The following is a 1,153,433-nucleotide window of genomic DNA, read 5'->3' on the forward strand; positions in this document are numbered from 1 at the left end:
TCCCCATTGACTTCTATGGTGTTCGAGGTCATGTTTGGATACCGAACCCAACTTTGAACTACAGTTCGGCTGAACCCGACCATCCACGGGTCCGCTCATCGTGATTCATGACCTCTCGAGAGTTCACAATGCTGATACTTCACGCAAATTCTCAGCATATCTGCTCCATGGGAATGTACCCGAATTCCAGGTTCTACCACTTTGAAAAGAAGCAATGAAAATTGAAGAGGTTGTCCCCTTTTGGAAAACTTATCCTGATATGTACAGTTCATTGGAAAAAAAAAAATATCAAAAAATATTTTACCTTATTTACCCTCCCTGGACCCGGAGCCAAATCTCCGCTGCTGCTCTGATTTCCATTACTTGGCTGCAGCGGTGACAGAACATCAGTATTGCTGCAACCAATCACTCAGCTCAGTGACTTTACCGTTGTAGATGGCACAAGCCTCCGAGTTCATTGGACTGGCCGTCGAAGTGATTTTTTTTTTTCTACAAAGAACTGCACAAATCAGGAAGTTTTCTGAATGTACAACCCCTTGTAGAGATTATACAGCTCTTCTCCCTTGCTTGGAAAAGCAATTGAAGAGTTTTTCCGAAAATAAAGTCACAGCTTTTTTTTTTCTTTTGGAGGGATTTTAAAGGCTTTTAAGGAGTCCTTTTGCTGAGTTTTCGGAGCAGAAACTCAAAGTTTTAAGGATTTTGTGTCTTTTGAGATAGTTTCCATTCCAACACAACTCCTTGTGTGCATAGCCTTTAATAGTTTTTATAACTTTTTTTTTCCTACCATGTTTTTGACACCTTTGACTTGACTGTGTCAAGTTTGGAATGAATTCAATCCCATTTTTTTCATTTTTTCTAAAACCCCTTGGAGAAAAACTATCAAAAATCTTCCAGTATGAGCGACACAGTGGATTATCCATTGAAAGGAATAGAAGTATTGAGTGCGTATTTGAAGCAGTTTTTATTGAGGATTTTTAAAAATCTGTATGAAACTAGCATTATTCTAAAGACAGCGGTTACGTGAACACGACGGCTTTTTCAGGGAATTCCGCTCTGAAACCCGCCTGAAAAAGCTCAAAAAATTGAACATATGCACTACTGTCAAAACTACTTGCTGCTTATGTTTATACTTTGGAGTTTTTTTGTTTTTTTTTGTAATCACTTCAGGTTCCCAAACAAGCAAAGGAAGTTAACAGAAGTGTTCGGATCATTTTCCAAGCATTTTCTGCTCTGCAGACGCTTCATACTTTACAAGATAAATCAATGGGAAGGTTCAAGACACCTGGAAGACATCTGGGCATCCTGAGCGCTTTTTCAACCTTTTCTTTTTATGGATCTTCCTTAGCACTTATTTCTCTCTTATATTTTTTTTTAGTTGACCCATTAAACCAGTGGAAAAAGACAGTGTGAACATACCCTTAGGATGACACTAGGAAGACATATGGTGTACTTTAGAGTTACATCCTAGTTTCACCCGATACATTGTGATGAGTCAATGGATAAAAAAAAGTTCACACGGTTCACTCGCTTCAGGGAAAATGGATGCAACAAGGACGACACCCGAGAACATTGGTATGTAATCTTCATGCTGCACAATATGGGAACATCCTTTTCCATTTTCACTAGTTTTCCCTTTGCTCCCTTCTCTAATTTTCCCGTTCTCTCCGAGTTAGTAGGGGGAAAACATAATGTTGCCATATCTCCATCACACTGTATACACAGATGAGGGATTCCTGTTCAATTGTTTCTATGTAGCCGATGTTCAGAAGTAGCAGCAGCAGCATGGAAGACATTATACAGCACTACTGAGCAGTGTAGCTGTGAATCCAGCTCTGGAAATAAAAAAGTACAACAGTCTGTCTCTCTTCAGTTTCTCTTCGCCCCTTTCAAACCTCCATAGACTTTCATAGGCTGCAGGATGTAAACTCATCTCTTTGTGTACAGACGTCTGTAGACTGAAGAAAAGAGGGGAAAAAAGTGGCTGAAAAATGGCTTAGCTATCATCGTGACACCTATGAACAATATGTCGCTCGTTCTGGCAATCGCTGAGATTGGGATCCACACTAATCGAAAAAAAATGTGGAGTTACTTTCTGTAGACCGGAATAACCCTTTAACTGCCCCCCAACTCACCGTTTGATTTTTACCTGATCATGTATAGCAGAGCAAGTGCACACAAAAAAAAACACACAAATATTTGTCTTTATTTAATTATTTTTTTAAAGATTCTTTTAAAACTTACTTACTGGGGGTTTGTACTAAAATTCTACTATTCTTGCAAATATAATATATATATATATATATATATATACCGTATATATATATATATATATATATATATATATATACCGTATATATATATATATATACCATATATATATATATATATATATATATATATATATATATATATATATATATATATATATATATATCATTTTTTTAACCAAGTAATTGCAATTTTCTTTAAAATAACATACAAATCTGTAAAGTCTTCAAAAAAGAAAAAAATCCATAAAGTACAACAAATTATGCAAATAAGTTAAACCATAACCATTAGGGGAAAAAATATCTCAATATATTACAACAATTTTTCTTTTTTTTTTTTAAAAAAAAAGGTCCTTAAAACAAGTCTTCCATGTAAAAGGCGGCTCTGGATGCTTTATCTCGCTCGCTCTCTGGCGGGTTTTAATTTAATGCATAATTAAACTGGTTTGCAAACTTTTCGTGTCGCCGCTGATCCATTTGGTTCATTGCGCTTATCACTCGTTTTACTGATCCCCTGCAAAAGGAAAAAAAAAAAGGGAAAAATTAGGCAAAAAAATAACAGAGGTCGCGGCTTTATTTCTACCTTTGCCAGAGTGTTTATAATAAGGTATGTAAGAGGGGGGGGGGAAAAAAATAATGGAGGCGGTATCATTAATTACCGCTCGTCCCTCCCGTTCTGATCAGGCAGAACAAATTAGACGTGTTAAGTAAATTAAGTACCGCCATACAAATAGTTTTTAATTCAACAAGGTTTTAATAACAGGAGTAAACAAATTGAACTCCGGCTTTAATGTGCGCACTCCACCTTTTGTCATTATTCTTCACCGCCGACCTTACAAGATAAATGGCAGCCGTCCAAGCAGGCCTTGCGGTAGACAAAGGCGCGGTATCCTTGTTATCCACATTGTGCCGGGCTACGACCGTCTGGATGTCCTGTCTTAATCCAATTTAGAAGCCTCTTCCTAATTCTCTGCCGCTATTGATCCTGGGCACATACATTATTTATACGTAGAGCGCAGACGGATACACATATATTAATATCTTGGCGCATCGCAGACCTGATCAACGGCAGTCATTGACCGTATCACAGATTATGTAAGGGCTTGTTCACAACTTTGCATTTTTGCACAAACAAAAATAAAAAAAAAAATCAGTTTTACAGTGTCAACAAAATGAATCAGATTTGTGAAATATCGTACAGGTGCTGCTCGAATATTATGTTCGAGTCCTCGTGGCTGTCAAACAGCCAAAACACATGCAGGGGATTGCCTAACAAACAGCCAATCTTTGCATGTGTTGCTGCTGTCTAACAGCAGACATGGGACTGAAACATAGTATTCAAGCACGCCTTCTGCGCTTAGACCCCGCTCTACGATCTCCATGCTGAATATTAAGGCGACATAGGCAATCATTATGCCGATTTGGAGAGTACCTAAGAATATGGGGTCCTGAAGTGGTCTTCAGCCATCACTTGAGTGTTAAGACTTCATCTGTAAAATACTCCACTCAAGGCCTCATTCACACGCCTGTGTTTCCAGTAGTGTGGTATGTTTTGTTTTTGTTTTTTTGTCACGGATAGCACACATAGCCATTATAATCTATGGCACTGTACACGTCTGTTTTTCTAACGAGTCTGTGAAGAACAAGTGTTTGGTACACCTTAAGGCCATGTTCACACATTCAGTATTTGGTCAATATTTTACATCAGTATTTGTAAGCCAAAACCAGGAGTGGAACAATCGGAGGAAAAGTATAATAAAAACACGTCACCACTTCTGTATTGATCACCCAACTCCTGGTTTTGGCTTCCAAATACTGAGGTAAAATGCTGACTGTGTGAACGTGGTCTTATGGTGGCTTCTTTTCTTGCACCCCTTTATAGTTCTCCTTCCTCGGGTTTTGTCTGCCTTTTGCTCAGAGTTATGGCCGTGGCATTCCTTATCCAGATGGTTTCGCCTAATTCATCATTTGCAACTTTTTGAAAATGTTGCAAAACCTTTGCGCAAATGTGAAAGACTACTTGAAGACCAATGTTAAATGGGACCCCCACCTTTCCCAAGAGTCCCATATGAGTGGAGCGGTGGTTGACCACGTGCGCCTCTCCTCTATCCGTTCTCTAAGGGCCGCTGGAGATGGAGGAGCGCAGTGGTCGGCTGGTCTTCGGCACTCCCATTAAGTATGACTGGAGAAGAACTGCGCATGATCCACCACCGCTCCACTCACATGGGACTCTTCTGAGCCCTGGTTGTCGAAATCAGTGGGGCTCACAGCAGTCTGAGCCCCAGCAATCGGGAAGTGATCCTCTATCCTAATGCTGGTTCCGCTATTCCTACCACCTCACATACACATGCAGTATGAGTGTGCATGTATCCCGCGTGGGGAGAGGCCGGACATCTCGGGTGGTGGCTAAGAAGATGCCTTTCACAACTGTTCCTCTCCAAATGCTAATTGAGCAGTCCAATGGGCGTCTCCAGACCATGACCGGTGCCTCCTCCGTCCTGGCAGTTGCGGTCTCTCCAGCCTTGACTGCCATCATCGACTCTCACGCCTGGGTAGTAGAGAACAAGAGCTGCACAAGCGCAATAGGATGTGTCGATAATGTCAGTTACATCAATGAAGGCAGGACAGACTGAGCCGAGCGGTCCGGTGGACATCTACAGACCACGTTCGGCGCACCCTCTGCCTTCACAATCGGTCTCTCCTGCCTTGACTGACGCCATCCACGCGACATGTTGCGCATGCGCAGATCTTGTTCCCCAAAGTGGAAGTGGAACAGATTATGCCGACAGTCTCTTAGATGTACGAGAAGGGGCTGCAACGACAACACAAGGAAGGAGGATCCAATTTATACAGTGAGTATCTGGTGCCTGCTCTCCTCACGCCGACACCCTCCGTTCATGGAGTCAGGACGCCCCCAATAGATGTGGTCGGGTTCAGATGATGCGTGCCGTCTACTTAATATTAAATAAGCAACATTTTGCTTGGAGAATAAAACAAAAAAAAAAAACCGAACAGTACAAGGCAATCATCATCGTCTGAAGAACATGCGCCAGCTGCTTCTGGAGAGATGGCGGGCAGAGCGGCACCAGGACGTGGCCATGTCAGCCGCCTGCCACAGGACATCTTATTTACAACAATCGGGAATGACTTGTCAGTGTTTCCACAGCTGGACGCATGATTTCCCTCCAATTCCCCAGAGCTAATTAAATCTGGTTTGTTCTCAGGGAAAGGGCGCCGTTAATTGATGTCTGGTACACTCCTATAGATGTCCATCCGCACGGTAATTAAGACCTGTTGCCGTCATATAATTTGTGTTGTGATAGCAGCTGTCAGGCGCCATGTTTTATGATGTGCACTGGGGTATGGAGCGGCGCTGGTGTACGGGGGGACCGAGGCGCAGACACTCAACCTAATTACGAGACTATTAGAAAACTTGTCTGGATGTGAAGAGTAAAAAGAGCAATGCCAAGCGGGCACGTTACAGCGCCATCTCCGGGCGACGTCTCCAGATCATTCTCATACATGTGGCCTAATCCTGATAACCCGACGCGCTCCAGCCTGCAAGACTATGGAAACTCTCAACTATCGCCATCAACAGTCTACAAAATGATCACCTGATACCGTATAATGTATAGATGGGAGATGGGTCCCCCCCACTCATTGCCAGAACAAGGGCTCAAGTCCCAAATTGCCAGGAATGGTGGTCGTGCAAAAAAATGGCTACCTTCTTCATAGACTTTGGCTGGAGTCCTGACCTTCCATACATCAGAAATGGATCGACAGGATGAGTGTGTAAAAGGCTGGTCAGATCACCAGAGACGAAGAAATCCCAACCCTGGTGATGGGTGGGGGGTCCTCACATCTGTGGGCTTCAGATTTTTTTTGCAAAGTGTCCTCACATTTTTTTTTTTTAAATGCTTGACTCGCCCTCCCCGGGTCCAGCTGAGTCTCTACTGATGCTCATGGTGCTGTCAGTTATTGTCTGCAGCGCTGACATCACGCAGAGAGCGCTGCAGCCAGTAACTGAGGCCAAAGTTCCTGGCTGGTAAGAGCCAAACAGACCCGCTCGGGGCCCTGGTCCTTTTACAGGCTGTCTGCCATGAAGTCTTGTGACAGCGGGGGCCAATTATTGCTGTTGGAATACTGAAGCAGGTAATTTCCGCCATAGGTTGCTCGGGGAAGGGGGGGGGGGGGGGGCACTTACTTTTACAGCACTAGTGTAAAAACCACTTCCTTAGGACAATATTGCTCTATTGTTTTTTTTATATCTCGAGAGAGAAAGCACATGACATCATGTTTCTTCACATTCATGCCAAATTAAAGAAGAAATGATAACGAGAGGACAAACTTAAAGGCGGCGGCTCACGTTCATTCTGCAGGAGCCATGTGCTCCTCCCGGTCGGGGGCGGTGCGCTCCTGATGGTTGACAGTTTGGACCAGCTGCATGTCTGAGGCGCCCGGTCTGGAGGCAGTTTTGCCTCTTCAGTATTGGAGGAGTGCTTACAAGTAGTGATGAGCGAGCGTGCTGTGATAAGGTGTTATCTAAGCATGCTCAGGTGTCTTCGGCGAGCTCGAAAAACATGTTTGTGTCTCCGCACCTGCATGTCTCATGGTTGTTTGACAGCCACAGCACAGGTAGGGACTGCCTAACAAACAGACAATCCCGCATGTGTTGTGTCTGTCGAACAGCCATGAGACACGGAGCTGCGGGACTTGAACATATTTTTCGAGCACGCCGAAGACACTCGGTTAGCACCAGAGCATGCTCAGATAACACCTTATCCCAGCATGTTCGCTTATCACTACAAGTAAGATGTAAAAAATGTGCTCCTTACCCAGGAGACCGGCCACCGCTGATACACAGAGGTGGTCAGTAACCTACGCTACGAGCTGTACACTATAAATTAAAAATCCCTCCGTTCTCAAGAACAGAGAGGGTTTTCAATAAAAAAGTAAATAGTAAAGTTGCTTGATTTTACAAACACAAAATAACCCTTTAGACAGTCCTTCCTCCATCATCATATCACATCAGGCGGAGACCCCCGTATACCCATGCATCTGGGCTTAGAGGGCGACGGTGGTCGGGGGTCTTACGTGTTAAACACTTTCTTCTCCAGGCGGGAGCGGGACGTGTTGGCTTTCTGCTTCAGGTCCGTCAGGTTCGGATACTTTTTCTTCTTCTTCTTCTTTTTCTTTCCTTTCTTGTGACATGTGGATGATCCCAGATCCTCCCCGGTAGCTTGCTCAATTTCCCACATCAGTTCCGGGTCTCTCCAATCTGGGAAAAAAAAAAAGAAAGAGAGAAAATGAAAATGACAATGAAAAGCGGTTCCAGGACTTAATGTCAGGAGGCGGCGGAAAAATACAATAAATAATAAACAAATCCTTGCAGTTATGGGCAATCTTTCATCTTTCCTCTTGGGTTTTGTGGTGGCCCAGTACCTGGATTCTGCGGTGCAGTGATTATAATAAACGTGTCCATTTTATTTTTCTATTTTAAGTCTTATGATAAATTAAAATTTAATTTAAAAAAATTCCATTTGTGTCCCCGTTCTCCGAGACTTTTTTTTTACTCTTCTGTTGATGGATATATGAGGGCTGGTTTTTCGCATGGTGATCGGTAATATTTTATTGCTGCCATGTTGGGGTACATACGATTTTTTAAATTGCCTTTTTTTGTGGGGTTGGGAAAAAAAAAAATACATACATTTTCACTTATTTTTTCTATGATGCTTATTGTACGTTTTTTTTCCCCAGACTGTCAAAATGTACCCCTGACATGCACTGCACATCACATACCGAGAAGGGGTTTTCTGGTCACTGTATAAAAAAAAATAATAATAATAATAAAAAATAATAATGATGCATTACTCACCATCCTCCGGTCCATTTTTTTAGTCTTTACTGCTGCTCCTGCTGTTATTGTTTTCAGCCACTCAGAGCTCAAAGGCTTGGGCAGAGCTGCTGAGCTTAGTGATTGGCTGCAGCATTATTGCAGATAGCAACAAACCTCGGGAACAGAGGTGGAGACTCAGTGATGGACCTGTGGAGGGTGAGTAAAGCCCCTTTTTTTTTTTTTTTTTTTTTTTTTTTTTTAAACTGCATCTGGGAAGAGGGGTTTTCCTAAACCAGAAAATGCTTTTTCAAAGGGTCATCCCAGGAAGGCTGGAAGCCAAATCCTCTATTTGACCGCTGCACCTGGTCAGGTGTCCGTTTCCAGGATCAGTAATGTTCCCAGCGGTCAGAACCCCAGGGATGAATACCAATGTATCCCCTATGCTGCAGTTACGGGGGGACGACCCCATTTTAAATATCCTATTCACCCTTTTTCCATTCCCGCTGTTGCCATTTCCAAAGACAAGGGTGGGAATCCCGTCACTCAACAACCCGACTGACTGCTCGAGTTCAATCCCACCCCCCGTCTCTGCTTCCATGACTGGTGCGAGACCAAATCGAGAGCCGGAGACGAGATGCGGAGGATTAAGGGACCTCGCAGAAATAATGAGGCGTCACAGTTTAGTAACCGAGCGGACGAGGCGATTGTTTAAACACAAGGAAAGGAATACCGCCACTCAGTGCAGATAAAATGAGCGCTACAGCAAATGAAGGAGCAATTTAAAGGCTTTTCTGAAAAATCAATAAATAAAAAAAAGAAAAAGAAAAAATTGCTGTTTTTTTCGAGTGCTGATGGGGTCTTTGTGTATTGTTACCGAAATTTAGTGTCGGGGGGGGGGGAAGAAAATGACAGAGTTTGTGGACGGACGGGAGGAATCAATACTGTAGTTAGCGGAGAGATGCTATTTCACAAGTGACTGGCTCAGGTACGGCCTCCGCCGGATTGTCCTCGTACCTGCCCGCTAACAGGCCGCCCTCCTCGCCCGCCACACCAGAAATAGCCACTTAATTTGCTTTAGTGTTTGAAGCCGCTGGAAATGATGAACACTGCAGATTAACAGGTCAGAGCAATCAGGTTTAAACCGCAGGGGTCAGCTCCCAGCCGGAGGGGGCCGAGAACATGTGGTCGGGGGGCTGCGCATCTAATACCTTCCTCAACGCCTGAAGAATCAAACTTTACAATGGACTGGGGGGGAAAAATAATATCAATAAAAAAAATATATATATAAAAAAAATCTTGTTTAACCCTCTGAGGACCAGGTCGGTGTCATTTTTTTTCGTTATTTTTTTCCCTTTCCTTTTATCTACAGCCATAACTTTTTCTTTTTTTTTTTTTTCAGTATGATTATAGCGATACTTCAGAGATAATATATATATATATATATATATATATATATATATATATATATATAAATAAATATATATATATAAATATATATATATATCTATTTATTAATTTGTTTCGTGGATAAAAATTTAGGCCCCGATATATCAATTATGTGTCCTGTATAAGGACTTATCTTGGCACTGTTAGGCAGTATGTGTCTTGTATATGGCATTTTTATCTTTACACTATTTAGCGGTATTATGGGTCCTGTATTTGACATTTTAATCTTGGAAGTATTGTGCTTACGGCATCTTAGCACTACATGGCAGTATTATGTTCTGTATAGTGTTTTTTTTTTAATCTCAGCACTATATGGCGGCATTATGTGGGCTACATACTTCATTATTATCTTACCACTATATATGGGACGGCAAGATTTTATGTGCTGCATATGGCAATGTAACGAGGCTCGTATATTGCATGATCATCCTGGCGCTATATAGGGGTCATTTGCTGAATTATATGAGCTGCATAAGACAATATTACCTTAGAACTATAAGCCAGTATGACGTCTGTTGGCTTTGTATGGCAGCACCATCATCTTAGCACTATATGGCATATTCTTCGCAATATATGTATTATGGGAGATGAAATTATAAGATAACCGGAGCGGCAGATTTCCCCTTTAAGTGCTCGTACAATAGGAATAATGGCGTCACATCCAGACTGATGACAGGCAGTGCTACACACCTTGCTCTCTGGCCTGTTTCTCAAACTTCTCCTTGGCTTCTCTCTCTCGATCCTCAGGATTCACGGGCACCCCGAGCTCATCTCGTGGGATTATCTTCCCGTGGAAAGGACACTTTAATAAGAGCAAAGCAAAAGGAAATCGGGTAAGACCCTAAATGACACCACGGGTACTAACCCACCCACGACGCGCGCCCACCGTACTAACCCACCCACGACGCGCGCCCACCTTTATCCGGTCTTGCCTCTCGCACAGGGACCCGTTGGCCAGCGGCACCTTGCACCTGTGCTGGACGGGAACAAACTTTCCTGGGAATGAGATGTATCGGGTTTTCAGCATCGCCTCCACTTCTTTATTCTCAACCTCCTCTTCTGTCTCATTGGGGGCCCAGAATCGATGCTGGGAGCTGAACCTGTATATAGGAAGAGGACGGCCCACTCATATATACACGGTATATACTAACAGTATAAGGCCTCCAGCCCAGGAGACCGATGGTTCATGGAAAACTGCAGCGAAAGCTAATGCTATGCTTTATTCAGGCCCAGCGAGCCGGACGCCCCGCGCTGGGCCCAGAGAACACACTCCACACTGCTATATCTGTACTACACCCCAAATCAGTCTGGTTCTGCTGTATCTATATGAAACGCGGGATGACAAACTCCGCTCCACTACATCAGTCTGAAATACAATTGGTCAAATAGGAAGTTGTACATAACAAGCCCCTTCTGCTCCACCTATAGGAAGTTGTACATAACGAGCCCCTTCTGCTCCACCTATAGGAAGTTGTATATAACGAGCCCCTTCTGCTCCACCTATAGGAAGTTGTATATAACGAGCCCCTTCTGCTCCACCTATAGGAAGTTGTATATAACGAGCCCCTTCTGCTCCACCTATAGGAAGTTGCACATAACGAGCCCCTTCTGCTCCACCTATAGGAAGTTGCACATAACGAGCCCCTTCTGCTCCACCTATAGGAAGTTGCACATAACGAGCCCATTCTGCTCCACCTATAGGAAGTTGTATATAACGAGCCCCTTCTGCTCCACCTATAGGAAGTTGTACATAACGAGCCCCTTCTGCTCCACCTATAGGAAATTGTACATAACGAGCCCCTTCTGCTCCACCTATAGGAAGTTGTAGATAACGAGCCCCTTATGCTCCATCTAGCAGGGATGTCACACTCCAATACACAGTGGGTCAAAAATTAAAAGCTTGGATAAAGTCACCGCCCAACCCTAATTTTTATTAATAAAAGGTCTAGAATTGAGAGTTTTTAATTATCAAATATAACAATTAACTTTTTCTTATGGAAACAAACTAAAAGGGGTTGTCCTATAAACAAAGTGTATTTTAATTAATAGATATCATAAAATAAAATATTGGAGTAATATAATATGTAAGAGCAGTAAAAAGCATTAAGGATAAAAAAAACCTTAAATAATAAAGTATGATGCCAACAAAAGTGCCCTCAGACACAGTATGATACGGCCACAGTAAATTCTTCCACAGTACTCCCCTCAGTTATTCCCCCAACAAACAATGGTGACCCAATCACAGAATGATTCTCCAACTGTAATCCCCACACAGCCCTTCATATAGTAAAATGACCACAAACCGTGCTCCATATAGTATAACCGAGCCTTGCATTGCTTTCTATACAGTATAAAGGGCCCCACATAGTGATCCATACAGTATAATGACCTCATATTGCTTTATACAGTATAATGGACTTCACATAGTGCTCTATACAGTATGCTGTCCTCACAGTGCTCCATACTGTATAATGGCCCCATTTACTGCTCTATAACAGCCCACAGTGCTCCGTACAATATAATATCCTCACAGTGCTCCATACTGTATAACTGCCCCATTTAGTGCTCTCTACAGTATAAGGGCCCACATAGTGCTCTATACAGTATAATGTCCTCACAGTGCTCCATACTGTATAATTGCCCGATTTAGTGCTCTCTACAGTATAAGGGCCCACATAGTGCTCCGTACAGTATAATGTCCTCACAGTGCTCCATACTGTATAATTGCCCCATTTAGTGCTCTCTACAGTATAAAGGCCCACATAGTGCCCCATACAGTATAATGTCCTCACAGTGCTCCATACTGTATAATTGCCCCATTTAGTGCTCTCTACAGTATAAAGGCCCACATAGTGCTCCATACAGTACAATAGCCCACATAGAGCTCTATACAGTACAATGGCCCATATAGCGCTCTACGCAGTATAATGGCGTAACAAAGTGCTTCATACAGTATAATAGGCCCCACATTAAAAACACAAACAACTCATCCTCGACTGCTCTGGTCTCTTCATGGTGTGTTCAGATCCTCTGTAAATCTCAGTACAGGGAGTGCGTTGCGTCAGTGCGTCCGCTGCTCTAAGGCTACGTTCACATTTGCGTTGTGCGGCGCAACGTCGGCGACGCAACTCACAACGCATGCAAAACGCATGCACAACGCAGCGTTTTGTGACGCATGCGTTCATTTTTTGCATGATTTTTGGCGCAGAAAAAACTGCATCATGCAGTGTCCTCTGCGCCCTAACAGTTGCGCCAAAATGACGCATGCGTCTCAAAACGCAAGACAACGCATGTCCATGTGCCCCCCACGTTAAATATAGGGGCGCATGACGCATGCGTCGCCACGGCTGCACCCGACGCTGCGCCGCACAACGCTAATGTGAACGTAGCCTAAGACGTCAGATGTAAAGGGGGAATAATGTGAGAGGGAGCGTCAGCTCAAGGATGCAGATATGGGTGAAAGTGGGATACTGAGCAGGAGGTCCGCCTGGCAGCAAGGGCCAAATATACTCTGGGGATCTGTCCAGCGTCAGTAGCCAAATATATGCACCCTGCGGGCCAGAGTCTGACATAGGAAGTTACAGATGAAAAAAATCATCCCTGTATAGGACAGACCCCATTTCTGCTCCATTTATAGGATTGTGCAGATGACTACCATGATTCCTCTGTAACAAGCATGGAAGGTGTACATCACAACAATGAAGAAACTACCGCCATACTCCATGTCCACTATCGCCATTATCTGCAGATCTCTGTATTTTCCTCCTCCGTGAATGTGGAGCTCGCCGCTGTCCCATCTGCGCAGGCTAACGAGTGACAGGTCTGCAAGTGCCGGCCGTGGATGGATGGATTACGCCATCACTGCCCTGACCTGACATAAGTTTAGCTACAAATTCAGCTCGTCCAGAAAGCAATCAAACGACACAAGTACCGGTACATGCTCAATACGGCCTTGGCGGAGATAACCTCGCTGTGCAGGAGAGGAGCACACAAAACGGTAAGTCCTTACAGCTGTCAGTCTGACGCCATCTAGTGGTGACCTCACAAGAGCTGCAGTAACAGACACAGCCTCTGCAGAAGAGTGGCGCTGTCTCAGTATTCTTCCCATTTAGATGATTTTTTTCTCTAATTATTCAGGATTCTATACTTTAAAAACCTCGCTTTTTCCCCTCTAACACTTCATGTTCTGCAGAGATCACTTCCCAACAGATTGTGTTTTAAGCCTATGAGGTCAGACGGGCGCCGGTTGTCCTTTATGAGACTATTTCAGAACTTGTATAACGGAATGGATATAAATAACACAGATGTGAACAGAGACTAACCCCCCTCTATTCAAGCTGGAGGCATAAAACACAAGGTCAACCAGGAAAAATTTATAATAGACACATCTCACCTCCTCCTCCTCCCTGAAGTAACACCCACACAGGTGTCAGAGCATGCCCACAACACTCTCCCATAAAAGTAAATTGGAGTCAGTGACAGCTCACCTCCTCCTCCTCCCTGCAGGACCCCCCTGCGTAGGTCAGAGCATGTAGACATCACTCACACATGAACTTTTGCACAGGATGGTATCATGTATTCACCTCCACATGGTTCCCAGAGCATGCCCACAATACTCCCGTAGAGGTCAAGAGATGGTTACAGCTCACCTCCTCCTTTCTGGAATGACTTTTAAACAGATCACAATGCATCAGCCACATTTTCTACACCAGTCACTGTCAGAGCCCAACTTCTCCTTGCAAAGCCACCTCTGCACAGGTAAAGCATGCCCACAATACTAATTATATATATCAGTATCTGGTTTTAACCAAAAGAATAAGCAAACAATCAATGGATGTCTTCCAATCACAGGTGAAGGTTACAGCTCACCTCCTCCTCCCAGTTGGGCAACTTTTGCCTGTATTACAGCGCATGCCCACACCGATTTTTTTATAGAATTCAATGCTTACAGCTCACCGCCTCCACCCTGCACTGTGACTTCTGCACAGATGATAGAGCATGCCCACAACCCCTTTCAATAAGATTTAATGGTTACAGCTCGCCTTCTCCTTCCTCCTCTGCGACTTTTGCACAGAGCATATCCACAACCCTTTCCTATAGAAATCAATCGTTACAGATCACCACCTCTCTCTTCCTGGCACAGATCACAGAGCATGCCCACTACACTTTACTACAAAGGTCCATAGTAGATGGCCGAATATCACCTTCGTTCTGCACAGTTAATTAAACGCGCTTTAGCAGCGGCTCAACAGCAGTTTTCCTAAAGTCGACCCCTGATCTACAGAATTTTGGAACATTTTAAACAAAAAATAAATAAAAAAATAAACAAATATGCATAAAACACAATTTTTTTAAACCTCTAAGAATGGAATCTCCTCCAGAAAGTCTTCCCATCCACTCCGGCATCTTTCCTAGCTGTACTCTGGTCACTGCGGCCGCGGATGGAAGTAAATTATGATTTGTTAGTTTGGCAGATGTGTAGTAATACGCTGTGAGGTTCAGAGGTGTGCCCTCTATTTTATGGCCAGGCATAAAAGTGAGAGCGTGCAGCGAGCACGCGACAGCCGGTGAAATATGCTTTTGATTTCACCTGTGACTTGAATAACTCAGCTGTAAAATAAAAATGCCAAGACTCCGACATGTGCCAGGTGAAGTGGGGAAACGGACGGAGCTGCTGCTACAACTACCCCTACTAAAACCGCAGTACGAAACGGTATTAGAGCTGCCATGATGGAAAACCAAGCTGTACTACAGGGCAGAGATATTAGGAACATTCGGTCTGGTTGTGAAATGTGCTACAAACTGACGACAACACTTCTGATTCCCTTTAAAGCAGTTTTGTCAAACTCCAATACGCAGAAGGCCAAAACTAAAAGCTTGGATAAATATAAAAGGTTCGCTGGCGACTTTATAAAAAAATGTCTGTCTACAATTGAGGACGTTTTTCCTTATAATCAAATATAGCGATTAACTTTTTTCATATGGAAACCAACTTACAGGGGTCGTCCCACGGACAACCTAAATTTTAACGAATAGATCTTAGAATAAAATATTGAAGTAATATAATATGTTATGTAGGAGCAGTATAACAGCATAACGGCCTCACATAGTGCTCCATACAGTATAATGGCCCCACAGTGTGATGCGCTCACATAGTGCTCCATACAGTATAATGGCCCCACACAGTGCTCCATACAGTATAATGGCCTCACACAGCTCCATATAATGCTCCATACAGTATAATGGCCTCACACAGCTCCATATAATGCTCCATACAGTATAATGGCCCCACACAATGCTCCATACAGTATAATGGCCTCACACAGTGCTCCACACAGTATAATGGCCCCACACAGTGCTCCATACAGAATAATGGCCTCACACAGCTCCATATAATGCTCCATACAGTATAATGGCCTCACACAGCTCCATATAATGCTCCATACAGTATAATGGCCTCACACAGCTCCATATAATGCTCCATACAGTATAATGGCCCCACACAATGCTCCATACAGTATAATGGCCTCACACAGTGCTCCATACAGTATAATGGCCCCACATAGTGCTCCACACAGTATAATGGCCCCACACAGTGCTCCATACAGAATAATGGCCTCACACAGCTCCATATAATGCTCCATACAGTATAATGGCCCCACACAATGCTCCATACAGTATAATAGCCTCACACAGTGCTCCATACAGTATAATGGCCTCACATAGCTCCATATAATGCTCCATACAGTATAATGGCCCCACATAGTACTCCACACAGTATAATGACCTCACACAGCGCTCCATACAGTATAATGGCCCCACATAGTGCTCCACACAGTATAATGGCCCCACATAGTGCTCCATACAGAATAATGGCCCCACATAGTGCTCCATACAGTATAATGGCCCCATAGTGCTTCATACAGTATAATGGGCCCCACATAACTAGTGCTCCACACAGTAGAATGCCCCACACAGTGTTCCTTACAGTATAATGGCCCCACATAATGCTCCCTACAGTTAAATGAGCCCCATATAGTGCTCCATTCAATTTAGGCTCAATATAGTGCTCCACAAAGTATAATGACCTCACATAGTGCTAAATACACAATTATTTTTTTTTTATTCACCTCTGCCCACTCCCCTTCTGCTCCGGTCTCTCCAGATCCTCTGAATCTCTCTGTACAGCGGGTGCGTTGCAATGACACCATCGTTGCGCTGAGACACGAGATGCTGAGGGGGAATGATGGAAGAGGGAGCGTCAGCTGATGCTCAGTCCTCCTTCACTGCTTTCAACTGGATAAGTATATAGGATGCCGATATAGTTGAAAGTGGCCAAACAAACGCACCATGCGGGCCAGATTTGGCCCGTGGACTAGAGTTTGACAAATGTGCTTTAAATTGTTGATGGGATTTTTTTATATGATTTCACTGTAGTGTTCTGTGCTGGTGAGGAGAAGCAAGGATTCAATGGATGTATCATCTGTTCTATGTATTATAGTGGTTTGTAGGAACCGGCGTACGGTGGCTTCTGTATGTACCATACAATATTTTTTTTTGTTTGCCTACGTATGACATGGCATATCAGACAGCACTAATAGATACAGCACAAAAGTGGTTTGTATAAGAGTACAGTAGCTTCCCACACTGAGGAGACACTTGGCCAGGCTGCAGATTGCTTAATGGTGGTCTAAAGCTCAGGGGGCCATAAGTATACTGTAAATGGTGGGCTACAGCTTTTCGTTATTACTCTCTCTCTCCTAACGCCCCAGTCTGTACCTCCATTTTGGCCGACCTCACAGTCGTTGGTGATAAAGCACCAAGATTCTGGTCCTATGATGGCACATTTCCAGGTGGTTCCTGGCCCGACATTCACCTCCTTGTAAACCGGACCATCCTGCATTTCCTTAATCTCAGCTCTGGTGGCAAGACCATGACCTCTGCTTAAACAAACCACCTCGTAAGAAAAACAAGCCCCCGAAATTAATACTAATAAGGCTGGGAACGCAGACATCCTCCACCCCACAAATCCCCACTTGTGAAAAAGACAAACAGTTTACTAACTTGAGTATTTTGCCAGCTGTGGGCTGCTCCTTCCCCCAGTAGTGCAGATCTAATCCGAATGGGACGACAGGTGCTCTCGATAGCTCTTCCTCCCGCTTTACACTTTTACTGCTGGGCTCGCCTGAGCTGAGAGAGGAACACTCAAAATCAGTTAACATTCACTGAGCAAGCATGATCGGCTGATCGGTGACGATTCCAGACAGTACCACCTCCAGGTCACTGCAGTAGGTACAGAGTCCAGGAAAACTCACATCTGTAATGCCACCCAATTAATGGCCAACAATCAACATTACAGAGATTCGCTTGAGATAGATTTAGTATGAAACCAGGCTTTATTTAGGATATAGGGCTTCCACGCGTGGCCACCAAATTTACACAAGAGTACAAGATGGAGCTTGGTGGACAATACAGGAGTCGGGGGCCCTAAACATTTGCCTAAAATATTTCTGACAGTGTTGCCTCAAAGGTAGGATGTTTATTAAGCATTTCTTGTATATGATCTGCGAGAAGATCTTGAAGGTGAAGTCACCAGATACCTGGATGCTGAGGAGGTGGAGGCCAATAGCCGGTCCCGCATGGCTTTTAGCGTTGCAGCAGCAGAAGTCGGATCAGATTCCTCATCGTTCCTTTTCGGTCTCCGGGGTCTGATATGTGGCCTTTTGTTTTTCGCACGTTGGGTCGAATTTGGCGCAGTATGCAAACCTGGAACAATGTCGTCCGTTAGTATAAAGTGGTCAACACAAGCGGCAAATACCAGGAGAGTGGACAATTCCATGTGGTCAACCAAGCGAGAACCATCATAACAGGTGGCCACATTTTGTACAAAATGGAGATGAGCTGCAATGCTGGACATGACGAATGGACAAAAAGTGGCGCCACATTTGGAAAAGAACATGGAACGTTTTTCTTTTTTCTCTGGAAATGGTGCGATAAAGTATCATGGGTGTCAAAGTATCTTTACGCATTAGTAACCTCCTTATACTACTCAAGAGCTTCATTTATGGACAGGAGTGATCCACTGGGAAAGGCGGAACACAGGTGTAAAGTCTAACGCTTCACTTTTTTTTTTTTTAACCCCCTACTGGAAGTTGGGCTATAGCGGTAATGATTAGCAAAATCTTTAAAAAAAAAAAAAAGTTTTCCAAAATTAAAAAGAAAAAAACAAACTTTTTTCGGAAATAGTTTGACACGGCTAAGCTGTGTACAACCTGTGCATGGGTATGGAGCTGTTTTTGTAAGAAATAAAACAAGATTTTTTTTTTATTTTTTTTTTAACAATCCTGGACAACTCCTTTACCATTTTAAGTAATTTATTACTTACCAAGACCCCACCCAATTCATCAACTCCGGAGCTGGGGGGTTTTTTTTTGGCAAGATTGACGCTTTTCGGAGTAAAAATTTGCACAACTTCATTTCAATAAGCATTAACATATTAATATATATAAAAAAAAAATTAAAGATGTTCTACTCCAATTGTGTCTCGGAGTTCCATTGTGCAAAAAGTCTAAGAACATGAATAAGCAGGAAACAAATAAATAAAAACCACCCTTCGTCACAGACTGAAAAACTGGTAGAAAATGGGAACAAAAGCCGTAGTGAATTTAGTTCAAGAAAAAATACCTAATATACAAAAAAAGTAGTAAGAGTGAACTGGGGCCCAAGAGTCACCATGTGCCCAAACCTGTCTTGTAGTTTGTGCCATCTAAGTTTGGGAGGAACACTTGTCCGTTTTTCTGTTTCAAGGGTCCAACAATCAGCTCATGCATGCCAGGTTGTCCTACTGCTGGGACCCTGAATGATCAGTTGTGATCGCTGTGGATCCTTGATGGCAAGTGTTGAATACTCCCCTTCTAGAAAATGGAGGTGTAGGGGGGGGGGGGGGGGTGTAACCTCTCTATCAAACTAGCCTATAAATGTAATTCTTCGTACATGATGCAGGATGTCATTTCCAAGGGGGAGGCGGTACACGACGTAGGATGTCAAATCCAAGGGGGAAGGGAGGAGGCGGTAAAACGACGCAGGATGTCAGTTCCAAGGGAGGTGTGGCGGTACACGAAACAGGATGTAAGTTCAGAGGGAGGCGGTACATGAAGCAGGATGTCAGTTCAGAGGGAGGCGATACATGAAGATGTCCGTTCCAAGGTGGGCAGTACACGAAGAAGTATGTTAGTTCAGAAGGGGGAGGTACACGAGGTAGGATGTCCGTTCCGAGGGGGGAGGCGGTACACGATGCAGGATGTCAGTTCCGAGGACGGAGGATGTACACGACGCAGGATGTCGGTTCCGAGGACGGAGGTTGTACACGACGCAGGATGTCAGTTCCAAGGACGGAGGCAGTACACGATGCAGGATGTCAGTTCCAAGGGCGGAGGCAGTACACGATGCAGGATGTCAGTTCCAAGGGCGGAGGCGGTACACGATGCAGGATGTCAGTTCAGAGGGAGGCGGTACATGAAGCAGGATGTCCGTTCCAAGGGGGGCAGTACACGAAGCAGTATGTTAGTTCAGAAGGGGGCAGTACACGAGGTAGGATGTCAGTTCCGAGGGGGAGGCGGTACACGAGGTAGGATGTCAGTTCCAAGAGGGGAGGCGGTACACGACGCAGGATGTCAGTTCCAAGGGCCGAAGCGGTACACGACACAGGATGCCAGTTCCGAGGATGAAGGCTGTACAAGACGCAGGATGTTAGTTCAGAGGGTGGAGGCGGTACACTATGCAGGATGTCAGTTCCGAGGATGGAGGCGGTACACGATGCAGGATGTCAGTTCCAAGGGGGAGGCGGTACACGATGCAGGATATCAGTTCCGAGGGGGGAGGCGGTACATGACACAGGATGTCCGTTCCGATGAGGGCGGTACACGAAGCAGGATGTCAGTACCAAGGGGGGCCGGTACACGACGCAGGATCTCAGTTCCGAGGGGGGGTACGCGACACAGGATGTCAGTTCCGAGGGGGGGTCGTAGACAAAGCAGGACGTCTGTTCCGAGGGGGGGGTGGTAGACAAAGCAGGACGTCTGTTCCGAGGGGGGGTGGGGTGGTAGACAAAGCAGGACGTCTGTTCCGAGGGGAGCGGCACATGAAACAGGATGTCCGTTCCGAAGGGGGCAGTACACGAAGCAGGGTGTCAGTTCTGAAGGGGGCGGTACTCGACGCAGGATATCAGTTTAGAAGGGGGACGGTGCACGAGGCATGATGTCGGTTCCGAGGGGGTGGTACTCGATGCAGGATATAAGTTCAGAGGGGGAGCTGTACATTATGCAAGATGTCAAACAAGCCATACACATCAGATTAGTTGGCTGCACCTGCAGAAGTCGGCGAGATCATTCAATTGTTCCCTGAGAAATGATGCTGAGAAAGTGAAGGATAAGGCATGTTGAATTCCAACGGCCGATCCCTCTATTCAGCACAGAGCTAAGCCCGCATTGCAGGCTCTCTCATAGAGAACACAGTAGTGACTGGCCGTGACGAACGTTAGCAGATATAGTCATCTAATATTCCAAGCCAACTTTAGTCTACAACGCCTGTGCCACGCACCACCCCATAGGTCCAGTACTGGTGGTCTAGAACTCTTTTTCCTACAGTGCCATTTTTTATCAAACCGCAAAATGGAAATTGCTTCTACGGTCAGGCATCACTGGCGATGTCACCAATTCACCGTTTATACACCCTTATGATAACCACTCATATGGTGGGTGAGGGGACCACAAAGCTATTACTATAGGGGGGGAAAGATCATTTGTGTTGTAAAAGTGAATAGTTCTCTTTAAGTCCATTTTAAATATTATCGAACATCCTAACGCAAATCTGCAGCAATCTCAAGTGAACAAATCTCTCGTAGGATCCTATAAAGAATCACAATAAAATGTTTGCGTGCACCGGCAACAGCGCGGTAAAAGAATTCTCTCTTTTTTTTATTCTCTTAATGCCTTAAATGACCAAATGGCACCTATTTGCTGGGAGAAATAAAGAGGACTGTGTTCAGGAAAATCAATCGATAGTGGGAAATAGAGAGGCAGGGCTCCCGGTTCGGAGATAGGCCGCGGAATGCTGACATTATTGATTTTAGCCAGTTCAGCTGGTCTGGTAATTAAAATGTAAATTTGAGAAAGAGATTATGTCCTGACAGAAATGGTGGGATTAGAGAGGGTGATAAAAGCCCCTGCGTGAAAATTCACTTGCCGGAGATAAAAGCGGAGTCTATGTTCCGGGTCTTAACAGCTGTGTGGGCTTACTAATAAAAACCTAAATAGGACTGCTCCGAGCTGCCCCGAGGAGCCACACAACACGCACAGCAAAAAATGTATGGAGACGACTCCGAAAATAAATAATCAACTCCGCCGTGGCTTATTACCCTCATAAAGTACATTCCTAGTTTTGTCATTTGAAAGGAAAAGGGCTAAGAAAATAAGTTACGGTAATTAAAACAAAAGGTATGTCAAATTAATAACTGCAAAAAAAAGTGGCAAAATGTAGGTAATCAGACTACATAGGGTTTGTTTGTAGTCTGTTACCATGGAGACAGAAACTGTACACAAAATGATACATTTTAACAAAAGGTATTCTGTACAGAAGCATTCTTCAGCTACCCGCTTACATGAGTAATAAATTCTAAATCAGGAGTACAACAAATTAAGGGATGTGCATGGCCATTGCCGTCAGTCTTAAGGCTAGGCAGTCACGCCTAATGGAAGGAACCTTTAAAGGGGTTGTGCAGGACTTGGTATAGGGTCTCCGTATCAGACAGCGGGACACCCATGTCAGTCCCATAAAAAAATGCTTTTCAAAGACCATATCTTCCAGAAGTGAATACGGCGCCACTCAGTTTCCATTTACTCAATATGCGTTGAGCAGCAGTACCAGAGAATGGCCACTACGTGGTGTACGGAGCTGTGCTGTTCCGCTTTGTGCAGTTTATTTCAGGCCCATGCGGGACAAGGAAATGGCTAATCTGTGTTGGACCCCTACAGATCTCATATTGATGACGTAGCAGAGGGAAAGGTCATCAATATCCAAATTCTGGACAACCCCTTTAAGTACATGCTGTCACTACCTGTAAGGAAAAGACGGCTTCAGACACTGCAAATGAAGTAGATCACAAGTGCTCTTGGCTCTCCATCCCGTGCACCGATAACGGCGTGGTGTAAGGCAGCCACGCAAGGGTGGTGGTAAGACGGTGAGGGTAAAGCACACTGCAGGCGCGGGGCTTCTTCATGTAGTGCACAGATAAAGGAACATACGAGGTGCTCTCTGTTTGGACGCTTCCTCCTGTGTCGCTCCCGCTTTATCGCGCTCTCTGGCAGACAGATTGAAGCGAGCGGAGCGTTGTTGATGCTATCAGCCCCTGGACATCATTGTCAAACATAGTCTATACATTCAGCCTGTACTTCACGTATACCCTCAGCGATTCTAAGGACAGAGGCCTAGAAAGTTCCCGATTCATCAACTGCAGTTTTCTTTTAAGCCACTTTTTTTTTTTTTTTTATGGTTTTGGAGCCAAAAATGGACCATGAATTATGCACAAAATCAACTTTTTTTTTGGTCTATAAACTTTTTAAAAAATTTTGTAGCTCAGAAAGTTGCATGTTCTGCAAAAAAAATGTAGGGAAAGTGATGGGGTATATATTTCTACAAAATCCGTCCATAATATCAAACAAGAAAAAAAACAGGTAAACACTTAAAATAAACTTTAAAAAATGCACAAATTTGAAAGAATAAAGGCACAAAAAAGACAAGCTAGATAAAACTACCGTAGGTAAAAAAGGTGCAAATGTAGCAATGAATAGGACCCAAAGATTCCTACTGCAGTTTTAGAGTCTCATCCCCTTACAAAAAAAAAATCTCTAATTCTAAAGGCAACGTACAACTTCTTAGAGTTTTAAGCTGTCACCAGGAAAAATATTTCATCAGAACAATCTACAGTCTTATGGGAAGGGAATCAGAGAAACCTAAATTTACTCTGCACTTGTTATGTTTTGGAGTCCAATGGGCGGTCTTATTCAGTGACTGCCTTTCACGTATGAGTAATGAGTAGGACCGCCCACTGGACTCTTAAGCCAAGACCCAACAGGAAATTTAAAGAATACAATCCAAGTGTTGCATTATCTATCCCCATGCTGCCTGCGACTCCGACACCTAGTTCAACGTAACAGGTTCCCTTTAATTTGGTGTTTTTCTGCTTTTGGTTATGCTGCTAATCTGTGTTGCTTGGGGTGAGCTCTGGACAGAATCAGTCTCCTTCCCCTTCTGGCATCGGACAATATAGCGAGTGATTCTTTTCCGTTATTCTGCCATGCCCCTGCAGAATCTCTATCCTTTCCCTGACAAGGAGGCAATTTTTCTGCAGCGCCACCACTTCAATAAAAAAGTCAACATTACCACTGCAGCCAGAGATTGGTTGCAGCGGTCAAGTGACTTGAAGAGCGTGTCATTGGCAGTGTCTCTTATGACATACTCTTCTAGTGATCTGACCACTTATGGATCCGCCAAAGACCTCGGCTGCAGCTTGGGGGTGGATCCACAGGGTTACATGAAGGCGAGTGTGCTCATTGGCTCACTGTGTTCCTCCAGGGCGGATCCTTAGCCATCCTACACCAGTGCACAGTAAGGGGGAGCTCACCTTGTGCACTGCTTACAGCCTACCCTTTGACTGTCGACAGATCCCGCCAGACTACATCACTTCTTACCTATAAGAAGCGTCTTCCATGGCCGGCTGTGGCACAGGCCGCTCCTAGTGATGAATTTATGAGTCTATTAGGCTCCAGACTGTGTAAACAACATTTTTTAATCAGCGACCGGGAAAACCAGTATCTACAAAATGCAATTACTTCTTTGTTTTAATCATGTTTTATTCTCGTTTAATTACAAAGAGGAAATGATCACTTCCCCGGTCCCTCGTATCAAAAGGCATAAAAGCAGCTCCTGCAAGAGGCAGCCTGATGGATGGACGCGCCACTCCACTCCCACAGCATCTGCATCCTTCCTCCTCTACACATTTATCCTACAAGTCTTATACTTTGTTGGTGGGTTTTTTCCCCCACCCCGGCAAAGTCATGTGATTCAGCATTAAAGGGAATGTGTCATCAGAAACAGACCTAGTCATTAAAAGTTAGATGTATTTTAAGAAACTTTTTTTTGTTTATTTTTCATATTACTATATTACAAAAAAAATAATCCTGCAAATCTAACATTTGCAATTGGCCCAATATTAGACTCAAACTTCCCGTTCCCTTTATTAGCCACATGGACTATAGCGACAACAGACTGACTCACACCTTGTATAGAAAAATGAGCTAAGAATGTTGTATTCTGGGCAAAGATCATTGTGAACGGAGGCAGAGAAGGTGAGCTGTGACATCACCTATTGTTTATGGTGGATCCTGTGTTATCTACTGTATATAGAGGTGTTATCAGTCATTGTACAGGAGGAGGAGGTGAACTGTGACATCACCTATTGTGAATGGTGGATCCTGTGTTATCTACTGTATATAGAGGTGTTATCAGTCATTGTACAGGAGGAGGAAGAGGTGAGCTGTGACCACCTATTGTGAATGGTGGATCCTGTGTTATCTACTGTATATAGAGGTGTTATCAGTCATTGTACAGGAGGAGGAGGTGAACTGTGACATCACCTATTGTGAATGGTGGATCCTGTGTTATCTACTGTATATAGAGGTGTTATCAGTCATTGTACAGGAGGAGGAAGAGGTGAGCTGTGACATTACCTATTGTGAATGGTGGATCCTGTGTTATCTACTGTATATAGAGGTGTTATCAGTCATTGTACAGGAGGAGGAGGTGAGCTGTGACATCACCTATTGTGAATGGTGGATCATGTGTTATCTACTGTATATAGAGGTGTTATCAGTCATTGTACAGGAGGAGGAGGTGAGCTGTGACATCACCTATTGTGAATGGTGGATCCTGTGTTATCTACTGTATATAGAGGTGTTATCAGTCATTGTACAGGAGGAGGAAGAGGTGAGCTGTGACATTACCTATTGTGAATGGTGGATCCTGTGTTATCTACTGTATATAGAGGTTTTATCAGTCATTGTACAGGAGGAGGAGGTGAGCTGTGACATCACCTATTGTTTATGGTGGATCCTGTGTTATCTACTGTATATAGAGGTGTTATCAGTCATTGTACAGGAGGAGGAAGAGGTGAGCTGTCACATCACCTATTGTGAATGGTGGATCCTGTGTTATCTACTGTATATAGAGGTTTTATCAGTCATTGTACAGGAGGAGGTGAACTGTGACATCACCTATTGTGAATGGTGGATCATGTGTTATCTACTGTATATAGAGGTGTTATCAGTCATTGTACAGGAGGAGGAGGTGAGCTGTGACCGCCTATTGTGAATGGTGGATCCTGTGTTATCTACTGTATATACAGGCGTTATCAGTCATTGTACAGGAGGAGGAGGTGAGCTGTGACATCACCTATTGTGAATGGTGGATCCTGTGTTATCTACTGTATATAGAGGTGTTCTCAGTCACTGTACAGGAAGGAGGAGGAGGAGGAGGTGAGCTGTGACATCTATTGTGAATGGTGGATCCTGTGTTACCTACTGTATATAGAGGTGTTATCAGTCATTGTACAAGAGGAGGAAGAGGTGAGCTGTGACATCGCCTATTGTGAATGGTGGATCCTGTGTTATCTACTGTATATAGAGGCGTTATCAGTCATTGTACAGGAGGAGGAGGTGAGCTGTGACATCCCCTATTGTGTATGCAGGATCCTGTGTTACCTACTGTATATAGAGGTGTTATCAGTCATTGTACAGGAGTGGAAGGTGAGCTGTGACATCCCCTATTGCGAATGGTGGATCCTGTGTTATCTACTGTATATAGAGGCATTATCAGTCATTATACAGGAGGAGGAAGTGAGCTGTGACATCCCCTATTGTGTATGGAGGATCCTGTGTTACCTACTGTATATAGAGGTGTTATCAGTCATTGTACAGGAGGGGCAGGTGAGCTGTGACATCACCTATTGTGAATGGTGGATCCTGTGTTATCTACTGTATATAGAGGTGTTATCAGTCATTGTACAGGAGGAGGAGGTGAGCTGTGACATCACCTATTGTGAATGGTGGATCCTGTGTTATCTACTGTATATAGAGGTGTTATCAGTCATTGTACAGGAGGAGGAGGTGAGCTGTGACATCACCTATTGTGAATGGTGGATCATGTGTTATCTACTGTATATAGAGGTGTTATCAGTCATTATACAGGAGAAGGATATACATACATACATACAGGGGTTGGACAAAATAATAGAAACACCTAACATTTTGGCATAATAATCTTCGAACGTGTGATAAACATGCAAACCGTGACATATGGTAATGTTTTGTAGTTGATTATTTGTGTTATGTGATATGTGTATGTAAATTAACTGTTTGTTTTGCATAATTGTAAGAACATTGATGAGAACCTGATATCAATGACAGACCTCTCAGATTTTCAAAGAGGCCAAATTGTTGGTGCTCGTATGGCAGGCGCTAGTGTAACAGAAAGTGCCCGAATGCTTGGCGTGTCAAGAGGTACTGTCTCCAAGGTAATACTGCGTTTGAAAGAGAAGGAAAAACGTCCGCAGCAAAGCACAGGTCCGGCCGAAAGTCAAAGTTCACTGAGAGAGACTGTCGGACTCTAAAGCAAATTGTGAGAAGATCGCAAGACCACGGCTCCGAAAATCACTGCTGAGCTCAATGAACACCTACAGAACCCAGTTTCCACGAAAACTGTTCATCGGGAGCTGCACAAATCTGGATTCCACGGAAGAGCAATTAGAAAACCGCTGCTCTCAATGACAAATGTTTCCAAGCGTTTAGAGTGGTGTAGAAACCTCCAGAATTGGTCCCGCGAGCAGTGGAAACATGTGATATTCTCAGACGAATCATTGTTTACCCTATTTCCGACCTCCGGCCGAGTGTACGCTTGGAGACAGCCGAAAGAAGCATTCCATCCAGACTGCCTTCTCCCAACCGTAAAACATGGCGGAGGTTCTGTGATGATCTGGGGTGCTATTTCATGGAGATCCGCCGGGCCAAGGATACCCCTTCATGGAAGAATGAACAGCTGAGATTATTTAGGCATTTTGGGCAACAAAGTGCATCCATTGGTTCAAGCACTGTTCCCGGAGGGGAACGCCATCTTTCAGGATAATGCACCAATTCATACAGCTAGAATCGTTAAAGCATGGCACGAGGAACATTCTAATGAAGTGGAGCATCTCATCTGGCCCCCACAATCCCCAGACCTCAACATTATTGAGCATTTATGGTCGATTTTAGAGATTCAAGTTAGATGTTGATTTCCGCCGCCATCGTCGCTCAAAGAAGTGGAGGGTGTTTTAACTGCAGAATGGGCTAAAATTCCTTTGGAAACAATTCACACCTTGTATGAATCCATACCTCGGAGAATTGAGGCTCTAATCGCCGCAGAAGGTGGACCTACACCATATTAACTTAACTTTTGGTGATATTTCCAGGTGTTTCCATTATTTTGTCCAATCCATATATATATTATATATAATATATATATATATATATATATATATATATATATATATATATATATTTATTTTAATACGTTCATGGTAGTCTAAAGATAAAATTTAGAAAAAATGTAAAAAAATAGAGCAAAATCAAAAGTAAAAAACAAGCAAGTTTATCATAACGAGATTTAACCAATAAATCATTTTCTGATGACATACTCCCATTAAATCACAGAAACGCTGGAACTATAGGATATATTTTTTATTCTGTGGCTCCACTGTGCTAATGGATAGATCACATACAGGTGCATCTTATTAAGTACTTACTGATTTACGAGTTGGTTGTAAATTGAATTTTGCTTCAAGGGTGACACCACACAGTGCGCCTTGTTGTGCGGCCGAAACTCCGTCTGCCTGCCACCCCCAATGGCCACATGAGTATGGAACAAAACTGTGCAGTCGAGCACGCAGCCCGAATGCATGGCCAATCCAATCATGATCACAAATTACCTTCTGCCATCTCACAGATACAGAGGAGTTCGTATCCATCACAAAATTACATACCAAGCGGGGAACACATTATATTACTGTTAATTGTTTCTGTGGCAGTAAATAATTTTTTCTTTGTAATTTAAATTGTGTTAATTCTTGCTCTCAATTACGAGCCAATTTGACTGAAGGATGCCCAAATTCGATGCTTTTCCTTAGATTCATTGACAGAAGGCATCTTCGATCAGGACAGAAGTTAGAACTGTATTATTATACAACAGCCTTCAGCTCGATCTCAAGCCTTGGCGACTTAATAGGTGAACGCTGTTGGAATTAGGAAGATTGATCTTGTGCAAGCCTTGATAGATCCACCAGGTTCTTCTCCGCCATTATCTTGATAGTATCAAGCCATTGGGTTGCTGGTCTTGCTCCTCGCCTTGTTCCTTTTATTCTTCCGACCATGATGTCCTTCTCCACTGATTGTTCTATTCCTATTACGTGTCCAAAGTAGGCAAGTCGTAGCTTGATGATCCTTGCTTCGAGTGACATGTCTGGCTTGATTTTTTCCAAGATTGATCTGTTTCTTGTTCCTGCCATCCATAGTATTGATAACATCATTCTCCAGCACCACACTTCAAAAGGAGTCGATTATTCTTCTGTCTTGTATCAACATCGTTCAGGTTTTGCATCCGTATGTTACCACAGAAAAGTCCAAACTATGTACAAGCCGTGTCTTCGTCGTCAGTGAAATGTTCCTCGATTTGAAGATCTTACCCACTGACTTCATTGTTGATTTGACCATAGGTATTCTCCTATTGACTTCCTGTTTTGTCGCTGCACCTTGAGTGATCAGTGGTTGAAGTCCTTTACAACTTCCAGTTCGTCACCGTCAATCTCAAATGTGTCCCAGTCGTACCTGGCAATAGTTACTTTTATGGTCTTTGTATGGAGTAGCAGTCCCATGTTTGAGCTTTCTATCTTGACACTACATAAGTCCTTCATTCCATCTATGCTCGTTTCTATCAAATTTGTATTATCTGCATATTTAAGATTGTTGATGATTCGACCAGCAATTTTTATTCTCTTTTTTGGCAAGTCCAGCCTTCCTGAAAATAGGTCCTGCATATAAACTGAACAGAAATGGTGACAGGATGCAGCCTTATCGGACATCTTGCTCTACTTTGAACCATGCAGTGTCACCATGTTCTGTTCGGACTGTTGCTTGTTGGTTGATATAAAGGTTCCTAATGAGGCTGATGATGTGGTTCGGTACACCCATATCTTTCATGATATTCCAAACTTTCTAGTGATCAACACAGTTGAAGGCTTTGCTGTTGTCGAAGCAAAAACAGATGTCCTTGTATTCTTTGGTCTTTTTCATTATCCATCTAATGTTGGTATATCACATCTTTTGTTCCTCTGCACTTTTCTGAATCCTGCTTGTTCCTCTAGTAGCTCTTTGTCAAAGTAAGGCTTAAGCAGTCTTTGTAGGATCTTCAGTAGTATTTTGCTGGTGTGAAGTGTGAGTGCAATAGTCCAATAGTTTCCACAGTTGGTACCATCTACCTTCTTCGGAACAGGAATAAACATCAATCTGGTCAAGTACTTGGACCATTTGTCCATATCTTGATGCAACCAGCACATGTGTTCATCACTGCATTGTTGATGTATCCACACTTTGGTCAGATTGTGATCAGAGAACTCTCGTCTCGTGACACATACCCACAGGGTCCTATACACTAGGCAGACACCATAGAAGAGTCCTTCTGGCATCTGTTGGGATAATTTATGTTAGTCTAACTATTCTCAACTATACTGTACAGTAGTTGGGTAGACAAATTCCAGAGGCTTCCCAGAAAAAGAAAAAACAAATAAGAAAATCCTATGCAGCATAAGCTGTGGTTTTGTTGCTTTTAAAATGGGAGCCCTATGTTTGACGGAGGCCACTGTATGTGGGAGACAAGGGGCGACTGAGGCCACTGTATGTGGGAGACAAGGGGAGACTGAGGCCACTGTATGTGGGAGACAAGGGGCGACTGAGGCCACTGTATGTGGGAGACAAGGGGCGACTGAGGCCACTGTATGTGGGAGACAAGGGGCGACTGAGGCCACTGTATGTGAGAGACAAGGGGCGACTGAGGCCACTGTATGTGGGAGACAAGGGGCGACTGAGGCCACTGTATGTGGGAGACAAGGGGCGACTGAGGCCACTGTATGTGGGAGACAAGGGGCGACTGAGGCCACTGTATGTGGGAGACAAGGGGCGACTGAGGCCACTGTATGTGGGAGACAAGGGGCGACTGAGGCCACTGTATGTGGGAGACAAGGGGCGACTGAGGCCACTGTATGTGGGAGACAAGGGGCGACTGAGGCCACTGTATGTGGGAGACAAGGGGCGACTGAGGCCACTGTATGTGGGAGACAAGGGGCGACTGAGGCCACTGTATGTGGGAGACAAGGGGCGACTGAGGCCACTGTATGTGGGAGACAAGGGGCGACTGAGGCCTTTGAATATGGGAGAGAACAGGCGACTGAGGACACTGTGGGAGAGAACAGGCAACTGAGGCCACTGTATGTGGGAGAGAACAGGCGACTGAGGCCACTGTATGTGGGAGAGAACAGGCGACTGAGGACACTGTATGTGGGAGGGAGAGAACGGGTGACTGATGCCAATGTATATGAGAGAGAAGGGGCAACTGAGGCCACTGTACATGGGAGAAGGGGCGACTGAGGCCACTGTATGTGGGAGAGAAGGGGCGACTGAGGCCACTGGCGACTGAGGACACTATTTGCCACTTGCACTGAGCACCTTTCTCTAGCCGTTGACCTAGTAAGATTTCCAGCAGGATGCCTTTGCCTGTATGGACGCCAATAGACTAGGGATCCAATAATGACTTCATAAACATACACCCCAGGACATGTGCATTTCAGTCGTGCCATATGTCCCCAGCTCATAGGAGATGGCTGCCAACCTTGGGGACGGGTTGTAAATGTACAGAGACTTTATTAATGAAAATGATTAAAAACACTGGACGCCATCGTTTGCTTTGGCACTTGGTAATGGCTGACGGCTTCACAGCTTTTTATGTATATAAAAGGGAAAATGTAGTCGTTATGATCTTCTAATTGTCAGTCATGAGATCAGATCGGTAAAGTCTGTGATCTCAGATAAATCTATTGATTGGACTGATCAATGATCAGTGCTGTGTCAAAAGGAGTCTGAGCACTACGTGGATCACTGGAGATCAGTGGTGATCAGACATCACAAAAATAATGGAGAGGCGGTCACATGCACACTTCTGCTATAGTTACACATGGACTTGGGGTCGCCCCCAGTCTGGTCTGCTGTGCGGGTCCCAGTGATCATATCACTAATGGATGGGTGATGATTGTTTATGTTGACCCCTTTAAGAATTGGCAGTTCCTTCCCATACAGCTGTCGCCCAAATGTCCATAGACAGCAGAACATCTGCAAAATTTGCAGCAACTGACACACTAACCCATTGCCATAACGAAAGCATCGCGGCACCATAAAGCCAATTTCCAGTGTACGTCATTAGCGATCCTCCAGAAGGAAGAAAACTATCTCACATCTCCTACAATCATAGCCCGAAGTTTTGAGACTGAAATTCTGGTTTTCATACAGTTTGATGCTTCAGTGTTATTCAATCTTTAGCCAGTTGTTTCTATAGCTTCTAAAGTAAATTTATCAGCATTTCATAAATAAGAGTTTATGGAGAAATACACCAAGGTTAAGGAAAGACTCAATATTCATAGTGTTGACACTCATTTTTCAAGACTTCTTCCAGTTCATGGACTCAAAATGTCAATGTTTTGTTCGAGCCACTGAGTTATCACTTTTGTCTTCTGACGCAGTCTCCATCATGCATGAGAAACCATTGGCCATCACCAAATTGCTCCTAGAGTGTTGGGAGAAGTTGCTCTTGGAGAAGGTTTTGATCTCATTCTTTAGTCATGGCCGCGATCTTAGCCAAAATTGTGATCGAGCCCCCTCCAAGGATGAAAAGCCCCCACGCATGAATAATCTCAGGAGGCCTTACTGTTGGCAGACACGGGACTCATGGTAGAGCTCACCTTCTCTTCTCTGGACAATCGTTCTTACAGATGTCCCAAAAACTCCAAGTGGGCTTCATCAGAGAAAAGAACTTTAACCCAGCACCCTGCAGCCCAATCCATGTACTTCCTGCAGAAGGTCAGTTTGTCCTTGATGTTATTCTTGGAGAGAAGTGGATTCTTTGCTGCCTTTCTTAACACCAAGCCAGACTCAAACAGCCTTCGCCTCACTGTGACACCTGCCTGCTGCCATTCCTGAGCAAGCTCTGCACTGGTGTTAAACAACTCCTGTAGCTGAATCCTCTTTAGGAGATGGTCCTGTCACTTGCTTGACTTTCTTGAATGCATTGAAGTCTTCTTCTCAGAGATAAAACCTTCTTAAGTGATCTGATAAATGATTGAATTAGGAGCAACCTTACAAGCGGCAATGTCCTTTCCTGTAAAGCCTTTTTGATGCAAAGCCATCATGACTGCACGTTTACTTGGAAGTAACCATAATTAACAGAAAAAGACAATGGGTTCAGACACCAGCCCCCTATTCAAAGCAACCAGTCTACTCTTATCATTAAATCAGAATGACGGAGCGACATGAGCTGCCTTGTCCTGATTAACACTTCCTCCTGAGCCAACAATATGATCACTGAAATTATTTGTGCAAAAGCTAAAATTCAGTGGAAATATTTTTTTGTGATTAGGTTTATGTTCAAGGCAAGGAATGACTTTACAATACATCTGATTGCTCTTCATAACAATCTAGATTTAATGCAAATTGCCACTATAGAAACTTTAGCCGAAAATGTTGTGAAAACCAAAATTTGGGTCAATCTCAAAACTATAGCTATATCTTGGAGATATGCTAATGACACAACTCTCTTATCTTAAACGTCTGGAGCTTGGCACAAATAAATATATACAAGATGCTTTCTTCTTCGTGATTAGATCTGGATTTACGAGCGTCCATCCTTTACAGCCAACATGTTTCCACGAGCAGCCGTAGCTCAGAACGCAAGAACATGGAGAATAATATTCTCACACTTTATTATTGTGGTGCACACAAAGATCCAAAACCCTTCCCGACTGTCCGTTATCACGGGATCAATTTAATCCACTCATCAGATATTATCTCCGGGCCGCAGGTAAAAGATCAGCAATGTCAAGTACTTGGAGAGGCTTTTGACCTTGCAAGAAACAGAAGGTGAGCACGTGAAATACATTTATTTTGCAGCTTCGCTCGAGATTCTTTTTAGGTAAAAACCGTAGCTTAAAAAATAAACATGCAACATTTCTTTTGTCATTTTATTTGAAGGAGATGAAAAAGTAAAGTTAATAATTGATAAAAGTTGCTAAAGCACAAAAAGAAATTAAAATTTGAATCAACTCGTTAAAAAAATTTGTAATATTTTTAAAAAGCATATTTAGTATTGCGGTGTCCGTAAATGTCCGATCTATGAAAATATATAATTATCCTGTCTGACATATGCCAGGAAAAAAAATGTAAACATCAGATTTACGTTTTTTTTTTCAGTGCATTATATGGTAAAATGAATGGTGTCGTTCAAAGCTACAACAAAAAAAAATAGATCCTCAAAAGGCGATGTGAATATAATAATAAAAAAAAAATTGGTGTAAAGTTGAGGTGCAAGGGAGATGCAGCTGCAGATGTTCCTTTAGTGCAAGAGAGGAAAGGGATGAGCTGGCAAAAGACAGCTGAGAACACAATAGGAAAAGCCCTCAGCAAGAGACAGAGAATGGAATACTACATACGAAATTGCAATATAAGGAATTTTACCATGATTCTTTTTTTAAATTATATATATTTTTAGTGTAGGGGTTCAAGTGATCAGGTGGGTATTAGGTAGCGTTCACACAGGCAATGCTGTTTGCTTTTATAAAGCTCCAAGGGATTCAAAACCAAAAATGGCCTCTTCTGGGCATAGAAGTATCACAGCAAATAAACAGTAGGGGCATATATGTCAGTGTGAGCTCACCCAAACAGATTCTTTCTCCCAAATCAAACTTTACACACAGGAGAGGTACGGTCCTACCAGTATCGCCTTAAGCCTGAGCTCCAACTCCAAACAGAAGTGTTGAACTCCATACACTGTTCACACTGAACAGGCTGCAGCGGCCACACAGTCCTCTGCAGCTCTAACACACAGACTGCTCAGCTTTCCTAGCTAAACCGTCTCCACTCAGAGAGATCCTGGCTTCTCTCTCCCAGCTACAGCTGACATTTTGGCTGGTCACTCACCAGCTTCAGCACACTTCACTCTGCTCAACACTGCTGCGGCAAGAAGGAAAGAAGAGGACGTCATCGTATGAAGATTGGAGGTGCTGGAGCCGGACCGCGACGCACATCAGACGGGGTCGCCCCTAGGTGAGTATAATCTAACCTGTTTTTCTTATCTTTCAGGATACATCGGGGGCTTTTCTACAGCATTACAGAATGCTGTAGATAAGCCCCTGATGCCGGTGGCCTTAGTTTATAGGCCAATTTTGGGGTGACAGATTCCCTTTAAATGAATCAAGTCAACCAAATATTCTGCCCATATGTAAAGGCAGTATATTACAGATACAGGTCCGTATTTCTTGTAGCTAAAGAGGCACAAAGAATTCTAAAAATCATAAACTATAACTTATATTAAAAGGGGTTGTCCACCACTTAGACTGTTATTCATAACCATCATGGGTGGACCTGTGGCACCTGCAACCACACGTCAGGCCCAGCAGGAAGAGGAAGCACCTAAACCAGCGGGGAGACCAGAGGAAGATCGGGGGATCGGTAAGGGAAGTAACATTTTTTTATTTTAATTTTTCACCATGCTCAAAAAGGTAATGAAAACAGATTTTAGGTGGACAACCCCTTGTAGAAATTCTGAAATAGAATTTGGCTCCTGGCTATTTTATGGAAAGCTTACATTACATAGACGACAACCCAAATCACAATAAAGCGGAAAGCGAGGGGACAAAAGGAAAAAATTGAATCTTCTGCCTTTTCTGCCCTCGATTTCCCAGGCACGGCATTAAGATCCCCACTGCCGGCTCAATTTTGAGTTTACCGACTTAGCTAGGCTCAAAATATTTAGCAAATCTTATTACAGGTACGTCTGCGGGGAACTTGCAAATGTGCGCGTCTCTACACAGGCGAGGTCTGCGGCCGAAGCTCTTTCATACAAACCTCCTATAGAGTGTAATTGTATAGTGCGCGGAGGTGTCAGATGCCTCAGCGTAATGGGATTTAATTAAACAGATTTACTGTAATTCGAGAGCTCCCCGGGAAGCCGTTTACAAGAGCGGCGTGTGAGGCTGGATATTTTTCTTCCACGGCAAATAAATATCCTTTTAGAAATATTCCTTTGTAGTCCGCATAGCAGCGGCGGGCTTTAAACTACAAGGCTACATGACGGAATGAAATAAACCCGCAGTCTCAGAAGATACTTCCCCTACAAAGTATTTGTTTGTCTGCAACCAATCGTGGCGTCCCTATCTCTGTAATGACTTCCTCGGCCGGCAGTCGGAGAGATTACCCACAACAATGATCTCTTTATTACTTCATAATGGCTGTTTATTTAGTTTACTGCTGCAGTTACACGCCAGCACGGAGATTTTCACAGCTGGACAAACTCACCGTACTCGGAGCGAAGGTGGTCCGGAATGCGAGGCTCGTAACCTTCCTTCTCGGGGACTTCTTCGAAATCGTTGTCCTCTTCTTCACTGTCTGCCACCTGAGGAGGATATTAAAAAATGAAGGGACATAAAGCTAATTTTGCCTTTTTGTCATAACAAACCAAGGAAATGCAGAACCCATATGTAAACACAATCGGACCCCACCAGGAGTACCATCAGGCAATGTAGCAAAATTGAAACAGTAGGATTATGGTCTTCACCATAATTACTGAAACCAAACTTATTATGGAGAACAGGGTCAGTATAGATTCAGTTTTTAGTAAGTTTCTCCTAGTGGTGACTGTGGGCAACCAGAATATTCCCATAACTTCGGGTTCTAACTTCTAGAAATAAGAAGACCTCCACCCCTGACAATCAGAGAACCTGTATCCTCTGCTAATGCTATAGAAGGGGTGATAACATAAGGAAAGGTTCAAGAGTTCCCAACTCCACCCCCTGGGGACATTGGAGGATGTAGTTCCTGAGTTCCCAACCCCACCCCCTGGGGAAAATGGAAGATGGGGTTCCCGGGTTCCTAACCCCACCCGCTGAGATCATTGGAGGATGTGGTTCCCGAGTTCCCAACTCCAGCCCCTGGTGTCATTGGAGGATGTGGTTCCTGAGTTCCCAACTCCACCTCCTGGGGAAAATGGAAGATGTGGTTCCCGGGTTCCTAACCCCACCCGCTGAGATTATTGGAGGATGTGGTTCCCGAGTTCCCAATTCCAGCCCCTGGTGTCATTGGAGGATGTGGTTCCTGAGTTCCCAACTCCAACTCCTGGGGAAAATGGAAGATGTGGTTCCCGGGTTCCTAACTCCACCCGCTGAGGTCACTGGAGGATGTGGTTCCTGAGTTCCCAACCCCAACCCCTGGGGTCATTGGAGGATGTGGTTCCTGAGTTCCTAACCCCACCCCTGAGGTCATTGGAGAATGTGGTTCCCGAGTTCCCAACCCCAGCCCCCGGGGGTCAATGGAGGATGTGGTTCCTGAGTTCCTAACCCCACCCCCTGGGGTCATTGGAGGATGTGGTTCCTGAGTTCCTAACCCCACCCCCTTGGGTCATTGGAGGATGTGCTTCCTGAGTTCCTAACCCCACCCCCTGGGGTCATTGGAGGATGTGGTTCCTGAGTTCCTAACCCCACCCCCTTGGGTCACTGGAGGATGTGCTTCCTGAGTTCCTAACCCCACCCCCTGGGGTCATTGGAGGATGTGGTTCCTGAGTTCCTAACCCCACCCCCTTGGGTCACTGGAGGATGTGCTTCCTGAGTTCCTAACCCCACCCCCTGGGGTCATTGGAGGATGTGGTTCCTGAGTTCCTAACCCCACCCCCTTGGGTCACTGGAGGATGTGCTTCCTGAGTTCCTAACCCCACCCCCTGGGGTCATTGGAGGATGTGGTTCCTGAGTTCCTAACCCCACCCCCTTGGGTCACTGGAGGATGTGCTTCCTGAGTTCCTAACCCCACCCCTGGGGTCATTGGAGGATGTGGTTCCTGAGTTTGCGTTCCCAACCCAACCCCCTGGAGTCATTGTCTGTGATCGGTAACAGGTGATAACATGAAAAACGTTTCTCTCTCAGTAAAGGTAGTGCAGAGGGAAGAAAATACAGTAACAGGCTATGATTGGTAAGAGGGATGATATCATGAAAAAAAAAAAAAAAAAAAGATCCTGTACTCCCCTGGGCAACAAAAAGCTATACAGAGGAGATATCACAGTAACATGATATGCTAAGTAAAAAGGGTCGTACAAGAGAAGACCGAAACATACTATGATTGGTAAGAGGGATGATAATATGAAGACTGGATCCTATACTCCCCCAACCACCACATAAATGGTAAAAAGCTATACAGGGAAGAGATCACAATATCAGGCTGTTAGGTATTAAAAAAAAAAAAAAAAAAAAAAAAAAGGTGATAACATGAAAAAAGTTCCTCCATCCATCTGGGGTCAGTGACGGTTGTACAAGAAGAAGTAGTGAAGACAATAACATGGTGTGATTGGTATGAGGGATGATAACATGAAGAAAGGATGCTGTATCTATGAGGTGACAAGAGCAGAGTTTATAACATTTGGCTATGATAGCTAAAAAAAAGGTTAGTGGAGAATGTACAAGAAGAAGGGAAGACCGTTATTCTTATATGCTACGATTGGTAAGTGGGATGATAACATGAAGAAAAGTTCCGGCACAGATAGATGCAACAGAAATAAAAACACTGCGTGCATCATCAGATGTAAGCTCATGAATTTCCTACAGAAGTCAATGAACATTTAAAATATTACGCAAAAAAAAAAGAAACAAAACAAACACAAAGAAGCCCTGTATTCGGTGGGTCGAGATAAAGAAATAAATAAATGAAAAAGAATAAAAAACAAATCCAATATGGAGTAACCACCCAGTACCCATTCACCCGCCAGGCTCACTTCTCCCTACATACGAAGAATAGCCAAAGACCAAAGACTCCTAGCCATCCATGGACGGGGATATTGTACATTTTATTGCAAATTTATGGTAAATGTTTCTGCAGTTCCCCTGTGTTCCATAACTCTGACCCTCCGAGGCCTGGACTCCACAAGATCTTTGAAGGAGTCCTGTGGAATTTGCACAAGGACATTAGAGCAGAGCCGTGAAATCTAGTCAAGTCACCACCTTGACCTCTTTAAAATATTCCTTAAAAAGGTAATACCTCAGCAGATGTTGGCTATGTAATCTTAGAGCAGCATGTTATAGGGGCAGAGACCCAGATTCCAGCGATGTGTCACTTACTGGGCTGTGTGTTGCTGTTTCAAGAATATCAGTGTTTTAACAGCAGGAGATTACCAGTAGAGGACTAGGTGTCTCGTGCCTCCTGGTCCAACCACAACCCCCACCACTGATTAGCAGCTTTCTGTCAATACACAGTGTACACAGAAAGTTGTCAATCACTGGTGTGGGTGGGGTTATACAGAGAGAAAGCAGCCAATCAGTGGTGTAGGCCAGGTTACACAGGGCTCAGCATTCAGAGCTCTGCTAGAAATGCAGCAGAGAAAACGTGGTTGTATCAAAATGACAGCATGCAGCCCATCAAGTGATACATCGCTGGATTCAGGCCTTTTGCCTCTACATCATACTGCTCTCAGTTTTCATAACAAAAACCTGCTGACAGAATCCTTTTAAATAATTTATGGACAGTTTTTGCAGCTTGGCATGCACATTACCCTGTAGAAAGAGGGACCTGCCATTAGGAAACATTGTTGCCGTAAAGTAGTGTACTGGCTTTGGTATATCCACATGAAAGCCAGTTCACAGAGCATTGCCCCCACCATCAAACTGCCTCCACTGGCTTGTGTATCGGTACGTCATCCATTGTCGATTATTAAGGACCTTGGTTTTATATTGAACAGAACCTCAATATCTCACAGCCCACTTAAATGCTTGGCTAGAAAGAAGGTCTAGGTGTGAAAAAAGGATGAGCCTGCACTATGCAGCACTGCACCATCGTACCTGCAGAGGGAGCCAATCAGTTACCCCACAGTGCCCATGCTACCAGGCAAAGACCTTGCGGCTCTGTGCCACAACACCCCAAGGCACCAACAGCAAGACAGTTTGGTGGTGTGACCCAGAGCCCAGCAGCATGGATCTTGTTGGATGCCCGGTTTGCTGCCGCTTTCATCACTTTTTCATGACTTATTGACGACACACCTTCTTCCATGAGGCTGTAGGTATCCACTTGAAGAGGTCACCATGACACAGCAGTGGACATAACTCTTTGGATCAATAAGTATTAAGATTAAAGATCTCCTTTGTTACAATATGTTCTTAACAATGATTCTTAACAGAGATTTCAGTTGTCCTTACTCTCCATCTCCAGAAATCTAAGGGCCTGGTCAAAAAATAAGGATCAAAATTGTCCATTTATTTGCTCTCATTTTATTCCCGCTTCTCTTCTGAGTTTTCCATTTTTTTATTTTTTAAAATCCACCATACGGATCTTGAGATATGGATCTTTTTATTTCGTGCTTTATCAACAGGATCCTCTGGGGCGTGTCTTTAGGTTGCGCCGCATTACCATGTGAGCCACGCCCACTTGCTTTACGCCATAAAAATTTGCACTTAATAAAAAGGTCCGTATCTCAGGATCCGTATGGCGGATTTAAAAAAATAAAAAATCGGAATACTCAGGGGACTGGCGGGAATAAGATAAGAGCAAAAGCTGGTCACCTTTCACATTTGCTGTTAAATATGTATAAATTACCATTAGTCTGGAAAACATTGCGCCTCTTCGAATATTTCCATCTCCTGTCTGCCGCTACAATAGCCCTGTGTGAGTCCTGTCTAATGTACGGGTGGGGGCCAATCTTCACGCTGGAGAATCTGTGTACTGATAACAAGAACATACTTTCCCCTTAGTCCTCTCTTCTCCCATAACCCGCCGACATAATCAGATGCAAATTCATTTTGTTTAGGTACGATGCATGAGCGATGCATTTAGACACTATGGGTCCCATCCATCACGGGAAACTGTAATTTTTGTTATCAGTCTAACACTAATCAAAAGGGAAACCCTGCCACTATCGCTGACCTGTGAAACGTCCCAATTATACTCCTGGAAATGACAGGAGCACTTAACTTCCTCGCTGAGCAAATGACGACGATCAATCAACTCTGAATAACAATGAGCTGCGGAGCTGAAAATTATTTTTTGTATAGAATCTCCCCGGGAATTTATGAAAGGTGAAAAGCAACCCAAGGTTTTAGGGGGCATTACCGCTTTCACTGACAGCCGCGCATATCAAACACTAAACACAATTTATGGATTTTAATTTCCTAAAAAGGTAGATGCGAGTCTGGCTCTACAATGCATAACATATAGTGCCAAGCCTCTACAGGAGGAACGTTAGCCTTATTCTACGCACTTTCTGGTTTAGGACTTTCTTAAATATAGAAGTAGCTCCTTGACGCTGACCTCTGATACACAAGACCTTAAGGTCCTACTAGTTCCATTACATAATCCCTAATCACCAAAATTAATCTCTTTTCATTAGGATTTTCCTAAAACTACTGTGATCACCAGTGATCGATAAGAAATCAACAAGTGTCACATTTCCACACAGCACTCCCACAGGAGAAATGAGGAATTACACAATTCTCACTGAAATTAATGAGATGGCACTTGGGGGTCTTCCAAAGCTTTTTTTATTTTTAATTTTATTTATTTTTTAAGATTCTCTCATCTCTAATAAATGAGGGTCCATTTGGTTCTACAATCCATTTCAAAATGGACTTCAGAACCATAAAAAAAAGCAGTTCCGGTCAGAATCTTACACCGCTACAGATATTTTTGTACATAGGGTTTACCATTTTTCGGAACTAAAAAATGTGATTAAACCAATAGCCACCACCTCACCCTGTCCCTCCTGCTGACATTGGTCCTGGTGGGCTATCTGACTGGCCCAATATTTGCACTTAAACTTGACTTTGGCCCTGTTTCCTGACTTTGCCACGCTCTCGCCTTTGGGATTGTTCATGCTTCCATTGCCGACCCTTGACTACATCCTCATCTCACCCTCCTACACCATTTTTCCTGCTGACAATCATTAGTGCCATTCCGGCCTAAATTACTGGTCCACCAGAGCACCTGGTAAAAATTGTTAAAAACTTTTCTTTTAACGACAACATTTTTAAAGAGCGTTAAAAACACATATACGATAAAACCTAATCAGGAAGTAGGGGGGAAAATAGCGCAGTCATGAAAGGATTAAAAAATCCACATCACTGGTGATTAACATAACATTGCTGATCAGGAAAATTATCAGAATTTATTTCACAGGTTTTTCTAAAAGTGTAACAGTCTTCTTCCCCTGCATTGTCTTTTTCACTCACTAAGAACTCACTGGTAGAAGTCAAAATTTCAGGATAAGGCAGGCTAGCCACTCACTGAGGAATCGGGCTAACTGCTGCCTATAGAAGACTATGGAAAGGGGAGTCAGAAAGGAGCAGCTGCAGATGGAGACAAAAGCAGAAAAATACAGACGGTGCTGCAGCTTTCTAGTAAGTGTTTTATATCATCCAATCTGCACTGCTAAACAGGGCTGTGGAGTCAGTAAACCAAACCTCCGACTCCTCAATTTCCATGACACCGACTCCACAGCCCTGCTAAACAATTCTTCTTTGGAGAAGGGGGTGATACAGGGAGGCAGGGGAGCAGGACCAGTTTACTTACAATTGCTCATTTTGCCTTTCTACCCAGCTAATTCTTCTCTTTTCAATTAGCGTTATGACATCACATGACCAAAAACTGACTAGCGGAATCAGTCTAAGCTCTATGTAGAAAGAGGTCAATTTTCTCTGCACAAGTCATGAGTCCCTGCAAAAGTCCCTGGAAGGGAGGAGGGGGTTGGAGGTTGAAGAGGGAAAGGAGTCATACAAGGACAAGAGACTTCCTGTTTCTACATAGGAGCAGAGAAAAAGAGAAGAATTAGCTGGGTAGAAAGGGAGAATGAGCAATTGTATGTACACAATGCAGGATAAGAACTTTGATGGGAGGAGGAATGCTTCTTTAATGGGGCTGCCAGAGAAAGCGGGCGTATAGACAATGAATGAAGCAGAGTTTGAGCATGCGCACTGCTGCGACAGCCAAAAGGAGGCTCAGAGTTCCGAAAGTTCCAATTTCCGGGATCGTGGGGGTCCTGGCAGTCAAATCCCCAGCAATTTACAAAATATCCACTATCCCACGGATAGGGAATAAGTCCTAAATCTTAGGATCGACATTCAGCACAATGTCAGTATCCTGGATCAGGCAAAATCCATAGATCAAAGGCGAAGAGGAAAGTTTCCGCAATGTGCGCCCGTTCCCAGTACTGCAGCCCTTTCACTTAGGGCTGATCCTCGGCACCAGGCACAGTCACATTTATATGGATGCAGTGCAGCGCCTCTCTTTTCTTTGGAAATCCCACAATCATAAATTAGAAGATTAAAAGGGGTCGCCCCCTTTCTGAAAAGTTTTTCATATAAACTCCAAAAATAACCTGCGCTTTATTCACCCTCCATGTGTCCGAAGCAGAGTCTCCAGGTGTCTGCAGCCAATGACGTGGACGGCAAAAGACAATCAAAGCCGATGAGCTCACCGACTGGCTGCAGCGCTGTCGTCAGGACATCAGTGCTGCATAACACAGACACCAGAGTCTCAGCAGCGCCTAGCCTGGGGAGGGTGAGCAAGGCGCACTTTTTTTTTTTGCTGCTCACGGAGCCTAGGATTTTTTATTTATTTATTTTTTAAAAGGTGACAACCCCTCTAATAAAACTGGCTAAACAAATTGATTTTTCATTTAATAAAAAAAAACCTAAATAATCTGATAGATCTCAGTAATGAGCCCTAATAAAGTGATGTAAACTAATTATAGAGGGGGGGGGGGGGTACGGCCAGAAGCCATCAGATATAATCCTCGGTGTCCACCCATTAAATACAGTTGCCAATTAATCTGTTTTGCGACCTCAATTATTTCTCGCCCGCTTTTTCCGCCTTTTGCCTGAAATAAATAAGTGAAGGGAGCGGAGGCCGTCCTCAGACACGAGAACTCTAAACTTCATTTGTCTTTCAGCGAGCTTGATGGCTGCGCATTTAAAAACCCATTCTGTCTTATAAAGTAAAAATTAAATGTACTCAGCTGTGATGGCGACCATCGCCTCTGCTATTTATATGCTAATACCCTCTGGTGGAAGCCTGCAAATTATTCTGCCATGCCAAGGTCTCATGTGCATCCACTCAGCCAGGAGATGGGGGGTCTCTGCCAGAAGGAGATCATGGCCGGCCGCTGGAACTGCTCCACTACCGCACGGCCGGCACCCGGCTCTGCCCAACTACCGCACGGCCGGCACCCGGCTCTGCCCAACTACCGCACGGCCGGCACCCGGCTCTGCCCAACTACCGCACGGCCGGCACCCGGCTCTGCCCAACTACCGCACGGCCGGCACCCGGCTCTGCCCAACTACCGCACGGCCGGCACCCGGCTCTGCCCAACTACCGCACGGCCGGCACCCGGCTCTGCCCAACTACCGCACGGCCGGCACCCGGCTCTGCCCAACTACCGCACGGCCGGCACCCGGCTCTGCCCAACTACCGCACGGCCGGCACCCGGCTCTGCCCAACTACCGCACGGCCAGCACCTGGCTCTGCCCAACTACTGCACAGCCAGCACCCGGCTCTGCCCAACTACTGCACAGCCAGCACCCGGCTCTGCCCAACTACTGCACGGCCAGCACAAGACCTCAATAGAGAGGTGCCATGCCAGACATATCACCTCCTCCTAAGTCCATGCAAAAGTAACGACAAAGCCACAGGCAATCCACAATATACATTTATTCCCAAAGACAGGTAGAGTATAAAAATATATAAAAAAGCCAAACACGTACCATAAGATGATTTTAAATATATTTTACTGTGAGAAATATATATATAAAATTTTTTTTTATTTTTTTTTTAAATGACTGTAATATTCTGAAATATAAAAAAATATAAATATTAAAATGTTTTTAATAAAAATACAAGATTTTGATCAACCGGCTCCTTTTTAAATCAATAGCTAAAACCTATTTTTTTTATAGCTATATAAAAAATGATTATGTAATTAAAAGTTAATGTAAATATATATTATAATTCACAATTGCTTTTAGAATTAAAAGTTAATGTGAATTATTTATTTAATATATACACGCGCACACATTCTATAGATACGGTATATATATTTATATTTCATATTATACACACTATATACACACATACCATACATTACATGGATACATGGTACATATTATACACAAACACAATGTCCCTATACACACTCAGTGTATATCTATATTTTTACACACTTTTTTTCATAATACATTTTTTTTAAAAAACAAACATTTAAAATTTAATATTTACAATAAATCAAAAAACGTTGATAAATACAATTTTTTCAGCTATTTATTTTTTTTAATAGACCGTTTTCATTGAGGGATAAAAGGGATATGGAAAATCTCTGGGCCCCCGTCACTCAAAAATCAGTACATTATAAATAATATAAAATGTGAAAAATAATAATAATAAATAAAACACCTATAGTAGGCATAGTATAGTATAGTATGGCAAAGGGGAAGGGAAGAGAAAAACAAACAGAAGTGTGTATCGGGGCCCTTAAGTGGACATTCATTCTCATTACCCCGGGATATTGTGGCGCAGTTTTGTTTTCATCTGAATTATCTTTATTTACAGGGCAATGAATTTCATGGCCAATTTCACTGAATTTGATATGGCGCCCAACTGCATTAGCCCTACACGTAGGGGGAGAAACAAAATCTATCAGATACCGAGATGCTAATTTCTCTCTGGGGACAAAAAAACCCCACAACCCTTTGTTTTCAGTCTTTAACAGGATTTCTGATTGCTTTATAGGGCAGCACATCACCGGGCTGTAATCAAATGGAAAGAGAAGGCCTCACGGAAAATACACGGGAGCTTAGAATTTATTATTATTATTATTATTATTAGTATTATTATTAATAAAAAATACAGGGGGAGATAGAAGTGTAAAATGTAACCACATTATATAATAACTATTATGTAGCAAATTATTTCGTATTTGTATTATCATAGTGTTTCATGCAGGTTGATAAATCTGTCTAATTTTAAGACACTGTAGACCAACTTTACACTTATATTGTGCCAGAAACAAGACAAAATTTTGTTTTTTTAAGGCGCATTAAGTCACACCCCTTCCTCTACTAGCCACACCCCTTCCTCTACTAGCCTCACCCCTTCCTCTACTAACCATACCCCTTCCTCTACTAGCCTCACCCCTTCCTCTACTAGCCACACCCCTTCCTCTACTAGCCTCACCCCTTCCTCTACTAACCATACCCCTTCCTCTACTAGCCTCACCCCTTCCTCTACTAACCATACCCCTTCCTCTACTAGCCACACCCCTTCCTCTACTAGCCTCACATATTCCTCTACTAGCCACACCCCTTCCTCTACTAGCCTCACCCCTTCCTCTACTAACCATACCCCTTCCTCTACTAGCCTCACCCCTTCTACTAGCCACACCCCTTCCTCTACTAGCCACACCCCTTCCTCCACTAGCCACACCCCTCCCTCCACTAGCCACACCCCTCCCTCCACTAGCCACACCCCTCCCTCCACTAGCCACACCCCTCCCTCCACTAGCCACACCCCTCCCTCCACTAGCCACACCCCTCCCTCCACTAGCCACACCCCTCCCTCCACTAGCCACACTGTTTTTATGCAAAGCCACGCCTCATGGGTCTTTTGACCTGAACTTGACAGCGTCCACTCCATGTATCACAACCCGTGAGCAGAGCGTAAAACGCGGATGTGTGAACGTGGCCTTATGGGCATGATAAATATGGTGGAAGTCACAAAAGATGGCCCGAATTATGTAGAAAAATCTGCGCACCATGTGTTGTCTCATCTTCAGGAGCGCACCGCTCCCCGGCCTCTCGGCTTCCTGCCTGATGGGGGAGCAGTGCGCTCCTGAAGACTGACAGTTCTGACTAGCAGCATAGTCACACCACTCTCCCCAACTGTGCCCCCTCCCATGCCGCTATATTAGACAGCATATTGCCTGCATTCAGCGATCGATCAACTTCTGCAAGCTTTAAAAAAAAAAAAAAAGAGCTCAAAAGCGCTGCCTAGGAGACCGGCCTCTGCTGATAAACCACAGTGGTGGCCGGTATCCTAGACAACAAGAAGTAAACTGTAGAATTTAAAAAACAAAGAATAATGAGGAGTAAAAAAATAAAATAAAAAAAGAATCGCTTTTATTAATACTTTATATATTTATATTCTTTTTACCTCCTTGTCACATCAGTGCCCCTATGGCAACACTTCCTGCTCTGCGCACCACTTTGCCACCAGCGATGTGGACGGTGATTATCGAAAATCTGTAATAAAACTCGTCATTGAAGCCCCATGCAGCCAATCCCAGCGCAGAATTCATTATTTTATTCACAGTAGTGTAAGAAACCCGGGCTGCGATCCTTTACTTTGGGCAACGAGGTTTTTTTTTGGCACTGTCGGCTTTGATCAATCACTAAGACACATGGACCGATGCCAGACAGGAAGTGTTGTCGTAGGAACATAGGAAGAGAAGAGCAGCGGGCATCGATTTCATGACTTTGCAAAGATATAAGGTCTTCGATACGGTTATAGATACTTTTATTTTGGTTTTTGAGCATAGCATGTGCTGATTGACACACGCCAATGGGTTAAAAAAAAAAGTGATTATGAAGTCTTCATCAAAGAAAGTGCTAATCTGATGAGGAAATGACACTTTATATAAAGGTGATGAATACAATCCCCGATCTGTCACCCTGTAAGTGACGCACCGGCTCCATTTATCTGGCCGGAGAGAAATTGTGTGTGCACGGTGCGCCCTCCGGTGGTCACCACATAAAATGCGCTCTACAGACAAACACTCCGGGATGGCGGGGCCTTACAGATGGGACAAGCGGCACGGCCACGCATGGTAATATAAGCACCTTTGCATATTAGTTTATTTTTTATTGCTTAGTCTTCAGTGGCTTAGTTCTAAGAATATCCACTTTTGCCTCCCAAATTGATTCATACACAGCTCTTTTTTTTTTTTATTTGCTGCATGGGTCACACTAAGGTTTCCCTCCATTCTCCTAAGGATTTATGATCAAGTTTCTGGCAGAAAAAAAAAAAAAAGGAACATATTCCTTAACCCCTTCATGACCCAGCCTATTTTGACTTCATGTTAGTGGTAAATTTACGTCAATAATTTCTGCGTTTATTTGTGAAAAAAACGAAAGATTTGAAAATTTCGCAATTTTCACATTTTTAATTTTTATTCTGTTAAACCAGAGAGTTATGTGACACAAAATAGTTAATAAGTAACATTTCCCACATGTCTACTTTACATCAGCACAATTTTGGAAACAAAATTTTTTTTGCTAGGAAGTTATAAGGGTTAAAATTTGACCAGTGATTTCTTATTTTTACAACAAAATTTACAAGACCATTTTTTTTAGGGACCACCTCACATTTGAAGTCAGTTTGAGGGGTCTATATGGCTGAAAATACCCAAAAGTGACACCATTCTAAAAACTGCACCCCTCAAGGTGCTCAAAACCACATTCAAGAAGTTTATTAACCCTTCAGGTGTTTCACAGCAGCAGAAGCAACATGGAAGGAAAAAATGAACATTTAACTTTTTAGTCACAAAAATGATCTTTTAGCAATAATATTGTTATTTTCCCAAGGGTAAAAGGAGAAACTGGACCACGAAAGTTGTTGTCCAATTTGTCCTGAGTACGCTGATACCTCACATGTGGGGGTAAACCACTGTTTGGGCGCACGGCAGGGCTCGGAAGGGAAGGAGCGCCATTTGACTTTTTGAATGAAAAACTGGCTCCAATCTTTAGCGGACACCATGTCGCGTTTGGAGAGCCCCCGTGTGCCTAAACATTGGAGCTCCCCCACAAGTGACCCCATTTTGGAAACTAGACGCCCCAAGGAACTTATCTAGATGCATAGTGAGCACTTTAAACCCCCAGGTGCTTCACAAATTGATCCGTAAAAATGAAAAAGTACTTTTTTTTTTCCCACAAAAAAATTCTTTTAGCCTCAATTTTTTGATTTTCACATGGGCAACAGGACAAAATGGATCCTAAAATTTGTTGGGCAATTTCTCCTGAGTACACCAATACCTCACATGTGGGGGTAAACCACTGTTTGGGCACATGGTAAGGCTCGTAAGGGAAGGAGCGCCATTTGACTTTTTGAATGAAAAATTATCTCCATCGTTAGCGGACACCATGTCGCGTTTGGAGAGCCCCTGTGTACCTAAAGATTGGAGCTCCCCCACAAGTGACCCCACTTTGGAAACTAGACCCCCCAAAGAACTTATCTAGATGCATAGTGAGCACTTTAAACCCCCAGGTGCTTCACAGAAGTTTATAACGCAGAGCCATGAAAATAAAAAATAATTCTTCTTTCCTCAAAAATGATTTTTAGCCCAGAATTTTTTATTTTCCCAAGGGTAACAGGAGAAATTGGACCCCAAATGTTGTTGTCCAGTTTGTCCCGGGTACGCTGATACCCCATATGTGGGGGTAAACCACTGTTTGGGCGCACGGCAGGGCTCGGAAGGGAAGGCACGCCATTTGGCATTTTTGAATGGAAAATTAGCTCAAATCATTAGCGGACACCATGTCGCGTTTGGAGAGTCCCTGTGTGCCTAAACATTGGAGCTCCCCCACAAGTAACCCCATTTTGGAAACTAGACCTCCCAAGGAACTAATCTAGATGTGTGGTGAGCACTTTCAACCCCCAAGTGCTTCACAGAAGTTTATAACGCAGAGCGATTAAAATAAAAAACAAATTTTTCTTTTCTCAAAAATCATTTTTTAGCCCGCAATTTTTTATTTTCCCAAGGGTAGCAGGAGAAATTTGACCCCAAAAGTTGTTCTCCAGTTTCTCCTGAGTACGCTGGTACCCCATATGTGGGGGTAAACCACTGTTTGGGCACACGTCCGGGCTCGGAAGGGAGAGAGCACCATTTGACTTTTTCAACGCAAGATTGGCTGGAATTAATGGTGGCGCCATGTCGCGGTTGGAGACCCCCTGATGTGCCTAAACAGTGGAAACCTCTCAATTCTAACTCAAACACTAACCCCAACATACCCCTAACCCTAATCCCAACCACAACCCTAACCCCAACACACCCCTAACCCTAGTCTTAACCCTAATTCCAACCCTAACTCTAATTCCAACCCTAACCCTAAGGCTATGTGCCCACGTTGCGGATTTGTGTGCGGATTTTTCGGCACCGTTTTTGACAAATCTGCAGGTAAAACGCACTACGCTTTACCTATGGACTTACCGCGGATTTCCAGTGTTTTTTGTGTGGATTTCACCTGCGGATTCCTATTATGGAGCAGGTATAAAACGCTGAGGAATCCACACAAAGAATTGACATGCTGCGGAAAATACAACGCAGCATTTCCGCGCTGTATTTTCCGCACCATGGGCACAGCGGATTTGGTTTTCCATAGGCTTACGTGGTACTATAAACATGATGGAAAACTGCTACGAATCCGCAGCAACCAATCCGCTGCGGATCCGCAGCCAAATCCGCACCGTGTGCACATAGCCTAATTCTAACCCTAATTGTAACCCTAATTGTAACCCTAAGTGCAACCCCAACGCTAAGTGCAACCCCAACCCTAAGTGCAACCCTATCCCTAAGTGCAACCCTATCCCTAAGTGCAACCCTATCCCTAAGTGCAACCCTATCCCTAAGTGCAACCCCAACGCTAAGTGCAACCCCAACGCTAAGTGCAACCCTATCCCTAAGTGCAACCCTATCCCTAAGTGCAACCCTATCCCTAAGTGCAACCCTATCCCTAAGTGCAACCCTATCCCTAAGTGCAACCCCAACGCTAAGTGCAACCCCAACGCTAAGTGCAACCCCAACGCTAAGTGCAACCCTATCCCTAAGTGCAACCCTATCCCTAAGTGCAACCCTAACCCTACCCCTAATGGAAAAACAAAAATAAATATATTTTCTGTACTTTATTATTGTCCCTACCTATGGGGGTGATAAAGGGGGGGGGGTATTTACTATTTTTTTTATTTTGACCGCTGTGATAGAACTTATCACAGCGATCAAAATGTACAGGGAACGAATCTGCCGGCCGGCAGATTCGGCGGTCGCACTGCGCATGCGCCCGCCATTTTCCAAGATGGCGGCGCCCATGCGAGAAGACCGAGGACACCGGGACTAGGTAAGTATGGGGGGGTGCGATCGGACAGCGGGTGGGGGGCGGAGGGGAGAGAGGGTCGGAGGGGAGAGGAAGGCTCTTAGGACAGGACGGATGGGTAGGGAACACTGACGGCGGCTGCAGATCGCCGCTGTCGGTGGGAGGGCCAGATCGGGGTCTCCAGCCGTGGCCGATGCTATTGCAGCATCGGCCAAGGCTGGATTGTAATATTTCACCAATTTTCATAGGTGAAATATTACAGATTGCTCTGATTGGCTGTTGAAAGTGAAACAGCCAATCAGAGCGATCGTAGCCACGGGGGGGCCAAGCCCCCCCCCTGGGCTGTAGTACCACTCCCCCTCTCCCTGCATGTCGGGTGAAATTGGAGTTAACCCTTTCACCCGGCCTGCAGGGACGCGATCCGACCATGACGCATATGCTGCGTCACAGGTCGGATTGGCACTGGTTTTCATGACGCATACGCTGCGTCAAAGGTCGGGAAGGGGTTAAAGGGGTTGTCCTAAGGATTGGTGATCATTATCATTAGCCCAGAAAACCCTTTTCTTTCATCTTATTTTGTCTCGCAGTACAATCTTCTGTGTGCCCCAGCTAGGTCTCCTTGCTGCTCCTCACTGTCCTGGCTGCAGCAGGAGCCTCTCCCCTATCTGACTTAAAGCAAAAAAAAAAAAAAGTGTGGGAATAAAAAAAAAAAGATTAAAAAAAATGCTGCGTTTTCTGCACAAGAGTAAAGACTCCTCCAATACACATCAGAGTAATGTTGGTCAATCCCGCCAATATCGACGGGACCATCTAATGTGTATGGGGGTCCGGGGACAGATGAAGCAGTCAGCGTTTCTGACTTCAGACCGCCAATCCTTTTGTTCTCCAGGAGGATAAGCCACTGCCAGAGAGGTCTGGCAGCAGCTTTCTCAAGGGACGCAGAAGACGTGAGACAGTCAGTGGTTGGACAAAAGATCGGACAAACCATAGTTCAGCCGACAGCCACTGCGTATGGGGGGAAAAAAAAAATCAAGAAGTGGTCAGCACTTCGTGTTCCGCTGCGTGGGGCTGAAGCGTAAAAAATCTAAAAAAATCCTGCAGACGGAAAGAGTGAGGATGAGATTACCTCCCGGGTATGGTCAGCAATCAGTCCTCACTTTACAGCTCTTCTAATCCAGCATAAAATAGAATTTCCCAAAAATCAGATACAATTCAAACATTCCTATGGTTCTCTGTTCACATGTCGGGGGGCGCTGCACACATTTTGTTTTTCAGGAATAGTGCTTCGTGCAGAGTCACTTATTCCTGCCAAAGTAATAATAGATGCTGCATCAAAACTTGATGCCCCCATCCACCATAAATCAATGGTGTCCTTTAAGGATCTCGTACTGCAGCAAGCTATGCGTTTATAACAGCGACAAAACTGAAAATCTGGACAAAGACTTAAGGCAAGGCGCCCTTACACATTAGGCCATCAGCCAAACCCATCGATACTGGTAGGCTCAGCAGACACAAGTCTAATGTGTATGGGCCGCTTACGTCATGGGCAAAAGGTATATATATATATATATATATATATATATATATATATATATATATATATATATATATATATATATATATATATATATATATATATATATATATATATATATATATATATATATATATATATATATATTACACTTACATACAGTGGGTACGGAAAGTTTTCAGACCCCGTTACATTTTTCACTCTGTTTCATTGCAGCCATTTGGTAAATTCAATAAAGTTCATTTTTTCCCATTAATGTACACTCTGCACCTCATCTTGACTGAAAAAAACAGAAATGTATTAATGTTTGCAAATTTATTAAAAAAGAAAAACTGAAATATCACATGGTCATAAGTATTCAGACCCTTTGCTCAGACATTCATATTTAAGTCACATGCTGTCCATTTCCTTTTGATCCTCCTTGAGATTGTTCTCCTCCATCATTGGAGCCAGCTGTGTTTAATTAAACTGATAGGACCTGATTTGGAAAGGCGCCCACCTGTCTATATAAGACCTCACAGCTCACAGTGCATGTCAGACCAAATGAGAATCATGAGGTCAAAGGAACTGGCCAAGGAGCTCAGACAGAATTGTGGCAAGGCACAGATCGGGTCAAGGTCACAACAGAATTTCTGCAGTACTCAAGGTTCCTAAGAGCACAGTGGCCTCCATAATCCTCAAATGGAATAAGTTTAGGGTCACCACAAATGGAATAAGTGTAGGGTCACCAGAAGTCTTCCTAGACCTGGCCGTCCAGCCACACTGAGCAATCGTGGGAGAGGAGCCTTGGTGAGAGGTAAAGAAGAACCCCAAGATCACTGTGGCTGAGCTCCAGAGATGCAGTAGGGAGATAGGAGAAAGTTCCACAAAGTCAACTATCACTGCAGCCCTCCACCAGTCTGGTCTTTATGACAGAGTGGCCCGACGGAAGCCTCTGCTCAGTGCAAGACATATGAAAGCCCGCATAGAGTTTGCTAAAAAACACATGAAGGACTCCCAGACTATGAGAAATACGATTATCTGCTCTGATGAGACGAAGATAGAACTTTTTGGTGATAATTCTAAGCTGTATGTGTGGAGAAAACCAGGCACTGCTCATCACCTGCCCAATACAATCCCAACAGTGAAACATGGTGGTGGCAGGGTCCAGAGCACTCTGGAAGAGGTTTTCATCAGGATATCTCTGTACTTGGCCGCATTCATGTTTCCTTCAATGACAACCAGTTGTCCTGTCCCTGCAGATGAAAAACACCCCCATAGTATGATGCTGCTCTCACGAGCAGGGGCGGCTTATTGTGCTTTATTATTGTATTGTTAACGTTGTTACTTATGACTGTTGTGTTTGAAACAGTTAAACTGTAAAGCGCTGCGGAATATGTTGGCGCTATATAAATAAAGATTATTATTATTATTCACCATCCAACCTGACGGAACTGGAGAGGATCTGCAAGGAAGAATGGCAGAGGATCCCCAAATCCAGCTGTGAAAAACTTGTAGCATCATTCCCAAGAAGACTCATGGCTGTACTAGCTCAAAAGGTGCTTCTACTCAATACTGAGCAAAGGGTCTGAATACTTATGACCATGTGATATTCAGTTTTTATTTTTTTATAAATCTGCAAAAATTTCTACATTTTTTTTTTCAGTCAAGATGGGGTGCAGAGTGTACACTAATGAGAAAAAAAAATGAACTTTTTTTGAATTTACCAAATGGCTGCAATGAAACAAAGAGTGAAAAATTTAAAGGGGTCTGAATACTTTCCGTCTGTGCTTGAAGAAGACTCACACTTTGAGCCGAAGCATTGAGACACTTGCCATCAGTGGCCTTCTCCTCCCCTACAACGTAATTCCGGGTGCCAATGTGTCATCCTGTGCTTGGTCGTCCCTATGAAGGCCCTCATTGATGCCATCTTGGTACACCCATAAAGGTCACCGCCACGCTGCATCTCTTACATAGTTATTCTTACATCGTACTGAAGTATTGCAATGTATAGAACAAGTGATCAAATGGTTACAGGTTCCAGTCTCCTTGCGGGACTCAAAACAGAACGGAATAAGAAAAGTTTCTTAAAATGTAAAAAAAAAAAAAAAAAAAAAAGAAATATTGATTACAATTACATGAAAATGTAAACCATTCTCCTTTCTGCCATCCAAATATAAAGTACAACAACAACAACAACAAAAAGTACCGTATATACTCAAGTACAAGCCAAGAATTTCAGCCCATTTTTTTAGGCTGAAATTGCCCCTCTCGGCTTATACTCAAGTCATACCCAGGGGTCGGCAGGGGAGGGGGAGTGGCAGCGGTCTAAGCATACTCACCTCCTCCTGGCGCGGTCCCTGCAGGTCCCTGGTTCCCCGGCGCTAGCAGCTTCTTCCTGTAGTGAGCGGTCACATGGTACCGCTCATTACAGTAATGAATATGGAGTCCCATAGGGGTGGAGCCGCATATTCATTACTGTAATGAGCGGTACCATGTGACCGCTCACTACAGGCAGAAGCTGATGACTGTATGGAGCATCTTATGGGGCCATAATCAGCATTTGTGCAGCATTATATGGGGCGTATTTTGTATGGAGCATCTTATGGGGCCCATCATGAACTGTATGGAGCCTTATATGGGGGCTCCTGATTCAATATGGATATTCAAAAACACTTACCCTACTGATCTCTCAATTAATTTTACTTTTATTGGTATCTATTTTTGTTTTTGACATTTACCGGTAGCTGCTGCATTTTCCATCTTATGGGGCCATAATCAGCATTTGTGGAGCATTATATGTGGTGTATTTTGTATGGAGCATCTTATGGGGCCCATCATGAACTGTATGGAGCATTAGATGGGGCTCCTGATTCAAAATGGATATTCAAAAACACTTAACCTACTGATCTCTCAATTATTTTTATTGGTATCTATTTTTATTTTTGACATTTACCGGTAGCTGCTGCATTTTCCCCCCTAGGCTTATACTCGAGTCATTAAGTTTTCCCAGTTTTTTGTAGCAAAATTAGGGGTCTCGGCTTATACTTGGGTCGGCTTATACTCGAGTGTATACGGTATATATATTTGTAGATATTTGCCCCCTATAATGCTGCACATGGCCGATACAGATATTTGCCCCCTATAATGCTGCACATGGCCCCATAAGATGCTCCATACAGATATTTGCCCCATATAATGCTGCACATGGCCCCAGAAGATGCTCCATACAGATATTTGCCCCATATAATGCTGCACATGGCCCCATAAGATGCTCCATACAGATATTTGCCCCATATAATGCTGCACATGGCCCCATAAGATGCTCCATACAGATATTTGCCCCATATAACGCTGCACATGGCCCCATAAGATGCTCCATACAGATATTTGCCCCATATAACGCTGCACATGGCCCCATAAGATGCTCCATACAGATATTTGCCCCATATAATGCTGCACATGGCCCATACAGATATTTGCCCCATATAATGCTGCACATGGCACCATAAGATGCTCCATACAGATATTTGCCCCATATAACGCTGCACATGGCCCCATAAGATGCTCCATACAGATATTTGCCCCATATAATGCTGCACATGGCCCATACAGATATTTGCCCCATATAATGCTGCACATGGCACCATAAGATGCTCCATACAGATATTTTCCCCATATAATGCTGCACATGGCCCCATAAGATGCTCCATACAGATATTTGCCCCATATAATGCTGCACATGGCCCCATAAGATGCTCCATACAGATATTTGCCCCATATAACGCTGCACATGGCCCCATAAGATGCTCCATACAGATATTTGCCCCATATAACGCTGCACATGGCCCCATAAGATGCTCCATACAGATATTTGCCCCATATAATGCTGCACATGGCCCATACAGATATTTGCCCCATATAATGCTGCACATGGCACCATAAGATGCTCCATACAGATATTTTCCCCATATAATGCTGCACATGGCCCCATAAGATGCTCCATACAGATATTTGCCCCATATAATGCTGCACATGGCCCCATACAGATATTTGCCCCATATAATGCTGCACATGGCCCCATAAGATGCTCCATACAGATATTTGCCCCATATAATGCTGCACATGGCCCCATAAGATGCTCCATACAGATATTTGCCCCATATAATGCTGCACATGGCCCCATAAGATGCTCCATACAGATATTTGCCCCATATAACGCTGCACATGGCCCCATAAGATGCTCCATACAGATATTTGCCCCATATAACGCTGCACATGGCCCCATAAGATGCTCCATACAGATATTTTCCCCATATAATGCTGCACATGGCCCCATAAGATGCTCCATACAGATATTTGCCCCATATAATGCTGCACATGGCCCATACAGATATTTGCCCCATATAACGCTGCACATGGCCCCATAAGATGCTCCATACAGATATTTTCCCCATATAATGCTGCACATGGCCCCATAAGATGCTCCATACAGATATTTGCCCCATATAATGCTGCACATGGCCCATACAGATATTTGCCCCATATAATGCTGCACATGGCCCCATAAGATGCTCCATACAGATATTTGCCCCATATAACGCTGCACATGGCCCCATAAGATGCTCCATACAGATATTTGCCCCATATAACGCTGCACATGGCCCCATAAGATGCTCCATACAGATATTTGCCCCATATAATGCTGCACATGGCACCATAAGATGCTCCATACAGATATTTTCCCCATATAATGCTGCACATGGCCCCATAAGATGCTCCATACAGATATTTGCCCCATATAATGCTGCACATGGCCCCATAAGATGCTCCATACAGATATTTGCCCCATATAACGCTGCACATGGCCCCATAAGATGCTCCATACAGATATTTGCCCCATATAACGCTGCACATGGCCCCATAAGATGCTCCATACAGATATTTGCCCCATATAACGCTGCACATGGCCCCATAAGATGCTCCATACAGATATTTGCCCCATATAATGCTGCACATGGCCCTATAAGATGCTCCATACAGATATTTGCCCCATATAATGCTGCACATGGCACCTTAAGATGCTCCATACAGATATTTTCCCCATATAACGCTGCACATGGCCCCATAAGATGCTCCATACAGATATTTGCCCCATATAATGCTGCACATGGCCCATACAGATATTTGCCCCATATAATGCTGCACATGGCCCCATAAGATGCTCCATACAGATATTTGCCCCATATAATGCTGCACATGGCCCCATAAGATGCTCCATACAGATATTTGCCCCATATAATGCTGCACATGGCCCATACAGATATTTGCCCCATATGCTGTTGCTGTGATTAAAAAAAAAAAATTAAAAAAAAAAATAAAAAATCACATACTCACCTCTCAGGCCCCCGTCACTTGCTATATTCACCTGCTCCGCGTTCCACCGTTGGCGCCGCTGTGTCTTCCCCCGTCCTCCGCACTGACGTTCAGGCAGAGGGCGGAGCGCACTGATCGCGTCATCGCGCCCTCTGACCAGAGCGTCAGTGCAGAGGACGGGGAAGACGCAGTGGCGCCGACGGTGGAACGGGGAGCAGGTGAATATCGCGCACTGAGTTATACTCACCTGCTCCTGGCGCGGTCCCTGCACGTCTGTTCTCCGGCGTGGGCAGCTTTTTCCTGTAGTGAGCGGACTGCGCCAGGAGCAGGTGAGTATGATTACACAGCTCCGCTCCCCCTCCCCTGCCGACCCCTGGGTATGACTCGAGTATAAGCCGAGAGGGTTACTTTCAGCCCAAAAAAGTGGGCAGAAAATATCGGCTTATACTCAAATAAATATATATATATTTTATTCTTTTTGTTTGTTAAGTTTTTCAGTATATTTGTATGGTAAAGTGTATGCTGCCATTCAAACAAAAAACTCATCCAATCCCCCGCCCCCCACAACACCCCCCCCAAAAAAAAAAAAACAAGAACAAGCCCTCATACGGTTATAACTACGGAGGGGGGAAAAGTCATGGGTCTTGGAATTAAAAAAAAAAAAAAAAAAAGAGGAGATCTTTTATTACTGTTTTATGCTTCACGGCATTAAGGCGGTCACATTTGCGCCACATAAAAAGTCATGCCACTCACCTCTCCCCTGTTTCGGGACGTGCACTCGATATTCATCTCCTTTTGCTTCTTCAGCGCGGCTTCTACTTTATTCTTCAGGTCAATTGCACATTTTAGGCTGTCGTCATTGATTCCAGCTTTTGTGAAAACCTTCATTGAAAAAGTAAAAGTTAAAATAACTAAATTTTCATAAAATAATGCTTCTGAAAGAATTTAGCCCAGTGCAGTTCCTTTAATATTACTCCTGGAAAGGTACAAACTAACTAAAAATTGGGTGTATACTATCCCTAATGGTGTTAAGGCGTGATCATTACACACGCTGTCTAACCAGTGCAGACGGTACAGGGTCAAACCCTGTCAGGAAGGGGAATAGAGACAGCTACTTATCAATTCATTCCTTCATTCATTTATTGCCAGGAGGTATAACAATGGAGCAGCACAAGACCAAGAAAAAAAAAATACTATTTACTAAATTTGTATTAATAGATTTGACGACATGAAAACATGAACACAAAGTGGAGGATAAGACGGTTTTCCCACTGGTACCTGTATCCAGGACTGAACTGCTGGCCAGTACTTGTTCTTCGCCACTTTACAGGCATCTTTTAAGCTGTTGAGGACGTCAGTATTATCTTCATTCTCATTAACTTTCACATCTATGCAAAATGGAGAAAGAGTTCTTTTCAACGCATGACAAAAAAACAATGATGAGAGCGAGCAAGGACCAAGGGGAAAGCGAGAGCGAGCAAGGACCAAGGGGAAAGCGAGAGCGAGCAAGGACCAAGGGGAAAGCGAGAGCGAGCAAGGACCAAGGGGAAAGCGAGAGCGAGCAAGGACCAAGGGGAAAGCGAGAGCGAGCAAGGACCAAGGGGAAAGCGAGAGCGAGCAAGGACCAAGGGGAAAGCGAGAGCGAGCAAGGACCAAGGGGAAAGCGAGAGCGAGCAAGGACCAAGGGGAAAGCGAGAGCGAGCAAGGACCAAGGGGAAAGCGAGAGCGAGCAAGGACCAAGGGGAAAGCGAGAGCGAGCAAGGACCAAGGGGAAAGCGAGAGCGAGCAAGGACCAAGGGGAAAGCGAGAGCGAGCAAGGACCAAGGGGAAAGCGAGAGCGAGCAAGGACCAAGGGGAAAGCGAGAGCGAGCAAGGACCAAGGGGAAAGCGAGAGCGAGCAAGGACCAAGGGGAAAGCGAGAGCGAGCAAGGACCAAGGGGAAAGCGAGAGCGAGCAAGGACCAAGGGGAAAGCGAGAGCGAGCAAGGACCAAGGGGAAAGCGAGAGCGAGCAAGGACCAAGGGGAAAGCGAGAGCGAGCAAGGACCAAGGGGAAAGCGAGAGCGAGCAAGGACCAAGGGGAAAGCGAGAGCGAGCAAGGACCAAGGGGAAAGCGAGAGCGAGCAAGGACCAAGGGGAAAGCGAGAGCGAGCAAGGACCAAGGGGAAAGCGAGAGCGAGCAAGGACCAAGGGGAAAGCGAGAGCGAGCAAGGACCAAGGGGAAAGCGAGAGCGAGCAAGGACCAAGGGGAAAGCGAGAGCGAGCAAGGACCAAGGGGAAAGCGAGAGCGAGCAAGGACCAAGGGGAAAGCGAGAGCGAGCAAGGACCAAGGGGAAAGTGAGAGCGAGCAAGGACCAAGGGGAAAGCGAGCCACAGAAAGGGAGAGCGAGCGAAAAAAAAAAAATAGAGATCATATCATTTGCCAGATTACAGATTCACGAACGATTTTCCTATCCCGCAGAGCTGTCACCTGTTGAGATTTCGATGTCCAGCGTGTACTTGTGAGAGCCCAGCCCATGTTCTCTGATGAACGACTCTTCCACAGGCTCAAAGTCGTTGTCAGACCCATCTGAGCTGGATTCCTTCAGAGAACTTTCCACCTTTTCCTCTCCCTTAGATACATGGTTGAGGTTGGGCAGGTCTTTGCTGCAGCAGGGTTCCTCGTCATCGGCCTCGTGTAACCGGGCCTTCGGTTTAGGAGAATCACTTCCCATCGGTAGGTCGCCTCTTTCATCTCCTCCACCACTGACCAGACTGAAGTCTTCAGGGTCGGGCAGTAACAAGATGAAGCAGTTCTCCATCTCCGTGAGGCAGGACTGGATGTCCTCCAACATCTCTGGAAGACAGACGGTAAAGTACATTTTTATATACTATATATAAGGAGCAGTGTGAGGGCTTAATCTTTTGCGTGCTGAGCCGACTGTCTCAATGGTACCATTTCAGGGTACATACAGAGTGGAATTAGCGGGATAGAATCCAATGGAAATACTTGTTGAGTGTAGCAATTGGACTAAAATATAACTTTTAATGTATGCAATTTAAAAAAGACTAACTGTGAAAACTTCACCACGTGATATAAACATACAGGGGACTTAAAAAAGGGGGGATAGGCGTACCCCCTCAGGACACAAAAGGTACGTAGGAATAAACGAATATGAATGTGCTGATCCGTTCATATAGAGATCCAGCAACATGCACTGGTAACATGCGGTGAGAATAGCAATGCTAATGAGTCGAGCAGGCCCGGGTATCTGTGCACAGTGGCGAAATATGTAATGTCTTATAATAAGTCACCATAGGGTTCCAGACCCCAATTGTCTTTGTACACACACAGTACCTATAACCAAAATGCTCATTCAGTCCTTTCAGACTAACGACCTAGCTATATGCTTTAAACCAGATGCAATCATAAATTCAGCAGCAAAGATAACATATTGCTGACTATAATGATCAAAACAATGCATGCATATTGTGGAATACTTGTATACCCATCTCATGGGTTTCCACCCATACCGCAGCAATATGATACTTCTAGTCAGTCACAATGTGCATTTAAACATAGCGCCTATATTACAGGCGACTTGAAATAATCTCACCCATTTGATGTGTTATGGAGAGAGAATATGTAGGTGGCAGATAGCGTCTCCCAACGCGTTTCGTCCTATCCAGGACTCATCAGGGGAATGACAGGGAACCTGCAGAGCTGCGTTACCTGACGTCCGCTTGTGCCTCCCTTATATGCGGTATGATAGGGACCGCGATACACGGCACGCTGTTCTCGGCGTGCGCGCCGGTTCCGGTCCTCATGACCTCACTTCCGGTTTTGTTTGTGCACAGTTTGCGCATGCGCTGGCTTGGAACGCATCAGCACCCCGCAATGAAACGCAAACATTATGTATTCTAATTATCATCCTAAAAGATGACCCGGAGCTTATTATAATGAGGACATAATTCTTGAAGGTAGAGCTCTCCAGAAATGTGATTGCGGAGGAGTTTTACCCGTGAGGTTGTACATAGAGTATACATTATCAAAATTGAGACAACCACACTTATTGGAATCAACTTGTTTTTACAAAAATTATGCAAAGTTGTTCCATTAATCCATGGGTATGGTCCGGTTTCTTACCCCGGTGCTAGACAAGTGGTTAAAGAATCGGGTAAAGAGGCCAAAATTAGAGGAAAGAAAAAAAGGAACGTAGAAATACCACAAACCAACGTATTTTGAAAGAATAAAAATTTGGAAAAATGATGAGCATTTAGAAAAAAGAAATTTTACGACTAGTATAAATTCGTAATAAGGGACACCACGGACCTGTTTAAAGCCTGTACGCCCTATGAGGTCAGCTGCTCTGCTGTGCCCTACCTAACGCGGAGGTTGGCACCTCTACAGAACCTGCGCAAATGGCGCCCCCTGTTGTGAAATTGGATTTTGGGCTCCCCCGGTGGCCACTGGTGGAATTGAACTGGTGTGCATCATCCTCTGTTCACCTGTTTCCATCAGGATGTGGGAGTCGCTATTTAGCTTTGCTCCTCTGTCACTTCCATGCCGGTCAACATTGTAATCAGAAGCCTTTCTGTGCATGTTCCTGCTGCTAGACAACTCCCAGCTAAGTTGGACTTTAGTCCTTGTTTGTTTTTGCATTTAGTTCCAGTTCACAGCTGTAGTTTCGTTTCTGTGTCTGTAAAGCTCTTGTGATCTGAAATTGCCACTCTGATGTTATGAGTTAATACTAGAGTCTTAAAGTAATTTCAGGATGGTGTTTTGATAGGGTTTTCAGCTGACCATGAAAGTGTCCTTTCTGTCTTCCTGCTATCTAGTAAGCGGACCTCAATTTTGCTAAACCTATTTTCATACTACGTTTGTCATTTCATCTAAAATCACCGCCAATATTTGTGGGGGCCTCTGTCTGCCTTTCGGGGAAATTTCTCTAGAGGTGAGCCAGGACTATATTTTCCTCTGCCAGGATTAGTTAGTCCTCCGGCCGGCGCTGGGCGTCTAGGGATAAAACGCAGGCTACGCTACCCGGCTACTGTTAGTTGTGCGGCAGGTTTAGTTCATGGTCAGTTTAGTTTCCATCCTTCCAAGAGCTAGTTCTTATGTTTGCTGGGCTATGTTCTCTTGCCATTGAGAACCATAACAGTTTGACCGGCCACAAAGGGTTAAATTAATTGACAGAGAAAGGAGAGAAAAGAGAAGTCTGCTGAAGATTTTTTTTTTTTTCCTTCAGTTCTGAGTGTGCTTGTAATTGAATCTCTTGCAAGTCTGCCTATATTGCAGCCTTTCTCTCTCTCTCTCCTTCTAATCCTGGAATGGCTCTGTGTTCACCTGTTTAAAATGGATATTCAGAGTTTAGCTGCAGGTTTGAATAATCTCACCACGAAAGTTCAAAATTTACAAGATTTTGTTGTTCATGTTCCTATATCTGAACCTAGAATTCCTTTGCCTGAATTTTTCTCGGGGAATAGATCTTGCTTTCAAAATTTCAAAAATAATTGCAAGTTGTTTTTGTCCCTGAAATCTCGCTCTGCTGGAGATCCTGCTCAGCAGGTCAGGATTGTGATTTCCTTGCTCCGGGGCGACAGTCAGGATTGGGCTTTTGCATTGGCTCCAGGGGATCCTGCGTTGCTCAATGTGGATGCGTTTTTTCTGGCCTTGGGGTTGCTTTATGAGGAACCTCAGTTAGAACTTCAGGCGGAAAAGGCCTTGATGTCCCTATCTCAGGGGCAAGACGAAGCTGAAATATACTGCCAGAAATTCCGTAAATGGGCTGTGCTTACTCAGTGGAATGAGTGCGCCCTGGCGGCGAATTTCAGAGAGGGTCTCTCTGATGCCATTAAGGATGTTATGGTGGGGTTCCCTGTGCCTGCGGGTCTGAATGAGTCCATGACAATGGCTATCCAGATCGATAGGCGTCTGCGGGAGCGCAAACCTGTGCACCATTTGGCGGTGTCTACTGAGAAGACGCCAGAGAATATGCAATGTGATAGAATTCTGTCCAGAAGTGAACGGCAGAATTTTAGACGAAAAAATGGGTTGTGCTTCTATTGCGGTGATTCAACTCATGTTATATCAGCATGCTCTAAGCGTACTAAGAAGCTTGATAAGTCTGTTTCAATTGGCACTTTACAGTCTAAGTTTATTCTATCTGTGACCCTGATTTGTTCTTTATCATCTATTACCGCGGATGCCTATGTCGACTCTGGCGCCGCTTTGAGTCTTATGGATTGGTCCTTTGCCAAACGCTGTGGGTATGATTTGGAGCCTCTTGAAACTCCTATACCCCTGAAGGGGATTGACTCCACCCCATTGGCTAGCAATAAACCACAATACTGGACACAAGTAACTATGCGGATTAATCCGGATCACCAGGAGATTATTCGCTTTCTTGTGCTGTATAACCTACATGATGTGTTGGTGCTTGGATTGCCATGGCTGCAATCTCATAACCCAGTCCTTGACTGGAAAGCTATGTCTGTGTTAAGCTGGGGATGTAAGGGGACGCATGGGGACGTACCTGTGGTTTCCATTTCATCATCTATTCCCTCTGAGATTCCTGAATTCTTGACTGAATATCGTGACGTTTTTGAAGAACCTAAGCTTGGTTCATTACCTCCGCACCGGGAGTGTGATTGTGCCATAGATTTGATTCTGGGTAGTAAATACCCTAAGGGTCGTTTATTTAATCTGTCTGTGCCTGAACATGCGGCTATGCGAGAATATATAAAGGAGTCCTTGGAAAAGGGACATATTCGTCCTTCGTCATCTCCCTTAGGAGCCGGTTTTTTCTTTGTGGCTAAGAAAGATGGCTCTTTGAGGCCGTGCATTGATTATCGGCTTTTGAATAAAATCACGGTTAAATATCAATATCCGTTGCCACTGCTGACTGATTTGTTTGCTCGCATAAAGGGGGCCAAGTGGTTCTCTAAGATAGATCTCCGTGGGGCGTATAATTTGGTGCGAATTAAGCAGGGGGATGAGTGGAAAACCGCATTTAATACGCCCGAGGGCCACTTTGAGTATTTGGTGATGCCTTTTGGTCTTTCAAATGCCCCTTCAGTCTTTCAGTCCTTTATGCATGACATTTTCCGTGATTATTTGGATAAATTTATGATTGTGTATCTGGATGATATTTTGATTTTTTCGGATGACTGAGACTCTCATGTCCAGCAGGTCAGGAGGGTTTTTCAGGTTTTGCGGTCTAATTCCTTGTGTGTGAAGGGTTCTAAGTGCGTTTTTGGGGTTCAAAAGATTTCCTTTTTGGGATATATTTTTTCCCCCTCTTCCATCGAGATGGATCCTGTCAAGGTTCAGGCTATTTGTGATTGGACGCAACCCTCTTCTCTTAAGAGTCTTCAGAAATTTTTGGGCTTTGCTAACTTTTATCGTCGATTTATTGCTGGTTTTTCTGATGTTGTTAAACCATTGACTGATTTGACTAAGAAGGGTGCTGATGTTGCTGATTGGTCCCCTGCTGCTGTGGAGGCCTTTCGGGAGCTTAAGCGCCGCTTTTCTTCCGCCCCTGTGTTGCGTCAGCCTGATGTTGCTCTTCCTTTTCAGGTTGAGGTCGACGCTTCTGAAATCGGAGCTGGGGCGGTTTTGTCGCAGAGAAGTTCCGATTGCTCCGTGATGAGACCTTGTGCTTTTTTCTCGCGTAAATTTTCGCCCGCCGAGCGGAATTATGATGTTGGGAATCGGGAGCTTTTGGCCATGAAGTGGGCTTTTGAGGAGTGGCGTCATTGGCTTGAGGGGGCTAGACATCAGGTGGTGGTATTGACTGACCACAAAAATCTAATTTATCTTGAGTCCGCCAGACGCCTGAATCCTAGACAGGCGCGCTGGTCGTTGTTTTTCTCTCGGTTTAATTTTGTGGTGTCCTACCTGCCGGGTTCTAAGAATGTTAAGGCGGATGCCCTTTCTAGGAGTTTTGAGCCTGACTCCCCTGGTAATTCTGAACCTACAGGTATCCTTAAAGATGGAGTGATATTGTCTGCCGTTTCTCCAGACCTGCGGCGGGCCTTGCAGGAGTTTCAGGCGGATAGACCTGATCGTTGCCCACCTGGTAGACTGTTTGTTCCTGATGATTGGACCAGTAAAGTCATTTCTGAGGTTCATTCTTCTGCGTTGGCAGGTCATCCTGGAATCTTTGGTACCAGGGATTTGGTGGCAAGGTCCTTCTGGTGGCCTTCCCTGTCTCGAGATGTGCGAGGCTTCGTGCAGTCTTGTGATGTTTGTGCTCGGGCCAAGCCTTGTTGTTCTCGGGCTAGTGGATTGTTGTTGCCCTTGCCTATCCCGAAGAGGCCCTGGACGCACATCTCGATGGATTTTATTTCGGATCTTCCTGTTTCTCAGAAGATGTCTGTCATCTGGGTGGTGTGTGATCGTTTCTCTAAGATGGTCCATTTGGTTCCCCTGCCTAAGTTGCCTTCTTCTTCCGAGTTGGTTCCTCTGTTTTTTCAAAATGTGGTCCGTTTGCATGGTATTCCGGAGAATATCGTTTCTGACAGAGGTACCCAATTCGTGTCTAGATTTTGGCGAGCATTCTGTGCTAGGATGGGCATAGATTTGTCTTTCTCGTCTGCTTTCCATCCTCAGACTAATGGCCAGACCGAGCGGACGAATCAGACCTTGGAGACATATTTGAGGTGTTTTGTGTCTGCAGATCAGGATGATTGGGTTGCTTTTTTGCCTTTAGCGGAGTTTGCCCTCAATAATCGGGCCAGCTCTGCCACCTTGGTGTCTCCCTTTTTCTGTAATTCGGGGTTTCATCCTCGATTTTCTTCTGGTCAGGTGGAATCTTCGGATTGTCCTGGAGTGGATGCTGTGGTGGAGAGGTTGCATCAGATTTGGGGGCAGGTAGTGGACAATTTGAAGTTGTCCCAGGAGAAGACTCAGCTTTTTGCCAACCGCCGGTGTCGGGTTGGTCCTCGGCTTTGTGTTGGGGACTTGGTGTGGTTGTCTTCTCGTTTTGTCCCTATGAGGGTTTCTTCTCCCAAGTTTAAGCCTCGGTTCATCGGCCCGTACAAGATATTGGAGATTCTTAACCCTGTGTCCTTCCGTTTGGACCTCCCTGCATCTTTTTCTATTCATAATGTTTTTCATCGGTCATTATTGCGCAGGTATGAGGTACCGGTTGTGCCTTCCGTTGAGCCTCCTGCTCCGGTGTTGGTTGAGGGCGAGTTGGAGTACGTTGTGGAAAAAATCTTGGACTCCCGTGTTTCCAGACAGAAACTCCAGTATCTGGTCAAATGGAAGGGATACGATCAGGAGGATAATTCTTGGGTGACTGCCTCTGATGTTCATGCCTCCGATTTGGTCCGTGCCTTTCATAGGGCTCATCCTGATCGCCCTGGTGGTTCTGGTGAGGGTTCGGTGCCCCCTCCTTGAGGGGCGGGTACTGTTGTGAAATTGGATTTTGGGCTCCCCCGGTGGCCACTGGTGGAATTGAACTGGTGTGCATCATCCTCTCTGTTCACCTGTTTCCATCAGGATGTGGGAGTCGCTATTTAGCTTTGCTCCTCTGTCACTTCCATGCCGGTCAACATTGTAATCAGAAGCCTTTCTGTGCATGTTCCTGCTGCTAGACAACTCCCAGCTAAGTTGGACTTTAGTCCTTGTTTGTTTTTGCATTTTGTTCCAGTTCACAGCTGTAGTTTCGTTTCTGTGTCTGTAAAGCTCTTGTGATCTGAAATTGCCACTCTGATGTTATGAGTTAATACTAGAGTCTTAAAGTAATTTCAGGATGGTGTTTTGATAGGGTTTTCAGCTGACCATGAAAGTGTCCTTTCTGTCTTCCTGCTATCTAGTAAGCGGACCTCAATTTTGCTAAACCTATTTTCATACTACGTTTGTCATTTCATCTAAAATCACCGCCAATATTTGTGGGGGCCTCTGTCTGCCTTTCGGGGAAATTTCTCTAGAGGTGAGCCAGGACTATATTTTCCTCTGCCAGGATTAGTTAGTCCTCCGGCCGGCGCTGGGCGTCTAGGGATAAAACGCAGGCTACGCTACCCGGCTACTGTTAGTTGTGCGGCAGGTTTAGTTCATGGTCAGTTTAGTTTCCATCCTTCCAAGAGCTAGTTCTTATGTTTGCTGGGCTATGTTCTCTTGCCATTGAGAACCATAACAGCCCCCACTCGACGACGGCTATCCCTATCTATTCATCCCTACATGACCCTAAAAATAGGGGGACAGGGGAGGTATGTAGTGCCTGAGAAGGATGTGGGGAGTGAAAAGTGGGTGGCCACTGAGTTGATATTAACGAAATGTATGCTGTATAATAAACCTATAGAGAACTGCAACTTCTATGCTGTAATGCCTTTTTGCTGATATCCTACCTATAGCAGGGGTAGGCACCCTAAAAAGTATACGTTTTGGTGGCGCCCCCACTCCTCGGCGGCTTTCCCTATGTTATCCCTGTTACCACCTAACTGTTCAAAGGTGGAGAAAGAATTGTAAATCAATATAGGGATATGGGAGTTGGAAGGGGAAGGGGAGGGTTTGGAGTTTGGGGGGAGGAGACTGGGACATATACTGATTTAACCGTTGGAATACTTGCTGAGTTTACAAAAAACAGCCATATGACAATTGCTCGTTTAGGCCATAGGGCTGTGTGGTTTTCAAGTTGAAGATCCATCTGCATTCTTTTTGCAGAATTTGTTTGTCCCAGTCGCCCCCCCTGGGTGATGGTACAATTTTGTCGATCCCGACAAATTTAATTTTCTTGGGGTCACCATTATGATATGTATTCATGTGATTCGCCACCGGGGTATCCCTTTTATTAAGGATATCCCGGACATGTTCGCGAATCCTTCTGCGGAATTCCCTTTTGGTTTTCCCCACGTACTCCATTCCGCACACACAGGTGGCCTTATAGACAATCCCCTTAGTGCGACAGTTGATGAAATGTCGGATGGAGTACGAGGTACCGCTGACATTGCCGCAGAAGGACCTGCTAGGAAGAATAGAGTCGCAAGCCCTACACCTCCCGCATTTGAAGCAGCCTGTAGTTCGATTTGTCAAAAAATTGCCAGTCCCCTGATTGGACTGAAAGTGACTGTGAACAAGACGGTCACCTAGGGATCTTCCCCTTCTGTATGTGATCTGTGGTATTTCTGGGAGGAACTCCTTGATGTCATTGTCCATTGCTAGAACAGACCAATGTCGTTGCAAAATGGTTCTGATGTGATTTGCCCCATTCGAATACCTTGTGATGAAGCGAACCTTAGTGTCAGATTCATCCCTCATTCTGGGCACCAATAATTCCCTCCTGTCTCTTGCTACAGATTCTTTGTAGGCCTTTTTCAAAATACTTTGAGGATACCCCCTTTCCAAAAATCTCATTTGTAAATCGTTGGCCTGTTCTTGAAATGTTTCAGGTTGTGAACAGTTTCTACGCATACGTAAGTATTGCCCTTTCGGTATCCCTCTCTTGAGAGGGACAGGGTGGTTACTCTCCCATCTCAAAAGGGAGTTGGTTGAAGTGCTCTTCCTGTGTGTTCTTGTTGCTAGAGCTCCGCTAAAGGTTTTTTCAATGCAGATATCTAGAAAGGACAATTTAGTGGGGTTCACTTCATACGTAAAGCTGAGGCCTATGGTGTTTGTATTCAGGCCTTCAACAAATGAGCCAAACTCCAAAGAGCTCCCTCTCCAAATTACCAGAATGTCATCGATGTATCGAAGCCATAATATGACTTTGTCATCGAGACACAACGTAGAATCACCAAAGACCATTGTTTCCTCCCACCAGCCCAGGAGCAAATTTGCATACGATGGCGCGCAGGGACTGCCCATCGCAGTGCCCCTGAGCTGGTGGTAGAGTTTCTGGTCAAAGAGGAAAATATTTTTTGTGAGGCAAAACTCCAAACTTTTCAATATAAATTTATTGTGTTTGTCAAATTGTATGCCTCTGGTGTTCAAAAAGTAACTGGCAGCTGTTATGCCTTTGTCGTGCGGAATAGAGGAATATAGGGCTTCGACATCTATACTTCCTATTACCATATCGGGGTCAAGAAAAACACCATCCAATTTACTTAGAAGGTCCGTGGTGTCCCGTACATACGAATTTAATGAGCTGACAAAAGGTTTGAGTACCTTGTCAATGTACATCCCCAGTTTTTCGGTCAAACTATTGTTTCCCGACACAATGGGTCTCCCCTTCAATGGATTGGTGCCCTTGTGAATTTTGGGGAGACAATAGAAAGTCGGCAAAACCGGAAATTTGGGAAGTATGAAATCCCTCTCCTCTTTCCCCAGAATGCCATCTGCGAAGCCCTGTTCAACAAACGTCCTCAATTCCCCCAGAAACCTGGTCAAAGGATTAGTTCTAAGGAGTTGATATTCTTCAGCTTTTTCTAAGAGGCCCAGGCACAATAGTCTATAGTCTGTTGTGTTCATAACGACCACATTGCCCCCTTTATCAGAGGGCTTTATAGTAATGTTGGAGTCGTTTTCAAGGTTATGGAGGCAAGTAATCTCATCCTTGGTGAGATTATGAGTGTTTCTGCCTCTTGATCCTGATAATTTGACTATGTCCTCTGTAACCAAGTTGAGGAAGATGTCCAAGGAGCCTATATCACTCAATGGTGGGGGCATTTTAGAACTTTTGTTCTTTAATTTAGTGAAAGGGCCTATACCTTCCTGATTAGGATCTGTATCTGCGAGATGAAACAAAAAACGTACATCACTTAACAGGTCATCAGGTATACCCAAACTCTCACATTGTTTGTGGTATTTCTACGTTCCTTTTTTTCTTTCCTCTAATTTTGGCCTCTTTACCCGATTCTTTAACCACTTGTCTAGCACCGGGGTAAGAAACCGGACCATACCCATGGATTAATGGAACAACTTTGCATAATTTTTGTAAAAACAAGTTGATTCCAATAAGTGTGGTTGTCTCAATTTTGATAATGTATACTCTATGTACAACCTCACGGGTAAAACTCCTCCGCAATCACATTTCTGGAGAGCTCTACCTTCAAGAATTATGTCCTCATTATAATAAGCTCCGGGTCATCTTTTAGGATGATAATTAGAATACATAATGTTTGCGTTTCATTGCGGGGTGCTGATGCGTTCCAAGCCAGCGCATGCGCAAACTGTGCACAAACAAAACCGGAAGTGAGGTCATGAGGACCGGAACCGGCGCGCACGCCGAGAACAGCGTGCCGTGTATCGCGGTCCCTATCATACCGCATATAAGGGAGGCACAAGCGGACGTCAGGTAACGCAGCTCTGCAGGTTCCCTGTCATTCCCCTGATGAGTCCTGGATAGGACGAAACGCGTCGGGAGACGCTATCTGCCACCTACATATTCTCTCTCCATAACACATCAAATGGGTGAGATTATTTCAAGTCGCCTGTAATATAGGCGCTATGTTTAAATGCACATTGTGACTGACTAGAAGTATCATATTGCTGCGGTATGGGTGGAAACCCATGAGATGGGTATACAAGTATTCCACAATATGCATGCATTGTTTTGATCATTATAGTCAGCAATATGTTATCTTTGCTGCTGAATTTATGATTGCATCTGGTTTAAAGCATATAGCTAGGTCGTTAGTCTGAAAGGACTGAATGAGCATTTTGGTTATAGGTACTGTGTGTGTACAAAGACAATTGGGGTCTGGAACCCTATGGTGACTTATTATAAGACATTACATATTTCGCCACTGTGCACAGATACCCGGGCCTGCTCGACTCATTAGCATTGCTATTCTCACCGCATGTTACCAGTGCATGTTGCTGGATCTCTATATGAACGGATCAGCACATTCATATTCGTTTATTCCTACGTACCTTTTGTGTCCTGAGGGGGTACGCCTATCCCCCCTTTTTTAAGTCCCCTGTATGTTTATATCACGTGGTGAAGTTTTCACAGTTAGTCTTTTTTAAATTGCATACATTAAAAGTTATATTTTAGTCCAATTGCTACACTCTACATACAGAGTGGCCGTAATGCTATATGAAACCCATTAACAAACACTACTTTGCACGACCACCTTTCACTGCAGTTGCTGCTGCAGTCTTTGGGGGTCTGCCTCTACCAGCTTAGCACATCTAGAGGTGACATTTTTGCCCCTTCTTTGCACATTCGCTCAGTGAGATTGGATGGAGACATCTGAGCAACAATTTCACGTCTAGATTCTCAATGGGATTTAGGTCTCGACTGTGACTGGGCTGTTCACACACATTAATATACTCTGGTCTAAACCCTCCATTGTAGCTCTGGCAGGATGTTTAGAGTCGATGTCCTGCTGGCAGGTGAACCTACGCCCCAGTTTCAAGTCTTCTGCAGCCTTTAACAAGTTGTCCTCCAGAATTGCCATGTATTTAGCTCCATCCATCTTCCCATGAACTCTAAACGGCTTCCCTGCTCCTCCTGAAGAAAAGCATCCCCTACAGCAGTGTTCCCCAACTCCGGTCCTCAAGAGTCACCAACAAGTCATGTTTTCAGGATTTCTTTAGTATTGCACAGGTGATAGAATTATTGCCTGTGCAGGTGATGCAATTATCACCTGTGCAATACTAAGGAAATCTGGAAAACATGACCTGTTGGTGGCTCTTGAGGACCGGAGTTGGGGAACACTGCCCTACAGCATGGTGCTGCCACCACCATGTGTGACGGTAGGCATGGGGTTTTCAGGGTGATTTCATGTTAGCTTAGCACCACACATAACGTTCTGCATCAAGCCCAAAAGGTTCTGCTTTGGTTTCATCTGACCAGAGCACCTTCTGCCACGTGTTTGCTGTGTCCCCTACATGGTTTTTGAAAACTACAGACGGGACTTCTTATGGCTTGCTTTCAAAAATGGCTTTCTTCTTGCCACTCCCTTATAAAGGCCAGATTTGTTGAGTAGACAACTAATAGTCGGCCTGTGGGTAGGTTCTCCCACTTGAGCTGTGGATCTCTGCAGCTCGTCCACAGTGACCATGGGCCTCTTGGATGTTTCTCTAATTAGTGCTCTTCCTGCCTGGGATGTCAGCGTAGGTGGGCGGCCATGTCTTGGTACGTTTTCAGTAGTGTCATACTCCTTCCATTTTTGGATGATGGACTTTATTTTTTTTTAATAACCTAACTCAGCTTTACTCTTTTCCATAACTTTATCCCTGACCTGTCTGGTGTGTTCCTTGATTTTCATGATCCTGTTTGATCCCTAATGTTCTCAAACAACCCTCTGAGGCCTTCACAGAACAGCTGCAATTATACTGAGAAGAAATTACACACAGGTGGATTCAATGTACCAAATCTGTGACTTCTGAAGGCAATGGGTCACTCCAGATTTTATTTAGGGGTATCAGACTATTGGGGGCTGAATACAAATACATGTCACAATCTTCAGATTTATATATTTAATATTATTACAAAACCTTGGATCATTTCCTTTACACCTCACAAATACTTTCTACTTTGTGGTAGTATACCACACTTATATCCCAATAAAATACACTTAAGTCCATGGGGGATCCTTTTCCAAATATATTATTTACACACACAATGCAAATCTGGGGTCTCACCTTCCATCTCAGTCTTTGCTTTCTTGGCTTTCTCTCGATAAATATTTTCTAAACGCTTCTGCTTTTCCTCTTCCCGTTTCCTCTCTGCTACCGTCCTGGAGCTAACATCCTGGAAATCCACCTGAGGTGTATCCACATACAATTAAGTACTTAAGATGCTCGTGCTGTACGAGAGGCAATAATAATCCTTGATAATACACAGAGTGTTGTGCTCCTTCAATACATGAAAATAAAACAAAACTCTGCAATAAACAGTATTTGCCTTCTCACCGTTTTGTGCACGCCGTTTTCATGCAGACTAGTGTGACTTAATAAATAGACAGTGAACAACAGGTGGCTTCTTCCAGGGTGTAATGCCCCGGAAGAAGCCAGTATGGTGAAACTCGAGCGGCCCCAGAGGAAGCCAGTATGGTGAAACTCAAGCGGCCCCAGAAGAAACCAGCATGGGGAATCTCGATTGGCCCCAAAAGGAGTCCATAATGGTGAAATTCAAGCTGCCCCGGAAGAAATTGGTAATGGTGAGACTCCAGCGGCCCCGGAAGAAATTGGTAATGGTGAAACTCGAGCGGCCCCGGTAGAAGCCAGTAGTGGTGAAACATGAGACACAGTGGAAGAAGTTAGTAATGGTGAAACAAGAGTGTCTCCAAAAGAAATTGGTAACAGTAACACTCGAGTGGCCCTAGAAGAAGCCAGTAATGGTGAAACACGAGAAAAAGTGGAAGAAGCTGGTAATAGTGAAACAAGAGTGTCTCCAAAAGAAATTGGTAACGGTAACACTCGAGTGGCCTTGGAACAAGCCAATAATGGTGACATGAAACTCGAGTGTCTCCGAAAGAAGCCGGCAATGGTAAACATCTACTGGCCCCAGAAGAAGCAGATACTGGTGAAACGTCAATCTGGGTAGACATGTAAAGTGATATAATGGACTTTAACTGATGTATTTTAGGTATAATACCGTATTTTGTGTGGCTGAGCCCTGATTTAGCATTACTGCACTATATTGTAGCCTCTTGGGCTTGCAATTTACAACATCTTGCAGAAGAGACAGGTACAATAACTGTTCTTAATCCGAGGGTGAAGCTGGTGTTATACAAATATTGGACTGATCTGATTGAAGGAACAGCACAGCTGATTTTTTCAAGACTTGATCCTCAAACCGGAGTATAACAGCAGTATTGAAACTGCCGCCATGTGTTAGGGTCGTGCACCGGACCCTCTCCTTACAGCTGCAGGATGAGACCCGAGGTCGTAATATCGGGTCTGGGAGACATGTCTCTTACTTTTCCAGACAGGCCACTGAACTAATTTGCTTTGGCAGAAGAGACTTCTCAGCTAGAAGATTAATGCAAACGGTTACTACACTGGACGCACTTACTGAACAGGTGGCTCCTGGGCGCCCCCTGGTGTCATTTGTGGATAAATGGACATGTAAAAAAACAAGAAGAAAAGGGGGAGCGAAAGTGGAAATATGACAATAACTACATCAGAGACACACACTGATACTCACCTTTTTGTTCTGTTTCAAAAAGTGATATCCCAAGGAGAGTTTCTTGTAGGCTTCCCCAAACTTCTCGTTCCATTCCTGCACAGCCTTAATGGCCAAGATTTTGAGTTTCTGTGCCGCTTCCTTGGGAGGCGGCAGTGGCTGCTCATAGTCTGTCTCCACAGTGAGCTCCAAGAACTCCTGGAAGTTGGAGATGAGCAAAGTCCTGAACAAGTGCGACCGACTGAACAGCTCGCTGACTATCTGAAAGGCGGACAGGCGGATCTCTGCATGCTCCTGATTCAGCTGGATCATCAGCAGGTGGTAGACGTGTTTAATCTGCTCATCTGAAGATCTGAAAAATTAATAAAAAAATAAGTTACATATATTATTCTGTACTGATCCTGAGTTACATCCTATATTATACTCCAGAGCTGCACTCACTATTCTGCTGGTGCAGTCACTGTGTACATACATTACTGATCCTGAGTTACATCCTATATTATACTCCAGAGCTGCACTCACTATTCTGCTGGTGCAGTCACTGTGTACATACATTACATTACTGATCCTGAGTTACATCCTGTATTATACCCCAGAGCTGCACTCACTATTCTGCTGGTGCAGTCACTGTGTACATACATTACATTACTGATCCTGAGTTACATCCTGTATTATACTCCAGAGCTGCACTCAGTATTCTGCTGGTGCAGTCACTGTGTACATACATTACATTACTGATCCTGAGTTACATCCTGTATTATACTCCAGAGCTGCACTCACTATTCTGCTGCTGCAGTCACTGTGTACATACATTACATTACTGATCCTGAGTTACATCCTGTATTATACCCCAGAGCTGCACTCAGTATTCTGCTGGTGCAGTCACTGTGTACATACATTACATTACTGATCCTGAGTTACATCCTGTATTATACCCCAGAGCTGCACTCACTATTCTGCTGGTGCAGTCACTGTGTACATACATTACATTACTGATCCTGAGTTACATCCTGTATTATACCCCAGAGCTTCACTCACTATTCTGCTGGTGCAGTCACTGTGTACATACATTACATTACTGATCCTGAGTTACATCCTGTATTATACTCCAGAGCTGCACTCACTATTCTGCTGGTGCAGTCACTGTGTACATACATTACATTACTGATCCTGAGTTACATCCTGTATTATACCCCAGAGCTGCACTCACTATTCTGCTGGTGCAGTCACTGTGTACATACATTACATTACTGATCCTGAGTTACCTCCTGTATTATACCCCAGAGCTGCACTCACTATTCTGCTGGTGCAGTCACTGTGTACATACATTACATTACTGATCCTGAGTTACATCCTGTATTATACTCCAGAGCTGCACTCACTATTCTGCTGGTGCAGTCACTGTGTACATACATTACATTACTGATCCTGAGTTACCTCCTGTATTATACCCCAGAGCTGCACTCACTATTCTGCTGGTGCAGTCACTGTGTACATACATTACATTACTGATCCTGAGTTACATCCTGTATTATACTCCAGAGCTGCACTCACTATTCTGCTGGTGCAGTCACTGTGTACATACATTACATTACTGATCATGAGTTACATCCTGTATTATACTCCAGAGCTGCACTCACTATTCTGCTGGTGCAGTCACTGTGTACATACATTACATTACTGATCCTGAGTTACATCCTGTATTATACTCCAGAGCTGCACTCACTATTCTGCTGGTGCAGTCACTGTGTACATACATTACATTACTGATCCTGAGCTACTTCCTGTATTATACTCCAGAGCTGCACTCACTATTCTGCTGGTGCAGTCACTGTGTACATACATTACATTACTGATCCTGAGCTACTTCCTGTATTATACTCCAGAGCTGCACTCACTATTCTGCTGGTGCAGTCACTGTGTACATACATTACATTACTGATCCTGAGCTACTTCCTGTATTAAACTCCAGAGCTGCACTCACTATTCTGCTGGTGCAGTCACTGTGTACAACATTATATTACTGATCCTGAGTTACATCCTGTATTATACTCCAGAGCTGCACTCACTATTCTGCTGGTGCAGTCACTGTGTACAACATTATATTACTGATCCTGAGTTACATCCTGTATTATACACCAGAGCTGCACTCACTAGTCTGCTGGTGCAGTCACTGTGTACAGACAGTTGTGGCCAAAAGTATTGACACCCCTGCAATTCTGTCAGATAATACTCAGTTTCTTCCTGAAAATGATTGCAATCACAAATTCTTTGTTATTATTATCTTCATTTAATTTGTCTTAAATGAAAAAAAAACACAAAAAGAATTGTCCTAAAGCCAAATTGGATATAATTCCACACCAAACATAAAAAAGGGGGTGGACAAAAGTATTGGCACTATTCGAAAACTCATGTGATGCTTCTCTAATTAGTGTAATTAACAGCACCTGTAACTTACCTGTGGCACCTAACAGGTGTTGGCAATAACTAAATCACACTTGCAGCCAGTTGACAAGGATTAAAGTTGACTCAACCTCTGTCCTGTGTCCTTGTGTGTACCACATTGAGCATGGAGAAAAGAAAGAAGACCAAAGAACTGTCTGAGGACTTGAGAAACCAAATTGTGAGGAAGCATGAGCAATCTCAAGGCTACAAGTCCATCTCCAAAGACCTGAATGTTCCTGTGTCTACCGTGCGCAGTGTCATCAAGAAGATTAAAGCCCATGGCACTGTGGCTAACCTCCCTAGATGTGGACGGAAAAGAAAAATTGACAAGAGATTTCAACGCAAGATTGTGCGGATGTTGGATAAAGAACCTCGACTAACATCCAAACAAGTTCAAGCTGCCCGGCAGTCCGAGGGTACAACAGTGTCAACCCGTACTATCCGTCGGTGTCTGAATGAAAAGGGACTGTATGGTAGGAGACCCAGGAAGGCCCCACTTCTTACCCCGAGACATAAAAAAGCCAGGCTGGAGTTTGCCAAAACTTACCTGAAAAAGCCGAAAACATTTTGGAAGAATGTTCTCTGGTCAGATGAGACAAAAGTAGAGCTTTTTGGGCAAAGGCATCAACATAGAGTTTACAGGAGAAAAAAAGAGGCTGTCAAAGAAAAGAACACGGTCCCTACAGTCAAACATGGCGGAGGTTCCCTGATGTTTTGGGGTTGCTTTGCTGCCTCTGGCACTGGACTGCTTGACCGTGTGCATGGCATTATGAAGTCTGAAGACTATGAACAAATTTTGCAGCATAATGTAGGGCCCAGTGTGAGAAAGCTGGGTCTCCCTCAGAGGTCATGGGTCTTCCAGCAGGACAATGACCCAAAACACACTTCAAAAAGCACTAGGAAATGGTTTGAGAGAAAGCACTGGAGACTTCTAAGGTGGTCATGAGTCCAGACCTGAATCCCATAGAACACCTGTGGAGAGATCTAAAAATGGCACTTTGGAGAAGGCACCCTTCAAATATCAGGGACCTGGAGCAGTTTGCCAAAGAAGAATGGTCTAAAATTCCAGCAGAGCATTGTAAGAAACTCACTGATGGTTACCGGAAGCGGTTGGTCGCAGTTATTTTGGCTAAAGGTTGTGCAACCAAGTATTAGGCTGAGGGGCTGAGGGTGCCAATACTTTTGTCTGGCCCATTTTTGGAGTTTTGTGTGAAATTATCAATGTTTTACTTTTTGCTTCATTCTCTTTTGTGTTTTTTCATTTAAGACAAATTAAATGAAGATAATAATACCAAAGAATTTGTGATTGTAATCATTTTCAGGAAGAAACTGAGTATTATCTGACGGAATTGCAGGGGTGTCAATACTTTTGGCCACAACTGTACATTACATTACTGATCCTGAGTTACATCCTGTATTATACCCCAGAGCTGCACTCACTATTCTGCTGGTGCAGTCACTGTGTACATACATTACATTACTGATCCTGAGTTACATCCTGTATTATACCCCAGAGCTGCACTCACTATTCTGCTGGTGAAGACACTGAACACATTAGGGCAGTCAGCGGTTACACAGCAGAGGAGGAGCTAGTAATCTGGGGTATACAGATGGTCCTTATAGGGGGCATATTACGCCCGCGTTGGTGCGATGCTGCCCTGCATATAACGCAGCCTCACATTACACTCACCTGCAGATCTTCTTCAGCTGCTTGAGCTTCTGTGGGCTGAGCTGCGGCTCCCCGGACGTGGTCAGCGACTCCACCAGCTCCTCTAGTGTCGGCTCCATCCTCACATGTCTGGGGAGAAGGATCAGACATCAATAGAGGGAACCTTCCTGGAAACAGCAGAACGCTGGGACTGAGTCATTGTGAGGACTTCTCACTGGTGAGAGCTCATTACTATCTTATCTAGGCAGATGTACAGCGATCAGTGAGGGAAGAGGGGACCGCAGTGCTGCAGACAATCACTGAACTTGACGGCTCATAGTGGCTCGTGCAGAGACAGTTTTTGGTTGCTGTCAAACTCCGATCAATGCTTAATTAGAGCTGCAGAGAACGGGACCAAAGAAGCAGAGGCAGCGCTGGACCCGGGGAGAGGGGGCAAGGCCTGGTTTTGTTTCCTTGTGTTTTGTTTATAAGAAACTGCAGCCGGGTACAAGGATTTTCTGACACTGGAAAACTCCTTTAAGAAAACATCACACTGCCCTCTATCTGCTCGCACAGGGGCTGTGTCTGTGGCAGGTCTCCTTTCCAGAAAACTGGTAGAACCTGTTGCCCAAATCACAAGACGGCGTAATAATAACGATACACTACAGGTAACAGCTAGAACGATGAGATATCACAATGTAAGTAACAGAATGTCCTATACACCACCGCTAACCCCGGTAATAGGTAGTACGAGGAGACATCAGGATGTAAGAAGCGGCACATCCTATACGCCACCGCTAACCCCAGTAATAGGGAGAACTATGCGACATCACGATGTAAGAAGCGGCACGTCCTATACACCAGCGCTAACCCCGGTAATAGGGAGAACGATGAGACATCAAGGCGTAAGACGAGGCATGTCCTATACACCACCGCTAACCCCGGTAATAGGGAGAACGATCAGACATCACGATGTAAGAAGAGGCACGTCCTATACGCCACCGCTAACCCCGGTAATATGGAGAATGAGGAGACATCACGGTGTAAGACGAGGCACATCCTATACGCCACCGCTAACCCCAGTAATAGGGAGAACTATGCGACATCACGATGTAAGAAGCGGCACGTCCTATACACCAGCGCTAACCCCGGTAATAGGGAGAACGATGAGACATCAAGGCGTAAGACGAGGCATGTCCTATACACCACCGCTAACCCCGGTAATAGGGAGAACGATCAGACATCACGATGTAAGAAGAGACACGTCCTATACGGCACCGCTAACCCCGGTAATAGGGAGAACGAGGAGACCTCACGGTGTAAGAAGAGGCACGTCCTATACACCACCGCTAACCCCGGTAATAGGGAGAACGAGGAGACATCACGATGTAAGAAGAGGCACGTCCTATACGCCACCGCTAACCCCGGTAATAGGGAGAATGAGGAGACATCACGGTGTAAGAAGAGACACGTCCTATACGCCACCGCTAACCCCGGTAATAGGGAGAACGATCAGACATCACGGTGTAAGAAGAGGCACGTCCTATACACCACCGCTAACCCCGGTAATAGGGAGAACGATCAGACATCACGGTGTAAGAAGAGGCACATCCTATACACCACCGCTAACCCCGGTAATAGGGAGAACGATCAAACATCACGATGTAAGAAGAGACACGTCCTATACGGCACCGCTAACCCCGGTAATAGGGAGAACGAGGAGACATCACGGTGTAAGAAGAGACACGTCCTATACACCACCGCTAACCCCGGTAATAGGGAGAACGAGGAGACATCACGGTGTAAGAAGAGGCATGTCCTATACACCACCGCTAACCCCGGTAATAGGGAGAACGAGGAGACATCACGATGTAAGAAGAGGCACGTCCTATACACCACCGCTAACCCGGTAATAGGGAGAACGAGGAGACATCACGATGTAAGAAGCGGCACGTCCTATACACCACCGCTAACCCCGGTAATAGGGAGAACGAGGAGACATCACGGTGTAAGAAGCGGCACGTCCTATACACCACCGCTAACCCCGGTAATAGGGAGAACGAGGAGACATCACGATGTAAGAAGCGGCACGTCCTATACACCACCGCTAACCCCGGTAATAGGGAGAACGAGGAGACATCACGGTGTAAGAAGAGGCACGTCCTATACGCCACCGCTAACCCCGGTAATAGGGAGAACGATGAGACATCACGATGTAAGAAGAGACACGTCCTATACACCACCGCTAACCCCGGTAATAGGGAGAACGAGGAGACATCACGATGTAAGAAGAGACACGTCCTATACACCACCGCTAACCCCGGTAATAGGGAGAACGAGGAGACATCACGATGTAAGAAGAGACAAGTCCTATACACCACCGCTAACCCCGGTAATAGGGAGAACGAGGAGACATCACGATGTAAGAAGCAGCACGTTCTATACACCACCGCTAACCCTGGTAATAGGGAGATGAGGAGACATCACGGTGTAAGAAGAGGCACGTCCTATACGTCACCGCTAACCCCGGTAATAGGGAGAACGAGGTGACATCACGATGTAAGAAGAGGCACGTCCTATACACCACCGCTAACCCCGGTAATAGGGAGAACGAGGAGACATCACGATGTAAGAAGCAGCACGTCCTATACACCACCGCTAACCCCGGTAATAAGGAGAACGAGGAGACATCACGGTGTAAGAAGAGGCACGTCCTATACGTCACCGCTAACCCCGGTAATAGGGAGAACGAGGAGACGTCACGGTGTAAGAAGAGACAAGTCCTATATACCACCGCTAACCCCGGTAATAGGGAGAACGAGGAGACATCACGATGTAAGAAGCGGCACGTCCTATACACCACCGCTAACCCCGGTAATGGGGAGAACGATCAGACATCACGGTGTAAGAAGTAGCACGTCCTATACACCACCGCTAACCCCGGTAATAGGGAGAACGAGGAGACATCACGGTGTAAGAAGTAGCACGTCCTATACGTCACCGCTAACCCCGGTAATAAGGAGAACGAGGAGACATCACGATGTAAGAAGAGACAAGTCCTATACACCACCGCTAACCCCGGTAATAGGGAGAACGATCAGACATCACGGTGTAAGAAGAGGCACGTCCTATACGTCACCGCTAACCCCGGTAATAGGGAGAACGAGGTGACATCACGATGTAAGAAGAGGCACGTCCTATACACCACCGCTAACCCCGGTAATAGGGAGAACGAGGAGACATCACGGTGTAAGAAGAGGCACGTCCTATACACCACCGCTAACCCCGGTAATAAGGAGAACGAGGAGACATCACGGTGTAAGAAGAGGCACGTCCTATACGTCACCGCTAACCCCGGTAATAGGGAGAACGAGGAGACGTCACGGTGTAAGAAGAGACAAGTCCTATATACCACCGCTAACCCCGGTAATAGGGAGAACGAGGAGACATCACGATGTAAGAAGCGGCACGTCCTATACACCACCGCTAACCCCGGTAATAGGGAGAACGAGGAGACATCACGATGTAAGAAGCGGCACGTCCTATACACCACCGCTAACCCCGGTAATAGGGAGAACGAGGAGACATCACGGTGTAAGAAGCGGCACGTCCTATACACCACGCTAACCCCGGTAATAGGGAGAACGAGGAGACATCACGATGTAAGAAGCGGCACGTCCTATACACCACCGCTAACCCCGGTAATGGGGAGAACGAGGAGACATCACGGTGTAAGAAGAGGCACGTCCTATACGGCACCGCTAACCCCGGTAATAGGGAGAACGATCAAACATCACGATGTAAGAAGCGGCACGTCCTATACGGCACCGCTAACCCCGGTAATAGGGAGAACGAGGAGACATCACGGTGTAAGAAGAGGCACATCCTATACACCACCGCTAACCCCGGTAATAGGGAGAACGAGGAGACATCACGGTGTAAGAAGAGACACGTCCTATACACCACCGCTAACCCCGGTAATAGGGAGAACGAGGAGACATCACGGTGTAAGAAGCTGCACGTCCTATACGGCACCGCTAACCCCGGTAATAGGGAGAACGATGAGACATCACGATGTAAGAAGAGGCACGTCCTATACACCACCGCTAACCCCGGTAATAGGGAGAACGAGGAGACATCACGATGTAAGAAGAGACACGTCCTATACGGCACCGCTAACCCCGGTAATAGGGAGAACGAGGAGACATCACGGTGTAAGAAGAGACACGTCCTATACACCACCGCTAACCCCGGTAATAGGGAGAACGAGGAGACATCACGGTGTAAGAAGCTGCACGTCCTATACGGCACCGCTAACCCCGGTAATAGGGAGAACGAGGAGACATCACGGTGTAAGAAGAGACACGTCCTATACACCACCGCTAACCCCGGTAATAGGGAGAACGAGGAGACATCACGGTGTAAGAAGCTGCACGTCCTATACGGCACCGCTAACCCCTTCCTATCGGGCGCAGTCTGTGTCACACAGCCAGCACATGAGCACTGATTGACAGAAACTTAAATACAAGTTATTTATCCTAGAAGAGAGGAAAAAAAACAAAACACGCAATCAGGAAGGGGTTAATGCAGAATGGCGGCAGCAGGTGAGGATACTGAGCTCATTATTACGGGTGAGCACAGATTATACAACATCCTGCCCCCCACACAGCGCCGGAGCCCCGGGAGCCTCCTACCTGCCGGCAGCTCACTGTACGGAACACTTGTACGGACTCCGCCCACCCGGACTTGTCAACGACACAAAACGCACTCAGAAACTACGCCTCTTCCGCTGTAAACACTGGCGTCATCACGTCACGCACAGTGAGGGCAGCGTCCTGGCTTCAGGCGGGGGTATGATTTTCGTGTCGTCACGGTGATACGTACCATTGAATTAAATCACGCAAAACTTTATTGAAAAAAAAACAACAAATGATAGCCTTTCTTATAGCGACCAGTAGGAGCGCTAATTTCATTTTGTACCGTAAACTAACCTTAATTAACCCTATCATGGCTGTGCCTTTGAATGCTCCTGCCAGATGTGTTATTCAAGGCAAAAGTCCCATTTAAAAAAATAAAGCCCCCACCAATCTGTGGTACTGCTTTCGACGTCCCCAGCCAATCTGCTCCCTTCCCCGGGGGTCGTCATACGACCGCTGCAGTCAATTAGAGGCCACACTCTGTCCGAGCAAGAAGAATCTACTTCCTAAGCTGTTGCTTCTGGGTCAGAGGTAAAGTGGCTACTGATTGACTGCAGCGGTCACAATAAGGAGAGGCGCCGGACACTGTTCTGAGGAGTGGCGGGATCTGGTACATCAACGAGCTGTGGTGGGGGGGTTGTTTCTTTAGGCCTCTTGCACACTTCCGTCTTTTCAGATCCGTTGCCATGCGTCGTTTTGGGAAAAAAAAACGGATCCTGCAAATGTGCCCGCAGGATCCGTTTTTTTCCCCATAGACTTGTATTAGCGACAGATCGCGATGGATTGCCACACGTCGCATCCGCCGTGCGACGGATCCGTCGTGTTTTGCCAGACCGTCGTCTGGAAAAAGCGTTCAATGTAACGTTTTTTGTCTGCGTCAGGAAAACGTGTCACGACAGATCCTGCGACATACGTCGTTGACTAGAATGGAAGCCTATAGACGCAGGATCCGTCGTGACACGTCGTATGACAGAATACAGCGCTGGAATCCGTTTTTTTTTTACACTGAGCATGCTCAGAATCAGGAATTTGTATCCAATTGGCCAGACAGCCCCAACTCTATATAAACCTGGCCTGGGGCATCACCCCCAAATGTGCCAGCAAGACTCCTGCCAGCCTGAAGACAGCCAGTCAATATATTGGTTTCCCTATTTTCCAGTAGCCAATCACATTTGGGAGACTCCCATTTTTAGGCATGGAAAACGGATCCGTCAAAGAAATGGACAAAACGGATGCAACGGATCCAGTTTTTCGACGGAACCGTCTACCAGATCCGTTGAAATACTGGATGCGTTGCATCCGTTTTTCACTATTTTTGACACATCCGTCGCGCCGACGCATTGTGACGGATTCAAAAAAACGGAAGTCTGAAAGTAGCCTAAGACCACCATCGCCCCATAGACAAAGTGCTTCAGTATTTATAGAGGAATACAAAATTTATTTTAATGATTTGGGAATTTTTACACCTTTATTTTAAAGCTTTTTATTGGACTTGACAGGAAAAAAAAAAATAAGTCAGTGATTTCACTGCATGAGAAAAGCGGTCGGAGTTTCATCCGGAAGAGTTTTATCATATTTTCTCTGATAGGGGAGAAAAAAATAAATTTTTCTCCACCTCCTCATTTCATCTACTACATATTGGGATATGATCTTGGAGATTGGAATACCCCTTTAGGGCTCCTTTCCACTTGCGAGAAATACGTCCATGTCTCCCATGTGGAAACCAAGCTGTGGCGCCGGCACTTTGGAGCAGAGCGTGCAGCTCCATGTGCTGCTATGCGGCCGCATGCTCCGCTCTGGAGTGCTGGCGCCACAGCTTGGTTTCCACATGGGAGACACGGACGTATTTCTCGCAAGTGGAAAGGAGCCCTTAATTAGACACTTGGAGTAACATCAAGACAAGTCTCCGTGAGTTTGCTCAGACATCTGAACATCCCTATAAACTATCGATAGGTACAAGCGGTATCCGTGAAACACATGTTTAGCGTGAAAAACTGACGAGAAATGAGCCTGTAAAAGCGGAAGGAGCTTTATGCATGCAAAAAATGTTTTCAAACAAAAGTTTAAAAAAAAAAAACACATTTAGAATAATAATTATTGATGAGCAAATATACTCGTTACTCGAGATTTCTTGAGAACGCTCGCGGGTTCTCTGAGTATTTTTTAGTGCTCGGAGATTTAGTTTTTCTTGTCGCAGCTGAATGATTTCCATCTGTTAGCCAGCATAAGTACATGTGGGGATTCCCTAGCAACCAGGCAACCCCCACATGTACTTATGCTGGCTAACAGATGTACATCATTCAGCTGAAGTGAGGAAAACTAAATCTCCGAGCACTAAAAAACACCCGGAGGACACCAGAGCGTGCTCGGGAAATCTCGAGTAACAAGTATATTCGCTCATCACTAATAATAAAAAGAAAGCGTATTATGAAAGCCTTAGGCTGGTTTCACATTTGCGTTTAAAAACGCAGCGTTTAAAAAAAAAACGCAGGTGGTGAAAAAACGCATGTAAATGCGTGCAAACGCTGCGTTTTTAGACGCATGCGTTTTTGCATGCGGTTAAAAAAAACTTGGCGTTTTGACTCGTTCACATGCGTTTTTTCATGCGTTTGCGTTTTTGAAACGCATGCTGAGAAGTGTGTGACAGCTGCCAATCATCAAAATCAACTAGAAAACCCACTATAAATAGAAATAGCTAGGGTTAGGGTTAGGATCCCTAGGGGTAGGGTTAGGGTTAGTGTCAGGGGTAGGGTTAGGGTTTGGATCCCTAGGGTTTGGGTTAGGGGTAGCTTTTTATTAGAAGAATGTCCTGGTCACCAGGTCACTGATAAGCCACCCCCCACCATCAAGGTGATAAAGGGATCCAAATCCTAACCCTACCCCAAAAGCCCCGTCACACTAAGCGAGGTCGCTAGCGAGATCGCTGCTGAGTCACAAGTTTTGTGATGCAACAGCGACCTCAGTAGCGATCTCGCTATGTGTGACACGTACCAGCGATCAGGCCCCTGCTGTGAGATCGCTGGTCGTGTCGGAATGGCCTGGACCTTTTTTTGATCGTTGAGGTCCCGCTGACATCGCTGAATCAGTGTGTGTGACACGGATTCAGCGATGTCTTCACTGGTAACCAGGGTAAACATCGGGTTACTAAGCGCAGGGCCGCGCTTAGTAACCCGATGTTTACCCTGGTTACCATCGTAAATGTAAAAAAAAAAAAAAACACTACATACTCACATTCCGGTGTCCGTCAGGTCCCTTGCCGTCTGCTTCCCGCACTGACTGCCGGCCGTAAAGTGAAAGCAGAGCACAGCGGTGACGTCACCGCTCTGCTGTTAGGGCCGGCGCTCAGTCAGTGCAGGAAGCGGACGCCGGGGGACGCGAAGGTGAGTATGTACTGTTTGTTTTTTTACATTTTACACTGGTAACCAGGGTAAACATCGGGTTACTAAGCGCGGCCCTGCGCTTAGTAACCCGATGTTTACCCTGGTTACCCGGGGACCTCGGCATTGTTGGTCGCTGGAGAGCTGTCTGTGTGACAGCTCCCCAGCGACCACACAGCGACACTGCAGCGATCAGCATCGTTGTCTGTATCGCTGCAGCGTCGCTAAGTGTGACGGGGCCTTAACCCTAACCCTAGGGATCCATAGGGATGTTTACCTGGTGACCAGGACATTCTTCTAATAAAAAGCTTTGTTCAATGTGGACACCCCAAGATATACGGTATTGCTATAGAGTACTAAAAATATTAACTCGTAGAGTATTCACTGTCATATTGTTAGGGTTAGGGTTAGGGGTAGGGTTAGGGTTAGGATCCCTTTATCACCTTGATGGTGGGGGGTGGCTTATCAGGGTGTATTCTTGTTTTTTTCTATAAAAACGCATGCGTTTTTAACGCAAGCAAACGCATGTGCTTAAAAACGCATGTGTTTACATAGACAATACGTTTTTTTGCCGCAAAAAAACGCATGCGCTTTTTTGCGGCAGAAAAACGCCTCTAGAAATTACTACATGTTGCATTTCTGCGACAGAACGCATGCAGCAAAAAAAGCATACGTCGTTAAACGCGGCCAAACGCGTAAAAAAAACCGCATGCGTTTTTAATGTTAAACATAGGGGGAAAAACGCATGCGTTTTTTTCTGTACAAACGCTGCAGATCAAAACGCAAGTGTGAAACCAGCCTAATATATCATAAATTTACTCCCAATTAAGATAATCTGCTCAGGGAGCAGCACCTTTTCTAAAATGAAAACCATATATTGGCTTTCAGTATCACCTCTATGCTGATGACACACAGATCTACATCTCTGGACCAGATATCACCTCCCTACTAACCAGAATCCCTCAATGTCTGTCCACTATTTCATCCTTCTTCTCCGCTAAATTTCTGAAACTTAACATGGACAAAACAGAATTCATCATCTTTCCCCCATCTCACGTGACCCCCCCAACGAACCTATCCATTACAGTAAATGGCTGCCCACTCTCCCCAGTCCCACAAGCTCGCTGCCTCGGGGTTATCCTTGACGCTGATCTCTCCTTCAAACCACATATCCACGCCCTTTCCACTTCCTGCCGACTTCAACTCAAAAATATTGCACGAATCCGTTCATTCCTCAACCAAGAATCTGCAAAAACCCTAGTCCATGCCCTCATCATCTCTCGCCTTGACTACTGCAACCTCCTGCTCTGTGGCCTCCCCTCTAACACTCTCGCACCCCTCCAATCTATTCTAAACTCTGCTGCCCGACTAATCCACCTGTCCCCCGCTATTCTCCGGCCTCTCCCCTCTGTCAATCCCTTCACTGGCTCCCCATTACCCAGAGACTCCAGTACAAAACCCTAACCATGACGTACAAAGCCATCCACAACCAGTCTCCTCCATACATCTGTGACCTCGTCTCCCGATACTTACCTGCACGCAACCTCCGATCCTCACAAGATCTCCTTCTCTACTCCCCTCTTATCTCCTCTTCCCACAATCGTATACAAGATTTCTCTCGCATATCACCCCTACTCTGGAACTCTCTACCACAACATATCAGACTCTCGCCTACCATCGAAACCTTCAAAAAGAACCTGAAGACCCACCTCTTCCGACAAGCCTACAACCTGCAGTAACCACCTATCGACCAAACCGCTGCATGACCAGCTCTACCCTCACCTACTGTAATCTCACCCATCCCTTGTAGATTGTGAGCCCTCGAGGGCAGGGTCCTCTCTCCTCCTGTACCAGTTATGACTTGTATTGTTCAAGATTATTGTACTTGTTTTTATTATGTATAGCCCTCCTCACTTGTAAAGCGCCATGGAATAAATGGCGCTATAACAATAAATAATAATAATAATAATAATAATAATAATAATAATAATATTGACCTGAAAAAATACTACGGCTCTCCTAAAAAAAAAAAACTATAAAGAGCTAAGGAGAATAAAGCCACAAATAAATAATAATGATTTTTATTGGTACATAAAGAAAGGAATAAATATGCACAACATTAAAAACTGGAGATATAGGACAGAGGTAAATCAAACCAAGGGTATGCTAGTTTATTTTCAACCTTTTCTAAAATATTTAACAGCTATGGACACAAATCACATAGTAAAAAATATATAGTTACATAGTTTACATAGTTATTAAGGTTGAAGGAAGACTGTAAGTCCATCTAGTTCAACCCATAGCCTAACCTAACATGCCCTAACATGTTGATCCAGGGGAAGGCAAAAAAAACCCATGTGGCAAGGAGTAACTCCACCATGGGGAAAAAAATTCCTTCCCGACTCCACATACGGCAGTCAGACTAGTTCCCTGGATCAACGCCTTATCAAGGAATCTAGTGTATATACCCTGTAACATTATACTTTTCCAGAAAGGCATCCAGTCCCCTCTTAAATTTAAGTAATGAATCACTCATTACAACATCATACGGCAGAGAGTTCCATAGTCTCACTGCTCTTACAGTAAAGAACCCGCGTCTGTTATTATGCTTAAACCTTCTTTCCTCCAGACGTAGAGGATGCCCCCTTGTCCCTGTCTCAGGTCTATGATTAAAAAGATCATCAGAAAGGTCTTTGTACTGTCCCCTCATATATTTATACATTAAAATAAGATCACCCCTTAGCCTTCGTTTTTCCAAACTAAATAGCCCCAAGTGTAATAACCTATCTTGGTATTGCAGACCCCCCAGTCCTCTAATAACCTTGGTCGCTCTTCTCTGCACCCGCTCTAGTTCAGCTATGTCTTTCTTATACACCGGAGACCAGAACTGTACACAGTATTCTAAGTGTGGTCGAACTAGTGACTTGTATAGAGGTAAAATTATGTTCTCCTCATGAGCATCTATGCCTCTTTTAATGCATCCCATTATTTTATTTGCCTTTGTAGCAGCTGCCTGACACTGGCCACTGAATATGAGTTTGTCATCCACCCATACACCCAGGTCTTTTTCATTGACGGTTTTGCCCAGAGTTTTAGAATTAAGCACATAGTTTTACATCTTATTACTTCTACCCAAGTGCATGACCTTACATTTATCCCCATTAAAGCTCATTGCCATTTATCAGCCCAAGCTTCTAGTTTACATAAATCATCCTGTAATATAAAATTGTCCTCCCCTGTATTGATTACCCTGCAGAGTTTAGTGTCATCTGCAAATATTGAAATTCTACTCTGAATGCCCCTACAAGATCCTTAATAAATATGTTAAAAAGAAGAGGGCCCAATACTGACCCCTGTGGTACCCCACTGCTAACCGCGACCCAGTCCGAGTGTGCTCCATTAATAACCACCCTTTGTTTCCTATCCCTGAGCCAGCTCTTAACCCACTTACACATATTTTCCCCTATCCCCATTATTCTCATTTTATGTAACAACCTTTTGTGTGGCACCGTATCAAAAGCTTTTGAAAAGTCCATATACTCCACATCTACTGGGTTCCCTTGGTCCGGACCGAAACTTACCTCTTCATAGAAGCTGATCAAATTAGTCTGACAGGACCGGTCCGTAGTAAACCCGTGCTGATACTGGGTCATGAGGTTATTCCTCTTCAGATACTCCAGTATAGCATCCCTTAGAATGCCCTCCAGGATTTTACCCACAGTAGAGGTTAAGTTTACTGGCCTATAATTACCGAGTTCAGTTTTGTCCCCTTTTTGAATATTGGCACCACATTTGCTATACGCCAGTCCTGTGGTACAGACCCTGTTATTATGGAGTCTTTAAAGATTAAAAATAATGGTCTATCAATGACTGTACTGAATTCCTGCAGTACTCGGGGGTGTATCCCATCCGGGCCCGGAGATTTGTCAATTTTTGTGATTTTTAGACGCCGCCGTACTTCCTGCTGGGTTAAGCAGGTGACGTTTAATGGGGAATTTTTATCACTAGTCATTTTGTCTGCCATGGGATTTTCTTGTGTAAATACTGATGAAAAAAAGTCATTTAGCATATTGGCTTTTTCCTCATCCTCATCCAACATTTCCCCCAGATTATTTTTAAGGGGGCCAACACTGTCATTTTTTAGTTTCTTACTATTTATGTAGTTAAAGAATATTTTGGGATTATTTTTACTCTCTGGCAATGAGTCTCTCTGTCTCAATCTTTGCTGCCTTGATTTGCTTTTTACAGGATTTATTTATTTTTTTGTATTTATTTAATGCCTCCTCACTACCTACTTCCTTTAATTCTCTAAATGCTTTCTTTTTGTCACTTATTGCGCCCCTAACAGCTCTATTTAGCCATATTGGTTTCCTCCTATTTCTAGTATGTTTATTCCCATACGGTATATACTGTGCACAGGTCCTATCCAGGATGCTAATAAACGTCTCCCATTTTCTTTGTGTATTTTTATGTCTCAGGATATCGTCCCAGTGAATTGCACCAAGATCCTCTCTCATCCGTTGGAAATTTGCCCTCCTGAAGTTTAGTGTCCTTGTCACCCCTCTACTACCCATCTTATTAAAGGATACATGAAAACTTATTATTTTGTGATCACTATTCCCCAAGTGACCCCCAACCCTTATATTTGATATGCGGTCTGGCCTGTTGGTTAATATTAGGTCTAGCAGTGCCCCCCTCCTTGTTGGGTCCTGAACCAGTTGTGAAAGGTAATTGTCTCCCATAGTTGTCAGACACCGATTACCTTTACTGGAACTGCAGGTTTCTGTTCCCCAATCTATTTCAGGATAGTTGAAGTCCCCCATAATAATGACTTCTCCTTGAGTCGCAGCTTCATCTATTTGCTTTACGAGGATATTCTCCATTGCTTCCATTAGTTTTGGAGATTTATAACAAACCCCTATCAGTAATTTATTAGTTTTTCCCCTCCCCTTATCTCCACCCACAGGGACTCCACATTTTCATTAGATTCACCTATATTATCACGCAGGATGGGTTTTAAGGTCGATTTTACATACAGACACACCCCACCCCCTCGCTTATCTGTACGGTCATTTCTGAAAAGGCTATAGCCCTGCAAGTTAACAGCCCAGTCATGGCTCTCATCCAGCCACGTCTCAGATATCCCCACCATGTCATAATTATGCTCCAACAACATTAGTTCTAATTCATCCATTTTGTTGGCGAGGCTTCTGGCATTAGTATACATGCACTTGATGTTACTCTCTGTACCTCTATTCTTTCTTAAATTATTAACTGTTCTAACCCCACCCCCCATGCCACCGCCACCCCCAACTCCCTTATTTGTGCCCAGGTCTCTATCTGCACTATCTTCCCCTCCTATAAAATGAATACCCTCCCCCCCAATCCCTAGTTTAAACACTCCTCCAACCTTCTAGCCAATTTCTCCCCCAGCACAGCTGCACCTTCCCCATTGAGGTGCAGCCCGTCCCTAGCGTAGAGCCTGTAGCCAACAGAGAAGTCGGCCCAGTTCTGCAGGAACCCAAACCCCTCCTTCCTACACCAATTCTTGAGCCACTTATTAACCTCCCTAATCTCCCGTTGCCTCTCTGGCGTGGCACGTGGTACAGGCAGTATTTCGGAAAATACCACGTTGGAGGTCCTTGCTTTCAGCTTGCAGCCTATTTCCCTGAAATCATCTTTAAGGACCATCCACAAATAATGATCCTTCCACATATGTTTCTCTTAATTATTTATTACATTTGTTTAATAACATTTCGCCAAGTTTCTGGCTGTAATCCTTAGGGTATGTGTCCACGGGCCGTATTACATCCGGAAAAGCTGCGGATTGAACGCTGCGTGGAGCCGCAGCGTTCAATCCGCAGCGTCCAGATGTTACAGCATAGTGGAGGCGATTTTATGAAATCCCGTCTCCACTATGCGTGGTAACACGCATCCATCGGCCCTGGGATTCCGGACATGCTGCGCGTCTTTTTAGAACGCAGCATGTCCGTTTACGTTGCGGCGCCGCTGCAAGGTAAAACACAGGGCCCTATGTGTGGGGTGCGAGGATTCCGGATGTGTGCAATGAACACATCCGGCATCATCGCGTCTACAGAAGGGGGCGGAGCGAGTTTTCCGCTCCGTCCAAAGCTCCGGCCATCCTGAACGTGGACACGTACCCTTAGGGGTATGTGCACACTTTGCGGATTTTGTTCCGGATCTGCATCGGGTTTGACTCTGCGGTCCGCTGCAGTTTCCCATGCGTTTACAGTACCATGTAAACCTATGGAAAACAAAATCCGCAGTGCACATGCTGCGGAAAAAAATGCGCGGAAATGCTGCGTTGTATATTCCGCAGCATGTCAATTCTTTGTGCGGATTCCGCAGCGGTTTGCACCTGCTCCATAATAGGAATCCGCACAAAAACCGCATAAAATCCACGGTAAATCTGCAGGTAAAACACAGTGCTTTTTCCCTGCGGATTTCTCAAAACAGGTGCAGAAAAATCAGCAGAGATTCAACTACGTGTGCACATAGCCTCATTCTTTATTTCATTTTCAGCTCTCCCTGATATGCAGTTTGCAGCCTGATCCAAGTTTTAGACTTTTTGCTTGCCGGATGGTCTCTCCCAGTAATATAGGCTGGACGTGATGTCTTTGTGTATCCAAGGTGCTCCTGTCTTTGCCTATATAGGCTGGGTGCGGACAGCCATAGATTCCCACATCCAAGAGAATCGGGCAGAATATGTAAATGTCACTGATCAAAGTGTGCTCTTATTCTCTCAGATAAGGCGAAGATGGAGGAAAAAGAAATCTCCATTTTGGGCAGAAATCTGTCTGCACTCAGATGTAGTGCAGTCGGATGTTTCCAACGCAGTTACTTGATCTGAATATCGCATCAAACTCAGGCATGCAGAGATTCAGAATTAAAAAATCAGACTTGTGCACGGCTCCATAGACCAACATTGTTCCAACTGCAATCTGATGTTCTGACGGATCGCGCTCGTACCAATACTACAGTCATCTGCATGAATCCATAAACCCAGCTTCTATCCTTCACTTATTTGCTCTTGATGTATTTTCCTCTTTATTAGTGATGAGCGGGTTATCTGAGCATGCTCATGGGCTAACCAAGTGTCCAGAGAAGGTAAGGGGGGATGCTTGACCGCTGCAGCCCATCAACTGCATAATTTACGGTTTATCTGAGCCAGAAACCATCAAAGCCATGTCAGGAACTGCTGCACTCTGCACAATGATGTAGCTCTGCCATGCGAGGCGCTCCTGCTCTCTGCTCAATGACGTAGTTGTGAGATGTCAGGTACTGCTGCACTCTGCACAATGAGGTAGCTCTGCCAAGTCAGGTGCTGCTGCACTCTGCACAATGACGTAGCTCTGCCAAGTCAGGTGCTGCTGCACTCTGCACAATGACATAGCTCTGCCATGACAGGTGCTGCTGCACTCTGCACAATGACGTAGCTCTGCCATGTCAGGTGCTGCTGCACTCTGCACAATGACATAGCTATTAGTGATGAGCGAGTATACTCGTTGCTCGGGTTTTCCGGAGCACGCTCTGGTGGTCTCCGAGTTTTTGTTAGTGTTCAGAGATTTAGTTTTCATCGCGGCAGCTGAATGATTAACAGCTACTAGACAGCTTGATTACATGTGGGGATTCCCTAGCAACCAGGCAACCCTGAACAAATACTCAGAGACCACCCGAGCGTGCCACGTCAGGTGCTGCTGCATTCTGCACAGTTACGCAGCTCTGCCATGTCAGGTGCTGCTGCACTCTGCAGATTGAGGGAGCTCTGCCATGTCAGGTGCTGCTGCATTCCGCACAATGACATAGCTACGCCATGTAAGGTGCTGCTGCACTCTGCACAATGACGTAGCTCTGCCGTGTCAGGCGCTGCTGCACTCTGCACAATGAGGTAGCTATGATGTAGCTCCGCCGTGTCAGGCGCTGCTGCACTCTGCACAATGACGTAGCTCTGCCGTGTCAGGCGCTGCTGCACTCTGCACAATGACATAGCTCTGCCGTGTCAGGCGCTGCTGCACTCTGCACAATGACATAGCTCTGCCGTGTCAGGCGCTGCTGCACTCTGCACAATGACGTAGCTCTGCCGTGTCAGGCGCTGCTGCACTCTGCACAATGACATAGCTCTGCCGTGTCAGGCGCTGCTGCACTCTGCACAATGACGTAGCTCTGCCGTGTCAGGCGCTGCTGCACTCTGCACAATGACATAGCTCTGCCGTGTCAGGCGCTGCTGCACTCTGCACAATGACATAGCTCTGCCGTGTCAGGCGCTGCTGCACTCTGCACAATGACATAGCTCTGCCGTGTCAGGCGCTGCTGCACTCTGCACAATGACATAGCTCTGCCGTGTCAGGCGCTGCTGCACTCTGCACAATGACATAGCTCTGCCGTGTCAGGCGCTGCTGCACTCTGCACAATGACATAGCTATGTCTTGTCCCCTTTGCGCCGCAAAACTGCAGTCAAGTGTGAACGACACCTTAGAGAAATGTGGCGACAACACCAAGATGCCCAATGGGATTGGAGGACTGTGACGTTAATATTTCCCCCAGCGACTTACGCTCTGGCCGCAGATGATGGAGCCATATTGTGGCTGCTCAGCTACTTGTCTTGTAACCACCTCTGTGGACTCCTGATTGATCACCATCGAGAAACGTAACAAGCAATTCCTGCAAGGAGAGAAGTGTTTAGTGCGGTCAGGTGGACTGAAGTGTGCGCCCGCAGATATATGGTCAATGCGAGGAAGTCAATAGTCAGCCGGAGAAGAGGTAAATAAAGAGGAAATACTTGGGAACATCGAGCGAGCGCCACGCCGAGGAGATCTATTGATTCTTTTTCTTCTTACTGAAGTCATTTGCGAGTAATGGCGCAGTTTATTATGTAACTGCTGTATCGCTGGTGCTACTTCTCCCGTGCCGACCCTCATGTGTTCATGGCCGCCATGCTCTTCTTGTCTCATGATTTTGTTTACTAGGAAAAGAGCTCTCAGACTAGAGGGAACAAACACCAAGCAGGGTCTGAAGACTCCTATTATCTAAATTCTCATCCTAGATGTTCAGAATAACTTCTGCTTGACCGCTGGATCCACACTGATCAACGATAGATCACTAGCGAGTAAGTGCTCAGATTCCCTGCAGCGCCCCCACAGGGGACATGAAGTATTGCACCAGGTCAATCAATGAATAGATTGTCGGTATGCAAATTGCCTCTTCTGAGAAAAAGAGGACTTAACTCTATAGTGCCACCTGCTGGAAGTAGCGATCCTACAAGTCACAATCAACCCTTTAATGAGTCGTGCAATATGACTTAGGAGAATTCAGAATAGTCATATTGCACGACTCGTTAAAGGGTTGATTGTGACTTGTAGGATCGCTACTTCCAGCAGGTGGCGCTATAGAGTTAAGTCCCTCTTTTTCTCAGAAGAGGCAATTTGCATATTTAATTTCCCAGAGGAGCATTGTACGGCAAATAAGCCTCCTTACCTTGACAAGCCAGAGCTGGTATGTCACTCTCCATAAGGAGAAACGATACCCCTTAGATTGTCGGTGTAATGCTGGACAGAACAGGCCCTTCAGAGAGATAGACTCTCGCAGAAACAAGATCTATCCTCCAGCTAAGAGTCAAAGCTCCCCTTCTATAAATGCTTTGTTCCAAAATATTAGTATTATTATATTAAAATTTGACTAAAGTTTTAGCTATTGAACCTGTTTTATGCCCAGGTGTTGTGCATTTTTATTGGTTCTCTTCCCATCCCTCTCTCTCCCGAGTCCCCACCTCCTTTTCTCTCTCCCTTTACCCTCCCTTCACCCCCTCTCTCCTCAACCTCCCTCTCTCCCACCCCCGCCCTTTCTCCCCTCCCTCTTTACCTACCCACTTTCACCTCACCCTCCCCCTTTACCTCCCCACCCTCCCTCCCTCTTTACTGTATCTCCCGTCACCCTCCCTCTTTACCTCCCCACTCTCCACCTCCCTCCTTACTTCCCCCTCTCCTCACCCTCCCTCTTTACTTCCCCTCCCCCCCACCCCCCCTTTCCTCACCTCCCCCCCCTTTCCTCCCCCCCACCCCCCCCCTTTCCTCACCTCCCCCCCACCCCCCCTTTCCTCACCTCCCTTTCCTCACCTCCTGGAGATAAAGACGCCGCTGTGAAGCATGCACGGATTCTTGCGCATGCACCGAAGGCTTCGGACAGAAAAATCACATCTGCAGTTATATTATAGATATATAAAAATTAGATTACGCAAAAGGATTCCTCGGAGTAAATCTAAAGACCAGGAGGTGGCACCAAAACTAAACTGTTGAAGTCACAAGAATATTTTCTTCCAACGCATCCTTTTTGTATGCTGAACATATTAACGTTACCTCAGAGGACTGCGACGATCCATGAATCAGACAGTTCTCGTGATTAGTAATAACGATCACACCGGCGGCCCTCCTACCATAGGAATCTCGGAGCGACAGTGAGGACAACAGGAACCTGAACAGTATTGTCTTTTGGGAAAGATCATTGCACGCCTCGGGGCTTCTTCACAAGTCAATTCATTTTCTTCAAAGCAGAAACAACGGTCCAAGTTTCTTGAGTGTTTTTGATCAGAGTCAGGGTTTGGTCATTTTTTTTTTTTTTTAATAGTTTTTTTTTTTTTTTTTTAAGCCTTTATCAAACAGTCCATGAAAAATGCACACCATTCGGATGGCATCAGAAAACTGTCCAATTTTTTTTCATGAACCAATAAACTTGCATTGACGCGTTTGATCCGCCACTCTGATTAATTAATTTAAATTTTAAAAAAAAATAAAAAATCTGAAATTAGTAAGAAAAAAGTTTTTGCGTTTGGCAACATTTTCAAAGACCTGTAGCGTTTCCATTTTTCGGGATCTGGAGCTGGGTGAAGGCTTATTTTTTTGCGCCCTGAGCCGACGTGTTTATTCATACCATTTTGGGGTAGATATAATGTTTTGATCACCTCATTGTAATGTTGCGGCACCAAAAAAATAAAAATAAAAAATTCTGGCATTATGATCTTCTGATCGCGTGTGCTATACATAGCATTGCAAACATCACGATCTCCTATGAAGGCTGGTCACGAGCTGGTGTTCACAGGAGGATCGCCATGACCGGCATGGGGGTCTTCAGCAGACCCCCGGGTATGATAACAACCCATCGGCCCTGCCGCAATCACGTGACAGGGAAGCTGATGGGAAGGTTGAATGACGCACTTCCCGCTAGCCCATGTTAAATCCCAACTTTTTGTATCTGTGGGTATTGGAATAACAAAACAAAAAAACAAACAAAAAATAAACGTGTAACTACAATAATTTTTTATTTATTTTTGGCAACAATTTCAAGGGTGCTAACACTTGTGATCATGACTGTATATAATTTTAGCGAATAATACCATTATTATTATTACACCCATTCCCCATACTTTTTCTTCGAGAACTTTACTTGTTGCACAGCTCCCCACTATTTTAATATTTTTAATGAATTAAAACATTATATTTTTTCACCAAAAGTTTTATTGTTTTTGCAGTTCTTCACTTTATCGGTACTTTAGATCACGCTTGACAGCGGCATGTGAAGGGGTTAAACTGATGCGATTGGAGCAAGCAGCAATCACATCAGTTACTGTCGGTTATTGGCTATGTAACATTAGCCGTCAACTGGGCGGCATGAAGCAGGCTCAGCTCCTGCAATGTCAGACTCAAACACACAGAGGGACAAAATTAAACACTTGGATAAAGTTGCGCGCCAACCTTGATATTTATTAGAAAAAGGTTTACAATTGATGAAGTTTTTCCTTATCACACGTAACAATGAAGATTTTCATGCGAAAACAAACTTAAAGGGTTGTCCCATGAATAAAGTACATTTTAATTAATAGATCTGAAGAGTCAGATCAAATGACTGGAGCACTGGGGGATATCATCGTGGGCAGTGGCTTAAATAAAAATCATGGGGCCCCATAGAAAAAGTTCTAATTGGGCCCACCCCCCCCAAAAAAAAATAAGAGCAGGATGTGTCACATTTTTGCAGCCCTTACAAAGTAATTTTCTTCCTACTGAAGCCCCTAAATTGCCCTTTCATTGCCCCCATAAAATATGATGCCAACAAAAAAGCCCCTCAAACACCGTATGATACCACACACACACACAGTATGATGGCTGTACTGCACCCCCCTCAATCCTCTAAACAAAGTATGATGACCCAAACAGTATGATGCTCAACTATAACACACAACACAGTATAATGGGCCCCGCATAGTCCTCCTCGCAGAATAATGGGCCCCGCATAGTCCTCCTCGCAGAATAATGGGCCCCACATAGTCATCCTCACAGAATAATGGGCCCCATAGTCCTCCTCGCAGAATAATGGGCCCCACATAGTCCTCCTCGCAGAATAATGGGCCCCACATAGTCCTCCTCGCAGAATAATGGGCCCCACATAGTCATCCTCACAGAATAATGTCCCCGCATTGTTGGCTTCCTTCTTCCATCATGGTTTTCAACTATATTGGCATCGGTAACACCTCTATATAAGTTTGATAACACAAGTTTCACAATAGGTGATGTCACAGCTCACCTCCTCCCCCTCCTGTACAATTATGAACATTAAAACACTTGTATACAAATTAGTAGGGTCAGTCCTGGTGACTTTCGGAAAGGGACATAATGTGTAAATCTAGTATTAGGGTACGTGTCCACGTTCAGGATGGCCGGCGGTATCGTCGGAGCGGCAAACCCGCTCGGCGCTAAGCCCCGCCCCCTTCTGGGACGCGATGATGCCGGATGTGCATTGCACACATCCGGGATCATCGCACCCCTCGCATAGGGCCCTGTGCTATTCCTTACGGCGGCGCAGCAAGGAACACGGACATGCTGCGATCTTAAAAGACGCGCAGCATGTCCGGAGTCGCAGGGCCGACGGATGCGTGATTCCACGCATAGTGGACACGGGATTTCATTAAATCCCCTCCACTATGTTGGAACATCTGGACGCTGCGTATTTGACGCTGCGGCCCCACGCAGCGTCAAACACGCAGCGTTTCCTGAACGTGGACACGTACCCTTAGTCTTAGTAGCCAATGAGAATATTACTAGATATCTGATTTTTTTTTATTTAACGTAGATCGTGATATGAAAAATAAAAGAACAGTCCCGCCCCCCCCCCCCCAAAAAAAAAAAAAAACAACAAAAACTTGATTTAAACAATAGGTAATTTTCTGATGACAAATTCCATTTAAAAGGGAAAAAAAAAGCAAAAAACCAATAAGCTCTGTACAGTTTTTTTCACGTTGCTCCCCATACTCATCTATATTCTAAACTCCACTATCACATGCCATTTTTATTTGCCCCATGGCCGGTCACAATCTTATAAAATCCAGGCAAGAATTAGGTAAGAAAAGTCATAGTGTGCTGCAGTAATCTGCACCAAGAGCAATTAAACCTCGGCACCGCTCCAAACCCATATTCAAGATTTCACTCAGACGTAAAAAAAAAAAAAAAAAATTAAATAAATAAAAACACCAGAATGGGCATCAAATTTACAATTTTTTTTTTTTTATTAGCTAATGAACACCGACATGCAAAAATAAGCACTAAATACAGATTTCTACAGCACTGGTTCCTAATGACTCGGAAAGACTAAAATGTTCTTCTGCGGTGGATGAAGATGGTTCCTGCGCGGCTAAAAACTGAACCGTGGCTTTTCCTGCAGGGTTGGGGGAAGTCTCGAGGATAATAACTTCTTAAAAACATAGGTCCCGGGAGCGGAAGAGAGATCCAACGCAGGATGGAAGGACTGTAATGTGTCTCCATGTCAGTGGTACATTCTGAAAGCTAGGAATAAGGCAGCAATAACGGATATGATCCCAAGACCTAACACAGAACTAACGCCGCCCCTTACCAAAAGGGTCAGGAGTTAAAGAGCCGCTTCAGTTTTCTCTTCTGTTCCAAAAAAAATAAAAAAAGATTGCTCACAATAAAAAAAACAAAAAAAAAACAATTAATTTCCTAAAAGTTCAAAATGTTTTATTTCCGTTTTTTTTGCACTATTATGATTTTTTTTATTATTATTTCTCGTTTTTGTTGTTGTTGTTGTTGTTGTTGTTGCGCATTTATAAATCTTTGGTCGCAATAAAAGTGGATAAATGCAACCGTGAAGAAGGGCACCCGGCGTCCCCGTCGGCCCGTTGTGCGTATGATGCTGCCGAATGTTGGACCCTTCTCCCCCCACCTCCAGCGGATCTTCGGCAGCGATAGGGAGGCACGTTTGACGTCTACATGATGTAGACCTTCTCGGCTTGAGAGAAGTTGAAGACTTCTTTGGTTCTTGGGCAAGTCACTTTGTCATCTTGGCGAATAGAAAGAAGAGACTGAATGGAAGGAAAGAAAGAAAAATTCAAGATTATTACAGGAGTTTTAGAACCCCACGTGCTCCCTGCGAAAAATTGTGAATAGTCTCTCCTCCCCCCCCCCCCCAAAAAGAGAAGAAAACGGACCATAATGCCACCTTTTGGCAGCCATCGCTTTCCGAGAGGTTGTACACAAGGCAACATATCTGACCAGGAGAAGTACCTCTGAAACCATCTGATCAGCACATGGGAGACTCCGGCTTGGCCACTAAAAATCAAGGTAGTAGAGAAGAAATGGCGGTGGTGTCCAGGGAGGCCAAGATGAGCCAGGTGTCCAAATTTATTTTAAAACCACGCGTTTTAGAGTTGGATCATCTCCTTCAGGTGTAATACATAGGCAGTACACCAGAAGGAGATGATCCAACTCTGAAACGCGTGGTTTTAAAATAAATTTGTTCGACACCTGGTTCATCTTGACATCCTTGGCAGCACCCGGACACCACCGCCATTTCCACTCTACTGCCTCGATGCCATTTACGTGGGAATCCAAATACTGGGAGATCAATGATCACCAATTTAACCCCTTGTGTGACATGCATGAACATCAGAAGACAGGTCCCGGTGTATGGAGGAGGCTCTGGAGCCAAGACCACATTGTACCGTGCTTTAAAACCCGCTGTCACTGGCCAGATTTTTGGTGCGCGTGTGCACCAGCTCCCATTTAACGTGATTGCAAGATGCTGATATATGCTGTAATATATAGAAGATTGTCATTTAGGATGGAAAAAAATATATTAAAAAGGTGGTAAAAAAATGTTACAAAAAATATATTTTTTGTTTGAAAAAAATAAAAAAAGGTACAATTGAAAAACATAAAACAGAATATATAAAAACTGAAACAAAAATAAAAAGGTACAGTAAAAAAATATAAAATTGAATTAAAAAGAAAAGAAAAAAAGGTTTTTTAACCTTTTTTTCTTTTCTTTTTAATTCAATTTTATATTTTTTGACTGTACCTTTTCATTTTTGTTTCAGTTTTTATATATTCTGTTTTATGTTTTTCAATTGTTCTTAGAAAGCGGGAAGGGAGGAGTGAAAATGCCTTGTTAAGAAGGGGTTACAGCGGATCATCGGCTTTGCCGATCACCGAGATCCCGCGAAGAACAGAATTTGAGAACTCACGTTGTATCCGTAGACGTAGCCATTGGGCAGCATCATGGGAGGGTTGTTCTCATTCATCACGTCCCCAGAGATCTTGCACACCAGCCTGGAGTTGGCGCAGTGCGCCATGGGAAGGGGCTGGGCGAGCTTACTCAGGGACTTGCTGCACACCGGGCAGTCGGGGTTTTTGGAAGTCCCGTCCTCTTTGTAGCACTGTCTGTTTGTGAGGCGGTTAAGGGTAAATCAGAAGAACTGGTAATATGACATTTTAGATTTAAGGGGTTGTCCGTCACTGCTCACATCTTCATCGGTTACAGGGGCTAAAGTGTTTTTCTTCCAGTATAAACATTTATCCTAAAACTTGATCCTTAAGGTTTTGTGAAACTTCTAGAAACAGCGCCACTATTGCCAATGGCCGTGTCTGGTATTGCAACTCATCCTATTTACTTCAAAAAGACAAGAGCTGCACTACAAGACATAGCTCAATGGTAAGACTGGTGGGGTTTCCAATCAGGATGGATTTTTTATTCTAGCTATTGGATAATAGGCAGGAACAATACATGCTAGGAAGGTAGAGAAAGGTAGTCCTTGCACTTATAGTGCTGACAGAATGCCGATAAAGAGAAATCATGCCCAAAACAGGAATGCAAGATAAATCAGGACAGTTCCTGGATGTACAAGACTGTAAAGTGCACCAAGAGCAGTTTCACCTCGCTGTGGTAAAGGAGGGCAGCACGTCCACGCTTTTCTACTGGCATTTTGAGGATCTGCACCAATTGGAACTCTTCTCCCTGGCAGTGCACATACTCCACCAGTGCGCCAGTCGTTCCTTATGGGGCGGCCGAGTGCGGTGTTTGGCAGCTCCATAGGGAATGAATGGAGCAGTGGTCAGACATCCGATCTGCCGTGCCATTTTGTAACAACAGGGATTCGATACCTCTTTTGGGAGACAAATTTTCCATTCTGACAATTGGTGCCGGCACCAGCGGTCGGACTCCCACCAATCAGCATCATCTATCCTATGGATTCCTGATAACTTGTTCTCCCCGAACCCCTTTAATGTGTCACATCCTTCTGAGCACAGTAGTATCTCGTCCCCTGGGTGCTCGCTATGCAGAAACCGATCACAAAGAGCGGTCTTATTTCCTAACCTTTCAGGACATTTCCCTGTACAGATTTGCTAGTTTCCATGCAGCAAAAGCAGTGGCATCACTAGACACAGACGGGCCCCGAGGCAACATTTGGACCTGGGCCCCATCTGCATGTTACTCTGATGTATGGGGCCCTTGTAGCGTTCCAGATCTTATAAAGATATACGTGTTTGCCCCCCATGTAATGATGTCCCCCGTCCCGGGCCCCTTTCTGAAATAATGACTAACAACCTGGGCCCCTTCCTGGAATAATGACCCCCATCCTGGGCCCCTTCCTGGAATAATGACCCCCTTCCTGGGCCCCTTCGTGGAATAATGACCCCCATCCTGGGCCCTTTCCTGTAATAATGACCTCCATCCTGGGCCCCTTCCTGGAATAATGACCCCCATCCTGGGCCCTTTCCTGGAATAATGACCCCCATCCTGGGCCCCTTCGTGGAATAATGACCCCCATCCTGGGCCCTTTCCTGTAATAATGACCTCCATCCTGGGCCCCTTCCTGGAATAATGACCCCCATCCTGGGCCCTTTCCTGGAATAATGACCCCCATCCTGGGCCCTTTCCTGGAATAATGACCCCCATCCTGGGCCCCTTCCTGGAATAATGACCCCCTTCCTGGGCCCCTTCGTGGAATAATGACCTCCATCCTGGGCCCTTTCCTGTAATAATGACCTCCATCCTGGGCCCCTTCCTGGAATAATGACCCCCATCCTGGGCCCTTTCCTGTAATAATGACCTCCATCCTGGGCCCCTTCCTGTAATAATGACCACCATCCTGGGCCCTTTCCTGTAATAATGACCTCCATCCTGGGCCCCTTCCTGGAATAATGACCCCCATCCTGGGCCCCTTCGTGGAATAATGACCCCCATCCTGGGCCCTTTCCTGTAATAATGACCTCCATCCTGGGTCCCTTCCTGGAATAATGACCCCCATCCTGGGCCCCTTCCTGGAATAATGACCCCCATCCTGGGCCCCTTCCTGGAATAATGACCCTCATCCTGGGCCCCTTCGTAGAATAATGACCCCCATCCTGGGCCCTTTCCTGGAATAATGACCCCCATCCTGGGCCCCTTCCTGGAATAATGACCCCCATCCTGGGCCCCTTCGTAGAATAATGACCCCCATCCTGGGCCCCTTCCTGGAATAATGACCCCCATCCTGGGCCCTTTCCTGGAATAATCACCCCCATCCTGGAATAATGACCCTCATCCTGGGCCCCTTCATGTAATCATGTCCCCCATCCTGGGCCCCATCCAGGAATAATGACCCCCATCCTGGGCCCCTTCCTGGATTAATGACCCCTTTCCTGGGCCGCTTCCTAGAATAATGACCCCCATTCTGGGCCCTTTCCTGGAATAATGACCCCCATCCTGGAATAATGACCCTCATCCTGGGCCCCTTCCTGTAATCATGTCCCCCATCCTGGGCCCCATCCTGGAATAATAACCCCCATCCTGGGCCCCTTCCTGGATTAATGACCCCCCATCCTGGGCCCCTTCCTGGAATAATGACCCCCATCTTGTGCCCCTTCCTGGAATAATGACCCCATCCTGTGCCCCTTCCTGGTATAATGTAGCCTATCATGGGTCCGTTCCTGGTATAATGTCCCTCATCCTGGGCCCCTCCCTAGTGTAATGTCCTCCATCCTGGGCCCCTTCCTGGTGTAATGTCCCTCATCCTGGGCTCCTTCCTGGTATAATGTCCCCCATCCTGGCATGATGTCTTCCATCCTGGGCCCCTTCCTGGTATAATGTCCTCCCTTTGCCACAACACATTTAAAAAAAATAAATTCTGTGTACTTTCCTTTCTCCGCGTCCTCTTCCATACCCGGCGCAGATGCCAGCAGCTGACTCTGGGAAGCCCGGCCCTGATGAGCATGCCGGCGTCAGCTGCCGGCCTCCGATTGGCCGGAGTCATTTATTGCAGTGCAGGGAGCCGGCATGTCTCTACACCGCAATACATTACAGCAGAATACACATCGTCGGACTCACATCCAGCTGACACGGGCGCTGGAGACGTCGGGTCCCTCTCCTTTACGGACCTGATTACACCCTCTACAATAGCAATCATTACGCCCCTGAGCAAAAATGCCCCAAGTAATACATGAACTCCAAAAAACATTTTGGCAGAGCGTGCAGCCCAGATCCAGGGGTATCACCGACAGACACTGAAGACTTTGAGGCCGCACAATCCAGGGGTCCGCAGTGTGAAGGATACGGTGTTTTGATGGCAGACAGCCCTGCTTGCAGAGTTATGGTAAAGACCGAGTTGTTTCCCAGTTGGTGTAGTCTATAGTTGTCATAGCGGAACTGTTGGATGAGCATACGCCACCGGGCGGGGTCCAGGAGGTCCTAGAAATAAGGGGATCATTACAGAGAGGTCTTATCACAGTCATTATATAGGTTTACTATCAAAATGAATCTTCAGGAGCACATTGCTCCCCTGCCTCCCAGTTTCCTGGTGCACAGCGGGGCGGAGCGCTCCTTGTGATTGACAGTTCGGACCAGGATCTAGACTACACTGCGCTCTCATCTGAGACGGCTTCTTGGGTGTCTAGACCTCTGGGAACCCTACTAACCCCAAGAATGAAGAGGAGACAGTGCTTATGTAATCTCTCTCTGTACAGCACCACTCCCGGCCACGAGGCCGAGCAAGGACCTGCACGAGCCTTGATCATTTAAACCACCGCTACGTCTCAACTCTCCCGATCACTGGTGGTCCCAGTTCTGAGACCTCCACCGACCATTACGTGACCAACCAATAAAGAGGGACCTGATCAGATATCGCCCTTTCTTTGGAAAGAGGAACTCTAAAAAGACAAATATCTCCACTCTAAGCACAGACAGACCAGGAGAGATCACTCACTGATGAAGAGCGGAAGATGACAGCAAATCCCGAAATGGTGATTATAGCTTGGCGGACAGAACCTGTAATTTACCGCTGTCTCCCCTACCGGGCGATCCGCAGGGACTGGATGGAAAGCGAGGAGGTTAATTACACGGTATTACACATTTCTTGTGTGATCCAAACTCCGGGCTTAGAACATCACTTACATGTGTAGATATCTCTCCAGTTCAGATCTCCGAGGCCTTAGAGGCTATGGACACCCTCATTTTTTTTATTGCTCCTTTGCTTCCTAAATGCAGAGTTAAGCAACTTTCCAAAAAGTCTACATTAATGATATTATACCTTATGCATGGCGCACCCAAACTCTCGGGGTTTATGTGGGTCAGAGAATGGTGAAGATAGATGGAAAACAAGTATGGTAAATGGGAAGGTGCTCCAAACCTACCTCTCTGGCCGCACCACGGGCGCCACAAACTCTCTGGCCGCACCACGGGCGCCACAAACTCTCTGGCCGCACCACGGGCGCCACAAACTCTCTGGCCGCACCACAAACTCTCTGGCCACACCACAGGAGCCACAAACTCTCTGGCCGCACCACGGGCGCCACAAACTCTCTGGCTGCACCACGAGCGCCACAAACTCTCTGGCCGCGCCACAAACTCACTGGCCACACCACGGGCACCACAAACATTCTGGCCGCACCACGGGCGCCACAAACTCTCTGGCCGCACCACGGGCGCCACAAACTCTCTGGCCGCACCACGGGCGCCACAAACTCTCTGGCCGCACCACGGATGCACTGGGCACCTGTGATTGGTTGGAACTGTCATTTTCTGTCGACAGACTCACTTTAACCTACCCATAGAAGCAAGTAGTATTTGACCGCTTCCCTTTAAGGTGAAATAAAAGGATGATGTACAATTAAAACAGAAATCTCCAAGAAATAACTGGAATCTTGGAATCCTAAATGAATGTGGATCCAAGCTAATAGATCCAACCGCACATAAGAAAAGGAGTCCACGACATGTGAGAAGGTGGTTTGCGGTGGAACTATTCTACCACTCGGGCGCTGCCTCACTGCTCCTCTGCAGAGTCCTTTGTTAACAGGACACATGACCACTGCCGTCAATCACTGGTCTTCGCAGTCATACCCTGGTATGTGATCTGTGAAGCCAATAATTGGCTGCAGCGGTCACAAATTGTAGACCATATGTCAACGCTGCAAAACTCTAAAGGGCACCAGAGTTAGATTATTTTTTTATTACCCCTGTAGGGCCAGTGTGTCTTACATCTGCAGCTAAATTTATGCACACGCTACATAACATGAATGTGACGCCTGGATGTAAATCGGCCTGCAGTGCACATTTTTATGGTTTAACGTGCCGATCTACGCTGCGGATCTCCCCTTACGCAAATGGAAATCTTCAGCAAATTTTGCTGTGTATTTTCCTTAGCCCATCAGGTCACTCACGGCGGGCCGTACCCAGGCCGCACTCACCTTGTAGGGAGAGATGTGCGTGTCTGAAGGAAAGGCCAGCATCCCCATCACTTGTCGCACTTCATCCAACTGACTTCCTTCTGCCTGACTAAAATGTTTCCTCGCATGTCTGGAAGGAAGGAGGCAAGAATTAATTCAAGAGACAGTACTGAAAAACAAGCGCCAAATACAGCTTAACAGGGGTCATCTCACGGCTGGGGGTCCGACCACAGGGACCCCCTCCAATCACAAGATCGGGGGGATAGAACTCCGGAGTTAGGAGTGGTCACAGAGTGTCTGCAATGCTTGGACTGTCCACTGGTGTCAATAGGCACCATGCAATGCTTTATTTCCCCTGTGGGGGCACTGCAGGACAGTTTGTTTACGGTAGATCTCTAGGGGTCTAAAAGGCGGGACCAACCTGTGATTTGGAAGGAACCGATCAGCAACAGATTCCAGCTGTAACGTACTGCCGACATCCAATAAAAGGGTCAGGATCAGAGTTATCTCCGATGCTGGTCATTTAGATGCAGCATCTAAAGATTTTGACAGAGGGGGCTTCTTCTGTGCCAATGGGTCTCAAAAGCCGCCAGGGTCCGGATCGGCCTCCCTAGGTCTGCCTGTGAGATTTACCAATCATGACCGATGCTACGTTCTAGAAACTCCAACGACTGCAAGAACGAAGGCCCCGAGACCCCCATCCCTCCCTACTGCATGACCAAGGGACGAGCATGAATGGAGTGATTGTGGAGCAGGACCCTCGACACTCCACCTTGGTCATGTACGGACGCCCGGTTCTAGTGATAATCTGTATATCACCTATCAATAAACACTCACCACCTTTAAAAGTGATTGTCCCACCCTGACATTCCATGTCCATATACCCCACTAGGATATTAGGCCCCCACTACGTGCTCTGTAACAGGGTCTCCTGCTCCATCAGCCCCCGCATATCTGAGCACTTCATAGACAGCCTTTCTTTTAATGGTCGCCATGTAATTTTACATTTACCCCTGCAGGAGGCTAGTGCAGATCAGTCACCAGACTCAAAATATAAATGGACATGCATTTTCAAAGCAAGCAGACCAGCCTCATCAGGTCTAAGAGATATATATATATATATACTCTTAGAAAAAAAAGTTATTCAGGTGATTTAGGACCATATCAAACTTTCATGTGGTCATAAATCAGCTGAGAGGAGCTCAGTGAAAGACAGATACAAGAGTTATAACCTCTCCTGGCAAAATGAGCTCACTGACTGACTCTCAGATAACTCATTCTGCAGGCAGCAATTGACCATTTAACATTGTGACTATAGAAGGCAATCGGTGCCACATTTTTAACGAAACTCTATTGCCAAAATGACTTTTAGTCAAAAAAATTTAAGAAAAAAAAATACCCAAAACTGTTCAAATTTCTTTAAAAGGGTTGTCCAGGGCTTGAGGTTAAAGTTTGCAGTTGCTCTATGTGACTGCAGGCTTGTGAATCTTCAGTGCACGCTGTGAGAATTCTCCGATGCCGACGCTGAGAGCGGGCGGTCACGTTACCACAAGTACGGTATGTAATTCCCATACTTCCGGCCACATACCGACTAGACATGTGCAGCCTGGCTCAATTCAAGTCTAGTCTGCACGTGACATGCAAATCGCATACTTACAGTCACATGCGCACTGCAAGGATTCAATAGTCCACAGTCACCACTGTTATAGAGCAAGGGACCCACACACAGTTCTAGCACAGGCTTCCCCCTGCTGTCCACTGAAATTTATGGTAAAAAAAAATTAGTGCATCCTTGGCTTCGCCGCCTGCTTATCTTGTGTATAAGGAATTGCTGATAGTCCAAGATTTTAATCTGATGCTACTCTACATTTGCAGCCATTAGGACTCATTGCTGAACGCGCTTTCAGGGCCGATTTTTATAGTCATGCCTCAAATTGCTACTTGTCGTAATGCCGCCTCACGCAGCAGCGGGTTATTACTCTTGCGTTTTAAAGTGGATATCAATTGTGCGTTAAAATCCTCCTGCAGTTAAAATACTCATTATGGCGCCCACTGCAGTTATTTCCTTATATTTTAGAATGTCCTCGAGTCCCGTGCTGGTGGTCACACATGCCGAGTAGATCAGTCCCACCATCTGGCAGTGGGGCAATTCCTGCTGCTTGATCAGCTGCAGGAAACTGCTGATACAAATAGCCGCCTCCTGATGAAACTCCTGCAGCTGCAGTCAAAATCAGCATCTAACTGGTTAGCCAGAAGGAGAGGGCTGCTAGATGTGGAGCCCACAATACTGTATGGAGCGCTATGTGGGGGTCCATTATACTGTATGGAGGGCTATGTGAAGCCCATTATACTGTATGGAGCACTATGTGGAGCCCATTATACTGTATGAAGCACTATGTGGAGCCCAATATACTGTATGGAGGACTATGTGGTGCCCATTATACTGTATGGAGGGCTACGTGGAGCCCATTATACTGTATGGAGGGCTACGTGTGGCCCATTATACTATATGGAGGATGTGGGACACATTATAGTATACGGAGGCCTATGCAGGGCTCATTATAGTATAGGGAGGCCTATGCGGGGCTCATTATACTATAAGGAGGGCTATGTGGTGCCCATTATACTATATGGAGGGCTATGTGGTGCCCATTATACTGTATGGAGGGCTATGCGGTGCCCATTATACTGTATGGAGGGCTATGTGGTGCCCATTATACTGTATGGAGGGCTATGTGGTGCCCATTATATATGGAGGACTTGAGGCCCACTTGGCTAACTAGACTAGAATTATATACAGGGAAGAAAGGACCATATCTCAGTAAAAGAAAGGAGTAGGAACAAAAGAAAAACAATGAAGGATTCAGGAGAACAGTGTCTTTTACACAAGGTTATCAAAAACAAAAACAAAAAAAAAAAAAAAACACATTTATGGAAAGTGAAAGGTCATCCTGAAGAATGACCATATATACTATGCAGAAGATGTAATATGGAGACAACACCTCATACATTTATCATCTGGGCAATGTTTTGGCCCCTAACCATCTGTTGCATCCCCTCCACTTCTATACGGTCAGATGTGCGGTATATTTCTACTCTCCATACGGAATACGGCACTCGGAGTTCTTACCTAACAGCGTCCAGTCTCTTGTTCTGTCGGATTAGCTCTATGAACTCCTGGATCCTCAGGCTGAACTCCAGGCAGCTCTGGAGAAGGTAAAGAACATGAGACATTACTTGTATCATAAAATAAGTCTAAACATTATTAGTAATTACCGCCACTTTGTGACTGGAACACAAACCAACAATGTTGTGATCGGATATTGACGGTAGTCATGGATAACCCCATTAATGTCCGTAGATCTAGCTCTCAGCTCCACAATACTCACATTCTGTGCATTATTCTCCAGTGTCCCTGACCAGTATATACCGTATACCACGCTGCCTATGGCTAAGTGTGGAGCCGACTTATTACAGTAATCAGTTTTACACCTTTTCCCAGGAACGTGAAGGTCTGTAGCTTTGACATTTTGAATCAAGAGCCTTACGCAATGTGCACTGATCTGATGATTAATCTCGGGACTTCATCCTCTCTGCCGGATATTGGATATTTGCATTTGTCAAGTCCCACTTGTCACAAGACTAATTACTTGTTTGGCAGCTTACTTTGTACTTACAGTTCCACCGGCATTTCCTCAAGACGTAATAACTGCAGGGGTGCAATCAGTAAGCCTGGGGCCAAATAGCCCAAGACGCCATCCTACTATGTCCACCAACCTTAAGGATACCATTACTACCCCAGAGCACCTCCCACCTCCTTGACTCCATGAAACCTCCTCGACTCCATGAACTTAAACTTTTTCCATTTCCAGACAGATTCCACCCTTTTTTGTGGGGAAAATCCCAATCACTAGCGTTAAGAGAATTAATCCAAGGTGAACCAAAAGCTTGAATTTTACAAAAACTCAAGAATTGTCAGAATACATATTTGTGATTTGCTTCGGGTGAATCCAACAAAATTAGCTTGATTTTAAAGGGTTGGGAAGGGTTTAAAAAAAATATATTATTTCCCATTTCCCTGGCCCTCACTTGTCTCTGGGCAGTACCCAGTCAGGTCCTCTTCTAGGTTGCTCTGATCCTCTTCTATTTTCAAAGTGATATTTGGCACCTCCGGCACCGACTAGGCCTCACCAGTTTATGATGTTGCGGCTGAAGAACGTTGTGACATTGCATTAGGCTTAGTCAGTGACCATAGGTACCTAGACGAGGAACGGGAGGGAAGCTGCATGCATGGACTTTGTTATCTTTTGCTTATCCTGCTCTAGGATCTGTAGAGACTTCAGACCATATAAAGGCACGTTCGAATTTCCAGACTGAATTCAAGACAATCTCCAGAATTCAAAATTTGGCTCATCTCTACCCTTCGTCATTAAGATCCTTTGGCGGTGGCCCATTTTAGCCCCAACCCTCCATCCATAATAGCTATGCCTACAACCCAAAAACTACGACAACATTTGTGGTCTATCCTGAAACCTTGCAAAAATACCCAAAGTGTATCACCGTAAATGAGCCATGGCTTCCCGTACCTTCATTTTCCTAAGTCTGGACTTGTTATCGTGGCACCATGCCAGGCAGGTCATGGTTTCTTGTCTTTCAAGGGATTCCTCCACTTCTTTTGCAGTCAGGAACATTTCTATATTTACCAAATCCTACAAGAATCAAAAAAGTCAATATATTAGTACATTGGAAAATTCCTCGGAAAAGAATGAGCCACATCAATGATGGCTACTGTTCATATTCTTCCTTTGTCCTTTGTCAGCATCCATTGCTAAGAACATTTTTAACGAGCACCACTTTAAGGGGTCCGACAAGTTCTGGTGCCAATGCAAAGGTTTCAAAAGGGACCTAAATGTTCCCCATAATTCTAGTGCATCAATAAAAGGGTAACATACTTTTAGACTTTGTCCAATTTTTTACCACAAATGTTCTCCTGTAGGAAGGCTTGTTAACACTGCAGCAGAACAATCCTTGCACTGAAGCTTTGTAGAGTTTTACAACGGTCATTTACTTACTGGCAAATATCCTGTACCTACGATGATCATCAAAGCAGCAACATCAAATCAGATAAATAATGAGAATTTTTTTTTATGTCTCCCATTTAAGGACTGGAAAGTTCTTTATACTCAATGGAATGTGACAACAGATCTATGGTGACCTTTAAAGAGTCTTCTGCATTACCAGTCGTCACAGCTGCCAATTCCTTGTCAAAACATCCAACAGGCAGTGGCACATGCAGGATTTTGCATCACCAGGAAAAAAAAGAAAAAACGATTATATATTTTTCTATAGAAGAATGTTTCATCGTATGCCAAAGATCTGGTCACCAGAACCTAAATTTGGTTATTTGGATTATTCACTGCCTGGACTGCACTGTACTGAGCGTGCACTAGAGAAGAAGCCGAGCAGGACAAATGACGTTCCTGCGTAGTTCTAAATGGGAAAAATGTGCACATTGTTCCAATATAAAAGCCATAATGTACCAGCAAAGCCAAATGGCACCATTAGGGCTTGGGGCTACCCGTGTTAGCTCCTACACTGTAGCAACTAGGGGGACCTGTGTTACTGACTGTCAGTTGCCAACAGTAAATTTTATTTTTTTTTCCACCCATTATAACAGGAAAAAAATTTGGAAAAGCCTACAATGGTTTTGCTTGTTTTTATTAGAATGTGCACATTGGAGATTCAGACTGAAGGCGGCAAAATCAGGAGGGAGCACAAATGGAAAGGAAGAGTAAAAAAAACACGCGCGAAACAAAACCAGAATGTGTGTTACACCTTAGATTCCTCGAAGTAGCCCCCTTTTACGCAGATGACAGCTTTGCACTCCCTTGGCATAAGCTGCTACCAAAGCTGGCTTCCAATGAACAGGTCTGCCTCATCAAGAGTTCATTTGTGGAGTCACAGACCTTCAGAAATTCTTTGCGATTAGGTAGGTTCTGCAGAGGCCATGTTGGTACACAGCTCTGTCCATTGTTCATTCCTACTCCTCAACTGTTCTAAGCCAGAAAATGGCAAGAACGACTCAACTAAGCAAAGACAAACAGCAGTCCATCATTACTATAAGACTTGAAGATCAGTCAATTCTGAAAATTGCTAGAACGTTGAAGGCATCTTCAAAGTGCATTCGTGAAAACCATCAATGAAGATGATGAAATTGGCTCTCATGAGGCCACCCCTGGAAAGGATGACCAAGAATTGCCGAGAATCAAGTAGCAGACACAACTCAACATTAACTGTCCATCGAAGACTGAGAAGTAGGACTTTTTGGTAGAGTCAAGCAACACAAAGACATGACAATAGATCAGTAGAAATCAGTACTATAATCTGATGGGGCAAAATGTGAGAATTTTACTACTAAGCCCCATATCTTTGTGAGGCACAGAGAAGGTGAGTGAATGCCTTCTACAAGTATGGAGCCCTCTGTGAAGCATGGAGGAAAAAGCGATGGTCCGGGGGTTCTAAGCTGGTGATTTAAGAAGAATTCGAGGTACCCTTACCAAGTATGGCTACTATAGCATTCTGCAGAGACATGCCACTCCATGTGGTCTGCGCTTATTGGGTCAATCATTTATGTTGCAAAAGGCACATTTCTAGGGAATACAAGGGCTATGTGACTAAGGAGGACAGGGAAGCGCGAGTGCTGCGTCAAATTACATCACCTCCATTACTCGAGCTCAACCCAACGATGATGGTTTGGGATGAGGTGGACCACACAGTGAAGGCAAAGCAGCTGACAAATGATCAGCACCTGAGGGAACTCCTCCAAGACTCCTGGAAGCCATTCCAGGTGACGACCTGATGAAGCTGCCTAAATTAACGCCAAGGCAGTAAAAAGCTGTCATCAGAACAAAAGGGGTATAATTTGAGGAATCTAAGGTGTAACACATATCCTGGCTTGTTTCTTACATGTTTCTTAACTCCTTGCTTCCATATTGGTCCCTTTGAGTTATTGCCTCCAGTCTAAATCTATAATGTGCACAATCCAATGAGAACAAAAAAAAGCCACTTCATGAAAAGTCGAGTCCATAGTTTGACATCACGTAACAGCCAAACACAGTAATGAGTAGGCATGGTTCAAGCTTTGTGGTTATAGTATGGTTTCTAGAAGGTAACAAGGGGATTACATAAACCAACAAACTAAAGCCCCCCCATACACGTTAGATGCCTTTTGGCCAAATGACGGTTTGGTCGGTCAGCCGGCAGCTATCTCACCCGGCTCTCCCATACACAGGAGTGATTGCTCTACTGAACAATCGTGTTCTCTAAAAGAAAGCCACCGCCAGACAACAGGATCGGCAAAATCAGTCATGCTGGATATCGACAGGTTCGGCCCATGTTCGTCTAATGTGTAAGCGGGAGATAAGACTCCACCTTATCATGCAATTTCCTAGCACCGGCAATCTAAACTCCGCCGATAAGAGGAAAGAGTTAACAGCTGTAAAAATAAATGTCAACTTATTTTTCACCGGCGTTTTCCTTTAAAGCTGAAAAGTTTTAACTATCAAATACAGGAGGCAATAAAGAATACCGGAGGCTGAATTTCTGTGGTTCCCGCGCTCCCCTCCAAGAAAACCAAAGCCAATAAAGCAATATAAAGAACAGCTGTTCAATAGGAAGAAAATAATCACCAACAGGAAATATCACGACACTCATCCTGGTTTGGCAAAAGATCTCAAATTCCAGAGATAGATGTGAGAAGAGCTAAAGCAAAAACCCATAATACACAGACAGTCATTGCTTGCCGATGTGTCACGGGATGTAAACTTGTCGGAAATCCAGTGCCGGTGATAGGAGGCGGATGTGCAGCACCTGGCCGCGGCCACCACCAGAAGACGGAGCAGCTCCACAACTGAGCAGTTCAAGCCGCCAACACAGAACAGCTGATCGGCACAGGTTTCCGGTGTCGGACCCCAACTGATTAGACATTGATCGGTTGGGGTCATCAATGATAAAGTAGTAGACAAACTATTTTAAGAGGAGAAGAAGACCTTTTGAGAGCAAAAGTCAAGAAAGCCATATGGAAATCACAAGGAATAAGCAATATTACCGCTAGTCTTAAAGAAAGTGGTATCAGTACACACTACCGCGCTACTCAAGACACATTCATAGTACAGGATAGATGCATAGAAGAAAAGTTGTTGGATTCTAGGTCATATATGTACACAAAACACATGAACACAAATCAGTGGACCGAAGAAGAACGGCTGTGGAGTCGGTAAGCCAAACCTCCGACTCCTCAATTTCCATGACATCGACTCCACCAAAATGGACTCCGACTCCACAGCCCTGCACAGCAGGACACACGTGTGTAGGGAGTACAATGGGACAATACCAGTTGATGTTATTCAACTAAGTGGTTTAGGAGTATCTTCACCAACGGTAAAGAGAAACTTGTGACCTTCTTCCTCGGTTTGGAGTAAACTCCTGAAGAATGGCTCACTCACTTCTTTTCACCGCTATGGTGTCTTTGGAAACCTGAAGCTTTTAAAAAAGCCACCTAAAGAACCTGAACATGAGAACAGAAAGTCGTTTTTACATAGAAATGCTTATGTTCATTCTCTTGAGCGTTTAGCTAGTGCTTTTTCAGGGGGTGGGGGTTTTATACTGGAATCAGCATGAAAAAAAACATCGGATACTTAGAATTGAGAGTCCTCGGTGGACTAACTGAAAAGACGGTAACAGAAATTAGTTTGACAAATGCAGCTCTGCCATTAGTTAATAGGGGCAAATCCTGTTGTCAGGAACTGGGAGAATAATGGAGTAAATAAGGGACGGCTGTATACAAATTATATTGAAACAGATCTTCTGAATCCAGAGGAGATGTGTTTGGTAGTGAGGTGAGAGTAGTCACTGTCAAACATATGAGCGTTCAGCCGGCAGCCATCTATAGAGAAAGAAGAAAGGCGCAAGCTCAATATTAGAGGAGTATTCTATTATTGCCGTATAGTCAATCCTCCGATGTGATAGGGCATGTAACCTGAGCCTCAGTTAAGCAAACAACATGGCTGCCTCCATCCTGACCCCCCTCGGAGACGGCCTGATGTACAGATGAAGGATGGCGCCTTTCGAAAGCATTAAAATGTTGCAGGCTAACGCGCGCCGAGTTTCTTAAAAGCTCCGCTGAAGGGAATCGGGACGTCTTGGAAGGAGGCGATGAACCTGATTTATTTTGAATTGGCATCCACAGAGATTATTTGGAATCGCATAAATATGTCACGCTGTGACGGTTCATTCTTCAATGGAAGAGAATATAAAGAAAGCCTTCTCCTCTGTGGGGAGCGGTACAATTCAATGTGCTGCAAACACAATAATCCCGTCCTGCAAATGTTTGTATTAACATAGAAATGAGCTCGTTCCAGCACATTGAGAGTGGAGGCATTTCCGGAGGCGCGGGACTGAAAACCCGCACAATAGAAACGTTCAGCATATGACAGTTATCCGGAACAGCCCCGAAGGCACAACGCAGCAATATTAGTAATAGATAGAGGCCGAAACAGACAGATATGGAAGATACATGTTCACAGGGTGGAGGTCATCCATCAGCCACATGCCACCAATAGACTCCAATGATGAAAAAAACAGGCATTTGGCTAGGGCTACAAAGAGACTTTGGCTGTCCAATGTTAGCTAGGTTGGTCACCCTATAGCCCCCCATATTACTCTTTCTTGGATGACATGAAATTGCATTAAACTGGTTTCATGGCAACATATATACACATATACATACATATATGGGGCAGCTGAGAGCTGATGTTTTTATCCTGGGAGGGGGCCAATATCCATGGCCCTTTCCTAGGCTATTAATATCAGCTGGCAGCTGTATGACTAGCCTTTGCTGGTTATTAATTATAGGGGGACCCTACATCTTTTTTTGGGGTCCCCCATTTTAATAGCCAGTAAAGGATAAGTATACAGCTGTGAGCTGATATTAATATCCTGGGAAGCTCCATGGGTATTACCCTCTTCCCAGGCTATAAACATCTGCCCCCAACTGTTGGCTTTCCACCTGCTGGTTATGAAAATTATACAGGAGCCCACACCATTTTTTTCATAAAAATAATAATTCATTAAATACATGTACAGTAAGTTGCACACACACACACACTATACTAATTATACATGTGACTATATCTATTGTGTGTATATATCCATTCTATTCTGTCGGGTCATGCTGCGATTTTATGGTATGCGGCAGATGAAATGTCGGGTTTTCAAGAACATGGATGTGTTATAAAAAAAAAAATCAGACGGTAAAAGCATGGTCCGCGTGACGTGCAAGTCTTTTCTCACACCCATTGACTCGCATTGGTGAATCTCATCCAAAATACGAGGACAATCGCAGCAAACTACGATACTATATTCTCAGTGTGTGTATTTATTTAACTCTTTACTTACAGGTTTAGTAATGAGGGTGCCGAGCTTTGTTACTAAAGCTCGGGCTTGGTGTCCGCGACAGCTGCTGGCACCAATCCCTAATCCCATTACCCCGATGCGTCTGCACCAGGAACAGCCTGCCAGAATTGGATCCGCAGCAAAATCCGCAACGTGTGAACATAGGCCATTTATGGAAGACTTATCAATGCAAAATGTTTTTTTTATTTAAAGGTAATCTGTCAGCAAGTTTTCATCATATAATCTGACAGCAGTATGATGTAGGGACAGAGACACCGCTTCCAGGGTTGTATCACTTTGTTTACTGGGTGCAACTATTGTGTTCCAATTTATGCTTTCTCTGCTGCAGATCTAGCAGAGCTTGAATGCTGAGCTGTGCATAACCCTGACCCCACCACTGATAGGCAGATTTCTGTGTATACTGTGTACTGTCAAAAGGCTGTCAATCGATGCTGTGGGCGTGGTTGGAACAGGAGGCACGAGACACCTAGTCCTGTAGTGATAATCTACTGCTGATAAAACTCTAATTTTATTGAAATCGCAAAACACAGTCCAGTAAACGATACATTGCTGGAATCAGGGTCTCTGCCCCTACATCATGCTTCTCTATGATTACAAAGCAAAAAAAAAAAAAAGGGGTGACAGAGACTGGTGTATGCCCCCACTCCTTTAAGCAAGTCTCGGTTGAAGCTGGTACTAAATGCTGTATGTTCAATTTATATATATATCTACTGTTGTGTTTTGTAACACTTATGTTCTTCATGCTACCATTTGTATATTAAATATAGGGAAAGCGTAGTAACAGCCACTAGAGGGGGGCATTATAGCACAATGAGATTAGAGATAGGAACTCAGTAACAGTAACAGTTAAATTAGGAGGGGCCTGCTGTGGGTAAGAAATGGAATTTCCTGTTTTCTAGTCAGTGGAACCAGGGAGCTGAGACAGCTCAGGAGGGGCCAGTGATCCCGGGAAATCCCGGAGGGCCTTCGAGCCCAGGGCGACACAGGGGGCCCCGCAACATTGAAGCAAAGGGACCCAGTCGTCCAGGGCAACCAGGCCAAAAGTGCAGCAGTGACAGCAGCAGAGAAAGAAGCGAAGACATCAATAGTGAGAGCAAGAGTCACAGCAGGACAGTAAAGCAGGTCGCTCCCAAAAACGTGGCAGCCTGCTACTTGGGCAGACGCCCTTATGTCTGGTGCGAAACGGACAGGTGAACTCAAAAGAGTAGTCAAGCCGGACAGGGAGGACAGTGCGATACCATGCGGGTCGGGAAGTCCCGGATATGAAGTGAAAGACATAGGAAAAAGCACAGGGAAAGCGAAGGATATAAACTGTGTGGAATCTTATGTGGATGCTGCAAAAGACATGGATGTGCTGAGAGAAGAAACCAGTAAAGTTGTCTGTTTAAAGTTGAACGTGAACTCTGTCTCTATTTGTGTAACACCACCAGCAGCAGAACTTCGGCCGCTCAGATGGGACCCTGACGGTGCAGATGATGTAGCTGAAGGTACGCTAAATAGGGGACACTGTTTGCGTGTGGCGGGAGGCCAGGGCACGTGTAAGCAGATAGTCTCAGTCACGACTACGACCCTGGCCCTCTCTCACAAAATGATAAAAAAAATAAAATAATGATTAAAGATGTTTTCCAGTTTTGGAAAACCAGTCTCCACTGGCGCATTTTGATTTCAAAATATTATTATTATTATTATTATTAATAATAATACGTTTACTCACTGTCCCCAGGTCCAGCACTGCGTCCTCACCACTGCTCCCGGAGTCTGTGATAATCTGCAGTGCTGACATCAAGTCGACAGCACTGTAGCCAATCTGTAAGCTTAACGGCTTTGCCCAAGTTGATGGCACGACACAGAGCTGAAGACCACATTAAGTGAAGTCACATCGACCGCGCTGCAGGCAATAACAGACACTAGAAACAGCGGTGGGAACTCAGAACTGGACCCGGGGAGGGGGAGCACAGCCTATTTTGTTTATTTACAACTAACTGCAGCAAGGTATGAGGGGTTTTTCAGATCCAAAAAAATCTCAAAAGAAAAAAAAACTCATTGCCATGGAAGTTGTTCCGTAAACTACGATATTTTTCTTTATGTAATTGCACCATTTCCTTGGCACATGACGTCTCCAAGACAAATGAAAAAAAAAAAAAAAAAAAGGGGCAACTTGAAAATAAAAGGCTTTAATGGGTTACCCAACTTGGCAGTAGCGAGATGCCCTCTGTTCACTTTATACATGTAGTGACAGCTTTCTACACACATTTCCATATAAGCACGCAAGCTTTATTATCAATCACCTTCCCACTTTTTTTTTTATTTATTAAGAAATCCTCCAGTGATTTTCTATTTCAGAACGAAAATTGATGCAAACCCATTATTGGTGAGGCTCCTTGATGATGGCTGCCATCGGGCGGTTTCTTTTTATTTAGACGGGTCTCGGTGATCAGTAGGAAAGGAACCTTTGCTTCATTTACCTCCTCGCGCAGCGCCCATAATGACATACAACTTATAGGCTCATTTTACATACATGCGTCAGAGACATCATATTGATTGATGCCCTTGTGGAAGATAATGAGGGCGGAACAGTTGCAGGGAAAAAAAGATTGTGAATAGTGATGGGTGAACCCGTGAATGTTTGGTTCGGGTACCAGAACAGTACCGAAACCGGACCTCATTGAGATGAATGGGGAGCCCAAACATCCACTGTTTGCCACACAGTCATCTGCGTGACGTCACAGCAAACACGGGCTCTGATCAGCAATAAGATCCCCATCGCCAGTGAGAGCGCTGCGGTCCCCACACTTTTTACCTCGGGTCACAGGAGTCGGCTGATATGAGAGTACTACTCTCATCAGCGTACGCCTGCTGTCTGATGACAGCGAGAGAAGGTGCAGCTGATGGGAGTATTCAACAGCCGTCGCTTATAAAATAATGACATGGGGTGTATCTTCTATTTTTGACAACCAGCACAGGCAAAACTGACAACTGCGGGTTGCAGCCCTCAGCTTTATCATGGCTGGTTATCAAGAATAGAGGGGTCCCACGCCTTTTTTTTATTTTTATTTTTTTTAATTTAAATTATTGAAATAATATATATATAAAAAAAAAACACACACATGGTGTGGGGTCCCGCCCATTTTTGAGAACCAGCCAAGCTAAAGCGGACAACTGGGGACTGGTATTCTCTGACTGATAAGGGGCCCGCAGCTGACCCAGAAAAGGCGCATCTATTAGATGCAGATTACCCTGGTGCGGTGACAAGTGGAGTACTAGGGTTGGGGTTGATGTCATCTGTTTTATAGCTACTGACATCAAGCCAAGCCTGTGATGGTTATCAAAAATAGAAGAGGTCCCACGTCATTTTTTAAATTTATTTTTTATTTATAGTACAAGAGCCTAATGATGGTCATCAGTGGCGCCTGCACTAGTTGTTATCAGTATGATTCGTACCCTCTCATCAGTCAACGCCTGTGACTGGCGGTAACCTTTTTACCGGTCACAGCTACTGGCTCACACTGTCATTTCACAGCATGGGAACCGTAGTTCTCTGACAGAAGGTAATAAACTTACCGTCGATCACAGCCGCCGATGTTTCTCACACGGTCACACAGATGGGAAACAGCTGATATTTGTGGTGTCGAACACAAACAGTAACACCCACTTCATAGAGAAGCCAGTGTTTGGGGTCCATGCACGGACACTAGGTGTTTGGCAGGGTCCCCGAACTTTACCGTCTGGGTTCGCCCATCTCTATTTGTGAACCCTTCAGAGGTATCAAAAAATCTATACCACAAAAGTAGAACAATGCGATTCCCCCCCCCAAAAAAAAAGTCTTAAGCCACCATACACAGATGGCTGGCCTCCAAACGAAGAATCGGCTGAACAATGCTTCGGCAACAGCCATCTTGGCCGTCTCCCCAAAATGGCACTCCTTCATGCGAGCGCTACAGTGTTCTGCACGAAGAGCCGAAGGCTAACATTTCTGTGGGAGGCTTATCACCGGGAGAACAATGTAATCGGCAGTCCAAGATTGACTGTGCCCGATTGACATCTCCTCCAATGATCAGTTGGCCAGCAACTTCTTTTACACACAGAGTTGACCAGACAGTCGAGATCTGTCGGTTTCGCAGACATTAGTCTAATGTGTATGGGGATGATTAGTTAGGAAGAGATCTTTCACGGGGTAATACTTCTTACGAAGAACTACCTAGTGTAGGAAAACTCTTACAGACAATGCTCCCTGGGAAAAAAAGTATGTCAACTAATTCTACTCAGGAAAAAAGAAAACGGTCTTCCCAGTACCACCGATGAGAAGATTCTCAGCTTTTTTGGGCCTAATTTACCAAACTTGAGCTAAAAGGTTTGTTGTACACTTCATCTAATGTCTCATTGCCAACAAGGTGGAACCATCAATGTGGTGGTTCGCCATTCCTTCCGGATACTTTTATCTGTCTGCACTACCTTTACTGACTAAAGACCACACACCCCAATCAAGACACTACTGATACAACGCCCAAGTCCAGCTAGAGTGCCATCTACTTTTGTCTCCTTCTTCAAGATGGTCTCTAGGCTTCCAGTTATGACCAACCAGTCCATAAGTGCTAATTAAAAACATAGCCAAATACCCCAACGCACAATTTTCCAATATTTTTTTCAAAATGGGAGAATGATTTGGGGATATCTATCTCAAGAGGAGAGGGACAAGATCCTATCCTCGCTGTCCTCTGTGTCACAGGAGAGGAGCTATAAGATCCTGTCGAGGTGGTATAGATGCCCTACCTTGGTACATGCCATGTTCCCAGTGATCCCAGATATATGCTGGAGAGGAAAAGGGAACATATGTCCATATCTGGTGGGACTGTCCGCCCATACAGAAATTGTGGATGTCAATTTTTGAGCTCTATAATAAACTATCTATTCGTAAGGTTCGGCCCACAGCAGAATTAGCCCTCCTGTCTTTATGTGACTTGTCAATATCTGGATTTAAGAAGAATCTTCTCAGACATTTCCTCACGGCTGCTAGGAACTTGATCACCCCCGTATTGGAAACAAGAAAAATTCCCCTCATGCTCTGAATTTGTTGCGAAACTTAATGATATTTATAGAATGGCGCAATTGATAAATCAGACTACTGGGGATCCTACCAAATTCTACAATACTTGGGCTCCATGGATTGCATTGAGAAACTCCAGATTTAGATGTATGGCTATCTAGACCCTGATCTATATTTGGATTAGTTTCAGCTGTTCTTACATCCTGAACATTACTTATTTAACTTACCCTGTTTCCATGATCTGAAACCAAACTCAGCAGGTCGCCATCTTGTCCACCATTGGATGGGGGTTGGGGTTCACCCGAGGGAAGGAATCCGGCTCCCCTGTACCCAATTAACTACAATATATCTTCTTGTCTTTATCTTTATTATTTTCTTCTTCTCTTCCTTCCCTCTTTCACTACCTTTCCTTTTCTCAAACTTTCCTCATCTTACATGTGATAGCTACTATCAATATATGTAACTTCGCATTTGGAGTTACGAATAGTTTTTTTCCAATGATTGCCTATTATAATAGTAATAATTATTATTATTAAACTGGAAAAGAGACAATATTGGCTTTGGCCAATAAAACTTTAAAATTGTTGAGACACTAACTTTATGACGGAAAAGTAGATAGTATTCCATTTATTTCATTGCTGTATTGTTTATTTGCTTCAATAAACACGATTCAAACAAAAACATAGCCAAATTCTCCAAAATTGATATCAACGGTAAGAAAAAAAATACAAAAGACGGATAGCAAAAGAGTAAAGGGCCAACGTCTGGGAAAGAATTATCCGTTATTTAATAGTATTTGATTTTACAGGCAATATTGACTTTGATTTCTTCTAATTGCAGCGTTATCTAACAGTGTTTGAGCTGCCCTCTGGGGACCCCAGAGAAAATGTTCTTTTACATCTAGTATAGAAAGCTTCAAGCAAAAAACTAAATAATACACAGACAGGAATTATTCATCACGTAGCAAGATCCATAATGAGGGGCTGCATGAAAGGGATTAAATGACAGATTTTTTTTGCAGAGATAAAACCATTTACACGGAGACACAAAGCACACAAGACAAGGGTATCAATTAGTTGGTTAGCACTTTGTTCATTTTCGCGGAGCAATGTGAAAAGACTCCATTTGCATATGCTTTTCATATTCCCATTAAAAAAAGAAAATATTGTTTTAAAAAAGTTGTTAATGTTTTGGTTTTTTTTGTACCAATTAAAGAGAAAAAGTAATGAACGCAAGATACTTTTTTTTCCCCATGTAAAAGTTTCTGCTGATCTTTAACCAATTTTGGGTTTCATGACCTCTGTAATCATAATAACATTTTCCAATATTATACTGGCCGAGGAGAAGAGATTTTCTATTTTCTTTGTAATAACCCTACTAGACAACCCTACAAGACACAAGATGTCCAACAGACAAAGGGGTTTCTCAGCCAACAGTTGCGTACAGAAATTTAGAATTTGAAATCGTCCAGTGGAGAAGTAACGACGATAGATTAAGTTTCTCCTGAGCTTGCTTTAATCTTGATTAGAAAAGAGATTGGCCAGGAAATGTTTATATGCTTTGTTAACTTTACTACAGATATGATGTCCACCAGATATAAGGTTACTGCACAGCTAGAAGGTTCCTCGGTTAACATTCAAGATTCCAAGTCATCCAATGAGAACATCGATTTCCGTAGAGTGTAGAACTAAGACCTTTCAGGAGGAACAGTAAGACGTCAAGATTCTGATGGGCTTTCTTAACCAGCTGAGAATTTCTTGATCTCAATTAATACCAAATGAATCAATCACAGATTGGCCAGCCACATATTTACTGATGTCAACCTTCCTATAGATCGTTTAATCGGCAACTTAAAGGTACTATAGATAGGTGATCTCCTGGCCAATATTCAAGATTAGTAGGTCTTCCAATGACGTCAGTTTTATTATTTTTATTGATTTATATAGCACCATTAATTCCATGGTGCTGTACATGTGAAAAGGGGTTACATACAGGGTTATAGATATCGTTAACAGTAAACAAATTTACAGTGACAGACTGGTACAAAGGGGAGAGGACCCTGTCCTTGCGGACTTACATTCTTCAGGATAGTGGGGAAGAGACAGGAGGTTGGTGTGCTGCAGCTCGGGTGGTCGGTGACGTGGCGGCAGCTCGGGTGGTCGGTGACGTGGCGGCAGCTCGGGTGGTCGGTGACGTGGCGGCAGCTTGGGTGGTCAGTGACGTGGCGGCAGCTCGGGTGGTCAGTGACGTGGCGGCAGCTCGGGTGGTCGGTCACGTGGCGGCAGCTCGGGTGGTCGGTCACGTGGCGGCAGCTCGGGTGGTCGGTCACGTGGCGGCAGCTCGGGTGGTCGGTCACGTGGCGGCAGCTCGGGTGGTCGGTGACATGGCGGCAGCTCGGGTGGTCGGTGACATGGCGGCAGCTAAGGTGGTTGGTGAGGCGGCAGAATGGTTATTGCAGGCTGTAGGCTTTCCTGAAGAGATGGGTTTTCAAATTCCGTCTGAAGGATCCGAGGGTGATGGATAATCGGACGTGTTGAGGCGTGGAATTCCAGAGCATGGGGGATATTCGGGTAAAATCTTGGAGGCGGTTGTGTGAGGAACGAATAAGTGTGGAGGAGAGAAGGAGGTCTTGGGAGGATCGAAGATTACGTGAGGGAAGATAGTGGGAGATTAGTTCAGAGATATAGGGAGGGGAAAGGTTGTGGATGGCTTTGTAGATCAGTGTTAGTAGTTTGAACTGGATTCGTTGGGGAATTGGGAGCCAGTGGAGGGATTTGCAGAGGGGTGAAGCAGGGGAGTAGCAAGGAGAGAGGTGGATTAGCCGAGCAGCAGAGTTGAGGACAGACTGGAGTGTTGCAAGGGAGTTAGCGGGGAGGCCACAGAGGAGGGTGTTGCAGTAATCGAGGCGGGAGATGATGAGGGCATGCACAAGAGTTTTAGTAGATTGCGGGCTGAGGAAGGGACGGATTCTGGCAATATTTTTGAGTTGGAGGCGACAGGAGGTGGCAAGGGTTTGGACATGCGGTTTGAAGGACAGGGCAGAATCGAGAGTTACCCCGAGGCAGTGGATTTCAGGTGCGGGAGAGAGTGTGATGCTGTTTACTATAATAGATAGTTCAGGTAGGGGGGATACGCGAGATGGGGGAAAGATGATGAGTTCGGTTTTGTCTACATTGAGTTTTAGGAAGCGAGAGTTGAAGAAGGAGGATATGTCTGACAGACACTCTGGGATTCTGGACAGAAGAGAGGCGACATCTGAGCCAGAGAGGTAGATCTGAGTGTCGTCCGCGTATAGGTGGTACTGGAAGCCATGGGACTTTATGAGTTGTCCTAGGCCAAGGGTATAGATGGAAAAAAGTAGAGGCCCTAGGACAGAGCCTTGAAGGACTCCAACAGAGAGGGGGAGGGGTGAGGAGGTAGTGTGTGAGTGGGAAACGCTAAATGTGCGGTCGGAAAGGTATGAGGCAATCCAGGACAGGGCAAGGCCTTTGATGCTGAGGGAAGAAAGAATCTGTAGCAGTAGGAGGTGGTCAACTGTGTCGAAAGCAGAGGACAGATCGAGAAGGAGGAGGATGGAGAACTGTCTGTTAGCTGTGGCTGTGAGTAAGTCATTAGTAATTTTGGTCAGAGCAGTTTCGGTGGAGTGGTGGGGCGGAAGCCAGATTGGAGGTTGTCAAGGAGAGAGTTAGATGAGAGGTGGGAGGAAAGTTGACCATGGACATGCTGTTCAAGGAGTTTGGAAGCAAATGGGAGCAGTGATATGGGGCGATAGCTGGGCATAGCGGTTGGGTCAAGGTTAGCTTTTTTGAGGATGGGTGTGATGGTGGCATGTTTGAAGGCAGAGGGGAAAGTACCAGAAGATAGCGATAGGTTGAAGAGATGGGTTAGGGCTGGAATGAGCACGTTAGTGAGGTTGGGGAGCAAGTGGGAAGGGATGGGGTCAAGTGCACAGGTGGTGAGGTATGATTTGGAAAGGAGGCGAGTAAGTTCTCCTTCAGTTATGTTGGAGAGGGAAGTTATTGGGGAAGGGCAGAGGTCTGGTATATGGAGTGGTTGGGGTGGTGGAAAAGTAAAGGTTTGCCTTGTTTGGTCGATCTTGTTTTTGAAGTAGGTGGCAAAGTCCTCAGAAGAGATTAGGGGAGTTGGAGGTGGCAGTGGTGGGCGGAGGAGAGAGTTAAATGTGCTGAACAGTTGTTTTGGGTTGTAGGATAGTGAAGATACAAGGTTAGTGAAATAGGTCTGTTTAGCAGAAGTGAGGGCTAGTTTGAAGGCAAGTGTAGCTTGTTTGAAAGTGGTGAAGTTGTCTGGCAGGCGTGTTTTTTTCCAACGCCGCTCAGCGACCCTGGATGCTTGTCGGAGTTTCTTGGTGAGGCTGTTATGCCAGGGTTGCCTATTGATTTGTCGCACTTTGCTATGCATGAGAGGGGTGACTGAGTCTATGGCTGATGTGAGGGTGGAGTAATAGAAAGCGGTGGCGCTATCCGTGTCGTGGAGTGAAGATATGAAGAACAGGGGTAGAAGAGAGTCTGAGAGTCTGTGAATGTTTAGGTGTGCAAGGTTTCTGTGAGGATGTGGTACTGGCTGGACGTGGGGGGCAGGTGAGGAGGACAAGGAAGAGAAGGTGAGTAGATGGTGGTCAGATAAGGGGAAGGGAGAGGTTGTGAGATTAGATAAGGAACAGAGGCGGGTGAAGATGAGGTCTAGCGTATGTCCGTCTGTGTGGGTGGCTGAGGAGGACCACCGAATAAGTCCAAAGGATGAGGTAAGGGCCAGGAGCTTGGAGGCTGCTGGTTGACGGGTGTCAGTAGGGATATTAAAGTCTCCCATTATGATGGTGGGGATGTCAGCAGAGAGAAAGTGAAGAAGCCAGGTGGAAAATTGGTCAATGAAAGCAGTGGCTGAGCCCGGTGGTCGGTATATGACAGCCATTTGGAGATTAGAGGGAGAGTAGATACGGACAGAGTGAACCTCGAAAGAAGGGAGGTTAAGGGAGGGTGGGGGTTGTATAGGGTTGAAGTAGCAGTTTTTAGGGAAGTATTAAGCTGGGATCCCTCCAGTGAATAAGTAATGATGACAGGAGATTCTTTTTTTCTCTGTCAAGTTTCTGCTGAGCTTCTTTTAAGAAGCTGACCTCGATTAGTACCACACTTTGCTGTCCAATCTTCGATTGGCTAAGGGGAGGTTTTACATACTGTATCACCTCTACTGGGATGGCCAGCAGGCATAATATAAAATTGCTTGATAGCTGAAAGGTGTCTTGGTCAACATTTAAGATGATTTTAGGTCATCAAGTGACAAGCTTTATTTCATGGACATGTACAGCTCGGACTCCTCCAGCGGAGAAGTAATGACGGCAAGAGTTATTGATTTTGATAAATACTATATTAGACAATTGCAGATTTCCCAGCCCCACACACAGGGAAACAGATTTCACATACTGTGTCAACCCTATTAGAGACCTGACAATCAGACACAAGTGTAATTGACATCTGGGTGGTCTCTTGCCCAATAGTCAAGATCAGTAAGGCTTCCAACGCCCAGATCAGTTTCAAGGAAATGTAGAGCTGGGACCTCGCCAGTGGAGAACTAATGACTTTAGCCCCTTCACCCCCGGAGCTTTTTTTGTTTTTTCGTTTTTCGCTCTCCTCCTTCCCAGAGCCATAACTGTTTTATTTTTCCATCAATATGGCCATGTGAGGCTTATTTTTTGCGGGACGAGATGTACTTTTGAACGATACCATTGGTTTTACCATGCCGTGTAACAGAAAACGGGAAAAAAATTCCAAGTGCAATGAAATTGCAAAAAAAGTGCAATCTCACAATTTTTTTGTTTGGCTTTTTTGGTAGGTTCACTAAATGTTGAAACTGACCTGCCATTATGATTCTCCAGGTCATTACGAGTTCATAGATACCAAACATGTATAGGTTCTATTTTATCTAAGTGGTAAAAATTTTTTCCAAATTTCCATTTTTTTGCTAAAAAAAATAAAAAAATTTAAAAAATTGCGCCATTTTCCAATACCCGTAGCGTCTTCAATTTTCGTGATCTGGGGTCGGGTGAGGGCTTATTTTTTGCGTGCCGAGCTGGCGTTTTTAATGATACCATTTTGGTGCAGATACGTTCTTTTGATCGCCGTTATTGCATTTTAATGCAATGTCGCGGCGACCAAAAAAATGTAATTTTGGCGTTTTGATTTTTTTTCTCGCTACGCCATTTAGCAATCAGGTTAATAATTGTTTTTATTGATAGATCGGGCGATTCTGAACTCGGCAATACCAAATATGTGTAGGTTTGTTTGTTTTTTTTTATTGTTTTATTTTGATTGGGGCGAAAGGGGGGTGATTTGAACTTTTATATATTTTTTATTTTTTTTTATATTTTTCAACACTTTTTTTTTTTTTTTTTTTTTTCATTTTGGCATGCTTCAATAGCCTCCATAGGAGGCTAGAAGCATGCACTACACGATCGGCTCTGCTACATAGAGGTGAAGCAGAGATCACCTCTATGTAGCAGAAATGCAGGTGTGCTTTGAACGCCGACCACAGGGTGGCGCTCAAAGCAATCGGCCATCAACAACCATAGAGGTCTCAAGGAGACCTCTGGTTGTTATGGCAATGCACCGATGACCCCCGATCATGTGACGGGGGTCAGCGGTGCGAGCACTTCCTGCCGCGTGGCCGGGAGCGCTAGTTAAATGCCGCTGTCAGGGTTTGACAGCGGCATTTAACTAGTTAATGGGCGCGGGCGGATCGCGATTCCGCTCATTGCGCGCACATGTCAGCTGTACAAAACAGCCAACATGTCGCGGCTTTGAGGTGGGCTCACCGCCGGAGCCCACCTCAAAGCAGGGGATCTGCCAGCTGACGTACTATTCTGAAGGCGTTAGAAGATATTTTCCTCTGTCAGGGTTCTGTTGAGCAATTTTAAACAGTTGACCTTGATTATTACTACATAGCTAGACCAATCTTAGTTTTGGAGAGCTTTGTATACTGTGTTAACTTTACGAGACTCAGGATGTCCACTATGAGGGTACTTCATGGCTAGAATGTCGCTTGGTCAACATTCAAGATTTAAAATCATCCAATGACCAGATCAGTTTCAGGGAAGTGTAGAACTACCTTCCTTCAGGTGGAAAAGTAAGACTGCAAGATTCTCATGAGCTTTTTAAACCAGCTTAGAGTTTCTTGATCTCAATTAATACGTCACAGATTAGCTAGCCCCCTCATTTAGAAGAAGAGATTTTAGGGCAACCTTCTTATAGGCAGGTTGTCCAACAGACTTAATGGTACTTTATAGATGGGTGTTTTTTCCTTTGTCAGGTTTCTATGGAGCTTCTTTTAATAAGTTGACCTTGAGTAACACCACATTTTATTGTCCAATCTTTGATTGGCTCAGGGAGCTTTCACAAACTGTATCACCCCTACTAGAGACCGGATGGCCAGCATGTATTGATCAACATTCAAGGTCAAGTATGTTATCCAATAACAAAATCTGTTGCAGGGAAGCGCAGAGCTTTGACTCCTTCAGTGGTGAAGTTGTGATGGCAAAAGAATCTGTCTACTTTCCGTTGAGTTTTTTTTTTTTTTTAACCAGCAGAGAGTTTCTTGATTTCGATAAATAATACGGTAAGTTCAATCAGTCAATAACAGATTGGTCAGCCCCATGAATATGTAAAAAAGATTTTACTGTGTCACCCCTACTAGAGACAGGATATCAAACAGACATACGTGTAATTGACCATCTTGGTGGCCAATGTTCAAGATCAGTAGGTCTTCCAATGACCAGATCAGTTTCACGGAAGTGGAAAGCTTGGACCACTCGAGTGAAGAAGGAATAATGGCCGGAGATTTATTTTTTTCCTCTAAAAATGCTCAGAAACATAACAAAAAGTTGACCTTGATTAGTTTAATATTAAATCATTTAAGCCGAGATTGACATGGAAGATTCTTTTTTTAATATATACATACGACGTCAACCTACAATAGACAGAATGTCCAACAGATTTACGGGAACTTGACATTTGGAGGGTCTTTTGTCAATAATAGAAATCAGTAGGTCTTCCAAGAACATGCTCATTTTCAGGGGAAGATATATCTAGGACTTTTTGAGTCTGAACTACTTTGAAGTTAATAGGAGTAGAAAAAGTACAAGAAAATTCAGTCCACTGGGTTGTGAACATCCAAATCTGCAGACACATGCCAGCCCATCCAAGTCAACCAAAGTCAAAAAGGACACTACGTATATAAAGAAAATCATCTGACTCATTCCTTTATGCTCCATATATTGAAGGCTTTTTAGCCCTAGAGAGGTGTCTTATCAGGACAGGGACCCAACAATGAAAGACGCCTTGACGAAGGCCTCACATATATTGGCCAATCTATTCGTTAAGTATCTTCTTTTTACTGTAATTTTCCTATAGCTATTCTACAGCTCTAATTTTTCTTATATAACTCAGTGTAGTCTAAACAGCCAAGGATACAGGATCAAAGACAGAAATCTCTTATCTCGAGACACAGATTTTCTTTATTGGTCACCAAGGTCAATGAAAATCAAGGGGGAGGGGAATCAAGAAAAAGACATATCTCAATTTCTCTTCTGGACTTTTACCAGATACAAATCTTAACTTTACTCATGCACTGACTAAAGAAGAAATAAATGACAGCTGTATCTATCCTCTGAACAAGAAAGTCACAGTATCTTCTGGGATTGGTTGCCTTCCTTTGCCAAAAATTTAGGCTAGGAATAAGTAAATGTCTCATATTAGCCTTAACCAAGAGGCCAATGCAATTACAATTGAGTGTTCTCCAATAAGTGAAAGACTCAATGAGTTCATGCACCCAAAGGAGACCTCACCCAGGGCAAGTCTGCAGCTCGGGCTTTCAAACAGCTAGGGCTATGGCTTGGATTCGGAGAGTCAACATACAGGTGGCTATGTGAGCCAACCATTGTAAACCCACAACTCGATGTTCACTAGAATTCGGTTTACTTTGTGGCCTTGCTTTAGCCTTGACCACTGTCGACCATATCGTAGCCTTGTGGAACCTGTCGTAACCTCCTTAGCACTTCATTATAAATTTCAGATCTCAGCCATTGTTTTTTTTCCAAGTATTTTTAACTTTCATGAGTAAAATACACACACATATATATATATATATATATACATATATATACACACATATATACACATATATACTCATACACACACACACACACGCTGTCACCGCATAAGTCGGAGAAATTGACTAAATGCAAGAATATGATTAACCCTGATCGAAATCACAAACTAGCCGATACACATGAAGCTCCTTGCGGGATCTGCGACTATAAAAATAAAATATTCTGCATTTTTGCTTCCAATTGTGAAATCCAAGGTCATAAAGGTATCAAAATAAAATCATTCCTGGGTCTAACAAGCCAGCTCTGATGAGCCGCCTTTATAGCCCGCTCTATCAAAATCATTTGTTACGGCCGCTTCTATCCCTCTGACTCGCCGCTGTTTATCACCTCATTAGAGAGCTGAAAACCATTAGCAAATTACCTCAATAGTCAGATTTGATTAGCACAGATTTTTCTGCCGCCACCTGTTGATATACAACCTCGTCTCATTATTTTCTTGGGTAAAAAAAGAATAAAAATTCAGATAATTCCATGTAAAAGAACTCGCGGAGTGAATGTGGACGTGCGCAGAGTCAGAGGCCTCGTACGCAGGAGATGAAGGACTTCACATTCTGAATATATTGATGACTTTTTTGGAAGGGGTCAAGCAGGGAATTTTAAAGAGTCACATTAAATACTGTGATGGATTCTTGGGTACTCTAATTTTTTTGTTGCCGTTTTGGTTTTTCATTGAGCAACAATTCAGTATTGCTGTGGCACATATAGTCCTTATAGACACTTTGCTTAAATAGCCCAACGCAAATACAACTTCCCTTCGGGACGCGATATTTGGTTACTGATGAGGGAGTTTAGGGCTCCTCAACAAAGACTTTATCTAACTGTTTAGACGCCGCAGCTGTTATTGACCATGACGTCTACAGGGCTTACATACCGGAGATCGTTGGAGGTTCATCCGATTACACAAGAACTGTTGGATGACGGTAGTTCGTTACAGCCAGCACTCATCGTCTCCTCACACCATCACCACCACATAATCGTATGTCAGTGATCAGTAAGGAGTCGAGGTGGAATATACTTTGAAAATGGAAGCGATCAGCCACTAAAGTATCACCAGAAGCTACTCGGCAACACTGGACACATTGGATGGATCATATTCAAGGATGGAATTAAGAGTGAGGGCCGCCATAACAAGTAACAGTCATATCTACACACAGGAGCATATGTATACTATATATATATATATATATATATATATATATATATATATATATATATATATATATATATATATATATATATATATATATATATATATACACATATATATATATATATATATATATATACACACACACAGTCATATGAAAATGTGATAACTAACAGTTTCTTCACCCTCCAATGGGTTCTTCCCCCCATGCACCATCACGTTGCCATTTTACAGTGATAGTTTACTTTATATATGAATTACTTTATACATCCTGTATTATATCCCAGAGCTGCACTCACTATTCTGCTGGTGCAGTCACTGTGTACATACATTACATTACTGATCCTGAGTTACATCCTGTATTATACCCCAGAGCTGCACTCACTATTCTGCTGGTGCAGTCACTGTGTACATACATTACATTACTGATCCTGAGTTACATCCTGTATTATACCCCAGAGCTGCACTCACTATTCTGCTGGTGCAGTCACTGTGTATATACATTACTGATCCCGAGTTACATCCTGTATTATACCCCTGTGTTTGGTCTACGCCGCGGTCTCACCTCTATGCGGCAGTCTCACCTCTATTACGCGGTCTCACCTCTATGCCGCTCTGCCTGGCCAGCTTCACTGCGGTGTTGTAGTAGCCGCAGCGCAGAAGATGTTCCACCATCATGCGGTCCATGCGCTTCTTCTTCCACATATTTACGGCAGGAGTCTGGTCGCTGCTGTGCTCCTTTAAGTGTTCGATTCGCCTTTTGCACAACTTGGCGCTCTCATCCTCCGCCTGGATGGACTCCACCGCCTGGACGGAGAGAAGCGACAGATAAAAGATGGACACTGGTATCATTAAGGAATAATCCACCGTGTTTGTTGTGATCAGAAGGAGTGTAGACAGGCTCCTAATTAATTTAAAGAGGTATTTTTTGTTTTTCTTTTCTCAAATTCTGAAACCCGGCTCCCAAACATTGCAAAAGTTCTATGGAGGAGGGGAGTTAGCCCTCCGTCTGTTCTTTTCCCCCACCCAGGGAAGAGGGGTGCTACTGTGCACCATAGTACACCAACCCGACAAACAAGGCAACACAAACAAGGGTTAACAGAAAACTCCAGACATACAAAATATTCACTCACATATAACAGAGGAATGCAGCGGGGCATGGAGGTAGGGAAATAAATTAAAATAGAGAAGGATAGGGAATTACCACACATACAAACCAAGAAACAGTCACTAAGAACTCCTCCAACTCTTCTTTCCCTCCGTTAGCCATGCAGAAATAAAGCTAGCTCTGACGAGGATTAGTAACAGAGCCCAGGGAAAGGGAAAAGGAGTGGCTAACTGAGCACAGTGATTTCCAACATGGCAGATTCTTCATTCTGGCAGAACAGGGGTTAAACACATTTAAAATGAAGGAGAAGTGCTTCTTCTCAGCGTCGAAGTAGGAGCAATCAGACGTTGTGGTCTTATGGCTCCATGCTGTTGTGGTAACCCCTGTACAACAACATTTGTTGTGCCATTTCTCTTGAGAACGCCAATACTCCATATGTGGGGGAAAACTACTGTTTAGTCACACAGCAGGGCTCAGAAGGGAAGGAGCGCCATTTGACTTTATGAAAGCAAAATTGGCTGCAATCTAGTGCACATGTCATGTCGCATTTGGAGAGCCCTGGTGTGCCTAAATAGTGGAAACCCCCTGAAGTGACACCATTTTGGAAACTAGATCCCTCAAGGAACTTATCTCGACGTGTGGGGAGCACCTTAAACCCCCAGGTACTTCACAGAAATGCATAATGTTGAGCTGTGAAAAAAAAACAAAAAAAAAACCCTTTTTTTCCCACAAAAATGTTCTTTAGTTTTATCCCCAATTTCATTTTATTTTCACAAGGTTAACAGGAGAAAATGGACCCCAAAAACTTTTGTACAATTTCTCCCGAATACGCCGATGCCCCATATTTGGTCGAAAACTAGTTTTGAGGCACAGTGCAAAGCTCAGAAGGGAAGAAGCGCCATATCATAGTGCAGATTTTGTAGTTATGGTTTGAGGGTGCAATGTCACATTGGCAAAGCCCCTGAGCTGCCAGAACAGAAACCCCTCATAAGAGACCTCATTTTACAAACTACACCTCTCAACGATTTCATCGAGAGGTGCAGTGATCATATTGACACCACAGGTGTGTCACAGAAACTTGTGTCATTGGGCAGTAAAGAAGGAGTAATTACATTTTTACCACCAATATTTTGTTTTAACCCCAGGTTTTACATTTTCACAAGGGGAAATGTGTAAAATCACACCAAAACTTGTCCAGTAATTTCTGCTGAATGTGGCAATACCTCATATGTGGCTGCACAGTACTGCTTTGCCACACGTCGAGACTCGGGAGGGACGGAGCGCTATTTGCCTTCTGGAGCTCAGATTTTCCTAGAATAGTTTGCGGATTCCATATACAGAGCCACTAAGAGCTAAAAGAGCAGAATTCCCCCTCAAGTCACTTCACATTTGGAAATATAACCCTTTGGGAATTTATCTACAGATGTAGTGACGATTTTAACTCCATAGGTGTTTTCCAGAAACAACCAGTAGTAGATGTTGTTGAGCGAAAATTGCTAATCTGCTATTGTAGTGCCCAGTACGTTGTAGTGACCAGCACGTTGTAGTGACCAGCACGTTGTAGTGACCAGCACGTTGTAGTGACCAGCACGTTGTAGTGACCAGCACGTTGTAGTGACCAGCACGTTGTAGTGACCAGCACATTCACCCATAAATTAGGCGGGCTCTCATCACTATACAAATAACAAACATGTGGACTGTAAATGTGGTTTAGGCACACTGGGGCTCAGAAGGGAGGGGGGCTTTTGGATCTGGGAGCACAATCAGCTGCATTTCTTTGGGGGGGGCAAGGAGCCATTTCGCTTTTCCAGAGTCTTTGTATTACCACTAATGTGGAAGCCCCCTTTATTTCCACTGACAGACGACGGACCTGTGGACTCTGACGCTTTTGTTAGGAACATTTTACATAAATGTTTGGGATCACATTTATCCAGCGCTCTACGCCGAGTACTTACCGTATATACTCGTGTATAAGCCGAGATTTTCAGCACATTTTTTGTGCTGAAAACACCCCCCTCGGCTTATACACGAGTCATTGTCCAGAAAGTCAGAAGGGGAGAGGAAGCGGCGGAGCAACGGCAGGAGACGGCTAACAGAAGACATTATACCTCACCCTCCTGGAGCCGTTGCTGCATCTCCGTCCCGGCAGCTCTTCCTGTGCTGAGCGGTCACGTGGTACCGCTCATTAAGGTAATGAATATGCACGCATCTCCACTTCCATAGGCGTGGAGCGCATATTCATTACCTTAATGAGTGGTACCACGTGACCGCTCAGCGCAGGAGAGCTGCAGCGCTGGGACAACGGAGATGCAGTAACGGCGCGAGTAGGACGGGGGAGGGGGAATAAGCCATGCATGCAACGATGGGATGGGGGGGGTGAGCCATGCGGGACCGGGAGAGCCATGCATACAACAGGGGAAGCCACACATACCAGGACAGGATGGGGGAGCCACACATACCAGGACAGGATGGGGGAGCCACACATACCAGGACAGGACGGGGGTGCCACACATACCAGGACAGGACGGGGGAGCCACACATACCAGGACAGGACGGGGGAGCCACACATACCAGGACAGGATGGGGCAGCCACACATACCAGGACAGGATGGGGGTGCCACACATACCAGGACAGGACGGGGGAGCCACACATTCCAGGACAGGATGGGGGAGCCACACATACCAGGACAAAACGGGGGAGCCACATACCAGGACAAAACAGGGTAGCCACATATCAGGACAGAGACAGGTGGAGCCACGAATAGCAGGACAGCGACGGGGCGAGCCACGCATAGCAGGACAGGGATGAGGGGACAATGCACCCAGTTATATTGGAGTCAATAAGCTTACCCGGTTTTCTGTGGCAAAACTAGGTGACTCGACTTATACTCGGATCGGCTAATACTCGAGTATATACAGTACTTTGAGGTTGCCATCTAAATCTCCGAGTGACGTGACAGATGAAACCCCTGAAGGATCCATTTACTATAATGAAGCAGCAGAGTTACGCTGGACTCCATCTGGCCTCTATTCAGCGGTGTCCTTTTCAGAGTTTCACGAAACTAAGGTGGACTGCACTTTTATGCACACCTTAATAGAAGGACACAGCCAGATCATAGGCAAGACAGCATCCACAGTGCCTCCATCGGCCTCATTATACAGAATCTTCCGTAGCAGGTTCCATCTGAATCAGGTATTTCAGAGATTTACACTGAAACCCCGGTGTAAGCGCTCAGTGCAGAGTGCAGGATAAATGTGCACCAAGCCTTACTGCGATCTTTGGGAGACAGAATGGGGAAAAAAAAAAAAAAAAAAAAATCAACAGCAGGTGAAGAATTGGTTTTATTATTTTATTCTTCAGGTCAGTACGATTACATCTTATATCTTTTTTTATGTTTTGGCGCTTTTACACAGAAACTATTTTATTGAAAGTAAAATATATTTTTGCATCACTTTATTCTGAGAGCTATAACTTTTTTATTTTTCCGCTGATGCAGCTGTATGGCGGCTTGTTTTTTTTGTGGGACAAGATGATGTTTTCAACAGTACCATTTTTATTTACATTTATGTTCTTGATTGGGTTTTATTCATTATTATTCATTTATATTTATAATAAAGCATCATTATTTAGCCTTTTTTTATACTGTGTTTACTGAAGGGATTAACTAGTATAACAGTTTTATGGGGCGGATCATTTGGGATGCAGCAATACCAAATGATTTTTTTTTATATATATATATAAAAATATAACATTTATGGGTACAATATATACTTTTTTGTATTTTTTATTTATGTTTTTATTTAATCCCACTATGGGACTTTCAGGTGCCTGATCGCTGTTATAAAGCATTATAAAGCATAAGCATTGGTCTAAATGGCTGGTCAAAGCCTGGTGGCCCGGATGTCGTCATGATGACCTCAGGTCACCATGGTAAAGATCGGGCCCTCGCGATGACGTCACAGGGGCGCCGACTGAAGGGGAGAGGGAGCTCCATCTCCTTGCTTTTTAAATGCTGTAACTGATATCGTTTGCAGCATTTAGGGGGTTCAACTGCCAAAATCTGTGCAGGGACCGCTCCTGGCAGTGAGAGTCAGGTGTCAACCATCATGTTAGCTGAAAACCAGGTGGCAGTCGAGTGCGCAGAGCTCCTGCGGGAGCAAGATCGCCATAACGTACCCAGTATGTCCAACATCGGAAAGTCATTCCCTTCCATGACGTACAAGTGACGTCCAAGGTCAGGAAGGAGTTAATATGCATAAATGCCAATCCATAGGTACTTAATGTGTGCGAGTTTGTAGCCCATCTCCGACAAGCCCGGGCCTGGTCATTAGCAAATTATTATGGAAAGTATTGGGGTCAGCCGGATTCTACTTGTACCTAGAAACACTGATAATTTGGTAATTCACAGGGTGCAAGGAAAAAAGAGAAAAAATAAACATCCTAGACTATGTAATAAAATGCTGCGAATTGAGGGAGTGCGGAGGAACGCGGACGCGCTCTCATTGTCCAATCCATCAATGTCTCCGAGCTGCTGGATTGAAAAGCAAACATGCCGGGACCAGAATACATGTAAATCACGGTGATTGATTTGACGTCCCTTTCATTCACTGCGCCCCGGATCGCCGGTCACACATTGTTAACTGGATGCGAGTCCACTTCACAGTCAGGCGGCGTACATGGCGGCATCGCAGACAAGCAACGTCAGACCTGGGACGTGCGAGTGAAGACCTCACAAATGAGGAGAAAACGCAGATCCTACCATAGGACAATCCCCTAAAACTAAATCCCCCACCGCAAATCCATGAATCAGCTTTTTGGGGGGGATTTCTAAGATGGGCGATGGAGCCACCCCGAGGATCCACGGCTGAAACCCCTGGTAAACTTGGGGGAAGATAAAAGGCGCCATCTAATAAAATCGTTGTCCTTTTTAGAGAGAAGCAGAAGCAACTCTTCCCTCGGTGGGACCGCCCTCTATAATATCTACAGGCGCTTCACTCCTCAAGAACCTAAAAGTTTATAGTATTTTTTCTTTAGATTTTTTTCCTCCACTTGTTCGAAGACCTTTACCTTGGTTTTTAACTCACCGCAGCCTCGGGTTGACAGTTTTATTCAGACCAGTTGAGTGTACATATGACATTTTATCAATTTTTATTGTATTTTTTGAGAGAAATGCAGTGACCAAAAACCATGTAAATTCTGATGTTTCATAGATAGCATTAAGCTACTTACGGGTAGCGGCATTTCTCGGAGGCCCATGACAGCACGACGAGAGAGGGGATCCGCCCATCAGGAACAGGAAACCTACAGATACAAAAGGGCGGCACCTCTCCCCTGCATCAGTTGTATTTCAGAGCCTTGAGAGGACTACCACGGTTAGTGGCACGCAAAAATATACATTACATACAGTTTATATAAAAAATTTTAACCAATATATTGGAACTGGGTATCATACGTGAGATATATACATTATAGGAGGTGCAACCCCCACGTGAATAGGGAGGGAACTAAGGGTGCTGTCATGGGCCTCCGAGAAATGCCGCTACCCGTAAGTAGCTTAATGCTTTACTCGGACTCCCATGACAGCACGACGAGAGAATTACAGAGATGTAAGGTACCTTAGGGAGGGACTATAGCTTGTAGCACCCTTAACCCGAAGGCGAGATCAGAGGAAGCCCCCAAATCCAACCTATAGGGTTTAAAGGTGGACGGGGATGACCATGTGGCCGCCTTACATATCTGGTCGATTGATACTCCAGATTTTTCCGCCCAGGATGTAGGAATCCCTGGTGGAATGCGCCCTCAGATTCTGCGGAGTCGGACCCCCACCTGCAGTATAAGCCAAAGAGATAGCCTCCCTAATCCACTTTGCTAGTGTGTACTTTGATACCCTGAGTCCCTTTCTAGGACTTTGGAAAGATAAAAATAACGCATTATCTTTCTTCCATGTATCGGTAACCGAGATGTATTCTAGCAGGCATCTCCTAACGTCTAACGTATGGAGTAGCTCTTCTTTAGGGTTGGAGGGATTGGGAAGGAAAGACGGTAAAACTATCTCCTGTGACCTGTGAAACCGTGATGATACTTTTGGTAAATAGGCCGGGTCTGGTCTGAGGACTACCCTATCCGGCAGAAACTCTGTATAAGGGGGAAGCCTGGAGAGAGCTTGTATGTCTCCCACCCTACGGGCAGATGTAATTGCTACCAGAAATGCTGTCTTAAGGGATAAGGCCTTAATTGAAGCTGATTGTAATGGTTCAAACGGCTCTTTAGTCAATGCTGACAGGACTAGGTTGAGATCCCAAGGCATAGATCTATCCTTATGTATGGGTCTAGCTCTACTAGATGCTTTAATAAACCTTGAAATCCAATAATTATTGGCGATGTTACAGGAAAATAGGGCCCCTAGGGCCGAGACCTGTACCTTTAGAGTACTAGTGGATAGATTTAGCTCTAAGCCTTTTTGCAGGAATTCTAAGATCTGTTTTATAGGTATTCCCTCTTCTAAATTAAAATCAGAAGAGGCCAGGAATTTCCACCAGGTTCTAGCGTAGATTGTTGTCGTAATCTGTTTCCTACTTTTCATAAGGGTTTCAATTAAATTTGGGGAGAACCCTTTGTCTTTCAGTAACGCCCTCTCAAACTCCATGCCGTCAAATGGAGACTCTTTACTTGTGGATGGCTGATTGGACCCTGGTAGAGTAAATCTGGAATGTCCGGAAGCACCCAGGGGTCCTCCACTGACATGATCCTGAGCCAGGTGAACCAGGCCCTTCTGGGCCAGAATGGGGCAATCAATATAACTCTTGCCCGATCTTCTCTTATTTTCCTGATTACCAGAGGTATCAGGCCTAGCGGGGGGAACGCATACGCCAGCTGAAAATCCCAATTGATCAGATAGGCGTCTACCGCCAGAGGATTCTCCCTGGGATTAAGGGAACAGAATTTTATTGTCTTTCGGTTGTCCCTGGTGGCAAATAAATCCACCTCTGGATGTCCCCATTTGTGGACAATCTGGTTGAACACGAGACTGTTTAGAGACCACTCCCCTTGTCTCAGGGTGTTGCGGCTTAGAAAGTCCGCTTTCACATTTTCTTTTCCTCTTATATGCAGTGCGGTTAAAGATAGAAAATGGTTCTCCGCTGTCTGGAATAGACGATCCGCCACTCTCATCAGTGATTCGGAATGAGTTCCACCCTGGTGATTTATGTATGCGACCGCCACCTGGTTGTCCGAGAGGATCTTGACATGGTGACCCTGCAGATATATGAGGAATTTTTTAACTGAAAGTTCAATTGCCATTAACTCTCTTTGGTTGGAGGAGGCTGATGTTAGGGGGTCCCATAGACCCTGAACTATCATGTCATCCATGTGTGCTCCCCAACCCGAAGGGCTAGCGTCTGTTACAATACGTGTCACCTGTGTCACCCAGGGAACTCCCGCCGATAAATTGTCACTGTTTAGCCACCATCTAAGAGAAGTAAGGGCTTTTGGACCCAAGGTAATCTGACTCTGCAAAGACCCTTGTAAAACTCTATCATTAACCAGTACCTCGGATTGCAAAGGTCTGGTGTGAAATTGGGCCCAACGGACAGCGGGAATGCATGAGGTTAGAGATCCTAACAGTGACATAGCCTGTCTAAGGGTCATGGATGGTTTATCAATTGCCCTAGACACCTGTTGTTGGATGTGTAACAACTTGTCGGGCGGAAGACAACACTGTTGAGTTTCTGAATTTAACAACAGCCCTAAGAATCTCTGTATTTTTTGGGGCTGTAATCGGGATTTATCATAATTTACGATCCACCCCAGATGCTCAAGTTTGGTTGTGGTTGTTTCTAGTTGTGAAAGGCAATGGTCTGCTGAACTCCCTACTATAAGGAAATCATCCAAATAGGGGACAATCAGGATGTCAGACTCTTGTAAGTGCGCCATGACTTCGGCCACTAACTTTGTAAATACCCTAGGAGCCGCTGATAAGCCAAAGGGAAGAGCTCTGAACTGGAAATGACGAATTTGTCCCCCCATTGACACAGCTACTCTCAGGAATCTCTGGAAGTCTTCATGTATCGGAACATGATAGTATGCGTCCTTTAAATCCACAACTACCATGAAGCAGTGTTTAAACAACATTTTTATTGCTGAACTGATTGTTTCCATTTTGAACGATTCATTGACCAGAAACTCATTAAGGCCCTTGAGATTTATGATCGTTCTAAACGATCCGTCTGGCTTCTTGATCAGAAAAAGAGGAGAGTAAAATCCCCTTCCTCTTTCTGATTCTGGGATTTCGATCAAAACATTTTTGGAGCATAAGTTCATAACCTCTGCTTCCAGGGCTGCTTGTTCAAGGGGGGAGGAACGTAAAGGGGTTAATTTAAATTTATCTCGAGGCCAGTGATCGAAGTCAAGCCTTAGACCTTTTGCTATAATGCCTCGGACCCATTTACTGTTCGTAATGTCAAACCATGCTGAGGAGAATGCTGACAGTCTACCCCCCACAGGGATTGCTAGTCATTGGTCCGGTTTTTTCTGTTCTTTTGAGGAACGGCGAAACATGTAGCCCGTACCTCTTCCGCGTCTATCCTCCCATCTAAAACTCTCTCTAGAGGGTGAGGTCCCGCGTTTCTTTCCGCGACCAAATCTCCTTCTATTGAAGGGCCGACGGTAGGATGCTGAAGACAGATTAGGAAATTTCTTCTTGTCATCCCCAGCTTTCTCCAGCAACTCATCCAGAGTTGGACCAAAGAGATACTCTCCTTTACACGGGATGGCGCAGAGTTTAGTTCTGGATTGAATGTCGCCTGACCAGCACTTCAACCATAAGGCTCTACGAGCCGCGTTGGAGAGTCCTGCCGCTCTAGCCGCCATTCTGACTGAGTCCACAGATGCGTCCGACAGAAAGGCCGCAGCATTCTGAATTGTTGGTAGAGCCTTCAGAATAGTATCTCTGGAAGCGCCCTCCTTGAGCTGGGACTCTAACTGATCCAGCCAGACCATTAAAGACCTGGCTGTACATGTCGCGGCAACTGCTGGTCTGAGAGATCCAGCCGCCGTCTCCCAGGTACCTTTAAGGAAAGTATCTGCCTTCCTGTCAAGGGGGTCCTTGAGGGTCCCCATATCCTCAAATGGCAACGAGGCTTTCTTTGATGCTTTTGCCACCGCTGCATCCAACTTAGGGGCTTTATCCCACGTCTCCACAACCGGATCATCAAAAGGGTACCTGCGTTTTAATGCTGGCGGTAAGGAACCCTTCTTTTCCGGTTTCTTCCATTCCCGGAGGATCAAGTCTTGGATCTTCTCGTTCACCGGAAAAGATCTATGTTTTTTACGATCCAATCCGCTGAACATCATCTCCTGTTTTGAGGGCTGCGGCTTGGGTTCTTCTATACCCATTGTGCCTCTAACTGACTTGACCACTTTGTCAATCCTATCCAGGGGTAGACAGAATCGTCCAGACTCCTCATCTGATGAAGAGGAGGAAGGACTAGAGTGATAGGCACCCTCTTCTCTTTCTTCCTCCGAAGAATTAGAGTCCATGGGGGTCCTACGTTTTGAACCTCCCGCTTGGGATAGGGACCGTAGGGATTCCCTTACTTCCAAACGGATCATCTCCTTCAGGTTTGCCGCACTCACAGACTCTTCCGCTACCTAGGGGAGGACAATATAGGTGATAACTACTATCTGACCTAATGTCACTTCCACCCAACCACTCCTGTAGACCTCACCGTCTGTTGAATACAGGGGGCACATCATTTTTTGGGACAAGAGTCTGGTAAGGGGACTCCACAGAGGGCACATTCCTTATGTTTTGACTTGTCCGCACTCTTCTTCCCCTAGAACGATAAAGTATAAGGGGCCCGCGTCACAGAGTGAACTTTCACGTAGATCACTTACCCGTGCGCCAAAGTAAAGTACCGGAATACGAGGGGGTTCTTTCCTAGTCGAAGCTCTGGATCCCTGCCCGGATGAGCTTTTACGACTGGACTGGTCGCTTCTGTCCTTCTCTTTGGGCTTCTGACGCACATCATCCAGCAGCTGCTGCTGCTCACCACCGCTCTCCATGACGAATTGCGGCCAAAAGCAGGGTTCTAAAGTCGTCACCTGCTTAAATCCCCCTTGGATCCGGTCAGCAGATAGGCCAGCGCTATCCCTATTGGTCCAGGACACAGCAGGGAGGGTAGGAAGCCTTTGGGAAAACCGGCGTTCAGGATGCGATGGGCGCCGCCATTTTGGATTGACCGCGCATGCGCAGACATCCGGCAACCCGGAAGCGGCTACTAACTCCGCCCCCCCACGTCACCGCACCCGGAAACGCTCCAGCACACGCTGAGAGCGGTGCAGGACGCCGGGGACGGATCGCAGCGCTCCGGGTGTTCACCCACAGTCCTGACGCCGGCACCCCGCATGCACGCACCGCTGCACCGCCAATGGGAGATACTTACCGGTGCTGACGCTGATGGAGGCAGGAAATCCTCCGGACTCCGCTCCCTGCTGCGAACGCCACCGACGTGCAGTCCAGCAAGGACCACCGTGGCGTCTCCAGGGATCTCCGCACCGGCCGAGGTAGGAGACCCCCTCGCTACCGGATTCGGCCGGCCGGCCTGGGCTCCTTTAAGATTCATCTGTAGGCACCCGTCCCTTCAGGAACAGGAAACCAACTGATGCAGGGGAGAGGTGCCGCCCTTTTGTATCTGTAGGTTTCCTGTTCCTGATGGGCGGATCCCCTCTCTCGTCGTGCTGTCATGGGAGTCCGAGTAAATATAGATGTATAACAATTTTATTTTTTATTATTATTTATTTATTTTCTCTTTGGGCTTTTAACGTACAATTAAAAAAAAAAAAAAACTTTATATTTTGACAGTCAAGACTTTTTTCCACAAGATTATACCATTGTTTCCGTATTAAAAACTAAAAAAGAAAAAATAGTCCTTAAGATTTTTTTTTTAATTTGTAAAAAAAAAAATAAAAAAATTTTTCTCTCCTTCATTTTCTTGTCCACATAGGGGACTTGAACAGGTGATCGCTCCTTCGCTTATACCATTTAGATAAATTGTGGGTTCTCCTATGAAGTTCAGCCTGTGGCTATCATGGTAGTTACAAGGGCCTATCAGGTCTGATCAGCTTGAAAGAAAAGTTGTCCCCTCCTCTCCCCATGGCTTCACCCAACCACTAGCCTTGAGTGGAGAAAAAGTTTTGGTGTTATTCATATTCTCTGAAAAAAGGCCAAGAAAGCAAAAACTCTGCCGGGGTATGTAAACTTTTGAGAACAACTGTATATACACTGCTCAAAAAAATAAAGGGAACACTAAAATACCACATCCTAGATATCACTGAATGAAATATTCCAGTTGCAATTCTTTATTCATTACATAGTGGAATGCATTGAGAATAATAAAACATAAAAAGGATCAATGTAAATCAAAATTAATATCCCATGGAGGTCTGGATTTGGAATGATACGCAAAATCAAAGTGGAAAATCAAATTACAGGCTGATCCAACTTGAGCAGAAATGCCTCAAGACAAGGAAATGATGCTCAGTAGTGTGTGTGGCCTCCACGTGCCTGTATGACCTCCCTACAATGCCTGGGCATGCTCCTGATGAGGCGGCGGATGTCTTCTGAGGGATCTCCTTCAAGACATGGTTTAAAACATCAGTGAAAAATACACCAGTATACAGGCAGAGATGCTTACCTGTCCAAAGCCTCCAACAATTGCACTAACCAGGGTGCGGCTGGGCCCTAGATGGCTCTGTACACTGTGGCCTCTGTTCACACAGGATGCATTATGGTGAGCCCGCTACGTGGCGTCATTAATAGGCTTTGAGCCATATACTTTGCAATCCTGTGTGAACACGCCACATACAAACTATTTGTTTGCACAGGTGCACCAAGCGGCCAATTCCTGATTGTAGGGTGGCTGCCTTAGGCTTCTTTCACACTTCAGTTGTTTGGGGTCAGTCTGCTCTGACATAGTGACGGATCCGTCAAAATTGTTGAGAAAACGGTTCTAACGGATCCGTTTTTTTGACGGATCCGTTACTTGGGGGGGTTGTCTGGGAAAAGTATCTACTTTTTGGAGCATGCTCAATTGAAAAAGCGGATTGGGGCGACGGATCCGCCAAATGACGGATGCAACGGATCCGTCGCCCATAGGCGGCCATTCTAGGAAATGGCGGACGCGACGGATCCATTGCGAACCGCCATTTCGGCGCAGACAAAAAACGTTATAATGTCCGTCAATGTCTAGATGACGTCCGCCAAATCTCGACGGATCCGTCACATGGCAGATTGAATGGACGACCATCCGCCACAATCCGTCGCTAATGCAAGTCTATGGGAAAATAGCGGATCCACCAAAAAAAATGGCGGATCCGCTATTTGACCAAAACGGCGGATTCAAACTGACGCCAAAAGACTGAAGTGTGAAAGAGGCCTTATTGGTATTATTGCACCTGTGTCTTTGCCATCTTAACTTGGGTCCGCTGCACCTTGGTTAGTGCAATTGTTGGAGGCCTTAGACAGGTAAGCATCTCTGCCTGTATACTGGTGTTTTTTTGTCTAGAATAGTGGATGTTTTTCCTCTTATGGTGTTTTTTTTTTTTTTTTTTTTAATCATCAGTGAACTCTTGGCCAGTCTGTGGTGCAACGTGGCATTGGTGGATGGAATGAGATATGGTCTCCCAGATGTACTCGATTGGATTCAGGTCTGGGGAGCGGGCGGGCCAGTCCATAGCTTCAATGCCTTCATCATACAGGAACTGCTGACACACACGAGGTCTGGCATTATCATGCATAAGAAGGAACCCAGGGCCCCCTGCACCAGCATATGGTCTCACAATGGGTCTGAGGATCTCATCCCGGTACCTAATTGCAGTCAGGCTACCTCTGGCGAGCACATGGAGGGCTGTGCTGCCCTCCAAAGAAATGCAGCCCCACACCATTACTGACCCACTGCCAAACTGGTCATGCTGAAGGATGTTGCAGGCAGCAGATCGCTCTCCATGGCATCTCCAGACTCTGTCACGTCTGTCACATGTGCTCATCTGTGAAGAGCACAGGGCGCCAGTGGCGAATTTGCCAATCCTGGTGTTCTGTGGCAAATGCCAAGCGTCCTGCACGGTGTTGAGCTATGAGCACAACCCCATCTGTGGATGTCGGGAACTCAGACCATCCTCATGGAGTCGGTTTCTAACCATTTGTGCAGACACATGCACATTTGTGGCCTGCTGGAGGTCATTTTGCAGGGCTCTGGCAGTGCTCCTCCTGTTCCTCCTTGCACAAAGGCTGAGGTAGCGGTCCTGCTGCTGGGTTGTTGCCCTCCTACGGCCCCCCTCCACGTCTCCTGGTGCACTGTCTCCTGGTAGCGCCTCCAGCCTCTGGACACTACGCTGACAGACCCAGCAAACCTTCTTGCCACAGCTCGCATTGATGTGCCATCCTGGATGAGCTCCACTACCTGAGCCACTTGTGTGGGTCATAGAGTCCGTCTCATGCTACCACGAGTGTGAAAGCACAACCAACATTCAAAAGTGACCAAAACATCAGCCAGAAAGCATTGGTACTGAGATGTGGTCTGTGGTCCCCACCTGCAGAACCACTCCTTTATTGAGTGTCTTGAAAATTGCCAATAACTTCCATCTGTTTTCTATTCCATTTGCACACCAGCATGTGAAATTGATTGTCAATCAGTGTTGCTTCCTAAGTGGACAGTATGATTTCACAGAAGTTTGATTTACTTGAAGTTATATTCTGTTGTTTAAGTGTTCCCTTTATTTTTTTGAGCAGTGTATATACTAAAGAGAGATCTGCCTTGATGCTCAGTGTATTAGCGTGTTTCTTCCGTGCATGTATTTGAATTTTACAATTTAATTTGGAACAGGCACAATGTCTCAGAACGTCCCACATTATATGGCGATGACAAAAGGTAAAGGCTATGTCTGCCGCTAAATAGTGATGAGCGAGTATGCTCGTTACTTGGGTTTTCTCAGCATGCTCAGGTGGTCTCCGAGTATTTTGGGCATGCTCGGAGATTTACTTTGTGTCGCCACAGATGCCTGATTTGCGGCTTCTAGACAGCCTGAATACATGTGGGGATTGCCTGTTTGTTAGGGAATCCCCACATGTATTCAGGCTGTCTAGCAGCCGCAAATCATGCAGCTTCGGAAACACAAAGTAAATCTCTGAGCACGCCCAAAATACTCGGAAAACCCGCATAACGAGAATACTTGCTTATCACTACCGCTAAACCATCACAGCTCATCATCCGAATAACAGCATCCCCACAGTTACATGGGTGGTGGCAGCATCATGCTGTGGGGATGTTTTTCTGCAGCAAAGACAGGGAAAATGGCCTAAGTCGAAGGGAAGATGGATGGTGGGAAACAGGTTATGCTCAAGAATATCCCTGTATTTCAATGTCAGCGATTTGAGACTGGTACAGAGGTTCATCTTTCAACAAGACGATGACTCAAAAAACTTTCGCAAGCCACTATAGGTACTTCAAAGGCCGTGACTCTGTCATTGATGCGGGCTCCAGCGCTGAGCCAGCATCTTTTCAGACACACAACAGCTGACATGATCAGCTGTCATGTGCCTCTAACAGCTATGGGTGGATCAGAGATCCACCCACGGCTGTTAACCAGTTAAATGTCGCTGTCAAATAACCAACAGCAGCAATTAACACGAGCCAGGCGGAAATGTGTAACAAATCCTGCCCATGAGTTGCCATAACAGCCGTGGGTCAGCGAAAGAAACCCCTGGCTGTCATATTTAATCCCCTACAAAAGTCGACTCGTGGCCAGCATTCGTAGGAGATCATGATTTATGCTACATACAGCAGCTGATGGGTATAGCACAGGCGATCAGATGACAGTTAAAAAAACAAAATAGGAAACGCCACAATTAAAAAAATTTTCTCAACCGCAACATTGAATATCTACCCCAAAATGCTAATAATAAAAAGGTCAGCTCGGGGTGCAAAAAAGAAGCCCTCAAATGGCCCCAGATCCCGAAAAATGGAGACCGTACAGGTGTCGAAAAATGTGTCACTTAAATAAAAAAAGAACCTATACATGTTTGGTATCTGCGTACTCGTACTGATCTGAAAAATCGTATTGCCAGGTCAGTTTTAGCATTAAACAATGTATAAAAAAAACAAACAAACACCAAAACTAATTGCGGAATTGCACTTTTTTTTTTTTTAGTAATTTCACTGCATTTGGAATTTTCCTCTAGTTGTCCAGTATGCTAAATGGTACAATCTATGGTGTAATTCAAAAGTACAACTCGACCCGCAAAAAAGAAAGCCCTCAAACGGCTATACGGCGGGAAAAATAATTTTAAAAAAATTATGGCTTGGAAAAATCGCAAGGTAGTGAAGGGGTTAAAAATCTAACAACAGGTGTTGTGGAAATGATCTGATCTGCATAGAGGTTATAGTACAAGTAGGAGAGGAGGTGAGCTGTAACATCTATTTTGAATCCTGTGCTATCTACTGTATATAGAGGTGTTATCAGTCATTGTAATCAGGGCCGGCTCCAGGTTTTCGTGGGCACCAGGCAAATGTCTCAGTGGGCCCCTTTGACAGATACCACGATTCATGATGCACAGATACGGCAGAAAAATATAGTTATAGTACAATGCCAAAGATTTCACTTCTTACATTACATGAGTGATATCTATTATATATTCTACAATAGCTCAGAAACTGGACAGCATAGTCCTCCATACAGTATTATGGGCACCACATAGTCCTCTATACAGTATTATGGGCACCACATAGTCTTACATACAGTAATATGGACACCACATAGTCCTCCATACAGAATAATGAGCACCATACAGTGCTCCATACAGTATAATGGTCCTCATGTATTGCTCCATACAGTATAATGGCCCCATACATTGCTCCATACAGTATAATGGTCCCCATATATTGCTCCATACAGAATAATGGTCCCCCATATAATGCTCCATACAGTATAATGGTCCCCACATATTGCTGCATAAAAGTATAATGGTCCCCATATAATTCTCCATACAGTATAATGGTGCCCATATAATGCTCCATACAGAATAATGGTCCCCATACATTGCTCCATACAGTATAATGTGCCCCATATATTGCTCCATACAGAATAATGTGCCCCATATATTGCTCCATACAGAATAACGGTCCCCATATAATGCTCCATACAGTATCATGGTCCCCATATAGTGCTCTATACAGTATATAGGTCCCCATATAGTGCTCCATTGAAAATAATGGACCCCATACAGTATGATGGTCCCCATATAAGTGCTCCATACAGTATATAGGTCCCCATATAGTGCTCCATACAGGATAATGGTCCCCATATAATGCTCCATACAGAATAATGGGCCCCATATAATGCTCCACGCAGAATAATGGGCCCCATATTTTGCTCCACACGGTATAATGCTCCCCATATATTGCTCTACACGGTATAATGCTCCCCGTATATTGCTCCACACGGTATAATGCTCCCCATATATTGCTCCACACGGTATAATGCTCCCCATATATTGCTCCATACAGTATAATGGTCCCCATATAATGCTCCATACAGAATAACGGGCCCTATATATTGCGCCATACAGAATAATGGTCCCCATATAATGCTCCATACAGAATAATGGGCCCCATATATTGCTCCATACAGAATAATGGTCCCCATATAATGCTCCATACAGAATAATGGGCCCCATATATTGCTCCATACAGAATAATGGTCCTCATATAATGCTCCATACAGAATAATGGGCCCCATATATTGCTCCATACAGAATAATGGGCCCCATATATTGCTCTATACAAAATAATGGGCCCCATATTGCTTCATACAGAATAATGGGCCAAATATAATGCTCCATACAGAATAATGGAGACCAGACCTGCGGCCAGTGGGGAACGAGGAGAGGTGAGTATTTCAAACAGTTTAAAGCACGGGGGGGGGGGGGGGGGGGAGGCCCGACTCAAGGGCACCATAGCCTCCTGGTGTCCACGACGGAAAGTGGGGGCCCCCCGCTGGCTCAGCACCCCAGCACTGGGGGTAATGCCAGCCCTGATTGTAATACTGCCTCTGCTGATAATTAGATGACTGAAGAGAAATTATTTCATCAGAACATGAAGTATCAGCGTATCATAGGCCCAGTGACCAGAATGAAAACTGCAAATTTTAAATTTCTTTTAGTGGCTTACTGACTGGTAGTGGATCTCGCCAGCACTTCGCACAAAATGGTTGGACAGGCTAAATTTTTACAGGTCTGACCATTTGCTCCGGTCTTACCGCTGCTTATCTCCATGCTTACAAATAATGTTACATCATATATATGGCAATGAGGGAGAACTATGTAAAGTTTATGGCTAGCATAAAATATAGCCATTTCTGTAGAAGTTTGGTAACAACATGAGGTCATTCAAGGTACACAGGGGCGGCCACTCAAATGTCCCTGGTTACATACAGACAAATGACAGAAGCATTAAAAGGCCATGATGTCATTATCAAGTAGCACAACCCCTCCTCCATCTTCCTCCCGCATACTTCCCCAAATTCACAAAGATACAAATGAAGCATTCACTGGGGAGAAAGACTGACATCAAAGGAGAGTCGGACTAGAAGAAGGACAGCCTCAATCTTCTGCTCCATAGAACCACTGCAAAATATCACCTGATCACATCAAAGTATGACGAGGCCTCTCGGACGAGACGTGAAGCGGCAAAAAGTACAAGTATATCAAACGTACATATCATGGTTCTCTGAAAAAGCAAAGACCTACTCCGAGATAAGCCCTAGCATGATTTTACAGTTTTTTTGGAGCATACTGTAAATAAAAGACCTACATCAAAAACAAGCCCTAGTTAGTCAAGACTGGTGTTTGGGGAAGATCTGGAAACAATTGTGTAATCACCGTCCCAGATACGCTCAATCACCAGAGACAAGTCCGGAGACTCTGTAGGCCATTGTAGCACATTTAGGCCAAACAGTCTGCTCACAGTAACCTGAGCCACATGCGGCCTGGCACTGTCGTGTTGAAAAACAGCTCCTAGGACACTTTTGAGAAATGTTTCTACAACCTACTCATTCCCCTCATGAAAGCCTCTTCATGATGTTGACCATGTGGTTTCCAGATCAATCTCCGGCTATCATCGTGTCCAAGACAAAATCGGTACTCCATTCCTGCCTCCATTGCCATCTTACGCCGTACTATGATAGCCTTTGAGAGCAATGACGTGAGGTCAATAGAGCAAAGTTAACTGGACGTCTGGCTTAGCCCAATGTAGTGCAAATGCCTCCTGATGGTTTAGATGCCATAGGCTCAGTATGTGATGTCCAATTTCACTTTTAGAACAGAATGGATCATTTTGGAACTAGTGACCCTCCAGTTCTCCAAAATGTCCCAGGAGCTCTTTTTTCAACACAAGAACACCAAGCCGCATTTAGTATCTGCTACCGTGAGCACCCTGTGTGGCCTAAGAATGCTACCATGGCCTGAAGCTTACCCGACTTGTCTCCCATCGAGCACATCTGGTACATCATGGGTACGGCAATTACACATGGAGCTGCCAGCAGCGTATAATATACATATCATATATACAGTCTACAAGTGGTGACACTACAGTACACACTATGTATCAGAAGATACATAAACTAAGAAGTAGGCTTACCTTTCTCTTAAGAACGCTCAGTTTCTCCACCACTCCGTCCAGCAGGCTGACCACAGAGTCTACAGCTGGGCAACTACTCAACGTCTTTTCCAGCTCGGCCACAACCATGGTGACGTGGCTCGTCTCTCGATCTATGTTTTTCTGCGCTGCCCGAAAGCGCTTGTTGAGAGTCTCATAAGGAACCTGAAAGAAAAAAGGGATATAACCGATGCTGGAGAAAGGTCCACGTATCCAACACAGTGCCTAGAAAATCTCATTTCCAACCATCAGCAAAACCCTTATCAGTGACCAGAGAAACAATAACGGCTAGCACCAGACAAATGCCAGGCTTTTCCTGGACAATACTATATGTTGCATAATTGGTGGTGGCCATATATCTGGGTCCACCATGGGTCCTCAGAAAGACGGGGCTGCAGAGTGCATTTAACGATACTTCTCCCTTCTAAGCTTTCCTTGCACAATGATCCACGGCTGCTTCTTTGTGCAGGAAGTTATAAACACCCACAACAACTTGAAAGGACAAACAATAAAGGGGACACAGACACTGTGCTTTATTGTCGTTGGGCGCACACAGCTTTTAATAAATTGGGTACAGCTATGGGCTTCCCGTGCGCCCCAAACGGAGATCTACGCCAGTCATCAGCGGTCATAATTTCATAATAATTTACATCAAAATGATAGTATATCTGGTCGTCTCCACCTTCTGCTAAACCACGTAAGTAAGTTGTTTCCCTATACATCGATTAAGCTTTAAATACTAAAAAATGAAAACTCCAACTCCCTTTAAGGATCTGTTGACTACAATGGACAGCCATTTCTAATAGGAGCATATAATCTGATCAATTGCCATGAAAAACTTGAAGAAAACCCTTTTTTTATTCACTGCTAGGCGCTATTAAATCCTCCTCCCGACCAGGCATGGAAACAACATATTGTATGGGGCCCTCCCTACACCAGCGGACATGAATATTTAGCGCATCCAGGGCCCTTGGGATGAGACTAGTTATCCGTACTGCACATTTTCCCACTGCACGATTGTTCCCGTCCCCTGCATGAGACACATCATAATCCTTCTCCGGCTGTCTGCAATTTTTTCAAAAACGCTTTCCCTGTGGAAGCATGATGGGGCGACTTCTCTCAACATCTTGGCGAGCCAGGAGTACCATCGATTTCACTAAAGCAGCAGAGTTGAATCACGGGGGTTAAATTCTGTGCAAACGCACGTGCCTCGACCACAGACACTTGCCCCGACCACCATGGCTGTGGAGTCAGTGTCCATTTTGGCGCAATCTGAGTCTGATTTGGAGTCGGTATAAAATGGACTGACTCCTAAAATATATAATAAATTGGGTACAGTAGTATAATGCAGGATGTACTTAAAATGTTTACAAAATTTGGGAACATTATGAAATGTCCTATAAATGTCTGTTATGTTCCTGATCTAAGGACCTCGACTTTTAGTTGAGATGAATCTGTGCTGCACTTTATGCACATGCTCAGTAGTGACCAGTGCTGTGGAGTCGTAGATGAGATGAATCTGTGCTGCACTTTATGCACATGCTCAGTAGTGCCCAGTGCTGTGGAGTTGGAGTCGGAAGTCAGGGAAATTGAAGAGTCGGAGATTTGGCTTACCGACTCCACAGCCCTGATATCTTAGAGAAATATGCTTCATTCTCCATTTTGAAGTCTCTTCTTCCTCTCTCTGCAGTCTACTGAACTAGTAATTTCTTCATTATAATAATAAAAATAAAATAAGAAAAAAAAAAAAAAAAAAAAAACAGCTAAACTCAAGACCGGCTGCCAAAAGTAACACCTCCTATTATACTTTACAGAGAGGGTTAGAGGAGATAAGGAGTGAGAAGCAAAGTGGAAAAAAAAAAAGGTGAAAATGAAGGCTGAGCTTCCAAACAAGTCTTTTAACCTCATCCCAGAGCTGGATTCATAGCTACTCTGCTCAGTACTACTGTAATGTCATCCTTGCCTCTGCCGCTTTTGTCTGTGTGGTAACTAAGGAATGGAGAGAATTAATGCATCCTAGCATGATGTGCAGCTCGGTGGCTCAGTGGTTAGCACTGCAGCCTTGCAGCGCTGGAGTCCTGGGTTCTAATCCAGCCTTGGACAAGAAGATCTGCAAGGAGTTTGTATGTTCTCCCCGTGTTTGCGTGGGTTTCCTCCGGGTTCTCCGGTTTCCTCTCACATTCCAAAGACATACTGATAGGGAATTTAGATTGTGAGCCCCATTGGGGACAGTGATGATAATGTGTGCAAACTGTAAAGCGCTGTGGAATATGTTAGCGCTATATAAAAATAAAGATTATTATTATGTGCTCCGTATTAAAGACATCATAGCAGTTAGTCTTACCTACCACTAGCTCAGAGAGTACTGAAAATTTAGATAAGAGTCTGCAGTGGAGGTGGGGGGGGGGGTGTAGTGGTAAAAATGCAGGATGCAAGTCAATTGGCAGAAATTGCTTTATTCCTCATGTGCATACACAGGACAGCTTATTCTAAAAGAAACTGATGTAAGCATAGTGCCTCGTAGGCTTCCGTCCAGCATACCTTATTTATATATACGAAAGAAGAAAAAACTGCACTTACTAGAGATATAAAAAGCCACCCGGCAGGGCAAGTGTGACCCCGACCTTACTGTGACTGTCAAAGGGGCACACAGAAAGCATTATTACTTTCTAGGGGACAAATGTGGGCACCGTTTTCTAGGGCACTTGCACCCAGCATTACTATATTATAGAGTTGCTTTAGAATTTAGAGGGCACAAAGAACCACACAGTGGGTGCAGTAATAGGGACACATATGGCAGCAGCGGCTCAGTATTGGGGTATCAGGTGCAGTAATAGGGACACATACGGCAGCAGCGGCTCAGTATTGGGGTATCAGGGGCAGTAATAGGGACACATACGGCAGCAGCGGCTCAGTATTGGGGTATCAGGTGCAGTAATAGGGACACATACGGCAGCAGCGGCTCAGTATTGGGGTATCAGGGGCAGTAATAGGGACACATACGGCAGCAGCGGCTCAGTATTGGGGTATCAGGTGCAGTAATAGGGACACATACGGCAGCAGCGGCTCAGTATTGGGGTATCAGGTGCAGTAATAGGGACACATACGGCAGCAGCGGCTCAGTATTGGGGTATCAGGGGCAGTAATAAGGACACATACGGCAGCAGCAGCTCAGTATTGGGGTATCAGGGGCAGTAATAGGGTCACATACGGCAGCAGTGGCTCAGTATTGGGGTATCAGGTGCAGTAATAGGGACACATACGGCAGCAGCGGCTCAGTATTGAGGTATCAGGTGCAGTAATAGGGACACATATGGCAGCAGCGGCTCAGTATTGGGGTATCAGGGGCAGTAATAGGGACACATACGGCAGCAGCGGCTCAGTATTGGGGTATCAGGGGCAGTAATAGGGACACATACGGCAGCAGTGGCTCAGTATTGGGGTATCAGGGGCAGTAATAGGGACACATACCCCAATACTGAGCCGCTGCTGCTGTATCAGGTGCAGTAATAGGGACACATACGGCAGCAGCGGCTCAGTATTGGGGTATCAGGTGCAGTAATAGGGACACATACGGCAGCAGTGGCTCAGTATTGGGGTATCAGGTGCAGTAATAGGGACACATACGGCAGCAGCGGCTCAGTATTGGGGTATCAGGGGCAGTAATAGGGACACATACGGCAGCAGCGGCTCAGTATTGGGGTATCAGGGGTAGTAATAGGGACACATACGGCAGCAGTGGCTCAGTATTGGGGTATCAGGTGCAGTAATAGGGACACATACGGCAGCAGCGGCTCAGTATTGGGGTATCAGGGGAGGGGCAGTAATAGGGACACATACGGCAGCAGCGGCTCAGTATTGGGGTATCAGGGGCAGTAATAGGGACACATACGGCAGCAGCGGCTCAGTATTGGGGTATCAGGTGCAGTAATAGGGACACATACGGCAGCAGCGGCTCAGTATTGGGGTATCAGGGGCAGTAATAGGGACACATACGGCAGCAGTGGCTCAGTATTGGGGTATCAGGTGCAGTAATAGGGACACATACGGCAGCAGCGGCTCAGTATTGGGGTATCAGGGGAGGGGCAGTAATAGGGTCACATACGGCAGCAGCGGCTCAGTATTGGGGTATCAGGGGCAGTAATAGGGACACATACGGCAGCAGCGGCTCAGTATTGTGGTATCAGGTGCAGTAATAGGGACACATACGGCAGCAGCGGCTCAGTATTGGGGTATCAGGGGCAGTAATAGGGACACATACGGCAGCAGCGGCTCAGTATTGTGGTATCAGGTGCAGTAATAGGGACACATACGGCAGCAGCGGCTCAGTATTGTGGTATCAGGTGCAGTAATAGGGACACATACGGCAGCAGCGGCCCAGTATTGGGGTATCAGGTGCAGTAATAGGGACACATACGGCAGCAGCGGCTCAGTATTGGGGTATCAGGTGCAGTAATAGGGACACATACGGCAGCAGCGGCTCAGTATTGGGGTATCAGCAGGATGGGAATAGATGGGGACGGTGGTGAAAATGTGAAAAGTCAAATGTGTTTTTGTTGCATTCTCTGCAGCCGAGTCGTGGCTGGAGAAGTTGTCATGTCGGTCTGGGCCAGATGGAAAAGACGGGAAAAATGAACGATTCCATCAGAAAGAACGTCAGCGGTAAGTCACCATCTGTAACTGTGCTGTGATCTCTTATATGTTCTGCAGGACTGGTATCTACCACTGACCATATGGCGGTAATATCAATATTGGTCTTTATATAAAGATTATTTTCAGCAACAGCGCGGTCATCTGCTGAGATTCTCCTCCACTATTAGGGTGCGTCACCCTGTTGTGATCAAGGTTACCTGGTTAGGGGCCCACTCAGAAGTTTCGCCCCCCCTGAGCAAAAACCCCTAGCTACGCCTCTGCCTAGAACCCCTACCACAGCATCTAAATTCCCTTTGTGTGTCCCTTACCATGGACCGGATTACTCATGGGCCACAGTTTGCCCAGATCTGTCCTGAAAGCATCTGAAAAATACAAGCCAACATTCTCCGTGAATGTGACCAAATGTCCACACGTCTAATATCTATGGGCACCTATATTTCTTCCTTTGTTTCTCCGGCTTTCTTCTAATATTTAGCTAATTAAACCAACAAACACGGCTGTAGCCTAAAGGTTTAATTAAAAAGAAAAAACTAATGGCAAAATCAAAACTGACAAAACACAACAGAAAAACGGCATACAATTACATGTCCTAATAAGCAGAAGATATTTGGAATGACGGTAATGTAATTAATCTCTGAAAAGCTCCATCATCATATGCAAGACTGGTTTTACCCTTACAGAAAACCTCGCAATCACAGAATTATTTCCTGCAGTTTCTCCAGAATCTAGCCTTGAACACCAATACACATTAAGAAAATAATAAAAAAAAAAAAAAAAAACGAGAGCAAAGGAGGCCAGAGTGAGCCATCGACAAGAGGAGACGCTCGAGAGCAAAGGAGGCCCAGAGTGAGCCATCGTCAAGAGGAGACGCTCGAGCGCAAAGGAGGCCCAGAGTGAGCCATCGTCAAGAGGAGACGCTCGAGCGCAAAGGAGGCCCAGAGTGAGCCATCGACAAGAGGAGACGCTCGAGAACAAAGGAGGCCCAGAGTGAGCCATCGACAAGAGGAGACGCTCGAGAACAAAGGAGGCCCAGAGTGATCCATCGACAAGAGACGTTCGAGCGCAAAGGAGGCCAGAGTGAGCCATCGACAAGAGGAGACGCTCAAGCGCAAAGGAGGCCCAGAGTGAGCCATCGACAAGAGGAGACGCTCGAGCGCAAAGGAGGCCCAGAGTGAGCCATCGACAAGAGGAGACGCTCGAGAACAAAGGAGGCCCAGAGTGAGCCATCGACAAGAGGAGACGCTCGAGAGCAAAGGAGGCCCAGAGTGAGCCATCGACAAGAGGAGACGCTCGAGCGCAAAGGAGGCCAGAGTGAGCCATCAACAAGAGGAGACGCTCGAGAACAAAGGAGGCCCAGAGTGAGCCATCGACAAGAGGAGACGCTCGAGAGCAAAGGAGGCCCAGAGTGAGCCATCGACAAGAGGAGACGCTCGAGCGCAAAGGAGGCCAGAGTGAGCCATCGACAAGAGGAGACGCTCGAGCGCAAAGGAGGCCCAGAGTGAGCCATCGACAAGAGGAGACGCTCGAGCGCAAAGGAGGCCAAAGTGAGCCATCGACAAGAGGAGACGCTCGAGCGCAAAGGAGGCCCAGAGTGAGCCATCGACAAGAGGAGACGCTCGAGCGCAAAGGAGGCCCAGAGTGAGCCATCGACAAGAGGAGACGCTCGAGCGCAAAGGAGGCCCAGAATGAGCCAGACAAGAGGAGATTCTCAAGTGTGAATATGTCCTTGGACAAGCCATCAACATAAGGAGATGAGTGCAAATGAGAAATGGACAAAAGGAGATGCTCAAGTGCAAACGAGTTCTTGACTGAGCCATCTACAATAGAAGATTCTCAAGTGTGAACAAGATCTAAAGTGACTCATCAGCACAAGCCAATACGATTATAAAATGAGCCCAAGCGTGGACCATTGAAAAGACAAGATGCTCAAATGAAAACAAGCCCTAAAATGAGCTATCAAGAACAGGTGATGCTCAAGTACGAATGATCCCTAGAGTGAGCCATCAAAAAGAGGAGATGCACGGGCGCAAACAAACCCTAGAATGAGCCATAGAAGAGGCTATATGAGTGCCAGAGTCATTGGCAAGAGGAGATGTTCGAGTGAATGAGCCCCAAAGTCAGCCGTTGATAAGTGGAGACGATCAAGCGCAAATGAGTCATAGATTAATCCATCAATAAGAGATTAAGAGTTCAAACGAACCCTAGAGTGAGCCATCAGCAAAAAGATACGAATGTGAATGAGCCTTACAAACATCGGTCGATATAGGAGACAAATGTGAATAAGCTGTAAAATCGGCCATCAATTTAGGATATGCATGAACTTTACAATCCGCTACAACATTGAGATATACCCAAGTGAGACCAAGTCCTAGATGTGGGCATAAGCATAAGATCATTGGTTCATATGAGCAAAATGGAATAGCGAGCATCCCTGTGTTACACATGTGCTTCTATTCCTGCCTGCTGTATTTAGGTTTCTGTTCCTGGATCCATCTCAGTTGAGAAATAGAAGGAAACATACGGAGCTGTAGGCAGTCTGTCCCCTCTTCTTACGGGACCTCTTGCACAATCATTCCAACTCCCCGCATTTGAAAAAGTTAAAAAATTACTGTTATTATGAACAGTTAAGCAAGTTGAAGATGAAATGATCTCTAAAAGGCCTAAAGTTAAAGATGAAACATTTCTTTTGTATTTTTGAAGAGATATAGATATAGACGTATCACCCCCTTTTCAAAGTACCACAGCTTGTAAATGCTTTTTGTAGCCAGCCAAGAGTCTTTCAATTCTTCCAGTCCTGTGAGATTCCTGGGTCGTCTTGCATCCTCTACTATTTTGAGTCTAGCCACAGATTTTCAATGATGTTCAGATCAGGGGACAGTGAGGGCCATTATAAAACCTGCAGCTTGTGCCTTTTGAAGTCATCTATTCTGGATTTTGACATGTGTTTAGGATCAGTATTAGAGATGGGTGAACCCGAACAGTAAAGTTCGGCGTCTGTACCAAACACCTACTGTTCGGGCACGGACACTGAACATGGACTTCACCAGGAAGTCCATGTTACTGTTCAAGTTCGGCCCCCCAAACACCGGGTGCTTGTAGCGCTGTCTTGTGCATGACAGCACGGCAAACACTGCTTCTGACAGGCGGTAAAATTATCTCACAATGCAGAGGCAAGTTCGGAAGAATTTCACTGCAGTGAATTTGAACTGCGGTGAACTCGCCTCTGCACCGTGAGACTTTCTCAATGAGCGAGCGGGGATCTCATAGAGGTCACCGCAGTTCATTAGGCTGGCTGGGAACATAGCCTCAGTGACTGGTGATAACCTCAATGACGTCACTGCTAGTCACTGTTGCTGCACTCGCAGCAGCTCATTCCCTTCCCATCTTGGCACCGTACAGGTTGAAAATTATTTATCCCCCAGACATGGATTATGGCGTGGGACAGAACGTCAGTAAGGTGTAGGGATATTGCATTTTTTTTTATTTTTGTTTTATTACAGGAGATGAGGGCATCAGTGGAATTAGACGTTAGGCGAATATAACTGTGTTTGTTATTTTTGAATAAAAAAGGAAAAGTGTGTTTTGTTTTATTTCAAATAAAGCTACTTTCACACTAGCGTCGTACAACGCACGTCGCAATGCGACGTTGTGACGTACCGACGCATACTGTGCAAGCGCCGCACAACGGGGGCAGCGGATGCAGTTTTTCAACGCATCTGCTGCCCCATTGTGAGGTGCGGGGAGGCGGGGGCGGAGTTCCGGCCGCGCATGAGCGGTCGGAAATGCTGGACACGACGCACCAAAAAACGGTACATGCAACGTTTTTTGGTGGCGACGGACCGAAGCAACACAATGGAACCGTTGCACGACGGTTGCGACGTGTGGCAATCCGTCGCTAATACAAGTCTATGGAGAAAAAACGCATCCAGCAAGCACTTTTGCAAGATGCGTTTTTTCTACAAAACGACGCATAGCGACGTTCACTGCACGACGCTAGTGTGAAAGTAGCCTAAGACACTTTATTCTGGCTGTGTGTTTATTTACCATACAACTATAGGCTTAGTAATGGATAGGTGTCTTATAGATACCTCTCCATTACTAAGCCATGGGCTTTATGTCACTGGACAATACAAAGGTGACATCAACCCTACAAATATGAACCCCACTTGCCACCGCTACAGGGCAAGTGGGAAAATCCGGGCAACGCGCCAGAATTGGCGCATCTAATAGATGTGCCTTTTCTGGGGCAGCTGTGGGCTGCTATTTTTAGGCTCGGGGGGGGGGGGGGCAATATTCATGGGCCCTTACCAGCCTGAGAATACCAGCCCCCAGCTGTGAGAGTTAGCAATGCTGGTTGTCAAAAATGGGGGGAGGGGGAAGACCCAATGCCTTTTTTTAAATAATTTAAAAAAAATTGGAGTGGGGACCCCTCTATTCTTGATAACCAGCGCTGTGAGTTTTGCCTGGCTGGTTATCAAAAGTAGAGAGGAACCTACAACATTTTATTTTCTTAATTATTTATTTACAACGCAAGTGCCGGCCGATGAATACTCCCCATCAGCTGCTCCTGCTCTCGCTGTTATTAGCGGCAGCTGATGGAAGCAGTAGTCCCATCAGCTGACAGCAGTGACCGGAGGTAAACTTTATGCCTCCGATCACAGCTGCGCACTCACGATGTCTTTTAACAGTGTGGGAACCACGGCTGTCTAACCGGCGGTGATAATTTTACCTCTGATCAGAAGTGGTGTTTGCCGCGCTTTCATGCACATGACAGCACAGCAAACACTAGATGTTCAGGCTCCCCATTCAAGTGAATGGGGTACGAGTACTGTTCTGGTACCCGAACTTTTTGTAACTGTTTGGCCGGACCCGAATATCCAGGTGTCCTCCCATCTCTAATCATTATCCATTTGCAGAAGCCATCCTCTTTTCAACTTAAGCTTTTTTGTACAGATGGTGTTATGTTAGCATCAAGAATTTGTTGAAATTTCATTGAATCCCTCTACCCATGAAATGTTCCTCGTGCCATTGGCTGCAACAACCCCAAAGCAAGATTGATCCACTCCTATGCTTAATGGTTGGAGAGATGTTCTTTTCCTGAAGTTCTGTGCCCTTTTTTCTCCACACACAACTTCAATCATTGTGGCCAAAGAATTTTATTTTAACCTCATCGGTCCACAGGACTTGTTTCCTTGCATACTTCTGACGTTGAATTTTATGATAAGGAATGAGGACGCAGGAGAAGTTCTCTTCTGATGACTTCCATGAAGGCCAAATTTGTGCAGGCGTCTCTGAACAGTAGAACAATGTACCACAATGCCAGAGTCTGCTAAATCTTTCTAAAGATCTTTTGCAATCAAGTGGGGATTATGATTTGCCTCTCTAGCAATCCTATGAACATCTCTCACTGAAATTTTGCTTGGTCTTCCAGACCTTATCTTGACTTCCACTGTTCCGGTAACTTCCATTTCTTTATTACTTTGCGAACTGTGGAAAGGGCAACTTGAAAACGATTTGTTATCTTCTAAATAGCCTTCTCCTGGTTTGTGGACCTCCACCACTTTCATTTTCAGAGTGCTAGGCAGCTGCTTAGAAGAACCCATGGCTGCTGTTTTTTGGCACAAGGTTAGAGGAGGCTGGGTTTTTATAAGGCTGGGAAATTTGCATCACCTGACCTTTCCTAACGATGATCGTTAACAAGCCATAGCTAACAGATTAATTAAGTTCTAAAACCTTGGCCAAACTTTTGCAATTTTTAAAAATGTAAATTATGAAAAAAATCTCATTTTTTTTTGCTTAAAATACAAAGTAAGTGTGTCATTTTTAACTTTCCTTACTTGGATGTTGGGACTATAAAACTCTGACACCACCTATCTAATGAAGGATTCACTCTCTGAGCTCAGTTTGTTTATTTAAAGGGAAAATGTCAACAGGATTGTGCATAGGAACCTACACACAATGTCAGATCGGCGCCGTTATACTGATTAAAATTATATCTTGGTTGATGAAATCAGTCTTGTGGTTGTTTCTTAATCTTTATTGCCAGTTTTGTGTTAATGATATGCTCGTGTTCTAAGGCGGGGTTGGTGTATGTGGTCCTCTGATTAGATATTCATAATGTTTGTGAGACATAATGACAGTCTGCTCTCCTCAATGCAGAGTTATCACATGTGCTGGAGAACAGCAGACTCGAGTGTGAGTAACAGTTTTCATCTCCTACAGTCAGTGTAGGGAGGGAGGGAGTACAGCAGAGTTGGCAGCACACTTGCTTTGGCAATGTTAGTGGTAACTGGTCCTGCCAATAAAGTTCATTTGAAAGGTGATACTAGAAGTGTTTGTAATGAGACCCAACTTACACTACTGCCCTCCCCCCCCCACACTGACTGCTGGAGATAAAAACTGACAGTCAATCACACAAAGGTCTGCTGTGCTGCAGTGAGGAAAGTAGACTAAAGTATTGTTGGGGGCGGGCTTTTCTTTTCCTAGTTTGTCACTGCCTACTAATGATTGGTCAGCATCTGAAAGAGGAAGGATTACACGCCCCCAGTGAAATCTCTCTGGTAACGCCCACTGGAACTTTAAAATTAGTTAGGCGCCAAATACTTTGACTGCTAATATCTTGGAGAGGCAAAATTAAAAAATAAATAATGGGTTATTCTGCTCTGCAGTGCCAATCACATTGTGTGCCTCGATGCACATGAAAGATTTGGTAACAAAGGCCCTTTTTGAGGTGATTCAGAAAAGTATAGAAAAAAAGAACGACACTGCCATAATAGTAACAGAATACTAATATTTTACAGTTTTATGGAGATAGTTTAATTGCCGTTCAAGTCAATGACATCCATTTAGTGCACGGACAGGACAGTTTTGCCATGTGGGGGGGGCTACTCAACTGTGACAAGTTGCATAGGGCTAGCGGTGCAACTTTACTTTATCTGCATTCTAGGGAAGGAAGATGACGTGCATAGGTGTCCATAATGATGGTAGGAGAGCGAAAATCTTTCTGATATAGTTATATCATACGAAAACTGAAACCGGCCGCAAGAACACTTTTCTGGCCTCCGTCTGGTGAATAGGGGTCCACGGGCATCCTAAATTCAATGCATTACCAGGTGTGCCTCCTGGACCAATGAGGTGGAGAGGGCACTGCTATAACTACAGGACAAGAGTCAAATGTGTGTGGGAGCCCTGGACAGATGATTGAGTTAAGGATTCGGTATGGCCAATTTCAGGAAAAGCCACCGCCAGAAATGTCTACCAGTGGCTCTCTCATGGAGAACAAGGGAGCACTCGGGCAAAATAGCCGCCACCTGAACAGTTGGTCAAACCATTGTATGACCTACAGCTATCTTAAGTGCATGGGGGCATGAAGGTTTTCAAGGAAGGGTGGGGGTATTACTGGCTCGAAGACCTTGTATAAATGTGTCCAGTCGCCTATATTTGATGGGCAGTACGATGGCTCAGTGGATAGCATTATTACTGGGGTCCTGGGCTAAAATTCAACCAAGGACAACATCTTAAGGAGTTTGTATGTTCTCCCCGTGTTTGCGTGGATTTCCTTTGGTTTCCTCCCTCACTCCATGCCGTACTGGTATGGAATCTAGATTGTGAGCCCCAATGAGGACACTGCGGATAATATCTGTACAGCGCTGCGGTATATGTTGGTGCTATAAAAGCAAAGTAATACACTTTCACATGGATGGTGCAGCATGGAATCAGAAAATCAGGCAGCAAAACCATGAAACAAATACAGGTTTATATGTCTACAGTTGTTGGGAGGATCAAACAATCATTGATGATGATATTGGGCCTTGTAGTTCTCCACCTACTACAAGTTGCACCAGAATCAGTCGGATATAAAAACGTCTTCACGGAGTAGATGTTTTCCAGCAGCTGCACATTCCTGTGCATGACTCAAACCTCTGCTCAGCAGAAAGGATGTGAAGTCAGGAGGAGGCCTGAAAAGAACAGGCTCCTCCAGAACCGTCTACACTATGCAAGAGCGCCGCTTCCTCACTATCATTACACAGGAAGCAATTACTGATACCCGCCGCTGCCACATCATAATAACACAGCGGCAACACATCTGTCGGGCCCTACAATGTACACCGCAGACCACCGTGGATGTACATAGTTTAATTATTTCTCATATTTTACACAATTACTTGACGAGTTCTTTCTTTTAACCCTTCTCTGATGTGAACCTGCATCTCAACATATGGTGGAGGAATGCGGGCAATAGGGGATTGCAGCTGAGGAATGCGAGAGGAGAGGGAGTTGTGGCAATGTGTCAACAGTCAATGATGGCAATACTCTATAGATGCCACAAACATCTGCCAGTAAGACTTCATTCAGACGTGGCAACCCAAATTCATATGTCTACGTCGCTGGCAAGTTCGAGTCACTGATGGAAATTGGGTCCTATTTTTTCACGAAAATTCTTACCAAATTATAGAAAGGAGAAACCTAACAACGCTACTCAACTGTAGGGTTATAGGTATCAGGTAGACCCTAACTATTGAGGATCTCCATCTCTCAAACAGATGAAGACCTCCCAAGACTATAAAGGATCTGGGACATACAGGAGAATGGCAATCAGAGAACTCCTGCTCTTCTCGACACTTCCCCATGATTCAAGGATCAGCCAAAAATCCAAAATGTATGGGCCCTCACGGAAAACCAGTTATCTGCCAAACATCCATAATATCATACTGGGAACCTAAGAGAATAGATCTCTCGGGCCACTAAAACTCAAGATGACCAGTCTACCTGCAACCAACCAGGGACCACCAAGAATCTGCCCAAACTCCAGGACTGCTAGTCAACCAGTAGCCACCATGTTTGTTCCAGAGTTCCATCAAATCTCCGGAAAAAGAAAAAGATCCCCCAGACAATAACCATCTGCAAACCCTTCTAGCAGAGATCATCTAAACCTCTAGGCCACCAGAGATCTCCTACACTGGATTTACTTAAAAAATAAATCAAGCATAAAAATGTATGATGGATCTCAAAGAACACCCGCTCTTCTGGTGACCTCCCAGAAGCAACAGGGATCTTACAGACCTTCAAGAATCTAGAGAACGACCAAGATTATGGAGAACCAGCCAAACCACCAGCATCTGACATTTATCTGTAACATTTCTTAAAACTCCGGGAATCGTAGAAGAACATGGATCTCCCAGACTACAAGTGAACCCCCAAACCACCAGGGCTCACCATGAATCTGTCCAAACCCCAGAACTGCTAGTGAATCACTAGCCACCATGTTTCTTCCAGGGTTCGATCAAATTTCCAGAAGAAGAAAGTGATTCCCCAGACATTTCATCAGCGACCTACAGAACCTTCAGCCCTGGACTACTACTTTGCAAATGTTTTTGGTTTGGTTTTTTTTTTAGACTTTTACACCAACTTTTTGGAAAGTGCAAAGGGCATAGCCAAGAGGGGTGCGGCAGAGGACAACCAACATTCATCATAATTCATGACACGAATTTGGCGTATATGACGACAGAATAATCCACGCGGCACCATAGAAATACACTCCAGTCCCTGAATGGAGCACATTTCTTGAGGTGCACAATGAGAGATGCACCAAATTCTTAAAGGGTTAGCGTCAAATTTGGAAGTTAATGGGACAGGTGGATACATTTCCGATCGCTGACGGCAGGGACCCCCAAGATCCTATGAATTGGGGTCCTGAAATACCATGTGAGTGGAGGCCGATCGTGGGCACTGCTCCTCCGTCCATTCTTATGGGAGTGCCGTAAGTTGCGCTTGGCAATCTCTGGTGGTCTCTTTAAAGGGGTTGTCCGGTTCTTTAATACTGATGGTGTATCTTTAGGATAGGTCATCAATACCAGATCGGTGGGGTTATGACACATGGCACCGCACCGATCAGCTGTTCCCACTGCCAGCAATGGCGAAACAGCACAGCTCCATCAGGTGCACAGTTGACGTAGCGGGGTACTGCAGAGTCACCCTTATAGAATGGAATAGGGGCAGATGTGCAGCACCCAGCCGTGCAGCTGATGGAGATGTGCTGTTCCCCTCTGCAACTTATCACATCCAGCCACCACCGGCACTGGGAATAGCTGAATGTCGGGGGTGCCAGGTGTTACACCTCCGGACAACCCCTTTAAGATTGACAAGAGCAGAAGTGCTCCGCTGCACTCACATGGGCTCTTCAGAGCATCGGTTCTCAGGATTGATGGGTGACCCAGCGGTCAGAGAGTGAACCCCTATCCCACCGCATTAGTTTGAGAATACCCCTTTAAGAGGACATGAATCCAGATTAGTTGAGATCTAGTTTTTGTTTTCAGATCTCCACATGACACAAATGTTTCCAGTTTGGACACAAGCACAAAATATCTCTTTAGTAGTTTGCTACAATGTATCGCAGGAGATACAACTGTAACAAACCTTCAGCTGTGTGACAACAAAAAAAAGTCTCCATTCGCTGACAGCAAGCACTTGGCACTTCTCATTACTTTATATAACATTACGGGGGAGGGGAAGGCAAAAAAATAAACAGCGAAACGCGCATCGGGGCGACGTGGTCAATTTGATCCAATCAGTACGCGATTAGGAACAGTTTTCGGCATTGTTGAACTGACGGCGTCGACACTTTGTGGTAAAAACGGACGGGCTGGGAAGCCGAAGCAGTGCGCCGTACAATGTGACGCGTTTTAGGAAAATGGAGCCGACAGTACAGAGCGAAAGCGTCAACGCACGCCCCCAACGCCCCAATGCTATGCCTGACCCCCAGTATGGGGCACCTAGGAGACGAGCAGACAGCCATGCACCCACAGACAACATGACACACCTTCAAAGTTGGATACTCCTGAACCTTCAGAGCCATGGAGAGCTGAGCAGCTGATTCCTGGACCGCCATCTTGGACTGAAGGTGGGGGGAGGGGTTGACAGCACTACATGCCCACACTCCTGGGCATCATGGGTAATAATTACCGGACAGAAACAGAACCGAACGATAAATCGGCACAATCACTGAAGAAAAGAAAAACCGCTCAGGGCGGGCGCAGTAAAACGTACGATACAACTTGACAGCTCAGCAGCAAAACAATTAATGCCCCAGCGCATGCCCGTACAGCGCGTCCCCCTTGTGGCCACGCCCACTTTTTTTTTCCTTTCCCCAGCTCTAGCCAATGAGTGATTGCGAGCGTGACCAATGAGAGGCATTAGCCGTCTGACACCGGGTCAACTCAGTGACGTAACAATGAAAATGGGCGTGGTATTTAGGAGCAGCTGACAGTAGAGGAATTTCTCGCAACCAATAGCTTAAAAAAAAAAAAAAAAAAAAAAAAAAAAAAAAAAAATGGCCCGCCCCTCTTCAGTTGTAGGGCGGGATCGAATGTGATATTGACAGGTAAACGGACGAATGGGACTGCGTTCTGTTTTGCATGCCAGCCAATCACAACGTACGCTGTTTATTATGTGTGCCTACTCAATTTTACTGAAAGAAATGATAAGCGGGCGGGCGGGTAAAAAAAAAAAAAAATGTGACACAGTTTTCCAGTGTTGGCTACTTATTTTATGACAGATTTTTCTTTTATTATTATTATTATTATTATTATTATTATTAGGAATAAAGATAAATGACTTTAACTTATATAAAAATAAAATAACAATGTCAATTCACACATTTTCTATTTTTGTCCAGCTAAAATTAATCTGCTCCTGTTTGCTGTATGCTCTAGTCAGGGAAAAGCTGGGTGAGAGAAAATACAGCCCTGTCAGGAGCCGTCATCCAGCTTTCCCGAGCTTCTAGGGCATAGGGGCGCCATATTGCTGGTTGCCATGGTTTAATAGCGCTGTAACCATAACGCTGAGGAATAATCTCCTTATTTTTGTGTTTTTCTGGCCCTTTCATACTTCGCGTCACAAGCTGGGATCTAGGGCAGAGCTGCATTTACCATTTTGAAAGGCTTCAGAGCTGAAATCTCCCAACATTCCTTGCTGGCTTGAATGCATGGCATTCTGGGTAGTCCCGGAGCCTCTGTGCCTCACAATCTGTCCCCTATAATAGCGCTTGGGTGGGATAGGACGAGGCGGAGAAACCCCTGACCCCCAGAATCCCTCAGAAACCGAATATTTCCCCCTCTCCCCGTCTATGCGTACGCCTCCACAATGGCGCAGCGGCAACGCTACTGACATCAACTTTTCATTACACGTGTAATGTACTACAAAAAGAGGTGAAACGGTGAAAACAAGACGCCATTCCATCATTGTTTTTTGTGTTTAGTTTTTTAACGGCGTTCACTTTGCGGTGAAAATGAACCGGTAATACGATTCTCCAGGTCAGTACGATTACAGCGATCACATACGTGTGACCCTCCCCATATTTTAATTATGTTCCCCATCCTGTACTAATGTCACCCATCCTGGACCGCTTCCTGGTATAATGTCCCCTATTTTGGTGTAATGTCACCCATCCTAGCCCCCTTCCAGTAATAATGTCCCCCATACTGGTGTAATGTCCCCATCCTTGCCCCTTCCAATAATAATGTCCCCCATCCTGGGCAACTTCTTGGTATGATGTCCCCCATCCTGGGCTCCTTCCTGGCATAATGTCCCCAATCCTGGGCCCCTTCCTGGTGTAATGTTCTCCATCCTGTGCTCCTTCCAATTTTTATGTCCCCCATCCTGGACCCCTTCCTGGTATAATGTCCCCCATCCTGGGCCCCTTCCTGGTGTAATATTCTCTATCCTGGGCCCCTTCCTGGTATAATTTTGGTGTAATGTCCCCATCATGGACCCTTCCAGTAATATTGTCCCCCATACTGGTGTAATGTCCCCATCCTTACCCCTTCCAATAAAAATGTCCCCCCATTCTGGATCCCTTCCTAGCATAATGTCCCCAATCCTGGGACCCTTCCTGGTGTAATGTTCTCTAACCTGGACCCCTTCCGGTAATAAGGTCCTCAATCCTGTGCCCCTTCCAATAATAATATCCCCCCATCCTGGACCCCTTCCAGGTATGATGTCCCCCATCCTGGGCCCCTTCCTTGTTTAATGTTCTCCATCCTGTACCCCTTCTGCTAATAATGGGTAATAATCCTGTGACCTTTCCAGTAATAATGACCTCCATCACGGTGTAATGTCCCGATCCTGGGTCCCTTCCAGTAATATTATCCCCCATCCTGAGCCTCTTCCAAGTATAATATCCCCCATTCTGGTGTAATGTCCCAGTCCTGATCTCCTCCAGTAATAATGTCCTTTAAACCACATATCCAAGCCCTTTCCACTTCCTGCCGCCTTCAACTCAAAAATATTTCACGAATCCGTACATTCCTCAACCAAGAATCTGCAAAAACCCTAGTCCATGCCCTCATCATCTCCCGCCTCGACTACTGTAACCTCCTGCTCTGTGGCCTCCCCTCTAACACTCTCGCACCCTTCCAATCTATTCTAAACTCAGCTGCCCGGCTAATCCACCTGTCCCCCCGCTATTCCCCGGCCTCTCCCCTCTGTCAATCCCTTCACTGGCTCCCCATTGCCCAGAGACTCCAGTACAAAACCCTAACCATGACGTACAAAGCCATCCACAACCTGTCTCCTCCATACATCTGTGACCTTGTCTCCCGGTACTTACCTACACGCAACCTCCGATCCTCACAAGATCTCCTTCTCTACTCCCCTCTTATCTCCTCTTCCCACAATCGTATACAAGATTTCTCTCGCGTATCCCCCCTACTCTGGAACCCTCTACCACAACACATCAGACTCTCGCCCACCATCGAAACCTTCAAAAAGAACCTGAAGACCCACCTCTTCCGACAAGCCTACAACCTGCAGTAACCACCGATCGACCAAACCGCTGCATGACCAGCTCTACCCTCGCCTACTGTATTCTCATCCATCCCTTGTAGATTGTGAGCCTTCACGGGCAGGGTCCTCTCTCCTACTGTACCAGTTATGACTTGTATTGTTTAAGATTATTGTACTTGTTTTTATTGTTTGTATACCCCTCCTCATATGTAAAGCGCCATGGAATATATGGCGCTATAATAATAAATAATAATAATCATATGTGGCGCAGAAGCCAGCAGTTGAATTCAGCAGGGCAGCTATGAGCGACAAATGACGTCACTGCTATGAGCACTGCCTGTGACTGGCACACCGACGTCAGCTGCCATCCTCGGCCGGCGGCATGTATTACGGTGCAGGGTCTCAGCAGGTTTCTGCACAGCTATATTTCAGGCGAGTGTGCATCCTCTGTGGCAGTTCAACTTGTTCAGCAGTATACAGAAGTAGAAAACAGGAACACTGTCTCTTTAAATCTTCAGTTCCATTATTATATGGCAGCATAAACCAACAAGAAGGGGAAAGTAAACCCAGCCCTTCAGGCAAAAACATGATAGCAAAAAAAAAATGCTGTACACAGTTCATACATTTGCGGGGAGCTGCCCGATCTGCAGCACCACAAGTTCAGTCTTTCCTCCTCAGCGGACTCCTCAAGCCACTGGATCCTCTCTCCGGCCCTGCTAAACAAGGAGTGACCCTGGAGCCCCAGCTATTTAAGCCCCAGACCTCACCCTAGGGTGGAGATAAGGTGGACATCCTCCCACCCGCTCTATGGATGTCAACATAAAAGCCAGCCCATTACATAAATTAGCTTAACCCCTCACAGCACTTAGAGTGCTGGAGGGTATATCTCGGGGTTTTATATCACTGACGACATTAAGCGTAGTGACACATATCTCCCCTCCAGCACTTTACCAGTGACTGTGTCACACCTAGGACGCACAACCAGCTAAAATAGGTGCTGGTGTCTGTGATTCAGGGTCTCTACATCATGCTGCTCTCAGATGAGGTTGTAAAAACCTGCTGACAGATTCCCTTTAAAAAAGTCATAATAAGAGGAGACAAAGGCTGTGGTCCACAGGGAATCAGGATTAGGTGAGTATAAGCACTTTTCTTGCCTGTTTTCCGGAGTCCAGACTGTTTGAGCCTGTTCCAGTATCCGAATCCTGTCCTGCCAGTGATTCCGAGTCAGTGTCCAGTCTATCCGGGTACCCAGAACCCGTGTTGTCTGAACAGTGTCCGAATCCTGTCCTTCCAGTGACTCCAAACCCATGTCTGTGTCTGCAATCCTGACCTCTGGGGTCAGCAGCCGCAGTACTGCCTAGGAGTGGTACCTGGCGGCTACCTGCAGCTCAAGCCTAACTCCATCATCAGGAGCTCTAGCAATTTTATGTATTTAATTAGAAAAGTATGCAGTGCTTATAAAAATATACAAAGAGGTTACAAAATGGACAAAACAATGCAGTATATACAATGGCTTTTAATAAAAAGGATAAACAGAAAAAATATACTAAACCTGTGTCATGGAAAAGGCTCAGAGCTTAGCGGAGAGAAGCACTCCTTAGGCAATGGGCTGAACCACAGCGCACTGTGTCTTTCAGGACTGAAAATGATCATAGTACCGAATTTGCTTTTATTATTAACATAAGTCACACCCACATGCCTTTCCTCCAGGGACTGGTCAGGACTGGTCTAGTTCTTATGGGATCTCCAACTTCCATGATATCTTCACCCCGGAGGTCCCAGGCGGGAGATATTATTGTCATGTTTGCAATTATAATTTTACCTTTTTTCAGATAGGATACATGGCATGGATTATGTCATTCATCTGACCGGTATTCCTTTGGAGGTGTTGCCGCAATCGTCCCGTTACGTAAGACAATGATTTACATTCGCCACTTCAGTACGACTCCTAAAATATGTCTCTCATATCAGTAATATCTATGCTGTCCATAACATCCCAATATTCATTATTTGCAAAGAAGGACAAAGGATTTTAAAGTAATCTGCTTGTCTATGTGTTCGAGCTGAGGCTAGAGGAGATAGGTTATCTCTTTTGGCCATCAATCTGTCGTATCCCAAAATTCATCTGTCAGCCCCAACTGGTCTACCATCCATAAGGGTACTGTCAAACAGTGCAATTTTGATCGCTACGACGGCACGATCCGTGACGTCGCAGCGTCATATGATTATCGCTCCAGCGTCGTAGACTGCGGTCACACTTTGCAATCACGGCGCTGGAGCGATGCCAAAGTCCCCGGTAACCAGGGTAAACGTAAAAAAAACAAACAGTACATACTTACTTTCCGGTGTCTGTCCTCCGGCGTTCTGCTTCTCTCCACTGTGTAAGCGCCATAGCCGGAAAGCACAGCGGTGACGTCAGACGTCACCGCTGTGTTCGCTTTCCGGCCGGCAGGCGCTCACAGTGCAGAGAAGCTGAGACGCCGGAGGACAGACACCGGAATGTGAGTATGTACTGTTTGTTTTTTTTACGTTTACGCTGGTAACCAGGGTAAACATCGGGTTACTAAGCGCGGCCCTGCGCTTAGTTACCCGATGTTTACCCTGGTTACAAGCGAACACATCGCTGGATCGGTGTCACACACAACGATCCAGCGATGACAGCGGGAGATCCAGCGACGAAAGAAAGTTCCAAACGATCTGCTATGACGTACGATTCTCAGCAGGATCCCTGATCGCTGCTGCGTGTCAGACACTGCGATATCGTAACGATATCGCTAGAACGTCACGAATCGTACCGTCGTAGCGATCAAAATTGCACTGTGTGACAGTACCCTAAGATAATCCTCTCTAATTACCTGTTCACATCAGGGGGGACCCCTTACAGCAGGGTCATCTGGAGGTCATAGCCTTGCTTCAATATTCACTATCAGCTATGAAACGGCTTACACAGTATAGCTGTAACACCTCCCCCTTTTAGAAGTGGCATGGGAAACTGATTTACAGATCAACTCCCAAGTCCATTTCCCCGGCATTCCCCTGGCGGGACAGCCCGTCACAATGCCATGTTCGCTACCATTCATGTGCAGAAAGGTAAAATTGTACTGCTGTAGAGTGAAGGTCCACCACAGTAGTTTGCCATTGTCGCTGGTCGTCCGGTGTAGCCAGCTAAAAGAATTGTGATCAGTCACTATGGTGAAGTTGCGTCCATGTAGGTAGGCTGCAGCTTCCGCCGAGCCCACGCGCTTTTTGACTTTTGGATCAACCCAAACATAGCATTTCATCAATCTTTCTTTTAATGTCTTTTGCATCTCTAGAGAGACACAGTATGCAGGTTGCCGGACTGGAGGGTGACTCCCTGTGTCCACCTGGTGGATGGCTAATTGAGCTTTTCATTGTATACCAATGAGACCATCTCTCAGCTGGACCTCTGGTCCAGGGATAGCGGCAGGTTGAATTCTGTGTCCTCAATAGACCCTCCGTCCCGAGCTGCAGCCAGCAAATCCACCAGGATTCGTCAGGAAGGCTACACACAGGAATGTTGCTGTTACGATGAGCTTTCATCATGTTGACATGGAAGACTTTCTGCCTCTTCTTGGTGTGGTCAATGGTGACCACGTAATTCATGTTATTGAAGAACTGACGCACAAGGTATGGACCGTCCCAGGTCGCCTGAATCTTGTTCTTGGTCATTGGGACTAGGATCCATGCCTTCTGACCCACTTCGTACACGTCTCCCGGGCATTCCGGTCGTACCATAGCTTCTGACTGGCCTGGGCCTCCACCATATTCTCATTTACCAGCCACTTCATTGACTGCATTTTCTCACGGAGCCGCATGACATACTCAAAGACGGACACTTCGAATGTGTTCAATTCCTCTTTCCTGGACTCCCTTACCAGACCAAGGGGCTCCCTAACTCCTTTACAGTACAGGAGCTCTAAGGGGGAGAACCCCATTGAGGCTTATGATACCTATCACAATACGTTTGAAGGATTTCCTGGGGCAACAGGTTCCTTCCCTTTCCCTCAAGCTAGGAGGACCCTAGGCCAGGGCTGCCACAAGAAATTTCGGGGCCCCATAGTGGCAAAATTTTCGGGGCCCCCTTGAGACTCCACCCAGGCTCCACCCCAGCCCCGCCTCCACGCTCCACCCCTCGAACTGGCCACAGTCCCACCGCTCTCTCTTGGAAAATCTCCACTTCTCACCTATCACACATTCACAGTTCCCATCAAAAGATCACACATAAAGCCGGCAGCTTTTGTTTTGGCCAAAAGATTTTTTAAGCCACCAAAATGACAAGGTAGACACTTTTGGCCAGGCCCTACTCTACTGTAACCTATTAAATATTTGTTAAAATATGCAATACAATTTAGGTATATTTTTATTTATTTTTCAATTTTTAAAATGACCTATAATACCACATACAAGGAACAAATACCACAGCACCATGACCAGACACCATATTACCACCACAGTTACCGAATAATATCAAATACAAGGAACAAATACCACAACACCATGACCAGACCACATATTACCACCACATAGTGACTGAATACTACAATACTGATCAGTAATAAAAAAAACCCACAATACTATCACCATCAGTGCCATTATACACAAGAGATCTGTACTTAGTATGCAGTGTCAGTGTACAGGTAATACAGTGATCACCAGTGACATTATACACAGGAGCTCTGTATATAGTGTACAGTGTAGTGTCAGTGTATAAGTAACACACTGACTCACCAGTGACGTCTCTAGGTGAAGTCCTTCATCTTTCATCCAGAACAGATCGCCATCACTTCATCCAGCCAGGACTCGTTTCTGCAGGGAATAACACAGTTATCTCGAGTTCCGCTTGCAGAACACATTACTTAATTTTCCCAACTTCTACATTACACCACATGAAGAAGGCAACATAGTATTACTCTACACAGTAACAGGACCACCCCCCATTTAAAACAGTATACTCAAAAAATAAAATAAATACATCACTGCAGTAATAATATCCCTTAATTAGCCCCTATGGTAATAATATTCGCCATCCTAGCCCCCGTGTGTCTCATTCCTGGCATCAGCCATATGTTCTTGCATCCTGTCCTAATGAGTATCCATTCTGCCCCATATGTTCTCCCCATCCTGCCCCATCTGTCTCCATCGTATCCATCCTGCCCCATGATCTTGCCCCATCTGTCTCAAATCCTGCCCCCAGTGTCTCCAATCATGCCCGTATCACCATTCTGCCCCGTCTCCAATCATGCCCCCATGTCTGCAATCATGCCCCCTGTGTCTCCAATTTGCCCCATCTGTTTCCAATCCTGCCCCATCTGTTTCCAATCCTGCCCCATCTGTCTCCAGTCAAGCCCCAGTGTCTCCAGTCATGCCGCCATGTTTTTCATCCTGCCCCCTGTGTCTCCAATCATGCCCCGTATCTCCATTCTGCCCCTGTGTCCAGCTTTCTGCCCCTGTGTCCAGCTTTCTGCCCCAGTGTCCAGCTTTCTGCACCAGTGTCCAGCATACTGCCCCCGTGTCCAGCATACTGCCCCTGTGTCCAGCATTCTGCCCCTTTGTCCAGCATTCTGCCCGTGTCCAGCATACTGCCCCTGTGTCCAGCATACTGCCCCTGTGTCCAGCATACTGCCCCTGTGTCCAGCATCTCCTCTGCCCCTGTGTCCAGCATCTCCTCTGCCCCAGCATGTCCAGCATACTGCCCCTGTGTCCAGCATACTGCCCCGTGTCCAGCATACTGCCCCCCGTGTCCAGCAAACTGCCCCCGTGTCCAGCAAACTGCCCCCGTGTCCAGCTTTCTGCCCCCGTGTCCAGCATTCTGCCCCCGTGTCCAGCATTCTGCCCCTGTGTCCAGCATCTCCTCTGCCCCTGTGTCCAGCTTTCTGCCCCTTTGTCCAGCATTCTGCCCGTGTCCAGCATCTCCTCTGCCCCTGTGTCCAGCTTTCTGCCCCTTTGTCCAGCATTCTGCCCCTGTGTCCAGCATTTCCTCTGCCCCTGTGTCCAGCTTTCTGCCCCTTTGTCCAGCATTCTGCCCCTGTGTCAAGCATCTCCTCTGCCCCTGTGTCCAGCTTTCCGCCCCTTTGTCCAGCATTTTGCCCCTGTGTCCAGCATCTCCTCTGCCCAGCTTTCTGCCCCTGTGTCAAGCATTCTGCCCCTGTGTCCAGCATCTCCTCTGCCCCAGCGTGTCCAGCATTCTGCCCCCGTGTCCAGCATACTGCCCCGGGCCCCCTGCCCCTCACGGGCCCACACGTCAATAGTGTGCCGCAGCGCCTGCAGGGGGGGCCCGGTGAGCAGATTAGACGGGGCCCGATGCAGGCCCCCTCTGCCCACCGGGCCCCATACGCCAGTCATGGCTGTAATGCCCTGATGGCGGCCCTGCCCTAGGCTATCCTTGTTTCCCAGATTAACACTGATGGTGGGGATGCCGGAGTCTCATACTTCGCTATGCTTCTATATGCACGTTTAACTCTTTCCTCCCCCACTCAGGGAAGTATGAGACTGAAGAGAATAGAAAAACCTGACATACGGGGGAAATAGACAGGGGTAAAACAAAATCACAATCATACAAATACACTCACAAAACAACTAAGAGTAGTTATATATGGAGATGGCTACTCTTAGTTTGCACCTTTACACACCTGTTTTCTGTTTGGAAGTGACGGTCAGTCTTTTGCTATTTGTACACATGGGATCTCTGACCGAGCACTCCACCCATCAGCCTCTGGCAGTGTTATTTGCCCATATAAATGGAGGCTTCAGCCTAGGAGAGGATTCACATTAGGATAGGTTTCCAGCAAAGAGAATCGTCTTATCGCAGCTGCTGGGTAGACATTCTCGTTTTTTCCAGTTTCTAGAAGAGTAATGCCATTCAAAGTTCATATATTTCATGTTTACATACTATAGCGCCACAGAGTGCAACGTTATTTATTAGTTATATATGGGGATGGCTACTCTTAAATTGTCTTAGTTTGCACCTGTACACACCTGTTTTTCTGTTTGGAAGCGACGGCGATAGACAAACAGGCAATACCTGCATGTGTCGCGGATATCTACCGCCCCAAACCATGCAGCTGCAGAGACTCTAATATATTATCTGAGCACGCCCAAGATACTCGGATAACACACTCTCCGAGCACGTTCGCTCATCACTACTCAGGAAACAACGCTCTGCTGCCTCCATTCGTCAAGGAGAAGAACTAGCGGGTCACGCAGAATCCACGGCCGCCACCAATTTTTCAAGGATTACAACAGGGAGATCATGCAGATCCCACCGCTGCCACCAATTTGTCAGGGAACAACACTCCGCTGCATCCAGGACAATTACACAATTGACTGAAGAGTGATTGACGAGGCCGCAGCTGTTTTCAATACCAGTCCAGTTATTGGGGAGCTCACAGTGGGTGTATAGTATATATACATTCAATTCCAATGCATGGATTAATATTTTTCAAAAATATTTTTTTTTAACTTTATTTCATTTTTTTGTCATTTCCTTAGGGGACTTGAATGTGCGCTTGTCCAATTGCTTATACCTTAAGCTGTAGTATTGCAGTGTATAAGACAAATCATGTTCAGCTTTTGGAACAGAAAAACCAAAATTGTAGTGATGTGGATCTTTAATGGGACCCCAACCAACGTGACCACCCACTGGTACCTCGAATACCCCGAAATTGCATTGCAGGTGATCACACCATTTGACTGCCACTGTCTGAAATTTACAGCGGCATCTAAAAGGTTAACAGCAATCAGAGCTCAGCTCCAGTCGCTGCTATTAGAGACAGATGTCGGCTGTGTAACGTAATCGGCATCTACCACATTGAAACGGTCTCAGCTACTGAGCCCGCTCCACATGCTCCAAGCCCCTCTATGGTGATTCCAGGGCTGAGTTTTTATGTTGGAATGTTAGGGGGTGGCTGGGGAGGGATTCAAATTTTTAAAAACAGGTTACCTATTTGCGTTATTGAAACTGCACTCCTTTTCTGACCACATATCTTTTTACAGAATACACCAAGTTACATGAACCTTCTTCACCCATAAAATAAAAGTAATGGTGATCAAAATTACAGCTACATTTTCTTGCAGTTCTATATAACACCACAAATAACTCACTGGTACCTGTTTGAGTATTGATAATGTAGTAGGAGTTATAAAAGTATTTCACAGGATCACATAATCTACATAGATTATAGAGAACTCCAAGATTGTACTCCCATCTTTATGCCCCGCCCCAAATACAAAAAATGAATGCTTCTAACATAAATATAGTTGTAGTAATACTTAATTTGTCAGATGACACAATACTTTATTAACAAAGCCCTATAGCATTTCATCTGACAAGTTAAGGATTGATACATGTGTACAGGATCCAAAATAATAACAGTACAGGATTACAGAACCAAAATAAGAACATGGATGTATCACCAAAACCATAATCAGTACATGAATACAGACCCATTATTAGTAAATGAATACAGCATACAGCACCTGAACCACTATCAGTACATGAATACCGAACCCACAGAGTCAACTACTTTGAATTCAAGAATACAAAATCGTCATCAGTATACAATACCAGTCCCTCACCAATAGTGAACGAATATAGCACAAGAACCACAATCAGTATATGAATACATCATTACAACCCCCAAAGTAAATGAATACAGGAACTGAACCACCATCAGAACAGGAATACAGCACCAAACCATCATTACTAGTGATGAGCGAATATTCTCGTTATTCGAGATTTCCTGAGCATGCTTGGGTGTCCTCCGAGTATTTTTTAGTGCTCGGAGATTTAGTTTTCATCGCCGCAGCTGAATGATTTACATCTCTTAGCCAGCTTTATTACATGTATTGATTCCCTAGCAACCAGGCAACCCCCACATGTATGCTGGCTAACAGATGTAAATCTTTCAGCTGCGGCGATGAAAACTAAATCTCCGAGCACTTACAAATACTCGGAGGACACCCGAGCGTGCTCCGGAAATCTCGAGTAACGAGTATACTCGCTCATCACTAATTATTACATGAAAACAGCACCAAAACTGTTAGAAGTACCTGAACCATCATTAGCACATGAATACAGCACCAGAACCAAACCAACATCAGTACATGAATATAGCACCAAAACTAACATAAGTACATTGATAGATCATCACAATCATCTTCATCACCATCCATCATTTAGTACATGAATTTACGATCAAGTTTTGTACAGTACAGCGGTAAATTGCAATATCAGGTCACCCCTTTCCATATATATTTGCAGTACAGGAACCTACAAGTTACAACTACCAGAATGTCCTTTAAATGGTAAGGAGATACTGGTAATTGTTCTTCCCAGCCAACATCAGACTGCAGACTATAAAGGAACCACAGTACTGATAAGTAGCAGGCAGTAGCTGAAATAAACATTTATCCCCAGATACAGCACATGTCTGCAGACTTCTCTATTCCACTCTTCGGCAGCACAATCTGACATGGTGACCTTAGCAATCACAGTGTCATTATAGTGTCCCTGAATTACATTATCTGCCTCTGAATAAATAATTGCCCCTCACTCTGCTCCCTGCACATATATCATCCATATTGTTCATTCTTTTTGTATATGGCCTCTACACTGTCCTCTCTTATAATATATTGCCTCAACACCGTTCCCTTTTATGAACTTCAGCTGCCTGCAACATCATCACCCTTATGAACAACAAATGCCCCACCATCCTCCCTATGAACTATAACCACAACACTGCCCCCCTTATGAACTATAACTGCTGCCCTCTCCACCCTTATTAGCTATAACAACCACAGTATCCACCTTTATGAATTCTACCCACTGTATTGTCCTCCCTTATTAACTGTAACCTCAGCACTGTCCTTCCTTATGAACTATGATACCACACCATTCCCACTAATGATCTATAACTACCACTCCGTCCTCCATTATGAGCAATAAGCACCACTTCCCTTATGAACTATGGCCGCCTCACTGTCCACTTTCTACTGTTTCTCCTTATGCTGTCTATATCTAAACACTGTCCCCGACACACTGCCCCCAAGGCTGCCATCTCCACAGTGTCCCCTTCTTTACAGAATCCCACTCCTTAAAAACATCTCAAACTGCTGTCTGAAATGTCTATATTGCCCCATGGCAACAACGGCCTTTCTCATAGTTTTCCATCAGTGATTTGTGCTTAAAATGAAGATCTGCAGCAGCTGAGGTGTGTAGTCCTAGGAATAATATGCTATAAAATAATAGGATTAACAGAGTCTGTATAGAGGTTGTCAGTCTGTTGCTTCTGACTTATATAATTATGCAACTGCTGAACAGCTTCTCGTAATCATATAATTGTCAGGAGAGGGTGCGTTGTATCTGGGCCATAAAATAATGTTCAGTGGTGAAGATAGGCTCTAAATATCCTCACGTCCCTATTTCACCCCGATGCATATACTATGTATAGTATTCCCATACTGAAATAGCTTTGCCTGCGCAGCTGTTTACTTTAATAGGTAAGAACCATCTGGATGGTCTTGTCTCTCCCGCGTGTCCTTGTCCTCACTCAGTCTAGTTTACTCGATGTTCTGTTCCTTTGTTACGCGCACTACAAAGAAAAAGCTTACGTTCATGTGACGCTGCTATACCTTTCTTCAGAATTACAATATTAGACCTCTACCTAGTTTACTTATAGAGAACCTGTCACTTGCCTTAAATACATACGCTTTTACCCTACAAATGCCGCTGTTCTCCTGAATCCGAGGTTGTTTTTATTTTGTTCCTGCGCCTCTCCATTCCTGAGATACGGCCTTTTTCTATAAACCTAATCCTGATAGACAACTGGGCGTGGTCCACAAGAAGACGCCCACGAGGAACAACTTACGGCCACACCTACTTATTAGCGAGACTAGATTTAGATACTTGAAAGAAGTGGTCATATCTCAGGAACCCAGAGGCCCAGGAACAAAAGAAAAACAGCATTGGATTCAGAAGAACAGTGGCATTTACAGCAGGTAACAACAATTACATATCTATGGAAAGTGGCAGGTCCTCTTTAAAGGGATATTCCCAACAGTTTAAGCTATAAATTGGTGCAATATTTCATTTTTAGCCTTACATATTGATGGCCCACCTTTGGAAATGGTTTAATGTATGTGCAATTAAGTACTTTTATGCTTACTTTTAACTTATGTCATAATAATTACTACTTTTACTACCTATTTTTATTTTGTTTCTGTTTTCGCAGACTTAATTATTTTTATAGTACATTGTCCTTTATACATTATTGTGCCGTAACAGCAATCTGTGTGTTAGGACGTTTCTGGGTCCTGCAATTATCTGATGGATCTATAGTACTTATTCACATTTCTGGGATAGCCTGTGAGCCAACACCTCCTATGATGTCAAGGTCACTATTTTACCTTGGCAATCAAAGGACTAAATGGGACGTCCATGACTATCCCATTTTAACCATTTTTTATTTAACCCATTACCCATTTTTACGATAGGTCATCAATATCATATTGGTGGGATTTCTGCTCCAGGCGCCAACAACAATCACTTGCCTGCAGCTCCCACTGTGACCGACATAGTCAGTGTACAGAGCTGGAACACCACAGCGCCATACACTGTGTAGTGGTCATTTTTGGGTACTGCAGCTCAGATCTCATTTACTTTAATAGGATCTGCAGTTCCAACAAATGGCAATCCATATATCCATATATAGAGCCGCTCTTTTCCTCTTCGTGCACTGTGTAGATCCAGATTTTTTTTTCCAGTGCGTTATATGATAAAAATGAATGGTGTCATTCAAAACTACAACTCGTCCTGCAAATTACAAGCCCTAGTATGACTATGTGGATGGAAAAATAATAAGTTATTACCCCTGGAAGATGAGGAGGAAAAGAATTGAAAGCGCAAAAATGAAAAATTGGCTGGTAAGGAGGAGCTAATTTTGCTTTGCCTCCATGCTTTACCCTGCAGCACTGCTTTCTCATAATAAGTCCTATGCAGAAATTATATCCATCAAAGCCAGGGCAGAATGATTATAAAATAAAATAAATAAAATAACACCAACATAGGGTCCAGGCGATAAGGACGTATTCTTTCTTCTTATTTCCTGTCCTGCACTTAATGTGGTATTAACTCTTGTGTGATCAGTGGGATGTTACAATTTATTAACTTTACAATACAGGGTTTCCCTCCAGGATTGAGTAGATTATTTGCAGCGTAAATCATGGCTGTCGTTCATTCATCACGTTTATGATCATTCGGGGAAATATGTTATTTAACTACTGCAGATTAAAGCCGTCACAACAAACACGTGAATTCTAGGGGAAATTTCAGGATGGGTTGGTAAATAATAAAGGAAGTCTAATATTATCAATTATTCATACACACTATGATACAAAATCACAAGTACAAAAAACATAATACACGGCTGTTATCATCCGCTGCAAGGGAAGCATGGCAAATATTGTGTAAGGAGATGGACACATTGCTCACATTCCCCCAAGTATAATGTGTGAACTCTGATGTATAATGTGAATTTTGATATGTGTTAAAGATGTTAGTGATGTTGATAATATGTGTAGTTTGACAGCGATAGTGAGAGTTAATGCTTGGGACTAGCCCAGAGTGGGAGAGGCAAAGCTTAAGGGAAAGCGACAGTTTCCTGGTAGTGAGTCAGTCACTCCGTAGCCTGGAGTGCATAGAATGAGGACCTAAGGTCCAATGTGAGCAGTGCCGCATTCTGGGGCGTCCCTAAAGTGAGAGGAGACCAAAGGAAAGAGATAGCGAGATCCAAAGCAGAAGTGACTAAGGCTAGGTTCATATTAGCGTTTCTGTGCGCAGCGTGTCATCTGCATACGCAAACGCATGCCAAAACGCATGCAAACGCATGCTTACGCCTCCGCACTTGACGCAAAGAACCCGCTGCGTCTGCATGCGTTTAAATGCATTTTGGCATGCGTTTGCGTTGGTTATGTGAATGATGGAGTTGGTGACATCATTTCCTGGACATGTGCAGTCTGAAGTAGACATGCTTATCCACACAGACTGCTCCTCTTCTGCACAGACTGCTCCCCCTCTGCACAGACTGCTCCTCCACCGCACAGACTGCTCCCCCTCCACACAGACTACTCTCCCTCCACACAGACTGCTCCTCCTCCACACAGACTACTCTCCCTGCACACAGACTGCCCCTCCACACAGACTACTCTCCCTGCACACAGACTGCTCCCCCTCCAGACTGCTCCCCCTCCGCACAGACTGTTCCTCCTCCGCACAGACTGCTCCCCCTGCACACAGACTGCTCCCCCTCCACACAGACTTCTCCCCCTCCACACAGACTGCTCTCCCTCCACACAGAGTGCTCCCCCTCCACACAGACTGCTCCCCCTCCGCACAGACTGCTCTCCCTCCACACAGACTACTCTCCCTGCACACAGACTGCTCTCCCTCCACACAGACTGCTCTCCCTCCACACAGACTACTCTCCCTGCACACAGACTGCTCCCCCTCCAGACTGCTCCCCCTCCGCACAGACTGTTCCTCCTCCGCACAGACTGCTCCCCCTGCACACAGACTGCTCTCCCTCCACACAGACTGCTCCCCCTCCACACAGACTGCTCTCCCTCCACACAGAGTGCTCCCCCTCCACACAGACTGCTCCCCCTCCGCACAGACTGCTCTCCCTCCACACAGACTACTCTCCCTGCACACAGACTGCTCCTCTTCCGCACAGACTGCTCCCCCCCCGCACAGACTGCTCCCCCTCCACACAGACTGCTCCCCCTCCGCACAGACTGCTCCTCCTCCGCACAGACTGCTCCTCCTCCGCACAGACTGCTCCCCCTCCACACAGACTGCTCCTCCTCCACAGACTGCTGTCCCTCCACACAGACTGCTCCCCCTCCACACAGACTGCTCCCCTCCGCACCGACTGCTCCCCCTCCACACAGACTGCTCCCCCTCCGCACAGACTGCTCCCCCTTCACACAGACTGTGTCACACTCGTGTCCTGGCTGGTTGGCGTGAGCAGGGATTGTGGCCCCACTGTGCCACAAACCAGACTACCCTGGAGGGGGGGGTTACTAAGCAGCTACCCTGGTGTTCACTGGAGCCTCTAGTGGTGAGGTCAGGCTTGTGCGGCAGGTATCTTCCAGGTACCACTCCAGGGCAGTGTCTGGCTGTAGCAGCTGATCCCACTGGGGAACAGAACTCTAGAGACAGGTGCGAGCAAGTACGGACGGGCACGACTAGTACTCTGGCAGGCACGGCTGGCACTCTGGCAGGCACGGCTGGCAATCTGGCAGGCAGGCGGGCACCGCTAGCACTGGCAGGCAGGCGGGCACGGAACACACTGGAGGAATCGGGATGGTAACGGGTAGGGTAGGAACACAGGCAGGTACGAGTAGGATAAGGGAACAGGTAGGAACCAGTTCAGACTGCAGGGGCAGGAACTGTAAGGAACCGATTCAGACTAGAAGGATAAAGACACACTGGGTGCGGAGTGGGAGCGGAACAAAGCTGCAGGATGTGAGAGAAGGGCAGAGCCGCAGGAGGCGGGACGGGAGCAAAGCAGAGAGCAGAATGCAGCGAGCAGAGCTGCAGGTTGCAGCGAGCAGAGCAGATCCGCAGGATATGGCGAGCAGACTAGAGCCGCAGGTTGCAGCGAGCAGAACAGAGCTGCAGGATGTAGGACAGGAGCAGAGCAGAGCTGCAGGATGGGAGCAGAGCTGCAGGATGCGGGACAGGAGCAGAGCCGCAGGATGCGGGACAGGAGCAGAGCCGCATGATGCAGGATGGGAGCAGAGCAGAGCTGCAGGATGCGGGACAGGAGCAGAGTCGCAAAGTGCGGCACAGGAGCAGAGCAGAGCTGCAGGATGGGAGCAGAGCTGCAGGATGTGGGACAGGAGCAGAGCCGCAGGATGCGGGACAGGAGCAGAGCTGCATGATGCAGGATGGGAGCAGAGCAGAGCTGCAGGATGCGGGACAGGAGCAGAGTCGCAAAGTGCGGCACAGGAGCAGAGCAGAGCCGCATAATGCGGATACGGGAGCAGAGCAGAGCCGCAGGATGTGGGAAGGGAGCAGAGCAGAAGGAGTGGACACAAGGATACACACAACTGAGTAGGAAAGGCAACAGATAAGGATACAGACAGGTACAGGTATAGGATGAAGTTCAGACAAGGACAGACACAGGAACAAGTTCAAAGCAAAGGATTCATGCCTGGGTATACAGCCCCCAGAGTGGCAGAAACTAGCCACGAAGAGCACAGAAAAGGGCCTGGGTATGCAGCCCCCAGGGAGGAGGAAAACTGGACAGGACCTGGCAACTCAGTAGCAGAATACAGACTGAGAAAGATTGTTGCTCAGGCCTCTCCCTATGGGTAGAGATGCCTTAAAGGGAACCTGTCACCCTGCAAAACGAAGGTGAGCTAAGCCCACCAGCATCAGGGGCTTATCTACAGCATTCTGTAATGCTGTAGATAAGCCCCCGTTGTATCCTGAAAGATGAGAAAGAGGTTAGATTATAAAGTCCAAAACCAAGAAAATACGAATGGCACTGAGAAGTACACTTTACTCACAGGTATCGCAGGGTGGACTCTGAATCACGGACACGTTGCAGTGATATGATCACACTGTTGAAGGTGCTTGCTGAAAAAAGTGCAGCGCCCCAGAGTCCTGGTCGTTGCAGTACTGACGCTCCGCCAGTAAGGGGAGTGATGGTACGTCTTATTGCACTAAAGGAGTTCACCTGACCAGGTATCAGTCACACATTACACTTCACACTCTGGCCACCAGGGGGAGCAAAGGGATCTATGTATTAGGCCACTCCTCACACTCTGGTAAAACTGGGGGTTGGATAGGAAGTTAGGGAGAAGCTGACTGGGTTTTGCCCAGGTAACATCTAGTGAGAGGAGAGCGTTGCTTGGGAAGATTCAGGGGGGTCCCTGTCAGGGGTGGGATCCTGACAGTGGCCTAGCACAGGACAGATCGTTACGGAGCCGCGCCTGCACCCATTGCGGCGGCATCTTAAGAAAGGACACGAAGCGAAGTATATTGTGGAGAAGTGAGAAACGAGATCACAGCACAAAGGCAAAAGAACCAGAAGGAGTCGTGCCCCGAGATCGGCAACATCCTTCTGAGGCGCGTAGCCGGCGGCTGGAACGCCGAGGAAGTAATAGACTCTACGCATTACTTCAAACTATGGCAAGGCAGTTAACTATAGGTTGGCTGTCTCACCTTTTACACCTAATGAAGACAACGGAGGCAATTGTGGGAGAGGGGCGTCTCTAGGGTCCCTATAAAATAACTCCAGGCCTACCCCGTCATACGGGTGTGTCCTATCCATATCATCTGGGGGACGGAGAGAAAGAACAGAAACATACACGACAGTTGTGAGGACTATCCCGTGGTGCTCAGCAGGGAAGTACTACAATACCCAGGCGCTAGTAGGTAGGCACTGATTTCCACCTGCAAAGGGAACTCTGGATGTGCCTTCGGACCGGCCGGTCTCAGCCAGCCCAGTTAGCAGTGCTCTGGATTGTGGATGCCGAAGCCTTCAGTAAAGAGGTAAAGAGACTGCAACCCTGTGTCCTCGTTATTTACTGCGACCTACACCGTCACCTACATCTTTAATTGGGCGCCCCTTAGCAGGGCCATGGACCGGGTCGGGCCACCGTGACATCCCTAGAACCGAGAGAGACCCGGTACCGAGTACCCTGCTGCCCTGCGTCTGGGGGCTGCTCCAAACTCACATGAAGAAAATCCCATAGAGAAGAAAAATCTTGACCCGTGGAAGCGTGAACAATGCGAAATGGCTGTCGTCCTGTCTCTCTTGCCTGCATAACCTGCACTTGTCCTGCCCGCATTACCTTGTCCATGAAACTCGTTGAGAAATAAAGGACTAAGGATATTTATCACAAACATCCAAAGTGTTGCTGCTATTTTTCTCCTCTAGAGGTTAGATTATACTCACTCAGGGGCGGTCCTGCTGCGGTTCTGTCCGATAGGCGCCGCGGTCCTGTCCGGGGCCTCCTATCTTCTCACAATGATGTCCTCTTCTTGTCTTCATGCTGCGGCTCCGGCGCAGGCGTACTTTGTCTGCCCTGTTGAGGGCAGAGCAAAGTACTGCAGTGCGCAGGTGCCGGGAAAGGTCAGAGAGGCCCGGCGCCTGCGCACTGCAGTACTTTGCTCTGCCCTCAACAGGGCAGACAAAGTACACCTGCGCCGCAGCCGCAGCGTGAAGACAAGAAGAGGACGTCATCGTATGAAGATGGGAGGCCCTGGACCATGACACCCATCGTACCAGGACTGCCCCTGGGTGAGTATAATCTAAAGTCTTTTTCTCATCTTTCAGGTTACATCAGGGGCTTATCTACAGCATTACAGAATGCTGTAGATAAGCCCCTGATGCTGGTGGGCGTAGCTTACCTTCGATTTTGGGGGTGAAAGGTTCCCTTTAAGTACCTGATGCCTCTTGGCAATTGGCTGGGAACACCTTAGGAAGGTGCACACTGTCTCTATAAGAATCAGGACGTGCCCAAGCCACCGCCCTAAGCATACAGCCAGCCAGGAAGTATGCAGCAAGCAAGGACATGAGGCCCACAGCAAGACGCCGGCAAAGGACAGAACTCACAGCATGGTCTGGAGTGGTGAGTAAGATAGGAGATTTGAAGCCATGCAGTGATGCCGGCAGGGATGTTACAAACTGCTCCCATCCACACAGTCTGCTCCCCCTCCACACATACTGCTCCCCCTCCACACAGACTCCTCCCCCTCCACACAGACTCCTCCCCCTCCAAACAGACTCCTCCTCTCCACATAGACTCCTCCCCTCAACACAGACTCCCCCTTCCACACAGACTGCTCCCCTCCACACAGATTGCTCCCTTCTCTCCACATCTCCTTCACCTCCACTGCTTCCTCTTTCCTTCATACCCTAATCATAGAGATGAATGCAGGAAAATAAAGAGGACTGAAGTTTTTTTTCCTAATTAGACAGCTTCATTAGCTCTCTACCCGATCATTAGAGGTAGATCTCAGTAAGTCTGTATGGGGGCACTATTTCCCTGATCCGATTGAGTCTTTAAGCTGGACAGATATGCTGGTTAAATGGTACAGTGGTGCTGGTGGTGGATCTGTAGGACAGGGTCACACCTCTTAAAGCTTTCCCATTGGATCAGAGACCTACTGATCGATTACTTCCCGTGGATTATGAGCCAACACTTTGCGTACACTATGGGGAAACAAGACTTCACAATCTTCTCCAAATTGCTACCATCTCCATCTCTATTATATCTCAACCAGTCACTAATGAAGCTTAATTAAAATGTACTCTAGATTCTAGATACAGAAACTACACATACCCTGAGATGTCAGAGAACAGTTGCATCCTGTGCTTGAATGGATGCCAAGATGAATGCATAGACTATATATAAATATTTATCCCCACCTCCTCTGGGATGAAAGAGTTGAGACATTCAGCAATTAAAGATGCCTGGGTGAAAATTCTCTATGTAAAGGTTAAAGACTCGACGCGCTCCCTCTCGTGTTTTACTACGAGCGCACGCTGGTTCCTTAGACAGATGACTGCGGCTCGGCCATCTGTTCCATTAAGTAAAAACCCTTCCAGTTGGCTGCGATGTTTCTGACAAATGGTTATCAATAGATGTCAAACTGAAGGTGGGTTTAGTATATAAACCAGGCCAGCGAAGCAGGAAGAGCCGTAAGAGCCAGGCTTTGTGCATTATTTTGTGTGTCTGCTTTTATGGATCTCTTTAAGATGAGGAATGTTATGCCGGATGTGGAATAAATTACATGTTACAAATGAAAATGATGAGACATGAGGAAGCGTAAGATCGGACGACGCAAATAAAACTTGGATAAAAATTGATCTCCACCTAATTTCATGCTTCCTGAATCCTGTAGATTTGGGCTCTCACTTGAGATTGACCCTATCCTACCATGTAGTGGAAGTGAGAACTTTGAAGAGGTTCTTCTTTCCACATGTCTCATGCTCGACTATTGGATCCAGTAAGCTTGGCACTGGCTAAATAGGAATGAGTCTTGGGTATCTTCCCTTTCATCAACAAGAACTATCATAAGTAGTCTTGTCAGAGTTTCAGATTGTAATTCCCAGGATCAATTGAAGGAGGTGAATTTATTCTGTGAATTTCTGTGATGATTCTGTGATTTGCCAATAGATAAATATTGTACTGGAGTCGTGTATTCAATTGGTCTGGTGCTAGTTAGATGGGAGGGAGTCTATCCATTCTTGCCTATAACCCTTATAAAGAGGTATGGATTATGCATGTCATATTCCCAGGCTGTGGTTCCAAGAATAGTTGCCAAGTTGGGGGCTACTGTGTTATCGAAAATGTAGCATCGTCAGGAACATAGCCCAGGATCTTCACCATGGAAAGGTCACGATACAATGAGTCACATAGTCATGGTCCATGGGTCAAAAGCAGCATCTAATAAGTCTCAAATCCAAGGAACAAGACACAAGCAAAATCCAGACAACTGTGGTCTGACAGTGACACAGGATCAAATTCAATTAAGAATCAAGAACAAGAACCATCCATGGCCACCAGGCCTGATGTCAATACTGGTTACCATTTATAACAGCAAGCCAATGCAAGCCTCTGACTTCAAGCAGAAGGTTGAGACTACCAGCAGGGACCCAGTGTGAGAGTAGAGAAAACTAACACACAATCCGAGGCCGGGATCTTTTAATTACACATCTGAGTGTTGAGGTGTTCTGAAAATGTTCATGATAATTCTGGAGCTTGCATTAGAAGATCCCATTAAGGACAACTTTCTTGCTCTACGTTCATGGGTCCATCCAGTTCCAAAGGCAAAAAAATCTTTCTTGTAGCATCATCTGTCTATTAGAAATGGACCTCTACCTCATTATCTAAAATACTTCTTTCTTGTTCATGAGCTATTGTGATGCTTTTCCTGCCTTTGACCTGGCTTCATTTTTGGACATTACCTTTGTATCTTCTCTTGGATTTGTCCTCTGGTACCTGTAGATATTGCTCCTTATTCTGGCCCATCCTGTGACTACGTCTTCATTTTTGGACATTACCTTTGTATCTTCTCTTGGATTTGTCCTCTGGTACCTGTAGATATTGCTCCTTATTCTGGCCCATCCTGTGACGTCTCTGTGTCATTGTCTGGTTTGTCGCATCCTGACCACTTTCCTGTTGAAGTCCTTTGGCTACGTTCCTGTCTCTGGTCCAGTTCCATACGTGTCATCATTTAGAATCTATTCTGTAAGCCGTGACCTGATAATCCAAACTAGAAGTCGATTTCTTCTTGCATGGGTTTTGGGTGAAGAACAAGTAGATTCCTTAGACTGCTCTCCTCCATGTTTTGACAGCACAAAATTGATTCTGGCTTAGATTATCCACTTCTCTGGATAAGATGATGTGAGCATTCAATGGATGCTCCTACACCAACACTAGGAGATGCCATTGGCATAGATTGGGGTACTCTGATGGGGTACAATGATGTTCATTTTCATTTATATCAGATCAGAATATTTTGTAGCCATCTACTTAGAGTACATGTGTTACCTTTCCGGGATCCAGTGCCAGGTGCTGTGTCCTCCACCTTCTGCTGTCTTTCCCTTATTCTCAGCATCACACTCTCAGACCTCCTAGATTAGCTCAGGTTGCAGGATTCCACCTGAGTATTCAGGTAGTTGGCAGCTACTGTGGGTTCCTTTCTCTTTGTATGAATCTGACTAACCCCAACTCTGATGCACCACTGGATACTTTGCTATACTAGCTAGTTTTGTCTTGGACTTTTGACAAACCCAGCTCTGCTATATCACTCATCAGTTCTACGTTGGACTTGTGATAAAACCACTTTGCTGTGTTCTCTGCTATACCGCTGACCAGTTCTGCTTTGAACCTGTGACAAACCTAGCACTGATAACTCTGCTAAACCACTAACCAGTTCTGTCTTGAACTCTGTGACAAACTCAGCTCCGCTATAAGAGTTATTTCTGCCAAACCACTGCCAGCTCTGCATTGGACTCTTTGATTCAGCACTGCTATATCACTATCCTATCATATCATTCTTTTATATTATATATAGTGCAGCCTTCTAGGATATTTCTTCCAGCTACATGTGGCGGAGACTCAGAACGAATTCTCCAAATCAGATGTGAACAGAGCCTTATGGATATATTTTCTATTCATCTCACATTACAAGCCTTTACTGACTCCACCTGAACAATCCCACCACTATTAATGAGGTGGCTTTTCATTGCTGCCGCATGGACTAATTGGATGCAAAATCTGTTCCTTTTTAATTATGGAGTATTTTGTATTTACGAGACAATAAAGCAAATATACAAGGAGCATTCTCCGAGAATTAGAGGCCAAAGACTGTGTGCCTCTCTGAGATAAAACAAACTTATAGACACTTATGTCTCATAACCCATCCGGAATGGAAGCGGGAAGCAAAGATTCTAGTAGGACTAATCCCCATTCGCACGTCCATGTTTCACATACGTGTTCTATTTGTAGTTTTTAGTGGATGGCATACATACCCATTATAGTCTATAGGGCTGTGCATATGCAAAAAACATTTTTTTTGCACCATTTATTCGCAAAAAACAACAACAAAAAGTGGAGACATGTCAGATTTTAATCCAATTTCCGGATCAAACTTGCCCATTCAAGTGAATAGGACCATAAAAAGTCATACACAAAAAAGAGAACCCTGATGTCTGACTGTGGCCAAATCAAAGAAAATCCATTGATCCTTTATTATCTCAATCATTGGTCTCCAGCCTGTATCCCCCTAGCTGTTCCAAAACTACAAGTCCCAGCATGCAAAAGATTGTAGTTTTGCAAAAGCTAAAGAGCCACAGCTTGAAGACCACTGATCAAAACGAACACTTATCTACTAATGTAGGGGTATTTGATGTAGTCCATAACTGCCAATAACATGAAAGGGTCCATAAACGTCTGAATCCATGCAGGGGTCGTACTGGATGGATGGATTACAAGTCATTCACTCACCTAAAATCCGTCTTGGTGAAAACAATATAGACTGCCAATACAATGTAATATCAGATTACAGCTGCCTATTGAAGTCTATGGAGAGGGGAGGGGGAAGAGCAGGAAGGAGTAGAGATAGGCACGGGCCCACAGATATTTTGTGCTGCTTCTTTATAGTGTTTTCATAGTGCTGGATTCTCAGCTACACTGCTCATCAAGGCTGTATAATCTTCTCCTTGCTGCTGCTGTTGCTTTATAGCAAAAGTTCTCTCAGTGCTGGATTCTCAGCTACCCTGCTTATCAAGGATGTATAATCATCTCCAATGGTGTTGCTGCATTATAGTGCGTGTTTTCATAGTGCTGGATTCTCAGCTACTCTGCTCAGCAAGTAATTTGTAGAATATCCAATATTGGAACCCACATCTAACTCTAAAACGGTACCCCATCATACATCCCTGGGAAATAATAAAGCGCCCATATATGCGCAACTCTGTCCATTCCTTTGTATGGAAGCTTAAAAAATTGCTGAATGACAATTTTAAAACATCCCAGAAATGAAAATATTAAAATCATACACAGCCACCTCTATTCCTAGTGGCGCAGAGACATCCCTGTTTTCGGAGATAGATGTGGGTCGCAGTGGCTGAATTTATCCTAAACCTGCACTTTCTACCTCATTGGAATTCATACAATCACTGTACAGGTGCTTCTCACAAAATATATATAATAGAATATCATCAAAAAGTTAATTTATTTCAGTTCTTTAATACAAAAAGTGAATCTCATATATTATATAGAGTCATTACAAACAGAGTGATCTATTTCATGTGTTTATTTCTGTTAATGTTGATGATTATGGCTTACAGCCAATGAAAACCCAAAAGTCATTATCTCAGTAAATTAGAATACTTTATAACACCAGCTTGAAAAATGATTTTAAAATCCGAAATGTTGGCGTACTGAAATGTTCAGTAAACGCCCTCAATACTTGGTTGGGGCTCCTTTTGCATCAATTACTGCATCAATGCGGCGTGGCATGGAGGCGATCAGCCTGTGGCACTGCTGAGGGGTTATGGAAGCCCAGGTGGCTTTGATAGCAGCCTTCAGCTTGTCTGCATTGTTGGGCCTGGTGTCTCATCTTTCTCTTAAATGCAAAATTTACTGTCATCTGAAAACAACACCTTGGACCACTGAGCACCAGTCCAGTTCTTTTTCTCCTTTGCCCAGGTAAGATTCTTCTGGCGTTGTCTATTGGTCATGAATGGCTTGACACAAGGAATGTGACACTTGTAGCCCATGTCCTGGATATGTCTGTGTGTGGTGGCTCCTGAAGCAATGACCCCAGCAGCAGTCCACTCCTTGTGAATCTCATCCAAATTTTTGAATTGCCTTTTCTTAACAATCCTTTCAAGTCTGCGGTTATCCCGGTTGCTTGTGCACCTTTTTCTACCTCACTTTTTTGTTCCACTCAACTTTCCATTAATATGCTTGGATACAGCACTCTGTGAACAGCCGGCTTCTTTAGCAATGACCTTTTGTGGCTTCCCCTCCTTGTGGAGTGTGTCAGTGATGCCTTCTGGACATCTGTCAAGTCAGCAGTCTTCCCTATGATTGTGGAGCTACTGAAACAGGGTAAGGGACCTTTTTTAAATGCTTAGGAAGCCTTTGCAGGTGTTTTTTGTTAATTATTCTAATTTACTGAGATGATGACTTTTGGGTTTTCATTGGCTGTAAGCCATAATCATCAACATTAACAGAAATAAACACTTGAAATAGATCACTCTGTTTGTAATGACTCTATATAACATATGATTTTAAATAAATTAACTTTTTGATGATATTCTAAATTTGTGAGACCCACCTGTATCTTCTGCTGCGTCTTTTTGTAAACAATTTTTTTAAGAAAAAAGTATAAAAATAAAACTTTCTTCACAATCAGACATGCCTCCTTTTAAACAATAAGCAAACAAACCATAGAACGCCTTGCAGGTGCACTACCAAATTGTAACCACCAGGTGGCGATGAATAGAGTCCAGCGTTGTGAGGTCCCCCTAATGCGTATTTTAGGCCATACGCAGACACTGCTACATTACATTTCATTTACAGTCCATTAAAGTCATTCTTGAATCCTTTTTCTTTTAGATTCTTCTTATTTTTCATTATTACCTTCTTTTCATTTATAAGCAGAGATTTGCTTAGTAAAAATGGACAAAATAAAAAAAAATGGAGTACTTTGCATGTGCTAAATACATGTTTTGGAGTTAAAAAATATGTACCAAGACATGTACCAAATTAGCAGAATATGTATGGCAGCATTAGATGGTGTAAGGTAGAGGAAAGTGCCTAATGAGCCAAGTGAGTGATGCGCCATTTTAATAAATTTTGCAATTGTCACTATTTTTAGCAACTTTTACATTATATCAACTCTGCTTGGTTTTTTTTCTCGAGTTTTCGAGGGAAGGTGTCATCAGTAAGTCTTAATATCTTGCAATTTGCACTTTGGCCACTAAATCTGGATTTATGGTATACATTCTTCCACTTCTTGGCAATCATCTCATTATCATCACAGACATGATCCACCAATTACACTAGGTGATGTCACAGCTCACCTCCTCCCTCTCCCTGTACAATGACCTCTGCACAGGTCACCGAGCATGCCCACAGCACTAGAGATGAGAAAATCTGTGAAAATTGAAATATGGCTGGGATATTTCATATGCATAGATTTATCGATGTTTATTATGCTCTGAGTTAATAATAAATAATTTGCATGATAAGCATAAGGGTTAAATAAAATAAATATAATACTCTCCTCAACCTGTCCCTCAGCTGTGCCACCGCACAGCGCCCTCCGGCTCTGATCACTCTTCAGTACCCTTGGGCACGTAGTGCTTTGTATAGTGTACTGTCCCACAATGCTGTCCCCTATGACCACTTTTCAGGGGTCCTTGTCGCCTCCTGCACTCTCCCACACTTAAAGCTCCCTTTGGTTTCAGTCATTCTTCATGGTTTTTGCTAGTCAATGACTAGTCCTCACTCCACATCATGACGTGCTTTGCCACGTGACGTCATGACATCGTGAGGCAAAATCAGTGACTAGAAAGAGCTAGACTGAGGAAGATGTATGGCGGGACAGAACATGAGGCACCAAAGCACCCTGAGGTCACACCAGGGCAGAGAGATGCCCGGTGTGCGATGCAAAGGGAGAGGTGGAGAAAGAAGAAAAGAGTGCACTGACAATAGGGAGAGGGAGAAAATGGTGAACCCTAAACACTCACATAATGCTGAACCTTGCGGTCCCTAACACCCTAAATGGGTTCTTCCCCCCATGCACTATCACGTGCCTAAGTCCTGGCTGACCCTGGGCTTAGCCCTGAATAGTGTGAAGGACAGCAAGCCACTAGTCTCAATACTATGATAAGACAACACCGGGAAAGAAATGGTAAAGAGAAGGAGCGCAATAGCGCAGTTACCAAAATAACAATCAGTTTACTGTAAGGCAAAATTCTCACTTTTACACGTTGTGAGTATGCACAACACATATAGTAAGTATGATAGGAGGGCTGCAGATCACGTTGTGAGTATGCTCAACACATATAGTAAGTATGATAGGAGGGCTGCAGATCACGTTGTGAGTATGCTCAACACATATAGTAAGTATGACAGGAGGGCTGCAGATCACGTTGTGAGTATGCTCAACACATATAGTAAGTATGATAGGAGGGCTGCAGATCACGTTGTGAGTATGCTCAACACATATAGTAAGTATGATAGGAGGGCTGCAGATCACGTTGTGAGTATGCTCAACACATATAGTAAGTATGACAGGAGGGCTGCAGATCACGTTGTGAGTATGCTCAACACATATAGTAAGTATGATAGGAGGGCTGCAGATCACGGTGTGAGTATGCTCAACACATATAGTAAGTATGACAGGAGGGCTGCAGATCACGTTGTGAGTATGCTCAACACATATAGTAAGTATGATAGGAGGGCTGCAGATCACGTTGTGAGTATGCTCAACACATATAGTAAGTATGATAGGAGGGCTGCAGATGGCACTGGACCCGTGAAGGATCTTCAAGAAATTCTGGATAGGATATTCAAGAGGCCGACAAATCCACGCTCCTCCAAAATCAGGCAAGGGAATCACAGAGTTCAGAAGAGTTGCATACTTTATTCAGGGCTATAAAACTACGCGTTTTGTGGACGTCCTGTCCACTTCCTCAGGTACATAGCTGAACTAGTTTCACCTGTGGTTGGATTATATATAAGAGCAATTGACTCACAGCCCCTGAGGAAGCCCACACGAAACGCACGTCGGGGCTGATGGTCTGAGGTACTACATAGAGAGAAATTGGTATGCTATTTATTCAAATACATTCCTTGTTATACTGTGATGAGTTCTTTGGTCATAACTAGTGATCATACTGTATTTTTTACATGTTACACTTCTTAAACCCGTCTGGGTCTTACATTTACTACTTTTTTGATTATTGTATGTCTTTTTGGGTATTTATACTGCCCTTCCCTATACATAAATGCATATGTGCCTTGCCCACGTATCACCTGAGTCTTTACGTTTTATTTTAATTATGGGTTTTTTTGCCACTTCTTGCTGTATTCCATAAAATATTGTCTATTTTATATAGTGGAAAATATTATTAGTACAAAATAAAATGCATATTGTATTCACAGCCTGAGGGCCCTTCCATAGGTTGTGGGTCCAAACAGCATTATGCACAACCAGCCTTAGGGTTAGTTGACCTATGGGGTCTCAAAGGGCCATAATAGCTGAAGTGGGCTTTTCAAGGAATCAGAACATTATTTGTATGGCACAGTTGTTAGATTATCAGTGGTGAGATCCTGCGTATCTAGTCTCTTGCAGCACAATATCAAGCACTACATAGATAACTTTTTCATTTTTTGAGATCAACACTTTAAACAAAAATTAAAACTTCTACCAAACACATATGAGGCTTTTATGTCAATTTTCCTGGCTGAAAAATCTTCATGTATAAACCGTCTCTAATATACATGTTGTTTTTGGAGCAGATATCTTTCTGGTTTCATACAGTTTTTTACCCATTTTTTTCCAACAAGTTTTTTGATGCTTTTTAAAATATTAGGTGTAGCAACAGGAATAATTTTTTTTTGCTTGTCACCATAGCAAAAAAAGTAAAATATAAATAAATCAAGATAAAATCTGCTGCCAAAATTGGACAGGCACCTACATGCAGGTGGAGGTGCCTTAAATAGTAAGTGTCTCCTGGCCATTGGCTAGGGACTCTTTAGGATGGGGTGCGCATGACATCTTTAAGAAGGTGAGTGCCCTAAGCACAGTGCTCTGGTATCTGCACACCATGCACATACCCCAGGCAACAGCAGAGCAGGAATGAGGAGGAGAGGGACATGGGTCATGGTGGTGAGTTAGTCAATGTCCCTGTGGGGGAAAGGGGCAGCGTGCAGTGATGCTGATGTTACAGTACCTCCCCTTTACGCCCCCTCTTTTTCATGCCTGAAATTTCCCCAGGAGGCGAGGGGCATGGATGTTTTCCCTGGACCTCCCAGGACCAAACCTCTTCCAATCCACAAGAAAAAGGTCTTTCCTCTTGTCCTCTTGAAGGCCAGAATGTTCTCTATAACAAAAAAGTCTTCAGGTCTTCAGTGCTGACTAGAGCAGGAGTGGTACCAGGGTCTTCAAAAAAAGGTCTTAGGATGACAGGCTTGAGGAAAGACACATGAAAAGAATTGGGGATGTATAAAGAGGGCAGGAGTTTGAGCTTGTAGGCTACTGGATTAATCTGTTTCAGAACCTCAAATGGTCCGATGAAGCAAGGACCCAGTTTATAAGAGGGCACCTTGAGATGGACATACTTAGATGACAGCCAGGCCTTGTCCCCAGAATAAAACAAATGCAGATCCAGATGTCTCTTGTCTGCGAGTTTTTTCATCTGTTCAGACAACTTCAATAATGTGGACTTGGTGTACTCCCAGATGCTAGAAAAACTTTTGACGAGGGATTCAGCAGCAGGAGTATTGGAGGTAGTGGAAACAGAGAACAGAATATTGGGTTGTTGATTGTAGGCCACAAAAAAGGAAGATTTGGCAATAGATTCACTCACGTGCTTGTTGTACGAGAATTCGGCCCTCGGCAGGAGTTTGGACCAATCACTATGGTGGGCATTAATAAAGTACCGCAGGAAGGTGGTCAGGATCTGATTGACCTGGCCATTGGATTGACGGTGATAGGTCGACGAGAAATCCAGAGTGACATTAAGTAATTTTCAGGTGGCCCTCCAGAAGCGAGAAGTAGACTGGACGTCTCTGTCAAAGACGATATAGAGCGGAAGATTCTGGAATCCATATCTTAGGATTGCTGGTCAGAGCAGAAATAGGAGCAGTCCAAGAAGAGAAATATGAAACAAACTGGGGTAAATTCGTGAATTCGAGAAACTGGTGCATGGCTTTCAGACATTCTGGACGGTGCCACCTTCTCGGGATCCATTTTCAAGCTGGTCTCGGAGTAGATGTGTGGAGGGGTAGCGCCTGGTAGAAGGTTGATAGAACAGTCATATGGCCTATGAGGCAGTAGAGTCTCAGCCTTCTTTTATTCAAAGACGTCAGCGTACATCCAGTATGCAAGAATGGGATCTAAACATCTCTCGTGGCACTCCTGACCCCAATGCAGTACTTCTCCGGATCTCCGATCCAAGACTGGTAAATGTTTTCACAACCATGAGAGAACTAGAAGCAGAGAGTGAGACAGGCCTCACAGCACATAGAGATTACCTTCTCTGATTGTAGCATTCCTACTCAAAGTTCTACAGGTTTGGTCACGAATAGGATGGTTTTGGAAAGGGGTTTTCCATCCACTGAAGAAGCCACCAACGGATCAGGAAGACTTTGGATCAGAATATGATATTGTTCCACAATCGGGTGTTTAATGAGGTTACCTGCAAAACTGGAGTTGAGGTAGTCCGACAGGACAAATTGGATGTTGCCACGGGACACAGACACTGACAGAGTCAGCAATAGAAAGGAGTGATTTTTGCCCAGGGTGACCTCTCCAACAAACCATAGGCTCAGGCATTTCTCAGTCTCTCTGGGCAGGAGCGGATTACATGCTCTGGACTGCCACAATAAAAGCACCTTCCCCCGGACCAGCAGACCTCCTTATGATGCTTGGTCAGCTTCACCTGGTCTACCTCCATGGACTCAGGAAAGGTGCCGAAGCTGAGGTTTGCTGCATGACCGAAAGGTTGGAGCCAGGTGTACAGTTCTTCTCTTGCAGTTCACCTCCTTGGAACACTCCTGAAACCTGATGTCTATCCGTGTTGCTAGAGACACCAGGTCATCCAGTGAGGTGGATATATGACGGGCCAGCTCATCCTTGATTCGCCCAGATATGCCTTCCCTCAAGGTGGCTACCAGAACCTCATTATTCCACGCGATTTCAGCCGACAATAAGGCTGGTTTTACACTTGCCGTGTTTTTGTGGCCCAATAGATTTCAATGGGGCCGCAAAAACGTCCCGCCAAAAATCGTAGGAGTGCCGTACGCCATATGGCTGTGAGGGCCGTATTTACAGCTGTGAAAAAATATCTAACTTGCTCGATATTTTTCACGGCTTACGGACATGGCACGGACCCCAGTGAAAATCAATGAGGCAGCAAAAACAACGTCACTTCCGGTTTTGCGGACCGCCGTTTTTTTCCCCAATACTTTTGCTATAGTATTGGAATCCTGGAAAACAGCAATCCTCAAGGGTTTTGGGGTTCATTATTGCGGCAGACCTTGAAAATACGGCCCGCAAAAAAGACCCGCAATAACAGGCCGCAAAAAAACACGGCAAGAGCAAAACCAGCCTAAGACTAAATGTTTGACACTAGAGGATCCCCTCTCTCCCATAGGGGGTTAATAGACGCAAAAGCCTCGCCAGTGAGATGGGACATAATGAAGGCCACCTTGGCCCGATCTGAAATGAACTGATGAGCCAAGACTTTGAAGTATAGCATGCACTGATTAATAAGCCCCTGACATAGAGCAGGGTCACTGCCATAGCGTGGAGTAGCTGACAGATGGGGCCTGAAACCAGGTCCATAGCTGGCAGACTGTTGATTCTCATCATCCCAAGTTGTTGCTTGGATAGATGCAGATGTGGCCAGAGCTGGCAGCGTGTCTAAATGGGCTTTTACTGTCTGCAGGTAGGATAGGATCTTGTACTATTAATCTTTCTGGCGGGAGATCCCCAGGAACAAGTCAAAGATGGAGGAACCTGACAGCCAGTGGATTCCATGGCCTGTGGAAACTATAATGGACTGGATGGTAGAATCACTGTGTTGTGATCCTAGGAGAGCCTGGGAGGGCGTGAATAGGTACCTGCCTCACCAAGTCCAACCTCGGATGCACATCGGCTGACGATACTGCTATCCGAGGAGGGGCGAGGGAGGCGGAAGCAGGTACTACACCAGAACTGACCTCGGGTGGATGGCAGCTGACCCCCAAGGGACAAGAGGCAGGAACAGTCAGGAACTGCAGACTTGACAAGTACTAATTGGCACAGCTAGTGTAGTGACTGGAATGACAGGCACACAGGCAGGCAGGTATTGGTGGGCACAACTGGAATACAGGCAGGCAAGCGGGCATGGCTGATAGACAGGCAGGTGGGCATGGCACCGGGCCCCAGATCACAAAAAATGGAGACGCTACGGGTCTCGGAAAATGGCCAATTTTCTTTTTTTTTTTACAAACTTTGGATTTTTTTTCACCACTTAAATAAAAAAGAACCTAGACATGTTTGGTGTCTGTGAACTCGTAACGACCTGGAGAATCATAATGGCAGGTCAGTTTTAGCATTTAGTGAACTTGGTAAAAAACAGCCAAACAACAAATTGGAATTCCACTTTTTTTGCAATTTCACCGCATTTGGAGTGTTTTTCCCTTTCTCCAGTACACGATATGGTAGATAGATAGATAGATAGATAGATATAGATAGATAGATAGATAGATAGATAGATAGATAGATAGATAGATAGATACAGTTAGGTCCATATATATTTGGACAGAGACAACATTTTTCTAGTTTTGGTTATAGACAATACCACAATGAATTTTAAACAAAACAATTCAGATGCAGTTGAAGTTCAGACTTTCAGCTTTCATTTGAGGGTATCCACATTAAAATCGGATGAAGGGTTTAAGAGTTTCAGCTCCTTAACATGTGCCACCTTGTTTTTAAAAGGACCAAAAGTAATTGGACAGATTCAATAATTTTAAATAAAATGTTCATTTTTAGTACTTGGTTGAAAACCCTTGGCTGGCAATGACTGCCTGAAGTCTTGAACTCATGGACATCACCAGACGCTGTGTTTCCTCCTTTTTGATGCTCTGTCAGGCCTTCACTGCGGTGGTTTTCAGTTGCTGTTTGTTTGTGGCCTTTCTGTCTGAAGTTTAGTCTTTAACAAGTGAAATGCTGCTCAATTGGTTGAGATCAGGTGACTGCCTTGGCCATTCAAGAATATTCCACTTCTTTGATTTAATTAACTCCTGGATTGCTTTGGCTTCATGTTTTGGGTCATTGTCTATCTGTAGGATGAAACGTCGACCAATTAGTTTGGCTGCATTTGGCTGGATCTGAGCACACAGTATGGCGGCTCTGAATACCTCAGAATTCATTCGGCTGCTTCTGTCCTGTGTCACATCATCAATAAACACTAGTGACCCAGTGCCACTGGCAGCCATGCATGCCCAAGCCATCACACTGCCTCCGCCGTGTTTTACAGATGATGTGGTATGCTTTGGATCATGAGCTGTACCACGCCTTCGCCATACTTTTCTCTTTCCATCATTCTGGTAGAGGTTGATCATGGTTTCATCTGTCCAAAGAATGTTCTTCCAGAACTGTGCTGGCTTTTTTAGATGTTTTATAGCAAAGTCCAGTCTAGCCTTTTTATTCTTGATGCTTATGAGTGACTTGCACCGTGCAGTGAACCCTCTGTATTTATTTTCATGCAGTCTTCTCTTTATGGTAGATTTGGATATTGATACGCCGACCTCCTGGAGAGTGTGGGTCACTTGGTTGGCTGTTGTGAAGGGGTTTCTCTTCACCATGGAGATTATTCTTCTATCCTCCACCACTGTTGTCTTCCGTGGACGCCCAGGTCTTTTTGCATTGATGAGTTCACCAGTGCTTTCTTTCTTTCTCAGGATGTACCAAACTGTAGATTTTGCCACTCCTAATATTGTAGCAATTTCTCGGCTTGTTTTTTTCTGTTTTCGCAGCTTAAGGATGGCTTGTTTCACTTGCATGGAGAGCTCCTTTGACCGCATGTTTACTTCTCAGCAAAACCTTCCAAATGCAAGCACCACATCTCAAATCAACTCCAGGCCTTTTATCTGCTTAATTGAGAATGACATAACGAAGGGATTGCCCACACCAGTCCATGAAATAGCCTTGGAGTCAATTGTCCAATTACTTTTGGTCCCTTTAAAAACAGGGTCGCACATGTTAAGGAGCTGAAACTCCTAAACCCTTCATCCAATTTTATTGTGGATACCCTCAAATGAAAGCTGAAAGTCTGAACTTCAACTGCATCTGAATTGTTTTGTTTAAAATTCATTGTGGTAATGTCTATAACCAAAATTAGAAAAATGTTGTCTCTGTCCAAATATATATGGACCTAACTGTAGATAGATAGATAGATAGATAGATAGATAGATAGATAGATAGATAGATAGATAGATAGACAACTCTGGTCAACGCAATTTTTCTGATAAAAGGTTTTAAAACATATTTTACGTCAATTTTTGCTGCTGATTACGAATATGAACTCCGTTTTTGGCTATCACATCAGGATTTCGAGATTTTCAATATTTGATGTAAATTACTCCTATCTAGTGTTTTATGATAAAAACACATGATTTTCGATACTACATTGTATATTTTTAATCAAGGAATAACAAAGATTACAAAGTCTATGTACAGCAAATCAAATATACTTACAGAATTTAACTACATACCGTATATACTCGAGTATAAGCCGAGATTTTCAGCCCAAATTTTTGGGCTGAAAGTGCCCCTCTCGGCTTATACTCGAGTCACGGTCGGCGGGTGAGGGGGAGAGAGCGTGTCGCATACTCACCTAGTCCCGGCGCTCCTGGCGCTCCCCCTGCCCGTCCCACGGTCTTCGGTGCCGCAGCTCTTCCCGTTCAGCGGTCACATGGTACCGCTCATTAGAGAAATGAATATGGACTCCACTCCCATAGGGGTGGAGCCGCAAATTCATTCCTCTAATCAGCGGTAACGGTGACCGCTGACAGAGGAAGAGGCTGCGGCACCCGGAGACCAGCTGTCCGGGGGAAGGAGCCAGGGACGCCGGGAGCAGGTAAGTATCTCATAGTCACCTGTCCACGTTCCACACGCCGGGTGCCGCTCCGTCTTCGCGTCCTCTTGTTCTGACTGTTCAGGTCAGAGGGCGCGATGACGTACTAGTGTGCGCGCTGCCCTCTGCCTGAACAGTCAGTGCAGAGAGACGCCGGGACGGGACGCTGAGGAGCTGCAAGCAAGAGAGGTGAGTATGTCATTTTTTTTTTATTGCAGCAGCAGCAGCATTGTATATTGCACAGATTTATGTGGAGTATCTATGGGGCAACGGTGCAGAGCATTATATATATGGCACAGCTTTATGTGGAGCATCTATGGGGCCATAATCAAAGGTGCAGAGCATTATATATGGCACAGCTATCTTTGGGGCCATAATCAAAGGTGCAGAGCATTGTATATGGCACAGCTATCTATGGGGCCATAATCAAAGGTGCAGGGCATTATATATGGCACAGCTATCTATGGGGCCATAATCAAAGGTGCAGAGCATTATATATGGCACAGCTATCTTTGGGGCCATAATCAAAGGTGCAGAGCATTATATATGGCACAGCTATCTTTGGGGCCATAATCAAAGGTGCAGAGCATTGTATATGGCACAGCTATCTATGGGGCCATAATCAAAGGTGCAGGGCATTATATATGGCACAGCTTTCTATGGGGCCATAATCAAAGGTCCAACGATCATTTAAATAATATATTTATTAATTCAATAAATCACAACGAATTAGTCCAAACAATTAATATACATAAATAAATTTACAGATTCATTCAGCTAAAGGGAGCCGGGTAGCACAGACCAAAACTGGTGTGGAACCAAATGGACACCTGCTGTATAACGTAAAGTGCATAGTGCAACTATATATAGGTGTATTTCCCTGGGGTATGCTGCTAGAGTAATATATCCGTTCACATGAGCCCTGTACACAAGCTCAGAGAAAACGTATGTGTCATAAATAGCCACCAGGTTCTTACCACAATGCAGGCGTCAGATAAGGGTCCACACCAACGCCCCAACGCGCGTTTCGCGTTGGCTTCTTCGGGGGGCGGGACACGGTGTTTCGGGCTGTTGGCCCTCGTCAGTGCGAAGCATGAGTTCTCATGCTTCGCACTGACGAGGGCCAACAGCCCGAAACACCGTGTCCCGCCCCCCGAAGAAGCCAACGCGAAACGCGCGTTGGGGCGTTGGTGTGGACCCTTATCTGACGCCTGCATTGTGGTAAGAACCTGGTGGCTATTTATGACACATACGTTTTCTCTGAGCTTGTGTACAGGGCTCATGTGAACGGATATATTACTCTAGCAGCATACCCCAGGGAAATACACCTATATATAGTTGCACTATGCACTTTACGTTATACAGCAGGTGTCCATTTGGTTCCACACCAGTTTTGGTCTGTGCTACCCGGCTCCCTTTAGCTGAATGAATCTGTAAATTTATTTATGTATATTAATTGTTTGGACTAATTCGTTGTGATTTATTGAATTAATAAATATATTATTTAAATGATCGTTGGACATTTACTCCGTTTTTTCTCCTGTTATAATTAATTGCTTGGAGTGTCCTGGTACATACTATTGGTACCCATCTTTCTCCCACGTACTCCATTCCATTTTGTTTTGGAGCATGGTGGTTTTTTTGAGCAATATACCCTCCATTTTGGATTTATTTGTCCATAATCAAAGGTGCAGAGCATTTTATATGGCACAGCTTTCTATGGAGCATCTATGGGGCCATAATCAAAGGTGCAGAGCATTGTATATGGCACTGCTTTCTATGGGGCCATAATCAAAGGTGCAGAGCATTGTATATGGCACAGCTTTCTATGGAGCATCTATGGGGCCATAATGAACGGTGCAGAGCATTATATGTGGCACAGCTTTATGTGGAGCATCTATGGGGCCATAATGAACGTTATGGAGCATCTATTTTTAATTTTGAAATTCACCGGTAGCTGCTGCATTTTCCACCCTAGGCTTATACTCGAGTCAATAAGTTTTCCCAGTTTTTTGTGGCAAAATTAGGGGGGTCGGCTTATACTCGGGTCGGCTTATACTCGAGTATATACGGTATATAAAAACAAATATATATGGCACACAGATGAATGGCAAATGGCAGTTATTTGAACTTTCTTTTCTTGGCTGATCTGTGATGTACAGCTTCTGAGTTGTCTCTCATCAAGCTCCAGCAATAGTCAGCCATCATATGTGAGTCCCACCGGCCTTGATACCGTTCTTCCATTGTTTTAATGTCCTGATGAAAATGCTCCCCTTCTTCCTTGCTCACATCCCCAAGGTTCTCTGGAAAAAAGTCCAAATGGCTGTGTAAAGAGTGAATCTTGATACTCATTCTACATCCAAGATTTCGCAGACTCATCAGTAGCTCTTCCACAATCTCTTCATAGTTGTCGGCTTTCTTATTCCCTAGAAATTTCTGCACCACATTACAAAATGCATTCCAAGCTCTTTCTTCTGTCTCATTCATTGATGTGATAAAATTTGGGTTTCTCATAAGTGTTCTTATTTGAGGTCCATCAAATATTCCAGCCTTTTTCTTCTCTTCACTAAGACCAGGAAAAGTTGAACATATATAGTTAAAGCATTCTCCACTGTGATTGAGAGCTTTGACGAACTGCTTCATCAATCCAAGTTTTATGTGTAAGGGAGGAAAGACAATGTCCTTCCTATCCACTAGAGGATCATGGATGACATTCTAATCGCCAGATGCCAATCTCTGTCGCTGAGGCCATTCATTTTTTACCCAATGCTGGGCTGTAGCTCTACTGTCTAGTAGCACAGAAAACAAGGGTGTTATCATAACAAATGGAAATTATGCATGTTCAAAGAAAACAAAGATATTCTCACATTTATTGGGAAACTAAATGAAAACTAAATTTACCTTAGTGAACCGTATAAACCGGCACTTTTCATACACTACTTATATTTATAATGGAATTCCTGAAAATGGGCTATATACCTGTAGCACAAAAACGTGATGTGATAGAGAAATTATAAGATCAGATTTGAATTCAGCACCCTCAAATTAGTCTAAAACTGTTCTTAAAGTCCATGCCAGAATTTTTTTTTTTTTGTAGACCAATGTAATAGATAGATAATAGATAGATGATAGAATATAGAGATAGATCAATAATAGATAGATAATAGATAGAGACAGATAATAGATAGATGATAGATCACCCGCCCCCCATGTCGAGCCACTACCACATCCTCGCAGAAACCTTGCACACCTAGACATTCCCAGACTTTCAGACTTTCTCCTACCCCTGTCCTCCATATCTTCACTCCACGACACGGACAGTGCCACCGCTTTCTATAACTCGACCCTCACATCAGCCACAGACTCAGTCGCCCCTCTCATGCATGGCAAAGTTCGACAAATCAATAGGCAACCCTGGCATAACAACCTCACCAAAAAACTCCGACAAGCATCCAGGGTCGCGGAGCTGCGTTGAAAAAAAACATGCCTGCCAGACGACTTCACTGCTTTTAAACAAGCTACACTTGCCTTCAAACTAGCCCTCACTTCTACTAAACAGACCTATTTCACTAACCTTGTATCTTCACTATCCTACAACCCAAAACAACTGTTCAGCACATTTAACTCTCACCTCCGCCCACCACTGCCACCTCCAACTCCCCTAATCTCTTCTGAGGACTTTGCCACCTACTTCAAAAACAAGATCGACCACACAAGGCAAACCTTTACTGTTCCACCACCTCAACCACTCCATATACCAGACCTCTGCCCTTCACTAATAACCTCCCTCTTCAACATCACTGAAGGAGAACTTACTCGCCTCCTTTCCAAATCACACCTCACCACCTGTGCACTTGACCCCATCCCTTCCCACCTGCTCCCCAACCTCACTAACATGCTCATTCCAGCCCTAACCCATCTCTTCAACCTATCGCTATCTCCTGGTACCTTCCCCTCTGCCTTCAAACATGCCACCATTACACCCATCCTCAAAAAAGCTAACCTTGACCCAACTGCTATGCCCAGCTACCGCCCCATATCACTGCTCCCGTTTGCTTCCAAACTCCTTGAGTAGCATGTCCATGGTCAACTTTCCTCGAACCTCTCATCTAACTCTCTAACTCTCTCCTTGACAACCTCCAATCTGGCTTCCGCCCCCACCACTCCACCAAAACTGCTCTGACCAAAATTACTAACGACTTACAGCCAAAGCTAACAGACAGTTCTCCATCCTCCTCCTTCTCGACCTGTCCTCTGCTTTCGACACAGTCGACCACTGCCTACTGCTACAGATTCTTTCTTCCCTCGGCATCAAAGGCCTTGCCCTGTCCTGGATTGCCTCATACCTTTCCGACCGCACATTTAGCGTTTCCCACTCCCACACTACCTCCTCACCCCGGCCCCTCTCTGTTGGAGTCCCTCAAGGCTCTGTCCTAGGGCTCCTACTTTTTTCCATTTATACCCTTGGCCTAGGACAACTCATAAAGTCCCATGGCTTCCAGTACCACCTGTATGCGGACGACACTCAGATCTACCTCTCTGGCTCAGATGTCGCCTCTATGCTGTCCAGAATCCCGGAGTGTCTGTCAGCCATATCCTCCTTCTTCACCTCTCACTTCCTAAAACTCAATGTAGACAAAACCGAACTCATCATCTTTCCCCCATCTCACATATCCCCCCTACCTGACCTATATATTATGGTAAATGGTATCATGCTCTCTCCCGCACCTGAAATCCACTGCCTCGGAGTAACTCTCGACTCTGCCCTATCCTTCAAACCACACGTCCAAACTCTAGCCACCTCCTGTCGCCTCCAACTCAAAAATATTGCCAGAATCCGTCTCTTCCTCAGCCCACAATCTACCAAAACTCTTGTGCATGCCCTCATCATCTCCCGCCTCGATTATTGCAACACCCTCCTCTGTGGCCTCCCCGCTAACTCTCTTGCATCACCCCAGTCTGTCCTCAACTCTGCTGCCCGGCTAATCCACCTCTCTCTTCGCTACTCCCCTGCTTCACCCCTCTGCAAATCCCTCCACTGGCTCCCAATGCCCCAACGAATCCAGTTCAAACTACTAACACTGATCTACAAAGCCATCCACAACCTTTCCCCTCCCTATATCTCTGAACTAATCTCCCACTATCTTCCCTCACGTAGTCTTCTATCCTCCCAAGACCTGCTACTCTCCTCCACACTTATTCGTTCCTCACACAACCGCCTCCAAGATTTCTCCCGAATATCCCCCATCCTCTGGAATTTCCACGCCTCAACACGTCCGATTGTCCACCACCCTAGGATCCTTCAGACGGAACCTGAAAATCCATCTCTTCAGGAAAGCCTACAGCCTACAATAACCATTCTGCCGCCTCACCACCACCCGAGCTGCTGCCTCGTCACCAACCACCCGAGCTGCTGCGTCACCACCGCCAGAACTGCCGCCACGTCGCCGACCACCCGAGCTGCCGCCTCACCACTAGAGCTGCCGCCTCACCACCACCAGAGCTGCTGCCTCACCACCACTAGAGCTGCCGCACCACCACCGCCAGAGCTGCTGCCACGTCACCGACCACCCAAGCTGCTGTGTCGCCACCGCCTCACCAACCACCTGAGCTGCTGCCTCACCACCACCGGTGCTGCAGCACCCCGACCTCCTGTCTCTTCCCCATTATCCCGTAGAATGTAAGTCCGCAAGGACAGGGTCCTCTCCCCTCTGTACCAGTCTGTCATCGTAAATTTGTTTACTGTTAACGATATCTAGAACTCTGTATGGAACCCCTTCTCATGTACAGCACCGTGGAATTAATGGTGCTATATAAATAAATAATAATAATAGATAGATGATAGATAATAGATAGATAATGGATAGATAGATAATAGATAGACTGAGATAGATTATAGATAGATAATAGATGATAGATAATAGATAGAGATACAGATATGTGATGAATAAACAATTTCTCTTTTCTGCAGGTAGACGCTTGATTTGCATTAACCCCTGAGAGCCCAGGCTGCAGCTCCCCTGTAAGTTTCCGCAGCCCCTCTCCTCTCTTCTGTCCTCTCCTCTCCTGTGATAATAATCACAATCCCCTCTTCTGCCCATCCACAACATTGCAGCCGAACCCACCAGCAGCAGCAGCAGCCCCTCACAGAGGGGGACCCCAGCCCCCCTCCCTTACACTCCCCCACCCCCCAATCCTCAATAATAATAAGTGATCAGCGATGAAACTTTGCAGAAGTGTCCGCGCCCCCCGCCTGCGCCCCCGTGTGCGCCTGTGGCGGCTGCCGGTGCGGAGCAGCATGGACTTGTTCATCTGAGGCAGATCCTGTGATCCGCGCACAGCAGAGCAGAGGCGGCCACGGTCCGGCCGGGGCAGCGATCGTCCGCGATCCCCGCGATCACCAGCAGCAGGTTGGCCTCCTTATTCCGTACCCCCGTTTCTCCCTCCTCCCTCGCACACCCGCGCTGCGTCCTGCCCGTTATAATCGGCGTGTTTCGCCCCCTCCTGCGTGTCCGTGGAGTCAGTGTGTGCACTGTGTATAATGGGAGAGGAGGTGCGAAAAACCGAGAAGCCGCGGCGCTTTCTTCATGCAAATGACCGCTCCGCCGTAACAAAAGGCTGCGAGGAAAATCATCTGACAGGAACAGCCCGCGGCCCCTCGCCATATTCTGTGCGTTCATGGTCCTCTCCTCTCCTCTGTTCTCCTCTGTTCTTTCCTCTCCTCTCTTCACCTCTTTTTCTCTCCGGCTTTCACTCCTCAGTCCGCCGCTTTGCCATTATTTCCTTTTTTTCATCCGCATTCCTCCTGTCCATCACCCCCATCATTGTTATGATGATGATGATGGTGGTGATGATGAGGGTCCTCGCTCCAGGAGATGGCGGAGCAGAGTTTACATGTGCAAGAATTTTAATGACAAAAATGCAGATTTTTTTTAATTGAAAGACGACAACGTGACTTTTTATACCTAAAAAGAAATAAAGTGCTCTAGGATGGGAAGCCCCCTCCTAAACTAGAAGAACCCCCCCAGAAACCTTCCTCATCCCCCCAAGATAGAGGAGTCAGGGGTCATTGATCCCCCTTCCACCACGGCTGCCATGCTGTCAAGGATGGATGGATCCCCCGCTCCACGGTTTAGGATAATCTTTAATCTGGACTGAATCCCCTTTTCCATAGTTTAGGGTAATCTTTAATCTGGATTAAATCCCTGTCCATAGATTAGGGTAATCTGTCATTGGATCTCCTTCACTGAAGTTTAGGGTGAGCCTCCACATGGGCTGCCACCCTGTCAAGGGTAAGAGATTGATCCCTTTCACCAAAGCAGAGGGAGAGATTCCACCAGGGATGTCACCATGTTAAGTATTGGGGACAATGGATTAGGGAAGATAAGGGTGAGCTTCCACTTGGGCAAGGGTCAATAGAACTCCTTCCACCAAGTCTTCCATAGTGTCGAGGATCGATAGATCTCCTTTTAAAAATTTTAGAGTGATCTTCCACCTTGGCTGTCATCGTGTTGAGTTTCAATAGATCCCCTTTTAAAAAATTTAGAGTGAGCTTCCACTTGGGCTACAACCACGTGGAGCATCTGGGTCAATGGATCCCCATCTATGAAGATAGGGTGAGCTTCCACTTGGGCTGCCATTGTATTGACTGTTTGGGTCAATGGATGCCCTTCTTTGAAGTTTAGTAAAGCCTTCCACCTGGGCTCCCACTATATCGAGGTTCGGGGTAGATGGATCCCCTTCTTTAGAGCTTTGGATGAGCTTCCACTTGGGCTACTACCGTGTCGATTAACTGGGTCAATGTATCACGTTTTTTGAAGTTTAGGGAGAGCTTCCACCTGGGCTACCACCATGTTGAGGTTCTTCAAATCTTAGAATGAGCTTCCGCTTGGGTTTCCACTTTGTTGAGGGTCAGAATCAATAGATCCCCTCTTTTGAAGCTTAGAGCGAGCTTCCACTTAGGCTACCATCTTGTCAAGGGTCAGAAATTGATGCATTCTAAAAAACTTAGGGTGAGTTTCAATGTGGGTTCTAACCTGTCAAAGGATGGGGGTCAATTGATCCCCTTTCCTGAGGTTTAGGACGAGCTTCCACTTGGGCTACCACCGTGTCAAGTGTCGGGGTCAATGGATCACGTTTTTTGAAGTTTAGGGAGAGCTTCCACCTGGGCTACCACCATGTTGAGGTTCGTAATCAATGGATTCCCTTCTTTAAATCTTAGAATGAGCTTCCACTTGGGACGCCACTATGTTAAGGGTTAGAATCAATAGATCCCCTTTTTTTGAAGCTTAGAGCGAGCTTCCACTTAGCTTGCCATTTTGTCAAAGGGTCAGAGATCGATGGATTCTAAAAAACTTAGGGTGAGTTTCAATCTGTGTTCTAACGTGTCGAAGGATGGGGGTCAATGGATCCCCTTTCCTGAAGTTTAGGGCGAGCTTCCACTTGGGCTACCACCGTGTTGAGGGTCAGGGTCAAAGGATTCGCTTCTTCGAAGCTTAGGTAGATCTTCAATCTGGGCTGTCACCCTATCGATTTAGGAAGTTGGATTGTCAGAGGGGGTTAAACGCAGCTCATATTTTACTCGTAAGCAACCTGTCAATGAATAGAGATGCAAAACGGAAGATCAAGAGCAGAGGGGGTCTTTATTACACTCCCCCCACCTTCTCTAGCCGTTAATCCATTCTGCTATTGTAATCTAACAATCATGAATAGGGACTTCCTCACTTCACTCCAGAGCGGATCGCAAGCTCTTGGGGCCAGCAGCTGATGGGTCAATTCGTCGAGATTAACCCCCTCTGTTGCTAGGGAACTGGGTTGGCTTGGGTGTGGAAGGGGTTAATCTATAAGAGTAGAGGGGTGGAGAGGTGACTATAGGAAAGGGAGAAGAAAAAAAAAAATTACGGTCAAAATAACTCCACATCGTCTCCTGATGGTCGGGGCTGCGGAGAAGCTGACGGGGGTGTGCGGCGCGTGTCAGCGCGGACTGTGATAAAGGGATTTCTTATAGGATTTCCCGGGAGGTGAGTTCATTAGGCAGCGAGGTGGAGGGTCGGAGATGGGAAGAACATGGAGAGTCTTCAGTGATGTCTACCGGTGGTCAGGAGGTGGAGGACATAATCGCACGTCTTGCCGGATCCTATAGCCGGCGAGCTGCTCCTTCATTTTCTCACCCCCGGGGTCCGTTCTCGCCGGAGGGGCTCGGACAGATGTCTGATTGTTGTGGTGTTCATGGAAAGCAGAAGTGTGAAGGCATCAGGCATCTGCGGGGTCTGGAGTAATGCAGCATTTTCTTACCTCCTGCTCTTTGCCTTTTAATCCGAGGGGATTCGTTTTTTTTAGTGCAGTGGGGGGTGGGAGGTGGAAGTTTTGGGATTTTATGCATTGGATTACTTTGACGACAATGAGATTAGATGGATTTTTTTGGATGTTGGTAATGATGATCGTTGCAATGATGGGGGTTGGAGTAAGAGCGGCGGTTTAGCTTAGCTCCATGCTTCTTTATCAATATCTGCTCCTCAACTTGTGACTCTCCAGCTGCCAGAAAAGTACAACTCCCAACATTGCTCCGACAGCCTGGGAGTTGTAGTGTTGGAAAAGATTAAGATGGAATTGTTTTGTATGTTCTAAGACAAATAGTGACTTACAGATGTAGCAGAGATAGAATTGTTACTTTCTGGAAAAACAGGAAAAACGCAATGTGTGAACATACCCGCTTTCAGCTACTTCTTTATCATTTTTTCCACAGATCTCTCCTTTAAATGTTGCTTTCAGCTGCTGCCTGCTTCTTAACCGTTTTTTTCCACAAAGTTCTGCTTTAGGGTAGATTGTTGGATGCTATACTTTTATATATAAGTGGGTCGTCTTGCTCTATTATGTCAGTTGTACCTGACTGCTCTGTTGCAATGAATAGAAGTTCTTAAACTTTTGTGGCTAACTTCTGACATTTGGGCTATGTGAGCATTCCTACCTTTATATTGATTGCTATCTATTTGCAAAATGCTAAAAAAGAAATGTCAGGGAGAGCTGGACATTGTTTGCATATATGATTTTATAGGTTGGGTGACCGTGTGACCAGTGGCAATTCTCTTTAGCTTCCAAAATGGATGACTCTTGTTGCAATTTCCTTTCTTGACTACAGTAGGAAGAGCAGCTCTGAAGCACAAACAGTAGGAAGAGCAGCTCTGGAGCACAAATGGTAGGAACAGCAGCTCTGGAGCAAAAACAGTAGGAAGAGCAGCTCTGGAGCACAAACAGTAGGAAGAGCAGCTCTGGAGCACAAACAGTAGGAAGAGCAGCTCTGGAGCACAAACAGTAGTGAGAGCAGCTCTGGAGCACAAACCGTAGGAAGAGCAGCTCTGGAGCACAAACAGTAGGAAGAGCAGCTCTGAAGCACAAATGGTAGGAAGAGCAGCTTTGGAGCACAAACGGTAGGAAGAGCAGCTCTGGAGCACAAACAGCAGGAAGAACAGCTCTGGAGCATAAACGTTAGGAAAACAGTAGGAAGAGCAGCTCTGGAGCACAAACAATAGGAAGAGCAGCTCTGGAGCATAAACGGTAGGAAAACAGTAGGAAGAGCCGCTCTGGAGCTCAAACAGTAGGAAGAGCAGCTCTGGAGCACAAACAGTAGGAAGAGCAGCTCTGGAGCACAAACAGTAGGAAGAACAGCTCTGGAGCATAAACGTTAGGAAAACAGTAGGAAGAGCAGCTCTGGAGCACAAACGGTATGAAGAGCAGCTCTGGAGCATAAACGGTAGGAAAACAGTAGGAAGAGCCGCTCTGGAGCACAAACAGTAGGAAGAGCAGCTCTGGAGCACAAACAGTAGGAAGAGCAGCTCTGGAGCACAAACAGTAGGAAGAGAAGCTCTGGAGCATAAACAGTAGGGAGAGCAGCTCTGGAGCACAAACGGTAGGAAGAGCAGCTCTGGAGCATAAACGGTAGGAAGAGCAGCTCTGGAGCATAAACGGTAGGAAAACAGTAGGAAGAGCAGCTCTGGAGCACAAACTGTAGGAAGAACAGCTCTGGAGCGCAAATAGTAGGAAGAGCAGCTCTGGAGCACAAATAGGAAGAGCAGCACTGGAGCACAAACAGTAGGAAGAGCAGCTCTGGAGCACAAACAGTAGGAAGAGCAGATCTGGAGCATAAAGAGTAGGGAGAGCAGCTCTGGGGCACAAACTGTAGGAAGAACAGCTCTGGAGCGCAAACAGCAGGAAGAACAGCTCTGGAGCATAAACGTTAGGAAAACAGTAGGAAGAGCAGCTCTGGAGCACAAACAATAGGAAGAGCAGCTCTGGAGCATAAACGGTAGGAAAACAGTAGGAAGAGCCGCTCTGGAGCTCAAACAGTAGGAAGAGCAGCTCTGGAGCACAAACAGTAGGAAGAGCAGCTCTGGAGCACAAACAGTAGGAAGAACAGCTCTGGAGCATAAACGTTAGGAAAACAGTAGGAAGAGCAGCTCTGGAGCACAAACGGTATGAAGAGCAGCTCTGGAGCATAAACGGTAGGAAAACAGTAGGAAGAGCCGCTCTGGAGCACAAACAGTAGGAAGAGCAGCTCTGGAGCACAAACAGTAGGAAGAGCAGCTCTGGAGCACAAACAGTAGGAAGAGAAGCTCTGGAGCATAAACAGTAGGGAGAGCAGCTCTGGAGCACAAACGGTAGGAAGAGCAGCTCTGGAGCATAAACGGTAGGAAGAGCAGCTCTGGAGCATAAACGGTAGGAAAACAGTAGGAAGAGCAGCTCTGGAGCACAAACTGTAGGAAGAACAGCTCTGGAGCGCAAATAGTAGGAAGAGCAGCTCTGGAGCACAAATAGGAAGAGCAGCACTGGAGCACAAACGGTAGGAAGAGCAGCTCTGGAGCACAAACAGTAGGAAGAGCAGCTCTGGAGCACAAACAGTAGGAAGAGCAGATCTGGAGCATAAAGAGTAGGGAGAGCAGCTCTGGGGCACAAACTGTAGGAAGAACAGCTCTGGAGCGCAAATAGTAGGAAGAGCAGCTCTGGAGCACAAATAGGAAGAGCCGCTCTGGAGCACAAACAGTAGGAAGAGCAGCTCTGGAGCACAAACAGTAGGAAGAGCAGCTCTGGAGCACAAACAGTAGGAAGAGCAGCTCTGGAGCACAAACGGTAGGAAGAGCAGCTCTGGAGCATAAACGGTAGGAAAACAGTAGGAAGAGCAGCTCTGGAGCACAAACTGTAGGAAGAGCAGCTCTGGAGCACAAACAGCTGGTACTGATTTTCTTGTTACACAAGATGCTAAAAGTTCCTAAAGAGCAACAGAACTTTCCAACGCTTAAAGGGCATATATAAGATTATCAAAATTGCTTCTTTTTTCCCGGTACCCGCTCCACTGTCATCTGTGGCTGTGCTTGGTATGAGATGATTCTGTATACAATATGTATGATAATGTTTTAGTTGGTAATATCTAGTGATGAGCGAATATACTCGTTACTCGAGATTTCCCGAGCATGCTCGGGTGTCCTCCCAGTATTTTTTAGTGCGCGGAGATTTAGTTTTTCTTGCCGCAGCTGAATGATTTACATCTGTTAGCCAGCATAAGTACATGTGGGGGTTGCCTGGTTGCTAGGGAACCCCCACATGTACTTATGCCGGCTAACAGATGTAAATCATTCAGCTGCGGCAAGAAGAACTAAATCTCCGAGCACTAAAAAATACTCAGAGAACCCGCGAGCATGCTCGGGAAATCTCGAGTAACGAGTATATTCGCTCATCACTAGTAATATCCCTTTCAGGAAAGGGTAAAGGCCTAGAGACCCTCTTTAGTTTGATTTTGCATACATGTTAATGTAATTGTACTGCCTAGATGGATTATTATTTGTTTCTAAACTAATATGTATTGTTACCCAAGAAATATCTGCTCTGAAATCCTCTGTGCTGCTGGGACCATTCTAGTAAACTAATGTAAATACTGTGCAATCACATAAAATCTTGCAGCGTATTTTCTAGGCCGTGGCGTCACCTCTGCGTAATAACATGGATTGTTATATCAGTCTGTCTTCATTTACTTGCTTCCTAATGGGTCAAATCAGCTGCAGAATCTTCATGGATTTTGGGGCAGATTTCTATTAGCTCTTGGTATCTTCTTCTGTGTGTTCCCACACATTATTTGTCCACCTCGCCGATGACAGTAATTGTAGGTTTTAGCTGACACAAGAAATCGACAGCTTCCCGATAATTGTCCCCTTCGTGCGGCGGCTTTATAGACTGTCGCTCCTGTTGCGAATTTCGGCTTTCAGCAGAATCGTTCAGCCATTGTGGGAGAATTCACTGTTTTATTTGGGAAATGTTATACAATATGGGTGGTACAGGGAAGAACAGGTGCAAAGCTGCAGGCCTGAACCTGGTAGCATTAATATTCCATCACTTTAGAAAGGGGGTCTCTAACTTGAGATCCAAAGTGTTCACATTTGTACAGAGTGGCTTGAGAATATTGTCTAGCACATATACAGTTTGGATTGCCATGAAATAGAAGTTAGGAAAATCAAAGTACGGAATTACTTGGCTTCAATATTCTGGGCTGATTCACTTCCTAATATATTTCTAATACCAAGGGCGTAACTAGAGATCGATGGGCCCGATGCAAAATTTAGACCTGGGCCTCCAGCTGCCTGGTGGTCAGAAATATTGTCCCTTGCATCATTCTAGATCCTATGAAGACATATGTGTTCGCCCTTCACCTCCTTGTAATAATGTCCCCATCCTGTAATAATATCCCTATCCTGGTATAATGTCCCCCAGACCTGGGCCTCTTCCTGTAAAAATATCCTATCACCCTGAGCCCATTCCAGGAATAATATCCCCTATTCTGTGCCCCTTCCAGTTATAATGTATTCCCATCCTGAGCTTCTTCCAGTAATATCGTCCCCAATCGTGGTATAATGTCTCCTATCCTGGCCCCTTCCAGTAATCATGTCCCTGATCCTGGCCCCTTCCTATATCAATTTCCCTATCCTGGTATAATGTCCCCCATCCTGGTTCTCTTCCTGTTATAATGTCCCCTCATCCTGAGCCCCTTCCAGTAGTAATATCCCCTATTCTGTGCCCTTTACTGTTATAATGTCTTCCCATCCTAAGCTTCTTCCAGTAATAATGTCCCCCATCCTTGTATCCTGGCCCTTTCCAGTAATAATTCCCTACATCCTGGGCCCCTACATGATATAATGTCCCCCATTCTGGGCCCCTTTCTGGTATACTATTCCCAAGCCTGGGCCCCTTCCTGGTATAATATCCCCCGTTCTGCTTCTTTAAAATAAAAATAAATTATTCTTATCTTCCTCCACTCCCACGATGTGCGGTGTCCTAACAACTTACTACAGCGTGCCATCCATGGGCAGTGACATCACTGGCATGCACCGACCGTGACGCCGATGTCAGCTGCCAGCCTCTGATTGGCTGACGGCGTTTATTGCAGGGCAGTGAGCCAGCGGGTCTCTACAATGCCATATATTTCAGACGTACATGCAACTGAAATAGGCACTGGCATCAGCGGCGCCCATCCCGCATGGGCGCGGGCACAAACACTGTGACCACGATTGTTATGGCCCCGTCTAAAGCTGTTGAATTCAATGATTCTAAGATAGAACTCCAAATCCTGTGCAAATCATCAAATGATAAATGTGGCTACCTGCAACCACCACTAGGGGGAGCTTACTGCATACTGTGTTATTAGTTTAATGTAACTACAGTATGCTGTTAGCTCCCTCTAGTGGTGACTGTAGGTGGTTGCAATTGTATTTTTTTTTCCATTTTGCAGACTTATCTCTATGTGGCACGCTCCAGATTAACGTCGTATTTATTAGACTCTCGGACCTGTATTTGGAGGAAGTTTGTGAAAAAAAAAACCCACATTAAATTGAGCTTGTTAGATTAATTTGCTTTGAAGTAACAGAGAATGAGGCTAATAAATGGCGATGGCGTAGATGTGCCGACACATTAGTTCACCTTAGTGCGTGCTCCTGAGGTTTAGAAGAAAAGACTAAATTAATAGAACAGTTTTTCTTCTCAGGACTTACAGAGCTCCGTGTCAGAATAAAGGGTTGATGTGCAGTTTTGACCTGACAGCACCGCTACCGCCAGACCCCCGAGACTAGGTAGGGAGCTGATGATGGACCCAGTGAGGGCGGCTACCTGCTGAGTTTGGTATTTTTGATATTTTACACAATTTAGGGCTGACTTTCCTGAAAGTGGACAGCCCCTTTAATTTACTTTTGTAATTCAAATATGGCATTTTCCCCAATCATCAGGTAATGCAGGTCCTCAGCTGGGAAATATGAATTATTGGAGCAGTTGTAATAATACATGCAATTCCATAAAGCTGGTCATAGATCAGAGTTTTCATTGGGAGAGAAACTGAAACCTATAGGATGTTCTAAAAAGAAGGGCAGAAACTGCTCATGGTGAGTGATGGACTCAGGAGAGGGCCAGCCCCATGTGTGGGAGAGGGGAGCTCAGTCAAGACGCTGCTGTTTGTTTGGTTTCCTCCTCTCTTCCTCCATCTCAGGGCCTCCCTGGTCATCTGTCCGTGCTGGGTAGTTGCCTCCATTTGTACAGTAATTATGTAATTATTCTAATAACCTCTAGCATGGCAGGCAGAAAGTCCACAAGCACTGCTATATGTAGGAGGATTTTCTCTGCATAAAAGGCTAAACAGTATTCTTCTTCTTTACAGGCAAATTCTACTGTGTATGCAGCCAACGGGGGGGATACTGGACGGAGTGTAGATCTCTCCCAGAAAGCTAAGCTGGGCGAGATATTAAAAGCCGAGTAGTACTGGTTGTTGCAGCAGCGTAGGCAGGGCCGGCGTCAGCACTCTGCGCAACCGGGCAAGTACTGGGGCCCTGAGCAGGCGAGGTGGCCAACTCGCCGTCGGGGACACCTGTGCGCTATGGGGGCCCGGTGTCTGCCAGTGCCGGCGCCCGTGAGTGAGCCTCCCCACTTGCTCACGGCCTGGCACTTGCGATACTTACCTCATCCCACTCCACCACTGTGGTGACTTGGCTGGGGTATTCAGTCCAGTGGGCGGTCCTATCAGTGACTGACAGCTACCTCTGTATGCACAGTTATAGAAAGAAAGCTTTCAGTCACTGATAGGACCGCCCACTAGACCGAATACCCCAGAAAAAGCAGAGGATTAAATGCGGTACTATCAGTGACTGACAGCTACCTCTGTATGCACAGTTATAGAAAGAAAGCTTTCAGTCACTGATAGGACCGCCCACTGGACCGAATACCCCAGAAAAAGCAGAGGATTAAATGCCAAAAACACAGAATAAATTGAATCTTTTCCTACAAAGCTATATATCAATCTTCTCAGCTCCTCCGGCTCTATAGCATAGTGCATGCACACTATATTTTCATGGTGACAGGTTCCCTTTAAAAACAAAATCCCAAAAAACTGAGACGGAGATTTGCTTTTTATTCATTAATTTAAAAAAATGTAAATAAATTGATAGCAGCTATACAACCTTTGCCCATTGTCTGTACATATAGAACCTATACATAGTTTTTACCCCAAAATGGTGCTATTAAAATAATCAGATTGTCACGCAAAACCATAATGTATTCTTAAAAATAAAAATGTTCTAACCCTTTGAATGCTATTATGTAAAACTGCGCGCAATATTTTTTTTTGCAGTCAAAACCTGTACTCCTGGCAATAAAAAAAAAGCTGCATTAATAAAAAAAAAAAAGAAAAAGATTTTACTGCATTTTTATGCTTTTTTTTGCTTCCCGTTTTTTTGTGTGACTTGTATAAATAGCCATGTTTAATAAAATTAATTTTATTCACCAACAAAAGCAAAAAACGCTGCAAAACCCGTTTGCTGTTGTTTTTTTTTTTTGCAGCATTTTCGCACTTTCTCATTGCTTTCTACGGGTGAAAAAACACTGTAAAACATTGAAAGAATTGAGTTTCTGCAAATTTAAAAGATGCAGCAGTTCTCAAATTCAATAAGAAAAAAAACAAACAAAAATAAGTGTGTGCCTTCGATTCCCCAGGAAGAACATCAGAAGCTGGAGTCTGGCTATTCATCACGTTTGTAGCAGGTTATAACAGCCAGAGGAGCGCTGCTAAGTACTGGTCAGGAATGCCATGATCCGTCCCGGGGTTTTGTCCTGTCTGCCCTTTTTCCGGGCAGATCATGTCAAGGGTTAACTTTGCTCTGCCTCATTCTGGGGTTCAGGTTTGCTATTTAGCGCCGATGCATCCTGCTGGCGGTGTCAGCTATCATTCTGCCTTCGGCGTGTGTACCTCACTCTGGTAACCCTTGATTTGTCCTTCTGTGATCCCTGACTTGCCCCGTGTCTGTTGACTCCCCCTGTCTGCTCTTTCCCAGTGTTTCCCTGTAAGTTTGTTTGATTTGGTTTTGACTCGGCTTGTATTCGGACTCGCTTCTGCCTTCTGTCTTTGTCTTATTGCTGAACCCCCTGGCTTGTTCCTGACCACGTGTACTGCTGCAACCTCTGGTACTTCTGCTTCTGACTGTTTTTTGACTCGGCTTATCCGACCACTCTCTCGCCACTCGGTGGCGCTTGTGCTGCTGCTCTGTGGTGCTACTCTGTGTGTGCAGCCTCACTTCCCTCACCAGCTCCCCCTGGTGGAGGTTGCCCTATACTGCACTGCAGCAGCATGACAACGAAGAGGGTCAATCATTTTTTGGTGGAGTTAGAGAAAACACTTGCTGTATTAGTTGTCTTGAGCTTTTCACACTGTTCTTGCGTGATTGGCTTATTGCAAATTTTTGTAAATTTTGCAATAAACTGAATCCGCAATGAGCGCAGAGTTAATGATTATTACCGATGTCCAGATATCATCCCGGATACCGTCCACGGCTGTTTTGTTTTATCAATTTATAAGTAGATATCAAGACTAAAAAAATAAAAATATAAATAATCTCCTAAACTCTAAAAATACTTCTCTAATTCTGTATTCCCAAGAGAAGGAATTGCCAGTGGCACATTTTATTTGCCAAATTTGCACTTACAAAATGTGTTGTCCTGGAAACTATTTATAGTATTTCAATATTTGCAAGGAACTAATTATGCTTTGGGGCTTCCAGAAGAATTAATATTAGAACATGAGACCTGTCACATTCATAGAAGATCATAGATATATTCCAGAAGGCCTGATTATAATAAAGCCGCGAGGGGAACAGTGTGATAGTGTATAATAGTCTATGAGCCGTTATATCCTCACGGTGTAACGGTGGTCAAAGTAGGAAAACAATCAATGTGTCGGTCACTGTTTTGTAAAGTCGCTGACCATCGTACGAAGTCTCATCACCATTGTCCAGCGCATTGACGTCAGTTATTATCAGGTATTGGCGCTTATAGGGAATGTATCAATGGGAAATAAGCTATTGTTTTTATTTTAGAAATATTTTTAAAAAACTTTTGGTGATGTCTTTTTCTAATTTTCACGGGTTTCTGTCTATATATCAAAAAGAAATTCTGAAATTTTGCAGTTTTTCTGCTCTATAGGGATCTGTCACGCTGGGTGAGGGAGAAATAAGGTGCACAACAACGGGAATAGGGAAGGGGAAGCCCAAACACTAGGGAATAGGGGAGTGGAGACCCTTAGGCAGATCTAACAACACCCTGTCTGCCCTAAACGTCCCTAAATAGGTTTCGCACCTATCGCCGAGCAGTAACCTAATCCCTGCCTGACCCTAGCGATAGGCCCTGGATAGAGAGGGAACGGGGTAAGCGCTAGACAGACTCCACTACAACTAAAGACAGAGGGTGGACAAACGAGGGGATACACTTAACTTGAGAAGACAACCTAAATAACGTGCCAGAAATCCTCTAAGAGGCTCCAAGAAGACACTAGCCGACTGCTAGTATTTCCAACAAGTCAGAGGGAAATTGAGCTAACACCAGCACCATGCTGAAGAGATTGAATGCACTTAAACCTTCAGCAAAGGTGTGTTAATTAGCAGCAGAAGGTGGAGGTAACTGCTGAGTCGTAGAGGGAGAAGGATATCACCCCATAATAGAGATGCAAAAATCAAACAGGTGCTTGTAGAGCTAATCGCAGTGACCTTCTACAGCCGGATCAAGGATGACTGTCAGTCACACCTGATACACCCCTGATAAGATCACTCTCAGCAGTTTTGCAGCACAGACAGGATTGCAGTTGACAGCAACACCTGTATATTAGACATCAGTGAATACGTTTGCAGGACCCTGATCCAGCGGCTAAGTCCAGGAGCCCTGCGCACCACCTCCCTGGCTTCTCTTTGATTAGCTAGCATGGTTCCATGTCATGTGTGAGTCACACTGCAACAATGGTGTCACTCAAGTCCAGCTCATCGAAAGAGCATGCCATCAGGTAGGAAACAGTTCGCGGGACTCAATCAGCTGTGGAATACTGATCTGGCTGCTGGACCATGGTCCTGGAAATTATCTCATCTCTACTATACCCAGTAGACAAGACAAAATTAATCACAAAATAAGTTTGTCACCCCTGACCTCCTCCTTCTCCCTGTATAGTGACCCCTGCATAGGATACAGAGCATGACCATAACACTCGTGCATAAAAGTCAATAAACATCTCTAGCTGCAGATTACAGGTTCCTATGCTCCATGTGGTTGCTGTGGCATGTAAAAGTTTGGGCATGCTTGGTCAAAATTACTGTTATTGTGAACAGTTAAGCAAGTTGAAGATTAAATAATCTCTAAAAGGGATAAAGTTAAAGATGACACATTTCCTTTGTATTTCAGGCAATAAAAATATATATGTATTGGAATTTTTTTTCATTTTAGAAAGTACAAAAAGGGAAATTGATCGATGCAAAAGTTTGGCCACCCTTGGAGAATTGTCTGCTCAAATAACTTTGACCAAGGTTTCCGACCTTAATTAGCCTGTTAGGGTTATGTCTTGTTCACTATCATTGTTAAGAAAGGCCCTCACAGTCCCCTGATCTGAACATCATTGACAATCTGTGGCTAGACCTCAAAATAGCAGAGGATGCAAGACAACCCAGGAATCTCACGGAACTGGAAGAATATTCCAAGGAAGAATGGATGAAAATCCCTCAAAGAAGAATTGAAAGACTTTTGTCTGGCTACAAAAAGTGTTTACAATCTGTGATACTTTCAAAAGGGGGGTGATACTAACCATGCAGGTGCCCAAAGTCCTGCATCGGACCATTTTCCTTTTTGTAACTTTTAAAATGTTAAAGATGAAAATATATACGGTATTTTTTGGTTTATAAGATGCACCCCAAATTTTGAGGAGAAAAATAGGAAAAAAACTTTCTTTTAATAAAATGGTGGTACTTATAATCCATTCATCTTATTGCTTACTGGGGGTGGTGGCTGCAGTGAAGCGGGGTCCCAGGGTCGCTGCTGGAGGAGGCAAGAGTGGAGCGTTGCTGCAGGCCGCAGGCAGGGATGAGGGGGTGTTCGGATGTGCGGCACGCTGCTGCGAGTGTCTGGTGCTATGGGTGGTATCCGGTGCTGCGGGTGGTGTCTGATGCTGCGGGGGTCTGCCGACATTTTGTGAAAGGCCAGAGCCCCGCTTGTTCCATGGTTTCCTATGCGGTGGACTCCGGGAAAATCGTTATCAACAGGGATGAAAGTGTTTTGACTGTTTGCTATGTCGGCCTGTGACCAGTGAGCTAAAGGGGCTCACTGACTGGTCATTTCAATAGTTAAAGAGAATCTTTCATCAGATTTTTGCTGTGCCATCTCAGAACAAAATGCTGTAGGAGACCCTGATTCCAGGTGTCGGTTATTTACTGGGCTTCTTGTTGTAGTTTTGGTAAATCAATATTTTATCTCCTGCCGCTTTCTGCCTATGCACAGTGTAGGCAGCAAGCTGTCAATAACATCAGTGGATTTACACTGTGTTCCAAATTATTATGCACATAGAGTTTAGGAGTGATAAGGTTAGAGTTTTTTTGTTTGTCATTTAAACTCATTGATGGTGATGTGTGTCAGGGCTCTTTATATCACTGAAAGCAATTGCAGATACCTGTGCACATTAGTTTGGCCGGTGTGTCCAAATAAAGGCAAGACTACTTAAGAAGGCTGTTCCACATTATTAAGCAGCCTACATTTTTTGCCAAAATGGGAAAGAAAAAGGATGTGTCGGCTGCTGAGAAGCAACAAATTGTGGAGTATTTAGGTCAAGGCATGACTACAATCAACATTGCCAAGACACTTCATCGTGATCATCGCACAATCAAGAAGTATGTAGCTGATTCCCAGCACACACGTGTGCGTGCTGATAAGGAAAAATTGAGGACTCTTTCCAACAGGCAATTGTGTAAGGTTAAAAGAGCAGCTGCAAAAATGCCTGGTCATAGCAGCAGACAAGTTTTTGAAGCTGCTGGTGCCTCCAACGTCCCCAGAACAACAAGATGCAGGGTTCTTCAGAGGTTTGCAGCTGTGCGTAAGCCATCCTGTCGACCACCTCTATCCACTGCAACAAGCAGAAACGGCTCCAGTGGGCCAAACGATACATGAAGACTGACTTCCAAACTGTTTTGTTCACCGATGAGTGCCGTGCAACGCTCGATGGTCCAGATGGATGGAGTGGAGGATGGCTGGTTGATGGACACCCCATGAAAACACGGCTAAGGCGCCAACAAGGAGGAGGTGGAGTAATGTTTTGGGCTGGAATCATGAAGAGAGAGATTGTCGGCCCCTTTATGATCCCTGAAGGGGTAAAGATGAACTCCATAATCTATGTGGAGTATCTAAAACAACACTTCCTGCCATGGTTCAAGAGGAAGAACCGTGCTTTCCGCAGCAAGATCATTTTCATGCATGATAATGCACCGTCTCATGCTGCAAAAAACACATCTGCATCTCTGGCTGCTATGGGCATAAAAGAGGACAAACTTATGGTGTGGCCACCATCTTCCCCTGACCTCAACCCCATAGAGAACCTCTGGAGCATCATCAAAAGGAGTGTCTATGATGGCGGGAGGCAGTTCACATCTAAGCAACAGCTCTGGGAGGGGATTCTGTCCACATGCAAAACAATTGAAGCAGAAACCATCCAAAAACTGACAAATTCAATGGACAAGAGAGTTCAGAAGCTTCTTTCGAACAAGGGGTCCTATGTGCAAATGTAACATCACCTGGAATAAAGTTTTCACTTGAAAACTGTTTGATTTCATTTTGTAATAAGCTGATAATGCTTAGAACTTCACAATTGACCATTTTTTTGTTCAAAATAAAAAAAGGTTGAAAACTCTGCTGTGCATAATAATTTGGAACATGCATATTGAGTGTTTATTTTTTTTAAAAAAAGATTCTGTTTTCATAGGCAGTTTGTTCCAAAACATTGCAATTATACTAGAATAGTAGATGACTGGAAAATAACAATGACTGCAATTCAGATAGGTAATTTAGAGAAAATATGAGGAAATATTATTTGCATAATAATTTGGAACACAGTGTAGATAGTGATTATAATTTTTATCAAAATAACGCAAGAAGCCCAATTAGTTACTGAGCATTTTTTATGTGCCTTCAGTGTGGGAAGCATAAAACTCATAACAGAATCCCTTTAAGCCAGCCCCCTTATCTGTCTGGGCCACAAGACAAGATAAATGTAATGGCCTAGCTATTGAAATGAGCCCATAAGCCAGCTCCTTCACTCACAGCACTAGTCACATGCTAATATAGGAAGTGCTGTCCTGAGATGAGCCGAAAGTGGTGCCGAAACCCGGGCTGATAGCTGGCGATACCTGTGATAAGAAAAGCATTTTTGAAAATTGTGAAACTTACTATTTTATGCATATTTCTATATGATTTTTTTTTAAACTGGACAACTACTTTAATATTTGAGGGTCTACATAGCATAGAGGCTGCTATGTCAGAGCAAAAAGTATTGGCTCCATGCCCATTCTCAATGGGAGTTCTTATATAGGCCTTCCCTCAGAGAAACTGGATAGTTAGGAATCATGGAATTGTGGAACTGGCCCAAGGATTAGAAAAAGGTTGGAGGAGGAAACAAATACTCAGCACATAATGGGGGGCCCCAGTTTGATCTTTTCTATGAGACACCTTGTCATTTAGTTCTAAATCAAATCTAACACTACGGATTTAAGAATTGCTCACATTTTCTCCAAATCGACCATTTGTATCTTACAGGACATTAATCATCTTTTCTCACTAAAATGTGAAGCCGCATGACATTATTACATTACATTATTTGCTTTTGGACACTATTTAATCTCGCTCGCTGCAGAATGTTCCTGGGCAGCTTTCAACGCTGTACATTTTGGCCAGAATATTTGGCCGACGTGAATCTTCTTGGAGCTGTAAACTCTGTAACAAATTAGGACAAAAGCACCAAGTATTTGGGCCAAAATCTAACGATCTTCTGTTCTTTAAAATACATAAAGAAGATGAACTGCTCGGCCGCACATTAATACGGATTTCAGCCCAACGTCAGCTAGGGTTTTTTTTTATATCTGCAATTATTTTGCTTTCTGTGAAATAAATGAAAGAAGAAGTGATAATGATAAAAGAGATGGGACTGTCACCACAACCGAGTAATATTCATAACTGCATTGATTTTCATATTAACGTTTTTAGAAATGCTTATCAGCTCTCCTGATATGTAAATACTCCATCAAATAAACATGATGGAGCATTTTCCCATTAAAGGACTACATTTGTGTCGTCCTTCTGTCAATCACCAGTCAAAATTTTTGACATTCTTTAAGATGAGTAAAAAGTTTTCTTAGACTGAAGGTTAAGTGGGTGGATTCACGAGTAGTTTTCAGGAGCACACCGCTCCCCTGCCTCTTGGCTTCCTGCTTTCCGGAGGAGCGGAGGACATCTGATGACTGAATTGTGCAGCTCTGATGCAGCTTTTCCACTACAGCATTGGAGCAATGAAGTATCACTTTAGCGGTCTCCCTTGCAGGGGCACTTTGTAGCCGTCTTCTTAATAGGGGCACTGTGGCTGTCTTCTTTATAGGGGCACTGTGGCTGTCTTCTTTATAGGGGCACTGTGGCTGTCTTCTTTATGGAGGCACTGTGACTGTCTTTTTTATAGAGGCACTGTGGCTGTCTTCTTTATAGGGGCACTGTGGCTGTCTTCTTTAGAGGGAGGGGCACTGTGGCTGTGTTTATAGAGGCACTGTGGCTGTCTTCTTTATAGGGGCACTGTGAATGTCTTCTTAATAGAGGCACTGTGGCTGTCTTCTTTATAGGGGCACTGTGACAGTTTTTTTTATAGGGGCATTGTGGCTGTCTTCTTTATAGGCGCTCTGTGGCTGTCTTCTTTATAGGGGCACTGTGGCTGTCTTCTTTATAGGCACACTGTGGCTGTCTTCTTTATAGGGACACTGTGGCTTTCGGTATAGGGACACTATGGATGTCTTCTTTATAGGGACACTGTGGCTGTTGTCTTAGTAGGGATACTGTGGCTGTCTTCTTTATGAGGGCACTGTTGTTGTCTTTATAGGGGCATTGTGAATGTCTTCTTTATAGGGGCACTGTGGCTGTCTTCTTTATAGGGGCACTGTGGCTGTCTTTATAGGGGCACTGTGGCTGTCTTCTTTATTGGCACACTGTGACTGTCTTTATAGAGGCACTGTGGCTGTCTTCTTTATAGGGGCACTGCGGCTGTCTTCTTTATAGGGGCACTGTGGCTGTCTTCTTTATAGGGGCACTGTGGCTGTCTTTATAGGGACACTGTGGCTTTCTTTATAGGGACACTTCGGATGTCTTCTTTATAGGGACACTGTGGCTGTTGTCTTAGTAGGGATACTGTGGCTGTCTTCTTTATGAGGGCACTGTGGTTGTCTTTATAGGGGCATTGTGGATGTCTTCTTTATAGGGGCACTGTGGCTGTCTTTTTTATAGGGGCACTTTGTGGCTGTCTTCTTTATAGGGGCATTGTGGCTGTCTTCTTTATAGGGGCATTGTGGCTGTCTTCTTTATAGGGGCACTGTGGCTGTCTTCTTTACAGGGGCATTGTGGCTGTCTTCTTTATAGGGACACTGTGGATGTCTTTTATAGAGGCACTGTGGCTGCCTTCTTTATAGGGGCATTGTGGATGACTTCTTTATAGGGACACTGTGGCTGTCTTCTCTATAGGGGCACTGGTGCTGTCTTCTCTATAGGGGCACTGTGGCTGTCTTCTTTATAGGGGCACTGTGGTTGTCTTCTCTATAGGGGGCACTGTGGCTGTCTTTATAGGGGCACTGTGGTTGTCTTCTTTATAGGGGCGCTGTGGCTGTCTTTTTATAGGCACACTGTGGCTGTCTTTATAGGGACACTTTGTGGTTGTCTTTATGAGGGTACTGTGGATGTCTTCTTTATATGGACACTGTGGCTGTCTTCTTTATAGGGACACTGTGGCTGTCTTCTTCATAGGGGCACTGTGGCTGTCTTCTTTATGAGGGTACTGTGGCTGTCTTCTCTATAGTGGCACTTTGTGGCTGTCTTCTTTATGAGGGCGCTGTTGCTGTCTTTATAGGGGCACTAGCTTCTTTATAGGGACACTGTGGCTGTCTTCTCTTTAGGGACACTGTGGCTGTCTTCTTTATGAGGGTACTGTGGCTGTCTTCTCTATAGGGGCACTTTGTGGCTGTCTTTTTTATGAGGGCACTGTGGCTTTCTTCTTTATAGGGACACTGTGGATGTCTTCTTTATAGGGGCACTGTGGTTGTCTTCTCTATAGTGGCACTGTGGCTGTCTTCTTTATAGGGGCACTGGCTTTCTTCTTTATAGGGACACTGTGGCTGTCTTCTCTATAGGGGCACTGTGGCTGTCTTCTCTATAGGGGCACTGTGGCTCTTCTTTATAGGGGCACTGGCTTTCTTTATAGGGACACTGTGGCTGTCTTCTCTTTAGGGACACTGTGGCTGTCTTCTTTATGAGGGCACTGTGGCTTTCTTCTTTATAGGGGCACTGTGGTTGTCTTCTTTATAGGGACATTGTGGCTGTCTTCTTTATAGGCACACCATGTCTGTCTTCTTTATGGGGACACCTTGTGGCTGTCTTTATGAGGGTACTGTGGCTGTCTTCTTTATATGGACACTGTGGCTGTCTTCTTTATAGGGGCAATGTGGCTGTCTTCTCTATAGGGATACTGTGGCTGTCTTCTTTATGAGGGTACTGTGGCTGTCTTTATAGGGGCAATGTGGCTGTCTTATTTATAGGGGCAATTTCTGGCTGTCTTTTTTATAGGCACACTGTGACTGTCTTTATAGGGGCACTGTGGCTGTCTTCTCTGTAGGGGCACTGTGGCTGTCTTCTTTATAGGGGCACTGTGGCTGTTTTATTTATAGGGGCACTGTGACTGTCTTATTTATAGAGGCATTGTGGCTGTCTTTATAGGGGCACTGTGGCTGTCTTCTCTGTAGGGGCACTGTGGCTGTCTTATTTATAGGGGCACTTTCTGGCTGTCTTTATTAGCACACTGTGACTGTCTTTATAGGGGCACTGTGGCTGTCTTCTTTATAGGGGCACTGTGCCTGTCTTTATAGGGGCACTGTGGCTGTCTTCTCCGTAGGGGCACTGTGGCTGTCTTCTTTATGAGGGCTCTGTGGCTGTCTTCTTTATAGGGACACTGTGGCTGTCTTCTTTCCAGGGGCACTTTGTGTTTCTCTCTGTTGTATAGGGCATTGTGGCAATTATTTTTATTGAGGCTCTGGGGGGTTCTTATTTTTTTAGATGACCAATATTGCTTTGTTTTATTTTCATAGAGGATGTCTTGTCGTTCACAAGATCAACACTAAGTTGAGCGCTAGGTTCTTTTGTTTCTGCTCTTGTTTTTTTTTTAGGAGATCATTACAATATCCTTTTAATCCAGAGCAAAATTAAAATTCATCTCGCTGTATACCTATCTCTTTACCCCCCTGTTCGGTCATCAATGCCATCTGGCCTTTTCTTCCTGCCTTCTCCTATCTCTTGACATCTTCTACTTCCTTCATCCTGTGCTGGGCTTCTGGTGGACATCTTGACATCATGGTCGCCCGAGGGCTAGTCACAATCGCCGTGATGTCTAGCAGTCTTCTCGGAGATGGAAACCCCGGTGCTGAGTGAAGAAGGCCAAAGGGGATATTGCACGACAGGGGAAGGTAGAAAGAAGAGGATGGACAACACAGAGGATTGGACTGCGAGCCTCAGCTGGGCAGGTGAATGGCGAGGTGAGTATTCATTTTATTTTTTAACACTTTTCTTGGCCCTCTACAGTTCAGCAAAATTGCTGCCAGATGACACCAAGCAAATTACACAAAATTTGGATTTCGATTTTTTTTTTTCTAAAAGTCAAGGCAAATTCGGTTCACCTTTGAAAAATGTACTCATCTCTAATAGGTCATTATTATCAGATTGGTGAGGGTCCAACGCCTAGCACCCCCACCTGCTTTGAGCTATACCTATAAGCCTGGAAGCCCACTCCCATTTACTGTACTGTATAATTTTTAATCTTCAAAAATGGACAAATGCTTTATGACAGCCCCTGTGGTCAAGACCATGTATCCGGCGAGAGAGGCAACTTTTTATAAGTGTCAGGTTTTGTGTTTCATGACAGTACGGTATTTATGGCTCTCGATAACTATGTTTGTAAACCTAATGGCCCCAACCCATTAAATAATTAGTAATTGTCTAGTAATCCAATTCGATGTTTCCATTTTATAATTCAGTCCCGACATTATTATCATCATTAATTTGTTGACAATAAAACATTTAATTAAAAGTCAATAAATCCTTCATTAAAAGCTTGGATCACACAGCAGATTTACAGATATATTTTGGGTCCCAGCCAGGGAGAGGTTAAGACCCCCTATTAAATATTGATGTGGTTCGGTTACTGTACCAGTTGGCTGTAAAACTGTTTTCTTTGTTTGAACACATTTGTATAAAGTGATTGTACTTGTAGATTTGCAGTACCCAGTGGTTCACTTTCCTTATCACCACTTTTCACCTTCCAAAGTTGAAAACTACACAAGAAACGAAATGTTCTTGTATTCTTGTCTTGTCTTAATAAATAAAATTATTATTATTTATACACTGCCGTCAAATTCCGCAGCACTTTACAATTAAGCGGGGACATGTACAGACAATAAAGACAATACAAAGTAAAACATAAGTCCACCAGTTACAGGAGTGAGGGCCCTGCTCGCAAGCTTACAATCTATCAGGAAATAGGGGGGACACAAGGTAATAAGTGCTTGTCATGTATGGTCCAACCTTCATAATAATAAATATGGTATTCAAATAACGCGGTGTGATCCGGTCGTCATCCAGTATCCGTCTAAGAACAAATGTCTAAAGAGATGTGTTTTTAAAGCACTCCTAAGCTAAATATTAGTTGTATCTTATGGGGTGGTGCATTCCAGAAAACTGGCTCAGCACGAGAGAAGTCTTGGAGAAGGAGATGCGAGGTTTGGATTATGGAGGATCTTAGTCTTAGGTCAGTTGTAGAACAGAGGGCACAGGTAGGGTGATAGAGATGAGGGAAGAGATGTAGGGTGGTGCAGAACTGCAAAGAGCTTTGTGGGTGAAAGTGATATATTTGTATTGTATTCTGTAGTGAATGGGCAACCAGTGCAATGACTGGCACTAGGTGGAGGCATCAGTGTACTGGCTGGACAGAAATATGACCCTGGCTGCGGCATTAAGGATGGATTGAAAAGAGGAAAGTTTGGTTAGAGGGAGACCGATCAGTAGAGAGTTGCAATAGTCCAGATGAGAATGAATAAGAGCAACAGTAAGAATTTTTCGACTTTCAAAGGTGAGAAAAGGTCAGATTCTGGAGATGGTTTTAAGGTAACATGAGTGAGTAAGCGATTGGATATAGGGACTAAAGGAAAGTTATGTGTCAAATATGACCTCAAGACAGTGAGCAAGCTGCTTGTGAATTATGTTTACACCACCCAAGGATATTGCAATATCGTATAGTTAAGGTCGGTGAGTAGAGGGAGGAAACATGAGAAGTTCAGTTTTGGAGAGATTCAGTTTCAGATAGAGGGAGGACATGGTGCTAGGGACAGTGAACAGACAATCACTGGTATTTTGTACAGGAAAAATATATATATATTTTTGCACCGTGTTAGCCAGTAGATAGAATTTGAGAGTCCTCAGAGGGTGATACGTTTTAATGGCTAACTGAAAAGATGGTAACAAATTGCAAGCTTTCGAGACTACTCAGGTCTCTTCATCAGCATTGAATTTTGTAGTAATGCGGGCGTGATTTCAGGAGATACTTTATAATTGCGTGTGGTCAGCATAGAGATGGTGTTGGAAACCAAATCTGGTGATGGTATGTCCAATAGGTGCGTTGTATAGGGAGAAGATGAGGGGACCTAGGATTGACCCCTGAGGAACCCCGATAATAAGGGGAAGATTAGAGAAAGTTGAGCCAACAAAAAATACAGTGAAGGAATGGTCAGAGAGGGAAGACGAGAACCAGGAGAGAACGGTGTCCTTGAGGCTGATAGAGCGGAGCATAGTGAGGAGGAGCTGGTGATCCACAGTGTCAAATGCTGCAGAGATATCCAAGAGAATCAGCAGGGATCATTAGATATATTTGTTAGAAGATCATTAGAGACTTTAATAAAGGCAGTTTCAGTAGGTTTTAAGGAGCGGAAACCAGATTGTAAGGTCAACAAGAGAGTTACCTGAGAGATAACGCATTAGACGAGAGTGGACCAACCGTTCAAGGAGTTTAGAGATGAAGGGAAGAATAGAGACCGGTCTGTAGTTAGCGATACCGTTCTGGTCCAAGAATATTTTTTTTTAGTAAAGGGGTCATGATGGTGTGTTTAAATGAAGTGGGAAAGATACCTATAACGAAGAGCGAGGTTAAATATTTTAGTTAGGTTGGTAGTGACAGCTAGGTCGAGAGACTGAAGAAGGTGAGAGGGAATAGGGTCACTGGTACAGGTAGAAGGGCGAGAAGAAGTGAGGAGCCTGGTAACGTCTTCTTCCGCAACAGGTTAAAAGATGGAAAGTGAGCTTGAGGTGCGGGAGGAAAGGGGATCCAGGCTTTGAGAGGATTGAGCAAAAATGTCTTAATGGAAATGGTTGATTTTTCCCAGGATCTAAATGGTCAGATTGTCAGGGTTGAGGTTGATGACGTGGGCCTGTACCTTTGGACTCTTACAGCTAACATCTTATAGACATAAATAGGTACAATTGCAAAGTACTCGTGAAAGCAAGTAACTTTGCAATGTACTTCTTATTAAAAAAAACTCTCTCAATTTTCAAAAAGAAAGAAATTTTTGGGCTACCGACTATCACTGCATTCTATCATCGGTGACCTGTGTCCTAGGCTAGGAGAGCAGAGCTTACAAGCTCTTTGGTGTAGTGCTTGCAAGCACTGCCCTGAAGCTGGCCGGATCACTGAATCTGTCCAGTTTTAGTATCACTGCGCTCCTCCAATGCTCCAGAGGCAAAGATACCTTTGCTTGCAGCATCTGAAAGCATTCAGTTTGGGCCAGCGGCACCACAGCAGCGTTTTGGCCAATGCAGATTATTCTGATATTTGAGTATATTACACTCAAATTTATTCGCTCATCTTTACCACTGATCCGAATTGTTAATTCGGAGAGTACAGGACCTCGGCAAGAAGGAAGCTGAGGCTGAAAATCAGTGTGCTGCTGGTGATCAGAATGAGACAACACCTTTAAGGACCTTTTACATGGAGCAGCAATCACAAGACTGATCGCTTTATAACTGCTTATTCCCGTTTACTGCCCAGTAACAATAAATGAGGGAAGAGGTGAACGAAATAAATGATCGTACAATTAAAGCCCCTCATGGTCCTACATTGTAGATAGTAGTCATGTATCAGCAGTTTACCTACCGATGTTTATCTACCTGTGTTCCGGAATCTATAGACTGCTACGACCCATAACCGTTTACTCCCATTAAGTGACACAAACAAATTATCAAAATTGAATACTTTTATTGGAAATATAAGCATAAAAATTTCCATCTTTTAACTTTGGGTAAAATATTTGGTCGCAGCTTATAAAACAGGCAATATCTGCCAACAAATTTGGGTGTAGGGAGATTAACTGCCTTCCGGACTCCCGGGCAGGTATCTTCACCACCAAAAAAACTCCACCCTTCCGCAGCTGCAACTGAAACAAACCATAACAAAAGGGGAGGGAGGGCAGGAAACAGGTCCGGGTCCAGGGATCGGATGTGCTATCAGCACTTCCGGGCGCCAGGAGCAGAGGATAAGCCCCGCCCCCTCTGCGGGGAGTTAACCCCATATCCCATTTGGCCTCACTAAATGGGAGATCTGCTTTTAACACAGGGGGGAGGCGCAGCAGTCAGGGGACAGCGGTGTAAGCCGCAGTGTCCCAAAGACTGCTACGACCCATAACCGTTTACTCCCATTAAGTGACACAAACAAATTATCAAAATTGAATACTTTTATTGGGAAATATAAGCATAAAAATTTCCATCTTTTAACTTTGGGTAAAATATTTGGTCGCAGCTTATAAAACAGGCAATATCTGCCAACAAATTTGGGTGTAGGGAGATTAACTGCCTTCCGGACTCCCGGGCAGGTATCTTCACCACCAACAAAACTCCACCCTTCCACCAAGGAAAAGCGAATACAGAGAGCTACGACCCCCCCAACGAATGCATAGCCTGTACCACACCTTCACGAAGCCCATTGAGGAAGATATCCAAACCAGCCTCGTTCAAATGAACTCTGTCTGGAAGAAGAAAACCAGAATTATCTCCCTCCAGACGGTGGTGCCTTACCACTACACCATTCTTAAATCTCACGAAGCGCGATATCCTCTGATTCAAAGTGTGTCTGGATCTCTCCATAGCATCCAATTCCCTGGCACCCCGCCACACCAGTCTTGGGATAACTTCAGACCAAACTAGTCGCATCAGCGGGAAAAAACTCGGGAATTTGTCCATATCAGATCTGATAAGCGTAAGCAGCTCGGCAAGTGGAGACGAAGCCAGGTCATTTCCTCCGGCATGGATAACCACAATGGCGGGAGATGAAGACACCCTTGCAATGTGAACGACCTCCGGCAGCACTTGGGACCACGTTAGACCTCTCATACCACGCCATATCACGTCGACATCATCAAAACCCAAGGATCGCCCTCCTGGGCACAATTCAGCATGACGAGCTGCCCAATAGATGTATGAGTGACCCACTATCCAGACGCTGGGTCGCACTCCATCTAGGAAATAAAGAATACAATTAGCCAACATACAATAACCAAACACTAAAGATAACTTCTCCGATTTGTACCTGGAGCTGCTTCTATATTATTATTTGATAAAACAAAACAAAACAAAAAAATTATTATTATTATTTATTTTTTTTATAACACTAAGACAGGCCTGATATATCTGGCAAAACAGCGGGATTTCCATCTGCCCACCCTTTGAATCTCTGATTCAAATAAACCCGCCCTGGAAGCTTCAGTCGCTGCACCTATACGAAAAGAATGAGTCCCAAATTCTGCTGCAGGCATTCCCAAAAACGACAACGCACGTCTCAATATGGCTAAGAATTGACCCGACACTAGAGGGAGACCACTCTCATGCATGAAAAATTGATCACCATCCTTTCTCACCCGCATGTAGTTCTTAATTAACGTTAATGGACAAACATCCTTATTGATTGCAAATATCGGGAACCACGTCCCCCTGCCCTCCTGATCAGTTTTAGATTTAACTATTCTGATCCTGAGACCATCGTCACAAATTAATACATCATCACGCCCCAGTCTACCCGGTTTATTTAGGGCCGTGGGTAAGATCTCACTGACCCGCATGGCCCCAAAAACGCCAGTCCGAAAGCCACTGATGTAAGTGCAGCTTCATAGTTAGAATTGCAAACTGATACCGCGGATTTAACCAAGCTGACTAGCAAATCAAAGGAGATAGGACGCCTGTTGTCACAGTGCTTATCCACTCGGCGCCAACCTTTCAATAGCTGACTGACTAAAAAATGTTTTGTGGAATCTGACCATCCTCGCAATTTAAAATGGAAGGCTAACGCAGACACACGGTTGCGTGCTACCGCACCCGATACACCCTTGGCATGCATTTTGGATAGAAATGCCATGGTCACCTGCATCCGAACATCATCCGAAGACCCCACCGGCTTTCCGTCTGCTAAAAGACACCACTCCTCCCACGCCTTACCATAGGCTCTCCAAGTCGACGGAGCTACCGATGAGCGTATTAGCGGCATCAGGTCCCCAGGACATCCCAGATCGAATGTGGGCAATCCACCTCCTCCAAACGCTCCTGAAGAAGCAAATCCCGTAGGTCCTGTGAATAAATCCCAGTTACTAACTCTGGAACAGTCTCATTGTTATCAGGTAATGTATTAGCTTTAAACCAAACATTAAACATCAAACATTTTAATACTATGAATCTGATCAGGTCCAAAACCAAAAGTGAAGGAGATGCTAGGTAGTTGATGGCATGCGCCCCGCCAACGGTTTCAAGGTGTAAGCGGATTTGCTTGTTGGCCAATAGTGGGCCCCATATTTCCATGGCAACCGCAACGGGAAAAAGGTCAATCAAGGTTGGATCACCATTCCACTCCCTGGTAATCCAGGAAGCAGGCCATAGGGCAGAGCATATTTGGCTGCCGAAACGAACACTGAAACCCGTGTGGCTTGACGCTGCAAACAACAAACCCATATCAACGTTTGAACATTATGTCTCCTGAAAGCAAGTCCTACCATTGTAATTGCTGAGAAACATCTTCCATGTGTTTAAATCAGAACGTAACTGAGCTGTGATCCTGATTCTGTGATGACGTTGTTTCACTCCTCTCGTGGCAATCGTCAATCTGCGAGAAAATATCCTGCCCGCTGGCATGATCCTGCATGCAAAATTTAGTGAGCCAAGAAGTGACTGCATTTGCGTCAAAGTGACTTTGCCAACCGAAATGCATCCATTAATGAGGTCCAGCAATTTGTTGATTTTGTCTTTCGGCAATCTAAATTCCATGGCGACCGTGTCGATTTCAATCCCAAGGAATGTGATCACTGATACTGGCCCTATCGTCTTCTCGGGGGAAAGTGGGACCCCAAAATATGTCATGGCATCTTTGATTTGTGCCAGCGCTGTGGAACAGACGTCTGAATCAGCTGGGCCAACTATCAAAAAGTCATCAAGATAATGAGTAATGGCGGTTAGCCGGGTGATCTCGCGGGCAACCCATTCTAAAAACGTGCTGAATAATTCAAAATAAAAACAGGAAATTGAGCACCCCATGGGAAGACATGTGTCATAATAGTAAACATCCTCAAATTTGGCTCCCAGTAAGTGGTAGCAATCCGGGTGAACCGGAAGTAGACGGAAAGCGGATTCTATGTCTGACTTGGCCATAAGGGCCCCCGGACCGGAATTTCTGACTAAATCCACCGCTTTATCGAAGGATATATAAGTAACGGCTGAGTCCTCACTGGGTATACCGTCGTTGACCGACGTCCCCTTGGGGTAGGACAGGTGGTGAATCAAATGGTACTTGCCTGTCTCCTTTTTGGGAACTATACCTAGGGGTGAAACACACAAATTAGGGAAAGGGGGTGTCTTAAAAGGGCCGCGGAAGCGACCCGACCCGATTTCCTTGCCCAATTTCTCTGCTAACACGTTGTGTAACTCCCTAGCTGATTGTAAATTTGGGGCTGACTGCGACTCGAGGGACCGATTAAACGGGATGAAAAAACCATAGGAAAAACCGAACCGCAGTTGCGCCGCAGCCGACTTATTGGGGTATTTGTCCAGCCACGGCCCCATTCTTTCTACGCTCACTGGCGTCGGTAACCTCACCTGTAGAGGGGTTTTTTCCAGGGTTAGCTTTTTGGGGCGGCCGTGTGCATTTAGCCACGGAGTGGGGTCCACCGCACGCTGAACACTCGTGCTTATATTTGCAGAGCCCGTAGAACTTACAGTGTCCTTCATTAAATAACCAGCACGAACCTGGCCTACGAATAGATGCTGCTGCCGTGTTGCTATTGGACCCGACAGCGGGCCCATGAAAGGATTGAGTCGTTTTTTGGGCCATCATCAGGCGAAGCCACGAATCCGTGGCTTTCACACCCCAGCCTAATTGGGGATTGACGGACAGACGACGGCGGAAATCTTCATCATATTTCCACCATGCTGATCCCCCGTGGGCCTTATAGGAATTATAGATGCTGTCTAAGTATATAAAAAGCTCAGAGCACCTCTCCGGGTGCTTCTCTCCCATAACACATCCTAGGACCGCAAAAGCTTGCAACCAGTTATTAATGGTTTTTGCAACTTTCGGCTTCCGTTCGTATGTCTTGTCACCCAAACGTCTCTCTCTATCAATTGAGTGTTGGTCCGTGGAAACCAGGGACCATATATCGACGAACTCATTGGCCCAGATTTGTTCCTTGATGGCGCTGTCCAAGTGAGCCCCTAACGGAGGGACACCACAAAACAGACCATCCTTATAAACGTCCGGGCGAGGAGGGAGGGGCTGCCTGCACGATCCTGACGGTTGTAGTATTTTTGGGTTAACATAAATCCTATTCCCTGTGGCCGCATTGGCTACTGTGTCTGAAAGGATGGTGTTGGTTCTCTCCCCCCCCAAGCCCCAACAAAGGGGTACTCACCAATTGGTGCACCAACATCCGGACGGCTTGCGTCCCGTGCCACGGGATTCATCGAACCTTGACGCTCCGTGCGATGTATGGACCTACGACGAGAAGACTCCTGCCTGTGCGACCTGCTTGAAGAACTGCCTGATGACGAAGGCGAGCGCCAACGCGACGCTCTAGAACGCCTACTGCACCGGCTGGACCTGGATCGATACGAACGCCGCTTGCTGTCAGAACGACCGCGCTTCCTATGTCTATTCCTGCGGTGCCCTCTGGGGGATGACGATGATGACGATGATGATCTGCGCGCGAAGCGGATACCCGCACTCTGTCTGTTATCCAGAGCCGGGGTGCCAGCACCCTGAATTGGGGGACGAACACCGGTTGCCATCAGCGATAGCGACGCTGGGGCGTTCTGATGTTCGGCTACCGCCGCCTGAGAGGGAGCTAATTGCCCGCCTGGTATTTGCGAATACGGGGTACTAAAGATGAGTGGGTAGGATGGAAACTGCGACTCTCCTCCTATACTAGACTGGGAGTATGCGCTATGCTGTCCGGGCGCTGATATTATGTGAGGTGAACCCACATTTTGTTGCACTGGGGCTGCCGTATCCCTGCTCCTGTCAGTATTGGCCATAACTTCCCCCATGTTCCTAGAAAGTGGTGGGATGCTCCCTGCGGAGCCTCAGTCTCCTTTTCTGCAGAGCCTGCATCCTGTGAGGAAGCAGACATTCCCTGGGCTCCCCCCATGCTGTTTCCAAATAAGATTGCAGAGCCAGGTAATAACGCTGGCACTTGCAGACCTGCACTCCTTCTTCCTGTCACTGGGGCAGCAGGGGCTGTACTAATGCACGTGTCGTGCAGCGCCGATCCCTGAGCCTCCCCCACCTGAGATACAACGCTGCTTCCCGCCGTACTACTGCGCCTGGCGCCCGAATCAGAAGAAGCGCGCGCACGCGAATTGCGCGCGCTCTTCTTTGAATATAATGGCGGGCTCAGCCGTGCCGGAGGCCGGGTGGCTCGGCGAGAGCGCCGACCCTCCGGCGGCATCGCCTGCACCATAGCAGGGAAGGAGTCGCTCCCAGTCAGCAAAGCTGCTAACCAAGCGCTTCCTTCCCTGCCGATCCTATCCCTCACCGCATGCTCCAGCGGGTCCATGATCCGGCAGCCCAACAGGTCCGGGACCAGGGATCGGATGTGCTATCAGCACTTCCGGGCGCCAGGAGCAGAGGATAAGCCCCGCCCCCTCTGCGGGGAGTTAACCCCATATCCCATTTGGCCTCACTAAATGGGAGATCTGCTTTTAACACAGGGGAAGGCGCAGCAGTCAGGGGACAGCGGCGTAAGCCGCAGTGTCCCAAAAACTTAAGTCACATCCAGAGCAGCATGCAAATTGTTGTAGTTTGTAATGGATTGGCGTGGTGTAATGTGACCTTTCGAATACTGTAATATAAATACACCGGACTTTATTAGGCTAGTTTCACACTAGCGTTTTGAGGAGCTGCGGAGGGCTGCGGACTTCCTCCGTGAAGCCCCACCCTCGGCCGCTAGCTCCGCCTACTTCTGCATGCGGCCTGCATGCGGCCTGCGTACCTATCTTTAACATTAGGTACGCAGGTCGTGCGGCTGTATGCGGATGCTTCCGCATGCGTCGTTTTGACGATGCGGAGAAAAAAAAATTGCTACAAGCTTCGTTCTACACTGGTCGCCGCATCGTCAAAACGACGTATACAGCGGCACGACCTACGTACGTAATGTTAAAGATAGGTATGCCGGCCGCATGCAGAAGTAGGCGGAGCTAGCGGCAGAGGTGCGGCCGAGGGCGGGGCTTCACAGAGGAAGTCCGCAGCTCCTCAAAACGCTAGTGTGAAACTAGCCTTAGACAGGTTTCCTCACTTAGGGATGACAAAATAAATGCCAGAAACAGTTCTTCGGGTGAGTTTTACACATTTGCAGGCAACAAGCTTGTTACTTTAACTGGTAACAGGCTTAAACGATTAGATGGTTAGTAACAGCAATGCAGGCAAACATTTTGTACTTGTATCGGTGTGCTGGCAATCACTTCAGCAGAACCTCCTTATCTCAGAATGCATCTTTATCTCCTGCACAGTACAACACAGCAAACATTTAAGGTACCGTCACAATAAGCGACGCTGCAGCAATATATACAACGATGCCGATCGCTGCAGCGTCGCTGTTTCGTCGTTGTGTGGTCGCTAGAGAGCTGTCACACAGACAGCTCTCCAGCGACCAACGATGCCGAAGTCCCCGGGTAACCAGGGTAAACATCGGGTTACTAAGCACAGGGCCGCGCTTAGTAACCCGATGTTTACCCTGGTTACCAGTGTAAATGTAAAAAAAACCAAACACTACATACTTACATTCCGGTGCCTGTCGCGTCCCCCGGCGTCTGCTTCCCTGCACAGTGTAAGCGCCGGCCCTAAAGCAGAGCGGTGACGTCACCGCTGTGCTTTGCTTTACGGCCGGCACTGACACATTCAGTGCAGGAAGCTCTGAGCAGCAGCGCGGATGCCGGGGGACGTGACAGACATCAGAAGGTGAGTATGTAGTGTTTTTTTTTTTACTTTTACAATGGTAACCAGGGTAAATATCGGGTTACTAAGCGTGGCCCTGCACTTAGTAACCCGATATTTACCCTGGTTGCCATTGTAAAACATTGCTGGCATCGTTGCTTTTGCTGTCAAACACAACGATACACGCCGATCTGACGACCAAATAAAGTTCTGGCCTTCTAGCTCCGACCAGCGATATCACAGCAGGATCCAGATCGCTGCTGCGTGTCAAACACAACGATATCGCTATCCAGGACGCTGCAACGTCACGGATCGCTATCGTTATCGTTGTTAAGTTGTTCAGTGTGAAGGTACCTTTACAGCGCTGGTGGTCACAACCTTCGACATGGTCACCTTTCTTGGCAGTAGTACCCTGCAATAGGTCTTATCTGTCTGGCGACTTGCTCACTTCCTGTTTGCTGCGGTTTTGATTTACAAAACCGCAGCAAATGCGCTTGAAATCCACAAAATTTTTTAATATTTGCTGATTTCAATCGTTCCAATACAAGTCTATGGCAGCGGAATTGCAGCGATTCCGCAAAATAAATGAACATGCTGCAAATTGTACCGCGATGTGATTCCGCTGCGGAAAAATACGCAGCATGGGCACAGCAATTGCGGAATGCAATTAAAATTAATGGGATGCATTTTGTTAACATTTTTTAAGCGCTTCCGCAACGGAAAAACACGATGGAAATGCTTAAAAAACGCAACGTGGTCACATAGCCTTACTGTTAAATGATATTACTGTATGCTGTCTCGTGTAGTTGACAAAGGAGGCTCAGAACCCAGAAAGGTGTTATACTCAGACCATAAAATACTGAATATTGTACCCTCCTGGATTGGACTTTGTGGACGTTTTTGTGCATGAAGACTGCCCTACAATATGTGCTAGTTGCTAAGACTAACTGTATCTACAATATAGATTACCAAAAAAAGGAATGCGTCAGCATCCAAGCAGAAAAAAAGAATACATTGCTTTATTGAGATTCCATTATGTCACCTGTCACTGTGACATAATGGGATCTTAATAAAGCAACATACTAATTGTTTCTGCTTGGATACTGACATGTTCTTTTTTTATTTGCTGTGATATCATTTGAAAAGTGCGGTGTGATTGTTCTGTCAGACGACTTTTGTTTCATTTTGTTATAAACTAGAACTCTATCTCCTACTGAGGCCTGGCTGCCTTCTTAGCATGTACGGGTTTCTTCTGCATTTTCATATTTGATGTTCTTAATACTGTTGTACCTATAGTACTACCTCAATAGGTGAGACTCCATTCTTCTTTTTATCTCTGTGTCAATACTGCATTCATGGATACTAAACCTATAAGCGCCTCTTCTTTTTACCTTTATCTGCCTCTCTGTAATGGCAGCTCTCATATTCAGTTGGACTAATCTCTTCCACCTTGGACAGACTTCATCAACTGCAAGGCAGGATAGAGCCTCTTACATGCTCCTTTTTGGCCCTAACCAGTCCCTTAAGAGGAAAGAAAGAGGAAGGAAACGCCTCCTCAAACAACCAATACTTCCAACTCCAGAACTAGGCAGTATCAAACTAACACTGGCAATCCGTGCTTGCCAGAGGTGAGTATATATAGCAAAGGGGAGTGGCCAACACTGAACAGCTGAGGTCAGCAAAGCAGGAAAGCTCCAGGAGCTCTCAACTGAACAAATTAACCCCTGCACTGCTAGCAAAAACCTGCACTGTTTAATATGAAGGTGAAGAGCTTCTAATCAGTGCAGGAGTATGAGAAATCAGACATCGCTGTCTTCTGGCCCCTCTCTTTCACGGTAAACCTGTTTATCAGGGTGTACTATGTGAAAAGAACTGATTAAACTGAATGCATGGACATTAGGTGCTGGAACCCACATTTTCTTTTCACAACCCTAATGCTTCCAGTATACTAGATACTGAAGCGTCCAACGAATCTAGCAAGAATCATTAATCTTAGTTTTCTGAAATTCTAAGTTCCCATCAACAATGACCAGGGATGGAGGAGGTGGTCATGGTTCAAAGGGCACAATGTATTTTTTGAGTAGAGACTGTTGAAACACATTATGAATCCTAAAGGTGGGTGGCAAAGCAAAGCGGAATGCTACAGGATTGACGAAGAACACAATCTTATAAGGACTAATGAATCTGGGTCCCAGTTTCCAAGAGAGAACCTTCATCTTAACGTTCCTCGAGTACAACCACACCAACACACAGGTCCGGACCTACCAAATGTCTCCGATCAGCCACACCCTTTTATTTGTACTCCATCCTCTTCAAATTCTTAAAAATCCCTTGCCACGCAGATGTAATAGATGATGAAAACCATTCTTCTTCAGGTATTCCTAAAGAACGATTCCTATTAAATGAGCAGAACTGAGAATGAAACCCATATATCCCGAAGAACGGGGACTTACCAGTAGACTCATGACAACAGTTATTCACTGCAATTTCAGGTAGAGGTAAGTAAGTAACCCAATTCTCCTGATTCTCAGACAAAACACCTAAGATAACTCTCAAGGTTCTGGTTAACACTTTCAGTTTGCCCATTAGACTATGGATGAAAGACGGAAGTAAAAGACATATGGATCAACAAATGACCACAAAATTTGGAAATAAATTGCACTACCCAGTCAGAAAAATTATCGATAAGAATCCCATGTAATTTTACAATCTCTCTGACAAAAATTTGCGCCAAGGTCTTGGCGTCAGGTAAAGTGGGTATCGTAATGAAATGAGACATCTTGCTGAATGTGTCCACCACCACCAAAATCACTGTATTACCTGCAGACATGGGTAGATCAGTGATGAAATCGACTGATAAATGAGTCCAAGGTCTACTGGGAATTGCCAATGGTTGAAGAGACCCGGATGAACAAGTATGAGGGGGTCGTAGAATGTGCGAAAACACTGTAGGCAGCTACATACTACCGAACATCCTGATGTACCTCAGACCACCAAAAACGCAGAGTAGAGACGATCTGTGGTAGCTTTACTACCGGGATGTCCGGCCAAGACCGAATCAAGATGTACAATTAAAACTATAAGATGTAGATTCACAGGTACGAACAAATTACCTAACAACGATCATAGATTCATTACCATGAACAGATGAACTACCCCCTCCATAAAATGAGAGGCATTTCATCCACTCATTTTATGGAGGGGACAGCCCACCTAACGGCCTTAGTAGCCCACTTAATTGCTAAGAGTTCCCAGTTACCAATGTCATAGTTTTTCTCAGCAAACAACAGTTTCGTAGAAAAATATACACACAGGCGCCATTTACCAGCAGATGCACCCTGCGACAATACAGCTCCCACCCCCACTTCAGACGTGTCAACTTCTACAATAATTGGCTTAGTGACGTCAGGCTGTATAAGAATCTGCGCAGATGCAAAACACTTTTTTCATAGTATCAAATGATCCATTTGGAAAAGTCTGTCCCTTTCCTGGTCATATCCGTCAGAGGTTTAGCCACTACCGAAAAGTTTTTGTTGAACTTATGGTAGTAGTTAGCAAAACCCAAAAACTTTTGTAAAGCCTTTAAGTCCTCAGGAGGATCCCAATCCAGTACTTCCTGGACTTTCGCCGGATCCATGCGAAACCGGTGGACAATAAGAAATAACCCAGCAAAGGTATCTCCTGAACCAAGAACATACATTTCTCTGGTTTAACAAATAATTTATTGCCTCTGAGTATCTGTAAGACCTGCCTGACATGTACGTGATGTGACTCGAGTTCAGGCGGATAAATTAATATGTCATCAAGATAGATCACAACAAATCTAACTGCCATGTGCCTCAAAATGTCATATATAAAGTGCTGAAAGATGGTGGGCACAATAGTCAACCCAAATGGCATCATAAGGTTTTCATAGTGCCCTTAGGTGTGTTGAAGGCTGTTTTCCACTCATCCCCTCTTTAATATGAATGAGATTATACGCCCCCCGAGATCCAGTTTAGAAAAACATTTTGCTCTTACAACCTGTTTAAATGTTTAAAGAGGTCTGAGATGAGAGGGAGAGGATAGGGACCCCAGACCGTGATCCGATTAAGTTCGCGGAAATCTAGTTAGAGTGGTCTTCTAGCTTCTCTCTCGTAGTAAAGCGATGGCATGCTTATTCGCCGGCCTGCATCATTCCAACCTTAGTAGCCTTGACAAAGTACCCTGGAGATGGAAATGTTGCTTGCCTGGTGAATAAATCTTTAATAAAGTTGGATCTTCCCTTTTTTTTTTTAGTCAGCTGAAGAGTATAATACCAATAGCCAAGTGTTACTCCCTCCTTACTTGAGAGCTTTCTAGGTTGCACTCTCTGCTAAGTCTCTGTTCCTAGCCATTTCTTGATGGTAGGTGTGCATGTGTTTGCTTGCTTTGAGAAAGTGACACACAAGAATCTAGCTCACTGCATACATTGCAGTAGCAGGGCAGACATGCTAATGCAAGCTTCAAACTCCCCATGACTCAAGAATTATACACAGCAGCTCAGTGTGTTAACTTTTTATGTTTTTCATTGAACATTCCAGATTTCACTACTGCTACTGAGTGGAACACTGTTTTGGCATGTAACCACCCACAAAATGTATTAGCGGGATTGTCCAGTGAACATAAGTAATTTCCAATCTACGGAAAACTGATAAAAAATATTGATCTTTAATCCATGCTAGAATGGAGCAGCACTGCACATATGCAACTTAAGCTATATTCATTACTTATGGGGCTGTAGAACCATATGCTTGACTTTTTCTGGCAGCCCCAGAGAAAATGAATAATGCAGTGGTCTGTCATCCAACATGCTGTGCCCTCTTGTAACGGGGATTAAAGTTCCCCGATGTGCCGATCAGTATGGATCCCAGCAGTGGGACAGCCACTTCTCAACAAATTATCACCTGACCTTATGGGTAGGTGATAACTTGTTTTCGTTGGACAACCACTTTAATGCACACAACACCAATCCCTCGCATCATACTAGACAGTCTCTGGTCTGGGTGTGGTGGTCACTGGTGGAAGGAGTAAAGAGAACACACCGACCTGGCTTCTAGGTCATAATGAATAGAGAGGTCCATTAGGACAAAACCCCAGTACCAAAAAGAAAAAATGTAAAACATAACTTTTACTGTAAGCAATAAAAACATTGCAGAAAGATATATGAAGTTAAAACAAGGTTAGAATACATAAGGCTACGCGTTTTGGGTTGAAACCACCCTTACTCATAGCTTTCCATATTAACATGGCATGTTCACAGTGAAACAGCAATGTAGATGAATTTATCTAACTAATACATTTTTTATCTATCTCATATCTATCTATCTGATTTGGTGATAGAGCTCATACCTCTGGTCCCTGCATGTGAAGAATGATGGAAATGATGACTTGTATATTTTCTTCCCGTCAACATTGGTCTGAATTGATGTCAATCCATGTGACATAAATATAAGTTAAGCATCCTGTAAGATTCGTCCTGTGAGTAGTGTTACCGTCTCGTATATCTGGACTTGTCTAGTCGCGGCTACAGATTATTATCATTCATACTCGTGTTATTACTTGAGGCATCTCTTGACCTATAATCTAATGTAGGACTATAAATAGTAGTAACATGTTCTGGAAATGTCTCTTCTTCTCCCCATACAAGGGAGTAGAGGACATCACAGAAACTTTTTGAACTTTTGGTAGTAATTTGGTGAAACTTTTGTCTCCAATACTTTGGGGGTTTTTTTACTTTCCAGTAGGAATAAATAGAAAATTGCTCCGAGTTCTATGGGTTGAGGGAATCTCGCTGTCTTGAGATCAGTTACGTAGCTATAAGTGAAGTGTTTCCCATAGGGAGATGCAATTACGGAGCTTTGGATCTTACTCATGAGTAGAGATTCTATACAGAAGGTTTTGGTGGTATTTGACAAAGAATACACTTAACCTAAAACTTTTAGGTACAACTGATGGTTCATTGTTAATGAGGTGGTGTACCCCTCTAATACTAAAATATAAAGAATTAATTAGTGTATATTGGTCAAATTTGTTCTTAGTTTCGGATGAAAGTTAGTGAAGGCTTTAGGGAAAAGAAGTTGGTTGGAGCCATGACCTTAGAAGGTCCAGCTTCCCCATAGATCTGCGTTTCAGTATGCCAAGAGCTGGTGTTTTCTATTTTAACAGAATCCCTTGACTTTTTTTGAAGGCAAGCTGAACTGGATTTGTCTGGGAACCACTTTTGCTTCGGTAGTAATCATAAACTCTCAAAAACGTTTCTAGTTATCAGTCTTGGTCTATGGGACATCATGGCTCCACACATAGAGAAAGGATCTCTAGACCTTAGTAATCCATTTTCTGCTCCATAATAAAACTTTTATTATGTAGGCAAACCAAAATTTGTTCAAAGATTACCTTTCACTAGATTTTTTAAAATGTAAACAGAGTACCTCCTCTAAAATGGCGCTCCCTCCAAATTGGTACTGTGCCACTGATTCTGGGATAGTTTTTATTTTTCTTCTGTTCCCCTCCGTTCCAAAGTTTTACTCCAGAGAAGCAAAGATGGTAATTTTAGCTCCTACCAACTGGGTGTCTACCACAGAACTTCTCTGTAGGTGTGTGTTTTATCTCCTCTGATGCTGGCCAACCAAAAAATGGCCACGCCCATAGAAAAACTCTGGTACACGCCCAGTAGATCTATGGGAAAATTTGCATTTTTATTTCCACAGGGCATAACTTTGGAACGGACGGGCGTGGAAGAAAAAGAAAAACTGTTCCCGAATCAGTTGAGCAACACCAATTGGAGGAGGTGATAAGTTTAAATAAAAAAAAAAATACTAGAAAAAGGTCTCCAAGCCTCCAAGCCTGTTTGTCTGCAGAATTTTGTAGGAAACACGGAGGTGGAGGCCCTTAGTTGTTAATGGCAGTTTCCTCTTAATCAGTCGCTAATCTTACACCTACATTAAATATAAAAAAATAATTTACGCACCTTGAAACTTATGGATCCCCCCCCCCAAAAAAAAAAAAATGCAATGGGCCCCTTGACTGTTTAAAATACAGCTACACAAGTAGGCATTTAAGTTCTGGACCCCATTAATATCCTTCTGGCACCCAATTACATTTATTAGAAAGGGGACCTATTGATGGAAATCTGTCAGCAGGTTTTTGCTATGTAATCTGACAGCAGCATGGTATAGGGACAGATCCTCAAGGCTGGCACCAATTCGAAATGGACCATGGGCCCTTAGATCAACAGGGGTCGCTCCAATCTGAAGGCTACGGAATATCTTAGTCTTATCCTTTGATAAAAAAAATCTTTGTACCTGTGTGACGGCGCACAGGTGAGTTTGGTGAGTGGTCACCCGTTAGTGTGGCAATTGGTGGCCATATTCCTTTTTTTCATGGATCAGTTATTTCATTATTCCTCAGTCACTGTAATCCATCTAGAACTAAATCTGGAAGGAGATGTGTCATTTGGATGTGTGAGTTTGCCGCCAGCTCTGCCAAATGCCAAGTACCGATTTTACTTGCTCGAGCAAAAAAAAAAAAGAAGATGAATGTAGCTTTTTTGTGCTGGTTTTTTTGAAGGGATTTGCAGTGTAAGCGCCAAGCCGGATTCTTTCTGGGTCACATTATAAAATAAATATGATAAATACAAGAAGTCTATTAACACTTACACTACCGAAGGGTCAGGACCAGAACACCGGAATTAATTAGTCCACGAGGCTTCATTACCGGCAGTAAAAACTGACGAGGCAGCTGCTGTAGAAAAAAAATAATAATGCCAAAAACTTTTGGAAAAGACTGAAAATTAACATGTGGGGCAAAGGTTGTCCGATAACGATGCTGCTCATGGAAGGAGGCCCGGAGCATTGTGCTCTGCATGTTTAAGGAATGTCACGTAATGATTTATTAATAATTCTCACCAGTCGCTGAAAGGCACAAGGCTAATTTAATAAAGCCCTGGAGCAATTGATAGCTATCGGTAAGGGTCAGGTCAGGAGATCGGTGTAGGTCTATTTAGGTTATTAGTTTGTGTAAAAATAACAAAACGTCCCCCAAAAAATAAAAAAAATTAGATGGGAATGATCATTTCCAAAAATGTGTCAGTGTGTGCGACGGACCACACAGGAACAGCGTACGGACCAGTTGTGGCCAATGTGTAATTGTCCATGGTCTGCATGGAAAAAAAAAGAACGCAAGCACCATTCTTGTCCGATTTATGGCCCAAAATAGTCTATAGAATAGAAAGTATAGTTAGATATTAGAGCTAATGTAATCCTGTTACTGAAAGATGGAAGCTGAAATATGGTTGGGTGGTGTAAGCAAGTCCCCAAGGGCAAAATTATGAGGGGGGCAAAAGGGGCAATTTTCCTGTGACCCCCTAGCATCCAGAGGACTGAAGAACAGCCGCTATACCTCTCTTTAAAATTTAATAACTGAATCTTATGAATGAAAACAGTTTAGTTATATAATTAAACTATTTTTCTCTTCTGATGTTGCAATTGTAATGATGAGTTGTGTATTCACATGTAAATCCTGCTGTGGTGGGCTCTGCTGTGGTGGGCTCTGCTGTGGTGGGCTCTGCTGTGGTGGGCTCTGCTGTGGTGGGCTCTGTTGTGGTGGGCTCTGCTGTGGTGGGCTCTTCTGTATGTGCCAGAAGCGTCTGTGGGAAGGTTTCTGTCACTTATGATATAGTAGTGGTAGCAGAGCCATGTGCAAGTTTATGGAGACTGTTTTCTAACACATGCTCCTGCCTCAGTTGTATGATGTTGATACAGGTATTTTTCACACATTTTTCTTCTTTTTATCCCATCCTTCACTTCTCTTCCCCTCCTTCATTATCATTTCTCATTCCTCTCCCCTCTGTTCTGTTCCTTTCCCTTCTTCTCTGCTCCCATCCTTCACTTTCCTTGCCCTTCCCACCAATCCTGTATTTCTCTTACACTCCCTGCCGTCCTTTACTTCACTTCCCCACTCTTCTTTTACTTTCTGTTTTCTCTCTTTTCAATTACTCGCCCTTCTCTTCTGTTCCCCTTCTCACCTTTCCTCAACTTCTCTTCCTCTCCCTTCTTTTTTCTTTTCCTTCTCTTCCTTCTGATATTCATCTACCATCCTTCGCTTCACTCCACTTCCTACCTCCTTTTATCTTCCCCCCTTCCTTCTGATCTTTTGTCTTTTCCTACTCTCCCCTCCTTCACTTCTCGCTCTCTTCCTTTTGCTTTTCCTCCCCTCCCTTCTGTTAACTTCCCATTCCTTCTGTCTTCTTCCCCTCCTTGCCCATCGTTACTTCTCCACCATTCCCTTACTTTCTCATTGTTTCTCTTCCCCTCACTTCTGTTCCCTTCTCCTTACCCCCACCTGCCTTCTGTTCCATTTTATTTTCCTCCTCACCCATGCTTCATTTATCTCTCCTCCTTTTCTTCTTTTTTTCTTTTCATCCCTTTCCCTCTGTTAACTTCCCATTGCTTCTGTTTCCTTTCCTCCCTGTCCATCATTGCTTCCCTTCCCTTCCCTTCCTTTCTCCTTCCTTCTCTTACCCTCACTTCTTTTTTTTTTCCTTCTCTTCCTTCTGAACCCTTCTCTTTTACTCCTCTCCCATCCCTCACTTCTCTCCTCTCCCCACCTATTCCTTTTTTTGACTCACTACTGTTAACTTATTTTTCCATTTGTTTCCCCTTCTTGCCCATCATTATTTCTCTTTCCCTAAATTCTTTCCCTATCTTTTCTCCTCATTTCTATTCCCTCCTCCTTTCCTTCCTCATCTGTTCAATTACCTCTTCCTACTCCCCCATCCCTCACTTCTCTCCCCTTCCTACCTCCCTTTTTCTCCCCCTTCCTTCTTATCCCTTGTCTTTTCCTCCTCTTTCATCCCTTGCTTCTCTCCCCTCCCTACCTCCCTTATTATTTTCATCCCCTTCCTTCTGATCTTTTGTCTTTTCCTCCTCTCCCCTCCTTCACTTCTTTCTCGCTCTTCCTTTTTGCTTTGCTTTTCCTCCCCTCCCTTCTGTCTTCTTCCCCTCCTTGCCCATCATTACTTCTCCACCATTCCCTTCCTTTTTCCTTCTTTCTCTTCCCCTCACTTCTATTCCCTTCTCCTTACCCTCCCCTGCCTTCTGTTCCATTTTCTTTTCCTCCTCTCCCATCCCTCACTTATCTCTCCTCACTTTCTTTATTTTTCTTTTCCTCCTTTTCCCTCTGTTAACTTCCCATTCCTTCTGTTTCCTTTCCTCCCTGCCCATCACTGTTTCCCTTCCTTTCTCCTTCCTTCTCTTCCCCTCACTTCTATTCCCTTCTCTTTCTCTTCTCTTTTCCCCGTGCAATGTCCATTCTTTTCTCTATGACTTCTCCCCCTTCCTTTACTCTCTCCCATTCTCATAGTTTCCCCCAAGGAATAACTCAGTGCTGTTCTATAGAACTGTTGGACAGTGAGCAGATCAGGTCCTAAACCCCCCACCCATTTCCTTTCTTATCCCGATAATCTTTTTTCCTTTTTTTTATCCCGTCTGCCTCTGCCTTTATTATTTTATACCTCTCTAACAGACTTGTCAGCTTCCATCACCTTTCTATACACTGTCACTGCGGCCCTATAAAAATAATCTACAGGCAATTCCATATAATGTCGCATTCATCTTGTTCCTTCCTGTATTAAACTGTGTCACAACCTCACAGCGGAGGATGAAATACATACATAATATTGGGGAAGGTACAATAAAGATATCTCACCTAAGCCGTGATGTATTATTTAAAAGCCTGTACGAGTGCTAAAGTTGCACATTGACGTATTCATTACACTTTATATGTCCCTTCATGCTTCGCCAGGAGTGCATGAAATATGGAGCTGTATACTCCTTATTTAAGAGCATGTGAAGCCTCATTATTTATCACAGTCTGCAGACGACGAAGAAATGATATTTTATACAAAAGAAGCGAGGTATAATAAAACGATGTGTGGAGTATGGCTATGGGAACGTCACAAACCCCCTGACTTTTGTTGTGAGGGCATCAGTAGTTGCTTGTAATGTTTTCCACATTTTGCTGCTCACTACTCATGCCAGACATCTGTACCACAAACGGCATCACCAGTAGGCACAGGACAAGTGCCAAAGCAGATGCCAAGGGTCCCAGTAAGTAAGAGGGGGCAGCTGGGCAGATAAAGGAGGTACGGGAAACTAGTAAGAGATGACTTCTGTAATCACCACCGTTCTATTACTAGGACACACTTGCTGCAGACAGAGGTCATGGTGAAGAAGAGCCCCAACCTATGGGTCCTTTTGCACATGGACTAATTGACAGTTCTTATAAATGATTATTCTAGTGTAAATCCTGAGGCCGATCTGCCGGCGGTCATAATGACTAGTGATGAGCGAGTATACCGTTGCTCGGGTTTTCCCGAGCATGCTTGGGTGATCTCCGAGTATTTATGACTGTTCGGAGATTTAGTTTTCATCACTGCAGCTGAATGATTTACAGCTATTAGCCAGCCTGAGTACATGTGGGGGTTGCCTGGTTGCTAGGGAATCCCCACATGAATTTAAGCTGGCTAATAGCTGTAAATCATTCAGCTGTGGCGATGAAAACTAAATCTCCGAGCAGTCATAAATACTCGGAGACCACCCGAGCGTGCTCTGGAATACCCGAGCAACGAGTACACTGGCTCATCACTAATAATGACCTGAGTCACGTTACCAGATAATTTTTTTTAGCAAAATGAACAAAAAAATGGCAGAATTGCAGGGTTTTTCTTTTTACCATTTCACCTCACTTAGAATTTTTGGGTAACACGGTAAATTAAATGGCGTTATTCAAAACTTCAACTAGTCCTGCAAAAAATTAAAAAACAATCCGTCATATGACTTTGTCCACTGTAAGATTAGAAGGTTATAGCTTTTGGAAGAAAAAGGAAGAAAAAAAAACACAAAAGCACAACGTAAAATGGGCCAGTTTCGAAAAGCTTGTACGGGGCATCTTGTGTAGAAAACTCATTTTTAAAGACAGCATATATATTTTTTATAAATGGTTTGTCCAGGACTTTTACATTGATAGTCTATCCTTAGGATAGGTCATCAATGTCTGATGGGTGGGGGGTGGGGTAAAGGCCATCAGTGTTAAGGTCCCAGACAGCCACTTTAAGTTAAAAGGGTTCTCCAGTAAAAAAACAAGTTATCACCTATCTGCCAAATAGGTGATAATTTTCTGATTAGTTTGGAGTCTGACAGCTGGAACCCATAATGATCGAGAATTTTTATCCATAACGTGGCACAATTTGGATTGGAAAGTCAGGTCGGATGCCCTGCAATCTCTCCTTTCACTCTTAGGGCCCCTTTCCACTTGTGAGAGACAAAACGGTCCGATTAACGGACAGAAAAAACGGAGGAAAATCATGCGAGTGTCATGCGAGTGTATTGCGAGTGTCATGCGAGTGTCATGCGATTTTTTAATCGCAACATCCGTATGACATCCGTATTGCTGTCCGATTTTTACGCACCAGTGTCCTTTGAAAAGCCGGCAAATCAGCGCGGTGTACAGTAAAATCACACTGACAGGTTAGAATAGAATAGATATATACACATAGAATGTGTATATATACATATATATATATATGTCAGTGAGACACCTATATATGTATATTTATATTTAAGCAACGCTAGATAGCATTAAAGCCGGTAATTCAATTGCCAGCTTTTGCTCTCTCCTTCACAAACCCGACATGATATGACACATGGTTTACATACAGTAAACCATCTCACCGCGACTCAATGTAAGTACAGATCACCCAGCTTTCCTTTCAGCACCCGGGGTTTACAGGTACGAGCGAGTGCTTTAGTCTACGTTCACATTTGCGTTGTGCGCCGCAGCGTCGGCGCCGCAACGCACAACGCAAACAAAAACGCAGCAAAACGCATGCACAACGCTGCGTTTTGTGCCGCATGCGTCCTTTTTTTCATTGATTTTGGACGCAGCAAAAATGCAACTTGCTGCGTCCTCTGCGCCCGGACGCGGGCGCCGCAGTGAAACATGCGGCGCAAAACGCAAGTGCGACGCATGTCCATGCGCCCCCATGTTAAATATAGGGGCGCATGACGCATGCTGCGGCGCCCGACGCTGCAGCGCTGACCGCAAATGTGAACGTAGCCTTAGCACAGCTCCTGCTTGTAAATTGATTTAACCCCTTCAGAAGGATTTACTTTGTGGGACGTGACAGTTTATCAGAGGGTATGTATATTGTTGGTTTATTATTTTGCCAAGCGAGGGTCTTCAGGTGGATTGAGAGAGCAATAAAATATTAAAACAACCTGTGTGTTTATTTCATTAAAATAATTTTTAATAATGTGTGTGTGTGTGTTTTTTAACCCTTTCATACAATTGGATTAATAATGGATAGGTGACATAATTGACGCCTCTCCATTATTAATCTGGCTTAATGTCACCTTACAATAGCAAGGTGACATTAACCCTTCATTACCCCATATCCCACCGCTACACGGGAGTGGGAAGAGAGTGGCCAAGTGCCAGAATAGGCGCATCTTCCAGATGTGCCTTTTCTGGGGTGGCTGGGGGCAGATGTTTTTAGCCAGGGGGGGCCAATAACCATGGACCCTCTCTAGGCTATTAATATCTGCCCTCAGTCACTGGCTTTACCGCTCTGGCGGAGAAAATTGCGCGGGAGCCCACGCCAATTTTTTCCGCGATTTAACCCTTTAATTTCATAGCTAGAACCCCCAAATTTGACACACAGACACTTCTTACATTAGTGAAGAGGATTATGTAATAAAAGAAGGGATATGAGATGGTTTACTGTATGTAAACCATGTCTCATATCCTGTCGGGTTTGGGAAGGAGAGAGCAAAAGCAGGTAATTGAATTAGCGGCTTTAATGCTATCTAGCGCTGCATTAAATATAAATATACATATATAGGTGTCTCACTGACATATATATATATATATGTATATATACCTATTCTATGTGTATATATCTACTCTATTCTAACCTGTCAGTGTGATTTTACTGTACACCGCGCTGGATTGCTGGCTTTTCAAAGGACACCAGTGCGTAAAAATCGGACAGAACTCGCATGGTGCGAGTGCTGTGCGATTTTTTTCTCGCACCCATTGACTTGCATTGGCGCGTCTTGTCCGAGAATCTCAGCAATACGCAGCATGCTGCGATTTTTTTCTCAGCCAATCCAGATTTTTCTCAGTCCGATTTCGGCTGAGAAAAAAATCGCAAATGAAAAGACACCTATTGAATAACATTGGTCCGAGTGCAATCCGATTTTTTATCGGATTGCACTCGTCCGTTTTCCTCGCAAGTGGAAAGGGGCCCTTAGAGTGCAGCTCTCGTCAGCCCCATAGGGAATGAATGGAGTGACGGTCGAGCGAGTGAACTGCCATTCTATTCTAAAGGGGATACAAGTGCCCCAATCTGCTCATCGGTGCAGGTCCAAGCGGTCAGACTTCCAACAATCAACAAGTCATCACCCACTTAGCTTCTTTTCATCGGACAACCTATTTAATTGAAAGGCGTCTGTTATTTGGGACCTTATACTTGATGTAAGGTTTCCCCTCTCCATTTCCATTCTCAACAGTGGGACCTTATCTTATTATATGGGGCCTTTCTAACAAAAGAGATTGTGAAAAGATACCATCCTTTTTATATGCACAGTATATTAGTAACGTGGGTTCTGCCCTGCGGTGGCGTTACGGTGATATTAGCATTGTATTAGCATTGGATCATGATAAACCCTGGTATTAACGCTGTATTGGCCTCCTGCCATATTCCTTCCTCGTGAAGAGGCGAGCGTGCTGGATGTGAACGCCTGGAGTATTAGATTTTAACCTCTCTTGAAGTAAGTCAACTGAAGGAACAAGTGCACAGCAAACCCGTGCTACTAATAATACGAGTCTCTCTAGTATCGAGAATGAGATCTTTAATTACCATTGTGAATCATTGTATCTAGCTCATTTAGTTAATGAATGATGGCGTTCCGCCGCATGCTGCACAATGAGATGTAACCTTTATCTTGTATTCGGAGTTACAGTAGGGGATAATATAATATGTGGATCACTTTTCCAGGTTTTTCAACTTAGTCCTCAGAGACTTTATGGCAAATTGTCACTCACTGCCCCAAGTCTCAGGGTCGGGCCTTTGCTGGCCGCTGAGGCCTGAGCCGTGACTCGTTGCTAGGTATCTGGACTGACTCACCTCTCCCGGCTGCGGCGATGTCTTCTGCTGTCGACCATGGTTCCACTGGACCTGTCTCTAAGATCGGTTGCCAGGCTTCCTTGATGATATAAGTCCTGGTGGCCTATTTAAAGGCTAGTACCAGCTTTTCCGCCTCACCTGCAGTTTGAGGAACGTCCTTGTTCCCATTTGCTACTTCAAAGGGGTGTGCGCTATCTAGACACCTGAGTCTCCGCAGTAAAATAAGAAACTTTCTATTTACCTCCTGCACTGGTACCGATCCAGCAATGCCGGCGCCGAGTCTCCAAGTGACATAGTTAATCAACGTGAGCGCTACAGTCATCTGTCTTTGACGGAATATTGATGAGCCGCAGACGATCAGCATCTTTACACAACAATACCATGTCACCCATCGGGAACACTAACATTCCTGGAAAGGCGCCACTGCAAGAGGTTTTCTTTTCTATGGGGCACAGAATTTATAAAGCAGGGGATGTCCAGTAGGGGACAATGCCTTAAACTCTTGGTTACTCCTACAATTTGTTTTTGTTGCGCCACTTGCATTTGTGAGTTGGAACTTGGGTCATGGTTTTTGGTCTCTGACTACCATCTGATTGACATCTCATCTTCTGGCTGGTTACATTTTGTCCACTTTTTTTGGGGGGTGAGGGGACCTCTTATTTGGAAATAAACATGAAGAAAAGGGAAATTTTGTAGAACCTGCAAAAGATGGCAGTATTATAAATGTCGTATGTTATGTAGGGGCCATGCAGCAATTTTTCCTTTAAGGATAAAAACACACACTTGGGGTAAGCCATGCCTTTATGCAGTTGGAGGGGTTTTTCAGATAGCTTTTTAATTCGCCACAATTTTGCTGGTATCACCACAATTATAGTAATGGCTGCACAGTTTTGGGGGACAAACTGCAGTATTATAAGGAAAGTCATGGGGCCAAATAAACTTTTTGAAAACCCACCAACCATACTTGGGACTGCTTTCATCTACATGCGGCTTACGCTCTATGTGTTCTTACCCTTAAAGGGTTTGTAATAAGATTTGAAATTATCCCGTATCCATAGAATTGGGGATAACTTCCTGGTTTCTGGGCGTCTGATTGCTGTGACATCCATCAATTATAAGAATGGGATTCTGAAGAGCCCCATCTGAATGGAATAAAGTTCAAGTATGCGCCTCTCCTCAATTCATACATAGATGGGCTCTTCAGAGCCTTTTCTTGGGGTCTGAAGAGATACAGTAGTAGCTGTCAAAGCCCCAGCGATCAGTAACTTATCCCCTATCTTTTGGACAGGGGATAACTATAAATCTTGGTACAAGCCCTATAAGGCCAAAGATCTTCAAACTAAACCTTTGACAATCCACTGCTCTGTAGGTATTTCACTTTACGGCCCTAATATTTTGGAGCTTGACTAATGACAGTATTGGCCATCAATATTAGATTGGGTGTATTTTATCTTTATAATGGCCTGTCTATATTTTTTCTGATGCAAGTACCCTGCATATTCATAGGATTACATGTGTGCCCACTAGGGGGAGCCCAGGAGCTCACTGCATACTGTTTTATTACTGAATTCAATGTATACATAGTATGCAGTAAGCTTCTAAGCTCCCTCTAGTGGTGGCTATTGAAATCAAGAATTTCATCCTCAAGCTTTGTGTCTTTGCTGGAGAGTTAGAAGCCTGTATCAGCAAAATTGAGCACTATAATAAAAGATAAATATAGAAATAATCACCACCAAATTTTGGACCTATTTACATTAAAATGAAAAAAAAAACATTCAGGTTGCTGAAATTCGCAATAATTTTTGATAGTATGATTCATTATTTATTTTTTAATTAGAGGACCAAGTGAGCCAAAGCTAACATCTGATTGAAAAACGATCAATTATTGCCCTCCTCTCCTACTATATGTCACAGTCAGCTGCTGTCGTCCTTAGATGTCTGAGATTAACGTCCATTTTGGAATTGCCAGGAGATTATAAAAATAAATGTGAATCTTCAGCAACTCTGCGTCTCTTTAATGATGCCCAGTCATTAGGAACATTATAAAACATTGGCAGCGCTTCAGATCAAATCCCATTTATCGACAGATGTGGACTGAAATTAGGATAACTGAGTACAATCAAGTGGGAGACGTACTGCAGTCATTTTTCTTTCATCCTGGGGCTGCAAGGTTTTGTTGAAAATAATGGACATATTAGAAAGAGTCCACAGTAATCGAGTACAATGAAGTTGTGGGAACAGTTAAAAGAGAAAATTCAGGTTAAAAAGACATTTTTTGTAGTTAAATGGGTTTTCCAGGCACAAAATAATAAAAAAAAAAGCATCAGAATAGTCTAAAATGGCAACAGAAATCTTACCGAACCTTCACCACTCTGGTTATGAAGCTTCCTGGGTCTTCTGCAGCCTCAACTTCCTGTTCCAAGTATGAGGTTCCCGATTTAAACATATGACCGCTATAGCAATCAATGGCTGTAGTGATCGTGGCAACAGCCAGTGACTGGCTGTGAGTCCACTCTGTAGCCTCTGTGATGTAGTGACCCCTGTTACAGCTAGGGGGTGCTCCTCGGGATGGGCATGGAGGCGTATCTGTGATTATGATGGCGAAACAGTGACCGTCAGGATTTGTAAATGGCCGGTATGTGTCGCAGAGGGAGTCCCACAAGTGTTTGTGTAGTTTGTAAAGGGAGGCTTGCAGGGTTAGCTGGTGAGCTGGGCAGGACTGGCTAACCACACACACCACCCATCTATGGGAGTGGTTACAACTACATAATGTGACCATGGTGTGGTCACATGGTCCCTGTAGTGGAGAGTGTATGGACCTGAATGGTCTCTATAATGGAGAGTGTGTAGATCCTGGATGGCTTGTGTGTTGTGAGGTCTTGCATGTGGACCAGATCCCTGAATAGCGCACTGAGAGGCCGTAGATCTGAAGTCTTATGTGTTGTGAGATCCTGGAAGTAGGATCTGATCCCTGAATAGCGCACTGAGAGACTTGTGTGTTGGACGGTCCCAGGTGGGGACGGACGTCCTGACCAGCACACGCAGTGACCTGTGTGTTGGACGGTCCCAGGTGCGGACGGACGTCATGAAGAGCGCATGGAAAGGCCGAATGTATGCAGAGTCTGCAACGGCACTGCATTGGGGGAGCTACAGCCCGTCTGAGGATCTGGACTGTCAGGTGGCCTGGTGAGCAAGGCATTGTCCAGGATGGTGATCCCAGTTCGGCAGCTTCCCTGGAGGAGAGAGGACTGACAGGAGGTCAGCGTGTGGAGCAGGAGCTCCAGAAAGGTAACACCCGGGAGGGGGGCTATCATACCGGCAGATAAGTATCTTTCACTGGAACAGACTGTTGGTGCTTGTTGTGTTCCATGAACATTGATAAACTTTTCGGCGTACGGTCACCCATGGTAATTGGACAAAGTGATAAGTCCGGCATGTTTAGTGTCTGTGAGTTGAAGCCATATAAAATGTATATAATGAACTGTGCATGACCCGGTTTATGCTGCATAAAATAAACTGGATAGACTGTTTAAGTGGAAACCCGTTCTTGTGTTACTGAATCCCGTGCTAAGCGAGTGTCCCCCAATACATTCAGTAAGCGCTATCCCACACCTCCCTCAGACATACATCCGTGGCAGCCTTGGGTGGATGCTATGTAATTAGTGCATGATATGTCTGATAGCAGGACTTGTGTACTACTAGTCTAGCAAGGACTGTTAATGATCCTCCCTAGACAAGTGTGTCCTGAGTCAGAATTGATTTGGTACAGGCTAAACTGAAAGTATGGACTTTCCCAGTCTGATTTCCAAGTGGTGGTCTCCTGCGTAGTCAATGATTAGTGGTACAGTAGATATACAGTATATGTAGGAACGTCTCAAGCGTAAAGTCAAGGACAAAGACTTTTGTTGAGAGAATGTAATGAAGACATAGTCAAAAGGCACGTCACAGGTGAAAACCTTTCAGAGTCAAAGCACTAGTAAGCTAGCTCAAATGAAAAATCATAGGCTATGGTTACAAGTCAGATCTTTACTTTCGAAGGTGCCACTACGTGACACCATCAGAGCTAGCTGCTCACCTCAAAGGCCTAACATGGACAATAGTTATGAGCAGACAGATGACACCCATGGGCAGGAGAGCAGCACTGTAACAAAGTGAGGTAAGTAATAAAGCAAAATTTTCAGTTTAACGGCTCTATAGACTTCATGCATTTGTTAGGCTTGCCTGGTGAGATTAATCCACTAAGTCACAGATCAGGGTGTGCACACAGACCAAGGTCGATGGCACAGTGATGAGAACTACATGGCAAGCAAGCAAGCTGTCACGCTGTGTCTGTCTTTGGTAAGGGAGAGGGGCCTCAAACTGTCCCTGGAACTGGGGTACTCTTGAAGGTAGAGAGGCCCGAGTCTCTGACCTTACTATGCTCCTGTTAAACCCTGATCTGTCCTTTCCCCACCCCATGAGACATGGGACAGAAATCTAAGACACAAAGACAAAACAGGGATAACAGAAAACCTCTATCATACAAAAGCACTTACCAACAATAGGGAGGAGGATAGGGACAGGGAGGAATAAACTAAATGGGAATAGGGACCAGGAGATAAACACACACATACTACAGTAAACTACAGATCACTGCTACAACAACTCTACTCCAGACACTTAGCTTTAGCACTGAGCACAGGAAGATGAATCTTTCACCAGCAGGGTCTATCCGCCCAGAGGGAGTAAATGATAAGCAGTTGCAGCTGAGAACAATCAGGCTGTATGGTTTCAACCAGCATGGAAAGAGTCATTAACCCTCTCAGCACTAAAGGAAACCAAGTCCATTTAAAATAGGACGCGAATCACACAATCACTAAAGAAGACCTGTGATTCATTACCCGACATGACTGTCTAACTCCAAGTCTTGCAGGGAGACATGCCACCCTTTTGACACAAGCACAAAAAGCGACAGGAGATTTCAGAGATGATTAAAGTATAATGTGAATAATCTGTAAATAACAGTTTGCAGTGTTTACAGCAAACAATGGGTTAACCAGCAGGTCTGATTAGCAGTATATGCAAGTTGTAGAACCCACAGGAGAATGCAGAGGTGATTATTGCGTAATGTGAATAGTCTGTAAATAACAGTTTGTAATGCTTATCGCAAACTATGGGTTAACCAGCAGGTCTGAAGAGCAGTAGATGCAAGTTAGAGAACCCACAGGAGAAGGCAGAGTTGTTTCCAGCGTAATGTAAATAGTCTCTAAATAACTGTTTGTAATGCTTACAGCAAACAATGGGTTAACCATCAGGTTTGAATAGGCATAGATACACATTGTAGAAAATACAGGAGTTTGAAGAGATGATTGCAGGTGAAGAATTGAACAAAACGATGATTGAATACTCAGGCACCTCATGTGTCTATGAGGATTTGAAAATTTCTTGGATGATGATATCAGTGAAGCAATCAAAGCAACTTGTGAAATACGACGTGGAGAACAACATAGGGCTGCCGTAATGCCGGAAGGGAAGAAGTGTTGCCCGACCCTGAAGTTGACACAGATGTGTAACAGCATCCTTCCACAGAGAAATGATATTCGCAGCTGCTATTGGGCCCACCCAGCCATGTTTTAATGCACTCTGGCCATATTCTTCTTTCTAATGGTTGATTTCAACTGTGAAGGTCGTGGTCGTGCCACCCTTGTATGAACATGTATTTGGTGGTCTGTTCAGAGGTGGTGGTAATGTGTTGACTGTAACCAGCAATAGAAAGTAGGTACCCAATAATTTACTCTTTCCGCCCAATGCACTTGTCTTTTCATAGACCATGTACAGGAGTAGCGTTGCCTTTTTAAACCCTGTGAAATGTCGCTGCAGGCAGTCATGGCCTCTAATATTTCTGACGACTGTTTACATTTCTGGAACATATATTTATTGTGCTGGGAACTTATTTACTGGAAATTCATGCCTTATCTTAAGAACTTAACCTGTTTAACCTGTACAAATTTCTCCTGGCTGCAAACACTTCCTTGGCATTGGCTGCTGAACTCCGCAGGAAGCCGCAGATCCGAGCTGTTGTAGACTATTATGCTGCATTAGGCCGATAAAAGTTCTATTTATCTCAGGAAAGTATTTCGGAATGCACAACAAATTACAGTAAATCAGAGAAATATGTTTCCAAGGCATTCTAATTACCCGGAAAATCTGAATAAATGGAAGTGTTAGTGGCAGGATGACAGGAAACAGTGGGCACCACCTTGTAGGTGATGTCCAGGTCTCAGAATTTTCTTCATTCCAACTATACTTAGTAATAAATATTTATTAATAATATGTCAATGCTGTATGTACGTTATTATTACTTTTTACAAGTTTGTATTTTTTTCATCCAGATTGCCTATGGGAATATCCATAAAGTAGAAATTTATTTGTAATGATCGGACAAGAACAAAAAATGCTTAGGCGTCAAGAAGCCTAGATCCACTTCAAAATTGTCAAGTTCATATGTAAAGTCGTATCCAAAGTTTTATGACTTACACAAATTTGGGTTGTCACAAACTTTGCTGTTTTGGTGTTTTTAAATCTTTAAGTACAATTTATGTGTTTTTGTTTGTCCACCTTCTTTTTGAGGATTGACCACAGGTTCTCAATGCTATTGAGATCTGGGACGTTTCTTTGCCATGGTGTCAAAATTTCAATGTTTTGTTCATCGAACCACTTGACATGGTGACATAATCATCTTTCATGAAAGATTGGAAAGTAGTGGTTTATTTACTGCCCTTCTTGACACTGGGCCAGCCTCCAAAAGCTTTCACCTCACTGTGTGTGTGCAAAAGCACTAACAGGACACCTGGCTGCTGCCATTCCTCAGCAAGATTTAGACTGATGTTGAACTGATCCCATAGCTGAATCTCCTGACCTTTAGTCCAAGCACTTATTGGACTTTTTTCGTTGCCTTGAAGCCTTTTTCACAACAATTGAACCTCCCTTTTTGAAGTTCTTGATTATCCAATAAATAGTTGACTAAGGGGCAATCTTACAAGCAGCAATGTCCTTGCCTGTAAAGCCCTTTGATACAAAGCAATGATGAGTGTGTGTGTTTAGGTAACCAGAGTTAACAGAAGACAAAGATTTCAAGCACCAGCCATCCTACTAAAGTAAGCATCATTTTATAGATAATTATCTTAGCTATTTCATACATAATTAGACTTTCAACCATTTTGCATATGATTAGTTAGTCATATTCTTGTCATGCCACTGCATTGTTACTGTTTTGCTCCTAAAAATCTAAATTTTAGTTTTTATTATTTTGTTAATCAACATTAAGGCTTTTAACACTACCTGAAAGAACTTTGCCCTGGCAGGAAAGGGTGAATATTAGAGATGAGCCAATGAATTCACAGGATCCAGGTCCAGCCACCAAGTCAGTATTCTGTGACTGCTGGAAATCGCCTACTACCTGCCAACATTCGCGGCTTCTCTTTTGATTAGCTGGCCTGGCTTAACATCATGTGTGTATCATGCCAGACTGGCTAATCCACAGAGGAGCCATGGATTCTGTCAGGAGGCAGTTTGCTGGGCTCACATCCATCGGTCACCGAATACTGAAGAAGAAGCCTCTGGACCAGGGTGCTGTGGATCGATATGCTCATCTCTAGTTAATATACACTATATACAATGCTCAGCATAAATAAGTACACCCCCTTTGAAAAAAAGTAAATTTTTAATCAATATCTCACTGAACACAAGAACAATTTCTAAATTTTTTACAGAACTGAGTTTCACAGATTTACCCAGAATATGAAAGTAATGTTAATAATATAATTTTCATTACAAAAACATCAGATTTCCTCAAATTAATTGAAGCAAAAATGAGTACACCCCACATCAATATTTACTAGATCTGGTAATTTGTACAACCTCTATGATTTTTAAGGATAGCACCAAGTCATCTAGGCATGGGATGAGCAAGTTGGCGACATATTGCAACATCTATCTTTTTCCATTCTTCAAGAATGACCTCTTTTAGAGCCTGGATGCTGGATGGAGAGTGATGACAACTTGTCTCTTCAAAATTTGCCATTGGTGTTTAGGTTGGGGTCAGATCAGGACACACTTGGCCACTGAATTACTTTCACACTGTTTTTCACAAATGCAACAGATATGTGTTTTGGATCATTGTCATGTTGGAAAACTGCACGTCTACTAGGATCACGGAGTGATGGCGACATGTTCTCTTTCAATGTAGAGCAGTACATCTGTGAATTCATGATTCCATCAATGAAATGTAGCTCCCTGACACATTCATTTTTCAAACTGCATGATGCCTACAGTGAAACATGGTGGTAGCAATGTCCTTTTGTGGGGCTCCATGAGCGTTGCTGGTGTCGTGGAGCTACATATCATTGATTGTATCATGAATTATCAGATGTACTGCTCTGTATTAAAAGAGAAGATGCCGCCATCAATCCATGATCCTGGTAGACGTGCACCTCTCCAACGTGAAAATGATCCAAAACAAACATCTGTTGCATTTCTGAAGTAGAAAGTGAATCAGTGTCCAAGTGTCTCCTGATCTGACCCCAACCGAACACCAATGGGGCATTCTGAACAGACAAGTCGTCATCAGTCTCCTTCCAGCATCAAGGCTCTCAAAAAGCTCATTCTTGAAGAATAGAAAAACATAGATGTTCCAATATGTCCGCAAACTTGTTCCTTCCATGCCTAGATGACGATGTGCTGTCTCTTAAAAATCATGGAGGTCGTACAAAATATCAGATGTAGTAGTTTTTGATGTGGAATGTACTCATTTTTGCATCAACTAATTTGATTAACCTCTTTCTGACCTCGGACGAGATAATACGTCCGAGGTCAGATACCCCGCTTTGATGCAGGGCTCCGGCGCTGAGCCCACATCAAAGCCGGGGCATGTCAGCTGTGTTGAACGGCTGACATGTGCCCGCAATAGCGGCGGGTGAAATCGCGATTCACCGCTGCTATTAACTAGTTAAATGCCGCTGTCAAACGCTGACAGCGGCATTTAACCGGCGCTTCCGGCCGGGCGGACGGAAATGAGCGCATCGCCGACCCCCGTCACATGATCGGGGGTCAACGATGCATCAGAATGCTAACCATAGAGGTCCTTGAGACCTCTATGGTTACCGATCGCCGGTAGCTGTGAGCGCCACCCTGTGGTCGGCGCTCATAGCAAGCCTGTTATTAAGCTACATGATGATCGCTGCCATGTAGCAGAGGCGATCGAGTTGTGCCAGCTTCTAGCCTCCCATGGAGGCTATTGAAGCATGGCAAAAGTAAAAAAAAAGTGAAAAAAAAGTGAAAAAAAAAAAAAGTTTAAATCACCCCCCTTTTGCCCCATTCAAGATAAATCAATGAAAAAAAAAAATCAAACCTACACATATTTGGTATCGTCGCGTTCAGAATCGCCCGCTCTATCAATAAAAAAAAAGGATTAACCTGATCGCTAAACAGCGTAGCAAGAAAAAAATTTGAAACGCCAGAATTACGTTTTTTTGGTCGCCGTGACATTGCATTAAAATGCAATAACGGGCGATCAAAAGAATGTATCTGCACCAAAATGGTATCATTAAAAAGTCAGCTCACCACGCAAAAAATAAGCCCTCAACCGATCCCAGATCATGAAAAATGGAGACGCTGCAGGTATCGGAAAATGGTGCAATTTTTTTTTTGTTAGCAAAGTTTGAAATTTTTTTTCACCACTTAGATAAAAGAGAACCTAGTCATGTTTGGTGTCTATGAACTCGTAATGGCCTGGAGAATCATAATGGTAGGTCAGTGTTAGCATTTAGTGAACCTAGCAAAAAACAAAAACAAAAAACAAGTGTGGGATTGCACTTTTTTTGCAATTTCACCGCACTTGGAATTTTTTCTCGTTTTCTAGTACACAACATGCTAAAACCAATGATCTCGTTCAAAAGTACAACTTGTTTCACAAAAAATAAGCCCTCACGTGGCCATATTGACGGAAAAATAAAAAAAGTTATGGCCAAACAGAAAAAAATTATTACGCAAAATCAAAGACAAAAGGTCAATACATAGCTGTTTAGAGTGGTGTGAAAATGCAGATTGCTCAAGAAGATCACCAACCGCTGCTATACCCAGGTCATGTTTAATGGAGGTGTAGAGGCTTCTGATGTCAAATGTGACTAGGAGGCAATCTGGCGGGGTGGTGGCAAACTGCTTTAGAATTTGGAGGAAGTGGCCCATGTCCAAGATGAAGGATCTCATGTTTTTGGTAAGGGGAGTGAGAATTTTCTCCAAATTAATTGAGATGGGAGCCAATATGGAGTCGGTAGAGGCAACTATTGGTCGGCCAGGCGGATTGAGGAGTGATTTATGTATTTTAGGTAATTTATAAATGACTGGAGTAACAGGATGAGGATTGGTGAGAAAAAGACTAGTTTTTGAGTCCAAAATATTGAGAGCTTGGTATTTGTGAAGAATATTATTAATCTGTAGTCTAATGTTAGGGGTCGGATCAGAGGAAATTCTTTGATATGTGGTAGTGTCTGATAGTTGTCTCAGTATTTCAGCCGAATAGTCAGCTGTGTTCTGAACAACAATAGCCTGTTATGACCCCAATGGCAGGGGGTCTCAGAGACAATAGCGAAGTCTGCAAACATAAAACCCAGCTTATAGGGCAGTGGTAACTGGGCTGACCACTGCAGCCGGGGAACGTACCTACGTTGATTCTAGACGTCTCGCGCCAGCCGGAGAACTAACTAACCCTAGCAGGGAAAAGAAAGACCTTTCTTGCCTCCAGAGGAAATACCCCAAAAAGTTGGATACAAGCCCCCAACAAATAATAACGGTGAGGTAAGAAGAAAAGACAAACGCAAGAAATGAACTAGGTTTTAGCAAAGAGAGGCCCGCTAACTAATAGCAGAATATAGGAAGATGACTTATATGGTCAGCAAAAACCCTCACAAAAACTCCACGCGGAATATTCAAGAACCCCCGAACCGTCTAACGGCACGGGGGGAGAACATCCGCCCCCTAGAGCCTCCAGCAATATAAGGAATCACATTTAGTACAAGCTGGACAAAAATAAGAGCACAGAAAATAACCAAAAACAAGAAAGCAGGACTTAGCTTAATTTTGCAAAGAACCAGGACCAGCAGATAGGAGCAAACAGAAGGATCTGATTACAACGATGCCAGGCACCAGACTGAAAATCCAGGAAGTTCAAATAGCGACACCCCTGGACTAACGAGGCCAGGTGGATACCAAGCAAGGGAAGGAATATCAAAGTGTGATATCACTAGTGACCACAAGAGGGAGCCAAAAGGTCTAATTCACAACAGTCCCCCCCCCTTAAGGAGGGGTCACCGAACCCTCACCAAGACCACCAGGGCGATCAGGATGAGCAGCGTGAAAGGCACGAACCAAATCGGCCGCATGCACATCAGAGGCGACCACCCAGGAATTATCCTCCTGACCATAGCCCTTCCACTTGACCAGATACTGAAGCCTCCGCCTGGAGAGACGAGAATCCAAGATCTTTTCCACCACGTACTCCAACTCGCCCCCAACCAACACCGGAGCAGGAGGCTCAACAGAAGGAACCACAGGCACAACGTACCGCCGCAACAAAGACCTATGGAACACGTTGTGAATGGCAAACGACACAGGAAGTTCCAAGCGAAAGGACACTGGATTAAGAATTTCCAAAATCTTATAAGGACCGATGAAGCGAGGCTTAAATTTAGGAGAGGAGACCTTCATAGGAACAAAGCGAGGAGACAGCCACACCAAATCCCCAACGCGAAGTCGGGGACCCACACCGCGGCGGCGGTTGGCAAAACGCTGAGCCTTCTCCTGTGACAACTTCAAGTTGTCCACCACATGATCCCAAATCCGCTGCAACCTATCCACCACAGAATCCACCCCAGGACAGTCAGACGGCTCCACATGTCCCGAGGAAAAACGAGGATGGAAACCAGAGTTGCAGAAAAATGGCGAAACCAAGGTAGCGGAACTAGCCCGATTATTAAGGGCAAACTCAGCCAACGGCAAGAAGGTCACCCAATCATCCTGATCTGCAGAAACAAAACATCTCAAATAAGCCTCTAGAGTCTGATTTGTTCGCTCAGTTTGGCCATTAGTCTGAGGATGAAAGGCAGATGAAAACGACAAATCAATGCCCATCCTAGCACAAAAGGATCGCCAGAACCTGGAAACAAACTGGGATCCTCTGTCAGACACGATATTCTCAGGAATGCCGTGCAAACGAACCACATTCTGAAAGAATAACGGAACCAGATCAGAAGAGGAAGGCAGCTTAGGCAAGGGCACCAAATGGACCATCTTGGAAAAGCGATCACATACCACCCAGATGACAGACATGCCCCGAGACACTGGAAGATCCAAAATGAAATCCATGGAAATGTGTGTCCAAGGCCTCTTCGGGACAGGCAAGGGCAAAAGCAACCCGCTGGCACGAGAACAGCAAGGCTTAGCCCGAGCACAAGTCCCACAGGACTGCACAAATGACCGCACATCCCGTGACAAGGAAGGCCACCAAAAGGACCTAGCCACCAAATCTCTGGTGCCAAAAATACCCGGATGCCCTGACAACACCGAGGAGTGAACCTCGGAAATGACTCTACTGGTCCATTTATCAGGAACAAACAGTCTGTCAGGTGGACAAGAGTCAGGTCTATCAGCCTGAAATCTCTGCAACACACGTCGCAAATCCAGAGAAATGGCCGACAAGATTACACCCTCTTTAAGAATACCAACTGGCTCTGAGGCTCCAGGAGAGTCAGGCACAAAGCTCCTAGAAAGAGCATCAGCCTTAACATTCTTTGAACCAGGCAGGTACGAAACCACGAAGTCAAAACGGGAGAAAAATAATGACCAACGGGCCTGTCTAGGATTCAGGCGTTTAGCAGACTCGAGATACATCAGATTTTTGTGATCAGTCAAAACCACCACACGATGCTTAGCACCCTCGAGCCAATGACGCCACTCCTCAAATGCCCACTTCATGGCCAACAACTCCCGATTGCCAACATCATAATTCCGCTCAGCAGGCGAAAATTTTCTAGAAAAAAAAGCACATGGTCTCATTACTGAGCAACCAGGGCTTCTCTGCGACAAAACGGCCCCTGCACCGATCTCAGAAGCATCCACTTCAACCTGAAAGGGAAGCGAGACATCAGGCTGACACAAAACAGGCGCCGAAGTAAACCGGCGCTTCAGCTCCTGAAAAGCCTCCACGGCTGCAGGAGCCCAGTTAGCAACATCAGAACCTTTCTTGGTCATATCCGTCAAAGGTTTAACAACGCTAGAAAAATTAGCGATAAAACGACGGTAGAAGTTAGCAAAACCCAAGAACTTCTGAAGACTCTTAACCGACATGGGCTGAGTCCAATCATGAATAGCTCGGACCTTGACTGGGTCCATCTCCACAGCAGAAGGGGAGAAGATAAAACCCAAAAAGGGAACCTTCTGCACACCAAAGAGACACTTTGAGCCCTTAATAAACAAAGCATTCTCACGCAAAACCTGAAACACCATCCTGACCTGCCTTACATGGGAGTCCCAATCATCAGAAAAAAACAGAATATCATCCAGATAAACAATCATAAATTTATCCAGATACTTCCGGAAGATGTCATGCATAAAGGACTGAAACACTGAAGGAGCATTAGAGAGCCCAAAAGGCATCACCAAGTACTCAAACTGACCTTCGGGCGTATTAAATGCAGTTTTCCATTCATCTCCCTGCTTAATGCGCACAAGGTTGTACGCACCACGAAGGTCTATCTTGGTGAACCACTTGGCACCCTTAATCCGGGCAAACAAGTCCAACAACAGAGGCAAAGGATACTGAAATTTAACAGTGATTTTATTCAGAAGACGATAGTCTATACAAGGTCTCAAAGATCCGTCCTTCTTGGCCACAAAGAAAAATCCCGCACCAAGAGGGGAAGAGGATGGACGAATATGTCCCTTCTCCAGAGACTCCTTAATATACGAACGCATTGTGGTATGCTCAGTTACAGACAGATTAAATAATCTTCCCTTAGGAAACTTACTACCTGGAATCAAATCTATAGCGCAGTCACAGTCCCTATGAGGAGGAAGAGCACAGAACCTGGACTCGCTGAATACATCCTGATAATCAGACAAATACTCAGGAACATCTGAAGGAGTAGAGGAAGCAATAGACACCGGCGGGGAATCGCAATGAATTCCCTGACAGCCCCAACTTGACACAGACATAGCCTTCCAATCCAAAACTGGATTGTGAGTTTGTAACCATGGCAGACCCAAAACGACCAAATCCTGCATTTTATGCAAAACAAGAAAACGAATCACCTCTCGATGATCAGGAGACATGCACATGGACACCTGTGTCCAAAACTGCGGCTTATTTTCCGCCAATGGCGTAGCATCAATACCTCTCAGAGGAATAGGATTAACCAAAGGCTCCAGAACAAAACCACAGCGCCTGGCAAACGACAAGTCCATAAGACTCAGGGCAGCACCTGAATCCACAAACGCCATAACAGGATAGGAAGACAATGAGCAAATTAAAGTCACAGACAAAATAAATTTAGGTTGCAAATTACCAATGGCGACCGGACTAACCACCTTTGTTAAGCGTTTAGAGCATGCTGATATAACATGTGTAGAATCACCACAGTAGAAACACAACCCATTCTGACGTCTATGATTTTTCCGTTCAATTCTAGTCTGAACTCTATCACATTGCATTAACTCAGGTGTCTGTTCAGACAACACCACCAGAGGATTAGCGACTTTGCGCTCCCGCAAACGCCGGTCAATTTGAATAGCCAACGCCATGGAATCATTCAGACTTGTAGGAACGGAGAAACCCACCATCACATTCTTAATGGCTTCAGAAAGGCCATTTCTGAAATTTGCGGCCAGAGCACACTCATTCCACTGAGTAAGCACGGACCATTTCCGAAATTTTTGGCAATAAACTTCAGCTTCATCCTGGCCCTGAGAGATAGCCAGCAAAGCTTTTTCTGCCTGAATTTCAAGATTGGGCTCCTCGTATAGCAACCCAAGCGCCAGAAAAAACGCATCAACATCTGCCAAAGCCGGATCGCCTGACGTTAACGAGAAGGCCCAATCCTGAGGGTCGCCCCGTAAGAAAGAGATAACAATTTTTACTTGCTGAGCTGAGTCTCCAGACGAACGAGGTCTCAGAGATAGAAACAATTTACAATTATTCCTGAAATTTCTAAATTTAAATCGGTCTCCAGAGAACAATTCCGGAATAGGTATTTTAGGTTCTGACATAGGACTGCTAGTAACAAAATCTTGAATACTCTGCACACGAGCAGCAAGCTGATCCACACTAGTAATCAAGGTCTGGACATTCATGTCTGCAGCAAGGCTCCAGCCACTCTGAGATAAAGGGGAGGAAAGAAAGAAAAAAAAAAAAAAAAACTCAGAATTTCTTTTCTTATAATCCCACTTCTGCAATGCATTAAATATTCACTTATGCCTGGCATACTGTTATGACCCCAATGGCAGGGGGTCTCAGAGACAATAGCGAAGTCTGCAAACATAAAACCCAGCTCATAGGGCAGTGGTAACTGGGCTGACCATATACCTGAACCTAGCACACAAATAACAGCAGCCGGGGAACGTACCTACGTTGATTCTAGACGTCTCGCGCCAGCCGGAGAACTAACTAACCCTAGCAGGGAAAAGAAAGACCTTTCTTGCCTCCAGAGGAAATACCCCAAAAAGTTGGATACAAGCCCCCAACAAATAATAACGGTGAGGTAAGAAGAAAAGACAAACGCAAGAAATGAACTAGGTTTTAGCAAAGAGAGGCCCGCTAACTAATAGCAGAATATAGGAAGATGACTTATATGGTCAGCAAAATCCCTCACAAAAACTCCACGCGGAATATTCAAGAACCCCCGAACCGTCTAACGGCACGGGGGGAGAACATCCGCCCCCTAGAGCTTCCAGCAATATAAGGAATCACATTTAGTACAAGCTGGACAAAAATAAGAGCACAGAAAATAACCAAAAACAAGAAAGCAGGACTTAGCTTAATTTTGCAAAGAACCAGGACCAGCAGATAGGAGCAAACAGAAGGATCTGATTACAACGATGCCAGGCACCAGACTGAAAATCCAGGAAGTTCAAATAGCGACACCCCTGGACTAACGAGGCCAGGTGGATACCAAGCAAGGGAAGGAATATCAAAGTGTGATATCACTAGTGACCACAAGAGGGAGCCAAAAGGTCTAATTCACAACATAGCCCCACCCTTATCGGCCGGCTTAATGGTGATTTTTTTGTTGGACCTGAGTGACTCAATGGCCTGTTTCTCGACTGGGGAAATGTTACTGTGGGTAGGGAAACTACCCAAGCGGTGTTGCTCTAGTATGGTAGTAATATCCCTTTGGATTAGGTCAATATACACTCACCGGCCACTTTATTAGGTACACCATGCTAGTAATGGGTTGGACCCCCTTTTGCCTTCAGAACTGCCTCAATTCTTCGTGGCATAGATTCAACAAGGTGCTGGAAGCATTCCTCAGAGATTTTGGTCCATATTGACATGATGGCATCACACAGTTGCCGCAGATTTGTCGGCTGCACATCCCAAAGATGCTCCATACAAGGCAGGATGGATCCATGCTTTCATGTTGTTTACGCCAAATTCTGACCCTACCATCCGAATGTCGCAGCAGAAATCGAGACTCATCAGACCAAGCAACGTTTTTCCAATCTTCTACTGTCCAATTTCGATGAGCTTGTACAAATTGTAGCCTCAGTTTCCTGTTCTTAGCTGAAAGGAGTGGTACCCGGTGTGGTCTTCTGCTGCTGTAGCCCATCTGCCTCAAAGTTCGACGCACTGTGCGTTCAGAGATGCTCTTAGGCCTACCTTGGTTCTAACGGGTGGCGATTTGAGTCACTGTTGCCTTTCTATCAGCTCGAACCAGTCTGCCCATTCTCCTCTGACCTCTGGCATCAACAAGGCATTTCCGCCCACAGAACTGCCGCTCACTGGATTTTTTTTCTTTTTCGGACCATTCTCTGTAAACCCTAGAGATGGTTGTGCGTGAAAATCCCAGTAGATCAGCAGTTTCTGAAATACTCAGACCAGCCCTTCTGGCACCAACAACCATGCCACGTTCAAAGGCACTCAAATCACCTTTCTTCCCCATACTGATGCTCGGTTTGAACTGCAGGAGATTGTCTTGACCATGTCTACATGCCTAAATGCACTGAGTTGCCGCCATGTGATTGGCTGATTAGAAATTAAGTGTTAACAAGAAGTTGGACAGGTGTACCTAATAAAGTGGCCAGTGAGTGTAGGTCTCAGTGGCATGATTAGTACGTGGTGGATTAAAGCTACTGGTGGTACGCAGCCCTAGATTGATAATACTAAGTTCAGGGATAGGATCCACCACAGCCGTGGGGGTCCTATTCCTAGCGGAGTCCTGTGACAGTCCAAAGTGAGTCTTGAGGCGGAGGTTACGGTAAAACCGTTGCAGGTCCTGGGTCAATTTGAATTTGTCCCATGCTGGAGTGGGGCAGAAGGATAAGCCCTTTTGTAGAACTAATAGTTCAGCAGGACTCAGGGTGTAGGAGGAAATATTGATGACTGAGTTGGGGGCCTTACCTGTGACCTCGTAGTCATGCGTTCTCGGTTTCCTGGCGGCCCTCCTTGTCGGTCGCCACCGGGGCGGGTGTTGGGTCTCGAGTTGGGTCGTCCGAATTAAAAACGATTCTGCGGACCGCTTGTGGAACTGTCGCTGTCTGAGCTGTAGGGCCCATACTGTCGAGGACCACTGTAGCCTCGCCTGATGTGCGAAGATGCAGAGTCGTTCCATCTGTAAACTCGGCCCGAGGCGTAGTCCTCTTAGTCCCGTTGGAACTTGGACCTTTTTTTGTCTTGTAGGTACTTACGAAGTTCGTCTATCGATTTGTCGGTTTTAGTCTTCAGAGAATTCCAGTCCGTGGCTGCAAGTGTAGTGGATAATTGTTCCTCAATGGCAGTCAGCTTTTCTTCAGATTCGATGATAGCTGTTTGAAGGAAATCGATAGACAATAAAATGATATCCAATGAGCACTTATTCAAGATCTTCTGAAATTTTTCACAAAAATCCGGTTTGTCAGAGAAAAGTGTGGGTCTAAGATGGCTTCGGAGACCACATGGGATCCTGCTGAGTCTATAGTATTCAGCTAATGTAACTGAGTGTAGATCAAACGAAGTCAACCTCCTCCGCTCGCGCTCATAATCCTTGGTACGAAGTTCCTGAGGCGGAGTCTTCAGGAATTCACCTGAGCTGGTCACTTTACCAAGTATCCTGGTAGCGGCAGTATCATCAAAGGCAAAAGTATCAGTAGACAATGAGGGCACAGGTGCAAACGTCCACAAGAATTAGCAATAGAGAAACAAGACGTGCACCCGGAGAAATCCAGATCATACGAATTTAGAAGAAAACAACCGCACTCAAACTGTAGATTTGCATCATAAATGCGTGGTAGCATGAGACGGACTCTATGACCCAACAAGTGGCTAAGGTAGCGCAGCTCATCCAGGATGGCACAGTAATGCGAGCTGTGAGAAGGTTTGCTGTGTCTGTCAGCGTAGTGTCCAGAGGCTGGAGGCGCTACCAGGAGACAGGGCAGTACACCAGGAGACGTGGAGGGGGCCGTAGGAGGAAAACACCCCAGCAGCAGGACCGCTATCTCAGCCTTTGTGCAAGGAGGAATAGGAGGAGCACTGCCAGAGCCCTACAAAATGACCTCCAGCAGGCCACCAATGTGCATGTGTCTTCACAAACGGTTAGAAACTGACTTCATGAGGATGGTCTGAGTGCCTGACGTCCACAGATGGGGGTTGTGCTCACAGCCCAACACCGTGCAGGATGCTTGGCATTTGCCACAGAACACCAGGGTTGGTAAATTCGCCACTGGCGCCCTGTGCTCTTCACAGATGAAAGCAGGTTCACACTGAGCACATGTGACAGATGTGACAGAGTCTGGAGACGCCATGAAGAGCGATCTGCTGCCTGCAACATCCTGCATCATGACCGGTTTGGCAGTGGGTCAGTAATGGTGTGGAGAGGCATTTCTTTGGAGGGCCGCACAGCCCTCCATGTGCTCGCCATAGGTAGCCTGACTGCCATTAGTTACCGAGATGAAATCCTCAGACCCCTTGTGAGACCATATGCTGGTGCGGTTGGCCCTGGGTTCCTCCTAATGCAGGACAATGCCAGACCTCATGTGGCTGGAGTGTGTCAGCTGTTCCTGCAAGATGAAGGCATTGAATCTATGGACTGGCCCACCCGTTCCCCAGACCTGAATCCGATTGAACACATCTGGGACATCATGTCTCGCACCATCCACCAACGTCACGTTGCACCAGACTGTCCATGAGTTGGGAGTTGGCGGATGCTTTAGTCCTGGTCTGGGAGGAGATCCCTCAGGAGACCATCCGCCGCCTCATCTGGAGCATACCCAGGCGTTGTAGGGAGGTCATACAGGCACATGGAGGCCACACACAATACTGAGCATCATTTCCTTGTCTTGAGGCATTTCCACTGAAGTTGGATCAGCCTGTAACTTCATTTTCCACTTTGATTTTGAACATCATTCCCACTCCAGACCTCCGTGGGATATCAGTTGTGATTTACGTTGATCATTTTTAGGTTTTATTGTTCTCAACACATTGCACTATGTAATGAATAAAGATTTACAACTGGAATATTTCATTCAGTGATATCTAGAGCAGTGTACATATAATTGTAGATTTGCCTCATGTTTCGGGCACGTATCACTAATGTTTTATCAATATGCTACTAAATTATACAAAAATAATAGAAATTTCCCGGTTTATTCCTCGCGCGATGGAATGTGTAAATATCACTGACTTACTGCGATTAGCAGAATAAAAAACAGCTTCTCAGTAACCGCTCAAAATAGCGAGGATCAAATGTCAGGTAAGAGTGGTAATGGGCACAAGGCCTTGTCTGGAATTATTATGGTTGCCTAGTTACCAGATGTAAAATAACAGGATACTGGCTGCTTCGAAATCGTAAACAGTAGATAATTTGTGTGGCATTAATATTAGACGGATTCAGATGTGACACCATTTGTTTCACTCGCTGCCAGAATGCACTTTGTGACCAATTTCAGGAATGGGTAAATACTTAAATTATTTAAAGGGAACCTGTCAGCTGATAGATGCGGAGCGAACCAGGCGCAGCGTGGCTCATACACTGACTCATAGTGTCCGCCAGGTGTGTAGCGTTTCATATATTCGGGGACTATGCCGTTCAGGTGACTAAGCCAAGGGTTAATGTGTGCCACTGGGAATTAGCAAGTCTATGTAGTGCGATGGCGCTTGATACCTTCCTATTTAAGGGGTTGTCTGGCCTTAGGGTACAAGTCTGCAGTCACTAAGACTTGTGAATAATCACTGCGCGCTGTGAGGCGGTCATGTAATCTAATGTATGTGATTTGCATACTTGCCACATTCAGACTAGACGTGTCCGGCTTCTCTCAATACACTTACATTGATCGAGGCCGCGAACATCCAGAATCGGCAGTGGGCGGTCTTGTAATCGAATGTATGTGATTTGCATACTTCCGGGTACATTCAGACTAGACGTGTCCGGCTTCTCTCAATACACTTACATTGATCGAGGCCGCGAACATCCAGAATCGGCAGTGGGCGGTCATGTAATCGAATGTATGTGATTTGCATACCTCCGGCCACATTCAGACTAGACGTGTCCGGCTTCTCTCAATATACTTACATTGATCGAGGCCACAAACATCTAGTCGGCATGTGACCACATATATGCTGAAGGAGAGGATGTGTCCACCTGTCAGCGCTGGTGGCACAATCAATCACTGTGCTGACAGATGGGCACACCCTGCCCTCCACTTTCCCTTTTCGTCTTCAGCATGCACTATTATTTTCCTTCTTGACATGATTACACCTCCCGTACTGCCAATCAGACCTTTACTATCCACCATTTTAAGGTTACTAGTTTACACCAGGTCCTTTTCTAACATGCCACCGCCTAGTACTATTTAAATCCCTGCTGTATTCACATTACACGGTGGCAAAAGAAGGGAAGAGGACACCACCAAATATAGTGAATCAACCTATAGCATATCCAAAACAGTAACCGGACAATAAAAAATAAAATATGCAATGAAAAGGGATCACCCATAAGAATCAGTTTTCATTAAACAATTAAGCCAAAGTATACATAAAAATATGAAACGCTAACACTAATAATAACCAACCAGAGCCATTAATAGAGAATAAGTTTGCCACTTTACTCATTGCCCCTCTGAAGAGGCCATAGCGAAACGCGCGTCGGGCATCAAAGATAACACACGCTTTGCACTATGCATTTACTATGACTTTATGGCAATCTGGCAGTACATATGGAAGACATGGCCAATCAGCATTTAGTTTATCTCTGTTATTTCACACTCTCTGTGGTTATATACTGCAGGATGTACTTACTTTTGTCTCATTTGCATTAGTTTCAATCTATTGGTATTGAGCCCATATTGTCAGGTTGAGACATGTTGTCATCTCTTCCTTTGTGGCTGCTATGTATTACCGTTTGTGGCACTTTAATTATTCAGCCATGTATTATAGCTGTTTGCCATAGTCTGGATTCAGTATTTTCTGATGATTCCTTTTTTACCATTTTTGCATCTATGCATTATTGGCTATACCCTATATCTTCTACTGCACTTTTCTATGACAATATCACCCACAATTATGTTCCATATTTTGTCTCACTATGTTTTTTTTCTGTACATTTTATCTTTTGATTCTATAAAGCTACTATTTTAATATACTTGCGGTCATATTTAGAGGTTTTGTATGATGTTCATGACTGCAATTTCTTTTACTTCTTTTTACATTGGCCCACTGCAGGGCTGCCACTAGGCATTTCAGGGCCCCATACTTGTAAACATTTTCAGGCCCCCTTGAGACTCCACCCAAGCCTCGCCTCCACCCCTCGAATCTTCCACAGTTCCACCTCCCACTCTTGGAAAAACTCAACTTCTGGCACACATCCTCATCAATAAGATATTAACAGTTCCCATCGAACACCAGATCACATACATAGCCATCAGCTTTTATTTTGGCCAAAAGATTTTTTAAGCCGCCACCACGACAAGGTAGACTTTTTTGGCCAAGCCCTACTCTACTTTTACACTCAAAATTATTTACATTCTCATGGAACTTTTTCAAAGACAATTTCAGTAATACTTTTACACGGCCAGTTTGTTCCTGTATTACTGAGAAATTAAAGTTAGAAATTATTTACAAATATCTATGTCAGATCTGAAGCCTATGTCACTCCAACTCTACTCCTTGCCTAGCACTGTCTCCTGTTGCTTGTCTGACAACTCGTTTGTCTGAAGTCACACAGTTCTGGGCGGGGAATAGAGCTGGAGTGGCAGAGGCTACAAATCTACCATTTTATTTGTACATCTATTCAAATGCTTGTTTCTCAGTAAAGAAGGAACGGACTAGTCATGTAAAGATATTGCTGGACTTGTGTCTTTGACAGAGCTACATATAGGGGTGAAATCCCTTTAACATAATATGTAACACAAATCTTGGATAAACATAACAAAAAAGTAAAAAAAACAAAACAAATGTAGTAAAAAAAGTAAAGTTTGTAAACCAGCCTAGACAAACAGACTGTAAAAAATCATAACAAGGTGAAGTTGATGGGAATAGTAAGAGGCCAGTGCTTTTGCTCATCTTTGCGGTTCGAGCTTTGTATCAACTAACGATTCTCTGCAATATAACTTCTAATTATTTGGAGATATAAAAATGATTTATCCTCTCCTACTGGACAGTGTTGATATAGTCAATTATTCATTTTCAGGTTGTTAAATGACCTCCCTTCCCCCCTCCTTTGAGTTTAATAAAAACTACAATGAAGAAAGTACAATTTGGTTGGGGGGGTGGGGTGTTCACATTGGAATATTAAAGTTCTTTTCCGAGCCAAACATGCAAATTATTGCAACTAATTCTCTAAAAGGCTTTTAGGACGACTTTATTAACACAATAAATGTATCAATGCCATAAATTAATTTGGTTACTAAGTGGCACTTTATATGGGGGTTGTTAGAATCTGCTGCCTTCGAGTTGGTAATTGATTTTTATTCCTTTTAGTATCTTTTTTTTTGCCTTTTTTTTATCATCTCGATCCTACTTTTTGTTACCGTCTGTTCTCGAAGGCCCATTGATGCCGGTCATTGTGGAATAATTGAGTTCGCCTTGTTGTGTTAAAAGAAAACTATTGCTCATCTTTTGTATTTATATTATACTTTACTGCTGAGTTTAATGTCCGTTTTGGCAAGAGCCTTATCTTAGCTCGAAAGGCATTTTCTTTCCCATTCATCTGCCTCTTTTAATGGTTACTTGTAGCTCATTGTTCAAAAACCAAGCAGTGGCTGTTTTCATCCATAAAAAAATCTATGGTAGTTTGATAGTAATTCATTTTTAGAGGCTGCGCATGATATTTTTAAAAGTGCATTTGCTTTTTTTTTTTTTTTACAGCAGTCGAAAAAAATAATAATAAAAAAATAAAATTCCTGGCAGATATGTCAAATCTATGTCTTTTTCTATGCACTCGTTTTGTATTTTTGCAGTGCCAAGAATGAAAAAAATATAGAGCTTTGAAACATCTATGAGCAAATAATAATACCGGTTATCGTTAGATGGCAGGGCGCTGATGCATATTTATTCCCCTTTATTCTCATGCCTTAGAAGCTCGTTATGAATTACTTTTTGTTATGAATATTAATTATGGATGTTTTTGAAGTTTATCATGATGTATGAGGCAATAAAGTCATTGTTGCATTAAGGCACCCACTTTTTAGGTAAAGTGGATAGATTCAATGATCAGCGTGGGCTCAGTGTTAAAAAAAAAAAAAAGACTAGAGCGATAACCTGTTACAGATGGTGGAAGATGCGGGCAGTAATACAATTAACAAATGAATGTAATGTATAAGCAGGAGTAGAATTATTGTTAACTATTACAGGATCTGTTGTATCAGGGGCTTCGGCCACCCAGTCCGGTATACAATGCCCTCATGTTGGCCAGGACTTGGATGAGCAAATGTGTTCGGATAAGGTGTTCTCCAAGCATGCTCGTGTGCTAACCGAGTGTCTTCGGCGTGTTCCAAAAATATGTTCAAGTCCCTGCGGCTGTATATCTTGCAGCTGCTCGACAGCCGTAACACATGCAGGGATTACCTAACAAACAGGCAATCCCTACATGTGTTGTAGCTGTCAAACGGCCTCAAGACATGCAACTGCGGGGACTCGAACATATTTTTGAAGCACGCCAAAATCACTCGGTCAGCACCTGAGCATGCTCGGAGAACATATTATCCAAGCACGTTCGCTCATCATTAGCGGCAATCTCGGTCAGTCCCATGGACAAGGAATAGAGTTAACTGGGCATGATTGACCAGTAGGTCTCGATTCATTGTCAGAGAATGTGAGGAACAATCTACTATATAAGTGTCTAAGGGTCACTTCCGTCTTTCTGTCTGTCTGTAACGGAAATCCCAAGTCGCTGATTGGTCGCGGCAAAACAGCCATGACCAATCAGCGATGGGCACAGTCCGACGACAAAATGGCCACTCCTTCCTCCCCGCAGTCAGTGCCCGCTCCACACTCCCCTCCAGTCAGTGCTCACACAGGGTTAATGGCAGCGTTAACGGACCGCGTTATGCCGCGGTGTAACGCACTCCGTTAATGCTGCTATTAACCATGTGTGACCAACTTTTTACTATTGATGCTGCCTATGCAGCATCTATAGTAAAAAGATCTAATGTTAAAAATAATAAAAAAAATAAAAAATCATTATATACTCAGCGTCTGTCGGCCCCTCGGATCCAGAACAGGCCTTTCCCGCTCCTCGCGATGCTTCGGTGACCGCTTCATGCACTACGATCTCGCAGGATGATGAAGTAGCGGTCTCGCGAGACCGCTACGTCATCATCTCGCGAGACCGCAATGCACTCCTGGGACTGGAGCACGTGAGGAGCGTCGGTAACCGCTTCACCTGGACCCGGGGCCAACGGAAGGTGAGTATATAACTATTTTTTATTTTAATTCTTTTTTTTAACAGGGATATGATGCTCACATTGCTATATACTACGTGGGCTGTGCAATATACTACGTGGGCTGTGCAATATACTACGTGGGCTGTGCTATATACTACGTGGGCTGTGCTATATACGTGGGTTGTGCTATATACTACGTGGGCTGTGCAATATACTATGGGATGTGCAATATACTACGTGGCTGTGCTATATACTACGTGGTCTGTGCTATATACTATGTGGGCTGTGCTATATACTATGTGGCTGTGCTATATACTACATGGGCTGTGCAATATACTACGTGGGCTGTGCAATATACTACGTGGGCTGTGCTATATACTACATGGGCTGTGCTATATACTACATGGGCTGTGCTATATACTATGTGGGCTGTGCTCTATACTAGATGGCTGTGCTATATACTACATGGGCTGTGCAATATACTATGTGGGCTGTGCAATATACTACGTGGCTGTGCTATATACTATGTGGGCTGTGCCATATACTACGTGGGCTGTGCAATATACTACGTGGGCTGTGCAATATTTTATGTGGCTGTGCTATATACTATGTGGGCTGTGCTATATACTACGTGGGCTGTGCTATATACTATGTGGCTTTGCTATATACTACGTGGGCTGTGCAGTATGCTACGTGGGCTGTGCTATATACTACGTGGGCTGTGCTATATACTAAGTGGGCTGTGCTATATACTACGTGCGCTGTGTTATACACTATGTGGGCTGTTATATACTACGTTGGCTGTGTTATACACTACGTGGCCTGTTATATACTACGTGGGATGTGTTATACACTACGTGAGCTGTGTTATATGCTACGTGGGCTGTTATAAACTACGTGGCTGTGTTATATGCTATGTGAGCTGTTATACACTCCGTGGGCTGTGCTATATACTCCATGGGCTGTGCTATATACTCCGTGGGCTGTGCTATATACTACGTGGCTTGTTATGGCTGGACCTGGTGGTTAGGAGCACCGGGAATGACCTGATAGTCAAAACTGCAAAATAGAGCGAGCTCTGGGAAGTGGGAGCTCTGCTGACCGCAGCCCTAATCTATTATCACACACACTAGAATTAGCCGTGGATCGTACCTGACTCTGCCTAGACGACTCTTCACAGCCTGAGAGGTAACTGCCCCTAAAGAGAAATATAGCCTCACCTTGCCTCAGAGAAATTCCCCAAAGGAAAAGAGCAGCCCCCCACATATATTGACTGTGAGTTAAGAGGAAGGCACAAACACAGGAATGAGACAGGTTTCAGCAAAGGAGGCCCGACTTACTAAATAGACAGAAGATAGATAAAGGGATCTTTGCGGTCAGCACAAAAAACTACAAAAAGCCACGCAGAGTGAGCAAGAAACCCCCCGCGCCGACTCACGGCGCGGTAGGTGCCACTCTGCAACCCAGAGCTTCCAGCTAGCGAGACAATATCATGATAGCCAGCTGGACAAAACTTAGCAGGTACTCAGAAATATATTCAGCACACAAATGAACAACAAATGAGCTTAACAGGGACTTAGCTTCTGCTGAAGTAGACAGGTCATCAGGAGATCCAAGTGAGATCTGAACCAGTACAGATACATTGACAACTGGCATCAGGTAACGATCTGAGCAGAGTTAAATAGAGGAACCAGCCCAGTCTTAAACGATGCAGCTGAGGAAGCCACCTCCAGACCAGCAGCTCCACTTTCAGCCACCAGAGGGAACCCACGGACAGAACTCACAGAAATACCATTCCTGACCACAGGAGGGAGCTCGAGAACAGAGTTCACAACAGTGGCTGTGCTATATACTACGTGGCTGTGCTATATACTACGTGGCTGTGCAATATACTACGTGGCTGTGCTATGTACTACGTGGCGGTGCTATTTACTACGTTGGCTGTTATATACTACGTGGCTGTGCTATATACTACGTGGCCGGTCGCGAACAATCAGTGACAGGCACAGTTCATCCGCAAATTGGCGCGGGATTTGAACCACGCTTCGCTAATTGGTCGCGGTTGGCTGAATCCTGTGTATTCAATGTATTATTCTAAAATCTTCATAAATAAACTACATACATATTCTAGAATACCCAATGCGTTAGAATACCCAATGCGTTAGAATCTATTACCATCTAGTAATAGATAAGGACCCTCATCTTAGTGATTTGTAGTGGTTCTAGCAGTTGCATCCCCATTAATCAGACATTTAACACCTATCCAGTGGACAGGTGATCATTGTCTTTAGTGGCAAGACCCCTCCAATAAGATTAAACATTACTTAAGTGAATGAGGTCCTCCGATGGTGCTGCAGAGTGCTCTGAGCATACTTATACTATACAGCATCAGTCTCGGAAAACCTCAATAGTAAGGCCTTAAACTCCTAGCTGTCGCAGCAAAATCAAGGTATGCAATTGAGGTTTTTATGACAACATGAGGCCTAAGAAAGGTCTCCAGATCCGCTATATACGAAGGCTTAATACACTGGAGAACAAATCGTGTCTCTACAAGGGATGTAATTATAGTGTGTGTATCTGTTATTCATGAGGTTGTATGGTAAAATGAACAGTTTTATTCATAACTACAAAGTCAAACCAAAAAAACGTCCTTATGGTAGAGAGAATGATAAAAATGGTTATGGGTCTTGGAAGAAGAGGAAGAAAAAAATGAATAGTCAGAACTGTCTAGTTATGCAGTGACAGAGCTATTGCTATTATTTGCTGGCCGAAATATCAGGGGGTGCTATACGCCACAATGGAGATGCATACTCTGCCACAGCTTCTGCCTCAACCCTGAAACGAAGCGTCATCGGTGACGTCTGTTTTATGGGCTGGGCTAGTCCCTGATCTACTGAGGTTGGTTGGGTTGTCAATTCTGTCAAATGCTAAGTAGAATTTTGTAACTGTGCAATATTATTTTTAATGCACAGTGACACGCGCTCCCTAAGTGACTCTGATGAGAATTGATGAGCTGACATTGTAAGGAGAAAACCAGGTGAGCAAAGACCATCTCTGCCCCCCAAAAGCAGTTTTGGGGCTAGTATTTGCTTTTCCTGCTCGCCAGATATTCTTCTTACAATGCACACTGACAGTGCACTCTCTTAACATCTTGTCAGTTTTCATTTGAGCCGATGAGGGAGCGCACTGTCACTGTGCATCAAAAACAAATATTGAACATTAACAAAATCTTACTGAACATATGTTAGAATTGACAATCAACGCATGGTTAGTATAGCAGGGACTAGCCCAGCCCTTGTAACGGACATCACTGATGACACTTCATTTGATGAAGTCTTTTTTAAGTATCCCAGCATGCATTTTGCTTTCTCAAATGAAGTGTCATGAAATAGGAAGTAGGTTAAAAAATAAAGCAATTAGAGTAGTGCGAGAATGATAGGAACTTTTTAATTAAAGTATATTAGAAAAATGATTAGATTATTACATTAAATAAACAGACGCTGAGGATTAAAATAAATGTTAGTTTTGGACCACCCATTTTAGAATTCTACTTCTACTCAATGCCTGTAAGGATTTTTTTCTCATTGCGGATACAATTTTTCTCTTCACATCAAAATCACTCTTAGCCCCACAGACCTCCTATGCTTAACCTCTCTTCTACAGACCAGTGTGAACTACGACCGGACTGCCATTACTCCCACTTGTTGCTCTGTTCTTTGTTCTTTACCCATCATTATGAGTTACTTGGCTTTGAGCATTTTCCTGAAATTGTTTTCAATAAATATGTAATGTTCCCTCACAGCACCGACTGCTCTTAAATGGAAAAATGTGATGTTTAGGAGGGAAATGACACCTGAAAGAAGAACATTAGGTTTTTGCAAAATACATTTTCATCAGATGGTTCCTAATGTTCTTTTCCTTTTGTGATGACCCATAATGCGGTAAACTTGCCACCTATGCAGTTTGGATGCTAAATTATGTTTTTTTATTTAAATATTTTTGTAGCAATCAAATATAAAACACAGAAAAAATAATAATCCGACTGTGAATCGATTTGTTGTAGACGTGAGGGGATTTTTTTCTACCATATCTATGTCACAATTCCACCACTCATGGTGTCCTAGGGACGCAGTGAGAGACAGCTCTATAGAATCAGGGGCATGCTGGGCTGTCAGTATTGTGATTGACCGTCTAGTCACCCAATCTGGCACGGCTTTCTGGGTTTACTCAAGGCGTCACCCGTTTTGGGCGAGTACCTGGCTAGTACCAGTCGTAGATTTTCATAAACTAGTCTCGGTGGTGTAGGTGTGTGCCTTGTGCTCTTTGTTTAGCTGTTCAAATCTTTGTTGCCTGACCTTGGACTTTACCTTTTGCCCATGCTTTTGCCTTACTCATTTGCTCTCTTGCTATCTGACCTCAGACTTCTTGATTTCCTTATCTCACGGCTTGTCTGTGAGAAGTGACTCAACATCACATTCTGTCACTCTTTAATGTAGGAAAAATGAGGATTGTAGTCCACATGCATTACTGTTAGGGTTAGTGATGAGCAAGCGCATTTAGATATGGTGTTATTCGAGCATGGTCGGGTGCTATCCGAGTATCTTGGGCGTGCTCGAGTAATATGTTTGAGTCTCTGCTGCTGCATGATTCGCGGCTCTTAGACAGCCGCAACACATGCGGGAATTTCCTGTTTGTTAGGCAATCCCCGCATGTGTTGCCACGAAACACACAGCCGTGGTGACTTGAACATATTTTTCGAGCATGCCAAAAATACTCGGTTAGCACCCAAGTGTAACAAGGTGACACGGGTGGTAGTCATGGGCGAGTCCACTAAGGCACAGTCAGCCCTTTGCACATAGAAAGACAGACAAAGTCCCGGTTCTGCAGCACAGTCAGTTACCTCTAGCACACGGTTGCTCCCAACACTTGAACGGCGTCCTCCGGATACACCACACGCCACGCTTCAGTTCCAACGTTAACAAACTTTTTAATAGGGTTGGGGTAGATGAGGTAAATGAGGTAAAACTTCCTGTTCTTTCCCTATCAAGCTCTGTTGCCGGATCAGCTCCCATCCGGTTCCTGGGAACTGACAGTCCTTCGGTGGGCACTTCCACAGTCCTGGTGTCCGTTTTCACTGCCCGGCAGTCCTCTGCAGTGGCTTATTCACCTCCGGGGGTATATACTGCTCCAGTCAGTGGAGCACATCCTGCCATGGGCAAGCCTGCCCGGGCTCTGCTCCAGAAGCTGAGACTTCCAGCTTCTTTGAGACTGCTAACCCAGCCCTTTTTTGTTAGCCTGTTCTAACCCTGAACTAATTACATACATGTTGTACAATACAGTGCACTCACATTAGTAAACAGTAGTACAATCTCGGACATACAGACACATTAATAAAACAGCAATACACAATGTTTACATATTGACTTATAGCCAAACCATCAGGGCACCGTATGGGGCACAAAAGCCCAGCATATAGGAAGGAGGAGGCATCTGAGGGTCCCCGCCACCTCCTTACTAGAGCATGCTCGGATAACACCATATCCGAGCACGCTCGCTCATCACTAGTTAGGATGGATCTGGAGATGACTGAACACCGAATTGTATATGAGGCCTTAAAGCAGACCACTACTAATGGGTAGCCTCACATAGACACACATATGGTAAACATCTCCTTACTGAATATCACATAGACACACATACTGTAAACATCTCCTGACAGAATATCACAAAGTCACTTTTTTTCAAACCTGGTTATCTTGCTCCACAAATTTAGGGAGATATTGAGCAAATACTACATTAAACACTTAAGATGTTTTTGAAGTCTATGTAATTCAATCTTAGAGGCTATGTACACCTTTTCACAGATCCTTTTAATTATTCATTTGCTTCCTAAATGCACAGCCAAGAATCTTTATAGTCTTAATTAAAAAAGTTCTACCATTTTCCTACTGCTGTGTCTAACTCTTTCATCTAGCTGAGCGATCTGAAAAATCTGACAAAGCTCCTGGTTCTCTCCCTTCTCTCTGTATAAGAGATTTCTGCAGGAAGGTGGAGGGCATTGTATACTGATGTTCACAACATGAAGAGGGGAGAAAGTATTCACAGTGTCAGGGAGGGCAGAGAAAATGGGCAATAGATAAGGAGAAAAGCTTTGAAAAGGAAATAGGTGAAGGGTAGAAGTTTATCATCAAACTCAATAGGTGAAATGAAAAAAACAAACAGTTTTATTCCGCTCTGCAGCCGCAAGTACATTGTGTGCCCAGCTCAACATGAATTTTTTTTAAAGGGAACCTGGCAGCTGATACAAGCTACCCAGTTCAGCCATATATGCTTAACTCTGCAGCGTTTCAGAGAAAAACATAGCTTAATATCTTCTGAGAACCAAACCTTGCTGAAAACCAGTTGGACAGATGGGTTCCCAGTGGCTTCTCCCCGTCCCTCTGTCCTTGAGCGATAGCTCTTTCCCTACACGCATGCAGGGTGAGACTCGTCACTGCAGTGCAGGGTGATGCCAGCACCTTTTAAACTACCGTATGTTTTTCTCTGGCCATAAAATCACATTTACATTCATTTTGCTTAAACTTTAAATTCAACAGATTTTCTGAAAAAAAAACAAAAAACCCGTACCGGAAAAAGCGCAACTTTTTATGCCACATAGAAACATAGTCTAAGGTTGTATTTGCGTTGTCACTGCTAATTGTTTAGGGCCTATACGGTATTATGTAGGTTGTATTTTGGCACAATTATTTTGCCACTTTTTAGGTTGATACTAGGAGAAAAACTACAAGGGGCTGGGTTGTACTTTCCTTGACCAGGGTCCCATTCTTAAAAAAGTCATCTCTAGATTCTGTGGCTCCTAAATAACTTTTGGAGCCACTGATATAACTGGTGTACTAAAACGGTGGAGCGTTCGTGTAGTTGCATCCCGCTGATTTCTGTTCTTTTCCTTATCTTTTCAGCTCCGCACTTCTCATACTACTGAACATTATCCTTCTATTTCATCTTGAAGTGTTTTCATTCCTCTGGATCTCTTGTGTTATGTCAATTAAATAGGGAGAAACAAGGCGGCTCTTGTCCTCCTGTATTCATCTTAACATAATTGATAGGCTCGGAGAAGAATAAGACTTTGTAATGAATTTACCAGCACCTTTAGAGATGGCCGGGATTAAATTAGAGCGGTAATTACCTATTAAAATGGTTGTTACTTATTATTATGATGGGTAGACATTGCATCTGAATACATGGCCCTATACAACGTACAGGAGACTGCAGCTAACCCCATTGACTGGGTAGGAAGACCAAACAGTTATCACATGACCCTCATTTTCCCCCCCTGAAAGGGGATCCAAGAAATGGACACTGCCAAGATCCATAGTATCCACAAGACGCCCAAGGTGAATATGGAGTAGTAGGGCGCTGCTTGACCTCGTTTACCCTCTAGTTTTTATACTCAGAACCTGAGCAGAAATACCACCTTGGGGAGGAAGTTTGGTAGCAAGTAAAATAAATGAAGTGGTGGTGGCTCTCTAGGACAAACTCTGAATACTAGAGACGAGCGGATCGATTCCTGTCCGGCATCCAGGTCAGTGATACGTATCGGCTAGACGGGAGACCCATGAATCTCTTACAGATGATGTCTCACCAGGCCTGGCCAATAAAAAAGTGGACCGTCTGTCACGCTCAGACACGGGTAAGTCTAGCAGGCGGACAACACAGCATATAAATAAGAAGAATGAAGACCAGAACAGAAAACATAACTGAAAATCTGCAGCAGGGGTCCTATACCTATGTGGGAAGGCCCAGTTCACGTCACAATGAGGACACTCCACAACTGAACAATACACAGAGCAATATGGAAGCCGCCTGAGGAAGCCGACGCGAAACGCGCATTGAGGCTGGTGGCGCATCATCCTTTACATTGCATTATGGGCGAGAGCCTGTCTGGACATGGTGGGGTTGGCTTATGTTAGGTTTGATTCTAGGCACAGGCTTATAATGAAGTATTCTTATCTCCCCCACTATTCCTTAGTGTCTCTTAGATTCACATAAGCACTATGCACTTTGTTACTGAGTAAAAATACGAATGTATATTCCACTTTCTACCTGATCTTGTCTCTGAATTATCTCTAGAACTGATTTATTTGTTGCCTACATGTACTGATACATATCTTGTGTTAACTCAATAAATTTATACCTTTTTATACACCATATTTTGGGCATACAGCATATAAATATGACCGGATGGAAAAAGGAGAGGAAGGCCCTAACAGTAGGGAGCAGGGAATGGGACACCACCTGACACCAATCGGTGCCTGTCCCTAAGTTACACTAACGCCCTATGCGGGTCCTTCCCCCCGCCGCCGTCATGTGCCTACTCCCTGACTGTCATCTCTATGTACCCTGGCAAGTCCACTGGCTGGTTTGGATGCTAGCCTCACCAATGCTGATGATAAAACATGGGAAGAGATGAACAAGGGACAGACAAAAAGATAACTACACAGCTTAGGCTCTGCTGCTAAACACCACCATCACCGGAGAGCTCCACACACCTAGCTGGTCTATAAAGAACAAAAACTCTATAATCAACGATCAGCTGATGGGTCATGTGACTATTTAAAAGGAGGTGGGGTACCAACCAACATCAGCTGACCAGCTTAAAAGACAACTTTCAGCAAGACTAACATTAACTCTTGCTGGACCAAAAGGAAAACTCAACATTTAAATTTCAGCTGACCCAGATCTGCCACAAATCACCGTCATCCTGCAAATCCACTTGCTCATCTGTAATATTTAGAGTTTTTCCTAGAGGGCTTCAGCTTCTTATTTATGTTACTTATAAAGCGCCATTAATTCCACCTCGTTTTACAGAGTTCAGTAGTCACTTCTGTTGTCCATGGACCAGAGCTCTGTGACCCTCCTCCTACCTGCAGCACTCCTTTTCTACTTAGTAGGGCCTGCGTGATGTCATACGTGCGTCCCAACAATCACATGACAATGGGCCTAACAATCAGAAGACGCCCTTGGAATGCCAGAAGGTAGCAAGAGGTTCGCTGGGCTCTGGTCCGGCAGCCATGGACTACTGAGCAGAGAGGACGCTAAGGGATCGAAAGGTAGGGTCCGTGCTGGAAGTGAGCTTAGTGACAGAGGGAGAAGGACAGGGACAGAAGAAGAGTTGCACGTTGTAAAACCTGATGTTGATACTGGAAAGAATGTGAATATGCTGCATACAGAACCAAGTAAAGCTGTTGTTGTTAAAGTTGAGCCGGACTGTGTCTCCCTTTGTGAGGTGCCATCTACAAAGAACTACGGCGGCCCACAGTGGACCCTGACGGCGCGGAGACCCAGAACATAGGTATGCAGAAGAAAAGACATTATTGTATTGTGAGGGCAGGCCAGGGTCTGATACACGGTTTGCTCTCAGCCATGACTACCGCCCTGGCCCACCCCAACATATGCAATACTGTGAATGCTGTGAGTAGAGAAGAACTAATTTGAAGCTGATCAAACTTGCCTCGAATTTCACAATAAATTTCGATTCGCCATAATCAGAGCTATTTCAGAGTAGCCTTGGATGAATCCAGCAAAATGTTGGCCGGCTGCCCATTTACTAGATTAGAAATGGTCCGGAAAAAAGGTTAAAACATCTCATAGTCACCTCTATCCAGCCTTCCCAAAACCTCTCCTGCCACCGGTACTTTGATAGAAGATAGTAGAAGAGCCTATGTGGAAGGAAAATGGAAGAGTCAATCAGAATGACCAGTGATGACGGGTAAGATCCAGGAATGGATGATTATAACATTTTTTTAAACCCCTTTCTGATTCAATTTGCATCAGATTCATTTTATGCAAATTGACATCCTTTACCGTCGCACCTCCTGAAATGAGAAAATGAATGCACTTTGCAGCAGATGGGCAACCAGTGCAATGGCTGGTACAGGTTTTATCATTGGTGTAGTGGATGGACAGAAATGGAATGGCATTAAGGATAGATTTGAAAGGGTGGATAGTTATAGGTAATTTTACACTCTGTCATGTCACTGTACTGGGGTACTGTATGGCGATTTTATTTGGAAACTATATGATAATATTATTTGAGCATTGGGTGGATGTCATATATAGCTGGGGACTGTAGTTTTTTCCAGTTATTCACCTGAAGTCCTTGGGAGCTTGTTGCTGATTGCTTTCTCCTCTCTGTATAAGGGGACTGCGCCAGTATTTCACGCATTTTACACGTTTCTGCTGCTTTTCAGCGTGCATTAAATGCGAGCTTAAATTTGAGTTAATGCAGAGACTTCTTACATAAAATTCTATTTGGTTTAGAAAAATGCATCGAGTTCAGAAGCTTTTGTGCAAGGTAATGTAATGGTAATGGGTAGCCTCTTCCTGGGAATTTTATGAACATTTTCACTTAGGAAGTTCTAGCATTCAGGCATGTGAATACATGTTGCTGAAGTGTTTTTATTGTTATCGGCGATGGTGTGCAGCATGGCTGATTTATCCTACATAAAGGCAGATTATAGAAGCTTTTATACCTACAAGTACATCTTTTAACTCCATTACACCCTGCCACCACCGACGTGCGAGCGGGCGATGTACGTAATGTATAATAAAATTTAATGGGATAAAGTAAACACCGCTACATATTAACAGGGAGAGAATGGATTCTCATAAATCACACCGGATCGCTCCATCCAAAAAGAAGTTCGGGGAAAAAGTAATTCAAAGACTGGAAAGTCTTTTCTTGCCACCATCTGGTCTTAGTCTGTTACAGGCAAAATTTATATTCAGCTTTTTAATAAAAATTGAAACATTAATATGTCATTATAAATTATATTATTTTCTTTTTGTATGACTAAGAATTGAAAATTATTATGTAATTATTGATAATATCATCATTTTATAGGAATGTACTGTATGTATGGGAATGAAAAGACTGTCTGAATTGGCCACAGGCAGTGGATATCCACCGATTTCACACAGCGTGATTTTATTACAGTCTATAGATGATAGATGCCATATCCGAGGTGTGAACCAGCTTGATATCTGGCTAGATCACAAAAGGTCTTTCTGCTGGGATCTTAAGGGATCAGTTATCAATTGTATTGAAACATCACAGTAAATGCTACAATCTACAATCATTCTTTGTGTTCTGTCAGGATTCTCCGGTGCCGGGAGTCGGCATATGTGATTTGCTTACTTCCTGCCACATTCCGACTAGATGTGCCCAACCTAACTTCATTCACCTGTATTAAGTGAGCCCGCCGTGCAAGTCTAGTCATCATATTACTGCTGATGAGGCTCGTAGTGGAGATTGGAGCAGCAGAGGAACTGTGAGAGGTGAGTATTTATTTTATTAAATGAGTGAGTACATTGTGATGGCCATAATACTGTATGGAGGACTATTATACTATATGTTTATATGGATGACCATGGGGGGTTCATTTCAGAGGTGTATCTGGGGGGTGGGGCATGTACCCCAGCTGCAGCCTACAGGGGAGAGCCATTGGGCCTCCTCGTGTGGTGGTCTAAGGTGTCTTCCTAGCAGCTGCATTTTGCCGCACCCCCCGGACTCAGAGTTGGCCAGTCTCTGAGCTGGATATCAAGCTGACAGCCGGCTCAGACAAGGTGCAGCGTGCCGGCTCCCGGTGATCAATTGTGCTTGCATCTTTCAAATGCAAGGACAATTGAAGCCCTGACTACCGGGTCAAGGTGACGTAAGTAGCATGATCAGGTCATGTGATCTTGCTGCTCATGTCCCTCACCGGCGCTGCAGAGGCGCAAACAACATTGTTGGTAAGTGCTCCAGTGGAGCTGAAGACAAAGATTTAGTGTAACGGGGTGGGAAAGATTTGAGGAGACAGTTTTAGGAGCAAGGAATCGATGGGTACAGACATAATATGGTGAGCAGGAGAAATTTGAGGACATAGTATGTGGAGCAAGTGAGGTAGATAAGGGGCATGTATGAGCAAGTATAAGGTGGGATTGGTGCAGACACAGTATGGTGAGTGGAGGAATGGGTGCGGACACAGTATGGGGAGCGAAGGAGGCAATGTATGTGGACACAGAATGCAGAGAATGGGTGCGGACTGGTATGGGGAGCGAAGGGGAAATGTATGCGGATGCAGTATGGGGAGGGAATGGGTGCAAACACAGTATGGGGAGCAAGGGAGGGTGGATGCAAACAGTATAGTGAGTGTAGGATGGATGCAGACACAGTATGAGGAGCGAGGGGGTAATGTATGCAGACACAGTATGAGTAGCGACAGTGGGAATGTGTGCAGACACAGTATGAAGAGCGAGGGGAAAAATGTATACGGTCACAGTATGGGGAGCAAGGGTGATAGGTTGGGTGTGGACAAGTATGAGGAGTCAGGGTATGAGTGAGGAAGCAGCATGGAGAGCAAGGGGCACTGATTGGGCAATGACAGACTATGTACTAATTATGAAAACACCTCATTAACAAGGGCAACAGTAACACCTATTTGCCATTTTAGGCTTCTTTCACACTAGCGTCGGGCTCGGCCCGTCGCTGTGCGTCGGGCCGACGTTCCCGATGCTAGCGTTGTCTCCGCCGCACAACGGGGGCAGCGGATGCATTTTTCCAGCGCATCTGCTGCCCCATTGTGAGGTGCGGGGAAGCGCGGGGAGGTGGGGGCGGAGTTCCGGCCGCGCATGCGCGGTCGGAAAAAGCGGACCGTCGTGAGCAAAAAACGTTACATGTAGCGTTTTTTGCTCCCGACGGTCCGCCACTGCACGACGCATCCGTCGCACGACGGGTGCGACGTGTGGCAATCCGTCACAATGCGTCGCTTAATGTTAATCAATGGCGAAAAAACGCATCCTGCAAACACTTTTGCAGGATGCGTTTTTTCGGCAAAACGACGCATTGTGACGGAATGCAGTTAACGCTAGTGTGAAAGTAGCCTCATTCCTAAATTTGCAAGACTAACAATAGAAGAACGACACAAGTAACAATATATCTTAAAGGGTTTTTCCCTTTAGGACTATAATATTGATTACCTACCCTTAGAATAAATCATTAATATAAGGTTAATGGGGGGTCCAACTCCCAGCACCCGCTCTAATTAGCTGATTGAAGAGGCTACTGTGTACCATAACTGGCACAGCTCTGTACATTGAGTAGTGGCCATGAATGGTCCTTCAAGCTTTTATATACAGTAAGTATTTCGATGAACGCTTTCAGTACCATTCATAGCGCAAGCGATGGCACTGTTTCAAGGGGGGCTTGGACCCCAAACAATCTAATATTCTAAAGAAAGTAAAACTGCTTTAACACAGTAACAATACAACGGTGCCTACAACTTTACTAAGTCCTTCAACTTTAATGGTGCTATGACATCATGACATCTAAACTAGAATAATGATGATTTGGCAAGGGGGAGCGGGGTCACTTATTTATCTCTTCAAGTATAAAGCACATGAGTTGTCATTGCAATGTGAAATATGGCCATGACTCATTCAGAAGTACACATTCTTGTTTTCATCTCAAGATGTCTTCAGTGACCATGTAATAGACATGAGTACGGAGGGAGGAAGCTTTGAACCATAAGTTGAGGTCATCCGGAGTGGGAAGCTTTCCCTACAATTCTACCATTAGTTTACCACTATAAATGTATAACTTTATAGATCTTATACTGGGGGGCCGCACATTGCACAATCATCACCCATGTAAGTAGATGTCCGAGCTTTCAAGATTGGTGCCAGGGTTATAGGAATGTCTTGGATCTTGCTGCTGAAATCACAGTACAGGTTCCAGAAAAGTCAAGATGGGCTTGAAAGGAGAAATATTGGTTGTAGGGGTATTCATTCCCATCTCAGTAATGATTGCTGGTGATCCGACCTCTGGGAACCCCGACCACCACCGATTCGGAAGGTGGTATCAATTATATATCCCCATCCTATGTCCTCTTATTGGGGTCATGTAGGCTCGTAGAGACGGATTTAGGACTGTCTCGCAAGGAGGAGAAATCCATTGTCAAATTCAATGGATATAAATATTACAGACATAGTGAGGGTCGGAATATCTGCAGACTGTTTTGAAACAGTTGGCTTGGTCATTAGATATATCAAGTAAGTTCTCGGATTTATTATTTGGGATGGGTAGGTTTTAATGAACAGGAGAAGTAAGTTCTCAGGTTAGTTTATTTCTCATCTTTACAATATGGTAAGATATGCTTTAGCCTGAATATTTATTTTTTTGTTAGTAAAGGAAAGGGTGCAGTCGACCACTCAAAGGGTCAAACATGGAACACGTTTCAATAATTATTGGGGAAATTCAAAGAAGTTACTCTTAGATATATAGATATATTTATTCTATCTACAGTATATACTTGACTATAAGCTGAGATTTTCAGCCCTTTTTTATAGGCTGAAAGTGCCTCTCTCAGCTTATACTCGAGTCATTGTCTCAGGGGGTTGGTGGGGGGCGGCAGGAGTCGGCGGCTGTCACATCATACTCACCCCCTTCTGGTGCAGTCTCTGCACTTCCCTGCTTCTCAGATGGTCTCCGGCAGCTCTTCCCGTGTTCAGCGGTCACGTGGTACCACCCATTAAAGTAATGAATATGCGCGTGACTCCACTCCCATAGGCGTGGAGCGCATATTCATTACTTTAATGAGCGGTACCATGTGACCGCTCAGCACTGGAAGGAGCTGCCGCCCCGGGACAATGGAGAAGCAGGGATGTGCAGAGACCGTGCCAGGAGGGTGAGTATGATGGGGGAGGGTGAGCCATGCGATATTCAACTGTCCCCGTTCCACCGCCGGGCTGTGTCTTCCACATCCTCTGGCTGTGATGTTCAGGTCAGAAGGCGCGATGACGTGGTTAGTGCGCGCCTTCTGCCTGAACAGTCACTGCAGAGAGACGGAAGACACAGTGGCGTGCGGCGGTGGAATGGGGACAGGTGAATATTGCAAGTGCTTGGGGCCTGAGCCAGTGGTGACACCGGCACCTGGCCCCCTTAGCACGACGGTGTCCCCGCCTGCTCAGGACACCGGCACCTGGCCCCCAGTGACGAGAGGTTAGTATGTCATTTTTTTTTTATTGCAGCAGCAGCATACGGGGCATATTATTGTATGGAGCATCTTATGGGGCCATCAACCTTTATGGAGCATTATATGGGGCATATTATTCTATGGACTATATTATGGGGCCATCAACTTTTATGGAGCATTATATGGGGCATATTATTCTATGGAGCATCTTATGGGGGGTAGAGTTTCACCCACTATGTGTCTTGGGGGACACTCGCTTGGCAACAGAATAATCATTGACACGCACGTTTCTTTCAGATAAACAGTCCATGTGGTTTATTATAATCTCAGCATAAACCACTGTAGGCCATGTTACGCATAACAGACTTCACATAGTCCTTTACTTCATCATATATGGCTTTACAAATCATTCATTATTCAAGCCTGTATCTCGCCAGTCACCGGGTGACTGCATAGTTCAGCAACTGTCCTATGTTAGCGCACACAGTTCTTTTCCCCATACCAGGGGTTACCTCTCAGGAGCTCCTGCTCCACAGGTTGACTCCACGTCAGTCCCAGGTCCTCAACACAGACTGTCCAGGTCGACGGTCTCACAGTGCTTCCAGGACGTCTCCACTCCCAGGAGCCTCCAACACTGACCGTCCAGGTCCACGGTCTCTAGGTGCTTCCAGGACGTCTCCACTCCCAGGAGACTCCAACACTGACCATCCAGGACCTACAGAACACAGGCCAGTCAGTGCCAAAGCCCAACCATGTGCTATTCAGGAATTCCCAGGATTTCCAACACAGGCTTCCAGGGCCTTGCACTTGGACCATTCAGATCCAAATACAGGAACCATGTGACCCACACCCTGGTCACATTACATACCTGTAACCACTCCCCTGGGTGGGAGTGTGGGTGTGTGTGGCTAGTTTGACCCTCCCATCTCTCATAACTAGCCCTGCCAGTCTCCCATTAGAACTACACAATTACTTTTGGGACTACAGGTCCCAGAACACAACATAACTTTAGACTGACAGCACAGAGTGTCCTCCTCTGCGACACACATACCGGCCATTTATAATCCTGCCGGACTTTCTCTCACCACCACAGTTATATATCCAAGCGCATCCTGCAGTGCACACACAGCACCCCCTGGCTGTAAGATTGGTCACTGCACCACAGGGGCCATCAACCTTTATGGAGCATTATATGGGTCATATTCTATCGAGCATCTTATGGAGCCATCATTAACCTTTTGTGCAGCATTATATGGGCATATTTTAATATGGAGCATCTTATGGGGCCGTTGTTAACCTTTGTGCAGCATTATATGGGGCATATTTTTTGTATTGAGCATCTTATGGGGCTTATCATGAACTTTATGGAGCATTATGTGGGGCGTATTTTGTATGGAGCATCTTATGGGGCCCATCATGAACTGTATGGAGCATTATATGGGGCTCCTGATTCAATATGGATATTCAAAAACATTTATCCTACTTATGTCTCAATTAACTTTACTTTTTTTTGTATCTATTTTTACTTTTAAAATTTACCAGTAGCTGCTGCATTTCCCACCCTAGGCTTATACTCGAGTCAATAAGTTTTCCCATTTTTTTGTGGTAAAATTAGGGGGGTCAGCTTATACTCGGGTCAGCTTATACTCGAGTATATACGGTATTCTATTCTGACAGTTCAGGCTGTGAATTTACTGTACGTGGCTGATGAAATGTTGTGTTTCCCTTGAGATGGGACTGTACAAATCGAACGGCACAACAAGCATGGTTTGTGTGCCGTGCAATTTTTATTTCGCACCCATTGACTGGCATGGGTGAGTGCGATCCGATTTTCACAGACAGTCGCAGCATGTTGTCATTTTTTCTCAGTGTGATCCAAACTGATGAAAAACTTTCAGATGAGCACTGACTCATTTACTAGCATTGGTCAGAGTGCAATGTGATGTTTTCTCACATTGCACTTGTCCGATTTATAAACTCGTGTGAGTGAGCCCTAAGAGTGAGCCACAAGCTGAACTGTTGTGAGCAAGAGATTGATTTTCTGCTTAAATATCTAAATGTTATTTGTTTTCTTTATAGGTATATTGTACTAGTATATAGAATTACATCACTATATAACAGTACATTTTAGTTAAAAAAAGAGCGCTAAAAAGTAGATGTCAGAAGTTTAAAATAGTGGTGCAAAAACAATTAAAATTATCACATTTTTGTAGTATACTTTTCAAGTAAAGATCATGAAACAATAAATCTTTCTCATTGTGGAGAGTGCTAAGCCAGTGTAAGGAGACTTACAGTTGTGCTCAAAACTTTACATACCTCCAGCAGAATTTTTGCTTTCTTGGCCTTTTTTCAGAGAATATGAATGACAACACCAAAACTTTTTCTCCATTCATGGTTAGTGGTTGGGTGAAGCCATTTATTGTCAAACTACTGTGCTTTCTCTTTTTAAATCATAATGACAACCCAAAACATCCAAATGACACTGATCAAAAGTTCAACTTGTACAAGATGCCAGCATAGGGGACCACAGCCCCGGCTGAAAGAATACAGATCTACTCCATTGACCATCACTGAACTATGGATACCTTTGGGGTAGTCAGGATTTGGACCCACCGGTCCCCTGAGCCCCATGGATACATATGGGAAAGCCAGGCTTGGGACCCGCCGGTCACCTGGCTCCGTGGAGATGTTCGGAGAAGCCAGGATATGTCCCTCCGGTCACCTGGCTTTGTACCTCAATGGACTGTCCGCTTCCTAAGCTTGTCATGACATCCTGTCTGTGTGTGCCACAGGTGGGGATAGTCAGCCTTGGAAGCTCTGAAGTCACAGGTGCTCTTATCTCAGCGAGTCAGCAAAAAGGTGAGACTCTGTAATTTTTCCCCATCTTGGGTATTCTGCTTGGACCGTTATATGTGTTATCTGCCTGTTTTGTGGTTCAATGAAGTATTGCCACACTGTTTTACCCTCACCTTGTGTTGTCTGAGTAGTATTATGCCCACGGTAAAAGGTGAGAAGGGGTTCAGTGTGATGGGCTCTGGTCCATGCAGCTTCAACTAGCTGAGCCCCGTGTCTCCACAGCTTGTCTAAACAGATGGGTTTATAAAGCATTCTTCAAAACATGGTGGCTAGATATCAGTCGGATTGTTTGGGGCAGTGCATTCCAGTAGACTGGCGCAGCATGAGAAAAATCTTGGAGATGGAGGTGCGAGGTTCGAATTATGATGCATGTTTTTAGATCGGTTGTAGAACAGAGAACATGGGTGGGGTGATGGACAGAAATTAAAGCTGAGATATAGGGCGGTTCAGAACTGTGAGAGCTTTGTGGATGAGAGAGATGAGTTTATATTGGATTCTGTAGCGAATGGGTAACCAGTGCAATGAATGGCACAAGGTAGAGGCATTGCTGGTCAAAAATATGGCCCTCACTGCTGCATTCAGGATGGGGTGTAGAGGAGAAAGTTTGGTTAAAGGGAGACCGATCAGAAGAGAATTACTGTAGTCCAGACAAGAGTGAATAAGAGCAATAGTAAGAGTTTTGCAGTTTTCAGGTGAGAAAAGGTCAGGTTTTAAAGATGTTTTTAAGGTGCAGGTGACATGAGTTAGGGATACAGGGAATAAAGGAAAGTTTTGTGTCAAGTATGACCCCAAGACAGCGACATTGCTGCTTGGGAGTTATGGTTGAACCACGCAAGGAAATTGATGTCGGGTATAGGTGGGTTACTAGGATGAGGAAACACAAGCAGTTCAGTTTGGAGAGATTCAGTTTCGAATAGAGAGAGGACATGATGTTAGCAACAGCAGACAGACAATCCCTGGTATTTTGTACTAAGGTGGGGGTGATGTCAGGTGAAGAGGTGTATAATTGGGTGTCTTCAGTATAGAGATGATACTGGAAATCAAATCTACTGATGGTTTGACCAATAGGGGCGGTGTGTGAGGCGAAGAGGAGAGGAGAGGACCTAGGACTGATCCTTGAGGAACCTCAACTGTAAGGGGAAGAGTAGAAGAAGAAGAGTGGCAAAAGATACTGTGAAGGAGCAGTTAGAGATAGGAGGAGAACCAGAAGAGGACAATGTCATTGAGGCCAATAGAGCGGAGCATAGTGAAAAAGAGCTGGTGATCCACAGTGTCAAATGCTGCAGAGAGATCCAGGAGAAACAGCAGGGAGTAATGACCATTGGAAATTGCTGTTAATAGGTCATTAAAGACTTTAGTAAGGGCAGTTTCATTAGAGTGTGAAGGATGGAAACCAGATTGTAAAGGGTCGAGAAGAGAGTTATTTGAGAGATAGTGGATGAGACGGGAGTGGACAATCGTTTTAGGAGTATGGAGATAAAGTTTAGAGACCGGTCTGCAGTTAGCAGCTCAGTTCTGGTCCAGGGATGGCTTTTTAAGTAAAGGGGTTATGATGGCGTGTTTAACCCCCCCACCTGACACCCCCAATATCTCGGGAACGAAAGGAGATCTAATGTTAATTTTTGCTGATCAAACCGGATCTAACGAATATCAGAATCCATCCAAAAAACTGCAAATTTCAAATTGGGGGGCTAGATACGGGTTAGCCCCCCTGAAAAAGATCGTAAATATCTCATTTTGTAGGGGAGATCTAACGTTAGTTTTGGTTGATCAAACCGGATCTAACAAAGATCTAACGAATGGAATCATTTTTTTACCCAAATTCATAATAAGGGGGGCTAACCCGGGGGGGGGGTGAGGAGGTGGTGTGGGGGAGGGAGATACTGAATGTTCGGTCTGTTAGATATGGCGAGATCCAGGATAGGGCCAAGATACAGAGAAGATCTGTAGCAGGAGGGAATGGTCAACAGTGTCAAAGGCAGAAGACAGGTCCAGGAGAAGGAGGACAGAGTAGTGTCGCTTGCTCTTGGCGGTTAGTAGGTCATAGGTAACTTTATTTAGGGCAGTTTCAGTTGAATGATGGTGTCTGAAGCCAGATTGTAACCGGTCAAAGAGGGAGGAGAGGTGAGAGGACAGTTCAAGATGGACATGCTGTGTAATGAAAATAAGCTTCAATAAAACCTCTGCGATCAACTTCAGCTCAGAACTGTGTTATAGCTGTGCTCCTGTAAACTGTTAGGCTACGTTCACACTAGCGTTGTGCGCCGTTGCGTCGGCGACGCAACGCACAATGCACGCAAAAACGCGTCAAAACGCACGCAAAAACGCTGCGTTTTGCGACGCATGCGTCGGTCTTTGCCGAAAATCGGACGCAAGAAAAATGCAACTTGTTGCGTTTTCTTGGTCCGACGCTTGCGGCAAAAAAGACGCATGTGTCGCACAACGCAACAAAAAAAACGCATGCGTCCCCCATGTTAAGTATAGGGGCGCATGACGCATGCGTCGCCGCTGCGTCGCCGACGCAAACCCGACGCACATTAGCTTAACGCTAATGTGAACGTAGCCTTACCTACCCTCTACTGCGAAGAATTATAATTAATGGTCGTCCCGCGTAAGATTTCCCCAGGATTCCAACAAGAACTTATGTTTCGCCTACATATATTGGCGTGCATTTAACATGACTGCCCCACAGGTCCTCTCAAACGCAGTTTAATGCCCCCACACCCTTAGTGTCCCCACTCACAGTTTGATGCCCCTCAGCCTCTGGTACAGTATAATGTCCCCCACAGCCACCACACACAGTATGATGTCCCCACAGCCACCACACACAGTATGATGTCCCCACAGCCACCACACACAGTATGATGTCCCCACAGCCACCACACACAGTATGATGTCCCCACAGCCACCACACACAGTATGATGTCCCCACAGCCACCACACACAGTATGATGTCCCCACAGCCACCACACACAGTATGATGTCCCCACAGCCACCACACACAGTATGATGTCCCCACAGCCACCACACACAGTATGATGTCCCCACAGCCACCACACACAGTATGATGTCCCCACAGCCACCACACACAGTATGATGTCCCCACAGCCACCACACACAGTATGATGTCCCCACAGCCACCACACACAGTATGATGTCCCCACAGCCACCACACACAGTATGATGCCCCCACAGCTTCCTACACAGTAAGATGCCCCCAGTCAAGCATCCTTGAGCAGCTCGATGGATAGCACTGTGGCTTTGCCTTGCTGGTTTTCAGGGTTCATATCCCACCAAGGACAACATCTACAAGAAGTTTGTATGTTTTCCCCATGTTTACGTGAGGTTACTCTGGGTTTTCTGGTATCCTACCACACTGCAAAGACACAGTGATAGGGAATAAAGATTGTGAACCCCCAGTTAGCTGTTGTCTAATAAGAGGAAACTATAAACTAAATGGGTGTCATTTATTGTCTTAGTAACAGTCACATGTTGTAGTCTACAAAGAGTTAATGACGTGTCTTAGAAATTCTATTTCTCATTTTGACATCTCTAAATAACAATCCTAGTAGAGCTTTGTGCTGTGTGTACTTGGTATGTGCTTCACATCTTATTGGGTTAATGAGACATAACACTGTTTTATCCACAGTTCTGTCAATTTCACGCTTCCATAAGGAGTTTCTCTTTATAAAATTGAGAGCATTTCCATCTTCCAGAATTTTAAAGATGATTTTACTGTATATCATTTGTCATTGCTGTTGCTTTTTTGCTTTTTTTTCCCCTGTAATTTGCATGCAAAACATCCGCAGAGTTCTGGAAGAAATATTACTGACCTTTTCAAACTAATGGAAGAATATTATATCATGTGTTACAGAATATATGACACATCTATCTATCTATCTATCTATCTATCTATCTATCTATCTATCTATTACACAGGTCAACAAAAAAAAATTTTTTTTCTGGTGTCCAAAATATTTTAATAAATTTGGGGTATTTTTGGGGTGCTGATTCTGAATATGTCATCAGTTTTGCCAGATTGGCTCAAGTTTTTGAGATTTTTGGTATCTTATTTATAGCACTTGTTGGTAAATGCGACGCATCATCTCATTAATTTCTTTGGATTAGTACTTGAACTGAGCAGTTCTCAATATAGTTTTGTGTTAATTAGTGTTCTAAAAGTTTGTTCATAGCTTGATTTTTGCACTAACTTTATGTTGTTGTCTGTTTTCCAGTGAAAAGCATGAACTCATCAAGAAGAAGTTGTCTTAACGATCCAGACTCATTCTGTTACATTTGTGGTGAATACACACTGCCAAAACATAGAAGAAACATAACAGACTTCGTAAAAAAAGTGTATTTTGCCTATTTTGGGGTTATGCTTGGGGACCAAGACAAGTTTTGGGCACCACACATAGTGTGCAAAGCATGTATCGAATTATTACGAAAATGGAGCAAAGGACAAAGAAAAAGCTTCAAATTTGGTGTTCCAATGGTGTGGAGAGAGCCAAAAAATCATCATGATGACTGTTATTTCTGTGCAGTGCAAGTGCAAGGATTCAATAAGCATAAGAAACGAAAATGGGAGTAACATGGAATCTGCAAGAAGGCCTGTCCCTCATTGTGAAGATGTGCCTGTACCTGTGTTTACCATAAATAACAGTCATCATGATGATTTTTTGGCTCTCTCCACACCATTGGAACACCAAATTTGAAGCTTTTTCTTTGTCCTTTGCTCCATTTTCGTAATAATTCGATACATGCTTTGCACACTATGTGTGGTGCCCAAAACTTGTCTTGGTCCCCAAGCATAACCCCAAAATAGGCAAAATACACTTTTTTTACGAAGTCTGTTATGTTTCTTCTATGTTTTGGCAGTGTGTATTCACCACAAATGTAACAGAATGAGTCTGGATCGTTAAGACAACTTCTTCTTGATGAGTTCATGCTTTTCACTGGAAAACAGACAACAACATAAAGTTAGTGCAAAAATCAAGCTATGAACAAACTTTTAGAACACTAATTAACACAAAACTATATTGAGAACTGCTCAGTTCAAGTACTAATCCAAAGAAATTAATGAGATGATGCGTCGCATTTACCAACAAGTGCTATAAATAAGATACCAAAAATCTCAAAAACTTGAGCCAATCTGGCAAAACTGATGACATATTCAGAATCAGCACCCCAAAAATACCCTAAATTCGATGAAATATCTTTGGCACCAAAAATGCTGTTGACCAGTGTTATCTATCTATCTATTATCTATCATATACCTATCTAACATCTATCTATTATCTATCTATCTATCTCTCTTTATCTATCTATTATCGATCTATCGTCTATCTATCTATGTATCTATCTATCTATTATCTGTCTATTTATCTATCCATCTATCTATCATCTACTGTATCTATTATCTATCTATCTATCTATCTATCTATCTATCTATCTATCTATCTATTATCTGTCTATTTATCTATCCATCTATCATCTACTGTATCTATTATCTATCTATCTATCTATCTATCTATCATCTATCATCTATCTATTATCTATCTATTATCTATCTATCTATCTATCTATCTATCTATCTATCTATTATCTATCTATTATATTTCTATCTATTATCGACCTATCGTCTATCTATCTATCTATCTATCTATCTATCTATCTATCTATCTATCTATCTATCATCTTTCTATCTATTATCTATCTATCATCTATCTATTATCTATCTATTATCTATCTATTATCTATCTCTCTTTATCTATCTATTATCTATCTATTATCTATCTATCTATCTATTATCGATCTATCGTCTATCTATCTATCTATTAGCTGTCTATTTATCTATCCATCCATCCATCCTAAAATCGATTACTTATCTCTTCTGGATCCGACTCTCCGCGTTCCTTGTGTCGAGGCTGCCTATCTTTGCTCTTTTGTCAGTTTACCAACCTGGAGTACTCCAAGTGACATCACACTCCCTCGCCTTAGTCCAGCTCAGGCAGCTGGACACCTGAGTATTCAGGTAGTTGACGTCCATGGCAGTACTGTTTTCGGTTTTCAGCTCTGTATTAGACATTGTCAAATTGAAAACAACCATCTCACAATAGATAGATACACGGGGCTCGGAACCTTCCACCTTTCCTGGTGCATCTTGTATACCTAAAGAAACAACACACCATAAATAAGGGCACTTGATACCAGAAGTGCGTTGGTGGAATGGATTTTTCATGGTTGTACAGTACTGGTTTAAAACATTTTGGAATTAAGCACTGAAGAAATTTTAATATTCTTTATTGAGATGGACCAATTTTGGGGGGTTAGACTTTATGGGAAACTCAACTCTACAATCATTAAGTCAACTCTGCCGCACCACTGTAAGTTCTCGACTAGACTTTTTGACAAACCCGGCTCTGCTATATCACTGAGTCAACTCTGCTGTTTCTGAATACTAAATGCAGCAACTTATATCTGTTTGGTCCGTACATGTGCCCACTCTGGGGATGTTTGTTCTCGAGATGTGACTTGCTGCGGTGTTGCTACTTGTCCACACCTGGTCTTTTTTAGAGGATAATTCCCACCAATAAAAGTGATTATTTATCCAAAGGATAGGCAATAACATACAGAACGGTGGGGGGACCACTGGCTGCCATCGATCCCGAGAATGAGGGATTCCTAAAATGCCTTTTTGGAATGTAGCAGGTGCCGCAAATTTACGACACTGCCCTATTCATTCTCTATGGGACTGATGGAAAATGCTGAGTGGTGTTGTACTTTGTTATCTCCAGCAGTCCCATATACAGTGGGGCAAAAAAGTATTTAGTCAGTCAGCAATAGTGCAAGTTCCACCACTTAAAAAGATGAGAGGCGTCTGTAATTTACATCATAGGTAGACCTCAACTATGGGAGACAAACTGAGAAAAAAAAATCCAGAAAATCACATTGTCTGTTTTTTTATCATTTTATTTGCATATTATGGTGGAAAATAAGTATTTGGTCAGAAACAAAATTTCATCTCAATACTTTGTAATATATCCTTTGTTGGCAATGACAGAGGTCAAACGTTTTCTGTAAGTCTTCACAAGGTTGCCACACACTGTTGTTGGTATGTTGGCCCATTCCTCCATGCAGATCTCCTCTAGAGCAGTGATGTTTTTGGCTTTTCGCTTGGCAACACGGACTTTCAACTCCCTCCAAAGGTTTTCTATAGGGTTGAGATCTGGAGACTGGCTAGGCCACTCCAGGACCTTGAAATGCTTCTTACGAAGCCACTCCTTCGTTGCCCTGGCGGTGTGCTTTGGATCATTGTCATGTTGAAAGACCCAGCCACGTTTCATCTTCAATGCCCTTGCTGATGGAAGGAAGTTTGCACTCAAAATCTCACGATACATGGCCCCATTCATTCTTTCATGTACCCGGATCAGTCGTCCTGGCCCCTTTGCAGAGAAACAGCCCCAAAGCATGATGTTTCCACCACCATGCTTTACAGTAGGTATGGTGTTTGATGGATGCAACTCAGTATTCTTTTTCCTCCAAAAACGACAAGTTGTGTTTCTACCAAACAGTTCCAGTTTGGTTTCATCAGACCATAGGACATTCTCCCAAAACTCCTCTGGATCATCCAAATGCTCTCTAGCAAACTTCAGACGGGCCCGGACATGTACTGGCTTAAGCAGTGGGACACGTCTGGCACTGCAGGATCTGAGTCCATGGTGGCGTAGTGTGTTACTTATGGTAGGCCTTGTTACATTGGTCCCAGCTCTCTGCAGTTCATTCACTAGGTCCCCCCGCGTGGTTCTGGGATTTTTGCTCACCGTTCTTGTGATCATTCTGACCCCACGGGGTGGGATTTTGCGTGGAGCCACAGATCGAGGGAGATTATCAGTGGTCTTGAATGTCTTCCATTTTCTAATTATTGCTCCCACTGTTGATTTCTTCACTCCAAGCTGGTTGGCTATTGCAGATTCAGTCTTCCCAGCCTGGTGCAGGGCTACAATTTTGTTTCTGGTGTCCTTTGACAGCTCTTTGGTCTTCACCATAGTGGAGTTTGGAGTCAGACTGTTTGAGGGTGTGCACAGGTGTCTTTTTATACTGATAACAAGTTTAAACAGGTGCCATTACTACAGGTAATGAGTGGAGGAAAGAGGAGACTCTTAAAGAAGAAGTTACAGGTCTGTGAGAGCCAGAAATCTTGATTGTTTGTTTCTGACCAAATACTTATTTTCCACCATAATATGCAAATAAAATGATAAAAAAACAGACAATGTGATTTTCTGGATTTTGTTTTCTCAGTTTGTCTCCCATAGTTGAGGTCTACCTATGATGTAAATTACAGACGCCTCTCATCTTTTTAAGTGGTGGAACTTGCACTATTGCTGAATGACTAAATACTTTTTTGCCCCACTGTATATGGAATGGAGTAATGGAGGCCAGCGACCTGTTGTGAAGATTGAGGTGGAGGTGGACTCCAGTAGTCAAAGTTATTTCCTATCCAAAGGATTGGTGATAACTTGCAGATGGGTGGGGTAAGTTGTAATGATGAGCGTCACCTCTCACTGGAGGCTCCAATATCTGGAAGAACCTGACACTCTGAATCATGACTATGAGGTCTGTAATTCCGCTTCTCATGGCTCCGGTTCTCAACTGAGGTTAATCTGATATCTAGGCTCTAAAGCTAACCATACACATTAGATAGCTTTGTGCGCCACAGCTATATCTCCGAACCTCCTATACACTGTAACGCTCATATGTTGGGAGGTCCCTATTTATGCCAGCTGGTCAGGCCACCTTGCCAAGATAGGCTAAGAGTTTAGCCAACATTTATCTAATATGTATGGGGCACTTTAGCTGCACATTCTCTGCACACATCTGCTCTTTTATGGACTTTTCATCATATTCACTTCTGTTCATATTTCCTCTGTTGGGAAATTCAGGTGCATGGGGACTAGGTGATACGGTGGCTTCTGTGTATGTTACAAGCAGATGGAGTTGACCTTGTGGAAGGCACTGACCTGCCGACTTATTATGATCACGATTATGTCATAGTTCCTTTTGAGAAGGCAGACTAGACCTTGTATTGAACTCCTAAACTCTAAGAAGAACTCCTGAGAGTGTCTCTTAGCCAGGTAACATTACACACACACTTTCATCATGCTATGACATAATGAAATCTAATTCGGAACATCACTTCAATATTTTCGAAATTGGATGGCTTAAGGTTGCCACTTTAATTGAATCACCATGGTTCACGAAAAAAATTGGTTCAATGACAAATTCAGAAATGATATCGTGCCATGATCGGAATGAAGTTCCAGTGTATGCCATCTCCTCGTTGGTTCTAAAGTTGGCCATGCACATGACATGACTGTTAGCCCAATGATGCTTCGGGTGATCATTTGGCCGGAAGCAATCTCGGCCAGCTCTCACATACACTAGAGCGCTCGTCTAGCCAAGCGATCCTATGTTCTCAATGAGAGAGCTTTCAGAATTTGGACATGCTGGATCGATGTCTTCCCCAACAATAAATTGCCCGGTGCTCCCATACACACTAGAGTGTTGGCCAAACCTGTCGAAATCGGGCCTTAGGTCATTGGAAACGTGAGTCTTGACTCCACTCTATGGCAGAACCTTGCATCTTTTTGGTTACTAGATAAGTTTTGTTGTACTGTACATACACAGGTGTTCCGCGATGTCAGGCAGCTTGATAAATGTTTGTGTTCGGAGCTGTCATTGCTTAGCATATGTTTTCTACACGAAGCGAGCTGCAAGGTGAGTGTTGTGAGCGATACTCTCAGTGTGAGCGCCGCTTGTCTACGCGGTGAAGAAAACGTTGGCTGCTAAATAAGCTTCCGGCGCTGGGATTTTCTGTGACAGCGGCTCTGATCTGTGTTTGGAGGGAAATGACAAGAGATGTAATCTCTAGAGCACATGTCACTTAACCACACTGCTGCGCTGGAGAGTAATGATACCTTTATAAGTACGTCGATATAAAGTACCCTATTACATAAAGCCTCTACTTTTTATACACGTCGGGGTTTTTTGTTGCTGAATATAAAGCACTAAGATATTTGATTTAGACTTCATGTGCTATTATAGTTTAGCCAAGTGAATATTATTGGAAAGGTGGCATCTTTTAACTCATTGGGTTCCTCCTGTAGATTTACGGTGAGAAAAATCTCCTTTCGTGCAGAAATGCTGTTTTTTTCCGCATGTTATCGATTAACACCATGTTTATATAGACTTGTTCAGACAATTTGGGATAATTTGTAGAAGACCCTTATATATTTTTGTTGGTGGCCGTACATCTGTCTATCTAAACAGGGGAACTGAACAAAAACAATTGTGCTTCCCCATAAAAATTGCCTTCATTGCATTCATGTACTCATGGTGGATTTGATGCTGTATTCATATACTGACGGTGGTTCTGGTTCTGCAACCATATGCTGATGATGGTTCTGATCTTGAAAATATGTTGCAATCCAAAATGTGTCTCCTGGCTGTGTTAAAACGTAAAAATCCCAAATCCTCAAAATTTAGAATTTTGATATTATGAGGATTTGGCTAGTTTCTGTTCTGAAAACTCAGTGTAAGTCATTGTATTTTCACACTTATTTTTTGGAGTAGAAATTGACCAGAATCCAACTCAAATACTCAAAATGTGGTTCTGTTGATGTGTTAATGTACTGTTAATGGTTCTGGTGATGTATCCATGTACTTACCACTTTACATTTTTTGCGGCCCTTGGGATTAGTTTAGTATGGCAATGTGACCCTTGGACCAAAAGATGCTGTGTACTCCTGGTCTAGGGCGACCGTCCATGCCTGGTAAAGTAAGCATAATCTTCGCAACAAGAAGTGGAGCAAACTATGATGGAAATTTAATTTAATTTATTTCTTATGGTGGTGCTCGACAGCTATAAGATGTAGCAACTTCCTTAAGAGACACACTTGCTACAAAATCCATTGAGGCATGTAGGCCTCCATACACATTAAACTGATGTGGGTTGAACTAGCTGATAACGGTAGTCTCGGTCGATAGTTTAAAGTGTGTGGGGAACTTAGGACTCTCCTCTAGCTGATGATGTTGGGGAGATAAGGATCCGCCATGTCCAATTTCGGACTGTTGATCCTTTTGTTCTTAGTGAGATAAGTTGCCTCCATACACAAACAAACAAGCAATCCGTATATGCAGCAGCCGCTGTGACTCGAACATACTTTTCAAGCACGCCGAAGACACTCGGTTAGCACACGAGCATGCTCAGATAACTCCTTATCTGAGCACATTCGCTCATCACTAACTAGGACTAATTAGCTGAGATCTTCAGAATTTGGAGACCTATTACTTTGATTCTGAAAAATCATCTTAGAAAATCATTAGAAAATATGATGTTATTTGCATCAGGATTTTATTATAAACATGTCTTTTGGTACTTTTTTTTAAAAAAAAAAGTATTATACACTTATATATATATATATATGCTCTTAAATTGGCTAAGAGAGCACGCACAACAGGCTGACACTTCTTGTTTTCTGGAGCTTATTTACCAGGTTTACTGTACATACAGGGACAGAGTGTGCAGAGTAATCTCAATATCATTAGTGGTTTGTCAAGATAATGTCATCTTTATTGATTTGCTGGAGGCCTAAATAATGCAGGACATTCCCAGGATTATTTCCACTTTAGCCTTTTATGGCCTGAGATGAGAATAACCCTCTAATAGATACAGATACAGCTTCTCTGACACCTCCTGGGAAAGAGATATTAATTAAAAAAGGTATCATTTTTATTATTAATAATAATAATAATAATAATAATATGTGAATACAAAAAATATATAGAATATCCAAATCTTATAAATTTGAATCCGATGTTATGAGAAGATGAGGATGAGAAGAGGTGAACTGTAATATCACCAATTGTGAATGGTGGATCCTGTGTTATCTACTGTATATAGAGGTGTTATCAGACATTGTACAGGAGGAGGAGGTGAGCTGTGACATCACCAATTGTGAATGGTAGATCCTGTGTTATCTACTGTATATAGAGGTGTTATCAGACATTGAACAGGAGGAGGAGGTGAGCTGTGACATCACCCATTGTGAATGGTGGATCCTGTGTTATCTACTGTATATAGAGGTGTTATCAGTCATTGTACAGGAGGAGGAGGTGAGCTGTGACATCCACTATTGTGAATGGTGGAACCTGTGTTATCTACTGTATATAGAGGTGTTATCAGTCATTATACAGGAGGAGGAGGTGAGCTGTGAATTCACCTATTGTGAATGGTGGATCCTGTGTTATCTACTGTATATAGAGCTGTTATTAGTCATTGTACGGGAGGAGGAGGTGAGCTGTGACATCACCTATTGTGAATGGTAAATCCTTTGATATCTACTCTATATAGAGGTGTTATCAGTCATTGTACAGGAGGAGGTGAGTTTTGATATCATCTATTGTGAATGGTGGATCCTGTGTTATCTACTGTATATAGAGGTGTTATCAGACATTGAACAGGAGGAGGAGGTGAGCTGTGAATTCACCTATTGTGAATGGTGGATCCTGTGTTATCTACTGTATATAGAGCTGTTATTAGTCATTGTACGGGAGGAGGAGGTGAGCTGTGACATCACCTATTGTGAATGGTAAATCCTTTGATATCTACTCTATATAGAGGTGTTATCAGTCATTGTACAGGAGGAGGTGAGTTTTGATATCATCTATTGTGAATGGTGGATCCTGTGTTATCTACTGTATATAGAGGTGTTATCTATCATTGAATAGAAGGAGGAGGTGAGCTGTGACATCACCTATTGTAAATGGTGGATCCTGTAATATCCACTGTATACAGAGAGGTGTTATCAGTCATTATTCAGGATAACCTTGTATGCGGCTTGATTCATACGTCCTTCGCAAAGATTAACCTGCCCAATTCCAGCCTTGCTGAAGCATCCCCAGATCATCACCGATCCTCCACCAAATTTCACAGTGGGTGCAAGACACTGGCTTGTACGCCTCTCTAGGTCTCCGTCTAACCTTTAGACAACCAGGTGGTGGGCAAACCTGAAAATTAGACTCATCAGAGAAGATTACCTTACTCCAGTCCTCTATGGTCCAATCTTTATGGTCTTTGGCAAACTTCAGCCTAGCTTTCCTTTGCTTCTCATTGATGAAAGGCTTTTTTCTAGCTTTCCATGACTTGAGTCCTGCCTCTAGGAGCCTGTTACGAACTGTTCTTGCTGTGCACTTCACCCCACCCAGCTGCTATTTGCCATTCCTTTTGTAGGTCAATTGATGTCATCCAGCGGTTGCTGAGTGACATTCGAATAAGATGACGGTCATCCTGGTCAGTGGAGATTCATTTTCGCCCTTTACCGGTCTGTAGCTTTGTTGTCCCCAATGTCTGCTGCTTGACCTTGTTGTAATTGACTGCCGTCTTAGAAATTTTAAGGATAGAGGCAACATGACGCTCACTGTGTCCCTCTGCTAGTAAAGCCAGAATTGAGCCCTTCTTTTTCTCACTAAAGACTTTTCTTTTCAACTCCTTTTGGCATGGTTAAAAGTTATTTTTTCATTCCTATTACTTTTGGGATATTACTAGCACTTGTTTTGCCATCCAGCTTGTCCTATTGCAAGAGGATTGTGAACACCACAGCAGGGTTTTTTTTTTATACTTTCCTTCATTAAATAAGATTTGGTTCAGGTGATCACCTAATCAGAAGCACATTAACCCCTCTGTGACCTTAGATGTACTATCCCGTCGAGGTGACCTGGGCCTATCTGACCCTCGACGGGATAGTACGTCATAGCCGATCGGCCGCGCTCACGGGGGGAGCGCGGCCGATCGCGGCCGGGTGTCAGCTGCATATCGCAGCTGACATCCGGCACTATGTGCCAGGAGCGGTCACGGACCGCCCCCGGCACATTAACCCCCGGCACACCGCGATCAAACATGATCGCGGTGTACCGGCGGTATAGGGAAGCATCGCGCAGGGAGGGGGCTCCCTGCGTGCTTCCCTGAGACTCCCGGAGCAACGCGATGTGATCGCGTTGCTCCGAGGGTCTCCTACCTCCCTCCTCGCTGCAGGTCCCGGATCCAAGATGGCCGCGGCATCCGGGTCCTGCAGGGAGGGAGGTGGCTTACCGAGTGTCTGCTCAGAGCAGGCACTTGGTAAGCCTGCAGCCCTGCACAGCAGATCGCAGATCTGGCAGAGTGCTGTGCACACTGCCAGATCAATGATCTGTGATGTCCCCCCCTGGGACAAAGTAAAAAAGTAAAAAAAAAATTCCCCACATGTGTGTAAAAAAAAAAAAAAAAAAAAATATCCTAAATAAAGAAAAAAAAAAAAAACTTTTTCCCATAAATACATTTCTTTAGCTAAATAAAATAAAAAAAACAATAAAAGTACACATATTTAGTATCGCCGCGTCCGTAACGACCCAACCTATAAAACTGCCCCAGTAGTTAACCCCTTCAGTAAACACCGTAAGAAAAAAAAAAAAAACGAGGCAAAAAACAACGCTTTATTACCATACTGCCGAACAAAAAGTGGAATAACACACGATCAAAAAGACAGATATAAATAACCATGGTACCACTGAAAACGTCATCTTGTCCCGCAAAAAACGAGCCGCCATACAGCATCATCAGCAAAAAAATAAAAAAGTTATAGTCCTGAGAATAAAGCGATACCAAAATAATTATTTTTTCTATAAAATAGTTTTTATCGTATAAAAGCGCCAAAACATAAAAAAATGATATAAATAAGATATCGCTGTAATCGTACTGACCCGACGAATAAAACTGCTTTATCAATTTTACCAAACGCGGAACGGTATAAACGCCTCCCCCAAAAGAAATTCATGAATAGCTGGTTTTTGATCACTCTGCCTCACAAAAATCGGAATAAAAAGCGATCAAAAAATGTCACGTGTCCGAAAATGTTACCAATAAAAACGTCAACGCGTCCCGCAAAAAACAAGATCTCACATAACTCTGTGGACTCAAATATGGAAAAATTACAGCTCTCAAAATGTGGTAACGCAAAAAATATTTTTTGCAATGAAAAGCGTCTTTCAGTGTGTGACGGCTGCCAATCATAAAAATCCGCTAAATAACCCGCTATAAAAGTAAATCAAACCCCCCTTCATCACCCCCTTAGTTAGGGAAAAATAAAAAAAATAAAAAATGTATTTATTTCCATTTTCCCATTAGGGTTAGGGTTAGGGTTAGGGCTAGAGTTAGGACTAGAGTTAGGGCTAGGGTTAGGGTTAGGGCAAGGGTTAGTGCTAGGGTTAGGGTTAGGGCTAGGGTTGGGGCTAGGGTTAGGGCTAGAGTTAGGACTAGAGTTAGGGCTAGGGTTAGGGTTAGGGCAAGGGTTAGGACTAGGGTTAGGGCTAGGGTTGGGGCTAGGGTTAGGGCTAGGGTTGGGGCTAGGGTTAGGGCTAGGGTTAGGGCTAGGGTTGGGGATAAGGTTAGGGCTAGGGTTAGGGCTAGGGTTAGGGCTAGTGTTACGGCTAGTGTTAGGGCTAGTGATAGGGCTAGGGTTATTGCTAGGGTTAGGGCTAGGGTTTGTGGCTAGGGTTGGAGCTACAGTTAAGGTTGGGGCTAAAGATAGGGTTAGGGTTTGGATTACATTTACGGTTGGGAATAGGGTTGGGTGTGTCTGGATTAGAGGAGTGGTTAGGGTTACCGTTGGGATTAGGGTTAGGGATGTGTTTGGATTAGGGTTTCAGTTATAATTGGGGGTTTCCACTGTTTAGGCACATCAGGGGCTCTCCAAACGGGACATGGCATCCGATCTGAATTCCAGCCAATTCTGCGTTGAAAAAGGAAAACAGTGCTCCTTCCCTTCAGAGCTCTCCCGTGTGCCCAAACAGGGGTTTACCCCAACATATGGGGTATCAGCGTACTCAGGACAAATTGGACATCATCTTTTGGGGTCCAATTTCTCCTGCTACCCTTGGGAAAATACAAAACTGGGGGCCAAAAAATAAGTTTTGTGGGAAAAAAAAGATTTTTTATTTTCACGGCTCTGCGTTGTAAACTGTAGTGAAACACTTGGGGGTTCAAAGTTCTCACAACACATCTAGATAAGTTCCTTGGGGGGTCTAGTTTCCGATATGGGGTCACTTGTGGGAGGTTTGTACTGTTTGGGTACATCAGGGGCTCTGCAAATGCAACGTGACGCCTGCAGACCAATCCATTTAAGTCTGCATTCCAAATGGCGCTCCTTCCCTTCCGAGCTCTGTCATGCGCCCAAACAGTGGTTCCCCCCCACAAATGGGGTATCAGCGTACTCAGGACAAATTGGACAACAACTTTTGGAGCCCAATTTATCCTGATACCCTTGTGAAAATACAAAACTGGGGGCTAAAAAATCATTTTTGTGAAAAAAAAAAGAATTTTTATTTTCACGGCTCTGCGTTATAAACTGTAGTGAAACACTTGGGGGTTCAAAGTTCTCACAACACATCTAGATAAGTTCCTTGGGGGGTCTAGTTTCCAATATGGGGTCACTTGTGGGGGGTTTGTACTGTTTGGGTACATCAGGGGCTCTGCAAATGCAAGGTGACGCCTGCAGACCAATCCATTTAAGTCTGCATTCCAAATGACGCTCCTTCCCTTCCGAGCTCTGTCATGCACCCAAACAGTGGTTCCCCCCCACATATGGGGTATCGTCGTACTCAGGACAAATTGCACAACAACTTTTGTGGTCTAATTTCTTCTCTTACCCTTGGGGAAATAAAAAAATGGGGGCGAAAAGATCATTTTTGTGAAAAAATATGATTTTTTATTTTTACGGCTCTGCATTATAAACTTCTGTGAAGCACTTGTTGGGTCAAAGTGCTCACCACACATCTACATAAGATCCTTAGGGGGTCTACTTTCCAAAATGGTGTCACTTGTGGGGGGTTTCAATGTTTAGGCACATCAGGGGCTCTCCAAATGCAACATGGCGTCCCATCTCAATTCCAGTCAATTTTGCATTGAAAAGTCAAATGGCGCTCCTTTCCTTCCGAGCTCTGCCCTGCGCCCAAACAATGGTTTACACCCACATATGGGGTATCAGCGTACTCAGGACGAATTGTACAACAAATTTTGGGGTCTATTTTCTCCTGTTACCCTTGGTAAAATAAAACAAATTGTAGCTGAAACAAATTTTGTGTGAAAAAAAGTTAAATGTTTATTTTTATTTAAACATTCCAAAAATTCCTGTGAAACACCTGAAGGGTTAATAAACTTCTTGAAAGTGGTTTTGAGTACCTTGAGGGGTGCAGTTTTTAGAATGGTGTCACACTTGGGTATTTTCTATCATATAGACCCCTCAAAATGACTTCAAATGAGATGTGGTCCCTAAAAAAAAATGGTGTTGTAAAAATGAGAAATTGCTGGTCAACTTTTAACCCTTATAACTCCGTCACAAAAAAAAATTTGGTTCCAAAATTGTGCTGATGTAAAGTAGACATGTGGGAAATGTTACTTATTAAGTATTTTGCGTGACATATGTCTGTGATTTAAGGGCATAAAAATTCAAAGTTGGGAAATTGCGAAATTTTCAAAATTTTCGCCAAATATTCGTTTTTTTCACAAATAAACGCAAGTTATATCGAAGAAATTTTACCACTGTCATGAAGTACAATATGTCACGAGAAAACAATGTCAGAATCGCCAAGATCCGTTGAAGCGTTCCAGAGTTATAACCTCATAAAGGGACAGTGGTCAGAATTGTAAAAATTGGCCCGGTCATTAACGTGCAAACCACCCTTGGTGGTGAAGGGGTTAAGTAGAATGAGGTGTACTCTGGTTGGAACTCAACTGACACTGCAATGGAATGGCTGTCAGACATGTAGAGAAGTTGATTTTTATAAAACTGTGCAGTGGTCTCTTAATTTTTGCCAAAGCTGTATGTCAGTGCCTCTTAGGTGCAGAAATTACTTCCTCTGTGATGCTGCTGTGAGGGGCAAGAATAGGGCCGTAGTCATGGCCGAGAGCATATGCCTAGTCATGCCCTGGTCTCCCATCACATGAAAACAGTTCTCATTGCTCTGCATACCCGTGGCTCCATTTTCAGCACCATCAGAGTCTCCTTTGCATTTCTGTAGGCTCTCTCTAGGCAGCTTTGTAGAAATTGAGACACAGTCAATTTTCAAATGAACAACTTTACTGGTTTCCTTACACAGCATATAATAATAATAATAAGCTTTATCTATATTCCGCAGCACTTTACAGTTTAACAGCACATCCATATTCATTACAGCATCATCAACAGGTTCCATTATGCACACTTCTTCCTCTTTCCCTGTAGTCTTCTCCCTGTCACACAGCATGTGCCCGAGACGGACCGTATCATACGGTTCCTCAGCGTCCTCCCTGTCCAGATTTACTTCGCTTGAGAATTCCCTCAGCCGTTTCGCACCGGATCTGAGGGCATCTTCCAATGCTATAAGCTGCCACATGGTGAGCAACATGCCCATCTGTACTGCTATGTTATTCCTATCAGCTCCAGTTCTCACTACTGCTGCACTGCTGCTGTTCTGTCCTAATGGCACTGGATGGCTGGGCTCCAACTTAAAACATTGCGTGATCACTGCTTCTATCCCGGGCTCTATAGCCCATCCAGATGGTTTGGGCACCCTGGCACAACTGAACTTTAGAGGAAGTCCTTCCTCCCTTAATTGCAGGTGACCCCTCCTATCTGAGCTATGTGCAATGTGTGGACTAACTAGAGACTGTCGGCCATCCATCTTGAGGACTATATGGGTACTACACTTTCCCTATTACCAACAGAGTAGTATATGTATAATAACAGAATAATACATAAAATACATAATTCAACATACGGGAACGAATGCAGGGCCAAAGAAATGGTACCGCCTTTGCACCCCCTTACACTGCTATGTGCAACACTTTGCTAGTGACTGTGATTATACAACTACCCTGTGGTTTACGCCAGCTGGAACTTCTTGATCCTTTCACCTCTAATGATTTTGTCATTCAATGTTTCTTTACTCTGGAGAGCCATCAGTAATCTGCCATTAGATTTATATTTTGTGCAAACCTTAAATTAAAAAAAAACAGACAATGTATTTATTGTCAAGTGTTTTCTAGAGCAGAACTGTAAATGATTGCATTATTTATACCCCTGGATGATGTATGCTGGTGTACTTATAGGGGTCTATAAAGCTAGATGAAATGTCTTGCTTTTTTTCTGTAACAGCGCCTCTCTTGTCTATGGACTGTGTTTGGTATTGCAGTGTATTGCGACGGGCCTGTACCGACGGATCAGTGTGAAAGTAGCCTAGGACAAGAAACCTGTGTCTTAGTATTAAGACTTTCTAGTAGACTTTTAGTTTGTCTGTGTACAGTTCCTGGCCACAGTGTCCAGGATGTTTCATGGTTTCCAGTCCCTGAGTTGCCTTTCTGCAACTTTCAGTATTACTGCTGTCTACTGTCACCAGGACATTTGTTGTTTCCAGTCCTTGAGTTGCCTTTCTGTGGCTTTCAGTACCACTGCTATCTGTCTTCGGTCTTCTGGACTTCTATCTGCCTGCCGCTTCTATGGTACTCAGACTTCTAGCTACTTCAGAGTACTGTCTACTACCTGTACCCTGTCTTCTAGGACCTCTCCTGTGTGTCCGCTGGCGGTTTCCATAATGTCTCCTAGCCTCCTGCGGCTTCCATGTGTCACATCGCTGCCACTGCCGCTCCCCGCTCCCTGCCATACTCACGTGTCCTCGGCGTTCCGGCACGCCTCCACAGCTGTTGATCCCCGCCTGGCGGCCTCTCCTCTGCGCTCGCTCCCTGCTTCGGCCTCTCGTCGGCTGCACACGTACGCTTCGTTCAGCGCTGCGCGTGCACATTTCTTAGTCTGTTCTGGCTTCTCCTTCCTGTCCTCTCTATCTCCTTGGAGGACTCTTACCCGGAAGTGCTGCGCTATGCCGGCCTTATTACCCTGCCCCTTCCTTCTTGCTGTGCCTTATGCTCATTTGTGTCTTACAAGTGATTCTGGCCGCTCGCCTGTTCAGCGTTCCCTGTTACCTAACTTTGTTCTTCTACCTATTCTCTCCTTAGATCCGGTCTATGTTCTCCGTGCTGTTTGTTCCCTCAGTATCCTGCTTGCCAGTCCGCGTCCCTCGTCCAGTCCATGTTCCAGTCTCCAGCCTGTCAGTTCTCACCCTTCCTCCAGTCCAAGACTCCCTCTAGTCCAAGATCCCCGTCCTTTCTGTTCCCTTTGAGTCCTGCCTGCCAGTCCATGTGCTCCGCTCATTCCGCGTGCCTGTCTCCCGCCTGTCAGTTTTCTTTCTCAGTCCAGTCCGTGTTTCCGTGAGTTCTTCCTTCTTGTCCATCCTTGCCTCCCAGCTGCCATGGTGATAGTCTCCCGCGGGTCTGTCCCTAACGCTCCCTGTATAGGGGTGGTCCATCTGGTCAGCTCGACCGTGGGAGGATCGTTGTCATGGTCCAGTGGGTCCACTCCTTAGTACCCTTAGTTTAGCCCTCACACCATTATATTTAGACTTTCTTGTTTTTCCAGAGTTTTGTCTGCTACCTGTTTGCGGTCTCCATGACGCCTACTGTCTGCCTGCTGCTTCCAGTCCTTCAGTCTCCTGTTTGTCTGCAGTCTTCAGCAACTCCACAACTTGTCTGCCTGTGGCTTCAAGTCATTCATACTCTAGTTTGCCTGTGGACTACAGGAGCTCTGAAAGCTGTCTTTGTCCTTCAGGTTGTCTCCTGGCTGCCTGCGTCTTCCAGTCCTCCAGTTAACTGTCTGTGTCCTGCCGTGGCTCTTGTGCCCATCCTGACCTTGTACTTAGAGTAATCACCTCATCCTTTGAGCCCCTTCTTGTAACATCACCACAATTGAGTTGTATAATTTAGTTATATATTATACACCTTTTTGGTTTTCTTGTATCTACAACAAAATAGTGGGGTGTCTGCACATCCAAAGTTTAGTTCACCTGCAGTGGACCATGGCCTCAAAATTGGGATGCAAACTCATTAAACAAATGTTTTGGCTGCATGTTGCCAGTTGCATCATCTGTCTGCACCCAAAATACTGACCCGCATTTTGGTATATTAAGAACTTTTGGGCACTTCTAGGCTCCAGGTCATGCCTAAAACTGATGCTCCCAACTGGAGTCAGATTTTTTAGTTAGTTTTTTTTATTAAAATCTCCTATCTTTGCTACTTTCTTTTATATTTCCTATATGTTTAAACTGAATTTTTACTCCAACCCTTGTCATGTCCATACCACAAGCTAAAGAGCAGAATCTGTGGACCGAAACTGATACGTAGTCATCAGTGCCATTAAGTGTCAGTTTGTAAGATTTGATCCACAATGATGACAGGAGTGTTTTTCTGTGCTAGGATTTCTGTTGTAGAGCTTTGACTGTCACGCATTTCACAGTAAGACATCATTTTTCTATCCAGACATGAAACGAATAGGGAAGAGATCCCATCCTCCATGACAGTAAGACAAATATTTAGTGTTACTAAGCAGTCACTTTACAATGACAGCGTGACATTTAACCGGTTTATTTCTCTGAAGGAAGAAATGAAATGAATAAAAAAACATGGCCCTCAAATTCTAATAACAGGGGAGATGTCTGGTGACAAATCTGAAGATAGGCTGGTGAGGGGGTCACGACGTACCTCACACTGATGTCATGGCTGAAAATTTGAGAACAGAAGGAAATGGAGCAAGGGTATTGTGATGATCGGATTATTATGGTACCAATAGAATGAACCAAGTGGACGGCACAATTTCATATGAAGTGAGACCCTTTCCCATTGCTTTAGTTACAGACACTCAACAAGCCCCAGGATTTAAGGCCCCCATACAGATTAGAACAGTGTTTCCCAAACTCCAGTCCTCATGGCCCCTCACAGCTCATGTTTTAAGGATTTCCATAGCATTGCACAGGTGAGAAAATTCCCGATGCCTTGATGATACTTCCACCACCTGTGAAACACTAAGGAAATCCTGAAAACATGACCTATTGGGGGCCTTGAGGACTGGAGTTTGGAACACACTGGATTAGACTAACGTTGGCCAAAGGGGGCTCAGCGGAAGGTCTAATGTGTACGGGAGCCTCAAGACACTCCCTTGACAGGTGATAAGATGTGTCTGATTTTGGATAGCTGATCCTCTTGTTCTCAACAAAATAAGTCACTGCCAGAGGAGTCTGGCAGCGGCTCTCTCATAGAGAACAAGAAAGTGCTTGGCAAAGTGTACGGAACTCTTGGTAGTCGGTTGTCCTATAAACAACTTATATCACTTTTACACGTGGTAGGTGATAAATGTATGATTTCTAAGGGTCCAAACACTGGTATATCTGCAGGTCTCAAGAACGGGAGGGCAAAAAGTCCCTTCCGTGAATGGTGTGGTAGTGAGCATGTGCTGCCATGACTTTAACCACTGTCTGTAGGAGTGGAGAATGAAAATGCTCACTGCCACTTCATTCATACAGGGTTTTTTTGTGACTCCTGTTCTCAAGATCGATAGGGGTCTTGGCAATGGGAGACTCAACAATTCTACACTTTACGTGCCCAGGATGTTGGGCAGAGAATGTTGGCCTCAGAAGTGGTTCAGTTGCAACGGAGGTCTTGATTGGATGCTGGACCAGGGCAACGCTCAGCTCTAATTTATATGTTTATTAGACAACCCCTTTATTTGTCTGAATTATGTTAGTCTTTAGGGAAACAGACAACAAATAACATAATACCATGGGTATTGACAAAAAAAGTCAATATAATTCGACCAAGGAAAAAGGAGGAGGAAGAAGCCAGGTCAGAAATCGGCAATAGGTCAATCATGTAGAGATATTTCACATTTTCCATTTTATATCCTTTAATTCTTGCTAATGCAGGGATAGTTTTAGAGGATGACAAAAAAATCAGTAGTGTCATGAATGTGCCGCACCCTGCTGGAATGTCTGGGATCAGAAGATCACAGAGATTAGCTGATCACAGGTCCTCTTTGGAATCTATGCGGCCATTCACATGAGTGGTGCAGGTGTATTGTTTCTTATAGTACGGAAAGGGGTTAAGAGTTCCTGGTTTTAATCTCCTGAGATTCCATTTGGCCTTTTGTCTCAGCAGCTGCCCATTGGGACCACTCCCCTTCATTATTAAACCCACTCCTGGCTTACCCTCATGCCAACAATAGAGTTCCTATACTGACCCTGACTTCAGTGGAGAAAGATGTTCTTGGAGAGGCTGTTGTATCTTCCATTGATTCCGTGGAGTTCTATTTGTTTGTGTGCTTTCCCCTGCTTGTCTCCTTCCCTGTGTTCTCTTGTCGTAGTAGTAAGACCAGTGTCTTGTTGCCCATTTCATTAGCCAGGGCAGAGCCTAGGGTCAGCCAGGGCTTAGGCAAGTGACGGCACTCGGGGGGGGAGGACCACTCTAGGGCGTTAGGGAGTGCACGGTTCAGCCTTAGGTGAGCGTTGAGGGCAGAGGCATATCTAAGGGGGCAGCTGGGGCATGTGCCCTGGGTGCTACCAGCAGGGGGTGCACAGTCGGGCCACCTAATGCGGTGGTGCGCAGTGTCTCCTCCGGCAGCTGCATTCTGCCCCCCTTCTCCCGAATTGGGAGACAGCTGTTCTCTGCAGCACACCGACTCCCTATGATCAACTGTACTTTCATCTTACAGACGCAAGTACAATTGAAGCTTTGACCTCTGAGTCAGAGCGAGGCCAGCAGCATCATCAGGTCATGTGATCACGCTGCTGACGTCACTCGCCCGTGCTGCAGAGGTGCACATTGGTGGTAAGTGCTCCAGTGGAGCTGAAGACACCAACGATTAAGTGCACGGGGGAGGGGGGGGATTTAATGTGTTTAGGGAGAGGGGATGGGGGGATATGATGTGTTGGGAGATTTGGAGTGGGGATGGAGAGATTTAATGTGTGTGCTGCATGTATTTCTATGCAGCCGCACACTCCGGTCCCGAGTGCCGGCGGCAGTGCTGGGTATTGGTGCGAGAGACTTGCGCGAGTTTCTTGCATCACACACGCTAGTGTGACCCCAGCCTTAGTGTGCAAATCACATATGTGCTTGGGGGGGCGCCAAGCTGAATTCTTGCCCTGGGTGCTGGAAAACCTAGATATACCTCTGGTTAAGGGGTCACCATCTCCCCTCTCCCTATTGTCAGAACTCTCCCTATCTTGTTTCCCCCTCTTCCTTTGCGCCACTCACCGGGCATTATAATTTTACAGTTTTGATAAATTGTGTGCAAATGTTGAAATTAACAAAAACTATTTAAACCTAATGATACTCATGGAAAGATGGATGCAATAAAGCATAAGTGTCCCTATTTGCCCATCCAAAAAGTTGTTGCCATCAGTGTTAAAATAAACCGAAAATACACCCAGTATCAAGTATAAATGTAGAGTATAACGGTATTATTTGGGATTGTAATAGCTGGATAGGGCGATATTACGTGAACTTTTTAATGGTTTAATAACTGCGTACTGCAACTTGTTTTACGGTAATATATTAGCTATATAGGTAGTATTCAGTTGAGTATTATTTAAGCAATGTAAGGCAGTATATGTATACACATTGGGAGAAACAGGCTAACCGGTAAACTACCCAGTATTATTTAGACATGTATGACGGTATTATTTTGGATTTGAAAAGCTTTATTATTTGGATACTATATGATGGTATTTTGTGACATTTTTAATGGATTATTAACGGTCTACGCCATGATATTTGGCGGTATTATATTGGTTGTATTTGAAGTATTAGCTAGATACTGTATGGGGGTATTATTTAGCAAATGTAAGGTGATATTTGTATTCATCTCAGGTTAACATGTAAACTACTCAGTATTGTTTTTTAGCCATTGTATAGCGGTAGTATTTTGGATTTGAATAGCTGTATTATTTGGATACTTTACTGTATGATGATATTTTGTGAACATTTTATGGATAATGCTCCGTGATGTTTGTTGGTATATTATGGCCTGTATTTGAAGAATTATGTGGATCATGTATGGGAGTATTATTTAGCTAATGTAAGGCGGTATGTTTATGCAACTTAGGAAGAAACTGTGTAAATATGATGAGTTGAAGGTAGGGCTTCTTTGGATCGTGCCCATGGTCAAGACAGTCTTGCCGGTCTATGCCACGACTTAATTGTAGAGGCATGAAGTGGCAGAGGAAGGGAGCCCATTTTGATTTTTATTACAGGGTCTCTTATCTACAGATCGGCAAGAGCCACAATAGGCTTCTAAGTGGTGGTACTAGGAATCGATTTTGCTTTGGGACCCCCCCAAGAGGTTTTATCGACCCCTGATAGTGAAACCTTATGTATTCTCATTGTTATATTTATTTCATTAGTCTGAAACACTGCAGCCTTTTATGTGTTCAGCCATGAAACAATCATTTCACATCAAGATTGTATTCCGCTGAAAGACGTTTCCAAACAGCTACATGTTGAAAGTGAAAAATATGACAGTGATATATTCTGCTTATAGATCTCCCCTGTAAAAAAAAAAAAGCTTTCACGTGAGGGCGTGCAATCAGTAAGGCATGCTTCAGCGACGACGGCTAATGATGATTAAAAGCTGAAAAGCGTCGGTGCGACGGCGAGCAAGATCTATAATGGCGTCTGCAACGCTGAAGAACATTTACTTTGTGGGTTGTGGACATAGGAGTAACTGAAATCCAACCATTCTATGTATACAGGGAGGCCACGCTGTAGAATGTGCATCTTATCCCGCCAGCCAAAAATATGGGGCAAGTATCACAAAACTGCATCCTATAGAGGGGTATGTGGCTAGGCTTCTATCTCTGATCATGTCAAGAGATGTCATAGAAGGGTTAGATATTAACGAATAGGGGAGTTGTTGGGAGAAGAGATAAGTGCCAACCGAGGGTCTTCGGTTTGCTCAAATATTATGTTCAAGTCCCCGCAGCTGCATGTCTCGTGGCTGTTTGACAGAGCAACATATGCAGGGATTGGCTGTTTGTTAGGTAATCCCCACATGTGTTGCTGCGTCTAACAGCCATGGAGACTCGAACATATTTTTCGAGCACTCAGTTCGCACCTGAACATTCTCGGAGAAGACCTTATCCAAACACGTTCCCTCATCACTAATTGGGAGTTATTCACAACCTGGACCTCCTCAACCATACTTTGCAGGGACATTAGGCTCAAGCCCCTTTATTCTCTTTGGGTCCCAAAATATAATACTTTTGGAAATTAGCCACAGATAGAAATATTAGCCACTGAATCTATAGCAACTTTAATGAGCTTCTTGGCCCCGACCTATGGCATTTGTTAGTGGAACGAACTTCTCTAGATAGTTGGTTTTCTCCTGTCAGATAACTGCTTCTTCACCCCAATCCCACTGCCACCTTCTGTTAACCTCCCTTCCTTTGAGGTGCACTCTGTGCGCATCTACTCCCCCTCCAACCTCCAACTGGCTGTCATTTACCGCCCCCCAGGGCCAGCCACCACCTTCCTTGACCACTTCACCACCTGGCTACTTCATTTCCTTTCTGCGGACATCCCCACTATCATCATGGGCGACTTCAACATACCCATTGACACTTCCCTCTCAGCTGCCACTAAACTTCTATCTCTCACTTCCTCCTTCGGCCTCACTCAAGAGTCTTCTGCAGCCACTCACAAAGATGGTCACACACTGGACCTCATCTTCACCCGCCTCTGCTCCCTATCTAACCTCTCTAACTCACCTCTTCCTCTTTCTGACCACAATCTACTCACATTCTCTTCCCTCTCCACTCCTTGTCTACAATCCCCACCCCACAAACTTGCACACCCTCGCAGAAATCTTAAACACCTTAATCTGCACTCACTCTCTGAATCCCTCCTCCCTCTCACAGACATAAGTTCCCTACACAATGCGGATGACGCTGCCGCTTTATATAACACCACAATAGCTGTAGCTTTGGAATCTCTTGCCCCTCTCACACATACCAAAGCTCGCAAAATCAACAGACAGCCCTGGCACACCAGCGTAACCAAATAACTGAGGCGAACTTCCAGGGCTGCTGAGCGGAGATGGAAAAGATCCCACTCCAACGAGCACTTCATCGCATTCAAATAGTCCCTCACTACTTTCAAGACCACACTCGCCACAGCAAAACAAACCTACTTCTCATCTCTCATATCCTCCCTGTCTCACAACCCTAAACAGTTATTTAACACCTTCAACTCTCTCCTCCATCCCCCAGCACCTCCTCCCTCCCCACTCATCTCAGCTGAAGACTTTGCCTCATTTTTCAAGCAGAAGATTGAGAACATCAGAGACAGTTTTAGTCGACAACCCCCAGAGCCCTTCCTCCCAAAAAACCAGCCCTCCACCTCCAAAACCAACTTCTCCACCTTTACAGAAGATCAACACTCTACTCTCAAGATAGCATCTCACCACCTGTGCACTTGACCCGATCCCTTCCCACTTCATCCCAAACCTCACCACAGTCTTCATCCCAACCCTAACCCATCTCTTCAACCTATCACTAACAACTGGTGTTTTCCCCTCAAGCTTTAAACATGCCTCAATCACACCTATCCTCAAAAAGCCCTCTCTTGACCCATCCTCTGTATCTAGCTATCGCCCTATATCATTTCTCCCCTATGCCTCAAAACTACTGGAACAACACGTCCATCTTGAACTGTCCTCCTATGTATCTTCCTGCTCCCTCTTCGACCGCTTACAATCAGGCTTCCGGTCACACCACTCCACTGAAACTGCCCTAACTAAGGTCACTAATGACCTATTAACCGCCAAGAGCAAGCGACGCTACTCTATCCTCCTCCTCCTGGACCTGTCCTCTGCCTTTGACACAGTGGACCATTCCCTGTTGCTGCAGACCCTCTCATCCCTTGGCATCACAGACTTGGCCCTATCCTTGATCTCGTCATACCTAACTGACTGGACATTCAGCGTCTCCCACTCACACACCACCTCCTCACCTCGCCACCTATCTGTCGGAGTCCCAAAAGGTTCAGTTCCAGGGCCCCTGCTCTTCTCCATTTACACTTTTGGCCTGGTACAGCTCATAGTATCTCACGGTTTTCAGTATCATCTCTATGCAGATGACACACAGATCTACATCTCTGGACCAGATATCACCGCCCTACTAACCAGAATCCCTCAATGTCTATCCGCTATTTCATCCTTCTTCTCTGCTAGATTTCTAAAACTTAACATGGACAAAACAGAATTCATCATCTTTCCCCCATCTCACGCGACCCCCCCAATGGTAAACGGCTGCCCACTCTCCTCCATTCCACAAGCTCGCTGTCTCAGGCTAATCCTTGACACTGATCTCTCCTTCCAACCGCATATCCAAGCCCTTCCCACTTCCTGCCGCCTTCAACTCAAAAATATTTCACGAACCTGTACATTCCTAAACCAGGAATCTGCAAAAAACCCTAGTCCATGCCCTCATCATCTCCCGCCTCGACTATTGCAACATCCTGCTCTGTGGCCTCCCCTCTAACATTCTCGCACCCCTCCAATCTATTCTAAACTCAGCTGCCCGACTAATCCACCTGTCCCCCCGCTATTCCCCGGCCTCTCCCCTCTGTCAATCCCTTCACTGGCTCCCCATTACCCAGAGAATCCAATACAAAAGCCTAACCATGGCATACAAAGCCATCCACAACCTGTCTCCTCCATACATCTGTGACCTCGTCTCCCGGTACTTACCTGCACGCAACCTCCGATCCTCACAAGATCTCCTTCTCTACTCCCCTCTTATCTCCTCTTCCCACAATCGAAAACAAGATTTCTCTCGCGCATCACCCCTACTCTGGAACTCTCTACCACAACACATCAGACTCTCACCTACCACCGAGACCTTCAAAAATAACGTGAAGACTCACCTCTTCCAACAAGCCTACAACCTGCAGTAACCATCAATCGACCAAACCGCTGCACGACCAGCTCTATCCTTACCTACTGTATCCTCACCCATCCCTTGTAGATTGTGAGCGCTCGCGGGCAGGGTCCTCTCTCCTCCTGTACCAGTTGTGACTTGTATTGATTAAGATTATTGTACTTGTTTTTGTTATGTATACCCCTCCTCACATGTAAAGCGCCATGGAATAAATGTCGCTATAATAATAAATAATAATAATAGTGCGCGTCGAGGAACCAGTCTAGTAGCAAGTAGCAATGAAGAGTCTCATAGTTGACAAATTGGGTCAAAATCACATAAAGGTAGAACACAGTGCCAAAGTATAGACAAAAACCGAGAGTTGTCGCAAAACATGGTTAGGTCAGAATTGGAGTAGACGGTACAAGAGGATATACGAGAGCAGAAATTTGCCGGGACTGGTACAAGATAATCCCAGGTACATAGCATGGTACATGATAATCCGAGGTACATAGCTTGGTGCAAAATAATCCCAGGTACATAGCATGGTACAAAATAATCCCAAGTACAAAATGGTACAAGATAATCCCAGGTACATAGTTTTGTAAAAAATAATCGCAGGTACATAGCATGGTACTAGATAATCCTAAATTCATAGCATGGTACAAGATAATCCCAGGTACATAATGGTACAAGATAATGCCAGGTACATAGCATGGTACAAGATAATGCCAGGTACATAGCATGGTACTAGATAATCCCAGGTACATAGCATGGTACAAGATAATGCCAGGTACATAGCATGGTACTAGATAATCCCAGGTACATAGCATGGTACAAAATAATCCCAGGTACATATCATGGTACAAGATAATGCCAGGTACATAGCATGGTACAAGATCATCCCAGGTACATAGCATGGTACTAGATAATCCCAGGTACATAGCATGGTACAAGATAATGCCAGGTACATAGCATGGTACAAGATAATCCCAGGTACATAGCATGGTACAAGATAATCCCAGGTACATAGCATGGTGCAAGATAATCCCAGGTACATAGCATGGTACAAAATAATCCCAGGTACATAGCATGGTACAAGATAATCCCAGGTACATAGCTTGGTACTAGATAATCCCAGGTGCATAGCATGGTACAAGGTAATGCCAGGTACATAGCATGGTACAAGATAATCCCAGGTACATAGCATGGTACAAGATAATCCCAGGTACATAGCATGGTACAAGATAATCCCAGGTACATAGCATGGTACAAGATAATCCCAGGTACATAGCATGGTACAAGATAATCCCAGGTACATAGCATGGTACAAGATAATCCCAGGTACATAGCATGGTACTAGATAATCCCAGGTACATAGCATGGTACTAGATAATCCCAGGTACATAGCATGGTACAAGATAATGCCAGGTACATAGCATGGTACTAGATAATCCCACGTACATAGCATGGTACAATATAATCCCAGGTGCATAGCATGGTACAATATAATCCCAGGTACATAGCATGGTACAATATAATCCCAGGTACATAGCATGGTACAAGATAATCCCAGGTACATAGCATGGTACAAGATAATCCCAGGTACATAGCATGGTACAAGATAATCCCAGGTACATAGCATGGTACAAGATAATCCCAGGTACATAGCATGGTACAAAATAATGCCAGGTACATAGCATGGTACAAGATAATCCCAGGTACATAGCATGGTACAAGATAATGCCAGGTACATAGCATGGTACAAGATCATCCCAGGTACATAGCATGGTACAAGATAATGCCAGGTACATAGCATGGTACAAGATAATCCCAGGTACATAGCATGGTACAAGATAATGCCAGGTACATAGCATGGTACAAGATAATGCCAGGTACATAGCATGGTACAAGATCATCCCAGGTACATAGCATGGTACAAGATAATGCCAGGTACATAACATGGTACAAGATCATCCCAGGTACATAGCATGGTACGAGATCATCCCAGGTACATAGCATGGTACTAGATAATCCCAGGTACATAGCACGGTACAAGATAATCCCAGGTACATAGCACGGTACAAGATAATCCCAGGTACATAGCACGGTACTAGATAATCCCAGGTACATAGCACGGTACAAGATAATGCCAGGTACATAGCACGGTACAAGATAATCCCAGGTACATAGCATGGTACAAGATAATCCCAGGTACATAGCATGGTACTAGATAATCCCAGGTACATAGCATAGTACTAGATAATCCCAGGTACATAGCATGGTACAAAATAATCCCAGGTACATAGCATGGTACTAGATAATCCCAGGTACATAGCATGGTACTAGATAATCCCAGGTACATAGCATGGTACTAGATAATCCCAGGTACATAGCATGGTACTAGATAATCCCAGGTACATAGCATGGTACTAGATAATCCCAGGTACATAGCATGGTACAAGATAATCCCAGGTACATAGCAAGGTACAAGATAATCCCAGGTACATAGCATGGTACAAGATAATCCCAGGTACATAGCATGGTACTAGATAATCCCAGGTACATAGCATGGTATAAGATAATCCCAGGTACATAGCATGGTACTAGATAATCCCAGGTACATAGCATGGTACAAGATAATCCCAGGTACATAGCATGGTACAAGATAATCCCAGGTACATAGCATGGTACTAGATAATCCCAGGTACATAGCATGGTACTAGATAATCCCAGGTACATAGCATGGTACTAGATAATCCCAGGTACATAGCATGGTACTAGATAATCCCAGGTACATAGCATGGTACAAGATAATCCCAGGTACATAGCATGGTACAAGATAATCCCAGGTACATAGCATGGTACAAGATCATCCCAGGTACATAACATGGTACTAGATCATCCCAGGTACATAGCATGGTACTAGATAATCCCAGGTACATAGCATGGTACTAGATAATCCCAGGTACATAGCATGGTACAAGATAATCCCAGGTACATAGCATGGTACTAGATAATCCCAGGTACATAGCATGGTACAAGATAATCCCAGGTACATAGCATGGTACAAGATAATCCCAGGTACATAGCATGGTACAAGATAATGCCAGGTACATAGCATGGTACAAGATAATGCCAGGTACATAGCATGGTACAAGATCATCCCAGGTACATAGCATGGTACAAGATAATGCCAGGTACATAGCATGGTACAAGATAATCCCAGGTACATAGCATGGTACAAGATAATCCCAGGTACATAGCATGGTACAAGATAATGCCAGGTACATAGCATGGTACAAGATCATGCCAGGTACATAGCATGGTACAAGATCATCCCAGGTACATAGCATGGTACTAGATAATCCCAGGTACATAGCATGGTACAAGATAATCCCAGGTACATAGCATGGTACTGGATAATCCCAGGTACATAGCATGGTACAAGATAATCCCAGGTACATAGCATGGTACAAGATAATCCCAGGTACATAGCATGGTACTAGATAATCCCAGGTACATAGCATGGTACAAGATAATCCCAGGTACATAGCATGGTACTAGATAATCCCAGGTACATAGCATGGTACTAGATAATCCCAGGTACATAGCATGGTACTAGATAATCCCAGGTACATAGCAAGGTACAAGATAATCCCAGGTACATAGCATGGTACAAGATCATCCCAGGTACATAGCATGGTACTAGATAATCCCAGGTACATAGCATGGTACTAGATAATCCCAGGTACATAGCATGGTACAAGATCATCCCAGGTACATAGCATGGTACAAAATAATCCCAGGTACATAGCATGGTACTAGATAATCCCAGGTACATAGCATGGTACTAGATAATCCCAGGTACATAGCATGGTACTAGATAATCCCAGGTACATAGCATGGTACTAGATAATCCCAGGTACATAGCATGGTACTAGATAATCCCAGGTAGATAGCATGGTACTAGATAATCCCAGGTACATAGCATGGTACAAGATAATCCCAGGTACATAGCATGGTACAAAATAATCCCAGGTACATAGCATGGTACTAGATAATCCCAGGTACATAGCATGGTACAAGATAATCCCAGGTACATAGCATGGTACTAGATAATCCCAGGTACATAGCATGGTAGAAGATAATCCCAGGTACATAACATGGTACAAGATAATCCCAGGTACATAGCATGGTACAAAATAATGCCAGGTACATAGCATGGTACAAGATAATCCCAGGTACATAGCATGGTACAAGATAATGCCAGGTACATAGCATGGTACAAGATCATCCCAGGTACATAACATGGTACAAGATAATGCCAGGTACATAACATGGTACAAGATCATCCCAGGTACATAGCATGGTACTAGATAATCCCAGGTACATAGCATGGTACAAGATAATGCCAGGTACATAGCATGGTACAAGATCATCCCAGGTACATAGCATGGTACAAGATAATGCCAGGTACATAACATGGTACAAGATCATCCCAGGTACATAGCATGGTACTAGATAATCCCAGGTACATAGCATGGTACTAGATAATCCCAGGTACATAGCATGGTACTAGATAATCCCAGGTACATAGCATGGTACTAGATAATCCCAGGTACATAGCATGGTACTAGATAATCCCAGGTACATAGCATGGTACTAGATAATCCCAGGTACATAGCATGGTACAAGATAATCCCGGGTACATAGCAAGGTACAAGATAATCCCAGGTACATAGCATGGTACTAGATAATCCCAGGTACATAGCATGGTACAACATAATCCCAGGTACATAGCATGGTACTAGATAATCCCAGGTACATAGCATGGTACAAGATAATCCCAGGTACATAGCATGGTACAAGATAATCCCAGGTACATAGCATGGTACTAGATAATCCCAGGTACATAGCATGGTACAAGATAATCCCAGGTACATAGCATGGTACAAAATAATCCCAGGTACATAGCATGGTACAAGATAATCCCAGGTACATAGCATGGTACTAGATAATCCCAGGTACATAGCATGGTACTAGATAATCCCAGGTACATAGCATGGTACTAGATAATCCCAGGTACATAGCATGGTACTAGATAATCCCAGGTGCATAGCATGGTACAAGATAATCCCAGGTACATAGCAAGGTACAAGATAATCCCAGGTACATAGCATGGTACAAGATCATCCCAGGTACATAGCATGGTACTAGATAATCCCAGGTACATAGCATGGTACTAGATAATCCCAGGTACATAGCATGGTACAAGATAATCCCAGGTACATAGCATGGTACAAGATAATCCCAGGTACATAGCATGGTACAAGATAATCCCAGGTACATAGCATGGTACAAGATAATCCCAGGTACATAGCATGGTACAAAATAATGCCAGGTACATAGCATGGTACAAGATAATCCCAGGTACATAGCATGGTACAAGATAATGCCAGGTACATAGCATGGTACAAGATCATCCCAGGTACATAGCATGGTACAAGATAATGCCAGGTACATAGCATGGTACAAGATAATCCCAGGTACATAGCATGGTACAAGATAATGCCAGGTACATAGCATGGTACTAGATAATCCCAGGTACATAGCATGGTACTAGATAATCCCAGGTACATAGCATGGTACAAGATAATCCCAGGTACATAGCATGGTACTAGATAATCCCAGGTACATAGCATGGTACTAGATAATCCCAGGTACATAGCATGGTACAAGATAATCCCAGGTACATAGCAAGGTACAAGATAATCCCAGGTACATAGCATGGTACAAGATCATCCCAGGTACATAGCATGGTACTAGATAATCCCAGGTACATAGCATGGTACTAGATAATCCCAGGTACATAGCATGGTACAAGATAATCCCAGGTACATAGCATGGTACAAGATAATCCCAGGTACATAGCATGGTACAAGATAATCCCAGGTACATAGCATGGTACAAGATAATCCCAGGTACATAGCATGGTACAAAATAATGCCAGGTACATAGCATGGTACAAGATAATCCCAGGTACATAGCATGGTACAAGATAATGCCAGGTACATAGCATGGTACAAGATCATCCCAGGTACATAGCATGGTACAAGATAATGCCAGGTACATAGCATGGTACAAGATAATCCCAGGTACATAGCATGGTACAAGATAATGCCAGGTACATAGCATGGTACAAGATAATGCCAGGTACATAGCATGGTACAAGATCATCCCAGGTACATAGCATGGTACAAGATAATGCCAGGTACATAACATGGTACAAGATCATCCCAGGTACATAGCATGGTACGAGATCATCCCAGGTACATAGCATGGTACTAGATAATCCCAGGTACATAGCACGGTACAAGATAATCCCAGGTACATAGCACGGTACAAGATAATCCCAGGTACATAGCACGGTACTAGATAATCCCAGGTACATAGCACGGTACAAGATAATGCCAGGTACATAGCACGGTACAAGATAATCCCAGGTACATAGCATGGTACAAGATAATCCCAGGTACATAGCATGGTACTAGATAATCCCAGGTACATAGCATAGTACTAGATAATCCCAGGTACATAGCATGGTACAAAATAATCCCAGGTACATAGCATGGTACTAGATAATCCCAGGTACATAGCATGGTACTAGATAATCCCAGGTACATAGCATGGTACTAGATAATCCCAGGTACATAGCATGGTACTAGATAATCCCAGGTACATAGCATGGTACTAGATGATCCCAGGTACATAGCATGGTACAAGATAATCCCAGGTACATAGCAAGGTACAAGATAATCCCAGGTACATAGCATGGTACAAGATAATCCCAGGTACATAGCATGGTACTAGATAATCCCAGGTACATAGCATGGTATAAGATAATCCCAGGTACATAGCATGGTACTAGATAATCCCAGGTACATAGCATGGTACAAGATAATCCCAGGTACATAGCATGGTACAAGATAATCCCAGGTACATAGCATGGTACTAGATAATCCCAGGTACATAGCATGGTACTAGATAATCCCAGGTACATAGCATGGTACTAGATAATCCCAGGTACATAGCATGGTACTAGATAATCCCAGGTACATAGCATGGTACAAGATAATCCCAGGTACATAGCATGGTACAAGATAATCCCAGGTACATAGCATGGTACAAGATCATCCCAGGTACATAACATGGTACTAGATCATCCCAGGTACATAGCATGGTACTAGATAATCCCAGGTACATAGCATGGTACTAGATAATCCCAGGTACATAGCATGGTACAAGATAATCCCAGGTACATAGCATGGTACTAGATAATCCCAGGTACATAGCATGGTACAAGATAATCCCAGGTACATAGCATGGTACAAGATAATCCCAGGTACATAGCATGGTACAAGATAATGCCAGGTACATAGCATGGTACAAGATAATGCCAGGTACATAGCATGGTACAAGATCATCCCAGGTACATAGCATGGTACAAGATAATGCCAGGTACATAGCATGGTACAAGATAATCCCAGGTACATAGCATGGTACAAGATAATCCCAGGTACATAGCATGGTACAAGATAATGCCAGGTACATAGCATGGTACAAGATCATGCCAGGTACATAGCATGGTACAAGATCATCCCAGGTACATAGCATGGTACTAGATAATCCCAGGTACATAGCATGGTACAAGATAATCCCAGGTACATAGCATGGTACTAGATAATCCCAGGTACATAGCATGGTACAAGATAATCCCAGGTACATAGCATGGTACAAGATAATCCCAGGTACATAGCATGGTACTAGATAATCCCAGGTACATAGCATGGTACAAGATAATCCCAGGTACATAGCATGGTACAAAATAATCCCAGGTACATAGCATGGTACTAGATAATCCCAGGTACATAGCATGGTACAAGATAATCCCAGGTACATAGCATGGTACTAGATAATCCCAGGTACATAGCATGGTACTAGATAATCCCAGGTACATAGCATGGTACTAGATAATCCCAGGTACATAGCAAGGTACAAGATAATCCCAGGTACATAGCATGGTACAAGATCATCCCAGGTACATAGCATGGTACTAGATAATCCCAGGTACATAGCATGGTACTAGATAATCCCAGGTACATAGCATGGTACTAGATAATCCCAGGTACATAGCATGGTACAAGATAATCCCAGGTACATAGCATGGTACAAAATAATCCCAGGTACATAGCATGGTACTAGATAATCCCAGGTACATAGCATGGTACTAGATAATCCCAGGTACATAGCATGGTACTAGATAATCCCAGGTACATAGCATGGTACTAGATAATCCCAGGTACATAGCATGGTACTAGATAATCCCAGGTAGATAGCATGGTACTAGATAATCCCAGGTACATAGCATGGTACAAGATAATCCCAGGTACATAGCATGGTACAAAATAATCCCAGGTACATAGCATGGTACTAGATAATCCCAGGTACATAGCATGGTACAAGATAATCCCAGGTACATAGCATGGTACTAGATAATCCCAGGTACATAGCATGGTAGAAGATAATCCCAGGTACATAACATGGTACAAGATAATCCCAGGTACATAGCATGGTACAAAATAATGCCAGGTACATAGCATGGTACAAGATAATCCCAGGTACATAGCATGGTACAAGATAATACCAGGTACATAGCATGGTACAAGATCATCCCAGGTACATAACATGGTACAAGATAATGCCAGGTACATAACATGGTACAAGATCATCCCAGGTACATAGCATGGTACTAGATAATCCCAGGTACATAGCATGGTACAAGATAATGCCAGGTACATAGCATGGTACAAGATCATCCCAGGTACATAGCATGGTACAAGATCATGCCAGGTACATAACATGGTACAAGATCATCCCAGGTACATAGCATGGTACTAGATAATCCCAGGTACATAGCATGGTACTAGATAATCCCAGGTACATAGCATGGTACTAGATAATCCCAGGTACATAGCATGGTACTAGATAATCCCAGGTACATAGCATGGTACTAGATAATCCCAGGTACATAGCATGGTACTAGATAATCCCGGGTACATAGCATGGTACAAGATAATCCCGGGTACATAGCAAGGTACAAGATAATCCCAGGTACATAGCATGGTACTAGATAATCCCAGGTACATAGCATGGTACAAGATAATCCCAGGTACATAGCATGGTACTAGATAATCCCAGGTACATAGCATGGTACAAGATAATCCCAGGTACATAGCATGGTACAAGATAATCCCAGGTACATAGCATGGTACTAGATAATCCCAGGTACATAGCATGGTACAAGATAATCCCAGGTACATAGCATGGTACAAAATAATCCCAGGTACATAGCATGGTACTAGATAATCCCAGGTACATAGCATGGTACAAGATAATCCCAGGTACATAGCATGGTACTAGATAATCCCAGGTACATAGCATGGTACTAGATAATCCCAGGTACATAGCATGGTACTAGATAATCCCAGGTACATAGCATGGTACTAGATAATCCCAGGTACATAGCATGGTACAAGATAATCCCAGGTACATAGCAAGGTACAAGATAATCCCAGGTACATAGCATGGTACAAGATCATCCCAGGTACATAGCATGGTACTAGATAATCCCAGGTACATAGCATGGTACTAGATAATCCCAGGTACATAGCATGGTACAAGATAATCCCAGGTACATAGCATGGTACAAGATAATGCCAGGTACATAGCAAGGTACAAGATAATGCCAGGTACATAGCATGGTACAAGATAATGCCAGGTACATAGCATGGTACAAGATAATGCCAGGTACATAGCATGGTACAAGATCATCCCAGGTACATAGCATGGTACTAGATAATCCCAGGTACATAGCATGGTACAAGATAATCCCAGGTACATAGCATGGTACTAGATAATCCCAGGTACATAGCATGGTACAAGATAATCCCAGGTACATAGCATGGTACAAGATAATCCCAGGTACATAGCATGGTACTAGATAATCCCAGGTACATAGCATGGTACAAGATAATCCCAGGTACATAGCATGGTACAAAATAATCCCAGGTACATAGCATGGTACTAGATAATCCCAGGTACATAGCATGGTACAAGATAATCCCAGGTACATAGCATGGTACTAGATAATCCCAGGTACATAGCATGGTACTAGATAATCCCAGGTACATAGCATGGTACAAGATAATCCCAGGTACATAGCATGGTACAAAATAATCCCAGGTACATAGCATGGTACTAGATAATCCCAGGTACATAGCATGGTACTAGATAATCCCAGGTACATAGCATGGTACTAGATAATCCCAGGTACATAGCATGGTACTAGATAATCCCAGGTACATAGCATGGTACTAGATAATCCCAGGTACATAGCATGGCACAAGATAATGCCAGGTACATAGCATGGTACTAGATAATCCCAGGTACATAGCATGGTACAAGATAATCCCAGGTACATAGCATGGTACAAGATAATCCCAGGTACATAGCAGGGTACAAGATAATCCCAGGTACATAGCATGGTACAAGATAATCCCAGGTACATAGCATGGTACTAGATAATCCCAGGTACAAAACATGGTACAAAGCTTAATTCATCATGACCAGCAGGGAGCAGAAAGGCAGAGTGACTTGTAGTTTGTTCAGCTGAGATACTGAAAGGTTTCCTCAGCTAATGTCTTTGCCATTGGTTAGACGCAAAGCTTCCACATGTCCCCTGCCCATATGTAAAATATAAATCTACCCAGAGCGCCTTTAACCCCTTCCCGATTTAGGCCGTAATAGTATATCCTCCAATGGGCCCACGTGCATGGTAAGGCCAGAGGAGGTGAGTCGGTGCCATACCCGGCAGCTGCAGGGAAAAAAATCAAAATGGAAGATTTGCTTTAGTTTTAGGTTATCACACCTCCTTCAAAAAGTGCAATAAAAGCAATCAAAATGTAGTATGTATCGCAGAATATTAACAATAAGAACAACTGTTTGCACTGCAAAAAACAGTTGTAACACAGCTTAATGGAAAAATTAAAAAAAAAATCTTAAAGGGGTATTCCGACCTCCAAGATCCTATGCCAATATGTAGTAGGTGTAACAATAATAATATTGGCAAATACCTCCAATTAGAAATGTAGTTTAGTTCTTCTGATAAGCTAAGTTGCTTACCCCATGTGCAGGGCATTGTAGTAGCTTAGGTATCCACGGTTACAACCACTCACATAGTGACAGTGTTTGTAACCATGGAAATGTACACTGCGAACACTGCGTGCTGTAAGAATTCACAAGTCTGCAGTCACAAAGAGTGACTGCAGACTTGTACCCCAAGGCCGGGATAGCCATGTTAAGCACTTTTTTTTTGCGAGCTGCGAAATGAAACTTTCATTACACAAATGTCACCAAATGTAATTACTTAACTGGTCATTGTTAATAGGAAATGTTTTCCAGGAAAAATAAATGATATATTCCATAATGCAATTGGCAATGGCGATAACTAATTAAATAAGATTGCGGATCCTTTTAAATTGAATCTCCAAGAGCCCTCCCATCCCTCGCCCTGCATTTATTAAAATGTTCCTCACGATTTTCATACACAAAATTCTGATACCTCTCCTAAGTTCTTATGTTACTGATTAAAACATTGTTATGATAACAAAGAGTAAGATGTGTGTAACTTCTCAGGGATCATAAAAGTGTTCCATAGCGGAAACACTCCCGGGATGACTAAAACCACTACTGCAGGTTTCCTGATATGAAGTATTCCTGACATGTCTAGGGATTAAAAGGGATTAATTTATCTAATATCTGATATTCATTCACCGTGTGGTGTAGTATATAGAGGATGTGTCCCGTGAGGTGCAGTATATAGAGGATGTGTCCCGTGTGGTGCAGTATATAGAGGATGTGTCCCGTGTGGTGCAGTATATAGAGGATGTGTCCAGTGTGGTGTAGTATATAGAGGAGGTGTCCCGTGTGGTGTAGTATATAGAGGATGTGTGGTGTAGTATATAGAGGATGTGTCCCGTGTGGTGTAGTATATAGAGGAGGTGTCCCGTGTGGTGTAGTATATAGAGGATGTGTCCTGTGTGGTGTAGTATATAGAGGAAATGTCCCGTGTGGTGTAGTATATAGAGGATGTGTCCTGTGTGGTGTAGTATATAGAGGAAGTGTCCCGTGTGGTGCAGTATATAGAGGATGTGTCCTGTGTGGTGTAGTATATAGAGGAAGTGTCCTGTGTGGTGTAGTATATAGAGGAAGTGTCCCGTGTGGTGTAGTATATAGAGGATGTGTCCTGTGTGGTGTAGTATATAGAGGATGTGTCCTGTGTGGTGTAGTATATAGAGGATGTGTCCCGTGTGGTGCAGTATATAGAGGATGTGTCCCGCGTGGTGCAGTATATAGAGGATGTGTCCCGTGTGGTGTAGTATATAGAGGAGGTGTCCCGTGTGGTGTAGTATATAGAGGATGTGTGGTGTAGTATATAGAGGATGTGTCCCGTGTGGTGTAGTATATAGAGCAGGTGTCCCGTGTGGTGTAGTATATAGAGGATGTGTCCTGTGTGGTGTAGTATATAGAGGAAATGTCCCGTGTGGTGTAGTATATAGAGGATGTGTCCTGTGTGGTGTAGTATATAGAGGAAGTGTCCCGTGTGGTGCAGTATATAGAGGATGTGTCCTGTGTGGTGTAGTATATAGAGGAAGTGTCCCGTGTGGTGTAGTATATAAAGGAGGTGTCCCGTGTGGTGTAGTATATAGAGGATGTGTCCCGTGTGGTGTAGTATATAGAGGATGTGCCCCGTGTGGTGTAGTATATAGAGGATGTGTCCTGTGTGGTGTAGTATATAGAGGATGTGTCCCGTGTGGTGTAGTATATAGAGGATGTGTCCCGTGTGGTGTAGTATATAGAGGATGTGTCCCGTGTGGTGTAGTATATAGAGGAGGTGTCCCGTGTGGTGCAGTATATAGAGGATGTGTCCTGTGTGGTGCAGTATATAGAGGATGTGTCCCGTGTGGTGTAGTATATAGAGAATGTGTCCCGTGTGGTGCAGTATATAGAGGATGTGTCCCGTGTGATGTAGTATATAGAGGATGTGTCCCATGTGGTGTAGTATATAGAGGATGTGTCCCGTGTGGTGTAGTATATAGAGGATGTGTGGTGTAGTATATAGAGGATGTGCCCCGTGTGGTGTAGTATATAGAGGATGTGTCCCGTGAGGTGTAGTATATAGAGGATGTGTCCCGTGTGGTGTAGTATATAGGGGATGTGTCCCGTGTGGTGTAGTATATAGAGGATGTGTCCTGTGTGGTGTAGTATATAGGGGATGTGTCCCATGTGGTGTAGTATATAGAGGATGTGTCCCGTGTGGTGTAGTATATAGAGGATGTGTCCCGTGTGGTGTAGTATATAGAGGATGTGTGGTGTAGTATATAGAGGATGTGCCCCGTGTGGTGTAGTATATAGAGGATGTGTCCCGTGAGGTGTAGTATATAGAGGATGTGTGGTGTAGTATATAGAGGATGTGCCCCGTGTGGTGTAGTATATAGAGGATGTGTCCCGTGAGGTGTAGTATATAGAGGATGTGTCCCGTGTGGTGTAGTATATAAAGGATGTGTCCCGTGTGGTGTAGTATATAGGGGATGTGTCCCGTGTGGTGTAGTATATAGAGGATGTGTCCTGTGTGGTGTAGTATATAGGGGATGTGTCCCGTGTGGTGTAGTATATAGAGGATGTGTCCCTTGTGGTGTAGTGTATAGGGGATGTGTCCCGTGTGGTGTAGTATATAGAGGATGTGTCCTGTGTGGTGTAGTATATAGAGGATGTGTCCTGTGTGGTGTAGTATATAGAGGATGTGTCCCGTGTGGTGTAGTATATAGAGGAGGTGTCCCGTGTGGTGTAGTATATAGAAGATGTGTATTGTGTGGTGTAGTATATAGAGGATGTGTCCCGTGTGATGTAGTGTATAGAAGATGTGTCCTGTGTGGTGCAGTATATAGAGGATGTGTCCCATGTGGTGTAGTATATAGAGGATGTGTCCCGTGTGGTGTAGTATATAGAGGATGTGTCCCGTGTGGTGTAGTATATAGAGGATGTGTCCTGTGTGGTGCAGTATATAGAGGATGTGTCCCGTGTGGTGTAGTATATAGAGGATGTGTGGTGCAGTATATAGAGGATGTATGGTGTAGTATATAGAGGATGTGCCCCGTGTAGTATATAGAGGATGTGTCCCGTGAGGTGTAGTATATAGAGGATGTGTCCCGTGTGGTGTAGTATATAGAGGATGTGTCCCGTGTGGTGCAGTATATAGAGGATGTGTCCTGTGTGGTGTAGTATATAGGGGATGTGTCCCGTGTGGTGTAGTATATAGAGGATGTGTCCTGTGTGGTGTTGTTGAGGGAGGATTTAAAGTGATCCTTCACGGTTAACCCAGTGATTTCCAAATTAATATATAAAGTGTTGCCGGCAACTGAAAATGACCAGACGGAGACGTGTGTCTCTGTATGGGGGATCGAGCTGATCTCTGGCCCCCGTTTATTCTGCATGACTTTATCACAGTCATAGAAATTACACTTCAACCAATCAGCATAAGAACACGCTCACGGTTCTTAGCCTATAAGAATACAGGAACAATCTGTGCGTCAAAGTTTTGTAGAACAATACACCCTCAGTCTCATGTTCTGTCCAAGTTGCAACAATCAAGGTCTCATACCCTCAGTCTCATGTTCTGCCCAAGTTGCAACAATCAAGGTCTCATACCAGCGGTAAAGTTTAGCCTACTAACAAAATTTATATCAAAACAACAAAATGGAGTCGAAAAGCACAAAAATGGAGATTCTTTCTTAATTTCTTCCTTCACATTCCCCCCTAGATAAATTTTGTTAATTAATGTCCAGCATCAGAGATACTATCCCAAGCTCTAAGCTCGAGGGGTATACTGGTCTTCACATGGCTGCTGCGGCGTACCCGTCCCCCCTGTATACTAGAATTTACGAATAACAATTATTGATAACAGTAGTGGGGATCTTTTGAAGACAGCCATGCGCTTGGCTTCAACATCTTCATCAGATAACTTTGTGAAATCGGTGTAGAGAAGAGCAGAGATAGCAACACTTTTGGTTTCATCATTAGTTATCCTAGTGCAGAATTTCCTAATACACACAGAAATACACCAAAAAAACAAGTTTTAGTATTACATACATAACAAGGATAAAGGTGAATACTGGCAGCCATTTTAAATACAGTTATATCTGCAAGCATAGGAAAAAGTTATCGTTTCACAGTATAAGAGTATGGCAGTACAAAAAGTATATAAGAAAATATATTTTCACCTTGACAATCCCCCCTAAATACTAAGTTTTTCCCCTAAAGAAAGATCCTTCGAGACTGTCCATGTGATGGGAAAAGGGGAGGTGGATTTCTTCATCCAGACACCTCAGAAACTCTCCCCTAGCGAGAGGCCTCCAGGCAGCTGAACCCTTCACTAACCTCACATGGAGTTCTCCCACTGTCCCTAAACTAAATCTCTTAGCATCATCTGAGAATGAGGGGTTCTGTCTACTCTTTTGAGGGGGACATACTTAGGGATCTCCCCTGGATCAGTACCATCGTACTCTGGTGGGTCTACTTCTTGATTGAGGAAGGTGCCAGTCGGGATTGCTTTCACTAACTACCTAGGCCTGCCTAGGTGCACTTATACGTCCATCATATTATCATTATTTGTTTGTAAAATGAGAAAGGTTGGTTCTCAGGGTCAGCCAATTGTTTTTGCATAGCTAGCTAGTCAGAGGGCCTCCAGGGATAATACTCATGTATCTGTCTTACCCTACCTGATGTGGTTGGTTCTCTGGTGGTGGGGGCGACATGACATACTGGTCTACAGCTCCTTCCCAAAAGGATTACTGTCAGCCTACTCCTAAAAGTTAATGTCTCCAGTATCCACCAACCACAATCCTGTGTCAGCTTCTTATATCACTGCATGTGATCTTGTCTGGACAGGATTCAGTGTAATTCTCTTAGGTCGGGTTGCAGCACGGGTCATACAAGTGTTAGGGCCCAAATCCTCAACTATACCCTAAAAGGCATCACAGCTATAATTAACAAATCTTTGTTCTCTGTAATATATATATATATTTGATCCATTCAACATTTTTATTAATCTGCACCTGTGGGATTATAGAAGCAAAGTCAGCATAAATCTGGTTCTGGGCTTTAAACTGGTCAGGCACCCCCCTTGGCACCCCAATAGCATCAATATATATTATTGGATCTTCTTCATAACTCATGTAGAGCTGATCGAGACTTCTCCTCTTTCTGGTAGGTTCATCAGGTATCTTTGGATCTCAAAGTAAAATCTTGAACTGCATGGCTAGTTTAACAGGGGTGCATTGGCCTATCCAGGCATTAGGCAACCTAGGACGGAGCTTACCATCTCCACATAACCAATAAATGTCGTACATATATTCTGTATGTTTGGTTAACAAATCAGTATCTAGAGAACTGCTCCCTTTGCAGAAACCTGTCTCGAAGATCCCTACTAGTGTACCTGTGGTGTCGTGGGAATTATAGCAGGTGTAATTGTCACCTAATACGGTTACTTCTCCTGGGACCTTTAGTTTAGGTTCCTCATGAATTAGTGGGACGTAATCTGGGCAATCAGTGGACTTCAAACCTTTCAACAAGTTCATGACACAGGCAGTGGTGTTGTCATCAGGAAAAAGCAATGCATGTGTGTATAGGTGTGTATTCGCAGCAGCACAAGCAATACATCCTACAGAGATATTCTGGACTCTTACATTGTATCTCACCCATTCTAACCATAGGTTTTTCCTTGGGGCTGTTTGTGTTTCTATGGAGAAAACCTCTTGCCAACTGAGACCTGGAATGGGGATCACTTCATTGACTACAGTTTGCAAACGCTCACCTGGGCCTAAATTCCCATGGTATCCACTACTAAATACATAATTATAATGCCTTCCCAGTACAAATGTCTGCAGATCAGCAGATTGGGGGCTTTCGAGATTTAGGAGGGGGGGGTGACAACTTTTACCCCATTTACAGCCCCTAAGTGGTTGCAGAAGGTCTGTTAGATGCATTCTCTCACGGAGACTCCTACCCGTTCTATCCTTAGGGAACATGGCTTCGCTAGGTTTATATCCCCAATCATCCCCTGTATTCCAGGCGGCATCAGTCTAATAATAACAATTATCGTTGTCATTTCTGGTAATACATATATAAAACTGGATGATCCCCTCTACAACCCGTTCAGTCTCGGGGCACTTGACTACATCACAAAAATCAAATCGCCAGATATTTGCCGGGGCTGTCAGGTTTACCCAGAGAATAATGGAACCAGAATTCTTATTTTTACAATAGGGACCAAAGAGGTAGGGGCGAGGATAGCCCTCAGTTCCAGGATCAAAAACAACAGCAACATTTCCCTTCAGTCACTACTGTGACTAAACACTGGTTCGGTCTCTTTTACAGTGTGAAGCATGGATCCAGGTGCTCTTTCCTTCCAGCTTTACTGCAGTGGGGGTGACCAGGATCACCGTGTGGGGTCCTTCAAATCTCGGCTGGAGACAATCTCTGCGCACAAACTTTTTCACATACACCAGGTCTCCTGGCACAAAGGGATGGTGTCCAGGAACCTTGTCTGGGTCTGGAAAAGAACTGAAAACGGTTAAATGCACTTTGGCAAGGTGTCCATGTAAGGCCTGCACATAGCTAGTCAAGTCCCAGTACTTGAGCTGCAACTGTTGTGGAAAGAAACATTCAAGATTGGGGCCCCTGCCAAACAGAATCTCATACGGTGACAGTCCTGTCTTCCTGTTTGGGGTATATCTTACTGAAAACAAAGCTAGAGGGAGACATTCTGTCCATGGTTTACCAGTCTCTGTCATTGCCTTCTGGATTTTAGGCTTAAGAGTTCCATTTAGTCTCTCCACTTTTCCACTACTCTGTGGATGGAGTATGCAATGCTTGACTTACCCCCAGTGCTGCCATTACCTCTGACATGATCTCTCCAGTAAAATGGGAACCCCGATCGTTTTCAATGACTTCAGGAACTCCATACCTGCATATGATCTCAGCCATCAGTTTCTTCACCGTTGTCTTAGCCGTAGCTTTGGCAACTGGGTAGGCTTCTGGCCAACCTGAAAATAAATCAATGCAGACCAACACATACTCATACGTCCCTACCCTAGGTAACTGAATATAATCAATCTGCAGTCTCTGGAATTGGTTAAAGGGGCCGGGGAGTGTGTTTGGATGGGGTTTTCACTGTCCTACTCTGATTATGTGTGGCACATATCATGCAGCTCTGTACCTGCCTTTCTGCGCAGGTGGAAAACCCCGGGGGCAATCCATTGTCTCTGTAGGGTGTCACACATGGCCGTCTTCGAGTGGTGCACATTCCCGTGCAGAACCTGTGCCATCATTGGGTACAGTACCTGTGGTAGGCAGACCTTTTCACCCCTCCCCCATAGTCCAGTGACGGTATCAGAGCAAGCCCCTATCTTTTGCCACCTATTTTTCTCCTCCTTACTTGCCTGTTCTTGTAACCGGGCTAAGATGTCTTTCAACACAAGTGGAGATGGTGGGGTGTCTAGGTGATGTACTTGAGAGGCCACAGGAGTGCTTGCTGCAGTGCATTACCCTTTTTGTCCATCCATCAGTGCCTTTGGTATGTGCCTTTACCTTTATGATGCCTGTTTGGGTGGGAAGCTGTAGTGCATTCATAAGTTGCTGGACTGCCTCAGCATATTTAAAGGGGTGGCCATTTGCTGTCAGGAAAGCCCTGGCTCTCCAGATAGGCCCAGAACCGTGTGTAATGCCAAAAGCATACCTGGAATCAGTGTAGATATTTACAGTCTTACCTTCTGCTTCTTGTGCAGACATATGAGCTGGCATTAACTCTGCCTTGATTACCTCATGTTCTGAGACCACAGCATATCTGGTACAGAAGCGTCCTTGGTCATCTTGGTGACGGGATCCATCTACAAAAAGCTCAAAATCAGCATTAGAATAGGCACACTAGAGACCAGCCGTTTCCTGAGACATCAATTTCAGACAATCATGTGGTTTGGAAACCTAATCTTGTTCCTCTGGATCCATTCTAGAAAGAAAGAATGTCCTTTTTTATATCACCTACTCCTCCCCCCTTTGGATCCATAGGAACTAGGGGAAGAGTAGCGGGGTTCAGGACAGCGCACCTTTTTAAAATCACATTAATAGACATGAGAATAGCACACTGAAGTCGCAGCTGTCTAGCCATGGACATGTGGCCAGATTGTACTTGATCAAGGATACTATATACATCGTGTGGGGTGGCCATAGTCTCTCCTGTTTGCAAGGGGCCATAAGTGGCAAGGTAGGCCTGACACTCTTGGGCTATGACTGGCCCCCCCTTGGCATAACTGTCCACATCAATTGTCATCCCTGATAAATGAATGCAAACAGAACTGGCAATCTGGGTGTAATGGAATGCTGAAGAAGACATTGGCAAGATTGATAACTATGAACCAAGCAGCATCCTGAGATATCTGGGACAAAAGAGTATGTGGCTTAGACACCACCGGAGTTTCTGGAACAGTAACTGCATTAAATGCCTGTAGATCTTGTACCAGCCGGTACACAAGGGATTGGCTGGGTGGGGTCTTTTTCTTAACGGGAAACAAGGGTGTGTTACATGGGGAAACACAGGGTATCAGGGCACCATTATCGAATAACATTTGTATTTGCCCCTTGAGACACTGCTCCTGATCATATTTCAAAGGGTATTGATGGACTTTAGAAAAAGGGGCACCAGGTTTGAGAAACACTTTTACTGGTTCTACAGGCATTATTGGGGGAGAATCTGGGTCCATCAGGACCATCATCTTGGAATTGTATTCTGGAGCGGAACTGTAATAATAAATCTGCCCCCAGTAAATTTACCGGACATAAGGGAGAGATTACGAACTGAGCAGTAACTTCAGGGAAGGGTCCCACAGGGATAGGTTTTATAAAAGTATATTTATTGGGTCTGTTATCTACTCTAATTAAAACAAGCTCTTGATCTGAGAATTGACATGGGGCTGGGGAGGGAGATTCCCAGACAGGGTTAAAAGGGATATCTTAGTATGAGACTAGATTTGTGTAAGGTGGGGAGGGCAGGGGCTGAACTCTGATAAGGAATGAAGCTTCGTCCTTGCAGCTGTGAAAAGGGGGGCTGTCAGGGGGGGCTGTCAGCGTTTAGCAAGGGAAAGGTGGGGGCTACAACTCCGGGTCTTCTTTGCTTCACAATTGTAATGGACCTCTCTACACTGGGAATTAGTAACTCCGCATACATCACAGATCCACGCAGCCGGATCATAGGGTGGAGGCGCACTAAGTTTTGGCAACCCACAGAGCTTACGGTCGGGAGAAGAGGCTTGATTTCCTGGGGAGGGACCTTATCATCAAGCAGGGACTTTATCAATTCCTTCCGGTACCACAAAACATCCAGACTTTATCATAGGAGTAGACAACTTTCCTTTTTCAACGTAACGGTAACAAAAACAACTAGAATTCACTTTCTCTGTTGATCCTCAATTTGCTATATATCAACCACTCAACTTGCTTTTACCAGTCACTTACAAATTTCCTTCTAAAACTAGACACTAGATTTCACCTTCAATTTTCCAGATTATAATATTTCTTTGTACTTCAAAACAATATTGTCGCCTTAAACAAGACACAGATCTACCAGAGAAAATACAGAGAACACCGTTACAGTATGTGCTCTCTCCATTCCAAGGACACAGACATAAGAGAGATCACAGCATTCCTCTACACAGAGAAAAGAGACAAGCAATAGCGCAGCTACGCGACCCCTCCCATCGGATATTTCAAAGACAAACACAAACGAAATACAGTAGTTCTCAGACTTAATTAATTTCTACAAAATCTTCATCGCACAATTCACATACCAGATTGAGAATATTTTCCCTGCATTCCTGACAGATTTCTTTTCCCTTCTTTGGGTTAACAATATCTAATTTTTATCACACAATTCAAAGTCTTCTTCTTCCACGAACTGATTCTCCTTTAAAGCGAAATACCCCTTTTTAGTCGTGTATAGTTACCAGAGCAGCTGTGTGGCCTATTCCACTCAGGGTTTTTACCTGTCCCCCGCTAGGACAACCCAAAATCGCGGTACTCAGTGAAAGGAGGAGGGCGTCTTAGACTCAACCCTCCGGACACCCCTGGAAATATTTAAATCAATATATTCCTGAGTTATGCATCCTACCCATCTTCGATCACCTCAGTGAAAGGAGGAGGGCGTCTCAGACTTAACCCCTCCGGACGCCCCTGGACATACACATATATATCTATGTATTCCTGAGTTACGCATCCTACCCAATCTTCGATCACCTCACCGCTCCTGATTCTAACAGTGATCAGGAATTCAGGGTATTTTGACTGTAAAGAGAATTACATCACTGGTTAATCCGGGGTGTCCGTCCCTTATGAGGTACGGTTCAAGCACTGGGCTTCCAACGGAACTACACCTCTATATGATTCCACCCTAGAATCATCCCACCTCCGGGGACAAACCTCAGATCCTCTTTGCAGCAACAAACACAGGAAAACCACACCAAACGGTCAGTCTGGACAGTATAACTGCCAACTTACCGTGGTTGTTGTGGGGGATGATCAGTCCCAATTTTCCAGTGCCTGCGTCTGGTCCGAGGGTCCTTTGTCTTGTTGTCCTCCGGGGGGCAGAGGCGTTCCTGCTTGGATCCCGGGTTTCGGCACCAACTGTTGAGGGAGGATTTAAAGTGATCCTTCACGGTTAACCCAGTGATTTCCAAATTAATATATAAAGTGTTGCCGGCAACTGAAAATGACCAGACGGAGACGTGTGTCTCTGTATGGGGGATCGAGCTGATCTCTGGCCCCCGTTTATTCTGCATGACTATATCACAGTCATAGAAATTACACTTCAACCAATCAGCATAAGAACACGCTCACGGTTCTTAGCCTATAAGAATACAGGAACAATCTGTGCGTCAAAGTTTTGTAGAACAATACACCCTCAGTCTCATGTTCTGTCCAAGTTGCAACAATCAAGGTCTCATACTCTCAGTCTCATGTTCTGCCCAAGTTGCAACAATCAAGGTCTCATACCAGCGGTAAAGTTTAGCCTACTAACAAAATTTATATCAAAACAACAAAATGGAGTCGAAAAGCACAAAAATGGAGATTCTTTCTTAATTTCTTCCTTCACAGTGTAGTATATAGAGGATGTGTCCCGTGTGGTGTAGTATATAGAGGATGTGTCCCGTGTGGTGTAGTATATAGAGGATGTGTCCCGTGTGGTGTAGTATATAGAGGATGTGTCCCGTGTGGTGTAGTGTATAGAGGATGTGTCCCGTGTGGTGTAGTATATAGAGGATGTGTCCAGTGTGGTGCAGTATATAGAGGATGTGTCCTGTGTGGTGTAGTATATAGAGGATGTGTCCCGTGTGGTGTAGTATATAGAGGATGTGTCCCGTGTGGTGTAGTATATAGAGGAGGTGTCCCGTGTGGTGTAGTATATAGAGGATGTGTATTGTGTGGTGTAGTATATAGAGGATGTGTCCCGTGCGGTGTAGTATATAGAGGAGGTGTCCCGTGTGGTGTAGTATATAGAGGATGTGTCCCGTGTGGTGTAGTATATAGAGGATGTGTCCCGTGTGGTGTAGTATATAGAGGATGTGTCCCGTGTGGTGTAGTATATAGAGGATGTGTCCCCTGTGGTGTAGTATATAGACGATGTGTCCCGTGTGGTGTAGTATATAGAGGATGTGTCCCGTGTGGTGTAGTATATAGAGGAGGTGTCCCGTGTGGTGTAGTATATAGAGGATGTGCCCTGTGTGGTGCAGTATATAGAGGATGTGCCCTGTGTGGTGCAGTATATAGAGGATGTGTCCCGTGTGGTGTAGTATATAGAGGAGGTGTCCCGTGTGGTGTAGTATATAGAGAATGTGCCCTGTGTGGTGCAGTATATAGAGGATGTTGTTATGATCCTTAATGGCTGAGGATCACAAATAGACCAGCAAGTGAATAAACTAAGGACGAGCTCTAGGGAGATGGTAACTGGACTGATCGCAAATCTGAACCTATCCAAAACAACTAGAGGTAGCCGGTGAACGTGCCTAAAAAATTCCTAGACGTCTCGAGCCAGCCTGAGGAACTAGCTACCCCTAAAGAGAAATAAAGACCTCGCTTGCCTCCAGAGAAATAATCCCCAAAGATATAGAAGCCCCCAACAAATATTAACGGTGAAGTAAGAAGAAGGCACATACATAGGGATGAAATCAGATTCAGCAAAAGAGGCCCACTAGTACTAGAAAGCAGAAAACAAAGCAGGGGTCTATGCGATCAATAAAAAACCATTACAAAACATCCATCCTGAGATTTCAAGAACCCACACAACAACTAACGGTGTGTGGGGAGAAACTCAGCCCACTAGAGCAACCAGCAAGCGAGGGAATTACATTTTAGCAAGCTGGAACAGAAAACATGAAAAACACTGCTGATAAAAAAATGAGCAAACAAAACTTAGCTTGAGCTGGATGGACTGGGAGCAAGGTAGACAGAAGGAATCTGAGTAGCACTGAATACATCGACAGCCGGCAACAAGTGGAAGTAACACAGAGCTATATAGGAACCTCCCAGAGGATAACGAACCAGCTGATAGCCAGAGACCAGCAGGATAACAGACAAAGCCACCAGGGGGAGCCCAAAGCAAAAGTCACACCATACCACCAGTGACCACAAGAGGGAGCCTGAACACAGAGTTCACAACAGTACCCCCCCCTTGAGGAGGGGTCACCGAACCCTCATGAAAACCGCCAGGGCGATCAGGATGAGCCACATGGAAGGCACGAACCAAATCGGCCGCATGAACATCAGAGGCGACAACCCAAGAATTATCCTCCTGACCATAGCCCTTCCATTTAACCAAATACTGGAGCCTCCGTCTAGAAATACGAGAATCCAAGATCTTCTCCACCACGTATTCCAATTCTCCCTCAACCAGCACCGGGGCAGGAGGCTCAACCGGAGGAACCACAGGCACCACATACCTCCGCAACAACGAGCGATGGAACACATTATGAATAGCAAATGATGCTGGGAGGTCCAGACGAAATGACACAGAGCCAAGGACTTCCAGAATCTTATAAGGACCGATAAACCGAGGCTTGAACTTAGGAGAGGAGACCTTCATAGGAACGAAGCGAGAAGACAACCACACCAAGTCCCCAACGCGAAGTCGGGGACCCACACAGCGACGGCGGTTGGCAAAGAGCTGAGCCTTCTCTAGAGACAGCTTCAAATTGTCCACCACATGATTCCAAATCTGATACAACCTATCAACCACAACATCCACTCCAGGACAGTCAGAAGGCTCCACCTGACCCGAGGAAAAACGGGGATGAAACCCCGAATTACAAAAAAAAGGAGAAACCAAAGTAGCAGAACTAGCCCGATTATTAAGGGCAAACTCGGCCAACGGCAAAAAAGTAACCCAGTCGTCCTGATCAGCAGAAACAAAACATCTTAAATAAGTCTCCAAGGTCTGATGAGTTCGCTCGGTTTGGCCATTCGTCTGAGGATGGAAGGCCGACGAAAAAGACAAATCAATGCCCAATTTAGCACAAAAGGTCCGCCAAAATCTAGACACAAACTGGGATCCTCTGTCAGAAACAATGTTCTCAGGAATCCCGTGCAAACGAACCACATTTTGAAAAAACAGTGGAACCAACTCGCAGGAGGAAGGCAACTTAGGCAAGGGCACCAAATGGACCATCTTAGAAAAACGATCACACACCACCCAGATGACAGACATTCTCTGAGAGACAGGGAGATCAGAAATAAAATCCATGGAAATGTACGTCCAAGGCCTCTTCGGGACAGGCAAAGGTAACAGCAAACCACTGGCTCGAGAACAGCAAGGCTTAGCCCGAGCACAAATTCCACAAGACTGAACAAAGGAACGCACATCCCGCGACAAGGAAGGCCACCAAAAAGACCTGGCCACCAAGTCTCTGGTACCAAATATTCCAGGATGGCCCGCCAACACCGAAGAATGAACCTCGGAGATGACTCTGTTGGTCCATCTATCCGGGACAAACAGTCTCTCCGGTGGACAGTGATCAGGTCTATCCGCCTGAAACTCTTGCAGCACACGTCGCAAATCTGGGGAGATGGCAGACAAAATCACCCCTTCTCTAAGGATACCAGCCGGCTCTGAATCTCCAGGAGAGTCAGGCACAAAACTCCTAGAAAGAGCATCAGCCTTCACATTCTTCGAACCAGGCAGGTACGAAACCACGAAATCAAAACGAGAGAAAAACAACGACCAACGAGTCTGTCTGGGATTCAGCCGCTTGGCCGACTCGAGGTAAATCAAATTCTTGTGATCAGTCAAGACCACCACACGATGCTTAGCTCCCTCGAGCCAATGTCGCCACTCCTCAAATGCCCACTTCATAGCCAACAACTCTCGATTACCGACATCATAATTCCGCTCGGCAGGCGAAAACTTTCTTGAAAAGAAAGCACATGGCTTCATCACAGAGTCATCGGAGCTTCGCTGCGACAAAACAGCCCCCGCTCCAATCTTGGAAGCATCAACCTCCAGCTGGAAGGGAAGTGAGACATCTGGCTGACATAAGACCGGAGCCGAAGAAAACCGGCGCTTCAGCTCCCGAAAGGCCTCCACAGCCGCAGAGGACCAATTAGTCACATCAGAACCTTTCTTGGTCAAATCCGTCAAAGGCTTAACAACACCAGAAAAATTAGCTATGAAGCGACGGTAAAAATTAGCAAAACCCAAGAACTTCTGAAGACTCTTAACAGATGTAGGCTGCGTCCAGTCATGAATAGCCTGAACCTTGACTGGGTCCATCTCAATAGTAGAAGGAGAAAAAATGAAACCCAAAAAAGAAATCTTCTGGACTCCAAAAAGACATTTTGAGCCCTTCACAAATAAAGCATTGTCACGCAGGACCTGAAAGACCATCCTGACCTGCTTAACATGAGACTCCCAATCATCCGAAAAAACCAGAATATCATCCAGATACACAATCATAAACTTATCCAGATATTCACGGAAGATGTCATGCATAAAGGACTGAAAGACTGAAGGAGCATTAGAAAGTCCAAAAGGCATCACCAGGTACTCAAAATGGCCTTCAGGTGTATTAAAGGCAGTTTTCCATTCATCACCCTGTTTTATACGCACAAGGTTATACGCACCACGAAGATCTATCTTGGTGAACCAACTAGACCCCCTAATGCGAGCAAACAAATCAGTTAACAATGGCAAAGGATACTGAAATTTGACCGTGATTTTATTCAAAAGGCGATAATCAATACAAGGTCTCAGGGAACCATCCTTCTTAGCCACAAAAAAGAATCCTGCACCAAGAGGGGAAGAGGATGGGCGAATATGTCCCTTCTCCAAAGACTCCTTTATATAACTCCGCATGGCAGCATGCTCCGGCACAGATAAATTGAAAAGTCGTCCCTTAGGAAACTTACTACCAGGAATCAAATTTATAGCACAATCACAGTCCCTATGAGGAGGTAGAGAATTGAGTTTGGGCTCCTCAAATACATCCTGGTAGTCTGAAAAAAACGTAGGGACTTCAGAAGGAGTGGACGAAGCAATTGACACCACAGGAGCGTCACCATGAATTCCCTGACAACCCCAACTTGACACAGACATAGCTTTCCAATCCAGGACTGGATTATGAGTCTGCAACCATGGTAGACCCAACACGATGACATCATGCAAATTATGCAATACAAGAATGCGAATCACCTCCTGATGAACAGGAGTCATGCACATGGTCACTTGTGTCCAGTACTGAGGTCTATTCGTAGCCAATGGTGTAGAGTCAATTCCCCTTAGTGGAATAGGGAATTTTAAAGGCTCCAAATCAAAACCACAGCGCCTGGCAAATGACCAATCCATCAGACTCAGGGCAGCACCTGAATCTACAAAGGCATTAACCGGATAAGATGACAGGGAACAAATCAGGGTAACAGACAAAATGAACTTAGGCTGTAAAGTACCAATGGTGACAGATTTATCAACCTTTTTTTTGCGCTTAGAGCATGCTGAGATAACATGAGCTGAGTCACCACAGTAAAAGCACAACCCATTTTGCCGTCTATAATTTTGCCGTTCACTTCTGGTCAGAATTCTGTCACATTGCACAGATTCAGGTGTCTGTTCAGAAGACACCACCAAATGGTGCACAGGTTTGCGCTCCCGCAACCGCCGATCAATCTGAATGGCCAGAGTCATTGACTCATTCAGACCTGCAGGCGTAGGGAACCCCACCATGACATTCTTAATGGCTTCAGAAAGACCTTCTCTGAAATTAGCAGCCAGGGCACACTCATTCCACTGAGTAAGCACCGACCATTTCTGAAATTTCTGGCAGTACACCCCTGCTTCATCTTGCCCCTGCGAGAGGGCCAATAACGCTTTCTCAGCCTGGTTCTCAAGATTAGGTTCCTCATAGAGCAATCCAAGGGCCAGAAAAAACGCATCTACACTAAGCAATGCAGGATCCCCTGGCGCCAATGCGAAGGCCCAATCTTGTGGGTCACCTCGCAAAAAGGAAATGATAATCTTAACTTGCTGAACGGCATCACCAGAGGAACGAGGTTTCAAAGAAAGAAACAACTTACAATTGTTCTTAAAATTCAGGAACCTAGATCTATCTCCAGAAAACAACTCCGGAATAGGTGTTCTAGGCTCAGACATAGGACTGTGAACAACAAAATCCTGAATACTTTGAACCCTAGCAGCAAGATGATCCAGACTGGAAGCCAAGCTCTGGACATCCATGTCAGCAGCTGAACTCAGAGCCACACCAAGATTAAGAGGAGGAGAGAAGCTAGCATAGCAGCTAGACACACGGCAACAACAAGAAGAAAAAAAAAAATTCTCAAGGCTTCTTTTCTCCTGCTTCTGCCATGCAATTAACACTTTGTAGGCCGGCTGTACTGTTGTGATCCTTAATGGCTGAGGATCACAAATAGACCAGCAAGTGAATAAACTAAGGACGAGCTCTAGGGAGATGGTAACTGGACTGATCGCAAATCTGAACCTATCCAAAACAACTAGAGGAAGCCGGTGAACGTGCCTAAAAAATTCCTAGACATCTCGAGCCAGCCTGAGGAACTACTGTTATGATCCTTAATGGCTGAGGATCACAAATAGACCAGCAAGTGAATAAACTAAGGACGAGCTCTAGGGAGATGGTAACTGGACTGATCGCAAATCTGAACCTATCCAAAACAACTAGAGGTAGCCGGTGAACGTGCCTAAAAAATTCCTAGACGTCTCGAGCCAGCCTGAGGAACTAGCTACCCCTAAAGAGAATGAAAGACCTCGCTTGCCTCCAGAGAAATAATCCCCAAAGATATAGAAGCCCCCAACAAATATTAACGGTGAAGTAAGAAGAAGGCACATACATAGGGATGAAATCAGATTCAGCAAAAGAGGCCCACTAGTACTAGAAAGCAGAAAACAGAGCAGGGGTCTATGCGATCAATAAAAAACCCTTACAAAACATCCATCCTGAGATTTCAAGAACCCACACACCAACTAACGGTGTGTGGGGAGAAACTCAGCCCACTAGAGCAACCAGCAAGCGAGGGAATTACATTTTAGCAAGCTGGAACAGAAAACATGAAAAACACTGCTGATAAAAAAATGAGCAAACAAAACTTAGCTTGAGCTGGATAGACTGGGAGCAAGGTAGTCAGAAGGAATCTGAGTAGCACTGAATACATCGACAGCTGGCAACAAGTGGAAGTAACACAGAGCTATATAGGAACCTCCCAGAGGATAACGAACCAGCTGATAGCCAGAGACCAGCAGGATAACAGACAAAGCCACCAGGGGGAGCCCAAAGCAAAAGTCACACCATACCACCAGTGACCACAAGAGGGAGCCTGAACACAGAGTTCACAACAGGATGTGTCCCGTGTGGTGTAGTATATAGAGGATGTGTCCCGTGTGGTGCAGCATATAGAGGATGTGTCCCGTGTGGTGTAGGATATAGAAGATGTGTCCCATGTGGTGTAGTATATAGAGGATGTGTCCCGTGTGGTGTAGTATATAGAGGCTGTGCCTCGTGCGGTGTAGTATATAGAGGATGTGTCCCGTGAGGTGTAGTATATAGAGGATGTGTCCCGTGTGGTGTAGTATATAGAGGATGTGCCCCGTGTGGTGCAGTATATAGAGGATGTGCCCCGTGTGGTGTAGCATATAGAGGATGTGTCCCGTGTGGTGTAGCATATAGAGGATGTGCCCCGTGTGGTGTAGCATATAGAGGATGTGTCCCGTGTGGTGTAGCATATAGAGGATGTGTCCCGTGTGGTCTAGTATATAGAGGATGTGCCCCGTGTGGTGTAGTATATAGAGGATGTGTCCCGTGTGGTGTAGTATATAGAGGATGTGTCCCGTGTGGTGTAGTATATAGAGGATTTGCCGCGTGTGATGTAGTATATAGAGGATGTGTCCCGTGTGGTGTAGTATATAGAGGATGTGTCCCGTGTGGTCTAGTATATAGAGGATGTGCCCCGTGTGGTGTAGTATATAGAGGATGTGTCCCGTGTGGTGTAGTATATAGAGGATGTGTCCCGTGTGGTGTAGTATATAGAGGATTTGCCGCGTGTGATGTAGTATATAGAGGATGTGTCCCGTGTGGTGTAGTATATTGTTATGACCCCAATGGCGAGGGTCTCAGAGGAACGTGGAAGTCTGCAGAATACAAAAAATCCAGCTCATAGGGCAGTGGTAACTGGGTTGACCATATATCTACTCCTAACGCCAACACTAGAAGTAGCCGGGGATCATTCCTACGTTGATTCTAGATGACACGCGCCAGCCGGAGAATCTAGCTACCCCTAGTAGAGGAAAACAAAGACCTTTCTTGCCTCCAGAGAAGGGGACCCCAAAGCTGGATAGAAGCCCCCCACAAATAATGACGGTGAGGTAAGAGGAAATGACAAACACAGAAATGAACCAGGTTTAGCACAGAGAGGCCCGCTTACTGATAGCAGAATAAAGAAAGGTAACTTATATGGTCAACAAAAACCCTATCAAAATCCACACTGGAAATTCAAGAACCCCCGAACCGTCTAACGGTCCGGGGGGAGAACACCAGCCCCCTAGAGCTTCCAGCAAAGGTCAGGATATAGATTTGGAACAAGCTGGACAAAAATACAAAACCAAAACAAATAGCAAAAAACAAAAGGCAGACTTAGCTGATATAACTGGAACCAGGATCAGTAGACAAGAGCACAGCAGACTAGCTCTGATAACTACGTTGCCAGGCATTGAACTGAAGGTCCAGGGAGCTTATATAGCAACACCCCTAACTAACGACCCAGGTGCGGATAAAAGGAATGACAGAAAAACCAGAGTCAAAAAACTAGTAACCACTAGAGGGAGCAAAAAGCAAATTCACAACAGTACCCCCCCTTAGTGAGGGGTCACCGAACCCTCACCACGACCACCAGGGCGATCAGGATGAGCGGCATGAAAGGCACGAACTAAATCGGCCGCATGAACATCAGAGGCGACCACCCAGGAATTATCCTCCTGACCATAGCCCTTCCACTTGACCAGGTACTGAAGCCTCCGCCTGGAGAGGCGAGAATCCAAGATCTTCTCCACCACGTACTCCAACTCGCCCTCAACCAACACAGGAGCAGGAGGCTCAGCAGAAGGAACTACAGGCACAATGTACCGCCGCAACAAGGACCTATGAAATACATTGTGAATAGCAAACGACACAGGAAGATCCAGACGAAAAGATACAGGATTAAGGATTTCCAATATCTTGTAAGGCCCAATAAAACGAGGTTTAAATTTGGGAGAGGAGACCTTCATAGGAACAAAGCGGGAAGAAAGCCATACCAAATCCCCAACGCGTAGTCGGGGACCCACACCGCGGCGGCGGTTGGCAAAGCGCTGAGCCTTCTCCTGTGACAACTTCAAGTTGTCCACCACATGATTCCAGATCTGCTGCAACCTATCCACCACAGAATCCACCCCAGGACAGTCAGAAGGCTCCACATGACCCGAAGAAAAGCGAGGATGGAAACCAGAGTTGCAGAAAAAAGGCGAAACCAAGGTGGCGGAACTAGCCCGATTATTAAGGGCAAACTCAGCCAACGGCAAGAATGTCACCCAATCGTCCTGATCAGCAGAGACAAAACACCTCAAATAAGCCTCCAAAGTCTGATTGGTTCGCTCCGTCTGTCCATTAGTCTGAGGATGGAAAGCAGACGAAAACGACAAATCAATGCCCATCCTACTACAAAAGGATCGCCAGAACCTGGAAACGAACTGGGATCCTCTGTCTGACACAATATTCTCAGGGATGCCGTGCAAACGAACCACGTTCTGGAAAAACACAGGAACCAGATCGGAAGAGGAAGGCAGCTTAGGCAAAGGAACCAAATGGACCATCTTGGAGAAGCGATCACATATCACCCAGATAACGGACATGCCCTGAGATAGCGGAAGATCAGAAATGAAATCCATGGAGATATGTGTCCAAGGTCTCTTCGGGACAGGCAAGGGCAAGAGCAAACCGCTGGCACGAGAACAGCAAGGCTTAGCTCGAGCACAAGTCCCACAGGACTGCACAAATGACCGCACATCCCTTGACAAGGAAGGCCACCAAAAGGACCTGGCCACCAGATCTCTGGTGCCAAAAATTCCCGGGTGACCTGCCAACACCGAGGAATGAACCTCGGAAATGACTCTGCTGGTCCACTTATCCGGGACAAACAGTCTGTCAGGTGGACAAGACTCAGGCCTATCAGCCTGAAATCTCTGCAACACACGTCGCAGATCCGGAGAAATAGCTGACAAGATAACTCCATCTTTAAGAATACCAACAGGATCAGCGACTCCAGGAGCATCAGGCACAAAGCTCCTAGAAAGAGCATCGGCCTTCACATTCTTTGAACCTGGTAAATACGAGACAACAAAATCAAAGCGGGAGAAAAACAATGACCAGCGGGCCTGTCTCGGATTAAGGCGTTTAGCAGACTCGAGATACATCAGATTTTTGTGATCAGTCAAGACCACCACACGATGCTTAGCACCCTCGAGCCACTCCTCAAATGCCCATTTCATGGCCAACAACTCCCGATTGCCCACATCATAATTTCGCTCGGCAGGCGAAAACTTCCTAGAGAAAAAGGCACAAGGTTTCATAATGCTAGAAAAATTAGCGATAAAACGACGGTAGAAGTTAGCGAAGCCCAAGAACTTCTGAAGACTCTTAACTGACGAGGGCTGAGTCCAATCAAGAATAGCTCGGACCTTGACTGGGTCCATCTCCACAGCAGAAGGGGAAAAAATGAACCCCAAAAAGGGAACCTTCTGTACACCAAAGAGACACTTTGAGCCCTTGACAAACAAAGAATTTTCACGCAAAATTTTAAAGACCAACCTGACCTGCTCCACATGCGAATCCCAATTATCAGAAAAAAACAAAATATCATCCAGATAAACAATCAAAAATTTATCCAGATACTTCCGGAAAATGTCATGCATAAAGGACTGAAAAACTGAAGGCGCATTGGAGAGCCCAAAAGGCATCACCAAGTACTCAAAATGACCTTCGGGCGTATTGAATGCGGTTTTCCATTCATCACCTTGCTTAATGCGCACAAGGTTGTACGCACCACGAAGGTCTATCTTGGTGAACCACTTGGCACCCTTAATCCGGGCAAACAAGTCAGACAACAGCGGTAAAGGATACTGAAATTTGACAGTGATCTTATTTAAAAGCCGATAATCAATACAAGGTCTCAAAGATCCGTCCTTTTTTGCCACAAAAAAGAATCCCGCACCAAGAGGGGAAGAAGACGGACGAATATGTCCTTTCTCCAGAGACTCCTTGATATATGAACGCATAGCGGTATGTTCAGGTACCGACAGATTAAACAGTCTTCCCTTAGGAAATTTACTGCCTGGGATCAAATCTATAGCACAGTCACAGTCCCTATGAGGAGGCAGTGCACTGGACTCAGACTCACTGAAGACATCCTGATAATCAGACAAATACTCCGGAACTTCCGAAGGCGTAGAAGAAGCAATAGACACAGGCAGGGAATCCCCATGAATACCACGACAGCCCCAACTTGAGACTGACATAGCCTTCCAGTCCAGGACTGGATTATGGGTCTGTAACCATGGCAGCCCTAAAACAACCAAATCATGCATTTTATGTAAAACCAGGAAACGTATCACCTCGCGGTGTTCAGGAGTCATGCACATGGTAACCTGTGTCCAATACTGCGGTTTATTTGCTGCCAATGGTGTAGCATCAATACCCCTAAGAGGAATAGGATTTTCTAATGGTTCAAGAGTAAAACCACAGCGCTTAGCAAATGAGAGATCCATGAGACTCAGGGCAGCGCCTGAATCTACAAACGCCATGACAGGATAAGATGACAGTGAGCAAATCAAAGTTACAGACAGAATAAATTTAGGTTGCAAATTACCAACGGTGACAGGACTAACAACCTTAGCTATACGTTTAGAGCATGCTGAGATAACATGTGTAGAATCACCACAGTAGTAGCACAAGCCATTCCGGCGTCTATGAATTTTCCGCTCATTTCTAGTCAGGATTCTATCACATTGCATTAAATCAGGTGTCTGTTCAGACAACACCATGAGGGAATTTGCGGTTTTTCTATCACATTGCACCGAATTAGGTGTCTGTTCAGACAACACCATGAGGGAATTTGCGGTTTTGCGCTCCCGCAACCGCCGGTCAATTTGAATAGCCAGTGCCATAGTGTCATTTAGACCTGTGGGAATGGGAAAACCCACCATAACATTCTTAATGGCTTCAGAAAGGCCATTTCTAAAATTAGCGGCCAGTGCACACTCGTTCCAATGTGTCAGCACGGACCATTTCCGAAATTTTTGGCAATACACTTCAGCCTCGTCCTGCCCCTGAGACATAGCCAGCAAGGCCTTTTCTGCCTGAATCTCAAGATTGGGTTCCTCATAAAGTAAACCGAGCGCCAGAAAAAACGCATCAAGATCAGCCAATGCCGGATCTCCTGGCGCCAGCGAAAAAGCCCAATCCTGAGGGTCGCCCCGTAAGAACGAAATCACAATTTTTACTTGCTGAGCAGAATCTCCAGATGAACAGGGTCTCAGGGACAAAAACAATTTACAATTATTCACGAAATTCCTAAACTTAAACCTGTCTCCGGAAAACAGTTCAGGAATCGGTATTTTAGGTTCTGACCTAGGATTTCTGATAACATAGTCTTGTATGCCCTGCACACGAGTAGCCAGCTGGTCCACACTTGTAATCAAGGTCTGGACATTCATGTCTGCAGCAAGCATAGCCACTCTGAGGTAAAGGGGAAGAAGAAAAAAAAAAAAAAAACTCAGAATCTTCTTTCTTATAATCCCTCTTCTGCAATGCATTAAACATTCAATACTGGCCTGGCAAACTGTTATGACCCCAATGGCGAGGGTCTCAGAGGAACGTGGAAGTCTGCAGAATACAAAAAATCCAGCTCATAGGGCAGTGGTAACTGGGTTGACCATATATCTACTCCTAACGCCAACACTAGAAGTAGCCGGGGATCATTCCTACGTTGATTCTAGATGACACGCGCCAGCCGGAGAATCTAGCTACCCCTAGTAGAGGAAAACAAAGACCTTTCTTGCCTCCAGAGAAGGGGACCCCAAAGCTGGATAGAAGCCCCCCACAAATAATGACGGTGAGGTAAGAGGAAATGACAAACACAGAAATGAACCAGGTTTAGCACAGAGAGGCCCGCTTACTGATAGCAGAATAAAGAAAGGTAACTTATATGGTCAACAAAAACCCTATCAAAATCCACACTGGAAATTCAAGAACCCCCGAACCGTCTAACGGTCCGGGGGGAGAACACCAGCCCCCTAGAGCTTCCAGCAAAGGTCAGGATATAGATTTGGAACAAGCTGGACAAAAATACAAAACCAAAACAAATAGCAAAAAACAAAAGGCAGACTTAGCTGATATAACTGGAACCAGGATCAGTAGACAAGAGCACAGCAGACTAGCTCTGATAACTACGTTGCCAGGCATTGAACTGAAGGTCCAGGGAGCTTATATAGCAACACCCCTAACTAACGACCCAGGTGCGGATAAAAGGAATGACAGAAAAACCAGAGTCAAAAAACTAGTAACCACTAGAGGGAGCAAAAAGCAAATTCACAACAGTATATAGAGGATTTGCCGCGTGTGATGTAGTATATAGAGGATGTGTCCCGTGTGGTGCAGTATATAGAGGATTTGCCGCGTGTGATGTAGTATATAGAGGATGTGTCCCGTGTGGTGTAGTATATAGAGGATGTGCCCCGTGTGGTGTAGTATATAGAGGATGTGTCCCGTGTGGTGCAGTATATAGAGGATTTGCCCCGTGTGATGTAGTATATAGAGGATGTGCCCCGTGTGGTGTAGCATATAGAGGATGTGTCCCGTGTGGTGTAGTATATAGAGGATGTGTCCCGGGTGGTGTAGTATATAGAGGATGTGTCCCGTGTGGTGTAGTAAATAGAGGATGTGCCCCGTGTGGTGTAGTATATAGAGGATGTGCCCCGTGTGGTGTAGTATATAGAGGATGTGCCCCGTGTGATGTAGTATATAGAGGATGTGCCCCGTGTGGTGCAGTATATAGAGGATGTGTCCCGTGTGGTGCAGTATATAGAGATGTGTCCCGTGTGGTGTAGTAAATAGAGGATGTGTCCCGTGTGGTGTAGTATATAGAGGATGTGTCCCGTGTGGTGTAGTATATAGAGGATGTGTCCCGTGTGGTGTAGTTTATAGAGGATGTGTCCCGTGTGGTGTAGTATATAGAGGATGTGTCCCGTGTGGTGTAGTATATAGAGGATGTGTCCCGTGTGGTGTAGTATATAGAGGATGTGTCCCGTGTGGTGTAGTATATAGAGGATGTGTCCCGTGTGGTGTAGTATATAGAGGATGTGTCCCGTGTGGTGTAGTATATAGAGGATGTGTCCCGTGTGGTGTAGTATATAGAGGATGTGTCCCGTGTGGTGTAGTATATAGAGGATGTGTCCCGTGTGGTGTAGTATATAGAGGATGTGTCCCGTGTGGTGTAGTATATAGAGGATGTGTCCCGTGTGGTGTAGTATATAGAGGATGTGCCCCGTGTGGTGTAGTATATAGAGGATGTGTCCCGTGTGGTGCAGTATATAGGGGATGTGTCCCGTGTGGTGTAGTTTATAGAGGATGTGTCCCGTGTGGTGTAGTATATAGAGGATGTGTCCCGTGTGGTGTAGTATATAGAGGATGTGTCCCGTGTGGTGTAGTTTATAGAGGATGTGTCCCGTGTGGTGTAGTATATAGAGGATGTGTCCCGTGTGGTGTAGTATATAGAGGATGTGTCCCGTGTGGTGTAGTATATAGAGGATGTGTCCCGTGTGGTGTAGTATATAGAGGATGTGTCCCGTGTGGTGTAGTATATAGAGGATGTGTCCCGTGTGGTGTAGTATATAGAGGATGTGTCCCGTGTGGTGTAGTATATAGAGGATGTGTCCCGTGTGGTGTAGTATATAGAGGATGTGTCCCGTGTGGTGTAGTATATAGAGGATGTGTGCCGTGTGGTGTAGTATATAGAGGATGTGTCCCGTGTGGTGTAGTATATAGAGGATGTGTCCTGTGTGGTGTAGTATATAGAGGATGTGCCCCGTGTGGTGTAGTATATAGAGGATGTGTCCCGTGTGGTGCAGTATATAGGGGATGTGTCCCGTGTGGTGTAGTTTATAGAGGATGTGTCCCGTGTGGTGTAGTATATAGGGGATGTGTCCCGTGTGGTGTAGTATATAGAGGATGTGTCCCGTGTGGTGTAGTATATAGAGGATGTGCCCCGTGTGATGTAGTATATAGAGGATGTGTCCCGTGTGGTGTAGTATATAGAGGATGTGTCCCGTGTGGTGCAGTATATAGAGGATTTGCCCCGTGTGATGTAGTATATAGAGGAGGTGTCCCGTGTGGTGTAGTATATAGAGGATGTGTCCCGTGTGGTGTAGTATATAGAGGATGTGTCCCGTGTGGTGTAGTATATAGAGGATGTGTCCCGTGTGGTGTAGTATATAGAGGATGTGTCCCGTGTGGTGTAGTATATAGAGGATGTGTCCCGTGTGGTGTATTATATAGAGGATGTGTGCCGTGTGGTGTAGTATATAGAGGATGTGTCCCGTGTGGTGTAGTATATAGAGGAGGTGTCCCGTGTGGTGCAGTATATAGAGGATTTGCCCCATGTGATGTAGTATATAGAGGATGTGTCCCGTGTGGTGTAGTATATAGAGGATGTGTCCCGTGTGGTGTAGTATATAGAGGATTTGCCCCGTGTGATGTAGTATATAGAGGAGGTGTCCCGTGTGGTGTAGTATATAGAGGATGTGTCCCGTGTGGTGTAGTATATAGAGGATGTGTCCCGTGTGGTGTAGTATATAGAGGATGTGCCCCGTGTGATGTAGTATATAGAGGATGTGTCCCGTGTGGTGTAGTATATAGAGGATGTGTCCCGTGTGGTGTAGTATATAGAGGATGTGTCCCGTGTGGTGCAGTATATAGAGGATGTGTCCCGTGTGGTGTAGTATATAGAGGATTTGCCCCGTGTGATGTAGTATATAGAGGAGGTGTCCCGTGTGGTGTAGTATATAGAGGATGTGTCCCGTGTGGTGTAGTATATAGAGGATGTGTCCCGTGTGGTGTAGTATATAGAGGATGTGCCCCGTGTGATGTAGTATATAGAGGATGTGTCCCGTGTGGTGTAGTATATAGAGGATGTGTCCCGTGTGGTGCAGTATATAGAGGATGTGTCCTGTGTGGTGTAGTATATAGAGGATGTGTCCCGTGTGGTGTAGTATATAGAGGATGTGCCCCGTGTGATGTAGTATATAGAGGATGTGTCCCGTGTGGTGTAGTATATAGAGGATGTGTCCTGTGTGGTGTAGTATATAGAGGATGTGTCCCGTGTGGTGTAGTATATAGAGGATGTGCCCCGTGTGATGTAGTATATAGAGGATGTGTCCCGTGTGGTGTAGTATATAGAGGATGTGTCCCGTGTGGTGTAGTATATAGAGGATGTGTCCTGTGTGGTGCAGTATATAGACTACGTTTGCACACGTGCAGATAATTTCCTTTATTTTTGCAACACTTGACAAGTCTCAGAGTGTGAAGGAGATTTCTGAATGTCTATGAGTTGGGAGCAGACTCCATAATTTCTTTATCAGTTCCTCCAGCCAATCCCATGGAGGGTCACTGACCACTATCATGTCTGATGAAGCGGTTTCCATGGAAACTCAAAACTGTTATTTACGGCAGATTGCTTGCACCGATGGTCAGGAGATATTAGAGCGACAGGTAATGACTTAACTGAACACCACTGATATATACGCAGCGTCTGGTCATTCATTGTAAAGATAACCGGCAGCCACATGATGGAAATCATGTAGAGGATTAGTTTAAGAAGCCGAAAAAGTGCCTTAAAGAGCCACTAAACTTAGAATTTATATGGAAGATTACTTGTAAAATCTGAAAAGTGTTTTAAAAGGACACTAAACCTAAACATTTTTGATGATGGGCAGATCAGTAGTGTGTGATCCGGGTAGGTTTCTTCTACAGCATGCTGCCTCCCCGAAATAAGCTAGTCGTTCCAAAACAAGTTCAGGTTCGTCAGGTTCGTCAGGTTCTGCCGAACTTTAGTCCAAAGTTCGGTTTGGGTACCAGAACTTGACCCTGGACCTGAACCCCATATGAGTCAATGGGGACCTGTACTTTGGTGCTGTAAAATGGCTGTCAACTTGTCATAGGGCTTCGTGGCTGCAAAAGGAAGCAAAATGGGTGTACGAGCAGGAGAATTGCCCTGTAACAAATGTAGATAGGGAAATTTCTTAAAATAACATTGAATAAAAAGTATAAAAATAATCTTGAACCAGGAGGCGGAGGTCCAAGTGGAGGAAGCAGTGCCTTTCTTGTGTAGTTTACGGTACTTATTAATAAAACAAAATGAAAAAAACAAAAAAACGACATTTTTAATAACCAGCCAAAGGAAAGCAGACAGCTGTGAACTGGTCTTATTATGCTGGGAAGGGGCCAATATCCATGGACCTTCTCAACCTATTAGTATCAGCCCTCAGCTGTATGCTTTGCCTTTGCTGGTTATTAAAATGGGGGACCAATCAAAATAACCTCAGAAAGATGCTCCATAGGTTGAAGGAGAGAATCGCTGGACAGCGTCACAACCACAAATGATTACTCTGGAGCTGCAGGAATTATTTTTAAATAATAAATGGGTAAACCAGGGAATGTGTGTGGGAGACTTTTTTCAAATAAACTATTTTCCCTGTTTGTGTGTGTCTTTTTATTTTGAAATACAGGGTTAGTAATGGGGGTGTCTGATAGACGCCTCTCCATTACCAACCACTGTGCTTGATGTCAGCTGACATCACCCCATGTCATTTTTTGGGGGTCCCTCCTTTTTTTTATTTCTGTAATTTTTAATACATTTATAGTTTTAATATTTGAAAACAAGAATCCAAACAATTACATATACAAAACAATTTTAGGAAAATAACTTTAAGAAACCTCAAAGGTGGAGTGCAATAAAAATGTATTATTTGGGAGCACTCCCCCCAATGTTGACAAATCATATTGCATAATAAAACCGTAAGAGTTAAAGTTCAATCATGTCTCCAAAGAGAATATATTTGGTGCCACTTTAAACTAATTCCGTTCTTAAATTTACAGCAGAATACTTGACAGAAGAACATCACATAAAGAGACAAGACAGATACACAAAGTGGTGGGGGAGGGAAAGCACAAGGGTCCAAAGAAACAGAAAACCTAGCTAATATTGTGAGCCCAATAATATTTCCAGGTGGCCCAAACAACTTCAAAGCTGTCGACGCTTGATCCCAACAAGATCGTCATGTGTTCCATCCTACGAATATCAGTTATTGGGTCCCTCCATTTTTATTAACCAGCAAAAGGCAGAGCAGAAAATTGGCAGCTGATACTAATAACCTAGGGAAGTCAAGGATATTGGCTTTTTCCCAGCATAAAAAAACAGCTCACAGCTGTCTGCTTTCCCTTGGCTGGTTATTAAAAATAGGGGCAACCCCAAGTCATTTGTTTATTTATTTTACACTGTCCTGTGTCTATACATGCCGGATCACGTGTTGCGCCAGTCGATCAGAGCCATGCCAAAACTTGGCATGACTATGATGGCTCCTGATGTGCCCACAACCTAATAACTTGTTAATTGGCTATGCTGCAGCCTTTCAACAAACTTTCTTTGGCACCAATCCTTAACAGTAATATTTTCCTGTACTGGAGGGGAGGGGAGATAAAAGGACTACCAGAAGTATTCTTTTTTTAGTAACTGTCAAAGACCACTGTGAATCAACTTGTCCACATGCAAAAATTGTAAGTGTGGATTTCAAAGGGCTACCCTATTCAACAATGTGCAGTGCCAACAAGAGGTGTTCTACAAACTTTGTGGAAGACATGATGTGTGGATTACAGTGACCACTAGGACACTTCTTCTTGACCATATATAACAGCATTGAAGATGCAATTTTTTTCTCCAGGACTTTTCTGTCTCGCCTAGTTTCAGACCAGCTTGCTAAGGTGGACCTATTGCACCTACACAGAGTGAAAGCCACATTTCTAATCTGCTGCCTTCTTCCTACTTTTATCACCTCTCCTCCCTCCATGCTCCCCTATCGTGCTCTCCAAAGCACTAGAGTGCTACTCCCCCCTCAGTGTTGGGCTCTCTCTGAAGCGAAGTTCTTCATCCTTCAAGATGTATGCTAGAAAGTTCAATTTCCGGGCAAAGGTCGATGCTGACTGCTATGTCTCACTTGAAGTGGTGGCTCCTTGAAGCTCTTGCTTGAGAGGAGCAGTTGGAATGCAGCACAGACTCACTATGTTGCTACAGCAGGACAATCTGGTTGGATCTGCAGAGGCTGTAGAAATTAGATAGTTGCTGGAGAAGTAAAGTAGTAGTGCTGGAGCAGAGTCATTAGAGCAATGTAATAAAGTCCAGTGATGTAGCAGAGCAGGGTAGGTCTAAATACTCACTGTAGTAAAGTAGCAGTGTCAAGTGATGTAGCTGAGTTGAGTACATCAGGAGGAATACTGTGGCACTGTAACAGAACTAAGCATGGCCAGAGGCATTGTGATGGGATTACCGAGACATTGTGGAGCCAGAAGACCGCAGCATCTGATTGTTCCTACTCCGGCGCTGAGAGGAAACACGTCTCCTTCATTTTAATAGTGTTTATTCCTTCTGGGAGAACAGGGGTTAATCAGCCATGTTGGAAATCCTTGTGCTCACAGCTGAGTTCTGTTAGCCACTCCTTTCTAATTTAAAATTTGGGCTCTGATACAAATCCTTGTCAGAGCTAGCATTTGCTGCATGGCTAACGGAGGGAGAGACGTTCATATGAGAAGGAGAGTTGGAGGAGTTATGAGTGACTGTTGCTTGGTTTGTATGTGTGGTAATTCCCTATCCTTCTCTATTTTGGTTTATTCCCCTACCTCCACGCCTCGGTGCATTCTTCTGTTATATGTGAGTGAATATTTTGGAGTTTTCTGTTAATCCTTGTTTGTTGTGTTGGTGCACTACAGTCCAAAATAGCAGCCCTCTTCCCTGTTTGGAAGAAGAGAACAGACATAGCGTTAACTCAGGAGATAAGGCAAGGGTTGAGGCCCTGGCATCTTCACCTTCAGAAGTATCCCGGGGAGTAGGGCGAGCTAGGACGCCCTCTAGTGTTAGTTGGTCCCGGGTCACCCGACAGCTGTATCATGACAGGCATGCTGTAATCATGTAGCATAGTCCGATAATATAGCAGATCTGGGTATGTCAGGAAGCACTCAGTGATAATGTAGTATAGATGAATATGTCAGAAGGGAGGGACAGCTTTAACAGATTGGAACTATGATGAATGAAGCAAAATAGTGGCATGGACGCAAGCTACCCAAAATCTCAGTTGGTCTGTTGCTGCCTGAGACGGTGGCTGAAGAGGTAATAATGGAGTATTTGGCACTGGATCAAGGAGAAGTGACTACCACGGGTAGTGTGTTATGACCCCAATGGCGAGGGTCTCAGAGAAACAAGTAAGTCTGCGACGTACAAAAATCCAGCTCATAGGGCAGTGGTAACTGGGTTGACCATATATCTACTCCTAACGCCAACACTAGCAGTAGCCGGGGAACATGCCTACGTTGGTCGCTAGATGTCTCGCGCCAGCCGGAGGACTAACTACCCCTAGAAGAGGAAAACAAAGACCTCTCTTGCCTCCAGAGAATATACCCCAAAAGTAGGATAGTAGCCCCCCACAAATAATAACAGTGAGGTAAGAGGAAATGACAAACACAGAGATGAACTAGATTTTAGCAAAGAGAGGCCCACTTACTAATAGCAGAATGTAGTAAGATAACTTATATGGTCAACAAAAACCCTATCAAAATCCACGCTGGAGATTCAAGAACCCCCGAACCGTCTAACGGCCCGGGGGGAGAACACCAGCCACCCTAGAGCTTCCAGCAAGGTCAGGAAACAGATTATATACAAGCTGGACTAAAATGTAAACCAAAACAAATAGCAAAAAGCAAGAAAGCAGACTTAGCTTAATCAAGCAGGAACCAGGATCAGTAGACAAGAGCACTACAGATTAGCTCTGATATCAACGTTGCCAGGCATTGAACTGAAGGTCCAGGGAGCTTATATAGCAACACCCCTGACCTAACGAGCCAGGTGAGCATACAAGGGATGAATGACATACCCAGAGTCAAATCACTAGTAGCCACTAGAGGGAGCCAAAAGGTAAATTCACAACAGTACCCCCCCCCTTAGTGAGGGGTCACCGAACCCTCACCAAGACCACCAGGGCGATCAGGATGAGCGGCGTGAAAGGCACGAACTAAATCGGCCGCATGCACATCAGAGGCGACCACCCAGGAATTATCCTCCTGACCATAGCCCTTCCACTTGACCAGGTACTGAAGCCTCCGCCTGGAGAGACGAGAATCTAAGATCTTCTCCACCACGTACTCCAACTCGCCCTCAACCAACACCGGAGCAGGAGGCTCAGCAGAAGGAACCACAGGCACAACGTACCGCCGCAACAAGGACCTATGAAATACGTTGTGGATGGCAAACGACACCGGAAGATCCAGGCGAAAGGATACAGGATTAATGATTTCCAATATCTTGTAAGGACCAATGAAGCGAGGCTTAAATTTGGGAGAGGAGACCTTCATAGGAACAAATCGAGAAGACAGCCATACCAAATCCCCAACGCGAAGTCGGGGACCCACACCGCGGCGGCGGTTGGCAAAACGCTGAGCCTTCTCCTGTGACAACTTCAAGTTGTCCACCACATGCCCCCAGATCCGCTGCAACCTATCCACCACGGAATCCACCCCAGGACAGTCAGAAGGCTCCACATGTCCCGAGGAAAAACGAGGATGGAAACCAGAGTTGCAGAAAAATGGCGAAACCAAGGTGGCGGAACTAGCCCGATTATTAAGGGCAAATTCAGCCAACGGCAAGAAGGTCACCCAATCATCCTGATCAGAAGAGACAAAACACCTCAAATAAGCCTCCAGAGTCTGATTAGTTCGCTCCGTTTGTCCGTTAGTCTGGGGATGGAAAGCGGATGAAAACGACAACTCAATGCCCATCCTACCACAAAAGGATCGCCAGAACCTGGAAACAAACTGGGATCCTCTGTCCGACACAATATTTTCAGGAATGCCGTGCAAACGAACCACGTTCTGGAAGAACACAGGAACCAGATCAGAAGAGGAGGGCAGCTTAGGCAAAGGAACCAAATGGACCATCTTGGAGAAACGATCACATATCACCCAGATGACAGACATGCCCTGAGACACCGGAAGATCAGAAATGAAATCCATAGAGATGTGTGTCCAAGGTCTCTTCGGGACAGGCAAGGGCAAGAGCAACCCGCTGGCACGAGAGCAGCAAGGCTTAGCTCGAGCACAAGTACCACAGGACTGTACAAATGACCGCACATCCCTTGACAAGGAAGGCCACCAAAAGGACCTGGCCACCAGATCTCTGGTGCCAAAAATTCCCGGGTGCCCTGCCAAAACCGAGGAATGAACCTCGGAAATGACTCTGCTGGTCCATCTAGCAGGCACAAACAATCTGTCAGGTGGACAAGAGTCAGGCCTACCAGCCTGAAATCTCTGCAACACACGTCGCAGATCTGGAGAAATAGCAGACACGATAACTCCTTCCTTAAGAATACCCACAGGTTCAGCGACTCCAGGAGCATCAGGCACAAAGCTCCTAGACAGAGCATCGGCCTTCACATTCTTAGAACCTGGTAAATACGAGACCACAAAGTCAAAACGGGAGAAAAACAATGACCAGCGGGCCTGTCTAGGATTCAGGCGTTTAGCAGACTCGAGATACATCAGATTTTTGTGATCAGTCAAGACCACCACACGATGCTTAGCACCCTCGAGCCAATGACGCCACTCCTCAAATGCCCACTTCATGGCCAACAACTCCCGATTACCCACATCATAATTTCGCTCTGCCGGCGAAAACTTCCTAGAGAAAAAGGCACAAGGTCTCATAGTAGAGCAACCAGGGCCTCTCTGCGACAAAACGGCCCCTGCCCCAATCTCCGAAGCATCCACCTCAACCTGAAAGGGAAGTGAGATGTCAGGCTGGCACAAAACAGGCGCCGAAGTAAACCGGCGTTTTAACTCCTGGAAAGCCTCCACGGCAGCAGGAGCCCAGTTAGCTACATCAGAGCCTTTCTTGGTCATATCCGTCAGCGGTTTAACAACGCTAGAGAAATTTGCGATAAAACAACGGTAGAAGTTAGCAAAACCCAAGAACTTCTGAAGACTCTTAACTGACGAGGGTTGAGTCCAATCATGAATAGCTCGAACCTTGACTGGATCCATCTCCACAGCAGAAGGGGAAAAAATGAACCCCAAAAAGGGAACCTTCTGTACACCAAAGAGACACTTTGAGCCTTTTACAAACAAAGAATTTTCACGCAGAATCTCAAAAACCATCCTGACCTGCTCCACATGCGAGTCCCAATAATCAGAAAAAAACAGAATATCATCCAGATAAACAATCAAAAATTTATCCAGATACTTCCGGAAAATGTCATGCATGAAGGACTGAAAAACTGAAGGTGCATTAGAGAGACCGAATGGCATCACCAAGTACTCAAAATGACCTTCGGGCGTATTGAATGCGGTTTTCCATTCATCGCCCTGCCTAATGCGCACAAGGTTGTACGCACCACGAAGGTCTATCTTGGTGAACCACTTGGCACCTTTAATCCGGGCAAACAAATCTGACAACAGCGGCAAAGGATACTGAAATTTGACAGTGATCTTATTTAAAAGCCGATAGTCAATACAAGGCCTCAAAGATCCGTCCTTTTTGGCCACAAAAAAGAATCCCGCACCAAGAGGGGAAGAAGAAGGACGGATATGCCCCTTCTCAAGAGACTCCTTGATATATGAACGCATCGCGGTATGTTCAGGTACCGACAGATTAAACAGTCTCCCCTTAGGAAACTTACTGCCAGGAATCAAATCTATTGCACAGTCACATTCCCTATGAGGAGGCAATGCACTGGACTTGGACTCGCTGAAGACATCCTGATAATCAGACAAATACGCCGGAACTTCCGAAGGCGTAGAAGAAGCAATAGACAAGGGCAGGGAATCTCCATGAATTCCATGGCAGCCCCAACTTGACACTGACATAGCCTTCCAGTCCAAGACTGGATTATGGGTCTGTAACCATGGCAAACCCAAAACAACCAAATCATGCATTTTATGCAGAACAAGAAAACGTATTACCTCCCGATGTTCGGGAGTCATGCACATGGTAACCTGTGTCCAAAACTGCGGTTTATTTTTTGCCAATGGCGTAGAATCAATACCCCTAAGAGGGATAGGATTTTCCAATGGCTCAAGAACAAATCCGCAGCGCTTGGCAAATGACAGATCCATAAGGCTCAGGGCAGCACCCGAGTCCACAAACGCCATGACAGGATACGATGACAGTGAGCAAATCAAAGTTACAGATAGAATAAATTTAGGTTGCAAATTACCAATGGCGACCGGACTAACAACCTTAGTAAGACGTTTAGAGCATGCTGAGATAACATGTGTAGAATCACCACAGTAGTAACACAAGCCATTCTGGCGTCTATGAATTTTCCGCTCATTTCTAGTCAGGATTCTATCACATTGCATTAAATCAGGTGTCTGTTCAGACAACACCATGAGGGAATTAGCGGTTTTGCGCTCCCGCAACCGCCGGTCGATTTGAATAGCCAGGGCCATAGAATCATTCAGACCTGTGGGAATGGGAAAACCCACCATCACATTCTTAATGGCTTCAGAAAGGCCATTTCTAAAATTAGCAGCCAATGCACACTCGTTCCACTGGGTCAGCACGGACCATTTCCGAAATTTTTGGCAATACACTTCAGCCTCGTCCTGGCCCTGAGACATAGCCAGCAAGGCCTTTTCTGCCTGAATCTCAAGATTGGGTTCCTCATAAAGCAAACCGAGCGCCAGAAAAAACGCATCAATGTCAGCCAATGCCGGATCTCCTGGCGCCAGCGAGAAGGCCCAATCCTGAGGGTCGCCCCGTAAAAAAGAAATAACAATTTTTACTTGCTGAGCGGAGTCTCCAGATGAACAGGGTTTCAGGGACAAAAACAATTTACAATTATTCCTGAAATTTCTAAATTTAAATCGGTCTCCGGAAAACGGTTCAGGAATCGGTATCTTAGGTTCTGACATAGGACTTCTGATAACATAATCTTGTATGCCCTGCACACGAGCAGCAAGCTGGTCCACACTTGTAATCAAGGTCTGGACATTCATGTCTGCAGCAAACACAAGCCACTCAGAGATAAAGGGGAAAAGAAAAAAAAAATGAGAGAGAGAAAAAAAAAACCTCAGAACTTTCTTTCTTATAATCCCGCTTCTGCAATGCATTTAACATTTAATACTGGCCTGGCAAACTGTTATGACCCCAATGGCGAGGGTCTCAGAGAAACAAGTAAGTCTGCGACGTACAAAAATCCAGCTCATAGGGCAGTGGTAACTGGGTTGACCATATATCTACTCCTAACGCCAACACTAGCAGTAGCCGGGGAACATGCCTACGTTGGTCGCTAGATGTCTCGCGCCAGCCGGAGGACTAACTACCCCTAGAAGAGGAAAACAAAGACCTCTCTTGCCTCCAGAGAATATACCCCAAAAGTAGGATAGTAGCCCCCCACAAATAATAACGGTGAGGTAAGAGGAAATGACAAACACAGAGATGAACTAGATTTTAGCAAAGAGAGGCCCACTTACTAATAGCAGAATGTAGTAAGATAACTTATATGGTCAACAAAAACCCTATCAAAATCCACGCTGGAGATTCAAGAACCCCCGAACCGTCTAACGGCCCGGGGGGAGAACACCAGCCACCCTAGAGCTTCCAGCAAGGTCAGGAAACAGATTATATACAAGCTGGACTAAAATGTAAACCAAAACAAATAGCAAAAAGCAAGAAAGCAGACTTAGCTTAATCAAGCAGGAACCAGGATCAGTAGACAAGAGCACTACAGATTAGCTCTGATATCAACGTTGCCAGGCATTGAACTGAAGGTCCAGGGAGCTTATATAGCAACACCCCTGACCTAACGACCCAGGTGAGCATACAAGGGATGAATGACATACCCAGAGTCAAATCACTAGTAGCCACTAGAGGGAGCCAAAAGGTAAATTCACAACATAGTGTTAGGGGCACCACAAGACTCAGCAGCCAACTAAACTAAGCACAGGGTGGAAAAATAGGGACAATGATGGATAAAAGAAATAAGGACAATCAAGAGACAAAAACAGAAGACAGAGCAGCAAATACAAAACACCAATTTAACATATCAACCGCATCAATTCTCTTTAGATCCATACGTGTAACCACATTGAGCTCAGCTGCCGGCCTACTCCAACTACCCCTTTTTGGAAATACAATCTTGGACTAACAACAATAGGTTTCCCTGTCTTTGTCTCCCTGATATTAGGCCACCTATAAGTAGGACTGAGATCCTTATATACCTTATATACCTTATCCTAGGAAGAAAAAAAAACAACAAATCATGAGATTGGTGACTTTGGACACACATGATGCTCAGGACGTTCTCAGATTCTGGAATTTGTATGGATTTTCAGAATTTTCTTAATGATATCCGTGAATTTTATTTTTCTCTAGTAACCTCTCATGTTAAATGCATTTCCATTTCCTATAATCTCACAGAAGAAAGACTTCCTCATTAGAATTGTTATACCCTACAGACTTTCCTCCCATGAATATTTTTTTCTATGATTCTGGGCCATTAATGTTATTATGTGTGCGCTATTTTTAATGCGGTAGGATGCGTAATATAAATAAATAGCATAAAATTATCAGGAATAAGACGGATAAAGAATAACACTGCTCACTTCAAGATCTGTATGATTGTCAGGAATAATAATGTGTAATTTCTGCCGGTTAACAATGACACCAGAAACGTCAGCCTGCCCACACATGTGCTGAACAGATGCCGCCATACAGTGTGCTGTCCTATCCCACATACAGGACATTGCCTACATATGGAGACATTTACATAGAGGATATGATTGTCCAGATGCTAATATTAATATTTCATGTTGGAGGTTGTAGTGTTTTATGTCTACAGATTGTAGTATGGTCATGTCTAGCGTTCAGCTTATGTTAGGAGTCAATCGTGGAAGTTGAAGCTTGTCAACCCCATTGCTAAATCTTCAACGTGGCTCTCTGCTATCATAGGTCTGTAATAGTGTTGGACTTTACCTAATGGCTGCATGGACCTTTTGGTCCCACCTAGACTCCAGGGCCTGATGGTAACAGCATAACTTGTACACACTATAGTTACGCCCCTGAGGGAGCTTGTAGATTTCTATGTATAGAGTATGATGCAGTTATATTATTATTTATTATTATAGCGCCATTTATTCCATGGCGCTTTACATGTGAGGAGGGGTATACATAATAAAAACAAGTACAATAATCTTAAACAATACAAGTCACAGCTGGTACAGGAGGAGAGAGGACCCTGCCTGCGAGGGCTCACAATCTACAAGGGATGGGTGAGGATACAGTAGGTGAAGATAGAGCTGGTCGTGCAGCGGTTTGGTTGATCGATGGTTACTGCAGGCTGTAGGAAGAGGTGGGTCTTCAGGTTCTTTTTGAAGGTTTCGATGGTAGGTGAGAGTCTGATGTGTTGTGGTAGAGAGTTCCAGAGTAGGGGTGATGCGCGAGAGAAATCTTGTATGCGATTGTGGGAAGAGGAGATAAGAGGGGAGTAGAGAAGGAGATCTTGTGAGGATCGGAGGTTGCGTGCAGGAAAGTACCGGGAGACGAGGTCACAGATGTATGGAGGACACAGGTTGTGGATGGCCTTGTATGTCATGGTTAGGCTTTTATTACGGTCACGTCCAATGGTCAGGTCATGCTAAGGGTCATAAAATGTAATTCTGTCCAGTAATCAGGTAATGGTGAGAGTTGTAGTGTTTTATATAGAGTATAACGGAATTGTTAAATGAAAGTGAAACTGTCACCAGGTTTGGCCGATATAAGATATGGCCATCACCTTTCAGACCTGATATACAGCCTTCTATAATTTTGTACTGTATATCTGCCCCCAAACCTGACCTGAAAGAGAAGAAAAAGACCTTTTGTTATACTTACCTGCGGGGTGGTTCGGTTTGAGGTGTGCAGCTGGTCTTGGTCCGGTGCCGTCCTCCTTCTTCCTTCATGTGGGTGACACGTCTCTATGTCATCCACACAGTCTCCCCGGTATCGCGCTCCTGCGCTGGTGTACTTCTCTGCACTGAGTAGGGCAGACTAAAGTAGTGCAGTACGCATGCGCTGGAGTTATTTTACCTTTGCCGGCGCACTGCCGTACTTTACTCTGCCCTCAACAGAGCAGAGAAGTACGCCAGCGCAGGAGCGCGATGCCGGGGAGACTGTGTGGATGACGTAGGGACGAGTCATCCACACGAAACAAGGAGAGCGGCGATCGTAAGAAGATGGCAGACACCGGACCAAGAATATCGACACATTTCTCGGACCGGACTCCCCCGCAGATGATTATAATTACAGCTCTTTTTATTCTCTTTCAGGTTAGGTTGGGGGCATATACGGCATTATAGAATGCTGGTTGTGATGGTGTGATATGCTATGTGGGTATCATTATTTTTTCACTTTGTGTATATTTCTATTTTACTTATTTTCATGGTGTTCTCTTGTAGAAGGAGTTATTTGCTAATTGATGAATGGCTGTGGTTGCCATCTGATATCAGTACTGTATTGTTGTCTTCTCACAGGGTTAGTGAATAAACCTGTTTGATAATATGCTAATGACATATTGAACTAGCTTGTTGAAACAATGTAGTGCCTTATTCCCCGAGGCACCTTTGTGAGGTGTGGGAGGCCTGAAAACCACTCCAACCTGTCTGACTACGCCTGGACATAAGGAGGGGGCTGGGGAGGACATGAGCTGAGAAATCAGTCCTGTGTGGAGTGATGATGTGGACACAGCATATCAGAAAGAAGGAAGAGTATATGGACTATGCTATCCTCTGCTGGATTGTTGGACTTTTATCCTGTTACTGAACTGCATTCGTGTTCTGGACTATTTTATCCTTTGTGTGGTGGATCGTATATGGACCTTTTGTATTTTTGCCTAAATAAAGGTCTTGGAATTGTTTACTATACTCTAGCTCTGTTGATTGTGTGATACCAGTGAAGGACCCCGTGACACTGTATATTAGGCCTGAAAGGTGGAAGTCTTACCTCTTAAATCGGCCAAACGTGGTGACAGGTTCCCTTTAACATTGTAACATTAGATGGATAATGGAAAAGACCAAAGAATACAACAAGGAGATCTATTTTAGCTTCATCGAATACAGCAAAGCATTCGACTGTGTTGATGACCAGAAACTTTGGAATACCATGAGGGATATGAATGTATCAATCCATCTAATCTGCCTCATTAGGAAGTTTTACATCGACCAACAAGCAACAGTCAGAATGGAACACGGTGACACTGCATGGTCCAAAGTAGAGTGAGGCATCAGACAAGGCTGCATCCTGTCACATTTCTCTTCAATTTATGTGCAGAAGCTATTTTCAGGAAGGTTGGACTTGCTGAAAAAAAAGGAGGAATCAAAATTGCTGGACAGATCATCAACAATCTTAAATACGTACAGGGGCGGACTGGGCCGGGTTGCAAAGATGCAAATGCCCCCCGGGCCGCTCCCCCTGCAGCTGATCAGGGCCGGCCGCCTGGTGGTGGCTGTAGAGCTGCACATCAAATTGTGCGCGGCCGTGTGCGCTGCACTGTGCAGCGGCCGGCAGCAGTCACAGTCGGCGCACACGTCCGCGCCGGGTCCAGGAGCCGCGTGCGCGGCTGTCAGCTTGACGGCTGCAAGCTCCTGCTCCCTCCATGATATCTCTCTATGCCTCCGGGTCAGGTGTCGGGCGTGCGCGATGACGTCATCGCGCACGTGCCGACATGTCCCGGCCAGGAGGCTAGCAGAGAGGCGCTGCAGGGGAGCGAGTGGTGATGTAAGTATAAGAAAAACTTTTTTTTTTTTTAAATTAAATGGTGGGTAACTGCAAATGAAGAAGTGGGGAGGGGTGAAAGGAGGCTTCACATGATGGAATTTTGGGGGTTAAAGGAGGCTGCACATGACGGAATTTGGGGGGGTTAAAGGAGGCTGCACATGATGGAATTTGGGGGGGTTAAAGGAGGCTGCACATGATGGAATTTGGGGGGGTTAAAGGAGGCTGCACATGATGGAATTTTGGGGGGTTATAGGAGGCTGCACATGATGGAATTTGGGGTGTTAAAGGAGGCTGCACATGACGGAATTTTGGGGGATTAAAGGAGGCTTCACATGATGGAATTTGGAGGGGTTAAAGGAGGCTGCACATGATGGAATTTGGGGGGTTAAAGGAGGCTGCACATGATGGAATTTGGGGGGGTTAAAGGAGGCTGTACATGATGGAATTTGGGGGGTTAAAGGAGGCTTCACATGATGGAATTTGGAGGGGTTAAAGGAGGCTGCACATGATGGAATTTGGGGGGTTAAAGGAGGCTGCACATGACGGAATTTGGGGAGTTAAAGGAGGCTGCACATGATGGAATTTGGGAGGTAAAGGAGGCTGCACATGATGGAATTTGGGGGTTAAAGGAGGCTGCACATGATGGAATTTGGGGGGTTAAAGGAGGCTGCACATGATGGAATTTGGGGGGTTAAAGGAGGCTGCACATGATGGAATTTGGGGGGTTAAAAGAGGCTGCACATGACGGAATGTGGGGGGTTAAAGGAGGCTGCACATGATGGAATTAGGGGGTTAAAGGAGGCTGCACATGATGGAATTTGGGGGTTAAGGAGGACTGCACATGATGAAGGAGGAGTTGGGCTGCACATGATGAAGTGGGGGAGTTGGGCTGAACATGATGAAGTGGGGGTAAGGAGGACTGCACATGAAGTGGGAGGTAAGGGGGACTGCACATGATGGGGGACTCGTAAGCTTGCAATCTATGAGGTTGCATAATAACCAATTATATATTGATTGTGGGTGGACCTCTGTATTCAGATGTGTAGTGTAGAAGAAAGGGAAAAAGTGGGGAATGTGCTCTGAAAGCGGTGCTCTAGATAACTGTGTTTTTTTTATGCAGAGGCGAGTCCTGGCTGGAAGAAGCGACGGCGGTCTGTGCTGCATGAATGAGAAAAGCAAAGATGAAGGACTTCAGCTAGAGACGTCACTGGTGAGTCAGTGTATTACCTGTGCACTGACACTATACACTGTATACTATATACAGAGCTCCTGTATATAATGTCACTGGCAGTGGTGATCACTGTATTACCTGTACACTGGCACTTTTTACAGAGCTCCTGTGTATAATGTCACTGGTGATCCCTGTATTACCTGTACACTGACACTATATACAGAGCTCCTGTGTATAATGTCACCAGTGATCACTGTGTTACATGTACACTGACAGTAAATACAGAGTTCATGTAAATAGCACTTAGTATTGTGTTTTTTTTTTAATTAATGCATTTACAATTGTATTTATATATTTATATCCTTCAAAGGCCCATACATGTCGTTGCACAGTAGGGGCATTACTACTTTCTGTGGGATTTTGGGGGGTGGGAGTAATCCTAGCAATGACACAATTGATTAAATATTGGGGTCAGTGGTCCACACTGCAGGTGCACACAGAGTGGGGAGTTTTTGTAGGTAGGGAATAGATGGGGACGGCGCTAGAAATGTGAGAAGTCAAATGTGCCTTTATAGTAATCTGTGCAGACGAGTCCTGGCTGGAGAAGTTGTCATGTCGGTCTGGGCCAGATAGAAAAGTGAACGATCTGAATCAGAAAGAACGTCATGTGTAAGTTACTATATACTGTATATAACTGTACTGTAATCACTTGTTCTGCGGAACTGGTATCTACCAATATAAGGTTACTGTTAGGTTGTAATATTGCTCTTTTTAGGTAACTTTTTTTTTTAATTTAGTAGCAGCTAAATGTGATTCAGTCATAGTAAAGGGTGTATGGTGGTATCATTGGTCTTTGTATAGAATGTAGTTTCATATAGAGGTAATGGTGATATTATAATATTATGTATTCGCTGTGTAGTGGTGATAGTAGTAGGTACTGTGTAGCCGTATTGTATGTATGTTTGTAAGTAAGCTCCGTTATGGCACCATATCTAAGCAGTAAACTTGGTTCTAGAACTGTATCAATGTAGTAATCTAGATTATGGTACCGTATGTATGCCATAATCTCGGTTCTGCTCCAGTTTCTATGTAGCAGGCTTGGTTCCATGTAGTAGACTTATTAAACTCGGTTCTGCTCCCTTATTTCTGTAGTAAGCTCGGTTCTGCTCCCATATCTCTGTAGTAAGCTCCGTTCTGCTCCCATATCTCTGCAGTAAGCTCGGTTCTGCTCCATTATCTCTGTAGTAAGCTCAGTTCTGCTCCCATATCTCTGCAGTAAGCTCCACTCTGCTCCCATATCTCTGTAGTAAGCTCGGTTCTGCTCCCATATCTCTGTAGTAAGCTCTGTTTTGCTCCCATATCTCTGTAGTAAGCTCTGTTTTGCTCCCATATCTCTGCAGTAAGCTCTGCTCTGCTCCCATATCTCTGTAGAAAGCTCCGTTCTGCTCCCATATCTCTGTAGTAAGCTCGGTTCTGCTCCCATACTGCTGTAGTAAGCTCTGTTTTGCACCCATATCTCTGTAGTAAGCTCGGTTCTGCTCCTATATCTCCGGAATAAGCTCGGTTCTGCTCCCATATCTCTGGAGTAAGCTCGTTTCTGCTCCCACATCTCAGTAGTAAGCTCGGTTCTGCTCCCATATCTCTGGAGTAAGCTCGGTTCTGCTCCCATATCTCTGGAGCAAGCTTGGTTCTGCTACCATATCTATGCAGCAAGCTCCGTTCTGTTCCCATATCTATGAACCAGTCTGTTTTTAAAGCCTGTTATCTCTGCTACTTTTATGCAGTGGCCAAAGATTATTAGGGAAAAGTAGGGCCACCGCAACTGAAGGGCCACTGCCTTGTGATTGCCCCCCAGGCTGAAAAATGCCAGCCAGCCCCTGAATACGTAGATGATACAACTTTGATAGCAACCAGCGTAGATGGAAAGAACTTATTGCTGAGTGTCTAGATGGAAAGCTTGAACATGGGACTGCTACTCAATACAAAGAAGACAAAGATATTGACTAATGTCCATTACGACCGAGAAACATTTGAGATGGATGGCGATGAACTGGAAGTTGTGAAACACTTCAACCTACTCATATCAATGATCACTTAAGATGCAGCGATGACACCAGAAGTTAATAGGAAATTAGCTATGAGCAACTCAACAATGAAGTCACTGGACAAGGTCTTCAAATCGAGGAACATTTAACTGGCGATGAAGACACGACTCATTGGGCTTTTCTGTGGTAACATACTGATGCGATACCTTGATGATAAAGATGCAAGACAGAAGAAGAGTCGACACTTTCAAAATGGAGAAGGATGTTCTCAATACCATGGATGGCAAGAAGAGCAAACATATTAATCTTGGAACAAATCAAGCCAGACATGTCAATTGAAGCAAGGATCACAAAGCTATGACTTGCCTTCTTTAGAAACATCATATGAAGAGCGTAATCACTGGAGAAGGACATCATGGTTGGAAAAATAGAAAAAAAACTAGGCAAAAAGGAAAACCAGCAACCCAATGGCTTGATATTATTAAGATAACGGCGGAGGAGACCCTGGTAGACCTATCTAGACTTACACAAGATCGATCTTCCTATAGAGCGTTCAACCATCAAGTCGCCATGTCCCAGGACTGTGTCGAAGGCCCTTAAATAATAATAACAGAATTGTATTACAATCACTCAGAGTTTGCGGCATGTTGTGGGTTGTAGTGTTCTATAAAATGGCGTATAACACAGTTACATAATTAATACGATTAAAAAAAGACATATGTCCACCAAATTCAGCCGAGGGATGGGTAAAGACAAAGCGGATGGGGTGTATGTGCAACCAGAATGTATGATCCAGTCTACCCCAAAAAGGTTAATCTTTCCCTCCCAATTGTCATTAACTGGACCAAACTTCCAGAAAATAACGTTATGCATGTACATAATTATTTATATTCTTCTAAAAGGAATCTAAGCCTTTCTTTAAACCATAGATGGTTCCTGTTATAAACAGTTCCTAAGGTAGTGTCAGGACTCTGAACATTTTTTACCTTTTGTGCATTACTGCCCTTTTCCAAGATGGCGTCTTTGGTCTCATGTGCACTTGTCTTCCTGCTATAAAACTCCACCCCAGCCTTCAGTCTGTGCTAGAGTATTCTGCCTTGCATCCAGCTCCTGACCTCTAAATACTCCCTGGCTATATACCTGCTCCTGTGAACCTGTGTGGTGATCCTGCTACTCTGCTCTGAGTTCCTGCTGCATACACCAGTTTCTAGTGATCCTCCTTCATCTGCTGCTCGTGTTTACTTCCATCTGCATTTGCTGGACATGTAAGCTGTTTCTGCTCTGCAAAAACCTGAGACTATTAACCAGGCCTCCCTGGTTGAGCTAAGATATGATTTGAACTGCCTTATAAGCTTATCTATCTGTGTTTGGACTAAGACAAGGATTTATTCGTGTCAAGTATCCTCAAGAATACTGTGCTTCATAGACTTTCTGCTTGATTGCATTTTCCTCTGAAGTTTTCTATAGACTGCTAAGCTGCATTTAATATTTACTCCAAGTGTTGTGGACTTGAGTTTCTCTCTGCACCTGTTTGAATCACCGTGTGATAATATAGACTTTACCACTTATAAAACTGTGTCCTGTAGTTGTCTTGTTCCACGCAATGAGTCTCCTGAGTTATCCCCTCTAATTATTACAGGTAGACTATTCCACAGATTAATAGTTCTAATGGTGAAGAAGCCTTGTCTCCTCTGGAGATTGAACCTGTTAGGGCTAGCGGAACACACCGAGAAAATATAGATTTTTTATTGTTATTGGTTCGTTCGCAGCCCGGGGTCCACCGTGCAGGAAAACCTGCTGCTAGCAAATGGCAGCACTATATGGCGGTATTGGCTAGCCCGGTTAACTCACAGAGCAGCCGTGAAAGCAAAGCACTGCGCCCTGTTAGACTTCACAAAAGCACAGGCTAACTGCCCAACAGAGAGCAGTCAGTGGTCATGCATGCACACAAAACTCCTCGCCGGAGGTGCCAGCATTCTAGGGGCTTATTTCAGCCAGGTCCCTGAATACATACAAACACACAAACTCCTCGACGGAGGTGCCAGCATTCTAGGGGCTTATTTCAGCCGGGTCCCTGAACACAATCTTACGTGACCACACTGGCGCAAAGCACATAACTTAGAAAGATACTAGCGCATGGCCGTGCGGCCATGCGAGCCTTTTATAGCTGCAGCCAGTACAAGACCTTCCTAGAAGGACCAATGAGAAGCTGCCACAAAGCCTGAGCACCTTCAGGACCTTCCTGGAGAACCAATGGGCTTTGCTGCAGTATCCAAGCATGTGACCCTCGATCTCCAATGAGAGATCTTACCCTGGGCATGCTCAGAAGGAGAAAAGCAGGACTTAGTCCTAAAAGCGTCTGCTCGCCGCTGCCCAGCACTGACTTCAATGGCAGAAGCTGGAAAAGCAGCAGTAACTCTTTGTACAGAGTCAGACTCAGCGAGACGCTGGGACCGATGTCTCCGCTGAGCAGCCTCCACTGCGGCAGGAGAAGAATGGGAGACCACAGCGGTGATGGCCTGAGATTCCCCCTGTGCAGAGGCGGGGACTCGACCCCTAACAGAACCTTTCTTTCTCCATATGGAGGGAACGACCTCTTGTCTTTTGAGGAGGTTTTATATGGAACAGCATTTGACTATACTTTTTGTATGGGCCCTTAATGTACTTGTACAAGTTATTCATGTCTCATCTTCAGACAAAATAAATGTAGTTCTTTTTTAGTCTTTCCATGCCCATTATGTGGGTCTTCTTTGTACTTTTTCTAGCACTAGGTTTTCCTTTCTATGACCTGGGTCACAAAACCGAACTGTATATTGTGGATAAGTTCATGCTAACACTTTGTAAAGTGGTAAAATACGTCCCTGTCCTGCGTGTACATGCCTTGTCTAATACATGACAATATCCTGTTGGGTTTAGAAGCTGCTGATTGACATTGTGATAAGGAGAATAAAGGAGTATATTGGGTATCAAAAATTTATTAAATATACAATGTATAAATACAAACATTAATTACATATTTTAACAGCCAAAAGTACAGACAACATGTAAGGTGCATATAGGATGAGGACAGGATATCCCACTGGTGCACGGGGCCCTAAAGGTAAATCAATCTGCACTAAGGCGCAGATAAATGAAAAAAATGGCCATAAGGTGCCATGTGGCTAAACAAGTACAATATAATGACACCGGTAATCAATAGTAAAAGCCACAAGGCATGCTTACCACAACAATAGGAGGGCTGAACCAGGGCACCAGGCTGGGACCAAGAGGGAGACCCCCGACGCGCGTTTCGCTGACGCGATAAACTGCTTTCTCAAGGGGATAGAATAGAGGGGCCGAGAAGGACCTTAAAAAGGGGCCGGAACCTGGACACGTGACGTCTCACGTGTCCAGGAGCGGCCAATAGTAAGCGGCAATGCCGGCGCATGCGCGGATCAGATGGCAGGTCCTGAGACCAGAAGCGGCGTCCAGCATCGCCACGCGTGCACGGGGAAGGAACGCCCCGGTCACACGTGGGAGGCACGAATGACGCCGCCCTGGGGCAGGAGCCGGTCGAATCGGATCGGCGCACGCGCTCTGCCGCCGAATTGAAAAAAAGGGAATGGTACTGACAGGTAAACAAAGATACATGTGGGAGAGAACCAGGAGTCGACGATGTACAACACATTAATACATTAGGCAGTAGAGAGTACAGCCGAGAGATGGTATCACATATAGAACTATGTTGAAGAATCTCAGATGGAATCTTGGCATACATCGTGTCTCCCTCTCCAGAAGGTCACAGTGCCGGGTCAACCACACACAGGCATTAAGTTGCAAACGAAGAAGCTTTCAGGCTTGTATCATGAAAAAGGATTTCTCCATTATATAAGTAAATAAATCTCGGCACACCACAAAAGGATGAAAAGGAACTATAGGAAAAATAAAAAACAAAACAAGGTGAGTAACACAATAATAAAAATATTAATATAAAAACAGGACCCAACGCGGGGGAACCCTGCACCGATGGAATAGGGGTCAGGAAATGACCAGATGTTAATAAGAAAGGAGGGGAATGGGAGGGGAGGGAGCAAAAAATAAAAAACCCATATAACAATAAAAGGTCCACGACTAATCTCATATAAAGCTGATCTGTGCACACTCAAAGCATTACAAAAATGACGCAAAACTTAGCGACTCGTTAAGACCATTAGGCACAACCGTGTTGAGCCTCACTATCCAGGCCGCTTCACGTTGTGCCAACACCTTCTTATAATCGCCCCCACGTGCACCCAGGTGTACGCAGTCGATGCCCCTAACCCGAAGCGACCCCGCGTCACAATCATGATTGTTGTGAATTCTGTTTTTGGGCTCCCTCTGGTGGCTACTGGTGGTACTGGTTGACTTTTGTCTTGTGTTTCCAGTGCACCTGTTTTCATCAGGAAATTGGGAGTTTCCTATTTAGTCTGGCTTCTCAGTCACTCTAGCGCCGGCAATCAATGTTACCAGAGCACCTCTGTTGCTTGCTACCTGCTCCAAGTCTGCAATTCAGCTAAGTTGAATTTTTTGGCATTTTTTGTGTTTGTTTTGTCCAGCATGCATTTGTATTTCTCGTGCTGCTGGAAGCTCTAGTGATCTGAAATTACTACTCCGGTGTCATGAGTTGATAACGGAGTCAAGGTAGTTTCAGGATGGCTCCTTAGGGTTTTGAGGTAACCGCGAAGTCCTCTTTTGTATTTTCATCTATCTAGTCAGAGGGCCTCACTTTGCTGAATCTATATTCATACTGAGTTTGTGTTTTCCTCTTGCCTAACCGTTATTATATGTGGGGGGCTACTATAACTTTTGGGGTTTCCCTGGAGGCAAGCCAGGTCTGTGTATTCCTCTTCTAGGGGCAGCTAGATCTCCGGCTGGCGCGAGGTGTCTAGGGATAAAACATAGGCACACCCCCTGGCTACTTTTATTTGCGTGTTAGGTTCAGCATCGTGGTTACCTGAGATACCATCTTCCTAGAGCTAGTCCGTTTTTGCCCGTGTCCCTGCCATTGGGAATCATGACCGTATTGCCGGCCAAAATGTATTAAAGGTATTGGCTAAAGAAGGAGAAAAAAAAAAAAAAAAGAAGTTTCTGACACTTTTTTTTTTTTTTTTTTTTTACTCAGAAGTTCTGTCTAGCCATAATTGCCATCTACTGTTTTTTTTTTTTCCCCTCTTAACCCCTGAATGGCTCAGATCTCTGCTGTTGAAAAATGGATATCCAGAGTTTAGCTTCAAATCTTAATACTCTTGCCTCTAAGGTTCAAAATATCCAAGACTATGTTATACATGCTCCTATGTCTGAACCCAAGATCCCTATACCTGAGTTCTTTTCTGGAGATAGATCTCGTTTTCTGAATTTTAAGCACAATTGTAAATTGTATCTTTCTCTGAGATCTCGCTCCGCTGGAGACTCCGCTCAGCAGGTTAGAATTGTTATTTCCTTGTTGCGTGGTGACCCCCAGAATTGGGCATTTGCATTGGCACCAGGGGATCCTGCGCTGCTCAATGTGGATGCGTTTTTTCTGGCACTGGGGTTGCTCTATGAGGAACCTAATTTGGAGATTCAGGCTGAAAAGGCCTTGATAGCCCTCTCTCAAGGGCATGATGAAGCTGAAATATATTGTCAAAAATTTCGAAAATGGTCGGTGCTTACTCAGTGGAATGAGTGCGCTCTGGCGGCGAATTTCAGAGAAGGTCTCTCTGACGCCGTTAAAGATGTCATGTTGGGGTTTCCTACGCCCACAGGTCTGAATGAATCCATGACTATGGCTATTCAGATTGATCGGCGTTTACGGGAGCGCAAACCTGTGCACCATTTGGCGGTGTCTTCTGAGCAGACACCGGAGATTATGCAATGTGATAGAATTCTGTCCAGAAGTGAACGGCAGAATTATAGGCGTAAAAATGGGTTGTGCTTCTACTGTGGTGATTCTGCTCATGTTATATCAGCATGCTCTAAACGCACAAAAAAGGTTGATAATTCTTTTGCAATTGGCACCTTACAGTCTAAGTTTATTTTGTCTGTAACTTTGATCTGTTCATAATCAACTATTACTGTTGATGCCTATGTGGATTCTGGCGCTTCCTTGAGTCTTATGGATTTGTCCTTTGCCAGACGCTGTGGGTTTAGCCTACAGCCTTTGGAAGTTCCTATCCCTTTGAAGGGTATCGACTCCACACCATTGGCTAGGAATAAACCACAATACTGGACACAAGTGACTATGTGTATGACTCCTGACCATCGGGAGGTGATTCGCTTCCTTGTGTTGCATAACTTGCATGATGTCTTAGTGCTTGGATTGCCATGGTTGCAAACTCATAATCCAGCCCTTGACTGGAAAACAATGTCTGTGTTAAGTTGGGGATGTCAGGGGGCTCATGGGGAAGTACCTTTGGTTTCCATTGCTTCATCTACTCCCTCTGAAATTCCGGCATTTTTGTCTGATTATTGTGATGTGTTTGAGGAGCCTAAACTTAGTTCTCTCCCCCCTCACAGGGATTGCGATTGTGCTGTAGACTTGATTCCGGGCAGCAAGTTTCCCAAGGGTCGTTTGTTCAATCTATCTGTGCCTGAGCATGCTGCTATGCGGGAGTATATTAAGGAGTCCTTGGAAAAGGGACATATCCGTCCATCCTCATCCCCTTTAGGAGCAGGTTTTTTTTCGTGGGTAAAAAAGATGGCTCCCTGAGGCCCTGTATTGATTATCGCCTGTTGAATAAGATTACAGTCAAATACCAGTATCCATTGCCACTATTGACTGATTTATTTGCTCGTATTAAAGGGGCAAAGTGGTTCTCTAAGGTTGATCTTCGGGGTGCGTATAATTTGGTGCGGATTAAGCAGGGAGATGAGTGGAAAACTGCATTTAATACGCCCGAGGGCCATTTTGAGTATTTGGTAATGCCTTTTGGTCTTTCTAATGCTCCTTCAGTCTTTCAGTCCTTTATGCACGATATTTTCCGTAAATACCTGGATAAATTTATGATTGTGTATTTGGATGATATTTTGATTTTTTCGGATGACTGGGAGTCGCATGTTCAACAGGTTAGGAAGGTTTTTCAGGTTTTGCGGTCCAATTCTCTGTTTGTAAAGGGTTCAAAGTGTATCTTTGGGGTTCAGAAGATCTCCTTTTTGGGGTATATTTTTTCCCCTTCTTCTGTTGAGATGGATCCTGTCAAGGTTCGGGCTATTTGTGATTGGACGCAGCCTACTTCCCTGAAGAGTCTTCAGAAGTTCTTGGGCTTTGCTAATTTCTATCGTCGATTTATAACTGGGTTTTCAAGTGTTGCTAAACCTCTGACTGATTTGACTAAGAAGGGTGCTGATGTTGCCAATTGGTCCTCTGTGGCTGTGGAGGCCTTTCGGGAGCTTAAGCGCCGCTTTTCTTCTGCCCCTGTGTTGCGCCAGCCTGATGTTTCGCTCCCTTTTCAGGTTGAGGTTGATGCTTCCGAGATTGAAGCGGGGGCGGTTTTGTCGCAGAAAAGTCCCGATTGCTCAGTGATGAGACCATGTGCATTCTTCTCTCGAAAATTTTCGCCCGCCGAGCGAAATTATGATGTCGGTAATCGGGAGCTCTTGGCTATGAAGTGGGCATTTGAGGAGTGGCGTCATTGGCTTGAGGGTGCTAGACATCAGGTGGTGGTCTTGACTGATCACAAGAATCTGATTTACCTTGAGTCTGCCAAGCGTCTGAATCCTAGACAGGCGCGCTGGTCATTGTTTTTCTCTCGGTTTAATTTTGTGGTTTCATACTTGCCGGGCTCGAAAAATGTGAAGGCAGATGCTCTTTCTAGGAGTTTTGAGCCTGACTCCTCTGGTGATTCGGAGCCTACGGGTATCCTTAAGGATGGAGTGATTGTGTCTGCTGTCTCCCCAGACTTGCGACGTGCTTTGCAGGAGTTTCAGACTGATAGGCCTGATCGTTGTCCGTCTGGGAGATTGTTTGTTCCAGATGAGTGGACCAGTAGAGTCATCTCAGAGGTTCATTCTTCTGTGTTGGCGGGCCACCCTGGAATTTTTGGTACCAGAGATTTGGTGGCCAGGTCCTTCTGGTGGCCTTCCCTGTCTCGGGATGTGCGTACCTTTGTACAGTCTTGTGATGTTTGCGCTCGGGCCAAGCCTTGCTGTTCTCGGGCTAGTGGATTGTTGTTGTCCCTGCCTATTCCGAAGAGGCCGTGGACGCACATCTCTATGGACTTTATCTCGGATCTCCCGGTTTCTCAGAAAATGTCCGTCATTTGGGTGGTGTGTGACCGTTTTTCTAAGATGGTTCATTTGGTACCCTTGCCCAAATTGCCTTCTTCATCGGAGTTGGTTCCTTTATTTTTTCAGAATGTGGTTCGCTTACATGGTATCCCGGAAAACATCGTGTCTGATAGAGGATCTCAATTTGTGTCTAGGTTCTGGCGAGCGTTCTGTGCCAGGATAGGCATTGATTTGTCTTTTTCATCTGCGTTCCATCCTCAGACTAATGGCCAGACGGAGCGAACTAATCAGACTTTGGAGACTTATTTGAGGTGTTTTGTGTCTGCTGATCAGGATGATTGGGTCACCTTTTTGCCGTTGGCAGAGTTTGCCCTCAATAATCGGGCCAGTTCTGCTACTCTGGTTTCTCCTTTCTTTTGCAATTCTGGGTTTCACCCTCGTTTTTCATCTGGTCAGGTGGAATCTTCGGATTTTCCTGGAGTGGATTCTGTGGTGGATAGACTGCACCGGATTTGGAGTCATGTGGTGGACAATTTGAAGTTGTCTCAGGAGAAGACTCAGCAGTTTGCTAATCGTCGTCGTCGTGTGGGTCATCGTCTCCGTGTTGGAGACTTGGTGTGGTTGTCTTCTCGTTTTGTCCCTATGAAGGTCTCTTCTCCTAAGTTCAAACCTCGGTTCATAGGTCCTTATAAGATTTTGGAGATTCTTAATCCTGTATCTTTTCGTTTGGACCTTCCAGCATCTTTCACCATTCATAAGGTCTTCCATAGGTCGTTGTTGCGGAGGTACGAGGTACCGGGTGTTCCTTCTGTTGAGCCTCCTGCTCCTGTGCTGGTGGAGGGTGAATTGGAGTATGTTGTGGAGAAGATTTTGGACTCTCGCATTTCCAGACGGAGACTTCAATATCTGGTTAAATGGAAGGGATACGGTCAGGAGGATAATTCTTGGGTGACTGCCTCTGATGTTCATGCCTCTGATTTGGTTCGCGCCTTTCATAGGGCGCATCCAGATCGCCCTGGTGGTTCTCATGAGGGTTCGGTGCCCCCTCCTTAAGGGGGGGGTACTGTTGTGAATTCTGTTTTTGGGCTCCCTCTGGTGGCTACTGGTGGTACTGGTTGACTTTTGTCTTGTGTTTCCAGTGCACCTGTTTTCATCAGGAAATTGGGAGTTTCCTATTTAGTCTGGCTTCTCAGTCACTCTAGCGCCGGCAATCAATGTTACCAGAGCACCTCTGTTGCTTGCTACCTGCTCCAAGTCTGCAATTCAGCTAAGTTGAATTTTTTGGCATTTTTTGTGTTTGTTTTGTCCAGCATGCATTTGTATTTCTCGTGCTGCTGGAAGCTCTAGTGATCTGAAATTACTACTCCGGTGTCATGAGTTGATAACGGAGTCAAGGTAGTTTCAGGATGGCTCCTTAGGGTTTTGAGGTAACCGCGAAGTCCTCTTTTGTATTTTCATCTATCTAGTCAGAGGGCCTCACTTTGCTGAATCTATATTCATACTGAGTTTGTGTTTTCCTCTTGCCTAACCGTTATTATATGTGGGGGGCTACTATAACTTTTGGGGTTTCCCTGGAGGCAAGCCAGGTCTGTGTATTCCTCTTCTAGGGGCAGCTAGATCTCCGGCTGGCGCGAGGTGTCTAGGGATAAAACATAGGCACACCCCCTGGCTACTTTTATTTGCGTGTTAGGTTCAGCATCGCGGTTACCTGAGATACCATCTTCCTAGAGCTAGTCCGTTTTTGCCCGTGTCCCTGCCATTGGGAATCATGACACATGATGTGTTTTGAAGTGGCGCGGAATCGTCTTCAGGAGAGAGGCATCCACCACAGTCACAGCAGCCTGGATGTCACGCACATGTTCTCTGGTGCGTATACGGAGCTCCCTCGAAGTGAGACCCACATAGATTAAGGGGCAGCTACACGTCGCGTAGTACACCACATTTTTCGTACTACATGATATGTGGTGTCTGATGGAATACGTCTTGCTGCCGTCAGAGGATGTAAAGGAGGTAGTCCGAATAATATTGGCACAAGCCAAACAGTGGCCGCACCGAAAGCAGCCAAGCACCGGGCCCCTGGACCCAAAAGGATTACTAGCAGGGGCACGTAATGACTCCGGACGAGCATGTTGTTGAGATTGGGGGACCTCCTTGCTGTCATAGACGGGAAATCACCAAGCACGGAGCCAAGGGATAGTTCAGTGCCCAAAATGGGCCAATGTCGGGTCAAGATCTCTCTCATATGGACCCATTCATGATTATATGTTGTTATAAATCTTATTTTGGAATCCCCTGACCCGGCATTGGCTCTATGACTCGTGTTATAAAGGAGGTCCCGACGGGGAGTCCTCCTGGCTCTGTCGTAGCCCCGCCTGATGCACCTGCGGCTATAACCGCGTGCCTCAAAGCGGGCTTTGAGAGACATAGCCTGGGTCTGAAATGTATCTTCTGTGGAGCAGATCCGCCTCATCCTCAGAAACTGTCTGACAGGGACAGCCCGAATTGTTGCTGGATTATGTGCTGAGTCAGCCCGCAGCAAAGCGTTGACAGCCGTCGGCTTCCTGAAGACATCAGTCTGGACGCGACGTGTGCTGTCGATCTCCAGACTGATATCAAGGAAGTCGATACGCCTAGCATCATATTGGTATGTCAACGTGATGTTATACGAATTGTCGATAAGCTGACTCAAAGTCCTCGAGCTGCCGCGCAGTTCCCCCCCACAAAAACAAAATATCATCGATAAAGCGAAGCCAGCACAGCACATGGTCGGCGGCCCGGGTCCCCCCGTCGCCAAATAGGGATCTCTCCCAGTGACCCAGGAAGAGATTGGCGTACGAGGGGGCACAGGCCGCACCCATGGCCGTGCCGCGCTTCTGAAGGTAGAAAAAATCTTTAAAGACAAAAAAATTATGTGTGAGGATAAAGCGCAGCAGCTCGAGGATGAAATCACACAGGGAGCCGTCCAAGTCGGAGGCTCCGAGGAAGAGGCGGACGGCTTCCAGACCATGCTCGTGATCAATGCAGGTGTACAAAGTTTGCACATCCGCAGTGACCAGGAGGACTCCTGGGTCCACAAGGACGCCATCCACCCTAGTAAGGACGTCCGTCGTGTCCTTGACATATGACGGGAGGACCTCGACCAAGGGTTTAAGGTAGAAGTCAATGAATTTGCAGATCGGGTCACACAGCCCGCCAATGCCCGACACGATCGGACGCCCCGGGGGGTTGATGGCGTCCTTGTGGACCTTGGGTAAAAGGTAGAACGTGGGGGTCCTAGGGAACCTGACTGAGAGTCCCTCACACACCTTTTTATTAATAATACCTTCCTCCAATGCATGGGCAAGGATAGCCTGCAACTGAGACGAGAAGTGAAGCATCGGATTATAGGCCAATTTGGTATAAGTGGCTGTGTCCTTGAGCTGACGATACACCTCTTTTTCATACTTTGTACATGGCCAGATCACGATGTTTCCCCCCTTGTCAGCTGGTTTGTAGACCACATCGGTGTACGATTGCAGTTCTGTAATAGCAGAACGCTGACTATATGTTAAATTGTCAAACCGACGCTTAGATGAAAGCTTTTTAAAGTCTGCACTGACCAGCTTCGTGAATAATTCAACCGCTGGACAGAGTGACAAGGGGTGAAACCTCGATGATCTGGGCATAATGGCAGGTGGAAACCTACCTTGAGGTGTCGGAGATTGTTCGTCCAGCAATTCCTCTAAGATCCGTAAAGTTTCCCTCTCCGTCTCAGTAAGAGGATCATTCACATCCTGACTCTTATGATGTAGTTTACGCAGGATTAGTTTCCTTGAAAACAGGTGGAGGTCTTTTAGTGCTGTAAAAAAATCAAAGGGGTGGGTGGGAGAAAAAGTCAGGCCCCTACTCAAGACCTCAATTTGTATGGGGGTGAATGTTCGTGTGGAGAGATTCAATACCTGAAGACCCCCCTGGGCACCCGTCCCTTGATATCTGCCAGCTGAATTTTTGTTCTTCACAGTCTGTCTAGTAATGACTCTATTATGTGAGGTCATAGGCTTCGACTGAATATCGGGCGTCTGCGACTGTGACACCTCACGGGAAGTATTAGATGCCACGGACCGTGATCTTAATCTCGAACTAGACAGATCTCTGAACCGGGAGCGGGAGCGTTCCCCCTGACCCCGCCATTTGTATACGTTCGTAGTTTGTTTATCACGAACATCACGTCTAAACTTCCTCGCTTTATTGGTCTGAATTTCGGTAGCCCACTTCTGGAGGTCCAAGTCGATGGTGTCATTTAATTTCTTGAGTGCCTCTGCGGACAACTCCCTTTTTAGTATTAACTGGATAGCATCGATTTCAATTTCAATGCTGTTGAGTGTGCGCAGATCCATATCCCTAAGAAGTGCAATATAGCCAAGGGAACATGAGTTGGAAAGCTCCTCCCACTTATCCTTAAAATCCCCCTCTGGAATGGGGAACGACGGGAACACATGAATTCTCAACCCGTGAGGGATTAATTTTCCTTCTAGGTACTTCTCAAAGTATGCGTGATTCCACCACACTTTGGTCCTCTTGTGGAGAAGCTCCTTAAATCTAGCTATAGTGTCCCGTAAATCCCCTCCTAAACCGTCCGGACCCCCATCCATGCCATCCTTCAATGCATCGTCTATTTGCGCCCTCCAGGTAGAATCGCGGGCTCTAAAATCCATAATTGATCTGGAAAAAACTGTGATAAACACAGATACAGTTATTATTACACAACCAGAAAACATATTACCGGGACCAAAAAACCGGCAAACGAGGGGGCTAATTAACACATAATAATGAACATATAGCCCCAGGCCTAACACGAGGCCACCCACTCCATGAAACCACTAGAGATAAGGAGAATAAAGGAGTATATTGGGTATCAAAAATTTATTAAATATACAATGTATAAATACAAACATTAATTACATATTTTAACAGCCAAAAGTACAGACAACATGTAAGGTGCATATAGGATGAGGACAGGATATCCCACTGGTGCACGGGGCCCTAAAGGTAAATCAATCTGCACTAAGGCGCAGATAAATGAAAAAAATGGCCATAAGGTGCCATGTGGCTAAACAAGTACAATATAATGACACCGGTAATCAATAGTAAAAGCCACAAGGCATGTCGGGCATTGGCGGGCTGTGTGACCCGATCTGCAAATTCATTGACTTCTACCTTAAACCCTTGGTCGAGGTCCTCCCGTCATATGTCAAGGACACGACGGACGTCCTTACTAGGGTGGATGGCGTCCTTGTGGACCCAGGAGTCCTCCTGGTCACTGCGGATGTGCAAACTTTGTACACCTGCATTGATCACGAGCATGGTCTGGAAGCCGTCCGCCTCTTCCTCGGAGCCTCCGACTTGGACGGCTCCCTGTGTGATTTCATCCTCGAGCTGCTGCGCTTTATCCTCACACATAATTTTTTTGTCTTTAAAGATTTTTTCTACCTTCAGAAGCGCGGCACGGCCATGGGTGCGGCCTGTGCCCCCTCGTACGCCAATCTCTTCCTGGGTCACTGGGAGAGATCCCTATTTGGCGACGGGGGGACCCGGGCCGCCGACCATGTGCTGTGCTGGCTTCGCTTTATCGATGATATTTTGTTTTTGTGGGGGGGAACTGCGCGGCAGCTCGAGGACTTTATGAGTCAGCTTATCGACAATTCGTATAACATCACGTTGACATACCAATATGATGCTAGGCGTATCGACTTCCTTGATATCAGTCTGGAGATCGACAGCACACGTCGCGTCCAGACTGATGTCTTCAGGAAGCCGACGGCTGTCAACGCTTTGCTGCGGGCTGACTCAGCACATAATCCAGCAACAATTCGGGCCGTCCCTGTCGGACAGTTTCTGAGGATGAGGCGGATCTGCTCCACAGAAGATACATTTCAGACCCAGGCTATGTCTCTCAAAGCCCGCTTTGAGGCATGCGGTTATAGCCGCAGGTGCATCAGGCGGGGCTACGACAGAGCCAGGAGGACTCCCCGTCGGGACCTCCTTTATAACACGAGTCATAGAGCCAATGCCGGGTCAGGGGATTCCAAAATAAGATTTATAACAACATATAATCATGAATGGGTCCATATGAGAGAGATCTTGACCCGACATTGGCCCATTTTGGGCACTGAACTATCCCTTGGCTCCGTGCTTGGTGATTTCCCATCTATGACAGCAAGGAGGTCCCCCAATCTCAACAACATGCTCGTCCGGAGTCATTACGTGCCCCCTGCTAGTAATCCTTTTGGGTCCAGGGGCCCGGTGCTTGGCTGCTTTCGGTGCGGCCACTGTTTGGCTTGTGCCAATATTATTCGGACTACCTCCTTTACATCCTCTGACGGCAGCAAGACGTATTCCATCAGACACCACATATCATGTAGTACGAAAAATGTGGTGTACTACGCGACGTGTAGCTGCCCCTTAATCTATGTGGGTCTCACTTCGAGGGAGCTCCGTATACGCACCAGAGAACATGTGCGTGACATCCAGGCTGCTGTGACTGTGGTGGATGCCTCTCTCCTGAAGACGATTCCGCGCCACTTCAAAACACATCATGATTGTGACGCGGGGTCGCTTCGGGTTAGGGGCATCGACTGCGTACACCTGGGTGCACGTGGGGGCGATTATAAGAAGGTGTTGGCACAACGTGAAGCGGCCTGGATAGTGAGGCTCAACACGGTTGTGCCTAATGGTCTTAACGAGTCGCTAAGTTTTGCGTCATTTTTGTAATGCTTTGAGTGTGCACAGATCAGCTTTATATGAGATTAGTCGTGGACCTTTTATTGTTATATGGGTTTTTTATTTTTTGCTCCCTCCCCTCCCATTCCCCTCCTTTCTTATTAACATCTGGTCATTTCCTGACCCCTATTCCATCGGTGCAGGGTTCCCCCGCGTTGGGTCCTGTTTTTATATTAATATTTTTATTATTGTGTTACTCACCTTGTTTTGTTTTTTATTTTTCCTATAGTTCCTTTTCATCCTTTTGTGGTGTGCCGAGATTTATTTACTTATATAATGGAGAAATCCTTTTTCATGATACAAGCCTGAAAGCTTCTTCGTTTGCAACTTAATGCCTGTGTGTGGTTGACCCGGCACTGTGACCTTCTGGAGAGGGAGACACGATGTATGCCAAGATTCCATCTGAGATTCTTCAACATAGTTCTATATGTGATACCATCTCTCGGCTGTACTCTCTACTGCCTAATGTATTAATGTGTTGTACATCGTCGACTCCTGGTTCTCTCCCACATGTATCTTTGTTTACCTGTCAGTACCATTCCCTTTTTTTCAATTCGGCGGCAGAGCGCGTGCGCCGATCCGATTCGACCGGCTCCTGCCCCAGGGCGGCGTCATTCGTGCCTCCCACGTGTGACCGGGGCGTTCCTTCCCCGTGCACGCGTGGCGATGCTGGACGCCGCTTCTGGTCTCAGGACCTGCCATCTGATCCGCGCATGCGCCGGCATTGCCGCTTACTATTGGCCGCTCCTGGACACGTGAGACGTCACGTGTCCAGGTTCCGGCCCCTTTTTAAGGTCCTTCTCGGCCCCTCTATTCTATCCCCTTGAGAAAGCAGTTTATCGCGTCAGCGAAACGCGCGTCGGGGGTCTCCCTCTTGGTCCCAGCCTGGTGCCCTGGTTCAGCCCTCCTATTGTTGCGGTAAGCATGCCTTGTGGCTTTTACTATTGATTACCGGTGTCATTATATTGTACTTGTTTAGCCACATGGCACCTTATGGCCATTTTTTTAATTTATCTGCACCTTAGTGCAGATTGATTTACCTTTAGGGCCCCGTGCACCAGTGGGATATCCTGTCCTCATCCTATATGCACCTTACATGTTGTCTGTACTTTTGGCTGTTAAAATATGTAATTAATGTTTGTATTTATACATTGTATATTTAATAAATTTTTGATACCCAATATACTCCTTTATTCTCCTTATCTCTAGTGGTTTCATGGAGTGGGTGGCCTCGTGTTAGGCCTGGGGCTATATGTTCATTATTATGTGTTAATTAGCCCCCTCGTTTGCCGGTTTTTTGGTCCCGGTAATATGTTTTCTGGTTGTGTAATGATTGACATTGTGCTATTATTTAATCTGTTCTACAAGCTCACCCAGATCCTTCTCTGCAAGTGACTCTCCTAGTTTTATTTCCAACATATGCTGCCCACATGTTATTAGTGCCTACGTGCATACCTTTACATTTCTCAACATTGAACCTCCTCTGCCAAATGTGTAACCAAACACTCAGTTTGTCCAAGTCACCCTGCAACTTATGAACATCTTCCATAGACTGTAATAAGTTATAGACCTTTGTTTAATCTGCAAAAATAGAAACAACACTAATAATCCCATCTCCTGTATTGGATGTGTAGTGCTATTTTGCCTACCCTTTGTCTGTTTCCAGCATGGCGTTACAGACAATGCAGATTAATACAAGACTTATTTTGTATTTTTTTTTCCTTTTACCTAACAAAGACTCCTCTAATAACACTTCTAAAATCTGGATTCTGAATAACAATAATGTTGCGCAGACATGACAAGACGTCCAGCGCACGCAATCTCCGGGAGTGATGTTCGGGGGGCTCGTGGATGTGTATCTGCCTCCGGAGTGTCATAAAAATGTTTGTATGAAATGAGCGTCACCTCCTTTTAATGAATACTACACACTGTTTCTTTCTTTTGATTTCAATCACCCCTTAGGCTTGTATGTGGGGATTGGATTAAATAGAAGTCTATGAATGCAGACAGGTTTGACCTTTCGCTAAGAAATGAATGTTAAAAGGTTATGTTAATTATTTATTTTCATTTGCATTCAGATCACCACCATGTGAAATAATAATACCGCGGATAAGTGCATCCAGTGTCAGATGTAGCCAGAGGCCGAACCTAAAGTTCCTGAGCCCCAGTGCAAAAACTAGAACAGGGTCCGCCACCTACCATGTGCTGTTTATACCACTGGTGACTTCATGTGACACATGGGTCTTTGGGTCCCACTAGGCAAGGGCCTGGTGGCTACGGCCACCTCAGCACCCCCCATAGTTACACCCATAGCTGTGAGCTGTCATACATTGTCCAGGACTGGTTGTCCAGGACTTAGATATTGATCACGTATGGTCATCAGGATCAGATCACTGGGGGTCCGAGAACCCGCACAGTCACTGACCAGTGGTGTGCAGCTCCTGTGGTATCCAGATATATCCGATGTACGGAGCAGGATAACCATAACTTTACGTATATGCTCTGCAGGTGTTCTCAGATATTGGAGCTTAGCTTCTATTGATGTAAATGGGAGCTGAATTGCAGTACCGTAAAACGGCCACTACACAGTGTACGGCGCTGTGGTGTCCCGCCTCTGTGCGCTAACAGCTGCCGCGAGAGCTGCAATCAGCTGATCAACCGGAATGGAGGATAAAGCATCTGCTCATCTGTTCAGACAGCAAAGACAGGGAACTACAGCTGCGATCACTGAGGAATACATTCCTACAACAAGGATACCATCCACTGGTAATAGATGAGCAGATCCACAGGGCTACAAGGATCCCAAGAAACAGCCTCCTAGATTACAAACTGAGAGAGGATAACAAGAGGGCACCTCTTGTGGTCACATACAACCCCCACATGAGCATCCTAAGGAAAATTGGTGCTGATCTCCAACCCATATTCCATAGAGATCACAAATTGAAAGACAAATTCCCAGAACTACCACTTCTCTCCTATAAACAGCCCCCTAAGGCTGGTTTCACACTTGCGTTTTGATCTGCAGCGTTTGTAAAAAAAAATGCAGGTGGTGAAAAAATGCATGTAAACGCGTGCAAACGCTGCGTTTTTTAGACGCATGCGTTTTTGCATGCAGTAAAAAAAAAAGCGGCATTTTGACGCATTTACATGCGTTTTTTCCTGCGTTTGCATTTTTGAAACGCATGCTGAGAAGTGTGTGACAGCTGCCAATCATCAAAATCAACTAGAAAACCCACTATTAATAGAATTAGCTAGGGTTTGGGTTAGGGGTAGCTTTTTATTAGAAGAATGTCCTGGTCACCAGGTCACTGATAAGCCACCCCCCACCATCAAGGTGATAAAGGGATCCAAACCCTAACCCTACCCCTAACCCTAACCCTAGGGATCCAAACCCTAACCCTACCCCTAACCCTAACCCTAGGGATCCAAACCCTAACCCTAACCCTAGGGATCCATAGGGATTGGCTATTATGTTGACCTGGAGACCAGGACATTCTTCTAATAAAAAGCTTTGTTCAATGTGGACACCCCAAGATATATGGTATTGCTATAGAGTACTAAAAATATAAACTCGGAGAGTATTCACTGTCATATTGTTAGGGTTAGGGGTATGGTTAGGGTTAGGGGTAGGGTTAAGGTTAGGGTTTGGATCCCTAGGGTTAGGGGTAGGGGTAGGGTTAGGGTTAGGATCCCTTTATCACCCTGATGGTGGGGGGTGGCTTATCAGGGTGTATTCTTGTTTTTTTCTATAAAAATGCATGCGTTTAAAACGCAAGCAAACGCATGTACGCAAAAACGCATGCGTTTCCATAGACATCAATGTATTTTTTGCCGCAAATCAAACGCAAATGAACGCATGCGTTTTTTTGCGGCAAAAAAATGCCTCTGAAAATTACTACATGTTGCATTTCTGCAAAAGAACGCATGCAGCAAAAAAACGCATGCGTCGTTAAACGCGGCAAAACGCGTAAAAAAAAAACGCATGCGTTTTTAATGTTAACCCCTTCGCGCCATCCGCCGTACTAGTACGGCGCTGCCGGCACTGCATTTGTGACAGCCGCTGTACTAGTACGGCGGCTCGATCACCGCGGTCTCGCGCTGAGCGCCGCGGTGATCGGGTGCTGTATATGACAACTGAAACCCCGCAGCAATGCCCACGATCGGCGCCATCGCCGATCGCGGGCATTTAACCCCTCTGATGCCGCTGTCAATAGTGACAGCGGCATAGAGGTGGATCGCGCAGGGACGGGGGCTCCCTGCGCTCTCCCACCGGAGCAACGCGATGAGATCGCGCTGCTCTGGTGACCTGGAAGGAGTCCCCGGATCCAAGATGGCCACGGGACTCCTTCCGGGTCATGAAATGACCTGGCTTGCCGGCGCCTGCTGAGAGTTCCTAATAGCAGGCGCCGGCAAGCCTGTGGAACGTGCGTGTCAGATTGTTGATCTGACAGAGTGCTATGCACACTGTCAGATCAACGATCTGATCTAAAACAGTGATGTCCCACCCTGGGACAATGGTAAAAAGTAAAAAAAAAAAATACAATGTATAAAAATAAAATAAAAAAATCCACAAATAAAGAAAAAAAAACATTTCCCAATAAATCCATTTATTTATGTAAATAAAAAAAAACAATAAAAGAACACATATTTGGTATTGCCGCGTCCGTAACGACCCGACCTATAAAACCATCCCACTAGTTAACCCCTTCAGTGAACACCGCAAAAAAACAAAAACAAAAACAAGGCAAAAAACAACGCTTTATTATCATACAGGCGAACAAAAAGTGGAATAATACGCGATCAAAAAGACGGATATAAATAACCATGGTACCGTTGAAAACGTCATCTTGTCCCGCAAAAAAAAAGCCGCCATACAGCATCATCAACAGAAAAATAAAAAAGTTATAGCTCTCAGAATAAAGCGATGCAAAAACAATTATTTTTTTTATATAAAATAGTTTTTATTGTGTAAAAGCGCCAAAACATAAAAAAATTACATAAATGAGGTATCGCTGTAATCGTACTGACCTGAAGAATAAAGCTGCTTTATCAATTTTACCACACGTGGAACGGTATAAACGCCCCCCCTAAAAGAATTTCAGGAATTGCTGGTTTTTGTTCATTCCGCCTCCCAAAAATCGGAATAAAAAGCGATCAAAAAATGTCATGTGCCCGAAATTGGTACCAATAAAAACGTCAACTCGTCCCGCAAAAAACAAGATCTCACATGACTCTGTGGGCCAAAATATGGATAAATTATAGCTCTCAAAATGTGGTGATGCAAAAACTATTTTTTGTAATAAAAAGCGTCTTTTAGTGTGTGATGGCTGCCAACCATAAAAATCCACCAAAAAAATGCTATAAAAGTAAATCAAACCCCCCTTCATCACCCCCTTAGTTAGGGAAAAATAATAAAAAATTTAAAAATGTATGTATTTCCATTTTCCCATTAGGTTAGGGTTAGGGCTACGGTTAGGGCTAGAGTTAGGGCTAGGGTTAGGTTTAGGGCTGGGGTTAGGGCTGGGGTTAGGGCTTGGGTTAGGGCTGGGGTTAAGGTTGGGGTTAGGATTTTAGTTAGAATTGGGGGTTTCCACTGTTTAGGCACATCAGGGGCTCTCCAAACGCGACATGGCGTCCGATCTCAATTCCAGCCAATTCTGCTTTGAAAAACTAAAACAGTGCTCCTTCCCTTCCGAGTTCTCCTGTGCGCCCAAACAGTGGTCCCCCCCCAACATATGGGGTATCAGCGTTCTCAGGACAAGTTGGACAACAACTTTTGGGGTCCAATTTGTCCTGTTACCCTTGGGAAAATAAAAACGTGGGGGCTAAAATATCATTTTCGTGGAAAAAAAATATTTTTTATTTTCACGGCTCTGCGTTATAAACTGTAGTGAAACACTTGTTGGTTCAAAGTTCTCACAACACATCTAGATAAGTTCCTTGGGGGGTCTAGTTTCCAATATGGGGTCACTTGGGGGTTTCTACTGTTTAGGTACATCAGGGGCTCTGCAAATGCAACATGACGCCTGCAGACCAATCCATCTAAGTCTGCATTTCAAAAGGCGCTCCTTCCCTTCCGAGCTCTGCCGTGTGCCCAAACAGTGGTTCCCCCCCATATATGGGGTATCAGCGTACTCAGGAAAAATTGGATAATAACTTTTGTGGTCCAATTTCTCCTGTTACCCTTGGGAGAAAAAAAAATTGCAGGCTAAAACATCATTTTGTGGAACGAAAAAATGATTTTTTAATTTTCACAGCGCTACATTCTAAACTTTAGTGAAACAATTGGGGGTTAAAAGTGCTCACCACACATCTAGATAAGTTCCTTAGGGGGTCTTCTTTCCAAAATGGGGTCACTTGTGGGGGGTTTCCACTGTTTAGGCACGTCAGGGGCTCTCCAAACGCGACATGGGTTCCGATCTCAATTCCAGCCAATTTTGCATTGAAAAGTCAAACGGCGCTCCTTTCTTTCCGAGCTCTGCCATGCGCTCAAACAGTGGTTTATTCCCATTTATGAAATATCAGCGTACTCAGGACAAATTGCACAACAACTTTTGGGGTCCAATTTATCCTGTTACCCTTGGGAAAATAAAAAATTTGGGGCAAAAAGATCATTTTTTGTGAAAATTAATATGAATTTTTTTTTACGGCTCTACATTATAAACTTCTGTGAAGCACTTGGAGGTTCAAAGTGCTCACCACACATCTAGATTAGTTCCTTAGAGGGTCTACTTTCCAAAATGGTGTCACTTGTGGGGGTTTCCACTGTTTAGGCACGTCAGGGGCTCTCCAATCGCGACATGGGTTCCGATCTCAATTCCAGCAAATCTTGCATTGAAAAGTCAAATGGCGCTCCTTCCCTTCCGAGCTCTGCCATGTGCCCAATCAATGGTTTACCCCAACATGTGGGGTATCGGCGTACTCAGGACAAATTGTACAATGACTTTTGTGGTCCAATTTCTCCTGTTACCCTTGGTAAAATAAAACAAATTGGATCTGAAGTAAAAATTTTGTGAAAAAAAGTTAAATGTTCAATTTTTTTTAAACATTCAAAAAATTCCTGTGAAGCACCTGAAGGGTTAATAAACTTTTTTAATGTGGTTTTGAGCACCTTGAGGGGTGCAGTTTTTAGAATGATGTCACTTTTGGGCATTTTCTGTCATATAGACCCCTCAAAGTCACTTCAAGTGTGAGGTGGTCCGTTAAAAAAATGGTTTTGCAAATTTTGTTGCAAAAATGAGAAATTGCTGGTCAACTTTTAACCCTTATAACTCCCTAACAAAAAAAATTATGTTTCCAAAATTGTGCTGATGTAAAGCAGACATGTGGGAAATGTTGTTTAACTATATTATGTGATATAACTCTCTAATTTAAGGGCATAAAAACTAAAAGTTTGAAAATTGCTAAATTTTCATAATTTTCGACAAATTTTTGTTTTTTTCACAAATAAATGCAAGTCATATCGAAGAAGTTTTATCACTATCATGAAGTACAATATGTCACGAGAAAACAGTGTCAGAATCACCAGGATCCGTTGAAGCGTTTCAGAGTTATGACCTCATAAAGTGACAGTGGTCAGAATTGTAAAAATTGGCCGTGTCACTTAGGTGAAAGCATTAAGCTACTTACGGTAGCGGCATTTCTCGGAGGCCCATGACAGCACGACGAGAGAGGGGATCCGCCCATTAGGAACAGGAAACCTACAGATACAAAAGGGCGGCACCTCTCCCCTGCATCAGTTGTATTTCAGAGCCTTGAGAGGACTACCGCGGTTAGTGGCACACAAAAATATACATTATATACAGTTTATATACAATATTATAACCCCTATATTGGAACTGGGTATCATACGTGAGATATATACATTATAGGAGGTGCAACCCCCACGTGAATAGGGAGGGAACTAAGGGTGCTGTCATGGGCCTCCGAGAAATGCCGCTACCGTAAGTAGCTTAATGCTTTACTCGGACTCCCATGACAGCACGACGAGAGAATTACAGAGATGTAACACTACCTTAGGGAGGGACTATAGCTTGCAGCACCCTTAACCCGAAGGTGAGATCAGAGGAGGCCCCTAAATCCAACCTATAGTGTTTAAAGAAGGTGGACGGGGATTTTTCATAATTCACAATCCACCCCAGATGCTCAAGTTTGGTTGTGGTTGTCTGTAGCTGAGAGAGGCAATGGTCTGCTGAATTCCCAACTATAAGGAAATCATCCAAATAGGGGACAATTAAGATGTCAGACTCTCGTAAGTGCGCCATGACTTCGGCCACTATCTTGGTAAACACCCTAGGAGCCGCTGATAAGCCAAAGGGAAGAGCTCTAAACTGGAAATGACGAATTTGTCCCCCCATTGACACAGCTACCCTCAGGAATCTCTGGAAGTCTTCATGTATTGGGACATGATAGTACGCGTCCTTTAGATCTACAACTACCATGAAGCAGTGTTTAAACAACATTTTTATTGCTGAACCAATTGATTCCATCTTGAACGATTCATTGGTCAGAAAATTATTAAGGCCTTTAAGATTTATGATCGTTCTAAATGATCCATCTGGCTTCTTGATCAGAAAGAGAGGAGAGTAAAATCCTCTCCCTCTTTCTGATACTGGAATTTCAACCAAAACATTCTTGAAGCATAAGTTTGTGACCTCTGCTTCCAAGGCTGCTTGCTCAAGGGGGGAGGAACGTAAAGGGGTTAAATTAAATTTATCTCGAGGCCAGTGATCAAAGTCAAGTCTTAGACCTTTCGCTATGATGCCTCGGACCCATTTACTGTTTGTAATGTCAAACCAAGCTGATGAGAATGCTGACAGTCTACCCCCCACGGGGACCGCTAGTCATTGGTCCGGTTTTTTCTGTTCTTTCGAGGAACGGCGAAACATATAGCCCGTACCTCTTCCGCGTCTGTCCTCCCATCTAAAACTCTCTCTAGAGGGTGAGGATCCGCGTTTTTTCCCGCGACCAAATCTCCTTTTAATGAAGGGTCTGCGGTAGGATGCTGAAGATGGATTGGGAAATTTCTTCTTATCATCCCCCGCTTTCTCCAGCAACTCATCCAGAGTTGGTCCAAAGAGATATTCTCCTTTACACGGAATGGCGCAGAGTTTAGTTCTGGATTGAATGTCGCCAGACCAGCACTTCAACCATAAAGCTCTACGAGCCGCGTTGGAGAGTCCTGCCGCTCTAGCCGCCATCCTGACTGAGTCCACAGATGCGTCTGACAGAAAGGCCACAGCATTCTGCATTGTTGGTAAAGCCTTCAGAATGGAATCTCTGGAAGCGCCGTCCTTGAGCTGGGACTCTAACTGATCCAGCCAGACCATTAAAGACCTGGCTGTACAAGTCGCGGCAACTGCTGGTCTTAGAGATCCTGCCGCCGTCTCCCAGGTTCCTTTAAGAAAAGCATCTGCCTTTCTGTCAAGGGGGTCTTTGAGGGTCCCCATATCCTCAAACGGCAATGAGGCCTTCTTCGACGCTTTTGCCACCGCCGCATCCAGCTTAGGGGCTTTATCCCATGTTTCCACAACCGGATCGTCGAAAGGGTACCTGCGTTTCAACGCTGGCGGTAAGGAACCCTTTTTCTCGGGTTTCTTCCATTCTCGGAGAATCAGGTCTTGGATTTTTTCGTTCACCGGGAAAGATCTATGTTTCTTACGATCCAATCCGCTGAACATCATATCCTGCTTTGAGGGCTGCGGTTTGGGCTCTTCTATCCCCATTGTGCCTCTAACAGACTTGACGACTTTGTCAATTCTATCCAGGGGTAGACAGAATCGTCCAGACTCCTCATCTGATGAAGAGGAGGAAGGACTTGAGTGATAGGCACCCTCTTCTCTTTCTTCCTCCGAAGAATTAGAGTCCAGGGGGGTCCTATGTTTGGAACCTCCCGCTTGAGACAGGGACCGTAAGGATTCCCTTACTTCCAAACGGATCATTTCTTTCAGGTTAGCCGCACTCACAGATTCTTCCGCTACCTAGGGGAGGACAATATAGGTGATAACTACTATCTGACCTAATGTCACTTCCACCCAACCACTCCTGTAGACCTCACCGTCTGTTGTATACAGGGGGCACATAATTTTTTGGGGCAAGAATCAGGTAAGGGGACCCCACAGAGGGCACATTCCTTATGCCTTGACTTGTCCGTGCTTTTCTTCCCCTAGAATGATAAAGTATAGGGGGCCTGCGTCACAGAGTGAACTTTCACGTAGATCACTTACCCGTGCGCCAAAGTAAATACCGGAATACGAGGGGGTTCTTTCCTAGCCGAAGCTCTGGATCCTTTTGCGGACGAGCTTCTTCGACTGGACTGGTCGCTTCTGTCTTTGGGCTTCTGACGCACCTCATCCATCTGCTGCTGCTGCTGCTGCTGCTGCTGCTCACCACCACTCTCCATGATGATTTGCGACCAAAAGCAGGGCTCTGTAGTTGTCACCTGCTTAAATCCCCCTTGGATCCGGTCAGCAGATAGGTCAGACGCTGCCCCATTGGCTCAGGATACCGCAGGGAGGCAGGAACCATGTGGGAGAAAACCGGCATCAGGATGCTATGGGCGCCACCATCTTGGATCGACTGCGCATGCGCAGACACCCGGCGACCCGGAAGCGGCTGCTAACTCCGCCCCCTCACGTCACTGCACCCGGAAACGCTCCAGCACACGCTGAGAGCGGTGCAGGACGCCGGGAACGGACCGCAGCGCTCCGGGAGTTCACCCAGGCAGCCCTGACGCCGGCACCCCACATTCACCGCACCGCTGCACCACCAATGGGTATACTTACCGGCGCCGACGCTGATGGAGGCAGGAAATCCTCCGGACTCCGCTCCCTGCTGCGAACGCCACCGCGTGCAGTCCAGCCAGGACCACCGTGGCGTCTCCAGGGTTCTCCGCACCGGCCGAGGTAGGAGACCCCCCCGCTACCAGATTCGGTCCGGCCGGCCTGGGCTCCTTTAGCTAATCTGTAGGCACCCGTCCCTTTAGGAACAGGAAACCAACTGATGCAGGGGAGAGGTGCCGCCCTTTTGTATCTGTAGGTTTCCTGCTCCTAATGGGCGGATCCCCTCTCTCGTCGTGCTGTCATGGGAGTCCGAGTAAAACAGGCTTCGGGGTGAAGGGGTTAAGGGGTTAAACATAGGGAAAAAAAACGCATGCGTTTTTTTCGGTAAAAACGCTGCAGATCAAAACGCAAGTGTGAAATCAGCCTAACTTAAGGAATCTGCTTGTCAGAAGTGTCCTCTCATCACCATCAGTGACTGGCACATTCCCCTGTAACAATAAAAAATGCAAAACGTGTACTCACATATTACCAACAGATATAGTCCGTGTACCAAACACAAATCAGGACTATAAGGTCACGGGTTCCTTTTCTTGTACATCCTCCAACGTGGTGTGCATGATACAATGTACAAGGTGCCCTGGAAGTATCTATATTGGGGAAACTATGCAAAGACTGCAAACTAGGATGAATCTACACAGACACACAATCAGGAATGAAATGGACACGCCGGTGGGAAAACATTTCTCTGGACCTGGACACAGTATGACAGATTTAAAAGTCTTAATACTAAAAGGTAATTTTAAGGACCACAGGGAAAGAAAAATTTGGGAATACAAACTAATGAATATGTTTAATTCGTTGACACTAGGACTCAATTTAACACCTGGATTTATGAGTCACTACATGGATACAATTCACACCTCCACCAGACTGACTCCAGATAACTAAGAACATTATTCCCACTGCCTCTCCATTTGTAAGAAAATGCCTAATTTAATTACCTTGGCTTATCTATGGACTCATCACACTTCCCACCCCCTAAAGGTACCGTCACACTAAACGATATTGCTAGCGATCCGTGACGTTGCAGCGTCCTCGCTAGCGATATCGTTTAGTTTGACACGCAGCAGCGATCAGGATCCTGCTGTGATATCGCTGGTCGTTGAACAAAGTTCAGAACTTTATTTGGTCGTCAGACCGGCGTGTATCGTCGTGTTTGACACCAAAAGCAACGATACCAGCGATGTTTTACACTGGTAACCAGGGTAAACATCGGGTTACTAAGCGCAGGGCCGCGCTTAGTAACCCGATGTTTACCCTGGTTACCAGTGTAAAATGTAAAAAAACAAACAGTACATACTCACCTTCGCGTCCCCCGGCATCCGCTTCCCACACTGACTGAGCGCCGTTAAGTGAAAGTGAAAGTACAGCACAGCGGTGACGTCACCGCTCTGCTGTTAGGGCCGGCGCTCAGTCAGTGCAGGAAGCGGACGCCGGGGGACGCGAATGTAAGTATGTACTGTTTGGTTTTTTTACATTTTACGCTGGTAACCAGGGTAAACATCGGGTTACTAAGCGCGGCCCTGCGCTTAGTAACCCGATGTTTACCCTGGTTACCCAGGGACCTCGGCATCGTTGGTCGCTGGAGAGCGGTCTGTGTGACAGCGATCAAACAGCGACGCTGCAGTGATCGGCATCGTTGTCGCTATCGCTGCAGCGTCGCTTAATGTGAAGGTACCTTAACAAATGTCCTCCTGTAGTATTCTTTAAATGTTGTGCTTGTTTCTTATTAATCTATTTGTAATCTTGCCTGAAGAAGGAGCCACTGTGCTGTGAAAGCTTGCAAGCATATTATTTTATGGTTAGCCAATAAAGGTATCACTCCTAGAATACTTCTGTCATCATTGGGCAGAAAAGTATTCTCATCGGAATACTGATGTGTGTGTTATATACTGATGTGTGTGTTATATGCTGATGTGTGTGTTATATACTGATGTGTGTGTTATATACTGATGTGTGTGCTATATACTGATATGTTTGTTATATACTGTACAGATATATGTGTGTTATATACTGATGTGTGTGTTATATACTGATGTGTGTGCTATATACTGATGTGTGTGCTATATACTGATATGTGTGTTATATACAGATATATGTGTGTTATATACTGATGTGTGTGTTATGTACTGATGTGTGTGTTATATACTGAAGTGTGTGTTATATACTGATATGTGTATTATATTGCTGTGTGTTATATACTGATATGTGTGTTATATACTGATATGTGTGTGTTATATACTGATAAGCATGTGTTATATACTGATATGTGTTGTGAGGGGTTGACTTGGCTGCTTACAGAGTGTAGTGCAGCAGTAGCACACTTATGCAGTGATGAGTGTTATGACCTGGTGGTTAAGGAGCAACACTGATATGACCTGGTGGTTAAAGAGCAACATGGGACAAGCTCTGAGGAGGTGGTATCTTTACTGACCGCAGTTCCTAATCCTAACACCAACACTAGAAATAGCCGTGGAGTGTTCCTGTCTCTCCCTAGACACCTCGTCACAGCCTGAGAACTAACTACCCCTAAAGATGGAAACAGAAAGCTATCTTGCCTGAGAGAAATTCCCAAAAGGAAAGATAGCCCCCCACAAATATTGACTGTGAGTGGAGAGGGAAATAACATACACAGAAATGAAAACAGATTTTAGCAAAGGAGGCCAATACTAATCTAAATAGACAGAATAGGAAAGGATACTGTGCGGTCAGTATTAAAAACTAAAAATCCACGCAGAGTTTACAAAAATGATCTCCACACTGACTCACGCTGTGGAGGGCAAATCTGCTTCCCCAGAGCTTCCAGCTAGCCTGAATATATCATAATGACAAGCTGGACAAAAGGAAACATAACATGAGTTGAGCAATAAAGTCCAAAGCAAATGGACAACAAAGAACTAGCAAAAACTTATCTTTTGCTGAAATGGACAGGCCATCAGAGAAATCCAAGGAGAGATCTGAATCCCAAACCAGAAACATTGACAGCTGGCATGAACTGAAGACCAGAGCCAGGTTAAATAGTAAAGCCAGGAGAGACGATCAGTGAAAGCAGCTGCTACAGCTAAACTCAAGGAGCAGCAGTTCCACTCGAAACCACCAGAGGGAGCCCAAGGGCAGAACTCAAAAAAGTACCATTCACAACCACAGGAGGGAGCCCAAGGACAGAATTCACAACAGTACCCCCCCCTTGAGGAGGGGTCACCGAACCCTCACCAGAGCCCCCAGGCCGATCAGGACGAGCCAAGTGAAAAGCATGAACCAAATCGGCAGCATGGACATCGGAGGCAATAACCCAAGAATTATCCTCCTGGCCATAACCCTTCCACTTGACCAGATACTGAAGCTTCCGCCTCGAAAAACGAGAATCCAAAATCTTTTCCACCACATATTCCAACTCCCCCTCAACCAACACCGGAGCAGGAGGATCAACGGAGGGAACCATGGGCACCACATATCTCCGCAACAAAGATCTATGAAAAATGTTATGAATGGAAAAAGAAGCTGGAAGGGCCAAACGAAAAGACACCGGATTGATAATTTCAGAAATCTTATAAGGACCAATAAAGCGAGGCTTGAACTTAGGGGAAGAAACCTTCATAGGAACATGACGAGAAGACAACCAGACCAAATCCCCAACACGAAGCCGGGGACCAACACACCGACGACGGTTAGCAAAACGTTGAGCCTTTTCCTGAGACAACGTTAAATTGTCCACCACATGAGTCCAAATCTGCTGTAACCTGTCCACCACAGAATCCACACCAGGACAGTCAGAAGGCTCAACCTGCCCTGAAGAAAAACGAGGATGAAAACCAAAGTTACAAAAGAAAGGCGAAACCAAGGTAGCCGAACTAGCCCGATTATTAAGGGCAAACTCGGCCAACGGCAAGAATGTCACCCAATCATCCTGATCAGCAGACACAAAGCATCTCAAATAGGTTTCCAAGGTCTGATTGGTTCGCTCCGTTTGACCATTTGTCTGAGGATGAAATGCTGAAGAAAAAGACAAATCAATGCCCATTCTAGCACAAAAGGACCGCCAAAACCTAGAAACAAACTGGGAACCACTGTCAGACACAATATTCTCCGGAATGCCATGCAAACGAACCACATGCTGAAAAAATAATGGAACCATATCAGAGGAGGAAGGCAACTTAGGCAAAGGTACCAAATGGACCATCTTAGAAAACCGGTCAAAAACCACCCAGATGACAGACATCTTCTGGGAAACAGGAAGATCAGAAATAAAATCCATGGAAATATGCGTCCAGGGCCTCTCAGGGATCGGCAAAGGCAAAAGCAACCCACTAGCACGGGAACAGCAAGGCTTGGCCCGGGCACAAGTCCCAAAGGACTGCACAAAAGAACGCACATCCCGCGACAAGGAAGGCCACCAAAAGGACCTAGCAACCAACTCTCTGGTACCAAAAATCCCAGGATGACCAGCCAATACTGAACAATGAACCTCAGAAATTACCTTACTAGTCCATCTATCAGGAACAAACAGTTTCCCCACTGGACAGCGGTCAGGTTTATCAGCCTGAAACTCCTGAAGCACCCGCCGTAAATCAGGAGAGATGGCAGAAAGAATCACCCCCTCCTTGAGAATACCAATAGGCTCAAGGACTCCCGGAGAATCAGGCAAAAAACTCCAAGAAAGGGCATCAGCCTTCACATTCTTAAATCCCGGAAGATACGAGACCACAAAATCAAAACGGGAGAAAAACAGAGACCATCGAGCTTGTCTAGGATGCAACCGCTTGGCAGACTCAAGATAAATCAGATTCTTATGATCGGTCAAGACCACAACGCGATGCTTGGCTCCCTCAAGCCAATGTCGCCACTCCTCAAATGCCCACTTCATAGCCAACAACTCCCGATTGCCGACATCATAATTACGCTCAGCAGGCAAAAACTTTCTGGAGAAGAAAGCACACAGTTTCATCAAAGAGCCATCAGAACTTCTCTGAGACAAAACGGCCCCTGCCCCAATCTCAGAAGCGTCAACCTCAACCTGAAAAGGGAGAGAAACATCAGGCTGACGCAACACAGGGGCAGAAGTAAAACGACGTTTAAGCTCCTGAAAGGCCTCAACAGCCGCAGAGGACCAATTCATCACATCAGCGCCTTTCTTCGTCAAATCGGTCAGAGGCTTAACCACACTGGAAAAATTAGCAATGAAGCGGCGATAAAAATTAGCAAAGCCCAAAAATTTCTGAAGGCTCTTCACAGATGTGGGTTGAGTCCAATCATGAATGGCCTGGACCTTAACAGGGTCCATCTCAATAGCCGAGGGAGAAAAAATGAAACCCAAAAACGAAACCTTCTGAACTCCAAAGAGGCACTTAGACCCCTTCACAAACAACGCATTAGCACGAAGGATCTGAAATACCATCCTGACCTGCTTCACATGAGACTCCCAATCATCGGAAAAAAACAAAATATCATCCAAATATACAATCATAAATTTATCCAGATAATTCCGGAAGATATCATGCATAAAGGACTGAAACACAGATGGAGCATTAGAGAGCCCGAATGGCATCACAAGGTATTCAAAATGGCCTTCGGGTGTATTAAATGCTGTTTTCCATTCATCACCCTGTTTAATACGAACAAGATTATACGCCCCCTCGAAGGTCAATCTTGGTAAACCAACTAGCCCCCTTAATCCGAGCAAACAAATCAGAAAGCAAAGGTAAAGGGTACTGGAATTTGACCATGATCTTATTGAGAAGGCGATAATCTATACAGGGCCTCAAGGAGCCATCCTTCTTGGCAACAAAAAAGAACCCCGCTCCCAACGGTGATGAAGACGGGCGAATATTATTATTATTATTATTATTATTTATTGTTATAGCGCCATTTATTCCATGGCGCTTTACAAGTGAGGAGGGGTATACATAATAACAAGTACAATAATCTTGAACAATACAAGTCATAACTGGTACAGTAGGAGAGAGGACCCTGCCCGCGAAGGCTCACAACCTACAAGGGATGGGTGAGAATACAGTAGGTGAGGGTAGAGCTGGTCATGCAGCGGTTTGGTCGATCGGTGGTTACTGCAGGTTGTATGCCCCTTCTCCAAAGACTCCTTTACATAACTCCGCATAGCGGCATGCTCTGGCACAGACAGATTGAAAAGTCGACCCTTAGGGAACTTACAGCCAGGAATCAAGTTAATAGCACAATCGCAGTCCCTATGAGGAGGAAGGGAACTGGACTTGGGCTCATCAAATATATCCTGGAAATCTGACAAAAACTCAGAAACTTCAGAAGAGGGGGAAGAGGAAATTGACATCAAAGGAACATCACTATGTATCCCTTGACAACCCCAACTAGTCACAGACATAGATTTCAAATCCAGCACTGGATTATGTACCTGTAACCATGGAAAACCCAGCACAACAACATCATGCAAATTATGCAACACCAAAAAACGAATATTTTCCTGATGTGCTGGAGCCATGTACATGGTCAACTGTGTCCAGTACTGAGGTTTATTCTTGGCCAATGGCGTAGCATCAATCCCCCTCAAGGGAATAGGGCTCCGCAAAGGCTCCAAGGAAAAACCACAGCGTTTGGCAAATTCCAAGTCCATTAAGGGCAGCGCCTGAATCCACAAATGCCATAACAGAAAAGGACGACAATGAGCAAATCAGGGTAACAGACAAGAGAAATTTAGGCTGTACAGTACTAATGGTAACAGACCTAGCGACCCTCTTAGTACGCTTAGGACAATCAGAAATCGCATGAGTAGAGTCACCACAGTAAAAACACAGCCCATTCTGACGTCTGAATTCCTGCTGTTCCGCTCTAGTCAAAATCCTATCACATTGCATAGGCTCAGGATTCTGCCCAGAGGGCACCGCCATATGGTGCACCACCTTGCGCTCGCGCAGGCGCCGATCAATCTGAATGGCCAAAGACATTGATTCGTTCAAACCAGCAGGCGTGGGGAACCCCACCATAACATCTTTAAGGGCTTCAGAAAGACCCTTTCTGAAAATTGCTGCCAGGGCATACTCATTCCATTTTGTGAGCACAGACCACTTTCTAAATTTCTGGCAGTATACTTCTGCCGCTTCATGACCCTGACACAGAGCCAGCAAGGTTTTTTCTGCCTGATGCACAGAATTAGGTTCGTCATACAGCAATCCGAGCGCTTGAAAAAATGCGTCTATATTGAGCAATGCAGGATTTTCTGGCTCAAGGGAGAATGCCCAGTCCTGCGGGTCTCCACGCAGCAGAGAAATGACAATCTTCACCTGCTGAATGGGGCCACCAGAGGAACGGGGTCTCAGAGCAAAAACCAATCTGCAGTTATTTTTAAAGTTCAAAAATTTAGATCTATCCCCAGAAAACAAATCAGGAATAGGAATTCTAGGCTCTAAAACCGGAGTGTGAACAACATAATCTTGGATACTCTGTACCCTTGCAGCGAGTTGATCCACACGCGAGGACAGACCCTGAACCTCCATGTCAGCACCGGAATCCTGAACCACCCAGAGATTAAGGGGAAAAAAAAAGACAAAACAGGCTGCAAAGGAAAAGAAAAAAAATGGCTCAGAACTTTTTTTTCCCTCTTTTGAGATGCATTCAACACATTGCAGGCCAGCTGTACTGTTATGACCTGGTGGTTAAGGAGCAACACTGATATGACCTGGTGGTTAAAGAGCAACATGGGACAAGCTCTGAGGAGGTGGTATCTTTACTGACCGCAGTTCCTAATCCTAACACCAACACTAGAAATAGCCGTGGAGTGTTCCTGTCTCTCCCTAGACACCTCGTCACAGCCTGAGAACTAACTACCCCTAAAGATGGAAACAGAAAGCTATCTTGCCTCAGAGAAATTCCCAAAAGGAAAGATAGCCCCCACAAATATTGACTGTGAGTGGAGAGGGAAATAACATACACAGAAATGAAAACAGATTTTAGCAAAGGAGGCCAATACTAATCTAAATAGACAGAATAGGAAAGGATACTGTGCGGTCAGTATTAAAAACTAAAAATCCACGCAGAGTTTACAAAAATGATCTCCACACTGACTCACGCTGTGGAGGGCAAATCTGCTTCCCCAGAGCTTCCAGCTAGCCTGAATATATCATAATGACAAGCTGGACAAAAGGAAACATAACATGAGTTGAGCAATAAAGTCCAAAGCAAATAGACAACGAAGAACTAGCAAAAACTTATCTTTTGCTGAAATGGACAGGCCATCAGAGAAATCCAAGGAGACATCTGAATCCCAAACCAGAAACATTGACAGCTGGCATGAACTGAAGACCAGAGCCAGGTTAAATAGCAAAGCCAGGAGAGACGATCAGTGAAAGCAGCTGCTACAGCTAAACTCAAGGAGCAGCAGTTCCACTCGAAACCACCAGAGGGAGCCCAAGGGCAGAACTCACAAAAGTACCATTCACAGCCACAGGAGGGAGCCCAAGGACGGAATTCACAACAGATGAGGCAGTGACCCAGCAAAGTTCAAAGCTAAACATCTCTTTAATGTTCAGCTCAAGCACAGGATATCTACCGCTTCGCAGTCGGGACAAGGCAGTCCACCTCCGGTTTGCAGCCAGGAACATATCTTCTGGATTACAGTCACTAAACATGCCATTCTACTTCTGACATTTTGTGGTGGGTGACTGCACTGCCATGTTAATGTCTCTTTACTCACAGCATTACACAGTACACAATATCCTTCAGATCGCAACCGGGAACCATATCCTCCAGTTTACAGTCAGTAAACACGCCAGTCCACATCCTGAAACCGGTTGCCGTGGGCAACTGCATCTTTGTGTACGCTGTGGGGTGCCAAGGCTTTTCAGCTGCCTTGGCTGTTTGGCTCCACTGGCCTGTTTTGCCTCACACAGGTGGAGAGCTGCAGAGCCTTCTGCTCTGTACTCCTCCAAATACCAGACTGACTCTGAACCTGACACACCCAAACCCTATACTGCAAGGTATTTAACTTGAATCTGTGGCCTTCAGTCACATATAAAACCTGTCCTGAATGAAACGGACTGCACCACTACCGTCTTGTAGTCTGTTTCAAAAAGCAAAAGCCCCGAGGAGCATGTTCAAGACCTATACTCACTTTAGTCTGTATTGCAACCACAGCTATGCCTGTGACTGCAATGCACTCTCATGGCCTCAATATGCCTCCGTGCGCATCTTGGGGGGGAACATGCAGCGACCCATACATGTAACACCAGTCACTGCCTCACATACCCCCTCCCTCTGTTCAAATCTGTGGGGTTGAACACTTGTCACCCCACATGGCGCGTGACAGGGCATCCGCATTACCCTTTGACACCCCTGCCCAACACTATACTGAGAAACCAAATTAGGGACAGGAACCATCAGTTGACGCATGCATTCCTTCCCTTTGCGTTTCTCCTCCATACTTTGTTACGTGACCACTCACCTCTCTGTTGTGAACTCTGTTTTTGGGCTCCCTCTTGTGGTCACAACTGGTACTGTGTGAGTGCTGTCTTTGGGCTCCCTCTGGTGGTTCTTTGTGTCATTCTGCAGGTCTGAGGCAGGATCAGCTGTCTCGTTATCTCTTAGCTGGTTTCCTATTTAGTTCACCTGGACTCTCAGTTGTTGCCTGCTGTCAATGTCTTCAGTGCTATTTTGGAGCTCTCCTGCAGTCCTTCGTTATCAGTCTCTTCAAGAGAAGCTAAGTTTTGCTTGGTTCATTTTTTGACCATCAGTGGTCACATGTTTCTTGGTTTATTTTTGTCCAGCTTGCTAATATGTGATTTCCTTGCTTGCTGGTAGCTCTAGGGGGCTGAGTTTCTCCCCTCACACCGTTAGTTGGTGTGGGGGTTCTTGTATTCTCAGCGTGGATATTTTGCATAGGGTTTTTTACTGACCGCACAGTTCCCTATCTGTCTTCTGCTATTTAGTATTAGCGGGCCTCATTTGCTTAATCTGTTTTCGTTTCTACGTTTGTGTTTTCCCTTTACCTCACCGTTATTATTTGTTGGGGGCTTCCTATATCTTTGGCGTGATTTCTCTTGAGGCAAGTGAGGTCTTACTTTCCCTCCAGGAGTAGATAGTTTCTCAGGCTGCGTCGAGACGTCCAGGATTTTAGGCACGTTCACCGGCTTCCTTTAGTGTGTTGGTTAGGATCAGGTTTGCGGTCAGTCCAGTTACCACCTCCCTAGAGCTCGTGTTCATAAACTTAGCTAGTCCGTTTTGTGATCCTCAGCCACTAGGATCATAACACCTCTCCATTTGCAGAAGACACACCCGCTTTTCTGACTAACAGTAGATTTGGGCCAGTTTTGAAATGTCTCAACCGTGTTTATTTGGGGTTCACTAACTCATCCTGTGACCTAAGTACCTGCCCTCGAGCCCCTGGTACCGTTTGCTCCGTATCCTTACCTGTGCCTCGGTATCTATGTCACGCTGAAATGCCGAGGTCCGCCCCGACACCTCCGGGCATACATCCGTACCACGTCGCACCTGAACCTGAACCTCCCGACGCTGCTGTCTAGAGAGAGCTTTATTCATTTTAACCTGACCCCCGGCCACATCCTTGGCCGGTGCCAGAGGGTTCCTCATGCGTACATCCCTCGTCGCCTCCGTGACCCACACACTCTCGGTTCCTCCCAGCTTTCTTTTTATACGTGGGAGTGGGACCCTGGAACTGAGCTGGGCCGAACTTACCAGGGGACATTTCCAGCTTGGGGTTCAGTGGGGTCTCTTCAGCCTCTCCTGCCAATACCTCTAGGGGGAACCTAATGGGGTTACACTCGGTCCCTAGGTTTGCGACCCCTATGGCAGGTGTCCGTGACTTGGGATTTCCCCATGGATACTCATCACCTCCACTTTCCATCCTTTGGGGTTGTCCCCGGCAACAAGGGACCCATGGACAAAAGTCACTACTCTCCCTGAGTCCAGGAGAGCCTCTGTTTGGTACCCATTCACGAGTACCTGGCACAGCCACGGTTCGCTGCCAGCAGTGCCTGTATTGGCGGTACAGATTGGCTGGGCATACATAGACACCCAGCGTGCATACCCGCAGTCCATGGGCTTGGACACTAGGGGGCAGTTGACAGCCACATGTCCAGGCTCTCGACACCACCAACACTTAATCACCATGGCACGACTACACTTTGGAGCCTCTTTAGGGAAAACAGAACTTTTGTCACCCTCACATCGGGCGTCCCCCTCATCACAGTTTCGGTCCTGGTTAGCCCCAACAGTGGTTTGTGGACTTTTCCCATGCTCCTGTACAAAGTCCTGAGTGGCTGTATAAAGCCACTTATCAGCTGGACCAGAATGCCCAGGTCCCCTTGCCCCACCTAACGCTGCAGGGTGGCCTGCAGAGCCCTCACCAGCGGGTCGACCACCACCCTCTCTACCATCTGGGCCGGGGTCAAAGTCTCAGGCTGGAGCCATTTCTCCACCAGTCCCTTATTATTGTTAACTAGCATCATGTATTCTAGAATATGTATGTAGTTTATTTATGAAGATTTCAGAACAATGCAATGAATACACAGGATTCGGCCGGCCGGGAGCAACCAATTAGCGAAGCGTGGTTCAAATCCCATGCCAATTCGTGGCCGGACTGCGTCTGTCACTGATTGGTCGTGGCCAGCCGGGCGCGACCAATCAGTGAAGCCAGGGCCAGCTCCAGGTTTTTGAGGGCCCCGGGTGAAAGAGTCTCACAGCCCACATAGCATATAACACAGCCCACTTAGTATATAGCACAGCCACGTAGTATATAGCACAGCCACGTAGTATATAGCACAGCCACGTAGTATATAGCACAGCCACGTAGTATATTGCACAGCCATGTAGTGTATTGCACAGCCACATAGTAGATAGCACGCCCACGCAGTATATAACACAGCCCACGCAGTATATAACACAGCCCACTGTTGTGAATTCCGCTCTTGGGCTCCTTCCGGTGGTTGTAAGTGGCACTTTTGTGAGTTCTGCTCTTGGGCTCCCTCCGGTGGATTTAAGTGGAACTGCTGCTCCTTGGATTTAGAAGTCAGCAGCTGCTTCCACTGATCGTCTATTCTGGCTTGGCTATTTATCCTGGCTCTATCCTTCAGCCAGTGCCAGTTGTCAATGGTTCCTGCTTGGATTCACATCTCTCTTGGATTTCCCTGATATTCTGACCAGTTCAGCAAAGAGAAGTCCTTGCTTTGTTCTTTTGCTTTCCACTTGTTGTGGACTTAATCGTTCAGCACATCCTATGTTTTTTCTAGTCCAGCTTGTCAGTATGGATTTATTCAGTTAAGCTGGAAGCTCTGGGAAGCAGATTTACCCTCCGCACCTTTAGTCAGGTGAGGAGATTTTTGTAAACTCTGTGGTGGATTTTTTTTTTCTAGTTTTTAATACTGACCGCACAGTTTTCTGTCTTGTACTATCTATCTAGCTAGATTGGCCTCCTTTGCTACATCCTAGTTTCATTCTGTGTATGTCATTTCCCTCTCCACTCACAGTCAATATTTGTGGGGGGCTGTCTGTCCTTTGGGAATTTTCTCTGAGGCAAGATAGCTTTCCTGTTTCTATCTTTAGGGGTAGTTAGTCTTCCGGCTGTGACGAGGTGTCTAGGGAGTGACAGGAACATCCCACGGCTACTTCTAGTGTTGTGTTAAGCTCAGGAACTGCGGTCAGTACAGGTACCACCCCCTCCGGAGCACGTCCCATGTTGCTCCTAAACCACCAGTTCATAACAGTATTCCTGGCCAAAAATGAATTAAATGCATCTCAAAAGAAGGAAAAAAAAAGAAAAATTCTGAGCCATTTTTTTTTTCCACAGTCTGTTTTGTCTTTTTTTTTCCTCTTAATCTCTGGGTGGTTCAGGATTTTGGCGCTGGCATGGATGTTCAGGGTTTGTTTTCTCGTGTGGATCAACTTGCTGCAAGAGTACAGAGTATCCAAAATTATGTTGTCCAGACTCCGGCTTTAGAGCCTAAAATTCCTACTCCTGATTTGTTTTTTGGGGACAGATCCAAGTTGTTGAACTTTAAAAATAACTGCAAATTGTTTTTTGCTCTGAAACCCCGTTCCTCTGGTGATCCCATTCAGCAGGTTAAAATCGTCATCTCTCTGCTGCGTGGTGACCCTCAGGACTGGGCATTCTCCCTTGAATCAGGGGATCCGGCATTACTTAATATAGACGCATTTTTTCAAGCGCTCGGATTATTGTATGATGAACCTAATTCTGTGGATCATGCAGAAAAAACCTTGTTGGCCCTATGTCAGAGTCAGGAAGCGGCAGAATTATACTGCCAGAAATTTAGAAAATGGTCTGTGCTCACTAAATGGAATGAGGATGCTCTGGCAGCAATTTTCAGAAAGGGTCTCTCTGAAGCCCTTAAAGATGTTATGGTGGGGTTCCCCACGCCTGCTGGTTTGAGCGAATCTATGTCTCTAGCCATTCAGATTGATCGGCGCCTGCGCGAGCGCAAAGTTGTGCACCATATGGCAGTATCCTCTGAGCGGAGTCCTGAGCCTATGCAATGTGATAGGATTTTGACTAGAGCAGAACAGCAGGGATTCAGACGTCAGAATGGGCTGTGTTTTTATTGTGGTGATTCTGCTCATGTTATTTCTGATTGCCCTAAGCGTACTAAGAGGGTCGCTAGGTCTGTTACCATCAGTACTGTACAGCCTAAATTTCTCTTATCTGTGACCCTGATTTGCTCATTATCGTCCTTTTCTGTCATGGCATTTGTGGATTCAGGCGCTGCCCTGAACTTAATGGACTTGGAATTCGCCAGGCGCTGTGGTTTTTCCTTGCAGCCTTTTCAGAGCCCTATTCCTTTGAGGGGGATTGATGCTACACCGTTGGCCAAGAATAATACGGCAATCTTCCTGATGTGCAGGAGCCATGCACATGGTCAGCTGAGTCCTCAGTATTGGACTCAGCTGACCATGTGCATGGCTCCTGCACATCAGGAAGATTGCCGTTTTCTGGTGTTGCATAACTTGCATGATGTTGTTGTACTGGGTTTTCCATGGTTACAGGAACATAATCCGGTGCTGGATTGGAAATCTATGTCTGTGACTAGTTGGGGTTGTGAAGGGGTACATTGTGACGTTCCTTTGATGTCAATCTCCTCTTCCCCCTCTTCGGAAGTTCCTGAGTTTTTGTCGGATTTCCAGGATGTATTTGATGAGCCCAAGTCCAGTTCCCTTCCTCCACATAGGGACTGTGATAGTGCTATTAACTTGATTCCTGGCTGTAAGTTCCCTGAGGGCCGACTTTTCAATCTGTCTGTGCCAGAGCATGCCGCCATGCGGAGTTATGTCAAGGAGTCTTTGGAGAAGGGGCATATTCGGCCGTCTTCGTCACCATTGGGAGCGGGATTCTTTTTTGTTGCCAAGAAGGATGGCTCCTTGAGACCCTGTATTGATTATCGCCTTCTTAATAAGATCACGGTCAAATTCCAATACCCTTTGCCTTTGCTTTCTGATTTGTTTGCTCGGACTAAGGGGGCTAGTTGGTTTACTAAGATTTACCTTCGAGAGGCATATAATCCTGTTCGTATTAAACAGGGTGACGAATGGAAAACTGCATTTAATACGCCCGAAGGCCATTTTGAATACCTTGTGATGCCTTTCGGGCTTTCTAATGCTCCTTCTGTATTTCAGTCCTTCATGCATGATATTTTCTGCAATTATCTTGATAAATTCATGATTGTGTATTTGGATGATATTTTGATTTTTTCCGATGATTGGGAGTCTCATGTGAAGCCGGTCAGGATGGTATTCCAGATCCTTCGTGATAATGCTTTATTTGTCAAGGGGTCTAAGTGCCTATTTGGAGTTCAGAAGGTCTCTTTTTTGGGTTTTATTTTTTCTCCCTCGTCTATAGAAATGGATCCTGTTAAGGTCCAAGCTATTCATGACTGGATTCAACCCACATCGGTGAAGAGCCTTCAGAAATTTTTGGGCTTTGCTAATTTTTATCACCGTTTCATTGCCAACTTTTCCAGTGTGGTTAAGCCCCTGACCGATTTGACGAAGAAAGGTGCTGATGTGACGAATTGGTCCTCTGCGGCTGTTGAGGCCTTTCAGGAGCTTAAACGCCGATTTACTTCTGCCCCTGTGTTGCGTCAGCCAGATGTTTCTCTTCCTTTTCAGGTTGAGGTTGACGCCTCTGAGATTGGGGCAGGGGCCGTTTTGTCTCAGAGGAATTCTGATGGTTCTTTGATGAAACCGTGTGCTTTTTTTTCCAGAAAGTTTTCGCCTGCGGAGCGCAATTATGACGTTGGCAATCGGGGGTTGTTGGCTATGAAGTAGGCATTTGAGGAGTGGCGATATTGGCTTGAGGGAGCCAAGCACCGCGTTGTGGTCTTGACCGATCATAAGAATCTGATTTACCTCGAGTCGGCCAAGCGGCTGAACCCTAGACAGGCTCGTAGGTCCCTGTTTTTCTCCCGTTTTGATTTTGTGGTCTCGTATCTTCCGGGATCTAAGAATGTTAAGGCTGATGCCCTCTCTAGGAGTTTTTTGCCTGATTCTCCTGGAGTCCTTGAGCCGGTTGGCATTCTTAACCCCTTCACCCCCGGAGCTTTTTCCGTTTTTCCGTTTTCGTTTTTCGCTCCCCTCCTTCCCAGAGCCATAACTTTTTTATTTTTCCGTCAATATGGCCATGTGAGGGCTTATTTTTTGCGGGACGAGTTGTACTTTTCAACGACATCATTGGTTTTTCCATGTCGTGTACTAGAAAACGGGAAAAAAATTCCAAGTGCAGTGAAATTGCAAAAAAAGTGCAATCGCACACTTGTTTTTTGCTTGCCTATTTTGCTAGGTTCACTAAATGCTAAAACTGACCTGCCATTATGATTCTCCAGGTCAGTACGAGTTCATAGACACCTAACATGACTAGGTTATTTTTCACCTAAGTGGTGAAAAAAAATTCCAAACTTTGCAAAAAACAAAACAAAACAAAATTGCGCCATTTTCCGATACTCGTAGCGTCTCCATTTTTCGTGATCTGGGGTCAGGTGAGGGCTTATTTTTTGCATGCCGAGCTGGCGTTTTTAATGATAGCATTTTGGTGCAGACACGTTCTTTTGATCGCCCGTTATTGCATTTTAATGCAATGCCGTGGCGACCAAAAAAACGTAATTCTGGCGTTCCGATTTTTTTTCTCGTTACGCCGTTTTGCGATCAGGTTAATGCTTTTTTTTTATTGATAGATCGGGCGATTCTGAACGCGGCGATACCAAATATGTGTAGGTTGGGCGCTTTTTTTATTGATTTATTTTGATTGGGGCGAAAGGGGGGTGATTTAAACTTTTATGTTTTTTTTTTTTTTTTCACATTTTTAAAAACTTTTTTTTTTTACTTTTGCCATGCTTCAATAGCCTCCATGGGAGGCTAGAAGCAGGCACAGCCCGATCGGCTCTGCTATGCAGCACCGATCATAAGATCGCTGCTACACAGCAGAATTGCAGGTGTGCTGTGAGCGCCGACCACAGGGGGGCGCTCACAGCCACCGGCAATCAGTAACCATAGAGGTCTCAAGGACCTCTATGGTTACTGTCCTGATGCATCGCCGACCCCCGATCATGTGACGGGGGTCGGCGATGCGCTCATATCCGGCCGCACGGCCGGATGCGGTAGTTAAATGCCGCTGTCTGTGTTTGACAGCGGCATTTAACTAGTTAATAGCGGCGGGTGATCGCGATTTCACCCGCCGCTATTGCGCGCACATGTCAGCTGTAAGAAACAGCTGACATGTCGCGACTTTGATGTGCGCTCACCGCCGGAGCGCACATCAAAGCGGGGGTCCCGACATGTGACGTACTATACCGTCACATGTCGGGAAGGGGTTAAATAAGGGGTGATTCTTTCTGCCATCTCCCCTGATTTGCGGCGGGTGCTTCAGGAATTTCAGGCTGATAAACCTGACCGCTGTCCAGTGGGGAAACTGTTTGTTCCTGATAGATGGACTAGTAAGGTAATTTCTGAGGTTCATTGTTCAGTGTTGGCTGGTCATCCTGGGATTTTTGGTACCAGAGATTTGGTTGCTAGGTCCTTTTGGTGGCCTTCCTTGTCGCGGGATGTGCGTTCTTTTGTGCAGTCCTGTGGGACTTGTGCCCGGGCCAAGCCTTGCTGTTCCCGCGCTAGTGGGTTGCTTTTGCCTTTGCCGGTCCCTGAGAGGCCCTGGACGCATATTTCCATGGATTTTATTTCGGAACTTCCTGTTTCCCTGAAGATGTCTGTTATCTGGGTGGTTTGTGACCGGTTCTCTAAAATGGTCCATTTGGTACCTTTGCTTAAATTGCCTTCCTCCTCTGATTTGGTTCCATTATTTTTTCAGCATGTGGTTCGCTTGCATGGCATTCCGGAGAATATTGTGTCTGACAGAGGTTCCCAGTTTGTTTCTAGGTTTTGGCGGGCCTTTTGTGCTAGGATGGGCATTGATTTGTCTTTTTCTTCGGCGTTCCATCCTCAGACAAATGGCCAAACTGAGCGAACTAATCAGACCTTGGAAACCTATTTGAGATGCTTTGTGTCTGCTGATCAGGATGATTGGGTGGCTTTCTTGCCGTTGGCCGAGTTTGCCCTTAATAATCGGGCTAGTTCGGCTACTTTGGTTTCGCCTTTCTTTTGTAATTTTGGTTTTCATCCTCGTTTTTCTTCGGGGCAGGTTGAGCCTTCTGATTGTCCGGGTGTGGATTCTGTGGTGGACAGGTTACAGCAGATTTGGACTCATGTTGTAGACAATTTGACGTTGTCTCAGGAAAAGGCTCAACGTTTTGCTAACCGCCGTCGGTGTGTTGGTCCCCGGCTTCGGGTTGGGGATTTAGTCTGGTTATCTTCTCGTCATGTTCCTATGAAGGTTTCTTCCCCTAAGTTCAAGCCTCGGTTTATTGGTCCTTATAAGATTTCTGAGATTATCAATCCGGTGTCTTTTCGTTTGGCCCTTCCAGCCTCTTTTGCCATCCATAATGTTTTCCATAGATCTTTGTTGCGGAGATATGTGGTGCCCGTTGTTCCCTCGGTTGATCCTCCTGCCCCGGTGTTGGTTGAGGGGGAGTTGGAATATGTGGTGGAGAAAATTTTGGACTCTCGTTTCTTTAGGCGGAGGCTTCAGTATCTTGTCAAGTGGAAGGGTTATGGCCAGGAGGATAATTCTTGGGTTGTTGCCTCCGATGTCCATGCTGCCGATTTGGTTCGTGCCTTTCACTTGGCTCGTCCTGATCGTCCTGGGGGCTCTGGTGAGGGTTCGGTGACCCCTCCTCAAGGGGGGGGAACTGTTGTGAATTCCGCTCTTGGGCTCCCTCCGGTGGTTGTAAGTGGCACTTTTGTGAGTTCTGCTCTTGGGCTCCCTCCGGTGGATTTAAGTGGAACTGCTGCTCCTTGGATTTAGAAGTCAGCAGCTGCTTCCACTGATCGTCTATTCTGGCTCGGCTATTTATCCTGGCTCTATCCTTCAGCCAGTGCCAGTTGTCAATGGTTCCTGCTTGGATTCACATCTCTCTTGGATTTCCCTGATATTCTGACCAGTTCAGCAAAGAGAAGTCCTTGCTTTGTTCTTTTGCTTTCCACTTGTTGTGGACTTAATCGTTCAGCACATCCTATGTTTTTTCTAGTCCAGCTTGTCAGTATGGATTTATTCAGTTAAGCTGGAAGCTCTGGGAAGCAGATTTACCCTCCGCACCTTTAGTCAGGTGAGGAGATTTTTGTAAACTCTGTGGTGGATTTTTCTAGTTTTTAATACTGACCGCACAGTTTTCTGTCCTGTACTATCTATCTAGCTAGATTGGCCTCCTTTGCTACATCCTAGTTTCATTCTGTGTATGTCATTTCCCTCTCCACTCACAGTCAATATTTGTGCGGGGCTGTCTGTCCTTTGGGAATTTTCTCTGAGGCAAGATAGCTTTCCTGTTTCTATCTTTAGGGGTAGTTAGTCCTCCGGCTGTGACGAGGTGTCTAGGGAGTGACAGGAACATCCCACGGCTACTTCTAGTGTTGTGTTAAGCTCAGAAACTGCGGTCAGTACAGGTACCACCCCCTCCAGAGCACGTCCCATGTTGCTCCTAAACCACCAGTTCATAACAGCCCACGTAGTATATAGCACAGCCCACGCAGTATATAACAGCCCACGCAGTATATAGCACAGCCCATGCAGTATATAGCACAGCCAACGCAGTTTATAGCACAGTCCATGCAGTATATAGCACAGCCCACGCAGAATATAACAACCACGTAGTATATAGCACAGCCACGTAGTATATAGCAGAGCCATGTAGTATATAGCACAGATACGTAGTATATAACACAGCCACGTAGTATATTGCACAACCACGTAGTATATTGCACAGCCACATAGTAGATAGCACGCCCACGCAGTATATAACACAGCCCACGCAGTATATAACACAGCCCACGTAGTATATAGCACAGCCCACGAAGTATATAACAGCCCACGCAGTATATAGCACAGCCAACGCAGTATATAGCACAGCCCACGCAGTATATTACAACCACGTAGTATATAGCACAGCCACATAGTATATAGCAGAGCCACATAGTATATAGCATGGCTACGTAGTACATATCACAGCCACGTAGTATATAGCAGAGCCACATAGTATATAGCACAGCCACGCAGTATATAGCAGAGCCACGTAGTATATAGAACAGCTACGTAGTATTTAAGAGCCACGTAGTATATAGCACAGCCACGCAGTATACAGCACAGCCACGCAGTATATAGCACAGCCCATGCAGTATATAACACAGCCCACATAGTACATAGCATAGCACACGTAATATATAGCACAGCCCACGCAGTATATAACACAGCCCATGCAGTATATAGCACAGCCCACGCAGTATATAACACAACCCACATAGTATATAGCATAGCCCACGTAATATATAGCACAGCCCACGCAGTATATAACACAGCCCACGCAGTATATAACACAGCCCACGTAGTATATAGCACTGCCCATGTAGTATATAACACAGCCCACGTAGTATATAACACAGCCCAAGTAGTATATAACACTGGCCACGTAGTATATAACACAGCCCACATAGTATATAACATAGCCACGTAGTATATTGCACAGCCCACGTAGTATATAGCAAAGCGATGAAGTATATAAGACAGCCCACGCAGTATATAACACAGCCCAAGTAGTATATAGCAATGTGGGCACCATATCCCTGTTAAAAAAAAGAATTAAAATAAAAAATAGTTATATACTCACCTTCCGGCGGCCCCCGGATCCAGCCCAGGCCTTTAGCGATGCTCCTCGCGACGCTCTGTTCCCAGTAATGCCTGGAGGTCATAACCCGCAATGATGTAGCGGTCTCACGAGACCGCTACGTCATCTGGGGTCATTGCTGCAATGCATTCTTGGGACCGGAGCGTCGCGAGGAGCGGGAAAGGCTGCCGCGGACGCTGGAAGGTGAGAATATAATGATTTTTTTTTATTATTATTTTTAACATTATATGTTTTTACTATTGATGCTGCATAGGCAGCATCAATAGTAAAAAGTTGGTCACACTTACAGGGTTAATGGCAGCGTTAACGGTCTGCGTTACACCGCGTTATGCTGGACTGCTAAAACGCTATGTGGACACTGACTGGAGGGGAGTAGGGAGGGGCCAATTCGTGAATGGACTGTGCCTGTCGCTGATTGGTCGCGGTCAACTGGGTGCAACCAATCAGCGACACGGGATTTCTGTGACAGACGGAAGTGGACCTTAGACAATTATATATATATATATATATATATATATATATATATATATTGTTATTAATACTTAGATCCAAAGGATGAAAAACCACAAAAGATCTAATACTTCAACTTAACCCCTTAACCCCCGAACTAGTACGGCGCATGTCGTGTCTCCCCCTTTGATGTGGGCTCCGGCGCTGAGCCCACATCAAAGTCGAGACATGTCAGCTGTTTTGTACAGCTGACATGTGCGCGCAATAGCGGCAGGTGGAATCGAGATTCACCCGTCGCCATTAATTAGTTAAATGCTGCTGTCAAACGCTGACAGCGGCATTTAACTACCGCTTCCGGCCATCGGGAAGGAAATGTGCGCATCGCCGACCCCCGTCATGTGATCGGGGGTCAGCGTTACTTTGGCATAACAACCAGAGGTCTCCTTGAGACCTCTATAGTTGTTGATGCCACCTCTATGGTTGTTGATGCCAGATTGCTATGAGCGCCATCATGTGGTCGGCGCTCATAGCAAGCCTGTAATTCAGTGACATAGGGGCGATCTGATGATCGCTGCTATGTAGCAGAGCCGATCAGGCTATGCCAGCTTATAGTCTCCCATGGAGGCTATTGAAGCATGGCAAAAGTAAAAAAAAAATGTTTTAAAAAATGTGAAGAAGATAAAAAAAATATATAAAAGTTTAAATCACCCCCCTTTCGCCCCATTCTAAATAAAACAATAAAACAAAAATCAAACCTACACATATTTGGTATCGCGGCGTTCAGAATCGCCCGACCTATCAATTAAAAAAAGCATTAACCTGATCGCTAAACAGCGTAGTGAGAAAAAATTTCAAAACGCCAGAATTAATTTTTTTTGGTTGCCGCTACATTGCATTAAAATGCAATAATGGACGATAAAAAGAAAAAATCTGCACAAACGTGGTATCATTAAAAATGCCAGCTCGGCACGCAAAAAATAAGCCCTCACCAGACCCCAGATCACGAAAAATGGAGACGCTACGGGTATCGGAAAATTGCGCAATATTTTTTTTTTAGCAAATTTTGGAATTTTTTTTCACCACTTAGTTAAAAAATAACTTAAACATGTTTGGTGTCTATGAACTTGTAATGACCTGGAGAATCATAGTGGCAGGTCAGTTTTAGCATTTAGTGAACCTAGCAAAAAAGCCAAACAAAAACGTGTGGGATTGCCTTTTTTTGCAATTTCACCACCCTTGGAATTTATTTCCCGTTTTCTAGTACATGACATGGTAATACCAATGATGTCGTTCAAAAGTACAACTTGTCCTGCAAAAAACAAGCCTTCACATGGCCATATAGACGGAAAAATAAAAAACTTATGGCTCTGGGAAGGAGGGGAGCGGAAAACGAGAACGCAAAAACGGAAAAGGGCAAGGTCGTGAAGGGGTTAAAGATCAACTATGACACATCTTCTGCAAAAATGCCTTTCCTGTCATGAATTTGCTGCTGCACTCTGCATGGGCAGCGACCGAGATGTCAAAGTTCACAGTATAATGAAGTGAACTGTCATCTTGACTGCTGCCTATGCAGAGCACAGCAGCGTGTGACAAACTCACCAAGCAAACAGCACTCTGCATAGGCAGAGACTGAGGGGACAAGGGCTGCACTGTGCTTCCCCTCATCCCCCCCAATTTTTCTCTCACTTGTAATTTTATGAAGGAAAAGGCAGAAACCCATTGGCAGAGTTGTCAGAAATTGAAGAGAAAGTGTCCCCTGTAAAAAAAAAAAAAAAAAAAAGTAAAGTAAAAAAAAGGGGGTTATAAACTGGACTGGATGAAGGGATTCAGAGCTAGGGGGCAAACACTGGCGATGCGCCCTATACCGCTGCCTGGGTGTCCTGTGGTTGCTGAATGTGTAGCTGCTCACTTGTGGACAGCAGAGGGCGCTGATAGATCACTGGAGCCCGGCCAGTTCCCCATAGAGCACAGCAATGGGATAATGGGTGTGGGATGACAGCTCCCATTATTGGCAATGATGCAGCGTATGCCCCCAGACCGGCGGCACAATAACCCTATGATCCATGCAGGCGAAGCAGCAGGATGAGCTCTGGGATCTGACCTTACAAATGGAAGTTGCAGCCTCTGACTGCTCTCCGGCTCCTGAGAGAGGGAGTAATTATTTCTACCCAGTTAGAAATAATGACAAGGATGATTCCCAATGTACTGGATCTGTTGTTAAAATGTGACCTGCAGAGACCCGATCATCCCTAGGGAGTTACGCAGACTCCATGTCTTTTAATCATAGGCTTCAGAGTCCATACATCATAGAACTGATGAACCGTCCTAATAAAATAATCCCTATTCTATATGTAGCAGAGTTGAGCATGTAGAAAAAAAACATTTGTAATGTTTGGGTATTATATAATCACTAGATGGCGGCCCGATTCTAACGCATCGGGTATTCTAGAATATGTATGTAGTTTATTTATGAAGTTATCAGAATAATGCAATTTATACAAAGGATTCGGCCTGCCGCGACCAATTAGAGATGTGTGGTTCAAATTCCGCGCCATTTCGCGGCCGGACTGTGCCGGACGCTGATTGTTTGCGGCCGGGCGTGACCAATCAGTGAAGCCAGGGCCGGCGCCAGGTTTTTGAGGGCCCCGGGCGAAAGAGTATCAGTGGGCCCCTCTCTTTAACACATACATGATGCACAGATACAGCATAGAAATATAGCACAGCCAAGTGGCATATAACACAGCCCACGTAGTATACAACACAGCCTACGTAGTATATAACACAGCCCACGTAGTATATAACACAGCCCACGTAGTAACTAGCACAGACACGTAGTATATAGCACAGACACATAGTATATTGCCCAGCCACGTAGTATATTGCCCAGCCACATAGTATATAGCACAGACACGTAGTATACAGCACAGACACGTAGTTTATAGCACAGCCACGTAGTATATAGCACAGCGATGTAGTATATTGCCCAGCCACGTAATATATACCACAGCCACGTAGTAAATAGCACAGCCCACATAGTATATTGCCCAGCCATGTAGTATATTGCCCAGCCATGTAGTATATTGCCCAGCCACGTAGTATATAGCACAGCCACGTAGTATATAGCACAGCCACGTAGTATATAGCAGAGACATGTATATTGCCCAGCCATGTAATATATTGCACAGCCATGTAGTATATTCCACAGCCACATAATATATTGCACAGCCACAGAGTATATAGCACAGCCACGTAGTATATAGCACAGAGACATAGTATATAACACTGCCCATGCAGTATATAACCCAGGCCACGTAATATAGAGCACAGCGATGTAGTATATTGCCCAACCACGTAATATATACCACAGCCACGTAGTATATAGCACAGCCCACATAGTATATAGCACAGAGATGTAGTATATAACACAGCTCATGCAGTATGTAGCAATGTGGGCACCATATCCCTGTTAAAAAAAAAGAAATAAAATAAAATAGTTATATACTCACCCTCCGTCGGCCCCCGAATCCAGCCGAGGCGTTTACCGATGCTCCTCACGATGCTCCGGTCCCAAGAGTGCATTGCGGTCTCGCAAGATGATGACGTAGTGGTCTCGCGAGACCACTACATCCTCATCTCACGAGACTGCAATGCATGGACCCGAGCATCGTGAGGAGCGGGAAAGGCCTGGGCTGGATCCGGGAACCGACAGAAGATGAGTATATAATGATTTTTTATTTTATTATTTTTAACATTAGATCATTTTACTATTGATGCTGCATAGGCAGCATCAATAGTAAAAAGTTGGTCACACAGGGTTAATAGCGTTAACGGAGTGCGTTACACCGCGGCATTACGCGGTCCTTTAACGCTGCCATTAACCCTGTGTGAGCGCTGACTGGAGGGGAGTATGGAGGCGGCACTGAAGGCAGGGGAGTAGGGAGCGGCCATTTCGCGGCTGGACTGTGCCCATCGCTGATTGGCGACCAATCAGCGACTTCGGATTTCCGTGACAGACAGAAAGACAGACAGACAGAAAGAGAGAAGTGACCCTTAGACAATTATATAGTAGATGCACTTGGCTTATCTGTAGTGCTATGAACAGCATAACACATTCAGATTCCATCATGCGTAGGGTTAAATACCAGAGTTGGCTCTGTTACATCTGTTGTTGTAAAAGTACATTTCTACCTTTATCTTACAAATGTTATTGAGGAACAAAGACACAAATGTACAGTCATGACTCCCTGTATACCAGTGATCAAATGGTGGTAGTAATGTACAAGTTACTAATATGTTATTTACAAGAATATAACTACTATAATACTGCTCCTATGTGCAAGAATATAACTACTATAATACTGCTCCTATGTTTAAGAATATAATTACTATAATACTGCTCCCTATGTACAAGAATATAACTACTATAACACTGCCCCCTATGTACAAGAATATAACTACTATAATACTGCTCCTATGTACAAGAATAGAACTACTATAATACTGCTCCTATGTGCAAGAATATAACTACTATAATACTGCCTCCTATGTTTAAGAATATAATTACTATAATACTGCTCCCTATGTACAAGAATATAACTACTATAATACTGCCCCCTATGTACAAGAATATAACTACTATAATACTGCTCCTATGTACAAGAATATAACTACTATAACACTGCCCCCTATGTACAAGAATATAACTACTATAATACTGCTCCTATGTACATGAATATAACTACTATAATACTGCTCCTATGTACAAGAATAGAACTACTATAATACTGCTACCTATGTACAAGAATAGAACTACTATAATACTGCCCCCTATGTACAAGAATATAACTACTATAATACTGCTCCTATATACAAGAATATAACTACTATAATACTGCTCCTATATACAAGAATATAACTACTATAATACTGCTCCTATGTACAAGAATAGAACTACTATAATACTGCTCCTATGTACAAGAATATAACTACTATAACACTGCCCCCTATGTACAAGTGGAGCGCCCCCACACCACCGCAGGGCCGAGGGGATACCCGGAGCCGGGCCTCTGAGTTTCAGTCCTGGGGTTGTCACGGTGGCTAGACCCGGTCCGTGGCCCTGTCTGTCAGTGGGGGACGTCCGGTGCAATAAGCGGTGTTGTAACGGTGCAGGTCGCGGTAAATAATGAAGACACCAGGTTGCAGTCTCTTTACCTCTTTACTGAAGATGTTGGAGACCTCAGTCCAGAGCGCTGTTAACTGGGTTTTCAGAGACCGGCCGGTCCAACGACACATCAGGAGTTCCTCCTTACAGGTGGGAATCAGTATCTACCTTCTAGCGCTGTGTGTTGTAGTTCTTCCCTGCTGAGCTCCCGGGATAGTCCTCACAACTGTTTCTTTCTGTCTCTACTGTTCTTTCTCCGTCCTCCAGATGATATGGTAGGACGCACCCGTATGACGGGGTAGGCCTGGAGTTCTTCCGGGACCCTAGAGTCGCCCCTCTCCCACAGCTGCCTCCGTTGTCTGCTTAGGTGTTAAGTGAGACAGCCAACCTGTAATTAGCTGTCCAGCCGTGGTTTGCAGTGTACTTAAAGTCTCTTACTTGCTCGGCGTTCCGGCCACCGACTGTTTGCGCCTCAGAAGGATGTTGCCTCGGTCTAACAGCAGGACCCCTTCTGGTATTTCTCCTTTACTGTATTCCCGTTGTTTACTGGTTAGTTCTGCTCTGAGGAGTCTGCCAGGATCCCATCCCTGACAGGTCCTCTCACTAGCTCTTCCCAGCTACTTCTCCCTGTCTTCCTGTCCAACCCCCAGTTTTACCAGAGTTGTGAGGAGTGGCCTACTAGATAGGACCACCCCCCCTGGTGGCCGGAGTGTGAAGTGTGGTGTGAGTGTACCTGGTCAGAGAAACTCCTTTAGTGCAATCAGACGTACCACAGCTCCCCATAGTGGCGGAGCCACAGTACTGCAACAACCAGGACTCTGGGGTGCTGCACTCCCCCCCGGTTAAATCCAGTACTCCGGGACTGGGAAAACAAGAACAATAATACATGTTAACAGGAAACACACAAACTTTTGAAATAGCATAACAATTGAACATAACAAGGCTTCCCTTTACGGGAGGTGAGGATTCTTGAACGTTGCAAAAGTTAGGTCATGCACAGTTTATGACTCTCAGTTCAGTGATTGAAACAGCGGGGACCCCGGGTAAACAAAGGGGCCCCCCTTTTTGAAAGTTTTTGAGCAATTCACCGTCCATTACTCTATTGTCCATTTAAAAACCTGTAACAAAAAGATATATATACAACATTTTCAATTAAATAGCAGCCCTTATTAATACCTCCAAAGTTTGTAGCGGAGGGGAGTTTGATTTTGAGTGCTGCGTGTGGACCTTCGCAGCGCAGGGGTTGCTATTGGCCTAACAGGGCCCGCTATGCTTGCTACCGCTGGTGTAGTGCGCTGTCTTCTAACTACACTTCTAGTGAGTCTGGGTAGCACTGGCAGGTTGGGGCTCTCAGAGCTGCTGCTATCAACAGTGGGTACGGCAGGCTCACTGATAGCAGAGGGAGGATTTGCCGGTTCAACGGTTGGCATGGCTTCTTCAGGCAAGGCTTGTTGAGGTTGCGGGGCCGGATGATCTGGTACCACCATTGTTTCTGGTGGGTCCGGCTGTGGAAACGTTAGAACAGGTACCGCGATGGCCTGATTTATCTGAGTCCAGGACTGGGGAAAGTCACCAAGGACAGTATGGAACATCTTCTCCTTTTCCACCGGCGGGGAGATTTCTGGGGCCGTGCCCCTCTCTTTCAACTTATCGGGGCAGACCTTAAGGTGATCCCTGGATACCGCTGTCGAGGTCTCCCCTCTGTCCTTGCTGATGAGACAGACCTTAGTGTTGTCGAAGTCGGATAGCAAGATGGTATACGGTTCCGCTTCCCATTGGTCATCGAGCTTGTGTAACCTCCTCTTTCGTTTAAGCACTTGCTCACCAGGTGACAGGGGAATCGCAGGAGCGTGTTGGTTGTAGTCCCTTTCTTGCTTCTGCCTAGCCTGGGCGAGACTTCTCTCTACACACTCCTGTACTTCGCGGTACCTTCGCTGCCTTTCTGCATCCCAATCTGCATCCGGCGAGGTATCTTCGGGTACTAGGACCCCCATGTCCAGATCAACGGGTAACCGACTAGACCTTCCTCGCATCAGGTACGCTGGAGTACAGTTGGTGGAACTTACTGGGATGTGGTTGTACATATCCACTAAGTCAGGCAACTTTGTCGGCCACAGATTCCGTTCCTCCACAGGCAAGGTCTTCAACAAATCGATTACTACCTGGTTCATCTTCTCGCACATCCCGTTAGTTTGAGGGTGGTACGGTGTAGTTCTGATCTTCTTACACCCGTACAACTGGCAGAATTCTTGGAACACTTCCGCTTCGAATGCAGGCCCCTGATCGGTCAGTACTTTCTCTGGGTAGCCATGGGGTCTACAAAAGTGCTGCTGGAAGGCCCTGGCGGCAGTCCTAGCTGTTAGATCCTTGACAGGCACAACCACCAAAAACCTGGAGTAGTGGTCCACGATGGTAAGGGCGTAGATATAGCCCGACCGGCTAGGCGTCAGCTTCACATGATCCAGCGCGACCAGTTCGAGCGGCCGTTTGGTGATGATAGGCCGCAGGGGAGCCCGTTGACTGTCACGGTCCTTCCTTCGCAGACTACACGGACCACACTCTCGACACCACTTCTCAATGGTTCTCTTCATGCCAATCCAATAGAACCTCCCTCGGAGCAGCTTCTCCAGCTTCCTCCATCCGAAGTGTCCGGCTCCATCATGGTAGGCTCCCAGAACCATGGGCGCATCTCGCCTTGGCACCACTATCTGCCACACCAATTCATGAGTACGTGGGTCGATGCTCCTCCTGCACAACTTGCCATCATGGATAAACAGTTTGCTTCTCCCCTTCCACAGCTGTTGAGTTTCTTGTGGATCATCTGGGCCAGGGTGCAACCCAGCCTGCGTCAAGAGTTCCTTCACCTGACGGACCGCGGGGTCACTATCCTGGGTTTCTGCCCATCCGTGGTGGGGCAGGGGATTCAGCGTGGCATCCGGTTGGTTCTTGTGCCTGTTCTTCACATGGTGAGAGTTCTGAGTGGCTTTGGGGCGATGGAAGGCAGGCAGCTCCACCTCTTCAAGTGCCTCCGGGTCTTCTCCCACTTCTGGTAGATTGGGCATTCGGGACAGAGCATCGGCATTGGCATTCTGGTGTCCTGCCCGATATTTGATGGTGAAATCATAGTTGGACAGCCGGGCCATCCACCGCTGTTCCAAAGCCCCGAGTTAGGCAGTATCCAGATGCGTTAGCGGATTGTTGTCCGTGAAGACGGTGAATTTCGCAGAGGCCAGGTAGTGCTTAAACCTCTCTGTCACTGCCCAGACAAGGGCAAGGAATTCCAGTTTGAAGGAACTGTAGTTGTCAGGGTTCCTTTCCGTGGGACGGAGTTTCCTGCTGGCGTAAGCGATCACCCTTTCTTTGCCGTTCTGAACCTGGGACAGCACGGCTCCTAATCCCACATTACTGGCATCTGTGTACAGCACAAACGGTTGATCGTATTCGGGGTAAGCCAGTATCTCTTCTCCCGTCAGTGCCGACTTCAAACAGGTGAAGGATTCCTCCAGCTCTTCGTTCCAATCAAAGGGGGTTTTCCTCCCCTTGGTCTTCTTTGGTTGGCCCACCAGCAGATTTTGCAAGGGTGCGGCCTTCTTGGTGAAATCCTTAATGAATCTCCGATAGTAACCTACCAACCCGAGGAACTGCCGGACTTCGTGGAGGTCACTGGGCTTTGGCCAGTCCTTGATCACTGTGACCTTGTCGGAGTCTGGGGCCACTCCTTCAGCGCTCACCACATGGCCCAGGTACTGCACTTTAGGTTTCAGCAGATGACACTTGGACGGTTTCACCTTTAGGCCGAAGTTGGACAAGGCTTCGAACACCTCGGCCAGGTGCTTCAGATGGTCTTCGTAGGTTTTAGAGAAGACTATGACGTCATCCAGATATAGCAGCACGGTTTCAAAGTTCAGGTGTCCCAGGCAGCTCTCCATCATCCTCTGGAACGTTCCGGGAGCATTGCACAATCCGAAGGGCATGTAGTTGAACTCACAGAGGCCCATTGGCGTCGTGAAGGCCGTCTTCTCTTTGTCCGCCTCCGCCACAGGAACCTGCCAGTACCCACTGGTGAGATCTAAGGTAGAGAAATAGTTAGCAGATTTTAAGGCAGCCAGGGACTCCTCTATCCTGGGCAGTGGGTATGCGTCCTTATGTGTAATGCGATTCAACTGTCTGTAATCAACACACATCCTCATTGTACCATCTTTCTTTTTAACGAGGACTAACGGAGCTGCCCAGGGGCTACAGCTGTCTCTCACCACCCCAGCCTCCTTCATTTCCCGCAACATGTCCTTGGCACACTGGTAATGAGCTGGGGGTACAGGGCGATATCTCTCTTTTATGGGTCGGTGATCTCCCGTGGGGATGTGATGTTGGATCCCTTTCACCTGCCCAAAATCTGAGGGGTGTTTGCTGAATACCTGCTCGTACTCGTGTACTACCCTGTAAGCCCCCTGTATTTGATGAGATGGGGTAGAGTCAGTGCCCACATGCAATTCCCGACACCAGTCTTTCGAGTGCTCTGCAGAACCTTTGTTCTCCGCCACGTTTGACGGGACCAAGGGTTCAGGTGTCTGTATTACACTATTATTGACAGTGAACAGTTTGGCGAGCGTGGTATACTTGGTTAGGTGGACCTCTTCCTCCCCACAATTGAGGACACGTACGGGCACTCTCCCCTGTCGGACGTCGACCACCCCCCGAGCTGTCAGAACAGTAGGCCTATTGTCTGAATATACAGGTTCTACCAAGGCCTGGTAGTCCCTACCCCTGAGGCCTATGGCTGCTCGACACCATATTAACATTTCACTCTTGGGAGGTATCGCGATGGGGTTTGAATCACTTACAGTGACACGACCAATCTCGCCACCAGTCAGCTCTACCTGCTGTCTCTGCATCAGAGCCCTGATTTCCTTCTGCAGGGCACGTTGCTCACTGTGGCCAGCGTTTTCTGCCACCTGTTGCAACAAAACAATCACTTCTGCAAGACAATTTTCTATAACATTAGTACCAAGAGTCATCATGGGATTACATTCTCGACGATCAATATCTACAATCACAATCCCTTGGGCTTTCAATTCCACCCGCCCCACTTTGATGGTGACCTCCTTATACCCCACTTGTGGCAACGGCTGACCATTACTGGCGATTATGGTGAAATCATCGTCAGGGCCACGAGTAATATCAGCGTCCTCCCAATACCGTTTGTAGAGCACGTAAGGTATAGTCGTCACCTGAGAACCGGTGTCCAGCAAAGCATTCAAGGGGATTCCATCAATCACTACAGGGAGAACTGGTCGTCCTCCAATATACTTGGTTCTCCAATGCTGCGGGCCTGACCGTCCTACTCCTGGGGGTTGGCCCTTTGCCCCAGGGGTTGCTCGTTTAAAGGACAGTACCTTGCAAGATGGCCCACCTGGTGACAGCGGCGGCAGATGGGTCGTCCATCCTGGTGGAAGCGATCGTCGGGCCGGCTCCTGGTCGGCGGAGTCCTCCTCCGTCGCATCCAAGGGACATCCTCCGGGCTGGAAGCCAACTGGATCTTCTCTTTGGGGGCCTCCTGCAGGGACTGCACCGTCCGGGCCAGGGCAGCAACGCTCTTGGTTAGCTCTTGCATCTGGAGACGGAGTCCTGCAGGGGAGTCGTCCTCGAAGCTCTGGGCGTCGGCCTCCGCGGCAACTGGGGTATCCGATGCCACCTCCTGGTGGTAGGTGAGAGCGGGGCGCCTGGGTGGTACTGCGCGGCTGGGCTGTCGCTCCTGCAATGCCTGGATAGCTTTATCTTTAAACTGCGCAAAAGTCAAGTCTGGATTTTGCATGGCCAGGAAGTGCAATTGGCCCCGCTGGTGACTGCACAGGAGCCCCTCAATGAACCGCTCCTTCAGGATTTTATCCTCATCCTGCATGCTGCCGGGGTCACTCTGCTTAATGGCCCGCATCGCTTCCTGGAGATCAAGGGCATAGTCCCGTAAGCTATCCTGCGACCTCTGTTTGCATCCATAGAAAGTCAGTTTAATCTCTGTGGCAGTGCGAGTATCAAAGGTGGCTTTAAGCTTGGCAAAAATCTGTTGTGCAGTTCCTTTATCCTCAGCGGGCCAGGATTTCACTTCTCTCAGAGCCGCCCCAAAGAGTTGGCCGGTTATCATATGGACCTTCTGGGGCTCGGTTAGGGGATAGAACTCGAGCAGGCTGCAGAGCCCTTCTTTAAAGTCAGTGAACGTATGCGCCTCCCCAGAATATCGTGGGAGCCAGGCCGCTCCGGGCAGGTAGGGCATGGAGAAGGGCATTATGGCTTTCGCATTAGCGGCAGTGTCCGACTGGCTGATGGGGGCAGCGGGTTCTGCGGCAGCCAGTGGTGGTATTAGGGCCGCGGCTTCGGCCGCTGCGGGGACCGGAGCTGCCCCTGCGTCCGTGGCTGCGACCGCCACCTCCTCTCCTCCCGACTCGGACATGGCCGTCCCTTCCTCCCACTAACCTGCTGGAGGTCGGAGTTCCTCTTCCGGGATTGGCGTCTCACCGCGCTTTCCGTTCCGCGCTTCTTTTGGCTGATCCCGCCCACGTAGCTAAGGCTCCTCCCTCCGTGCACGGCAATGGCGAATTTTGGCGGTAACTTTCCGCGGCAAGCAGTAGCACACAGTTCTCTCAATAAAGTACAGTCCAAGCACGATAAATCACAGTTCCAAGGCACACATGACCTGATTCTTCAGGCTTAAGTAAATCCTGTTCGTGTCGCCAAGTTGGAGCGCCCCCACACCACCGCAGGGCCGAGGGGATACCCGGAGCCGGGCCTCTGAGTTTCAGTCCTGGGGTTGTCACGGTGGCTAGACCCGGTCCGTGGCCCTGTCTGTCAGTGGGGGACGTCCGGTGCAATAAGCGGTGTTGTAACGGTGCAGGTCGCGGTAAATAATGAAGACACCAGGTTGCAGTCTCTTTACCTCTTTACTGAAGATGTTGGAGACCTCAGTCCAGAGCGCTGTTAACTGGGTTTTCAGAGACCGGCCGGTCCAACGACACATCAGGAGTTCCTCCTTACAGGTGGGAATCAGTATCTACCTTCTAGCGCTGTGTGTTGTAGTTCTTCCCTGCTGAGCTCCCGGGATAGTCCTCACAACTGTTTCTTTCTGTCTCTACTGTTCTTTCTCCGTCCTCCAGATGATATGGTAGGACGCACCCGTATGACGGGGTAGGCCTGGAGTTCTTCCGGGACCCTAGAGTCGCCCCTCTCCCACAGCTGCCTCCGTTGTCTGCTTAGGTGTTAAGTGAGACAGCCAACCTGTAATTAGCTGTCCAGCCGTGGTTTGCAGTGTACTTAAAGTCTCTTACTTGCTCGGCGTTCCGGCCACCGACTGTTTGCGCCTCAGAAGGATGTTGCCTCGGTCTAACAGCAGGACCCCTTCTGGTATTTCTCCTTTACTGTATTCCCGTTGTTTACTGGTTAGTTCTGCTCTGAGGAGTCTGCCAGGATCCCATCCCTGACAGGTCCTCTCACTAGCTCTTCCCAGCTACTTCTCCCTGTCTTCCTGTCCAACCCCCAGTTTTACCAGAGTTGTGAGGAGTGGCCTACTAGATAGGACCACCCCCCCTGGTGGCCGGAGTGTGAAGTGTGGTGTGAGTGTACCTGGTCAGAGAAACTCCTTTAGTGCAATCAGACGTACCACAGCTCCCCATAGTGGCGGAGCCACAGTACTGCAACAACCAGGACTCTGGGGTGCTGCACTAGAATATAACTACTATAATACTGCTCCTATGTACATGAATATAACTACTATAATACTGCCTCCTATGTTTAAGAATATAATTACTATAATACTGCTCCCTATGTACAAGAATATAACTACTATAATACTGCCCCCTATGTACAAGAATATAACTATTATAATACTGCTCCTATGTACAAGAATATAACTACTATAACACTGCCCCCTATGTACAAGAATATAACTACTATAATACTGCTCCTATGTACATGAATATAACTACTATAATACTGCTCCTATGTACAAGAATAGAACTACTATAATACTGCTACCTATGTACAAGAATAGAACTACTATAATACTGCCCCCTATGTACAAGAATATAACTACTATAATACTGCTCCTATGTACAAGAATAGAACTACTATAATACTGCTCCTATGTGCAAGAATATAACTACTATAATACTGCCTCCTATGTTTAAGAATATAATTACTATAATACTGCTCCCTATGTACAAGAATATAACTACTATAATACTGCCCCCTATGTACAAGAATATAACTACTATAATACTGCTCCTATGTACAAGAATATAACTACTATAATACTGCTCATATGTACAAGAATAGAACTACTATAATACTGCCCCTATGTACAAGAATATAACTACTATAATACTGCCCCCTATGTACAAGAATATAACTGCTATAATACTGCCCCTATGTACAAGAATATAACTACTATAATACTGCTCCTATGTACAAGAATAGAACTACTATAATACTGCCCCCTATGTAGAAGAATATAACTACTATAATACTGCCCCTATGTACACGAATATAACTACTATAATACTGCTCCTATGTTCAAGAATAGAACTACTATAATACTGCCCCTATGCACAAGAATATAACTACTATAATACTGCCCCTATCTACAAGAATATAACTACTATAATACTGCTCCTATGTACAAGAATATACCTACTATAATACTGCCCCTTATGTACAAGAATATAACGACTAGAATACTACTCCTATGTTCAAGAATATAACTACTATAATACTGCCCCTATGTACAAGAATATAACTAATATAATACTGCCCCATATACAAGAATATAACTACTATAATACTGCCCCATATACAAGAATATAACTACTATAATACTGCCCCTATGTACAAGAATATAACTAATATAATACTGCCCCATATACAAGAATATAACTACTATAATACTGCCCCATATACAAGAATATAACTACTATAATACTGCTCCTATGTACAAGAATAGAACTACTATAATACTACCCCTATGTACAAGAATATAACTACTATAATACTGCCCCTATGTACAAGAATATAACTACTATAATACTGCTCCTATGTACAAGAATAGAACTACTATAATACTGCCCCTATGTACAAGAATATAACTACTATAATACTGCCCCTATGTACAAGAATATAACTACTATAATACTGCTCCTATGTACAAGAATATACCTACTATAATACTGCCCCTTATGTACAAGAATATAACTACTAGAATACTGCTCCTATGTTCAAGAATATAACTACTATAATACTGCCCCTATGTACAAGAATATAACTAATATAATACTGCCCCATATACAAGAATATAACTACTATAATACTGCCCCATATACAAGAATATAACTACTATAATACTGCCCCTATGTACAAGAATTTAATTACTGTAATACTGCCCCTTATGTATAAGAATATAACTACTATAATACTACTATAGAAAAAACACCACAGAAAAACAGGCAAAGGTGCTTACCTGTCTAGGCCTCAAATCAAATGCACTCTCATGGTGCAGTGGGCCCCAAGTAAAGATGGCGACTACACAGGTGTGGTAATACCAAATGAGACAGCCAGCCTACAATCAGGGATTGGCCGCTGGGCACACCAGTGCAAATAATAATCTGCAGCAATGTTAACACAGTATAATACTACTATGTACAAGAATATAACTACTGTAATACTGCACCTATGTACAAAAATATAACTACTATATTACTGCCCCTATGTACAAGAATATAACTACTATAATACTGCCCCATGTACAAGAATGTAACTACTGTAGTACTGCCCCTTATGTATAAGAATATAACTACTATAATACTGCTCCTATGTACTAGAGTATAACTACTATAATACTGCCCCCTATGTACAAGAATATAACTTATAATACTGCTATGTACAAGAATATAACTATAATACTGCCCCCTGTGTACAGAAATATAACTACTAAAATACTGCCACCTACGTACAAGAATATAACTACTATAATACTGCCCCTACGTACAAGAATATAACTACTATAATACTGCTCCTACATACAATAATATAACTGCTATATTACTGCCCCTATGTACAATAATATAACTACTATAATACTGCCCATACGTACAAGAATATAACTACTATAATACTGCCCCTATGTACAAGAATATACCTACAATAATACTGCCACTATGTACAAGAATATAACTACTATAATACTTCCCCTATGTACAAGAATATAACTACTATAATACTGCTCCTATGTATAAGAATATAACTACTATAATACTGCTCCTATGTACAAGAACTACTATAATACTGCCCTCTATGTACAAGAATATAACTACTATAATACTGCCACCTACGTACAAGAATATAACTACTATAATACTGCCCCTACGTACAAGAATATAACTACTATAATACTGCCACCTACATACAAGAATATAACTACTATAATACTGCCCCTACGTACAAGAATATAACTACTATAATATTGCTCCTACGTACAATAATATAACTGCTATATTACTGCCCCTATGTACAATAATATAACTACTATAATACTGCCCATACGTACAAGAATATAACTACTGTAATACTGCACCTATGTACAAGAATATAACTTCTATAATACTGCCCCTATGTACAAGAATATAACTACTATAATACTGCCACTATGTGCAAGAATATAACTACTATAATACTGCCCCTATGTACAAGAATATATCTACTGTAATATGCAGCGCCCCAGAGTCCTGGTCGTTGCAGTACTGTTGCTCCGCCGCTAAGGGGGCTATGGTACGTCTGAGGGCACTGAAGGAGTTCATCTGACCAGGTATCACAGACACCAATACACTTCACAGTCTGGCCTCCAGGGGGAGCTAAGGGTTCTATTTATTAGGCCACTCCTCACAATCTGGTAAAACTGGGGGTTAGGCAGGAAGTTAGAAGAGAAAGCTGACTGGGTTGGAACCAGGCAACACCTTGTGGCAGAGGGTGTTGTAGGGGAAGATTCAGAGGGGTCCCTGTCAGGGGTGGGATCCTGACAGAGGCCTAGCAACCAGAGAGAACGTTACGGGACCGCGCCTGCACGATATAGCGGCGGTACCCCAAGAAAGGACAAGAAGCGAGGTATATTGTGCTGAGTGAGAAACGAGATCAACGCAACAAGGAGAATACCAGTAGGAGTCGTGCTGTAAGACGAGGCAACATCCTATTGAGGCGCATAACCGGTGGCCGGAACGCCGAGGAAGTATAGAGCTCCAAGCCAAACTTCAAACCTACGGCAGGACAGTCAGTTATAGGCGGGCTGTCTCACCCAATTGACCTAGGAAGACACAGGGGGGTAACAACAGGAGTGGGGCGACGCTAGAGTCCCGGAAGAGCTCCGAGCCTCCCCGTCATACGGGTGCGTCCTAACCATAAGATCTGGGGGACGTGGAAGAACATCAGAATCGAGTTGTGAGGGAACACGAGAAACAGACACAACAGTTGTGAGGACTATCCCGTGGTGCTCAGCAGGGAAGGACTACAACACACAAGCGCTAGAGGGTAGGCACAGATTTCCACCTGCGAAGGGAACTCTGGATGTGCCATCGGACCGACCAGGCTTGCGCAGCCCAGTTAACCGTATTCCGGATTGAGGACCCTGAAGCCTTCAGTAAAGAGGTAAAGAGACTGCAACCTGGTGTCCTCGTTATTTACTGCACCGCACTACCACCACCATTCACACCCTTTCATTGGGCGTCCCTCAGCAGGGTCACGGACCGGGTCTAGCCACCGTGACAACCCCGGAACAGAGACTCAGAGGCCCGGTACCGGGTACCCCTCGGCCCTGCGGCAGTGGGGGCGCTGCAATTTTGGCGTCACGAACAGGATCTACTTAAGCCTGAAGAATCAGGTCATGTGTGCCTTGGAACTGTGATTTATTATACTTGGACTGTGATTTATTGCAAAGACTGTGGATTGCCAATTGCCGCCAAAAACCGCCGCCATTGCAGCGCTGAGGAGAGCGCAGGAGAAGAAGAGGGGCGTGGAGTGGGCGTAGACAAGCTGGAGAGCGCGAAAGACAATGGCCGCCCAGTCTAAGTATTTCTGCGTCCTGAGGACGTGCCCGTCAGCAGCTGAGGTCCGCCTCCTTATTCTCTTTGGAGGATGGAGACCATGGAGACGGGGCCGCCCACGAAAGAGACCGCGGGAAGAGGACACTGGAGAGGAAGCGAAGATGGCGGCGCCGGGAGCACCGCGTGGGAATGACCCGACTCAGCGAGAGGCTGCACAACCTGACACAGCCCCGGACACGCCATCATTGCGGGAGCTGACCTTTGCGGAGCTACTGATGGGCCGACCCCCCTGGCCGCCGTCCGAGGAGTGTGTGGCTGCAGCCGAGGCCCGGCAGATAGCCTACCGCCTGGAGGCCGACGTCCGTGTGATCGCTCGGCTGGGCCAACCTACAGAGGTCCGCCTGTCTCCGGTGTCCCCCGCTTCTTTCATCCCGACCGCGGCGGAGTGTGAGCTGCAGGCACAGGGCTTGAGGATCCTACCGGAGGCAGAACACCTGCGACGATTGATGACGGCCTGGCGGAGCAGCCCCCAACCTGTGGCCCGGGTCGATCTGACAAGCGTCGCGGAGACTCCACCGTCACACTGGGGTGTTGTGGTGTCCTTCAACTCCCGGAAGGGAAGGGGAGTTATCCAGGAGATTGGGGAGCCACTACAGGTCCGTGTTGATCGGGAAGAAGTGGAGCCCTGCGGGGGAAGGTACGATTCCGACCTGGAGCCTGGCGATGCAGTGACCTACACCCGGTGGAGGAGGGAGGTCGGCTGGATAGCTCGGGGCGTTCAGCGGTGTGTCGCACTCCAGGCCGATACCGGGACATCTGAGGACGAGCCCCCTGCAGAGAAGGCGATGGAACCTGTCTCCGTGGAACCCCCGGAAGTCCGGGCTCACCGTGTGCCCCTGGGTCGCGCTTGCCCCCGAGTAAGGAGGGCATCCCGCAGAGGGATCCTGTCGTTGCTGGGGCCGGGACCGGCCCTTGCTGCACCAACGCGACCCATTGGCCGGGTGAGGCCTGGAAGGAGACCACCCCCTGCACTGCAAGAAAACTGAGTAAGCAAGAATGCTTTATTGATTGTAAATAGTTAACTGCTTGTTTCTCTGCTGTTTTGCTGCTAAAACCCGACCAGTGTTAACTCTTAAAGGGATCTGTTGTGAATTTGGATTCTGGGCTCCCCCGGTGGCCGCTTGTGGAATTGGATTTGTCATCCTCTTTCCTGTTTCACCTGGTTCCATCAGTAGTGGGTGTCGCTATTTAAGCTCATTTCTCTGGTGGTTTCTTGCCGGTCAGCAATGTTATCTGATGCCTCTCAGTGCTTGTTCCTGCTTCTAGACAACTACTAGATAAGTTGGACTTTTGTCCATGTTTCATTTTGCCTATTTGTTCCAGTTCACAGCTGAAGTTTTGTTACTGTGTCTGGAAAGCTCTCGTTGATCAGGGATTGCTACTCTGGCGTTATGAGTTAATGCCAGAGTTTAAGGTAATCTCTGGATGGTGTTTTGTTAGTGTTTTTCTGCTGACCATGAAAGTATACTATCTGTCTTCTGCTATCTAGTAAGCGGACCTCAAATTTGCTAAGACTATTTTCCTGCTGCGTTTGTTGTTTCATCTGAACTCACCGTCATTATATGTGGGGGGCTACTGTCTTCTTTGGAATATTTCTCTAGAGGTGAGCCAGGTCTTATATTTCCCTCTGCTAGCTATTTAGGTCTTAGGCCAGAGCTGGGCATCTAGCTATAAATAGGAAATGCTACCTGGCTATTTCTAGTTGCGCGGCAGGCTTAGTTCATGGTCAGTATAGTTCCATCTTCCGAGAGCTTGTCCCTCTATAGGCTTGCTATGATCTCTGCCTGCAGAGATCATGACAGTTTGACCGGCCCATAAAGTGTTAAAGACCCAGGTTGAGAAAGGAGAGTTATAAGAAGTCTGCTGGAATTTTTTTTTTTTTTTTCCTCCAGTTTGCCTTGCTGCAGTCTTTTTTCTCTCTCTCCTCCTAATCTCTGTATGGCTCTGTGTGCACCTGACAATAATGGATCTTCAGAGTGTAACTGCGGGTTTGAATAATCTCATCATGAAAGTACAAAATTTACAAGATTTTGTGGTACATGCTCCGGTATCTGAGCCGAGAATTCCTTTGCCGGAGTTCTTCACAGGGAATAGAGCTAGCTTCCAGAATTTCCGAAATAATTGTAAGCTTTATTTGTCCCTGAGGTCTCGTTCAGCTGGAGACCCTGCTCAGCAGGTTAGGATTGTGATTTCCTTGCTCAGGGGTGACCCTCAAGATTGGGCCTTCTCATTGCCAGCAGGGGATCCTGCGTTGCGCGATGTGGATGCGTTTTTTCTGGCCTTGGGCTTGCTTTATGAGGAACCTCATTTGGAACTTCAGGCAGAAAAAACTTTGATGGCACTATCTCAGGGGCAAGACGAAGCTGAAGTTTACTGCCAAAAATTCCGTAAATGGTCTGTGCTTACTCAGTGGAATGAGTGCGCCTTGGCGGCAACTTTCAGAGAAGGCCTCTCTGATGCCGTTAAGGATGTTATGGTGGGGTTCCCTGTGCCTGCAGGTCTGAATGAGTCCATGACAATGGCTATTCAGATTGATAGGCGTCTGCGGGAGCGCAAACCGGTGCACCATCTGGCGGTGTCTTTGGAAAAGACGCCAGAAAGTATGCAGTGTGATAGAATTCTGTCCAGGAGCGAGCGACAGAATTTTAGACGGAAGAATGGATTGTGCTTCTATTGTGGGGATTCTACTCATGTTATATCAGCATGCTCTAGGCGTACAAAGAAGCTTGATAAGTCTGTTTCCATTGGCACCATTCAGTCTAAGTTTATTTTGTCTGTAACCCTGATTTGCTCTTTGTCATCCATTGCCACGGACGCCTATGTTGACTCTGGCGCCGCTCTGAGTCTTATGGATTGGGCCTTTGCCAATCGTTGTGGTTTTGATTTAGAGCCTTTGGAGACTCTTATTCCTCTGAAGGGGATTGACTCCACCCCATTGGCTAATAATAAACCACAATACTGGACACAAGTAACCATGCGTATCAATCCGGATCACCAGGAGATTATTCGTTTCCTGGTGCTGTATAATTTACATGACGATTTGGTACTGGGATTGCCATGGTTGCAGTCTCACAACCCAGTCTTGGACTGGAGAGCAATGTCTGTGTTGAGCTGGGGATGTAAGGGTATTCATGGGGACTTACCTTTGGTTTCTATTTCGTCGTCCATTCCCTCTGAAGTCCCTGAGTTCCTCTCTGATTATCAAGACGTCTTTGACGAACCCAAGCTTGGGTCGTTACCTCCGCACCGTGAGTGCGATTGTGCCATAGATTTGATACCGGGTTGCAAATATCCAAAGGGTCGTTTGTTTAATCTGTCTGTGCCGGAACATGCTGCTATGCGGGAATATATAAAGGAGTCTTTGGAAAAGGGACATATTCGTCCATCTTCTTCTCCCTTGGGAGCTGGGTTTTTCTTTGTCTCAAAAAAGGACGGCTCTTTGAGACCATGTATTGATTATCGGCTTCTGAATAAGATCACTGTTAAGTATCAATACCCATTGCCATTGCTTACTGATTTGTTTGCTCGTATAGAGGGTGCTAAGTGGTTCTCTAAAATTGATCTTCGTGGGGCGTATAATTTGGTGCGGATCAGGCAGGGGGATGAGTGGAAGACCGCATTTAATACGCCCGAGGGCCACTTTGAGTATTTGGTCATGCCTTTTGGTCTTTCTAATGCCCCTTCAGTTTTCCAGTCTTTTATGCATGATATTTTCCGCGATTTTCTGGATAAATTTATGATAATATATCTGGATGATATTCTGATTTTTTCTGATGACTGGGACTCTCATGTCCAGCAGGTCAGGAGAGTTTTTCAGGTTCTGCGGTCTAATTCTTTATGTGTGAAGGGGTCTAAGTGCGTTTTTGGGGTCCAGAAAATTTCCTTTTTGGGGTATATTTTTTCTCCCTCTTCCATTGAGATGGATCCCGTCAAGGTGCAAGCTATTTGTGACTGGACTCAGCCCTCCTCTCTTAAGGGTCTTCAGAGATTTTTGGGCTTTGCCAACTTTTACCGCCGATTTATTGCTGGTTTTTCGGATGTCGTTAAACCACTGACTGATTTGACCAGACAAGGCGCTGATGTTGCTAATTGGTCCCCTCATGCTGTTGAGGCCTTTCAGGAGCTTAAGCACCGTTTTGCCTCTGCCCCTGTGTTGCGTCAGCCTGATGTGAATCTGCCTTTTCAGGTTGAGGTTGACGCTTCGGAGATCGGAGCTGGGGCAGTGTTGTCGCAGAAAGGTTCCGACTGCTCCGTCATTAGGCCTTGTGCCTTCTTTTCTCGCAAATTTTCGCCCGCAGAGCGGAATTATGATGTTGGGAATCGGGAGCTTTTGGCCATGAAGTGGGCGTTTGAGGAGTGGCGCCATTGGCTAGAGGGGGCTAAGCATCAGGTGGTGGTATTGACTGACCACAAAAATTTGATTTATCTTGAGACTGCCAGGCGCCTGAATCCTAGACAGGCGCGCTGGTCTTTATTTTTTTCTCGCTTTAATTTTGTGGTGTCATACCTACCGGGTTCTAAGAATGTTAAGGCAGATGCCCTTTCTAGGAGTTTTGACCCGGACTCTCCTGGTAATTCTGAACCCACAGGTATCCTTAGGGAGGGAGTAATTTTGTCGGCCGTTTCTCCTGATCTGCGGCGGTCCTTGCAAGAGTTTCAGGCGGATAGACCGGATCGTTGTCCGCCTGATAGACTGTTTGTTCCGGATGATTGGACCAGTAGAGTCATCTCTGAGGTACATTCTTCTGCATTGGCAGGTCATCCCGGAATTTTTGGTACCAGGGATTTGGTGGCAAGATCCTTTTGGTGGCCTTCCCTGTCTCGAGATGTGCGAGTCTTTGTGCAGTCATGTGACATTTGTGCTCGGGCCAAGTCTTGTAGTTCTCGGGCTAGCGGACTGCTGTTGCCCTTGCCTATTCCTAAGAGGCCTTGGACACACATCTCGATGGATTTTATTTCAGATCTGCCTGTTTCCCAGAAGATGTCTGTCATCTGGGTGGTCTGTGACCGTTTCTCTAAAATGGTCCATTTGGTTCCTCTGCCCAAGTTGCCTTCTTCTTCTGAGTTGGTTCCTCTGTTTTTTCAGAATGTTGTCCGATTGCACGGTATTCCTGAGAATATTGTTTCTGACAGAGGTACCCAATTTGTGTCTAGATTTTGGCGGGCATTCTGTGCTAGGATGGGCATAGATTTGTCTTTTTCATCTGCTTTTCACCCTCAGACTAATGGCCAGACCGAGCGGACTAATCAGACCCTGGAGACATATCTGAGGTGTTTTGTCTCTGCTGACCAGGATGATTGGGTTGCTTTTTTGCCATTGGCAGAGTTCGCCCTCAATAATCGGGCCAGCTCTTCCACCTTGGTGTCCCCGTTTTTCTGTAATTCGGGGTTTCACCCTCGATTTTCCTCCGGTCAGGTGGAATCCTCGGATTGTCCTGGAGTGGATGCGGTGGTGGAGAGATTGCATCACATCTGGGGGCAGGTTATGGACAATTTGAAGTTGTCCCAGGAGAAGACTCAGCGTTTTGCCAACCGTCATCGTCGTGTTGGTTCTCGGCTTTGTGTTGGAGATTTGGTGTGGTTGTCTTCTCGTTTTGTCCCTATGAGGGTCTCTTCTCCTAAGTTTAAACCTCGGTTCATCGGCCCTTATAGAATATTGGAGATTCTTAATCCTGTTTCTTTCCGTTTGGACCTCCCTGCGTCCTTTTCCATTCATAACGTTTTTCATCGGTCGTTATTGCGCAGGTATGAGGTACCTGTTGTACCTTCAGTTGAGCCTCCTGCTCCGGTGTTGGTTGAGGGTGAGTTGGAGTACGTTGTGGAGAAAATTTTGGACTCTCGTGTTTCCAGACGGAGACTCCAGTATCTGGTCAACTGGAAGGGTTACGGCCAGGAGGATAATTCTTGGGTCAATGCATCTGATGTTCATGCTTCTGATCTTGTTCGTGCCTTCCATAGGGCTCATCCTGGTCGCCCTGGTGGATCTGGTGAGGGTTCGGTGCCCCCTCCTTGAGGGGGGGGTACTGTTGTGAATTTGGATTCTGGGCTCCCCCGGTGGCCGCTTGTGGAATTGGATTTGTCATCCTCTTTCCTGTTTCACCTGGTTCCATCAGTAGTGGGTGTCGCTATTTAAGCTCATTTCTCTGGTGGTTTCTTGCCGGTCAGCAATGTTATCTGATGCCTCTCAGTGCTTGTTCCTGCTTCTAGACAACTACTAGATAAGTTGGACTTTTGTCCATGTTTCATTTTGCCTATTTGTTCCAGTTCACAGCTGAAGTTTTGTTACTGTGTCTGGAAAGCTCTCGTTGATCAGGGATTGCTACTCTGGCGTTATGAGTTAATGCCAGAGTTTAAGGTAATCTCTGGATGGTGTTTTGTTAGTGTTTTTCTGCTGACCATGAAAGTATACTATCTGTCTTCTGCTATCTAGTAAGCGGACCTCAAATTTGCTAAGACTATTTTCCTGCTGCGTTTGTTGTTTCATCTGAACTCACCGTCATTATATGTGGGGGGCTACTGTCTTCTTTGGAATATTTCTCTAGAGGTGAGCCAGGTCTTATATTTCCCTCTGCTAGCTATTTAGGTCTTAGGCCAGAGCTGGGCATCTAGCTATAAATAGGAAATGCTACCTGGCTATTTCTAGTTGCGCGGCAGGCTTAGTTCATGGTCAGTATAGTTCCATCTTCCGAGAGCTTGTCCCTCTATAGGCTTGCTATGATCTCTGCCTGCAGAGATCATGACAGGGATCCCTTTGTTGACCCGGGATCCCTATTGCTTTTTGTTTGTTTTCTACTTGTTGCCTCAGTTATCAAGAGATTGCTGAATCATGGACGGTGAATGATTCAAAAACTGATGTTGTAAATAGTTTGCACCTTCTTAAAGGTGCTCTCTACTGGTTTTATACAAGGAAAGGACTCTTTGCGAAGACACTGGTCTGGGAACCAGCATCGGAGTCCTTACTGCAAACAGACTTGCAGCTTGAGAAGTTGCACTACCTCATAGAGACTTGGTTCCCTCTTAAAGGGAATGTTCACATATTGCACTTATGAACAGTGTTGCCTTAAGATGGTTAAATGGCAATAATGTCTTGAAAGAAGAAGTTAAATGTAACTAACTAGTTGATTGTAAGAAATATTGGTAATGTGCTCTGAAATAAAGTCCTGTAAAGGTGAAAGCTAGAAGAAAGATGCAGCAGACCCGTAGGGGTAGACATAGCATCCTGCATACAAGTCAGTAAGAAAGTAATGAAGGAAGTTTAATGTTTTATTTAATAGAAAATGTTTAGTAATGTGCTAGAAGATGGGGACAGGAATTGAACCCGTAGGGGTTAGTGGTGAGTCCTCTTAGGAGCCATACAGAGATGGCTCAGTAATCCGAACTGAAAGATGGATGATATGTTCTATACTGTGTATAGTAGTAGAAAGACAGTAGGCCCGGGCACAAAGGGGCGGTCCTGTAACAGAAAGGAGAGGCAGTAGGTCTGGAGCAGTTAGGACAGGCGGTCCTGCCAATGTAAAGAAGGAGAATGCATAAAAGTTGATTAGCCTTATAATGTTTTATAAGAGGGTCTTTAGTGGATTTAGCGAGTACGTCCTTAAAGGCAATGTTAAATTATTGTTTAAAGATTTGCACTAAGTAGGATACCCGGTTGGGTAAAAGAAGTTATTTATAGTATGTTACTTAAATATTTAACCATGTTTGTAACGTTCAAGTGTCCTCACCTCCCATAAAGGGAAGCTCTGTTAAAAAGTTTACTTGTACTTGCATTTTCAAAATTGTATGTCTTTTTGCTGACATGTATTGTTGTTTTCTTCCCAGTCCAGGAGTACTGGATTTAACCGGGGGGAGTGCAGCGCCCCAGAGTCCTGGTCGTTGCAGTACTGTTGCTCCGCCGCTAAGGGGGGCTATGGTACGTCTGATGGCACTGAAGGAGTTCATCTGACCAGGTATCACAGACACCAATACACTTCACAGTCTGGCCTCCAGGGGGAGCTAAGGGTTCTATTTATTAGGCCACTCCTCACAATCTGGTAAAACTGGGGGTTAGGCAGGAAGTTAGAAGAGAAAGCTGACTGGGTTGGAACCAGGCAACACCTTGTGGCAGAGGGTGTTGTAGGGGAAGATTCAGAGGGGTCCCTGTCAGGGGTGGGATCCTGACAGAGGCCTAGCAACCAGAGAGAACGTTACGGGACCGCGCCTGCACGATATAGCGGCGGTACCCCAAGAAAGGACAAGAAGCGAGGTATATTGTGCTGAGTGAGAAACGAGATCAACGCAACAAGGAGAATACCAGTAGGAGTCGTGCTGTAAGACGAGGCAACATCCTATTGACGCGCATAACCGGTGGCCGGAACGCCGAGGAAGTATAGAGCTCCAAGCCAAACTTCAAACCTACGGCAGGACAGTCAGTTATAGGCGGGCTGTCTCACCCAATTGACCTAGGAAGACACAGGGGGGGTAACAACAGGAGTGGGGCGACGCTAGAGTCCCGGAAGAGCTCCGAGCCTCCCCGTCATACGGGTGCGTCCTAACCATAAGATCTGGGGGACGTGGAAGAACATCAGAATCGAGTTGTGAGGGAACACGAGAAACAGATACAACAGTTGTGAGGACTATCCCGTGGTGCTCAGCAGGGAAGGACTACAACACACAAGCGCTAGAGGGTAGGCACAGATTTCCACCTGCGAAGGGAACTCTGGATGTGCCATCGGACCGACCAGGCTTGCGCAGCCCAGTTAACCGTATTCCGGATTGAGGACCCTGAAGCCTTCAGTAAAGAGGTAAAGAGACTGCAACCTGGTGTCCTCGTTATTTACTGCACCGCACTACCACCACCATTCACACCCTTTCATTGGGCGCCCCTCAGCAGGGTCACGGACCGGGTCTAGCCACCGTGACAACCCCGGAACAGAGACTCAGAGGCCCGGTACCGGGTACCCCTCGGCCCTGCGGCAGTGGGGGCGCTGCAAATACTGCTCCTATGTATAAGAATATAACTACTATAATGCTGCTCCTTTGTATAAGAACTACTATAATACTGCCCTCTATGTACAAGAATATAACTATTATAATACTGCTCCTATGTACAAGAATATAACTACTATAATACTGCTCCTATGTGCAAGAATGTAACTACTATAATACTGCTCCTATGTGCAAGAATGTAACTACTATAATACTGCTCCTATGTACAAGAATATAACTACTATAATACTGCTCCTGTGTACAAGAATATAACTACTATAATACTGCTCCTATGTATAAGAATATAACTACTATAATACTGCTCCTATGTACAAGAACTACTATAATACTGCCCTCTATGTACAAGAATATAACTACTATAATACTGCCACCTACGTACAAGAATATAACTACTATAATACTGCCCCTACGTACAAGAATATAACTACTATAATGCTGCCACCTACATACAAGAATATAACTACTATAATACTGCCCCTACGTACAAGAATATAACTACTTTAATATTGCTCCTACGTACAATAATATAACTGCTATATTACTGCCCCTATGTACAATAATATAACTACTATAATACTGCCCATACTTACAAGAATATAACTACTGTAATACTGCACCTATGTACAAGAATATAACTTCTATAATACTGCCCCTATGTACAAGAATATAACTACTATAATACTGCCACTATGTGCAAGAATATAACTACTATAATACTGCCCCTATGTACAAGAATATATCTACTGTAATACTGCTCCTATGTATAAGAATATAACTACTATAATGCTGCTCCTTTGTACAAGAACTACTATAATACTGCCCTCTATGTACAAGAATATAACTACTATAATACTGCCCTCTATGTACAAGAATATAACTACTATAATACTGCTCCTATGTACAAGAATATAACTACTATAATACTGCTCCTATGTACAAGAATATAACTACTATAATACTGCTCCTATGTACAAGAATATAACTACTATAATGCTGCTCCTTTGTACAAGAACTACTATAATACTGCCCTCTATGTACAAGAATATAACTACTATAATACTGCCCTCTATGTACAAGAATATAACTACTATAATACTGCTCCTATGTGCAAGAATGTAACTACTATAATACTGCTCCTATGTACAAGAATATAACTACTATAATACTGCTCCTGTGTACAAGAATAACTACTATAATACTGCTCCTATGTACAAGAATATAACTATTATAATACTGCTCCTATGTACAAGAATATAACTACTATAATACTGCTCCTATGTACAAGAATATAACTACTATAATGCTGCTCCTTTGTACAAGAACTACTATAATACTGCCCTCTATGTACAAGAATATAACTACTATAATACTGCCCTCTATGTACAAGAATATAACTACTATAATACTGATCCTATGTGCAAGAATGTAACTACTATAATACTGCTCCTATGTACAGGAATATAACAACTATAATACTGCTCCTGTGTACAAGAATATAACTACTATAATACTGCTCCTATGTACAAGAATATAACTACTATAATACTGCCACTATGTACAAGAATATAACTACTATAATACTACCCCTATGTACAAGAATATATCTACTGTAATACTGCTCCCTATGTACAACAATATAACTACTATAATACTGCCCCTATGTACAAAAATATAACTACTATAATACTGCCCCCTATATACAAGAATATAACTACTATAATACTGCCCCTGTGTACAAGAATATAACTACTATAATACTGCTCCCTATGTACAAGAATATAACTACTATAATACTGCCCATACGTACAAGAATATGACTACTATAATACTGCTCCTATGTACAAGAATATAACTACTCTAATACTGCCCCCTATGTGCAAGAATATAACTACTATAATACTGCTCCCTATGTGCAAGAATATAACTACTATAATACTGCCCCCTATGTACAAAAATATAACTACTATAATATTGCTCCCTATGTACAAGAATATAACTACTATAATACTGCCCCCTATGTGCAAGAATATAACTACTATAATACTGCCACTATGTAGAAGAGCATAATTACAATAATTAGTTTTGTTCTCTTTTCTATGTGCTGACTTCTTATTTGAATAGATTTTTTTCTACCAATAAAGGTGCTTTTATTTGTTTTCCACATGTGAGTGCTGGACATCCTCTTGTTTTTTCCTGCATATTGACGAAGCTGTATCGAGTCCGTGCACCTACATCTTGTAGCCGGCTTGTAGCCATCTTGGTGAGCCGGCTTCCTCCTTTGCTTCTTTCCCAGTACTATGGTAGTTATAGGTACATAGAGAGTGTGAAATATAATACTATTTAAATAATTAAAGGGAATTATTGTAAATTTAACCCTTGATACAAATTTTAGATCGCCCCTTGTGTTCCTGCAGAGAGCGCGCTCAGGGATCATTGAGGAATATTATATCTCTGTTTCATGTATTTCGAGGAGACTCGCGGGACGTTGACGTTACATCATCATTTGGCTCTTGTACAATTTCTTCCAGCTGTTTGACATTTGCTGTGAAACACGGAGAAACAGATGGACCTACAAATCTAGAGCCGCTGCGCTGTACGCTACCTCTGCGCCTCCTGTCAGAGAGCATTTGTGTCAGGAGGACAAGGAGATGGCTGTGATCACAAACACGCCGCTTGTGATTGTGTGAAGAGGAGTTATTTGTTTCAGCCGCTGCTGAGCCGTCGGTAATAGAGAAACCTGAAGGATTGAAGTTAAAGAAAGGAGACAAGATACGGGTTGGGGTTTTAAACATTCCAGGGTACATAATGGAAAAGAGAAAACAATAGCTCAGAGTAAAAGGCATTCTCCAGCCATATAAAAAGTCATAATCACTTTACCAATCTGGTTTCATTGCTTACAAGGTTGGAAAAGACACTGATGTATTGACTGATGTTTCGTGCCTCTTGCCCCTCATTAGTGCCGAACAGGGAACTAGTTGATTAGGTCAGATATCTTTGACAAAGGTCACTGGGGGCTGCCTTCTAATGTAGGGAGTTTTATAGGGAACGTTTCCACTATTGAAGAGGCTATCCTTAGGATAATAAATGAATAGGTACATAGTAATGTGGCTAAGCCTGGTACCTGACACAACCACAATCAATATGTATTGTTCTGTGTCTGGGGTGAAAAAATGATCTAGTGAAGTATTTAGTAGATGCTGAGCTACTGGAGATCAAATCGATCTATGAATCGACTTCCAAGTCAAACTTTATTAAATTCACAGGTCCCCGGGAGTACAAACACTTTGCCATTGCCAAAAAAAAGATTGCATCGGTCAGAGAGCAGGTTCACATGACGTCAAATGATGTTACGTGGGTTTTCTCATAATGTCTTACAACTGTTACATCACAGCGCAGCTAATAAGTCACTAAAAAAATGAGAGCAAGGAAATCAGCGGCCACTTTCTTGTTTTATAGCCTAAACATAAGAGATTAGAGCTCACAGCTTATCAAAAGAGATAGGGATAGAAAAGATTTGTGACTGCATTAGCCTTTGTGCCCGTCACATGTACCCTAAGTAGCATTTCTTTGATACTCAAACAAAAAGTGGCACTGACAAAAGACATGTGGAGGTATGTGTGAGATAAAACAACTACACACCACTTAGTACAGTGGGGGAAATAAGTGTAGGGGTTAATCTAGTCAGTTGAGAGCTCCTGGAGCTTTCCTGCTTTGATGGCCTCAGCTGTTAAGTGTTGGTCACTCCCCTCTGCTATATACAGTGGGGGAAATAACTATTTAATCCCTTGCTCATTTTGTAAGTTTGCCCACTGACAAAGACATGAACAGTCTATAATTTTAAGGGTAGGTTAATTTTAACATTGAGAGATAGAATATCACAAATAAAATCCAGAAAATCACATTGTATAAATTATATAAAGTTATTTGCATTTTGCAGTGAGAAATAAGTATTTGATCCCTCTGGCAAACAAGCCTAAATACTTGGTGTCAAAACCCTTGTTGGCAAGCACAGCAGTCAGACATTTTTTGTAGTTGATGATGAGGTTTTCGCACATGTCAGGAGGAATTTTGGTCCACTCCTCTTTGCAGATCTTCGCTTGGCAACTTGAAGCTTGAACTCCTTCCATAAGTTTTCTATGGGATTAAGATCTGGTGACTGGCTAGGCCACACCATGACTCCAGAACTACCAAATGCAGTTCATAGTTGTCATCCTTTGCTGCTTCTGATAAGCATATTAGTGGGCTGGAAGGAGAAGACATAATGGAACATGTAACATCACTCGTCTTAGTCACAGCAGAATGTTACCTCTGACACCGACACCATCAGCTTGAGTCTGTGTTTTACTGCTACCACCATAACACTTAGGGGAAGATTCATTAGGACTGGTGTAGCACAACAAGGTGCCAAACTCATTAACAGAGGCACGCCACTTGATGAATTTGATGTATCTCCATGCGCTGCACCAGCAATACCACTCCAGTCACCAACCAGAGTTCTAGTGCATGAAATGCTGTCACTTATAATGAATTGTATGGGTTTGGGAAGCTATGCTCTGTTTTCCCTAGCTGCTCCCCAGTGCTGATTCAAGCTGGTGTGAAAACGGCAACATTTTTCAAAATTTTTGCATAAAAATATGTTGCAATAAAGTTTACCATCTTTTTTAAAGCGTTTACTCAAGTTTTCTGGCATAAAAGCTTTGATGAATAGATCCCATAATGTTTTACGTAGCAGACTTTCAATTTCGCCAATGAAACTTGTATCTGTTCTGCCCGTTAGTTCCCTGACCAACAGGACCCCAAAGAGCTAAGGGAGATATTTCACAAGAGCAACATCTTCTAGTTGAGTTTTAGGAAGAGTCAGCCTTTCATGATCCATTCCAGGGTTTAATCCTGTCTTCCCTTTTTCCGGGCGGATCATGTCAAGGGTTAACTTTGCTCTGCCTCATTCTGGGTTCAGGTTTACAATTTAGCTCCGATGCTTCCTGCTGGCGGTGTCAGCTATAGTTCTGCCTTTGGCGTGTGACCCGGACTCTGGTAACCCTTGATTTGTCCTGCTGTGATCCCTGACTTGCCCCTTGTCTGTTGTCTTTCTCTGTCTGCCCTTTTCCCAGCGTTTCCCTGTTTCTCGGTTTGATTATCTGGTTTCTGACTTGGTCCGTATTCGGACTCACTTCTGCTTTCTGTCTTTGTCTTATCCGCTTCTGACCATTGCTGAACCTCCTGGCTTGTTCCTGACCACGTGTACTGCTTATTCCTTTTTGTGCTTTGCCTCTGAACGTTTTTGACTCTGCTTGTCAGACCACTCTTGGTGGCGCCTGTGCTGCTGCTCTGTGGTGCTTCTCTGTATACGCAGTCTCACTTCCCTCTCAAGCTCCCTCTGGTGGAGGTTGCACTACACTGCACTGCAGCAGCATGACACCGCCTTTGTACTCTGATGACAAGGGTAACAGATGCTCGCTGCTTGGCATATGCCCTCAATTTGATTGTGCAATATTTTTTGCAAACACACACCCGAGGGAACAAGCTTGTGTTCTTGGCCAGGAGAGTGTGTAGGCACTTCAACCATTCTTGGTGGCAAATAAATGACTCTCCAGCTGCCCAGGATGTGTCATTAAAGAGTGGTATAACTAGTCTACTGCCTGATTTGTGCAGTTGTGACATGGTTGAATTGTCAAATTCACCACTACATATGTTGCAGCATCTGTACAAGTAACATGAGGAGGTGACGCATAATATTTACAATATTTTATGACAGAGAAACTGGAGCTTGTGCTACTTTGATAACCACCCTTGAAAATGATAAGGGCCATGTGTCACTTATTGAGGCCTGTCAATGGGAAAACAAAATGGGACAAACTGTGCCATCAGCAGATAAGGATGGACCAAAGCATTAAGAACGACTTCCAAATTTATCCCACTGATGTTGGTCTTTTGCTGGCCCATGATGATTCCCATGGCTTTTTTTTCTTTTTAAACAATAAATTTTTATTGAATTTTACAAATAGGGTAAAGAAAACCTCAATACAGACATAATTAATAATAATCGGAGGCATACTCGCCTTCCAGCTCCCCGACGGATCTATTGCACGCCGTTCCGAAGGTCACAGCAGCACTGCTGCCACCAGTAGTGCTGGGAACAAACAGGGTGGACACAGCTTCCAGAGCTGGTGAAGACCTCCAGAGCGGCCTGCACTGGCTTCGTAGGGGCACTGGTAGGTGAGTATACCTCCTCCCCTCATTATTGTAAATCATTTCATGCCTAAAAAGAAATATTTTACTATTATACAGTCCCTTTAATGTCTTTTATGCATTGGGCTTTCTTTGGAGTATGGAAGTCATCATAGTTCAACAGTTTAGGGATCTTATTGTTGCACTGGCCAAAAACTGTGTTTTCTTTAGCTCTTTAGAGCACCACTTCAGGTTTTTTTGTTTATTTAAGTGCTGGAGTGGTTCTACTAATCTGAGTTCTCTAATCCTAGTCGTTTATTTAGCAGCCGCTGTCTTCATGTTTTATCAGCGTCCCACACTGCCATCTTGCAACCCCAACTTCTGACTGACCATAAGTCAGAGATGACGGTTGCAACCTCTCAATGCAAGTATACGAGACCCTCATTCTGGCCTTGTTCTGGCTCTCATAGACTGACATTGAGTGGTAACTTTCAGATCGATCCAACAAACGCTAGAGCGATATGGCAGGTCACAAACTGCTTGAAACCGAAGGGAACAGCTGAAGACAGTGGCTGGTAAGAAGAATAGAGAGCAGGGAACTTAGATTAATGGCACCACTCCAGCGCAGCAGTTAGAAAACACTGGAGTGGTGCTTTAATAATAAGCCATTGCTTCTAATAGTGGAATACTTATACCTGAATCTGTAGTTTTGGTGAATATGAGGGGTTTTTTTTGTCTGAATTCCCCCAGGAAGACCATGGACAGGAATAGGAACCTGTGCCAGGATGGGCAAAAAAGAGCAAACATTATTATTAAATGAAAATGTTAGATTGCTATGACTCTTCCTCATTTTTTGCACAAATAAGCTTTTGGAAGCCATCTACTGGGGTAAATTTCTTTCGTAGGACCCTGCGCAGGACAGAGAACACAGCAAAAAATTGTTGTTAATTAGCAACCAAAAATTTTTGGTATTTTTGTATAAATATTTAAAGGAAGAGGTTTTCCACTACTTTTTTACTGATGTTATATCCTTGGAAACCAAATGTGGAATCAGATATACAAATTTCCACTGACCCGTTTCGAATAGAGATCAGCGAACTTGTTCAGAAAACGTTCGCCAATCTAAAAATAGGCATGAACGTTACCCATTCGGATATGTATTCGGGTTCCCGAGCTATTTTCTTAAATCTGCAAAAGTCAGCCAAAGTTCGGTAAATGATCGAGTTCACTAAGGGCGCCGGGCCTCTCTAACCTTTCCGGTGCCTGCGCACTGCAGTACTTTGCTCTGCCCTCAACAGGGCAGACAAAGTAGGCCTGCGCCGGAGCCCTGGCGTGAAGACCAGGAGTGGATGTCATGGAATGAAGATAGGAGGCGCAGGAAAGGACCTGCGACGCCCATCGAAGCGGGACCGCCCCTGGGTGAGTATAATCTAATGTCTTTTTCTCCTCTTTCAGGTAACATCGGGGGCTTATCTACAGCATTACAGAATGCTGTAGATAAGCCCCTGACGACGGTGGGCTTAGCTCACCTTCGATTTTGGGGGTGACAGGTTTCCTTTAAGCCCACAGCTTAGTAATGGAGAGACATCTAAAAGACACCTATCCATTACTAATCCTATAGTTGTATTGTAAATAAACACAATAGACTCCTTTAATGAATCTAAATTAAACCATACTCACATCATCACCCATTCCACTGAAGCCATGGTCTCCTGTAAAAAAAAGAAAACTAAAAACCAACAATATCCCTCACCTGTTCGTTGTTCTGTCCCACGCCGTAATCCATGTCTGGGGATAAACAGTTTTCACAGTCCAATGAGCTGCTGCGAGTGAAGCATCAGAGACTTAGCGGAGAAGTCATCGAGGTCCTGAACTGCGGTGACTTTGGTGAGATCAGGGCTGTCTCACTGTGCCATTTTGTTAGATTATTTATTGAAATAATTAAGAACACAGCATGGGTACCCCTCTATTCTTCATAACCAGCCTTGCTAATGCTGACAGCTGAAGGTTGCAGCCCGCAGCTGTCAGTTTTGCCTGGCTTGTTATCAAAAATTCAGGGAACCCATGACAATTTTTTTAAATTATTTATTTATAGCGCAATTGATGGGTCAATTGATCCCACTTTTCCTGGTGTGTGCCCTCTAATTGTAGCCGTTTTGGCAGCTTTTTGGCCCCTCTGAAGGTGTTGTCTATGCGCTTGGTTTTCCCTCCCATTAAAGTCAATGGGGTTCAGGTATGTTCGTCAAACCATTCGGGAAACATCGGGACGTTCACTGATCCGAACCGAAGAGCTTTGACAAAGATCACCGCAGTGATCGAAACACGTCTAGGTGTCTGTTATTCTATGTCCCGGAATCTTCTATGGAATTTTAATGTTTTTTCAATAAAAAAGTCATCATTTTTATTCATGGAGCTGGAAGAACTTTCATTAATTTTGTTCAACATTCACGTTTAACTAGGACGGACTTCCGTGCACCTGTGTTTCATTACGGTGAGCTGGATTTTTTTCTTTTTCTTTTGATCCGAACATTGAAAGATTCAAACAGCAAAAAAAGTGTTCTTAGGCCTTTTTCACACGTCTTGATATTTCCAGTACCGGAAAAAACGGTACCGGAGATATCAGTGTCCGTGTGTGTACTTTTTTGCGGCAAACGTGTGGCAACCGTTTATGTATTACATGCGGCACACGTGTGGCAACTGTGCGCCGTCCCTCTGCCACATCAGTACCACACGGACGGCCACCGGGGAAGAAGCGCTACAGTAAGCGCTGCTCCCCGGTGCCTGGTGCTGAACACGGCTTTCATCCATTGTCCACCTCTCTGCCGGCGAGCAAGGGAGAATGAATGAATGAAAAACCCGACGTGGGTCCCCCTATGTTTTTAAACCAACCCGGCAAAACTCACAGGTGGGGGCTGCTATTATCATGCTGGTAAGGGGCCATGGATATGGCCCCCCCCCCAGCCTAATAACAGCAGCCTGCAGCTGCCCAGAAAAGGCACATCTTGCAGTATCTAGTGGGGTAATGAGGGGTTAATGTCACCTTCCTATTATAAGGTGACATTAAGCTGGCATAGTAATCGTAAGGTGTCAATAAGACACCTATCCATTACTAATCCTATAGTTGTTAAAAGGTTAATAAAACACACCACACAATAAGAATAAAGTACTTTAATTAAATCATACACCACACAGTTTCCCATATTTATTAATCTGCTAATCCAAGCAAAGCCCTCGATCTCCTGTAAAAAAAAATAAAAAATAAAAAAACAACAATATACCCATACCTATCTGGCATTCAGTCAGTCCCACGCCGTAATCTATATCTGATGAATGTACAGTTTACAACCGGGAGCGGTGCTAATGCGAGCGCCACGAGCTGTAAACTAGTGGGGAATGAATGAGAAGCTGCCGACACAGGCCGAGTAACTAGCGGTGAAGTCTGTGCTTGCTGCCGGCATGAACTCCTGTGACCTCAGGACCGTGGGAGAATGCAAGAGATGAGGTCACTGTGACAGAGCTTGAACTGCCATGACCTCATCACTTGTATTCTCCCACGGTCCTGAGGTCACAGGAGTTCATGCCAGCAGTGAGCACAGACACAGTGACGTCACCGCTAGTTACTGAGTGTCACGAGGTCCTTCTCCAATACCACACAATCAACAGAGCGAGGTAAGTGTGAACAATCCCAAGACCTTTATTATAGGCCAAACTAAAAGGTCCATAAACAATCCACCACACTGAGGATACAATAGTCCAGAACACGAATGCAGTTCAGTAACCGGATAAATGTCCAAGGAGATGTGTAAATATACACAAAATGATACCCACATAGCATCATACCATCACAACCTCTCCCCCCTCATAATAAGTGAGCACACCATGAGGTCTACACAGACCTCTGGCCTGCTCACTTTAGTCCACATTGCTCAATCGTTTATAGTTCCTTGTACAGTGGCAGGGGTAGGTTGGCCTGGGGAGCCTATGGTTCTTCTTGTCAAGACAGTCCATCGGTGTTCGGGTGTTGGCTTCCCCGCTTGTATTGGATGGAGAAGCTGTAGGGTTGTAAGGACAAGCTCCACCGCAGCAATCTTCCATTGTCCCCTGATACGCGGTTCAGCCATGTGAGGGGGTTGTGGTCTATAACAGTTGTAAAGTCTCTGTCATACAAGTATGGCTGCAATTTTTTTAGCACCCATACGATGGCAAGGCACTCCTTTTCAATAGTGGCATAGGTAACTTCCCGATCCAGTAGTTTCCTACTGACAAAAGCAACAGGATGTTCTTCTCCGGTGGCATTCACTTGGCTAAGTACTGCCCCAATCCAAAAGGAGGATGCATCTGTCTGCACGAGGAACCTGCGGTTATAATCAGGGGCAGCCAAGACAGGAGCAATGATGAGGGCGGTCTTTAACGCTGAAAAAGCATCCTCACATGCAGTCATCCATATCACAATCCTAGGCATGTTCTTGCGGGTCAGGTCGGTTAGGGGCATCGCCAAGGTGCTGAAATTAGAAACAAATTTTTGATAGTAACCAGCAGTTCCTAAAAATGCAAGTACCTGCTTTTTAGTCTGGGGTCTACACCAGTTGCTAATGGCTTCCACCTTGGCAGGCTCAGGCCTTAGGGTCCCACCCCCTACTCTATGCCCGAGGTACTGCACCTCAGCCATCCCTTTTTGGGATTTATCAGGGCGAATGGTCAGTCCTGCAGTAAGGATACAGTCTAGCACTATGCCCAAGTGTTTAAGATGTTCCTCCCAGGTGGTGCTAAAAATGGCAATGTCATCCAAGTAAACAAGGGCAAAGTCTTGACATTGTTCTAACAGTTGATCTACCAGTCTCTGGAAAGTAGCGAGGGCATTTTTCATCTCAAAGGGCATTCCCAGGAACTCAAAAAGCCCAAATGGAGTAATGAAGGCTGAGCACTCCCGAGTGTCCTCCGTTAGAGGTATCTGCCAGTACCCCTTGCTCAAGTCTAACGTGGTCACAAATTGGGCACTGGCCAGACGATCCAATAGATCATCAATTCTGGGCATGGGGTAAGCATCACTCTTGGTGGCATCATTTAATCGTCTGTAGTCAACGCAGGATCGTGTTGTACCATCCTTGGGGACCAGGACGACAGGAGAAGCCCAAGAACTGCGAGATGGCTGAACAACTCCCAGTCATATCATCTCCTCCAGTTCGTTCTTTATCATGCCTTAAACAGCCTCTGGAACCTGGTAGGCAGCCTGCTAGATGGGGCGTTGTCCGGGGTGTAAGATTGCACTTATTGAGTGTATTGGGGGACACTCGCTTGGCACGGGATTCAAGCACTTAGGCACTGTTTTCCTACTTAAACAGTCCACATGGTTTATTATGGCATCATAAACCTGATTATGCATAGTTCATCATATACACTTCATAGAACACAATAGGCACCAACCGGTGACATTAATTTGCAGCTTTATCTTTAGACACTTCATATTTGGCTTTATCTCATGGACACTAAACATGCTGGACCTCTCACTTCGTCCAGTTACCATGGGTGTCCGTACGCCGAACAGTTCATCAATGTCCCTAGTCATATAGCGCACATGACATTGGGTCGCGATCTCTAAACTCGCAGATCCTTATCTGACCAGTTGCCGTGGGTGACCGCACAGCACCCCATACGCTGGGTTACCTTCTAGGAGCTCCTGCTCCATACGCTGACTCCTGTCAGTACTCTCTCTCTCAGGGAAGCTGCCAAACTGGGATCACCGTCCCAGGCAATGCCTTAGTCGCCAGGCCACCTGACACCAGCCCTCGGCCTTAGTACGACGAAAATATCATCCTTTTGTATATCTGATAAATGTGAGCCCAGGGGCACTTGTTCCAGTGATCCTCCCGCTTGGGCAACCTGGAGAAGATCGGGGAGATACTCGGCGGCGACGGTATCACTAGGGGGGTTGGCAGACAGCTAGAACAGGCAGAGATTGGTCGTGGTATTCTTTCAGCATGTTAATGTGGACGGTTTTCTGTCGTCGACCACTAGAGTCCAGGGCAATAACGTAGTCATTAAATTTCTTGACAACCTGATAAGGGCCTTCCCACACTGCTTGAAGCTTGTTGGCAGGGGAAGCAGTAATCATGAGCACTTGTTGTCCTTACATAAATTTCCGGGTCCTGGCATTACGGTCATACCAGGTTTTTTGTCTGGACTGGGCCATTCGCTGATGTTCTTTAGCCAAGGTAGCTAGCTGGGCGAGACAGTCTGAACTCTAGAACATAAGGAATGATGGGCAATTCGGTGTCTGGGATATCTCTCTCCAAATGTTCTTTCAGAAGAGTGAGAGGCCCACGGACCTTCCAGCTAAACAGTAGTTCGAATGGAGAGAACCCTGTGGACTCTTGGGGAACCTCCCGATAGGCAAAGAGGAGATGTGGCAAGTATGTTTCCCAGTCTTTTTCAATGTCAACAAAAGCCCTCAGCATATTTTTTAGGGATCTATTAAAGTGTTCAGTCTGCGGGTGGTATGGGGTGATGTGAATGGCTCGAACACCACAGGTATGCCATTAGGTACTTGACCAGATCTGACATGAACTGAGTGCCTTGATCCGATAATATTTCACTAGGAAACCCTACCCGGGTAAAGATGGTAACAAGGGCCTCGGCTACCTTTACTGCTGTAATACTGGACAGGGCCACAGCTTCAGGATACCGAGTGGCATAGTCCACCACTGTCAGGATGTATTTTTTCCCCGACCGGCTGGGGTGGGCCAGGGAACCTATGATGTCGACAGCTACATGTTGAAATGGTTCTTCAATTTTGGCCAGGGATTGCAGGGGTACCATATGTCGAGCTCCTGGATGCCGCATTCGCTGGCACACATCGCAGGTGCGGCAATAGTGGGCTACCCACTGCAAGATGCCAGGTCAGTAAAAACTTTGGGTGAGTCTCTTTTCAGTCCTTTTCCTCCCTTGATGCCCAGCCAAGGGGATGTCATGGGCCAGTTGGACTAGCTGTGCCCTGTACTTCTGAGTGACAATGAGTTGCCTGGTCATTGCGTCAGGGTTGCCCTTGTCACTGACCTATGTTACACGATAATACAGTCTGTTTTCTCGAGTGAAGCCATCCCCATTATCTCCCATGTGCCCAGTTTCTGCACTTAGCCTAAGGGCTGCTAAAGAAGTGTCACCCTCTATTTCTCTCCTAAACTCCTCTCTATACCAAGACTCTCCCAATGTAGTAGCAGCGAACATATTGCTTACCAACTCTGATGCGGTTCGTGGTGGTTGCTCCCCGGTGAGTTCCGGATGACGTAGTGCTTGAAGGGCCTGTAGTCGGGTGACTGCCCCCACAAATTGGCTCTGTAACGCTCCAATGTCATTCCCAAGGAGAATATCTGCAGAAAGTCCTCCCATAACTCCAATCCAACACAGTTTTTCTCCACGGCCATAATCCAAACACACAGAAGCTCGCTATATATATTTGCGGGCACCCCCCGCCAGGACAATGGGAATTCCCGGACCCTGGTGAATTGGCTCGGGTCGAACCACACGGGGGTCAGCGATAGTCCAGAATGCCTCTGTGTCTCTAAATCCTGACACTTTGTATCCATAAATTAAGACATCCTGCAGGTGGCGTTGCCGTTGCTCTGGATAGCTAAAGGACAAAGGCCGGAGTCCGTACACTCCAGGAGGAGTATCTGTGGTGCCGTAGTCGGTGGTCCACTCTGGTGGGGGTGGTGGTAGCTCTTCCTCAGGTGGGATGGAGTGTACAAGATGCAGCACTGGATGAGGTGGGGCTGCGTGGGGCTCCCTCCGAATCCTTGAGGTACAACCAGACTGCAAATGTCCAGGTTGCCCACACCCATTACATCTCCTCTCTGTGATACCCCCAGGTCGTGGTTGGAACTGTTGGGGCCCAGGATTGTGATGTGTGATTGTCATCGGCTTGCGGCTAGGTGGAAGGGCAGATATAATCGGAGGGGAACAAGGTGCGGGAGCAGGCCGTGGTTTATTGTCCAGAAGCCTCCTCCATTGCGGTCGGATAGTAAGGGCTTCATCGGCCAGGGCTGCAGCTCTATCCACGGTACCTGGCGTGCGCTCCTGGACCCATTCCCGTACCTCTGCGGGGCACTTGGCTAGAAATTGTTCTATAAGGAACGCCTGTATAACATCTTCCACAGTAAAGGCATTTTCTGCTTCCGGCCATCTCTGACATGCCTGGGACAACTTATGTGCATACATCCTAAACGATGCCCCCGTGGTGCATGGCAAATCTCGGAACTTGGCCCTATATGAGTCTGGGGTGATAACATGGTAATCCAGGATAGTCCGCTTTACAATGTTATAATCCGGATTCCGCTGTAGGTCAATGGTTCGGTAAGCCTCCGCATTGCTTCCGTTTAGGAGTCCCACTAAAAAACGCATCCAGCCAGAGTGGGGCACCTCCAGCACAGCACACTGTTGCTCAAAGTCCTTGAAGAAACTTTCCACATCTCCAGAAGCCTCATCAAATGGCTTACACTCTGTCCGGGTGATCCGTACAGGCTCCCGGATCGTTGGGTTTACACTCCACACTGCATTACTCCTTCTTTCAAGCTCCATTGCTTCTTGTCTCCACTGTGCCCGGCGGGCAGCCTCCTCCTTATACTCCTGAGAGATGCCTGGGCCCAGAACCACCATCTCTTCTTCGTACCACTGGCTTTTTGGGGTGGGGATCCCTGTCTCCAGTGCTTGTCCTTCGAACATCTGGGAGGAGGTGGCCGGACTAGCACCCACCAGTACGTCAATTAAGGCTTCTTTAGTCAGTCCCTGGAAGTTCAGGCCCAGGTCTCTGGCTCTCTCCTGTTAACTGGATACAGTCCAATTTCTGTACTGACTCTGTGGGTGGTTCTCCATTGAGTTACAATCTGTTGATCCCACTGCTGCCACCAGTTGTCACGGGGTCCTTCTCCGATACCACACAATCAACAGAGCGAGGGAAGTGTGAACAATCCCAAGACCTTTATTATAGGCAAAACTAAAATGTCCATAAACAATCTACCACACTGAAGATACAATAGTCCAGAACACGAATGCAGTTCAGTAACTGGATAAATGTCCAAGGAGATGAGAGTCCGATAATCCAGCAGAAGGAGGATAAAAATGGTCCATATATTCCCTTTCTCTCTGACGTGCTGTGTTCACACCATCCTCACCACATGGGATCTGACTTCCAGCTCCTGTCCTCCCAAGTCCCCTCCTTATGTCCAGGGGAAGTCAGACAGGTTGGGGTGGTTTTCAGGCCTCCCAGACCTGACAAAGGTGCCTCGGGGATTAAGGCACTACAGGGGTTCATCAAGAGGCATAGATACAGTCAGGCTGCAGACAGTTAAGGTACCTTCACACTGAACGATATCGCTAGCGATCTGTGACGTTGCAGCGTCCTGGCTAGCGATATCGTTGAGTTTGACACGCAGCAGCGATCAGGATCCTGCTGTGCCATTGTTGGTCGGAGCAGAAAGTCCAGAACTTTATTTCGTCGCTGGACTCCCGCAGACATCGCTGAATCGGTGTGTGTGACGCCGATTCAGCGATGTCTTCACTGGTAACCAGGGTAAACATCGGGTTACTAAGCGCAGGGCCACGCTTAGTAACCCGATGTTTACCCTGGTTACCAGTGTAAATGAAAAAAAAACAAACACTACATACTTACATTCCGGTGTCTGTCCCCCGGCGCTGTGCTTTCCTGCACTGTCAGCGCCGGCCAGCCGTAAAGCAGATTACAGTGGTGACGTCACCGCTGTGCTTTCCGGCCGGCGCTCACAGTCAGTGCAGGAAAGCACAGCGCCGGGGGACAGACACCGGAATGTAAGTATGTAGTGTTTGTTTTTTTTTACATTAGCACTGGTAACCAGGGTAAACATCGGGTTACTAAGCGCGGCCCTGCGCTTAGTAACCTGATGTTTACCCTGGTTACCCGGGGACCTCGGCATCGTTGGTCGCTGGAGAGCGGTCTGTGTGACAGCTCTCCAGCGACCACACAACGTCGAAACAGCGACGCTGCAGCGATCGGCATCGTTGTGTAGATCGCTGCAGCGTCGCTAAATGTGACGGTACCTTAAGTGAGCTAATTGAATAATCAGCCTTTTGGAAGATAATTGAGACTCTAGACAGTATGGGGAATACATGGAATGATACAGGGCAACAAGAGAACACTATGAAAATCAGTAAAATATAAATATACACAAAATGATACCCACACCATCACACTGAGATTGTGCCCGCTGCTTCTCATTTATTCCATAGTAGTTTACAACCGGGCCGGTCGCATTAGCACCACTCCCAGTTGTAAACTGTACATTCCCCAGATATGGATTACGGCATGGGACTGACTGAACGCCGGACAGCTATGGGTATACTGTTGTTTTTTTTTATTTTTAATTTTTTTTACAGGAGATCGAGTGCTTCCCTTGGATTACCAGAATAATAAAGATGGCAAAACTGTGTGGTCTACGATTTCATTAAAATACTTTATTCTTACTTTGTGGTGTATTATTAACCCTTTAACAACTATAGGATTAGTAATGGATAGGTGTCTTATTGACACCTCTCGATTATGTCACCTTACAATAGGAAGATGACATTAATCCCTCATTACCTCACTTACCACCGCTACAGGGCAAGTGGGAAGAACCAGGCAAAGCTCCAGATTTGGCACATCTAAAGGTACCGTCACATTAAGCGACGCTGCAGCGATATAGACAACGAGCCGATTGCTGCAGCGTCGCTGTTTAGGTCGCTAGGAGACGTCAAACACCGGCAACAGCTGAACGATGCAGGAGCGATCCAGTGACGTACTTATCGTTCTCGCAGGTCGTTAGCTCCATGTAAAACATCGCTGGAATTGTTGCTTTTGCTGTCAAACACGACGATACACGCCGACCTGACGACCAAATAAAGTTCTGGACTTCTAGCTCCGACCAGCGATATCACAGCGGGATCCAGATCGCTGCTGCGTGTCAAACACAACGAGATCGCTATCCAGGACGCTGCAACGTCACGGATCATTGTCGTTCTCGTTGTAAAGTTGCTCAGTGTGAAGGTACCTTAATAGATGCGCCTTTTCTGGGCAGCTGCGGGCTGCTGTTTTTAGGCTGGGGGGCCCATATCCATGGCCCCTTAGCCTGAGAATAGCAGTCTGCACCTGTGAGTTTTGCCGGGTTGGTTTAAAAACATAGGGGGACCCCACGTCGGGTTTGTCATTCATTCATTCTCCCCTGCTCGCCGGCAGAGCAGGGGACAATGGATGAAAGCTGCGTTCATCACCAGCTGCCAGAGAACAGCGGCTTACAGTAGCGCTTCTTCCCCGGCGGCCGTCCGTGCACACAGTGTGCACTGTTCTCCGTGAGCACGTGTGTGGCCTGTGTGTCCGGGTGAAAACGGACATGTCTGCGTGTTTTGCACACAGACTGTTAAAACACGTTGACAGGCGCATAGACCCATTCATTTGAATGGGTCTACGTGTGTCAGTGTCTCCGCTACGTGAGAAAACTGTCACCACACGTACCAGACACTAATGTGTGAAACTGGCCTTAATCGTAGTTGAAAATTAAATTTAGGTTAGCAACACTTTTTTGCTGTTTCAAAGGAATTTCTATATCTGATTTGTCATGGATTTTATTATATATGGGATTAAACTTGCAATTGCTATTTTATCCACAGAAAAGTTCTGAACTTCGTTTCTTATGTCTACACTGTTATAGTAGTTATATTCTTGTACATAGGGGCAGTATTATAGTAGTTATATTCTTGTACATAGGAGCAGTATTATAGTAGTTATATTCTTGTACATAGGAGCAGTATTATAGTAGTTATATTCTTGTACATAGGGAGCAGTATTATAGTAGTTATATTCTTGTACATAGGGGCAGTATTATAGTAGTTATATTCTTGTACATAGGGGCAGTATTATAGTAGTTATATTCTTGTACATAGGAGCAGTATTATAGTAGTTATATTCTTGTACATAGGGGCAGTATTATAGTAGTTATATTCTTGTACGTAGGAGCAGTATTATAGAAGTTATATTCTTGTACATAGGGGCAGTATTATAGTAGTTATATTCTTGTACATAGGAGCAGTATTATAGTAGTTATATTCTTGTACATAGGGAGCAGTATTATAGTAGTTATATTCTTGTACATAGGGAGCAGTATTATAGTAGTTATATTCTTGTACGTAGGAGCAGTATTATAGAAGTTATATTCTTGTACATAGGGGCAGTATTATAGTAGTTATATTCTTGTACATAGGGAGCAGTATTATAGTAGTTATATTCTTGTACGTAGGAGCAGTATTATAGAAGTTATATTCTTGTACATAGGGGCAGTATTATAGTAGTTATATTCTTGTACATAGGAGCAGTATTATAGTAGTTATATTCTTGTACATAGGGGCAGTATTATAGTAGTTATAGTCTTGTACATAGGGGCAGTATTATAGTAGTTATATTCTTGTACATAGGGGCAGTATTATAGTAGTTATATTCTTGTACATAGGAGCAGTATTATAGTAGTTATATTCTTGTACATAGGGGCAGTATTATAGTAGTTATATTCTTGTACATAGGAGCAGTATTATAGTAGTTATATTCTTGTACATAGGGGGCAGTATTATAGTAGTTATATTCTTGTACATAGGGAGCAGTATTATAGTAGTTATATTCTTGTACATAGGGAGCAGTATTATAGTAGTTATATTCTTGTACATAGGGAGCAGTATTATAGTAGTTATATTCTTGTACGTAGGAGAAGTATTATAGAAGTTATATTTTTGTACATAGGGGCAGTATTATAGTAGTTATATTCTTGTACATAGGAGCAGTATTATAGTAGTTATATTCTTGTACATAGGGAGCAGTATTATAGTAGTTATATTCTTGTACATAGGAGCAGTATTATAGTAGTTATATTCTTGTACATAGGGGGCAGTATTATAGTAGTTATATTCTTGTACATAGGGAGCAGTATTATAGTAGTTATATTCTTGTACGTAGGAGCAGTATTATAGAAGTTATATTCTTGTACATAGGGGCAATATTATAGTAGTTATATTCTTGTACATAGGGAGCAGTATTATAGTAGTTATATTCTTGTACGTAGGAGCAGTATTATAGAAGTTATATTCTTGTACATAGGGGCAATATTATAGTAGTTATATTCTTGTACATAGGAGCATTATTATAGTAGTTATATTCTTGTACATAGGAGCAGTATTATAGTAGTTATATTCTTGTACATAGGGGGCAGTATTATAGTAGTTATATTCTTGTACATAGGGAGCAGTATTATAGTAGTTATATTCTTGTACGTAGGAGCAGTATTATAGAAGTTATATTCTTGTACATAGGGGCAATATTATAGTAGTTATATTCTTGTACATAGGGAGCAGTATTATAGTAGTTATATTCTTGTACGTAGGAGCAGTATTATAGAAGTTATATTCTTGTACATAGGGGCAATATTATAGTAGTTATATTCTTGTACATAGGAGCAGTATTATAGTAGTTATATTCTTGTACATAGGAGCAGTATTATAGTAGTTATATTCTTGTACATAGGAGCAGTATTATAGTAGTTATATTCTTGTACATAGGAGCAGTATTATAGTAGTTATATTCTTGTACATAGGAGCAGTATTATAGTAGTTATATTCTTGTACATAGGGAGCAGTATTATAGTAGTTATATTCTTGTACATAGGAGCAGTATTATAGTAGTTATATTCTTGTACATAGAGGGCAGTATTATAGTAGTTATATTCTTGTACGTAGGGAGCAGTATTATAGTAGTTATATTCTTGTACGTAGGAGCAGTATTATAGAAGTTATATTCTTGTACATAGGGGCAATATTATAGTAGTTATATTCTTGTACATAGGAGCAGTATTATAGTAGTTATATTCTTGTACATAGGAGCAGTATTATAGTAGTTATATTCTTGTACATAGGAGCAGTATTATAGTAGTTATATTCTTGTACATAGGAGCAGTATTATAGTAGTTATATTCTTGTACATAGGGAGCAGTATTATAGTAGTTATATTCTTGTACATAGGAGCAGTATTATAGTAGTTATATTCTTGTACATAGAGGGCAGTATTATAGTAGTTTTATTATTGTACATAGGGGGCAGTATTATAGTAGTTATATTCTTGTACATAGGGGGCAGTATTATAGTAGTTATATTCTTGTACATAGGGGCAGTATTATAGTAGTTATATTCTTGTACATAGGGAGCAGTATTATAGTAGTTATATTCTTGTATGTAGGAGCAGTATTATAGAAGTTATATTCTTGTACATAGGGGCAGTATTATAGTAGTTATATTCTTGTACATAGGAGCAGTATTATAGTAGTTATATTCTTGTACATAGGGGCAGTATTATAGTAGTTATAGTCTTGTACATAGGGGCAGTATTATAGTAGTTATATTCTTGTACATAGGGGCAGTATTATAGTAGTTATATTCTTGTACATAGGAGCAGTATTATAGTAGTTATATTCTTGTACATAGGGGGCAGTATTATAGTAGTTATATTCTTGTACATAGGAGCAGTATTATAGTAGTTATATTCTTGTACATAGGGGGCAGTATTAGAGTAGTTATATTCTTGTACATAGGAGGCAGTATTATAGTAGTTTTATTCTTGTACATAGGAGCAGTATTATAGTAGTTATATTCTTGTATATAGGGGCAGTATTATAGTAGTTATATTCTTGTACATAGGGAGCAGTATTATAGTAGTTATATTCTTGTACGTAGGAGCAGTATTATAGAAGTTATATTCTTGTACATAGGGGCAGTATTATAGTAGTTATATTCTTGTACATAGGAGCAGTATTATAGTAGTTATATTCTTGTACATAGGGAGCAGTATTATAGTAGTTATATTCTTGTACATAGGGAGCAGTATTATAGTAGTTATATTCTTGTACGTAGGAGCAGTATTATAGAAGTTATATTCTTGTACATAGGGGCAGTATTATAGTAGTTATATTCTTGTACATAGGGAGCAGTATTATAGTAGTTATATTCTTGTACGTAGGAGCAGTATTATAGAAGTTATATTCTTGTACATAGGGGCAGTATTATAGTAGTTATATTCTTGTACATAGGAGCAGTATTATAGTAGTTATATTCTTGTACATAGGGGCAGTATTATAGTAGTTATAGTCTTGTACATAGGGGCAGTATTATAGTAGTTATATTCTTGTACATAGGGGCAGTATTATAGTAGTTATATTCTTGTACATAGGAGCAGTATTATAGTAGTTATATTCTTGTACATAGGGGGCAGTATTATAGTAGTTATATTCTTGTACATAGGAGCAGTATTATAGTAGTTATATTCTTGTACATAGGGGGCAGTATTAGAGTAGTTATATTCTTGTACATAGGAGGCAGTATTATAGTAGTTTTATTCTTGTACATAGGAGCAGTATTATAGTAGTTATATTCTTGTATATAGGGGCAGTATTATAGTAGTTATATTCTTGTACATAGGGAGCAGTATTATAGTAGTTATATTCTTGTACGTAGGAGCAGTATTATAGAAGTTATATTCTTGTACATAGGGGCAGTATTATAGTAGTTATATTCTTGTACATAGGAGCAGTATTATAGTAGTTATATTCTTGTACATAGGGAGCAGTATTATAGTAGTTATATTCTTGTACATAGGGAGCAGTATTATAGTAGTTATATTCTTGTACGTAGGAGCAGTATTATAGAAGTTATATTCTTGTACATAGGGGCAGTATTATAGTAGTTATATTCTTGTACATAGGGAGCAGTATTATAGTAGTTATATTCTTGTACGTAGGAGCAGTATTATAGAAGTTATATTCTTGTACATAGGGGCAGTATTATAGTAGTTATATTCTTGTACATAGGAGCAGTATTATAGTAGTTATATTCTTGTACATAGGGGCAGTATTATAGTAGTTATAGTCTTGTACATAGGGGCAGTATTATAGTAGTTATATTCTTGTACATAGGGGCAGTATTATAGTAGTTATATTCTTGTACATAGGAGCAGTATTATAGTAGTTATATTCTTGTACATAGGGGCAGTATTATAGTAGTTATATTCTTGTACATAGGAGCAGTATTATAGTAGTTATATTCTTGTACATAGGGGGCAGTATTATAGTAGTTATATTCTTGTACATAGGGAGCAGTATTATAGTAGTTATATTCTTGTACATAGGGAGCAGTATTATAGTAGTTATATTCTTGTACGTAGGAGAAGTATTATAGAAGTTATATTTTTGTACATAGGGGCAGTATTATAGTAGTTATATTCTTGTACATAGGAGCAGTATTATAGTAGTTATATTCTTGTACATAGGGAGCAGTATTATAGTAGTTATATTCTTGTACATAGGAGCAGTATTATAGTAGTTATATTCTTGTACATAGGGGGCAGTATTATAGTAGTTATATTCTTGTACGTAGGAGCAGTATTATAGAAGTTATATTCTTGTACATAGGGGCAATATTATAGTAGTTATATTCTTGTACATAGGAGCAGTATTATAGTAGTTATATTCTTGTACATAGGAGCAGTATTATAGTAGTTATATTCTTGTACATAGGAGCAGTATTATAGTAGTTATATTCTTGTACATAGGAGCAGTATTATAGTAGTTATATTCTTGTACATAGGGAGCAGTATTATAGTAGTTATATTCTTGTACATAGGAGCAGTATTATAGTAGTTATATTCTTGTACATAGAGGGCAGTATTATAGTAGTTTTATTATTGTACATAGGGGGCAGTATTATAGTAGTTATATTCTTGTACATAGGGGGCAGTATTATAGTAGTTATATTCTTGTACATAGGGAGCAGTATTATAGTAGTTATATTCTTGTACATAGGGAGCAGTATTATAGTAGTTATATTCTTGTACGTAGGGAGCAGTATTATAGTAGTTATATTCTTGTACGTAGGAGCAGTATTATAGTAGTTATATTCTTGTACATAGGAGCAGTATTATAGTAGTTATATTCTTGTACATAGGGAGCAGTATTATAGTAGTTATAATCTTGTACGTAGGAGCAGTATTATAGTAGTTATATTCTTGTACATAGGAGCAGTATTATAGTAGTTATATTCTTGTACATAGAGGGCAGTATTATAGTAGTTATATTCTTGTACATAGGGGGCAGTATTATAGTAGTTATATTCTTGCACATAGGAGCAGTATTATAGTAGTTATATTCTTGTACATAGGGGCAGTATTATAGTAGTTATATTCTTTTACATAGGGGCAGTATTATAGTAGTTATATTCTTGTACATAGGAGCAGTATTATAGTAGTTATATTCTTGTACATAGGAGCAGTATTATAGTAGTTATATTCTTGTACATAGGAGCAGTATTATAGTACTTATATTCTTGTACATAGGAGCAGTATTATAGTAGTCATATTCTTGTACATAGGAGCAGTATTATAGTAGTTATATTCTTGTACATAGGGGCAGTATTATAGTAGTTATATTCTTGCACATAGGAGCAGTATTATAGTAGTTATATTCTTGTACATAGGAGCAGTATTATAGTAGTTATATTCTTGTACATAGGGGCAGTATTATAGTAGTTATATTCTTGTACATAGGAGCAGTATTATAGTAGTTATATTCTTGTACATAGGAGCAGTATTATAGTAGTCATATTCATGTACATGGGGCGGGATTATAGTAGTTATATTGTACATAGCAGCAGTATTATAGTAGTTATATTCTTGTACATGGGGCGGGATTATAGTAGTTATATTCTTGCACATAGGAGCAGTATTACAGTAGTGATATTTTTGACCACAGACGTATGTTGACCCATTCATATTGATTGTAGCTGTTCTTGCTCTTTCCAGTTAGATGATTTCTTCATCATAGACTCCCTTGTAGTGATGTGTGATCAGTATAAACGCCCCTTTCCCTTCCATCTTTGATAACTTAACCCAGTGACATAATTGCTCAGGCTGCAGACAATTAATTACAATAGCCAGTGCGGGTTTAATTTCAAGTCTGTTTGTTGTCTCAGTGAATGTATCTTCTCTCGGCTTCAAGTCCGATTGTGTTTCCTAATATTCTGTCTGACGCGACCTGGAAGCCATGAGAACAATACAAGGAGACGTCTGTATTACACAATTAGGGTTAAACCTGAGATCTCTATCCAGTCTGCAGTACAGTGCTCGGGTTGTGATGGGACTTTGGGTGGGGGTGAAGGTGATGATACAGATCTCTGGGAAGATGACTGATTCTGGTCCAGGCAGCTGAAATAAAGAGGTTTAGTGCGAGCCGTGGCTGTACGGTGATTGGAAAGAACAGCCAATGACAATTCATTATCTTTGCAATTCGTCAAGATGCCACCGGTGGTTAAAGATTGGGTATAAGACAGAATTTGTAGAGGACGGATTCAATGCAGTTCTTCATGTGATATATCTTGGAGCTGACAAAGGTGCATAATGTATGACAAGGTATTGCAGTTATCTTCCTATTAGGTGTGGTGCAATGAGGCATTGTTACTATGGTCATCAGATGGGTATAGCAGGCGTAGGGGATGAGACTTGGGCAGGTCAGTGGGGGCTCCTGACAAAAGCATTATCAATATGAAAATAATACCGCCATATAGTGCAGAAAAATTGCTCCATCACAATACTAAATAACAGATAGTAGGATCTAAATAATATTGTCATATAATGCACAACATTATTTTCATTAGAATACAAAATAACAGAGTTTTATAGGTTCTAAGTCATGTCACCATACAATGCACAAAAACAGCACTGCAAAAATACCAATTAATAGTGCGTAATAGTTTGAAATATATAATGAGCATAGCATATTTAATACCAAGTAACAGAACATTATAAGTTGTAAATAATGTCACCATATAGTGCAGCAGAGTATCAGCTTCACACTACCACATAACAGAGTGTCACAGGGTCCTTCTCCGGTACCACACAATCAACAGAGCCAGCGAAGAGTATAGTGAACAATTCCAAGACCTTTATTTAGGCAAAAACACAAAAGGTCCATATAATCCACCACACAAAGGATAAAATAGTCCAGAACACGAATGCAGTTCAGTAACAGAATAAAAGTCCAACAATCCAGCAGACAGAGGATCACATAGTCCATATACTCTTCTTTCTCTCTGACTTGCTCTTCACATCATGGTTCCACACAGACTGATCTGTGTCTCACCTCCCTGATATTTACAAGTCCCTCTCCTCATTCACAGGTTAGGGGGTGGGTGGCAGGGGCTCATTGTTTCAACAAGCTAGGTCAACTTGTCATTAGCATATTAGCAAACAACATTATTCACTGACCTTGTGGAGAGATAACAAAACAGAACTGTGGGGAGAATATCAGATGGCAAATAACAACTCATCCTACAAGAGAACACCATGAAAATAAGTAAAATATAAATATACACAAAAATGATACCCAAATAGCACATCACACCATCACACAGAGCTTAATAGTTTCCAAATAATGTTGCCATATAATGCTCATAAATAGCACCACCAGAATACCAAGTAGCAGAGCTTAATAGGCTCTAAATAATGTCGCCAGATAATGCACATAAATAGCACCACCAGAACACCAAGTAACATAGCTTTATAGGTTCCAAATAATGTCGCCAGATAATGCACGTAAATAGCACCACCAGAACACCAAGTAGCAGAGCTTAATAGGTTCTAAATAATGTCGCTACATAATGCACGTAAATAGCACCACCAGAACACCAAGTAACAGAGCTTAATAGGCTCTAAATAATGTCGCCAGATAATGCACATAAATAGCACCACCAGAACACAAAGTAGCAGAGCTTAATAGGTTCTAAATAATGTCGCCAGATAATGCACATAAATAGCACCACCAGAACACCAAGTATGTAACTTTTTAAATACGGTATTTTTTTTTAAATTTTATTTCATTTTCACTGATGTTTATGCAATGATTAATTATGGGATGTTTACAGTAACATATTAATTGTATGCAGATTGCCATCTGTGGGCTGTGATGTCCTTTGGCTTACTGATGGATTGAAGCCGCACAGAGGTAGCGGTAGACGTTTCTCAGTATGGGGCTTACTTTAGGTTTTGACTTCTCTAATCTAATGACTTGTCAGTAAAAACATCAGCAGAAGTCCACGAGTCGTTATTCCTCCAACACCATTTCAGTGGTTACATTGCTATTATGTGCATTAATGCTAATTACTTAAAGGGAATATGTCAGTAGGACCACCCCTTCTAAGCCATCTATACGGTCACATAGGTAATAGGAGGCTGAATAAAATGATACCCTGATATCAGCGATCCTTTGTTTTATTCCAGAGAAATCCACATTATTCTTAATATGTAAATGTACTGTTAAGATCTATGGGTGGGACATAGATCTTCCCGAGAATCCGTCTTTAGAACTTATTTTACATGAGCTGGGCTTTACCCGTGTGAGACGTGTAATGACTGACAGTCTGCTCTCCTGATCTACATGTTTCACACTGGTAACGCCCCGTTCATATAAAATAAGCTCTGGAGGCAGATCTCCAGTAAGATCTATATTCCGCCCATAGATCTTTACAGCTCATTTACATATTATGAAAGATGTGGATATCTCTGGAATAAAAGATCGGATCACAGATATCAAGGTGTCATTTTATTCAGCTTCCTATGACCTACATGTCCATAGATTGGGTTTCCTAGAAATTGTTTAAAGCTAATTTCTGTAGGCTTCTCCTAATGGTGGACAAAAATGTATACTGGGCATGGATCTTATCGAGTTCTGAAGGCTCGCATTGACATTTGTTGCGGTTGTCATTTGTCTTTTGTGTTTTTGAGAGCAAAAATAGCGCAGCAAACTACTCTCTTCTTGTTATCCAAAATCAGGAACCAATGACAAAAAAAGGAGCATAGCATTAACAGAGCCTTAAAGAGGACCAGTCACTTGTAATAAATAATTGATACATATTTTTTTAGCCTGGTGTAAATGCCGCTTTTCTCCTGAATCCGGCGTTGTTTTTCATTTGTTCCTGCGCCTCTCCATTCCAGAGATATGGCCCCTTTTTCCTGGTATGTAAATCTCATCTTGTTAGCTAAGTAGGCGTGGGCCTCGAAACACACCCACTGAGAAGAGTCAGGGACCACGCCCAGTTTTCTAACAAAACTAGATTTGCATACAGAGAAAAGGAGACCGTATCTCAGGATTGGAGAGGCGCAGAAACAAAAGAAAAACAATGTCGGATTCAGGAGAACAGCAGCATTTACACCAGGTAAAAAAAAATTACATTTTATGGCAAGTGACAGATCCCCTTTAAGGGGGTTTTCCCATAAACAACATTTATCACCTATCCAAGGTTGGATAATACATGTGTGATCAGTGATTACCCAGGTAATAATTAATGTCGAGAACAATGAGGCCCAAAATCTCCTGTGTGAATGGAGTAGTAATGAGCATGTGCGACCACCACTCCTGGATTAATGGTCGCACATGCTCACTTCTGCTCCATCCAAACAGGACATTTTCGTGATCTGTGGGGGTTTTAGCGATCGGACCTCTGATGATCATACTTTTAGCACCTATCTTGTCCTATTTCTGCACATATTGCCAATATAACAAATTGATTGACCCTTCTATAACCTTTTTTTACCCCACTCTAAGCAAATTGTATGGGGACCGAAAGGTTCTTAAGATACAGGCAGATAACAGGAGAAATGTGACCATGTTTAGTGAAACCCTGCCATCACTAGATCTGGGAATATATATATATATATATATATATATATATATATATATATATATATATATATATATATATATATATATATATATATATATATATACACACACTCACCGGCCACTTTATTAGGTACACCTGTCCAACTTCTTGTTAACACTTAATTTCTAATCAGCCAATCACATGGCGGCAACTCAGTGCATTTAGGCATGTAGACATGGTCAAGACAATCTCCTGCAGTTCAAACCGAGCATCAGTATGGGGAAGAAAGGTGATTTGAGTGCCTTTGAACGTGGCATGGTTGTTGGTGCCAGAAGGGCTGGTCTGAGTATTTCAGAAACTGCTGATCTACTGGGATTTTCACGCACAACCATCTCTAGGGTTTACAGAGAATGGTCCGAAAAAGAAAAAAAATCCAGTGAGCGGCAGTTCTGTGGGCGGAAATGCCTTGTTGATGCCAGAGGTCAGAGGAGAATGGGCAGACTGGTTCGAGCTGATAGAAAGGCAACAGTGACTCAAATCGCCACCCGTTACAACCAAGGTAGGCCTAAGAGCATCTCTGAACGCACAGTGCGTCGAACTTTGAGGCAGATGGGCTACAGCAGCAGAAGACCACACCGGGTACCACTCCTTTCAGCTAAGAACAGGAAACTGAGGCTACAATTTGCACAAGCTCATCGAAATTGGACAGTAGAAGATTGGAAAAACGTTGCTTGGTCTGATGAGTCTCGATTTCTGCTGCGACATTCGGATGGTAGGGTCAGAATTTGGCGTAAACAACATGAAAGCATGGATCCATCCTGCCTTGTATGGAGCATCTTTGGGATGTGCAGCCGACAAATCTGCGGCAACTGTGTGATGCCATCATGTCAATATGGACCAAAATCTCTGAGGAATGCTTCCAGCACCTTGTTGAATCTATGCCACGAAGAATTGAGGCAGTTCTGAAGGCAAAAGGGGGCCCAACCCGTTACTAGCATGGTGTACCTAATAAAGTGGCCGGTGAGTGTATATATATATTATATATATATATATATATATATATATATATATATATATATATATATATATACACACATATATATATATATATATATATATATATATATATATATATACACTTCATGTATTCTTTTCTGCAGAACACTGTAGCGTTCGTTCGTCATTTTTCCGCAGCCGATGTGATTTCTTCCTAAGTAATGTGTCCTTGAATTGGCTGCACAAGCTTTTATGTATTGAGTGCTGATATTTTCTGTCATTGAAATATTAAGATGTAGAACTAGTAAATGGTCTTCTGTGTTCCGCTAACAGCTGCTGCAGAATGGAAAAAAAAAAATGCACAAATGCTCAGAAGGCTCTCCAGCTTTTTATCCGCCTTTTAATAATTTTTTTTTATTGTACTTCATAACATAGAATTGGACTACAGAAAAGAGCAATCTGCCCATTGTTTTGGTAGAAGAGGTTCTATAACAGTAGATTGTTATCAGAAACGGCGCCACAAGGTATTGCAGCATTCACATTAATGAAGCTAAGCTGCAATATCAGACACGGCCTGTGGATAATGGTGGCGCTGTTTCTATAAGATAGTAGTCTAATCTCATACAATTGAAGGATTCTGTCTTTTTGCTCTTAGAATTCTTTACAATTTGATCTAGAATTATAAAAATGGATAAAACTGCACAACCAGTCTATGCTTTCTGTCTTTTAATTATGTCCCCTGCAATAATTCAGTTCTGTCTCTCCCTACCTTCCACCATTGCAGGACTGTCAGGTTTCCTGAGACATATTGATAGCCACGCGTGCCACGTTCTCAGACTGATGAGCGCCACGTTTCTCCAAGCACAACAAATGTGCCTATGTCTAGTACTCAGCTCCCTTTTAATAACTTAAAAAGAGTGTTCAAAGTTTATGATATGCCATCATCAAAGGGAATCTTTCTGCAGGTAATGAAAGAACAGTATGATGTAGGGGCAGAGAGCCTGATTCCGGTGATATATCACTTACTGGACTGCTTGGTTCAGTTTTGATAAAATCCCTGTTTTTTCTGTTGTAGATGTAGCAGTACTATCAATGCTGGGCTGTGTTTAACCCCACCCACACCAGTAATTGGCAGCTTCCTATATACATTGTCAGCAAGCTGCCAATCAGTGGTGGGGGCGAGGTTACACAAATTAGCTGGACTGTCTGGCACGTGACACCTAGTCCAGTAGTGATAATTTCCTACTGATAAAGCACTGATTGTATTGAAAGCTGCTGAGCAAGCGACCTATCACTGAAATGAGGCTCTCTGCCCCTACTACATAATGCTTTAATCTAAAAAAAAAATCTGTTGACAGATTTCCTTTAAAGGGTAATAAAACATCATGCTGCAGTGCTGTTTCAGTGACCATTTTATGCTCCTTTTGAAGCTGCTTTCAACTGCTGCTCTGCAAGACCTATGTACTTTATTCAAGCAATCCTAGTATGAGACTTTCTCTGTCTGAGGATGGAGATGGTGAACGGAGAGACTCAGAGGCTGTTCACAGATTGTGTGATTATAGTGTGCGGTTCTGTCCGAGCAGCAGTTCTCTACTGGTCCATACACCACTCTTAGTACAGTGAGATGGACATATAGATTTATTATTGATCTTGTATAATGCTCTGGGTGAGAGCACTTCCAAGTGGTATACGGAGAGATTGATGGTGGTACCAGGACCAAGACACCCACACTAAGCTGTTTTGAGCTGCAGTACCAGACAGTGTGTATGGTTCTGTATCTGTGTAAAAAACTGAAGGGTAATCTCAATCAGCTGATGGGGTGGACTGGGGCGGCTTGGCGTTAGACCCTATGAATTGGAATGAATAAGAGAATACATTATCAATACTACAGTACAGGACTTTCCCTGTCTGAGAATATGGTTGAAGAACCGAGTGGCTCAGATAGGGAAATCCAGTACAGGGTTTCAGTATGTCTATGGATGTGTACACCACTCTCACCACAGAGCAGTGTACGAATCTATAGACGTACTAGTCCCAGGACACCATTTTTAGAGAAATGTTCTTCATTTTGTCTTGGTTTTGTGGCTCTAAATGATAATATTTCGATATTTTGAAGGCTTGGATGTAACTCACATGTTTTGATGCTAATCCTTGGTTAGATAAAATATATTATCATGACCCATAGGTTATACAAGGCAGAGGAGTTGACATTATTGGCATTAATATTTATCTATTTTTTTTCAGGTAATTTTCGTCTTGGGTAATAAGGTTATATTTTCTGCGGTGGACTATCCTTGAACCAGTGGTAGAAAACTGCCTGGGGACAACTGGTGGTGCCCAAGTCTCATGTCTCTCATGGACAAACACAAAGTGAAACGCCAGAGATTAGATCGGATATTTGAAGGTGAGGATCTCACATTTTCTTCAGAAAATGTTAATTTTAATTTGCAATTAACAGAATAATTATTTTAGGAGCAACATTTAGAGATGTTACATGTTGACCAAATTGTGCACCTAAAAAAATCGTTTTGCCAGAATCCGGTCAATTCACCTTCTGAGGCCATCTAGGATCCTTCATGATGGCTGAAACAGTCCTCAGTGTAGTATCCCACGTACTGAAAGCTGATACTACAAGTCCCAGAGTTTGACGGAAAGATACCAGGCTGAGGAAGGCAAAAAATGTAAATCAGGCAGGAGGGTGGACTTGGGGTCTATAATGTTCACTTCGATGATCAGAAAATGGAGAAAAAGAGAAATCGAATTGCAAAATAGTACTGATGCACTCATGCACCCAAGACATCTGGGAGGCTCCCAGGAAAAGAGGAGACCTTCTGGAAGAGTTGGAATATCTCCTGGACACCATGAAAGCCCTTAGAAATCAGGATTTGTGCTGTGGCGGGGTGTTTCTTCCTCTTATGGGGTCTCGGTATCCATCTGCACTTCAGATGGTGCAAAACAGTGTTGCAGAAGGGGTATGGTCTGTAAAATATAGGCACAGTTCTGCCAAAAACAATTTTGCTCCTAAGCAGATTCACTCAGGACCGCTTACAAACGTTGGCAGATGTGACCAAAGACTAATCACCAGAATGCTTTCTCAACATTTGTTCTAAAAATGTCCTCCTGATCTGCAAGGGCTCTCTTCTTATAGGGTGTAATATGATGTACTTCTTGGAGATCTAGGTGGACTTTGTCTGGCCTTTGAGATTATCACAACCCCGTCCCCACACTATTCAACTTTCTTCTTCTGATCAAACAAAATGTCATATTTCAAACCTATGGGACGTTGTCCGGTAGTCTGCGATCATGTAGAAGCTCACTCACTTGGTGGTTACACAATGTAGGCACATGGTCGTTACAGTCCGGGGTATCACACTTGGCATTTTCACTGAGACACGGTTTTTTAAGATGGTGTTCACGAAGTGGCTCAATGTAGAGCAGCTCGAGATACTGTGAAATATCTCCTATATCTCTTTTATAAGCTACTTCATGGGGAATATGAGTCCACGACAAAGTTCTGGCCCAATTTAATAGCTTGATCCAACTGATGAAATCTTGGAGACCATATAGGATCTTGGTGAAGGTGAACACAAATGTTATTTTTGCCTGTAAACGGAATCTGTCAGTAGGATCAACCCTCCTCCTCTATATGTGCACACAGGTCATAGAAAGTTGAATAAAATAATACCTTGATATCTGCGATCCGATGTCTTATCCCCGAGAAATCCACATTTTCCTTAATATACAAATGAGATGTTTAGATCTATGGGCCAGACATAGATCTCCACGAGAATCTGCCTCCAGAACGAGAAAAAGGGGGTGTTACAAGTGTGAGACATGTAATGACTGACAGCATGTCAGTGATAGCATGTCAGTGATTACATGTCTCACACTGGTAATTCCCACTTTTATAAGCTCTGGAGGCAGATTCTTGGGAAGATCTATGTCCGGCCCATAGATCTTATCAGCTCATTTACATATTAAGAAAAATGTGGATTTCCTTGGAAATAAGACATCGGATCGCAGATATCAAGGTGTCATTTTATTCATCTTTCTATGACCTGCATGTCCACATAGATGGCTTAGGAGGGTTCATCTTACTAGCAGATTCCCTTTAAATGGCGTACAGTAGTTAGGTGAATTTATCTTATTGGACCATATTTCCCTTTAAATTATGTAGTTATTGCTAAGCAGTGACATGCTATGAACTTAATATTCCTGCAATTTCTCTGCTTATTCTCATGTGCTACTTATCTGTATAAATGTGAGATTTATTGCACGTTTCATCTATAATATTCATCACGGCGCCGTAATTGAATTTGCAGAATTTTACACAAAATGAATATCAAGTTGCAGCTGAAATTCTAATTTAATATGCATACATTCTCCAGATAGAAAATAAACAATGAAAAAAAAACTGGGAAAAATAATTATTCCAGACTGCTGTCTACTCAACTGAGCCATGAAAACGTGTCATTTGAAAAATTGCATATTCTTCGAAAATGAATGGCTTTGTTTTTTTATTCTCCTCCATTAATATAGCATCAACATATTACACAGTGCTGTTCAGAGAATTCGCCAATCCGTCCCGCTGCCTGTCCCAGTGGAGCTTACAATCAAATTTATCAAGCTCCGGTGCATGAATACTCGAAAGACTAAGACTAATTAACACTGGGGTTTCGCACTGCAATATTAATGAAAAGTGCGCTGGAGTAAGAGGTGCGCACCCTCTTCATGAATATGGCGCCTCGTACAACTGGCGTAATTTGGAAAAATTATGATCAATTTGATGGTCCGATTGCACCACGTTCTGTCCTGTCTCGGGACTGGCGTAAAAAAGGGCAAAAGTCGCAAGTTCTATGCTAGAAAACTCATTGATAAATTGGGGCCTAAATTCTCAAACTGTAGATTGTGTACACTGCCATAACTTTAGGGCAGGGGTGTGCGACCTTTCGTGGCCTAAAGGTCAGTGTATCGGATTCTTGTATTTTTAAGGGAAGTAATAAAACTTAAAAAGGGTACTGTAATCAGGGCCGGTTTTAGGCAAAGTGAACCCTAGGCAAAGTTTAAAATGGGGCCCCAAATGCTAACATATTGCACATCATACAGAAGCATTTCGGTTGTACTGACATGTACTGAGTTCAGGCCGCTAAACGAGTGTGATCGACAATACTGAAGTCGTTGGACGCTTGTTTCCCGGCCTCTTTCCACCGTCTGAGAAAGAATGATGGGACAGAACGATCACTAATAGATCACCATACAGTATCATGTTATCAGCAGCACATCTACAGTTTACACCTGCGATGTGCTGCTGAGAACAATAATTTTAATTCCGGCATAAACAATCCAATCACCCAATGAATATGCAGCATTTTGCTTGTTTAGTATAATACACCCCATAGTCCTCCATATATTATAATGTGCACCACAGTCCTCCATATTGTAAAATGCACACCCCATAGTCCTCCATATAATATAATGTGCCCCATAGTCCTCCATATAGTATAATACACTCCTCATAATCCTCCATATAGTATTATACACTTCCCATAGCCCTCCATATAGTATAATACACTCCTCATAGTCCTCCATATATCAAAATATACTCCTCAGTCCTCCATATAGCATAATACACTCCTCATAGTGCTCCATATAGTATAATGCACCGCCATAATCATCCATGTAGTACAATTCACTTCCCATAGCATAATGCACCCCATAGTTCTTCATATAGTATAATGTATTCCCCATAGTCCTCGATACAGTATAATGCAGCCCACATATATTATAAAGCAGCCACCACCCCAGAGTATAATGCAGCCCCCCAGAGTAAAATGTAACCCCCCACAGAGTATAATGTAACCTCCCCATATAATATAATGCAGCCCCCATATAGTATAATGTAGCCCCCTCATAAAGTATGATGCAATCACCCCTCATAGAATATAAATATAATACAGCCCCCCCATAGAATATAATGTATAATGTACCCCCCCAAATATATAACAGTCACAAAGTATATGACACAGCCTCCCCCATAGAATATAATATACCCCCATAGTATATAGCACAGCCCACATAGTTGTATATAGCACTGCCACATAGTATATAGCACAGCCCACACAGTAGTATATAGAACAGCCCACACTGTAGTATACAGCACTGCCTACACAGTAGTATACAGCACAGCCCACATCTCTCTCTCTCTCTCTCTCTAGTTGTGCACGCCCCCTGACACCTATCTCATCACTCTGCCGCTCCTTCATTGGCTGCAAAAATGGCGCTAGACGCGTCATTCGAAACGCGACTTTGGCATCAAGTTCGCGTGCCGCGTGGCCGATCCCGCACAGGGATCGGGTCGGGTTTCATGAGACGCCGACTTTGCCAAAAGCCAGCAACTTATGAAAATGACCGATCCGTTTCGCTCAACACTACTCCTCACCTCTCCCCGAGCCCGCGCTGCTCCCTGCTCCTGTCTCGGCGGCTGCCACTGCTCTGCCTGGGACACAGTGAGTGCGCGTGCACCCGCTGTGTCAGAGGCAGAGCGGGGAATGATGGGAGAGGGAGCATCAGGTGACGCTCTCTCCTCCATCATTGCATTGAACTGGACCGGCAGACGCCGGTATAGTTGAATGCGGCGGGGGAGTCGGCGCTGGCGGCAGGCGGGCCCCCCTGCCTCACAGGGGCCCCATAGCGGCTGCGTGACTTGCTGGGGGCCCCTGGGGGAGTGGGGGCCCCAGGCAGCTGCCTGATATGCCTGCCTAACGCCGGCCCTGACTGTAATGCTGGATGAGGGAGCGGCTAGGTACACAACAACGGGAAGAGTGATAATGCCAACAATCCTCCAAGAGAACTCCAAGAAGACACTAGTCGACTACTAGCACTTCCACCCTGGACAGAGGAAAATAGAACCATCACCGGCGCCTTACTGAAGAGACTAAGTATTTAAACATCCAGCAATGGTGTGTCAATCAGCAGCAGAAGGTGGAGGTCACCGCTAGGTACTAGAGGGAGAAGGATATCACTCCACAATAGAGATGCAAAGATCAAGAAGGTGCTTGCAGTGCCAAGCGCAATGACCTTCTACAGTGGGATCCAGAATGACTATCTGTCACAGTTGATACACCCTTGACAGCAGGTACACCCATGTAAGGACAACACTATACCTATTTGGTTAGGAGTGGGTATCACATTTCTTGTTTCTTTTTGCAAAGTGTCCAACTAGTGTGTGGCAAAACAATTATTCCATAATAATAATAATTGCAATATAGCATATAGTTTATAATATATATAATATAGAAATAAATTCAGCACTGATGAGACACAAAAACAAAATAAGCAATGACATCAGTCACTCAGAGGTGACATATTCTCAAATCGTATTCATTTTTTTTCCTTTTCTTCTCCATCCGGACCAAACCATCACAACCACTTCTCCCAATAGAAATGCCTTTGGCTGTTTATTATAAAAACAATCCCACACTCTAAAATATAATATTTCCACACACTGTGCCCCTTACTTATAAATATAACAGTGACACAAACTACGCCTTTGAATATAATTACATCACCCAATGTGCCTTCTGAACATAAATGCACCTCACATTCAAGCCCCTAAATCCATGGATAAAATCGTTGTATGGGACTAGGAAAAGAGAACCTTTTTTATGTAGACACCTAGAAGTGGGTTTTTTTTTGCCGACACTGTTGTTTTATTATTAGATGTTTGTATTATTTTTACACTGTTTAAAGGGCATTGACATAGGCATACGTGATACTGTTACTAAGGCACTGTATGGCAGGTTATTTTTGCTGTCCATTAAGGGGGCAACTTTGTATATCATTATTCTTTGGGTATCTATATGGAAGTGTTCTTTAGCCATCATACGGTATTTTATGCTATATGGCGCTTATACAGTGTAGGATACTTCTCAGGTCACCATTTTCCTTTAAAATGACCCCGACGGCATGGAACTGTTAAAGGGAACCTGTCGTCAGATTTTTTAGACTCCAAAGTTGCATCGTGACAGTAAGGTACCAGTAATTTTCAGACTGGCTCCCCAATTTTTACAAACAATTTTTTATTTTTGAACCTAGAGATTCTTGAGCTTTTCACGTGCCCGTACTCTACTCTACGTGTGGATGGCTGCAGTTGAGTTCCTCCAATATCTACATCTCGTTCTTTATTGACCGGGTGATGAGATTACCGACGCCGTTATGTAGTTTGCTTTTCTCATATTGCGTGTTATGTATTGGAAAGTTGGAAAAGAAAAACATCTGACAGATGTGCTGCTCCGAAGTTTTACATTCAAACGTCATTACCCTCCCGACAACACAGGCCTCCCAGACAAATGGTGTCCATTCCCAAAATCACATTAGGACATTTCCTAGACGCAGAGGGGGTGAAGTCATGCAGAATAGTCATTCGCGTTTTAACTTAATCCTTTTCTTGTCTCCAGAGAAGAGAAATTGACATTTCCCATCTATCGCTGATATCCTTGGATCTATCCCGAGATGATGGCGGCACAATGCGTGCGTGGTGTGGAATCACTCTACGTTGGGGGCAACGGGTTCAGCATCTTAGTATCTGCCGTCAAGGAGGGGTTGGAGTGAGATTCGCACCTGTTTTGATATTTGATCCTCTCTAGGAGGTTTTGCTTTAATAAAAAATGGTGTAATAGCGAGAGGTGTAAAGTTACTATCTAGAGTGAAGGGTAATTTCCTCCCGGGGCCACAAAATTGCACTGTGAGTATGCAATAATATTACGCAAGCTATGTCCCCATTTTTGTGCCTCTGCATATCCACCATGTGTTACTGACTTAAATCCCCAAAATTCCCCAAAAGGATGGACTTTGTTGCCCTAACGGACCCCTATAACGCTTTTACAACATTTATGATACTTACAGACATCGGTCACTAAAATAGCCCCAATCTTAAGGTTACCCAAAGGAGGGAATGAACTCACTTTTGGATTTAGTTTATGCCCAAATTTGGTGGAATTATTTCTTAAAATTCAGGACAGTTCTGGTAAATCCAGGACTGTCAGCAGTTATGCTGATAGAGCAAAATAGCTGAGTGGGACCCTAACCAGGTAACCTTGAATACAACTATGGTGTCGTATCCTAATAGTGGATGTAAGAGAACCTCAGCAGATGACTGCCGGGTTACCAAAAGAAATCTCTATACAAAGACCAACACTGATATTACCGCCATATGGTGACCATATTGTGGTAGATATCAGATCTGCAGTATATGTAATAGATTACAATACAATGATTGATGGTGACTTACCGCTGACGTCCTTTCTGGCGGAATCATTCACTTTTCCTGTCTTTTCCATCTAGCCCAGACCAACATGACAACTTCATCCAGCCAGGACTTGTCTGCAGAGATTACAATAAGGACACATCTGACTTCTCATATTTCCAGCCCCGTACCCATCTATTCCCAACTTGCACAAACTCCTCATCCTACTGATACCCCAATGCTGAGCCGCTGCTGCCGTATGTGTCCCTATTACTGCCCCGATACCCCAATACTGAGCCGCTGCTGCCGTATGTGTCCCTATTACTGTCCCTGATACCCCAATACTGAGCCGCTGCTGCCATATGTGTCCCTATTACTGCCCCTGATACACCAATACTGAGCCACTGCTGCCATATATGTCCCTATTACTGCACCTGATACCCCAATACTGAGCCGCTGCTGCCGTATGTGTCCCTATTACTGCCCCTGATACACCAATACTGAGCCGCTGCTGCCGTATGTGTCCCTATTACTGCACCTGATACCCCAATACTGAGCCGCTGCTGCCGTATGTGTCCCTATTACTGCCCCGATACCCCAATACTGAGCCGCTGCTGCCGTATGTGTCCCTATTACTGTCCCTGATACCCCAATACTGAGCCGCTGCTGCCATATGTGTCCCTATTACTGCACCTGATACCCCAATACTGAGCCACTGCTGCCATATGTGTCCCTATTACTGCACCTGATACCCCAATACTGAGCCGCTGCTGCCGTATGTGTCCCTATTACTGCACCTGATACCCCAATACTGAGCCGCAGCTGCCGTATGTGTCCCTATTACTGCACCTGATACCCCAATACTGAGCCGCAGCTGCCGTATGTGTCCCCATTACTGCACCTACTGTGTGTTACTGTGTGTCCTCTAGATGGTGAAACAAACCTCTAGAATATCTCAATGCCCTATGTAAGTGCCCTAGAAAGCGCTGCCCACATTTTGACCCCCTAGAAAGTAATAATGCCCTCTTTGTGTCCCTTTGACAGTCATAATAACCAGAGTCCCTCAATAAGAATTAGTGTCCACTTTATATTTAATAATGTCCTGAGTCTCCCCCTGTACAGCTCCCCTAAACACAGTATGATGCTCTCTTATACACAGTATAATGCCCCCTCATGGTATAGTACCACCCACAGTATACTGACCCCTTAGCTGCTCCGTAAACTTTTTGATAGCCCTTATGCTGTATAATGGCCCCCATATAGTATAATGCACCCCATAGTCCTCCATACAGTATAATGCACTCTCCATAGTCCTCCATACAGTATAATGCACTCTCCATAGTCCTCCATACAGTATAATGCACTCACCATAGTCCTCCATACAGTATAATACCCTTCCCATAGGCCTCCATGCAGCATAATGCACTCCCCATAATCCTACATACAGTATAATGCACTCTCCATAGTCCTCGTACAGTATAATGCACTCCCCATAGTCTTCATATAGGATAATGCATCCTCCATATGCCTCCATATAGTATAATTCACACCTTTAGACCTCTATATAGCATAATGCACTCTGCATAGGACATAGTGCTGCGCACACTGATGCAGTTAAAAGTAGCGAAGCTGACCCCCCCCCAGTTGCTGCGCTGCAGGCCATGAGTGTTCCTTCCTCAGAGACAGACAATGCTTCTCTTATGGGTTCAAACAGGTTGGCTTGCAGCATTTTGCAAACTTTTTAGTGAAAGTTAAACTTTACTTTTGTTGTGTCTCACCTGAAGAGGTGGATCCTCTAAGCCCTTCCTCTGGATGAGCACAGCAGAACACTCAAATTGGATCAACTGGACACCAGTGACTTAAGTAGCTGAGCTAGAATCCACGATGAAGCAAAGTAGGCACCACAATGATGCACAGTTGACAAAGAAATATGGTACAGATGCAGCAGAGTTGAGTTTGTAATGATTGAAGTGTTGTAACAGCAGAGTAGCAGAGCTAAACAGCAAATACTCACTTAGCAGGTCTGGAACCACAGAGGAGCAGAGCTGAACAGCAGAGACTGATATAGCAGTATTGGAACCACAGAGGAGCAGAGCTGAACAGCAGAGACTGATATAGCACTATTGGAACCACAGAGGAGCAGAGCTGAACAGCAGAGACTGATATAGCAGTATTGGAACCACAGAGGAGCAGAGCTGAACAGCGGAGACTGATGTAGCAATGCTTGAACCACAGAGTAGTGCTGCTGAACAGTGGAGACTGATGTAGCAGTGCTTAAACCACAGAGTAGTGCTGCTGAACAGTGGAGACTGATGTAGCAGTGCTGCAACAACAGAATTGCAGAGCTGAACAGTGGAGACAGATGTAGCAGTGCTAGAACCACAGAGTAGCAAAGCTCAACAGCAGAGACTCATGGAGCAGTGTTGGAACACAGAAAAGCAGAGAGATGGTTCCCAACATGACATAATTTTGGATGCCAACTGCCTGAAAACTCAGGCAGCGGTCCTAGACCGGACTAAATGGCCCTAGAAGTCGGCACACCTGATGTGTAATAGGGCAGACGGGCCCAGAACCAGGTAAGGGTTGACGCTGGAGCTAAAACAACAAGTGCCCAAAAGAAGGAAGAATTCCATCTAATGTATCTGATATATATGGCGGCTGTGCTCTTTTTTACCTCTTTTACACTGATGTATCTAGGGGGCCGCAGCTCACGTTTGTACCTATTGATTACATTCACACTCCGCTTACTGAAAATGACCTTTTATCTCATGAAGTGAACTTTTCTTTTTTCCCTCTTGGCGTTTTCATGTTTCATGTGATCTGTAGTGACAGGTCTGTGACATTCAGAATCCAGTCACTGATCCTATAGACTGCGCCTGGGTATATGACAAAGACGCATCTGCGTGCTTTCTTCCAGGTAGATGTCTTAATAATGTAGTGATATATAGTATATATGACAACGCAGGCTGTATTTACGGATATAAAGGCGACAGATATGCATCCACACACATGGGTCTGCATGGGAGCTGTATACCAATAACTGGCAGCATTTTATCCAGACTATTTGAAAACTTGATTAATTTTTCTAAAATCACATATACATGAATAGAAAGGAAAAATAGAAGAATCTCTGTTGAGGAATCTTCTAAGTGAAGTTTGTGACCTCCTGGGTATTGTATTGTACCACTGTGGCCCCTTTATTGGCTATACTACATTTAGGTGGGACATGCACCTCCATCCTAGGGATGGACCATCAATATTAGAGTTTTCTCTGCCCCACACCAGCAGGGATGCTGACAATAACCTCTTTGTTGCCCTATATTATCTTTTGGTGAAGCCAACCCCCAACGCCATGTACCAATTTGGAATTGTTAAATAAACCAAAGAATTGGAGAGTGCTATACAACATAGTTAAAAAATATTTAAAAAAATTATTAACATAATTTCATTGACATATTATATATTAGACATAATAAAGGTTTCAACAAGGACAGAGAGCCTAGTAAAGAGCCAAAAAACTGAGATGGACAAACAGCCAGTGTGCAATCACAGTGGATAGTGGTAAGAGATCCACATATTAGAAAATATAGTTAGTAGTAATAATGAAAACTATATTAACCCTGGTGATACCAGGTGAAAAAGTAAGGAGGTAGCTCCTTGTGACCTAACTTTCATGTGCAAGTGCAATTGATGGAGTTGTAAATCAAAATAATATTGTGGTTGGTGTCCTCCAGGATGCGGCGCAGTCCCAACCCGCGTTTCACGGTAGCTTTTTCACAGGGAGTATTTTTGTCAGAGTTTGCTTTGTTGCCCTAACAGCTAAATATATTATATAGTTGTTACTTAGTGGTCCTCTGTGTCATGGGACTGTTGCAGGATATCCCAGAGCTAGGGGCTCCTTGCTTATCTATAAAACTATGGGTGCTCTAACCATCCCTGCTTCCGGATTACTTCTGATGGTGAAGACGCCAGGGCCAGGTGCCTGGCTGAGCTCCTAAATCAGCTCTTATCTGTCTCAGGGAAGTGGGGAGTTGTAGTGTAGAAGAATACACAAACCAGACTAACAAGGGAAGATGTACAGGGATAAATGAAAATACCAATCATACAAATATGCACTCACAGACAACAGAGTGGAACAGAGGGACGCAAAGGAAGAAAAAAACAAATAGGAGAGGATGAGGATATGCACACAGACAAATCACCAAGCAACAGTCTTCTAAAAAACACTCCAAACGCCTCCTCAAAAGACCAACACCTCCAACGAACCAGGCTGAAACATTATTCATACCTTGTGACCTTTTCCACTTTTTAATAAAATAAGAGAAAAAAACTTGACACTTTTTACCTAGTGAATGCATTTGTTTAAGCCTCTATTTTTCTGGATTGATAACAGAGAGAGAACGATGGCCCCAGGTACCATGTCTATACAGGGTATTGTAGTACACAGCATAGCCATTTGGAAGCCCTGTCATCCACATGAAAAGATTCCCCATGGGTGGCTCAGGGGAATAGATAAAAGACATTCCATTGACAGCAAGTGCTTGTTGGGCAAATGCCTGTGAGAAAAATGAGTCCCCTTCTAATACCTGAATAAGTCTCAGGTTAATGATAGAGGTGACAACAGGAACAATATAGAAGATGTTACGTACGAGGAAGATTCCCAAAACCCCTAGTCTGGATGAGCAGTTCCCTAGAAACACCCCAGGTGGCGCTGGTGCAGCATGATGGCTTAGATGGGGTGTAGTGATGTAGCAGAGCTGGGACAATGATGACTTATATAGCAAAGCTGGGACAGTGATGGATGATTTAGCAAAGCTGCAACAGTGATGCATGATGTAGCAGAGCTGGGACAGTGATGGCTGATGAAGCAGAGCTGTGACAGTGATGGCTGATGAAGCAGAGCTGTGACAGTGATGGCTGATGTAGCAGAGCTGGGACAGTGATGGATGATGTAGCAGAGCTGGGACAGTGATGGATGATGTAGCACAGCTGGGACAGTGATGGTTGATGTAGCAGAGCTGGGACAGTGATTGATGATGTAGCAGAGCTGGGACAGTGATGGATGATGTAGCAGAGCTGGGACAATAATGACTTATACAGCAAAGCTTGGACAGTGATGGATGATGTAGCAGAGCTGGGACAAAGATAGTTGATGTAGCAGAGCTGGGACAGTGATGGATGATGTAGCAGAGCTGGGACAGTGATGGCAGATGTAGCAGAGCAGAGCTGGGACAGTGATGGATGATGTAGCAGAGCTGGGACAATGATGGCTGATGTAGCAGAGCTGGGACAGTGATGGATGATGTGGCAGAGCTGGGACAATGATGACTTATATAGCAAAGCTGGGACAGTGATGGCTGATGTAGCAGAGCTGGGACAATGATGGCTGATGTAGCAGAGCTCGAACAGTGATGGATGATGTAGCAGAGCTGGGACAATGATGACTTATATAGCAAAGCTTGAACAGTGATGGATGATGTAGCAGAGCTGGGACAGTGATGGCTGATGTAGCAGAGCTGGGACAGTGATGGCTGATGTAGCAGAGCTGGGACAGTGATGGCTGATGTAGCAGAGCTGGGACAGTGATGGCTGATGTAGCAGAGCTGGGACAGTGATGGCTGATGTAGCAGAGCTGGGACAGTGATGGATGATGTAGCAGAGCTGGGACAGCGATGGATGATGTAGCAGAGCTGGGAAAGTGATGGATGATGTAGCAGAGCTGGGACAGTGATGGATGATGTAGCAGAGCTGGGACAGTGATGGATGATGTAGCAGAGCTGGGACAGTGATGGCTGATGTAGCAGAGCTGGGACAATGATGACTTATATAGCAAAGCTCAGACAGTGATGGCTGATGTAGCAGAGCTGGCCAAGCAAAGTATGACTAGTAGTGATGAGCGAATATACTGGTTACTGGAGATTTCTCGAGCACGCTCGGGTGTCCTCCGAGTATTTTTTAGTGCTCGGAGATTTAGTTTTCCTCACCTCAGCTGAATGATTTACATCTCTTAGCCAGCATATGTACATGTGGGGGTTGCCTGGTTGCTAGGGAATCCCCACATGTACTTATGCTGGCTAACAGATGTAAATCATTCAGCTGCAGCGATGAAAACTAAATCTCCGCACACTAAAAAATACTCGGAGGACCCCCGAGCGTGCTTGAGAAATCTCGAGTAACGAGTATATTCGCTCATCACCAATGACTAGTGGTGCTGGAACAATGATGTAACATATTTGGAACCACATTGTAGCAGAGTTGTAACAGAGGAAGCCCAGCATAATGTAATGGCAGAACACCAAGTACCTGAATACTCGGGATGATGGTGTAATTTGCGATGGCACCACCTTGATTCCCAGGAGAAGACTCGGGGCCCCAGCAGTGCTGGAACCTGAACAGGTGAGTCACAGAGAACTCTTCATACTGGCTTTGGAATCAAGGATTGACTTCCATATTGTGGATCCAAGCTGCACTCTTTGGTAGCAGCTGGGTTGACTTTTGATGTCATCTGAACCAGGTGACCTGAAGACTGGAGAAAACCTTCATGGGTTTATCTGGTGAACGCAAGTTATCAGTCACTGGTCTGGAGGATAGCGGAGATGCTGAAATCTTTTTGATAGAGCTGTGCAGAGGAAAAGTCACAGTACGTCTTAGGCCTCTTTCACACTTCAGTTGTTTGGCGTCAGTCTAAATCCGCCATTTTCCTCAAAAAACGGATTCTTTTTTTTTTTCGACGGATCCGTTTTTTTCCCCATAGACTTGCATTAGCGACGGATTGTGACGGATGGTCGTCCGTTCCATCCGTCATGCGACGGATCCATCAAAATTTGGCGGACGTCATCTAGACATTGATGGTCATTGCAACGTTTTTTGTCTGCGTTTAAATGGCGGATCGCGACGGATCCGTCGCGTCCGTCATTTCATAGAATGGCCACCTATGGGCGACGGATCCGTCGCGACCGTCATTTCGGCGGATCCGTCGCCCCAATCCGTTTTTTCAATTTTTTTCAATTGCGCATGCTCCAAAAAGTATATACAACCCCCGAGTAACGGATCTGTCAAAAATACGGATCCGTTACATCCGTTTTTTCAACTATTGTGACGGATCCGTCGATCCGTCATTATGTCGGAAGTGACTGATGCCAAAAAACTGAAGTGTGAAAGAAGCCTTACAGGAAAACTTTGAAATGTTGAGTAAAGTTACTTTGTTCTATGCAAAACTTTCTTGCGACTTTGTTACCTATGAGAAAGCATTAACCCCTTTGAGGGGCTCACCTGTTCCAATAGTAGGCATGGTAACAACATGTTCAGTAATGAAAGTTGCATCTTTACGTATAGAGCGTCCTCTAGAGGAAGCCGCCATTTATTTCCGTGTGCGACCAGTGAATTTGATAAATTTTGGAAAGGATGATTAGATTTGTTCTGCTAGAAACATTCTTGCTGAATTTCTGCTTTTGAAGGATGGAGAACCATTGTTTGTCAGATATCCACCAGTATCTGCCATTAGTCTTCTGGAAGACGAGGACAATCTGTACGTATCATAGAGGATAAATGGCTCACGAGGCCGAGGTGATGATTTCGTTCGTATGTATTCAAGGCATCAGGACAGGAGAGAGAAGAATCATTTTACACCGCACCTGACACACATGGAAGCTGCAGGGCGGAAGAGGTTCGTTCTGCACACAGATCAAAGATAATCAAAGAAAAGGAGGAAAGTGTGTTATATTTAGTTGGCAATGAAAGTGGTATCTTTCTGAGTTATGGTGGTCACAACTCCCTCACCTACCCCGTGTTTTGCCCGCCTGGGCTTATCCAGGGCTATTTACATTTTTTTTACTATGGGCCTAAGAACTAACAAGCAGGTAGCTGTAAATATCTGCCTCCTATGCCCCGGTGTCGATCTCGGCCAGCACAGAGGGCCGCTCCTTCCAGTGATTCAGTGGCTTCCACTGATGTCACGTCAACAGAGCAGCTTCTTCTCTTCTGCTGTGCTCCGTTGACAGGGCGTGACGTCATGCTGATTGACAGCCAGCTCTTTGCAGCCTAACTGCTGTCAATCAGCATCACGTAAGCAGTTATGTCCGGTCGACAGTACAGCCCAGAATTAGAAAACCTCTGTTGACGCTCTATTGACGGCGTGATGTGATGCTGATTGACAGCCAGCTCTTTGCAGCCTAACTGCTGTCAATCAGCATCACGTAAGCAGTTACGCCCGGTCGACAGAACAGCCCAGAATTAGAAAAGCTCTGTTGACAGGACATGATGTCATGCTGATTGACAGCCAGCTCTTTGCAGCCTAACTACTGTCAATCAGCATCACGTAAGCAGTTACGCCCGGTCGACAGAACAGCCCAGAATTAGAAAAGCTCTGTTGACAGGACATGATGTCATGCTGATTAACAGCCAGCTCTTTGCAGCCTAAATGCTGTCAATCAGCATCACTTAAGCAGTTACGCCTGGTTGACAGAACAGCCCAGAATTAGAAAAGCTCTGTTGACAGGACATGATGTCATGCTGATTGACAGCCAGCTCTGCAGCCTAACTGCTGTCAATCGGCATCATGTAAGCAGTTGGGCCCGGTCGACACAGCAGCCCAGAATTAGAAAAGCTCTGTTGACAGGACATGATGTCATGCTGATTGACAGCCAGCTCTGCAGCCTAACTGCTGTCAATCGGCATCATGTAAGCAGTTGGGCCCGGTCGACACAGCAGCCCAGAATTAGAAAAGCTCTGTTGACAGGACATGATGTCATGCTGATTGACAGCCAGCTCTGCAGCCTAACTGCTGTCAATCAGCATCATGTAAGCAGTTGGGCCCGGTCGACACAGCAGCCCAGAATTAGAAAAGCTCTGTTGACAGGACATGATGTCATGCTGATTGACAGCCAGCTCTGCAGCCTAACTGCTGTCAATCGGCATCATGTAAGCAGTTGGGCCCGGTCGACACAGCAGCCCAGAATTAGAAAAGCTCTGTTGACAGGACATGATGTCATGCTGATTGACAGCCAGCTCTGCAGCCTAACTGCTGTCAATCAGCATCATGTAAGCAGTTGGGCCCGGTCGACACAGCAGCCCAGAATTAGAAAAGCTCTGTTGACAGGGCATGATGTCATGCTGATTGACAGCCAGTTCTTTGCAGCCTTACTGCTGTCAATCAGCATCACGTAAGCAGTTAGGCCTTGTCGACACAACAGCCCAGAATTAGAAAAGCTCTGTTGATGTGGTGCAGCTGAATCATTGAAAGGAGTGGTTGGTGGCCACTCTGGTCCGGCGCCGGGTAGAACAGGCACATAGTTGCCTCTGTTAGCAACTATCAGCCTGTTAGTTTCTACGCCCATAGAAGAAAAGTAGAATAGTCCGGGACAACCTCTTTTAATGACTTTGAGAAGCTCATACCTGGACCAGCTTCTCCTCACATCCTTGTCCGGCCTAAAACGCCAAAGCCATGTGAGGTGACCCACGATAGTCCCAACATCTCACCTACCCTGCACTTTTGGGCTAGCGGGTCTGTAGGCTGGCTTGTTCTGCACAGACTTGACAACGGGGGTTGCAGAAGCAGGATAACCTAAAATGTCAAAGGCATCCGTTCTAGAGTAGAGTAAGTCAATGCAATTTTAAGAAATAGGATTATGAATGATAGGTGCAGAATTCAGAGTTAAAAAATATACCATAAAACTGAGTTTTTATTACGTATGCATTAAAAGACTACCTGATACTACATGGCCTGGCTTGTTAGGGGCCTGTTTGATCTGTCCCTTACTATTTAGTATTGACCTTCATGTTCTTTTGACTAAGGCTTTATCATGAGGATCTTAAAAGGGTCTGATATAGACCACAGGGCCTGATAGGGACCAGGATGCCAGCCTCCGCGGATCGGTAGGGCCTGGTAGGGATCCTAATGGGACAGACCCATTTAGCTACCCGTCAGGGTATAATGCCCAGTTTGGTTTTAAACAATTAGTTTTTTTAATTTTTTCCTTAAATGAGGACTTCTTTTAATGCATAATTAATAAAAGCTAATTTTTATGGTATATTATTTTCTGTGAACTCCAGTACAATGTATTTTACAGCCGGTGATGTAAAGCACTGTATTTTATATTGCATTCCTCTTTTGTGGCACTAGGTGGTGCCAGGATAACAGAAATTACCGCCATCTGGTGCCACTGAAATTATCTTAAAGGCAGACCCCTTCCTTTTTCAAACTCACGTGTCCTAGTCTATGTGTAGCAGTTGCTATTTTATTTCTAGCGATTTGCGGTTTTTTATGAATCTGTGCCAGCTGTAATGTGAATTAGCGCTACATTCACTGGCTGTACAGATCTGTCACTCTGGACAAGCAGAGCTGCAGTGTAAAGCATTGGGGAGAGACAAGAACAACAAGCTGATCTCTGATGAGGCAGAAGATACAGTTAAAAGTAATTTAGTCTTCAACAGATAATACTGCTAGGCAAAAAACGAGCAGGTAATATCCAGTATAATGTCATTTCTAGAATGTGATGTAGATCTTCTGTACTAATCAGTAATGAGAGCAATGTGAGGATATAGTCAGGATGTTTCACAGCAGCTGTAAAATGAGACTGGTCTATCAGCCAACCTTTCTGCTGACATCTAGTGGCCAACAGGAAAAGTGCAGGATAGGTAAAAATCTGAGACAGTTTTTCAGAAGGACTATAACTCTAAGCAGCTCTGACAACCTGTGGCTTTCAGATCATGCTGAGAGTTGTAGTTTCACCATTGGATTGTTGTAGGTTGTTGAACCCCTTCATTATGTTACGGTGGGTTCTGAGATTGAGGGAGCTAGTATATAGAATGCTGCTTGGTTAATAAATCCTCATAACCTCAAGGTTTTTTTTTGCAGCTCCATACCCTCTGGCTTGGAGGGCTCAGCATGCTCTGGCTCCTTCATCTGGAAGCAACACAACTCCTTGGCCAATGATGCGAAGTTCGCCCGAAGCAGGTAAATAATGGCTTCCTATTATATTCTTATGCTGTACGTATCACATCTAAGGAATATTTTGGGCTGTTTTTGGAACTTCCATATAAATTATATACCTATCTTTAAAAAAAATCCTGATTTTTCTGAGTTGTTATATTAGCTACTGCACTCCATAGCTCTTCCTGTCATTTTTCAGCTTGTGCGGTGTACACTGGGGGCAGGATCATCTCACTATCAGTACAGGCAGGATTAAATTGAGAGGTAGCTTCCTTGTTACAGAAACAACTTGCGATGGATCTTGGTCACCTCACTTTTTCTTCAGCAGATTGCTTCTTAGACTCTGAATAAAAAGGATATTGTTGTGTTCACGGCAGTTTGAAAGGAAGCTCCACCTTCAACTATCGTTTGCTATAAGCATCATTCAGACATAACATAACTATTGTTTGCTATAAGCATCATTCAGACGTTACTTTGTAACTATGCAACTATCGTTTGCTATAAGCACCATTCAGACTTTACATAGTAACTATGTAACTATCATTTGCTATATCTTGCAGAAAACTTGGCACTCAGGTAAATGTTGTAAGCAGATAATTTTATTTTGTGCAGGCAATCCAAAAATAAAGAAACGCTTTGATCCTACAATGAACTTCATCAGTCAGACAGATTGCAGTGTGCACAGGGTTACAGGCAGAAACAAACTCTCAGGATATTCAGCACATTCCACACATTGCTGCATTGTAGGACCAAAATGTTTCTTTATTTTTGGATTGCCTGCACAAAATAAAATTATCTGCTTACAATACTTAACTGAGTTTCAAGTTTTCTATAAGATTTACATGGGATAGAATCTTACTTGGGCACCATCCACAGGAATACCATAATTGCCATTTTTATCATTTGCTGTAGGCATCATTCAGACGTTATTTCTTTTTACTCTCATGCAAAAAAAGGACGGAGTTTCTTCAGTGTAATCAGAGTTTGGTCAGTGTCAGTTTTTATCACCAGAGTTTGATCAAAGTGTAATTAGATTTTTTCACATGAAAAAAAACTGATGAAGATTTCTCAACAGTCCAAGAAAAACAGGCTGAACATGGATGGCATCCAATTTTTGATGGACCTATTGACTTGCATTGGCAAGTTTGATCCTACAGTACACTCGGATGAATATGGGACATGTCTCTGTGCTCTTGTGCGGACCACTTAGTCAGAAGGAAAAAATGTGAACCGCTTCATAGACTATCAAAGGTACCAGTGGTATCTGTGAGAAACTGGCGTCTGAATGTGGCCTTATGGTCATCCACTTCTGCATCTTTGCAACATGAATTCATTATTCCTTTTATTTAATTTTTCGCTCAGTTCAGTGTTGTTGTTCGGAATCAAACAACAAATTCCATGTTCACTGATCTAGTCATCATATTGTATGGCTTTACACCTTGTTACATATATTTTGTATATGTGTGTTCAAGTGTTAAAAATGTGCTTTGACGTGTGATGAATTATACCTGTTTGTATATAACTGTTTTGGCCCTACCACTCATGATACGATTAAGGGCCACAATGGCTTGAAACGCATAATCGGATGATTTTTTTTTTTGTTCTCGTTGTGTACCGCTATGTCCGGAGCCCCTCCATGGTGTCCCCTACTCCCCCCATGCAGGGACTCCGGTTTACTCCCTGTTCCGGCCCTCACAGTCCTTGGCGGCTTCTGCTCCTTGCTACCTTGTCTGTGTGTGCGCACCGCAGTTCCCAGAGGCGCACCTAGTGCACGCGCTCCCCTGTCCTTAGAGGGGCAGAGCACGCATATACTAAATGCCCTCAGCTTGTTGTCGAGAGGCATTTAGCATAATTAGTACACCTGCCAGATGGATCCCAGCCAATTGCTGGGAGTCATACTGTATAAAAGACTACCTTTCCCTTAGGGAGAAGTGGAATCATTAGTGAGTAAGGTGCACTACTAGTGAGTTGTGAGGTCCCCTGGTCCCAATGCCACCAGTGTCCTGAACCTGTATTCCTGGTTCCGGTGTAGCCAGTCCTGTATCCGAAGTCCCCTCATCCCAGTGTGGGCAGTCATGTATCCAAAGTCTCCTGGTCCCAGAGCAGCCAGTCCTGTTCATGAAGTCCACAGGTCCCAGAGCAACAAGTACCTGAACATTGTCCCCTGGTCCTGGAGTGGAGCGGTCAGTGCATGAACCTCTTCCCCTGGTCTGTGAGCGTCCAAACCCTAATCCAGTATCCTAGACCATCGTGTCTGAACCGAGCCCGAATCTGTGTCAGTAACCGTTCTGAAGAGGTGCCAGAACTTACTAGTCTGAGCAAAGCCCTATTCAGTGTCAGCGGACCTGAGCTACAGAACCAGGTTCTGCCCAGGAGTGGTACCCTGATGGCTACAGGCCGCTCATTCTGTCTCCACCATCAGGAGCTCCAGTGAACGCCAGGTTGCCGCTTAGCTACGCCTCTTCCTGGGCAGGCCCGACCATGTGGCGTCGTTTTTCTTCCTGTTATACTGTCTCCATTGCTGGTTTTCCTGTCCTTGTTTCCGGGGTGAGCTGAATGCTTCCTTCATATCTTATTGTGTATAGTTATATATTTTTTTATATTTTCTTAAAATTAAGATCCAGACTAGACTTGCACTTCATGTTATGTACAGAAAACGCTTCGGTGTTTCAAAGAAAACATAGTTTGAAGACCCAGGGACTATGTGAGAAGTGAGACTAGTCCAGTGCCACCACCGTCCAGCTTCTCCCTGCACCGCTCTAGTTGATTGACACGACTCGGACTATGTGCAAACATGGGTGAGACTCATCAATCAAAGAGGTCCAGGAAGAAGTCAGTCAGTGGTTTCACTACACTAGTCTCTTGTCTCCCAACAGTCATCAAATTTTGTCGTTTCAGAGAAAAATATACCTGGTTGAAATCATGCTGCCAGGTTCTGGTTAATGCTTACAGTGGTTTGGACAGCATGAATCGAGTGACAGATTCCCTTTAAATTAGTCCTTGTCAGGCTCACTAGGCGAGGTGGGTCCTCAAAGCTCAAGGTCTGGCTGGTACACGGGCCATGGGCGTCATTACAGCAGGCAGAAGAAGCATGTGGGATACCAGAAGCTGCAGGCAGACAGGGGACAACTGGAAGACCGTAGGCAGATAGCAGAGGTACTTGAAACATCAAACTGGTAGCAGTGGTACTGGAAGCTGCAATCTGACTGGAGATGGCTGGGAAAACGCAGATAGGTAGAAGAAGTCCTGGAAGACTGGGAACAGGTAGAAAAGGTATTGGAAGCTGCAGACAGATTGTAGAAGTCTGGGAGACAACAGATAGTTAGCAGAGGTATGGAAGCTGCAGTCAGACAGGAGATGCCCGGGGGACCACAGATAGGTAGCAGAGGTATGGAAGCTGAAGGCAGACAGGAGACGTCCTGAAGACCACAGATAGGTAGCAGAGGTATAGAGGCTGCAGGCATACAGGAGATGTCCTGGAGCCCACAGACAGGTAGCAAAGGTGCTAGAAACTAGGCCATGGTGCACCAACAAACTGAGAGCCTTAATACCAAGACACAGGTGTGTGTTTGGTAGGCCTTATATAGGCCTAGGTAGATAATTACTTGGGAGCAGTCTGGGTTACTTGCAAAGCGCAATGTGGTGCACCACAAAGTTTAGCGGCCCAAGATATTGGATAAGTGTGTTCTCCTTTAGACTATGTGCCCACGTTGCAGAAATGCTGCTGAAATGTCCCTGCTGCGGGTAAAATGCATGCGAAATTCGCATGCATTTTCCCGCAAAACACAAGCGTTTTGCAAGTGTTTTTTTAGCTTGCAGAATGCGATTTGAAGCAACACTTGGAAAAGTGATTGACAGGTTAGTCACACAAGCATAGTGCTTGACAAGTGTGACCAACTTTTTACTATTGATGCTGCCTATGCAGCATCAATAGTAAAAGATAGAATGATAGAATGTTAAAAATAATAAAAAAAAATAAAAAATATGGTTATTCTCACCTTCCGACGGCCCCCAATCTCCTCAGCGGTGCTCCCGGTACGTTCCGTTCCCAGGGATGCTTTGCGCGAAGGACCTTTGTGACATCACGGTCGCGTGACCGCAACGTCATCCCAGGTGATTCGGGCAATGCATCCCTGGGAACGGAAGCCGCCGCGTGCACCGCTGAGAGCCGGGAGGACTCCGGGGGCCATCGGAAGGTACATCCCTATTTTTTATTTTAATTCTTTTTTTACTACAGGAATATTGTACCCAGGGCCTGAAGGAGAGGTTCCTCTTCTGCAAACCTGGGTACCTTTCCGCACATGAAGCACTCACTTTGCGCATGGTGGGCATAGCCACATGCGTAAAGTGAGCGTTTCAATGCAATCCTATGGCTGCGGAATCACCGCAATTCCGCAGAAATAATGAACATGCTGCGGATTTTACCGCTATGCGATTCCGCAGCATGGGCACAGCAACTGCGGAACCCCATAGGATTGCATGGGAAGGCGTTTTTTAAGCGTTTCTGCTGCGGCAAAAACGCATAAAAAATGCAACGTGGGCACACAGCCTTAAGAGGCAGTGTATATACATAATATATATATATATATATATATATATATATATATATATATATATATATATATATATATATATATATATATACACTGTATATATACACATATATATAAATGTATATGTACACACACGTCGTTCCTTCCATACAATGTTTTTTCTCCACAGAAAAGTTTGACTTAAGACTTTTAATTTGAAGTCAACCTCGTTCCCGGATTTTGCCCCTGGTAATCTTGGCATGGGGCTGTTTACCAGGGCACCAATCCAGTTGTTCATTTTATTGAAGGTGAATTGAACAAATAGAGGCAGCACATTCTGTAATGAATAGGAAATTGGATAGTCCCAATCTGCATGTGTAACCGACGAACTGCGGCTTTTGTTCCAAAGAAAACAGCTTAGAATAAAATGTAATTCATTATATGGATGAGACAGAAACCCTGCAAGTCCCTTATGAATGTCGCCTGATTGTCAAGTGCCAACCCGGGTATACATGGGCAAAGACCCAATGTGTGGTCATAAGGAAAGCGTCCAATTCTGTGGGGTCCCTCCGGAGACCACCAGGGGGAGCAACGCGCTGTGGTCTGGTTCAGCTCTCTGCTTTCTTACAGAATAATGTCCGACACCGATTTTGGAGAATTACGGTATTTCATGATTACAGTTTCCATTCCGATTCTGAAGGGAAAGTGTCATCTGAAAATGACTTTTTATTTAATTCAGGGGTTTTTTTTGTTTTTCTTTTTAATTTTGCAATATTTTTTTCTGTATCGAAAATAAATGAAATGTTCCAATATTCACCCTGACCACTGTTTTTTTTTTTTTCCTTAAACTACGTCTTCTTTCAGGAAATTTACACGTAGATTAGCAACGATGAGCAGACTGATTCTTTTGTATTGAAGCATCTAATGTGCGTGTGCAAATGTCAATGTACAGGAAGAGGAGGTCAACTGTGACATCGCCTATTGGGATTGGAGGTCTAAGGAGGTCAATGGCTTCACTCTTTACATAACTCCCATACACTTCAAACTACACAACAGGGCCTCTATGTGTCAGCTCTAGATGGCCAGGTGGGCTGTGTTTCAGAGGTGGAATGTAGACCCCCACCAACATTTTTGTCCAGTAGACCTCCACCAACTTTAAAGGGAATCTGTCAGTGGGTTTTTACTATGTAATCTGAAAGCAGCATGATGTAGGGGCAGAGTCCCTGATTCCAGCGATGCATTGCTTACTTGACTACTTGATGCAGTTTTAATAAAAACCTTGTTTTCTTTGAAGATGTAGCAGTGCTCGGAATGCTGAGCTGTGTATAACCCCGCCCACACTCCTGATTGGCAGCATTCTGCCAGTCAGTGTTGGGGGCGTGGTTACACAGATTAGCTGGACTGCCTGGCACATTACACCTAGTCATGCACTGATAATCTCCTGCTGATAAAACACTGATTGTATTGAAACTACAACACAGAATAATAAGTGATATATTGCATGAATCGGACTCTCTGCCCCTACATCATGCTGCTCTCATATTAAATAGCAAAAACCTGCTGACAGATTCTCTTTAATAGTGCCTTTCTCACCAATCCCATTCTATGGATTTGTAGGACCTGCCACTACCGATCAGCGGCTACTACCAGTCTCTTCTGCGGGTACACAATGGCAATCCCAAAGGTTCATCCCACTCCAGCCATGATGTGTGGACACATATGACCGCTGCAGGCGGTGACTGGCTGCAGAATTCTAACGTCAACACGTCATGTCATCGTTAGAGGCCCCCCCAAAAAAACAGAATAGGCGGCAGGAAGGTTAATGGCCAATCGGCAAACTCAAAAGTAAAAGAGGAACGTCCTGGCAAAGCAGTGTGAACCATCTGTGTTGGGCGGTCCGACGCCCTTCATCATCGGTGTCCGCTAATGGTTCGGCCCCAACCTGCCGGATCTGTCCGTTTGTGGGTGAGATTGTATAATCCTGCACCTTCTTGGTTCGGGACGTTGAAAATTTTTCTGGAAAAATCAGGACAGTCCCAACAAATTCAGGACTGTCGCTATATCTGCACCCTCTTCTTCAGCTTGTTTTTGCGTAATTACTCATGTCAGGTTTTTAGCCAAAATAGCGCGAGTAATTAAGAAAATAATGGTGAGGAATCCAGGTCACATCACGTCCCGGGATGAAGGGTACACCGCCCAGATGTGGAGTCCTTTGTTGTTTTCTATTGATGAGGAGAGAACAGAGTCTTATGTCTGCACCTCAGTCCCATTTATAGAAGCTTTACATCTATATATCTTTGTTTTTGCCTGTTTGGACCATTTTCATAGCACCAACAAGTTCTGTAGCGCTGTACAGTGATTCTTATCATTCACACGAGCTCCCTTCCCTGTTCATGCAGACTGACCGGCGGCACAATACCACCGCACCGCTGGCTGGTAAACGGTTCACTAAACTGTATCATTCACGGTGCACTGCCAAGAGGCGCTGCGAGTGCTGGTCACACCTAGAACCTATCGGTGTGTTTGGCAGATATGTGGAAACTTTCATATTCTAACCCAGAGCGCAGCGCTGCACCAACGCTTTCTACATTCCCCTAACACCAGGTCTTACTCCCATCCTGTCACATCTGTTCCTGTCCTTTCTATTTTGTCCATTTATTACTATCTTTTGCCTATTTACAATTTTCATTTTTTTAGTTTTTATTTACAATCATTATTTCTATCTTTATGTCTTGTTCCCCCAACTTCATCTCTCCACATGTTTTCCTTCCCCCCTTTCCATTTCTCTTCTGTTTTGACTTTTCAAGTTTCTTCCTAATTATCTCTTATCACTTGGTACTTCTTACTCTTACTTGCTCTTGGTTTATATTTTTCTACTCTCATAATATAAATTCTCTTCCTGTCTGAAATTCTACCTCTTCTTTTGCCTCAATTTTTTCACAACATCTCTTAATTTTCCAGTTTCCTTTTTCTGTCACTTCCCTTTTCACTTTTCCAGTATCTTCATCTTTTTCTCTTTTTCTTGTTTTATTTTTCTAGTATCTTCCTCTTTCTATCTCACTTTTTCAGTTTCTTCCTCTTTCTGTCACTTACTGTCTCACTATTCCATTGTCTTCCTCATTCTGTCTTTTTCCTGTCTCACTTTTCCAGTCTTTTCCACTTTGTCACTTCCTGTCTCACTTTTCCAGTCTCCTCCTTTTTCAGTCTCCTCCTATTTCTGTCTTTTCCTGTCTTACTTTTCCAGTCTGTTCCTCTTTTTCACTTCCTGTCTCAGTTTTACAGTCTCTTCCTCCTTCTTTTCCTGTTTCACTTTTTGCATTCTATTCCTCTTTCTGTTTTTTTCCTCATCTTTCAAGTCTCTTCCTCTTTCTTTTCTCTTTGTGTCTCACTTTTACTGTCTCTTCTACTTTCTGTCTATTCCTTTCACACTTTTCCAGTCTCTTTCTGTCTCACTTTTCCAGTCTCTTCTTCTTTCTGTCTCACTTTTACAGTCTATTCTTTTTCCTGCCTTTTGTCTCTTTTTTTCTAGTCTCCTCCTCTTTCTGTCTCTTCCAGTTTCACTCTCCCAGTCTCTTCTTATTTCTGTCACTTCTCATCTCACTTTTCTAGCCTCTTCCCTTTTCTGTCTCTTCCTGTCACACTTTTTCAGTCTCTCCCTCTTTCTGTTCTCACTTTTCTAGTCTCTTCCCATTTCTGTCTCTCTCTGTTTCACTTTCCTTGTCTCTCCCTTTTACTGTCACTTCTCATCTCACTTTTCCCGTCTCTTACTTTTTCTGTCGCTTTCTGGCTCACTTTTCCGATCTCTTCCTTTTTCTAGCTCTTACGGTCTCACTTTTCCAGTTTTTCCCTCTTTCTGTCTCACTTTTCCAGTCTCTTCACCTTTCTGTCGCTTCCTGTTTCACTGTCACGGTCTTTTCCTATCTCTTCCTGTCTCACTTTTCCAGTCTCTCCCTATTTCTATCTCTTCCTGTCTCACTTTTCCAGTCTCCCTCTTTCTGTCTCTTCCTTTCCCGCTTTTCTAGTCTCCATTCCCCCATCTTCTTTACCTCTCTCTGTCATTAGTTCAACTAGTACATTCTCTTCCCGTTTTACCTTTCTAGTCTTTTCTTTCCTATCACTGTCTTTTATTTCCCTTCCCTCCATCTTTTCTTATCTACCTATCTCAGTCCTTGCTTTACAGGTACTTTCTTTTTCTGTCTTTTGCTTCTCATTCTTTTATATTTTACGAACCTCAATCTCTTTCCAGTTTTCCCTCCGTCTTCCTCTCTAGTGCCCTCCCTGTGTCTTCCTCTCCCCTCTCTATCTATTTTTTTGGCTAGATGAGTTACCTATGTATACATATAAATTGCTCTGGCATCCTCATCTCTGCTTGTCCCTTCCACGACTGCACATAAAAGCTATTTATTTACATCCTCAGCGTGGAAAGAAAATCAATTTCACAGAAACAATGTAACAGTAGGTGGAGCCATTATCATGTCATTTTCTTTTGCATTATTTGTAAGGAGGAAAAATAATGGTTTTATCTCAAGGTTTTCACAACCTGCGGCACAATGGCTTTTTATGTACTTTTACTCGCTGCTGCTCTGCTAAGAATGGTACAAGCTTTTCCCTGCAGGCTTTTCACTTTTGGAGTCTTCTATGCAAAACGGTTCATATAACCCCTTGAATCCTGGACAGTAGACTGTTTCCAAATGTGATATACATACTATATATATATATATATTTTTTTTTTCAAGAACCAGATCTGCTCGTCACCTGTCAATAATATTGGCACTTCCGGCAGGAGCACGGATGTTGGTTTATTGGGCATTACCCATAAGATACCAGTAGTTGGGTGGCTGCTGAGTGTAAAGGTACCGTTACACTAAACGACTTACCAACGATCACGACCAGCGATTACAACCTGGCCGTGATCGTTGGTAAGTCGTTGTGTGGTCGCTGGGGAGCTGTCACACAGACAGCTCTCTCCAGCGACCAACGATCAGGGGAACGACTTCGGCATCGTTGAAACTGTCTTCAACGATGCCGAAGTCCCCCTGCAGCACCCGGGTAACCAGGGTAAACATCGGGTTACTAAGTGCAGGGCCGCGCTTAGTTACCCGATATTTACCCTGGTTACCATTGTAAAAGTAAAAAAAACCAAAACACTACATACTCACATTCTGATGTCTGTCACGTCCCCCACCGGCGTCCACAGGGTTAAAACTGCTTTCGGCAGGAGCGCTGGTAATGCACGCGCTGCTGCCGAGAGCTTCCCTGCACTGAATGTGTCAGCGCCGGCAGTAACAGCGGTGACGTCACCGCTGTGCTCTGCTTTATGGCCGGTGCTTTACAGCCGGCGCTGACACAGTAGCAGTGCAGGGAAGCTCTTGGCAGCGCGGCATTAGCAGCGCTCCTGCCGAAAGCAGTTTTAACCCTGTGGACGCCGGGGGACGTGACAGACATTGGAATGTGAGTATGTACTGTTTTTTTTTTTTACTTTTACAATGGTAACCAGGGTAAATATCGGGTTACTAAGCGTGGCCCTGCACTTAGTAACCCGATATTTACCCTGGTTACAAGTGAACACATCGCTGGATCGGCATCACACACGCCGATCCAGCGATGACAGCGGGTCATCTGGACTTCTAGCTCCGACAAACGATATCACAGCGGGATCCTGATCGCTGCTGCGTGTCAAACACAACGAGATCGCTATCCAGGACGCTGCAACGTCACGGATCGTTGTCGTTCTCGTTGTAAAGTTGCTGAGTGTGAAGGTACCTTAACACTGCAGCATCGGACGCTTCACCTTACTACTCTGCTCTGGATACAGGTCTGTTCACACTTGTGTCATGGTTTCCTTTTGTATACATGGTGCTTAGTGAGATCCGTCTCATGTTATATACTCAGAGTAACTAACAGACCTCTTTGATTTACATTAGCACTCAAGGGGTTCTTCCGATATATCAGTCGGCATATGCTTTCTACTTTACCGTTGTGGCCAAAAGTTTTGAGACTGACCCAACTTTAGTTTTCACAAAGTTTGCTGCCTCAGTATTTTTACATCTTTTAATCACGTTTCTATAGTCACTGACGTATAATGATAAGCATTTCATAAGTTTTTTTTTACTTTTATTGACACATACATGAAGTTTACGTTAAAGACTCAACATTTACAATGTTGGTCCTTATTTTTCCAGACTTTTGCCCTTCGTCTTGATAGCTGGATTTCAGTTTCTGGGACAAATCCTGATTGATAACAACCTATTCTTGTTTCATCAGTGCTTGGAGTTCTTGACAATTATTGTGTTTTGGTTTGTCCTCCTGCTTTTTGAGGTCTGACCACAGGTTCTCAATGGGATTGGGTTTAAGAGTTGGAGAGTTTCCTGGCCATTGACCCAAAATGTCAATGTTTTTTTTTGGGAGAAGTTTCTCTAGGAGAAGCTTTGATATCATTCTTTAGTCATGGCAGTGTTCTTAGGCAGAATTGGGAGTGAGCCCCCTACATAGACGAAACCACCCACACGGGAATGGTCTCTTTACTGTTGGAGTGACACAGGACTCAGGAAATCATCTCCCAATCTCTTCATACCATGCACTGTTCTCCCTCCCCCACTGCATCTAGTTCACTCTCTGACTTTAAACCAGTTACAGAAGAAGAAGTAAGCAGGCTCCTTGCATCTTCTCGCCCGACCACTTGCACCAGTGACCCCATTCTGTCACATCTCCTCCAGTCCCTTTCCCCTCTGTCACCTCTCACCTAACAAAAATATTCAACCTTTCCCTCACTTCCGGTATTTTTCCCTCCTCATTTAAGCATGCCATCATACATCCACTACTTAAAAAACCCTCCCTCGACCAAAATTGTGCCGCTAATAATAGACCTGTCTCTAACCTTCCCTTCATCTCTAAACTCCTCGAACGCCTGGTCCACTCCCGTCTTACCCGCTATCTCTCAGATAACTCTCTTCTCGACCCTCTTCAATCTGGCTTCCGCTCTTTACACTCTACTGAAACTGCCCACACTAAAGTCTCTAATGACCTACTAACAGCTAAATCTAATGGTCACTACTCCATGCTAATTCTCTTGGATCTCTCCGCAGCTTTCGACACTGTGGATCATCAGCTCCTCCTCACTATGCTCCGCTCCATCGGCCTCAAGGACACCGTTCTCTCCTGGTTCTCCTCCTATCTCTCTGCCCTATCCTTCACTGTATGTTTTGCTGGTTCCTCCTCCTCTCACCTTCCCCTTACTGTAGGGGTTCCTCAAGGACCAGTCCTAGGCGCCCTCCTCTTCCCTTTGTATACTGCCCCTATTGGACAAACAATCAGTAGATTTGGTTTCCAGTACCATCTCTATGCTGACGACACCCAATTATACATCTCTTCTCCTGCTATCACGCCGACCTTCTTAGAAAACACCAGTGATTGTCTTACCGCTGTCTCTAACATCATGTCCTCCCTCTATCTGAAACTGAACCTGTTAAAAACTGAACTCCTCGTGTTCTCTCCCTCTACTAACCTACCTTTGCCTGACATTGCCATCTCCATGTGCGGTTCCACCATTACTCCAAAGCAACATGCCCGCTGCCTTGGGGTCATCCTTGATTCCGAGCTTTCATTCACCCCCCACATCCGATCATTGGCTCGCTCTTCTTATCTGCATCTCAAAAACATTTCTAGAATTCGCCCATTTCTTACTTTTGATTCTGCAAAAACTCTTACTGTCTCACTTATTCATTCTCGTCTGGACTATTGTAACTCTCTACTAATTGGCCTCCCTCTTACCAAACTCTCCCCGCTCCAATCTGTCCTGAATGCTGCAGCCAGGATCATATTCCTCACCAACCGTTACACCGATGCCTCTACCTTGTGCCAGTCATTACACTGGCTACCCATCCACTCCAGAATCCAGTACAAAGCTACTACCCTCATCCACAAAGCGCTCCATGGCTCAGCACCACCCTACATCTCCTCTCTGGTCTCAGTCTACCACCCTACCCGTGCCCTCCGCTCCGCTAATGACCTCAGGTTAGCATCCTCAATAATCAGAACCTCCCACTCCCGTCTCCAAGACTTTACACGTGCTGCGCCGATTATTTGGAATGCACTACCTAGGTTAATACGATTAATCCCCAATTCCCACAGTTTTAAGCGTGCCCTAAAAACTCATTTGTTCAGATTGGCCTACCGCCTCAACGCATTAACCTAACTATCCCTGTGTGGCCTATTAAAAAAAAAACAAACAAAAAAAAAACACATAATCAGGTTCCTCGTATCATGTTCTCATACACTTTATGCAGGTAATAGCCTCTGTGTCTGTACTGCTACATACTTAGGCAGTTAACTGGTTCATGCAGCTTTACCTGAACACCCGAGCCTTACACTATGGCTGGTCCAAATAACTAAAGCAATTGTTACCATCCACCTCTCGTGTCTCCCCTTTTCCTCATAGTTTGTAAGCTTGTGAGCAGCAGGGCCCTCATTCCTCCTGGTATCTGTTTTGAACTGTGATTTGTCTGTACAAGTCCCCTGTATAAGTTGTAAAGCGCTGCGGAATATGTTGGCGCTATATAAATAAAAATTATTATTATTATTGCCTGTAAAGAATTTTAGCTGCAAAGCAATGATGATTGGAAGTAACCATAGCTAACAGAGGACAATGATTTCAAGCATCAGCCCCCTTTTAAGCTACCAGTCTACTCTTGTATTTCAACCAGCATGACAAATTGATATCAGCTGCCTTGTCCTGGTTAAAACTTTCAAACGAGAAGATCACTGAAATGTAAGCAGGTTATTATGTGACGGGTGAAATTCTGTGTTTTGTTTGTGATTAAGTTGGCAATTCATCTACTCTCTCTCCATAAGTGTCTAGAATTAATGCAAATTGCCACTATAAAAACTAAACAACAAATAGAAAAACAAACTTTCGGTCAGTCTCAAAACTTTTGGACATGACGATATTTTGCACATCAAATATGATAAAAATCGGGGATGGAGGATCTAATACAGATGTGAACACAGCCTAATACACACACTGTTTCCATTTTATAATAATGCACAGTATGCACAATGACAGGACCAGAGTCCACCTAGTGGCTATAACCAGGACTGCACTTTTATTCTCCATCTACCTTTCCGGTTTCTCCTTTATTATATGTCATTTATTGACCTTTTGACAATAAATGATAAATTATTAGAAAATTAAATGATGGAAATAGGTTAAAAATTTCATAGAACTATACTAAAATGTTTCCTATTCTAGGCTGGTAAAATTTGTAGTGTTTTGGGTTATTTTATCACAATTGTTTTTTACAATTTTTTTTTACAAATTCGAGGCTTTGACTGTGGTTAGCGGTTGATATGCAAATATTAAAAAAAAATAGTTGTTTTTTTTTAAACATTTGTAGAGTCACTTTTCTTTTTTGACTTGTGGTTTTCGCTGATATTTTCGGCATCAAATTCATCACAATTCATGAATTTTTCTGCAAAGCCCAAAATCGTTCCATTTTTTTTTTCTGTCTTTAACTGTTTTTGCGACTTCTTAGTGGGAAAATTTGCAGTATTCGTAAAACGTCACAAGCAGAAAAAAAAAGACCTGCCGTTCATAAAATCATTTCAGGAGGGCACTAGATTAAAGCTGTAACAAAATCAGTCGAGTTGTTTTTTTGTTTTTTTAAGTGAACTGCAATACCACGTGCAACCTGTAGTCAGGGGGTGGCGCTCTGTTGGAAGAAGGAAGCCATTTTTACTCAAATGCTGGACAGCCCTTGTGATCTAATCTATGTTCCACCTTGCATGAGATCATCTATATTAGTGTAGGGTCCTCGTAGGAGAAAAACAAAGAGGGTCAGCGCCGTGAATGGTCCTGAGTCAGCTGCGGCAGCGGCAGGTGTTCCTCGGCATCCACAACATCTGCCAGCACACTGTGGGCTGTGTCCCATCCCTCTCTTGCCGCCCGCAGATGGTCTTGTTTGCATGTCCCCGGCGTTCTCCAGAATCCCCCAGCCCTTTCCTCCCGTCGCTTTTCTTCCCTTTCTATTCCAGCGCAAGTTATTTATCAAACTCAAACAATATCGCGGCCGCCATTCCCCCCTCGATAAATAAAAGCATCTGCAGCCTCTTAGGTCCTTATCGGCATGAACGCACACAGTAGCGGCTTCACTTTTATTCCGCGCGTCCTAATATTTGGAATGGAAGGCGCGAGGCTCCGTCCGGCCGCGCTCGGAATGTACAATAATTCCGATTATTGAATCAGTTACCATAGCGACCGCCTTTGTTGTGGGGTTCTATTTTTTGACGGTGAATAGCACGCGCACAAACAGAATTAGACGGAAGCGTTAATTACACTCCGGATTGTTGGGAAGTCAATGGCTGTTTATTAAAAAAAAAATTACAAAAATCGGAATTAATTTTGCTTCGCGTGGCAAATGGAAAAAATAAATACAAGGTTTTTTTTGTTTATTTTTTTATTTGTGGAGTGGGATGCTTAATGTTTGCGGGGTTTCATTGCCGACAAGCGAGCTCCGTAATGTTATGCATACAGGGAAAATGAGGCTTATTGTTCAGCCAAGCGAACGCAAGAAATGCCTAAATGCATTTTCACAGGCGACGCACAAGAACTTCCAAAGCAATTATGCTAAATACACCTCCAACTTAAGGGAGTCTTTTGTCCAAAATGACATCTGCTCAGTTCAATGACTATTTCGCGCGGAGATGACTTATGACTTCTCGGCTGCTTACAGTAAGACGCGCCCTTCTGTCTTAAAGGATCATTAATCCGAGCATTTTTTTTTTCTTAAAGGTCCTCTCCGGTCACTGCTGATATTAACATCAACGATGCGGTACACATTATGAAGTTAGACAGTAAAAAAAAAAATTGAAAAAAAAAAATTGGCTTCCTTAAAAGCCTCTTATTTTCATTTGAATTTTACTCCCATCATGCTTTTTGTTTATTTTGGGAGGAGTTTTAATTCTGTGCTCACTGTCGCCCTCTGCTGGCCATTGCAGTTTTACTAAGATATCAAGTAGGGAGGAGGAAAATGATTACTACCTTTGATGTTACCGTTAAAATCCAAGTTTAATACTTTTATCAGTACTGGCAATAATGGAATAATAATGGAATAATGCTTTCAATAAGGGGTGGCTACAGGGGGCTCGCCTAGCGCAAGGCACCAGTATTAGCTATGGTAGGTGGAAGGCTTTGTTACAGATTTTGCATCGGGGGACAGAAAAATCTAATTACACTTCTGATTTTATTTCTGCCTCAAACGGACAGGAACATGATGGTCATATGCTACTCGCCTCCATCTGTCCTTTCTCCTACTGTCTGTATATAATGAAGAAGAGAGGGCAGCGAGCAGTGAGGACCCCATAACTGCAGCCTCAGACTACACAGGGCTGGTCTGTATTGTATGTAACCTGTAATTATGGAAGCACAAAACTCAATAAAAAAGGTAAGTACAACCTGAAAAGCCTGGGATAGTGCGCTTATAAAAGAGCCGACATCAAACACTGCACCTATAGGAGGGAAAGCATGAAACAATGCACCTTTAAGAGAGACCAGTCTGCGGCCATGCAAGTAGAACAGCACCATAAAATAATGCAACTACAACCCCTGGCAAAAATTATGGAATCACCGGCCTTGGAGGATGGTCATTCAGTTGTTTCATTTTGTAGAAAAAAAGCAGATCACAGACATGGCACAAAACTACAGTCATTTCAAATGGCAACTTTCTGGCTTTAAGAAACACTAAAAGAAATCAAGAACAAAAAAATGTTGTAGTCAGTAATGGTTACTTCTTTTAACCAAGCATAGGGAAAAAATTATGGAAATCACTCAATTCAGAGGAAAAAATTCTGAAATCACCCTGTAAATTTTCATACCCAAAAATAACACCTGCATCACATTAGATCTGCTCGTTATTCTGCATCTAAAAGGAGTGATCGCACCTTGGAGAGCTGTTGCACCAAGTGGACTGGCATGAATCATGGCTCCAACACGAGAGATGTCAATTGAAACACAGGAGAGGATGATCAAACTCTTAAAAGAGGGTAAATCATCACACAATGTTGCAAAAGATGTTGGTTGTTCACAGTCAGCTGTGTCTAAAATCTGGACCAAATACAAACAACATGGGAAGGTTGTTAAAGGCAAACATACTGGTAGATCAAGGAAGACATCAAAGCGTCAAGACCGGAAACTTAAAGCAATATGTCTCCAAAACAGGAAATACACAATAAAACAAATGAGGAACGAATGGGTAGAAACTGGAGTCAATGTCTGTGACCGAACTGTGTTATGATCCGGTGACCTTGGAGCTGCATAAGACTTTCTCAGGAGTAGGTGGAACCTGTACTGACCGCAAACCCTAAACTGTCACCGCAACTAGAAGTAGCCGTGGGGTGTACCTAACACATCCTAGACACCTCGAAACAGCCGGAGGACTAAATACCCCTATAGATGGAAATTCTATCTTGCCTCAGAGCAGAACCGCAAAGGATAGGCAGCCCCCCACAAATATTGACTGAGTATTAGAGGAAAGACACACGCAGGCAGAAATCAGGATTTAGCAAAAGAGGCCACGCTAGCTAAATAGAAAATGATAGGACAGAATACTAAGCGGTCAGTATAAAACCCTAAAAATATCCACAGCAGATGATACAAAAATTCCACCATCTAACTAAAGACATGGAATGTATATCTGCATCTCCTGAGAATCCAACATGACTGAAATATCCAAACACAGTCTAAGCTGGACAAAAAAAAAACATTGAATAGTACTGAATTGTAAAGCACACAGCATGTGTGCTGCAGAAACAAAACCAGACACTTATCTTTGCTGATTTGGCAGCAGGGCTAGAGGAACCAGACAGAGATGCAAAACCTCCAAGAACAATGGACAACTGGCAAGGGCTAATGAATCCTGCACACCTAAATATCCCAGTCAGAGCTGCAATCAGCAGGGACACCTGCCCAGGATTGCAACCCAGGGACAACTGCATCACTACCAACAACCACCGGAGGGAACCCAAGAGCAGAATTCACAACAGTACTTCCCCCTTGAGGAGGGGTCACCGAACCCTCACCAGAGCCCCCAGGCCGATCAGGACGAGCCAGATGAAAGGCACGGACCAAATCAGCAGCATGGATATCAGAGGCAAAAACCCAAGAATTATCCTCCTGGCCATAACCCTTCCATTTAACAAGGTACTGAAGTCTCCGCCTCAAAAAGCGAGAATCCAAAATCTTCTCAACCACATACTCCAACTCCCCATCAACCAACACAGGCGCCGGAGGATCAACAGAGGGAACAACGGGCACCACATATTTCCTCAATAAAGATCTATGGAAGACATTATGGATAGCAAGAGAGTCCGGAAGGGCCAATCGAAAAGACACCGGATTAATAATCTCAGAAATCCTATAAGGACCAATAAAGCGAGGCTTAAACTTAGGGGAAGAAACCTTCATAGGAACATGATGGGAAGACAACCAGACCAGATCCCCAACCCAAAGCCGGGAACCAACACACCGACGACGGTTAGCAAAAAGTTGAGCCTCCTCCTGAGACAATACCAAATTGTCCACCACATGAGCCCAAATCTGCTGCAACCTGTCAACCACAGAATCCACACCAGGACAGTCAGAAGGCTCAACCTGCCCCGAAGAAAAACGAGGATGAAAACCAAAATTACAAAAGAAGGGCAAAACCAAGGTAGCCGAACTAGCCTGATTATTAAGGGCAAACTTGGCCAATGGCAAGAAAGCCACCCAATCATCCTGATCAGCAGACACAAAGCATCTCAGATAAGTTTCTAAAGTCTGATTAGTTCGCTCGGTCTGGCCATTTGTCTGAGGATGAAATGCAGAAGAAAAAGACAAATCAATGCCCAGCTTAGCACAAAAGGCCCGCCAAAACCGAGAAACAAACTGGGAACCTCTGTCAGACACAATATTCTCCGGAATACCATGCAAACGAACCACATGCTGAAAAAACAACGGAACCAAATCAGAAGAGGAAGGCAATTTAGGCAAAGGCACCAAATGAACCATCTTAGAGAACCGGTCACAAACATCCCAGATGACAGACATCTTCTGGGAAACCGGAAGATCAGAAATAAAATCCATAGAAATATGCGTCCAAGGCCTCTCAGGGACCGGCAAAGGCAAAAGCAACCCACTAGCACGGGAACAACAAGGCTTGGCCCGCGCACAAGTCCCACATGACTGCACAAAAGAACGCACATCACGTGACAAAGAAGGCCACCAAAAGGACCTACCAACCAAATCTCTGGTACCAAAAATACCAGGATGGCCAGCCAACACAGAACAATGAACCTCAGAAATCACTCTACTAGTCCATCTATCAGGAACAAACAGTTTCCCCACTGGACAGCGGTCAGGTTTGTCAGCCTTAAATTCCTGAAGAACCAGTCGTAAATCAGGGGAGATGGCAGAAAGGACCACCCCTTCTTTCAGAATGCCGACCGGTTCCAGGACCTCAGGAGAATCAGGCAAAAAACTCCTTGAGAGGGCATCAGCCTTAATATTCTTAGAACCCGGAAGATACGAGACCACGAAATCAAAACGGGAAAAAAACAAGGACAATCGAACCTGTCTAGGATTCAGCCGCCTGGCAGACTCGAGGTAAATCAGATTTTCAAGACCACAATACGGTGCTTAGCTCCCTCGAACCAATGTCGCCACTTCATAGCCAACAACTCCCGATTGCCGACATCATAATTGCGTTCAGCGGGCGAAAACTTACGGGAAAAGAAGGCACACGGTTTCATCAAGGAACCAACAGGATCCCTCTGAGACAAAACGGCCCCTGCCTCAATCTCAGAAGCGTCAACCTCAACCTGAAACGGTAGAGAAACATCCGGTTGGCGCAACACCGGGGCAGAAGTAAATCGGCGTTTAAGCTCCTGAAAGGCAGAGACAGCCGCAGAGGACCAATTCGTCACATCAGCGCCTTTCTTCGTCAAATCGGTCAGGGGTTTAACCACACTGGAGAAGTTAGCAATGAAACGGCGATACAAATTAGCAAAGCCCAAAAATTTCTGAAGGCTCTTCACAGATGTGGGTTGAATCCAATCATGAATGGCCTGAACCTTAACCGGATCCATCTCTATAGATGAGGGAGAAAAAATGAAGCCCAAAAAAGAAACCTTCTGCACTCCAAAGAGACACTTAGACCCCTGTTGTGAATTCTGCTCTTGGGCTCCCTCCGGTGGTTGCTAGTGGTAGTGCAGTTGTCTTGGACTTGTAATCCGGGCAGGTGTTTCTGCTGATTCCAGCTCTATTAGGTATTTAGGTGTGTAGGATCCTTTAATCCATGCCAGTTGTCCATTGTACTTGGAGGGATTGCATCTCTCTCTGGCTCCTCATGCCCTGCTGTCAATTTAGCTAAGATAAGTGTCTGGTTTTTTGTCTCTGTGCACACATGCAGTGTGCTTTGCAATTCAGTGCAATTTATTGTGTTTTTGTCCAGCTTAGACTTTGTTTGGATTTTTCTGTCATACTGGATTCTCAGGAGATGCAGATATACTTTCTATGTCTTTAGTTAGATGTAGTATATTTGTATTATCTGCTGTGGATATTTTTAGTATTTTAATACTGACCACTTAGAATTCTGTCCTATCCTTTTCTGTTTAGCTAGAAGTGCCTCTTTTGCTAAACCCTGTTTTTCTGCCTGCGTGTGTTTTTCCTCTTATACTCACAGTCAATATTTCTGGGGGGCTGCCTATCCTCTGGGGTTCTGCTCTGAGGCAAGATAGAATTCCCATTTCCATCTATAGGGGTATTTAGTCCTCCGGCTGTGTCGAGGTGTCTAGGACGTGTTAGGTACATCCCACGGCTACTTCTAGTTGCGGTGTTAGTTTAGGGTTTGCGGTCAGTACAGGTACCACCTACTCCTGAGAAAGTCTCTCATGCGGCTCCAAGGTCACCGGATCATAACAGACCCCTTCACAAACAAAGCATTATCACGAAGGATCTGAAATACCATCCTGACCTGTTTCACATGAGACTCCCAATCATCGGAAAAAATTAAAATGTCATCCAAATATACAATCATAAATTTATCAAGATAAGTCCGGAAGATATCGTGCATGAAGGACTGAAAAACAGATGGAGCATTAGAGAGCCCGAATGGCATCACAAGGTATTCAAAATGGCCTTCGGGCGTATTAAACGCAGTTTTCCATTCATCACCCTGCTTAATACGAACAAGATTATATGCCCCCCGAAGGTCAATCTTCGTAAACCAACTAGCCCCCTTAATCCTAGCAAACAAATCAGAAAGCAAAGGTAAAGGGTATTGAAACTTGACCGTGATCTTATTCAAGAGGCGATAATCAATACAGGGTCTCAAGGAGCCATCCTTCTTAGCAATAAAAAAAATCCCGCTCCCAACGGTGAAGAAGATGGCCGAATATGTCCTTTCTCCAAAGACTCCTTAGCATAACTCCGCATGGCGGTATGTTCAGGCACAGACAGGTTGAAAAGTCGGCCCTTAGGAAACTTACAGCCTGGAATCAAGTCAATCGCACAATCACAGTCCCTATGCGGTGGAAGGGAACTGGACTTGGGCTCATCGAATACATCCTGAAAATCAGACAAAAACTCTGGAATTTCAGAAGTGGAAGAAGAGGAGATTGACATCAAAGGAACGTCATTATGAACCCCCTGACATCCCCAACTAGTCACAGACATAGACTTCCAATCCAACACAGGATTATGTGCCTGCAACCACGGAAAACCCAGCACGATAGCATCATGTAAATTATGCAACACCAGAAATCGACAATCTTCCTGATGGGCTGGCGCCATGCACATGGTCACCTGTGTCCAGAACTGGGGCTTATTTTTAGCCAAAGGTGTAGCATCAATGCCCCTTAAAGGAATAGGGTTCTGCAAAGACTGCAAGGGAAAACCACAACGCCTGGCAAACTCAAAGTCCATTAAGTTCAAGGCGGCACCTGAATCCACAAATGCCATGACAGAAAATGATGACAATGAGCAGATCAAGGACACAGATAATAAAAATTTAGGTTGTACAGCACTGATGGTAAATGAACTAGTGATCCTCTTTGTACGCTTAGGGCAGACTGAAATGACATGAGAAGCATCGCCACAATAAAAACACAACCTATTCTGACGTCTGAATCCCTGTTGTTCCGTTGTAGACAGAATCCTATCACACTGCATTGACTCAGGCATCTGCTCTGAGGACGACGCCACAGCGCGCACAGTTCTGCGCTCCCGCAAACGCCGATCAATCTGAATGGCCAGAGACATAGAATCACTCAGACCGAAAGGCGTGGGAAACCCCACCATAACATCTTTAGCGGATTCAGAAAGACCCTTTCTGAAAATTGCCGCCAAAGCATCATCATTCCATTTAGTCAACACAGACCATTTTCTAAATTTCTGACAATACAATTCTGCCGCTTCTTGACCCTGAGACAGGACCAACAAGGTCTTCTCCGCTTGATCCACAGAATTTGGTTCCTCATATAATAATCCTAAAGCCTGAAAAAAGGCGTCTACATTAAGCAAGGCCGGATTCCCAGATTCCAGGGAAAATGCCCAATCCTGAGGATCACCACGCAGCAGGGAGATGACAATTTTAACCCGCTGAATGGAATCACCAGAGGATCGAGGTCTCAGAGCAAAAAACAGTTTACAGTTGTTTTTAAAACTCAAAAATGTGGACATGTCCCCAATAAGCAAATCAGGAGTAGGAATCTTAGGCTCTAAAACTGGAATCTGAACAATATAATCAGAAATACCCTGTACCCTAGCAGCAAGCTGGTCTACACGAGAAGCTAATACCTGAACATCCATGCTAGCACAAGACTCCTCAGCCACCCAGAGAAAAAGAGGGAAGAAAAGACAAAGCAGGCTACAGAAAAAAAAATGGCTCTTTCTTCCCTTCTTCTGAGATGCATTTAACTCATTGTTGGCCAGTTGTACTGTTATGATCCGGTGACCTTGAAACCTGTACTGACCGCAAACCCTAAACTGTCACCGCAACTAGAAGTAGCCGTGGGGTGTACCTAACACATCCTAGACACCTCGAAACAGCCGGAGGACTAAATACCCCTATAGATGGAAATGGGAATTCTATCTTGCCTCAGAGCAGAACCCCAAAGGATAGGCAGCCCCCCACAAATATTGACTGAGTATTAGAGGAAAGACACACGCAGGCAGAAATCAGGATTTAGCAAAAGAGGCCACGCTAGCTAAATAGAAAAGGATAGGACAGAATACTAAGCGGTCAGTATAAAACCCTAAAAATATCCACAGCAGATGATACAAAAATTCCACCATCTAACTAAAGACATGGAATGTATATCTGCATCTCCTGAGAATCCAACATGACTGAAATATCCAAACACAGTCTAAGGTGGACAAAAAAAAACATTGAATAGTACTGAATTGTAAAGCACACAGCATGTGTGCTGCAGAAACAAAACCAGACACTTATCTTTGCTGATTTGGCAGCAGGGCAGGAGGAACCAGACAGAGATGCAAAACCTCCAAGAACAATGGACAACTGTCAAGGGCTAATGAATCCTGCACACCTAAATATCCCAGTCAGAGCTGCAATCAGCAGGGACACCTGCCCAGGATTGCAACCCAGGGACAACTGCTGTTATGATCCTAGTGGCAAGGATCGCAGGTCGGACTAGCTAAGTAACTGAACAGACTACTAGCTCTGGGGAAGTGGTAACTAGATTGACCGCAACCTGATCCTATCTGCAAACAACTATAGGCAGCCGTGGATCTTTACCTAAAAATCCTAGACGTCTCTTATTGCAGGCAGATGAGCAAGAAATATTCAAACAGAACTTAGCTTATCCTGAAGAGGCAGAAAACGAGATAATCAGGAGTAATCAGAATAGCACTGAATACATTGACAGCCGGCAACAAGTGGAAGTGAAGCAGATCTAAATAGGAGCCTCCCTGGTGAATAACGAGGCAGCTGATCCAGCAGACCCGCAGGATAATAAACCAAACCACCAGGGGGAGCCAAAAAACCAAAGTCACACAATACCATCTGTGACCACAAGAGGGAGCCTGAAAACGGAGTTCACAACAGTACCCCCCCCTTGAGGAGGGGTCACCGAACCCTCATCAAAACCCCCAGGGCAATCAGGGTGAGCCACATGGAAGGCACGAACCAAATCGGCCGCATGAACATCAGAGGCGACAACCCAGGAATTATCCTCCTGACCATAGCCTTTCCACTTAACCAAATACTGAAGCCTCCGTCTAGAAATACGAGAATCCAAGATCTTCTCCACCACGTATTCCAATTCTCCCTCAACCAGCACAGGGGCAGGAGGCTCAACCGAAGGAACCACAGGCACCACATACCTCCGCAACAACGACCGATGGAACACATTATGAATAGCAAACGATGCCGGGAGGTCCAAACGAAATGACACAGGGTTAAGGACTTCCAAAATCTTATAAGGACCGATAAACCGAGGCTTAAACTTAGGAGAGGAGACCTTCATAGGAACAAAGCGAGAAGACAACCACACCAAATCCCCAACGCGAAGTCGGGGACCCACACAGCGACGGCGGTTGGCAAAGCGCTGAGCCTTCTCTTGTGACAGCTTCAAATTGTCCACCACATGATTCCAAATCTGATGCAACCTATCCACCACAACATCCACTCCAGGACAGTCAGAAGGCTCCACTTGACCCGAGGAAAAACGAGGATGAAACCCTGAATTACAAAAAAAAGGCGAAACCAAAGTAGCAGAACTAGCCCGATTATTAAGGGCAAACTCGGCCAATGGCAAAAAAGTCACCCAGTCGTCCTGATCAGCAGAAACAAAACATCTTAAATAGGTTTCCAAAGTCTGATTAGTGCGCTCGGTTTGGCCATTCGTCTGAGGATGGAAGGCCGACGAAAAAGACAAATTAATGCCCATCTTAGCACAAAAGGTCCGCCAAAATCTAGACACAAACTGGGATCCTCTGTCGGAAACAATATTTTCAGGGATCCCGTGCAAACGAACCACATTTTGAAAAAACAGAGGAACCAACTCGGAGGAGGAAGGCAACTTAGGCAAGGGCACCAAATGGACCATTTTAGAAAAACGATCACACACCACCCAAATGACCGACATTCTCTGAGAGACAGGGAGATCTGAAATAAAATCCATGGAAATGTGCGTCCAAGGCCTCTTCGGGACAGGCAAAGGCAACAACAAGCCACTGGCACGAGAACAGCAAGGCTTAGCCCGAGCACAAATTCCACAAGACTGCACAAAGGAACGCACATCCCACGACAAGGAAGGCCACCAGAAGGACCTAGCCACCAAATCTCTGGTACCAAAAATCCCAGGATGGCCTGCCAACACCGAAGAATGAACCTCGGAAATAACTCTGCTGGTCCATCTATCCGGGACAAACAGTCTCTCCGGTGGACAACGGTCAGGTCTATCCGCCTGAAACTCCTGCAGCACTCGTCGCAAATCTGGGGAGATGGCAGACAAAATCACCCCTTCTCTGAGGATACCAGCTGGCTCTGAATCACCAGGCGAGTCAGGCACAAAACTCCTAGAAAGAGCATCAGCCTTCACATTCTTCGAACCAGGCAGGTATGAGACCACAAAATCAAAACGAGAGAAAAACAACGACCAACGAGCCTGTCTAGGATTCAGCCGCTTGGCCGACTCGAGATAAATCAAATTCTTGTGATCAGTCAAGACCACCACACGATGCTTAGCTCCCTCGAGCCAATGTCGCCACTCCTCAAATGCCCACTTCATAGCCAACAACTCCCGATTACCAACATCATAATTCCGCTCGGCAGGCGAAAACTTTCTTGAAAAGAAAGCACATGGCTTCATCACAGAGCCATCAGAGCTTCTCTGCGACAAAACAGCCCCCGCTCCAATCTCAGAAGCATCAACCTCGACCTGGAAAGGAATTGAGACGTCTGGCTGACATAAGACCGGAGCAGAAGAAAACCGGCGCTTCAGCTCCCGAAAGGCCTCCACAGCCGCAGGAGACCAATTAGTAACATCAGAACCCTTCTTGGTCAAATCCGTCAATGGCTTAACAACACCAGAAAAATTAGCGATGAAGCGACGGTAAAAATTAGCAAAACCCAAGAACTTCTGAAGTCTCATAACAGATGTAGGCTGAGTCCAGTCATGAATAGCCTGAACCTTGACTGGGTCCATCTCAATAGCAGAAGGAGAAAAAATGAAACCCAAAAAAGAGACCTTCTGGACTCCAAAAAGACATTTTGAGCCCTTCACAAATAAAGCATTGGCACGCAGGACCTGAAACACCATCCTGACCTGCTTAACATGGGACTCCCAATCATCCGAAAAAAACAGAATATCATCCAAATACACAATCATAAATTTATCCAGATATTCGCGGAAGATGTCGTGCATAAAGGACTGAAAGACAGAAGGAGCGTTAGAAAGTCCAAAAGGCATCACCAAGTACTCAAAATGGCCTTCGGGCGTATTAAATGCAGTTTTCCATTCATCACCCTGCTTAATACGCACAAGGTTATACGCACCACGAAGATCTATCTTGGTGAAACAACTAGACCCCCTAATGCGAGCAAACAGATCAGATAACAATGGCAAAGGATACTGAAATTTGACCGTGATTTTGTTTAGAAGGCGATAATCAATACAAGGTCTCAAGGAACCATCCTTCTTAGCCACAAAAAAGAACCCCGCACCAAGAGGGGAGGAGGAGGGGTGAATAAGTCCTTTCTCCAAAGACTCCTTTATATAACTCCGCATAGCAGCATGCTCCGGCACTGACAAATTGAAAAGTCGTCCCTTAGGAAACTTACTACCAGGAATCAAATTTATAGCACAATCACAATCCCTATGAGGAGGTAGAGAACTGAGTTTGGGCTCATCAAATACATCCTGGTAATCTGACAAAAACGCAGGGACCTCAGAAGGAGTGGATGAAGCAATTGACACCACAGGAGCGTCGCCATGAATTCCCTGACAACCCCAACTTGACACAGACATTGCTTTCCAATCCAGGACTGGATTATGAGTCTGCAACCATGGCAGGCCCAACACGACAACATCATGCAAATTATGCAATACAAGAAAGCGAATCACCTCCTGATGAACAGGAGTCATGCACATGGTCACTTGTGTCCAGTACTGAGGTTTATTCGTAGCCAATGGTGTAGCATCAATTCCCCTTAGTGGAATAGGGAATTTTAAAGGCTCCAAAACAAAACCACAGCGCCTGGCAAATGACAAATCCATCAGACTCAGGGCAGCACCTGAAACCACAAAAGCCATAACCGGGTAAGATGACAGGGAACAAATCAGGGTAACAGACAAAATAAACTTAGGCTGTAAAGTACCGATGGTGACAGATTTATCAATCTTTTTTGTGCGCTTAGAGCATGCTGAGATAACATGAGCTGAGTCACCACAGTAAAAGCACAACCCATTTTGCCGTCTATAATTTTGCCATTCACTTCTGGTCAGAATTCTATCACATTGCATAGACTCAGGTGTCTGTTCAGAAGACACCGCCAAATGGTGCGCAGGTTTGCGCTCCCGCAAACGCCGATCAATCTGAATGGCCAGAGTCATTGACTCATTCAGACCTGCAGGCGTAGGGAACCCCACCATGACATTCTTAATGGCTTCAGAAAGACCTTTTCTGAAATTTGCAGCCAGGGCACACTCATTCCATTGAGTAAGCACCGACCATTTCCGAAATTTCTGGCAGTACACCTCTGCATCATCTTGCCCCTGAGAGAGGGCCAACAACGCTTTTTCAGCCTGGTTCTCAAGATTAGGTTCCTCATAGAGTAATCCAAGGGCCAGAAAAAACGCATCCACACTGAGCAACGCAGGATCCCCTGGAGCCAATGCGAAAGCCCAATCTTGAGGATCGCCACGCAAGAAAGAAATAATAATCTTAACTTGCTGAACAGAATCCCCAGAGGTACGAGGTTTCAAAGAAAGAAACAATTTGCAATTGTTCTTAAAATTCAGGAACCTAGATCTATCTCCAGAAAACAACTCCGGAATAGGTATTCTAGGCTCTGACATAGGACTGTGCACAACAAAATCCTGAATACTTTGTACCCTTGCAGCAAGATGATCTACACTGGAGGCTAAACTCTGGATATCCATGTCAGCAGCTGAACTCAGAGCCACACCAAGATTAAGAGGAGGAGAGAAGCCAGACACACAGCAGCTAGACACACGGCAGCAAAAAAAAAAAAAAAATATATATATCCAAGCTTCTTTTCTCCTGCTTCTGCCATGCAATTAACACTTTACTGGGCCGGCTGTACTGTTATGATCCTAGTGGCAAGGATCGCAGGTCGGACTAGCTAAGTAACTGAACAGACTACTAGCTCTGGGGAAGTGGTAACTAGATTGACCGCAACCTGATCCTATCCGCAAACAACTATAGGCAGCCGTGGAACGTTACCTAAAAATCCTAGACGTCTCTTCACGGCCTGAGAAACTGACTATTCCTGGAGGGAAAGAAAGTCTTCTCTTGCCTCAGTGGAATGACCCCAAAGATATAGAATAGCCCCCCACAAATATTAACGGTGAGTTAAGGGGAAAGCACAAACGCAGAGATGAAATCAGATTTAGCAAATGAGGCCCGCTAATACTAGATAGCAGAAAATAGGAAGGGAACTGTGCGGTCAATAAAAAAAACCCTATTCAAAATATCCACGCAGAGATTGCTCGAGCCCCTGCACCAACTAACGGTGCGGGGGAAGCAACTCCGTACCCCAGAGCTTACCAGCAAAAAGAAATCACATATTAGCAAGCTGGACTAGACTCATCATACACAGAAATCATATTGCAGGCAGATGAGCAAAAAATATTCAAACAGAACTTAGCTTATCCTGAAGAGGCAGAAAACGAGATAATCAGGAGTAATCAGAATAGCACTGAATACATTGACAGCCGGCAACAAGTGGAAGTGAAGCAGAGCTAAATAGGAGCCTCCCTGGTGAATAACGAGGCAGCTGATCCAGCCAGACCCGCAGGATAATAAACCAAACCACCAGGGGGAGCCAAAAAACCAAAGTCACACAATACCATCTGTGACCACAAGAGGGAGCCTGAAAACGGAGTTCACAACAAACTGCATTACTACCAACAACCCCCGGAGGGAACCCAAGAGCAGAATTCACAACAGAACTGTAAGAAACCGCCTAAAGGAAATGGGATTTACATACAGAAAAGCTAAACGAAAGCCATCATTAACACCTAAACAGAAGAAAAACAAGGTTACAATGGGCTAAGGAAAAGCAATCGTGGACTGTGGATGACTGGATGAAAGTCATATTCAGTGATGAATCGCAAATCTGCATCTGGCAAGGTGATGATGCTGGAACTTTTGTTTGGTGCCGCTCCAAAGAGATTTATAAAGATGACTGCCTGAAGAGAACATGCAAATTTCCACAGTCATTGATGATATGGGCTGCATGTCAGGTAAAGGCACTGGGGAGATGGCTGTCATTACATTTTCAATAAATGTACAAGTTTATGTTGATATTTTGGACACTATTCTTATCCCATCAATTGAAAGGATGTTTGGGGATGATGAAATCATTTTTCAAGATGATAATGCATCCTGCCATAGAGCAAAAACTGTGCAAACATTCCTTGAAAATAGACACATAAGGTCAATGTCATGGCCTGCAAATAGTCCGGATCTCAATCCAATTGAAAATCTTTGATGGAAGTTGAAGAAAATGATCCATGACAAGGCTCCAACCTGCAAAGCTGGTCTGGCAACAGCAATCAGAGAACGTTGGAGCCAGATTGATGAAGAGTCTTGTGTGACCTTCATTAGGTCCATGCCTCAGAGACTGCAAGCTGCTATAAAAGCCAGAGGTGGTGCAACCAAATACTAGTGATGTGTTGCAGTGTGGTTTTTTTGTTTGTTTGTTTTTCATGATTCTATAATTTTTTCCTCAGAATTGAGTGATTCCATAATTTTTTCCCTATGCTTGGTTAAAAAAGTAACCATTACTGACTACCACATTTTTTGTTCTTGATTTCTTTTAGTGTTTCTTAAAGCCAGAAAGTTGTCATTTGAAATGACTTTAGTTTTGGGCCATGTCTGTGATCTGCTTTTTTTCTTCAAAATTAAACAACTGAATGAATCTTCCAAGGCCGGTGATTCCATAATTTTTGCCAGGGGTTGTATAAAGGAACCAGCATGAGACATTTCACCTATAGGAGAAACATCACAAAACTGTGCACAGATAACAGCCATGAAATAATGCGCCCATAATGGAGCCACTATATCGTGCTAATCTGTCACAGCCATGGAATAGAGACCATAAAAAGGAGCCGCACCTATGTCACATAGCTCAGCGTTCACACAGTGTCTGCACAAACCATCAGGAGGCATTTGCGTGATATTGGATTACGAGGCAGATGTCCATCTGCAGGTGCTTCAGTGACCTCATGCCCCCCCTCTCAAAAGTCTATGGTGCGGAGCAACAGGTCAACAGAGGTCTGTGCTCTTCACCTAAGTCCTGCTTTTGTCATTAACACAGTGGTAGCCAGAGATTGGTCTGCAGACCTCAAGAGCAATGCCATGAAGATGCCTTCACAAGGGGAATGTCACACTGGTCTTATTCCCAGGATTATGCTGTGGGGTAGCCCATCTAGTCTCCATTCCATAGTCTCCATGTCACGAGGATACCGCGACAGAGAGGGGCCAGAAGATCGCAGTGTCCGATGTCACAAACTCCTGCACTGGTTAGAAGTAATTCACCTTCTAATTAAACAGTGCAGTTTTTTTTTTAATTGCTACCAGTGCAAGGGTTAATCAGTTAAGCTGATCTCCTGGAGCTTGCCTACCTGGATTGTTACAGCTGTTCAGTGTTGGACACTCCCCTTGCTGTATATGCTCTCCTCTGGCACTTCAGAATTGTCAGTGTTAGTTCTTACTGCCTAGTTTGGAGTTTGAGTTGACGTTTAGAGCATTGTTCAGGAGATTGTTGCTTGGAGATTTGTTTGTATGCACATCATAATCCTCTCCTATTGGTTCCTCCTTCATTTAACTCCCCTGTGTTCCACTCTGTTTGGTGTGTGCATTTTGTATAATAAGTATTTTCATTTATTCCTGTCCGTCATCCCTTGTTTATCTGGTCAATGTTATCCATTACACTTCGGCATCCCACCTTCCATGGTGGCGGAGGGAACAGATCAGGGTTGATATAGAAAATACATGAGCCCAGCGTCTCCACCTTCAGGAGTAATCCATGGGACAGGGATAGATGAGGGCACCTCTAGTTCTAGGGACCTGGTTAGCACCCACAGTCCCAAGGTACTGCGTGACACTCCATACATTGAATTGATTGTGGAACCAGTGGTACGGTCATTTCGCCAATACGTCCCAAAAGCCATTTTTTCAACACAAATACATCAGGCCTCATATTGCTGGTGCTACTGTGAGCAGCTTGCTTGACCTAAATGTGCTACCACGGCCTGCTGCAGCATCTCCAGACTTGTCTGCCATCGAGCACATTGTGATGTCATTGGTCTAAGATTACACATTAGCTGCCAGTAGAGTATCTTGATGATGTTCTCAAGTATCTACAACATGGCAGAACCTTCCTCACATAACCAGTAGCAACCTCATTGATAGCAGCCGAGTCTAAAAGTGCGGGGATTTTTGCACGTGGCTCATTCATAAATCAAGAAATTTTGAAATGTTGTTTCCATTTTTTCATCATTTGCAGATTAATAACATGTCTATCCATCCTGATTGCCATCATTCCTCGACTTTTCCTTCTTGGTGTTGCAGTTACAATGTTGAGGAGAGTATATAACATGACTCTACTATGCATTACGTACATGCTGCCCTTTGGAATGATAAAAGCCGATGTTTGACCAACGTTCCAATTTCCAAAATAGAGACAACCTGAAGCACTCACGTCTAGGTTCTGGATTGCAGGACTGCCCTTGTAAAATTGGAATTTTTGCCAAGATTACGATTAGGAAGGGCGAACTTTGGGGATCATCACAGTCATTGGGAAGAACTGCAAAATCTGTCACTGCCATGGTATAATGTAGAGGACATGGCATTTTTACCAGCGCCACAGCTGGTGATGATCGTCATAGTCTTTAAGATGGACCACCAATGATATAGTCCCGGAGAATCCCTAGGAATATGGATGACTGAATGTGTCTATTGATCATTGATGTTACCACGATTCCTGTGTTTGATAATGTGTTTCACGAAACCTGTTTTTGTGCCGAGCTATAAAACAGCGTAGAGAAGAGCCGCGATCTCAGTTATTTTGGTACGATGAAATGTTCTCGCGAAGCAGAGCGGGATATGGAGAGTCAAGTCAAAGACGCTTCCAGTAAATAGTCGGGTTCTGAAATTATGCTGCACCCACACTTTTGGCAGAGAGGAAACACATATCATGGTCAATAAATAGTACAGCTTTGTTTATACAAAGTAGCAATTTAAACCATATTCCCGATGCCAAAAAGCAAACAGCTTGCGGAGACGAGTGCATCTGGAGCGAGTCAGTTGTGTTACACCTCCTCGACTCTACTGGAAATCCACATCTTCATTCTGCTTTCTGAAAATGACAGAATAAATTAGTTTTCAGAATATGTTCCTGGTAGCAGACAACCTGGAAAGCAGTATAGTTTTTTTGTTTTGTTTTCCGAAGTGATCATTTTTGTGCAGATTCAATGGGTTAAGCCTTCAGGTCTACTGCCTTCAATGACCCTTTCTTTAAAGGGAATCTGTCAGCAGGATTACACCTCTTAAACTATATGTACATGTAGTTCTTTCAAAGACAAGTCCAACAATACTTTTACATGGCCGTTCCGTTCCTCCGTTATTGAGAAATCAATGTTTGAATTGATATGCTAATGAGGCTGAAGAGCTTTGGTAGATTGGAAGCCTTTGTCACTCAAGCTCTATTCTCCATCCAGAAGGAGGCGGTCCTGGAGGGAATAGAGCTGGAGTGACAGAGGCTTGAAATCTACCATAGCTCTTCAGCCTCATTTGCATATCAATTCCAAAGCTGATTTCTCAGTAATGGAGGAAGGAACTGGTCTTGTAAAGGTATTGTTGGACTTGACTTTGAAAGATCTGCATGTGCATCTAAATAGTTTGTGTGTGAAATCCTGTTGACAGATTCACTTTAAAGGTGTAATTGTCACAATCCATTTGTGGATTTGTGACAGCTCTGGCTCTGCTTTAATTTAAATGTTTTTTGCTTTCGTGCCAGCAAGGGTTAATGTCAGTTTTCCTTGCAGCAATTTGCTGGGTTGCTAGGTCAGCTGACGTGGGTGGTGACCACTCCCAAACATCCTTTAAATAGTAACATGACGCATCAGCTGACTGCCGATGATAGAGTTTTCTATGTGTGCCAGCCTTGGAGTTGCTGCTCGACTAGTATCAGCGCTGTATATGCTACTTGTGTGGAGTTCGGGGTCCTGTTTCTGTATCCTCTGTCGTGTAGAGCTTGGCAGCAGAGCCTGGAGCTAAGTTGCTTATTATTTACCTTGTCTGTCTCATGTTTGTCACTATCCTGTTTGTACCATCTGCGGTGGTGAGGCTAGCGTCCTTGCCGGCCATTGCACTAGCCAGGGTTTAGTGAAGTGACATCTAGGGATCAGGTTCGTGATGGCGGCGGGGTGAAGGACCCACATAGGGTGTTAGGGGAGGTTAGGGATAGGCACAGAGGCTGAGTTAGGAGGTGCCCCATCCCTCATTCCCTACTATTAGGGCCTTCCCCCCCCCCCTTTTTCCATCCCACTGTTGGTGTTCGTTGTGCCGTCCGCTGGACCAACCCTTGTGGTCGTGACAGTAATATTGTCAGTAAAAGTAATCACCTATCCAAAGGAGTTGAAGATTTGTCAAAGGTTGGGATCACTGCACCAATCTGAGCACGGCGCTCATTACTTCCCCATCCAAATGGAGTGGTGGTCTTTATGGTGAGACACTGCTTCATTCATTCTCTGTGGAACTACTGGATTTGGGTGGTTTTCTGCTTTGGATAAAGGGGTTCTCTGTTTTTTTATAATCCCTACTTATTTGTAGAGTCCCTTGACAATTAACTAGTGCGAGAGTCTGCCAAAAATTTATGTAAATTATGTGTACATTATTATACTCAGACCCCAAACCATTATAAACAAATGTAAAACAAGATTGAAAAAAAAAATTTCTCACCTGGTGCTCACCTTCCGTGACGAACAGCCCTGCTCTGATCTGGTCACTGGTGTGGACTTTACTGGACCATCTTGGGCATCTTTCAGCTCTCTGCATCTTCAGTGTCTACTGCATTGGCTATGTCATAATGCCAGACAACAGCAGACTAGTCAACGTAGTAATCGCCGAGGATGTCCAGTGCTGGAAGATGCCGAAGATGGAAGATGTCTAAGATGGCCAAGTGAAGACCACATCAGGGGCCATATAGAATAAACGGACTGGACCAGAGTAAGACTACAAGACAGGTCAACACCAGGTGAATATTTTGGAAACCCCTACCTGGCCTTTTATAATCCAACAAAATGATAGCATTTCTCTGCATTTGCTCACATTGAATGGCAATTTTTTTTTAATTTCTGCTGAATCTGAATTTTTGGTGCAATTGGAGACAGATTCGATTCGATTCACTCATCTCCACACTAAACTGATCAAAAGTGTCCCCCACTGAGAACTTTAGCAATCATCTGGATTTTATGGGCAAAGCTGGACATGAGTGTTCAATTTCCCTACAGCACCACTACAGGCGAAATGAAGTATTACATAAAAGCAGGATCGGATGGGTCCACCAGAGACGCACTTTAAGAGATGTTACAAATACAATGTGTAGACCTCTAGCTCAGATCTATCTTTTTACATTATTATGTTTAGTTTCCCCCTGTTCTTTCCCATCACCTTTAGTACAAATGGTGTTCAATTCTCGCAATGTGTTAATATCCCTTTTTCAATCTCATCTAGACAACAGGCAACGTTACATGAGATCCTATAATAGTTCCCAATTACTTTCCCCCTTCTTGTCACATTTTTGCTATGGCAGCTGAGCTAACACCAGTCGTTTTGTATGTTTTCAAAGAGTCTTTGTTAGATTTAGCGTATTAATGGCTTTAAACCATTCTGGATCAATATATCGTCGCTCACTGCCTTGTACAACTAAAAGGATTAAGACGTAATTGGAGCTGGGATGTCAAAATACTTTCCACTTATGTTCCTGAGGGTTTTACATATGGTATTTACATGGTGAAGGAGACATTGTGGTGTAATCCTACATGAGATGTGGAAGGAGGCAGTGAAATCTTTCATCCTCGCTGAGACTTGTATATGGAATATATACTGTATATACGGGGGTGCAATTACAGTATAGGATCAGAGACACAATGTGAAGCTCCTGGTCCCCTATCCAAAACCTATAACAGGCCTCCATCTACCATGTGCCATTCATAATACTGCTCTTTTTACTTGGTAGAGAGACCTTTGGGCTTTATCGGGCAACAGTAACCAGTGTGGTTTCTACCTATGCGTTCTCTATAGCTATACCTCTGAATCAGAGATTTGGATGGTGCTCTTGTATCTGAGCTTTAAAAGGTCCAAAAGATCTTATATGAGGATATCATGATACCTTGCTAGTTAGGGTTGCAAAACAGTTAGAGGTGCAGTATCATCAGGGCCCTCTTTAAAAATTTGCTATAATTCTCTATCATAACTATTGACACCACTTCTTATGGCCAACCTTTACCCAAGAGGTTATCACATGGGGGCCTTCAGATGAGAGCCTTCTTCTTGTCTTTCATGGCTGACTCATCCTGCTGCCAATCTTTGTGCACTGGAGAACGATGGGCCATTACGAGCTAGGAAAAGATGATGATGCTCCTCGCAGAAAACCAAACCCATCATAATATGTGAAGGCAAAAGACTATACATTAGATTCTCAGGAAATTATTTTGGCAATTGGCAGGTTCAACCAACACTAATGGCCATCTGCAGAGCATGGTTGAGGTGTCATGCCAGAGACTGGAGAACATTGGATTGCCCCTTGTTCCTGTGTCCATCATAGGGAGCTTGGGAAAGGTGGTGATGTACCCAGCACACTTGGGCAGAAAAACCCAAACTATCCAATCATCACATGTGAAGACCACATACATTCAAGTCTCAGAAAATCCCTCCTAAAGTTGGCAGGATTAACCAATTGCCAATGGCCGTGATATAAAGTGAGATTTGGGATTTTATACTCCTCTGGTCTATTAGTGCCATCAAGTTTCTCCATTGTTAAAAAGACCATGCCCATGGAAGCCTTCTCTGGGACTGGAGTACAATAGGCATGTTCTTGCTTAGGAACCCTGTCTAGCACCATAGGGAACTAGGAAAGGTGGGAATGCACTTGGCATTCCTGAGAAGAAAAAAACTAACCTATGTGATCATCAGATATGAAGACCACGTACATTAGATTCTCAGCAAATCCCTATTGAAATTGTCAAATAGTAGAATAAAATTTTGGTCAGGCCTACCATAAGCTTACTTCCACAGGGCATTTTCCTCTACCTGTCTCCTACTGAAAACAATGTTTTTCCATTGCTGATGATGCCATGATTTAGGTGTCTTGTCAGGGAGAACAATGGGTGTGCTTTTGCACAAGGGCCCTTTTAACCCATGTCAAACATTTGGGAGCTTAGGTGGTGGTGATGCAGTCTTAGGGTACAGTTACACTAAACAATTTACCAACGATCACGACCAGCGATACGACCTGGCCGTGATCGTTGGTAAGTCGTTGTGTGGTCGCTGGAGAGCTGTCACACAGACAGCTCTCCAGCGACCAATGATGCCGAAGTCCCCGGGTAACCAGGGTAAACATCGGGTTACTAAGCGCAGAGCCGCGCTTAGTAACCCGATGTTTACCCTGGTTACCATCGTAAATGTAAAAAAAGCAAACAGTACATACTCACATTCCTGTGTCACGTCCCTCGCCGTCTGCTTCCCACACTGACTGTGAGTGCCAGCCGTAAACTAAAAAGCAGAGCGCAGCGGTGACGTCACCGCTGTGCTGTGCTTTACGGCCGGCAGTCACAGTCAGTGCGGGAAGCAGACGGCGAGGGACGTGACACCGGAATGTGAGTATGTACTGTTTGGTTTTTTTTACATTTACGTTGGTAACCAGGGTAAACTTCGGGTTACTAAGCGCGGCCCTGCACTTAGTAACCCAATGTTTACCCTGGTTACAAGCGAACAAAATAAAGTTCCAAACGATCTGCTACGACGTACGATTCTCAGCAGGGTCCCTGATAGCTGCTGCGTGTCAGACACAGCGATATCGTATGGATATCACTGGAACGTCACGGATCGTGCCGTCGTAGCGACCAAAGTGCCACTGTGAGACAGTACCCTTAGGCATCTGGCCATAAGATTTATAGATCTCATTGAGTCAACTATGTAATGCCTCTGGGCAGAGAGCATAGTGTAAAATATATGTAATGCCTATCATAGCCAACTTCATCCAGGGGCTTCTACTCTTCTGCTTTCTTGCTTCCACCAATGTTTCTCCATTGATAGAGAAGCCATGGTGAGAGGTCTTGCCAAGGACTGGAGAACAATGCTCCTGGTTTTACACAGTGAGGCTCTATTTCCTGTATTCACCACAAGTTGGGAAAGGTTGTGATTCTCCCTGCAGGCTTGAGGGTAAAATCCAAAGCCACTTGCACATTAGATGTAAAGACCACATACATTAAATTCTCTCGTAAATCCTATCGAAATTGGTAAGGATAAATCAAAACCATATAATGTCCATGAGCAAAGCATATAGAGGAAAATTCAGGGCTTTCTCCTCTACCGGTATCTCCATGGTTGAGGTCTTGTCAGGGACTGGAGAATAGTGAGTACGGCCTTGGATAGGAGTCTTTTCTACCACCATTGGGAGTCAGGAAAGGTGGATTTGCATTTGCCAATCTTGTGCAGATAATCCCAAGTCATCCAGTCATGAGTATTGACATGGAGACCACATATATTAGAGTCTCAGCAAATCCTATCAAAATTGGTAAAGGTCTACCAAAACATTATAATGCCTGTGAGCAAAGAATATAGAGTAAGATTCGAGGGCTTTCTCCTCCACCAGTATCTCCATTGCTTTAGATGCCATGGCTGAGGTGTCTTGTCATTCACTGGAGAATAAAGGTTATGTTCTTGGACAGAAAAGCTCAAGTCTAGAGTCTTTTCTACCTCCATTGGGAGCCAGGAACAGTGGAAATGCCCTTGACAGTCTTGGACAGAAAATCCCAAGCAATCCAGTCATGGGTATGGATATTCAGACCACATGCATTAGATTCTAAGCAAACCCTCTTGAAATTATCAGTATTAGACATCATGCTTAGAATAGCCGATTTCCACACGGACCTTCTTCTCTACCTGTGTCTTACTGGTGCCACCAGTGTTTTTTCATTGCTATGGGGGCTATAATTAAGGTGTTTTGCCAGGGGCTGTGGAGAACAATGGGTGCATATTTGCACAGAGGCCCTTTCCACTTGTGTCCATCATTGGGTAGGATAGTGATGCAGCCTGCATTTTTAGGCCAAAAAATCATAGCTGTCTGGTCATAAGATTTGGAAATCTCATACTGTAGAATCTCAGCAAATGCATCAGTCACCTATTTAATGGCTCTGGGCAGAGCATATAGTGTAAAATCAGTGTAATGCCTATCATATCCGACTTCAACCAGGAGCTTCTACTCCTCTGCTTTCTTACTGCCACCAATGTTTCTCCATTGATAGAGAGGCTATGGTGAGATGTCTTCGCCTGGGACTGGAGAACAATGTTCCTGGATTTGCACAGTGAGGCTCTTTCTTTCTGTGCTCACTAGTATTTGGTAAAAGAAAAAATAAACCACACTAATGCATGTATATAGGAATGGTAAATAAATAATAGTAAAATTAATTTTTAAAGTGAGGTTTAATAGCCAGTGGAGACCACTTAATTACAAGAAGAAAACACCAAACCAAGAAAACGGAAACCAAGGAAGAAGAGAAATACAACCAAGGATTCATATAAGTGTATCTTTATTAAGGCAGTAGCAAACTAATATACAAAAAATAATAAAAATTAATACACAAAATATACAAAAAAATATACAAAAAAATGTTTTCCAAAAAAAATGTGCAACACTGGCTAGCAACAAGGTACAAGTAATCAATTTATATAGTTAAATAATTAATTTAGTATATATCATATGACCGGAATAAATAAATACAGACAAGGGGATGATCAAAGGCCGTTTAAGAATAAAATAAAAACATATATAATAAAAAAGTGAAAAAGCCCTATATGGAAAAATTAATTGAATTAATTAAATAGGGGTGGAGCACTATACAATACCAGGCATCAACCTCAAAGGAATATATAAAGTGCGTAAGTGCCACAGCAGCAAACAGGAAAAGGGGACAGTTTATGTAAAATACACAAAACGTCCCAAAAAGTGCATGAAAGAAAATAAAACAAAAGAACTGTGAATAATATCACAAAATAAGCAATGTGAGGTAAAATTACCTATAACAAATCATTGTGCCACAAGAAAAAAAGCCATAACAGCGTTAGTGTAACACCAATGGTATAGCGTGAATGAAGTTTTGTTATAACGCAACAAGACCAGAGATCAAAAAAAGAAAGATAAAATATCTATATAAATCCGGACATAGGAAGTACCTCATAAATTGATGCCAGTGTGCACACGCGCCCCGACGCGCGTTTCGGTATTGATTCCTTCGTCACTAGTATTTGGGAAAGGTTTGATCTACCATGCAGTCTAGAGTCGAAAATCCGAAGCCACTTGATCATCAGATGTGGAGACCATATACATTGGATTCTCATTAAATTCTATAAAAAATGGTAAGGATAAACCAAAACTATAAAACGACCATGAGCTATGGATATTGAGTAAGATTTGTGGCTTTCTCCTCTATCGGGATCTCCATTGCTATATAAGCCATGGCTGAGGTCTTGTTATGGACTGAAGTATAATGAGCACGGTCTTGGACAGGAGTCTTTTCTACCACCATTGGGAGCTAGGAAAGGTGGAAATGCACTTGATAATGTTTAGGAGATAATCTCAAGCCATCCAGTCATGGATATGGAGACCACAAACATTAGAGTCTCAACAAATCCTATCAAAATTGTAAGGATCAACCAAAACTAAATAATACCTGTAAAAGTAAGATTCATGGCTTTCTCCTCTACGAGTACCTCCATTGTTATAGAGGCCATGGCTGAGGTGTCAAGGACTGGAGAATAAAGGGTACATTCTAGGACAGAAGAGTCCAAGTCTAGAGTCTTTTCTACCACAAGTGGGAGCTAGGAAAGTTGGAAATGCATTCAGCAATCTTGGGCAGAAAATCACAAATCATCCAAGTGAACAGCTATGGAGACGACATTCATTAGAGTCTCACCAAATCCTATCAAAATTGGTTAGGATCAACCATCAAATATATATATAATGCCCATGAGCAAAACATGTAGCGTAAGATTCGGGGTTTTCTCCTCTATCAGTATCTCGATTGTTATAGAGGCCATCGCTGAGGTATCTTGACTTGAGAATAATGTTTACGTTCTTGGAAAGAAGAGTCCAAGTCTAGAGTCTTGAAGGCCAGGAAAGGTGAAAGTGCGTTTGGCAGTCTTGGGCAGAAAATCCAAGTTATCAGATTTGGAGACCACATCCATTAGAGTCTCAGCAGATCCAACTGGAAATTGTCAGGATCAGTCAACACTATCCAATGGCCTCGGGCAGAGCATATAGAGGTAGATCTGCTTCATGGCTGCCATCGCTGACTTCTTGTGCACATGTTATGGGAAGTTAATTAAACACATTATGACATTCTCTTGACTTTGCTTCTTGCTGTAACACAAGCGGTTGCCTAATTACTAATTTTATCTTTGAGCACCAGCGAGTTAATCATTCTCCGCATGTATCTAAACAAATGATTTATTGTCTTTCGAAATAATTTGGCACCATTAAACAAATGATTATAATAATCAGTCTTCTACAGTATCCTAAATCCCTTTTTTATTTCCGAGTTTATATTCCATGGCAGTGAAAGAAAAGCTGCTCGACAGCCGACCGGCAAATTGCGACACAAGCAGATATGTTATTATGCTTTTTCAATCGCTTGCTTCTTTCATCTGTACTTTATACTAAATCATATATTAAATGAATATTGTATAATTACAGATCATTTAACGGCACTTTTTTTGTTGTTTGCTTTTTAAATTACCCCTTTTTACATGGGGATCATGAATGTGACTCTCGACATTTGGGTTTGGAAATCATTTCCAGCAAGATCGTGAAATTTTAGAAATAGATTTTAGAAATATCACAGTTTTCAAAATAAAAGTGGAATATAAAAATCTGACTTTAATGGGAATGGGCGAAGTGTCATCAGTGATGTCCGTTCCAGAAGTTGGACTAGTCCTTCCTCTACTGAGCATTCGTCAGTTGTTAATTCTGATGCATGGTCGGTTTGCGCTCCCTGATCTATATTCCTTTGAATGTGCAGTGACAGTGTGCTCCCTTTCCGGGTATAAAGAGAAGTGTCGTGGAAAAGGAGAGAAAAGCCCCTGAAACCAACGCCACCACCCTGAAATGGAACATCATCAGTGACATCAGTTTCTAGTACTGGGCTGGTCTTTCTTTACACTGCTTGCTGCATTTTCTCCTTTTCCCATGCACACTGACAGTGCACTCATTTACTGGCTCATCACTTCTCTTCAGACCTGGTGAGGGAGTGCACTGTCAGTGTGCATTCAAAGGAATATTGCGTTGTGAGAAGGTTGCACATACTGATCATGTGTTAGAATTGACAACTAGAGCATGGTCAGTAGATGAGGGAGTAGACCAGCCCCTGAAAAAAGCGTCACTGATGACACTTCATTGCAGGGTGGGGGACAAAGGCTTTGGCAGTTACCGCAGCCCCTGCCCCCTGATGACATCCCGTTTGAGAATCCCTAGTGCATGCTCGGATACTCAAACAAAACATCATAACAAGTAAAACAATGGGTTAGAGTACAAAGTTTGGAATCTTGTATTGATGTACATTAGAAAAGTGCCAAATGCATCACTATTGTGGTCAGCAGTTGATAGCCTTAGTTATATGGTGCTGGGCAGCACATAACAGGAAATGACAGATCTCCAAGGTAACGCACTGAATTTACAATTTAAACTGAAACTGTCATTTCAGGAGAACTTGCAGCAGAATGTCTGAGTGTTCCTCTAGCTCCTCCCTAGAATGTCTGTGTTTCTCTAGCTCCTCCCTAGAATGTCTGTGTGTTTCTCTAGCTCCTCCCTAGAATGTCTGTGTGTTCCTCTAGCTCCTCCCTAGAATGTCTGTGTGTTCCTCTAGCTCCTCCCTAGAATGTCTGTGTTCCTCTAGCTCCTCCCTAGAATGTCTGTGTTCCTCTAGCTCCTCCCTAGAATGTCTGTGCTCCTCTAGCTCCTCCCTAGAATGTCTGTGTTCCTCTAGCTCCTCCCTAGAATGTCTGTGCTCCTCTAGCTCCTCCCTAGAATGTCTGTGCTCCTCTACCTCCTCCCTAGAATGTCTGTGTTCCTCTACCTCCTCCCTAGAATGTCTGTGTTCCTCTACCTCCTCCCTAGAATGTCTGTGTTCCTCTATCTCCTCCCTAGAATGTCTGTGTTCCTCTAGCTCCTCCCTAGAATGTCTGGGCTCCTCTAGCTCCTCCCTAGAATGTCTGTGTTCCTCTAGCTCCTCCCTAGAATGTGTGTGTTCTTCTAGCTCCTCCCCCTCCATAGAACTTTATAAGCACCAACTGCCATCGCCTATCTCAGTAATGTAGAAATCTGTCTTCAGTGAATGCAGATTTTATCCGTGAATTGAGAGTGAAATATCACTAGACAGAAGCAGATTTATCTAATAAGATATATTACAAAGCTTCTAACTTTCATATGTACTATTGATTGATGACACAAAAATTATAATAACATTTACTCCTTAATTACAGTGGCATGCAAATGTTTCGGCACCCCTGGTCAAAATTACTGTTATTGTGAGCAGCTAAGCAAGGGGAAGATGAAATGATTTCTAAGAGGCCTAAAGTTAAAGATGACACATTTCCTTTGTATTTTAAGCAAAAAAAAATTGTCATTGTTTACATTTTAACCCCTTCATGACCAAAGCTTTTATTGGGGGTTTGCGGTTTTGTTTTTCGTTCCATTCCTTCCCATAGCCATAACTTATTATTTTTCCGTCAATATGGCCATGTGACGGCTTATTTGTTGTGGGACGAGTTGTACTTTTGAAAGACAACATTGGTTTTACCATGTTGTGTACTAGAGTACGGGGAAAAAAATTTCAAGTGTGGTAAAATTGCAAAAAAAAAAAAGTGCAATCCCACACTTGTTTTTTGTTTGGCTTTTTTTGCTAGGTTCACTAAATGCTAAAACTGACCAGTCATTATGATTCTCCAGGTCATTATGAGTTCATAGACACCAAACATGTCTAGGTTCTTTTTTATCTAACTGGTGAAAAAAATTCCAAAGTTTGCGGAAAAAAAAAATTGCACCATTTTCCAATGCCCATAGCGTCTCCATTTTTAGCGATCTTGGGTTTGGTGAGGGCTTATTTTTTGTGCGCCGAGCTGACGTTTTAATGATCTCTTTTGTGCAGATACGTTCTTTTGATCACCCATTATTGCATTTTATTGGAAGGTCATGGCGACCAAAAAAAACGTAATTCTAGCGTTTTGATTTTTTTTCTCGCTACGCCGTTTAGCGATCAAGTTAATTTTTTTTTTTTTATAGAGCGGGCGATTCTGAATGTGTCGATACCAAATATGTGTATATTTTATTTGATTTTTTATTGCTTTATTTTGAATGCGGCGAAAGGGGGGTGATTTGAACTTATGTTTTTTTTTCATATTTTTAAAAACATTTTTTTTTTTAATTTTGGCATGCTTCAATAGCCTCCATGGGAGGCTAGAAGCTGCCATAACTCATTCGGCTCTGCTACATAGGAGCGATGCTCAGATCGCCTCTGTGTAGCAGAATTACTGCATTGCTATGAGCGCCGACCACGGGCTGGCGCACACAACAATCTGGCATCAACAACCATAGATGTCTCAAGGAGACCTCTGGTTGTTATGCTGAGGCACCTATGTCCCCCGATTATGTGATCGGGGTCAGCGGTGCGCGCATTTCTGGCTGGATGGCTGGAAGAGCTTGTTAAATGCTGCTGTCAGAGTTTCACAGCGGCATTTAACTAGTTAATAGCTGCGGGCGGATCGTGATTCTGCCCACGCCTATTACGGGCACATGTCATCTGTTCAAAAGAGACATGTTGCGGCTTTGATGCGGGTCCGATGGCAGTAAGGGGATAAAAATTGCAAAACGGAAAATGGGCCGATGCAAAAAGTTTGTGCATCGTGCATGGTTCGTACCTAGTAATACCCCCTTTTGCAAGTACCACAGCTTGTAAATGCTTTTTGTAGGCAATCAAGAGTCTTTCGATTCTTGTTTGAAGAGTTTTCATCCATTCTTCCTTGGACAGTTCTTCCAGTTCGGTGAGATTCCTGGGTCGTCTTGCTTTCTCTGCTATTTTGAGGTCTAGCCACAGATTTCCAATGATGTTCAGATCAGCGGACTGTGAGGGACATAGTAAAACCTTCAGCATGCGCCTTTCGAGGTCATCTATTCTGGATTTTGCTCTGTGTTTAGGATCATTTTCCATTTGTAGAAGCCATCCTCGTTTCAACTTCAGCTTTTTTACAGCTGGTGTTATGTTTGCATCAAGAATTTGTTGAAATGCAATTTAATCCATTCTTCCCTCTTACCCACGAAATGTTCCCCGTGCCATTGGCTGCAACACAACCCCAAAGCATGATTGATCCTCCCCCATGCTTAATGGTTGTCGAGATGTTCTTTTCCTGAAATTCTGTGCCCTTTTTTCTCCACACATACCTTTGGTCATTGTGGTCAATGTTCTATTTTAACCTCATCGATCCACAGGACTTGTTTCCAAGATGCATCAGTAGTCTTGTTTACTTCTGATGCAGAATTTTATGGTGCGGATGCAGGAGAGGTTTTCTTCTGATGACTCTCCATGAAGGCCATATTTGTGCAGGTGTCTCTGAACAGTAGAACAATATACCACAACTCCAGATCTTTCTGAAGATCTTTTGCTATCAATAATGGGTTGTGATTTGCCTCTCTAGCAATCCTACGAGGAGCTCTCACTGAAATTTGACTTGGTCTTACAGACCTTATCTTGGCCTCTACTGTTCCTGGTAGCTGCCAGTTTTAATTACATTTCGAACTGAGGAAAGGACAACTTGAAAAAACACTTTGCTATCTTCTTATAGCCTTCTCCTGCTTTGTGGATCTCTACCATTTTCATTTTCAGAGTGCTAGGCAGCTGCTTAGAAGAGCCCATGGCGGCTGTTTTTTGGCACAAGGTTAGAGGAGGCTGGGTTTTTATAAAGCTGAGAAATTTGCATCATCTGGCCTTTCCTAATAATGGCAGTGACCAAGCCATAACCCTAACAGGCTAATTAAAGTCTGAAATCTTGGTCAAAGTTATCTGAGCACACAAATCTCTAGGGGTGCCCAGACTTTTGCAACAACCCATTTTGCCTTTTTGTAATTTGTAAAATGAAAAAACAAACAAACATTTTTTTGTGCCTAAAATACAAAGGAAATGTGTCATCTTTAGCTTTAGGCCTTTTAGAGATTATTTCATCTTTAACGTATTTAACTGTTCACACTTAACAATTTTGGCCAGGGGTGCCCAAACTTTTACATGCCACTGTGCATGAAAGAGTTTCTTAGCCTTGGGCAATTATTATTTATTAGAAAAGTTTTAAGCAAAGTGTCCGTAGACCTGGACCATAAGTGATCAGCTTCAATCTGTGAAGAAACCTGGCAGCAAGTGTCCAGTTTTCCCTGCAGCACCACCACAGGCGAAATGAAGAAATACACAGTGTCCATTCATATTAATGCGTCACCTGTGTAATAGAGAACAGGACAGGTCCTCCAAAGTGTCAGACTTCTCAGAACCGCTCTTCATTTTGGCCAACAGATGAGAAACCACCATCTTTTACCTTATACCATTATTTTTTCAATACGTGTAAAATCAGTTGTGCAATTTTTTTTTTTTTTACAAATTGTGCATTATTTGGCATTTACAGGCTCCACATTCAACTTTGATGCCGTCTACGATCATAAATCAGCTGAACGGAGCTCATCTTTCAATTTCCTTGCTCTCACTGATGGATTCTCAGTTAACTCATTCTGCAGCCAGAGATTATAAAAAGGCAGACCGTGCAATTTTTTTTTAATTTTTTTTTTTACTGCAACCAAATTGAAAAAAATTATTTTTAGTCCCCAATGCGGCAAAAGATGTTTAGAGTTCAACTTCAGGGCCAGAAGATAAACACAAGAGCCGAAAAGTTTATATAAAAGTCTAAAAACTTTCATCGAGAAGTGTTTAAATAGCCGCATGTAATGATAATACACATGGCTGCCATAAACCGAGATGAGGTGCCGCAACTGCGGGCGATCATATGATATGGATCTGTAAAACAATCTTTACGACGTGCGTTTGTACAAACATTGCCTGTAATGAGCTTTAAATGAAAACTCCACTTAGATTTAATGAGATTGCGCATTTTCTGCCCACATGGAAATAATCAGTCAATCAGCAGAGAAAAACATTGGATTTTTCTTTTTTTTTCCCCCCTCAATAAGACTGATCAAATCTTTACTGTAGCGATTGCTCGGGGATTAGAGACCCTGAAACGCGTCAGTGAGTGGTTTGATACGTTACAGCTCGGCTTTTATTCACGCTGCGCAAGAAAAAGGAGGAATTGTTACAAATGATCATAAATTAATTCTTTATTACAAGGAAATTAAATTTTCATCTATTTCTAATTATAAATTCCGTGTGAGGTTCTTTCATTTTATTTTATTTTATTTTTATTGAATGGATTTTATGTTATGGAGAAGAAGAAGTATTTTTACTAATGGACTAGATTTTGTGGGGGGTCCGAGGAAGGCATTTTGGGAGTTTGTAATTAAAAAGATGCAAAACTCAGTACTATAAATTAAGCATCTGAGGTGTATTATGAGGTTCTGTAGCAGCGGAGGTGTATTATGAGGTTCTGCAGCAGATGAGGTGTATAATAAGGTTCTGCAGCAGCTGAGGTGTATTATAAGGTTCAGCAGCAGCTCCGGTGTATTATAAGGCTCTGCAGCAGCTCAGGTGTATTATGAGGTTCTGCAGCAGCTGAGGTGTATTATAAGGTTCTGCAGCAGCTGAGGTGTATTATAAGGTTCTGCAGCAGCTGAGGTGTATTATAAGGTTCTGCAGCAGCTGAGGTGTATTATGAGGTCCTGCAGCAGCTGAGGTGTATTATGAGGTCCTGCAGCAGCTGAGGTGTATTATGAGGTCCTGCAGCAGCTACAAAAAAATGCTATAAAATCTTCCTTGTAGCTGCAGAATAATATGTATTTTTAGAGCGAGCAATATATATATACTCAGACCAGTTCAGCAGAAGACAGGAGGTTGCACCAGAAGACAGGAGGATGCGCCAGCAGAAGACAGGAGGATGCACCAGCAGAAGACAGGAGGATGCACCAGCAGAAGACAGGAGGATGCACCAGCAGAAGACAGGAGGATGCACCAGCAGAAGACAGGAGGATGCACCAGCAGAAGACAGGAGGATGCACCAGCAGAAGACAGGAGGATGCCCCAGCAGAAGACAGGTGGATGCCCCAGCAGAAGACAGGTGGATGCCCCAGCAGAAGACAGAATGCCCCAGCAGAATACAGGAGGATGCACCAGCAGAAGACAGGAGGATGCACTAGTATAAGACAGGAGGATGCACTAGCATGAGACAGGAGGATGCACCAGCATAAGACAGGAGGATGCACCAGAAGACAGGAGAATGCCCCAGCAGAATACAGGAGGATGCACAAGCAGAAAATAGGAAGATGCACCAGAGGAGAGGAGGATGCACCAGAAGACTCGGCATGGGTTCTGGCCTGACAATGGATCCCAGCTATGAGGGTCCTGTGAGCAGTGTTAATGATACCTTGGAGGGGAATATGCAATTTGATGGTGCAGCCCCAGTCATATGTCCTGAAGGACGTCCGGTGCCTCCCTGCAGCTCTACATATGAGCCGATCATTGGTTGTACAGCAAGGAGTCAGGAAGAGATCAGCAACGCCCACGAGGAGCTGCTCATCTGTATACACTTCAGATTGTGATATTTATATTAATATGGAAACCCCTTTAAGACTGACTTCTTGGTAATTTTCACAGGACAATATGTGAATGGCAGAGAGAGGAGAGGAGTGCGCATGGCGAGGACATTGCTGTGATACCATATTGCTGCGTCATGAGTAAAGCGCACTGACACTGCTATCCCACAAATGTGCTGCCGAGTGTTCTTATCTCATCTTTATCAGTTTGTAGCAGTCGTCTCTTACAGATTTCTGCAGCCTCCGATCCTGCGCAGCCGGCATTGTTCCCGGTTACTCAGTGGTTTTCATATAGCACAAAGCAGATCGGAGAAAGAGCCCCCCGAGCCCCCGGTATCTGCCAACTAAAACATCAGCGCTCACTAACAGCTTGTGCTGGAGAGAGTCCAGAAATATATGTGGTCTGCACATTGCTGGGCTATTTATATGCATCTGCCCGTGAGCGGAGCGGCGCGCTCTGTCACTTTCTACAGGATTTCTAATATGTGTGAAGCAGAATTCCGCGGCCCGCAGCGTTTCTTCTCTTATAGACATTTCACTCTGTCCCTCCTTTACACACAAAAGTTTAATATCAACTCAAAAAAAGTTATATCTAAAGGGGTTGTGCAGCCCCCCCAAAAAAGTACTAATTTTTTTCTTACACAAACAGCGCCATCATTGTATACAGGCTGTGTCTTGTATTGCAGCTCATTGCCATTCAAGTAATTACCAATGCAATTTTTCTAAAAAAAGAAAAAAACACATACATTTGTTTCCTAATTCTTGACAATCGCTTTAAAAGGAGTGTGTCATAACAGAATGACCTATTGATTAAATCAGATTTTTTACGCTATTTTATATATTTTTCACAATGTTGTCTTCAAGTTTAAATTAGTTTTTCGATGTATTTTATATTTAAAAAAAAAAAACATTTCTTCAATTTTTAGTATCACAAGCTAAATTTAAAAAAATGTAAAAGAAATCATTCAGTACTAGACTCATGCTTCCTGTCCTTTTCAGCAGCCACACGGGCGTAGGCAGCAGTAGACTGGCTCTGACTCATTGACTTGCACAGGAGGAGGAGGTGAGCTGTGACATCACCTGTTGTGAATGGTGGATCCTGTGATATCTACTGTACATAGAGGTGTTATCAGTCATTGTACAGGAGGAGGAGGTGAGCTGTTACATCACCTATGGTGAATCCTGTGATATCTACTGTATATAGAGGTGTTATCAGTCATTGTACAGGAGGGGGAGGAGGTGAGCTGTGACATCCTTGATATTTGTATGTTATAGGGGTGATACCTCTCATTGTAATACTGTCTGTGATGATAATAATACAGTACTGAAAAACAAATAAGAGTCTTGTGTAAGATCTAGTGGTAAGTTTTAAAATTGCACATTTTTTTTTTAATATAGATATTAAAAACAAAATGCCATCATGTGATCGCTGGCTGCAATAGAAGCGTTGGCCACGTAGCTCCCATATATCCGGCTCTATGTATCTGAGGCCTCACTAATCCCACACTGCTTCTTTAAATATCCAAGGTTCCTTTGTGCTCCCTGTGGGATCGATAATTACATATTGCCGCGGCCCAGGCTGGATGTGAGGAGATGTATGCTCAGCATCAGGTTCCCCGCACAATGGCTGCCTTGTACGTCTAATATTCATAGGCCAGGACCGGCCACACCAGGAAAATACTGATACGTGTGAAATCTCCAGACGCTCCTCCGCCAGAAAAACAAAGCCGGATTATTATTAGCAATTTACACAAATGATTTACAGTCTCGGAAGAATTGGCTTTGTGGGAAATGCACAGAATATACTATATAATAGATCATTGTGTGAGACCAAATCACTGGTTATCGCTATCATTATAGCATAGCACATACATCTGTAGTCATCCTTTATCACTTTCCCTATATGGAAAACTTGCTGGTAATCTCTGGATCTGTTGACTTATTATCCCTGGTGGTCTAGGGTAAGGAAAGTGTTAATGCAATCCTCCCTGGTGGCCTAAAGTGTCCAGGGGCCTGGGAACAGCGGATACTAGGTATGGGAACCCCACCGATCTGATATAGATGGCTATCCTAAGGTCATCAGTATCTTTTTGTTGGTCAGTCTCTTTAGCATCCCTGGTGGTCTAGAGGTTAGAGGTCAATGTAATTATTCCTAGTGGTCGAGGGCTGTAAAGGCTCCCATCTACATTAGGTGAAAGTTGGTGGAAGCCGCTGATGTCGATGGGATTGGCCAACCACTCAATAGATAATGTTGATGGAGTGAAGGATTGGGCAGTTGGAATTTCAACACCCAATCATCTTCTTTTTCGTGGAGATAAGCCACTGCCAGAGAAATCTGGCAGCAACTTTTTCCTCTCTCGCCATTGAAAAAACATGAATGCTTGGTCTAGTTAAGTGTTCATGTGTATGGGGAAGTTGGAAGACACAACTTTTGGCAAAATGACAGACATATTGTGTGATTTTATTGAAGACTTTAATTTTTACTTATGTGTGTGTATTTTTGGCTAAATATTATTTTTTCCCGTTGGGATTAAATACATTTTTTTGCACCGTTTACATTCTACATCCTCTATTGCTGGCTGCAGAATGATTTAACTGAGAATTCATCAGTGAGCACATTCTGATGGTTCAGTGGGAGAAGTCTCTAACTCTTTTATCTATCATTATTTTTTTATCTCGTCACAACCGATTTATGACCACAGACTAGGGTTGAGCGAAACGGGTCGATCATTTTCAAAAGTCGCCGACTTTTGGCTAAGTCGGCGTCTCATGAAACCCGATCCGACCCCTGTGCTTGTCGGCCATGCGGTACGCGACTTTCGCGCCAAAGTCGCGTTTCAATGACGCGAAAAGCGCCATTTCTCAGCCAATGAAGGTGAACGCAGAGTGTGGGCAGCGTGATGACATAGATCCTGGTCCCCACCATCTTAGAGAAGGGCATTGCAGTGATTGGCTTGCTGTCTGCGGCGTCACAGGGGCTATAAAGGGGCGTTCCCGCCGACCGCCATCTTACTGCTGCTGATCTGAGCTTAGGGACAGGTTGCTGCCGCTTCATCAGAAGCAGGGAGAGCGTTAGGCAGGGTCCACTAACCACCAAACCGCTTGTGCTGCAGCGATTTCCACTGTCCAACACCACCTTCGGTGTGCAGGGACTGTGGAAGCTATTTTTTTTTTTTTTTCCCCTCAGCGCTGTAGCTCATTGGGCTGCCCTAGAAGGCTCCGTGATAGCTGTATTGCTGTGTGTACGCCACTGTGGAAACCAACTGCTTTTTTCAAAGCACATATCCTCTTGTTCCTTCCTTTCTGCACAGCTATCTTTTCTGTTTTTCCACACTTTTTATTTAATTTGTGCATCAGTCCACTCCTATTGCTGCCTGCCATACCTGGCTTACATTACTGCAGGGAGATAGTAATTGTAGGTCAGTTTTTTTTTTTTTTTTGTTTTTGTTTTTTGTGGGAGATTAAGATTGGCATTTCTGCTACAGTGCCATCCCTGTGTGTGCCATCTCTCACTGAGTGGGCCATAGAAAGCCTATTTATTTTTTCCGTGATTTGTGTTCTAAAATCTACCTCAACACAAAAACAGTACATCAATCAGTGGGAGAAAAATATTGGCCTCAGTCAGGGCTTGTGTGCCACTGCTGTGTGTGCTATCTCTCATTCAGTGGGCTATAGCAAGCCTATTTTTTTTTTTTTTTTTTAATATTATTTGGTTTCTAATTCTCCCTGAAAAAAAAAAAAAAACCTAAAAAAACAGTGGGAGAATAATATTGCCCTTTCAGCTTGTGTGCCAGTCTTGACTCCTGGGTGTGCCACCTCTCTCCCTCTCATTCAGTGGGCCATAGAAAGCCTATTTATTTTTTTTTTTAAATATTATTGGGTTTCTAAAGTCTCCCTGAAAAAACAAAAAATACATAAAAAAACAGTGGGAGAGTAATATTGCCCTTTCAGCTTGTGTGCCAGTCTTGACTCCTGGGTGTGCCACCTCTCTCCCTTTCATTCAGTGGGCCATAGAAAGCCTATTTATTTTTTCCGTGATTTGTGTTCTAAAATCTACCTCAACACAAAAACACTACATCAATCAGTGGGAGAAAAATATTGGCCTCAGTCAGGGCTTGTGTGCCACTGCTGTGTGTGCTATCTCTCATTCAGTGGGCTATAGCAAGCCTATTTTTTTTTTTTTTTTTTTTTTTTAATATTATTTGGTTTCTAAAGTCTCCCTGAAAAAAAAAAAAAAACATAAAAAAACAGTGGGAGAGTAATATTGCCCTTTCAGCTTGTGTGCCAGTCTTGACTCCTGGGTGTGCCACCTCTCTCCCTTTCATTCAGTGGGCCATAGAAAGCCTATTTATTTTTTGGTTTTTTTAATATTATTTGGTTTCTAAAGTCTCCCTGAAAATAAAAAAAAAAAATACATAAAAAAACAGTGGGAGAGTAATATTGCCATTTCAGCTTGTGTGCCAGTCTTGACTCCTGGGTGTGCCACCTCTCTCCCTCTCATTCAGTGGGCCATAGAAAGCCTTGTTTTTTTGTTTTTTTTTTAATATTATTTGGTTTCTAAAGTCTCCCTGAAAATAAAAAAAAAAAACATAAAAAAACAGTGGGAGAGTAATATTGCCATTTCAGCTTGTGTGCCAGTCTTGACTCCTGGGTGTGCCACCTCTCTCTCTAATTGTGGGCCATAGAAAGCCTATTTATTTTTTGGTTTTTTTAATATTATTTGGTTTCTAAAGTCTCCCTGAAAATAAAAAAAAAAAATACATAAAAAAACAGTGGGAGAGTAATATTGCCCTTTCAGCTTGTGTGCCAGTCTTGACTCCTGGGTGTGCCACCTCTCTCCCTTTCATTCAGTGGGCCATAGAAAGCCTATTTATTTTTTGGTTTTTTTAATATTATTTGGTTTCTAAAGTCTCCCTGAAAATAAAAAAAAAAAACATAAAAAAACAGTGGGAGAGTAATATTGCCATTTCAGCTTGTGTGCCAGTCTTGACTCCTGGGTGTGCCACCTCTCTCCCTCTCATTCAGTGGGCCATAGAAAGCCTTGTTTTTTTGTTTTTTTTTTAATATTATTTGGTTTCTAAAGTCTCCCTGAAAATAAAAAAAAAAAACATAAAAAAACAGTGGGAGAGTAATATTGCCATTTCAGCTTGTGTGCCAGTCTTGACTCCTGGGTGTGCCACCTCTCTCCCTTTCATTCAGTGGGCCATAGAAAGCCTATTTATTTTTTGGTTTTTTTAATATTATTTGGTTTCTAAAGTCTCCCTGAAAATAAAAAAAAAAAATACATAAAAAAACAGTGGGAGAGTAATATTGCCATTTCAGCTTGTGTGCCAGTCTTGACTCCTGGGTGTGCCACCTCTCTCCCTCTCATTCAGTGGGCCATAGAAAGCCTTGTTTTTTTGTTTTTTTTTTAATATTATTTGGTTTCTAAAGTCTCCCTGAAAATAAAAAAAAAAAACATAAAAAAACAGTGGGAGAGTAATATTGCCATTTCAGCTTGTGTGCCAGTCTTGACTCCTGGGTGTGCCACCTCTCTCTCTAATTGTGGGCCATAGAAAGCCTATTTATTTTTTGGTTTTTTTAATATTATTTGGTTTCTAAAGTCTCCCTGAAAATAAAAAAAAAAAATACATAAAAAAACAGTGGGAGAGTAATATTGCCCTTTCAGCTTGTGTGCCAGTCTTGACTCCTGGGTGTGCCACCTCTCTCCCTTTCATTCAGTGGGCCATAGAAAGCCTATTTATTTTTTGGTTTTTTTAATATTATTTGGTTTCTAAAGTCTCCCTGAAAATAAAAAAAAAAAATACATAAAAAAACAGTGGGAGAGTAATATTGCCCTTTCAGCTTGTGTGCCAGTCTTGACTCCTGGGTGTGCCACCTCTCTCCCTTTCATTCAGTGGGCCATAGAAAGCCTATTTATTTTTTGGTTTTTTTAATATTATTTGGTTTCTAAAGTCTCCCTGAAAATAAAAAAAAAAAATACATAAAAAAACAGTGGGAGAGTAATATTGCCATTTCAGCTTGTGTGCCAGTCTTGACTCCTGGGTGTGCCACCTCTGTCCCTCTCATTCAGTGGGCCATAGAAAGCCTTGTTTTTTTTTTTTTTTTTAAATATTATTTGGTTTCTAAAGTCTCCCTGAAAATAAAAAAAAAATACATAAAAAAACAGTGGGAGAGTAATATTGCCATTTCAGCTTGTGTGCCAGTCTTGACTCCTGGGTGTGCCACCTCTCTCTCTAATTGTGGGCCATAGAAAGCCTTTTTATTTTTTTCCTTCATTTGTGTTTTAAAATCAACCTCAACACAAAAACACTACATCAATCAGTGGGAGAAAAATATTGGCCTCAGTCAGGGCTTGTGTGCCACTCCTGTGCGTGCCATCTCTCATTCAGTGGGCCATAGAAAGCCTTGTTTTTTTGTTTTTTTTTTAAATATTATTTGGTTTCTAAAGTCTCACAGAGAAAAAAATAAAAATAAATTAGGTGGGAGATTAATATTGACATTAGTGCTTGAGTGACAGTCCTGCGTGTGTGTCATCTCTGTGATTTGGTGTCACAGAAAACAGAGTGTGTAACATTGTGCCTGATTTTCCTTGTGGTCTCACCAACCTGTTAAGGGATATTGAAATCATACTGAAGTTATAGCTCACCGTGTAAGTTGTTTGACAGCAACAAATAAAGTTAGTTTGGTTACGATTTTTAAACAATGAGGAAGTCTGGTGCAAGAGGTCGTCGTGGGCGTTCATTGTCAGCTGGTAATGATGGTAGTGGTAGTGGAGCATCAGGTGGTCGTGGGGATAAAAATATTCCACCTAAGTCTGGAGCTGTGGAGCCAGTTTCGTCGTCAGGCTACACAAGGCCTCGAACGCTCTCTTTTCTGGGAGTAGGAAAACCGCTTTTAAAGGCTGAGCAGCAACAGCAAGTTTTGGCTTACATTGCAGACTCAGCCTCTAGCTCTTTTGCCTCCTCTTCCGAAACTGGTAAATGTAAAAGCAGCGCGTCGCTTGTGGATGTTCACGGTCAGGGACAAGTCGCTTCCTTGTCCTCCTCAGCAAAAACTACAACAAGAGAGAAGGATGCAGCAGGCGACACAACGGGTCACTCCATGGAGCTCTTTACACATACCGTCCCTGGCTTAGAAAGTGAAACATTTAACAGGCCATGCCCATTACAAGTAGATTCTGACATGGAGTGCACTGATGCACAGCCACAGCCAGAGTACTATGCTGCTCCTTTGACTCAGACCACCACATTGCCCTCTCAGGGTACAGATCCACAATCAGACCCTGATGAGACTATGTTGCCCCGCCACGAACGCTATACCACCGACCGACACAGTGACACAGACGAAGTTGCACACGAGCTCGAAGAGGAGGTAATAGATGACCCAGTTATTGACCCCGATTGGCAGCCATTGGGGGAACAGGGTGCAGGCGGCAGTAGTTCAGAAGCGGAGGTGGAGGAGGGGCCGCAGCAGGCATCAACATCGCAACAGGTTCCATCTGCCGGGCCCGTATCTGGCCCAAAACGCGTGTCAAAGCCAAAACCTGTTGGAGGACAGCGTGGCCATCCGGTTAAAGCTCAGTCTGCAATCCCTGAAAAGGGATCCGAGTCTAGGAAGAGTGCAGTCTGGCATTTTTTTAAACAACATCCAACTGATCAGCGCAAAGTCATCTGTCAAAAATGTTCAACTAGCTTAAGCAGAGGTCAGAATCTGAAAAGTCTAAATACTAGTTGCATGCATAGACACTTAACCACCATGCATTTTCAAGCCTGGACTAACTACCAAACGTCCCTTAAGGTTGTAGCACCCTCGGCCAATGAAGCTAGTCAGCAACGCAACATCCCTTCCGTCACTGTAAGGCCACCATTTTCCGCACCACCGGCAGTATCTGTGCAGGTTTCTTTGCCAGCCAAAAGCAGTCAGGGTCAGGGAATCACCAGTTTAGTAGGAGGAAATATTGCATCTAGGGCACCGGCGGAAACAATACCGTCTCCAACCGTCTCTCAGTCTGCCATGTACACCGGCACACCCGAAAGTTCCACGATCTCCTGCTCTCCAGTCCAGCTCACCCTACATGAGACTCTGGTTAGAAAAAGGAAGTACTTATCCTCGCATCCGCGTACACAGGGTTTTAACGCCCACATAGCTAGACTAATCTCGTTAGAGATGATGCCCTACCGTTTAGTTGAAAGCGAAGCTTTTAAAGCCCTGATGGAGTACGCTGAACCACGATACGAGCTACCTAGTCGACACTTTTTCCAGAAAAGCCATCCCAGCCCTGCACCAGCATGTTAAACAGCGCATCGTCCATGCACTTAGGCAATCTGTGAGTACAAAGGTGCACCTGACTACAGATGCATGGACCAGTAGGCATGGCCAGGGACGTTATGTGTCCATCACGGCACACTGGGTGAATGTGGTGGATGCAGGGTCCACAGGCGACATCAATTTAGGGACAGTTGTGCCTAGCCCACGGTCTAGGAAACAGTTGGCTGTAGGCGTTCGCACCCCCTCCTCCTCCTCCTCGTCCTCCTGCAGAAGCTACAGCTCTTCCACAGAACGCAGTCGGCCAACCACTCCATCGGCAGATGACACTGTTGCACACCAGTTGTCCCATTATGGGCCAGCTACTGCCAAGCGTCAGCAGGCTGTATTGGCTATGAAGTGTTTGGGCGACAACAGACACACCGCGGAAGTTCTGTCCGAGTTCTTGCAACAAGAAACGCAGTCGTGGCTGGGCACAGTAGATCTTGAGGCAGGCAAGGTAGTGAGTGATAACGGAAGGAATTTCATGGCTGCCATCTCCCTTTCCCAACTGAAACACATTCCTTGCCTGGCTCACACCTTAAACCTGGTGGTGCAGTGCTTATTGAAAACTTATCCTGGGTTCTCCGACCTGCTCCTCAAAGTGCGTGCACTTTGCTCACATATCCGACGTTCGCCTGTACACGCCAGCCGTATGCAGACCTATCAGCGGTCTTTGAACCTTCCCCAGCATCGCCTAATCATAGACGTTGCAACAAGGTGGAACTCAACACTGCACATGCTTCAGAGACTGTGCGAACAGAGGCGTGCTGTTATTTATTTGTGGGAGGATACACGGGCAGGCAGTAGGATGGCAGACATGGAGTTGTCAGGTGTGCAGTGGTCGAAGATACAAGACATGTGTCAAGTCCTTCAGTGTTTTGAGGAATGCACACGGCTGGTTAGTGCAGACAACGCCGTAATAAGCATGAGCATCCCCCTAATGCGTCTGCTGATGCAAAGTTTGACGCACATAAAGGAGCAGGCGTCTGCACCAGAGGAAGAGGGAAGCCTTGATGACAGTCAGCCATTGTCTGGTCAGGGCAGTGTACAGGACGAGGTAGCGGGCGAAGAGGAGGTGGAGGACGAGGAGGATGATGGGGATGAGTATATTTTTAATGCCGAACCTTTCCCGGGGGCACAGGAAATTGGTTGCGTGTCACGGCCGGGTTCTGGTTTTTTGAGGGACACAAGTGACGTAGATTTGCCTGCAACTGCCCCTCAACCAATCACAACCGGAGATTTGACAACTGGAACTTTGGCCCACATGGCGGATTATGCCTTACGTATCCTAAAAAGGGACACACGCATTACGAAAATGATGAACGATGACGATTACTGGTTGGCCTGCCTCCTTGATCCACGCTATAAAGGCAAATTGCAAAATATTATGCCACATGAGAACTTGGAACTAATATTAGCAACCAAACAATCAACTCTTGTTGACCGTTTGCTTCAGGCATTCCCAGCACACAGCGCACGTGATCGTTCTCACACAAGCTCCAGGGGGCAGCAGACTAGGAGTGTTAGGGGTGCACACATCAGAAGTGGCGTTGGACAGAGGGGTTTTCTGACCAGGTTGTGGAGTGATTTTGCTATGACCGCAGACAGGACAGGTACTGCTGCATCAATTGAAAGTGACAGGAGACAACATTTGTCCAGTATGGTTACTAACTATTTTTCATCCCTTATCGATGTTCTCCCTCAACCGTCATTCCCATTTGATTACTGGGCCTCCAAATTAGACACCTGGCCAGAATTGGCAGAATATGCATTGCAGGAGCTTGCTTGCCCGGCAGCAAGTGTCCTATCAGAAAGAGTATTCAGTGCTGCAGGTTCAATATTAACCGAAAAAAGGACTCGTCTGGCTACCCAAAATGTTGACGATCTAACATTCATTAAAATGAACCACAACTGGATTTCGAAATCTTTTGCCCCACCTTGCCCGGCCGACACCTAGCTTTCCTATGAAAAGCTCTTGCCTGTGAATTACTTTTCTAATGTCTAATTTGCTGCAGCTGATTGTACAGCATACGACATGTTTACACCTCCCTAAATGGCAAAACTCCCCACACGGGGCCGTGGTATCGCGACTTGGCGCAAGCACCCGTGAGACTGCTGTTTGTCTGAAGAGGTGGGTGTGCTCGCTTTTGGTTGACGGCATTGCTACTGGGTCCCTCATAGTACAATGTAGTGTCTCTGGCGGTGGTGGTGCGCACCCAACGTCAGACACACCGTTGTAACATGAGGGGCCCTGGGGCGGTCCCGCCGGCCTCAAGAGAGTTCCCCCCTACCCCAGCTCAAAATGTGCTCTACCACGTGCAAAATTATGTCGCACAGCTCCACCAATCTTTAGTCTATTCGCTGACATCATTCAATGTCTGGCACTGACAATACAAATTTGTAGACATCTATGATGCAACTTAAAGTAGTCTGTGTCTGTGTCCTATATTGGCACCATTAAATAGTTACTGCCAAATTACAATGTCAGAAACTCAGTAGATGAGCCCACCCCTGTACCTAAGTATGCCACCTTTTTTTTTTGTTTTGGTTGTTTTGCGAGACATTAACATCTATTTATATTTTGGGAGTACTGGGACAGACACTCCTTGCACTACTCCTCCACTCACCACCAAGCTGCCTGTGTATCCATGTAACCGCTGTAAAACTGCCATGAGCCTATTGTTTGTTATTTTAGGCCTTTGATAGCCTGTCTGCGGTCCCTACTTTAAATACTCCTCCACTGACCACCAAGCTGCCTGCCCGTGTATCCATGTAACCGCTGTGAAACTGCCATGAGCCTATTGTTTGTTATGTTAGGCCTTTGATAGCCTGTCTGCGGTCCCTACTTTAAATACTCCTCCACTGACCAGACCACTGCTGCCCGTGTACCCCTGGAACCAATTATAAAGTGCCTACAGCCAGCCCATTTTCTTATGTTAGGCCTTTGAAGCCTGTCTGCGGTCCCTACTTTAAATACTCCTCCACTGACCAGACCACTGCTGCCCGTGTACCCCTGGAACCAATTATAAAGTGCCTACAGCCAGCCCATTTTCTTATGTTAGGCCTTTGAAGCCTGTCTGCGGTCCCTACTTTAAATACTCCTCCACTCACCACCACCAAGCTGCCTGCCCGTGTATCCATGTAACCGCTGTGAAACTGCCATGAGCCTATTGTTTGTTATTTTAGGCCTTTGATAGCCTGTCTGCGGTCCCTACTTTAAATACTCCTCCACTCACCACCAAGCTGCCTGCCCGTGTATCCATGTAACCGCTGTGAAACTGCCATCATGAGCCTATTGTTTGTTATGTTAGGCCTTTGATAGCCTGTCTGCGGTCCCTACTTTAAATACTCCTCCACTGACCAGACCACTGCTGCCCGTGTACCCCTGGAACCAATTATAAAGTGCCTACAGCCAGCCCATTTTCTTATGTTAGGCCTTTGATAGCCTGTCTGCGGTCCCTACTTTAAATACTCCTCCACTCACCACCAAGCTGCCTGCCCGTGTATCCATGTAACCGCTGTGAAACTGCCATCATGAGCCTATTGTTTGTTATGTTAGGCCTTTGATAGCCTGTCTGCGGTCCCTACTTTAAATACTCCTCCACTGACCAGACCACTGCTGCCCGTGTACCCCTGGAACCAATTATAAAGTGCCTACAGCCAGCCCATTTTCTTATGTTAGGCCTTTGAAGCCTGTCTGCGGTCCCTACTTTAAATACTCCTCCACTGACCAGACCACTGCTGCCCGTGTACCCCTGGAACCAATTATAAAGTGCCTACAGCCAGCCCATTTTCTTATGTTAGGCCTTTGAAGCCTGTCTGCGGTCCCTACTTTAAATACTCCTCCACTCACCACCACCAAGCTGCCTGCCCGTGTATCCATGTAACCGCTGTGAAACTGCCATGAGCCTATTGTTTGTTATTTTAGGCCTTTAATAGCCTGTCTGCGGTCCCTACTTTAAATACTCCTCCACTCACCACCAAGCTGCCTGCCCGTGTATCCATGTAACCGCTGTGAAACTGCCATCATGAGCCTATTGTTTGTTATGTTAGGCCTTTGATAGCCTGTCTGCGGTCCCTACTTTAAATACTCCTCCACTGACCAGACCACTGCTGCCCGTGTACCCCTGGAACCAATTATAAAGTGCCTACAGCCAGCCCATTTTCTTATGTTAGGCCTTTGAAGCCTGTCTGCGGTCCCTACTTTAAATACTCCTCCACTCACCACCACCAAGCTGCCTGCCCGTGTATCCATGTAACCGCTGTGAAACTGCCATGAGCCTATTGTTTGTTATTTTAGGCCTTTGATAGCCTGTCTGCGGTCCCTACTTTAAATACTCCTCCACTCACCACCAAGCTGCCTGCCCGTGTATCCATGTAACCGCTGTGAAACTGCCATCATGAGCCTATTGTTTGTTATGTTAGGCCTTTGATAGCCTGTCTGCGGTCCCTACTTTAAATACTCCTCCACTGACCAGACCACTGCTGCCCGTGTACCCCTGGAACCAATTATAAAGTGCCTACAGCCAGCCCATTTTCTTATGTTAGGCCTTTGATAGCCTGTCTGCGGTCCCTACTTTAAATACTCCTCCACTCACCACCAAGCTGCCTGCCCGTGTATCCATGTAACCGCTGTGAAACTGCCATCATGAGCCTATTGTTTGTTATGTTAGGCCTTTGATAGCCTGTCTGCGGTCCCTACTTTAAATACTCCTCCACTGACCAGACCACTGCTGCCCGTGTACCCCTGGAACCAATTATAAAGTGCCTACAGCCAGCCCATTTTCTTATGTTAGGCCTTTGAAGCCTGTCTGCGGTCCCTACTTTAAATACTCCTCCACTCACCACCACCAAGCTGCCTGCCCGTGTATCCATGTAACCGCTGTGAAACTGCCATGAGCCTATTGTTTGTTATTTTAGGCCTTTGATAGCCTGTGTGCGGTCCCTACTTTAAATACTCCTCCACTCACCACCAAGCTGCCTGCCCGTGTATCCATGTAACCGCTGTGAAACTGCCATGAGCCTATTGTTTGTTATTTTAGGCCTTTGATAGCCTGTGTGCGGTCCCTACTTTAAATACTCCTCCACTCACCACCAAGCTGCCTGCCCGTGTATCCATGTAACCGCTGTGAAACTGCCATGAGCCTATTGTTTGTTATGTTAGGCCTTTGATAGCCTGTCTGCGGTCCCTACTTTAAATACTCCTCCACTGACCAGACCACTGCTGCCCGTGTACCCCTGGAACCAATTATAAAGTGCCTACAGCCAGCCCATTTTCTTATGTTAGGCCTTTGAAGCCTGTCTGCGGTCCCTACTTTAAATACTCCTCCACTGACCAGACCACTGCTGCCCGTGTACCCCTGGAACCAATTATAAAGTGCCTACAGCCAGCCCATTTTCTTATGTTAGGCCTTTGAAGCCTGTCTGCGGTCCCTACTTTAAATACTCCTCCACTCACCACCACCAAGCTGCCTGCCCGTGTATCCATGTAACCGCTGTGAAACTGCCATGAGCCTATTGTTTGTTATTTTAGGCCTTTGATAGCCTGTCTGCGGTCCCTACTTTAAATACTCCTCCACTCACCACCAAGCTGCCTGCCCGTGTATCCATGTAACCGCTGTGAAACTGCCATCATGAGCCTATTGTTTGTTATGTTAGGCCTTTGATAGCCTGTCTGCGGTCCCTACTTTAAATACTCCTCCACTGACCAGACCACTGCTGCCCGTGTACCCCTGGAACCAATTATAAAGTGCCTACAGCCAGCCCATTTTCTTATGTTAGGCCTTTGATAGCCTGTCTGCGGTCCCTACTTTAAATACTCCTCCACTCACCACCAAGCTGCCTGCCCGTGTATCCATGTAACCGCTGTGAAACTGCCATCATGAGCCTATTGTTTGTTATGTTAGGCCTTTGATAGCCTGTCTGCGGTCCCTACTTTAAATACTCCTCCACTGACCAGACCACTGCTGCCCGTGTACCCCTGGAACCAATTATAAAGTGCCTACAGCCAGCCCATTTTCTTATGTTAGGCCTTTGAAGCCTGTCTGCGGTCCCTACTTTAAATACTCCTCCACTGACCAGACCACTGCTGCCCGTGTACCCCTGGAACCAATTATAAAGTGCCTACAGCCAGCCCATTTTCTTATGTTAGGCCTTTGAAGCCTGTCTGCGGTCCCTACTTTAAATACTCCTCCACTCACCACCACCAAGCTGCCTGCCCGTCTATCCATGTAACCGCTGTAAAACTGCAATGAGCCTATTGTTTGTTATTTTAGGCCTTTGATAGCCTGTCTGCGGCCCCTACTTGCAATACTCCTCCACTGACCACAATGCTGCCTGGAGTGCCTGCCTGTGTATCCATGTAACCGATGTAAAACTGCCATGACTGCCTACTGTTTGTTATTTTAGGCCTTTGATAGCCTGTCTGCAGCCCCTACTTGCAATACTCCTCCACTGACCACACCAATGCTGCCCGTGTACCCCTGGAACCTATTTAAAAGTTCATAGAGCCTAGTTATATATTTTATTTACTATTAATAAGGCCATGATGGACTACGCTGTACCACGCTACAAGCTAACCAGTCGACACTTCTTTTGCGAGAAAAGCCATCCCAACCCTCCACCAGCATGTAGAAGACCGCATTGTCCATGCACTCTGGCAATCTGTGAGTACAAAGGTGCACCTGACAACAGACGCATGGACCTGTAGGCATGGCCACGGAAGATTACGTGTCCATTACGGCGCAATGGGTTAATGTGGTGGATGCATGGTCCACAGGGGACAGCCTACTAAGTCTGTCTGCAGTCCCTAATTCAAATTGTGCTCCACTGTCTAAATCGGAACTTCCACCTTCTGGCTTTCGGCCTATAGTATCAGAAATTAAACTGCATTTGGCCTTCAACTTTGGTTAGGGCCTACTAACGGCTTCTGCCCCTCCCTGGTGTTGCCCTCAACTAAATAAAGCTGAGCTTCAACCTTCTGCTCCAAATTACCATTTTGAAAAATGCAATAGGCTTTTCAGGCCTACTAAAGGAGTCTGTCTGTGTGCCCCTCCCTGGTGTTGTCCTCAACTAAATAAAGCTGAGCTTCAACCTTCCGGCTCTCATTATGTGGTTTTAAAAAAAAAAAAGGTGGTTAGGGCCTACTAACGGCTTCTGCCCCTCCCTGGTGTTGTCCTCAACTAAATAAAGCTGAGCTTCAACCTTCCGGCTCTCATTATGTGGTTTTAAAAAAAAAAAAGGTGGTTAGGGCCTACTAACGGCTTCTGCCCCTCCCTGGTGTTGTCCTCAACTAAATAAAGCTGAGCTTCAACCTTCCGGCTCTCATTATGTGGTTTTAAAAAAAAAAAGGTGGTTAGGGCCTACTAACGGCTTCTGCCCCTCCCTGGTGTTGTCCTCAACTAAATAAAGCTGAGCTTCAACCTTCCGGCTCTCATTATGTGGTTTTAAAAAAAAAAAAGGTGGTTAGGGCCTACTAACGGCTTCTGCCCCTCCCTGGTGTTGTCCTCAACTAAATAAAGCTGAGCTTCAACCTTCCGGCTCTCATTATGTGGTTTTAAAAAAAAAAATGGTGGTTAGGGCCTACTAACGGCTTCTGCCCCTCCCTGGTGTTGTCCTCAACTAAATAAAGCTGAGCTTCAACCTTCCGGCTCTCATTATGTGGTTTTAAAAAAAAAAAGGTGGTTAGGGCCTACTAACGGCTTCTGCCCCTCCCTGGTGTTGTCCTCAACTAAATAAAGCTGAGCTTCAACCTTCCGGCTCTCATTATGTGGTTTTAAAAAAAAAAAAGGTGGTTAGGGCCTACTAACGGCTTCTGCCCCTCCCTGGTGTTGTCCTCAACTAAATAAAGCTGAGCTTCAACCTTCCGGCTCTCATTATGTGGTTTTAAAAAAAAAAAAGGTGGTTAGGGCCTACTAACGGCTTCTGCCCCTCCCTGGTGTTGTCCTCAACTAAATAAAGCTGAGCTTCAACCTTCCGGCTCTCATTATGTGGTTTTAAAAAAAAAAAGGTGGTTAGGGCCTACTAACGGCTTCTGCCCCTCCCTGGTGTTGTCCTCAACTAAATAAAGCTGAGCTTCAACCTTCCGGCTCTCATTATGTGGTTTTAAAAAAAAAAAATGGTGGTTAGGGCCTACTAACGGCTTCTGCCCCTCCCTGGTGTTGTCCTCAACTAAATAAAGCTGAGCTTCAACCTTCCGGCTCTCATTAAGTGGTTTTAAAAAAAAAATGGTGGTTAGGGCCTACTAACGGCTTCTGCCCCTCCCTGGTGTTGCCCTCAACTAAATAAAGCTGAGCTTCAACCTTCTGCTCCAAATTACCATTTTAAAAAATGCAATAGGCTTTTCCGGCCTACTAAAGGTGTCTGCCCCTCCCTGGTGTTGTCCTCAACTGAACAAAGCTGAGCTTCCACATTCTGGCTTTCGCCCTATACTATCAGATATTAAACTGCATTTGGCCTACTAGTGTGGTTAGGCCCTTGAAACAGTGTCTGCTGCTCTTGGGTTTGCTACTCCACTGAACAAAGCAATGCCGCCTGTTTAGTCCTGTTACCAATTTTGAACTGCATGTAGCCTACTTTATTCTTTGGCCCTATATCTGTTTCCTCCTCATCCTGCCCATTGCCCAGCCACTGCTAAATGAGTCTGCTGGTACATTGACCGAGACCACTACATTCCCCTTGTACTCTACACAGCCAGAATCTGTCCCTGCTGAAAGTAAGGTTCCCCTTCCCGCATGTTATACCACCTTACACAGGGACAAAGAGGAAGGTGCAGATGAAAGTGCAGGTTCCTTCATCAGGTGGGGGGGCATACTCGTTGGCGACGTCACTGGCACAGGGCCCCTCAGAGTACGCAAAAGTGTCGCTGCTGGTGGGAGGCGCCCCCGCCATGCAAACACACCGCCGTACTTTGAGGGGCCCTGTGCCAGTGGCAATGCGAACGAGTGGGCCCCCCCCCTGCTTGCTCAGGATCACAGCACTTGCAACTTTTAAATAATTACCTTTCCCTGCAACACCGCCGTGACGTAGTCCGCATTTCCTGGGCCCACGAAAAACTTGAGCCGGCCCTACTCCCCCCACAACTTTTGCCAAATGACCCCCAATTCCCTATGCCCAACTATTATTATAAAGTTAATTAAGATTGACAAGCTTCAGAAACAAGAATGGATGTTTTTGGCATTAAAATGGGCACTGTAGGTGTTTTCCTGGCCTCCACTCACTGCCGACTATGCTTCCCCATTGACTTGCATTGGGTTTCGTGTTTCGGTCGATCCCCGACTTTTAGCGATAATCGGCCGACTGCACTCGACTCGACTCTGGACAAAATCGGGTTTCCCAAAACCCTACTCGATCTTAAAAAAATGAAAGTCGCTCAACCCTACCACAGACTACTAATGATTGAATGTTCAGGGAAACAAGGAGCCTGCGAAAGCAAAACTGTGCAAACATTTGAATCAATTCCAGTAGTGAAAATGATTTTTACCATAAAATACATTAATTTAATAGAAAAAAAAAACAAAAAAAAAAAAAAAACCATTCCTCAAAAGGTGGACGACCCAATATCAACATTCACTGATGAGGAGAGAGCAGCTAACGAGCGTCTCTCTCTTTCAACCTGAACAATGTGAGGACTTTTGGGTGAGTATGAAGCCTTGTATCTCCCAATTCTCCGTTGTAGCTTGCAGAGTCCAGAAGAAACCCGAATCGCATCACTAATTTTGGGAAAGCAAGTTTTTAGGACTAATTATTATTACCTTTGGGGACCAAAAAGGGTGTTATTATTGGTTTGTGTGGTGTCCAAAATAGGGAAGTACAGTACAGTGTGTTGCCCAAATATATACTGTATCGGAGGGCATTGTTAATGTGTGGACACTGTATAGGAGGGCATTGTTAATGTGCGGACACTGTATAGGAGGGCATTGTTAATGTGTGGACACTGTATAGGAGGGCATTGTTAATGTGTGGACACTGTATAGGAGGGCATTGTTAATGTGTGGACACTGTATAGGAGGGCATTGTTAATGTGCGGACACTGTATAGGAGGGCATTGTTAATGTGCGGGCACTGTATGGGAGAGCATTGTTAATGTGTGGACACTGTATAGGAGGGCATTGTTAATGTGCGGACACTGTATAGGAGGGCATTGTTAATGTGCGGACACTGTATGGGAGAGCATTGTTAATGTGCGGGCACTGTATGGGAGGGCACTGTTAATGTGCGGGCACTGTATGGGAGAGCATTGTTAATGTGTGGACACTGTATAGGAGGGCATTGTTAATGTGCGGGCACTGTATAGGAGGGCATTGTTAATGTGCGGACACTGTATGGGAGAGCATTGTTAATGTGCGGACACTGTATGGGAGGGCACTGTTAATGTGCGGGCACTGTATCGGAGGGCATTGTTAATGTGTGGACACTGTATAGGAGGGCACTGTTAATGTGTGGACACTGTATAGGAGGGCACTGTTAATGTGTGGACACTGTATAGGAGGGCATTGTTAATGTGCGGACACTGTATAGGAGGGCATTGTTAATGTGCGGACACTGTATAGGAGGGCATTGTTAATGTGTGGATACTGTATGGGAGGGCATTGTTAATGTGTGGACACTGTATAGGAGGGCATTGTTAATGTGTGGACACTGTATAGGAGGGCACTGTTAATGTGTGGACACTGTATAGGAGGGCATTGTTAATGTGCGGACACTGTATAGGAGGGCATTGTTAATGTGTGGATACTGTATGGGAGGGCACTGGTAATGTATGGACACTGTATGGGAGGGCACTGGTAATGTGTGGACACTGTATGGGAGGGCACTGGTAATGTGTGGACACTGTATGGGAGGGCACTGTTAATGTATATGTAAAAAAGTTTTATGTGGGGTATAACAGGCACTGAAGCTACTGAGGACCTAAATGAAAATGGTATTACTGTGTGAATCCTACAAGAGAAACTATTACTATATGGGGTCCAAAGGGGGCACTGTTACATTGTGAGACACTTATTGCATGTGACCTCCTTATGGTAACAAAAGCAAACATAATAATAATAATATAATAATAATAATACTATATGGTAATTGTAACTGTACTTATAGACTATAAATACTATTTGATATGTTTTGATCAGACCAGCAGCAATAAATACAATTGTTCAAATTTAAAAAAAATATACACGTTGTTATTTATTTATAAGTAGAACCATCTTTAATCAAAATAAACCAAAAATGACAAAAAAAGTATAAAAAAAGAGAAAAAAGTGTAATTATAACTGTACTGATTGAATATAAATATTATTTCAAATGTTTCTATCAAATCAACTGAAATAAAAAAAATAAAATAAAAATATTTGAAATTTAAAAATAAAACAAGCATACAAAAAATGGTATCAAAAGAAATGCAGGGGCTTTCATTAAGGACCAAAGCACAATAGTCGTTAAGAGGGTTAATAATTAAATATATATATATATATATATAGAGATATAGATAGAGAGATATAGATAGAGAGATATAGATAGAGAGATATAGATAGAGAGATATAGATAGAGAGATATAGATAGAGAGATATAGATAGAGAGATATAGATAGATATATATATATATATATATACACAGGTCCTTCTCAAAAAATTAGCATATAGTGTTAAATTTCATTATTTACCATAATGTAATGATTACAATTAAACTTTCATATATTATAGATTCATTATCCACCAACTGAAATTTGTCAGGTCTTTTATTGATTTAATACTGATGATTTTGGCCTACAACTCCTGATAACCCAAAAAACCTGTCTGAATAAATTAGCATATTTCACCCGTCCAATCAAATAAAAGTGTTTTTTAATAACAAACAAAAAACCCATCAAATAATAATGTTCAGTTATGCACTCAATACTTGGTCGGGAATCCTTTGGCAGAAATGACTGCTTCAATGCGGCGTGGCATGGAGGCAATCAGCCTGTGACACTGCTGAGATGTTATGGAGGCCCAGGATGCTTCAATAGTGGCCTTAAGCTCATCCAGAGTGTTGGGTCTTGCGTCTCTCAACTTTCTCTTCACAATATCCCACAGATTCTCTATGGGGTTCAGGTCAGGAGAGTTGGCAGGCCAATTGAGCACAGTAATACCATGGTCAGTAAACCATTTACCAGTGGTTTTGGCACTGTGAGCAGGTGCCAGGTCGTGCTGAAAAATGAAATCTTCATCTCCATAAAGCATTTCAGCCGATGGAAGCATGAAGTGCTCCAAAATCTCCTGATAGCTAGCTGCATTGACCCTGCCCTTGATGAAACACAGTGGACCAACACCAGCAGCTGACATGGCACCCCACACCATCACTGACTGGGTACTTGACACTGGACTTCAGGCATTTTGGCATTTCCTTCTCCCCAGTCTTCCTCCAGACTCTGGCACCTTGATTTCCGAATGACATGCAAAATTTGCTTTCATCAGAAAAAAGTACTTGGGACCACTTAGCAACAGTCCAGTGCTGCTTCTCTGTAGCCCAGGTCAGGCGCTTCTGCCGCTGTTTATGGTTCAAAAGTGGCTTTACCTGGGGAATGCGGCACCTGTAGCCCATTTCCTGCACACGCCTGTGCACGGTGGCTCTGGATGTTTCCACACCAGACTCAGTCCACTGCTTCCTCAGGTTCCCCAAGGTCTGGAATCGGTCCTTCTCCACAATCTTCCTCAGGGTCCGGTCACCTCTTCTCGTTGTACAGCGTTTTCTGCCACATTGTTTCCTTCCAACAGACTTACCATTGAGGTGCCTTGATACAGCACTCTGGGAACAGCCTATTTGTTGAGAAATTTCTTTCTGGGTCTTACCCTCTTGCTCGAGGGTGTCAATGATGGCCTTCTTGACATCTGTCAGGTCGCTAGTCTTACCCATGATGGGGGTTTTGAGTAATGAACCAGGCAGGGAGTTTTTAAAAGCCTCAGGTATCTTTTGCATGTGTTTAGAGTTAATTAGTTGATTCAGAAGATTAGGGTAATAGGTCGTTTAGAGAACCTTTTCTTGATATGCTAATTTATTGAGACAGGTTTTTTGGGTTATCAGGAGTTGTAGGCCAAAATCATCAGTATTAAAACAATAAAAGACGTGACAAATTTCAGTTGGTGGATAATGAATCTATAGTATATGAAAGTTTAATTGTAATCATTACATTATGGTAAATAATGAAATTTAACACTATATGCTAATTTTTTGAGAAGGACCTATATATATATATATATATATATATATATATATATATATATATATACACATATATACATACATATGAGAGAGAGAGAGAGAGAGAGAGAGAGAGAGAGAGAAAAAGAAAGCAAATACAGGGCAATCATATCTGTGCGTGCTGATAGACTAATTTTTTTTATATGTTTCGATCAAATAAGCAGCAGTAACTAAAAAATAAAATACAAAATAGTTGAAGTTTAAAAAAATATAAATTTTGTAATTTATTTTTTAAAAATGTTATACTTATAAAACAAAAAACAAAAAAATTGGTATAAAAAAAAAAGAAAACAGCCTAACAAATTGTAAAACAAAATCATATTTGAAGAAATGCAGGGGGTTTCATTAAGGACTAAAGTGCATTAGTCTTTAAGGGGGTTAATAATTAAAACATATATATATATATTGAAGGTCGAAATCTTTTGGAGTTTTCAAAGTCAATTGAATTGCGTATCGCAAATAATTAATATGAGAAAAGGGAAAAGTGCGTGTTCTCATGTGGATGGCGGTAATAAATATTTCATATCACCGAGAACAATAGTATTATTCTCTCTGAAATGTTAGCAGCGTGAGGTCCCGGGGGGCAATGGCCTCATGTCACACCCCAGAGCCCCCCTTGGCAGCTATCATGGCAGCGCTGTCATCACTCGATACGGTTCTGATGTCATCGCGTTTTTTTTCTCCATGAATTATTATTTAAGTGATGTTAAAGGGTCGTCAGAACGCTCCAGTTGGTAACGAGACATAAATACCAGAGCGGTAACACTTATGAACAGCCCAATAAATGTAGCAGCTCATCCCAGGGGGCCCCTCTGACCGCGGCTGTAATAACGTTACTCGGGGGTCCCTGGGCACTTGGCGCTTTTTAAAATAAAGAGAGAATTCTTGATTGTTTTCTAAACCTCTTGAGTTCCATAACTATGACGACCACAAGCTACACTGGGCATCGGAAAAAACATCTATTTTGACCTCTCAGATGTGTCTATATATATGTATGTATATATATATATATATATATATATATATATATATATATATATATATATATATATATATATATATATATATATGTATATGTATATATATATATATATATATATATATATATATATATATACATACACACATACTAGCTATTGAACCCGTTCTACGCCCGGGTGGCGAGCATTTATGTTGGTATATGGTCTCCATCCTGGTATGTGTTGCCTCCATCCTGCGCCCCCATCCTGTCATGTGCTGATCCCATCCTGTTTTGTGTGCCTCCATCTTGTGATGTGCTACTGTCTTCCTGAGCACTCATCCTGTCTCATGCTCCCATCCTGTACCCCAATCCTGTCATGTGGTGCTCCCATACTCCACCCCAATCCTGTCATGTGCTGCTACCATCATGCGCCCCCATCCTGTTATGTGCTACTATCTTCCTGAGCCCTCATCCTGTCATGTGCTCCCATCCTGCACCCCCATGCTGTCATGTGGTGCTCCCATCCTGCGCCCCCATGCTGTCATGTGGTGCTCCCATCCTGCACCCACATGCTGTCATGTGCTGCTCCCATCCTGCGCCTCCATTTTGGTTATGTGCTGCTCCCATCCTGCGCCCCATCCTTTCATGTGCTGCTCTCATCCTGCGCCCCCATCCTGCGCCATTATCCTGCCATGTGCTGCTCCTATCTTGTGCCCCCATGCTGTCATGTGCTGCTGCCATCCTGCTCCCCAGTTCTGTCATGTGCTGCTGCCATCCTACCCCCCCGTTCTGTCATGTGCCCCTCCCATCATGTGCCCCCATGCTGTTATGTGCTGCTCCCATCTTGAGCCCCCACTCTGTCATGTACTGCTCCCATCCTATGCCCCAGTTCTGTCATGTGCTGCTCCTATCCTGTGCCCCCATTCTGACAATTGCTGCACCCATCCTGCGCCCGCATTCTGACATGTGCTGCTCCCATCCTGCTTCCCCATTCTGTCATGTGCTGCTCCCATCCTGCGCCCCCATTCTGACATGTGCTGCACCCATCCTGCGCCCCCATCCTGTCATGTGCTGCTCCCATCCTGCACCCCGTTCTGTCATGTGCTGCCCTATTCTGTCATGTGCTGCTCTATTCTGTCATGTGCTGCTCCCATCCTGCGCCACCGTTCTGTAATTTGCTGCTCCCATCCATATGCCCCATACGCTGCTCCATTATGGTGGTTGGCCCCCATAAGATGCTCCATAGTATTATATGCCCTGTATGCTGATCCATTATGGTTGATGGCCCCCATAAGATGCTCCATATTATTATATGCCCTGTATGCTGCTCCATTATGGTTGATGGCCCCCATAAGATGCTCCATAGTATATGCCTCATATGCTGCTCCATTATGGTTGATGGCCCCCATAAGATGCTCCATAGGATTATATTCCCTGTATGCTGATGCAATAAAAAAAAAAAAAAAAAAACATACTCACCTATCATCGCTGGGCGCCGAGTGCTGGGGGGCCTGAGCAGGCAGGGACACCGGCACGCTGTGGGGGTCAGGTGCTGGCTCAGGCCCCCGGCACTTGCTATAGTCACCTGGCCCTGATCCAGTGCTGCGCGCCGCTCCGTCTTCCGGGTCCTCTGCCTGTGACTGTTCAGTCAGAGGGCGGCGCGCATTAAGCACGTCATCGCGCCCTCTGAACTGAACGTCACAGGCAGAGGATGTGGAGGACGGAGCAGCGCGCATCACTCGAACGGGACAGGTGAATATAGCATACTCACCCTCCTGGCACGTCCCTGCTTCTCCGTGGGAGATCGCGGTGTGCGTTCAGTGCTTACGCATGCCGCGATCTCCTGGGAGCGTCACTCTGTGGGGTCCAGACTGCGCCGGCGCTTGCGCAGTCTATAAAGGCTTCGGACAGAGTGACGCTCCCAGCGTTATATTATAGATATATATAAATCATATATAAAAAAGTTTTATAACACATTTTTATTTGCCCGAAATAATATATACAGTGCCTTGCGAAAGTATTCAGCCCCGTGGCTGAAAGATACCAAATGTAAATTTTTGTGGAACACAATTGTGAAGTTGAACGAAATTTATTGGTTATTTTAAATTTTTGTGGAAAATCAAAAACTGAAAAGTGGGGCGTGCAATATTATTCGGCCCCTTTACTTTCAGTGCAGCAAACTCACTCCAGAAGTTCATTGTGGATCTCTGAATGATCCAATGTTGTCCTAAATGCCTAATGATGATAAATATAATCCACCTGTGTGTAATCAAGTCTCCGTATAAATGCACCTGCTCTGTGATAGTCTCAGGGTTCTGTTTGGAGCACAGAGAGCATCATGAAGACCAAGGAACACAACAGGCAGGTCCGTGATACTGTTGTGGAGAAGTTTAAAGCTGGATTTGGATACAAAATGATTTCCAAAACTTTAAACATCCAAAGGAGCACTGTGGAAGCGATCACATTGAAATGGAAGGAGTATCATACCACTGCAATTCTACCAAGACCCGGCCGTCCCTCTAAACTTTAATCTCAAACAAGGAGAAGACTGATCAGAGATGCAGCCAAGAGGTCCATGATCACTGTGGATGAACTGCAGAGATCTACAGCTGAGGTGGGACAGCCTGTCCATAGGACAACAATCAGTCGTACACTGCACAAATCTGGCCTTTATGGAAGAGTGGCAAGAAGAAAGCAATTTCTCAAAGATATCCATAAAAAGTGTTGTTTAAAGTTTGCAACAAGCCACCTGGGAGGTACACCAAATATGTGGTAGAAGGTGCTCTGGTCAGATGAAACCAAAATCAAACTTTTTGGCAACAATACCAAACGATATGTTTGGTGTAAAGGCAACACAGCTCATCACCCTGAACACACCATCCCCACTGTCAAACATGATGGTGGCAGCATCATGGTTTGGGCCTGCTTTTCTTCAGCAGGGACAGGGAAGATGGTTAAAATTGATGGGAAGATGGATGGAGCCAAATACAGGACCAGCATGAAGAAAACCTGTTGGAGTCTGCAAAAGACCTGAGACTGGGACGGAGATTTATCTTCCAACAAGACAATGCTCCCAAACATAAAGCAAAATCTACAATGGAATGGTTCACAAATAAACGTATCCAGGTGTTAGAATGGCAAAGTCAGAGTCCAGACCTCAATCCAATCGAGAATCTGTGGAAAGAGCTGAAAACCGCTGTTCACAAACGATCTCCATCAAACCTCACTGAGCTCGAGCTGTTTGCCAAGGAAGAATGGACAAGAATTTCAGTCTCTCGATGTGCAAAACTGATAGAGACATACCCCAAGCGACTTGCAGCTGTAATCGCAGCAAAAGGTGGTGCCACAAAGTATTAAGTTACAGGGGCCGAATAATATTGCACACCCCACTTTTCAGTTTTTGAATTTCCATAAAAATTTAAAATAACCAATAAAATTCGTTCAACTTCACAATTGTGTTCCACTTGTTGTTGATTCTTCACCAAATATTTACATTTGGTATCTTTATGTTTGAAGCATGATATGTGGGAAAAGGTTGAAAAGTTCCAGGGGGCCGAATACTTTCACAAGGCACTGTAATAATAATATGCAATTTTTGGCTAAACTTGTGTTATAAGGTAGTCACAGTTGTCTCCACTCATTCTTTTACTTTCAAATTGAGAAATGAAAACTTAAAGAGTAGTTGTCCTTTTCTCCAACAACCCCTTCTTAGCCCCTTTCACGACATGGCTATTTTATGCTTTTGCATATTTGTTTTATTTTCCTTTTCCCCGAGCCATAACTATTTTATTTTTCCATCCACTTAGGGCTTATTTTGTTTTGCAAGACGAGTCGTACTTTTGAATGACACCACTAATTTTATCATTTGATGTACTAGAAAGTGGGGAAAAAAATTGCAAATGCGGAGAAATTGTGAAAAAAATTCAATTTCACAATTTTTCTTGCAGTTTTTTTTTATTTACCATGTTCACTATATGGTAAAACTGACCTGGCAATATGATTCTCCAGGTCAGTACGATTACGCAGATATCAGATATGCAGTCTTTCTTTTTATTAAGTGTTGAAAAATTTTTGTAAAAAAATTAACATTTTTGCTTATGTCCCCATATTTTGAGACCCGGAATGTTTTTTCAATTTTGGGACAATGGAACTGCGTAGGGCTTATTTTTTACACCCTGAGCTGACATTTTTATTAATACCATTTTGGGGTAGATAACGATGTTTTGATCACCTCTTATTGCATTTTATTGCAATGTTGCGGAGGCTGAAAAACTAATTCTGGAGTTTCGATTCTTTTTCTCATTATGCCGTTTACCTATCGGATTAATTAAGTTACGATTTTGATAGATCGGACTTTTCCGAACAGAACAGTACCACATATGTGTAATAGGGGAAAGGTGTAATGAAGAAAAATTGGGTAATTTGAACTTTTATTAAAAAAAATATATATATATGTAATAAAATGTAATTATTATTATTATTTTTTTTTTACTTTTTTTTTTTTTACTATTACTCAAGCTTTCAGCTACTGGAGCACCCGGAGGGTGTGAATTAAGGTTTCCAGAGTTCACAGCCTCCAGGTGTTCCAGCAGCTGGAAACTCCAATAATCTCTCCCTTAAAGGGAACCTGTCACCCCCAAAATCGAAGGTGAGCTAAGCCCACCAGCATCAGGGGCTTATCTACAGCATTCTGGAATGCTGTAGATAAGCTCCAGATGTATCCTGAAAGATGAGAAAAAGAGGTTAGAATATACTCACCTGGGCGGGCGGTCCGATCCAATGGGCGTGGCGGTCCGGTGCCTCCTATCTTCTTACGATGACGTCCTCTTCTAGTCTTCACGCTGCGGCTCCGGCGCAGGCGTACTTTATCTGTCCTGTCGAGGGCAGAGCAAAGTACTGCAGTGCGCAGGTGCTGGGCCTCTCTGACCTTTCCCGACACCTGCTCTTCTTTCATTCACCCCTTCCTTTCCCAACTACGGAGGAAACATACTCAAATGCAAGAAAATATTGCGGCCAGCGGGAAAGGAAGGGGTGAATGAAAGAAGAGAAAACACCGGCCATCGGACCGTAAACGGGGCCTGCCAAATTCAGGTGACAGAGTCCCTTTAAGCTATACAGGTGTCGGCTGATGAATATTCTCATCAGCGTCGCCTGCTCCCTGCTATTGGCGAGAGCAGAGGACGCTGATGACAGTAGTAGTCATCATCAGCTGGGGTCTGACTGGCGGAAACTTTGTCACCGCCAGTCATTATTTCTGGCTCACACGCTGTCCTCTGTGTTACCCAGCAGCTGTGACAGGCGGTGACTTCAGTAAGGTACTTTGCGTTCCATACAACATACCGCGTGAGAAGTGATAAGCCGGTGAGTCAGAGCCGGTGTTTCCCACTCTGACACTCAGAGGACAACGTGGGAACCGCCCGATGTTCGGGCCACCCCATTGACTTGAATGTGGTTGAGGAACAAGTTCAGGCACCGTTGTGGTACCCGAACCAAACTTTTTTTTTTTTTTTTTTAAATTCGGGCGAACCTGAACATCCGCCGGTCTGCACATCACTACTCACGAGGTACATTGTATAGAATGCAAAGTATATTATAACATGAACCAGGATGAAGGCATGGACCTCATGTATCAGACTGTCAGGGATGCTATCTGTAGCTCCTTTACTTCCCCAGACCACCAGGAATGGTATTATTTACTTCTTTCTATTCCTTAGCTCACCAGGAATGTTATTATTTAACCCTTTCTTTTCCCTAGACAATCAGCAATGTTATTTTTATCTACTCTTCTACCCCAGACCACCAGGAATGTTATTATTCACCCCTTCTATTCCCTAGACTATCAGGAATGTAATTTATAGCTCTTCCTCTACCCCAGACCACCAGGGATATTATTATTTATCCCATTTTCTCTCCTTGACCACCAGGAATTTTTTACTGTCTTGGACCATCTGTGATGACACTATTAAACCCTGTACTGCTCTACATTGCCAAAGATAGACCCATCGCTGCTATAAAAATTACCATTATCCAACTGTTTTCCCTAGCGATTAGCCTCCCAATTGTTTTACTAATATTGTTTTTTCTAAGTATATGATGTAAGCTGGAGGTATGTTGGCAAAAGGATCCCCAGATTTTTTTTTCTCCACAGGGTCACTCAGTTGTTTGCATCAAACCCTGGATTTAATCCTTACTTGTTTTATTTTTCCAGTATTCTTACCCATGCCATAAAGCCAAGGACTGAAGGGCAGCATTGGGCTATGTACTCACTCACTCACAGTTTTTCAAGGAGTTTTTGAAGGAAAAACTCTCCAAATCGCAAAAACGCTTCCAAAATTTTCACATTCTGCTCAGCTTCAGTTCCAAAAACTCAGCAAAAAAAACTCAGTGCGCCCATAGCCTTACCACTTTTTTTTTTTAATATATTTTTCCGCGTAGGCTCCCATTGTCTATGACTATGGTAGGACTTTTATACCTATCCCACAGCTGCAGCTGGAAAGTCTATGACAAGTACACAGTACTTTACCCCCAGGGCGTCCCCCCCCCCCACACACCAAATAAATGGCAAATTTCTCTTTTTACTTTCAATGTGACCTGTGTCCCCTTTGCCATCCACCTAGTAACACGTAGTGCGGAACAAATGGCCGCATCCCCTTCCCTGGTGGCACTAAACCCCCTTTTTAGCTCATCAAGCATAAGACCTCAATAAACATTGATGAGATTACTCCGCACCGTCATTATCTGATGCGGTCAGCTCTCCAAAATGAGTTTTTCTGTGGTCGGCAAATTAAAGCTGGAAAACAATGAGGAATCATTGAAGCTGAATTTGCACTCAGGTATTCATCAGGAGCTTCTGAGAGACATGATTACACCCAGATAGATCTTCTCCGTCCTGAATGACTCAATTATTGAAATTAATAATTATGTCAGAGCTGACTGGGCTTTGTCGGAGGTTGTTCTCCAGGAGATAATAGAAATTTATCTCCACGGATCGATTCCCTTTGTTCCTTTCTGTTACTTTGATGTTGGTTGGATGAACCTTGAATTAATCAACAGTCATTGTGTTTAGTAACAAAAGTGTCTGGTTAATGGTGAGTCAACAGGAATGAGGAAGCCAAAAATTTGAGAACTTTTTAAGGATGTCTAGGTGGTTGAGAGTCTCATATACGATGACTTATGGGGCACAATTATTCAATATCCAGTATCAAAGGTTCCAAGGATTCCGGACAAAGAGTTGCCGATACGGAAGTGACCACTGCCCTGAAGGGCTGTCACCATGTAGAGGGACCATCCTTATTCTCATTTATACATGGAGATACAAGAAGCAATGAAATGAAACTAAAAGGGAGAAGACACAGATTAGATATTAGAAAAAATGTTTTGACAGTGAGGGTGATCAATGAGTGGAACAGGCGGCCACGAGAGATGGTGAGTTCTCATTCAATGGAAGTCTGAGCAGACATCTGTCTGAGATGGTTTAGTGAATCCTGCCTTGAGCAGGTGGTTGGACATGATGACCCTGGAGGTCCCTTCCAACTGTAACAGTCTATGATTCTATGGTCTGGTTGCCAGGATCTGAATCTTTGGACTCATCTCTAGTGTGAACAGACCCTTAGGTGAAAAGATGGCAAAACCTAAGTATCATCTTCAAGCAGTGCTGTGACTGCAGTCCACGAACACCGATTGATGTGGTGGGTCTTGAGGCTGAATATCTGCGGTTCAGAAACTAACACCCTTAAAATAACCCCCGTTAGGGGCAATTATTTGGACTTTGTGCCTATTAAAAAGTAACGGTACAGTAAACTTTGCAAATGAGCCATGTCAGCTCTGCACCCTACACCCTTCCAAGGGACATGGAGGTAAAATAATAAGAAATGGTTTGATGCAGAATGGGAAACAGATGTTCTCATTATACACCCCTAGTATACACCTCGACTAGCCAAATCAGCAACACCTGACACTGCTGGGGCACAAAGCTTACCCATAACTTATTAGGGGGCTTAGGGGTCAGAAATTTCCAGTATCAAACTTAGAATGAAAAAAAAAACTCAAGCTCCAGCTCCGAAGAATAAAATCCAAAAATGTATTTAGTCCATATATAAAAAATTTGACTTAGATAAGGATAGCGGGATTACGATCAAAACAGATTGCCTTCTCCTCCTCAAATGGGGGCTATTTTAGGAGCTTGTTCATTTTTTTATATGGACTAAATACATTTTGGATTTTATTCTAAGGAGCCGGAACATACCTCGAGATTTTTTCAATGTCTGATACATGCACCAGTCACTGCTGATGGTAGGCTGGCTTTACATCACATAGGAAAGACTAAGACTGCTGTATATATACCTCATATAGGAGACACAGAGACTTCTGTATATACATCACATAGGAGACACAGAGACTGCTGTATATATATCACATAGGAGACACAGAGACTTCTGTATATACATCACATAGGAGACACAGAGACTGCTGTATATACATCACATAGGAGACACAGAGACTGCTGTATATACATCACATAGGAGACACCAGTACTGCTTATAATGAAAAAAAATTCGAGCTCCAGCTCCGAAGACTAAAATCCAAAATTTAATTAGTCCATGTATAAAAAAATTGGGCTCAGATAAAAATCACAGGTTTGCAATCAAAACACATTGCCTTCTCCTCCTCATATGGGGGTTATTTTTGGAGTTCATTCAATTTTTTATATGGACTAAATAAATTTTGGATTTTATTCTAAGGAGTCGGAGTTTACCTCAAGTTTTTTTTCAGTGTCATATCCATGCACCAGTTACTGCTGATGGTAGGCTGGCTTTACATCACATAGGAAACACTGAGACTGCTATATATGCCTCACATAGGAGATATCAAGGCTGGTGTATACATCACAAAAGAGACACAGAGGCTGCTGTATATACATCACATAGGAGACACCAAGTCGGCTTATAATGAAAAAAAAAAAAAAATCGAGCTCTAGCTCCTAAAGTATAAAATCCAAAATTTATTTAGTCCATATATGAAAAAATTGGGCTCAGATAAATGTAGCGCCCCCACCGCCGCAGGGCCGAGGGGGTACCCGGTACCGGGCCTCTGAGTCTCTGCTCTGGGGTTGTCACGGTGGCTAGGCCCCGGTCCGTGACCCTGCCGAGGGGCGCACGGTAAATAGGTATGGAGTGGTGGTGATGGTGGTGCAGTTGTGGGGTGCAGGTCGCGGTAAATAACGAGGACACCAGGTTGCAGTCTCTTTACCTCTTTACTGAAGATCTCTGGGTCCTCAGTCCAGAATACGGTTCACCAGGCTGCGCAAGTCCGGCCGGTCCAATGGCACCTCCAGAGTTCTCTTCACAGGTGGAAATCTGTGCCTTCCTGCTTGCGCTATGTGTTGTGGTCCTTCCCTGCTGTGCTTACGGAAAGTCCCCACAACTGTTGTGTCTGTTTCTTAAGTTCCCTCACAACTCGATTAGATGATGTTCTGCTAATCCTCCATCCCTCCCTGATGTTCTGGTTGGGACGGCACCCGTTTGACGGGTAGGCTCGGAGCTCTTCCAGGACCCTAGAGTCGCCCCTCTCCACAAGTTGCCCCCCAAGACTGCATAGGTGATTTAAGTTAGACAGCCCGCCTTAGACTGACTGTCCTGCCGCTGTTTAGAGTATTGCTTGAAGCTGGATATTATAATACTCCCTCGGCATTCCGGCCACCGGTTATGCGCCTCAGTAGGATGTTGCCTCGGTCTTACAGCACGACTCCTACTGGTATTCTCCTATTGCTATGATCTCGTTTCTCACTCAGCACAATCTATCTCGCTTCTCGTCCCTCCTTGGGCACCACCGCTATCCTGAGCAGGCACGGTCCCGTGACGTTCGTTCAATTTGCCAAGCCTCTGTCAGGATCCCACCCCTGACAGAGACCCTACTGTATCTTCCCCCACAACACCCTCTGCCACAAGGTGTTGCCTGGTTCCAACCCAGTCAGCTTCTGATGTAACTTCCTGCCTGACCCCCAGTTTACCCACTATGGTGGGGAGTGGCCTAGTGAATAGAACCCTTAGCTCCCCCCGGAGGCCCGGCTGTGAAATGTATTGGTGTCTGTGATACCTGGTCAGATGAACTCCTTCAGTGCCATCAGACGTACCATAGCTCCCCTTAGTGGCGGAGCCACAGTACTGCAACGACCCGGACTCTGGGGCGCTGCATAAAGATCGCGGGATTGCGATCAAAACGCATTGCCTTCGCCTCCTCATATGGGGGCTAGTTTAGGAGTTTGTTCAATTTTTTACATGCACTAAATACATGTTGGATTTTCTTCTAAGGAGCTGGAACATACCTTGAGTTTTTCAGTGTCTGATCCGTGCACCTGTCACTACTGCTGATGGTAGGCTGGCTTTTTCCGCTTTTTCATGTTGCAATCAAACTTATAATACTTGTTTTTTTTAGCAGTAGATGATGGTATTATTTGAAAATTGAGCTGTAGTGGGAGCTGTATGATAGTATTATGTGTGAATATTATTTGGCAAGTGCTCTAAGGACTATAGGGCAATATCTTGGGCGGACAGCGACGGCACAGGGCTCCTGGATGGGCACCTCTTTATTTAAATTTCAAGAAAACACACAAAAAGGAGGGGGTTTTTTTATTAAAAAAAATGTTTGTTTATTAAAAAAAATGCACACATACCACTCACAACTGTGTGCACACACTACAAATACACTGCTATGTGCTGCACAGAGAAGTTTCTCATGGGTTTAGTACAAGTTGCACACAAGTCACTCAGAGGATGGAACCGTGGTGCTCATGTATTACTGCACCCATGGGCGCATTTGATAACCATAGCAAATATACTAATTGCCTTTTCACAGAGGAAGAGGACTACAACGTTGGAGCCAGCTACTGTAAATAGCAATCTTAAAAGTCAATGTCGACCCTTTAACGAGCCTTGCCACATAACGTACAGTAGGATAAAAGCCAAAACCAGAAACTCTTTTGCAGATGTATTTCGGGATGTTGCCTCTCAGCAGTGCAAAGCATGAGATCTCATTTGTCCATATGAGAGGCCTTCGACTGGGGTGTAAGGGCTAACATCTCTCCCTGTGGAGAGGGACATACCAGTGTGAGGAGACTTATAGGCCATGCAATGCTCCTCTGGGAAATTAAATATTAAATTTGCATATTTAATTTCCCAGAGAAACATTGCATGGCCTGTAAGGCTCCTCACAACGGAATATCAGACATGTCACTCTGCACATAAAGAGACGTTACTCCTTAAACGCAGATAGCGTGGCTATTTGCTGCACATGCGCAACTCACACATTGGATATTTTATTTTCATGCATCACTCACCGCACATGTGCCAAGCACTGACAGTAGGCATTGTGTACAAGCGCGATTCATGCACCACTCTCCACTGTGAGCCCAGTTTTCCCATCCAATCTGTGATTTAGCAATACCATGTTTGTAGATAAACCCCCTCCAGTACTTACTTTGCCAAACACTTGATATAGCTTGTCAGTTATCTCTCCTGAATGGGGAGAAAGGAGAAAATCACTGTCAGACCCCACTGGCACTGGCTCATCTGCAGAGGAAGAGGCTGGAGCCTCAAATTAACATCAGATTGTCAGTGGTTCCAGGTGACCTTCATCTAATGTGAACATGTACCTCCAGGTAGTGAACAATCATTTTTTAAAAGAAGTAGCCCCTCTTGAAAATAAAAAAATATATATACTCACCTCTCCGACTGTCACCGTTCCAGTGATGTCTGCTCTGGGTCTCCCGATTAGCACGTGACATTGTTATGCCTCATGAGCTCTACAGCTCTATTGAGGTTGCTGTGCCTCACTTCTTCCACTTGTCTGACATTCAACCAAGGGAAGAGTGCAGCAGCCCCAATAGCCCCAATAGCGGCCACGGATCGGCTGCAGGGCTCTCATCAAAGATACAGAGACTGCTGTATATACTTCACATAGAAAACACTGAGACTGGTGTATATATATCACATAGGAAACACTGAGACTGCTGCATATACATCACATAGAAAACACTGAGCCTGCAGTATATACTTCACATAGTAGACATTGAGATGCTTTATATACATCACATAGGAGACACAGACTGCTGTATATGCATCACATAGGTGACACCAAGACTGATGTATATACATCACATAGACACCGAGACTGCTGTATATACATCACATAGGATACATCAAGTGTGCTGTATATACATCACATAGGAGACACTGATACTGCTGTATATACATCACATAGGATACATCAAGTGTGCTGTATATACATCACATAGGAGACACTGATACTGCTGTATATACATCACATAGACACTGATACTGCTGTATATACATCACATGAGACACTGAGTCTGCTATTTATACATATCTGTCAATGACTGTCCTCTGCATCATACAGTCTCCACTTGTTAGAACGTTCCCTTGACAAATAGCTAATCACGACGGTCGACCCAGTGATCCGCTACAATCTGTGGGGAACCTGACAATAAGGGCCCAATTCATTAGTGTTTGCTCCTCTTTTTTTTTTTTTTTTTTACATGTGCCCAATTATTGATTTGCACTTTTTTTTAAAAGATCATCTTATATGTGTTTGCCTGTGTTTTATGTTTGCCAGAGTTTTTCCTTCAGTTTTCTAAACGTTTGCGGCCCATTTATCAACTGTAACTTTTTAACAACTCAAACTTTTTGTGCCAAGTTCCCCCCCCCCCAACTGGAGTGATTTTTTATCTTTCTTCTTGTATGCCAGAAATGTTTGCACAAATGTCAGAATTCGGTGCTACTTTTTAACTGGACGTGTTCTTTTTTGCTCTACAAAAAAAAAAAAATAATGACCATTTTTGATTTGGACAAAATTTATGAACCGCGTTTTGTAGAATTTGGTGAAAAAAAAAACATTAAAGAAAACCACAAGACAAAAATAAAAGTAGCCTGAAATAAAGAGAGAAATGCCCTTAATAACCGCTCTTAACGCTCCACTCTAGGGATGGGGATAACCCCTCTATTAATTAAGAATTGAACATGAAAATAAGCAGGTTTCTAATTTAGACAACCCCATTCAGACTTCCTAAATAATAATCGTATACATTACATAAAAAGAAAAATGCCTTTAAGGGAAATTTTTTGCATTTTCATGAACCTTAATGCATTCACGCTGCACTTGATGTAATCTGTGCGCGTCAGTAATAATGACATGTTGTCTTCTCACGCCGCTACATCAGCGCTCGCTCCTTATATAATCACACCATCTTATGTCCTTGGGCCCGGTTCTGACATTATGGCTAGTGACAGTCTCTCATTGTGGAGAAGTTTTTTCACTTGGTCAGATTTGCACTCCCGAAAAAAAAAAATAGACAAGCTGTAATATGTAGTCATCCAATTCTTATAAGATGGATTGGCAGCAATTACAGCTCGGAATTTGTGGGGATGGGTCGGCTTTGCTCATATGGACACTGGAATATTTCTCGTAAGGGAACATCTACTTGCCAATCTAGTCCAACGGGATAATAAAGGAAGAGGAAGGCCCTAACGGTAGAGGGATGGGACAACTCCTGACCCCAATCCGTGCCTGTCCCTAAGCTCCCCTAACACCCCATGCTAGTCCTTCCCCCCCTCCACCGTCACATGTCTAGTTCCTTGCTGTCATCTGGCTAGTTCCCTGGCCGGCAATGATGCTAGCCTCGCCACTGCAGGCGATATAGCAACAGGCAAAGAGAAACAAGGGACGGATAGAAAAAATGCAACTTAGCTGAAACAGGACTCCAAAAGCAGCAACACCACCATCACAGGAAAGCTCCACACACCTAGCTGGTCTGCATAGAAGAAACTCTATAACCAACAACCTTCTGATGGGTCATGTGAGTATTTAAAGGGAGATGGGAGTGATTACCAACCAACATCAGCTGACGAGCCTAAAATAAGTTGGCAGTAAAAGACTGACATTAACTCTTTCTGGACCAAAGGGAAAAAAATACATTTACATTCCAACAGATCCAGAGCTGCCACGAATCCCTTAATGATTTGTGACATTTACACACATATCCCCTGTCCACACGGGTCCAGGGAGCTATGGGGAGTGAGGATGTGGCCCACGCAGTCACTGACGTGGCACCACACTCGCTCACAACCCTGACAGGCTGAGAGACCTCTTTCACTAGCACCAGTGAGACAGAGCTGCCAGCCCGGTAGGACTGCCACCAGTTCTTCGTTAGATATAAGCCAGGTCAGGTAACGGGATTATGTCGGGCCAGAAGCCATCCCCGATGAAACGAGAAGTCAAACCGAGAAACGGACATGTGGATCGAGATAAAACAGTATCCCAAGGTTAAATTATATATTTAATCGCCTTAAGGGTACACTAGACAATACACTATCTACACAATGACTACATATATACACTGATCAGATATACCACAGGAGCATGGGCTGCCAGCTGTCTGCTTTGTCCCTTCTTAGCACATTAGTTGACGCGGTCCCCCTTCCAAAGTGGACCTCATGCATAACAGAGTGACCACATGGCCTTACACTAGCCTTTATCCCCTTTGGGTCACTCCCCTCCTGCCCTCTGGGCTGCCTCTGCAGCTACAAACTACAGAACCTATGAAAGATCCTAACTCCTTTCTAAACGGGTCTAGAGCTGCAGTTCTGATGCCATCGGATCCAGCTGGGCCCCTGCTACACATTAAGACCAAACACAGCTTTGCTATCAGGTTTCTACTGGCTGTTCTATATATCTCCATACTCCTGGGTGCTAAAACTGGTCGAGACCCACTCGGGCACTCGCCATGTTCTGGGGATCTCGAAAATATAACCGTTGTGTGGCCAGGACATGCGGTAAGTCCATATTCTCCTTATTAATTCATAGCTGACTCAACAAAGCAGTTAGACCGCATGGTTTGGATCCACGTGGCAAGCAAGTCTTTTGTTCTGCTCTGAGATGACTCAAGGTGCGAGATCTGTCACTCATAGCACTTTGAGGCTTGCCCCCCTTGCTGAGCTAATTGCAAGCTGAATCCCATGCCAGATAGGATACAAACGATTGGCATGAAATGTTATCTCCAATATTCTTCACAATGCCCCTACAGTTCCCTCACACTCACACATTATGATGCCTCCACATATTAGGATGCATCACAGGGCTCCCACGCATTATAAGGCTCCAACAGTTCCCCCAAGCAGTATGATGCTCTGCCTAGTTTCCCCATACATTATTATGTCCATTATGTCCCCTCAATTCCCCACACATTATGATGCCCCCACAAATTATGATGCTCCCAAAGTTCTCCCATGCATTATTATGTCCCCACAGTTGCCCTACACAGCATGATTCCCTCACAGTTGCCTCACGCATTATGATGCTCCCACAGTTCACCAACACATTATGATGCCCCCACACATTATGATGCTTTTAACAGTTCCCCCACGTAGTATGATGCCCCCTATAGTTTCCTAATATATTATGAAGTCCCTACAATTCCCCCATTATAATGCCCACATAATTCCTCACAGTTGCCAAACACAGCATGATGCCATCACAGTTGCCTCACGCAACATGTTGCCCCCACAGTTTGTCTACACATTATGATGCCCCCACAGTTCCCTCACACATTATGAATCCCCCCCAAGGCCCCCCATGCATTATGATGCTTTAACAGTTCCCCCACGTAGTATGGTACCCACTATAGTTTCCCCATACATTATGAAGCCCCCACAATTCCCCCACTCATTGATGCCTCCCAGTGCCCACATGCATTCTGATGCTCCAACAGTTCTCTCACACATTATCATGCCCTTACAGTTACCCCACACAACATGATGTTCTCACAGTTCTCCCATGCATTATGATGCCCCAACAGGTCCTATATACATTATGATCCCCCTCAATTCACCCACAGATTATGATGCCCCCCAGTGTCTGCATGCATTAGGATGCCCAAACAGTTCCCTCACAAATTATGAGGTCACCCACACGCTATGATGTCCCCACAGGTCCCCCACACATTATGTTGCCCCCACAGTTCCCTCACACATTATGAATCCCTCCAAGGCCCCCACGCATTATGATGCTTTAACAGTTCCCCCACGTAGTAGGATACCCCCTATAGTTTCCCCATACATTATGAAGCCCCCACAATTCCCCCACACATTGATGCCCACATGCATTATGATGTCCCCACAGGTCCATAATGATGCCAATCCCTCTCCACTCACAATAGCGCACTAGCTAAACAGAAAAAAAACTCACCTAGCCCTGTTCCCAAGATGAACTGCTCCAGTCTATACAGTATATGCTATGTGAAGCTGTGACAAGACACATAACTTTTGGTTCGTGAAGGGTCCAGCCTATGCGACCCCCAACAAATTCCAAAGACAGACTTTAAAATGCCCCACCAGGCTGTCCCATAGACAGTAATCAGGGCCATGGTGGACATGTATCGCCACCACTTTATTATGTCGGGCCATTTCAGTTGCCGGCAGCCCCAGCTAGAGATGTCAATCAAGCCAGTAGCTGGATCATATGAAGCATTTTTGGGCAGTTTTATAACATTGTCAATTTATCTAAACAGTCGTAATGGAAGTTCAGGGGCAAAAAAAAAAGAATTAACAGGTTCCCTTTAAAAATTACAAACAAATCTGCATTAAATTAATGTTTGCACAAAATAAAGATTTGGCTTCTCCCGTAAGTGATTGATCTTTTCTACAATGGTAAGGGTAGATGTGTCTGACATTTGTAGAGATATACAAGGATCGTGAATCAGAGGATTGAGTTTAGATAAAAGGCAATTGTGGGCTTAATGGAAGGGTATAATGTGTATTGCCGAGCTTGTATTGGGAAATTTGGACGTCTGTGTCATGTTTAGCAGCCAAAAGTCTAAGTCTTCCAACGATCACGCAGTTTCCCTTCTGTAGATGCCATGTATTATTCATAGGATAGTTTTCCAGGCAGCTGCCTCACTGAACTTTAAGTCTATGGTAGAAAAAGTGAGAAAAAGTCACATAATGTCCTTACGAGATATCGATTCTCTGCTCTGTCCCAGGGTAGGGGTCTCAAGCCATATAAATAAAATATTAATGCCATGTCTTACCTTTCTGTCTAAGGCTACGTTCACATTTGCGTTTTGCGCCGCAGCGTCGGCGACGCAACGCACAACGCAAATGTGAACGCATGCACAACGCAGCGTTTTTTGACACATGCGTCCACTTTTGCATGGTTTTGGGCGCAGAAAAAACTGCAACTTGCTGCGTTCTCTGCGCCCTGACGCATGCACCACAGCGACGCATGCGTCACAAAATGCAAATGCAACGCATGTCCATGCGCCCCTATGTTAAATATAGGGGTGCATGACGCATGCGGCGACGCTGCAGCACCCGACGCTGCGGCGCCCGACGCTGCGGCGCCGAACGCAAATGTGAACGTAGCCTAAGCAGTTATGTCCCATAGCTAATTTCTATGAGAATGAGGAGAAGTTAGCTTCTTCCTGCCCCACTGAGCATCTGAACTTCCCAACACTTCCTGTGTTTATAGAGTTGGCGCAGTATATGCACCCTTAGTGAATTGTGCAAGGTGTCTTCTGCTCAGGATCTGACCTCAACTCATGGTCGGAGTGTTACAAGGAGCGTCTCTTTCTCTCTGGAGGACCTGTCCTGTTCCGCTTTACACAAATAACCCATTGATGTGAATAAGCATTGTGTAATACTTCTTATCCCCAGCGGAGGCACTGCAGGGAAACACCACAGGTTTCATCGCAGATTACAGCTGATCACTGGGCTTCTTCTCAGCAAATGGTCACTTTTTGAGCAGCTTAATCTCATAGGAAGTCTATTTGTTTGGTGATCCACCGGGTCTGAAGAAATAATGTTTTGGGGCTGGTAAAGAATTATCTACCTTATACACCCCTGATAAAACAAGGACCCCCAATGTGTGAGCATCTGAGCAGAGAAGATCACATAGGGGGAGCGTTTATAAACAGTATCTAATGCACCAGTAGAAATCAGCTTCTAAAAAGCATAAACTAGGCCGAGAAACCAGCGCCTTCAGTATGGTATTTGGGAGAGAAGGAAGAATAATAAGGTAAGGTATATTAAAAAAATAATCATATTTTCCGCTACACATTATGATGCCCACACAGTTCCCCACACACATTATGATGCTTCGACAGTTCCCTCACACAGCATGATGCCACCTCAGTTCCCCCACACATTGAGGTCCCCCACACATTATGAGGTCTCCCACACATTATGCTCCACCGGTTTCCCCACACAGCATGATGCCCCCTCAGTTCCCCCACATATTATGATGTCCCCACAGGTCTACTACACATTATGAGGTCCCCACAGATCCCCCACACATTATGATCCTCCATAAGTTCCTCCAAACATTATGATGCCCCCACAGGTCTACTACACATTATGAGGTCCCCATAGATTTCCCACATATTGTGATCCTCCATAAGTTCCTCCAAACATTATTATGCCCCCTCAATTCCCCCACACATTATGATGCCCCCCTCAGTTCCCCCACATATTATGATGTCCCCACAGGTCTACTACACATTATGAGGTCCCCACAGATCCCCCACACATTATGATGTCCCCACAGGTCTACTACACATTGAGGTCCCCACAGATCCCCCACACATTATGATGTCCCCACAGATTACCCACATATTATGATCCTCCATAAGAATGATGCCCCCTCAGTTCCCCTACACATTATGATGCCCCCTCAGTTCCCCCACATATTATGATGCCCCCACAGGTCTACTACACATTATGAGGTCCCCCGCACATTATGATGCCCCCTTGGTTCCACCACATATCATGAGGTCCCAACAGGTTTCCCACACATTATTATGCTCCACCAGTTTCCTCACACAGCATGATGCCCTCACAATTCTCCCACACATTATGATGACCCAATAGTTTTCTCACACATTATAAGGTCCCCCACACATTATGATGCCCGCTCAGTTCCCCCACACATTATGATGCCCCCTCAGTTCCCCCACACATTATGATGCCCCCTCAGTTCCCCCACACATTATGATGCCCTCTCAGTTCCCCTACACATTATGATGCCCCCTCAGTTCCCCCACACATTATGATGCCCCCTCAGTTCCCCCACACATTATGATGCCCCCTCAGTTCCCCCACACATTATGATGCCCCCTCAGTTCCCCCACACATTATGATGCCCCCTCAATTCCCCCACACATTATGATGCCCCCTCAATGCCCCCACATATTATGATGTCCCCACAGGTCTACTACACATTATGAGGTCCCCACAGATCCCCCACACATTATGATGCCGCCTCAATGCCCCTACACATTATGATGCCCCCTCAGTTCCTCCACATATTATGATGTCCCCACAGGTCTACTACACATTATGAGGTCCCCACAGATCCCCCACACATTATGATGTCCCCACAGATTACCCATATATTATGATCCTCCATAAGTATGATGCCCCCTCAGTTCCCCTACACATTATGATGCCCCCTCAGTTCTCCCACACATTATGATGCCCCCTTAGTGCCCCCACATATTATGATGCCCCCTCAGTGCCCCCACATATTATGATGTCCCCACAGGTCTACTACACATTATGAGGTCCCCATAGATTTCCCACATATTGTGATCCTCCATAAGTTCCTCCAAACATCATTATGCCCCCTCAATTCCCCTACACATTATGATGCCCCCTCAGTTCCCCCACATATTATGATGTCCCCACAGATCCCCCACACATTGAGGTCCCCCGCACATTATGATGCCCCCTTGGTTCCACCACATATCATGAGGTCCCAACAGGTTTCCCTCACATTATTATGCTCCACCAGTTTCCTCACACAGCATGATGCCCTCACAATTCTCCCACACATTATGATGACCCAATAGTTCCCTCACACATTATAAGGTCCCCCACACATTATGATGCCCCCTCAGTTCCCCCACATATTATGATGTCCCCACAGGTCTACTACACATTATGAGGTCCCCACAGGTCCCCCGCACATTATGATGCCCACTTGGTTCCACCACATATCATGAGGTCCCAACAGGTTTCCCACACATTATTATGCTCCACCAGTTTCATCACCCAGCATAATGCCCACACAATTCTCCCACACATTATGATGACCCAATAGTTCCCTCACACATTATGATGTCCCCACAGGTCCCCCACACATTATGAAGCCCCCTCAGTTCCCCCACACATTATGATTCTCCACAGGTCTCCTACACATTATGATGCCCCCTCAGTTCCCCCACACATTATGAATGTCCCCACAGGTCCCCCACACGTAATAGTCCACTAGCTAAATAGTGCAAGAAATCACAAAAATACCAATATGCCTGAAAGTAAAATAGGTTTGCCAAACTTTCATCAGTGACTTCTGATTTACTTATATATGGCCATTTTATTTTCATTTTGGGTGAAAACCTTCCTTGGAGGAGTTGTATAGGAGTTGTATGAAATTAGAAAAGAGAGTCCTGAAATGGCATCAGCGTAGTATTGTACCATTCAATTGCGTGTAATACCAGCTGTGACCTGTGGACAAGAATGGTGCTGTTTCTCACATGCATATTTTTTGCTTGTCAAAGGTTGTATACATTATTAATGTTTTTCCCACATCTCCCAGTCTATAAACTTGCTCTTAATCGCCTGCTGATTTCATTGTTGATGCAAACCCCATTACTCATTTACTTTTTTGTTGCGGTTGTTAATATTTGGCTGCGTTTCCTCACACAGATCTCTGGCTCTCCGCTCGCTCATACTGGGCCTATCCACCTGGATTGGCAGATGGAGACCTATTTATCCTGGGCAAGATAGGAAGCACATATTGCTTAATGAGGACGCATTTTGTCATTGTTAATGCTGAGGACTCTTAGTCCCACGTTCCTGCAGTCATGACACAGTGATATGGAAATTACTACTTGACAACCTGTTTTTTGTAGCTTTTGAAAAAAAAAAAAAAAAATGATATACTGAACACAGAATGAAAAATATACAGAATGATAGTGCTTTGCGAAAGTATTCAACCCCCAACAACAAACAGATTGATCTGGAATATAAATGGCAATTAGAAGCCCCGCTTCATCAAGATTGGCATTTTGCCCGCCGGTAAATTTCTTGAGATGGCGCAAGGCTGGAGTAAGAAGTGCCAGATTCATTAAAAAGGCGTGCACCACCTAATTTAGTGAATCTTCCACCTGCCGAGCACTTAGGGATTGCAATACATTTCTGTCGGAAATTACTCCCAACTTTGTGGCATAAATTGATGAATTTGTCGTCTTCTTCTGCGCTCGTCCATCCCCTCCGGAGGCAAATTTTCAAAAAATCTGGGGTAAAAAAACAGCAAAAAAGTCGGCAAAACGTTTCGACATTTCAGACTGTTTTATGCCAGACTTCTGGCAAAAACAGTTTGATAAACTGGACCTATACCAACTTTAATATGGCACCATAAAAATAAATAAAAATTGCAGCCTGTACTAGTTTATTCTGTAAATCAAGCGCAAATCTATGGGTTAAGCTTTATATAGGTTTTTGTTATAAAGCTTAACCAAAATCCATGTTGTAAATTGACTTATAATTGGATCTATCAAATCATAGAAGAGTTAATCATTTTACAAAAAAAAAGTAATGATATAAGAAAAAGAAGGCAAATTAACAGATTCTATTTTTTTTTTTTTATCGACCACCACTAGAGGGAGCTTAGGAGCATGGAGTATGCAGTAAGCTCCTAAGCTCCCCCTAGTGGTGGCTGAATTCAGTCAAAATATTATCTATTTCTCATTTCTATAACGGGGATTTTGGAGCTCAGTAACTAAATAACAGAGAGCTCTGGCCCCTATGAAAATAAAGTGTAAAAAAAAAAAAAAAAAAAAAATCTGCACAGAATTTTTTAAATTAAATTCAACATGGGGATTTAATTGCGTTCTCTAAATTTCTATTCTGTTTTAATCACTTGTCAAGATATTTACCTACTGTCAAAACCCAGTGGGTATCACGGTATATATAAGATGCCGTGTGCACAATCCCTTACACTTCCTCTGGTCTTCAGCCTCCAAAAACTGCATGAGTGATTCCATTCTCGCAAAGTTTCAGGTGTGAACATGTTCCCATTCAGTGACAGCAAGCAATGGTTTTATAAATGGTGAGACAGCACAAAAGGGAGATTTATCATAGCATTTGCACCAGTTTTCTGGCAGGGAAATAAAAAAAAAAATTAAAATGTAGGCGCACTCCTGTTTTGCTTACTTAAGGGTATGTTCACACTGAGTTTTCTGATGAATCTTTTTGATGGGCAACTAAGCAGAGACTTTTCAAAATCCTCCTTAAAAACTCAAAACTCTTCGAAAATTTGGAATTTCTACTCGGTTATGCTCCAAAAACTCAGCAAAAAAAAAAAAAAAGATTAAGGCTATGTGCACACGTTGCTTTTTTGCTGCTTTTTTCTACAGGCAAAACCTGCTCTCTTGCCATTAAAGAAGCTGCTTACAAAACGTGGATTTTGCTGCGGTTTTGTTGTCTCTTGTGGATGTTGATAAAGTTTTGTGGGAGAAAAAAAAAAAGCATGATTCAACTTCCTTTAGGTTTTTGCACGAAAAACTCAACAAAACCTGACACCTGCGTTTTTGCCTGAATTTTTTGCCTTTACTCATTGCTTTCTGTGGGTGAAAAAATGCTGCAAAAACGCAGCAGTTTTCCAAATCAGTCAGGGAAAAAAAAACGTGTGTGCATCAGATTTCTGAAATCTCAGGCTATGGGCACACGTAGAATGATCCTCTGCGGATTTTTCCGCAGCGGATTTGATAAATCCACAGGGCAAACACACTGCGTTTTTCCTGAGGATTTACCGCGCTTTTTATGCGGATTCCACTGCGGTTTTACACCTGCGGTTTTCTATTATGGAGCAGGTGTTAAACCGCTGCAGATTCCGCACAAAGAATTGGCATGCTGCGGAATGGTTTCTGAGCATTTTTTTCCGCAGCATGTGCACTGCGGATTACGTTTCCCATAGGTTTACATTGTACTGTAAACGCATGGGAAACTGCTGCAGACCCGCAGCTGCGGAAACGCTGCATATCCGCAGCGTGTGCACATAGCCTTAGAGTTTGCTGGTACTCTAAAACGCAGCTGAAAATTTGCATTAAAAAAAAGCAGCAAAAAAAGCACAACGTGTGAACATACTCTTAGCTTATCTACACCAGAGTTTTTTTTGGAGCAGATCTCCTGCAAAAAAAAAAAACAAATTCTCAACAATTCAGCTAAAAAAAAACACTTGAAACTCTTCTTCCTGATCTGATTAATGCTAATAATCCGCACTGTGCTGCTCATATGTTCAGTTTTTGAGTTTTTTTTTTTTTTTTTTACTTCTGAATGACGCATGCTGGGAGAAAAGAAGTGCATGGCATTTCTCTAAGCTATGCACTGTCCAATCAAAAGGCAGAAAAAAAAAAACCCTCACAAAATGCTTCAGAGCATGTTCGAACACATTGAGTTTTTCAGGTAGAAAATGCTGCAGGAAGCTTTCCTTTCTGACGGGAGATTCTGATGGAGTTTTTTTTTCTCCTGCAGCCTTTTTTTAATTAGGCAGTTCCTACTTTGGATAGGTTTCCTTCAGGAACTGTTTCAAAGGAAGTCTTGTGCATTTTCTTTTCTTCCACCTGGTGATTTTCAAAACCTATCCAGGAAAAAAAAAAAGCTCCAAAAATTCCTCAAAACTGGAACTCCTATTAGGCTATGTTCACACGGTGCGGTTTTTGCTGCGGATCCGCAGCGGATTTGCACTGCGGATCCGCAGCAGTTTTCCATGTAGGTTACAGTACAATGTAACCCAATGGAAAACAGGACCCGCTGTGCCGACGATCCTTTTTTCCACAGGCAAATCCGCAGCGGTTTTGCCTGCAGAAAAAAGAAGTACCATGTCAATTCTTTCTGCGGATTCCGCTGCGGGTTTCCAGCAGCACCAATAGGAAACTGCATTTGGAAACCCGCAGTGGAATCCGCAGAAGAAAAAGGATGAAAAACCGCAGCTAAAATCAGCGCTGAATTTAGCTGCGGTTTTTCAAAACAGGACCTGAAAAAAAAAGGATGAAAAAAAGGAACGTGTGAACGTAGCCTAAGGCCATGTTTACACAGTCTTTTTGCAGCAGAAGATTTAGCTTATTTTTTTAGGAAGATTTTGGAGAGTTACTGCTGAAAAAAAAAAATAATAAAAAAAAATAAAAATCAGCAACCTCCCACATTGTTAACACATAGCAAAAATAAATTGGAAGAATTTTTCAAGAGTTTTTTTAAGGAGACTTTTGGGGAGTTTGAACTCTAAAAACTGTAAAAAAAAAAAAAAAAAAAAACAAATAAAAAAAAACACCTGAGTATGAACATACCTTCACACTTGTAGATTGTGAGCTCTCATGGGCAGGGTCCTCTCTCCTCCCGGCTCATTTTGTTCAAGATTATTGTACTCATTTTTATGATGTATACCCCTCCTCACATGTAAAGCACCATGGAATAAATGGCGCTATAATAATAAAAGCCATCAAAACCGCTGAAGAGAAATGCTTTTGCAAAAAAAAAAAAAGCCTACAAACATTCTCACAATTCCTGAAATGGTTTTTGGCTGAAAAACAACATGTGAACTTATCCTAATCAATCTTCATCACTCTCTAAGGGTATGTGCACACGTCAGGATTTGGTCAGGATTTTTCATCAGGTTTTGTAGCCAAAACCAGGAGTGGAACAATTAGAGGAAAAGTATAATAGAAACATATGCTCCACTTCTGCATTTATCACCCACTCCTGGTTTTGGCTACAAAACCTGATGAAAAATCCTGACGTGTGCACATACCCTAAGGCCGTGTGCACATGACATTTTTTTCAGGTGGATTCCACCTGAAAAAGCTCCTCGAAACCTCCTCCCCCCAAAAAATGGACATAACACACAGTCCACCACCATGGTGTGCACATACCCTATGGAGCCGGATCACACAGTCTTTCTGCCGAAACGCAAAGGTTTTTCGGGAGGATTTCAGGATTTTGGCTCCAAGAACACAGCAAAAAGACATACTAAATTCAGACTTCATCCATGTTGTTCCCAGAGGAGGAGGGCGATGACCACCCCCGTGTGCCTCCTCCTTCAGGCGTCGGCTCTACAGAACCTAGTAAATGAATAGATTAGCCATCAGCTGTGTTCTCTGATTGTCAGCAGCGCCGTTAGATAGGTCGGGTACTTAAGTGCAGCCGATCTGTGGCTCTCCTGTAACAGAGAACTTAGGCCTGGCTTAGATGTTATGGTGATTGGGAGTAATCGGCGTAGGCTATCACCAGCGATGGGATCAACAGGAATAACCTACTATAATGAATTGATCTGGAGGCTGGAAAACTGCTTGCAACGTTTTCAACGTTTTGGTTAGTGATTGCTTCTGACTGCTGGGGTCTATTATCCGTGCTGGTAGTGGATCCCACCCCACTGGTAGTGGATCCCAGCCCACATGCATATATGACCTCACCATGTAATGCAAGGACCAAAAGCGATATTCCACTGCTCTCACTTGGGCTGGGTTCACGTAAGCTTATTTCCCAGTCCTAAACATGGCCCACAGGTCTCTGTGCACATGAGGACCGTGACTTGCAGGTTCTTTGCACACTGAAAATAAAAAAAAAATAAAACTCTGCCTTAGACCCACACACAAGCTTTTGAGTAAATCCCCCTGCAGACCCCATTATTGTATATTCATGCTGAGGCATTTTACTGTGTTTCTGGACTAGAAACCTTTAAGAAATTATTTACAAAAATTTGAAGTCTTCTCTCCAATGACTCGGTGTGAACTGAGACTGACACGATCCTTCAGGAATGTTCTCCTGGGGGAAAAAAGTATGTATGTACGTTCGTTCGCTCGCTCGCTCGCCCCTGTAGTCTGATGCCTACATTGCTTTGCCACTTGTCTATTGGTGGGTAAATGGCAAATAGTGGCAGATCTATATTTTGTACATATTTGAGATTAAATCATTTGTGTAATTACTGCATTTAAAAAAACAATTTTTAAAGCTCACCTAGGCTTTTTTTTTTAAATCACATCAAAGGTAATTATACAGGAAACTAAAGTTAAAATTCTAATGATGCTGACTTTCAAAAAATGATTTTGGTCTCGGATGTATGCATCTTTGAAAAAAAAAAAAACCCCCTATGTGCCCTGCATTGTGCAGTAAGAGGGTTATCCTGCGCCGATGACTGCACATATTGTATCTGCTGGGACAGACGCACCATCAGGCATGATTGGCGGGAATGTTCCTCTGTAGCAGCGCAGATGTGATCGGTGGCTCATTACTTCACCAGGTGAACTGACTGCACAGCTCTGTACACACCATGTGTTCTGTAGGGCATGCGGAATATTGCAGGGATGTACTATAGGCGCACCTCCCAGCGCTGAAAGATGGGGACGAGCATTGTAAGTATTTATTGCTAAGTGGTGCACTTAATCCTGCCCAGCTTATCTTGTGCTACTTGCCCCAGTGTTTACACATGGTATGATGGCTGACACACACACTCACTGTGATGGCTCTCATCCCCTCCCTCCCTCATAGTGTGATGGTTCTCATCCCCCCCTCACATGGTGTGATGGCTCTCATCCCCTCCCCCCCACATGGTGTGATGGCTCTCATCCCCTCCCCCCCCACATGGTGTGATGGCTCTCATCCCCTCCCTCCCCCCCCCACATGGTGTGATGGCTCTCATCCCCTCCCTCCCCCCCCACATGGTGTGATGGCTCTCATCCCCTCCCCCCCACATGGTGTGATGGCTCTCATCCCCTCCCTCCCCCCCACATGGTGTGATGGCTCTCATCCCCTCCCTCCCTCCCCCCCCCCACATGGTGTGATGGCTCTCATCCCCTCCCTCCCTCCCCCCCCCACATGGTGTGATGGCTCTCATCCCCTCCCTCCCCCCCCCCACATGGTGTGATGGCTCTCATCCCCTCCCTCCCCCCCCCCACATGGTGTGATGGCTCTCATCCCCTCCCTCCCCCCCCCCACATGGTGTGATGGCTCTCATCCCCTCCCTCCCTCATGGTGTGATGGCTCTCATCCCCTCCCTCCCTCATGGTGTGATGGCTCTCATCCCCTCCCTCATGGTGTGATGGCTCTCATCCCCTCCCTCCCCCTCCCCCACATGGTGTGATGGCTCCCCCCCCCCCACATGGTGTGATGGCTCTCATCCCCTCCCTCATGGTGTGATGGCTCTCATCCCCTCCCTCCCCCCCCACATGGTGTGATGGCTCTCATCCCCTCCCTCCCCCCCCACATGGTGTGATGGCTCTCATCCCCTCCCTCCCCCCCCACATGGTGTGATGGCTCTCATCCCCTCCCTCCCCCCCCACATGGTGTGATGGCTCTCATCCCCTCCCTCCCCCCCCACATGGTGTGATGGCTCTCATCCCCTCCCTCCCCCCCCACATGGTGTGATGGCTCTCATCCCCTCCCTCCCCCCCCCCACATGGTGTGATGGCTCTCATCCCCTCCCTCCCCCCCCACATGGTGTGATGGCTCTCATCCCCTCCCTCCCCCCCCCCACATGGTGTGATGGCTCTCATCCCCTCCCCCCCCCCACATGGTGTGATGGCTCTCATCCCCTCCCTCCCCCCCCACATGGTGTGATGGCTCTCATCCCCTCCCTCCCCCCCCCACATGGTGTGATGGCTCTCATCCCCTCCCTCCCCCCCCACATGGTGTGATGGCTCTCATCCCCTCCCTCCCCCCCCCACATGGTGTGATGGCTCTCATCCCCTCCCTTCCCCCCCCACATGGTGTGATGGCTCTCATCCCCTCCCTCCCTCATGGTGTGATGGCTCTCATCCCCTCCCTCCCTCATGGTGTGATGGCTCTCATCCCCTCCCCCACATGGTGTGATGGCTCCCCCCCCCACATGGTGTGATGGCTCTCATCCCCTCCCTCCCCCTCCCCCACATGGTGTGATGGCTCCCCCCCCCCCACATGGTGTGATGGCTCTCATCCCCTCCCTCCCTCATGGTGTGATGGCTCTCATCCCCTCCCTCCCCCCCCACATGGTGTGATGGCTCTCATCCCCTCCCTCCCCCCCCCACATGGTGTGATGGCTCTCATCCCCCCCCACATGGTGTGATGGCTCTCATCCCCTCCCTCCCCCCCCACATGGTGTGATGGCTCTCATCCCCTCCCTCCCCCCCCACATGGTGTGATGGCTCTCATCCCCTCCCTCCCCCCCACATGGTGTGATGGCTCTCATCCCCTCCCTCCCCCCCCCACATGGTGTGATGGCTCTCATCCCCTCCCTCCCTCATGGTGTGATGGCTCTCATCCCCTCCCTCCCTCATGGTGTGATGGCTCTCATCCCCTCCCTCCCCCACATGGTGTGATGGCTCCCTCCCTCATGGTGTGATGGCTCTCATCCCCTCCCCCCCTCATGGTGTGATGGCTCTCATCCCCTCCCTCCCCCCCCACATGGTGTGATGGCTCTCATCCCCTCCCTCCCCCCCCACATGGTGTGATGGCTCTCATCCCCTCCCTCCCCCCCCACATGGTGTGATGGCTCTCATCCCCTCCCTCCCCCCCCACATGGTGTGATGGCTCTCATCCCCTCCCTCCCCCCCACATGGTGTTATGGCTCTCATCCCCTCCCTCCCCCCCCCACATGGTGTGATGGCTCTCATCCCCTCCCTCCCCCCCCCACATGGTGTGATGGCTCTCATCCCCTCCCTCCCCCCCCCACATGGTGTGATGGCTCTCATCCCCTCCCTCCCCCCCCCACATGGTGTGATGGCTCTCATCCCCTCCCTCCCTCATGGTGTGATGGCTCTCATCCCCTCCCTCCCTCATGGTGTGATGGCTCTCATCCCCTCCCTCCCCCACATGGTGTGATGGCTCCCTCCCTCATGGTGTGATGGCTCTCATCCCCTCCCTCCCTCATGGTGTGATGGCTCTCATCCCCTCCCTCCCCCCCCACATGGTGTGATGGCTCTCATCCCCTCCCTCCCCCCCCACATGGTGTGATGGCTCTCATCCCCTCCCTCCCCCCCCCACATGGTGTGATGGCTCTCATCCCCTCCCTCCCCCCCCCACATGGTGTGATGGCTCTCATCCCCTCCCTCCCCCCCCCCCACATGGTGTGATGGCTCTCATCCCCTCCCTCCCTCATGGTGTGATGGCTCTCATCCCCTCCCTCCCCCCCCACATGGTGTGATGGCTCTCATCCCCTCCCTCCCCCCCACATGGTGTGATGGCTCTCATCCCCTCCCTCCCCCCCCCACATGGTGTGATGGCTCTCATCCCCTCCCCCCCCCCCCCACATGGTGTGATGGCTCTCATCCCCTCTCTCCCCCCCCACATGGTGTGATGGCTCTCATCCCCTCCCTCCCTCATGGTGTGATGGCTCTCATCCCCTCCCTCCCTCATGGTGTGATGGCTCTCATCCCCTCCCTCCCCCTCCCCCACATGGTGTGATGGCTCCCTCCCTCATGGTGTGATGGCTCTCATCCCCTCCCTCCCTCATGGTGTGATGGCTCTCATCCCCTCCCTCCCCCCCCACATGGTGTGATGGCTCTCATCCCCCCCCCCACATGGTGTGATGGCTCTCATCCCCTCCCTCCCCCCCCCACATGGTGTGATGGCTCTCATCCCCTCCCTCCCCCACATGGTGTGATGGCTCTCATCCCCTCCCTCCCCCCCCACATGGTGTGATGGCTCTCATCCCCTCCCTCCCCCCCCCACATGGTGTGATGGCTCTCATCCCCTCCCTCCCTCATGGTGTGATGGCTCTCATCCCCTCCCTCCCCCTCCCCCACATGGTGTGATGGCTCCCCCCCCCCACATGGTGTGATGGCTCTCATCCCCTCCCTCCCTCATGGTGTGATGGCTCTCATCCCCTCCCTCCCCCCCCACATGGTGTGATGGCTCTCATCCCCTCCCTCCCCCCCCCACATGGTGTGATGGCTCTCATCCCCTCCCTCCCCCCCCCACATGGTGTGATGGCTCTCATCCCCTCCCTCCCCCCCCACATGGTGTGATGGCTCTCATCCCCTCCCCCCCCCCCCCACATGGTGTGATGGCTCTCATCCCCTCCCTCCCCCCCTCCACATGGTGTGATGGCTCTCATCCGCTCCCTCCCCCCCCACATGGTGTGATGGCTCTCATCCCCTCCCTCTCCCACATGGTGTGATGGTTCTCGTCCCCTCCCACATGGTATGATGGTTCTCGTCCCCCCCTCCTCCCACATGGTATTATGGTTCCACAACTCTCCTAATCAAGGGTTGTAATGTCCCAAAATAAAATGCACAGCAACCTATATTTAGAGGACCATTGATTCCATGGTGCTGTACATGAGGGGTTACATACAAAATACAGATAGAAAAGACAGAACAATGGTGGACGAGTAGAGGGGAGAGGACCCTTGTGGGCTTAGTCTCCAGCAGTGTTCCCAAACTCCAGTCCTCAAGAGCCACCAACAGGTTGTGTTTTCAGGATTTCCTTAGTATGACCCAGGTGATGGAATTGTTGGCTGTCTAGATGATGGAATTCTCACCTGGGCAATACGAAAACATGACCTGTTGGTGGCTCTTGAGGACCGAACTTGGGGAACACTGGTCTACAGGATAATGGGGAGGAGACAGTAGGTTGGGGGAGTTGACAGCTCTGGTGAAGATGGAAGTAGGGTCTTTGCAGGTTGCAAACTTTCTTGTAGAGATGGGTTTTTTAAGTTCCGCCAAGAGAAGTCTTGGTGACTGTGATGGAGAGGAGGTCTTCAGAGGACCAGAGATTGTGTTAAGAAGATATCCGGAGCTTAGATCAGACAATTATTGATGGCTTTGTAGGTTTGAACTTGATATGTTGGGGAAATGGGAGCCTATGAAGGGATTTGAGGAGGAATAGTAAAGCGAGAGGTGGATTAGTCGGGCAGCAGAGTTAAGGACTGACCAGAAAGGGGCGAGTGTGTTGGCAGGAAGGCCACAGAGGATATTGTAGTAGTCGTGGCAGATGAGGGCATGCACCTAACATTTTAGTAGCTTCAGGGTTGAGGAAAATTTTCTGCAAATATTCTTGAGTTTAAGGTGGTGAGAGCTGGGATGTGTGGTGTGAAGGCCAAGGCAGAGTTGAGGGTTACTCCGAGGCAGCGGACTTCCTGATCTGCAGAAGGCATGGTGTTGTCATAGATTAGGTGAGCTGGTGGAACGATGGGGAGCTGTTTTGTCTACACGAAACGTGATGAGGAGGATATGGCTGATGGACACTTTGGGATTCTGGGCAGCAGAGGTGACATCTGGGCCACAGAGGTAGATCTGAGAGTGTCCGCAGCGTATAGGTGGTACTGGCAGCCATGGGACTTGATGAATTGTCCCAGGCAAAATGGATATTGGTATTCAACAGAATTGGACGAGTATTAAACCTCACTGTACTGCCGACTAAACTGGCACATACATCATGGCAGCCTGAAGATGTCGCTACATCTGCGTAAGGGGGTATAGAATTATTTACCTTGTGGCGGTTATCTTGGAAAAATAACTTGAGATTTCTACAGTCTATATAGACCCCACTACGTTATAACGTTGGACCGCTGTATTAGTGATCGGACAAGGCCTGTACCGCGACCTCTGTACGACATAGGAAAAAGCTGCACTCGCACAGCCGAGCGTCACTATACGCCGTACTTCTCCTGGCGAGGAATATTATTTCCATTTACCTTCATAATAGGAACGATGCTTATAAGGTTGAGCGTTGAGGTACAATACTGATACGATGTGGCGGCATAATGAGATTCCCTGTTTGGAAAGTGAATATCACAAATAATAAACCTAATAATAAGTCTTGTGTCTAGGAGGAGAAAAAATGGAGGTTACAAGGTGAATCGGGAGGCCGTCGAAAGTCATTATTAGGCGAGTATCTTACAAATGGCGCCCGGGTGTCTTGTCTCCTCGTTACGGATTCTGCCGGTTTATTGACTGCCGTTGTGTAACCTGCGGAATATTCCTCCGCTTTATCACACGCAGCCACATTTGCTTAGCACGTCATTTAATCTTCTGCTCCATAGCATCCCTATTACTTGGTTATCGCAGAGAGGAGGGGGGAGCTTCCGCCTTACGATCTATATTTTATTAATTTGGTGCCTGGGTTTATCGATTGTCACAGATGCTAAGAATTTGCCGTTCGTCAAAGTTATTGGTGGCCTGTCGGCTTTTACTGGCAGCTCCGGATGGTGGAGTTTGAGGGCACCTTGCAAATAATTCTTACCTGATGCGAGACGCCAGGAGGAATTGGGAAAGGAAACTTGTGTTTTCCACGGCTGCATGGGTGGAAATTAATGTACTGACGCTGAAAATTGTAAGGGGACTTTATGGCTTGTTATTAGGGGTGCGGGGGTTTGATATATTGTGAATCAGTGTAACTTGGGTGGACTAGATTTGGGGTCCATGCAACTTTTGTATAGATGGTCGCCACTTGTATCCATTCATCTTTTAAGGCAAATCAGGTCTCATACTTTGCACTGATGAGGGGCAAAATCCCCAAACACCATGTCTGCAAACTGAGATTATGGTTTCTTTTATCCTACTGCCAGGGTCGATATTAACTTGCAGGATCGCTGCTTCCAATAGGTGGTGCTAGACTTCAGTCCTCTTCTCCTCTGGAGACCATTTTGCATATTTTAATTTCCCTGAGGACCCTGCACGGCCTATAAGTCTCCTCACTCTGACATACCAGGATTGGCTCTCTCAACAAGCAAGGTTACTGGGGTCAGTCGGGTGCGACTGTCATGTGCTGATCACACTGCTGCCAAGGTGATATATATTTTTTTAATTTATTTTTTTTTCTCCCTTCTGTCCATGCCAGGCTGCACACAATGGCTCATTGTGGCGGTCTCGCTAGCTGTGCCGCTCACTTCAGTGCCGCATCCAGGGGAAATCTTCGAGTTTTCTTGCTCTTTTACTGCTGAGAACATAAAGATAAAATCTCAGTAAATGGATCTAGTGCTGAATCAGCTTTACTGCGAATATCGCTTCCACCAAGAACGATAAATATAGGGGTCCTGATTGTGAACCCCCCATTATATAAAGTGAGGGAATCGCTATGCAGGATGATGGTGGCGGAGGGGTCATCCGCTGTACTGGGGATAATCTGGGGCAGATAAAGGATCTTCCATTTCCTCCAAATATTACGGTAATTGTTGCACCATGAACAATGAATAGAGGAGTTCAGGATCTCCGCTTGCTGTCACTGATTAGGCACCAGTGCGGTTTATTGCCCATCAATCCCTTATTGACGCCTCGGTGCTGCACTCGTTACTCACCAGGAATTCTTCATTCTGAGATTAATTCTGATTGGATGAAGCAGGACATTGGGACAGCCGGGTATAGAGGAGCTTCATCTGTCTAATCACATCTACATGGATCCACCATGAGGAGACCCCCAGTGACCGTGTACTACCCGGAGGTGCAGAGTCCACAATGGGTGGATGTTATCATGGACACCAGTGTAGAGGGGTCACATGCAGGATACCCCATATGGCACTCCACCTAGAATGCTGTGTTCTGAGTGATTCCTTACCCTCTGGATGGGGGGGTGGACTTCCTGACCGCTGGCCCCCAATGATCCCAAGAATCATGGCTCCTGCCTGTGTGGATGGAGCGGTGGTCAAACGTACACTCTGCAGCTCCATTCACTTATAGGACCACCTGGTACGGCCGAACGCTGCTTTTTGGGCTTGGTGGGTGAGTGCTAGCGGTTAGGGATTCGTCATTCATCCCCTCGGTGGGGGATAATTAAAAAAAACTTGAGGAATACCCCCTCATTTACTAGGGAACTGTGGAGGACCCGGCATGTACTAGGATTACATGGATTGACTACTGCTCCATGTTACTGAGCCGTGATCTGTGGAGGCTAGGTGTGCTGCCCCCACCTTCCTTGTGAAGCTCGGCTCTGGGTGGGGTATCCCCCCTTGTAAGGCTTGGCTCTGGGTTGAGTTCCCCCCCCTTGTGAGGCTTGGCTCTGGGTGGGATGTCCCTCCTTGTGTGGCTTGGCTCTGGGTGGGATGTCCCTCCTTGTGTGGCTTGGCTCTGGGTGGGGGTGTCCCCCTCTTGTGTGGCTTGGCTCTGGGTGGGGGTGCCCTCTCCTTGCTTGGCTCTGGGTGGGGGTGCCCTCCTTGTGAAGCTCGGCTCTGGGTGGGTTGTCCCCCCTTGTAAGGCTTGGCTCTGGGTTGGGTGTCCCCCGTTCCCCCCCCCCCTTCCCTCATCAGGGCTGGATCTGGGTGGGGTGTCCCCCTCCTTGTGAGGCTTGGCTCTGGGTGGGATGCCCCTCCTTGTGTGGATTGGCTCTGGGTGGGATGCCCCTCCTTGTGTGGATTGGCTCTGGGTGGGGATGCCCCTCCTTGTGTGGCTTGGCTCTGGGTGGGATGCCCCTTCTTGTGTGGCTTGGCTCTGGGTGGGCGCCCTCTCCTTGTGAGGCTTGGCTCTGGGTGGGGTGTGCCCCTCTCCTTGTGAGGCTTGGCTCTGGGTGGGGTGTGCCCCTCTCCTTGTGAGGCTTGGCTCTGGGTGGGGTGTGCCCCCCCTCCTTGTGAGGCTTGGCTCTGGGTGGGTGCCCTCTCCTTGTGAGGCTTGGCTCTGGGTGGGGTGCCCCTCCTTGTGTGGCTTGGCTCTGGGTGGGGTGGGCGCCCTCTCCTTGTGAGGCTTGGCTCTGGGTGGGGTGTGCCCCTCTCCTTGTGTGGCTTGGCTCTGGGTGGGATGCACCTCCTTGTGAGGCTTGGCTCTGGGTGGGGTGTGCCCCCCTCCTTGTGAGGCTTGGCTCTGGGTGGGGTGTGCCCCTCTCCTTGTGAGGCTTGGCTCTGGGTGGGGTGTGCCCCTCTCCTTGTGAGGCTTGGCTCTGGGTGGGGTGTGCCCCCCTCCTTGTGAGGCTTGGCTTTGGGTGGGGTGTGCCCCCCTCCTTGTGAGGCTTGGCTCTGGGTGGGGTGTGCCCCCCTCCTTGTGTGGCTTGGCTCTGGGTGGGATGCCCCTCCTTGTGAGGCTTGGCTCTGGGTGGGGGATGCCCCTCCTTGTGAGGCTTGGCTCTGGGTGGGGTGTGCCCCTCTCCTTGTGTGGCTTGGCTCTGGGTGGGATGCCCCTCCTTGTGAGGCTTGGCTCTGGGTGGGGTGTGCCCCTCTCCTTGTGTGGCTTGGCTCTGGGTGGGATGCCCCTCCTTGTGAGGCTTGGCTCTGGGTGGGATGCCCCTCCTTGTGAGGCTTGGCTCTGGGTGGGGTGTGCCCCCCTCCTTGTGTGGCTTGGCTCTGGGTGGGGGATGCCCCTCCTTGTGAGGCTTGGCTCTGGGTGGGGGATGCCCCTCCTTGTGAGGCTCTGGGTGGGGTGTGCCCCTCTCCTTGTGTGGCTTGGCTCTGGGTGGGATGACGACCCTCCTTGTGTGGCTTGGCTCTGGGTGGGATGACGACCCTCCTTGTGTGGCTTGGCTCTGGGTGGGATGACGACCCTCCTTGTGAGGCTTGGCTCTGGGTGGGATGCCCCTCCTTGTGAGGCTTGGCTCTGGGTGGGATGCCCCTCCTTGTGAGGCTTGGCTCTGGGTGGGGTGTGCCCCTCTCCTTGTGTGGCTTGGCTCTGGGTGGGATGCACCTCCTTGTGAGGCTTGGCTCTGGGTGGGGTGTGCCCCCCTCCTTGTGAGGCTTGGCTCTGGGTGGGCGCCCACATTAGAGCTCTATATTGGTCACTCCTGCAGCACACAAGTACCCCCCTATACTATAACAAGTGCTGCTGGTCCCAGGACTGTCAGTCTCGCTACATGGCTGCTGCAGAAGTTCTTTAGTGAAGGAAATGTCAGATAAATCACTTCTTTTTAGAACTCAAGAGGTTCTGCAGCAGCTGTCATGCTGCCGCTCGGTCCCCAGAGCTCCTATATCGCCATTCCAATAATCCGGCATCCTCCATGAATGGAGTCCCACTGTGGCCCGTTCCTGTGTAACTGTCCCTCCGTGTCCCCGCAGCTGCGGCCGCGCCTCCTCCCCGTCCTCCTCCCCGTCCTCCTCCCCGTCCTCCTCCCCGTCCTCCTCCCCGTCCTCCTCCCCGTCCTCCTCCCCGTCCTCCTCCCCGTCCTCCTCCTCCCGCGCTGTCCCTCGCAGCCATGTCTCGGGGAGGAGGCCGGGCCCATTGTATTTATCTCCCCGCTGTCTCCTCCTCCCCACGCTCCAGCCCTGTGTGCGGCCCGTCGCCATTGGCTGCCCTCCAGCCTGGCTGCTCGCTGATTGGCCGCTCCGCACTGCTCGTATGAGCTGATTGGTGGGCTGTTACCTTGTTTCATATTTTCACAAGCCGCAGCATAAACAGCTCGGGTCCCGTCCTCCAGGTGGAGATGCAAGGTCTGTGACATTTCCACCCGGGTCCGTGTCCCTGCGGCGGGGGCCGGCGGGGCCGGGGGTGGGCTCTGCTGCGGCAGCTGCGGCTCGGGGGGGGATGGCTTTGATTCCATGCTGTGCTCCTGATCTGAAGGTGGAGGGTAGTGGGCTGTGCTGTGGGGGCTGCACCGTATGTCACATGTTCCGGGGCTCATCTGTGCCTGTATGCGGGGTATTACCGGGGGCAGGTGCCCCCCAATATAACATCCTCCTAGCACTGATGGTGATGGGGTCTCCTCTGCTGGTGGGGATCAGCATGCAAGGGCAGGAAGGGTGCAAGGGAAAGTTTGTGCCCCCCTATAGATTGCAATAGATTAATATTGGGGGCGTGTATGGTACAGTGGGGGGCACCCAATGCCATGGACAGATCACTCCCTGTGGCCCATGGGTCATTACTGTACTGATGGATAGATTGTGTACACTGCCGTATAGTCATGATGTGCTGCCAGATCTGAAGGGGTTAATCTCTAGCATAAGACACAATGGGATATGTATGTATGTATGTATGTATGTATGTATGGTGTGTGACATGGAAGGCTGCGTTCACATGTAGCGGTGCAGCAGAACTCATGGGGGAGGAAAAAACACTGAAGGGGAATCTCATCAATAGACTAATCCAATAGAGCTGTGCTGGAAGACACGCTCGCCTCTGCTGTACTGCCTCTGTACGGCGGTGCCCGGCCTCTGCTGTGCTGGCTCTGTACGGCGGTGCCCGGCCTCTGCTGTGCTGGCTCTGTACGCCGGTGCCCGGCCTCTGCTGTGCTGGCTCTGTACGGCGGTGCCCGGCCTCTGCTGTGCTGCCTCTGTACGCCGGTGCCCGGCCTCTGCTGTGCTGCCTCTGTACGCCGGTGCCCAGCCTCTGCTGTGCTGCCTCTGTACGCCGGTGCCCGGCCTCTGCTGTGCTGCCTCTGTACGCCGGTGCCCGGCCTCTGCTGTGCTGCCTCTGTACGCCGGTGCCCGGCCTCTGCTGTGCTGCCTCTGTACGCCGGTGCCCGGCCTCTGCTGTGCTGCCTCTGTACGCCGGTGCCCGGCCTCTGCTGTGCTGCCTCTGTACGCCGGTGCCCGGCCTCTGCTGTGCTGCCTCTGTACGCCGGTGCCCGGCCTCTGCTGTGCTGCCTCTGTACGCCGGTGCCCGGCCTCTGCTGTGCTGCCTCTGTACGCCGGTGCCCGGCCTCTGCTGTGCTGCCTCTGTACGCCGGTGCCCGGCCTCTGCTGTGCTGCCTCTGTACGCCGGTGCCCGGCCTCTGCTGTGCTGCCTCTGTACGCCGGTGCCCGGCCTCTGCTGTGCTGCCTCTGTATGGTGGTGCCCGGCCTCTGCTGTGCTGCCTCTGTACGCCGGTGCCCGGCCTCTGCTGTGCTGCCTCTGTACGCCGGTGCCCGGCCTCTGCTGTGCTGCCTCTGTACGCCGGTGCCCGGCCTCTGCTGTGCTGCCTCTGTACGCCGGTGCCCGGCCTCTGCTGTGCTGCCTCTGTAAGCCGGTGCCCGGCCTCTGCTGTGCTGCCTCTGTACGCCGGTGCCCGGCCTCTGCTGTGCTGCCTCTGTACGCCGGTGCCCGGCCTCTGCTGTGCTGCCTCTGTACGCCGGTGCCCGGCCTCTGCTGTGCTGCCTCTGTATGGTGGTGCCCGGCCTCTGCTGTGCTGCCTCTGTACGCCGGTGCCCGGCCTCTGCTGTGCTGCCTCTGTACGCCGGTGCCCGGCCTCTGCTGTGCTGCCTCTGTGCGCCGGTGCCCGGCCTCTGCTGTGCTGCCTCTGTACGCCGGTGCCCGGCCTCTGCTGTGCTGCCTCTGTACGCCGGTGCCCGGCCTCTGCTGTGCTGCCTCTGTACGCCGGTGCCCGGCCTCTGCTGTGCTGCCTCTGTACGCCGGTGCCCGGCCTCTGCTGTGCTGCCTCTGTACGCCGGTGCCCGGCCTCTGCTGTGCTGCCTCTGTACGCCGGTGCCCGGCCTCTGCTGTGCTGCCTCTGTACGCCGGTGCCCGGCCTCTGCTGTGCTGCCTCTGTATGGTGGTGCCCGGCCTCTGCTGTGCTGCCTCTGTACGCCGGTGCCCGGCCTCTGCTGTGCTGCCTCTGTACGCCGGTGCCCGGCCTCTGCTGTGCTGCCTCTGTACGCCGGTGCCCGGCCTCTGCTGTGCTGCCTCTGTACGCCGGTGCCCGGCCTCTGCTGTGCTGCCTCTGTATGGCGGTGCCCGGCCTCTGCTGTGCTGGCTCTGTATGCCGGTGCCCGGCCTCTGCTGTGCTGCCTCTGTACGCCGGTGCCCGGCCTCTGCTGTGCTGCCTCTGTACGCCGGTGCCCGGCCTCTGCTGTGCTGCCTCTGTACGCCGGTGTCCGGCCTCTGCTGTGCTGGCTCTGTACGCCGGTGCCCGGCCTCTGCTGTGCCCATCTGCACCTCGGGGGCTATGCAGTGTGGTGGGATTCGGAGCCTTTCAGTACAGAGTTCATATCTGCAGCCGTCATTGTGTCGGAAATCGTCAGCGCTTCATTCCTGCTTCTGTCACTTTGGAGGCGCAGACAAATTTCCACTTTGGTGCCTGCAAGAAATCAATGGGGCTTAGGTGAAAGCGGTCGTCTAAAATTGCATGGTTCTTTAAAATTTTTTTTTTTTTTTTTTTTTTTTTTTTTTTAAATTGGGATCAATGAAGCTCCGTAAATCCAAGGAAATCCTCCTGCTATGGAGGCTTACCATTATCTGTAAATGTAAATCGTCGTTTTTTGTTTGTTTTTTTTTAAGCCGAGTGGGTGAGGTAATCATCCCTTCTTTATAGGGGTCTTTAGGACCACTCCCAGTTGGCTAGCACATCTAGATTTGTCGAGGGGGTGAGATTAGATGTCATTTTAATCAAATGGTTAAAGTGAGAGGTCCCTTTTTACAATGGATCTGTCCCTAGATTTCACAGTACAAACTATATGATCAATCTGTTTTAAGCGTGATGACACCGGTGTACTTGTATTGATCCATGTTGGAATGACTCAATAAATCTTACATGTATTGTGAAGATGAGATGTCCCCTAGATGAGGCCTGAGGATCTCGCCCACTGACAAGTGGTTGAACTGTTCGGTGCCTCTTTAAGAGTTGTGGGCGTCTTCTGGCTTCCTATGATCGGCATCTCCTCATAGTGATGCTTTATCCCAGCACCAGCCATGACGGCAGACACTATTTTCATTCCCATCACCAATAAATAAAGCGTGGAGGTCGGTGTCCTCTCAGCTCTCCATGCACAACACTGTGGATCTGGCATATTACTAGTGACAGATTTGACAAACACAAGCTGCTTGACCATGTGGACGAGACGTGGGATGGAATCTGTAGACGACAGATTTATTGTCTCTGCTTGGAACACTTTCATGTTGTCAAGGAGCTGACCTTGAGACCCTCAACATCAGGAGACCCTCTGTATCCGCTGGGTTACTTACTCTGATTTGTCAAAGCTTAAAAAGTATCCGACTTCGCTGCCCCAGAAATCAATTCATAAGATTCGCTTCAATTTTGAAGACCTCCAATATGGCCAAAATCAAACTGATATCTTGGGGAGGTTCTGCCGGTTAGGTCTCTTGCTGTAGTATAGCCATGACTTTGTTGGCCTGAGACTGTCATGTGCCTTTATGCTGCTAAATGATCAACTTCTGTCTAACTCTTGTATACTATATCTGCGGGGGCCATTGTATAGCCTCCATTCTTGCCAACTCTCCAAGAGGTAAAATTGAGACCACCTGGAATCCCAGACAAGTTGGGTTCTAGAATGTTTCTTGTGTTGGACAACTCAACATGATAAAATGTTCTTCCTCCTTGTTGGAAAAAATTCTATGTGCTCAATCCAAATTAAGAAAACTCCTTCATTTGTTGGGGAATGGTGTTAACGGTGGGGGTCTCTGTTCAAGTTCCTCACCACTTAAGCAGGCATTACCCATGAGATTGCCGAATAATGACTTGGTGGATCGTTCTTCCGACAGCCACCGATCAATAGAAGCGTTCAGTGGAGCGCTACCAGTATTCTCTATAAGAGGGACCCTGTGCCCCATGCCCCCCCCCCCCCCCCCATCTCCAAGAAAACAACTTAATTGTCAGTCTGCAATCGGTCAAGTTCCCTGATCAGTCAGCACATTGTCGGCCAAAGCCATTGATACAGGGAGGTTCAGCTGTCATTGGACTAATGTTTGGGGGCTTTTAAAGGACTGGTCTTCCAGAGAGACATCCCATTACTTTAAATGAAGACCGCACAATACTTAATTTCCTTGTTGTGGAACTACACTGCTCAAAAAAAATAAAGGGAACACTAAAATCCCACATCCTAGATATCACTGAATGAAATATTCCTGTTGTAAATCTTCATTCATTATATAGTGGAATGTGTTGAGAACAATAAAACCTAAAAATTATCAACTTAAATCACAACTAATATCCCACAGAGGTCTGGAGTTGGAATGATGCTCAAAATCAAAGTGGAAAATGAAGTTACAGGCTGATCCAACTTCAGTGGAAATGCCTCAAGACAAGGAAATGATGCTCAGTTTGTGTGTGGCCTCCACGTGCCTGTATGATCTCCCTACAATGCCTGGGCATGCTCCTCATGGGGTGGCGGATGGTCTGAGGGATCTTCTCCCAGACCTGGACTAAAGCATCCGCCAACTCCTGGACAGTGTGTGTGGTGACGTTGGTGGATGGAGTGAGACATGATGTCCCAGATTCAGGTCTGGGGAACGGGTGGGCAAGTCCATATCCTCAATGCCTTCATCTTGCAGGAACTGCTGACACTCCAGCCACATGAGGTCTGGCATTGTCCTGCATTAGGAGGAACCCAGGGCCAACTGCACAAGCATATGGTCTCAGAAGGGGGTCTGAGGATCTCATCTCGGTACCTAATGGCAGTCAGGCTACTTCTAGTGAGCACATGGAGGGCTGTGCGGCCCTCCAAAGAAATGCCACCATACACCATTACTGATCCATTGCCAAACCGGTCATGCTGAAGGATGTTGCAGGCAGCAGATCGCTCTCCACGGCGTCTCCAGACTGTCACATGTGCTCAGTGTGAACCTTTCATCTGTGATGAGCACAGGGCGCCAGTGGTGAATATGCCAAACCTGGTGTTCTGTGGCAAATGCCAAGCGTCCTGCACGGTGTTGGGCTGTGAGCACAACCCCATTTGTGGACATTGGGCACTCAGACCATCCTCATGGAGTCGGTTTCTATCAGTTTGTGCAGACATACACATTTGAGGCCTGCTGGAGGTCATTTTGCAGGGCTCTGGCAGTGCTACTCCTGTTCCTCCTTGTACAAAGGCTGAGGTAGCGGTCCTGCTGCTGAGTTGTTGCCGTCCTACGGCCCCCTCCACGTCTCCTGGTAGCGCCTCTGGACACTACACTGACAGACACAGCAAACCTTCTTGCCACAGCTCGCATTGATGTGCCATCCTGGATGAGCTGCACTACTTGAGCCACTTGTGTGGGTTGTAGAGTCCATCTCATGCTACCACGAGTGTGAAAGCACAACCAACATTCAAAAGTGACCAACACATTAGCCAGAAAGCATTGGTACTGAGATGTGGTCTGTGGTCCCCACCTACAGAACCACTCCTTTATTGAGGGTGTCTTGATGATTGCGAATAATTTCATCTGTCTATTCCATTGGCACAACAGCATGTGAAATTGATTGTCAATCAGTGTTGCTTCCTAAGTGGACAGTTTGATTTCACAGAACTTTGATTTACATGGAGTTATATTCTGTTTGAGTTCCCTTTATTTTTTTTTTTTGAGAACTGTATATCACTTAATGCCAGGATTCTCTAATTAAGTACTTTGTGATCAGCCTGATGCCAAAGGACTTTACTAAGTAAGTAATGATTGACCAAGCAGAGAAACAACTTTTTAAAAGTATTACCCAACTTTAAAAACTTTGGCTCCATTCTTCCTAGAACGGCGCCCCTCTAGCCACTGCTTGTTTCTGGTTTTGCAGTAAACCAAGCTCTGCTTTAGACGGCTATGACGGATGCGTGTGCCTGTTTGACGTTGCATTGACTGGCTTAATTGAAGAGCGTTGACCTACTGGCTAAGGTAATGAGCTTGTGGAGTGTTAGTGGTGGAGCACAAGATTGCGAACTTCAGCACCTCTCCTCCATGACATTTATTAAAACCATAATAAAATAATTCAGGTATCAAACTATAGAACACCAAGCTATAGTGTTAGGAGACTTTTTGGCTATCTAGTTCACCATCAGAAATGTTTGCCAAAGTTTTTGCCCAGTGACCAATGTCTTATCATAGAATGGTAGAGTTGGAAGGGACCTCCATACACATTGGGTTCATTTTTGGCTAATTGTTGAAGGGGTGTGTGGACTCTCTAGAGCTTCCTAAACTTGTCCCCCATCTTAGTCACCATTTTTTAATGACTTGTAGACCAGAGGGTGCCCTAATGTGTAGCCACCCGCCGACTCCAGGAGAGGCATAACCTTTTCGGAACGTGCAGCTACATATTGTGCCTTCCCCCGAGCTGTTAGCGACTTTACAGTTCCCAGGCAGATGGTGATATTTGGTTTCCTGTCAGTTTTAATGAATTTTGACAGAAGCGATAAGAACACTTGCTTCACTTAGTAAACTTCCTCTCCTGGATTTTAATTAATGGAAAACTCTGAAGTTTACATCTTAGGTGTGAAGCAAGTAATGATCAAAAATGTAACTAAGGGGATTCTCAAAGTTAACGTCGAATAATTAAAAGGCTTCACTTATTGACGAATGTGGTAGTTGTTGTGTTTTTTTTAAGATGGTGCCACATCTGTCAACAGGTCATGTCTTTTATTGCGCTTCAGCCATATGCACTTCAATGCCGTATAGCTGCAATACCAAATGTGACCAATAGACAGAGGTGGTGCTGTTTCTGGAAAATGGTGACTGTTGTTGTGGATTATGAGGAGTCAGACCTTACAGACCCGTCTTGCTGTTAATATCCACACACAATCGGGGAATAAGACATTGTGAAGTTAGGGGGGTAGAGGAGGTGACCTGTGATATCGCCTATTGTGAATGGTGGATCCTATATACAGTAGATATCACAGCTCACCTCCTCCCCCTAACTTCACAATGTTGTTCCCTGATTGTGTGGACATTAACATCAATGGATGGGTCCACCTCCTCTTGTACAATGACTGATAATACCTATATACAGTAGAGATCAGTGATTGTACAGGAGGAGGTGAGCTGTGACATCTTTCATTGTGATCACGAGACCGCTGGAAAGTAACGGCTACAGAATAGAAGTATTCAACCTAGTAATTGGTTTTTTCTGTGTGTGTTGGGGAACACTCTGCATTTTGTAGCTCCTCTTTTTTCATATCCATAATTTTCCTCTTCATTTGTACACTTCGGTTACATGTTGGGATTTTTCTTCTTCTGAATATTAGTGGTGCCTTGCTGTAGACTGTCGCTTAGGGCAGGCGTTGATAGTATTTCATTATGGAAGTCCTTGTGTCTGGCTCGGATAACAAGTCAGTAACTGTAACCATCAGCACTTTTTTTTTTTTTTTTTTTTTAATGCCGCTGCGAAGACTCTGATAAAGATTGACGTTATCAGGATCTCCGCCTTTCATGTGGTTGGAGGAAGATAATTTACTGCTGTTAACTGCTTATCGTTGTGTCCCATCTGCTGAGGTTATGGATGCAATGCTTCATGTTAAATCGAGAATTGCGCTCTTGCTTCCTGATGAGGCGAGCGCCGGATTCAGACGCTGATCACTTGTGAGATGACGGACCTCTGCTACTTATTTGGTGTCCTGCATAGAAGTTTGTGGTGCAAGTTGTTTTCTAGGACTGGGACCTATAAGGCTTCCTCCTCCAGTCTTGGATATGTGGAAGAGGTAGGGCTCACACAAGACTGTAGTGCCCATAGAACTCTATGGTCATACATGGTGCTCATGTGGAGCTGTACAGGAATACAGCCTACCCGATATGACTACCTCCTGATCCTGAAATGACGCGCTGTTCTTTGCCCATGGGTTGAGTTGATCTGTATTTTTGGGCTTCAGGCACATGTGGTATTTTGCACCTTGTGACAGCATCACCTATGTGATATTCATTGTATTTTCTTCAGGGTTTTTTTTTTTTTTTTTTTAAGATGTCTTTACTATTGAGGCTGCATAGGCAGTGACTGCAGGGGAGTAGGGAGGGACTAATCGGACTGTGCCCGTCGCTGATTGGTTGCGGCAGCCATGACAGGCAGCTGGCAAGACCAATCAGCAAATGAATATCTGTGACGGCAGTTGCCGACAGAGACTGAAGTACCCCATAGATAGAGAGAGATATATATATATATATATATATATATATATATATATATATATATATATATATATATATATATATATATTTTCTCTAGTAGGTCGTATCAGGGCAGATATACAGCATTATAGAATGCTGTTTGAGACCTGTATGGGGGTGGCCGTAACTCGTATAGTTTTCATAACTAGCCAAGGTAAAGCAGACAGCTGGGGGCTTATATTACTGTATCACAGGTATCCCTAGGTATATGACCCTTCCCAGCCGAAAGACAAGCCTGCAGCGGCCCCAGAATTGGCACTTCACATGAGATGTGCCAATGCTAGCACCTTGCCTGGCTCTTCCAGATTGCCATGGTCCGGTGGCAATCTTGGTAATGATGGTTGGGGGTTGATATTGGCTTTGACTTGTCATATATCACAGATGGCATCAAGCCATGGGGTTAGTAATGGGGGTGGGGGGCGTGGGTAGACTCCTCTCAATTACTAACCCAGTAAGCAAAAATAAAGCCACACACAGAAAAATAGGTTGAGAACTCTCCTCAACACTTTTCCTGGCTGAACAATATATTAAAGTCCTGGGAATCCTCCGTAATCCACAAATTTATATCTGCAAGGCATAAAAGAGAAAAGACAAGACACTGTCCCTTGTTCACCAATTTATTAGAAAACCGTGCCTTGTCTTTTTATTTCTCTTGTCTTAGGTCTTTCAGGTATCAATTTGTAGACTGTCAGATTCCCCGGACTCATTAATTTAAAAAAAAAAAAGCCTGCAACTGCCCCAAAGTTGGCGCAACATCAGTTGTGATTTGTCAAAAAAAAAAAAAGATAAGCAAGTTTTTGAAAAACGATCATTCTTCTTGGCTTGCTTTTTTTTTCTTTTTTCTTTTTAGATTGAGAACATCCATGGTTATTGGGCCATTCCCAGACTAATAGTATCAGCTGTCTGCTTTACCTTTGCTGGCTGTCAAAACTGATGGGGGGGACCCCACATCTGTGAAGAAACAAATCACATATGGATGTATTGGGCGGTGGATCATAATCCACTCAAAATTACCGTGATACAATAGACAACTTTTATAGATGAAAAGGGTGTGAATACTTTTAACTGTAACTAGAGTCCGATGGGCCCTGCTGCAATATTTATACCTGGGCTCCCACCTGCATGTTGGTCAGATGTACAGTATTGGCCCTTGTAGCTTTCTAAATTCTATAAAGACATATTTGTTCATCCCTCATATAGTAACTCCCATCCTGGGTACCATGTTTATAAAAAAAAAATAAATTATATATATATATATATATATATATATATATATATATATATATATATATATATATATATATATATATATATATATATATATATAATTTTTTTCTTTTTTTTCATCGCAGCATTACATGTGGCACATTGTTAAATGGAGCATCTTGTGGGGCCATAATGGACTGCATGGAGCATTATATGGGTGTATTTGTATATGGAGCATCTTATGGGGCCATAATGAACTGCATGGAGCATTATATGGGGCTCCTGATTCAATATGGACATTCAAAAACACGTAACCTACTGATGTGTTAATTTTACTTTTATTGGTGTCTATTTTTATTTTTGAAATTTACCAGTAGCTGCTGCATTTCCCACCCAAGGCTTCTACTCGAGTCATTAAGTTTTTGTCATTTTCTGTAGCCAACAAAGGCAGCACATGACATCAGGGCTATCGGACTCGGGCCGACTGTGTATTGCGGCGCAGGCAGATGGCAAGTTTCTATGCCACACTAAATTTCACCTGAATGTGAGTCTGAGGAAGCGCATCCAGGTGTAATTTGCTTTGGTAGTCACAGCATGGTCAGTCTGTTATCGTGATCGTTACCCCTCACCCATGACTCATTTACAAATTGCCCCCTCCCTCCAGGGGTGTATCTGGTATAATAAAAAATGATCATGCTGAAGTTCATGGCTGGAGGCGTTGGCAAATACCAGGCTCCCACCTTGGGCGCCACTACAGCTTGTCCTGCCCTAGTCTTTATGTATCGGACCTATTAACTCCAGAGGGAAGTGAGGATAATTGGCTCGATTGGACAAGTCACACAGCGATTATGAGCTGTTGTAACTAAATGGCCTCTTCGTCTTATTTTGTGAAATCCTGTTGTCCTGGTGTAGTAAGTAGCCGTCCCGTGAAGGTCAAGCAGCAGTGCCATTGTCGCTGCTCTCCAGCACCCGCCATCCCTCCCTCCCCGAGGACTGGAGCCATTCTACATCTGTTCTAAAGTGCATTCTTTTTTTTCTTTTTTTTTTTTGGCAGATGCTCTTTTTAAGATGCCTTCTGCTCGAACGACTGGCAAATGTGTTCTGACACTGTAGTAAGAAGAGAAATCTGCTTCTAGGTCTGAACGTCGTCATTTTACGTTCTGCGGTTGCACCTCATGGATGCAGGTTGTCTCTTGTGGCCTTTGCGCTGAAGCTCGTGCTGAAAACTACAAGATGGAACATCTGTTCTGATGATCGCTGATGACTAGACGTCTCTGATCATGCTATAGATCATGTGTATGAAGGTGCCTGAAGTCACCTGTCGTCATCAGAGGATCATTATAGCTGAAACTGAAGAAAAATGCCAGCAAATGCCTCACAATCCAAAGGTCCATCTAAGCTCTTCCACTGGTGGTGGTCTCTTCTGGATCACTAGCTGAAAAGACACTGGAGGCTGTCCTTAAAAGGTCCCCATATAGCAATGTGTAGCCTCCGCTTAGAATAGCCATCATATCAATAGCACATGTGAAATTAACCTTTTTTTTATAATAAATCTTATTGGAGAGGTCTGCTTCTGCACAGATTTGATCTTTCGCTTCACAAATCAATTAGTGCTCATAAGCTTCTATGGAGGGGAGGAGTTAGAGGTAGTCTCTAGAAACTGAGGAATAATCTTTCTGTTTTGGCTCCTCCTCATCCTCCTCTCCATTAAAATCTTATGAATTGACAGTTGGTTCTCATATTTTACATGGAGGGGAGGAATAATCATTTATTTTATTTTTTTTATCTAGCGCTTTACAGTTTGCACACATTATCATCACTGTCCCCGATGGGGCTCACAATCTAAATTACCTATCAGTATGTCTTTGGAATGTGGGAGGAAACCAGAGAACCTGGAGGAAACCCACGCAAACATGGAGAGAACGTACAAACTCCTTGCAGATGTTGTCCTTTGTGGGATTTGAACCCAGGACTCCAGCGCTGCAATGCTAACCACTGAGCCACCGTGCTGCCCAGAGTTCGGGCTGCATGTTCTCCTGAAAGTTTCACTGTCTGACTGCCTCTAGCTCTTCCTACTATTCTCTCCTCCCCTCTCCATTGAATCTTATGAGCACCAAATGTCACATCCTACCTCCACAAGGGGCAAAATCTTTAGTCTTATTTTTTTTTTTTCTCTCCTGGGAATGGAGCATGAAAGCACATCTCTGATGGTACACATTTGCATATTTTCATGTTTAGCATTTTTATTTAATGGTTCTGTTGAATGACTGTTGCTCTTAACCAACCATGTGGTATTAATACGGGTGTTATATGGCCATAACATGGTTTTCTGAGGTGGTGATAAAAGGATATTTACCTGTTAAATGTCACTTTATTATTTGTGCTCTCTGTATTTTTTTGGCATGTGCAGCCATAAACTGCATGTGACCACTGCAGCCAATCACTGGCCACCCCAACCTTAAGATGCATGTCTCATACCTTTTTCTCTTTTGTCTAGCAGCTGCTTTTTGATTTTTTTTTTTCTTTTGAATCTTAGGATTATTGAACATGGGAGCGGTTGACCTTTATTTTGGATTTGGGGGGTGTTCGAATATATCGAGCCTGAGCTGCCCCTTGTGATGGATCTAGTTCTATGGAGGGAATTTTACTCTTAATAAATGTGAGTGGCGCATGCAGTGACCAGTGAAGTAGACACAAGTCATCTGGAGTTGCCAAAGGGTCTTGATCCTTTTCTTCATCTCCGACGATGCATGCAAAGTCCAAATGTGCTTTGTTGTTCCTTCAGGGTTTAAGAATGTGTTTTTCATGTACATTTTTTTGCTTTTAATTTTTATTAACACTATTGGGTACATTTTAAGTGTTAATTGAAAAGATGCTGTACATGATGGTGTGGTTTGTGAGAATTGCTTTTGATTGATAAAAATTAAAACTTAGCTGTGGTAGACCTGGGCTTTAAAGGGGGCTTTTGTTTGTGAATAATACCTTGGGCAGAACGTTTAGTTCTCTTCCAACTTCTCTATAAACCCATGTTCGGAGAAAGGTGGGTCAATTCACAGGGAACCTGTCTGGCAGCCATGGACTGCTGAACCCAGGGTCTTACAAATCGATTCACTCATCTGTCATTGGAAAAATGACAAGCCTGATCTTGGTCCTTTTTGTGTTGATATTTGGGGGTTCGAAACAATACATATTGGCCAACAGTATAACAGACCATGACTGAACCAACCTGCTAATATGTTTAAGGACCTTGAGTCGTACCATCAGTCTTCAGTCTCAAGTCAGCCCTTGACATTACATAGAAATTTCATAGGCTCAATCTACCAAAATCCCATGACGGAGACCCTCACTCTGCACAAGTGACCAGATTTTCCTCCCACCCTGACAATGTGGTCATCTGCAGAGGACAGTCCTTCAGAAGTCAACGCCTCGTCTGATATGTTCCGTCATCTACTTGTGTATGTTTTTTTTTGGCCTTCTGATCCATTCCATGTTTTGCCTCTATGCAAGAAAAAAAATTGCACAATGGATGTCTATTACTGTTTGTATGTGTGTGCTACAGCGACACTTAATTGTGAGTTGTTCTCAGCCTGTCGTGAAGGGTTTAATATTTAACACCTTATCTCGATGAACAATAAACTCTTGTTGCACCAGCTAGCTTCAAGCTGAATAGATCTTTTCAGATTCATTCATTTCTGGCACGTTGTGGGAGGGGATGCCTACTCCTTATCTTCATCATCATAAATGACATAAATTAGACCAATTTGCATTGTACCCTCCCTTCTAATTCTATGGGAAGTACACTCGATTATTTGATTACAAAAATTAGACCCCTGATGATAGATTTAGAAATGACTTAGTCAGAAAATTAAAGTACGGAAGCTTTAGGTTCTAAAAAAAACTGGATGGGGTGTAAAAGCCAGTCATGTATTCCGGGACACAAGTGGAGTTATCCTTACTGGATAAATTAAGTGTAATGGCATCTAATTTTATGTAGAGGATGGGTTGTTTCCTGGCAAGTGCATGGATCCTTGTCTTTAGCCTGTGAATGGTGAGTTGTAGGGTAGTTGATGACAAGCTCTTTACCCATACAGAGACATGTCCTCTCTGATCAAGTGGTCATGTATTTACGACAGGGACCGGAGAAAGCAGCTGCCAGTCTCCTCTGAGAAGCAAGTGTTGGACGTTGACGTTCTAACCGGTAACTTACGATTCTGATTTTCATACATTTTTGTCCTTTGAGAGTCGGAGGCCCCATACACATCAGATAGTCAATCGATACCATTAAAAATCTGACTCTTCTGTACACAGGAGCGTTCCTGGGGGCTGTACAAAAGACTCCTCTAAGTATGGCTTATTTCACAAAAAACAAAATGATCTACAGTCCAAGATGAGACCAGCCTGATCCTTACCTGTTGGCTTGGCTACATGCCCACTAGATGTCTGTTGGCCAAGCACTTCTATATTTTTCTTTAAAGGCCATCAACACGTCAGCCGGCAGCACCTCAAAGACCACACGATTGGAGTCCAAAATCTGACAGGCTTGATCAACAGCTCTCCTGACAATCAGTTGGCCGATGCCCCAATACACATTAGACCATCGGTGGGTTCAGACTATTTAGGTCTAATGTTTATGGGACCTTCAGACTGTTGGCAGAGCCAGTCAATAAAAGCAATTTAGACTGAAGTTTGTGGGATTTTAAAGGGAATCGGTCAGTAGTGTCAAGCTTCCTTAGCAGTCTATGGGCATGTAGGTCACAGAAAACTGAATAAAGTGATATCTGCAATTCCATGCTTTATTACCAAGAAAAAAATATATTTCTTTCTATTTAAAGGAGTTAAGGTCTAGGGGCCAGACATGGATTTTCCTGAGAAACTGGTAATTCTACTATTTTAATTTAAAATCTAAGCTTTGGATGCAGTATGAGACATGTAATGACAGTCTGCTCTCATCTATAAGGTCTCACCCTGGTAACTTGCCACCCTTTTGATTAACAATAATCTCTAGAGGCAGATTTTCAGGGAGATCTATGTCCGGCCCATAGATCTTAACTCATTTACATAGAAAAATGAGGATTTCTCAGGAAGCAGAATTTAATTTTTCTTTGATATCTGCGATCTGATATTATTCCTATGACCTACATGCTCATGTAGACTGTTGAAGAGGGTTGCTTCTGACAGATGCCACTTCAACAAGAACTGAAGAGCCAAGTGTGACACTTGTGCCCTTTCTCTTACGCAAAATTTTGGGCTTGTAGCAGAGGTAGGTGAACTTGTATGGTAATTTCATTGGGTTTCTTGAAGCAGTCCCTATAGTTTGGGATATCAAAGCGTTCAGATCCCCAATCTTGATAGGTTCTTAATTTTAGAGCTTTATGCACTACATGTGCCACCTTCTACCCTAGAAGCAATACTACCCTAAAACAGCCCAGCCTCTGTATAAGGCAAGAACGGCCCCAAAAAATCACCTCTAATGCAGCTATGCAAAAGTACGATTTTTGGACTTCCAACAAACCACTAAAGTGTGTGCTTGTCATTTAAGGGCAGGCAGAGGTCAACTCAATATGTACAGTTGAGATTAGCTGTAAAATTTCTACATATATGACCCAAATTTGGCTCAAACCCCATATTTAAACTTCTAATAGTTCTGGATATGTGGCCTTGTCGGTCTCATTGGTAGCTGCTGTTTCATTGTCATATGCTTTAGGATAAATTTTGCTGCTCCGTTGTACATGAGACTAATAACTGAGAAATGGATAAACGTGAAGGAACCACCACTGGTTGTGCAGGAACACTATGTATCTGGAGATGTCCTCAGTAAGGATGGCTCACGACTTGGTGTAAAGCAGTATTCAGGTTCTCTCCTTTATCGGCTCATTGGAAATTACCAATGATTTGCTCCAAGCAGGCTTTGGAAAATAATCTTCAAATCAGATGAATGGAAAGGCGCTCAATTTCCACACTAGAGATATAAAGGTCTTCTCTATGGTGAGCTTGGAGTGAGCTACTGGACTCATTTTGGTGTTGCGTTCATCTGCGGGCAGAACAAAAGGATGGCTAAATTTTAAAGTGGAGCAAGATCTTTCCACCAACTTCTATAGGGCAGAGTCACAAACTTAAGCTCGGCTGTTGCTACCAAAATTTGCTTGGTTGACTCTTGTACTGGGGGATTTACTCGCATCTCTCCACCAGTGTTCTGTGACTTGGGGGTTCTGGCAACATTGGTTAGAGGGGATTTAAGTAGAAATCTGGCCTAACCCTGTCTATTGATTATGGTGTCTGACTCACCCTTGAACTTGACCTTGGCCCAGGATTTTTCTTATTTGTTGAATTTTTTTAGATGATACTTTTAGTCTGATCTTGACACCAGGTGCATTTGCTGAATTTTTTTCACCCCCCTGCAGTCTCCTTGTACCCACCACCAACTTCCTTTCTAATCCAGACATTAATCAAAAATGGGAAAGTAAGGGGAGATTTCTTTCTTGGGGGAATGTTCTATATTACACCCCTCACTTAAGGCGCAAGACTTTCAACACTTATCTGTCATAAAGCCACTTTGCTGGTCATATGTGCACTCATTTTTGAGCACTTTATTTCCTCTTTAGGTTTGAAAAATACCAGCTAACAGAAGGGTGTAGGTCACATCTTGGAGAAAACTGATGGAAGCCGCTCCAAACTAGGCATAGTCCACTCAGGTTTAAAAAAAAAAAATAAAAAATAAAAAAATGCACATGCCCTAGGGCAATGGTCAGTGTTTTTTTTTGTTTTTTTTTTTTTTCTTTGTTTGTTTTTTTTCTTTGGGCTGAAGCCAAGATTTTTGAGGATGTGAAGTTTCTGCTCTAAAAACTCTGCAAATTACTTTATTTACATAGTTTTAGCAAAAGTGGAAGGTTTCAATAATTGAATGACCTTTCCCATAGGTTCAGGAGTCCTATATGTCGAGGTTTAGGGATTAGGTCAGGTTCTATACCCTAATTGTGTCGTGCGTGTCTTAATTTACAGGGTGAAAAACTATTTACTGCCCCCCCCCCAAAAAAAAATAAAAAAAAATTAATTCTGCCTTCTTACACCATTTGTGCTCTACAGTTAAAGAATCTATAGGACTCTCGTCTAGCGGTCACACCAGTAGTCCATGGGACCCTCCCGTAACATCTCCAGCACCTCTTCTGATCAGTAGTTGAACTGAGAGAAATTTGTCACGAATCCACGCCGCTGCCACCAATATGTCACGATACACACACTGTCACCCCTACGTCACGGATCGGGGTGACTTTAGGCCAACAGACGGCTATCACATGTGCAGGGGGGCTTATCTTAGTTATCCCTCCACTGCTACAATGTGATGGGAAAAAAACACGCAAGGCTACTGACCTCTTAGTTTACAGCAGGGGCTTATTTTAGGTATCCCACTGCTCTTCAATATACCAAGAACTGCAGGGATTTATGTATATCCCGCTTACAGTTCCACTTGAAACTTTCTCTGACCAAGATGAGCAGAGACCACTCCTCTGCTTCACACCTGAACGCACTTAGTTTTACATATATTGCATAGCTAAAGTCTGCATGACTTTAGTCTGCAGTGTGATTCCTAGAAGTGTCCTAAAAGTGTGTAGATAACAGTAGAATTAAAACCTGAATTGAACCTGAAGGGAACTGAAGGTAACTGGCCTGTCACTGTAAACAATGTTTCTGTTTGTTTTCACTTTCATCCCTATAATCCTTCACTTTTGCTAACTCCCCTAATCCCCACACCAAGTAAGGAACTGTTTCTCTGCTTCAATCCTCCCCATCCATCTCACCTCCTCCTCAGAACTGTTCCTTAACATACAATCCTCTGCCTCCAAACACAGGCAGCCACCTCATGCCCTCTCCTGCTCCCACCTGCTAACACTTTCTCTGCTCCTTCTCACTGCTGGTGATATCTCTCCAAATCCTGGTCCTCCTCACCACATTCCCACAGTCATTTCTACCTCCCATCCACGCTCTATCACAAACTTCCGTAACCTCTCTAACTTTATACCCATTTGCCCAGCCCCCGCTTCCCCAGTCCCACTAACAGGAGCTCTGTGGAACGCTCGCTCTGTCTGCAACAAGCTTTCCTACATCCATGATCTTTTTGTTACTACCAAACTTTCATTCCTCGCCATCACCGAAACCTGGCTCACCCCTTCTGACACAGCCTCCCCTTACAGTGGCTTCGACCTTTCTCACATACCCCGCCCTAGCAGCAAACATGGCGGAGGAGTTGGTTTTCTCCTGTCAGATAACTGCTCCTTCACCCCAATCCCACTGCCACCCTCTGTTACCCTCCCTTCCTTTGAGGTGCACTCTATGCGCATCTACTCCCCCTCCAACTGGCTGTCATTTGCCGCCCCCAGGGCCAGCCACCACCTTCTTTGACCAATTCACCACCTGGCTACTTCATTTCCTTTCTGCGGACATCCCCACTATCATCATGGGCAACTTCAACATCCCCATTGACACTTCCCTCTCAGCTGCCACTAAACTTCTATCTCTCACTTCCTCCTTCGGCCTCACTCGGTGGTCTTCTGCAGCCACTCGCAAAGCTCTGCTCCCTATCTAACCTCTCTAACTCAACTCTTCCTCTCTGACCACAACCTTCTCACATTCTCTTCCCTCTCCACTCCTTGTCTACAATCCCCACCCCACAAACTTGAAAAAAACTTAAACATCTTGACCTACATTCATTCTCTGAATCCCTCCTCCCTCTCAGACATAAGTTCCTTACACAATGCGGATGACGCTGCCGCTCTATATAACACCACAATAGTTGTAGCTTTGGAATCTGCTGCCCCACTTACACATACCAAAGCTCACAAAATCAACAGACAACCCTGGCACACCAGCCTGACCAAAGAACTGAGGCGAGCTTCCAGGGCTGCTGAGCGCAGATGGAAAAGATCCCACTCCAACGAGCACTTCATCGCATTCAAACAGTCCCTCACTACTTTCAAGACCACACTCGCCACAGCTAAACAAACCTACTTTTCATCTCTCATATCCTCCCTGTCTCACAACCCTAAACAGTTATTCAACACCTTCAATTCTCTCCTCCGTCCCCAGCACCTCCTCCCTCCCCACTCATCTCAGCTGAAGACTTTGCCTCATTTTTCAAGCAGAAGATTGAGAACATCAGACAGTTTTGGTCAACAACCCCCAGAGCCCTTCCTCCCGTCTTCCCAGCCCTCCACCTTTAAAACCAACTTCTCCACCATTACAGAAGATCAACTCTCCACTCTACTCTCAAAATCGCATCTCACCACCTGTGCACTTGACCCCCTACCATCCCACTTCATCCCAAACCTCACCACAGTCTTCATCCCAACCCTAACCCATCTCTTCAACCTATCACTAACAACTGGTGTTTTCCCCTCAAGCTTTAAACATGCCTCCATCACACCTATCCTCAAAAAGCCCTCTCTTGACCCATCCTCTGTATCTAGCTATCGCCCTATATCACTTCTCCCTTATGCCTCCCAACTACTGGAACAACACGTCTACCTTGAACTGTCCTCTCATCTCCTTGCTCCCTCTTTGACTGCTTAACTCTTTGATCTGGCTTCCGGTCACACCATTCCACTGAAACTGCCCTAACTAAGGTCACCAATGACCTCTTAACCGCCAAGAGCAAGCGACACTACTCTGTTCTCCTCCTCCTTGACCTGTCAGCTGCCTTTGACACAGTGGACCATTCCCTATTATTACAGACCCTCTCATCCCTTGGCATCACAGACTTGGCCCTATCCTGGATCTCATCATACCTAACAGACCGGACATTCAGCGTCTCCCACTCACACACCACCTCCTCACCTCGCCCCCTATCTGTCAGTCACACAAGGTTCAGTCCTAGGGCCCCTGTTCATCTCCATTTACACCTTTGTCCTGGGACAGCTCAAAGAATCTCATGGCTTTCAGTATCACCTCTATGCTGATGACACACAGATCTACATCTCTGGACCAGATATCACCTCCCCACTAACCAGAATCCCTCAATGTCTATCCGCTATTTCATCCTTCTCTGCTAGATTTCTGAAACTTAACATGGACAAAACAGAATTCATCATTTTACCCCCATCTCACGCGACCCCCCCCCCCCAACGAACCTATCCATTACATTATCCTTGACGCTGATCTCTCCTTCAAACCACATATCCAAGCCCTTTCCACTTCCTGCCGCCTTAAACTCAAAAATATTTCACGGATCCGTACTTTCCTCAACCAAGAATCTGCAAAAACCCTAGTCCATGCCCTCATCATCTCTCGCCTTGACTACTTCAACCTCTTGCTCTGTGGCCTCCCCTCTAACACTCTCGCACCCTTCCAATCTATTCTAAACTCTGCTGCCCGACTAATCCACCTGTCCCCCCGCTATTCTCCGGCCTCTCCCTTCTGTCAATCCCTTCACTGGCTCCCCATTACCCAGAGACTCCACTACAAAACCCTAACCATGACGTACAAAGCCATCCACAACCTGTCTCCTCCATACATCTGTAACCTCGTCTCCCGGTACTTTCCTGCACGCAACCTCCGATCCTCACAAGATCTCCTTCTCTACTCCCTTCTTATCTCCTCCTCCTACAATCCTATACAAGATTTCTCTGGCGTATCCCCCCTACTCTGGAACCCTCTACCACAACACATCAGACTCTCGCCTACCATCGAAATCTTCAAAAAGAACCTGAAGACCCACCTCTTCCGACAAGCCTACAACCTGCAGTAACCACCGATCAACCAAACCGCTGCATGACCAGCTCTACCCTCACCTACTGTAATCTCACCCATCCCTTGTAGATTGTGAGCCTTCGCGGGCAGGATCCTCTCTCCTCCTGTACCAGTTATGACTTGTATTGTTTAAGATTATTGTACTTGTTTTTATTATGTATACCCCTCCTCACATGTAAAACGCCATGGAATAAATGGCGCTATAACAATAAATAATAAGTAGGCCCCGTGATGTCATTGCGACGCACACATGATGTTGTGAGGACCTACTAACCAGAAGAAGGGCAAGTGAGGCTGTGGCCACTGGTCCAGGACCCTACAAATATTTGAGGGGTCCTAAGTAGTTCAATTCCCTGGGGTCAGGTAAGTGTAGAAGTCAAACCTTTTGTCTTCACAGCACCTCCTAGTGGTTCACTGTGTCATAACACTCACTGATTTTTAAATAGTACGTGCTTGGAATCCTCTACTAGCATTAGAGGGGATAAAAAAAAAAAATGATATGCCCATCTTCTATCCATTGTGATAAAGTGCAGTGTCAGTTCGGTAACCGAATGCATAATTTAAGTCATGCAGTGTTCTGCTGATTACTCTTGACTGCAGTTTAATACTTCTCCCTGTTTCCATCGCGATGTCGGCGCCGTCCTTATGCATTCCGTAGTGACACATTCCACATAATTTAATCCCCGCTTAACTATTTATTATGCGCAGGTCATAACTCTCGGAATGGAAAAGTCGCTTGAAGGACCAATCTTCTATTTTTCTTCTGCCGAACTGTAAATGAGTATTTTTCAGCTCCGTCATGTCATGTTTACTCAATGTCGTCAAGCTTCTTCTTTTTTTTTTTTTTTTAATTTCAAACGAATGATACCTTAAGTCGTTCTCAAGGTAATTTGCGTCCATCAGCCTGGTTAAAAATGCGTTTTAAGAAAGGGAGCGAGGTGATTGATGGGGATGGAGTCCTCGAGGTATAAAGAACAAAACCACCCAATTTTTTTTTTTTTAAAAAAAGGGTGACATCAAGATGGGGATCATTTAGGCGACTTGGTAGACCGTTCTTGGCACGGGATCATTTTGCTTTATTTCGAAGAGCTAATGGGACACTTAACAGACATGGCATATCATTACTCGAAGCAGTCATGTCTTCAACCGCTAGTTGCCTTCTCACTGATTAGCTGCAGTGGTCAGGATGTCATTACTTCCAGTGTGACGGCCAACTCATCAGTCACCTGACCACTGCAGCCCATCTATGATGACCTCTCAAACTTGGAGACCATCAGAGCTGGAGAAACAGGAGGTTAGTGGTAGGTATCGTTACTTCCATAAGAACCCTACCATTTAGCCCCCAAAAAATGCATTTATTCATGAACAGAAGTCTTAAATAGGTCATTCTAAGTCATCAGTCGCTCAGTTCTACGAGATGTTACCACTGCACACACTTGCGTGATGGTTGAACGTGCAGGCCTCTCAGCAGGTTGCGGGGTCATAATGTCGTCTGCAATACTGACTGTGCTGGGGAACTAATCTTCCATCTTCAAGTTGAGAACATAACGTGTTGGCCTCGTAGAATCTTGGACAGATGGACTGATTTGTCCGTGAAACGATATATTTCCAGGACGTCATCCTGACAGCACTATGGAGGACGTCCTCCTCCCCCTTGCTGGGACAGGAAACACACGAGAGTTTAAAAGGTCCGGTCCCACCCCCATTCCTCAGTGTTTTTCCTGTCCCTGCAAGGGACACATGAGAGAAAGTTGCGCTGCTTACCGGAGCTCAGGGGGATCGTGCGGCTCGTCCAGATCCTTCCCCCTGTCAAGAGGCTCAGGGCCGAAACCCTCCAGAGGGGGGTCCCTCGGTCCCAAAGACCAGCGGCCGCTCCTCCCGGTGGGGGGGGGCTCTCGGCTGCGGACGCGGTCCCCGAGGTCAGCAGCCTCCATGCGGCGTGAACGCCGGGCTCTGACTCTTCCAACGGAAGTTCCGGGGACCGCGTCACTTCCGGTTTGCGCCATTCGTTGCCGGCACTTCCGGTAACGCCGGAGAATACAGGGGAGGCGTGCGCTCCAGCCAACAGCTCAGGAACTACAGCGCTCAGACGCCGACAAGCCGCAAGGAGCACCAGTACTCCGGAGCTATGGAAAGCATGCCACCTGAGGATGGGGTAAGTGCGCAGAGCGCAAACTCCCCCTGCATCCTGATAGTGAGCCTCCCTGTTACCTTCCCTATCTTATATTGTTTAAGGATAAGGGAACTTCAGCGGTCCCCCCTGGTCAAGCTAAGAAATCTGGGAAGGCTTCAGCAAAGTCCAGTAGATGTCCGATATGCAGTACAAAGCTTCCGGACACTCATGGCAATACCTTGTGTGCAGACTGCACATCTAAGGTTATGAGAGACGAGCAGCCCTCCCTATTGTCCGAGATGAGGTCCTTAATAAGAGAAGAGGTCCAAGCATCTCTGGCCACCTTGACGGAAAAGTCCAGCCCTATGCCCAGCAGGAAAAGGGCCAGACGGGAGGTGGATTATAGTTCGGACGACAGGTCCGATTCTGAAGAGCCTATCTCTGAGGAAGAGGGCGAGCTTCCATCTGGAAGCCAGGACCATCAAAGGAAGTACCTTTTCCAGGCGGAGGACACAAACGAGCTGGTGCAGGCTGTAAGGTGCACCATGCAAGTAGAGGAGGCATCTAAGCCGCAATCCAGGCAGGACCTGATGTTTGGGGGACTTATGTCGCGTCGGCAGACCGTCTTCCCAGTTAGTGAACATATCAAGGCTATGGTGCTTGAAGAATGGAAGGAGGCAGAACGTCGGCTGACTCTGTCTAAAGAATTTAAGGCACGCCTACCCTTCGAGCCAGATGACGTGAAACTTTGGGATGAGATACCCAAGGTGGATGTCCCGGTGGCGAAGGTCGCAAAAAAGACTGCTATTCCTTTCGAGGACTCATCAAGCTTGCGCGATCCAATGGACAGAAAGGCGGATATATTGCTAAAAAGAGCCTGGGAGTCTTCTGTGGCTCTAATTAAGACCAACATCGCAGCTACCTCGGTTGCCAGGTCTATGCACCTCTGGATGGGTCAATTAGAGGAGCACCTCTCTAATAAGACCCTAAGATCAGAGATCCTAAACTCTCTCCCAATAATGAGATCGGCTACTGCCTTTCTATCTGACATGACGGCTGAGTCTGTAAGATTTTCAGCCAGAAATGGTTCATTGTCTAATGCGGCTAGAAGGGCAGTCTGGCTAAGGTCTTGGTCGGGTGATAATGCGTCCAAGACAAAATTGTGTTCAATCCCCTTCTCAGGCGCAAGGGTGTTTGGTCCTTCCCTCGACACTATATTAGAGTCGGCTTCGGACAAGAAAAAAGGGTTCCCAGAGGACAAGCCTAAGAGGCCTCAGTCCTTTCGGAGAGGGTTTCCCTTTAGGAGACAGTCCGACTACAGGTCCGACTTCCGAGGGGGAAGGTCCAATAGAGGCTTTAATAGGGGTTCCCGCGGTCACAGCAGTAAGAACAGGAGTTTCTTCTTCAGCCCCTCCTCTTAAGTCCAAATCACAATAACGCCACTCTTATAGGGGGAAGGCTTCGCCATTTTGCGGTAAACTGGAGCAGAGTCACGCAGAATCAATGGGTCCTCCGCACTGTATCAGAGGGCTACAGTATAGTTCTACTCCCCTCCTCCAGACAGGTACATCGTACCCACGGTGGTTATGCAGGACTCTCCCATGCTAAAAGACTTAATGGACATGCTGTCCTCAAGAGTCATAATACCAGTACCACCGCTAGAGCTAGGCCAGGGACACTACTCTTCCCTGTTCTCCATAACAAAACCGTCCGGCGACTCACGCACAATCGTAAACCTGAAACCTCTAAATGCCTGGGTCAGGTACAAGAGGTTTCGTATGGAGTCCATCCGTTCTGCAATCCTCCTTATAGATCAGAACGCGGTAATGTGCACTCTCGATTTGAAGAGTGCCTATTATCAGGTTCCTGTCCACCATCTATCTCAGAGGCTTCTGAGGTTCGCGGTAGTCCTGCCGTCCGGGACCTGTCACTACCAGTTTCAGTGCCTGCCGTTTGGTCTTGCCTCAGCACCTCGTGTATTTACAAAGCTGGTGTCGGAGATTGTAGCGTTCCTAAGAAATCAGGGGATTGTTATAGTCCCGTATCTCGACGACTTTCTCCTGATAGCAAGAACACCAGATATCCTGTTGGACCACAGGAACCGAACCATCGCGGTATTGGAGCACTTGGGATGGATTATAAACTGGCAAAAATCAGACCTAATTTCGGAGCACAAGAAGGTCTTCCTGGGTGTCTGTCTAGATTCTGCAAACAGAATATCCTTACTACCCGAATCCAAGCTGGAGGCAATTCAGATTCAGATCAGACTCCTACTAGAACGCAGAGTCTCGATAAGGATGGCTATGAGAGTGCTTGGCCTAATGACGGCATGCATACCATGTGTAAGATGGGCACAGTTCCACTCAAGATCTCTACAGAGCCTAATCCTCTCCAAGTGGGACCGTCGTCAGTCTTCTCTAGACAATACTTTACATCTACCAGATCCGGTACGAAGATCCCTCCTGTGGTGGACAGACCCGGAGAAGCTAAGAACAGGAGTACTATGGACTACCGACCCTTACGTAGTAGTTACTACAGACGCCAGCGCCTGGGGCTGGGGAGCTCACTTAGAAGGAAGGATCCTCCAGGGAAGGTGGCCTCCAGACGTCGCTCGCAACTCATCCAACTTCAGAGAGCTGTATGCCGTCTGGGAAGCCCTGAGAAGGAATCATTGCATTCTGGAGAATCGTCACGTCAGAGTATTGTCCGACAATGTGACAACTGTCTCCTTCCTAAAACACCAAGGAGGCCCAAGACACCATCTTCTCCAAGAGCTGGCAGGGAGAATATTTCGCTGGGCAGAGAGGTCGATCCTTTCCATCTCGGCAATCCACCTAGAGGGCTCCCAGAACGTTGTAGCGGATTACCTGAGCAGAAGAAGAGTGTTTGCAACAGAGTGGGAACTCAACCAGGACATCTTTCAGGAGCTGTGCCGGCGTTGGGGCACTCCCAGTATAGACCTCTTCGCAAACAGGAGAAACTCGAAGGTCTCAAGGTTCTTCTCGCTGAACCCTCTAGATCTGCCGGAAGGGATAGATGGCTTAAGCCAGAGGTGGACGGAGCCCCTCTCGTATGCTTTCCCTCCTCTAGCTCTAATCCCGGCTGTTCTCAGGAAAATCAAGGAAGAACAGGCCCGAGTGATGTTGATAGTTCCATACTGGCCAAGAAGGAGTTGGTTCTCCCTGCTGGTAGACCTGGCGATAGAAAGTCCAGTGGAGCTCCCTCACAGACCAGATGTAATCCACCAGGGCCCAGTGTACCATCCGGACCCAGAGAAGCTACATCTCTCAGCCTGGATCCTGAAAGGAACATCCTGAAGGCAAGAGGCTTGTCTGACCAGGTCATATCCACTATCAAGGCTAGCAGGAAGCCAGTCACGTCAGCAATCTACCTGAAGATATGGAGGCGTTTCTGTCTAGAGGGTGGCAGGTCCGAGGTTGCGGCAGGCACTCCCGACTTACCCAGAATTCTGGATTTTCTGCAAGCTGGGTTCGATAAAGGGCTTAGGCCGAGTACATTGAAGGTGCAGATCTCAGCACTTAGCTCCTTTCTAGACTATCCCCTGGCAACACACCCTTGGATAGTTAGGTTTATCAGAGCCACCCAGAGGTTGCGTCCCACTATCAGACAATAATCTCCTCCATGGGACCTTAACCTTGTCCTGAGATTCCTCTGCAAAAATAATTACGCCTCGGCAGATAACATGTCCATTTCAACCCTGACACGTAAAACGGCATTCCTAGTGGCGATCACCACGGCTAAGAGGGTGGGGGAAATTCAAGCCCTGTGCACTCGGGACCCGTACCTTCAAATTAGAGACGATAGTGTGGTCCTCAAACTAGATCCTTCATTTGTTCCAAAAGTGGGTACTCTAAAAAATAGGAATCAGGAGATAGTGTTACCATCCTTTTGCTGTAACCCTTCCAATTCTAAAGAGGAAGCTCTGCATTCCTTGGATGTCAGACAGGCGGTCATCGACTATCTGTCAGCCACCAACCCATGGCGCATCGACCCAAACCTGTTTATTTTGTTCGCCGGTAAAAATAAGGGAAAAAAGGCCTCTAAGGCCTCCATTGCTCGCTGGATCACTTCGGTGATCTCTGAGGCTTATCAGTCAGAGGGCATCCCTCCTCCAAAAGGTCTTCATGCGCACTCTACTAGAGGGATGGCTACTTCTTGGGCTGAGAGGGCGGGCGCCTCTCTAGAGCAGATTTGTAAGGCCGCTACATGGGCTAGTGCGAATACCTTTTGCAAACATTATAAACTTGATGTTTTGTCCGGTCAACATACTGCATTCGGGAGAAAAGTTCTCCAAGCGGTAATCCCACCCTGAGGAGGTGCTTTGGTACTCCATAGTGCTGTCAGGATGACGTCCTGGAAAATAGGTATTAAGCTTTACCGTTAATTATGTTTCCAGGAGTCCATCCTGACAGCACGGGTAATTCCCTCCCTGTTAATATAACTATGTTTGTTAACATGAGCCTGACATGTCCGTAGTATGTTTCTAACATATGATGTAATATGTTCATAATATATGTGGTTATGTTCTTTACTATTAAATATTATTTTTTTGCATCTCCCTTGAGGCGGTTCTTGTTACAACACTGAGGAATGGGGGTGGGACCGGACCTTTTAAACTCGTGTGTTTCCTGTCCCAGCAAGGGGGAGGAGGACGTCCTCCATAGTGCTGTCAGGATGGACTCCTGGAAACATAATTAACGGTAAGCTTAATACCTATTTTTTCAATATTTTCACACATTGCAGGAATTCTGACTTGGTTGCAAATTTCCAAGTACTGCGCATGGGTTTAATTGTGGACCACAAAGCATCGAAAAGGGTGATAACCGTAATGACCATAATTCTTATGGTGCTGTGTGGTGACTCCATTGTTTTACAGTTCTCTTTTAATAGAGAGGAGATAAAAGCACTAACCTGCACCAGAAGTAACCCCCTTTTGTGAAGCAGTATATTTCGAAGCGGTTTTTATGGTCCCTCATAGCTGTGAGCAATAAAATGGTGACAAGCAAGTAAAAATTTCTTTTCAATAGTCTAACAAAATTCAGTCCAGGGAACAAAATCTAAAGTTTAATGAGGCTAGATGGTTCTGAAATGCGGTGGTTGCAGAAGGAAAGCCTTTTAAGTAGGAATTTTGGACAGATTTCCATAACTGGGGAAATAATATGCCAGCCTCTAGCAGAGCTGGAGTTAAGCGGGTCGTTAATGCTCCTTGGGCTCTGTTTTTAACATTGGCCGGTCTTCTGTGGCTGTGAAACTCTTGCGTGTTCTCTTAAGACCTTTAATTAAAACGCTTCTACTGCCAGATGGCGGAGTAAGGTGAGCCCGAGGTCATGGCTGGGAAAGCCTCTATGGGAGCACTCTGTAAAAAAGCGTGTGCACTTCACACCATAAAACTCCCAACGAGGGTGTAATAATCCACCATCTAAACTGTAGTTATTAACATTACACTCTGAAGCGTTCACTTCATCCCGTGCCTGGTGCCCTGCGGTGAAACCTCACCATCTTCGAGTGGTTCCTGGATGTGGTAGTGGAAAGGTTATTGTGAAGTCTGATCACACCATAAAGATTTCGTCATGAACCCAACTACAACCCCTCAAAGCTTGAGTAGTGGTCCTAACCTGGGGCCACCCTGCTTCCCCCCTCGTCCCCCATGATGCACAATCTGAGAACTTTCATATTTAAGTCCATACCTGTCCATGTTGCTCTTAGATTTTGAGGTCCTCCCTGGCTGATGGACCCCTTCTGCTACGATTCCCCATGTCCTTTGAAAAGCCAGGAATTGGTCTGCTGAATACCGTAAAATCAGTGACCTGACAATGGATATGTACACATAGAAGAGATGGATATAAAGATGCTTTTCACATGTTTAATTAGTACAGTGCTTGTGCAGCTTACTGTAAATGTCGTTACATACCAAATTATTTTCTTAGTCATTGGATCCCCTGACATCTTATTAACCAGCAGAGAGAGAGCTGACAGCTGGGGCAGATATATGGCCTGGGAAGAGGGTAATGCCCATGGAGATTCCCAGGCTATTATCAGCCCATAGCTGTATACTTGCCCTTTCCTGGTTATAAAAAATGGAGGGGACCCCCATTCGACCACTCTTCATCAACAAATATAGTAGGGTCCCCTATAATTTACCAGCAAAGGCTAGGCAGACGGCTGCAGGCTGGTATTAATAACCTAGGAAGGGGCCATGGATATTGGTGCCACCCCAGACAAGACACAGCCAGAAGATGCTATGAGCCCAGTTGTTGATAATGGAGAGGTTATTATAGGGGGACTATATATATATATATATATGTATATGTATATATATATATACACACTCACTGGCCACTTTATTAGGTACACCTGTCCAACTTCTTGTTAACACTTAATTTCTAATCAGCCAATCACATGGCGGCAACTCAGTGCATTTAGGCATGTAGACATGGTCAAGACAATCTCCTGCAGTTCAAACCGAGCATCAGTATGGGGAAGAAAGGTGATTTGAGTGCCTTTGAACGTGGCATGGTTGTTGGTGCCAGAAGGGCTGGTCTGAGTATTTCAGAAACTGCTGATCTACTGGGATTTTCACGCACAACCATCTCTAGGGTTTACAGAGAATGGTCCGAAAAAGAAAAAAAATCCAGTGAGCGGCAGTTCTGTGGGCGGAAATGCCTTGTTGATGCCAGAGGTCAGAGGAGAATGGGCAGACTGGTTCGAGCTGATAGAAAGGCAACAGTGACTCAAATCGCCACCCGTTACAACCAAGGTAGGCCTAAGAGCATCTCTGAACGCACAGTGCGTCGAACTTTGAGGCAGATGGGCTACAGCAGCAGAAGACCACACCGGGTACCACTCCTTTCAGCTAAGAACAGGAAACTGAGGCTACAATTTGTGCAAGCTCATCGAAATTGGACAGTAGAAGATTGGAAAAACGTTGCTTGGTCTGATGAGTATCGATTTCTGCTGCGACATTCGGATGGTAGGGTCAGAATTTGGCATAAACATGAAAGCATGGATCCATCCTGCCTTGTATGGAGCATCTTTGGGATGTGCAGCCGACAAATCTGCGGCAACTGTGTGATGCCATCATGTCAATATGGACCAAAATCTCTGAGGAATGCTTCCAGCACCTTGTTGAATCTATGCCACGAAGAATTGAGGCAGTTCTGAAGGCAAAAGGGGGTCCAACCCGTTACTAGCATGGTGTACCTTATAAAGTGGCCGGTGAGTGTATATATATATTATTCCTCAGATTTCAGCTAAGAAAATCACGTCGAGCTATGACTCATAGATTAACATTGGTCAGAATGCAATCCTACATTTTATTATATTTTTTTCCCATTCGTCAGTCTTCCTGAGTATGAGCCCTAAAGTCATGGCTGCTGGTTTAACTTGCCAGTCTAGCTGTTTACTACACATTCTGATGCATTATAAAGTGGCCATCAGCAGACGTACACCGTTCCCAGTATGGGCACTAGGATTTACTGTTTATTATCGCAGTATTTCAGGACATGAACGGTGTCCCCACCTAACCTGGTTTTGGTTTATTCAGCGCGGTGCAGTAGGGGGACCATCCCCTGGTGTTCACGCTGATCGCTCAGACCGTCTAATCTCCAAACCTCAGACCTCTTCCTGTCTCCCCTCTCTGCTTCCTGACCTGGGGGACTGTATTATGAATGCACCGGATTGCAAGAAGTGGATTGGGTCCAGGTTTAGGTATAAAGCGCCTCTGCTCCTGACGGATGAGTCTGGAGGTTTGTTTTCATATCAAACTCTCACTATATTTTCTTCCATGGCAGAGGCACAGCTTTATGCATTGTGCTCCAGGAGCTTCAAGATAGAAGTGGCTCTCTACGTACCATATGATTATCCTGGTGCCTCCTGTATTATGGCATATAGGCACGTGGTAACTCTGAATGCCCCATAGCCAGGGCTGGCTCCAGGTTTATACAGGCTCTTGGGAGGATGAGTTGCTCCTATCCTCATTTATCTTCTCTGATGGACTTGAGGAACCCTAGGAGAAAATGGTCCGCCACTGTTTTCATTTATTTATTTTGTATTTTAAGACAACCATATTCTTCTTTCCTATATATTGGGTACTCTGGTAAATGTCTTTGAAGGACACTAATCCATTTATCTTACCAAGGAAGCATTCCAACAATGTTTTTTGGGTTGGATGACCTTGCGATCACACTGGCTTCTAAGTGTGACTTCCATGCTAATCCTTAATTCATAGATCATTTATTTTCCCTGTTCATTACCCTTCTGCATGTCCTAATATTTAGTATGAATTATTATGCATTTATTGCTTGGCACCAGCCTTGTTTTACCAAAACAAAAACTAGACGAGGTTAAATCTGTTCAGAAAAATGTAGTCCATCAAGGGCGCAGAGGGCAGGCTTGACTTCATGGTCACTCGTAGAGTGTGGCCAGGTGGGCAACATGCCACCTGTCGGGTCACTATCTAATACCCTATAATTCTGACTCTTCAGGCTCTAGATTATCAAAGTCTTTTGTAGTCTCCATACAACATTTCAGTAGCAAAAAATACTAAATTTTGTCTCCAGTGCTAAGGATTTGGGCAAAACTAGACTGTAAAGAATGGAGGTTCTCCCTTTCAACCTGTGCTAGGCTCTGAAACAATTGGCAGAAAATGGTAAAAACAAATGCAGCTTTCATAAAAAAAAGTGGTTTGATCATTTCCCCCGCAAGTAGACCCTAGTGATTGGGAACAATTACTTTAGCAACTGGTCCCAGCTGAGGATAGTCTGGTACTTTTTTTTTTTTTTAATGATATTCTAGCTAACTTGTCTTCAGTAATCAGTGGTGGTCTGGTTTCAGTAGGACTCGTTGGGTCAACTTTGTGTATAATTTTCTACCCTGTTAATATAATGTATACAGCTCCTCTGAGTCACGCACACTCATTTCCACCTGCACCTCCGGGTAATATTTAATTCCTCATAGTCAGAATGACTAATAGTGACTGGGACATATATCACCGCCATGTATGCACACTGCGGTGTCTGCAAGAAAGCGGTGAAGGAAGTAGAAGGTAGATAAATGTCTTTAGAATACATTGCTTCATACAAGATTGGAGGGGAAAAAACACTAAACTTAGAACCCACAAAGGGCCTGCATACACACTTAGATACTGTCCGAACTGTCCACCAAGAGTGCACAGCCCCCTACAAGCTGGGATGCTGTTTACTCCAGAAGGATGAAGTGACAAACTTTAAATTCCACCTCCATATTTTAAGGCATGAAGCATTTGTGGTGTACTTGGTAAGGGGAGGGAAAGACCAAGGCAAACTTTTTTTTTTTTTTTTTTGTGCAGTAAAAAACAAAACAAAAACACAATGTACACACCCCCCTTTAAATTTTTACTGCACAAAAAGTTTGCCTTGTTTTTTTTTTATTTTTCTTGTGTAGTTCCATTCTAAGCATCTGCTACTCCAAACAAACCCTCTTCTGAATATAAACTTGGGTCCCATAGGTAGAACCCGCATCTGTTAAATACCCATGAGATGGCTAAAACCTACTTCAGTTTGTATAGAAGAAAAATTGTAAAAGTTGCAGAGGTAGTGTAGCATAAAGTGTGGCTACTGTACTCCACCCAGAGCGACCAGACTTTCGCAAATTTTTCTACTTTGTCCGAGTTTCTAGTTTAATCACCTATATTACAATATCATTTACCAAGAGATCTACTTCCATGAGGTCTAGTCCTGGTTGTCTCCAAGCTGTAAAAATAGTGTTCGGTAGGAAGGAAATAAGTGCTTGGGAATATTCAGCGACGTTGCGCTTGTTCAACAATTCCCATTTTAATCCTGTAAGATGTTATATGATGCTGATTTTGGGTGCACAAAGTACAGAAGTTCAGAAATTCACTCACAAGTTTACATCATGCTTTAAACTTTGTGTGATGGCACAGCATTTTATCTAATTAACCAGACTTCTATTTTCAGTAAGCCAAGAGTCAGACTGTTATGTATATGTTGACGTTTGTGTCTTTCTGGTTAGTAAAGAAAACAGACTTTTTGTTTGTAAGTCTGTAATATTGACTTGTAAGTTGACACTTTTGTTGTAGCACATTGTGCTGTTGTCCTGGATGACTAGAGATTCAGGATAACTGAACAATATTTGCTGATATGTTAATTACATATTGTCTAGACCAGCTAGTTTGTTGACTTGCAAAACAGTAGGAGAAACTATGCAAATAGATGACCTAATTAAAAAATGCAAGCTAATCTCGTCACCATTCTTACCATTTACCTGTGAATGCTGGCATGAAGGATAGTTAACTATAAAAAAGTTATATGCCTCTGTATCAGGCAAAGAGACAACATTCTTAAGAGGCCCTGGCTGGCTTAAGGGGCCCTGGCTGGAAAAATACAGATCTGCTCCATTGACAAGCAGATATGTAGTCAGTATTTGGACCAACCAGTCACATGAGCCCCATGGATATGTTAAAGAAAGCCAGGGATGGGTCCCACTGGTCACCTCGGCCTCATGAAGAAAATATATATAGATTTTTTTTTTTTGTGAAGCCAGGTTGTGACCCTCCAGTCAACTGGCCTTGTACCTGAATGGACTAATATCTTCCTAAGCTAGTCATTACCTTCTCTGTGTGCATGCCACAGGTGGGGTAGTCGGCCTTGGAAGCTCTAAAGTAACAGCTGCTCTTACCCTGTCGCGTCAGCAAAAGGATGGGACTTTGTAACTTACACCATCTTGGGTATTTTGCTGGGACTCGTCTACATGTGTTTGGTGGTTCAAACAAAGTATTGCCACTGTTTAACCCTCACCCTGTGTTGTCTGAGTATTACGCCCATGGTGAAAGAGTGGGCTCTCTATGGTATGGTCTTTGGTCCATACGGCTTCTCTTCTCCCCCCACCCCACTTCCCCCCCCCATTTCCATCATGGTGGCAAAAGCATTGTGTATCACCAAATTGCTCTTGGATGGTTGGGAGAAGTTCTTCTTGCAGGAGGTTTAGATCCCATTCTTTAATTCATGACAATGTTCTTGGGCAAAATTGTGGGTGAGCTCCTTCATGGATGAAGAGCCCCCACACAACGAATGGTCTCAGGGTGCTTTACTGTTGGGATCACACACCATGGGTAGTGCTCACCTTTTTCTGTTGGGCAATTATTTTGCCAGATGTCCCTGAACAGTCTGAAGGGGGCTTCATCAACAGACTTAACTTTAACCTCAGTCTTCTGCAGTCCACTCCCTGCACAATCTCTCAGTCTGGAGAAAATTAAAAATATTGAATTGCAGAATACTCAGAACTCACTTTTTTTTTTCTTAAGACAAACTGTCATACCAACAGTAAATAATCCTTAGACCCTTCGTGTGGGGGGGTTGCTCTTCATCCAGATGGGTATTAACAGATTGGGTAATGTTCCTACAAAGCCCAACACTGTCCAGTCGAAAACGAACAGCACTTTTTTTTTTTTTTTTGTGAAGCTTCCTCCTTTTGGCAAGGAGAATGGTAACGTCCTATTTATCTTTTATACGTTTTCTTAGAGATGGAACAGGTGAATGTCCACCACAATGGGTGCTGTACACGTGGTGAGCGTTGACATGAATAGAATACCAGCAAGTACAATAAACAAACTGACTGCTATAGAGGACCACATCGATTTGATATTGATAACCTATCCTTTGGTCATAAGTCCAATCCAGACAACCGCTCTAAGGGTTGGATCAGTATTGGTGGCAGCAGCAGTGTTTGAGGCTTTCCTTCAGCGATGAGTTTTTAGGTTGCGTCTATCTTCCATGATCAAAGCCTTCTATCTGATATGCTGAGGTGGGAAGTTCCAGAGGATGGGAGCTTTCTTGTAGACAGTTAGAGAAGGAAAGGAGGTCTTGTGAAGACCAGAGATCATTGTGGGATTTATCAGGGGATTAGGGCAGAAATGTATGGGGGAAGACAGATTATGTAAGGCCTTATAGATCATTCATATAATTAAACTGGATTCACGTAACTGGCAATACCTTCACTATTTTGCTGAGCGGAGAAAGGTGTTTAGGGGAAGGGTGGAGTAATTGGGTTGCAAAGGTAAGAATTGACTGGAGTGGTGCAAGTGGTTTTTTATTTATTTTGGAGGCCACAGAGGATATTGTGGGAGATGAGGGCATGTAATAACATTGACTTGCAGTTGAGGGAAGGATGGGAACTGTTTTGAGTTGTTCTTTGCTAAGTAACGTGAAGGACAGGAGTCGTGGATTACGCCTAGACAGTGGAGTTGAGATATTTAACGATGATGGATCTGGTGGGATCTCTAAGATGAGCTGTTTGGTCCAGACTGTGTTTAGAGATGAACATGGTAGAGGTAGATTCTGGAAGTCGGCAAGGTGCCATCTTGGCCAGGGGTACTGTGGATTGGTGTGTCATCAGCGTGTGTGTGTATATAGTTGGTACTAGAAGCCATGGGACTTTGTTGTCCCATGCTGAAGGTATAGATGGCCAAGAGAAGGGGTACCAGAACAAGAGCCTCTAGGGACCCAGAGGGCAGTATAAAGAGGTGGAATAGGAGATGCTAAATGTGAGATATGAGGATATCCAGGTGAAGGCCAGGTCTGAAAAGCCATTTTCTGGTTTTGCAAACAATACGAGATTCTTCAAGCCACTACCATAACTGAAATTTTAACATCACAAAACGTTATAAAACTGGGGCACTGGTGGGTAACCCATTAGTAAGAACTGCTGACCTGGTGGATATGGTAAACATAAGGCATACATATCGTACACGGACATTTCATACAGTCATGTAGCGCCGTTGCTCCAGGACTGTAGTTCCGTGTCTCCTATAGAGAAGTCATTTATTCCCTTTTGTTAATACTTTTTCTTTTGTTGTTTTTACCTCGTGAACACTTCCTTCATTGTTTTGGTGTCCTAGCCGGGGGGATAATTACATATGACCTACTTCTCTGGAGGAATAAGCCTTGGCGGCATTACGTCCAGATTGTTGGACTAATTGCTAGTGAATTTCTTTTTTTTTTTTTTTATGCAGATTTAACCCCTTTTGTGCCACCCTACTGTGATCTGGTGTCATTAACTATAGTTTGGAAACCTTTGTGTGGCATTGGTGTTACATTTTATCCCCATATTTATGGGATAAATAGCTGCTCCATTCATTCTCTGTGGAACTTATAACCCGGTTACCTTCGACAATATCATGGCTTACTTTCTGATCACGAAGATCTCTGAATATGTATAGTGGAATCCATCCTTTCAAATTTTGGTTCAACTTTTTTTTTTTTTTTCTTTTTTTGTAGATGAATTGGATTACACAGTTAAATTAAAATTCCACTTTTCAAATTGTTGTGATATAGATGGCGACTTGGTCCCAGTTTTTCCCCCTCTTTGCCAATCGGTCTATAGCAACTTCACCAAAGGCTGTGAAATAATTCTGAATCTGTATTTCTAAGTGTAGAACTTTCTCAATTGGTGGTTTTTAGTTTATCCTGCCCTTTCATATAGAGCCCAATTCATCAAGACTAACATTCTTCACAACAGTCTTAATGATCTGTCCTGGAATCGGATGCTGAGGCCACATCTTACTCCAGTACCTGCTGGAGTAAGATTTGTAGTGTCACTGTCGCTCGTCATAGCGCAGCTTCACCAAATAACATTTTGCATCTTTTGGCGTTTTACGCCATTTTCACCAAGCTCCAAGTTGCAATTTAAATTATGCAATTTTTCAAAGATTTTACGTAAAGGCCCTAAATTGGGCCCATAGATGGGGAAACGTCTGTACAACCCGACTGACGTTACTGGCATCTATCAATCCCTGACGGCAGAAGCGAAATGGCACAATTACAAATGTAGACCGGCAACTTTTAACACCTCCCCTGCAATCGCAGCTTGCCGATGGGTTGTGATGGCTGCTAGGGGGCTGGCATGAAGCTCCTCATGGGTGTTAACCTTTTCCTATTTATTGCTGTGTACATAACTAGCAATCAATGTTAGTTTCTCCAAAGTGACAAACTGTAAAAAAAAATTTTTTCGACTTGCAGAATGTTGGAGCTATATACATTTATTTATATTCTTTAAAAAAAAAATTTCAATATTACATTCTAACTTTTTTTTTTTTTTTTTTATAGTATTCCTCATAGGGTTTTTAATTTTTTTTCTTTTATATGGGGTGTATGAAAATATATTGTCAAAGCTAAACAACCAGTAAGAGCGGCGCAATCACACTGTAAAATGCAGGAAATTGTGACTGCGGATAACAATTTGTAAAAACATGATAAAGAATTGACTTTAAAGGCTGCGAGTCAGTCTCTGCCCATAGCTATAATTCACCCTGCGAACAACGCCACAAGAAAAAGGAACCTTATTTCCTTTGTCAAATACACTTTTTTTTTTTTTTTTTTTTCTCTCCTAGTTACGCCTGGCTGAGCCAAAATTCAGGTTGTTCCGTGGCCCAAAGATATTTAGTCTGGGTTCTCCTTTTCCCGGTGACATTGACAGTCAGCACTCTGAGGCTGGGAGGAGTGGGTGCAGCTGTGCAAGGAAAGATAATGGCTCTCTGAGTTTTTTGGCCTACGACTCATTCTCATCTGTCATCTGTGGTTGGAAATGTTATGCAGACTTTTTTTTTTTTTTTTTTTTACTTCCTTTTACAGATGAACCTTTGACACGTTGTACTGCGATGCTTGATCCCTTTTCCAAGAGGCACTATAAAAAAAAAAAATTAAAAAAGTCCCTTTCTGTTAAAATGGTAGTAAAAAATAATATAGAGAATATGAATATATATATATATATATATATATATATATATATATATATATATATATATATATATATATATATATATATATATATATTTATTTTTTTATTCCTGGCCTCAATCACTGAATTTTGAGGACATTGGTCAACAACAAATGATCACTATCCCTTGTATCAGCCAACATCCTGGGCACATGTGCCACTTACCAGGGCCTCAACGTCATGATGTTGAGCTGCCATGCACACAGTGACGTCATGGGGCCTAGTAAATGCTAGACGCAGCCAGAATGCGGGGCCAAGATGCCGCCTGCAGAAGTGAAGTGAACGCCGATCACTGCAGTCAATCGGTGGCCTCTGCGGTCTCGTGCCTTACATTCACAGGTCATGTACAGTGATTGACTGCAGTGGTCATGTGAATAACGGGTCCACAACAGGACTCCTGCAGGAACAGCACTGAGGCTGTAAGGGATAAATAGCTTGTACATAGTGGTGGTTTAGGTTTTGTTTTTTTTCCCCTGATTTACAAGACTTTTTTTTTTTTTCCTTTAGGGACGACCTTACATTTGAAGTGACTTTCAGGGGTCTATATGACAGAAAATACCCACGACTGACACCTTTCTAAAGACTGCACCCCTCAAACTTCTTGAATGTGTTTTTGAGCACCTTATTAACCCTTCAGTTGCTTCACAGGAATCTTATGTGGAAGGAAAAAAAATGTACATTTAACTGTTTTTATATTTTTTCACACGTTTTGCTTTTAGACTTAGCCTTGTAAAATTAAAAAAAATAAATAACCGGAAAAATTGACTCCAAAATTTGTTGTGTAATTTCTCCTGAGCATGCAGATGCTGAATATGTGGGAGGGAAATCCACGGCAGGTCTCGGAAGGGAAGGAGCGCCACTTGACTTTTTGAATGAATGCAAAACTTGCATTTGGAATCTAGACCTCTCAAGGAATGTATTTAATGTGTGGTGTGCACCTTGGCCCCCCCAGGGCCTTCACAGAAGTCTATAATGTAGTGCTTTGAAAAGTATATAAAACTTTTCCGACATTATTTTAGCCCTTTATTTTTCACATGGGTAACATTAGAAATTGGAACCCAAAATTTGTTGTGCAATTTCTCCTGAGTACAGATGCCCCATATGTGGGGTATATATAATTTTGAATAACAGCGAGTTCAGATTTTGCAGGTCTAGTTTGAGGGTGCCATGTCACACTGGCAGAGCCTCTGAGGTGCCAGAAAAGTACTGCTTGGCCATATAGCAAGACTCTGGAGGGACAGAGCGCTGTTGACCTCCTGGAGCACATTTTCCTAGAATAGTTTGCTGACTCAATATACAGAGCGCCTATGTGCTGGGGCAGAATTCCCCCCCCCCCCCCAAGTGACCCTCATTTTGGGAATTAATTTAGGTGTAGTGATTTTTACTTCATGGGAGTTATCCAGAAACAAGCAGCAGTGGAAAATTTGTTAACTGTTGTAGTGACCAGTACGTTGTAGTGACCAGTACGTTGTAGTGACCAGTACGTTGTAGTGACCAGTACGTTGTAGTGACCAGTACGTTGTAGTGACCAGTACGTTGTAGTGACCAGTACGTTGTAGTGACCAGTACGTTGTAGTGACCAGTACGTTGTAGTGACCAGTACGTTGTAGTGACCAGTACGTTGTAGTGACCAGTACGTTGTAGTGACCAGTACGTTGTAGTGACCAGTACGTTGTAGTGACCAGTACGTTGTAGTGACCAGTACGTTGTAGTGACCAGTACGTTGTAGTGACCAGTACGTTGTAGTGACCAGTACGTTGTAGTGACCAGTACGTTGTAGTGACCAGTACGTTGTAGTGACCAGTACGTTGTAGTGACCGCCTGTGTAGCTGTAAATTAGGTGAGCTCTTGTCTCTACAGAAATGCTAAACATTTGGATGCAACTGCAGAATTTGATGAATTTGTTTTGGGGGTGCGAGGAGCAATTTAGCTTTTCTAGAGCCTTTGTACAAGTGATGTGAAAGTCACCCATACTTCTGTTAACAGGTGATGGAGCTGAGTGGGGACTTTTATATTTTTTTAAATTTTTTTTTTATGGAGTTGGAGCTTTTTGTTTGGAACCTTTTACACAACATTTGGAATCACATTTATTCAGTGCTCCATGGTGAGCACTTTTGGGGTTTCCATTTAAATCTGAGTGACATGATTCAGATGAAAGCCCTAAGGAAGCCACTCGCTAGAATGAGGCAGCAGAGTTAACCCTGGACTACGTCTGGCCTCTGCTCAGCGTTGTCCCCCCCCCCCCCACATAGGGGTCATGGGCAGCCAGATGTTGTCCACAGTGCCTCAATCTGCCTCATTACGGGGACTCTTCTGCCAGGGGTTCCATCTGAATCGCATATTTCAGATAATAAGGAATCCCTGGTGTATGTGCTCAGTGTATAGTGCAGGATAAATGAGAGCAGAGTCTAACTGCAGTATTTGGGTGGCAAAATGAACAAATAAACAGCAGGCTAAGATTTGGTTTCTCTTATTTTTTTTCTTTTTTTTTTTTAAATGCTGTTTCTTTGGTATAGGTGACTAGTCAACTTTATTCTTCGGGTCAGTGCGACCACAGGGATACCATGTTGACCTTTTATATTTGTACCATCTTAAGGCACATGACAGGATTTTTTTTTTGTGGTGTTCACTAAAAAATTTAGAAAGTAAAATATTTAATATTTCTTTTTTACTTTGTCCAACTTTGGGACTATAACTTTTTTTTTTTTTCAGGCTGATCCCTTGTAAAACCTAAAAAATTCAGGAGCATCCCTATACTTACAAACGGTAAGTGCTGCACTGACAAACTTGCTGCATCATTATCTGAGCTTGATGTAGCAAGTTTGGTAGCACTGGTGTAGTCATGACTACATCTGGTCACCATGGCAATGATCGGCCCCTCGTGACGACGTTTTGGGGGCACCAATTGGCAAGCCGAAGGAACGCCCTCTGCATGCTTGTAAATGCTGGCTCCTCTGCCTATCCAAAGATGAAAAATACTTGCCTCCCGGACAGGCCCCCTTCATCAGATCAGAGCGCTCTTCCCCTGCAGTCTATTAGAGGCTGCTTCAGTATTCCGTCAGTCCATAGACCCAGGGCTCCGATCAGAGGAGATTCTGTAAAAAATAAGCAGTGTAAACCCTGCCTGAGACATCTCGCTGCTCCCACGTTCGGTCTTCTCACTGATCCTAGTTTAATTTTGACCTTTTTGCCTGGTCTGGCTATTTTAGTCTTCTAATATGTCCCATTGTTCTGTGGGTGGCAAAGAACCTGGCATTCGGCAGCTCACAGGGGAGATTAGGCTGGGACTGTAGTTGGGACAACCTGGGACTGTAGTTGGGACAACCTTCTTCTGATGTGTATGGGGTCCTTTACACATTAGACTAATGTCGTCCGAACTTGTTGAAAACGAGGCGTCTTGACAGACTAATATTTTATAGGAGCTCAGGCCAACTGATCGTCAATGTCATTCAGGCATGTCGGATTTTGGACTGCCGATCACTTTCTCCCAGAGATGAGCCACTACCAGGTATGTCAGTGGCTTTTTCTTAGAGCATACAGGCATCGACCGCCAAATGACCACTTCTGTGTCACTTGGCTGTCTAATATGTAAGTAGACTACTAGCTTGCAGGAGGCGGCACCAGTCGGCATAGGTTACTCAACAGTAGTGTTCGGTGCCTTAATGGAGTGTTTTGGAATTCCAGCGGTTGCCAAGACCTGATGCTGGCTGCCGATTCTAGCTCAACAGTGATGGTGTCTGAGTAAATGCTGCTTGGTGGACTGTCTTGTGTTTTAACAGGGTTCAATGTGTTCATGTGTCTGAGCTAAAAGATCCTCAAGGCAAGAGTTTGGTCAAGGAGACCCTGTAGGCACACAAGTGACTTGAGGGAGGTCTACTCTGCAAGTTTATTTGGAATGTAGACCTTTAGCCCTGCAAAGCTGTGGTGAGGTTATTGTGTGAGAACTTCAGAGGCAAGTAGGGAATTGACCTGGACATAACAAGATATTGGCAACTGTGGTCTGAGTGTTAGTCCCATGAGCAAGTGCGCTGGCAAAGTATGGTGGTGTGAGCAGAAGTGCTCCCTGTAGGAGAAAGTGGGATTAAAGCAGTAACTTTCCACCTTCAGTCAGTGAAGGTGGAACTGGTACAAGGTTAAGTCGGTTGAGCAATGTGCACACTTTATTACGTTCTCAACCATGGGTTTTTAGGCGAGATCATTGGTGGTGGGAACTACTCATCCTTAGTTCTGAACCAGGAGCCCTGCAGCCCTTTGAGCAGTGGAGGTCCAAACGTGGGGTGTGTTTTTTTTTTTTTTTTTTTTTTGTAGTAGGCAGTCATTCATAGTTACCCATTTCCCGTTGAGCATTGATCACCAATCAGGATAAGTGATAATTTGGTTAGGGGTCTCAGGGTAGGCAAAATCGGTCGCCAGAAGACTGGTTCTTGAATGGCACAATGGGCCTATTCTGTTTGATCTGTGCGCGGCTGGCAGAGAAGCCTTTCTTATAATCAGTGGAGATCATATTGGCCAAACAGTCTGGTCTCAACCGATCTACTAGTTATCAACTGTCCTGTAGCTGGAATGCCCCATAAGTTCCATACAACTTTTTTTTGAGTATAAATAAGCAAGGAAAATTCACTGAAGAATGACGCTGAGATGTCACCGTTCCTCCTGCTCTCCAGCACTTCTGTAGCACCACAGAACATATCAGAGTATATTGTCCTAAATGACACTATGCGGGGAACAACAAAGGCGCAAAAAGTTAATTTGCACAACGGACCAGCCTCAACTGCAAGTGTCCGCTACATTAATTTTACAGCAGCCCCTCCTTGTGAGTTCTGCTAGTCTCCTCTAAGGCTACTTTCACACTGGCATCGGGCTCGGTCCGTTGCAGTGCGTCGGGCCGAGGCCACCGACGCTAGCGCTGTCTCCGCCGCACAACGGGTGCAGCGGATGCATTTTTCCAGCGCATCCGCTGCCCCATTGTGAGGTGCGGGGAGGTGGGGGCCGAGTTCCGGCCGCGCATGCGCGGTCGGAAAAAGCGGACCGTCGGGAGCAAAAAACGTTACATGTAGCGTTTTTGCTCCCGACGGTCCGCCACTGCACGACGCATCCGTCGCACGACGGGTGCGACGTGTGGCAATCGTCACAATGCGTCGCTTAATGTTAATCAATGGTGAAAAAACGCATCCTGCAAACACTTTTGCAGGATGCGTTTTTTCGGCAAAACGACGCATTGTGACGGAATGCAGTTAACGCTAGTGTGAAAGTAGCCTAAGATGCTCCAAAGGGCCTTGTGTGGATGGCGGTCAGAAATGTTTCTTCTCCAGGAGAAGGAGCTCTGCCAAATTGTGATTCCAGCTAGATCTTCTAATGCAATGAGAAAAATATTTGCACTTTCCGAAAGTTCCCGCTTATTGCTAATCTGGCTTTATGAATGTCTACTGATCTTTAGGAAACTAATATTTGCTGAAATTATAAATTCTTAGTATTGTATGTGACATCAGCTCCCCTTTAAGAGAATTAAGGCTGGGTCCCGGGCTTACCAAGTCAACTCGTGTCATCTCTACATGTCAATCTCATTAGCGTCTCCTCATCAATTGCTGCCCTCGAGGCATAGATCTGAAATTGGCTGGTTTTGGAGGGTCAAACTGGTCCATTGCTGGGAATTGTAGTTTCAAATAATCTTGGAAGTCTACAGGGAGTTCACTTGTATGAACTGGTGAGCTCAACAATTAAGGACTTGTCATGGCTGTACACAGATTAACGGTTTATGGGGGCATGATGGGACACTGTATTGGGGAGCATGGCCGTTCTTGTGTAACGTTGTAAAGTATGACTTGCATGGTTGCATTGTATGGAAGTATTTAATAACTGGTGATGTTTGTGGGTGATCGGCTTTCTTCAGGTCTTGTCAAGTTTCCTTCTTTGGCTCCGTGCGTATGGCCAGACCTTCCTTGGGATAGGCCACCGATGTTTGACCGTGGTGGTGGAGGGGTGCCCTTCTTGTGATCTTCTTGAACAGATTGTGGGGTACAGATTAGGTCTTAAGATCTATCTTCTCAACTGGTCATAACATTATGGGAAAATTACCCATTTTAATAATTTATATGGGAGCCCAAAACCCTGAGAAACTGGCTCCTTCATAGTCCAGAATTTGAATAATCGCTGCCCTGTCCATGATTGTCAGCATATTGTATTGTAATTAATGTGTATAATGTATGTATTTGTAACATATTAAAGGGGGTTCTCCAGATCTCAAACATTGTCGGCCTGTCCTAAGGATTTCTTGTCTTTTGTTTTTAGCATTAGACTATGGGACGCTGAGGGATGTTCTTGGTTTGGACCCCTTGAGAAAGGCTTGTAAGTATGATATACCCTCTGTATATTTTCTGTGACGCTAGGAGGTATCATTATTTATGTGCGTTATTAGGTTTCAAAATATGCAAAGCTGTGCACAAATATACGGTGCCGTCCTTGTAGAGATGAAAGACGTTCTGGCTCTACTTTACCATCAATAATGCATCGCTTCTTATCCTGACCATTAATTTCACCTGGATGCTGGAGCATTATTTATCTGGGCTGTAAATGTGTGGCGTAGAGAACAAAATGCTTTTTTTTCTTTTATTTATTTATTTTTTTGGTGACGGTTTTTGAGATCCTCAAAGGTCAAAAGCATGCTAGATTTATTTTGGTATCGGTATTAAATAAGTGGTTTTTCTCCAACCAGGTGTAGCTTGTTCATAAGATAAGGTCTAAGTTCCCCCACAGGGCCTAGCAGCTCGGGCTTTAGATGCTCCACTCATCACACAAATGTGTTAGGATGGTGTCATTTAGGCTTTTATGTCATGTTGGGACACCAAGATGGATTTCATTGACTCCCACCCAGTATAGTCCAGAAATGAGGATCTTTTTTTTCTTTTTTTTTTGTTTACTTTGTGGTTTGAGCAAGGATGGACGATGGCATGACTTCCAGGAACCTCCGTAAAAGCATGTAGATGGACTTTCTTATGAAACACCATCCCAATATTCGTTTGAGGTGTTATGGACATTACTTTTCTGACACGATCTAATTGATATTGGTGTAGAGCGGGGCAATGAGATGGGATGTCCTAGTCTTGGGTCTCCATTAGGAATGAGTAGAGTCTTAGTTTGGTGTTTGAAACTTATGTATTTTTATTGTTAGATTTGCTTTAGATTTATATTTAATTTAAAAAAATTATATTTTTTTCCTGGGGTAAAAAATATCTGGCTCTTCAACTGAAAATAGTTATTCCACCTGTTAAAGAACCTATATCACAAAGAGAACTGCAGCTCCGAATTCCTTCAGTGTAGACTTTGGGCCCCACAAGGTTTTGGGGTTGGAGCCTCTATTTTATTTATTTATTTTTTCTTCTCTTATCCCTATAACTTGTATAAAAGCCATCATAAGGAAAATTAGATGGCGACTGTAGACTAATGCGTGTTAATCCGCACACTGGCAAGTGGCCGGCGTCCTGGATCGATCTCCTCTTGTGTGGCTGTTGGATGTGCTGTAATACTACGCCGATCAATTCTTTTCTTGAAGGTGACAGGAATGTAATTTACGCGGCCTCCGTGATAAAATGGCCTTTTAAGAGGAAGAATATTTTTCTCCGTGCTCAAACCTGGGTATAAGTACTAGGTACGAGGCTGACGTGTCCACCTTGGCAAACAATTGCTCTGTCGATACACATTCTCCTCGACCACAAATTGCCTCTGTAGCGGAGCTGTAATTGTTGGTGAAGATGTAAGGTCGGATCTACTGGACGTATTAAGGATGCGATGTCTGCATCGCTCTACAAAGATGAAACTGGGCCCCCGTTATGGTGCCGGACTTTGATTCTTCATTCTTTTCTAGGACTTTCGGATACTCCAGAACAAAGCAGGGATGACGGGTGATCAGAGGACTGGAACTCCAGGTCCTTATCTACAATGTCATCATCTAACACTGCTGCTATATTGATCCTGAACATCAGATTGTAATATTTCTTCTTGCCCTGATACAATTATGGCTGCCGAAAGCAAATTTTGTGTTTAGTTTGTGGTCAAACACCACTGACTGATTCCTGTATCCAGCAGAATAATGAATACAGCTCTGGAGTATAAAACAATGCTGATCCTGAGTTACAGCCGAAGATGCGTTACATGTTCTGTAATGCCTTTGAGCTGCACACAGTAAATACAGTAATGTATGTATAACTTTGATTTCACCAGCAGACAGAGTTCAGCTCTGGAGTATAAGTATACATATCTTGTTGTGTAATGACCCAGTTACAGAGATGCACACACTACATACAGTAATGCATCTTCAGCTGTAAAACGAGATCAGTTTGTTTTATACTTCAGAGCTGCATTTGTAATTTTGTTTGAGTCAAATACTGGATAGAACTCCAAAAAAGCATATGTAATGTATGTACACAGTGACTGCACCAGCAGAATAGTGAGTGCAGCCCTGGGGTATAATACAGGATGTAACTCGGGATCAGTTATGTAATGTATGTACACAGTGACTGCACCAGCAGAATAGTGAGTGCAGCTCTGGGGTATAATACAGGATGTAACTCGGGATCAGTTATGTAATGTATGTACACAGGGACTGCACCAGCAGAATAGTGAGTGCAGCTCTGGGGTATAATACAGGATGTAACTCAGGATCAGTAATGTAATGTATGTACACAGGGACTGCACCAGCAGAATAGTGAGTGCAGCTCTGGGGTATAATACAGGATGTAACTCAGGATCAGTAATGTAATGTATGTACACAGTGACTGCACCAGCAGAATAGTGAGTGCAGCTCTGGAGTATAATACAGGAAGTAACTCAGGATCAGTAATGTAATGTATGTACACAGTGACTGCACCAGCAGAATAGTGAGTGCAGCTCTGGAGTATAATACAGGAAGTAACTCAGGATCAGTAATGTAATGTATGTACACAGTGACTGCACCAGCAGAATAGTGAGTGCAGCTCTGGAGTATAATACAGGAAGTAACTCAGGATCAGTAATGTAATGTATGTACACAGTGACTGCACCAGCAGAATAGTGAGTGCAGCTCTGGAGTATAATACAGGATGTAACTCAGGATCAGTAATGTATGTACACAGTGACTGCACCAGCAGAATAGTGAGTGCAGCTCTGGGGTATAATACAGAAAGTAACTCAGGATCAGTAATGTAATGTATGTGCACAGTGACTGCACCAGCAGGATAGTGGGTGCAGCTCTGCTCAGCTGCTACTCACTGTGTTGATTGTGGGTGCGGTCGCTGCTGAACCTGCAGTGTGCTCCTGAGCTCCTGGGAACCACCACCTCTCCACCCGGGGACCTGCTCTCTCTCTTACCCAGGGAGTGAGTGGGTTTCCTGGGATGAATGAGGGGGCCAAGTCCCAGGCTTCTGCTTCCCGGACCAGGCTGGCGGGGGGCAGAAAGAACCAGCAACCAGCCTGCACATCAGAAGATTCGGGGGTGAGACGCTCCACCAGGAGTCGCAGCAATGTGGCTCCTACTCCCCCCAGGTCTGCAGAGACCCAGAGAAGCCGCAAGGCTTCCATGGAGGAGAAGCTTGCTAGCGTGCAGGATGACGGCCCTTCCGGAGGAAAGCTGAGTGCTCACGGAGGTGAGGCCGACCTCACTGAGGGTTGGGCGCTGCAGAGACCCCGGGAGTCTGTGTCCACCTATGCCTCCCGGGTCATGAGCCACCTTCGTGAGTATGAAGAAGCAAGCAATAGATTGAGAAGGCTCCGGGAGGAGCTGCGCTGCACAAGCGCAAAAGCTGCAGGCGCCTCCAGACCCAGGAAGACGCAATTCCAGGCGGAGGTAAAGAGGCTGAAGCTTGAAATTAATGACCTGGAGGTAAGAAAAGCCTTTATCCAAGAAAAAAGTGGACCATTTAAAGAAAAATTGCAAAATGAAGACCGATTTAGAGAAATGGCTGATAACAGAGAGCAAAGGCAGATAGGGCTGCAGCCTGGGAGCCAGGTGGATGATGATGATGATGATAAGGAGGAGGAGGATGACCAGCAGAAAACCCCACCTGGCAGCCTGCTTAGTCACTCACAGGCCACGTGCAGCGAGCTCCCTGCTGGACAGGCGACAATGACATCTCGTCGCAGTTCTGCTGGCTCTGGGGAGGACAGTGACATCGGCCAGGGAGGGGCGCTAATGGCAGAGATCAAGCTCCTGGAGTCCCCAGTGTGCCTTCAGAACTTCCATCTTGGTGATGATTTGCCAGAGGAGGCACCTGGGGGCCAGAAAAAAAAGGTGAAGATCAAACCTAAGCTGCAGGAAGCGGTAAGCTATGTATATGCCCCCCTCCCTGTACCCCCTGAGTCGGCTGCAGGGTCAGCTCGCTGTATAAGCCCCGTTGCCCAGCCCAGCCCGGGTTCTGCTGTGGATCCGGTGCAAAGGCGCGGGGAGACTACAAAGCAATGTAGTGAGGCGCAGAGCTCCGTCTCTGCTTGTAGTAGCAGGGACGTAGCAGCAGGTGCATCAGCCGAGAGGCTGGACAGTGAGGGCGGCCCGGCGGCGGGCGAAAAATCAGGCCACGATACTGTGGTGCGCTCCCCAGTGGGAGGGGGGAGCAGCCCGGTGTCAGGGGCAGCTCCGGTAGCCTCGGTGCCCCTGAATGCTGTTGCCGCTGATCACTTAGTTGAGAAGCGGCGGCAGTGTGAGGGGGTTACCGGGGCAGGGCGTTCCGGTCCTCCCACCAAAGTCCTGTTCTGTGTTGGCGCCGCTGGTCAACAAGATCCTGATGCTAAGGATCAGCGGTGCCTCACAGCAGCTAAAGATCAGCGGCGCCTGGTAGCAACCATGAAGCAGCGGAAAATATCAACTGATGATGCGGAGGGCACACATAAAACCAGGGGTGAGGTCACCTCCAGTTCTGTGGAGGAGACTCAGCCCCTTGTGCCTGATGATGCGGAGGCCAAAATGTCGCCCCCTGTTGTCACTGGTCCAGCAGGAGTGAATGTGGTGGTGGGTATGGATGAGGAAAACTCTTTGTCTAGTGGTGTGGTTGCTGGTTTGGTGGAGGGTGAGGAGGTTATGGAGGTGGGTAATGGTGATACTGTTGGTGTGGATGTGGTCACTGGTCCGGTTGCCCCCCGGTGGTGGCAGCACCTGTCAGGAGTTATGCCGCTGTCACCTCCGGGGGAAATAGGGCGTCCTCCTCGTCTCTGGGCTCTGGGGACGGCATGTTGCAACGGCGTCTCCTGGAGGCTCTAAAGAAGGGAGAGAGATCACTAATGGTAGAGGGTCGAGAGGTTGATCTATCCTTCTGGATAGAGAGGCATGGCCTCGGGGCCTTCCGAGAGCAAAGAGGGGGGGATACAGTGTGGTCCCTCCCAACAGCCGGGCCGGGTAGTGTGCGTAGGAATGTGGTCCGTCTTCGGTGGAGGGGCAGTGATGCGTGTCCTCCAAGGTCGAAGGTTGTGGAGCTCCTGCTGAGGATGGGCTTCAAGGCGATTGACATCTACGCCTTGATACATCCCTATTCCACACCTGAGTTTGATGTCAGCTTTGTTCGGCCGGAGGGGCTTGAACTTTTCTGGTCGAACTATGAGTTGGCAAAAAATGAGCCTGGCTGGCGAGACTTTGCCGTTCAGGCGGTGTCTCGCCAAAATCAAGTCAAAGTGACCGTGATGACATGTAACGAGTCGCTTTCTTGTTATGACATCATGACGTGGCTTGGCCGGTATGGAGAGGTAGTGGAGATGCCAAAGAAAAACCGTGACGAGTTTGGTATCTGGTCAGGGGCCTGGACGTTTATGGTAAAACTTAAGCGTTCAGGTGGTACGGTTGCCCACATACCATCATCTGCCTTCCTGGGTAGGGATCGTATCCTGGTCTTCTACCAGGGGCAACCGAAGCTCTGTCACAAGTGCGGCGACCCCACACACTTCAGCGCAAACTGCACTGTGCAGAAGTGTGCATTGTGTGGGGATGTCGGCCATCTTGCTGCATCTTGTGTGGATATTAGGTGCCACCTGTGTGGTGAGTTAGGTCACCCATTCAGCCGTTGTCCTCGCTCCTTCGCTAACGCAGTCGTGACCCCGGTGGGAGAAAGCCGTGAGGCTGATTCTGCTGGGGAAGGGACTAGCAAGGGTGAGGGAGCTGAGGGGCCAAGGAAGAAAAGCAATAAAAAGACGCCTGCCCAGCTAAGGCGTCTAGACAAGCGCAGACAGGATAGGGAGCTGGGCGAGCCTCGGGCTACTGGGGCGGCCCCTGTCCTGGATGCCAGTCTTGCTGCTGAGGCCCCAAGGGATGATGAGTTGGATGAGGAGGTCAGGAGGATCCACAGGGAGGAGAGTGCCACTGCCTCAGAGTCCTCCCATTATGAAAGTATGGATGAGGATAATAGGCAGTGGCTAGAGGACAAGCGTAAGCTCGGCACCAAAAAGAAGAGAAAGAAGGGAGATAAAAAATCTTCTCTCACTCTGACCAAGGTACCTAAGGAAGGAAAAACCGACTCCCCTCTGGTTGGTCTTTCTAACCGGTTCCAAGCCCTTGAAAACATCTCTTCCTCTGAGGAGGAAGCTGAGGGTGAGGTTCTGGCTTCGGCGGGGCTCACAGGGGGCGCCGAGTCTCCTCCTTCTGGGAACGTAAGATCCTTGGAGGGAGGGACTGGCCCAGAGTCCGGAGACGAGGACGAAAAAAATAAAAAACGCGTGGAAATGGATACCTCCATGTCATTAAAGAGGGGGAAGGATTCCTCCTCTGAGGCAGAGGATAAGGGTAGTGGGAAAAAGAAAGCCATCTAACTCAATCACCAATGATGGCGGAACCCACTCCGTTGACGCTGGCGTCCATTAATGTCGCCAGCATAAAGTCAAATACAGCTAGATTTGCGGCCTTTGATTTTCTAAGCCGGGTTGAAGCTGACATTTTCTTTTCGCAAGAGACCAGGCTGCCAAACATGGCAGATGTGTTTAAAGCTAAGAGGTAGTGGAGACTCGGGCCCTCCTATTGGTCTCTTGCGGCCGAGCCGTATAGCGGAGTGGCGGTCCTTTTTACCGCACCGGTGGAATGCCGACGGGTTATTGAGTTAGAAATGGGGAGGTGCCTGATCTTAATGTCCTCATGAAGGGACAAGAGCTCCGGCTCATCAACATCTATGGTCCCCAATCTAAGTGGGACCGGAAGTGTCTCTTTATGAGGATCAAGCCCTACCTTTTTACAAGTTGGCAGGTTGTCTTTGGAGGGGACTTCAATGCTGTCACGAGGCCCCGAGATAGAGGAGGTTCCAGAGACAAGCTGACTTATGATAGCGTTGCCCTTAATAGTATAGCTAGTGAGGCTCGCCTGGTGGATGTCCACATTCGGCACACCCCAGGCCACGAGGGGTTCACCTATCATAGAGGTAACTGTAGGTCCAGAATAGATAGGTTTTATTTAAAGGAGGAAGCTGTCTCTTCAGCAGTGTCTGTTGTTGAGGTGGAGTTCTCCGACCACTGTTTAATTTTGTTTTCTCTGAATGTTACAGAGACCCTCCGGATGGTAAGAGGCTTTTGGAGGCTCAATTCGTCTGTTGGAAGAAGCGGAGATAAGACAGTCCTTTGAGGATTTTCTTCAGAGCCAGGTACCCTTACTGGATCTTTGTAGTAGTAGGTCAGAGTGGTGGGAGATGTTCAAGGAAAGGGTGGCGAGATTCTTCCGCCAGCTCTCGAGCCTCAGGAGTCTGAGCAGGTACCGCCTGTATCAGGGTCTGAGGAGGAAACTCGAGCATCTTGTCTCAACTGGAGGTAGCCGCGAGGAGATCTCCAGAGTGAAATCTTTGCTTATGAGGTGTCAGTACGATAGATACGCATCTTTGGTTTTTGAGAGGGATTACGGGAAGTACCGCTCGCCCGACCCTTACAGAAACTGCAAGATGTCATTGAATAGTAAAGTGGTTACAGGACTGGTCGACACTACGGGGTCCCTGAGGCGATCCAGATCAGGGATCCTGGAGGTTGTCAGATCCTTCTACTCGCACCTCTTGGGGAAGAGGGATCTTGATTGGGATGAGATGTCGGCTTTCCTGGCAGAAGCTGTCCCCGAACCAGGGGTAGACCCCTCTCTTGACGTTTTGACAGAAATGATCAGGGAAGAGGAAGTTCAGTTGGCGATTGAAGGGCTTGCTCCCAAAAAATCGCCTGGTCCAGATGGCTTAACATCTGAATTCTATAAGACCTTTAAGGACGTTTTGGTTCCCCTCTTGACTGAGGTATTCAATGAGTGTCTTTCCTCGGGCACTCTGCCGAAGTCAATGAGGAGGTCTGCTCTGATCATCTTGTCAAAGGGTAAGGACCCGTCTTGCATTGAGAATTGGCGTCCCATAGCGCTTCTCAATGCAGACAGGAAGGTTCTGGCAAAGGTGCTGTTTAATCGGCTGGTGAAATTTGCACCCCGACTCCTTTCGGGGGCCCAGCATTGCTCTGTTCCAGGCCGCAGCACATTTAGTGCTGTGCTCTGTGTCCGGGAGGCAGTGGAGCAGGGTAGGGCTGGTCACTGGAAGGGGTACATGCTGTCACTGGACCAGGCAAAAGCGTTTGATCGGGTTAATCACGAGTACCTCTGGTCCGTCCTTCTGAGATATGGCCTGCCGGGGGGTTTGTTGATTGGCTTAAGACCTTGTACAGTGGGGCAGAGAGTTTCCCGCTTGTGAATGGTTGGATTGGTAGCTCTTTTGAGGTTGGGTCCGGTGTTCGCCAGGGTTGTCCCTTGAGCCCGCTGCTGTACGTGTTTGCGATTGACCCTCTTCTTAGGAGGGTGGAGCGTGGACCGTTGGCCGGGATCGGGATGGATCAGGCAGCACCGGAAGCCACTCTGAGGGTGGTGGCGTATGCCGATGATGTCACCGTGTTTGTTTCCTCTCACGAGGAGGCAGGGTGGCTGATGTCAGAGGTAGATCGCTACTCGGAGGCATCCGGGTCCAAGATCAATCGGGATAAGTGTGAGAGTCTCTGGCTGGGAGGAGGAGATCCTGGTTTTGAGCTCCCGGACACCCTTCCAGGACCCAAAGTCTCTGCAAAAGTCCTTGGCATGGAATTTGGCCAGGGGGATTACCCCAAACAAAATTGGGACAGCAGGCTAGAGATCGCCACTCAGAAGGTGAACCAATGGAAGGGTTGGTCTTTGACCCTAAGGGAAAGGGTAAACCTGAGCAAAACTTACCTGCTCCCTTTACTGATTTATCTGGGCAGTGTGTGCATCTTGCCGGAATCTCTCTGGACTCGGGTCTACAGTTTGTTCTTCCAACTGTTATGGGGGAATAGACTGAACCTGGTCAAGAGGGAGGTTACTTACCGTACGAGGAGACTAGGAGGGTTGGGTATGGTCAACCCTGTGGTATTCCTTGTGGATACCTTCATTAAGATCAATATCGCAAACCTCTGGAAAGAGAGGGCTCCTCCGTGGGTATTCTCCTGTAGGGGATGGTTTCAGCCTTTCTTCCAGGAATGGGAGACAGGAGGGCAAGTGAAGGATCTTCGCACACCGCATGGACATCTTCCGGCTTACGCTACCTTGGCTCTGAAGGTAATTCGTCGGTGGGGTCTGGGAATGTGGGAGATCAGGACTCTGCCAAGGAAACTACTTGACAGTAGGGTTCTGTTGACCCATTTCCAGAGGCCTCTGGCGCTCAGGGACTGCCCAAGTCGGGATCTTGGGGTGGGTTTGCATCTTTTGAATTCTATAAGGATCCCCTCGAAGTTTTGGGACTTGGCTTGGCGCTGCTTCCATGGGAAACTGTGTGTGAGGGACAATCTGAAGTGTAGGAGCTCTGAGGACAGGAATTGTCCTCGGGAGCATTGTGGTACCTTTCTGGAAAGCATGGACAACTTCCTGCTTCATTGTCCCTTCAACACAGAGGTGTACAACAGGGTGGGTGCCTTCATTGGCTGGTCTCGGCTGGCCGGTCTCTCCTATGCAGAATGGGCCTATGGAGCTTTCGGAGACCTGGGTGGTCGGGACCGCTGCACCTTATTTCTAGTTAGCGCAGTGGTTAGGTATCACACGTGGAACGCACAGTGCTTAGTATCGACGCAACGAAAAATCCTCCCAGTGGACGATGTGTTTAGGACCATACTCGGTGACCTGGTGAAGGTGCGCTCTCTGGAGTATGGGAGACTGGGCGCACGGAGGGCCACGCTCCTCTGGAGGGGCTTTTCTTTTAGTGTGCCCTAGTCTGGTCATCTCCTTTCCTGGTGGTGGGCTGCTGCTGACACTGTAGATTTTTGTTTTGTTTGATCATTATACAGTGATGTAGGGCTGCAGGCGCCGAACTTGGGCTTCGTGTTTTGTAATTATTGTGGTGTGTGCTGCTGTATATAGTGTATATATTGTATATAGGGATATAGAATTGGGTGTAGGTATTAGGTTGGGTGGTGGGAAAAGGGGGGAGGTGGGATTATCTTGTGGGACTATGGGACACTGGGTTGTTTGGGTGAAAAACTGGCACTGCCTGATCTGGCCTATGGACGTTGGACATGGACTGAGGCATGAGACGCAGGACCAGCTCTCAGGTCAGTGCGGGGGGTTGGGAATGGAGGATAGCTTGTAGTATTGTATATATTTGTTTAATTTGTAGTTATTTTATTTAAAACTAAAAAAAAAAAAAAAAAGTTCATGTATATAGTCTTTGTTTTCCATTGTTTATTTTATTTGTTATTATTATTTTGTTTGGTGACCGGACCTGAAGGTCAAAGTAGTTATTCTGTATATACTGTATAATATGTGTGAGAGGAGAGAATGAGCGGCTGGACCAGTGTTCAGTATACTGATTATTTTCTGGCTAATATTTTTGTTATGTTTTCTGCTATTGTTGTTATGTTTTTCATTTTTGTAATAAAAGATCTACAGGATGTAACTCAGGATCAGTAATGTAATGTATGTACACAGTGACTGCTCCAGCAGAATAGTGGGTGCAGCTCTGCTCAGCTGCTGCTCATTGTGCTGATTGTGGGTGCGGTCGCTGCTGAACCTGCTGTGTGCTCCTGAGCTCCTGGGAACCACCACCTCTCCGCCCGGGGACCTGCTCTCTTACCCAAGGAGTGAGTGGGTTTCCTGGGATGAATGAGGGGGCCAAGTCCCAGGCTTCTGCTTCCCGGACCAGGCTGGCGGGGGGCAGAAGGAACCAGCAACCAGCCTGCACATCAGAATATTCGGGGGTGAGACGCTCCACCAGGAGTCGCAGCAATGTGGCTCCTACTCCCCCCCAGGTCTGCAGAGACCGAGAGAAGCCGCAAGGCTTCCATGGAGAAGCCTGCTAGCGTGCAGGATGGCGGCCCTTCCGGAGGAAAGCTAAGTGCTCACGGAGGTGAGGCCGACCTCACTGAGGAGGGTTGGGCGCTGCAGAGACCCCGGGAGTCTGTGTCCACCTATGCCTCCCGGGTCATGAGCCACCTCCGTGAGCATGAAGAGGCAAGTAAGAGATTGAGAAGGCTCCGGGAGGAGTTGCGCTGCACAAGCGCAAAAGCTGCAGGCGCCTCCAGGCGGAGGTAAAGAGGCTGAAGCTTGAAATTAATGACCTGGAGGTAAGAAAAGCGTTTATCCAAGAAAAAAGTGGACCATTTAAAGAAAAATTGCAAAATGAAGACCGATTCAGAGAAATGGCTGATAACAGAGAGCAAAGGCAGATAGGGCTGCAGCCTGGGAGCCAGGTGGATGATGATGATGATGATAAGAAGGAGGATGACCAGCAGAAAGCCCCACCTGGCAGCCTGCTTAGTCACTCACAGGCCACGTGCAGCGAGCTCCCTGCTGGACAGGCGACAATGACATCTCGTCGCAGTTCTGCTGGCTCTGGGGAGGACAGTGACCACATCGGCCAGGGAGGGGCGCTAATGGGAGAGATCAAGCTCCTGGAGTCCCCAGTGTGCCTTCAGAACTTCCATCTTGGTGATGATTTGCCAGAGGAGGCACCTGGGGGCCAGAAAAAAAAGGTAAAGAAGATCAAACCTAAGCTGCAGGAAGCGGTAAGCTATGTATATGCCCCCCTCCCTGTACCCCGTGAGTAGGCTGCAGGGTCAGCTCGCTGTATAAGCCCCGTTGCCCAGCCCAGCCTGGGTTCTGCTGTGGATCCGGTGCAAAGGCGCGGGGAGACTACAAAGCAATGTAGTGAGGCGCAGAGCTCCGTCTCTGCTTGTAGTAGCAGGGACGTAGCAGCAGGTGCATCAGCCGAGAGGCTGGACAGTGAGGGCGGCCCGGCGGCGGGCGAAAAATCAGGCCACGATACTGTGGTGCGCTCCCCAGTGGGAGGGGGGAGCAGCCCGGTGTCAGGGGCAGCTCCGGTAGCCTCGGTGCCCCTGAATGCTGTTGCCGCTGATCACTTAGTTGAGAAGCGGCGGCAGTGTGAGGGGGTTACCGGGGCTGGGCGTTCCGGTCCTCCCACCAAAGTCCTGTTCTGTGTTGGCGTCGCTGGTCAACAAGATGCTGATATAAAGGATCAGCGGCGCGCCACAGCGGCGAAAGATCAGCGGCGCCTGGTATCAGCAGTAAAGCAGCGGAAAATATCATCTGATGATGCGGAGGGCACACGTAAGACCAGGGGTGAGGTCGCCTCCAGTTCTGTGGAGGAGACTCAGCCCCTTGTGCCTGATGATGCGGAGGTCAAAGTGTCACCCCCTGTTGTCACTGGTCCAGCAGGAGTGAATGTGGTCGTGGGTATGGATGAGGAAAACTGTCTAGTGGTGTGGTTGCTGGTTTGGTAGAGGGTGAGGGGGTTATGGAGGTGGGTAATGGTGATGCTGTTGGTGTGGATGTGGTCACTGGTCCGGTTGCCCCCCCCCGGTGGTGGCAGCACCTGTCAAGAGTTTTGCCGCTGTCACCTCCGGGGGAAACAGGGCATCCTCCTCGTCTCCGGGCTCTGGGGACGGCATGTTGCAACGGCGTCTCCTGGAGGCTCTAAAGAAGGGAGAGAGATCACTAATGGTAGAGGGTCGAGAGGTTGATCTATCCTTCTGGATAGAGAGGCATGGCCTCGGGGCCTTCCGAGAGCAAAGAGGGGGGGGATACAGTGTGGTCCCTCCCAACAGCTGGGCCGGGTAGTGTGCGTAGGAATGTGGTCCGTCTTCGGTGGAGGGGCAGTGATGCGTGTCCTCCAAGGTCTAAAGTTGTGGAGCTCCTGCTGAGGATGGGCTTCAAGGTGATTGACATCTATGCCTTGATACATCCCTATTCCACACCTGAGTTTGATGTCAGCTTTGTTCGGCCGGAGGGGCTTGAGCTCTTCTGGTCGAACTATGAGTTGGCAATAAATGAGCCTAGCTGGCGAGACTTTGCCGTTCAGGTGGTGTCTCGCCAAAACCAAGTCAAGAAAGTGACCGTGATGACTTGTAACGAGTTTCTTTCTTGTTATGACATCATGACGTGGCTTGGCCGGTATGGAGAGGTGGTAGAAATGCCAAAGAAAAACCGTGACGAGTTTGGTATCTGGTCAGGTGCCTGGACGTTTATGGTAAAACTTAAGCGTTCAGGTGGTACGGTTGCCCACATACCATCATCTGCCTTCCTGGGTAGGGATCGTATCCTGGTCTTCTACCAGGGGCAACCGAAGCTCTGTCACAAGTGCGGCGACCCCACACACTTCAGCGCAAACTGCACTGTGCAGAAGTGTGCATTGTGTGGGGATATCGGCCTTCTTGCTGCATCTTGTGTGGATATTAGGTGCCACCTGTGTGGTGAGTTAGGTCACCCATTCAGCCGTTGTCCTCGCTCCTTCGCTAACGCAGTCGTGACCCCGGTGGGAGAAAGCCGTGAGGCTGATTCTGCAGGGGAAGGGACTAGCAGGGGTGAGGGAGCTGAGGGGCCAAGGAAGAAAAGCAATAAAAAGACGCCTGCCCAGCTAAGGCGTCTAGACAAGCGCAGACAGGATAGGGAGCTGGGCGAGCCTCGGGCTACTGGGGCGGCCCCTGTCCTGGATGCCAGTCTTGCTGCTGAGGCCCCGAGGGATGATGAGTTGGATGAGGAGGTCAGGAGGATCCACAGGGAGGAAAGTGCCACTGCTTCAGAGTCCTCCCATTATGAAAGTATGGATGAGGATAATAGGCAGTGGCTAGAGGACAAGCATAAGTTCGGCACCAAAAAGAAGAGAAAGAAGGGAGATAAAAAAATCTCCCGCTCCCCTCTGGTTGGTCTTTCTAACCGGTTCCAAGCCCTTGAAAACATCTCTTCCTCTGAGGAGGAAGCTGAGGATGAGGTTCTGGCTTCGGCGGGGCTCACAGGGGGCGCCGAGTCTCCTCCTTCTGGGAACGTAAGATCCTTGGAGGGAGGGACTGGCCCAGAGTCCGGAGACGAGGACGAAAAAAATAAAAAACACATGGGAATGGATACCTCATTGTCATTAAAGAGGGGGAAGGATTCCTCCTCTGAGGCAGAGGATAAGGGTAGTGGGAAAAAGAAAGCCATCTAACTCAGTCACCAATGATGGCGGAACCCACTCCGTTGACGCTGGCGTCCATTAATGTCGCCAGCATAAAGTCAAATACAGCTAGATTTGCGGCCTTTGATTTTCTAAGCCGGGTTGAAGCTGACATTTTCTTTTCGCAAGAGACCAGGCTGCCAAACATGGCAGATGTGTTTAAAGCTAAGAGGTAGTGGAGACTCGGGCCCTCCTATTGGTCTCTTGCGGCCGAGCCGTATAGCGGAGTGGCGGTCCTTTTTACCGCACCGGTGGAATGCCGACGGGTTATTGAGTTAGAAATGGGGAGGTGCCTGATCTTAATGTCCTCATGAAGGGACAAGAGCTCCGGCTCATCAACATCTATGGTCCCCAATCTAAGTGGGACCGGAAGTGTCTCTTTATGAGGATCAAGCCCTACCTTTTTACAAGTTGGCAGGTTGTCTTTGGAGGGGACTTCAATGCTGTCACGAGGCCCCGAGATAGAGGAGGTTCCAGAGACAAGCTGACTTATGATAGCGTTGCCCTTAATAGTATAGCTAGTGAGGCTCGCCTGGTGGATGTCCACATTCGGCACACCCCAGGCCACGAGGGGTTCACCTATCATAGAGGTAACTGTAGGTCCAGAATAGATAGGTTTTATTTAAAGGAGGAAGCTGTCTCTTCAGCAGTGTCTGTTGTTGAGGTGGAGTTCTCCGACCACTGTTTAATTTTGTTTTCTCTGAATGTTAGAGACCCTCCGGATGGTAAGAGGCTTTTGGAGGCTCAATTCGTCTGTTGGAAGAAGCGGAGATAAGACAGTCCTTTGAGGATTTTCTTCAGAGCCAGGTACCCTTACTGGATCTTTGTAGTAGTAAGTCAGAGTGATGGGAGATGTTCAAGGAAAGGGTGGCGAGATTCTTCCGCCAGCTCTCGAGCCTCAGGAATCTGAGCAGGTACCGCCTGTATCAGGGTCTGAGGAGGAAACTCGAACATCTTGTCTCAACTGGAGGTAGCCGCGAGGAGATCTCCAGAGTGAAATCTTTGCTTATGAGGTGTCAGTACGATAGATACGCATCTTTGGTTTTTGAGAGGGATTACGGGAAGTGCCACTCGCCCGACCCTTACAGAAACTGCAAGATGTCAGTGAATAGTAAAGTAGTTACAGGACTGGTCGACACTACGGGGTCCCTGAGGCGATCCAGATCAGGGATCCTGGAGGTTGTCAGATCCTTCTACTCGCACCTCTTGGGGAAGAGGGATCTTGATTGGGATGAGATGTCGGCTTTCCTGGCTGAAGCCGTCCCCGAACCAGGGGTAGAACCCTCTCTTGACAGTTTGACAGAAATGATCAGGGAAGAGGAAGTTCAGTTGGCGATTGAAGGGCTTGCTCCCAAAAAATCGCCTGGTCCAGATGGCTTAACATCTGAATTCTATAAGACCTTTAAGGACGTTTTGGTTCCCCTCTTGACTGAGGTATTCAATGAGTGTCTTTCCTCGGGCACTCTGCCGAAGTCAATGAGGAGGTCTGCTCTGATCATCTTGTCAAAGGGTAAGGACCGTCTTGCATTGAGAATTGGCGTCCCATAGCGCATCTCAATGCAGACAGGAAGGTTCTGGCAAAGGTGCTGTTTAATCGGCTGGTGAAATTTGCACCCCGACTCCTTTCGGAGGCCCAGCATTGCTCTGTTCCAGGCCGCAGCACATTTAGTGCTGTGCTCTGTGTCCGGGAGGCAGTGGAGCAGGGTAGGGCTGGTCACTGGAAGGGGTACATGCTGTCACTGGACCAGGCAAAAGCGTTTGATCGGGTTAATCACGAGTACCTCTGGTCCATCCTTCTGAGATATGGCCTGCCGGGGGGGGTTTGTTGATTGGCTTAAGACCTTGTACAGTGGGGCAGAGAGTTTCCCGCTTGTGAATGGTTGGATTGGCAGCTCTTTTGAGGTTGGGTCCGGTGTTCGCCAGGGTTGTTCCTTGAGCCCGCTGCTGTACGTGTTTGCGATTGACCCTCTTGTTAGGAGGGTGGAGTGTGGACCGTTGGCTGGGATCGGGATGGACCAGGCAGCACCGGAGGCCACTCTGAGGGTGGTGGCGTATGCCGATGATGTCACCGTGTTTGTTTCCTCTCACGAGGAGGCAGGGTGGCTGATGTCAGAGGTAGATCGCTACTCGGAGGCATCCGGGTCCAAGATCAACCGGGATAAGTGTGAGAGTCTCTGGCTGGGAGGAGGAGATCCTGGTTTTGAACTCCCGGACACCCTTCCAGGACCCAAAATCTCTGCAAAAATCCTTGGCATCGAATTTGGCCAGGGGGATTACCCCAAACAAAATTGGGACAGCAGGCTAGAGATCGCCACTCAGAAGGTGAACCAATGGAAGGGTTGGTCTTTGACCCTAAGGGAAAGGGTAAACCTGAGCAAAACTTACCTGCTCCCTTTACTGATTTATCTGGGCAGTGTGTGCATCTTGCCGGAATCTCTCTGGACTCGGGTCTACAGTTTGTTCTTCCAACTGTTATGGGGGAATAGACTGAACCTGGTCAAGAGGGAGGTTACTTACCGTACGAGGAGACTAGGAGGGTTGGGTATGGTCAACCCTGTGGTATTCCTTGTGGATACCTTCATTAAGATCAATATTGCAAATCTCTGGAAAGAGAGGGCTCATCCGTGGGTATTCTCCTGTAGGGGATGGTTTCAGCCTTTCTTCCAGGAATGGGAGACAGGAGGGCAAGTGAAGGATCTTCGCACACCGCATGGACATCTTCCGGCTTACGCTACCTTGGTTCTGAAGGTAATTCGTCGGTGGGGTCTGGGAATGTGGGAGATCAGGACTCTGCCAAGGAAACTCCTTGACAATAGGGTTCTGTTGACCCATTTCCAGGGGCCTCTGGCGCTCAGGGACTGCCCAAGTCGGGATCTTGGGGTGGCTTTGCATCTTTTGAATTCTATCAGGATCCCCTCGAAGTTTTGGGACTTGGCTTGGCGCTGCTTCCATGGGAAACTGTGTGTGAGGGACAATCTGAAGTGTAGGAGCTCTGAGGACAGGAATTGTCCTCGGGAGCATTGTGGTACCTTGCTGGAAAGCATGGACCACTTCCTGCTTCATTGTCCCTTCAACACAGAGGTGTACAACAGGGTGGGCGCCTTCATTGGCTGGTCTCGGCTGGCCGGTCTCTCCTATGCGGAATGGGCCTATGGAGCATTCGGAGACCTTGGTGGTCGGGACCGTTGCACCTTATTTCTAGTTAGCGCAGTGGTTAGGTATCACACGTGGAACGCACGGTGCTTAGTATCGACGCAACGAAAAATCCTCCCAGTGGACGATGTGTTTAGGACCATACTCGGTGACCTGGTGAAGGTGCGCTCTCTGGAGTATGGGAGAATGGGCACACGGAGGGCCGCTCTCCTCTGGAGGGGCTTTTCTTTTAGTGTGCCCTAGTCTGGTCATCTTTCCTGGTGGTGGGCTGCTGCTGACACTGTAGATTTTTGTTTTGTTTGATCATTATACAGTGATGTAGGGCTGCAGGCGCCGAACTTGGGCTTCGTGAGTTGTGATTATTGTGGTGTGTGCTGCTGTATATATTGTATATGGGGATATAGATTTGGGTGGTGGGAAAGGGGGGGAGGTGGGTTTATCTTGTGGGACTATGGGACACTGGGTTGTTTGGGGGAAAACTGGCACTGCCTAATCTGGCCTATGGACGTTGGACATGGACTGAGGCATGAGATACAGGACCAGCTCTCAGGTCAGTGCGGGGGGTTGGGAATGGAGGATAGCTTAGTATTGTATATATTTGTGGTTATTTTATTTAAAACTAAAAAAACTAAAGAAAATTCATGTATATATTTTGTTTGCCATTGTTTATTTTATTTGGTGACCGGACCAGAAGGTCAAAGTAGTTATTATTCTGTATATACTGTATAATATGTGTGAGAGGAGAGAATGAGCGGCTGGACCAGTGTTCAGTATACTGATTATTTTCTGGCTAAATTTTTTTGTTATGGTTTCCGCTATTATTATTGTTACGTTTTTCATTTTTATAATAAAAGATCTACAGGATGTAACTCAGGATCAGTAATGTGTGTGCACAGTGACTGCACCAGCAGAATAGTGAGTGCAGCTCTGGAGTATAATACAGGATGTAACTCAGGATCAGTAATGTGATGTATGTACACAGTGACTGCACCAGCAGAATAGTGAGTGCAGCTCTGGGGTATAATGCAAAATAAGTAATTATAGTGACATATTTTTGTGTAGCTTATATGCACATGAACAGTGTATAATATTTGGATTCCTGGATACCAGCCTAATGGATTTATTCTTCTATAATGGGCATTTTGTGTTGCTACCCAGTCACTCCTGGCACCTTGCTCCCAAAAGTAGCAGTGTGTCATTAGTGGATCATTACTGATTGTGCCGAGCACCTGCCGCACCGACAATGTAAGAGTCCTGGTGTAGTAATATTTGCAGGCGGTATACTCCAGAATTACAGTCCTCCCTATAACCTGGAGCAGTTATGGAAAACGTGAGGCTCGTCCCTGTCCAGAGCTGACACTTCAGGAGCTGTGCTCATCCTACACCGGAGATATATATATATATATATTTTCTCCATCCATCCATCATGTGCACAGACCTGTTAACCTGTTACCTGCAGGCTCAGCCCTCAGCACAGTGTCAAGTGAAATATATTTAATACCCCTGAGTCTAAGGGTCTTATATGAGCAGATCACACCCCACATCGATGGTGATGATCAATAATAAAACAACCCATGTGCTCCTCTAAAAGCCCTTTATAGGTGGTGATGGAAGGGGGTCATCATTTGGTTCCCATATTGTCAGCAGCACATCCCTTATTTATGGGGGAGAGGATGAGTTGACCGACTTTTTTTGATTTAAAAAAAAAAATAATTATTTGACCTGAAGGCTAACTCTTAAGGATAGAAAGTGAAAAGAGAAAAACTTAGAACTGTCTTCGTAGATTTCCAAGCAGTTTCGAGGCATGGAAATTGCTCGTAATTCAGTATGGTCATCTGTTGCTGCCTATGCAGAGCGCAGTGGTCAGTGACCCACTCCCTCTCTAAGAAGAATGATTCTTGCATCCTCTTACCCCTGCCCCCCTATAATTTGCCACTGGTGTGACTGAGAATTCCTATGAACCCTCGCCCTGCCAATTATCATTTCACTTAGTCATGGATTCAGAACTGCCCATTTCTCAGCCTTTTAAGATTGAAGGGGTGGACTGTAGCGTTCCTGTGGTTTTACTTGACCAGAAAGTGTTGGCTGTGCACATCCTTTAAGATGTATGCTAGTGTTTGGACCCCATGACCAACTTGCATGGCCGACTGACTTCTTCTACAGCCTGGAAATGAGACTTGGCCTTAAATTATGTTATCTCTACTGACCAGAAGTGTACTGGAGAAAAAGCTTAATAGGAAAAACATTAGATAATCCACTCTTTACCATATAAAATGGGGGGGTGGGGAAACCCAAAATGAAGTCATGCATTTATAGAACTCACTAATGTGCTTGATGGCAGACAAGTCTGGAGATGCTGCAGGACATGGTGGCACAAGCATTGCTGTGGTTAAAAACTGATCCTGGGATTCTCTGAAGAAATGGCCGTACCACTGGTTCCACCAGCAAATCGAAGTATCCCAGGAGCTGTTACTCAACATGACTACAAGGCCAGGCTGCGTGTTGCTGATACTGTGAGCAGCCTGCGTGGCCTAAATGTGCTACCATGGCTGCAGCGTCTCCAGACTTGTCTCCTATCGGGAACATCTGGTACTTCATTGGTCGGTGAATACACAGGGAGCTGCCAGCAGCTGATCTTGATGATTTTTGTGCCCAAGTGCTTTCAGCACAGGAGATCATTACTCCAAAGAACCATTAACCCATTGATGAAAGGCGTTGAGGAGAATTGTGTGAATTTTTGTTGCTCTTACTCAAAACGGAATAAATCGTTGCTTGAATATTTTTCGTTGACATGTCTGTTCATCCTGTTCAATATGAACACAGCAACTAGTTGCAAAATTTATGAATATCCAAGTGTGTATGTCAATTTTTTTTTATTTAAAGGAATATTCCTAAATGGCTTCCATTTCAGTTTTATAGTCTATGTATATGTGCCCTATTTAGAACTGTTTAGCTTGGGGTGGGGAAAGGCTGAGGAGATTTAAAGGGAATCCGTCAGCAGACTTTAGCTATGTCATCTGAAGACCGCAGAAGGTAGGGGTTTAAACACAGATTTCAGGGATCTGTCATTTGTCAATGTGTGCTGTAGTTTACTAACTGAAGGATTAATCACGAAGTGGTGACTAACGGCTCACGGTCTATGGACTTTATGCACAGAGAGCCTTGTAGGGGCGGGATTAGCTTCCTCAGCTCTGCTTCACTCTAAATTCTCCTGAGAACCGCTGCACCCTGTAATCTGAGTGATACATTGTTGGATTCAGCTTCTTTGCCTAAATCATGCTGCTCTCAGATGAGGTAACAAAAACAGTCTGACAATTCTTTTTTTTTTTTTTAAATGGCGGTCTACAAATATCTGAAGGGCTGTCACCATGTAAAGGGATCATCATTATTCTCGTTTGTACATGGAGACGCGAGAATCAATGGGATGAAACTGAATGGGAGAAGACGCAGATTAGATATTAGAAAAAACTTTTTGACAGTGAGGGTGATCAATGAGTGGAACAGGCTGCCACGAGAAGTGGTGAGTTCTCCTTCAATGGAAGTCTTCAAACAGAGGCTGGGCAGACATCTGTCTGAGATGGTTTAGTGAATTCTGCATTGAGCAGGGGGTTGGACACTGACTATGGAGGTCCCTTCCAACTCTAACAATATAGATTTTTTTTATTTTATTTTTTTTCTATAGCACTTTACATTTTGGAGTGGACTTAAACAGACAAAGACATTGCACAATAATTGCTTAAATCAAGATACCAAGAGGAATGAGGGCCCTGCTCACAAGCTTACTTAATCTATGAGGAAATGGGGGAGGAAACAAAAGGTGGATGGTAACAATTGCTTTCACTGTACGGTCCAGTCATCAATGTAATCGGGTGTTGATGTAATGCATGAACCGGTAACCAGCCAGTATGTGTAAAAGTACAGACTCCAAGAGCTATTAAATCCATAAAGGGTGTGAGAACAGATAGGAGGGTCCAAGTTTTGAACAAAATTTTGATAGGGCAATACAGGGATAGATATGTTGAGGCGATAGGCCAGTCTGAAGAAATGGGTTTTTGAGCATGCTTAAAACTGTGGGTATTTGGGATTAATCAAATTATCCTTGTTAGTGCATTCTAAAGAGTTGGCGCAGCACGTGAGAGGTCTTGGAGACCGGAGTGGGATGTTGGGACTGTTGAGGATGTTGGGACTGTTGAGGATGTTGGGACTGTTGAGGATGTTGGGACTGTTGAGGATGTTGGGACTGTTGAGGATGTTGGGACTGTTGAGGATGTTGGGACTGTTGAGGATGTTGGGACTGTTGAGGATGTTGGGACTGTTGAGGATGTTGGGACTGTTGAGGATGTTGGGACTGTTGAGGATGTTGGGACTGTTGAGGATGTTGGGACTGTTGAGGATGTTGGGACTGTTGAGGATGTTGGGACTGTTGAGGATGTTGGGACTGTTGAGGATGTTGGGACTGTTGAGGATGTTGGGACTGTTGAGGATGTTGGGACTGTTGAGGATGTTGGGACTGTTGAGGATGTTGGGACTGTTGAGGATGTTGGGACTGTTGAGGATGTTGGGACTGTTGAGGATGTTGGGACTGTTGAGGATGTTGGGACTGTTGAGGATGTTGGGACTGTTGAGGATGTTGGGACTGTTGAGGATGTTGGGACTGTTGAGGATGTTGGGACTGTTGAGGATGTTGGGACTGTTGAGGATGTTGGGACTGTTGAGGATGTTGGGACTGTTGAGGATGTTGGGACTGTTGAGGATGTTGGGACTGTTGAGGATGTTGGGACTGTTGAGGATGTTGGGACTGTTGAGGATGTTGGGACTGTTGAGGATGTTGGGACTGTTGAGGATGTTGGTTTTGGTCATAAGCAAAATGGAGTGCACGGGAAGGGTGGTAGCCTGAGACACAGAAGGAGATGTAGAGTGGAGAGCTTTGTGGGTGAGTGAGTTTATATTGACCTCTGGAGTGGATGGGTAACCAGTGTAATGACTGGCACAAAGTAGAGGCATCAGTGTTATGGTTGGCGAGGAATATGGTCCTGGCTGCTGCATTCAAGACAGGTTGGAGAGGAGAGTTTAGTAAGAGGGAGACCGATTAACAGAGGGTTGCAATAGTCCAGAGTAAAAAGTAAGAAAAGGTCAAATTCTAGAAGTGTTTGAGGTGCAGATGACAAGTGCGAGCCAGTGATCGGATGTAGGGGATGGATGAAAGATCTGAATCAAGTTTGGGTTATTTAATTCAAATTTAGTATTTGGAGCGATCTGTCTTTTGCCTTCATCAGTTCTTCTATTTACACTTGTTGTCTGCACAGGATTCCTTTTTAAAAGAAAGAAGAAGAAAAAAACCTGCAGGAAGGTTGTTCCAAACATCTTGGACAACTGACCCTAGATCTTCTGTGGATGACTTTTGTGCAGATCCTTCTGTCTCTTCGTGTTATCCCAGACAGACTGGATAATGTGAGATCAGGGCTCTGTGGGGGCCGGATCATCACTTCCACGGCTCTGTGTTCTTTAAGCAGAAAATTATTCTCAATGACGCTGGTTCAAAATGTTTTCTGCAGCAGAATATTGACCCCAATCAGACACCTCCTTGATGTTTTTACATATGTGCCTTTATTTCTCCGCTTTGAGGACACCATTAATCCTGAACAAATCGTCTGACTTGGTTTGTTGAAGTGCAGCCCCATACTTGCAGAACCCTCCTATGCTTCACTGTTGGCTACAGTGAAAAATTTCACATTTGACTCCTCAGTCCAGAGCAAATGCCATCATTTTTCTGCACCTCAGTTCCTATGTTTTCATTAGAATTGCGTCAAGTGATCTTGCTTGTATGTAGAATATATGGCCATTTGGCCACATCTGGCCAGAAGTGGTGCATGAAGTCTCCAAACAGTAGTTGGTTTCCACTTCTTTCTGCCTGTTCTGAGCTGATGGCACTGCTGGACATCTGACTTCAAAGATAAGTAATTATGATGTACTAAACTTCCTTAGCTGACCACGGTCCTCAATGTTGCCAATTGCGGATTCTTTTTACACCGCTTGAACAGCATATTTCGAGGTGCCAGTCTGACTTTAAATCCCTGCATGAGAAACACCTTGTTGATGAAGTAGAACTACCTTGTTTTTTTTTTTGGGGGGGGGGGTATTTTTTTTTTTTTTTGTATTGCCATGGTGTATGTGTAAGAAGATGGACATATTGCCCATGTTTCCTCTTGCTGTATAAAGTTATACATTTGTACAGTCTTAACTGTTAATGTTGGGAGAGTTAATGTTTGGGACAATCCCAGAGTGGGAGATACAAAACTGAAAGAACGGTTTCCCATCAGAATGCCAGAAAGGGGCCCTATGTGCATTGAAAGCAGACTTGAGGTCTGATGTGACTATACAGAAATTAACAGAATAATGGCCAAAAATAACGGCCATGGTACAAAAAACTAAACGGGGGAACTCCCAATACAATTAAAATAAAAATAAAATGACCTGGAGCATGTGTACCCCACAAAGTAAGACCTAAATCATGGGAAAAATATTTGTTGTTTATTAAGTATAGTAAAAATGGGTATAAAATTAAGCACTGTATAAACTGTCCAAAAAACGGTGACACAATGGGACAACACAAAGGGCAGACAATGCATTATTTTACTGCCCTTCTATAACATCTAAAAGATAGAAGTACAAATGCTAGTTACATGTTGGCCAAAATTGGCAATCATAGACAAAGGGATGTGTGTGTGTGTGTGTGTGTGTGGTATACACAACTGTGCAGTAGCATAATGTATCCACTAGATGGTGCTCCCAGGTGCTGCACAATAATTCAAGTGGTGAAAGTATGAAGACAAGGGAAGTTCCATGTAAGAAAGTTGACCTTCCTCAGTTCATGCATGACATATCCTAGTGCACAAACTGCTGTGGAGAGACTGACCAGATAAGAAACCAGTAATGGGCACAGTGCACTGTATGGACAAGAGCATGTGTGCTTCCGTGCCCTGACGCGCGTTTCAGGTGGGTCTCTTCTGAGCCATACTGCATGGTGTGTTCGTACTCTGAGAGGAGACCGTGACAGGATAGCGAGATCCTAGCAGAAAGTAGGATTGAGCTGACCAAAAGGCAGTGGTCAATTGGAGACATGCAGGAAGACTCCTAGCAGTACGGCCAAGTGCTAATAACTGCAAGAGGTAGCTGGACAGAACAGAGTATGTGAGGTGAGGAATACCCAGGGAGTGAGTTCCTGAGCGTCAGGGACATAAGATGAGTACCCGCTATACTGGCAATATAATTTCCTAGAGGGGGGGGGAAGATGCTGTTATGTGGGTTGAGTAAAGGACTCTTGCTAAGTGAAAAACACTTACTGTGTATGATTATTATGACGAAGAATAATATAGCACCATTAAGTCCATGGTGCTGTACATGAGAAAGGGGTTACATACAAAGTTATAGATATCGTTTACCATAAACAAATTTTACAGTGACAGACTGGTACAGAGGGGAGAGGACCCTGTCCTTGTGGACTTACATTCTACAGGATAATGGGGAAGAGACAGAAGGGCGACGGTGCAGCAGCTCCAGTGGTGATGAGGCAGCAGAATGGTTATTGTAGGGTTTCCTGAAGAGATGTGTTTTCAGGTTCTGTCTGAGGTTCCGAGGGTGGTGGATAATCGGACTTGTTGAGGCTTGGAATTCCAGAGGATGGGGGATAATGGGGAGAAATCTTGGAGGCAGTTGTGTGGAGGAGAGTAGGAGGTCTTGTTAGGATCGAAGATTGTGAGGGAAGATAGTGGGAGATTAGTTCAGAGATATAGGGAGGGGACAGGTTGTGGATGGCTTTGTAGATCAGTGTTAGTAGTTTGAACTGGATTCGTTGGGGAATTGGGAGCCAGTGGAGGGATTTGCAGAGGGGAGAAACGGGAGTAACTCTAAACAGCAAAAGCACAAAAAGAGGATTCAAAGATCCTCCAAAAATAGAAAATACAGCAAAACAAGGCAAAGATGCTTACCTGCCTAGGCCACCAAACAAATGCACTCTCAGGATGCAGTGGACCCATGTGATAGAAAAAACACAGGTGCAGCATAACCGATGAAGCAGCCACTCACAACCTACCAAATTAATGGAGAAACGGGAGTAGTGAGGAGAGAGGTGGATTAGTCGGGCAGCAGAGTTGAGGACAGACTGGAGTGGTGCAAGAGAGTTAGCGGGGAGGCCACAGAGGAGGGTGTTGCAGTAGTCGAGGCGGGAGATGATGAGGGCATGCACGAGTTATAGTAGATTGTGGGCTGAGGGGACAGATTCTGGCAATATTTTTGAGTTGGAGGTGGTAAGAGTTTGGACTCGTGGTTTGAAGGACAGGGCAGAGTCGAGCGTTACTCCGAGGCAGCGGATTTCAGGTGCGAGAGAGAGCGTGATGCTGTTTACCATAATAGATAAATCGGGTAGGGGAGATGCGCAAGATGGAGGAAACGAGTTCGGTTTTGTCTACATGGAGTTTTAGGAAGTGAGAGGTGAAGGAGGAGGAAATGGCTGATAGACACTCAGGGATTCTGGACAGCATAGAGGTGACATCTGAGCCAGAGAGGTAGATCTGAGTGTCATCCGCATACAGGTGGTACTGGAAGCCTTGGGACTTAATGAGTTGTCCTAGGCCAACTTTCTTTCTTTCTTTCTCTTTCTTTCTTTCTTTCTTTCTTTCTTTCTTTCTTTCTTTCTTTCTTTCTTTCTTTCTTTCTTTCTCTTTCTTTTTCTTTCTTTCTTTCTTTCTTTTTCTTTCTTTCTTTCTTTTTCTTTCTTTCTTTTTCTTTCTTTCTTTTTCTTTCTTTTTCTTTCTTTCTTTCTTTCTTTCTTTCTTTTTCTTTCTTTCTTTCTTTCTTTCTTTCTTTTTCTTTCTTTCTTTCTTTCTTTCTTTCTTTCTTTCTTTCTTTCTTTCTCTTTCTTTTTCTTTCTTTCTTTCTTTTTCTTTCTTTCTTTCTTTCTTTCTTTTTCTTTCTTTCTTTCTTTCTTTCTTTCTTTCTTTCTTTCTTTCTTTCTTTCTTTCTTTTTCTTTCTTTCTTTCTTTCTTTCTTTCTTTCTTTCTTTCTTTCTTTCTTTCTTTCTTTCTTTCTCTTTCTTTCTCTTTCTTTCTTTCTTTCTTTCTTTCTTTCTTTCTTTCTTTCTTTCTTTCTCTTTCTTTCTTTCTTTCTTTCTTTCTTTCTCTTTCTTTCTTTCTTTCTTTTTCTTTCTTTCTTTTTCTTTCTTTCTTTCTTTCTCTTTCTTTCTCTTTCTTTCTCTTTCTTTCTTTCTTTTTCTTTCTTTCTTTCTCTTTCTTTCTTTCTTTCTTTTTCTTTCTTTCTTTCTTTCTCTTTCTTTCTCTTTCTTTCTCTTTCTTTCTTTCTCTTTCTTTCTTTCTTTCTTTCTCTTTCTTTCTTTCTCTTTCTTTCTTTCTTTCTTTCTTTCTTTCTTTCTTTCTTTCTTTCTTTCTTTCTTTCTTTCTTTCTTTCTTTCTTTCCAAAAATCTGGTCCCGGCCATTGTCATTGGTTATATGCTGCCTGCAATGGTGTAGCGCCCCCATAGCACAAGTCCACACCTTAAATAACATGCCGGGGCGTAAGACTAATACCTCACCCACTGCTATCGCCTCACACAACGTTGCATATGACCATGAAACTGTCTTAGCAGTTTGGCGGTTCCTCGCCTAGTTCTAGGCCTCGTACACGGCTGTTTGATGGGTAAAGTCTGCAGTCACTCTTGCACACTTCAGACATCACGCTATTCAATTGTGTTGAGCAAGGTTGGTCACGTCTAGTCGGCATGTGACTGTGTGCAAATCGGAAAATCTTAAACGCAAATGTATGGTTTCACAAGTCTGCAGTGACATATATTGACAGTGGCCTTAAACCCCAGGCCTGGACAACCCCTTTAATGGCTGTTGCCCTCTGTATAAAAAAAATTAAAAAAAATACTTTGGTATTTTGTGTTACTGGTACACTTGACTATAGTCCTCCCAATTCCCTGACTGTGTCTTCATGTTAGCGTCCGTTCTTCTCAGCAGTACACTTGCACAAAAGGGCTGCCACATCTTGCGAAATCTTACTTTTTTTTTCAGTTTATTCCCTCAATTTTTTTGCATAAGGTTTTCTCACAATCCCAACGATCTGTGTTCCTGGATTTGCCAGTAACTCTGCTTGATGTACATAGTCTCCATACTTATAAATGGCCCCTTCTGACTGACGACGCGTTTTGGACCGGCACATTCTGTGAGTGCTTTATAGGCGATTTATCAGCATGTGGTGGTGGCGAGCGTCCCTCCATTATAATAAAATGTGAGTAAGCAATGTGCACGCTCAGCCTCCAAGGTCATGGGCACTAATTAATGTTTCTTAAGTTAAATATAACTGCTTGGACACGAAAAATGTCTCTATGGCAACAAACCTGCCCCGATGGAGGTCTGATATGATATATTTAACCATTTGGATAGTCCTGTCAGATTTGAGATGACTAGAGATGATTACGTGTACATTAAAAAATTAATTTTTTCTTTACACTTTATTTTTTATGATAGCCCTTTCCTCCCTCCCATAAGTCATTGACTTCATTGCTAAGATCTGGTTGGGACAGGAGCACACAATAAAACAATACCGCGAGAGAAATGGGGGTGAGTGATGGTAGTGCTCACCTGGGGTGGTTGTGTGGACATCTACTATATAATTGTCTAAGGGTCACTTCCGTCTGTCTGTCTGTCACGGATATTCATTGGTTGCGGCCTCTGTCTGTCATAGAATCCAAGTCGCTGATTGGTCTCGCCAGCTGACTGTCATGGCTGCCGCGACCAATCAGCGACGGTCAAAGTCCGATTAGTCCCTCCCTACTCGCCTGCAGTCAGTGCCAGGCGCCCGCTCCATACTCCCCGCAGTCACGGCTCACACAGGGTTAATGCCGGCGGTAACAGACCGCGTTATGCCGCGGGTAACTCACTCCGTTACCGCCGCTATTGTGACCAAGTTTTTACTATTAATGCTGCCTATGCAGCGTCAATAGTAAAAACATCTAATGTTAAAAATAATTTAAAAAAATAAAAAATAAATATCATTATACTCACCTTCTGCCGCCTTTCCCGCTCCTCGCGACGCTCCGGTGACCGGTCCATGCAAGCGGCAGGTTCCGGTAGCAAGGATGGTCTGCGAGAAGGACCTGCCATGACGTCACGGTCACATGACCGCGACATGGTCATGTGACAGACGTCATCACAGGGCCTGCGCGAGAAGGAGGCGACAGAACTACAAGGCGCCCTCGGAAGGTGAGTATGTTTATTTTTTATTTTTTAACCTGTGACATACGTGGCTAGGCAATATACTACGTGGCTCTGTGCTGTATACTACGTCACTGGGCAATATACTACGTGGCTCTGTGCTGTATACTATGTAACTGGGCAATATACTATGTTGGCTGGCCAATATACTACGTAACTGGGCAATATACTACGTGGCTGGGCAATATACTACGTGGACATGCATATTCTAGAATACCCGATACGTTAGAATCGGGCCACCATCTAGTTTTACCCATAAGAGTCTTAATGTGTGGTTGGAGTAAAAATCTTCCAGACAGCATTTCACTCTAGTGGCAAGGTCACTGCACCTGGGCTGCAGTTGTGAAAATGAAGAATCCTCAATGGTATAAAATCAAGGTTTTTTTTTTTTTTTTTTTAATTACACCAACGCGTTTCGACACCAGGCTGGAGCCTCTTTACGAACTGAGAAAATTTGATAAACGTGAAACGGCTGAAGTCTGGTGTCGATACGCGTTGTGGAAAAAAAGTCTTCTCAATGGTATAAAATCAAGGTTTATAACACCAATGGGTTTTGACACCAGACTTGAGTGTCGAAACGCGTTGGTGTAATAAAAAAAACCTTGATTTTATACCATTGAGAATGCTTTTTTTCCCACAAGTGCAGTCCAAGTAACGTAATAAATAAAAAAAATCTTTACGACGGCTTAGTCCTCCGCTCGGTAGGTTGGGGAGCTGTTCGGTTTATGGATTTCTCCACCTGGTTGGGATTTTGTACATTATTGACCAGAGGGGAATCTTTCACTTTAAATTAACAATTCTACAAAGTCCCAAGTACTGGCGCTTCGCTATATTCCTAATTTACCATGATAAATGCCAGCACTTTATTCTTTCCTGCATAGATAATTACTTCTGTGGTTCCACGGGATACAGAAAGCTGTAAATTTAGTTCTTAATCTTGAAGTAATCACTCAGTACCTGTTAAATGATGATTTTCACAGCTCAAGCCTCATGTGCGACATTGCCCACTTCAGTAGGTTGGGAGTTGCACCCATTTTGTTGTACAGTGAGAACGTTTGGGTAAATATGACTTTTTTTTTTTTTTTTTTTTTTTTTAATGCATTATTTAAAAGAAAAAAAAATGAATGCGTTGGCATGTGTGCACGTTCTGTAATTGTGTAGAATCCTTGTGTTGGCAGGGGTAAAAAAAAAAAATATGTAACAAGCATACATTCACATATTCTAATGGGTGAAAACTGCAGCAAAAACGGTGGAAGATCCGATGCAGATTTAAATCTGCAAGCAAAAAAGTTACTTGTGAATGAGACTTGAAGATCATTCACTTTGCTGGTACTAGGAAATCCTTCAGGTTTTACAGCTGCACAGAAAAATTGACAAGCAATGTGTTTTTTTGTTTTTTTAGTGGAAATTGCTTCCGGAAACGTTTCTGGTGTAGGGTGTTTGAAGAACCGTGCCGTGTTTGGAGCATTTTCCATCAGGACTCTCTAAAGCTGCATCTTGCACCTTCTTTTCTCCCAACAGTAAATTATCTAACGCTTGAAGAAAAATGCAAAAAACATATAATATGGACAGGTCCTCCTACACTAGAAATGAATATGGAGTGTGAGGTTTTTTATTTTTTGGGGTAGGGGTCAGGAAGCTGTTTTTAAAAGGCTCCTCAAAAGCTGTGCACATACCACCCATATGTTTTGATGCGGAAGTGCACGATGGCATTTTGTAATTGGGCATGTTTAGAGGCTTGCAAAATTACCCCCACCCCCTTAGCTTTTTACCTATCTTGTTACATTACAACCTGTTTAAATAGTTTTATAATCTGTTTTGCGTGTTTGTCATGCATCGGCACTAAATAAGTTGAAGTGACGAAAAAATATGGGCTTAAATTTATGGGATCAAATGACAAAAAATTGGCATGTGCATACGTATTCACACGTTTTGCTGTGAAACCCTAAAAAAAATAAAAATTTAAATTCTGGTGCAAGCAATTCCCTTAAGTCCCATGATAGTGACTGGACGTCGCACTGTGTGCAATCTAAGGCGTTTCCGCGCGGTATTTTCTGCACCATGGGCACAGCGGATTTGGTTTTCCATAGGTTTACATGGTACTGTAAACCTGATGGAAAACTGCTGCGAATCTGCGAAGGAAGAGGCACCACTAACCAAACACCATGAAGACCAACAAATCTCCAAACAAGTCAGGGTTGAGTTACAATTAAAATAAAATAAAAAAAAAAATCGCTCAATATCCCTATCTAATCCCCTGGAGCACCATCAAATGGAAAACCTAGTCCAACAACAAACCCGCCAAGAGAGGGCCGCCCACCAAAACGCTCAGCCCAGGCAAGGGTTTTGAGTTTTTCAAGACATGTGGGAGACTCCACAAATATAGTGAGGAAGTTGCTGTAGTCAGGTGACACCAAAATTGAACTTATTGGCTACAAAGGTAAACTGGTGTCAAACCAACACAGATTATCACCCCAAAAGCAACATGCTGTGGGGATGTTTTCTGGCAGCAGGGACAGGGAAAATGGCCATATAGTCAAGGGGAAGATGGATGGTTCAAACTACTGGAATATTCTTGAGCAAAACCTGTATCAGTCTCTTGTTGGAAGGTGAACCTTCAGTCTCAAATCAATGACCCAAAACACTGCTACAGCAACACTCGAGTGGTATAAGGGGGGGAAGCATGTAGATTTTAGCAACTGTGGGTCAAATAACACCTACGATCTGTGCCTCCAGCTACTATGGAGAGCTGTGAAGGCATTGTCTGTAGGATGTCGGTGTAGACGGTTGTAGCCCCTTCACTTCTCCGATTTTGCTTTCTTTGGTGGGTTAGTAAGGCTGGTGGAACACGGCGCTTTTGTTGTCCTACATATGAATGGTTCGAGGACTTGAGTGTATACCATGAACATTAACCATTATCTATCTTTTGGTTCACCCTCCTCAAGAACAAGTGGTGTTTCCTTGGTGACCATTTAATTCTATATGTAGGAAAGTTGTGTGAAGTGTGTGGTCACTTGTATTATGTGACAAGATTTGCAGCACGGTGGCTCATTGACTAGCACTGGTTTGCATCACTGGAGCCCTGGGATCAGATCCCATGAATGACCACATCAAGGATTAGTAGATTCTCAATTTTGGCCTGGGTTTCCTCCAACACTTCAAAGACCTACTGAGAGGAAATGTATATCTACTGTCCACTGGGGCACTCAGTGTCTGTAGTGATATGGATTATGATGGCGCTATAGTATGTAAAGATCCAAGTATTAATGGTTTTTTAGTTTAGTGGGGAGCTTGTCTATTGACCCAAGTAATGCTTCCCCAAATGTCCATGTATGATGCTGTTAGGGGAGGCTGGAGCTTGCACACGGTGTAAGACATCGAGCGCATAAGGAGGTCACCTCCACCATCAATGGCCATGCAGCAGGAACTGGCTATTAAGGGAAAGGCCATCATGATGATGCGAAGGCCAAATCTTTTACGGTCCATTATAGGTAAGACCCAAACTTGGCATTATTGGGGCTTTACCTATAATGGACCATGAGTGTTGGCTTGTAGACCGTGACAGCTGGACTGACCTGAGCTCTATGGCTTCATGAGTGTATGAACCTGTATTGGTCAGGAGAACTTGTTCCAGTCCAGACTGCATAGTGCTTATTAGACTGAATGTCGGACTTGTAGTATCTTCCACGATGATGGTTAGGACGGCTTCAGAAATCCATGGGATGTCTATCCTGTAACATGTATGGGCACTTGTAGGCAGGAGACAGTTGGCTGGCCTCATGTACTGATTTCCACAAAGCTGGACATCCAGTAGAGTATGCACGTCCAGTAGAGTATGCACGTCCAGTAGAGTATGCACGTCCAGTAGAGTATGCACGTCCAGTAGAGTATGCACGTCCAGTAGAGTATGCACGTCGCACCGCGAGATCGCTAGCACAGTGATGAGGATGCCTGTTGTAGAAGTGAAGACCATCTGCCATGAAGGACTGGGTAGGTGAGCAATTTACTCACACTATCAACCATGTGCTAGAGAAGGGTGTTGGTAGGGGGTTCACTACACATTTTCCCCAGACATTTCGCAATGGTCAGGTTATGCAGTACTTTACTTCTTGGTACTGAAGGGAGTTAATTCGATCAACACTTCAAGACCTTCTTTGTAAGGGTCAAAGCTCTGCCATCGCTGAAGTATGGGAATTAATGAAAACTAAGGGATTGTGTAAGGAGCTGCTGAAGTAAGGGAAGGAGAGCAATGTAACTGGTGTCAGCCATCATGAAAACCAGTAAGGCTGGCGTCACACTAGGCGTATGAAAATACGGTCCGTTTTATACGGCCGTAATACGCAGTAATTGTCCCAAAACACTGTTCCGTATTCAATGCGAAGATGCGATTTTTACGCACAATTTTATCTGCCATCCGTATGCCTTCCATACTGCGTTTTTTTCTCGCAGGCTTGCAAAATGGACATATCATGGATCCATCGGCTCAAATATTCTATAAAACGTATATACATACATATATTTAGATTTTAATTCAGCGCTAGATACCAGAAAAGCCGGTAAATCAATTGCCGGCTTTTCCGATCTCCTTCACAAACCCGACAGGATATGAGACATGGTTATGAGTAGACCATCTCAAAATCCCTTCTTTTATTACATATTCCTCTTTACTAATGTAACAAGTGTCTGTGTAAAATTTGGGGGCTTTAGCTATTAAATTAAAGGGTTAAATCCCAGAAAAAAATTGGCGTGTGTTCCCGCACAATTTTCTCCGCCAGAGCGGGAAAGCCAGTGACTGCGGGCAGATATTAATAGCCTAGAGAGGGACCATGGTTATAGGACCCCCCCTGGCTAAAAACATCTGCCCCCAGCCACCCCAGAAAAGGCACATCTGGAAGATGTGCCTATTCTGGCACTTGGCCACTCTCTTCCCACTCCCGTGTAGCGGTGGGATATGGGGTAATGAAGGGTTAATGTCACCTTGCTATTGTAAGGTGACATTAAGGTAGATTAATAATGGAGAAGCGTCAATTCTGACACCTATCCATTATTAATCCAATAGTACGAAATGGTTAATAAAACACACACACGATTACAAAGTATTTTAATGAAAAAGACACAGGGTGTTTTAATATTTAATTATACTCTTAATCCACCTGAAGAACCTTGTCACCTGAAACAAAGTTAAACAAAACAAACAACAATATTCCACACCTTCCGTCGTTCAGTCTTGTCCCACGCTGTAAATCCATCTGAAGGGGTTAAATCACTTTACACCCAGGAGCTCTGCTAATGCAGCTGTGCTCCTGACTGTAAAACTTGGTGAATGAATGGAATGCAGGGCAATGTCCTGTAGTTACCTCGAGTCGCGGTGATGCGCCCTCTGCTGGATGAACTCATATGAACTCGAGCCTGGGAAAATATTCTGCAAAGTTCCCATCTTCCAGATGTGCCTTTTCTGGGGTGGCTGGGGGCAGATGTTTGTAGCCAGGGGGGCCAATAACCATGGACCCCCTCTAGGCTATTAATATCTGCCCTCAGTCACTGGCTTTACCACTCTGACGGAGAAAATTGCGCGGGAGCCCACGACCATTTTTTCCAGGATTAAACCCTTTAATAGCTAGAGACCACAAATTTTACAAACACTTGTTACATTAGTAAAGAGGAATATGTAATAAAAGAAGGGATATGAGATGGTTTACTGTATGTAAACCATGTCTCATATCCTGTCGGTTTTGTGAAGGAGAGAGCAAAAGCCGGCAATTGAATTACCGGCTGTTCTGCTATCCATCTCTGAATTAAAAAAATAAATAAGAATATATATATATATATATATATATATATATATATATATATATATATATATATATATATATATATATATATATATATATATATATATATATATATATATATATATATATATATATATAGTGTGCGTGTATGTGTTTATATATGTATATTATCCTATTCTATGTGTACACATTTATTCTACCTATTCTAACCTGTCAGTGTGATCTTTACTGTACACCGCACTGAATTGCCGGCTTTTCTATAGAACACCGCTGCGTATTTCTCGCAAGTTACATGCATAGTCCGTGTACAATCCGTAATTTTCTCGCCCCCATAGACTTTCATTGGTGGATTTTTTGCGCTATATGCTGACAAACGCAGCATGCTGCGATTTTCTACGCCCGTAACATGCCGTGTATTACGGATGCGTAATATACGGCAGATAGGAGCTGCCCCATTGTAAATCATTGGGCCGTGTGTAATGAGTATTTTCTGGACGTATTTTCTGCGCTCTTGCGTCCATAAAACTCGCTAGTGTGACGCCGGCCTAAGTGAAGCCATTCCCATCCTTCCTGTTGGCATTGAAGTCCATTGTCTATCTTTATATAAAAAAAACTGCCCCCTAATACACAAATATTACCGCAATAGTGACTTAGAGGTAGTCTGTCACCCCCACAATCCAGAATCAATACTGCACTGTATGGTTAGAGCCATGTTGTAGCCGTTAAATGTACCACTAATTGACATGCAGATGAGGGGCCATTGCACCCCAGTTTTCCAGAGTGGGCGCTTTCCTGCACAGAATGTGGGTGGTCTTGCTCCTCTGTATACGCAACCCACTATACAAGGAGTGTATCTTGTGATGTCCGCAGGGAGAACACTCCTGTCCATGCTGTGCGACCAGGCTTGGGTTTTGGAGTAGGGCTGTACAGTGTAGCAGCCAGGGGCAGCACAATGGTGGTTATCTGTCTATAGCTTGGTTTGTGCGTTGGCACTGTTATATATTTTTTTTAATTGGGCACTATATGGTATGATACAGGAGGGTCACTAGACTGCTGCACAGGACACCATCCACTGTCCAGCCAGATCATCACAACAGGAGAACGTGTAGTAAGGGTTTACCACAAGGAGGTGGGACAACCCCTGAGTGGGCACCAAACCTGGGTATCTGTCTCCACCTATGGGGGTGAGCTTCCGAATTCTAGCGGACACCTCAGCATTTGACCACGCTGTTAATTGAGAAGTTGCTATAAAGACTGATCTCGCCGTATGGTGACAGTATTGTGCTAGATGCCAGTCCTGCAGAATGAGACTATAGATGCTCCAGTTCCTTCACTTTTCCATCTAGCCCAGACCGCCATGACTACTTCCTTCCACAAGTAGTCTGCAAAGATCAGATAACCTTGACTTCCCAAATTTCCATCTCTGTGCAGGTTGGAATAGATGGGGACAAATTCCTCATCCTGCATCGCCGGTTTCTGCAATTGTGATCCCTATTACTGCCCTGCTGTGTGGTGCAAAAAAGTGCTCCATTGTGCCCCGCACGCTGCCACCGTTGTGCTCCTTGGTGCCCCGCACGCTGCCGCCGTTGGGCTCCTTGCTGCCCCGCACGCTGCCGCCGTTGGGCTCCTTGGTGCCCCGCACGCTGCCGCCGTTGTGCTCCTTGGTGCCCCGCACGCTGCCGCCGTTGTGCTCCTTGGTGCCCCGCACGCTGCCGCCGTTGGGCTCCTTGGTGCCCCGCACGCTGCCGCCGTTGGGCTCCTTGGTGCCCCGCACGCTGCCGCCGTTGTGCTCCTTGGTGCCCCGCACGCTGCCGCCGTTGTGCTCCTTGGTGCCCCGCACGCTGCCGCCGTTGGGCTCCTTGGTGCCCCGCACGCTGCCGCCGTTGGGCTCCTTGGTGCCCCGCACGCTGCCGCCGTTGGGCTCCTTGCTGCCCCGCACGCTGCCGCCGTTGGGGGGGGAAAAAGTGGTGCGCCATCAGAAGTATTTCCTGGTGCCCCAATAGATAATCGATCTCTATGCCCCTCAGTTCTGCACATGGTGGTAATGCCCCACAGAAAGTGGCTATATGTACCCTATATTTTCATGCAACCATGTTGTCCTCACAAGTAGGCAAGGAAACCATGTAAGTGGGCTCGGTGACTGCAACGCTGTCTCCTGCTGCATTACTAGTCTGAACCGGGCTTTATGGGAGCAGCCACCCAACTTTTCTAGAGTCCTGATTGGCAAATCTAACAGATCCATAAGACTGGAGGGTGTACCACTGCAGAACTAGGGAGATTTATTTTTTTATTTTTTAAATTTCTACCAAGTTGGAGAATTTCCTTTATAAATAATTGAGTTGTGATGTTGCATTAAGAGTTCAGCTCCGGGATGGGAAGCCATTACTGGCGGCAGGAAGTGCTGTAAAATTAAAATCGGCTTTGAAACTTTTATGCGGAGCCACATAATGCAGTTATTCATGTCTGACTTCCTGGAGACCACGTATCTATGGGGGTGGCTGGGGGATTTGGTGCTGCGATGAGCCGTTATTAGGCCTTCCAGTCATCCGCCTTTATTTAGGCCTGATTGTTCCTTTAATAGATGCCGCTTGCATACAGTTCTGTTATTGAAGTCAGCTGACCACGCCAGCTAACTATCATAGGAAGAAACCAGACAAAATCTTTGCTTTGTGTCCCTGCCCACACTTTTTATCTTTTCTCCTTCTCTATGAAACCAAATGCAAATCATAATTATTGCACACAATTGGTCATTTTTTAAAGTGAATACATGAACCGCTTTGAAAAAAGTTAAGGTTATCCTCGTTTGTGGGTACTTTAAAAAAAAATAAAAAAAAATGCAGTGCAACATCTGTATTGAAACCCAAATGCATATTTTATGGCACCCCAATTTTTTTGATTTTTATTTTATTTATACCTTCATTCAATTTTAGACGTGGTGTATGGTCCTATGTAAGCGGAGAACAGCTCAAAGTTTACCAACTCCCTGTCACAAGGAACTCGCTGATGGATGCTCTGTTAACTCCTTCTACAGCCATTGATATACTTGCATATTCATCTGTTTTACTATTTTTATGTGGATTTTTGGCCCACCCACTCTATGCTCATGATAGATAAGTGCAAGGCACAAAGATGTCTAAAAATTGATTCTCTTAAAAGTTGAAATAAAAAAAGTTAACATGCACTGCTCAAAAAAAATAATAATTGCATTTTGTTTAACTCCAAGTCACTCACACTTCTGTGAAATCGACCTGTCCAGTTATGGAGAAGCAACATGGATTGTGAATCAAGTTCTCCTGCTGTTATGCAAATAAACAGGCAATTGGCAAGACAACCCCTATAAAGGAATGGTTCTGCAGGGGGTGACCACAGACCATTTGTGTTCTCATCCTTTTTGACTGTTTTGGTCACTTTTTTTAAATTGTCATTGCTCTCACCTCTAGAGGTACTGCCCAGTAGCATGAGGCAGTGTCTACAACCCACAGAAGTTGCTCAGCTAGTGCAGCTCATCCAGGATGGCTCATCAATGCGAGCTGTGGCAAGAAGTGTGTTTGTCAGCACAGTATCTAGAGCATGGAACAGATACCAGGAAACAGGCGAGTACACCAGGAGATGTGGAGGGGGCCATAGGAGGGCAACAACCCAGCAGCACCTCTACCTCCTACATTGTGCAAGGAGGAGCAATGCAAAATTACATCCAGCAGGCCACTAACATCCATGTGTTTGCTCAAACTGTCAAAGACTCCATGAGGGTGGTATGAGGATCCAATGTCCACAAGTGGGTGTTGTGCTTAAAGCCCAACACCATGCAGGGCGATTGGCATTTGCCAGAGAACATCAAGAGTAGCAGATTCGGCATTGGCACCCTGTGCTCTTCACGGATGACAGCAGGATCACACTGGGTACGTGACACCCAGGAGTCGATGTGGAGAATGTTCTGCTGCCTGCAACATCCTTCAGTATGACCGGTCTGGCAGTGCGTCAGTAATGGTGTGGGGTGGCATTTCTTTGGAGGGCCGCACAGCCCTCCATGTGCTTGCCAGAGGTAGCCTGACTGCCATTAGGTACTGAGATGAGATCCTCAGACCCCTTGTGAGACCATATATTGGGACTGTGGCCTCTGGGTTTTTTCTGATGTATGACAATGCTAGGCCTCATGTGGCTGGAGTGTCAGCAGTTCCTGCGTGATGAAGCCATTGGTGGTATGGACTGGTCCGCCCATTCCCCAGACCTGAATCCGATTGAACACATCTGGGACGTTGTCTCGTTCCATCTACCAACACCACAGACTGTCCAGAAATTGACTGCTTTAATCCAGATCTGGGAGGAGATCCCTCAGCATCCACCGCCTCATCAGGAGCATGCCCAGGCGTTGTACAGTAGGGAGGTCATACAGGCACGTGGAGGCCACACACACTACTGAGCATCTTTTCCTTGTCATGAGGCATTTCCACTGAAGTTGGATCAGCTTGTAATTTAATTTTACACTTTGATTTTGAGCATCATTCCAAATCCAGGCCTCCATGGGATAGTTAATTTTGATTTACAGTGTTCATTATAGTGGAATGCATTTGAGAACAATAAAAACCTAGATCAAAGATTTGACACTAGAATATCTTTGATACTTCGGATGTGTTATTTAGAGTTCCCTTTTTTTTTGAGCAGTGTAGAAGACACAACACTCGTAGCTGAGAGGTTGATGTGTATGCATTTTGGTAATCTGTATTTCAGTCCAAAATGTAACTTTTCATGGTATATATTATTCACCTTTTTCATTCTAGGATACCAATATGAAGGCATAAAAAAAAAAGTTCATGCCTAGAAGTGATGATCCAAGTTACATACTCTAAAGTAAGAGTATAAGTTCATAAATATGGGGTATAATGAGGCACAGTGGCAAAAGTCTCGCTAGTCCATGAAAAAAGCTCCCGACGCGCGTTTTGTACCAAGCTTCGTCAAGGGATCATTCTACAGTCTGCAATATAGTGCAATGCATGGGGGCTATAGAAGGCAATTTAGCTGAACATTTTAACAAAAAAGCAAAGGGGTGTGTCCAGATCCCGAGTGCCATAATGGTCAATGAGACCTTGCGCCAGGTGGGTGCTATCTGATCACATTTAAAGGAAAACTCCAATATACAATATTTAGAAAAGGCGAAAAATGTGGAGTATTGGTTTAAAAAGCTTGTATTTTTTATTAAACAGAAAAAAAATCACACTTTTAAAAACTGTTTAAAAAAGGACACAGACGACATGAACAGTGGATTGACTATATCCAACAGGGTGATGTCCACAAGATGACTGAGCGTTGGTAATATGATGTAAATGTAGAGGATATACAGCGCAGGTCAGTATATACCATCAAAAGAAATGGTAATGGCTAATCGGGTCACAGCGACCCAATCATGTATATTAACTGACCAAAAACTCAAACATTCAATCGAGTAAAAGCCGTCTTGTCCAATGAATGAAAGTGCAGCGCATAAAAACCGGGTGGTTCCAACCCCAACGTGCGTTTCGCGTGGATATTTCCTTGATTTCTCAAGGGGACATCAAGTATCTTGATGGAAAGTTCTCTATAAATAACTGAAAATGGCCTAATGATCATGAAGGTACAAAGTGCCCAACAGCTCTAGAATACAAGGTTTTCAGTGGGGCCCATTGTCTGTAATGCCATGCCTCTTCTTTTTTTTTTTCTTCTAATAGCTAGTGTCCTCACGATACTATTGGATTCAGGATACGTAATGTATAGATCCCAATATTCACTGTATATCCCACCATGGAGGTAAATGGGTGCGGTGTCTAATCTGGCCTAGAAGCTGCAAACTAGTTTGCACAAATGGCTTTTGATCATGTGACTTGTTAGAAGGATGGAGGATAAACTGATGCTTGAGCAATTAGCCTTCTCTATTTCCGTTTCCTGGCCTTCTCTTTTCCCTCTTCCTAGCCTTCTCTCTCTTTTCCCCCTTCCTAGCCTTCTCTCTCTTTTCCCCCTTCCTAGCCTTCTCTCTTTTCCCCCTTCCTAGCCTTCGCTCTCTTTTCCCCCTTCCTAGCCTTCGCTCTCTTTTCCCTCTTCCTAGCCTTCTCTCTCTTTTCCCCCTTCCTAGCCTTCTCTCTCTTTTCCCCCTTCCTAGCCTTCTCTCTCTTTTCCCCCTTCCTAGCCTTCGCTCTCTTTTCCCCCTTCCTAGCCTTCGCTCTCTTTTCCCCTTCGTAGCCTTCGCTCTCTTTTCCCCCTTCCTAGCCTTCTCTCTTTTCCCCCTTCCTAGCCTTCTCTTTTCCCCCTTCCTAGCCTTCTCTCTTTTCCCCCTTCCTAGCCTTCTCTCTTTTCCCCCTTCCTAGCCTTCTCTCTTTTCCCCCTTCCTAGCCTTCTCTCTTTACCCCCTTCCTAGCCTTCTCTTTACCCCCTTCCTAGCCTTCTCTTTACCCCCTTCCTAGCCTTCTCTCTTTACCCCCTTCCTAGCCTTCTCTCTTTACCCCCTTCCTAGCCTTCTCTCTTTACCCCCTTCCTAGCCTTCTCTCTTTACCCCCTTCCTAGCCTTCTCTCTTTTCCCCCTTCCTAGCCTTCTCTCTTTTCCCCCTTCCTAGCCTTCTCTCTTTTCCCCCTTCCTAGCCTTCTCTCTTTACCCCCTTCCTAGCCTTCTCTTTACCCCCTTCCTAGCCCTCTCTCTTTACCCCCTTCCTAGCCTTCTCTCTTTACCCCCTTCCTAGCCTTCTCTCTTTACCCCCTTCCTAGCCTTCTCTCTTTTCCCCCTTCCTAGCCTTCTCTCTTTTCCCCCTTCCTAGCCTTCTCTCTTCCCCCTTCCTAGCCTTCTCTCTTTACCCCCTTCCTAGCCTTCTCTCTATACCCCCATCCCTCATTTTAACCCAATACAGGAAACTGCATTTTTACGATGTGAATATTGTTAAAATTAGTCTTCTCTATAAAATGTACATTCTCCACCTTGTACATCTATATCCTGTGACATTTGTATTTTTCCCTCCCTCCCGCCTGGCCCTTCCCTCTGCTGCAGCTTAGAAACATCAGATTTTTTTTTTTCCTCTTGCAGAAGCGTCTCCTCCCCTCCCGCCTCTCCCACTCTTGCAGAGACAGTCACATTTGGGCAGTGTGCGCCTGTGTGTGTCTTTTTTTTACTTCTGGGAAAAATTGAAGTGGCGGCCATATGCTTGGGATTAATTCTCCATATCTCAGTCATTTTTAGAAAGGCTGGACACCCCACACCTCAATGGGAAGTTCTCACTTGCTAAACAAGGGGTTGCCTCTAGGTAATGGCACATTAAAGCTCATCTCATTGTTATTTCCTTGTGACTTGTGGATACATTGTTGTCCCATCCCCCTTCCCACCTCTGTCCCTGCTTCATTCCTCTCTGGCTTTTGTGTGTGTCAATGAGAGATTGGGTGCAGAATGGGGGGATTATTAATATCCCAGCGCTGCTGATGGAGCAATGTCCGCCGGACCAATTCTAGCTGCATCACTGCCTTCACACTTTATTTTTTTATTTTTTTTTTTACCCGTCACGTGATTTAATTTTATATATTTTTTTTTTTTGGGTGCATTTGCATGGATATGATTTCTGGCCGCATGAATATCAGGCTTTAAAACTTATGTTTTTTTTTTTTATTTATTTATTTTTTGGACGTTCTATGGATCGCAGGTAACGCTACACTTGGGGGGTGAATTTTTAATATTATTATTTTTTTTTTAATGAATTGCTTTGTTTTGCCAGACATAGGTCCTGGTCGGAAAGGGGTTAAATAGTGTGTGGTTCCAGTACAATTGACACATGTTGGTTTCGAAGCCCAGATTTTTTTTTTATGATTTTTTTTAACTGGCTTACTCTTTACCCTCCTTCTAATTCTTCTTCTTCGTTCCCCCCACCCCTTGGCACTACAACCGCATTAAGTTGAGATCATAATCCCAACTGAAAAAGTGTGTGGCTGTTTTTTTTTTTTTTTTTCTTCCCCGGAAAGAACTTTCCAAGAGGAAATAAAAATCTGTTCGTTTCGAAAGGGTGGGGGGGAAATAATTGCTAGGATCAGCAAAAAAAACCTTAATTTGTCTCAGCTCGTGCCGGGAGACAGCGAAGATTCACAAACATACACCCAAATGCAAAATATTCCTTTTTTATTTTTGTTCCTTTTTTATCTTTTTTTTTAATAAGGATCTGTGATGGAGGTTCCACTTGGTCCTGCATTGATTGAGAGGAATCCTTATCTGCCGTAGGATCTACTACGAGAGTATCGCTGGGATATATTTCGAGACTTGGACGAGGAAAAGCTAATTTTTATTTTATTTTTTTTTTTTGTGGGTTTTTTATTCTTTTGGCTTTTAAAGATATATAAAAAACCAAACCCCTGTGGCTTGAAGTTCGTCGGAAGGAAATTGCTTCTAGTGGTTGTTTGGTGCTTAGAATGCACGCCTGGAACTTTTTCCCCTTGGCGTCAGAAAAATGTAAGTTACATTAAAACCTACTCTTCGAGGGGATATGTGTATTAACCCCTTTGCAACCAAGGGGGGGTTTAGTGGCGGGGGTCTGGCTTGGAGAACACGGTGGTCTTGGTTTTGTTTCCATTTCTTTTTTGCAACCTATAGAGCTTGCCATATGTCACTCCTTCGGCTCACTGAAGGCTTGGGGGGAGCTAGCAGCTTTTTAATATTAAGGGGGTGACTGCGGGGTCGCTTGCTCCCTACCGTTCCGACTAGGCTTGTGTTTCCTGATTTTTAGAGGCATTGTTCTGTGCAGCAGTCGGCTCGATTAAGGTTATGGTCGACCTTACTGCAAAATACATCGTTCGTCATTCAAAAAAGTCTTTATGAATTTTTTTTTATTTTTTGTATTATGCAAGTTTGATTTGTACATGCAATATATTATTATTTTTTGGATATATCTGCATCTGTTTAATGTTTTTGCCCTGTCCCTGGTCTGGGAACAATGGCTGATCATGTATCGACCACAAGGCTGCCTGCTTTATTAGCATATAAAGAGGTCCACCGCTCCTTCTAGATCTCTGCGGAAGGTTTATTCTGTAGGGTGGAGACTCGGAAGAATTCAGGGTGTCAAACCTGTTTTTATGTTTGACGGCGACAAATCAGATTGTAACCCACAATGCTTAGTCTGTTTATTTTATTGCTGTGGATTTATATAATAATTTTTTTTTTCTATTTTTTTTTTTTTTTTTTAGTACCCTAGTAAACAAATGGCCGCCCTCTCCTTCTCTTGCCTTCGAGGAATTGTATATTGCGGTTTTGGCTTGTGTAGGCTGTAAGGGGCTCGCCGGTCCCTCCTGTGTGTGATGTAGCAGAGCTGAGTGCCACCTATGGTCCTTGATGTTGCACAGATGATGGGGAGGAGGCCGCTGCGTTACTGTTTTGGGATGAAGATGAGCAACCTGTGGCCCCGACTGTTCATGAAGGTGCAGTTCTGATCAGTTCGTGCTGGAAGTTGTAGTCCGCATTCTTACTGTTTTGCAGTAGTGATGGTTGCAGGAGATTGTTGGTGCTTATCTTTAGTTTTCTTGTGGTGTCAGTTCCTTCCTGTTCTAAAGGCTGCGCCAGCTGTGTTCTGCATGGTCCATACATAAGTGTATTCTCCGTCCTCCCGTTACCCAGGTAGCCGTGACAGTCACATTGTGGTGGTGTTTTTTTTTTTTTTTTTGTTTTTTTTTTCTTTTTACCATATAAATGAGAAAAATCGGCCTACAGGAGGCAGACTTCATAATTTGATGCACATATCACACTTTGCATTGCAGCAGTTTTCCCACACTGAAAAATTCCATATAACCTTATTTTGGGTGCTTAGGCAAAAAAAAAAAAATAAATAATAATAATTGGTAGTCACCTAACACCCACCTGTATACAGCATACAGGAAAAGGAAGTTACGTTCCACCAGTTCCTGGCTGCAGTGATCACGTGACTTTAAAGATCGTATGGTGGGGAAAAATCAAATGATGTCCTGCTGCAGTCACCTGACCGCTGCAGTCAATCACTGGCTGCATCGGTATTGCAGCTGGTGTAGACCATGGAGCAGGATCCATGTGGAATCTGTGATTCTCATATAATAATTTTTTTTTTTTTTTTTTTTTAGATCCAAGCATCTTAAAATGATTTTCTCAGTGTTTTTTTTAGATGCTTGGCTCTTATAAAAACTACATAAGAATCAGACCCCACCTAGACAAAGTGGATGCTGCTCCATGGTCTACACCAGCTGCAATACCAGTGATTGACTGCAGCGGTCAGGTGACTTAAGCAGGACTCCCCTGCTGCCCCCCGTTTGGGAGAGAATCATTTAAGTAATATTTCCTCACTGTTAATTTTGAGAGCTTAAATCATAGTTACAAAACATGGTTATTAGATCGCCCCAGTCATTTTTTTTTTTTTTCTTGACTAAATAATCCTAATTTTGCTAATCTCTGGGTATTGTGGTTTCCCCATCCCCTTTATTAATTTTGTTGTCCTCCTTTTGTACTCGCTCTAGTTCCATTATATCCTTCCTGAGCATCGGTGCCCAAAACTGTACACAGTCCTCCATGTGTGGTCTAATCTGGGATTTGTGCAGAGGCAGTATAATGCTCTCATCATGTGTATCCAGACCTCTTTTAATGCACCCCATGATCCTGATTGCCAATCACTGATGTTTGGATAAATGGATGGATAAATTCCCTTATTACTGTGCCATGCAGTTGCAAAGTTCTGCCTCCCCGAAATAAAGCTGAAAATTGTTCCTTCAACCATCTGGGCGTATACCACAACTTTTGTGGGTGTTTGGCCAGCATCAGGGGAAAAAGACCAATCGAAATAAAGCTACACCCACAGGTGTCTTGTGGTATACGCCCAGATAAAGGGGAAGGCTTGTACCTTTTTATATATTTGGGGACATAGCTATCCAACAGAGGGGGAAACAGAAAAAACAAACCCAAAAGAGAGGAAACAGAAAAAACAAACTTAGTGTCAATTGGACGAGGTATGCAGGTAAATGGTGCGCTGGATCCAACATTCACCCATTCTTAGTCTACTTCCATCCATGTGTGATTTTTTTTATATTTTTTTTGTTTCCCCCCCCCCCCCCCTCTTGTAGGCAAATTATGTCTAGCAACTAAGAATCTAAAAATAATAATAAAAAATTGGGACGAAACACTGATTGCATTGGTGTGCTGTCTGAAATAATAAAACTTTTATAGAGTTTTTTTTTTTTTTTACTCTTTTTTTGCAATGGCCACAAGTCTCTGTCCAAAAAAAAAAATATTAGCTCTTGTGTTCATGGAAGCACGTTCGGCAACATGGCATTCACCCCATGGCTGTAATTTTCAGAATCTTGGTCGGGCGGCCATGTTGGTAGCCACCTGACCAGAGCCCTGCAAAGCTCCCACCTGTCGGCTACCAGGGCCCCTCCGCTGTGACCACCCCTCCCCATTGTGTGAGTCGCTGGGCCTACTGATCACAAGAGATGGCGGGTAGGAGATTCGTGGGCCAGTGGCCACGGACTACCGGTGTGACCACTGAACCAGGGTCCTGCTGATCCTTCCGCTCCATTATACAAGGGTGCAGATCGCCACAGGTTACAATCTGGAGACTTTAATGGCTCCCATATTAACCATTTCACTGCTGAACTGGTCAGATAAAAGAAAATCGTACAATGGCCCAAAGGTGAGGCGCGTGGCAAGTTCGGTATGATCTAGTCAGTCCAGGCTCTTCCCAGAATACAGGATGTAAAGTGAAGCAATAGAAAGAATTTGGTTGCCGTGGGACATCTGCCATCTGCCCCAATCACAATGCGGCTTTCAGTTTATCCCAGCTGTTGAAAAAATGAAAGCTGAGCTCTGATTGGTGGTGAAAGGGTCCTTGAAGAAAGGAGGACTGATTTTTATTATTGGGTGGGAGGCGTGATTCTCCTTTAGAACCATCCAGCCACAAATGTATGGAGGACTCTACGTAACCAGACACGTCTTGGCAATGTAAGGTCATAACCCAAGTACGCCCAATTTCCTGTAATATGGAGTACCTATAGGCTCCCATACATATTAATGTTGACTGATCCCACCAGGTGACCCTCCTTTTTGTGTGTGGGGCTTTTTCCTGCGGATGATATCTGTGTCAGACTGAAGAACATTGGGCCCATCAGAGGATTTGATTCTGAGGGCCCACCTTTCTCAACCTAGCTGCTGCAAGGTTTGCACTATGAGCCCTCCTGAAGAAGCCAGGGCCACCGGAGGAATCGCCATGTTTCTGGTGGGCCAGGCCAACCTTGGATGACATTGTGGGAAACTATTCAGAATCTGATCCAGTTATTCCCATGTTACACAAGCCACCATTGTAGGACTCTGCCCACTCCCTTTTGCCCATTAAAGTAAACACTCAATCAGACAGAGTGTGCATGTATGTGAGGGTTTACGCCTTAGCTAAAGGTGAGGTGTGCTGGTTTAGGTTTTACGGTCAACCCACATTGCACGGTGTCCCTATGGTGCCCGTGTAGGAAACTATGAAGAGCTTTTAATGAGGACCTGTCTGTTGCCATAATTATATATATATATATATATATATATATATATATATATATATATATATATATATATATATATATATATATATATATGTGCCTACAAGTAGTATTCAACCCCCTGCAGATTTAGCAGGTTTACACATTTGGAATTAACTTGGCATTGTGACATTTGGACTGTAGATCAGCCTGGAAGTGTGAAATGCACTGCAGCAAAAAAGAATGTTATTTCTTTGTTTATTTTTTTCTTAAATTGTGAAAAGTCTTTTCAGAGGGTCATTTATTATTCAACCCCTCAACCCACCAGAATTCTGTTTGGTTCCCCTAAAGTATTAAGAAGTAGTTCAGGCACAAAGAACAATGAGCTTCACATGTTTGGATTAATTATCTTTTTCCAGCCTTTTTTGACTATAAGACCCTCCCCAAACTTGAGAACAGCACTCATACATGGTCAACATGGGAAAGACAAAGGAGCATTCCAAGGCCATCAGAGACAAGATCGTGGAGGGTCACAAGGCTGGCAAGGGGTACAAAACCCTTTCCGAGGAGTTGGGCCTACCTGTCTCCACTGTTGGGAGCATCATCCGGAAGTGGAAGGCTTATGGAACTACTGTTAGCCTTCCACGGCCTGGACAGCCTTTGAAAGTTTCCTCCCTTGCCGAGACCAGGCTTGTCCGAAGAGTCAAGGCTAACCCAAGGACAACAAGGAAGGAGCTCCGGGAAGATCTCATGGCAGTGGGGACATTGGTTTCAGTCAATACCATAAGTAACGTACTCCACCACAATGGTCTCCGTTCCAGACGAGCCCGTAAGGTACCTTTACTTTCAAAGCGTCATGTCAAGGCTCGTCTACAGTTTGCTCATGATCACTTGGAGGACTCTGAGACTGACTGGTTCAAGGTTCTCTGGTCTGATGAGACCAAGATCGAGATCTTTGGTGCCAACCACACACGTGACGTTTGGAGACTGGATGGCACTGCATACGACCCCAAGAATACCATCCCTACAGACAAGCATGGTGGTGGCAGCATCATGCTGTGGGGCTGTTTCTCAGCCAAGGGGCCTGGCCATCTGGTCCGCATCCATGGGAAGATGGATAGCATGGCCTACCTGGAGATTTTGGCCAAGAACCTCCGCTCCTCCATCAAGGATCTTAAGATGGGTCGTCATTTCATCTTCAAACAAGACAACGACCCAAAGCACACAGCCAAGAAAACCAAGGCCTGGTTCAAGAGGCAAAAAATCAAGGTGTTGCAGTGGCCTAGTCAGTCTCCTGACCTTAACCCAATTGAAAACTTGTGGAAGGAGCTCAAGATTAAAGTGCACATGAGACACCCAAAGAACCTAGATAACTTGGAGAAGATCTGCATGGAGGAGTGGGCCAAGATAACTCCAGAGACCTGTGCCGGCCTGATCAGGTCTTATAAAAGACGATTATTAGCTGTAATTGCAAACAAAGGTTATTCCACAAAATATTAAACCTAGGGGTCGAATAATAATTGACCCACACTTTTATGTGTAAAATTTATAAAAATTTAACTGAGCAACAAAACTTTTTGGTTTGTAAGATTTATGCATCTGTTAATAAATCCTGCTCTTGTTTGAAGTTTGAAGGCTCTAACTTATTTGCATCTTATTAAACCTGCTAAATCTGCAGGGGGTTGAATACTACTTTTAGGCACTGTATATATGTGTGTATATATGTGTGTATGTATATATGTGTGTATATATGTGTGTGTGTGTATATATATATATATATATATATATATATATATATATATATATATATATATATATATATATATATATATATAATTTTTTTTTTTTTTTTTTGGTAGAGCTTCTGTTTTAAGGCTGTGTGCACACGTTGCAGTTTCTTCTGCTATAAAAACACGATAAAAACACATACCTTTGCATCCCATCCTTTTTAATGCATTCTGCAATTTTTGTGCACATGATGCGTTTTTTTCACCAAAAAAAACTCATCACGGTAAACGCATCATGTTAATTAATTTTGCGGATTTTTCGCGTTTTTCCCGCTATTTAATGCATTGGGAAGCTCCGGGAAAAAAAAACGCAAAAAAAAGCGTCAAAAACACATGCGGACTTCTTGCAGAAAATGTCCAGTTTTCCTCAGGAATTTTCTGCAAGAAATCCTGACGTGTTCACATACGCTAAATGTGTAGGTTAACTTTTATTCACGTGCCGCTCTGTCCTAGGAAGGAGGCACACTCGCAGGAAAGAGCAGTGTGGTGTTTTTTTTTTGTTTTGTTTTTTAATTAGTGGGGGTGGTCATCTTTTCTATTTGTGTGTCTCTCTTTGAGGACCACACCCTTTTGCTATCTGTCATTGAGGACCACACCCATTCGCTAAAGTGTACACTTATAGACAGATGAGGCCTTATCTCATCTGCATTCATAGTGGTGAAAGGAAGAAAGTGTAGTCAAGTACAATTTAAAGCAAATTTTTACCATAATGGGGCGTCTGGACTGTGGCTCGCGCAGCTTTTTTCGGTGTTTGTATAACCGTGCCTTTAAATCAGGGTAGCGCAGAAAATTGACCACAAGGTTCAAAATGGGTAATCCAGATCGCTATTGGTTCATAAACGAAGTATTTCCGATAGTAATCTCCTCCTCCATGGGAATAGCTTTTTGGGCAATTCCCCTCTCCAACAAATGCAGCACTAGCGTATAGTTTAGCCTTCCTCACATTTCCTAAGACTGTCTGCTCATCATCCCATTTTTAAAATCCGATTATGGCGTCTTGGGCTTCTTGAGATGCAGCTGTCAACTCTAAAGACGCAACTTCCCCCCCCCCCCCCCCCCCCCCGGCTTCTGCGGCTATAGGAAATCCCTTCCGGTGAGCCATCTGTACAAAGGTAGTGGTGTAAGGGGGGTTAACGACGAGGGTCATGTGTCAATTTGTGAAACCCTTTGCTTGTGGCGCAATCCCATTGAGCGTGGCGCCATCTAACTTGTGGTTTTTAAAATGTTGCGCAGTATCTTGTGACAAACATTTTGTTTTTTTTTTTTGACCCAGCAAACCTATTGATGCCTTATAGTGTTTGTAATTTTCTTAAATTTGTAAAGAGAAAAATGTGAATTTTTTTTTTCTCCCTGTTAAGTCAGCACTAAGCCTAGTGAATAACTCCTCTTTTTTTTTTTTTTTCTTCTCATCATGGTTGACTGGTGGAAAGTAAGCTAATACCAGTTATCGCATCTGCAGAATATTCAGGGCTTCGCGTCCCCGTGGACCCTCCTGAATGGCTAAGGATACCGTCCAATTGATGTCTTGCAGGCGCTATTACATCCTTATTTAGAACAACGAGGAGCCCAGGGAATAGATGCATGACCTTGGGAATAGCAGGCCTGCCGCGGCTCCGAGCAGAGGGGATGCGCTGTACGTTGTTGTTTCCTTTATCTCTCGGCTACAATGTGGGGCAGACCTGGTAATAAATGAGGTGTAGAGGTGATTACCAGATTCTTTTATGATAACGTCTTGCAGTCCTATGCAAAACATGGGCTTTCTTTAGTGGAGCATCGATTACGGTAGTTCCCTCTGTTGCCACTATAGTGGCGGTATAGCATTTTATACCTTCAGATTTCATCACAGAACAGACACAAATACCCATCATAACGCTGGTGCACCACGATAATGCCTGCATGGCAAGCTCAATATATAGCAGCAAACTGCTTGAGAACCTTCTTTGAGGCATCAGACAAATCAATAATTGCCTCGCTCCTCTGTACTCCCAAGAATTGCCTTGGGGAGGAATTAGAAAAAATCGTCTATAATTACATATCGGCGTGAGAAGGTGCCACCGCTTTTGTATACACCCATAATGTTCCACCCTGGGCTGCTGCAAACACTGCCGCAATGAAAAACTGCAAAACAGGATTGCTGCTAGAGGACCCGGGGCGTAACCACTTAGGAAAGTGATGATGGAATCACTGGTAATGAACGCGATGAGCAGTGGTCTTCGTGGTTCTTGGAAAGCTTGTTGACAGTCTTGGGGTTGTCACTTGGCTCGTCTAGACTTCGGAACTCTAAATCTGCTTAAAATTCAACAATTCATTCTTCGCAACCTCCATAATGCAGCTGATATGACATTCCTGACTCCAAATAGTATCTACTTGGCTTCATCCAGAAATGGTGGCCTTAGTCTTGTGGCCCTCTGGAAATACAGGTTGCCATAGTTGGAAGAAAAAGCCTTCAGATGAGGTACCACCAGACTGTGGACAATTTGGTCCTCCCCTTGCTCAGGTCAACTTTTTTTTTTTTTTAATTATGTAGGTGGCAAGAAGAAGCACCCATAATACATGGTGGATTATTCGCTTCCATGATCGTCATGTAATACTTGAGTGTCTGGAATCATGTTATCGGATCTAGCAGTTGATAACCCTTGTAAGGAGTCCACAGCAGCCCATCATTAAAGTGAAGGTTTGTAGTCTACTCGTGGAGTCAGATGTCATGGTCATATTTTTTAGAAAGTTCATAGTCTTCTTGAGCAACCTCATCATGCTGCAGATTGTCAAGCACCACTAATTAGAAAGCACGAAGGTGGATTTTTTTTTTAAAGATGTAGGTTCAGCTTTAAAGATGTAATGTGGTCCCCTGCTTACCCTTTCAATCTATATGAGCAGAGAGATAGTTGGGCACCGAAGCCTTGTGTGACAATGTCCCTACACTTACGAAAACGCTTGGTTAAGGTTTTATCATAGCTTGCTTGCGTGCTAACATGGCGTCTCTGGCGTGCTCGAAACCTATATTCGAGTAACCACGGCTGCATGTCTCGCTGCTGTTCGTTGTGATCAAGTTATAGGTTTGAGTTCCCGCTGTAGAAGTCACTTGATTGGCACTTGAGCATACTTGGATAACCTTATCTGAGCACCTTCGCTGATCAGTAATGGTTGAGTTCTGTATATTGTGTTTTTTGGTTCTTTATTTGTTGAGTAAATTTTGGCTGTGATGGAGACAGAGCTCGAGGCCAAGCATCAGCATAGCTATTTTATTAGGTCATGAGATTAGATGGCCAGTCTCAATTTTTCTCTTGGCTGTTTTTCTGGGAGCTTCCTTGGAGGCTGTGGTCAGTGGAAGACCTTTGAGTTTGTCCGAGGGTGTTTTTTTTTAATCAAAATATTTTCGCTTGTAATATCTCTGCTTTCACATGATACCTAAAGGGTTATTCCCATAGGAAGTTATACGTTAGGAGCTAACTTGATGACTTGGGATCTAACCGATCGGACTCCTTAAAATCCCAAGAATTGGGTTCTGCAGGACACCATCTTGACAGCAGCAGATGCGTGCATGATTGACCACTATTTTACCTGGAACTACCAGAAAAAGCTGAACAAGTGTCAAACTACTCCCAGCAGTTCCATAGACCATGAATGGAGCAGAGGTTAAGTATGTACACCTCCCGTTTCATTCTAAAGTAAGTTGTTTTTTGTTTTATTTTAGAGCCCCATTCTTGGAATTGCTGGGGTCCCATCTGTAAGACCCCTGTTATCACAACCATGGCTTTAGTTGGAAAGCCAAACCTTAAACTCCTCGCTTTCCCTGAAAAAAAAAAAAGGCAACTAATAAAGGATTTTACCCATGACTCTAAAGCTGTCACCCAATATATATGACCTGTGAGGGAAATCTGAGTAATGGAGGTGGGAGGCTGTATTTATCGTCTTCTAGTATGTTCCTTTTTTTTTTTTTTGCCTTACGGGCATCTTGCATGACTAAAGTGTATAAAGGTATCCCATGGGCGTAATGTGCTAATTTTTTGCCTTTTTTTCTCCCCCTGATATTCTGTGTTCTGTTTGGTTGACTTTGTGTTGTGTGGTGTCTTTGCTTTAGAAGGGCAATAAAAAGAAAAAACCCCAAAATATTCTTTTGTACATCACAAGACATGGCATTGATGTGACGTTGCCATCTCCAATGACTTGTCCTTTGCTGCGAGCGCCCAGTTACATAATACTCCTTGATTTGAAGATGGCTGGATGTGACGTGACCACTGATTTTTGTGCTCCGCGTTCCTCTGCCTGCGAGCAAACTCCTCTGATGTCGCACGAAGGAAACGGTCTCGAATTCCTCCTGCTTGGTTAACCCATTTTTACCCTCCTGGAGTTAAGCTTTTATAGATTTCTTCTAAAGGACTCGGGAGGAACTCGCAAATGAAGGCATCTAGAATATGCTCAGATACAGAAAAGCTGTTGGGTCCAGTAAGAGCCATAAGCCAATAAATCACCGGTTTTGGCTTAAATCCATTTTATTGTCTCCTCCTAGAGGTTGGGCTCTAGTTACGTAGAAGACTGCAGCAGTAGAGGTCTTTGTACCTATCCCGTTCACAGAGCAAAATGTTTTTAATGTGAATGTATGGCATTGCTGCCTGCTGTGCCTCCTTACACTTGGGGTCACCATACTGAATAGACTACATAGCCGTATAAATGGCACAGCCTGCGGAACGATTGTTGCCTTCACAGTATAGGGAACCGGAGCTCAGCCGAAGGTTAATTGAAATTCAATGTGTGATTTGCACATCTTCTACTTGGTTTGAACAATTTCTAGGGAAGTTAAAGTGTGATAAATAAGAAGAAAAAGCAATCAAGACAGTGGTGACGCTTGGAAATGTCAGCGGTAGATCTGTGTGAAGGCTTTTTGTAAAGGGCAATCGGGAAAGCTTCTAACGTGCGCTGTGATCTTCCATTGTTGGCACCACAATGACGTTTTTAAGGGTTTTTTGCTTTAATTTTTGCTAGCAATGTACCCCTCAAAATAAAAGCTGAGACATTGGGCCTTAGAGATGGGTTGTTGGCTAAAAAAGCTGGCACGATGAGTCGTCTTCCACTTGCACTCTGACTTGGCTTTCGTTGGATGTAAAATTGTTATTTGTCAGTGTGACCAAAACTGTCACCCAGGAGGCAAAATCTTCAGCATTGCGATTACTTTCTAGCAACAGGTTGGCGGTAGTTTTACCGCATCGCTACTCAACTGTTATTAATCACTTGGGATCCAAGGGTCGGCCCTTTTTGGTGATCGAAGCCAAATGATCCAGTAGGCCAAACACCAAGAAGTGTGTTGCAAATTTCTTGAATGAAATTGCTGCCGAATGGAAATAAATGGTAAAGCATTTTGAAGGCTTCGGATTCTTAATGTGGTGGTCCAGATGTATGGAGTCTTGGAGCCAAAGCTCCCTGAGATGGGCACGCAGTTGAACTCCCCTCCAAATGGAAGAGAACTCTCTCTCCAGTATCTCCTATAATCGGCTACCCTCCTCCGGTGTTTTACCCAGGATCGTTTCCTGGAAGACCGTCTTACAACTGCAAGATGTCCCAAAAGGAGAATCTGTATCTCCTCCATTCAGGTTTGTAGCTACTTCATACAAAGGTGGCGAGACATCTGGTGTGCGGAGACTTAACGGCAGTGTTCTCTGGGATAAAGGCATGCAAATGAAGTCTACTCCACAAAGCTTTCTCTAGTGTCAAGTAATGTTTTAATTTGCATACTTGTTTCCCCCCAAGGAGCACCGCCTGTAAAGCTGGCCAAAGACAGCCAACAGGTCATGTCCAGCTTTCCTGACCCTTCAATAAGACTTTTTATTTTTTGAGTAAAACCTGTTGGGTTGCTAAATTATAGACTGCTACTTTGGATCCTTGAATTGAATGTGGCTGAATTGAGTAGAGTTGTCCTTTGGGAGGAAGTTGTAGGCTCCTTCAAGGAAGGCTTAGTGAAAGTTTATAGTGGGGTTGAATACTTAAGATTCCCTGTGACTTCTCATGCTGCTTGTGACTCGTATGGGCCTAGGTCGCTATTTTTTGGACTCTGCACAGGATACCAAAAATGTAATGTTGGATATGAAAATTAAAACCTAAATTTGTAGGATTCTGTAAATCTTAACAGCCCTAAATTGCCAATGGTCTAGACCACTAAAGATTTTTCAATACAAACTGATTTAAGTTTTTAAAGCGATCTTGTTCCTGATACTTATTGGTTGTGAAACTTTTTTTGTCAGTTCCCCTCCTCTCTCCTAAAATGATTGAATTGTCCTCGCTGCTGAATCTCCTCCCACCAGCCCAATTGACCGTTCCTCAGTGTTCCTCCTCCCTGCTGCTCCTGAGATCTCACACTGCTCAGTGCAAGCTGCAACTGGCAACCTGACTAGGTGGGCAGAAAATTAATTCCCTCGATTTTACGCTTTCAGTACTTGTAAGACTGGTTATAAAATGCTAAAAATTATACGTGGGGTTTTTTTGCTCCCAAGTACACCAGCCTCATCAGGTCTAAAATCTGATTCCTTTAAGATTATGTAAAATTTTGAAGGAGTAGGGAATGTTTATTAAATAATTGAATCATCAGACATCCCAGTAGAGCCATCTACTTCCGCAGTGATGACTTTATACCTTTTTGTGACCGCTGCTGCCTGTCGCTGGCCTCAATGGTGATTACACTCCTGTGAATAATGGACAGGACATCACTGCGGCAGTGGATCACTGGATTTAACAGCGAAGATTTTTATTTATTTTTTTAAAGCACTCAGGGGAACTTGAACGTTTCTGGAGGACCAACTCCTTCACCCCTCACAAAAGCCCTGTACCTCTGCATGATCATAGATTCCGTTTAGACTTTTTCCACACCAGCTTTTCAGATTAAGGGCTTTCATAACAGCAGCGGTAACTCTGTGGAGGGTTGCTAGGTCACTTTCCTTAGCGTTTTGTCCTGAATATTTTTCCCTGTTGCCATGACAACAGTTCACTGTTCATATAGAACTAAATGTATGTATATGTGCTTTCCTGTAGAATGGTTGTTTATTTTGGTTTTTTGTTTTTTTGCATGCTCTTCTGAGCGTTTTGACAGTTACTACCGATTTGTGTGTTTTTCTTTTTGTTTTCTCTTGTTTTTTTTTTCTGTTTTCTCTTTAGTGATCATCCCTGTGCCGTAAAATTCAGCATTAACTTTTACTAAAAACTGCTAAAAATGTGATCTGAAATAGCGGAGAAATGGCATATTAAGTTTCATTCAAAAAATCAACTTCCTGCCCCCTTTATTTATTTATTTTTTTCCTTTCACTATGATGCCTTAGTGGTATTCCCATATCCAAGATCCTTTCCCAATATGTAGCAATATTAGCAAATGCCTCCAATTAGAAATATAGCATAACTAGCTATTGAACCCGTTCTACGCCCGGGTGGCGAGCATTTATATTGGTATACGGTCTCCATCCTGGTATGTGCTGCTTCCATCCTGCGCCCTAATCTTGTCATGTGCTGCTCTCATCCTGCGCCCCCATCCTGTGCCCTCATCCTGTTTTGTGAACCTCCATCTTGTCATATGCTACTCTTTCCTGTGCCGTCATCCAGTCATGTGCTCTCATCCTGCACCCCCATTCTGTCATGTGCTGCTCTCATCCTGCACCCCCATTCTGTCATGTGCTGCTCCCATCCTGCACCCCCATTCTGTCATGTGCTGCTCCCATCCTGCGCCCCCATTCTGTCATGTGCTCCTCCCATCCTGCGCCCCCATTCTGTCATGTGCTGCTCCCATCCTGCGCCCCCATTCTGTCATGTGCTGCTCCCATCCTGCACCCCCATTTTGTCAACTCTATAGCATAAGGCAGCCCCCATAGGCAGACCCTGTAGTATAAGGCAGCACCCCCCCACAGGCAGACCCTGTAATATAAGGCAGCCCCCATAAAGAAAAACAATATACTCACCTCTTCTTCCTGGTTCCTGCACTGCTCCCGCTCACCTCCGGACCACGGGCGCCGGGCAGTGACATCGCGCCCCCTGTCAGTGTCGGTGACGTCAGACACTGACAGGGGGATGATAGGAGGAGCGTAGCCCTCCTTCCCTCCCTCTGCCACAGAATGTAACTGTATCGGCGCGCTGTGCACCAATACAGTTACAGCATCGTAGCTCCGGGTGGGCCCCCTCTGAGCACCGGGGTGATGTCCCCCTCTGCCCCCCGGCAGCTACGCTACGGCCAGATGCGTAACTCTGTGGGGTCCAGACTGCGCAGGCACATCGCGCTTGCTTAGTGTATAAAGGCTTCAGACAGTGACGCTCCTAGCATTATATTATAGATGAATCAAGAAAGCTGTCTCTTACCTCATGTGCAGGGCATTGCTGCAGCTTGGGTATCCATGGTTATGACCACTCGTAGAGTGACTTTTTGTGGCCGTAACCATGGCTACTGCAATGCCCTGCACATGAGGTAAGCGACCACGAATCAGGAAACCTAGACTACATGTCTAATTGGCGGTATTTGCTAATATTACACCTACTACATAATGGGTAGGATCTTAAAATAGGAACACCCCCTTTTTAAGGACTCCATAAACATCAGATGAATTTCTGTATGGAGAAATTCAAGACTATTCCCCTCACCTACACATCAGGTAATGTTGGGGCAGAGAAAGATCGGGCAGTTGACATTTCGACAGCTCATCCTGTATGCAGGTCTGGCAGTGGCGGCTTTTTCTTATCTCTCCATTAAAAACTCAAAAGCCATGGCCATTCCCAGCACTTGTGTAGGGAGCGAATCTAGAGAGGGCGAGCTGCCAGAACCATCGGCTGAACGTTTATCTTGTGTGTAGGCAGAGACCCCTTTGCAAGAACCGTATTTTGCCCCTGTTGCAGCCCAATAGCTCTTTATAATGCACAATTCCTCCTGCTTTGGTGAAACTGGCTTCTCTGTATGGTCAGCATTGGTGAAATGGACCTCTATATATGGCAGCATTGGTGGGCTTTGGTGAAATGGGCCTCTATGGTCAGTGTTGGTGGGCTTTGGTGAAATGGGCCTCTATGGTCAGCATTGGTGGGCTTTGGTGAAATGGGCCTCTATGGTCAGTGTTGGTGGGCTTTGGTGAAATGGGCCTCTATGGTCAGCATTGGTGGGCTTTGGTGAAATGGGCCTCTATGGTCAGTGTTGGTGGGCTTTGGTGAAATGGGCCTCTATGGTCAGTGTTGGTGGGCTTTGGTGAAATGGGCCCTTATATATGGTCAGTATTGGTGGGCTTTGGTGAAATGGGCCTCTATGGTCAGTATTGGTGGGCTTTGGTGAAATGGGCCTCTATGGTCAGTGTTGGTGGGCTTTGGTGAAATGGGCCCTTATATATGGTCAGTATTGGTGGGCTTTGGTGAAATGGGCCTCTATGGTCAGTATTGGTGGGCTTTGGTGAAATGGGCCTTCTATATATGGCAGTATTTGTGAGCTTTGGTAAAATGGGCCTCTATATATGGTCAGTATTGGTGAGCTTTGGTGAAATGGGCCCTTATATATGGTCAGTATTGGTGGGCTTTGGTGAAATGGGCCCTTATATATGGTCAGTGTTGGTGGGCTTTGGTGAAATGGGCCCTTATATATGGTCAGTATTGGTGGGCTTTGGTGAAATGGGCCCTTATATATGGTCAGTATTGGTGGGCTTTGGTGAAATGGGCCTCTATGGTCAGTGTTGGTGGGCTTTGGTGAAATGGGCCCTTATATATGGTCAGTATTGGTGGGCTTTGGTGAAATGGGCCCTTATATATGGTCAGTATTGGTGGGCTTTGGTGAAATGGGCCTCTATGGTCAGTATTGGTGGGCTTTGGTAAAATGGGCCTCTATACAGGTCCTTCTCAAAAAATTAGCATATAGTGTTAAATTTCATTATTTACCATAATGTAATGATTACAATTAAACTTTCATATATTATAGATTCATTATCCACCAACTGAAATTTGTCAGGTCTTTTATTGTTTTAATACTGATGATTTTGGCCTACAACTCCTGATAACCCAAAAAACCTGTCTCAATAAATTAGCATATCAAGAAAAGGTTCTCTAAACGACCTATTACCCTAATCTTCTGAATCAACTAATTAACTCTAAACACATGCAAAAGATACCTGAGGCTTTTAAAAACTCCCTGCCTGGTTCATTACTCAAAACCCCCATCATGGGTAAGACTAGCGACCTGACAGATGTCAAGAAAGCCATTATTGACACCCTCAAGCAAGAGGGTAAGACCCAGAAAGAAATTTCTCAACAAATAGGCTGTTCCCAGAGTGCTGTATTAAGGCACCTCAATGGTAAGTCTGTTGGAAGGAAACAATGTGGCAGAAAACGCTGTACAACGAGAAGAGGTGACCGGACCCTGAGGAAGATTGTGGAGAAGGACCGATTCCAGACCTTGGGGAACCTGAGGAAGCAGTGGACTGAGTCTGGTGTGGAAACATCCAGAGCCACCGTGCACAGGCGTGTGCAGGAAATGGGCTACAGGTGCCGCATTCCCCAGGTAAAGCCACTTTTGAACCATAAACAGCGGCAGAAGCGCCTGACCTGGGCTACAGAGAAGCAGCACTGGACTGTTGCTAAGTGGTCCCAAGTACTTTTTTCTGATGAAAGCAAATTTTGCATGTCATTCGGAAATCAAGGTGCCAGAGTCTGGAGGAAGACTGGGGAGAAGGAAATGCCAAAATGCCTGAAGTCCAGTGTCAAGTACCCAGTCAGTGATGGTGTGGGGTGCCATGTCAGCTGCTGGTGTTGGTCCACTGTGTTTCATCAAGGGCAGGGTCAATGCAGCTAGCTATCAGGAGATTTTGGAGCACTTCATGCTTCCTGGCACCTGCTCACAGTGCCAAAACCACTGGTAAATGGTTTACTGACCATGGTATTACTGTGCTCAATTGGCCTGCCAACTCTCCTGACCTGAACCCCATAGAGAATCTGTGGGATATTGTGAAGAGAAAGTTGAGAGACGCAAGACCCAACACTCTGGATGAGCTTAAGGCCGCTATTGAAGCATCCTGGGCCTCCATAACATCTCAGCAGTGTCACAGGCTGATTGCCTCCATGCCACGCCGCATTGAAGCAGTCATTTCTGCCAAAGGATTCCCGACCAAGTATTGAGTGCATAACTGAACATTATTATTTGATGGTTTTTTTGTTTGTTATTAAAAAACACTTTTATTTGATTGGACGGTTGAAATATGCTAATTTATTGAGACAGGTTTTTTGGGTTATCAGGAGTTGTATGCCAAAATCATCAGTATTAAAACAATAAAAGACCTGACAAATTTCAGTTGGTGGATAATGAATCTATAATATATGAAAGTTTAATTGTAATCATTACATTATGGTAAATAATGAAATTTAACACTATATGCTAATTTTTTGAGAAGGACCTGTATATGGTCAGTATTGGTGGGCTTTGGTAAAATGGGCCTCTATATATGGTCAGTATTGGTGGGCTTTGGTGAAATGGGCCCTTATATATGGTCAGTGTTGGTGGGCTTTGGTGAAATGGGCACTTATATATGGTCAGTATTGGTGGGCTTTGGTGAAATGGGCTTCTCTATATGGTCAGCATTGGTGGCCTATTCCACTTACCCCCTTGGCCGGCCCTCTGAGACGTGCTAACTTTTTTTAAAATCCCAATTTAGTCTTGCTTTATAAAAATAAATATCCTTGTTCTCGCTCTACCTCCTCCACCCTGCTATTATTTATACTCTGCCCTTAGGAAATAAACGGTTAATTACTAGCTTTAGGTGCTACACACATTTTTTTTATTTTTTTATTTATTTTTTTTTAATTAGAATTTCGTTTTTGCATAAACCGGTTTTTGGCTTCAGAGCAATTTGCTTATGCAACTTCTCGGATATTCTCCAAGTGGCATATTTATATGCACACTGTCCCCAATTCTTCAAGATGGCATCTTTCACACCAGTCTTGATGAGGGATGCTGGAATCGCGCTCCTGAAGCATTGATGCTTTAGGGGCTGTGAGGGACGAGGGAGACTCCATTTTAGATTTATTAATTGAGGCCCGATAAATTATCCAGAGATCTCCCTTCCCACTCGTGAAGTAGCCCCCCACCCTTGGGATAAGTACACCATTCCCAAAAGAACAGAACTTTCCCATATGGCCAGAGAATTGAAGGCCACGTGTTTAATGAAGGCAAGGAGGAGCAGAGCTGGGACCCCCTGCTGTCTTTTGTGCAAGGCAAAGCTCTAGACGCTTGGGCACTGACATCTAGAGATGAATTATGAGTACCATGCTTCTCAGGGTTATGTCCGATATACCACCAGATTGCTGAGAGCCATCCACACACAACCCAGTGTCTCATCTTTCTCTAGCTCTCCCAGATACCGAGTTATCGAGACTGGCTCTCCAGAACCTCTTAGCCAACCAAAGTTTAGACCGGGCTTATATCTAACAAGGAACTGGTGGCAGCATACCGTTCTGGTGTTGGGGCATCCTGGCAGTGACGGACCGGAGGTTTATAGATCTATTCCCGGTCTGGGACGAGAGATAGATATACATACCGCCCTCACTGCAGAGTGCCCCAATAACCAATACACGACAGGGCACCTTCTCCGGAGAGCTGAAACTGTGTAAGCTCCTTCACAGATTGACAGCGGGTGGAAATCCGTATTCCAGGCTCTCCTCTCCTGTGTGTTCTACTTACTGGGGAGCATCTGAAAAGTGAGGTGTACCTTGCCACAAATCTTACTCAAGTTGGTCAAGGGACCACTGGAGGTAAATTCGGTAGCTTGTTACTTTTGGCTTTCTTTTGGCCGAATGTGAAGCCTAGTGAACTTTTTCTCTACCTGTTTGTGTTTGTAGTCTTCTGACACTTAATCTTTTAATCCATGTTGTATTCAGTCTCCATTATTTACATTCTTATTTTTTAATGAGTCGACTCTGGGTTGTAGTTGTAAATACTTTCTTAGAATTAGGGATTTTTGGCTTTCAGGGAAATTTGTGGAACGCGTAAAGTTCACGATACACTGATACTTTATCATGAGTAGGGCATTTAAGTAGAAGCTTTCAATAGTCCTTTCCTCATCTAAAACAATTTATTGAAACAAAAGCCAACAGTGGTGGGTATTCTCCCCTCCCCCATAAAGAGTCTCAATAACTTGACATATGGCCTTGTGTCGATTACAGCTTGACAATGACCTCTCATGCTTTTCACAAGACGAATTAGGGGCTGCTAAGGCTTGGCATCCCGTTCTTCTTGAAGGGTGGCCCTCGAGGTTCTGGGGTATAGTTACGTGCCTTTACACGGCAACTCGGCTGATAGGTTTTCTATGGGATTCAGGTCTGGAGAAGGTGCAGGCCACTCCATTTGAGGTAACGCAGTCTGCAGCAGCCATTCCCTAATGATGCGACCTCTATGAGCTGGAGCATTGTTGTCCATGAAGTTGAAATTAGGCCTGTGTTCGTCCAGAGGAACAATTACTGGATTACTGTTATTCATGTGGTATTGGCTTCTCGCTGTACCATTCACAAAGTGTAGGGCAGTTCTTTATTGACTAGACACACCTGCCCACACAAGCGCCACCTCCAAAGGCTCTTTGGGTGACAAGTGGCTGATGCATGGCACTCTCCATGACTTCTCCAACATTGTTGGCAGCCATAATTTCTGGTCAATGTGAATAGACTATCTGTGAACAGCACGGAGGCCCACTGGTCCCTCGTCCAATGTAGATGCTCCCTGGCCCATGCCCGATAACTCCTGTGCCTTTTGTTGTGGTCAGGTACCCTTGTAGGTTGTCTAGCAGGCCGACAACACTTATCTAAACTGTTTTTAATAGTCTGACGTGACACTTGAGTGCAACGCACCTTCCCCAACTGGCACCAAATGATTAATGCCACAACTCCAGGCAAAGGGCATTGTTCACAATGAAGTGGTTATCAGTTTGGGATGTGGCCAAAAAACATTCACTTGTCTTTCTGCGACACGGTTCAGTCTCCCTCTGTTGCAACCTGCTGATTGCATGGTGGCCACTTCCTTCTGAGAACATCCTGTTTGAAGCCTCTCAATGGCGATGTACTGTTGATCAATAGGTGTCGTCTTGGTCTCATGGTGTGAAAATGTGAACAGCATGAGGACTATTAAATGCAAACTATAATTGAACCCTGAAATTTATTGGGCGATTAATGGATCAAACTCCTGTTGTTGAATTTTGCCATTAAAGGGAATCTGTCTCCAGGTTTGCCCCATATGAGATGTGGCCTCCACCTTTCAGCCCTCATATAGAGCATTCTTATGCACTATAGATCTGCCCACCAATACGACCTGCAACAAAAGAAATGGGTTTGGCTGGCTAACCCGGTGCCTCCCTTCTTTCGAATCTACAGGTGAGTATAATATAAGGCGGTTTTCATTTGTTGCAGACCAGATCGGGGGCATAAACGCATGCTGCATATGAGGGCTGAAAGAGGTGGTGGCCGTGTCTCATATGGGGCAAACCTGGTGACTAGTTCCGTGTTTGTTTGGTTTTTTTTGTTTTTTTAAAAAAAGCTCTTTATTGGAGAACCGCAAGTTGTGCGAAAAATACTGAAACGTTGGACATATGCAATCAAACGTTTAGAGAAGGTCCCGTTGAGTTCACCTGAAAAGGTTGGAGAGCAGTTTAGGTTCATCCTGAAATTTAACCCGAAAGCCAAATATTCCTAACTTTTGTGAGTATTGTAGTTGAAAGCAAAACTCCACAGAATGTTTATCTAATGCATCATTTAGTGTTTGACTTTTACATCAGACTGCCATTTGTTACCCAAAAAACTGGAATGCAGAGGGCCACTTGGCGATGTCCACTCAGATGCACATGGGTTCGTCAAGCCACCTGGGCTTAGTCTCTGGTCCTCGTCCAATTCGGCTGCGCCCAGTAGGCGCCAAATTGGATAAGATATAGATTATTTTTTCTAGGGCCAGCATATTTCAGTGCTTTTGTGGTTAACTTCTACTAGTGTTTTGCAGAAAATTAAACTAAACCCCTTCATGATTTGATCAGTCTATTGTTGGGCGTTCCTTTTGGGAATACCAGCTGCATGGGCAGAAATGTTTAAAACGATGCCACCCAAAAAAATAACTATTTTTTCCTTTAGTTAAATGGGTTGTTACTTGTTCTTGAGGACCGCTTACTGTGTTCTTCGGGGAGGTGCGCTCCTGAAGATTTGAGTTTGTAGTCCAATTACTCGGCCAAGCTCCAGACAGATTGTGCACTACCTTCTGCGGCATCGGCGTTACTGAGCTGGCTTATGACCCCAAAGTTCAGCTCAAATTTTTTTTTAATTATTTTTTTTCTAGCAGATTTTCTAAACCACAGAAAGCTTATTGTGAGGGAACTGGCAACAGATTCTCCGCTAATTAATTTAGCAGTGAGCATCAAAACAGAGCATGTAAAAAATCAGGTGTGCAAAATTTAATACCCAAGTGCAAGAGTTTTTGTAGAAAAAATGCATTTAGGTAGATTAGAAAACACTTTTTAGAAACTCATTCATTCATTCATTCATTCATTCATTCATTCATCTTTTATGATCTCTTAAAGTTCACAACTACCCAGACCAAATGAGATCTCAGAGCTCGTGAGGTCTTGAACACCACTATCCTTGAAAATCTTTGTCTCCCACGTAGCTGAAGATATTTCTGCCTTGCACATATAAATGGGCTCTTATCTATCTATAGAGGTGAGACAATGCTGTGTGCAGGCTATGTAGTGTGGTTTCTATTGTGATGCAGCTTCATCCTTCCTTGCCTTCTGCTTGTAAGAGCTGACAGGGAGAAACCCATCACAAGTAGTAAAGACCTTCTAAAGCTGCTTCATATAGATCAGTGACATATACTATCTACTTGTTCTGATCTGATGTCTAATGGCAGCAAAAGGACTCTGCGCCTCTCAAGGTGTGGTAGGAGTTTACACCAGAAGTAGTGTGGAGATTTGTCCCTCTATGGTTCTCAATACAGAATAAGGCTGAGAGAATCGGGGCTGATTTTGCAAATGACTCTTCTCAAACTGAGATTGAGACAAGTCTCTTCCATTGCCGACGTCTTTGGTAATTGCACTGCACTTGGATGTCATCCAAGTGCAGTCTGTTTCCCAAGCACCCATAGGTTTGCATAGGTAAGTGTGATCCGATTCTCAGATGCATCGGCAGCATGCTGTGATTGGTTTCTCTGGCCAAATTGGCTAGAGAAAATTTCAGGTCTGTACTCCCCCCATAGAATAACATTGGGTTGAGTGCTATTTGATAAAACATCAGAACACTTGGCTGTTATATGCTTGTGTGAGTGAGCCCTGAAGATGAAAACCACCAGCGTCTTCTGTATACCTTGTGTATATCAGTTTCAGTGATGTGCCATTGCTGGGTTGAATTCTCTGAATTCTCGGTTTTATAGAGGTAAATGGCTAGCCTCCTTTTTTTTTTTTTTTTTTTTTTTTCTCCAGCTGCCGAAGATTGTGCATAATTTTGTAACGAACAGAAGAAAACCTACACAAAATTACAGGATTTTCTGGTTTTCATCCTAAAGGTTTCTGCTTCCCACTTAGAAATCCAGCAATCTAATGTCAATAATTATAGGGAAATCGTGACCAAAAATTGGGTGAACAGCGATGAGCGAGTGTGCTGGGATGAGGTGTTATCTGAGCATGCTTGGCTGCCAACAGTGACTTTGGTGTGCTCGAAAAATGTTAGCCGCTCGTTTAATGCCTTATGCGAGCACGTTCTCACTAGTGGAGAACGCTGCAGCCTTGAATGGGGTCTTGTGGTTAAATCCGTATATTGGATCTAAGTGTATCCTGGTCCGTAGAGATCAGAAAGCGTGACTATCGTAGTATATATGTTGTCACTTTGGTATTGCTAAGGCTAAATGGTGATGCCAAACTGTACTTTTGGAGTTTTTACACTTATTTTTTATTTTTTTTAAATATTTTTTTTAATCCTAAAAAGTCAAGATTACAGATGACTTTTTGCGATTTAACTTCGCTAGTGACAGAGAAAAAAAAATGCAAAATGGAGTACGGCAGTCAGACTTCTGTTACAAAATTTGTCACACCACAAATTTTTTTTTTTTTTTTTTTTTTTTTTTAAGACTTAAGCTAAAATTAGTGGTGTTTTAATTCTGGTAGTTGTCTTTAAAAGCACTTTTTTTTTATTTTTTAATTTATTTACTTTTTTCCTTTTAATACTAACTGTGCAGCGTCTGACTGCTGCACCCAATACCGCCATTTGTATTTTCTCTGTTTTTAACTACCAGATTTGAACACCACTAATTCTAAACAGAGAAAATATAATTGGCAGTATTGGGTGCGACTGACTCGGTCAAATGCAAAATGAGAGCTTGTCATAACGAACACGCGAGGCTCCAGAATATAGAGATATCTGATGGCCAACTGTCTATTGTGTATGGGGGGGTAAGAGAAGATAATTAATGATTTCATTATAAGGAGCTCAGTGACGCCTGAGTATACAGATAACATCTCAGATAATGTCTCGAAGTGCTCTCCTATCCACTCTACTAAAAATGGCCACATTCTCTTCTGCTTGGACTTTTATAGTGGCTGCAAGTCTTGAGACCCCTGACCTGTAGTCCTTTGTGTCTGGCTGTGCCATAGGATGGGGTGCCTATACAGCTGTATAGAGAAGTTGGCCTGACCTTGCCCAAGATCATGTGGTCCTTCTGTCTTAACTGTAATTTGGCAACAGCCATAGTAGGGCAAAAAAATAGCGGTAAAAAATTTGGCCCAATTTTGAAACGTCCAAATTTTGATATTGTATGGAAGTAGATTTATGCAGAATGGGTTTGTTGATCTCCAATTCTTGGGGTATGTTTTGTAAAAAGGTTTCCTTTGACAGGGTTTGGGTCCTTTTACAGTGTGCTGGAATACAGTGTTTGTAGAACTACCGATTTTTGGTTTTCTATGAAGTTGACTATAACATTAAAGAATTTTTTTTCCCTTAGGAGTGTTTAAAAGGTGTATCTCCCATAAGAACAAAGGATTAGGCATGTTGAATTACAGCATGCCCCATGCTAATTTCCCCTATGTAAGAGGAAGAGTAAAGACACTGCCATGCCAATTCTGAAATGTTCAGACTGTTGTACTTTAGCCCTCCATTGATACCAATAGTAGTCGGTTCTCCAATAACTCTTTAAATGGTATACTTGGTATGCTACCACTATCGAAACAATGTAGAATTGAGCATGCAGCTGTGAGCAGGTACATATTGTCTATAGTATTGTAGTTTAGCTTCTGTTCCGGTAAATGTGGCGATGTCAAAGGTTGCCACACTTGTACATTGGCCAGATTAAACATTCTAATAGGGAAATGCCCCCCAAAAAAAGTCACCACAGGTCAAACTCCCATCAACCCAGAAAATGGCTTTTGACCAGTCGGGCAATTTGGCTCAGGGTTCCTTAGCCTATTATATATGGGTAGTGTTTGTCTGGGTCAACCTTTTTAGAATTGTGTAGATTCACAGGTTCTCAAAGTGCGGAATTCTACAAAACTTGTGAAAAATGGCAAGAAGGTACAACACTACCTCTGTGATGTCAAATGAGGGATTTGCTCTAATTACACAATTATGAGACCTTGCATTTCACATCATGGGCTCTGCTTAGAATCTACGTTTCCTGCTCTTTAGTTTCTTTATTGGTCGTGGAGGAAGTCCATCTCTCCCTCTTGTACCAATTCTCAGCTGTTTTATGCCTCTAAAATACACCAGTTACTCAAAGAAATATCAACTTCCTGCTGAAATTTCCGCCTTTAGTTTTGTGTTCAGTAGTAGGTTCCATCTTCATGGTGGTGGTGATGATTATTATTCTCTTTTGTTCCGTCATCAAATTTCTTAATTCTCAGAGCGAATCGTACCAAAAAGGATGGAAGAGAACAGTCCGTCCGGTCAGGAAGAATACATGTAGGGTTGCAAAACGCAAAGGAACAGCGCCACACTGGATAGTGAAAAAATAAAGGCTTGCATATTTTATTCTGCCTCCTGTAGCGACGTTTCGGTCACAAGACCTTTTTCAAGCTTGAAAAGTCTTGTGACTGAAACGTCGCTACAGGAGGCAGAATAAAATATGTAAGCCTTTATTTTTTTCACTATCCAGTGTGGCGCTGTTCCTTTGCGTTTTGTGGTCTTGGTACATGTCCAGGCTAGGCTCCCTGGTATTGAACGTGCGCCCCTGTGTCCGTTGAGACTTAATTACCTATTAAGGATATAAAAGGGTGCGGCTGTGATTTTTCCTGTTATTGGCTTACATGTAGGGTTGGTCTGGAAATGTGAATTATTGGAAGATCAACCTGTGGTCAAGGACTGATGGTCAAGGACTGTGGTCAAGGACTCCCACATGTGCATTTAGAGTGGCATCTAGTTAAGCAGTTAAGGTTACCCCAAAAGCCTAATCTACATTTAGCTAGTGCCTAGAAGAGAACTTTCCAGTTCTTTCCCCGACATTTCCAGAAGCGTACCCTTTTTTTTGTTTGTGGATTTGACGTTTGGTAACTACATCGGGGTTGAGAGGCAAGTTTGTCGGATACTACTAGCTCCTCACAGAGGGATGATGGACAACTGAGAAGAAACTTGGCTCCTAAGGGATCCAGTCAACCTGTTTTATGCCATTCAGAAAGTGCAATCTACTACTGGTTCCCAATACAGTTAAGTAGTATGCTCCTCAGACCAAAACTACTTTTGAGGATAAGAGATGTCATCTTTGTATGTAGAGGGACCCACCAAATGTGACGTGACCTGCTGTATCATGAGCACCGTTGAACTAGGGTAGGCCACCTGCTAGAAGTGTTAAGGCTATACAGGCTCCGTAAGGATCCAAATGTTCTTGAGAAGCAAGGACTGACGAGCCCTGCAGCTTGTGCATATTTATGGACCTTGGCATCAGCGGATCCCTCAGATCCAATATGTCTGAGGAGCATTATGTGATGTTGGCCACTGGAAATGTTCAGGTTACTAAAATTTTATCTTCATCTTCTAGGGTGTGGGACATGGCTTGTACCCCTTCTGGAGAATGGGGAGCTCCCTTCTATCAGGAATCTTTTATTGCATAATCATGGAGAAGTAGAGAAGTGTAAGGATCTACATAATATTTTCTGTTATAATCTACCAATCTCATGATTCTCCTAAAAATGTAAGGTTTTAGAAGTTAGTAGCTATTTTGGCTTTGTCATATCTTGGTGTGTAGACCAGGATTATAATGGCTGATAATCCAAGATTCACCATGCACAGTTAGGTATCTACTGTATATAGAGGCATTAGTAGTCATTGTATAGTAGGAGGAGGTGAGCTGTGATATCGCCTATTGTGAATGGTGGATCCTGTTACCTACTGTATATAGAGGCATTAGTAGTCATTGTATAGTAGGAGGAGGTGAGCTGTGATATCGCCTATTGTGAATGGTGGATCCTGTTACCTACTGTATATAGAGGCATTAGTAGTCATTGTATAGTAGGAGGAGGTGAGCTGTGATATCGCTTATTGTGAATGGTGGATCCTGTTACCTACTGTATATAGAGGCATTAGTAGTCATTGTATAGTAGGAGGAGGTGAGCTGTGATATCGCCTACTGTGAATGGTGGACTGTGTTTTATCCTAGAGTTTATTTTTCCACATATCCTATGTGGCTTACCCTATAACAGAGGTAAAAAGTGTGCCTGAGAAATGGATCGTTTCAAATGTATGTGAATCAGTCTTAAAGAATTAGTCAGCAAAAAGTGTGGCTTTTGCTTATTCATTATCCTAGTTTCTTAGAAATAATTAACATCTTGATCTTATATATATAATGGGAAACAAACCAACGTTTATAACAAACTTTTTTTTTTTTTTAATTTATTTTGCAAAGAGGATTGTATGTATTGACAGTCACTGGCAAAGTGCTGAAGGGTGAGATGTGTTTCACTGAGGCTATTGGCTTCAGTGATTTGAAACAAACTAGTTTTCTCCAGCACAGTGTTGAAGGGTTAGGCTGGTTTCACATTTGCGTTTACCTGATCTGCGGATGGCTGCGGACTTCCTCCGTGAAGCCCCGCCCTCCGCCGCTAGCTCCGCCTACTTCTGCATGCGGCCCGCATGCTGCCTGCGTACCTATCTTTTACATTAGGTACGCAGGTCGTGCAGCTGTATGCGGATGATGCCGCATGCGTTGTTTTGACGATGCGGATAAAAAAAATGCTACATGCTGCGTCCTACGCTGGTCGCCGCATCGTCAAAACGACGCATGCGGCATCATCCGCATACAGCCGCACGACCTGCGTACCTAATGTTAAAGATGGGTATGCAGGCAGCATGCGGGCCGCATGCAGAAGTAGGCGGAGGTGCGGCCGAGGGCGGGGCTTCACGGAGGAAGTCCGCAGATCAGGTAAACGCAAATGTGAAACCAGCCTTAAACGGCCATTTTATGGGCTATAATTTTGTGGACAGCCATTGAGCAGGTGGGAGGTTGTCCACCTTATCTCCACCCCAGGGTGTGGTCTTGAACTTTAATTGAGCTGTTCAGTGTGTCTGGAGAGGCTAACTCTAGACAAGTGTTCGTGCTTGGGCTAACCTGATTGGTTTTTATTTATTTATTTTCTCTCTGAACCATAAGGATGGATCCCCACTACCACAAGGACAGTGCTTTGTTACCTCTGTTTTGTGTTCGTTTTTGGCCAAAATTTCCATCATGTTTGTTTTGACTTTACTGGTTTATGCTGCATATCTAATAAACCAGTGAAGATTTTAGACAGTGTTCCTGTGACTACCTCAGTGAGCAAATCTACCACATAAAATTTTGAAGCATCTTATTTTAAATTTATAAATATAAATTTAAGTTCTGTTATGTGCTCATTTGCTCATTTAATACATAAACAATTTTTAAATTAATTTTTTTAAATACCATTTGCAGCTGGTGAACTTTTGGCGCCTTTATTTAAATGCCAACTTCTCCTACAAAGCTGTGTCAATGCGTCTGTATTGTGGTTCTATCCTGAGGAATAATTTTGATAACTTAGAAACTCTTCGATAATAGAATCGCATGTCTTCAACCTCCTACGTGTCCTGGATCCTTCCTGTGGGACTCCACCAGCAGTTCAGAAAAGCCACGCCATTTTCCTCTACAGGAGTATCCATCTATTGTGAACGATGGCTCCTGTTATCTTCTGTACAGTGACTACCTCTACATGCAGGAGGAGGAGGTGAGCTGTGACCTCATATGGTGGAACCTGTTATCTGCTGTATATAGAGGTGCTGCCATGGCTCACCACCTCCTCTTCCTGTACAATGACTGATGTGACCTTTACTATATAGAGGGGTTAACAGACTCCACCTCTCACAGTAGGTGTCACAGCTCACCGCCTCCTCTCCCTGCACCATTACATCTTCTCCAGACTAAAGCTTGCTCTGATAATGAGTCCATACAAACAATTGGGATGAGTCGGTGCGTTACTTCTGTTGGCCTCTCTTCTGATGGAGTCGGTCTTGGCTTTTTTTTTTCTGCTGAGAATGGAGTTCCCTGATTAGCTCGGCTGTGATGTGAATGCTGCATACCCCAAACGAAAAACACTTAGGACAACCTACCATAACCTACCATAGACCTTTTTGTCTCTAGTGGAATTTGTAGTCCCCTGAGCTATTTCCCATATCCCTTGTGTTCGCATACGGAGAACCTTCTCCCGGTGGCGTGTTGGAAACTAGAATAGTAATTTGTGAAGTGACTACTTGGGAATTGGGCAGGGCCCGGCCATGTATGTGGTGGCTTGAAACCTAGAAAGTCTTCCTTCCACCACTTACCTTCCGGCTTGGTCCTCGGAGCAGATGACTTGTGGTAGAAGCACAATTCTTCTCTTGTGTGGTTTTTTTAACTTTTGTATTATTTTAACAGAAGTTCCGCCAAACTTTTGTCTGTTTAACTTGGATTCAGCACTGTTCTTCCTCGCCTAATCTAAGCTGGGGTTTTTTTTTTCTCCCTTTTACTAGGTTTTTTTTTCCTTTAACTCTGAGTGTATGAGGGTACAGTTTTTTTTTCCTTGTTTAAGTTGGGCTGTGCATGATTAGACAAACATGTCCACACTGTCCACTGGTCGTGTAGTATCTCACCTCGGCCTCATTTCATTTTTAATCTCTTCAAACTGCAATTCTGGGCACAGCCTGTAGTTTGGGGTGGCGCTGTTACAAAGCCCCTTAGGCTAGTCTTCTGCTAGATTTATGACCTCTGAAATTAAGTGTTTTCATTCAGGAAATGTAATACAGGTCCTTCTCAAAAAATTAGCATATAGTGTTAAATTTCATTATTTACCATAATGTAATGATTACAATTAAACTTTCATATATTATAGATTCATTATCCACCAACTGAAATTTGTCAGGTCTTTTATTGTTTTAATACTGATGATTTTGGCATACAACTCCTGATAACCCAAAAAACCTGTCTCAATAAATTAGCATATCAAGAAAAGGTTCTCTAAACGACCTATTACCCTAATCTTCTGAATCAACTAATTAACTCTAAACACATGCAAAAGATACCTGAGGCTTTTAAAAACTCCCTGCCTGGTTCATTACTCAAAACCCCCATCATGGGTAAGACTAGCGACCTGACAGATGTCAAGAAGGCCATCATTGACACCCTCAAGCAAGAGGGTAAGACCCAGAAAGAAATTTTCTATTCGCCACGACAGCACCCACTGAGAGAGAGGGGATCCGCCCCTAGGAACAGGAAACCTACAGAGAGATAAAAGGGGCGGCCCCCCCTCGCTCCTCAGTTGGTTTCCTGTTCCTAGAGGAAGCCCACAGAGAAGATCTCTGTAGACACTAACAGCGGTGTCGGAAAAAAAAAAAAAAAAAGAAGCTTGCCTGGATGCCGCCTGTACGTCTCTGCTGAGCGGCAGGGGCTCCAGGGTGAGTAGAGGCAGAGTCGGGGATTCCTAATGGTTCCCTCCTCGTCTGCACCGGCCGAATGATGGGGCCTGAAGGATTCCAACGGTCTCCCTGCTGGGACATCGTTGTTGAAAGACAACCATAGTATACCTGGTTGATCCCGGTCTGGAGTTATGTGGACGCTGGACAGCGGTGGCTCCCCCCGGTCTCTCAGGTACGATGCGTGGGGTCGCAGTGCCGGGTGAATGCGGCAGACGCCGGCGCATGCGCAGTGCGTCCGGAATCCCGGATGTAGTATGGCCGACCCCCCTGAGGTCGGCATTGCATTTCCGGGGTAGCGGCCATATTGGATGCCTCCTGGACGGGGTTCGCAGGTTTTCCTAATACAGGTAATTAAAAAAAAAAAAAAAAGAGATGCAGCTGCGGGGAGCTGAGATTGATAGTCCACACTATAAAGGACCGATAGGAAGGGGAAAACAGTGCGCATTATGTCGTCCCACGAGGAAGTCAGTGAGCACCCTGTAGAAGAGCCACAAATGCAAAGTGGTAATGCTGCAAAAAAGAATAGTGGACACTCCAGGAAGAGTGATTCCACTGAAAAATCAGGAAGGAGATCATCCCGTTCCACATCCCAGACCGGACGATCCACCCAACAATCGGTAAAGTATGCTTCAGAATGTTTGGGTATTTAGCTCCTTCAGAGCTTATATTGGTCTCCTCTGCTCATGTCTCTTTAGGCAAAAAGCAAGGAGAAGACCAAGCACAAGCAGTGTGCTATATGTACTGAGCCCCTGCCTGACTCTTATTCAAAAACGTTATGTCAGGCATGCATAAATAATACCCTGCGGCAGGAGGAGTCCGTTAAAATGGACGAAATACGGCTCATGATTCGGGAGGAACTCCAATCTTTGAGTGGTGGTCCCTCAGGCAGTGTTGAGAAGAGAAGTAGGAGAAAATCCTCACCTAAAGCTGACACGTCGGCGGAGAGTGGGGAAATTGATTCAGACGTCTCCCACTTGTCTGGTTCCTCAGATGAGGAGGAATATGTCTGTTTCCCGACTGAGGGAGTAAATAGTCTAGTCAAATCAGTGAGGAAAACGATGGGGGTGTCGGAGATTAAAGAACCCCAAACGGCCCAGGAGGTTATGTTCGCAGGTCTATCTCAGCGAAAGGGCCACGTATTCCCAGTAAACCAGACTATAAAAGATCTCATTAAAAAAGAGTGGAGCAAGGGGCAGAAAGGGTTTACACCAGTATCCTGTAAGAGACGTTACCCCTTTGAGGATGAAGATTTGAACACCTGGACTAAAGTTCCAAAGGTCGATGCGGCTGTCGCATCCACTTCCCGCCGTTCTTCCCTACCAGTGGAAGATTCAGGCTCCTTATCTGATCCCATGGATAGGAAATCGGATGCACTTTTGAAAAAATCGTGGGAGGCCTGTGTCACTGCATTTAGGCCGGCAATCTCCACCACATGTACCAGTAGATCTATGCTGGTTTGGTTAGACCAGCTGGACCAGAATATCAAGAGTGGTATATCTAGAGAGAAATTGAGGGCATCCATCCCCTTAATTAAGAGCGCTGCGGCATTTATATCCGATGCCTCCGTGGATTCTCTCCGCCTGGCGGCCAGGACAGCCAGCCTCGCAAATACTGCCCGCCGAGCCTTATGGTTAAAGAACTGGAAGGGGGATGCCCAGTCCAGATCCAAGTTGTGTGCCATACCCTGTCAGGGTGAGTACCTCTTTGGAACTATTCTGGATGAGATACTCACTAAGGCGGGTGAGCGTAAAAAAGGTTTTCCTAATCCCTTTGTTCCTGCTTACAGAAGGGCATTTAGGAGGCCAGCATTTGGCAGAAAGGGAAGCTTTAAAGAGCAATGGAGGAACAAAGACTTCAGGCAGAAAGGCAATTTGTTTAACAAACGTCCCTTCAAACCAGCCGAAAAATCCCGAGAACCCTATTCCACCAGTGGGCGGTAGACTACTGGGATTTATCAATCAGTGGAGAGAAATAACTATCAACCCATGGGCCATAAAATTAATATCCTCAGGCCTCACTCTAGACTTCATCCGAAAACCTCCGGATTCCTTTCGGCTCACCTCCCTAAAGTCCAAACTACAACAAGAAGCATTGGAAGTAGAAGTCAAGTCCCTTCTTGCAAAACGGGTCTTAATAGAGGTTCCGTCATCTCAAACCGGGCAGGGGTTCTACTCCCCCTTGTTTCTGATTACAAAACCTGACGGATCCTATAGAACTATTTTTAATTTGAGAAATCTAAATATGTTCATAAAACCCACAACATTTAAGATGGAATCCATTCGATCAGCCATTAAAAATTTGTTCCCTAACTGTTACATGGTAGTACTTGATCTCAAAGATGTTTATTATCATCTTCCTATACACCAGTCGCACCAGCAGTTTCTTCGGGTAGCAGTAGTTATAGACGGTCAAGTTCGTCATTTTCAATATAGAGCAATGCCCTTTGGTCTGTCTATGGCTCCTAGAGCCTTTACTAAGTTGCTTTTGGAAGTAATGTCCTTCCTACGGTTAAAAGACACATTGGTCATCCCATATCTGGACGACCTACTAATTGTGGGGAAAAATTTCTTACAGTGTGAGCAAAGGTTGGAGGAGGTGGTATCCTCTTTACAAAGGCTGGGTTGGATTATTAACTGGGAAAAATCCAGACTCCAACCCGTCACTTGTCAGAAATTTTTAGGTCTCCTCCTGGATTCAGTAGACCAAAAATGTTGGTTGCCTGATGATAAAAAGTATTCGATAATTAGTAAAGTAGATTTAGCTATCAAAAAGCGTAATATGTCACTGAGAAATGCCATGTCATTGTTAGGTTCACTATCATCATGTATCCCTGCGGTTAAATGGGCTCAATTCCATACCAGGCAGCTGCAAAAATTGGTATTGCAGGAGGACGCAAAAGATAGGGTACATTTAGATCGAACAATTTTCTTAACGGCAGAGGTAGTACACTCCCTTACATGGTGGTTAGATTGGGGAAATCTATCAGAGGGGGTACCATGGGTCATCACCCCTTCTACCGTAGTAACCACGGATGCTAGTCCGGAGGGCTGGGGAGCACATTTTGGTGATCAGGTGGTTCAGGGCCTTTGGTCCAGGTCAGAGTTAGCTAATTCTTCTAATGTAAAAGAATTAAGAGCCATATATTATTCCCTACTCCACTTTCTTCCCCAGCTACGAGGCTCTCACACAAGGGTCCTCTCAGACAACACCTCGGCAGTAGCCTATTTAAATCGTCAAGGAGGTACACGATCAGAAAATCTTATGAGAGTCTCTTCGGACATCATGACGTTAGCCGAAAGTCATCTGTTGTCCTTGTCAGCGGTGCACATCAGAGGTATAGACAACATCCGTGCCGATTTCCTCAGTCGCCATACCCTTCATCAAGGGGAATGGATGCTCAGCAGAGAGATTTTCCGGCAGATAACAGACCGATGGGGCATGCCACAAATAGACCTATTCGCAACAAGGTCCAACCGTCAGGTCAAAACATTTGCTTCCCTTTGCAGACTGGACAACCCCGACATATTCGATGCCCTTCAGGTACCATGGACATTCGACCTGGCCTACGCATTCCCTCCATGGAATCTAATACCTATAGTAATAAGAAAAATAAGGGAGGAGGGGGCAAGAGTTCTGTTGGTGGCCCCATTCTGGCCCAAAAGGCCATGGTTCTCCTGGCTCAGGGCAATGTCGACTACAGACCCTTGGATCCTGCCTCAGACCAAGGACCTGTTGTCTCAGGGACCGTTTCTCCATCCTCGGGTAAAAGGCATGAATCTGACGGTATGGAATTTGAAAGGCACTTACTAACTCTAAGGGGTTTTTCCAGTGGGCTTATAGATACTCTTATGAAGAGTAGAAAGCCTTCCACTACCCAAATCTATGTCAGAGTTTGGAAAAAATTCCTTAAATTTCATACTGCACAACTTTCCGCTGAAGTTCCTATATTTGCAATATTGGAGTTCTTGCAAAAAGGACTTGAATTAGGACTGTCGGTAAATACTCTAAGAGTCCAGGTTTCAGCTCTAGGAGCCCTCTTTAGTTATGATGTGGCGGGAGATAGATGGGTTTCTCGTTTTATATCAGCATGTGAACGATCAAAACCTATTCATATACCACAGGTGCCTCAGTGGGATCTATCTCTGGTCCTAGATGCCTTGACACAAAGCCCGTTTGAGCCGCTACATGAGGCCTCATTAAAGAACATCTCGCTAAAAACAATACTGTTAGTAGCGTTAGTATCCGCTAGAAGGGTGAGTGATCTCCATGCCTTGTCTATTGACCCTCCTTATCTATCCGTGACATCTGATAGAATAATTTTAAAGACTGACCCTTGTTATCTCCCTAAGGTAGCCACTAGTTTTCACAGATCCCAGGAGATCCTGTTACCTACCTTCTATGAAGAACACTCGACTCCAGAAGAAGCCAGGCTTCATACCCTAGATGTTAAGAGAACTATTCTAGCCTACTTAGAGAGGACTAGGGACTGGAGGAAGAGTAGGGCTCTCTTTGTCTCTTTCCAGGGAAAAACCAAGGGTTCCAGAGTTACAAAGAACACGCTATCACGCTGGATTAGAGATGCCATTATCCTGGCGTATAAAGCTGGAGGAAGAGATCCTCCAATGCATGTGGGAGCACACTCCACAAGAGCCGTGTCGACCTCCTGGGCAGAAAGGGCGAACGTGCCGATAGATCTTATATGTAAGGCTGCAACTTGGTCTTCACCAAACACCTTCTATAGACATTATAGATTAGATCTGTCTGCTGCTTCTGACCTGACCTTTGGGGTTTCGGTTCTTGATTCAGTTAACCCACCCAGTATATAGTCTCTGAAAATCTCTCAGTGGGTGCTGTCGTGGCGAATAGAAAATATCGGATTACGTACCGGTAATGCTCTTTTATAGAGCCCACGACAGCACCCATTCGATTCCCTCCCTTTTCTTTATTTAGTTGCACGTGGTGTCTTGATAGGGAGATGTATATAATAGGATAATATGGTATGAGGTTGTAAATATGTATATATGCCTAAACCTGATAAGACTAAAAAACCTGGCGGCGGTTCCTCCTTTTTCTCTGTAAAACAACTGAGGAGCGAGGGGGGGCCGCCCCTTTTATCTCTCTGTAGGTTTCCTGTTCCTAGGGGCGGATCCCCTCTCTCTCAGTGGGTGCTGTCGTGGGCTCTATAAAAGAGCATTACCGGTACGTAATCCGATATTTCTCAACAAATAGGCTGTTCCCAGAGTGCTGTATCAAGGCACCTCAATGGTAAGTCTGTTGGAAGGAAACAATGTGGCAGAAAACGCTGTACAACGAGAAGAGGTGACCGGACCCTGAGGAAGATTGTGGAGAAGGACCGATTCCAGACCTTGGGGAACCTGAGGAAGCAGTGGACTGAGTCTGGTGTGGAAACATCCAGAGCCACCGTGCACAGGCGTGTGCAGGAAATGGGCTACAGGTGCCGCATTCCCCAGGTAAAGCCACTTTTGAACCATAAACAGCGGCAGAAGCGCCTGACCTGGGCTACAGAGAAGCAGCACTGGACTGTTGCTAAGTGGTCCCAAGTACTTTTTTCTGATGAAAGCAAATTTTGCATGTCATTCGGAAATCAAGGTGCCAGAGTCTGGAGGAAGACTGGGGAGAAGGAAATGCCAAAATGCCTGAAGTCCAGTGTCAAGTACCCACAGTCAGTGATGGTGTGGGGTGCCATGTCAGCTGCTGGTGTTGGTCCACTGTGTTTCATCAAGGGCAGAGTCAATGCAGCTAGATATCAGGAGATTTTGGAGCACTTCATGCTTCCATCGGCTGAAATGCTTTATGGAGATGAAGATTTCATTTTTCAGCACGACCTGGCACCTGCTCACAGTGCCAAAACCACTGGTAAATGGTTTACTGACCATGGTATTACTGTGCTCAATTGGCCTGCCAACTCTCCTGACCTGAACCCCATAGAGAATCTGTGGGATATTGTGAAGAGAAAGTTGAGAGACGCAAGACCCAACACTCTGGATGAGCTTAAGGCCGCTATTGAAGCATCCTGGGCCTCCATAACATCTCAGCAGTGTCACAGGCTGATTGCCTCCATGCCACGCCGCATTGAAGCAGTCATTTCTGCCAAAGGATTCCCGACCAAGTATTGAGTGCATAACTGAACATTATTATTTGATGGTTTTTTGTTTGTTATTAAAAAACACTTTTATTTGATTGGACGGTTGAAATATGCTAATTTATTGAGACAGGTTTTTTGGGTTATCAGGACTTGTAGGCCAAAATCATCAGTATTAAAACAATAAAAGACCTGACAAATTTCAGTTAGTGGATAATGAATCTATAATATATGAAAGTTTAATTGTAATCATTACATTATGGTAAATAATGAAATTTAACACTATATGCTAATTTTTTGAGAAGGACCTGTAGATGAACTAATGTGGTGAATGAATGTTTATGCCCTTTTTTTTATAGGTGGTAGGTCATTTTGTCTGTTTTTCTGCTTTAAAAAAAAAATAAAAAATCTCTCAATGCTTGTGTATCATAAGGGCAGCCCATGTAGTTATTATGGGGTTCCTGGCGAGAAGGGACCTGGTTGGTTGCGGTAAATATTTGCATTCAGTTCTACAATACAACAAATTAAATAAAAAATAAATAAATTTAAAAAAATTCTAGAATTAAAGGGAATCTGTCCGTAGGATTAACCCTCCTAAGTCTAACTAGTCATGGGAAGCTGAATAAATTAATACCTTTGAGATTTGTTATCCGATCTTTTATTCCAATGAAATCCACATTTTTCTTAATATTTAAAGGAGTTAAGATCTATGGGCCGGACATAGATCTCCCTGAGAATCCGCCTCCAGAGATTATTATAAATAAAAGTGGGTGTTACCAGTGAGACATGTAGAGCAGACGGTCCGTCATAACATGTCTCACACTGCCTCCAGAGCTTTATTGTAAAAAAAAGTGGTTACTAGATTCTTGGTGAAACCTCTGTCCCGCCCATAGATCTTAACAGCTCATTTACATATTAGAGAAACTCGGTAAGAAAAGATATCTAATCGCAGCTGTCAAGGTGTCTTTTTATTCAGCTTCCTATGACCTACATATCTGTATTGATGGCTTGGAAGGGTTGATCCAACTGACAGATTCCCTTTAACGCCATTATCTAGCTTGTCAGGTACGTTTCTTATAGAATATGGTTGGTTAGATGCCAGATATCTGAATTATACTGTGGTTTATTAATTGTGGGGAAAAAGCTGTCTGCACACTGTATGTGGCCTAATGTAAGGTTTAAGGACCCCTCTACTTATTGGTTATGAAATGTCTCACACAAAGCTTGTAGCCCCCAAAATTAAACGTGGTCCACTTACAAACAAGAGTCGTCATTTGACATTTAAGGTTTGTATTTTTAAGACAGTCTTATAATTTGTTACCTGTATTTTGAATGGAAGATTCTTCACGAAACAGTTAAGTCATTTGGCCGCGATCGCTTGTTAAATGACCATTCAGCCGGCAACACACTCTAATCCAAAGCTTGGCACTAGGTTGTCCAAGCTTAAGTTTGGAGTTTGTCAAGGTTTTTCCTATAGACTTTGAGCCCCCCTCCCATACTTAAACGGTGTGGGGTGTGGGAATTTTATGGTCTCTTAATTCAGTTCTGATGGAACCAGTGGATTTGGCCAACTGAGATGTATGGCATGACCTCCTAACAGTTGATACTCAAGCCTAATCATTCTTTATCCTAACATCAACACTCCCGATGCTTTTGGTCTCCATTATGGAAAGGGACGATCGGAGGTGGCAGTTGACTTCTGATTGAAAACAAATGGCATTGGGACCAAGTGTACAAGTCCCAAAGATGCCAAGTTGGCTTTCTTTGCTTGAATGTTGGGTTTAAAAGATCATGGTTAGAGGGACTCTCACGATCATGGTTAGAGGGACTCTCACGATCATGGTTAGAGGGACTCTCACGATCCTGGTTAGGGGGACTCTCACGATCCTGGTTAGGGGGACTCTCACGATCCTGGTTAGGGGGACGCTCACGATCCTGGTTAGGGGGACGCTCACGATCCTGGTTAGAGGGACGCTCACGATCCTGGTTAGAGGGACGCTCACGATCCTGGTTAGAGGGACGCTCACGATCCTGGTTAGAGGGACGCTCACGATCCTGGTTAGAGGGACGCTCACGATCCTGGTTAGAGGGACGCTCACGATCCTGGTTAGAGGGACGCTCACGATCCTGGTTAGAGGGACGCTCACGATCCTGGTTAGAGGGACGCTCACGATCCTGGTTAGAGGGACGCTCACGATCCTGGTTAGAGGGACGCTCACGATCCTGGTTAGAGGGACGCTCACGATCCTGGTTAGAGGGACGCTCACGATCCTGGTTAGAGGGACGCTCACGATCCTGGTTAGAGGGACGCTCACGATCCTGGTTAGAGGGACGCTCACGATCCTGGTTAGAGGGACGCTCACGATCCTGGTTAGAGGGACGCTCACGATCCTGGTTAGAGGGACGCTCACGATCCTGGTTAGAGGGACGCTCACGATCCTGGTTAGAGGGACGCTCACGATCCTGGTTAGAGGGACGCTCACGATCCTGGTTAGAGGGACGCTCACGATCCTGGTTAGAGGGACGCTCACGATCCTGGTTAGAGGGACGCTCACGATCCTGGTTAGAGGGACGCTCACGATCCTGGTTAGAGGGACGCTCACGATCCTGGTTAGAGGGACGCTCACGATCCTGGTTAGAGGGACGCTCACGATCCTGGTTAGAGGGACGCTCACGATCCTGGTTAGAGGGACGCTCACGATCCTGGTTAGAGGGACGCTCACGATCCTGGTTAGAGGGACGCTCACGATCCTGGTTAGAGGGACGCTCACGATCCTGGTTAGAGGGACGCTCACGATCCTGGTTAGAGGGACGCTCACGATCCTGGTTAGAGGGACGCTCACGATCCTGGTTAGAGGGACGCTCACGATCCTGGTTAGAGGGACGCTCACGATCCTGGTTAGAGGGACGCTCACCTTCTGACTTTTGGAGACCACTTAGAAAGGATAAAGGAAGTCTTGATAGGATACAGGAGAAACAAAGCTAAGATGATGATTTTAACATTTTTACATGTTTTTACTTTTTCCAAAGGCGGCTTCTACAGAGGGATGGGTAATAGCATGTAGTATCGGAAAGTTCATGTGAGGTATCGTTAGTACTGCTCAGTAGATGAGGCATGGATGGTGCCAATCAGTAACTGCATTAGTAACGGCTGCGCTCAGAACGTGACGGAAAGGTTGGAATAAAGGGGAAAAGTTCAAGGCATTGGCTAGTTTCCAAGAGAAAGATGGGAAAAGGCAGTGCCGTTGTTATCCTGTGTGAACTTGTTCCTGGTAACTGTACACTCCAGGTTTTACATCCGGAAACCAAATAACTTCCATGGGCAGTTTATCAAATCTCTAGCTAAAGGCAAACAATTCCTGAAGGGTGTGGGTACATAATAGAAGATCTGTTTGAATCATGCATTGCCTTTTTCCAGTTTTAGGAAAACATAATTCCACAAACTCTCCTCCCCCCCTTGACAGTTTCATTACGATGGATAATCCGAGATTCCACCATGAGGCGCCTATAAAGGAATGTAAAGCCTAAATATTCCAAGTATTCATAAGCAAGTCATCTGACCTTAAATGCTTCTCGTAAAAAAAGATTGTGAAAATGTAGGGAATGTACTGCAAATCTTCGCTTCAATGTGATGCGTACGCTTGATGCCACCTTCTCTAAATCCATAGTCGTAGCCAATCTTTTTCACAAATTTTTGACCAAGATCCAAATTGTTGACCGCTCTTCCATAGGTTCCTCGATTGGCAGTGATGCTTCCACCACCCTGGCAGAATATCCTTTGGGGCAGCTTAACGTTTCTGTCATCTGTAGAGTCTCACAGACAATTCTGGGGGAATTTTGCCAAAGATTTGAAGTTGGTTGTCTGATCCAGGGATGGTTTATGTGGATTCTTTAGGTCTATGGCCTATTTTACACCCAATGATAAATTTCTTGCTTAGAGGGAGATTTCCAAGCAACAATATTAGAATTTTAATACTTTGGTTGGAGCTCACACTAATTTTATACCCCAGTATTTTGAGATGAGATTTTGGGTTTTAAACCACCATTAAATGTCTTGAAATCAAAAATTTAAAATCGTAGGATTGTATCCTCTGCGCCGCACTTATTGAGGCGTACACCGCTTTATGAATTTGTGTACCACCCCAGAAATGTTACTCCAGTGAAACATTCCAAGCTATGCCCACAAAAATGGCGTGAAATCACCAATTCAAATTTTTTTTTTTTTCTTGGTGGTTTAGAAATATATAGGTAAAATAAACAGATACATTTAGGGAAAGACAAAACCAATCTAGGCATTATGGGGTGCTATATTTTTAAAGGATTAACATTTTAGAACCTAAAAAATAAAAAATAAACCATTATATATAGCATGGTCTTGCCCCAATTTAGCTGTTTGATCAATTTTATTTTTTTTTTGTTCTAAAATGTTAAGCCATTAGATAAGATCATTAATGTACTCCCCTGATTCTTGGGTAAATAAGGGACTTGATACAAGCCAGGAACGTATGCTGAGAAACATCATGTCTTTTTTGTGTAATATCCTCTGCTCATGACAAACTTGTCTGAAGAGCGCTATTCTAATTTTTTATTTTTTTTTCTTTGCTCCCTTAGGCATTCGTCCTCCAATAATGAACGGGCCGATGCACCCGCGCCCACTTGTGGCTCTGCTGGATGGCAGGGATTGTACAGTAGAAATGCCGATCCTCAAAGATGTAGCCACGGTGGCGTTCTGCGACGCACAGTCAACGCAAGAAATCCACGAGAAGGTAACGTAACCTTGCAATCTCGCTCATCTGAGTGACTAAAAAATTGCATGAATTTTTTTTAATGGTTTTTGAGAAATGATCAAATGTTTTTGGAAATTATCCTATAAACTCGAACAATGCAGACTTTGTGGTTATTAAAGATGCTTAATCTTTAGGAATAAAGGAACCTGCATTTGGGTGGTAAGAGGTAAGATCAGGAAGACTTGTACTTTAATACGTTTAGAAAAAAGAATCTGTCATGCAGAAGCGCTTATTGCTAATTTTTTTTCCCCCATTTTTGGCAGATATTTGTTTTTAATGCAAATTGTGATGAATTAGAAAATACTGCAATTTTCACACTAATCACTGGAGCTTTCGAAGACTCCAACTCCCTGTAGTTCTAGGAAACACATGAACATTAGCAGCAATGATCAGACTCCTCCCCAAAGCGCTTGTATTGAAGCATCTAATAAGCGTGTGCAAAGGTCAGGGAGGAGGAGCTGTGAAATCACCCACTGTGATTGGTGGATCAGTAGTGTGTGTTTTTACTTTACACAATGGATTTTTTTTATATATACATATAAACTGCAATTTTTTTTGAATAGCTATTAAGATATGAAAATAAAATCATAAGCTGCCACCGACTGGAAGAAGAGGGCACCTTAAGTGGAGCAGCAGTTCTCATGGTGGACCGCCTCTCCATCCATTTATTACCTATGGGGGCTGACGGGCGCTGCCCTCAGGTCTTTCACTGCAGCCCCAGAGAGAATGGATTCCAGGCTGCTGCTGCTGCATTTAATCTACTGATCGGCTCTGTTCCGCATTAAACCTTTATTGGCCTGACATACTAGCTATATTTTGAGTTGGGTACAATACTGCCCCCTGTAGACAGTGGTAATTATTTTATGCATTGTGAAGAGTATATAACTATTTATATATTATATATAGATATAAAATTTAGTTTACTTTATTGCTGTAATCGCCTCCAAGTATGCAGTTGTAGTTGCTGCCCGGCATTCGACTGGGCAGGTCGCCTCTGAGGATTGAACAAGTAACCTGATAAATCGGGAGAATAATTGTCCTCCTGTGTCCCCCATTTCTGAGTCGAGCCTGGGCCCATCTCCAGCACATTTCATGCTGGAACTTCCCGCTTCTTGGAGGGTCGCCAGCGCGTGGTACGGAGCGTCTTTGGTCAATGGAAGGCCATTAATTTTGAATGAGCCCAATCGTGAGGTGCTGATTTGGCAAGTTGTCCACATTGCACGGGCCGGCGGGGGCTTGTAAATAGAACTGCATGGAGTCCTCTCGCTCTTGTCGCTCTAATTTCCCTAAGCTATGGGTGTCGGCGGGATCTCAGCAAAGCGCCCCCCAATGCTGAGGACCTCGTTGTCCGAGTAGGAGTCCGGCCAGCGCTAATGACAAAGGACGAGGGCCGGGATGGTGTATTCTTACCAAGCGACATAATCCAGGGGCAAATTATACTACTACAAGTCTCCCCTTTCCCAGTGGCAATCTATCATGTACGCCTTTTCTGGCCTTAATTAACCACTAATTTGAATATGATTTGCCTACTGTAGCTGGGACTACCCCTTTAAGCGTTCCTTTCCAATCTCCAAGATCCTATCCCAATATGTAGCAGGTGTAATAGCAGCAATTATTATTCCTAGTAATAATGGAAATAGTCATTACTACTACTATATTAATTTTACGATTGTTTTACTTTTACCATTTTATTTTTTTATTTTTAAATATAAATGTTATCTTAGTGAATGAAATGTAATATACAGTAGTTTCTCAATGTCTTTCCTTATGTGCAGGCATTGGTATCCATGGTTACGACCACTGATGTAGGTAGTTATCTAGATGCTAGTGGTCGTAACCATGGATACCTAAGGTACTTCAATGCCTGCACATGAGGAAAGATATGGCGAATTAGAAAAACTATACTACATTTCTAATTGGAGGTAAAATAACCATAATCCTATTACTAATACATATTGGGATGGGATCTTGGAGATTGGAATACCCCTTTAATTTTTATATATTTGCCTTCAACGTTCTGAGTGTCTTTTTCAATGAGCAATGATTTCCTTAAATCCATTCTCCTCTGTAGCATTTGTGGTCTTAAAGGGGTTGATCCCACCTTCAGGAATGTGTATCGTTGGCTAGTGCACGGAATTTACAATTTTCAGCCATTGAGATATTAAGCAGAAAATTGCTAATTTGTTTACAACTTTTTGCCTGAAAGACTCAATCCTGGCCAGCTTAAGTACAGTGCTTACTAGCTCAATATCAGAGCTTGTAAGCACTGCACATGTTCTGCTGTCTAGAAATGTTGGTCGGTCTCAAGGCAATGAGCTGTAAGGTGATAGATATAGATAGAGATATATATATATATATATATATATATATATTTCTCTTACAAGCACTTTTCAGTTGAGCTTGTAAGTGCTTTCCAGTGATCCTGGGGAGTTTAGATTACGAGCCATAATGGGGACAGTGGTGAAAAGCTGCAGAATGGTGGCGCTATGTAAGCAAAGCATAATGAGGGCCACAAACTGATGGTTGTGGATACTTTAGAGCATACAAGGACTAAACTCAGTTTTAAACTTGTAATTACTGCATTTTGTTATATTAAAATAAAATGTATTAAGAGTAAAGCAACATAAGTATGCAAAACGGTAATAAAATAGATGGAAGCATGTAGGCATTTTTGTCTCACTTTTTTAAAAGTTGATCTGTTTCCTTGAGGGAAGGAGAAGTGTATGGATTACATCACTCAGGCTTACCGTCACATGCATGACACCTTTCCATGGTTTATTTCATCTTTTATATGTCTGGTAGTGATGAGCGGATATGCTGGGATAAGGTGTTATCTGAGCATGCTTGTGTGCTGACAGTGTCATCGGCATGCTCGAATAATATGTTTGAATCCCCACGTCAGCATGTCTTGCGGTTATTCGACATCTGCAACACATGCAAGGATTGCCTAACAGACAATCCTTTCATGTATTGTGGCTGTCGAACCATGAGACATGCAGACTCGGGGAATCACGTGTTAAATTTTTACTACCTCGTTTTGGCTTTTAATAAACTTTTTTGATAGTTGTACAGATTACATGTGTTTTTTTTACCTGCAGATTTTTCTCTTAAGGTCTCAAATGGCTCAGATCTATCGTGGTAGAGCCTTATAACTGGAGACTTCATAATTGCGCTACAAGTCAATTTCTGTAGGGTGCAGAAGAAAAAAGCGCAGCAGACATGAGCTTTATATGGATCCCATGCACATTGCTGGGAATGTAATACTTTGTAGTAACTTTAGCCTAAGGATGCAGCGTCCTAAAACCTATCTGATGGAGAATCAGGGCTGGAACAAGGGGTAAGCACCTGCCCTAGGGCACCACCTCCTTCCTACCCAAATGGGGCACACTTTGAAGGGGGAAAAGAGTGCTGATTGTCTGCGGTTGCATGACATCTTCATGTGGCCGCAGACATTCAGCACCTTAACGGCTGGGGCACATTCACGGAGGTGAGCGGTGTCTCTGGCACAACTAGCAGATGATCAACCAAGGCACAAAATTGTGGATTAGGGAAATGTGCAAATTTTGCCACATGCTTTACCCTTCGAATTAGAGATTAAAGAATCCTATTCACAGGGCTGTGTCCATCAGCCAGGGCAGTACTTATGACCATTGCATGGGAGGCACCTTCTGTTTTGATTGTCTGACTGCACCCACCCCACTTTGTTGCCTTCTTGAATGATCCTTTGTTCCCTAAGGGGACATATTAACCCTTTTATACCTGAAAGTTCAGAAAATGAACATGAGCAAAATATATTTTTTTATTTTTTTTTGAAAGCTGTTAGATTAGTGAAAAGCTGCTTGAATTTCCGACACCCGGAGGATCTAGGAAAGTCCCTAGAATTTTTCGGTTCTGCAAGTACCAGTAATTTAACATGGTTCATTGTAGGGACTAATCTCCTCATCCTGAGCCGAGGCAATCAGAAGAGCAGGCACAAATTTAGAATATTGTAGAAGTAGCTTGTTAAAGCTTTACAAATTGTACATTGCCACTTCTAGGAGGAACAAAACTGAAATTAAGCCCCACATCGTTAAAGGTCAAGATAACCCATAATATTTGTATAGTCTTGGCATGGGTTTTTGGACTTGGAAGGACCTGTCACTTGACATTCTGTAATTTTTTTTTTTTTTTTACCTGTTAGGAATACCGTTATTCCCCTGAATCTGGCATTGTTCTTTTATTTTTTATTTTTTTTTAGATATGGCCCTCTTCTTTGTATATAATTCTAACCTGTCAAGCTAAGTGGGAGTGGTCATCTAAGATGTGGACCACACACTGACAACTTTCACAAATGGTGTGGTTCTCAACAAGAGTTGTGGACGACTTCTTGAGAACCTCACCCACCTGGATAAAAAGGCTAGAATTCTCTACAAGAGGGGGCCATATCTTGGGGACAGAGGCACATACGGTAAATAAAAAAAGGTCACCAGATTTAGGAACTAGAGCTGCCTTTACACTTCAGGGTGGGGGGCATATTACATGGTTATGGCAAGTGACAGATTATCTTCAAAGGGCCTCTTGATAGATATACTAGCTTTAAATAGTCAAAATTAACCATTTTGTGTTCTACTCTTCAATTCTTGCTCCTGAAAATTTGACTACTTTCAACAACTGGACTTTTAGGGACACCTTTGACAATGGGGAAGGCTACACCCTTGATCGGACAATGGCCCTGTAGGGATATATCACCCCTATATATATGTAGGGATATATCAAGCCTAATTTATGGCTGTATTTTGAGGTGGCAATAGAGGAACAACCCAAAGAGGTCCAAAAAAATAAATTATATATAATAATCAAGTAGAAAGATCTTAATGTTAAAGGAATCGGTCAGGATCAACCCTCTGAAGCCATCTATATGGGGAATGTAGGTCCTAGGAGGCTGAATAACATGATGCCTTGATATCCGTGATCAGATCTTATTCCAGAGAAATCCACGTTTTTCTTTATCCAACATTTCACTGTCTCACCAGCACTTATCGCTTCCACCAGCAGAGATTTTCTTGAGCGCAGATCATGGAGCATTTGAGGATAACTGGAACCCACCGAGCTGGTAAAGCAGGGCAGATTGTCTGATGCTTGTGCCGTGCGGCTTCCGGTCATGCCTGGGACTTTTCTGGTGATCTACAGGGAAAAGGAGGTGACTGCAGCCTGGTCTGCTATCAGGGCTTGTGATGCGATCCCAGCCACTCATTGTGGGCTTGTGGGGCTGGTGTAGCTCATGGTTGGGCCTCATTCAGTATTTGTAAGCCCAAAATCAGGAGTGGAACAAGCCCTGGCCAGTCGGTGGAAAAGTAATACTAAAAACACGTGCACCAACTCTGCATGTTTGACCCACTCCAGTGTTTCACATCCGTATTTTAAAACAAAAAAAAACAGAACGTGTGAATGTGGCCTTAATGGAACTTATAGCCTAGTTTTGAAAAATAAAATGGATGGCGCTTGCATAGGACATAAGTCACACAGATGTGATGCAGTGTCTCGCTTAGATTATTAATGACTCCCACAGTATTGGGTCAGGTGGGCTGCCCAATACTATAAAAGTGCACCCCACGTGACACCCTAAAACACCCAACCAACAAAGGGCCTGGCTGTACCCTACAAAGATGGGGGAAAAATGTGCAATAAGAGGTGAAAAAATATTTTGGCCAAAATATGAAAGCTCGCAACCCACCTCAAGGGTCCTCATACTTGTGAGTCCTAACATTAACTTCAAAAACTGCTCACAAAGACAAATTCAAGACCTCCTACAAGTTGTGATTGGTCATGAATTTGTGAGCTCACAGCTCCCCTCTCCACAGTATAGGGGGCCCACAGCTCCCCTCTCCACAGTATAGGGGGCCCACAGCTCCCCTCTCCACAGTATAGGGGGCCCACAGCTCCCCTCTCCACAGTATAGGGGGCCCACAACTCCCCTACCACAGTATAGGGGGCCCACAACTCCCCTATCCACAGTATAGGGGGCCCACAACTCCCCCACCACAGTATAGGGGGCCCACAGCTCCCCTCTCCACAGTATAGGGGGCCCACAGCTCCCCTCTCCACAGTATAGGGGGGCCCACAGCTCTCCTCTCCACAGTATAGCGGGGCCCACAACTCCCCTCTCCACAGTATAGGGGGCCCACAGCTCCCCTCTCCACAGTATAGGGGGGCCCACAGCTCCCCTCTCCACAGTATAGCGGGGCCCACAACTCCCCTATCCACAGTATAGGGGGCCCACAGCTCCCCTCTCCACAGTATAGGGGGCCCACAGCTCCCCTCTCCACAGTATAGGGGGCCCACAGCTCCCCTCTCCACAGTATAGGGGGCCCACAGCTCCCCTCTCCACAGTATAGGGGGGCCCACAGCTCCCCTCTCCACAGTATAGCGGGGCCCACAACTCCCCTATCCACAGTATAGGGGGCCCACAGCTCCCCTCTCCACAGTATAGGGGGCCCACAGCTCCCCTCTCCACAGTATAGGGGGCCCACAGCTCCCCTCTCCACAGTATAGGGGGCCCACAGCTCCCCTCTCCACAGTATAGGGGGCCCACAGCTCCCCTCTCCACAGTATAGGGGGCCCACAGCTCCCCTCTCCACAGTATAGGGGGCCCACAGCTCCCCTCCAGAGTAGTATTGCAGGTCTGGACCATATCTACGTGGCATGTGCAGCGCGCCTAAACAGTTAGATAGCATAGCCCCGAGTGGGCCCCTCTCAGCCTGGGTCAACCACATATATATTAGTCCATTAGTCCTACAGGTGATTACCTGGGCTTGCAAAGTGAATTCTTTAATGTTAACCTTTTTTTTTTTTTTTTTTGCAGTTCTTGCTATTGTTACGGAATTTGAGTATAAAATCTTTTCCTACAAACTCGTATAAACCCCCAGGCCAGGACCCTCCAGATTTAATACCAAAAAATAATTCTACAGATTAATGAACTCCATAATCCATTTCAGACCTAGTCTTTTAGACCATTTTGGGCAGCGGACCACTAAACTGAGTCAAACCTCTAAAATGTATTGGGTATAAATTTAAGGGGCTCAGGGCCTGAATTAAAGGCCTGTCCTTCTTAGAAGGCCTCCTAATGATTGGGTGCTAAAATTGTTTCAAACTAGGTGGTGATGCACACATTTATGTTTTGTTTTGTTTTTAATTTTTATTTCAGGTACTAAATGAAGCAGTGGGCGCCTTGATGTATCACACGATCACTTTAACAAGAGAGGACTTGGAGAAGTTTAAGGCGCTACGAATAATAGTCCGGATCGGGAGCGGGTTTGACAACATTGACATCAAATCGGCTGGAGATCTAGGTATATTTTTCCATTTTAACATGGGCTGAAAACTAATCTGATGCCTTCATGATTTACGGTTATGGCTGTGCTGTGCAATATGGGTGAATGCCAGACATAAATCTTCATGAAAGATTGTAGAGTTGGCAGTCCTTGGGGAAGTAAACCTCTAGAATAAGACTAGTCTGTGAGGGACAGATGGGGGAGGGGGGTCTTAAAGTGGCCAAAATGAAGATCCCCCTTGGCCAAAAAAAACACTATTTAGTACGTTTGCAAACTGGTCTGTTTTTGAAGTGGCCACTCTGCCATTGAGGGGGGGTCCATGTCAAATCTATGAAGGATATAATTAAGGCCATATGCACAATACATAAGATGTGGCTATCTCGGAGACTGTTGTGACACATTAGGATTGTTGGTTGGGTGACCTTTCCTTTTGAGACCAATTTTAATATGTGCCAAGAACTAGTAATCCCTTTTCTGATATCTTGCGATCACTTGACTATCACTCCAGGTATAGCGGTGTGCAACGTGCCAGCAGCGTCCGTAGAAGAGACGGCGGACTCTACCTTGTGCCACATCTTGAACTTGTACAGGAGAACCACGTGGCTGCACCAGGCGTTACGAGAAGGCACAAGGGTCCAGAGCGTGGAGCAAATTAGAGAAGTTGCATCTGGAGCTGCTCGCATTCGGGGAGAGACCTTGGGCATTATAGGACTGGGTAAGCCTTGCTGAAAGTAATAACCTTTCCTAAAGTAAAAAACCTAAATAGACCGGAAACCCAGATGGTTTTTGTTGAGGTGTTGTAAAGCCGAAGCTACACCGTGGTGTCTGTGACAAGTCCAACTTGCCGGTCAGAATGTCATGTCTGTGCTCAGCTTCGTCTAAGTTTCTTTTGGACATTTTGGGTCCATAATGCTTTCTGGTGGTTGGTTTCCAGTCCCTTTTTGATTTCCATGGGCAGGAGGCTTTATTTTTCTTTTCTTTAGTGATGTAAGTGAGCAATCACACTTATCAAAAGTATATATTTATTTTACCGAAATTATTCCGTAAAATAGAAGATGTGCTTCAGTTCTCATCCCAACCACTAGACTGTGAACGTTCCTGGTTTACATGCTACCAGAATGAAAAATGGGTGGACATGTTAGGTGTTGGACCCCCAGTTATGGAATTGATGACTGATCCTGCAGATAGGACGGCCCTATTAATACGCGAGAGAAACTTAAATTTGTAACTGGTTTTAGTTGGTTTTTTTTTGTTTGTTTTTTGTTACACTGACTGTAAGGGTTGTTTAATAGTGATGAGCAAGTGTGCTCGTTACTCAAGTTTTCCGAGCATGCTCGAGTCTCCACCGAGTATTGCCGGTGCTCGGATCCCTGCCCTGCATGTAGAGTGTCTGTAATACAGCCAATAAACCTGGCTACAGCTTGATCGTGTATGGCAGGCAATCCCTGCATCTTAAATCCACTCAACATGCGGGCCAGGGATCTGAGCATCGCATCCGAGCAACGCCAATACTCAGACTCAAGCATACTCGAAAAACTTGTAACAAGCACACTCGCGCATCACTATAGTTTAATTCCTATGTATAATTTTCACTTGTTATGCGTTTTTTTTTCTAGTTAGTCTTTGAAACTTTAAATAATATTTTTATATTTTATTTTTTTTATTGCCATGCTCCCCTTTTTCACTTTTTTTCTAGACATCGCTATGGTATTCCCCTTTCTGTGAGCATTTAGAAACCCCGCTTGGTTCCACAATTTTTTTTTTTTATTGTCTAAAACAGTAAATGGTGTAAAGCAGAACAAGAAGGGGGATGCAGCTGCACATATAGTAAAATCCCTCCTTCAAGACAAGCTGGATCCCCTGTAAATTGATCTCTATGGGGACTGAAGGAGTGAGCGAGCAAAAAGGCACAAACCCCCTGGTGATGCCTTCTAGTAAACATTTGTCACCATTGCACTGGATTCACATCTACATTGCACTGGATTCACATCTACACTGCTCAGTACTTCTGTTTATTCACCTCCATTCTACTGCTGCTTCTAAATGTTACGTTGAGAGAAGGCATGAAGGATTCCTGCTCCCCTAAGTTGTCAATGTCTCCCATCATGAATTTCTCTCCACTAGCTCAGAGACAACGAAGACTAAGTGAGCCTGCGGAGATATAGATTGTTATATAGGCAGAACTCTGAATTTAGTGTGACCAATGTATGACCAATAGATACTAAATAGAAAATTAAACAAGAATCATAAAAAAATGTTTCTCTTTTTTGTTTTCTGTCCCTGATGTTCTGGCAGTGTGAAATATCTAGTTAGTGATGGAGAATGGGCATCCAGACTGCTGCTGTTGAATCTTGGCAGCGCTGATCTCCCCGGTTCAGATTTAATTTGTTGTGCCAAATTTTCCATTACAGCTTGGACAACAATAAAAGCAGCTGCAGAACCCGACCTGACAGGTTTTGGCTACTGCATTATTCACGTACGTGCTGCGATTTCCATTGGACCCAGGAGCTGAGAGATCTGCCCGGGCTGTCGGTTCCAAGTAATAGAGAAAAGTTTAGATAGAACTAGTTATGCCCAAAGCACAGAATCGCGTGCCAAAGGAGAAACTTGGAGATTTTTATTTTTTTGGTTTTTGCAAAATAAGTAAAATGTAATCGCTGTTGTGGATTCACGTTGGTTGTCTGAGGATTTGGGTTCTCTGTAAAGACTAGCCATATCTGTTATCTCTTTCAGTTTGAGGTGGTGCCATGTTTGGTTTGTAGTTATTGAGAATTTCTATGACTTTTCAATGCTTAAAGGTCCGATGCGTTTTCTTGATTTTAGAAGAAAATTTAATTGCAGTACCATTTTCAGCCACATGGTGTGCTGGTGAGCACGTTGGTTTTTGCTTCTGCACATTTCATGGACAGGTGTAGTCTATTGTAATGCACCACCTAGTGGATGGGAGTATGAAGTGCAGGCATTGTGAAATGGTATTCTGAGATGAACTGCCAGTTTTATACAATGAATCTTTGTAAATGGTATGAGTAACTTTATAAATTCCATCTATTACTCATCTTGCGTTGATCCGGAGGACTACTCAGCTGCAGTCACCATTCTGCTGGTGCAGTCATTGTGTACATACATTACATTACTGATCCTGAGTTACATCCTGTATTATACCCCAGAGCTGCACTCACTATTCTGCTGGTGCAGTCACTGTGTATATACATTACATTACTGATCCTGAGTTACATCCTGTATTATACCCCAGAGCTGCACTCACTATTCTGCTGGTGCAGTCACTGTGTACGTACATTACTGATCCTGAGTTACATCCTGTTATACCCCAGAGCTGCACTCCCTATTCTGCTGGTGCAGTCACTGTGTACATACATTACTGATCCTGAGTTACCTCCTGTATTATACCCCAGAGCTGCACTCACTATTCTGCTGGTGCAGTCACTGTGTACATACATTACTGATCCTGAGTTACCTCCTGTATTATACCCCAGAGCTGCACTCACTATTCTGCTGGTGCAGTCACTGTGTACATACATTACTGATCCCGAGTTACCTCCTGTATTATCCTCCAGAGCTGCACTCACTATTCTGCTGGTGCAGTCACTGTGTACATACATTACATTACTGATCCTGAGTTACATCCTGTATTATACTCCAGAGCTGCGCTCACTATTCTGCTGTGCAGTCACTGTGTACATACATTACATTACTGATCCTGAGTTACATCCTGTATTATACCCCAGAGCTGCACTCACTATTCTGCTGGTGCAGTCACTGTGTACATACATTACATTACATTACTGATCCTGAGTTACCTCCTGTATTATACTCCAGAGCTGCACTCACTATTCTGCTGGTGCAGTCACTGTGTACGTACATTACTGATCCTGAGTTACATCCTGTATTATACCCCAGAGCTGCACTCACTATTCTGCTGGTGCAGTCACTGTGTACATACATTACATTACATTACTGATCCTGAGTTACATCCTGTATTATACCCCAGAGCTGCACTCACTATTCTGCTGGTGCAGTCACTGTGTACATACATTACATTACATTACATTACTGATCTTGAGTAACATCCTGTATTATACTCCAGAGCTGCACTCACTATTCTGCTGGTGCAGTCACTGTGTACATACATTACATTACTGATCCTGAGTTACATCCTGCATTATACTCCAGAGCTGCACTCACTATTCTGCTGTGCAGTCACTGTGTACATACATTACATTACTGATCCTGAGTTACATCCTGTATTATACTCCAGAGCTGCACTCACTATTCTGCTGGTGCAGTCACTGTGTACATACATTACATTACTGATCCTGAGTTACATCCTGTATTATACCCCAGAGCTGCACTCACTATTCTGCTGGTGCAGTCACTGTGTACATACATTACTGATCCTGAGTTACCTCCTGTATTATCCTCTAGAGCTGCACTCACTATTCTGCTGGTGCAGTCACTGTGTACATACATTACTGATCCTGAGTTACATCCTGTATTATACCCCAGAGCTGCACTCACTATTCTGCTGGTGCAATCACTGTGTACATACATTACATTACTGATCCTGAGTTACATCCTGTATTATACCCCAGAGCTGCACTCACTATTCTGCTGGTGCAGTCACTGTGTACATACATTACATTACTGACCCTGAGTTACATCCTGTATTATACCCCAGAGCTGCACTCACTATTCTGCTGGTGCAGTCACTGTGTACATACATTACATTACTGATCTTGAGTAACATCCTGTATTATACTCCAGAGCTGCACTCACTATTCTGCTGGTACAGTCACTGTATACATACATTACATTACTGATCCTGAGTTACATCCTGTATTATACCCCAGAGCTGCACTCCCTATTCTGCTGGTGCAGTCACTGTGTACATACATTACTGATCCTGAGTTACATCCTGTATTATACCCCAGAGCTGCACTCACTATTCTGCTGGTGCAGTCACTGTGTACATACATTACATTACTGATCCTGAGTTACATCCTGCATTATACTCCAGAGCTGCACTCACTATTCTGCTGTGCAGTCACTGTGTACATACATTACATTACTGATCCTGAGTTACATCCTGTATTATACTCCAGAGCTGCACTCACTATTCTGCTGGTGCAGTCACTGTGTACATACATTACATTACTGATACTGAGTTACATCCTGTATTATACCCCAGAGCTGCACTCACTATTCTGCTGGTGCAGTCACTGTGTACATACATTACATTACTGATCCTGAGTAACATCCTGTATTATACTCCAGAGCTGCACTCACTATTCTGCTGGTGCAGTCACTGTGTACATACATTACATTACAGATCCTGAGTTACATCCTGTATTATACCCCAGAGCTGCACTCACTATTCTGCTGGTGCAGTCCCTGTGTACATACATTACATTACTGATCCTGAGTTACATCCTGTATTATACCCCAGAGCTGCACTCACTATTCTGCTGGTGCACTCACTGTGTACATACATTACTGATCCTGAGTTACATCCTGTATTATACCCCAGAGCTGCACTCCCTATTCTGCTGGTGCAGTCACTGTGTACATACATTACATTACTGATCCTGAGTTACATCCTGTATTATACCCCAGAGCTGCACTCACTATTCTGCTGGTGCACTCACTGTGTACATACATTACATTACTGATCCTGAGTTACATCCTGCATTATACTCCAGAGCTGCACTCACTATTCTGCTGGTGCAGTCACTGTGTACATACATTACATTACTGATACTGAGTTACATCCTGTATTATACCCCAGAGCTGCACTCACTATTCTGCTGGTGCAGTCACTGTGTACATACATTACATTACTGATCCTGAGTAACATCCTGTAATATACTCCAGAGCTGCACTCACTATTCTGCTGGTACAGTCACTGTATACATACATTACATTACTGATCCTGAGTTACATCCTGTATTATACCCCAGAGCTGCACTCACTATTCTGCTGGTGCAGTCACTGTGTACATACATTACTGATCCTGAGTTACATCCTGTATTATACCCCAGAGCTGCACTCCCTATTCTGCTGGTGCAGTCACTGTGTACATACATTACATTACTGATCCTGAGTTACATCCTGTATTATACCCCAGAGCTGCACTCACTATTCTGCTGGTGCACTCACTGTGTACATACATTACATTACTGATCCTGAGTTACATCCTGCATTATACTCCAGAGCTGCACTCACTATTCTGCTGTGCAGTCACTGTGTACATACATTACATTACTGATCCTGAGTTACATCCTGTATTATACCCCAGAGCTGCACTCACTATTCTGCTGGTGCAGTCACTGTGTACATACATTACATTACTGATCCTGAGTTACATCCTGCATTATACTCCAGAGCTGCGCTCACTATTCTGCTGTGCAGTCACTGTGTACATACATTACATTACTGATCCTGAGTTACATCCTGTATTATACCCCAGAGCTGCACTCACTATTCTGCTGGTGCAGTCATTGTGTACATACATTACATTACAGATCCTGAGTTACATCCTGTATTATACCCCAGAGCTGCACTCACTATTCTGCTGGTGCAGTCACTGTGTACATACATTACATTACTGATCCTGAGTTACATCCTGTATTATACTCCAGAGCTGCACTCACTATTCTGCTGGTGCAGTCACTGTGTACATACATTACATTACTGATCCTGAGTTACATCCTGTATTATACCCCAGAGCTGCACTCACTATTCTGCTGGTGCAGTCATTGTGTACATACATTACTGATCTAGAGCTCTATCCTGGGATGCTCTAGAGCTGATTTATCGCGGCCTTACTGGTTTGTTGAGAATTTTCACAGCTTTCTGTCTGCTTTTGTCCTGGCTGCATTATCAAATCCAGAATTCTATTAAGGAGTGCGTGTCAAACTACGTATCATGAGGAATGGATAGTGTGTAGTACTTAGTTTCCCCAGTGGTGGCGCTGCAGGGAAATTGAACACTTAGGGTACGTTCACACAGGACTTTTTTGCTGCTTTTTTTTGCTGCTTTTTTTTATGCTAATTTAGGTGCGTTTTTTTGGTGCGTATTTGGTGCGTTTTTTGGGTACGTTCACACAGGACTTTTTTGCTGCAGATTTTTGCTGCAGATTTTTGCTGCAGTTTTTTTTTTTATGCCAATTTTCAGCTGCTAGGACACCTCACAATGGCTCTTCACACCTCACAATGGCTCTTCACACCTCACAATGGCTCTTCACACCTCACAATGGCTCTTCACACCTCACAATGGCTCTTCACACCTCACAATGGCTCTTCACACCTCACAATGGCTCTTCACACCTCACTACCAGGAACTCCCTCACAATAGATCACAATCAGGACACCTCACAATGGCTCTTCACACCTCACAATGGCTCACAATGGCTCTTCACACCTCACAATGGCTCACAATGGCTCTTCACACCTCACTAACCACACCCCTAAGCTCTTGGCTGTGAGATCCCTTCCTGCTGGCCATGATTTTCTGCACAAAAAACGCAGCAAATAATGCTACATGCGTTTTTGCAGCGTTTTTTTCATCACCCATTCAAGTCAATGGGTGAAAAAACGCTACAAAAACGCAGCAAAAACGCTGAAAGAAGTGACATGCCCTATGTCCAAAAAAAGCAGCAAAGCAGAAAATACTGATCAAACAAAAAACCAACGTGTGTGCATGAGATTTCTGAAATCTCATAGGCTTTACTGGTACTGTAAAAAGCAGCTGAAAATTAGCATAAAAAAAAGCAGCAAAAAAAAGCAGCAAAAAAGTCCTGTGTGAACGTACCCTTAGAGTTCTCCCACATGCGATTGCTGTGATCATATTATATTTCTTTCTTTCTGGTTTCTCTTCTCACAATTGCTGGAGCACAATACATTAACGTCACGGGTAGATAATTTGTCTTTATAAAGTTGCTGGACTGATGAGTGTAGATTTCTGCTCCGCCGTGAAATGTGCTGTTTAGTCAGCGGTTCTGATGAGAGGTCCTTGTAGATGGAAGATTTTGCAAACGGAGACTTTAATCCATGGGAAGGGAGTGGTGCTGATGGGTGGTGGATTTTCACCAAGTGTCGGATTTCCACAGGGCTGTCTGGCTTTGTCTGTTCCAGTTGACTTAAAGGCCCTCGTGCCACGCCTTATGTCCTCCATGCCAAGATCCTGTCTTACAGCCCTTATTGTCAAGCCTGCAGGGGAGAAATTCCCAGCATCGCCAAACTGTAATGGTTACTATACCGCCACATAGTGAGGCAGTGACCGTCCCTTCACCTTTTAAAGGAGCGCTACGCCTAATAACTATAAACTGCTTCGTACAGCATGTAACTTCTCTGGGTGGAAAACTGGCATGGGAGGTGAATCCCTACTACCCAAATCCTTCATCCAAAGGTCCAGCCAGCCTTTACTCCTTTTTTTGAAGTCACTGATAACTAGGGAAAAAAAGATTGCATTCAACTTTAGATGTGGTGTATAGTGTTTACTTGAGCCACTAGGTGGCGCTTACTGCTCCCCCTGCTAGCTGTCAGAACACCAAAGCTCCCCCTAGTGGATGCAGCAGGCAGTCTGGATACTTAAGCTCCCACTAGTGGTGGTCATGGGTATTCCAAATAAATGAGCTCCCTCTAGTGGTGGTCGTGGTTAATCCAAATAAATGAGCTCCCTCTAGTGGTGGTCGTGGGTATTCCAAATAAATGAGCTCCCTCTAGTGGTGGTCGTGGGTATTCCAAATAAATGGGCTCCCTCTAGTGGTGGTCGTGGGTATTCCAAATAAATGGGCTCCCTCTAGTGGTGGTTGTGGGTAATCCAAATAAATGGGCTCCCTCTAGTGGTGGTCGTGGGTAATCCAAATAAATGGGCTCCCTCTAGTGGTGGTCGTGGGTATTCCAAATAAATGGGCTCCCTCTAGTGGTGGTCGTGGGTATTCCAAATAAATGGGCTCCCTCTAGTGGTGGTTGTGGGTATTCCAAATAAATGGGCTCCCTCTAGTGGTGGTTGTGGGTATTCCAAATAACTGGGCTCCCTCTAGTGGTGGTCGTGGGTATTCCAAATAAATGGGCTCCCTCTAGTGGTGGTCGTGGGTATTCCAAATAAATGGGCTCCCTCTAGTGGTGGTTGTGGGTAATCCAAATAAATGGGCTCCCTCTAGTGGTGGTCGTGGGTAATCCAAATAAATGGGCTCCCTCTAGTGGTGGTCGTGGGTATTCCAAATAAATGGGCTCCTTCTAGTGGTGGTCGTGAGTATTCCAAATAAATGGGCTCCCTCTAGTGGTGGTTGTGGGTATTCCAAATAACTGGGCTCCCTCTAGTGGTGGTTGTGGGTATTCCAAATAACTGGGCTCCCTCTAGTGGTGGTTGTGGGTATTCCAAATAAATGGGCTCCCTCTAGTGGTGGTTGTGGGTATTCCAAATAACTGGGCTCCCTCTAGTGGTGGTTGTGGGTATTCCAAATAACTGGGCTCCCTCTAGTGATGGTAGCAGGCTGTCTGATAACTTAAATCTGGTTTGATGGCAGTTTAGGGACATTTGAGGATATGAATTTTTTTTGTCCCCAATGTGGGTAAATAGAAGTCCCACAATTTTTGTCCCAATGCCATTCAAAACATTTGGTAGTGCAAGTGTAAACCTCTCCTTTACCAAAGAAAGTACTCTCCTTTCCAAATAACTTTGGGTGGGCATCACAAATTACTGGGATTGCTTTTTTTGTCTAGCAAATTCAGATAAGTAGGCATGTACATTTATTTTTTTTTCATTTTACTGACAATTATTAGCATTTTTACAATATTTGCAGTCATTGAAAGACCTTGTCCACGGTGTGAGACCGCGCACACTTTTCTTACGCTACCTGAGAATCCTGACAGTGCGTGATGCACACCCTGCAAGGAGTCAGTGTGTGCAGTCAGTGCGTGCACCGCACACTGTCAAGATTCTCCGGTTTTGCTGGAGTGAACGGGTTGTGGCATACCTTAAAGTTGTATGGGCCTCCAGGCAAAATTTGATTGCCATTACCCCTCTGTCAAATGTTGCTCAAATAAAAAGGTCCCAGTGGCCCTGCCAGAGCCTATAAACATGCGTGTTCTAGAATTAAATAAAAAAAAAATGGTAGCGAGAAATCTCAGCGCAGCATTAAGATTATTTTCAGAGTGAAACGTCTGAATACTGTAACCAAATAACAAAATATCACTAGTCCATGACAACATGGCACCACCATGTAGTGTCTAGATACATGATGGAAGTTCTATTAAGACAAAACCCACTACTGTACAAAGATCAATATACTAATCTATATATATAATTGCCTAAGGGGTACTTCCGTCTTTCTGTCGGCAACTTCCGTCATGGAAATCCCACATCGCTGATTGGTCTCGCCAGCTGCCTGTCATGGCTGCCGCGACCAATCAGCGACGGGCACAGTCCGATTAGTCCCTCCCTACTCCCCTGCAGTCAGTGCCCGGCACCCGCTCCATACTTCCCTCCAGTCACTGCTCACACAGGGTTAATGCCAGCGGTAACTGACTGCGTTATGCCGCGGGAACGCACTCTGTTACCGCTGCTATTAACCCTGTGTGTCCCCAACTTTTTACTATTGATGCTGCCTATGCAGCATCAATAGTAAAAAGATGTAATGTTAAAACAAAAACAAAAACCCTGCTATTCTCACCGTCCGACGATGCGCTCGCGCCTGCCGCCATCTTCCTTTCCCAGAGATGCATTGCGAAATTACCCAGAAGACTTAGCGGTCTTGCGAGACCGCTAAGTCATCTGGGTAATTTCGCAATGCATCCTGGGAACGGAAGATGGCGGCCGCCGCGCGCGCATCGCCAGAGCTTCGCTGGATCCCGGCGGGTGAGTATATAACTATTTTTTTTTTATTTTACTTATTTTTTTTTAACAGGGATATGGTGCCCACACTGCTAAATACTACATAGGCTGTGTTATATACTGCGTGGGCTGTGCTAGATACTGCGTGCCCTGTGTTATATACTGCGTGGCCTGTGTTATATACTACGTCGCCTGTGTGCCTGTTATATACTGTGTGGCTGCTATATACTGCGTGGGCTGTTACATAGTACGTGGGCTGTGTTATATACGGTTTGGGCTGTTATATACTGCGTGGCCACTGTTACATACTGCGTGGCCTATATTAACCATCGGCTATTCATACTGCGTGGCCTGTATTAATGCATCGGCTATTCTACAATATGTATGTATATAGCAGCCACATAGTTTATAGCACAGGCCACGTAGTATTTGTCTGCTATATACTACATGGCTCCTATATACTATGTAGCCTGTGCTATATACTATGTGGCTGCTATATACAGTACGTACATACAGTACGTACATACAGTACGTACCATATTCTAGAATACCCGATGCGTGAGAATCGGGCCACCATCTAATAGTGACATTAATGTGAAGAAAAAAAAACCTCCGTCACAAACACCATGACCACCGTACAGGGATGACTGAATAATACACCAGGAAAAACCACTGGACATTACTATCTCCAGAGCTCCTGTGTAGGGTGCACTGCATTTACTGTATACAGTCTCCAGAGCTCCTGTGTAGGGTGCACTGCATTTACTGTATACAGTCTCCAGAGCTCCTGTGTAGGGTGCACTGCATTTACTGTATACAGTCTCCAGAGCTCCTGTGTAGTGTGCCCTGCATTTACTGTATACCCTCTCCAGAGCTCCTGTGTAGTGTGCACTGCATTTACTGTATACCCTCTCCAGAGCTCCTGTGTAGTGTGCACTGCATTTACTGTATACAGTCTCCAGAGCTCCGGTGTAGTGTGCACTGCATTACTGTATACAGTCTCCAGAGCTCCTGTGTAGTGTGCCACACATTTACTGTATACAGTCTCCAGAGCTCCTGTGTAGTGTGCACTGCATTTACTGTATACCATCTCCAGAGCTCCTGTGTAGTGTGCACTGCATTTACTGTATAGTCTCCAGAGCTCCTGTGTAGTGTACACTGCATTTACTGTATACCCTCTCCAGAGCTCCTATGTAGTGTGCACTGCATTTACTGTATACAGTCTCCAGAACTCCGGTGTAGTGTGCACTGCATTACTGTATACAGTCTCCAGAGCTCCTGTGTAGTGTGCACTGCATTTACTGTATACCGTCTCCAGAGCTCCTGTGTGGTGTGCACTGCATTTACTGTATACCGTCTCCAGAGCTCCTGTGTAGTGTGCACTGCATTTACTGTATACAGTCTCCAGAGCTCCTGTGTAGTGTGCACTGCATTTACTGTATAGTCTCCAGAGCTCCTGTGTAGTGTGCACTGCATTTACTGTATACAGTCTCCAGAGCTCCTGTGTAGTGTGCCTCGCATTTACTGTATACAGTCTCCAGAGCTCCTGTGTAGTGTGCACTGCATTTACTGTATACAGTCTCCAGAGCTCCTGTGTAGTGTGCTCTGCATTTACTGTATACAGTCTCCAGAGCTCCTGTGTAGTGTGCACTGCATTTACTGTATACAGTCTCCAGAGCTCCTGTGTAGTGTGCACTGCATTTACTGTATACCATCTCCAGAGCTCCTGTGTAGTGTGCACTGCATTTACTGTATACAGTCTCCAGAGCTCCTGTGTAGTGTGCACTGCATTTACTGTATACAGTCTCCAGAGCTCCTGTGTAGTATGCTTCGCATTTACTGTATACCATCTCCAGAGCTCCTGTGTAGTGCCACGCATTTACTGTATACAGTCTCCAGAGCTCCTGTGTAGTGTGCACTGCATTTACTGTATATCGTCTCCAGAGCTCCTGTGTAGTATGCTTCGCATTTACTGTATACCATCTCCAGAGCTCCTGTGTAGTGTGCACTGCATTTACTGTATACAGTCTCCAGAGCTCCTGTGTAGTGTGCACTGCATTTACTGTATATCGTCTCCAGAGCTCCTGTGTAGTATGCTTCGCATTTACTGTATACCATCTCCAGAGCTCCTGTGTAGTGCCACGCATTTACTGTATATCTCCAGAGCTCCTGTGTAGTGTGCACTGCATTTACTGTATACAGTCTCCAGAGCTCCTGTGTAGTGTGCACTGCATTTACTGTATGCCATCTCCAGAGCTCCTGTGTAGTGTGCTTCGCCTTTACTGTATACCGTCTCCAGAGCACCATCACTTCTACCCTGCGCAGATAGGTTGGAAGTGTGGTGAAGTACTAGTATTACCTCGTTGCCCAACACAGTAACAGTACCTCTTGTCCTGTTTCTACACACTCCCTCATAAGATTCCCCAAGAATAAGTAGTGATGTCCCCTCTTAGGCCATGTTCACACTTTGCGGGTTTTACCGCGGATCCGCGGCGATTTTGATGCTGCGGGTCCGCAGCAGTTTCCATAGCGTTTACATTTACATGTAAACCCTATGGAAACTGCAATCCGCTGTGCACATGCTGCGGGAAAAACCGCACAGAAATGCAGCGGTTTACATTCCGCAGCATGTCACTTTTGTGCAGAATCGCTGCGATTCTGCACCCATAGGAATGCATTGATCCGCTAACTTCCCGCATGGGGCTGTGCCCACGATGCTGGAAGTAAGCGGATCATGTGCAGATGGTACCCGGGGTGGAGGAGAGGAGACTCTCCTCCAGGCCCTGGGAACCATATTAGCACAAAAAAAAAGAAAAATAAAAAATAATGCTATACTCACCTCTCAGCGCTCCAAGCGGCCGTCCGGTCGCAGGGTTGCTGTGCGAGCAGGACCTGCGGTGACATCGCGGTCACATGACGGTGTCGTCACGAAGGTCCTTCTCGCACAGCACCTTTGGAACCGGACCGCCGCGTGCAGCGCCGAGGAGATAGGGACGTCAGAGGGTGAGTATATAACCATTTTTTATTATTTTTAACATTATTGATGCTGCCTATTGCTGCATATGCAGCAACAATAGTATAGGAGTAAACCCGCAGCGGAAACCGCGGAACAAACCGCGATAAATCTGCAGGGATAACCGCAGCGGTTTTGCCCTGCAGATTTATCAAATCCGCAGAGGACCCCGCAAAGTGTGCACATAGCCTTACAGTAGAAATGTGCTCCCCTTTGGCCACATATAGAATGAATGCTTTTGGCCCTTTATGGGGCCACAATCGGTTACATTATTTCCCCTATTGTGTTCATAAGCGTAAGAGGTTGTCCACTTTATCATTGATCTTTCATTAGGATAAGTCATCAATGTCTGATTGTCTGACACCGGCACCCCCTCCTATTGGGTGTTCTTGAGGGTGGTGGCTACCAGCCGTAACTGCTCACTTGTGGATCTGCTCAGTTTTCTGATGATGGCAGCAGCCGGGTACCGCACATCTGATACCTGTTGTTTGAATAATTTGTATACAAGGCGGGTGTGCAGTACTGGGCTGCGGCCACTACCAGAAGATGGAGCAGCTCCTTTAGTTGAACGTTTCCTGCCGCCACTGACACAGAACAGCTGATCAGCGGGGGTGTCGGACCCTGACAGATTTTAAAAACAAGCAGTCAGTTTTCTGTACACTGTGCATAGGCAGAAAACTATCAGTGGTGTGGGTGGGGGTTATACAGGAGGACATTTAATTAGACAAGTCCTCTAGAGATAATCTCCTGTTAAGACATTGGTTCTATGGAAACTTCAACAAGCTTACCAGATCAGGGTCTCTGCCCCTACATCATGCTGCTCAGATTAAACAGCAGAAATTTTCTGACAGATTCCCTTGTGTGCTATCGAAGCTGCCAACGTGATGCTGTTCACAGCATTATGCGACATGGATGCATTGTGCAGAGTCTGACCACAGTGCCAAATACCCTGGAGAACAGATTCACCTGTTTCTAGGTGCAAATGAAATCTGCTTTATTAAGTCAGTATCTTTCAATTGATCATTCGTCAGAGCTTCCTCCTTCCACGCAATGTTTTGCCAAAGCTCCATAGTCAACTGGTCCCTTAAGATTGTCGGTTCTGCTCTTTAACATCTGGTTAAAAATAATGTGGTACAATGCCTTACTCTGGATCTTGTCCTGTAAACTTGCCCCAGGAGGAGCTTACATGGCGAAACCCAGGGTAGGGCGGAGACTGGTGTGCTGAGTGGTTTATAATGTGGTGTTGAATATTACTTACCCATGATATATTTGTCTTCAGTGTGCTGACTTTATCCATGGTCTTGTCTTACAGGACGGGTTGGTCAAGCAGTCGCTCTAAGGGCAAAGACTTTTGGTTTTAATGTCATTTTCTACGACCCTTACCTGTCAGACGGCATCGAGCGGGCTTTGGGCCTGCAGCGGGTCAGCACCCTACAGGATCTTCTGTTTCATAGTGACTGTGTAACTCTGCACTGCAGCTTAAATGAGCACAACCATCATCTTATTAATGACTTCACCATCAAACAGGTAGGAGCCCATCGTGTGCTGTTGGGAGGTGCGAAGAACTGAAACGGCGCATGTTGGTTTCGCCGATTGAGGTGCTTGACTTGAGACCCCATTCATTATTTATTTATTTTTTTTTGGTCAATGGTCTTGGATTATCTTGCTTGTGAATATTTATATTGTTGACTGATGCCCCCATTGTCGCTGTTGTGTCCTTTGCTTTGTATTTTTAGACCCTTAAAGTTCAGATTTCTTTTAACTTTAGTTTCTCTTCATGGAAATGCTTGTACCAAACACCAGAAGTCCATTTCCATGGATATAACGATTTGGTCCCACGAATGGCCATAAATTATAACTTCTACCTGCTTTATCTGGTCCCAATCACCAAGTTTGGGAGGTCTGGGGGCAACCAAAGTGGTCCACATCTCCCAGGTTAAGGAGGGGCAGCTGGTTGCTGCACGTCATGGCCAAGGAGTCGAACAAAATTTTGCACACCATTGTCTTGGGGTTGAGGACCAAATTTCTGCACCTCCCTTCTTACTACAGTTGAAGGGCTAGGGGGCATCCAAAATGAGGCAATGGTCGAGTGGCCCAAATTACCGCCCCTCGTTGTGAGAACGGAGAACAATTGGTGGTGGTGACAGCTGCTGCACCCCATTGCCTTGGGGTGGAATGGTACCAAAATGCACAACTCTTTGCCAAAGGGAAAACCAGATTGGGCGACCCACAGCCATTAGGAGGCCATATTCCACCACTGTAATGCCATGGAGGAACCAAACCGCTGCATTGGATTGCCACATTGGAAGCCAAATGACATAACCCATTCGGTGGTGCCAGATACCCCTAAACAGTTTTGTGGGGGACTCGAGATATAACTGTGCGATTGTCCCTGGTTCCCCCACCACCCATGGAAACCAGTTTAAGCATCAAATGAGAAGACGCCAGGTGCCCAAGGGCTTTCAGTTTGGGTTCTGCCCAAGGATTGTCTACGCTCCAGCCGGGATTTCACAAGGTTTAAATTTTTATTTTTCTGGGAAAAGTGGAGGAAGTGAGTGTTCAGCCGGGGAACCAACCACATCTCCACCGGTAGTCCATCCGGGCGGGATCGTCTCTATACATCACTACAACTCTGGGATTAAAGGGAAAATAGGAATAATTTAAAGGCTGGAGTCACACCCTCGCCTGCCAGCGTTGCATCCGCAGCCGACGTTTGGGCAAATAATTAGATCACTGCTGCTAGGAATAAATATTACTTTGTGTATACCGCCGATGAAACGTCTGTTCCGAGACGCCCCGGCAGTCAACATCACGGGAGGAACATTTATTGATTCAACAAACGCCTACAATACAGAAATGTATGTGTGTGTATATAGATATATAGATAATATTATATTCTAGCCAAAAGAAATTTGGGCCGACACCATCTTTTACATCCATGTGGGTCTTCTTCAGATTTCCTGGTATCTGTGCCGTGACAAAGGGGTCTGATCATCCTATGGATTACTGTCAGGTGTTATATGGCATTTGTCTAATATCCTTTAGGCATTTTTTTAGGATATATTTGGGGCTATTTAAGCCCCGCACCCATAACTGTTCTGGAATGCCCCTAGCATGACCAGGACTACCCATTTTGGGTGTAATTTTTTAAGTCCCAACGCCGTTGCCAGATTGTCCCGATATTTTTTTATTTTTATTTTTTAAAGGAATTTTCCGTTTTAATGGCCCGTCAAAATTTCAGTTTCTAAATTTGTTTCTTGATGTGCTATTCTTTGTGGGTTTTTTTTTTTTTTATTAACATTGGAATCTACAACACCTGACTTCATAGGTGCCATAATTTTCGGATGACACTGATTAACTCTCAGCCTGTAGATCATCCCTTGAACCAGCAGTGAGATAAGAGGAACAGCAAATTAAAAAAAAAAAAAAAAAAAGAAAAAAAAAGCACCTCTTCAAAATAACAGGTGACGTATTATGGGATCTGCGCTAACTGCAGAGCTGGCAGAATTCTGATTGCAGCTCTGGGCGTTTAATAATAACGCTTAAGCTGTAGTGACTTTAGTAAAGCAAACATTATGCAGCAAAATATGAAGTGTAAAAGCCATTAGCCTGTATAAGGAGCCTGGAACGTCTCTACTGCATCCGTTTATATCCATTAGTTGACAGAACCACAAATCAAAGGCCCAAAGTAAAGACATCTAATGCAAGTGAGTAAATAATTGAAGGAGTAGTGCTGTATACTCCCAGCCTGGGTGGGTAGGTGAACATAAAATATGCCTGTCTTAAGATCTCCACCTCTCCTCGTCTAAGATCTCCACCTCTCCTCGTCTAAGATCTCCACCTCTCCTCGTCTAAGATCTCCACCTCTCCTCGTCTAAGATCTCCACCTCTCCTCGTCTAAGATCTCCACCTCTCCTCGTCTAAGATCTCCACCTCTCCTCGTCTAAGATCTCCACCTCTCCTCGTCTAAGATCTCCACCTCTCCTCGTCTAAGATCTCCACCTCTCCTCGTCTAAGATCTCCACCTCTCCTCGTCTAAGATCTCCACCTCTCCTCGTCTAAGATCTCCACCTCTCCTCGTCTAAGATCTCCACCTCTCCTCGTCTAAGATCTCCACCTCTCCTCGTCTAAGATCTCCACCTCTCCTCGTCTAAGATCTCCACCTCTCCTCGTCTAAGATCTCCACCTCTCCTCGTCTAAGATCTCCACCTCTCCTCGTCTAAGATCTCCACCTCTCCTCGTCTAAGATCTCCACCTCTCCTCGTCTAAGATCTCCACCTCTCCTCGTCTAAGATCTCCACCTCTCCTCGTCTAAGATCTCCACCTCTCCTCGTCTAAGATCTCCACCTCTCCTCGTCTAAGATCTCCACCTCTCCTCGTCTAAGATCTCCACCTCTCCTCGTCTAAGATCTCCACCTCTCCTCGTCTAAGATCTCCACCTCTCCTCGTCTAAGATCTCCACCTCTCCTCGTCTAAGATCTCCACCTCTCCTCGTCTAAGATCTCCACCTCTCCTCGTCTAAGATCTCCACCTCTCCTCGTCTAAGATCTCCACCTCTCCTCGTCTAAGATCTCCACCTCTCCTCGTCTAAGATCTCCACCTCTCCTCGTCTAAGATCTCCACCTCTCCTCGTCTAAGATCTCCACCTCTCCTCGTCTAAGATCTCCACCTCTCCTCGTCTAAGATCTCCACCTCTCCTCGTCTAAGATCTCCACCTCTCCTCGTCTAAGATCTCCACCTCTCCTCGTCTAAGATCTCCACCTCTCCTCGTCTAAGATCTCCACCTCTCCTCGTCTAAGATCTCCACCTCTCCTCGTCTAAGATCTCCACCTCTCCTCGTCTAAGATCTCCACCTCTCCTCGTCTAAGATCTCCACCTCTCCTCGTCTAAGATCTCCACCTCTCCTCGTCTAAGATCTCCACCTCTCCTCGTCTAAGATCTCCACCTCTCCTCGTCTAAGATCTCCACCTCTCCTCGTCTAAGATCTCCACCTCTCCTCGTCTAAGATCTCCACCTCTCCTCGTCTAAGATCTCCACCTCTCCTCGTCTAAGATCTCCACCTCTCCTCGTCTAAGATCTCCACCTCTCCTCGTCTAAGATCTCCACCTCTCCTCGTCTAAGATCTCCACCTCTCCTCGTCTAAGATCTCCACCTCTCCTCGTCTAAGATCTCCACCTCTCCTCGTCTAAGATCTCCACCTCTCCTCGTCTAAGATCTCCACCTCTCCTCGTCTAAGATCTCCACCTCTCCTCGTCTAAGATCTCCACCTCTCCTCGTCTAAGATCTCCACCTCTCCTCGTCTAAGATCTCCACCTCTCCTCGTCTAAGATCTCCACCTCTCCTCGTCTAAGATCTCCACCTCTCCTCGTCTAAGATCTCCACCTCTCCTCGTCTAAGATCTCCACCTCTCCTCGTCTAAGATCTCCACCTCTCCTCGTCTAAGATCTCCACCTCTCCTCGTCTAAGATCTCCACCTCTCCTCGTCTAAGATCTCCACCTCTCCTCGTCTAAGATCTCCACCTCTCCTCGTCTAAGATCTCCACCTCTCCTCGTCTAAGATCTCCACCTCTCCTCGTCTAAGATCTCCACCTCTCCTCGTCTAAGATCTCCACCTCTCCTCGTCTAAGATCTCCACCTCTCCTCGTCTAAGATCTCCACCTCTCCTCGTCTAAGATCTCCACCTCTCCTCGTCTAAGATCTCCACCTCTCCTCGTCTAAGATCTCCACCTCTCCTCGTCTAAGATCTCCACCTCTCCTCGTCTAAGATCTCCACCTCTCCTCGTCTAAGATCTCCACCTCTCCTCGTCTAAGATCTACTTTGACCCTTCCATAATCTACAGATAGTAAGTTTGCAGGACTTCGGTCACACCTCACCCATGTGGCCAATGAACTTTAAGGCTTGAGTTCCTCCAGAATGTGAACGAGTATCAGTCCAGAAAATTAACGTTACTGCCATAGCAATATTGGAACGTAAGATTGAGTTAAAGTATATTTATCAGCTTGCTTGATGTGTGTATATTGAGGTTTGCAGTAGCTGACAACACAACAGGAGAATCCTCTGGTGGGCCCCTCCATGTAAGAATCCTCTCGCTATTCCACCTATTTGAGAAGTAGCTGGCATGAAACATTTTTCACTATGTACAGACAAGGGCATCATCTCAAAATTCATTTAACAAGCTCCCTTTTATTATATAGTAACGTAGACAAGTTTGTGAATGGTTGTGATGTTTGCATGTAGCTGAATAGTGGACCACCATAGTCTGTTACATTGCGCGATGTTATGGCTACTTAAAGCCACCATGTACTGACTGAAAACCACCATCTTGATCCTTTAAACTGCCTAACTGTGTGCTATACCCTCCGTTAGGATTGGGCCCCACTTGCCTGTTCTAGCTGTCATATAACTTTGAGTTTGCAACTCAGAAACTTGCAGTCACGTGTCTAGTAGCCACTTAGGCTGGATGAGCCTCAACTATTCTCAGCCACAGCTCACTAATCGGCGTGTAAGCTGTATACTTGAGGTAAAGTGTCGACTTCTTGAGCAAACACGCGGAGCCCAATGTGAACTGTGTGTATAAACTCACACTGATGAGATTTGGCAAGTTACTGTTACAGGGATTGTACACCCCTGAATAAGTTTCCAGCAGGCACGAATGCCCCCTGTACCACCTTGGTTATACCGCACTGTCAAAGATGACCACTGGGGGGCTTACGCAGATCCCACCACGGTTACCACTTGGTCAAAGATGACATCGGAAAGATCACAGATCTCACCTCTGCCACCAGTTTGTCAGAAAGCAAATCCACTGCCTCCATTCGTGAGGACAATTGACTGAGTGACAAGGCCACGGCTGCTTCCACCACTATGCCGGGTATTGGGGAGCTCAGTGAGCCTATGGTGTATGTACACCACCGATTCTAAGTCGTGGCGCATGTTTTTATTTATTTTTTTTACACCTCGTTATGGTCACTAACTCAACAATAAAGGAGCTAGTAGCTGCCACCCTTAACTGTTTATACAGGCCAATTAGACACCCGTTACAGCTGGCATTTGGCTTCAGGGGTGCGGTTTACAGAGCAAGAGGAACAGTGCTATTAAAATGTATACAGGTCCTTCTCAAAAAATTAGCATATAGTGTTAAATTTCATTAATTTACCATAATGTAATGATTACAATTAAACTTTCATATATTATAGATTCATTATCCACCAACTGAAATTTGTCAGGTCTTTTATTGTTTTAATACTGATGATTTTGGCCTACAACTCCTGATAACCCAAAAAACCTGTCTCAATAAATTAGCATATCAAGAAAAGGTTCTCTAAACGACCTATTACCCTAATCTTCTGAATCAACTAATTAACTCTAAACACATGCAAAAGATACCTGAGGCTTTTAAAAACTCCCTGCCTGGTTCATTACTCAAAACCCCCATCATGGGTAAGACTAGCGACCTGACAGATGTCAAGAAGGCCATCATTGACACCCTCAAGCAAGAGGGTAAGACCCAGAAAGAAATTTCTCAACAAATAGGCTGTTCCCAGAGTGCTGTATCAAGGCACCTCAATGGTAAGTCTGTTGGAAGGAAACAATGTGGCAGAAAACGCTGTACAACGAGAAGAGGTGACCGGACCCTGAGGAAGATTGTGGAGAAGGACCGATTCCAGACCTTGGGGAACCTGAGGAAGCAGTGGACTGAGTCTGGTGTGGAAACATCCAGAGCCACCGTGCACAGGCGTGTGCAGGAAATGGGCTACAGGTGCCGCATTCCCCAGGTAAAGCCACTTTTGAACCATAAACAGCGGCAGAAGCGCCTGACCTGGGCTACAGAGAAGCAGCACTGGACTGTTGCTAAGTGGTCCCAAGTACTTTTTTCTGATGAAAGCAAATTTTGCATGTCATTCGGAAATCAAGGTGCCAGAGTCTGGAGGAAGACTGGGGAGAAGGAAATGCCAAAATGCCTGAAGTCCAGTGTCAAGTACCCACAGTCAGTGGTGTGGGGTGCCATGTCAGCTGCTGGTGTTGGTCCACTGTGTTTCATCAAGGGCAGGGTCAATGCAGCTAGCTATCAGGAGATTTTGGAGCACTTCATGCTTCCTGGCACCTGCTCACAGTGCCAAAACCACTGGTAAATGGTTTACTGACCATGGTATTACTGTGCTCAATTGGCCTGCCAACTCTCCTGACCTGAACCCCATAGAGAATCTGTGGGATATTGTGAAGAGAAAGTTGAGAGACGCAAGACCCAACACTCTGGATGAGCTTAAGTCCGCTATTGAAGCATCCTGGGCCTCCATAACATCTCAGCAGTGTCACAGGCTGATTGCCTCCATGCCACGCCGCATTGAAGCAGTCATTTCTGCCAAAGGATTCCCGACCAAGTATTGAGTGCATAACTGAACATTATTATTTGATGTTTTTTTTGTTTGTTATTAAAAAACACTTTTATTTGATTGGACGGGTGAAATATGCTAATTTATTGAGACAGGTTTTTTGGGTTATCAGGAGTTGTATGCCAAAATCATCAGTATTAAAACAATAAAAGACCTGACAAATTTCAGTTGGTGGATAATGAATCTATAATATATGAAAGTTTAATTGTAATCATTACATTATGGTAAATAATGAAATTTAACACTATATGCTAATTTTTTGAGAAGGACCTGTATATGTAATCCAGAAAAGTGGGCAGTGTATGGCTCTTTTCTGTATGGAGGGAAGCACTCCGATTGAGAAAATTCTTAATTCCGGAAGAGTTCTCTGCGAGAGTACACCAAGATCGAGACCCAAACTTTAACTTTATTAGCTCAAGGCTGCACCCACATACCTCCCCATGATGAGATTACATGGGAGCTGAGATCTCCCAAAGCTTGCAGCATGTTAATTTGTCCCTGGATGTTCTATGCGGTAGATTTTGCATGTTTCCTAATTATGATTTTTTTTTTATATTGGGATAAAGCATGGTCTGGATAGAATCGCCCATCGGACTGTTAAGTTGGGTTAGAATGGCCTTAGTGATTCAAGTAAATGTTGTTTCCTTATGCTGAGAATAAATCTCCCATAAATATCATATCAATGCAAAACCAATATTAACTGACCACTGGCTACGAAAAGTCTAAGATTACTAGATAAAGATTGATCTGAGGAAGCTTTGTCCCTGGGAAAGGCACCTCCCGCTCATGACCCACAAAGAGCTTGTCCGACAGTCACTAATTGATGTGACCCACTGTTACACCGACCCGGCCTGGCCCTAAAGCTATACACAACAGGATATTTTACGACCTCACTTATTTTTAGCCCACTTCCAATAACATCCTTTTTTTTTTCTTTTCTGGTGGCTGTTCACTCCCTCTAGTGGTCACAGGACATAACACGCTTTTCATTTTGGGGCTGTATTCTTACCAGCATTTCTTCAGTGGCCGCGTCAGCCTGTAGTTCTGCTTTATGCTCATCGCTGATCAGCCGATTGTCCTATTTAAGACATTGAGAACTCCTGAATCTGTTACGGATTTGTCATGAGATTTTTTTAAGAGGTAGAAGCATCTACTTCTGCAGATGGAGAGGGAGGAGATGGGTCTGATCCGGTGCCTCTTTCCCCATTTGTGATGCCTGTAACACTCTCATCGTAGCCCTGAGAGGAGCAGTGTAGCGGGACGTCTTCATACCACCGCTATACACAGCAGATCTAATATACCGTACAGCACATAAGTGGCCATGCCTGAAAATATAGTCACACTGCTCAAAGGTCAGCCCTGCTTCTAACTATGCCATTAAATGGGGGAGATCCTAATATCTAAACTTGTAAGGTACTGGTTTGATGGTCTTTGGATCTTCTCTACAGATGAGGCAAGGAGCGTTCCTGGTAAACACAGCCCGAGGCGGCTTGGTGGACGAGAAGGCACTAGCACAAGCATTGAAGGAGGGAAGGATACGAGGAGCCGCATTAGACGTCCATGAATCTGAACCTTTCAGGTATTGCGTGTTTTACCACCGTTTGTCCTTGAGTGGTCTGGTTTTAAGAATGTTCAGGCATCATTGTCCAAGTCCATGTTTCTGATTGTTCCGGCAACTAGAATGGCACAGTCGGCAGGTCCACTGTACGGTGGCGGTTCAGGACCTGTGGCCCCATTATCGCTCTGTGTAGGTCCTTGTATCAGGAGTTAAACAAAGGCAGCACACTGTAGTATCAAAACTTTCAAACATGAAAATTGAATTGCATTACTGCACTAGAAATATGAAAAATTAAGAGTTTAGGGCATAAATTGGCCAATTCATGTGTACCTGGTAGCCACGATAAGGCATTTCTCGTTTACCAGGGCCTACCTCACAAGTCTTATCTGTATGGGAACATGAATCCTCTTAGACTAAAATCTATATCTCTGGGGAGGGGTAGTTGTCGACTCTAGGTTCAGCACCTGTTCACACTTAGTCTGTTTGGATGTGACTGTCATTTTTTATTTTAATTTTTTTAATTTCTTATATCCTGAGTGTCCGGAACGGTGTATGGAGAGTTGTTGGGCTAAGCAGTGATTGTTCCCCAGGAAAGGAGCCAATGAGGCTAAACTAATAAACAAAGTCTATATACAACACAACTACAGAAAAAAAAAAAAAAAAAATTTAAATAAGGAAACAATGAAAACAAGGGGAGGCTGATAAGACAGAAAATGAAGGTAAAAAATAATACAAAGGTTAACCGCCAGATATGTAAATATACCTGGGTAATATTCTACTACGTATATCCACAAGGTTAACTACAATTCTGAAAATTGGATCTACAGATGTGCGATATAATGCACACACATAATGCAATGTAATACACAAAAATGAAATCCACACATCTGAAGCTTAAATGGCCGACTGTATTCTGGCAAATCTGAATGTTAAATTCACAAGTGTTTTTTAATTTTCTTTCAGCTTTTCTCAAGGTCCATTGAAAGATGCCCCCAACCTCATCTGCACGCCACATGCAGCCTGGTACAGTGAGCAGGCGTCCATAGAGATGAGGGAGGAGGCAGCCCGGGAGATCCGCCGAGCCATTACAGGTAAGGCTACCGACCCTAGATAACGTCTTCCATTGTGCATACTGTCTGGGGGTATTGTCTGCAGATGACTGGTAACACCGGTTGAGATCTAATTTTTCAGATGGTGCAAGGGTCAATAAAAAAAATTATTGGTGCATTGCTTCTACTCCAAAATTACCAAGCCTATTTAAAATGCAGGTCTGTAATTACTTTAAAGGGAAACTGTTTACAAGCAGAACTGACCCTATGGGCTCTTTTCCATTTGCGAGAAACACGTCCGTGTGTCGCATGTGAAAACCAAGCTCTGGCGCCGGCACTCCAGAGCGGAGCGTGCGGCTGTATAGCAATACATGGAGCTGCACGCTCCGCTCCGGAGTGCCGGCGCAAGTGCTTGGTTTTCAAATGCGAGACACGGACGTGTTTCTCGCAAATGGAAAAGAGCCCTATGATCACCATACAGATCCTTCAATGAATCCTGTTTGCAATGAGCTCCCCCTAGTGGCGACTCTTGGCAGTCATTGAACTCCATTAATCTATTTTGCAGTGAGCTCCCCCTAGTGACGGACAAAATAATTTTGCTATACTGTGGGGGGCACTAATAGGACCCCCTCAGCACAATACAGTTTATGTATAAGATAAGAAGTAGTCTGTTAAAAAAAAAAAAAAAAAAAAAAGAAACTGTGTTGATTTATATTAAGCCACTGTAACAAATAGGATGATTATCCACATGGGTCAGACCGGGGTAAAACTCATCAAGTCGTTAGTTTTGGGACCATAAATGAAGCCGGGCTGCATTATACAAACTCTACGTTGTTTTTAATACCTGTGTGTTTTTGTTTTTTTTTTTGCTTTTTTTTTTTTTTCCTCTTCCCTACAGGTCGTATTCCCGACAGCCTGAAAAACTGTGTTAATAAGGATCACCTAACAGCAGCAACACATTGGGCCAGTATGGATCCAGGGGTGGTTCATCCAGAACTGAACGGAGCTGCGTACAGGTAAATGGAGCGCTCTGCTGGACCGGGGCTGACACGGGCAGTCACACGGTGACTTAGATTCTGGATTATAGGTTGTGCTGGGGAAGTGCATTACTGCTGGAGAAAATTGTTTAAAAAAGAACATGCATGGCATATACATTGGCCGATTCATGTGTGCTCAGCAGCCATCAATGAGGCGTTCCCCATGGTTTGGACACTGACCTAACATGATGCCTCTCCCAGGCACTCCCTGACGGGTCTTTGCAAACCAAGATCTGCCCCACCAGCTACTTGAGTTACTGCTTTCCCTGAAACAGAGATGGAGGCAAATTAAGAAATTGGCTTACTTTTTTTTTTTTTTTTACTCCCCTGAGGTTTAAGTGTTGTAATAAACACACATACACATACACACACACACACACACACACACACACACACACACACACACACACACACACACACACACACACACACACACACACACACACACACACACGAAGTGTTGTAATAAAAACACACACACACAGGAAGTGTTGTAATAAAAACACACACGCACACACATACACGCACACACAGTGGATGTGTTGTAATATAAACACACACCACACGTTTGGACACACCTTCTCATTTAAAAATTTTTCTGTATTTTCATGACTATGAAAATTGTACATTCACACTGAAGACATCAAAACTATGAATTAACACATGTGGAATTATATACTTAACAAAAAAGTGTGAAGAACCTAGAATATAAGACATATTTTCAGTTGTTTCAAAGTAGCCACCTTTTGCTTTGATGACTGCTTTGCACACTCTTGGCATTCTCTTGATGAGCTTCAAGAGGTAGTCACCGGGAATGGTTTTCACTTCACAGGTGTGCCCTGTCAGGATTAATAAGTGGGATTTCTTGCCTTATAAATGGTGTTGGGACCATCAGTTGTGTTGTGCAGAAGTCTGGTGGATACACAGCTGATAGTCCTACTGAATAGACTGTTAGCTTTTTTCTTGCCATAATACAAATTCTAAGTAAAGAAAAACGAGTGGCCATCATTACTTTAAGAAATGAAGGTCAGTCAGTCCGAAAAATTGGGCAAACTTTGAAAGTGTCCCCAAGTGCAGTGGCAAAAACCATCAAGCGCTACAAAGAAACTGGCTCACATGAGGTCCGCCCCAGGAAAGGAAGACCAAGAGTCACCTCTGCTTCTGAGGATAAGTTTATCCGAGTCACCAGCCTCAGAAATCGCACGTTAACAGCAACTCAGATTATTATTATTATTTATTATTATTATTATTATTATTATTACGCCATTTATTCCATGTGAGGAGATTAGAGACCAGGTCAATGCCACACAGAGTTCTAGCAGCAGACACATCTCTACAACTGTTAAGAGGAGACTTTGTGCAGCAGGCCTTCATGGTAAAATAGCTGCTAGGCCATTTTCCTGAAGCAGAGTTCGCATCTCTGCTTCAGGAAAATGGCCGCCGCGATCTCCATCTGCGCACGCGCGGCATCCTGCATCCATTTTCCTGAAGCCCCGGGCAGCAGAGCGCTCCATCTGCGCACGCGCGGCCACAGGGAGATGGCCGCCCCCACCGATCACCAGGGGAATAGCGCAGATCGCGCTCTTTTCCCTCCCCTGTGCAGTGGATTCTGGACTTGGTCATGCGCAAACCACTACGCCACCAACGGGAAAAATAAGCAAGATCTGGGGGAAGACACCACGCCCATCTGACCAGACCAGCCTGATTGACAGGCGAAAACGGCGACTTTGGTAACGTATTTTGGCAGCATAGGTGGGGAATCTGGGTCCACAAAATACACTATTGTAATGCACAGCTCAGGCCCTATTTAACAGTATTTTTATCTCATACGGAAAAAACGGGGTGACAGGTTCCCTTTAATACAAACATGCATGATATGCCCCAAAGCAATGGAGGACAGATGGGCATTATACTATATGGAGACCTAATGGGGGGTGCATTATACTATATGGAGGGCTAATGGGGGTGCATTTTACTATATGGAGGCCTAATGGGGGGTGCATTATACTATATGGAGGCCTAATGGGGGTGCATTATACTATATGGAGGCCTAATGGGGGTGCATTATACTATATGGAGGGCTAATGGGGGTGCATTTTACTATATGGAGGCCTAATGGGGGGTGCATTATACTATATGGAGGGCTAATGGGGGTGCATTTTACTATATGGAGGCCTAATGGGGGGGTGCATTATACTATATGGAGGCCTAATGTGGGGTGTATTATACTATATGGAGGCTTAATGGGGGGGTGTATTATTCTATATGGAGGCCTAATGGACGTGTATTTTACAATATGGAGGCCTAATGGGGGTGCATTATACTATATGGAAGCTTAATGGGGGTGCATGTTACAATATGGAGGTTTAATGGGTGCATTATACTATTTGGAGGCCTAATGGGGGGTGCATTATGCTTTATAGTGCGCTTTTGGGGCCATTATACATTGGCGAGGTGTGGGGGCCAAAATACTTTATGTAGGCCCATTATGCTGGGTGGGGGTCACAGTTGGGGGATCATACTGTTGGGAGTGATATACTTTGCCTGGGGAGATGAGGTGGGTACTGCAGGGTCATCACAAGTTGTATGTATATTGGAGCGGCCATGTGCCCCAGGACACCTATAGGATCTCAATATGTAGATCAGACCACTGTATCTAATCCCATCACGTGGTACACTACTTGTGCTGCGATTAGATAAGCGGAGTGGATCACATGCTGGGATTTATCGCATATGCGCAGTCTTCTGTAACACTCCTCACATCTCAGAATCACTTTGCAGACGCCAACAGAATGTCTCCGCACTGTGATCCTGAACTTCATCCTCTTCTCCTTTTGCAAACTCCCGGAAAGGGAGATGAGCGACATCACACATGAGCAGACCCCGGCCCATTTTACTGCAGTCGAAAATGTCATGTAATGTGAACTAGCACTACACTACAAAGTTCAGCAGCAGCTCCCCCTAGTGTTTATAAGAGGAAATTCAAACCTTTTTAATTTTTCATATTTTACTCCATTAAAAACTATATTTTAAAAAATCAAAAAATAACCTTAATACTTTAAAAAAATAATTTTTTGCGAATAAACCTCAGATGAAATCAGCCTTTGGGTTTCCGGCACTCGCCACTAGAGGGAGCTTGCTGGATCCTAATTTTGAAATTCATGTACATTACATGTTCATTGAGCGCCCTCTAGTGGTGACCAAAGACAGAAAGAAATGTGTAATTTATCCCAGTCTATAGGATTCTGGCTTTGTATCGTAAAGAAGCTCTAGTCAACATAAAAATGACTTTAGATATTAATCTAAACTGAATTAAAATAAAAACCTTTTTTCAAGAGCACAGACAAGGCGATAAATACTTGCAATTTCGGCAAAAAAACGTTTTTTTTTTCCTACCGGTGTCCCTAGGACAACACTTCTTGCTTCTGCACTGTGGCATAGTGTTGCTGTGATAAAGTCCAGTAGGCTGTGACAAGGCTTTTACATTATAGTTGCCTGAAATTTGGACTGATAATGTCATGGAGAGATCTCAAAAAGCTGACAAGTGTTACGGCTTGTAAATGCGAGCAATTTACTGCTTATTAAAATGTTCAGCCGTTCTTAAGATACTAGCACTTTTTTGTTCAGCAGCGATGGTCGGTGTCCAAAGCAACGAGCTGCGGACAGGAGAAAAGAGCCTGGAAGCGCTGCATATGTTCTACGGAGTCTGTAAGCACTGTATTGTAGCTTGCCAGATTCTCTGGATTACAGACACCTAATCCTGGACAGCTTCACTGTACCGCTTACAAGCTAGATGTCAGCGGTGGTCGGTCTCCCAGGCAACGAGTTGTAAAGTGAAAAAAAAAATCTCAAGAATGGCTGCAAATTTGACAAAGCTGTAAATTGTGACAATGCTTGAGTTTAAAAGCACAATCCGATTATGAAGAACTGACCCTTTTTAAGGTAGATGTCAAATAAAAATCTAATTTGCAACTAATCTATGTAGTGCTTACAATGCCCACTAGATGGCGGTGGTGTTTTGGCTAGCCTTTTAATGCGGCGACAGGGGTCTTGTGCTCTAAACTTACAATTGTTACTCCTGCATGTCCCATAAAGCTGAAGTGATCTTAAGGGGCTCTTGGAAGGAGGGGAAATTTCGGAGTTCCTTTAAAAAAAAAAAAAAAAAAAACTGGCAGAGCTGAATTTGCCACAGGTTTTTTTTTGTTATTTTTTTTTTTTACTAAAGGAACTCTGTGGCAAATACAGCTCTGCCACAATTTTTTTTTTTTTTTTTTTTTTTTTTTTAAAGACCTGTCTATATACAATCTGACATGTCGCACAGCTCGGCAACCATTTGTAGCATTAGAATTTCTCTTCCCTCTAACACATCAGCTCAGGTCGTTCAGGTTTCCTTCTCATCCAATCCATGCAAATAAATTTGTCCCGCTACCTAGAAGTGTCACCCTGGTAAAATAAGGGCCTCCCCTGTGTAATTTGGTTTGTGGCCGTGCTCTCTATCTGCGCTTTAATCTTCAGGCTAAACTAACTCCCGCTATCAGGAAAACATAAATATTTAAGACGTCATGAATATAAGGCACAAGGCTGCATTAGGCGCACACTTTTTATCGTCTTGTTATATTGATTTGGATCTCGCGCCTCCCGGAGGAAATGCCGACTATTGTAGGACCAGGGGATATTCACGCGCTCATGTATTTTGTGATATAATCTGACACTGCTCTTCTCTGAGAAATTGCTTGTCGGCCCACAAAATAAATGTTAAGAAAAAAAAAATGCTGCTTGGTGATTAATGAAGCTTGTAAACCATATTACTCGTATGAATATAGGGGCTAATCAAATCTAGTGTGATTCACCCTTGGTCATTAGTTATTTAGTTCAAATGATCTCTATTTAGCTTAATTTTCTGTGCTTTTTTTTTTTTTTTAAATAAAATATACCCTTGGATGGCCTAATGTTGGATTATGTCCTTTTATATACCATGTCTTGACTCCCATTACCAGCATAGCCCTACCAGAGCTTATAACCACATTGTCTAACTCCTGAGTATATTAACCGATGGGCCAATAAACTAAATGACTTAAATGACCTGGGGTGAAATACTAGTTACTGGTTTATCTACAATTATAACTAAGTTGTTTTAACAATCGCCTCCCTTTGCAATTTCCAATTAATGATTTCCTTGATGGGAGACCAGTCCAGAGACTCTTCAGGCCATGGCAGCTTGTTTAGGCCATGCGGCCTGCTCACAGTAGCACCAGCAACATGCAACCTGGCATTGTCATCTTGCCAGACTGCTCCTGGCACACTTTTTCATTTGTTGGTGAAACCAGTGGTATGGCCATTTCTCCAATGTAATGTCCAGCTGGAATGATGACTAGACTCATCCAGCTACCGTACATTATGCCACTATACACCATAATCCCATGACTAGGACCTCTTCATGGCATTGTCCACATGGTCCCCAGATTAATCACCAGCTATCATTGCATTCAAGACAAAAGTGGGACTCCTTGAACAATGGAGGTCTGTCCTCTTCAGCAATCAGTTTAGCTAGTCTCTATGTTAAGAACACGTGGGCAGCGCCATGAAGAGGCCTTCACGAGGGAGAGTCCCACTCCCCGAATTATGGTGTGGGTTGGCCCGACCTCTCTAGTTTTCATTCCAGGTACACTAACCGCTCGGCACTTTAATTTATATGGTCATGGAACTGGTGGTACGTTTTGCAAGATGAAAACGCCAGTTCACATGTTGCTGGTGCTACTGTGAGCAGCCTAAACATGCTTCCATGGCCTGCAGCATCTCCAGACTGTCTCCCATCGAGCACATCTGGGATGTCATGAGTTATCAATTACAAAGGAAGCTGCCAGCAGCGGATGTTGATGGACATACGGACTTAAATTACTTTTTGTCCATGTTGATGCTTGTGTTTCCCATGATTAGTGTACTGTATTATCACTGTCACGAAGTATGTCACGTTTACGGGGAAGATACCTTTATCATCCCCACCACTACCCATCCCCATCACCCCACAATTTGTCATGAACCGGGTTTGTGTGGTTGCCCCTGGTTCCTTCCGAAGGGGATTTATCTAGATCCCACTTCCGATTTGGAACTTGCAGCTCTCTAGCGCCCCCTTACCCTCGGGTCAGTGAGGGTACTGCACCTAGGGTAATTAGTCGCCAGAAAGGCTGCCTGCTATGTACTGGCTATTGGGCCCGCTGCAGCGAGGGCAATATAACTATTCCCACACAGGCAGGAACAATAATTATCAACGCCGCCGGTCGCTGCAAAGACACTCGATTGCACAGGACAAGGTATGCTGCCACCAGCTCCGATTAACGGGTCTGGAGCCAACCCAAATCAGTAGCGTAATTCACCTCAGAGGATGCACAGTTTGTTAAAGAGCTGGGAGAGACAAGCTAGTAATTTTATATTTTACTCCAAAAAAAGGTAGGCAGTGTTTACAAAGTATAAAAAGATATTATAAAGAAGACAAATCATGTGTACAATACAAATTACAAATAAAATGGGATTAAAATTGAAAAGAACACTTACAGGTCTTTGTCATGGTATCATCTTTGCTGGCCGTGTGCTGGGGGGGGTAGGGTGAGCATACAGCCGCAGGACCCCCGGACAAAAAACACTGAAGGCTCCTGCTTAACACCAAAGCACCCCCTCCTGTGGTGACATCACTTAAAGGCTGGATACTCCCCTGTCTTAGCAGTATGAAAAATCATCATCCCACATATATCGGCGTCAGAACCTTGTAGAAAGACGACACCTGTGTCGTTAAACGAATCCCTATGGCATGCTGAGCATAAGTATCGACATTGGGTGGTTGGGTGACCCAGTTCTGTAGTAATCTGATTCTCAACAGTGCTGGTTCTGGAACCCAGAAAACTCACTGGCTGACAGTGCTACCGAAGCCCATGTCAAAAATGTATTTGTCCCACTTCTATCATTAATCTGCGCTATGATATTTACATTAGCAAAGACAAAGAAACTTGTTTTGTTTTTTTTGTTTCCCCATGTGCTTCAACTTGTACTTTCACTTTGAAGCCATAAAAATTCTTGAGGGAGGGGGGGGGAAATGATTGGCTTCAATTTCACTAGGCTGCAGCAGAGGAAAGAAGGGGGGTCGAATCTGCAGCGTGTGTCTGTGCCATGGTACCTTGTAAAAATGCCATAATGTGAGTTTAGTTCTAAATTATCGTGACAATCTCACTTCCTACAATTTAAATAAACATTTTTTTACAAATCCCAAGCTGCTTCAGGGCTGATAATCCATTGGCCCCTCATCTCAAGTGGATGAACACCATCTTGGGCTTCAGATGGCTCTGAGAAGGAGGGATACCAGATTATATTGTGCTTTTCAAAAATATCTTGATTTTCCTTTGACCATTTCTGTGACTTCCATCACTTGGTTGATTGACCCCTGTCGTTATTTCAGCAGGTATCCTCCAGGAGTAGTAAGCGTGGCCCCAGCTGGCATCCCAACGGCAGTGGAAGGAATCGTCCCCAACTCCATGCCTTTATCGCACGCCCATCCGGCCGTGGCCCATCCGCCTCACGCCCCTTCTCCTGTGCAAACCGTCAAACCAGAAGCTGACAGAGACCACCCAAGTGACCAATTGTAGCCAATGACAATAGCAGATGACCATTCCCATGCATAGGAGACCTGGAAGTCCACAAAAGATGACCGAAGATGATGATGATGCATCAGAAGCAACGGTGTAAAAAGATTAAAAATTCTGGATTTTGGATGGACGCAAAAATAATGAACTTTCATGCAGATCATAAGTTGTTTTTAGAGTTTTGGTCCAAATATACAGAATGCGGAACAAGAGGATTTGGCAAACTTTTTTTTTTTTTTTAATACTTCCCAATTACCCTCCTCCCATTAAAGAAGTTGTAGTTTGTCCCCGTTCAATGGACTGACCTCACTGTCCTGTGTCCTCCTGTTGGTCCTAAGTTAAGTGAGAGAAGCTAGTAGTTAATTATATCATGAATGTATTTGTCTGTGTACAGTTTTTAGAACATTACAAAAATAAATCGGGGTTTATTTGCATAATTGTCAACGGGAATAACATAAGGGAGGCGTTCGGCAAACCACTTTTGAAATATAGAAAAAGCCTAAAAAAAACTATTTTCTTTTATATTTTGACATGCCCAGTAATCATGACAGTTGGCAGACTTCTCAGGACAATACATTTTTCCCATTTTTTTTTTTTTTTTTTACCAGTGCATTTTTCTTTGACTACCTGCTTGTCTTGTGTTTATACTTACGTTGTTTTTTTTAAATTTTTTATTTGTTTTTCAGATCCCACTTCCTTTTTACTTTTTTTTTTTTACATGAAATCCCTTATTTCAGACATGACATGATTTTTAATTGTCGTTTTTTTGTGAAATGAATTTGATTTCATATCAACGAGCATAAAGCTTCTTGTCACCAGTTTAAAAAAAAGTTAAAAAAAAAAAAAGAAAAAAGAAAAAAATATATATTATTGGTGGTATGCGGGAAATCTAGACTACTGAAAGGTAGTACATTTCATTGCCTACATTGATTCCTTCCTGGTAATGTGGTAGGCTAGCAATATATATTTTTTTTATTTTATTTTTTTTGTTAAAATCATGTTTGTGCGTGTATCCATTTGTATGAATTATTTTAAAGGAATAAAAAAACGAAAAACCCCAGATGTTTAATAGGTTGCATCAGATTTTTATATTTTTTTTAGCTGGAAAATGTCATGGGTAGAGATGGGCGAACCCGAACAGTAAAGTTCGGTGTCCGTACCGAACACCTACCATTAAGGCACGGACACTGAACACTGACTTCACCAAGAAGTCCATGTTATTGTTCAGCTTCGGTCCCACAAACACTGGGTGTTTGTCACGCTGTCATATGCATGATAGCGCAGCAAGCACAGCTTCTGATTGGTAAAATCCTCACCGTCGGTCAGACACCGGCAGTTCTCACACTGTCAAATGACAGCGTGAGCCAGCAGCTGTGATCAGAGGTAAAAAGTTCACCTCCGGTCACTGATGTCAGCTGATGGTACTACTGCTCTCATTAGCTGATACCTGCTGCCGCGAATAACAGTGAGAGCAGGAGTGGATGATTCATCAGCCTGCGTTGTAACTAGTGAGGGAAAAAACCAGCATGGGTTCCCCTGTATTTTTGATAACCAGCCAGGCGAAACTCACAGCTGGGAGCTGCAACCCTCGGCTGTCAGCGTTAGCAAGGCTGGTTATCAAGAATAGGAGTACCCACTCTGCTTTTTTTTTTAATAAAACATGGGGGTTTTCCCCCATTTGACAACCAGTCTTGCTAAAGCAGACAGCTGAGGGGCTGGTATTCTCAAGCTGGTAAGGGGCCATGGCTACTAACACACCCCAGCCTAAAAATAGCAGCCTGCAGCCACCCAGAAAAGGCACATCTATTAGATGCACCAATTCTGGTGCTTTGCCCAGCTCTTCCCACTTGCCCTGTAGTGTTGGCAAGTGGGCTTAATATTTGTGGGTTTGATGTCACCTTTGTATTGTCAGGTGACATCAAGCCTGCGGCTTAGTAATGGAGAAGTGTCTAAAGACACCTATCCATTACTAATCCTATAGTTGTATGGTAAATAAAGACACGGCCAGAATAAAATGTTTTATATGAAATGAAACAAAACAGAGTATAATTCCACAGAATCCCTTGTTTCCTGTAATAAAACAAATATGAAAAATATCCCTCACCTGTCTGTCCCACAGCATTCTCCATGTCTGTAGGGAATAAACAGTTTTCAACCTGGCCAGTGCCAAGATGCAGCCAGGCAGAGAAGCACTGATGAATGAGCTGCTGCTGAGGGCAGCCTCAGTGACTAGTGGTGATGTCATTGAGGTTACCGCTGGTCACTGAGTCAACATTCCCAGCTGGGCTGAACTGTGGTGACCTCGGCGAGATCCCTGCTAGCACCGCGAGAAAGTCTCATGGTGCAGAGGGAGTTCACCACAGTGAAATTCTCCCAGTGAACTCGCCTCTGCACCATGAGACTTTTTATCACTGTGCTAGCAGTTCTTACAGGTCACCACAGTTTAGCCTGGCTGGGAAGGCAGCCTTTGTGACCTGCCCTGCGGTAACCTCAATGATGTCACCACTAGTCACAAGGCTGCGCTCAGCAGCAGCTCATTCATCAGTGCTTCTAAGCCTGGATGGTCGCATCTTGGCACCGTCCAGGTCGAAAACTGTTTATCCCCCTAGATATGGAGATCACCATGGGACGAAGTTTTTTTTTTTGTTTTTTTTTACATGAGATGAGGGATTCAAAGGAATGGACATTGGGTGAGTATAACTGCTTAGTTTAAAATAAAAATGGAAGTGTGATTTTTTTTTTTTTATTTTTTTTTTTCAAACAAAACTTTATACTTGCTGTGTCTTTATTTACCATGCAACTATAGGATTGGTAAAGGATAGGTGACATCAACTCCACAAATTTGAACCCCACTTTCCTCCTACTACTTGCCGCTACAAGGCAAGTGGATAGAGCCAGGCAAAGCACCAGAGTTGGCACATCTAAAAGATCTGCCTTTTCTGGTCGGCTGCGGGTTGCTTTATGTAGGCTGGGGGGGGGGCAATATCCATGGCACCTTACCAGCCTGGGAAAACCAGCACCCAGCTGTCTGCTTTATCAAAGCTGGTTGTCAAAAATGGAGGGGGGGACCCCATGCATTTTTTATTTATTTTTTAATTACAAAAAATGAATTGGGGACCCCTCTATTCTTGATAACCAGCCTTGCTGAAGCTGACAACTGAGGGTTGCAGCCCCCAGCTGAGTTTAGCCTGGCTGGTTATCAAAAATACAGGGAAACCCACGCTTTTTTTTTTCCACTTAAATTACAGTGCAGGCGCCAGCTGATGAATACTCCCATCAGCCGCTCCTGCTGTCATCAGCCGACAGCAGTGACCAGAAGTAAACTTTATGCCTCTGAATAACAGTTGCTGGCTCACGCTGTCATTTGACTGTGTGGGAACTGCAGCTGTCTGACGTTGAAGATTTTACGTGGACAAATGTATTGGAATCTATTTTAAACATTGAATTTGGGATTTTCATTCAGTCCTTAAACATGAAAAATCTAGAAAACAGATTGACCCCTGACCCTCTCAAACATGAGTGTCTGAACTTTGTGGGAATTTTGCCCATTCTTCAAGAACAGACTTCCTCCAAAATGTTCTAAAAACCCTTCCCAGAAGAGCAGGAGCTGTTATATCTGCAGTGGCCAACTCTATATTGAGATCTATAAGCGTAGAATGGAAGGTCTGAAAAGCTCCTGTAGAGGGGAATGTGCTGGGGGCACATACTTATGAATGTATGGTGAATCTGACCTTCATCTGAAGTTTGTTTTTTTTTTTTCTCAACCGTAACGGTTTTGGGTTTTTTTTATCACTGTTATAGGGAGATAAAAACTGAATCTTTAATAGTGAGATCGCTGTAGGGAACTTCTTGAGTAAAGATGAAATTAAGCCGCTTCCTTCCTTCTCCTGTGTACATACAATCTTATAAGCACCAACTACCGTCTCCTATCTTAGTAATTGGAAAATCTGTCGGTGAATACAGATTTTAAAATGATGATTTTGAAAATGAAACATCAGTCCATTACTTATTTTTGATTTTATTTTATGAAATAAAAATGAACACTTTAAGAACTAATCGGGCTCCAACTGCGCTATGCTCCTATTCATTCTCTATGGGACTACCAGATATGAGTTTTGTCCTGCCATCTCTTGCACTCCCACACAGAATGTCACCCATGTGCGATAATTTGTTCCAGCGGGGAATCTGAGTCCTGCTCTTGGAGCGTCTGATCGCTGGGACAGCCCATCTGATTTGAGGTGCTGGGCACCCTGTACTGCTTTGTGCTGTGCCATTTGTCAGAATTCTCCATTCCCTTTAGGCTAGTCAAACTATATGCTTATGTAGCTCTATCAAAGAGAAGTTCAGTGATACTTGTACTAGGCCTTTCCTCCGTTAATGAGAATTGGTAATCAAATAAGGCTGAAGAGCTATGGTAGATCTGAATCCTCTGTCACTCCAGCTCTATTGCTTATTACTTGACTACTCATTTGTCTAAATTCACAAAGCATAGAGGCTATCGTACAAGCCAGAGGTGGTGGCGCGGTGTAGGGAATTCACGAGAGTCACGTCCCCCTAGAAGACCTAGAGTTGGCTGGTCACATCAGATAATGAATCACTGGCCTTCTTTAGGGATGTGATTCATATTTTAAATTATTTCCTTTCCTTCAGTGCTGAGAGGATTGAAGACTTTCCATGCTGGCTAAGAAGCCTAGTTGATAAGCAGTTGCAGCTGATATATATATATATCTCCATATATCCAATTCTAATGCATCGGGTATTCTAGAATATGCATGTCCACATAGTATATTGCCCAGTTATGTAGTATATTGCACAGCCACGTAGTATATTGCACAGCGACTTAGTATACAGCCACGTAGTATACAGCACAGAGCCACGTAGTATATTGCACAGCGATGTAGTATACAGCCACGTAGTATATTGCCCAGTTACGTAGTATATTGCACAGCCACGTAGTATATTGCACAGCGACTTAATATACAGCCACGTAGTATACAGCACAGAGCCACGTAGTATATTGCACAGCGATGTAGTATATTGCCCAGTGACGTAGTATATTGCCCAGTGACGTAGTATATTGCCCAGTGACGTAGTATATTGCCCAGTGACGTAGTATATTGCCCAGTGACGTAGTATATTGCCCAGTGACGTAGTATATTGCCCAGTGACGTAGTATATTGCCCAGTGACGTAGTATATTGCCCAGTGACGTAGTATATTGCCCAGTGACGTAGTATATTGCCCAGTGACGTACTATATTGCCCAGCCACGTAGTATATTGCCCAGCCACGTATGTCACAGGTGAAAAAATAAATAAACATATACTCACCTTCCTAGGGGCCCCTTGTAGTTCTGTCGCCTGTGTTCGGTTCAGGCGGCAGCTTACGGTCTGAGGGTGTGATGACGTCGCGGTCACATGACTGACGTCATGGCAGATCCTTGACGCACACCAACCTTAGCACTGAAACCTGCCGCTTGCATGGACCTGGATCGCCCCCAGGCGCAGGGCAGTGGGGTACTCGGTACCAGGTCCCTCTGCCTCGGTTCTGGGGATGTCACGGTGGCCCGGCCCGGTCCGTGGACCTGCTAAAGGGCGCCCAATTAAAGGTGTAGTTTAAGTGTTTGTGACGCCACGTGTGGTATTCGGTCAGGGTGACCGACGCTGCTAGGGGTCCGCTGGGGTGATGGAATGGCAGCTAGATGGTATAACTTCACCTGTGGGAAGGATGTCCCCAGGGCTTCCCTTGATGAGTAGGTGGTAATGGTGGGTGTTGTAAGGTGCGATGAATAACGAGGACACAACGGTTGCAGTCTCTTTACCTTTTACTGAAGACTTCAGTGTCCACAGTCCAGAGTACCGTTCACAGGGCTGGCTGAGTCCGGCCGGTCCGAAGGCACATCCAGAGTTCCCTTTGCAGGTGGAAATCAGTAGCCTTCCTACTAGCGCCTGTGTGTTGTAGTACCTGCCTGCTGAGCACCACGGGATAGTCCTCACAACTGTCGTGTATATTTCTGATGTTCTTTCTCTCCGTCCCCCAGATGGTATGGATAGGACGACCCGTATGATGGGGTAGGCCTGGAGCTCTTTTATAGGGACCCTAGAGACGCCCCTCTCCCACAACTTGCCTCCGTTGTCTTCATTAGGTTAAAGGTTGGGCAGCCAACTTGGAATTAACTGTCCTGCCGTTGTTTGAAGTAATGCGTAGAGCCTATTACCCCCTCGGTGTTCCGGCTACGCGCCTCAGAACAATGTTGCCGATCTTAAGGCAGGACTCCTCCTGGTATTATCTCCTTGTGCTGTGATCTCGTTTCTCACTTCTCCACAATATACTTTGCTTCTTGTCCTTTCTTAGGATGCTGCCGCAATGAGGTGCAGGCGCAGCTCCGTAACGTTCTATCTCTTGCTATGTCTCTGTCAGGATCCCACCCCTGACAGGGACCTCTGTCTACAGCTCAGATGTTCCTCCTTCTCCCCCTGTCTGCCTGACAGGTCTTCTCTGGGTCGAACCCAGGTAGCTTCTCCCTAACTTCCTATCCAACCCCCAGTTTTACCCGAGTGTGAGGAGTGGCCTAATAGATAGAACCCTTTGCTCCCCCCGGTGGTTGGAGTGTGAAGTGTAGTGTGTGACACTGATACCTGGTCAGGTGAACTCCTTTAGTACCATCAGACGTACCATCACTCCCCCTGGTGGGAGAGCGACATTACTGCAACGACCAGGACTCTAGGGCACTGCAGACCGGTCACCGGACCGTCGTAAAGGTGGCGGAAGGTGAGTATATAATTTTTTATTTTTTTTTTCATTATTATTATTTTTAACATTAGATGTTTTTACTATTGAGGCTGCATAGGCAGCCTCAATAGTAAAAACTTGGTCACACAGGGTTAATAGCGGCAGTAACGGAGTGAGTTACCCACGGCATAACGCGGTCCGTTACTGCTGGCATTAACCCTGTGTGAGCCGTGACTACGGGGAGTATGTAGCGGGCGCCGGGCACTGACTGCAGGCGAGTAGGGAGGGACTAATCTGACTGTGCCTGTCGCTGATTGGTCGCGGCAGCCATGACAGGCAGCTGACGAGACCAATCAGCGAATGAATATCCGTGACGGAAGTTGCCGACAGAAAGACGGAAGTACCCCTTAGACAATTAGATATAGATGTAGCCTCAATTCTCCGAGTTCTTTGAGCGACGATGGCGGCGGAAATCGATGTCTAACTTGAATCTCTAAAATCGACCATAAATGCTCAATAATGTTGAGGTCTGGGGATTGTGGGGGCCAGATGAGATGCTCAACTTCATTAGAATGTTCCTCGTGCCATGCTTTAACGATTCTAGCTGTATGAATTGGTGCATTATCATCCTGAAAGATGGCGTTCCCCTCCGGGAACAGTGCTTGAACCATTGGGTGCACTTGGTCGCCCAAAATGCCTAAATAATCTCGGCTGTTAATTCTTCCATGAAAGGATGTCATTGGACTGGCGGGTCTCCACGAAATAGCACCCCAGATCATCACAGAACCTCCGCCATGTTTTACGGTTGGGAGAAGGCAGTCTGGATGGAATGCTTCTTTCGGCTGTCTCCAAACGTACACTCGGCAGGAGGTCAGAAAGAGGGCAAACGATGATTCGTCTGAGAATATCACATGTTTCCACTGCTCGAGGGACCAATTCTGGAGGTTTCTACACCACTCTAAACGCTTGGAAACATTTGTCCTTGAGAGCAGCGGTATTGTAATTGCAGCCCTTCCGTGGAATCCAGATTTGTGCAGCTCCCAAAGAACAGTTTTCGTGGAAACTGGGTTCTGTAGGTGTTCATTGAGCTCAGCAGTGATTTTTGGAGCCGTGGTCTTGCGATCTTCTCACAATTCACTTTAGAGTCCGACGGTGTCTCTGTCAACTTTTACTTTCGGCCGGACCTGTGCTTTGCTGCGGATGTTTTTCCTTCTCTTTCAAACGCAGTCATTACTTTGGAGACAGTACCTCTTGACACGCCAAGCATTCGGGCACTTTCTGTTACACTAGCGCCTGCCATAGGAGCACCAACAATTTGGCCTCTTTGAAAATCCGAGAGGTCTGCCATTGGTATCAGGTTCTCATCAATGTTCTTACAATTATGCCAAACAAAAAGTTAATTTACATACACATATCACATAACACAAATAATCAACTACAAAACATCATATGTCACGGTTTGCATGTTTATCACATGTTCGAAGATTATGATGCCAAAACGTTAGGTGTTTCCATTATTTTGTCCAAACCCTGTGTGTATATGTGTATATATATATATATATATATATATATATATATATATATATATATATATATATACACGCTCGCACACACACACCCCTACCCCTCTGGGCGTTTAGTCCTTGCCAGTGAAAGATTCATCTTTCTGTGATACAGCTGGAGTGGAGTTGTAGTCGTAGTGATCTGTTGTACGTAAGAGTTTATCTCCTGGTCTCTCTTCCTATTTAGTTTATTCCTCCCTGTCCCTTTCCTCCTCCATAATGTTGCTTAGTGCTTGTGTATGATGGTGGCTTTCTGTTATCCCTGTTTTGTCTTTCTTGTTTCTTACATTTCTGTCCCATGCCTCGTGGGATGGGGGAGGGTCCTGCCATGTGTCCCCCGTCTTGGGCTCCATCCTGCTATACGTGTCCCTCATTCTGCCGCTGTTATTTAAGGCCCTAGTTGTTGGCTTCTACAGGTCTTTTTCTTTTTTTTTTTTTTGGCCAAAGTTTGGAAATTGTTTAAAAAAAAAAAAAGTTTGCTTTTTTTTTTTTCAAGAGCTGTGATGTTTTTACTTCTGTCGATGTTTCCTGGTAGAGGGTTTTTTTGTTTTTTTTTAATGCCCTGATCCAATGTTATTGATATCAATTTTGGGTGGGTACGATGTGTCGATCACTGTTTATTGCATTCTTTTTTTTTTACAATGTCATAGTGGCCAAAAACATGCGATTTAGGAATTTTCTTTGAACTTTCCTTTTTTTTCATAGTTTTACTTGTGTGTTAGTATCCTTGGGGATTTGAACCTGTGATCATCCGATTGCTTGTGCTACATACCACAAATACCACAGTATTGCGGTGTCTAGCAAAAATCAGTCTCGTATCAATGTCAGCTACAGGCAGCTGTCACAGTAGTCATGAAAGGCAGTGGGGGTCTTCTTTGGGTCTCCTAACAGGTTAACAGAAGGGGCTGTTAGTGGCAGATGATGGGTGAATTACAATCATCTGCAGGCAAAAATGGGGGCTCAGTTCTTGAACCTGCCTCAGTCAGGGCATACTGGAACGTCATGTCTTCTTTCCATTTCAGTAAGGGTGTAAAACCACTATCGATTTGCAGTAGCAAACTACAGAGCTAGACACACAAAATTATGCAATATAAAGGTGTAAATGTGCTGCCCACTGATGGCACATAATGCTGGGATTTCTTGCTGTGAGGGGGGAGGCAGCTGCTTCATTCAGCATTCGGACACAGTGTCGATTGGTACATCATAGATTTATTTGAGGGGGTCCAGCTCACACAGATGAGGGTTACATTAACTTTTGCCTCCTATTGTTACAATTTCATAGCATAAAAAAAAGGACTAATACTGTGGTATGTGAAGTCCAGTAATTGAGGGGGCAAAATATGACACTAAAATTTTTAAAAACATACCAGTCAATACCCCTAACTGTTCAAAACCGTTAGAGTAGTGCTATGCTGGATACTAAAAAGGTATTTTGAGTGGCAAAAAATTGGTTACGAACCCCCTTCCCTGCCCCAATTACAAATTTTATTTTTGACCTTGGCATTATAGTGCCACCTATCTTCAAGCTGCAGTTTGCTATGGGAGAAATTCTGAGGAAGAACTGGAATGAATAGGGAAGCATTTAATATTAAAATGCCTCCGATTTGGTTCGCTCTGTCAAATAAGTTTTCTTCCATTCTTCCTATTAGCCAATATGCGACACTGAACGCAATTTTCATCAATTTTCTTTTGTTCCAGGGGTTAGAAATTGCCAAACAAAGGCTTTTTTTTTCCTTTTCCAAAGACGTGAAGTTGATGGAATGACAAGTAAAACATTCCTAATCATCTCTAATTGAATCGCTTTATAATTTTCTTGTTGGAAGCAACATGATACTTTTCTGAAATTGCTGATTTAATGAAAATGAGTGAGCTGCTGGAAGCGAAAATTTACTGCAAATCTGTAATGCATTATGAAAAATGGTTGAATGTTGTTCGACTGCTCCCCAGGCAGCTGAAGTCTCTAACTGCTACAGATTCAGAATTTTTTTTTTTTATATACAAGACACAAAGGATTACCGTATAATACCTCTATAATAGATCTATTGCACTTATCTATACCTTTTGTAACCTGGGCAAATTTTGTCCAGCTTGGTTATGAGGAATTTTGGCCTGTCCTAATGCAATACCAGACCAGTGTGGACTAGAGATGAGTGAAAACGTTCGCCAATCTCAAATTCGGCACAAACCTAGCACATTCGGGTTTGTGTTCGGTTTCCCGAGCATTTTTCCTCAGTCGACAAAATTCGGTCACAGTTCGGTAAATTATTGCATTGCCACTCATGCTTTTGTTAGGGCTTTGGCTAGGATAATGGTGCTATATGATGAGGGGAAGGTGTGTAAAGGTCAGAGGAGTGGTGGAGTGTACCTTTTTTTTTTTTTTTAACTAAATGTGTGTACATTCTGGCAGCCAGGGCGCAGAAACCATCACAAGAGATTCTGTCAATGACTGTTAAGGTCACTTGTCCCTCTCCATATAAAAAGCAGACATGTTGTTTGCTGGTGCCATTTTATCAATGTTACAGCGCAGAGAGGCTGCTGATAGTTGTCGGTTAGGATCCTGTTCTGTCTGAAATCAACCTGCCAGCAACTAACTAGTTTGTGCTAAAAGTTTTGTGGAGGCAGGAATCCATATTTCCTTATCAAAATAGTTTGGGCTAATATTGGGGTGTAGTCAGGGCTCATGAAGTCACATTTCCTTATCAAAATAGTTTGGGCTAATATTGGGGTGCAGGCACATGATCGCAGAAAGTAAATACGGATTGTTAATTTGGGGATCGGTGACAGACAGGTCTGGACCGGTTTGTGAAACGGCTGGTTAAAAGAGGGGAAGGGTACTTCTTACATGAGTTAGGAAAACGCAAGTTCGTGGTGGAAGGAGGGAATAGGCTTGATGTGTATGGGTTAGTTGGTAATGTTGAAACATTTCCTGTTGGGGCCGGACAAAGTAGGGTCCCAGCAGAATCCAGACCCTCGTCACCAGATGTGCAGGTGATCCTGATGAGACTCAAATACCTGAGGCTCACACGTACTGTTCTGTACTGTCAGGGCAGGAAGAGGAGGAGGGTGACTTTCAGGGAAAAATGTGGGAGAACAGAGGATGATTGAGGTTGTAGATCCCACTTGGTGTGATGCAACCACAACCAGCACTGAATCCTCAGCCACAACTTGGGATGTTGCCTGCAGTGGTCGGGAGTCTGCAGTTCGCAGGGTCCGCAAGGTTTGCTTAGCCTGGGCCTTTTTTTGAGACCGCAAACTATGACCCAACTCTTGTTATCTGCCAACTTTGCAAAAAACAACTCGGTAGAGGTAAAAATTGCAATAACACTGTTACAAAGGTTTTGTCCCTTGGACAATTTTGAGTGTTCCTGATAGATTTTTTTTTTTTCATGCTGATTTCAGAAATTAGTTCAGATTTTTCCTATCGCGTAAGGTTTTTGAGAAATGATACGAAACATAATCTGTTATAATTCTAAAAACTCATATGAACTTTTTATGAAACGGTATATTCTGAATTTTCCACCGAAATAACCTAAATCACTGATCTACACACATGCAAGCACTTATGCGAATTCCGCGCAGGCGCAGTGAATCATTCAGCTGACCATGTACGGAGCATACCACATCTCCTGGGCAGGGGAGGAATCAAAAGACAATACTGACATTACAGCAGGGGATCACAGAGGATTCATTTTGTGAGGTAAAATATTTCACTGACTGTTTTTAAACAATATTTTACCTCACAAAAATATATCCTCTGCATTCTCAAGAGAGCACAGACGGGAGAAGTCAGCACATGGGGAAAGAGAGTGGATAGGTGGTGAGCACATGGAGGAGAGAGATTCTCAACGCTGCAAAGCCTGCCCTCATCGTGACATTACCGCCCTCTTGATGCGATAGCATCGGGCCTCCATCTAGTTACTATCATATATGCGATTCGCCTGTATAATTTTCATCTTAAAACCTGAAGATTTTTTTCGATATGTCGCGTTGGTGTCTCAACAGCAGTGATAATTTCTGCTACATATGCGGAGAATATACAATGAAAGCACGAAAGAAGTAAATGACTCCACTTGTTAAGAACGCATATGAACTATGCTTCGAATGTTCAATTGGAGATCAGGACAAACAGTGGGCACCTCATATATGCTGTGCATCTTGTTCTAGAAGCCTTAGAGCAGGGGTCCCCAACCTGTAGCTCGGGAGCCACATGTGGCTCGCGGTCCCATGAATTGTGGCTCGCGGCTGTGTGTCAGCTTGGTGCATTAGCTCCAGTTGTAGCAAACCGTTAGGAAGAGCACATCTGAAAATGGTGAATTTTGTGAGCAGCCCTGCACAAAAAAACAGATCTGGATGCACATATACTGGTCTTAGGCTAGGTTCACATTGCGTTAGGGCAATCCGTTTAGCGCTAGCGGATTGCGCTAACGCAATGTTTATTTAGGGGCCGCGTTAGGGGTCGCGTTAACGTCCCCGTTCTCGCAGATCCCCGATCTGCGAGAGCGGGGAACGGACCTCGGGCGCGCCGCGGACGCTGCAAGCAGCGTCCGAGGCGCGCCACAAAAGAACGGCACATCGCTAGCGCGAGCCGAAAAAGGCACGCGCTAGTGATGCGCTACAGGGAAACTTCACATTGCTGTCAATGGGTGCGCTAACGGACCCGTTGCACGGCGTTAATTGCGACATTTTCGCCGTGCAACACTGTCCGTTAGCGTGCACACATTAACGCAATGTGAACCTAGCCTTAGGGATTTTGAGATGATTTAAGAGGAGGCGTTTGAAGCTGGATGTGACAGTGTCTTGGGAGTGCTTTATAGGAACATACTGAATTGGGGTATTGTAGGAACCCATGGATCTCTGTATACTGCTTTGGGGTGATTGATTTCTCTGGAAAAGCTTTGGTTGCCAGTATTGTGTGGGGGGCGGGAACTGAATGTGGCTCTTGACCCTCTCTCAAGGCTGGATGTGGCTCGCGACCCTCTCTGAGTTGAATGTTGGGGACCTCTGCCTTAGAGCATGGCTGAATGGATCATGACCTTCAATGCCGTTCGCTGTCAAAATGATATGGAGAGAGCAGAGAGACCGTGTAACATTGCTACTTCTGCCTTACAAATGTAACAGGATATTCAGCAAAGAACAAAAAATCAATAGACTATTCTAATCCTCCTTCAGCCATAAGACCAGTGCTACACTATAAAAGTCTTCGTGTTACAAAGCCACCCAAGGTATGGACAATGGAGGATGACGAAGATGAACTAGCAATGCCAGTGGAAAATGAAATTGCTGCAGACCCAGACTTTGAGCCTTCTACATCTACTCCATATCTGTTCAGTCAAGCTGATCTGAGTGACTTAGGCTACGTTCACATTTGCGTTGTGCGCCGCAGCGTCGGCGCCGCAGCGCACAACGCAACCGAAAACGCGGCAAAACGCACGCTAAAACGCTGCGTTTTGCGCCGCATGCGTCGTTTTTGGCCGCAAGTTGGACGCAAAAAAAATGCAACTTGATGCGTTTCTTGCGTCCAACGCTTGCGGCCATGCGGCGCAAAACGCAGCACAACGCATGTCCATGCGCCCCCATGTTAAATATAGGGGCGCATGACGCATGCGGCGCCGCTGCGGCGCCCGACGCTGCGGCGCTGACCGCAAATGTGAACGTAGCCTTAGTCAGAGATCTGAAATTGTCAAAGAGGCAGGCAGAATTATTGGGATCAAGGCTACAAGAACGGAATCTCATTACCAGGAACAAGTTTATTTTTTGCAGTCGTCAAGAAGACCTTCATCTATTTTCCAACCATGTCGACAGCTTAACCTTTTGCAACGACGTCTTGGGGTTGTTTGGTGCTCTTGGATGCGAACATGACCCGAAGGAATGGCGACTGTTCATTGACTCGCCAGTTTTAAGTCTGAAGGCTGTTTTACTACACAACGGAAATATTTATCCTTCTATACCTATTGGACATGATGCCGTACTCATACTTTTCTTTCATGTGAATATGGAGTTACTGTTGACCCAGTTATAATTTCTATAATTAATGTGGAACATATGTGGTGATCTAAAAGTTGTTGCACTTCTTGGACGGCAGCTTGGATATACCAAGTATTGTTGTTTTTTATTTGTGAGTGGGACAGTCGTGCACGAGAAATGCACGATTTAAGATAGGACTGGCCACTCCGAAAACCAGGTTGCTGGACAGAAGAATGTTAAACATAATCCTCTCGTTGATCCAGCAAAGATATGTCTCCCTCCTTTGCATATTAAACTTGGGCTTATGAATAATTTTGTTAAAGCAATGAACAAAGAATTGGAAGCCTTTTCTTATTTGCGACAGAAATTTCCAAGAGTAAGTGATGCAAAGATTAAAGAAGGTATTTTTATTGGCCCACAGATCAGAAATATAATGAATGACAGTAGCTTTGATGGTCTTTTGCAAGGTGCTGAACAAATGGCATGGAGAGCCTTTTAAGATGTGACCTTCAACTTCCTTGGCAACAGCAGAGCACCGAACTTTCAACAACCTGTGGACAACATGCTCACAGCATGAAATGCAATATGTCACTAAAAATGCATTTTTCTACATTCTCACGTGGACTTTTTTTCCAGCCAGTCTTGGTGCCGTTAGGGATAAACACGGTGAAAGATTTCACCAAAACATTGTGCTGATGGAGAAAAGATACCAGGGAAAGTGGAGTACGTCAATGCTGGCCGACTATTGCTGGAATCTTATTCGAGAAGCATCTGGCACTGATTATAAATGAAAGTCTGCAAAACACTTTTGAACAGTTCCTTTTGCTACTGACATCGATGCACATGTTTGTAGCGTCTCGGACGTCTTAATGTAGACTCTAAACTGTTGTTTCTTAACCCCTTACTGCCAGCTGACAGAATAGTACGTGAGCTGGCAGTATCCCTCCGCTTTGAGATGGGCTTTGGCAGTAAGTCCACCTCACAGCCGTCACATGTCAGCTGTTTTTAACATATACCCGAAATAGGCGTGAGCAGAATTGCGATCCGCCCATGCCTATTAAGTAGTTAATGTCGCTGTCAAACTGACGGGGCATTTAAATGCACTTCCGGGCGTCGGTCCGGAAATACACACAGTAACGACCCCCGTCATGTGATCGGGGGTATCGCAGCATTGCCATCACAACCAGAGGTCTCATCGAGACCTCATTGGTTGTTGATGGCAGATTACTATGAGCGCCACCCTGTGGTCGGCGCTTTTAGCAGGCCTGTAATTCTGCTGCATAGAGGTGATCTGAGCATCACCTCTATGTAGCAGAGGCAATTGCGCTATGGCAGCTTCTAGCCTTCTATGGAGGCTATTAAAGCATGCCAAAAGTTAAAAAAAAGTGTTCAAAAATATGTAAAAAAAAGTTCAAATCACCCCCGTTTCACCCCAATCAAAATCAAACCATAAAAAATCAAACCTACACATATTTGGTATCGCCGCATTCAGAATCTCCCTATCAATAAAAAAAATTAACCTGATCGCTAAACGGCGTAGCGATTAGAAAAAAAAAAATCAAAACACCAGAATTAACTTTTTTTTGGTCGCCGCGACATTGCATTAAAATGCAATAACGGGCAATCAAAAGAACGTATCTGCACAAAAGTGGTATCATTAAAAACGTCAGCTAGTCCCACAAAAAAAAAAAAAAAGCCCTCACACGCCCATATTGACAGAAAAATAAAAAAAGTTATGGCTCTGTAAAGAAGGGGAGTGAAAAACGAAAAATCGAAAAGCTCTGGTCATGAAGGGGTTAAAAACCTTACATGATACAGACTTTTGGAGCACATATTTGTGTTCAGCATATCAAAATCTATAAGATACAATAACATTTTCTCAGGGGACAAAAACTTCCCTGAAATGTGTTGCACAGCTTAATTTGACTTCTACCGGCAAATGTGCGATTTAACATGCCTTAGTCTGGGACTCTGTGGACTAGCAGGCCTAGCCAACCAGTGGCCATCCCATCAACACCATCTGCTGCTTCCTCCTCCGTCACCATAGCAAGTGTTCTCACACAGGTCTCTGGCTGCAGAATCCCATTTGTTTACCCCCTACAGTTGAGGTGAGTTTGAGCCCATCAGCTGTTAAGGAACTGGAGATGCTTGTTGTTTTGCGGTTTTTGTTTTACCGAGCACATCACATCGTTTTCAATCTACCATAACACCTCCGCCTGCACCGCACTCACAGTCCAGCAGTTTGTCATGTTCACCCTACTCCACCCTCTCTCGGCACAGCAGCCAGCCCTCGGTCCCGCAGTTGTGGTCACACAAAAGAATGTTTCCTCCTACACATGCCAAAGCTGAGCTTGTACTCCACCATCTCCATTCTGTTGGTAATGGAAATGCTGCCTTTCCAGCCTGGTGGATACAGACTATTTCCAAAAGCTTATGGCCCCCAATAGTAGTTGCCTAGTTACCATTACTCCTCTAAGAAAGCTGTGCCTGTGCTACACCAGCATGCAGACATCACCTGTTCCTTGAAAAAAAATGTCTTTCAGGGTGCATTTCACCACTGACTCCTGGACGAGCAAACATGGGCAGGTGCGTTACATACAAACCTTTCTGGACTGCTTTTGCCTCTTCCACCTCCTCTAGGATCTCAACCTCTCCCTTAATGAGGCACTTGTTCCAACAGTGCAGTGTTTAAATTAATATGCCTTGGAGATCGCTGTTGCACAGCTCAAGAGTTGTGGACCACTATCCAGGCCGAGTTTGAGCAATGGCTGTCTCCAATGAACTTGGAGCCAGGGAATAATAATAATAATCTTTATATAGCGCCAACATAATTCCGCAGCGCTTTACAGTTTAACAGTTTCAAACAACAATCATAGGTAACAACGTTAACAATACAATAATAAAGCAAAATAAGAGGACCCTGCTCGTGAGAGCTTACCATCTACAATGAGGTGGGGGAGATCCAAAGTACAGGTGTGTATTTACAATGATGTATTTACAATGATGGTCCAGCCATCTTCAGGGGGTGGGGGGTGGATGGAGATGGTGAATGGGCTACACACACAAACATAAAATGACCTTGATTAGTTAATGTGGTAGGCCGCGCTGAACAAATGTGTTTTGAGCGAGCGCCTAAAACTATGCAAGTTGTGGATGGTCCTAATTTCTTGGGGTAGAGCATTCCAGAGGATTGGCGCAGCACGGGAGAAGTCTAGGAGTCGGGAGTGGGAGGTACGGATTAGTGCAGAGGTTAGTCGAAAGTCATTTGCAGAGCGCAGCGGTCGGTTAGGCTGATGGAAAGAAATGAGGGAGGAGATGTATGGGGGTGCCGCACTGTGGAGAGCTTTGTGGGTGAGAACAAGTGCTTTGAATTGTATCCTGTAATGACTGGCGAAGAGCGGATGCATCTGAGTAACGATTAGCTAGATAGACAACCCTGGCTGCTGCATTAAGGATAGACTGGAGAGGGGAAAGTCGAGTAAGGGGGAGGCCAATTAATAGAGTATTGCAGAAGTCCAGGCGGGAGTGGATTAGGGCGACAGGGTTTTTGTTGTCTCCACTGTGAGAAAAGGGCGGATTCTAGAGATGTTCTTTAGGTGTAAGCGGCACGAGCGGGCAAGAGATTGTATATGGGATGTGAAGGAGAGATCGGAGTCAAACAAAACACCCAGACAGCGCGCCTGCTGCCGGGGTGTTATTATGGTGCCACCCACGGAGAGGGAAATGTCAGATTTAGGGAGGTTAGTAGAAGGCGGGAGCAGAAGAAGTTCAGTTTTGGAGAGGTTCAGTTTCAGATAGAGAGCGGACATGATGTTGGAGACTGCAGACAGTCAGTGGCATTCTGTATTACAGTGGGGGTAAGGTCAGGGGATGATGTGTATAGTTGTGTCATCAGCATAAAGATGGTACTGAAAACCAAATCTACTGATGGTCTGTCCAATTGGAGCCGTGTAGAGGGAGAAGAGAAGGGGACCAAGGACTGAGCCCTGAGGTACCCCAACAGTGAGGGGAAGAGGAGATGAAGTGGAGCCAGAGAACAGAACACTGAAGGAGCAGTCAGAAAGATAGGAGGAGAACCAGGAGAGAGCAGTGTCCTTAATGCCTAGTGACTGGAGCCTAGAGAGTAGGAGATGATGGTCAACAGTGTCGAAAGCTGCAGAAAGGTCGAGGAGAATGAGCAGAGTGGTCACCGTTACATTTTGCTGGGAAGGGAAGGCCGTGTGTGATAACCGTGCAAACCTGGTGGCAGTCCTACGCCGGGGCAACCTCGCACACATGCCTTGCATGGCTCATGTCCTCAACCTGGTGGTACAGAAATTTCTCCGCCGCTGTCCCGGCCTGGATGCACTGCTGCAGAAAGCACGGTCACGCTGTGCTCACGTCCGCTGTTTGCATTCTGCAGGTTATCGACTTGCATCGCTACAGAGGTCTTTCGGCTTACCGGTTAACTGTTTGATTTGCGATCTGCTGGCATGGTGGAATTCCACTGCTGCAATGACGAGCCCTGGTGCAGTATGTCCTTTTGCATAGCCTGGGATAACGCAGTATGGACATGGTGCAAATCACGCTTGCGGAGTGAGCACAGATTAAGGACCTCTGCCACCCATCCCCACAGTTTCAAAATGGCTACTAAGATAGTGCTGATGATGCCATCATCCTCATCACTATTGCGATCATCTATATGTGTGTGTATATGTGTGTGTGCATATGTGTGTATGTATATGTATGTATGTATGTAATATATATATTTATTTATTTTATATTCATCACACTTTGGATAGTCTATGGAAGAAGGTATCGATCCCAGAGGAGGTGGGAGCATAGAAGGATGTGGAAGGGATAACAATATCTCTAAGGTCTGGACTGTCATTGGCGGGAGGGGATGAAGGAAGCAACCTTGAGTTTTACCCTGACACCAACACACTATGGACTTGGACCTCATGGAAGCGTCAGACACATGAGGAGCCTTCTTGCTGCACTATCTGCAACATGATGCCTGTATTGTTAGGATTCGAAATGGTGCGGACTACTGGGTTGCCACTCTTAAATCCATGGTGCAAGAGTAAATTTTGCCAGCTCTCCCCCACCCATCCTCAAAAGGGATGTGCTCATGCTGGAGTATCGAAACATGCTTGTAGACAATCTTGAGGTTTTCCCCAAGACAGCAGTGAGGCGCACAGTCTGCATTTCAGTTATAGATTTCCAACCCCGGAAACGTCGAATTGTCAATGCAAAAAAAGCAGCAGTAGTGTATGTGGCAGATGCAATTTTTTCTCGGAGTTGTTTCACACATTTTCTTTTTCAGACCAGCCCATGCACCAGCAAGAACAGAGTAGAAGTCTGACATGTTATGAGCGACTGGAGAGGATGGTGCCGTAGTATCTGGAGCTCAATATCAATGCAGTCATGGGGAATTTGGAACCTTTTGCATTTTCGTCTTCAAAAATGTATGAGTGGCTTGTCATGTCTTGAAAGTTTTGTCATTGCCAGCAGCCAGCATTCTCTCAGAATGTGTGTTTAGTGCTGCCGGTGGTGTTCTGATGGATAAGCATATCCGGCTGTTTCGTGAAAGTGTAGCGCACTCCTGCTATTCGGGACAGCCTTGGAAGAGCACTTATAAGATAAACATAAAAGAGCTTGTAAGCACTGCACATTTTCTGCTGTCTAGCAGTGATGGTCTGTCTCCAAGGCAACAAGCAGTTAACAAGTGTGTTAATATCTCAAGAACGGCTGAAAATTTTTGTGTGGTGAATTGCAGAAGTGCTAGGTTGTACAAGCTTTATCTGACCATACCTGTTTCTGAAGGTGGGAGCAATTCTTTAAGGAACCAAAAAGCCCCTTAAGACAAATTCCAGGAGCTATCTTTGGCACAAATCTAGGTACTCATCCTTGGATTACACAACACATGGCACTTATTACAGTAATCTTAGTATTACAAAAGCTTTTATATGTATATGTGCATTGTGTGAAGGATTTAGTCATTATGCATGGGGTTCTGGGCTGCCATTAGGCATTACTGCCTTTACTGGCATATGGGACCCAGTGAGCAGCCCAGAATGGGCTCCCTCCTTTTTGCTTCTGTACACCGAGCCCCAGTGGTAGGATCCAGCAGGTTCAGTAGCTGAACGTGCTTCCTCGGATGCACATTCAGTTAACCCCTTCATGACCCAGCCTATTTTGATCTTAATAACCTGGCCGTTTTTTGCAATTCTGACCAGTGTCCCTTTATGAGGTAATAACTCAGGAACGCTTGAACAGATCCTAGCGGTTCTGAGATTGTTTTTTCATGACATATTGTGCTTCACGTTAGTGGTAAATTTAGGTCGATAATTTTTGCGTTTATTTGTGAAAAAAATGGAAATTTGGCTAAAATTTTGAAAATTTTGCAATTTTCAAATTTTGAATTTGTAAATTTTTATTCTGTTAAACGAGAGAGTTATGTGACACAAAATAGTAAATAAATAACATTACCCACATGTCTACTTTACATCAGCACAATTTTGGAAACAATTTATTTATTTTTGCTAGGAAGTTATAAGGGTTAAAATTTGACCAGCGATTTCTCATTCGCGATTTTATTTTCCCAAGGGTAAAAAGAGAAACTGGACCCCAAAAGTTATTGTACAATTTGTCCTGAGTACGCCGATACCCCATATGTGGGGGGGAACCACTGTTTGGGCGCACAACAGGGCTTGGAAGGGAAGGAGCGCCATTTGACTTTTTCAATGAAAAATTGGCTCCAATCTTTAGCGGACCCCATGTCTCGTTTGGAGAGCCCCTGTGTGCCTAAACATTGGAGCTCCCCGAGAAGTGACCCCATTTTGGAAACTACACCCCCCAAGGAGCTCATCTAGATGCATAATGAGCACTTTGAACCCCCAGGTGCTTCACAAATTGATCCGGAAAAATGAAAAAGTACTTTTTTTTCACAAAACATTTTTTAGCCTCAATTTGTTCATTTCCACATGGGCAACAGGATAAAATGGATCCTAAAATGTGTTGGGCAATTTCTCCTGAGTACATCGATACCTCACATGTGGGGGTAAACCACTGTTTGTGCACACGGCAGGGCTCGGAAGGGAAGGAGCGCCATTTGACTTTTGAATGAAAAATTAGCTACAATCGTTAGCGGACACCATGTCGCGTTTGGAGAGCCCCTGTGTGCCTAAACATTGGAGCTCCCCCACATGTGACCCCATTTTGGAAACTAGACCCCCCAAGGAACTTATCTAGATATGTGGTGACCACTTTGAACCCCCAAGTGCTTCACAGAGGTTTACAACGCAGAGCCGTGAAAATAAAAAATCATTTTTCTTTCCTCAAAAATGATGTTTTAGCAAGCAATTTTTTTTTTCTCAAGGGTAAGAGGAGAAATTGGACCCTAAAAGTTGTTGCCCAGTTTGTCCTGAGTATGCTGGTACCCCATATGTGGGGGTAAACCACTGTTTGGGCGCACGTCGGGGCTCGGAAGGGAGGGAGCACCATTTGACTTGTTGAACGCAAGATTGGCTGGAATCAATGGTGGCGCCATGTTGCGTTTGGAGACCCCTGATGTGCCTAACCCTAATCCCAACTCTAGCCATAACCCTAATCACAACCCTAACCCCAACACACCCCTAACCACAACCCTAACCCCAACACACCCCTAACCCTAATCCCAACCCTAACCACAACCCTAACCCCAACACACCCCTAACCAAAACCCTAACCACAAGCCTAATCTTAACCCTATTTCCAACCCTAGCCCAAATTCCAACCCTAACCCTAAGGCTATGTGCCCACTTTGCGGATTCTTGTGAGATTTTTCCGCACCATTTTTAAAAAATCCGCAGGGAAAAGGCACTGGAAATCCGCGGTATATCCGCAGGTAAAACGTACTGTTTTTTTGTGCGGATTTCACCTGCGGATTCCTATTGAGGAACAGGTGTAAAACGCTGCGGAATCCGCACAAAGAATTGACATGCTGCGGAAAATACAACGCAACGTTTCCGCGCGGTATTTTCCACACCATGAGCACAGTGGGTTTGGTTTTCCATAGGTTTACATGGTACTGTAAACCTGATGGAAAACAGCTACGAATCCGCAGCGGCCAATCCGCTGCGGATCCGCAGCCAAATCCGCACCGTGTGCACATAGCCTAATTCTAAGGGTATGTGCACACGCTGCGGAAAACGCTGTGGATCCGCAGCGTTTCCGCAGCTGCAGGTCCGCAGCAGTTTCCCATGAGTTTACAGTTCAATGTAAACCTATGGGAAACAAAAAACGCTGTGCACATGCTGTAGAACAAAATGCGCGGAAACGCAGCGGTTTACATTCCACAGCATGTCACTACTTTCTGCGGATTCCGCAGTGGTTTTACAGCTGCTCCTATAGAAAACCGCTGTTGTAAAACCGCAGTGAAATCCGCAGAAAAACCGCGGTAAATCCACAATAAATCCGCAGCAGTTTTGTACTGCGGAAAAATCCGTAGAGGACCAGAATACGTGTGCACATAGCCTTACCCTAGCCCTAACCCTAGCCCTAACCCTAACACTAGTGGAAAAATAAAAGTAAATATATGTTCTTTATTTTATTATTGTCCCTACCTATGGGGGTGATAAGGGGGGGTTCATTTTCTATTTTTTTTTATTTTGATCACTGTGATAGGTTTTATCACAGTGATCAAAATGTACATGGAACGAATCTGTCGGCCGGCAGATTCAGCGGGTGCACTGCGCATGCGCCCGCCAATTTGGAAGATGGCGGCGCCCATGGAACAGACGGACGGACACCGGGAGGATCGGTAAGTATGAGGGGGGGGATCGGAGCACGGGGGTGGGATTGGTGGGGGTGGGGGTGTCACAGACTTTCACGACGCCACAGGTCACAGGTCGGGAAGGGGTTAAAATCTATTGCAGTGCAGGAAGCATCAGTTAACAGCCTCCAGCCAATCACAGGCCAGAAGCTGAAGTCAGCGCGCATGTTGCCGGCATATGATGTCGCTGCCATGTGACGGCGTGTCCGCACCTCAAATGACTCTGCTGAACCACTGCCAGGTAAGGAGAATCTTTTACTTGGAGGAAGGGTGGGAAAACATATGGGGCTAGGATGGGATATACTATCACTGTAGGGACTAAATCAGGGATATTACTACTGCAATATATTTTATTTATTTTTGAGGATACTGTTTTCAGTGAGTTGGGTGAAGTCCCATTAGTGTGCAGGGCGACATTCACTTTTATTTTTCTTAATCTGTGTGGTGTAGAAATTTGGGGAATGTGCCCTGGAAGCAGTGCTCTAGATAACCTTGTCATTTTTGCAGAGACGAGTCCTGGCTGGAAGAAGTTATGGTGGTCTGTGCTAGATGAAGAAGAAAAGCAAAGATGAAGGACTTCAAGAAGACATCGGTGAGTTAGTGTATTACCTGTACACTTATGCTGTATTGTATATACAGAGCTCTGGTGTATATCACTGGTGAGTTATGATTTCATCTACCCTATACACTGTATACTATGTACAGAGCACCTGTGTATAATGTCATTGGTGATCCCTGTATTACCGGTACACTGACACTATATACAGAGCTCCTGTGTATAATGTTACAGGTGATCACTGTATTACCTGTACATTGACACTATATACAGAGCTCCTGTGTATTTCCTGTACACTGACACTATGTACAGAGTTCCTGTATATAATGTCACTGGTGATCACTGTGGAGCGCCCGCTACTACCGTGGGGTACTCAGGCCGGGTCCAACTTTTCTTAAGGGGGTTGTCACGGCAGCAGTGACCCGGTCCATGGCCTTGGGTGTTCAATAAAATTAGTGAAGTGAAGGGGAAAAAAGTTTATAGGGGATTTGTTTGTGACGCCACTCGTGGTGCTCGGCAATAGGAGAATGGCCGATGCTGCAGTTCAAGTCCACTGGGGCAGTTGGTAATGCAGCAGGGATGTTGCAGCTCTCCACGAGTAGAGAGAGGCCCCAGGGCAGTTAATAAATAAGTCAATGATGATGGATGTTGTGGTGCAGGGCAGGTGACACAATAAAAAATTCTGAGGACACAGCAGGGTGCCGTTTCCACACTTTACTCAGTTCTTATATGCAATTCTCAGCCGGGTGCCATGTCCTCCGGATCTGTGGTCCAACCAGCTATCGGGTAATGTGGAGTACACTTTGAAAGAACCCCCTTTTTATGTTCCTTGTCTGGCTGTTTCACTGCGCTTGCACCCGCCTCTCCTGCCCTGCGCCTCACACAGTGTCCCAAGCCAGCAGCCTCGGATCCTGTCGAGCGATGTCCTCCTGGTCCCCTTGACCCTATGTTGGCTGCCTTTTCGGCGAATGTGTGGTTGTGGCTGTGGCACATACAATTACCATGGCCTCCGGCTTGCTAGCTGAGCATTGTAGTTCTCCACTAGTCTGGGGGCTGGTTCCCCCACTGTGACCTGGTCCCTCCACCCGACTACAGTTGGCGTGGATTCGGGCACCACGGGTGGATTATTCACTTCCCTTGCCCCTAGGACCCCTTCTTTCTTTTCTCCCAGGAGCTTCTCTCTCCACGTCTGTTCACCTCAAATTCTCCTCACCAACTCCTCACTGACTGACTACCTAACTCCTCCCTTTTACTGTTACTCTGTCCACCCACACCCGGCCTCTACCTATTCCCTACCTGGCCTGGAGAGGTCTAGTGTTGGGTGATAGTGTGTGGGTACTGGGTAGTGTCCCCTCCTTACCCGAGAGCAGAGTACCACACCTCTGGCTGAGGTGCAGTACTTCTGTGATGACTGGACCCTCAGGGGCACCACAACTGTATTACCTGTACACTGACAGTATTTACAGAGCTCCTGTGTATAATGTCACTGGTGATCACTGTATTACCGGTACACTGACAGTATATACAGAGCTCCTGTGTATGTCACTGGTGATCCCTGTATTACCTGTGCACTGACGCTATGTGTGATGGAAGAGCCATAGGTTGAGATCATGAATTATATCAAGTCAGGTTTTTTTCTTTTTGTAAAGATATGACACATTTTTTTTTTTACCACATAGCACATTGTTCTTGGAAACTCCTTGATGTCACTAATCCAAACGAGATCAATATGCAAAAGATTTTTAGAGAGTAATAGTTGTCAGGAATATGGCTGTAAAGGATCTAGGAATATAGGGCGTGATGTGGACCACCGAGACTCATTACTGACGCGGTTACTGTCCCATATAGAGTATCCGGTATGTTTAGCCATAACATTTCTGCCTGAGATTGATCATCTGTGTATTCAACTCCGCACTCGTGAGACACGTTCGGCTGAGAAACCAAAATAATCCGGGCGGCTTTACAGTGGCGTAAAGAATGCGCTGACGCACTTGAGGAAAAACGGTCTTAAAACGTCAGCCATACCGAGTAACTTTTATGAAGTTCTCGTCGGATTTTATACTCTGGCAGTAAATTGAGATGCTTTTATTAAGTGTAATATAAGCACTCTCTCCTTATTGCCTGTGAGTAATGATCGAATGGCACAACTCCCAGCTACTGTGCCCAACTGAATTTACTTCCACGGCACACACTGGCACTCTGTGAACTATGACACTATTAGTAAGTTTATTTCTCATATCTAAGTATGGCAATTTAACTCCAAGACGATAGATCACCTTGGGGATTCTTGTCTTTTTTTTTCACACTCTTGCTTTCCATTGCAGTTCAAAAAAAAATCTGTTCCTATAATAGGACTGCCGTTGCGGTAATGCAGGAATCCTGCTATGCTATGGAAAGTAATGACCCAATTTAGTAACAGTGACATTATTTGAAAATTGCCTTGTGCTGCAGGTAGCTCTATATTTCCAGCTCGGGGAAGAATATTAACATTTCCCATCAGAATTGGCCTCTGCGTGTCACGGAGGTAATCGCCCGCCACTCTGTGGAGTTATTCTTTCTTTTCTTTTACAGATTCTTCAGTACTGTTAAATGATTCGTCTCTGTATACTATACAAACCACGACTATATGGCCGAGAAAAGTATATGGACATGTGATCATCAAAAATACGGGGCGTAAATATGGAGACGAGCACCTTTTTGCACCTACTATAGAGCAGCCATGACTCTTATTAGAAGGCTTTCTATATTTTGCATCTCTAGGCATTTGAGGTTACGCAAAATTATTGGGGTGGTGGAGTAGGTGTAGCCATCAGTATTCCAACTCACCCCAATTGTGTCGAATAGGGTTTGGGTCCACTTCCATTCTCCATACCAACTTTTCAAACTATGCTTTACACCCCAGTGGCCTATACTGGCATTGTGCATGAAGGCTATAAAACTGTCCTGAAGCTTCAGTAGATGCTGGGAGACCAGTTAATCTCTTGGCCAAGTAGTGATGGACATTCTGGATATTTTTGGTAAGCTGAATCATTTGGCGTTGCTCAACAGAGACCCAACTCTTGGATTGCAAGAGTCTATTAGATACTAATTCACACTCAAGATGAACTGTGTAGGGCAAAATCACACTGTTCCGAAACCCACTGCTCCCCTGCAGTTAGCTAATGGTGGTGCAAACTTGAAGGTTTTCACTTGAGCTGCTTGGTGAGTGTACAGGGTTTTGGCTCTGAGGGAAGATGGCTCATTGTTCCAGCTCATTCAGAAATAACCCATCACTAGGGTCACAAAGAAAAGCCCTGTATATGAGCTTGAAGGGGTTTGGGCCTGCTTTTATGACCCCATCAAGAAGGCCATTCATTGGCAAACATAGGGAGGAGTGTGAGCGCAGACAGCAGAGAACGCCATGAAAAGAACTGTGGAGCCGTCATGGAAGAACTTTGCCCAGGATGTTATGGCACTTCTAACTGAGGTTCAGGAAGAGATGGGAAAGCTGCAGATTGTAGGATTGACAGGCTGTTTTACTTGACAAGGCTACCCCATGCTTGATGCAGCTGAGAATGTAGTAAGCATGGCTACCTGGTTAAAAACTGGCCAGCTAAAATAGGGGAAAAAGCACCACGATTCAACTAGATGGTCCCATGGTTGCAGGCCAGATCATGGTGGGCAAGTACAGTGGGTACGGAAAGTATTCAGACCCCTTTAAATTTTTCACTCTTTGTTTCATTGCAGCCATTTGGTAAATTCAAATAAGTTCATTTTTTTTTCTCATTAATGTTCACTCTGCACCCCATCCAGATTGAAAAAAACAGAAATATAGTAATTTTTGCAAATTTATTAAAAAAGAAAAACTGAAATATCACATGGTCATAAGTCTTCAGCCCCTTTGCTCAGTATTGAGTAGAAGCACCCTTTTGAGCTAGTACAGCCATGAGTCGTCTTGGGAATGATGCAACACGTTCTTCACACCTGGATTTGGGGATCCTCGGCCATTCTTCCTTGCAGATCCTCTCCAGTTCCGTCAGGTTGGGTGGTGAACGTTGGTGGACAGCCATTTTCAGGTCTCTCCAGAGATGCTCAATTTGGTTTAGGTCAGGGCTCTGGCTGGGCCAGTCAAGAATGGTCACAGAGTTGTTCTGAAGCCACTCCTTTGTTATTTTAGCTGTGTTCTTAAGGTCATTGTCTTGTTGGAAGGTGAACCTTCGGCCAAGTCTGAGGTCCAGAGCACTCTGGAAGAGGTTTCATCCAGGACATCTCTGTACTTGGCCGCATTCACGTTTCCTTCAATGGCAACCAGTTGTCTTGTCCCTCCAGCTGAAAAACACCCCCATAGCATGATGCTGCCACCACCTTGTTTCACTGTTGGGATTGTATTGGGCAGGTGATGAGCAGTGCCTGGTTTTCTCCACACATACCACTTTGAATGATCACCAAAAAGGTCTATCTTCATCTCGTCAGAGCAGAGAATCTTATTTCTCATAGTCTGGGAGTCCTTCATGTGTTTTTTAGCAAACTTTATGCGGGCTTTCATAAGTCTTGCACTGAGGAGAGGCTTCCGTCAGGCCACTCTGCCATAAAGGCCCGACTGGTGGAGGGTTGATGTGATAGTTCACTTTGTGAAACTTTCTCCCATCTCCTTGAGTACTGCAGACATTTTTTTGTAACCTTGGCCAGATCTGTGCCTTGCCACAATTCTGTCTCTGAGCTCCTTGGCCAGTTCCTTTGACCTCATGATTCTCATTTGGTCTGACATGCACTGTGAGGTCTTATATAGACAGTTGTGCGCCTTTCCAAATCAAGTCCTATCAGTTTAACTAAACAGCTGGCCTCCAATGAAAGAGTAGAACCATATCAAGGAGGATCACAAGGAAATGGGCAGCATGTGACTTAAATATGAGTGTCTGAGCAAAGGGTCTGAATACTTATGACTAGTGATGAGTGAATGTGCTCGTTACTAGAATTTTCTGAGCATGCTCGAGTCTCAACAGAGTATTGGCGTTGCTCGGATGCGATGCTCAGATCCCTGGCCCACATGTTGAGTGGCTTAAAGAAAGATGCAGGGATTGCCTGCTATACAGGGTTAAGCTGTAGTCATGTTTATTGCCTGTATTACAGCCACTCAACATGCGGGGCAGGGATCTGAACATCGCATCCGAGAAACATCAATACTCGGTTGAGACTCGAGCATGCTCTGAAAACTCGAGTAACGAGCACACTCGCTCATCATTACTTATGCCTTGTGATATTTCAGTTTTTGTTTTTTAATAAATTTCCAGAAATTTCTACATTTTGTTTTTTTTCAGTCAAGATGGGGTGCAGAGTGTACATTATAATGAGAAAAAAATTAACTTTTTTGAATTTACAAATGGCTGCAATGAAGAGTGAAAAATGTAAAGGGGCCTGAATACGTTCCGTACCCACTGTATGTGAGAGGCCTGAGATAAGAAGCAATATATGTTTGGTGCAGAGAAGGCAGTTTCTGGCAACTAAAGCCATGGCAATTATGTGGCCTGTGTATTTAATAATTTTACTCAGGCTACTTTCACATTTGCGGTTAAGTCCGCAGCGTATTGTCCGCAACCGCAAACGCATGCAAAAACGCATGCAAACGTCTGATAACGCAGCGTTTATTATCCGCATCAGCTTACACATGATGGTAAAAAAAACGCAGCGTTTGCATGCGTATTTACATATGTTTGCGCTTTTTATGCGCATGCGTTTGATATTTCCAGGAGGGTGTGTCTTTAATGGGCATGTCTAAATCAGTTCCTGGACATGCGCAGTCCGAAGTACGCAAGCGCATCAAACGCATTCGTACGCAAAGACATGTGTACGCATGCGTTCCCATAGACTAATGCGTTTTTTTGCCGCATTCCTTGCGCTAACAACCACATACGTTTCTAGGCGGCAAATTGACGCATCTAAAATTACTACATGTAGCGTTTACCGCGTCAAGCCGCAGACGACGAAACGACACCTGCGTTGTCAAACGCGGCAAAACGCAACCAAACGCAGACACATTTGTCCCTAATGTTAAAGATAGGAAAACAACGCATGCGGAAAATTGTAGCACAAACGCTGCCGACACAACCGCAAATGTGAAACCGGCCTTACATAGCACCATAAATGGTTACCCAGGGGTCCAGCGTGAAAGGAAAGAAGGGAGAAAGTGCAGTTGAAAAGAATTCCTCTTGCTAGTAAGACCCATTTCTGGAATTAAACCCCAGAGGAGGTGTCAATGTAGCCCCGATTTAGAGCATGCCTAGGATAGCATTCATTAAATGGTGGGAAAAGTAGAAGTACTGATAATAATCTTTATTTTATATAGCACTAACATATTCCGCGCTTTACAGTTTGCACACATTATCATCGCTGTCCCCGATGGGGCTCACAATCTAAATTCCCTATCAGTATGTCTTTGGAATGTGGGAGGAAACCCACGCAAACACGGGGAGAACATACAAACTCCTTGCAGATGTTGTCCTTGATGGGATTTGAACCCAGGACTCCAGCGCTGCAAGGCTGCACTGCTAACCACTGAGACACCGTTCTGCCCTAATAATGGAGTCCGGCACTCTTACAAAATAGGGACTCACATCACATAAACCCCATGTTGCGTACAGGACTTCTATACAGTTATCACTTTTAGTTCGGTATGTTTGCAACACTTTATGATAATAAATTGTCTCTTTACTTGTATGACAGATTTGTGACATGTAAAAATGCTAAACTGCATGCATTATATAACTTGTAAACTTTTTTTTTTTTTTTTTCAACATATCCTCTGAATCAGGAAATATCTTTAGCAGTATGGTCGTTGGGTACCGCTGTGGAGAATAGTGGCTTTCCGGTGTGTCCGAAATACTTAATGTGTACCAGTAGTGGACACAGACAGAAGAGGGCCCCTGTGCAAAACCAATATATGGGCCTTTTGCAGTCCAATAGCTCCTTATGTTACACATCTCCACCTTCTTTGAAGGTGGTAGTGGGCACCCTAACATCATGGGTCCTTTTTCAGATGCACAGGTTGCACCAATGCTATGTCCATCCATCCTTGATGTGCATGAAGCTACTAGTGACATGTGCAGGTAATGGAAGTGTTCTTATGCCAACTGGTAACATTCCTGAGAGCATATAGGGGAAGTGCTTTCCCTCGAGTAGAGCTCATACACACATATAACATTAATAAGAGGAGGAAGTGAAACTGCAGCGGTGTCAAAGGCCTCCATCATAGCCATCAAGTGGGTGTGAGCAGCATTAGGCATTCAGTTGTGCCAATCCCTGCATGTGTTGCGCTGTTTAACAGCCGCGGGAACTCGAACATATTATCCGAGCACGCCGAAGATACTCTTTGCCCACGAGCATGCTCATATAACACCTGTCCGAGTACGCTCACTCATCACTAATAGCTAACTGTAAAGAGAAGTGCTGCATCAAAGTCATCTAGGTGGGACTGTGATACGTAAACTGTAGAAGAGTTGAACAAGTTAACAGGAGTTTGCAAAGTTCCAGAAAAGCCTCTATAAATAATGTGGTGAAGGTGAGAGTGGTTGTGATCAGTAAAGAGAGATGTGTGCTGAACTGTTGAGAAAAGTGACTCATAGATTCTGGCAGTGTGAAGGAGGTGCTGCTGATTAGATTGCCAGCTGCTTTCTTCAAAAAATAGCAACACCCTTTTACATAATTTATGTCTAGTATGCATTTGAGTTGTGGGCCATTGCTTTACAGAGCAATACCCTCTTTTAAGCACTTTATCCTTTGACTAAAGCTGCAAACAGTTATTACTGGTCCAGTGGAGGTCAGGATTAAAAAAAGAGTTGTCCAATATTAGAAAAGACTGCCTTTTGCCCACTCTTGTCCATAGGCTGTACTAGTATTCAAGCTTCCACTTGAAATAGGATGAGTTGCATTACCAAACACAGTTTGTTAACCAGAGTGGCAATAATTAAAAAAAAAAAAAAGTGTCCCCAGTGCCCCTTTTTTCCCTTCTCCCATGACAGCACCACCTGAGATATCCGCCCACCAAGGACAGGAAACCTACTGAATAAAAAGGCGGTACCTCTCCTCTGCATCAGTTTGTTTCCGGTCCATGTGGGAGCCTGCAGAAGAAAGTGGTACTTAACTTACCCAGGAGGGTGTCCAGGACGAGGGATGCCTTCCGCAAGTCAGGTATCACCGGCCGGGAGGTTGGTGCAGCGCCATTCAGGCAGAGACCTCTTAGATCAATGTCTCTGGCCGACACTAGGTTCCAGGTCTGCATGAGCTAGGGTTTGCAGAAGTGCGCCAGGACTCGCTCCGGGTCTGCGCATGTGTCAGATACACTGGATGGAGTTGGCGTTCCCTGGTGACGAGTGTGCCGGAAAGCAAGGCTGCCCGGGTCTGCACATGAGCAGGAAGTCCCAATGATGTAGCGTGCTGGGAACTACAGCGGCCATCCGGGATTGTGCATGTGCAGGGCTGCTGAGGATCCCTGCACACAGCACGCCGGATTTGAATACTGGAAGACGGAGCCAGATGGATGGTGATCTGGGCCATCCGGTATAAAAGGGAATGTGCCCAAGAAGATAGTGGCATATCCTACATCATCCTGATCATGGATGGACAGCAGCAGTGACAGCCGACGTCACCGCAACAGCAGCAGCCACCACCGTCACTGCAGTTTACACAGGAGCCATTGCAACGTTGTTGCCAGCAGCATCGGGAAGGGCGCAGTAGTGGCAGTCCTACAACCAGCAGGACCAATCTGAAAAGCAAGGAAGGTCACGAGCCCACCTCCAGGGGTAGACGTTCTTCTGAACCAGAGCTGCCTCTGTCTCTGGTACCGTAAATTGGTCAGCTGAATGGTGAGTGATCAGCGTGAAAGTGCACCATATTAAAACAGGCCCCCTTTCTCTTTGTATTCTTTCTACTAGGGAAGGCCCCTAAAACGTAGTTCTGAACAGAACAATAAGGAGTGTGCTCTGTGCAAGGGTGATATTTACCTGGTACTTATAATAAGAGACTTTGCCCGGGTTGTATACAACAGACTGTCTTGGAGGAAACCTCCGGGTTCACTATGGACCTAAAGGCCATCATTAGATCTGAGGTCCAGGAGTCATTGAAGCACCTGATGGGACATAGAGAGGAGGGGAAGCCATAACTACTGTCATCAGAGTCTGAGATTAGTGGCATTTAAGGGGGAGGATTCGGACCTGACGGATTCCTCCTCCTCTCCTCTGATGAGGACACGGGGCTGGAAAGGAAAGGCCCACTACCATCTTCCTCAAAGAGGAGATATCCATTTGATGAACAGGATACAGGTATATGGGAGAAGACTCCAAAGATCGACGTAGCGGTTGCAAAGTCGGTTAGAAAATCAATGTTGCCCTTTGAGGACCTAGGGGCTCTCAAGGACCCCTTGGGTAAAAAGGCAGAGGTTTTCCTAAAACAGACTTGGGAATTGTTGGCAGGGTCATTAAAGCCAGCAATAGCTGCAACCTGCACTGCCAGGTCTATGTTGGTGTGACTGCAGCAGCTTGAGGACAAGCTTGGAAAAACCACCCCTATGGAAAAGATCTTCCACTGTTGCAGGGAGCAGCTGGCTAACGGCTCGGCAGTTTCTGTTGGGTTAGCAGCGATGTCAGCGAATCTATCCAATGCTGCCCACAGAGCTTTATGGCTCAAAAGATGGCCGGGAGATGCCCAGTCCAAAACCAGACTTTGTTCAATTCCATGTGAAGGGAAATATCTTTTCGGTCGGGCTCTGGACGATATATTAGACAAAGCAGCGGATAAGAAAAAGGGCTATCCCAATGTGCCCCGTCCTCAATTCAAGAGCTCCTTTTGTAGGAGAAGATATAGCAGAAACAGACCTCCTAAGGCTGCCGTCACACTATCAGTATTTGGTCAGTATTTTACATCAGTATTTGTAAGCTAAATCCAGGAGTGGAACAATTAGAGGAAAAGTATAATAGAAACATATGCACCACGTCTGCATTTATCACCCACTCCTGGTTTTGGCTTGCAAATACTGATGTAAAATACTGACCAAATACTGCTAGTGTGACAGCAGCCTAAGGAGCAGGGCGATTGGAAGGACAAGAAACAGAGGAGCAGAAGTTTCATGTTTGGGGGTTCCTCAGCAAGGAGCCGAAAACCATCTAAGTGATGGGCTCTCCTGGGTGGTAGGAGGAAGGTTGTCCCACTTCCAACCTGCCTGGGAGGAAATCTCAGCCAATACCTGGGTACTCATTATAATAAGATCAGGACTGAGGCTGGAGTTCAGATCCACTCCCAGACACAGCTTCAAGATCTCGTCCCCCAGATCCTGGAAGCAGCAGCAGACCCTAGAGGCGGACGTATTACTTTTGCTACAGAAGGAGGTGCCTGTTCAGCAGCAGGGGATGGGGTTTTATTCTCCCTTGTTTCTGATAAGGAAGCCCGACCAGTCCTTCAGGACAATCATCAACCTGAAGGGTCTCAACAAGTTCCTGGTCTACAGGTACTACCATGTTCCCATCCATCAGGAAGATCAGCAGTACCTGAGAGTAGCAGTGTATATAAACAGACAGCTCAGACACTTCCAATACAGGGCTCTGCCCTTTGGTCTAGCCATGTCCCCAAGAGTTTTCACCAAGATAATTCTAGAGGTGACTGCACATTTGCGGGAAAGGAACGTGTTGATAGTGCCATATCTGGATGATTTTTGGTGGTTGGTAGAACAGAGGACGAATGCAGTTCTCAGCTAAGACACATCCAGACCACTGTCACGGCTAGGTTGGCTGACAAATATCGAGAAGTCGAGGCTGCAGCCCCTGAAGGTTCAATCCTTCTTAGGGCTTATTTTGGACTCAGAGGCAGGTCTGTCTCCTGCCTGAGGAGAAGAAAGACAGAATTATAGCCCGTATATCAGCAGTAGTGACCAATCTGGTCATGTCCCTAAGGAAAACTATGTCCTTACTATAATCAATGATGTCATGCATTCCAGCAGTCCAGGGGGCCCAGGTGCATTCCAGAACCTTACAGCAGGATGTCCTAGAGCACTGTTCCCCAACTCCGGTCCTCAAGAGCCACCAACAGGCCATGTTTTCAGGATTTCCTTAGTATTGCACAGGTGATTGAATTCTTGCCTGTCCAAGTGATGCAATTATCATCTGTGCAATACAAAGGAAATCTTGAAAACATGACCTGTTGGTGGCTCTTGAGGACCGGAGTTGGGGAACACTGTCCTAGAGGGAGAAAGGAAGCTTGCAGGACACTTAGAGGGGAAGATTATGCTCTCCCGGAAAGCAGTAGACTCCATGACTTGGTGGCTGTGCAGCGCCCCAGAGTCCTGGTCGTTGCAGTACTGTGGCTCCGCCACTATGGGGAGCTATGGTGCGTCCGATGGCACTGAAGGAGTTCATCTGATCAGGTATCACAGACACCAATACATTTCACAGCCGGGCCTCCGGGGGGAGCTAAGGGTGCTATTCATTAGGCCACTCCCCACCATAGTGGGTAAACCGGGGGTCAGGCAGGAAGTTAGATCAGAAAGCTGACTGGGTTGGAACCAGGCAACACCTTGTGGCAGAGGGTGTTGCAGGGGAAGATACAGTAGGGTCTCTGTCAGGGGTGGGATCCTGACAGAGGCTTGGCAACGAGAACGAACGTAATGGGACCGTGCCTGCTCCGGGTAGCGGCGGTGCCCAAGAAAGGATTAGAAGAGAGATAGATTGTGCTGAGTGAGAAACGGGATCACGCAAAAGGAGAAATACCAGTAGGAGTCGTGCTGTAAGACCGAAGCAACATCCTACTGAGGCGCACTACCGGTGGCCGGAACGCCGAGGGAGTAGAATAACATTCAGCTTCAAGCAATACTCCAAACGGCGGCAGGACAGTCAGTCTCAGGCGGGCTGTCTAACTCAAATCACCTATGAAGTCTTGGGAGGCAATTGTGGGAGAGGGGCGTCTCTAGGGTCCCGGAAGAACTCCAGGCCTACCCGTCAAACGGGTGCCGTCCCTACCCGAACCTCAGGGAGGGACGGAGGATTAGCAGAACATCATCTAGTCGAGTTGTGAGGGAACTTAAGAAACAGACACAACAGTTGTGGGGTACTTTCCGTAAGCACAGCAGGGAAGGACTACAACACATAGCGCTAGGGGGAAGGCACAGATTTCCTCCTGTGAAGAGAACTCTGGAAGTGTCATTGGACCGGCCGGACTTGCGCAGCCTGGTGAACCGTATTCTGGACTGAGGACTCAGAGATCTTCAGTAAAGAGGTAAAGAGACTACAACCTGGTGTCCTCGTTATTTACCGCGACCTGCACCCCACAACTGCACCGTTACAACACCACTTATTGTACTGAACGTCCCCCACTGACAGACAGGGCCACGGACCGGGTCTAGCCACCGTGACAACCCCAGAACTGGACAGAGACTCTCAGAGGCCCGGCTCCGGGTGCCCCTCGGCCCTGCGGCGGTGTGGGGGCGCTCCAAACTTGGCGTCACGAACAGGATCTACTTAAGCCTGAAGAATCAGGTCATGTGTGCCTTGGAACTGTGATTTACTGTGCTTGGACTGTACTTTATTGCAAAGACTGTGTATTGCCACTTGCCGCCAAAAGTTCCCGCCAAAACCGCCGTCATTACAGCGCTAAGAGGAGCGCAGGAGAAGAAGAAGGGCGTGGAAGTGGGCGTAGACAAGCTGGAGAGCGCGAAAGACAATGGCCGCCCAGTCTAAGTATTCCTGCCCCTTGAGGACGTGTCCGTCAGCAGCCGAGATCCGCCTCCTGATTCTCAATGGTGGGCGGAGACAGAGAAAACGAAACCGCCCACGAAGGAGAGAGCGGGAAAAGGACCAGGAAGAAGAAGCGAGCAACATGGAGGACGCCATGGCCAGCCGCCCGGAGCCGGAGCGTGGGGTCGGAGCCGAGGACTCCCCCAGCTACCCGGAGAGGCACCGCAGCCAGACCTCCACAGTTGACGCTGACCTCCTGCAGACCGGAGCGGACAAGCTGATCCACCAACCCCGGCGGATGCAGCTGAGCACTAAGGCCGGGTGGAGGAAGACCATCATCGGGAGCCTCGCCAGACGTCTGTCGGCAGCCTCGTCTGGTCCGGAGCAAGAAAGAAGTTCCAGCGCTCCGAAGCCAGAAAGCAAGGCCCTGCCGGAAAGCGAGGTACTGCAAGCAGAGATGACAGCGTCGCAGCACAAGGCCCTGCAAGCAGCGCTACAGGCCGCAGTGGAGACGGAGCAGACCGGCACCGGAGGGACCGCATCTGAAGCAGGTATGAAGGACGACCCTGCCCTGACGACCGACACCACTCCAGCGACTGCTAGTGCCACAGCTGCTGACTCCGTTCCAGTGACTGATCTTGCAGCAGCCGCTACCTCTGCTGCAGCAAATGCCCCTACTCAAGCTGTGCAGACCTCCATCGCTGCGCATGATTTAACTGTACATGAGAGACGGATTAACGGCGTGTGTCCAGCACTAGGTGCAACCCTGGACTTCACCCTTCCCGGGCCAAGAGGGGTTAAGTGCCAGGTGCAGCCCTGGAAGCCGTTCAACTAAGCCTCGGAAACCTGAAACTGTAAATAGTTAACTGTTTATTTCCTTGCTATTTTGCTGCTAAAACCCGTAGGGGTTAGTCAGTGAGTCCTCTTAGGAGCCATATGCAGATGGCTCAGTGTTCCTAAACCTGAAAGTATGTTATGATCTATACTGTGTATAGAAGTTGAAAAGGCAGTAGGCCCTGGCTGAACGGGGCGGTCCTGTAACAGAAAGGAGAGGCAGTAGGTCTGGTGCCGATAGGACAGGCGATCCTGCAGATTTAAAGAAGGAGAATGAAAAAGTTAATTTACCTTACAATGTGATTATAGGAAGGTCTTTAGTGGATACAGAGTGTATGTCCTTAAAGGCAATGTTAAAGTACTGTTAAACAATTTTTGCACTTAGTAGAATACCCGGTTGGGTAAGAAGAATTATTTATAGCATGTTGCTATGTTATTGAACCATGTTTGTAACGTTTAAGTGTCCTCACCTCCCATAAAGGGAAGCCTGTTCAAGTATACTTACTGTTATTGCACTCAAACAAAACTGTATGTCTTTTTGCTAACTTGTATTGTTGTTTTTCTTCCCAGTCCCGGAGTACTGTGTTTAACCAGGGGGGAGTGCAGCGCCCCAGAGTCCTGGTCATTGCAGTACTGTGGCTCCGCCACTATGGGGAGCTATGGTGCGTCCGATGGCACTGAAGGAGTTCATCTGATCAGGTATCACAGACACCAATACATTTCACAGCCGGGCCTCCAGGGGGAGCTAAGGGTGCTATTCATTAGGCCACTCCCCACCATAGTGGGTAAACCGGGGGTCAGGCAGGAAGTTAGATCAGAAAGCTGACTGGGTTGGAACCAGGCAACACCTTGTGGCAGAGGGTGTTGCAGGGGAAGATACAGTAGGGTCTCTGTCAGGGGTGGGATCCTGACAGAGGCTTGGCAACGAGAACGAACGTAACGGGACCGTGCCTGCTCCGGGTAGCGGCGGTGCCCAAGAAAGGATTAGAAGAGAGATAGATTGTGCTGAGTGAGAAACGGGATCACGCAAAAGGAGAAATACCAGTAGGAGTCGTGCTGTAAGACCGAAGCAACATCCTACTGAGGCGCACTACCGGTGGCCGGAACGCCGAGGGAGTAGAATAACATTCAGCTTCAAGCAATACTCCAAACAGCGGCAGGACAGTCAGTCTCAGGCGGGCTGTCTAACTCAAATCACCTATGAAGTCTTGGGAGGCAATTGTGGGAGAGGGGCGTCTCTAGGGTCCCGGAAGAACTCCAGGCCTACCCGTCAAACGGGTGCCGTCCCTACCCGAACCTCAGGGAGGGACGGAGGATTAGCAGAACATCATCTAGTCGAGTTGTGAGGGAACTTAAGAAACAGACACAACAGTTGTGGGGTACTTTCCGTAAGCACAGCAGGGAAGGACTACAACACATAGCGCTAGGGGGAAGGCACAGATTTCCTCCTGTGAAGAGAACTCTGGAAGTGTCATTGGACCGGCCGGACTTGCGCAGCCTGGTGAACCGTATTCTGGACTGAGGACTCAGAGATCTTCAGTAAAGAGGTAAAGAGACTGCAACCTGGTGTCCTCGTTATTTACCGCGACCTGCACCCCACAACTGCACCGTTACAACACCACTTATTGTACTGGACGTCCCCCACTGACAGACAGGGCCACGGACCGGGTCTAGCCACCGTGACAACCCCAGAACTGGACAGAGACTCTCAGAGGCCCGGCTCCGGGTGCCCCTCGGCCCTGCGGCGGTGTGGGGGCGCTCCAGCTGGAAACAGGGAATTTGTCTCAGGGAATTCCATGGCCCTTCCGGATATCCAATGTGATCGTGATGGATGCAAGCGCAGAAGGATGGGGCGCACATCTCAGGGAACGCATAGTCCAGGGGATCTGGTCAGAGGCAGAAGCCGGCCATTTCTCAAACTGCAAGGAGCTACTGGCAATAAAGAAGGCAGTAATAGTTCCTTCCTTCCCCATTTAGAAGGAAACCATGCTTGCGTAATGTCAGACAACTGTACGTCAGTTGCCTATATCAACCACCAGGGGGGGCACAAGATCCCAAACCCTGATGCAGCTATCTCGAGCAATTCTCCAGGTCATGGAGGAACATCATCTACAGCTATCTGCTCTGCACATAAAGGGGAAGGAGAACGAAGAAGCAGATTTTCTCAGCCGGACAACCCTAAAACAAGGGGAATGGGAACTGAATTCGTCAGTTTTTTGGCAGGTTAGGGATCTTTGGGGGCAGCCAAAAATAGACTTGTTTGCCAGCAGGAAGAACAGAAACACGGAAATCTTCTGCTCTCTAAACCCAAGAGAAAAGCCATATGTGGTAGATGCGCTACAAATTACTTGGGGTTTCCAACTGGCTTGCGCATTGCCCCAGTTGATGATGATCCCAGCAGTCCTGAGGAAGATTCGGGAGGAGGGAGCAAGGATCATCCTCATTGCTCCATTTTGGCCCAAAAGGCCATGGATCTCATGGATGAGGAAGATGTCCTTATTAGATCCCTGGATTCTCCTGGATGTTTCGGGTCTCCTCAGGCAGGGCCCAGTGTCACATCCTCAGAGGTCAGGTCTACATTTGACTGCCTGGATTTTGAGAGGGCACTATTAACTCAGAAGGGATTCTCCCCGGCCCTAGTCTCTTCCCTGCTGCAGAGTAGGAAGCTGGTAATGACTAGGATATACAGCAGAATATGGGCTAAGCTTTTAGCTTTTTTCAGGGCAGTCTGTGGGGAGTAGAGTCCCAATCAGAGCCATATTAGAGTTTCTTCAAAGGGGTATGGAGATGGGCCTAGCTATCGGCACCCTTAAGGTGCAGGTATCTGCCTTAGCAGCCCTATACAACTATAACCTAGCAGCAGATAAATGGGTGGTTAGGTTCATTAAAGCATGTCATAGGTCAAGACCAATGCCAGCTCCAAAGATGCCTCCTTGGGACCTAAATCTAGTTCTTCAATCCTTGACAAGATCCCCCTTTGAGCCCCTTCTTGAAGTGCCAGCAAAATTACTAACACTAAAGATCGTGATATTAGTGGCCCTGATGTCAACCTGCAGGGTCAGTGATTTACAGGCTCTATCCATATGCAAATTGCCTCTTCTGAGAAAAAGAGGACTTAACTCTATAGCGCCACCTGTTGGAAGTAGCGATCCTACAAGTCACAATCAACCCTTTAACGAGTCGTGCAATATGACTTAGGATAAAAGCCAAATCAGTATCTCAATTCGCAGACACGGTGTTTCGGGCTGTTGGCCCTCGTCAGTGCGAAGCATGAGAACTGATTTGGCTAGGTGAGAGGCTCTGGACGGGGGTCTAAAGGGTATCGTTTCTGTCATGAATGATCTCAATGGCAAGAGATCATAGCATCAGCATATATAGGAACTAGCTCTTGGAAGATGGAAACTGAGCTGACCATGAACTAAACCTAACGCACAACTAGCAGTGGCCGGGTAGCATGCCTACGTTGATTCTAGATGCCCAGCACCAGCCGGAGGACTAAATAAAACTAGCAGAGGAAAATATTAGTCCTAGCTCACCTCTAGAGAAATACCCCGAAAGGAGACAGAGGCCCCCCACATGTATTGGCGGTGAATCGAGATGAAATAACAAACGTAGTATGAAAATAGGTTTAGCAAATTTGAGGTCCACTTACTACATAGCAGAAGACAGAAAGGACACTTTCATGGTCAGCTAAAAACCCTATCAAAACACCATCCAGAAATTACTTTAAAACTCTGGCATTAACTCATAACACCAGAGTGGCAATTCCTGTTCACAAGAGCTTTCCAGACACAGTAACGAAACTACAGCTGTGAACTGGAACAAAAATGCAAAAACAAACATGGACAAGAGTCCAACTTATCTAGTAGTTGTCTAGGAGCAGGAACAAGCACAGAGAGGCTTCTGATAACATTGTTGACCGGCAAGCAACTAACAGAGCAGCAAGGTTATATAGCGACTCCCACATCTTGATGGGAACAGGTGAACAGAGAAGATGAAGACACCAGTTCAATTCCACCAGTAGCCACCGGGGGAGCCCAGAATCCAAATTCACAACAGTACCCCCCCCTCAAGGAGGGGGCACCGAACCCTCACCAGAACCACCAGGGCGATCAGGATGGGCCCTATGAAAGGCACGAACCAGATCAGAGGCATGAACATCAGATGCATTCACCCAAGAATTATCCTCCTGGCCGTATCCCTTCCACTTGACCAGATACTGGAGTCTCCGTCTGGAAACACGAGAGTCCAAGATTTTCTCCACAACGTACTCCAACTCACCCTCAACCAACACCGGAGCAGGAGGCCCAACGGAAGGCACAACCGGTACCTCATACCTGCGCAATAATGACCGATGAAAAACGTTATGAATAGAAAAGGATGCAGGGAGGTCCAAACGGAAGGAAACAGGGTTAAGAATCTCCAATATCTTATACGGGCCGATGAACCGAGGCTTAAACTTAGGAGAAGAGACCCTCATAGGGACAAAACGAGAAGACAACCACACCAAGTCCCCAATACGAAGACGAGGACCAACACGACGACGGCGGTTAGCAAAAAGCTGAGTCTTCTCCTGGGACAACCTCAAATTGTCCACCACCTGCCCCCAGATCTGATGCAATCTCTCCACCACAGCATCCACTCCAGGACAATCCGAAGATCCCACCTGACCAGAGGAAAATCGAGGATGAAACCCCGAATTACAGAAAAACGGGGACACCAAAGTGGCAGAGCTGGCCCGATTATTGAGAGCGAACTCCGCCAATGGCAAAAAAGCAACCCAATCATCCTGGTCAGCAGACACAAAACACCTCAGATATGTCTCCAGGGTCTGATTAATCCGCTCAGTCTGGCCATTCGTCTGAGGATGGAAAGCGGACGAAAAAGATAAATCTATGCCCATCCTAGCACAGAATGCCCGCCAAAATCTAGACACGAATTGGGTCCCTCTGTCAGAAACGATATTCTCAGGAATACCATGCAAACGAACAACATTTTGAAAAAACAGAGGAACCAACTCGGAAGAAGAAGGCAACTTGGGCAGAGGAACCAAATGGACCATCTTAGAGAAACGGTCACACACCACCCAGATGACAGACATCTTCTGAGAAACAGGCAGATCTGAAATAAAATCCATCGAGATGTGCGTCCAAGGCCTCTTAGGAATAGGCAAGGGCAACAACAATCCACTAGCCCGAGAACAACAAGGCTTGGCCCGAGCACAAACGTCACAAGACTGCACAAAGCCTCGCACATCTCGTGACAGGGAAGGCCACCAGAAGGACCTTGCCACCAAATCCCTGGTACCAAAAATGCCAGGATGACCTGCCAACGCAGAAGAATGAACCTCAGAGATGACTCTACTGGTCCAATCATCAGGAACAAACAGTTTATCAGGTGGGCAACGATCAGGTCTATCCGCCTGAAACTCCTGCAAGGCCCGCCGCAGGTCTGGAGAAACGGCTGACAACACCACTCCATCCTTAAGGATACCTGTGGGCTCAGAGTTACCAGGCGAGTCAGGCTCAAAACTCCTAGAAAGGGCATCCGCCTTAACATTCTTAGAACCCGGTAGGTATGACACCACAAAATTAAACCGAGAGAAAAATAATGACCAGCGCGCCTGTCTAGGATTCAGGCGCCTGGCGGTCTCAAGATAAACCAAATTTTTGTGGTCAGTCAATACCACCACCTGATGTCTGGCCCCCTCAAGCCAATGGCGCCACTCCTCAAAAGCCCACTTCATGGCCAAAAGCTCCCGATTCCCAACATCATAATTCCGCTCAGCGGGCGAAAATTTACGGGAAAAGAAGGCACAAGGCCTCATCACGGAGCAGTCAGAACTTTTCTGCGACAACACTGCCCCAGCTCCGATCTCAGAAGCGTCGACCTCAACCTGAAAAGGTAGAGCAACATCAGGCTGACGCAACACAGGGGCAGAGGAAAAACGGCGCTTAAGCTCCCGAAAGGCCTCCACAGCATCAGGGGACCAATCAGCAACATCAGCACCCTTCTTAGTCAAATCGGTCAATGGCTTAGCAATATCCGAAAAACCAGCAATAAATCGACGATAAAAGTTAGCAAAGCCCAAAAATTTCTGAAGACTCTTAAGAGAAGAGGGCTGCGTCCAATCACAAATAGCTTGAACCTTGACAGGATCCATTTCAATGGAAGAGGGGGAAAAAATATATCCCAAAAAGGAAATCCTCTGTACCCCAAAAACACACTTAGAACCCTTCACACACAAAGCATTAGACCGCAAAACCTGAAAAACCCTCCTGACTTGCTGGACATGAGAGTCCCAGTCATCCGAAAAAATCAGAATATCATCCAGATACACAATCATAAATTTATCCAAATAATCGCGAAAAATATCATGCATAAAGGACTGGAAAACTGACGGAGCATTTGAAAGACCAAAAGGCATCACTAAATACTCAAAGTGGCCCTCGGGCGTATTAAATGCGGTTTTCCACTCATCCCCCTGCCTGATTCGCACCAAATTATACGCCCCACGAAGGTCAATCTTAGAGAACCACTTGGCCCCCTTTATGCGAGCAAACAAATCAGTCAGCAACGGCAATGGGTATTGATATTTAACAGTGATTTTATTCAAAAGCCGATAATCAATACATGGTCTCAAAGAGCCGTCTTTTTTTGACACAAAGAAAAAACCGGCTCCTAAGGGAGATGACGATGGACGAATATGTCCCTTTTCCAAGGACTCCTTTATATATTCACGCATAGCAGCATGTTCAGGCACAGACAGATTAAATAAACGACCCTTTGGGTATTTACTACCCGGGATTAAATCTATGGCACAATCGCACTCTCGGTGCGGAGGTAACGAACCAAGCTTGGATTCTTCAAAGACGTCACGATAGTCAGACAGGAACTCAGGAATTTCAGAGGGAATAGATGATGAAATGGAAACCACAGGTACATCCCCATGAGCCCCCTTACATCCCCAGCTCAACACAGACATAGCTCTCCAGTCGAGGACTGGGTTGTGAGATTGCAGCCAAGGCAATCCTAGCACCAAATCATCATGTAGATTATACAGCACCAGAAAGCGAATAATCTCCTGGTGATCCGGATTAATACGCATAGTTACTTGTGTCCAGTATTGTGGTTTATTATTAGCCAATGGGGTGGAGTCAATCCCCTTCAGAGGAATAGGAGTCTCCAAAGGCTCTAAATCATACCCACAGCGTTTGGCAAAGGACCAATCCATAAGACTCAAAGCGGCGCCAGAGTCGACATAGGCGTCCGTGGTAATAGATGACAAAGAGCAAATCAGGGTCACAGATAGAATAAACTTAGACGGTAAGGTGCAAATGGAAACAGATTTACCAAGCTTTTTAGTGCGCTTAGAGCATGCTGATATAACATGAGTAGAATCACCACAATAGAAACACAACCCATTTTTCCGTCTAAAATTCTGCCGCTCGCTTCGGGACAGAATTCTATCACACTGCATACTCTCTGGCGATTTCTCAGTGGACACCGCCAGATGGTGCACTGGTTTGCGCTCCCGCAAACGCCTATCGATCTGAATAGCCATTGTCATGGACTCATTCAGACCCGCAGGCACAGGGAACCCCACCATAACATCCTTAATGGCATCAGAGAGACCCTCTCTGAAAGTCGCCGCCAGGGCGCACTCATTCCACTGAGTAAGCACAGACCATTTACGGAATCTTTGGCAGTAAATTTCCGCTTCATCTTGCCCCTGAGATAGGGACATCAAAGTTTTTTCTGCCTGAAGCTCCAAATGAGGTTCGTCATAAAGCAACCCCAAGGCCAGAAAAAACGCATCCACATTGAGCAACGCAGGATCCCCTGGTGTCAATGAAAAAGCCCAGTCTTGAGGGTCGCCCCGGAGCAAGGAAATCACAATCCTGACCTGCTGTGCAGGATCTCCGGCAGAGCGAGATTTCAGGGACAAAAATAATTTGCAATTATTTCGAAAATTCTGAAACCCAGATCTATTCCCCGAGAAAAATTCCGGCAAAGGAATTCTCGGCTCAGATACAGGTGCATGACAAACAAAATCTTGCAAATTTTGTACCTTCGTGGCGAGATTATTCAAACCTGCAGTTACACTCTGAAGATCCATTGCAAACAGGTGAACACAGAGCCATTCAAAGGAGAGAAAAAAAAAAAAAAAATTTCAGCAGACTACTTATTTCTCTCCTTTCACAGCCAAGGATTTTAACCCTTTAGTGGGCCGGTCAAACTGTCATGATCTCAATGGCAAGAGATCATAGCATCAGCATATATAGGAACTAGCTCTTGGAAGATGGAAACTGAGCTGACCATGAACTAAACCTAACGCACAACTAGCAGTGGCCGGGTAGCATGCCTACGTTGATTCTAGATGCCCAGCACCAGCCGGAGGACTAAATAAAACTAGCAGAGGAAAATATTAGTCCTAGCTCACCTCTAGAGAAATACCCCGAAAGGAGACAGAGGCCCCCCACATGTATTGGCGGTGAATCGAGATGAAATAACAAACGTAGTATGAAAATAGGTTTAGCAAATTTGAGGTCCACTTACTACATAGCAGAAGACAGAAAGGACACTTTCATGGTCAGCTAAAAACCCTATCAAAACACCATCCAGAAATTACTTTAAAACTCTGGCATTAACTCATAACACCAGAGTGGCAATTCCTGTTCACAAGAGCTTTCCAGACACAGTAACGAAACTACAGCTGTGAACTGGAACAAAAATGCAAAAACAAACATGGACAAGAGTCCAACTTATCTAGTAGTTGTCTAGGAGCAGGAACAAGCACAGAGAGGCTTCTGATAACATTGTTGACCGGCAAGCAACTAACAGAGCAGCAAGGTTATATAGCGACTCCCACATCTTGATGGGAACAGGTGAACAGAGAAGATGAAGACACCAGTTCAATTCCACCAGTAGCCACCGGGGGAGCCCAGAATCCAAATTCACAACACGTTTCTCCTTATGGAGAGTGACATACCATCTCTGACTTGTCAAGGTAAGGAGGCTTATTCGCCGTGCAATGCTCCTTGGGAAATATAATATGCAAATTGCCTCTTCTGAGAAAAAGAGGACTTAACTCTATAGCGCCACCTGTTGGAAGTAGCGATCTTACAAGTCACAATCAACCCTTTAACGAGTCGTGCAATATGACTTAGGATAAAACAGGCTCTATCCATTAATCATCCATTTATGCAGATATCGGATGATAGGGTAATTTTGAAGCCAGATCCGGCTTATCTCCCCAAGGTAGCCTCGAAGTTTCATAGAAGTCAAGAGGTCGTTCTTCCCTCCTTCTGTAGAAAACCAAAGACTACAGAGGAACGTAGACTTCATACATTAGATGTTAGGAGGGCCTTGATACAGCACTTAGACATGACAAGACAATGGAGGAAGAGTGAGTCCTTATTTGTGTCATTCCAGGCGATCAGGAAGGGGCTTACTGTTACAAGGGGGACCATAGCTAGATAGATTAGGGGCACCATTATCTTAGCATACACCTGCAGCGCCCCAGAGTCCTGGTCGTTGCAGTACTGTGGCTCCGCCACTAAGGGGAGCTATGGTACGTCTGATGGCACTGAAGGAGTTCATCTGAGCAGGTATCACAAACACCAATACATTTCACCGCCGGGCCTCCAGGGGGAGCTAAGGGTTCTATTTACTAGGCCACTCTCCACACACTGGTAAAACTGGGGGTCAGGCAGGAAGTTAGGCAGAAAGCTGACTGGGTTGGAGCCAGGCAACACCTTGTGGCAGAGGGTGTTGCAGGGGAAGATTCGGTAGGGTCTCTGTCAGGGGTGGGATCCTGACAGAGGCTTGGCAAACTGAGAGAACGTAACGGGACCGTACCTGCTCAGTATAGCGGCGGTGCCCAAGGAAGGACTAGAAGCGAGATAGATTGTGCTGAGTGAGAAACGAGATCAAAGCAACAAGGAGAATACCAGTAGGGGTCGTGCTGTAAGATCGAGGCAACATCCTACTGAGGCGCAAACAACCGGTGGCCGGAACGCCGAAGGAAGTATTTCTATATACAGCTTCAGGCAATACTTCGAACCTACGGCAGGACAGTCAGTCTCAGGCGGGCTGTCTCACCTAAATCACCTATGCAGTCTTGGGGGGCAACTTGTGGAGAGGGGCGACTCTAGGGTCCCGGAAGAGCTCCGAGCCTACCCGTCAAACGGGTGCCGTCCTAACCGTAACATCAGGGAGGGACGGAGGATTAGCAGAACATCATCTAATCGAGTTGTGAGGGAACTTAAGAAACAGACACAACAGTTGTGGGGACTTTCCGTAAGCACAGCAGGGAAGGACCGCAACACATAGCGCAAGAAGGAAGGCAGAGATTTCCACCTGTGAAGAGAACTCTGGGGGTGCCATTGGACCGGCCGGACTTGCGCAGCCTGGTGAACCCTATTCCGGACTGAGGACCCAGAGATCTTCAGTAAAGAGGTAAAGAGACTGCAACCTGGTGTCCTCGTTATTTACCGCGACCTGCACCCCACAACTGCACCGCTACAGTCACCACCATCTACATCTACCTACCCATTCACTGTGCGCCCCACGGCAGGGTCACGGACCGGGGCCTAGCCACCGTGACAACCCTAGAGCAGAGACTCAGAGGCCCGGCACCGGGTACCCCTCGGCCCTGCGGCGGTGGGGGCGCTACAAACTTGGCGTCACGAACAGGATCTACTTAAGCCTGAAGAATCAGGTCATGTGTGCCTTGGAACTGTGAGTTATCGTGCTTGGACTGTGCTTTATTACAAAGACTGTGTGTTGCCACTTGCCACCAGAAGTTCCCGCCAAACCCGCCGCCATTACAGCGCTAAAGAGAGCGCAGGAGAAGAAGAAGGGCGTGGAGTGGGCGTAGACAAGCTGGAGAGCGCGAAAGACAATGGCCGCCCAGTCTAAGTATTACTGTGCTGTGAGGACGTGTCCGTCAGCAGCCGAGATCCGCCTCCTGATCCTCAATGGGGGGCGGAGACAGAGAAAACGAAACCGCCCACGAAGGAGAGAGCGGGAAAAGGACCAGGAAGAAGAAGTCAGCGACATGGAGGACGCCATGGCGAGCCGCCCGGAGCCGGAGCGTGGGGTCGGAGCAGAGGACTCCCCCAGCCACCCGGAGGGGCACCGCAACCAGGCCTCCACCGCTGATGCTGAATTCCTGCAGGCCGGAGTGGACGAGCTCAGCGACCGACCCCGGCGGACGCAGCTGAGCACTGAGGCCGGGTGGAAGAAGATCTTCATCGGGAGCCTCGCCGGACGCCTGTCGGCAGCCTCGTCTGGTCCGGAGCAGGAAAGAGGTTCCAGTGCTCCGAAGCTGGAAAGCAAGGCCCTGCCGGAAAGCGGTATGCTGCATGCAGAGATGACAACGCCGCAGCATAAGGCCCCGCAACCAGCGTTCCAGACCCACAGCGGAGACGGAGCAGACCGGCACCGGAGGGACCGCATCTGAAGCAGGTATGAAGGACGACCCTGCCCTGACAACCGACACCACTCCGGTGACTGCTAGTGCCACAGCTGCTGACTCCGTTCTAGTGAATGATCTTGCAGCAAATGCCCATACTCAAGCTGCGCAGACATCCATCGCTGCGCATGATTTAACCGTACATGGAAGACGGATTAACGACGTTTGTCCAGCACTGGGTGTAACCCTGGACCTCCCCCTTCCCAGGCCAGGAAGGGTTGAGTGCCAGGTGCAGCCCTGGAAGCCGTCCAACTAAACCTCGGAAACCTGAAACTGTACATAGTTAACTGTTTGTTTCCCTGCTTTTTGCTACTAATACCCGACCTGGGTTATTCTTAAAGGGATCCCTTAGTTTACCCGGGATCCCTATTGCTTTTATTTTTGTTTTTTTTTATTTTCCTTTTTGCTCCTTGTTTACCCAAGTTTAAAAAGAACTGCTGGATCATGAACAATGCATGATACAAACTGCTTGTAAATAGTTTGCACCTTCTTAAAGGTGCACCCTACTGGTTTTACTTAAAGAAGGACTCTTTGCGAAGATACCGCACCGGAGCCTTTGCTGAGTATGGACTGGTAGTTTGGGAAGATGCGCTACCTCATGGAGACTTGGTCCCCTCTTAAAGGGGATGTTCATCTGTGTACTTATGAGTAATACTGCCTTAGAACAGTAAAGTGATAACGATGCCTTGAAAGAAAGTGATAATGTTGATATGTAATCGTTAATGTAACTAACTAGTTAATTGTAAAAGAATGCTGATAATGTTCCCCGAAGGAAAGTGAAAGTTAGAAGAAAGATGCAGTGGGCCCGTAGGGGTAGACAGTGTCCTGCATAGTTGCTAGTAAGAAAGTAATGATGGAAGTTAATGCTTTAAGAAAATGTTGATAACGTTGGTAGAAAATGAGGATAGAAGGTGAACCCTGAGTCCTCCTAGGAGCCATATGAAGATGGCCCAGTGTTCCTAAACTGAAAGTACGTTATGTTCTATACTGTGTATAGTAGTTGAAAAGACAGAAGGCTCGGGCTGAAAGGAGCGGTCCTGTAAGAAAGGAGAGGCAGTACATCTGGTGCCGTTAGGACAGGCGGTCCTGCAGATTTAAAGAAGGAGAATGAAAAAGTTAAATTGCCTTATAATGTGATTATAAGAGGGTCTTTAGCGGATATTGAGTGTACGTCCTTAAAGGCAATGTTAAATTATTGTTCAAGAATTTGTACTAAGTAGAATACCTGGTTGGGTAAGAAAAGTTACTTATAGCATGTTGCTATGATATTTAACCATGTTTGTAACGTTCAAGTGTCCTCACCTCCCATAAAGGGAAGCTCTGTTCAAGTATACGTATTGTTATTTGCACTCAACAAATTGTATGTCTTTTTGCTAATCTGTATTGTTATTTTTCTTCCCAGTCCCGGAGTACTGGATTTAACCGGGGGGGAGTGCAGCGCCCCAGAGTCCTGGTCGTTGCAGTACTGTGGCTCCGCCACTAAGGGGAGCTATGGTACGTCTGATGGCACTGAAGGAGTTCATCTGAGCAGGTATCACAAACACCAATACATTTCACCGCCGGGCCTCCAGGGGGAGCTAAGGGTTCTATTTACTAGGCCACTCTCCACACACTGGTAAAACTGGGGGTCAGGCAGGAAGTTAGGCAGAAAGCTGACTGGGTTGGAGCCAGGCAACACCTTGTGGCAGAGGGTGTTGCAGGGGAAGATTCGGTAGGGTCTCTGTCAGGGGTGGGATCCTGACAGAGGCTTGGCAAACTGAGAGAACGTAACGGGACCGTACCTGCTCAGTATAGCGGCGGTGCCCAAGGAAGGACTACAAGCGAGATAGATTGTGCTGAGTGAGAAACGAGATCAAAGCAACAAGGAGAATACCAGTAGGGGTCGTGCTGTAAGATCGAGGCAACATCCTACTGAGGCGCAAACAACCGGTGGCCGGAACGCCGAAGGAAGTATTTCTATATACAGCTTCAGGCAATACTTCGAACCTACGGCAGGACAGTCAGTCTCAGGCGGGCTGTCTCACCTAAATCACCTATGCAGTCTTGGGGGGCAACTTGTGGAGAGGGGCGACTCTAGGGTCCCGGAAGAGCTCCGAGCCTACCCGTCAAACGGGTGCCGTCCTAACCGTAACATCAGGGAGGGACGGAGGATTAGCAGAACATCATCTAATCGAGTTGTGAGGGAACTTAAGAAACAGACACAACAGTTGTGGGGACTTTCCGTAAGCACAGCAGGGAAGGACCGCAACACATAGCGCAAGAAGGAAGGCAGAGATTTCCACCTGTGAAGAGAACTCTGGGGGTGCCATTGGACCGGCCGGACTTGCGCAGCCTGGTGAACCCTATCCCGGACTGAGGACCCAGAGATCTTCAATAAAGAGGTAAAGAGACTGCAACCTGGTGTCCTCGTTATTTACCGCGACCTGCACCCCACAACTGCACCGCTACAGTCACCACCATCTACATCTACCTACCCATTCACTGTGCGCCCCACGGCAGGGTCACGGACCGGGGCCTAGCCACCGTGACAACCCTAGAGCAGAGACTCAGAGGCCCGGCACCGGGTACCCCTCGGCCCTGCGGCGGTGGGGGTGCTACACACCTCTAGTAATAGGTTGGTTTCTGAAAACCTGAAGGTCCATTCCACCAGGGCCATGGCGACCTTCTGGGCTGAAAAAGCAGAAGTGTCCATCGACAAAATATGTAAGGCGGCCACATGGTCTTCCCCTTCCACCTTCTATAAACACTATTGTCTTAAACTGTCTTCCTCTGTTGACCTATCCTTTAGGACAAAGGTTTTGCAAGCGATGATCCCTCGCTAGGGTGTTTGATCTATAAAAAATCTCTCAGGTGGTGATGTCATGGGAGAAGGGAATAAAATTGTAGTTACTTACCGGTAACAGGATTTTACAGAGCCCATGAGAGCACCCTTATATTTCCTCCCCTGCTTTGTCATTTGTGGTGTGCTCTTTTAAGGGTGCTAAGGAAAATATATTTGGTGACAATTATGTTACTGTCTGAAGGTCCTCTCAGGCTCTGGAACCCAAACTGATGCGGAGGACAGGTACCGCCTTTTTATTCAGGTGGTGCTGTAATGGACTCTGTAAAATCCCGTTACCGGTAAGTAACTAAGATTTTTTTTTTTTTTTGCATAAAGAGGTGAGTGATGCCACAGGCCTGACAAGTGATGTGCATGCCTCCTAGCCTAATATTAAAATATCTGCCTGGTGTGCACAAGACCTGTCACTCGGCTGAGAAATGCAAAGCCAGCGGCGCTTCTCCCCTCCCCATTCGGAAGTGAGCGGTGCTAGCTAACTCCCTTTAAGCATTGATTAAGCAGGAATAGCTGTTAAACAGGTCGTCACAATACCATCGAAGCAAAGGCGTGTGAACCTGACAAGAGTGTTAGTTACAGATTTATTTTAAAATCAGAATCTCAGGAAATATTTTTCTCATCAGACTCGAAAAAATATGTAAATTTATTCTGAACACTTTTCATTACAAAGAGCGACAGTGGTAGCACGGCGGGGGCTGCCTGCTTTAATAAAGCAAAGTTTCCATGTCATATTGTATTTTCAGCTGCTTATGTTAAACCAATCTTCATGTTTACAAGCAAGAACGCTCTGTATAAGTTACCGGCAGATGGTATTTACTCTATAGCTCGGCGGTAAGTTGTTATAATTTAGCGGCTTATGAATCGCTGCACACGATTTGTCAAGAGAGATTTGTGCCAAGTCCTGGAAAATAAATATATTCATTTTCCGAGTGCGGCTCAGTTTTTCTCTAAAGCTCCGGCAGCTAAATCACATTGAAGAATGCAAGGACCGTGCTCTAAACCAATATTAGGAAGGGGATAGACTTTGATTTAACCTTCTTATGCAAACTTCTCATTTCCATATTGTATTTGCAGGCTCCATATTAGGATCACTTCCTCCAGACGTGGATATGACAAAGTTATCTGCCACTCTTACCGATGAAGGGTTCTGGGATCCCACCATCTGTTTACACATATATTACATGATGGCGCTAATGGAGCGCCCCAACCAGGGCAGCGGGGTACTCGGTCCGGTCTTAAAGGGGATGTCACGGTGGCTGCGACCCCATCCGTGGCCCTGGGCGCCCAATTAAAGGGAAAGGTCTTTAAAGGGATTTGTAATGTCTATTGCTCGTGACACCACCTGTGGTATTCGGTCAGTAGGGACACAGGTGGCAAATACATCATAGGAGGGGCTGGAGGCATATATTACAGGAGATGCCGGGGCATATATATCACAGGTGGGGCTGGTGGCATGTACATCACAGGGGATGCTGGGGACAGATACTGTACATCACAGGAGACGGCAGCACCTATACATTACAGGAGGGTCTTGGGGCATATACATCACATGAGATGCCGGGGCATATACATTATAGGAGGGGCTAGCGGAACATATATCACATGTGACACCAGGGCATATACATCACAGGAGGGGTTGGGGCACATGAGAGAACAGGGTACATATATGACAAGAGATGCAGGAGGCATATGCTCACAGGAGACAGCAGGGCATATACAGCACAGGAGGGCCTGGGGGCATATATATTACAGGAGATGCTGGAGTACATCTCACATGAGACACCAGGGCATATACATCACTGGAGGAGCTGGGGGCATGTACATCAGAGGGAACACTCGGAGCCAAATACATCAGACGCTAGGGTCCCTTACATCACAGGAGACGGCAGAGCAATATACATTACAGGAGGGTCTTGGGGCATATACATCACAGGAGATGCTTGGTCAAATACATTACAGGAGGGGATGGGAGTGCACACATCACAGGAAAATGCTGAGGGCACATACAACACATGAGGGGTTGGGGGCACATATATCACATGTGACGCCAGGGCATACACATCACAGGAGGGCCTGAGAGCATATATGCATCACAGGAGGGGTTGGGGCATATATTTATCGCATGAGATGCCAGGGCATATACATCACAGAAAGGACTGGAGGCATATACAGTGGGGCAAAAAAGTATTTAGCCAGTCAGCAATAGTGCAAGTTCCACCACTTAAAAAGATGAGAGGCGTCTGTAATTTACATCATAGGTAGACCTCAACTATGGGAGACAAACTGAGAAAAAAAAATCCAGAAAATCACATTGTCTTTTTTTTAATCATTTTATTTGCATATTCTGGTGGAAAATAAGTATTTGGTCAGAAACAAACAATCCAGATTTCTGGCTCTCACAGACCTGTAACTTCTTCTTTAAGAGTCTCCTCTTTCCTCCACTCATTACCTGTAGTAATGGCACCTGTTTAAACTTGTTATCAGTATAAAAAGACACCTGTGCACACCCTCAAACAGTCTGACTCCAAACTCCACTATGGTGAAGACCAAAGAGCTGTCAAAGGACACCAGAAACAAAATTGTAGCCCTGCACCAGGCTGGGAAGACTGAATCTGCAGTAGCCAACCAGCTTGGAGTGAAGAAATCAACAGTGGGAGCAATAATTAGAAAATGGAAGACATTCAAGACCACTGATAATCTCCCTCGATCTGGGGCTCCACGCAAAATCCCACCCCGTGGGGTCAGAATGATCACAAGAACGGTGAGCAAAAATCCCAGAACCACGCGGGGGGAACTAGTGAATGAACTGCAGAGAGCTGGGACCAATGTAACAAGGCCTACCATAAGTAACACACTACGCCACCATGGACTCAGATCCTGCAGTGCCAGACGTGTCCCACTGCTTAAGCCAGTACATGTCCGGGCCCGTCTGAAGTTTGCTAGAGAGCATTTGGATGATCCAGAGGAGTTTTGGGAGAATGTCCTATGGTCTGATGAAACCAAACTGGAACTGTTTGGTAGAAACACAACTTGTCGTGTTTGGAGGAAAAAGAATACTGAGTTGCATCCATCAAACACCATACCTACTGTAAAGCATGGTGGTGGAAACATCATGCTTTGGGGCTGTTTCTCTGCAAAGGGGCCAGGACGACTGATCCGGGTACATGAAAGAATGAATGGGGCCATGTATCGTGAGATTTTGAGTGCAAACCTCCTTCCATCAGCAAGGGCATTGAAGATGAAACGTGGCTGGGTCTTTCAACATGACAATGATCCAAAGCACACCGCCAGGGCAACGAAGGAGTGGCTTCGTAAGAAGCATTTCAAGGTCCTGGAGTGGCCTAGCCAGTCTCCAGATCTCAACCCTATAGAAAACCTTTGGAGGGAGTTGAAAGTCCGTGTTGCCAAGCGCAAAGCCAAAAACATCACTGCTCTAGAGGAGATCTGCATGGAGGAATGGGCCAACATACCAACAACAGTGTGTGGCAACCTTGTGAAGACTTACAGAAAACGTTTGACCTCTGTCATTGCCAACAAAGGATATATTACAAAGTATTGAGATGAAATTTTGTTTCTGACCAAATACTTATTTTCCACCAGAATATGCAAATAAAATGATAAAAAAACAGACAATGTGATTTTCTGGATTTTTTTTTCTCAGTTTGTCTCCCATAGTTGAGGTCTACCTATGATGTAAATTACAGACGCCTCTCATCTTTTTAAGTGGTGGAACTTGCACTATTGCTGACTGACTAAATACTTTTTTGCCCCACTGTAGAAGCATCACAGGAGGGGCTGGGGCACATATATCACATGAAACGCTGGGGCATATACATCACAGGAGGGGATGGGGGCATATATACATCACATCAAGGACTTGGGGTATGTACATTACAGGAGGGTCTGCCGCTGCTGTTGTCATTGATGGGATTGGAGTGTTGAACACAGAGCGTGCTGACTCCATCCACAATTTAGTATATCCTGACGCAGGACGTATGGTAATCCTTTATTTCACAGTCCAGTACACGCAGTGTCAGGAGCAATTAAAGGTCCAGCTGGCAGGGTTTTGCTGGCTGTTGGTCTGAGCACTTTGAGCCTGGCCCGAGCACTGCGGTCCATGGGAATCTGCACGGGGGCTGGAGAAAAGGAAGTTGCGGGATGTTTACGATTCCCCACCCATGGGTTACTGAATCGGTTAGCTACCGACTGAGCATCTAGGGATATCTGATTACTGGGAGTCTCACCACTGGGAGCTTCTGCGATCCAGAGAATGAAGCTCTGAAACCCAAGAACCAGGCTCTTCAGAGCCTCATCTTGAATGGAGCAGAAGCGCACATGCTCTCAGTTCATTGTTTGAGACTTCGGGAGAAAGCCAAACTTATGCTCCATTCAAGGTATGGCTCTGTGGAGCCTTTTCTTGGATTCCAGAGCCCTGATCTTGGGAACACTCGATAGGGGATAACTTACTATCTTGGGTATAACCCTTTAAAAACAAACTCTACCTTTCTTCCATACCGTCCCATTCTTTTTATTTTTGTCTCGTTGACGAGCAGTTTTGTGATTGATACCGCAGAACAGAGAATATTTATCGCCACAGTTCTTCCTGTTCTTCACATTTCCAAGAAAACAACCGTCCTGATATTCTGATATTATTCACAGTAACGGGATGAATTGTCTGGCGTGAGATATGGATCACACAGTGTCGGCTTTACAGCAGTAGAAAGCATGAAATACCTTTTGTTTGTGACTAAATGAAATGTATTCACCGCCGGCTGTAATCTGTCAGGCGGGCGGAAATAACAAGGCTATTTTTTTTTTTACCTCTATCTATGTAACAGATGCCCCTTGAGTTTAATCTGCCTGAGTTCTCCAGATTCTGTGTCTGAGAAATGCATGTTTTTCTCATTTAAGCAAACGCGGGGGAAGGATAACGATGAACCAGACAAGACTCCCAACCACATAATCACACATATAACCCTTCATTTCTGGTGTCACGAAAGTCTAAATGTCACCAAAACTCAGATCTTAAAAACAAAGTGGGGGTAGAAAACGCAAATCTCAGCCGTGGAACTCAACGAAACCCTGTTGTAAGTTCACTGCCTCCACCGGTGGTGTCTGTCGTGCAAGATATCCGGCACTGTGCTATAGTTTCTGGAAACTGCAATGTAGCTATGAACGTAATCGTAGCCACTCGCCAACTAAAGGACTTGCCCACTTGACTCAGAGTAATTAAACTTTTTTTTTGTTAATAATATAAGTTAAATTGACATTTTGCAATTCACTTTTTTAGGTGATTTGTCTTTATTACTTTAAAAAAAAAATAATAAAAAAAAGACCTGTAAGTGGCTTCCAAACCTCTCCTTTTCCTCAGAGTTCTTCTCTTTTTCCGGGACGATCCTGGACAGTCTGGGAGAATTGGAAAATTTTGTTTTTCCCCACCAGAACTCTTAATCACAGTGCTGGCCTCTAGTCTCACAAATCCACCGCTTTAGGATCATTTTTTATTCTGACGTGCTAAAGATCCTATATCCAAATCCTTACCAGTTTCTGCCACTTTATTTCTTGAATTTGCTGTCAATTCTCTGGGTGGGTTGATTTATTTTTTAAGTCCCTTTTCTCTCTCTTATTTTTTTCATCTGTGCCAAATTGTTCAAACTGGCACACGTAGTTCATTCATTTTGAGCACAATCAAAAATACTCTTCCTTTTTTGCTTTTCAACTTTTTTTTTGAGAAAAGTTAGGATAAAATGTTGCCGACAGGTGACGCTATAGAGTTCAAGTCCTCTTTTTCTCTGAAGAGGCAATTTGCATATTAAATTTCCCAGAGGAGCATTGCACGGCGAATAAGCCTCTTTACCTTGACAAGCCAGAGCTGGTATGTCACTCTCCATAAGGAGAAACGTTACCCCTTAGACCTCAGTCCAGAGCCTCTCACCTAGCCAAATCAGTTCTCATACTTCACACTGAGGAGGGTCAACAGCCCGAAACACCGTGTCTGCGAATTGAGATACTGATTTGGCTTTTATCCTAAGTCATACTGCACGACTTGTTAAAGGGTTGATTGTGACTTGTAGGATCACTACTTCCAACAGGTGGCGCTATAAAGTTCAATTCCTCTTTTTCTCAGAAAAGGCAATTTGCATATTGACATACATCTAATCATTCTGGTGGGGGAAGGATGGGGACAGGATAACATTTGTGCACCTTTCAACTTTATGAATCAGACGAAAAGAAGAAAAAAATCTGGAAATCCCTATCTGGTGCCCACAATGGCGAACGTGCTATAAAAACAGGTGAACACTAGTGATGAGTGAACGTGCTCCTATTTATTAGGCCATCCCTGCATGTGTTATGACTGTCGAGCAGCCGTGAGACATGCAGCCGTGGGGACTCGGACATAATTTTTTAGCATACCGAAGTCAATCCCTGCATCTTTCTTTAAGCCACTCAACATGCGGGCCAGGGATCTGAGCATCGCATCTGAGCAATGCCAATACTCTGAGACTCCAGCATGCTCAGAAAACTCAAGTAACGAGCACATTCACTCATCACTAGTCATAAGTATTCAGACACTCATATTTAAGTCACATGCTGTCCATTTCCTTGTGATCCTCCTTGAGATGGTTCTACTCCTTCATTGGAGTCCAGCTGTGCTTAATTAAACTGATAGGACTTGATTTGGAAAGGCGCACACCTGTCTATATAAGACCTCACAGCTCACAGTGCATGTCAGACCAAATGAGAATCATGAGGTCAAAGGAACTGGCCAAGGAGCTCAAAGACAGAATTGTGGCAAGGCACAGATCTGGCCAAGGTTACAACAGAAGTTCTGCAGTACTCAAGGTTCCTAAGAGCACTGTGGCCTCCATAATCCTTAAATGGAAGAAGTTTGGGACCACCAGAAGTCTTCCTAGACCTGGCTGTCTAGCCAAACTGAGCAATCGTGGGAGAAGAGCCTTGGTGGGAGAGGTAAAGAACCCCAAGATCGCTGTGGCTGATCTCCAGAGATGCAGTAGACAGATGGGAGAAAGTTCCACAAAATCAACTATCACTGCAGCACTCCACCAGTCGGGCCTTTACGACAGAGTGGTCCGACGGAAGCCTCTCCTCAGTGCACAACATATGAAAACCCGCATAGAGTTTGCTAAAAAAAACATATTAAGGACTCCCAGACTATGAGAAATAAGATTCTCTGGTCTGATGAGATGAAGATAGACCTTATTGGTGATAATTCAAAGCGGTATGTGTGGAGAAAACCAGACACTGCTCATCACCTGCCCAATACAATCCCAACAGTGAAACACGGTGGTGGCAGCATCATGCTATGGGGCCGTGTTCCGCTGCAGGGACAGGACAACTGGTTGTCATTGAAGGAAACATGAATGCGGCCAATTACAGAGATATCCTGAATGAAAACCTCTTCCAGAGTGCTCTGGACCTCAGACTTGGCCGAAGGTTCACCTTCCAACAAGACAATGACCCAAAGCACACAGCTAAAATAACAAAGAAGTGGCTTCAGAACAACTCTGTGACCATTCTTGATCGGCCCAGCCAGAGCCCTGACCTAAAACCAATTGAGGATCTCTGGAGAGACCTGAAAATGGCTGTCCACCAACGTTCACCATCCAACCTGATGGATCTGCAGCGCCCCAGAGTCCTGGTCGTTGCAGTACTGGAGCTCCGCCGCTAAGGGGGGCTATGGTACGTCTGATGGCACTGAAGGAGTTCTTCTGACCAGGTATCACAGTCACCAATACACTTCACAGTCTGGCCTCCAGGGGGAGCTAAGGGTTCTATGTATTAGGCCACTCCTCACAATCTGGTAAAACTGGGGGTTAGGCAGAAAGTTAGATCAGAAAGCTGACTGGGTTGTTGGAACCAGGCAACACCTTGTGGCAGAGGGTGTTGTAGGGGGAAGATTCAGAGGGGTCCCTGTCAGGGGTGGGATCCTGGCAGAGGCCTAGCAAACAGAGAAGAACGTTACGGGACTGCGCCTGCACGATATAGCGGCGGTACCCCAAGAAAGGATAAGAAGCGAGGTTCATTGTGCTGAGTGAGAAACGAGATCAACGCAACAAGGAGAATACCAGTAGGAGTCGTGCTGTAAGACGAGGCAACATCCTATTGAGGCGCATAACCGGTGGCCGGAACGCCGAGGAAGTATAGAGCTCCAGGCCAAACTTCAAACCTACGGCAGGACAGTCAGTTATAGGCGGGCTGTCTCACCCAATTCACCTAGGAAGACACAGGGGGGTAACAACAGGAGTGGGGCGAAGCTAGAGTCCCGGAAGAGCTCCGAGCCTCCCCATCATACGGGTGCGTCCTAACCATAAGATCTGGGGGACGTGGAAGAACATCAGAATCGAGTTGTGAGGGAACACGAGAAACAGACACAACAGTTGTGAGGACTATCCCGTGGTGCTTAGCAGGGAAGGACTACAACACACAAGCGCTAGAAGGTAGGCACAGATTTCCACCTGCAAAAGGAGCTCTGGAGGTGCCATCGGACCGGCCGGACTTGCGCAGCCCGGTTAACCGTATTCCGGATTGAGGATCCTGAAGCCTTCAGTAAAGAGGTAAAGAGACTGCAAACTGGTGTCCTCGTTATTTACTGCAACCCGCACCGCACCACCACAGCATCATCACCATTCCCTCCACCTTTATTGTACGCCCCTCAGCAGGGTCACGGACCGGGTCTAGCCACTGTGACAACCCCAGAACAGAGACTCAGAGGCCCGGTACTGGGTACCCCTCGGCCCTGCGACAGTGGGGGCGCTACAACTTGGCGTCACGAACAGGATCTACTTAAGCCTGAAGAATCGGGTCATGTGTGCCTTGGAACTGTGATTTATTGTGCTTGGACTGTGACTTATTGCAAAGACTGTGCATTGCCATTTACCACCAAAAATCGCCGCTATTGCAGCGCTGAGGAGAGCGCAGGAGAAGAAGAGGGGTGTGGAAGTGGGCGTAAACAAGCTGGAGAGCGCGAAAGACGATGGCCGCCCAGTCTAAATATTTCTGCACCGTGAGGACGTGTCCGTCAGCGGCCGAGATCCGCCTCCTGATCCTCATGGTGGGCGGAGACAGAGAAAACGAAACCGCCCACGAAGGAGAGAGCGGGAAAAGGATCAGGAAGTGACCCACGTGGAGGACGCCATGGCCAGCAGCTTGGAACCCGAATGTGGGGTTGAAGCAGAAGTCTCCCCCAACTACCCGGACGAGCACCGCAGCCAATTCTCCACGGACAGCGCTGATCTCTTGCAGGCTGAGATGGGAGACTTGATCCACCAGCTCCTTCAGCTGAACGTGAAGGCCCAAGCTCCGCACCAGGTAGCGCCGGAAGGAAGTCCTCTGGCATCGGATCCTGTTCCACCACCTGAGTTGTTGCAGAGGGCCTCGCCGACACAGCCAGCGGAACCCGCCGCAGAGGAGGAACCTGCATTGGCTGGTGAGTCCGCCGACCCCGTCCCGCCGGCAGAGGGCTTGTTAGGCCCCGTCGCGGCACCCCCTCTCCCTGGGACCCATAGACTCCAGCGCCTGTTACCATGGGAGGAGGCAACGGGAATGGAATACCTCCTGAAAGCCCCGATTCCGCCAACTACCCTGCTGTGTGAGGCCCATGCGGAGCATACGGTATGCCGCTGGGTGAGCCCAGGATCCAACCTCATGGGGTTCCCCGGGGTGAAGACACGGGAAGGGGAGATGGTGCAGGCCCTGAGCTGGGAGGAATACCAGACCCAGCTGGCACAGCAGTGGAAGGAGAAGGAACAGGCGTACCATGCCGGGCTGGAGGCCCACCATCAAAAAGACCTGGCGGTCAAGGACCGGGCCCGCAAGGACCCCACCGCTCACCAGGCCCCACGCAGGCAGGGCACTATTGTCGCCTTCAAGCTCCGCGGAGGTTGGGGCTTTATTAAAGAGCCGGGTCTATACGCCTAAGTCTTCGTCAACCGGCGGGATGTGGAGTCTCATCTCAGGGAGGTCCACCCAGACCGAGATCTCTATCCGGGGGACGAAGTCACCTACACCCGGCATTTTGGGGAAAAGGGGTGGTTCGCCCTGAATGTCCACAAAAAGCGCAGCCCCATGACACCCTTGACTAAGGTGTCGGAGAAGCTGTTCCCCATAGCCAAGGTGCTCCCTTATGATCAGCCCACGGTCATCACCAAGACCACCGTGGTCACCCCAACGTGCACTATGGTCAAGACCACGACCTGCAGCATCGTCACCTCAACCACCCTCGTGGCCAAGGAGGCGCCTCTTCAGGTGGGCGGTGCCCCTGCTGCTCCAGAACTGAAGACAGTGGGTATGCAGACCCCCAGATGGGACAACACTCCTCCTTACGCAGTACCCGGCGGCGGGCAATATCCACAGGGGTTGCCTCCGCCGGTGCTGCCTCCTGAGTGGTTCAAGTAAATATCCTAACACTCTGCAAATGTAAATAGTTCATTGTTTTCTGCTGTTATGCTGCTAAAACCCGTTCAGGGTTAACTCTTAAAGGGATCCCTTTGTTGACCCGGGATCCCTATTGCCTTTTAGTTGTTTCTACTTTTTGCCTCAGTTATCAAGAGACTGCCGAATCATGGACGGTGAATGATTCAAAAACTGATGTTGTAAATAGTTTGCACCTTCTTAAAGGTGCTCTCTACTGGTTTTACACAAAGAAAGGACTCTTTGCGAAGAAACTGTTCCTGGAAACAGTACAGGAGTCCTTGCTGCATACGGACTTGCAGCTTGAGAAGTTGCACTACCTCATAGAGACTTGGTCCCCTCTTAAAGGGGATGTTCATCAAAAGCACTTAAAGAATGATAATGTTTTGAAAGAAAGTACTGATAATGCTGATATGTAAAGGTTATATGTAGAAAGCTAGTTAAATTGTGAGAAATGTTTAATGATGTTGATAGAAGAATGAGGACAGAAAGTGAACCCGTACGGGGTTAGTCAGTGAGTCCTCCTAGGAGCCATACAGAGATGGCTCAGTAATCCTGAACTGAAAGATGGATGATATGTTCTATACTGTGTATAGTAGTAGAAAGGCAGTAGGCCCGGGCAGAAAGGGGCGGTCCTGTAACAGAAAGGAGAGGCAGTAGGCCTGGAGCAGATAGGACAGGCGGTCCTGCAGATGTAAAGAAGGAGAATGCATAAAAGTTGATTAGCCTTATAATGTTTTATAAGAAGGTCTTTAGTGGATTTAGCGAGTACGTCCTTAAAGGCAAAGTTAAATTATTGTTCAAAGAATTTGCACTCAGTAGAATACCCGGTTGGGTAAGAAAAGTTATTTATAGCGAGTTATTTAAAGTATTTAACCATGTTTGTAATGTTCAAGTGTCCTCACCTTCCATAAAGGGAAGCTCTGTTAAAAAGTTTACTTGTACTTGCATTTTCAAAATTGTATGTCTTTTTGCTGACATGTATTGTTGTTTTCTTCCCAGTCCAGGAGTACTGGATTTAACCGGGGGGGGAGTGCAGCGCCCCAGAGTCCTGGTCGTTGCAGTACTGGAGCTCCGCCGCTAAGGGGGGCTATGGTACATCTGATGGCACTGAAGGAGTTCTTCTGACCAGGTATCACAGTCACCAATACACTTCACAGTCTGGCCTCCATGGGGAGCTAAGGGTTCTATGTATTAGGCCACTCCTCACAATCTGGTAAAACTGGGGGTTAGGCAGAAAGTTAGATCAGAAAGCTGACTGGGTTGGAACCAGGCAACACCTTGTGGCAGAGGGTGTTGTAGGGGGAAGATTCAGAGGGGTCCCTGTCAGGGGTGGGATCCTGGCAGAGGCCTCGCAAACAGAGAAGAACGTTACGGGACTGCGCCTGCACGATATAGCGGCGGTACCCCAAGAAAGGATAAGAAGCGAGGTTCATTGTGCTGAGTGAGAAACGAGATCAACGCAACAAGGAGAATACCAGTAGGAGTCGTGCTGTAAGACGAGGCAACATCCTATTGAGGCGCATAACCGGTGGCCGGAACGCCGAGGAAGTATATAGCTCCAGGCCAAACTTCAAACCTACGGCAGGACAGTCAGTTATAGGCGGGCTGTCTCACCCAATTCACCTAGGAAGACACAGGGGGGTAACAACAGGAGTGGGGCGACGCTAGAGTCCCGGAAGAGCTCCGAGCCTCCCCGTCATACGGGTGCGTCCTAACCATAAGATCTGGGGGACGTGGAAGAACATCAGAATCGAGCTGTGAGGGAACACGAGAAACAGACACAACAGTTGTGAGGACTATCCCGTGGTGCTTAGCAGGGAAGGACTACAACACACAAGCGCTAGAAGGTAGGCACAGATTTCCACCTGCAAAGGGAGCTCTGGAGGTGCCATCGGACCGGCCGGACTTGCGCAGCCCGGTTAACCGTATTCCGGATTGAGGATCCTGAAGCCTTCAGTAAAGAGGTAAAGAGACTGCAAACTGGTGTCCTCGTTATTTACTGCAACCTGCACCGCACCACCACAGCATCATCACCATTCCCTCCACCTTCATTGTACCCCCCTCAGCAGGGTCACGGACCGGGTCTAGCCACCGTGACAACCCCAGAACAGAGACTCAGAGGCCCGGTACCGGGTTCCCCTCGGCCCTGCGACAGTGGGGGCGCTACAGATCTGCAAGGAAGAAAGGCAGAGGATCCCCAAATCCAGGGGTGAAAAACTTGTTGCATCATTCCCAAGAAGACTCATGGCTGTACTAGCTCAAAAGCAGCTTCTACCCAATACTGAGCAAAGGGTCTGAATACTTATGACCATGTGGTATTTCAGTTATTCTTTTTTTTTCATAAATTTGCAAAAATTTCTACATTTCTGTTTTTCAAGTCAAAATGGGGTGCAGAGTGTACATTAATGAGGAAAAAAATGAATTGTTTAGAATTTACAAAATGGCTGCAATGAAACAAAGAGTGAAAAATGTAAAGTGGTATGAACACTTTCCGTTCCCCCTGTATAACACTGGTATTTCACAAATACTCAGCAGCTCGGATACACTGGCTACAGTACCTCAGCACCCCTGTAACTACTGTAGGCAGCCACATTATAAACTGTAGAAGTGTACCACCCTGTGCATCACAGTAGATGGCGATATTGTCCAGTTGAATGCTGCACATCTTTCTTTCCTGGTAAGTTTTTGCAGATCTTCTTACTTCACATTGATCTTACATCGTGCTGCAAACCATCTCATTGTGTAACATGATTACTAAGTAGTGAATGTAATAGTCATAGCCAGGACCAGTTTTAGAAAAAGTGGGGCCCCAAATTATAATATTGCATTATTGTGTAACGTGAAGCAGGGTGGTAGCAGTGGGCGAGGTACTTGTCTCTTAAACCTCACCACGTTACATGAAAGTGGAGGTCCTGGTTTGGTGTGTGGACTTATGCTGTGGAGGCGCTACGCCATGCAGATTGCATGTAACTGATGTTGTTAGTTTACCAGGCACAGATGTTGAAGGGCTGGACACATCTTGGTGCCCTTTGGTTCCTTCTACTCTCACAATAGCCGGGACCTTCTTGTTGTGCTGAGCCACTAAACACCAGTTTAAAGTTCATACCCTGAGCCATCGTAGACCGCATAACGGTCGTCATCATCCTCTGTGTCCCGAGTCTTCCCCGCCTCTCACTGCACTTCTAGCTGCAAGACTCGATCTGACTACGCCAACATGTAGCTACTTGTAGCATGGCACGGGACAGTAGTCATGGGCGATGCACTTGTCTCTTGAGCCTCGACACGTTACATGAAGGTAGAGGTCCTGGCTGGTGTGGACTTGTGCTGTGAGGGCGCTACGCTCGTGCAGGCCACATGTAACCGATGATGCGGTTTTGTCAGGACTAGGTGTTGGACAGCTCAATGAGGGAGACCACCATTTCAAAATAAACTTTTTACTATACAGAAACTTGGTAAGAAACATATGCAACAAACAGTGGGTACACGGTCTTCTGGACGCTTCTGTTATAAATCACAGCATTTTCCACACATTTTCATTCTTCTTTACCCTCTTGTCCTCCATCTTCACCTTTACTGTGTTTGTCCTCCATATCTATGGTTTCTCACTCGATCACCACAACCCAGATCACTACTACAATCCTGTTTAGCAAGAGTCCTTTACTCCACCTGCGGTTCTGCATCTTCTCTCCCCGTAGGGAACCTATGGGGCCAGTATGGCCAACCAACTAGAGATTGGTGCTCAGCTAGACCTTTTCTCGCTCACGGTCCCATAGTCTTCCGATGCAGTACATTGTACCTGCTCTTGGTCAATACAGAGTTAATGAGAAATTATACGGAGTTCAGAAAGATTGTTAGGACATTAGTCTACAATATATTAATTATCTCCACTAACATAACCACATCATGTCCCAGTTATGATCCACCGGACCATGTGTCTCCTAGATCTCCTAGGGTGGAATTAATCATAAGAACCAACTTAGGCAATCGTCTATTTTTCCTTCTGAAGAGATAAAAGGTGGAATTGCTGCCTCTGGAAATTAGAAACCAGAAGTTAATGGCGCTTCTTTACAGCCATAACCGTGTGACACGTTATCTCCAATTTCTTGGCCGTAAGATAGGAACATAATTAAATCTGGGAGGGGAGAGGATAATAACCCTTCAGTTAGATTTCCACCGGTGTATTATTGATTGAAGGCGCAAAGTAATGAATATGAAAATTTTCTACATACGATGTTGCTCTTATCTGCAATTGTTTTCTAATTAGAAAAAAACAAATGCATTATTAATAGCCGCAACTGCATCATTCGGGCAGCAGATGTAAAGGTTTCGAATAGCTTGTGTGACTTCTTTGAAGTGCGGGGTAACTTATTTATTCAAAATGTACAGTGGAATGATGGATTTTATTCTTCAATAGTCCTTTTTTTTTTTTTTTTTTTTTACAAGTTACAGGTAATGGAATAATAAGCATGATTGGACATTGAGAGGTGTGAGAAATTTTGCAACTAGTTTTATTTCCTTTAATGCAGTGCTTCTCAACTCCAGTCCCCAAGACACACTAACAGGTCATCTTTTCAGGATTTCCTTAACATTGCATAGGTGATAGAATTAATGCTTGAGCAGGTGATGAAATTATCACCTGGGCAATACTAAGGATATCCTGAAAACGTGACCTGTTGGTGGGTCTTAAGGACTGGAGTTGAGAAACATTGCTTTAATGAATCTAAAATAAAAATTGATGCAATTTTGCAAATAGTGTTTATTGAAAATCTCTGGTTGTTTTTGTGTTTACAGCCCCTAGGCTGAATGATATGTTTCAATACTTACATTTATACTTCAATACTACAGTCGTGGCCAAAAGTTTTGAGATCTTTTAGTTCGAGGTTTCTATGGTTACTGAATCACAATTATCAGCATTTCATAAAGTTTTCAACTTTTATTGACAAATACATCAAGTTCATTTTACAACGTTGACCCTTTTTTTCCCCAAGACTTCTGCCCTTCACCCTGGCAACTGGATATCTGTGTCACGAACCGACTCAGTTAAGTCCAACGGACGACACAACGAACACCCACGACGGAAATGGAATAGTTTAAGGAAGGCCCTCATAATAGGGAACGAGGGATGAGGTACCTCCTAACTCAGCCTGTGCCTATCCCTAAGCTCCCCTAACGCCTCTGGACCCTCAACACCGAAAATGACATCTCAACCCACTTGGATTCACCTACACAGTCACCTAATCCTCAAGGTTATGGCAAATGCAGTGAGATGAAGATGGTAATAACGTAGGCTCTGGAGGCACAACAAATCTCCAGAGCGCTGACCTGTGGAATACATTATGTACCTGCATTACTGGGAATGGCTGACACCTGATAAGGTCTGATCACCCTATAACTCCAGGTCCCAGATGTGTACTTCCACTTGACGTTTTTAGTGGGCACTCACACGTACTCATTCACACACAGGTCCGAACCTGAGCGTTTATTTCCACGCATATGCTTGCCAACAGATGCTAAATTCCCTGAGGAACAGACCACAGAGGTGTTCCCCCATGTCACCAAATATACCCTCACTACATTCAGGGGGAACCATCACCCTCCCCTGATCTCTCCTCCTGAGAGGACACCGAGACTCAGGGTTTCCTTGTGGTGAGGGTTGAATCCTGCCCCTATTCCCCGGTAGCACCTTTTCTGCCTCCACCAGAGAAGAAGGGGTAGAATTGATAAGGACGGCAGAGACCGTAGATGCCAGGCAGCAGTCTTTACAAGACTGGTACCAACTAACTACTTCACTGGACCACTAGTCTATGACCGGATTGTGTCTCTTCAGCCAGGAAAGGCCTAAGAGAGTTGGCATACCCTCCAAGACGTAGCACGACAGGGAATCTTCGTGAAGAGTTCCTATATGCAGGTTAATATTATCTACGACTTGGGTCACACTCCCCTGGCTGAGAGCCAATTGCCGAATGGAAATGGGTCTCACCAGCGTCCTACCGATTTGACCATGGGAAAGCAAGTGTCATGGTGGATTCCAACAACCCAGGAGTAGCATACTGCACCAGAGTATCCTGAAGCCTACCTGACAGACCCTGACAAAAATGCAGTGTGTCAGTGGCCCATCGCCGAAACTCTGAGCAGTACTCCTCAGCCGGCTGGCCTCTCTGCTTGAATTTTACGGAGTCTAGACTCAGCCAGGGAGGCGCCATCAGGATCCCCATACATCAGTGCCAAAGCTGCGAAAAACTTGTCTACCACCTGCAAAGATGGTGAAGCAGTCCACAGGGAGAAGGCCTAGGATTGGGGATCACTCTTGAGCAGGGAGACTATAATCCCAACACACTGCTGCTCACTCCCTGAAGAAGAAGGGTGAAGCTTGAAATATAGCTTACAAGCTTCTTTGAATACAATAAATTTATCTCTCCCTCCAGAGAACCAGTCAGGGAGAGATATTTTGGGTTCCAGTTGGGCCTGGACATGAGCCAAGACCAAGAACCCCAACATCTGCTCAAGCTGCTGCACCACCTGACACCACAACTCCTTAACCGCATCAATGAGGGTCTGGATCAGGTGAGCAAAAGCGTGCACTTGAGCCATAGGTTCACCGGAAAAAGTACTGGTTGGTGATAATGTTGCAAACCGACTCAGTTAAGTCCAGCTGACGACACAAAGAACACCAACAATGGGGATGGAAAAAGGGAGAGGAAAGCCCTCACAATAAGGAACAAGGGATGGGGCACCTCCTAGCTCAGCCTGTGCCTATCCCTAATCTCCTCTAATGCCCTATGCGGGTCCTTCCCCCTGCCGCCGTCACAAACCTCGTGTCTAGCTGTCATCTCACTATACCTTGGCTAGTGCACTGGCCGGCAAGGACGCTTGCCTCACCACTGCAGATGGTGAAAACACAGGGTAGTGACAAGCACAAGACGGGCAAAGACAAGGAATAAGGAAATTTAGCTTCCAAGCTGCTGCTGCAAACTCCACACAGCAGAGGATGCAGAACCAGGACCTCAGCCAGCTGATACACGCTGACACCAGAGAGCGCCACACTCATCGGCTGGTCTCCCGAGAAACTATCACCAACAGTCAGCTGATGCATCAGGTGATTATTTAAAGGATGGTGGGAATGGTCACCACCCACATCAGCTGACCAGAAACACCGCAGCTGCCAGCAAGGAAAACTGGCTGGTTTGAAAGGAAAAAAAGCTACATATAAATTATAGCGGAACCAGAAATGCCACGAATCCAAAAATGAATCATAACAATCAGCTTCTGGGTTAAATTCTGACTGTGCCGAACACCGGAATTTTACACCCAGTAAGAGCCATTGAGATAATTTAGTGGCTCTCACTGACCCTGAGGGTGATCAATGAGTGGAACAGGCTGCTATGAGGTGGTGAGTTCTCCTTCAATGGAAGTCTTCAAAAAGAGGCAGGACAGACATCTGTCTGACGTGGTTTAGTGAATTCTGCATTGAGCAGGGGGTTGGACATGATGACCCTTTAGGCATACCTCCCAACTTCTGAAGAAGGCAAAGAGTGACATAGGTAGCGGCGCGCGTAGTGCGCCGCAGCAAAGTTTAGGCCACACCCCTGACCACACCCATTTCACAACTAGTCACACCCATATCCATGCCCCAACCAACTGTTTCATAAACAATAATTATAAACAGAAAAAATATGACCACACAGTGCGCCATACTGTATAATGGCCTCACATGATGCTCCATACTGTATAATGGCCACACATGATGCTCTATTCTGTATAATGGCCATACAGTGCTCCATACTGTATAATGGCCCCACATGATGCTCCATATTGTGCAATGGCCCCACATGATGCTCAACACTGTATAATGGCCACACAGTGCCCCATACTGTATAATGGCCACACATGATGCTCAATACTATATAATGGCCACACACTGCTCCATACTGTATAATGGCCCCACATCATGCTCAATACTGTATAATGGCTACACAGTGCTCCATACTGTATAATGGCCACACATGATGCTTCATACTGTATAATGGCCACACAGTGCTCCATACTGAATAATGGCCATACATCATGATCCGTACTGTATAATGGCCACACAGTGCTCCACACTGTATAATGGCCCCACGGTGCTGCATACTGTATAATGGCCACACATGATACTTAATACTGTATAATGGCCACACAGTGCTCCATACTGTATAATGGCCACACATGATGCTCAATACTGTATAATGGCCACACAGTGCTCCATACCGTATAATGGGCCCCACATGATGCTCCATACTGTGCAATGGCCCCACATGATGCTCAACACTGTATAATGGCCACACAGTGCCCCATACTGTATATTGGCCACACATGATGCTCAATACTGTATAATGGCCACACAGTGCTTCATACTGTATAATGGCCCCACATGATGCTCAGTACTGTATAATGGCCACACAGTGCTCCATACTGTATAATGGCCCCATGGTGCTGCATACTGTATAATGGCCACACATGATACTTAATACTGTATAATGGCCACACAGTGATCCATACTGTATAATGGCCACACATGATGCTCAATACCGTATAATGGCCACACTGTGCTCCATACTGTATAATGGCCACACATAATGCTCAATACTGTATAATGGCCATACAGTGCTCCATACTGTATAATGGCCCCACATGATGCTCCATACTGTGCAATGGCCCCACATGATGCTCAACACTGTATAATGGCCACACAGTTCCCCATACTGTATAATGGCCACACATGATGCTCAATACTGTATAATGGCCACGCACTGCTCCATACTGTATAATGGCCATACATCATGATCCCTACTGTATAATGGCCACACAGTGCTCCATACTATATAATGGCCCCACGGTGCTGCATACTGTATAATGGCCACACATGATACTTAATACTGTATAATGGCCACACAGTGCTCCATACTGTATAATGGCCACACGTGATGCTCAATACTGTATAATGGCCACACTGTGCTCCATACTGTATAATGGCCACACATGATGCTCAATACTGTATAATGGCCACACAGTGCTCCATACTGTATAATAGCTCCACATGATGCTTCATACTGTATAATGGCCACACAGTGCTCCATATTGTATAACTGCCCCACAGTGCTGCATACTGTATAATGGCCACACATGATGCTCAATACTGTATAATGGCCCCACGTGATGCTCCATACTGTATAATGGCCACACATGATGCTCAATACTGTATAATGGCCACACAATGCTCCATGCTGTATAATGGCCCCACATTATGCTCCATACTGTATAATAGCCCCACATGATGCTTCATACTGTATAATGGCCACACAGTGCTCCATACTGTACAATAGCTCCACATGATGCTCCATATTGTATAAGGGCCCCACATAATGCTCCATACTGTATAATGGCCCCACATGATGCTCCATACTGTATAATAGCCCCACATGATGCTTCATACTGTATAATGGCCACACAGTGCTCCATATTGTATAACTGCCCGACAGTGCTGCATACTGTATAATGGCCACACATGATGCTCAATACTGTATAATGGCCCCACGTGATGCTCCATACTGTATAATGGCCACACATGATGCTCAATACTGTATAATGGCCACACAATGTTCCATGCTGTATAATGGCCCCACATGATGCTCCATACTGTATAATGGCCCCACATGATGGTCCATACTGTAAAAAGGCCCCACATGACGATGCCAGTGTACTGTCTGGGCTGTAGATGTGTCCCAGCAGCTCTGCTTACAATGCAGGCAAAGATTTCACCACCTGTGGCTGACCACACTGCTGCCTCACAGATCCTGCACATTGAAATGTAGCCCAGCTCTGCAAACTCTTTATGCACTCAGACAACACCACTATCTACTGGCTCCACTCCATAACTGATGTAGTATATAAAGGATCCATATATATATATACTGTGCCTATGACTAACAGGCTGTACTGGATTGCTCTAACTGCTGCCACTACTTCTGGTTATAATGCAACACACACACGTACTTCAGAATGTCCTCTGTTGTGATTTCTGCTCTTGGGCTCCCTCCGGTGGTTGTAAGTGGCATTTTTGCGAGTTCTGCTCTTGGGCTCCCTCCGGTGGTTTTAAGTGGTACTGCTGCTCCTTGGATTTAGTAGTCAGCAGCTGCTTTCACTGATTGTCTTTCTGGCTCGACTATTTAGCCTGGTTCTATCCTTCAGCCTGTGCCAGTTGTCAATGGTTCCTGGTTGGATTCACATCTCTGCTTGGATTTCCCTGATATTCTGACCAGTTCAGCTAAGATAAGTCCTTGCTTTGTTCTTTTGCAGTCCACTTGTTGTGGACTTAATCTTTCTGCACTTTCTATGTTTTTTCTAGTCCAGCTTGTCAGTATGGATTTATTCAGTTAAGCTGGAAGCTCTGGGAAGCAGATTTACCCTCCACACCTTTAGTCAGGTGTGGAGATTTTTGTAAACTCTGTGGTGGATTTTTCTAGTTTTTATACTGACCGCACAGTATTCTTTCCTGTTCTATTTATCTAGTTAGACTGGCCTCCTTTGCTACATCCTGGTTTCATTCTGCGTATGTCATTTCCCTCTCCACTCACAGTCAATATTTGTGGGGGGCTGTCCTATCCTTTGGGGATTTTCTCTGAGGCAAGATAGCTTTCCTGTTTCTATCTTTAGGGGTAGTTAGTCCTCCGGCTGTGACGAGGTGTCTAGGGAGTGACAGGAACATCCCACGGCTACTTCTAGTGTTGTGTTAAGCTCAGGAACTGCGGTCAGTACAGGTACCACCTCCTCCAGAGCACGTCCCATGTTGCTCCTAAACCACCAGCTCATAACAGTACAACTGGCCAAAAATTAATTAAATGCATCTCAAAAGAAGGAAAAGGAAGTTCTGAGCCATTTTTTTTTCTGCAGTCTGCTTGGTCTTTTTTTTTCTCTTAATCTCTGGGTGGTTCAGGATTTAGGCTCTGGCATGGATGTTCAGGGTTTGTTTTCTCGTGTGGATCAACTTGCTGCAAGAGTACAGAGTATCCAAGATTATGTTGTCCAGACTCCAGCTTTAGAGCCTAGAATTCCAACTCCTGATTTGTTTTTTGGGGACAGATCCAAGTTTTTGAACCTTAAAAATAACTGCAAATTGTTTTTTGCCTTGAAACCCTGTTCCTCTGGTGATTCCATTCAGCAGGTTAAAATTGTCATCTCTCTGCTGCGTGGTGACCCTCAGGACTGGGCATTCTCCCTTGAATCAGGGGATCCGGCATTGCTTAATGTAGACGCATTTTTTCAAGCGCTCGGATTATTGTATGACGAACCTAATTCTGTGGATCATGCAGAAAAGACCTTGTTGGCCCTGTGTCAGGGTCAGGAAGCGGCAGAAATATACTGCCAGAAATTTAGAAAATGGTCTGTGCTCACTAAATGGAATGAGGAGGCTCTGGCAGCAATTTTCAGAAAGGGTCTTTCTGAAGCCCTTAAAGATGTTATGGTGGGGTTCCCCACGCCTGCTGGTTTGAGCGAATCTATGTCTCTAGCCATTCAGATTGATCGGCGCCTGCGCGAGCGCAAAGTTGTGCACCATATGGCAGTGTCCTCCGAGCAGAGTCCTGAGCCTATGCAATGTGATAGGATTTTGACTAGAGCAGAACGGCAGGGATTCAGACGCCAGAATAGGCTGTGTTTTTACTGTGGTGATTCTGCTCGTTATTTCTGATTGCCCTAAGCATACTAAGAGGGTCGCTAGGTCTGTTACCAACAGTACTGTACAGCCTAAATTTCTCTTATTTGTGACCTTGATTTGCTCATTATCGTCCTTTTCTGTCATGGCATTTGTGGATTCAGGCGCTGCCCTGAACTTGATGGACTTGGAATTCGCCAGGCGCTGTGGTTTTTCCTTGCAGCCTTTGCAGAGCCCTATTCCTTTGAGGGGCATTGATGCTACGCCGTTGGCCAAGGATAAACCTCAGTATTGGACTCAGCTGACCATGTGCATGGCTCCAGCACATTAGGAAGATTGCCGTTTTTTGGTGTTGCATAATTTGCATGATGTTGTTGTACTGGGTTTTCCATGGTTACAGGGACATAATCCTGTGCTGGATTGGAAATCTATGTCTGTGACTAGTTGGGGTTGTCAAGGGGTACATAGTGACGTTCCTTTGATGTCAATTTCCTCTTCCCCCTCTTCGGAAGTTCCTGAGTTTTTGTCGGATTTCCAGGATGTATTTGATGAGCCCAAGTCCAGTTCCCTTCCTCCACATAGGGACTGTGATTGTGCTATTAACTTGATTCCTGGCTGTAAGTTCCCTAAGGGCCGACTTTTCAATCTGTCTGTGCCAGAGCATGCCGCTATGCAGAGTTATGTTAAGGAGTCTTTAGAGAAGGGGTATATTCGTCCGTCTTCGTCACCATTGGGAGCGGGATTCTTTTTTGTTGCCAAGAAGGATGGCTCCTTGAGACCCTGTATGGATTATCGCCTTCTTAATAAGATCACGGTCAAATTCCAATACCCTTTACCTTTGCTTTCTGATTTGTTTGCTCGGATCAAGGGGGCTAGTTGGTTTACTAAGATTGACCTTCGAGGGGCATATAATCTTGTTCATATTAAACAGGGTGACGAATGGAAAACTGCATTTAATACGCCCGAAGGCCATTTTGAATACCTTGTGATGCCTTTCGGGCTCTCTAATGCTCCTTCTGTATTTCAGTCCTTCATGCATTATATTTTCCGCAATTATCTTGATAAATTCATGACTGTGTATTTGGATGATATTTTGATTTTTTCCGATGATTGGGAGTCTCATGTGAAGCAGGTCAGGATGGTATTCCAGATCCTTTGTGATAATGCTTTATTTGTGAAGGGGTCTAAGTGCCTATTTGGAGTTCAGAAGGTCTCTTTTTTGGGTTTTATTTTTTCTCCCTTCTATAGAAATGGATCCTGTTAAGGTCCAAGCCATTCATGACTGGATTCAACCCACATCTGTGAAGAGTCTTCAGAAATTTTTGGGCTTTGCTAATTTTTATCGCCGTTTCATTGCCAACTTTTCCAGTGTGGTTAAGCCCCTGACCGATTTGACGAAGGAAGGCGCTGATGTGACGAATTGGTCCTCTGCGGCTGTTGAGGCCTTTCAGGAGCTTAAACGCCGATTTACTTCTGCCCCTGTGTTGCGTCAGCCGGATGTTTCTCTTCCTTTTCAGGTTGAGGTTGACGCTTCTGAGATTGGGGCAGGGGCCGTTTTATCTCAGAGGAGTTCTGATGGTTCTTTGATGAAACCGTGTGCCTTTTTTTCCAGAAAGTTTTCGCCTGCGGAGCGCAATTATGATGTCGGCAATCGGGAGTTGTTGGCCATGAAGTGGGCATTTGAGGAGTGGCGACATTGGCTTGAGGGAGCCAAGCACCGCGTTGTGGTCTTGACCGATCATAAGAATCTGATTTACCTCGAGTCGGCCAAGCGGCTGAACCGTAGACAGGCTCGATGGTCCCTGTTTTTCTCCCGTTTTGATTTTGTGGTCTCGTATCTTCCGGGATCTAAGAATGTTAAGGCTGATGCCCTGTCTAGGAGTTTTTTGCCTGATTCTCCTAGAGTCCTTGAGCCGGTTGGCATTCTTAAGGAAGGGGTGATTCTTTCTGCCATCTCCCCTGATTTACGGCGGGTGCTTCAGGAATTTCAGGCTGATAAACCTGACCGCTGTCCTGTGGGGAAGCTGTTTGTTCCTGATAGATGGACAAGTAAGGTAATTTCTGAGGTTCATTGTTCGGTGTTGGCTGGTCATCCTGGGATTTTTGGTACCAGAGATTTGGTTGCTAGGTCCTTTTGGTGGCCTTCCTTGTCGCGGGATGTGCGTTCTTTTGTGCAGTCCTGTGGGACTTGTGCCCGGGCCAAGCCTTGCTGTTCCCGCGCTAGTGGGTTGCTTTTGCCTTTGCCGGTCCCTGAGAGGCCCTGGACGCATATTTCCATGGATTTTATTTCGGATCTTCCTGTTTCCCAGAAGATGTCTGTTATCTGGGTGGTTTGTGACCGGTTCTCTAAAATGGTCCATTTGGTACCTTTGCCTAAATTGCCTTCCTCCTCTGACTTGGTTCCATTGTTTTTTCAGCATGTGGTTCGTTTGCATGGCATTCCGGAGAATATTGTGTCTGACAGAGGTTCCCAGTTTGTTTCTATGTTTTGGCGGGCCTTTTGTGCTAGGATGGGCATTGATTTGTCTTTTTCTTTGGCATTTCATCCTCAGACAAATGGCCAAACTGAGCGAACTAATCAGACCTTGGAAACCTATTTGAGATGCTTTGTGTCTGCTGACCAGGATGATTGGGTGGCTTTCTTGCTGTTGGTCGAGTTTGCCCTTAATAATCGGGCTAGTTCGGCTACTTTGGTTTCACCTTTCTTTTGTAATTTTGGTTTTCATCCTCGTTTTTCTTCGGGGCAAGTTGAGCCATCTGATTGTCCTGGTGTGGATTCTGTAATGGACAGGTTACAGCAGATTTGGACTCATGTGGTAGACAATTTGACGTTGTCTCAGGAAAAGGCTCAACGTTTTGCTAACCGCCGTCGGTGTGTTGGTCCCCGGCTTCGGGTGGGGGATTTAGTCTGGTTATCTTCTCGTCATGTTCCTATGAAGGTTTCTTCCCCTAAGTTCAAGCCTCGGTTTATTGGTCCTTATAAGATTTCTGAGATTATCAATCCGGTATCTTTTCGTTTGGCCCTTCCAGCCTCTTTTGCCATCCATAATGTTTTCCATAGATCTTTGTTGCGGAGATATGTGGTGCCCGTTGTTCCCTCTGTTGATCCTCCTGCCCCGGTGTTGGTTGATGGGGAGTTGGAATATGTGGTGGAGAAAATTTTGGATTCTCGTTTTTCGAGGCGGAGGCTTCAGTATATTGTCAAGTGGAAGGGTTATGGCCAGGAGGATAATTCTTGGGTTGTTGACTCCGATGTCCATGCCGCCGATTTGGTTCGTGCTTTTCACTTGGCTCGTCCTGATCGGCCTGGGGGCTCTGGTGAGGGTTCGGTGACCCCTCCTCAAGGGGGGGGGGTACTGTTGTGAATTCCGCTCTTGGGCTCCCTCCGGTGGTTGTAAGTGGCATTTTTGCGAGTTCTGCTTTTGGGCTCCCTCCGGTGGTTTTAAGTGGTACTGCTGCTCCTTGGATTTAGTAGTCAGCAGCTGCTTCCACTGATTGTCTTTCTGGCTCGACTATTTAGCCTGGTTCTATCCTTCAGCCTGTGCCAGTTGTCAATGGTTCCTGGTTGGATTCACATCTCTGCTTGGATTTCCCTGATATTCTGACCAGTTCAGTTAAGATAAGTCCTTGCTTTGTTCTTTTGCAGTCCACTTGTTGTGGACTTAATCTTTCTGCACTTTCTATGTTTTTTCTAGTCCAGCTTGTCAGTATGGATTTATTCAGTTAAGCTGGAAGCTCTGGGAAGCAGATTTACCCTCCACACCTTTAGTCAGGTGTGGAGATTTTTGTAAACTCTGTGGTGGATTTTTCTAGTTTTTATACTGACCGCACAGTATTCTTTCCTGTTCTATTTATCTAGTTAGACTGGCCTCCTTTGCTACATCCTGGTTTCATTCTGCGTATGTCATTTCCCTCTCCACTCACAGTCAATATTTGTGGGGGGCTGTCCTATCCTTTGGGGATTTTCTCCTGAGGCAAGATAGCTTTCCTGTTTCTATCTTTAGGGGTAGTTAGTCCTCCGGCTGTGACGAGGTGTCTAGTGAGTGACAGGAACATCCCACGGCTACTTCTAGTGTTGTGTTAAGCTCAGGAACTGCGGTCAGTACAGGTACTACTGTTATGATCCTAGTGGCAAGGATCGCAGGTCGGATTAGCTAAGTAACTGAACAGACTACTAGCTCTGGGGAAGTGGTAACTAGATTGACCGCAACCTGATCCTATCCGCAAACAACTATAGGCAGCCGTGGAACGTTACCTAAAAAATCCTAGACGTCTCGTCACGGCCTGAGAAACTGACTATTCCTGGAGGGAAAGTAAGTCCTCACTTGCCTCAGTGGAATGCCCCCAAAGATATAGAATAGCCCCCCACAAATATTAACGGTGAGTTAAGGGGAAAGCACAAACGCAGAGATGAAATCAGATTTAGCAAATGAGGCCCGCTAATACTAGATAGCAGAAAATAGGAAGGAAACTGTGCGGTCAATAAAAAACCCTATTCAAAATATCCACGCAGAGATTGCTCAAGCCCCCGCACCAACTAACGGTGCGGGGGAAGCAACTCCGTACCCCAGAGCTTACCAGCAAAAAGAAATCACATGTTAGCAAGCTGGACTAGACTCATCATACACAGAAATCATATTGCAGGCAGATGAGCAAAAAATATTCAAACAGAACTTAGCTTATCCTGAAGAGGCAGAAAACGAGATAATCAGGAGTAATCAGAATAGCACTGAATACATTGACAGCCGGCAACAAGTGGAAGTGAAGCAGAGCTAAATAGGAGCCTCCCTGGTGAATAACGAGGCAGCTGATCCAGAAGACCCGCAGGATAATAAACCAAACCACCAGGGGGAGCCAAAAAACCAAAGTCACACAATACCATCTGTGACCACAAGAGGGAGCCTGAAAACGGAGTTCACAACATACCACCTCCTCCAGAGCACGTCCCATGTTGCTCCTAAACCACCAGCTCATAACAGTCCTCTCTCCCTCTCTGAACCAATGCACCTGGAAGAAGATATGGAGGGGTCGTGGCCTAATACAAGGGGCGTGTTGGCTGCTTCTCCTGCTGGTTGTGCGGAAATGTAGAGTCCCATGCGGGACTGCGGGGCACAGCCTCAAAATCGGGACAGTCCTGCAGTATGAGGGACGGCTGCTTTAGGTCTCTTCCGACTCTAACATTCTATGATTCACTGGGGTACTGGCTCCCATAGTTCAAAGCAGGAAACATACTGTCATGCCCTCAGTTGCAGGTCTGGTCTCCGCTGCGAAGGGAGACCGGCACCTTTCATACAGCTCCACTGGTACTGTTCACCCTGTCCGTGGCTCCAGACGATCAGCGGCTCCTTTCTCTGCTAAGAACCTGCATCCTCTTGGCAGGTCTCCTGGAAATGCTCTTAGGAGGCACGCCCCGCTTCCTGCACATACTTAAAACAGCAGAGCACCTGTTGTCTATTAAGGCTCTCTGTGCTATGATGCTCTTTGCATAAAATGCATAATCCCCTTAAGGGAGGTGCCTGGGCAATATGTTCATTCTGTTGTTCGTGGCCTTCTGCTCAGGCCACACTCTGCCGTGCTCTTCAAACTGTAGTTTATTACTTTCGGTTTTCTAATTCCTCTGTCTCCTCAGAATCCTCCGCTGGCAGTTCCCTATTCTGGATCCTTCTGGACTCTCCGGTTTCCACTCCATCGTCTTGTTAATACAGTCTGTACGGGTCATCCCTCTGGTCCAAGTACTGCGGCATTTAGGCCATCTGGTGTTGTGACGGGGGAATCCCTGTATAGGGGTACACCTTGCCCGGTGCTACACTACGTGGTTCAGTGTTGTAGTCCAGAGGGTTCTTCTCTCAGGCACCTCTTTCTGTTTGTTAAAGCTTCCTTTAAGTAAATACCTTTGCTTTTTGGAAGCTCATTCTCCTGTCTCTTGTGTACCGGGTATACAGCTACCATCACTAGTCTGGCCTAGTCCTTGGAGAGGAAGGAAGCACCAGAATATATGCCAGTCCACGCTGAGGGGACATCTTTCTCCATATAATCGCCTCCGCAAAGGAGTGAAGCTTTCCATAGTCAGAAAAGAGAGTGCTGAACAAGTACTCTCCTGCATACTGATTTCTCTATGCACATCCGGTGGGAACCAGTGCGATGTGACATCCACGCCACAAACTTTGCCTGACGTACTTCTTGCAATAGGGAACGGTAGCACCCAAAACCATGAGTACGTCCATACTGCTAGTGTGTCATCACAAAGATCTGACCCATCATGGTCCCTCCATCGACAAAGTATCACCTGGCTTGTGTTTTCCTATAATAACGCCTCCAATAGCAAGTGAAGAGGACTGTACTCCAGCCACTCTGAGATGCCCTAAACCTGCTGCTTCACAAGGACACAAAACCTCCTCTCAAATGCAAAATGTTGAGTGTATCCTTTGCTGTGAACAGCCACTTTGCCTTTAAGTGAGACCGTCACCTGTTATTTCCTTCAGTAAAAAAGCATTCTGTTTGCTAGCTAGATAATACATGTGTCTGGTTGCTTCCAATTGCAGTAACAACACAGGCACTCCAACAACTGCCCCCAGACATGAACTCTATAGTAGTGCCATTAGTGGTGGGTCCTATATCATCTCCACAAGTGCCACATCCCACTATTGACATTTGTGGACACGACAGAAGTGTTTAGAGGTCCAGCAGCCCACTTCAGCTACTGTGACATTACTATCTGCTGTCAGTGAAACTACATGTCCCAGCTGGCCACTCTGCAACATCTGGCGCCTCACCATGGCTCAACACACGTGCAGTCCTACATCACCAAGCATAGTGCTGTGCATCGGATGGAGTGGTGTAAAGTAGTCAGCACTGTACTCTGGAGAAACGTGTTCTGTGCGGTGATGGCTCACACTTCTCTATCTCGTGTCCGATGGACGAGTTGAAGTTTGGTGAATCCCAGAAGAGTGTTGCCCGCCTGACGGCATTGTGTCCTGTACAGTTGGGTGGAAAAGGGATAATGGACTTGTTTTTCAAGACATTGTTGACAATGGTAACTTCCAGCTTAGTGGGAACAATTTAGTAAAGGCCATTTTCTGTTCCCCATGACTGTGTCCAATGCACAAGATACATACATACATGGTTGGGGGAGTTTGATCCGGAAGGACATGATCAGCAGCACTGAGCCCGGACCTCAACCCCATCCGACACTTTTGGGATGAACTAGAATGGAGATTCTGAGCCCAGCATCTTCCCAACATCAGCGTCTGACCTCGCAAATTTTCTTCTGATTGAAAGGACAAAAATTCCCACAAACACCTACAAAATCTTGTAGAAACCCTTCCCAGAAGGGCGGGAGCCGTTCTACTGCTGAGGGTCTGACTCCATATTAATGTCTATGGATGTAGAACCAGAAGTTGGAAAAGCTCCTGGTGCTACGTATACCGCAGAATCAGGAGCAATTTCCCTGGATCAAATTTTATTTTAATGGATTTTATTATAAACCTGTCACAATCTCATTGTGAATATTGGGTCATGTCTTAATCTCCTGCCTCTTCTTCTGTCATGATGGAAGGAGAAAATATCAGCAAGGAATGCTTGTATGTGGTCCGGTAGGAGCCATTATTCAGCAGATGTCCTGCAGAGCAGCAGTACAGTTTATGAGCTGTTGTAAACTGTCCACAACCTGAGAGCTTCGCACGGTTTACTGTAAGTCGCGGTGCCCAACCTGGCATTGACGACATACTGAGCGAATGTTCAGTGAATTCCTGTACCAAGGGGGAAAAACTCGTAAAACCAAGCGGAGGGAACGCTGGACTCTGCAGACAAGAGCGGATGATGTCTTGCTTCTTCCTCCACAACCTATAGACTGACATAGATTTTTCCTGGACCTTCACATAGAATGCACGAAGCTTCCTTTCCTGGAAGAATGTGACACATTATAACTATGAGGTCACAAACAAGAAATGTAAACTCATCTCATGACAGCCATCGAATCTGCTGTAAACAGCCACATGGTGAATTACAACACTCATTGCTGACATTCTGCTGGAGGGGTGACCTATAAATATGCTTTTATCACTTATTGGAAAGAATTTGTCTCTGGAAAAATAACTTTCAAGGAGAAATAAACATGAAATAATCAATCCGGAGACATCTGTTCAGCCCGTTATATGCAACACAAGTATCGCCCACTGACAGAAAACCAATAGTCGCTCTTTAGTTATTGATTCCCATCATCCAAGTCCTCTTTCTTCTTCTATGCACAAGGTCAAGTTATATCCAAACAGCAGCTCAACTCCTGCATGTCATGCATCAGTCACAGATGCTCAAGTCACAATGTGATGGTCAAATACCCACATATCCCCCCGTAGCAATGTGTGATCCATACATCCTCTATAGCAATACTTCAACCCACAGATCCACCTTAAGTGTTTATTCCACAGATCACCTATGACTGTGTAAACCACATCCCCTGCAACAATGCTTCAACCCAAAGATATTCAACAGTGTGTCGGCCACAGATTTCCCCATAACAGCTGCACTTTGAATTGTACCTCTAGAAAATTGGTACTGCATTACTGCCATAGAACATTGGTTAAGTGCTATATTACGTACATATGAAATATTGAAAAATTGGAAATGCAAAAATTGCTATAGAAAAAATTACAGTAAAAAGAAGGTACTTTGCACATAGATTGGCCAATGTATATGAGCCCAACTGCAACATCAAATAAAAAGGGTAATACACGTCACTCTGCAGTGAAAAATAGGTGCACGGAAAGGGGTACCACTCCCTTACATAGATAAGAAAAAATATATCCGGCACTCAAACGTAGATGCAAATAGGTTTTATTTAAATGCAATCCCAGACTTTATGTAACGTTTCGGTCTGTAACTTAGACCTTCTTCAGACTAGAATTGAAAAAGCAAACAAACGATAAGAAACAATATACATATAAATGCCTCGACAAAGTACAAAATCATAACAAAAAGTAAATTCAACACATGACACTGGAAGAGGCTATTAATATACAATCAGAATCTACTGCCATGTAAAGTTATATGTCCGTGGCAATTACATCACTGTAAAAACGAGTGTCATTGAGGAGATGCATTAATTCCATAACGTAGGAATAAACAAACATAAAGTTCAATGTGAATACTGGAACATATACATGTTACAGGCAAATATAAACCGACACAGAGTAACGGAAATCCTGAGCATATAGAATATATATAACAAAAAGATCAGCGGCACTGTCTTTCTATGTATATTTGCTTATAACAGAAAGAATTTTTGAAGGAATTTTTTGCTCAAGGTTCCTAAATCAAAGAAAAAGTAGGGCAATTTAGAAAAAATGGCTGTACAGTGTATGATGTATAGTCACAGACATGCCAGTCATTCCTAATATATGGAAAAAGATAAGAAAAAAGTCTCAATGCAGCGAGGCCAAAGTCACTATAGATTAAGGAGCCATTGTAAAAGGATTCATAGGGGTATATATAAAATAAGAAGTGACCTAGAATAAAAATAAAATTAAAAAAAAAAAAATAAATAAAAAAAATAATGCATAATAAAATATAAAAAGGAAAAAAATTGAAAAAAAGGAAAAACCGTAGCCCCCAAGGGGCAATAACCAACTAGGGACTAACTGAGACAGTGTCCCTGTGAAAAGCAAAAATAAGTAATGGGTAAAGGAAATTTCCTTTACCCATTACTTATTTTTGCTTTTATTTTTTATCTTTTTCCATATATTAGGAATGACTGGCATGTCTGTGACTATACATCATACACTGTACAGCCATTTTTTCTAAATTGCCCTACTTTTTCTTTGATTTAGGAACCTTGAGCAAAAAATTCCTTCAAAAATTCTTTCTGTTATAAGCAAATATACATAGAAAGACAGTGCCGCTGATCTTTTTGTTATATATATTCTATATGCTCAGGATTTCCGTTACTCTGTGTCGGTTTATATTTGCCTGTAACATGTATATGTTCCAGTATTCACATTGAACTTTATGTTTGTTTATTCCTACGTTATGGAATTAATGCATCTCCTCAATGACACTCGTTTTTACAGTGATGTAATTGCCACGGACATATAACTTTACATGGCAGTAGATTCTGATTGTATATTAATAGCCTCTTCCAGTGTCATGTGTTGAATTTACTTTTTGTTATGATTTTGTACTTTGTCGAGGCATTTATATGTATATTGTTTCTTATCGTTTGTTTGCTTTTTCAATTCCAGTCTGAAGAAGGTCTAAGTTACAGACCGAAACGTTACATAAAGTCTGGGATTGCATTTAAATAAAACCTATTTGCATCTACGTTTGAGTGCCGGATATATTTTTTCTTACAACTGCAACATCAATGCATAACTTATAATTGGGTCCCTTTCCTGATTAGACACCTCTCCTGGACTAAAAAGCCTACAATATATGGGGCCGGAAGGAACCAGCTAGTTAAAACCACCTGAATCTGCTGGAATTGGGGTGGGAGTGCACGTCACATGAGTTTGCTGCAAAAAGAAAAAGATTGACCAGCTCATCCCTACAAGTGTGAACAGGTGCCAACTAACATAATTCTAAGAAAATATAAAGCTGCACTCTGAATTGTATCTCCGGAAAATTGGAACTGCATTACTGCCATAGAACATTGGTTAAGTGCTAAAGGGCAGAAATGGCGGATCAGTTGATAATTGAGTCCACATCAGGTAGCCTTCCCCTCAGAGCTATGCTTAGCAATATACCAAAATTTACGGGAGACAACTTAATGATGAGGGACTGGGTTGAACATCTAAAGAGTATGTTACTTATGCACCCTATCACACCTGTGTTAAAGGCGAAGCTAGCCTTGCTGACCTTGAATGGAGAGGCCTGACAGATGGTCAAGTTCAGAGACTGTGATACTGTATATAAGGTAATCAAGATTCTAGAGGACATGCACGGCGATAGGACCGATTTAGGAACACTGTATGTTCACTACTTTCATCTGGTCCAGAGAGAGGGAGAGATGGTTGCACAATATGTGACCGTTATGCAAGAAGTAACTGCTAATATCATCGAAAAAAACCTAAGGTGAATATAGATGAAATATTTAGAGATCAGCTGGTTATGGGTGGAAGAGACATCTACCTGAGGCATGCCTTGAAAGAACGTCTGTGCTATGATCCCAACATGAGCGTCTTCAAGGTCGGAGCAGAAGCCAGAGTTCGAGAACAAGCAGCCATGATTATGGTGGGTATGGTCCGAAGCTATGAAGTATCCACCTCAAGGGTGCATAATGCCAAACCAGAGTGGGCATGTGAATTACAGCAGGAAAAGGGGGAAATTAGGAGAGAGTGCGGAACATAAGAAAAACCCTGGCAGCGACACCAGAGCCAAATTCGGTAACCCGGTATGAAGAGCAACTAGATAGGGGGTATCTCCCTCCAGCAGATCCGTGATACAGACCTAGATGCCAATCAGACAAGCGCACAGTCAAGTGTTGGAGTTGTGGAAGAATGGTACACATGTCAAGGAATTGCCCCACCTGAAGCAGCCAGCAACAGGGGCAGCCGTTAAACTAAAGTGTCCAGCAGTCAGGGAGCATACCATGGAGCAAGTTCCTACTGAGAGAGGGATTGAAAGCTCCGAAGATGCAATTTTCAAGACTCCCAATATGAGGGCTGAGCAGAACGGGGAAAGTATATTTCTGCCAATGCTTCCCAAATATCACGTGATCAACAGGGGACCAACTATTCGATTGATGGATGTCAATCAGTTGCTCATACCGGTGGCTGGGGTGGTATGGATAAACATACTTGTCTGTGGACAGAACTTAGGAAAGAAGGGAATCATGCTGGTGAAGGGCCCCATCGGGGGTGGACTTATCATGACATTGGGAATGAATTTCCTGAATGGATGTCCTGGTGGACAGCTGGTGTGGAAGTGATTGGAGCCATGCCACCAATCACTGGCATAGTATAAGAATATTCCAACAACTAGTCTGGGCCAGTCAAATCCAGAAGTTGCCAGTTGCCTTCCAAAAAAAGTGACCCTGCCATTTCCTGTACAGATTAGATATCCTGACTCCACAGTCCCTAGTGGGGCCTGTGGGTACAGAGATAGCCCTAACTTCAGACTAGGAGATGGCATCTCGGACCTATCCTGCCTAAACGTCCGTTGAGTTGCTTCACATTCCACCTAAATAACCAGAGGGCAGAGCAGAGTGTAAATGACCTTGGAGAGAAGTGTGCTGAACAAAGGAAAGATCACAGAGTGAGTAAAGTAAATAGCAAAATACCAAACAAAGAATAAAACAAGTACTCTTAAGAAATATACTGCCTACTTCCTGTTATGATTGAACTGGTGGTTAGGAGCACTAGAAATGACCATATGAGCAAACTAGTAATACAGGACGAGCTCTGGGAAGTGGGAGCTCTGCTGACCCCAAGCCCTAATCCTATCACAACAACTAGAAATAGCAGTGGAGCGTTCCTGACTCTGCCTAGACGCCTCTTCACAGCCTAAGAGCTAACTACCCCTAAAGATAGAAAATACAGCCTACCTTGCCTCAGAGAAATTCCCCAAAGAAATAGGCAGCCCCCACATATATTGACTGTGAGTTAAGATGGAAGTCACAAACACAGAAATGAAACAGGTTTCAGCATAGGAGGCCAGACTTAACTAAACAGACTGAGGATAGAAAAGGTATCTTTGCGGTCAGCATAAAACACTAACAAAAAACCACGCAGAGTGTGCAAAAGAAACCACCGCACCGACTCACGGCGCGGTGGTGCTACTCTGCATCCCAGAGCTTCCAGCTAACAGAACAAAATCACGATAGCAAGCTGGACATAAAACAATGATAACAAATAAGCTAGCAGAAACTTAGCTTTTGCTGAAGTAGACAGGTCATCTGAAAGATCCAAGAGAACTGAACCAGTACTAGGACATTGACAGCTGGCATCAAGTAACGATCTGAGTGGAGTTAAATAGAGCAGCCAGCCAAGGCCTAAACGAGATCAGCTGGAGAAGGAACCTCAGAACCAGAAGTTCCACTCACAGCCACCAGAGGGAGTCAATGAACAGAACTCGCCGAAGTACCATTCATAACCACCGGAGGGAGCTCGAGAACAGAATTCACAACAGTACCCCCCCCTTGAGGAGGGGTCACCGAACCCTCACCAGAGCCCCCAGGCCGATTCGGACGAGCCAAATGAAAGGCACGAACAAGATCGGCAGCATGAACACCAGAGGCAACCACCCAGGAATTATCCTCCTGACCATAACCTTTCCACTTGACTAGGTACTGAAGTCTCCGTCTCGAAATACGAGAATCCAAAATCTTCTCCACCACATACTCCAACTCCCCCTGAACCAACACCGGGGCAGGAGGATCAACGGAGGGAACCATAGGAGCCACATATCTCTGCAATAACGACCTATGGAACACATTATGGATGGCGAAAGAAGCTGGAAGGTCCAAACGAAATGAGACAGGATTAAGAATTTCAGAAATCTTATAAGGACCAATGAAACAAGGCTTAAACTTAGGAGACGAAACCTTCATAGGAACAAAACGAGACGACAACCAAACCAAATCCCCAACACGAAGTCTGGGACCAACACAGCGACGGCGGTTAGCGAAACGTTGAGCCTTCTCCTGGGACAAAGTCAAATTGTCCACTACGTGAGTCCAAATTTGCTGCAACCTGTCCACCACAGAATCCACACCAGGACAGTCCGAAGGCTTATCCTGCCCTGAAGAAAAACGAGGGTGGAAACCAGAATTACAGAAAGAAGGCGAAACCAAAGTGGCCGAGCTGGCCCGATTATTAAGGGCAAACTCAGCCAAAGGCAAGAAGGACACCCAATCATCCTGATCAGCAGAAACAAAGCATCTCAGATATGTTTTCAAAGTCTGATTGGTTCGTTCGGTTTGGCCATTTGTCTGAGGATGGAAAGCTGAAGAAAAAGACAAATCAATGCCCATCTTAGCACAAAAGGACCGCCAAAATCTTGAAACAAACTGGGAACCTCTGTCCGACACGATGTTCTCCGGAATGCCATGTAAACGAACCACATGCTGGAAAAACAATGGAACCAAATCAGAGGAGGAAGGCAATTTAGGCAAAGGTACCAAATGGACCATCTTAGAGAAGCGATCACAAACCACCCAGATAACTGACATCCTCTGAGAGACAGGGAGATCTGAAATAAAATCCATGGAAATATGCGTCCAGGGCCTTTTCGGGACCGGCAAGGGCAAAAGCAACCCACTGGCACGAGAACAGCAGGACTTAGCCCGAGCACAAGTCCCACAGGACTGCACAAAAGAACGCACATCTCGTGACAAGGAAGGCCACCAAAAGGATCTAGCCACCAAATCTCTGGTACCAAAGATTCCAGGATGACCAGCCAACACCGAACAATGAACTTCAGAGATAACTCTACTAGTCCATCTATCAGGGACAAACAGCTTCTCCGCTGGACAACGGTCAGGTCTATCAGCCTGAAACTCCTGCAGCACCCGCCGCAAATCAGGGGAGATGGCAGACAAAATTACCCCTTCTTTGAGAATACCAGCCGGCTCAGGAACTCCCGGAGAATCAGGCACAAAACTCCTTGAAAGGGCATCAGCCTTCACATTCTTAGAACCCGGAAGGTACGAAACCACAAAATTGAAGCGGGAGAAAAACAGCGACCATCGAGCCTGTCTAGGATTCAACCGCTTGGCAGACTCGAGATAAGTCAGATTCTTGTGATCCGTCAAGACCACCACGCGATGTTTGGCTCCTTCAAGCCAATGTCGCCACTCCTCAAACGCCCACTTCATAGCCAACAACTCTCGATTGCCCACATCATAATTGCGCTCAGCAGCCGAAAACTTTCTAGAAAAGAAAGCACATGGTTTCATCACAGAGCCATCAGAACCTCTTTGAGACAAAACAGCCCCTGCTCCAATCTCAGAAGCATCCACCTCGACCTGAAACGGGAGCGAAACATCTGGCTGACACAACACAGGGGCAGAAGAAAAACGACGCTTCAGCTCCTGAAAAGCCTCAACGGCCGCAGAGGACCAGTTGACCACATCAGCACCTTTCTTGGTCAAATCAGTCAATGGTTTAACAACACTAGAAAAATTATTGATGAAGTGACGGTAAAAATTAGCAAAGCCCAGAAATTTCTGAAGGCTCTTCACAGAAGTAGGCTGAGTCCAATCATAAATGGCCTGAAATTTAACAGGGTCCATCTCGATAGTAGAAGGGGAAAAAATGAAGCCCAAAAATGAAACCTTCTGGACTCCAAAGAGACATTTAGACCCCTTCACAAACAAGGAATTAGCACGAAGGACCTGGAACACCATTCTGACCTGCTTCACATGAGACTCCCAATCGTCCGAAAAGACCAAAATATCATCCAAATATACAATCATGAATCTATCCAGGTACTTTCGGAAGATGTCATGCATAAAGGACTGAAACACAGATGGAGCATTAGAAAGCCCGAATGGCATCACCAAGTACTCAAAATGGCCCTCGGGCGTATTAAATGCTGTTTTCCATTCGTCGCCCCGTTTAATACGCACAAGATTATACGCCCCTCGAAGATCTAGGTGAACCAGCTAGCCCCCTTAATCTGAGCAAACAAATCAGACAGCAGCGGCAAAGGGTACTGAAATTTGACGGTGATTTTATTGAGAAGGCGGTAATCTATACAAGGTCTCAGAGAACCATCCTTCTTGGCCACAAAAAAGAACCCTGCTCCCAACGGTGACGACGACGGGCGAATATGCCCTTTCTCCAAGGATTCCTTTATATAACTCCGCATTGCGGCGTGTTCTGGCACAGATAAATTGAACAGTCGGCCCTTCGGAAACTTACTACCAGGAATTAAATTAATAGCACAATCACAATCCCTATGAGGAGGTAGGGCACTGGATTTGGGCTCATCAAATACATCCCGGTAATCTGACAAGAACTCAGGGACTTCAGAAGGATGGGAAGACGAAATAGACAACAATGGGACATCCCCATGTACCCCTTGACAACCCCAACTGGATACAGACATTGATTTCCAATTTAATACTGGATTATGGAGCTGTAGCCATGGCAAACCCAAAACGACCACATCATGCAGATTATGCAACACCAAAAAGCGAATATCCTCCTGATGTGCAGGAGCCATGCACATGGTCAATTGAGTCCAGTACTGAGGCTTATTCTTGGCCAAAGGTGTAGCATCAATTCCTCTCAATGGAATAGGATACTGTAAGGGCTCCAAGAAAAAACCACAGCGCCTGGCGAACTCCAAGTCCATCAAATTCAGGGCAGCGCCTGAATCCACAAATGCCATAACAGAATAGGACGACAAAGAGCAAATCAGAGTAACGGACAAAAGAAATTTTGGCTGTACCGTACCAATGGTGGCAGACCTAGCGAACCGTTTAGTGCGCTTAGGACAATCAGAGATAGCATGAGTGGAGTCACCACAGTAAAAACACAGCCCATTCTGACGTCTGTATTCTTGCCGTTCAGCCCTGGTCAAGGTCCTATCACATTGCATAGGCTCAGGCTTCTGCTCAGAAAATACCGCCAAATGGTGCACATTTTTACGCTCACGTAAGCGTTGATCGATCTGAATGGCCAAGGACATAGACTCATTCAGACCAGCAGGCGTGGGGAATCCCACCATAACATCCTTAAGGGCTTCAGACAGACCCTTTCTGAAAATTGCCGCCAGGGCACACTCATTCCACTGAGTAAGCACAGACCACTTTCTAAACTTCTGACAATATACCTCCGCTTCATCCTGACCCTGACACAAAGCCAGCAAAATTTTCTCTGCCTGATCCACTGAATCTGGTTCATCATAAAGCAATCCAAGCGCCAGAAAAAACGCATCTACATTACGCAATGCAGGATCTCCTGGCGCAAGGGAAAATGCCCAGTCTTGAGGGTCGCCACGTAGCAAAGAAATAACGATTTTTACTTGCTGAATGGGGTCACCAGAGGAGCGGCGTTTCAAAGTAAAAAACAGTCTACAATTATTTTTTGAAATTCAGGAACTTAGATCTATCCCCAGAAAACAAATCAGGAATTGGAATTCTGGGTTCTAACATCAGGTTCTGAACTGCATAATCTTGAATGCTTTGTACCCTTGCAGTGAGTTGATCCATACAAGAGGACAGACCTTGAATGTCCATATCTACACCTATGTCCTGAACCACCCAGAGATTTAGGGGAAAAGAGAAACAAAACACACTGCAGAGGAAAAAAAAATGATCTCAGAACTTCTCTTATCCCTCTATTGAGATGCATTAACACTTTATGGGCCAGCTGTACTGTTATGATTGAACTGGTGGTTAGGAGCACTAGAAATGACCAGATGAGCAAACTAGTAATACAGGACGAGCTCTGGGAAGTGGGAGCTCTGCTGACCGCAAGCCCTAATCCTATCACAACAACTAGAAATAGCCGTGGAGCGTTCCTGACTCTGCCTAGACGCCTCTTCACAGCCTAAGAGCTAACTACCCCTAAAGATAGAAAATACAGCCTACCTTGCCTCAGAGAAATTCCCCAAAGAAATAGGCAGCCCCCACATATATTGACTGTGAGTTAAGATGGAAGTCACAAACACAGAAATGAAACAGGTTTCAGCATAGGAGGCCAGACTTAACTAAACAGACTGAGGATAGAAAAGGTATCTTTGCGGTCAGCATAAAACACTAACAAAAAACCACGCAGAGTGTGCAAAAGAAACCACCGCACCGACTCACGGCGCGGTGGTGCCACTCTGCATCCCAGAGCTTCCAGCTAACAGAACAAAATCACGATAGCAAGCTGGACATAAAACAATGATAACAAATAAGCTAGCAGAAACTTAGCTTTTGCTGAAGTAGACAGGTCATCTGAAAGATCCAAGAGAACTGAACCAGTACTAGGTAGTGTTGAGCATTCCGATACCGCAAGTATCGGGTATCGGTCGATATTTGCTGTATCGGAATTCCGATACCGAGATCCGATACTTTTGTGGTATCGGGTATCGGTATCGAAACAACATTAATGTGTAAAATAAAGAATTAAAATAAAAAATATTGCTATACTCACCTCTCCGACGCAGCCTGGACCTCACCGAGGGAACCGGCAGCGTTGTTTGCCTAAAATGCGCGCTTTTCCTTCCTTCCGTGACGTCACGGCTTCTGATTGGTCGCGTGCCGCCCATGTGGCCGCGACGCGACCAATCACAGCAAGCCGTGACGTAATTTTCAGGTCCTTCTAGGCATTCAGTATTTTAAAATTACGTTCCGGCTTTGTGATTGGTGGCGTCGCGGTCACATGGGCGACGCGACCAATCACAAGCCGTGACGTCACGGGAGGCAGGAGACGCGCGCATTTTAAAATGCGCGCATGTCCAGCCTCCCGTGACGTCACGGCTTGTGATTGGTCGCGTCGCCCATGTTGGCCGCGACGCAACCAATCACAGCAAGGCGTGACGTAATTTCAGGTCCTTCAGTATTTTAAAATTACGTTCCGGCTTTGTGATTGGTCGCGTCGCGGTCACATGGGCGACGCGACCAATCACAAGCCGTGACGTCACGGGAGGCTGGACACGCGCGCATTTTAAAATGCGCGCGTCTCCTGCCTCCCGTGACGTCACGGCTTGTGATTGGTCGCATCGCCCATGTGACCGCGACGCGACCAATCACAAAGCCGGAACGTAATTTTAAAATACTGAATGCCTAGAAGGACCTGAAAATTACATCACGGCTTGCTGTGATTGGTCGCGTCGCGGCCACATGGGCGGCACGCGACCAATCAGAAGCCGTGACGTCACGGAAGGAAGGAAAAGCGCGCATTTTAAGCAAACAACGCTGCCGGTTCCCTCGGTGAGGTCCAGGCTGCGTCGGAGAGGTGAGTATAGCAATATTTTTTATTTTAATTCTTTATTTTACACATTAATATGGTTCCCAGGGCCTGAAGGAGAGTTTCCTCTCCTTCAGACCCTGGGAACCATCAGGGATACCGTCCGATACTTGAGTCCCATTGACTTGTATTGGTATCGGGTATCGGTATCGGATTAGATCCGATACTTTGCCGGTATCGGCCGATACTTTCCGATACCGATACTTTCAAGTATCGGACGGTATCGCTCAACACTAGTACTAGGACATTGACAGCTGGCATCAAGTAACGATCTGAGTGGAGTTAAATAGAGCAGCCAGCCAAGGCCTAAACGAGATCAGCTGGAGAAGGAACCTCAGAACCAGCAGCTCCACTCACAGCCACCAGAGGGAGTCCATGAAGAGAACTCACCGAAGTACCATTCATAACCAACGGAGGAAGCTCGAGAACAGAATTCACAACAACTTCCTAAAGATAAACAGAAGATGAGTTCAAAATATAGTAAAGAAACAGAAAAGAGCAAATCCTTAGCTGAAAGCTCACAGACTCAGAACAACTAAATTAATCTAGCACCAGGTGGAAACACCAGCTGGGGGACAGAATATAAAGCTGCACCCTAAAGGTGATAGGCGGACCAATGACATCACCTGTATTAAGCTAGACAGACTGTAGCCAATACAGCAGAAGTCAAATAACCAGAGAAAAGGTGTCTCATGTAGCTCAGCAAAAAGAGAAGCCGACCACAGAACTCAAGCTCAAGATATCGAATCCAGGAGCATGACATCTGATATACGTGAGCAACATTATAACTTACTCGACCGTGTTTGAAGAGCATCTTGTTAGACTCGGGCAGGTGCTGGAGTGGCTTCAGAAATATGAACTGTGGATAAAGCCTGGAAAGTGCCACCTGTTCCAGAAGGAAATAGAATACCTCATGCATACCCTACAAAAGAGAAGGTGGCAGCTGTGCAGAAGTGGCTTACGCCTGTAAGGGTAATATCGAAGCTTCATGACGAAATTTTGAGAAGACTGCAGCAACATTGCACGAACTACTGAGGGGGACGACAGGAAGTCCAAGGGTTTGCTGATCCAGTGGGGGTTGAGGCAAGAAGAGGCCTTTCAGACACTAAAGCTCACATTAACGCCTATCTTGGCCTACGCAAACTTCTCTCAACTATTTGTGCTATACACAGATGGAAGTCTCTACAGTCTGGAAGCTGTACTGGCTTAGGTCCAGGAGGGGCAAGAATGAATAACTGTCTGCTCCAGTTGATCCCTACGGGATACAGAGAGACATTCGGAAAATTAAATGTTATTCAAATTGGAACTGTTAGACTTGGTATGGGCCATGACAGAGAACTTTGCGGAGTATCTGTCGGGTTGAAAGTTCATGTGAATACTGACAACAATCCACTTACTCACTTAGAAAACATAAAAGTAGGAGCATTGAAACAGTGGGTCACAAGGATGCCTAAGTAGTGGAGCACTGGGAATGGCTGTGTATGACGAATAGCCTGCTATACAGCTGGATAGTCACCAAGAGAGTTTGGGACTATGTGGCAAGTGGTGATTCCAGAAGGGATGGTGCAGAGTGTGCGAAAGGAATCATATGAGAGGGGTGCCAACATCGGAACAGAAAGGACCTTCCAATGGTTGCAGCGGCTCATGTATTGGCCTCAACTACGTTGAGGGGTGGAAGAAGTTTGTCGGAAGTGCCGTCAGTCAGAACAACGGATGCTCACACAGGCGATAAGGATGTCTGAGCTGCTGAACGTATTGATGGTGGACTCCCTCATGATCGGCCCATCCTATAACAGTTATCAGTATTGCCTGGTGATGACTGACCATTTCACGAAGTTCGCAGTTGTGACCACAACCTGGGATTGGACGGCCGAATCAGCGATCTGAGCAGTCTGCCTCAACTTCATCCGAGTATAAGGGTGCCCAAAGAGGATCCACTCAGATCAACGAGCATGCCTCCAAGGGAGAGTTATGACTCTATGGCATTGAGAATTCGAAAAACAATGCCCTACTATCCTCAGGTAAATGGGGCTTGTGAACACTTCAACTGGACCTTGTTACAGATGCTAAGCATATTGGAAGATAATCGGAATATGATATGGCCTGAATTTGTTCCAGAGTTAGTGTGGGTATACAACAACCGAGCTCTTGCTGTAACTGGGTACATGCCTTACAAGTTGCTGCTTGGACATTATGGACTCAAAATAATTGAGTTGGAGCTTGACTCATATGAACATTGCACTGGGATGAGTACATCCACCTGGATGCGGGAGCACTGGCATCGGTTGCAGATACTGAGGCGATTCATTGAGCAAAGATTCCAGGAGCTGAGTCATCCTGATGGTACCCCGATGCAAAAGGCACCCCCTACAACTCAGAGACCGAGTGCTGGTATGAGCTGCATGCCGTAGAAGCAAGTTAGATTACAGATAGGAGGCGATTTCCCACCAAGTAATGAGGAGAGTGCACTCCAAGGGCTAGGGGTACTCGGTACCGGGTCATTCGGTTCGCAGGGGGATGTCACGGTGGCTGACCCGGTCCGTGGCCCTAGGGATGTCCGTGTAAAAGGGGGAAAGGTCTCTAAAGGGGAATGTGTTCGTGACGCCACCTGTGGTATTCGGTCAGGGTGACCAACGCTGCTTTAAGGCGTCCGCTGGGGTGATGTTATTGCAGCTAGATGGTATACCTTCCCACAGGTGAAGTGTATCCCCAGGGCTTCCCAGTGTGTAGATGGTGGATGGTGAAAGGCGCAGTGAAGAACGAGGACACAAGGTTGCAGTCTCTTTACCTTTTACTGAAGGCTTCAGCATCCACAGTCCAGAGCACAGACCACAGGGCAGGCAGAGTCCGGCCGGTTTGGAGGCAAATCCAGAGTCCTCTGGATGTAGGTGCGGATAGGTAATGTGCAATTAGCTGTCCTGCCGGTCTCTGGAGTAAGGTGTACAGGTCATTACCCCCTCAATATCCCAGCTACCGGATTTCTGCGCCTCAGAAGGAGACAGCCTGCTCCTGGCTGGTCTCCTCTCTGATATCCTCTCCTGTGCTTTGCTTTCCTGCACACTCACTGCAGTATATTCGGCTTGCTATGTGTCTCTTCCCAGGAGCTGCAGCACTTCAGGCTGCAGGACTCCTCTCCTTCCTCACTCTCTGTCTCTCTGACAGGAACTGAACTCTGAACTCCCTTTCCCTCCAGATCAGGATGTTTTATAGGGGAGTTCACCTTAAACAGGCTTAGAGCTACCCCTTCTGGTCTGGAGTGTGAACATGTTGCATGCATTGTGTTTACCTGGTGAAGAGATCTCCTTCATTGCCTCCAAACGTAATATCGCTCTCCCCGAGAGGAAAGCGACATTACTGCGACAACCAGGAACCTGGGGTGAAGCATGACCATAGGGAAAAGATGAGGCACCAGGAAGGTTGCTGCACCGTGACATAGAAGGGTTAATGCTTTTCCTCCTTGTTCTAGAATTTGTTTTTATATTAGTGTCGTAGCATTATAGTCTCATATTCAAGGATTTTATACTTCTTATCTCATAAACAATGTCTGCATAAACATGTTTTGGGTACAAAGTAAATAAAGTCATCTTGACCTGGGTAATAGGGGGTTACATGAGTTACATTGCTGTAAATGGTATAAGAGGCAGCATTCTTGTGTGAATAAACAGAAAAGTGACTTGCTCACAACCAGTGTGCATTCTTTTCTCCAAGCTCTTGTTATTTCAGAGCCTATTCTCTTGATTCGGCCTCACTGGTGATCCGGCATATCTAACTTTGGGTCAGAACGACAACAGCTGCAACAATCGCAACATTCTTCATCCCTGTTTGTCTGAAGGGAAGAGAGAGACTGAACTCCAGAAAGAGCAGAGAAATGCTGCATCAAGGAGGTTTGTGGATAATGAGGATGAATGGTGTGTAGTACTTGCAGTGCCAAAGGATGCCATACTACCACCGCAGGCTGATCCAGAGAACAGATAGAAGGCTCAACTCATGAGAGGACTGCCAGAAGGCCTGAGTTCTCCTGAACAGACAAGTCAAGAGGGGTCTCGTAGAACTGAGCTCACCAACTCTGGTCTTCAGCCAAGTGGTACGTGGAAGGTGATTTAATCTGGTAATACATTATGCAAGAGACATGCCCCAAGATATTAGCAACGCTGGGGCTGCCCACAAAGAGCATCTCATTTTGAAGTCATCCTTGCGTGAGGACTAGCGAATTTAAAGAAGGGAGGAAAGTAAGAGGATGAATGAGTGAGAAGACACCCACAGTAATGCATAAACCGAGTATCTGCAAGTGAACATCGCTATCTGCTGACTGAAAATGATAAGAAAAGAGAAAGCAAAGAGAATTAAAGTAGTAGGAACTGAAGCGCAAAGTACACGTCCCCTGAGGGAAAAAATTAGAGGAGGCACCAGGTCAGGTGACAGCTGGGACGAAGTTAATAATTAGAAAAAGCCCAGGAATGCAGAGAAGGGGAGGAGTCGGCACCTTGACCTGTATGAGGACGTACGTACGGTGAAGTGGAGTTGACTTAGAGCCGCCATGACAAGTATTCAGATGTGAGTGAGGTACCGAGTAACCAGAAGCGAGTAAAGGACCAAGTTTGGGATCTCCTGCCTGTCGGTCCTGTTCCACATTTGGCTGCTGGGTTACCATCCTTATTGTAGGTGATTTCAGGGTAGCCGGGTACACACTGCTCTCCTTGGGGTGTTGTTTCACACAGGATTTTCCTGGCTCTTACCTCCGGTCATAGATAGCATGGGTTCTACCGTATTCATCATGCTTTGAGGTGGATGTTGTGCCAGACTTTGGATCCACATTTGTTTGTTAGAAGGGGTTGTGGGATCACTTCCCTTCCCTCCTTCGGTGGCAGATGTTTTCTTTATACATCAGTATTCATATATATACCCTGATTGGTGTCCGCAGTGTGTTACTGTAACATTCATTTGTTTTCATGTGTAGTACCAAGCATGCTTTCATGTTACTTATGCAGCAATCATTTTTGAACAGGTCTGATGGGGGAGTTGTTTTGTGTATTGTTTTTAATTGTTTTTGATAATTGTGTTACCAATAAAGTTGTTCCTTTTGATACTTACCATGGGTGGTGTGCAAAAAATTCTTTAGTGGCTTCTTTTTCTTTGCTCTAGTGATATTGTTGTCAGCCACGTATTTTTGCACCCCCGTTATCTTTGGATCAGTGTATTTATAGTGTAGTGCGCCAGCTATCTTGGTATGTTGCATTAAAGGAACAAGTAACCATATCTGAGTGAGGAACAGAGTGACCAAATCCAGGTGGCCAGAGACAGAGATGAGAGACCAGAGCTGGGAGATCCAGGCCTAGTGAGCGGAGTCAGGGCCAAGAGACGACCAGGCTGCAGGAGGACGTTCGTGTGAGCCGTAACGTGTTGACGTATGTTACAAAGCGGACTGGGGTCGTGCTTCAGGATATGAAGATGGCCAGTTGTCGGGTGTGCATCCTAGACTCCTATTAGGGCCTGTATGTTGGTCTGTACTGTTTAGAGAGTGAGACGAAAGGAGAAATAGGGATTTCCAGCACATCCATCCAGTTTGAGTAAAATAACCAAAATTTATTAGGACATTTTAAAAAACAATGTTAAAAAGAAAGAGAGAAGAACTCTCTTTGCCTGACGCGTTTCTGGCGCACCACGGCGCCCTTAGTCATAGGAACTAATATGACATGAATACACAGGTTTATATATAACAGGGAACCAATCACAGACATAGCAATTAATTTCATTGGAAAAGGCTGCAGCTAAATTCACATAACAAAACTTTACCTTATTTATCAAATGTCTTAGAAATACACAAATATCTGTTCTGAATTACCAAAAAATCCATTAGTTATTCAATATATATAAAAAAGATCATTTTTGTAATTCATACCATGTGGATATTTGGTGTCTAAAGTTAGAATCCAAAAAGCTTCCCGCAGAGCTAATTGCTTCCTCCAATCTCCACCTCTAGGTGACTGACTGACCCTTTCAATGCCAAAAAAGGAAAAATCTGACAGATGTCCCTGGTGCACAGAAATAAAATGTTTTGTGGCCCCAGAATAACTTGGATTCCTATTCTTTACATTGGCTATATGTTCAGAGATTCTTTTCTTAATTTTCCTTGTGGTATAACCTATATAACAAATATTGCAGGTTTTGCATTTTATGCAGTATATAACATGATCAGAATCACAGTTGATAAATGATTTTATATTATAAGTGACATTGTGATTTGAAGAAAAAGAAGTTCTCTTATTGTCTGCAAATTGGCAGACATTACATCTATTGCCAGAACATTTAAAGAAACCCTTCACTGATAGCCATGATGTGGGAGTTTTTCTCGGGCGCACCATACTGGGAGATAAAATATTCCCCAGTGTGCAACCTCTTTTGGCCACTACCCTGCAACCATTTTGGAGAATTGTGCACAAAGAACTATCTTGATTGACTACAGGAAGATATTTGAGAATAATCTGTCTGATTTTATTGTATTGACTGCTATAAGCAGTAGAAAATGTGATATGCGCTTCAGAAGCAGCATTTACTTTTTTATTTTCAGAATGCAACAAATTGGTACGTGGAATTTTGGAAACCTGTCTGAATGCATGCTTTATATTAGAATGTTTGTACCCTCTATCCAGCAGTCTATCAGAAATGATACGACTCTCTTTATGAAACTTTTCATCGCTAGAGCAAATTCTTCTCGCTCTAGTAAGTTCCCCCCTAGGAATGGCGTAAATAGTGTGGCGAGGGTGTGAGCTTGAGGACATCAGGATCGTGTTACCAGAGTTGTCTTTTCTGTAGAGTGAGGTGTTAACCCTTTGTGTTGTATTACTGCCTGTAAGGAGAACATCCAAAAATGAAACTTCATCTGAAGGAATACCGCTGGTGAAACACAGATTACACTGATTGTCATTGAGATAGGACATAAAGTCAGGAAATTTTGTCACCTCCCCCTGCCAAATTAACAAAATATCATCCACAAATCTCCCATACCTATCTTTTTTATATATATTGAATAACTAATGGATTTTTTGGTAATTCAGAACAGATATTTGTGTATTTCTAAGACATTTGATAAATAAGGTAAAGTTTTGTTATGTGAATTTAGCTGCAGCCTTTTCCAATGAAATTAATTGCTATGTCTGTGATTGGTTCCCTGTTATATATAAACCTGTGTATTCATGTCATATTAGTTCCTATGACTAAGGGCGCCGTGGTGCGCCAGAAACGCGTCAGGCAAAGAGAGTTCTTCTCTCTTTCTTTTTAACATTGTTTTTTAAAATGTCCTAATAAATTTTGGTTATTTTACTCAAACTGGATGGATGTGCTGGAAATCCCTATTTCTCCTTTCGTCTACATCAGCTGTTAATCACCAGCAGGTACGGCACCCACCGGTTATATTCATTTGCAACGGTTCTTAGATGCATGTCTCGGCGTGTCAAGCTTCAACCCTTCCTCTTCCCCCCTCCTCCTCTTTCTGAATTGTTTAGAGAGTGACCGAGTGTTGACGGTGATAGGTCTGATAGTACTGTGACACATTTTAGATGGAGTTATTGGACTCAAGACACCACAAACACTATATGATACCCCCACAGTGAGTTCCTCCATATGCACAGTATGAAGACCCTGCTGTATCTCGCCTTAACTCCAAAGTATGGTGACCTCAACACAGTATGATCCCCCAACTGTGACCCCCATGCAGCCATCCATGTGGCCACACACCTCTTCACATTGTATAATGGCCTGCACTATGCAGCCAAACAGTATAATCACTCCCACACAGTCCTTAACACAATATGATGGACCCCACACAAACCTTCACACTGTACCCTTTAATCACAACCATATAGGCCTCTATTAAGTATAAAGGCTTTTACATAGCTCTTTAAATATTTTAATGGCCCCCACATAGCCCTCCACATATTATAATGGCCCCCACATAGCTCTCCATTAAGTATACTGGTCCCAATATTGCCTTCCATATGGTATGATGTACCCCATAGCCCTCCATGTAGTATAGTTCACCCCATACTCCCCAATATAGAATTTATGCATGCCCCATAGTCCTCCATACACTGTAATGCACTTCCATAGTCCTCCATGCAGTATAATGCATTCCCAATAGTCCTCCATACAGTATAAAGCACTCATTATAGTTCTCCATACAGTATACTGCACTCTCCATAGTCCTCCATATAGTATACTGCACTCCCCATAGTCCTCAATACAGTATAATTCACCTGCATGTTCCATCATACAGTATACTGCACCACCCCATAGTCCACCATATAGTAAACTGCACTCCCCATAGTCCTCCATCCAATATACTGCACTCCTCATTGTCATCCATACAGTATTATGGCCACCATAATGTACTCACTGATTTGTAAAAGGAAAAAATACAATACTCACCTCTTCTCCTCGTCCCCCCACTGCCTTCGTCTATGCAGCGAACGTTCTGAAGTGCAGCATACCTCAGCACAGTAGGTGCCATCATGCCCATTGTGCTGAGACATCAAATGCTGAGGGAGAGTGATGGAGGAGGGAGCATAAGTTTTCAACTGTATCAGCATCCAGGATGCTGATACAGTTGAACATGTGATGACAGGTGAGGGGGTGCCCGGGGCTCCTGACTCACAGGTGGTCATGTGGCCTGCCATCATTGGTGGTAAGCACTGACTGGTCAGCATTCTTCCTCTTGTACTGGACATCTACACACTATTCTATCCACATGTTTTATTTTTACACTATCTTATCCACATGTTTCGTTTCCGCTCTATAGTTTGATATCAAGGCTGCGGGCAGAAGCTCTAACTCCTTCCTCTATTTCTTTGTGTTGGACAAGATTTGAAAAACATAAAAAGACAGGAAATTAACTCTATTAGGGAACAGTTGAGGATCAAACGTGTTCCAGATCTCACGGACAGCTCTCTGGAGGCTTATCGTGTTGCCTACTGTCATTCTCTAAATCTGTGACCTTGTATGAGGGCAAATGAGTGAAGCAGTCCATCCCGTAGTATTCTCTGTTTCGAATTTTCAGCCGAAAAGATTTTGGATTAGCTGTCTGAGAAATGTCTTTACAGCGGGCCCTTTATTGTATCTGAGGATCTAATTGAGCCGTTTAGAGGATTTAGTCAACAAGCTTGGTGGCTAATATCATTCAGCTGAAGTGTGAATGCAGCACTGGACTGTAGGCATCATGTACACATGGTCAGCACATCATTACTGAAGGAATAATTGAAAAAAACCCAATTTGGACCGCCAGAGCAGTGGTGATCAATCTCTGGGAAAATTGGCAAAACCAAAAAATGATAAAATGTATTAATCCTTAAACTCTCCTAGTCCACCAGAGATGGTAGAGTTTGGAGCATAGTAAAGGAGATCCATAAGTTATAGGATATTCGAACAATCTGAAAATGACCTTCTGGAATATTTGGAAAGTAGAAGCTTTCTTCTCCGGAGCACATTGGCAATGTTCAAGTCCAGCTGAAGAATGTAAGGAATTTTTATACTGCTCCTTAGTATAATATCCTGTGGTTTTATAGCATAGAAATCAGCAAATTTTCATCCTGAAATCCATCAAACATTAAGTGAAGGTAAAATCTTGATCTATGACTACCTCATCGGAAGCATTCGCTCCAGCTGGACTAAATAAAATCTAGTCCTTTTGCCAATCTGAAAATGCTTATTCCTGAGCTCCTGCAGAACTTACACTTAACTTCAAGCGTTTATGAAAAAAAATTCTTGGATTGAATCATGACTTCTTCAGCCACCAGTTAGCGTGTCTGCTCGGGATAAGCCACACTCTTTCTCACGGAGGAAACACAGTATAAATCAGTGACGGCATTTTCTAAGAATTTGAAGGCTGTATATACTGTATATATATATGATATAATTGATTTAATCTTTTCGAGCCTAAAGGTGGTCACAGACAGCTGGATGTCCCACGCCGGCTGTAGACAAAACATCTGCCTACCCCACTGGCAGCTCAAACTGGGGCTAATTTAAATGAAAGAGTGAAAGAATCTTTTGAATCATTCAATATGTTGAAAATAAAGGTTTTAAGAGTTTTTAAAGACTTCAACTTACTTTGGATAGACCATGTTTGATAGGCGGAGTTCCTCCATCCTTCAGTATATCAGCCTGCCTGATGTGTAAGCAATGAGGGGGATCTATGTTCTTCAGTCTTGAATGTCCTGACTCGGGGAGGGGGTCCTAAAAGTCGGATCACTACCATTTCGAAACTCAAGCCGTGTCTTGAAATGAAAATTGAGCAATGTAAAAATATTAAAATAGTTGAATAAGGAATTCTGAATTTGAAGCCAATAAACCATTTTTGGTCAAATGTCCCCATCATGCAATGTCATCGCTAGTGGGGGACTGGGCAGTTACAAACAGTAGCAGAAAGGTGATTGGGGAGGTGGGTTTTGCTATTCTTATTTTTTTTAAACCATTGTTGGCATCAGTTTTTCTCCCAGGTGACCTCTTTAAAAATTAATGTCTGACTAAATACCATTTTTGTTTGTCATTTTACAAATAAGAATATGATTAGCACAAAGAACTTTCCCATGAAGCTGTAAGAAGATGGACGGTGTGCCCACCTTCCCCATTGTTGTTATGTGCTGTGATGTAATGCATTATAATGTTTCCCATTGTTATGTGATAGAGTTGTCTTCTGCCCAGCAACAGGCAGCCCTGCTATGGCTGTGACTGGCCGGAGCACCACGTGACCCGGTATAAAGGCAATTCTTTGTTCAGAACTTGGTGTATACTGCCCTAATAGCCAGATAGAGGTGTGTGAGAGGGCCTCATCTTCGAAAATTTTTCAAATCTTGTCCTGTCTGTATACTCTTTGCTTCCTCTCCTGCCCAGGAGCTGTGGTATTGTAGGGGACAGGGACCTGGTGAGCTGTGCAGACGGGTGGAACCATTGTTGCCGGGAGTCGGGGTTCCGGGGGACGGATTTGAGGGGTGCATGGGAAGCCAGGCTCATGTGACAGGAGGAAGAGTGACGCAGGGAGAGGAGAGGATAAAAAGCAAAACGCGCGAAAGCAGGGGCAGAGAAGCGCGGGAAATCTCTGAGGAGAGGAAACTGCAGCGCAGTTGTTGTGAGTGTGCAGGCCGCAGTGAGACTTGCTGGAAGCAGGGGGAAAACGTGCAACAGACACTGCGGGCAACTACCAGAGCCCCCAAAAAGAGGCGCATTCGTCGTCAGCGACCCCCCAGGCAGAGGGGTAGTGCTGACCAGCTCAGGGACAGTATTACCGCGCTCCCTGAGAGCACCTTGCCAGAGAGTGCTACGGACTCGCATGGTTTCGTCTCAGCTGTGACTGATACTGATTATTCTCCTAATCCTCCTCAAAAAGACTCTTCTCTGGACTGGGAGGCTGTTACCTCGGATCAACGTCCGCCTGCAGGAGGGAACGCAGCACCGCAAAAGACATTCTGGACTCGACTCTACGCCTGGGCCCGTCGCCAGAAGACACCTCCTTCCTCCGCCATCAGGACTACGGCGTTGTCGGAGCCTCACCGTCAGGACTACATCGCTGAACCAGCACTGATAAGTGACCGTTGTTGACTTTATCTTAGTAGGGAGTCACTAGTGAGGCGCTGCCGCGTTCTACGGGTATAGTTCAGGGCGGTCATATAGTAATTAGGATTTACTGCGAGATTGTGTTCTTGTATATAAGTTCCCTGCGTGGAAAAACGTTTGTCATCTTTTTGGTTGGAAGTTAAAAAGAAAGTTAAAAACGCTATTTGCTTTCTGGCTCCTATTTGTCCCTGCATCCTTCTTTACCTGCGGTCCCTACATTTGGCGTAGTCGGCAGGATGCAGGATCCAAAGAAGGAGCCAGAAGATACGGAGGATGGGGCTGGGCCTAGAGCTTCTCTCTCATTGGGGGCCATGTTAAACAATTTGCCCAAGTTTAATGGGAGCAACATGTTGTTGTGGAGCTGGACTGAAAGGATGAGGGGGCTGTTGAGAATGCATCCTATGACCCCAGCCCTGGAAGCAGAGGTGGCCATTATGGCCTTAGACGGAGAGGCTCGGGATTCAGTGATGTTGAGACCCCCCACAGAGCGGAATACTTTTACCGGGGTGTTACATGTGTTAGAGGGGACGCACGGGGATCCTACCGACGTGGGAGAGCTGCGGGCCCGGTTGTTTGGACGGCGACAAAAAGAGGGCGAGACTGTCACTCAGTACATGAATGCTCTGCAAGAGCTAAACATTGCAATCGTGCGGAAAGATGGTATGGGGATGGGACATGTTGACGTGACCCTGCGCGACCAACTGGTGACGGGACTGCGGGATGAGTTGACCAAACAGGCTCTACGTGAACGAGTGCGGGTCGACCCGCGCCTGACTTTCTCCGACATAGGCAATGAGGCCCGCACCCGGGAGCAAGAGAGGGGGGTGACGGTCCTGACAGGAGAGGCTCGGGTTATCCAGACCGCTGCACCAGGAGGGGGTGAGCCGTCGTGGGTTCAGGAGATGCGGTAGGAGCTCAAACAAATCCGAGAGGAACTGGCCGAAGTTAAAAAAAATGCGCGAAGCCCAAGGGAGCTACCCCGGGGGCAAGGGTCTGGGAGTCCAGCTCGTGGCGCTCGTTCAGGATATTATCCGGTCCCCGGTGCTTGCTATGGTTGCGGGGAGGCAGGACATTTCGCACGGGAGTGCCCCCGGAGAGGGAGGGCCTCGTCACGGCGGCCGTTAAACTAGAGGACTCCGAGCTAAGGGGACGACACTCGAAGTCAGAATCCCCGCGGATGGGTGGTGAAAGTCCCGAAAATTTGGTTGCCAGCTGCCCCCTGGTTTGGGCAGAGTTTGAAGGGCGGGCTGTACGTTGTCTGGTGGACACCGGATCTCAAGTCACGACGATGCCCGAGGCCTATTTTAGAAAACACTTCCCTGTGTCAGTCAGACCCCAATGGGGCCCCGTAATCCGGTTGCAGGCCGCCAATCAGCTGCCCATCCCAGTGGAAGGGGTCACCTGGATGCAAATATCTTTATGTGGGAAAGACCTGGGCCGCCGGGGGGTTGTGTTGACGCGGGGGGATCCCAGCCCACAACATATCGTGACTTTGGGGATGAATGTATTGAAGGACTTTGGCAGTTTGCTGTTAGGGGAGACCACACAAGAGACACTCAATCAGTGGGGGACCAGTACACCTCAAGGCTCCGTGTTCAGACAGTTAGTGAGGGAAGTCCGTGTGCAAGAGACCTTTCAGGAGGGAGACATACTAGGGAAAGTAATCACCTCCCCGACAGCAGAAGTGACGTTTCCCCCAGGACAGACTGTTATATCCCTGCCCATCCGAGCTCGCATCCCTCTGGAAGGAGTGCAAGTGCAGGTTGAGCCCACCTTTACGTCCCCTTTGCCCACAGGACTGCTGGTGGCCCGATCTCTGGCTACTGTTAAAAATGGGGCCGTACCAGTGCGATGTGTGAATGTGGACGAACACGATGTCGTGCTACGGGTCCGAAGTGAGATGGCCAAAGTGTTACGACCGTTAGAAGTGATGCCTCCTCCAGATACTTTACAGTTAAAGGTGGATTCCCCTGATCCCTGGATGGTCAGTGTCCGGTCTACACAGGATCCTGAGCTGATAGCGTTCCGAAAAGGTCAAACTATTCTGGAACATATGCGAGCAGAATTACCGGGTCTGGATCCATCACAAGTCTCGCGAGTGCAGCGGCTCCTTGGACACTATGCTGAAGTGTTTGCGCAACATGAAGATGATTTTGGCTGTACCACGGCCATCGAACATGGAATTCCGACCGGAGATACAGTGCCCATCAGGGAGCGGTACAGACAGATTCCCCCGCAGATGTACCAGGAAGTAAAGACGTTGTTAGGCCAGATGCTACAAAAGGGAGTGATCCGCGAGAGTCAGAGCCCGTGGGCTGCCCCGATCGTGCTGGTGCGGAAAAAGGACGGCACGCTCCGGTTCTGTGTGGACTATCGTAAGCTAAATGCATGCACCGTCCGAGACTCTTATCCACTTCCCCGTATCGAGGAGTCTCTCTCCGTGCTGGGTCGGGCCAAATATTTTTCCACCTTAGACCTAGCCAGCGGATACTGGCAGGTCCCGATGACAGAAGCAGATCGTCCTAAGACAGCGTTCATCCTTCCCATGGGACTATTTGAGTTCAATCGAATGCCGTTTGGGCTGGCCAACGCTCCAGGCACCTTCCAACGATTAATGGAGCGGTGTCTGGGGGATTTGAACTTCGAGGCCACTCTCATTTATCTGGATGACATCATCATCTACGCCCCAACATTCGAGGAACATCTGTGCCGACTGGAACAGGTACTAGACCGGTTGCTGAAATACGGGCTTAAGGTGAAGCCCCAGAAGTGTCACTTGTTCCGGGAACAGATCGAGTACCTGGGGCATGTGGTGTCCGCCGAAGGAGTCCGGCCATCGCAGGAGAAGATTGCTGCAATCCAGGAGTGGCCCACACCGGAGACCGCTAAGGATGTACGGGCGTTCTTGGGCCTCGCTGGGTACTACCGGCGCTTCGTGAAGAATTTTGCTCGCCGTTCTCACAATCTACAAGTCCTGCTGAAAGGAAGCTCCCCCAAGGAACGGGGAAAGAAGATACAATGGCAGGAGTCACAAGAAGCAGCGTTCCGGGACTTGAAGACAGCTCTCATGGAGCCGCCGGTGTTGGCTTATGCGGACTTTTCGCAACCGTTCATCCTACACACCGACGGCAGCTCTCAGGGATTGGGGGCTGTGTTGTCTCAGGTTCAGGATGGGCGGGAGAGAATGATCGCCTATGCGAGTCGGTCTCTTCATGACTCTGAGTTGAACCCAGACAATTACAGTTCTTTCAAGGTGGAGCTGCTGGCCGTGGTGTGGGCTATGACGGAGCGGTTCGCTGAGTACCTGGCCGGTTCCGAGGTGCTGATACGCACGGATAACAACCCATTGGCACATCTGGAAAATGCAAAATTGGGTGCCCTAGAACAGCGCTGGGTAGCCCGGATGGCCAAGTACAGATACCGTATCCTTTACAAGCGAGGAGCGGAGAATGTTCATGCTGACGCATTATCTCGTCTGCGGAAGAATCCCCCAAGGACTAACCGAGATGAGGAGCTGGAGGGAGAAGAAATCCCCTACGCCATCGGGGGCGCTACTCGGACGGCTGTGAGCCGGGAACAGACCGGGAACGGAACGGCTACAGGACTGTTGGTTCAGAGTCGGGACGAATGGATACGGCTGCAACAGGAAGACCAGGAACTAGCTCCATTGCGACAGTGGATAACGAATGGTCTATTGCCCGTGAGAAGCCCTGGACAAACTCTCCCGTCAGACCTGAACCTTCTTCTGCGGCAGTGGGAGCGCCTAACTCTTCAGGACGGGCTCTTATGCCACTTAACCATGGCTCAGGCAGATTCCGAGCCGACCTGGCAGATGGTCTTACCAGGGCCCGTGGTGGCCGCAGTTGCTAAAGAAGCTCATGAGTCCGGGGCACACTTCGGAGTGAAGAGGACGTTTAAGTGGCTGCAAACTCGGTTCTATCATCCTCGGCTGCTTGCGGAAGTACAAACTGCCTGTAGACAATGTCGACAATGTGAGCTAACCAAGTCACCGGAGGAAAGGGCGCCTGTGCAGAGCATCACGACGTCTGCCCCTTTTGAAGTATTAATGATAGACTACATTACCATTGGAGCAGCGCATCAAGGCTACGAACACTGCCTCGTTATGGTAGATCATTTTTCAAAATTCGCGGTAGTCACCCCTACCCGTGATCAGACAGCTGAGTCGGCGGCGAGCGCTATCTGTAAGAACTTTATTCAAGTTTACGGCTGTCCGAGGCGAATACATTCGGATCAAGGCGCCTGTTTCTTGGGCAAAGTCATGGAAGAGCTGCATCGCCTCTACGGCATTGATAAGTCACGCACCACACCGTATCATCCCCAGGGAAATGGGGCTTGTGAGCGGTTTAACCGGACTTTGCTTCAAATGCTGCGTGCGCTAGAACAAGATCAGAAGGCCCGCTGGCCGGAGTATGTGTCGGACCTAGTGTGGGTCTACAACAATAGAGTTCATCAAGTCACAGGACGCACCCCGTATGAAGTGGTCTTTGGGCGCCCAGGAAAAGGCATGACAGATCTGGAACTGTCTTCGGAGGAAGAAGGCCCCCGAACAGGGATGGCTTCGTGGGTGCGTGATCATCGGCATCGGCTGCAGACCTTACACCGACTGGTACACACTCGAATTCGGGAAGTGGAGCATCGGAGCACCCCTACAGCAAAACCCCCAGAGTTCCGGCCAGGTGATCGAGTACTCGTTCGAGAGCAAAGACCGCAAAACAAGTTAGACCATCGTTGGGAAAAAACACCCTATCGGGTGCTTCGCCGTATAGACCCGCATGGACCTGTATATGAAGTGCAGTCTGAGGCCCTCGGAAGTACAGGTACTCGCATTCTTCATCGCAACATGCTCCGGTTGTGTCGCTCTGTTGACTCGGACACCCCGGAATCCGCAATCAGGGAAGAGCCACCTACGACTGAATCCCCCAACAACCATTGGTGGGATGAAGAAGATGATGAAGAAGAAGAACGGCGTCAAAATACTCCCCCTATCTCGACTACTACACTACCCCTGACCAGTCACTCTTCCGCTGACGACATTTCCCCAACACCCCCTATACAAGGACCCGAGCCACGACGTTCTGAACGTTCTACTGCCGGTAGACCCCCAACTCGCTACAGTCCTGACTTACACACCAGACAGACCCAAGTGTGGAACAATCCGTCAGGTGGGCGACCTGTCAGTGCGAAGGCCTCGCCCAGGGACTGGCGAGCATACAGGGTGGGGGAATGTAGGGGACAGGGACCTGGTGAGCTGTGCAGACGGGTGGAACCATTGTTGCCGGGAGTCGGGGTTCCGGGGGACGGATTTGAGGGGTGCATGGGAAGCCAGGCTCATGTGACAGGAGGAAGAGTGACGCAGGGAGAGGAGAGGATAAAAAGCAAAACGCGCGAAAGCAGGGGCAGAGAAGCGCGGGAAATCTCTGAGGAGAGGAAACTGCAGCGCAGTTGTTGTGAGTGTGCAGGCCGCAGTGAGACTTGCTGGAAGCAGGGGGAAAACGTGCAACAGACACTGCGGGCAACTACCAGAGCCCCCAAAAAGAGGCGCATTCGTCGTCAGCGACCCCCCAGGCAGAGGGGTAGTGCTGACCAGCTCAGGGACAGTATTACCGCGCTCCCTGAGAGCACCTTGCCAGAGAGTGCTACGGACTCGCATGGTTTCGTCTCAGCTGTGACTGATACTGATTATTCTCCTAATCCTCCTCAAAAAGACTCTTCTCTGGACTGGGAGGCTGTTACCTCGGATCAACGTCCGCCTGCAGGAGGGAACGCAGCACCGCAAAAGACATTTTGGACTCGACTCTACGCCTGGGCCCATCGCCAGAAGACACCTCCTTCCTCCGCCATCAGGACTACGGCGTTGTCGGAGCCTCACCGTCAGGACTACATCGCTGAACCAGCACTGATAAGTGACCGTTGTTGACTTTATCTTAGTAGGGAGTCACTAGTGAGGCGCTGCCGCGTTCTACGGGTATAGTTCAGGGCGGTCATATAGTAATTAGGATTTACTGCGAGATTGTGTTCTTGTATATAAGTTCCCTGCGTGGAAAAACGTTTGTCATCTTTTTGGTTGGAAGTTAAAAAGAAAGTTAAAAACGCTATTTGCTTTCTGGCTCCTATTTGTCCCTGCATCCTTCTTTACCTGCGGTCCCTACAGTATGATCAGACCATGTTCCTGTACGGTCAGACACAGCCATTACACAGTACACAGTAGGGGCACATTTATGAGATTATCTCAGCACAGGAACACTTTATTTGATCATCTAATTGTGAAGCTTATTATTATTCCAAGATCTATTGATTAAAATGAATAAAAAAGAATGTCCCGGCACTCAGTATAGTTATGCTCAAACAAAAATAGATTTTATTGAAGAAGTATGTTCCAGAAATATATGACGTTTCGGTCTTTTACATTGACCTTCATCAGACTGGAGTACATAAATAAAACAAAGAAAAAGAATTGAATATTTACAGAATATATACATACATATAATAATTCCAAGATAATGCATACTTGTTAATTACATTTTTGTGATACAAAATTCCCAAAATAGTATACAAGCAGAAAACAGAAAAAATGAAACAGAGCAGATTATATTCATTTATTCTCATATCCGTTAAATCAACATGACGACCACTAGGTGGCTCGCTGCAGTATAGCCACATATGGGGCAAATATGCCTAATGGCTATAAAGGATCCTAATTATGGGTCCTAACTAGAAATTCTGGTCACACAATTATGATCATTGTATGTATTTTGAGATATCTTTTAAAGATATCGCCATGATAAATCCTAATCCAGAAAAAACCAAGTAAAACCAGAAACTAAAAAAGAAAAAAGAAAAAAAGAAAAAGAAAAGAAGAAACTATAAATTGGCTTATTTTCTTACCAAAGGATCATACAGCATATGTGCTCGTTTGTGCAATCCCGTAGAATATCATAGATAGGGAATGGCAGTCCATACTACAAACCTAGGATGAGACACCAATCAAAGTGTAATACCTTTCCAGCGGAAAATATGTTCCCAAAATAGGAGGGTGTAACATCTTACCAGAAATAAGCATGATAGTAGAACCTGACGATCAGCGTGTGGAATACACAAGGTAGTGGAAGGACGCCATAAGCTAGTAGTGTGTAGTTCCCTCTTCATATAGTGGCAGGACCGGAAGTTCAAAGTATGCGTGACAGTGCAGGTGCGACGGAGTGAGCGTCATTGAACCGCATGTGGAGCGCGGCCCGGACTGATTAATTTATAATCTTTAATTAGTCCATCATGTCTGCTTGCTGCTTGCCCGCTACATTTGTCTCATTTACCATATGTTCATGTATCATTCTAATCTTAATGTATGTTATGCCATTAATATTTATATACTTTATTAAGTATTAATACATTTTTTTCTTCTGATGTCTCCTAGGTCGCTTCATGATATTCCTTTTTTTCCCCTTTTTCTTTACTTTTTTCTTTTTTTCGGGGCATCATACTCACCTAATTCACACGCTCCAGCGATGAGGACCGCCTCTGGTACCGCCTCTCCTTTCCTCTACCTTTAGGCATCTGTTTGCGTTCCACATGAGCGTTTCACTGAGCACTTCCGCTGGACACTGACGTATTTCCGGTAGAGACGCGCTTCATGCGGCTATGCAGGACTTTCCTCCAAATGATGTATATTATGAGCGCCTTATCAGTCCGGGCCGCGCTCCACATGCGGTTCAATGACGCTCACTCCGTCGCACCTGCACTGTCACGCATACTTTGAACTTCCGGTCCTGCCACTATATGAAGAGGGAACTACACACTACTAGCTTATGGCGTCCTTCCACTACCTTGTGTATTCCACACGCTGATCGTCAGGTTCTACTATCATGCTTATTTCTGGTAAGATGTTACACCCTCCTATTTTGGGAACATATTTTCCGCTGGAAAGGTATTACACTTTGATTGGTGTCTCATCCTAGGTTTGTAGTATGGACTGCCCTTCCCTATCTATGATATTCTACGGGATTGCACAAACGAGCACATATGCTGTATGATCCTTTGGTAAGAAAATAAGCCAATTTATAGTTTCTTCTTTTCTTTTTCTTTTTTTCTTTTTTCTTTTTTAGTTTCTGGTTTTACTTGGTTTTTTCTGGATTAGGATTTATCATGGCGATATCTTTAAAAGATATCTCAAAATACATACAATGATCATAATTGTGTGACCAGAATTTCTAGTTAGGACCCATAATTAGGATCCTTTATAGCCATTAGGCATATTTGCCCCATATGTGGCTATACTGCAGCGAGCCACCTAGTGGTCGTCATGTTGATTTAACGGATATGAGAATAAATGAATATAATCTGCTCTGTTTCATGTTTTCTGTTTTCTGCTTGTATACTATTTTGGGAATTTTGTATCACAAAAATGTAATTAACAAGTATGCATTATCTTGGAATTATTATATGTATGTATATATTCTGTAAATATTCAATTCTTTTTCTTTGTTTGATTTATGTACTCCAGTCTGATGAAGGTCAATGTAAAAGACCGAAACGTCATATATTTCTGGAACATACTTCTTCAATAAAATCTATTTTTGTTTGAGCATAACTATACTGAGTGCCGGGACATTCTTTTTTATTGGTCTATAAGGGAGTGGTAACCCTTATCCAAGGCACCGAAATTCTTATACATAGAAGAGGAGTGACGTGTCAACTTCATTATTGATTAAAATGAACGTTGTTTGTGGGAAAACCCCTTTGTCATTTGCCTATCCACATTCTTTGCACCCCAAAAAAGTCTAGAGCATTACATGGCCTGTTTACAGAGAGTAGCCAACAGATACACTGCCTTGATACAGAGTGCCCCCCCCCTCCACAGAGCCTAATTTCAAAGTACCCCCCCAATAAAACAAAAAACAGTGTTGGCTTCCTTCTTCTCTGCGTCTTCCACCTACACGGCCATGTCCACCTGCTCCTCCTCCTCCACTTGGACCTCCGCCTCCTGGTTCAAGATTATTATTTGTTTATTACGGTATTTGTTTGCAGGGGAATTGTCCTGCTCTTACCCCCATTTTGCTTCCTTTAGCAGCCCCCTATCCCCGCGAAGTTCGTGTCCCCATTGACTTCTCTCAGTTCAGGGTCAAGTTCTGACACCGGAACCAAACTTTGAACTACAGTTTGGTTAAACCCGAACATCCATGGGTCCTCTCATCCATAATTTTAATGGTCATTTACAAGGGCTTGCTGGCACTTTTCAGCCTGGGAGGCAATCACAAGTCAGTGGCCCTCTGTCATGATCTCAATGGCAAGAGAACATAGCATAAGCATATATAGGAACTAGCTCTTGGAAGATGGGAACTGAGCTGACCATGAACTAAACCTAACGCACAACTAGCAGTGGCCGGGTAGCATGCCTACGTTGATTCTAGATGCCCAGCCCAGCCGGAGGACTAAATAAAGCTAGCAGAGGAAAATATTAGTCCTAGCTCACCTCTAGAGAAATACCCCGAAAGGAGACAGAGGCCCCCCACATGTATTGGCGGTGAGTTGAGATGAAATAACAAACGTAGTATGAAAATAGGTTTAGCAAATTTGAGGTCCACTTACTACATAGCAGAAGACAGAAAGGACACTTTCATGGTCAGCTGAAAACCCTATCAAAAACACCATCCAGAAATTACTTTAAAACTCTGGCATTAACTCATAACACCAGAGTGGCAATTCCCGTTCACAAGAGCTTTCCAGACACAGTAACGAAACTACAGCTGTGAACTGGAACAAAATGCAAAAACAAACATGGACAAGAGTCCAACTTATCTAGTAGTTGTCTAGGAGCAGGAACAAGCACAGAGAGGCTTCTGATAACATTGTTGACCGGCAAGCAACTAACAGAGCAGCAAGGTTATATAGCGACTCCCACATCTTGATGGGAACAGGTGAACAGAGAAGATGAAGACACCAGTTCAATTCCACCAGTAGCCACCGGGGGAGCCCAGAATCCAAATTCACAACAGTACCCCCCCCTCAAGGAGGGGGCACCGAACCCTCACCAGAACCACCAGGGCGATCAGGATGGGCCCTATGAAAGGCACGAACCAGATCGGAGGCATGAACATCAGATGCATTCACCCAAGAATTATCCTCCTGGCCGTATCCCTTCCACTTGACCAGATACTGGAGTCTCCGTCTGGAAACACGAGAGTCCAAAATTTTCTCCACAACGTACTCCAACTCACCCTCAACCAACACCGGAGCAGGAGGCTCAACGGAAGGCACAACCGGTACCTCATACCTGCGCAATAATGACCGATGAAAAACGTTATGAATAGAAAAGGATGCAGGGAGGTCCAAACGGAAGGAAACAGGGTTAAGAATCTCCAATATCTTATACGGGCCGATAAACCGAGGCTTAAACTTAGGAGAAGAGACCCTCATAGGGACAAAACGAGAAGACAACCACACCAAATCCCCAACAGAAAGCCGAGGACCAACACGACGGTGGCGGTTGGCAAAAAGCTGAGTCTTCCCCTGGGACAACCTCAAATTGTCCACCACCTGCCCCCAGATCTGATGCAATCTCTCCACCACAGCATCCACTCCAGGACAATCCGAAGATTCCACCTGACCAGAGGAAAATCGAGGATGAAACCCCGAATTACAGAAAAACGGGGACACCAAAGTGGCAGAGCTGGCCCGATTATTGAGAGCGAACTCCGCCAATGGCAAAAAAGCAACCCAATCATCCTGGTCAGCAGACACAAAACACCTCAGATATGTCTCCAGGGTCTGATTAATCCGCTCGGTCTGGCCATTCGTCTGAGGATGGAAAGCGGACGAAAAAGATAAATCTATGCCCATCCTAGCACAGAATGCCCGCCAAAATCTAGACACGAATTGGGTCCCTCTGTCAGAAACGATATTCTCAGGAATACCATGCAAACGAACAACATTTTGAAAAAACAGAGGAACCAACTCGGAAGAAGAAGGTAACTTGGGCAGAGGAACCAAATGGACCATCTTAGAAAAACGGTCACACACCACCCAGATGACAGACATCTTCTGAGAAACAGGCAGATCTGAAATAAAATCCATCGAGATGTGCGTCCAAGGCCTCTTAGGAATAGGCAAGGGCAACAATAATCCACTAGCCCGAGAACAACAAGGCTTGGCCCGAGCACAAACGTCACAAGACTGCACAAAGCCTCGCACATCTCGTGACAGGGAAGGCCACCAGAAGGACCTTGCCACCAAATCCCTGGTACCAAAAATGCCAGGATGACCTGCCAACGCAGAAGAATGAACCTCAGAGATGACTCTACTGGTCCAATCATCAGGAACAAACAGTTTATCAGGTGGGCAACGATCAGGTCTCTCCGCCTGAAACTCCTGCAAGGCCCGCCGCAGGTCTGGAGAAACGGCTGACAATACCACTCCATCCTTAAGGATACCTGTGGGCTCAGAGTTACCAGGCGAGTCAGGCTCAAAACTCCTAGAAAGGGCATCCGCCTTAACATTCTTAGAACCCGGTAGGTATGACACCACAAAATTAAACCGAGAGAAAAATAATGACCAGCGCGCCTGTCTAGGATTCAGGCGCCTGGCGGTCTCAAGATAAATCAAATTTTTGTGGTCAGTCAATACCACCACCTGATGTCTGGCCCCCTCAAGCCAATGGCGCCACTCCTCAAAAGCCCACTTCATGGCCAAAAGCTCCCGATTCCCAACATCATAATTCCGCTCAGCGGGCGAAAATTTACGGGAAAAGAAGGCACAAGGCCTCATCACGGAGCAGTCAGAACTTTTCTGCGACAACACTGCCCCAGCTCCGATCTCAGAAGCGTCGACCTCAACCTGAAAAGGTAGAGCAACATCAGGCTGACGCAACACAGGGGCAGAGGAAAAACAGCGCTTAAGCTCCCGAAAGGCCTCCACAGCATCAGGGGACCAATCAGCAACATCAGCACCCTTCTTAGTCAAATCGGTCAATGGCTTAGCAATATCCGAAAAACCAGCAATAAATCGACGATAAAAGTTAGCAAAGCCCAAAAATTTCTGAAGACTCTTAAGAGAAGAGGGCTGCGTCCAATCACAAATAGCTTGAACCTTGACAGGATCCATTTCAATGGAAGAGGGGGAAAAAATATATCCCAAAAAGGAAATCCTCTGTACCCCAAAAACACACTTAGAACCCTTCACACACAAAGAATTAGACCGCAAAACCTGAAAAACCCTCCTGACTTGCTGGACATGAGAGTCCCAGTCATCCGAAAAAATCAGAATATCATCCAGATACACAATCATAAATTTATCCAAATAATCGCGAAAAATATCATGCATAAAGGACTGGAAAACTGACGGAGCATTAGAAAGACCAAAAGGCATCACTAAATACTCAAAGTGGCCCTCGGGCGTATTAAATGCGGTTTTCCACTCATCCCCCTGCCTGATTCGCACCAAATTATACGCCCCACGAAGGTCAATCTTAGAGAACCACTTGGCCCCCTTTATGCGAGCAAACAAATCAGTCAGCAACGGCAATGGGTATTGATATTTAACAGTGATTTTATTCAAAAGCCGATAATCAATACATGGTCTCAAAGAGCCGTCTTTTTTTTACACAAAGAAAAAACCGGCTCCTAAGGGAGATGACGATGGACGAATATGTCCCTTTTCCAAGGACTCCTTTATATATTCTCGCATAGCAGCATGTTCAGGCACAGACAGATTAAATAAACGACCCTTTGGGTATTTACTACCCGGGATTAAATCTATGGCACAATCGCACTCTCGGTGCGGAGGTAACGAACCAAGCTTGGATTCTTCAAAGACGTCACGATAGTCAGACAGGAACTCAGGAATTTCAGAGGGAATGGATGATGAAATGGAAACCACAGGTACATCCCCATGAGCCCCCTTACATCCCCAGCTCAACACAGACATAGCTCTCCAGTCGAGGACTGGGTTGTGAGATTGCAGCCAAGGCAATCCTAGCACCAAATCATCATGTAGATTATACAGCACCAGAAAGCGAATAATCTCCTGGTGATCCGGATTAATACGCATAGTTACTTGTGTCCAGTATTGTGGTTTATTATTAGCCAATGGGGTGGAGTCAATCCCCTTCAGAGGAATAGGAGTCTCCAAAGGCTCTAAATCATACCCACAGCGTTTGGCAAAGGACCAATCCATAAGACTCAAAGCGGCGCCAGAGTCGACATAGGCGTCCGTGGTAATAGATGACAAAGAGCAAATCAGGGTCACAGATAGAATAAATTTAGACGGTAAGGTGCAAATGGAAACAGATTTACCAAGCTTTTTAGTGCGCTTAGAGCATGCTGATATAACATGAGTAGAATCACCACAATAGAAACACAACCCATTTTTCCGTCTAAAATTCTGCCGCTCGCTTCAGGACAGAATTCTATCACACTGCATACTCTCTGGCGACTTCTCAGTGGACACCGCCAGATGGTGCACTGGTTTGCGCTCCCGCAAACGCCTATCGATCTGAATAGCCATTGTCATGGACTCATTCAGACCCGCAGGCACAGGGAACCCCACCATAACATCCTTAATGGCATCAGAGAGACCCTCTCTGAAAGTCGCCGCCAGGGCGCACTCATTCCACTGAGTAAGCACAGACCATTTACGGAATCTTTGGCAGTAAATTTCCGCTTCATCTTGCCCCTGAGATAAGGACATCAAAGTTTTTTCTGCCTGAAGCTCCAAATGAGGTTCGTCATAAAGCAACCCCAAGGCCAGAAAAAACGCATCCACATTGAGCAACACAGGATCCCCTGGTGTCAATGAAAAAGCCCAGTCTTGAGGGTCGCCCCGGAGCAAGGAAATCACAATCCTGACCTGCTGTGCAGGGTCTCCGGCAGAGCGAGATTTCAGAGACAAAAATAATTTGCAATTATTTCGAAAATTCTGAAACCCGGATCTATTCCCCGAGAAAAATTCCGGCAAAGGAATTCTCGGCTCAGATACAGGTGCATGACAAACAAAATCTTGCAAATTTTGTACCTTCGTGGCGAGATTATTCAAACCTGCAGTTACACTCTGAAGATCCATTACAAACAGGTGGACACAGAGCCATTCAAGGGTTAAGAGGAGGTAAGAAGCAGCTAGACAGCAATTAAGGGCTAGGCAGCAAAACTCTGAGGGGAAAAAAAAAAAAAAAATTTCCCTTCAACACTTCTTTTTCTCCTGCTTCAGCCCAAACAATTAACACTTTGCGGGCCGGTCAAACTGTCATGATCTCAATGGCAAGAGAACATAGCATAAGCATATATAGGAACTAGCTCTTGGAAGATGGGAACTGAGCTGACCATGAACTAAACCTAACGCACAACTAGCAGTGGCCGGGTAGCATGCCTACGTTGATTCTAGATGCCCAGCCCAGCCGGAGGACTAAATAAAGCTAGCAGAGGAAAATATTAGTCCTAGCTCACCTCTAGAGAAATACCCCGAAAGGAGACAGAGGCCCCCCACATGTATTGGCGGTGAGTTGAGATGAAATAACAAACGTAGTATGAAAATAGGTTTAGCAAATTTGAGGTCCACTTACTACATAGCAGAAGACAGAAAGGACACTTTCATGGTCAGCTGAAAACCCTATCAAAAACACCATCCAGAAATTACTTTAAAACTCTGGCATTAACTCATAACACCAGAGTGGCAATTCCCGTTCACAAGAGCTTTCCAGACACAGTAACGAAACTACAGCTGTGAACTGGAACAAAATGCAAAAACAAACATGGACAAGAGTCCAACTTATCTAGTAGTTGTCTAGGAGCAGGAACAAGCACAGAGAGGCTTCTGATAACATTGTTGACCGGCAAGCAACTAACAGAGCAGCAAGGTTATATAGCGACTCCCACATCTTGATGGGAACAGGTGAACAGAGAAGATGAAGACACCAGTTCAATTCCACCAGTAGCCACCGGGGGAGCCCAGAATCCAAATTCACAACAGCCCTCGAGTTGCGGTGGCCCTCCTTTTTAAAAACAGGCTGGTACATAGATATGGGATATATAATATGATGTCCCCACTGCCTCCTATATATAGTATGAGGCTTTACAGTTTTCTATATACAGTATAGTATACCTCCCCACAAATAGTATGTCTCTACAGCCCCACATATATAGTATATACATAGTATATACAGTGCGATGGCCCCAGTTCCCACCATAAATATAGTACGATGGCACCAAGGGGATAAAGCGGTGTTCCAGCCAGCGAAATGCGCGTCGGGGTCCACATCCTATTGGGGGCCACCACCATTTGGTTCTCACTATCCTGGTAAGCCATTTCTTATTTGTTGCTAGACATTAGATGGTGCATTTGACTCTTATGGTTGGTAATTAACTTGGTTTGGCTTCTAGTGAAGGTGTTAATATGCACTGGCACTTTATCTTTTGTTACTATGGAAAGGTGACCCTTACCTATTGTGTACTATCCTGGGTGTTTTTATTTATTGTGTTATTGTGACTAATATTTGCAACTTTAGTACTTGATACTCTTTTTTTCTCCGATATGTTTATGTATTATAGAGTGGGTACAGTTTTTTGAGGGGGTGCCTCCTCTAGTATTATAAAACTGGTTTGGTTAAAACTTCATTATGTGCAGTCCCCTTCCTCTCACTTCATCATGTGCAGTCACCCTTACCCCCCACTTCATCATGTGCAGTCCCCCTTATCCCCAATTCATCATGTGCAGTCCTCCTTACCCCCACTTCATGTGCAGTCCTCTTACCCCCCACTTCATCATGTGCAGCCCCACTCACATTTCATGTGCAACCCCACTCCCCCTTCTTCATCATGTGCAACCCTATTCCCCCTTCATCATGTGCAATCCCCCTTACCCCTACGTCATCATGTGTGGCCCCACTCTATCATGTACAGCCCCACTCCCTCCATTTCATCATGTGCAGCCCTACTTACCCCCATGCCATCATGTGCAGTCTCCTTTAACCCCCAAACTCATTAATGTGGAGCCTCACTCCCCCTTCATCATGTGCAGCCCCACTTACCCCCCACTCCATCAAGTGCAGTCTCCTTTATCCCCCAAATTCCATCATGTGCAGCCCCACTCCCCTTTCATCATGTGCAGCCCCACTTACACCCCACGCTATCATGTGCAGTCTCCTTTAACCCCCAAACTCTATCATGTGCACCCCACACCCCTTCATCATGTGCAGCCCCACTTACACCCCACGCTATCATGTGCAGTCTCCTTTAACCCCCAAACTCTATCATGTGCAGCCCCACTCCCCCTTCATCATGTGCAGCCCCACTTACACCCCCACTCCATCATGTGCAGTCTCCTTTAACCTCCAAACTCTATCATGTGCAGCGCCTCTCCCCCTTCATCACATGCAGCCACACTTACCCCCCACTCCATCATATGCAGTCTCCATTAACCCCCAAACTCCATAATGTGCAGCCCCACTCCCCCTTCATCACGTGCAGCCACACTTACCCCCCACTCCATCATGTGCAGTCTCCTTTAACCCCAAACTCCATCATGTGCAGTCCTCCTTACACCCCCCACTTCATCACTTGCAGTTACCCCCACCCATTGAATTCATTTTCTAAAGAAAACAAAGAAACAAGTTTTTCATACTTACCTCACCAGTCGCTTCCCTGCAGCGCCTCTCGGCTTCCAGCGTCCCGGACATGTCGGCATGTGCGCGATGACGTCATCGTGCATGCCCGACACCTTACCCGGAAGTGCAGAGGACATAGAGGGAGCAGGAGCTGCACAGCCATCAAGGTGACGGCCTTGCACAGCTCCTGGCCCCGACACAATTTCCATCAGGCGGCCGGCCCTGTACTGCTCCTGGGGGAGCGGCCTGGGGGGCATTTTCCTCTCTGCCACCCGTCCTAGCCAGCCCCTGGTCTTTTATGATTCAGAAAAAAATATCTGCCATGTTGTAATATTGATTCTTTCTTTGATTAGTTTTCTAAAATGTTTCCAAAATCTATGGTGGCGAAATATCGTGATCTTAGTAAATAAGAGAACGTCTATTGCTCCAGGAAACGTATTACCCATGTAAATAGCATCTATCTGCTGGATGTAAATGCGATCGGAGACGGTTTATTGGCCGTTCTCAGTGGACCCGGTTATGTGATACTTCTGTTTCTTTGACAGACCTTGAAATTGTTACTCGGGAGATTGGTTGGGAAAGACGGTGATATGTTTCATGTTATAGATGTCAGGATAAGTTAGTGGTTGAATGCTGAAACACACCAGTGAATTAGCGAGCATGGCAGGAACAACTTTCCTAAATGATTTATGGTCTTCCTTTTTATGACTTTCTGCGTGATTGGAGACATCTTTTTTGCTTAGACTCTTTGTAAGTCACAACAAAATATTTCCACCGGGACGGCACGCAAGAATACAACAAGGCTGTTCACCGAAAGGTTTAATGCAATCAGCAGGGCAGGTGTAATTATAGAGCTGGGGGGAGAGTCCGACTTCATGCCCCAAGGCCTAACACAATCCATCTTTTGTCCTTTTTTTTTGGATAGAATCCATATTGAGCATTCTAGCATTTGTAAAAAAAAAAACAGATGTCCCCCAGAATTTGACCATGAAAAACCAGACCGGTTAGGAAATTTCATGTGAAAAGCCAATTACTTTTTTTTTCTCCGAAGTAGGATGGGATGGTCACAATAAAACATCTGTATTTCACATTGCTCAAACTTACAGAAGGTGTCCAGGCTTCAAATAATGGAGAATTGAACAAGGATATTTTGTGTCAGTTTCCTGGATGAAGCCGTTTCCTCTGTCTATGATTTTTTAACGGTCTCTCCCAGTTTTTATTTTCACGCTTATGTAACTCTTAGTCAGCTTTCAAGCTTTTTTTAATGTACTTGATCTATGAAATCTACAAGAGGTATTGGGTAGGTGCAAAATGTTTGCAGCTTTATTCCATATAAATGAATGAGGTCCATCTACCGGCTCGTAGACAGGTATGGTGCTGTTTTTGACAGAAATAAACTTTCTTTTTCTAAGCCTTCAAAACCCCTTTTTATGACTTTAAATCCTGATGAAAGGTAATGTATCACTTATATTATTAATTTATATTATTAAAACCAGCTAATAAAATCTTTTATTTTGTCTAACCTGTTTTTTTTTTTTGTTTACATATAACTACAAAAACAATAGCATCAAAATTCAGAATCTGACTCAATAAGGAGTATGGGAGACAGTTGTGTGCATGCTCTGTGACCTGTGCAGTAGTCACTGTGCAGGGAGGGAGAGGAGGTAAGTTGGAACCACAACTTGATGCAATTTTTTAAAAGTATTAGATCTGTGTAGGGTCTTAGCTTCTGGCTAGAAAGAAGAATGTTCTTGTCTTTTTCACAGAGTTTTTAAAAGTGGTAATTTATTAAAACAGTAGTTACAGACATTTTCATTTAGACAATGATAAAGCTATTTTTTATATAAAAGCTGAAATCTCCTTTAACTACTTCCATACCACCCACAGACTATGAACGTACTCTAGACGGTCCGCTTTTTACTCCGCAGTGACGTTCTAAAATGTCACTGCACAGTATAGCAGCTGCACGAAATTTTTGCAGCCGCAGGAGACGGGAGCTGACTGTGAGACAGTCGGAATCCCCATAGAGAAGGCAGAGACAGTTTGTTACCATCTCTGCCTTCCTGATCATCGATGTATGTACAGCGCTGAACAAATGCTATTCATGTCACAATATTAAATGCTGATGGCGATTACTCCTCCCGACCAAGTGATCAGGTGATTACTGGGTGTAGGGAAGGAGCAAGAGCTACTCAATACTAGGAGGCCTAGTCAGCTCTTCTATGTGCTCAGCAGTCTGTATTTCCACTGTAACTTGGCCAAGTATACTAACCACAATTACAGTGGAAATCAAGTAAAGAAATAGCCCCCTAAAGTTCTTAAAAATGTATGAACAAAAAAAATTTGAATATTCAAACAATCAATTTTTTTTACAGCTTTTGAATGAAAACCTGAACGAAAATATCTAAAAAATGTGCCTGGTCAGGAATGGGGGTAATTAGCCTAGTCTTGAATTGGTAAATTTTGTGAGTCAAGTGATGATAAAATTATATTCATTATTCAGTAGAGCAGTGGGGTCCTTTCCAGATGATATACCCTCTTGGTTGTCCTAGACCCCGTCATGCATTGTAAATCTTTAGAGGTCTCATCCATATATAATGATGCAATATGTAACCTGCTGTTTGTTGCCCTCAAACAGTTGAGGTCAGGGGGCAAACAGGCATCGTTTCCAACAGAGTAGACACTGGATGTTCTGATTCCCATATTCCCCCATTTACTTAGCGCAGAACCAGAAGTTCTCCCCTATAAAACACAAACACGTGCCGGAGTTTAATTAATTCTGTAGTGAGGACTGACAACTAAGAGGTCTAATGCCAAATCCGGATCCAGCCTCAGTTACAGTCCTGTTGAGTCATTGCATGGCACAAGATGACCCTAATGACCCTGTCATCCCTCAATCCGTAATATAACAAAAACGCTACATAAAATATAATACGCTGTCTGAGAGCTGCTATGGTCACAGCCGGACAAGTAAAAAAATAATTCCCGTCTTGGCCAAAACTCAGTCCAAAGGACTTTGAACTGATTCCAGTGGGTGCTTTTAACACAAAACTCTCTCCAAGAATTCTTTTTTTCTTCCATACTTTCAGTACAAACCTCATTTATTTAAATTTGCACTTACAAATAAACCTTAAAACCCTAATTACATCCAGTTTCCTGCTAATACACCAAGTCAAAGACAACAAGCAAAATATATCTACAATATATAAAACAGAAAAATGGCATTTGAAGCCATATGGGATGGCATGTTCTGTCATACAGGCTCCTTATGTGTGGGTATATATAAGAAGTCCATGGAAGCATACCATAGTTACCGTAGTTTTTATTAAAAGGGATCATTATTAGGTTGGGTTCAGATGAAAATTGGACCTTAAATTGCAAAAAGGAAATGAACAGCACACAGACTTATTATATGCTCGTCTGAACAAGCCCTATCTTTGTGTGGTTGTATAATTTGTGGGACGCTAATACTACATGGTTCCACAAACATGGCCCAAATTCATCAAAGCTTCTAGGCCAGAACTGTGGCATAAAAGCTTCCAAAAGTTGTAAAATTTAGATGCAACGCGGAGTTGCACGAAAATTATGTGACTCTTGATGTTTCTACGCTAATTACTCCCACAAAATGGGCGAATCTGGGGTAGGACGGGGAGGCGGCAGGGAAAGGATGGCAAATCTCGTCTAATTCCAGTTCCTGACTGTAATGAGATTTCTGGTGTTGTGCACGGAGATGAACGCCACTCCTGAGATGCTCCAGAATCATGAGGAGGCACGCACTTCCTTATGCATCAGGAGCTTGTGACTCCAGCACACGCCCTCTCCTCAAGACCGGTGTGAATAACGCCGCTCTTGATAAATTTGGCCCAATATTTTTATCTGGAGCACAATGTTGAGCACTATTTTTGTCTACAGTAGGTAATAATAATAATAATAATAATTTAATTTATATAGCGCCAACATATTCCGCAGCGCTTTACAAATTATAGAGGGGACTTGTACAGACAATAGACAGTACAGCATAACAGAAATCACAGTTCAAAACAGATACCAGTAGGAATGAGGGCCCTGCTCGCAAGCTTACAATCTATGAGGAAAAGGGGAGACACGAGAGGTGGATGGTAACAATTGCTTTAGTTATTTGGACCAGCCATAGTGTAAGGCTCGGGTGTTCATGTAAAGCTGCATGAACCAGTTAACTGCCTAAGTATGTAGCAGTACAGACACAGAGGGCTATTAACTGCATAAAGTGTATGAGAACATGATACGAGAAACCTGATTATGGGTTTTTTTGTTTGTTTGTTTTTTTTTTGTTTTTTTTATGATAGGCAACACAGGGATCGTTAGGTTAATGCGTTGAGACGGGAGGCCAATCTGAACAAATGCGTTTTTAGGGCACGCTTAAAACTGTGGGGATTGGGGATTAATCGTATTAACCTAGGTAGTGCATTCCAAAGAATCGGCGCAGCACGTGTAAAGTCTTGGAGACGGGAGTGGGAGGTTCTGATTATTGAGGATGCTAACCTGAGGTCATTAGCAGAGCGGAGAGCACGGGTAGGGTGGTAGACTGAGACCAGAGAGGAGATGTAGGGTGGTGCTGAGCCATGGAGTGCTTTGTGGATGAGGGTAGTAGCTTTGTACTGGATTCTGGAGTGGATGGGTAGCCAGTGTAATGACTGGCACAAGGTAGAGGCATCGGTGTAACGGTTGGTGAGGAATATGATCCTGGCTGCAGCATTCAGGACAGATTGGAGCGGGGAGAGTTTGGTAAGAGGGAGGCCGATTAGTAGAGAGTTACAATAGTCCAGACGGGAATGAATAAGTGAAACAGTAAGAGTTTTTGCAGAGTCGAAAGTAAGAAAAGGGCAAATTCTAGAAATGTTTTTGAGACGCAGATAAGAAGAGCGAGCCAGTGATCGGATGTGGGGGGTGAATGAAAGCTCGGAATCAAGGATGACCCCAAGGCAGTGGTCATGTTGCTTTGGAGTAATGGTGGAACCGCACACGGAGATGGCAATGTCAGGCAAAGGTAGGTTAGTACAGGGAGAGAATACGAGTTCAGTTTTTGACAGGTTCAGTTTCAGATAGAGGGAGGACATGATGTTAGAGACAGCGGTAAGACAATCACTGGTGTTTTCTAAAAAGGTCGGCGTGATAACAGGAGAAGAGGTATATAATTGGATGTCGTCAGCATAGAGATGGTAGACCTATTTATGATGTCTCTATACATCTGACACTCTGATTTATAAGTGACTATTAGTTTTGGAATTTTGGGTGAACTATAGTTATGACACCAATATTTTGGCATATTCTTTTAATTTGTTCTAAACTTTTTAAAATACAGTTTTTTTGTAGCACACAAAACAGTATAGATATTATTGGGGTGGTCAATTAAGGCAGCAACAGCCAGGTACAGGATGGTGGGTACCTTTAGGAACAAAAGTCTGCGTAGTCAGAAATAGGTTGGAAGAACTCAGAGAAAACAAGAAGATAAAAATGTGTGAGTGGCAAACACAAAACCAATCGTAAATAGAAGAAGTCTTCATGTCGGTCTGGGCTGCATGGAGGAGAAAAGTGGACATCACCCAAGAGTCAAAAACGCTAAAGATTCTATGAAAAATACATCTCTAGAAATAATTTTTATGTTAATTATGGAGCATCCAAACAATTAAGTTTCCACTGTAGCCATCTACGCTATGTTCCAAATTACTATTCAAACTGGATTTGGGTGTCAAAAAGATGTAATTTTTTGTTTTTCAAATAAGCTCATTGATGATATTTTGTCTAAAGGTACCTTCACACTAAACAACTTTACAACGAGAATGACAACGATCCGTGACGTTGCAGCGTCCTGGATAGCGATCTCGTCGTGTTTGACACGCAGCAGCGATCTGGATCCCGCTGTGATATCGCTGGTCGGAGCTAGAAGTCCAGAACTTTATTTGGTCGTCAGATCGGCGTTTATCCTCGTGTTTGACAGCAAAAGCAACGATGTCAGCAATGTTAAACATGGAGCTAACGACCTGTGAGAACGATAAGTGAGTCACCGTTACGTGACAGGATCGCTCCTGCATCGTTGTGGAGCTGCTGTGTTTGACATCTCTACAGCGACCTAAACAGCGACGCTGCAGCGATCGGCTCGTTGTCTATATCGCTGCAGCGTCGCTGAGTGTGACGGTACCTTAAGGGCTCTTTGGATCACTGAAACCAATCTCAAACACCGGTGATAATAAATTTATCAGGTGAGCCCAATTAAAGAAAATTTGTTTAATAAGGATGTTCCATATTATTAAGCAGCCACAAGAATATGGGAAAGATACAGGATCTGTCTGTTGATGGAAAGTGTCGAATAGTGCAATGCCTTGAACAAGATATAAAAACATTCGATATTTCACGAAAAATTAAGAGTGATTATCACAGTCTTGTTTACTGATGAGTGCAACCCTGGATGGTCCAGATGGATGGAGTAGTGGATGGTTGGTCGGATGGCCACCATGTCCCAACAAGGCTGCAACGTCAGTAAGGAGGTCATGTTTTGTGACGGAATCATGATGAGAGAGCTGATAGGTCCCTTTAGGGTCCCTGAAGGTGCGAAAATGACCTTGACAAAGTATATAGAGTTTCTGAATTACCACTTTCTTCCACGGTACAAAAAGAACAGGGTAATCCGAAGCAAAATCATTTTCATGCGCAACAATGCGCCATCTCATCCTGCAAAGAATACCTTTGAGTCATTGGCTGCTATTGACATAAAAGGAGAGACATGCATAGTGTGGCCTCCATCCTACCCAGACCTCAACCCTATTGAGAACCTTTGATTTATTCTCAAGCAAAAGATCTATGAGGCTGGGAGACAGTTCATATCAAAACAGCAGATCTGGTAAGATATTCTGACATCCTTCATTCAAGCAGAAACTATCCAAAAACTCAGAAGGTCAATGCATGCAAGAATTGAGAAGGTGACATCAAAGAAGGAGTCCTATATTAACATGTAACTTGGTGTGATGATGGTGGGTGTGGACCCACTAGATGGGCTTATCCTGGAGGGGCATAATTAAGTGGCTCCCTGGTCTTCACTAGAGCCCCTGATGGTGAGGCTAGACTTGGGCTGTTAGGGTAGCCACCAGGTGTCACTCCAGGGCAGTGACTGGATCTGCAACATCTGACCAACTGGTCCAGGCAGGCATAGGAAGTACTGAGGGCTCAGGCAAGGTGTGGAGGGAGGAGCTTCCAAATATACCACCTGCTGGTATGGGATAGGCCAGGGGTGCAGAACTCCGCTTGTACAATAGACCCATGTCTGTTATGACAACCTGGGTACCGATGCACACACCCTTTAAATGCCAGGCAATACAGACATTAAAGATTATTAAAAATAATAAAAAAGATTAAATGATAGACCGGAATCATCATCAGGTTAAAATGAATGTATTTGTTTCAATTTCATTGATGACTCTGCAAGGGACGGTAGCATGGCACCATACCAGGTAGCATAGCTTCTAAGGTGAACAGCTAGGCTAGATCCATATTCAGCTCAGAATATTTTTGCAATAGTTGAGAAGCTCGCGCCTTTCTGTCTCTCCATTTTTCTTACAAAAACACTATAAGCACAGAGACCGATGTGACTGAAAACTATTTTGCTGGAACATTCACAGCAATTATCTATATGTTTATAGAATTCATCTGTTTTTATAGGGGGCAATCATTTTATTATACCTTTAAAAGGGTACTCCTGAAATAGAAAATAATTATATAACTAAAGAAAATGCAATTACCGGTACTAATGAACTGCTAAATGCTTTTAATTAGTAAATCGCAATCGCTTTATCTTGGAAGGGAATCACTTTTTTAATAAAATGGCTGCCGCCTCGATATACTGGCAGAAACCGATTGTTGAATATTAGGGAAGGTGCCTGTGAGCATGTGCAGTAGGAAGCTCTACTGCTTTGATTGCAGTGTCATTTAGAAAGACCAGGTATACAGCAGTCTGAGTAGTCTCTTCTTACCTCAGCACCCTTGCTATCTCCAGTATTAGATATAGTATCAGATAAACTTAACAGCAGTGTGAACAGACTTTTCTTCCAGTATTAGATGATTTCATCTAATACTGAAAATACAAGGTGGGGCTGTGATAAGAAGAGGCTGCTCACACTGCTGTCCACCCTATCTATCTTATTTCAGTGATGGACAGCAGTGTGAGCAGCCTATTGTTACCTCAGCACCCCTGGTATCTCCAGTATTAAATGAGATAGACAGTATGGACAACAGTGTGAGCAGCCTATTGTTACCTCAGCATCCCTGGTATCTCCAGTATTAGAGGAGATAGACAGAATGGACAGCAGTGTGAGCAGGCTCTTCTTATCACAGCTCCAGCTTGTATTTCCAGTATTAGATGAAATAGACAGTGTGGACAGCAGTGTAAGCAGCCTATTCTTACCTCAGCACCCCTGGTATCTCTAGTATTAGATTAGATAAATAGGGTGGACAACAGTGTAAACAGCCTCTTCTTACCCCAGCACCCTGTTATCTCCAGTACTAGATCAGATAGACAGGGTGGACAGCAGTATGAGCTGCCAATTCTTAACTCAACACCCCTGATATCTCCAGTATGAAATAAGATAGACAGGGTGGACAGCAGTGTGAGCAGCGTCTTCTTATCTAAGCATCCCGGGTATCTCCCGTATTAGATTAGATGAGATAGACAGGGTGGACAGCAGTGTGAGCAGCCTCTTCTTGCCACAGCACCCCTTGCATTTTTTCTAGTATTAGTTAAGATAGACAGGGTGGACAGCAGTGTGAGCAGCCTCCTGTTACCTCAGCACCCCTGATATCTCCAGTATTAAATCAGATAGGGTGGACAGCAGCCCTTCTTATCACAGCACCCCTTATATTTCCAGAATTAGTTAAGATAGACAGTATGGATAGCAGTGTGAGCAGCCTCTTCTTACCTCAGCACTCCTGCTTTCTCCAGTGTTAGATCAGATAGGCATGTTGGATAGCAGTGTGTGCAGCCTCTTCTTACCTCAGCATCCATTGTTTCTCCAGTTTTAGATCAGATGGACAGAGTGGACAGCACATTTTCCTACACATAAACTAGGGGATGGGGTTTCCACTGCACATGCTCACAAACAACTGTCCTATCAACATTCTAATACAGACAGCAGCCCTTTTAATTCTACATTGATTACCTCCTGGATAAAACGCATGTAATTCACTAATTTATAGTATTTAGTAATTTAATCATTATGAGACTACCTTTAGTTTTTTTTTTATATTCCCAGAAAACCCCTTTAAGTCTAAGCTGTTTCCAATGACTGTAGAGGCTTTGATGTCATACAAATTGACACCATGTGTAGATTATACACTAGATCACAAGTACTAGTCATTATAATCAGTCAAGGTTTTGCAGGCGGCTTTACGTGTTCCTAGGACAGTGTATTTATTTAGTTTTGATTGGTTATAATAGGAAGAATGTGGAGATTTACATACAAGCGTCTTTAGTTTTTTTCCTTTTCAGATAATAATAGTTGACTTTTAGAAGTTTATCTCTACTAAATGTGTTTTACATTGTTCACATTTGTTTTCGGTTCTGCTTTCTGCAGGTGGTCTTGGAATACACATGAAGATATAAACATAGACACTTTAACTATGCAAAAAAAATGTCAAAGCGGCACAAAGTCATTGGAAATATGTAACTGTTATAGTGAAAACATAAAATGAAGACTGTATGTAGTAACATACAGGTCATACATGTGATGACCATATGCAGAATAAACTAAATAGATCACGGTTGGACTTGTTCAGGGGATCCTCCAGTGTGTACATGCTGTGACCAAATAATGGCCCCAACAGTCGCATTTGGGAGTGATTCAGATGTCAATTACTTGTCACTAGACTCTGTTTTGTTTGTGACCATTTATAAATAACCTATTAGATTGTATGTCCAGAGGCAGGGGTGTAACGACCGCATTCGCAGAGGTTGCTACCGGGCCCGTGCGGTTGAGGGGCTCACGGGTGCAAGCGCAAACTTTACCTGGATCTGTGTTCCCAGACACACATTCATCTGAAGGGTATAGTGGTGCAGAGACCCATCGGGTCCGTGCATTGCAACACATGTTGCCGGCCAATCAGATGTAGGCATGTACATAACTCGGGGCGCATGGCAGTAATGTCATGCATTCCCGTCACTTTCACTCTGAAGTCAGCTGCCAGCTTGAGAAGAGTATACGCCACACGATGGGGGAGCAGACGGAAGGTGAGTTATTTTTTTCTATGCATTAAAGAACAGCGGCAGAGAGGGAGATGTATATACAGTATATATATATATATATATATATATATATATATATATATATATATATATATATATATATATAAAACTTCCTTCTCACCCCAATGGGGGTGGTCTTTGTATATATATACCAGGTCAGGGGATATATTTACCAGGATGGGGGATATATATACCAGGATGAGTCCAGGATGAGGGACATATATACCAGAATGGAGGCTGTGATACAATACAATTATAAGTGTCCAAATCTTGCACAGGGGCCCATCGAACTCAAGTTACGCCACTGTCTAGAGATAGCTCCTGTGAGGTTTTCCATATGTATGCCTTTGGTAGAAGCCTCTACCATTGTATAAGCCTACAGTACCATATGGCTCCCATGTTGTACAGTAGTGTCTTTTCTAACCTTAGCAAAATATAGCTAATGAGGCCACTCTGGACCGATTCCCCAGGATCAAAGATTCTATAGCATGGGATACCATAAAACTTAACTTTCAATATATAAGTTGTAAAATACTTAAAATACCAATAGAACGCATATATGACACAACTAGTGTTGAGCATTCCGATACCGCAAGTATCGGGTATCGGCCGATACTTGCGGTATCGGAATTCCGATACCGGGATTCCGATACTTGCCGCGTATCGGATACCGGAATCGGAAGTTCCCAGATTCAAACTGCACAAATTCAGCCAATGACAATGATTCCAAGTGTGGGCACATCCTGTTCAGCATGGAGGGCATGAAACTACTGGCATGGCTGTGATTGGCTGCTGAAATGATGTCATGATGCAGTTTAAAAGTCGCTGGCGCCATTTTGCGCTCACTCTGCTGTGAATTCAGTTAGTGACAGGACGCTGTTTGCTGACTGAGGGCCAGTTTAGAGATAGCGATTTGCTTTTTTGTGCTTTTCAAAGGCTAATTTAGCAACCGCTGTGTTCACCTACTATTCACCTTGCTTTTGCCTTGTAGCGCTGTTTTCACAGCGATCTGCAAGGTCTGTGTGTGTGTGTGTGTGTGTGTGTGAGTGCAGCCCACTCTCTAGTCTGAGTGCAGCCACATAGGCCATCCATAGCTGGTTGTATTCAGTTCAGGGAGGGTGGTTCATTGCCTCATACTGTTTTTTTTTTTTTTTTTTTTCCAAGTAGTGTAGTCTGCTGCTAATTTTTTCAAAAAAATCCTATTAGTGTCTTTCCACCCGTCTACAGCTAATTTGTGGAAAAACACTACATAGGATAACGTAGAGGAGGGTTTTTGGGCCTTGCAGCGCCATTTACGGCTGTCTGCACGGTCTCCGTGTGACTGCAGCTCGCCCTGTAGTCTGTGAGCAGCCATAGCCTGGTTGTCTCCAGCTCAGGGTTCTTCACTGCGTCATACTGTAAAATCAATTTTCCTTTTCTTTTAAGTAGTGCAGGCTGCTGCACATTTTTTCAAAAAAATCCTATTAGTGTCTTTCCACCCGTCTCCAGCTAATTTGTGGAAAAACACTACATAGGATAACGTAGAGGAGGGTTTTTGGGCCTTGCAGCGCCGTTTACGGCTGTCTGCACGGTCTCCGTGTGACTGCAGCTCGCCCTGTAGTCTGTGAGCAGCCATAGCCTGGTTGTCTCCAGCTCAGGGTTCTTCACTGCGTCATACCGTAAAATCAATTTTCCTTTTCTTTTAAGTAGTGCAGGCTGCTGCACATTTTTTCAAAAAAATCCTATTAGTGTCTTTCCACCCGTCTCCAGCTAATTTGTGGAAAAACACTACATAGGATAACGTAGAGGAGGGTTTTTGGGCCTTGCAGCGCCGTTTACGGCTGTCTGCACGGTCTCCGTGTGACTGCAGCTCGCCCTGTAGTCTGTGAGCAGCCATAGCCTGGTTGTCTCCAGCTCAGGGTTCTTCACTGCGTCATACTGTAAAATCAATTTTCCTTTTCTTTTAAGTAGTGCAGGCTGCTGCACATTTTTTCAAAAAAATCCTATTAGTGTCTTTCCACTCGTCTCCAGCTAATTTGTGGAAAAACACTACATAGGATAACGTAGAGGAGGGTTTTCTGGCCTTGCAGCGCCGTTTACGGCTGTCTGCACGGTCTCCGTGTGACTGCAGCTCTCTCTGTTGTCAGTTCAGCCCCCCCCCAAAAAATAAATAATAAAGTTCACCAAACACACCAGTGACACCACTTTACATTTGTGTAGGCCACATTAGCTCATATTAAAGTCTAGTCCACACTTTAGAAAATTAGTGTTTCTTATACCTGTTAGGAGTTGTTCAGGAATAAGCACACAAAGCCGTTAGTACTTTTCTGCTTATCTTTATCAGTCAACCAAGATGAAGAAGGCAGTGAGTAAGGCACGTGGGCGTGGGCGTGGGCGCAGAGCAGGGAGGGGACGTGGGGATTCTGTGCCTGCTGCGGGCACCGGTGACTCATCAGCACCCACTTTCACCAGGGAACAGTCATTCATGCGCAGCTTTGTCGCAGAGCGCCGTACACCGCTGCTGCGTGAAGAACAAATTGAAGCCGTTGTCGGATGGATGGCAGCTAATGCATCAACTTCAATTAGTGCCACATCCTCTCAGACACAGAGCACTGGAGAGCAGCCATCTGTCTCTTCACCACCTGCCAAATTGCCCAGGCAGACAGAGAGCCCAGGACAAGAGCCGTCTCTACTTCTGTTCTCTGAATCTCTTGGCTTGGAAACAGGGGGCCAGCCAAGCAGCATTGGAGAAATGGAAGAAGAGGCAGGGTGCAGTGATGTCCAACAGCTTTTTCTCTCTGAGTCTGAAGAGGCGGGTGGGCCAGTGCCTCCGGTCACCACATCGCAGGCCGCATCCGCTGATGATGACACTCAGGTGCCACTTACTGGTGCGTGCTCTGCTGCTGAGACTACCCAGGAGGAGCAGTTGGGGGCAGGGGGTAGTGTAGATGATGAGGTCCTTGACCCATCTTGGCGTGAGGGACAGGAAGGTGGTGGGAGCAGCTCTGAGGAAGAGATTCCCCGTACGGCCCAAAGAGGGAGAGGGAGGGGGAAGACTGCGGATCCTGCAGCCTCCGCTTTGGCACCCGTTAGGAGCATGTCTCTTCCAAAAGCCAAAAAGGGCGCTCCCAAGACTTGCAGTGCCTGGGCCTTTTTTGACACAGTTGCAGATGACATTTGCTATGTCAAATGCAAGGTGTGTCATCACAAAGTCAAAAGAGGTCGAAATGTCAGCAGCCTCAATACCTCCAACATGTGGAAACATGTGCGGACCAGGCACGCGGCGTTGTTAGAAAGACACACTGAAGAGCTAGGCCAACCAACAGCGGCAGCTACCACCTCTTCAGCTCGTGTTGCCTCTTCCTCCAGCTCACACGCAGCTGGTTCGGCTTCCTCCCAGGATCGCCGTGGAAGAACCTCTGGCCCTGTTGTCCAGAGACCCGCTGTAATTCCACCCGCAGCACCACTTTCCCAGTCATCCACACACTCCCAGCCCAGTCTACAGCCATCGGTAGTACAGGCATGGGAGAAAAGGCGGCCTTTCTCGTCAAACCACCCACGAGCACAGGCTCTGACTGCAGGCATTGCCAAACTTCTGTCACTGGAAATGCTGTCATTCAGGCTGGTGGAGACTGACAGCTTCTGTGACTTGATGTCATTGGCAGTCCCACAGTACAATGTGCCCAGCCGCTTTTACTTCAGCAGGCAAGCCGTCCCTGCCCTGCACAAGCATGCGGAGGGACACATAAAACACGCGCTACTGAATGCGGTCAGTAGCAAGGTCCACCTCACCACCGATGCGTGGACCAGTCAACATGGACAGGGGCGATACCTTTCCCTCACTGCCCATTGGGTTAATGTCGTTGAGCCGGGTACAGATCGTGCGAGTGGCGCAGGTCGTGTCCTGCCCACTCCAAGGATTGCAGGAATCCATTCTGTACGCATTGACTCCTCCTCTTACACCAGTTCCTCAGAATCATCGCTGCAGGAGCCGTCACAGTCCACCTCCACATGGACCCGTGATGAACGTTTACCTGTTACGACCGACATGAGCACAGCCGTGGCCAGACGTCAACAGGCCGTCTTGAAATTAATTTCTTTGGGGAATCGAAGCCACAGAGCGCAGGAGCTCTGGAATGCCATCAAGCAGGAGAGCGATGTGTGGTTTGTGCCAGCGAATCTCCAACCAGGTATGGTAGTGTGTGATAATGGCCGAAATCTGGTGGCAGCTCTGGGCCTCGGCAACCTCACTCACATCCCATGTCTGGCACATGTGCTCAATTTGGTCGTGCAGAGTTTTTTGAGGGACTATCCGGATCTTGATGCGCTGCTGCACAAGGTCCGCCTAGAGTGTGCTCACTTGCGGCGTTCCAGCATGGCAAAAGCGCACATTGCGGCTCTGCAGCGCCGACACCACCTGCCGGAACATCGCATCATATGTGACCTACCTACCAGGTGGAATTCCACGTTACATATGTTGGAGTGGTTGTGTGAGCAGCAGCAAGCTGTAATGGAGTACCAGCTGTATCAGGCGCAAAGAAGTCGCACTCCGCGCCGTACATACTTCACAACCACAGAGTGGGCCACTATGAATGACGTCTGCCAGGTTTTGCGTCCCTTTGATTATTCCACGCGGATGGCGAGTGCAGATGATGCACTAGTCAGCATGACTGTCCCCCTTATCTGCCTGCTTGAAAAATCACTGCAAGCGCTAAGGGATGATGTTGTGGAAGAGGTGGAGGATGAGGATTCACCACTTCCATCATCTTCTGGACAGTCAGCGCCACGTGGTTCCTCACAAACGCGTAGGCAGGGGACAGTTTGTGAGGAGGATGAGGAGGAGTGTCATGGTTCCCAATGGCAGGGACTCAGGCAAAAACGGACTAGCTCTAGGAATGATGGAATCTCAGATGACCGCGACGCTGAACCTAACACGCAACTAATAGTAGCCAGGGGGTGTGCCTACGATTATCCCTAGACACCTCGCACCAGGCGGAGATCTAGTTACCCCCTAGTAGAGGAATACACAGACCTGGCTTGCCTCCAGGGAAACCCCAAAAGTGATAGTAGCCCCCCACATATAATAACGGTTAGGTAAGAGGAAAATACGTACGCAGTATGAATATAGATTCAGCAAAGAGAGGCCCTCTGACTAGATAGCAGAAAATACAAAAGAGGACTTCGCGGTCACTTCAAAACCCTAAACAGCCATCCTGAAATTACTTTAACTCCGTTATCAACTCATGACACCGGAGTAGTAATTTCAGATCACTAGAGCTTCCAGCAGCAAGAGAAATATAAATGCATGCTGGACAAACAAACACAAAAAATGCCAAAGATCCAACTTAGCTGAATTGCAGACTTGGAGCAGGTAACATTGCTCTGGTGCTCTGGTAACATTGATTGCCGGCACTAGAATGACTGAGAAGCCAGACTAAATAGGAAACTCCCAGTTTCCTGATGGGAACAGGTGCAAGACAAAAGTCAGCCAGTACCACCAGTAACCACCAGAGGGAGCCCAAAAACAGAATTCACAACAGAGGAGTCAATGGAGGAGGAAGACATCCGTCCAGAGGAGGGAGTTACACAATTGTCCAGTACTCAGTGTGTACAGCGAGGGTGGGGTGATGACGAGCGGGCAGAGATCACGCCTCCAGCAGGGGACAGCGTTTCTTGGGCAGTTGGCAGTCTGCAGCACATGGTGGATTACATGCTGCAGTGCCTGAGAAACGACCGCCGCATCGCCCACATTCTCAACATGTCTGATTATTGGGTGTTCACCCTCCTCGATCCTCGCTACCGGGACAACGTAGAAAGCCTCATCACACCGTTGAACCGGGAGCGAAAAATGCGGGAGTACCAAGACACACTGGTGAATTCCATCATCTTCTCCATTCCAAGTGAGAGAAGTGCTGCTAGTGCATTACAAAGCAGCTCAGTGCGTCCAGGCAGTGGTGGAGGCTCTGCACAAAGAGGGAGCAGAAGCAGTGCCTCTGCCCAAGGCAAGACCAGTATGGCCCAACTGTGGCACAGTTTTCTGTGCCCGCCACAAAAGTCTACACCATCACAGACGGCTCCAGTCAGCAGGAGGCAACGGTTCCGTCAGATGGTGACAGACTACATGTCTTGCCCTCTTGCTGTACTCCCAGACGGCTCTTCCCCTTTCATGTTTTGGGTCTCAAAGCTGGATACATGGCCAGAGCTAAGCCAGTATGCATTGGAGGTGCTGGCTTGCCCTGCGGCTAGTGTATTATCGGAACGTGTCTTTAGTGCTGCAGGTGGTGTACTAACTGACCGTCGCATGCGACTATCCTCCGATAACGTTGACCGGCTTACTTTCCTGAAAATGAACAAGGCCTGGATCTCGAAGGAATTTGCCACTCCTCTTCCTGATTAAATAATTAGGTGACTGTCTACGTTATCCAGGTCTCCTGTTGTGTTCATCTTTCTACCACCTGAACTTAAATTCCTGGGCTCCAACACCGCCAGTTGAGGCTCAGAAGTGCCGTCTGCACAGTCAAAACATACGACCCAGTGTTATTGGGTTTCAGTAACGTCAGCTGATCCCCAGCTGTGTAGCTGGCAATGTGTCCTGCGACCGCCACGCTGACACAACAACTGAAATGTAAGGGAACCTGTCCCCCCCCCCCAAGGCGTTTGTTACTGAAAGAGCCACCTTGTGCAGCAGTAATGCTGCACAAGGAAAAGGTAGCTATTTTCATTATGCTCCTTGCACACGCAGAACTTAACACTTATAAAATGTGTCCACTGATACCGTAAAACCGTCCCGGAGGTGGGACTTTCCTTCGTAATATGACGCAGCACAGCTGTCATTCCTACCCCCTCGGCGCCGTGCCCCGGCTCCTCAGCGTTGTTTGATTCCGTCACGGAGCCTGCGCTGTTATGTTATCCCTTGACCAGGCACACTTAGCGCTGCCCGTCTTCTGACATCATTTGGTGTCAGGCTGGCTGCGCCTGTGCGGCCGCGCTGGCCGAGAGCCCGCCTCGCATTGTCTTCTGATTTAATCCCACTGGGGGCCTGAGATCCATGGACATGCGCAGTGCATATCTGAACCTCCGCCTCTCACTCATCTCCCTACGCCTTCTTCAGACTGTGCGCCGTCAGCTGATCCCTAATGGCATGCCACGGCCGTGACGCCGCACAGTCTGAAGAAGCCGTAGGGAGGGGAGTGAGAGGCGAGGATATGCACTGCGCATGGCCACGGATCCCAGGCCCGCGGTGGGATTACATTAGACGACACTGCGAGGCGGGCTCTCGGCCAGCGCGGCCGCACAGGCGCAGCCAGCCTGACACCAAATGATGTCAGAAGATGGGCAGCGCTAAGTGTGCCTGGCCAAGGGATAACATAACAGCGCAGGCTCCGGGACGGAATCAAACAACGCTGAGGAGCCGGGGCACGGCGCCGAGGGGGTAGGAATGACAGCTGTGCTGCATCATATTACGAAGGAAAGTCCCACCTCCGGGACGGTCTCACGGTTTCAGGGGACACATTTTATAAGTGTTTAGTTCTGTGTTTGCAAGGAGCATAATGAAAAGAGCCACCTTTTCCTTTTGCATCTTTTGTGCTGCACAAGCTGGCTCTTTCAGCTACAAACGCCTTGGGGGGGGGAGTTAAAGGTTCCCTTTCGACTTTCTCCAATCAGGCTTCGGCCTACATTGTGTTCCTCTGCTTCTCCTCCTGTCCCTGGGCTCCAACACCACTAGTTGCTGTCCAGAAGTGCTGTACGCACAGAGCCAAACACCTCGCCAATGTGTTAGTGGGGTTCAGTAACGCCTGCTGCTCCCCTGCTGTGTGTGTGGCAATCCCTCCTATCTCCTCCACCTCCTCCCCCTGTCCCTGGGCTCCAACACCGCTAGTTGTTGCCTGGTAGTGCTGTACGCACAGTCCCAACAGTCGCTCCTCTGTTATTGGGGTTCAGTAACGTCAGCTGTTCCCCAGCTGTGTGTGTGGCAATCCCTCCTATCTCCTCCACCTCCTCCTCCTCCTGTCCCTGGGCTCCAACACCGCTAGTTGTTGCCTGGTAGTGCTGTACGCACAGTCCCAACAGTCGCTCCTCTGTTATTGGGGTTCAGTAACGTCAGCTGTTCCCCAGCTGTGTGTGTGGCAATCCCTCCTATCTCCTCCACCTCCTCCTCCTCCTGTCCCTGGGCTCCAACACCGCTAGTTGTTGCCTGGTAGTGCTGTACGCACAGTCCCAACAGTCGCTCCTCTGTTATTGGGGTTCAGTAACGTCAGCTGTTCCCCAGCTGTGTGTGTGGCAATCCCTCCTATCTCCTCCACCTCCTCCTCCTCCTGTCCCTGGGCTCCAACACCGCTAGTTGTTGCCTGGTAGTGCTGTACGCACAGTCCCAACAGTCGCTCCTCTGTTATTGGGGTTCAGTAACGTCAGCTGTTCCCCAGCTGTGTGTGTGGCAATCCCTCCTATCTCCTCCACCTCCTCCTCCTCCTGTCCCTGGGCTCCAACACCGCTAGTTGTTGCCTGGTAGTGCTGTACGCACAGTCCCAACAGTCGCTCCTCTGTTATTGGGGTTCAGTAACGTCAGCTGTTCCCCAGCTGTGTGTGTGGCAATCCCTCCTATCTCCTCCACCTCCTCCTCCTCCTGTCCCTGGGCTCCAACATCGCTAGTTGTTGCCTGGTAGTGCTGTACGCACAGTCCCAACAGTCGCTCCTCTGTTATTGGGGTTCAGTAACGTCAGCTGTTCCCCAGCTGTGTGTGTGGCAATCCCTCCTATCTCCTCCACCTCCTCCTCCTCCTGTGCCTGGGCTCCAACACCGCTAGTTGCCATCCAGAAGTGCTGTCCGCACAGTCCCAACAGTCCCTCCTCTGTTATTGGGGTTAAGTAAAGCCTGCTGCTCCCCTGCTGTGTATACGGCAACGTGTCCTGCGACCGCCACGCAGGCACAACAAGTTAAATTTAAGGGAACCTGTCCCCCCCCTCCAGGCGTTTGTTACTGAAGGAGACTCCTTGTGCAGCAGTAATGATGCAAAGGGAAAAAGTGCCTCTTTTCGTGGTGCTCCTTGCACATGCTGAACCTAACACTTATGAAATGTGTCCCCTCACACGGTTAAACTGTCCGGTCGGTGGAACTTTCCTTTGTCATGTGACGCAGCACAGCCGTCATTCTTACCCCCTTGGCGCCGTGCGCCTCCTCCTCAGCGTTGTTTGAATCTGTCCCGGAGTCTGCGCTGTTATGTTATCCCTTGGCCAGGCACACTTAGCGCTGCCCGTCTTCTGATATCATTTGGTGTCAGGATGGCTGCGCCTGTGTGGCCGCGCTGGACGAGATCCTGCCTCGTAGTGTCTTCTGATTTAATCCCACTGCGGACCTGTGATCCATGGACATTAGCAGTGCATATCTTAACCTCCGCCTCTCACTCATCTCCCTACGCCTTCTTCAGACTGTGCGCTGTTAGCTGATCCCTAATAGCATGCCACGGCCGTGACGCCGCACAGTCTGAAGAAGCCGTAGGGAGGGGAGTGAGAGGCGAGGATATGCACTGCTCATGCCCATGGATCACAGGTCCGCAGAGTGATTACATTAGATGACACGGCGAGGCGGGATCTCGTCCAGCGCGGCCGCACAGGCGCAGCCATCCTGACACCAAATGATGTCAGAAGACGGGCAGCGCTAAGTGTGCCTGGCCAAGGGATAACATAACAGCGCAGACTCCGGGACAGATTCAAACAACGCTGAGGAGGAGGCGCACGGCGCCAAGGGGGTAAGAATGACAGCTGTGCTGCGTCACATGACAAAGGAAAGTTCCACCGACCGGATGGTTTAACCGTGTGAGGGGACACATTTCAAAAGTGTTAGGTTCAGCATGTGCAAGGACCATAATTAAAAGAGCTAAGTTTACCTTTTCCAGCATTAGTGCTGTACAAGATGGCTCTTTCAGCTACAAACGCCTGGGGGGGGGGGTTAAAGGTTCCCTTTCAACTTGCTCCAGTGCAGGCTGCGGCCTACACTCTGCTCCACCTGCAGAGCCCGGGCTCAAACACCGCTAGTTGCTGTCCGGATGTGCTGGCTGCACAGAGAAAAACACCCGCCAATGTGTCAGTGGGGTTCAGCACCGCCAGCTGTTCCCCTGCTGTGTAGCCGGCAACGTGTCCTGCAACAGCCACGCAGACACAAAGCTGCCGCCAGTGCAGGCTTCGGCCTACACTCTGCTCCCTCTCCTCCTCCTGCTGACCCTGGGCTCTAACACCGCCAGTTGGTGCCCGGTACTGCTAGCTGCACAGAGAAGAACACCAGCCAATGTGTCAGTGGGGTTCAGCACCGCCTGCTGTTCCCCTGCTGTGTAGCCGGCATTGTGTCCTGCAACAGCCATGCAGACACAAGAACTGAAATTGAAGGGATCCTGTCGCCCCACCCCCAGGTGTTTGTATGTTTTACAGCCACCTTGTACAGCAGTAATGCTGCATGTGTGCAAGGTGGCTCATAAACTTATTCTCCTTGCACCCGTGGAACAGAACACGTCTACAATGTGTCCCCTGAGACCATTAAAACGTCCCTGAGGTGTGACTTTCCTTTGTAATGACACGCAACGACCCCCTTGGTAGCACAGCCCTTCTTCTGACATCATTGTTTGGCTGGCTGCGCCTCTGCGGCCGCCCTGCCCGACACAACGCCCCTCGGTGTCTTATTTATTTTGACTGCGAGGGTGTGATTGACGGGCATGAGCAGTGCATATCTTCGCCAGGCTGTCACTCAGCTCCTTCCGCCTTCTTCAGACTGTGCGGCTTCATGGCCGCGGCATGCGATAAGGGATCAGCTGACGCCGCACAGTCTGTAGCAGGTGTAAGGACACGAGTGAGAGGCGAACATATGTACTGCGCCAGGCCATGAATCCCAGCCCCGCAGTGTCAAACACTGTAAAGACACTGCGGGGCTGGGATTCATGGGCATCGCGAACCGCACCAGCCGACATGAAATGATGTCAGAAGACGGGCAGCGCATGGCCAAGGGATAACGCAACAACGCAGACTCCTGTACAGCAAAATGTGATGCTCAGGAGGCCGCGCCAAGCACCAAGGTGGTATTTTTGCCAGCTGTGCTGCGTCTCATTACGAAGGGAACTCTCGCCTCCAGCACAGTTTGACTGTATAAAGGGCTACATGTTATACGTGTTTCATTCAGCGTGTGCAAGGAGAAAAATTAAAAGAGCAACCTTTGACTTGTGCATCACTACTGCTGCATAAGCTGTGGCTCTTCTAGTTTGTAACCCCTGAGGGGGGGTTAAAGGTTACTTTTGAAATCGGTTCAATTAGGCTTCGGCCTACACTCTGCTCCACCTGCAGAGCCCGGGCTCCAACACCGCTAGTTGCTGTCCGGAAGTGCTGGCTGCACAGAGCCAAACACCTCGACAATGTGTCAGTGGGGTCCAGCACCGCCAGCTGTTCCCCTGCTGTGTAGCTGGCAACGTGTCCTGCGACCGCCACGCAGACACAACAGACCCAAAGCTGCCGCCAGTGCAGGCTTCGGCCTACACTCCCCTCCCCCTGCTCCTCCTCCTGCTCCTCCTCCTGCTGACCCTGGGCTCTAACACCGCCAGTTGGGGCCCAGATGTGCTAGCTGCACAGAGAAAAACACCAGCCAATGTGTCAGTGGGGTCCAGCACCGCCAGCTGTTCCCCTGCTGTGTAGCCGGCAACGTGTCCTGCGACCGCCACGCAGACACAAGAACTGAAATTGAAGGGAACCTGTCCCCCCTCCCCCAGGTGTTTCTATGTTTTACAGCCACCTTGTACAGCAGTAATGCTGCATGTGTGCAAGGTGGCTCGGAAACTCATTCTCCTTGCCCATGGGGAACCGAACATGTCTAAAATGTGTCCTCTGTGACCATTTAACCGTCCCGGAGGTGTGACTTTCCTTTGTAATGACACGCTGCAACCCCCTTGGTAGCGCTGCCCGTCTTCTGGCATCATTGTTTGGCTGGCTGCGCCTCTGCGGCCGCCCTGACCCACACAATGCCCCTCGGTGTCTTATTTATTTGGACTGCGAGAATGTGATTGATGGGCATGAGCAGTGCCTATGTTCGCCTGTCCCTCATCTCCTTCCGCCTTCTTCAGACTGTGCGGCTTCATGGCCGCGGCATGCGATAAGGGATCAGCTGACGCCGCACAGTCTGAAGCGGGTGTAAGGACCCGAGTGTGAGAGGCGAACATATGTACTGCGCCAGGCCATGAATCCCAGCCCCGCAGTGTTTTAACAATGTTAAGACACTGCGGGGCTGGGATTCATGGTCATCGCAAAGCGCAACGGCCGACATTAAATGATGTCAGAAGATGGGCAGCGCTAACAGCGCAAGGCCAAGGGATAACACGACAGCGCAGACTCCTGTACAGCAAATAACGACGCTCAGGAGGCTGCGCCCAGCACCAAGGTGGAATTCTTGACATCTGTGCTGCGTCTCATTACGAAGGGAACTCTCGCCTCCAACACAGTTTGACTGTATAAAGGGCTAAATGTTATACGTGTTTCATTCAGCGTGTGCAAGGAGAAAAATTAAAAGAGCAACCTTTGACTTGTGCAGCACTACTGCTGCATAAGCTGTGGCTCTTCTAGTTTGTAACCCCTGAGGGGGGGTTAAAGGTTACTTTTGAAATCGGTTCAATTAGGCTTCGGCCTACACTCTGCTCCACCTGCAGAGCCCGGGCTCCAACACCGCTAGTTGCTGTCCGGAAGTGCTGGCTGCACAGAGCCAAACACCTCGACAATGTGTCAGTGGGGTCCAGCACCGCCAGCTGTTCCCCTGCTGTGTAGCCGGCAACGTGTCCTGCGACCGCCACGCAGACACAACAGACCCAAAGCTGCCGCCAGTGCAGGCTTCGGCCTACACTCCCCTCCCCCTGCTCCTCCTCCTGCTCCTCCTCCTGCTGACCCTGGGCTCTAACACCGCCAGTTGGGGCCCAGATGTGCTAGCTGCACAGAGAAAAACACCAGCCAATGTGTCAGTGGGGTCCAGCACCGCCAGCTGTTCCCCTGCTGTGTAGCCGGCAACGTGTCCTGCGACCGCCACGCAGACACAAGAACTGAAATTGAAGGGAACCTGTCCCCCCTCCCCCAGGTGTTTCTATGTTTTACAGCCACCTTGTACAGCAGTAATGCTGCATGTGTGCAAGGTGGCTCGGAAACTCATTCTCCTTGCCCATGGGGAACCGAACACGTCTAAAATGTGTCCTCTGTGACCATTTAACCGTCCCGGAGGTGTGACTTTCCTTTGTAATGACACGCTGCAACCCCCTTGGTAGCGCTGCCCGTCTTCTGGCATCATTGTTTGGCTGGCTGCGCCTCTGCGGCCGCCCTCACCCACACAACGCCCCTCGGTGTCTTATTTATTTGGACTGCGAGGGTGTGATTGATGGGCATGAGCAGTGCCTATGTTCGCCTGTCCCTCATCTCCTTCCGCCTTCTTCAGACTATGCGGCTTCATGGCCGCGGCATGCGATAAGGGTTCAGCTGACGCCGCACAGTCTGAAGCGGGTGTAAGGACCCGAGTGTGAGAGGCGAACATATGTACTTCGCCAGGCCATGAATCCCAGCCCCGCAGTGTTTTAACAATGTTAAGACACTGCGGGGCTGGGATTCATGGTCATCGCAAAGCGCAACGGCCGACATTAAATGATGTCAGAAGATGGGCAGCGCTAACAGCGCAAGGCCAAGGGATAACACGACAGCGCAGACTCCTGTACAGCAAATAACGACGCTCAGGAGGCTGCGCCCAGCACCAAGGTGGGATTCTTGACATCTGTGCTGCGTCTCATTACGAAGGGAACTCTTGCCTCCAACACAGTTTGACTGTATAAAGGGCTAAATGTTATACGTGTTTCATTCAGCGTGTGCAAGGAGAAAAATTAAAAGAGCAACCTTTGACTTGTGCAGCACTACTGCTGCATAAGCTGTGGCTCTTCTAGTTTGTAACCCCTGAGGGGGGGTTAAAGGTTACTTTTGAAATCGGTTCAATTAGGCTTCGGCCTACACTCTGCTCCACCTGCAGAGCCCGGGCTCCAACACCGCTAGTTGCTGTCCGGAAGTGCTGGCTGCACAGAGCCAAACACCTCGCCAATGTGTCAGTGGGGTCCAGCACCGCCAGCTGTTCCCCTGCTGTGTAGCCGGCAACGTGTCCTGCGACCGCCACGCAGACACAACAGACCCAAAGCTGCCGCCAGTGCAGGCTTCGGCCTACACTCCCCTCCCCCTGCTCCTCCTCCTGCTCCTCCTCCTGCTGACCCTGGGCTCTAACACCGCCAGTTGGGGCCCAGATGTGCTAGCTGCACAGAGAAAAACACCAGCCAATGTGTCAGTGGGGTCCAGCACCGCCAGCTGTTCCCCTGCTGTGTAGCCGGCAACGTGTCCTGCGACCGCCACGCAGACACAAGAACTGAAATTGAAGGGAACCTGTCCCCCCTCCCCCAGGTGTTTCTATGTTTTACAGCCACCTTGTACAGCAGTAATGATGCATGTGTGCAAGGTGGCTCAGAAACTCATTCTCCTTGCCCATGGGGAACCGAACACGTCTAAAATGTGTCCTCTGTGACCATTTAACCGTCCCGGAGGTGTGACTTTCCTTTGTAATGACACGCTGCAACCCCCTTGGTAGCGCTGCCCGTCTTCTGGCATCATTGTTTGGCTGGCTGCGCCTCTGCGGCCGCCCTGACCCACACAACGCCCCTCGGTGTCTTATTTATTTGGACTGCGAGGGTGTGATTGATGGGCATGAGCAGTGCCTATGTTCGCCTGTCCCTCATCTCCTTCCGCCTTCTTCAGACTGTGCGGCTTCATGGCCGCGGCATGCGATAAGGGATCAGCTGACGCCGCACAGTCTGAAGCGGGTGTAAGGACCCGAGTGTGAGAGGCGAACATATGTACTGCGCCAGGCCATGAATCCCAGCCCCGCAGTGTTTTAGCAATGTTAAGACACTGCGGGGCTGGGATTCATGGGCATCGCAAAGCGCAACGGCCGACATTAAATGATGTCAGAAGATGGGCAGCGCTAACAGCGCAAGGCCAAGGGATAACACGACAGCGCAGACTCCTGTACAGCAAATAACGACGCTCAGGAGGCTGCGCCCAGCACCAAGGTGGGATTCTTGACATCTGTGCTGCGTCTCATTACGAAGGGAACTCTCGCCTCCAACACAGTTTGACTGTATAAAGGGCTAAATGTTATACGTGTTTCATTCAGCGTGTGCAAGGAGAAAAATTAAAAGAGCAACCTTTGACTTGTGCAGCACTACTGCTGCATAAGCTGTGGCTCTTCTAGTTTGTAACCCCTGAGGGGGGGTTAAAGGTTACTTTTGAAATCGGTTCAATTAGGCTTCGGCCTACACTCTGCTCCACCTGCAGAGCCTGGGCTCCAACACCGCTAGTTGCTGTCCGGAAGTGCTGGCTGCACAGAGCCAAACACCTCGACAATGTGTCAGTGGGGTCCAGCACCGCCAGCTGTTCCCCTGCTGTGTAGCCGGCAACGTGTCCTGCGACCGCCACGCAGACACAACAGACCCAAAGCTGCCGCCAGTGCAGGCTTCGGCCTACACTCCCCTCCCCCTGCTCCTCCTCCTGCTCCTCCTCCTGCTGACCCTGGGCTCTAACACCGCCAGTTGGGGCCCAGATGTGCTAGCTGCACAGAGAAAAACACCAGCCAATGTGTCAGTGGGGTCCAGCACCGCCAACTGTTCCCCTGCTGTGTAGCCGGCAACGTGTCCTGCGACCGCCACGCAGACACAAGAACTGAAATTGAAGGGAACCTGTCCCCCCTCCCCCAGGTGTTTCTATGTTTTACAGCCACCTTGTACAGCAGTAATGCTGCATGTGTGCAAGGTGGCTCGGAAACTCATTCTCCTTGCCCATGGGGAACCGAACACGTCTAAAATGTGTCCTCTGTGACCATTTAACCGTCCCGGAGGTGTGACTTTCCTTTGTAATGACACGCTGCAACCCCCTTGGTAGCGCTGCCCGTCTTCTGGCATCATTGTTTGGCTGGCTGCGCCTCTGCGGCCGCCCTGACCCACACAACGCCCCTCGGTGTCTTATTTATTTGGACTGCGAGGGTGTGATTGATGGGCATGAGCAGTGCCTATGTTCGCCTGTCCCTCATCTCCTTCCGCCTTCTTCAGACTGTGCGGCTTCATGGCCGCGGCATGCGATAAGGGATCAGCTGACGCCGCACAGTCTGAAGCGGGTGTAAGGACCCGAGTGTGAGAGGCGAACATATGTACTGCGCCAGGCCATGAATCCCAGCCCCGCAGTGTTTTAACAATGTTAAGACACTGCGGGGCTGGGATTCATGGTCATCGCAAAGCGCAACGGCCGACATTAAATGATGTCAGAAGATGGGCAGCGCTAACAGCGCAAGGCCAAGGGATAACACGACAGCGCAGACTCCTGTACAGCAAATAACGACGCTCAGGAGGCTGCGCCCAGCACCAAGGTGGAATTCTTGACATCTGTGCTGCGTCTCATTACGAAGGGAACTCTCGCCTCCAACACAGTTTGACTGTATAAAGGGCTAAATGTTATACGTGTTTCATTCAGCGTGTGCAAGGAGAAAAATTAAAAGAGCAACCTTTGACTTGTGCAGCACTACTGCTGCATAAGCTGTGGCTCTTCTAGTTTGTAACCCCTGAGGGGGGGTTAAAGGTTACTTTTGAAATCGGTTCAATTAGGCTTCGGCCTACACTCTGCTCCACCTGCAGAGCCCGGGCTCCAACACCGCTAGTTGCTGTCCGGAAGTGCTGGCTGCACAGAGCCAAACACCTCGACAATGTGTCAGTGGGGTCCAGCACCGCCAGCTGTTCCCCTGCTGTGTAGCCGGCAACGTGTCCTGCGACCGCCACGCAGACACAACAGACCCAAAGCTGCCACCAGTGCAGGCTTCGGCCTACACTCCCCTCCCCCTGCTCCTCCTCCTGCTCCTCCTCCTGCTGACCCTGGGCTCTAACACCGCCAGTTGGGGCCCAGATGTGCTAGCTGCACAGAGAAAAACACCAGCCAATGTGTCAGTGGGGTCCAGCACCGCCAGCTGTTCCCCTGCTGTGTAGCCGGCAACGTGTCCTGCGACCGCCACGCAGACACAAGAACTGAAATTGAAGGGAACCTGTCCCCCCTCCCCCAGGTGTTTCTATGTTTTACAGCCACCTTGTACAGCAGTAATGCTGCATGTGTGCAAGGTGGCTCGGAAACTCATTCTCCTTGCCCATGGGGAACCGAACACGTCTAAAATGTGTCCTCTGTGACCATTTAACCGTCCTGGAGGTGTGACTTTCCTTTGTAATGACACGCTGCAACCCCCTTGGTAGCGCTGCCCGTCTTCTCGCATCATTGTTTGGCTGGCTGCGCCTCTGCGGCCGCCCTGACCCACACAACGCCCCTCGGTGTCTTATTTATTTGGACTGCGAGGGTGTGATTGATGGGCATGAGCAGTGCCTATGTTCGCCTGTCCCTCATCTCCTTCCGCCTTCTTCAGACTGTGCGGCTTCATGGCCGCGGCATGCGATAACGGATCAGCTGACGCCGCACAGTCTGAAGCGGGTGTAAGGACCCGAGTGTGAGAGGCGAACATATGTACTGCGCCAGGCCATGAATCCCAGCCCCGCAGTGTTTTAACAATGTTAAGACACTGCGGGGCTGGGATTCATGGTCATCGCAAAGCGCAACGGCCGACATTAAATGATGTCAGAAGATGGGCAGCGCTAACAGCGCAAGGCCAAGGGATAACACGACAGCGCAGACTCCTGTACAGCAAATAACGACGCTCAGGAGGCTGCGCCCAGTACCAAGGTGGGATTCTTGACATCTGTGCTGCGTCTCATTACGAAGGGAACTCTCGCCTCCAACACAGTTTGACTGTATAAAGGGCTAAATGTTATACGTGTTTCATTCAGCGTGTGCAAGGAGAAAAATTAAAAGAGCAACCTTTGACTTGTGCAGCACTACTGCTGCATAAGCTGTGGCTCTTCTAGTTTGTAACCCCTGAGGGGGGGTTAAAGGTTACTTTTGAAATCGGTTCAATTAGGCTTCGGCCTACACTCTGCTCCACCTGCAGAGCCTGGGCTCCAACACCGCTAGTTGCTGTCCGGAAGTGCTGGCTGCACAGAGCCAAACACCTCGCCAATGTGTCAGTGGGGTCCAGCACCGCCAGCTGTTCCCCTGCTGTGTAGCCGGCAACGTGTCCTGCGACCGCCACGCAGACACAACAGACCCAAAGCTGCCGCCAGTGCAGGCTTCGGCCTACACTCCCCTCCCCCTGCTCCTCCTCCTGCTCCTCCTCCTGCTGACCCTGGGCTCTAACACCGCCAGTTGGGGCCCAGATGTGCTAGCTGCACAGAGAAAAACACCAGCCAATGTGTCAGTGGGGTCCAGCACCGCCAGCTGTTCCCCTGCTGTGTAGCCGGCAACGTGTCCTGCGACCGCCACGCAGACACAAGAACTGAAATTGAAGGGAACCTGTCCCCCCTCCCCCAGGTGTTTCTATGTTTTACAGCCACCTTGTACAGCAGTAATGCTGCATGTGTGCAAGGTGGCTCGGAAACTCATTCTCCTTGCCCATGGGGAACCGAACACGTCTAAAATGTGTCCTCTGTGACCATTTAACCGTCCCGGAGGTGTGACTTTCCTTTGTAATGACACGCTGCAACCCCCTTGGTAGCGCTGCCCGTCTTCTGGCATCATTGTTTGGCTGGCTGCGCCTCTGCGGCCGCCCTGACCCACACAACGCCCCTCGGTGTCTTATTTATTTGGACTGCGAGGGTGTGATTGATGGGCATGAGCAGTGCCTATGTTCGCCTGTCCCGCATCTCCTTCCGCCTTCTTCAGACTGTGCGGCTTCATGGCCGCGGCATGCGATAAGGGATCAGCTGACGCCGCACAGTCTGAAGCGGGTGTAAGGACCCGAGTGTGAGAGGCGAACATATGTACTGCGCCAGGCCATGAATCCCAGCCCCGCAGTGTTTTAACAATGTTAAGACACTGCGGGGCTGGGATTCATGGTCATCGCAAAGCGCAACGGCCGACATTAAATGATGTCAGAAGATGGGCAGCGCTAACAGCGCAAGGCCAAGGGATAACACGACAGCGCAGACTCCTGTACAGCAAATAACGACGCTCAGGAGGCTGCGCCCAGCACCAAGGTGGGATTCTTGACATCTGTGCTGCGTCTCATTACGAAGGGAACTCTCGCCTCCAACACAGTTTGACTGTATAAAGGGCTAAATGTTATACGTGTTTCATTCAGCGTGTGCAAGGAGAAAAATTAAAAGAGCAACCTTTGACTTGTGCAGCACTACTTCTGCATAAGCTGTGGCTCTTCTAGTTTGTAACCCCTGAGAGGGGGTTAAAGGTTACTTTTGAAATCGGTTCAATTAGGCTTCGGCCTACACTCTGCTCCACCTGCAGAGCCCGGGCTCCAACACCGCTAGTTGCTGTCCGGAAGTGCTGGCTGCACAGAGCCAAACACCTCGCCAATGTGTCAGTGGGGTCCAGCACCGCCAGCTGTTCCCCTGCTGTGCAGCCGGCAACGTGTCCTGCGACCGCCACGCAGACACAACAGACCCAAAGCTGCCGCCAGTGCAGGCTTCGGCCTACACTCCCCTCCCCCTGCTCCTCCTCCTGCTCCTCCTCCTGCTGACCCTGGGCTCTAACACCGCCAGTTGGGGCCCAGATGTGCTAGCTGCACAGAGAAAAACACCAGCCAATGTGTCAGTGGGGTCCAGCACCGCCAGCTGTTCCCCTGCTGTGTAGCCGGCAACGTGTACTGCGACCGCCACGCAGACACAAGAACTGAAATTGAAGGGAACCTGTCCCCCCTCCCCCAGGTGTTTCTATGTTTTACAGCCACCTTGTACAGCAGTAATGCTGCATGTGTGCAAGGTGGCTCGGAAACTCATTCTCCTTGCCCATGGGGAACCGAACACGTCTAAAATGTGTCCTCTGTGACCATTTAACCGTCCCGGAGGTGTGACTTTCCTTTGTAATGACACGCTGCAACCCCCTTGGTAGCGCTGCCCGTCTTCTCGCATCATTGTTTGGCTGGCTGCGCCTCTGCGGCCACCCTGACCCACACAACGCCCCTCGGTGTCTTATTTATTTGGACTGCGAGGGTGTGATTGATGGGCATGAGCAGTGCCTATGTTCGCCTGTCCCTCATCTCCTTCCGCCTTCTTCAGACTGTGCGGCTTCATGGCCGCGGCATGCGATAAGGGATCAGCTGACGCCGCACAGTCTGAAGCGGGTGTAAGGACCCGAGTGTGAGAGGCGAACATATGTACTGCGCCAGGCCATGAATCCCAGCCCCGCAGTGTTTTAACAATGTTAAGACACTGCGGGGCTGGGATTCATGGTCATCGCAAAGCACAACGGCCGACATTAAATGATGTCAGAAGATGGGCAGCGCTAACAGCGCAAGGCCAAGGGATAACACGACAGCGCAGACTCCTGTACAGCAAATAACGACGCTCAGGAGGCTGCGCCCAGCACCAAGGTGGGATTCTTGACATCTGTGCTGCGTCTCATTACGAAGGGAACTCTCGCCTCCAACACAGTTTGACTGTATAAAGGGCTAAATGTTATACGTGTTTCATTCAGCGTGTGCAAGGAGAAAAATTAAAAGAGCAACCTTTGACTTGTGCAGCACTACTGCTGCATAAGCTGTGGCTCTTCTAGTTTGTAACCCCTGAGGGGGGGTTAAAGGTTACTTTTGAAATCGGTTCAATTAGGCTTCGGCCTACACTCTGCTCCACCTGCAGAGCCCGGGCTCCAACACCGCTAGTTGCTGTCCGGAAGTGCTGGCTGCACAGAGCCAAACATCTCGCCAATGTGTCAGTGGGGTCCAGCACCGCCAGCTGTTCCCCTGCTGTGTAGCCGGCAACGTGTCCTGTGACCGCCACGCAGACACAACAGACCCAAAGCTGCCGCCAGTGCAGGCTTCGGCCTACACTCCCCTCCCCCTGCTCCTCCTCCTGCTCCTCCTCCTGCTGACCCTGGGCTCTAACACCGCCAGTTGGGGCTCTAGGAAGACAAGCTTGAATAGGTCCCCATCCTGGTTCCAGTACCGTCAGCTGGTTCCGGGCAGAGCCTTTGGCTTAGGTGCCTCCCTCTGGGTATCCGAGTTCCACCAACGTCAGGTGGTCCTTGGTAGTGCTTTCAGGCACGGGTACCTCCTGCTTAGTAACCGGGTTCCAGTAACGTCAGCTGGTCCTCAGCTGTGTGTGTGGCAATCCCTCCTATCTCCTCCACCTCTTCCTCCTCCTGTCCCTGGGCTCCAACACCGCTAGTTGTTGCCTGGTAGTGCTGTACGCACAGTCCCAACAGTCGCTCCTCTGTTATTGGGGTTCAGTAACGTCAGCTGTTCCCCAGCTGTGTGTGTGGCAATCCCTCCTATCTCCTCCACCTCCTCCTCCTCCTGTCCCTGGGCTCCAACACCGCTAGTTGTTGCCTGGTAGTGCTGTACGCACAGTCCCAACAGTCGCTCCTCTGTTATTGGGGTTCAGTAACGTCAGCTGTTCCCCAGCTGTGTGTGTGGCAATCCCTACTATCTCCTCCACCTCCTCCTCCTCCTGTCCCTGGGCTCCAACACCGCTAGTTGTTGCCTGGTAGTGCTGTACGCACAGTCCCAACAGTCGCTCCTCTGTTATTGGGGTTCAGTAACGTCAGCTGTTCCCCAGCTGTGTGTGTGGCAATCCCTCCTATCTCCTCCACCTCCTCCTCCTCCTGTCCCTGGGCTCCAACACCGCTAGTTGTTGCCTGGTAGTGCTGTACGCACAGTCCCAACAGTCGCTCCTCTGTTATTGGGGTTCAGTAACGTCAGCTGTTCCCCAGCTGTGTGTGTGGCAATCCCTCCTATCTCCTCCACCTCCTCCTCCTCCTGTCCCTGGGCTCCAACACCGCTAGTTGCCGTCCAGAAGTGCTGTCCGCACAGTCCCAACAGTCCCTCCTCTGTTATTGGGGTTCAGTAAAGCCTGCTGCTCCCCTGCTGTGTATACGGCAACGTGTCCTGCGACCGCCACGCAGGCACAGCAAGTTAAATTTAAGGGAACCTGTCCCCCCCCCCAGGCGTTTGTTACTGAAGGAGACTCCTTGTGCAGCAGTAATGATGCAAAGGGAAAAAGTGCCTCTTTTCGTGGTGCTCCTTGCACATGCTGAACCTAACACTTATGAAATGTGTCCCCTCACACGGTTAAACTGTCCGGTCGGTGGAACTTTCCTTTGTCATGTGACGCAGCACAGCCATCATTCTTACCCCCTTGGCGCCGTGCGCCTCCTCCTCAGCATTGTTTGAATCTGTCCCGGAGTCTGCGCTGTTATGTTATCCCTTGGCCAGGCACACTTAGCGCTGCCCGTCTTCTGACATCATTTGGTGTCAGTATGGCTGCGCCTGTGTGGCCGCGCTGGACGAGATCCTGCCTCGTAGTGTCTTCTGATTTAATCCCACTGCGGACCTGTGATCCATGGACATTAGCAGTGCATATCTTAACCTCCGCCTCTCACTCATCTCCCTACGCCTTCTTCAGACTGTGCGCTGTTAGCTGATCCCTAATAGCATGCCACGGCCGTGACGCCGCACAGTCTGAAGAAGCCGTAGGGAGGGGAGTGAGAAGCGAGGATATGCACTGCTCATGCCCATGGATCACAGGTCCGCAGAGTGATTACATTAGACGACACGGCGAGGCGGGATCTCGTCCAGCGCGGCCGCACAGGCGCAGCCATCCTGACACCAAATGATGTCAGAAGACGGGCAGCGCTAAGTGTGCCTGGCCAAGGGATAACATAACAGCGCAGACTCTGGGACAGATTCAAACAATGCTGAGGAGGAGGCGCACGGCGCCAAGGGGGTAAGAATGACAGCTGTGCTGCGTCACATGACAAAGGAATGTTCCACCGACCGGACGGTTTAACCGTGTGAGGGGACACATTTCAAAAGTGTTAGGTTCAGCATGTGCAAGGACCATAATTAAAAGAGCTAAGTTTACCTTTTCCAGCATTAGTGCTGTACAAGATGGCTCTTTCAGCTACAAACGCCTTGGGGGGGGGGTTAAAGGTTCCCTTTCAACTTGCTCCAGTGCAGGCTGCGGCCTACACTCTGCTCCACCTGCAGAGCCCGGGCTCAAACACCGCTAGTTGCTGTCCGGAAGTGCTGGCTGCACAGAGAAAAACACCCGCCAATGTGTCAGTGGGGTTCAGCACCGCCAGCTGTTCCCCTGCTGTGTAGCCGGCAACGTGTCCTGCAACAGCCACGCAGACACAAAGCTGCCGCCAGTGCAGGCTTCGGCCTACACTCTGCTCCCTCTCCTCCTCCTGCTGACCCTGGGCTCTAACACCGCCAGTTGGTGCCCGGTACTGCTAGCTGCACAGAGAAGAACACCTGCCAATGTGTCAGTGGGGTTCAGCACCGCCAGCTGTTCCCCTGCTGTGTAGCCGGCATCGTGTCCTGCAACAGCCACGCAGACACAAGAACTGAAATTGAAGGGATCCTGTCGCCCCACCCCCAGGTGTTTGTATGTTTTACAGCCACCTTGTACAGCAGTAATGCTGCATGTGTGCAAGGTGGCTCAGAAACTCATTCTCCTTGCCCATGGGGAACCGAACACGTCTAAAATGTGTCCTCTGTGACCATTTAACCGTCCCGGAGGTGTGACTTTCCTTTGTAATGACACGCTGCAACCCCCTTGGTAGCGCTGCCCGTCTTCTGGCATCATTGTTTGGCTGGCTGCGCCTCTGCGGCCGCCCTGACCCACACAACGCCCCTCGGTGTCTTATTTATTTGGACTGCGAGGGTGTGATTGATGGGCATGAGCAGTGCCTATGTTCGCCTGTCCCTCATCTCCTTCCGCCTTCTTCAGACTGTGCGGCTTCATGGCCGCGGCATGCGATAAGGGATCAGCTGACGCCGCACAGTCTGAAGCGGGTGTAAGGACCCGAGTGTGAGAGGCGAACATATGTACTGCGCCAGGCCATGAATCCCAGCCCCGCAGTGTTTTAACAATGTTAAGACACTGCGGGGCTGGGATTCATGGTCATCGCAAAGCGCAACGGCCGACATTAAATGATGTCAGAAGATGGGCAGCGCTAACAGCGCAAGGCCAAGGGATAACACGACAGCGCAGACTCCTGTACAGCAAATAACGACGATCAGGAGGCTGCGCCCAGCACCAAGGTGGGATTCTTGACATCTGTGCTGCGTCTCATTACGAAGGGAACTCTCGCCTCCAACACAGTTTGACTGTATAAAGGGCTAAATGTTATACGTGTTTCATTCAGCGTGTGCAAGGAGAAACATTAAAAGAGCAACCTTTGACTTGTGCAGCACTACTGCTGCATAAGCTGTGGCTCTTCTAGTTTGTAACCCCTGAGGGGGGGTTAAAGGTTACTTTTGAAATCGGTTCAATTAGGCTTCGGCCTACACTCTGCTCCACCTGCAGAGTCTGGGCTCCAACACCGCTAGTTGCTGTCCGGAAGTGCTGGCTGCACAGAGCCAAACACCTCGCCAATGTGTCAGTGGGGTCCAGCACCGCCAGCTGTTCCCCTGCTGTGTAGCCGGCAACGTGTCCTGCGACTGCCAGGCAGACACAACAGACCCAAAGCTGCCGCCAGTGCAGGCTTCGGCCTACACTCCCCTCCCCCTGCTCCTCCTCCTGCTCCTCCTCCTGCTGACCCTGGGCTCTAACACCGCCAGTTGGGGCCCAGATGTGCTAGCTGCACAGAGAAAAACACCAGCCAATGTGTCAGTGGGGTCCAGCACCGCCAGCTGTTCCCCTGCTGTGTAGCCGGCAACGTGTCCTGCGACCGCCACGCAGACACAAGAACTGAAATTGAAGGGAACCTGTCCCCCCTCCCCCAGGTGTTTCTATGTTTTACAGCCACCTTGTACAGCAGTAATGCTGCATGTGTGCAAGGTGGCTCGGAAACTCATTCTCCTTGCCCATGGGGAACCGAACACGTCTAAAATGTGTCCTCTGTGACCATTTAACCGTCCCGGAGGTGTGACTTTCCTTTGTAATGACACGCTGCAACCCCCTTGGTAGCGCTGCCCGTCTTCTGGCATCATTGTTTGGCTGGCTGCGCCTCTGCGGCCGCCCTGACCCACACAACGCCCCTCGGTGTCTTATTTATTTGGACTGCGAGGGTGTGATTGATGGGCATGAGCAGTGCCTATGTTCGCCTGTCCCTCATCTCCTTCCGCCTTCTTCAGACTGTGCGGCTTCATGGCAGCGGCATGCGATAAGGGATCAGCTGACGCCGCACAGTCTGAAGCGGGTGTAAGGACCCGAGTGTGAGAGGCGAACATATGTACTGCGCCAGGCCATGAATCCCAGCCCCGCAGTGTTTTAACAATGTTAAGACACTGCGGGGCTGGGATTCATGGTCATCGCAAAGCGCAACGGCCGACATTAAATGATGTCAGAAGATGGGCAGCGCTAACAGCGCAAGGCCAAGGGATAACACGACAGCGCAGACTCCTGTACAGCAAATAACGACGCTCAGGAGGCTGCGCCCAGCACCAAGGTGGGATTCTTGACATCTGTGCTGCGTCTCATTACGAAGGGAACTCTCGCCTCCAACACAGTTTCACTGTATAAAGGGCTAAATGTTATACGTGTTTCATTCAGCGTGTGCAAGGAGAAAAATTAAAAGAGCAACCTTTGACTTGTGCAGCACTACTGCTGCATAAGCTGTGGCTCTTCTAGTTTGTAACCCCTGAGGGGGGGTTAAAGGTTACTTTTGAAATCGGTTCAATTAGGCTTCGGCCTACACTCTGCTCCACCTGCAGAGCCCGGGCTCCAACACCGCTAGTTGCTGTCCGGAAGTGCTGGCTGCACAGAGCCAAACACCTCGCCAATGTGTCAGTGGGGTCCAGCACCGCCAGCTGTTCCCCTGCTGTGTAGCCGGCAACGTGTCCTGCGACCGCCACGCAGACACAACAGACCCAAAGCTGCCGCCAGTGCAGGCTTCGGCCTACACTCCCCTCCCCCTGCTCCTCCTCCTGCTCCTCCTCCTGCTGACCCTGGGCTCTAACACCGCCAGTTGGGGCTCTAGGAAGACAAGCTTGAATAGTTCCCCATCCTGGTTCCAGTACCGTCAGCTGGTTCCGGGCAGAGCCTTTGGCTTAGGTGCCTCCCTCTGGGTATCCGAGTTCCACCAACGTCAGGTGGTCCTTGGTAGTGCTTTCAGGCACGGGTACCTCCTGCTTAGTAACCGGGTTCCAGTAACGTCAGCTGGTCCTCGGTAGTTCCATTGGCTCTTGGACCTTCGGCTACTCATCCGGGTTCCAGTACCATCAGCTGGTTCTCGGCAGTGTCTTTTGCTCTTGTACCTTCTGCTCCCCATCCTGGTTCCTGTACCGTCAGCTGGTTCCGGGCAGAGCCTTTGGCTTAGGTGCCTCCCTCTGGGTATCCGAGTTCCACCAACGTCAGGTGGTCCTTGGTAGTGCTTTCAGGCACGGGTACCTCCTGCTTAGTAACCGGGTTCCAGTAACGTCAGCTGGTCCTCGGTAGTGCCATTGGCTCTTGGACCTTCGGCTACCCATCCGGGTTCCAGTACCGTCAGCTGATTCTCGGCAGTGTCTTTTGCTCTTGTACCTTCTGCTCCCCATCCTGGTTCCAGTACCGTCAGCTGGTTCCGGGCAGAGCCTTTGGCTTAGGTGCCTCCCTCTGGGTATCCGAGTTCCACCAACGTCAGGTGGTCCTTGGTAGTGCTTTCAGGCACGGGTACCTCCTGCTTAGTAACCGGGTTCCAGTAACGTCAGCTGGTCCACGGTAGTTCCATTGGCTCTTGGACCTTCGGGTAGCCATCCGAGTTCCAGTTCCATCAGCTGTTTCTCGGCATTTTCTCAGCCTTCTTGTACCTTCTGCTACATTTCCAAGTTCAAGACCCTAAAGACGATGACCCGGAAGACCACCCCTAAGATGACGACGACACCAGAGACGACAACCACCGTGATGACGACGACCCTGGAGACGATGACCCTGAAGACCACCCCGATGACTACGACCCCGGAGACGACGACCCTGGAGACGACGACGACGACCTGGAAGACCGAGAAGCAGAAGAACAAGAGGCTGCAGAACAAAGAGCAGAAGAACATTAAGCATAAGACTAAATATCAGAGCAAAAGATATTATCTAAATTATAAGCAGAAGAAGACTAAGCAGTGTATGGGGGTGAGTCCGTTCCTCCTCGTGGTGCCCCTGGATAAAGCCTGATGCTGCAGGCCAAACTGAACGCGGACAAATGTAACTCTTTTGTGACAATGTAACAAAAAAAAAAAAATAGGTAGAAGATGAAAAAGAAGATGAATAAGGTGAAGATAGTTGATGTCAAAGAAGCTGATGATGAGGATAATGAAGAAGAAAGTGTCGGAGAAGTAAAAAAGAAGGTGAAGAGCGTGGAAGTAGTGAAACATCAATATCTGACAAAATAAGTAAAAAATTAACATAGTCAAAATCTTTCTAACGCCTAACGTCATAAAAAAAAATAAAAATCCTGCTATTCTATTTGATTGGGCTAAACCTCTGTGCCTTTAATGTCTCCGCCACCTCCCCCAATACATCCTACATTATTCTTTGTTGTTTTCCTTCATGTAGAATTAACCTACAAGGAAAGAAAGGGTTTATTTTAATTCCGATATTTTCGTCCCATTGACTTGCATTGGGATCGGGTATCGGTATCGGATTAGATCCGATACTTTGACGGTATCGGCCGATACTTTCCGATACCGATACTTTCCGATATCGGAAGGTATCGCTCAACACTAGACGCAACCTAAAAAAAAGTGCTCACAACGAAATCCGTGCATGTAATAAAAGATTGTGGAGATCCCACAAGTTTCTTTGAAGATTCTCTCAGAAGGCAGTACCCAAGAGTGGCCCTGTAATAATAATAATTATTCTTTATTATTATAGCGCCATTTATTCCATGGCGCTTTACATGTGAGGAGGGGTATATGGAGCGCCCGCTAGGACCGTGGGGTACTCGGTACCAGGGCGGTTCTGTTCTTAAAGGGGTGGTCATGGTGGCAGTGCCCTGGTCCGTGGCCCTGGGCGTCCAGTAAGAAGGGGTTTAATGAAAATGAGAATAAAGTCTAATTTAGGAAGGTTCGTGACGCCAACTGTGGTACTCGGCCAGGGATGGCTGATGCTGCTTAAAGGGGTCCACTGGGGATGATGGTAGTGCAGCAGAGGTGGTATAGTTCCCCACAGGTAGAACTTGGTCCGCAGGGCTCCCAGGACAGTTTGTAAGGGATGATAGATGGTGAAGTTCAGGAAAGAATAAGAGAACACAAGGTCTCTTTACCTTTTACTGATGCAGTTCAGGTACAGATTACAATTATTTTAGAAGACACCGCACACTCTAATGGTTAAGTATGCAAAAATCATGGTAAATTTTATTAAACATGGGAGCAAAGAACAACTAAACAAGCGATCAAGGTAGTGACTAGGGTTGAGCGAAACGGATCGTTCATTTTCATAAGTCGCCGACTTTTGGCAAAGTCGGCGTCTCATGAAACCGAGCCGATCCCTGTGTGGGGTCTGCCATGCGGTACGCGACATTCGCGCCAAAGTCGCGTTTCGATGACGCTAAAAGCGCCATTTCTCAGCCAATGAAGGTGGACGCAGAGTGTGGGCAGCGTGATGACATAGATCTCAGTCCCCACCATCTTAGAGAAGGGCATTGCAGTGATTGGCTTGCTTTCTGCGGCGTCACAGGGGCTATAAAGGGGCGTTCCTGCCGACCGCCATCTTACTGCTGCTGATGTGAGTGTAGGGAGAGGTTGCTGCCGCTTCTTCAGAAGCAGGGATAGTGATAGGCAGGGTACATAAAGCTACAAACCGCTTGTGCTGTAGCGATTTCCACTGTCCAACACCACCTTTTGTTTGCAGGGACAGTGGAAGCTACATTTTTTTTTCCTCAGCGCTGTCGCTCACTGGGCTGCCCTAGAAGGCTCCCTGACCCTGATAGCTGCGTTGCTGTGTGTGTACGACGCTGTGCAAACCAACTGCTTTTTTCAAAGCACAAATCCTGTATTTCCTTCCTTTCTGCACAGCTATCTTGTGTGTTTGTCCACACTTTTGTGTGCAGCAGTCCTTTTTATAGCTGCCTGCCATACTTTTCTTAGATAACTGCAGGGAGATAAATATTGGCAAGTCTGCCTCTGTGCCATTGCTGTGTGTGGTATCTGTCTCTCATTGTGTGCCACCGAAAACACTGTGTAATACTTGGCCATTTATTTTTTTTTTTTTTGCTAAATTCTCCCTTTTCCCCCAAAAAAATTAGTGGGAGATAAATATTGGCAAGTCTGCCTCCGTGCCATTGCTGTGTGTGGCATCTGTCTGTCATTGTGTGGCACCGAAAACACTGGGTAATACTTGGCCATTTTTTTTTTTTTTGCTAAATTCTCCCTTTTCCCCAAAAAAAATTAGTGGGAGATAAATATTGGCAAGTCTGCCTCCGTGCCATTGCTGTGTGTGGCATCTGTCTGTCATTGTGTGGCACCGAAAACACTGTGTAATACTTGGCCATTTTTTTTTTTTTTTTTTGCTAAATTCTCCCTTTTCCAAAAAAAAAATTAGTGGGAGATAAATATTGGCAAGTCTGCCTCCGTGCCATTGCTGTGTGTGGCATCTGTCTGTCATTGTGTGGCACCGAAAACACTGGGTAATACTTGGCCATTTTTTTTTTTTTTACTAAATTCTCCCTTTTCCAAAAAAAAAATTAGTGGGAGATAAATATTGGCAAGTCTGCCTCCGTGCCATTGCTGTGTGTGGCATCTGTCTGTCATTGTGTGCCACCGAAAACACTGTGTAATACTTGGCCATTTTTTTTTTTTTTTTGCTAAATTCTCCCTTTTCCCCAAAAAAAATTAGTGGGAGATAAATATTGGCAAGTCTGCCTCCGTGCCATTGCTGTGTGTGGCATCTGTCTGTCATTGTGTGCCACCGAAAACACTGTGTAATACTTGGCCATTTTTTTTTTTTTTGCTAACTTCTCCCTTTTCCAAAAAAAAAATTAGTGGGAGATAAATATTGGCAAGTCTGACTCCGTGCCATTGCTGTGTGTGGCATCTGTCTGTCATTGTGTGGCACCGAAAACACTGGGTAATACTTGGCCATTTTTTTTTTTTTTTGCTAAATTCTCCCTTTTCCAAAAAAAAAATTAGTGGGAGATACATATTGGCAAGTCTGTCTCCGTGCCATTGCTGTGTGTGGCATCTGTCTGTCATTGTGTGCCACCGAAAACACTGTGTAATACTTGGCCATTTTTTATTTTTTTTGCTAAATTCTCCCTTTTCCCAAAAAAAAATTAGTGGGAGATAAATATTGGCAAGTCTGCCTCCGTGCCATTGCTGTGTGTGGCATCTGTCTGTCATTGTGTGGCACCGAAAACACTGTGTAATACTTGGCCATTTTCTTTTTTTTTTGCTAAATTCTCCCTTTTCCCCAAAAAAAATTAGTGGGAGATAAATATTGGCAAGTCTGCCTCCGTGCCATTGCTGTGTGTGGCATCTGTCTGTCATTGTGTGCCACCGAAAACACTGTGTAATACTTGGCCATTTTTTTTTTTTTTGCTAAATTCTCCCTTTTCCAAAAAAAAAATTACTGGGAGATAAATATTGGCAAGTCTGCCTCCGTGCCATTGCTGTGTGTGGCATCTGTCTGTCATTGTGTGGCACCGAAAACACTGTGTAATACTTGGCCATTTTTTTTTTTTTTTTGCTAAATTCTCCCTTTTCCCCCAAAAAAATTAGTGGGAGATAAATATTGGCAAGTCTGCCTCCGTGCCATTGCTGTGTGTGGTATCTGTCTCTCATTGTGTGCCACCGAAAACACTGTGTAAAACTTGGCCATTTTTTTTTTTTTTTGCTAAATTCTCCCTTTTCCCCCAAAAAAATTAGTGGGAGATAAATATTGGCAAGTCTGCCTCCGTGCTGTCATTGTGTGGCACCGAAAACACTGTGTAATACTTGGCCATTTTTTTTGGGGGGGGGGGTACATTCTCCCAGAAAAAAAAAAAAATAGTGGAAGATTAAGATTGGCATTTCTGCTTGAGTGCTGGTCCTGTGTGTGCCATCTGTCTCAAATTATTGGGGCACAGAAAACCTAGTGTGTAACATTGGGCCTGATTTTCCTTTCAGTGTCAGGCACCTATAAAGGTATATATAAATCCTACAGAAGTTTGAGTTCACCTGATAAGTTGTTTTACAGTAACAAATAGTGTTACTTTGGTTACGTTTTGCAAACAATGAGGAAGTCTACTGGAAGAGGTCGTGGCCGTGGGCGGTCATTGTCAGCTGGTAATGATGGTAGTGGTGGTGGAGCATCAGGTGGTCGTGGTAAAAGCAGTACAGCACCTAAGTCTCGAGTTGTTGAGCCAGGTTCGTTGTCTGGCTACACAAGGCCTCGAACGCTCTCTTTTCTGGGAGTAGGAAAACCACTTTTGAAGCCGGAGCTAGAGGAACAAGTATTGGCTTTCATTGCTGACTCTGCCTCTAACTCTTTCGTCTCCTCCTCGGAAAGTGCCAAATGTCAGAGCAGTGCATCGTCAGTGGATGCTCCCGGTCAGGAACAAGTCGCTTCCTTGTGTCCTTCACTAAAAACAACAGTGAAGGATGCGTCAGTCTACACAACAGGTTACTCCATGGAGCTCTTTACACATACCGTTCCTGGGTTACACAGTGAAACAGTTAACAGGCCATGCCCATTAGAAGTTGAATCGGACATGGAGTGCACAGATGCACAGCCACAGCCAGATTACTATGCTGTTCCTTTGACTCAGACCAGAACATTGCCCTCGCAGTGTACTGAGGCAGAATCAAAACCAGCGGAGACTATGGTGCTCCGTCACGAACGCAATACCACCGGCTTACACGGTGACACCGACGAAGTTGCACACAACATAGAAGAGGAGGTCATAGATGACCCAGTTGTGGACCCCGATTGGCAGCCATTGGGGGAACAGGGTGCAGGCGGCAGTAGTTCTGAAGCGGAGGAGGAGGAGCCGCAGCAGGCATCAACATCACAACAGGTTCCATCTACCGGGCCCGTATCTGGCCAAAAACGCGTGGCAAAACCAAAACCAGTTGGAGGACAGCGTGGCCATCCGGTTAAAGAAGCTCAGTCTGCAATGCCTGAAAAGGTATCCGATAGTAGAAAGAGTGCAATCTGGCATTTTTTTAAACAACATCCAAATGATCAGCGCAAAGTCAACTGTCAAAAATGTTCAACTACCTTAAGCAGAGGTCAGAATCTTAAAAGTCTAAATACAAGTTGCATGCATAGACATTTATCCACCATGCATTTGCAAGCCTGGACTAACTACCAAACGTCCCTAAAGGTTGCAGCACCCTCGGCCAATGAAGCTAGTCAGCAACGCTACATCCCTTCCCTCCCTGTAAGCCGACCATTTCCCACACCACCTGCAGTATCTGTGCAGCTTTCGTCGCCAGGCCAAAGCAGTCAGGGTATCACCAGGTTAGTAGTAGGAAACACTGCATGTAGGGCACCGGCAAGAATACCATCTCCAACCCTCTCTCACTCACCCATGTCCACCGGCACCACCGCTAGTTCCACGATCTCCAGCTCTCCAGTCCAGCTCACCCTACATGAGACTCTTGTTAGGAAAAGGAAGTACTCATCCTCGCATCCGCGTACACAGGGTTTGAACGCCCACATTGCTAGACTAATCTCATTAGAGATGATGCCCTACCGGTTAGTTGAAAGCGAAGCTTTCAAAGCGCTGATGGACTACGCTGTACCACACTACGAGCTACCCAGTCGGCACTTCTTTTCTAGAAAAGCCATCCCAGCCCTCCAACAGCATGTTAAAGACCGCATCGTCCATGCACTCAGGCAGTCTGTGACTACAAAGGTGCACCTGACAACAGATGCATGGACCAGTAGGCATGGCCAGGGACGTTACTTGTCCATCACGGCACACTGGGTGAATGTGGTGGATGCAGGCTCCACAGGGGACAGCAATATTGGGACAGTTCTGCCTAGCCCACGCTCAAGGAAAGAGTTGGCTGTAGGCGTTCGCCCCCCCTCCTCCTCTTCCTCCTCCTCCTGCAGAAGCGAGAGCTCGTCCACAGACCGCAGTCGCACATCCACTCCATCCGCAGCTGCCACTGTTGCACACCAGGTGTGCCATTATGGGACAGCTAGTGGCAAGCATCAGCAGGCTGTATTGGCAATGAAGTGTTTGGGCGACAACAGACACACCACGGAAGTTCTGTCCGAGTTCTTGCAGAAGGAAACTCAGTCATGGCTGGGCACTGTACATCTTGAGGCAGGCAAGGTAGTGAGTGATAACGGAAGGAATTTCATGGCTGCCATAGCCCTTTCCCAACTGAAACACATTCCTTGCCTGGCTCACACCTTAAACCTGGTGGTGCAGTGCTTCCTGAAAAGTTATCCGGGGTTACCCGACCTGCTCCTCAAAGTGCGCAGACTTTGCTCGCATATCCGCCGTTCGCCTGTACACTCCAGCCGTATGCAGAACTATCAGCGTTCTTTGAACCTTCCTCAGCATCGCCTAATCATCGACGTTGCAACAAGGTGGAACTCCACACTGCACATGCTTCAGAGAGTGTGCGAACAGAGGTGTGCTGTTATGTATTTGTGGGAGGATACACGGGCAGGCAGTTGGAAGGCAGACATGGAGTTGTCAGGTGTGCAGTGGTCGAAGCTACAAGACCTGTGTCAAGTCCTTCAGTGTTTGAGGAATGCACATGGCTGGTTAGTGCAGACAACGCAATAATAAGCATGAGCATCCCCCTAATGCGTCTGCTGATGCAAAGTTTGACGCACATAAAGGAGCAGGTGTCTGCAGCCGAGGAAGAGGAAAGCCTTGATGACAGTCAGCCATTGTCTGGTCAGGGCCGTGTAGAGGGCGCGGTAGCGGGCGAAGAGGAGGAGGACGAGGAGGACGAGGAGGATGATGGGGATGAGTACTTTTTTACTGAGGAAGCTTCTCCTGGGCCAACAGAAATTAGTGGCGTTGCAAGGCCGGGTTCTGTTTTTTTAAGGGAGACAAGTGACGTAGATTTGCCTGTAACTGCCCCTCAAACCAGCACAACCGCAGATTTGCCAACTGGAACTTTAGCCCACATGGCGGATTATGCCTTACGTATCCTCAAAAAGGACCCACGCATTATTAAAATGATGAGCGATGACGATTACTTGTTGGCCTGCATCCTTGACCCTCGCTATAAAGGCAAATTGCAAAATATTATGCCACATGAGAACCTCGAACAAATATTAGCAACCAAACAAGCTACTCTTGTAGACCGTTTGATTCAGGCATTCCCAGCACACAGCGCCGGTGATGGTTCTCACACGAGCTGCAGGGGGCTACAGGGCAGAGGTGTTAGAGGTGCACAGATCAGAAGTGGCGTTGGACAGAGGGGTTTTCTGACCAGGTTGTGGAGTGATTTCGCAATGACCGCAGACAGGACAGGTACTGCAGCATCTATTCAAAGTGACAGGAGACAACATTTGTCCAGTATGGTTACTAACTATTTTTCAGCCCTTATTGATGTTCTCCCTCAACCGTCATTCCCATTTGATTACTGGGCATCCAAATTAGACACCTGGCCTGAATTGGCAGAATATGCGTTGCAGGAGCTTGCTTGCCCAGCAGCTAGTGTGCTATCAGAAAGAGTATTCAGTGCTGCTGGTTCAATATTAACCGAAAAAAGGACTCGTCTGGCTACCCAAAATGTGGACGATTTCACCTTCATTAAAATGAACCACTCCTGGATTTCAAATTATTTTGCCCCACCTTTCCCGGCTGACACCTAGCTTTCCTATAAAAAGGTCTTGCTTGTGGACTGGTCTTACTGAGTGTTAAAATCTCTTAATTTGCAGCAGCTGTTTGACCAGCATACGACATGTTTACACATCCCCCAATGGGAAAACTCCCCCCACGGGGCTGTTGTCTCACTCTCGACACTTGGCGCAAGCACCCGTTAGTTACAGTGCTGTTTGTCAGAAGAGGTGGGTGTGCTCGCTTTTGGTCGACGGCACTGCCACTGGGTTACTCATAGTACAATGTAGTGTCTCTGGCGGTGGTGGTGCGCACCCAACGTCAGACACACCGTTGTAACATGAGGGGCCCTGGGGCGGTACCGCCGGCCACAAGAGAGTTCCCCCCCCCAGCTCAAACTGTGCTCTACCACGTGCCAAATTATCTCGCACAGCTCCACCAATGTTTAGTCTATGCGCTGACATCATTCAATGCCTGGCACTGACAATCAATACCAATTTGTTGACATCTATGATGATAGTTACAGTATTCTGGGTCAGTGTCCTATATTGACACCAGTAAATACTAATTTACTGCCAAATTACTTTGTCATAAACTCTGCAGATGAGCCCACCCCTGTACATAAGCATGCCACCCTTTTTTTTATTTATAGTTGTTTTGCGAGACATTAACATTTATTTATTTTTTTGGAGTACTAACTGTGTCAGACACTTCTTGCAATACTCCTCCACTGACCACAATGCTGCCTGCCTGTGTATCCATGTAACCGATTTAAAACTGCCATGAGCCTATTGTTTGTTATTTTAGGCCTTTGATAGCCTGTCTGCGGCCCCTACTTGCAATACTCCTCCACTGACCACAATGCTGCCTGTGTATCCATGTAACCGATTTAAAACTGCCATGCCTGCCTATTGTTTGTTATTTTAGGCCTTTGATAGCCTGTCTGCGGCCCCTACTTGCAATACTCCTCCACTGACCACAATGCTGCCTGGAGTGCCTGCCTGTGTATCCATGTAACCGATTTAAAACTGCCATGCCTTCCTATTGTTTGTTATTTTAGGCCTTTGATAGCCTGTCTGCAGCCCCTACTTGCAATACTCCTCCACTGACCACAATGCTGCCTGCCTGTGTATCCATGTAACCGATTTAAAACTGCCATGCCTGCCTATTGTTTGTTATTTTAGGCCTTTGATAGCCTGTCTGCGGCCCCTACTTGCAATACTCCTCCACTGACCACAATGCTGCCTGGAGTGCCTGCCTGTGTATCCATGTAACCGATTTAAAACTGCCATGCCTGCCTATTGTTTGTTATTTTAGGCCATTGATAGCCTGTCTGCGGCCCCTACCTGCAATACTCCTCCACTGACCACAATGCTGCCTGCCTGTGTATCCATGTAACCGATTTAAAACTGCCATGCCTGCCTATTGTTTGTTATTTTAGGCCTTTGATAGCCTGTCTGCGGCCCCTACTTGCAATACTCCTCCACTGACCACAATGCTGCCTGCCTGTGTATCCATGTAACCGATTTAAAACTGCCATGCCTGCCTATTGTTTGTTATTTTAGGCCTTTGATAGCCTGTCTGCGGCCCCTACCTGCAATACTCCTCCACTGACCACAATGCTGCCTGCCTGTGTATCCATGTAACCGATTTAAAACTGCCATGCCTGCCTATTGTTTGTTATTTTAGGCCTTTGATAGCCTGTCTGCGGCCCCTACTTGCAATACTCCTCCACTGACCACAATACTGCCTGCCTGTGTATCCATGTAACCGATTTAAAACTGCCATGCCTGCCTATTGTTTGTTATTTTAGGCCTTTGATAGCCTGTCTGCGGCCCCTACCTGCAATACTCCTCCACTGACCACAATGCTGCCTGCCTGTGTATCCATGTAACCGATTTAAAACTGCCATGCCTGCCTATTGTTTGTTATTTTAGGCCTTTGATAGCCTGTCTGCGGCCCCTACTTGCAATACTCCTCCACTGACCACAATGCTGCCTGCCTGTGTATCCATGTAACCGATTTAAAACTGCCATGCCTGCCTATTGTTTGTTATTTTAGGCCTTTGATAGCCTGTCTGCGGCCCCTACTTGCAATACTCCTCCACTGGCCACAATGCTGCCTGGAGTGCCTGCCTGTGTATCCATGTAACCGATTTAAAACTGCCATGCCTGCCTATTGTTTGTTATTTTAGGCCTTTGACAGCCTGTCTGCGGCCCCTACTTGCAATACTCCTCCACTGACCACACCAATGCTGCCCGTGTACCCCTGGAACCTATTTAAAAGTTCATAGAGCCTAGTTATATATTTTATTTACTATTAATAAGGCCATGATGGACTACGCTGTACCACGCTACAAGCTAACCAGTCGACACTTCTTTTGCGAGAAAAGCCATCCCAACCCTCCACCAGCATGTAAAAGACCGCATTGTCCATGCACTCTGGCAATCTGTGAGTACAAAGGTGCACCTGACAACAGACGCATGGACCTGTAGGCATGGCCACGGAAGATTACGTGTCCATTAAGGCGCAATGGGTTAATGTGGTGGATGCATGGTCCACAGGGGACAGCCTACTAAGTCTGTCTGCAGTCCCTAATTCAAATTGTCCTCCACTGTCTAAATCGGAGCTTCCACCTTCTGGCTTTCGGCCTATAGTATCAGAAATTAAACTGCATTTGGCCTTCAACTTTGGTTACGGCCTACTGACGGTGTCTGCCCCTCCCTGGTGTTTGCCCTCAACTGAATAAAGCTGAGCTTCCACCTTCTGGCTTTCGGCCTATAGTATCAGATATTAAACTGCATTTGGCCTTCAACTTTGGTTACGGCCTACTGACGGTGTCTGCCCCGCCCTGGTGTTTGCCCTCAACTGAATAAAGCTGAGCTTCCACCTTCTGGCTTTCGGCCTATAGTATCAGATATTAAACTGCATTTGGCCTTCAACTTTGGTTACGGCCTACTGACGGTGTCTGCCCCTGCCTGGTGTTTGTCCTCAACTGAATAAAGCTGAGCTTCAACCTTCTGGCTCTCATTAAGTGCTGTGTTTTTAAAAATTGGTGGTTAGGGCCTACTAACGGTGTCTGCCCCTCCCTGGTGTTTGCCCTCAACTGAATAAAGCTGAGCTTCCACCTTCTGGCTTTCGGCCTATAGTATCAGATATTAAACTGCATTTGGCCTTCAACTTTGGTTACGGCCTACTGACGGTGTCTGCCCCTGCCTGGTGTTTGTCCTCAACTGAATAAAGCTGAGCTTCAACCTTCTGGCTCTCATTAAGTGCTGTGTTTTTAAAAATTGGTGGTTAGGGCCTACTAACGGTGTCTGCCCCTCCCTGGTGTTTGCCCTCAACTGAATAAAGCTGAGCTTCCACCTTCTGGCTTTCGGCCTATAGTATCAGATATTAAACTGCATTTGGCCTTCAACTTTGGTTACGGCCTACTAACGGTGTCTGCCCCTCCCTGGTGTTTGTCCTCAACTGAATAAAGCTGAGCTTCAACCTTCTGGCTCTCATTAAGTGCTGTGTTTTTAAAAATTGGTGGTTAGGGCCTACTAACGGTGTCTGCCCCTCCCTGGTGTTTGCCCTCAACTGAATAAAACTGAGCTTCCACCTTCTGGCTTTCGGCCTATAGTATCAGAAATTAAACTGCATTTGGCCTTCAACTTTGGTTACGGCCTACTGACGGTGTCTGCCCCTCCCTGGTGTTTGCCCTCAACTGAATAAAGCTGAGCTTCCACCTTCTGGCTTTCGGCCTATAGTATCAGATATTAAACTGCATTTGGCCTTCAACTTTGGTTACGGCCTACTGACGGTGTCTGCCCCTCCCTGGTGTTTGCCCTCAACTGAATAAAGCTGAGCTTCCACCTTCTGGCTTTCGGCCTATAATATCAGATATTAAACTGCATTTGGCCTTCAACTTTGGTTACGGCCTACTGACGGTGTCTGCCCCTGCCTGGTGTTTGTCCTCAACTGAATAAAGCTGAGCTTCAACCTTCTGGCTCTCATTAAGTGCTGTGTTTTTAAAAATTGGTGGTTAGGGCCTACTAACGGTGTCTGCCCCTCCCTGGTGTTTGCCCTCAACTGAATAAAGCTGAGCTTCCACCTTCTGGCTTTCGGCCTATAGTATCAGATATTAAACTGCATTTGGCCTTCAACTTTGGTTACGGCCTACTAACGGTGTCTGCCCCTGCCTGGTGTTTGTCCTCAACTGAATAAAGCTGAGCTTCAACCTTCTGGCTCTCATTAAGTGCTGTGTTTTTAAAAATTGGTGGTTAGGGCCTACTAACGGTGTCTGCCCCTCCCTGGTGTTTGCCCTCAACTGAATAAAGCTGAGCTTCCACCTTCTGGCTTTCGGCCTATAGTATCAGAAATTAAACTGCATTTGGCCTTCAACTTTGGTTACGGCCTACTGACGGAGTCTTCCCCTCCCTGGTGTTTGCCCTCAACTGAATAAAGCTGAGCTTCCACCTTCTGGCTTTCGGCCTATAGTATCAGATATTAAACTGCATTTGGCCTTCAACTTTGGTTACGGCCTACTAACAGTGTCTGCCCCTCCCTGGTGTTTGTCCTCAACTGAATAAAGCTGAGCTTCAACCTTCTGGCTCTCATTAAGTGCTGTGTTTTTAAAAATTGGTGGTTAGGGCCTACTAACGGTGTCTGCCCCTCCCTGGTGTTTGCCCTCAACTGAATAAAGCTGAGCTTCCACCTTCTGGCTTTCGGCCTATAGTATCAGATATTAAACTGCATTTGGCCTTCAACTTTGGTTACGGCCTACTAACGGTGTCTGCCCCTGCCTGGTGTTTGTCCTCAACTGAATAAAGCTGAGCTTCAACCTTCTGGCTCTCATTAAGTGCTGTGTTTTTAAAAATTGGTGGTTACGGCCTACTAACGGTGTCTGCCCCTCCCTGGTGTTTGCCCTCAACTGAATAAAGCTGAGCTTCCACCTTCTGGCTTTCGGCCTATAGTATCAGAAATTAAACTGCATTTGGCCTATTAGTGTGTTTGGGCCCTTAAAACAGTGTCTGCTGCTCCTGGGTTTGCTACTCCACTGAACAAAGTAATGCCGCCTGTTTAGTCCTGTTACCAATTTTGAACTGCATTTAGCCTACTTTATTCTTTGGCCCTATATCTGTTTACTCCTCATCCTGCCCATTGCCCAGCCACTGCTAGATGAGTCTGCTGGTACATTGACCTAGACCACTACATTCCCCTTGCACTCTACACAGCCAGAATCTGACCCTGCTGAAAGTAAGGTTTCCCTTCCCGCATGTTATACCACCTTACACAGGGACAAAGAGGAAGGTGCAGATGAAAGTGCAGGTTCCTTTATCAGGTGGTGGGGCATACTCGTTGGCAACGTCACTGGCACAGGGCCCCTCAGAGTACGCAAAAGTGTCGCTGCTGGTGGGAGGCGCCCCCGCCGTGCAAACACACCACTGTACTTTGAGGGGCCCTGTGCCAGTGCCAATGCGAACAAGTGTGCCCCCCTGCTTGCTCAGGATCACAGCACTTGCAACGTTTAAATACTTACCTCTCCCTGCTCCACCGCCGTGACGTAGTCCACGATTCCTGGGCCCACTAAAACCTTGAACCAGCCCTACCCCCCACAACTTTTGCCAAATGACCCAAGTTCCATTGAACAACTATTATTATAAAGTTAATTAAGATTGACAAGCTTCAGAAACAAGAATGGATGTTTTTGGCATTAAAATGGGCACTGTAGGTGTTTTCCTGGCCTCCCCTCACTGCCGACTATGCTTCCCCATTGACTTGCATTGGGTTTCGTGTTTCGGTCGATCCCCGACTTTAAGCGATAATCGGCCGACTGCACTCGATTCGACTCTGGACAAAGTCGGGTTTCACAAAACCCGACTCGATCTTTAAAAAATGAAAGTCGCTCAACCCTAGTAGTGACATGACGTTTCGACTCTCCCGAGTCATATTCATACATCGCTTGGTATGCAAGCAATGGGAATATATAGCAACTCCTTTATTAAAGGTATGAATAATGCTGAAAGATATGGTCTGGTAAGCGGCGCTCCCGCGCCCTGCTGTTAGCGGCCATTATGCTCTATTTACAGGTACAGATTACAGGCGGTCTTTGGAATCCAGGCAGCCTGGAAGCGATTTGGAATCCCCCTAGCCAGGTGGGGTTGGAAGCCTTCCTTACTGCGCTGTAGTGTGCGTCCCTTGCTGCCTGATGCTTCACACAAGATCCTCTTTCTCTCTCTGTCCTTTTAGATGGACACTACCCGCATGGCAGGCAACTCGAGCCTTTTTACAGGTGTCCCTTCTCGTGGTGACTCTGGGCTCTCTCTGCTGCTGTGCCTTCTGGTGTAATGGTGGCCAGGAGACTTAGAATCTCCTGCCCACCGGTTTCTGCTGTGGGGCATACAGTTATCCCCACAACCTCAGAATTCTGGCCTCCAGTTTCTGTGCTTGATCCTGGAGTGAGTCCAATCGTGGCTCCACTCCAGATTCTCTCTTCTCCTCCTTTACTCCTTCTCCCCTCACTGTCTCTTACAGACTGTCTGACTCTCCTGTCAGGAGCTGCGGAGCCGCATGTCTGCTAAGCTCCAGCTCTACTCACAGACTCTCCTCACAGACTGGCCACTAACTCCTCCAGCCAGAATATATAGGGGAGTTACCCTCAAACCGGGTCTCGAGCTCCCCCTTCTGGCCTGGAGTCAGAACAGTGTTGTGTGTATGTGTTACCTGTTAAAGAGATCTTCATCTCTTCCAGGCATGGCATCACCCTCCCCGTGAAGAAGGCAATGCCACTGTAAAAACCGAATTCCTGGGGTGTTAAATATACATAATAAAAAACAAGTACAATAATCTTAATCAATACAAGTCACGACTGCTACATAAGGAGAGAGGACCCTGCCTGCGAGGGCTCACAATCTACAAGGGATGGGTGAGAATACAGTAGGCGAGGGTAGAACTGGTCGTGCAGCGGTTTGGTAGATCGGAGGTTACTGCAGGTTGTAGGCTTGTCAGAAGAGGTAGGTCTGATGTGTTAGGGTAGAGAGTTCCAGAGCATAGGGGATGCGCGAGAGAAATCTTTTATGCAATTGTGGGAAGAGGAGATAAGAGGGGAGTATAGAAGGAGATCTTTGAGGATCGGAGGTTGCGTGTAGGTAAGTACCAGGAGATGAGGTCACAGATGTATGGAGGAGACAGGTTATAATGAACCTCTGCAAGACATTTCAGCCACGGGGACTCAAACATACAGCTCTGGTAAAAATTAAGAGACCACTGCAAAATGTTCAGTTTCTCTGATTTTTCTCTTTATAGGTATATTTTTGAGTAAAATGTAAATTGTTCTTTTAGTCTGTAAATGTAGCGCCCCCACTGCCGCAGGGCCGAGGGGTACCCGGTACCGGGCCTCTGAGTCTCTGCTCTGGGGTTGTCACGGTGGCTAGACCCGGTCCGTGACCCTGCTGAGGGGCGTACAGTAATAGATGTGGATAGTGGTGGTGGTGCGGTGCAGTAAATAACGAGGACACCAGGTTGCAGTCTCTTTACCTCTTTACTGAAGGTCTCTGGGTCCTCAGTCCGGAATACGGTTCACCGGGCTGCGCAAGTCTGGCCGGTCCAATGGCACCTCCAGAGTTCTCCTTGCAGGTGGAAATCTGTGCCTTCCTGCTAGCGCTATGTGTTGTGGTCCTCCCCTGCTGTGCTTACGGGATAGTCCCCACAACTGTTGTGTCTGTTTCTCGTGTTCCCTCACAACTCGATTAGATGATCTTCTGCTAATCTTCCGTCCCTCCCAGGTGTTATGGTTGGGACGCACCCGTATGACGGGTAGGCTCGGAGCTCTTCCGGGACCCTAGAGTCGCCCCTCCCCACAGGTTGCCCCCTATGTCTGCATAGGTGATTTAAGTGAGACAGCCTGCCTGTGACTGACTGTCCTGCCGTTGGTTTGAAGTATGGCTTAGAGCTCTGTACCTCCTCGGCGTTCCGGCCGCCGGTTGTTTACGCCTCAGTAGGATGTTGCCTCGATCTTACAGCACGACTCCTACTGGTATTCTCCTCCTTGCTTTGATCTCGTTTCTCACTCAGCACAATAAATCTCGCTTCTTGTCCTTTCTTAGGGCACCGCCGCTATGAAGTGCAGGCGCGGTCCCGTAGCTTTCTCTCTGTTTGCCAGGCCTCTGTCAGGATCCCACCCCTGACAGGGACCCTACCGAATCTTCCCCTGCAACACCCTCTGTTACAAGGTGTTGCCTGGTTCCAACCCAGTCAGCGTTCTCCTTAACTTCCTGCCTGACCCCCAGTTTTACCAGTATGTGAGGAGTGGCCTAATGAATAGCACCCTTAGCTCCCCCTGGAGGCCCGACTGTGAAATGTATTGGTGTATGTGATACCTGGTCAGATGAACTCCTTCAGTGCCATCAGACGTACCATAGCCCCCCTTAGCGGCGGAGCCACAGTACTGCAACGACCAGGACTCTGGGGCGCTGCATAAACTTCTGACAACGTCTCCGAATTTCCAAGCAATACATTTTTTATTTTTTTTCTGAAAAGGAGAAATGGTCAAAATTAAGAAAAAAGCCAGTGCTCAAATAATGCAAAGAAACCAAGTTCATAATCATTTACTATAGAAACAACAATACTAATGGTTTAACACAGGAAGAGTTCAGAAATCAATATTTTGTGGAATAACCATGATTTTTCTTCTTTCAGTTCTTCTTTGTTTGACGGCATCATCCTCTTGATTACATTCCAGAGGTTTTCAATGGGGTTCAGGTCTGGAGATTGGGCTGCCCATGAGAGGGTTTTGATGTGGTGGTCTCTTAATTTTTACCAGAGTTGTATTTTTCAAGCACGCCAAAGACACTCGGTTAGCATCTAAGCATGCTAGGAGAGCACCTTATCTGAACACGTGAGCTCATCACTAGTGGTCACATCTCTACCATGTGTACCATACCCTTTTTGTTAGTGAGCCTTTGCGAGGGTTTTGTAGCAGTCTAAAATATTGTATATGATTTAGAAGGGTATATCAACGAATACAAGCCTGATAGAAGGAAAAAGAAGGTGCCTTTGGTCCCCACAGGGTAAATGTGGGCCAATGGTGTATGCACAAGGAGCTATACTGATACAAGTATGAAAGGAACATTGCAAATGCAAAGTGAAAATTTAAGTTTATTAGTTATTAGGAGACAGATTCATATCAAAGGGTAAGCTTATGAGACTGTATAACATAAAATCTGACCTCTTTGATCAGTAGAGTATAATGGTAGAAATTCACAGTGGCTCGGTTTTCTACATATGTTGCTTCCCCGGGAGCAGCACATCCCGGCAGTTCACATTACAGTTTACAGTATATGCCAATTTTCATTACTGTTACACAATGGCCGTCCATCGTACAATATAATTGTCATCGACATTTATTATACATCAACGCACTTTACTGTAATCCTGCGTCAAATGTAAATATGTTTAACATTTCTGCAGACATCGCCATCTGGATCTCATGAGCATGATTAAAAACAGAAAGAAAATCAAGTACAATTCAAGTAAGAAAAGAAACAAGCAAAGTCCAGAGAAGCCACACAAAGTCCTTCAGATAAGAGTTAGGGGGAGTAATGGGTGTTCGGACTAGGCAAACGAAGACAAAGGTTCGGCATTTGCACCATCATAGGAGTTGGTTTAAAGGGAACCTGTCGGGTCTGATAATGTTATTAACTTACCGATGCGGGGTCAATCTGCAGGGTAATAGCATTATGTAGGTGACCAGCTGCTTTACTGAAAGTACGGCACCAGGGAGAAATAAACTTTACTTCTCCTGTGAGCCCCTGGCTTTCAGTCATGCTGGTGCGCCCAGAGCATTTACAGTCACCACTCACAGCACTTAGAGCAGCAGCTGTAGTCACACACTGGATCTGACTGACAGCCAGATGTGCACTAATGTACTGCACAGCCGGCTGTCAGTTAGTACCAGTGTGTGACTACAGCTGCTGCTCTCTGCGCTGTTAGCAGTGACTGAAAGCTGGAGACTCCCAGGAAAAATAAAGTAATTTTTCTCCCTGGTGCCACAGTTTCAGTACAGGTACAGCAGCTGGGTATATCTGAAAGTGTTGGCACCCTTGAAATTGTTCCAGAAAATGAAGTATTTCTCCCAGATAAATATTGCAATTGCATGTATTTTGTTATACACGTTTATTTCCTTTGTGTGTATTGGAACAACACAAAAAAAAACAGAGAAAAAAAGGCAAATTATACATAATTTCACACAAAAACCTAAAAATGTGCCAGACAAAATTGTTGGCACCCTCAACTTAATATTTGGTTGCACACCCTTTGGAATAAATAACTGCAATCAATCGCTTCCTATAACCATCAACAACCTTCTTACACCTCTCAACTGGTATTTTGGGCCATTCTTCTTTTGCAAACTGCTCCAGGTTTCTCATACTTGAAGGCGTCTTCTCCCAACAGCAATTTTAAGATCTCTCCACAGGTGTTCAATGGGATTTAGATTTGGACTAGTGATAATCAAGTATGCTCCTTACTCGAGTTTCTCCGAGTATGCTTGGGTGGGTGGTCTCCAAGTATTTCAGCGTGCTCGGAGATTTAGTTTATGTCAATGCAGCTGAATGATTTGCGGCTGCTAGACAGATTGAATACATGTGGGGATTGCCTGTTTGTTAGGCAATCCAAAGATGTATTCAAGCTGTCTAGCAGCCGTAAATCATGCAGCTGCATCGACAAACTAAATCTCCGAGCATGCTGAAATACTCTGAGACCACACGAGCATGCTCGGAGAAACTCGAGTAACGAGCATACTCGCTCATCGCTAATCTGGACCTATAACTGCCACTTCAGAACTCTCCAGTGCATTTTTTCCATCCATTTTTGGGGGCTTCTTGAAGTATGTTTGGGGTCATTGTCCTGCTGAAAGACCTAGGAAGCAAAATCAGCTTCCTGACACTGGGCACTATATTGCTACCCAAAATCCTTTGGTAATCTTCATATTTCTTGATGCCTTGCACACAATTAAGGCACCCAGTGCCAGAGCCAGCAATACAACCCCAAAACATCTTTGAACCTCCACGATATTTGACTATAGGTACTGTGTTCTTTTCTTTGTAGGCCTCTTTCCATTTTCAGTAAACAGTAGAATGATGTGCTTTACCAAGAAGCTCTATCTTGGTCTCATCTGTCCACAAGACACTTTGCCAGAAAGATTTTGGCTTACTCATGTGTATTTTGGCAAACTGTAGTCTAACTTTGTCTCTGTGTCAGCAGTGGAATCCTCCTGGGTCTCCTGCCATAGCGTTTCATTTAATTCAAATGTATAGTATAGTTTGCACTGACACTGATGCACCATGAACATGCAGGACAGGTTGAATTTCTTTGGAACTTGATTGGGGCTGCTTATCCACCATCCAGGCTATCCTTTTTCTCCAGGACGCGTACACCCAGCTTCAGATGCTCAATGTAGTGAGAGAAAGAAACTATGCGCATGTGAAAGGATTGTATAGCGCTGGTCATGTTGCTGGCACTTGTAAATCATGTTATCACGTCCACAGGGGCATGATAATATGCTATGTGGGCCGACTAGTCTGGCGACACTAAAGCCCCATCGACTAGTCAAAGCCCTCATATACATTTTATAAACAGACTTTAGAAATACTTTTTATGAAGATCTGTTTGAGTTTAATGTAATAAAGGGACTGTTAGGCAGGGAATTTAGATATGTAGACACAACTGCTGGTGGTTAAGGGGCATGGGAGACTTGGAAGGTTCCCTTTAAAGAATTTTTGGGACACACAACAAAAAAAACCTATTTTCAACAATCACAATTTAGAAGAGATCTGTTTGTCTGAAACTGAAATGCAATTCGAGGCACAGCGCACAGACCAAGTGTCGCCCTACTTCTGGAAAGGAAAACATTATATTTTTATTCTATATATTTTGAACAATAAAAACCTGTAGAATGGAGATAACTCACAGATTTGTATCGGAGAGTGTTGTGGGCAAGCTCTGTGATTTGTGCAGAGATCATTGTGAAGAGAGGAGGAGCTGAGCTGTGCCATCACCTATTGTGGGTGGTGGATTCTGTGTTATACACTGCAGAGCAAAAGGGTAACTTTTTTGAACTTTTGACTTTCATGCTCCAAATTTGACTTGCATTTATTTAGCATATGATTAGTTATGTAGATTCTTGTCATGTCACTTCATTGTTACTGTTTTGCTCCTAAACATCTACATTTTAATTATTATTTTGTTAATCTATCTTAGGCTTTTAACACTGCCTGAACCCTTCTGGCCATGCTATCGATCAGATTCAAATATGTTTTGACCAAAATTGGAAACCGGATCTCTTCTACACTTTCCCAAAGTTTGTGCATACTGGTCGCCTCACTTGGGTATGTATACAGCTTTTTCTGTAACTCTAACCACAAGTGTTCGATTGAGTTAAGATCTGGGGACTGTCGGGGCCAATCCAGCACCTCTATTTCATTGTCATTGAATCATTGCTTCCCCAATCTCGACATGTGCTTCTGGTCATTGTCCTGTTGGAACACAATGTCGTCCTTTTCAGACCCATAGAACTCGAGGGTGTGAAGTAACTCGTCTTGTAGGATACTTACATATAGCTCAGCATTGAGGCCACATCCATCCTGGTCAAGTATCCAACTCCGTTGGCTGTGAAACAACCCCATATCATCAGGCTTCCTCCACTGAACTTGACATTTCCTTCAATTCTTTGATCCGTTAGCCCCTTTTTCCCTTGTTTCTTTCTTTCTTTTTTTTCGAGACACCATTCCAGATTTGTGTAATGTGCATTGCACGGTGCTTGCATGGGCATCTGTGATTTCAATATTACGAAGCATACAAGCCTCCTCCACTGCCATGTTTGTCGATCTAGAACTGATAGACCATGTGGAGAGCTGACTTGTTGACGCCAATATTTTCCCTCTTGGCTTCTGAATGGATGGACCATTTCATATTCTTCCAACTGTCATGGCACTCACATGATACAGTTTAGTAATTTTCTTGGTGGAAATACCACTATTGATCAGATGAATGATTGTTTTTCTTTTCTAGGAAAATCAACTTCATGGCTGCTCCTCGATTCGAATCAATGACCTTTCACTTGGGAGTCAACCTAGTAACACAAAGAGCTATTATGGAATGTGAGAACTGGTTGTAATATGCAGTATACAGGAAGAAAAGAAAAAGATTTTTCCAAAACCAGGAGCAAAACAGTAACAATGCAGTGACATGGCAAAAGTTTGCATAAATAATCATATGCTAAATAGCTGCAAGTAAAATTTGAGTATGAGATAGCCAAGATGGTTGTCTAAGAAATAATGGTAGTCTCATGTTTGAAGCAGTAGTGGATGGTGAGATATGGAGCCTTAAAGTCAAAAGTTCAAAACATTGATACCCATTTGCTCATAACTGTATACTATGTAAAGAGATGTTATCAGTCATTGTGGTCCTGTCTGTGATGATAATGAGACTGTTGAGAAGTCATGGGTCTGGAACAGGAAGTGTCATCATGAGGCTCAGTAGCCAGAGTGAAAACTGCAAGATTTCAGGATTTTTCTTTAAATAGACATAAAAATGTAAAAAGAAAATAAACCCCCTCTAGCTTCTTGAGTTTTCATGAGGTGCAGAGATATCAGGTTTTCTACGACATTTGGCCCTTTCCAACATCACAACTAATGAATCGTCTGCTTTTTTTCCCTGTATAGTTTCAAAACTATTTTCATTTACATGAATGGTCTCCTGTAGTGATCTCATCTTTCCTCTACCGTAATCCCTTTCTGGGAAGACTCCATCCCTGTTTGATTTTCTTCCTACAGACAATACTAATTATCTGCTTTGCTTATGTTGTTAAAATGTGTATCTGGAAATCATGCGCCAGGTAAAATATGTTCTAGAAATGCAATTAGTAGTGTTCATTCACTGCTCTTAAAGTGAATTTTCCTGAAATAAAGCTTCGACTTATGCAGAAACTGCGTCTTGCCAGCCATATTAGCCCCTACGGAGATGTATTATCTACCACCTGGTCAACCCAAAGATTCCCATTCCATCACAGCATTTACTGCCCTCTTTTTATTAATCAATTTGCGCTTTTACAGTCTATAATGGTAGGTGATGGTTCTAACAATGTCCAATTTAAAGCAAAGGTCATGGTTTCAATTTGTTGACCTGGTAAAATCAATTGACAGAACCCAATCCATTGACCACCTCAGTAATCTCTTGCCACTGAACGATAGGTCTTAGTATCACCTCTTAGCTAACGGAACTTGCAGATCTTCTCATGATTAGTGGCCAAGCCCGGAGACATCACATATTCATCACTAACCTGGGAGATGCCACTGTAAGGGAGACTGGGAGCATACAGTATGGCATTATAGGAAAAGTATGTGCTGCTTTCCTTTAATGTTGTATCAAAAGACATGTAAGTTGCGGAGAACTTGTGTTCTCGAACAGCAGAGGAAGGAGGATATGGAAACTAGAAACAGCAACTGAAGTAAGTCCTGTCATAGCTTCTCCTCAATGTTGTGTGGCTGGGACATTTGATTGTGTATAGTATGTAGTGAGAGACTTGAGATAACCCTTTACAAGCAGCTATGTCCTCCTCTTATAAACTTACTCTTTACAGGCAGCTGTATTCTTGTCTTTTTTTTTGTCTGGGCAACACTGGCAGACACAGACAGAAGAGAGTCCTTATGCAAGAACTGTATATTAGCTCTTTGCAGTTCAATATTTCTTCGTAATGCAGAATTCCACCGGATTTGGAGGTGGAAAAGGGCCTTCTTATCTCTTGGGCTCCTGAGCAGCCGCACAGGATGCACCAATAATTTGTCTGCCCCTGGGCTGCATAATACAGAGGGACATATTATTACATAGCTAATAAGTTACAATATTTTGCATGTAGTAAAGTTCTGGTCTCTTCTGGAGGTGTAGTAATTTTTTTCATTTTGCTGATTTGCTGCCCACTGTGATAAATTGCTGAATTACTTTGACACGATTTTTACTTCTCATTGACTGAAATGATGAGATAAATAGGTGAATCAATTTCTATGAATGAGTCGACAAAAAGACTCAACTTGCCGAAACCTGCCAGATGTGAGCACAAGGTTCCACTATGCCATTCAGAAGGGGCATAGAATTAACTCCTCACCTCATAGGTTGTGTCACCCAGAAATTCTGAGGTCTTGTGCAAATCACCTTAAACTCATGGCCACAAAGAACTGTGGGTTGGTCAGCAATGAACTCTTGTATCTGATTTGCTTTGCTGGGTGATGACGATGCAGACGATGATAGTTAGATGACTGCTTTCAAGTGATCTCTACACAACAGAATGTGTCAGTCTACTATTAGACCAGAGTAAAAATGGCAAAGTTTTAGAATTTTAAATTTAGATATTCAAATTGTCTCTTCAGAGAGGAAGAGGACTAGAACTCTAGTGCCACTTATTGGAAGTAGCAATCCTAACAGTCAATGTCGACCCTTTAACGAGCCTTGTCACATGACTTAGAATAAAAGCCAAACCAGAATCTCAATTTGCAGACACTGTGTTTCGGGGTACTGCCCCTCGTCAGTGCAAAGTGGAGATCTCATTTGGCTGTGTGAGAGGCGTTTGACCGGGATCCAAGAAGTAAGGTTTCTCCTTGCAGAGAGTGACATGTTAAGCATGTCGCGATGAGGAGACTTAAAGCCGCAATGCTCCTCTGGGAAATATACAAACTGTCTCTTCAGAGAGGAAGAGGACTAGAACTCTAGTGCCACCTATTGGACGTACCAATCCTAACAGTCTATGATGACCCTTTACCGAAACACTGTCTGCAAATTGAGATTCTGGTTTGGCTTTTATTCTAAGTCATGTGACAAGGCTCGTTAAAGGGTCGACATTGACTGTTAGGATTGCTTCTTCCAATAGGTGGCACTAGAGTTCTAGTCCTCTTCCTCTCTGAAGAGACAATTTGCATATTTCCCAGAGGAGCATTGCGGCTTCATGTCTCCTCATCTCGACATGTTTAACATGTCACTCTCCGCAAGGAGAAACGATACTTCTTGGATCCCGGTCAGACGCCTCTCAATCAGCCAAATCAGATATCCACTTTGCACTGATGATCAGTTGTTGCTGACCAGAATACCGACAGGGGTGTTGGAGCTGGTATTCCACAACTGGCCTCTGATGCTCACAAAGCCTTGCCAGCATGTGCAGTGTAGATTTCCAGCACGTGGTCATGTCGCGCACCAGTCGGTGAGCTGGCACTTGCATGCACAACTGCTGGCGCCAGCACGGGACGTGAGTAAAGGCTTTATTATTTTTTGGGGGCCAAACATTTAGTTTAAAAGGCGGTTGTCCTAGTAGTTTTTCTTTAATTGGGCTCACCAGGCAAACTAATTATTACAGATGTTTGAGATTGATTTCAGTGATCCGAAGAGCCCTGAAACACAAACCATCCATTAGATTGTTGGGAAAACAAAAAATTACATCTTTATGACACATAAATCCAATCAGTATAATAATTTGGAATGTTGTGTGTTTTTCTTCTTTGTTGAAATTACTTTACACTTTCTTTTTTGTGCCTTCTCCGATGTCATACCACATACAAACTTATGTCGCAACCCTTCCGTTCATTTTTGGGTATGTAGGCGTACACTATTGTATTATGGCGGAAATATCCTGTATGAACAAGATATGAAAAACAGGTTTCAGAAGCCGATAAAATGAAGATAAGACACCTTACCATACATGGAAAATGTTCTGTAATGTTTAGAGATTTCACAGAGATTTCTATGAACGTAGGCCAATAGACGTAAAGGCTCTGTCTTACCCGTAAAGTTGATGAGAATTGATTTGTAGGACCCCGTTCTATCAGCCACATTAGTGATTTGTGGAACCTCTGCCTCCTACCTCACAGCTTACGCGGCTCTTATTTTGATTATCAAGAAGCAGGAAGTCCAAATTTAGTACCTCCTTCTTAAAGGACCAGAGCCATTATCGCTAAAGTACACAAAATTTTTGTAGTTTTTCTAAAGTTTTATATTTTTAACTCCTTTAAATTTCATGAAGCTTTCCAGGAGGGGATGGATCCTCTTTAAGTGGACTGAGGAGCTAATTTTTTTTTTGTTTCCGCAGTTTAGGGTCTGCACCTATGGAAATATTCATACGAGAGTCTCTTTATCCCCTGTCTCTAGCACTGGTCTCTGTACTCACTCTATAGTTGATCCCCCTGAGACCTGTGGTCATAAAACAAGCTTCAATTTCTTGGCTCTGAAGTTGGAAACTACAGAACACGTTTTAAAACCCTCTTGGAGAAGGTGAATCTAGGATTAGTGGTTAAATTAAGAGATTCTTCAACATAAAAATCAGATGTTCACCGAGGAGCCGGAGGAAATCATTCTCTTACAGTTTGGAGCCCTAGTCAAATAAATGTTTAGTGGAAAAAAACAGAGTCCTTGTTACCGGGCAGTGTTACCTTTTAAATTGCACATTACAAGCAATTTTATTTCTGGATTTCAATTAAAATGACCTGGTGTGAGTAACCGGAGGGCTTAATGGCATCATAATTCCACCGTCATTCTGCTTTGTGGGCAGAAAGCAGTGTAGCTCTCCTAGGATGATGAGGTTTAATGGCAATGTAATTACACATAAAATATCTGACAAATTTGGAAAAGTGTGAACGCATGTAAGTGATGGGAAATATAAAAATACTGAGAGAGGTTAGGAATCATACAGTTTTCCCTACTGGTTTTTAAATCAGCTGAGGTCTGCTTTTATGGAATATATGTGAGACATGTCATGATCTTACAGGATGTTCGCACCTTATAGCAGAGGGAGCTTATGTGGTTGTGCACAATTACAGTGTCCATATCCATAAAAGCAAAACTGATTTAAAGGGAACCTGTCAGCAGGATTGTGCTCAGTAACCTACAGACAGGTTGGCACCGCTATACTGATTAAAATGATACCTTGGTTGATGAAATCCGTCTTGTGGTTGTTTAATCTTTATTTGCAGTTTCCAGTTAATGAGATGCTCGTGCTCTGGGGCGGGGCTGTGGGAGGGCCAAGTTCTCTGCTTTCTTCCCACACTTCAAAACCATACTGATAGGGAATGTAGATTGTGAGCCCCAATGGGAACAGTGATGACAATGTATGTAAAGCGCTATGAAATTAATGGCTCTATATAAGTCAGTAAAATAAATAAATACTGTGTATAGAGAGCTATGGGGGACGGCAGAATGAGGACCAGGATGGATATAAGGGGGGCGGCAGAATGAGGAGCAGAATGGATATAAGGGGGGGGGCAGCACAATGAGGGCCAGGATGAATATATGGGAGGGCAGGAAAAAATGGACCAGAATGGATATAAGGAGGGCAGCAGGATGGATATATGTGGGGCAGGAAATAAGGACCAGGATGGATATAAGGGGGGCGGCAGGATGGATATATGGGGGGCAGAAAATAAGGACCAGGATGGATATAAGGGGCGGCAGGATGGATATACGGAGGCAGGAAAATAAGACCAGAATGGACATAAGGGGGCGGCAGGATGGATATAATGGGGCGGCAGGATGGATATATGGGGGGAGCAGGAAATAAAGACCAGGATGAATATATGGGGGAGGGCAGGAAAATAGGACCAGAATGGATATAAGGGGGCGGCAAGATGGATATATGTGGGGGCAGGAAAAAAGGACCAGGATGGCTATAAGGGGGGCGGCAGGATGGATATATGGGGGGCAGGAAAAAAGGACCAGGATGGATATAAGGGGGGTGGCAGGATGGATATATGGGGGCAGGAAAAAAGGACCAGGATGGCTATAAGGGGGGCGGCAGGACAAAGGACTAGAATGGATACATGTGAGGGGCCAGGATGGATACATATGGGAAGACCAAGATACTGTGTATATGGGGGGGCAGGACAAAGGACCAGGATGCATATATATGGGGGGCCAGGATGCAGTTATATTGGGGGCCAGGATGGATACATGGCAGAGAGGGGATGCATATGCAGTATATGAGGGGCCAGGATCGATATAATGGAGGGGCAGAATGGATTTATGGGAGGGGCAGGACAAGGGAACAGGATGCATATATATGGGGGGCCAGGATGCAGATAAATGGGGGAGCCAGTATGCATATAAATGGGAAACCAGGATGGATATATGGTAGAGCCAGGATTCATTTACAGTATATGGGGCCCAGGATCCATATATAGGGGCTAGGGTGGATTTATGGGGGGGTAGGACAAGAGAAGAAGACGCATATATATGGGGGGCCAGAATGGATATATATGGGAGGCCAGGAGGGATATATGGGGGGCAGGTCAAGAATGAATATACTGTATATAGTGGAGCCAGGATGGATATATGGTAAAGCCAAGATGCCTATGTGATGGTGGGATATGTTATGTGGGTATCGTTTTGTGTATATTTCTATTTTACTTATTTTCATGGTGTTCTCTTGTAGGATGAGTTGTTATTTGCCATCTGATATTCTCCCCACAGTTCTGTATTGTTATCTCTCCACAGGGTCAGTGAATAATGTTGTTTGCCAATATGCTAATGACATGTTGACCTAGCTTGTTGAAACAATGAGCCCCTGAGACCTTGCCCCTCCTGACCTGTGAATGAGGAGGGAGACTTGTAAATATCAGGGAGGCGACACACAGATCAGTCTTGTGTGGAATAATGTGAACAGAGCACGTCACAGAGAAGGGGAAGCATATGGACCATTTTTTATCCTCTGTCTGCTGGATTGTTGGACTTTTATTCTGTAACTGAACTGCATTTGTGTTCTGGAATATTTTATCCTTTGTGTGGTGGATCGTATATGGACCTTTCATACTTTTGCCTAAATAAAGGTCTTGGGATTGTTCACTCTTCGCTGACTGTTGATTGTGTGGTATGTTATGATCCTAGTGGCTAAGGATCACAAATCTAACCAGCTAAGTAGAAAATAATAGGACGAGCTCTGGGGATGTGGTAACTGGACTAACCGCAAACCTGATCCTAACCGCACACACTATAGGCAGCCGTGGAACGTTTCCTGAAATCCTAGACGTCTCTTCACGGCCTGAGAAACTGACTACCCCTAAAGAGAAAGTAAAGACCTCACTTGCCTCAGAGAAATCCCCCAGAGATATAGAAGCCCCCCACAAATAATAACGGTGAGTTAAGAGGAAAAGACAAACGCAGAGATGAAACAGGTTAAGCAAATGAGGCCCGCTAACGCTAGATAGCAGAAAATAGCAAGGGATCTGTGCGGTCAGTAAAAAACTCTATGCAAAAATATCCACGCAGAGAATGCGAGAACCCCCACACCAACTAATGATGTGGGTGGAGCAACTCAGCACCCCAGAGCACCAGCAAGCAGGGAAATCACATATTAGCAAGCTGGACAAAAACTCATCATATACTAGGAAACATCTTGAACACAGATGAGCAAAAATAAGCAAACAGAACTTAGCTTCTCTTGGAGAGACTGATAACGGATGTAGACAGGAGCAATCAGAATAGCACTGAATACAACGGCAACAGGCAAGGAATGAAGGACCAGGTGGATTAAATAGGAAACCTAACTAGCAGATGACGAGACAGCTGATCCTGCCAGAAACCTGCAAAATAACAAAAAGAGCCACCAGGAGGAGCCCAAAGAGAGAACTCACACAGTACCACTCATGACCACAGGAGGGAGCCCAGAAACAGAGTTCACAACAGTACCCCCCCCTTGAGGAGGGGTCACCAAACCCTCACCAGAACCCCCAGGGCGATCAGGGTGAGCCACATGGAAAGCACGAACCAAATCGGACGCATGAACATCCGAGGCGACAACCCAGGAATTATCCTCCTGACCATAGCCCTTCCACTTAACCAAATACTGAAGCCTCCGTCTTGAAATACGAGAATCCAAGATCTTCTCCACCACATATTCCAATTCTCCCTCAACCAGCACCGGAGCAGGAGGCTCAACAGAAGGAACCACAGGCACCACATACCTCCGCAACAAAGACCTATGGAACACATTATGGATGGTAAACGATGCCGGGAGGTCCAAGCGAAATGACACAGGGTTGAGGATTTCCAAAATTTTATAAGGACCGATAAAACGAGGTTTAAACTTAGGAGAAGAAACCTTCATAGGAACATAACGAGAAGACAACCACACCAAATCCCCCACACGAAGTCGGGGACCCACACAGCGACGACGGTTAGCAAAGCGCTGAGTCTTCTCTTGTGACAACATCAAATTGTCCACCACATGGTTCCAAATCTGCTGCAACCTATCCACCACAGAATCCACCCCAGGACAGTCAGAAGACTCAACCTGACCCGAGGAAAAACGAGGATGAAAACCAGAATTACAAAAAAAAGGCGAAACCAAAGTAGCCGAACTAGCCCGATTATTAAGGGCAAACTCAGCCAATGGCAAAAAAGTCACCCAATCATCCTGGTCAGCAGAAACAAAACATCTCAAATAAGTTTCCAAGGTCTGGTTAGTTCGCTCGGTTTGGCCATTCGTCTGAGGATGGAAGGCCAACGAAAAAGACAAATCAATGCCCATCTTAGCACAAAAGGACCGCCAAAATCTGGACACAAACTGGGATCCTCTGTCAGACACAATGTTTTCAGGGATGCCGTGCAGACGAACCACATTCTGAAAAAATAACGGAACCAAATCGGAGGAAGAAGGCAACTTAGGCAAGGGCACCAAATGGACCATTTTAGAAAAACGATCACAAACCACCCAGATGACAGACATTCTCTGAGAGACCGGAAGATCCGAAATAAAATCCATGGAAATATGCGTCCAAGGCCTCTTAGGAACCGGCAAAGGCAAAAGCAAACCACTGGCACGAGAACAGCAAGGCTTAGCCCGAGCACAAATCCCACAGGACTGCACAAAGGAACACACATCCCGCGACAAGGAAGGCCACCAGAAGGATCTAGCCACCAAATCTCTGGTACCAAAAATCCCAGGATGACCCGCCAACACCGAAGAATGGACCTCGGAAATAACTCTGCTGGTCCATCTATCTGGGACAAACAGTCTCTCTGATGGACAACGGTCAGGTCTATCCGCCTGAAATTCCTGTAACACCCGTCGCAAATCTGGGGAAATGGCAGACAAAATTACCCCCTCTTTGAGGATACCAACCGGCTCAGAAACTCCAGGGGAGTCAGGCACAAAACTCCTAGAAAGAGCATCAGCCTTCACGTTCTTCGAACCAGGAAGGTACGAGACCACGAAATCGAAACGTGAGAAAAACAACGACCAACGAGCCTGTCTAGGATTCAACCGCTTGGCCGACTCAAGATAAATCAAATTTTTATGATCAGTCAAGACCACCACACGATGCTTAGCTCCCTCTAGCCAGTGTCGCCACTCCTCAAATGCCCACTTCATTGCCAACAACTCCCGATTACCAACATCATAATTTCGTTCAGCCGGCGAAAATTTTCTTGAAAAGAAGGCACATGGCTTCATCACAGAGCAATCAGAGCTTCTCTGTGACAAAACAGCCCCTGCTCCAATTTCAGAAGCATCAACCTCGACCTGGAAGGGAAGAGAGACATCTGGCTGACATAAAACTGGAGCCGAAGAAAATCGGCGCTTCAGCTCCTGAAAGGCCTCAACGGCCGCAGGAGACCAGTTAGTCACATCAGAACCCTTCTTGGTCAAATCCGTCAAAGGTTTAACCACACCAGAAAAATTAGCAATGAAGCGACGGTAAAAATTAGCAAAACCCAAGAACTTCTGAAGACTCTTAACCGATGTAGGTTGAGTCCAATCATGAATAGCCTGGACCTTGACTGGGTCCATCTCAATAGAAGAAGGAGAAAAAATAAAGCCCAAAAAGGAAACTTTCTGGACTCCGAAGAGACATTTGGAACCCTTCACAAACAATGCATTGGCACGCAGGACCTGAAATACCATCCTGACCTGCTTCACATGGGATTCCCAATCATCTGAAAAGACCAAAATATCATCCAGATACACAATCATAAATGTATCCAGATATTCTCGGAAGATATCGTGCATGAAGGACTGAAACACAGAAGGGGCATTAGAAAGGCCAAAAGGCATCACCAAGTACTCAAAATGGCCTTCGGGCGTATTAAATGCTGTTTTCCATTCATCGCCCTGTTTTATACGCACAAGATTATACGCACCGCGAAGATCTATCTTGGTGAACCAACTAGACCCCCTAATCCGAGCAAACAGATCAGACAACAATGGCAAGGGATACTGGAATTTGACCGTGATTTTATTTAGAAGGCGATAATCTATACAGGGTCTCAACGAACCATCCTTCTTGGCCACAAAAAAGAATCCCGCACCAAGAGGGGACGAGGAGGGGCGAATATGTCCCTTCTCCAAAGACTCCTTTACATAGCTCCGCATAGCGGCATGCTCTGGTACAGACAAATTAAACAGTCGTCCCTTAGGGAACTTACTACCAGGAATCAAATTTATAGCACAATCACAATCCCTATGAGGAGGTAGGGCACTGGATTTGGGCTCATCAAATACATCCTGGTAGTCCGACAAAAACTCAGGGACTTCAGAAGGAGTAGAGGAAGCAATTGATACCAAGGGAGCATCGCCATGAATTCTGTTATGACCCCAATGGCGAGGGTCTCAGAGGAACAAGTAAGTCTGCGAAGTACAAAAATCCAGCTCATAGGGCAGTGGTAACTGGGTTGACCATATATCTACTCCTAACGCCAACACTAGAAGTAGCCGGGGAACATGCCTACGTTGGTCGCTAGATGTCTCGCGCCAGCCGGAGGACTAACTACCCCTAGAAGAGGAAAACAAAGACCTCTCTTGCCTCCAGATAATAGACCCCAAAAGTTGGATACAAGCCCCCCACAAATAATAACGGTGAGGTAAGAGGAAATGACAAACACAGAGATGAACTAGGTTTAGCAAAGAGAGGCCCACTTACTAATAGCAGAATGTAGTAAGATAACTTATATGGTCAACAAAAACCCTATCAAAATTCCACACTGGAAATTCAAGAACCCCCGAACCGTCTAACGGCCCGGGGGGAGAATTCCAGCCTCCCTAGAGCTTCCAGCAAGGTTAGGATACAGATTATGTACAAGCTGGACAAAAATGCAAACAAAAACAAATAGCAAAAAGCAAGAAAGCAGACTTAGCTTAATCTAGCAGGAACCAGGATCAGTAGACAAGAGCACAGCAGATTAGCTCTGATTACAACGTTGCCAGGCATTGAACTGAAGGTCCAGGGAGCTTATATAGCAACACCCCTGAACTAACGGCCCAGGTGAGCATACAAGGGATGACTGACATACCCAGAGTCAAATCACTAGTAACCACTAGAGGGAGCCAAAAAGCAAATTCACAACAGAATTCCCTGGCAACCCCAACTCAACACAGACATAGCTTTCCAATCCAGGACTGGATTATGAGCCTGCAACCATGGCAGACCCAACACGACAACGTCATGCAAATTATATAACACAAGAAAGCGAATCACCTCCTGATGTGCAGGAGTCATACACATGGTCACTTGAGTCCAGTATTGAGGTTTATTCTTGGCCAATGGTGTAGCATCAATTCCCTTCAATGGAATAGGGAACTGTAATGGCTCAAGGATAAAACCACAGCGCTTGGCAAATGACAAATCCATCAGATTCAGGGCGGCACCTGAATCTACAAAAGCCATAACTGAGTAGGATGACAGAGAGCAAATCAAAGTAACAGACAAAATGAATTTAGGTTGTACAGTACCAATGGTGACAGATCTAGCAAAGTTTTTTGTGCGCTTAGAGCATGCTGAGATAACATGAGCTGAATCACCACAGTAAAAGCACAACCCATTCTGACGTCTATGATTTTGCCGTTCAATTCTGGTCAGAATCCTATCACATTGCATAGACTCAGGTTTCTGTTCAGAAAACACCGCCAGATGGTGCGCAGGTTTGCGCTCCCGCAAACGCCGATCAATCTGAATGGCCAAAGCCATTGACTCATTCAGACTCGCAGGTGTGGGGAACCCCACCATAACATTCTTAATGGCTTCAGAAAGACCTTCTCTGAAATTTGCAGCCAGGGCACACTCATTCCATTGAGTAAGCACCGACCATTTCTGAAATTTTTGACAATACACCTCAGCTTCATCCTGACCCTGAGAGAGAGCCAGCAAGGCCTTTTCTGCCTGGTTCTCCAGATTAGGTTCCTCATAAAGCAATCCAAGCGCCAGAAAAAACGCATCCACATTCAGCAATGCAGGATCTCCTGGCGCCAGGGAGAAGGCCCAATCTTGAGGGTCGCCGCGTAACAGAGAGATAACAATTCTAACTTGCTGAGCGGAATCACCAGAGGAACGAGGTCTCAAAGAAATAAATAATTTACAATTATTCTTAAAATTCAGAAACCTAGATCTATCTCCAGAAAAAAACTCAGGAATAGGTACTTTTGGCTCAGACATAGGACTGTGAACAACAAAATCCTGAATGCTTTGCACCCTTGCAGCAAGATGATCCACACTAGAAGTCAGACTCTGAATATCCATGTCTGCAGCAGAACTCAAAGCCACCCAGAGATTAAGGGGAGGAGAGAAGCAGGACAGACTGCAGAGCAGAAAAAAAAAAATTGAACTCAGGATTTCTCTTATCCCACTTTTGCGATGCATTTAACACTTTAGGCCTGTTGCACTGTTATGATCCTAGTGGCTAAGGATCACAAATCTAACCAGCTAAGTAGAAAATAATAGGACGAGCTCTGGGGATGTGGTAACTGGACTAACCGCAAACCTGATCCTAACCGCACACACTATAGGCAGCCGTGGAACGTTTCCTGAAATCCTAGACGTCTCTTCACGGCCTGAGAAACTGACTACCCCTAAAGAGAAAGTAAAAACCTCACTTGCCTCAGAGAAATCCCCTAGAGATATAGAAGCCCCCCACAAATAATAACGGTGAGTTAAGAGGAAAAGACAAACGCAGAGATGAAACAGGTTAAGCAAATGAGGCCCGCTAACGCTAGATAGCAGAAAATAGCAAGGGATCTGTGCGGTCAGTAAAAAACCCTATGCAAAAAATATCCACGCAGAGAATGCGAGAACCCCCACACCAACTAACGATGTGGGGGGAGCAACTCAGCACCCCAGAGCACCAGCAAGCAGGGAAATCACATATTAGCAAGCTGGACAAAAACTCATCATATACTAGGAAACATCTTGAACACAGATGAGCAAAAATAAGCAAACAGAACTTTGCTTCTCTTGGAGAGACTGATAACGGATGTAGACAGGAGCAATCAGAATAGCACTGAATACAACGGCAACAGGCAAGGAATGAAGGACCAGGTGGATTAAATAGGAAACCTAACTAGCAGATGACGAGACAGCTGATCCTGCCAGAAACCTGCAAAATAACAAAAAGAGCCACCAGGAGGAGCCCAAAGAGAGAACTCACACAGTACCACTCATGACCACAGGAGGGAGCCCGGAAACAGAGTTCACAACAGTGGTACCGGAGAAGGAACCTGTGACAACTGGTGGTAAACAGCGGGATCAACAGAGCATAACCTAATGGAGAACCACCTACAGAGTGAGTACAGAAATTGGACTATATCCAGTTTACAGGAGAGATCCAGAGACCTGGGCCTGAACTACCAGGGACTGACTAAAGAGGCCTTAATTGATCTACTGGTGGGTGCTAGCCAGACCACCTACTCCCATATGTCTGAAGGACGAGCACTGGAGACGAGGACCCCCACCCCAAAAAGCCAGTGGGTGGTGTGGTACGAAGAAGAGATGGCGGTTCTGGGCCCAGGCGTCTCTGAGGAGTACAAGGAGGAGGCTGCCCGCCGGGCACAGCGGAGACAAGAAGCAATGGAGCTTGAAAGAGGGAGTAACGCAATGTGGAATGTCAACCCAACGATATGGGAGCCTGTACGGATCACCCAGACAGAGTTTAAGCCATTTGATGAGGCTTCCGGAAATGTGGGGGGGTTCTTCAAGGACTTTGAGCAGCAGTATGCTGTGATGGAGGTGCCCCACTCTGGCTGGATGTGTTTGTTAGTGGGACTCCTGAACGGTAGCCTGGCGGAGGCTTACCGAACCATTGACTCACAGCGGAATCGGGATTATAACATTGTAAGCAGACTATCCTGGATTACCATGCTATCACCCTAGACTCATATAGGGCCAAGTTCTGAGACCTCCCATGCACCACGGGTGGATCGTTTAGGATGTATGCACATAAGATGTCCCAGGCATGTCGGAGATGGCTGGAAGCAGAAAATGCCTTTACTGTGGAAGATGTTATACAGGTGTTCCTTATAGAACAATTTCTTGCCAAGTGCCCCGCAGAGGTACGGGAATGGGTCCGGGAGCTCACGCTGTGCACCGTGGATAGAGCTGCAGCCCTGGCCGATGAAGCCCTTACTATCCGACCGCAATGGAGGAGGCTTCTGGACAATGAACCACAGCCTTCTCCCACGCCCCGTCCCCCTCCGATTATATATGCCCCTCCACCCAGCCACAGGCCGATGACAATCACAGCTCACAATCCTGGGCCCCAACAGTTCCGACCACGACCTGGGGGTATCACAGAGAGGAGATGTTACAGGTGTGGGCAACCTGGACATTTGCAGTCTGGCTATCCCTCAAGGATTCGGCGGGAGCCCCACCTTGTCCAGTGCATCTTGTGCACTCCATCCCGCCTGAGGAAGAGCTACCACCACCCCCACCAGAGTGGACCACTGACCACGACACCATAGATACCCCTCCTGGAGTGTACGGACTCCGGCCTTTGTCCATCAGAAATACAGAGCAACGGCATTGCCACCTGCAGGATGTCTTAATTGATGGATACAAAGTGTCGGGATTTAGAGACACGGGGGCATTCCTGACTATTGCTGACCCCCGTCTGGTTCGACCCGAGGCAATTCTCCAGGGCCCGGGAATTCCCATTGTCCTGGCGGGGGTGTCCGCAAATATATACAGTGAGCTTTGGTACGTTTGGATTATGGTTTTGGAGAAAAACAGTGTTGGATTGGAGTTATGGGAGGACTTCCTGCAGATATCCTTCTTGGAAATGACATTGGGGAGTTACAAAGTCATTTTGTGGGAGCAGAAGGTCCGTGGGCCTCTCACTCTTCTGAAAGAACAATTGGAGGGAGATATCGCAGATACCGGACGCCCATCATTCCCTACGTTCTAGAGTTCAGAGACTGTCTCACCCAGCTAGCTACCTTGGCTAGTGAACATCAGCGAATGGCCCAGTCCAGTCAAAAAGCCTGGTATGACCATAAAGCCAGGACCCGGGACTTTATGGATAACAAGTGCTCATAATTATTGCAACCCCTGCCACTGTACAAGGAACTATAAACAGTGGAGCAAAGTGGACTAAAGTGAGCAGGCCAGAGGTTTGTGTAGACCTAATGGCGTGCTCACTTATTATGAAGGGGGAGAGGTTGTGATGGTAGGATATGTTATGTGGGTATCATTTTGTGTATATTTCTATTTTACTTATTTTCATGGTGTTCTCTTGTAGGATGAGTTATTTGCCATCTGATATTCTCCCCACAGTTCTGTATTGTTATCTCTCCACAGGGTCAGTGAATAATGTTGTTTGCTAATATGCTAATGACATGTTGACCTAGCTTGTTGAAACAATGAGCCCCTGAGACCTTCCCCCTCTTGACCTGTGAATGAGGAGGGAGACTTGTAAATATCAGGGAGGTGACACACAGATCAGTCTTGTGTGGAATAATGTGAACAGAGCAAGTCAGAGAGAAGGGGAAGCATATGGACCATTTTTTATCCTCTGCTGGATTGTTGGACTTTTATTCTGTAACTGAACTGCATTTGTGTTCTGGAATATTTTATCCTTTGTGTGGTGGATCATATATGGACCTTTCATACTTTTGCCTAAATAAAGGTCTTGGGATTGTTCACTCTTCGCTGGCTCTGTTGATTGTGTGGTACCGCAGAAGGAACCTGTGACAGCATATAAATGGCGGCAAAATGGGTTTATGGAGGGGCAGGACAAGTGACCAGGATGCATATATATGGGGGGCCAGGATGGATATATATTTTGGAGCCAGGATAGGTATATATGAGGGGCTAGGATAGTCATATATGGGGGAGTCAGGATAGTTATATATGGGGGCCAGGATGGCTATATGAGGGAGCCAGGACGCATATATAAGAGGCATCAGGATGGATATATGGGGGAGCCAGGATGGATTTATGGGGGGGGAGGCCCGGACCAAAGGACTAGGATGGATATATGGGGGGGCAGGACAAGGGACATATGGGGGTCAGTATGGATAGCTGGGGGCAAGATGGATATGTGGGGCCAGGCTGCACAAGGAACATAGGGGGGCAGGTTGGGGCATATTATAAAATAAAGGAGACCAGGCTGGGCGAGATTTCTAAATAAAGGGGTCCAGGATGAGGGACTTAATTACTGTTTGGGGGCGAGAATGAGGAACATGCTATATTAGTTTATGGTGACAAGTGGGGAGCATAATTTTGTTAGGGTCCAATTAGGGACAATATTACTACTGTAATATAATTTACTTTTCAGGAATCAGTTTTTCATGTAGGGAACAAAATGGGTGGTCCTGTTACTGTGCAGGGCAGCACTACGTCGCTTTTTTTCTTCATCTGACGTAGTGTAGAAGTAAGGGAAAAAGTGGGGAAAGTGCTCTGGAAGCGATCAGCAATTGATGACTGTGTGTTACTTTTTGCAGAGATGAGTCCTGGCTGGAAAAAGTTATGTGGCCTGTTCTGGCTGAAGAAGAAAAGCAAAGAAGAAGGACTTCAACTACAGACGTCACCGGTGAGTCAGTGCATTACATGTACACGCACACTATACACTATATACTGTGTACAGAGTTCCTGTGTATAAAGTCACTGGTGATCACTGCATTACCTGTACACTGACACTATATAAAGAGCTCATGTGTATAATGTCACTGATCACAGTATTACTTGTACACTATATATACAGAGCTGTTGTGCATAATGTCACTGGTGATCCCTGTATTACCTGTTCAGTGACACTATATACAGAGCTCCTGTTTATAATGTCACTGGTGATCCCTGTATTACCTGTACACTGTCACTTTATACAGAGCTCCTGTGTATAATGTCACTGGTGATCCCTTTATTACATGTACATATACAGAGCTCTTGTGTATATTGTCACTGGTGGTAATAACAGTGTTGTTAGTTTTGTGGTTTGTATTCATGATCAGTATTGTAGTATTCAGTCACTATGTGATGGTAAAATATGTGGTCTGGTCACAGTGGTGGTATTTATCTCTTATATGTGGTATTATTCGGTCACTATGTGGTGGTAATTTGTGGTCTGGTCGTGGTATGGCGGTATTTATCCCCTGTATGTGTTATTATTCGGTCACTATGTGGTGGAATATGTAGTTTAGTTATGGTGTGGCAGTATCTCTCCTTGTATGTGGTATTATTTGGTGCCTATATGCTGGTAATATGTGGTGTTATTCGGTCACTATGTGGTCTGGTCATGGTGTGGTGGTATTTCTTCCTGTATGTGATGTTATTGGTCTTGGTATAGAGGATTGTGTTGTGTATGGCGGTGACTTGTTCTCTCTGATATTAATTAGGAGAAGATTCTTTATTTCTATTAGAGATTAGATACTTGGATCACAGCGACAGAGATGCCCTTACAAGCGTTCTCCTGTGAAAAAAGTAATCACCTCTCCATAGGATTAGTGATAATGTATTGGTTAGTGGTGGTGGTGTGTTTGACTGCTGAGACCCAGTCGGCAGAATGTGGAACTTTTATCCCCATTAGACTGGTGCGGTATGTCCGACTTGACCACTGATCCATTCATTCACTCTGTGGCTGCGAACGCTGCTCTTGTTTTTTTCTGGAAGCCCTAAAGAAAGTGAATGGAGCTGCAGTCAGACATCTGAACTGCTGCTGCATTTTAAAATGGGGATAAGTGTCCTGTCATGGATAAAACTTCCTCATTCTTCCGAACGGTGTAGTTTCTAATGGTCGGACCTATGCGATCACCTATCCTGTGGAGCCCATATATATATACACTGCTCAAAAAAATAAAGGGAACACTTAAACAACAGAATATAACCCCAAGTGAATCAAACTTCTGTGAAATAAAACTGTCCACTTAGGAAGCAACACTGATTGACAATCAGTTTCACATGCTGTTGTGCAAATGGAATAGACAACAGATGGAAATTATTGGCAATTATCAAGAGACACTCAATAAAGGAGTGGTTCTGCAGGTGGAGACCAGAGTCCACATCTCAGTACCAATGCTTTCTGGCTGATGTTTTGGTCACTTTTGAATGTTGGTTGTGCTTTCACACTCGTGGTAGCATGAGACGGACTCTACAACCCACACAAGTGGCTCAGGTAGTGCAGCTTTTCCAGGATGGCACATCAATGCGAGCTGTGGCAAGAAGGTTTGCTGTGTCTGTCAGAGTAGTGTCCAGAGGCTGGAGGAGCTACCAGTAGACAGGCCAGTAAACCAGGAGATGTGGAGGAGGTCGTAGGAGGGCAACAACCCAGCAGCAGGACCGCTACCTCAGCCTTTGGCAGTGCTCCTCCTATTTCTCCTTGCACAGAGACCTGCAAAAAGACCTCCAGCAGGCCACAAATGTGCATGTGTCTGCAAAAACGGTTAGAAACCGACTCCATGAGGATGGTCTGAGTGCCCGACGTCCACAGATAGGGGTTGTGCTCACAGCCCAACACCGTGAAGGATGCATGGCATTTATCACAGAACACCAGGATTTGCAAATTCGACACTGGTGCCCTGTGCTCTTCACAGACAGAGTCTGGAGATGCCATGGAGAGCGATCTGCTGCCTGCAACATCCTCCAGCATGACCGGTTTGGCAGTGGATCAGTAATGGTGTGGGGTGACTTTTTTTTGGAGGGTCGCATAGCCCTCCATGTGCTCGCCAGAGGTAGCCTGACTGCCATTAGGTACCGAGATGAGATCCTCAGACCCCTTGTGAGACCATATGCTGATGCGGTTGGCCCTGGGTTCCTCCTAATGCAGGACAATGCCAGACCTCATGTGGCTGGAGTGTGTCAGCAGTTCCTACAAGATGAAGGCATTGAAGCTATGGACTGGCCTGCCCGTTCCCCAGACCTGAATCCGATTGAGCACATCTGGGACATCATGTCTCGCTCCATCCACCAACGTCACGTTGCACCACAGACTGTCCAGGAGTTGGCGGATGGTTTAGTCCAGGTCTGGGAGGAGATCCCTCAGGAGACCATCCGCTGCCTCATCAGGAGCATGACCAGGCATTGTAGGGAGGTCAGACAGGCACGTGGAGGCCACACACTACTGAGCATCATTTCCTTGTTTTGAGGCATTTCTACTGAAGATGGATCAGCCTGTAATTTAATTTTCTACTTTAATTTTGAGTATCGTTCTAAATCCAGGCTCCCATTGGTTAATGAATTTGATTTCCATTGACGATTTTTGTGTGATTTTGTTGTCAGAACATTCAACTTTGAACAGAACAAAGTGTTCAATGAGAATATTTCATTCATTCAGATCTAGGATGTGTTATTTGAGTGTTCCCTTTATTTTTTTGAGCAGTGTATATTAAAAAAAAAATCTTTTTCCAGGTTATGTTTATGGCACAATGAACACCATAAACACAAAACCCCCAAAACATTAGCGGAAATGTAATTTTTTTTCACAATTTCATTCCACGTGAAATATTTAGGATTGATGGGTTGAGGAACACTTTCAGCAGAGAACCGAGGGCACTTCAGTATTAGGGTCACCCTCCCGCAGACAATACTTATGAAGCAATGCACCAAAATAAGTCTATGCTTTCTCAATGATGCTGAGAAAGATATGTTTAAGCACGAGGATCAAAACTGCTGAAAGGCTTCTTTCGAAAAGTAGTGAGAAAACGATAAACACAACATTAAGCGATATGTAAAATATATTTCTACAGATGTGAGCAGGATAATTGTCTTTAAAAAAAAACAAAAAACAAATTATGGTTTACACCTTGGGTCCAGCTCTGGAGGTGATGGACTTGTGTATGAGAGGATCGTGTGGTCAGACCATAAAAATTTGCATTAAATGAAAAGGACCCTATCTCTGGAACAGTATAGGGGATTTAAAACCCCCCAACAATAAATGTATTACGCAGGGGAGTAGACAGAATAAAATAAGAGCAGAAAATGGACACTTATTACCTAGCGACAGGTCCTCTTTAGGGAATACTTAAAGGATCTCTAAGAAATGTAATAAATAACATACATTTAAATATTAAACATTTTTCTAAATACCTTTACATTGCAAAAAGTTATGCTTTATCTAGTGCACGCTGTGAGGATTTTAAAGATGGCAACTGTCATCAATCACACCCCATCCTAGATTGCAGAGGACACACAGTATGACGGGTTGTTTGAAGAACATCTGCTCAGGACATATCTTGAGTCAGGGCAGTGCAATTTCAGTATTAAATATAAAATCAATTATTTTATTTTTTGAGAACCATTTACACAATACGAGGGAAAAATAGTGATATTCATCCCTGACGTCTTATATTTGTATGCATCAAATACAGTTTACACAAATTTGATAATGGTTCTGGTGGTGTATTCATGTACTGATGGTTGTTCTGGTGTCATTTTGTGGTTTTGGTGACATATTCATGTAGCTATGATTGTCCTGGTTCTGTATTCATGTACTTCTGATGGTGTTGGTGATGTATTCATGTAGTGATGATGATTCTGGTGATATATTCATCACCAAAACCATTGTCAGTATATGAATATGACACCAAAAGTGCATAGTTAGAGTATCAGAGCCATCAATAGTACATGAACCTACAACCCCAAAATTCCCAGTATGTCCTTAACAATGGTAAGGAGATACTGGGAGTTGTTGTTACCGGACATCATGAGATTGCGGACCGTACATGAACCACAGTACTGATGAAGGGCAGTCGGTATCACAAATAAACATTTACATCCAAGTACCTTATAGATGACATGTTCTCTGGAGTTGTCTCCTTCTTTTCATCTGCATCTTGTCTAGATGCCATGATGACTTTTCACGTCCACAGCTCATCTCTGCAGACCTCCATCTTCTCCTTTCTTCTGCAACACACACGAAACAATACCCTTAAAAATAAGTGTTATTAAAATGCATTCTGCATAAAATTTCTTTTCATACTGTACCCTGATTAAGCTTCATGTGGTATATGGCTTAAACACTGTCCACCTTAATGAGCTATAACCATCACACGGTCTACCATTATCAGCTATAGAAACCCCACAGTCCACCCTTCTGAATCACGGCCTATACCATGGCTGTCCCCTCTCTAATTTTCCATTGCACTTCCTATATCTCCATACTATCTCTACATACTGTGCCTCCATTTCACCCTGTTCCTTCTTCATATGCATTTTGTGCCCCCCTCTTCACACTATGCCCTCATATTGCCCACCACGCTACCCTCTCCAAACTGTAACTACTTCTCACAATGTCTCGCTACACACTATGATGGTCACCACAGCCACCCATACGGTATGAAATGCACAACAACCCCTCAATATATAGCATGGTCACCACAACAGCCCTCTATATATAGTATCATGTCCACCACAGCCCCCATATACAGCATGATGGCCCTCATGGCATCCATACAGTATTATGGACCCCACTGCACCCCACACAGTATGATATCCATCACAGCCCCCTATCCAGCATAGTCACCACAGTCCCAGTATATTGTCCTCCACAGCACCATATACACTATGGTCACTGCAGTCCCTGGAAACAACAAATAATTCCAGTGGATCTATCCTACTTGGCAGTTAAAATCCATAAAATTTAATCTTTAAAACAATCCACTTTGCAGAAATCCTTGATGTACACAGGAGGATCAAGGAAAGGGCACACTGCTTTACGTGTGCAGACAACGCGTTTCGACCTTCTAAGGTCTTCCTCTAGGTCTCCTTATATACTTTGTTGTATATACTTTGTACCCCACACAGCCCTTCATTTGCTGTACCCTGCACATCCCCTTATTTGCTGTCCCCCCACACAGCCCATCAGTTCATGACCCTCTGCACAGCCCCTCATTTCATGGCCTCCTGCACGGCGCCACATGTCATGGTGCTATGAACAGCCACTCATTTCATGGCCCCGCACACAGCCCCTCAGTTCATGGTTCCCTGCACTGCCCCTCATTTCATGACCATCAGCAGTCATTCATTTAATGGCCTTCCGCACAGCCCCTCATTTCATGGCTCCCTGCTCAGCCCCTCAATTCTTGGCTCCCTGCTCAGCCCTTCATTTCATGGAACCTCACAAAGCCCCTCATTCCATGGCCCCTGCATAGCTCCCCATCTCATGGCCCCCCACACAGCCAGTTTCATGTCCTCTCATGCAGCCCCTCATTTCATAGCCCCTGAACAGCCCCTCAGCTCATGGCCACCTGCACAGTCCTCATTTCATGGCCCATCAACAGCCCCTCATTTTATCATGGCCCCCATACAGCCGCTCATTTCATATCACCCCCCATAGCCGCCCATTTCATGGCCCCTCTGCACAGCCCCTCATGTCATGGTTGAACAATAATAATAATAATAATAATTTTTATTTATATAGCGCCAACATATTCCGCAGCACTTTACAATTAAGCGGGGACATGTACAGAGTTAAGACAATTTAAACAGTGACATTAGGGGTGAGGTCCCTGCTCACAAGCTTACAATCTACAAGGAAATGGGGGGGACACAATAGGTGAAAAGCGCTTTTTATTTCAGGTCTGGCAATTATAATAAATAGGGATTTTCATATAAAGCTGCATGATCCGGTCATCAGCCCGTGTGTTTAAGTGCAATAGTCAAGTATCAAGTGCAGTGATCGTGTGCATGGAGGGTGTGGAGACAGATGAATAGTAGGGTGCAGATTCAGAGTAATATTTGGAAGGAGGGAACAGGGCAAAGTTAGTTTACTGAGTAGTTGATGTGGTAGGCTTGTTTGAAGAGATGGGTTTTTAAAGCGCGCTTGAATAGGTCGGGGCTAGGTATCAGTCTGATCGTCTGGGGAAGTGCATTCCAGAGAGCTGGCGCAGCACGAGAGAAGTCTTGTAGACGGAGGTGCGAGGTTCGGATTACGGGGGATGTTAGTCTTAGGTCATTTGTAGAACGGAGGGCACGTGTAGGGCGATAGACAGAGATGAGAGAGGAGATATAAGGCGGTGCAGAACTGTGGAGGGCTTTGTGGGTGAGAGAGATGAGTTTATACTGGACCCTGTAGCGAATGGGTAGCCAGTGTAATGACTGGCACAAGATGGAGGCATCGGTGAAGCGGTTGGACAGAAATATGACCCTGGCTTCCGCATTCAAGATGGATTGGAGAGGAGAAAGTTTGGTAAGAGGGAGACTGATCAGAAGAGAGTTGCAGTAGTCCAGACGAGAATGAATAAGAGCGACAGTAAGGCTACTTTCACACTAGCGTCGTGCACTGCACGTCGCTATACGTCGTTTTGGGCAAAAAACGCATCCTGCAAAAGTGCTTGCAGGATGTGTTTTTTCTCCAAAGACTTTACATTAGCGACGCAGTGCGACGCATTGCCACACGTCGCAACCGTCGTGCGATGGTTGCGTCGTGTCGCGTCGGTCCGTCGCCAGCAAAAAACGTTGCATGCAACGTTTTTTGCAGCGTCAATACCGTCTTTTCCGACCACGCATGCGCGGCCGGAACTCCGCCCCCGCCTCCCCGCACATCACAATGGGGCAGCGGATGCGTTGTAATAGTGCATCCGCTGCCCCCGTTGTGTACAATAATCACACTGTCCGTCGGCACGTCGGGCCGACGCATGGCGACGGCCCCGTGCCGACGCCAGTGTGAAAGTAGCCTAAGAGTCTTAGCAGTTTCAACGGTGAGAAAAGGTCGGATTCTGGAGATATTTTTAAGATGCAGGTGACAAGAGCGAGTGAGTGATCGGATATAGCGAGTAAAGGAAAGTTCGGTGTCGAATATGACCCCAAGACAGCGGGCATGCTGCTTGGGATTTATGGTTGAACCCTCCAGAGTAATTTCGATGTTGGGTAGAGTGAGGTTAGTAGAAGGGAGAAACACAAGAAGTTCCTTTTTGGAGAGATTTAGTTTCAGGTAGAGGGAGGACATGATGTTTTAGACAGCAGACAGACAATCCTTGGTATTTTGAATTAGGGTAGGGGTGATGTCAGGGGAAGAAGTGTATAATTGGGTGTCATCAGCATAGAGATGATACTGGAACCCAAATCTGCTGATTGTTTGTCCAATAGGGGCCATGTAAAGAGAGAAGAGGAGGGGGCCTAGGACTGAGCCCTGTGGAACCCCGATAGCAAGGGGACAAGGAGAGGAAGAGGAGCCGGCAAAGGATACAGTGAAGGAGCAGTCAGAGAGGTAGGAGGAGAACCAGGAGAGGGCTGTGTCCTTGAGGCCGATGGAGCGGAGCATAGTGAGAAGGAGCTGGTGATCCACAGTGTCAAATGCGGCAGAGAGATCAAGGAGAATCAGCAGAGAGCAATGACCTTTGGATTTAGCTGTTATTAGATCATTAGCGACTTTAGTGAGGGCAGTTTCAGTGGAGTGTAAACAGCGGAAACCAGATTGTAAGGGGTCGAGAAGAGAGTTATCCGAGAGATAGCGGATTAGACGGGAGTGGACCAAGCGTCCCAGGAGTTAATATAATAATATAAGTATTTAAAAAAAGCTTATACTCCCTGTCCATGATTGTCTCCTCTTCTATCTGGTACAGCAGTGGGCGCTGGATGACAAAGCTGCATCACACCATCCAACGCCCCGTGTGCTCCGCCTCCAACAGGGTGCAGTTCAAAACTGGCCTACGTTGTGCTGAAGTCCCACTTCTCACCTGAGTACCCGCCTGTCAGTGTGCTGAATTTCTGCGGCTGGCAGAATGTGCTGAGCGGCTGCAGGCCTTCAGTAATTTTTGCCTACCCTGCCTACCCCTGATCCCGGCCCTGGTGCAGAAGGCTAAAGGAAAAGGTAAACACCTTTCTTTAGCTGACTGAGAATGAGGATTCATCTCAGTCAGCCTGACTTAGTGCATCTGTTTCATTGATCATGCAGACTATCTAGGACGGGCAGCACAATGATATAAATGACAGTTGCCATCTTTAAAATCCTGACATACTGCACTAGATAAAGCATACCTTTTTGTTAAATGAAGGTATTTAGAAAAATGTTTGATATTTAAATGTGTATTATTTCTTTTATTTATTTTACTGCATTTCTTGGATAACCCCTTTAAAATAAATAAACAAGCCCTACTTACTATTGGAATCCACCACACGGTTTTGGGCACTGGTGAGGCTAATGGTTGACTGCGACTGCATTGCCAATTGATTGTCATCGCTTCTGGTTCAACACAGACTGTCGGAGCGTCGGTGCAGGAGCGGAGGGTGGATTTCATTAGACAGTATGGCTTCTTTCTTTTTTATACTTTTTAAACTTTGAAAAGAAAATCCAGAAAATACAGTTAATTTCAAACTTGCTCGATCCTTATCTCCGTATAAGAAATAAGGGAAAAGTCGAGAGAGCACCATATACAGGTGCTTCTCACAAAATTATAATATCATCAAAAAGTTAATTTACTTCAGTTCTTCAATACAAAAAGTGAAACTCATATACTATATAGAGTCATTACAAACAGAGTGATCTATTTCTGTTAATGTTGATGATTATGGCTTACAGCCAATGAAAACCCAAAAGTCATTATCTCAGTAAATTATAATAATTAACAAAAAACACCTGCAAAGGCTTCCTAAGTATTTAAAAATGTATTATAGTCTTTTTCAGTAGGCAGCACAATCATGGGGAAGACTGCTGACTAGTGATGAGCGAGTGTACTCGTTGCTCGGGTTTTCCCGAGCACGCTCGTCGTGGTCTCCGAGTATTTGTTAGTGTTCGGAGATTAAGTTTTCATCGCCTCAGCTGAATGATTTACAGCTATTAGCCAGGCTGAGTACATGTGGGGGTTGCCTGGTTGCTAGGGAATTCACACATGTAATTAAGCTGGCTAATAGCTGTAAATCATTCAGCTGCCGCGATGAAAACTAAATCTCCGAACACTAACAAATACTCGGAGATCACCCAAGCGTGCTCTTGAAAACCCGAGCAATGAGTATATTCGCTCATCACTAATGCTGACTTGACAGATGTCCAGAAGGCGGTCATTGACACACTCCACAAGGAGAGGAAACCACAAAAGGTCATTGCTAGAGAAGCTGGCTGTTCACAGAGTGCTGTATCCAAGCATATTAATGGAAAGTTGAGTGGAAGGAAAAAGTGTGGCAGAAAAAGGTGCACAAACAACCGGGATAACCACAGCCTTCAAAGGATTGTTTAGAAAAGGCCATTCAAAATTTTTGGGGAGATTCACAAGGAGTGGACTGCTGCTGGAGTCATTGCTTCAAGAGCCACCACACACAGACGTATCCAGGACACGGGCTACAAGTGTCGCATTCCTTGTGTCAAGCCACTCATGACCAATTGACATCGCCAGAAGCATCTTACCTGGGCCAAGGAGAAAAAGAACTGAACTTTTGATCAGTGGTCCAAGGTGTTGATTTCAAATGAAAGTAGAATTTGTATTTCATTTGGGAATCAAGGTTCCCAGAGTCTGGAGGAAGAGTGGAGAGGCCACAATTAGTGATGAGCGAACGTGCTCGCCACTACTCGTTACTCGCCCGAGTATCACTATGGTCGGCGTACTCGGCGAGCAGCGAGCATCTCCGGTATTATTCGGCGGTAACTGCAGTCTCCACCCAGCAGTTTTGGTGGACTTTAGAGACCCAATCACGGTGCAGGGATTGTCTGCCAGGCCATGAAATGCCGCAGCCATCTTTGTTGTGGTCGTGCAGTGATTGGCTGAGCCGTACAGCATCATCCCGAGTATAAGAGACCAGGCGCCGCCCTGCTCACCGCATTTTGTTCCTGTTTCAGCGAGAGTAGGGAGAACTGCTGCCGTGATAGGGTCAGAATCATGGTTTTAGAGTTAGTGTAGGTCTGCAACTCTTACATCCACAACTCCTCAGAAACCAAAAGTCCTTTTTAGGGCTAATTCGTGGGTCCCGATATTGCAGCGCTAGGTAGGCAGGGCACAGCATATCCACATCAGTGCAAGGCCTGCAGGCACTGTATGTGCATCCATTGCTCCCACTGCATCCTTCCCAAAGCTCCATAACTGCCTGCTGCTGCAGCTTATTTACTGTCTATATACCTATTTTTTTTCCACAAATCCTCCCCCCCCCCGCAAAAAAAAAATATACAGTCTGTCCTGTCAGACTGAGGCCTGTTGAAAAGTTATAGTTTGTCAGGCATACGTAGCATAGTTGTGTGTGCTACCCTTGTGCCCCCTTTTTTTTTGGTGTTTTAAATACACCGAAAAAGGCCTCAAATATCTGCGTGCTCCAAGTCCGGTGTACCTATTTTTTGGCTGTGTGATACTCAAATTCTATACAGCACTATTTAGCATCAAAAAAAATTCCAAGGCCACAGATTTGCCAGTGTGGTATTTACGTTAAATCCGTCATATATCTCTGTGCTCCAAGTTTGGACATTGGAGGCCGGTGTACTTATTTTTTGGCTGTGTGATACTCAAATTCTAGACAGCACTATTTTGCGTAAATTTTTTTTTCAAAGGCCACAGATTTGCCAGTGTGGTATTTCTGTGAGAGCCCTCATATATCTCTGCTCCAAGTTTGGACATTGTAGGCCGATGTACTTATTTTTTGGCTGTGTGACACTCAAATTCTATACAGCACTATTTTGCATAAACTAACTTTAAAAGAAAAAAACAAAAATTGAATACAGTCTGTTAGGTCAGGCTGAGGCCTGCCTGGTGTTTGGGTTTGAAATATCGTAGATTTGCAGGCATACTGATCACATATTATTTCGCTACTAATAAAGACATTTGTGTTGAGCATTTGAAATAGTGCAGTAGTCCATTTAAAATGGTTAAGGCAAGGTGCAAGGGACGGTAAAGTGGACGTGATGCTGATGGTTCATCCAGAGGACGAGGCCGTGGGCAAGGTGAAAGTAGGCAACAACAAAGACCCACATCTTCTTGCTCGACTTTCCAGTCCCAGTTTCTAGGGGACCACAGCACACCACTATTGAAGCCAGAGCAGTGTGAAACGGTTATTGGTTGGATAGCGGATAATGCTTCCAGTCACTTAGCCACCACCACCACCTTGTCTTCCACACGGTCAAGTCTGAGTAGCCGTGATTGTGGCCAGGATATTCTTCCCCCTGATCCTTCTTCCTCCCGCCATGCCGAGTGCCCCGAGACAACTGATCCCACACTTGGACACTCTGAAGAGCTGTTCAGTTTTCCATTTCAACATTCAGAAATCTCTGCCAGTCAACTTGAAGTGGGGAAAGATGAGATCTCATGTAGAGCTGCCCAAGGCTTTGACCAGCCCCGGTCACACGATGGTGATGGTGCGAAAGTGTCACAAGAGGTGGACGATGATGAGACACTATTGCCAGAAAGTCAGGAGAAGGAGCAGGGTGCGGATGTGGAAGACGAGGTGGTGGATGACATAGTGACTGACCCAACCTGGCAGGAGGACATGCATAGCGAGGCCAGCAGCACAAATGGGGAAGGAGGCATATCCCCCAACAGGTAGGATGAAGCAGTGTGGTGGCCACAGACAGAAGGCGTGCATCAGTTCCCCGTAACACCAACATGAGTGAAGTTGCCATCCCACCTGTGAGATCTTCCCGAGTCTGGCTATTTTTTTAAAACTCTGCCGATAACCCCAAACAGGCCATTTGCAGCAACTGCCATGCCCCCATCAGCAGGGGTAGCAAAACAACCAGCCTGACCACGACCAGCATGATCAAGCACATGCAAGAAAAGCACCCGACTTGGTGGGCCGAACCCCAGGCTCCAGGACCACTGCCTGCTGGTCACACCACTACTTCTTCCACTGTTTTGTGTAGAAGCCAATCCCCAGTACACCGTGCATGTGAAGATGCCTCTAGCCCTGCACCTGTTGTGGCCCACAGTCAAGCAGCACCATCAGCAAGCCCGTCCACATCCTAGTCCCAGCACAGCGTTCAGTTGTCTATAACCCAGTCTTTGGAATGCAAGCGGAAATACCCAGCCAACGCCCCACAGGCCACTATCCTCAATTCTAATATTTCTCTTCTGCTTGAGCTAGAAATGATGCCTTTTAGGCTTGTTGAGACGGAAGCTTTCAGCAACCTGATGGCGGCGGCCGTCCCAAGGTACTCAGTCCCCAGTCACCACTATTTCTCCTGGTGTGCCATACCGGCATTACACCAGCATGTGTCCCATAACATTACCCGTGCCCTCAACAATGCTGTTACCGGGAAAGTCCACCTAACCACGGACACGTGAACAAGTGCTTGTGGGCAGGGATGGTACCTCTCAATGACGGCACACTGGGTTAACATAGTGGAAGCCAGGACCCAGTCGGACCTTCGGATGGAACACATCCTCCCCACGCCAAGGATTGCTGGCCCTATGTCAATCAGGGTTGCCCCCAGTCTACAGCTCCTGCACCTCCTCCTCCTCCATCTCTGAAATCAACACATCAGTCAGAAGCTGAAAGCACTGCAGCACTGCCTTAGCCAAGGGGCAACAGGCTGTGTTGAAGCTAATCTGCATAAGTGACAAACCGCACAATGCAGAAGAGTTGCGGACAGCGCTGAAAGAGCAGTCAGATGTTTGGATGACACCGCTGAACCTGCAGCCATGCATGGTCGTGTGTGACAATGGCCGTAACCTGGTGGCGGCTCTGAGGCAAGGTGAGCTCACACACATACCCTGCTTGGCCCATGTGCTTAACCTCGTGGTTCAACGTTTTCTGAAAAGCTACCCTGAGCTGCAGGATCTGCTAGTGAAAGTACGCCATCTGCCCATTTTAGAAAGTCAGCTACAGCTTCAGCCGCCCTTGCCGTGCTTCAGCAGCATTTTCAGCTTCCAGCTCACCGACTGTTGTGTGATGTCCCCACGCGCTGGAATTCTACGCCGCATATGTTGGAAAGGATTTGTGAGCAGTAGAGGGCCGTTGTTGACTACCAACATCAACAAGGCCGTCGAATTTCAGGTCAGACTCCACACATAAGACCTCAGGAGTGGACACGGATGTCAGACATATGTAACATCCTCCAAAACTTTGAGGACTGCACCAAGATGGTGAGCGGCGATGACGCCATAATTAGCATCACCATCCCACTTCTCAGCATTCTGAAAAACTCTCTACTCACAATCAAAGAGGATGCATTGCAGGCGGAGCACAAGGACATGGAGCAAGGAAACATACAGGGGGATTACACTCAGCCCAGCCTCATGTCTTCTCAATGTGGATTGGTAGGCAATGAGGAGGAAGAACAGGAGCTACTTTCATGCGCTATAGACAGTACTACAAACACATCTGTATTCGCTTCTGTTCAGCGGGGATGGCCTGAGGACAGGGAGGAGGAGGATGAAGATGAGGAGGACAGCATGGTCAGTCGTCCTGTTGGTGAGGACACGGAAGTCTTGCCTGTTAGCAGTCTGGCACACATGGCTGACTTCATGTTGCCCTGCATTTCATGTGACCCTCGGATTATCAAAATTTTGGGTGACACTCATTACTGGTTGGTGACACTTCTAGACCCACGCTACAAGGAAGCAGAGAGGTGTACTAAAATGTTGCAGTACCACAGGGCCCTTGTAGTGGAATTACTTAGAAAATTCCCATGTGAGAACACTGGCAGCAGACGTTAGAGTTTGCTGTACAACCAAGGACTCCAAGCGAGAGAGAAAGAAGTACAATCCAGCTCAGGCAGGGGAACAATGGCCAAGTTCTGGGACAGTTTTCTCAGACCCTCCCATCGTGGTGGCACAGAGGCAAGGGGTGCTGTCACAAGAAGTGCAATGTTTGGGAAGATGGTGAGGGAGTACCTTGCAGATTGTACAAATGTCCTCTGTGATTCCTCTGTACCTTTTAATTATTGGGTATCCAAGCTGGACACGTGGCATGAACTGGCTCTCTACGCCTTGGAGGTCCTGGCCTGCCCTGCTGCTAGCGTTCTGTCAGAGACGGTTTTTAGTGCCACTGGTGGAATTATAACAGATAAGTGCATCCGCCTGTCAACTGAAAATGCTGACAGGCTGACTCTTATAAAAATGAACAAGGCCTGGATTTGGAAAGATTTCTGTACACCACCAAGTTAAAACAGCGAAACATAACTTCAAATACATTCTCTCTTTTGGGGAGGTGTATTCTCATGCACCTCTTCACAACTACACATGGGTAAACGCTTCCAGATTTGGTCTGATTGTTCTTATCCTCCTCCTTATCCTCATCCAGAACCACTATATCACCAGGGTGAACGTGGTCTGTACGGTGTATTTTGGCCAAGGGTGCTGTGATGGCACTCTTTTATTTTTTAAAAAAAGGACAACACATTGGGGAATTGGGCATGACATTACATTGGGCCTACTTCTTAACTCGGTCACCTGCAATCTGTCCTGTACCTGCCAGTAGATAACCGGGGTGAACATGCTCTGTACTGTTATAGGCCAGTAAATTTTGGGCAAGGGGGCTGTGATGGCATTATTTTTTTTACATCCAAAAAAGACAACACATTGGGGAATTGGACATGACATTACATTGGGCCTACTTCTTAACTCGGTCTCCTGCAATCTGTCCTGTACCTGCCAGTAGATCACCAGGGTGAACGTGCTCTGTATGGTGCATTTTGGCTAAGGGGGCTGTGATGGCACTCTTTTATTTTTTTAAAAATAGGACAACACATTGGTGAATTCGGCACGACATTACATTGGGCCTACTTCTTAACTCGGTCTCCTGCAATCTGTCCTGTACCTGCCAGTAGATCACCAGGGTGAACATGCTCTGTACTTTCATAGGCCAGTGAATTTTGGGCAAGGGAGCTGTGATGGCGCTATTTTTTTAAGTAAAAAAAGGACAACACATTGGGGAATTGGGCATGACATTACATTGGGCCTACTTCTTAACTCGGTCGCCTGCAATCTGTCCTGTACCTGCCAGTTGATCACCAGGGTGAACGTGCTCTGTACGGTGCATTTTGGCCAAAGGGGCTGTGATGGCACTCTTTTACTATTTAAAAAAAAGGATCCCACATTGGGGAATTGGGCATGACATTCCATTGGGCCGACTTCTTAACTCGGTCTCCTGCAATCTAAAATGTACCTGCCACTAGATCACAAGGGTGAATGTGCTCAGTACTGTTATAGGTCGTTGAAGTTTGGGCTAGGTGCATGTGATGGCGCTAATGTATTTTTAAAAAAGGTACCCCCATTGGGGAATTGTTTGGCAGATCATGCACTGCATTACAAGTCTCAGAGACCCACACCATTACATTGGTCTTAATTCTTAACTCTATCTCCTGCAATGTCTCTTCCTTATCTCCGACGACATGACCTGGGTGAACATGCTTTGTACTGTTATAGGCCCTGTTGTGAACTCTATTTTTGAGCTCCCTCTAGTGGTCACAAGCGGTACTGTGTAGTGTTGTCTTTCTGCAGGTTGGCTTTATCACCTGGTTCGTTATCCTTGGTTGGTTTCCTATTTAGCTCACCTGGATACTCAGTTCCTTGCCTGCTATCAATGTATTCAGTGCTCTTCAGATTCCTGGTGACTACCTTGCTCCCAGTCTCTCCAAGACAAGCTAAGTTTTTGTTTGTTCAGTTTCTGATTATCAGCGTTCATCATGTTTTTTGTCCAGCTTGTTAAAATGTGATTTCTTACTTGCTGGTTGCTCTAGGGGACTGAGTTTCTCCCCTCACACCGTTAGTTGGTGTGGGGGTTCTTGAAATCTCAGTGTGGATATTTTGTAAGGGTTTTTTACTGACCGCATAGACCCCTTTTCTATTTTCTGCTATCTAGAATTAGTGGGCCTCTTTTGCTTAATCTGCTTTCACCCCTGTGTATGTGCCTTCCTCTTACCTCACCGTTATTATCTGTTGGGGGCTTCTATATCTTTTGGGGATTATTTCTCTGGAGGCAAGAGAGGTCTTTCTTTCCCTCTAGGGGTAGTTAGTTCCTCAGGCTGGCTCGAGACGTCTAGGATTTTAGACACGTTCACCGGCTGCCTCTAGTGTGGTTGGATAGGTTCAGTTTTGCGGTCAGTCCAGTTTTCCACCTCCCTAGAGCTTGTCCTATGTTTAGTCACCTTGCTGGAGTAATTTGTGATCCTCAAACCACTAAGGATCATAACAGTATAGCAGGCCAAAAAGTGTTTTATGCATCGCAGAAGTGGGATTAAAAGAAGACCTGAGTATATATATTTTTTTTTTGTGCTGCAGTCTGTCTAGCTTCTTTCATCCCCTTGAACTCTGAGTGGTTTTGAGCTCAGCTGCAGACATGGATGTTCAGACTCTGACATCTAGTGTGGATCATCTTGCTGCACGGGTACAAAGTATTCAGGATTTTGTTATTCATAGCCCTATGTCAGAACCAAAGATACCCATTCCTGAGCTGTTTTCTGGAGATAGATCTAGGTTTCAGAATTTTAAGAATAATTGAAAGTTATTTCTATCTCTGAGACCTCGTTCCTCTGGTGATTCCGCTCAGCAAGTAAAAATTGTTATCTCCTTGTTGCGTGGCGACCTGCAGGATTGGGCTTTCTCTCTGGCGCCAGGAGATCCTGCATTGCTTAATGTGGATGCGTTTTTTCTGGCTCTTGGATTGCTTTATGAGGAGCCTAATCTTGAGAATCAGGCAGAAAAAGCGTTGCTGGCCCTCTCTCAAGGGCAGGATGAAGCAGAGGTGTATTGTCAAAAATTTCCGAAATGGTCAGTGCTTACTCAATGGAATGAGTGTGCCCTGGCTGCAAATTTCAGAGAAGGTCTTTCTGAAGCCATTAAGGATGTTATGGTGGGGTTCCCCACCCCTACAAATCTGAGTGATTCTATGGCTTTAGCCATTCAGGTTGATCGGCGTTTGCGGGAGCGCAAATCTGCTCATCCTTTGGCGGTATTTTCTGAACAGGGACCTGAGTCTATGCAATGTGATCGAACTCTGACCAGAATTGAGCGACAAAGTCATAGATGTCAAAATGGGTTGTGCTTTTACTGTGGTGATTCTGCTCATGTTATCTCAGCATGCTCTAAACGCTTAAAAAAGGTCGCTAAACCTGTCACCATTGGTACTTTACAGCCTAAATTTATTTTGTCTGTTACTTTGATTTGTTCTTTGTCGTCCTACTCGGTTATGGCCTTTGTGGATTCGGGTGCTGCCCTGAATCTGATGGATTTGTCATTTGCCAGGCGCTGTGGTTTTGTCCTGGAGCCTTTGGAATTTCCTATTCCTCTGAGGGGAATTGATGCTACGCCATTGGCTGAGAATAAACCTCAGTATTGGACGCAAATGACCATGTGCATGACTCCCGTTCATCAGGAGGTGATTCGCTTTCTTGTTCCGCATAATTTACATGATGTTGTCGTTTTGGGTCTGCCATGGCTGCAGGCTCATAATCCAGTTTTAGATTGGAAAGCTATGTCTGTGTCTAGTTGGGGTTGTCAGGGAATTCATGGCGATACTCCATTGGTGTCTATTGCTTCTTCCACTCCTTCTGTGGTCCCTGAGTTTTTGTCTGACTACCAGGATGTATTTGATGAGCCCAGGTCCAGTGTCCTGCCCCCTCATAGGGATTGTGACTGTGCTATAAATTTAATTCCTGGTAGTAAATTCCCTAAGGGACGACTTTTTAATTTTTCTATACCAGAGCATGCCACGATGCGGAGTTATATAAAGGAGTCTTTGGAGAAGGGACATATTCGCCCATCCTCTTCCCCTCTTGGTGCAGGATTCTTTTTTGTGGCCAAGAAGGACGGTTCTTTGAGACCATGTATAGATTATCGCCTTCTGAATAAAATCACAGTCAAATTTCAGTATCCTTTGCCACTATTGTCTGATTTGTTTGCTCGGATTAAGGGTGCCAGTTGGTTCACCAAGATAGATCTCCGTGGTGCGTATAATCTTGTGCGCATTAAGCAGGGAGATGAATGGAAAACAGCATTTAATTCGCCCGAAGGCCATTTTGAGTACTTGGTGATGCCTTTTGGACTCTCTAATGCTCCTTCTGTGTTTCAGTCCTTCATGCATGACATTTTCCGAGAATATCTGGATAAATTTATGATTGTTTATCTGGATGACATTTTGTTTTTTTCTGATGATTGGGAGTCCCATTTCGCCTGCCGAGCGAAATTATGATGTTGGTAATCGGGAGTTGGCTATGAAGTGGGCATTTGAGGAGTGGCGACATTGGCTCGAAGGAGCTAAACATCGTGTGGTGGTCCTGACTGATCACAAAAATCTGATTTACCTCGAGTCTGCCAAGCGCCTGAATCCTAGACAGGCTCGTTGGTCGTTGTTTTTCTCCCGTTTCAACTTCGTGGTCTCGTACCTGCCTGGTTCGAAGAACGTGAAAGCTGATGCACTTTCTAGGAGTTTTGTGCCTGACTCTCCGGGAGTTTCTGAGCCGGCTGGTATTCTCAGAGAGGGAGTGATTTTGTCTGCCATTTCTCCAGATTTGCGACGAGTGCTGCAGAAATTTCAGGCGGATAGACCTGACCGTTGTCCACCAGAGAGACTGTTTGTCCCGGATAGATGGACCAGCAGAGTTATTTCCGAGGTTCATTCTTCGGTGTTGGCGGGTCATCCTGGGATTTTTGGTACCAGAGATTTGGTGGCTAGGTCCTTCTGGTGGCCTTCCTTGTCGCGGGATGTGCGTACCTTTGTGCAGTCTTGTGGGATTTGTGCTCGGGCTAAGCCTTGCTGTTCTCATGCCAGCGGTTTGCTTTTGCCTTTGCCTGTCCCGAAAAGGCCTTGGACGCACATTTCCATGGATTTTATTTCGGATCTGCCAGTATCTCAGAAAATGTCTGTCATCTGGGTGGTGTGTGATCGTTTTTCCAAGATGGTCCATTTGGTGCCCTTGCCTAAGCTGCCTTCCTCCTCCGATTTGGTTCCTCTATTTTTTCAGAATGTGGTTCGCTTGCACGGCATTCCTGAAAATATTGTGTCTGATAGAGGATCCCAGTTTGTGTCCAGGTTTTGGCGAACTTTTTGTGCTAAGATGGGCATTGATTTGTCTTTTTCGTCGGCCTTCCATCCTCAGACTAATGGCCAAACCGAGCGAACTAATCAGACGTTGGAGACTTATTTGAGATGTTTTGTTTCTGCTTATCAGGATGATTGGGTTACTTTTTTGCCATTGGCCGAGTTTGCCCTTAATAATCGGGCTAGTTCTGCTACCTTGGTTTCGCCTTTTTTCTGCAATTCTGGTTTCCATCCTCGTTTTTCCTCGGGTCAGGTTGAGTCTTCTGACTGTCCTGGGGTGGATTCTGTGGTGGATAGGTTGCAGCAGATTTGGAGCCATGTGGTGGACAATCTGAAATTGTCACAGGAGAGGGCTCAGCGCTTTGCCAACCGCCGCCGCGGTGTGGGTCACCGACTTCGTGTTGGGGATTTGGTGTGGCTGTCTTCTCGGTATGTTCCTATGAAGGTTTCATCTCCTAAGTTTAAGCCTCGCTTCATCGGTCCTTATAAGATCTTGGAAATCCTTAACCCGGTGTCTTTTCGTTTGGATCTCCCGGCATCGTTTGCCATCCATAATGTGTTCCATAGGTCTTTGTTGCGGAGGTATGTGGTACCTGTGGTTCCTTCTGTTGAGCCTCCTGCTCCGGTGCTGGTCGAGGGCGAATTGGAGTACGTGGTGGAGAAGATTTTGGATTCTCGTATCTCTAGACGGAGACTTCAGTATCTGGTTAAGTGGAAGGGCTATGGTCAGGAGGATAATTCCTGGGTTGTCGCCTCTGATGTTCATGCGGCCGATTTGGTTCGTGCCTTCCACGCAGCTCGTCCTGATCACCCTGGGGGTCTTGATGAGGGTTCGGTGACCCCTCCTCAACGGGGGGGTACTGTTGTGAACTCTATTTTTGGGCTCCCTCTAGTGGTCACAAGCGGTACTGTGTAGTGTTGTCTTTCTGCAGGTTGGCTTTATCACCTGGTTCGTTATCCTTGGTTGGTTTCCTATTTAGCTCACCTGGATACTCAGTTCCTTGCCTGCTATCAATGTATTCAGTGCTCTTCAGATTCCTGGTGACTACCTTGCTCCCAGTCTCTCCAAGACAAGCTAAGTTTTTGTTTGTTCAGTTTCTGATTATCAGCGTTCATCATGTTTTTTGTCCAGCTTGTTAAAATGTGATTTCTTACTTGCTGGTTGCTCTAGGGGACTGAGTTTCTCCCCTCACACCGTTAGTTGGTGTGGGGGTTCTTGAAATCTCAGTGTGGATATTTTGTAAGGGTTTTTTACTGACCGCATAGACCCCTTTTCTATTTTCTGCTATCTAGAATTAGTGGGCCTCTTTTGCTTAATCTGCTTTCACCCCTGTGTATGTGCCTTCCTCTTACCTCACCGTTATTATCTGTTGGGGGCTTCTATATCTTTTGGGGATTATTTCTCTGGAGGCAAGAGAGGTCTTTATTTCTCTCTAGGGGTAGTTAGTTCCTCAGGCTGGCTCGAGACGTCTAGGATTTTAGACACGTTCACCGGCTGCCTCTAGTGTGGTTGGATAGGTTCAGTTTTGCGGTCAGTCCAGTTTTCCACCTCCCTAGAGCTTGTCCTATGTTTAGTCACCTTGCTGGAGTAATTTGTGATCCTCAAACCACTAAGGATCATAACAAGGCCCATGAAGTTTGGGCAAGGGGGGCTGTGATGGCAATAGTATATTTATAAAAAAGGTACCCCCCCATTGGTGAAACCACATCCTTGATGGCAAACACTTCACATTTGTGTACCTTAAAGAGCTCACTTCAAAAGCTCCTTTTTGTGTTGCCTGGTTGCTCAAATTGGACACAATACACTTCATATAAACTTGATAAAGCAACACTGTTAGATTGGCTCAGTAGTTCATTAAAAATATAGCTTTGTCCACTGTATTAGTTTCTCTCCTTGAGAGCCATAACTTTGGCTGCCTCAAATGTGCAAATGACAAATATACAAATGGCGATTTGTAAACAAGATTGAAATACTGTACACCGAATGCATTCAGACAATCACGTAGCTGCATGTCTTGTAAAACAATTACAGATGTGATAGACAATGCTCATAGTGACACAATCTTGATAAATGTTTGTTTACTCACTTCACAAACAGTTCGAAGCCTCTATATGTTTGCTGTTTGTCATTGTAAAACATTAAGGTTTACTGAAACTATGCCGGTGGTGGTTTGATCTAAATCCTTGTGACTTTTATTTTCCATGGGTTTATGGCCACTCGTCTGATGAGTCCATGATATCTCAGTTTCATCCAACCTTGAAAAGTGGCCACTTGAAGGTCTGGGTGAAACTAGAGTTACTACATAGTGTAAATCACCATATAAGACCAGAGAAACATGACTAAGACAGATGCCAAAACTGGGGTACCAGTACATGTACAGTGTGCTGATACCTGCATAATTGGGGACGCCCATGCAGTGTAGGTAATCTCCCAGGGGTTGGTGTTGCTTCTCGGATATTCCAGACGGATGATATTTAAAAGCCTCTTGGTGTTGATCTAAGTAGACTGTATCAAGTTAATCTATATATACGTAATCAGTATATTTATGCAATCCTTATATGTACTTATTAACCTTTGTATGTTATTGTTAACATATACAAAAATGTATGCACTCACACTATTCAATCTTAATATTCCTTGAATTTTGTAGTTTGCAATGAAATTGCTTTGTATTGCAAGGATTAGCCTTTTTTTAAAGCGTTAAAAACATACCAAACACAGTTGCCAAATTCTCCTGTAAATAATTCTGCAAGGAGGGAACCATCATACCATTAAAAAATAAGAGTGAATTTTCCTGGGCCCATCCAGTATGTGGGTTCCAAGGCCTAATGGGGTGTATATGACTGACTATGCAGCAGGGCTCGCCTTCCTGACAATGTATAAAACAAAGGAGTATGGAGCACAAAATTCATATTGTGAAGTGGATTTTCATAGGCACATCCACTATGTGGGTTCCAAGGCCTAATGGGGTGCATATGACTATGCAGCAGGGCTGGCCTTGCCGCCAATGTGTAAAACCAAGGAGTGCGGGAGTACAAAATGCATATTTTGAAGTGGATTTTCATGGGCCCATCCATTATGTGGGTTTCAAGGCCTAATGGGGTGCATATGACTGACTATGCAGCAGGGCTGGCCTTGCCGGCAATGTGTAAAACCAAGGAGTATGGAACACAAAATGCATATTGTGAAGTGGACTTTCCTGGGCCCATCCAGTATGTGGGTTCAAGAGCTTATTGGGGTGCATATGAATTGGTAGCAGGGCGGGCCTTGAATTCAATGCAACACTTTTTCAGGAGTCCCCCCTGGACATCTTATCACAGGGGTATTGTGGTGCATCATAATTCTTGGCAGCCCATCCACTCACTGCATAGGCTACAACAGTTTAGGAGACCCACTGTTTTGTAATGGCCCTTTAAGAAGATTAATGCCGCCTGATGCACCAGTAAAAATAGGCTCTGTGACCAAGAGTCCCTCCTTCGTAAATGAAACAAGATGGGTCTGCTTATGTGTCACACACCACATGGCCAGCTAGGGGTGTTAAATCTTACAATGACATTTCCCAGTGAATGCATTTGTAGCGGTTGAAAGCAATGTTAAAGTTGAAAAACGCTTCAAAAACGCTGCGTCTGAACTAAGCCTAAGAGGGAGAGGAAATTTTCGCTCTGGGGTTAAATATTTGGCCTTACAGGCAAGTCATTAACCTGCAAAGGATGTACCTTGACATATTTCCCAGCAAAACCCGTTTTGGTTTCGTTTTAATGTGTCTTTTGTGGCACCGGGAAAAATGGCATGAATCTCGGAAAAACATGATTAAAGCTGTGAACTAGGAGTCAGGAATGCTTCCAGGGGCGATCCCCATGAGGTCCCTGTTTCATTTGAGCAGTGTTTCCATCATTTTCAGACATTTTTAGACATTAAAAGAACCCCCGGTGGGGGGGGGATCAGGGTAAAAATACTCGGGTCTCCCATAGACTTACATTGGGCTCGTTGTTCTGGCCGAGTACCCGAATATTCCAATTTGCTCGACCCGAGCAACAAGCACCCGAGCATTTTAGTGCTCGCCCATCACTAGCCACAATCCAAGCTGCTTGAGGTCTATTGTGAAGTTTCTACAATCAGTGATGGTTTGGGGAGCCACGTCATCTGCTGGTGTAGGTCCACTGTGTTTTATCAGGACCAAAGTCAGCGCAGCCGTCTACCAGGAAATTTTCGAGCACTTCATGCTTCCCTCTGCCAACAAGCTTTTTGGAGATGGAAATTTCATTCTCCAGCAGGACTTGGCACCTGTCCACACTGCCAAAAGTACCAGTACCTGGTTTACAAACAACCGTATAACTGTGCTTGATTGGCCAGCAAACTTGCCTGTCCTTAACCCCATAGAGAATCTTTTGTCATGATGAGCCAACAGACTGTCACGGGAAATCTAGGTGTCTAGATCTAATAACCAGGGCCCCTGCGATTTCCCTCAACTCTGGGAAACCCTGACTGACCCTTCTCCCAGAGTTTACGCTGATGGTGTGCATGTCTGGGCCTCCACCCTCACCCTATCTCCTGTTACAACCTCTGGCTGAAACAACCACCCACCTCCCAGTGAATAGACCACTAACCAATACCCAGTTAGCACAGACAAGGATAACGGAAAATATACACCAAGCCGCAGTCACTCAGGAATACACTATAAGTGCACAGGGCAAAACAAATACAAATATAGGAAGGAGGAAAATATGACAAAGGGAAATATACACCACCAGATACGATACTCCTTTTCCTAGACCACCAATCCAGACCGAGATAACCAAGCACAAGACAGAAGCTATAATTGGCGACGCCCAATGTTCAGAAGAACAATTTAAAGGCAGTGGGGTGACCAAGCTTCCAATCCGAGCACCAGCTAAATTAACCCTGGACCAGCTAGATAAAATCTAGCCGACGCCACTGAGCGCATAGTGGACAAAAGCGGAATTACCGCTGTCTGTCGAACGCCCTAGTATGAACAGCGTCCGACATGACACAGACTCAACAATGGAGATGAGCTGAAGGCTGCGATCAAAGCAACCTGGGCTTCCATAACCCCTCAGTACTGCCACAGGCTGATCGCCTCCATGCCACGCAGCATTGATGCAGTAATTGATGCAAAAGGAGCCCTGACCAAGTATTGAGTGCATTTATTGAACATACATTTCAGTAGGCCAATATTTCAGATTTTAAAATAATTTGTCAAGCTGGTGTTATAAAGTATTCTAATTTACTGAGATAATGACTTTTGGGTTTTCATTGGCTGTAAGCCATAATCATTAACAGAAATAAACACTTGAAATAGATCACTCTGTGTGCAATGACTCTATATAATATATGAGTTTCACTTTCTGTATTGAAGAACTGAAATAAATTAGCTTTTTGAGGATATTCTAATTTTGTGAGAAACACCTGTAGATCTGATGGCTGGCTGGTGCTACTGAAATCAGTGGGTTTGGCTTACTTTATTCAATTGGGAGCCTAAAGACCTCTTATTATTTGCTATAATTATACCATTTTGTTCCTGCTTAAAGTGGGATAATTGAGAACAGCCAGTTCATGAAACATCTATGGTCCATGTTAAGTAGACTTGAAGGCTACATGAGGAGATTTACTTTACTGCATCAACAGTCTGAAGTCACGATAAACATGTACGAGACTTTATTATAGACCGTACTGACTGGTTGGAAAGAGATGAGACTGCTACATATTTTTCAAAATATGAATAAGACAATTTTTTTTCTGTTTACAATAGTTAATTTAATCTATAGAATGTTGGATAATCTATAGGATATGTTCTTCCAATATGTCAGACTTTTCTGGTGGAGTATACAACAGCTGCAGGCTAGTGCTGGAAGGACTGTGTTGAGCAGCGGGCTGATGGTCTGTGTTAATTGTTAGAGTTAATATAATACTAGTTATTTATTTTACTGACTTGTATAGCATCATTATTTCCACAATGCTATACAGACATTATCTGTTTAACCTTTTTAGTTTTGTTTTTATTGTCAGTTTTTCCCTGCATTCTTCTTCTTCATCATTATTATTATTATTATTATTACTGTATGTCCCAATTAAAACAGTTCTTTCTCCCACAATGTCTGAATGATAATGATTCTGCTGAAAGCTGAAATCTGCAACATTTTCCATCAATTTACAATGACATTTGTATTTTTACTGTGCTAAAGGTTCTTTAAATGGTCATGCTTGACCTAAGTTCTCTTTGATTATTTAGTCTGTCCTGTGTCCTGGAATTTCCATTTCGGATGCTAGATTTCTAAAGTTTTTCCATTTCTATGCTTTTTTTCCTTAACTGTGGTTAAATAATGAAATGACAATGATGCAGGGAGTCTACAATGGATTTAAAAGGACCTAAAAAAGAGTTGCGGTGAAATGATGGCAGTGACTAATAGCTTGGTAGCTGGGCACTTTCCATATTATGACGGAACCTGCACTTTTGAAGTCTACAGTAGTTTTGCAGTCTTTTTAAGATGTTTGCGCCCTTACCTTGGTATGCCAGCCAGTATGTTACTCTCCACAAGGAGAAATGTTACCCCTTAGACCTCAGTCCCAAACCTCTCACCTTGCCAAATCAGTTCTCGAAGTTTGCACCGACGAGAGGCAATAGCCCAAAACACCGTGTCTGCAAACTGAGATTCTGATTTAGCTTTTATCCTAAGTCATGTTAAAGGATCGATAGTGTAAAGCGCTGCGGAATATGTTGGTGCTATATAAATAAAATTATTATTATTATTAGTGACTACTAATGTAGGATTGCTGCTTCCAACACGTGCTGCTATAGATTTCAAGTCCTCTTCCTCTCTGAAGAGGCTATTTACATACAAGATTTTTCCAAAATTTTGATTGGCAATTTTGTATCTACTAGACCCATTCTTTGTAAAACTGGACGTACATTGAGATGTAAATGTATGACCAGTAGTTGACATATTTTCCTATGCGTCGGCACTATTGTCAGATCTTCCGTTTTCTATGAAAAAATTAGAGGATTCAGTAATTGCAAGGTCACCTTCCCCTTGGATCTCTGACTATTATGAAGCTCTGGTCACATGCTGCCGCCTTGGTGCGATATTTGTCCACAACTGTGGCCAAAAAAATACACAGTTCACAATCATTTTTGTAAAAGTTTTGAAAATCGCGACAAAGATTTTGAAATCTTATCACAATTGCAGTAGAAAAAAAAACATTACAGCCAAAGCGTGTGGCTCAATCACTGCACTCGTGGAATAGTCCAGAGCCTTTAGTGGTTGGGGTGCTCAGAAGAGAGAGGACTCCATTATATTGCCATGTTTTACCACCAGGTTACAAGCACCTCCATATCCTTTCCATCAATCTAGGACCAGTAGACAACCCTCTTGTCTGCCCAGTATGCAGTTCCTCTTTCCGTTACCAGTTCTCATCACCCATTACCAAAGGAGGTGCAACAAACCAAGCCTGAAACCTCTCTCACAAACCCCCCCGTGGTAGCTGAAATTATTTCTTTGGTGGTGCGCATGGTATGCATTGGCTTCAAGCCTACCATGTGTGCCACTTATGTCAGGGCTTAATAAAGGAAATATAAAAAAACTAGTGCATATGTAGCAGTCACTTCTAGCTTCTGATGCCCAAAGTACATAGTAGATGGACGTTCTGTAATAGATTTTTTTTTGTTGGAGCTAAGCCTGCACCAGTACCTTCATTCTTTCTGCTCTGTCCACTTCCTGCTTCAACCTCCTAATATTGTCAATTCTCTGTTCCCTTCCAGATTACTTTCTCAGCTCTTTGGTTAAAATCCAGAAGAAATCAGGTAAAAGGACACCAACACCTCTCAGAATTACCAGTATTATGTGAATAATGAATGCAGGGGGGAGGAGGGCAGAGCAGGAAGTCTTAGAGGTGCAGCTTCAGCCAATAAAGGCAAAACAGGAAGTGATGTCAGTGGCGGGAGGTCACATTGGCAACTTTCTTCTACAGCCCCACAACTCGCGGGACACTGTGATTTGTTATTAAGGTTCTATATGGGCTTCAAAGGACAAGAGTGAAAATAATTATCAGCTTTGTAATATATAGCCTTGAGTATCTTCATTATGCTATATAGGAAGATTTACCTGGATTTTGAGTTGAAGCTATTTTGCAGCACTAGATGAGTAGAGAGGTAGCATATTTTATTGTCCTGGTGACCTTTATAAGGACACATCTATGACAAACAATGACATACAATATCCATCCAACAGATGTGGCTTGGCAGTAAATCTGAATTCACATAAAAGAGTTGAATGCATCAGGAAAAAAAAAAGAAAGACGTGAACATTCAAACACATGAATGAGAAAATTCGGGAATTTATTGCCAAATCATCCATGCTTGCTAAAAACTTTTTTCCAGTAATATCAATAACTATTTCATAAATATTGTATACCCACCAAAAATATTTACATTGGACATATATTAATACCTTTTCCTAATTTTTGCAAACTCTAAACCTATGGTCCATTTAGCTATCGGCAGCACATTTTTCAATGTAAATAGGGGATGTGCTGTCGATAACATGATATTGTGTGGGACAGAACTATCGTTTTAACAAACATAATGTTCCCATCGGCTAGTGTAAACAGGCCAGTAAATGAACGGTGATCGTCTTGTATATAGTCCATCGGCGCTCAAAAATGGGCCAAAATCTAAACCAACCTTAAGCAATTGTTACTCATCTGCTCCAGCAGCAAGTCTTTCTCTCTTCTTCTATGGATGACTTACCCTGTACAGGGCTGGTTTTAGACAAAGTGGGGCCCTCGGCAAAAGTTTAGAGTGGGGCCCCATTTGCTCATATATTGCACCATCACACAGAAACATTTCGGTTGTATATACATGCGCTGAGTTCAGGTAATTAAACCAGCATGATCGACAATATTGAAGTTCTCCAACCCCTATTCCTGAGTTTCTTTACACCAGCTGAAGAAGAATGATGGGGACAGATAGTCCTCAATACAGAATAATGCAGGTCCCATACAGTATACTGCACTCCCCATGGTCCTTGATAGAGTATACTGCAGCCACCCTCATGGAGTATACTGCAGCCCCCTCAGAGTATACTGCAGCCCCTCTCAGAGTACGCTGCAGCCCCCCTCAGAGTATACTGCAGCCCCTCTCAGATTATACTGCCGCCCCCCTCAGAGTATACGGCAGCCCCCTTATAGAGTATAATGCAGCCCCCATACACACAGTATAATGCAGTCTCCCTCAGAGTATACTGAAGCCCCCTCACAGTATACTACAGCGCCACACACACAGTATAGTGTAGCCCCCTCAGAATATAATGCAGCCCCTCAGAGTATAATGCAGCACCCCACACACAGTATCATGCAGCCCCCCACTCACAGTATAATGCAGCCCCCACACACAGAATAGTGCTGCCCCCATACAATATAGTGCAGCCCCCACACACACAGTATAGTGCAGCCCCCCACACAGCATAGTTCAGCCCCCCATACAGTGTGACATAGTATAATGCAGCCCACACACAGTATAGTGCAGCCCCCCCACATAGTATAATGCATCCCCACACACAGTATAATGCAGCCCCCTACACACAGTATAGTGCAGCCCCCCCACTCACAGTATAATGCAACCCCCACACATGCAGTATGGTATAGGCCACACAGTACACAAAGTGTAATGCAGCCCCCCACACACAGTATAGTGCAGCCCCCTACACAAAGTACAGTACAGCACACAGTACAGACATACACACACTACTTACCACTCCCTGCTCTCTAGCTGCTCTGACTTCTGCAGTGCATCTCATCAGCTCCACTGCTGGCACATTGAGCTCGCTGAGTCACAAGCAGAGGAGACGGGAGTGATGGGAGAGGGAGTGTCATCTGACGCTCTCTCCTCCATCTCTACTTTCAACTGTATCAGCATCTATGATGCCAATAAGTTGAATGTGCAATGCGGAGGCGGTGCTGGGCCGCTATTAGCAGCATACCACTAGCTGGAGATCTCTGGAGGAGCGGGGACTCTAGGCAGGTGCCTGGCCTACCTGCCCCTAACGCCGGCCCTGACCATATACTACTTTGCTCTGGATTACTCTGGTAGCTTAAAAAGTAACTGATGTCATCACCCAAGTACTTTTGAGGCAGGTTCAGGCAGCTAGGAGTTGCCTGAGTATTTAGGAAGTATAGCACCTTGCTACCAATGTGCTTTTGCAGAAGTTAGCCTCATCTTCCTGTAGACTCTGCTACAAGCAAGTAACTAACAACTCCTGCATGGTTGCACCATCCATCTTCCACTTTTTAGCTCAGTCCAGTGAATCCTGTTGCTATTGCTCTCTCAGTTCTGATGGGTCAAGCTGATGTTACAAACTCATCTCTGCTAAAAAAGGTATGCTGAGTCAAGCTACAAGTTTCAAACTAATTTCTGCTATCAAATTACCAGATTGTATTTTCTTGTTATTCCTGTGGTTAACTGAATCCCTGCTGCAAGATTCCTGTTTGTATCTACATATCTGCTCTTCCTGTGGTTAACCATATCACTACTGCAAAATACCTTATTACATATACAGTACTTCTCTGCTGTTCCTCCTTAACTGCAATCCAGCTACATCTACTGCTTCCAGCATCACTTGCCCATCTGTCATTCTACTGTCCTGGTCCTTGCTAATCCATGTGCTGCCTGGCGAGTTCAGTTCTGTGCATCATCTTCTCTTTTCCATGCTGCTCACCCTAACTGACGGCTTAGAGGATCCACCTCACAAGGTGAGCTCATAACTCAACGTTTCACAAATTTGCTCATCTATAGGACTGTCTTGACTCTTGAACAGCAAAAATTTAAGGAGGTACTCTTAAAAACCCATAGTCCCCCCAAAAAATGTAACTTTCTTGACTTTGTTATTATTGTTATTGTTAAAACATTTTACCATTTAACAGGTTTTGTGGTTAAAACAGTTTGTGTAAACTGCTCATAGCATATGGTATTTATGAATAGACTTAGTTATATTTCCAGAGAAAAGTATAGTATTATAGTTATTTAAGTAGTAATCTTGACATAATGGGTTCCTCTAATTTGATTGCAAAGTCTCCCCAAACAATTAGCTGAAATCTGTGAAAGAATGTGACTGTAATTGCTCAATTTTTCTGCAGCGTCACCACAGGCAAAATTACAGCATTGCACAATTTCTATTCAAATCCATGTGTTATTGTCTAAATAATGAAGGACAAGACAAGTCCTTCAGATCCAGAAATTTTCTTTGTTACTGTAGGAGAGAAGACCGGGCTGTGGGTGCTGACAGGGGCCCGGGTCCGGAACTGCTGGGGCAGCACTTGCAGGCGGAAGGAGATTGAGGAAGGAGCAAAACTTGAACCCGGGCAAAAGTGGAGTGGTGAGCCAGGAAAGTACAAAAGGGTTTATGCGGAAAGCGAGAGGGGGAGAAGCAAGAGTGTGGACCTGCGTCACGTTGCAGGTAGCGTTAGGCTGCGAAGAGGACGAGTGCAGGAAGAACCGGGGAGAGTCGCCGGTCTGCAGGTCAGAGCACGCTGAGTGGGAGACTTTTGTGCGAAACTCCAGGCTGCCGAGCAAGCTAAATGGACTAGGGGCTCAGCGGGCAAAACCGGTGACCGCCCGCTGCCACCAGAAGTAGGACCATTTGTCGCAGGCAAGGGAAACCGGAAGACTCAACACCACTCCAGAACAGAATAATCTTATCAGTTTTGTGTTTGCAGTGGGCTCACTGACTAGCCAAGACTGCCAACTTCTCTGTCTATACATTAGTCACAGACAAAGGGGCTGTATACAGCGTTGATGATGTGCCGACAGAAGAAACTCTCCCATATGTCAAACATAAGTCATGAGTGAAGCCGCTGGGACCTGGGATCATGTGAAATCTGAAGATTGGAACAACTTTGATAATACACGTTGTTAGCGTTGAAATTATGTGGATTTATATTTCAAACACAATCTAAAGACAATTGGTTCTTCAAGTTTTTTTTTAATTTTACAAAACCTATTCATACCCCATTAGGGATTTCTAACTTAGAAAGATAGTCCTCTGTTGAGGATGCTTACCCTCATCACTAAGATGGTATGCCTGGTGGTCTTCATTAGGTACCTGGCTGCCTCGGTTGTGCCATAACACACTGGATTCCAGGGGGAGATAGGGATGAAAGTGGGAATTTCATCATAACTAACCATTTAGATGACACGGTCACTATGTACTTTAGCATCTGCTAAGCTGCCGGGATTGGAGTTATCTCTGATTCTTGGAATTACAGGCAATTATCTTATGTATAATGCAGCTGGCACCTGCTGTGTACTGAGCACTGCTCCATACAACTCCTTATGACTTCTCCAGAAGGATTTAGTAACATATAAATGGAAAACATTGTATTTTTTTACGATCTACACCAGGAGTGGGGACACTTTTTTCTGCCGAGGGCCATTTGAATATTTATAGCATCATTCGGGGGCCGTGCAAATTTATCAACTTGAAATTTACCCTGCTATATTTCGGCAAGCGTTTAAATAACTCACCAGAAATGTGATGGCTGGAACTGGTTCTCTTTGGTGTGGCTGTAATGTTAGGTGGTAATGATGATGTTGCTACTTGTTACTGCTTTACCTGATTTCTGTCAGTCTACTCAGGTTACATTTCTAGAACTTAAGCAGTGGGAGATCTGCTGTATACATTACATAGGGGACAATTAGAATGCTGTATATACATCATATAGGAGACACCGAGACTGCTGTAAATACATCACATAGGAGACACTGAGACTGAATATACATCACATAGGAGACACTAAGACTGCTGTGTATACATCATATAGGAGACACCGAGACTGCTGTATACATCACATAGGAGACACCAAGACTGCTGTATACATCACATAGGGGACACCAAGACTGCTGTATATACATCATATAGGAGACAACGAGACTGCTGTATATACATCATATAGAAGACACCGAGACTGCTGAATATACATCACAATGGAGACACCTAGACTGCAATATACATCACATAGGAGACACCTAGATTGCCATATACATCACTTAGACACCAAGACTGCTGATATACATCACATATGAGACACCAAGACTGCTGTATATACAACACATATGATTTACTAAGATTGCTGTATATACATAACATAGGAGACACCAAGACTGCTGTATACATCACATAGGAGACACAGAGACTGCTGTTTTCCTCACATAGGAGAAACCGAGACTGCTGTATATACATATCACATAGTAGACACCGAGTCTGCTGTAAATACATCACAGTTAATTCACTGAGACTGCTGTATATAGATCATATAGGAGACACCAAGACTGCTGTATAGATCACATAGTTGCTGTTTGTGAGTTATATTATTCTCTGCAATATATTTCTGCAGATCATCTCTTATAATGTTGTCAAAAACTTTGCACACTACTGATGTCAGGCTTACTGGATGGCTGTTGCCTGGATCCAACTTCTTATGTTTCTTAAATATTGGTATCACATCAGCCATCCTCCAATCTTGTGGCACCACCCCTGCTACAAGAGAGTCTATGAATATGAGAGTAATCAGTCTGTCAATAACTGAGCTCAATTCCCTCAGTATCCAAGGATGAATGACATCTGGGTTGGGGGATTTGTCAATGTTTAGTTTGCTCAGATGCAGGCAAACATCTTGGGTCAAACTAGTTATATCAGGTTACATCTCTCTCCACCTTTGTCTGTCCAATATTTAGCAAATTACCCGAATACAGGAGGCTAGGTCTAAGTTCTATTTATCACTGTAACTTCTGCTTCTCATGCGGTCTCAGCCACCGGCGGACAAACTTTCTGCATACAGCCCCTATTATAGATAATAATAGTATTGTAAACATTCTTTACAGTATAAAGGATTTCCTTCAAACACAATCAATAAAGATCACATTTGCACTGGGACGCTTATGTTCGTAGGGACTATATTTATTTATCATACAATGCCATCTTATTCCACAGCACTTTATTACTATCCACGTTGGGACTCCCAATCAATCTAAATTGCCCATCAATATGTCTATATGACTGAATATGGCATGCTAATACGATCGTTGGATCATCACATGCTCAAAATATGGTTGTTTAAAGCCCCATTATTTCTAAGTTTCCCAAAAAAGGTAAATGTGGAGGGCCTGAGTGGGTTAAGGGAGGGATAGGATGATAATCTGTATGAGAAAGCAAAATATAGGCTTTTGCAATAGTCTGTTTTGCTACAGACCTGTGGTTTAGTGAAAGTAAATGCATATGTATTCCAGACAATACGTCAGAGATAACTTATAAAATGCAGAATAGTTTTTGCTAATGAAAGGAAAAAACATATTTCATAAAACCATAAAATCCTGAGACACCAAATGTCAAACACAAGTTTAATATCAGGAGCCCACAACAAATGTGAAAAGTGAAAATTCACAAAATAAATTAAAAAAATACCCCTCAAATCCCTCCCTCAATCTCAATATTTCCTTTGATCCTATTTTCTCTCATATTACAATTATAACTGAGAAATATATAAATTCATTATCTCTAGGGTTCTCAGGAGCTCAGTCATGTCTCCCCTTCTCCTCCTTTCTTGTGTCTGGCTGTAAGACAAATATCTCCAGCAGGAGCCTCTCCCCCACTGCCCTGCCTGCAGAAGGAGACAAGATCCATCCCCCTGGGCTTCTATGGCCTCCATCTTCAAATCAGAACATATTGCAGAAATGACAACTCCCTTCTGCAAAATGGGAACAGGCTCGCCAGCACTATATTCTCCCAGAAAACAATTAGACAATGCATCCACTTTGATAATTTTAACCCCCAGATGATGTCACAAAAAAGTTAAACCTAGTGGAATACAAAGACCACCTTGTCTGTCTAGAAGTAAGTGTGGCACCCCAGGAGTTCGGGTACCACAGTAGTGCTGCCTTCCTCTCGGGGAGGGTAGTGCTATGCCTGGAAACAAGAGGGATCTCTTTGGCAGGTAATTCTCACACACAACACATTCTGAATCCAGGACAGGAGGGGGAGCTCAAAACCCTGTTTTGGGGAAGCTTCCCTGAATAAAGATCCTGGTTTGGAGGAGGAGTCAGACTGTTGGTCCTGAGAGACCAGTGAGTTCTGTTCAGTCTAGAGAGCAGACAGGAAAGGAGCAGAGGAGAGATTTCAGGGTTCAAGGAGGCTACAAGTGGGCCTCTGAGAAGCCAAAGCGCAGAAACCGGGTACCAGGAACCTGAGGCTAGAGTGGAACTGTAGGACACCTAAGCCATTTACTTGGAGACGCATCCTGTGACTATGGAACCCCTACCTCCTATTCATCTACTGTACCTCTACAATGAACGGTAGGGTAACGTCAGGCTGTTTGACAACCAGAGCAGAAACAGACACAAACGGTTCATTGGCCGGTCTAGACAATCTCGAAAAGTCTGTCCCTTTTCTGGTCATATCCGTTAGTGGTTTAACCACTATCAAAAAGTTTCTGATGAACTTGCGGTAGTAGTTGGCAAAGCCAAGAAACTGCTGGAAAACCTTCAAATTTTCAGGAAGATGTCAATCTAGGACTGCCTGGACTTTAGCAGGATCCATACGAAAACTATTGGATGATAATAGATACCCCAGAAAAGGAATCTGTTGAACAACGAACATATATTTTTCCGACTTGTCAGAGTTTATTATCTCTAAGTACCTGTAGCACGTGCCTAACATGCACGTACCTGGTGTGACTCAAGATGAGACTAATACATTATGAAAAACGATAAAGGTTGCACCATTATTTGCCAAGAATGATTATTATAGAACATTGAAAACGAATTACTGCCATAGAAAATAGGAAAAAAGCGCTATATAATGTACACATGAAATATTTATCTGCAAAAATTGCTATGAAAAAAGGAAGGTACTTCGAGCATAAATTGGCCAATGTATATGAGCCCAATTGCCAGTCAAGGCGTTCTTCGTAATGGGTCCCTGCCCTGTTTTGTCATCTCTCCTGGGCAAAAAAGCCTACAATTTATGGGTCAGGAGTGGACCAGATAACTACTTAAAATCACCTGTGGCTATTCGGAGTGGGAGTGCACATGTCCAAAAAGGCTTAATAGAAATAAAGAACAAGACCAGCAGATCCAAGCTAGTGTGAATAGGCGCCAACCAAAAAAACATATAAGTTGAAAAACAATAAAGGTTGCACCATTATGTACCAAGAATGATTATTTTTGCCCAGGAGAGGTGACAAAACAGGACAGGGACCCAATTACAAATTACACCCTGACTTGGAAATTGGGCTCACATCCATTGGCCAACTTGTGCGCGAAGTACCTTCCTTTTTTCATAGCAATTTTTGCAGATAAATATTTCATGTGTACATTATATAGCCCTTTTTTCCTATTCTCTATGGCCGTAATGCATTTTCAATGTTCTAGAATAATCATTCTTGGTAAATAATGGTGCAACCTTTATCGTTTTTCACCTTATATGGTTTTTGGTTGGCGCCAGTTCACACTAGCTTGGATGTGCTGGTCTTGTTCTCTATTTGTTTTAATACATTAGTATGTCATCCAAATAGACTACTACAAATCTAAGAGCTAAATGTCAGAAAATATCATTTTGAAAATGCTGAAAAATGGAGGAGGCATTCGTGAACCCCAATGGCATGACAAGGTTTTCATAATGCCCCTCTGAGGTATTGAAGGCCATCTTTCACTCATCCCCTGCCCTAATATGGATTTATTTATAGGCCCCCTAAGATCATAGTTTGGTTATATAGCTTGCTCTTTGGCAATTTGGTCCCTGGAATTAAAGTGATTGAGCAATCATAAGGGTGGTGAGGTAGCAACTTCTGACACCTCTGTTCCGAGAAAACATCCTCGAAATCAGACAAATACCTGCCTACCAATGACTTGGTAGACACCTTTGATATACAGGTGCTCATGCAGCTATTTAAACAGTAATTGTTCCACCTCACTATCTTTCGTGACTTCCAGTCTACAACAGGATTGATGACCAACAACCATCAACCATCAGAGTGGGCAGACCCTCTAACACATGACAATCGATCGTTTTGGTGTGCATGGCACCTACTTAGGCACCTTATAGGAATTTAGACCCTGGGTCTGAACAAACCGGGTATCAACAAGATTGAATCCCGCCCCACTATCCAGAAAGGCAGAAATAGACACATTTCTTACACCTAATAGGACCTTGATGGGCAAAAACAATTGCGACCTACCAATGGAGGAGATATAAATACCCCGGTTGCTATCCTTCAAACAAAATGGGCCTTTTAGTTTTTTCGGCGACAGTTTACAGTTACGTATTGAGGGGCAGGTACCTACAAAATGCAACTTACAGCTACAAAGAAAACAAACTCCCGTTTTGTGTCAAATCAGTGGTGGATTGGTACCATGAGTAGACCCCCCCAATTGCATAGGTTCTTCAGTGGGCTCAGACCTAGCTTTATTAAGCACCAGACCCCCAGTAGATATTGGTGCCTCCATTGCTCTTTCCCGGAAATGACGATCCAAGCGGATAGCCAGAGACATGATGGCTTCTAAGGGAACCAAGATTTCATACAGGATGAAGGCGTCGTTTACTTTCTCAGAAAGACACTGACAAAAATGACTCCGAAAGTGCGGGGTCATTCCACATCGTGTCTGTGGACCATCTGCGGAACTCAGAGCAGAACTCCTAAGCTGGCCATTCTCCCTGCTGGAGCGGACATAGTTTGGATTCAGCTAGGTTGACATGGTCAGGATCGTAACAAATGAGTTCAAGAGCACTAAAAGAAGTCTTCGAGCATCCGGAGCAACTGAGAACCAGATGGGAGAGAAAAAGCCCAAGCTTGGAGGTTTCCCTGAAGAAGGGAGATGACTATCCCCACTGCTGCTCCTCGGTAGCCAAGGACTGAGGAGTGTGGTCGAAGTCTAAAGTATAGCTTACCGACCTCCAGAGAACCTATCCGGCAAAGCCGATATAGACAGGAATCTGCCGCTGAACCAGGGATTTGTGGTGGGCACTGCAATATCACAGAATGCAGGTTTACCATCTCCAGTGACAGAGCAACAACAGGGTCCATTATTGACCCGAATAAAGTGGGCCAGTGATAATGTCATGCTCCACTAACAAGCCAGATGGTGCACGGCAGGACAGATGGTAAGGGAAACACTGCAACTAGGCAAAGTTTAAAGGGGCAACCCTGAATCTTGCCTTGCGCCACACTGGGCTCTGTGACATCCCCAGATGTGTTCTTTCACTCCGTGTGGCAATCTTGATCCTAAGCCCTGTATTGCCCTAAGCATGGCCCTGGCTAGTGCGTGGGGCAGCAGGAACACTAGACCTGCTTGATAATAAAGACACAAAGGGAGACAGACAAGGGTAAAGAAAACAGCAATCACTCTCAGCGCTCCCAGACTAAAGGCCCCGTCACACACAGCGACGCTGCAGCGATACAGACAACGATGCCGATCGCTGCAGCGTCGCTATTTAGTCGCTGTGTGGTCGCTGGGGAGCTGTCACACAGACCGCTCTCCAGCGACCAACGATGCCGAGGTCCCCGGGTAACCAGGGTAAACATCGGGTTGCTAAGCGCAGGGCCGCGCTTAGTAACCCGATGTTTACCCTGGTTACCAGTGTAAAATGTAAAATAACAAACAGTACATACTCACCTTCGCGTCCCCCGGCGTCCGCTTCCTGCACTGACTGAGCGCCGGCCCTAACAGCAGAGTGGTGACGTCACCACTGTGCTGTACTTTCACTTTACGGCCGGCAGTCAGTCAGTGCGGGAAGCGGACGGCAAGGGACCTGACGGACACCGGAATGTGAGTATGTACTGTTTGGTTTTTTTACATTTACGATGGTAACCAGGGTAAACATCGGGTTACTAAGCGCGGCCCTGCGCTTAGTAACCCGATGTTTACCCTGGTTACCAGTGAAGACATCGCTGAATCCGTGTCACACACACCGATTCAGCGATGTCAGCGGGACCTCAACGACCAAAAAAAGGTCCAGGCCATTCCGACACGACCAGCGATCTCACAGCAGGGGCCGGGTCGCTGCTACGTGTCAAACATAGCGAGATCGCTACTGAGGTCGCTGTTGCGTCACAAAACTTGTGACTCAGCAGCGATCTCGCTAGCGATCTCGCTATGTGAGATGGGGCCTTAAGGAATGGTATATAAGGGGAGAAGAAGGGTAAGATAAACCAAACAGGAAGATAAGGAGAAGGATAACACAGAACAAACTTCCAAACAGCAATCTCTAGAGGTGACTCCTAAACGGCTTCTCAAACCACTGCTCACAGCTCCCAAACCATCTCCAAGGTATGGCAAGCAATCACTGGCAGTGACTAAAGCAAAGAGGTCAGCATTTATACCAGAGGGGACTGGAGAACTACAAACAGCTAAGACAACTCGGGATGGAACGCTCTAGGTGACAAGTAGAAACAACAGAGCAAGTGAAATGGTGAAATCTATACAGCTACCTGGAAGGCAAAGCAGATCCATCCAGTGCAGGGGCATGTGTAGCCAGGCACCCAATCTTCTGACCCCTGAACTAGGGGAGACCAGTCAGTAATGGTGCCCTGTTTCAGCTCATATAGGGAGGTGTAGCGCCCCCACTGCCGCAGGGCCGAGGGGTACCCGGTACCGGGCCTCTGAGTCTCTGCTCTGGGGTTGTCACGGTGGCTAGACCCGGCCCGTGACCCTGCTGAAGGGCGCACAATGAAGGTGGAGGTATGGGATGATGTTATGGTGCGGTGAAGTGCCGGTCGCAATCAATCACAAGGACACAGGGGTGCAGTCTCTTTTACCTCTTTACTGATGAATTCAGGGTCCTCAATCCGGAATACGCTGTCAACTGGGCTGCCTGAGACCGGCCGGTCTGAGAGCACATCCGGAGTTTCCTTAACAGGTGGGAATCAGTGCCTTCCTGCTAGCACTATGTGTTGTAGTCCTTCCCTGCTGAGCTCCCGGGATAGTCCTCACAACTGGTTCTGTCTGTCTCTGATGTTCTGGTTCTCTCCGTCCCCCAGATGCTATGGTAGGACACACCTGTATGATGGGGTAGGCCTGGAGTTCTTCCGGGACCCTAGAGTCGCCCCTCTCCCACAACTGCCTCCGTTGTCTGCTTAGGTGATATATGTGAGACAGCCAACCTATAATTGGCTGTCCGGCCGTGGTTTGCAGTATAGCTTAAAGTCTCTTACTTGCTCGGCGTTCCGGCCACCGACTGCTGCGCCTCAGAACGATGTTGCCTCGGTCTAACAGCACGACTCCTTCTGGTCCTAATGCCTCTTAACTGTATTCCCGTTGCTCACTGGTTTGTTCTGCTCTAAGGAGTCTGCCAGGATCCCATCCCTGACAGGTCCTCTCTCCAGCTCTCCCCAGTTACTTCTCACTCTCTTCCTGTCCAACCCCCAGTTTTACCAGAGTGTGAGGAGTGGCCTACTAGATAGAACCACCACCCCTGGTGGCCGGAGTGTGAAGTGTAGTGTGTGTTACCTGATCAGGTGAACTCTTTTAGTGCAATCAGACGTAACATTACTCCCCTTAGTGGCAGAGCGACGTTACTGCAACGACCAGGACTCTGGGGCACTGCACTCCCCCCCGGTTAAATCCAGTACTCCCGGACTGGGAAAAACAAAAACAATAACACATGTTAACAGCAAACACACCACATTTTGAAATATTGTAAACAATCTACCATAACAGAGCTTCCCTTATGGGAGGTGAGGACTCTTGAACGTTGCAAAAGTTAGGTCATGCACAGTTTATGACTCTCAGTTCAATGACTGAAACAGCGGGGTCCCCGGGTAAACAAAGGGGTCCCCCCTTTGGAAAGTTTTTGAGCAATTCACCGTCCATTACTCGATTGTCCATTTTACAACCAGTAACAAAAGATATGTACACAAACATTTTCAACTAAATAGCAGCCCTTATTAATACCTCCAAGTTTTGTAGCGGAGGGGAGTTTGATTCTGAGTGCTGCGCGTGGACCTTCGCAGTGCAGGGGTTGCTATTGACCTAACAGGGCCCGCTATGCTTGCTACCGCTGGTGTACTGCACTGTCTTCTGGCTACACTTCTAGTGAGTCTGGGTAGCACTGGCAGGCTAGAGCTCTCAGGGCTGCTGCTAGCAACAGAGGGTACGGCAGGCTCACCGATAGCAGAGGGAGGATTTGCCAGTTCGGCGGCTGAGGTTGAGGTTGAGGTTGCGGGGCCGGATGGTCTGGTACTACCATTGTTTCTGGCTGGTCCGGCTGTTGGAACGTTAGAACAGGTACCACGATGGCGTGATTTATCTGAGTCCAGGACTGGGGAAAGTCTCCAAGGACGGTGTGGATCATCTTCTCCTTTTCCACCGGTGGGGAGATTTCTGGGGCCGCGTCCCTCTCTCTCAACTTATCGGGGCAGACCTTAAGGTGATCCCTGGATATCGCTGTCGAGGTCTCCCCTCCGTCCTTGCTGATGAGACAGACCTTCGTGTTGTCGAAATCGGATGGCAGGATGGTATACGGTTCCACTTCCCATTGGTCATCGAGCTTGTGTAGCCTCCTCTTTCGCTTGAGTACTTGCTCACCAGGTGACAGGGGAATCGCAGGAGCATGCTGGTTGTAGTCCCTTTCTTGTTTCTGCCTAGCCTGGGCAAGACTTCTTTCCACGCACTCCTGTACTTGGCGGTACCTTCGCTGCCTTTCTGCATCCCAATCCGCATCCGACGAGGTATCTTCGGGGACTAGGACCCCCATGTCCAGATCAACAGGTAACTGGCTAGACCTTCCTCGCATCAGGTACGCTGGAGTGCAGTTGGTGGAATTTACTGGGATGTGGTTGTACATATCCACCAAGTCAGGCAACTTGGTCGGCCACATGTTCCGTTCCTCTACGGGTAAGGTCTTCAATAAGTCGATCACCACTTGGTTCATCTTTTCGCACATCCCATTGGTTTGAGGATGGTACGGGGTGGTTCTGATCTTCTTACACCCGTACAGTTGGCAGAACTCTTGGAACACTTCTGCTTCGAATGCTGGTCCTTGATCGGTCAGTACCTTCTCCGGGTAGCCGTGGGGCCGACAAAAGTACTGCTGGAAGGCTTTGGCGGCAGTCCTAGCCATTAGATCCTTAACAGGTACGACCACCAAAAATCTGGAGTAGTGATCTACGATGGTAAGGGCGTAGATATAGCCTGACCGGCTAGGTGTCAGTTTCACATGATCCAGTGCGACCAGTTCGAGCGGCCGTTTGGTGATGATAGGCCGCAGGGGAGCCCGTTGGCTACCACGGTCCTTCCTGCGTAGGCTACATGGACCGCACTCCCGACACCACTTCTCAATGGCTCTCTTCATGCCAATCCAATAGAACCTCCCTCGGAGTAGCTTCTCCAGCTTCCTCCATCTGAAGTGTCCGGCTCCATCGTGGTAGGCTCCCAGAACCATGGGCGCATCTCGCCTTGGCACCACTATCTGCCACACCAATTCATGAGTACGTGGGTCGATGCTCCTCCGGCACAGCTTGCCATCATGGATAAATAGTTTGCTTCTCCCCTTCCACAGCTGTTGGGTTTCCTGTGGATCATCTGGGCCGGGATGCAACCCTGCCTGCGTCAAGAGCTCTTTCACCCGACGGACCGCGGGGTCACCATCCTGGGTTTCCGCCCATCCGTGATGGGGCAGGGGATTCAGCGTGGCATCCGGTTGGTTCTTGTGCCTGTTCTTCACATGATGAGAGTTCTGAGTGGCTTTGGGGCGATGGAATGCAGGCAGCTCCACCTCTTCAAGTGCCTCCGAGTCTTCTCCCGTTTCTGGCAAATTGGGCATTCGGGACAAGGCATCGGCATTAGCATTCTTGTGTCCTGCCCGGTACTTGATGGTGAAATCATAGTTGGACAGCCGGGCCATCCACCGCTGTTCCAAGGCCCCGAGTTTGGCAGTGTCCAGATGCGTTAGCGGATTGTTGTCCGTGAAGACGGTGAATTTCGCGGAGGCCAGGTAGTGTTTAAACCTCTCTGTCACTGCCCAGACGAGGGCAAGGAATTCCAGCTTAAAGGAACTGTAGTTGTCAGGGTTTCTTTCCGTGGGATGGAGTTTCCTGCTGGCGTAAGCGATCACCCTCTCTTTGCCTTTCTGGACCTGGGACAGCACGGCTCCCAATCCCACATTGCTGGCATCCGTGTACAGCACAAACGGTTGGTCGTATTCGGGGTAGGCCAGTACCTCTTCGCCCGTCAGCGCCGACTTCAAACAAGTAAAGGATCCCTCCAGCTCCTCATTCCAATCAAATGGGGTGTTCCTCCCCTTAGTCTTCTTTGGTTGTCCCACCAACAGGTTTTGCAAGGGCGCGGCCTTCTTGGTGAAGTCCTTAATGAACCTCCGGTAATAGCCTACCAGCCCGAGGAACTGCCGGACTTCGTGGAGGTCACTGGGCATTGGCCAGTCCTTGATCACCGTGACCTTGTCTGGGTCTGGGGCCACTCCTTCAGCGCTCACCACATGGCCCAGGTACTGCACTTTAGGTTTCAGCAGATGACACTTGGACAGTTTCACCTTTAAGCCAAAGTTGGACAGAGCTTCGAACACCTCGGCCAGGTGCTTCAGATGGTCTTCGTAGGTCTTAGAGAAAACAATAACATCATCCAAATACAGCAGCACGGTTTCAAAGTTCATGTGTCCCAGGCAGCACTCCATCATCCTCTGGAACGTCCCTGGAGCATTGCACAATCCGAAGGGCATGTAATTGAATTCGCAGAGACCCATTGGTGTCGTGAAGGCCGTCTTCTCTTTGTCCGCCTCTGCCACAGGAACCTGCCAGTACCCACTGGTGAGATCTAAGGTAGAGAAATAGTTAGCAGATTTTAAAGCAGCCAGAGACTCCTCTATCCTGGGCAGTGGGTATGCGTCCTTATGTGTAATGCGATTCAACTGCCTGTAATCAACACACATCCTCATTGTTCCATCTTTCTTTTTAACAAGGACTAACGGAGCTGCCCAGGGACTACAGCTGTCTCTCACCACCCCAGCCTCCTTCATTTCCCGCAACATGTCTTTGGCACACTGGTAATGAGCTGGGGGTACAGGACGATATCTCTCTTTTATGGGTCGGTGATCTCCCGTGGGGATATGATGTTGGATCCCTTTCACCTGCCCAAAATCTAAGGGGTGTTTGCTGAATACCTGCTTGTACTCGTGTACCACCCTGTAGGCCCCCTGTTTTTGATGGAATGGGGTAGAATCAGTGCCCACATGCAATTCCCGACACCAGTCTTTCGAGTGCTCTGCAGAAGCGTTGTCCCCTGCCACGTTTGACGGGACCAAGGGTTCAGGTGTCTGTATCACACTATTATTAACAGTGAACAATTTGGCGAGTGTGGCATACTTGGTGAGGTGAACTTCTTCCTCCCCACAATTGAGGACACGTACAGGCACCCTCCCCTGGCGAACGTCAACCACCCCCCTGGCGGTTAGAATAGTAGGCCTATTGTCTGAATATACGGGTTCTACCAAGGCCTGGTAGTCCTTTCCCCTGAGGCCTATGGCTGCCCGACACCATATTAACATTTCACTCCTGGGGGGTATCGCGATGGGGTTTGAATCACTCACAGTGACACGACCAATCTCACCACCAGTCAGCTCTACCTGCTGTCTCTGCATCAGAGCTCTGATTTCCTTCTGCAGGGCACGTTGCTCACTGTGGCCAGCAGTTTCTGCCACCTGTTGCAACAAAACAATAACTTCTGCAAGACAATTTTCTATAACATTAGTACCAAGAGTCATCATGGGATTACATTCTCGACGATCAATATCAACAATCACAATCCCTTGGGCTTTCAATTCCACCCGCCCCACTTTGATGGCGACCTCCTTATACCCCACTTGTGGTAATGGCTGACCATTACTGGCTATTATGGTGAAATCATCGTCAGGGCCACGAGTAATATCGGTGTCCTCCCAATACCGTTTATAAAGCACGTAAGGTATAGTCGTCACCTGAGAACCGGTGTCCAGCAAAGCGTTCAAGGGGATTCCATCAACCACTACAGGGAGAACTGGTCGTCCTCCAATGTATTTGGTTCTCCAATGCTGCGGGCCTGACCGTCCTACTCCTGGGGGTTGGCCCTTTGCCCCAGGGGTTGCTCGTTTAAAGGACAGTACCTTGCAAGGTGGCCCACCTGATGACAGCGGCGGCAGCAACGCTCTTGCTCAGCTCCTGCATCTGGAGGCGGAGTCCTGCAGGGGAGTCGTCTTCTAGGCTCTGGGCATCGGCCTCGGCGGCGACTGGAACATCCAACGCCACCTCCTGGTGGTATGTGAGAGCGGGACGGCTGAGAGGTGCTGCACGGCTAGGCTGTCGCTCCTGTAATGCCTGGATAGCTTTATCCTTGAATTGCGCAAAAGTCAAGTCTGGATTTTGCATGGCCAGGAAGTACAATTGGCCCCGTTGGTGACTGCACAGGAGCCCCTCAATGAACCGCTCCTTCAGGAGTTTATCCTCATCCTGCATGCTGTCGGGGTCGCTCTGCTTAATGGCCCGCATCGCCTCCTGGAGATTAAGGGCATAGTCCCGTAAGCTATCCTGCGGTCTCTGTTTGCATCCATAGAAAGTCAATTTAATTTCTGTAGCTGTACGGGTATCGAAGGTGGCTTTAAGCTTTGCAAAAACCTGCTGTGCCGTTCCCTTATCCGCGGCGGGCCAGGACTTCACTTCTCTCAGAGCTGCTCCAAAGAGTTGGCCGATTATCATATGAACCTTCTGAGGCTCCGTCAGGGGATAGAACTTGAGCAGGCTGCAGAGCCCTTCTTTAAAGTCAGTGAATGTATGTGACTCCCCGGAGTATCGCGGGAGCCAGGCCGCTCCGGGTAGGTATGGCATAGAGAAGGGCATTATGGCCTTTGTGGTAGCGGCGGTGTCCGACTGGCTGATGGGGGGAGCGGGCTCCGGGGCCGCCAGTGGTGGTATTAGGGCCGCGGCTTCCTTTCCTCCTCCACCTGCCACCTCCTCTCCTCCCGACTCGGACATGGCTGTCCCTTCCTCCCACTAAATTGCTGGAGGTCGGAGTTCCTCTTCCGGGATTGGCGCCTTACCGCGCTTTCCGTTCTGTGCTTCTTTTGGCCGGTTCCGCCCACGAAGCTAAGGCTCCTCCATCCGTGCGCGGCAATGGCGAATTTTGGCGGTAAATGGCAATACACAGTCCACAATAAATTACAGTTCCAAGGCACACATGACCTGATTCTTCAGGCTTAAGTAGATCCTGTTCGTGATGCCAAGTTGTAGCGCCCCCACTGCCGCAGGGCCGAGGGGTACCCGGTACCGGGCCTCTGAGTCTCTGCTCTGGGGTTGTCAGGGTGGCTAGACCCGGCCCGTGACCCTACTGAAGGGCGCACAATGAAGGTGGAGGTATGGGATGATGTTATGATGCGGTGAAGTGCCGGTCGCAATCAATCACAAGGACACAGGGGTGCAGTCTCTTTTACCTCTTTACTGATGAATTCAGGGTCCTCAATCCGGAATACGCTGTCAACTGGGCTGCCTGAGACCAGCCGGTCTGAGAGCACATCCGGAGTTTCCTTAACAGGTGGGAATCAAGTGCCTTCCTGCTAGCGCTATGTGTTGTAGTCCTTCCCTGCTGAGCTCCCGGGATAGTCCTCACAACTGGTTCTGTCTGTCTCTGATGTTCTGGTTCTCTCCGTCCCCCAGATGCTATGGTAGGACGCACCCGTATGACGGGGTAGGCCGCCTGGAGTTCTTCCGGGACCCTAGAGTCGCCCCTCTCCCACAACTGCCTCCGTTGTCTGCTTAGGTGATATATGTGAGACAGCCAACCTATAATTGGCTGTCCGGCCGTGGTTTGCAGTATGGCTTAAAGTCTCTTCCTTGCTCGGCGTTCCGGCCACCGACTGCTGCGCCTCAGAACGATGTTGCCTCGGTCTAACAGCACGACTCCTTCTGATCCTAATGCCTCTTAACTGTATTCCCGTTGCTCACTGGTTTGTTCTGCTCTAAGGAGTCTGCCAGGATCCCATCCCTGACAGGTCCTCTCTCTAGCTCTCCCCAGTTACTTCTCACTCTCTTCCTGTCCAACCCCCAGTTTTACCAGAGTGTGAGGAGTGGCCTACTAGATAGAACCACCCCCCCTGGTGGCCGGAGTGTGAAGTGTAGTGTGTGTTACCTGATCAGGTGAACTCTTTTAGTGCAATCAGACGTAACATTACTCCCCTTAGTGGCAGAGCGACGTTACTGCAACGACCAGGACTCTGGGGCGCTGCAGAGGGACGACACAAAGGGGACATTTCATTGAAACTGGCGTTGAGCATGTCAGTCTTAACAAACGGCTCACTGGAGTATAATGAGTCGTCAAATTCATTAAGCGGCACACGTCACTTATTGAATTTGGCACATCTTCTGAGTGGTGTGCACCTAGTTGTGCCTTGCCAGAATTGCTATTCCAGTGACTGGAGTAACATTTCTGGTGGACAGAACAGCAACATTTTTAATGAAGTTGGCAAACCCCGACAAGCTTAGACTTCTCCACAGCTCCTTTTGGTGGAGTTGCTTCAAAATATGTGACTTTTCAAAGCTTTTACACCAAAGGACTGTCATAAAAGCTTTGATGAATCGGCTCCATAATATGCTGGGGGGTGGAATGGACAGAAGCAATTGCACAGTGTACCATTTAATGGCAGTCATGGCTTCATCTTTTAATAACTAGATCAACACCTCTAGTGTCCCTCTTCACTGCTGCGGAATCTCCACCCATCCAGCCTGACTGACAGCTCATCAGTGTGCCTCCTCTCTGCTACTGCCGAATCTCCACCTAACTTGCCTGATTGATAGATCCTCAGTGTCCCTCTTCTCTGCTGATACCTCACATGGCTCAGTACAAGCTGCAGACATCAGTCAAGCTGGCTGGGCAGAGACTGAATATACTTTTAGCTACTTTTCCACTTTTAAGACTCATCGGATTATGCAGCCATTGCGACATGTACTTTCAAAGTAAGTACACCAGTCTCATAAGGTCTAAGAGATATAGGCATGCAGTCTACATTGTGACATGTGATAACAGATCCACTTTAACATCTCTTCGCTTCATTGCGATTTCCCATTGTGTGTTTGATTTCTCATTATTTTCTTGTATCATCCGAGGCAGCCATAATTGTGTAATTCGGTGCCTTAGGGACACCTTAGATTGAAGAAATAACGTTATATCTGCTTGAATGCTTCTCTATAAAGCTTTGTGCCACCAAATATGAGCACAGCATCTCTGATCTCTCCCTCCGTGGAGAAAGAATCTTCCCAAAACTCCCAAGAGTCCGATGTGAAGTTATTAAATCCCATAAATGAATCCCCCTTCCTCCGAAAGTGTGATGGTTAAACTTTCCCTCCGAGAGTCATTACTTTCACGTATGAGAATGTTTGACTCCGTGACATTTCCCAAATGGAAGAAGAAAAAAAAAAAGTCCATGGGGGCTGGGTAATAGAGGGTTGGGGGGGTGGGGGGGGGTAGGGGGGTAGTACTTTTGCAAAACCTAAATTGTTTAGTCAGCGGTCTCTGATTTCTTTTTATTGGAGAAACTTGGACCAAGTGGCACAGACGCGCTTCCTATAAGTAAATGGTTGTTGAACACAGCGGGGTCTTAAGGTTACAATCATTTTGGACACAGAGGACCCTCTGGAGGCATAAATAGATCAGTTCCTCCTTTTCCTCCTCACCAAGTGTGCAGCTGCCAGCAAACGCAGGTGCCACCGTCTCCCCAGGACAAGACTTGTAAGTAACCTTCTCAACTTTCCTCCTGAATATCAGCAATTATTTCATCTATTTTTACGCAGGCAGATGTAGCAGAGCAGAGTCCGTCTTTTAAGACTTTTACCTAAAAACCTCAACTCGTTATAACAAAAGGATATGCCTGACTACACACTCGGCTCTGCTACATCCATCCACATTTCTATGGAATCTGAGATGAATACTCATTCCAGGCAGATTGCTGTTAAATCGATTGCAGATGTTTTCCTCTACAGATAAAGATTTTTTTAACATTTTTTTTAATGCAGAGAGAGAAGATGATTCCGTGGTGTAAAACCTACAAAGTCGTCCTGACGGTGTTATCGATCGCGGGTTATTCCAGCTGTCTGCCCCTAAGGGAAGATCCGATTTGCACCGCAGAAGAGATCGCGAAGTATAGCATCGTCTTCACTGGGAAATGGAGCCAGACGTCCTTCCCCAAACAATATCCCCTGTACAGACCCCCGGCTCAGTGGTCGTCATTGTTGGGTAAGTGAGCAGCGCGTGCTATGGGATATATATATACTGGAGGATGTCGATGTAGCAGAGCAGAATTTATCACTTACTTATGTGCAGTTCCATCTTTAATGTAAAAAGATAAGGGGAAAAAGGGGAAATACCCTGCACGGTTTACTGTAGTCCTATAATAATGACAGGAGTCAAAACTGAGACGCTCGGCTGCATCTGAAAAAGGATTTCTCTCTGCTACATGTCAAAGTATTCTGCTTAGTTACATCTGTCAAGTATCTTCTGCTACATGAAACATAACCCTTCTGCTTCTGAAAATCATGTCTCTGCTGCATCTCTATATCCACACAGCTCTGCTCCATCTCTATATCCACACAGCTCTGCTACATCTCTATATCCACATAGCTCTGCTACATCTCTATATCCACATAGCTCTGTTCCATCTGTATATCCACATAGCTCTGCTCCATCTCTATATCCACACAGCTCTGCTACATCTGTATATCCACATAGCTCTGCTACATCTCTATATCCACACAGCTCTGCTCCATCTCTATATCCACACAGCTCTGCTCCATCTCTATATCCACATAGCTCTGCTCCATCTCTATATCCACACAGCTCTGCTCCATCTCTATATCCACATAGCTCTGCTCCATCTCTATATCCACATAGCTTTGCTACATCTCTATATCCACACAGCTCTGCTACATCTCTATATCCACACAGCTCTGCTTCATCTCTATATCCACACAGCTCTGCTACATCTCTATATCCACACAGCTCTGCTCCATCTCTATATCCACACAGCTCTGCTACATCTCTATATCCACATAGCTCTGCTCCATCTCTATATCCACATAGCTCTGCTCCATCTCTATATCCACACAGCTCTGCTACATCTGTATATCCACATAGCTCTGCTACATCTCTATATCCACACAGCTCTGCTACATCTCTATATCCACACAGCTCTGCTCCATCTCTATATCCACACAGCTCTGCTCCATCTCTATATCCACACAGCTCTGCTCCATCTCTATATCCACATAGCTCTGCTCCATCTGTATATCCACATAGCTCTGCTACATCTCTATATCCACACAGCTCTGCTCCATCTCTATATCCACATAGCTCTGCTACATCTCTATATCCACATAGCTCTGCTCCATCTGTATATCCACATAGCTCTGCTCCATCTCTATATCCACACAGCTCTGCTACATCTGTATATCCACACAGCTCTGCTACATCTTTATATCCACATAGCTCTCTACAGCTCTGCTACATCTCTATATCCACAAAGCTCTGCTACATCTCTATATCCACACAGCTCTGCTACATCTCTACATCCACACAGCTCTGCTACATCTTTATATCCACATAGCTCTCTACAGCTCTGCTACATCTCTATATCCACAAAGCTCTGCTACATCTCTATATCCACACAGCTCTGCTACATCTCTACATCCACACAGCTCTGCTCCATCTCTATATCCACACAGCTCTGCTACATCTCTATATCCACACAGCTCTGCTCCATCTCTATATCCACACAGCTCTGCTACATCTCTATATCCACACAGCTCTGCTCCATCTCTATATCCACACAGCTCTGCTACATCTCTATATCCACACAGCTCTGCTACATCTCTATATCCACACAGCTCTGCTCCATCTCTATATCCACACAGCTCTGCTACATCTCTATATCCACACAGCTCTGCTACATCTCTACATCCACACAGCTCTGCTACATCTTTATATCCACATAGCTCTCTACAGCTCTGCTACATCTCTATATCCACAAAGCTCTGCTACATCTCTATATCCACACAGCTCTGCTACATCTCTACATCCACACAGCTCTGCTACATCTCTATATCCACACAGCTCTGCTACATCTCTATATCCACACAGCTCTGCTACATCTCTATATCCACACAGCTCTGCTACATCTCTATATCCACACAGCTCTGCTACATCTCTATATCCACACAGCTCTGCTCCATCTCTATATCCACACAGCTCTGCTACATCTCTATATCCACACAGCTCTGCTACATCTCTACATCCACACAGCTCTGCTACATCTTTATATCCACATAGCTCTCTACAGCTCTGCTACATCTCTATATCCACAAAGCTCTGCTACATCTCTATATCCACACAGCTCTGCTACATCTCTATATCCACACAGCTCTGCTACATCTCTACAACTACACAGCTCTGCTACATCTCTATATGCACATAGCTCTGCTACATCTCTATATCCACACAGCTCTGCTCCATCTCTACATCCACACAGCTCTGCTACATCTCTACATCCACACAGCTCTGCTACATCTTTATATCCACATAGCTCTCTACAGCTCTGCTACATCTCTATATCCACAAAGCTCTGCTACATCTCTATATCCACACAGCTCTGCTACATCTCTACATCCACACAGCTCTGCTCCATCTCTATATCCACACAGCTCTGCTACATCTCTATATCCACACAGCTCTGCTACATCTCTACATCCACACAGCTCTGCTACATCTTTATATCCACATAGCTCTCTACAGCTCTGCTACATCTCTATATCCACAAAGCTCTGCTACATCTCTATATCCACACAGCTCTGCTACATCTCTATATCCACACAGCTCTGCTACATCTCTACAACTACACAGCTCTGCTACATCTCTATATGCACATAGCTCTGCTACATCTCTATATCCACACAGCTCTGCTCCATCTCTACATCCACACAACTCTGCTACATCTATATCCACACAGCTCTGCTACATCTCTATATCCACATAACTCTGCTACATCTCTATATCCACATAGCTTTGCTACATCTCTACATCCACACAGCTCTGCTACATCTCTATATCCACACAGCTCTGCTACATCTCTATGTCCACATAGTTCTGATACATCTCTATATCCACACAGCTCTGCTCCATCTCTATATCCACACAGCTCTGCTACATCTCTATATCCACATAACTCTACTACATCTCTACATCCACACAGCTCTGCTACATCTCTATATCCACACAGCTCTGCTCCATCTCTATATCCACACAGCTCTGCTACATCTCTATATCCACACAGCTCTGCTACATCTCTACATCTACACAGCTCTGCTACATCTCTATATCCACATAGCTCTGCTACTTCTCTATATCCGCACAGCTCTGCTACATATCTATATCCACATAGCTCTGCTCCATCTCTATATCCCCACAACTCTGCTACATCTCTATATCCACATAGCTTTGCTACATCTCTACATCCACACAGCTCTGCTACATCTCTATATCCACACAGCTCTGCTACATCTCTATATCCACATAACTCTGCTACATCTCTATATCCACATAGTTTTGCTACATCTCTACATCCACACAGCTCTGCTACATCTCTATGTCCACATAGTTCTGCTACATCTCTATATCCACACAGCTCTGCTCCATCTCTACATCCACACAGCTCTGCTCCATCTCTATATCCACACAGCTCTGCTCCATCTCTATATCCACACAGCTCTGCTACATCTCTATATCCACACAGCTCTGCTACATCTCTATATCCACACAGCTCTGCTACATCTCTACATCCACACAGCTCTGCTCCATCTCTATATCCACACAGCTCTGCTACATCTCTATATCCACATAACTCTACTACATCTCTACATCCACACAGCTCTGCTACATCTCTATATCCACACAGCTCTGCTCCATCTCTATATCCACACAGCTCTGCTACATCTCTATATCCACACAGCTCTGCTACATCTCTATATCCACATAGCTCTGCTACATCTCTATATCCACACAGCTCTGCTACATCTCTACATCTACACAGCTCTGCTACATCTCTATATCCACATAGCTCTGCTACTTCTCTATATCCGCACAGCTCTGCTACATCTCTATATCCACATAGCTCTGCTACATCTCTATATCCCCACAACTCTGCTACATCTCTATATCCACACAGCTCTGCTACATCTCTATATCCACATAGCTCTCTACAGCTCTGCTACATTTCTACATCTGTATAGCTCAGCTACATCATTATATCCAAATGGCTTTGCTACATCACTATATTTGTATATCTCTATTATGTTTCAATATCTGTATAGCTGTACTATAAATACTTTGTCACTGTAGCTGTGATACATCTGTATATCATTATAGCTCTGCTACTCCCACAATGTAGTAACAGGTACATATCAAAATTCATTATTTATCCCAGGATCGCTGCAAAATATGTATAGTACAAATAAAGTAAAGTAATGATATAGGATCAACAATGATGAAGAATATTAAATGAGTTTTCCATTTTAGTAACTTCAGGGGATCGCCCCTGGGTGAGTATACTTTAACCTGTTTTTCTAATCTTTCAGGATACATCAGGGGCTTATCTACAGAATTACAGATTGCTGTAGATAAGTCCCTGATGCAGGTGGCCTTTGTTTATAGGCTATTTTTGAGGTGACAGATTCCCTTTAAGATGTTCTTCAGACATAATTTCACAAAAAAACAAAAATGGGTCTAACAAAATTTTAGTCACCTTTCCAAAATTGTGGGTAAACAACATTGTTTCAAGCATGTGATGCTCATTGAAACTCACCTGTGGCAAGTAATAGGTGTGGGCAATATGAAAATCACACCTGAAACCAGATAAAAAAGTGAGAAGTTGACTCAATCTTTACATTGTGTGTCTGTGTGTGCCACACCAAGAATAGAGAACAGAAAGAGGAGAAAATAACTGTCTGAGGACTTGAGAACCTAAAATTGTTGTAAAATATCAACAATATCAAATTTAAAAGTCCATCTCCAAAGATCTTGATGTTCCTTTGTCCATGGTGCACAACATAATCAAGAAGTTTACAACCCATGGCACTGTAGCTTATCTCCCTGGGTGTGGACAGCAGAGAAAAATTGATGAAAATTTGCAACGCCGGATAGTCTGGATGGTGGATAAGCAGCCCCAATCAAGTTCTAAAGCAATTTAAGCTTTTCTGCAAGCTCAGGGTGAATCAGTGTCAGCGCGAACTGTCCATCGACATTTGAATGAAATGAAGCGCTATGGCAGGAGATCTAGGAGGACCCCACTGCTAACACAGAGACATAAAAATGCTAAACTGCAGTTTGCCAAAATGTATGTGAGTAGGCCAAAACCCTTGTGGGAAAGCGTCTTGTGGACATATGAGACCAAGATAGAGAACATCATTCTACTGTTTACCGAAAATGGAATGAGGCCTACTAAGAAAAGAACACAGTACCCAATAGCATAACTAACTAAGGTATTGTGTCTGAGTGAAGGTTTGTTTTACTAAAATGCTGTGGGCATTTCAGAAAAAGCATTCATCTCAAAGCTGGCAAGTCTTCTCTTCACTCGCTTCCTTTGAGTGACAAGTCTCACCATATGTGTGTGTATAGGGAGAAACCTGTCACTTAAAGTGGGAAGGTTGAGGAAAAGCCACCAGGGACTGGCCTCTTGGACTAGACACAAGAGCGTCAAAGCCTTTCAGAGTAAAACATACCTGGCAGAATATATCTTCTGTCAGGTTCTTTCTAAAGAGAACCTGTCACATCGTATTTGCAGTCTGATCTGTAGATAGTCTGGTATAGAGAGGGAGAAGCTGAGTAGTGTAGGGATTGTACTCACTCGGGTGCATCAGGAGGAAGACAGGAGACTCGTTCCTTTCAAAGTTCATATGGGTTTATTTGCTTCATAACCCAGGAAGCACCAACAGAAAGGAAAAAAAAACAGCCTTTAGGGCAGGCAAAAACAAAGCATTAGCTTCCATAGCACAGTCCTCTAGCTCCTCTGAGAGCTATGTGGGAGTACATGCTCTCCCAAGACACCAACAGCCACTAACTCACATGGCCAGGTCACATGACCCTGACCTCACACAGGTCCTCGCAGGATCCTGCTCCCTCAGGCCTGTGGGTACACAGGCTGGGGTAATGTCCAGCACTCAGGCTCAGGTAATGTCCAGATACACAGGAAGACTTCTTCCTCTCTGCACACAGACCATGGAGGTCTCCACACCTCCAGCCACAGCCCCTGTGCCAAACAGCAGCCTCCATTACATAAGCTGTAATCACACCCACAGGGGTGGTATATGGGTAACCTGATCTGCCCATCTCTCTTAGCTACCCACAACCTGGACACAAATGCACTAAACGACATCTTAGTGCTCACGTGCACTAAAGCAAAATACACCGGGTTGCATCGCAGGGAGCAGCCATCTCTGCAACACATACTTCCCATCGATTATATGGCCATTAGCCTCCTTACATACCTCCCCCTCTGCCTAAAGCCATGGTGATTAGCACCTTCCATTACCCAACCATGGACCCTACAGGGTCGCCTTCGGGCGTAAACCCATCTATCAAAATCGGACTTTGTCACTGACCCCTCTTGGACTAGTAGGTTGTCTCATTTCGTCACCTCCTCTGACAGGGTTGCCCCTTTGTCGGACCACCCTCATCCCCGGTGGTCAGTATGGTCTTGTGATTCCCTTGGTCCCATACCTTCTGTCTTGTCTGACCCTCTGTTACCACGTCCGCTACAGGGTCTCCCACCTAGGTCAATCAGCATTTAGCTAACAGAGGAGTCACTACTTCTAACTCTTCCTTTAGGTGTTTTGTGCAGAGGCAGTGTAGGTACATGTCACTCAGGATAGCCACCCGCTTCACTGTGACTTCCCTAGTCGACAGTATGACCAACTGCCAAGTCTCTGGAGCCCAGTTCACACTACAAGCCTCCACCGCCTTTCTTAATGCCTCATGTACGGGCTCACTGGCACACGCTTCTCGCGCATCTTCGGGTAACTCTACCATGCCCTGGAAGCCACTTCTTTGGTCAGTCTCTCCAGCTCACTCCCCTTCATTGTGATCAGATCGGGAGGGCGCGACAGTTCGTTCTGTAGAGCAGAGAGCTCATTTTTCTGGCCATCCATGTGCTTCTGGAGCTGGGCCTTAGCCTCCTGCTTAGCCTTCTGCTCAATCTTGAGCTCTCGGTGAACTTTATCCCGCCTCCCTGCCAGGCAGCAATACTCGTCCTCTCTCTGGTGAAGCTCCTGCTGATGCTTCTCATTGGCCTCTCTGATGTATGCGGCCTTCTCCTCCACGCCTGTTGACAGTTCCCGGAGGTCTTGTTCAATTTGTGTCCTTGCTTTCTGCACTGAAACCATTTTAGACTCAAAGGCAGCGATTTCCTCAGCCTTCTGCTCTTCCAGACGTTTTAGTTCCCCATGCAAATCTGCCACTTTTTTCTTCTCATGAACAAACTCTCTGGCGAGGTCCTGGAGCTCCTGTGCTTTGCTGCAGCAGGTCATTTCCATCTAGGATACGTGTTCTGCAACCTCTTCTCGCATCGATCGCAGCTTCTCCTAGGTAAAGTAGATGGTATGAAGCAGCTTCTGCTGCTGCTCTTCCTTCTCTCCGAGGTGAGACTTGACTGCCGAGAGCTTGGACTCCAGGTGACGCACCTGATCCAGCTGCGCGTAGTTGGTGGTTTCCATACTTGACACCTTCAACCTCCCGTTCAGCAGCTGTTGACAGACCTCATCATACTCTTTCCATGTGCACCTTTCCTTTGTCAGTTTGTCGATTTTATCCTCTCGTTGCCGAGTGGCAGCAGTCGATTCGGACAGCTTTGCCTGCAGGATCTCCATTTTTTCTCAGAGTTCTTCCCCTACTGCGATTTTTGCTGTTGGATCTCTTCCGCCACTCTTTGTCAGCTTTATCTTCCGTACATCATCGACTACCTGTGTGCTAGGGTTTGTCAGTGGTAAAGTGACCCCCTTATCAAGGACATTAACTTTGTTGGCACCTGTCCCTGTCTCTTCTTTATCTGTCTTCTCAGAGGGTGTAGCCTGACCTGCCTTTCTGAGGCCACTGTGTCCCCGGCGACGTGAGGAAGACTGGCCATTTGTACCCAGGTCAACCTTACTGCAATCTTTTCTCCTTGCGTCACAGTCTGTATGGGATTCACCACTACTCAGTCTGTCATCATGGAACCAGCAGTCCCCACTTCAATAGGTGTCGTACCCCTCTCCTGGATCTACCCCCACTTCAACAGTCACACTTTTCGTCACCTCTGTGAAGTCCCAGAGTTGGTCAGACCCACACTTCCGTCCTGTCATACTATCTTGTATTGCCTTCCCCTTCGTGTTGCTAAGTTGTCCAATTGGTCATGCCTAACTCAGGACTATCGACTCTAGGGGGTGCATTCTCCTCATTATTAGATCTTATGCACATTCTTTCTACAGACACCATTCCCTTATTCAGCAGTTCCACAGTACTTCCAAGTCCCGACCTATTACCACAGGTTACCGCAAGTCCGTGACTACACCCGCCTCATGATACATGGAAACCTCAGCCACGACAATGTAAAGGCAAACTATCAGAAGACCTTTACTGTCCTCACATCCGCTGCTTACTTTCGACCCAGGTGACCTACAGTGTTCTGGAGGGGCTCTCCACTACCTGGGTCTATCAGTCCCATCATATGTTCTCTATCCACCCAGATGGGACACAGTCATGACTCTTCAATGGCCGAGCAATCCACACTATAAAGTGGACCTGAATAGTATGAATCTCGCTGTCCCCGGCTACAGACCAATGGGACAACTGTCACCCCTTTTTGGGCCACCACCCCTATTTGGGTCACCGCCCCCTTTTGGGACTCCATCGCCTTTCGGGAATCCATCCCTCCTTGGGGTGCATGCCGTGGACTCTCCATGCCCTCTCAGGCCCTCACCGCCTGTGCATGGCTGTCTAACCGCCCCAACAGTTCCTCACAGCGAGGCTTCACACCACTCTGCCTGGCTCTGCACAGCGAGGCTCTGCAGATCTCCTCAAGGCTCTGCACCTTTCTGCACCACTATGCACGGTTCCGCTCCACTCAGCATGGCTCTGCACCTCTCTGCACGGCTCTGCAAACATCCAGACAGCTCTGTGGACCTCTTGGTCCTGGCACACTCCTCTGAGCCACTGCAAATCTTTGTAACACCGCCAAGTTACCGCCACAAGCATGTAATCTTCGTGGTTTCTTCATGACACCGCCAGATGCTTGGAGTTCGAGGACCCACCGATCCACAGCAAACATCTGCTGTAGTCCTTCCAGGTACAACCTGGACCGATGCCCGCAGTCTAGCACCAATTGTAGGAATGGTACTCACTTGGGTGCATCAGGAAGAAGACAGGGGACACGCTCCTTTCAAAGTCCATATGGGTTTATTTGCTTCATAACCCAGGAAGCACCAACGAACAGGGAAAAAACAGCCTTTAGGGCAGGCAAAAAACAAAGCATCAGTGTCCATAGCACAGTCCTCTAGCTGCTCCGAGAGCTATGTGGGAGTTCCTGCTCTCCCAAGACACCAATAGCCACTAACTCCCATGGCCAGGTCACATGACCTCACACAGGTCCTCGCAGGATCCTGCTCCCTCAGGCCTGTGGGCACACAGGCTGGGGTAATATCCAGCACTCAGGCTTGGGTAACGTCCAGATATACAGGAAGACTTCTCCCTCTCTGCACACAGACCATGGAGGTCTCCACACTTCCAGCCACAGCCCCTGTGCCAAACAACAGCCTCCATTACATAAGCTGTAATCACACCCACAGGGGAGGTATATGGGTAACCAGACCTGGCCATCTCTCATAGCTACCCACACTAAAGCAAAATACTCCAGATTGCATTGCAGGGAGCAGCCATCTCTGCGACACATACCTGCCATCGATTATACGGCCATTAGCCTCCTTACAGTAGATTGTGGGAAAAGATTGTGTAGGACATCCCTGGTATTTGTATGGATGAGTTTAGTGGGCAGCCCTAGTGGTGATTTACAGTTATCTCTCCATGCACCGTCATGTGGGGAGACTGTCAATCACCTATAGGACCGCCCACTGGACTATCCATACAACCACCTTGGATTTTAATGAGTAATGTACAGATCTCACTGAGGCTTTTTCACAAAAACATTTATCAATCTGATCAGCTCTTCCTGCTCTATAACTTCCCGTCTGCAGATTAGATACTATTTTGAATATGACAGGTTCCCTTTAAGGTCAGAAATGCAATACATCCTATCCCGTTTTTCGATTACAGACATGGGCTGAATCCAGCCATAAGTAATATCTATTGTCCTTTGTTGCCCTGAAGAAGTTGAATAGTTTCCCACATGTTCGGGAGTATGTGATGTGCAGCATTAACAGTCCAGTTTGACAATATCCAGAACTACAAGATGACACTAGATTCTCTTATCCAACAGGAGTGAGTCATAGCTCTGACTACCACATGTGGAAAAGACATGACCATGCCAGCAATGGAGTGCGTGACTTCACAGAGAAAGGAGAAGCCTGGGCCCTAATGAAGGAGATAGAGGCAGCTGGGGAGAAAATCCAAAGTGTTCATGGGATTTTCTCAGCTCCGTCCATATCTAGCGGGACGGGCCAGTCCTCAACTGAATTGGAGACACATTCGAGACACCCATATGTAAGTACAAGAGGCTTATGTACAAGAGTATAACTATTATTATACTGCTCCTATGTACAAGAATATAACTACTATAATACTGCCCCTATGTACAAGAATATAACTACAATAATACTGCCCCTATGTACAAGAATATAACTACTATAATACTGCCCCTATGTACAGGAATATAACTACTATAATACTGCTCCTATGCACAAGAATATAACTACAATAATACTGCCCCTATGTACAAGAATATAACTACAATAATACTGCCCCTATGTACAAGAATATAACTACTATAATACTGCTCCTATGTACAAGAATATAACTACTATAATACTGCCCTATGTACAAGAATATAACTACTATAATACTGCCCCCTATGTACAGGAATATAACTACTATAATACTGCCCCTATGTACAAGAATATAACTACTATAATACTGTCCCCTATGTACAAGAATATAACTACTATAATACTGCCCCTATGTACAGGAATATAACTACTATAATACTGCTCCTATGTACAAGAATATAACTACAATAATACTGCCCCTATGTCCAAGAATATAACTACTATAATACTGCCCCTATGTACAAGAATATAACTACTATAATACTGCTCCTATGTACAAGAATATAACTACTATAATACTGCTCCTATGTACAAGAATATAACTACTATAATACTGCCCCTATGTACAAGAATATAACTACTATAATACTGCTCCTATGTACAGGAATATATCTACTATAATACTGCTCCTATGTACAAGAATATAACTACTATAATACTGCCCCTATGTACAAGAATATAACTACTATAATACTGCTCCTATGTACAAGAATATAACTACTGTAATACTGCCCCTATGTACAAGAATATAACTACAATAATACTGCCCCTATGTACAAGAATATAACTACTATAATACTGCCCCTATGTACAAGAATATAACTACTATAATACTGCACACTATGAACAAGAATATAACTACTATAATACTGCTCCTATTTACAAGAATATAACTACTATAATACTGCTCCCTATGTTCAAGAATATAACTACTATAATACTGCTCCTATGTACATGAATATAACTACTATAATACTGCTCCTATTTACAAGAATATAACTACTATAATACTGCCCCAAAATACAAGAATATAACTACTATAATACTGCCCCTATATACAAGAATATAACTACTATAATACTGCCTCCAAGAGACAAGAAATTAATCTGAACAGATATGATAGAACTGATATTATATTGTAGTTACTCTTTTAAAAAATCATGATTTGTGTTTTTTAGTGTAATAATTTGACAATCGGTGTTACTTTGGCTGTAATATAGTACTATTTTTCATTTACTGTTTAACCTTCTCTATTGTCAGGTTTCATTTATGGTTCGGATAGTGCCAAGTCCTGACTGGTTTGTGGGAATCGATAGTATAAACCTCTGTGATGGGAAGACTTGGAAAAAGAGCTTATCAATAGATCTTCACCCTTATGATGCTGGGACAGACAGTGGATTCACATTCTCTTCACCAAATTTTGCCACCATCCCACAAGGCACCGTGACTGATGTATGTATATTATATTTACCATAGAGGGAATGTATATTCAGAATATGCCATATTGTTTATTATCTATATGAATAACTCTTGAAATGTTGCAGTTTTCACAATAGAGCAGTCACAATAGGCTGATACTTTCTATTTTCTGTGATTTGCTGTATAGACTGAGGTAGAATGAGTAGAGTCACTTCAGTCACATAAAAGGGATTTATTTCCAGTTCTATGGTAGTGATGAAGGTTTAGATAATGTAAGGAAGCATAGCAACACCTGCCCAACAGTTTTATAGGTTTAATCATGACTGTCCTTTACCGTAAATATCCCATTATATTTGTCAGTCGTGCAAATATTTCATCCTTGGCTCACGTGAAGGATTCATTAAAAGCTATTTGAACTTTCACCTCTTGAAGTGACCTTTCAGATATGAAAATATTTCTCTTCTCTGACAGATTACCTCTTCCTCACCAAATCATCCAGCAAACTCATTCTTTTATCCCAGACTAAAGAACCTGCCGCCAATTGCAAAAGTGACATTTATGAAACTCAAAGGCAAGATAACATCCTTCCTTGACATAGCATCGAACGTGACCACTAGAGGGAATGAGATTGAGGAAAATTACTCAGGTAAGCCGCCTCTTATTTATCCTATTTAGATAGCTTTCATGAAATAAAATAATTAACTGGCAATATTTTAGCTCTTGCTTATAAAAATCAGGTTTAGGGTGAAAAATTAAAAGAAACTGACACTTCCTGACATTCCCTATTTTATAACGTACACATCACAGACGGGAAAAACATTTCTTCATCTCCGATACCAGATAATGCTTCAAACTCACAATAAAAGAGAAGTGAGAGGCAGTGGCAAAACTAGAGTCCGATGGGCCCTGGTGCAAAATTTGGGCCTCCCCCCATCCTGGTATATACACTGCTCAAAAAAATAAAGGGAACACTAAAATCCCACATCCTAGATATCACTGAATGAAATATTCCAGTTGTAAATCTTTATTCATTATATAGTGGAAAGCGTTGAGAACAGTAAAACCTAAAAATGATCAACGTAAATCACAACTAATATCCCATGGAGGGCTGGAGTTTGAATGATACTTAAAATCAAAGTAGAAAATTAAATTACAGGCTGATCCATCATCAGTAGAAATGCCTCAAAACAAGGAAATGATGCTCAGTAGTGTTTGTGTGGCCTCCACGTGCCTGTATGATCTCCCTACAATGCCTGGGCATGCTCCTGATGAGGCGGTGGATGGTCTCCTGAGGGATCTCCTCCTAGACCTGGACTAAAGCATCCGCCAACTCAAGGACAGTCTGTGGTGCAACGTTGGTGGATGGAGCGAGACATGATGTCCCAGATGTGTTCAATCGGATTCAGATCTGGGGAACAGGCGGACCAGTCCATAGCTTCAATGCCTTCATCTTGCAGGAACTGCTGACACACTCCAGCCACATGAGGTCTGGCATTGTCCTACATTAGGAGGAACCCAGGGCCAACCGCATCAGCATATGGTGTCACAAGGGGTCTGAGGATTTCAACTCGGTACCTAGTGGCAGTCAGGCTACCTTTGGTGAGCACATGGAGGGCTGTGCGACCCTCCAAAGAAATGCCACCCCACACCATTACTAACCCACTGCCAAACCGGTCATGCTGAAGGATGTTACAGGCAGCAGATCACTCTTCACGGCGTCTCCAGACTCTGTCATGTCTGTCACATGTGCTCAGTGTGAACCTGCTTTCATCTGTGAAGAGCACAGGGCTCCAGTGGTGAATTTGCCAATCCAGGTGTTCTGTGGCAAATGCCAAGCATTCTGCACGGTGTTGGGCTGTGAGCACAACCCCCATCTGTGGACGTCGGGCACTCAGACCATCCTCATGGAGTCGGTTTCTGTTTGTGCAGACACATGCACATTTATGGCCTGCTGGAGATCATTTTGCAGGGCTCTGGCTGGGCTCCTCCTGTTCCTCCTTGCACAAAGGCTGAGGTAGCGGTCCTGCTGCTGGGTTGTTGCCCTCCTGTGGCTCCCTCCATGTCTCCTGGTGTACTGGCCTGTCTCCTGGTAGCACCTCCAGTCTCTGGACACTACGCTGACAGACACAGCAAACCTTCTTGCCACAGCTCGCATTGATGTGCCATCCTGGATGAGCTGCACTACCTGTGCTACTTGTGTGGATTGTAGAGTCCATCTCATGATACCACGAGTGTGAAAGCACAACCAACATTCAAAAGTGACCAAAACATCAGCCAGAAAGCATTGGTACTGAGATGTGGTCTGTGGTCTCCACCTGCAGAACCAGTCTTTTATTGAGTGTGTCTTGATAATTGCCAATAATTTCCATCTGTTGTCTATTCCATTTGCACAACAGCATGTGAAATTGATTGTCAGTCAGTGTTGCTTCCTAAGTGTACAGTTTGATTTCACAGAAGTTTCATTTACTTGGAATTATATTTCGTTGTTTAAGTGTTCCCTTTATTTTTTTGAGCAGTGTATATGCGGCGCCCCCACCGCCGCAGGGCCGAGGGGTACCCGATACCGGGCCTCTGAGTCTCTGCTCCGGGGTTGTCACGGCGGCTAGGCCCGGTCCATGACCCTGCTGGTGGGGAGGCGACGTACAGTGAATGATAAATCTAGATGGTGGTAACGGTGGTGAGGCTGTAGCGGTGCGGTGCAGTGGTGCGGTGCAGTAAATAACGAGGACACCAGGTTGCAGTCTCTTTACCTCTTTACTGAAGATCTCTGGGCCCTCAGTCCGGAATCCGGTTAACCAGGCTGCGCAAGTCCGGCCGGTCCAATGGCACCTCCAGAGTTCTCTTAACAGGTGGAAATCTGTGCCTTCCTTCTAGCGCTATGTGTTGTAGTCCTTCCCTGCTGTGCTTACGGAAAGTCCCCACAACTGTTGTGTCTGTTTCTTAAGTTCCCTCACAACACGATTAGATGATGTTCTGCTAATCTTCCGTCCCTCCCTGTTGTTGCGGTTAGGACGGCACCCGTTTGACGGGTAGGCTCGGAGCTCTTCCGGGACCCTAGAGTCGCCCCTCTCCACAAGTTGCCCCCCAAGACTGCATAGGTGATTTAGGTGAGACAGCCCGCCTGAGACTGACTGTCCTGCCGTAGGTTCGAAGTATTGCCTGAAGCTGTATGTAGAAATACTTCCTTCGGCGTTCAGGCCACCGGTTGTTTGCGCCTCAGTAGGATGTTGCCTCGGTCTTACAGCACGACCCCTACTGGTATTCTCCTTGTTGCTTTGATCTCGTTTCTCACTCAGCACAATCTATCTCGCTTCCAACCCTTAATGGCGGAGCCACAGTACTGCAACGACCAGGACTCTGGGGCGCTGCATATATCTCATCCTGTTATATATGTCCCTTATCCTGGAATATACAACCCCGATCCTTGTATATGCTAATGACCATCTGCTAATGACCTCAGGTTAGCATCCTCAATAATCAGAACCTCCCACTCCCGTCTCCAAGACTTTACACGTGCGGCGCCGATTCTTTGGAATGCACTACCTAGGTTAATACAATTAATCCCCAATCCCCACAGTTTTAAGCGTGCCCTAAAAACTCATTTGTTCAGATTGGCCTACCGCCTCAACGCATTAACCTAATTATCCCTGTGTGGCCTATTAATAAAAAAACAACAACATAATCACGTTCCTCCATCTTCTCATACACTTTATGCAGTTAATAGCCTCTGTGTCTGTACTGTTACATACTTAGGCAGTTAACTGGTTCATGCAGCTTTACATGAACACCCGAGCCTTACACTATGGCTGGTCCAAATAACTAAAGCAATTGTTACCATCCACCTCTCGTGTCTCCCCTTTTCCTCATAGATTGTAAGCTTGCGAGCAGGGCCCTCATTCCTACTGGTATCTGTTTTGAACTGTGATTTCTGTTATGCTGTAATGTCTATTGTCTGTATAAGTCCCCTCTATAAGTTGTAAAGCGCTGCGGAATATGTTGGCGCTATATAAATAAAATTATTATTATTATTATTATTATTATCCCTTATCCTGGACCCCAATCTACGTAAGCATATAGTAAGAGAAGAATAAATTGTTCCTGCAGCTTCCACTAGAAGGAGCTTACTAATGTCCAACTCACAAGAAGAGCCTTAGAATATAACTTGGGGCTAGAGTTGATGCTAATCAATTTGCAAGACTCGGTCCTGCGACCACCTTTTAACTGATGGTATCCATGGCTCTTCTTTAGATTAGCCGGCCTGGCAGGATGTCATTACAGCGTGACACACAAGTATGTGATTGTAAGTCAGGCCTGCTAATCAAGAGAAGAGACGCGCATTCTGGCAAGTAGGAGAATGTTCGCAGGACTCCCACCACAGATGAGGACATGAACATTGCGAATTGATTCACAACATCTCTACTTGGGGCATAGGCCAATTCAGACTGCTTTTTCTTTGGAAAGTTCAAGACCTTAACTTTCTTCACCCAAGTGCAAAAGGTGGAGTGAGTATATAGGAATGTGGTCTATGTCATGCCCTCTCCAAAAGGAGAAGGTCCCCCATCAAACCTTCCTCAGGATCAAAAAGCCACAATTTCCAGGAATAGGCTTCTCCTTGTAGAACATGAGTGGAAACCAATCTTGTTCTTAGCTTGCATATGGACTACCATCCTGGTGTCAACTGAGAGCCACAATCCATGTCTGTGCACCATCCAAAGGACAAAGGAGGTGAACATAGAGTTGCATTGGCAATTGGCAGATGATCACACACCTGACCTAGGCTCCGAGGGACATACTTTAAGGCAGGGGTGGGGAATCTTTTTTCTGCCAAGGGCCATTTGGATATTTATACCATCCTTCGGGGGCCGTACAAACTCCGCCCACAAAGTACATCCTGACTCTGGCACTGGTGTCAGGACTTAATCTTTCATTGCATGCCCTTCAGTGTTCAGTAGTGAACTCTGCGTGTGTGTGCTAACAGAACAAGAAGAAATTAATGAGCTTGTGGCAATCAAAATACAGCTCCTTGCCCGAGAATTCAGTCCCTGAGAATCTGGTTATCGAGGGCCGTAAATGGCCCTGGTGCCTGAGGTTCTCCCCCCCTGCTTTAAGGGGATCTCATCCTATCAAGTTCTTATGACAAATGTAAAACAAATGATAAAACAAATGTAAAAAGTATGACATAAAAATAAATTTAAGAAATAGTGATATGTATTATGAAATTGGTCCTGAGTGACATACAGATGGAATTATTTGAAGTTATCATATTGCGAAGCCAAAAGACCCCAACTAGAAGTAAACCTGCTTGAACTGATTAAAAAGTGAAGCATGTAGAAATATGATTTTGAAGAATTTGCATTTTGACTTATTCGAATCGATAAAAACATATCCTTCGCCATTTTGCACATTGCAGAAAATGTCATCGTCTACCATGTGGGCTGCTCTAAAATACCTTGAATCTCATATCACATGGTATAGTACAAATAATAAGTTGGACTTTTCATAGCCTATATAAAAGTAGAGGCAGGGAATGCAGAAGCCATTTTAGAGTGTTTTATAACAGTGAGAGGACATCAAAAGTCACAGCTCAGCAATTGATATAGAAAGAGAAGGCATTAAACCACTGAAAAAAATATTCCAGACAAGAACATTTTGCACAACGGCAACAGTGGAAAATATGAGTAGTAGTCTGTGAATAAAACAGACATTAAATTGATAGGGGAGAGAAAGATAGGAGAGTTCCCAACAGCAGTGCTAGCCTCAGTGTGAATGATCAATTATATGATGTAGCTGGCATCTGCCTTGTCACATGTGAATTACAATAAAACATGTTTCTTCATGCAGTAGAAAGCAGCAAGCCAGCACAATAGTGTTTGATGAAAAGAATATCTGAAATTAGCGTCAGTCAGAGACAGAGTTCTTGCTTGTCCGAAGTGTTTGCATTTCTTGAGATCAAATGTCCTCATTTCTTCTTTTTGTGAGGGAGGAAAAGTGCGCATGTCACAATTATATTTTTAGCACTAGCCAAATTTTACATCCTTAAGTGCTACAACAATTCAACGCTCTGTTGCTGGTGTTGGCTTTTTGGTTGCTTTGCTTATTATGTCAATTTGGGGAATAGGGTTAAATTTTGATAAATACAGTAGAAAACAAGTAAAAAATGCTGACTTTTAACTGTGCATGTGTGTTTTTGCACACGTTTTACTAATCCAATTTCACAGCTGTACACACCATACCTATTTTGTGATCTGCTGTCATTATTTGCTAATGTACCTACCTACCAGGCATTTCTTATTATGCCCTATTTGTCAAGTGTTGAATAATTGAGGTTGAAAAAAGTGTCCAAAATTAATCATAGTGCTATACAAAATGAATGGTAAAATAAGTGTCAATGGCAACAGACCACAAGTACCAACCACCTGGGCAGTAGTGCAACCAAAAACTGGTCACAGTTGGCCTCCATTGCCTCTGCCAAGAGTATTAGTAGGGAGGAATTGGAGGGATTAATGGAATATACAGCTCATTGTTTATCTCTGTCACAGCAGGATCATGTTATCTCTGACAGTGACACTGTCAGTTTGAGTTAGTGTTCTGCACAAATTGATCTGTCTGATCACAAATGACTAAAGTTACCTTCACACTAACCGACTTTGCAATGATAACGATAGCGATCCGTGACGTTGCAGCGTCCTGGATAGCGATATCGATGTGTTTGACACGCAGCAGCGATCTGGATCCTGCTGTGATATCGCTGGTCGTTGCTGAAAGTTCAGAACTTTATTTGGTCGTCAGATCGGCGTGTATCGTTGTGTTTGACACCAAAAGCAACGATGCCAGCGATGTTTTACAATGGTAACCAGGGTAAATATCGGGTTACTAAGCGCAGGGCCACTCTTAGTAACCCGATATTTACCCTGGTTACCATTGTAAAAGTAAAAAAAACAAACAGTACATACTCACCTTCTGCTGTCTGTCACACGTCCCTCGCCGTCTGCTTCCCGCACTGACTGTGAGTGCCGGCCGTAAAGTAAAAGCAGAGCACAGCGGTGACGTCACCGCTGTGCTCTGTACTGCCGGCGCTCACACAGTGCAGACACAGGATGCAGGAGGAGTGCAGGGAAGCGGACGCCAGGCACCGGAATGTGAGTATGTGTTGGTTTTTTTTACATTTACACTGGTAACCAGGGTAAACATCGGGTTACTAAGCGCGGCCCTGCGCTTAGTAACCCGATGTTTACCCTGGTTACCAGGGGACTTCGGCATCGTTGGTCGCTGGAGAGCTGTCTGTGTGACCGCTCTCCAGCGACCACACAGCGACTAAACAGCGACGCTGCAGCGATCGGCATCGTTGTCTGTATCGCTGCAGCGTCGCTTAGTGTGAAGGTACCTTAAGATGGATAATTTTTGGACAGTTTTTTTAATTAAAATAAACATTCGGTCACTTTCACATTACTAAAGCAGTGTTTGTGTCAGAGAGATAGAAAAGGTCTGAAAAACTATTCACTAATCTGTATCTCCTTATACTGATTTATCCTGAATTTATCCTCTTACTTCTGTCCAACCACCATCCCGATTCCTCCACCCTGTACCAGTCAGTGCACTGGTTACCCATTCGCTAAAGAATTCAAAATAAACGTACCCGGCAAAGCTCTCTACAGTGCTCTCCACCCTTCATCTTCTCCCTCATCTCTACCACCCTACCTGTGCTCTCCATTCTGACAACAATCTGAGACTTAAGGCCCGTCTCACTAAGCGATTTACCAACGATCACGACCAGCGATACGACCTGGCCGTGATCGTTGGTAAGTCGTTGTGTGGTCGCTGGGGAGCTGTCACACAGACAGCTCTCTCCAGCGACCAACGATCAGGGGAACAACTTCGGCATCGTTGAAACTGTCTTCAACGATGCCGAAGTCCCCCTGCAGCACCCGGGTAACCAGGGTAAACATCGGGTTACTAAGCGCAGGGCCGCGCTTAGTAACCCGATGTTTACCCTGGTTACCAAAAAAAACAAACAGTACATACTCGCCTTTCGGTGTCCGTCAGGTCCCTTGCCGTCTGCTTCCTGCTCTGACTGAGATCCGGCCGTACAGTGAGAGCAGAGCGCAGCAGTGACGTCACTGCTGTGCTCTCACTTCTCACTGTACGGCCGTCAGTCAGTGAGAGCAGGAAGCGGACGGCAAGGGACCTGACGGACATCAGAAGGCGAGTACACCGATTCAGCGATGTCAGCGGGGCCTCAACGACCAAAAAAAGGTCCAGGCCATTCCGACACGACCAGCGATCTCGCAGCAGGGGCCTGATCGCTGGTACGTGTCACACATAGCGAGATCGCTATGGAGGTCGCTGTTGCGTCACAAAACTTGTGACTCAGCAGCGATCTCGCTAGCGATCTCGCTATGTGAGACGGGGCCTTAACATCTGCCATTGTGTGAACTTCCCACTTCTGTATTTAAGACTTTCCCTGTGCTGCACCAGTTCTCCAGAATGCGCTACCCTGATCAATTAAATGTATTCATTTTTATATTCACCTCTTTCATTTAGAAACGCCTTTGGATTGTGAAGTCTCCTTGTGGTCTTCCTGGGGTCTCTGTAAAGGCAGCTGTGGATCCAAGGGAGTAAAAAGTCGAACCCGCTATATCCGAATGAAAGCTGCCAACAATGGGACGGCTTGTCCATCTCTCATCGACGACAATGAATGTGAACCGGAGAACTGTGTATAAGTCACAATGAAGGGGGCAGTAACTTATTTTAGGAATGACATCAATGCCTTAGCTGTAAATTCTATCTAAGACTATACAAATATATTATGTGATGGTTATATACTGTCTAGAGCTGAAGGAAGGCAGAACTTTAATTTCTGGGCTCCAAATCTGTAACAAGGCCCCACCTTCCATATGCCATTCATGCAATAGTGTAGCAGAGACCCCTTTGGGCCCTTTCTTCAGGCACGAGGGCGTGGGTGTCACTGGAATGGGTGCACCTCCTATAGCTACTCTAATGAATAGAATCAGACTCTTACACTACAGTCTTGCAGATAAATAAGATGGTGGTCAATCATCTTGGCCATAAAAATGTATCCCAGAATCGTGTGTGTGAATTTTGGGGTTACCATTACATGAACCCCTGCAGCCATAGACCCTGTCAAACCACTGTAACAGTGGACCAAAAGCCCTTTTCAAAAAAAGTTTGAATGGAATAGCAGTGACACGTGCGCATGAGCGCAGCATACGCGCTGCATTCAATGTCTATGGAAGTGGCAAAGATAGGCAAGTATTAAGCACTGAATATAGTGGTATAAAGGGGTCATGTGTAACCACTGCTCCATTCATCTCCTTCGAAAGAGGTTATGTCAGGACCCACATTCTAATGACTGAGGATATCCCAGCAGAGGGGTCCCAATTATAGATTTTTCACAGATGCTATGGATAGTTGTCCATAGCTTGTGGGATATCCTCTTTAAAGAGAAATATCAGTCAGATCCGGGCATCTCCTGTCCGTTCAAGTCTAAATTCCTGTCCATAGGGGGCACTGTTACAGTGGTTAGTGGAGGTAAAATACAGATTCACGCTCCTCCTAAGGAATGGAAATTATATCGAAGAGTCATACTTGGTACAAAAACGACTATTTTTATAGTTATATCCGATCTGGACACGTACAAATGATTACTGATCCTAATAATAGTTGGAATTACCCTTTAAGAAAAATCGTTGGGTCCCAAAACCAGAAGTCATGTTCTCAAGTGTTACCCTGGATAAAATCCACTTTCAGAAATCACATTTCTGAAAACTTACGTGAAAGCCCCACCCCTCCTGGTTATTTTTTTTTTTGGATGGAATTATACAGACCCAACCCTTTTTTGGCGCGGGAGTCTGGGATAATTTTTGGACGGTTGGCAATTATGCATTACAGACCACAAACTAATCTACTGGAAACCTTACGTACCCCATTATTGTCTATACATGACAAACGTATCACTTTGGTGGCAATATTTTAAGTTGGGAACCTATTGTGCTTAAAGGGGTATTACAGCTTCAGCATATAAAGAATTTTTAATACACTTTGAAACTTTTGTTTAAAGGATCTCTGCTTGTTGCAAGTGAATGGAAACCTATTATTTACTTAAAGAGGATGAAACAAACTGTCCTGATCATGTGACAGACATATAAGTACTTGATTGGCCGTGGTTTCAGTACCACCAGTAGATATCTCATTACATGACCAAGACAATTTTCTGAAAGTAAGCAGTATCATTCAATAACTGCAAGCAGAGATCTTGAAAACTGCCAAGGATTGGTGAAAATTGAAGAACATTTGGGATTTGTGACATTGAGACTTTCTGAATTGTCAATGATTGATTTTAAAGAGAAACCGTTGTTTCAATTTTTCTCTGATAAATCAATAGTACACATGAAAATAAGAAACTTTGTGATATATCTTATCAAAATAATCTGCTTCTTTCTACTCCTGGACTCATTTTTCATTCTCAAATTTCTAAATTCACAGGTAAAAATCTGTCTTTAATACACTTTTCCATTACTGGGATAGGAGATGACAGTTGGAGCTTTTAAAATTATATGGAGGAGCCTGAGATAGGAGATGACAGTAGGTGCTTATAAGACTCTATGGAGGCGAGGAGCTAGAGGAACACACAGACATTCTAGGGAGGAGCTAGAGGAAGACACAGACATTCTAGGGAGGAGCTAGAGGAACACAGACATTCTAGGGAGGAGCTAGAGGAACACAGACATTCTAGGGAGGAGCTAGAGGAACACAGACATTCTAGGGAGGAGCTAGAAGAACAAAAAGGCATTCTAGGGAGGAGCTAGAGGAACACAAAGACATTCTAAGGAAGAGCTAGAGGAACACAAAGACATTCTAGGGAGGAGCTAGAGGAACACACAGACATTCTAGGGAGGAGCTAGAGGAACACACAGACATTCTAGGGAGGAGCTAGAAGAACAGACAGACATTCTAGGGAGGAGCTAGAGGGACACAGCCAAATTGTAGGGAGGAGCTAGAGGAACAGAGACTTTCTAGGGAGGAGCTAGAGGAACAGACATTCTAGTTAGGAGCTAGAGGTACACACAAACATTCTAGGGAGCAGCTAGAGGAACACACAGACTTTCTAGGGAGGAGCTAGAAGAACACACGGACATTCTAGGGAGGAGCTAGAGGAACACACAGACATTCTAGGGAGAAGCTAGAGGGACACACAGACATTCTAGGGAGGAGCTAGAGAAACACACAGACATTCTAGGGAGGAGCTAGAGAAACACACAGACATTCTATGGAGGAGCTAGAGGAATACAGACATTCTAGGGAGGAGCTAGAGAAACACACAGACATTGTAGGGAGGAGCTAGAAGAACAAAAAGGCATTCTAGGGAGGAGCTAGAAGAACACACAGACTTTCTAGGGAGGAGCTAGAGGAACACACAGACATTCTAGGGAGGAGCTAGAGGAACACAGACATTCTAGGGAGGAGCTAGAGAAACACACAGACATTCTAGGGTGGAGCTAGAGAAACACACAGACATTCTAGGGAGGAGCTAGAGGAACACAGACATTCTAGGGAGGAGCTAGAGAAACACACAGACATTCTAGGGAGGAGCTAGAGGAACACAGACATTCTAGGGAGGAGCTAGAGGAATACACAGACATTCTAGGGAGGAGCTAGAGGAACACACAGACATTCTAGGGAGGAGCTAGAAAAACACACAGACTTTCTAGGGAGGAGCTAGAGGAACACAGACATTCTAGGGAGGAGCTAGAGGAACAGACTTTCTAGGGAGGAGCTAGAGGAACACACAGACATTCTAGGGAGGAGCTAGAGGTACAAACAGACATTCTAGGGAGGAGCTAGAGGAACACACAGACATTCTAGGGAGGAGCTAGAGGAAAACACAGACATTATAGGGAGGAGCTAGAGGAACACACAAACATTATAGGGAGGAGCTAGAGAAACACACGGACATTCTAGGGAGGAGCTAGAGGAACAGACTTTCTAGGGAGGAGCTAGAGGAACACACAGACATTCTAGGGAGGAGCTAGAGGAACACACAGACATTCTAGGGAGGAGCTAGAGGAAAACACAGACATTATAGGGAGGAGCTAGAGGAACACAGACATTCTAGGGAGGAGCTAGAGGAACAGACTTTCTAGGGAGGAGCTAGAGGAACACACAGACATTCTAGGGAGGAGCTAGAGGAACACAGACATTCTAGGGAGGAGCTAGAGAAACACACAGACATTCTAGGGTGGAGCTAGAGAAACACACAGACATTCTAGGGAGGAGCTAGAGGAACACAGACATTCTAGGGAGGAGCTAGAGAAACACACAGACATTCTAGGGAGGAGCTAGAGGAACACATACATTCTAGGGAGGAGCTAGAGGAATACACAGACATTCTAGGGAGGAGCTAGAGGAACACACAGACATTCTAGGGAGGAGCTAGAAAAACACACAGACTTTCTAGGGAGGAGCTAGAGGAACACAGACATTCTAGGGAGGAGCTAGAGGAACAGACTTTCTAGGGAGGAGCTAGAGGAACACACAGACATTCTAGGGAGGAGCTAGAGGTACAAACAGACATTCTAGGGAGGAGCTAGAGGAACACACAGACATTCTAGGGAGGAGCTAGAGGAAAACACAGACATTATAGGGAGGAGCTAGAGGAACACACAAACATTATAGGGAGGAGCTAGAGAAACACACGGACATTCTAGGGAGGAGCTAAAGGAACAGACTTTCTAGGGAGGAGCTAGAGGAACACACAGACATTCTAGGGAGGAGCTAGAGGAACACACAGACATTCTAGGGAGGAGCTAGAGGAAAACACAGACATTATAGGGAGGAGCTAGAGGAACACAGACATTCTAGGGAGGAGCTAGAGGAACAGACTTTCTAGGGAGGAGCTAGAGGAACACACAGACATTCTAGGGAGGAGCTAGAGGAACACACAGACATTCTAGGGAGGAGCTAGAGAAACACACAGACGTTCTGTTACAAGTTCCCCTGAAACAACAGTTACACTTTTAATTATTAAACTGCAACTGAGGTCAAAGGAATGAATTGGGTTACATATTATCTTGTGAATGGCAGGGGCCAATATACAGATAAAAATCAATCGTTGCACTATTTTAAGTCTCCTTGTAGCCCAAGTTTTAATTGCTAAATTTCAAATACTCTAATTTGCTGACTGTTCACTCCGTTTGATTGCTGGTTGTTTTTAGCACCCTCTGATGGCAGGATATGGAACTGCCATTAAATGCAATTATTGTTTTTATTTAAATATATGCTGTATATAGGAGCTCAAATATCAAAAAACACTTTTTGACATTAAGATGAAATTAAAAGACTTATTTTAATTTATTATGGATGTGGATTAATTATTGTATTACAATTATTAATAATGTTAGAGTTTTCTGTGGAGCTATAATGTGTCTACAAAGTGGTATAAAGTAGTGGTGTATTGTTGGGTAATCAGTGCCTGGGGCAAGGTGAGTATTTTGAGCCTCTAACTGTGAATCGTTAGAAGTACTGAATCCCTTATCCCCTAGAAAATACTGATGCCATTATAGTTTGTCTTTTGACCCTTTCCTTTTTTTTTTTTTTTAGTTTTTCCCCCCTGAAATCTGACATAACATTTTTAAAATAAAAAGTTACTCATTGTTACATTATACTTATTTTCCATTTTTTATTTCCTTTTTTATTACATCAGACATATCTCAATTCTTAATCTCTAGCCATAATCCTAGTTGTATTGTTAACCTAGCCTTACTCCTAAACCTAACCATAGCCCTAACCCTAGAAAGGGCTTGAAAAGGTGTCAAAATGTAAGGGCAATGCTTACTAATGAATGAAGACAGTATTGAGTCATGTGCACAGCAAATGATTCAATTCTGTCTTCCTTCATTAGCTAGTCAGCTTGTCATCTCAAATGCTGCCTATGCAGAGCGCATCAGCCAAGACAAGCCAATCCTGACTGCTGCACTCTGCAGATGTAGAATCTGAGATGACAAGCTGAATAGCTAATGATTGAATGCAGTATCGATTCATGTGCACAATACATACTCAGCTTGTCATCTCAATTGCTGCCTTTGCAGAGCGCATCAGCTGGCGACAAACTTATCTCAACTGCTGCACTCTGCAGAGGCATAATCTGCTATGGCAAGATGAATAGCTAATGAATGAATTTAATATTGATGTGCAAAATACATACTCAGCTTGTCATCTCAATTGCTGCCTATGTAGAGCGCATCAGCCAATGACACTTGTTCTCCTCTCGTCTCATCATCTTTCAAGGGCAGCGCAGGGTCACTCACTTGTTTCTGTTTTTTCCTTGAGGGCAGAAAAGAGGCACAGGTGCAATCAAATTGGTCTTCCCCACATCATATAATGCAAATTTAAGCCTCTTCAATGGTTGTGTGAACACAACCCAACCAGGTGGGCACGATTGTGCAATTCTATGTATACAATTTACCCAGATAAAGACCCTGTTGCGCCTTTTTGTCATTTTTGTCATTTTCTCTTTTCTGCCCACAGCTCAGTGTCAGATCTTCATTTTAGCGAAGGGCTGTGTAAACTGAGAATAAAAGTGGTATTATTTCTAATAATAATAATAATGATGATGATGATGATGATGATGATGAAAAACCTTAAAAAAACTAAAGGCTTTCATCGTTCGCAGTGAATAAAATGAAGCTAAAATACCAAAATCTTCTAAAATTTTAATAAACTATTAAGTGCATCACAATGATTGTAAAAAGTGACACCGATGAAATTAAAGGAAACTTAACAAACGCAAAGATGAAGACCCTGCCCACAAAAGCTTGTGATCCTAACATGACAATGGGGGCGCCAACGTTTCTGACTACTTCCGTCTGCCTAAGTAACCCAAGATAAGGCGACCACATTGATCTACATTACAGCAAAGGCAAAATAATACAAATGTTCATAGATCCCCGAACTGCAGATACCATAAGGTAGAAGATCCCTATAACACGATGTCCCTTTATGTCAGGATCCATAGTGGTATGCCGCCACAAAGGGAAAGATTCCTTCAGTTCCTCCTCACTTTTTTCTCTTCTTATTTTCAGTCCGCCATCTGTGAGTCTTGATATAGCAAGAAATGGCGCAAAACGAATGAAAAAACCTTATAAATACACATATGACCACACAGCGTGGGCCCAAAAATGGGAGGAAAGGCGGCAATTTCCAGTGAGGCACTTGGAAAAGAAATGGGATGCAGCTATGAGCCACCTAAATACTATGGGTGTGACCGGGGTCCCCGACTGTAGTGCTAAATAACAGCCCCACTATTAGGAAAGTGTTTTGCCTCTTAGCTTTCTTAAAGGGTTCAACACACTAGTTATAGCAGGCTGTTGGGAAATTAACTTTTTTTTTTTTTTTTTATGAATGACGGGCATGTCACCCATAGGGCCGCTTTGTCAATCAAGGTAAAGGGAATCTGTCAGAAGGATTCCCAAAAAAACTTGAATTAATTAATTAACTTTGGATTAGTCCTGTGCCCTTTTCTTCTGAGCTTGCACAGGACTCCCATCTATGGAGTCATTGAATTATTAACAAGAAAATAGGGGGCAAAACTGTCCCAAAGGTTACGGAAATGGTACGGAGAGGACGGAAACACCAGATGTTCTGGATCCAGGTGTCAAACCCTGACACTTTAATAGAATCTTATATTAGTTTTTAGTTAAAGTTTTGTACTTTGGAGTACAATTACAGTGCAGTGTCCCCACTGATGTAAGCTTGTATAAACCTGCATGTGGCAGCAGCAATGTCCTTTCCCTTGTAATAAAATTGACAATGATGAGAAAAACGTATTCGATATATAAGAAAGACAGAAGTCCGAAAATGCCTGGATGATCCATTGGAACGAGATTCGAACTGAATGAATCCCGCTTGTTCTGCAGAGATTCCTAATTCCTGGGCACTCGCACCTTCCGCACTGGCAGTACATATTCTAATGCTTGGAGTTGGCCTAAAGTGCAAGTCAGGATTCACATGTGCAAAGTTCAAGAAATTCTAGCTTTTTGCTTTCTTAAGGTTTTACTGGGACATAACAATACTTTAAATACAGGCATCACTAAATAATCGGATAATATTAGGAAAAATCTGCAATAACGTTCAGCTTCAGCTAAATTTAACTGATGGCATTTTAGAATTCTATGCAGTTCTAGGGTTAAAAGGAATCTGTCACTAGGAAGTTCAGGGCCCCATACTGGCAAAATTTTTGGGCTCCCTTGAGACTCCGCCCAGGCTCCACCCCAGCTCCGCCTTCACCCCTCAAACCTTCTACAGTCCCACCGCCCAGTATTGGAAAAACTCCTCTTCTGCACCACATCCTCATCGATCACACATTAACACTACCCATCGAACACCAGATCACATACATAGCCTTAAGCTTTTCTTTTGGCAAAAAGATTTTTTAAGCTGCCACCATGACAAGGTAGATTCGTTTGGCCGAGCCCTACTCTACTGTAACCTATTAAAAATGTCTTAAAATATTCAAAACTTTTTTCAGGTATATTTTTATTTAATTTTCTTTAAGGGAATGTGTCACATACAGTACATACCAAAAGTTTGGACACACCTTCTCATTTAAAGATTTCACTGTATTTTCAAGACTATGAAAATTGTAAATTCACACTGAAGACATCAAAACTATGAATTAACACATGTGGCATTATATACTTAACAAAAAAGTGTGAAACAACTGAAAATATGTCTTATATTCTAGGTTCTTCAAAGTAGCCACCATTTGCTTTGATGACTGCTTTGCACACTCTTGGCATTCTCTTGATGAGCTTCAAGAGGTAGTCACTGGGAATGGTTTTCACTTCACAGGTGAGCCCTGTTAGGTTTAATAAGTGAGATTTATTGCCTTATAAATGGGGTTGGGACCATCAGCTGTGTTGTGCAGAAGTCTGGTGGATACACAGCTGATAGTCCTACTGATTAGACTGTTAGCCGCTTTTTTGCCATAATACAAATTCTAAGTAAAGAAAAACGAGTGGCCATTATTACTTTAAGAAATGAAGGTCAGTCAGTCCACAAAATTGGGAAAACTTTAAAAAGTGTCCCAAAGTGCAGTGGCAAAAACCATCAAGCGCTACAAAGAACCTGGCTCACATGAGGACCGCCCCAGGAAAGGAAGACCAAGAGTCACCTCTGCTTCTGAGGATAAGTTTATCCGAGTCACCAACCTCAGAAATCGCAGGTTAACAGCAGCTCAGATTAGAGACCAGGTCAATGCCACACTGAGTTCTAGCAGCAGACACATCTCTACAACAACTGTTAAGAGGAGACTTTGTGCAGCAGGCCTTCATGGTAAAATAGCTGCTAGGAAACCACAGATAAGGACAGGCAACAAGCAGAAGAGACTTGTTTGGGCTAAAGAATACAAGGAATGGACATTAGACCAGTGAAAATCTGTGCTTTGGTCTGATGAGTCCAAATTTGAGATCTTTGGTTCCAACCACCGTGTCTTTGTGCGACGCAGAAAAAGTGAACGGATGGACTCTACATGCCTGGTTCCCACCGTGAAGCATGGTGGAGGAGGTGTGATGGTGTGGGGGTGCTTTGCTGGTGACACTGTTGGGGATTTATTTAAAATTGAAGGCATACTGAACCAGCATGGCTATGACAGTATCTTGCAGGGGCATGCTATTCCATCCGGTTTGCATTTAGTTGGACCATCATCAACAGGACAATGACCCCAAACACACCTCCAGGCTGTGTAAGGGCTATTTGACCAAGATGGATGGAGAATGATGGGGTGCTACACCAGATGACCTGGCCTCCACAGTCACCAGACCTGAACTCGAGATGCTTTGGGGTGAGCTGGACCGCAGAGTGAAGGCAAAAGGGCCAACAAGTGCTAAGCATCTCTGGGAACTCCTTCAAGATTGTTGGAAGACCAATCCCGGTGACTACCTCTTGAAGCTCATCAAGAGAATGCCAAGAGTGTGCAAAGCAGTCATCAAAGCAAAAGGTGGCGACATGTCAGCTGTTTTGTACAGCTGACATGTGCGTGCAATAGCGGTGGGTGAAATCGTGATTCACCCGCAGCTATTAACCAGTTAAATGCCACTGTCAAACGCTGACAGCGGCATTTAACCTGCGCTTCCGGCCGCGCGGCCAGAAATGTTCGCATCGCCGACCCCGTCACATGATCGGGGGTCAGCGATGTGTCAGGATAGTAACCAGAGTGGTCCTTGAGACCTCTATGGTTACTGATCCCGGCTTGCTGTGAGCAACCACCCTGTGGTCGGCGCTCATAGCAAGCCAGCAATTCAGTTATTTAGGAGCGATCTGATGATTGCTGCTATGTAGCAGAGCTGATCAGGCTACGCCAGCTTCTAGCCTCCCATGGAGGCTATGGAAGCATGGCAAAAGTAAAAAAAAAATGTTTTAAAAAATATGAAAAAAAAAAAAAAAAAAAGTTTAAATCACCCCCCTTTTGCTCCATCCAAAATAAAACAATAAAAAAAAAACCATACACATATTTGGTATCGCCGCTTTCAGAATCGCCCTATCTATCAATAAAAAAAAGGATCTGATCGCTAAATAGTGTAGCAAGGAAAATATTCAAAACGCCAGAATTACGTTTTTTTGGTCGCCGCGACATTGCATTAAAATGCATTAATGGACAATCAAAAGAACGTATCTGCACAAAAGTGGTATCCTTAAAAACGTCAGCTAGGCACGCAAAAAATAAGCCCTTACCTGACCCAAGATCCCGAAAATTGGAGACGCTACGGGTATCGGAAAATGGCGCAATGTTTTTTTTTGTTTTTTTTTAAGCAAAGTTTTGAATTTTTTTTCACCTCTTAGATAAAAAATACACTAGACATGTTTGGTGTCTATGAACTTGTAATGAGCTGGAGAATCATAATGGCAGGTCAGTTTTAGCATTTAGTGAACCTAGCAAAAAAGCCAAACAAAAAACAAGTGTGGGATTGCACTTTTTTTTGCAATTTCACCACACTTGGAATTTTTTTCCCGTTTTCTAGTACAAGACATGGTCAAACCAATGATGTCGTTCAAAAGTAAAACTCGTCCCACAAAAAATAAGCCCTCACATGGCCGTATTGACGGAAAAATAAAAAAGTTATGGCTCTGGGAAGGAGGGGAGCAAAAAACAAAAACGCAAAAAGGCTGCGACGTGAAGGGGTTAAATGAGAAGGTGTGTCCAAACTTTTGGTCTTTACTGTACATTTTTTTAATTGACTAATAATACCACATGCAAGGAACAAATACTGTCACACTGTGACCAGACCACATATTACCACCACATAGTGACCGAATAAAACCAGGTACAAGGGAGAAATGCCACCACACCATGTTACCACCATATACAGTAGTGATCAAATAATACCACATAAAAGGGTCAAATAGCACCACACCATGACCGGACCAGATATTACCTGTGAGAACGCTAGAGAAACTCCAAAGGTGGACCTGCTGGACCGCGACAGCGAACCCTCCTAGGGCGAGCAGACCCGGTTGAGCCACCCCTTTTACAGGGAGCATTAGTGGCAGGACAAAGGGAGACTACTGCTGCAGCAGCTAGTACCCAGAGGAGAGGTACAGGAGAGAACGTAATACGGCAGGGGCACGGGAATACGAACTGGACAGAGATACAGGTAAACTCAGAAAGAGCATAGGGAAGATGGACAGGACTGAGAAGAAGGTATTATTGGCGGAGATGACAAGAGTATAGGACACTCGGACAGGATAGGGAAGCAGACTGACAGGAATGGAAAAGACACTGGAGACTGGCAGGAGAGGATTGAGAAGCAGACTGGCTGGAACGATGAAGGCACAGCAGCAAGGAATTTTCTGGTGACACTGGAAGACTGGCACTATAAGGAAAACAAAGGAGAGAGGGTCGGTGAGGAAATAGGCAATGAGGCAAACAAAGGGCTACAGGCAAGTAGGGCAAACCGATGGAGCGGAGAGCCAGAAGGACGTGGGGCCAGAAGCAAATGAGAAACACAAATGACAATCAGGCACCGCCGGGAGGAAGAGGCGGCCTGATAAGGAGAGCGAAGGCATACCTTCCGGATCAGAGTCCACAGAGCGGCAAAGAAGGAACGGCCAGGATCAATGAGTGATGTGTGCGCGTGCACCGTAGAACCCAGAGCACGCGCGCACGCGAGGAGGACCAGGAGCCGATAGCGCAAGGGGAGCAGAAGCCCGGGAACGAGCAGGAATGCGCCGGGATGCCGCAGAGCAGTAAGTATAGCAGGAAACAGGCGGCGAGGCGAGCGGGAGCATGACATTACCACAACATAGTGACCAAATAATACAATGAACAAGGGAGAAATACTGCCACACCATGGCCAGACCACATATTACCACCAAATAGTGGCTGAATTATATCACATACAAGGAACAAATACTGCCTCACCATGACCAGACCTCATATTACCACCACATAGTGTCACACCTATGACTGTCTTCTGTAAGGGAGAAGGGCCTCAATCTGTTCCTGGAACTGGGACCCTAACTATCCCTGTTTCGGGGTTCTATTGAAGCTAGAGAGGCCCGGGTCTCCGTCCTTGCTATACTTCTATTAAACCCTAATCTGCCCCTCTCCCAACCCATGAGGCATGGGACAGAAATTTAATGTAAACAAGACACAAATACAAAACCGAATAATACCACATATAAGGAAATTATATTAAATTATACTGTCACACCATGACCTTACCACATATTACCACCACATAGTGACTGAATAATATCACATACAAGAAACACAGTCACACCATGACTTGACCACATATTACCACCATATAGTAACTGAATAAAACCACATACAAGGAACAAATATCACCACACTATGATCAGACCACATATTACCACCAAATATTCACTGAATACTACAATACTGATAATTAATAAAAAAAACACAATTCTAACATTACCATAAGTGCCATTATAGTATCAGTGTACAGGTAACACACTGACTCACCAGTGACATTATACACAGGAACTCTGTATATAGTATTAGTGTACAGGCCGTTAAAAAAAGCATGATCGACAATAATGAAGTCGTTCGACGCTTGTTTCCTGGCCTCTTTACTGAGAAAGAATGATGGGTACTGATAGTCATTGATGCAGTATAATGCAGGTCCCATATAGTACATGTAGTATAATGCACTCATTGATAGAGTATATTATAGCCCCCCTCAAAGTATAATGCAGCCCCTCTCAGAGTATAATGCAGCTCTACACACACAGTATATTGCAGACCCCCACACACACAGTATAATGCAGTCACTTCCACACACAGTATAATGCCCACCCACACACAGTATAATGCAGCCCCCCACACACAGAATAATTCATCCCTCCCCACAAACACACACAGTATAGTGCAGCCCCCTCACACAGTATAGTGCAGCCTCCCCACACAGTATAATGCAGCCCCTATACACAGTATAGTGCAGCTTCCACACATAGAATACTGCAGGCAGCCCCCCCACACAGTATAATGCAACACCCACACACAGTATAGAGCAGCCACACACAGTATGATGCAGCCTACCCACACACAGTATAGTGCTGCCCCCACACACAGTATAGTGCAGTCCCCCACACACAGTATAGTGGAGCCCCACACACAGTATTGCACATGCACACATCTTACCTCTCCTCTTCATTCCCTCTTGCTTCTGCAGTGCATCTCATCAGCTCCACTGCTGGCACACGCTGCTGAGTCAGAGGCAGAGGTGGAGTGAGGGGAGAGGGAGCGTCATCTCTCTCTTCCATCACTGCTTTCAACTGTTAAGTTGAATGCACGATGCAGGGCATGGTGGTGATGGGCTCCTTTTACTCACGGGCCGTGTGGTGTGCCGCTATTAGCGGTATGCCACTGGCTGGGGGCCCCTGGATGAGTGGGGACCCTTGGCAGCTCCCTGGCCCTAATGCCAGCCCTGTGTACAGGTAATACAGTGACTCACTAGTGACATTATACACAGGAGCTCTGTTTATAGTGTCAGTTTACATGTAATACAGTGATCACCAGTGACATTATACCCAGCAGCTCTGTATATAGTGTATAGTGCACAGATAATACAATGATCATCAGTGACATTATACACAGGAGCTTTGTATATAGTTTATAGTGTAAAGGTAATACAGTGATCACCAATGGGATTATACACAGGAGCTCTGTATATACTATTTAGTGTATAGTTTAAGTGTACAAGTAAGACACTAACTCACCAGTGACGTCTTTAGTTGAACATATTCATTTTCATTTTTCTTGTAGACCGCCATCACTTTTTCCAGCCAGGACTTGTCTGTACAGAAAATAACACAATTATCTAGAGCACAGCTTCCAGAGCAAATTCCCCATTTTTTCCCCAATTTCTACAATATGCCTGATGAAAAAAAAATGTGACAGTGTCACCCTGCACAGTAACAGGACCCCTCCCCCACCAAAATCAGTATCTTCAAACATAAAATACATTACAGCAGTAATAATAACAACCCTTAATTAGCCCTTTAATAATGTCCTACATCCTGGCATTTGCCTGTAATAATGTCCTCCATCCTGCCCCCCACACCTCCATCCAGCCCCCATATGTCTCCATTCTACCCCCATATGTCTCTATTCTCATTATGTCTCCATCCTGCCTCCTCATATGGCTTCATTCTGCTTCCTTGTCTCTATTCTGCCCCCCCATATGTTTCCATCAAGCCCCCACATATGTCTTCATTCTGCCCCCCATATGTCTCCATAATGCCCCCTTATGTCTCAACTCTGCCACTATATGCCTCCATCCTACTCCCGCATATTTCTCCATCCTGCTTCCTCATATGTCTCCATCCTGCCCCCATATGTCTCCATCCTACACCCCTCTGCCTGTAAGGGCAGAAATGCCCTGTTGTTCCGAGTGTGGGCATTCTAGTTTCATGTGAGCATTCTACATACTGTCAGCATTCTTGAGTTCTCTATTGTGTGAGCATTCTAGTTGTATGTAGCATGAGCACTTGAGCTCTATTGTATTTACTATGAACATTTTCAAACTCTATAATGTGAGCAATCTAGAGTTCTATATATAGTGTGAGGATTCTAGAGTTTTGTATAGTGTGGGCATTATAGTTTCATTTGGACATTCTGTTAGTATAATTTGAGGCTTTGTTATGTTTCCTGTGATTAAAAAACTTGACTGTCTTGTAAGGTGTCAGCGTTGTATTGGCCCTAATGATTTGAGCCTTGTTTTATTTTATAACATGTCAATGCTCTAATCCTCTTTATGATGTTAGGCTGAGTTCACACGTAGCAGAATTGCCACAGAAATTTCCGCGGCAATTCTGTGCCTCCTGCCGCGGGTATATCGCATGCAGAATTTGCATGCATATACCCGCAGAAAACTAGCATTTTGCAAGCATAATTAGCTTGCAGAATGCTAGCGTTTTCCAAGCGATCTGTAGCATCGCTTGGAAAACTGTTTGACAGGTTGGTCACTGTTGTGAATTCTGTTTTTGGGCTCCCTCTGGTGGTTACTGGTGGTACTGGTTGACTGGTGTCTTGTTTTTTCCAGTGCACCTGTTTCCATTAGGAAATTGGGAGTCTCCTATTTAGTCTGGCTTCCCAGTCATTGCAGTGCCGGCAATCAATGTTATCAGAGCACCTTGTTGCTTGCTTCCTGCTCCAAGTCTGCAAATCAGCTAAGTTTAATCTTTGGCTTTTGTGTTTGTTTTGTCCAGCATGCATTTTCATATCTCGTGCGGCTGGAAGCTCTAGTGATCTGGAATTGCTACTCCGGTGTCATGAGTTGACAACGGAGTTAAGGTAATTCCAGGATGGCTGTTCAGGGTTTTGAGGTGACCGCGAAGTCCTCTTTTGTATATTCCGCTATCTAGTCAGAGGGCCTCGCTTTGCTGAATCTGTATTCATACTGCGTTTGTGTTTTCCTCTTACCTAGCCGTTGTTATATGTGGGGGGCTACTATAACCTTTGGGGTTTCCCTGGAGGCAAGTCAGGTCTGTGTATTCCTCTATTAGGGGTAGTTAGTTCTCCGGCTGGCGCGAGGTGTCTAGAGACAACGTAGGCACACCCCCTGGCTATTTTTAGTTGCGTGTTAGGTTCAGTATCGCGGTTACCTAAGATACCATCCTTCCTAGAGCTTGTCCGTTTTTTGCCTAAGTCCCTGCCATTGGGAATCATGACAGTATTGCCGGCCTAATGTATTAAGAGTATTGGCTGAAGAAACAGAGTAAAAAGAAGTTTCTGACACTTTTTTTTTTTTTTTGCTCAGAAGTTCTCCTAGCCATAATTGCAGTCTGCTGTTTTGTTTTTTTTTCTCTCCTCTTAACCCCTGAATGGCTCAGATCTCTGCTGTTGAAAAATGGATATCCAGAGTTTGGCTTCAAACCTGAATGCTCTCGCTTCTAAGGTTCAAAATATCCAAGACTATGTTATGCATGCTCCTGTGTCTGAACCCAAGATCCCTATACCCGAGTTCTTTTCTGGAGATAGATCTCGTTTTTTGAATTTTAAGCACAATTGTAAATTGTATCTTTCTCTGAGATCTCGCTCCGCTGGAGATTCCGCTCAGCAGGTTAAAATTGTTATTTCTTTGTTGCGGGGTGACCCCCAGAATTGGGCATTTGCATTGGCACCAGGGGATCCTGCGCTGCTCAGTGTGGATGCGTTTTTTCTGGCACTGGGGTTGCTCTATGAGGAACCTAAGGCTACTTTCACACTAGCGTTAACTGCAATACGTCGCAAATGTGTCGTTTTGCCGAAAATACGCATCCAGCAAAAGTTCTTGCTGGATACGTTTTTTCGTCATAGACTAACATTAGCGACGCATTAGCGACGCATTTGCGACGCATTGCCAAACGTCGCGTCCGTTTTGCGACGCTTGGGCGTGTGTTAGCGGACCGTCGGGAGAAAAAAACCTTACATGTAACGTTTTTTGATCCCGACGGTCCGCTTTCTCCGACCGCCCCCACCTCCCCGCACTTCCCCGCACCTCACAATGGGGCAGCGGATGCGTTGGAAAAATACATCCGCTGCCCCCGTTGTGCGGCGGAGACCACGCTAGCGTCGGGAACGTCGGCCCGACGCACAGCGACGGGTCTTTCCCGACGCTAGTGTGAAAGTAGCCTAATTTGGAGATTCAGGCTGAAAAGGCCTTAATAGCCCTCTCTCAAGGGCATGATGAAGCTGAAATATATTGTCAAAAATTTTGAAAATGGTCTGTGCTTACTCAGTGGAATGAGTGCGCCCTGGTGGCGAATTTCAGAGAAGGTCTCTCTGACGCCATTAAAGATGTCATGGTGGGGTTTCCTACGCCCACAGGTCTGAATGAATCCATGACTATGGCTATTCAGATTGATCGGCGTTTACGGGAGCGCAAACCTGTGCACCATTTGGCGGTGTCTTCTGAGCAGGCACCAGAGATTATGCAATGTGATAGAATTCTGTCCAGAGGTGAACGGCAGAATTATAGGCGTAAAAATGGGTTGTGCTTCTACTGTGGTGATTCTGCTCATGTTATATCAGCATGCTCTAAACGCACAAAAAAGGTTGATAAGTCTTTTTCAATTGGCACCTTACAATCTAAGTTTATTTTGTCTGTAACTTTGATTTGTTCATTGTCATCTATCACTGTGGATGCCTGTGGATTCTGGCGCTTCCTTGAGTCTTATGGATTGGTCCTTTGCCAGACGTTGTGGGTTTAGCCTAGAGCCTTTGGAAGTTCCTATCCCTCTGAAGGGTATCGACTCCACACCTTTGGCTAGGAATAAACCACAATTCTGGACACAAGTGACTATGTGTATGACTCCTGACCATCGGGAGGTGATTCGCTTCCTTGTGTTGCATAACTTGCATGATGTCTTAGTGCTTGGATTGCCATGGTTGCAAACTCATAATCCAGTCCTCGACTGGAAAACAATGTCTGTGTTAAGCTGGGGATGTTGGGGTGCTCATGGGGAAGTACCTTTGGTTTCCATTGCTTCATCTACTCCCTCTGAAATGCCGGCATTTTTGTCTGATTATGGTGATGTTTTTGAGGAGCCTAAACTTGGTTCTCTTCCCCCTCACCGGGATTGTGATTGCGCTATAGAATTGATTCCTGGCAGCAAGTTTCCCAAGGGTCGTTTGTTCAATCTGTCTGTGCCTGAGCATGCTGCTATGCGAGAGTATATTAAGGAGTCCTTGGAAAAGGGACATATCCGTCCATCCTCATCCCCTTTAGGAGCAGGTTTTTTTTTCGTGGGTAAAAAAGATGGCTCCCTGAGGCCCTGTATTGATTATCGCTTGTTGAATAAGATTACAGTCAAATATCAGTATCCTTTGCCATTATTGACTGATTTATTTGCTCGTATTAAAGGGGCAAAGTGGTTCTCTAAGGTTGATCTTCGGGGTGCGTATAATTTGGTGCGGATTAAGCAGGGAGATGAGTGGAAAACTGCATTTAATACGCCCGAGGGCCATTTTGAGTATTTGGTAATGCCTTTTGGTCTTTCTAATGCTCCTTCAGTCTTTCAGTCCTTTATGCACGATATTTTCCGTAAATACCTGGATAAATTTATGATTGTGTATTTGGATGATATTTTGATTTTTTCGGATGACTGGGAGTCGCATGTTCAACAGGTTAGGAAGGTTTTTCAGGTTTTGCGGTCCAATTCTTTGTTTGTAAAGGGTTCAAAGTGCATTTTTGGGGTTCAGAAGATCTCCTTTTTGGGGTATATTTTTTCCCCTTCTTCTGTTGAGATGGATCCTGTCAAGGTTCGGGCTATTTGTGATTGGACGCAGCCTACTTCCCTGAAGAGTCTTCAGAAGTTCTTGGGCTTTGCTAATTTCTATCGTCGATTTATAACTGGGTTTTCAAGTGTGGTTAGACCTCTGACTGATTTGACTAAGAAGGGTGCTGATGTTGCCAATTGGTCCTCTGCGGCTGTGGAGGCCTTTCGGGAGCTTAAGCGCCGCTTTTCTTCTGCCCCTGTGTTGCGTCAGCCTGATGTTTCGCTCCCTTTTCAGGTTGAGGTTGATGCTTCCGAGATTGGAGCAGGGGCGGTTTTGTCGCAGAAAGGTCCCGATTGCTCAGTGATGAGACCATGTGCATTCTTCTCTCAAAAATTTTCGCCCGCCGAGCGAAATTATGATGTCGGTAATCGGGAGCTCTTGGCTATGAAGTGGGCATTTGAGGAGTGGCGTCATTGGCTTGAGGGTGCTAGACATCAGGTGGTGGTCTTGACTGATCACAAGAATCTGATTTACCTTGAGTCTGCCAGGCGTCTGAATCCTAGACAGGCGCGCTGGTCTTTGTTTTTCTCCCGGTTTAATTTTGTGGTTTCATACTTGCCGGGCTCGAAAAATGTGAAGGCAGATGCTCTTTCTAGGAGTTTTGAGCCTGACTCCTCTGGTGATTCTGAGCCTACGGGTATCCTTAAGAATGGAGTGATTTTGTCTGCTGTCTCCCCAGACTTGCGGCGTGCTTTGCAGGAGTTTCAGACTGATAGGCCTGATCGTTGTCCGCCTGGGAGACTGTTTGTTCCAGATGAATGGACCAGTAGAGTCATCTCAGAGGTTCATTCTTCTGTGTTGGCAGGTCACCCTGGAATTTTTGGTACCAGAGATTTGGTGGCCAGGTCCTTCTGGTGGCCTTCCCTGTCTCGGGATGTGCGTACCTTTGTACAGTCTTGTGATGTTTGTGCTCGGGCCAAGCCTTGCTGTTCTCGGGCTAGTGGATTGTTGTTGTCCTTGCCTATTCCGAAGAGGCCGTGGACGCACATCTCTATGGACTTTATCTCGGACCTCCCGGTTTCTCAGAAAATGTCCGTCATTTGGGTGGTGTGTGACCGTTTTTCTAAGATGGTTCATTTGGTACCCTTGCCCAAATTGCCTTCTTCATCGGAGTTGGTTCCTTTATTTTTTCAGAATGTGGTTCGTTTACATGGTATCCCGGAAAACATCGTTTCTGACAGGGGATCTCAATTTGTGTCCAGGTTCTGGCGAGCTTTCTGTGCCAGGATGGGCATTGATTTGTCTTTTTCGTCTGCGTTCCATCCCCAGACTAATGGCCAGACGGAGCGAACTAATCAGACCTTGGAGACTTATTTGAGGTGTTTTGTGTCTGCTGATCAGGATGATTGGGTCGCCTTTTTGCCGTTGGCAGAGTTTGCCCTCAATAATCGGGCCAGTTCTGCCACTCTGGTTTCTCCTTTCTTTTGCAATTCAGGGTTTCACCCTCGTTTTTCATCTGGCCAGGTGGAATCTTCGGATTGTCCTGGAGTGGACACTGTGGTGGATAGACTGCACCAGATTTGGAGTCATGTGGTGGACAATTTGAAGCTGTCTCAGGAGAAGACTCAGCAGTTTGCTAATCGTCATCGTCGTGTGGGTCATCATCTCCGTGTTGGGGACTTGGTGTGGTTGTCTTCTCGTTTTGTCCCTATGAAGGTCTCCTCTCCTAAGTTTAAGCCTCGGTTTATAGGTCCTTATAAGATTTTGGAGATTCTTAATCCTGTATCTTTTCGTTTGGATCTACCAGCATCTTTCACCATTCATAATGTCTTCCATCGGTCGTTGTTGCGGAGGTACGAGGTACCGGTTGTTCCTTCTGTTGAGCCTCCTGCTCCTGTGCTGGTGGAGGGTGAATTGGAGTATGTTGTGGAGAAGATTTTGGACTCTCGCATTTCCAGACAGAGACTTCAGTATTTGGTTAAATGGAAGGGATACGGTCAGGAGGATAATTCTTGGGTGACTGCCTCTGATGTTCATGCTTCGGATTTGGTTCGCGCCTTTCATAGGGCGCATCCAGATCGCCCTGGTGGTTCTCATGAGGGTTCGGTGCCCCCTCCTTAAGGGGGGGGTACTGTTGTGAATTCTGTTTTTGGGCTCCCTCTGGTGGTTACTGGTGGTACTGGTTGACTGGTGTCTTGTTTTTTCCAGTGCACCTGTTTCCATTAGGAAATTGGGAGTCTCCTATTTAGTCTGGCTTCCCAGTCATTGCAGTGCCGGCAATCAATGTTATCAGAGCACCTTGTTGCTTGCTTCCTGCTCCATTACATGACATGTCAAGCCAAGTCCCTGCCATTGGGAATCATGACAGGTCACACTTGTCAAACATAGTGTTTGACAAGTGTGACCAACTTTTTACTATAGATGCAGCCTATGCAGCATCTATAGTAAAAGATAGAATGTTAAAAATAATTAAAAAAAGAAAAAAAAAAGGTTATACTCACCTCAGCGGCTTCCGTTCCTAATGCTGTGTGTTCAGGACCTTCCAATGACGTAGCGGTCACGTGACCGCGGGTCATGTGACCGATGTCATCACAGGTCCTTCACACAAACCTCGGAAGCCGCTGAGAAGGTCGGGCCGCCCGAAGGTGAGTATATCGCTATTTTTTATTTTAATTCTTTTTTTTTTACCAAATACATGGTGCCCAGTCCGTGGAGGACAGTCTCCTCTCCTCCACCCTGGGTACCAACCGCACTTGATCTGCTTACTTCCCGCATGGTGTGCACAGCCCCGTGTGGGAAGTAAGCAGATCAATGCACTCCTATGTGTGCACATTCGCCGCGATTCCGCAATTTTAATGAACATGCTGCGTTTTTTTCTGGATTGCGATTCCGCTCAGGAAAAAAATGCAGCATGTGCACAAAAAATGCGGATTGCATTCTGTTACATAGGATGCTTAATGTTAGCGTTTTTTTCGCGGTTTTATAGCGTTTTTATAGCGAAAAACCGTGAAAAAAACGCAAAAAATCTGCTACGTGTGCACACAGCCTTAAGGGCCGCCAACAGGGCATTACTACAATTACTGGCATATGGGGCCCGGTAAGCAGAAGCAAAGTTGGGAGACCCAGAGCCCAGAGACAGGGGTGGGTTGCGCTGCTCATCTTGGCAATGGGAGCTTATACACTTGTACACTTACACTATATACTGAGCTCCTGTGTATAATGTCCCTAGTGAGCACTGTATTACCTTTGCCTTAACACTATATACAGAACTCCTGTGTATAATGTCACTGGTGATCACTGACACTATATACTGATCTTCTGTGTGTAATGTCACTGGTGATCACTGTATTATCTGTATACTATATACAGAGCTTGTGTGTATAATGTCACCAGGGATCCCTGAATTTCCTATACACTCACACTATATACAGAGCACCTGTGTATATTGTCACTGGTGATCATGGTATTACCTGTACACTGACACTATATACAGAGCTCCTGTGTATAATGTCACTGGTGATCACTGTATTACCTGTACACTGACACTATATACAGAGCTCCTGTGTATAATGTCATTGGTGATCCCTGTTTTACCTGTACACTGACACTGTATGCGTAGCTCCTGTGTATGTCACCGGGGATCCCTGTATTACCTGTACACTGACACTATATACAGAGCTTCTATGTATAATGTCACTGGTGATCAGTGTATTACCTGTACACTATACACTATATACAGAGCTCCTGTGTATAATGTCACTGGTGATCAGTGTACTATCTGTATACCGACACTATATACAGAGTTCCTGTATATAATTTCACTGGTGATTCCTGTATTACCTGCACACTATGCATTATATACAGAGCTCCTGTGTATAATATCACTGGTGAGTCATTTCATTACCTGTACAATATACACTGTATACTATGTGCAGAGCTCCTGTGTATAATGGCACTTATGGAAATATTAGTGTTATTAATATTGTGGTTTTTGTTCATGATCAGTACTGTAGTATTTGGTCACTACAGTCATATGAAAAAGTTTGGGCACCCCTATTAATCTTAAGCTTAATGTTTTATAAAAATGTTTTTTTTTGCAACAGCTATTTCAGTTTCATATATCTAATAACTGTTGGACACAGTAATGTTTCTGCCTTGAAATGTGGTTTATTGTACTAACAGAAAATGTGGAATCTGCATTCAAACAAAATTTGACAGGTGCATAAGTATGGGCACCCTTATCATTTTCTTGTTTTAAATACTCCTACCTACTTTTTACTGACTTACTAAAGCACTTTTTTTGGTTTTGTAACCTCATTGAGCTTTGAACTTCATAGCTAGGTGTATGCAATCATGAGAAAAGCTACTTAAAGTGGCCACTTGCAAGTTGTTCTCCTGTTTGAATCTCCTCCGAAGAGTGGCATCTTGGGCTCCTCAAAACAACTGTCAAATGATCTGAAAACAAAGATTATTCAACATAGTTGTTCAGGGGAAGGATACAAAAAGCTGTCTCAGAGATTTAACCTGTCAATTTCCACTGTGAGGAACATAGTAAGGAAATGGAAGAACACAGGTACAGTTCTTGTTAAGGCCAGAAGTGGCAGGCCAAGAAAAACATCAGAAAGGCAGAGAAGAAGAATGGTGAGATCAGTCAAGGACAATCCTCAGGCCACCTCCAGAGATCTGCAGCATCAACTTGCTGCAGATGGTATCACTGTGCATCGGTCAACTATACAACGCACTTTGCACAAGGAGAAGCTGTATGGGAGAGTGATGCAAAAGAAGCTGTTTCTGCAAGCACGCCACAAACAGAGTCGGCTGAGGTATGCAAAAGCACATTTGGAGGTCCTGTGGACTCATGAAACCAAGATTGAGTTGTTTGGTAATACAAAAAGGCATTATGCATGGCGGCAAAAATACACAGTGCGTTGTATAGTTGACCGATGCACAGTGACACCATCTGCAGCAAGTTGATGCTGCAGCTCTCTGGAGGTGGTCTGAGGATTGTCCTTGACTGATCTCACCATTCTTCTTCTCTGCCTTTCTGATGTTTTTCTTGGCCTGCCACTTCTGGCCTTAACAAGAACTGTACCTGTGTTCTTCCATTTCCTTACTATGTTCCTCACAGTGGAAATTGACAGGTTAAATCTCTGAGACAGCTTTTTGTATCCTTCCCCTGAACAACTATGTTAAATAATCTTTGTTTTCAGATCATTTGACAGTTGTTTTGAGGAGCCCAAGATGCCACTCTTCGGAGGAGATTCAAACAGTAGAACAACTTGCAAGTGGCCACTTTAACCCCTTCACCACCAAGGGTGGTTTGCACGTTAATGACCGGGCCAATTTTTACAATTCTGACCACTGTCCCTTTATGAGGTTATAACTCTGGAACGCTTCAACGGATCTTGGCGATTCTGACATTGTTTTCTCGTGACATATTGTACTTCATGTTAGTGGTAAAATTTCTTCGATATAACTTGCGTTTATTTGTGAAAAAAACGAATATTTGGCGAAAATTTTGAAAATTTTGCAATTTTCCAACTTTGAATTTTTATGCCCTTAAATCACAGACATATGCCACACAAAATACTTAATAAATAACATTTCCCACATGTCTACTTTACATCAGCACAATTTTGGAACCAAATTTTTTTTTTGTGACGGAGTTATAAGGGTTAAAAGTTGACCAGCAATTTCTCATTTTTACAACACCATTTTTTTTAGGGACCACATCTCATTTGAAGTCATTTTGACAGGTCTATATGATAGAAAATACCCAAGTGTGACACCATTCTAAAAACTGCACCCCTCAAGGTACTCAAAACCACTTTCAAGAAGTTTATTAACCCTTCAGGTGTTTCACAGGAATTTTTGGAATGTTTAAATAAAAATGAACATTTAACTTTTTTTCACACAAAATTTATTTCAGCTCCAATTTGTTTTATTTTACCAAGGGTAACAGGAGAAAATAGACCCCAAAAGTTGTTGTACAATTTGTCCTGAGTACGCTGATACCCCATATGTGGGGGTAAACCACAGTTTGGGCGCATGGCAGAGCTTGGAAGCAAAGGAGCGCCATTTGACTTTTCAATGCAAAATTGACTGGAATTGAGATGGGACGCCATGTTGCATTTAGAGAGCCCTTGATGTGCCTAAACATTGAAACCCCTAACAAGTGACACCATTTTGGAAAGTAGACCCCCTAAGGAACTTATGTAGATGTGTGGTGAGCACTTTGACCCAACAAGTGCTTTACAGAAGTTTATAATGCAGAGCCGTAAAAATAAAAAATCATATTTTTTCACAAAAATGATCTTTTCACCCCCAATTTTTTATTTTCCCAAGGGTAAGAGAAGAAATTGGACCCCAAAAATTGTTGTGCAATTTGTCCTGAGTACACTGATACCCCATATGTGGGTGTAAACCATTGTTTGGGCGCAGGGCAGAGCTCAGAAGGGAAGGAGCGCCATTTGACTTTTCAATGCAAAATTGACTGGAATTGAGATGGGACGCCATGTTGCGTTTGGAGAGCCCCTAATGTGCCTAAACATTGAAACCCCCCACGAGTGACACCATTTTGGAAAGTAGACCCCTTAAGGAACTTATCTAGATGTGTGTTGAGCACTTTGACCCAACAAGTGCTTCACAGAAGTTTATAATGCAGAGCCGTAAAAATAAAAAATCATATTTTTTAACAAAAATGATCTTTTCACCCCCATTTTTTTATTTCCCCAAGGGTAAGAGAAGAAATTAGACCACAAAAGTTGTTGTGCAATTTGTCCTGAGTACGACGATACCCCATATGTGGGTGTAAACCATTGTTTGGGCGCATAGCAGAGCTCAGAAGGGAAGAAGCGCTATTTTACTTTTCAATGCAAAATTGACTGGAATTAAGATGGGATGCCATGTTGCGTTTGGAGAGCCCCTGATGTGCCTAAACATTAAACCCCCCCACAAATGACACCATTTTGGAAAGTAGACCCCCTAAGGAACTTATCTAGATGTGTTTTGAGAGCTTTGAACCCCCAAGTGTTTCACTACAGTTTATAACGCAGAGCCGTGAAAATAAAAATTATTTTTTTTTTCACAAAAATGATTTTTTAGCCCCCAGTTTTGTATTTTCACAAGGGTATCAGGATAAATTGGACCTCAAAAGTTGTTGTCCAATTTGTCTGGAGTACGCTGATACCCCATTTGTGGGGGGGGACCACTGTTTGGGCGCATGACAGAGCTCGGAAGGGAAGGAGCGCCATTTGGAATGCAGACTTAAATGGATTGGTCTGCAGGCGTCACGTTGCATTTGCAGAGCCCCTGATGTACCCAAACAGTACAAACCCCCCACAAGTGACCCCATATTGGAAACTAGACCCCCCAAGGAACTTATCTAGATGTGTTGTGAGAACTTTGAACCCCCAAGTGTTTCACTACAGTTTATAACGCAGAGCCGTGAAAATAATTTTTTTTTTTTTTCACAAAAATGAAATTTAGCCCCCAGTTTTGTATTTTCACAAGGGTATCAGGATAAATTGGACCCTAAAAGTTGTTGTCCAATTTGTCCTGAGTACGCTGATACCCCCTATGTGGGGGGGAACCACTGTTTGGGCGCATGACAGAGCTCGGAAGGGAAGGATCGCCATTTGGAATGCAGACTTAAATGGATTGGTCTGCAGGCGTCACGTTGCATTTGCAGAGCCCCTGATGTACCCAAACAGTACAAACCCCCCACAAGTGACCCCATATTGGAAACTAGACCCCCCAAGGAACCTATCTAGATGTGTTGTGAGAACTTTGAACCCCCAAGTGTTTCACTACAGTTTATAACGCAGAGCCGTGAAAATAAAAATTATTTTTTTTTTTCACAAAAATGATTTTTTAGCCCCCAGTTTTGTATTTTCACAAGGGTATCAGGATAAATTGGACCCTAAACGTTGTTGTCCAATTTATCCTGAGTACGCTGATACCCCCTATGTGGGGGGGAACCACTGTTTGGGCGCATGACAGAGCTCGGAAGGGAAGGAGCGCCATTTGGAATGCAGACTTAAATGGATTGGTCTGCAGGCGTCACGTTGCATTTGCAGAGCCCCTGATGTACCCAAATAGTACAAACCCCCCACAAGTGACCCCATATTGGAAACTAGACCTCCCAAGGAACTTATCTAGATGTGTTGTGAGAACTTTGAACCCCCAAGTGTTTCACTACAGTTTACAACGCAGAGCCGTGAAAATAAAACATATTTTTTTTCCCACAAAAATGATTTTTAGCCCCCCAAATTTTTATTTTCCCAAGGATAACAAGAGAACTTGGACCCCAGAAGTTGTTGTTCAATTTGTCCCTAGTACGCTGATACCCCATATGTTGGGGTAAACCCCTTTTTGGACGCACGGGAGAGCTCGGAAGGGAAGGAGCACTGTTTTACTTTTTCAACGCAGAATTGGCTGGAATTGAGATTGGACGCCATGTCGCGTTTGGAGAGCCCCTGATGTGCCTGAACAGTGGAAACTCCCCAATTCTACCTGAAACCCTACCCCTAACCTCACCCCTAACCGTTTACTGAACATTTTCTGACAGTCATAAGTGCCACGTATATAAGTGCCACGTATATAAGTGCCACGTATTTAAGAGCCACGTATTTAAGTGCCACGTATTTAAGTGCCACGTATTTAAGTGCCACGTATTTCAGTGCCACGATATTTCAGTGCCACGATATTTCAGTGCCACGTATTTCAGTGCCACGTATTTCAGTGCCACGTATTTCAAGCACTGAAAAATACGTGGCACGTAAATACTTCAGTGCCACGATATTTCAGTGCCACGATATTTCAGTGCCACGATATTTCAGTGCCACGATATTTCAGTGCCACGTATTTCAGTGCCACGTATTTCAGGCACTGAAAAATACGTGGCATGTAAATACGTGGCACGTAAATACGTGGCACTGAAATACGTGGCACGTAAATACGTGGCACTGAAATACGTGGCACTTAAATACGTGGCACTTAAATACGTGGCACTTAAATACGTGGCACTGAAATATCGTGGCACTTATATACGTATATACGTATATAAACGTATATTTCAGTGCCACGTATTTCAGTGCCACGTATTTCAGGTTAGGGGTTAGGGTTTTTTGTTTTTTTCTTGTTTTCTTGTGTTTTTCTATAAAAACGCATGCGTTTTACCGCGTTTACATGCATTTTTTCACACATGTGGTTTTTTTAAAAAACGCATGCAGATAAAAACGCAAGTGTGAAACCAGACTAAAAGACGCTTTTTATAGCAAAAAAGTTTTTGCGTCTCCACATTTTGAGACCTATAATTTTTCCACATTTTGGTCCACAGAGTCATGTGAGGTCTTGTTTTTTGCGGGACGAGTTGACGTTTTTATTGGTAACATTTTCGGACACGTGACCATTTTTTATCACTTTTTATTCCGATTTTTGTGAGGCAGAATAACCAAAAACCAGCTATTCATGAATTTCTTTTGGGAGAGGCGTTTATACCGTTCTGTGCTTGGTAAAATTGATAAAGCAGTTTTATTCGTCGGGTCAGTACGATTACAGCGATACCTCATTTATATCATTTTTTTTATGTTTTGACGCTTTTATACGATAAAAACTATTTTATAGAAAAAATAATTATTTTGGCATCGCTTTATTCTGAGGACTATAACTTTTTTATTTTTTTGCTGATGATGCTGTATGGCGGCTCGTTTTTTGCGGGACAAGATGACGTTTTCAGCGGTAACATGGTTATTTATATCCGTCTTTTTGATCGCGTGTTATTCCACTTTTTGTTCGGCGGTATGGTAATAAAGCGTTGTTTTTGCCTCGTTTTTTTTTTTTTTTTCTTACGGTGTTTACTGAAGGGGTTAACTAGTGGGCCAGTTTTATAGGTTGGGTCGTTACGGACGCGGCGATACTAAATATGTGTACTTTTATTGTTTTTGTTTGTTTTTTTTAGATAAAGAAATGTATTTATGGGAATAATATTTTTTTTTTTATTATTATTTATTTAGGAATTTTTTTTTTTTTTTTTTTTTACACATGTGGAATTTTTTTTTTTTACTTTTTTACTTTGTCCCAGGGGGGGACATCACAGATCGCAGATCTGATAGTGTGCACAGCACTCTATCAGATCCGCGATCATACTTTCATCGGAGCAGGCTGCAGCTTTCATCTGCAGCCTGCTCCGACCCGGAAGTGCTCCCTGCAGGACCCGGATACAGCCCCTCGGCCATTTTGGATCCGGGGCCTGCAGGGAGAAGACGTTCGGTACGAGGTGAGTACATCACCTTGTACCGATCGTCTCAGGGAAGCCCGCAGGGAGCCCCCTCCCTGCGCGATGCTTCCCTGTACCGCCGGTACACCGCGATCATGTTTGATCGCGGTGTGCCGGGGGTTAATGTGCCGGGGGCGGTCCGTGACCGCTCCTGGCACATAGTGCCGGATGTCAGCTGCGATATGCAGCCGACACCCGGCCGCGATCGGCCGCGCCCCCCCCCCGTGAGCGCGGCCGATCGCGTATGACGTACTATCCCGTCGGCGGTCATGGGGGCCCACCCCACCTCGACGGGATAGTACGTCAAATGTCGGGAAGGGGTTAAGTAGCTTTTCTCATGATTGCATACACCTGGCTATGAAGTTCAAAGCTCAATGAGGTTACAAAGCCAAAAAAAAGTGCTTTAGTAAGTCAGTAAAAAGTAGGTAGGAGTATTTAAAACAAGAAAATGATAAGGGTGCCCATACTTATGCACCTGTCAAATTTTGTTTGAATGCAGATTGCACATTTTCTGTTAGTACAATAAACCTCATTTCAAGGCAGAAACATTACTGTGTCCAACACTTATTAGATATATGAAACTGAAATAGCCGTTGCAAAATAAACCATTTTTATAAAACATTAAGCTTAAGATTAATAGGGGTGCCCAAACTTTTTCATATGACTGTATGTGGTGGTAATATGTGGTCTGGTCGTGGTGTGGCAGAATTTGTCTCTTGTATGTGGTATTATTCCAAGACTGGGCAGTGGGACTGTGGAAGGAGTGGGGAGGGGAGAATGGGTGGAATCTCAAGGGCGGCAGAATATTATACCAGTGTGAGACCCTGAAATTCCTGGTTAGAGCCCTGTTCCAATGTTTGATATGATGTGAGCATTCTAGTGTTTTATAAGACTTGACGTGGTTATGATACTTTCTCTAATAGTATGTATGTTGTGATCCCGCTTGCATGTGAGCCATCCAGCAGTCTCTATGATTAGAGTGGGGTAGTCTTCTTCTCTGTATATTAGAGTGTCAAAGTGTTCATTACTTGATGGCATTTTAATGGTTAACGAGATGTTGTACATTCTACAACTGGTGTGAGCAACATTTTCAATATGTACATTGTATTTGTTTTTGTAATTTATGAACATTCTAAGGTTCCATAATGTGGGAATCTAATTTTCCCTAATGATCTGTTGGAACAGTTTAGAGATGCTTACAATCTACAATAACCCTGCTACCACTACACTGCCATTTAAGTGGCTTTCACCTTCATCTACTGTCACCTTTCTTTGTGGATTGTAAGCCCTCATGGGCGGGTTCTCCTGTTCCTATGAAACCATTTACTTTGTGTTTATTGAACATTGCAATTTAATAATAATAACAACAATAATAATAATATTCTACTGTAATGATCTGTATGATGGGAGCATTCTAATGTTGATATATCTAATCCACTATTCACAAACTGGCCCTATGGATATTTATGGCATATACAGTAAGCTAGGAGCTTTGTCCAGCACATACAATACCAATACAGTGTGTACAGGGCCCAATTATGCCAATTATGGATATAACATTAGCCCACTATCGTGTGACTGAAGTTTCATATCATGTATATTCTATATACCCAATGTAAAATTATGAAAACAAGAAAATATTCTTATATAATCCTCAGGTTTAGAACATTTTAACCTGATCTCTAATTCCTTCAAATTTCTGGTTAACCAATAAGTGTAACTACTCGATGTGGTATTCCCATTATTATTATAATTTATTACATTTCAGGTCTCTGTAATACATTGTTCTCCCTTTCATTGGAAAGGAAGGGTTTTAATAAAAGAAAATGAAAAACATAAATTTGAGTATATGTGGATGGATTTTACTTACTTGTGTGTTGATGCAACCAGCTGCAGTTCTCATTAGTTGCGCCATTCACATGATAAGGCGTGGTGCGATATCTTTCATCCATTCCAATGAAAACTCACATATCTGTCATATGGATTTTATGTCAGGATTTCTTATTTGTAGATGGACCTCTGGACTGCAGTTGACTCACCAATTTTGGCTGAACAGGATGACCATATATATTTTGGGGGTATGTAAAGTGGCTCTGTCTGTGGTCGATTATAAACAGGCTTTGAGCCAGCTACTCTATCAATTCACTTAGTACACCCTATAATACCTGGACAAGGATTTGGACTTGCATAGGGACCGTAGCTCAGTTCTCAGCGTAGTTGCTGGCTGTTGAAGCTGGCTGGCAGGAATAGTCAAAGAGTTGGGTCAAAATCAAGAAGTACAGAGAAGGAACAAAATCGCAAGTCAGAAGAGTAATCAGCAAATGGTCTGAGATTGGAAACGCTAGAAATACCAGAGGTTAGTGCAGAAGTATGGATCAGATAAAGAAGGACTTATAACTGCCAGTAGAAGACTGAGACTCAGGAGTTTAAATTCAGAGGAGCCCCGCCCAATGGCCATAACAAGGAAAACTACTAAAGGTACCTTCACACGAAACGACTCTACAACGAGAACGACAACGATCTGATCGCTGCAGCGTCGCTGTTTACATCGCTGTAGAGACGTCAAACACAGCAGCTCCAGAACGACGCAGGAGCGATCCTGTGACGTAGCGGTGACGCACTTATCGTTCTCACAGGTCGTTAGCTCCATGTTTAACATTGCTGGCATCGTTGCTTTTGCTGTCAAACACGACGATACACGCCGATCTGACGACCAAATAAAGTTCTGGACTTCTAGCTCCGACCAGCGATATCACAGCAGGATCCAGATCGCTGCTGCGTGTCAAACACAACGATATCGCTATCCAGGACGCTGCAACGTCACGGATCGTTGTCGTTCTCGTTGTAAAGTCGTTTCGTGTGAAGGTACCTTAAGTTGTCAGGACTTAACTCTCAAGCTTTGAGGTGTGTGGTATCGCAAGTCCCAGGAGTAAAACAGATGTAACAGGTAGTCGCCCGGAGACAGAAGTAGAAACAGAGGGTACAGGAACTGGCATGGGTGTTACAGTGTGGCCCTATTTTTTCCCATAGAATAATCTTCATAAGCACATGGTCGGACAAGTTTGGTGAGGGCCTATTATTCTGTATGGAGCATTATATTGGGCCAATTATACTGTATGCAGCATTATATGGGGCCTATTATACTGTATGGAGCATCATATGGGGTCATTATACTGTATGGAGCATTATATGGGGCCATTATACTGTATGGAGAATTATATGGGGCTATTATACTGCATGGAGCATTATATGGAGGCCATTATACTGTATGGAGCATTGTGTTGGCCCATTTTACTGTATGGAGCAATATATGGGGCCCATTATACTGTATGGAGGACTACGTGGTGCCCAAAATATTGTATGGAGGACTATGCGGTGCCCATAATACTGTATGGAAGACTATGTGGTGCTCATAAAACAGCATGAAGGACTATGTGGTGCCCATAATACTGTATGAAGGACTATACTATCTAGTTTAAAATGATAAGTCTGCAGTTACTCTGTGTGCTGTGCTCTGCGACAGTTCACTGGTTTCTGAACTATTGTAGAATTTAATAATAGATTTCTCTTCTTACATTACATGAGTGATATGTTTGGAACTGTATTGTACCTATATTTCTAGGGGCCTAGGATGGGGACATTCAATAAAGGGGCCTAGGATGAGGACCTTAATATAGTGAACATTGAGGTCCAGGTTACTGTGCAGTGCGACACAATGTTACTTTTTTCCATCATATGACGTAGTGTAGAAGTCGGGGGAAAATGGGGAATGTGCTCTAGAAGAGATCAGCTACAAATAACTGTGTGTTATTTTCTGTAGAGAAGAGTCCTGGCTGGAAGAAGTAACGGCAGTCTGTGGTGGATGAAGAAGAAAAGAAACATGAAGGACTTCACCAACAGATGTCATTGGTAAGCCAGTGTGTTATTTGTATACTTACACTATACACTGTATGCTATGTACAGAGCTCATGTGCATAATGTCACTGGTGGTCACTGTATTAATTATACACTATATACAGAGCTCATGTGCATAATGTCACCGGTGGTCACTGTATTATTTATACACTATATACAGAGCTCATGTGCATAATGTCACCGGTGGTCACTGTATTATTTATACACTATATACAGAGCTTATGTGTATAATGTCACTGGTGATCACTACTTGTAAATATTTTTTCAAGCAATATGCGCTCCTGAAGGATGATGATGGAACTCGATATTCTGATTCAAGGATGATTTTTATTTCAAACTAAAATACAACCGGTTTCGACTTCTTGGAGTCTTCCTCAGGTATAATGTCATGCAACGTGATGCAAAGTGTTATCGCCTATGAAATCACTGTTCAGTGCGCTCATCAGTTCCCAGATCTCTGCAGCAAACTGAATGGAAAGAGGAATGGAGTGATCCATGGATTGGATCTATACTCAGTATCTAAAGACACCAAAAAGGTGAGTGGATTTACACTGAGTATACACCTTTGGAAACCATTTGCAACACTCAGAAATCTGCGCTTCTGATTTCTCTCCCTATAATCCCCTCTTGTTTTATATATTACTGGTGATCACCTGTACACTGTCACTATATACAGAGCTCCTGTGTATAATGTCACTGGTAATCACTGTAATACCTGTACACTGTATACTATATACAGAGCTCATCTGTATAATGTCACTGGTGATCACTATAATACCTGTACACTGTCACTATATACAGAGCTCATCTGTATAATGGCACTGGTGATAACTGTATTATATGTACACTGACACTACATACAGAGCTCCTGTGTATAATGTCACCAGTGTTAATATAAGTTTTATTAGTATTGTGTTTTAAATTAATGATCAGTATTGTAGTACTCGGTCACTATGTGGTGGTAATATGTGATCTGGTCATGGTGTGGCAATACCAATGCCATGGTGCGGCAAATACCAATATGTGTCTGTGACTGGCCTTGTTTTTTGGAACTCGATTACATACACCATACCAATTAACACTTCCAAATCTGTAGTATCTGGTTAAGTCTCCGAGTAGCTATTTTAGCTTCATGTAAATACTCATTCTACTAAATCAGGCCTGTCGCATGGTTGCTGACTGGGAAGAACGTTTTCCCTCATTTCTGACCGTTTTGGATTGCACGTTACTGTTACAAATAGGTCAGATTTGCCATATTTCCTTACCATTACCACGGCACTTTGGTAATTATGTGACATATATCTTGGACTTGAGAAAATGAAGAAAGTGGTGGCACTCAATGTTTAAGTTTAACCCCTTAGTGACAGAGCCAATTTGGTACTTAATGACCAGGCCAATTTTTACAATTCTGACCACTGTCACTTTATGAGGTTATAACTCTGGAACGCTTCAACGGATCCTGCTGATTCTGAGAATGTTTTTTCGTGACATATTTTACTTCATGATAGTGTAACATTTCTTCAATATTACTGGCGATTATTTATGAAAAAAACGGAAATATAGCGAAAATTTTAAAAATTTAGCAATTTTCAAAATTTGCATTTTTATGCCCTTAAATCAGAGAGATATGTCACAAAAAATAGTTAATAAATAACATTTCCCACATGTCTACTTCACATCAGCACAATTTTGGAAACAAAATTTTTTTTTCTTAGGGAGTTATAAGGGTTAAAAGTTGACCAGCAATTTCTCATTTTTACAACACCATTTTTTTAGGGACCACATTACATTTGAAGTCATTTTGAGGGGTCTATATGATAGAAAATAACAAAGTGTGACACCATTCTAAAAACTGCACCCCTCAAGGTGCTCAAAACCACATTCAAGAAGTTTATTAACCCTTTACGTGCTTCACAGGAACTGAAACAATGTGGAAGGCAAAAATGAACATTTAACTTTTTTTTGCAAACATTTTACTTCAGAACCATTTTTTTTTATTTTCACAAGTGTAAAAACAGAAATTTCTCCTGAGTACGTCAATACCCCATATGTGGGGGTAAACCACTGTTTGGGCGCACTGCAGAGCTTGGAAGAGAAGGAGTGCCGTTTTACTTTTTCCCTTTTTACTTTAATTATACCCCTTAGGGAACTTATCTAGATGTGTGGTGAGCACTTTAAACCCCCAGGTGCTTCACGGAAGTTTATAGCGTAGAGCCGTGAAAATAAAAAGTCACATTTTTTCTACAAAAATGATCTTTTTACCCCAAAATTTTTATTTTGACAAGGGTAACAGGAGAAATTAGACCACAAAACTTGTTGTGCAACTTCTCCTGAGTACGTCGATACCCCGTATGTTGGGGTAAACCACTGTTTGGGCGCACTGCAGAGCTTGGAAGAGAAGGAGTGCCGTTTTACTTTTTCAATGTAGAATTGGCTGGAATTGAGATCGGACACCATGTCGCGTTTGGAGAGCCCCTGATGTGCCTAAACAGTAGAAACCCCCCACAAGTGACCCCATTTTGAAAACTAGACCCCTTAAGGAACTTATCTAGATATGTGGTGAGCACTTTAAACCCCTAAGTGCTTCACAGAAATTTATAAAGCAGAGCCGTGAAAATAAAAAATCTTTTTTTTTTTCCTCAAAAATGATATTTTAGCCTGTAATTTTTTATTTTCTCAAGGGTAACAGGAGACATTGGACCCCAAAATCTGTTGACCAGTTTGTCCTGAGTACGCTGATACCCCATATGTGGGGGGGGGCACTGTTTGGGCACCCATCGGTGCTCGGAAGGGAAGGAACGCCGCTTAGAATGCAGACTTTGATGGGATGGTCTGTGGGCGTCATGTTGCATTTGCAGAGCTCCTGATGTACCTAAACAGTAGAAACCCCCCACAAGTGACCCCATTTTGGAAACTAGACCCCCCAAAGAACTTATCTAGATGTGTGGTGAGCACTATGAACCCCCAACTGCTTCACAGAAGTTTAGAATGTAGAGCCATGAAAATAAAAAAAATCATATTTTTTCCACAAAAATGATTTTTCACCCCCAAATTTCTACTTTCACAAGGGTAACAGGAGAAATTGGACCCCAAAATTTGTCCTGAGTACACTGATACCCCATGTGTGGGGGGGACCACTGTTTGGGCGCATGGGAGAGCTCGGAAGGGAAGGAACACCATTTTGGAATGCAGACTTTGATAGAATGGTCTGCGGGCATGATGTTGAGTTTGCAGAGACCCTGATGTACCTAAACAGTAGAAACCCCCCACAAGTGACCCCATTTTGGAAACTAGACCCCCAAGGAACTTATCTAGATGTGTGGTGAGAGCTTTGAATGCCCAAGTGCTTCACAGAAGTTTATAATGCAGAGTCGTGAAAATAAAATAAAAATTTTTTTTCCACAAAAAAGATTTTTTAGCCCCCAAGTTTTTATTTTCACAAGGGTACAAGAGAAATTGGACCCCAAAAGTTGTTGTCCAATTTATCCCTAGTACGCTGATGCCCCATATGTGGGGGTAAACCACTGTTTGGGTGCACGGCAGAGCTCAGAAGGGAGGGAGCACCATTTGACTTTTTGAGCGCAAAATTGGCTGTGGCGTTTAGAGACCTCCTGATGTACCTAAACAGTGGAAACCCCCCAAATCTAACTCCATCCCTAACCCCAACACACCCCTATCCCTAATGCCAACCCGATCCATAATCCTAATCACAACCCTAACAATAATCACAACCCTAACCCCAAAACAACCATAACCCTAATCAGAACCCTAAATCCAACACACCCCTAATCCTAATCTCAACCCTAACCTAAAACCTAACCCTAATCCTAATACACCCCTAATCCCAACCCTAACCTTAACCCTAATCCCAAACCTAACCCTAATCCCAAATGTAACCCTAATGCCAACCCTAATCCAAACCCTAATCCCAACTCTAACCCTAACTTTAGCAGCAACCCTAGTCTTAACTTTAGCCCCAACCCTAGCCCTAACTTTAGCCCCAACCCTAACGCTAGCCCCAACCCTAACCCTAAATTTAGCCCCAACTCTAACCCTAGCCCTAACTTTAGCCCCAACCCTAACCCTAGCCCTAACCCTAAATTTAGCCCCAACCCTAACCCTAAATTTAGCCCAAACCCTAACCCTAAATTTAGCCCCAACCCTAACCCTAAATTTAGCCCCAACCCTAACCCTAGCCCTAACCCTAGCCCTAACCCTAGCCATACCCTAACCCTAACCCTAAACTTAGCCCCAACTCCTCTAGCTGCCGGCCGGCAGATCATGGCGGGCGCACTGCGCATGCGCCTGCCATTTTCTTACCGAAGGAAGAAGCCGGCGGCCAGGAGAGGACACAGGAGGATCCAGGGACACCGGTAAGTATGATAGGGTCCCCGAATCCCCCTATTTCTCTGTCCTCTGATGTGTGATCACATCAGAGGACAGAGAATTACACATCGCTTTTTTTTTTTTTTTTTTGCGGTCGCCGGTAAACAGTTAATTACCGGCGATCGCGTTCTTTGGGGTCTCGGCTATCCCCGGCAGCCGAGACTCCAAAGATCTCCTGGGTGCCGGACGGCGGGCGCACTGCGCATGCGCCCACATTTTTTGGCCGGAAGAAGATGGCGGCGCCCATCGGGAGCCACGAGGAGCATCGGGGGAAACAGGTGAGTATCGGGGGGCTATCAGGGACCCCATTTCTCTGTCCTCTGATGTGCGATCACATCGGAGGACAGAGAAATTAAATGGCAAATCGCGTTTTGTTTTTTTTTGCGACCGCCGGTAAATGGTTAATTACCGGCGATCGCAACTCGGGGGTCGGTAAAAAACCCTAGAATCATGTTCTCGGCTACCCCCGGTAACCGAGACCCCAGAGAAAATCCAACTCTGGGGGGCGCTATTCACTTTTTCCACAGCTCCGTTAATTAACGGCGCTGTGGTTTAAGTAGCCTTAACTGCCGCCGTTAAAAGGCGTATCGGCAATCGTTAAGGGGTTAAAAGTCCAAGATTTATTCACATTATTAAAAAAGTCTGGCAAGTGACAGAGTGGCAGATGTAGTAGACGACGGCCATTTCGAGCTTCAACTGGTCCAAAGATCCTTGGGCCTGTCGAATCACAGACACGTCATCTACTACATGTACCATTCTATCCCTTGCTAAACTTTTTTTTAATGATGTGAATAAATCTTGGAATTTTAACCTTCACAATCGAGTGCCACCACTTTCTTCATTTTCTCATGCTAGAGAATCAGCTCCATGTTGTGTGATATCGGTCAGTGGGAATCATTCATGTGGAGCAGATGTCATCTGTCGGTGATGGGATTATCACCTGTATGATGGCTGACAATGGTTCCTGACCTCTGTGTGATGAGATTCCTCTGCCATCTGGCTACAGTGACCGCACAGTAGTATCATGTCATATGGATTCCCATAACTTACATTTTATTTATTTCTCTTCTCATAGGTTCCATATTCCGCTGGATGTTATCATTTTGCCGGTGTGGATTATTCAGGGCTTCTCGCATATTTGCATGTTATCACTGTGTCCCTAAAGACATCTAAAAGACAGGACGCCTTCACATCTGGCACCCTGAAGTCCAGCAGATCCACCATCACTGCTGGACCTGTATAGAAGGACCTTCACCATCTACCTGTGGCCTTCTGTTACATCTCTGCCCGGTTATGTATCGCCTCTGTCACCAGGCTCCGCGGTATTCATACTGATCGTCTGACTGGGCTCTTACTGGTATCTGACTCCGGCTTTCCTCATGACTATGATTTTGCCTATTGATTCTGTTCCCGATCTTCTCCCTCCCTTTTCCTTCTATCCTATATCAATAAAAAAAAATTATAAATATTTTTACTGAGATTTTTCATCTATTAATGATCAAACATAACTCTGCATTTTGTTAATTGATAAAATAATATAGTAACATTTACATATGAATGTCTATATAAACAGCATATAAATTATTGATTTTACTCAGTTATATACAGCCATTAATTCCACAGCGCTTTACAAACATTCTTCAAATTGTCCCCATTGGGGCTCACAAGCTAAATTCCATATCAGATTGTGGGAGAAAACCAGAGAGCCTGGAGGAAACCCACACAAACATGGGAGAGCATGCAAACTCATTGCAGATGTTGTCCATGGTGGGATGTGAACACAGGTCCTCAGTGCTGTAAGGCAACAGTGCTAACCACTGAGCCACCGCACTGCCCAAGTGTATGCAGTCTGAATATACCTTTGAAACGGCAAAAGTTCCTCTGTTTCCTTTTCATCTTGAACTCACTGTTAATTGCTCTTCTCCTCACTATATGTATTTCTCATTGTCCTGAATGCGGCAGTCATGCTCATATTTTTGTCCAGCAGCTACACCGACGCCTCCATCCTGTACCAGTCATTGCAGTCACCCACATAGCTCTCCACAGTGCTGCACCATCCGATATCTTCTCCCACATCTCCATCTACTGCCATATCTACAGTCCAATGAGCTCAGACTAACATGGAACAGCATGGAAAAGCGGCTGTCTGACCGGTGGTAATGATTTTACCACCGATCAGAACTCAGTGTTCGGGGGGTCAAACCCGAACAATAACATGGACTTGCTAGTTAAGTCCATGTTTGGTGTCCATGCCCCAACAGTAGGTGTTCCGTATGGGTGCCGAATTTTACTGTTCGGGTTCGCCCATCTATACCTCCATTACATCCAAAGCCTGTCAGACTCAGATGTTCTCATCAATGGAAAATTAGCATACATCTTAAGAAAAGATTGGGGATGTTCAGAGTTTGGTATGAAAGCCCAGCTCATCATTTTGGAATGGGATATCCAACAATTTTGAAAAGATGTGAGGGTCAGATGTCCATATAAAAACGAGAAAATAGGAGATTCTTCCATCTTATTGCCAAACCTTTAGGGTTTGATTTATCAGTAAAGAGGTTAATTCTTGAAGGGTCTACTTCATACATTTTAACCCGTAAATTAAAAACACAAAAAAGTTCCCAATATATGGTAATTAGATACAAGGATTTAAAATGCGGAAGAAAGTTATTTAATTTCCTTGACATATTGAACCAAGGTTTTGATTAAATCCTGGATAATCCATGGTAATCCCATTATTATAGTTAGTTCTACATAAAAAATATTATCAGTACAATCCCCAGAACCCGATTTCATTCTCCATTCTTCTCCTTCTTTTTCTACTGGAATGAGATCAGTCATTAACCTGAATAAGAAGCAGATGGATTTTCCCATGAAAATCAATACCTGAGTGCTATTCACTGTAGAAAACGACCTAACCAACAGTGCTACCGCCACGTGTCCTCTCATTACATCCATATTTTTGGGAAACATGGACCTCATGGCGATGCGACTAGTAGTCATCTTCTGCTTATGGTCGGTGGTACATTCGATGTACTATCATTCTTTTGAAAGAGAGGAGAAATGTGTCATAGAAGACCTCCCGTCCGATATGTTGGTCACAGGTAGGGTGATAGTCCTCATTATCATGTGATTATCATTCTTTATATCAGATTTATTTGATATACTTGTTATTATTATGGTTATACATTATTTATTATACTGTGTGGTTGGATGTATAAGTTTATAAATCACAAGTACATATTTGAAAGATTTTACTTTTTTGTTCAAGTTTTCCAAAAGTGCTAAGGTTGGTGGTGTCAGCACTAAGCAAAACTTGGGTAGATATCAGGTCTATTAGGTTTAATGATCCATGATGATCTCGGTAAACATACTCCATGATCATCAACATGATGCATAGAGAAAAAAAATCCTGTGTTCTCCAAAACTCCAACTTAACCCTTGAGCAAAACCTAGAAAGAACAGGTAGTAGATTCAGTTGGGTAGTGTAGCTGGCTCCTAATTTTACCCTCTATGTTCTACATGACCAGACAGTTTGTTTTGCACATTTAGAGCCCATTTAATAATTTTTGAGGTTTTTTAAGCCACTTTAACCTTTTTTGTGATTTTTTGCTGAAAAAGTCACATATTCTGGTAAAATGTTACAAAATTTGCATAAAAATTACATACAATCAATCTGAGGGGGGAGACAAAAGAACAATTGTGCAATTTTTTTTTTAAAAAAGTCACAATTGAAGATTGAGCTGAAACCCTACCCACAATAATAAGCATATAAAACAGGCAAGCACATGGGGAAAAAAAAAAGACTTCATAAATGGTGCAAATGAAAGCACCACTCCTGCAGAGTGTTTTATTTCAGCGCTAGAGTGATGCCAATAACGTAAGTTCCTTGACCCTAGTATTATACTTTCCAGCTCACGCTCCACTAGCAGCACAAAGAACAGAAGGGGTGTCTCTACTTTCCTGGGTTTTGGACCAATTTTTGTAACTTGGCACTTTTTTTCTTTGTCTAAAATAAAATTCCACAGATGGTTGCAAATCATTCCATTAGAGTGTGCAGTGGATTTTTGCTATTTATTTCAGGGACCATCACGGTTCATTCTACCAGCACCTCGCTTCTACAGTGACCTTGAGGGCACACCAATACCTACTCTACCTATATTGTAACTGAGACACCCACAAGTGAGTAAGCTACAGGAGTAGACAGACTCATTTTCTGACTTTGCTTACTGGCAGCCTGGTCTGAGTCTGCTAAGACCCAGCAGCTCTGCCATGAGATTGATGGAAAATGCAGAGGCGGTTATAAGCTTCTTCTGTCTTTTACAACCGGGTACCAATTTCTAATTTCATTTGCATTTTCAAATATTTTTTCAATGCTTTAGAATTCATCTATCTACATATTGACATCATTTTGGATATTTAGCTGTAATATGAGTATTTTGAACAATTCTATCTTTATATGTTCTTGCAAGCATATGCTCAATGATCAACCATGTGCACATACTGTACATACCACATATATTCAATTCACCTGTCACACTAGATGGGTTGTCCATTCATGACAATAATTTTTTATTGCAATATTAGACTATATTATATAGTAAAACTCAACAGTAAGTGTTAATTTTACCTACAGTGCCTCCGCAGGAAAAATAAGGTATTACATCTTTGCAAAACATGAGTCCTCCAGAACGAGAAATATACTTGGTAGAAGCCTTCTCTGGCTAATAGATTGATCCTTCTATTAATGTTTACTTATCCAAATACTGTAGGTAACTGAACCAATGTTTTCTAAACCAGACAGTCTCTTTATATGACATCATCGGCTTGTGCAGCGATGTCATCAACACTAGTTGCATTTTTAGTGCTTCATTCAAACACCTCAGAATAGTAACTTGCCTAAAGATAAAAATCAGGTTCTTAATGTTTTATTTTTTTAAGGCCGCTACAAGATACAAAAGTGGGACATGAGCAAACATGACTTCCTCCCCTCTGCTCCTGGCCTGGGAATGGTTGTGACTGTCAAAGCTCCAAATGAAGAGGTAAATATTTCAACATGCCCTGTTCATTCAAAACCAAAACAGCCTCTTCTGGGCAAAAAAGTATCACAGCAAATAAACAGTTCATTTAGCAAGTACATTTATGTCACTGGGAGTTCACCCAAACAGATTACAGTCCGTTCTCCCGTGCAAACTTTACACACAGAAGAGGTACGGTCCTTTAGACTGAGCTTCAGCAGCTTCCAGAGTCCAACAGAAGTGTTCAACTCAGATCACACGGATCAGGCTGCAGCTTCCACTCTGTTCTCTGCAACTCCAACACACAGACTGCTCAGCTTTCTGAGCTTACCCATGCAGTTTCCATTCAGAAAGAGACTCTGCCCTGTCTCTCTCCCAGCTAAAGCTCACATTTTGGCTGGTCTCTCACCAGCTTCAGTACACTCCTTGCTGCTCAACCGCAGCAGACTGAGAGCTTCCAAGTGAACAAAGGCCCTGCTTCTTGTCAAAGCTAGCCATGTGCATCTAATTAATCCTGCAGTGATAGTATTTTACCCAGTCCTACCTGAATTTCCAACATACATATTCAACTTACTCTATATGTCTTAAATATATTTCCATTTGTTCATTTACAGGTATTACTATCAAAATTGTATGGACCAGATGGAAAATTTATTTTCACCACACATTCCCCTGGGCTTCATTTTATTTGTCTACAGTCAAACTCTACAAATCCAATAGCATTCGCTTCAAGTAGACTGGTAAGTATCAAGAGATACGTGTCCATAACTTGTCTCTTTTGGTCACTGACAACTAGAGTTGACCGAACTTTGCAAAATTTGGTTCAGATTACGATTGCCGATGAATACAGTATTTGCAATATCCGCCGAACACATTGCCAAAAGTCATTGGAGTCAGTGGGAGTAGAATTGAGCGGATATGTTCAGAACCGATCGTCAAATATAAAATAGAGTACAAACATGGCACGAAAATGGCAAATTCTGATTCGGCGATCATTACTGAACATATTCGCTCAACTCTACTGACAACGTAAATATATAAAAAATGGAAATGTATTATCTGACACTCCTTAAAAATTTGACAAGGAGCAAATTAAGTAAAACATATGTAAAATTTAGCAACTTGCCTTACCGAAAATAAGGTAAGCCTTATGTATTGGTTCTTCACATTTCAATTCTCTGACTATGAAGATCTAAGGAATGGCGTAACTTGATATTTTTTTGCCCCCCCCTCTAATATGACATTTTTGTATGCAGAAAATTCCCTGCTCTTAGCCCCATGGTGAGGCCCACTTTTATACAGCCTGAGAGTAATTTGATTTTATTTTCATGGATTTCCCAAATTTGGGCTAAAAGCAGTGAATGGTATGAAATTAAAAATAAGCATTAATTACCAATTGAATTCATGATCACTCCTGTGGCCCCTGCTGGTGCCAAATGATGTATTAATAATTCTTTGCTATATAAGTAGCAGTAGTTGCACAGCCCAAAAATGCATTATAAAAATATTACAATAATAATCATCCCTCGTATGACCGCTAGAGCCAATCACTAGCCTCAGTGGTGACGTGGGTTTGTACAGAAAATTACTAAATAGGCTAGTGATTGACTACAGTGACTGCATTATTGTTGGACAGGACATTATTATTTCTAGTATCAGTGGGGACCACAAGTGCAGCATCACTGAAGCGATGGCGAATTCATAGGGTAGGTATTGCTTATTTCTTCATTTTATAATATTCCCTACTCTTTGCCTACTTACTAAGTGGGGTTGTCAAGGACTAATATACTGACAGAGATAAATCTAGGTTTTCCTGCACCCGGGGCAAAAATTCAGTTTGGCACACTCTCCTATTCACATCTATCAGGTAAACCCTCTTTCCTTGGAGAGCTAATTTGGGGTGAGACACAGGAGATCTCTAGATCTTCCAGCATTGGTCAAATTATGAACAATGCATTGGAGAAAAGAGCATACACAGGGGTTTTTATTGTACTTACAGGAATACATCACCAAAACCGCAATCAATACAGGAATACATCACCAGAATCACCATCAGTACAGGAATACATCACCTTGAACCACCATTAGTACAGAAATACAGCATCACAACAACCCTCAATACAGGGATGAAGCACCAAAACCATCATCAAAGCAGGAATGCATCAGCAGAACTGCCAACAGTACATGAATTCATAACCAGAACCACCATCAGTACAGAAATACATAATCAGATCCACCATCAGTACAGGAATAAATTAACAGAACCACCAACAGCAGAGAAATACAGTATCAGATCCACCACCAGTACATAAATGCAACACCAGTAGAACAATACATGACCAGAAGCAACATCGAGACATGCATACAACACCAAGCTTAGTACAGCGATCAATTGCGATGTGAGGTCAGCACCATATATGATAGTAACATATAAACCTAGAACTCATGGTATGACCTTAACAGTGATAAGGAGATAATAGAAGTTATTGTTAACAGCCTTCACCAGACTGTGGTCTATAGAGGATAGCGATAAGCGAGTGTGCTTATTACTCGAGTTTTCCGAGCATGCTCGGGTGTTCTCCGAGTATTTTGCGCATGCTCGTTGATTATGTTTTTGTCTCTGCAGCTGCATGATTTGCGGCTGCTAGACAGCCTGAATACATGTGGGGATTCCCTAGCAAACAGGCAATCCCTGCATGTGTTCAGGTTGTCTAACAACCACAAATCATGCATCTGCGGAGACAAAAACATAATCTACGAGCATGCCCAAAATACTTGGAGAACACCTGAGCATGCTCTGAAAACTCGAGTAACGAGCACACTCGCTCATCACTAATAGAGGAACAACAGCACTGATGAGTCATAGTATCATAAATAAACATTTGCAGGTACTTTATAAGTGACATGCTCGCTGATTGGGGTCATTCTCTTTCTTTTTTTTCCATCTGGTCCAGACACCATGATGACTGTCATGATTCTCAATGGCGAGAGAACATAGCCCAGCATATATGAGAACTAGCTCTTGGAAGATGGAAACTATACTGACCATGAACTAAACCTGCCGCACAACTAGAAGTGGCCGGGTAGCATGCCTACGTTTTTTTATCCCTAGATGCCCAGCGCCAGCCGGAGAACTACCTAATCCTAGCAGAGGAAAAGACAGTCCTGGCTCACCTCTAGAGAAATTTTCCCAAAAGGCAGACAGAGGCCCCCACATATATTGGCGGTGATTTTAGATGAAATGACAAACGTAGTATGAAAATAGGTTTAGCAAAAATCGAGGTCCGCTTACTAGATAGCAAGAAGACAGAAAGGGCACTTTCATGGTCAGCAGAAAACCCTATCAAAACACCATCCAGAAATTACTTTAAGACTCTAGCATTAACTCATAACACCAGAGTGGCAATTTCCGCTCACAAGAGCTTTCCAGACACAGTAACGAAACAGCAGCTGTGAACAGGAACAAAATGCAAAAACACACAAGGACAAAAGTCCAACTTAGCTGGGAGTTGTCTAGTAGCAGGAACATGCACAGAAAGGCTTCTGATTACATTGTTGACCGGCATGAAACTGACAGAGGAGCAAGGTTATATAGCGACTCCCACATCCTGATAGGAGCAGGTGAACAGAGGGGATGATGCACACAAGTACAATTCCACAAGTGGCCACCGGGGGAGCCCAGAATCCAATTTCACAACAGTACCCCCCCTCAAGGAGGGGGCACCGAACCCTCACCAGAACCACCAGGGCGATCAGGATGAGCCCTATGAAAGGCACGGACAAGATCGGAGGCATGAACATCAGAGGCAGTGACCCAAGAATTATCCTCCTGACCGTATCCCTTCCATTTGACCAGATACTGGAGTTTCCGTCTGGAAACACGAGAGTCCAAGATCTTTTCCACAACGTACTCCAACTCACCCTCAACCAACACCGGGGCAGGAGGCTCAACGGAAGGCACAGCCGGTACCTCATACCTGCGCAACAATGACCGATGAAAAACATTATGAATCGAAAAGGATGCAGGGAGGTCCAAACGGAAGGACACAGGGTTAAGAATCTCCAATATCTTGTACGGGCCGATGAACCGAGGCTTAAACTTAGGAGAAGAAACCCTCATAGGGACAAAACGAGAAGACAACCACACCAAGTCCCCAACACAAAGCCGAGGACCAACACGACGACGGCGGTTGGCAAAAAGCTGAGTCTTCTCCTGGGACAACTTCAAATTGTCCACCACCTGCCCCCAAATCTGATGCAACCTCTCCACCACAGCATCCACTCCAGGACAATCCGAAGATTCCACTTGACCGGAGGAAAATCGAGGATGAAACCCCGAATTACAGAAAAACGGGGACACCAAGGTGGCAGAGCTGGCCCGATTATTGAGGGCGAACTCCGCCAAAGGCAAAAAAGCAACCCAATCATCCTGATCCGCAGACACAAAACACCTCAAATATGTCTCCAAGGTCTGATTAGTCCGCTCGGTCTGGCCATTAGTCTGAGGATGGAAAGCAGACGAAAAAGACAAATCTATGCCCATCCTAGCACAGAATGCCCGCCAAAATCTAGACACGAATTGGGTCCCTCTGTCAGAAACGATATTCTCCGGAATACCATGCAAACGAACAACATTTTGAAAAAACAGAGGAACCAACTCGGAAGAAGAAGGCAACTTAGGCAAGGGAACCAGATGGACCATCTTAGAGAAACGGTCACACACCACCCAGATGACAGACATCTTATGAGAAACAGGCAGATCCGAAATAAAATCCATCGAGATGTGCGTCCAAGGCCTCTTCGGGATAGGCAAGGGTAACAACAATCCACTAGCCCGAGAACAACAAGGCTTGGCCCGAGCACAAACGTCACAAGACTGCACAAAGCCTCGCACATCTCGTGACAGGGAAGGCCACCAGAAGGACCTTGCCACCAAATCCCTGGTACCAAAGATTCCAGGATGACCTGCCAACGCAGAAGAATGAACCTCAGAGATGACTCTACTGGTCCAATCATCAGGAACAAACAGTCTACCAGGTGGGCAACGATCAGGTCTATCCGCCTGAAACTCCTGCAAGGCCCGCCGCAGGTCTGGAGAAACGGCAGACAATATCACTCCATCTTTAAGGATACCTGTGGGCTCAGAATTACCAGGGGAGTCAGGCTCAAAACTCCTAGAAAGGGCATCCGCCTTAACATTCTTAGAACCCGGTAGGTAAGACACCACAAAATTAAACCGAGAGAAAAACAACGACCAGCGCGCCTGTCTAGGATTCAGGCGCCTGGCAGACTCAAGGTAAATTAAATTTTTGTGGTCAGTCAATACCACCACCTGATGTCTGGCCCCCTCAAGCCAGTGACGCCACTCCTCAAAAGCCCACTTCATGGCCAAAAGCTCCCGATTCCCAATATCATAATTCCGCTCGGCGGGCGAAAATTTACGGGAAAAAAAAGCACAAGATCTCATCACGGAGCAGTCGGAACTTCTCTGCGACAACACCGCCCCAGCTCCGATTTCAGAAGCGTCGACCTCAACCTGAAAAGGAAGAGCAACATCAGGCTGACGCAACACTGGGGCGGAAGAAAAGCGGCGCTTGAGCTCCCGAAAGGCCTCCACAGCATCAGGGGACCAATCAGCAACATCAGCACCCTTCTTAGTCAAATCAGTCAATGGTTTTACAACATCAGAAAAACCAGCAATAAATCGACGATAAAAGTTAGCAAAGCCCAAAAATTTCTGAAGACTCTTAAGAGAAGAGGGTTGCGTCCAATCACCAATAGCCTGAACCTTGACAGGATCCATCTCGATGGAAGAGGGGGAAAAAATGTATCCCAAGAAGGAAATCTTTTGAACCCCAAAAACACACTTAGAACCCTTCACACACAAGGAATTAGACCGCAAAACCTGAAAAACCCTCCTGACCTGCTGGACATGAGAGTCCCAGTCATCCGAAAAAATCAGAATATCATCCAGATACACAATCATAAATTTGTCCAAATAATCGCGGAAAATGTCATGCATAAAGGACTGGAAGACTGAAGGGGCATTTGAAAGACCAAAAGGCATCACCAAATACTCAAAATGGCCCTCGGGCGTATTAAATGCGGTTTTCCACTCATCCCCCTGCTTGATTCGCACCAAATTATACGCCCCACGGAGATCAATCTTAGAGAACCACTTGGCCCCCTTTATACGAGCAAACAAATCAGTAAGCAGTGGTAACGGATATTGATATTTAACCGTGATTTTATTCAAAAGTCGATAATCAATACACGGCCTCAAAGAGCCGTCTTTCTTAGACACAAAGAAAAAACCGCCTCCTAAGGGAGATGACGAAGGACGAATATGTCCCTTTTCCAAGGACTCCTTTATATATTCTCGCATAGCCGCGTGTTCAGGCACAGACAGATTAAATAAACGACCCTTAGGGTATTTACTACCCGGGATCAAGTCTATGGCACAATCGCACTCCCGGTGCGGAGGTAGTGAACCAACCTTGGGTTCTTCAAAAACGTCACGAAAGTCAGACAAGAATTCAGGAATCTCAGAGGGAATAGATGATGAAATGGAAACCAAAGGTACGTCCCCATGAGTTCCTTTACATCCCCAGCTTAACACAGACATAGCTCTCCAGTCGAGGACTGGGTTATGAGATTGCAGCCATGGCAATCCCAGCACCAAAACATCATGTAGATTATACAGCACCAGAAAGCGAATAACCTCCTGGTGATCCGGATTAACACGCATAGTCACTTGTGTCCAGTATTGTGGTTTATTACTAGCCAATGGGGTGGAGTCAATCCCTTTCAGAGGTATCGGAGCCTCCAATGGCTCCAAATCATACCCACAGCGTTTGGCAAAGGACCAATCCATAAGACTCAAAGCAGCGCCAGAGTCGACATAGGCGTCCGCGGTAATAGATGACAAAGAACAAATCAGGGTCACAGATAGAATAAACTTAGACTGTAAAGTGCTAATTGAAACAGACTTGTCAGGCTTCTTAGTACGCTTAAAGCATGCTGATATAACATGAGTTGAATCACCACAATAGAAGCACAACCCATTTTTTCGTCTAAAATTCTGCCGCTCGCTTCTGGACAGAATTCTATCACATTGCATATTTTCTGGCGTTTTCTCAGTAGACACCGCCAAATGGTGCACAGGTTTGCGCTCCCGCAGACGCCTATCGATCTGAATAGCCATCGTCATGGACTCATTCAGACTCGCAGGCACAGGGAACCCCACCATAACATCCTTAATGGCATCAGAGAGACCTTCTCTGAAAATCGCCGCCAGGGCGCACTCATTCCACTGAGTAAGCACAGACCATTTGCGGAATTTTTGGCAGTATATTTCAGCTTCATCTTGCCCCTGAGACAAGGACATCAAGGCCTTTTCCGCCTGAAGCTCTAAATGAGGTTCCTCATAAAGCAACCCCAAGGCCAGAAAAAACGCATCCACATTGAGCAACGCAGGATCCCCTGGTGCCAATGCAAAAGCCCAGTCTTGAGGGTCGCCCCGGAGCAAGGAAATTACAATCCTGACCTGCTGTGCAGGGTCTCCGGCAGAGCGAGACTTCAGGGACAAAAACAATTTGCAATTATTTTTAAAATTTTGGAAGTGAGATCTATTCCCCGAGAAGAATTCAGGCAAAGGAATTCTAGGCTCAGACATAGGTGCATGAACAACGAAATCTTGCAAATTTTGTACCTTTGTGGCGAGATTATTCAAACCTGTAGCTACACTCTGAAGATCCATTTGAAACAGGTGAACACAGAGCCATTCAAGGATAAGAAGGAGAGAAAGAGAGGAAGGCTGCAGTATAGGCAGACTAGCAAGTGATTCAATTAAGAGCACACTCAGAACTAGAGGAAAAAAAAAAAAAAAATTGTAGCAGACTTCTTTTTTCTCTCCTTTCTCAGCCAGTAATTTAACCCTTTTTTTTTTTTTTTTGGCCAGTCAAACTGTCATGATTCTCAATGGCAAGAGAACATAGCCCAGCATATATGAGAACTAGCTCTTGGAAGATGGAAACTATACTGACCATGAACTAAACCTGCCGCACAACTAGAAGTGGCCGGGTAGCATGCCTACGTTTTTTTATCCCTAGATGCCCAGCGCCAGCCGGAGAACTACCTAATCCTAGCAGAGGAAAAGACAGTCCTGGCTCACCTCTAGAGAAATTTTCCCAAAAGGCAGACAGAGGCCCCCACATATATTGGCGGTGATTTTAGATGAAATGACAAACGTAGTATGAAAATAGGTTTAGCAAAAATCGAGGTCCGCTTACTAGATAGCAAGAAGACAGAAAGGGCACTTTCATGGTCAGCAGAAAACCCTATCAAAACACCATCCAGAAATTACTTTAAGACTCTAGCATTAACTCATAACACCAGAGTGGCAATTTCCGCTCACAAGAGCTTTCCAGACACAGTAACGAAACAGCAGCTGTGAACAGGAACAAAATGCAAAAACACACAAGGACAAAAGTCCAACTTAGCTGGGAGTTGTCTAGTAGCAGGAACATGCACAGAAAGGCTTCTGATTACATTGTTGACCGGCATGAAACTGACAGAGGAGCAAGGTTATATAGCGACTCCCACATCCTGATAGGAGCAGGTGAACAGAGGGGATGATGCACACAAGTACAATTCCACAAGTGGCCACCGGGGGAGCCCAGAATCCAATTTCACAACAGATGACTTTTTACATCCATATTTCGTCTCTGCAGACCTCTCTGTTCTTCTGCAGCACATCCCGATACAGTACCCTTAGAAATAAATATCATTATAATGCTATTGAATAAAAATATCTGTCCTATGCAGTGCCTCTGAATAATTGCCCCTCACTGTGCTCCCTGCACAAAATATGACCTGCACACTGTCCCTCTTATGGTACTTGGCCTTCTCACTTTCCTCTTCTTTTCATACTAGTCTCGCTGTTCACATTATCCTCTCACACTGTGTCCTTCCCATACTGCCCAGTTACTATATTGTGCCCCCGCCTCACACTCACCCTCTGTGCATAATATCCTCTCCATACTGGGCCCTTACACTGTTCACGATGCTTCCCCAACTCTTTATTGCCCCCCACACTACCCAGTCTCTATATTGTGCCCCCTAACACTTTTATCAGCCCATACTGTCTCTTCACACTTTCTTCCTCCCCAAACTGTCTCTTCACGCATTCCTCCTTACACAAACTGTCTCTTCACACTTTTCCCTCTCTGTCCATACTCTGTCTCCTTACACAATCACCACCCCCCACTACTTCGTCACACATTCTCTCCTGCCCATACTGTCTCCTCATTCTTTACTGCCCATACTATCTCCTAACACAATCCCACTCCCCATAGTACTGACAAATTCCCCCATACTGTCTCACCACATATTGCCCCTCCCTGCAAAACTGTCTTCTCAGACATTCCCCTCTCTGCTAATACTGTCTCCTCACATATTACTTCCTCTGCCCAAGCTATCTATTATTATTTATTTATATAGCACCATTAATTCCATGGTGCTGTACATGAGAAAGGGGTTACATACAGAGTTATAGATATCATTTACGGTAAATGAATTTACGATGGCAGACAGGTACAGAGGGGAGAGGGCCCTGTCCTTGCGGACTTACATTCTACAGGATAATGGGAAAGAAGGTCAGGGGTGCAGCAGCTCCGGTGTTGGTGAGGAAGCAGCTCAGGTGGTGGTGAGGCAGCAGCATGGTTTTTGCAGGCTGTAGGCTTCCCTGAAGAGATGGGTTTTCAGGTTCCATCTGAAGGATCCGAGGGTGGTGGATAATCGGACATGTTGAGACGTGAAATTCCAGAGGATGGGGAATATTCGGGAGAAATCTTGGAATCGGTTGTGTGAGGAACGAATAAGTGTGGTGGAGAATAGGAGGTCTTGGGAGGATCTAAGATTATGTGAGGGATGATATTGGGAGATTAGTTCAGAGATATAGGGAGGGTACAGGTTGTGGATGGCTTTGTAGATCAGTGTTAGTAGCTTGAACTGGATTCATTGGGGAATTGGGAGCCAGTGGAGGGATTTGCAGAGGTGAGAAGCAGGGGAGTAGCAAGGAGAGAGGTGGATTAGTTGGGCAGCAGAGTTGAGGACAGACTAGAGTGGTGCAAGAGAGTTAGTGGGGAGGCCACAGTGGTTGGTGTTGCAGTAGTCGAGGCGGGAGATGATGAGGGTATGCACAAGAGTTTTAGAAGATTGAGGGCTGAGGAAGGGACGGATTCTGGCAATTTTTTTGAGTTGGAGGCGACAGGAGGTGGCAAGAGTTTGGACTTGTGGTTTGAAGGACAGGGCAGAGTCGAGAGTTACTCCGAGGCAGCGGATTACAGGTGCGGGAGAGAGCGTGATGTCGTTTGCCATAATAGATAGATCGGGTAGGGGAGATACGCGAGATGGAGGAAATGAGTTCGGTTTTGTCTACATTGAGTTTTAGGAAGTGAGAGGTGAAGAAGAAGGATATGGCTGATAGACACTCCGGGATTCTGGACAGCAGGGAGGTGATATCTGGGCCAGAGAGGTAGATCTGAGTGTCATCCACATACAGGTGGTACTGGAAGCCATAGGACTTTATGAGTTGTCCTAGGCCAAGGGTATAGATGGAAAAAATTAGGGGCCCCAGGACAGAGCCTTGAGGGACACCAACAGAGAGAGGGCGGGATGAGGAGGTAATGTGGGAGTGGAAAATGTTAAATGCATGGTCGGAAAGGTACGAGGCAATCCAGGACAGGACAAGGCATTTGATGCCGAGGGAAGAAAGAATCTGTAGTAGTAGGCAGTGGTCGACTGCAGAGGACAGGTCGAGAAGGAGGAGGATGGAGAACTGTCTGTTGGCTTTGGCTGTGAGTAAGTCATTTGAAATTTTGGTCAGGGCAGTTTCGGTGGAGTGGTGGGGGTGGAAACCAGATTGGAGGTTGTCAAGGAGAGAGTTAGATGGGAGGTGGGAGGAAAGTTAAGCATGGACATGCTGCTCAAAGAGTTTTGAAGCAAACAGGAGCAGTGATATGGGGCGATAGCATGTCTTATAAGACATTGGGACATAGCATATCTAATCAGACACTCCCCCTTTTTATGCTTCTCCTCACAAATTCCCCAATATTGTATCTCCAAACGTTGCTCATCCCTGCCATACTGTCTCCTCACACATTTCCCCCCTGCCCATACTTCTCCTGCTCCATACCATCTCTACACACAATGCCCCTCCCCACCATACTGTCTCCTCAAACATTTCACCTTGCTGCCCATACTGTTTTCTCACATATTATCTCCTCACACATTGCCCCCTTCCCATACTTCTTCTCACACATTCCGCTATATGGTCTCTTCACACATTACCATTCCTCCCATATTGTCTCCTCACATATTTCCGCATGACCATTCTGTCTCCTCACATATTCCCCCTCCTGTCCATATTGTCTCCTTCCACATTCCCCCTCCCCTCCTTCTGTTTGGTGTCTACAGCTCTCATTTAAACCTATGTACCCTTATGGTTACAGACTAAAACAAACCTTCTAAAGGACTAATCCAGCAATGGTCACCCCATCCATCTCTCCTCATACATTTACATTAGCAAGAAGAAGGAGACAGAACATAGAATGACCAAAGGATCAGACTACACAGGGTTTGTTTGTCTACTGTCACCATCGAAACCTTAAGGTCAGCCTAAGAGCCAAAAACAAAAAACGATTTTTAATCACAACTGTTTGAAAAGATGTTTCATTTTTGCATTTTGGATGGAATACAATTAAAAAAATGTTTATATAAATGGATTTTTTTGTAGATCGTGTCCCTTTATTTAGTAAATGACTATTAGCTGCACAGTCAGAAATTAAATGAGGAATATGACTGAGACGCCTCAAAACGTCACCTGATAAACTGACTCTTAGCTGAGTCCCCAGTTTTCATACCTCCGCTGTGTATCTGGCCCTCGTTAACGTTTCACCACTGTCTAAGATTTGCATTTTAGAGATGATTAAACGAAGCGAAATCTGCAACAGCTGTTAACCATCCATTATCAAGTAAGGACGTATTGAAAGAAATAATTCAGAAAATTTGTCTAATTGTTCTCTGAACGAACATAAAATATTTAGACTGAGATTTTACTGAAACTCAAACAGTCAGGCAAACAATCCACTTAGGAGTTAGACAATTTCACACTCCATTTTCCCAGGAGTTTGTCGGAGAGACTGCGCTAAAGTGGATGTGATCACGCTTCAGAAATGTAAAATTGAAGTGATTCTGTAAGACGCTTCAAAAATCGGAAAACTATCTGCCAAATTATTCTGCTTCACTGATGTGGAGATTACCAGCCCGGGCGGGAGGATAGTCCTCAGTGTCAGTGAGGGTGTAGTGGAGGTAGTCAGTGTCTCTCTCCTCATTACACTGATCAATCCAAAAACATCTACATCAGATGCCTGTACGGATCGTTAGAATGGCATGTGCTGGAAATCCGATGATGCCGTCATGTTTTTTTAACGCTAAAGACTTGAGTATTTCCAGGGATGGAGCAGACTGATGTATTTTTTTGTGCATCATGATGGCTGTGAGTTCCATGGCTTGTCTGCATTAAACAACTTCTATCCATATACTCAGAGGCGTAATCATAGGGGGTGCAAAGATGGCAGTGGCATCAGGCACTAATACCGAAGTAGCAGCAATATGGAAAAATCCAAAACCCCTTCACGACATTGCGATTTTCCATTTTTGTGTTTCCATTTTTTGCTACCTGTTTTCCCAGATCTATTTTTTATTTTTCAGTCAATATGGCCATGTGAGGGTTTGTTTTTTGCTGGTCGAGTTGAACTTTTGAACAACACAATTGGTTTTACCATATAGTGTATGGAAAAAATTCAAAGTGTGATGAAATTGCAAAAAAAGTGCAATTCCAGAATTGTTTTTTGGGTGTATTGTTTATCATGTTCACTAAATGCTAAAACTGACCTATTATTATTATTCTCCAGGTCATTACGAGTTCATAGATGCCAAACCTGTAAAGGTTCTTTTCAATTTAAGTAGTGAAAAAATTGCAAAGTTTGCAGAAAAGAAAATGGCGCCATTATCAGAGACCCATAGCGTCTCAATTTTTCTGGATCTGGGGCTGGGTAAGGGCTTATGTTTGTGCGCTGAGCTGATGTTTTTATTGATACCATTTTGGGGTAGATACGATCTTTTGATTGAAAGTTATTGTATTTTATTGCATTGTTGCGGAGATGAAAAAAACGTAATTCTGGTGTTTTTATTTTTTTTCTCATTATACTGTTTACCAATCAGATTTATTCTTTTTATATTTTGATAGATCGGGCGATTGTGAAAGCGGCAATACCAAATATGTGTTTTTTTTTTATTTTTTTAATTGCTTTATTTTGAATGGGGTGAAAAGTGTGGAATTTTTTTACTTTTTACTTGCTTCAATTTTCTCCATGAGAGACTAGTAGCTGCGATCAGCCCTGCTATGTATAGCTAAAATGATCATCTGCTATGAGCATCGGCCACATGGTGGTGTCCATAGCAGATCTGCAATGACAACCACAGGGGTCTCCTGCAGACCCTGGGTTGTCATGCCAACCCATTGGCACCCCACGGTCATGTCGGAGATTGACATTTATCATTTTAACAGCCGCAGGTGGATCGCGATTCCACCCATTGCTGTTACGTGCACATGTCAGCTGATGAAATCACCTGTCATGTACTGGAAAACATACAAGCTCTGCACTGGAGCCTGCACGGAGTGCAGGGACACAAACTATGATGTACATATATGTAACCCCTTTCTCATGTACAGCACCATGGAATTAATGGTGCTATATAAATAAATAATAATAATAATGTCATAGGTCATGAAGGGGTTAAAACAATCTTACTTCATTTCCTGTGGATGCTGGATTTTTCCATTTTGCTGCTATATCTACACCCAAAAGTCAGCCTGGAGCCTCCTTGCACCACATCTCGATTCAAAGCATTTTTCAAAATACAACTTTTCTATTTTTTGTTACGAACGCCAAAGCACTGGCAGACGAAGACCAAAAAGAGCCACCGTGCAAGAACAGTATATGGGGAACCAAAGAACCACTAAGCGTGGACCCAAAAGAGTAGTAACGGGAAAAAAAAAATTGAATAAAACACCTTTATTAAACAGTGGGTGGCAAAAGTTGGCACTGTGTGCAAAAGAGTGCCTGCACAAATGCAATAAACGAATTAAAAATGTATAAAAAGACAATATACATGGAATTAAATTGATTGAAAGAGGGAGGAGGGGAATGACGGGGAAAATAATAAGTTAGATAATTAATTGGAGTGCATTATAAAGTGGAAAGTGATAGAAATCATTCCTTTCACGATAAGCCTATAAGTAAAAATAAGGCAAAACTACATTCATTAATCCAATAAATACCCTCAACACAGAATGCTGTATATTTGATCATACCAAATACGTATAAGGTGAACAATCATATAGGAACTATCATAAGGAATGTATGTGAGGCATATAAGCTGCACAGTATACAAAAGGGTCAGGGCCTCTTTTAGACAAAGTGGGGCCCTGGACAAAAGTTTAAAGTGGGGCCCCAAATGCTCACTTAGTGCACCCTCACACAGAAATATTTCAGTTGTACTTACCCGTGCTGAGTTGAGGCCGTTAAATGAGCTTAATCGACAATATTGAAGTCTAATATTGAGTTTCTTTACACTGGCTGAGAAAGAAAGATGGGGACATATAGTCCTTAATACAGTATAAAGCCGGTCCCAGATAGTAGATATAGTGTAATGCACTCATTGTCCTTGATAGAATATAATGCAGCCCCCTCGCAGTATACTGCAGCCCAACCTCATAGAGTATGCTGAAGCCCCACCCACACACAGTATAATGCAGCCCCCCTCACACACAGTATAATACAGCCCCCCCCAGAGTATAATTCAGCCCCCTCAGGGTATATTGCAGCCCCGTGAGAGTATACTGCAGCCCCCCTCAGATTATACTGCAGCCCCTCCTCAGAGTATAATGCAGCCCCTCGCAGAGTATAATGCAGACACCTCATAGTATACTGCAGCCCCCTCAGAGCATAATGCAGCCTCTCTACACACACACACACACATACACACACACTATAGTGCACACACACAGTATAATGCAGCCCCCACACATACATACTCAGTATAATGCAGCACCCTACACACAGTATAATGCAGCCCCCACAGTATAGTGCAGCTCCCCACAATATAATGCAGCACCCCCACACAGTATAACACAGACCCCCCACACACTATAATGCAGCCCCACACACAGTATAATGCAGCCCCACACAGTATAGTGCAACCCCCCACAGTATAATGCAGCCCCTCATACACATTATAATGCAGCCCCCAGCACACAATGCAGCCCCCACACACATGGAGCGGCCCCCAAACGCAGGGCAGCGGGGTACTCGGTACCGGGTCTCTCGGTTCTGGGGATGTCACGGTGGCCTGACCCGGTCCGTGGCCCTGCTAAGGGGCGCCCAATTAAAGATGTAGGTGACGGTGTAGGTCGCAGTAAATAACGAGGACACAGGGTTGCAGTCTCTTTACCTCTTTACTGAAGGCTTCGGCATCCGCAATCCAGAGCACTGTTAACAGGGCTGGGTGAGACCGGCTGGTCCGAAGGCACATCCAGAGTTCCCTTTGCAGGTGGAAATCAGTAGCCTACCTACTAGCGCCTGGGTGTTGTAGTACTTCCCTGCTGAGCACCACGGGATAGTCCTCACAACTGTCGTGTATGTTTCTGTTCTTTCTCTCCGTCCCCCAGATGATATGGATAGGACGCACCCGTATGACGGGGTAGGCCTGGAGTTATTTTATAGGGACCCTAGAGACGCCCCTCTCCCACAATTTCCTCCGTTGTCTTCATTAGGTGTAAAAGGTGAGACAGCCAACCTAAAGTTAACTGCCCTGCCGTTGGTTCAAAGTAATGCGTAGAGTCTATTACTTCCTCGGCGTTCCGGCCGCTGGCTACGTGCCTCAGTAGGATGTTGCCGATCTTGGGGCACAACTCCTACTGGTTCTATCGCCTTTGTGCTGTGATCTCGTTTCTCACTTCTCCACAATATACTTCGCTTCGTGTCCTTTCTTAAGATGCCGCCGCAATGAGGTGCAGGCACGGCTCCGTAACGATCTGTCCTTTGCTAGGCCTCTGTCAGGATCCCACCCCTGACAGGGACCCCCCTGAATCTTCCCAAGCAACCTCTTCTCTCACTAGATGTTACCTGGGCAAAACCCAGTCAGCTTCTCTGTTGTGAATTCCGTTCTCGGACTCCCTCCTGTGGTCATGAATGGTACTTTGGTGAGTTCTGTTCTTGGACTCCCTCTGGTGGCTTTGAGTGGAACTGCTGGTCCTTGAGGTTGGCTTGCTCAGCTGCCCTCGTTTATTTCTATGCTGGCTTCCCTATTTAACTCCACTCAGATCATTACTTCTTGCCAGCTGTCAATGTCTCAGTATTGGTTCAGATCTCTCTTGGACTTCTCTGATGACCTGTCTACTCCAGCAGAAGCTAAGTCCCTGCTAGTTCATTTGTTGTTCATTGCTTTCTGAATATATTTCTTAGTACATGCTAAGTTCTAATCCAGCTTGCTACCATGATATTTCCTTGCTAGCTGGAAGCTCTGGGGGTGCAGAGTGGCACCTCCACACCGTGAGTCGGTGTGGAGGTCTTTTTGCTCACTCTGCGTAGTTTTTGTAGTTTTTTTGTACTGGCCGCATAGTTCCCTTTCCTATCCTTTGACTATTTAGTGAAGACTGGCCTCCTTTGCTAAAACCTGTTTCATTCCTGTGTTTGTGACTTTCCTCTTAACTCACAGTCAATATTTGTGGGGGGCTGCCTTTTCCTTTGGGGAATTTCTCTGAGGCAAGGTAAGGCTTCTATTTCTATCTTTAGGGGTAGTTAGCTCTTAGGCTGTGAAGAGGCATCTAGGGAGAGTTAGGTACGCTCCACGGCTGTTTCTAGTGTGTGCTGATAGGAATAGGGTTGCAGTCAGTAGAGTTCCCACTTCCCCAGAGCTTGTCCCGATTTCTAGTTTAACCATCAGGTCATTCCGGGTGCTCCTAACCACCAGGTCCATAACACTTCTCCCTAACTTCCTATCCAACCCCCAGTTTTACCAGAGTGTGAGGAGTGGCCTAATACATAGCACCTTTTGCTCCCCCTGGTGGCCGGAGTGTGAAGTGAAGTGTAATGTGTGACTGTGATACCTGGTCAGGTGAACTCTTTTAGTGCAATCGGACGTACCATCACTCCCCTTAGCGGCAGAGCGACGTTACTGCAATGACCAGGACTCTGGGGCGCTGCACACACTGTATAATGCAGCCCTCCACTCACAGCATAATGCAGCCCCCCACGCACAGTATAATGCAGCCCCCCACTGACAGTATAATGCAGCCCCCACGCACAAAGACTATAATGCAGCCCCCACACACATAGTATAATGCAGCTCCCCCGCACACAAAGTGTAATGCAGCCCAAACAGTACACATATACACATATATACACATACATAAACACAGTACACATATACAATACTCACCTCTCCTCCTCATTCCCCACGCTGATGCAGGCTCTGATCCGGTCTCATCAGCTTCTCTTCTGGCACAGTGTGGCGCACAAAGATGTGACATCATCGTGTGCTTGTTGAGTCACAAGCAGAACAGGAGTGATGGAAGAGGGAGCATTAGCCTACTCTCTCTCCTGCATCACTGCTTTCACCTGTATTGGCGTCTATGATTTGATTATTATTATTATTTATTTATATAGCACCATTAATTCCATGGTGCTGTACATGAGAAGGGGTTACATCAAAATACAAATATCACTTACAGTAAACAAAACTAACAATGACAGACTGATACAGAGGGATGAGGACCCTGCCCTTGCGGGCTTACATTCTACAGGATTATGGGGAAGGAGACAGTAGGTCGAGGGTTGCAGTAGATCCGATGGTGTTGAGGTGGCCGTGTGGTCATTACAGGCTGTAAGCTTCTTTGAAGAGATGGTTTTTTTTTAGGTTTCTTTTGAAGGATCCAAATGTGGTGGATAACCAGACTAGTTGGGGCACAGAATTCCAGAGGATGGGGGATATTTGGTAGAAGTCTTGGAGGCTATTGGGTGAGGAGCGAATAAGTGTGGAGGAGAGAAGGAGGTCTTGGGAGGACCGGAGATTACGTGAGGGAAGATTTGAGAGATTAGATTGGAAATGTACGGAGGAGAAAGGTTATGGATGGCTTTGTAGGTCAGTGTTAGTAGTTTAAACTGGATATTTTGGGAAATTGGGAGCCAGTGAAGGGATTTGCAAAGAGGGGAAGCAGGAGTGTAGCCAGGAGAGAGATTAATTAGTCGGGTAGCAGAGTTAAGAACGGACTGGAGGGGTGCGAGAGTGTTAGAAGGTAGGCCACAGAGAAGGATGTTGCAGTTGTCGAGGCGGGAGATGATTAGGGCATGCACAAGCATTTTGGTAGACTGAGGGTTGAGGAAAGGACGGATTCTGGAAATATTTTTGAGCTGGAGGCGACGAGAGCTTGGATGTGTGGTTTGAAGGTCAGGACAGAGTCCAGGGTTACTCCGAGGCAGCGATTTTTGGGACAGGGGAAAGTGTGATTTCATTTATTTTGATAGATAGATCAGGTAGGGAAGATATGCGATATGGAGGAAAGATAATTAGTTCAGATTTGTCTACACTGAGCTTGAGGAAGAGAGAGGAGAAGAAGGAGGATATGGCTAATAGACACTCTGGGATTCTGGAGAGCAGAGAGGTGACATCTGGGCCAGAGAGGTAGATCTGAGTGTCATCAGCATAAAGATGGTACTGGAAGCCATAGGACTTTATGAGTTGTCCCAGGCCGAGTGTATAGATTGAGAAGAGTAAGGGCCCAAGGACAGAGCCTTGAGGGACACCAACAGAGAGGGGGCGAGATGAAGAGGTAGTATGGGAGTAGGAAGCGCTAAATGTGCGGTTGGTAAGGTATGAGGAGATCCAAGATAGGGCTGATGCTGATAAGTTGAAAGTGCAATGCTGGGGGCAGCTATTAGCGGCACGCCACTGGCTGGGGGCCCCTGGAGGTGCAGGGGCCCTAGGCAGCTGCCTGGTCTGCCTGCCCATAAGGCCGGCCCTGAAAAGGGTAAAGGGGATGTGGAAAGCAGCAACAGGCATTACCTAGTGATAGTGAAATGTTGGTCCCCTGAACAAGTGCAGCACACACCCCGATGTGCGTTTCAGTGCTTTGTCCTTCGTCATGGGGTGAACAATATTTGGGTCCTTTACATTCCAATAACTCATGAAAATGCACAATTCCACCTGTTTTGGAGGAAGAAGTGGCTTCTGTACCTATTGGACCCCTATGCTGCTTCACAGGTTGCACCAATGATATATCCGCCTGTTATGACCTGATCGTTACGAAGCAGCACTGAGATGACCTGGTGGGTAAAACCAATCATGTACAAGCTCTGAGGAGGTGGTAACTTTACTGACCGCAAGCCCTACACCTAACACCAACACTAGAAATAGCCGTGGAGCGTTCCTATCTCTGCCTAGACGCCTCTTCACAGCCTAAGAGCTAACTACCCCTGAAGATGGAAACGGAAAACTATCTCGCCTCAGAGAAACCCCCAAAGGAAAGATAGCCCCCCACAAGTATTGACGGTGAGTGGAGAGGGAAATGACAAACTCAGAAATGAAACTAGATTTTAGCAAAGGAGGCCAAAACTATCTAAATAGACAGAGATAGAAAAGGCCACTGTGCGGTCAGTATTAAAAAACTAAATATCCACGCAGAGTTTACAAAAAATAACCTCCACACCGACTCACGGTGTGGAGGGGCAAATCTGCTGCCCCAGAGCTTCCAACTAGCCAAAATAATTCATACTGGCAAGCTGGACAAAAAGACATAACATTAACTTGAACTGAAGGTCATAAAAGGCAGGAAAATACCCCAAAAACTAGCAGACTTATCTTAAGCTGAAATGAACTGGCCAACAGAGCACTTCCAGGAAAGGACTGAGTCCACAGGAGGAACATTGACAGCTGGCATTGACTACAGACTAGAGCCCAGTTAAATAACAAGACCAGGGAACCGATTAGTGAATGCAGCTGCTAAGTTCCACTCGAAACCACCAGAGGGAGCCCAAGAACGGAATTCACAGCAGTACCCCCCCCTTGATGAGGGGTTACCGAACCCTCACCAGAGCCCCCAGGCCGATCGGGACGAGCCAAATGAAAAGCATGTACCAAATCGGCAGCATGGACATCAGAGGCAAAAACCCAAGAATTATCCTCCTGGCCATAACCCTTCCACTTGACCGGATACTGAAGTTTCCGCCTCGAGAGACGAGAATCCAAAATCTTCTCCACCACATATTCCAATTCCCCCTCAACCAACACCGGAGCAGGAGGGTCAACAGAGGGGACCATGGGCACCACATATCTCCGGAACAAAGATCTATGGAACACATTATGAATGGCAAAAGAAGCTGGAAGGGCCAAACGAAAAGACACCGGATTGATAATTTCCGAAATCCTATAAGGACCAATAAAACGAGGCTTGAACTTAGGAGAAGAGACCTTCATAGGAACATGACGAGAAGACAACCAGACCAAATCCCCAACCCGAAGCCGGGGACCAACGCACCGACGGCGGTTAGCAAAACGTTGAGCCTTTTCCTGAGACAATGTTAAATTGTCCACCACATGAGTCCAAATCCGCTGCAACCTGTCCACCACAGAATCCACCCCAGGACAGTCCGAAGGCTCAACCTGCCCTGAGGAAAAACGAGGATGAAAACCGAAGTTACAAAAAAAAGGCGAAACCAAAGTAGCCGAACTAGCCCGATTATTAAGTGCAAACTCGGCCAACAGCAAAAAAGTAACCCAATCATCCTGATCAGCAGACACAAAGCATCTCAAATAGGTTTCCAAGGTCTGATTGGTTCGCTCAGTTTGGCCATTTGTCTGAGGATGAAATGCTGAAGAAAAAGACAAATCAATGCCCATTCTAGCACAAAAGGACCGCCAAAACCTAGAAACAAATTGGGTACCTCTGTCAGACACAATACTCTCCGGAATACCATGCAAACGAACCACATGCTGAAAAAATAAAGGAACCAAATCAGAGGAGGAAGACAACTTAGGCAAAGGTACCAAGTGGACCATTTTAGAAAACCGGTCACAAACCACCCAGATGACAGACATCTTCTGAGAAACAGGAAGATCAGAAATAAAATCCATGGAAATATGCGTCCAGGGCCTCTCAGGGATAGGCAAAGGCAAAAGCAACCCACTGGCACGAGAACAGCAGGGCTTAGCCCGGGCACAAATCCCACAGGACTGCACGAAGGAACGCACATCCCGTGACAAAGAAGGCCACCAAAAGGACCTGGCAACCAAATCTCTGGTACCAAAGATCCCAGGATGACCAGCCAATACAGAACAATGAATCTCAGAAATCACCTTACCAGTCCATCCATCAGGAACAAACAATTTCCGCGCAGGACAGCGGTCGGGTCTATCAGCCTGAAACTCCTGAAGCACCTGCCGCAAATCAGGGGAGATGGCAGAAAGAATCACCCCCTCCTTGAGAATACCAGCTGGCTCAAGGACTTCCGGAGAATCAGGCAAAAAGCTCCTAGACAGGGCATCAGCCTTCACATTCTTAGATCCCGGAAGATACGAGACCACAAAATCGAAACGGGAGAAAAACAAAGACCACCGAGCCTGTCTAGGATTCAACCGCTTGGCAGACTCAACTTAAATCAGATTCTTGTGATCGGTCAAGACCACAACACGATGCTTAGCTCCCTCAAGCCAATGTCGCCACTCCTCAAATGCCCACTTCATGGCCAACAACTCCCGATTGCCGACATCATAATTACGCTCAGCATGCGAAAACTTTCTAGAGAAGAAAGCACACGGTTTCAATACAGAGCCATCAGAACTTCTCTGAGACAAAACAGCTCCTGCCCCAATCTCAGAAGCGTCAACCTCAACCTGAAAAGGTAGAGAGACATCTGGCTGACACAAGACAGGGGCAGAAGTAAAACGACGCTTAAGCTCCTGGAAGGCCTCCACAGCCGCAGAGGACCAATTCACCACATCAGCACCCTTCTTGGTCAAATCGGTCAGAGGTTTAACCGCAGTAGAAAAATTAGCAATGAAGCGGCGATAAAAATTAGCAAAGCCCCAAAATTTCTGAAGGCTCTTCACAGATGTGGGCTGAGTCCAATCATAAATAGCCTGGACCTTAACAGGGTCCATTTCAATAGCCGAAGGGGAGAAAATGAACCCCAGAAAAGAAACCTTCTGAACTCCAAAAAGGCACTTAGACCCCTTCACAAACAGTGCATTAGCACGAAGAATCTGAAAAACCATCCTGACCTGCTTCACATGAGACTCCCAATCATCGGAAAAAAACAAAATATCATCCAAATATACAATCATGAATTTATCCAGATACTCCCGGAAAATATCATGCATAAAGGACTGAAACACAGATGGAGCATTAGAGAGCCCGAAAGGCATCACAAGATATTCAAAGTGGCCTTCGGGCGTATTAAATGCTGTTTTCCATTCATCACCCTGTTTGATGCGGACAAGATTATATGCCCCTCAAAGGTCAATCTTGGTAAACCAGCTAGCCCCTTTAATCCGAGCAAACAAATCAGAGAGCAAAGGCAAAGGGTACTGGAATTTGACCGTGATCTTATTGAGAAGGCGATAATCTATACAGGGCCTCAAGGAGCCATCCTTCTTGGCAACAAAAAAGAACCCCGCTCCCAACGGTGACGAAGACGGGCGAATATGCCCATTCTCCAAGGACTCCTTTACATAACTCCGCATAGCGGCATGCTCTGGCACAGACAGATTGAAGAGTCGTCCCTTAGGGAACTTACAGCCAGGAATCAAATTAGTGGCGCAATCACAGTCCCAATGAGGAGGCAGGGGACTGGATTTGGGCTCTTCAAATATATCCTGGAAATCCGACAAAAACTCAGGAACTTCAGCAGGAGGGGACGAAGAAATTGACATCAGAGGAATATCACTATGTATCCCCTGGCAACCCCAACTAGTCACAGACATAGATTTCCAATCCAGCACAGGATTATGTATCTGTAACCATGGAAACCCCAGCACAACCACATCATGCAAATTATGCAACACCAAAAAGCGAATGTTTTCCTGATGTGCCGGAGCCATGTTCATGGCTAACTGTGTCCAGTACTGAGGTTTATTCTTGGCCAATGGCGTAGCATCAATCCCCCTCAAGGGAATAGGGCTCTGCAAAGGCTCCAAGGAAAAACCACAGTGCCTGGCAAATTCCAGGTCCATTAAGTTCAGGGCAGCACCAGAATCCACAAATGCCATTACAGAAAAGGACGACAATGAGCAAATCAGGGTAATAGACAAGAGAAATTTAGGCAGTACCGTACTGATGGTAACCGACCTAGCAGCCCTCTTAGTACGCTTCGGGCAGTCAGAGACAGCATGAGTAGCATCACCACGGCAAAAACACAGCCCATTCTGACGTCTGAACTCCTGCCGTTCTGCTCTCGTCAAAGTCCTATCACATTGCATAGGCTCAGGACTCTGCTCAGCGGACACCGCCGTGGGCAGCACGGTGGCACAGTGGTTAGCACAGCAGCCTTGCAGCGCTGGCGTCTTGGGTTCAAGTCCCACTAAGGACAACATCTGCAAAGAGTTTGTATGTTCTCTCCGTGTTTGCGTGGGTTTACTCCGGGTACTCCGGTTTCCTCCCACATGCCAAAGACATACAGATAGGGAATTTAGATTGTGAGACCCATCAGGGACAGCGACAATAATGTGTGCAAACTGTAAAGCGCTGCGGAATATGTTAGCGCTATATAAAAATAAAGATTATTTATTATATGGTGCACCACCTTACGTTCACGTAGGCGCCGATCAATCTGAATGGCCAGAGACACTGATTCGTTCAAACCAGCAGGCGTGGGGAACCCCACCATAACATCTTTAACCCCTTCACCCCCAAGGGTGGTTTGCACGTTAATGACCGGGCCAATTTTTACAATTCTGACCACTGTCCCTTTATGAGGCTATAACTCTGGAACGCTTTGACGGATCTTGGCGATTCTGACATTGTTTTCTCGTGACATATTGTACTTCATGTTACAGGTAAAATTTATTCGATATAACTTGCGTTTATTTGTGAAAAAAATGGAAATTTGGCGAAAATTTTGAAAATTTTGCAATTTTCCAACTTTGAATTTTTGTGCCCTTAAATCACAGACATATGTCACGCAAAATACTTAATAAGTAACATTTCCCACATGTCTACTTTACATCAGTACAATTTTGGAACCAAAATTTTTTTTTGTGACGGAGTTATAAGGGTTAAAAGTTGACCAGCAATTTCTCATTTTTACAACACCATTTTTTTTTAGGGACCACATCTCATTTGAAGTCATTTTGAGGGGTCTATATGATAGAAAATACTCAAGTGTGACACCATTCTAAAAACTGCACCCCTCAAGGTGCTCAAAACCACATTCAAGAAGTTTATTAACCCTTCAGGTGTTTCACAGGAATTTTTGGAATGTTTAAATAAAAATGAACATTTAACTTTTTTTCACACAAAATTTATTTCAGCTCCAATTTGTTTTATTTTACCAAGGGTAACAGGAGAAAATGGACCCCCAAAGTTGTTGTACAATTTGTCCTGAGTACGATGATACCCCATATGTGGGTGTAAACCATTGTTTAGGCGCATGGCAGAGCTTGGAAGGGAAGGAGCGCCATTTGACTTTTCAATGCAAAATTGACTGGAATTGAGATGGGACGCCATGTTGCGTTTGGAGAGCCCCTGATGTGCCTAAACATTGAAACTCCCTACAAGTGACACCATTTTGGAAAGTAGACCCCCTAAGGAACTTATCTAGATGTGTGGTGAGCACTTTGACCCACCAAGTGCTTCACAGAAGTTTATAATGCAGAGCCGTAAAAATAAAAAATCATATTTTTTCACAAAAATGATCTTTTCGCCCCCAATTTTTTATTTTCCCAAGGGTAAGAGAAGAAATTGGACCCCAAAAAATGTTGTGCAATTTGTCCTGAGTACGCTGATACCCCATATGTGGGTGTAAACCATTGTTTGGGCGCATGGCAGAGCTTGGAAGGGAAGGAGCGCCATTTGACTTTTCAATGCAAAATTGACTGGAATTGAGATGGGACGCCATGTTGCGTTTGGAGAGCCCCTGATGTGCCTAAACATTGAAACTCCCTACAAGTGACACCATTTTGGAAAGTAGACCCCCTAAGGAACTTATCTAGATGTGTGGTGAGCACTTTGACCCACCAAGTGCTTCACAGAAGTTTATAATGCAGAGCCGTAAAAATAAAAAATCATATTTTTTCACAAAAATGATCTTTTCGCCCCCAATTTTTTATTTTCCCAAGGGTAAGAGAAGAAATTGGACCCCAAAAAATGTTGTGCAATTTGTCCTGAGTACGCTGATACCCCATATGTGGGTGTAAACCATTGTTTGGGCGCATGGCAGAGCTTGGAAGGGAAGGAGCGCCATTTGACTTTTCAATGCAAAATTGACTGGAATTGAGATGGGACGCCATGTTGCGTTTGGAGAGCCCCTGATGTGCCTAAACATTGAAACTCCCTACAAGTGACACCATTTTGGAAAGTAGACCCCCTAAGGAACTTATCTAGATGTGTGGTGAGCACTTTGACCCACCAAGTGCTTCACAGAAGTTTATAATGCAGAGCCGTAAAAATAAAAAATCATATTTTTTCACAAAAATGATCTTTTCGCCCCCAATTTTTTATTTTCCCAAGGGTAAGAGAAGAAATTGGACCCCAAAAAATGTTGTGCAATTTGTCCTGAGTACGCTGATACCCCATATGTGGGTGTAAACCATTGTTTGGGCGCATGGCAGAGCTTGGAAGGGAAGGAGCGCCATTTGACTTTTCAATGCAAAATTGACTGGAATTGAGATGGGACGCCATGTTGCGTTTGGAGAGCCCCTGATGTGCCTAAACATTGAAACTCCCTACAAGTGACACCATTTTGGAAAGTAGACCCCCTAAGGAACTTATCTAGATGTGTGGTGAGCACTTTGACCCACCAAGTGCTTCACAGAAGTTTATAATGCAGAGCCGTAAAAATAAAAAATCATATTTTTTCACAAAAATGATCTTTTCGCCCCCAATTTTTTATTTTCCCAAGGGTAAGAGAAGAAATTGGACCCCAAAAAATGTTGTGCAATTTGTCCTGAGTACGCTGATACCCCATATGTGGGTGTAAACCATTGTTTGGGCGCATGGCAGAGCTTGGAAGGGAAGGAGCACCATTTGACTTTTCAATGCAAAATTGACTGGAATTGAGATGGGACGCCATGTTGCGTTTGGAGAGCCCCTGATGTGCCTAAACATTGAAACTCCCTACAAGTGACACCATTTTGGAAAGTAGACCCCCTAAGGAACTTATCTAGATGTGTTTTGAGAGCTTTGAACCCCCAAGTGTTTCACTACAGATTATAACGCAGAGCCGTGAAAATAATTTTTTTTGTTTTTCTCAAAAATGATTTTTTAGCCCCCAGCTTTGTATTTTTACAAGGGTAACAGAATAAATTGGACCCCAAAATTTGTTTTCCAATTTGTCCTGAGTACGCTGATACCCCATATGTGGGGGGGAACCACTGTTTGGGCGCATGACAGAGCTCGGAAGGGAAGGAGCGCCATTTGGAATGCAGACTTAAATGGATTGGTCAGCAGCCATCACGTTGCATTTGCAGAGCCCCTGATGTACCCAAACAGTACAAACCCCCCACAAGTGACCCCATATTGGAAACTAGACCTCCCAAGGAACTTATCTAGATGTGTTTTGAGAACTTTGAACCCCCAAGTGTTTCACTAAAGTTTATAGCGCAAAGCCGTGAAAATAAAAATTCTTTTTTTTTTTCACAAAAATGATTTTTTAGCCCCCAGTTTTGTATTTTCACAAGGGTAACAGGATAAATTAGACCCCAAAAGTTGTTGTCCAATTTGTCCTGAGTACGCTGATACCCCATATGTCGGGGGGAACCACTGTTTGGGCGCATGACAGAGCTCGGAAGGGAAGGAGCGCCATTTGGAATGCAGCCTTAAATGGATTGGTCTGCAGGCGTCACGTTGCATTTGCAGAGCCCCTGATGTACCCAAACAGTACAAACCCCCCACAAGTGACCCCATATTGGAAACTAGACCTCCCAAGGAACTTATCTAGATGTGTTGTGAGAACTTTGAACCCCCAAGTGTTTCACTACAGTTTATAATGCAGAGCCGTGAAAATAAAACATCTTTTTTTTCCCACAAAAATGATTTTTAGCCCCCCAAATTTTTATTTTCCTAAGGATAACAAGAGAACTTGGACCCCAGAAGTTGTTGTTCAATTTGTCCCGAGTACGCTGATAACACATATGTTGGGGTAAACCCCTTTTTGGGCGCACGGGAGAGCTCGGAAGGGAAGGAGCACTGTTTTACTTTTTCAACGCAGAATTGGCTGGAATTGAGATTGGACGCCATGTCGCGCTTGGAGAGCCCCTGATGTGCCTGGACAGTGGAAACCCCCCAATTCTACCTGAAACCCTAACCCAAACACACCCCTAACCCTAATCCCAACGGTAACCCTAACCACACCCCTAGCCCTGACACACCCATAATTCTAATCCCAACCCTAATCCAAACGTAAATGTAATCCAAACCCTAACCCTAACTTTAGCCCCAACCCTAACTTTAGCCCCAACCCTAACTTTACCTCCAACCCTAGCCCTAACCCTACCCCTAACCCTAACCCTAAACGTGACTGAAATACGTGGCACTGAAATACGTGGCACTGAAATACGTGGCACTGAAATACGTGGCACTGAAATACATGATACGTGGCACTTAAATACGTGGCACTGAAACACGTGGCACTGAAATACGTGGCACTGAAATACGTGGCACTGAAATACGTGGCACTGAAATACGTGGCACTGAAATACGTGGCACTGAAATACGTGATACGTGGCACTTAAATACGTGGCACTGAAACACGTGGCACTGAAACACGTGGCACTGAAATACGTGGCACTGAAATACGTGGCACTGAAATACGTGGCACTGAAATACGTGGCACTGAAATACGTGGCACTGAAATACGTGGCACTGAAATACGTGGCACTGAAATATGTGATACGTGGCACTTAAATACGTGGCACTGAAATACGTGGCACTGAAATACGTGGCACTTAAATACGTGGCACTGAAATACGTGGCACTTAAATACGTGGCACTTAAATACGTGAAATATGTGATACGTGGCACTGAAATACGTGGCACTGAAACACGTGGCACTGAAATACGTGATACGTGGCACTGAAATACGTGGCACTTAAATACGTGAAATATGTGATACGTGGCACTGAAATACGTGGCACTGAAACACGTGGCACTGAAATACGTGATACGTGGCACTGAAATACGTGGCACTGAAATACGTGGCACTGAAATACGTGCAACTGAAATACGTGGTACTAAAATATGTGGCACTGAAATACGTGATACGTGGCACTGAAATACGTGGCACTGAAACACGTGGCACTGAAATACGTGATACGTGGCACTGAAATACATGGCACTGAAATACGTGGCACTGAAATACGTGGCACTGAAATACGTGGCACTGAAATACGTGGCACTGAAATACGTGGCACTGAAATACGTGGCACTATGACTGTCAGAAAATGTTCATTAAACGGTTAGGGGTGAGGTTAGGGGTAGAGTTAGGGTTTGGGTTTGGATCCCTTTATCACCTTGATGGTGGTGGGTGGCTTTTCAGTGTGTTTTCTGTTTTTTTCGATAAAAATGCATGCGTTTTTAACGCAAACAAACGCATGTGCTTAAAAACGCAAGAAAATACTGCAGGTTGTATTTCTGAAAATGAACGCATGCAGAAAAAAACCGCATGCGTTTGAAAACGCGACCAAACGCGTACAAAAAAACCGCATGCGTTTTCAATGTTAAATATAGGGAAAAAACGCATGCGTTTTTTTGTGCAAAAAACGCTGCAGACAAAAACGGAAGTGTGAAACCAGCGACGCTTTTTATAGCAAAAAAGTTTTTGCGTCTCCACATTTTGAGACCTATAATTTTTCCACATTTGCTCCACAGAGTCATGTGAGGTCTTGTTTTTTGCGGGACGAGTTGACGTTTTTATTGGTAACATTTTCGGACACGTGACCATTTTTGATCGCTTTTTATTCCGATTTTTGTGAGGCAGAATGACCAAAAACCAGCTCTTCATGAATTTCTTTTGGGGGAGGCGTTTATACCATTCCGGGTTTGGTAAAATTGATAAAGCAGTTTTATTCGTCGGGTCAGTATGATTACAGCGATATCTCATTTATATCATTTTTGATGTTTTGGCGCTTTTATACGATAAAAACTATTTTATAGAAAAAATAATTATTTTGGTATCGCTTTATTCTCAGGACTATAACTTTTTTATTTTTTTGCTGATGATGCTGTATGGCGGCTTGTTTTTTGCGGGACAAGATGACGTTTTCAGCGGTACCATGGATATTTATATCAGTCTTTTTGATCGCGTGTTATTCCACTTTTTGTTCGGTGGTATGGTAATAAAGCGTTGTTTTTTGCCTCGTTTTTTTTTTTTTTTTCTTACGGTGTTTACTGAAGGGGTTAACTAGTGTGGCAGTTTTATAGGTTGGGTCGTTACGGACGCGGCGATACTAAATACGTGTACTTTTATTGTTTGTTTTTTTTAATTTAGATAAAGAAATGTATTTATGGGAATAATATATTTTATTTTTTTTTCATTATTTTGGAATATTTTTTTTTATTTTTTTTTACACATTTGGAAATTTTTTTTTTAACTTTTTTACTTTGCCCCAGGGGGGGACAATACAGATCGGTGATCTGCCAGTTTGCATAGCACTCTGACAGATCACCAATCTGCGAGAAGTACAGGCTGCTTCACAGTGCCTGCTCTGAGCAGGCTTCTGTGAAGCCACCTCCCTCCCTGCAGGACCCGGATCCGCGGCCATCTTGGATCCGGGTCTGGAGCAGGCAGGGAGGGAGGTAAGACCCTCGCAGCAACGCGATCACATCGCGTTGCTGCGGGGGGCTCAGGGAAGCCCGCAGGGAGCCCTCTCCCTGCGCGATGCTTCCCTGCATCGCCGGCACATCGCGATCATGTTTGATCGCGGTGTGCCGGGGGTTAATGTGCCGGGGGCGGTCCGTGACCGCTCCTGGCACATAGTGCCGGATGTCAGCTGCGATATGCAGCCGACACCCGGCCGCGATCGGCCGCGCTCCCCCCGTGAGCGCGGCCGATCGGCTATGACGTACTATCCCGTCGGCGGTCATACGGGCCCACCCCACCTCGACGGGATAGTACGTCGGATGTCAGGAAGGGGTTAAGGGCTTCAGAAAGACCCTTTCTGAAAATAGCCGCCAGAGCATCCTCATTCCATTTTGTAAGCACAGACCACTTTCTAAATTTCTGACAATATATCTCTACTGCTTCCTGCCCCTGACACAGGGCCAGCAAGATTTTTTCTGCCTGATCCACAGAATTAGGTTCATCATAAAGCAGTCCGAGTGCTTGAAAAAATGCATCTACATTGAGAAATGCAGGATTCCCTGGCTCAAGGGAGAATGCCCAGTCTTGCGGGTCTCCCCGGAGCAGAGAAATAACAATCTTCACCTGCTGAACGGAGTCACCAGAGGAACGGGGTCTCAGAGCAAAAAACAATCTACAATTATTTTTGAAGTTCAAAAATTTAGATCTATCCCCAGAAAACAAATCAGGAATAGGAATTCTAGGCTCAGAAACCGGAGTCTGGACAACATAATCTTGGATACTCTGTACCCTAGCAGCGAGATGATCAACACGCGCAGACACACCCTGAACCTCCATCTCAGTACCCAAATTCTAAACCATCCAAAGATCAAGGGGAAAAAAAAAGGACAAAACAAGCAGCACAAAAAAAAACAAAACACTGACTCAGAACCTTTTTTTTTTTTTCTCTTTTGAGAAGCATTTAACACATTGTGGGCCAGCTGTACTGTTATGACCTGATGGTTACGAAGCAGCACTGAGATGACCTGGTGGGTAAAACCAATCATGTACAAGCTCTGAGGAGGTGGTAACTTTACTGACCGCAAGCCCTACACCTAACACCAACACTAGAAATAGCCGTGGAGCGTTCCTATCTCTGCCTAGACGCCTCTTCACAGCCTAAGAGCTAACTACCCCTGAAGATGGAAACGGAAAACTATCTCGCCTCAGAGAAACCCCCAAAGGAAAGATAGCCCCCCACAAGTATTGACGGTGAGTGGAGAGGGAAATGACAAACTCAGAAATGAAACTAGATTTTAGCAAAGGAGGCCAAAACTATCTAAATAGACAGAGATAGAAAAGGCCACTGTGCGGTCAGTATTAAAAAACTAAATATCCACGCAGAGTTTACAAAAAATAACCTCCACACCGACTCACGGTGTGGAGGGGCAAATCTGCTACCCCAGAGCTTCCAACTAGCCGAAATAATTCATACTGGCAAGCTGGACAAAAAGACATAACATTAACTTGAACTGAAGGTCATAAAAGGCAGGAAAATACCCCAAAAACTAGCAGACTTATCTTAAGCTGAAATGAACTGGCCAACAGAGCACTTCCAGGAAAGGACTGAGTCCACAGGAGGAACATTGACAGCTGGCATTGACTACAGACTAGAGCCCAGTTAAATAACAAGACCAGGGAACCGATTAGTGAATGCAGCTGCTAAGTTCCACTCGAAACCACCAGAGGGAGCCCAAGAACGGAATTCACAACATCCGCCCCTGTGCCGGAGGCATCTCTACCACATATAAAGACACTACTAAGGTAGTGTTCTAAAGGGGTTATTTCCAAAATCATAAGCTATTCCCTATCAATAAGATTTGCGATAACTTATTCATTTTTGAGGGTCCTACAGATGGGTCCCCACCAATCTTGAGAGCACAGCTCGAGAGCCTAGAAGTTATGAATGGAGAGGACGTGTGCTTGACCTCTGCTTTGTTCATTGTCTATGGCACTGCTGAGTTTCTCGCATTCTCTCAGTCTCAATTCCATGATTCTTCTTAATAAAAAATTATTTTGCAAAGTCACACTCAACCAACTCACCTCTTTCCCTCCATCACAAAGTCCACTTGATTTTCATATGGCCTCAATTACATGTCAGGGATTTTCTCATATGAGAGAAATCAATCCAACTTTCATCAGTTTTTTTTGTATCAGAGTTACATCAGAGGTTGGTCACTGTCAGTTTCTAGCATCAGAGGTTGGTCACTGTCAGTTTCTAGCATCAGAGGTTGGTCACTGTCAGTTTCTAGCATCAGAGGTTGGTCACTGTCAGTTTCTAGCATCAGAATTTGGTCACTGTCAGTTTTTAGCATCAGAGGTTGGTCACTGTCAGTTTCTAGCATCAGAGGTTGGTCACTGTCAGTTTTTAGCATCAGAGGTTGGTCACTGTCAGTTTCTAGCATCAGAGGTTGTCACTGTCAGTTTCTAGCATCAGAGGTTGGTCACTGTCAGTTTCTAGCATCAGAGGTTGGTCACTGTCAGTTTCTAGCATCAGAGGTTGGTCACTGTCAGTTTCTAGCATCAGAGGTTGGTCACTGTCAGTTTCTAGCATCAGAGGTTGGTCACTGTCAGTTTTTAGCATCAGAGGTTGGTCACTGTCAGTTTTTAGCATCAGAGGTTGGTCAAAGTTTCATCAGGATTTCTCAAATGAGAATCAATGAGAGACAAAAAAAAATCCAAAAACATTTCTTCATCACCATCACAGATCCATAGACTTGCTTTGCTGATTCTGATCCGACACTCGGATCATCAAAATCAGACATGCATCCGAAATTTTGAGCTGATCACCTAGATCCCAAAAAATTAAGGATAAGTAAATGGGCCCAATCACTGCTATTGGTATGAGTGCTATCCATGAAAAACATGAATAACACTTGTATGGGAAAAGATAACGAGTGAATGAGCCCTAATATGAGATTTTAGGAAGAACAACTAAACCCCCTTAGTAGGGTTGAGCGAAACGGATCGTTCATTTTCATAAGTCGCCGACTTTTGACAAAGTCAGCGTCTCATGAAACCGAGCCGATCCCTGTGTGGGGTCTGCCATGCGGTACGCGACTTTCGCGCCAAAGTCGCGTTTCGATGACGCTAAAAGCGCCATTTCTCAGCCAATGAAGGTGGACGCAGAGTGTGGGCAGCGTGATGACATAGATCTCAGTCCCCACCATCTTAGAGAAGGGCATTGCAGTGATTGGCTTGCTTTCTGCGGCGTCACAGGGGCTATAAAGGGGCGTTCCCGCCGACCGCCATCTTACTGCTGCTGATCTGAGTGTAGGGAGAGGTTGCTGCCGCTTCTTCAGAAGCAGGGATAGTGATAGGCAGGGTACATAAAGCTACAAACCGCTTGTGCTGTAGCGATTTCCACTGTCCAACACCACCTTTTGTTTGCAGGGACAGTGGAAGCTACATTTTTTTTCCTCAGCGCTGTCGCTCATTGGGCTGCCCTAGAAGGCTCCCTGACCCTGATAGTCCCTGATGGTTACCAGCGTAAACGTAAAAAAAACAAACAGTACATACTTACATTCCGGTGTCTGTCCCCGGCGTCTCAGCTTCTCTGCACTGTGTGAGCGCCGCCCAGCCGGAAAGCGAGCACAGCGGTGACGTCACCACTCTGCTTTCCGGCTATGGCGCTTACACAGTGGAGAGAAGCAGAACGCCGGAGGACAGACACCGGAATGTAAGTATGTACTGTTTGGTTTTTTTATGTTAACGCTGGTAACCAGGGTAAACATCGGGTTACTAAGCGCGGCCCTGCGCTTAGTTACCCGATGTTTACCCTGGTTACCCGGGGACTTCGGCATCGCTCCAGCGCCGTGATTGCACCGTGTGACCGCAGTCTACGACGCTGGAGCGATAATCATACGATCGCTGCGACGTCACGGATCGTGCCGTCGTAGCGATTAAAATGGTACTGTGTGACGGTACCCTTAGTCTCGAGTTGTTGAGCCAAAAACGTCGTCTGCCTACACAAGGCCTCGAACGCTCTCTTTTCTGGGAGTAGGAAAACCACTTTTGAAGCCGGAGCAGGAGGAACAAGTATTGGCTTTCATTGCTCACTCTGCCTCTAGCTCTTTCGCCTCCTCCTCGGAAAGTGCCAAATGTCAGAGCAGTGCATCATCAGTGGATGCTCCCGGTCAGGAACAAGTCGCTTCCTTGTGTCCTTCACCCAGAACAACAGTGAAGGATGCGTCAGTCGACACAACAGGTTACTCCATGGAGCTCTTTACACATACCGTTCCTGGGTTAGACAGTGAAACAGTTAACGGGCCATGCCCATTAGAAGTTGAATCGGACATGGAGTGCACAGATGCACAGCCACAGCCAGATTACTATGCTGTTCCTTTGACTCAGACCAGAACATTGTCCTCGCAGTTTACTGAGGCAGAATCAAACCCAGCGGAGACTATGGTGCCCCGTCACGAACGCTATACCACCGGCTTACACTGTGACACAGACGAAGTTGCACACGACATAGAAGAGGAGGTCATAGATGACCCAGTTGTTGACCCCGATTGGCAGCCATTGGGGGAACAGGGTGCAGGCGGCAGTAGTTCAGAAGCGGACGAGGAGGAGCCGCAGCAGGCATCAACATCACAACAGGTTCCATCTACCGGGCCCGTATCTGGCCAAAAACGTGTGGCAAAACCAAAACCTGTTGGAGGACAGCGTGGCCATCCGGTTAAAGAAGCTCAGTCTGCAATGCCTGAAAAGTTATCCGATAGTAGAAAGAGTGCAGTCTGGCATTTTTTTAAACAACATCCAAATGATCAGCGCAAAGTCATCTGTCAAAAATGTTCAACTACCTTAAGCAGAGGTCAGAATCTTAAAAGTCTAAATACAAGTTGCATGCATAGACATTTATCCACCATGCATTTGCAAGCCTGGAATAACTACCAAATGTCCCTAAAGGTTGCAGCACCCTCGGCCAATGAAGCTAGTCAGCAACGCTACATCCCTTCCCTCACTGTAAACCCACCATTTCCCGCACCACCGGCAGTATCTGTGCAGCTTTCGTCGGCAGGCCAAAGCAGTCAGGGAATCACCAGGTTTGCAGTAGGAAACACTGCATGTAGGGCACCGGCAAGAATACCATCTCCAACCCTCTCTCACTCACCCATGTCCACCGGCACCACCGCTAGTTCCACGATCTCCAGCTCTCCAGTCCAGCTCACCCTACATGAGACTCTTGTTAGGAAAAGGAAGTACTCATCCTCGCATCTGCGTACACAGGGTTTGAACGCCCACATTGCTAGACTAATCTCATTAGAGATGATGCCCTACCGGTTAGTTGAAAGCGAAGCTTTCAAAGCGCTGATGGACTACGCTGTACCACGCTACGAGCTACCCAGTCGGCACTTCTTTTCTAGAAAAGCCATCCCAGCCCTCCAACAGCATGTTAAAGACCGCATCGTCCATGCACTCAGGCAGTCTGTGACTACAAAGGTGCACCTGACAACAGATGCATGGACCAGTAGGCATGGCCAGGGACGTTACGTGTCCATCACGGCACACTGGGTGAATGTGGTGGATGCAGGGTCCACAGGGGACAGCAATATTGGGACAGTTTTGCCTAGTCCACGGTCAAGGAAAGAGTTGGCTGTAGGCATTCGCCCCCCCTCCTCCTCTTCCTCCTCCTCATACAGAAGCGAGAGCTCGTCCACACACCGCAGTCGCACATCCACTCCATCCGCAGCTGCCACTGTTGCACACCAGGTGTGCCATTATGGGACAGCTAGTGGCAAGCGTCAGCAGGCTGTATTGGCAATGAAGTGTTTGGGCGACAACAGACACACCGCGGAAGTTCTGTTCGAGTTCTTGCAGAATGAAACTCAGTCATGGCTGGGCACTGTACATCTTGAGGCAGGCAAGGTTGTGAGTGATAACGGAAGGAATTTCATGGCTGCCATAGCCCTTTCCCAACTGAAACACATTCCTTGCCTGGCTCACACCTTAAACCTGGTGGTCCAGTGCTTCCTGAAAAGTTACCCGGGGTTACCCGACCTGCTCCTCAAAGTGCGCAGACTTTGCTCGCATATCCGCCGTTCGCCCGTACACTCCAGCCGTATGCAGAACTATCAGCGGTCTTTGAACCTTCCCCAGCATCGCCTAATCATCGACATTTCAACAAGGTGGAACTCCACACTGCACATGCTTCAGAGACTGTGCGAACAGAGGCGTGCTGTTATGTTTTTGTGGGAGGATACACATACACGGGCAGGCAGTTGGATGGCAGACATGGAGTTGTCAGGTGTGCAGTGGTCGAAGCTACAAGACCTGTGTCAAGTCCTTCAGTGTTTTGAGGAATGCACACGGCTGGTTAGTGCAGACAACGCCATAATAAGCATGAGCATCCCCCTAATGCGTCTGCTGAAGCAAAGTTTGACGCACATAAAGGAGCAAGCGTCTGCAGCCGAGGAAGAGGAAAGCCTTGATGACAGTCAGCCATTGTCTGGTCAGGGCCGTGTAGAGGACGCGGTAGCGGGCGAAGAGGAGGAGGAGGACGAGGAGGATGATGGGGATGAGTACTTTTTGAATGAGGAAGCTTCTCCTGGGCCAACAGAAATTAGTGGCGTTGCCAGGCCGGGTTCTGTTTTTTTAAGGGAGACAAGTGACGTAGATTTGCCTTTAACAGCCCCTCCAACCAGCACAACCGCAGATTTGACAACTGGAACTTTGGCCCACATGGCGGATTATGCCTTACGTATCCTCAAAAGGGACACACGCATTATTAAAATGATGAGCGATGACGATTACTGGTTGGCCTGCATCCTTGACCCTCGCTATAAAGGCAAATTGCAAAATATTATGCCACATGAGAACCTCGAACAACTATTAGCAACCAAACAAGCTACTCTTGTAGACCGTTTGATTCAGGCATTCCCAGCACACAGCGCCGGTGATGGTTCTCAGTCTCACACAAGCTGCAGGGGGCTACATGGCAGAGGTGTTAGAGGTGCACAGATCAGAAGTGGCGTTGGACAGAGGGGTTTTCTGACCAGGTTGTGGAGTGATTTCGCAATGACCGCAGACAGGACAGGTACTGCAGCATCTATTCAAAGTGACAGGAGACAACATTTGTCCAGTATGGTTACTAACTATTTTTCTTCCCTTATCGATGTTCTCCCTCAACCGTCATTCCCATTTGATTACTGGGCATCAAAATTAGACACCTGGCCTGAATTGGCAGAATATGCGTTGCAGGAGCTTGCTTGCCCAGCAGCTAGTGTGCTATCAGAAAGAGTATTCAGTGCTGCAGGTTCAATATTAACCGAAAAAAGGACTCGTCTGGCTACCCAAAATGTGGATGATCTCACCTTCATTAAAATGAACCACTCCTGGATTTCAAATTATTTTGCCCCACCTTTCCCGGCTGACACCTAGCTTTCCTATAAAAAGGTCTTGCTTGTGGACTGGTCTTACTGAGTGTTCCAATCTCTTAATTTGCAGCAGCTGTTTGTCCAGCATACGACATGTTTACACCTCCCCCAATGGGAAAAATCCCCCCACGGGGCCGTTGTCTCGCCACTTGGCGCAAGCACCCGTTACAGTGCTGTTTGTCTGAAGAGGTGGGTGTGCCCGCTTTTGTCACTTTGTCATAAACTCTGCAGATGAGCCCACCCCTGTACCTAAGCATGCCACCATTTTTTTACTTATAGTTGTTTTGCGAGACATTAACATGTATTTTTTTTGGGGAGTACTAACTGTGTCAGACACTCCTTGCAATCCTCCTCCACTGACTACAATGCTGCCTGCCTGTGTATCCATGTAACCGATTTAAAACTGCCATGAGCCTATTGTTTGTTATTTTAGGCCTTTGTTAGCCTGTCTGCGGTCCCTACTTGCATTACTCCTCCACTGACCACAATGCTGCCTGTGCATCCATGTAACCGATTTAAAACTGCCATGAGCCTATTGTTTGTTATTTTAGGCCTTTGATAGCCTGTCTGCGGTCCCTACTTCCATTACTCCTCCTCCACTGACCACTATGCTGCCTGCCTGTGTATCCATGTAACCGATGTAAAACTGCCATGAGCCTATTGTTAAGTTATTTTAGGCCTTTGTTAGCCTGTCTGCGGTCCCTACTTCCATTACTCCTCCACTTACCACACCAATGCTGCCCGTTTACCCCTGGAACCTATTTTACAGTGCATAGAGCCTATTTTTTTATTTTATTTAATATTAAGAAAGCCATGATGGACTACGCTGTACCACGCTATGAGCTACCCAGTTGACAATTCTTTTGCGAGAAAAGCCACCCCACCCCTCCACCAGCATGTAAAAGACCGCGCATTGTCCATGCACTCTGTCAATCTGTGAGTCCAAAGGTACACCTGACAACAGACACATGGACCTGTAGGCATGGCCACGGAAGGTTACGTGTTCTTTGTGGCGCAATGGGTTAATGTATTGGATGCATGGTCCACACAGGGGACAGCCTGGTAAGTCTGTCTGCAGTCCCTAATTCAAGTTGTCCTCAAATGAATAAATCTGAGCTTCAACCTTCTGGCTCTCATTAAGTGCTGTTTTTTTAAAAAAAACTTGGTGTTTAGGGCCTACTAACGGTGTCTGCTCCTGCCTGGTGTTTGTCCTCATCTGAATAAAGCTGAGCTTCAACCTTCTGGCTCTTATTAAGCTTTTTTTTAACAAAAACTTGGTGGTTAGGGCCTACTAATGGTGTCTGCCCCTCCCTGGTGTTGCCATCAACTGAATACAGCTGAGCTTCAACCTTCTGGCTTTCGGCCTATAGTATCAGATATTAAACTGCATTTGACCTTCAACTTTGGTTACGGCCTACTAACGGTGTCTGCCCCTCCCTGGTGTTTGCCCTCAACTGAATACAGCTGAGCTTCAACCTTCTGGCTTTCGGCCTATAGTATCAGATATTAAACTGCATTTGACCTTCAACTTTGGTTACGGCCTACTAACGGTGTCTGCCTCTCCCTGGTGTTTGCCCTCAACTGAATACAGCTGAGCTTCAACCTTCTGGCTTTCGGCCTATAGTATCAGATATTAAACTGCATTTGACCTTCAACTTTGGTTACGGCCTACTAACGGTGTCTGCCCCTCCCTGGTGTTTGCCCTCAACTGAATACAGCTGAGCTTCAACCTTCTGGCTTTCGGCCTATAGTATCAGATATTAAACTGCATTTGACCTTCAACTTTGGTTACGGCCTACTAACGGTGTCTGCCCCTCCCTGGTGTTTGCCCTCAACTGAATACAGCTGAGCTTCAACCTTCTGGCTCTTATTAAGTGCTGTTTTTTTAAAACTTGGTGTTTAGGGCCTACTAACGGTGTCTGCCCCTGCCTGGTGTTTGCCCTCAACTGAATACAGCTGATCTTCAACCTTTTGGCTTTCGGCCTATAGTATCAGATATTAAACTGCATTTGACCTTCAACTTTGGTTACGGCCTACTAACGGTGTCTGCCCCTCCCTGGTGTTTGCCCTCAACTGAATACAGCTGAGCTTCAACCTTCTGGCTTTCGGCCTATAGTATCAGATATTAAACTGAATTTGACCTTCAACTTTGGTTGCGGCCTACTAACGGTGTCTGCCCCTCCCTGGTGTTTGCCCTCAACTGAATACAGCTGAGCTTCAACCTTCTGGCTTTCGGCCTATAGTATCAGATATTAAACTGCATTTGACCTTCAACTTTGGTTACGGCCTACTAACGGTGTCTGCCCCTCCCTGGTGTTTGCCCTCAACTGAATACAGCTGAGCTTCAACCTTCTGGCTTTCGGCCTATAGTATCAGATATTAAACTGCATTTGACCTTCAACTTTGGTTACGGCCTACTAACGGTGTCTGCCCCTGCCTGGTGTTTGCCCTCAACTGAATACAGCTGAGCTTCAACCTTCTGGCTCTTATTAAGTGCTGTTTTTTTAAAACTTGGTGTTTAGGGCCTACTAACGGTGTCTGCCCCTGCCTGGTGTTTGCCCTCAACTGAATACAGCTGAGCTTCAACCTTCTGGCTTTTGGCCTACAGTAGCAGATATTAAACTGCATTTGGCCTACTAGTGTGGTTGGGCCCTTAAAACAGTGTCTGCTGCTCTTGGGTTTGCTACTCCACTGAACAAAGCAATGCCGCCTGTTTAGTCCTGTTACCAATTTTGAACTGCATTTAGCCTACTATATTCTTTGGCCCTATATCTGTTTCCTCCTCATCCTGCCCATTGCCCAGCCACTGCTAGATGAGTCTGCTGGTACATTGACCTAGACCACTACATTCCCCTTGCACTGTACACAGCCAGAATCTGACCCTGCTGAAAGTAAGGTTCCCCTTCCCGCATGTTATACCACCTTACACAGGGACAAAGAGGAAGGTGCAGATGAAAGTGCAGGTTCCTTTATCAGGTGGTGGGGCATACTCGTTGGCAACGTCACTGGCACAGGGCCCCTCAGAGTACGCAAAAGTGTTGCTGCTGGTGGGAGGCGCCCCCGCCATGCAAACACACCGCTGTACTTTGAGGGGCCCTGTGCCAGTGCCAATGCGAACGAGTGGGCCCCCCCTGCTTGCTCAGGATCACAGCACTTGCAACGTTGAAATACTTACCTCTCTCTGCTCCACCGCCGTGACGTAGTCCACGTTTCCTGGGCCCACTAAAACCTTGAACCAGCCCTACCCCCCACAACTTTTGCCAAATGACCCCCAAGTTCCAATGCCCAACTATTATTATAAAGTTAATTAAGATTGACAAGCTTCAGAAACAAGAATGGATGTTTTTGGCATTAAAATGGGCACTGTAGGTGTTTTCCTGGCCTCCACTCACTGCCGACTATGCTTCCCCATTGACTTGCATTGGGTTTCGTGTTTCGGTCGATCCCCGACTTTTAGCGATAATCGGCCGACTGCACTCGACTCGACTCTGGACAAAGTCGGGTTTCACAAAACCCGACTCGACCTTAAAAAAATGAAAGTCGCTCAACCCTACCCCTTAGTTGTTTTTCGGTGAGTGCGGAGATTCTGAAAATTAAGGCTAGGTTCAATGAGATATAGTAGGGTAGGCGCATCTGAAAAGTGCATGCAGGGCATTTTTCTTTAACAAAATAAGCTAATTATATTTGCATTAAACATTGATTAATAAAAAGAAATATAATTAAAATCCATATATCATAGACTATAACCATAACCTGCCTATTTTCAGCTTTTTGTGAGCATAGTCAACGCCAGCCAGCCACCATTTTATTCAACACTTTACCATTCGGGCAAAGAGCTTGTGAGACTCTCATTCTGGAGACAGGTGTGGGCTCCAGAGATGGGTCCAGCATCTATCAGACATATATGGCATATCATATGGATATTCCATAAGGGAATACCCTGTCAGGACCAACTATTGGTCATGAAGAAAGTATTGGTGGAGGCAGGGGTGGACACAGACGGCAGTGGGCCCCTGTGCAAGAAATCTTCCTGGCCCCCCCCCCTCCATAGCACAACAAAGTTAAGTAAACATATAGGTTGTAATATTTATCAGTTTAGAACACAACTATCAACTCTAAATAATAAATTTAAGTTCCATACTTAACAACTGAATATAACACAAAGCAGTCATGCAATTGATGTCATATCTGCACAGAAGACACTTGCTGATCATCCTCTCAGCCAATCACAGATGTGCTTGTAAGGCAGTGTGTGATTGGCTGAGAGGTAACCATGCACAAATGTCACTGTGCACTCCATATAACCCTAAACATGTACCCGGCGCTCTGTAGATCTCTATCCCCATCGACCCCTTATATAGTGGATCGATCGTTTTAATACATTTATTCCAGGGGGGCCGGTCCTTCCCCTACCTAGACCAGTGATTAATTAATTCCTCCCCTCTCCCCCCCATTTTCATGTGTAATGTAAAGACCCAGTCCTGCGGATCACTGAGGCTCTGGGAAGAGTGCACGAACTACTGCCCACGCACAGCAACAGTGAGTCACAAGCAGAGCAAGCAGGGGTGGGATTCAAATTTTTAACAACAGGTTTTGTGTTTGAGTGTAGGAAAACCACGCCCATTTTTAAGCCACACCCATTTACACACCTTTTCCTCAAACATTAACACGTAGGGGCGCAGTTAAACCATACCTCCCAACTTTTGAAGAGGGGAAAGAGGGATAAAATTTGCGGCGCGCATCGCACACTCTGAACATGTCATACACACACATGGCTCCGCTCCGTACACCTCATACACACACACGGCTCCACTCCGTACACCTCATACACACACACGGCTCCGCTCTGTACACCTCATACACACACACGGCTCCGCTCTGTACACCTCATACACACATGACTCCGCTCTGTACACCTCATACACACACGACTCCGCTCTGTACACCTCATACACACACGACTCCGCTCTGTACACCTCATACACACACACGGCTCCACTCTGTACACCTCATACACACATGACTCCGCTCTGTACACCTCATACACACACACGGCTCCGCTCTGTACACCTCATACACACACGGCTCCGCTCTGTACACCTCATACACACACGGCTCCGCTCTGTACACCTCATACACACACGGCTCTGCTACATCCACACTGTAAACAACTCCTGACCCCACACATAAGCTTACCGTCTAGCACCATGACAGCACAGCAGAGTCCTGCAATACACAAAGGCCCCTGATCATGTGACTCCTGACTCCTCCCCTCCTGTGACCTCATCACAGGTCCTGTGCGCACAGAGCAGCGGCAGCCATACATGTGATGTGCGGCTCTCTGCGGGTAGAGGGATGCAGCTCTGCAGTGCTGGACCATGGGGCACTCTCAAATCGGGACTCCCCAGCGGGATATGGGAAGGTTGGGAGGTGTGGTATCGGATCGCGGCTCTGAATCTCCTCGGTTGGGGGAACCGGCTGCTTTTTTAACAAGCGATTCCATCGAACCGGGGAGAACCGGCTGAATCCCACCCTTGAGAGCAAGCTTCAGTGACTCACTGTGACTGAGAGGCCCTCCCTCCTCCTCTCTTCCTGGTTCAGCGTCTGCTCACCGCAGACCGCAGCAGTGACAGCCGGCTGGACAGCAGCATAATATATGCTTGCAGGTGAGGAGGGGGGCCCGTTTGACTGTCATATCACATGCGTGCAGCAGAGCGGGCCCCCCTGCTTCTCCTGTTAGCAGTACTACTGCCGCCGGCTGTCATTCACATTCATTGCTTTGTATGCCCGTCGGGGGCCCCCTCCCGCACTGGGCCCTTGTGCTGTTGCACAGGTTGAACAGGCGGTATGTCCGCCCATGGGTGGAGGTTAGAACAAAATGACACCAGCAAATGATGAAAGGCCTATTTTATTCTGATTTGCTGAAAAAAATAAGTAGTTTAAGAAAAGATAGTCTATATCATGTTCAATTGGGTAAGGTTATTAGGAGAAACCCTTCAAAATAGTCAATGAAGACACACATCCTCCATCACACTGATTTCTCTCTATGGCTCCTTTGAATCTATTGACAATAGTGTTATGACCAATTTTCTAGGAGATTTTAGATAGAACAAGTCACATTCAAGAACTAAGCTTCAATATGGCAAGTGTTCATGGTGAATATTACCGAAGGTGATGAATAGAGATAAGTTCTGTAAATCGGCTCAAGGTGAATTGAATTGTGTTGATTTTTTAGGAATTTGCTGAACCAGGTGAATTCGAACAATTTGGGATTAACTTAGTGCAAATCGCCTAAAATAGTTTCCACTATATAATTATTATTGTTATTATTTATTTATATAGCACCATTAATTCCATGGTTCTATAAATGAGAAAGGGATTACATACAGGGTTATAAATATTGTTAGCAGTAAACAAATTTACAATGACAGACTGGTACAGAGGGGAGAGGACCCTGTCCTTGCGGACTTACAATCTATGGGATAATGGGGACATAACACATTGCACAAGATTGCATCAGCCAGATAAGGATCAATGACCTTGGGTAGGCTTTCCCATATTGCCTTGCACATGATGTAGCACAGCCAATCAGCAGGAATTGCTGTAGCCAGTATAAAAGCAGAGGTAAGGAATGCAGCAGCTGTATTACGGTGAATCTGGACAGTGAGAGGGCATAACAGCTCATGGCTTAGCCATAGAGATAAAATTATGAGGAACTTGTAAGGCTACATTCACATGTTGTGGCTGCATTGCACTTTTTTTTTCTAAAATTACAACAAAAACACTGGTCATTCTACCATCATCACGTAAAAAAACCCACGACGCTACTGTAAAGTGTGAACACAGCCTGCGGTGAAGAAGATTAGTTTGTGAGGAAATGAGAATGGTGTCATACATGTCTTTCAGGACATTTTAAGGCTCTGGAGTACTTTTAATGTGCATCAAATTTACCGGGAAACTACAGCGAATCTGGCAAAATTAAATTTTAAAAGATTCATTCATCTCTAGTAAAGAAGTAAGACAAAGTACTAATCTTTTTTTCCTCAGAGGGTACACCTGGATGTTCAGGTTGGGGAGCATCCCTTAGATTATGCGAGTGTTGATCCAAAGGACAAAGTGAAGGAAGTGTCAAAGAGCCTTGAACATCTTCGAGGAGAAGTTGATCATATTACAAAGGACCAAGAATATCAAAGGGTGAGCGGTACTGCCTTATTTGTGCCTACAGATTTAGAGAAGGTCAATGGGCAATTAAAGACTGTGTACAACTTTGCAGACTTTTTTTTATTGTTCATTTGATACCTTACTGTAGAATTAAACAACTTGCTTAATAGTTTTTATTCAAATTTGCTGCTGTAGATGTCTGTAAGTCCTCGACATAGCTGAGCACTTTTTCAAAACCAATACAAATCAGTCAGAGCTCCTGCTCCTAGTTCTGATGGCTCTTTCTGCTCCCACTCCCTTCTCTCAGTTGTAGAGATAACAGAGGGAAAGGGATATAAACAGATCTGCAAGAGAGAGGGAAGAAAGTATCTAAAGTCTTATGGAAATGAGAGATAACAGGCTATAGAGAAGGGGAAAAGCACATTCGAAATCAAGTAAAGACAGAAACGCCGTGGATACACACAGCACTTTCATACAGCCTGTATTACTGAGAAAGAAAATCCCACAAGTAAAAATCAGAAACTTAGATCAGGCTGCAAACTGCATATCGGAGGGCTTGAAAATGATTGAAGGCATGAAGATTGCAGACTGAAACTTAGAGGAACTTTATTAACTAACCGTAAGGGCTAACATATGTAAACATCATTTTGTCCATGTCCAAGGTGTCCATAGCCTTTAGATTTTTCTCACATTGGAACTATGACTTGTATCCAGAAATCAGTCATCAGCCGGTTTTGATATAATGTACACATTGTCAGACTGGGATTGTTTGGGTCCACCAGAGAATATGATTCTGAGGACCCATCCTTTATAATTGGTAGACCTTCACACACAGGACACACCATCGGTAAGGTTTTAATAGTTTACTTTTAAGATATAGACACCGAGTGATCTTCAAAAATGTTACAAATCTGTCAGAGCTTCCGCTCTCTCTGCTCTCCTCCTCCCACTGTTAGAGATCACAGATAATGGGCGGAGGGGAAAGTGTATCCAGATCTCCACACTGTGGAGAGGGGAAACAGCAGCTGCAGTCTCAGTGGAGTGGGGGGAAGGTAAGACAAAACCAAGGATAGAAAAGCACATGAAGAGGAAATAAGGAAAGTAATTTTACATTTTAAGCTGACTCTTTTACGACCTGGTAGGTGAAGCAATCAATTTCTTACATGAATAACTAAATATTTCCATAACATATAACATATCACAACAGCCTTTTTCTCTTTTTGCCACAGAACCGTGAGGAATACTACAGACGGAAGAGTGAAGACATGAACGGGAATGTCTTGTGGTGGGCAATCGCACAAATCGTCATTCTCACAACTGTGGGCATCTGGCAAATCAAACACTTAAAAGACTTCCTTATTGCCAAGAAAGTTGTATAAAATTTATCAAAACTGTAACCAATAAAATTTTTCACTTCTATAGAACATTCTTGCTTGAATAATTTAAAAGGGAAGATATCCACAGGATAAATGTTTTCATAAATAAGTATAGGATGAAGCACACAGACTCTGTCTTGTAGAGCTGCCACCCAGTGGTTATAATGTGTACTGCAGCCTCGAATTTGTATAAAATTATAGGCCACGCCCTTAACCACACCCTATAGCCACGCCCATTTGCCATTTTATTCTCCCTGGCCACCTGTAGAAAATGTTAAAATATCTCTTTAATATGTAATAAATTATTTTTTCTTACTTTTTGAGGGCACTTTAATTTTTTTATTTCCCCATATAAACAGTCATGGCCGAAAGTGTTGGAATCCCTGAAATTGCTCCAGAAAATGAAATATTTCTCCCAGAAAATTGTTGCGATTACATATGCTTTCTTCTACGCATGTTTATTTCCTGTGTGTGTATTGGAACAACACAAAAAATAAGCAGAAAAAAAAGGCAAATTGGGCAGAATTTCACACAAAACCCCAAAATGGGCCTGACAAAATTGTTGGCACTTTTCCAAAATTGTAGGTACACAACTTTGTTTCAAGCATGTGATGCTCGTTCAAGCTCACCTGTGGCAAGTAACAGGTATGGACAATAGGAAAATCACACAAATGGGAGAAGGTGACTCAATCTTTGTATTGTGTGTCTGTGTGTGCCAAACTAAGCATGGGGAACAGAAATAGGAGAAGAGAACTGTCTGAGGACTTGAGAACCCAAATTGTTCAAATATGTTGACAATCTCAAGGTTACAAGTTTTATGGGAGAAATGCTTCAGTTTTTGGAATAATTTCAAGGGTTCCAACACTTTCGGCCATGACTTTATAGTATCTGTACCAATACAATGTGCCTATAAAGAAGAACATCATTTAGAAGAGGTGTAGCCTGAGAAAATTCTACTACCTTTGGTATGGTGCTTGCCATGCAAGAAGTTCAAATCCTGGAGAAGACAAAACTTCAAGAAAATGAATAATGTAGAATGGCCAAGTGAGGAAGGGAGATAGTCTATGCTGCAACATTGAAGTTTGAACATATCCCTGACTTCCAATGTAGTGGGACATCTCCTCCAATTTGGAATTATTTCTCTGCATCCAGGATGGTCGGGAAGCATGAGACAGATGATATCTTGCTGAACGGTGAGCGTCCGACTGCTGACCGACTGCTCAGACATGGACTGATTAGAAGATAGGGATTCTTTTATCCCCGATACAATGTAGCGCAATGTTCATGCTCTACACCATTCCATTCATTCCCTATGGAGCTACCGAGTTCTGTACTCAGCTGTTCCCGGAAGTCCCATAGAGAATGAATGGCTCGGTGGTTGGCCATCTGTCCTAACTCCATATTTTGTAACCGGGATACGATTTCCCTGTCGGGGATAAAAATCCCCATTCTGGGGTTTGTTGCGGGTTGCAATGGTTGGACCCCCACTGACCAATTCATCACCTATCCTGCGTATCCATGAATCATATATAAATATTGCAATGAATGTCATTTGCACATGGAATCACGAGAAGCAATGGAATGAAAATGAAAGGGAGAAGATAAAGATTAGATATTAGAAAAATCTTTTTGACAGCGAGGGTGACCAATGAGTCTGAGATGGTTTAGTGAATCCTGCATTGAGCAGGGGATGGACACGATGATCCTGGAGGTCCCTTCCAACTCTAACATTCTATAATTCTATGAATAAAGAATTAGGGATATAACTGTAGAGGGTGCAGAAGTTCAGGCACAACAAGGACCTGGAGTCTAAGAGTAGCCATATGAAAAGACCAATATTATTAATAATCCTAAGACCTGTGATAGCTGGGAAACCTGATAGAGATTTTACATTGGGGTTCACAAACTTCAAGGTACCCCACTGATACCAGCCTTCCATGTGGGGATTCCCTAGCAACCAGGCAACCCCCACATGTACTTATGCTGGCTAACAGATGTAAATCATTCAGCTGCGGCGCTGAAAACTAAATCTCCGAGCACCAAAAAATACTCGGAGGTCACCCGAGCGTGCTCGAGAAATCTCGAGTAAAGAGTATATTCGCTCATCACTAGTCCCCACGTCATATTTTGCTAAAATTATTTAAATAAATAATAATAAAAAAAAACGCATGGGGTCCTTCCCATTTTTGACAACCAGCTGAGCTAAAGCAGACAGCTGGGGGCTGGTATTCTCTGACTGGTAAGGGGTCATGGATATTGCCCCCCTCAGCCTAAATATAGCAGCCAACAGCCACCCCTGAAGAGGTGCATCTATTAGACTTTTTCTTGCTGTGTTTGTGGTGATCTTACTGAGGTCACCGCAGATCAGCCTGACTGGAAATGCAGTGACCGGCAGAAACCTCGATGACGTGACCGCTAGTCACTGTTGTTGCACTCGCAGCAGCTCATTGCTCACTGGTCGCATCTTGGCATTATCCAGGTTGAAAACTGTTTATCTCCAGACATGGATTATGGCGTGGGACAGAACGACAGACAAGTGAGGGATGTTGTTTTTTATTTTTGCATTTTTTACAGGAGACCATGGCTTCAGTGGACTGGGCGATAACGTGAGTATGGTTTAATTTACTTTAAATAAAGGAGTCTGTGTCATTCTTTCAATTAAAAGACTTTATTCTAGCTGTGTGTTTATTTGCAATACAACTATAGGAATAGTAATGGATAGATGTCTTGTAGACGCTTCTCCATTACTAAGCCATGGGCTTGATGTCACCGGACAATACAAAGGTGACATCAACCCCACATATCTCAATCCCACTTGCCACCGCTACAGGGCAAACAGGAAGATCCAGGCAAAGCACCAGGATTGGTGCATCTAAAAGATGCGCCTTTTCAGGACGGATGGGGGCTGCTAATTTTAGGCTGGGGGGTCAATATCCCTTACCAGCCTGAGAATACCAGCTCCCAGCTGTCTGCTTTAGGAAGGCTGGTTATCAAAAAATAAGACGGAATCCCACTTCATTTTTTAAATTTTTTTTTATTTATAGCACAATTGATGGGTCAGTTGATGCCACTTTTCCTGGTGTCTGCCCCTAATTTCAACTGTTCTGTGAGCTCTTTGCTCCTCTTGAAGGAGTTGTATATGCGTTTGATTTTGCCTCCCATTGAAGTCAATGGAGTTTGGGCATGTTCGCAGAACCGTTTGCCGATCCGAACTGAACCGAACCTTGAAAGGTTTAATCATCTCTACTTATGACTGTTACTGAAGTGAAGGGCGGCTAAATTACTATTATGGGCGTTGATTTTTTTAAAATGTTATTTTGATCTGTTTGAGTATTATTCCCACTTTAACAGATGAAAATAAACAATTGTGATGAAAAATTTACTTTTTTCATGTTTCTGCACACACAGATATTCTCCAAAGAAAGACAAAAACCTAACTTTTATTCCTAAATATTAAGGTTTCAGGTTTATTAACCTTAAGGATTGAGCGAGAACTCTGGAGTTGTTCAATAATTAAATTAATCATCAAAAATACAGATTTCCTAATAATTGTGCACACGATATGCGTAATTTTAACTTGCTATAGTTTCTCAACTGTAGTTTGCAGCATGGACAGCAGATGGCGCCAAAGTTCCACAAACAAATAGCAAATCTGTTTATGTTAATGTATAGCTGGTTAATAGCGAATTATCACATAGAACAGATAAAGTGAACACAAGGCTTTCCGGGCACATTAATGCATATGAACGTCTCATAAAGATAACTGTTACATTACACACCACCATTTTCTTTGCCAGGCTTATGTGTAATGCAGCAATAAACATAACACTACGTGTAATCTAAAATCTAAAATCCTTCGAGAATCCGTTTTCCATTAAACCAGAAATTAATTTTTCTCTCATATGGAGTTTCACATCGATGTGTTGCTTAATAGGGTTATTAAAAAAAAAGTCAAGTATAAGTATATATTACACCTATAAATAGAGCGTTCATTTTCAGCTTTTTTTTGTGAGGGTTTTAATAGAAAAAAAATAGAAGAAACCTTGTACATAATAATAATATCACAAGCAGCAAAAAAAAAAAAAGAATATTGTAAAAATAATTAAAAAAAATAAATATTTATCATACATATGTTACAAATACCAGGTTTATGTATAATGAAGCTATAAATGTAACACCATGTGTAATGTGTAATCCAAAATATGAGAATCCATTTTAAAATAAAACATAAATTATTTTTTTTTCAGTCGAAAAATAGATATATTGATATTTTTGAAGCTGGTCGGTGAATGGGACCCCATGGAAGTGTTTTATTAGTATCTTATTTATAAACTGTAAACACCACAATTCTACACATAATTATAAATGTTCCATGTATTATAATAATAATATAGATAGTAACAGTAATACAAAAATATATTATTAGAGAAGCAGCAAAGTGTATAATTTTTTTTACCATTTTGTTTTACTATTTTTAATGGTCTTTGCTGCCACCTGGTGGCCATATCTGGTATTATCACAGATAGGCTATGGTCACAAATTCAGTATGTGGTCAGTATTTTACATCAGTATTTGTAAGTCAAAACCAGGAGTGGAACAGTTAGAGGAAAAGTATAATAGAAACATGTGCACCACTTCTGTATTTATCACCCACTCCTGGTTTTGGCTTACAGATACTGATGTAAAATGCTGACCAAATACTGATAGTGTGACCATAGCCATATTCTGATTTTTCGTGCAGAAGCAGGATGATGTCTTTCGAGAAGCCAAACCAGTTCTCACACGCTGCACCGATGAGGGGCCAGCACCCAGAAACAGTGTCTGCAAATTGAGATTTTGGTTTTGTCTGTTACCCTACGTCATGTGGTGAGGCTCGTTAGAGGGTTGATATTGACTTTTAGGCTAACTGCACACGTAGCAGAATTGCCGCAGAAATTTCCGCGGCAATTCTGCGCCTCCTGCCGCGGGTATATCGCATGCAGAATTTGCATGCATATACCCGCAGAAAACTAGCGTTTTGCAAGCATAATTAGCTTGCAGAATGCTAGCGTTTTCCAAGCGATCTGTAGCATCGCTTGGAAAACTGACTGACAGGTTGGTCACACTTGTCAAACGTAGTGTTTGACAAGTGTGACCAACTTTTTACTATAGATGCTGCCTATGCAGCATCAATAGTAAAAGATAGAATGTTTAAAAATAATAAAAAAAATTAAAAAAAAAGGTTATACTCACCTCAGCGGCTTCCGTTCCTAATGCTGTGTGTTCAGGACCTTCCATTGACGTAGCGGTCACGTGACCGCGGGTCATGTGACCGCGACGTCATCGCAGGTCCTTCACACACACCTCGGAAGCCTCTGAGAAGGCCGGGCCGCCAGAAGGTGAGTATATCGCTATTTTTTATTTTAATTCTTTTTTTTTTTTTTACCAAATACATGGTGCCCAGTCCGTGGAGGAGAGTCTCCTCTCCTCCACCCTGGGTACCAACCGCACTTGATCTGCTTACTTCCCGCATGGTGTGCACAGCCCCGTGCGGGAAGTAAGCAGATCAATGGACTCCTATGTGTGCAGAATCGCCGCGATTCCGCAATTTTAATGAACATGCTGCGTTTTTTTCTGGATTGCAATTCCGCTCAGGAAAAAAATGCATGTGCACAAAAAATGCGGATTGCATTCTGTTACATAGGATGCTTAATGTTAGCGTTTTTTTCGCGGTTTTATAGCGTTTCTATAGCGAAAAACCGCGAAAAAAACGCAAAAAATCTGCTACGTGTGCACACAGCCTAAGGATTTCGACTTCTAATATGTGGCGATAGAGTTCTAGTCCTCTTCCTCTCTGAAGAGACAATTTGCATATTTCCCAGAGGAGTGTTGTAGCTTTAAAGTCTCCTCACCTTGGCATGTCAGTCTCTGTGAGGAGAAACGTTACCCTATGGGGAAGAGAAACACTTGGGACCCATTACATTATTATATTTATGTATTTTCTTGTCTGCTTTTTTGGAGTTTTTCACCTGTTTCTCATTTACGTCTTATACTTTCTTTGCGTTTGCGGTGTTTGGGTTTTACAGATGTTTGTAGCTGATTCATCAAGGTCGTTTGTTTTTTTAAAAAAATTGTTAAATTTTCGCTCCAATGTACATCAATCATCTCTTGGAGTGACTTTATGTACTCCTGAATTTTTGGGGGTACAAATTTTGTGACATTTTATCAAATACTTTTTTGAGCAAAATTCATGAACTACATGTGCAACACCCCAGGTAACCGGTTGTTGCAGTGATGTTGCCTTCCTTTTGGGAAGGGAGTTATCATGCTTGGAGGCAATGGGAATTTCCTTTACCAGGTAAGGCACCCACAAACAACACATTCAATGGAGCTTCCCTCAAATATGGATATATGTCCTGGTCTGGAGGAGGAGCTAGCCAGTCTGAGAGAGACAGTGAAGGGAGACAGTTAGTCTCGAGGACGGAGAGATAGAGGAAGGAAGTCTGGAACAGACAGAGAGGCCTGGCAGCCACGTGGAAGCTGCAGCCTCTGGAAAGAGAGATAACCTGTAGGGTTGTATGTGGTGGAGCTACAGAGGAAAGGAGCACAGGAGTGAAAAAGGGCTCAGAGGGGAACTGTGACCGGGCACCCTCAGAGCCAGAGCACAGTAACCGGGCATTGGGAGCCCAAGGCTTTAGTGGGACTCTAGGACACTTAGCAGAACCGGAGGGCTAAGATCTTTATGCGATTGGCCCACACCACACCTGAGACGCAGCAGCACCTGAATAGCCTGGGGCATGATAGAGTCCCTATAAAATGGCTCTAGCTGCCCGTCATGCAGGTACCTGTTCTAGGACAGGGGAAAGAGGACATTGCCAGTAACCTTCAGGCAGCAGGGACCTCATACAACAGCGCATGGAGGAAAGGCTCACAAACCTCAACTGGGAAAGGGATCCTCTATTGCCTCCAAGCCGGCTGGACCACAGCTACCCTACACCTGGTACTCTGGACTGAGATGCACTACTACCATCAGTAAACCAGGTAAAGACTTTACAACTTGTGTCCTCCACTTATTCGTCAGTATACAACATCCTTGCCACACACCTTGGGAGCCCTGGGGACCCCACTTCACCTGTGGAAAGCGTCACCATCCAGCCACCTTACCATCACCCTAGAGGACCCCTTTAAGCAGCATCGGTCCCTACTGACCGAGAACCACAGGTGGCGTCACGAACAATAGACTTTATCACAATTCCCTTTAAAAACCGTTCCCCTTTAATTGGACACCCAGGGCCACAGACCGTCTCGCAGCCACCGTGACATCCCCTTTAAGACCGGACCTGGTACCGAGTGCCCCGCTGCCCTGGTAGGGCGCCCCACATGTAACCAAGAATGTGAGGTAAAAAATGTCAAGAGAAAAAAGAAAAGTGGCTTGAAAACCTCCATAAATGATGAATTTGTATACTCACCAGTGCTAGTCCCTCACCTGACTACTTCTGCCACCACTCCCACCTCACCCCAATTTACTGTGCAGGTCTTTGGCTTCTTCACTGCTGAGTCCCATGTAGTCTCATAGGGACGCAACGCCTTTTATTGATGTACGGTAAATGACATATTTTGCCTCCCGAGAGCTCAGCACCGGAAGAACCAAACGCCTACGCGGTGCACCGGAGAGCTGCAGCGGAGCTGGAGACAATAGTCAGGTGTGGGCCAAACCTAGCACACGTGAGAAAGAGAATTTAAAATATATATATTTTTAACACCTTCCTGGCCCTCAAAAAATCCAACAAATTGAGGGTCGGCTTCTAGATTCATGCTAACTGAATCCCAAAAATGTTGAAATCTACAGACTAGTGCATAAACACACCAGTTCTGCAAAGGCTCCTTGGTGGGCCATTCACACCCCGTGGATGCCGCAGCACACTGCTCTTGTGTCTAGTAATTGAAAAGAAATCTATTCCAAGTCATTAAAATTCTTTTAGAATTTTACCAAAAATGTGCTCACATAAATCAGATTCATTTTAGAAATAGGAAGGAAAAATAACCCATAATACGCACGACTCCACTGCTCTCACCTGTCCCTAGTGTCATACACAATGGACGTTCAGAGATCATACAGAGTGGACATTCACACTCAGTCACTGTAGACGTTCACAGCTCCATCAGAGTGGGCATTCACAGTTCAGTGGAGCAGATGTTCACAGTTCTATCAGAACTGAGTTCCATGGATCAGTCAGGGTAGACGGAAGTTCATGGTTCCTTCGGAGCGGATGTTCACCGTTCAGTCAGAGTAGGCATTCATGGTTTAGTTAGATTGGACATTAATGATCAGTCAGAGTGGATGGACATTCATGGTTCAGTCAGAGTAGGTTGAGGCTCATGGTTTCATCACAGCGGACGGTCACAATTCAGAGTAGGCATTCACGATTTCATCAGAGCTGTCATTCATGGTTCCATCAGAGCGGATGTTCACAGTTCAGAGTAGGTGTTCGTAGTTCTGTCAGCGGGCATTCACGGATCAGTCAGAGTGAACGTTCACAGATCTATCAGAGTGGATATTCACAGTTCAGTGAGAGCGGATGTTCACAGTTCCACCAGAGCTGATGTTCATCGATCAGTCAGGGTGGACGGATGTTCATGGTTCCATCTAAGTGTATGTTCACAGTTCAGTCAGAGTAGGCTTTCATGGTTCAGTCAGAGTGGACATTAACGGATCAGTCAGAGTAGACAAATGCTCATGATTTCATCAGAGCGGATGGTCACAATTCAGTCAGAGTAGGCGTTCATGATTTCATCAGAGCTGTCGTTCATGGTTCCATCAGAGCGGATGTTCACAGTTCAGTCAGAGTAGGCGTTCAAGGTTCAGTCAGAGTGGACATTCACGGATCAGTCAGAGTGGACGGACGTTCATGGTTCAGTCAGAGTAGATGGATGCTCATGACTTCATCAGAGCGGAAAGTCACAATTCAGTCAGGGTAGGCATTCACAATTTCATTAGAGCTGACGTTAATGGCTGAGTCAGAGTGGACATTCATGGACCAGTCAGAGAAAATGTTCACAGCTCAGTCAGAGCAGACATTCATGGATCACTCAGAGTGGATGGACATGGACATTCACAATTCTATCAGAGCAGACATTTACAGATCAGTCAGAGTGGACGGACGTTCACGATTCCATCAGAGCACTAAGGGATAAGGTTTCTCCTTGTGAAGAGTGACATACCAGCTCTGGCTTGTCAAGGTAAGGAGGCTTATTCGCCGTGCGATGCTCACCCCGGTCTAGAGCCTCTCACCTAGCTAAATCAGTTCTCATACTTTGCACTGACGAGGGCCAATAGCCCGAAACACCTTGTCTGCAAATTGAAATTCTGATTTGGCTTTTATCCTAAGTCATATTGCAAGACTCGTTAAAGGGTCAATTGTGACTTGTAGGATCGCTACTTCCAACAGGTGGCGCTATAGAGTTCAAATCCTCTTTCTGAAGAGGCAATATACATGTCCATCAGAGCAGACATTCACAGATCAGTCAGAGTGAACGTTCAAAGTTCAGTGGGAGTGGATGCTCATGATTCCATCATAGCGGATGTTGACAGTTCCATCAGAGTGGACGTTCACAGTTCCTTTAGAGCAGATGTTTACAGTTCCGAAAGAGTGGACTTCATGACTGCATCAGCGCATATGTTTACAGTTCAGTCAAAGCAACCGTTCAAGGTTCCGTCACAGTGGACGTTCACGATTCAATCAGCATGGACGTTCATGGTTCCATCAGAGCAGAAGTTTACAGTTGACTCAGAATGAAAGTTTATTGTTCCCTCAAATCAAACATTCACTGTTCCATGAGAATGGACGTTCATGGTTCCATCAGAGCAGAAGTTTACAGTTGAGTTAGAGTGGACATTCACGGTTCCATGAGAGCAGTAAAGTTGTGATATAAATATCCACAGATTGCAGGGGAACATAGATCTTGGAGCTGGGCATCGGCACCTGTACGGGAGTTAAGTATTCTTTTTTTGTATGTTTTTTTAAATATTGAGAAAATGAGGGACCTTCAACAGCAGTTGTAAAGCAGTAGACAACTCTTATAAAGCAATCAAGGGAGGTCCCAAAGCAATTACACTGCTTCACTGTAGTATAATGCTGTTAAAAAACTGGAGAAGTCTGTGAATGAAACAGGACTTGCCATCTTTGTCAGGGCACAGTAGATTTTATAACTTTATTTTGTAATGTTGACGCCTTGCTGCATTATTGAGGACAAACAGATAACATTTATAAAGGTGTTTGTGTCGTATAACCTGGTGGGAAAAATAGAGACCACCTCTAGGGGCCAAAAAATGGAAAACACCTAACACTGGGTCCTTTTTTCCTGGGGTGAAGGATAATGGGCACAGAACATCATGACATGGCGCTCACCTGTTCCTGTGCTGAGTTATCGGAAGATCCTACTGCTGGTTCCTGGCTCACATATTACTGCTAGCTACACACTGCTCATCCCATCCTCTTCCCTTCATGTTTCTTATTTGTCTCCTCTCTTCCTTTCCTTCTTGTCTCCTGTGCTTTTCTTCTTGTTTGTGCTTTTCTTTCTCCTTCTGCAGCACTGAGTAGGCTCGGCCCTTCTCTCTTGATTGACCAATTTCTCCTCTCGCCTTTGCTCCTCTGCACTGCCCAGCAAGGGAAGGAGAAACATGGATTGGACATCACCATTATTCTCGACCTCCCTGGAAGCAGAGGCCTCCTGTGCTTGTGGATTGGTTAGCATATTCTACCTATTACATGCTGATCTAGTATTAGTCATTGATGTGACACTTCTGAAGGAAAGAGACCCACCGGAGGATTCACCAGATTTCCGGTGGGTCAGTCCAAGACTTGCCACACAGCTAACTTCATCTTCGGACACTCATCGGGGCACTATGGTGTCTTTAGAGCTGACTAGGGCTCATGATGTCTACTTAACATCACCATGTGATGACATTGTGTGGCCCAGTCAGTGCCACAAGTGTTGAAGAACCCCAAAGAGTGAGGAAAGCCAGAGGGAGATGAGGGTTAGTGGCATGAGGGCTGGTCAGAGGTGAGTACTGTATAATTTTGTTTTTAACTCTGAAAAAGGCTCAGAGTTTAAAAATTTATTTAAATGCCAATTTTATTCTCATCAACTAAATTTAATGCAGATAAAATTTCCTTGCCAAATTTGAGTAAATCTGCCGAATTTTGGTGGATTTGCTCTTCTCTATTCCTCAACCTCCGTGCATCATGGGTCTATTTTACTGAATTATAAATTGAGTTTAATGTCCAATATACAGAAACAAAGTAAATGGACAAATAAGTAGAGGCGTGCATCCGTCACATCCATGTAAATCACATCTAATCAAAAAATAAATGCACATCCTTGGTTACTATAGCAACGCGGGCCTGAATCCACAAGTATGCATTACAGCTGCAAAACTAACATATAATCTATCACTCAGGGGGGAATATACTCAATTTAGATGTTAATATAAATTATAAAAACAATAATTAACACATAGCTTAGCTGTATAAACTGAGGAAAAGAGCACAGATGTCACCGGCTGGCATCTAAACACAGTTTAACGCCTTCCTATGCCTCACCACTGTACTGTACTTCCTTAAAATTATCATTTTAGTGGATCCGACCTGCATTTTGGGGTGGGTTCTTGAGCTTTGTGTTGGGGGTGTTCCCAGGCAGTCATGGGGGCAGGGCTTAAGTGTCCCAATTTTGGGATAAAAATACTATTATACACTGTCCATTTAATGGGTAGGAGAAACTTGGAATTTTTGTTTTGCATACAAGAAAAACAGATGTCACATTGGTGGTGAAAACAGACACATGGGCCAAAAATGGCTGAAAATTAGATCCAGCTAGAGATGACCAGATCTGTCGAATGTGCCAAATCACGCATACAAATTGCTGAAAAGTAGATCTAGCTAGAGATCGACAGATCTGTGCCAAATCACACAGATTTTTGGAGTAAATTCAATTATTCGATGCCAATTGAATGTTTCTTATTATGCTCTGACCACTATTCGTAGGGTATAAAAAAATTAATACTCTCCTCACTGCTCCAACGTTTCGTCATCCCCGCGGTTCGCGGTCCAGTCTTAGTCACCTCTTCTTTTCTGCTTTCTCCACATTCACTTCAACCTTCTTCACTCCAGACAAGGTCTTTGACCCAAGTGACTGCGTGCCGAAGTCATTCCGCACGGCATAACATCGCGATTCATGATGTCACGTTGTTCACCTTGACAGCACTGCACATAGTGACCTCCAAAGCTTTGGCCATGGAGAAGACTTGGCCTGGAGTGAAGATTGTGAAGAGAATAGGGAAAGGGGAAAAGTAGAAGCGCCGAAGACCGCACGTTGGGCTTCGGGAAAGAAGGGCGGTGAGGTGATTCTTCTTTTTTTTTAACCCTTTGCATGGCCCTCTACAGTTTAGCAAAACGGTGGCTGCAGCTGAATTTGAGAGTAAATTGTAAATAAAAATCTGTATTCTGGTGAATATGGATTTTTGTAAAGTTGAAAAACTCAACTCCATTGGATTTTCTCATCTCTGCATCCAGTAAACTTATGAAAATCGGTTCTTTTATTCTCTTGCGCAGAAAAAAGCAAAAAATGGACATTTCAATGAGGTCTAATTGTGTGTATGCAACTCCTGAGCCTGAAATATTAGTAAAGGGTATCAACTACAACATACAGAATAAAAGCCAACATTCTAATAGCCAAAATCGAGACATTTAAGCCCCAGCCCAGGAACTCTCCTAATAAAACGTGCTCAATTTTGAGCAGAGTTTGCACTAGTTTATGGCATTATTGGTAAATTTGGGACCATTGGCAAGGATAACAGTCCCAAATTTGCTGCAAAGTTCAACATAGATTTGATTCTGTCCATTTAACGCCACAGATGGAACAGTCAATATTGACCGTAGCGTGTTAGGGGTAAGAGTTTTACACTACCGTTCAAAAGTTTAGGGTCACCCAGACAATTTTATGTTTTCCATGATAACTCAAACTTTTATTAATCCAATGAGTGGCCAAATGAATTGTAACTCTAGTCCAGACATTGACAAGGTTTGAAAAAAATATTTTTATTTGAAATAACAATTTTATCCTTCAAACTTTTCTTTCTTCAGAGAATGCTCCCTTTGCAGCAATTCTAGCATTGCAGACCTTTGGCATTCTAGCAGTTAATTTGATGAGGTAATCTGGAGAAATTTCCCCCCATGCTCCCAGAAGCCCCTCCCACAAGTTGGTTTGGCTTGATGGGCACTTTTTGGTACCATACGGTTAAGCTGCTCCCACAACAGCTCAATGGGGCTGAGATTTGGTGACCGCGCTGGCCACTCCATTACAGATAGAATCCCAGCTTCTGCTTCATCCCTAAATAGTTCCTGTATAATTTGGAGGTGTCTTTGGGTCATTGTCCTGTTGTAGGATGAAATTGGCTCCAATCAAGCGCTGTCCACAGGGTATGGCATGGCATTGCAAAATGGAGTGATAGCCTTCCTTATTCAAAATCCCTTTTACCTTGTACAAATCTCCCACTTTACCAGCACCAAAGCAACCCCAGACCATCACATTACCTCCACCATGCTTGACAGATGGCGTCAGAATTTCTTCCAGCATCTCTTCAGTTGTTCTGTGTCTCACAAATGTTCTTCTGTGTGATCCAAACACCTCAAACTTGGATTTGTCTGTCCATAACACTTTTTTCCAATCTTCCTCTGTCCAATGTCTGTGTTCTTTTGCCCATATTAATCTTTTCCTTTTATTAGCCAGTCTCAGATATGGCTTTTTCTTTGCCACTCTGTCCTGAAGGCCACCATCCTGGAGTTGCCTCTTCACTGTAGACATTAACACTGGCGTTTTGTGTGCACTATTTAATGAAGCTGCCAGTTGAGGACCTGTGAGGCGTCAATTTCTCAAACTACAGACTCTAATGTACTTGTCTTGTTGCTCAGTTGTGCAGCGGGGCCTCCCACTTCTCTTTCTACTCTGGTTAGAGCCTGTTTGTGCTCTCCTCTGAAGGGAGTAGTACACACCGTTGTAGGAAATCTTCAGTTTCTTGGCAATTTCTCGCATTGAATAGTCTTCATTCCTAAGAACAAGAATAGACTGTCAAGTTCTACATCAAAGTTCTTTTTTTGTGGCCATTTTTAGAGTTTAATGGAACCAACAAATGTAATGCTCCAGATTCTCAACTAGCTCAAAGGAAGGTCAGGTTTATAGGTTCTCTAATCAGCCAAACTGTTTTCAGCTGTGCTAACATACTTGCACAAGGGTTTTCAAGGGTATTCTAACCATCCATTAGCCTTCTTACACAGTTAGCAAACACAAAGTACCATAAGAATGCTGGAGTGATGGTTGTTGGAAATGGGCCTCTATACACCTATGAAGATATTGCATTACAAACCAGATGTTTGCAGCTAGAATAGTCATTTACCACATTAACAATGTATGGAGTGTATTTCTGAATCATTTAATGTTAGCTTCGATGGAAAAAACTGTGCTTTTCTTTCAAAAATAAGGAAATTTCTAACTCTTTAAGGCCATGTCCTAAGGACATCAATTACATTTTTCCTTCCTTTCTGGCTGATTGAATGGCCTTTGTTTGCTATGATGCCCATATGCATTATATTTTGTGAATTTGGCAGATTTTTTAATTTAACGCAAAATGATAGACTGTAGAACTTTTACTTTCGCCATCTGCAAACTGCAGTTTGATTAAATGAAAATGTTCAACTTTATAAAATTCTCATTTCATGAACCTACACCACTTATCTGTCTGACATAATCTATACGGAAGAAATTAATAATCACAAGACAATCACAAATTACATTTTCATGTAAAAATAAAAATGAATTTTATGAACAAAGGTTACAAAGAAAAGGTTGCAAATTACATCAGAAAAGTGGCACAAACTGGATGATGAATCAGCCCTATAGTGCTCAGACAGAGATGGTGCCATACAGTAGTGACATGCATTACCCAAGTGAATCGTGCATACTAGATTTCCTGAAGTACCATTATTCTGACTCCATGATTAGGCTGCGAGTGTGGAGCTCTTGAGACTCAATTTCTATGGCTGTCTCTATGTACTAGTACTCACCCGAAGAGATATAGTCAGCTTGACTCGACTACAGAGGCATGTATGAACATTCCATAGGAAGGTTTATTTTCAAGCTAAATTCTTTTTTATTATGCACAAATACAGTAGGTAAAAAAGACAATTCCGAATCCGAGCTGTATAGATATGAACTTCTCAACATGGCTGACATACAATGACCAGGGAAAAAGGAGTGGGGTTACTGACATCAGAGCTTACATCAGAGCAGGACTGCAGAGAGAGAGGGAGAACAAACTTCTAACAGGGAAAACAGAAACAATACCATGACAATGCAATACTGTATGATTCCAAAGTTGTGGGACATGATAACAATATTTTCAAACATTATCGAGTATTGAGCAGTGCCAACATGTAGAGCCAAAGAGCATCCAAAGAATGTTATACTGTGCACATATACTGTAGCGCTAAATAGTGCCCATACTTTGGCCCAAAAAATAGTGTATACAGTTCTTAATGCCATAAATCTGCAACTTGTCTCATTGCATAGGACACTTGGATGACCTTATAGTTCGTATGAATACATTTAAAGAAGGCCTAATATAAATATGATTTTTTTACCTTGTGTAAATGCTGTTATTCTCTTGAATCCGGCGCTGTTTTACATTTGTTCCTGCGCCTCTCCATTCCTGAGATATGGCCTCCTCTTCCCTGTATATATTTGTAGTCTTTATTGCCAACTGGATGTGGTCCTCCATAAAGAAAATCTGATGATTACACCCACTTGGCTAAAAAGACTAGAATTATATGCAGGGCAGAGGGGGCAAAATCTCAGAAATTGAAGTATTTCTGGTTATAGGAAGCGATTGATTGCAGTTATTTATTCCAAAGGGTGTGCAACCAAATATTAAGTTGAGGGAGCCAACAATTTTGTCTGGACCAGTTTTCTTGTTTTGTGTAAAATTATTTCCAATTTTACTTTTTCTCTTTTTTTTTCTGTTGTTTCAATACACACAAAAGAAATAAAAATGTTGCGAAGACACAGGGAAGGGGGGGGGTGCCTTAATCCGCTAGATGAAACTGCATGGACCAGGGATCATCCCACCGAACACCCCCTCTCCTTATATCATAGGCGTAATAATACTCAGACAACACAGGGTGAGGGTAAAACAGTGTGGCATTACTTTATTGAACCACAAAACTGGCAGATAACACATGCAACAGTCCCAGCAGCAAAATACCCAAGGTAGTGCAAAATTCAATTGTCTCACCATTTCACTGATTCATTGCGTTAAGAGCAGCTGTTACTTCAGAGCTTCCAGGGCCAACTAACCCTACCTGTGGCATGCACAGAGAGGAGGTAGCGACAAGCTTAGGAAGTTCACAGTCCATTGATGTACAAGGCCATGTGACCAGAGGGTCACAATCTGGCTTCTCTGAACATCTCCTTGGAGCCAGGTGACTGGTGAGTCCCAGTCCTGGCTTTCCCAAATGTATCCATGGGGCTCAGGTGACCGGTAGGTCCAAATCCTGACTACCCCAAACATATCCATGGATTCAGTGATGGTCAGTGGAGCAGATCTGTATTCTTTCAGCCAGTGTCGTGATCCCCTAAGCTGTCAAATCTGCATCCCTCGTGATGGAGCCATGATCTGGCAGCTATCCTGTAGAGTGCTCCTGGCTGTGGTTTAGTAAAGAGTCTCTGGTTCTTTGGATCTCTGGATTTCTTATTACAAAGGCATATCTTCTTTTTAAAGTTCACAACTATTGTCCTTCAAGGCATCATCCACAGGTCAATTGGAAGGGGTGTTGAGGTTAACCTGCATTGTTTGATTATTTCTAGTTTATCCTTCAATGTTTGCAAGTCAACAAATTGCATGGCCTGGTATAATGTGTAATCAACATATCAGCAAATGTCATTGTTCAGTAACCCTGCTTCCCTGCTTTGCAAAGATAACAGTGCAATAAACTGTTCGAGCTGACAAGAGGTAAATAACAACCATTCATCAATTTACAAATATCAATTAAACGAACATGGAGAGTCAACATAAAGATAATAGTCTATGTCTCCTGGCTTGGTGAAAATAGACGTGTGGATAATCCTGTGTTGTCACTTATGTGTGTAACAAAACATGTGTAATTACAATCATTTTATGGGAAAAATACTTCATTTTCTGGAACAATTTCAAGGGTGCAAACATTTTCGGCCATGACTGTATATATATTTATAGCAAGTAACTGGCCGCAGAAATGGCAAAACACAAACAAAAACAAAGCTCCCGGTCCTTGTTCCAGCTCTGGCTGATCTAATGGTTCCATGACAGTGCCATGCCATAGTTGGTAATTATGAAGGGCATCTTCTACTTCTAGTTATTTTTGCTCCTTGTGTTGCCTCCTTTATGCCACCATAAGAATGTTTCATCTGCACGTGTCTGCACATCCCGTGCTCTCCTAGACATATTTATAATGTATGTTTAGCCCGAGCTTCATTTATAAAGAGCTTTGTTTAATAGTCACGTCGGCTTCCTGAACAGTGATGTTCTGAGCAGCGGTGTCTGGGTGATCTCACCACTGCTGTCCCCTTCTCACTTCCAGAAATGACTCCTTGGACCGACAACAAAGCCTCATGTATTTATAATGAAAGCTGCTGTTTGCTTCTTGCAATGTAAGAATGTTGCTTTATGTCTCTCCAGCAGCGAATTCTCCATGTAAGGCTCACGGGAGGGAAATTTTTATAGTCTGAAGCAGCCGATCACCAATTATCAGATAATAACTCCTCGTATCGAAAGACCACGGGATAGATTTATTAGTAGATGCTGGTGCCAAGGGCTTCTTTGAAGTCGATTGAGATTTACCGTACTTGATCAGTGCACGCACCCAACTCTTGGCAAAATTCTTCAACGTGTCATACTCTCCAAAAACACTGATTTTGGTGGCATACTTCTAATATCTTTGGCCTGAGCCTACAAAAAACTTGATATCATATTTTGAATTGAAAAAATCCAGGAAAGTAGCTATGAAAGGTCCATATGTTGTAAATGTCTTGGTGAGAGCATACATTCTAACTCTTCAGGAATGCCCAGGAGGTTTCTAGAATGGGGTGGATATGGCCTGTCTGAACTAGGACATGGGTTGTGAAAAGAGGGTGTGTATATACCTAAATGGGAGGTATATACTACTTTGAGAAGAATATTTCTAGTTTACTTTTCGTGGTATACATGTGCTGTATACACTCACTGGCCACTTTATTAGGTACACCTGTCCAACTTCTTGTTAACACTTAATTTCTAATCAGCCAATCACATGGCGGCAACTCAGTGCATTTAGGCATGTAGACATGGTCAAGACAATCTCCTGCAGTTCAAACCGAGCATCAGTATGGGGAAGAAAGGTGATTTGAGTGCCTTTGAACGTGGCATGGTTGTTGGTGCCAGAAGGGCTGGTCTGAGTATTTCAGAAACTGCTGATCTACTGGGATTTTCACGCACAACCATCTCTAGGGTTTACAGAGAATGGTCCGAAAAAGAAAAAAAATCCAGTGAGCGGCAGTTCTGTGGGCGGAAATGCCTTGTTGATGCCAGAGGTCAGAGAAGAATGGGCAGACTGGTTCGAGCTGATAGAAAGGCAACAGTGACTCAAATCGCCACCCGTTACAACCAAGGTAGGCCTAAGAGCATCTCTGAACGCACAGTGCGTCGAACTTTGAGGCAGATGGGCTACAGCAGCAGAAGACCACACCGGGTACCACTCCTTTCAGCTAAGAACAGGAAACTGAGGCTACAATTTG

At 45.1% G+C, this 1,153,433-nt stretch overlaps 5 protein-coding genes and 2 long non-coding RNA genes across 17 annotated transcripts; 5 read left to right on the top strand and 2 right to left on the bottom strand.

Annotated features, from left to right (window-relative positions):
- Positions 1-2,443: 2,443 nt before the first annotated feature.
- Positions 2,444-83,953, bottom strand: UVSSA (UV stimulated scaffold protein A). Of its 2 annotated transcripts, none has more exons than XM_077280207.1 (14): positions 83,781-83,953; positions 79,129-79,236; positions 75,015-75,345; positions 73,508-73,628; positions 60,461-60,826; positions 59,271-59,380; positions 58,746-58,874; positions 36,306-36,402; positions 18,150-18,315; positions 17,614-17,739; positions 10,466-10,649; positions 10,240-10,351; positions 7,362-7,545; positions 2,444-2,781 (listed from the first exon to the last, which is right to left on the bottom strand). In XM_077280207.1, the coding sequence occupies exons 2-14, from the start codon at positions 79,224-79,226 to the stop codon at positions 2,688-2,690; spliced, it is 2,118 nt and encodes a 705-aa protein (XP_077136322.1). In that variant the 5' UTR covers positions 79,227-79,236; positions 83,781-83,953; the 3' UTR covers positions 2,444-2,687. The 2 variants fall into 2 exon arrangements, with proteins under 2 accessions (XP_077136322.1, XP_077136323.1); XM_077280208.1 differs by having other exon boundaries at positions 2,543-2,781; positions 83,785-83,869.
- Positions 83,954-100,702: 16,749 nt separating this feature from the next.
- On the bottom strand, positions 100,703-169,628 carry MAEA (macrophage erythroblast attacher, E3 ubiquitin ligase). The gene is made up of 9 exons (XM_077280209.1): positions 169,290-169,628; positions 153,800-153,982; positions 134,605-134,808; positions 112,746-112,868; positions 111,290-111,366; positions 108,181-108,289; positions 106,053-106,186; positions 102,705-102,900; positions 100,703-101,543 (listed from the first exon to the last, which is right to left on the bottom strand). The coding sequence occupies exons 1-9, from the start codon at positions 169,356-169,358 to the stop codon at positions 101,448-101,450; spliced, it is 1,191 nt and encodes a 396-aa protein (XP_077136324.1). The 5' UTR covers positions 169,359-169,628; the 3' UTR covers positions 100,703-101,447.
- A 42,291-nt stretch (positions 169,629-211,919) lies between these two features.
- Positions 211,920-783,130, top strand: CTBP1 (C-terminal binding protein 1). 10 transcript variants are annotated; one of them, XM_077280210.1, is made up of 12 exons: positions 211,920-212,072; positions 489,783-489,942; positions 507,638-507,736; positions 657,855-657,911; positions 741,040-741,194; positions 748,399-748,543; positions 749,034-749,240; positions 763,705-763,919; positions 772,235-772,365; positions 773,308-773,435; positions 774,292-774,409; positions 781,878-783,130. In XM_077280210.1, the coding sequence occupies exons 2-12, from the start codon at positions 489,885-489,887 to the stop codon at positions 782,062-782,064; spliced, it is 1,500 nt and encodes a 499-aa protein (XP_077136325.1). In that variant the 5' UTR covers positions 211,920-212,072; positions 489,783-489,884; the 3' UTR covers positions 782,065-783,130. The 10 variants fall into 10 exon arrangements, with proteins under 10 accessions (XP_077136325.1, XP_077136327.1, XP_077136328.1 ...); XM_077280212.1 differs by lacking the exon at positions 657,855-657,911 and having other exon boundaries at positions 211,926-212,072; XM_077280213.1 differs by lacking the exons at positions 211,920-212,072; positions 657,855-657,911 and adding an exon at positions 214,587-214,682.
- LOC143793332 (uncharacterized) lies at positions 345,269-347,225 on the top strand. The gene is made up of 2 exons (XR_013220114.1): positions 345,269-345,581; positions 345,629-347,225. It is a non-coding gene; the product is annotated as an uncharacterized LOC143793332 (long non-coding RNA).
- Positions 783,131-904,328: 121,198 nt separating the features above from the next.
- On the top strand, positions 904,329-961,660 carry LOC143792320 (uncharacterized). Its single transcript, XR_013219926.1, has 4 exons — positions 904,329-904,401; positions 957,215-957,276; positions 960,005-960,132; positions 960,815-961,660. It is a non-coding gene; the product is annotated as an uncharacterized LOC143792320 (long non-coding RNA).
- Positions 961,661-1,025,437: 63,777 nt separating this feature from the next.
- SPON2 (spondin 2) lies at positions 1,025,438-1,050,906 on the top strand. The gene is made up of 6 exons (XM_077280221.1): positions 1,025,438-1,025,624; positions 1,025,909-1,026,128; positions 1,036,402-1,036,625; positions 1,038,008-1,038,199; positions 1,038,638-1,038,812; positions 1,046,708-1,050,906. Exons 2-6 carry the CDS (start codon positions 1,025,918-1,025,920, stop codon positions 1,046,884-1,046,886), a joined length of 981 nt encoding a protein of 326 aa, XP_077136336.1. The 5' UTR covers positions 1,025,438-1,025,624; positions 1,025,909-1,025,917; the 3' UTR covers positions 1,046,887-1,050,906.
- A 35,490-nt stretch (positions 1,050,907-1,086,396) lies between these two features.
- Positions 1,086,397-1,134,605, top strand: LOC143792426 (transmembrane emp24 domain-containing protein 11-like). The gene is made up of 5 exons (XM_077279310.1): positions 1,086,397-1,086,587; positions 1,088,425-1,088,525; positions 1,089,116-1,089,241; positions 1,133,104-1,133,250; positions 1,134,447-1,134,605. Exons 1-5 carry the CDS (start codon positions 1,086,455-1,086,457, stop codon positions 1,134,594-1,134,596), a joined length of 657 nt encoding a protein of 218 aa, XP_077135425.1. The 5' UTR covers positions 1,086,397-1,086,454; the 3' UTR covers positions 1,134,597-1,134,605.
- Positions 1,134,606-1,153,433: the final 18,828 nt, after the last annotated feature.

Source organism: Ranitomeya variabilis, chromosome 1 (assembly GCF_051348905.1).
Source record: "Ranitomeya variabilis isolate aRanVar5 chromosome 1, aRanVar5.hap1, whole genome shotgun sequence".
NCBI classification, from domain to species: domain Eukaryota; kingdom Metazoa; phylum Chordata; class Amphibia; order Anura; family Dendrobatidae; genus Ranitomeya; species Ranitomeya variabilis.

Excerpts from the sequence above, each read along its gene's own strand:
- MAEA (XM_077280209.1), bottom strand. The coding sequence starts at position 169,358 with ATGGCGGTCCAGGAATCAGCTGCTCAGCTCTCCATGGCTCTGAAGGTT. Across the intron at positions 111,367-112,745 it reads CCAGACTTAGGAAAATGAAG|AGCTGCCTGGAGTTCAGCCT; the intron begins GTACGGGAAGCC and ends TACCTTCTCCAG. Across the intron at positions 106,187-108,180 it reads CGCACATCTCTCCCTACAAG|GACCTCCTGGACCCCGCCCG; the intron begins GTGAGTGCGGCC and ends CCTTATTTCTAG.
- SPON2 (XM_077280221.1), top strand. The coding sequence starts at position 1,025,918 with ATGATTCCGTGGTGTAAAACCTACAAAGTCGTCCTGACGGTGTTATCG. Across the intron at positions 1,026,129-1,036,401 it reads TCAGTGGTCGTCATTGTTGG|GAGTGAGTCATAGCTCTGAC; the intron begins GTAAGTGAGCAG and ends CTTATCCAACAG. Across the intron at positions 1,038,200-1,038,637 it reads CACAAGGCACCGTGACTGAT|ATTACCTCTTCCTCACCAAA; the intron begins GTATGTATATTA and ends CTTCTCTGACAG.
- UVSSA (XM_077280207.1), bottom strand. The coding sequence starts at position 79,226 with ATGGAGCCGACACTAGAGGAGCTGGTGGAGTCGCTGACCACGTCCGGG. Across the intron at positions 75,346-79,128 it reads CAGCTGAAGAAGATCTGCAG|ATCTTCAGATGAGCAGATTA; the intron begins GTGAGTGTAATG and ends TTAATTTTTCAG. Across the intron at positions 2,782-7,361 it reads GAGAAGAAAGTGTTTAACAC|GGGATCAGTAAAACGAGTGA; the intron begins GTAAGACCCCCG and ends TTCCTTTTGCAG.
- CTBP1 (XM_077280210.1), top strand. The coding sequence starts at position 489,885 with ATGTCTCTCATGGACAAACACAAAGTGAAACGCCAGAGATTAGATCGG. Across the intron at positions 741,195-748,398 it reads CGCAAGAAATCCACGAGAAG|GTACTAAATGAAGCAGTGGG; the intron begins GTAACGTAACCT and ends TTTTTATTTCAG. Across the intron at positions 763,920-772,234 it reads ATGACTTCACCATCAAACAG|ATGAGGCAAGGAGCGTTCCT; the intron begins GTAGGAGCCCAT and ends TCTTCTCTACAG.
- LOC143792426 (XM_077279310.1), top strand. The coding sequence starts at position 1,086,455 with ATGGACCTCATGGCGATGCGACTAGTAGTCATCTTCTGCTTATGGTCG. Across the intron at positions 1,086,588-1,088,424 it reads GTCCGATATGTTGGTCACAG|GCCGCTACAAGATACAAAAG; the intron begins GTAGGGTGATAG and ends TATTTTTTTAAG. Across the intron at positions 1,133,251-1,134,446 it reads AGGACCAAGAATATCAAAGG|AACCGTGAGGAATACTACAG; the intron begins GTGAGCGGTACT and ends TTTTTGCCACAG.